At 42.6% G+C, this 1,153,433-nt stretch overlaps 5 protein-coding genes and 2 long non-coding RNA genes across 21 annotated transcripts in view; 4 read left to right on the top strand and 3 right to left on the bottom strand.

Moving 5' to 3' along the window:
* Positions 1-3,590, top strand: part of znf451 (zinc finger protein 451) — a 95,574-nt gene extending 91,984 nt beyond the window's left edge. For all 12 annotated transcript variants that reach the window (XM_073056547.1, XM_073056538.1, XM_073056539.1 and 9 more), the window contains one exon: positions 2,974-3,590. In XM_073056547.1, the coding sequence (XP_072912648.1) occupies positions 2,974-3,020 (47 nt within the window). In that variant the 3' untranslated portion in view covers positions 3,021-3,590. The remainder of the gene's footprint in view (positions 1-2,973) is intronic.
* Positions 3,591-6,307: 2,717 nt separating this feature from the next.
* bag2 (BCL2 associated athanogene 2) lies at positions 6,308-17,541 on the top strand. Its single transcript, XM_073056531.1, has 4 exons — positions 6,308-6,613; positions 7,790-7,899; positions 13,080-13,489; positions 15,465-17,541. The coding sequence occupies exons 1-4, from the start codon at positions 6,492-6,494 to the stop codon at positions 15,483-15,485; spliced, it is 663 nt and encodes a 220-aa protein (XP_072912632.1). The 5' UTR covers positions 6,308-6,491; the 3' UTR covers positions 15,486-17,541.
* A 513-nt stretch (positions 17,542-18,054) lies between these two features.
* On the bottom strand, positions 18,055-75,526 carry rab23 (RAB23, member RAS oncogene family). Of its 3 annotated transcripts, none has more exons than XM_073056527.1 (7): positions 75,390-75,526; positions 65,796-66,051; positions 56,797-56,882; positions 45,238-45,394; positions 42,606-42,688; positions 31,535-31,624; positions 18,055-29,304 (listed from the first exon to the last, which is right to left on the bottom strand). In XM_073056527.1, exons 2-7 carry the CDS (start codon positions 65,963-65,965, stop codon positions 29,165-29,167), a joined length of 726 nt encoding a protein of 241 aa, XP_072912628.1. In that variant the 5' UTR covers positions 65,966-66,051; positions 75,390-75,526; the 3' UTR covers positions 18,055-29,164. The 3 variants fall into 3 exon arrangements, with proteins under 3 accessions (XP_072912628.1, XP_072912629.1, XP_072912631.1); XM_073056528.1 differs by lacking the exon at positions 75,390-75,526 and adding an exon at positions 72,761-72,899; XM_073056530.1 differs by lacking the exon at positions 18,055-29,304 and having other exon boundaries at positions 30,933-31,624.
* An 18,114-nt stretch (positions 75,527-93,640) lies between these two features.
* On the top strand, positions 93,641-346,474 carry prim2 (DNA primase subunit 2). 2 transcript variants are annotated; one of them, XM_073056525.1, is made up of 13 exons: positions 93,641-93,863; positions 98,521-98,624; positions 100,682-100,770; positions 117,364-117,481; positions 129,262-129,345; positions 139,474-139,611; positions 238,325-238,392; positions 271,509-271,581; positions 271,813-271,998; positions 319,574-319,700; positions 324,238-324,320; positions 341,900-341,968; positions 344,976-346,474. In XM_073056525.1, exons 1-13 carry the CDS (start codon positions 93,725-93,727, stop codon positions 345,219-345,221), a joined length of 1,524 nt encoding a protein of 507 aa, XP_072912626.1. In that variant the 5' UTR covers positions 93,641-93,724; the 3' UTR covers positions 345,222-346,474. The 2 variants fall into 2 exon arrangements, with proteins under 2 accessions (XP_072912626.1, XP_072912627.1); XM_073056526.1 differs by lacking the exon at positions 139,474-139,611 and having other exon boundaries at positions 344,976-346,473.
* Positions 346,475-504,691: 158,217 nt separating this feature from the next.
* On the top strand, positions 504,692-538,032 carry LOC140733331 (uncharacterized). Its single transcript, XR_012100267.1, has 3 exons — positions 504,692-504,796; positions 508,738-508,917; positions 537,588-538,032. It is a non-coding gene; the product is annotated as an uncharacterized lncRNA (long non-coding RNA).
* Positions 506,170-521,252, bottom strand: LOC140733332 (uncharacterized). The gene is made up of 3 exons (XR_012100268.1): positions 521,054-521,252; positions 520,772-520,947; positions 506,170-506,561 (listed from the first exon to the last, which is right to left on the bottom strand). It is a non-coding gene; the product is annotated as an uncharacterized lncRNA (long non-coding RNA).
* Positions 527,832-1,017,399, bottom strand: khdrbs2 (KH domain containing, RNA binding, signal transduction associated 2). Its single transcript, XM_073056524.1, has 9 exons — positions 1,017,183-1,017,399; positions 879,226-879,350; positions 825,330-825,446; positions 728,386-728,532; positions 673,476-673,603; positions 667,737-667,923; positions 576,942-577,024; positions 545,644-545,702; positions 527,832-528,593 (listed from the first exon to the last, which is right to left on the bottom strand). Exons 1-9 carry the CDS (start codon positions 1,017,271-1,017,273, stop codon positions 528,499-528,501), a joined length of 1,032 nt encoding a protein of 343 aa, XP_072912625.1. The 5' UTR covers positions 1,017,274-1,017,399; the 3' UTR covers positions 527,832-528,498.
* Positions 1,017,400-1,153,433: the final 136,034 nt, after the last annotated feature.

Below are 1,153,433 nucleotides of genomic sequence, written 5' to 3'. Positions count from 1 at the left end.
GAGCATTCTTCAGTGGTTATGTTTATTAAATGTATATCTTTGTCATGAATATTTACCCAACAGTAATCAAGGATTTGATGTTAGATTATATTGAAGCATTAAGGATAAATATTTTCAACTAAACTGGTGAAAATAGAATTTTTTTTGTAAGAATCATAAATGAGTGTTTAATGGTTGGTGTGGATTCAGAGGACCTGTAATTTGACTGTTCAATTTCAACGTTACTGTCATTCAACTATACACATGTATAAAGCTAATTGAAACATCGTTCCTTTGGGGCCAGGTTGGGGGGTAAAAAGCACAGTACATCTCGTCACACACAGCATATAGTGATGATCCAGCACATACTGCCATCATATAATAATGCAAGTCCCTGAGTGGCATGGCCTGAAGATTGACAGGTTGACATGAAGTGCAAGGTGCATGTTTGTGTAAGACATTGTAATGTTGCTGGCACTAAAACAAACAGTAGTGTAAATGTGTGGAGCAGCAGCAATAAAAGACGGAAAGTGATCAGTGCAGGATGAGAGTGTGTCTTTGAGGTGGAGGGGCAGCAGCGCATTTAGATGGGGTGTACATGTATGCTGTATGTGCTGTTGTAACCTCCTACTTGTTAGGGCAACTGCCAGTGTTGCAGGTTGTTTGATTTCTTCCACTTAACCTGAACTCGACTGTTGAAATATAGGGAGAACCTTTACTGTTGTTTCATTGATGGGTCTTCCCTTTCCAACAGTGCACCAGTAGGCTTGCATTAGTTCTAGAAAGTGGCTCACCATCACCCTCTCTAGGGCAGTTGGCCAATATGAACTGCTCCTTGCTGGTGATGCTCTTTAAACTTCCAGGGAAGTGGTGAGAAAGGTGGGGATGATTATATAACTTGCTACCATTGAATAGTTGGGATGAATATCATGCATGCATCAAGGGAGAATCAATGTAATAAGAACATAGAACATAAAACACAACAGTGATGTTGTGCCAACCTTCCTGTGCACACCTAACGATTTCTGTCTAATCTAAGCCTTTCACACTGAGGAGATGCTAATCAATATTAGAGAAGTTTTTGCACCTTTCCAAAATCTGCCTCTCAGTCTGATTCTCTATTGCTATTGGGGCTGGGTTCTATAGAATACTCCCAACAGAGTAATCGCTTCCTGCCAGTTTCTCACTTCCACCCACATTGACTCAGCAGACCATCCCTCCATGACATCTTCCTCCTCTGCAGCTAAGATATTATCCCTGATTAATAATGTCCTCCTTCACTTCTTTTATCTTCCTCCCCATCCCTTTTGAAACACTTAAGCCCCAGAACATCCAGCAGCCATTTATGCCCTTGTGACAGCCACGTCTCTGTAATGACTACAACAATGACCCATGCTGGATGTTTGAAGGATAAAAGAATAGAGGATATGTCTCTGCATTTGTAAGTAAGGATGGGAGAGAATTGAGTGGAGCATAAATGCTGGTGGAGAGTGGTGAGCTGACTCTTGCTTCTCAGATATATTTCATATAAGTTGCCATGTCATGATCAGGATTTGGACCACTGTTTAGGCCTTGGCTGGAGTATTCTAACTCTGGGAACCTTGATTTAGGAAAGATTACAAGGTGTATGGAGAGATTGGATAAATTGTGTTCTCTTTTTTTATCAACTGGCAAATCTCACACTAACCACATCTTAAAAAATCAGTGTATTAACAGTATAAATACATACACTGACCACTTTATTAGGTATACCTGCACACCTCATTAATCCCAATATGTAGTCAATCGTGGCAGCAACTTGTGCATAAAAGCAAGCAGATGTTCAGTTCTTGTTCGCACCAAAGATCAGAATAGGGAAGAAATGTGATCTTTGTGACTTTGCCCGAATGATTGTTGCACCAGACAGGGTGGTTTGAGAATCACAAACTGCTGATCTTCTGGGATTTTCACAAAGAGTTTACAGTAAGTAGTGTGAGAAACAGAAAGCATCCAATGAGTGGCAGTCCTGTAAGTGAAACCACCTTATTAATGAGAGAGGTCAGAGGAGATTGCTCAGACTAATTCAAGCTGACAGGAAGGTGACAGTAACTCAAATAGCCATTTATTACAACTCTGGTGTGCAGAAGAGCATTTGAACACACAATACATCAAACCTTGAAAGAGAGGGGTTCCAGCAGCAGAAGTCCACAAACATATACTCAGTGTTCACTTTATTAGGTACAAGAGGTTCCTGATAAAGTGGCCACTGAGTAAGTGAAGACTGTGTCCATTGCCAATTAGGACACAGATTTAAAGTAGACCAATGGACCAAAGAGGTTTTGGTAAGCTTTTGACAGAGCTGTAGGGCAATATCCAGTGGAATGTCACAAGCAGATTCTCGATAGTATCTTTCCACTGGAAATTGGATAATTATGAGAATGGGGAAGAGCACCAAACTTGGAAAAACAGCCTCCTTTTGTTTGTGTTGTCTGATCCTTTGGAGTTGAGAAAAGCTAGTGACCATAACATTTTCTGTCTGTTAGTCCTCTAGGTGTTGAAATTGAAGAAGCCATTTTGCAAAGTGACTGTTTAGGCCTTGATTAGAATATTCTAAATCTGGGCACTGTGATTTAGGACAGATTGCAAAGCATTTGGAGAGAATAGATAATTTCAGTGTTCTTTTTAATAACAGGCAGATCTCTCAATCAATACATCAAATATCACATAGAATATTAATGGAAGTTAATAGAGACTGTGTCCACTGACATGAGGTTCAGAATTCAAAGGTCACAGATTTAAAGTACACCAAAGGAACCAGAGGGGTGCCAGTGAGCTGGAGGGCAATATCTGAAGAAATGTCACAGGTTTGATAGTAACTTTCCACTAGAAATTGGTTAACTATGGAAATAGAGATGAAGCATGGAACAGGGACCAACGGGCTTCCTTCTGTGTTGGCTCCTCCTTTGGATTTAAGAATAGCTTGTGATCATACACTTTCTGCCTGTTATCCTCTAGATGCTGAGATTGAAGAAGCCGTTTTGAAAAGCCTGCAAGAAAGATAACTGAGGGGCCTTGTGGAAGGCGGAAGCAAAATTCCATGAATCAGATGGGTAAAAATTTGGAGATGACCAAATTCATCAACAGAAGCAGGAAGAGTTGCTTGTACCTTCCACATTAGGTCACCACTTCTGGGAAGGAAGGATGATCATTGCCTTGTCAAACAGTGTTTTTATTTTTGTTGCAGATAGAAGAAAAAAGTCGAAAAGTATGAAACCTACAGAAATGTATATAAGCTGTAATGTGTGTGTTAAATATGCATTAGGTTAAAGTGTGTGGTTGCCATTTTGGAGCCTGAGAAACCCTGTTGATTGGAGTCAGAGTTCCAATGGGTACGTGGATCAATCCACAGCTTCCACTGGAATACTTTCTGGGTTCTTCACAGATGAGAGATTCCTCAGTTTTATTTCTTCCATTGACCCTCAAGATTTAAAAATATTTCATTGATTCCTTCTGTCAAAAACTGCAAAGGTAACATTTCTGACCAGGCATGTTTCTCTTTTACCTGTCTGATTATCAGTACTACTGTAGGAGTTAAGAGTTGCCTTTTCTTATAAAGTATATTTTTTTTCAAATGCTGTACATGTTTGAAATTCTTTATCAATGTGCTGAGTTTTTTTTCTGGTTAGGTTGAAAAATAAAGTATGTATTTGCTCTCCACTTTGAGTCAATCAGTGGGCACAATATCCACACAATCCCCCACACTGGAGTAACTCAGAAATACAACCCACTCTGTTCATCAGCTCATTCATCGTATACAGATAATAGTTGTGAAACCCATTGAAATCAGGGGTTTGTGGTCGTTCATGATCTATCCATGGTACATGGATAGAGGTGGTTAAGATAGTAATGTTGGGGAATTTTGGAAAAAAAAAACAGTAACAAGTTGAAACACAGACATTTAGAGTACTTATTCTGGAAAGAGTATGATTAGGAAGCATAAAGGAGGTGTGAGTGGACATCTTAAGCGTGTACAGTCTGTACCTGAGCAGTGTGAGATATTAGACCATAAGACATAGGAGTCGAATTGGGCTCTTTAGCCCATTGAGTCTGCTCAGCCATTCTATCATGGCTGATCTTGGATCCCACTCAACCCCATACACCTACATTCTCACCATATCCTTTGATGCCCTGACCAATCAGGAAACGATCAACTTCTGCCTTAAACATACCTACGGAATTGGCCTCCACCACAGTCTCTGGCAGAATATGCTCTCTGGCTAAAAAAAGTTCCTCCTCCCCTTTTAAAAGATCACAGCTCAATTTTGAGACTGTGCCCTCTAGTTCTGAATACCCCCACCAAGGAACATCCTCTCCACATCCACCTTATCTAGTCCTCTCAGTATTTGGTAGGTTTTAATAAGATCCCCACGCATTCTTCTAAATTCCAGTGAGTACAGATCCAAAGCTGCCAAATGCTCATGTTAACCTGTTCATTCCCAGAATCATCCTTGTGAACCTCCTGTGAACTCTGTCCAATGACAGTACATCCTTTCTGAGATCCAAAACTGTTGACAATACTTTAAGTGCATCCTGACTATGTGTTATGAAACCTCAGCATTAGCTCCTTTTTTTGTATTTTATTCCCCTTGAAATAAACGCCAACATTGCATTTACTGCCTTTATCACAGACTCAACCTGTATATTAACCTGGGAGTCTTGCCTGAGGACTCCTGTCCCTCTGCACCTCTGATGTTTGAAAGTCAAGTCAAGTCACTTTTATTGTCATTTCAACCATTACTGCTGGTACAGTACACAGTAAAAATGAAACAATATTCCTCCAGGACTATGGTGCTACATGAAACAACACAAAACTACATTAGACTTCAGACCTACACAGGACTACATAAAGTGCACAAGACAGTACAACAATTAATAAACAAGATAATTGGCACATTAAAGGGAAAATTACAATATAATAAATGATGTAAATAATGTTTTAGCAGGAATTGAGAAAGAAATGAGCAAAAATTGCAAAGCGAGTGGAGTGGTGTTCAGTTGAGTGTGTGTGTGTGTGTATAACCTTCTCTCCCTTTAGATAATAGTCTGCACTATTGTTCTTATTACCAAAATGCATTATAATACTTTCTTCTCACCGTTGTCCCATTGAGTTTAGCTCATAATTTGGGATTTAATTCCTACCCTCACATTCTATCCTCTGCTCAAGAGAAACATTCTTCTTGTATTCATGCTGACCATCCCCATAAGATTTCAGTGAGTTGCAGTAAGATTCCAGGGGGCAGTTTGTATGATCTCTTGTTCCTTGGTTAAAGAGACCACACATATCCACAAAATTTGGAAGGATATTTTCACCATGGTCCTGGGTAACAGGGCCTGTCTGACAATGTCTGTGCCTTGCACAGAAGATAATTGCACTCCAGTCTAGATTTTAAGCAAGATTCTTGGCATAGGAGGGAAGAAATCTGTACATTCACATACAACTGATGCACAATGTATACTCATATCCAAGTTCAAATTAGATTCACAACGTAATTGGTCATAAATCTGAAGCCAGAAAACGGCATCTTGGAACCCCAACGAGTTGTAATTCCTTCTACTTACAGTTTTATCTTGCTTTGTAGCCTGCTGGTTGTGGGGGGGGGGGGGGGCGGGAGAGAGAATTAAAATCTGTTTTCAGAGATTGCTTGCAACCACAGAACCACACTTGTCACCAAAGACTAGCAAATTGTCCACAGATGTTCCACCGATAGCATTCTAACTGGTTGCATCACCGTCTGGTATGGAGGGACCACTGCACAGGATCTGATTAAGTTGCAAACTCAGCTAGCTTAGCCTGGACACTAGCCTCCCCAGCACCAAGGACATCTTAAAAAGGCCAAGCCTCGAAAGAACAGCATCCAATGTAGAGGACTTCACCATCCAGAACATGCCTTCTTATTACTAGTATCAAGGAGAAGGTACAGAAACCACCTCAACGTTTCCGGAACAGCTCCTTCCCCTCTGCCATCAGATTTATGAACGGACAATGAATGTACACTTTCTCGCCATACTTGCTCTCTTTTTGCACTATTTAAATTATATGTATGCATTTGTGTGTGTGTGTGTGTATATATATAATATATATATAGTAATTTTATAGTTTATTATGTATTGCACTGCACTGCTGCCGCAAAACAACAAATTCCAGGACATGCCAGTGATGTTAAACCAGATTCTGATTTCAAAATCGACATCAACTTTCAGCTCACCGACTCGCACCTGCACGAAGTAGGGGTACAGTTCTGCGATCCCCCTCAGTTTTCGAGAGCTAGTGTTGGCAGTGCCGCCGAGGCTGTGTGTGCTGTAATCTTGTTCCTACACACCACTCCCCCTCCCTCCTGTTGCAGGTTCGTTTCCTGCAGGGGGAGGGGGTGGTTTCACCATGTTTGGAAATGCTCGTGTCGCTGCAGAACGACGACTGCCAAAGGACAGGGACGGAGCGAAGAAGTGAGGTCGATCTTTCGGCGGATTAAGCCATGGCCCAAGCCAAGATCAGCCAGCTGAAGAGCGGCGATACCGACAACAAGTTCCTGCGATCCTTATCCATGGCAGACCGGTCGGGACGCCTGCTGGAGACGTTGGACGAGCTGGAGCTGAGGTATGGTGCTCTCAGCCAGTCACGGCAACAACAGCTAAGTCAAGCAAATTAGCGACTAGCAAACTGGTACGTGGTTTGTATTCATATAATGGAGTCCCATGCACTCTGCAGCCTTTCCTTGCCCTTTGGAAGGACTCTGGGATGGCCCTGGGGACTAGCACCGGCTTGCGATAGAGGTTGTCTATTTATGGCAAAGTCTCTGTCACTCTGCCTTGTCGCCGTTAACTGATCCGGCGTCTTATTCTCTCGGACCATCCCGCGCTGTGTCGGTCAGCTCAGAACCCAGCAGTAATCCCACCGGTTCTCAGCGGAAGGTGAAAGGGGACGGGAATGGTTTATAAAGGTGTTCCGAGAGGGATCCAACGGAGCAAAGAGTGGAGAAACTTTACACCGCTGGGAGCAAAGAAAGAAGTAGTGCAGGGTGCAGAATAGTATGAACGCTCAGCAGGTTGGGCAGCATCAGTGGACAGGGAAGCAGCTAATGTGGAAGACAGTAAAAACTGAAACCGAGAGAAGTGAATTTGTGGAATTTTCTGGCCCGGTGAAGCAGTAGAGACTGCCTTATTAAATACATAAGACGTTTAGATATATTTTTGCATAGCAGGGGAATTAAGAGTAACCGGGAAAAGGCAATAGGTAGAGCTGTCCACGGCCAGATCAGCCATGATCTTATTGAATGGTGAAGCAGGTTCAAAGTGTCAGATGGCCGACTCCTGCTCCTATTTCTTATGCCGCAACCGACAAACCTTTGAGAAGAGGAGGGAACCCAGAACACCCAGGGGCCACAGGGAGAGCGTGCAAACTCCACATAGATGGCACCTGAAGTCAGGATCGGATCTGGATCGCTGAAGTTGTGAGGCAGTATTGCTACCTGCTGAGCCACTCTGCTTGTGGTTAGAGCAACACACACAAAATGCTGGAGGAACTCAGCAGGCCAGGCAGCATCTGTGGAAAAAAAATACAGTCGACGTTTCGGGCCTCAAACGTAGGAAAGAATATACTAGCATTAAGTGCAATGTGGGTGCACTGGATTGATTCCTGAACTGAGGGGATCAAAAGATAACATGTTTATTAATAGAAGAAAGCAGGTATGTTTGTTGGTGGTTGGATTTCCAGCATCTGTTTGGGTGGAACCCTCAGTTTTCTACCTCGCCAACAGTAAAGTTCTAATTTCAGGGTGGAAGCTTTGCGTGAAGCAGCTGCTTCAATGGAGCAAGAGAAAGAGACTCTGCTGGAGCTGATCCACAGTGTGCAGAACAGCCAAGACATGAAGAATATCAGTGATGGTGAGTCCTTACTCTTTTATTTCAAGTTAAAACTCGAAACACAAAGATTTCAGGTGCTTTGGGAAAAAGCTGAGTTGCAGTTGTGATCTTGTTTGCAGAAGTTTATTCAACAGCAAAATAGCCAAGGCTTCATAAATGATTTACAGTTTCAAATTGAAATACGATTAGTACTATTTACAACACCATTTGCAAAATTCCCCCATTGTGCCCTTCAAGGACACCCAGACACACCACAGAAATTATTTCAGTGAGTGGCAGAGCATTTTTTTTCAGAGGCACAGCAACCTCCTCTCATTTCTACCCAATGAACTAATGACATTGAAGTACTTGTAAATTACTATCAGAATAAGACATTTCAAAGGTATATATAACCTTAAGTAAGGGGATAGAGGAAAATTCAAAGTAAATTTATTATCGAAGTATGTATATGTCTCCATATATTACCCTGAGATTAATTTTCTTCCAGGCATTCTCTGTAGAACAAAGAAAGACAATAGAATTTATGACAAATTACACACAAAGACTGACAAACAACTAATTTGCAAAGGAAGACAAACCATGCCAACAGACATCATCAGTTAGGCACCAAGAAAATGAAGTCAGCAATGGAATTACAATTTAAATATAATATTCTTGTTGTGATCTTTGGCAATTGACAAAAGAATTAACTATTAGAATTTAATGCCTTTAAGCTTCTTCGTTGGTTGAAGTAGTTTGTGTAGGCCAAGAAATGAATGATGGCCAGTATAGTCCTCTCTTTTTCAGATAACTTGAATTGGGATTGTTCACATGTACGCAGGCAGCAGCACATGGGAATATAGTTCAACATGTTGTCCCTAGCCTGTAATATGACAGTCATACAGTTCTGGAGTGAGGTGTTAGACTTGTGTCAACCAGGAGGCCATTGAATCCAGTCAACAGTCTCAAAAAATATGGTACTAAACTACTGATCTGTATACGAGTGATTCAGGATCTTTTCCTCTCCCTTACTCTCTATTTCTTTTCCTATACAAGGTAGATTTAAACTTTCCTTAGCATCAGAATCAGAATCAGGTTTATTATCACTGGCATGTGACGTGAAATTTGTTAACTTAGCAGCAGCAGTTCAATGCAATACATAATCTAGCAGAGAGAGAAAAAATGATAAATAAAACATAATAAACAAGTAAATCAATTACGTATATTGAATAGATTTTTTAAAATGTGCAAAAACAGAAATACTGTATATTTAAAAATTGAGGTACTGTCCAAAGCTTCAATGTCCATTTAGGAATCGGATGGTGGAAGGGAAGAAGCTGTTCCTGAATCGCTGAGTGTGTGTCTTCAGGCTTCTGTACCTCCTACCTGATGGTAACAGTGAGAAAAGGACATGCCCTGGCTGCTGGAATGGACGCTGCCTTTCTGAGACACCGCTCCCTAAAGATGGCCTGGGTACTTTGTAGGCTAGTGCCCAAGATGGAGCTGACTAGATTTACAACCTTCTGCAGCTTCTCTCAGTCCTGTGCAGTAGTCCCTCCATACCAGACAGTGATGCAGCCTGTCAGAGTGCCTACCTAGTAGGTCACTATGAAGCCAGAACAAAACACATCTTTTAGAAAATGAAAATGTTTAATTTTTCTGTTACCTTTTACTACTTTTAGAAATTGATTAAGATTTTTTTTTATTTCAGATACTTTTATCATTTCAATTCATGTTTGCCATTAATGGTTTTGTTTCCATAAATGTATGTTTAAAAAGTGAGAAAACTTCATTGAATCATGGAATATTATGGGTCAGATAATATCTAGAAGAGCTATCCACTTAGTTTTATTTTCTCTTTATGATATGTTTGGGAGTTAGAGGGTCTATAATGAGGACTTTAGAATACAGGTAAATATTGAAAAGAAATACAGGTAAAAGATTTATTTATCACATGTACATCAAGACGTCAAAACATACTGTGAAATGCATCATTCGCACTACCAACCATCACAGATCACAACTGGAGAATGTGCAGGAAACGTAGGATGCCCACAACTTAATAACACTTAACCCTAACCTACACATCTTTGGAATGTGGGAGGAAACCGGAGCACCAGAGGAAACCCACGAGGTCACGAGAAGAACGTACAAACTCCCGAACACTTAGTGGTGGGAATTGAACCCCAATCTGTTTTCTGCCAAGGAGGTCTGTAGAGGTCAATTCACTTAGGGTATCGAAGAAGGAGAAAGGTCAAAAGGCATCAAGGGGGTGTGGGATATGATTTTGCTTCCATGATTATATTGAATAGAAAAGCAGGTTCAAAGGTCAAATGGCATAGTCCTCCCACTGAGTCTGGGTAAACTAGTGTGTTTCTCTGTAAATAATTATTTCACCCACCCTCTGGTTCCAGCACCTTCAAATGAGCTTACAAGTTAAGAGCAAGTGCTGGCCCTTCATACCTGCTTCACTTTTTATTAATATCATGACTGAATTGATTCAACCTCAACTCTGTATTCCCCTCTACCATGGTCACCTTATCAAGAAACTATCTTCTCTGTCTTAAAATATCCAAGGCCACCACTTCCACTCCCTTTGAGGGACAGAATTTCAAAGATTCAGAACCATCTGAGAGAAAAGAATTGCCTCATCCCTGTCTCAAATGAATGTTTTATTTTTAATATGGGCCTCCTAGATGTGGATTCTTTTGGAAGAAGAAACATCCCTTCCACATCCACTCCTCAGGGTCTTTACTGAGTTTTACAGGTTTTTACTGAGTCTTCCTGAAATCCTTTTATACACTGGAGCATACAAGCCTAGCCTATTCCTCATAGGGTATTCAAATATTCCAGCAATTAGTTGATTAAACCTCTGAATTACCTCCAATACATATTAGTTATTTTACCCTTGAGTTCTTCAGTTACTGACTTCCTTGCATATGGAAACAGTTCCGTTCCTTTATGTCAAAATTCTTCATAAGCTGTGGAAAACTATTAACTAAGAACTTCTGGAACATTCTCTGCTTTTAGGATGATAACCTCAACTATTACAATCTCTCCTTCACACCCTTGCCTTCTGCTCTTCTTCCCTCACACTCTCTGCCTCCCTCCTCTCTTTCTCCCTCACATCTAGACTATTATTAGAATACCATAACAGCACCTCCCAAACCTGTGCCCTCTATAACCAAGTCAACAAGGGCAGCATATGTATGAGAACACCTCCACTTCATTACTTCCATCAACGAGGAGATACAGGAGATCCATACTCAATGTTTTAGGAACAGCTTCTTCCCCTCCACCATCAGATTTCTGAACAGACCAGGAACACTACCTCACTATTCCTCTCTCAAACTATTTATTTATTTATTTGTTTGTTTGTTTGTTTTCTATTTAATTATGTGCGTATTGCACTGTACTGCTGCCACAAAACAGCAGTTGATTGACACGTGTCACTGGTAATGAGCCTGATTCTGGTTCTGAAGTTCACACTTCACACCTATCCTCTATCATCACAGAATTGGAATACAGGAGCAACTAGCGCAACAGTTTTCAGGAGGACTGCAGCTCATCACACTTTCTCGAGTAGATAAGAACAGGCAATAAGAAAAGGCCATGCCCTTTTGAAAGGTTCATTTTATTGTCAAAGTATGCATGTACAATACAACTCAGACATTCATCTTCTCCAGAACTACAGAAAAAAAACACATCATTGAAAGAAACTCCACTCCCCACATGAAAAGAAAAAAGAAGCAAAACTCACAAACCCCTAAATACCCACCCCTTCCCTTGCACAAAAAGCTAACAGATGGCCCACATGAAGATGACAGCTGGAACATCAAATCCCAAATTTCCAACCCCTTCCCTCACAAAAAAACAGCAACAATAACATCCTCCCTTGCAGTAATTGCATCAAACCCCCAACCCCCTCTCTCAAATACAAAAACTAGCAGATTGCCCACACAGAAAAAATAAGAACATCAGACCCCAGATCCCTAACCTGTCCCTTTCACAAAAACTAACATATTGCCCATCCAGAACCTGTACCCACCAACTGGCAACAAGACAGAAAACTGGAGACCAGTTTAAACTACAGTCCAATAATCAAATAAATTATTAGAATTTTGAAACTATCCTCCCATCAGAATCGACAAGAGCAGCTGCTTGAACTAATTTCTTCCATGAAGAGCGACCACTTACTTTTGCTGCATTCGCGCCAATGCTCAGTCTTCCGCAACACTTTGAAATGGAGCCGATCACGGCCCTGCACCCTGTCTCTGGTCTTCTGCAAGAGGCAGCTCGTGCTTGTGGTCTTCTCTGGGATCAGCAGAGTGCTAGATTATTTGATTAAACTCCAAACTGCACATCACTGGCTCTCAACAGTCTCCAAAACACAATCAAGATAAAAAGAATAAGCAGAAGGCACAGAAAAAGTGAAATAATTGATTAGCTATCTGGAAGATGTCACCAAAAGAATCATTGTTTGCTGGCGCCATCTTGACTACTGTTTTCTCACTACTACCATTAGACAGGAGGTATAGAAACCTTAAGTTCCACATCACCAGGTTCAGGAACAGTTATTACCCTACAACCACCTGGCTCCTGAACTGGCATAGATAATTTCATTCACCACAACCCTGAACTGATTCTAATTTCAAGAACTCTTTCCATTTTTTATTTGCAGTTTGTTTTCTTTTGCACATGTCACTCTTTGCCTATGCATAGTTTTTTTAAATATAAATTTTACTGTATTTCTTTTCTCTTGTAAATGCCTGCAAGGAAATTAATCTCAAAGTAGTATATGGTAGCAGATAAATCGATAATAATTTACTTTGAACTCTTTAGGGAGAATTGGATAAATGCTAATAATTCAAAACAGGGAAAGAGAACAGGAATGTGAAAGCATTCTCAAATGTCTCCAATAGAGTGAGCACAGATCCAATGAAATGAGATATTGGTTTGTGTAGCAGATTAGAATGATTCATTGTGTATTGGTCATCAAAAACCGAGGACTATGATAGTTCCAGCAATTAATTGTATTTAGTTTCCACTTAAGTTATCGATTTTCTTTCTCCTCTTAATGTGTTAGCAGGAAAATAAATCTGAGATTATTTAAATGAACTGTTTGTGGTTAAGGACATTAACGGAAGTCCAATTGGGATGCATTATCATATGAATGTGCTTTTTAAGACCCAGTAATCAGTTCTGTACAAACTTGTACACAGGAGAACGGGAAGAACTCCATTTGACCGCCAACAGGCTCATAGGCCGAACCCTGACTGTGATGGTATCTGTGGAGACAATCCGTAGTCCTCAGCAGGAGGAATCCCTTAGCAAAGCCACGGCATTGATTGACGAGGTGGCTGGTAAACTCCTGGAGGATCTGGGAAGTGCCAAGAAGCGCCTGATAGCTCTCTACAATGCCTGCTCCTCCGATGCACTTCAGGGGCCAGTTGATCAAAAATTCCAGTCCATAATCATGGGTTGCGCATTGGAAGACCAAAAGAAAATTAAGAACAGACTGGAGAAGCTGATCAGAAATGTGTGCAATGCTGACAGTTCAATCATCCTCCTGGATCCAAAGAAAGCAAAGGTTGGCAACCACAATCACGTCCAACAAAGTGTATTTGACAAGGTGAGTATTGACTGCATTGTGTTAACCAATTACTTGGATGTGGTGTCGTCACCAATTACCTGGACTCTGAAAAGTCACACTTATTCCTCAATTACACTTTATTTACTCTTGCACATGAGGACAGCTTGGCCCCCATTACCACACTATTCTGGTCTAAACAGAAAAATGCCGTAAACACAAGAGATGTTAGAAATCTAGAGCAAAAACCCAAAATGTTGAAGGAACTCAGCAGGTCAAGCAGCATCTACAGAAATGAATAATCAGTCGACGTTTTAGACCAAAAGATTAAGAGGGGGGAAGGGAAAAGGGAGAACAAGCTAGAAAGTGATAGGTGAAGTCAGGTGGGTGGGAAAGGTAAAGAGCTGGAGGAAAAGGAATCTGATTGGAGAGGTGAGTGGACCATGGAAAAAAGGGAAAGAGGGGTACCAGAGGGAGGTGATAGGCAGATGAGGAGAGGAGGTAAGAGGCTAGAGTGGGAAATAGAAGAAAAGGGAAGGGGAAAAGAAAAAAATTACTGGAATGAGTAATCGATAAAGGGACTGTTTGGGGCTCTGAATGGAGGTGAGGGAGGTGGTGGATGGGCAGATGTAGCACTTCTGCCACTTGCAGGGATAAGTGCGAGGAGGGATGAATGTATAAGGGAATCACAGAGGGAGGGATCCCTGTGGAAAGTGGAACAGGGGTGTGGAGGTGGAAGTAAAGATTGTGTTTGGTGGTGGGATCCCACTGAAGATGACTGAAGTTGTGGAAAGTGATGTGCTGGATGCAAAGGCTCAAGGCGTGGTAGGTGAGGACAAAAGGAACCGTCCCTGTTAAGGCGGCAGGAACATGGGGTGAGCATAGACGTCTGGGAAATGGAGAAGTGAATGAGGGCAGCAATTGAAGGGAAACCCCATTCTTTGCAGGAAGACATCTCTAATATCCTAGAAAGGAAAGCCTCATCCTGGGAACAGATGCAATGGAGGCAAAGGAACTGAGAAAAAGGGAAGCTATGGTCTTCAAAGATCTTTCTTCAAGGGCCTTTCTTAACAGTGTTGACTGCACACAATCTATAAACTACCATTAGCTGGCCACTACCTTAATCCTTACCTTGCTGCAACTCCACAGTGGAGTGCTCACTACAGAGACTTGTTATAAAAAAAACTCTGAATTGCAGCAAATCTGACTCATAAGTGAAACTACAGAACACCTCCTGATAAATGAAGGGCAACTTCTCCAGTGAAATTCAGTGGAGGATTGTCATAACAAAAACACTGGTGTGTAATCAAACCCAGTCATTTCCCCTTAGTTGGTCTCTCCTATCACCCTCCAGCTTGTACTCTATCCCACTTGTCACCAACCACCTTCTTATTCTAGCTTCTATCCTCTTCCTTTCGAGTCCTGATGAAGGGTCTTGACACAATATGTTGACTGTTTATTCTCCTTGACTTGCTGAGTTCCTCCAATATTTTGCGTGTAGCAGGGGTGATTGCCAGTGCAATTTTCCATTTGCTCTCTGACTTGGACTTGTGGTGTCACTGTTCTTGAGCTCATTAGAGCGAATACAGTGTGCAGCTTTAGCCTCAAACCTAGGAAAGAATATACCAGAGTTGAGTGCAATGTGGATGCACTGGATTGATTTCTGTACTTAAGGGATTACAAGATAGCATTTTTATTAATGGAACAAACTAGATATGTTCAGAGGTGATTATGTCCTATTTAAAGAAACTCAGATAGAAATAATATGAGATGACTCTACAGACTTTTTTAAAAATCTGCTAAGTATTATTTTATGTGCTGTATGTGATATATGTACTTATTTCAACCTTGGTCCCAGAGGAACATTGTTTCATTAAGCTGTATATGTATACAGTTGAATGACAATGAACTTGAACTTTAGAACTTTGATGTTACTGTAGATTACAAAAAAACTTATAAGTTGCTCTCATCAATTTGTTGAAGACATTGTTTAATTCTGTTTTATTTTTGTTCTCAGAAATCTACAAATGGAAAATGAAAAGTAAACTGTGTGTACTATTCTGTGGAGCCGAGAAATTTATTGGGAAGTTGTGATGTCCGGTTCTCTCTCAGATAAATACATTCATAGGAGCTGAGAGGCAGCTTAAGGTTGTTCCAGGAATAATGTACTAGATTTGCTTGTAAGTTCTCTGAACATCTCATGACATAGATCCCAATAGAGATAGACATCTTCATGAGGAGCTACCAATGTTATTAGTACACAGTTATGTAGTGCATGGAATTAAAATATGCAGCAGAGATGTAGTCTATTTGGCTGCTATGCCGAGTGCTTGTTTCTCACAGATCTTGTCCTGCTCTACATCTTCTCACCTTTTTAGCATATTCTTTCATTCCATTTTCCTTTCAAGAATTTATTCAGCTTTCCCCATAAATACACCAATGTCCAATGCTCAGTTATTTTTCAAGGAAGTGATCTCTATGTTGAGGTTCTCCTAACGCTCTCCTTTATTTATCAGTGGCCAACTTGCATTTTCAGGCCCTAATTCTGGCCTCTTCCTGTGGGAAACATACCTCACTTGATCTGAAAGATCTTTCTGGTCACCCCTCAAAGGAATGGCTGATCAAATAGATAATTCGTGTGAAAGAGCAGAAAAGATTAAAACACCAATTAAGATGTTGTTGAAAATAAAGTTCACTACATAAAAAGATAGCTTGTGATATGTAAATATGTTTAATCTTTTACATTCCTAAATTCTAGAGCTTTCCTATAATTGTGTTGCTATGAAAATACAAACACATTATTTTCTAATGATGCACACTTCCAGTGAATTGGAATAAAATGAAAATAGTGATTTTAGTGAAATTTTTGACTGGAGAAATGATGGAAAATAGCTCTTGGTTGCTGTGGACTTGAGTTCCTCTGAGCACAATGATGATCTGATCTAAATGATCAGCAAACGAGTTTGCTTTATGTACAGTGGCTATAGGATTTCTGCAAAACCCTTTGTAAAATAATAGACCAAAGAAGATTCACTTAACAAAACAAAGATATTGTACGTGTTAGGGTTAGTAAATTGTTGGCATGCTGTTGGTGTTGGAATCATGATGATACCTGTAGGTTGCCCCAGCACATCATCGAACTGTTGGTCATTGACACAAATAGCACATTTCACTGCATGTTTCAATGTACTGTACATATCAAATAAAGCTAACCTAATCTTTAACAGTAAGGTTGCATGGGATCTGAACTTCTTACTAGCTCCAACTCAAAGCTAGAGGGTATCTTAACTTGGCAGTAAAGACTTTCATTAAATTCAAAGCAGGGAAAATCAGGAAGCATTTTTCTTCATATAAGGGCCATGTAGAAATCTGGAATTCTAAAAGGCGGTGGAGCTCAAGACAACTGGAGTTTTTAGGGACAAGAATGGCAGGTTCATGCTAAGTAGGTGCATGAGAGAAACTGGTAAACAGCATCAAGTGTAAATCAATTAACAACTATCGTGATTGTAGCTGATGATCTTTTTTGGGTGAAGAATTCTCCCAGTGCTTAATATGTGAGATTGAAAAGGTGTCTAGCTGGACCATTGACTCCTCCAGAGTGTGACATGCCTAACTGAAGGATGAGGTGCCATTCTGGGAGCTTGCTTTGAGCTTCAGTGGCAGAAGAACAGGAATTCATGTTACAAGTGACTGGAAGTTCATGGTTCTGCTTCTGAAGTAAGTAAGTAAGCATCTGATGTGCAGAGATTAGATAGGTTGAATATTGTAGAAAATAGAAAACATACAGTCAGCAATCTTGAACAAAGAAACATTGGTATAGAAGGCAGCATTTACGAAACGGATACAATGGAGAGGGAAAGCTGTGGAATATCTTGTAAAGTACGTAAAAGATTTAAGGTGGGAAGAGCTGTAGGAGACAAAAGGAAATTATATCAAGGAGGGCATGGATAAAGACAAGTTTTGTTAGGAAATGATGGAAAGGGTGGATAATAATAATTAATGAAATTTTGAGATGAAAACATTAACAGTCATTAAAACACCAGAGGAAAGTGAAGCACACAGCATGAGGATTCTTGGAACCAAGACCTTTCCACATTGCTGCAAGGATTAGGGTTCCCATAGCAACATCATAATACCTTTCATTTGGAGGGAGTGACAGGTGATTTTATTCCGTCTGATAACTAGTTGTGCAGAGCAGACAAGGGTCAAGGCAAAAGGAAGCTATTTAAGTTTCTTTTCAGGGAATAATTAAAGGGCTCTGAGGCTGAACTGGTGGGAAATGTGGATTTTAGACAAGTTGGATGTCCAGGCTGAAAGTGAGAATTTGCACCAGATATGGATAAACAAGTGGATAAACCAGAATATAACTACATCTGTCCCAAAGAAGTCATGGGGACTATGCAAGTCAAGTTTTAAAATAACAGCAAGCTGGGCTGTGTTGCTGGTGTAGCAGAGAGGGGTAGTAAATTGATTTGTAGGGAATAATTGAACCTCAAAATCCACGGCACGTGTGAGGTACTTGCATTCCGCTGAACACCACTTGAATGCACTCGATTACTGAGTTTGAATATATTAGGGAGAATAAACACCAGTAAAGAATTCATAAGTAAATTGATGGGCTTTTTTTTTTATTAAAATTGTTACATAGAAATGACAATTATAAAACTGTTCTAAGTTTGTAGTGTGATTAGTTTTTAGTGTGGCACCTTGTAACAGATACATGCATAGGAGTTGGGAGAAACAAAAGAAACAATTAACAAAATCTTTTTACCGGTTATAGTTGACCACAAAACTGATTTATTACACAGTTTAAAACAAATTCAGCAACAACTCATTAGTGTGCGAGGAGATCTCAATAGCAAATGCAAGTGTGCCTGAAAAATCACATTAGCACAGCCTCTTCATAATAATGAATTGATTTCTTTGCAAGTTTAACAAGCCATTCTGAAATCAATAAAATACTCTGTGATAGTAAGTTACAATGCTGTGCATTACTGTACCTGATCAGAGCAAGAATGGGGGCACATCTAAACCAAAATCTCATGCCTTCGGAAAATTATGCCAATGGGATACACAGTGCTTTTATGATTTGCTTTTTGTCGGCTAAAAATACACAGCAGCCATTATGTTTCATTTATGATTTGAAAACCCACTTGTGCTTAACTAAATCTTTCTTTCAAAGCACAAACTATAAAAGCAACATTAAACTCATCTCAGATCTGAGAAAATAGTTCAGGGACTTCAAGGTTGATGGAAATTCTGATGAATATTATGTGACAATGAATGGAAAAAACCCCAGAAAATAATATGGAATGCATTTCCCTATATTTGTAAATGGGCGCTTGCAATCACTAAGACAGTTAAACCCTTGGGCTTTCATTATCTAATCCAGTCCAGCCCAGAGGTGTGCCCTCCTTCACCACTGTTGCATTTCGTTTTCAATGAGAATTTGGGTGGCTCAGCAAGTACTGCATCTGAAATCACAGACTATTAAATCTCCAGAATTTACAGCAAACTGAAGTTTGCTGACTTCATATGGAACTAACTCTCGAGTGGCTTGACTGGGGCAAGTTTGAGAAGGGTTATTAGGAAATTAGGCTTTACATCCATTAGTGTACCCTACTTTTACCAGCAATTTCCTCAACAGGGGGAAGACTTTAAGACATAGTAGTAAAATTATGCCATCATGGCTGATTTGTTATCCCTCTCAACTCCATTCTCCTGCTGTCTCCACATAAACTTTGACACCCTTAAAAAGATTACAAAGAGAATGAACTGATGAATTGGAAAAGAGCTAATGTGGTTTCCTTTCTCACCTCAGAGAACATCTTTGGCTTTCATCTATTAAAAGACCTAAAGATCAGGAACAGGTTTTATAGGAAATATTTGGGAGACACTTCCACAGTGACATTGGGAGTTTGGGTGAAGTCCATATCTGGCAACCATTGATATCATTAATCCAACAAGTTCAAGAGAAACTTCTTTCCTCAGTGAAATATAGGACTTTGTGTTACAGCTGGATAGATGCAAGGAGAAGCTGGTCAGCATGTGATGGAGAAGGAATGGAAGAACATGCCAACAGAGCAGGATAGTTAGCTGGAACAAAAACACCAAGGAAGACATGGGCAGTCAAATGGCCTGCTTGTGATGAACCACCTTGTAGTTCCTCGGGAGGTTTGATGGGACCATTCAGAACCCTAAAGGGTTTTGATAAAGTTATGAGAAACATTTCCAGAGAAGGAAGATACATAACCAGAGAACACAGATAGGCAAAAGAACTAGAGGTGATGTGAGATCCCACACTTTATCCTTCAGGAGGGACAAAGTCAGGCAGGCTGTCCTAGTGGACTGCTGCAAACAAGAGGGAGTTCAGGAGGAGGAGTAAGAAGGTGGGTACACATGCCTCCAATTTTCAGACTATGATCTGTTTGGTTTTGACTATTATTCTTGCACACTAACTGGGGTGGAATGGAGTATATTTTATTCAACAAGCTGAAGTCTAGAAATTTACCAAGTTGAGTTAAAAAGCTGGAACAGGCCCAGGTTTCTACAAGTAGCAGCCAACTGAATGTTATTTGCTTGCCTGATTTCAACCACACCCATCCAAGTGGGTGTTACTTTCTTGTAAGCTTCCTTCATTGTGCAGTGCTCTGATCCAACTCTGGGTACAGTTCAGTGGAAGCAGGCTCTATGACAACCAATTTTACCTCATGCACTGGGAAAGGGGGTGTGCAATTGGGAAAAATTCAGGGACAAGCTATAGGCCTATTTGGATATTCTAGAGACAGTATACACACTAACTGCCATCCTCCATGAGAATGCTGCAAGTACATGATGGGCTGAATGGCTTCTTTATTTCCTATGATTCTGCAGCAAGCCTTCCACCAACTAGAAGGCATAGCAATTCCCTTTCCAATTAATGTGCATGCATAAAGGCAATGAACTGTGCAAAATATTTCAACAGCAACGCAAAGGGTACCACAGAATGGTATCCTGGAGCCAATTTTCCCCAAAGCACACTCACAGCTCATTGTCCCAGTCGTATGCTCAAGAGTTCTGACCACTTCAGTTCACTGGCAAGAGTGTGTTAGTGAAAGAACACTAAAAAAAAAAAAAAACAGGATTTGGGAAATTAAAACGGGATACTGTAGGGAGTAAATTAGGCAATCAGCATGTGGTGAGAGACTGGCTAAAAATGGCCCCAAATGGCCTGACTCTCAGGCATCCACCAACAAATCCAACCTTAATTTAATTTAAGAGATGCAGAACTCAAATAAACCATTAAATGAAGTAAACTTAACAGCTAATATGTTGATTTAACACTAATTGTATTTAAATACAACACAAATTTTCCATATATATTGAATGTACAATAGCATTGTATAAAATAAAGTCTTCTGCAGGGACTAATAATGTTTACATTTTTGATAAAATGGACTGTATCTGTGCTGAGAAGTTCTGTGAACTTGGAAGCCATTTTTTATGTTGTGAGGTCATATTCATGCGGGTTGGCAAAACTGAAGCTTGTACTTCAACTCATCTGTTCAAAAACAAGGCATACCTTTCCCTCTCAGAGGGTGATCCACAGTGCAATTCTAGCTTCTCTATCAAGAAGCACCAATAATACTCAAAATATGAACTCAATTGTTGGGAGTATTTAATGAACAGAATTAGAAACCAACACCTCAGGTTCAATCATTAGGAGTCTAACTTCTGCAGACAATGATTATCTGAAATAGACCAGGGAACAAAACCACCTATCAATAGCTGGTTTGTTCTCAAAGCAAAAGAGGTACAAAGACGACAGACAACAGCCACAAAAATCCATTGATCAAATGAATGCTTACATAATTTATTATCTCCAGTACCTGAAATCTTACCAATAACTTTCCCTTTCACCAGAACCAAGGTCCAAGGAGCACAATTTCACATGTTCTGGCCACACATGAATATTGTTGCTCAACCCTGCAAAAATAAACAGATTGGTTCCTCACAGCTGCTGGTTAAACAACACAGCTAACTCTTCCTCCAGAATTTGAAGCTTTGAGCTAGAATGAATTTATGATGCAGATTGCATATCATCTGTGGGAAATCAGTGTGACTAACACTTTCACTGATTTGTGGGATCCAACAACCCTGATACAAATATCAGACTCCGGTTTTAGGACCAAATACAAATACCTGGAAACGCTCAATAATTTATAGAGTGTTCTTTGTTCTGACGGAGTTTTTGAGAAAAATATTTACTTTTTTCTTCCAACAGATGCTACTTAACTTGCCAATTGCTTCCAGCATTTTCTGGTTTTATTTTAGATTTTTACTATCTACAGCTTTTGAGCTCATCTGATGTTGTGAGTCCCCTGTTCTTGAAAATGGCTGTGTAATTAGTCAATGCTATTATATTAATCCTCAATATGGCTGGTCAGAAGCAGAAGAATAAATCAAGAAATAGAATAAGCTCTATTCTTCTGACATTGTTTAGGGAGAAGAGGAGTGAAGCTGATTGAAATGAAGGTATTAGATTTCCAGCAGCAATTCATCAGAGTCCAAATAGCATAGAAAAGGGAAGAGATATGTTATATTTCTATTCTAAGACATATAGTACAGCATATATTATGACGTGCACTGACCATGAAAGTGGCCCATTAACCCTAAACACCAGTTTATGCTGTCCACATTCAAGCACTCACTCATACATTAGGATCAATTTGTAGCAGCCAGTTAACCAAACCACATTTCTTGTTCTGATAGGACAGGTGGGAAGAAGCAAAAGCAACAGAGAAAGTCCACACAGTCAGAGATATCGTGCAGACTCTACACAGACAGCCCCAAAGCTGGCACTGAACCCAGGTCACTGCATTCTGCCTATTCCAACACCAATAAAAGACAAATGGTGGAATTTGCTCAATTAAATGAGAAACAGAGTGGGCAAGTTAATGGTTGTTTATGAAGATGATAGTGATGTGAGGATATTTCACATTCTAGCAAAAGTGTTGATAATGATTTTTATGCCCCTGTTTTAGACAATAAATTATTTTAATAGTTTTAATGGGAACAGAACATCTATTACACATCTTTTAAGAGAAGTAGATGTTCTATCTGGGTGGGTGGGGGGGGGGGGGGAGTCCTGAAGCTAAGGCAATGGTTCAACTAACAATGCCACTGTGCTGCCCATGTTAAACTCAAATTCAAGATGGCTGAGAAATAAACAGCAATCACTAAGTTAAAGATTAGCTTTAGGGGTCACATATACATAGAAACATACAGTGAAATGTGTCATTTGCGTCAACAACCAATTCAATCAGAGAACCTACTGAGGGTAACCCATAAGTGTTGCTTTGCTTCTGGCGCCAACATGGCATGACCATAACTTACTAACCCTGACCTTTACATCTTTGGAATGAGGGAAGAAACCAGAACACCTGGAGGAAACCGAAGGTCACAGGGAGAACATACAAACTCCTCACGGAAAGCAGTGGAAACTGAACCCATCCACAGGCATTGTAAAGTGAATGTATGCAACACCCTGCAGGAGTGGTGCTAGGCAAACAAACTCTTAGATAGGCACATGGTTGACAGAAAAATGGAGAGCTATGTAGGAGGGAAGGGTTAGATTTATCTTAAAGTAGGTTATAGGATTGGCACAACATCATGGGCCGAATGGCCTCTACTGCACTGTAGTGTTCTACGTTAAGCTAACTGATATATGTTATTGTGCTGCCCACATCTCTGATCTCTAATCTCCCAGACTAGTTGATTGCGTGAGATGACACTGACCAAATCGAGAATGCTTACCCCCCTCCGCCAAACTTATTACCTCCTGGATTCTTCTAGCCGTCAGGAAGTTGAATGTTGGGGGTGATGATGGATGAGTATGGTTGTGGTACATGGATGTGCCATCATGAGTTTACCATTACATCTGACCTTCTCCTGACTGCCTTTTCTTCACATTCCAAGTTAGGCTGTGTCTAGATTCATAAAACATCACCTTACAGCATCATCCATTAATCTTAGTATGACAGCTCCAAGGCAATCAACATCAGATGCTAGAAATCTGAAATAAAAATGAAAAACGCTGGAAACACTTGAAAAGTCAGGAAACATCAGTGGATAGAGAAACAAAATTCATGTTTCAGGTTGAAGACCCTGAACTACTTCTCTATCCACAAATTCTGCCTAAGCCGTTAAGTGTTTAATGCTTTCTTTTTAATTTCATATACAGTACCTTCAAAAAGTATTCTGACCCAACAACTATTTTCTCATTTTACTGACTCATTTTCAAAACTGAAAATATATTGAAGTAGGATTTTTTGTGCTAATCTACAAAACATTGCGCCCCGTCATGTCAAAAGAGAAATTCTAAAACCTGTCACCAATTTACTAAAAATTAAAAACCAAAATTGAGAGGCTAAAAAGCATTCATCCCCTTTGTAATTACTATGCTAACTTTCCTCATCTGCAATACTGTATATTACCTTACCAACTCACCCAATTTGTTGATGTAGAAAATTGGAGGATCGCCAGTTTACAATAAATTTATAAGAAGAATGTTTATCATACAAATAATTCATAAGAATGTCATATGAAGAGCATTTGATGGCTCTAGGTCTGTAGTCACTAGAATTCAGAAGAATGAAGGATGACATAATTGAAACCTATCGAATGATGAAAGACCTTGATAGAGTGGATGTAGGGAGGATGTTTTCAGTGGTGGGAAAGTCAAAGACCAGAGGCACAGCTTCAGAATATAGGTGTGTCCTTTTAGAACGGAGATGAAGAGGAATTTCTTTAGCCAGAGAGTAGAGTATCTGTGGAATTCTTTGCTACAGGCAGCTGTGGAGGCCAAGTCTATATGTATATTTAAGGCAGAGGCTGACAGATTCTTGATTGGTCAGGGCATGAAGGGATACAGGGAGAAGGCAGGAGATTGGGGCTGAGAGGAAAATTGGATCAGCTGTGATGAAATGGTTGTACTAAGGATGAAATACAAGAAGTAGCTTTCCCTTGGGTTGCCTACAATGCAGTGTCTTTACAGGACGGGTGACTCTGACCATTGTCCTATTAAAAGGATCCTCTGCTCAGCATCTGAGAAGCAGGAACCATCGAATGTGTTACTCACAACTTGCCTTCTGCTTCATCCACCACCTGCATTTCGTGGCTTCACTGTAACCCAAGTAGGGAGGCTAACAGGTGCTCCACCTTCCCTAAAGGTGACCTGGAGGTAGCTGTGGTTAATGGTAACCTCATTACCCAGAGCAAATGCTCCACAGCTAGATGTAGTTTATCCTCATACCCAGGAGTACAATGTATACCCAGTATAAAACCAGATAAGTAAAGAACAATGCGGCTTTGTGGAAAACACTGGAACCAGAAATGCAATTTTCATGCTACGGATGATCTGTGAACGAGCCATCCAGGTACAAAAAGACATCTACATATGTTTCATCGACTGTACAAAAGCTTTTGACACTGTCAGACACCAAGATCTCCTGGAAATGCTTCAAGATCTTGACATAGATGGGGAAGATGTATGTTTCTTAAGAAACTTACACTGGCACCAGACAGCATCCATTAGAATAGAAGGGGAAGTGAGTGAGTATGTGAATATCATGACAGGAGTCAGGCAAGGTTGTGTCTTTTCACTCAACTTATTCAACCTGTATAGTGAAAATATCTTCAGAAGTATCAGACAAAGGATTCACAATTGGAGGCCATAATATAAATAACATTAGATATGCTGATGACATTGTACTAATAGCTTACTCAGAAACGAAACTTCAAGAACTACACACTATAGTGGCAGCAGAAAGTAATCGCAGAGGCCTCTCAATCAACACCAAGAAGAAAGAAACCATGGTCCTCTCCAGAAAAGACAAACATCCCACAATATGTGATCAAGATTGGAAATACAAACATCAAACAAGTCAACAAATTCAGATATCTTGGCAGCCAAATAACAAGTGATGGTAGGTGCGACACAGATAATCAAATACAGAATAGCAATGGCGAAAGAAGCTTTCCAGAAAATGAAGACCATATTAACAGACAGAAAGATGAGCATGTACACTAAAAACAGAATACTGCAGTGACACTGCAGTGTCACTTCTATCCTGACTTATGGAAGTGAATGCTGGACCATTTCCCCAGCAATGGAAAAGAGACTCGAAGCAGCTGAATTATGGTTCTACAGGAGAATGTTAAAAATATCGTGGACCACACACACATCAAATGAAGAAGTTCTCAGAAGAGCCCAAGCAGTTAGATCACTCATACCAACAATAAGAGAAAGACAACTCAGATTCCTAGGACACATCATGCGGAAAGATGAACTAGAAAAACTCACACTCTCTGGAAAGTTCGAGGGGAGCAAACCTAGAGGAAGACCTCGGCTTATGTACATCAAAAGCCTAGCCAGGTGGCTACACATCAAGGAAATGGAAGTCATCCAAAGAACAAGGGATAGATCTGTATGGAAAACCATGGTCACCAACGTCTGCATCGGATATGGTACCTAGACAGACAGACAGTGATGAAATGGCAGAGCAGACTCAATGGGCCAAATGGCCTAATTCTGCTCCTATATCTTAAGGTCCAACAATGTGGTAGACTTTCAACAGACCAAACCAAAATGAATGGAAAAGAGCATTCAAGACAAGCCAGAGAAAAGACAATAGAGAAGTACAGATCTGGGGAACAGTACCAGCCCATCTCTAAAGTACTGACAATACCTCAGAGCTCAGTGTAGTCCATTGTGGAAAACTGGAAAATATATGAAACTACAGCCACACTGCTTAGGTCAGGCCACCCCTCTAAGCTTTGTTGCCACAGAAAAATGGCACTTGTAAGAGAGGCTAATGTGATGCCAACAGTTACTCTGAGTGAGCCGCAGAAGCCAGTGGCTGCAATTGGAGATGAAGTTCATGGCCAACAATCTCTAAAGTCTTACACAAAAAAGGCATTTATGGAGAGTGGCAAGGAAGAAGCCCTGGCGAAAACAAAAAGCATATCCTTGCCTGTAAATACTTCACAAAGCGTCACTCAGAAGTCATTGTAAAGATGTGGAAGAAAGTCGTGTGGTCAAATAAGACTAAAGTAGAACTTTTTGGCCTCAACACTAAGCGGTATGTGTAGTATAAATATAATATTGTGCATCAGCCACGTAGCACAATCCCTACTATACAGTATGGTGGAGGTAGCATCATGCTACACAAATGTTTTTCAGCAGCAGGGACTGGAAATCAGGTCAGGATTGATGGGAAGATGAATCCTGCTAAATACAGAGAGACCATAGGTAAAAACCTGCCAGTAAGCTTAAACTGGAGAGGAGGTTCATCTTTCAGCTGGACAATGACCCAAAGCACACTGCCAGAGCAATCATGGAGCGGCTTCAAATGAAGGAAATTGATGTCCTTGACTGGCCCAGTCAGAGTCCTGTCCACTGCCATTCCCCAACTAACCTGGCACATCTTAAGCAAATTTTGCATGGAAGAATGGACAAATCTTTCTCATCATGTTGTGCAATGCTATAATGCGATAAGTCATTGGACTCCATGTCCATATCAATCCATACTCCCCCTTCTCCAGCCTTGTATCCCTTTTGCCAATCAACTTCCCAGCTCTTGATTTCATCCCTCCCCCTCCCACTTTCAAATCTCTTACTATCTCTTTTTTTCCGTTAGTCCTGACAAAGGGTCTTGACCAGATGCTGCCTGGTCTGCTGTGTTCCACCAGCATTTTGAGAGAGTCATTGGACTTTATTTTGCTCAAAATGGAACAAACTGCTAGAAAAAGAAAATCTTTTTCTGTGAAAGATAAGCTTCACGCACTTGACACGATCAAGACTAAAAGTCAAACTCAAGTTGCATGAGACCTCAGGATACCGGAATCAATACTTTGTAGCTGGAAATCTCATGAAGAAAAGTTATGCGCGTCACTTTGCAAAGTTGAAGAAGCAGGACTAAAAGCCAAACACCTGAAGAAAGCCAAAGATTAGAACACATAAGTTAAAACCGCTCATGATTGGCAAATCTCGCTTGCCCCGCTGTCCCCACCATGTCAACATGAAGTCATTACCATTCGAGTACACGCACAGCAGCAATGCTTGGATGATAAGTGTCATCTTTGAGGATTGGTTTCACAAAACTTTTGTCCCTGCGATCCACGTTCATTTGCGTAAGCAAAAGCTAGAACCCAAATAGGGCGAAAATAGGGGTGTTTTAGGATGTTAGATCAACATTGGGTCAGTTTGAACGCTGCTTTTCTTGAACCCTGATTTAGCGTGACCCCACTATGGAGCCAAATGATTGCGATATAATGGGGTTTCACTGTAGATACTTATCCATAAAGACTACTGGCTGTAATAGCTGTGAGAGGTGGGTCAACTAAGAACTGAGGAAAGGGGGATGAATACTTCTGAGCTATTAACATTTCAGTTTTTCAAGTTTTACAATTCTCCCTGTTTTGGGGCTCTACTGTGAAAAAAGCATATGACTCACAAATAAAAATTCTCAGTTAAATTGATCACAATCCCTGGTTGTATTTTTCATTGGGGTGAACAAAGGGTTGGGGGCTGAATACTTTTCCAAGGCACTGTAATCTCACTAAGAAGCATGCATGGCAAATAATGAAAAGCAATTATCATTCAGTCATGAACTTGAGACGCCTGGCTATGCAGAGTGGTAGGTGTTTTCAGCAGGCAAGCATAGCCACCTGCTATAGGTCATTTAGAGAACTGGTTTAGGATCTATTATGCTCTTGCAAGGACAATAGAAAGCAGAGACAATAATTGCAGTACTGACTTGGCACTTGTGCAAAACTCTTGCTGTGTAAGGAGACCCTTTTCAGGAAATGATGTTAATGTTGCATGCACACAAGCAACACATGATTACACATTCAATAGAAAAAATGTCTAAGCAGTCAGTCAGCAAATTCAGGAATACGAACATTCGAATACAAATGGCGATTCTTTTATACAAATTATCCAAACAATCAACTCAAAACATCTGAATATGAAAAAAAAATCTACTAGTAGCAAAATATCCTTCTCCAGGCTGCAGTCAACACTGAAATATTGCACAATTCATCAGAATTAGTTTCAAAAATTAACAACCACAAATGTAAAGCACAAATGGCAATGTTTACGTTATCTGTTCAAATGACAATAGATTTCCATAATTAATTGCAACTTTTTTCTTTGAAAAAAGTTAATTCCCTTAAGGACAGCATTATTAGCTGGACTGGAAATTCTCAATCCAGAATCTGGACTAGGCTCTTTTGAATGACACTCTTGCCAACCAATCACATTATGTTCATCGCTGCTCTCCCATTGGACAGCACTGTAGGTCTGGCTGAAGTCACACAATTGAGCGCACTGATTTTCAGAATATAGCAGGTGACCAACTCGCAAACAAATCTATCAACTTGGAATAACCCATACAAAGCTTCAGCAATCAGACAGATCAGTTACCGTCCATTCTGTTCACAGACTGATAATGCTGGTTCAAACCAACATACACTCTCCAAACAATTTCCAAGTCATGAAGTCATTTGTTTGCAGAAAGCTTCTGCATAGGCAGAGCTGTCAGTTAGCCAAGTACTGCGTTGTCCGTAATTATTACCAACCACTGATGTATCAGAATATCTAAATTAAAAACCCCTCTTACTGGTCAGAACACTTCAACAAACAGTGAATGTTAATTCTGGAGTGCAGGGGGATGGCTACAGCCTCCCACAGCGGCCCATGAGGCTTCTGTTCTTCTTGGTCCTCTGCTTGTTCGGTCGAAGGCTGATAACCTCACCGCCGTTAATTGTGCTCGGGTTCTGCCCAGAGTGACTGCCACCAGCTGTGTTAAATACCCCTGCAGGAAGGAATTTCAGCAAATGAACAGGATTCATCTTGTGAACAGTTACCAGTCATTGTGCTTTCAATTCATGTAATTCAAAGGAAGAGCACTGAGGTAACACATCCCTCAAGCCTGCTCTCAAACTATACAGAGGGTTTTTCCATAAAGGTAGTAACTACTTTTATCCCCTCCAAAACTTGGACTAACTTCAAAGGAATTAATAACTTTCCCACTCCCAAGTGTGACTGAAGCTTCCCCAAAAATTAATTCCTCTCACTGACTACCAAGGTCCAATCCAATGCCTTCCCTCAACCTCAAGCCCCGAGGTTTGGCAATTAGAACAACGCTACTCCCAGTCACAGGTCAGAGCCATTAAAGCACAGACACCAGTGGAGGGAAAGGAAGTGAAAAAGAAATTAAGTGGCACAACATTGTGGATGGATGAAGGACCTGTACTGTAAGGTAATGTTTTATGAGAAAGAAGAATATGTAGGATGTTTCCTAGCCTTGAATGTTTTGATCAGTTGCTCTTCCACACACCACCCACACACACCTATCATTCCCCTCACTTGTTCTCACCTATCTCCTGTCAGATTGTACTCCTCCCTTCCCCCATCTTTTTATTTACCCCTTCCCTTCCTGATGAAGGGTCTCAGCATGAAATATCAACTGTTTATTCCTCTCCATAGATGCTGCCTGACTTGCTGACTTCCTCAGCATCTTGTGTGTGTTAATCTATATTTGAAGTGATTCCAGATGAGAATTTTTTCTCTTACTTTAGTCACCTAATTTCACATAGATCCTTCCAGATTAGGGTCAAAATTGTCGTTTTTCATGGAGTTGAACTTTATGCTCATGTTTGTATAATTACCTGTTTGTTCCATTTCAGCAATAAGCAGTGCAGCTGATTCTTTACCTTTGTTGTTTGTCTGTAAGCCTGGGAAATCATGGCAGTTTAAGAAAATCAAAGCTGTCCTTGTTAGAAAATTCCTGGCTTGTACTAGTATAAAGTAGAAAGATTGACCACAAGGCAAAGTGTTCTTTTCTTTCCGCCTTATTTACAGTAGAGTTGGTTAAGGTTAGAATTAGGCTACATCCACACTAGGCTGGATAATTTTGAAAACGCCGGTTTCGCGTAAAAACGATAGGTGTCCACACTATGCGTTTTTAAAAATATCTCTGTCCACATTGAAACGGAGATGTCGGCGAATCTCCTCCTACTGTGCATGTGCAGGATACATCTACCGAGAACAAGCAACATGCTTGGTGTTGAATCTCACTGAAAGATTTGCTGCGTGTTTGTTCAGTTACAGACTAGAAAAACTTAAATGACAGGCAGCTGTTGGCTCTCACGCAGGAGGACTTAAAAGTAAAAAAAATCAAAAACTGAAGTGTATGGAGGCATCCGACAGTGAGTTCACAGACAGTATGACCCGGCTGACGACAAACATTGAAAAACTGATTAACTCTGTTGCATTAATAAAGCACCTTGTTAAATGTGTAAAACATGTCTGCATCAGCATTATCTTGTATTTCCATACAATGTTACATTAGGCTGTTACACATCTATTGTCAGAGAAGTACTGCATAAATAGGTAAACCACCTTCATACAAGCAAGGACAGAAAACAGGGCAAAGTGAGTATTCTTTTTTATTCAGTAAGTTATGGGTCAAAGTATTTGGTGAGTACATTTCTAACTCTTCTGGCTTCAGTCTCGTTGCTGTCTGTTCTGAAATTGTTAGGTTGCGTTCAAGAAAACAATGAAATGGCGCGCTGCCATCTGACAGCGTTTTCAGATTTCTCTGGTTACCCCGTCCACACTGATATGCCCAAGTGGCGTTTTCAAAAATACACACTTTGGAGAGCGTTTCTGAAAAGCTCCGGTTTAGGGGATGAAAACACCGGGGGACGGAGGGTAAAAACGAAGAGAAAAAGCTTCGGTTATAGATTTATCCAGTGTAGTGTGGACGTAGCCTTATTTACCTGCTGCTGTTCTTTATTTATTGGAATGAATGTTTAATAAAAGGCTGTAATCACAAGATTTTCACTTCATTCTTAACTTTTGAAGAACCTTGTGGACAATGCCATCTCCAAATCCAACAATGCCGTTTTAACAATGGAAGTCTTTCAAAGCTCAGATACTGTAAATATGACATTGAGGTTATAAGAGAAAAAAATTAAAGACAATTCTGTTATGCCCTAGAGATGTTTATGAGTATCAGCTGAAGTTGAGGCAGAACATACCGATGCGATTGCTTGTTGTGTGCACTTGTTCTTCTTCAGTGGTTTGCTGTTTGAGTCGCTGAAGGTACTTCTCAGCCAGGTACTTGAAAACTGTGGAGACAATAACTTAAGTTTGTACCTTACAATTATGTTTCCTTTCAAAAGCAATTATCAAGTGCAATGCACATGACTTGGGTGTGATCATTTTGCTTAAACTCCCATTGCCGAGAGAAATGGATTGTTTTTAAACAAAATGTATTAAAAATGTCACTAGTTTCAAGAACTTATGAGTTAAAATAATTTTAACAGCATTCCAAAAGAAGCACAATACACCTAGTGATGAAAAATTAGTATTTAATCATTTTATCCTATCAATGCACAGTTTTTTCCTCAGCGGTTTGATTGAGGCACAACTGCGCAAGCGTGTGGATGTCAGCGAGTTAGGCTAGTGGGAAGGATTTAAAAGAAGAGTTTTTTCCTCAGCAGTTTGATTGAGGCACGACTGTGCAAGCGTGTGGATGTCAGCGAGTTAGGCTAGTGGGAAGGATTTAAAAGAAGAGTTTTTTCCTCAGCAGTTTGATTGAGGCACGACTGTGCAAGCGTGTGGATGTCAGCGAGTTAGGCTAGTGGGAAGGATTTAAAAGAAGAGTTTTTTCCTCAGCAGTTTGATTGAGGCACGACTGTGCAAGCGCGCGGACGTCAGCGAGTTAGGCCGGCGGATAGTAGGATTTAAAAATAAGACAGCTTTGCACAGTGGGCAACAGAGTTGAGGCAGACAGTAGGAGGGCTTTGGCTCACCCAGGCTTAGGCAATAATGGGTCGAGGCCTGTTAAGTTATTTGCGAGGAATAGGAAGTATGTCTGTGAGGCCAGTGTTCTGTACTGACTGTCAGATGTGGGATATTCGGAAGACTCCCAACCTCCCGGACAGCCACATCTGTGCCAGGTGCATCGAGCTGCAGATCCTTAGGGACTGTGTTAGGGAACTGGAGATGTAGCTCATGACCTTTGTCTGGTCAGGGAAAATGAGGAAGTGATAGAGAGGAGCTATAGGCAAGTAGTCACACCGGGGCCTCAAGAGACAAATAAGTGGGTACCAGTCAGGAGAGGGAAGGGCAAGAGTCAGATACTAGAAAGTACCCAGTGGCTGTCCCCCTTAACAATAAGTACTCCTGCTTGAGTACTGTTGGGGGGTACGACCTATCTTGGGGAAGCAACAGTGGCTGCACCTCTGGCAGAGTCTGGCCCTGTGGCTCAGAAGGGTAGGGAAAGGAAGAAGATGGCAGCAGCAGGATCACAGATGATTCTCTGGATGCAGCAAAGAAACACGGATGATAGTTTGCCTCCTAGGTGCCAGGGTCCGGGATGTTTCTGATCGCATCCACGATATCCTGAAGTGGGAAGGTGAACAACCAGAGGTCATGGTACATATTGGTACCAACAACATAGGGAGGAAAAGAGAGGAGGTCCTGAAAACAGACTACAAGGAGTTAGGAAAGAAGTTGAGAAGCAAGACCTCAAAGGTAGTTACCTCTGGATTACTGCCTGTGCCATGCAACAGTGAGTATAGGAATAGAATGAGGTGGAGGATAAATGCGTGGCAGAAGGAATGGAAAAGGAGGCAAGGATTCAGATTTCTGGATCATTGGGACCTCTTTTGGGGCAGGTGTGATCTGTACAAAAAGGACAGGCTGCACTTGAATCCGAGGGGGACCAATATCCTGGTGGGGAGTTTAAACTAGAATTGTTGGGGGGTGGGAACCGAACTGAAGAGATGGAGGAAGGGGCAGTTGGCTCACAAATAGAGAAAGCTTATAGGCATTGTGAGAGGGAGGATAGGCAAGTGATAGAGAAGGGAGGTGTTCAGACTGATGTATCTATTTTCATGCAAGAAGCATCATGAACAAAGCAAATGAGCTTAGAGTGTAGACCAGTACTTGGAGCTATGATGTTGTGGTCATTACAGGGATGGCTCAGGGGCAGGAATGGTGACTTTGAGTACCAGGCTTTAGATGTTTCAGAAAGGACAAGGAAGAGGTGGGAGTGTGGCACTGCTATTCAGAGATAGTGTCATGGCTGCAGAAAAGGAGGAAGTCATGGAGGGATTGTCTACTGAGTCTCTGAGGGTGGAAGTTAGAAACAGGAAGGGGTCAATAACTCCACTGGGTGTTTTTTATAGACTACTCAACAGTAACATCGAGGTGCAGAGAGGAAGACAGATTCTGGAAAGATGCAATAATAAACAGGGTTGTTGTAGTGGGAGATTTTAATTTCCCAAATATTGATTGGCATCTCCCGACAGCAAGGGGTTTGGATGGAGTGGAGTTTGTCAGGTATGTTCAGGAAGGTTTCCTGATACAATATGTAGATAAGTCTACAAGAGGAGAGGCTGTACTTGATCTGGTATTGGGAAATGAACCTGGTCAGGTGTCAGGTCTCTCAGTGGGAGAGCATTTTGGAGATAATGATCACAATTCTATCTCCTTTACCAGAGCATTGGAGAGGGATAGGAACAGACAAGTTAGGGAAACGTTTAATTGGAGTAAGGGGAAATATGAAGCTATCAAGCAGGAACTTGGAAGCACAAATTGGGAACAGGTGTTCTTAGGGAAATGTACGGCTGAAATGTGGCAAATGTTCAGGGGCTATTTGCATGACGTTCTGCATAGGTACGTTCCAATGAGACAGGGAAAGGATGTAAGGTACAAGAACCATGGTGAACAAAGGCTGTTGAAAATCTAGTCAAGAAGAAAAGTTTATGAAAGGTTTAAAAAAAAACTAGGTAATGATAGAGATCTAGAAAATTATAAGGCTGGCAAGATGAAGCTGAAGAATGAAATCAGGAGAGCTAGAAGAGGCCATGAGAAGGCCTTGGAATGCAGAATTAAGGAAAACTGCAAGGAATTCTACAAGTATGTGAATAGCAAGAGGATAATGAGAGAACAGGACCAATCAAGTGTGACAGTGGAACCAGAGGAGATAGCAGAGGTACTTAACGAATACTTTGCTTCAGGATTCATTATGAAAAAGGACCTTGGTGATTGTAGGGATGACTTACAGCGAACTGAAAAGCTTGAGCATATAGACATTAAGAAATAGGATGTGCTGGAGCTTTTGGAAAGCATCAAGTTGGATAAGTCACCGGGACTGTGGGAGGCAAGGGAGGAAATTGCTGAGCCTCTGGCAATGATCTTTGTGGACATTCCGGAGAATTGCAGGGTTGCAGATGTTGTTCCCTTATTCAAGAAAGGGAATAGAGATAGCCCAGGAAGTTATAGACCAGTGAGCCTTACTTCAGTGGTTGGTAAGCTGATGGAGGAGATCCTGAGAGGCAAGATTTATGAACATTTGGAGAGGAATAATATGATTAGGACAAGTCAGCAGGGCTTTATCAAAGGCAGGTTGTGCTTTACGAGCCTGACTGAATTGAGGATGTGACTAAACACATTGATGAAGGAAGAGCAGTAGATGTAGTGTATATAGATTTCAGCAAGGCATTTGATAAGGTACCCCATGCAAAGGTTATTGAGAAAGTAAGGAGGCATGGGATCCAAGGGGACATTGCTTTGTGGATCCAGAACTGGCTTGCCCACAGAAGGCAGAGTGGTTGTAGACAGGTCACATTCTGCATGGAAGTCAGTGACCAGTGGTGTGCCACTGGTATCTGCTCTGGGACCCTTTCTCTTCATGATTTTTGTAAATGACCTGGATGAGGAAGTGATGGGATGGGTTAGTAAATTTGCTGATGACAGAAAGGTTGGGGGTGTTGTGGATAGTGTGGAGGGCTGTCAGAGGTTACAGCGGAACATTGATAGGATGCAAAATTGGGCTGAGAAGTGGCAGATGGAGTTCAACCCACATAAGTGTAAGATGGTTCATTTTGGTCGGTCAAATCTGATGGCAGAATATAGTATTAATGGTAAGATTCTTGGCAGTGTGGAGGATCAGAGGGATCTTGGCATCCGGGTCCATAGGACGCTCAAAGCAGCTGTGCAGGTTGACTGTGTGGTTAAGAAGGCATACGGTGCATTGGCCTTCATCAACCACGGGACTGAGTTTAAGAGCCGAGAGTAATGTTACAGCTATATCGGACCCTGGTCAGACCCCACTTGGAGTACTGTGCTCATTTCTGGACACCTCACTACAGGAACAATAATAAAACAATAGAACAATACAGCACAGTACAAGCCCTTCGGCCCATAATGTTGTGCCGACCCTTAAACCTTGCCTCCCATATACCCCCCCCACCTTAAATTCCTCCATATACCTGTCTAATAGTCTCTTAAATTTCACTAGTATATCTGCCTCCACCACTGACTCAGGCAGTGCATTCCACACATTTTGAGTAAAAAAAACCCTCAGCTCTAATATCCCCCTTGAACTTCCCTCCCCTTACCTTAAAGCTACGTCCTCTTGTATTAAGCAGTGGTGCCCTGGGGAAGAGGCAGTGGCTGTCCAATCTATCTATTCCTCTTAATATCTTGTGTACCTCTATCATGTCTCCTCTCATCCTCCTTCTGTCCAGAGAGTAAAGCCCTAGCTTCCTTAATCTCTGATCATAACGTATACTCTTTAAATCAGGCAGCATCCTGGTAAATCTCCTCTGTACCCTTTCTAATGCTTCCACATCCTTCCTATAATGAGGTGACCAGAACTGGACACAGTACTCCAAATGTGGCCTAACCAGAGTTTTATAGAGATGCATTATTATCCCGCAACTCTTAAACTCTATCCCTCAACTTATGAAAGCTAACATTCCATAAGCTTTCTTAACTACCCTATCTACCTATGAGGCAACTTTCAGGGATCTGTGAACATGTACCCAGATCCCTCTGCTCCTCCACACTTCCAAGTATCCTGCCATTTACTCCGTACTCTGCCTTGGAGTTTGTCCTTCCAAAATGTACCACCTCACACTTCTCTGGGTTGAACTCCATCTGCCACTTCTCAGCCCACTTCTGCATCCTATCAATGTCTATCTGCAATCTTCAACAATCCTCTACACTATCTACAACACCACCAACCTTTGTGTCATCTGCAAACTTGCCAACCCACCCTTCTACCCCCACATCCAGGTTTTAAAATAAAAATCACGAAAAGTAGAGGTCCCAGGACCAATCCTTGTGGGACACCACTAGTCATAACCCTCCAATCCAAATGTACTCCCTCCATCACGACCCTCTGCTTTCTGCAGGCAAGCCAATTCTAAATCCACCTGGCCAAACTTCCCTGAATCCTATGCCTTCTGACTTTCTGAGTAAGCCTACTGTGTGGTAACTTGTCAAATGCCTTACTAAAATCCATGTAGATCACATCCACTGCACTACCCTCATCTATATGCCTGGTCACCTCCTCAAAGAACTCTATCAGGCTTGTTAGGCACGATCTGTCCTTCACAAAGCCATGCTGACTGTCCCTGATCAGACCATGATTCTCTAAATGTCCATAGATTCTATCTCCAAGAATCTTTTCCAATAGCTTTCCCACCACAGACGTAAGGCTCACTACTGGTCTATAATTACCCGAATTATTCCTACTACCTTTTTTGAACAAGGGGACAACATTCGCCTCCCTCCAATCCACCAGTACCATTCCCGTGGACAACGAGGACATAAAGATCCTAGCCAGAGGCTCAGCAATCTCTTCCCTTGCCTCGTGAAGCAGCCTGGGGAATATTTCGTCAGGCCCGGGGGACTTATCCGTCCTAATGTATTTTAGCAACTCCAACACCTCTTCTTCCTTAATAGCAACATGCTCCGGAACATCAACCTCACTCATATTGCCCTCAGCATCAAGTTCCCTCTGTTTGGTGAATACCGAAGAGAAGTATTCATTAAGGACCTTGCTCACTTCCACAGCCTCCAGGGACATCTTCCCTGCAAAAACATCATTCCAATTCACACCTGCAAGTTCTAGCCTTATAGCCTCATAATTTGCCCTTCCCTAATTAAAAATGTTCCTGCCTTCTCTGATTCTATCCTTTTCCCTGATAATGTTAAAGGCCAGGGAGCTGTGGCCACTGTCCCCCAGATGCTCACCCACTGAGAGATCTGTGACCTGACCTGGTTCGTTACCTAATACTAGATCTAGTATGGCATTCCCCCTAGTCAACATACTGTGACAGGAATCCGTCCTGGACACAATTAAACTCTGCCCCATCTAAACCATTGGAACTAATCAGGTGCCAATCAATATTAGGGAAGTTAAAGTCACCCATGATAACAACCCTGTTATTTTTGCACCTTTCCAAAATCTGCCTCCCAATCTGCTCCTCGATATCTCTGCTGCTACCAGGGGGCCTATAGAATACTCCCAATAGAGTAACTGCTCCCTTCCTGTTCTTGACTTCTATCCATACTGACTCGAGGATCCTGCTACATTACTCACCCTTTCTGTAGCTGTAGTAGTATCCCTGACCAGTAATGCCACCCTCCTCCTCTTTCCCCCCACCCCATCCCTTTTAAAGCACTGAAATCCAGGAATATTGAGAATCCATTCCTGCCCTGGTGCCAGCCAAGTCTCTGTAATGGCCACTACATCAAAATTCCATGTATGTATCCAAGCTCTCAGTTCATCACCTTTGTTCCTGATGCTTCTTGCATTGAAGTACACACACTTTAGCCCTTCTACCTTACTACCTTTACACCCTTCATTCTGTTTCTCTTTCCACAAAGCCTCTTGATAGGTTAGATCTGGCTTTACTCCATGCACTATACTTGCAGCTCTCGCATGACCTTTATCCTCCTCCACCTCACTATCTGCTCTAACGGTATGGTTCCCCTCCCCCTGCAAATCTAGTTTAAACCCCCCCAGAGCAGTACTTGGAAACCTTCCCGCAAAGGATGTTAGTCCCCCTCCAGTTCAAGTGCAACCTGTCCCATTGGAACAGGTCCCACCTTCCCTGGAACAAGGCCCAATTGTCCAGAAACATGAAGCCCTCCCTCCTGCACCAACTCCTTAGCCACGTATTTAACTGCATTATCTTCCTATTTCTAGCCTTACCAGCATGTGGCACGGGTAGCTGTCCTGAGATTGCAACCCTGGAGGTCCTGTCCTTCAACTTTGCACCTACCTCCCTAAATTTTCTTTCCAGGACCTCCTCCTTCTTCTTATCCATGTCACTGGTCCCTACATGGACCACCACATCTAGCTGCTCACCCTCCCTCTTGAGAATACTGAGAACTCAATCCGAGATATCGTGGACCCTGGCACCAGGGAGGCAACAGACCATCCGGGATTCTCAATCTCTTCCACAGAATCTCCTATCTGTCCCCCTAACTATCGAATCCCATCACTACTGCTCTCCTCTTTTCCCTCCTTCCCTTCTGAGCTGAGGGTCCAGTCTCGGTGCCAGAGACGCAACCACTGCAACTTGTCCCTGGTAGGTTGTCCCCACCAACAGTATCCAAAACGGTATACTTATTGTTGATGGGAACGGCCACAGGGGTGCTTTGCTCATTCTGTCTATTCCCCTTCCCTCTCCTGACAGTCACCCAGTTACCTGCCTCCTGACTTTTAGGGGTGACTATCTCCCTGTAACTCCTGTTTATTTCTGCCTCTGCCTCACGAATGATCCGAAGTTCATCCAGCTCCAGTTCCCTAACTCGGTTTGTCAGGAGCTGCAGCTGGATGCATCTTTTACAGGTGTAGTCATCAGGGACAATTGTGCTCGCCCTGACTTCCCACATACTGCAAACGCAGCACTCGACTGCCCTAACTGCTGCCTCCATTACCTACTCCTAAGTTAATTAGAGTTATTAAAGGAGCTAACCCAGCCTTACCTCACTGGGAGCAAGCTCGTCCTCAGCCTCTCAAGCCAAAGCCTTCCTACTCTGTCTCCCACTACTCCGTCGCCCGCTACTACGTCGCCTGCACCATTAATCTGCTCGCTTTTTAAACTCTCCCGCTGTCTCAAGGGCCGACTTTCACGCACTTGCGCAGTCGTGCCCCATTCAAACTGCCGAAGAAATGACCGCCCCTTTTCAATCTGCTCGCTTTTTAAACTCTCCTGCTGTCTCACGGGCTGACTTTCACGCACTTGAAAAGGTTGTGGAAACTACAGAAAGGGTGCACAGGAGATTTACAAGCTGTTGCCTGGATTGGGAGCATGTTTTATGAGAATAGGTTGAGTGAACTTTGCCTTTTCTCCTTGCAGCAATGGATGATGAGAGGTGACCTGATAGAGGTGTATAAGATGATGAGAGGCATTGAGCATGTGGATAGTCAGAGGCTCTTCCCAGAGCTGAAATGGCTAACACGAAAAGGCACAGTTTTAAGGTGCTTGTAAGGAGGTACAGAGGAGATGTCAAGGGTAAGTAGTTGTTTTTTCTTTTTACACAGAGAGTGGTGAGTGCATGGAATGGGCTGCTGGCAATGGTGGTGGAGGCGGATACGATAGGGTCTTTTATGAGACTCCCAGATAGGTACATGGAGTTTAGAAAAATAGAGGGCTATGGGTAACCCCAGGTAATTTCTAAAGTAAGTACATTTTTGGCACAGCATCATGGGCTGAAGGGCCTGTATTGTGTTGTAGATTTTCTATGTTTTAATGCACAGCTTTGTTAAAGCACCCCATCAAAGAAACAACACAGACACAAATTTCTGGAAAATGCTGAAGGGAGATGGAATAAACAAAAGATATTTTTAAAAATCCAGAGATAGGATAATATCTGTGCACTTTACACACAACTTTGTCAATTTAAAAAGCTTCAGCATCTTTCAGAGGCAGATTAATTTCTTCAACTATTACTGATTGCTATTTCCCAAACCAGATCAGGAAGATCAGAGAGATACCAGCAGTGACAGTACCGGAAAGGAACTGGATGAATAAGCAAAAGCTTTCTTATGGACATTCTACTGGCAAGCATCAATTTCTTCCCTTCAATGTTCATTGCTAAATTCTAAGTTAAAGCAAGTTTCTATAATTTCATCCATGGATTGAAAAAGATGTAATTGACATTTCTATCTTCATTTAAAACAATGTAATTTTACACAAAAGAAACTAATGTATCCAGTGGGTGCAAGTTCCCACTTGCTTCAAAAAGGCAACAATTATACCATTGCCTAAGAAGAATAATGTGAGCTGCTTAATGACTATTGTCTGGTAGCACTCACATCTATAGTGATGAAATGCTTTGAGAGGTTGGTCATGACTAGGCTGAACTCTTGCCTCAGTGAGGACCTGGAATCATTGCAATTTGCCTATCACCACAATAGGTGAACGGCAGATGCAATCTCAGTGGCTCTTCACATGGCCTTAGATCACCTGGACAACAGAAATACCTATGTCAGGATGCTGTTCATCAACTATAGCTCAGCATTTAATACCATCATTCCCACAATCTTGATTGAGAAGTTGCAGAACCTGGGCCTCTGTACCTCTTTCTGCAATTGGATCCTCAACTTCCTAACTGGAAGACCACAATCTGTGCAGATTGGTGATAACATCTCCTCCTCGCTGATGACGAACACTGGTGCACCTAGCCCACTGCTTGACTCTGTCTATACCCACGACTAAGTGGCTAGGCATAGCTCAAATACCATCTATAAATTTGATGATAACACAACCATTGTTGGTAGAATCTCAGATGGAAATGAGAGGGCATACAGGAGCGAGATATGCCAACTAGTGGAGTGGTGTCTCAGCAACAACCTTGTATTCAATATCAGTAAGACAAAAAAGCTGACTGTGGACTTCAGGAAGGGTAAGACAAAGGAACACATAGCAATCCTCGTAGAGGGATCAAAAGTGAAGACAGTGAGCAATTTAAATTTCCTGGGCGTCAAGATCTCTGAGGATGTAACCTGGCCCTAACATTATCGATGCAGCTATAAAGAAGGCAAGACAGTGACTATACTTCATTAGGAATGTGAGGTGGTTTCGTAGGTCAACAAATACACTCAAAAACTTCTATAGATATACCGTGGAGAGCTTTTTGACAGGCTGCATCACTGTCTTGTATGGGGAGGCTACAGCACAGGACCGAAAGAAGCTGCAGAGGGTTGTAAATTTAGATGGCTCCATCTTGAGTACTAGCCTACAAAGTACCCAGGACATCTTCAAGGAGCAGTGTCTCAGAAAGGCAGCATCCATTATTAAGGGCCTCCAGCACCCAAGACATGCCCTTCTCTCATTGTTACCGTCAGGTAGGAGGTACAGAAGTGTGAAGGCACATACGCAGCGATTCAGGAACAGCTTCTTCCCCTCTGCCATCTGATTCCTAAATGGACATTGAACCTGTGAACACTACCTCACTTTTTAAATATGTATTTCTTCTGTTTTTTTGCATGATTTTTAATCAATTCAATATACATATATTGTTTAAGATTTACTTATTTATTATTATTTTTTTCCTTCTTATATATTATGTATTGCATTGAACTGCTGCTGCTAAGTTAACAAATTCCACGACACAATCTGGTGATAGTAAACCTGATTCTGATATCAATATTGCCAGTTATTAAAACAATTTGATGAGAAGAATTGTTCAAATATCATTCAAAATACAGCTTGATTTTAAAATATAGTTCAAGAAGTCTTTATATGACAGCAGAATATAGTGTGCCTCCTACAATCAAACACATCATATGCAAGAAACAAATTGTACTACATGAATTATTTTTTTCTGTTCTACATATGAAACTGAAGAGAAGGAACTTCTATTATATATCACTGTCTGCATACACAGGTATATTTATTTATACAGCATAGAACAGACCCTTCTGGCCCATCACCCAGCAACCCACCTATTTTACCCTAGCATAATCACAGGACAATTTACCATGACCAATTAATTTACTAACCGGTACATCTCTGGACTATGGGAGGAAACCAGAGCACCCAGAGGAAACACAAGTGGTCACGGAGAGAACGTACAAACTCCTGACAGACAGCATCAGAAATGAACGCTGAACTCCAATGCCCCCAAAGCTCTATTAGCCACGCTAACCACTACACTACTACGGCGCCTTATGAAGTATAGTAATGAAAGCAACTCATCATAATCTTAATGAAACAATGTTCTTAATTACAAACCAAAAACCGATGGAATCTAATAAAATGCAAGTTTAGATGTGAAAAATCCATAACTCACCTTCATTCACATTCAAATCCTCCTTTACAGAAGCCCGATAAAATCTTAGCTTCAACCTTTTAGCAAGAGCCTCCGCTTCTTCACTACATTTCAAATCAGAATTAAAACAGATATAAACTTGAGTACTTTATCTTTTTGACATTAATAGGAATAAGATTATGCTGATTCTGTAAAGGTAACAGTTTGCATATATAAACTTTTACTTCCTCTATATCACTTGTTGCCCTTAAAGGTTTTGATATCAGAATACAAATTTACACAAGGGCATATGGAAATCTTGAACGCTCACTCCACTCCCCCAGAGACAAGTACATTGAGGCTGGGAACCTTTTGCAACTATGAAAAATGAGAATGGTAAATTTTTGATAGGTAATTACACAATTCAAAGTAAATCAGAGAGAAACTTAGCTCTGATCTTATTAAAGAGTGAAACAAACTCATTGTAGATGGTGTACGCTGCAGTCTTGGTATGCTGGTCATGGAGGGAATGAATGTTTCAGCTGGTCTGTCTATTGTCTGTAAAATGCAGTGTAATTACTTGCCAAACACACTACTACAGAATCTCTTGCCTATGCTGTCTACCATTGAGAACAAGGACAGCAGCAAGTTCCACTCCAAGTCATATTTTAACCGAACATGGAAATACTTTGCTCATCATTTATCTTTGCTGGATCTAACTTCTGTAAACTCCTCCCCACAGCTGAAGAAATATTCAGTGCTGACTTTGATTGGGCTTCTGGTGAAGGAGAATTGATTGGATTCAAAACAATTGGGTTGCCTTGTCCTAGCTTGTTTCCAATTTCTTCGATATTATTAGTGCTGCAAATATCCAGCTAAATAGCAAGCTTGTGTCCTGTAAATGAAGGAAATGATCTGGGAGTCAGGACTGGTATTACTATGGCTCCTCAGACCACAGACAAGGCTAGACTTTTTTTTAAAAAGGCTGAAATGGATGTGGAGTTGAGTGTTCCTGTCAAACCGAAGACTAGAGTAGCAAAGGTCTTACTGTTTCTGAATCACACTGGTCAAGGTATGCCTTTTATCATTTTGGTTATGATTGACAGCAGACTGATTTGATTAGCTGGATTGGATTTGCCCTCCCTTTTGAGACACATGATTTTTCACATTTTTTCCACCCAGTAATTTTCCACATGATTACTGTGCAATGTAGCAGCTTGACTTGGAGTTGGGAAACTCCTTTTCTATTAAATGTAAGTTTTAGATCTCAAAATGTTTCTCTTCCCCAATTTAAATTCTTCCTTCCTATTGTTGTTGATGTCGAATTTGTCTTGATTACTCTGAAATTGAGCTATTGATATCTCAGTCATTTTAGTCATCATTCCCTCCTGATTGTTTGATTTCAATTTTAGTCATTCACTTGTAATGTTAGTTTGGGTATATATGATAATGAGTAACAAATTAACACACAACTGCTTCATCAAGGTGTAACAAGCTTTGTATGGGTCAAGTGGGAATTGGTTTAAATAAAACATTCAAAGACATTCATATACAGGAAAAATTCTGCAGATGCTGAAAATCCAAGCAACACACACAAAATGCTGGAGGAACACAGCAGGCAAGGCAGCATCTATATAAAAGAGCGCAGTCAACGTTTCGAGCCAAAACCCTTCCGCACGAAATTTATTTTATAGTTTAAACCTTCGACTGAAGCAACTTGTCAACACTGCTTTATGGTGCCCTAGGATCTGGCACCTAATGGTTAATCACCAGTATTTGGGATGTTATCTTGTGGATAGTTGAGGAATCCAGAATAAGTCATTCAATCCCATGGTGTTGCAAAGATGCAGTGATGGGCACTGTGCTGGATGCAAGTTGAGGCAGCTGGCTGGATCAAGCATAATCAGATTTAATACTTTCCCACTACATAGGAATTCCCTGGGACTACCTGTAAGCTACCACAGTGTGCAATTGCCTGCTGTTATACTACATTCTTCCAGTCACTTCTTGTGTGTTTCTCTCTTCCATTTCCACACAGTGATCTCAGGTTTCATTTCAAGAAACTAAAACTCTAGCTGGCTACTCACTTTACCACAGAGTCTAGGGCTTTGGCTGCCTGGGCCCTAAGATTTGGAGTTTTACATATGTAGCACTCCAATGCTTCAAGTATCTTTTAGGTTTGTTAAGCTCAACTCATTGGGAAATTTTCTGGTCAAAAATACCTCCTGTGGGAGTTAAGAGTCATTTAAAACAGAAAGAGGACCTTGGGCCCACTGTGTTCATCCTAACCATCTGGTATCTATCAATACTAATCGCATTTATTAGCACTTGGTCCATACCCTTCCATGACTTGATGATTCAAGTGTTTGTCCCAATAATACTTAAATGTTGAATACTTGCTTCAATTACACTCTGTGGCAGTGCATTCCATGTTACAACCACCTTCCAGGTGAATAAAAATGCCCTCAAATTCCCTCCTAATAGTCATCTTAAACCCATGTCTTCTGTTTTGGACATCTGTGCTCAGGTTTATTTGATAGCATTCCTGTGAAACACACTGGAATGTTTTACAATATTAAGGCACTTTATAAATACAAAATTACATATTTCAACTATATGAAATTGAACAATTTACAATGCAAGTCAACTTCAAACAAAAATGTTATTTACATACTTTTTAAGTACAGTTTCATCCAGGAGGTCTATTTTGTTCTGTACCAAAACGGTAGGGATATCGCCGACTTCAGCCTCAACTTTTTCCTTCCAACTTGAGGTAGCCTCAAAAGACTCTCTGTCAGTGGTGGAAAATACCAGCACACATGCCTGAGCACCTGTGATCAATTATCAAAGCAACCAAATTAAAAATTGGACTGATCTCATGAGCATTATGAATATACATTGAGTACATATACATTTATGTATTACATATATATGCATTACTCAACGAGATATTTTATGGTCGTTTTGAATTCTGTCCCACTGCAATTATTCTACAATGTGGTCTTGACAATATTCTGTTGTAATATCAGAACATTCACCACTCTGGATCATAGATGAACATCTCCAACAACAGATATTTATTATATAGCATAATATGGCTCTTCTCAGGAGTTATCTTTTGATATTGAATCCAATAATCAAAGAGAGGAACAGAAGGGAAATTTGGTCAAGGAGGTAATGTTTGAGCTACATGTTAAAAGGGGAGATGCAAGTAGAGAAGGTGTGTAGGGAGCACATCCCAGAACATAGGGGTTTTTGAGGGCAAAGAAACATTATTAACCTTGAAGCCATTAAGTTTGACAATGACCAAGGTGAGAGCTGGAGAAGTGCAGAGTATTGCGTTTTGTAACTCAAAAATAGAAAAAGAAACACAGGGAGCGTGGAGAAAATAATCTACTTTGTTTTTACTTTCCGCAAAACATGCACATATACGTTGTGGTGTAATGAGATGTGGCATTTAAGTACTTCTTCCATACAACCTATAATTAATTATGTAAACAAAGCATGCTTAATCAAACAATACACTTACGTAGGACCAACAGAATCTGGGGCAGCTTCTTCCACCCAGGCCATCAGACTGCTGAATTCATGCTGACACAACTACAAACCCCAATTCCAGAAAAGTTGGGATATTTTCCAAAATGCAATAAAAACAAAAATCTGTAGATTTGTTAATTCACGTGAACCTTTATTTAACTGACAAAAGTACAAAGAAAAGATTTTCAATAGTTTTACTGACCAACTTAATTGTATTTTGTAAATATACACAAATTTAGAATTTGATGGCTGCAACATACTCAACAAAAGTTGGGACAGAGTTAAAATAAGATTGAAAAGTGCACAGAATATTCAAGTGACACCGGTTTGGAAGACTCCACATTAAGCAGGCTAATTGGTAACAGGTGAGGTATCATGACTGGGTATAAAAGTAGCGTCCATCAAAGGCTCAGTCTTTGCAAGCAAGGATGGGTCGTGGTTCACCCCTTTGTGCCAAAATTCGTGAGAGAATTGTTAGTCAGTTGAAAAGGAACATTTCCCAATGCAAGATTGCAGAGAATTTAGGTCTTTCAACATCTACAGTACCTAATATTGTGAAAAGATTCAGAGAATTCAGAGACATCTCAGTGCATAAAGGGCAAGGTCGGAAACCACTGTTGAACGCGCGTGATCTTCGAGCCCTCAGGCGGCACTGCCTAAGAAACCATCATGCTACTGTGACAATTATAGCCACCTGGGCTCGGAAGTACTTCGGAAAACCATTGTCACTTAACCCAGTCCGTCACTGCATCCAGAAATGCAACTTGAAACCGTATTACGCAAGGAGGAAGCCATACATCAACTCTATGCAGAAACGCCGATGAGTTCTCTGGACCCAAGCTCATCTTAGATGGACCGAAAGACTGTGGAACCATGTGCTGTGGTCAGAGGAGTCCACATTTCAGCTAGTTTTCAGAAAAAACGGGCGTCGAGTTCTCCATGCCAAAGATGAAAATGACCATCCTGATTGTTATCAGCGAAAGGTGCAAAAGCCAGCATCTGTGATGGTATGGGGGTGCATCAGTGCCCACGACATGGGTGAGTTGCATGTATGTGAGGTACCATTGACTCTGAGGTGTATATTAGGATTTTAGAGAAACATATGTTGCCATCAAGGCGACATCTCTTCCCAGGATGTCCATGCTTATTTCAGCAGGACAATGCCAGACCACATTCTGCAAGGGCTACAACAGCGTGGCTTTGTAGACACAGAGTGCGTGTGCTTGACTGGCCTGCTGCCAGTCCAGATCTATCTCCTATTGAAAATGTATGGCGCATCATGAAGAGGAGAATCAGACAACGGAGACCACGGACTGTTGAGCAGCTGAAGACTTATATCAAGCAAGAATGGACAAAATTTCCAATTGCAAATCTACTACAATTAATATCCTCAGTTCCAAAATGATTAAAAAGTGTTATTAAAAGCAAAGGTGATGTAACACAATGGTAAACATGCCCCCGTCCCAACTTTTGTTGAGTGTGTTGCAGCCATCAAATTCTAAATTTGTGTATATTTACAAAATACAATAAGTTGGTCAGTAAAACTATTGAAAATCTTTTCTTTGTACTTTTGTCAGTTAAATAAAGGTTCACGTGAATTAACAAATCTACAGATTTTTGTTTATTTTTGCATTTTGGAAAATATCCCAACTTGTCTGGAAATGGGGTTTGTATATTTCTATGTTATATGACTATACTGTTGTATATAATATTTATTATAAATTACTACAATTGCATATTTAGATGGAGATTTAACGTACAAATTTTTACCAATGTATATGAAGGATGTAAGTTATAAAGTCAATTCAATTCAAAATTACTGAAATATTAAATGCACAACACAACACTCCTCCCTGCTTAGCAAAACATCCAATTCAACATAGAATGCATCTCAACTCATATATCTATAACATATTGTGTGTGTGGACAAACTTCTCTGCCAATTCATTTGTAGCTGGGTGGTACATGCAGATGTAATACATCTTATTCCATTAATTTTCAGGAATGACTGCAACTGTTCCGCAAAAAAACTGTGGTCCATTATCACTAAGTGTTCTGGAAATTCATAAAGAGGTTTCTCAATACTCTCAATCTCTACATAAGGCAACCTCCATTAAAGGCAAGTTCATCCTGGCAACGGTAAAAATGAGAGAACTGGAATTTCTGCTGCACATTCCAGCCACTGTGAGATGCCATGTAGACCTGAGGCAGTATGGGATATCTTCTGATTTCCTTTTGGATCATCTCAGCAGTGACAGGGAGACTTTTGTTGCAATCTGCAGCATGCCAAATGCCTCTTAACAGACTAGAAAAATTACATCAACGATCTTCAGATTTCATATTCGACATTTAAATGTGGAGCTGTTAAAAGTGAACCCTTAAAGCGTGGTGCCTTGAAGAGTCAACACCAAGTCTGAAAATGCCAAAGGAGAGGTGAGATTCAAATCACGCTGAAGTGCAGAGGGATGAGGCCTCCTTTGCCTACTATCTTGTTAGCGAATGTACCGTCACTTGAAAATAAGATTGACGATCTGAGGGCAAGACTGCTCTATCAGAGGCAGATGAGGCAGATCAGGCAGATCTCAATTGTTTGTTGCATTGAGACTTGGTTAACAGCAAACACGCCAGACGCAGCTATTCAACCAGAAGCTTTTACAATTTTCAGAATGGATCGAACTTCAAATTTTGATAAAGAAAGAGGTGGCGGCGAATGCTTTTTAGTCAATTCTCGTTGGTGAATGCATGTTGGGGTTATGTCAACTTCCTGTTCCCCTAACTTAGAACAACTAACAATTAAATATAAACCACACTGTTTTCTTTGAGAGTTCTCATCTGTGATCATAACTGCCAGTGGCCAATTATAAGCAAGCACTTGCGAAACTGCACAATGATGTCTGTAAACAAGAAACGACACATCCTAACACATTTCAAATTATAGTCGGCAGCTTTAACCAGGCCTGTTTGAAGAAAACCAGCCCAATTATCAGCAGCACATAATGAGTTGCACCAGGGGTCCCAATACAATAGACCACTGCTACTCTACAATAAGGAAAGCCTATTGTTTCTTCCTGAGACTGCATTTTGGTTAAGTTGGATCATTTGGCTGTACTCCTGCTACCTGCATACAGAGTTTAAAGAGCAAGGCTCCAAAGATCAAGACAAGTAAGAGGTGGTCACGGGAGGCTGAGGAACAGTTACAGGATTGCTTTGAATCAGTGGACTGCGCCAAGCTCAAGAACTTACCTGAGGACCTGAATGATTACACCAGGTTTATTACATACTTTATTAAAACAGCTGTGGATGAGTGTGTCGCCACAAAACTATTTAGGGTTTTCCCCAATCAGAAGCCCTGGATGAACAATGAAATCTGGAACCTGCTGAGAGCCAGATCAGAGACATTCAAGTCTGGAGGTCAAGAATACTACAAGAGATGTAGGTATGACCTTTGGAAAGCATCTTGGGCGAAGTGGAAATTCCGGACTAGAGTGAAATCAACAAGGGGTGCTCGACAGCTATGGCAGAGTTTGAATGCCATGACCTCCTACAAAGCTACATCCTGCGACATAGTTAAAGCAGAGCTTCACTTCCAGATGAGCTCAAAGCCTCCTATGCTCATTTTGACCACCAGAACAGGAAGGAACCATCGCACATCCAAAAGTCTCCTGATGATCCTTTGGTCTCAGTACAGGTGGCCCCCATTTTTCGAACGTTCGCTTTACGACAGCTCACTGTTACGAAAGATCTACAATAGTACCTGTTTTTGCTAACTAAAGAGGATTTTCGCTTTTACGAGAAAAACACGCCTGCTTTATACGTGTGTTTACCCTGAGAAAGACTACCATTACTGTGAAGCCTTGTGCAGGCAGTTGTGTGCGCATGCATGTATGTGCTGATGTGTGTACGTGTGCATGTGCATACGTGCCAATTTTTTTTTCCAAATCGATTTTGGCTCTCCGTCTTCCCGATTTTGATAAGTGAAACTACACCGTACATACAATATTTCTACTTTATATAGTTGTGTTTTTATCATATCATTCCTGCTTTTACTATATGTTTGAGTTATTTTAGGTTTTATGTGCTGTTTGGTAGGTTATTTTTTGGGTCTGGGAATGCTCAAAAATTTTTCCCATATAAATTAAGGGAAATTGCTGTTTCGCTTTATGGCATTTCTGCTTACAAACAGTTTCATAGGAACACTCAACCTTCGGATAGCGGGGGGTGGGGGGGGGGGGGGGGGGGAGGGAGGACAGAACCTGTATCTGAAGATGACATGCAGGCTACCTTCAAAAGAATGAATCCAAGGAAAGCAGCTGATCCGAATGGAGTACCCAGTCAAGTACTAAAGACCTGTGCCAACCAACTGGCTGATGTATTTGTGGATATTTTCAACCTCTCACTGTGGCAGTGTGTGGCACCCACCTTCTTCAAACAGGCTTCAATTGTACTGGTGCCCAAGAAGAGTGCGGTAACCTGTCTAAGTGACTATCGCCAAGTGGCACTTATATCCACAGTGATGAAGTGTTTTGAGATGCTGGTGTTGAAATACATCAGCTCTTGCCTGAATGGTGACTTGGATCCACTCCAATTCACCTACCGCACCAACAAGTCTACAGCAGATGCTATCTCATTGGCTCTTCACACAACCCTGGACCATCTGGACAGCTAAGATGCATATATCAGGATGCTCTTTACCAATCACAGCTCAGCATTTAACACTATCATCCCATAAGACCATAAGATATAGGAGGAGAAAGGCCATTCGGCCTATCGAGTCTGCTCCGCCATTCAATCATGGGCTGATCCATTTCTTCCAGTCATCCCCACTCCCCTGCCTTCTCCCCATACCCTTTGATGCCTTGGCTAATCAAGATCTATCTATCTCTGCCTTAAATACACCCAATGACTTGGCCATCACAGCCAATCGTGGCAACTAATTCCACAGATTTACCACCCTCTGACTAAAGTAATTTCTCTGTATCTCAGTTCCAAAAGGATGTCCTTCAATCCTGAAGTCATGCCCTCTTGTCCTGGAATCCCCTATCATGGGAAACAACTTTGCCATATCTAATCTGTTCAGGCCTTTTAACATTAGGAATGTTTCTATGAGATTCCCCCCCTCATTCTCCTGAACTCCAGGGAATACAGCCCAAGAGCTGCCAGGCTTTCCTCATACAGTAACCCTTACATTCCTGGAATCATTCTTGTGAATCTTCTTTGAACCCTTTCCAATGTCACTGAACTCTCAAAACTAATCAGTAAACTCCAAGACCTGGGCCTTAATACTGCCTTGTGCATTTGAATCCTGCATTTCCTCACTTGTAGACCCCAGTCAGTTCAAATTGGCAAAAACATCTACTCCAGTCTCCATCAGCTCAGGAGCACCGCAGGGATATATACTTAGTCCCCTGTTCTACTCACTTTACACCTAATACTGTGCGGCTGAGTACAGTTCCAACATCATATACAAATTTGCTGATGTCACAACTGTTGTGGGCTGAACCAAAGGGGGTGAACTTGGCTGAGTGGTGTAACAACAACTTCTTACTCAATGTCATTAAGACCAAGGAACTGACTGTTAACTTCATGAGTCAGTAATCCTTGGAGGATCAGAGATTGAGAGGGTCAGTAACTTTAAATTTCTGGGTGTCACCATCTCAGATGACCTGTTCTGGACTCATATACAAATATTATTGTGAAGAAAGCACAAAAGTGCCTGTACTTCCTCAGGAGTCTGCTGAAGGGTCTCGGCCAGAAACGTTGACTGTACTTTTTTCCATAGATGCTCCCATGCCTGCTGAGTTTCTCCAGCATTTTGTGTGTGTTGCTAGCATTTCCATGATTTGTCATCCTCTTGAATTTGTAATTGTATTCTCTAAGAAATAGAGCCATCTCTGCATTTGTGCTGCTGCTGTTAGTGGAACACCTTTCTGTGGATTGAAAATGGACACTAGCGGTTGATGGTCAGTAATGAGGGTAAACTCACTAACATTTTACACCCCAAACCATACTCAAGGCCTGTCAATCTGTGCGTAATTTTTCTCTGCAGCAGTAAGGGAACATGATACAAAGGCTATGAGGCGTTCACTTCCATCACTCTTAACATGTGACATTACTGCAACCATTCTTTAAGATGGAGCATCCCAGGCAAACTTCACTGGACAATGTGGACCATAATGTGAATATAAAGTCTGACATCACCATTTCCTTCACCTTTTTGAAAGCCATCTCATACTGCTTTGGCCATTGCTATTTCTTCCCTATCTATAGTAATGAAGTTCAAGGGCTGGAGCACAGTAGCCTGGTTTGGCAGGAACCTGTTATAGTAATTGACAAATCCTAAAAAGGACTGGAACTATGACACATCTTTTCACCTTGGGGCATCTACCACTGCTTGGATTTTCTCAGCAACTTGGATAATCCTTGTGCATCTACGGTGTGACTATGGTAAGTGATACTTGGTTTAAAGAATTCACACTTGTTGTGTCATGCTCCAAGCCCATAAATGTCTAATCTTTTTAACATTGTCTTGAGATTTTGGAGATGTTCTTTTTTGTCCCCACCAGTAAAAAGGATGTCATCCAGGTGATACTGAGTGCCTGGGTAGCCTTGCAGCACCTGGTCCATAGCTTTCAACCAGAGTGCAGATGCTACTCCAAAAATAAGCCTATTATAGCAATAAAGCCCTTTGTGAGTGTTTATGGTGAGAAACACTTCGGACTCTTCTTCCATCTCCATCTGTAAGTAGGCCTCAGCTAAGTCCATTTTGCCAAAGTGTTTTCCTCCTGAAAGGTTTGCAAAGGCATCCTCTGTCCTGGGCAGAGGGTATTGATCTACTTTCAGTACTGGGTTGATGGTGACCTTAAAAAACACCAAAAATCCTGAAAGACCAATTCTTCTTGGCTATTGGGACCATTGGCATTGGGCTCCACTCAACCCTGGAAAGAATTCCTTCAGCCTCCATGCATTTTAGCTGTCTAGGTACTTCATTATGGATGGTATAAGGAACCGGGATAGGCTTTGCAAAACTTAGGTGTGGCATTTTCAGTTAACACTATTTTTACCCTTAAAACATCAGAGTTTTCCAATACCATCCTTGAACACTGCTGTGGCATCATCCAGTACCTTTCTTAATTTGCTTTCGGTTGACTCTATTACAGGGGATGTAGCATGCAAATTGTGGATAGATCTCTAATCAGGTTATAGTTGTCTTAGCCAATCATGTCCACAAAATGCTTTCCACCCAAAGCACACAGCAAAACCAGCACTCATTTCTCATCAGCTATTCCATTGGCTTTAAAATACTGTTCTATTCACTCAGTATACAACATCCAGTTATTTGTTGTGAAATCGAAGCATCTATCTTTCTGACATAGCTACATTTCTACTTCTTTTTATATTTATGATTATTATCACCCGATACTCTGTTTATGAACCTGTGAATTTGTCCAGTATCTTCAATTTTTAAAAAAACTCAATTATTTCTGTAACTTGCCAAAGAAGCATGTGCTGCCCTTTTTCTGAAAAAATTGGCCATTTCTCCCTTTTTGAAAAATAAACATACTGCACTTTTTATTTTAAACTTGAACATCTCATTATGCTTCAACATGTAGTCATCTCAAGGTTCATTTTAAAACTTACTTGTCACCACTTATATTTTGTCACTCTAAAACTAAAAGAAAAACATGGGGAACCCAGGGATAAACGTATACTTCATTTTTACTTTAAGCAAGGCAGGCACATATGATGTCATGACGTATGGCATTCATGTACTTCTTACATGTAACCCACAATGAATTATGTAAACAAAGAACGCTAAATCAAACCATTTGCATACAAAATTTCTCACTCAATATTATTGAAATATTAAATGCACAACAGTGTTTGCTGGGTTACCATACAAAGAGACATGAGAAAGAAATAACATGATTGGTGGTGCATAAATGATTGATATTATGCCAGTCAAAACATCAGATTGACCCGTGTGCTCAGGTTCCATCTACCCATTATCCCCTCATCTAATTTCACCTGCCAGGTATGAGCCGTCTCACCCCATCTCTCCCACTGTTTCTATCTGCCCATCATCCTCACCCCATATTATTTCACCTAATTCTTATCAGCCCCTTTCCCACCCTCCTCCATCCTGCTACAGGTACACTGACAATTTTTCCTAAACACAAGAGATTTGGCAGATACTGGAATTCCAGAATAACACAAAAAAATGCTGGAGGAACTCAGCAGGTCAGACAGCATCCCTGACATATTGAGTTCCTCCAACATTTTGTGAGATAATATATTCTGTTCCCACTTAGTCCTAATGCAGAGTATTCACACCTAATTTCACTTCCACAGATGCTGAATGATTCTTCGTGTTTTGTTATTGTACAAATTGGAAATTCTGCTTCAGTCAGAGAGAAAATATTGGTGATTATAAAACAACATTTTATAATCTGATGAATCGCAATGACATTGGATTTCTTAACAAAAACAGAGGAAATTTTATCTTGTCCAGTACTAGATTTCAATCTGATGCTTTAGATCAAAGGAAGGGGTTCAAGTGAGGTGAGGGAGAGCTGAATGTTGTCAATGTGGAAACAAGCAGAATATGTCCATGTGAAAACTAACAGAATATTCTCAGACAATACAATTTGGCAGCATGTTGGATGGGGAAGTGGACATAGGGTGGCAATGATAGTTCATTGAGATCAGGTAAAGCAACAACTATAGAAAGATGGGATTCCATTGGTCATTTAGAAGCTACTGATAGATTGAAAAGAGTGGAATCAGTGCTGTCCCACACAGCTGGCCAAAAGTGGAACAACAGAGAAGAGGCAAAATAATTATTTGGAAAATACAGGGGTTAGCCTTCCTGCTAGCATTTAGGTTGACATGTGTGACTTTATGAGCAGCTTCTGCATCACAACTGGATAACAATCCAACTGAAGAAATTTAAACAAATTTTGCAAAATGTGGCCACAAGTTTGGAAGAATGTAGTCCTGGGGCAGAAATGTAAGGCAGGATGGTTTGCAGTCATGGATGTTTCAAGAGTTGGTTTTTAGAGAGACTGACTTATGACAGTAAAATTGGAAAAATGTTGCACTTTCTGAAGAAATTGAACTATTAATATAATAGCTAATGTGATAACAATGCAGAGAAGTTGGGTGGTGAACCAGTGTTGAGAGAGCAGGAGGATGTTCCCTTTGACAAGCCAAGCTGATAAGCATAAAAATTAATGGTTCAAGATTTTTTAATGTTTAAGATATTAATGTTATTTCTAGTACAGATGTGTAAAGAAGAATGAAATAATTGTTACTCCAGATTAACAAAATTAAAATTAAAGAAAAATAGGGGAATGGTGCCAGGGATGGGTGGAACCTTTGTACTTTGGTGTGATGCATTGCTGGAAGGAAGGGAAGATGCAAGTAAAGCCAAACAGCTGGTCTCAATTTTTGTGATGAAGAAATCCAAGAATTCCTGCACTTGTTGGGAGGGAGTAATAACAATGATAGCAGAAAGAGGGAAGGAGGACTTAAGATAATGATTCGCAGCAGAGGAAATAAGTTGTGGGTTATCTTTGTATTCCATTATAATCTTCGAACAGGGCTGGATTGCACTTTATGTGATCCAGTCACATCTGACAGTAAATAGCTAAAACAGCTATCTAGCATATCTGCTCAAGTCTGTGTCTCTTGGACTTAAGACAGTGTAGATTAAAACACCATCAATGAAGATGTTATGGTGTGAGAGAGAAAAAACTTGATTTAATAGAGACTAAATCAAAGATGGAAATGAAGGGTTTGTCACTCATTACTATAGGTGATTTTCACTGCACTAAACACAGAAACACCAATACGTGTTTTTTAAAAAAAATAGGTCTTGCTCTTCCACGATTTTCTAGCGTTACAGTATTCTGGTGCACAATTTACAACCGTATCTTAATGATAACATTGGACAGCACTTAATAAGGATCAGGAAAAATACCTCACTCTGCTGGTACATGAATTCAAGAGTGGGGGCAAGACAGAGGGACAGACACACACTGACAGCGTGAGTGGTGGAGGGGGAGGAAGTTAGAAGGAATGAGAGAGAAAAAGAGAATTTAAGCACAACTTAGTTGAAATATTGAAAGTTGTAGTCTTTAGAGGTCAAAGTTAAACTTTAAACAGCTATTTTCTTTCTTAAAAACAGCTTTGGTTCACACCATTGAAATTAAGTATTTTGTCATGCAGATGGATCAACCCTCAAGCTCATCTATACACAAGAGATTCTGCGGATGCTGGAAATCCAGTACAACACACACAGTGCTGGAGGAACTCAGCAAGTCAGGCAACAACTATAGAAATGTATAAACAGTCAACTTTTTGAGCTGAGAACCTTCATCAGGACAGCTCATTTATTTCCATATATACTGCCTTACCTACCGAGTTCCTCAAGCATTTGTGTGTATTGCTCTCAAGCCCATATGCTGTATTAACAGGATATATTGCTGCCATCTACGACAATATTCTCTGGTCATCTTTAACTAGGTATTAAGAAAAGTTCTCAAATGAAAGTTTAGATGCAGTCAAGAATTTTCACAAAATATTCATGATTTCGCTGGATTCTATAAACAGGATTGAATATAATTTAAATAATATAGCAATCAAGAACTGTAACTGATATTGGTTTACAATTCCCATTAAAAGTGACTAAACTCACCTCTATAGTAAGCTTTTGTGATGGCATCAAATTCCTCTTGACCTGCTGTATCCCATAACATTAATCTGACATCCTCATCATTAACTCTGAAAGAGAAACGCACAACTTCAGATCTAACCATGCCTTCAAAACCTGAAATTAGATGCTAACTGTAGTCCACGTGAAAACTTAGCATTTAATGGAGTCTTTATTTTATTTAACTATGCTTAATTACAGATAGTGCTGCAAGATCTCAAGAACAGCTGTTTGCCACCAATAAGAATATCATATACGCAAGACTGCTATTTCGTGATTGTCTTCTTTGGCCCGCTTCTGTTTGTTGGCCCAATCCATTTTAATTGTGTTACCTTCCTAAAAGAAGCAGTGCAACAGGTAGACAAGGTGGTGAAATAGGTATTTAGCATGCTGGCACAAGGTGAAATAGGCATTTGGCATGCTGGCTTTCATCAGTCAAGACACGGACTGAAGGATCTGAGACATGTTGTTGCAGTTGCACAAGTCATTGGTGAGGTTGGTTTGTATAGTTGTAGTTATCCTGTACTAGGAAAGATGTGCTTAAACTGGAAAGAATGACAGACAGACATACTTTATTGATCCTGAGGAAAATTGGGTTTCGTTACAGCCGCACCAACCAAGAATAGAGAAGAAATATAGCAATATAAAACCATAAATAATAAGTTAATCATGCCAAGTGGAAATAAGTCCAGGACTAGCCTATTTGCTCAGGGTGTCTGACACTCCGAGGGAGGAGTTGTAAAGTTTGATGGCCACAGGTAGAAATGACTTCCTATGACGCTCAGTGTTACATCTTGGTGGAATGAGTCTCCGGCTGAATGTACTCCTGTGCCGAACCAGTACATTATGGAGTGGATGGGAGTCATTGTCCAAGATGGCATGCAACTTGGACAGCATCCTCTTTTCAGCCACCACTGTCAGAGAGTCCAGTTCCACCCCCACAACATCACTGGCCTTACAAATGAGTTTGTTGATTCTGTTGGTGTCTGCTACCCTCAGCCTGCTGCCCCAGCACACAACAGCAAACATGATAGCACTGGCCACCACAGCCTCGTAGAACATCCTCAGCATTGTCCGGCAGATGTTAAAGGACCTCAGTCTCCTCAGGAAAAAGAGACGGCTCTGATCCTTCTTGTAGACAGCCTCAGTGTTCTTTGACCAGTCCAGTTTATTGTCCATTAGTATCCCCAGGTATTTGTAATCCTCCGCTATGTCCACACTGACCCCTTGGATGGAAACAGGGCTCACCGGTGCCTCAGCCCTCCTCAGGTCCACCACCAGCTCCTTCGTCTTTTTCACATTAAGCTGCAGATGACTCTGCTCGCACTATGTGACAAAGTTTCCCACTGTAGCCCTGTACTCAGCCTCATCTCCCTTGCTGATGCATCCAACTATGGCAGAGTCATCAGAAAACTTCTGAAGATGGCAAGACTCTGTGTTGTAGTTGAAGTCCGAGGTGTAGATGGTGAAGAGAAAGGGAGACAGGACAGTCCCCTGTGGAGCCCCAGTGCTGCTGACCACTCTGTCTGACACACAGTGTTGCAAGCGCATGTACTGTGGTCTGCCAGTCAGGTAATCAATAATCCATGACACCAGGGAAGCATCCACCTGCATCACTGTCAGCTTCTCACCCAGCAGAGTAGGGCAGATGGTGTTGAACACACTGGAGAAGTCAAAAAACATGACCTTCACAGTGCTTGCAGAAAAGATTTGAGGTTGTTGCTAAGACTAGGAGGTCTGAATTCTTGGGAGAGGTCGGCCAGGCTCAGTCTTTATTTCTTGGAACACAGGGTGATCAAGTAGAAATGTTTAAAATTATGAGAGGCATAAGGTGGATGGTGACAATATTTTCCCCAGGGTTAGGGAATCCAAAACTTGGAAGGAAATAGATTTATGGTAAGTGGGGAAAGATTTAAAAGTGACAACACAGAGGGTAGTGAATACATGGAATAAACTGCCATAGGAAGTGGTTCAGTCAGGTACAATGGTATTATTTAAGAAGCACTTGGATAGGTACATGGAGGGGTAGGATTTTGATAGATATGGGCCAAACACAGGACATTCTGACTAGCAAACACGAGGAAATCTGCAGATGCTGGAAATTCAAGCAACACACACAAAATGCTGGTGGAACACAGCAGACCAGGGAGCATCTATAGGAAGAAGTACAGCCGACGTTTTGGCTCGAGACACTTCGTCAGGACTAACTGAAAGAAAAGATAGTAAGATATTTGAAAGTAGGTGGGGAGGGGGAAATCTGAAGTGATAGGAGAAGACAGGAGGGGAAGGGGTGAAGCTAAGAGCTGGAAAAGTGATTGGCAAAAGGGATACACAGCTGGAGAAGGGAAAGGATCATGGGACGGGAGGCCTAAGGAGAAAGAAAGGGGGAGGGGAGCAGCAGAGGGGGATGGAGAACAGACAAAGAGTGATTGTGAGAGGGGCAGAGAGAGAAAACAAGGAGCGGGGAGTAAATAAATAAATAAGGGATGGGGTAAGAAGGGGAGGAGGGGCATTAACAGAAGTTAGAGAAATCAATGTTCATGCCATCAGGTTGGAGGCTACCCAGACGGAATATAAGGTGTTGTTCCTCCAACCCGAGTGTGGCTTCATCTTGACAGTAGAGGAGGCCATGGATAGACATATCAGAATGGGAATGGGACATGGAATTAAAATGTGTGGCCACTGGGAGATCCTGCTTTCTCTGGCAGACAGAATGTAGTTGTTCAGCGAAACAGTCTCCCAGTCTGCATCAGATCTCACCAATATACAAAAGGCCGCACTGGGAGCACCAGATGCAGTATACCACACCAGTGAAGTGCCGCCTCACCTGTAAGGACTGTCTGGGGCCCTGAATGGTGGTGAGGGAGGAAGTGTAAGGGCAGGTGTAGCACTTGTTCCGCTTACAAGGATAAGTGCCAGGACTTCCGGTAACATGGCGATTGCTTAGCTGCTCCGAACTTTTGTTCCGTTACTGTCGCTACCTTTGCACTAAATGTCTCCATTTTATAAAGCTTAGATAGGAATTTTTTCAGTATCTCTTACTTGCCTGTGAATATATCTAACCTACAATGTCTAGCAAGAGCTCTAAATCCGGGAGAAAAGAAACTACGACTTCGTCGGGTGTGACGATGAAGGCGCTTGAAAATCTCCGAGACGAAATCTTAAAGCAAATTAAAACCGCTTTCAAACAGTTAGAAGACAAACTGGATTGGATCAACGATAAAGTGGACAAACATGCTGAACACTTATCTCGCATCGATTCGACTTCTGAAGCTTTAGAAAGTCGGGTTCGATACTTGGAGACTCTCTGTTCCAGCTTAGAGGAAAAATCTAACAAACTTCTTTCCAAAATGGTGGATCTCGAAAATCGTAGCAGACGCTGTAACATCAGAATTCTGGGATTACCAGAGGCGACTGAAAAGGGATCAACCGTGAAGTTTTTCGCCAAGTTTCTCTGTGAGATATTCGGGAAGGATCTGCTTCCAAACTTGCCCGAGCTCAAACGGGCACACAGAGTTAATGTCCCCCCCGGAATTCTGGGCACCCGTCCGCGACCAGTAATCTTGTGTTTCTATCAATACCAGGTAAAACACAGTCTGATTGTGGAGGCACGTCGCAGAGGCTCTTTTTCTTTCCAGGATACAACCATTCGCTTTGTGGAAGATTTTGCACCCCAGACTTTAAAGATGCGCGCTGAGTATAAAGGCGTAATGAAAGTGCTTTTTGATCGTGGTTTCAAACCTTCCTTTCGTAATCTTGCTGACCTAAGAATCAAGTTTAATACCGGGGAATTCAAGTGGTTCAAATCAGCGAGGGAAGCCGAAGCGTTTGTGGCAAGTCTTCCGGCTATCCAGTCATCTTCAGAATCTGATCAGACTTCCTAAAATGGTGGATAAGTACTCCTCGTAGTAAAATTACTTTCTCTGGACTCGGAATTCACTTGAATCACTCAGACATTATTCACTGAAACTCTAAAGGCTGTTGACAATCTCTCCCGGGATTTGGTGTGTGAGTAATCTATTTTCACCTCTGTATAACTTTACCTACAGAGTTCTACAACTAAATCTAACTTGTTTTGGAGGTTTGAAGTCTTTAGTGAAGGCCTCCCTGTTTGTCGGTTCACAGTTCAACTGCTGATTTATTTTTCCTCTGTTTTAAATACTTATTTATTTTATCTTTTTCTTTTCTTCACCCCCTTTTTTTTCCATTCTCTGAATGTTTTTTTCTCCCTTCTCGGTAAACGGTTGATAAATACTCGTCTTGAATTTACAATTTTCCCCTTCCTCTTTTTTTTCTTTTTCCTTCTTACCTTTTTTTTTCCCCCTTTCTCTTACTTTATCCTTCTATAATATTTCGCCGGGAGATTAGTTTTGGTTTTCTTCCGATTTTCTCTGTATTAAGTTGTATATCTTGGCAGAAGGTGTTCTAATCTGTAGTTATGTTTCCTAGTGCATAAACTAGTTACTGTTTGTTATAGCATTTATATGGAACTGCTGTCAATGACACAGATCTGGAAATTGTATTTGGGTTAATTTCTTTGGTAGAGCTAGCTACTTGTTTTGGTAGCCGTCTAGTTTTGGGTTGTGTGGGTGGGGTGGGTTTTCCAGTTCCAACATTTCTTTATTGTTTAGGACATGTTTATATTTTGACCTTACGAATCTATGTTTACATCTCTGCTCCCAGACTGCTATTGTACTGCTTGACTTTTTATATGCCTGCTGCCTTTTATGCATTAGTAATTGATAATGGCTAATGCACTTAAATTTGTGAGCTGGAATGTAAAGGGACTGAACCACCCTGTTAAAAGGAGGAAGGTATTCTCACATATTAAACAACTCAAAGCTGACATTGCTTTCCTCCAAGAAACTCATATTCGTTCATTATTCAGTTCTCAATTCGGATTTAAAGTTCCATAAGATCTGGGGGCCTTTTATCGAGTACTTTCATAACCTTCCTCTTGACTAGAGTTTTTTTTTTCTTTTCGGTCCCTTGCTTTCAGCTCCCTTTCTTTTCTGGTAGTAGGCATTATTATCCTCTGTTGCTAAGTGTATTCACAGTCTGGGAGTTTGATTGTCCGGACTTATACTCCCTATATTGTGTGGTGGTTGGTCTGGAACTGTTGTTTTTTTTTCTTGTGTTGTGGGGTTTGGGGAGGACACTAAGCTCACTTGTCTTTAATTTAGGTGCTTTTTTGTTAAATTCTCTTCCTCTGTAGCATATTGATATTGTATGCTTAACCTTGCTCTGTATTAATGCTCCTCATTGGGATTTGGGGTTTTTAATTTTGTAAAATGTTTTGACAAACTAATAAAAAAAATTTTTAAAAAAAGGATAAGTGCCAGGAGGGAGATCAGTGGGAAGGGATGGGGGAGACGAATGGACAAGGGAGTCGTGCAGGGAGCGATCCCTGCGGAAAGCAGAAAGAGGGGGAGAGGGAAAGATGTGCTTGGTAGTGGGATCCCGTTGGAGGTGGTGGAAGTTATGGAAAGTTATATGTCGGACCCGAAGGCTGGTAGGGTGGTAGGTGAGGACAAGGAGAACTCTATCCCGAGTGGGGTGGCGGGCAGATGGGGTGAGAGCAGATGTGCGTGAAATTCAGATTAGTTTTGGTGTGGCCCAGAGTCATTAAACATTGCTCATACATTAACCCTTTCATTCTGGGATCATTCTCATGAATCTCCTTAGGACACTCTCCTAATCTTGCACATCCTTTATTAGAGAAGGGTTCTAATATTGCTCACAATACTCCAAGTGCGGTTTGACCAATGCCTTATAAATCCTTCCACTGTCACAACTGTAGTCCATCCAGAAAGATCCTCCATCGCACACTGACTTGCTGAAACAGAAGTTGCACCAATACCATTACATCAACATTTTACTACTGGCCTGCTTGGTTGAGTCAGAGCTATCAGTCAGAAGACTGTATAAGCATCTCATCTATGTAGAAATGGTTCTAAAGCAACATTAGAATTTTTCTTGAAGAGATTTTCTTGAAATTTTCTTGAAGAGACAATGACATTGCATGAGAGTCTTCTAGATGCCCAAGGCAGCAAAGTTCCAAAAGACAAACCTAAAAAATAATTGAGGAATGATCTTGCAGTTCATGAATTGTTAAGTTTTCTATGAGTAACAACTTAAAGCTAATTTTGATTCATAACCATTGGCACCTGTAATTGTTTTATTTTGGTTCTGTGTAAACTTGGATAGAATTAGTGTCTTTGTGACATGGACAGGTTAAGAGCTGTAAAGCAGTTAAAAAGGCACAAAATGGGCACATGGTTCAAGTAAGGGAAAGGTTACGAAATTAAAAAAGGAGAAAAGCTACAATACAGATTAATAGTTACAGTGATAATAAAGTGTCAGTGGAAACACCAATTAACAAAATCAATTCAAGGAAAAATAGAAAAATTAAAGGTGATGTATCTCAAATGTACATAATTAACTCAAAATATGTAAAAAGATGAACTAAAGGCATAAGACAAATGTATCACACATGACCCCTGCACTGAAGATTCATTAGACTGACTTCTAGGATGAGTGGATTGTTTCTGAGAAGATGATCATTTGTAACGACTCACCAGAATTCAGAAGAACGAGAAACAGTATCACAGAGAGGTTGGCAAGGTTGTTTGTTTCTCAGCAGCAATGGAGTGGGGTATTGGGATATGGCATTTATTATTTAGGAATGAGATAAGAATTTCCTTTGCAGAGTTCGCTATAATTTTATTGTAATTCTTCATGACAGAGGACTGTGGGTGGTAAGACATCAGGTTTATTCAACTCTTTACTTTAAAGGAATAAAGGATATGGAAAAAATCAGGCATAAAAGTGAAGTTAGGACAAGATCAATCATGATCAATGAACAGTGAAGCTGATTCTAATTCTGAACTTTCTGTGAGTGCTAACAGATAAACACTGTTTCAGTTTTACTCTTTAATTCCAAGCAGTCACAGGGAGAACATACAAACTACTTAAAGACAACAACGGGAATTGAACCCAGTCTTACAGCTTGCACTGTAATAGTGCTTTGCTAACTATTACACTACCATGCTGTCATTTTTGAGAAATAGCCAGTGCCAGAGAAGATGTGGTCAACTGCTACTCTGTGACTTATTCTGTCAGGAATGCAGAGCATGGAAAAATGCATGATGAATATTAAAAATGTTTGGAAGGGGAAATGTAGAACCTTTGTTGGGAGCAGAGTATTAAAATAACTGGCAAGACAGAAGAGGCACCTTGAGGTGAAAACTCCTTTTGAACTTCATAATGCTATTGTTTCTGGTGCTCCTGCCAATTCTACTACTGCACAAGGCTCAAATATTTGAGGTTTGAAATAATCAGTTATTGTGAAGGAATATAGCTGAATCATTGGGGATCAATATGATCTAACACTTAAAGACATGTTCTACATTAAACTGGGTGTGCCAAAAGGAATTTTAGAAAGGAGATGATGAAATCATGGTGCAACATACCCGTGATACAAACAAAAGCTTGCAGAATTGATGTATTTTGACTCAGTTGTTAAAAATGAAGAGAAAATACAAAGGATGGCAGTTCACAGAGGTAAACTCCATTGGGTCAGACCAGCCACCATCATAGGAATCAGCACAAGACCAGATCTAAGAGTTGAAAGGAATTGAAAAGGTTGAAGAGATAGAAATGAGACCATGAATTAAATTGAAGTTAAGCACAGCAACGCAATGGGTCAAAAGGAATTCAATGCAGGTCACTGAGAATGGATGTATTACACACATGCAAGAAGAAATCCGTAAGGTTGTGATCTGAATAAATCAGAGTTGATAGTGGACAAAAAAACTAGATAGAATTGGGTGAAACCCAGTATACAGATGTAAATAAATATGGACAAGGTTTCCAGTGGGGATTACAGAAGTGCAATAGAGTTTAGCAGACAACCTTGACTGGGGTGGAGGAGCTGAGGGGTAGCCCCTAAATCAAATGGGTCATTAAAAGTTTGAATTTTCTTTAGTTACAAGTGGGGATGAGAGGCTAGATTAAATAGTGACACAACAAAAGCCGGGGGAAAATTAATGACAATATTTGATTTCCTGTGTCTTCACTCAGAAGACGTGTTTGACTTAGCTAGTTGAATTCAGACAGTTCTGTGGGACAGTGCAGGCTATGGGATTGAAGGAAAGCTAAGGATGTAGATGTAGCTGGAATCTATACTTTGCCTGTGATGTAATTGCCCTCCAAGTTCTTGAAACAAAGGAATGTATGCCGGGCTATAAAGATAAGAGTACATACATCAAGTCAAATTGAACCAAATTAAGAGATTTGATAAAGGTTAAAACTAATTTGGAAGCAAAGGAGTGTGTTGTGAAGTGGAGGATGGACGTATTAAATTCCCTGTTTACTCACGCAATACTGAAAAACCAATAGTAGAATTTGTTAATGCTATTGTAGTGTCAGCCTTGAGTGACTTATACTGTAATTTGTTGTGACCTTTATACTATGAAAGGTAACTATTATCACTCTCAACGACCAAGAAAATCAGTAGAGAGGCAGAGTTTGTTGAAGTAACGTCACTCAGATCAGTTGGAATTTGGACCACAGAGGGTGCTGCTCAGGAGGGTGACAGAATATAAGAAAGAAGCCCCAAATCAGTAAAACATTCAATTGTTCAGCATGATTTGGCACTATTTTTATCAAGGCAAAAACAAAAAATGCCTAGCCTAAATTATCAATTGCCTGTGTTACAGCACACAGGATGCTTTAGAATTGACAAAGGGGCCATCCTTAATTTAAAAAAAAAACAAAATAGGATAAATACTCCACAAGGTCCAGTAGTATTTGCAGAGAAATATAGGTAAGGACTTTTCATTAGTATATGAACATGAATTCTCTCAATAGATACACTATGACCTTATGAGTATTTCCATGATTTTATTTCAAATTCCTGAAATATGTAATATTTCACTTTTGACAAGAAACAATTAAATGTTACAATACAACTGTTTACTCACTGAATCTGTCTTTCCAGAAAGTCCACCCCAATGGTTTTCTTGTAATCCTTGGTGAAAATACCTTTGCAGTATCGCTGTATCATGCTCGATTTACCCACGGCCCCGTTGCCAACAACCACCACTTTGATGGCCACTTCAATATCCTCTTCCATCATGGTTGGACTGTGCATGTGGACCTGCTCTCATAAGCAGGTTGAGGAATACTACTGCACTCTCTGCAGTTAAAAACAAGGAAGTCCAGCTCTACTTCATTGACCTGAAAGACAAGAGAATTACTTGGCTTCTATGGTTTACAATCAATAGCTACTTGCTATGCTGTGCACTTGAAATGAAACCAAACTAATGACTCTATGTTTTACACATAATGAAAAATTCAATGCCTTCATAAAAAGACATCCATCATTACCTGGCTGTCAAGAGAGCGATCAAGCACAAGGTTCTCTTGCTTTACAGTCATTTGGTAGGAATTGTCAGACCGCTTCCGACCTCCTTTTCTTTGCCTTCCAAATCAGATAATTAAGCACCCATAATCAGCACCTCCTATTACACAACCGATATTCAGAACACCCAACCTACCGGTGCCACAATTTATTGATCCTCTCAGTAAGCCAAGAAAAATGCCATGGTATTATAGTCTTCAAATAAAATGATATTGATCAACCTTCCTCTTTCATAAGGGAGAAAGAAATGAAAGGCTATGCTGATTGGGCAAGATGAAGAGGTTCATGTGGAATACTGCAGCAAAGTTAGGTGGCCTATCATGTGCTGGAAATTCCATGTAATCTTTGACTAAAGTAAGTACTGGCTATTTTATTTCCACATGCTGTAGATGTCATCTTTATACTAAATTATAGTAAAACTAAATTTATGGACAGCACATTACTGTTATTCAAATACCTTAGCAATTTCAAACAAAAATAACAAGGCCCACAATACATTCTGACAACATTTGCACCCTTCAGTTCCTAATGGATAATATTAAATTTAAGACTCAGTTGTTGACATCTGTAGTCATCAAAATCAGGGCAGGCAGTACATTATCTCCTTCTGTTTAAATCTTGCTGCTGCTTCCAGATACAGTTTAAAGGACACCTTGAGGAAACAACAACTAGATATGTCTGAAGCAGATTGTTCATTCTTGATGAGGGACACTGGGGAAATAAAAATGACTGCAGTATTTGCTCTCTTATGTTGAGGCACATCCACTATTGAGATGATGATTGGGTGCCGGAGGACTGACAAATTCCTGACTTCATGCTTCACATGTAGAGACAGAATCAATCAGACTGCATGGATGAGAGTCCTTTGGCTATCATGCAACTATCCAGCCATGCCACTTTCCTTGTACACTCTCATTTATTTTTATATATTTAGAGATATAGCAAGGAACAGGCTCTTCCAGCCCACAGAGTCACACTGCACAGTAATTCACCCATTTAACCCTAGTCTAAACACAACGACAATTTACAATGACCAATTAACCAATACATCTTTGGAAAGTGTGAGGAAACTGGAGCAACTGGAAGAAACCCAAGTGTTCATGAGGACGACGAACAAATTCCTGACAGAAGGCATCAGAAATGAACTCCGAACTCTGACAACCTGAGCTGCAATAGCATCATGCTAATCACTTTGCTAGAGGGGCACACAGACTATTGACTCAGCTGTATGGGTAGGTCATGGCAGCACTAAGAGTCATAGAACACTACAGCACAGAAACACGCCCCTTGGTCCATTTAATCTGCGTTGAACTATTATTCTGCCTAGTCCGACAAATCTGCAAATATCAATTTGGCAAAATAAAACTGCAAGACTCTAAACACAAGAAGCCTTTAAATGAAGGCTCGAGTATTTGTCAATTTGTTAAATTATAGTATTTGCCATTCATCTGACAGCCTTTCATTTTGGTAAGCTCTTGCCAAAATGCCACTAGCAACAGGTCTTTTTAGGCAGCAGCTGCAGCAAAGGGACAATATTGAACAAAAAGGACACTTCTTTTCATCTGTTACAAGGTCTCTCCAAATAATTTGAACTCTTTGATGAGAGTACAAATAATCTTACAGATCATTATTTTACAAAACTCTACATAGACAATACACAATAGGTGCAGAAGTAGACCATTCGGCCCTTCGAGCCTGCACCGCCATTTTGAGATCATGGCTGATCATCTACTATCAATACCCGGTTCCTGCCTTGTCCCCATATCCCTTGATTCCCCTATCCATAGGAAGCAAATAAATACAAGTTATGTATCAAATTAAAATTAAAACTATTCATTCCTTACTGAAGAGGGCAGTATTAGTAGAAACTGCCAAATATGAGGTTATTGGACTGGATTTTCAAGCAAGCATGATGATACAGGAGCTGCAATGGATCCTGTACAGATTTGAGTTCACCTGATCTTCTTGGCCTTCGGTAAATGAGATTGGAAGTGTGCCAAGACAAAACCGACTCCAATACCAGTTAGGCTGTAGAAATATGACTGAGACATACAAAATCAAAGTCAAAACATCAACTACATTTCAATCACATGCAGAGAGTTAACTAAAGGTCAGGAAGAGCAGATGGACAACAACCTGACACACAACTCCATGCCCAGGAAGCTCAGTATCAGGGTCAGATCAATTGCTTGGCATTCATTTTGGTTTATCATTTCTGAAATCAACCTCAAATGTTATCTTTGGCTCCTGAGGTTCCTATCATTCCTGGTCCAGAAAATGTTCTCCACTAAGTTAAAGTGTATAATGCAGTGAAACAAAAAGACAACTGCTAAATTTCTGTAATTCTGCAACTACAAACACTTGCTTTTGTTATTCAGTTATAACATTGAGCTCTGATTGTTCCACGGTTGAAATCAAGTTTATAGCACAATGTGAAGTGAAAGCACTGTAACGCCTATGCTAAGCTGTAATTGGCATAATTTAATTGACATTCATGTGGATTCTTATACAGGAGATTTTTTAAATTCCAGTTTCACTACTGGCAAGTGCCCATCCCTCACTGGCCTTGAGAAAGTAATGTGAACTACCTTTTTTGAACCCCTGTAGTCTTTCCAGTATAGATAATTGCATAATGGTCTTGGGTAATTTAAACCCAGTGGCAATAAAGGAATGGTGAAACATTGAGAAGTCAGCATGGTGTGATTATACTCTCATGTGGCTGCTCCCATTATTCTTGTGGGTTTGGGTGGTCATGTTGGGATAGCTGATTTTATGGATTGGAACATAATAAAAGCCATTCAACCAGCCCTGTCATTCAAAGAGACCATTGCTGATCTTTAACTGTTTGTCTACAGTAACCTAAAATTTCCCCAATAATTTCAAATGTACTGTTATGTTCAGAGTATACTCATTGTCTGAGCCTCCTGAGCCCTCAGAGAGCAAATTCCAATGGTTCAGCACCCACTAGGTGAGAAATGTCATCTAATTTCTGTTCTGATTATCCAATCCCTTACTTTGAGACAATGGGACCCCTGGTTTTAAAAACCCTACCATCAACTCTTCATCTGCCCTGTCAAGCTCCTTAAGAATTATGTACAGCTCAATCATATCACCTTTCATCGTTCTAACCTCAAGGTATAGTCCCAGTCCTCACATGACAGAACTGTCATTCCAGGACCTTTATCCTTCCTTATGTGGGAAGGCCGGACTTGTGTAGTATTCCATATTGATCTCGCCAACAGTCCAGATGGTGGAAAATTCTTTGGGGATAGACAAAATCTAACACTCATACAGAAAATATCCAACCCTATCCTTCTCCCAGAGTCATATTTACGTTGCTGGTCCTACTGAATTTCTGGCCAATAAAACAACTTAGAACATAGAGCAGGCCATTAAGCTTATTCTAGCATAATATGTCAATATATAGGCCAGAATGATTTATTGTTTGACACCGCTCAGTGAATTCCCTTGTGATGCTTTCCTACATTAATAGCATTAGAGAAATAGAGGTTTTTGTCTGAATAGTTAGAATTATAAGTCTTAGAGCTAGACATCCAAATTCTCCAGAGTTAAAGTCATCCTTTGCATTCCAGACAACCACACATTTATATCTTGTCCAAACTTGTGCAAAACATCTAAATGGCTCAAACAAAAAACAAACTTTAACATCAAATGAAAAACACCTTTTGGATCAAAAGCTGGGAATTCTAGTTTCTTAAGGAAGGAGAGGAACAAAAGCTGTAAAATTTGGGATGGGGAATTCCTGAGTTCAAGGACAGCATGTTAAGACACAGCTGCTAACATTAAACAGATGCAGTAGTGCTTGATATGATGTAACATTCCGTTTTCTACTTTGAATCAACAACACCCTATAAATCCACAATGGAACTTAACCAGAGACATCCCAAATCAGAGAAATGCTGAGGAGTAGATTCTGGTTTTCACCTGTAACTTGCATTGTCACTGATGCCTGTACTACTTCAAGTATTAGTTGTCCATAAGACCGAAGATCATAACACATTGGAGCAGAATTAGGCTGTTCAGCCCATCAAGTCTATTCCAACATTGCACTGTTTCATCATTATCATGAAGCATGCAAGTATAAAATGACCACTCCATCTGTATTTTTAATGACGGCTGCATTCATGAACAGCCCACTGGAGTCATGATTCACTCATATTGAACTGACCTTTAGGCAAACTGCACATTAACATTTTTGAAAGGGCATTTTGTTTCAAGCGTATGGAATGTTTTTCAAGCTCAGTGTTTCTAAGCACAGCAAGACAATACACAAGGTTTAGAATTTGATCACATTGGAATTAAGTGACTGGATGAAAAGTTTGCAGCAAAAGCTTAAGGTAGAATAGAAGTATACAAGTGAAGTAATTTTTGGACAGCAGTTCATTGATGAAAGAGACACGGTTAAGAAATAAATAAGCAGCATTTGGTAAGATCAGAGGAAACAGTAAACAGGTCATGGTGGGAGAATACAATGAAGTGGATCAACTGAAAAGTTGGATTTTTGAAGTAAATTTAACTGGGAACAAAACTGGCAATAGAATGTAGCAACTGAATAGTTCAGTTTTCCTGAATCAGTGACCTGTCGATTAAAGCTCCCGTCCTGCATTTGACGTGACACAAGCAAGCACCATCACATTGGCGATGATATGACATCCAAAACTGCACTATACCAAGACTCTTTCTACTTACTCTGCTGGGCAAAGATCTCTGTTCAAAATGAAACATTAAATGCCAAATTTTAGTCCAATTCTGAATAAAATTCTGTTCATCCTTCTCCCTTTGTGGGATTTTGATTCAAATGGAACAGCTCACTTCAACCCTTCAAGGGGGCACAAGTTTAAGGTGACTGGAGGAACACAAGGAAGAATATCAGAGAATTTTTTTTTTAAAAAGAGTGGTGAGCGCATGGAACCAATACCGGGGCGGCTAGAGAGGCAGATACATTAGAAACATTTAAGACTCTTTGATAGGAATGTGGATGATAGAAAAATGGACAACCACAGAGCTGATTGTGGACTTTAGAAAGGGTAAGATGAGGGAACACACACCAATCCTAACAGGGATCAGAAGTGGAGAGAGTGAACAAATTCAAGGTCCTTGGTACGAATATCTCTGAGGACCGAATCTGGTCCCAATATTTCAATGCAGCTAAAAAGAAGGCAAGACAGCAAATATATTTCATTAGGAGTGTGAGGAGCTTTGGAATGTCACAAAACACTCAAAAATTTCTAATGATGTACCATGGAGAACATTCTAATTGGCTGCATCACAGACTGGTATGGGGGAAGGGGGGGCTACTGCACTGGATTGAAGAAAGCTGCAGAGTCGAAAACTTAGTCAGCTCTATCATGGGCACTAGCCTCCACAGTATCCAAGACTTCTTCAAGGAGCGGTGCCTCTTGATGTAGCGGCCATCATTAAGGACCACCACCACCCAGGACATGCCCTCATCAGGAAGGAGGTACAGTAGCCTGAAGGCACACACTCAGCGATCAGGAACAGCTTCTTTCACTCAGCCATCTGACTTTTGAATGGTTATTGAAACCATGAACACTATCTCACTACTTTTTTATTTCTGTTTTTGCACTAAACTATTTGATATACAAATATACACTTACTGTAATTTACAGTTTCCCCCCCTATATTATCATGTACTATTGCCACAAAGTTAATAAGTTCCACAGTATATGCCAATGACATTAAACCCAATTCTGTTTCTGCTAGGCAGGGATCATTTAGATTGATCTTAAAATAGGTTAAAAGGTTAGCACAACATTGTGGACTGAAGGACCTGTACTGTGCTGTAATGTTCTATCTTCAGATTAATTCGTACACATGTAGCCTTTTTATGCTTCTAAATTTACTGTAAATTGGTACTATATAAATGCAACTTCCTTCTTTTCTTTGGCAGCATGTGTGCTGTGGAGCTCCGTATAAATTATGCCTCATACAGACTGAAACAAATTATCCTCCCAAAGCAATGGCTGAGGAGTTGGGTGGGTGCAGGGAAAGAGCCAAAGATAAACAGGGAAATTTCAGGAAGGAGAAAATTGCATTCTTGAAATCAGACCATGCGTAAGGTACAAAATTTCATGAACAATCATGATGCCAAAAGCATTCAGTGCCAGACTCTGCCAGACGTGGAATGACTAGCTCCATTACGGAAAAAAGGGATACAGGATTTGAAGTGAATAGAACAGCAAGATCAGAGAAAACAAACCTAAAACCAGTCAAAACTAAACAGTACAGTTTTTGAAGCAGTATTGTTCCAAGGTTAGCAAAAGCTTGAAACAATAACGCAGCTGGTCTGTGACTAGACAGATTGGAGAATTGGAAGAAATGGCTCAATGCTTTCACAAAACTTTTGGCTTTTCTTGATTTCCTTCCTTGCTACTTCAACTCTTAATGTCAGTAAATTGTGCTTCACTAAAAATTTAGAATTTGCAATGCAGGCAGTGATAAAATTACAACATTACTAACTTTAATTCAAAATGGTTTACTTACACATAGCAACGAGAGGACAGTCAAAGGTAAAACTGCCAGCCTGGCATTAATCTGTCTTTGAGTTAGCTGCTGTAAAATTACACATTTCAAAACTGATTCATCTTTTGTCATTTAGGATGTAATAGCACTTGTATGAGAAGCCCAAAGTAAATTGCGCCAAAACAAAAGTTATTATGTGCTGTTTCCTTTATACTTGCATTCACATCCAGCACCAAGGAAGAATGAGGGTAACTACATGAATAAGGAGTTACAAATCAAAATTGGTGCATGTAATGGGTGGGGAGGGGGTGGTCTGGTTACCAAGGATCCTCACCAGCCACGACATGTCCGTTTCTCATTACTACCACTGGGGGAAAGGATACAGGAGCCTGAATACCCACTCTCAACATTTCAAGATAAAGCTTTTCCCATCTGCCATTAGATTTCTGCAGTTTATGAACACTACTGGTTATTCCTTTTGTTTGCACTATTATTTTTTGTAATTTATAATAATTTTTCCCTTTGTACTGTGCTGCTGCAACAAAACAAACCATGTCATAAGTCAGATCAATAAACCTGATATAGATCAATTAAACATTTTGGCACCATTAATTGCAATATAATTTAATACAAGTTATTAAATAAATGCTAAACCTCTGTCCGAAATGCTATGCCCTGATGCCGTTGTCAGCCCTCAACACCTTTATAACCTGGGACAGTAAACCATATCCTTCTTCCCCAAGGAGCTGACCTTCATTCTCCAATTTACTCAAAGCAACAGTTCCCTATATGACACCAAAAAATGTCATCCTGGGAACTGTCCCAAGAATAACACAGGCTGAGGGTGTTTCTCAGGAGTCATTCCTGGGACCCCTACTTTTAACCTTGTTTGTCAACGATTTAGATAGTGGAATTGATGGCTTTGTGGCAAAGGTTGCTGATGATACGAAGATAGGTGGAAGGGTAGGTAGTGCTGAGGAAGCAAAGTGATTGCAGCAGGAATTAGACATATTAGAAGACTGGGCAAAAAATTGTCAGGTGGAATACAGTGTTGGGAAATGTATGATAATGCATTTTGGTAAAAGGAACAATAGTGTAGACAATTATCTAAATGGGGAGAAAATTCAAACATCAAAGGTGCAAAGGGACTTAGGAGTCCTCATGCAAGACTCCCAGAAGGTTAATTCACAGGTTGAGTCTGTGGTAAAGAAGGCAAATGGAATGCAGGCATTCATTTCAAGGGGAATAGAATATAAAAACAAGGAAGTCATGCTGAAGCTTTGTAAGACACTGGTCAGGCTGCACTTGGGTACATCGTCAATAGTTTTGGGCTCCATATCTCAGAAAGGATGTGTTGCCTTTGGAGAGAGTCCAGAGATGGTTCACAAAGATGATTCTGGGAGTGAAGGGGTTAATATGAGGAGCATTTGGCAGCTTTGGGCCTATACTCACTGGAATTTAAAAGAAACCTACTTAATATTGAAAGGACTAGATAAGGTGGATGTGGAGAGGATGTTTCCTCTGCTGAGGTATCAAGAACTAGAGGGCACAGCCTCAAAATTTAGCAGCAACCTTTTAGAAAAGAAGTAAGGAGGATTATTTTTAGCCAAAGAGTGTTGAATCTTGTATGCTCTGCTATGGACTGCAGTTGATGTGAAGTCCATGGATACGCTTAAAGCAGAAGTTGATAGATTCCTGGTTCATCAGGACATCAAGGGATATGGTGAGAGGGCAGGTGTATGGGGTTGAATTGGATTCAGGATCAGCCATGATAAAATAGCTGAGCAGGCTTGATGGACTGAATGGCCTAATTCTGTTCCTCTGTCTTAAAGACACAAGAGCCTGCAGATGCTGGAATTCGCAGCAACAGACAACCTGTTGGAGGACCAATGGGAGGAAAGGAACTGTCGACATTTTGGGTCAAAACCTTGCATGGGGAAAGAGAGCTGAGAGACAAAATGGCTACTATAGAGGATTGGTGAGACAGGAGTCAAGGTGATTGGTGGACTGAAGAAGCATGCAAGATGACATGCATTTAGGGCACAGGGGAAGAGATGGATGGTAGATGGAGGCAGACAAAGAGCAAGCCATCTCAGTCAGCTTAAGGTACCCTGGTATCTCTCCAGCTACCTTACCAGTTGACATGCATGTCCAATACACCGGCTGGAAAATAATACATCTGTGGTGGGGTCAGCATTCAATCGTCCTTTCTGCAGGCAGAACGCACAGCCCTCTCTTAACCTCACAGAGGACGCAATCTTACTCCCCAGATAGGGAACCCAACATCATACTCTGCAGGCAGGGCGGATCACACTCCCTCAATCTCACAGAAGACTCAAACCCCTTCCCCACATATAGGACTTGCCACCATACTCTGCAGGCAGGGCGTACAACCCTCCTCTAACCTCACGGAAGATTCAATCCTACTCCCCACATACAGGACTTTTCACCGTACTCAGCAGGCAGGGCGTACAACTCTCCCCTAACCTCGCGGGAGACTCAATCCTACTCCCCAGATAGGGGACTTGCCACCCTACTCTGTTGCCCTACTTTCTTCCCCCAACCAGAAGAGGGGAGGCGCAGCCCTCCCCCACCGCAGACAGGAGTGGGCACCCGCTCCTTCAGCCTGCCCTCTCTACCTTCCTCCTACCTCCGGCCGCTCCTCCGCTCCCGTTCCACCTCAGTCGGCCGCAACGCGGAGCATCCGCTTCGGACCAGCGGCGAGGACGGGACTCGACGGGCGGAGCGATCACCGCCCGTTACCCCGGACAACTGGCGGAAGCGGAAACCGAGCTTTTGGGGTGGGGGGGGGGGGCGCGTAGGGACAGTACTGAGCTGGCGTCGCGAGGGCGGGCTGAGACCGTGTGCGCGCGTGCTCTTGCTGCACGTGAGCGTCGTTGCCATGGCAGCTGATCAGCAACAGCATCCCCTCCTTACGGTTGAGTCACGACCGACACCCTCTCCCTACGGGTAGTGCAGATGAGAGGAGAGCTTACAAAATGCGAACGCATGCAGCCACGTATTCCACCCCAGGCTGGGTGAAACCAGAACGAGAGGGCATAAGTCTATCTGAAAGTGAAATATTTAAAGAGAATCTGAGGAGAAACTACTTCAGTAAGAGGGCAGCGAGCAGGAGTGATGCATGTATTTAGAAGTATTGTCCGCAGCCCACCGAACATCGTCGTAGTTCATCGTGACTTAATTATAACATTTAAGAGAAACTTGGACGGTTGAGAGAGGTGTGGAAGGCAATGGTCTTTTGTTGGTCAATGAGACCAGGCAGTAAACAAGGTAATGCTTAATGACAGGGAATTTAGAACCATTGCCACACTCCAAGAAAGGACAAAGCTAGTGGGGGGGGGGGGGGGGGGGAGGGATTTCAATAGACAATAGGTGCAGGAGTAGGTCATTTGGCCCTTTGAGCCAGCACCACCATTCAATGTGATCATGGCTGACCATCCACAATCAGTACCCTGTTCCTACCTTCTCCCCATATCCCTTGACTCCCCTATCTTTAAGAACTCTATCTAACTCTTTCTTGAAAGCATCCAGAGAATTGGCCTCCACTGCCTTCTGAGACAGAGCATTCCATAGATCCACAACTCTCTGGCTGAAAAAGCTTTTCCTGAACTCCATTCTAAATGGCCTACTCCTTATTCTTAAACTGTGGCCTCTGGTTCTGGACTCCCCCAACATGGTGAACATGTTTCCTGCCTCTAGCATGTCCAATCCCTTAATAATCTTATATATTTCAATCAGATCCCCTCTCATCCTTCTAAATTCCAGTGTATACAAGCTTAGTTGCTCCAATCTTTCCACAGATGACAGTCCCACCATCCCAGGAATCAACCTCGTCGATCTACGCTGCACTCCCTCAATAGCAAGAATGTCCTTCCTCAGATTTGGAGACCAAAACTGAACACAATACTTCAGGTGTGGTCTCACCAGGGCCCTGTATAACTGCAGAAGGACCTCCTTGCTCCAGTACTCAACTTTCCTTGTTAACCATTTCATGGTTGACCATCTGAACTTAGGAGCAGAAGTTGGCTGTTTGGCCATTTGGAGGCCTATTCCCACATGATCATGGCTGATCATTAACTTAGTTTCTCATTTTATCTTGTATCTTGAGGCTGTGACCCCACATGTGGACCATTTTAATCTAAATGAAGAATTATTTTAAGCTACATACAACTCACAAAATGCTAGAGGAACTTAGCAAGTCAGGCAGAATCACTAGAGAGGAATAAACAGTTGACATTTCAGGTCTATGTCCAAAACATCTATGTTTATTCCCCTACATAGACGCTGCTTGACCTGCTGCACTCCCTTGACATTGTATGAGTTGGTCAAGATTTCCAGAGCTGGAGAAACTTGTGTTTATTATTTTATGCTACATTTGCACTTCCATGACAGACTACATAGAGGTTGTAAATGTATTGCTTTCTCATTTCATATACAGATTGTCTGTCTTCCAGATAGTTCCTCAGTGTATTGCTCTAAAAACCATTACTTATGCATTTCAAGAATTCTTCTTCCCTTTGCTTTCACTAATCAGGCTGAACCAATGTAACCAAACCAATGAACCAGTCATGCGTGATTACTATTGCAGACTCAGCCAGCTCCATCAGGAGCACAAGCCTCCCTGCCATTGAGAACATCTGTAAAAGGCCTCAAGAAGGTGACGTCCATCATTAAGGTCACACACCCTACCCTCTGGGACATGCCCTCATCTCATTAACATCAGGGAGGTACAGGAGCCCTAAGGTGCACACTTGGCATTTTACAAACAGTTTCTTCCCCTCTGCTGTCAGATTTCATGACCACTTCTGCACTATTTAAATAGCAACTTATATTTTGTCTTATACTGTACTGCTGCCACAAAATAAACTTCATTATATATCAAAGTGAATTATATATATGCACACACACACCATATACAACCTTGATTCATTTTCTTACAAATGACAAGACCAACAAACATCCAATCTACAAGAGAAGACAAACTGTGAACTAAAGTAAATCATATTGAGAAGGTGAGCTGCAGAATCCCTGAGTGAGAGTCTCCAGGCTGTGGGGTCAGTTCAGCACTGAGGCAAGTGAATCCATCCAAGCTGGTCCAAGAGTCTGACGATTGTAAGGCAACAACTTTTCCTGAAGTAGGTGGTGAGATCAAAGACTCCTGCGCCTCCCACCCAATGGCAGAAGCAGGAAGAGGGCCAGACCCAGGCAGACAGAATGAGCTCAGCTGGGGGATCATGACTGGCATGGATTCGTAGGGGTGAACACCATTTTCTGCTTTCAGGCCACTATGCTTTGATCTTGTTTGAAGTCCATCCCATCCCCCTCTCTTCTGGTGATGGGCAACCTTTGTCCAATTCAAAGTGCTATACCAGTATTCCCGAGAGTCAAGTTTGCCAAACCCTAGAGGAGACCAGTGACACAAACCTGTTTCTGATTATCATTATTATTTGAGGCCCTGCAGACAATCCTTACCAGTGACTGGTTTTCTGCTATTGTTGGTTCCATTCACACAGATTCCACGTCATGTTTTCTTGAACCAGCATACTTCCTCATTACATTGATTCCCTTCTTCATTAACACAACCTCACTTCCTTTGTTTTTCTTTCTTAAATAGTCAATACCTCTCAAAGTATAGTGCCCATTCTTGGATACTGCTGTGGGAGAATGACCTCCCGGGGGATGCCAGAGACTGGGCTACTGGCAGTAAGCATAGGTCCACGGTCTGTGGTGCAGAAGGGAAAGAGGTTAAAGAAGAGGATAGTGATAGGGGACTCAATAGTCAGAGGATTCTGTGAATGTGAACGGGACACTTGGATAACATGTTGCCTCCAGGTGTCAGGGCCAGGAGCATCTCTGATCACTTCCACAACATTTTGGACAGGGAGGGAGAGCAGGCAGATTGGAAGATGTTGAATCCTTGTGGATTGAATTAAGAAACTGCAAGGGTAAAAGGACCCTGATGGCAGTCATATACTGGGATGCGGACCACAGATTACAACAAGAAACAGAAAATGTGTGTCAAAAGGGCAATGTTATGATAGATGTGGGAGATTTCAACATACAGATCAATTGGGAAAATCAAGTTGGAAATGGATCTCAAGAGAGTGCATTTGTTGAATGCCTGTGAGGTGGCTGTTTAATTTGTCATTGAGCCTACTAGGGGATCAGCTATACTGGATTGGGTATTTTGTAATGAACCGGAGGTGATTAAGGAGCTTAAGATAAAGGAACCCTTAGGAGCCAGTGATCACAATGATTGAGTTCAACTTGAAATTTGATAGGGAGAAAGTAAAGTCTGACATAGTAGAGTCAGACTTTGCTCAATGGAGCAAAGGAAATTACAGTGATGTGAGAGAGGAGTTGGCCAAAGTAAATTGGAAGGAGATGCTGGCAGGGGAGCAAAGGCAATAGTTTCTGGGGGGAATGAGGAAGGTGCAGGACAGATGTACTGTATTCCAAAAACAAAGAAATACTCAAATGGCAAAATAGTACAAATGGCAAAATAGTACAACTGACAAGGAAAGTCAAAGCTAATGTAAAAGCAAAAGAGAGGGTATACAACAAATCAAAAATTTGTGCGAAGGCAGAGGATTGGGAAGCTTTTAAAACCCTATAGACAGTAACTAAAAGAATCAGGAGGGAAGAGATGAAGTATGAAAGCAAGCTAAAAAAATATCAAAGTGGATAGTAAAAGATTTTTCAAGTATGTAAGAAATAAAAGAGATGAGAGTGGATATAGGACCACGAGAAAACGAGGCCAGAGAAATAATAACATGGGACAAGATGACAGATGAACTGAGTATTTTGCATCAGTCTTCACTGTGGAAAACTCTAGCAATGTGCCAGATGTTGAAAGTATGAGGGAAGAGAAGTGAGTGCAGTTACTAGTACAAGAGAGGTGGTGCTGAAAGACCTAAGGATACACAAGTCATCCAGGCAAGATGAACTGCACCCTTAGGTTCTGAAAGAGGTATTGGTAGAGATTGTGGAGGCATTAGTAATGATCTTTCAAAAAAAATTCATTGGACTCTGGCATGGTGCCAGAGGACTGGAAATTTGCAAATGAAGTTATAGACCAGTTAGCCTGAACTCGGTGGTTGGGAAGATGTTGGTGTCAATTAAGGTGAGGTGATGGAGTACTTGGTGACACAGGACAAGATAGGACAAAGTCAGCATGGTTTCTTTAAGGGAAAATCTTGCCTAACAAACCTGTTTGAACTCTTTGAGGAGATTGCACATTTGATAAGAGATGCAGCAAATGTTGTATATTTGGACTTTCAGAAGGCCTTTGACAAGGTGTGACACACAAGACTGCTTACCAAGTTAAGAACCCATGGTATTAATTAAAGTTACTGGCATGGTTAGAGCATTGGCTGATAGGTAAGAGACAGCAAGTGGGAATAAAAGGATCCTTTTCAGGTTGGCTGCCAGTGTCTAGTTGTGTTGGTGTTGGGACTCCTTTTCATGCTGGATATCAATGGTTTATATGATGGAATAGATGGCTTTGTGGGCAAGTTTGCAGATGACACAAAGATTGGTGGAAGGGCAGGTAGTGTTGAGGAAACAGGAAGGCTGCAGAAGGACTTGGACAGATTAGGAGAATGGGCAAGAGAGTGACAAATGAAATACAATGTTGGAAAATGCATGGTCATTCACTTTGGTAATAGAAATAAATGTGCAGACTATTTTCTAAACAGGGAGAAAATCCAAAAAATCTGAGATGCAAAAGGACTTGGGAATCCTTCTGCAGAACACCCTAAAGGTTGACTTGCAGGTTGAGTCAGTGGTGATGATGGCAAATGAAATGTCAGCATTCATTTCAAGAGGCCTAGAATACTAGAGTAGAGATAGGATGCTGAGGCTTAAGGCACTGGCGAGTATTGTGAACAGTTTGTGCTCCTTATCTAAGAAAGGATGTGCTGGCATTGGAGAGGGTTCAGACGTAGCTCACAAGGATGATTTAAGGAATGAAACAGTTATCATATTAGGAACATTTGATAGCTCTGGGCCTGTACTCACTGAAATTTAGAAGGATAAAGGGGATCTCACTGAAACCTTTCAAATGTTGAAAGGCCTAGACAGAGCAGATGCAGAAAGGATGTTTCCCCATGGTGGGCAAGTCTAGGACAAGATGGTACAGCCTCAAGAGAGCAGCATTGATTTAGAAGAGAGATGCAGGGAAATTTCTTTAGCCAGAGGATAGTGAATTTGTGGAATTTGTTACCATAGACAGCTGTGGAGACCAGGTCATTGGGTGTATTTAGGCACAGCTTGATAGGTTCTTGATCGGACACAGCATCAAATGTTACAGTGAGAAAGCCAGGCTGAGGGGAGAAAAAAGGATCAGCCATGATCAAATGACAGAGCAGACACAGTGGGCCAAATGGCCTAATTCTGCTGCTTTACTTTGTGGTCATTCTTCATTAACTTACAGCATGAAATCCAATAGCATCTAAATAACTGCTTCAGTCAACTTACACTGTTAAGTCACCAACCTATTGCAAATACTTCCCACATTAATATTAGGATTTTAGTCTTTAACTTTATTTGCCTCTCACCCTCATTTTTGCTAACTTCTACTTTCACTTTTTTCTTTCCTCACTTCAACTTCTTGGCACCGAGCTTAATGGTGCATTATTACCACTTTCTGCTCCAGAGAATGGATCACACACACACACACTATCCTTTCTTCTTTGGCCATCCTAGTACCCTATTCCTGCTTATCCATCATATCCTATAAAAAAAGCCTGTATCCCTTAAGAAAGCTAAGCACACCCTGACTTGTGCTCTCTCACCCATGCCCAGTAACCCTTTTAATGTGAATTCCTGCACCCCCAATTCCCTTAGATTAATTCTGATCTCTCTGTATCCCATACTTCTTGCAACTCGTAATTACATGTTCTACTGACTCCTCTTCCTGACATTCCTCAAACAATCTTGTCTGGTGTTTCCCTATCATTTTCAATGTTTTGTTTAGTGCACAGTGCCCCAGCCTTAATCTAGTCCACAGATTCCTCTTTTCTATATCCACTGCCTACCCTAGTACCTGTAACACTTTTGTATTTGATACAAATGCCTCCCTTGCCCCTCTCTGTCCCATCTTTCTTGCTACATTTGGATAATTCTTTCCCAGATTATACACTTAGCCTCTGCTTTGCTGATACTAAAATGCATTTCTATGTTTTCTTTTTTTAAAAACACCCTCTTTGCCAACTCATCCACCCTCTCATTCCCCTTCACCCCTACATGAGCTGGAATCCATAGAAATTTAACCTGACCTCCCTGATTTGCAACTCTTGTGACTGACTGAAGGACTTAATAAAGTACATCTTGCCAGCTGTTTGAGTGAAAAGACCTTAAACTTGCTAGAACTGAGGATGAATCTGAGCATATCAACACTCACTAGTCTAGCTTTCTCTACCCATCGCAACACAACCAACACTGCCAACATCTCCACTGTATACACTCCTAACTTATTAGATGTTCTGCTGATCCCAATTTCTTTTGCTGGTATAGGAAGGATTGTTAATAAAACTGCACAAGATGGGGGTTGGTGGGAGAGTTTTTAATTGAATGAAAGATTTTTTTTGGTAGAAAAATTCAAGTTTGGATTGGGTCAGAGTTATCAAATTGGTACATAGTGGGAAATGGCACACCTCAAGGTAGTGTGATTAGCCCGTTACTTTTCATCATTATGATCAATTATGTCTTCAGAAAGGTACCAGTGGATATAGGTAGGTCACTGTTTGCAGATGATGGGGCCTTGTGGAAAAGAGGTAGGAACATGGACCAAACCCTACCAAACCCTGTCACTCCTGTTTCAGGTTCCTTAACACCATCCATATAAATCTGAGTATAACCACTATACTCTTCCATCACCTGATGGTTAAATGCACTTACCAAATCAGTTTTATACTTTCCTTTTTACCTCTAAAAATGCCAGTCTATGTCAGGCTATACAATCTTCCATGGAACTACAACCACATAAACTACTGAAGGACTTATCCTTTGATCAAACACTCCACATTCTTTAGCAATATCATTCCCTACCCCGACTAGTTATCCCTCTGAAACTCCCTATTCTCCCAGCTCTCCTGCAACACTCCTTTTGCAGGGTGAGAATCATTGTGCCCCTGCAAATTAGCCCAGCAGTTTGCCATCAATTGCTTCCTTCTTAGTTTCAAAGGCATTACTCCCACTTCTACCTGTAGGGCTGATATTGGTGATGTTTTAAGAGCCCCACTGGACACTCTCAAAGCCTGAGCCTGAATCACATCCAGTTTCCTTATAAGAGACCTAGCTGCTGATTCTTATGCTACACTTCCATAGTCCAACACAGATCTTACTAGAGACACATACATTCTCTTCAATGCTGAAGAACTTGCTCCCCATTCCCTACCAGTCAAACATCTCATCACACTTATTACTTTTTTTACATTTCTCCTAAACTTTGACTAGTCTAGCTAGTAATATGGTTTGCCCATGTTAACCGTGAATCAAATATAACTCCCAGAAATTTAAATGATCCAACCCTTTCTAATTCTATCCCATACATCCTTAACTTTTTCCCTACCTCAATTCTTTTCCTGGTGAAACATACAGTTTGAGTTTTTTTCCTACTGAAAATCTACATTCCCAATCATAACCCCACTCCACCACTTCATCAATTGCACTTCCTGATTATATGCTCCATGTTCCTACCTCTTTTCCACAAGGCCCCATCATCTGCAAACAGTGACCTACCTATATCCACTGGTACCTTTCTGAAGACATCATTGATCATAATGATGAAAAGTAACGGGCTAATCACACTACCTTGAGGTGTGCCATTTCCCACTATGTACCGATTTGATAACTCTGACCCAATCCAAACTTGAATTTTTCTACCAAAAAAAAATTTCATTCAATTAAAAACTCTCCCACCAACCCCCATCTTGTGCAGTTTTATTAACAATCCTTCCTTCCACATCATGTCATAGGCTTTTTCCTATGTCAAAAAACACTGCAACTACTGACTCTTTATTTGCCTGGGCCCTTCTTATTTCCGCCTCTAACCTTATCATGAGTCCATGGAATTCCATCCCTTCCTAAAACCACTCTGACAACTTGCCATAATTCCCCTCTTCTCAAGCTCATACAATAAACCTTTCTGTTACCATCCTTTCCATTATCTTGCATATATTTGATGTTAATGCTATGGCCTGTAGCTAGTAGGTTTTGATGGATTCTTGCCAGGTTTCCTTATTGGAATTACTACTGCTTCTTTCCATGCACTTCGTAATCTTCCCACCTCCCACACTCCATTGTAAAGATGCTGCAACTTCAAGAGCACTCCTTCTATATATATTTTTTTTAAGCATAACATAGCATATGAGATCTTTCTCTGGGAGGTTGGTGTCGATCTCTTTATTGCTCTCACCGTCTCTGCCAACGTAAATGGTTCATTATATCATCAGTTTCTTCCCTCCTGTTTAACACACCTGGGTATTGACTCATTGTTCTTTCCCTTCTTCTCCAGACAAATTTTCTAAACTGTGTATCTGTACAAGTGACTTGGCCATGATCTCAGCCTTGTCCCTGCTGGAGACTTGCTGTTTCCTCCTCAGATATCATTACTGGATATTCCCATTCCTTTTTATCTCCTCCCATCCTCTTAATCATTCCCCATACCTCTCCCACAGGTGTTGTTCTTCCTATTTTGTTGCAAAAACTCCTCCAACTTGCCCTTTTAGCTTGACATATAGTTCTTCTCACCACAGCCTGTGCCTTCTTATATTGAATCAAATGCTGCATATTATGGGTTCTTTTAACTAGTCTGAATGCTCTAGTTCTGTTAACATTCTGTTAACAGCCTGATAACATTCCTCTGTCCACCATAGAACCAGTTTTCTATTCATCTTATTTTTACTCCTGGGTATAGATCCTTCTGCTGCTATAATAATTGCTGAAGTCACCTGTTTAATTCATCCGTATTTCCAGAAATGTCAATCCTTGTCAATGCTTCTTCACACAACTTCTGGAACTTACCCCATCTGTTTTTCCAAACACTCACTTTGGGATTCCACCACCTGATCTTACTTAACTTTTTCACCCACTGAACATGAATCTGGGTAGTGATCACTGCCTACTGTTGAAGCAGTCCAAACTCCCCAGTTACTAACGCCAGCCAAGGTATTAGATACTAACATAACATCTAATACTGACTCAGTTCCTGTTATGTTTATCCTTGTTCGTCTACCATCATTCATACACAGCAAATCCTTTTCTTCCATCAAATCTTCAATTACTTTTCCATTTGAACCTGTAAACATATCCCCCCATATTGTGCTGTGAGCATTAAAATTTGCACACTACTACTTTACGTCTGTTTTGTCCTTGTATCCTTAGTAGGCTATCCAACCTTTTACATGGATTATAGTAGTTAATTATAACCACTTCCTCCCCTCTCCCCCACACTTCCACCACTATGTATTCCTGATCATCTCCCTTTTCCAGTACCCTATCTGGTATACCTTGTTTGATTAATATAGCACAACCCCCTCCTCCCCTAGATTTCTATCTTTCCATATCATTGTATATCCATATGCCACAAAGTCTAAAGTTGGTTTCAACCAAGTCTCCTGAATACACACTACATCCAGTTTTACAACCATTTCTTTAATAAATTGCTAGAATTCCTGGCTAATGGCTAGTAAGCTCCTTGCATTCCATTGCAAAAGAATCACCTTAATTGGTATTAACCAACCTATGACACTTCCTGGTTTGACTGATTAGTGAGGTTCTCCCTCACTTCTTCCCATGTCAGTCCTACTAACCCTAAATGGTTCACTGCTGCTTTGACCACCAGCTGAATTTTTTCACTTTTTGATTTTACTTCAGCTGTACTATTAATCACTCCTGCAATGAATGTTACTAGAGCCTTTTTGTCTACATAAATCCTGTCATTTGTTCTTTGTTGCATCTCTCTTGCTCCCTGTTCATTAGAAGCATTGTTCTGTTCTCGACATTTCTTACAGCTTCTGCATAAGTGACCTTTCTTTTCACTCTTATTTCTTGAATTTCATTCTCCTTTCTCAGAACCTCACACCCACTATATGCCATTTTATGAGCTCCTCCACAATTACAGCATTTTGGTTGCACCCCTGTTCCACACTTTCCATACTCATGATCACCCCCACATCTCACACATCTCCTCTGCCTATTACAGTTTTTAAGCTATGTGTCTAAACCTTTGACAATTATAGCACCTCAATGGCTTTGGCACATACACTCTTACTGGGTAACTCATGAAACCCAGGAACACCTTCCCTGGCATTCTTTCTTCTTCAAATTCAATCAATACTGTTTCACTTTCCTTTTCCACTCCCTCCTTTGTTGTTTTCAGTCTTTGAACATTCATTACTTTTCCTCCTTTGATATGCCTCTTTAACTCCTCCATATTTATACTCATTGGTACCCCCGTGATCACTCCTTTACATCCACCACCATTTCATGCTCCCACCCTCCCCATGTATTCCACCTTACATTTTCCTATCTCTCTTAATTTGAGTGCTTTCTCAAGCTGTTCCTCATTCACACATCTTACCAATAGGTTGCCATCATTAAGGACTTTTGCAAATACTATTTCCCCTATCTTATTTGCCAGTGTTGTTGTTAGCACAAACACAGGTTAATTTTCTTCATGTTTCCTTGAGCCTTCTCATTAAACCTTATTATGCCAACACCTCCTGTCCGAACTTGTTCATCTTCCTCACTTTCAGAGCTCTCTCCACTGTCATTTCTCATTCTTTTACTCCCTTTGTCTCGGTTTTCATTCATCCATCCCCTCACTATCTCCTCATTCCCTTTAATTCTCCCTTCACAACCATCCAGTTCTCCCCAGCTGTCTGGCCAAAGACAGCAGTTCAGCAGCTTGCTCAGCCTCACTGCTAACCTGAACCACAAACACACACACAAGCCGCCCCCCTTGCCCAGTTCAGGGTACAACCACCAGTCCCTCGGTCCGTCCCAGTCCGTCTTCCTCCGAGTCCCCCGACCGCAACGCATGCGTGGTCGACGCTGCACTCAAACTGTCTCAGCCCTCACTTCAGCTATCTGTTCAAGTTCCTATTAAGGGATAGGTGGCCAGGAGATAATTATTCTCATTCTCCACAAATTAATAAGCAATTATGTTTTATTAGATAGATCTAATTATCTCCCCCACACCAGGTGCTCCCAACCTTGCTGTCTACACCTCTACCATTAAAGAAAGTTGGTAACCCCTGCTCCACACATTCCTTGACTGTATTTCACAGTACACGTTCTGTAAATTATGTCATCCTAAACTTATATCACTAATGGTAATTCACTTACATCACCGAATATTATCACAGCTGACCAGATGGCTTCTTCAGTTTTACCTTCCCTTACACTGAGTGGTGAACCCAACTACACACAAAACTACAGGAAAAAATCCAACAAGGCTTTACTGGATTCTTTAACAGACGAGATATAGGCAGAGGATCCAAAAACTTCACAGGCAAAATCAAAATTTAAAAAAAAATCTACAGTTCCAGAAACTAGAGTTTACAACAAAGAAAAGCAAGGCTTCACTTACAAAGATTATTCCAAAAGAGATCAAAGAAACCTGGGACGAAGAACTTAGATCGGCCTGCAAATAAGCTGGAAGTGATGTGCATGAACCAAAAATTAGTGTAATAGGAGGCAGGGGCTGCTGGCTCTCTCCCTCCCTCTAGTGGCCATCTCGAGGTGTGATGAATTTGTTGGAAACAAACGAGAGGAGGAATCCTCACAAATTACTGTCATTCCATCTCCCTGAGGCAGTTTATTGTGGTTTTGATGAACTGCTCATTTAGCTTCCTATTCTTTGGAAATGGTTGTCCATATTAGGACAAGTTAAAATGTACACTTGTCAGCTATGAACAAGAGAAAATCTGCAGATGCTGGAAATCTGAGCAACACACACAAAGTGCTGGAGGAACTCAGCAGGCCAGGCTGCCTCCATGGAAAAATGCACAGTCGACGTTTTGGGCTGAAACCATTTGACAGGACTGGAGAAAAAAAGCTGAGGAGTAGATTAAAAAGGTGGGGGAGGGAAAAGAGAACCACACGGTGATAGGTGAAACCTGGAAGGGGAGGGATGAAATAAAGAGCTGGGAACACAAAGTACACTGCAGATGCTGTGGACAAATCAACACGTACAAACAAGCTGGATGAACTCAGCAGGTCGGGCAGCATCCGTTGAAATGAGCGGTCAACATTTCGGGCAGAGACCCTTCGTCAGGACTGAAGAAGGAGGGGGCAGGGGCCCCATAAAGAAGGTGGGGGGAGGGTGAAAAACCAATCAGAGGAAAGATCAAAGGGTGGGGGTGGGGGAGGGGAAGCAGGGAGGGGATAGGCAGGAGAGATGAAGAAGGAATCTGAGGGGAAAGCACTATGGGTAGTAGGAGAAGGCAGAATCATGAGAGAAGTGATTAGACAGAGTGGAAGTGGGATGGGGGAAGGGAGAAGGAGAGAATTACTGGAAGTTGGAGAATTCGATGTTCATACCAAGGGGCTGGAGACTACCCAGAAGGTATATGAGGTGTTGCTCCTCTAACCTGAGTTTGGCCTCATCATGGCAGTAGAGGAGGCCATGTATGGACATATCCGAATGGGAATGTGAAGCAGAGTTGAAGTGGGTGGCAACCGGGAGATCCTGTCTGTTGTGGCGGATGGAGCGGAGGTGCTCGATGAAGCGGTCCCCCAATCTGCGTTGGGTCTGGTCGATGTAGAGGAGGATGCACCGGGAGCACCGGATGCAATAGATTACCCCATCAGACTCACAAGTGAAGTGTTGCCTCACCTGCAAGGACTGTTTGGGGCCCTGAATGGTGGTAAGAGAGGAGGTGTGGAGACAGGTGTAGCACTTACGCCTGCAGGGATAAGTACCAGCTGGGAGATCTGTGGGGACGGACGTGGGGACTAGGCAGTCGTGGAGGGAACGATCCCTGTGAAAAGCAGAGAGGGGTAGAGAGGGAAAGATGTCCTTAGTGGTGGGGTCCTGTTGAAGGTGGCAGAAGTTGCAGAGGATAATATGCTGGATCCGGAGGCTGGTGGGGTGGTAGGTGAGGATAAGGGGAACCCTGTCCCTGTTGTGGTGATGGGAGGAAGGGGTGAGTGCCGGTGCAGGAAATGGAGGAGATGCAGGTAAGGGCATCATTGATGACGGCAGAAGGGAAACCACGATTCTTAAAGAAAGAGGACATTTGGGATGTCCTGGAATGGAAAGCCTCATCCTTGGAGCAGATGCGGTGGAGACGGAGGGACTGAGAATAGGGAATAGCATTTTTACATTTGGCAGGGTGTGAAGAGGTATAATCAAGGTAGTTATGGGAGTCAGTGGGTTTATAGAAGATGTCAGTGGACAGTCTATCTCCAGAGATGGGGACCGAGAGATCGAGAAAGGGGAGAGAAGTGTCCGAGATGGACCAAGTGAATTTGAGGACTGGGTGAAAGTTAGAGGCAAAGTCGATGAAATTGATGAGCTCAGCATGGGTGCAGGAAGCAGCACCAATGTAGTCGTCAATGTAGCGAAGGAAAAGTTGGGGAGCAGTACCAGTATAGATTTTGAGCATAGACTGTTCCACATAACCCACAAAGAGGCAGGCATAGCTGGGGCCCATGCGAGTGCCCATAGCTACACCCTTGGTCTGAAGAAAGTGGGAAGAGCCAAAAGAGAAGTTATTAAGTATGAGTACCAGCTCCGCCAACAACACTCCTCCCAGTTCTGAATGTACATTCAGGACTCTTTGCTCATATTCTAGACCACTGAGTGAAGTAGATGGTGGACCATTAGGATTTCAAAACAATTGGATGCCAGATTATCAGAGTTTTACTGATTGAATTATGAGATTCTCTGATTCAAAGCAGAAAAAAATCCTCACTTTAAGGGAATAAATGATTCTGGGGGATAATTCAAGAAAATGGGACTGAGATAGGAGATCAGAAATGGTCCTACTGAATGTCAGAGCAGGCTTGAAGGGCCTATTTATATAAGTATAAATAAATCTATGCATATAAACTATTTTAAGGAATTATATTCATTGTGCTTTTTTATTATTGTTTGTAGGTTCATTTAATTGTCAAAATATTCATGTACAAACAACTGTTGATTTGTTCTTGTCAACATTTATTCAACTATGGTCATCACTAAAACAGTTTGTTAAGTTGTTTTCTTTACTCGTTCCTATTGACAATAAACTGGACTGGTCAAAGAACACTGAGGCTGTCTACAAGAAAGGTCAGAGCCGTCTCTACTTCCTGAGGAGACTGAGGTCTTTTAACATCTGCCGGATGATGCTGAGGATGTTCTATGAGTCTATGGTGGCCAGTGCTATCATGTTTGCTGTTGTGTGCTGGGGCAGCAGGCTGAGGGTAGCAGACACCAACAGAATCAACAAACTCATTCAAAAGGCCAGTGATGTTGTGGGGGTGGAACTGGACTCTCTGACGGTGGTGTCTGAAAAGAGGATGCTGTCCAAGTTGCATGCCATCTTGGACAATGTCTCCCATCCACTTCATAATGTATTGGTTAGGCACAGGAGTACGTTCAGCCAGAGACTCATTCCATCGAGATGCAACACTGAGCGTCATAGGAAGTCATTCCTGCCTGTGGCCATCAAACTTTACAACTTCCCCTTTGGAGTGTCAGACACCCTGAGCTAATAGGCTAGTCCTGGACTTATTTCCACTTGGAATAATTTACTTACTATTATTTAATTATTTATGGTTTTATATTGCTATATTTCTACACTATTCTTGGTTGGTGCGACTGTAACGAAACCCAATTTCCTTCGGGATCAATAAAGTATGTCTGTCTGTCTGTTTACACTTCTGTTTGTGGAACCTTGCTCTGTGTAAACTGATATTCAGTTTCTTGTGTTACAACTAACTGCATTTCAAATGGAATGATGCTGGAACCCTGAAATAATGCACAAAATGTGCTAACAGAGTATTCATTATATCGGGCAAAATTCACAGGATGTTATGTCTCAGGGAAATCACCATTTATTGTACTGCAAAGCCCCACATAAATGCAAACATTTCCTCACAAAATATTTATTATTCAGCTTTGTATTCCCATTTATTTTTAGACTTTTAAAACTTAATATTTTGCATATAAAGCCATATTTTATGTCTTTATCTTTCCACAAATATAAATTATCTATTTTCCTGTAGGTGACAGGCAGACTGATCTACGTTCAAAGACTCAGCAGCCAGCCTGGGTAAGTATTATGTCATGGACTGTATCAGTAAGTGTATTGGGAATTGTGTAAAGAGGACAATCAGGTGTTCCCAAATCAGAAACCATGGATGAAATGGGAGATGCACTCCCTACCAAAGACTAGGACAGTAGTGTTCAAAGCAGGTGACCCTGACATTTACAAGAAATTGAGATATGACCTTCGTAAAGCTATCAGGAATGCCAAGAAACAAGATTGAGTGTGAGACCAGCTGACAGACAATGCAGGGCTTATGTGCTGTACTGGGCTACAGGACAAAGTCAGACAGCATTATCAACAACAGCATATCTTTCTGATGAGCTTAATGCATCCAATGCATATTTTGGACAGAAGAAGATTGGAAAGTCACTACCTAACACAACTTGCTGATAAAATCCATCATGTTCCTGACATATTTATCTAGGCAGTAGCATCTCCGCCATGATTATCATCAAAAGTGGTGCCTTGTTCGATGTACCCACGGCTTCCTACTCCATTACATACATGACTGCATGGCTAATTTGTATAAATTTGCAGATGATACCGCTGCAGTGAGCCATTTCTCAAATAATGATGAGTTGGAGTACAGGAGAAAGAAAGAGATCCTAGTGGTATGGGGGTGTCAAGACAGCGATCTTTCTCTCACAAACAAGAGAAAATCTGCAGATGCTGGAATCCAAGCAACACACACAAAATGCTGGAGAAACTCAGCAGGCCAGGCGGCACCTATTATTATCAACGTTTTGGGCTGAAACCTTTTCTCTCAGTGCTAGCAAAATGAGAGTCATTGACTTCAGAAAGGCAGCAGTGCACGTGTCTACAGCAACAGTGATGAAGTTGAGGAGATTGAGTGCTTCAAGTTCCTGGAAGGAACACTGCCAATACTTCATCCTAGGTGAACCACATTGATGTTGCAGCCAAGAAAGCTCACCTGCACCTCTATTTCTTCAGGAGGGCTAAAGTAATTTGTCATACCCCTTTGACTCTCACCAATTTTTACCCATGCACCATAGAAAGCATCCTATCAAGGTGCATAATGATAGGATGCAATGGCAATTGTTCCACCAATGACTGCAAGAAACTGCAGAGAATTGTGGGCATATGTCAGCACATTATGGAAACCAGCCTGTCCTAGACTGTCCTTCTCGTTGACTTGGTAAGTCAGCCGGCATAATCGAAGAACTGATCTACCCCAAATGCCCTCTATTCTTTCCTCTCCCATTGGGCAAAATACACAACAGTCTGAGAGCACATACTACCAGGCTCAAGGGCAGCTTCTGCCTATTGAACTGTTTTGACTATTGGAAGATTCCCTGGTAAGACTCTTGACCTCACAATCTGCCTCATTATGATCTTGCACCTTATTGTCAACCTGTACTGCAATTTTTCTGTTACTCTCTGCTTTTTATTCTGGTTATTTTTAAAACATTAAAACATTTCAATGCAATGTTTTAAATAACTTATCTGTATCAAAAGTATGCCAGACAAGTTTTCCACTGAACGTCATGTGACAATAATAAATCAATTTACCAATTTACAAGGTGCAACTTTTGCTCAGCTTTCCTGTTCACCTGGTTTGGACTTGGTTCTTCTGCTTCTGGTCACTATTGTGTGTCCACAACAGTTTTTGCAGACTGACAACCTGTCATTATTCCTCCTGACCAAGAGAGGAATTGCAAACACCTACACTTATTTCTCCAGGCATGTTGTTGGCTGCTGACTTCTATTCCTATGGCCGTTAGTTTTTGGAATAGTCACTTGGGGAATCTGAGGTGGAGGAGTATCTGGGGCTTATTTAATTACTTTTTATTGAGGAATAAAATTAAAGAAATTTCATTTAAAATTATACATAGATATTATCCAACCAATGTTTATTTGACAAGGTTTAATTGTGATTTTGAAACTAACTGTTCTTTTTGTGGTTTATATCCAGAGGATTTATTTAATCTGTTTTGTGATTGTGAATATGTTAAAACATTTTGGGTTGATGTTTGTCAATTTATAGATCAATATATTAATGTGGATTTTACTTTTTGTTTTGAAAATGTCTCATAGGGATAATTTCTTTATCATAAACCATTTGTTAATTTACAGCAAGTTTTATATCCATAAGTACAAATACAGCAATAAGAAACCTTCATTTATATTTTTTACGTCAGACTTCAAACTATATGTTAATACTCTGAAAACTTCCCATAACCAGAAAGCTGTAAAGAATGTACAAATCTGTCAACGTTTTGGGTTATCTCTGTAAATGTTTCTATTTTGTGACTCTTTTTAGACATAGTTCCTTCTGTCCAACAGCATTTAGAGTGGATTTTCTTGTTTGTATATTTAAAGTTAATAGTTTTATATTTGTTGCTGCCCTGATTCCCTGGCTTTGTTAGGATATGATTAATGTTTCTGGTTTTGTTTGTGTTCAATAATAAAAAGTTTTTTAAAAAACTGTGAATTGCGGGCTATGATGGGCTACACTCTCTTGTTGGGCGGGCTAACACGGAAGGTGCCTTTGAGGGTAGTGATTAGCTGCATTGGAACAGCAGAATGGGCACTGTGATTGGCTCTTGTGGCCTATAGGGCGGATCTGCAGTGAACATGCGGATACGGTGATTGGTGGTTCCAGCCCCTTGGCCGGCAGGAGGTGCTCCGAGTGGCGGGAATTTGCAGTTCCGTGAGCGCTGAGTGGAGAGGGCGAGTGAAAATGCAGTTTGTTCGGGGGAAGCGGACGATTTCCCCGCTGGCGGAGCTGTACCCATTCCCCGTCCAGTTTTACGATCAGCCTCCGAGTGGTGATATCTCGTTGCAGGAGTTCGAGAGCCTGGCAGTGGAGAGGCTGAAACGTAAGAAGGCCCATCGCCGGCCCGCCGTGTCCTGAAAGAGGGAGAGGGTAGGAGCGGGTGCAGAGAAACGTGAGCGTATTAGTGCGTTTTGGTTTGAAGGGATGCAGGTAACCATTTCTGCCTGCAGAATCCCACGCAGATGTGCCACCGATGTATGGATCATATGAGGCTAAGAGTCAGGCACCGACTGAAAAACGATGTTGCCTGTCCTATTACTGTTCTCGGCGCTTTCCCGTTTAATTTAAGCGAGACTAGAGTTTTGATTTTCTACATAATCTGCTTTTCTGCTACTTCCCAAGAATCCGCAGATATGTTTCTTGGCTCCTTTAACTTATAAAAAAAATTATTTTATCCTTTCCCGTCTCCACTCTCATAATGTCTTTCTAATCATGATTTGATGTTGAGTTGAATTATATAGTTACACTTCATTTGGTTTTGATTATCTGATGTTCAGAAAACGTGTTCCAATTTTGGTAGGACCGAGACTTATTTTTGTTCCTTCATTTGTTTTGTTTCGTTTTTGCATGTCAAGGACACAAAGGAAGGGAAAAAGTTGTTCAACCCCATGCACTGCCAGATGTGGCTAAATCAAAGTACAACGTAGGCTTATTCTTCCAAGGCAAAACTGTCGTGCTGACAATCAAAGTACCTCTGGAGTTTTCATTTTACTCTGTTTAAGTGCTACTTTAATCTCTCAAACCTTTCAACATCCACATCTGCACTATCATAAAACCACTTCTCTTTAATTGTTACCTGACAACCTATTAATGCTCCCTGCTGATGCCCCTATTTAGTAGTGTTGTTTCGTTCCTTTCATCCATTCAAATTATTGCTTTCTTTTTTCTGTACATTCCCACACTAATTTACATGAATCTAATAATAATCTAATCTTATTCTTGCTGCGTTCCTGTCAATCAATTCCCTGTTGATTCTGTAATTTACCTATGAATTTGGGATAATTTGCAGTGACCAATTAACCTCCCCTCATGTCATGGGGTGTGAGTGGACCCAGGGGCGCTGGAGGGAATGTGCATAGATCAGTATCGGGTTTAGTAGCACTGGCATTTGTCATCAAGTTTATTGTTCTGTGCCAGCAGTACATTGAGATATAGATGCCCGAGGTGGCTGAGTTTGCAGTTTTTTCCGACCCTGTGCAATGGCCCCTCTATACCAGATGGTAATGCAACCAGTTGGAATGCTCTCCATGGTACATTCATAGAAAATTGCTAGAGTCTGGTGACGTACCAGGTCTCATCAAACTCCTAATGAAATGTTAGATAACAGACAATGTACAAACAGCTCAGACAGAGGTTAGAATTGAACTTGGACTGCTGGAGTTATGAGGTGAGGCAGCTCTACCAGCTGTTCCCTTGTTTAAAGTAAATTTATTAAAATGTATGCAGTTATTTGGGACACATCAAGACCTGTACGTTTTGGTTCATTTAAGCGGCTGCCTCAATTAGCCAGTTTCATGGAAATAGTAAAAAAGGATAAAGTACTGTTTAATTGTATTTAATTGAAATATAGAACAATTAAACACTACCAATACTGTTATAGTACTATAAAACTGTGTAATAGTTCGTCATAGTTATCAACAGAGCAATTCATCCAGTGTATGCTGCCTTGTTCTTTTGATTGACTGTCAATGAACAAATTCCCCAGACACCTATTGCAGATAATGTGCTGTTTTCATTGCCTTCCTGTATGAAGTAATGTCGAAAATCACTGCTTTTTAATTCAGTGTCCGTCAGCCCAAAGGAATAACATAATGCATACATATGCAACTGATGTTATTTAAAAATCGTTCTCCCTAAGCCTAACAGCCTCAAGTGCATGTGACTAATGCTAGGTAGAAACTATTTGGCAATAGTTTCCTGTCCTGATGCAATGTCCTAACTAAGTGAAGGAAATCCCAGCTCTTTTCTTGATTAGAGTTAGTTCTTGAGAGTTGTACTAAATAAGTGGCTGCTCCAATTAACTAATGGCTCAATTAACTGGAATTCACTGTATATGTTACCATTCACTAACCTGAGATTCATTTTTCTACAGAAAAATAAAAAAAGAATTTATGAAAAAAACTAAGATTGACACCACCACTGTGCAAAAGAAGATGAAGCTCTGCAAATAGGAAATAATACTGAGAACATGAGTCCTTGAAAGTGACGGCATAGTAGTCATAGAATTAGTTCAGCGTATTGGTGAATGCAGTTATCCACGCCAGTTCAGGAGCCTGATGGTTGTAGGGTAATAACTAAACCTGCTGGTGTGGGAACAATAGCAGTGAGAAGAGGGCGTGGCCTGGATAGTGGACATCTTCGATGATGGATGCTGCTTTCATATGGCAGCGCTCCTTATAAGTTGGCTCATTGGATCTCCTGAACTTTGGAGCATCGACCCAGTCTGGATTCTATATGCGTGTGAGCCCAGTAGTGTGTCTACCCAATTAAGAATGACAGTCAACGCAAGCCTTTCCAGAGTGTGTTGTACTCATGACAAAATTAAAAAGAAAAATTAACGGGACTGGTTAGGAGCAGGATTATAGGTTTCTGGGAAATGACTCGTGTTAAGGTTGTTGGCTCATCAGCAGGAGCAAACTGCTGAAGCATTTCTTTCCAGGTGCCTGAAGAGAGACACTCAGAGTTTTGGGAACGGCTTCTTTCCCTGTGCCATTGGATTTCTGAGTGGTGCATGAACACCACCTCACTGTTTTCTCTCTCTTTTTGCACTATTAATTTTTATATTCTTTATTGTAACTACAGTAAATTTTATGTACTGCTGCTGCAAAGTAATAAATTTTATGGCATATGTCAGTCATAATAAACCTGATTCCAATTCATTAGGTACCTTAATGCTTTTGTTTTTGATATTGATAAACTTGCCATTAATTAAATTTGTTTTCTTTATTATCTGAATATTTATCACTCCTGGAAACCTGTTGAGATCTTGCATTTAGTCTGGATTGCAGAAGTGAAATATTCTCACTGCTGTCTAGTCCAGTGCTTTTTAAATTTAAACTAATCCCATCTATTTTATGAAATATTGCTTTTAGTTAATCTTACATTTAATCCATTGCAAATTGAAGTTTTTAGGTTCTCATTGGACGTTACAGTATTTATTCATGGGCTTTACTCAACCTGGTGATGAGAGAGCAAGTGAAATTAGAAAGTGAAGGAAACCCAGGAAAATAGAAATTTCTCCGTAGCAATTATGGATTAATCTTTATTATGTAGATACTTCGTCTAATTACTGTACTTTAAAAAAAACCAGCTAACTATAGCGCTGCAACATAAGATGAAAGATACCTTCAGTTACCTGGCAGTTATTGTCTTTCTAGCCGATTTCGATGTAGATACTCCATGTAGCTGGTTACCCCATGGCATTGTTCTCAATTCTATAACATCATCTAGGTTGTTTAGCCCCCAAACATGTGTTGCTCTCATGCTGGCCTCTTACATGTTCCTGATTTTCTTCAGCCAACTATTAGTAAACATGCCCGAGCTCTTGCAGTCTGTTTCCAAGCCTCTACAGTTGTCCTCTCCTTTAGGAAGACCCTAAATCTGTTGTCTAACCAAGCCTCTGGTTATCTGTGCTACTATATTTCTATACAATGAATTCTAGTTAATTGGGCCATCAGTTAATCAGAGCAGCTGCTTATTTGGTACAACTCTTAAAGAACAAAAACTAATCGAGAAAGTAGCCAGGATTCCTTTCCTTTATTTGGGACACTGCTGCTTAATTGCTGAACAGTTTCTAACTAGCATCAGATGCATGCACGTGTGTGGCTGTTAGACACTCTATCGTGCTTAGAGCAAGCAGGTTATAAAATAGCATCAGTTGTATGTGCTTGTGTTCAAAATACAGGGATTTTTATCACTGATAGTTGGTGAGAATTCAGAACTGTTTTGCTCATTGTGGTTTCAAGCATTCAGGCTTGGAGGAGAAATGGCTGGGAGTGAAAATGAAATCATTTCACCACTTCAAGCTAGGAACTATGGAAAATTTGGAGATTATGGCAGTCATTTTGAATGTTACAATGAAGATAAAGATTTAGAGGATGCAATCATCGACAGCATTGTATGAAGACAGTCAATCAGAAGAACACATACGCTTGGTGAATTCTTCTATGATTACCATTAGGAGCTAATACATGGTTTTATACTACGGTTGTAATATTGATAATATTCAAAATTTAGGCCAAAATGTACTAGTTCCGATATGTTCCAATTAGCAGTACTTGTTACAAATTACAATGTTTAATACCTTCATTTGGTATCTCAGGATCTTCAATTTTAATAAAGATGCTGTGAATTATTGATAGAAGATAATATATGAGAAGTCACTTCCTCAACATCAGATCTTAAAACCGGATTAAGAGCTGAGTAAAAGTGGCTGCCATTTACACTGTGGTAGAATCCTGCATTTGCAGTCGTTCATTTGACTTTTCCAGCACAAGACATGTTGAATTGTCCTGCACTGCTTAAGAATGACCACAATATAGACTGAGTTGTACTCGGTTTTGAATCTTGAGTTTTAACCAGTTTGAATTGCTTCTTTGGTTCTATCGAAACACAAGTTTTAACGAACTATCATAAATTGCAGTTAAATTTGGTGTAATAGATTGGATCTGGTTGGAATTAATTATTTTCTTCTCTCCTAGTTCTCAAGAGTGTAGAAAATATTGGCATCAGTTACATCAGAGGATCTGAACCCCATAACAAGAAACTGGAGATTGAACTTCGAAAGTTGAAGTTTCCCTACAGGGTAAGCTTTTATACTCTACATGAATTCTACTTCAATATTTCATCCGATTTCTCTGTACCCTTTTTTTACTTCAGGGTTGAAATCGGGAATGCTCCCACATTAGATGATATTAGAGCACCAATGCTCCATTGGTCACAGAATTTTAGCCTAATTAACCCCCTTCCATCCCTACTTCTCAGTGAAGTCAGTTCCAAATCAAAACTTGCAATTTACCTTGGATACCATACATTTTTAATCTCCTAAATCAACCAATCATGAGGCCTTAAAGTCCATGTACATAACATCCACCATTTTACTCTCATCAAGTACCTTTGCCACCTCCCCAGAAATCTCAGTCAAGTTTGTGAGGCCATGATCTTCCCTGCACAAAACCACTTTTACTGTCCCGAAGCAGGCTGTGCCTTTCCAAACACGCATAAATCCTCTCCATAGTTTCCCTACCGCTGATATGAGGCTCACTGGACTGTATAATTACATGGATATGTTAGGAATCGGAAGCAGGTTTATGATCATATATCTTGAAATTTGTTGTTTTGAGGCAGCAGTAAAATCATAAGTCACAAAAATAAATAGTGCACAAGAAATAGGCTCCCTTGATAGAATCCATAAGTTAGAAGTGGAATTAAGATATTTTACTTGCCCATGGGGGGGGGGGGGCAATTTATAATAGTCAAAAAAACTAGCAACCTTTTAAAGAAAAGATTTTAGTAAGCTGTTGGCCAACAGCATGGATGTTGAACTACTGCTTTTGATGGAATTGCAAAGTCTTCAACAGTCAGTTAACTTCACTAAATTAACTTGTAGTTTTGTTAGTTTTGATTTTACTTGTGTTCTTGGATGATATGATTTCTTCTGTCAAGCGTAATGAGAGAACTTTTCTGGTTGAAAAAGTTTCAGCAATACATTGTAAATGGTAAAAATCTTTGGCAGGGCAGGCCATATTTGTGAGAGATGTGTAAATGTTCCAGGTCTGCCAGAACTGGGAAGGAGACAAAAGTAGTTTGATGGGTGGTGGGGGGGGGGGGGGGCATGTCTGACACTCGAAGTGACCGTGGGATAAAATTAGATAGATAGATACTTTATTCATCCCCATGGGGAAATTCAACTTTTTTTCCAATGTCCCATACACTTGTTGTAGCAAAACTAATAACATACAATACTTAACTCAGTAAAAAAATATGATATGCATCTAAATCACTATCTCAAAAAGCATTAATAATAGCTTTTAAAAAGTTCTTAAGTCCTGGCGGTTGAATTGTAAAGCCTAATGGCATTGGGGAGTATTGACCTCTTCATCCTGTCTGAGGAGCATTGCATCGATAGTAACCTGTCGCTGAAACTGCTTCTCTGTCTCTGGATGGTGCTATGTAGAGGATGTTCAGAGTTTTCCATAATTGACCGTAGCCTACTCAGCGCCCTTCGCTCAGCTACCGATGTTAAACTCTCCAGTACTTTGCCTGGCTAATTACCTGGCTAATGAATGAATAGGAACATATAGAGAGTGAGAACAGAGGCAAGAGAATGTACAACTGCAGTGTGCAGGGTAGGAAGGCATGTCCTCTATTCAGAAATAAAGAGAAGGAAAAAGAAAAACAGCAGAAGGAGCGAATGTCACAGATGGATGTTATATTACAAAGAAATATGCAGATAGAGGAAGTGGGTTGCCTGAACTTGTATGAATAACTTTTTTAAATGATTGCTGTAGGTTATAAGCATGTTATTTTATTCAGAGATACAGCACGGTCACAAGCCATTCCAGCCCACTGTGCCTGTGCCACCCAGTTACAGCCATGTGACCAATTAACCTACTAACCCACATTCTTTGGAATGTGGGAGCAGACTGGAGCACCTGGAGGAAACCCACGCAGTCATGGGAAGGACGTACAAACTCCTTACAGACAGCAGTGGAATTGAACCTGGGTCACTGCTACTCTACTGTGCTCTGTAAATCTGTAAACTTCCTGCTACTTTCTTTCTGCTATCTTGGTATATTGGTTAGGTATTATTTTCAGCCTGGTTAATTTTAAGTATTCTTTTTATCTATTTGCTTCCATCAGGTTTTCAGTGAGGAGAAATTGGATGATTATGAAATGAGGAGGAAAGATCACATCTCTCATTTCATACTGCGTCTTGCTTACTGCCACTCGTAAGTACAATGTAAAATTTACAAAACCAGTTTGAACTTGTTTTTGAAAATGAGGTAATGATTTTAGTGTTTCAATAACCTTCAGCTTTTTGCACTTCAACTATTAGATGCGAAGTATTTTGTATTCAGTACGCAATCTGTTTTAATCAGCTCACAGCGTTGGGAAGTGTATGGTTATGCTCTTTGGTATAAGAAATAAAAGGACAGACTATTTTCTAAATGGAGAGAAAATTCAAAAATCTGAGGCACAAAGGGAGTTGGGAGTCCTTGTGCAGGATTCCCTAAAAGGTTAATTTGCAGGTTGAGTTGGTGGTAGGGAAGGCAAATGCCATGTTAGCGTTAATTTCGAGAGGGCTAGAAGAGAGTGAAAGTAAAGTTTGTACTGATTAAAAACTTCCACATATTTTCACAAAAAGTGATTCCAAAGCGACACCATTGATCTAGAGAAAATGAATGGAGTTGAAAAAGTTGATCAATGTGAGGATGAGTTTGCAGGGTGAATTAGTGTAAATTGGTTTATTGTTGTCATGTTCTGAGATACAGTGAAAAACTTTGTATGCCATCCATACAGATCATTTCATCACATCAGTACGTTGAGGCTGTACAAGGTGAAACAATAGAGTGCAGAATAAAGAGAAACAGAGACAGTATAGTGTGCTTAGACAGTAAGGTGCAAGGCTGTAATGAGGGAGATTGCCAAGCCCTTAAGAAAATTTAAAAGAACATTAATTCTTAGAGTCATGGGATTTAGATATTAAAAAGCATAATGATTACATTAGAAGTAATGAGTAGCTCTTTAGAGAGCAACAAGTTCAGCCTGCAATAAGTATTGGTGGAAGGGTACTGAATGGGCATCTTTAAGTTAGAACCAGTGGGACCTCTGCTTTAGATTGGAGAAAGGTGAAGCGGTTTCGATGAGCGAATTAGAAAATGTCAAAGTGGTGGAGGGCATTGAAAATGTCATGGATGTTAGTGGGAACCACCTGGACAAATGGAGAAAGGATGTAGTATGACAATGGAAAAGCAGGCTGAAACAATGGGTCTGCTGCACAGTTCTTCTGGTGCATCTTGGACAGGAGGTAGAAGCAGATTAGATCTAAGAAAATATTGAAGTGTCTCTGCCTGAAAGGTTGGCTCTTTATTGCCCTCCATAGATGCTGCCTGACTTGCTGAGTTCCTGCTTTTTTTAATGTGCGTTGCTCAAGATTTTCAGCATCTGCAGAATATCTTGTGTTTCTTTGGAAACAAGGTCGGGAGACAGGTAGCTTTACAATGGTTGACCACCAGAGGGTGCATTGGGACCATTTTTCTTGGTCTGGTTTTGAATCCATTTGAATCTTTCCCCTTTCTTGATCTTTCTGTCTCCATCTCTGGAGTCAGCTTATCTACTGATATCTACTATAAGCCTACTGACTCTCATAGCTACCTGGACTATTTCTCTTCCCTCTGTGTCTCTGGCAAAAATGCTATCCCTTTCTCGCAATTCCTCTGTCTCCGCCACATCTGCTCTCAGGATGAGGCTTTTCATTCCAGGATGAAGGAGATGTCTTCCTTTTTGAAACAAAGGGGCTTCCCTTCCTCCACCATCAACTCTGCTCTCAAACGCATCTCTCCCATTTCACACACATTTGCTCTCACCCCATCCGCCCGCCACCCCACTTGGGATAGGGTTCCCCTTGTCCTCACCTACCACCCCAACAGCCTCCGGGTCCAACGTGTAATTCTCCATAACCTCCGCCACCTCCAACGGGATCCCACTACTAAGCACATCTTTCCCTCCACCCCCCCTTCTGCTTTTCACAGGGTTCGCTCCCTGCACGACTCCCTTGTCCATTCATTCCCTTCCCACCGATCTCGCTCCTGGCACTTATCCTTGTAAGCGGAACAAGTGCTACACCTGCCCTTACACTTCCTCCCTCACCACCATTCAGGGCCCCAGGCAGTCCTTCCAGGTGAGGTGATACTTCACCTGTGAGTCGGCTGGTGTGGTATACTGTGTCCGGTGCTCCCAGTGCAGCCTTTTATATATTGGTGAGACCCGACGCAGACTGGGAGACCATTTCGCTGAACACCTACACTCTGTCTGCCAGAGAAAGCAGGATCTCCCAGTGGCCACACATTTTAATTCCACGTCCCATTCCCATTCTGCTATGTCTATCCATGGCCTCCTCTACTGTCAAGATGAAGCCACACTCAGGTTGGAGGAACAACACCTGATATTCCGTCTGGGTAGCCTCCAACCTGATGGCATGAACATTGATTTCTCTAATTTCCATTAATGCCCCTCCTCCCCTTCTTACCTCATCCCTGATTTATTTATTTCCCCCCTCTTTTTTTTCTCTCTTTCTCTGCCCATCACTCTTTGCCTGTTCTCCATCTCCCTCTGGTGCTCCCCTCCCCCTTTCTTTCTCCCTAGGCCTCCCGTCCCATGATCCTTTCCCTTCTCCAGCTCTGTATCACTTTTGCCAATCACCTTTCCAGCTCTTAGCCCTTCCTGTCTTCTATCATTTCGGATTTCCCTCTCCCCCTTGTACTTTCAAGTCTCTTCTTTCAGTTAGCCCTGACGAAGGGTCTCGGCCCGAAATGTTGACAGTGCTTCTTCCTGTAGGTGCTGCCTGGCCTGCTGCGTTCCACCAGCACTTTGTGTGTGTTGCTTGAATTTCCAGCATCTGCAGATTTCTTCGTGTTTGAATCCATTTGTGTTTTTTTTTGGTGGTTTGTGAAGCTGTGTACCTTTGGGGAGTCAGAACTTAAATCTGGTCAGGCAACAGTGCTCTGCAGCTTGCAGAGACATAAGGGATTGGAATTCATAGAGAGAAATACATCAAAAACAGATGATATAAATTGCTAAATGTGTGTAGTTAAAGATAGTTTAAGTTCATGCTTATTGTCATTCAACCATATTTATGTATATTCCAAATGAAATAGCATCTCTGGACCAGGGTACTACATGTTACTCACACACAATAGACTGTAATAATTATCATAAATAAATTGACAAATAAGGATAATTTATGATACAAAATTAAACAAACATTATAATACTGCTGGCGCTGCATACACGATGAAACCTGGCAGTGGCAGGGAGTTCAGTAGTCTCCCATCCTAGCTGTTCTTGTCCTAATGCTACAGTTCCTCCTACCTGATTGATAAGGTGGGGAAGTCAAAGAGATTGTTGGACGGATGGAACAATAAGGGCCCTGCATATGTAGTGCGCCTGATAGGGTGGAAGAGACACCTCATGATCCCCTCAGCAGTGCTCTCAATCTTTTCTAGAGGCTTGTGGTCAGATGCCTTGCACTTCCTGTACCAGACAGTGATGCATTTCCAATGATGCTCTTAGGAAGTTATCAAAACTTGTGCCAGTATCTTTTATTCATCCCCCTCTGGCCTTCTGACCTCAGTTAGCTCCTGCTCCAGCAGGAGCTTAATGTTAAAATCTCTCAGTCTTGATTTTGGAATGCTTAACTTTGGTGCTCCTATCTCCTAAATATTCACTTGCCCCACAGCTCTTGTAAAAATTTCTGTCCAGTTGCACTTCACTATTTTCTTGGCAGTACCATCGACTGCTGCTGTTCCCTCGCTTGATAACAGTCCTCTTTTCTAAACTCGTAATTTTGAACAATTGTTTTGGTCATCTACCTCTGATGGCTATGGAAGCCAAGCCATTGGGTATATTTAAAGCAGAGGTTAATAGGTCCTTAATTAGTAATGGTATCAAATGTTACAGGGAGAAGACAGGAGAATGGGGTTGAGAGGGAAAATAAATCAGCCATGAAGAAATGGTGGACCGAATGGCTTCATCCTGTCTTATGGTGTCTCCTTAAGGCTCAGAGTTGAATTTTGTTTGCTAATGCTGTGGAGTGTTTTTACCTTAATATGGGTGCTAGCTAAATTCAAGGTCATCTTGCTGTTTTGGGTGGTTGCTCTTGCAGCAAGCTGTACATGCCTCCCTTTTGTTTACTAAATGACAACAAAATTCTAGGGGCGTATAGCCCGATGGGAGTTCGGGGAGCTGGGTTAAGCACAATAGGCAGTGATTCAAACAGAGAGAGGAGAAATGGGTTAAAAATTCTATATCTGAATGCACGAAGTGTCAGGAATAAGGCGGATGAGCTTGAAGCCCAGGTGCGAATGGGTAACTATGATGTTGTTGGGATAACGGAGACATGGCTGCAGGGAGATCAGACCTGGGAAATGAATGTACAAGGGTATACATGCTATCGTAGGGACAGAAATTTGGGCAGAGGGGGTGGGGTGGCCCTGTTGGTGAGGAATGAGATTCAGTCCTTTGCAAGGGGGGGGACATAGGGTCAGGAGAAGTAGAGTCTGTGTGGATAGAACTGAGGAACAGTAAGGGCAAAAGGACCCAAATGGGTGTTGTCTACAGGCCACCAAACAGTAGCATGGATATTGGGTGCAAGTTGAATAGGGAGTTAACATTGGCATGTGGCAAAGGTAATGTTGCAGTAGTTATGGGGGATTTCAACATGCAGGTGAACTGGGAGAATCAGGTTGGTGCTGGACCACAGGATAGGTAGTTTGTAGAGTGCCTACTGGATGCATTCTTGGAACAGCTTGTACGAGAGCCGACCAGAGACAAGACTATTCTGGATTTAGTGTTATGTAATGAACAGGATTTGATAAGCAATCTCACAGTAAAGGAGCCATTAGGAGGTAGTGATCACAATATGATAAGCTTTTATCTGCAATTTTAGAAGGATAAGGGCAGCTCGGAGGTGTCAGTGTTGCAGATGAACAGGGGAAACTATGGAGCCATGAGGGAGGAGCTGGCCAAAGTTGACTGGACAGATAGCCTAGCAGAAAAGACAGTGGAACAGCAATGGCAGGTATTCTTGGGAATAATGCACAAGGTGCAAAATGAGTTCATCCCCCAGAGAAGGAAGGATTCAAAGGGGGGAAAGGGGCCACAGTGGTTGACAAAGGAAGTCAGAGATTGCATAGCATTAAAAAAAAAGGAAATATGACAGAGCTAAGGTGAGTTGGAGGACAGATGATTGGGAAGTTTTTAAGGAACAACAGAACTTAACTAAAAACACAATACGGGGAGAAAAAATGAGGTACGAACGCAAGCTAGCCAGGAATATAAAGGAAGATAGCAAAAGCTTTTTTAGGTATGTGAAGAGAAAGAAGATAGTTAAGAACAATGTTGGGCCCTTGAAGAATGAATTGGGTGAAATTGTTATGGGAAACAGAGAAATGGCAGAAGAATTTAATGAGTACTTTAGATCTGTTTTCACTAAGGAAGACACAAGCAATCTCCCAGATGTATGGATGGACCAAGGACATAGGGTAACAGAGGAAATGAAACAGATTGACATTCGGAAGGAAACGGTGATGAGAAGACTGATGGGACTGAAGGCTGACAAATCCCCAGGTCCAGATGGTCTGCACCCTAGGGTACTAAAGGAGGTGGCCCTGGAAATTGTGAATGCATTGGTAATCATTTTCCAATGTTCCTTAGATTCAGGATCAGTTCCTGAGGATTGGAGAATGGCTAATGTTATCCCACTTTTTAAGAAAGGAGGGAGGGAGAAAACAGAGAACTATCGACCTGTCAGCCTGACATCGGTGGTGGGAAAGATGCTAGAGTCCATTATTAAGGATGAAATAGTGGCATATCTAGATAGCAGTGATAGGATTGGGCCGAGCCAGCATGGATTTACCAAGGGTAAATCATGCTTGACTAATCTGTTGGAGTTTTTCGAGGATGTAACCAGGAAGTTAGATGGGGGAGATCCAGTGGATGTAGTGTACCTCAATTTTCAGAAGGCATTTGATAAGGTCCCACATAGAAGATTGGTGGGTAAAATCAAAGCTCAGGGCATCGGGGGAAAAGGCATTGACATGGATAGAAAACTGGTTGGCAGATAGAAAGCAAAGGGTAGCGGTGAATGGGTGTTTCTCGGAATGGCAGGTGGTGACTAGTGGGGTGCCACAGGGCTCGGTATTGGGACCACAGCTGTTTACCATTTACGTTAACGATTTGGATGAAGGTATAGAAAATAATATCAGCAAATTTGCTGATGATACTAAGCTGGGTGGCAGTGTGACATGTGATGAGGATGTTAGGAGACTTCAGGGTGACTTGGATAGGCTGGGTGAGTGGGCAGATACTTGGCAGATGGCGTTTAATGTGAATAAGTGTGAGGTTATCCACTTTGGGAGTAAGAACAGAAAGGCAGATTATTATCTGAACGGTATAGAGTTGGGTAAGGGAGTAATACAAAGAGATCTTGGAGTCCTTGTTCATCAGTCACTGAAGGTGAGTGAGCAAGTGCAGCAGGCAGTGAAGAAGGCTAATGGAATGTTGGCCTTTATTACAAAGGGAATTGAGTACAAGAGCAAGGAAATCCTCTTGCATTTGTACAGAGCCCTGGTGAGACCACACCTGGAGTATTGTGTACAGTTTTGGTCTCCAGTGTTAAGGAAGGACATCCTGGCTGTAGAAGTGCAACGTAGATTCACGAGGTTAATTCCTGGGTTATCTGGACTGTCTTACACAGAGAGGTTAGAGAGACTGGGCTTGTGCACGCTGGAATTAAGGAGATTGAGAGGGGATCTGATTGAAACATATAAGATTATTAAGGGATTGGACAAGATAGAGGCAGGAAATATATTCCAGATGCTGGGAGAGTCCAGTACCAGAGGGCATGGTTTGAGAATAAGGGGTAGGTCATTTAGGACAGAGTTAAGGAAAAACTTCTTCTCCCAGAGAGTTGTGGGGGTCTGGAATGCACTGCCTCGGAAGGTAGTGGAGGCCAATTCTCTGGATGCTTTCAAGAAGGAGCTAGATAGGTATCTTATGGATAGGGGAATCAAGGGATATGGGGACAAGGCAGGAACCGGGTATTCATAGGAATTGATCAGCCATGATCTCAAAATGGCGGTGCAGGCTCGAAGGGCCGAATGGTCTACTTCTGCACCTATTGTCTATGGTCTATAAATGCTGTTATTACAACGTGCCACAGTGCCTGGAGCATGATGGTGTCTGCGCCTTTTCCAGTATTAAATGGAGCAAGATCTTGTGTTTAATTCCTCTTTGTATTGTAATCACATCACTGAATGGCTCCGACCCAAGTGAGAAGCTTCCGTTGAGGTTTTCAGTAAGATAGCAGTGTGCTTGGACACAGTGGCCCCTCTGGGTCCTTTACATCTTTTTTATGATTGCACGAGAATGCTAGTTATCAAGAAAGTCAAGTACTGCAGATTTACCTCAGTAGCAAGTTTCTTGATAGTAGTGAAGCCGGACTTGTGCACCATGCTGCCGTCTGCTTCAGCCACACAGGGAAGAAGGTGTTAGAGGTCTTACGCGATCCAATAAATGGTGTGAATGTTTGTCTTGGATGTTTTTCTTGTGATCCCAGGATCCTGGTTCATTGACGAGACTGATGGCGGGGAAGCTGCTTGACCTTGGTTGTAGTACAGACCAGGGCCTCCTGCTGTGGAGTTGCCCCTTGCAGCTGCCTAGGGGAGGAGTCGCAGGAGGTGGTGTGGCATAGCATCCATGCTGGCCCGTGCCTGACCTTTCCTGTTGGTTGCTGCCCTTCAGTGTTTGCGCAGTGTAAAACAAACTGGATTGTGTTTGTGTGTGACTGCCCTTTTATTTAGTGCATGATGTTTGAACAGCAGCATGCTATTGTTGCTGATGACATCCCATGCACCGTCAGTCTACAGGACATGGCACTGAGGGACTTGGGCTACATTTATTAGTTTTTTGTGTGGCTGTACATTTACTGCCATCTTATGTGCTATATATCTCTTGAGCTGTGTATCACTATTGGTTCTGTGTTTTGCACCTTGGCCCTGGACTAACGCTGTTTTGTTTGGCTGTATTCATGTATGGTTTTTTTAAATTGTATTTTCAAATAGTTACAGAAGGGGGAAAAAAATTATCAACCCTTTCCCCCCCCTCCCCTTAACCCCTCCCCCCTAACATGTCCCTGTAGAAAGAGGAAAAAAAGAGAGAAGAAAAAAGAAAGAAAGAAAGAGTGCCTGGATATCGGAAGATCCCCACATGCTCCACGGAGTTCATAATAGCTTTAGTATATATATTTATTTATTTCCCCAAATAACCAATAATGTTATCTTCGGAGCACCTATATATTTAATCTCACCTTTTGTAAATAAGGGCGCCAAATTTTCAGAAATATTTCATACATATCTCTTAAATTATAAGTAATTTTTTCAAGTGGAATGCAGCTGAAAATTTCATTCTTCCAACGATCTATACTTAAGTATGAATCTGATTTCCAAGTAACTGCAATAGCCTTTTTGGCTACTGCCAATGCAATTTTTATGAATTCTTTCTGATATTTATTCAGTTTGGATTTCGGTTTTATCCCTTCAATATCGCCTAGTAAAAATACTGTTGGATTATGTGGAAGTTGTGTTCCAATAATTTGTTCCAATAAAACTCTTAAATTTGTCCAAAAAGGTTGAATTTTAAAACAAGACCAAGTAGAGTGTAAAAAAAAGTACCAATTTCTTGATTACATCGGAAACATTGATCAGATAAATTTGGATTTTATTTATATTTTGTGGTGTAATATATAATTGATGTAAAAAATTATATTGCACTAATCTTAACCGGACATTTGTTCTTGAATTTATCTTGCTTCTTGAATTTTAATATTCAAATCAGTTTCCCATTTTTGTTTTGACTTATGAATTCCTTGTTTAATTGCCTGTTTTTGAATCAAACTATACATACAAGAAATAATTTTTAAAATTTTTTCCTTTTTGAATTAAAGTTTCTATTTCATTAGGCTTCGGCAATAACATTGACCCAATTTATCTCTTAAATAAGCACTTAATTGGAAATAACAAAAAAGAGTGTTGTTTGATATTTTGTATTTATTCTTTAATTGATCAAATGACATTAATATACCTCCTTCAAAACAATCTCCTATATATCTAATCCCTTTTTGAAACCAATTGTATAAAAGTCGGTTATCCATTGTAAAAGGAATAAGTTTATTTTGAATTAAAGGTCTTTCTGCTAATAAAGATTTCTTTATCTCATCATCAACATTTATCTTATCCCATAAATCAATCAAATGTTTTAATATAGGAGATTCTTTCTTTTCCCGTATCCATTTAGATTCCCACTTATATATAAAATCTGGTATATTTTCTCCTATTTTATGTAATTCTATTCTAATCCATGCCAGTTTATCTTCATCAAAAAAAGGATGCAATAAATCTAAGTTGATTTGCTTTATAATAATTCTTAAAGTTTGGAAGTTGTAACTCTCCTAGGTCAAATTTCCATGTCAATTTTTCCAACGATATTCTTGACATCTTGCCTTTCCAAAGGAACTTCCTCACACATTTATTTAATTCTTGAAAAAACTTCTGCGGTAATTGTATTGGTAGTGTTTGGAATAAATATTGTAATCTAGGGAATATATTCATTTTTACAACATTTACTCTGCCTACTAATGTTATTGGTAATGTAATCCATTTATCAAGATCTTCTTGAATTTTTTTCAATAATGGTAAATAATTTAATTTATATAAATTCTTTATATCATTATCAACTCTTATACCTAAATATTTTATACCATTTATCGGCCATCTAAATTGAGTTATTAGTCGACATTGACTATAATCTCCTTTAGTAAGGAGTAGAATTTCACTTTTATCCCAATTTATTTTGTAGCCTGATATTTTCCCATATTCTTCCAATCTAGAAGATAATTTACACAGCAAATACAATGGGTTTGTTAAATAAAGCAAAACATCGTCAACAAATAAATTAATCTTATATTCCTCCTGGTTAACTCTGAAACCCATAATATCTGGGTCCGTTCTAATTAATTCAGCTAATGGTTCTATCGCCAACACAAATAAAGCAGGTGATAATCGACAACCTTGTCTAGTTGACCTTGTTAACTAAAATGATGTTGAAATCTGACCATTTGTCTCTACTTTAGCTTTGGGATTAGTATTTAAGGTTTTAATCCATTTTATAAAAGATACTCCTAATCCATATTTTTCCAATACCTTAAATAAAAAATCCCATTCCAATCTATCAAATGCTTTTTCTGCATCTAAGGCAACTGCCACACTCATTTCCTCCCTCTTTTGTGCCAAATGAATTATGCTAAGTAACCGAGTTACATTATCTGCCGATTGTCTATTTTTGATAAATCCTGTTTGATCCATATGTATTAATTTTGGTAAGTATTTAGATAATCTATTAGATAAAATTTTTACTATTATTTTATAGTCGGTATTCAACAAAGAAATAGGTCTATATGATGTTGGCTTTAAAAGATCTCTATCTTTTTTTGGCAATACTATTAAAATAGCTGTTGAAAAAGATTCTGGAAGTTTATGCGTTCTTTCCGCTTGGTATATTAACTCCATAAAAGGAGGAATTAGTAAATCTTTAAACTTTTTATAAAATTCGGGCGGAAAACCATCTTCTCCTGGGGATTTATTACTCTGAAGTGATTCTAAAGCTTCTTCGACCTCTTTTAATGTAAAAGGCATATCTAATCCCTTCTGTTCTTCCGAATTCAATTTTGGAAGAGTTATTTGTGATAAAAACCTTTCTATCTTGACATTATCATTTTGTGATTCTGATTGATAAAATTCAGAATAAAAATTCTTAAAAGTTTTATTAATTTCTAAAGGTTTATAAGTAATTTTATTTACACTTGTTCTAATTACATTTATCGTTTTGGAAATCTGGTCTGTTTTTAACTGCCAAGCAAGAATCTTGTGTGATCTTTCATCTAGTTCGTAATATCTCTGTTTAGTTCTCATAATTGCTTTTTCTGTTCGGTATGTCTGAAGTGTATTATATTGTAACTTCTTGTTAACAAGTTGTCTTCGTTTTTCTTCTGTCATATATCTTTGAGATTCTTTTTCTAATTTTGTAATCTCTTTTGCCAATTGATCTATTTCTACCATATATTCCTTCTTAATTTTAGAAGTATAACTTATCTGGCTTTCCATACTATAAATTTATCATCAACTGAATGTAAATTTGTATCTTAAAAAAAACTTAATCTGCTTTTTCATGAAATCACAAAAATCTTAACGTTTTAATAATATTGAATTAAATCGCCATCTGTAAATCGATTCCTCTTTATCCATCATTATCATTGTCAAGGGGGAATGATCTGACACTATTCTTGCTTTATATTCCATATTTTTCACTCTGTCTTGAATATTCGTTGATAATAGGAAAAAATCTATCCTTGAATAAGTTTTATGTCTATTTGAATAAAATGAGTAATTTCTTTCTTTTGGATTAATTCTTCTCCATATATCAATCAAATTTAAATCTTTCATCAATGATAAAGTTAATTTTGCTACTTTTGATTTTGTAACAACCTTTGTTGATCTATCTATAACTGGGTCTAGAAAAAAATTAAAATCTCCACCTATTAATATTTTGTCATGTGCGTCAGCCAAATTCAAAAAGGCCCCTTGTATAGATTTTACATCATTTTCATTTGGTGCATAAATATTCATAAGAGTCCATAGATCTGAAAAAATTTGACAATGTATAATTACGTATCTCCCCACAGAATCAATTAATACATTTTGTATTTTAATTGGTAAAGTTTTATTAACCAAAATTGCTACTCCCCTCGCCTTTGAATTAAATGAAGCTGCAATAACATTTCCAACTCAATCTCTCTTTAATTTCTGATGTTCTATCTCTGTTAAGTGTTTTTCTTGTAAAAAAAGCTATATCTATTTTCATTTTCTTAATGTATGTTAAAATTCTTTTTCTTTTCACCGGTCCATTAAGCCCATTAACATTAAAACTTTAAAAAATTCAGTAAATTAGTCATTATTTTTAACAGGGTTACTCCAGTCTATAGTAATACCTAACTTTTCAACTTTAGTAGTACCTTGGGGAATCTTTTAAAAATTCTCCGTGTTGCTATGTGTCTCCCCCCCGATTGTCCAGGCAAAAATAGATTATAAAGAAAAAAATAACAAAATACCCCCCTACTAATGTTGTGAATAAAAAAACACAACATTACCCCCCTCCATTGTACGGGTCACGGCAATCGCCATGATTACACATGTGAATCCCATAGCAATCGATCCGAAGTTCCCCCCAGCTCCCCCGTAACATAAAAAGTATATATAAGAGAAGAAAAAATAATATCATTACTCTCGATTAATATGTCTCAAATTTTTACCTTTCTCCCCCTGTATCATATAATTAATATATTTAAATATTCTTCTGTCCTTAAACATCCATCAACTCCATTCACTGTCCCTGTCTTCATCTTTAATCCGTTTCACTTTTAAATCTTTGGCTGTGATTAGCGAATATTTGGGAGTTCTTGTGCAAATTCTTCCGCATCCCAATAATCAGTAAAAAATCTTCTTTTTCCGTCATCCAAAAAAATTATCAGGGTTGCCGGGTGGCGCAATATAAATTTATAACCCTTTTCCCATAAAACTTTTTTCACTGGGTTAAATTCCTTCTTTCTCTTCAAAAGGTCATGTCATATCAGGGTAGAAAAGAACTGTTTTCCCTTCTATCATCAATGGCCTGTTTCTCTTTCTGGCACGTTGGGCAGCTGCCTTCAGGATCTTTTCTTTATCTTGATATCTTAAGCATTTTATCAAGATTGATTGTGGGTTTTGATCAACTTGAGGTCTTGATCTTATGGCTCTGTGAGCCCTTTCAATTTCAATTAACTGGGTTCCTTCTTCCATTTCCAAAATTTCCGGAATCCATTTTTGAAAAAAAATTATTGGATCCTCCCCCTCTATACCTTCAAGTCCAACAATCTTAATATTATTTCGTCTGCTAAAATTTTCAAGTACATCCACTTTTTCCAACAACCGTTTTCTTTCTGATGTCCAGGCAGAAATATTATCTTCCATTTTATTCACTCTATCAACGGTGTCTCCCATTGTTTCTTCCAAGTTTTAAATTTTCTTGTCCATTTTGTCCTGTCTTTTCATCATTTTATCAAACATAATCTTCATATTTTTAATATAGTTTTTTATTACTTTTAATGCTTTTAATTCATGCATTATTTGCACCAAAGATCTTTTTATGTCTCCAATATCACCTCCAACCTCTTCCTGTTGCTCTTCTTTATTTGTCTCTTCACCTTCATCTGATTTATCCAGAGAATCTGATTCCACCTCATATTCACTTTCAGTTCCAATCATAGCTGGGATTTGTAGTTTGGGTTGCTCGTGTTTGCACATGCCCCTTTCTTCACGCATGCACAATTCCTGTTGCTCTTTTTTTTGTGGAGACGGTTGATGTTGCTGCAGTTTCCTGTTCTGTATCGCCGGAGGTAAAATGTACTTGAGCCTGAGGCTCTTTCATGGCGGCCGGCCTTGATTCTTTTCCAACTTGTGTTGTCTTCAAAGTAGTAGTTTTCTTCTGCTTCTGTTTAGGAGACATATCTTAAGACAGAGGTGTCGAACTCAATTGCACATGGGGCCAAAACTCAAAGCACACTTTAGGTCGCGGGCCGAACAGGATAAACATTTATTGAACACACTAAAACTAAACATTTTTTGAACATAAATATGAATAAAAACAGACAGAAATATTATTCCAGAAAAAATAAACTAAAACTTTAAATAACTTAAATATTTTGCTCTCCATAAAAATATCTCCTGTCAGTATTATACAAGTTAGAAATATGAGCATGCTGCAAAAAAACCCTGAAAATATAAATAAAATTTGTGCTTTTCAGCAAAAGTTAAAACAACAACAAATCAAAACACTCAGTTTTCTTTGCTCTTATGCCGTTTTGTCAGAGCTGGATGCTTGGCATCTTTTCTTGGCAATAAGTTCGTTTAGGTTTGGTGTAAGGTTCTGTGTTGTGGAGATTCTCAGGATGGACTGCAGGTGTTCATCAGTGAGGCGACTCCTGTGTGATGTTTTGTTAATCTTCATCACTGAGAAAAGCTTCTCACACAGATATGTGCTACCAAACATGCACAAGGTTCGAGCCGCATGTAGACGGAGCTGAGGCATTGCTTCAGGAATGGAGCGAATAAACTATGGACCCTGCAGTGTCGTACTTTGCTTTTAGTGTCCCATTACACTGCAGCTCTATCAGCTCCATCGGAATCTGTACAGGTGCAGTTTCCACGTCGACGGCAAATGGGTTGCGAAGCAGCTCGAAATTAATTTTTTGTGCTTCAAAGTCACCAAAGCGCCGTGTGAACTCAGTGCGAAGAATAGCGTTGTATACAGCAACAGACGCTTGACGCGGGAATGTTCCCGGGTAGCCTATCGGCAGCTGTTGCGCTGCATTATGGGATCTGTAGTTTGTGTGTTATCAGCGCTTCATATCGCCGGGCCATTAATAATTAAAATAATAGATCTATCTAAAATGATCTCGCGGGCTGGATATAATTGTACGCCGGGCCGGATATGGCCCGCGGGCCTTGTGTTTGACTCATATGTCTTAAGACAATCCTGAGTAGTTTATAAGTAATTTAAAAAAAAATATTTACTAACTTTTCTTCACTTAAACATTATTTTACTGGTTTTTTACGGGAGAGCTGGATTTCCACGTCTCGATCCTACGTCATCACGTGACGTCCCCCCTATTCATGTATGGTTGAATGAAAATTAAACTTAAGCTTCAACTTGAAGCTTGTAGCATCTTCATTATCCACTGTAGCTGACCTGTGGTGGATTGCCAAGCAGCAGTTGGGCTTTTGGAGGAAGGTGCCGTGACAGTGCCATTTAGGTTGGAAGCTGTGAAAGGGCAGAAATCCATAAAAGATGTATCAAACATACTGCAGATACTGGAATTAAACCAGAATATGCTGGAAACACCCAGCAGTGGAAAGAGAAATTGAATGAACATTTTGGGGTGAAGGTAACCTGAGATGTTCTAATGTTCAGATCTATTAACTTTTTCTTTTAACAAGATTGCCTGACCTGAATGTTTTTGGTACTTTCTGTTTATATTTGAGTTTTTTGAGGGTTGTAGAGCAAGAGGATACCAAAAGAACAAAAAGGCTATGGAGATCTTTGAAAACAAGGGTGAAAGTTTTAAATCACAGCCAAGAGAAAATCTGCAGATACTGGAAATTTGAGCAGCACACACAAAATGCTGGAGGAACTCAGCATTTTGTGTGTGTTGCTTGTGGAAGTTTCAAAATTAGTACAATTTAGCACATAGGTTGAGGAATCAACTTGTTCAGGCAGAAACTGAAAATATGCTGCTCTTTTGGTCATATGGATGTTGACCAGGGAGGTGTAGTGGTGTTACTAGGTTGAACGAGGAGGTGTTGTGCTGTTACTGGTGCTTCCTGGTACTGAATGTTCATGTGGAGTTTGCAAATTCCTTCTTTAAAACCATGATTTCCCCTGGGTGCTCCCTTTTCCGCCCACATAAGAAATGGGAGCAGGAGTAGGCTATATGGCCCATTGAACCAGTTCTGCCATTCAATAAGATCATGGCTGATCTGGTGGTGGACTCGGCTCCACCTAACTGCTTTTTTCTCCATAACACTGAATTCCCCTGCTATTTACAAACCTATTTAACTGTGTATTAAACCTATTTAATGAGTTGGTCTCTGCTGCTCCCCTGGGTAGAGAATTTTGTAGATTCCCTACTCTCCGGGGAAAAGCAGTTTCTCCTCCTTTCTGCATTAAATCTATTTTCCTGAACCGTGAGGCCATGTGCCCTTGTTCTAGTCTGAGTTACCTGTGGAAACAACTTTCTGCCTCTATCTTATCCTTTTCATAATTTCTATAAGATCTCCTCTTATTCTAACACATATAGTCTAAGTTGACTTGATCTCTCCTTATAGACTAACCCCCTTATATTTTGAATCAACCTTCTGCATTGCCCCCAATGCCAGTCTATCTCAAGAAAGGAGACCACAACTACATGCAAGGATGTGTGGGTTAAATGGCCACTTTAAATTGCCCTGGGTATGTAGGTGAGTTGTAGACTCTGGGAGAAGTTAATGGGAATGTATAGAGAATAAATTGGGATTCGTATAGGTTTGGCCTGAAAGGCTGCTGATGGTTTGCACAAACCTGGTGACTGGAAGCCGAGCTTCCATCTGGTGTGACTCTATGTTACTAGTATCACATAAACTGTTAAGCAAGTGATCTTGTCTGATAATGAGGTATGAAATCTAACTGAGCTATCACAGGAAGTCGCTTCAATGAACAAAGTTCAGATGCTAAACATAAGAGATTATGCAGATGCTGGAAATCCAGAGTACCAAAATGCTGGAGGAGCTCAGCAGGTCAGACAGGATTGATGGAAGGGCATAAAGATTTGATATTTTTGGCCGAGACCCTTCATCAGGGCTCACAAAAGCTTCCCTTTTCCAAAGATCTCCCATGGAATTGTATTTTTCCTCATCTCATCTCAACAGCTCAGAACTTTAGAATTGTTTTGCAGTCCTTCAATATGATGACCTGCTGTGCTTACGAACATCTGAGCATTGCTTCCCAGTTTAATACTTCCCAGAATCTCCGGATTTGTACTTAATGAAGGGAGTGTCCCTGTTTGTCATGTGTGATTGATTGACATGTGATTGTGTACTCACTCTTAATTCTTTCTCTCCACTTCCCCTTATCTTCAGGGAGGACTTGAGGCGATGGTTTATTCAACAGGAGTTGGACTTGTTCCGTTTTCGGTTTGGTGAGCTCTATGACAAGCAGCAAGACTTTCTTAAAATAAATTCTTTGCAGTACGATGCTGTGAGTAGTATTTCTGCCTCACTTGGGTGCATGCCGTCTCTCAATTAAGCTGTGTTGTATTTCTGTTCCTTGTAAAAGGAAGCACCAGTATCACAGTGTGTGCTTTATTTAAGCCATGCAGCTTCTATAATTCCATTACTTTTCCTCATCTGTTATTTCATCTTTTTTCATGGAGGGATGACCATTTTTTAGATGTGTTCTGCTGGTTTTTGCAACAGCAGCAGTGCCTCTAGAGCAATTTAATTCCAACCAGTTTAAATAAAATATTCTGATCTTACCAGATTCTTGCTGTGGGAAGTTCAGAGTCAGAATCTGGTTTATTATCATTGACATATGTTGTGAAATTTGTTGTTTTGCAGCAGTAGTACAGTGAGATATCTTAAAAAAATAGACAAATTGCATAAAATAAGTAGTGCAAAAAAAAGAGCAAAATAGTGAGCTAGTGTTCATGGGTTGATGAACAGTTCAGAAATCTGATGGTGGAGGGGAAGAAGCTGTTCCTAAAATGTTTAGTGTGTGTCTTCAGGCTTCTGTCCACCCTCCCTGAAAGTGATGAAAAGAAGGTATGTCCTGGGAGGTTGGGGTCATTAATGATGGACGTTGCGTTATAAGGCACCTCATTTTGACTATGTTCTTTACGGTGGGGAGGCCAGTGCCCATGACAGAGTTTACAACCCTCTGCAGCTGTTTCTGATCCTTTGCATTTGTCCCTCCATACCAGATGGCGATGTAGCCAGTTAAAGTACTCTCCATGGTACATCTGTAGTGGTATCTTTTTCTTTCTGTACCGTATCTGTTCATCCTTCTGGCACTGAAATAGGACATATCTGACTTGGGCTGGAAATGGAGGTTGCCATTATAGGATGCTTTGGCCCAAAAAGAAAGTTTTTAAAAATTGACTTATTAATCTCTTTGTAACAATAAAACCACTTTCTCAAATAAAGTATTCTGACAGTTTGGATTTGGAGCAAGACTCGCTAACTGTTAAAATGGAGATGTGAGATAATGAAGCTGTTGTATAAAAAAAAATTAGATGACTAATTAGTGTTCTTCCCTAGAGTAGTAGGTTTGTAAAGCAAATACATTTCTTGGCTATATCACAGCACTGAACACGAAATATAAATTGGTACATGGGGGAAATTACACAATAGGTTTGCAAGCATGGTATCAAAATTAAGGTTAGAATTGCTCAGAAAAGTACATTTGGCTAGAGATCTCTGGAGAAGGGAAGATTTTGAACTTGGTTCTTTCATGGTGTCTTTATGTGATAGGCTGATTGCTGTAAGTACAGTATAAAGGAGTATTCCAGATAAACTGCTTTAGATAGACATCATTAGAATGTGGAATTCACAAGAACTAGGAACAGTAGAGGGAGATAGAATAATACATTCACAGAGAAGCTACAATATTGTAGCTAGGGTGTCTAAAACCTTTGCTTGGGACTATGTTGGTTACAATAGGAAGGTAGTTGGAAAACACAAGTAACAATACCTAGCTTTATATTATTTAGTAACTGGAAAGATATCATATACCATAGCTATATATGTATGTGCCTAAAACTTTCGCACAGTACGGTACATGAAGGGGGATATATGAGTTGATAGAATGAGAGAAGCAGAGCTGGAAGAAGGGTGTTACGGAGTGGCCACATGAGACTGCAGATGCTGGAATCTGTAGCAAACCTAGTGGAAGAACTCAGCAGGTCAGTCAGCATCTATGGAGAGAAACGGACAGTCAAAGTTTTGGTTGGCCTAAAATGTTGACTGTCCATTTCTGTTCATAGATGCTGGCTGACCTTCCCGAGTCCCTCCAGTGTTTTGTGTATTGCACTGATACAGCACAATTTCTCCCCTTCCCTCCGCTCTTTCCATTCCTCATTCTGGTTATGCTTTTTCTTTTCCTCACCTGCCTATAACCTTCCTCTGCTTCCTTCCTGCCCCCCCCCCCCACTTTCCTCCAAGGTCCATTGTTCTCTCCTATTAGATTCCTTTATCTTTCACCTTTTATCTCTCCCACCTATCTCCTGCTAGCTTCTTACTTCAACCCTCCCCCCACCCACCCACTTCCCCCCCATCTTCTTTCACCTATCACTTGCCAGCTTGTACATCTTCCCCTCTCCACACTTTCTTATTCTGACTTCTGCCTCCTTCCTTTCCAGTTCTGATAAAGGGTTTTGGCTGGAAATGTCAGCTATGTATTCCCCTCCATTGATGCTGCCTGACTTGCTGAGTTCCTCCAGCAATTTGTGAGTGTAGCTGAAGTTTTAGAACCTTATAATGTCAGCCAAATGATTTGTTTCTATACATTTTCCAATCATTCTGCATCTGACAGTGTAAGTTAGGTTCCTTCCTCATGAAAGTTGTGAATACTAATTCTGAGTATTGATTTTTTTGACTGGACCAGGGGAATACCCATAACTGCCCAAGAACATAGCATGCATTGGAGTATAATTTGATTTTTAAAATTAGCTTATTTTGAAGAGCCCAGTTGTGGAGTTTATTTCTGTAAATTAAACAAGAGATTTGTTAAATGTGGCTTTCAGGAGCCAAGTGTTAGTCAAACCATTCAACTCTTCTTGTCCAGCACTGATCTACATATGGAATAATTTTGAGGCCAGATGTAATTTGAACTCTAACTTTTTGGCCAGAATTAATTTGTTTTAATTTAGAGGTGTTCTTTTCTGGATAGCATGACATTTAAAGAATGGGCATTAAAACAGTCTGGTCCTCACTATCAACTGGAGTGGATATTAAAAACTAAGATTTCATTGGTTCACATGAGAACAAGGACCAAAACATCGACTGTTTACTCTGTTCCATGAACGCTGCCTGATCTGCTGAGTCCCTCCAGTGTTCTGCGTATGTTGCTTTTTCAAAAACTGCTGCTTTTTCATTTTGAGCATGTCAGTTTTATTCAGAGGTTACACTAAAGTTATTGCATTGGCCATAATCAGAGTTGATATCCTAATGCAGATTTACATATTTGTGCATCTGTATTGCGGGGGGTCGGGCCAGCATTGTTGCGGCGTTGCGGGTGGCTGTGTGGAGAGTCGGACCGGCCACATGGAGGGTCACATTCACTTGTAGAATCAACTGGTAAGACGAATGGGTTTTCAAACACTGAATTGTAGCTTCAATGAACTAGCTAGTGAAGAGCAGTGTTTTGTCTTTTGTTATGTGTTTTGTACTTAATACATCACTTAATGGAGGATTTATAAGATTACAGTTAGTACATTTCTGAACTATTGTAAGCTGGTCCTCCCCAGCTTGTAATTGCCTGACTGTGTATTGCCTGCCTAATGATCAAGTGTGTGGGAGAATGTCAGGATGGATTTGTGTATTATGTGTGTACCACTGTTTCCGTCGGCTGCGCAAGTCTAGGAAGGGCATCCTCAGGTCCCGCCAAATGTGGGAGATTGAAGTGCAAACCCCCCAAATCCCCCTGTTTGTGTGGATGCTGAGTGATTTGTTACCCTGTTACAAATCAGTACGATGAAATAACAGACAGTACACTGCATACAATTAAAAGATTTAGCTTTATAATTCTTAATTTGTCTGAAGGGTTAGTTAAGAAAAAGCAATAAAAGAAAAGGGCCCATTCTAACTGAAATAGTCTAATGTGCACAAGTTGGAGCTCACAATTTTCCCTTTGTCAATCCTCCTTTGATCTCCCCGGGCTTCATCGAATCCTGGCCCCACTCCAGGTTGACTCCTCTGAACCCTTCTCTGGGGCGTCTTCTCTCTTTTCCCCCCTCAAAAGCCCCAAGTCGAACCTTGGTGTCCCTCACCAGAGAAACCTCCCCTGAATCCGTTCATCCCCATTGGATGGCACACATTTCTCCTATCTCTTATCTTCAACAGTAACCCAAACAAGCAGCTTACACAGATGAGAAAAGCACAACAGAAATAAAATATGAACTGTGTGAACCAGGGCATTACATGTGTTTATTGTTTGCATGATTTGTTCTTTTATTTTGTACCTTGTATGTTTGATGGTCTTTGTGTGTTTTTTTTAGGTGTTTGTTTTGTTTTGTGGTTATCTGCAAGAAAATGAAACTCAGGGTTGTATATGATTTTCATAGTTGGATAATATACTCTGAACTTTAAATGTTCAGCTCTTTGTAGCAAATGAAGTTATTATTTATTTGAGTTTTAAAAATTTTGAATTACTTTTACTGTTTTTAAACTTCAATTAACATTTTAAAAAGTACACATTGCTGTTCCGCTTATTTGTCATTTTTTCCCCATTAAAGTTATTTGAGTATGATTTGACTATTGAGTTTCTTGCATGACAACGTGACTAATTAAAAAGAATGCCCTTGTCTGCAGTATTTTGGAATGTAAATTTGTGACAAAATTATTTTAAACATGAGATTCTGTGGATGCTGGAATCCAAAATAACACACAATGCTGGAGGAACTCAGCAACTGCATCCAGGATGGCAGTTTTTTCCCCCCACAGCTAACCAATCCATAATCCAGCTGTGAAAGGACCACTTTCCCTCAAGTTTATGTCTCAATGAAATGTAAATTTATTGAGAATTTTGAAATATTTGTATTCTTGCAATTATTTGCCAGTAGTCATTTTAATTTAATTTCATAATTTCACCTCAGCAAGTGCAACATTTGAGAATTTTGAAATATCTTTTGAATTCTTGCTATCATGTACTGGTAAAGTTTTTAGTCTAATTTCATGATTTCAGCTCAGCCAGTACAAAACTTATGTAAACATAAATTGCTCTATTTAATTTCAAGACTTTTCCAAATCATCTGTGTGCCTCATGCTGAGTCAGTTTCTTTCATGGCTTAAAAAAAAAACCCAGCTCTTCAGCCTTGTCATCCTCTGCAGGCCTCTTGTACATCTCAATTTTATTTACGTCACTTTTGATCACTCTACTTCAGTTGCACCACTCTGATATTCTAAAGTGTCTTGCTCAGATTTCTCCAGTTGCAGCAGTTCTCTCACTACCTTACAGATGCACTTTAGAACCTACTTCTGACTAACCTTTTTGGTTGCAAGTTCCAATACTTGCTTCGGCTCGCTATGAACATGCTTTATCACTTTTCTTTGATCTGGCTTAAATTTAAGTGCTTAAAATCTGTAGTAATGTTTGAAATTACTACTTGTAAGGATTGAAACCTTTCATTTTATGCTTCTTCTGTCTTGTGAAATAAACTAGAGCCAGATATTTGTGCTTTGGCAGGCTCCAAGAGATAGTTCTTTTGTCCTAAAACTAATCAGGAACAGCAGCAACAGTCTTTGTGTGTAAATGGTTCTTGGATTGTGGTGCATAATGTTGGATGCATAATTGTTTGCTGTTTGACATTCCTTTTAAAATCAGACAGTTGTATTTCATTTGAGCTGATGGTCCTAAACCCAGAAAAGTTGGTGGGTTTGAAATTGCTTGTCAATACAGTTAATTGGGACACATTGGGTGAGTACATTTTGACCCAATTAAACAGCTGTCCCAATTAGCTTAAGTTTTAACGAAATGCAGTACTGCACAAATGCCTTAAGCACAGGTAAAAAGAATTCTGTAAAGCGAAGATGCTTTCAAAAACTGAAAAATCAAGTTTCTAAATGTCAAAAATTTTACTATGAAGTGAAAAAACAAATTCAGATCAATATTTGGTGTAATCACTTTTTGCCTTTAAAACTGCATCATTTCTCTTTGGTACACTTTTGTGCAGTTATTTAAGAAAATAGTCTGCTAAATTGTTCCAAGCATCTTGGAGAACTTGGCACAGTTCTGCAGACTTTGGCTCTCTTGCTTGTTTCTGTCTCTCCAGGTATTTCCAGATAGCCTTGATGATGATGCTCTGATGATGCTCAGGGCTCTGTGGAGACTATATTGTCTGCTGCAAACACCTTGTTCTTTTTGCTGAAGGTAGTTCTTTATGATCTTAGCTGTGTGCTTGGGGTCATTATCCTGCTGCAGAATGAAGTTGGGACTGATCAGACGCCTTCCTGATGGTATTGTGTGATGGATGAGAATCTGCTTGTACTTCTCAGCATTGAGGATTCTGAGCAAATCACCATTTGCAGAAATGCAGCCCCAAACCTGCAGTGAACTTCAGCCTTGTTTCACTGTTGGCTGCAGACACTCATCCATTAGTGCTTTCTAACTCTTCTACGGACAAACTGTCTTCTGTTTGATTCGCCAGTCTAGAGCACTTGCTGCCATTGTTGAGTTCCCCAGTCCTAGTGTTTTTGTGCTTAGGCGAGTCTCTTGGATTTGTTTCCACTTCGGAGGAATGGCTTTTTGGCAGCAACTCTTCCATGAAGATCATTTCTGACGAGACTTTTCCAGACTGTAGAGGAAGGTACTTGGGTTCCAGTGGTTTCTGTGAGTTCAGAGCTGATAACAATGCTGAACTACTACTGGTTTAGAAGGAACGTCAGTTTGATGTATCTTTTGTCTGCTGAATTCAGTTTCCATGGCCAATCACTGCGCTTCTGCTCTTCACCCTTGCCTGTTTCTTTGTACTTCTTCAGAAAAGCTTGGCCAGCACATCCTGTCTGCTGTGAAACTTCTGCTTGGGAGAAACCTTGCTGATGCAGGCTGACCACCTTGTGTCTTGTTTCTATGCTCAATCTTGACATGGTGTTTATAAAAATGCTGATTTGAAGGTTAAACTGGGCAATATATGTACAAAGTAATCAAGTTTTTATTTGAAAAGTGTTCATTTACTTAATATGTTACTTTAACAAAATACAAAATTTTCTCTCATTTAATTTTTGGAGAATGAATGTTTGGAAATCTAAAATTTGTTCTTTACCGACACGTTAATGCAGAATCAAAAAATAAACATCTAAAACAAAATTTGTATAGAAGTTCGAGGGTGTCTTAAGACTTTTGCACAGTACTGTATTCCAACTGCCCCATCCTCAGCCCTATCACTTCGGTTCCCATCCCCCTGCCAACTTAGTTTAAACCCTCTCCAATAACTCTAGCAAACCTGCCCACAAGGATATTGGTCCACTTTAGATGTAACCTGTCCTTTTTGTACAGGTCATACCTTCCCAGAAGAAATCCTGATGATCCAAAAATCTGAAATTCTGCCCCCTGCCCCACTTCCTCAGCCGCACATTCATCTATACCATCATCCTATTCCTGTCCTGATCAGTGCGTGGCACAAGGAGTAATCCAGAGATTACTACCTTTCAGTCCCACTCTGCTGTGTTTTCCCAATAACTCCCTTTTGCTCCAATTGTTTGTTTTGAAAGTAAACTTTTGTTGCTATTTCTATTCCCGTAAGTTTTCATTTGAAAGTTAAAGGATTAAGATGTGTTAGAAACTTCAATGAGAAAAATTAGTTGTTGCGCTTCTCTTCTGGGCACAGGTTTTCTTCTCGTGAAGCTACTGGATGCTCTTGTGGAGCAGAAATCCAATAATGTTTCAAATATTGATCTTGCACAGGAAATAGAATGAATTATTAAACCACTATTTTCAGGGCAGCATTACTACTTTGCTCCTCTCCTGTTTGTAAAGCTGGTGCTATTGGCTACCATAGATGTTTATCAATGGTTTCCACAAATGAGGACATTGTAAATGGCATTGAGCAAATTTAAAAATGGGAATCAAACAATTGCATCCATATAATCTTTGTAACATAATAGCGTGTCCCATGAGGCTTCGTAGATTAGGTGTTCAATTGAACACTTGCTTTAGGCTGTAATATATCTTTACTCCAAATAAGATTGCGGGTAATTGTGAGGCATTTTACCAACTTGAACAACAGGCCCAACTTATGGTTTGTTTGTTTGTTGGTACTAACTTGTCAATCACTCTGCAGTTTTATTCAATTTTTGTTCAATTAAAGTTAGGTGGTACTTCTAAAGCTGATATTTCAGATTTCAACAGTTCTGAATGAGTATTTTAAAACTGTGTGTTATTAATATACTTTAGGATAAAGCCATTTTCATTAACACAAGACATTCTGCAGATGCTGGAATTCTTGAGCAACACACACACTATGCTAGAAAAACTTAGTATGTCAGGCAGCATCTGTAGTGAGGATAAACAGCAAGACCAGAAAGGGAGGGAGAAGAAGCCAGAATGGTGGGGTGTGGGAAAGGAGTACAAAATGGGAAGTGATCAGTGAAACCAGGTGTGTGTGGAAGTGGGTGGGAGGAAGATAAATGAAGTAAGACTCTGGGGAGGGATAAGACAAAGAGATAAAGGGCTGAAGAAGAAGGAATCTGACAGGAGAGGACAGTGAATCATGGAAGAAAGGGAAGGAGTGGCACCAGAGGGAGATGATGAGCAGGAGAAGGGAAGGGGTAAGAGGGGAACTAGAATAGGGAATGAAAAAAGAGAGAAGGGGAGGGAGAAGTTAGAAAAATCTATGTTTGTACCATCAATTGAATAAAAGCTTTGAGTCTTTGACCTGGGATGTTGTTTCTCCCTCTAGAGATGCTGCCTGACTTGGTGAACGTTTACAGCATTTTCTGTTTTTACTTCAAATTTCCACCCACTGTAGTGTTTCAAAAATGCTTGTCAGGTTAGGTAATATTTGTGGAAAGAGAAACAGCTGACTTGATGATCTCTTAGGGACTTGGCTTACAGGAAACAAATACAGAACAGATGGAAGCAAAGGATTGTGATAAGCTAGAGAGGCAGAAGGGAAGGACTAAGAATGGAAAGATGTATTTGGATGAGTATATGGATGAAAAGAGGTATAGAGGGCTATGGTTCAGGTGTAGTTGAGGGCACTAAGCAGAATAATAATTCAGTATGGACTAGATGGGCTGTTTGTGTTGCAGTGCTTTATGACTCTATGTAATTATTAAACGATGGAAGGCTGATCTGAGCCAAAACAAATCTTGCTGAAGGGATGGTTGAGGTTGTTGATTTGAAATTGGTTATATGTCATGAATGTCTTGAGTTTAAAGTTCGAAATTCCTCTTCCTCATTCTCTAAAGTTTCACTGCAACCTTACCCTACACTATTGTGTCTCCTTGCCCCACCAATTCAAAACATCTGAACTTGTCTAATTCTGGTCATGTGGCCTCCTGAATTTAATTTCTCCATTATTAACAACTATGGTTTTAGCTACTAAAATCCAAAGTTCCAGAATTGTTTCCCAAACCCCTTGCCTCTGTATTTTTAAAATTTCTACCTCTTTCACCAAACTCTTACTGATCTTTCCCAACATCTCCTTAAGTGGTTGGGTATCAGCTTTTTGTTTGATGCTTCTGTGAAGCTGTTATATTTTGCTCTGTTGGAGGCAGCATATACCTGCAAGTTGCCATGTAAATAGTCACAGCATAATCATTGCCATTGTTGCAGTTTGAGAAATTGGAACAGTGGTTCAGAAATGACATTATTGAAGTGGGTGTAAAAGCCAGAGGCCATAAAGTAACATACACTAATGATTTTGCAGACACTACTAATTGATTAGCAATATTAAGCTGTAGGGGAAAGAACATGGTAGGTTTAATTCCAAATGTAAACTGAAGCATTGTGTTGGAGTTGTTGAGTACTACACTATTTTACAATTTATTGCAAACGTGTTAAAAAAAATTGCATTGTTAATAAATGTAACCAAAAATGGCAATATTTGAATCTATTTAAACTGCACAAATTATTCCTTCTAAAGTATTACTTTGAACTTTATGTTAATATTGGATCTTCCAACCAGAATCAGTAAAGAAAGCTTTACCAATACTATCAGTTTTGAGTTTGGCCTTTGGAAGCCTTTTATTCTCAGACAAATGTGGAAATTGCTTTTTTTTTTGCTATGTTTAAGCCTGTAGTTTTTTAAAAACTATGTAATATATCACTATAATGCATATGAATAGTGAACTTTTTATGTAGAGTGGAAAAGCGCAGATGCCAGAAATCTGAAAATTAAAACAAAATGAAATACTGGAGTTACTCAGCATTTCTGGTGGCATTTGTGAAGGGAGAAACAGTGAATATTTCAGGTTGATGCATACCGGATTTAGAGATCATTAGCATGGAACTATGAATCTTCTCATCTCTGTCTCTGCTCTTTTATTCAATAGAGTTCAGGAGAATGAGGGGAGATCTCATTGAAAACTACTGGATATTTGGAGACATACAGTATATTGGATAGAGTGGATGTAGAGAGGATTTTTACTTTAGTAGAAGATCTGAGGGCACAGCCTCAGAATAAAAGGACATTTCTTTAAAACTGAGATGGACCATGATGCATAGTTAAGGCAGTTTCATGTGGTTTTTTTTTGATTAAGCGATATAGCATGGTAACAGGCTATTCTGGCCCAAAGAACCCGCACTGCCCAATTACAGCTTTGTGACCTAGACATGCTCGGCTCAGCTTTGTGGGCCGAAGGGCCTGTATTGTGCAGCAGGTTTTCTATGTTTCTAACCCTTGCGTCTTTGGAATGTGTGAGGAAGCTGGAGAACCCAGAAGAAACTGATAGAATCACAGCAAGAACGTACGTTCTTCTTCCAGACAGTGCTGGCACCTGAGTCCAGGTCACTGGTGTTGCAAAGCGTTACTCTGTTACACAACTGTGCCACCTAGATTCTTGATTGGTAAGGGCATTAAAGGTTAAGGGGAGTGGATGGAAAATGGAGCTGAAAAGATATCAGCAATAATTGGATGGTGGAGCAGACTCCAAAGGCCAAAATGACCTAATTGTGCTCCTATATCTTATGACATAGAATTCTTGTTTGAGAGAAGTTAGTAAGAAATACAGAATCCAAGTGGTAGATGAAGTTAGGAATAGCTCAGCCATGATGACAAGCTAGCATGAGTTGAATGGTTTTAGCCTATTCCAGTATTTCCATGTGTGACATGACAATATTGAGTTGTATATGATTTGGTGTTCACTGTCAAAATGGAAATGTATCATAGGAATGAATTATAAACCTGCAGGGAGGAGCAGTCGAAGGGAATTAATCAGCTTGTTGAACAAAAGCTTGTTGTGATTCTCCAGAACAAGGATGGAGAGGTTACTGATTGGAAATTAAACATCATAAAGCATTTTGAGGTAGATGCTGTGTGGTTATTGACTTGGAACCTGAAAGGAGTGATGACCAACAAATGCAATGAGGAATTTTTTGTGAAATTTAGATATATTTGAAACGACTGGGATATAGTAGAAAAAAATGCTTGCATAGTATCTATAGAGATCAACTCATTGCCATCATGCACTGAGCTGGTAAAACAGTGTGCAGAATGAAGTGTTATTGTACAGAGAAAATGATGTGCAGGACTGTAATGCAGGGTCTTGGCCTGAAATGTCAACTGTTGATGCTGCCTGACTTGCTGAGTTCCAAGATTTCCAACATCTGCAGAATCTCTTGTGTTTAGAGTGATATGTGGTAGAATTGGATAAAGTTGTTATTTATCTTAGATCATCAGTACCAAGATGAACTGGAAGGCTGAATGGCTCAATTTGATATTAAATTCAGACTCCATGCTCAGGCTGTTTGTTCAGTATGTTTAACTTCATAATAACCTGCTATGTTCTAGAAGTAATTTTCTCATCATTGCACAGTTTTTCAATTCTAATTTCATGAATCAAGGCCTTATTGCATTATTTGGGGAAAACAAAATGAAATGTTGTTAGATGGACTGATGGGCTGCATTTTGAATTCGCAACAGCGGATCTGAGTATTTATTTATCATTCGGATCAGTATGTCATTTGAGAAGTAACTGGTGGCTTTCTCAGATAATTGCCTTTTCATTGCCCTGAACAATCTGGGATGTGTTATATGCTCTGTTATTTGTTCGTGCCAAAACAATGTCTCAACCTGTGAAATGATTTTTTTTGTCTCGTTTCAGATTAAAGAAGAGGAAAAAAAGCGCTATGAAGAGGAATTGAAGAACTTTGGACAAAACGGGATAGAATGCCAAATCTTTTACAAGGTGAGGACTATACCAATTGGAGGAACAGATTAAAACTTGAATTGTTTTTTTCTTGTTTAACTTGCTCGTTTTTCTTCCCAGATTTTCTATTAGCTTCACAGAAAAGGAAAACAATATTAACCTCTGGATATAGAAAATTTAAAATTTATAAAGAAATTTCATCTCATTGCTTTCCTTGGCAGAATGATTATCTATTCTAATAGACCACGTCCTTTATGCTTGTTTAGGTGAATGTGCTACTAACACTAACGTGCTTTAAGATCTTTAAACACTGCAAAATTGAAAGAATAACTTTAAAACGTTCAGAACACACACTGAGCATTTAAAAATCTTCATTCATAAGTGGTTTAGTTTTGAATTCTTGTTAATGTTAAATGCATGTAATGTTAACTGCACTGTGGCGGTTAGGAAGTTTCTACAATGGGTAGACAAAACTGCCCAACACATCATTAGTGCCAGCCTAACCACCATCAAAGACATGTATGCAGAAAGGTGCAGGAAAAAGACCAGTAACATCATGAATGATCCCACCCACCTTGTTCATAGACTTTATTGCACTCTGATCAGGGAGGAGGCTACATTGCATCCACTCCAGGACCACCAGACTCAAAAAACACTTTCCCCAAGCAGTAAGGCTGATCAACCCCTCCACACCCCTAACGACCATTACTTTATCATTTCCTGTCAGTCACCTTATGTGCAGACAATTCTGTGCTTAGTGCCACTTTATGGACATGCAGTCAATCTATATAAGCAATTTATTGTATTTTTATTATTATTATTGTGTTCTTAATTTTGTGTGGTTTTTTTAAGTGCTGCATCGGAATCTTCTTTACACTTGCGTACTGGAAATGATACTAACAATCTTGAATGTTCATAATGTTGAACATTGTATACCACAAGATTGGTTTGATGCCATGGTGTGCAAACCAGTGGATTATCATTTTAGCCTCTGCCTGAGGCTAAGTAGGCTGAACGGAAGGGAATTTGCCTGTTAATAGTACCCATCGGTACATCAGTACCCATCAACACCAGTTGTATATGAGGAAATAAAACTAATCAGGCAAAAAAAAAGGGTATCTAGGGCTTTCCTCACATGTATAACAAATAAATTCTTCTTGGGCTTCCAGCTGGGTACAGGTATCAATTTTAACCAATATTTCAAAAACAAACTCTTGCCACCTTCATCAGGGATGTACCTGGGCATATCTAGTCCAGTGGTATTTGTACTCCCATCATCTGTCCCTCCTAATTGGTTAGTCCACATCCAGTTGGGTTTCTGCTGTCCCACCTTATTTATGATCGAAATCCAGTTCTTACAGAGAGTGAGACCTTCGACTGTGTTAAAATTCAATGTCTTCCTTCACCATGCACTCCCAAAAGCCATTGGCGTGACACAGCAGTTTTGTGCAGTCCAACTGAATCCTATGGCCATTGTGAATGCAATGCTCTGCTACTGATCATTTCTCTGAGTAACCCAAATGGATACACCTTTGATGCGGTTTTCCACCGTGCGTCCCAGGGCAGTTACCAGCTGGAAGCCCGAGGAGAGTTTATTAATCAGGCTAACTAAACCTGTAAAGCTGAAAGGAAGAGCTTGCTAACAATTTTTAGTCATTCTTAATCATCCCTTCTACTTGACTCATCAAAATGATGTCTCATTAGTTCATTTTCCACATGTGGCTTTTGTTTGATTTTAGCTTCTGCACTTTTCTTATAGGAAGAAGTCCTTTAGATATCTCATACAGAAACATGGCCTGAGCAAAATCTCCAAAGCAAATTTAGTACATGCGAATCTGTTCTTTTAAAAATGGTTGACCCAATTAAATACTAAGATACTATTCCAAGTTGTCTTCATCCAACCTCCAGGTGAAGCAGAAGATTGCTTGTCCTGTTTTGAAAAACTTGAGCAATTGTAGGCATTCAATCTGAAAGTATTATGGTATTGTTGATGTTTTGGCTTGAGACCCTTTATTGGGCCTGAAGAAGATGAAGAACAGACAAAGGCTCTCGACTCAATCTCAGCTGTTTTCCTCTAAGGCGTTGCCTGACCCCTGAATTCCTCCAGCGTTTATTTATATTTTTCTGCAAGTTCCAGTATCTCTTGTCTCCTTCAATATAGTTTTCATTTATAAACATGGTGTGTTTGAAATACAGATGTGGTAGAGCACTCTAAAAGGCTACAGTAATTACTATCTCTGTTGATAGCTTTGGGCTAAACCCACTGCTTACCAAATCTTGGTGTACCATGTAGATTTTGAGATGATTGCAGATTTGTGTTGACGTAGCCAGAAGTTGGCTACTATATGGAGCAGAGCCTGGTGTAACATAGAATGGGAAGGAGAAGGAACAAATACATCCTTTCTTTGTGTTCATCTAAAAGTGATAAAAATTGCAATACAAGTGTGAGGATCACTTTAGTTCATGAGTCTTACCAGATGAAATATTCTGCTGTCCACTTTCACTTTCGCTGCTTAGCTGTGGAGTTTGTGAAACATTGCATAATCTGCATTGTCCAAACAACTCTGATTTCTCAGAATTTATTAATTCGCTACGAAATATCCCAAACAATTACAATGATTCCCTAATTACCCAATATAGAATATTTGTCAAGAAGACAGTTAAGACTGTATAGCAAAGAATGGTGAACTGCATTTGCCCCAGTAATGAAACAGATGTGATGCATCCAGCTTTATCATGCAATGTGCACTCCACACAATATCCTTTTCTCATTGTAGAAGGAATAAAAGAACACAAACAAATTTATTGATTGTTATTGCCCCCTTGTTTTGCCTTTTATCATTCTTTTTAATACATTGAAATTGTAAAGATATCAAAGTCAGATTTATTTGTTTATCACATGTATATCAAAAACAGTGAAATATGTTTTGTGTTACAACCAACACAACGTAAGGATGTGCTGGGGACAGCCCGCAAGTGTCACCACACATTCCAGTGCCAACATAGCCTGCCCACAATGTCCAGCCCCTTTACGCATGCACGCATGCACACGCATGCAACCCCAGCACAGGCAGCCTCCAGTGGAGTCAGATTGGTAGACATCAGGTCCCTTACTTCCCAGTTTATATTCTCCAATTTATATTCATTTATTTGCATCTATTCACATTAAGTAATGTTTTACGTGACTTTTTCATACCCAGCTTTGTACTTCATCTTATCCACCAAGCTACTCAAATGAAACTTCTGACTTTTAATGTCTGATGACACCACAGTTGTAGGCCGCATCTTGGGTAATGATGAGTCTGAATACAGAGAGGAAATTAAGAACCTGGTGGCATGGTGCGAAGACAATAACCTATCCCACAAAGTCAGCAAGACGAAGGAATTGGTTGTTGACTTCAGAAGGAGTAGCGGACTGCATGACCCCATCTACATCGGTGGTGCGCAGGTGGAACAGGTCAAAAGCTTTAAGTTCCTCGGGGTGAATATCACAAATGACCTGACTTGGTCTAATCAAGCAGAGTCCACTGCCAAGAAGGCCCACCAGCACTGAGGACATTTTGCCTGTCCCCTAAAACCCTCACTAATTTTTATAGGTGCACCGCAGAAAGCATTCTTCTAGGGTGCATCACAACCTGGTATGGAAGTTGTCCTGTCCAAGACTGGAAGAAGCTGCAGAAGATCGTGAACCTAGCCCAGCACATCACACAAACCAATCTTCCATCCTTGGACTCACTTTACACCACACGCTTTCGGAGCAGTGCTGCCAGGATAATCAAGGATAAGTCCCACCCAGCCAACACACCTTTTGTCCCACTTCCCTCTGGGAGAAGGTTCAGGAGCATGAAGATATGTACGGCTAGATTTGGGAATAGCTTCTTTCCAACTGTGATAAGACTGCTGAACAGATCCTGACCTGGATCTGGGCCGTACCTTCCAAATATCTGGACCTGACTTGCACTACTGTACTTTCCCTTTTCTATTTTCTAATTATGATTTATAATTTAAATTTTTATTATATTTACTTTGATTTGTACTTCAGGGAGTGCGAAGCACAGAAACAAATATCACTGTGATGATTGTATGCTCTAGTATCAATTGGTGACAAAGTATTTGTCTTTGTATATTTGTCTGTTTTAATTTTTTATTCAATTAATGATACAGCACAGATAGCTTCATTTTGACCCATCTGCACATGAATGCTCTTTTGAAAGAACTATTTAGTAAGCCACCACTATCTCTTTACCAATCCTGTGCTCCTTTTGAGACTTTGCATTCTACATAATAGCATGTTTTTTAGCATTCAGTTTCCTGGTTTTTTTTGGATTTGTGGCCATTATTGTTCCCTTTTTCCCCCTTGTTTTATTCTTTATTCATTCATTTGCTTCGATATTTTTCCCAGTTGATACGCAGACTAATTTTAATCACCTTAACTATTTCCTATTTCACCTTGTCACACCATCTGCAAATTTTGAATTTAACTTTCGGATTAAGTTAAGACTCCTCCAAAGAGTACTAAATAAGGTCATTCTTGCCCTTGACCATCATTGATGTACATGTGGTAAACAATTGAATCTGAATCTGACTATAATGAGTCAACCTCTAGCCGGGGAAGTGATGACGCCCCCTCCTGTTAGACTGTTTGATGTATATTATTTGTTATTCTTTCTTACTTTTCTAATATTTGTATATCTGTGTACTTGTAACGCTTCTGCGCCAATGTAATTTCCTGTGGGATTGATAAAGTATCTATCTTTCTTAAACATCTGATTTAAAGAGAACATTTCTTGGCTTTGCAGTTTTCTGTAGACATCTTTCATCTAAATGTTCTTTGAATGCTTTACATTGTATTTGATTCTTTATCTGTTAATTTAAATTTGTTGTGAACCTGAATTTCTCATTCACAGAGCAAAAGTTCCCAACCTGGGGTTCATGGTCGGGGTCCATGGCATAAACAAGTTTAAGACCCCTTACTTAGAGTGACTCAGACAATGTCTGAGCCATATGTGGGCTGGTCCCTATGCTATGATTGCATAAGGCAAGGTTAGGAAGATGGTGTTCAAGCAGATGGTGTAGGGATGAGTTGGGCTAAGGACATTGCCCTCAGAGTGTATAGCTACTTAACAGCATTATGAAAGTTTAAAGAAGATCTGTTCTGGTGAAAGAATTTGACTTTGATTCATTATTGGAGAGTCTTTAAGGCCTGGGCCCTTTAAATAAAATGAAAGCAGGTGCCAGCCACGTGGATAAAATCTGCTTCAGCATTCTCAGTGACCTTGCAGGCAAGGAGGAATTTGTGCATGTGATACCAGCAACCACTGCCTGCTGTCTGATGCTTATCTAGCAGTCTCCGTGGATCACATGGATGGTAATGCTCGCAATAATTTTAGCCTGTTGTATTTTCTTGATTGAACCTGAAAATCTCCACTGAATTCAAAGTTGGGGCACCGAACATAGATTTTTCCTGCCTTAAATTTGAGAATCCTGTCTCTGGTAAAATATTAAATTTGCATCATGGCCACTATTTACAAAATAATCAATTGGTCTATCCAACCCTAAATGTTCTGTTGCCCTCATTCCTTATCATTTGAGTAGGATATATTAACCATAGTAACTCCAAAGGATAATGAATTTGTTCATGAGTTTGACTTCAGAGTTCAAAGTAAATTCATTATCAAAGTATGTCAATTAACGTACAGAAGTCTTGGGCACATGCCCATAGCTAGGGTACCTAAGATTTTTGCTCAGTTCTGTGCATTGTCTTTCTAGTTACAAAATAACACTTAACACTAAGCTAATACAAAGCCGAGTTCTCCTATTTCCTTCCTTTTGCACAGTATTCAGTATTGCAAATGCTACCTTTTACTACCTTGAGATTCATTTTTCTGGTCTTTTTCAGTTACTCATCTCTCTCTCTCTCTCTGTCTCTCTCTCGTTTAATATATCTAGACAGTTATTATAGATTGTATCATCTGTAATACTGCTTTAGTCATAATTTGTAGGACTCTGATTCAGACTTGGACTTATGGTAAGATACGGTGATTTTTTGAAACGTCTTTTAAAACTTGATTTTAGTGAATGCTTGCCACTTGATTGTGCCTGTGTAAGTAATCCTATTGAATTAAAACTGATGCAGGATCCTATAAGGTGTTGAATTATTTCAGGTTTCTCTTGGCACTTTCTGCATTTATCAACGTGAATTTGTTGGTCTTTCATTATGTATTTTTGATATTTTTTGTGTTAATGAGCTGGTCCTGTGTTGCCCTGAGTTTTATTTTCTTGCAGGTGTTCACTGTAGAACAAAAAAAAATAGAATCAATGAGAAACTTCACACAAGACTGACAAGCAATCAATGTGCAAAAGACAAACCTTGCAGATGGCAATTTAAAAAAATTGTAATAATAAACACAATGGTCAACTTCTGAGTGTATATTGTCATCAACAAAAACAGGATTCATCACTCCATGTGAGTATCATAATTCCAATAAGAAGTACACACCACTGAACTTCAATGAAAAATAAAAACATTATCACCAGAGACAAAAAAAAGTTAACCATGGAAGAGCTTAATCCTCCCTGGAAGATGCCCCCATGGTCTCAGCAGGCTGGATGTTGACAAAAACGTGTTGAACGCCAGGCTCAGAGTTAGAGACCTCTTCCTAGAAACAGAAGGGGGTTTGTTGTGACAATACAGGATGAGGTGGTTAACACAAAAAGTTATCAAAGATGTATAATAAGAGACCAACAAATTCAAGGTGATAAATGCAGAAGATACCAAGAGAATCCCGAAATAATCCAGTGCATTACAGGATCCTGAAGTAGTTTTAATTCAAAATCAACTGGGGAAACATCATGCACCAAAATCTTGTGTTAAAGTACAAACTTGCAAAAGTCACCATATATTACCATAAATACAAGCCTGAGTCAGAGCCCTACAAATTATTTTGACTGAACCATTATTACAGATAAGACAATTCATAATACAGTCGGCCCTTCTTATCCGCAGGGGATTAGTTCCGAGACCCGCTGCGGATACCAAAAAACGCGGATGCTCAAGTCACTTATTTAACCTGTCTGAATGTGGTGGTCTTTAGGACCCAGCGGAACCCCGGACTTTATTTAACATCGTGCGATGGACATTAGGACCTGGCGGCGCAGCTCTGAATCTGCAGTGTTTCTGTTCACGAAAATAATCATGATCACGATTGAAAATAAGGTGGAGGTAATAAAGTGATCAGAAAGGGGTGAAATGCTATCGGTCATTGGAAAAGCATTAGGCTACAGTCGGTCAACGATCGGAGCAATTTTAATGGAGCATGTGAAAGGCCCTGCCCCGATGAAGGCTACAGTTATTACTAAGCAACGCAGTGGTTTAATTATTGAAACACATATGTTTCTTAAGTGTTTTATATGCATAGAAATGTAAAATATGTACTACATACTAAGAAAAACATTTGACTAACTGATGCTAAATAATACTGGATGTACCTGTTCTGACTTCGAATCCAACTTAGAGACAGGTTCAGGAATGGAACTCATTCATAAACCGGGGACTGCCTGTACTAGATTACTTATAATACCTAATACAATGTAAATGCTATGTAAATAGTTATACTGTATTGTTTAGGGAATAATAACTAGAAAACATAGTCTGTACATGCTCAAACAACGAATGCTGGAGAGAGAATTTCCAGGTTTTCCTGATCCGTGGTTGGTTGAATCCGCGGTTAAGGAGGGCCGACTGTATCTGTCTGGATATAATATTACACAGTTAGCAAGCAAGAACAACTCAGTAGATACAACCATTCCAAACACACACAAAAAACAAATCAATGTGGCCTGCCTTGTGATGGCATTGAGAGGGGGGGGGTGGCCTTCCTTGTGGGTTTGCTCAATGATCAGCTCAATCAGCTAATGATCTACTTGAAAGTAGTGGGGGTTTTTTTTTTACAAAATTATGTTTTCGCAAGATTGGGAAGTGGAAAATTGTAGTTTTATACAGAATTAGCTAAGGTTGTTCAGATCATTAAACAGTGCTGGCTTGATCTTTGAAAGCCCTATCAAATTAATCTGCTCTTCTGCCTCTAACTAATAGTTCTGACAAGTGTTCCCCCTTAAATATTTGTCCAGTGCCCCTTTGAAGATTACAATTGAATCATGCTTGAAGTTATTTCTTTCCTGATCAGAACCTCTGCCAAAAATGGATGTAAGAGTGCATCCTACAATGGAAAATCGTATGAAGATTAATGGATACAACCCAGTCCATCATGGGTGAAGCTCTCTCTTCTAGTGAATGCATCTACGTGAAATGCTGTCGCAAGAAAGCGGCATCGATCGTCAGGCACCCCACTGCCAAGGGCATGTTTTCTTCTCACAAGAGCCTCAGGAACAGTTACAACCCCTCAACCATTAGGCTGAACTGTACATGCCCCATCACTCCCACAACCAATGCACTCACTTTCAAGGATTCTTCATCTTATGTTACTGATATTTATTGCTTATTTATTATTATTATTTATTTCTTTTTGTATTTGCACTGTTTTTGTCTTCTGTACCCTGTTTGAACGCTCAAGTTGGGCGGTCTTTCATTGATTCTGTTACGGTTATTCTAAAGATTTATTGAGTATGCCCTCAGGAAAATGAATCCTAGGGTTGTGCATATATGTACTTTTATAATAAATTAACTTTGAACTTTGATCAATGTGGAACTTTCATAAAACCCAGGAGGTCTTAGTGATCCTGTGCACAGCAAGCAATAAATATTGAGAACATGAGATCCTTGAAAGTGAGTTCATTGGTTGTGGGAACAGTACAGTGATGGGGTGAGTGAAGTTATCCCATCTGGATCAAGAGCCTGATGGTTGAGGGGTAATGACTGTTCCTGAACCAAGTAATGTGGGATTTGAGGCTCCAGTACCACCTTCCTGATGGCAGCAGTAAGAAGAGAGCATGGCTGGGTCAGGGGTCCTTGATGATGGATGCTGCTTTGTTGAGGCAGGACTCCTTGTAGATGTGCTCAATAGAGACTTGTATTCATTTGAGTATAGAAATTAAGGAGGTGAGCTAATTGAGGCCTTAAGTTTGAATTAATAACCAGAACAGAGTGGGCGAGACTGTTTGCTCTGACAGGGACCGCTGCCCACAATGTGGGAGCAACATTTTATAATCAGAGCTGGGATAATATTAGGAAGTACCTTACAGCAGGTGATGGGTGTAATGGCTTTCTTTCAGGTCTGTGGATGTTGAGTCAATTTAAATGATCAAGGCATATTGATAGATTTTATGGAAACAGATGATATGCAGTGATAAAACCAGTGATATGAATGAACTAAGGGGCCGAATAACTTATTACTGATACTAAATACCTCAAACATCAGTGCTCCACAACATAAAACTGGAAAAAACCCAAAACTGAATGTTTCTCATATATGAGGAAATAGCAGCACCAATTTCAAGATAACAGTTTCACTTTGCTGTAACAGTTGGCCTTTAACCCTTGGATAAGCTTATTTCATACCATTTTCTGTAAGAAGTGCACCTTGAGATCCACTGCTGCCCTAGCTATTGACTAGCTACAATAAAGTTCCTTTTTGTCTGTTAATAAAAGCAAGCAAAGCACCTCGTGCATTGAGAGAAATTATACTTTACTTGATTGTATCCTGTGGCATTTTTTGATCAACGCCATGAGATAGGTGTTTTTCCAGAAGCTATGGTCAGTTGAGTGCTATGTTTGGTAATAAAAATTAAGAACTCAGTTGAATAGATTTTATTTGGCATTTAACTTAATGAGGTCATTTTGCTGGCCCTGTTCTTGGAGGGGAGGCATTTCTTTGCTGGAGCTGCCTATGTTAACAGTAAGGCCAAGGCTTTCTCAACTAATTGAAGGCTGCTGATCTTTAGATGTTGACATTTTCAACGCACTTGCTGAATTTAGCAGCAGCTTTTAAATTGACAGTACAGAGTTTGCTTTCCTACCCCTTCTGTTCAGTGAGCACTGTTTAAAATCAGCAGTTTGGATTTGTGGAATGGTTGCTATTCTTATGAAAATATGAGAAAGCCTGGTGTAACAAGCACAGACAGAGATACCCTGATGTAATAAATGATGAGCAATTATATGCAATTTTTCTTTGCAGATTTTCCACTAGCCTGTTTTATTGCCTCTAATAGGTCCCTTTTACTGATGTTCTCGAACTAGTCCGTGTTCGGAAGGCCTTCCTCAGGAACGGGTACGCGTACATACCTCATATGGAAATAGTGATTATAATTCAGAATGAATTTCGACAGAGACTTTCCAAGTCATTGGCTGTAAGTATTTCCTAGCGCAAGGTTGCATTTTCTTTCATTTATGTTCCTTGTAGGTATGAAAGTCCAAAAGCATTTTCTTATCAATTCTGCCTGTGAAGTAACTGTGTTGTAATGGAAATAAGAAACTCTTTGTGAGCTTTTATTGTAAGGGGGGGGGGGGGGGGAGAGAGAAGGGGAAATCTACACAAAGTATTGCACCATAACTTTGAACTGTTCCTTTAAATGGAATGACTTGGAAATAGACATCTGAGTAAATGGATTGGATTCCTGCTGGGGTCTTAGATTGAGGCTATGGTGTTCAATCTATGGTTGGCAATTCTACAGTTCTAATGTTCTTGTCATTATCTGCAATCTTGACTACCTCCATGCTAACACATCCGGAGAACTTTAACTTTCTGAATTTGCAATAGGAGCACATGTTCTCCCAAAATACTTTAAAATAAGTTGAAAGATTTATTAGTTGAAAGATGAGAAAAGCTGATGATATATTGACTGATTCCCTGTGTATGTTTTTAAGTGTCCCTTTGTGCTGTACTGTAACCTCTGCAGGGGTGCCAGTATTGAAGTCTCTACAAACATAAAACACCATGAATATTGGAAATTCAAATAAAAACGCACGTATTCTCTGATCATTGAGTTGATTGCGGAGCATCTGTGGGAGAGAAGAAATGAGCGAATATTTTGGGTGAATTAAGCTTATTTATTGGTGTACTCAGAGTAAATAGTGAACTCTTCATTATCTGCATTCGTTTCTTTTACTTTGGCAGCAATTTCACCACTGTTCCCTGTCTAAAGGTTTGTTGAGACCATTTTGAATGCTGGTGTAATAGAAATTAATTAGTAACCTCATCATGGTGCTATTCCTCTGTGGTCAGGTTCGTAATAGAATTTAGTATTAAATCAGTTTAAGGGAGAGAAGAATGAGTCCAGTTATTTCTGTAAGGGTTACAAAGAAGGTGCAGAAGTAGAGTTACAAGGAAAATATATGAAAGAAAATACAATGAACTCAGCAGGTCAGGCAGCATCTATGGAAAGGAATAAAGAGTTGATCCACAATGTCAGCCATTTATTCCTTGCATTATGTATGTGTTACTCTGGGTTTCTAGCATTGCAGAATCCCTTGGGTTAAAAAAAAAATTAACCCAGCTAAAGGAAACTGACATTAAGTCATTAAATCAGCAATCATGATATTTAAGCAGTAGACATTTAAGGAGATCTTTTAAAATTGTAGAATAGGAACACTACAATGAGAAAGAAAAATTCCAAGGAAGGACTCTCCATGAATAGTTAACTAAAGAAGTTGGAGAATATAATGTGTGAAGACAAAACACATTGTATGAAGGTGGTTGGCAGGAAAGAAGATTGGATAGGATACTTAAAAAACAGCAAGAAATGACTAAAATATTTATAAGGAGAAAATATTGGAGTGTGAGATAAAGCTATCCAGAAATATAAAAACAATTTTTGCAGATATGTGATAAAGAACAGGGATAACAGTGACCATCGGTTCTACAGAAAATGAGTCAAGGGCATTAATAATTGAAAACAATGAGATGGCAGATAAATTAGAAAGGTGTTTTGTACCAATCCTTAGAACATAGAAGTAACATTCCAGAAATAGCTGTATATTAGGAATTTGAAGGGTAATAAGGAAGAACTCCATAAAATTAGTCACCAAAGACTGAGCAAATTGCAGGCTGACAAGACTCCCAATTCCTGATTGCCTTCGGCCAAGGATCATAATACTGGCCATCAGTGACATAATTGGTGCATTGAACTCACTTTTCCAAAATTCTAGAGATCTGGGGAAGTTTCCATTGGTTTGGAAATTTAAAAGAAATATAACTTTATTTAAAATGGAAAGGTTTGAACACAGTAGACTGTTGATCTGTTAGCTTGATGTTTGCTAGAGGGAAAGTGTTAGAAGCTGTTGGATCTGGAGATTGTATTGTCTACAAGGTTCTTTAGAAGTTAAGAATGAGTCAGAAATCTTGTGGTTAAAGCTGTTTTGTTAGGTGGTCATAACAAAGCAATAATAGTAATTCACTGTATTGTAAGCAAGAACAAAAATAACTGAAGAAGTTGAAGAATAAAGAACAGAGAATTTGTGTTTGCTTTCATACTGAAAACTAGCTCAAACTAGACATAAAAAATCCTTTTGATAAGAACAGCCTATATTCATTTTTTGGTATGACAGGCATGTTATTTAAATAATAAGAGTGCAGAGCTCCAAGAGCAGAGAATGCTTGTGCATATATTTCTAGTAGTTAGATGAGTTAGCAAAGTGTATTGTCGATTGCTGGAAGAATTGAGTGCAAATATAAATTCAGTTTATATAGGGTATTGGTGAGATGCACGTGGAGTACTGTTAACATTGGTTCTTTCCTCTTATGTTTTAAAATAAAACAGAGAAAAGGAGGTGAAGCAAAGGTGAGATGATGTGAAATTGTGCTTCTAAAAGGGTAACAAGTCTTTGGAAATCTATCCCTAAAGATGGTGAATGAAGTGCCTGAATATTCTGAAGACAGGCAAATAAATTCTTGATGAGCAAGAAGGTGAAAGGTTACTTCAGGTAGTCCCCGAGTTACGAACGTCTAACTTACGAACGACTCGTACTTACAAACCGAGGAAGGAGAACGCCATCCACCATTTTAAGTTGGATCGCTACACTGTCTGCCATTTTAAGTTGTTGCCGTTGACACTGTGTTGAGTGTGTAACTTTGTATTTGGCTTAAATTTTTCTTAGCAAGATTCACCCTGACCCGGACCCCCCCTTCCAGTCGGCTGGTGGCGCAGTGAGATCAGCACTGGGCTCAAGAACGGAGGTTCCCGAGTTCGATTCAGTGACCACTTCTGAGCACGCTCTCCATCTGTGCCGGGTTGATGTCAAACTCCCAACTCGACCTCGTAAAAAAAAACCCACACTGCCACCTCCAGTTTAAATTCCCACGCGGAATATTGTAGAGGATGAAATATCCAAACCCAGCACAGCCCCCACTTGTCCCATTTAACCTGTCTCAGTGTGGTGGACTTTAGAACCCGGGGAATTCAGTGTGGTGGTATTTAGGACCCAGCGGAGCTCGGGACCCGTCGCCCACAGTGTTTCTGTTCCGTTGACGGGAAGCAATCACGACTGAAAATAAAGTGGAAAAATATAACGTTTGGAAAGAGGTGAAACTTCATCGGTCATTGGAAAAGCGTTAGGCTACAGTCAGTCAACGATCGGAACAATTTTAAAGGATAAAGGATAAAGTGAGAATAATGGAGCATGTGAAAGGCCCTGCCCTGATGAAAGCTACAATTATTACTAAGCAACTCAGTGGTTTAATTATTGGAATGCATACGTTTCTTAAGTGTTTTATATGCATAGAAAAGCAAAATAAATACTATATACTAAGACAAATGTTTGACTAACTAACGCCAAATAATACCAGATGTACTTGTTCCGACTTGCGTACAAATCCGACTTAAAGACGGACTCAGGAATGGAAATCGTTCGTAACCCGGGGGCTGCCTGTACACGCAAATGGGGATGTGGAATTGAAAGTAAAGGCAGATGAACTATTATCTCATGGAAAACTCTGAGCAGTCTTGAGGGTTGTGTTCTCCTAATTCATATCTTTGAAATATGTTGCATATGTAATTAACTATCTGCATATTATTTTTTAAATCAGCTTTTAAGATTATTCATAGTTTAAATTTATTTGGTACTGATTATTTGATACTAATAAATACTAATAAAATTCCCATAATTTAAACCTGTTCAAATATACTTTTTACAGAAGCAGGTGAGTTGAAACAAGCTCAGGACCTTTGTGTGTTTGTGGAGTGCAGGAACCAAGGTTCAAGAGAGTGTAGGAAGGAGCACAGGAACTAGGGTGCTAGCTTGTAGGAGGTTGAGTGAAAACCAGGACCCTGTTGAGTGGGAGGGAGTCTAGAAGCTGTGACGGCTGTGATAAGGGAACACAGGAGTCCTGACCCTGGAGGATCAAAAGTAGCATGATAAGTATTACCCAGTGAACTAGATGGCAGACAGTTGGGATTTCTGAATAACTGAACAGCAATTATCAATTTTTACTGTACTTCTCTGTAATTCAGGGGTAAGTTGTTTTGTTGGAGATTCTTCATCAACTAGTAGCAACAGTTAGGCTTAAAGAAGTAGTCTTTCTTGAGACTATTGCCTTCCGTGCTGCTTTACTGGTTAGTCTGTTCCAAAAGTGATATATGATTTTAGTTTAGATTGAAACTGCAGCCCCTTTGATTTGAGCCAGAATTATAGATTGTGAAGCAACAAAAAGCCTACTAGAGGAACTCAACAGGATGAGCAACATCTGTGGGAGGAATTGTTGATAGTTAAGGTTGAAACCCTGCACCAGGACCAATACAAGAGATCAACAATTCCTTTCCTCTCAGAAATGCAGCTCAACCTGCTGAGTTCCTCTGGCAGATTCTAGCTTTTATAGTCCTTTCTATCTCCATTAAGGATTGCAGTTGATGTTTAGTGAGATTCTGCATAAAAGGAACTATTCAAAGTTGTTATGCAAAGTTTGAGAGATTCTAGCTTTGGCTAGAAATTGGCCAGTGATAGACTATTCTAAGAATTCACCTTTTAAATTAAATGAACTTCATGTATCACGTTGGAGATTGGATCAGCATCACCATACTTTTGGGACATTTTGTCAAATTAAATCACTATACAAATGCAAAACATTGGTATCAATTTCACTGGCTACAGTTTATTTTTCTTTAACCTCTCCGATCTGATTTAATCAGATGGTGAGGAAGTATTTTTCTTATTCAGAGTTGTACCAAGATCACATTATGAAATGATTTTTCTATGCTTTTCATTCCAAAAGGGTCTCAATGCTCCAAATTCATATCATTTCATGTGGACTAACTCTGCATACCCTAATCCTCCCCGTCCCTGAATTTCTTCTTTCAGTGTCTCAATATGTCCTTCCCCGACTCCCTCTCAATCAAACTCAGCACCCTTATTTCCTTTAACTAGCAGAGGCTGGGGGATGGACACAAGAACAAGGGCATGTTTGTCTCTGTGTGCTTACTTTTGAAGCAAGTGGAAGTTCCCAATTGTTTCAAAAAGGCAAAAATTATATCAGTGCCTAAGAAGAATAATGTGAGCTACCTTAATGCCCATCACCTGGTAGCACTCAGATCTACAGTGGTGAAATGCTTTGAGAGGTGAGTCATGACTAGACAGAACTCCTGCCTCAGCAAGGACCTGGTTCCATTGCAATTTGCCTGTATCCACAATAGGTCAATGGCAGATGCAATTTCAATGGCTCTTCACATGGCTTTAGACCACCTGGACAACACAAACACTTATGTCAGGATGCTGTTCATCGACTATAGCTCAGCATTTAATACCATCATTCCTACGGTCCTGATTGAGAAGTTACAGAACCTGGGTCTCTGTACCTCCCTCTGCAATTGGATTCTCAACTACCCATGACTGTGTGGCTAGGCATAACTCAAATACCATCTATAAATTTGCTGATGATGCAACCATTGTTGGTAGAATCTCAGGTGGTGATGAGTGGGCGTACTGGGGCAAGATATGCCAACTAGTGGAGTGGTATCGCAGCAACAATCTGGCACTCAATATCAGTAGATGAAGGAGCTGATTGTGGACTTCAGGAAGGGTAAGACGAAGGAACACATACCAATCCTCATAGAGGGATCAGAAGTGGAGAGACTGAGCAGTTTCAAGTTCCTGGGTGTCAAGATCTTTGAGGACCTAACCTGGTCCCAATATATCGGTGCAGTTATAAAGAAGGCAAGACAGCGGCTATACTTCATTAGGAGTTTGAAGAGATTTGGTATGTCAACAAATACACTCAATAACTTCTATAGATGTACCATGGAGTGCATTCTGACAGGCTGCATCACTGTCTGGTATGGGGGAGCTACTGGACAGGACCGAAAGAAGCTGCAGAGGGTTGTAATCTTAGTGGCACCATCTTAGGTCCTAGCCTACAAAGTACCCAGGACATCTTCAAGGAGCAGTGTCTCAGAAAGCCAGCATCCATTATTAAGGACCTCCAGCACCCTTTTCTCACTATTGCCATTGGGTAGGAGGTACAGAAGCCTGAAGGCACACACTCAGCGATTCAAGAATAGCTTCTTCCCCTCGGTCATCCGATTCCTAAATGGACATTGAACTCTTGAACACTACCTCACTTTAAAAATTTCTATTATTTCTTTTTTTTGCACGATTTTTAATCGATTCAATATTTGTATATTGCAATTGATTTACTTATTTTATTATTTTTCTTCTATATTACATATTGCATTGAACTGCTGCTGCTAAGTTAACAAATTTCACGACTCATGCTGGTGATAATAAATCTGATTCTGATACATGTGCCAGCATTTGTGTTGCTTTGATGCCCAAGCATTTCCATTCATCTTGTTCTCCTTGCCAGTGGACCAAGACCTTACTCTGTCCAGCAGGTTTGCAGTTCTACCCAGTGTTGTTCACTGAATCCAAATCAAGTTTGCTGTCACTGTCTTATTTGGTGAAATTTGGTTTCTTTTGCAGTAACAGCACAGTGCAAAATTACAAAATAAATAAATAAATAGTGCAAATAAAAAGGAACAATGAAGTTGTTCATGGGAAAGAAATCTGATGACTAAGATGAAAAAGCTGTTCCTGAATTGTTGAGTGTGGGTCTTCAAGTTCCTGTACCTCCTCCTGCCTTTTGAAGATGTCATCAATGGTTGGGGCGTTGTGCCTGTGATGAAGCTGCCTGAGTCTAAAATCCTTTCCAGCCCCTTGCAATCCAAACCATTGGAAGCTCCATTCTAGGCTGTGATGCAGCTAGCCAGTATGCTTTCCACTGTACAGCATAGACATTAAGTCTTTGGTGATATACTAAATTTCTTTAAGCTCTGAATGAAGTATAGCTGCTGGCATGCCTTTGTGTGATTGTATCAGTGTATTAGGCCTAGGACAGATCCTTGGAGATGTTGACACCAAGATCTTAAAGCTGCTCAACTTTTCCACTGTTGGCTCCTCAATGGGCACTGGTGAGTGTTTTCCTGATGTCCCCTTTTTGGAAGAAGCAATCTGTTTTATTTTTACTAATGAATTGTTGCACTTTGAAAGCATTAGTAGCCTGGCACATTTGTTGCTGTGCTGGCAGATAACCTGGATTATTGTATTGTCTGTTCATACCTCCATATTCTTTAAATTCTTTTCATTAAGTTGTTGTTCAGTATGGTACATTTTCCAGTGAACCAGCTAAGTTGAAAGTTCCTGGTAAGTGGAAAGGTGGGGCGAGGATTGGGATCTCTGTGAATGGAAAGGGAGTGCAGCAGAAATTACTTGATGAATTAGGTGCTGAAGTAATGAGATTTCCAATTAGTTGGGAAGTGGATTATTGGTGTTTTACTTTGAGGGTAGAGAAGTTGAATTGACAAGCTAAAGCTGGTCTACTTTGCATGCTCTTCAACCTCCAGCATCTGAAAACACAAAGAGATGAGTCCTTGATGATTGATTAGTTTTGGGGAGTCACTTCCAAGAAACTAAGGTGGGCTTGGTAAGAAGAGTGTCTCTCATGCCATGCCCAACCAACCTGTATCTTTTTCACTAAGGCAAGACTTGACTTGCAAAAATAATGATTCCTCAGACAGCTTTGTGCATTATTCTGGATTTGTACTTGCTTTTGTACTCTGTTGCATAGTAAGGGGAATTCAGTTACTGTCGCTGTGTGATTTTCTTTGTCAAGCAGTAGAAGTATTGTTACTCCTTTTGTAGATTGTGCTGGAGATCTTAGTGCAAATTGGGACTGTAAATGCTTTGACCAAGGGCAATGTATCTGTCCACGAGACAGTGAAGGTAATCTTCTTGTGAGTCATTCTGCCTTGGAGTTAACTTTTACAGCCCCCAAGCAAAGCAAAAACCTGAACTAACTACCAAATGCTGTAATTGGACTTCAATACACATTGTATTTCTGGGCTATCCTGTTTCTGTCACCCGTGGCAGTTCTGTATTTCCTGAAAACTTTGCATTTGGCTAATTCTTCACTGTCTGTCTTCCTTTCACTCCTTCTCAGAAGCTTTTGGCCATTATCTCTAATATTTGCTCACATGGCTTAGTATCAACTTATATCAAATTAGGTAATGCTTCTGTGAAAGGCTTTGTAGGGCATTTGATTATGTTAAAATGTGCTTGAAATGCAAATTATTCTGTCTTAACTCAAGATGATCATTCCAACTCTGAACTTGCAGACACCAACTAGAGTTTCCAGTCCACTGAACTTGAATTCTCTGCTGATGGGCAAGAAGCTACAACTGTTAGAGGAACTGCAGTTTTGATTTGTGCCTTGGCTATGTGGGCAGCATTCTTGCACATTATTTAGATTAAAAATTCAGCATAGTCGTTGAAGGGGTGATGCACTGTTGCATGTGTGTTTTTTGGATGACATGTTATACTAAGGTCATATGTCTGCTCATATGGAAGCCTAAGGTTATGTGTTTCACTGAATGAAAAGTATGGGTATCTTGTCAATATTTTATCCTGAATAATTTTCTGTTTTATCTCCCAAATATTTGTCTCTCGAATGGCACAACTAGAACCGTTATTGCGTATGTAATCATGTGGTTCAAAGTTCAAGTTTATTATCTAAGTATGTATGTATACCATATACAACCTTCAGATTCATTTTCTTGCAGGCATGCACAAAACTAAGAAACAATAGAAACCACGAAAAATCATACACAATCAGAAGAATCAGGTTTATTACCACTGATATGTGATGTGAAATTAGCAGCAGTAGTTCAATGCGATACATAATATAGAAGAAGAAAAATAATAAAATAATAATAGTAATAAAAATAGCTAAGTAAATCAGTTGCAGTATACGTATAGTGAATAGATTAAAAATCATGCAAAAAACAGAAATAAGATAAATTTAAAAAGTGAGATAGTGTTGAAGGGTTCAATGTCCTTTTAGGAATCAGATTGCAGAGGGAAAAAGCTGTTCCTGAATCGCTGAGTGTGTGCCTTCAGGCTTCTGTACCTCTTACTTGATGGTAATAGAGAGAAAGGGGCATGTCCTGGGTGCTGGAGATCCTTAATAATGGATGCTGGCTTTCTGAGATACCACTCCTTGAAGATGTCCTAGGTACTTTGTAGGCTAGGACCCAAGATGGAGCTGACTAAATTTACAATCCTCTTTTTTTTCCCAGTTTTTTTTCAGTAGCTCCCCCATACCAGACAGTGATGCAGCCTGTCAGAATACTCTCCACGGTTCACTTATAGAAGTTTATGAGTGTATTTGTTGACATACCAAATCTCTTCAAACTCCTAATGAAGTATAGCCGCTGTCTTTCTTTCTTTATAACTGCATTGATATGTTGGGACCACGTTAGGTCCTCAAAGACTTTGACACCCAGGAACTTGAAACTGCTTACTCTCTCCACTTCTGATCCCTCTATGAGAATTGGTATGTGTTCCTTTGTCTTACCATTCCTGAAGTCCACAATCGGCTCTTTCGTCTACTGATGTTAAGTTCAGGTTGTTGCTGCGACACCACTTCACTAGTTGGTATATCTCACACCCTCTCATCACCACCTGAGATTCTACGAACAATGGTTGTATCATTAGCAAATTTATAGATGGTATTTGAACTATGCCTAGCCACACAGTCATGGGTATATGGAGAGTTAGAGCAGTGGGCAAAGCAGACACTCCTGAGGTGCACCAGTGCTGATCGTCTGTGAGGAGGAGATGTTATCACCAATCTGCACAGATTGTGGTCTTCTGGTTAGGAAGTTGAGGTTCCAATTGCAGAGGGAGGTACAGAGGCCCACGTTCTGTAACTTCTCAGTCAGGATTGTGGGAATGATGGTATTAAATGCTGAGCTGCAGTTGATGAACAGCAACCTGACATAAGTGTTTGTGTTGTCCAGGTGGTCCGAAGCCACATGTAGAACCATTGAGATTGCATCTTCTGTTGACCTATTGTGGTGATAGGCAAATTGCAATGATTCCAGGTCCTCACTGAGGCAAGAGTTCAGCCTAGTCATGACCAACCTCTCAAAGCATTTCATCACTGTAGATGTGAGTGCTACCAGGAAATAGTCATTAAGACAGCTCACAGTATTCTTCTTAGGCAGTGGTATAATTGTTGTCTTTTGAAGCAAGTGGGTAATTCTGCCCATTGCAGTGAGAGGTTGAAAATGTCCTTGAATACTGCTGCCCGTTGGTTGGCACAGGTTTTCAGAGCCTTACCAGGTACTCCATCGGGACCTTCCGTCTTGAGAGGGTTCACTCTCTTTAAAGACAGCCTAACATTGGACTCTAAGACAGAGATCACAGAGTCATCAGGTGCAGCAGGGATCTTCACAGCTGTAGATGCATTTTCCCTTTCAAAGCAGGCATAGAAGGTGTTGAGTTCATCTGGAAGTGTCACTGCCATTCATGCTATTGGGTTTTGCTTTGTTGGAAGTGATGTCTTGCAAACCCTGCCAGAGTTGCATCCGATGTTGTCTCCAACCTCGTTTAAAATTGTCCCTTCGCCCTTGAAATAGCCCTCTGCAAATCATACCTGATTTTCTGGTGCAGACCTGCGTCGCCAGACTTGAATGCCACAGATCTAGCCTTCAGCAGATGACGTACCTCGTGGTTCATCTATGGCTTTTGATTTTGAATGCACATTAAGTCTTTGTGGGCACACACTCATCCACACAGGTTTTAATGAAGTCGGTAACAACCGCAGCATATTCATCCATGTTTGAAGATGAATCCCTGAATAGAGTCTAGTCCACCGATTCAAAGCAGTCCTGTTGGCACTCATGTGCTTCCCTTGTCCACACCTTCTTGGTCCTCACTGCTGGTGCTGCAGTCTTCAGTCTCTGCCTATACTCAGGGAGTAGAAGTACAGCCAGGTGATCAGACTTCCCGAAGTGAGGGCGTGGAATAGCACGGTAGGCATTCTTGATGATGGTGTAGCAATGGTCCAGTGTGTTGTTTCCTCTGGTATTGCAAGTTATTTGTTGATGGCAATTGTTTAGTGATTTTTTTTTTCAGACTGGCCTGGTTAAAATCTCCCAAAACAATGGTGAAGGTGTTAGGGTGTGCTGTTTCATGCGTGTTGATCCCATTGCTCAGATCATAAAGCCTGATGGACCTTGGCCTTAGGTGGAATGTATACTGCTACCAAAATTGTCCCAGAGAACTCTAATGGTAGGTAAAAAGGAAGGCATTTAACTGCTAGATATTCCAGTCTGGTGAGCAGAATTGGGACAACACTGATATATTTGTGCACCAAGAAGAGTTGATCATGAGGCATACTCCTCCACATCTCCTTTTGAGAGACTCTATAGATCTAACCTGATGGTGTATAGTAAACCCGTCGATCTGAATCGCTGCATTTGGTATGGAGGGGGTTAACCAGGATTCTGTGAAACAAAAGACACACGTGGTCCTAATGTCCCTCTGATTCAGCACCCTAGCTCTGAGATCATCGACTTAATTCACCAGAGACTGCAAGTTTGCCTGCAAGGTAGTTGGTATTGGAAGTTTATAACCCCGTTTCCTTAAACACACTTTTATTCCCAACTTGCAACCACGTTCCCTATTTGGAATCCAATGTGGACCCTTCCGCGCACTATCAGTGTTGTTTCCGTCAGTTTTAAGCAACGATAATTTGTTTAAATACATTAATACATCTTTATTGACTGTACTGACCTTGGAAGCAGTTGTACTTTTTAGCTGTATCAAGCTGAAAGGGAAATACTGAATTGTATCCATTGAGAGTTGCCCCTAGGCACCCCAGAAGTAAGAGAGCCTGCTGACAGTAATGACTGACAAACATCTAATGTGTGAAAAAGAACAAATCGAGCAATAAAAAATGCAAAGTACATAGAGCATGAACTGCAGAGTCCCTGAAAGTGAGTCCACAGCTGTGGAGTCAGAGTCCATTGCATTGTTATATTCTACTGAAGTTTTAAGGCAGTGATCGCCACAGTAGTATTGAAGATTATTTTATTGGATAAACAGTTATGTAATACAATTTCATACTTGTGTTATGAATGTCAGATTCCTGAGAAGCTCGCAAATTGAAAGCATGGTCCAATTTCAGACATCTCTTTGAAAAATGCTAGAATCTCATGAAATAATCTGCAGAAAAGAAAGAGTTAGAGTTGTGGGAGAAATTGGAGAAAGGTACTATTGGAAACGAGAAAATCTACAGACATTGGAAATCCACACAACACATACAAAATGCTGGAGGAACCCAGCAGGTCAGGCAGCATCTATGGGAAAGAGTGCAGTCGATGTTTTAGGCCGAGCCCCTTCAGCAGGACTATTACTATTAGAATTAGTTTTCAAAATGGTTGACTTCAACTTGATGGGTCTTTTGTCCTATATTTGGTCATCTCCCTGAGTAGATCATAACAACATTAGGTTCTAGTACCCTTGTCAATTATTTTTCCACAATGAACAAATCTAAAGTAAATTAGTCATGTATTTCATTGAGCTTGTAAGCTCTAAGAGTGAAGAGATAGCTCTAGTTCAGGACCACACATTCCTAAAGAGGGTTTGATGAAAAATCAACCAGTCAGAGCAAGGTCAGTTCAAACTAACTTGTCAGAAATGGGTAATTTAGATCCAGTCAATCGAGATTGAGCATTAAGCCTCGCCCATGCCCTGCTCACTCAAGAGAGGATATATGAGGAGGTGGCTGTAGGGGGCCTTGTCATTTGACTAACTTGTGTCTGAGGAAGATGGTTGGGTTTACTGTTGAAGTGTTGCAATCAGTATCTCTAAGTATGTAGTTGTTCAGACCAAAGGGTAGTATGGATAGATTTGATAACCAGTCACAAAGCTTCTGTAGTGAGTTTTTTGTGAACTTGCGAGGGGCCAATTGTGGGATTTGCTACAATTCAATAATGACCATGCTGCATTTAAGTGCTTAATGAAATAAAATAACCCTGTATCTCAAGGGCATTATCAAACAAAACTTAACTGGAACCTGATGAGGGAGAAATGAGGACATGTGTCCAAAATGTTAGAAGAGAATTCCTGAAAGGCAAAAGCAAGAAAGGAAGCAGAAAGTTTATGGAAAAAATCCTGGATGTTGGGACCTTTCCACTTGAAGGCATCATTCCTAGTCATGAAATGTTAAAATCGGGTTACTGTTTCTTAGATAGCTGAAACATTCTATGTGAGGAATTGGCATGAATCTCCTTGCTACTGAGTGAAACTGCAGGTCCTTGTCACCTTTCCCTGTAGTATTGGTTGTCAATCTACACAGCAATAAACATCATGGCCATTTGATCCTTGGCAACCTTGCTAGGTCTCTGGTAGAACTTTTCAAAAAGGTTTTGCTCTCCAAAGACTTGTAACTTTATTTTCCAAGTATCTTTTCACTCATTGAAATTTAGCTCTACTCACCAATATTAAAATTTACTGTCCTCTAGAGATGGCTAATTTTGTACTGGTAATGGGTGTGAAAGCTTGTGCAGGTAGATGTCCTTATGTACTGTATATGGAGCACAGACGTTTCTTAGGATATCTGAGATTTTTGTGTTTCTTGTATTTAGTGAGTGAATTCTTTATAATCAATAATAATTGATCTTAAAGGTGACTGATTCATTGCTGAAGTGAGGCAGAACCCTTAATTATTCATATTGCAAAATAATCTTCTGCTTCCTTTCCTAGAAGTTGCTTTTGGATGTATTCAGATTGAAAAATGAAATTTACACTTCTCAGAACTTAATTCTGATGAGGAAATTGATAAACAGATTTCTTTATGTCTAAAATAAAGTTGGAGTAGAAATATTTAGTAAAGTTCTTTTAAGTCCAAACTTGTCATTAATTGTATCAGCAACATACAAAGTGCTGGAAGACCTCAGCAGGCCAGGCAGCATCTATGGAAAAGAGTCCTGCTGAAGGGTCTCGGCCCGAAATGTCAACTGTACCCTTTTCCCTAGATACTGCCTGGCCTGCTGAGCTCCTCTAGCATTTTGTGTGTGTTGCTTAGATTTCCAGTATCTGCAGATTTTCTCTTGTTTGTAATTTAAGTATGTCAGTGCTGATATGAAGAACATTGGGGAGCGGAGTTTGAAACTTTGGGAGAGGTGCAAAAAAGTATCTTGAAGTTTATGAATTTTGCTGTCCAAGCAGACTGCTTAGAGATGAGAGGCATTGCTCTCTTTTCATTGATATCTTTTAATTGGTGCACAGGCTAAGAAATCTTCTGAGAATTATTTTTGTGAATTAATCAATATGTTTTAAAAGTTTCAGAAACCGTATGGGAAGCAGCTTCTTCTCTGTTGAACTTCCTCCACTACTCAAGTCTTAACATGATGTATGAAGTTCCAGTAGTGTAAACTGTTTACTTGTTGATTTGTACCATAAATGCACCTTGTTAATTTGTTAATTGTTATTTTTATTAATGGTAATATTACCTGATATGCTGTGTGTGCGTTGTATGTACTGTGTTGTGTACCTTGGTCTGGAGGGGTGTTGTTTGTTTTGGTGATTATACATGTTTATGGTTGAATGGCAATAGACTTGAACTTGAAGTTTTAGCCTTGTGAGGTATTTGCTTTCTTTTTATTTGCTCTTGCTACATTTTCGTAGACAAATTGCTGCAGTATAACAGACTGGAATCTATCCATGCACTGCTTATTGCTGAGAAACCATTGGCAGGTTTTTGTTGCTAGGTGATGGTAGAATACTGAAATGGCAGTTACTGCTTCATTGTGCAAATTCACTTTTATGATGGATCTGGCTTTGTTGAGGAGAACATTTCTTTTGCTACCATGAAGAAAGATGTGTTGTCTGTGCACTGTGTAATTTAACATTTTGCACAGTGGCACTTGGGAACACTTGGACTCTGTCAGAATGATTAAGTATTGATGAAGTAATTTTACTTGTACCTTACTTGTTACAGTACCATCTTATTTTTGAGAGAGATGTGGGTTGCTGTAAAACTCTTGTGGGCTTTAAACAATGGCCACTATCCTGAGTTACTCTGCAGAATTGGATTTTCCAGCAAGTGTATTAAGTTTTCTCAACTGAATTGTATTTTCTTGATTAAATGCAAATACCCCAGACCAAACTTTCAAAGTGCGTCAGATGGAGACTGATTTCAGTTTTCTGGAATTCAGGGCTGTGACTGTTTCATACTTCAACTTGCCACCTTGAAGCTGCAATGGCATTAATTTTCTGAGTATTGGCTTGAAAAGTAAGAGCTGTTCCCCACTGAGGCTTTGGATGAAGACAAATGTGGCTATTCTACACTTTGATATACTGGGCACACTGTGCTAGAAGTTAATCAGAGCAAGGGGTAGATAGGAAAATTGTCCATTTTGTTTTGGGTGGTGCTGCAATATTCTGAACATGCCTTTTATTGATTGTGCTGAATGACTGATTCAATGCACTAATGCTTCTGATTCGGTATTCAGTGATGGCCTGCCTACATTCACATTGATGAGTTTGTTTATTTGGTTCTCTTCACGATCATTTACCAAGGTTTGCAGTGTAACTGACACCTCACTAGCTTCAAACAATTATTCACAATGTAAAGGCAGAATTTTTAGCTGTTTTTTTGGAGCCTACTTTTTCAATCCCTGTTAATTTTCGTATGATCAGCAGTTCCTCCAGAAGTGTGAGGGAGTGTGGCTTTGAAATGGATACTTCTGAAGGTTATGATTTTGTTTGGTTTATGGCTAATTTACTTCCATATGCATGAGAAGCACTATCAGAGTTTATGTTGTCAGCATTAGAATTCATTTGGAATTGCAAAGCATGTTTGATAAAATCAAAATCTTGTGCACTTACAGGCAGGCCTTATCACCACAGACAGCAGAGGTCCACATTCAAAATCTGAAGCACACATTGATTTTTCAGTTCACTCCTGAATTGAGGAGATTTTGAAGCTGAAAGTTCAAAGTACATTTATTATCAATGTGTATAATTTATACAACCTCAAGATTCATCTCCTTCAGTGTCCTGACGAAGGGTCTCGGCCTGAAATGTTGACAGCGCTTCTCCCTATAGATGCTGCCTGGCCTGCTGCGTTCTACCAGCATTTTGTGTGTGTTACTTTCATCTCCTTATAGGCAGCCATAAAACTAAGACGCCCAATAGAACCCATGTTAAAAAAAACTTTCAAATACCCAGTTTGCAGAAAAAAAGAATGGATTATGCAAACAATGAAAGTAAGCAAAGAACATTCTGCCACATCAAATCGCTTCCAAGTTTGCTCCAGCAAAGGCCAAACTTTGGCTAATTCCCTGCTCTTGGGCCTGGGCTTCGCCACCTCAATGCAGCCTGTCTCTGTCACACAACAATAGTGCTGCACCTTCGAGACTCAGTTCACATTGCAAAGATGCCAGGTGATGTAGGCAGTTCAAAGTTCAACTCCGAAAGGGAAGTTACAGGCTATTGATTGCTGTGATTGTATGTTAAATACAGTAATTTACAGTTTTGTTTGCTTCTGGCAAGTTGTTGGAGTGCTTCACCAATGCCATCTTAAAGAGGAATTTTAATGAATGATTGTTCATTCCATCAGATTCAGTTTTATTTATCACATATACATTGAAACTGTGACCTGTATCATCTGTGTTAACAACCAACATACCCAAGGATGTACTGCAAACAGCCCATAAGTGTTGACACGCGGTCTGAAACCAACATGGCATCACTCACAAGTTCGGGAGTGATATTTCTAATGAAACAACATGCAAGAGGGGAAACGATTCAGATATTCCATCTAACCATTCAACTCTTTGAAATGAGACACTGTGGATGCTGATGCCTTTCTCCTTTCTGAATTTCCTGATTTGCAAAGTAAATTTACATTGGCCTTGAGGGTTACAGAACAGCAATAAATTAGTTACAGAGCGAGTAAATTACAGATCAATCATCTTGATTTGTGTCTTTAATGCGATTGCTGGTTAGTATGTGGAATCTGTCTATGTCATGGTTATCAGTGCATATCCTGTTCTTTTGGTCACACTTACTGTTGAACCTCAGCTATCACCTGCCAATGGAGCTGTTTCTTTTTCTCTTGAGGCAAGGTGGAATTTTTATATATTTATTTACAGATAACTGTCTCTTCCACAGCTCACCGATTTAACCCTAGCCTAATCCTGCGACAATTTACAATGATCAATTAATTCTGTGTGCCTTTGGAATGTGGGAGAAATCTACAGCACCTGGAGGAAGCTCCCAGGCACCGGGAAGGAATTTATAAACTTCCTTACAGAGGATGCCGGAACTGAACTCCGATGACCTGAGCTGTAATACGTCACACTAACCGCTGTGCTACTATGCCACCACAAGAACACCATGTGTTAGTAGTTAAATGAGCTCCTGGATCTCTTGGGTCAATCTCATCAAGCCAGTTTTGGCGATTTTGGTAGAGAAGCCAAGAAACTCTTTGCAGATGCTAATTATGGCAGACTTCAGACCTCTGGACACTTGGCAACTCCTGTAGGTTGGGAGTCATTATTTCCCCCCATCCCAATTGACATGGTTTGGTCTGCACATCTATAGCTCCCTGTCAATACGACACAGTTAGCCCTAATCAAATAGCAAATGTTTGAAAATGTTTTTTTCTTGTGCTCCAAGGCTTTTTCCGCCTCCAAAGTCCTATCACCCATGATATTATGTGACCTTTTAACCTATACTGACAGCAATCTAACCCTTCCTTCCTAAATAGCCCTCCATTTTTCTATCATTCTTGTGCCGCTCTTGTAAAACAGCTGGGCAAAATATCCATGTTGTTCTATGATGAGCCAGTAAACCACATTTATGTCCTGTATTCAACTTCTTGTTGAGACACAATTTCTATATCATACTACAGCTGTGCTTTAACATTCAGGAGAGTAGATAGAACAAATTTCGAAGTAAAAAAAATAAATAGTATCACTATATACAACCCTGAGATTCATTTTCTTATGGACATTCACAGTAATAAATAAATAAGCAATAAATATCAAGAACGTGAGACGGAGAGTCATTGAAAGTGAGTCCATAGGTTGTAGGAATAATTTAAGTGTTGAGGTGAGTGAGGGTGGGAGAAGCTGAGTGAAGTTATCCTCTTTGGTTCAAGAGCCTCATCGTTGAAGGGTAATAACTGTTTCTGAACTGATGGGACCTAAGGTTCCTGTACCTCCTTCCTGATGGCAGCAGTGAGAAGAAAACATGATCTGGGTAGTTGGGGGGGGGGGGGGGGGTGGAGGGAGGGGGAAGGGTCTCTGACAACGGATGCTGCTTTCCTGCGACAGCACTCAGTATAGATGTACTCAATGGTGGGGAGAGTTTTATCTCTGATGGGCTAGGCTGGATCCACCACTTTTTGTAGGTTTTCCCATTCAAGGGCATTGGTGTCTCTATACTAGGCTGCAATGCAACCAATCAAAAGACTCTCCACTGTTACCTAAGTTGGTGTGACATTATTTTCTGGACTGTTAATTTTAATAGGTTTGAATACTATTTGTGGATAGGATTGCTTTGGTTCTGGATCCCATGTGTTCTATAAATATGCAAGTGTGTAATGCAACAAGAGTGAAACATGCCTCTGAGGTGATAAGGTTTTGTGATTAAGATCTTTGTATCCAAATTCCCACAGCATATTTCAATCTGCAATCCTATTTGAATAGCTGGAAAATTTAGAATTAAGCTCACTTGTATCCACTTGTTTAATTGTGCATGTTAAATATCTCAGCAGGTCAGAGGTCAGGCAGAAGCTGTGGAAAAGAACAAACAGTTGACATTTCAGGCTGAGACGGGAGTCTGGACTCCATTAGGACTGGAATGGAAAGCAGAAGAAACCAGAACAAGGAGGTGGGGGAGGAGGCTGTAGGTGAAGCAAGGTGGGGGGGGGAGCAGGGGGTTGAAGTCAGAAACTCGAGGTGATTGATGGAAAAGGTAAAAGGCTGGAGAAGGAAGAATCTGATAGAAGAGGATAATGGACCTTGGGGAGAAAGGGGAAGAGGAGTACAAGGAGGAGGTGATGGGTGAGAAGAAGAGGTAAGAAGGGAGCCAGAGTGGAGAGTTGAAGTATAGGGAAGGGGGAGGGTGGAATTTTATTGAACGTTGGAGAAATTAATATTCATGCTGTCAGGTTGGAGGCTACCCAGACAGAATATAAGGTGTTGCTTCTCCAACCGGAGTGAATGCTCATTGTGGCCGTAGAGGAGCACATGGACCAACATGTTGGAATGGGGATTGGAATTAAAATGGTTGGCCAATGGGAAATCCTGCTTTTTGTGGATGGAATGAAGGTGCTCAACAAAGCAGTCCCTCAATCTACATCGCATCGGATACAGTAGCCACCCCCAACAGGTTCACAAGTGAAGTGTTGCCTCACCAAGAAGGATTGTTTGGGGTCCTGAATGGAGGTGAGGAAGGAGATGAATGGGCAGGTATTGCACTTCTTCCACTTTCAGGTGTAAGTGTCAGGAGGGAGGTTAGATCCTATTAGCTTCCCCTATTATCTCCCTGGAAATAACGGAGCAAGGGACCATCATAAATAAAAAGCATATCTTTTACTCTTAATTCCAAACAAAAACAGATGAAGGCAGTTGTCTTTACTGTTCACTGAATGGAAGAACAAGTGGGTTCTATCAGCCAATAAAATCCGAAGTGATGAGTTCTGCACGACTGTGTTTTATAAAAGTTTACAATAGATGCAAGGTAAAATTGTCCTTCTCGCACACTGTTGTGACTGGAGAAACACTGAAGCTGCTGATAAGGAAGTTTTTATTCATCATGATAAGCTGGCATTCTTCTGGAGATTCTCTCTGTAGAGTCTCTCAAACTCAAAGTATATCACATCTTTTATACCCTTAAGATCAAAGTTAACAGGTTATTCAATATAATTTCAATAGTTATAATAACATCATTGACTTCAATATTTTTGGTTCACAATCCTTCCTTTGAATTATATATCTGCAGTGGCAGACACTTCTGAATGTTCAAGCACCTTTGATGGGACTAAGTAATTCATAGATGGTCTAAAAGCTTATGGGGTCATTGGTCAATTTTCGCTAACATACACGTCGTTTTTTTTTTGAGAAGTGAGAACATTTTGTTGACTAAGAATCAGTATTGTCGTAGCTTTAGAAGATAAAATATTAGACTTCTCTCCTAATCTTCATTCTTTAGCAAGAAAATTATAAGTTCCAACATTTTTGGAAAATAGATTTTACATTCCCAAAGACAATGAACTGTCCCACAGCCATATGCCAGCCATTTTGCAACTCTGCAGCAGGAAAGGCATTGGTGTTCCCATGTTTGGATCACAGAGTGCTTGCTATCAGTTTCTTTTTAATGCAGTGCAAACCAAGTCGCATTTTTTTCTGCAGTGGCTCTGACTATTGAAGTGCCTGTACTGAAATTTTCTTGCTGGTGTTTTGCTTAGAAGGGATTTTGTAAATGTCTTTTAACAAAGACTTTTAAGTTCCTCCTCTCTAGTGTGGAGTTTCTTCTTCTCTGCAGAGACTTCTCTACTTACTGACTGTTACGCCATTGGTGTTTTGGGCAGCAATGTAGGTCCTCCATCTCTGGTGGTGTTTGGTGCTTCCTTCGTCATGTCAGTAGCTTCCTCTTGGTTTTCGCTACTGACAGTCTTGCAAGTCCCTGGTGGAGGTTCAGGAATACCGTCACACTCAGTTGTAGAAGAATTCTTCATTGCTCTTTTCATAACAATTTTGTTTTATCATTCAGGGCTGTTATCCCTGAGCTGAACCCCTGAACCTGGAGGACCGGTGGACCACCTTACCCTTTGACTTGTTGGCATGGGTGACCCTACCAAGAGCCAAAGCATAAAGCACTGATTCCAGACAACAAAACTCTCTGGGTCATTAAAGTACGCAAGTTTCCAAATCCAATGACAAGGTTGTGGTCCTCTTGTAGGTTTACATTGGATTTATATTTCCACGGTTTCTGGAAGGATTGCCAGGATCCTGAAGAAATACCGGATTAATACCATTCACAAACCCATAAGGAAACTCAAATCAAGATGACCTGGGACTCAGGATGGCTGGTGTTTACAGGATTTCCTTTGAATGCAGAGCAGTGTATATCATCCAGTTGGGATGCATGGTGGAAATCCTCATCAAGGAGCACAGGAGGTGTGTCCTTTTGGGTTATCTGGAGAAATCACTGGTAGCCGTATATTGCATTCGCAATGGCCATGGGATTGACTTCAATGGCACAAAACTACTGTGCTGCACCAATATGTTTTCGGACAACCTAGTGAAGGAAGCCATTGAAATAAAACTAGAGGAAAAGAATTTTAACAGATGAAGATCTCTAAGTAAGAACTGGAATTCGATTGCAAACAAGGGAGGGCAACAGAGATTTCGGACAACCTAGTGAAGGAAGCCATTGAAATAAAACTAGAGGAAAAGAATTTTAACAGATGAAGATCTCTAAGTAAGAACTGGAATTCGATTGCAAACAAGGGAGGGCAACAGAAACCTGATTGGATGAGGACTAATCAATCAAGAAGGATGGATGGTGGGGGTATCAATATCAATGGACTAGATAAGCCCAGGCATCATCCCTGATGAAGGTGACAAAGTCTGTTATCAAAACGTTAGTTAAAATCAGTACCTGTTTCTGGCTGGAAGCCAAGAAGTTTATTTGTTGTTGCATTGGATCATTTGGCAAAATTTTTAATACTGTCATAGTTCTTCAGAATGCCTGAAATAAACAATATTTATATATAAAATAAGTTTAAATTTCATTGTCATTTGACCATACATGAATACTCATGAATACAGCCAAACAAAACAGCATTACTCCGGGGCTAAGATGAAAAATAGGCTACCAACTGTCATACACAGTGCTAGTCACATATAGCACGTATACAAGATATCAGTAAAATGCAGTCACACACAAACAAATCCAAGAACCTGAGTTGCAGGAATGTTGCAGCAGTCTGCAATTGAACACAGTACAGCTTGTCTTCTGAAATGACCTTTGAGGGCAGCACCGAATCCAGCTTGGTCGCTATACCAGGTGTAGCAACTCTGGCACCTCTCTCATGGGAGATGTAAACAGGCAGTACTGGGTTTGAGGCCTACTCCTCACTTTGACTGAGGCCACTTGGCTCCCCTAACGTCTGCTAATAAGTCAGTGAATTGGACTTGCAGCATTCCACATCAACAATGTCCAACAATATGTTGCGATCACAAGAAAAGTGACTATGACAATCGTTTGCTGTCAAAGTGCACGCGACCTTCACTTAACCAATTCCTCTGATGTCTCTTTGGCGCAGGCAGCAGCAACGTCCATGTTAAGTCCAGCTTCTTCAGTTTCTCCACTAAAGAACAACTCACTGATGTGGTGATTGTGTTCTTAATGTCCAGCAGGGTCTTGCAATTGCGGAAACAAAAACATTTAAAAAGGACAATATCACCTTTGGTTGGCCTCTTAGAAGCTGCTGCAGTTGAACGTGTTGTCATCTTTCAAGCCCTCAGACAAAACCTTTTGACTAATTAAGGGATAGGAAGGAGGATGAAAAATATATTGAATTTATCCCATTGGCCAACATGGTTGACATATAAATTCTAGCAGGTTAGACAAGGTTTGTTTTCTGAGAGGGCTTTTGAATGTAGTACAACATTCCATGTATATCGTTCCATGTATTCATCATCAGGGACTGTCACCACCCAGGTCATGCTCTCATTGCACAGGAAGAAAGTACAGGAGCCTGAGGACTCTCACCACCAGGCTTAGGAACAGTTATTTCCCCTCAGCTATCAGACTCTGGAACTAGAAGGAATTAGCTTCACTCAACTTCACTTGCCCCATAACTGGGCTGTTCCCACAATCTGTGGACTCAGTTTCAAGGACTCTTCATCTCATGCTCTCAATATTGTTGCTTATTTACTTATTTATTTTTCTCAATAAGCTTTTTTTCTCTCTTTTTCCCCTATTTTCTTTCTCTTTGTATTTGTACAGTTTGTTGTCTTGCACACTGGTTGTCTGCCCTTTTGGTGTGGTCTTTCATTGATTCTGTTCTGATTATTGTATTTATTGAGTATGTCCACATGGAAACAAATCTCAGGGTTGTAAATGGTGACATGTATGTACTATGATGATAAATTTACTTTGAACTTAAAACAAGATGCAGAAAATCTGGTTTGAACTTTATTTCTCTATATTCCATTTAAGCAAGTAGGGTGAGTATGCTTGGGGATTTTTGTCTGGCAGATTTTCCAGCATATTGGATGTGATTCCTATCTCTTGACATGCTTTTAATTCATCTTTTAAAAAGATGTTGCACAGTAAATTTTATAGCGAACCTAGTAAGTTTAAAGGACAGAAGGGAACTGATACCCAATGAGTTTGAGGAGCATGGGGAACATCACCTAATGTTGAATGATTGGAACTTATTAATAATAGATAGCAGGTTATCAGTTTCAGGTTATAATAGATAGCAGGTTATCAGTATGAAGTCTGAAGGGAAACTTTAAATTTGACTGAATTCAAATTTATTCCTCTCAGTTGGACTTTAGTCAACTAGAGGGATCACAGTTGTACCATGTTTGGCTGTGGAGTCAATTTTAAGTGGCCTGCCAGTTTCAAAGTAACTGGTAACAGTTTCCTTACAATCCAAATGACTTGAACACTTTCAGTTATTGTAAAACATATGATATTTAGATGAGATAATCTAAATTATAAGAAGGAAGTTATTAAACGAATGGTGGAGGGGTGGGAGCCTCAGCAGTGGGGAAGCAGATGGTAAGGTTAAAAGAAAAGGTGGTATGACAAGTAAAGAATTGAAAGGAAGGACAGCAAAGAATAGACTAACAAACAGTGGGACTGATGGACTGAAATGGGTAATTATGTAGTATTAGGGTAAGGGGACAAATTTAGAGTTGGATCAGTACATAGAATTATGATGTTCTCATTGAAGAGACCTGGTTGTGTAAGGGACAGGACTAGCAGCTCAATGTTTCTGGGTTTTGTTATTTTAGCCCTGATAGAGAGGGGCAAAAGAAGTGGAAAGTTGCATTACTGATAAGGGAGAATGTCATAGCAGTATTCAGGACAATACTGGATGGTTTGTCCACAGTGGCAATTTGAATTGTTGTTCAAACAATTGTTAATAACAAACAATGAAGCATTCTGTGCTGCCTGTCAACCCATTTGGTCTTGAGTCTATTAGGGATATTCTCTTCATTGTATGCATACCTCCCTCATCTTCACATCCACTGAAAACCAACCTGTTTTTCCTCTCTCCTGGTTCTGTCGAAGGGTTTCACACTTGAAATGTTAATTGTTTCTCTTTCTGCAGATGTTGCCTAACCTGATAAGTATTTCTGTTTTTATTTCAGATATGTAGCATTTCCAGTAGCATTTTCATTTGATAAAATTAGTTGATTATTAAGTGTTTTGGGACATTTTGAGTTGAATTTACTATGTAGGTGCATTTTCCATTCTAGCTCTTTATTCCTTTCATTCAACTATTTTCCTTTTCTGTTCTGTTTCTTTTATTTCTCGTTCTTTCATATTACCACACAGGTGTTGTGCCTAAATGTATAGCTGTGCCCAGCAGTAGTAGTAATGCTCTTGTTAAGAAAAGCTTGGAGCTTTTTGTTTGAGCAGTAAAGATTTGACATTAGTCTGACTTTTAAATTATTCTCAATTCCAATTCAGCCAAGGATATAGTGTTTACTTTATCATGAGGGTCTGGATGATTGAGCCATGTAGGTTTAATTTGTGAATGCCTTTGGAGATTATAGTCCAGATCAAACGTGATGAATGCTGTTACAAATTGTGCTGTGGATATTGTATAACCTGTATTCCATAAATATTTATAATACATTTATAAAGTTACAGGCAGACAAATTTATGGAATGTAGTAAGATAATTTAAATGGTTTTCATTATGATTACATTATGAATCTTCTACATGTATCAGAAATGGGATTTTATAAATGAAGGGAAAAGTTTTGCACATAGTAATTGAGCTGAGAACTTGGGAGAAAGCATGGATGTGTATTGAAGGAGAATAATAACCCTCTAGTTACAGTCACTCATTCATTAATGTCCTTAATTTTCTTTTTATGATGGTTCAGAAACTTTTACAATTAGCCTGTTTGTGGTAGATTCATTTTTAATAGAGAACTCAAATGTATGGAGTACTCATGAATGGTTCTCTGTTTATTTTTGGTATATGTATTGACTGTTTGACTGACACTTTTAACAGACCATGAATTATTGTGAGGTGACTTGTTAAGTAAATGAACACATTGGACTGGAAATAGTAGTTTAAATTTGACATGTTAGATTTTTTTTTAACTTAGAGAGATAAAGCGTACTACAGACCCTCTGGTTTAATGAGCCCAATAATACCCAACATGACCAAGTAACCTACTAACCCATATATCTTTGAAAGGTGAGGGGTGGGAGGAGAAAACTGGAGCACCCGGAGGAAACCCACACAGCCACAGAGAGTACGTACAAACTCCTTACAGGCAGCAGTGGAACTGAACCTGGGTTGCTGGTGCTGTAATAGCATTATGTTGTTATGCCACTGTGCAACTTCCATTTTATTTTGAACAGTTAAATGAAAAAGTTGTCAGTTCTGAAATAGAAGTATTTACCACTGTACGCAGACCACTTGCATTTATATGACTTACGTCTGAAGCAATATTGAAAAAATCATTTATCCCCAGTGCTGTAGCATGTCAGAGGGACGGAGAGCTAGAGACGAGTCTTTTGTCTCTATTGACAAAATAGGATGAGCTGAGAGAATTAGGCACCCTAAACAGGTAAAATTGCTGATACTATTATTCACTGACAGAAATTAAGACTGATTTATGAAATTTGTTGGCAAGGCAGATTATGAGCAGGAGATAGTTGAGATTGGGACCCAGAGGTATGAAGACATCCCTGTCTCTGGAGGCAAAGACTTGGAGCAACTTCAAAACACAGACAAAAGTTTAAAGTGAGATTAGGATCAATGCAAATCGATTGAGTGTTAGGGCCTGAGGACACTAGGCCCAGTGCCCTTGAGAACAGCTAAGGATCTAAGATTAAGTATTGGAAGGGTTTAATAACTTAAACTAATAATTTGGAAAGCTCATATCAGTTGAGGAAAAAGAAGTCTTAACTCAATCATACAGAAGTTCAAAACTGCAAGTATTAATTTAAAAGACTTTGAAACTGTTGGTTTTGCTGTTGGAGGAGTTAGGTAAGGAAAGCATTGATGATTGAGGATTCCCTAAATGTAGGTTTGGGAGCTGGGTTGTGATAGATGAGCAGACCTGGTTTCAGGAGGATATATTAACTCCATGACACCAGGGTCCAGCATCTCGCTGGATGGCATGTTGAACATGTAAAATGAAGAGAGTGAGCAGGCAACGTTTATGGTTTATGAAGTGCTGATTAATCTGCGATTAACCTCCACTGGTGCTCTGTGAAAGAGTGAACAGAAATGGGAGGTTGTGTGGATTAATGCATGCTTGGCAAGATGATACAGGAGGCAGGGATTTGGTTTGTTGTGATCTGGAGGAGATATGACCTTGCATGACAGACAAGTTGCTCCTCAAATGAGCTGGGTCTCTTGCCCATGACAAGTGACAATCGGCGCAGTTCTCCAATGCAGTGAGGAAGGTTTTAAGCTAACTTGGCATAGGTTGGGTCCCAGGCTGAAAGGAGAAGGGTGTGCAAGTGGGAGGAAATAGATTGTTCTGGAGAAATAAATGGTGTTGTAGCGGTGTGCTACACGCAGCGCTAAAATAACGACATGGAGTCGGTAAACTGCAGTTAAAGAAGATTTTATTCGAACTTCACAGCCTTGCTTTAAAGCTTCCCTGATCCCGCCCTCCTCGGGCGCGGATGCTGTAGTGGGCACGTATTCACAATCCCCCGCAGGCTTTTCCCTTTGTTGGTGAAGCAGACCTGGCGCCCTTTTGGGACTGGCCTTTGTGCCGGCACGCTGGCTATTTGTGAGCCGGTTCGAGTGCGCTAGGAAGTGGGTCGCCACATAACCCCCCCCCCCAGAACCGGCGATACACCCCCCAATGTCCACAGTCTGGGCCGGACCCTGCTTGGGAGGTCGGCCTCTGAGCCACGGAGTCGGAAATTCGACCGGTTGCGCCACGTCCACATGGGCCGGTTTGAGTCGGTCCACTGTGAAAACCTCCTCTCTCCCCCCAACGTCCAGCACGAACGTGGACCCGTTGTTCTTGAGCACCGTAAACGGCCCCTCGTAGGGCAATTGCAGTGGTGGCCGATGCCCGCCCCTTCGTACAAACACAAAGTTACAGTTCTGCAGGTCTTTGGGTACGCAGGTCGGGTTCTGCCCATGCTGCGAAGTGGGTATGGGGGCCAGGTTGCCGAGCCTCTCGCGTAGTCTGCCCAGGACTGCTGCGGGTTCTTCCTCGTGCCCCCTTGGGGCTGGTATGAACTCCCCGGGGATGACCAGGGGTGCGCCGTACACCAACTCGGCCGACGAGGCATGCAGATCGTCTTTGGGCGCCGTGCGGATGCCGAGTAGGACCCAGGGAAGCTCGCCCACCCAGTTAGCTCCTCTCAGGCGGGCCATGAGAGCCGACTTTAGGTGACGGTGGAAACGCTCCACCAGGCCGTTTGACTGTGGGTGGTAGGTAGTTGTGTGGTGCAGCTGAGTCCCCAACAGGCTGGCCATAGCTGACCACAGGCTGGAGGTGAACTGGGCGCCTCTGTTGGAGGTAATGTGGGCCGGGACACTAAAGCGGGACACCCAGGTGGCAATCAGTGCCCGGGTGCAAGATTCGGAGGTGGTGTCGGTGAGCGGGATCACCTCTGGCCATCTTGTGAACCGGTCCAAGATAATCAGGAGGTGCCGCGCTCTGCGCGACACTGGCAGGGGGCCCACGATATCCACGTGAATGTGGTAGAAATGCTGGTGGGTGGGGTGGAACTACTGCGGCAGAGCTTTGGTGTACCGCTGCACCTTGGCTGTTTGGTAGTGCATGCACGTTCTGGCCCATTCACTGACTTGCTTGCGGAGTCCGTGTCAAACGAACCTGTTGGAGACCATCCGGACGGTTGTCCTGATGGAGGGGTGCGCTAAGTTATGAATGGAGTTGAAAACGCGTCGCCGCCAAGGTGCCGGGACGACGGGACGGGGCTGGCCGGTGGCGATGTCGCAGAGTAGGGTCCTCTCACCTGGGCCTACAGGGAGGTCCTGGAGCTGCAAACCGGAGACTGCGGTTCTGTAACTTGGGATCTCCTCGTCTGCCTGCTGCGCCTCCGCCAGCGCCTCAAAGTCTACCCCTTGGGAAAGGGCGTGAATGTTAGGGCGAGAGAGCGCGTCCGCCACAACATTGTCCTTATCCGAGACATGCCGGACATCCGTCATGTATTCAGAGATGTAGGACAGATGGCGCTGCTGGCAGAACGACCAGGGATCGGACACCTTCGTGAACGTAAAGGTAAGCGGCTTGTGGTCCGTGAACGCGGTGAAGGCCCTACCTTCTAAGAAGTATCTGAAATGCCGGATTGCCAGGTATAGCGCCAACAGTTCCCGGTCGAAAGCACTGTATTTGAGCTCGGGTGGTCGCAGGTGTTTGCTGAAAAACGCCAGGGGTTGCCAGCGACCCACGATGAGTTGCTTCAGTACCCCACCGACTGCCGTGTTAGATGCGTCCACTGTGAGGGCGGTAGGGACGTCCATTCTGGGGTGCACTAGCATCACGGCGTTTGCTAAGGCTTCTTTCGTTTTAATGAAAGCGGCGGCGGACTCCTCGTCCCAGGTAACGTCCTTGCCCGGACCCGACATCAGGGCGAACAGGGGGCGCATGATTCGGGCAGCTGAAGGGAGGAAGCGGTGGTAGAAATTTACCATACCCATGAATTCCTGAAGGCCTTTGATTGTGGTGGGTCGGGGAAATGGCGGACTGCGTCTACCTTAGCGGGCAGAGGGGTTGCCCCGTCTTTAGTAATCCTGTGGCCCAGGAAGTCGATGGTGTCGAGCCCGAACTGGCATTTGGCCGGGTTGATTGTTAGACCGTATTCACTCAGTCGGGCATAGAGTTGACGGAGGTGGGACACATGCTCCTGACGACTGCTGCTTGCTATGAGGATATCGTCCAAATAGATGAAAGTGAAGTCCAGGTCGCATCCCACCGCGTCCATTAACTGCTGGAACATCTGTGCGGCATTCTTCAGGCCGAACAGCATGCGGAGGAACTCGAAAAGGCCGAAAGGGGTGATGAGTGCCGTTTTGGGGACGTCGTCCGGATGCATCGGGATTTGATGGTATCCCCGGACGAGGTCTACCTTGGAGAAAATCCGTGCGCCGTGCAGGTTTGCTGCAAAATCCTGAATGTGCGGCACAGGGTAGCGGTCCGGTGTTGTAGCCTCGTTCAGCCTGCGGTAGTCGCCGCATGGTCTCCAGGCCCTGTCGTTTTGGGCACCATGTGCAGGGGGGAGGCCCATGGGCTGTTGGACCGCCGTATGATCCCCAATTCCTCCATCCTCTTGAACTCCTCCTTCGCCAGTCGGAGCTTGTCCGGGGGAAGCCTTCGAGCACGGGCGTGTAGGGGTGGTCCCTGGGTCGGGATGTGGTGCTGTACGCCGTGTCGGGGCATGGCTGCCGTGAACTGCGGTGCCAGAACCGATGGGAAATCCGCCAGGACCCTGGTGAAGTCGTTGTCGGACAGCGTGATGGAGTCGAGGTGAGGGGTTGGCAACTGGGCTTCACCCAGGGAGAACGTCTGAAAGGTCTCGGCGTGGACCAGTCTCTGCCTCGGCAGGTCGACCAGCAGGCTGTGAGCCCGCAAAAAATCCGCACCCAGAAACGGTTGGGCTACGGCGGCCAGTGTGAAGTCCCACGTGAACCGGCTGGAGCCGAACTGTAGCTGCACCGTATGGGTGCCGTAGGTCCTTACTGTGCTGCCGTTCACGGCCCTCAGGGTGTGACCCGGTGCTCTGCTGCGGGTGTCGTAACTCGTCGGAGGTAAGACGCTGATCTCGGCACTGATGTCGACCAAAAAACGACGTCCCGACCTCTTGTCCCACACATACAGGAGGCTATCCCGATGGCCAGCCGCCATAGCCATCAGCAGCGGCTGGCCCTGGCGTTTCCCGGGAACTTGCAGGGCGGGCGACAGCAGCGGGCTTCTGCGCCCCACCGCTGGTGGTAGCAGCACCATTGTTCGTTGGTCTCCTCACCCCTGCCTCCGGGGTTAGCGGGCTCTGTGGCCGGGCCTGGTCTGGGTTGCTGCTGGGAGCGTGGCTGGGTGATCTGTGCGACGGACGCCCCACTCACCTTCTTGGCGTTCCACAGCAACTCCGCCCGGGCTGCCACCTTCCGGGGGTCGCTGAAATCCGCGTCGGACAGCAGCAGGCGTATGTCCTCGGGCAGCTGCTCCAGGAATGCCTGCTCAAACATGAGGCAGGGCTTGTGTTCTCCGGGCAGAGACAACATCTCATTCATTAAAGCTGATGGAGGTCTGTCCCCCAAACCATCCAGATGCAGTAAGCGGGCAGCACGCTCGCACCGTGAGAGTCCGAAAGTTCTTATGAGTAGGGCTTTGAAGTCCGTGTATTTGCTGTCCTCCGGGGGCGACTGTATGAACTCCTCAACCTGAGCGGCTGTCTCCTGGTCGAGGGAGCTCACCACGTAATAGTAATGTGTGCCCTCTGAGGTTATCTGCCTAACGTAGAATTGGGCTTTTGCTTGCTGGAACCATAGGTGAGGTCGCAGCGTCCAGAAGCTTGGCAGTTTCAATGAAACCGCATGAACAGATGCGGCGTCGTTCATCTCCAGTCCAAATATCGTTTGGACCGTCGGGGTCACCAATTGTAGCGGTGTGCTACATGCAGCGCTAAAATAACGACACGGAGTCGGTAAACTGCAGTTAAAGAAGATTTTATTCGAACTTCACAGCCTTGCTTTAAAGCCTCCCTGATCCCGCCCTCCCTGGGCACGGATGCTGTAGGGGGCACGTACTCACAATCCTCCGCAGGCTTTTCCCTTTGTTGGTGAAGCAGACCTGGCACCCTTTTGGGACTGGCCTTTGTGCCGGCGCGCTGGCTATTTGTGAGCCGGTTCGAGTGCGCTAGGAAGTGGGTCGCCACAGTGTGATATTATGTGGGATTGAACTAAGAGCAGAGAATGAAATGCAAGATTACTTGGCAATATTTGGAAAAAAATCATTTAAACTTTTAACACAAAATGCTGGAGGAAATCAGCAGGTCAGGCAGCATCTATGGAGAGGAATAAAGGATCAACATTTTGTGCCAAGATCCTACATCTGGAGGTGATGAAGTCCTCTTCATAGATGCTGTCTGACTTGCTGAGTTCCTCCAGCATTATGTGTGTGTTACTCTGGATCTCATGAATCTGCAGAATCACTTGAGTTTATCATTTAAAGATTTCAAATTTTGTTGAGACCAAAAGGCACTGAGGGACTGTTAAATCCAGCCTGATTTAGATCAAGTCCCTGGCTGGCATTCTGCCAGTCTTATTCACATTTTTGCCCTCAACTACTCATAAACAGTAATTGTATTTGTTTCAATTCTCTTTAATTGCAGAGAGCTGCAGGCAGTGGTCACTCATTGTTACCACCTAGTGCATGCCAAGGAACTGTCTGTAGATATTTAAAGCAAAAATCAAATGAGAATCCTTAAAAGTTGAGTCAAGATGACTTTGTATTCTTCAATCATAACATGACAAATGCATTGAGGCGAACTAACTCAATAAATGAAAACGTATGTTCGTGATATATCTCTCTCTCCAGAACACACCTGATACTGGGTGTTAGTGGAAAATGAAATATGTCATTCTTCATTTATTTGATGACTCATTGTACATCACTCACTGTGCTGGATAATCTGGTTCAAAATTTCAAGACTGGAATGTAAATATGCACTCAGTGGCCACTTTATTAGGTACATCTGTACATCTCATTAATGCAAATATCTAATCAGTCAATCATGTGGTAGCAACTCAGTGCATAAAAGCATGCAGACAGGATCAAGAGGTTCAGTTGTTTTTAGACCAAACATTGGAGTGGGGAAGAAATGTGGTCTAAGTGACTTTGACTGTGGAATGGTGGTTGGTGCCAGACAGCGTGGTTTGAGTATCTCAGAAACTGCTGATCTCCTGGTAATTTCATGCACAACAGTGTCTCGAGTATACAGAGAATGCTGTGGAAATCAAAAATATCCAGTGAGTGACATTTCTGTGGGTGAAAACAGTTTGGTAATGAGAAAGGTCAGAGGAGAATGGCCAGACAAGCTGACATGAAGGCAACAGTAACTCAAATAACCACCCATTACAACAGTGGAGTGTAGGAGAACATCTCTGAATGCAAAAGTCATAAAACATTGAAATGGATAGGCTACAGCAGCAGAATACAGCAACCATACACTCAGTGACCACTTTATTAGGTACAGGAGGTACCTAATGAAGTGCTCACTGAGTGTATATACAAGTAGAATGGGAAAATTAGTGCTGGATCCCAAGAGGTGGCTTTTTAGAGCAGCTTCTGGTTGAACCCACTGGGGGAAAGGCAATTCTAGATTAGGTGTTGTGTAATTAACCAGATTTGATTGGGAAGCTTAAGGTAAAGGGACACTTAGAAGACAGTGATCATAATATAATAGAATTCACCCTGCAGTTTGAGAGGGAGAAGGTAAAGTTAGACGTATCATTACTAGAGTGGAGTAAATGGAATTACAGATGCATGTGAGAGGAGTTGGCCAAAGTTAATTGGAAGGGGACATGAGCAGGGATGATGGCAGTACAGTAATAGCTGGAGCTTAAGAGTAATTCAGAAGGCGAAGGATAGAAATATGCCAAAGACTAAGTATTCTAAAGAACGAATGTTGCAACTATGGCTGACAAGGAAAGCCAAAGACAACTTAAAATCAAAAGAAAGGGTGTATAATGTAACAAATATCAGTGGGAAGTTAGAGGATTGGGAAGATTTTAAACCTAACAGAAGGTATCTAAAACAGCCATAAGGAGCGAGAAGATGAAATGTGAAGGTATGCTTGCCAACAATAAAAAAGAGGGTAATAAATTTTTTTTCAGATATATATATATATAAAAAGAGTAAATGAGAGGTGAGAGTGGATATCAAACCCCTGGAAAATGATACTGTAGAGGTAGCAATGTGGGTCAAAGAAATGATAGATGTACTTAATAAGTATCTAGCATCAGTCTTCACTATAGAAGACACCAGCAGTATGCTAGAAATTTGAGAGTGTCAGAGGGCCGAAGTGAGTGCTATTACTAAGGAGATACTTGAGAAGCTAAAAGAGTTGAGGGTAGATAAGTCAACTGGACCAGATGGACTACACTCCAAGGTTCTGAAAGAAGTGGCTGAAGAGATTGTGGATACATTAGCAATGATCTTTCTAGAATCACTAGATTCCGGAATGGATCTGGAGCACTGAAAAATTGCAACAGTCATTCCATCTTTAAGATGGGAGGTAGGCAGAAAAAATGAAATTAGACGCCAGTTAGCCTGACTTTAGTGGTTGGTAAGATGTTGGAGTGCATTATTAAGGATGAGGTTTCGGGGTACTTGGAGGCATATGGTAATAATTAGGCTGAAGTTAGCATGGTTTCCTTAAGGGGGCCTACTCTGGTTGGCTGCCATTGACTAGTGTTCTGCAGGGTATCGGTGTTGGGACCATTCACGTTATATGTCATTGATTTGGATGATAGAATTGATGGCTTTGTGGCCAAGTTTTCAGGTGATACAAAGACAAGTGGAGGAGTGGGTAGTGTGGAAATAAAGGGAGGCAAAAGACAGATTGGGAGAATGGACAAAAAAATAGCAGATGGAATATATTGTAGTGGAGTGAATGTTCTTGTACACTGGTAGAAGTTATAAAGGCATGGACTATTTTCTAAATGGATGAACATCAAAAATCAGAGGTGATAAGAGACTTGGAAGTCCTTGTGTAGGATTCCCTGAAGGTTAACTCACAGGTTGAGTCAGTGTAAAGAATGCAACTGCAATGTTAGCAGTTATTTTGAGAGGATGAGAATTTAAGAGCAAGGATGTACTGCTAAGAATTCATAAGACATTGATCAGACAGCATTTGGAGTATTATGAGCAGTTTTGGGTCCATATTTAAGAAAGGATGTGCTTGCATTGAAGTGGGTCCAGAGGAATTTCACAAGGATGAAACTGGGAATTAAAGGGTTGAAGTATGACGAGTGTTTGATGGCTCTAGGACTTTACACACTAGAATTTAGAAAAATGAAATCTCATTGAAACATTGAATATTGAAAGGCCTAGATAGAGAGAACGTTAGCTACAGTTGGGGAGTGTAGGATCAGAGGGGATGGTCTCAGAGTACAAGAACATCCTTTTAGAACAGAGATAAGGAATTTCTTTAGCCAGAGGGTGGTGAATCTGTGCAATTCATTGTCATGGACAGCTGTGGAGGCCATGTCAATATGTATACTGAAAATGAAGGTTAACAAATTCTTGATCTGTCAGGGTGTCAAAGTAGTTTAATTTGCAGGTTGAGTCTGCGGTGAGGAAGACAAATGGATGTTAGCATTCATTTCAAGAGGACGAGAGTATAAAAGCAAGGATGTAATGTTGAGACTTTATTAAGCAGTGGTGAGGCCTCACTTGGAGTATTGTGAGCAGTTTTAGGCCCCTTCATCTTAGAAAGGATGAACTGAAACTGAAGATGGTTCAAAGGAGATTCATGAAAATAATTCCAGGATTGAATGGTTTGTCAGATGAAGAGCGTTTGATGCCTCTGGGCCTGTATTCAGCAGAATTCAGAAGAATGAGGGGTGACCTCATTGAATGGTGAAAGGCCTTGATAGAATGGACGTGGAGAGGATATTTCCCATGATGGGAGAGTCTTAAGATCAGAAGACAAAGCCTTAGAATAGAGAGGTGTCCTTTTAGGATGGAGATGAGGAGGAATTTTTTTACCCTGAGAGTGGTGAATCTGTGGAATCCTTTGCCACAGGCAGCTGTGGAGTCCAAATCTTTATCTATATTTAAGGCTGAGGTTGATAGGTTCTTGATTGGTCAGGGCATGAAGGGATATGGGGAGAAGGCAGGAGATTGGGACTGAGAGGAAAATTGGATCAGCCATGATGAAATGGTGGAGCAGATTTGATGGGCTAAATGACCTAATCCTGCTCCTATGTCTTCTGGTCTTATACACTGAGGCAAGTGTATTTATGTGTGAGGAAAGCTTACTTTTCCAACTCGGGTTTCACATTATTTAAGGTATAAATGACTTGCTCTTGTAACTCTTGGTCTGACTCTACAGGTACCTGATATTGTTTATGAACAGATACTGTATTGATAAATAAGTAGCACATTTAGCACATTGTTTCTCATCAATATATTTATGTATATCTCATATTTGCTGAATGCTAATATTATTTAAGTTATGAATAGTGAGCTTTCTCTAAACTAATAATCACAATGAAATAATAAAACCCTTTCATAAACAGCTTAAAAGTTAATTGAAACACACAAAATGCTGGAGGAACTCAGCTGGTCAGGCAGCATCTGTGGAGAGGAATACAGAGCCAATGTTGTGGGTCGAGAGCCTGCATCAGGAAAACTGATGTTATTATTGAATTTGAATAACAGGAAATTTTGAATGAGTTACTTGAGAATGTTAGAGCTAAAGAATTATCAGTGCTGAAGTGATGAAGAACAGATGAGACCTTCTTGTATGGCAGAGGTTTATAACAAGGAGATTTGAGCTTGCCATTTAACTGGAGATTAACTATTTTCTTGACCATCTGGGAAAAGAAGCATTCTTGTTATGCCCTAGCCTGAAGGAAGGGACCTTCAGATAAAGAGAATGTCATATCTATAATGTACACAGATTCAATTGTTTTGGAGAAAAACTACCTTACAAAGAAAAGGATCAATTAAACCTATACTGCTGTTCATTGTCTGTGTGAGTACTTACCATAGGTTTTAAACCAACTGAATATAGGACACAGAAACAGTACAACACAGAAATAGGCCCTTCAGCCCTCAATGTTGTGCTGAACCTATTAAATTAGTAATCAAATGGCCAACTAAACTAGACCCCTCTGCCTACAAAATGTCCATATCCTTCCATTTTCATCATTTTCATGTACCTATCTAGAAGTCCCTAATTATCTACCTCTACCACTGCCCAAGGTAGCATATTCCAGGCACCCACCACTCTGTGTTTATTTAAAAGAACAACAACCTGAATATGGAGTAAAATGAAAATGTATTTGTCGAGGGATCGAGTTCAAAAGCCAGGAGGTAATGTTGCAGCTCGATAAAACTGATTGGACCACACTTTCAGTATTGTGTTCAATTCTGGTTATGTCATTATAGGAATGATGTGGAAGCATTAGAGATGCTGCAGAGGAGATTTATCAAGATGCCTATTTTACAGAGCATGTCTTACGAGAAAAGAATGAGAAGTTAGTGTTTTTTTTTCTTTGCAGTGAAGGAGGATGAGGGGTGAAAGGGTGCAGAAGAGCCTTACAGTGATGTTGCCTGGATTAGGGAGCACATGATATAATGAGAGGTTGGACAAACTTGAGTTGTTTTCTCTGGAGCGGTGGAGGCTGAGGAGAGATCTGATAAGAGTTTAAAAGATTATGAGAGGCATAGATGGTGCAGAAAAACAGTATCTTTTTTCCAGGTTTAAGATATTTAATATCAGAGGGCATGCATTTAAGGTGAGAGGGGGTCATTTCAAAAGAGAAGTGAGGGGCAAGTTTTTTTTAATGCAGAGTAATGGATGCCTGGAATATGCTGCCCGAAGTGTTGGTAGAGGAACATGTATTAGGGACTTTTAAGAGACGTTTAGATAGGGACATGAATATGAAAGAAATGGAAGGAAATAGACACTGTGTACGTAGAAGTGATTAGTTTAGTTATCCATTTGATTACTAGTTTAATTGGTTATGCGCAACACTGTGGGCCAAAGGGGCAGGTCCTTTGCTGTACTGTTCAATGCACTATGACAAGGGGCATCGATTGAGTGGTCAGCCAGTATCCTTTAGGGAGGCTATCACTAATATGAGAAGGCATTCTTTTAAGGTGCTTGGAGTGAAGTATGGGAGTGGGATTGTCAGAGGTAGGTTTTTTACACTGAGTGGTGAGCGCATGGAACACGGTGTTGGGGTGGTGGTAGAGGCAGATACATTAGGGATTTGAAAAAGACTTTTAGATGGGCATATGGATGAAAGGAAAATGGAGGACTGAGTGGGAGGGAAGGGTTAGATTGATCTTGGAGTAGGTTATAAGATCAGCATGGCATTGTGGGCTGAATGGACTGCTGTGCTGTACGTTCTCTGTTCTATCAACAACTTGTGACTGTTGAAGTTCAAGGGTAGTGAAGCTAGGAAGTGCACCAGTTTCAAATGGGACATTAGCTGGATTAAATTTAAGATTAACTAGCTGGAATTAAGTATTTGGCATGTTATCTGTGAAAATAATAAGCTTGAATTTTATTCTTTTACATGATCTATGATTTATCCTTTAAGTATATTAGCAGTCCATTCAAATGAAAACAATGGTAGAATGGTGCTTTTAGTTTTATTTATCCTTAACTTTGAAGCTTTATTTTGTCTTTTCCCTAATTTTGTACAGAAATTTGAAGAAAAATATTCTCTGATTTATTAGTTTAGTAACTAGTTTGAAATGTTGCATATTTTACTTGCCTAGTTGTTACCACGTTGTCAAAATAGGCTCATTAGCATAATATGAAAAACAGCCCACATCTTTCAGTGCTACTCTGAATATGCTAGGCTTTAGTCTCCTTATGTATGGTAGAAACGCATGTCATCACAATGTTCATGGAAACTATTTTTCATGTAAGTTGTACACAATGATCTTTGTTGATTGCACAGAGTTGCTTACACTTGCGTTTTATACAAGTACAAGACACATATTCACCAAGTTGTAAGTACTTCAGATAAATGGTTATGATACTTACAAGACAAAAGCTGTTCCATATACATGTTATTAATTTATGGCTGCTCTGTGATGAAATAGCTTATTAAGTAGTGAGATGGTGCTTTCCATTCCATTGCTCTCTAACTGCCAGTGTGAACCCAATGAAATATCTGAAGTTTAATCACTGTTACAATATTGGAAATAAAGCATGCATTTTACATACAGCAAAACTTTTGGACACAAGTCTGGTAGTGGACAGATTATATATTTTGGTGAGGGTGGTTGAGCGATTAGTATTGGTCATGCCATTTCAGCGCGCTTCCTTGTTTTTTGAACTAATGTTAGACATGCTGATAAAAGTAAGTGATGCTGATCACAACAACTGCCTTTGTGCTGACCTCGCTGTGAAATGGAGTAGTTCAGTGATTTGTACTGAACCTTGCCGCACTGAGTTTGCTTATTCTGCTTTTGTGCACGAGGAAAAAGAGTTGTTATAGAAGACCTGTGCAGGAGTGTGCATTTGTTACAATTACATATAGAAGATGACTAACACAGGCTTATCTCAGTAAAACCTATGGGCTACCTTCAGAGATGCCTCACACTGCCGAACTTACAAAGCTGCCGTCAATAGTTTTTATAACAATTTTCTTGCAGGATTTCTTGTGGTTTAAAAGACTAGCTTGGAATGTACACATTTAGCAATGACAAACTTTTTGTGTGCTGCAGCCAAAGGCCAGATATTCTTCACTGAATGGTTTAAGAAACAATCAGAATCAGGTTTAATATCATTGGCATATGTGGTGAAATTTTTGTTATACAGCGGCAGTATATTGCAGTACATAAAAAATTCTATAGATTACTGTAATATGTATATTTAACTAGTGTTAGGGTTAATGTTAGGGTTAATTCGAGACCGCCATTACAGGTCAGGAGTGGCTCACGTAATAGTAGGAGGCCGGAATGCGAGGGAGGGGGGAGCGAAACTGGGGACCCCGCTACACCGAAACTACTAGTGTCACGCGATTCAGTAAACAAAAGAAACAGGTAACTCGTGAGCATATGGCTGCGGGCCAATAAGATGGACACAAGTGCCCGATATTACCTAATATGTAGCGGGGGGTTGTGCTGGGGGGGAAAAGGGATATAAATAAGAGCAGATTGTAAGGGGAAGTCGGAACGCGCCTTCTCCAGCGACTCCGTCGATTCGCTGTGCCAGTTACGAATTCTGCAATAAACCCAAGTTTTGTAATATTCCGGTGTTGGTTGTCTCTCTTCCTAAACGAACACAGGGCAGAATTTCAAGCCCAACACTAGTTAAATTAAATAAATAGTACAAAAAGAGGAAAAAAGTAGTGAGGTAGTGTTCATGGGTTCAATGTTCATTCAGTAATCTGATGGCAGAGGGGAAGGGGCTATTACTGAATCATAGAGTGTGTGCCTTCAGCCGGCTGTACCTCCTCCCTGATGATACCAATGTGAAGAGGGCATGTTCTGGGTGATGGAGGTCTTTAATGATGGATGCTGCCTTTTTCAGGTGTTGCTGCTTGAACATGTCCAGGATGCTGGGAAAGCTAGTGTCCATGATGGAGCTTCCTGAGTTCACAACTTTCTGCAGCTTATTTCGATCCTGTGCAGTGCACCCCACCACCCATACCAGATGGTGATTCAGCCAATTTGAATGCTCTCCACAGTATATTCTGAAGACATTTATGAGGGTCTTTAGTGGCATATCAAATCTCCTCAAACTTCGAATGAAATATAGCCGCTGTCATGCTCTCTTTCTAACTGCCTCGATGTGCTGGACCCAGGACAGAACCTCAAAGATGCTGATACCCAGTTACTTGAAATTGCTCACCCTTTCCACGTGATCCCTCGATGAGGACTGGTGGATGTGCACTTGTCTTACCCTTTCTGAAGTCCACAATCAATTGTTTGGTCTCACTGACGTTGTGACACTGCTCAACCAGCTGATCTGTCTCACTCCTGTATGCCTTCTCACCATCTGAATTTCTGCCCTGTCCACATTCTGAAGTGATCCAGTGAGCAACTCCAACCAGTTCCACGAGAAGATTTAGCTCCACCTCCTGAGCATTGAATCCCAACCATAACTGCATCTAACTTCAATTGGAATTGTTCTTTTGCTCTTGAGATAGCTCTCATAAGTTGTAGTTGGCCTTCTTGCATAGCCCTGGCACTCTAGACTTGAATGCCACAGATCTAGCCCTCAGCAGACTGCGAATCTCCTAGTTCATCCACGGGTTTTGATTCCGGTATGTACTGTATATTTTTGTAGACATGCACTCATCCGTTCAAGTTTTAATGAAGTCAGTTTCAACTGTGGCATATTCATTCAGACTTGAAGTTGAATCCCTGAATACTCTCCAGTCCACTGATTCAAAGCGGTCCTGTAAGCACTTTGCCTCCCTTATCCATACCTTCTTGGTCCTCTTTACTGGTGCTGCAGTCTTCAATCTCGTGCCTTTTCTCTGGGAGTAGAAGAACAGCCAGGTGATCAGACTTTCTAAAGTGTGGGTGTGGGATGGCACAGTATGTATCCTTGATGGTGGTGTAATAGTGGTGCCGTGTGCTATGTTAATAGTTGTGATAATCCTGCAGTATTTGACTGAATTTAGATATAGAATGATATGGTTATTAAAATGATTTGTCAGCTTATCACTCACATACCTCAGTGGATTGTTGTACATATGTGATGCTTTTTTCTATCTGTCTTGGAACTGCTCAGATATTTAACCAAATTACTGACTCTGAATAACCAGCAGTGTTGAAGTCCATATCTTGTGAAACGCATGTCTGGGAGGAAGTGGAGAATTTAATGAGAATCTTGTTGCTTGAAAAGCATTTCATGTAATGCATTTAAATTGTTGGCTCAGTGTAATTTTCTGTAACATAAATACTTTTTATTATCAGTATGCATATGAGAGTTTACTCCACAGAAACAAGTCACTTTGCTAAACTGGTCTATACTAGTTTTCATGCTCCACAGGCACATTGTTCTTTTCATCTAACATTAACAGAGTAAAGGATAAAAGTTTTAAAGGTACAAATATGAAAGACATTTTACTTAAATACTTTATATTGAAATCAAAATTTGTTAAAGTGACTAATTTAGGAAAGGAGTTATGTATTAATTCTGATAGTGATTACTCTGGAAATTTACTATTGACTGAATGATGCTTAACAGTGCCAGCGATCTTGGTTCAATTCTCGCCACTGTAAGGAGTTTATACATTTCCTCGTGACCTCGTACATGTCCTTCTGTTGCTTCGATTTCCTCCCATCTTCCAAAGATGTACAAGTTAGTGAGGGTAAGTAAGTTGTGGGCATGCTATGCTGGCCATGAAAGCATAGCAACACTTGTGGATTGTCCCCAGTACATGCTTAAATAGTGTTGGTCATTGATGCAAACGATACATTTCGTTGTATGTTTTGATGTAGATTTCGATGTATATGTGGTAAATAAAGGTAGTCGATAGCCAATCTTTAATTTTACATTGGCTAGATAACTTGTGTACACTTGTGTCTGGTGAATATGAGAACTGGGAGCCTGTGTGAGATTATGAATGGATGTAATTTATACTTTGATTTGCTATAAGGTCACAAAGTTCAAAGTAAATTTATTATAAAAGTACACGTATGTTGGCATATGCAGCTCTGAGCTTCATTTTCTTGTGAGCATTCACAGTAAATATGAAGAAACTGAATAGAATCAATGAAAAACCACGCAAGAGACAAACAACCAGTGAAAAAGACAGCAAACTGTGCAAGTACATAAAGAAAGAAAAAACAAACAAAACAGGCAATTAATATTGAGAATGTGAGATGAAGAGTCCTTGAAAGTGAGACCATAGGTTATGGGAACTATTCAGTGTTAAGATAAGTAAAGTTATCCCCTCTAGTTCAAGAGCCCGTTGGTTGAGGGATAATAACTTTCTGAACCTGGCGTTTGAGGCTCCTGTACCACCTTCTTGATGGCAGCAGCGAGAAGAGAGCATGGCCTGGATGATGGGTGTTGCTTTTTTGCGACAGAGCTCTTTGTAGATGTGCTTAATGGTGAGGAGGACTTTACCTGTGATGGACTGGGCTTTATCCACTACTTTTTGTAGGCCTTTCCTTTGTTTCCATGCCAGGCCATGAAGCAACCAGTCAGTATGCTCTGCACCGCACATCTATAGAAATTCGTCAAAGTTTCAGATGACATGCTGAATCTTCGCAGACTTCCAAGAAAGTAGCGGTGCTGCCATGATTTGTAATTGGCACTTATGTGTTTGACCCCTGACAGGTCCTCCGACGTGATAACATTGAGGAATTTAAAGTTGCTGACCTTCTTCACCACTGATTCCTATGATGAGAACTGGCTCATGAACCTCTGGTTGCTTCCTCCTGAAGTCAGTAATCAGTTCCTTGGCCTTACTAACATTGAATAAAAGATTGTTGTGGCAGCAATTAGCCAGATTTTCAATCTTCCTCCTATATGCTATTGCGTCACCGTCTTTGGTTCGTCAACGCTACTAAAGGCAACATCTTCAAGACAGGTCACAAAACAATTCTTTTCAATTTTAAGCTTTGTTTTATTTCAGATACGGTTCTGCTATTGTTAGAGCCTGTAATTTACATTCTGGCAGTGTGATTTCGGGCTGATCGGGTGATTTGGAGCTTTGCTGTCTCCAGGAGGGTTCCACAAGGCTACGACCAAAGCATGCAGCATGAAGGCAGGGTGGGGGCCCGCTCTTGCCTATCTCACCGATTCAAATGCTGAGCAAGGTAGAAATCATTGAGGGTGCAGAAGGCAACCGAGTGTTCAGTGTTGTCTACCAGCCTGTCACTGCTCCCGAGGGAAGATCCTTGTATTTGAGTGATCTCTCTCTCCCTTGATGATGTCGGCGGATGAGGCTGGAGCAAGGTTTAATTGTCACGGATTGTAGATTTGGACTCATTCAGTTTTTATGGTGTGTTTTATTTCTAGTTCTGGTTGCTCTTTTTTTTTGTTACTACCATTGGGCAGTTTTTGAATCAGGCGGCCTACTGATAATGAACACTGAGCTGAACTGTACTAAATATGTCTTTTGTGTTTTATATTCTTTTTTTATATAGTTTTATTTTGTTGCTGTTTGCGTGAGGAGTTGGAGGTTTGATGTTTTTCTTTGACCAGGTTGGTTCCATGGTTCATGACTGTCTGTGTGAAAGACTAATTTCAGGGTTGTACACTGCATGCATACTTTAATAATAAATGTACTTTGAATTGTGATTTGGGCAACGACAGTGGTGTCATCAGCAAACTTAAATATAGCACTGAAGCTGTGCTTGGGCTCATGGTCGTAAGTGTAAAGAGAGTAGAGCAGGGGCTGAGCACACAGTTTGCCTGTGCTGATGATGATTGTGGAGGAGATGTTGCCAATCCAATCTGACTGGATCTGCCGGTGAGGAAATTAAGAATCCAGCTGCACAAGGGGGTATTGAGTTCTAGGTCTTGGAGCTTATTGATCAGTTTTGAGTTTTGATAGTGTTAAATGTCAGGCTGTAGTCAATGAGGAGCATCCTGTTGTGTGCATTTTCATTGACCAAACGTTCCAGGGTTGAGTGAAAAGCCAGTGAAATGACTTCTGTTGATGTGTTGTGTTGGTAGGTAAATTGGAGTGGATCCAAGTCGCTCCTCAGGCAGAAGTTAATATGTTTCATCACCAACCTCTCAAAGCACTTTATCACTGTGGATGTAAGTGCTACTGGATGATAGTTATTGAGGCAGGTTACCATGTTCTTCTTGGGCACAGTATGATTGATACCTGCTTGAAGCAGGTGCTACCTCAGACTGTCAAAGCGAGAGGTTCAAGATATCAGTGAACACTCCAGCCAGTTGATTAGCACGGGTCTACAGTACTTGGCTCTGTCTGGGCCAGATGCTTTCCATGTGTTCACCCTCCTGAAGAATGATCTCATGTCAGCCTCAGAGACTGAAATCACAGGGTCGTAGGGGGCTGGGGGAGTTTATGAAGGTGCCTCCATGTTTTGTCAGTCAAGGCAAGTCAGAAAAAAATCACTAAGCAATTAACATCAACAGATCACTTGCAAATGCACTGGACCATTGTTACATGCCATCAAGAATGCCTACGGTGCTATTCCACACCTTCACTGGGAAGTCTGATCACCTGGCTGTACTTCCTCTCCCTAAGAATAGGCAGAGACTGAAGACTGCAGCACCGGTAGTGAGGACCAAGAGGGTATGGACAAGGGAAGCACAAGAGCACCTACTGGACTGCTTTGATTCCGTGGACTGGACTGCATTCAGGGATTTATCTTTGAACCTGGATGAGTATGCTGTAGTTGTTACTGGCTTCATTAAAACCTGCGTGGATGAGTGGATGCCTACAAAGACTTACTGTACATTCCCAAACCAAAAGCCGTGGATGAACCAGGAGGTACATCGTCTGCTGAAGGCTAGATCTGTGGCATTCAAATCTGGTAACCCAGGCCTGTACCAGAAAATCAGGTATAATTTGCTGAGGGCTATTTCAAGGGCAAAGAGAAAATTTCGAACGACATTGGAGCTGACGTTGGATGTACGACAACTCTGGCAGGTTTGCAAGATGTTACTTCCTACAAAGCGAAACCTAATAGCATGTATGGCAGCGATGCTCCACTACCAGATGAACTCAAAGTCTTATATGCCCACTTTGAAAGGGAGGATATAACTACAGCTGTGAAGATTTCTGTTGCACCTGATGACCCTGTGATCTCTGTCTCCAAAGCCGATGTTAGGCCGCCTTTAAAGAGAGTGGAACCCTCGCAAGGCGGAAGGTCCCGATGGAGTACCTGGTAAGGGTCTGAAAACCTGTGCCAACCAACGGGCAGGAGTATTCAAGGACATTTTTAATCTCTCTCCGCTACAGGCGGAATTTCCCACGCTTCAAAAAGGCAACAATTATACCAGTGTCAAAGAAGATTAATGTGAGCTGCCTTAATGACTATCGCCTGGTAGCACTCACAACTACAGTGATGAAATGCTTTGAGAGGTTGGTCATGACTAGACTGAAATCCTGACTCAGGAAGGACCTGGACCCATTGCAGTTTGCCTATAGTCATAATAGGTCAACGGCAGATGCAATCTCAATGGCTCTTCACACTGCTTTAGACCACCTGGACAACACAAACATCTATGTCAAGATGCTGTTCATCGATTATAGCTAGCATTTAATACCACCATTTCCACAATCTTGATTGAGAAGTTACAGAACCTGGGCCTCTGTACCTCCCTCTGCAATTGGATCCTTGACACCATAACTGGAAGACCACAATTGGTGCAGATTGGCGATAATGTCTCCTCTTTGATGATCAACACTGGTGCACCTCAGGATTGTGTGCTTAGCCCACTGCTCTACACTCTATATACCCACGTCTGTGTGGCTTGTCATAGCTCAAATACCATCTATAAATTTGCTGACGATACAACCATTGTTGGTGGAATCTCAGATGGTGATGGCAGGGCGTACAGGAGTGAGATATGCCAACTAGTGGAGTGGTGCTGCAGCAACAACCTAGCACTCAACGTCAGTAAGACGAAAAAGCTGATTGTGGACTTCAGGAAGGGTAAGACGAAGGAACACATACTGATTCTCATAGAGGGATCAGAAGTGGAGAGAGTGAGCAGTTTCAAGTTTCTGGGTGTCAAGATCTCTGAGGACCTAACCTGGTCCCAACATATCAATGCAGTTATAAAGAAGGCAAGACAGCGGCTATACTTGATTAGGAGTTTGAAGAGATTTGGAATGTCAACAAATACACTCAAAAACTTCTATAGATGTACTGTGGAGAACATTCTGACAGGCTGCATCACTGTCTGGTGTGGGGGGGGTGGGGGGAGGGGGGCTACTGCACAGGACCGAAAGAAGCTGTAGAGGGTTGTAAACTTAGTTGGCTCCATCTTGGGTACTAGCCTACAAAGTACCCAGGACATGTTCAAGGAGCAGTGTCTCAGAGAGGCAGCATCCATTATTAAGGGCCTCTAGCACCCAGGGCATGCCCTCTTCTCATTGTTACCTTCAGGTAGGAGGTACAGAAGCCTGAAGGCACACACTCAGTGATTCAGGAACAGGTTCTTCCCCTCTGCCATCCGATTGCTAAATGGACATTGAACCCTTGGACACCACCTCACTTTTTTAATATCTAGGTTTTTTTTTGCACAATTTTTAATCTATTCAATATACCTGTACTGTAATTCATTTACTTATTTATTTATTATTTTCTTCTATATTTTGTATTGCATTGGACTGCTGCTGCTAAGTTAACAAATTCCATGACACATGCCCGTGATAATAAACCTGATTCTGAGGTAGACCTCCTTAACCTCCTAAGAAAATAAGAATGCCGGTCATTTTCCCAGTGTCTGCATCTATGTGCTGGGCCTGGGTTAGTTCATCTGATATTTTAATGCCCAGGAATTTAAAGCTGCTGACTCTCTCCTGCCAGTCCCCCAATGTTGATTTGTGCATGTCTACCCTCCTTCCCTTTCTGAAGTCAACAGTCAGCTCTTTAGGATTGCTGATGTTGAGCGAAAGGTTGTTTTTGTGGCACCACTCAGCCTGGTGATCTACCTCAACCTATTGGTGATTTATTACATATTCCACACAGTCCTGTAACTCATGAGTGAGAATGGTTTCTTGTCTGATTTTATATCTGAGCTCTTTGATATTAACAGGTGCCATTCATCATTCTTGGCCCGTGAAATGAATAAGCTGTGTTTGCTGATTATCAGCTGATTAATTATTGATCAGTACATGTGACGGTAAGTGTAGGCCAGCGATTGGACTGCATGCGACAGTGCACTCCTTTGTACAGGAAAGGTGATGAGTGGGGGTTGGCAGCACTTACAGTGTGGAATGTTTTACCTTGAGGTAGCATTTTGGTTTTGCTGGTTTGTTGTTCAAGTCAATTATGATAGAGTATGAATTTGGTTCAAAGCATAATTCAGACATTCTACCAAGATCATTTTTCATATTCTTTAATATTACTTCTAAAAATTAGCGAATTGGGAAGCTATGTATTTACTTGCATTCAGTGCTTCTGACCAATTCAGATCCCATCACAAGATGGCATAAAACAATTGGTAGTCTGTGTAAATGAAGGACCATTCACTGAGTAGCTTCATTTAATTAAGTTATTGCCTCATTACTCAGCACAAGTGCTCCACTTGGTATTCAGGCCTCTGAACTGTTAACATCTGCTGTCGCTGCTAACAGTTTGAGGTTGAATTAATTGTTCAAGAGCTGTACCACAAACCATGCAATTTTTGATCCTTATAATCTTTTGAAACATGAGGTTGATGTAATGGCTCAAGTATGAAGCCTTTGTCTTATTTTATCTTGGAATGCTTGTATTTGTATGTATCAGAATCAGGTTAAATATCATTGACATGTTGTAAGATTTTATTTTGCAGCATCAGTACAGTACAATGCATATGAAAACTATAAATTACAATATTAGGTCCCACACCACCAGGTTCAGAAGCAGTTTTTACCCTTCAACCATCAGGCTCCTGAACCAGGGTGGATAACTTCATTTCAACTGATCACTGAACCCAACCTATAGACTCACTTTCAAGGACTACAGCTTGAGTTCCCAGCACTATTTATTTATTTGTTTATCTGTTTATTATTTCTTTTGCACTTTGCTTGTTTGTTAGTCTCTGTAGTTTTTCATTGATCCTATTGTGTTTCTTTGTTCTACTGTGAATGCCTGCAAGAAGATGTATCTCATGGTAGTATATGGTGACATACATGTCCTCTGATAATATATTTACTTTGAACATCAGGATGGATAGACATGACAGGAAGAAGAATGAAGTGAAGGATAATCCCAGTATAACCTGCTTCTATGCTGTTTGTTACAGATGTTTCAAATGTGTGAAGCAATTACAGTCCTATCCAATAATCTGCTCTCTGATTCTTTGGAAATCCCAATGACAGTGCATCTTGCTCACAGGTTGATTTTGGCTGTGCTCCCTTTCAACACACTGGAGACCGTGTTTTACTGGGATCAATGGAGAGATAGTTATGATGCCACGCAACGTCTATAAAAGTAAAGTTTAAAATATGTTGGGGGTATTAAAGGAATAACATTCAGTCCTTTGGAAGTTTTACCAGTCAAGGGCCACCAATGTGCTGGAAGGTTGGAGTTTTACTGTACCTGCTTGTAATTATGTAGTCCAGTGTAGGTCCTGAAGTCTAATGTAGTTTTGTGTTGTTTCATGTAGCACCATGGTCCTGGAGGAAAGTTGTTTTTTTACTGTGTACTGTACCAGCAGTTATGGTTGAAATGACAATAGAAGCGACTTGACTTGATTATCTTGTTCCTTCTATAGATGGAGTTTCTTTTAAATGTCAGAAGAAGTTTCTATGTTCTCCCCGTAACCTCTTGGGTTTCCTTCGATTTTCTTCCACAATCCGAAATTGTATGCGTTAGCAGATTAATTGGTATATGGGTGTAATTGGGTGTGTGGCCTTGTGGCTAGAAGGGCCCATTACTGTGCTTTATCTCTAAATAATAGTAAGTTAATGATAGTCATGTTTAGCTCTGATTATATACTTTGACAATGAATTCAATAGAGTTTAAATGCATTCTAATCTATTTTTAAAAACTACTTTTGTCATCAACAATAAATGACTTAGCATCTGCAATAAAGGTTAAAATTAATTGCAGAATTGTGTAATTTATTGTTTGTCATTTGTGTCCAGTTCTGTGTTCATTGCCCTTTTCATTAAAATGTCATCACTTGCAGATCTTAGTCGTCCTCAAAATTCAGGATTGGGAATTAATATTTTTCCACAGTAATGATGAAGAACAGATTTTGGGTTCTGCAGTCTCAGCATATGTAGTCAGCCTAATTTCCCTTGGTACTTGAGTACCACTTAGTCAGCTCAATTGATAGGTTGCCTTCCTGAAACAGCAGCTTGTACTTTGGATGTGTCCTTAACTGAGCAAAGAATGAGAGATTCTTTACAGGTGTGTGCAATCAGATGAAAATTGACACAGAGCCAAGGAAGAAGATGTTAGGGCAGGTTTTCAAGAGAGAAGTTTGAAACCGAATGAGTGAGGAGAGAGGTAATAGGAATTTCAAGTGTATTCAAGAGTTTAACTCATTTGGCTGAAAGCATGGCGTCTCCAATAGGGCAAGGGGAATGCAGAAAGGCATGGTTGGTAAATGTGCAGTCAATTACTGATGAATTCTGGGAAGTACAGATGAGTGATGATGTGGGCTTGGATATAGGCAATAGGGTTATGAAGGATAAATGTCTGGGATAGTGATCACAAGGACATTGGAATATTTAAGACTAGACACAACCGAAAGGTTGTGAAGATTTCAAATGTGTATTCAAGGACATATTCAACCTTTTACTGCTGTGGTCTGAGGTTCCTGCCTGCTTCCTAAGGGTAGTAATCATTCCAGTGGCCAAATCGAGCAGGGTGAGTTGCCACAATGACTTGCCAAGTAGCACTCAAATCTACTGCAATGAAGTGTTTTGAGAGCTTGGTAATGGCTATTGACTGAGCAAGGACCTGGACTCACTGCATTTCAACTAACACGACAGCAAGTCTACAGCGGCTGCAATCTTGCTGGATTTCTACTCTGCTTTGGAGCACCTAGACACCCAAAAGACATTGGGTGGGATACTATTTCTTGATTACAACTCACCAGTCAAAACCATAATTTCCTCAGTACTAATAATCAAGGTTCAAATCTTCTGTACCTCTCTCTGCAACTGGATGTTATTACCGATCTGCACTTACTGGAAATCTACATTCAATGTGGATTGGTAATAACATCTCCTCGTTGTTATCGAACAGTCACCCCTCAAGGATGTGCGCTTAGCCTACACTACACTCTAACTGTGTGGCTAAACACAGCTCAAACACTATTTATAAATTCACAGGGGGCAGCATTGTAGTTTGTAGAATCTCAGATGTCAATGAAGAGGCTTAGAGGAGTGACATAGATCAGCAGGTTGAGTGGTGTCACAACAATAACTTTGCACAATTTATTTATTGATTTTTTTTAAAAAAATAGGCTCTTTATCATTGAGAAAGTGGAGACAGTGATAAATTCTTGGAGGTCTCCATAAGTGATAGGAAGACGTCATAGCAGGAAATTCTCTTGTTGAATCTTGCTGTGTATAAGCATCACCAGATAAGGATGTAAACAATGGATGTCAAATGTTGGAACAGGGTACTGACCATGACAGTGGCTAAGTACACACTACTTGATAACACAATTGATGACAACTTCTGTCACTTTGATTGAGAACAGACTGTTAATTAGCCACAGTTTTTTTTCTGTCTCATTCATCTCATCCCCTCCTCCCAAATCTCAATCTTCCCTTCACCTGATACCTCCCTCTCCCTGCTTTCACTCTTTCATCACCACTTCCCCACTCTGGGTGTACCTTCAATAAACCAGAGCAAAGATCATCCTAATGTGAGATTTTGATGAAATTGTAATCTTTTGAAAGCTTTTTGTATTTTTCAGACAGATGGTGTCTGACAGAGATACATAAATATTAAGACAAGAGCTAAGTCTTCCAGGACGTTGATTGGGATATGGTTTTTTTTTCATATAAATTTGGTTTGGATGAAATGGTGGAACATTTTCCCCACAAAAGAACTTTTATTTCAGTTCTTCTCAGTATAAAGCCATAGCAGATGAGATTTGAACTACAGTAATCTGAGTGTGAAAAAATGTTTAAGAATAGATAATCTTGTTTCTTTCCTCATTTTTTGTTTGAAGATGTTGAAGGTATGAAAATATTTGATTAACAGTAACGTAATTTCTGAAAGTCCTTTGATTTGTCCTGATGTGAAGCAAAGCCCTATTCAAGCAGACCTCTAGGTGGCAGTGTTAAACCAGGAAGAAATTTATGGTACAGTATTGGTTTATCATTGCCACATATATACCAGGGTATACTGAAAAGCTTGTCTTGTATACTGTTCATACAGATCAATTCATTATTGCACAGTGCATTAAGGTGGAATAAGGTTTGGGAGAAAAACAGTAACAATGCAGAATGTGGTGTAGCAGCTACAAAGAGTACAACTAAACAATAAAGTGCAATATCATAAAGAGGTAGATTCTGAGGTCAAGAGATCATCTTAATGTACCAGGGAACAATTCACTATTCCTATAAAAGTGGGGTAGAAGCTGTCCGTGGTACGTGCCTTTAGCCTTTTGTATCTCTCCCTGATGGGAGAATGTCTGCGTGGGTGAGATTCTTGATTATGCTGGCTGATTTACTGAGGCAGAGTCTGTGGAAGGGATGCTTTTATTCTGTGATGCGCTGAGCTGCGGAAACAACTCTGCAGTTTCATGCGGTCACATGCAAAGCAGGTGCCATACCAAGGTGTTGTGCATCCTGATCTATAAAAACAGTATAATTCCAGATCGAATCCGGATCAAAAAAAGAAACATAAAAAAGACTCAGTGGATCAGGCAGCATTTCTTGGATGTTGTTAGAGCTTCACTTGTCCATTAGACCACAAGACAGGAGCAGAATTAGGTCATTTAGCCAATCAGGTTTACTCTCCTATTTCATTATGACTGATCTATCCCTCTCAACCCCATTCTCCTGCCTTCTTCCCATAACTTTTGATGCCCTGATTAATCAAGAACCTATCTACCTCCTCTCTAAGTTTACCCAATGACTTGGCCTGCTGCTCAGTTGCCTGTGGCAAGGAACTCCACAGATTCACCCCACTTTGGCTAAAGAAATTTTTCCTAATCTCTTCTATGGATGGTGCTCGGTTCTGAAGCTGTGCCCTTTGGTCATAAATTCCCCCACTATAGGAAATATTTTCTCCGCATCTACTTTATCTAGATCTTTCAAAATTTGATTGCTTTCAATGAGATCCCACCTTATTTTACTAAACTCCAGCAAGTACAGGCTCAGAGACAATAAACACACCTCATATGTTAACCCTTTCATTCCTGGGGTCTTTCTTGTGAACCTCCTCTGGATGCTCTCCAGTTGCTGCACATCTTTTCTTGGATAGGGGGCCCAAAACTGCTCACAATGCTCCAAGTCCAGTCTGACCAATGTCTTATAAAGCCTGAGATACATCCTTGTTTTTGTATTCTAGTTCTCTCAAAATGAATGCTAATATTGCATTTGTGCTCCTTACTACTGACCCAACCTACAAGTTAACCTTTAGGGAATCCCACATGAAGACTTCCAGCTCCCTGTACACCTTGATTTTTGACAGTTCCCCCTATTTAGAAAATAGTCCTTATTCCTTTGGCCAAAGTGCATGGTTGTGCACTTCCATACACTATATTTCATCTACCTCTCCTTTGCCCATTCCCCTAATTTGCCTAAGTCCTGCAGCTGTCCTGCTTCCTCAACACTGCCAGCCCCTCCACCTATCTTGATGTTGTCCACAAACTTGGCCACAAAATCATCAATTCCTTCATCAAAATAATTGACATATAATGTGAAAATAATGGGTCCCACCATTGGTACCTCTAGTCACCAGCAGCCAACCAAAAAAGGGCCCCTTTATTCCCACTCTGCCTCCTGCCAGTCAGACAATCTTCTATCCACGCTAGGTACCTCTCTTGTAATATCATCAGCTCTTATTTTGTTAAGCAGCCTCATATGTAGCACTTTGTCAAAGGACTTAAGAATCAAACTGACTCTCGGCTTGTTTTTACTTTCAAAAATAATTCCAACAGATTTGTCAGGTAAGATTTTTCCTTTCGAAAACCATGCAGACTTTGACCTATTTTATCATGCACCTCTAAGTACACTGAAATCTCATCCTTAATAAACTCCAACATCTTTCCAACCACTGAAGTCAGGCTAACTGGCCTATAAATTCTTTTCTTCTGCCTCCCTCCCTTCTTAGTGAGATTTACAGAGTGAAGTGACATTTACGACATTTCCAGCAAGTGAAGGTTACTTTTGCTTGTAGATGTTGCAAAGTAGGCATTTTGGGAGGTGAGCCACAATGCCCAAACTGTGACACAGTACTACTCTATTTGTTTCAGCTGGGTAACTGATATAATGCATCACTCTAACACACCAATACCTGCAGGTTGTTGCGAAAGAAAAAACACTGGGTGCAGGTGTGATGCCCTGGTTAAAATTGTTACTGTTATGCTGTTGTATTTTAGTTTAGCATTTCTGTAAGAGCAGTCTGTTCTGCTTTCAGCCTGCTTGGGTTTGAGTTAAGAAAAGGGCTTTGTTGTTCAACTTTGTGTCAGCCAATCAGGATGGTGGAATTTGGAGAAGATTCTAGAGAATGCTGGGTAGAGATGTTTTTTTGTGACGGACACTGGTGTTGGGTCAAGGTCTTTTTGGCAGAAACTGAGAGAAGACAAGCTGGAAGATGGCTGGGGATGCCATCCTGTTGCACAAGGTGCTTTGTGCAGATGAATGGCTTCAAGGAGGAAGGACCGATACTCCTGTGGGGGAGCCAGTTTGTTCAAAGTGGATTTTGAGCGATATTCGGAAGGTGATGTGTGCTGTTACGCAGACTGAGGGTCCAGCGCGTGAATTAAACACAGCTTCAAGATGAGCTCCAACTTATGTGCACATTTGACTGTTTAATTATGACGGGCCCTTTTGTTTTTTTTAATTTCTTTTTAATAACTGGTTAAATTAACATTCATAATTATACTTCCTTTATAATTGAATGCAGTGTACTGTCTGTTATTTTTTAGCGATTGACAATTGCATAGTGCAGTAAATTACACAGTATTCAGACAAATCGGTGTTCGGGTGGACGAGACTTCCCAATCACACAGGTTTGGCGGGTCAAAGTCATATCTGCCCTAGACATACGGAGTTTGAGAAAGGTGGTTTTCTCACTGCTGAGTCTAGTGACTGTTATCGAGGAGCTAATGAGCCACTTCTCTAGAGATGCCTAGTAAAAAGGAGTTTCTGTAGCAATGTGAAATAAAATCAGAAAATGCTTGAAATATTCAGCATGTTAGGCAGCATCTGCGGAGAGTGAAATATTTTAGGTTCGTGGCCTTTGATCAGAATGTTTTATGTTTTGTGTTTGATGGATTTGAGGTGTTTCTGATATTAAAACAGGTCTTAGAAGTGTTACAATTTCTTTTGAACTTTTGGCTGCTTCTCCCCCTCCCCCCTCTAATCAGTGCAATGATGCTTGATTATGATTCACTAGAAAAAGGTCAGTATAGCAGCATCTGCAGGTTTGTGGATAGTAAGAAGCAAATAATCAATATTTCCTGGACCTCAGATCTGCAAGAGAGGGTATTAGTAACTTGGCTCTCCAATCCCTAAGCGTTCATAATCTTGTTTGACAGTAGATTTAATGGTTGGTTGATGGATTTGAGTGTTTTATTTAGCAAAATGATTTAGAACAACTTTAAAAAAATTCCTTCTACATTGAACACTGTCCAGTTTTATTAATAAGCACAACATATAGCGATACTTTTCATGGACTATTTTCTGTGACTTGCAAAGATAAGGCTCTTTTAAAGATATGCTTTATTTGTCATATGTACATCGAAACATGGTGAAATGCGTCATTTGCAACAATGACCAAGCAGCTTGAGAATGTAATCGGGCCAGTCCACAAGTGTCACCATGTTTCTGGCACCAACGTAGCATGCCCACAACTTGCTAACCATATGTCTTTCAAATGTCGGAGGGAACCTACACAGTCTCAGGGAGAATGTACAAATTCCTTGGAGCAGGGGTTCCTTGCTTAATGGCATCACAAACAGAAGAAAACGTGCAGGTGCTAGAAATCCAAAGCAGCACATACAAAATGCTGGAGGAGCTCAGCAGGCCAGGCAGCATCTATGGAAAAGAGTAAATATTCAATGTTTTGGGATGAGACACTTCTTCAGGATTAGTAAGGAAGGGGAGGAAGAAGTACAAAGTGACAGGTGATTCGTGAAACTGGGAGGGAGGAAGGGTGAAGTCAAGAGCTGTGAAGATGATTGATGAAAGAGATGAAGGGGAAATCTGATGGGAGAAGACAGAAGACTATGGAAGAAAGGGAAGGGGGAGGAGCTTCAGAGGGAGCTGATTGGCAAGTAAAGAGATATGTTGAGAGAGGGAAACAGGAATGGTGAAGGTGGGGGGGGGGGGTGGGGATTACCGGAAGTTCAAGAAATCGATGTTCATGCCATCTGGTTGGAGGCTACCCAGACAGAATATAAGGTGCTGTTCCTCTAACCTGAGTGTGGCCTCATCCTGGCAGTAGAGGCGGCCATGGACTGATATGTTGGAATGAGAATGAGAGTAGAATTGAAATGGGTGGCCTCCGGAAGATGCTGCTTTTTGTGTTGGACAGAGTGAGGGTACTCGGTGAAGTGGTCTCCCAATCTACATTGGGTCTTAATGGGATTGGTCCATGGCAAAAACAAATGGTTAGGAACCCCTGCCTTGAAGACAGAAGCCAGAATTGAACCCTTATCGCTGGTGCTGTGAAGTGTTACAGTAACCACAATGCTACTGTGCTGCATTGCAAAAGCATCACAAGGACCTTCATAGGATTGTTATCAGTCAGGTTTGACACTTGGTGTTATTGAAGTTCATAGAGGCACAATTTACAGAGAAATGTACTAAGAGGTAATGGAAGAAATTCTAAAATTTAAAATTTTCGTACAGCAACAAGAATGACAAGTAATATGCATATGGGTCCATAATCAGAGAGTCCCAATTCTTTAGAATTTTGTAGGGTTGAAAGAAGATAGATGTATGAGGGGCAAGAACATGCACAGATTTGATTGTGTGGTTGATAATGCTTAGTAGTAGATTACATTATAATTTTTTTGCTCAGTAATTGAATGTATTCTGGGCAAACATTGCTAGATTTATGGTCTTGAGGGCAATTCAGGGAAATGTGGATTCAATACAGTGATTCTGGGTTGAGGCTAATTTGTCGTTTTGTTGAATTGTGGAGATGACTTAAAGGTCATAGGGCTTTATTTCCTGTGTTATAATGTATGGAACCTTTGAGAATTCAAGAGAAGGATGAATAAATGTGAAGAACTGGAGTTCAGAGCGTGATGCCACACTGATACTTCCTCTTTAAACTTGTGTTCAGGAGATGATATGTTAAAGTACATGTACATTATAGTGCTGTTGATGTGACAGCATGCTGTGTTGAAGAAGTCTTGGCTTTGCAACACAGCTTGAATTATGTGAAACATCTTTTTCAACATGGCAATAGCTTGGTGTTTGCCTGCTGGTTTGAGCCAAAGATCAGATCTTGGTCTAATTTCTTGAATATAAATTGCCAGTCTCATTTTAAATGTTAAATTGTTTTCATTGTCTGATTTCCAAACTGTCTTGCTTTGCCTTGACTGCCTATTCAATGGAATACCTTTTTTATTTCTTAAAGAATCAGTGAGTTTTGTCTTGTACAGTGCAGTGGAGCAGTGCCAAAACAATGTCAGTTTTCTGCTGCTTTTCAATGCCTAGTTTCTTCTTTAGGATAGAATCTTATTTTAAAAAGATGAAATGAGGGTTGAACGAAAGAATGTCATAGATTTTGTGTACAAAAAAAGTAACTTTTGTAGTTGACTCAATTTAAAAGTCATTTAATGGAATTAAGTATATCACATGCTTTGTTTGATTCATTTCTTGAGTTAATGGGATATACAGAAAAGCTCAAGAGTTAGCTAGTGGTAATGAGAGCTTGCTTTTTAACAGATGGCCTAATAGCATCCTTGCAACCTTCAGAATCTCTACTTATAAGTTAATAGTGAAATTACTCAAATTTATTGGACAGCTTTCTCTCTCAAAGAAAGTCTCTCTACACAAATAATTAGTTTGAGTAAATTGTGTAGAACGTTTCCTATTATTAAGTCAAATCATTTTCTCATCCTATTTGCTATTTTTAATGCGGACTGTTATTTTAATGCGTAGCGTGTGTGTGTGATACAAAACCCATGTAAGTTGTGCTAACACTTCAAATGAAATAAAATTTTATTTAACACAAGACATTGAGAGTGTTTCTGAATAAATGATCAGGGTAATTGGGTTAAATTAACAAACATTGCTATCCAAATGGTTCCATGCAATGACTTATTTTTGTGTAATGCTCTACCTAAGTTTTCAGCATTTTAGTAGTATAGTAATCAACCAGTATTTATCAGTTTGTAGAGAAAAGATTGGGTATATGGTTTGCAGGTTGTTACTGACATGAGTGGAGGAGCAAGTATATAAATTTGCCCAAGTGAAATAATCCATGCATATTGTAATACCATGAGATCACTGGTGCAGCAAATGAGTATATTGCCTATTTAACTCTCCCACAAGGAGTTAGATGAGTTTTAACATATGCATTTAATCCACAAGAATGATTTCAAATGTAATTTAATAATACAGAAACCAAACAGCAACGTCTCCAGGCTTCTTTTAACATTCAGATTTAAGAATAGAGAAAATTGTCCATTCTCCCTTGTTTTATCTCTTATTTGAAGCAATTGTTTGGAAGTGTCCACAGATTGAAGCGGAGGGCTGAGGCCAAGTCTGTGGCGGCTGAATAAAGGAATATGCCAGTGCACAAGCAATTAAGGAGTATACCAATACATATGAACATTAAATCTCTGCTAGACTGTGTGCCATATTCTGAAAATAGCTTATTTTAGAATTGTATGGAACATTCTGATACCTACTCACCTTGTTGCCCCATCACACCTTCTCTCTCACCTACACATTTTTCCCTCTGGTTCTGTGTCTGCCTGTCTCTTCAGTGTACAATGAAAATGATTCATTCTTTACTGGGGTTTATCAGAATAGCTTTGCCCTAATTTCAGATCAATACGAGCAGAGGATGTGTATGGAGATGAGACTTTGGGAATAAGGGCATGTATTTTTAACATGGAACCTAATTTTATCAAAAATCACTAAGTATGTACAATTTTCAGAAGATAAGAATGTTGAGAATTGTTATTATGGGAAGTATGGTAGGTAACACAACTTCTCTACTGTAGGCTTTGGCAGTTTCCTTAAAACTGAACACTTGTATTCTGTCTTGAGTATCTGGAATAGTTCTGTGCTGACTTGTGTATTGTCAGCACTTGATTTTATGAAAATATATTTTAATGTATTTTCTGGGCTACTGGAAACTTAAAAAATTCCCAACTTTCACCAGTGGGGCTGTTTTAAACAGGCAACCCATGATTTGCCATGAGATTTCAAAGAAACCAAAGCATGGAGGGGCAGACAGTATGTGTTTACTTCACATACAAATGGTTCAGAGTACTTTTGTCAGATAAATGCAAATTCATCAATTTAGATAGAGTATTAAACTGATGGTTTCCAGCAAAGGAAAGTTCATGTACACTGGGATATACTAGAGATTTAAGGTAATGGACAAAAGACGTGAGGGGATTTATGAGGACAAAGTTTTTTTTGTAGAGTGTTTACAACCAGAATCAGGTTTAATATCACTGGCAAATGCCATGAAATTTGTTGTTTTGCAACAGCAGTATATTGCAACACATAATAAAAAAACTACAATTACAATAATAAATATTGATATAAAGTGATAGTGAGAGAGTCTGATAGGAGAGAACAGAAGGCCATGGAAGAAAGAAAAGAGGGGAGGTGCACCAGAGGGAGGCCTCCTATCTGTTCTCTCCTATCGGACTGCCCCTTCTCCAGCCTTGTATCTCTTTCACCAATTAACTTCCCAGCTCTTTACTTCATCCCTCCTCCTCCTGGTTTCATTTATCACCTTGTGTTTCTCTCTCCTAATCCTCCAACTTTTAAATCTATTCCTCATCTTTTTTTCTTCTGTCCTGCTGAAAGGTCTCGAGTGTGCTTTTTTCCATAGATGCTGCCTGGCCTGCTGAGTTCCTCTAACATTTGTGTGTGTTGCTTGGATTTCCATCATGTCCAGATTTTCTCTTGTATGAAATTAATTGTTTCAGGTTGCAAAATGAATATTAGTCCATCTTTGAATGGACCCATTAGGTCACTTTATTTACCTGAGAGATTGTGTTTAGTTTCTCGGCTGAAAGGAGTGCCTCTGGCAGTGACGTACACCTTTGGCATGTTGGAAGTGTCTGCTTGGATTTGTACTAAATTCCATGAAATAGAACTTGATCCCATGACCTTATGTTGAAGAAACTACTCACAAAGTTAGGATCAACACAGAGTGAAAAAAAATCGCTGGAAATTTGAAAATGATGAGAACACTGCAGGAAAGCTAATGTCTGTGGAAGAAGAAACTGATATTTCACCAGACATAGAACCTGAAACATTAACTCCGTTTGTGTATTTTATGCCTAATTTGATGTGTGCCTCCCACTATTTATATTGACATTTAATTGTCTGCTGACGCAGATCCAGGCTAATAACTTAAACTCAAGATGACTTTCTGTTTATCCAGGAGAGCAGTTCACCTACTGCATTCAGAATCAGAATCTGGTTTAATATTACCGGCATACGTCATGAAATGTGTTGTTTTGTGGCAGCCGTACATTGCAATAATAAAAAGTAAATTATAATTGGAAATATATGTAAAAAAAATTAAATTAAATAATTCAAGATGAGACAAAATTGTGGTAGTATACATGGGTTCACTTGCCATTCAGAAATCTGATGGAGGGGAAGAAGCTATTGCTGAGGCATTCAGTATGTGCCTTTTGACTCCTGTACTGCCTCCTTGTGAAGAGGCCATGTGCTGGGTGATGGGGGTCCTTCATGATGGATGCCTCCTTTCTGAAGCATCACCTTCAACAAAGGAAACACAAGTGTGAGGGAAGGCAACAAATTGCATCTTTGAAATTTAATTTATGTAGGAATCCCTAAAGGTTGATTTCCAGTTTGAATCGATGGAAGACAAATGCAATTTTGGCATGCATTTCAAGAGGATTAGAAAATAAAAGCAAGGATGCAATGCTGAGGCTTTGTAAGGCATTGGTCAAGCCATATTTGGAGTATTGTGAACAATTTGAGCCCTTATCTAAGAAAGGATGTACTGGCATTGGAGATAGTCTAAAGGAGGTTGACAAGAGGATAATCCTGGGAATGAAAGAGTTAACATGTGAGAAGCATTTGATGGCTCATGGTCTGTACTTGCTGGAGAATGGTGCGGGGAGGGGGTGGTGAATCCCATTGAAACCCATCAGATATTGAAAGGCCCAGATAGTGGAGAAGGTGTTTCCTGCAGTGGCAGCGTCTAGGATAAGAGGGCACAATCTCAAAATGCAAGGATGTGTCTTTAGAACAGTGTTGAGGAAGAATTCCTTCGGCTAGAGGGTGGTGATTCTGTGGAAATCAAGACAGTTGTGAGGCCGAGTTATTGGGTATATTTAAAGCAGAGGTTGATAGGCTCTTGATTAGTAAGGGCGTCAAAGGTTATGGGGAGAAGGCAGGAGAATGGGGTAGAGAGGGATAATAAATCAGCCAAGATAGAATGGTGGAGCAAACACGGTGGTCTAATTCTGTGCGTCTGTCTTGTTTAATGTTTTGTGAGGAGGGGTGATGGAAGCTTTTACAGTAAATTGATTTTGAGACTTTGGTGATCCTATTCAAACCTTTCAATATATTAAGTTGGAAGCTTTTGCTGTTTTAAGGGAGACCATGTCACCAGGCCATGTTGGTGGACTCCAGGGTCTAGAGGGGCCAACAAGATGTGTCTAAGAATGGCTAAAGTAGCTTGAATGAAATTGAGAATGACTTCATTATCTTCTGCACTGCTTATGGAAGAGTACTGTTTTTTCTAGCCTTGGCTTTTGAGCAACCTTGGGAATATGGCAAATTTCTGTTGTCACAACACATATTGCCTTTGTTCTGTTGGCGCTTCACTGGTGTGTTTGCTCAGTTTAATCACTGTTTCTCTTTGATTGACAAGCAGCCGCAGGAGATGCAATGAAAAAGGGAGAATGCTGAAATGTTTTCAGTTCTGTGCTAGAGGAGAAACAAAAGATTCATTTTAATAAAGATTCAATTCCATTTTACATTTGTATCATGCTGGATAATATTGAATTAAGTCTGCAGGTCTTTGGGCTCCGACTTGCTGACTAGTGAGACTTGCTGGCCTGTCAAAGGTTAGTTTATATTATGCTTTCAACTACATAATGTGATTTCTGAATGATATGTTTCTCAAGATTGAAGAAAAAAATTGAGGCCAGAATTAATGTTTTACAATTTTAATTACTGATGTAATATTTCATTTGTGCCTCGGCTTTTAGGTACTTAAATCTCCATCTCCATAAGAGTTGAAGTGGAACTGAAATTGTTCAGTGGTAGCTGATGCCAGTACAGAACATTTCAGTACAGAATAACTGATATGATATGTCATTACGCTTCCAAGCAAAAAGACAAATTATTTATTGAACCTTGGATCTTCAAAATCATTCTTCAAAAAAAACCTGCATTAACAGAAAATGAAACTCCTTTCAAACTCTTTCTTACAACAATGTTTATCACACTCAAAATGGTTACAGGTTTTTCAAATAATTGTAATATAAATTGTACACTAAGAGTATACCACTCTGTGAATATTTTACATTGGATATCAAAGTGGAACACTGCGTTTTGCTCTTTGATGAAAAAGCATTTCCCCTCCAAGAAAAACTAAATAGCTCATGTTTAAAATAAGTATGGGGAGGGATCAGCAAGTTGCTTTTTAGCTGAAATTAATAAGAGGTTTCACTGCTGAGAGGAACGGTAGAACAGTGAGTAGTGCAATGGCAATGGAGTTCAGAGTTCAATTCTGACATCCTCTGTAAGAAAGTTTGTGCGTACTTTCCGTGTGAATATGAGTTTTCTTCAGGTGCTGCAGCTTTCTCTCATGGTCCAAAGATGTACCAGTTAATAGGTTAATTGCTTGTTGTAACTAGTCCTGTCGTTAGGTCATGTCTAAATCAATGGGTTGCTGGGCTGTATGGCTTGGTGGGCCGGAAGGGCCTATTTTGCGCTGTATCTTTAAATAAAATAAATAGTTAAAATGTCACTGCAAAAGGAAAAAAATCAGGAATGCTGGCTGAGGAATAACTATGTTTGGAATTTATGTATTGTGTTTTGAATTAGTAATTTTATGTATCTTGATAAAGTAGGAGTGGAGGAGATCTTTTTTCTTCCCGTGGCAGACAGCCAACCATATACAGTCCCATCCTGATAAATAACTAACAAATTTGTAAAGGAATTTTCTGCTTAGCTCGCAACTTGTGCATAATTGGAGTGAACATGAATGCTGCATTAGGATTCCATGTTGGAGTAGGTGTGTATTTGTTCAGTCTGTTCTGTAATGCACCGGGGCAATGCAATGTTAATTTAAAACTATTCAACTGACAGCCCTTGGTGACTGGATTTCCATTTCAGCTGTAGATAAATTAAAAGAAATCTTCATCCTGTCACTGCAGTCTTACTTCTTGGGACCACTGGATGCTTCACAAACCAGATCTTTCATCTCATATGCTGTAGATTGCTAAATTTTGAAATATCTTATTCCATTCCAAAAAAGAAGGCTGTAGAGCTTTTGCAATGACCAAGATTTTTAATTTGTCATGAATTTATTTAAAGTTTATATTTGTATTTGAAATCTATTCAGTGGCAATTGTAATAAGTTTACTTAGAGATCTGTGTATTATGATGAAACACAGAAGGAAGTCATTTTGTCCACTGGGTCCGTGCAGAATTTTTTGAGAGAGCAGTCTAATTAATTCCACTCCTCCCACTCTTTTCCCCACAGCCATGAAATATTTTTCCACTTCAATTCCAGTTTGAAGGTTATTTTTGATTCTCCTTCCTACATTTTTATGGACAGTGCACCCCAGATCTGAACAATTTGCTGTAATTCAGAATCAGGTTTTAGTGATATATCAGAATCACTGATAAATATTGTGAAATGTGTTGTTTTGTGGCAGCAGTGCAGTGCAATACAGTTACAATAAGAAATGCATAAAAAATAAGTAGTGCAAAAAGAGAAAAATAGTGAGGAGATTTGATTGTGGAGGGGAAGAAGCTGTTCCTAAAATCTTGAGTGTGTCTTCAAGCTCCTGTATCTCCTCCCTGTTAGTAGCAATGAGACAAGAGCATGTATTGAGTGGTGGGAGTTCTTAATGACAAGGTGTCCTCGATGCTGGGGAGGCGCTTGGTGGAGCTGCTTGAATTTACTACCCTCTCAGCATTTTCTAATCCTGTGCATTGGCTCTCCATACTAGATGGTGATAAAACAACTATTTAGAATGCTTTCTGCCATAAATCTATAAAAATTTGCCAGAGCCTTTAGTGACTTACCAAATCTCCTCAAACTCCTAATGAAATATTCGCAATGCAAGTATTTAATTGGGGTTTCTTTATCTAGTTTTGCGACTTAGATGAAGATCTGATCATATTTTAGGTCATATTTATGCAGAAGTAGAGAAGATTCTACAGGGTTCACAGATTTTCTGGCACCACTGTACATGGATTTTAGCAAGACCTTTGACAACGTCCCACGTGGGAGGTTGGTCAAAAGGGTTCAACTACATGGCATTCAAGATAAGGTAGTAAATTGAATTAGGCATTGGCTTCGCAGAAGAAGCCGGAGTCGGCCCTCCATATCCGCGGATTCCGTATGCGTGGATTCAACCAACCGCGGATTGGGAAAACCCAGAAGGTCTCTCTCCAGCACTCATTGCTTGAGCATGTACAGACTATTTTTTCTTGTCATTATTCCCTAAACAATACAGTAAAACAACTATTTATATAGCATTTACGTTGTATTAGGTATTATAAGTAATCTTGAAATGACTTAAAAGTACAGGCAGTCCCTGGGTTATGAATGAGTTCCATTCCTGAACCCGTCTCTAAGTTGGATTTGAGGTCAGAACAGGTACATCCGGTATTATTTAGCGTCAGTTAGTCAAACGTTTTTCTTAGTATATAGTACATATTTTACATTTCTATGCATATAAAACACTTAAGAAACATACGTATTTCAATAATTAAACCACTGCGTTGCTTAGTAATAATTGTAGCTTTCATCGGGGTGGGGCCTTTCACGTGCTCCATTAAAATTGTTCCGATTGTTGACAGACTGTAACCTAACACTTTTCCAATGACCGATGGCGTTTCACCTCTTTCCGATCGCTTTATTACTCCCACCTTATTTTCAATCGCGATCGTGATTATTGTCGTGAACAGAAACACTGCAGATTCAGAGCTGCGCTGCCAGGTCCTAATGTCCACCGCACGGAGACATGTTAAATAAATTCCGGGGTTCTGCTGGGTCCTAAGGACCACTGCACTGAGACAGGTTAAATAAGGGACTTGAGCATCCGCAAATTTTGGTATCCGCGGGGGGTCCAGGAACCAATCCCCGGGGATAAGGAGGGCTGACTGTAGATGGTTACCTGTGATTGGTGGTATGCCGCAGGGATTGGTGCTAGGTTTGTCGTTGTTTGTCATCTAGATCAATGATCTGGGTGACAATCTGATCAACAGGATCAACATTTTTGTAGATGCACAAGATTTGGGGTGTAGTGGACAGCGAGGAAGACTATATCAAATCATGTACTGGGATCTGGAAAAATGGAACTTAATGCAGACAAGTGCAAGGTGTTGCACTTTGGGAGAACCAACCAGAGTTGGTCTTGCACGGTGAGCATTAGGGCACTAGGGAGTTCAGTAGAACAGAATGATCTGGGAATACAGATCCATAATTCATTGAAAGTAACTTTACAGGTAGCTAGGCTTATAAAGAAAACTTTTGGCACATTGGCCTTTTCATAAATCAATGTACTGAGTACAGTAGTTGAGATATTGTTGAAATTGTTTAAGGCGAGAGGTCTAATCTGGAGTATTGTTTGCAGTTTTGGTCATCTACCTACAGGAAAGATATAAATAAGATTGAATGAGTGAATAGAAAATTTGAAAGGATGTTGCTGGGACTTGAGTTGTTGGGAAAGGCCAAATAGGTTAGGACTTTATTCCTTAGAGTGTAAAAGTATGAGAGGGATTTGATAGAGGTATACATAATTGTGAGGGGTATAGAAAGGGTAAATGTAAGCAGGCTTTTTCCACTGAAGTTGGGTGCGACTACAACCAGAGGTTTTGGATTAAAGGTAAAAGATTAAATGTTTAAGGGGAACATGAAGGGGATCTTCTTCACTCAGTGTGGAACAAGCTGCCAGGGCAAGTGCTGAATTTCAACATTTAAGAGAAATTTGGACAGGTATGTATATGGATAGGTTATGTATGGAGGGCTATGGACCAGGTGCAGATTGATGGAACTAGGCAGATTAATGGTTCAGCCAGCTTGATGGACTGAAGGGCCTATTTCTGTGCTGTAATGTTCAGTAATCTGTGGGCAAATTACTGATCCAGACAGAGGGATAATGGGTAAATTCTCTGTTTAGTGATTAGTGATATTCAGGCGGGATCTATTTTGAGAACTCAAATTTTCACCTTTTTAATTAATGACTAGAATAATGAGATTAAGAGCTGAATTTCCAGATTTAGCTAATGCCCAAGCCTGTAATGTAGACAAAGAGGATGGCACCATAAATTCGGCTTGGTGTGTAGTGGTTAGTGTAATGCTTTACAGCGTGGTGATTGGGGTTTAGTTTATGCTGTCTGCAAGGAATGTTTTCCCCGTGACTATATGGGTTTCCTCTGGGTGCTATGGTTTCCTCCCACATTCCACACTCGGGTGGGTTTTAGAGTTATTAAATTGTGGACAAGCTGTCTTGGTACCAGATACATGATGATATTTGCGGACTGCCCTGGTACAACCATGGAGTGTTGGTGGTTGAAACAAACAACGCATTTCACTATATGTTTTAATGTACACGTGACAAATAATGTGACTAATCTAACCTTAAGTTACAAAAGAGATTTAAATAACATGAATAGCAAAATGGGTAAGTGGTTTATGTGGTGGTACAGTGGTTAAATTACCAGGCACCATTCAGTATGGTACAGAGGCCTGCTTGAACATGAGTTCAAATCCTCCAAGGGCAGTTGAGAACTTTAAATTTAATCAATTAATAAAAACTGTCAGTAATGGTGATTTCACTGGCATTTGTAAACATCCATCTGTCTCACGATTACTTTCAGGAAAAGAAATCTGCTGCCTTCAGCCAGTCAGGCTGAAATTTAAGTCTATGCCTTCAAGTCATGTTGTTCACTCTTAACTGGTATGCTTGAGCAGACCACCTACCCTCAATCTTGGCATGGAATTTGGAGGTGGATCAGCCAAGTCAATCCTGCCTAGTCCTGGGGATCTTAAGTGTCGAAAGTTTTTGTTTGTAAGTCATAGATTAGTTCCACAACATCCGGAATCCTCCATTACGTTCCCTGTGTATGTCATGTCCCATAGGGAGTTCATTCCATGAGAGGTGAGGGCATGGAGATATACAGATGGGAATAAGTAGCTGTGTGAGTCCTCAACATTTACTCCAGACCTCCTGAAATAACTTGGGATCTGGTCACATATGCCGTGGGAAATCAATAACAATCTATAGTTTTATTTCCCTCACATCATCAATTCTGTCTTAAATTGAACAACATCGGCATAAGGCATTGCTTTGCCATTCATCAAGAGTAATAATTGATTTTTTTTTACCTCAGTTACACTTTCCAGCATTACCTCCATATTTTTTGATAACTTTATAACCATAAATCTATTAACCTCTGATTTGGTTGAACACGATAGAGCTTCCACAGCTGTTTGCCAATGAAAATTCCAAAGCTTTGTAACCCGCTGAGTAAAGAAAATTAATATTTCAGATTTAAATGGCCTATCTATTATTCTGAAATAGTGCTACCTGGTCCTCGAACTATATCTAACTTCTCAAGTCCTCATAGAATTTTTACAGGTTTCAATGATACCCCCATCCCTCTAAGCTTTAAAAAAACGTACATTTCAAATCAATGCAGTCTCATTTCACACAACATACCCACTGTCCCTGGAACCAATCTAGTGAATGTTTACTGCACTTAGTCTAGATTTGTACATTCTTTCTTGGGTGGGGAGACCAAAACTTCATGATATTGCAGGTACCATGTCACGGAAGCCCTCTGCAATTGCAGTAAGACTTGTTACTGCTCTTGTAACAGAGGCTGATATACCACTTGGCTGGCCGGCCACTCATTCACTTGCTGCACCTGCATGTTGGCCTTTGTTACAAGTACTGCAACAAATTTCACCACATATGCCAGTGTTATTAAACCTGATTCTGATCCCTGAGTCCAACATTACCTAATTTCTTAACATGTAAAAATTATTCTGCTTTACTCTTATGTGCCCCGAGTAGATGACCTGCCATTTCCCACATTATATAACATTCTCACCCACTCACTCAACTTGCCCATCTCCCTTTGAAGCCTCTGCATCCTCCTCCACACTCAGTTGCTCTCAGTTCAGTGTGGTGATCAGCTTGGCATGTCCATTCTAAACACGGCCATGATTTCCAGTGCACACTGCCAGTCAGTTCTCATCCATCCATTATTCTACCATCTGTTTTGACTGATATTTTGTCAGTATCCTCTTCCTTGGAAAACATTGACATCAACCATGCAAAACATGCCTCCAATCCAAACTTCATTTATTTTTAAAAATGCAAACACGAGGAAATCTGCTGATGCTGGAAATTCAAGCAACACACACAAAATGCTGGTGGAACGCTGCTGTGTTCCACCAGCATTTTGTGTGTGTTGCTTCATTTATTTTTAATTGGTCCCACCTTTCCTATTTTTTTTCTCATGCACTCAGTGGGCACATTATTAGGTGCACATGTACACCTGTTCGTTAATGCAAATATCTTATCAGCAAATCATGTGAATGTAACTCAATACATAAAGCATGTAGACATACTCAAGAGGTTTAGTTGTTGTTCAGAACAAGCGTCAGAACGGGGAAGAAATGTGATCTAAGTGACTTGATTGTTGTAACCAGACAAGGTGGTTTGAGTATTGCAGAAACTGCTCATCTCCAGGGATTTTCACTCACAATGGTCTTTAGGATTTACAGAGAATGGTACAAAAATGAAAAGACATCCAGTAAGTGGCAGTCTTGTGGTCATAAAACCATCTGAGAGAGATCAGAGGAGAATGGCCAGACTGGTTCAAGCTGACAGGAAGGCTACGGTAACTCAACTAATCACGTGTTACAACAATGGTGTGTAGAAGAGCATCTCTGAAAGCACAGCATGTTGAACCTTGAAGTAGATAGGCCACAGCAACAGAAGACCATGGACATACAGTCAGCAGCCACCTCAATAAGCACAGGAGGTACCTAATAAAATGACCATTGAGTGTATGTATTGTTTAAACATAACTGAGGCTGCTTTGGTACCATTCTGTGTTTGTATTTTATATTGCCTTTCTATTGGTCATATTTTCTTACTCACTTTCCCTCCAGAATTTCTCTGGCTTATCTCAACAAATTCACTTGATATGTTCCCTTTCTTTGTATTTTGCTCTTGTCATCCAAGAAGCCTTGGCTTCAATTTTCCCTTTCTTTTCCCTCTTACTTTACCTTTTATGAGAACATCCCTATGCTGATCTATCATTGTTTTGTGAGATTTGTTTTCTCCCATCTGTCTTTGTTTCCACTTATCCCTGGCTAGGTTCCTTCATTCCATTTGAAGTTTGCCCTCTTCCTAGTTAGATTTTATATTGCTCTTCTCTATTTGTAACGTGAACCTTAAATAACGATTACTTATTTGAAAGTTCTTAAACCGACACTTGCTTGTAAAAAGGCAGTAATGGCACTTTTTTGCTTGGGTGGGGAAAATGCTGACCTTTATGACTGAAGTACAGGAATACAAGGCTTAAGAGTCATGCCATACCTGTACAAAATACTAGTGAGACTTCATCTGTGTTTGGTATTTGATGTAACTTAGGAAGGAGTATTGCATAGATTTATCAGAATGATACATGGATTCTAAAGGGCCAATTCAAAAGAGATTACACAAACTACACACAAAATGCTGGAGGAAACCAGCAAGTCAGGTAGCACCTATGGAGGGGAATAAACAGTCAACATTTTGTGCCAAAACCTTGTGTCAGAACTGGCCCAAAGAACAGGTCTCAGTCTGATACGTCAACTGTTTATTTCCCTCCATGGATGCTGTCTGACTTGCTGAGTTTTCTATGCATTGCTCAAGATTTCCAGCATCTGCAGAATTTGATGTGTTTGAGATTACACTAACTTGTGGTTTTTTTCACCTCTATAATTTGGAGAGTTAAGAATTTCTTTATCAAAGTCTTCAAGTTGTTAAGGAACTGGAAGAAGTGCAGATGCAGAGTAACCATTTCTATTGGTTGTGAAGTCCTGGACCAGAATACGTACCCACAAGAAATGGAGCCTGCTCTATGATGAATGAACTTGGGGAAGCATTTCTTTTGCGAATGATGAAAATTGGGAATTCTTTTGGAAATTGATCTAAGGGCGTTATTAGCATTAAATCTGACATTGGTGGATTCAATTAGATCCAAGATATAAAAAAGATGTAATAAGATAATTGCAGTTGGATTATACAATCTCATTGAATAATGAAACAAACTGGTAGTCATGTGTGGATCGAACTTGATCTTGAGAGCCTTTTTTAATTTCCTGACCCTTGGCACGATATGAGGAGTTGTTTCCTCATTTTCATTGAGTCTTCATTTTTCCCCATTATCAGCATTCTTGATTTTGGAGAGTTTTGTTTCCTTGAGTATACCAATTTATTTATTTTGGCGTAATGGCAAAGTCCATGGCGTGATGTTTGACTAAGTTGTCCTCCTTGTTCTATTCTTTTGCTGTTGGTCATACTTTCTGCATGTGTCTATGGTCCAGAGTGAGATGAAATGTCTGTTCCTTAATAATTGAATGGTACTTGTTAGATCGTATTTTAGAGTTAGGATATACCCTTACTCTAGAATACGCTTTAACAGCAGCCATTCTTCAGATTTGAATGTGGATTGCAGATGAAATTTAAAATGTAGCTCAGAGTAATGGGTTTTCTGGAGCTGCAGGTTGGGATCAATTGCAACCCCAGATTTTTATAGATGAACGAATGAGGTCTGGAGTCATTGGGGATGAACATTCATTTTGGGTGTCTGGGGTATGAGTGTGAAGGTGGAGGTGTTTGAAAACTATATGTAATTTGAGGGGAGCATTGTAGATGCATTGTAACTCTAGAACTGTCCTACTGTTACCTTTGATCTTTAGCATATAAGAGCATCATGTAATACCGTATATTCCGGAGTATAAGCCGACCCCCATTTTCAAGGTTAAAAAAAGTGCCATTTTCATGTTATCTTTGCATAAGCTGACCCCTTTTGTAGAGGTTTTTGATTTAACCAGAAGACATCACAAGATCTCACATGACGGTACTCAGCTTTGCTGGATTCGGAACCGGGAAATTTTGTGAACCAGTACCTGCTAAGAAAACAGGCCTACACATTGTAGAGTGTTATAAGCGAATTCTTAATAAATAAATCAGGGAGGGAAATCTTGGATTAGGTCTCCAATGGTAAAGAATCCTCAGAATTGTAACCCCTGTGAAGCCATTTAGCGCCCATCGTAATCTCGTTAAAACATAATACTGGGTGGCGAGATCAGTATGTCTACTCAGTATTGAGTTTGCAACCACTGTGTACAAAGATTAAAACAAATGCAATATGATGCTGGCTTCATAAACACTGGTCCCAATGTTTGGATGGTTTTAAGTGTCGGGCTGGATTGAAAAGGTCAGGGTGTCAGGACCGGAGGTGGAGGATGGACTGGTTCTGATCAGTTTGCTCAGCTCTGTGTTAAACTGAGGCTGTAGCTGCTCCAGCTGCAGTGATACCTGTATTTGCATCTGTTCTCCTGCAACTTTTACTCAGCTCTGCGATGAACTGAGCTGCAGTGATGTCTGACTTCATGTCTTTAGTGAAACTTCACTTTTGAATGCTATTTGCTTATAAAACGCTCTGTAAGGTTTCACTGCTAATGTAATGGTTTCTCTGTAGCAGCAGTGTTTGGATTATGGCTAGAGATAATGGGGGCTTTGGAATGTGTGCCATCCAATGAGGCGTGTTGTTTCTGCAAGGAGGTATTCGTGGTCTTTTGTCGGTGACAGATGAAGAGAGAAGACATGAGAGGAGCGAGCTGTAGACTGCAGGACGGAGTGGACTTGGAGTGGGGGTCCAGGAGTCGACGACGCTAGGAGGAAATTGATGGGGAGTTCAAGGATGGAAAGCAGTGAGCTCCAACGTGCACAATAGACTGTTTCATTAAAATGGGCCCTTTTTCTTTTTATTTTCTGCACTAACACTAAAGTCAAATTAAGAATTATAAAGCTCAATTGTTTAATTCCATAAGGTGTACCGTCTGATCTTTCATGGTACTGAGTTGTAACAGGGGAACACATCACACAGCATCCACACAAACAAAATTTCATCAATTTGGAAGGGGCTTCGACTGTCTTCCCCGAGACTAACGCAGTCCGCTGAACCTAGGGGTTACACTTACATTTATTGATTGCACGATTTGCTTTTTTTCTCTCTGCACATTGGGTGTTTGACAGACCTTTTTAATGGATTCTTTTGAGGTTTCTTTGGTTGTGGCCGCCTGTAAGGAGACAAATCTCAAGGTTGTATAATATATACATACTTTGATAATAAATGTACTTTGAAAGTTTATTGGTTTCTAAATTTGCACAGTTTGTCTTTTACACATTGGTTGTTTGATAGTTTTTGGTGTAGTTTTTAAATTGGTTCCAGCAAGAAGTAGTAATGGTGACATATGTGTACTTCTATAAATTTATTTTGATCTTTGACTTTGAGTTTCTCCATTTCTCACCTCATGCACATCCCTTATTAGCTGTTTCACTACTGACTTTGTCAACCACTTTTTGCAACCTTTCTTCTTTCAAGAGATTAAAAACCACCTCTTTGATTAGGCTTTTTGTCACTTATCCAGAATGAATATATTTTGTTAGTAGTGTTGGTGCACGAATGTGTGGTGACACTTGCAGGCTACCCAAGCACTTCCTCAAGTTGTGGGCACGAACAAAGCATTTCACTGTATGCTTTGATATACATGTGATAAATTAATGAATCTGAATCTGAACCTCCAATGAAATCTACTAAAGAAGCGGTGTTACTCCGTTTTTTTTAATATTTGTAGTGGATAAATGAGAAAGACCAGTAACAAAGTGACTACTTCAAACTCTAGCCCCCAGTATAAATGAATCAGTTTCAAGCAAGTAGTTATCGACTCCTTGAAACGTAGCTCCTTGTGTCTATGGGGGTTAATGAACAGCCTAGACAATAAGACACATTTATGTTAAACCAAAGTCTTCAACAATCCATGATGACCTTGACTTTAATTGCAGAAAGTCATTGAGAACCAACTAAATGTTATGTATCCATAAATACTCAACGATGAGCTCTGATGAAAGAAGGAGGTGCTGGAAATGCTCAGTTGTTCAGGTACCGTCTGGAGAGAAAAACACAGTTAACGTTTAAGGAAGTAGTACTGGGACAGCTGTCACTAATTCCACAAAATACCATCAGGCTCAGAAGCACCCAGCACATATTTGTTTAAGGTAAAGTTGGACGGTTAAGGGGAGAGCAATGCACCACCTTGCATTTTAAAATCAATTCCAGCCCCATGTGGAATTCCAGACATAAGGACTAGATTCATTCATGTACAAAAAGATGATTTGTTGGTATTTTCTTCAATAACCCTAAAGTATGAATCCAGTGAACATAGATTACAAGAGATTCTGTAAATGCTGGAAATCCAGAGCAACACGCAAAATGCTGGAGTAACTCAGCAGATAAGGCAGCATCTATGGTGATGTATAAACAGTCAACGTTTTGGGCCAGATTTTTAGTTGATGAGGAAGAAATGCGTCCTCTGGCTTGTTTATCTTTGGACATTGAACATTTGAACTTTAACTTAGCTCTTTGGGGGTAAAGGTCAAGCAGTTGTGTTATTATGCATGAGTTTTGAAGTGACTAGGTACTGAAGGAGCCTGAATTAAATTATCAGTAGCACATTGGGACTTGAGGTTTTAAACTCTGTTCAGCTGATCTGCATATTGATGTTTCGATCTACAATATATTCTTTCAGTTTTCTGTTCCTTTGTCATATTGAATGATAGTTGCAAATGATCTATGGAGGTGTTGGTGATCAGTTATTTGATAAGTTGGATGGCGATATGCAGGCAGTGAGTTTTTTTAAATTAAGTTTCATTCATCCATTGATAATGTCACAATATTCACTAGTTAAATAATCCTTACCCTCAATAGTGGAGAACAAGAAAACATTAAAGACCATAAGATATAGGAACAGAAGCAGGCTGTTCAGCCCATCGAGTCTGCTCTGCTATTCAATCATGGGCTGATCCAATTCTTCCAGTCATCCCCACTCCCCTGCCTTCTCCCCATACCCTTTGATGCCCTGGCTAATCAAGAACCTACCTATCGCTGCTTTAAATTCACCCAATGACTTGGCCTCCACAGCCACTCGTGGCAACAAATTCCACAGATTTACCACCCTCTGACTAAAGTAATTTCTCCGCATCTCTGTTCTAAATGGATATCCTTCAATCTTGAAGTCGTGCCCTCTTGTCCTAGACTCCTCTACCATGGGAAATAACTTTGCCATATCTAATCTGTTCAGGCTTTTTAACATTTGGAATGTTTCAATGAGATCCCCCCTCGTTTTCCTGAACTCCAGGGAATACAGCTGCCAGGCATTCCTCAAACAGTAACCCTTTCATTCCTGGAATCATTCTCATATAATAATCATTCTCATAATTTGCATAATAAACTTGTTTTGGGGAAGACCTATATGCAATAAATTTGAGCTGCTTTTTTGTAACAAGTCTCTGGATTGCTGTTTGGGTTACAGAAATTCACCTTTGCAGAATTCACAAATCACTGCCAAAAATTTTGCTGTCATGAAATGTATCTGTGTGTGTGTGTGTGTGTGTGTGTTTTATTGTGTTGGTGGGGGGAGGGGAAAGCAACTTTTTTAAACTCATGCTTCTTGATGTGTGCAGGTGACTTTGCCTTATGAGATGCAGTTTTCTAGGAATGCAACCTCTCGCCACCTGTATTTGAAAGCTGAATTCCACTAAAACTGCATATCTGATTCTTCATAGATTATCTTTTGTCCCTTCAACATAATAGATGGAAAGCAGCACGTTACATATGAAAAGCAGTTTGCACAATTGCGGTATCTAAGTCATATATTTACAATTTCCATTTGACCTTGTAATCAAAGTGTCTGTCTGTGCAAATGGTCTACTTTGAGACTAAATTGTTTTTTTCATTTAAAACAATGCAACATGCCAGCTCTATTATCAATCTTAAAAGATAACATCTGAACTAATTTCTTTTTGTTACAATAAAGTCAGGATGGTCAATTGAAAAGGGAACTGCTCTGTCCTATAACAATAGCCATTGGATGCTTGACTTTTATTTTTTTATTGGTGCACTGATTCAAGCTTCCAAATAGAGTTTTTAATGATAGCCAGACTGAGGTGACCTGAAGTGTTCAATTTCTACATCTTAGTGTGGTGACAAGCTGAAACAATGAGCAGCATTACCGTGACATTTATTACCATAAATTTAGAACTAAGAACAGTACAGTACATACAAGAACAGGTCTTTTGGCCCATAGTGTGCCAAACCAATTGAACCATAGAACGTTATAGCACAGAAACAGGCCTTTTGGCCCTACTTGGCTGTGCCGAACCATTTTTCTGACTCGTCCCACTGACCTGCACCTAGACCATATCCCTTCATATCCCTCTCATCCATGTACCTGTCCAAGTTTTTCTTCAATGTTAAAAGTGAGCCTATATTCAGCACTTCAACTAGCAGCTCATTCCACATTCCCACTACTCTCTGTTTGAAGAAACTCCCCTAATGTTCCCTTTAAACTTTTCCCTTTTCACCCTTAACGCATGTCCTCTGGTTTTTTTTCTCCCCTAGCCTCAGTGGAAAATGCCTGAATGCATTCACTCTATCTATATCCATAATAATTTTATATACCTCTATCAAATCTCCGCTCATTCTTCTACACTCCAGGGAATAATGTCCTAACCTACTTAACCTCTCTCTGTAACTCAGTTTCTCAAGTCCCAGCAACATCCTTGTAAACCTTTTCTGCACTCTTTCAACTTTATTAATATCCTTCCTGTAATTAGGTGACCAAAACTGCACACAATACTCCAAATTCAGCCTCACCAATGCCTTATACAACCTCACCATAACATTCCAACTCTTATACTCAATACTTTGATTTATAAAGATCAATGTACCAAAAGCTCTCTTTATGACCCTATCTACCCGTGACACCACTTTTAGGGAATTTTGCATCTGTGTTCCCAGATCCCTCTGTTCTTCTGCACTCCTCAGTGCCCTACCATTTACCTTGTATGTTCTACCTTGGTTTTTCCTCAAAACTTCACACTTGTCTGTATTAAGCTGCATCTGCCATTTTTCAGCCTATTTTTCCAGCCGGTCTAAATCCCTCTGCAAGCTTTGAAAACCTTCCTCACTGTCCATTACACCTGCAATCTTTGTATCATCAGCAAATTTGCTAATCCAATTTACCACATTATCATCCAGATCATTGATATAGATGACAAATAACAATGGACCCAGCACTGATCCTTGTGGCACACCACTAGTCACAGGCCTCCACTCAGAGAAGCGATCCTCCACTACCACTCTCTGGCTTCTCCCACTGAGCCAATGTCTAATCCAATTTACTACCTCTCCATGTATACCTAGTGACTGAATCTTCCATGCGGGACCTTATCAAAGGCCTTACTGAAGTCCATGTAGACAACATCCACTGCCTTCCCTTCATCCACTTTCCTGATAACCTCCTCAAAAAACTCTTAATAGATTTCTTAAACATGACCTACCACGCACAAAGCCATGTTGACTCTCCCTAATAAATCCCTGTCTATCCAAATACTTGTAGATCCTATCTCTTAGTACTCCTTCCAATAATTTACCTACTACAGATGTCAAACTTACCAGCCTATAATTTCCCGGATTACTTTTAGAGTCTTTTTTAAACAACAGAACAACATGACCTATCCTCCAATCCTCCAGCACCTCATACCAACATTTTAAATATATCTGCCAGGGCCCCTGCAATTTCAACACTAGTCTCCTTCAAGGTCTGAGGGGATACCCTGTCAGGTCCTGGGGATTTATCTACTCTGATTTGCCTCAAGATAGCAAGCACCTCCTCCTCTTCAATCTGTATAGGTTCCATGACCTCACTACTTGTTTGCCTTATTTCCATTGACTCCACGTCAGTTTCCTTAGTAAATACAGATGCAAAAAACCCATTTAAGATCTCCCCCATTTTTTTTGGTTCCATACATAGCTGACCACTCTGATCTTCAAGAGGACCAATTTTATCCCTTACTATCCTTTTGCTCTTAATATACCTGTAGAAGCACTTTGAATTTATCCTTCACCTTGACTGCCAAAGCAACCTCATGTCTTTTAGCCCTCCTGATTTCCTTTTTAAGTTTTTTTTGCGCTTTTTATACTCCTCAAGCACCTTATTTGCTCCCTGTTTCCGATACATGTCATACATCTCTCTCTTCTTTATCAGAGTTCCAATATCCCTAGAGAACCAAGGTTCCTTATTCTTACTTTGCATTTAATCCTGACAGGAATATACAAACTCTGCACTCTCAAAATTTCTCCTTTGAAGGCCTCCCACTTACCAATCACATCCTTGCCAGAGAACAACCTGTCCCAATCCACACTTTTTAGATCCTTTCTCATTTCTTCATATTTGGTCATTTTCCAGTTTAGAACCTCAACCCGAGGACCAGATCTATCTTTATCCGTGATCAAGTTGAAACTAATGGTGTTATGATCACTGGAACCAAAGTGTTCCCCTACACACACTTCCATCACCTGTCCTAACTTGTTTCTTAATAGCGGGTCTAATATTGCATCCTCTCTAGTTGGTACCTCTGTATATTGATTGAGAGAACTTTCCTGAACACACTTTACAATCTCTAACCCATTTAGAACTTTAACAGTATGGGAGTCCCAATCAATATGTGGAAAATCAAAATCCCCTCCTATCACAACTTTATGTTTCCGGCAGGTGTCTGCTATATCTCTGCAGATTTGCTCCTCCAATTCTCGCTGACTATTGGGTGGTCTATTATACAACCCCATTAATGTGGTCATACCTTTCCTGTTTCTCAGCTCCACCCATATGGCCTCAGTAGACAAGCCTTCTAATCTGTCCTGCCTGAGCACTGCTGTAACATTTTCCCTGACTAGCAATGCCACCCACCCACCCTTCATCCCTCTGCCTCTATCATGTCTGAAATGTCGGAACCCTGGAACATTGAGCTGCCAGTCCTGCCCCTCCTGTAGCCAAAAAATTTCACTAATGGCTACAATGTAATAATTCCACATGTCAATCCATGCCTTCAGCTCGTCAGCCTTCCCCACAATACTCCTCGCATTGAAATAGACGCACCTCAGAAGATTATTACCACCATACACAACCCTTCTATTTGTGACTTTGCACGAAACTTTTAACATTATTTATTTATACCCTCGCTCTACTATCTACTCTGGCACTCTGGTTCCCACCCCCCTGCAAATCTAGTTTAAACCCCCCCCCCCCCTCTGCCCCAATAGCATTAACAAACCTCCCTGCAAGGATATTGGTCCCCTGTTAGTTCAGGTGTAACCCGTCTCTCTTGTACAGGTCCCACCTGCCCCAGAAGAGGTCCCAATGATCCTGAAATCTGAAACCCTGTGCCCTACACCAGTTCCTCAGCCATGTGTTCATCCTCCAGAGCATCCTATTCTTACCCTCACTGGCATGTGGCAGGTAGCAATCCTGAGATTACCACCCTTGAGGTCCTGCTTTTTAACTTCCTACCAAGCTCTCTATACTCGCTCTTCAGGACCTCCTTACTCTTTCTTCCTACGTCATTGGTACCGATGTGTACCATGATATCTGGCTGCTCACCCTCCCACTTCAAAATGCTGTGCACACGATCAAAGACATCCCTGACCCTGGCACCCAGGAGGCAACTAACCATCTGGGAGTCTCTGTTACGACCACAGAACCTCCTGTCTATACCTCTAACTATCAAGTCCCCTATCACTACTGCTGTCCTGTTCTTCCACCTTCCCTTCTGCACTGCAGAACCAGACCCAGTGCCAGAGATCTGGCTGCTGCAGCTTGTCCCAGGTAAGTCATTCCCCCCCACCCCCCAACAGTATCCAAATCAGTATACTTGTTGTTGAGGGGAATGGTCACAGGGGAGCCCTGCTCTACCTGCCCTTTCCCCTGACGGTAACCCAATTACATGTGCGCTGCTCCTTTGGCGTAACTACCTCCCTGAAACTATTATCTATAAACTCCTCATTTTCCCGAATGATCCGGAGGTCATCCAGCTCCTGCTGCAGTTCCCTAACGCGGTTTGTTAGGAGCTGCAGCTGGATGCACTTCTTGCAGGTGTCATTGTCGGGGACACCAGAGGTCTCCCTGACTTCCCACATCCTGCAAGAGGAGCGTTCCAGCATCCTGCTTGGCATTCTCTCTGCTCTAAACGAGCAAAACAAAATTTACAAGAAACTACCCTTGCCTCTGCCTGCACGCCGAAGCCTGTTGAGCTAAAGCCGTCCCACTCTGCTCCTTCTCACTCCGCTGCCTGCTGTATGTGGCAGTCTTTTTAAAAACTTCGGTGCTCGACATCACGTGCCTGTGCAGTCTAGCCTCTTTTCCCCAAGTAGTAAAAAAAGACTTCTCTCCGAGATGCCTTTACTCCTTCACTCTCAGCCTCTTGCTTTGATTTAAGTAGTAGTATTCAAGCAGCCAACTAAACTAATCCCCTTTGCCTACACATTGTCCATATCCTTCCAGTTTCCGCACATTAACATGCCTGTCTAAACATCTCTTAAAAGTCTCTAATGTATCTGCCTCTACCACCACCCCAGACAGCGCATTCTAGGCACTCAACACTCTGTGGCGCCTCTCACCTTAAATGCATGTCTTCTGGTAATAGACATTTCAACCCTGGGAAAAATATATTGTTTTTCTACTCTATGTCTCTCATAATCTTATAAACCTCTAACAGTTCTCCCCTGAACCTCCGCTGCTCCAGAGAAAACAACCCAAGTTTGTCCAAACTTTCATTATAACACATGTACTCTAATCCAGGCAGCATTTTGATAAACCTCTATCTTCAATTTTTTACCATCCTTCCTATAATGAGATGACTGGAACTGTATGCAGTATTCCAGACGTGGCCTAACTGGAGATTTGTAAAGCTGCACTACTCATTAAGGACTTCACCCCTATTCTCTGCATCCAAACAAATGTTCCCCCCTTTATATTTAAGTGATGCTATTCTCTTCCTAGCTGTCTTCTAGCTCTTGATGTACGAATAAATGTCTTGGGATTCATTTTAATCTACTTGCTAAGGACTTTTCATGGCATCCCCTGGCTTTCCTAATTCCCATTTTGAGTTCTTTTCTGGCTTCATTTCATTCTCAAGGGCCTTGTTTGATTCTATCTTCCTAAGATTTAAATACTTTTCCTTTTTTTCACTAAATTCATCACTTCCCTCAACATCAAAAGTTCTTTTACCTTGCCATCTTTGTCCTTCCTTCTGTCTGGAATGTACAGTACTTGGCCTCCACATCCTCCACATGTTGGATGTGGACTTGCCCAAAAACAGACATTCCCTATTAACTCCCTAGTTCCTGCCTAATGCTCTTGTAATTTGCCTTACTCCAATTTAATACTCTTCCGCAAGGTCTAATCTTACCTTATCCATTGCTACTTTAAAACTTAAGGAACTTGGGTCACTATTCCATAACTGCTCACCCACCCACTGAAATGTCAATCACTTGTCTGGACTCAATACTCAGCACGATCCAATATAGCCCCTCTTTGGACCATCTACAGATTAATTTGAGAAACCCTCTAGCATGCATCTAATCAATTCTGCCCCATCTAAACCTCTTGCACTAAGAAGAAGGTCTCGGTTTATATTAGAGAAGTTGGACAACATTTGTTTTTTACACCTTCCCTTAATCTGCCTGCACATCTGTTCCTCAATGCCTATATTTTATTTTATAAATTTATTTTATTACCATGAAAGTTCTGTTTTGATGGATTAGGGCTAAAGAGGTAGGTTTCAATCCCCTCTTGACAAAGATTATAGGCTGGGGTTGTCAATGGTATCGCAATAAATAATAAATCCTCCTTGTGCTGACAAGTTCTAAAAGAGTGATCTGGACTAGCCTTGTCAGGTAACTGCAATTTCATCTGTTCCATATTTTGTGTGTTTAATTAGAAATCAATCTTAAGAAATCTGTTCTCGTCTCTGAAGATAAAAGAGCTTTGAGATGTGCCATGGGGGGAAAGGAAGTGAAGATGCTTCTATTCCCTGGTTTAACTCGTAAGTGATGGTCTCTTTAAGGTTTATTCGCTATCACATCACGTAATTAGGTATTGTGGGGATTGTCTGAGGAAGAGGAGATAGAGAGTTTGAGTTAGTAAAGCAAAGTGTTCACATTGATATGTACAGTGCAAGATGCCCAGAATCCGAATCAGGTTTAACTGGCAAATGTTGTGTAAGTTGTTGTTTAGCAGCAATATGTAATAAAAATGATAAATTACAATAAATATATAAATATAAATTAAGTAGTGCAAAAAGTGAGGAAAAAATATTGAGGTAGTGTTCATGGTTTCATTATCCATTCAAAAATATATTGGTGAAGGTGAAGAAGCTGTTCCAGAAACATTGAGTGTGTTTCTTTAGGCTCTTTACCTCCTCCTCAATGGTCCTTAATGATGGGTGCCGCCTTTTTGAGCCTTTTTTTTTTAAGGTGTCCGTGGTACTGGAGAGGTTAGTGCCCGTGATGGAGCTGGCTTTGTTTACAAACTTCTATGGCCTTTTCTGATCATGTGCAGTGGCCCCTCCATACCAGATTGTGATGCATCCCATTAGAATGCTGTCCACAGTAAGTCTATAGAAATTAGTGTTTTTGGTGAAAGACCAAAGCTCCTCAAACTTCTAATGAAATATAGCTGTTGTTTTGCCTTCTTTGTAATTGCATCAATATGTTAGGCCCAGGATACATCTTCAGAGATGTTGACACAAATTTGAAACTACTCACCCTTTCCACTGTTGATCCCTCCAAGGATTGGTCTGTGTTCCCTCAATTTCCCCTTCCTAAAGACCACAATCAATTCCTCCTTCTTAAAGAGATTGAGTGTAAGGATATTGTTTTGACACCACTCAACCAGCTGATCTTTCTTGCTCCTGTGTGCCTCTTCGTCACCATCTGAAATTCTGGCAACCATAGTGTGTCGTCAGCAGATTGATAGATGCCATTTGAGCTGTACCTAGTCATACAGTCGTGGATATAGAGAGGTTAGAGCAATACGCTAAGCACTCATCTTTGAGGTGCACCAGTGTTGATAGTCAGCGTTCTGCACAGACTGTGGTCTCCCATTGAGGAAGTCCAGGATTCATTTGCAGAGGATGTGCAGAGGTCCAAATTTTAGAGCTTGTTGATTAGAACTGAGGGTATGATTGTGTTGAACACTGAGCTGTAGTCAATAAACAGCAGCCTGATATAGCTATTGCTATTGTCCAGGTGATCTAAGTATGAATAGAGAGCCAATGAGATTGCATTCACTATCAACCCATTGTGGTGAGAGGCAAATTGCAGTGGGTCCATGTCTTTGCTTAGGCAGGAGTCATAACCAGCCTTTCAAAGCATTTCATCATAGTAGATGCGAGCGCCACTGGGCAATAGTCGTTGAGGCAACTCACCTTGAATCTTCTTGGGCACTGGCATAATTATCGACTTTGTGAAGCAGGTTGGAACATCAAATATGGCAGTGAGAGACTGGAGATGCTCTTGAACACTCCACCAGTTGTTTGGTGCAGGTTTTCATTGCCCTACCTGCTACACATCCAGACCTGACACCTTGTAAGGGTTCTCCCTCTTGAGAGACATTCTGATGTTGGTTTCTGAGTCAGAGATCACAGGGTCACCAGATGCTGCAGTTATTTGCACAGGTGTGGTTTTATTTTCCCTCACAACCATTCATGAAGTTGGGTTTCACTTTGTTGGCAATAATGACCTGCTAACCCTCCCAGAGCTGGCGTGGAACTGATTCCATCTCTAACCTCAATCAGAATTGTTTTCTCACTCTTAGATCACCGATCTTGAATGCCATTGATCCAGGCCCCAGCAGACAACAAATTCTGGTTCATCCATGGCTTTTGATTTGGGTATGTCCGTTATGTTTTCAAAGGCACATACTCATCCACACAGGTCTTGGAAGTCAGTGACAATTGTGGTGCATTTGTTCAGAATTTAAACTAAATCCCTGAATATTGTTTAGTCCTGCAAGCACTCCTCTGCCTCCGTTGACCATACATTCTTGGTCCTTACAACTGGTGCCACGGTTTTTAGTCTGTGTCTAAATGTTGGGAGTAAAAGTATAGCGGAGTGATTCGACTTTCCAAAGTGTAGGTGAGATGGCATGGTTAGCATTCTTGGTAGTATAACAGTGGTCAAGTGTGTTGGCTCCTCTGGTTCCACAGGTGAAATGTTGGTGGTAGTTGTGCAGAGACTTCTTCAAGCTGACCTGTTTGAAATGAAAGGGAAGGCATCAGTATGCACAGTTTATTGCCAGCTGATTCTCTTGCTCTGCTCTTCCAGTGCCCATCTGATGTTGGCCTGAGATGGAATGTACAAAACTACCAGTGTGGTGGCAGAAAACTCATTTGGCAGATAAAATGGATGGCATTTAACCACTAGATGTTCCTGGTCAGGTGAATGAGGCTTGAGACAGAACCATTATGTTTGTCCACCAGATAAAATATTGAGAGGTATTAACAGGGTGGATGCTAAGAGGCTATTTCATCTAGTTGAGAGTCTAGGATTAGGACTAATGTATAATCTTAGATCATAGGTCAGACATTTGGGGATAAGATGAGAAATTTTACTTCAACATTGTAGTTCTGTGGTATTATCTACAGTACCTCAGTGCGTAATAGGTGGATCATCAAGAAGTCTATTTGCAACTGAGATCTGAAGGCTTTTGGATGATGGAATCAAATGACAATGGGTCCTCTATGCAGAGAATCAGAATTGGGATGATCAGTGGAAAAAATTTCCTTGTACTAAAGTTGATTTAAATTTTAATTTAGGTTCTTGGACAATGTAAAAAGTGGGGATGATGATCAAATTTGACTATCCCTATGCTCTAAATGTTCACTTTATTTAAGGGATATCCATAAGTCAGATGTTTATCACCTGGGGATGACCTGTACTTGCATTTTTTTAAAACTATTTGGTAATATTTTGAGCTAATTTTCTTAAAATATTTTTTAAAACTTTACTTCAATTTGAAATCAAAGTAAAATTTATTATCAAACTGCATGTTACCATATACTACATTGCAGGCATTTACAGGAAAATAAAGAAATGCTATAGAATTTATGAAAACTATACATAAATAACTGACAAATAACCAAAGTACAAAAGAAGGCAAATTATACAAATAAACAAACAGCATTGGGAACATGAGTTGGAAATACAACAATTCCAGTTAGGTGGAACAAATTGGGACCAGTGCATTTAAGGGACTGTCCCAATTAGCCAAAGTTAATTAGCCAAAGCCAAAATGGAAATAGTTTTTTAAAAAATGTATAAAAAAACAAACTGAGTAACAAATTGTGTATTGAATGGTGGAGCAGATTCAATGGGCCAAATGGCCTACTTCTGCTCCTCTGTCTACTGGAAATACAGAACAAATTAGAACACTACCAACAGAGAGTACTATAAAACTGTATTGTTCCTAATAGTTATCAATGGAGGAGTTCATCTGGTGCGTGCTATGAACAAAATCAGTGCAGATACCTAGTGCAGATAATCGACTGCCTTCATACAGTATTATTGATGAATTCATCCTCCAAATCTTCATTTTAATTGCAACATTGTTAGTATCGTCAAATTTTTCATAGTTCCAAACTTGTTGAAGTAGTGAAATTGTTTGACACACACTACTGACACTACCTTAAAAACTGTTTGGTATAGGCAGAGTGTGGTGCCTAATAGCCACACAAATGCATGTGGCTAACGCTAGTGAGAACACCTCTGCTTCATCCACAAAAAGAGGAATTTCCCGGAGGCCAACCGTTGTAATTCCTATCCCCATTCCTGTTCTGATATGTTGGTCCCTAGCTTCCTCTTTTGCCACAATGGGCCCCTCCTCAGGATGGAGGAGCAACACTTCATACTCCTCTGGGAAGCCTCCAACCTGATGGCATGAACATTGATTTCTCTTTCAGGTATTCTTTTTCCTTCTTTTCACCCACTCTGGCTCCTTACCTTTTCTCAACACCTGCCTATCACTTCCCCCTAGTGAAGCCCCACCTTCCCTTTTTCCCATGGTCTATTTTCCTTTCCATCAGATTCCTTCTTCTCCAGCCCTTCACCTTTATCACTGCTCCAGTTTTATTTCCTTCTAGCTAGTCCTTCTTTTTCCTCCTTCCACCTTTTTATTTTGGCACCTTCCAACTTCCTTCCCAGTCCTGAAGAAGGGTCTCACCCTGAAACATTGACTGTTTGTTCATTTCCATTGATGCTGCCTGTCCAGCTGAGTTCCTTCAGCATTTTGTGTGTGTTGCACTAGTTAGAATCTGTTGAGCAACAGTTTCCTGCCCCAGTTAAGAGGCACAGTGTCCCAAGTAAATGAAGGGAATCCTAGCTATTTTCTCCATTGATCTTTGTTCTTTAGGAGTTGTCTCAAATATGTAGCTGCCCCGAATAACTACTGGCCCGGTTAACTGGAATCCACTGAATATATGAATAGTTTATAAATGAGCATCAGAGATATTTGGAACAGATTCTTTAGACTGTGACATTGATGTGGCCATCTGGAAGAGGAATCTCAGGATTTAATGTCCAATGCCTGCTGAGATTTCCACCGTAGTTTTGTGTGTGTAGTGGGGGTGTCCTTAGTCAGCCCTTAGTAGTAGCCATGCCGGGTCCAGATAGATTGGTCCATTATATCTTCTGTCATCCATCCATCTTTTGATGAAGCATGCCAGTAACCACAGTTGACTTGCTTCAGAGGATGCCCGTGCATTTCTAATGATATACGGAACCAAAATTTATGCTTCGGTGTTGGTTTAGAAAGATATCTTGTATGCTTTGTCAGTATTGTTGAAGGCATGATACTAACTTCAGTTGATTGCCAATATTAGCATTGGGCGAGCGGCCATGGAATTACATCTCCCAGCAAGTCTGCAATCACAACATGAGAAATTTGTATTGGAATAAGATATTTGTCAAAAATTACAGAAATATGCTGTTATTTATGTCAAACAGAACTTTAACTGCTCATACTTATTTTTACTCACTCATGAGATGTGGATGATAAAAGCAAAGAGAATATTTGAAGCCCTATCCCAGCCTCCCTTTGAGTATATAGGGGTGAATCATTTCCTTGAATTAATGTACTTAATGTGTTAATAATCCCCCAGAACTGTTACATTACTTTTTACCCAACAGCAATTGAGGAACAACAGATGGTCTAATTGGTAGAGGTGCTGCAGTGCATATATACAGAAAAGGCCAGCAATATCATGAAAGATCCCATCTGCCCTGCTCATAGACTGCTTGCCCCACTCCCATCAGGGAGGAGGCTGCATAGCAACTTCCCCCAAGCAGTAAGGCTGATCAACACCTCCACCCCACTACACCCTCCAACACCACATTTTCTGTTGGAGTCATCTTATGTACAGACACTCTTGCCTGTACTTAACATCACTTTTATGTATATAAGCTAACCTGTGTATTTATATTTATTGTGTTGTTTTTATTATTGTGTTCTTTATCTTAGTGTGTTTTTTATATGATTCATTGAATCTGGAGGAACAATTATTTTGTTCTCCTTTACACGAGATGACATGAAACAATCTTGAATCTTTTGCAGAAGGTCGCACTTCAAACAGTATGTTCATGGTGAAGAGCGTGAATGTCTGTAGTGACAAACACGGTCAAAGTAAATTTATTATCAAAGAACATACAGAATGTGTCACCATATATGACCTTGACATTTATTTTCTTGCAGTCATAAACAGGAAAAATAAAGAAATGCAATTGAGCTTATGACAAACTATACACAACAAAGACTGACAAACAGCCAGTGTGCAAGAGAAGCCAAATTGTGCAAATAAAAGAATAAGTAATATTGAGATAATGAGTTGTAGAGTTCTTGAAAATGAGTCCATAGGTTGTGGGATCAGTTCAGTGTTGAGGTTCAGGAGCCTGATGGTCAAAGAATAATGAAGTTATTGTATTCACACAGGCTTTGTTCTATTATGACTGGCCCTTGACATTTAGCAGCTATATGAAGCTGATCCTTCATGAACATCCCATTCCTTAATGATAACAAAAAGCTCAACATGCAAGTGCTAAACTGAATATTCTAATCGTCAGTAATGGGAAGACTGAAATAGGTGATTCATTTCCACCAGCTAGAAAACAGCCTTTGGCTAATCACATTGTCAAGAAATGGCTGACTGCACAGGAATTGTCAAAATCAATAGGCCTGGCAACATAGCCTAATTTACCTCAGGAAGCCAGTGGAATGAGAGAGGATGAGATGAATCAGGATAAAAAATGAATGAACACAAAATATTCTGGAGATGCTTGAAATCTAGAGCAGCACACACAAATGCTGAAGTAACTCAGCAGGTCAGGCAGCATCTATGGATGGGATATAAGCAGTTGGTGTTTCGGATCAAGACTATTCAGCCACGTTACTTCTGACTTGTAGAATCCTTTGGAAATATCTTTACTTGGCTTTTAAAGCAAAGGCATTCGTTTGGATATACTTGAATCTATACTCCTGGCTCTGTTAATTTGACTCTTGAACTGAAAATATTTTGAACTAATCAGATAAATAGAGGCTTATTGGGTATCTTACACTCTTGAAATGCACACAGTGTCATGTGAGAGCTCCTCAAGTCCTTCTTTGTCTCAGGCAACCACCATATATGTCCAGTGAGTCCACTTCAGTCACAGTTTTTTGTACTTAAGAGACGGATATGTATTTAAACAGCACTTTTCACAACCTCAGGATGTTCCAAACGATTAGACAGTTAAAGTACAATATGGGAAATGAGGCAGCATTATTTGCACAGTGAAGTTCAACAAACTGAATTCTTCGTGATTTGTTTTGTGTTTCTGGCATCCTGCTTTTGCAGTGCCAGTGATTGGGTTTGAATTTAACCTGTTGTCTGTAAGGAGTTTGTACATTCTCCCTGCGATCTGCGTGTTTCCTCCAGGTGTTCTGATTTCCTCCCACGTTCCAAAGGCATGCAGTTAACATTAGTGAGTTGTGTGCATGCTATGTTGGTGCCAGAAGCATGGTGGTACTTATGGGCTGCTCAGCATTGATTTGTGTTGATGCAAATGACACATTTTACCATATGCTTCGATATTTCAGTGTACTGTACATGTGACAAATAAAGCTAATCTAGATTAGATCTTTAATCTATCCACATTTCTTTAATCCAGACTTTGTGCAGTTCTGAGCAAATGCCATGTGAATGAAACATAAAATAAGGTTCAGTCTCCTTGCTTGAGTGAGCACTATTTTGAAGAAAAGAGACTTTCCTGGATGTGTCTCTCTCAGACAACAATGCATGAAAGGAATGTGGTGTGTTCTTCACCTTGCAGAACTGCGCTCTTGAAAGCACTTGATGAGTTACAAACTACTTTGAAATATTGAAGATTGGGAAAGGCACTTCATCAGTTCAAGTTATTTCCTTTTGCACAGCCACTCCGATGCACTTTCAAGCTGATCTATTCATTGCAAAGTGCTGTCACCATGCCAAGGGTATGAATGGCTTTTCTGTCTTCAGTGTTCACCTCTCCAGCTGTAAAATGCTTGGAGATGCCTTTATGTAAGGTTATCTATATAAACGATAGTCACTATTGTTGGACATAGATTGAAATCAGCATGGTGGTGAGGTATTCTTTCATTTCCCATACCTGCATTTGAATCTAGTTGAAGCTGATGTAAATTGTCTCTCTTTTCCCATTAGTCATTCGGTTCCTACAAGAAATTATTTCATCCAATCTCAGTTCCTTTCTTTATGGGCAAAATTGGAAAGCTTGTGTTAAAATAGTCTTCAGTGTGTAAAAATAGCTTGTACCGGGAATGTTAAGAGTTCACATTAATGCAGAAGTGATACATTTCTTTGATAAGGGACATGCTAGTGTTGACTTCAAAGTAGGGGTAGATTGAAATATTGTCAGAATAAGATTTATTATCACTGGCTTATTTGACATGAAATTTGTTTTGTGGTGGTAGGGCAGTGCAAAGACCTAAAATTACTATAAATTACAAAATAAATAGCGCAAAAAAGGAATGAGAGATACTGTTCATGAACTGATTCAGGAATCTGATAGCAGATAGAAAGAAGCAATTGTTGCATGTGGGGATTTAGGCTTTGTACCTCATCCCTGATGTTAGTAATGAGAAGAGAGCGTGTTTGGGATAGTGAGGGTTTTTAATGATAGATGCTGCATTCTTAAAGCATTGCCACTGAAGATGTCCTCGATGGTGAGGAGGCTTTTGTGAATGATGAAGCTGACTGTGTCTACAATCCTCTGCAGCCTCTTTCAATCCTGAGTTGGTATCTTCATACCAGACAATGATGCAGCCAGTCAGAATGCTCTCCACAGTACATCTGTAGAAATTTGCAGGTCTTTGGCGACACACAAATTTGCTCAAACTCTTTATGAAGCAGAGCTGCTGACGTACCTTCTTTGTAATTGTATCAATATGTTGGGCCCAGGATAGATTCTCTATTTTGTTGACACACAGGGTCATGAAGCTGCTCACCCCTTCCACCACAGAACTTTCAGTGAGACTGGTGTGTGTTCCCTTGACTTTGCATTCCTGAAGTCCATAATCACTTTTTTGGTCTTGCGAGGCTTTTGTTGCAATACTACTCAATCAGCCAATCTGTCTCCTGTCCACTTCCCCATTGCTAACTGAGATTCTGCAAGCAACAGCAGTGTCATCTGCAAACTTATATAAGGTGTTTTAAGCTGTGCTTAGCCGCAAATTCATAAGTGTGGAGAGAGTAAAGCAGTGGGCCAAGCATGCTTCTTTGAGGTGCATCTGTGTTTGTCAGCAAGGAGATATTATCACCGATTCAGACTGACTGTGCTATCCAAATGAGGAAGTCAAGGAACGAGCTGTAAAGAGGATCTTCTACCCTTTGACCTTTGACATGGGTGACCCTGTCCGTGTAGGGTCATGAAGCCCTGACTCTAGCCAACATAGCTCTCTGGGTCACTGAGGCATGCAAGCCTCCAGACCCAACACAAAGGTTGTGGTCCTCTTAGAGGAAACAATTGATTTTGTGAATGCTTAAATAAATGCCAACAGCTTTTCAATATTGGTAAGTTTCGCAAGTGTCATAAACAAAAACTATGATATTTTCTGCAGCAAATTTAAAACATTTGATGACAGCAAATTCCATTTGTACGGTACCCTTAATGTAGCAAAATACCTCACGGCACTTCACAAAAGCACTATTAAGAAAATGTTCGTGATGAACCCTTAAGCAGATACGACAAATAACCAAAAGCTTTTCATTAAGGAGAAGTTTTCAAAAAGTGTCGGAAAGGAAGAAAGCGATGTGGAAGAGAAGTTTAAGAAGAGAATTCCAAAGGTTTAGATCTTGAGGGTAACCCATCGAGGTTAATGTGATTAGATTTTGGGATTATCTTCAGCTATAACTGGAAGAGAGTACCTTACGGGGTTTAGGACTGAGTGACATTTCAGAGAAAGGAAAATGCAGTGATCTGGCACAGTGGTTAACTTATCTGAGCAGAAATCCAGATGTCTGGCTTCAAATTTCATGACAGCTATGAAATTTATATTTAGTTAATACTGTGGAGTTTGTCAAAGTGAGCAACATTGTGGCATAGATTGTTACAAAACTACTCGATAGGCATAAAACTCCACCCAGTTCACTCTTTTCCTTTCAAGGGGTAATTCTGTCATCCTTCTCCATTCTGACCTATATGTGAGTTCCAGTTATATCCCATGTGATCAACTCTTAAAGTATCCTGAATCACCTCACCTTGTTAAGAAACAAGTAGAGATGGGCAGCAAATAGCCTGGATCCCAAAAAATGTTTTGATGCATTGCGATGGTTATGACTGAGGTGACAAAGCCTTGACTGATTTCAGCAAGGGATGAAGCCACATATTAGAGCACAGAATAGTGGTTAGTGTAACTCACTCTCTTCACAGGAGCTAGTTCTCATCACTAGCTGTAGGGAGTTTGTACATTCATCCTGTAGCTGTGGATTTTTTCCAGGTGCTCAGGTTTCCCCCCACATTCCAAAGATGTACAGATTAGGGTTGGTAAATTGTGTGCATGATATGTTGGCGTTAGAGGCGTGGCAACACTTGTTGACTTCCCCTTGCTCATCTTCAGACTACGATGGTCTTTGATGCAAAACAATGCCTTTCACTATACGTCTTGATGTGGCAAATGAAGCTAATCTTGTAAATTTTAATTTTATAAAATCTTAGAGTTGGAAATAAATGGTCTTGGTGATGGCATCTGCCAGTGAACTGTGACACATACCGTGAATCAAAAGGTCACACTTCAGTAATAGTCAAAGAGATGGAATGCATATCTAGGGAATGAACTCTGTGCTGGGAAGCAAAGGTGAGATTTTGGCCTTCTTGGTATTTGTTAGTTTCCAGTTCATGCGCAACTGGATGTCAGGTACTATGTGACCATGCATTAGCAATGTAGGTATAAAGGGAGATGATGGGGAGGGAGAGCTGAGTATCATGTAGAAACCAATGCTGTGCTTTTCATTGTTACAGGAAAAACCCATGAGGTAGCCATGTGTGTTACTGTTTTTTCAAAGCAAGTGATGTTTATACATGGAAAGAAGAGCATTTACTGATGATTCTCTGGCAGTGACTGGGTAGGTGAATAGAATCAGGTGAGGGTGATGGTAGAGAGGTGTTGAAGGAGGATAGTATGAGATTGGCTTTATTTGTAAAGTACAATGAAATGTGTCATTTGTATCACTGACCTTACAGACAACGGTGGGAATTGAACCCTGATCACTGGTGCTGTAATAACGTTACACTGACTGCTATGCTACCATACTGTACTATAAGAAACTTCTAGTCAAGCATTGAAGGAAAAAGAACAAATTATTTTTGATACAATCTCATGGAATTTTATAGCTAAGTTTGATACTTGGACATTGTGTAGGATGTCTCATAGAAACTAGTTACAGGGATTCAGGCAAGGGTTCTGAGTAAGATGTGATGTGATTTCAGAAAAGGCAGTTATGCTTGGGTCATTGAAGTTTCAATAACTTTTGTTTCTGAAGAATGATTATGTAAGTAATCACATTAATGAATTTTGCATATCTATTCAGTTGATATATTTACTCTGTTTGATCAAAGGTCAAATTAATTAACTCCCAAGGTTGAAGACCTTCATTTTGATCAGTATAATATAATTACTTCTTGTAATCATTAACGCTCCAAATCAGAGTATTGTAAAGCATAGCAGTTGGATTGTTGGTCTGCCTTGGAGCTTTTTATCACATAACCTCACAATTTTTTCCTGTTTCTAGTATTGACCAGATTCCCTTTTGAAAAGTTATTACAGAATCTGATGACACACTCCTGTCAGGCAGAGCATTATAGATGATAACCTGTTTTTCCTGATTTTGGTCAAATGCTTTGAGAATCCAGCTCAATTGCTCATCCCTTGGCAATGGAAATAACCCATCACAATTTTGAGCACCTCTTGTATTTAAAAGAATCTAAACTTCACTGCACAGACAGAATAATCCCAACTTCTCAAAAGTAACATTATTTGTTACTGTTGACTCACAGCGACTCTGTGGATCGTGTTGCCCATAAGGTTTTTATGGCAAGATGCAGCAGAAGATACTCTTCTGCACAGATACTGCTGCTGCCCAGTTTGGGGCCTGGCTGTATTCAAACTTGGGACCATCCGCCTCAAAATCTAGTGCTGATGCCACTACACCACTGGCTGGCCCAACACCATTATATAGGTGATATAAATGCAGCCCCTCACCGGGCTTGGTTCGTTGCCGGCTCCACTAACTGGTTTGATATGATGCACAATGTTTTATAAATTAGCTCAAAAAATCCAACTTAAATATATTTTAAATTTAGAAAATGAAATAATAAAATGTGAAAACAGTTGTGAAGGCTAAATGCTTTTTCAAGGCTCTTCAAATTTGATCAAAGTGATGACTTTCATTTTAAATAAAATTGTTTTTATTTCAGGGTTTTAGTTTATAAGTGGTAGTTTTTCTTGTTGTCAATTTTTTAAAAAAATTGTCCCCCTTCAGAAATTAAATGCATAATGTACGATGCTTGAGCACTGTTGGAGTTGCTGTTACACTCATTTATAAAACCCCATGGCAGATTTTGGGACTACAATAATTAGGAAGAGTTTCCTCATGCTCCAGCCATATTTATTTTCTCCAACACCAGTTACTCAAGAAATATCAACCTGAAAAAATGTGTTTTATGCACCAAAGACAAATTCCATAAACTCTTAGATCTTTGTATGTTTACAGATTCTTTTTACTTTTAAGGAACAGATGTGCATAGTGTAGTATTGGGACAGATTTAAATCTACTGTCAAAATTGAAAAGCTCATGTAAACTTGGATGATGCCATTTTCATAATTACTGCACTTTATTATATAAATGGAAGTTCCATAATTTCAGAACTAAATTTGTTTGTATTGTGCCAATTCCCATGAGTTTGCTGAATTACAGATAACTATTAAATTTGTGCTATTGATGGAAGCATTAAAATGTAAACTAAGTGAGATATAATTTAACATAGTTTACTTCTGAATCCTTTTTATTTAGTTAATTTTCTTTTACTTCTTACTCATCATGTTTCCCACTTCTGCCTTTCTGTTCAATATATAATGGAGAAATTATCTCTTTACTTTTAATTTTTATTACTTGCTGAAATTATTTACCATAGTATTGCATTTTCCATCTCTGCCAATTGCTTTATCTCCTCACATTATGCATTAAATGATTTTGCATTGTAAATCTCACCAGCTTAGACTGTGACAAATTTTTTTATCCAAGTTACAATATTCAAGAACAATGCTCCTAACTGGGAGCTATTCTCCCTTTCATTTACTGTCAAAGTAACCAACAGCTCAGTCTACCACTCACTTTATTTTGTGGGATCATGCTGACCATATTGGTTCTCTCATTTTCACTGTTGTAACAGTGACCAGTATGGTGTCCGTTGTAAAGCACCTTACCATAAACTGAGGTTTGATCGACATTATTTATACTGAAATCTGTTTAAGTATTTAAGAAAAACAAATGGCAACAAAATGGATCTTCTTGGCCCTCTCAAATAAAAGGTGTTGCAGCAGATATAAAAGGATTGAAATAGATAGCATTCAAAACGCCATCTTTTTGCATCTCAAAATAGTTCAGAGTTTTCAAAGTTTGTGCACTGAATAGCACTACTAGTGGGTCATTACTTGCTTCCTCCTTATTCTTATATCCAGTACTTGAATCCTTCAGGCTGACAGCGTTCCTGCTCATTCTGCATGTTTGAATTATTCTTCAGGAAATGAGGATTTGGATCTCATCTGCATGCACATTCTTTACACGTTTATCAAAGATTCAAAGTACGTGTCATCTCCAAGAATGTATAAATTGTACAGCCTCGAGATTTGTCTGCTTTACAGGCAGCTAAACAGCAAGAAACTCGAAGGAACCCAATTGAAGGAAAAGAAAGACCAACACCCAATGCGCAGAGAAAGAGGAAGAAAATGCAAATCATGCAAATGAAGGAAGCAAGCAATAGCATCCCGAACCAGATTGAGTCCTTAGATCCAAATCCCTGGAGTAGGCCCAAAGCCTCGGTCTCAGTTCATCATGTTAGCGGGGCAAATTGCTGTGAAGCTTGCAGACATAAAGCACAACAGCCTTGTGTGATTGTGTTTATGTGATTTGAATTGAAACATCCTGCAATTTCTCTGCTTTTATCAGGGGTTAGAATCATTGCTACAATCACTATTGGTATATACAGTGATTTTTAAAAAAATAAGTGTAAATTCATAAATGTGTAGCCCAATCCCGTAACTGTTCATAATTTACAAGTTTCATTGTAAAGGCAAGCTCTTCTCTTTAACTTCCAATTTCATTGCTTTTGTTTTGCATTTAGTTTTTGAGGGAGCAAGAGGATGCAGGTTTAGACATGTGGAACGACCAACTAATGCAAACTGTACCCATTTACAGCTTGAATTATTGTAACTTGTTTGCCACATTAGCAAGTCCTCTTTCTGCACATCCTATGGATTATTGTTTGTCCAAGAATTAAAATCTCCCAGGTGGATTTTCTTTGGAATTGTAATGGTAGATTTTTGGAATTAGCAATTTGCACGATGTTCTTTTTATAAGACTGAACTCACAACTATTCACTGTGGACATACAGTATTTGCCACTACTGTACTTCTGTAGTTCTTAAAATGTGCACTAAAGGTTTTTTCTTTCTGCAGCTTTGCGAGAATCACTGAAATTATATATGTGGATGGTTTGAGGGTTGAATGTGAGATGTCTTTCTTACTTAATTTGAGGATTGTACAGAATTTTATCGGAAGCTTATAAGATCTTAGTTAAATGGGGCTTGGGTGATATACACAGTCAGATCTGACCTCCATTTCGCTCCAAGCAACCTCGTCACTCAGTGAAGGCAAAGCAGCTCAAGTATAATGATGAATGCCATCTTCTTGAGGCATCATCCTTTGAAGATGTCCTCGATGATAATGGGGAGGCTAGTGCCCATTAGTAGTCATAGCCGAAGGGTGATAGTGGGGACGAGCTCCCACTGCTAAACGAATGCTCTTCATGGTGTGTGTCTCAAAGAGCCTCTGACAACCAAGTCCAACTCCTGTCGTTCACGTCTTATGCCCAGTGGAGCTGTTCTCACTGACAGGAGAAGGGGCAAAGGCGGGCCACTGGCGCCTTAAAACCAGTTGCTCGGGGCAGATGGGGCTCATTAACCATGGATGGTAGCTCATCTAGGAGAGGGAAAATTCCGATTTCAAACCTCTGCTGCCTTGCGGCTATACCCGCTCATGGGAAAGGCTTTGGGAGTGAACCCCGAGGAAAAATCCGGAGTCGGAGTCCCGAAGGCAGCTGACAGCTGTACCCAGCACCGGCACGGCAACTCCTGCGATGCACACATACACACCCCCGCCCCCAGTACATTGGTGTCTCCACACCTGACAGCGAATCAACCAGTCAGAATATTCTCCAAGATCCACTTAATGGACCGAGATCACTTTGAACTTTTGTTCTCCTCTCTCCAAGAGCTGAAAAATGACCTCTTGGATGGATAGAAGTTTTTAATGGAAGGCATTTCTACTTCTAACACCAAATATTTAAATAATTAGTTAAATGATGTTGATATGTTCCATGGCCTCTATTTTATGACCAAATGTTTGAACAACTGGGTAAATATGCTGTAGACTGCTGCAGAAAGGAATTATTAGATCCAGTGCAAGAAGCCAAAACAATTCTGCTGTTACATGTTTGGTAGTTTTTGCAATAAAATTAGCAGGTAAATGGAATAGTGGGTGAATATATTCTCCAATTTGTTTATTTATCTTAGTCTTAGTCTCCCACCCCGCTACCTAATAATTCTACATTCAGTCATTGAGGCGTGCATATCATTCAGTTCATTTCCACTTGATCATGTCAGGAAGGTGTGCCAAGATACAAGCTCCAATCTTGCTTTTCTCTCTCCACAGAAAACTGTCATCTAAATGCAAATGAGATATCCTGTATTTCCCCGGAATGACTGGTCTCTTGTGCATTATTGCTGCTACTTAAGAGGGGAAAGGTTACATTTGACTGTAGAATTTTTTACATACAAGGTTGAAAATTTGGTTAGTTTATAAATCAGTGTGATTCAAAGTTTTATGAAAGATTGGATTGGTACATAAACTGATTCTACTAGCTTTTCTACTTACTGTTTGTAATTCTGTCTGTGGGCGAATTGTTCAACTTGTCGAGATACACAGATTGATCCGCTCCAGCATTTTCAGTTTTTTATTCTGATTTCTAGCATTTCCTATTATTTACTTTTTGGCAACCTTTAACCTTACACTTTTTTTAGTAACATATATTACCTTTTAATGCCAACATGTTCAAAGAGATGTGGTATTAAAAAAAAAAGGGATCATGAGTTTGGGAGGGAGTTGTGGTCAATAAAATCTTTCCTTATATTTTTTGGAATACCTATCTAATGTGTCACACTCTGGTTGACACTCAGTTTCCCCAAATTGACACAGCCTGGTTACCACATCATTGAGTATGTGCCCCTTTCCTTCAACAACAATATGTGAAGTGGTAATGTAAAGGATAGTCACCTTACTTACATCACATTTATTTTAAAAAGGTGGAATCATTATATTGTTCCACCCTATTGTTTACAAAGCTGAAGCCTGTAAATTCTACGCAGGTCCTCCAAGTAACAAACACCTGACAAGAGGGCACAGCAGCTACTGTAGCACTATATAGCGTTAGTGATATGGGTTCCTTTCCCGTCGCTGTTCATAAGAAATTTGTCCATTCTCCCTGTGATTGCATGGGTTTCCTCCAGGTGCTTGGGTCTCCTCCCTTCATTCCAGACCTTCGGGTTAGGGATTTAGTAAGTTTTGGGCATGCTGTGTTGGCACCAGGAGCATGGCAACACATGCAGGCTTCTTCCTCAGTCTTTGACGCAAATGCTGCATTTCACTGTACATTTTGATGCACATGTGGCAAATAAAGCTAACCTATCTCTACTTGTGTTCAACCCTCACAAATAAAGAACAGCAGGATGGAATTTCCATCTGCTATGGGGCTGCTGGTGACTGATACTGACTGGAATTTTACTACATTGCACCTGAGAACCATACATTCTAGTTAACATGCTGATGTCCATTTTGTGAGTCTTATCTGAAGACATACCATTGAGGCCAGCAGCGATGTTCTTGTTACAACTGTCATCAGCATTTAAAACTGCATGTGCAGTAAAATCTTTTAAAATAAGATAATATTTTTGTCCCTGATGGGCTTAGGCTAAATTTGTCAATAGGAGCTTTTTTATATATAGAATGGCAAAATGAGATTTAAGGCGCTTCAACAGTCTGTCCATTCTTACAGGACAACCCACCTCTGTAGGCATCTATTCCTGTGTTGGGACTTGGTTCATGGCCATGTTTCTGAATTGTGAACTGTTAGGTTACAAACGTTTCTCAAGAACGGAACCTTGTTGAAAACCTGGTGAATATCTCTAATCTGCAAAAGGTGAGGGAGCTGATAGATGGATCTACAGTGTCACAACAGTAGCTTCAAAAAACTAGGGTCAATGTTTGGGCAGAGAGATTTAAGGGTCTATAAATCACTCTAATCTTGTAATTGGAAATCAAGAAATAATGCAGATTTAATATTTCCCCAGTATCATAGGACATTTAGACCTGGAGTCAAATCAGTTCCACAAGCAGTCCAATTTCCAAGCAGTCCCATAAGTCCCATTTGTTCAATTAACTTCCCTGTAACCTATTCTCTCCCTCATGGCCTTTAACTTCACCCAGTTGCCTAACTATTGTTGGAGTAGGTGTAGAATTTAATTTCCTTGTATTTTAACTGTCCTATACTTGTATGTTTATATAATTGCCTGCTTACATGGAGTATTCAGTGAATACTCCAGTTATTGCAGTATGGCTACTTTTGTATTTTCCAAGAGGCTTCTTAGTTTTTCTTTTTCAGCTGTTGGGCCACTTGAATATGGCTATTTTATACGCTAATTCTCATTATTGGAATGTTGTTTTTTTTTAGTTGAAGCTAACTTCTGGTAGAAGATAACCACAATTTCTTTGTTCTCTTGGCTCTTTGTTCATTTTTTGTTCTTGTAACACTTAATAATACAGCTGCCTTATTATTGACTTTTGAAGAATTTTTGGATTGCAAAAGCACCAGGATCCAAAACTTCATATGGGCTACTCACAATGGCCAAGCAACCTTCCGGCACTGTGCTTTTTCCCAAGCTGCTAGAATATGAAATGTTGCAGTGTTAGAGACCTCAAATCTTCCTGATTTAGATGCTAACCTCAATTCGGAGCACCAGAACCTCAGGAAGAATATTTCAGTATGGATTCGATATAACACACATTTATTATATAGATAATATCACCACAAAAAGGTTTAAATTATAAGCACACAGTTGACTGACTAGATTTGCATTTCCTTGATTATAAATACTTAATGGATGACTTAATTGATGAAGAGAAAACATTTCCTTCAGAGGAGAAATCCAGAACACGGTGGCATGACCTTGAAATTACACCTGGGCAGTTTGGTAATGAAATTAACTGCCCTTGTTTATACTGAGAGTAGAGGAAATCTGGAACTCTCTACTATTTAACACTAACCAGGTATATGTGGGGAAAGGGATTAATGATAATTACAAAGGTGAGATTGATAGATTTTTGTATCGAGAATTGTGGAGCAAGGAAGGACTACAGAGTGAAGGCTTAGACTGGACATCAGGCTGGAGCTGCTGCATTCCAGTCTCTACATTCCTTCCTGATTTTCTTATTCAGAATTGTGTTCTTTTAAATTTATGAATTAGATGAACAGTTGACCCAAAGAGTGAAATAGTTTTACTTGTACATTTATAAACGTTGTCTTTTGTTTGGGATTTCATTGGAAAATTATCTCTTTTCTATAGTTGACATCAAGATCGCTGCCTTTTATACAGTCAGATGAGCGTCTGCAACCTCTGCTGAACCACCTCAGGTAATAATCCTTTTTACAACAATTTACATTTGGTAAACTAAATTTAATCCTGCACTGATGAGGATCTTATGATAGTGATTTGCTGCATACAAGATCTGAGCTATAATGTCAAAATGAACAATTTCACTGTAAGATTGCAGTATTTTTCTTATGTATATTTAAATTGCTTTCATAAGCTTAAACTTAAATATTTATTGGCTATTTTAGGAATAATGGGCATGTAGTTCAGTTCATTGATCAAGGGTACCCTTTCTAAAATAACTAAAGTTGTGTTGCAGAAAGTTCATTATTGCAGCTTGATTGTAGTGTGTACTCTGAAACATTCCACCAGGAGTGAAAATAGGGCTTAGTTACCATGTTGTAAATGACGTCTGTTAATGGTTTGCGTTAACAGAAACACTGGCACATTACTGAGATTTAGCATTTCATGCTGAAACTGCAAAGAAAACTGGATGCCGGAATGTTCTACATTTTCTTTATATATTGGGCTATACCTTGTTTGTTGTTGGTAATTTATGTTGGATCTCATTTTCAGTTAAGGATTTGTCTGCGATTAGAATGCAAAGAGAACCCTCTTCTCTTCTTTGGTCATCTTCTTAAACCCATTGGCCAAGTATCCCATGGCTTTTGTCACTTAAGGTTCAAACCCCTGCTGTTTCATTTCCTCAGCAAAGCCCTAATAATGCACCATTCTCCAGCTCCTTTCTGATCTGCTGTCTTCATGTTTAACTTAGAAAATCCAAATCTCTTGATTCTATTTCTGTTAATACATTGATTCTCTCCTTTACAGATCCACTGGTATCATTCGGTTTTCGTTCAAATGCCACCTTTGCAAACAATTCAACCATTATCCATTCAACTAATTTCTCCTTTTAACTACACCCTTGCATTCCAGGCAACATACCTGTGAACCTGCTCTGTGTTCTCCTTACTGTTACCAATACTTCCTGTTGTGTGTGACCAGAACTGTACACAGTACTTTAAGTGTGCTCTAACCAATGTTTTGTACAACACAACATGGAATTCCATCCCTTATACTAAATATCTCAGCTTCCGAAGGCAAGAATGCAAAATGTTCTTTACATTACCCTATCCACCTGTCTCGCTACTTTCAGGGAACTCTGGGCTTGTGCTACAAAAGTCTCTCTGCTCATCAATATCTTAGGTCCTTGCTGTTTACTTTGCCCTACCAGAATCTGATCTCCAAAAGTGCATTACATCACAGGTGAATTACATCTTTTGCCATCTTTCCATTGAATTATCTGGCTGATCTATGATCCACTACATCTTACTTACAAGCTTATTGATTACATCCACTACATTCTCATCTAAATAATTTCTACAGGTTCTATCACGAACCCCTGTACATTTATTACAGACTTCCAGTGAGAAAAACACTGAACCAACACCTCCCTCTCACCCAACCAATGTTGGATTAAATTCCACTACATCCCTGGATCCCTTATGCCTTAACCTTTAGAACCAACTGACCATGTGGGACTTCGTCAAAAGTCTTACTCAAGTCCATCTAGATACACTGCCTAACATCCATCAATCTCTTTGGTTACTTCCTCAAATACTCGATCAGATATGTGAGATATGATCTCCACTGCACAAAACTATGTTGAATCCTTTGAATCAGTCCAGATAATGAGAGGCATTGATTGTGTGGATAGTCAGAGGCTTTTTCCCACGGCTGAAATGGCTAGCACGAGAGGCACAGTTTTAAGGTGCTTGGAAATAGGTACAGAGAAGATATCAGGAGTAAGTTTTTTTTTTTACACAGAGAGTGGTGTATACATGGAATGGGCTGCCAGTGACTGTGGTGGAGGCGGATACGATAGGGTCTTTTAAGGGACTCCTGGACAGTATAAGGAGCCCAGAAATATAGAGGGCTATGGATAACCCTAGGTAATTTCTCAGGTAAGGACATGTTCAGCACAGCTTTGTGGGCCGAAGGGCCTGTATTGTGCTGTAGGTTTTCTGTGTTGTTATCTCTTTTCCTTTAAAGTCCTTGAACATTATTTTAATTCTTAGATCTGTGCAGAACTCCCATGTATGAATTTCTCTGATCACGTTCCCCAACTGACGTAACACTAAAGCTGTGACCATGCCTGATCTAAATAGGCAATGACATATATCACCAACTAATTACCTTTATATCTGAGGGAGCAGAAAATTTAAAATTTCAAATCTTTTATCTGTGCTTCAGGGCAAGCTCAACATGCCCTTTCCATGTGTGCAGACAAACATGCGTAGCATAACGATAGTTGGTTGTAACGGCAAAGAACGTTCATTCAAGGTGGGTAAATGTGGGGTTGTTCATTTGCAGTCTTGTTTTGTCACTGGTAATGATGTGTCCATTGGGCATGGGCCTGAAGCAGGAAGAATGGAGAGCAGGATAGCACTGTCTGTTTGGTTGTGCTTTAGCTTTCTTGTATTACAGTTAACCTTCACTAATCCAACTACCTGTAATCCAGTTCTTTCGATAATCTGGCACTGATTTCAAATTTTCCACACAACTGTAATTTCAAATTTCCCGGGCTACCGTACCAATTGCGCTAGATCTGTTCACGTGTTGGTGCACTCTTGCAAGCACAGACAGGCGATTCCTGCTTGTTTTCCTGCATTTATTAATATCATTTGCATGAGGTGCAGCCGCCCAGCACCCACCCGCCTTCCAGCAGTCACACACTGCCCTATGGCAGCACCTGGTCGGCGCTCCGTTCTCTTCTGCCTACGACCTCAGATCAGACGTGGCGACCTGCTGAATTTAAGCATATTACTAAGCAGAGGAAAAGAAACTAACGAGGATTCCTTCAGTAACTGCGAGTGAAGAGGGAAGAGCCCAGCGCTGAATCCCCAGCCGCCTGGCGGTCACGTGAAATGTGGCGTATAGAAGACCTCCTTTCTCTGACTTCTGCTTCTGCTCATCCAGATGTGCTGCCACCAACATCAACAGTTTTTGAGGAAATTCTTGTGCCAGTTTCAGCACCAGTTCCTGATGCTTCACTCATTTTTAAAGATTTACAAACATGTAACTTTGCCTGAAGGTATATTAAACATCTCACCTTTGAAGCGGAAGTGGTCAGCTATTCTGTATAAGTTAATTCCTGTACATTTGCCTGTACCCTTTTTTATTTGTGCCTGTACAGTATATTACTTTGTTAAAATTTCACTTGCTGCTCATTTAATATTTCTGTTTCATTATTATCTAACTTGTACTGATTTACATGATATTTTAAAGGTTAGCTATTGCTTAATATGATCTTTCTGTAATTCGGCATTTTCACTAATCCAGCACTCTGCAGATCCCAATGGTGCCGGATTAATGAAGGTCGACCTGTAGCAATCTTTTATCTCTTTCTGCTTCTGATGGTGCACTGCATTGTTGATTCTACTTGGACAGTTTGGAAGATTATACATGCTACATTTTCAGTCAGTTTTAAATTAAAAGAAAAATATTGTCCAATTGCTCACAATTCAAAATTCAAACTAAATTATTTATGTCAACATATACTACCTTGAGATCCATTTTCTGTAGGGATTTAGAGAAAAATAAAGAAATACAATAGAATTTTATGAAAAACGATCCATAGACAAATAACCATTGTGCAAAAGAAGAGAGATTGTGCAAATAAAAAATATAAGTAAGTACTGTAAATACTGAGAATGAGTTGTAGTGTCAATTTAGAGTTGAAGTGAGTGAAGGTCAGGAACCTGATTGTTGTAGGGTAGCAACTGTTTCTGAACCTGGTGATGTGGGACTTAAGAGTCCAATACCTCCTGTCTGATGGTAGTAGTGAGAAGAGAGCATGACCTGGAAGATCTATTGTATAGGAAGAATCAACAATTGATTCAGTTCCTCTGATAAGTGATTTGATATTTTTTGTTGTGATGGTTGATTTGGCACCAGATTAAAAGTTAACCCTGTGTTTGCATGAGGGGTAATGTTGGCAGGGGCACTGACATTAGGAATTGAGTTGAATTGACTTTATTTCTTGCATCCTTCACGTACATGAGGAATAAAAATCTTTACATTACGTCTTCGTCTAAAACAGTCAATCAGTGTGAGTTAACCATTCTGATGGCCTGGTGGAAGAAGCTGTCCCAGAACCTGTTGGTGCTGGCTTTTATGGTGCGGTACAGTTTCCTGGATGGTAGTAGCTGAAGTAGATTGTGTTGGGGTGACTCAGGTCCCCAATGATCCTTTGTGCCCTTTTTTCATACCTGTCTTTGTCGATGTCCTGAATCATGGGAAGTTCACAACTACAGATGTGCTGGGAGGTACAGTTCCCATACCAGGCAGTGATGCAGTCAGTCAGGATGCTTTCAATTGTGCCCCTGTAGAAAGCTCTTAGGATTTGGAGGCCCATACCAAACTTCCTCAACCGTCTGAGGTGAAAGAGGTGCTGTTGTGCCTTTTTCACCACATAGCTGGTGGGTGCAGACCACGTGAGGTCCTCGGTGATGTCGATGCCGAGGAATTTAAAGTTGTTTACCTTCTCAACCCCAGATCCATTGATGTCAATAGGGATTAGCCTGTCTCCATTCCGCCTGTAATCCACAATCAGCTCCTTTGTTTTTGTGACATTAAGGAAGAGGTTGTTTTCTGTGTCAGAGAGATGACTTCTTTCCTGTAGGCCACCTTGTTATTGTTTGAGATTAGGCCAATCAATGTAGTGTCATCAGCAAATTCAATTAGCAGATTAGTGCTGTGGGTGGCAGCAACTTCATAACAGTCACTAGAATTATGTGAATTACACAAGAAAGAATACAAATAGAACATAAAGAAAAAAGTCCATTCTAGTGCAAAGTGGTCATAGTGTTGCTAGACTGGGTTAGTGATGAGGGTTTTCAGGTTGGTTGAAGGACAGAATGGTTAAAAGGAAGTAGCTATGCCTAAACCTGATGGTGGAGGTTCAGAGGTTTGTGTATCCCTTTCTGCTACGGGTTACATTGGTTTATTATTGTCACATGTATCGAGTTACAGTGAAAACATTTTGTGTGCTATCATGCAGGTCATTTCATTAAACAATGCAAATGAAAACAGTAACAGAACACAGCATTGACTTGCAGTTACAGAAAGTGCAGTGGAGGCAGACAACAAGTAGTTTGTGAGATTTAGGGTCCATTTTGTCATCTGTTTAATAATCTTACAAGTGTGAAAAGATGGCATAACCTGGATGGTGGGGATATTTGATGATAGATGTTGCCTTCATTTAGATGCTACTGATGGCGGGGAGGGGTGTACTATTGAGGTATTGTCTGAATGTCTGCAGCCTGGATGTATATTGTACTTGAACCAAGGCACAGTGAAAAGCTTGGCTTGCATACTGTTCATACAGATCAAATCATTACACACTGCATTGACGTAGGACAAGGTAACATAAGAACGGATTGCAGAATAAAGTGTAACAGCCACAGGGAAAGTGCAGTGTAAGTAAACAATAAGGTGCCGGATCATAACAAAATGGGTTGTGAGGTCTCGAGTCCACCTAATTGTCCTAGGGAACCATTCATTTGTTTTACAACAGTGGGGTAGAAGCTTTCCTTGAGGGTGGTGGTACATGATTTTAGGCATTACTATTTTTGGTCGGATGGGAGAAGAGAGAATGTCCAGGTTGGGTGGGGTCTTTGATTACTTTAAAGTAATTACTTTGGTTGCTTTACTGAGGCAGTGAGAAGTATAGATAGAGTCCATTGAGGAGAGGCTGGTTCCCGTGATGTGCTGATCTGTGTCCACAACTCTCTGCAGCTTCTCTCAGTCCCTTGCGCCACCTGTTACCACACCAAACTGCGATAGATCATTTTCTCTGGTGAATTGATAAAAATTGGCAATCTGCCAAGCTACTATAGTCTGCTGTGAAGTAGAGGCTTTGGTGAGCTCTCTTGGCTGTGGCATCTACATGGTTGGACCAGAACAGGTCATTTTTAAGAACCTGAAGCTCCCAACCTTCGAAACTTCGCACCATTGATGGGAGCAGTGAGCAGCTCTTTATATATTTTTTTGGCATTGAGGGAAAGACTTATTTTGTTACATACCATTCCCACGACTGGACTGGAATGACTTATTATTGTGCAATAGCATTATCACCAAGTGGATGGATTAAGTAAAATAAGTAAGACATTCCCTGCAAACTCCAGCTAAAAATCACCTTTGTTTTTGCACATCTTCAGGCCCCGTGTACACTGCTGTTTATTGGTTAACACCAGATTTTTATGGACTGAAGACAGTGAGAAAAGTTATAAATTTATTTATCTTCTTTATTAGATCAGATCTGGAGTAAGTAGACAGTGTTCCAGAAGTTAAAGGGATAAGTTAAAAATAAATTCACTGGTATATTTTTATCGTTGTTGTTCCTTTCGGCGCCTTGTGGCACGTTGGGCCACGACCTTGCCATTTTTTTTTAGCGTTTTTGAGACCAATTTACTAGCTTGACACTTAACCTAGCATGGATGGAAAGTGTGCAAGGAACTTGCTGGACTTGGACCTGGGACCACTCCCCTTGAAGTCCCGTGTGGATGCTACTACACCACCGGCCGGACTCGGTTTTATCACGTGGACTCTTACCTGGTAAAGAGAAGGCTGTGAAGGGACCTGAGTTCAGGCTTTCATGCCAAATAGGGAAATCATAGAAATCTTCCCTGTGCATTGAGTGTTCAAATCTGTGGGCTATGAATTTCCAATGAAAAAGAAATTGGAGGATGTTCATCCAAAGCAAGTCCATAATGGAGATGGAACTCTCTGCTGAAGAGGGTAGATAAGGAAGACAAGACAGATGCATTTAAGAGGAAGCAGATAAACACATCAAGAGAGGTAAAAATAGTTTGTCAGGATTAGAGGAACAGGGTGGAAATCTACTGGTATGGGGTGCAAGTACTAACAAGGGCCTTTTGGATTTAAAGGCAGCTTCTGTGTGAAACACTTGTTTTGCAGTAGGTTAAAAATCTTTTTATTTGGCCACTAGAGGGAACTTTTTCTACAGCTGCCTACACAAAATACTGGAGGAACTCAACAGGATCTATACAAATGAATAAAGAGTTGATGTTTTGGGCTGAGACCCTTCTTCAGGACTATAAAGGAAGGGAGAAGATACCAGAATAAAAAAATGGGTGGAGGGAAAGGAGACTAACTAAAAGGTGATAGGCGAAGCCAGGTGGGTGGGAAAGGTAAAGGGCTGGAAAGGAAAGAATCTGAAAGGAGAGGAGAGTAGACTGTAGGAGAAAGGGAAGGAGGATGGGACCCAGGGAAGTGAAAGGTAGATGAGAAGAAATAAGAGACCAGAAGGCAAATAGAAGAAAAAAGGGGGAGGTGCTCAAGGAAGCAGTCCTCCCATTTACGATGGGTCTTAGTGACATAGAGGGGGCCACATTGGGAGCACTGGACACAATAGACAACCTCAGCATATTCACAGGTGAATTGTAGCCTCACCTGGAAGCACTGTTTGGGCCCTGAAAGGAAGTAAAGGAGGAGGTGAATGGGCAGGCGTAACACTTGCAGGGATACGTGCTGGGAAGGAGATTAGTGGGGAGGGATGAATGGACAATGGAGTTGCAGAGGGAGCAAGCCCTGCAGAAAGCAGAGGGGGTGGTAAGGTAAAGTTATGTTTAGTAGTAGGATCCCTTTGGAGATGGAAGTTACTATGCCTCGAGTCTGGAGAAAGTGGGAGGAGCCAAAGGGAAATTTGTTGAGGATGAGGACCAGTTTTGCCAGATGGAGGAGAGTGGTGGTGGAGGGGAATTGGATGGGTCTTGTGTTAAGAAAGAAGCTGGGAGCTTTGAGTCCTTGATGGGAGATAGAAGTGTATAGGTAATGAACATCCATAGTGAAAATGAGGCGGTCGGGGCCAGGAAATTGAAAATACGAAGGAGATCAAGAGCATACGAAGTGTCACGGATGCAAGGCGGGAAGGGACTGAACCAAAGGGGATAGAATGGAATCGAGGTATGAGGAAACAAGCTCAGTGAGGCAGGAACAGGCAGAGACAATGAGCCTCTCACATTTGGCAGCTCCTTTCAGGTGGCTTTCCCCAAACGCCATTATCCAAGTAGATGAGAAGAAGCTTTGAGATTTCTGTTATTTTGATGCACAACGATGGAAGTAAAAAATGTATTTACCAAAATGTCTCTTGAAAGATTCTCATATAAGTAGGATATATAAATATAATAGAATCCATTTCAAAGCCCAAACTTCTTGACTTTTGTGAACACATTGGCCATTGTATCTGGAGATACTGAACAATGAGAATGATTATAATTGACTTCAGTGGTGTCGCGAGAATTCTACTCCAAGTTATATAGTGATCAAAATATTTTATTTTAAAGTAACTCAAGTTAGTAGATGCTGGTCTACAGCCACCTGTTGCTAGACATGTTCATCATATATTTATTGCTGGAGCAGTTTTCACCTCTTCATTAGATTAGATTTATTAGGTACATGTATTTCAAAATAAACAGTGAAATGGGTCATTTGCATTAACAACCAGCAGAGTCTGAAGATATGCTGGATGCAACCCTCAAGTGTTTCGGTGCCTCTGACACCAATATTGCATGCTCAGGATCTTCAGCGGAGCAATGCGCAGGCAGTCTACCACAAGACAGACACAACAGCAAAACAAATCCTTCCTACTCTCCACTCCCACACTCCTTTCAAAGTATCCGCATCTTGTTTCTTTGCACAGTAATTAATGTTAATGAACTCTATAGCTACTCTGATAAACAAGTAGCCAGTATACTGTAAAGGGAAGAGGTGTAGATATTTTGAAATGTATTTTCTTTACTAGTTTTACTCCAGTCTAGTGAGAAAGGAAAAAATTGTTTTTCTGATTCTGAGGGGATGAGGTATGTCAGGTGAACATTTTAGCTAAGTAAACATTCGAGCAAGGGTGATCATAGTATCACATTCCAGTAAAGAGTGTATTTGAAGGGCAGCAAATTTTAAAAAGGGATTAAGAGCAGCTAGTTAAATGGTCATAGTAGCATGGAATTAAAGATTGGTAAACAAAATTATAATTGAGTGACAGATAGTGTTCTAAGAGGAGATGGCTGAGGTACAGAATCTGTATACTCTTATGGGTGGTGGGGAGATGGATCATTCATAGCCAGAGTTTTCTTGACATTGAATGAGATAGAAAGATTAAGATGAATGTCACAGATGAGGAACAAGTTTCAGTACTAGCATGACTCAGAAGGTTCACAATGAGTGAAAAATTGACCAATTCTAATCGGAAAGAGCTGCAGAGGTTTGCAGATGTAGCCAGCTCCATCATGGCCTCCTCAGCATTGAGGACATCTTCAGAATGTGGTGCCTCAAAACAGCAGAATCTATCATTAAGTGCCCCTACCCCCGGGAAATGCTCTCTTTTTATTACTGCCATCAAAGAGGAGGTGCAAGAGCCTAAAGACACACAGTCAAAGTTTTAGGAACAGCTTTTTCCCTCTGCCATCAGTTTTATGAACGGACAATGACCATCCATGAAAACTACCTTGCTATTTTTGCTCTCTTTTTGCACTACTTATTTCAATTATTTTTATATATGTTTCTTATTGTAATTTATAGTTTTTTTAATCTATTGCAATGTATTGCTGCTGCAAAACAACAGATTTCATAATATATGTCAGTGAGATTAAACCTTCTTCAAATTCTGATTCTAAATATATCAGGATCACTATCACAGTAAAGGCATCCATCAGTAATGAAATTCAGCTTCACCTGCTATGCCCAGCATGGTCTCTGGTCTTGTGAGGAAAAGAACATCTGAAGATCAAATCCTCAATGTGACAAAAAGCTCCATGCAGCAATGATTCTCACCCTCCTGTGTGCTTCCAAGATGTGGACCATCCTCTGGCAGGTTAAACATCGGAGGTGTTCCACAATCACTGTCTCTCATAATCTTCCAAATCTACTGGCAAGGTAAAAGAACCAACGTCAGCACCCTCTCCTCAATCAACATCCCCACCTCTACTTATTATAATAATAATGATGAATGCTTTATTGATTCTGAGTGGGAAATTTTTTCGTTACAACAGCATCATTTAAAAACACACTTAGCAGTGTGCAGACACACCCTATCCTCATTATATGCGGGGGATATGTTCCTCGCTGTCGACGCATAATGTGAATAGTTATTTAAATGGAGAAAATAGGGTTGCATTCCAGAGGGCTTCCTGAATATGTTTTATCTGTAATTTATTCACATTTTCATACCAATACGACACAGAAGCAGAACCACAAGGCAACATTCATATTATATTTAATCAATTTAAGGTAATATTCAATGTAATAAATCATAGAAAGTTAAATTAACTAATGTGTACGGTACTCACCAACAGTGGCAGGTGTATTTGCTCCGGGAGATGAGTGGTTGTTGTGGTGTCAGGAAGCTTTACATGGATAAGGTGGATGGTTGTGGGTCGTCAGGATCATCAAGCGCAGCAAGGGATGAAGGAAGACCCACAGAGCTCTTAGAACTGCTGGCAGCAGGAGATGACACTGGTTTGAAGAAAGTGGTCAGGGTTGTTTGCTTGGCAGCATTTTGTTTTTCAGCATAAATTGGCTTGTAGGGAAGAAGCATTGACGGCAGGGAATGACTGAAATGCTGAATCCGTTATAAACTTGGGTCCATGTCCATCGCCATTTGTACCAAGTGTTCCGACTTCCACCATTCCCTCCCCATTGGTAAACTCCCGGGATTTTTAAAATTGTCTGTTGCTTGCAGCATCTGAGAGATAGTTCGCCGTAAAAAAAAAGTACGCTTTGAATATGGATCACACCTTGGTCAAGTGGTTGAATCAGCGATGTTGTGTTAGGCAGCAGGAAATGCACGGTTATGTTAGGATGAATGCTGTCCAAATGTTTAGGATGGGCTGGCGCATTGTCAAGCAATAAAAGAACTTTAAAGGCAAGATTCTGTTCTGGGCAGTAACGTCCCAGAGCTGTCTTACCTTTACCTGATGCCACGCCATTTATAATTTCCAACTTTTTTTCCAAGTGTTAAAGCGGTTCTCTGCCGCTCGGCTGATGGCCCAGGATATAACATCGGACGCTTAGGAGGCATAGTTAAATATTTCAAGCACAAAATCACTGCGCTGTAGGTAAAACCAACAAAAGTTTAAGAGCGCAAGATTGCACATCCACACCTTGCCAAAACCAATGCGAGACTGGCAGGAGTGAGATTGTGAGGTGCATACACGTGACTTATATCAGCGGGAAAGCAGGGCTCCTCGCATAACTGTGAATCCGCACAGTCTGAAGGTGCATATAACGAGGATAGGGTGTACAGAATAATAATATACACAATAGTGAACCAGTGTGCAATAATAATGTATGAAATAATAAAACAGACTATTGGACTATGATGTATGTTCTCCTGTTGTATGGAGATGAGCTGTTGTATATGCTTACTGCGTTTGATAGGAAAGCTTTTCTGTAACGATCCTTGTGACTGCAGAGCTGAATGAGTCTGTTCGAGACGGTGCTCCACTGCTTATTCAGTAGGTCATGGAGAGGGTGTGCCAGATTGTCCATAATGGATAACAGTTTGTTTAGTGACCTCCTCTCCACCACTAACTCAATATTGAGTCTGCCAAGGACGGATCCAGTCTTTTTGATGACTTTATATAGTATTTTTTCCATCACCAGCACAGGTGCTGCTGCCTCAGCATGAAGCGGCAAAGAAAACTGCACTCACTACAACAGACTGTTAAAATATCTGCGCTATACTGCTGCACGCATTGAAGGATTTCAGCTTCCTTAGAAAATAGAGTCTGCTGTCAAGGTGAACACCCAAATATTTGTAATCCTCCACCATCAGAACTTCTTCTCCCAGAATGTATACAGGACTCATCATAACCTCTTCCTCCTAAAATCAATCATCATTTCCATGGTTTTGGCCATATTCAGAGCAGGTGATTCCTTCCTCATCATTCCACAAACTTGTTCAACAGTCCTTTCTACTCCGACTCCTGCCCATCTCTGATACACCCAACCACTGCAGAGTCAGCAGAAAACGTCTGCAAATTCTCATTTGGCTTCCATGGACAGGACGTGCCCAAACCTGATTCTTTTCTAAGGTCTGTCACAGCAAGATATTATCAGGTGGACAAAAGAGAAAATTCAAGAATGTTCTCAAAACTTTCTTATTTATGGGGGGGAAAATGCCACACTCATGTGAATCTCTATCATGTGACTTCTCAGAATGGAGTTAATCATCCCATGCACCATCAATATACAGGACCTGACACTTGGGGACTTGGGATTTTTTTTCGTGAAGTTTTAGTGCTATTGTAATTATATGTGCTATATTTGCTTTGTGCTTTGTGTGCTATTGGTACTGTGTTTTGCACCTTGTCCCTAGAGCAAAGCTCTTTCATTTGGCTGTATTCTTGTGTATAGTTGATTGACAGTTAAACTTGAACTTGTTTGGGGTGGCACGAACCCACTGAAGCTCAGCATAAATGCCAGAGAGAATATCACCTCCAAGCTGCTTGCTGGACATAGGACATCAATGGTATTGATATGTCCACATCAGCCACCGCAGACTCCACGCTATTGGAGTGGAAGTAAATCATCCTCAATTTGGCATGTCACCTCGAACTTTGACAAACTTCTGTAGATGAGAGTAGATTGGAGTATTCTCTTGTGGACAGTATTCTAACTGGTTGTAACACAGTCTGGTATGGAAACACAAATGCCCAGAAGCAGAAAAGGCTACAGAAAGTGGTGGTTACAGCCCAGCCATCACATTTACATGGATAGCTGCCACAAGAAAGCAGCATTCATCATCAAGGCCATCCAGGCCATGCTCTGTCAAGTAGGAGATACAGGAGCCTTGGGTCCATACCATCAGGTTCAGGAACAGTTATTACCGTTCAACCATCAAGCTTGTGAACCAGTGTGGACAACTTCACTGACCACAGCTCTGAAGTACTTCCACAACATATGGACTCTCTTTCAAGGACTATACAATACATTCTACAGAGGATGTATCGAGAGCATCCTGAGCAGCTGCATCACTGCCTGGTTCGGGAATCGCACCATCTCGGATCGCAAGACTCTGCAACGGGTAGTGGGGTCAGCTGAGAAGATCATCGGGGTCTCTCTTCCCGCTATTACAGACATTTACACCACATGCTACACCTGCAAAGCGAACAGCATTGTGAAGGATCCCACGCACCCCTCACACAAACTCTTCTCCTTCCTGCCATCTGGCAAAAGATACCGAAGCATTCGGGCTCTCATGACCAGACTGCAACAGTTTCTTCCCCCAAGTCATCAGACTCCTCAATACTCAAGAGTCTAGACTGACATCTACACCATTTATTATTATATTGTAATTTGTCCTCTTCTGTGCCTATTGTCTTGTTTATTAATTATTGTACTGCCCTGCATTGTTTTGTGCACTTTATGTACTCCTTTGCAGGTATGTAGTCTAGTACAGTTTTTATGTTGTTTTATGTAGTATAGTAGTGTAGCCTTGTGCTGTCTCACATAGTCCAGTGTAGTTTTGTGTTGTTTCATGTAGCACCAAGGTCCTGTAGTAACGTTGTTTTGTTTTTACTGCGTACTGTACCAGCAGTCTATGGTCGAAATGACAATAGACTTGACGTTCTCAGTTTTATTTGTATTTTATTTTCACAATTTGCCATCTTTTGCACATTGGCTGTTTGTCAGTCTTTGTTAAACTTTCATAAAGTCTATTGTATTTCTTTATTTTCCTGTAAAAGGCTGCAAGAAAATGAATCTCAGGGCAGTATATGGTAACATATATATACTGTGATAATAAATTTACTTTGATTTTGATCCCAAGGGACTGCTCACAAGAAGAAAAACCTGAATTAGAATTGGGATGGTGGGAAGCATCTTGTTTGAGGGGAATGAGGGTCCAGGTAGAGGAGAAACAGTGAAAATAATGTAGCAGATTGGCAGTTAATATAAAAAGTATTTAGAGGTCTTCTGGGGGTATAAAAATAGTGAAGAGTTGGTCAGAGTCATAGAATTAATACAGCATGGAAACAGGTACTTTGACCATCTCAACTGTGCTATCCAGGTGCTCATTGAGCTGTTGTCTATGTTTGACCCATTTCCCTCCAAATTCCCAATATCCATGTACTTATCCAAGTGTTTTATCCAGAGGGTGTCCTTCGTGCGACCTGGGTACCATGCATCTGTCTTTTCCTTGGAAGAATATCCTAGTATTAAAGAAGTGCTTTCTGTGATAATGTACATGCTTAATATTGATATGAATGATTAGGTGGCATGATAGCATAGCACTTAACATAATGTTTTACAGTATCAGTGATCAGGGTTTCAATTGCCACCACTGTCTAAGGAGTTAGCGTGTTCTTCCCCTGATGGCATGGGTTTCCTCTGGGTGCTTCAAAAGCATACAGATTATGGTCAGTAAGTTGTAGGCATGCTATGTTGGCAACACTTGCAGGCTGCCCTCAGCATATCTTCAGACTGTGTTGCAGCATAACCTCCCTGCTCTTAAATTCATTCCCCCTAACAATGAAGGTTAATGTTCCATTTGCTTTCTTTAAAACCAATCTTGCAATTCATGCGCAAGCACTCCCAAGTGCTACAATCTTTCACCATTTCATCGGATCTTCTATTTTTCCTTCCAATATGGATGATCTCACATTCTCCAATGTTGTACTCCATCTGCCAAACCCTTGCCCACTCAGTTAACCTATCAGTATCTCTGCAGAACTTTTTAAAAACTATTATTAATGCTTTTTGAGATAGTGATTTAGATGCATATCATATTTTTTTACTGAGTTAAGTATTGTATGTAATTAGTTTTGCTACAACAAGTGTATGGGACATTGGAAAAAAAGTTGAATTTCCCCATGGGGATGAATAAAGTATCTATCTATCTATCTATCTATCTATCTATCTATCTATCTATCTATCTATCTATCTATCTTATCTATCTATCTTATCTATCTATCTTATCTATCTATCTTATCTATCTATCTTATCTATCTATCTTATCTATCTATCTTATCTATCTATCTTATCTATCTATCTTATCTATCTATCTTATCTATCTCTATCTCTATCTCTATCTCTATCTCTATCTCTATCTCTATCTCTATCTCTATCTCTATCTCTATCTCTATCTCTATCTCTATCTCTATCTCTATCTCTATCTCTATCTCTATCTCTATCTCTATCTCTATCTCTATCTCTATCTCTATCTCTATCTCTATCTCTATCTCTATCTCTATCTCTATCTCTATCTCTATCTCTATCTCTATCTCTATCTCTATCTCTATCTCTATCTCTATCTCTATCTCTATCTCTATCTATCATATTCTCTGAACCATTTGCTTTTCTATTCAATTTAGTGTCATCAATAAACATGGTTCTTTCTTTCAAATCATTTATGTATAATATAATAATGTACATATATCGTATACCTGCGGCACTCTGTTCATCACTCATTGTGAATCCATTTATCCCAACTCTCTGCCTTCCAGGAGCTAGCCAGTCCTCTATCCATGCTAACACATTACTTTCAACTCTACATGGATCCGTATCTTATGGGTAAGTCTTCTTGAATGCCTTCTAGATATCCAAGAATACAATATCCACCTGTTCCCCTCTAGCCACCGCACTCATTATACCCTCAAAGAACTCCAATAAGTTTGTTAAACAGGACCTGCCCTTCATGAATCCATACCTTGTCTGTTTGATGGAATCATTTCTAATCAGAGGTCCTGTTATTTTTTCCTTAACAATAGCTTCACGAATTTTCCGAAATACAGACATTAAGCCATCTGGCAGAGATGACCTCAGTTTCCCACGCTCACCCTGTTTTCCTGCCACCTCAGCACGGATAAACTTCCTCTTGTCCTCATCCAACGACCCATGAGTCTCAGCATCAAACATCTTATACTCTGCATCTTCTACGATCTTCAATAGGATCCTACCGTCAAACACATTGTTACTTCTCCCCCCCCACCCACCCTGCTCTCCACTTTCCATAAGAATCGCTCACTCCATGATTCCCTTGTTTCCTTGTTCTTTTGTCCTGCTCCACTAATTTTCCATTTGGCATGTATTCTTGCAAGTGACAGAAATGCCTCCTCCCTTACCTTCATTCAAGACAGTCTTTCCAGGTGAGGCAAAACTTCACCTGCGAGTCTGTTGGGGTCATCTACTATATACAGTGCTCTTGAAGAGGCCTCCTCTACATTGGCGAGACCCAATGTAAACTGGGTCAAGCACCTCCGTTCCATTCACAACAAGTGAAATTTCCTGGTGGCCAACTATTTTAATTCTTATCCCCATTCCAGTTCCAACATGTTAGTCCATTGTCTTCTCTTTTATCACACTGAGGCCACTCTCAAAATGGAGAAACAAATCTTGTATTCTGTCTTGGTAGCCTCCAATCTGATTGCATGAACATTGATTTCTCTTTCCGTTTCTCCTCTCCCCCACCCCCCGCCCCCCGGACCCCCAACACCCTTTACTCTTCTATTCGCCACTCTGGCCTCCTACCCCTTCTCGCTTGCCTATCACTTTTTCCCCTTGTGCCCTCCTCCTCCCCTTTCTCCCATGATTCTATCAGATTCCTTCTCCTTTCCAACATTTATCACATCCTCTTCCACACTTACCTGGCTTCGCTTATCACCTTCTAGCTTGTATCGAAGTTCTCACATCCCTTCAATTTATAATATCTCTCTGTCATGTTAGGTGAGCCCTCTACCATGAAGACAGATATAAAATAGTCGATCAAGGCCTCAGCCATTTCCACATTACCCAATATAAAGTGCCCCTACTTATCTTCCAAGGAACCTAATTTTCTCTTTAGGCACCCTTTTCTGCTTTATATAATTATAAAAACTATTTGTTTTAGATTTTCTGCTGGTTTAATTTTATAGTCCATTTTCCCTTTCCTTATTGTTTGCTCAGTAGTTCTTTGTTGCTTTTTAAAGTGTTCCAAATCTTCTGGTTTCCCACTACCCTCGGAGACTTTGTATGCACGAGTTTTTACTATGATGCCCTCTTTAATGTCGGTGTATCCAAAGCTGGCTCTCTCCATCCTTACTTTCCCTGCTTTTAACAGGGATATACTTTTTTTTTGAGTACCATGAAAAATCACTGAAAATCTTGCGCTGTTCTTCAACTGTCCCACCAGATAATCTGTGTTCCCAATCTGTTAGCCAGCTCCACTCTCTGCTCCTTGTCATCTTCCTTGTTTTGGCACAATACACTGGTTTAAGAGCAAACTATTGCAGCCTTCATTTGTTTGAGAAATTCAGTCATACTTTCCAAGAGGATCCCCAACTGCAAGGTTGTTAACTTTACCTGAGTCATTGCACAGGACCAGATCTAAGATAGCATTTTCCCTTGTAGGTTCACTAAGATGCTGTTCAAGAAAGCTATCACAGATACTTTCTATGAAGTCCTTCACAAGACTGTCTCGACCAACTTGATTCACCCAATTTATGTACAAATTAGAGTCCTCTTTTCAGCTGCATCAGATATTTCTTGTTTTATTGCCTGTGCTACTTCAGTATTATTTGGATTATTCAGTGGACCATAGACAACTCCCAACTGTGATTTCTCCCCACCCTCCACCTTTACTTCTCCTACTTCTCAACATTCTGCTCCTTACCTTGATAGTAGGGAAGGCACATCATCAACTATAATACTTGAGGTCCTTAAGGAGAACTAATCTGTCCCAAAAATTGCTGCCCAACTTTTATTGATGTGCGATAGAGAGCCTACTGACATACGGAATGATAGTGTGGTACTCCAGCTACAGCAAGACAGATCACAAAGTACTTCAGCGGGTGATTAGGATGGCTCAGCACATCACTGGGACTCAACTACTGGACCTAGAGACAATCTACAATTATCAATGTCTATGAAGCACTAGTAGCATCATTAAAGACCCATCCCAACCCAGACATTGTCTGTTCAATCTCCTGCCACCCAGTAGGAGATAGAGAAACATCTTAGCCAAGACAGTGAGACTGAAAAGCAGCTTCTTCCTGAGTGCTGTTGTACAGCTGGATAATGCTACACCCTGGCTTGTCAGTGGCCTTTGAGGGTTATTAGCTGTGATGGAGTGTTATTCATTTTTTTAAGTTAAGCTATACCCACACATTGTAAATATCTGCTTTTGCATGGGCTGTAGTAGTACCACAATCTCGTTGTCTTGAGCAATAGCAATGAAGTTCTATTCTTAGATCTTATATCATCTCTCTCTATTGCCCTGACCTCATCCTAATTTACATTCAAAGTTCAAAGTAAATTATTATTAAAGTACATGTGTATGCACCCTGAGATTCCATTCCTTGTGGGCATTCATGCCAAATACAAAGAAACAAAAAAAAAGCAATAAATATCATGAATATGAGATGACGAGTCCTTGAAAGAGAGTCCCTAGCTTGTGGAAACAGCTCAGTGCTGGAGTGAGTGAAGCTGAGTGAAGTTATCCCCTCTGGTTCAAGAGCCTGAGGGACAAGCTGACGTTTGACCAATTTAACATCGGGCTGGATTGGAAAGGTCGGGGATGAGCCGAATCAAAGCAGTGGGGCCTGGAGCTGAGAGTGGGGAAGGAGCCGTTATTTAGCCATTGCTCAAACTGTCTTGGAGCTGATTCAAAGCGACGATGCCCAGGCCTCAGAGTGAAGAACCAGCTGGTTTGGCAGATTTAAGTGCTGAAAAGTTCAGGGTGTTGGGGCCAGAGGCAAGGAAGGGGCCGGTGTTCAGCTTGCTGCTCGGCAAGGTTTCTCTCATCTCTGCGCTGAATTGAGGCTATGGCCTGGACCAGCTGTAGTGATGACTGGCGTTGCGGTTGTGAACTCAATTTTGTGAACTTTAATTCGGAATGTTATTTGCTTACTTTTTTATTGCTTGCATGATTTGTTCTTTAGTTTTCTCATTGGCTGTTGGACAGTCTTTTTTTAATAGGTTCTATTGGGTTTCTTTGCTTTGTGTCTGCCTGTAAGGAGACAAATTTCAGTTTTATATAGTATTGGCCCATTGAGTCTGCTCCATCATTCCATTATGACTGATTTATTAACCTTCTCAACTCCATTTTCCTACCTTCTCCTCGTAATCTGTGATAACCTGACTAATCAAGAGTCTGTCAACCTTCGCTTTAAATATCCTCAATGACTTGGCCTCCACAATCAGCAGTGGCAATGCATTCTACACATTCACCACCTACAGCTAAAGAAATCCCTCCTTATTTCTGTTCTAAATGCACGTCCCTCTCTTCTAAAGCTACGTCCTCTGGTCTTACCCACTATAGGAAACATACTCTCCATATCCACTCTATCATATTCAATCGGTTTCATTGAGATCCTCCAGCATTCTTCTAAACTATTGAGTACAGTCCCAGAGCCATCAAACACTCCTCATACATTAGCCCTTAGATTCTCAGAATCATACTTGCCTACCTCCTTTGGACTCTCTCCAATGCCAGCACTTTTTTTTTTAAATGAAGTGTCTAAAACTGCTCACAATACTCCAAGTGTGGTCTGACCAATGCCTTATAAAAGCTCAGCATATATTCTAGTCCTCTTGAAATGAATGCTAACATTGCATTTGCCGTTCTTATCACCAACTCAACCTGCAAGTTGACCTTTAGGGAATTCTGCTCTAAGACTCCCAAGTCCCTAAGCACCTGATTTTTTAATTTTATCTGTGTTTAGAAAATAGGTGTATTGAGGTCTAGGTCTTGGAGCTTATTGATTAATTTTGAGAGGGTGATGGTATTGAATGTCAGGCTGTAGTCAATGAAGAACATCCTATTGTATGCATCATCACTGTCCAGATGTTGCAAGGTTAAGCGAAGAACCAATGAAATGGCATCTGCTGTTGACTGGTTGTGACATAAACAAATTAGAGCTGATCTAAGTCACTACTCCACCTCCCTTATCTTCCATATAATCTGATACCCTAGGATATTTAATTCCCAGACATCACTACCCAGCAGCCATAGTTCTGTAATGGCCATTAAATCATACTCCTCTGTACTAATCTGTGCTATAAATTCATTAAACTTGTTTCAAATACTACTGGCATTCAGATTAAGTGCCCTTACACTCACTGTCTTTTTAGAATCTTGTGACTTTTCTGTCCTTTGCATTTGATTTTTCTGTACTCCACTCTTACATATTTATTTTCTGACTATTTCTTTGGTCTCTGCTCCTCTTCCCTCTGTCTTTCTGCTTGGATTTCCACACCCTGCCATATTAGTTTAAACCCTTCCCAACAACACTAGGAGACAATCCGGCTTAAACATTGATCCTGGTCCTGCCCAGGTGTAAACACCCCAGTTTGTACTGGTCCTACCTCTCCTGAACTAGTCCCAATGCTTCAGAAATCTTACACCCTCCTTCCTGCACTATTCCTCAAGCATGTAGTTATCCTCACTATGCTGCTATTTCTACTCTGACTACCATGTGACATGGGCAGCAATCCTGAGATTTTTACCTTTGAGGTCCTGCTTTTTACATTTATTTTCCATCTACCTAAATTCAGCTTGTAGGATTACCTCCTGCCTTTTTCCTATGTCGTTGGTACATACATGCACCACAACAACTGACTGTTCAACCTGAGACATCCTTGTCCCTTGCATATAGGAGGCAACACACCCAAGAGATTAACTTGCCTTCAAAGTTCCAGGATCTCATGGCTCTGGAGACGGGCAAACTGAAGGTCAGTGTCCTGGCAGGAAATAGGTGGAGATAGATCTCTGGCTGTGTGCCCAAAGACCTGAGATCTTTGGGCATAGAGTTCATAAAAAGCAACTTTTAACATCGTAAATCAGCGAGTTGTTTGTTATGCCTCCTCTCTCTCTGTGGAAGAGAGTCACTTTTTTCACCCTTATTAGGGAGAGAGAGAGAGAGCCTGTGATATGTCGAATACTGGGTGAACGAGTAGTCTTTGGGATACTGTAAGTCTGTCTTTGCTGCTGCTTTGCTGCACATATGAGTGCTCGATGGTGGGTGCTGATGCTTTCTTTTTGCTGGTGGGGAGGGGAGATCATTGTTTTGTTGCTGCTTACATGTGGGAGGGGGAAGCTGGGGGGTTCTGTGGGGTTCTAATTGTAATTCTAGCTTCGACTAGTGGCTTAATATAGGGAGTGATAGCCCCCAGCCCGGCCAAACTTAAGAAATCTCATTTAGTTATATGCTGCACAATATGTCCCCTGTTACAAATCAGTACCCCGAAATAACAGACAGTGCACAATATGCGATTAAACGAATGAGCTTTATAATTCTTAATTTGAATATATGGTTAGTAAAGGAAACAAAAAAAATTTTAAAAGGGCCCATTATCATGAAACAGTCTAATGCACAAACGTTGGAGCTCACAGATAAGCCATCAACCTCCTCCGATTGTCGCTAACCTTCGGACCCTCACTCCAAGTCCACTCCATCCGGCAGTTTACCAGCTCTCTCCATTTGCGTCTTCTCTCCTCATCTCTCCCCATCAAAAGACCACGAAAATCTCTCTTCCAGACTCTCAAAAAAGAACAGCATTTCTCTCATTGGATAGCTCCTGTATTCCAAACCCCGTTATCTCTAGTCATATCCCAAACATGTAACATGCTGTGTTGGCGCGTGGCCTAGTGGGCAAGGCATCAGACTAGTAACCTGAAGGTCACTGGTTTGAGCCTCAGCTGAGGCAGCGTGTTTGTGTCCTTAACAACACATTGCTCTGCGACGTCACCGGTGCCAAGCTGCATGGGTCCTAGTGCCCTTCCCTTGGACAACATCGGTGGCGTGGAGAGGGGAAGGCCTGCAGCTTGGGCAACTGCCGGTTTCCCATACAACCTTGCCCAGGCCTGTGCCCTGGAAACTCCAGGCACAGATCCATGGTCTCTCGAGACCGACGGATGCCACCACCATGCTGTAAGGTTTCACTGCTAATGCAATGGTTTCTCTGTAGCAGAACTGTTTGGGATATTAATTAAATATGGAATATTTAACTGTCATTCATTCTTTGGGGGCACTCCTGTTATCTTGGATGGTTGTGAAGAAAATGCATTTCAGGATGTATATTGTATATATTTTTCTGACATTAAATTTACCTTTGAAACCTTAGAAAATACTCTCTAATATTAAGTAAACCTCCTAAAGGTTTACTACAATGTTATGCTATGAGCAAAGATACCCTCCCTTTACACTCCCTACAGTATTTGTTTCTCACCGTACAGGCAGAAAATAATTGTTGCACAATCTTTCAATTGAATTAAATGCTTTGACCTCATGGTCAAGACTCATTGAAGTTGATACTGAATTGAAGCTTGGTCAGGCCAAAGTAAGAATTTGCCCTTGTACGCTGATGTGCTGGCATTTAAACATGGAGTGGGTGAGTAGGCAGGTGGGAGGAAAGGAGCTTGTTTTGTTGTGTTCTATTGTTGTTTGTGTTCTGTGGACATGCTATGTTGGTGCCAGAATGTGTGTTGACACTTGCGAGCTGCCTCTAGCACAAACTTAGGTTGTGCTGGTTACTTTACTTTATTGTCACCAAACAATTGACACTAGAGCGTATAATCATCACAGCGATGTTTGATTCTGCGCTTCGTGCTCCCTGGAGTACAAATCGAAGTAAATATAATAAAAATTTAAATTATAAATCATAATTAGAAAATAGAAAAGGGAAAGTAAGGTAATCCAAGTCAGGTACGGCGCAGATCCAGGTCAGGATCTGTTCAGCAGTCTTATCACAGTTGGAAAGAAGCTGTTCCCAAATCTGGCCGTTAACTGGTTGTTACACGAACATTGCATTTCACTGTATGTTTTGATGTGCATGTGATAAATGAATCTGAATGTTTTTTATGGTGCATGTATTTTTGAGATTTATCCTGATTGCAGAATGGGACGTGATTTTCACTTCCAATCATGCAGCGTTGGATTCACATGACAGTCAAAATTCAGCCAATGTAGTGTTGAAGGAAGGTTACAATGTTGGAGGTGCTGAATTTTGGCTGAGATGTTAAGCTGAGCCCTCATCTGCTTGCTCAGGTGGCTGTATAAGATCCAGCAGTGTTATTTTGAAGAGCAGGAAATTTCTCTTTGGAGCAATGCTGTGTATTTACCGCTCAACCAACACTACTGAAAGTGGATTATCTGGTCAATGTTGTTTTGTGATCTTGCAGAGTGCAAATTGATTGTCTTGGTTCTGACATTACAACATTAGCAGCACTTCAAAAAATACTTAATTGCTAGAAAATGCTTGCGGGAGATTAAGATCTTTAATGCTGCCATATAAATGCAAGTCTTTCTGATAATTATCGGTTTATTTCTTACCACATGTTAAATTTTAATTGTATTTCATTCTGCATAACTGATGTCATTACTCATTACCATACAGATCTGCATTCATTCCATTTGCAGACCAATAGTTATGAGCAAAATTCTGCGAACTGGAAACTCTGCATTATTTTTGTTTAAACATAAACAAAACCCTTTATGTTTCAAATTTTCAATCAACATATGACAAAATAAGCTAATCGCTTTGTATCCGATATCTGAGATGATGTTCAGAAAATAATTCAAATGTTTGTCATTTCATATTGGCCAGGTTGCCTTTGATAATTTTTTGTGTACACTCACTCCGGAAAAAAGTAGTTAAGATCTTGGCTTAATGTCAGCCATAACATGTTATCTATTGCTCAGCCCTCCTCTCTAAGTCCTACACTGAAATGTTGTCTTAGATTTTTGTGGTTCATTTGCTGATGTGAAACTTGAACCCAAGACTATGAATCAGAGGGAAGAGTGATGTCAACAAAGAGCTACACACACAAAATACTGGAGGAACTCAGCAGAACAGGCAGCATCTAGGAAAGGAGTACATACAGTCGATGTTTCAGGCCGAAACCCTTCTGCAGGAGGTCTGAATGAGTTTTCACTTCAATTATGAATTATTTTGTTTATTGCTATTCATCAGTAACTTGAAATCAGGAACTTTTCCAATGTTTTAATTGTCAGTTTGGCAGCTCTGCTTTTGCGCAACATTGAAAAAATATCATTTTGCTGAAAAAAAATTCAGCAGATGCATAGAGTATATTTTTTATTGCTCGGCAGGATTCAGACATTTGTTGCTTAATTCAACACCTGGGGGAAAAATAAAAGCAAATGTGTTTTATTTATAGAAATCGGCTTCATTTAATTTGAAATGTTAGTGTTTCCAGCTAATCTGGACATTGTAAATCAACTGGGTCAAGTCACGAAGGAACATTTGTCTCTACTGTGCACAACAATTGAGTTTTTGAAATGACTTCCTGTCAGCAGGGTCTGCTAGCAGGTTGTATCTTCTGCATTGGTTTTGAATAATAAATTCTGATTATGAAGACACTGTTAGATAACATTTTGAGCTTATCATAGAATATTCCTTTCATGACGAGTGCAATAACCAATGGAGTGCGAAAAACTCAGCATGAGGGCAAATTTTCACACTTCAAAGGGTATTCTTGCTGTCTTCTTGTGAAAAATGTCAAAGAATCTGTGAAATTGTAAACTCTTGAGTAAATTACTTAGCTGCATCCACAGGGGGAAAAAACAACCAGTACTTTCATTATTTCAAGTGACACCTTCAAAGGTCAAGAATTTCTTACCTATGCTGATTACACTTAGTTCAGAAACAAATTTGTTCATTAATCCACGTGCAGGAATTGAAACCCTCATAGTCCAATTGTTTGAAAGTGATATGGTACCAATCAAATCCACAAACTTATAAGGGAATCTCATAGAGGATCATCTCGGATTATAATGAACTATGCTATACAGCAGGGCAGCTACCAACATACAAATTCATCAGTGTCATCTGGCCATCAAGGGACTGGAGAAAAATTAAACTGGGCTGTAAACAGTCAAGATAAGCAGGAATTAAAATTGGTATGTACGTCAACCAGAACCAGATATTATTCAGATTCACATTTATTTATCACTTGTACATCAAAGCATACAGTGAAATGTGTTGTGTTCATTAACAGCTAGCACAGCCTAAGGATGTGCTGGAGGTAGCCTGCAAGTGTTGCGTTACACTCTGGTGCTAACTTAGCATGTTCACAATGTTCAGCAGAGCAGCACAAACAGTAATAACAAAACAAAACAAGATAACAACAGCAAAACAAGTCCCTTTCCCATCCAATCACGCACACAGAAAGGCCTCCAACCCCAGGACATGCTTTTAACGTCTTGTTCTACTCTTCCTCTTTAACATCAAAAGCCTGTTGTTAAAGTCTGCATTCATTCCAATAGATGCTTAATAGTTATACTCTCACAATAAGTGTGATTGACAGTGTTTTTTAATTTTGTAATTTATAGTAATTTTGTAATTTGCACTGAACTGCTACTACTGCAAAACAACAAGTCTCATGGCAGCACACACAAAATGCTGGAGGAACTCAGCAGGCCAGGCAGCATCTATGGAACAAAGTACAGTCAGTGTTTTGGGCTGAAACCCTTTGGCAAGAAAAAAGCTGAGGAGTAGATTTGAAAGGTGGGGGAGGGAAGAGAGAAATGCCAGACGATAGGTGAAACTTGGAGGGAGAGGGATGAAGGAAAGATCTAGGAAGTTGATTGGTGAAAGAGGTAGAAGGCCATGAAGAAAAAAAAATAGGAGTGGGGAGAAGCACCAGAGGAAGGCGATGGATGGGCAAGGAGCTAACATGAGAGAGGAACAAGGGGATGGGAAATGGTGAAGGGAGATAAAGCCAGAACAAGCAGAATCTCCCAGGAGCCACCTGTTTTAATTCCACTTCCTATTCCCATTCCGATATGCTCATTCATGGCCTCCTCCACTGTCGGGATAAGGCCACACTTAGGTTGGAGGATCCACACCTTATATTCCGTTTGGGTAGCCTCCAACCTGATGGCATGAACATCAATTTCTCAAACTTCTAGTAATGCCTCCCCCCCCCCCCCCCCCCAACTTCGTCATTTCCCACCCCCTTGGCCCTCTCTCATGTCTCCTTGCCCCACCCATTGCCTCCCTCTGGTGCTCCCCCCCACCCCTTTTTTCCTTCTTCCATGGTCTTCTGCCTCTTTCACCAATCAACTTCCTAGCTGTTTGCTTCATCCCTCCCCCTCCAAGTTTCACCTATAGCCTGGCGTTTCTCTCTCCCCTCGCCCCACCTTTCAAATCTACTCCTCAGCTTTTTTTCTCCAGTCCTGCCAAAGAGTTTCGGCCGAAATGTCAACTGTTCTTTTTTCCATAGATGACCTGCTGAGCTCCTCCAGCATTTTGGGTGTGTGGTGCTAGGATTTCCAGCATTTGCAGATTTTCTCTTGTTTGTTAACAAATTTCATGGCATAGGCCAGTGATAACAAAACCTGATTCTGATTCATAGCTCCCTGAGGGTGCCAACATATGGATAAGGGGGGATGCCATGCCTTGATCTGTTGGGACAGTGGGTAAAAAAGTTGCAAAGTTATATTGCAGCTGCTAATTCTTTGAAAGTGACGTCACAGGAAGGTAAGGTCATAAAGACATACTATGGCACAGATTTGCCTTCATAAATTAAGTATTGAGTGCAGGAGTTGGGATGTTTTGTTGAAGTTGCATGGTGATGCCTAATTTGGAGTATTGTGTGCAGTTGTGGTCACGAATCTGCAGCAAAGATATCAATAAGATTGAAAAGTGCAAAAGAAAATTTACACAGATGTTGTCAGGACTTGTGAACCTGACTTATAGGGAACGGTTGAATAGGTTAGTGCTTTATTGCCCAGAGCATAGAAGAGTGTGGGGAGATTTGATCGAGATTCACAGATTTAAGAGGGGTATAGATAGGATAAATGCAAGCAGGCATTTTCCACTGAGGTTAGGTGAGACTATAACTGGAGGTCATGGGTTTAGGGTGAAAGGTGAAATGTTTAAAAGGGAACATGTTTGAAGAGGATACAGAAATGATTCACCAGTTGTTGCCTGGATTAGAGAGTATGAACTACAAGGAAAGGTTGGACAAGCTTTAGCAGTTTCCTGTGGCACATCAGAGACCTGCTAGAAATACATAAAATTATGAAAGGCATAAATAGGGCAAGTAATGATAGCCTTTTTCACAGAGTGGAAATGTCAAATAACTGGAATGCATAGATTTTGAGGTGAGAGGGGAAAAGTTTTTTACATAGAGTGGTAGGTACCTGGAATGCACTGCTAGGGGAATTGGCAGAAGCAAATATCATAACTCTTTCAAGTGGCATTTAGACAGATGTGAACAGGCAGGGGGAAAGTGAGAGCAGGGAAGAAATTGGCAGCAAAAGTAATTATGTGATTAAGGGCAGTGGGCATTCAATGTAGAAATGGCAGTAAGTAATGAATAGATCTTGCGAGAGTAAAAGGATGGAAAGGTGATTCCATTTGGGCCAGCGATTCTGGATTCAAGAGAAATGGTCGAGATTTTGGAGTGAGAGCTCTCAACTAAATAACCGGACCACAGAGGCAATAGAATAGTTTGATATTGGAGCCATGAGAGAATGAAACTGAGACTTCTGCTAGGCACTGATGGTTTATCAGCAGAGCTGTGAAGATGAGGAATACTAAAAACATGACTATGGGTGGGCAGAGATGAGATCAGAGAAAAGTGAAGAGAAGAAGGATCCAGAGGCATACTGGAATTTGAACTGCTGAAGTCATCTTACGTCTGAAAAGGAAGGCGGAAAGGTGTTTTTTACCCACTGAAGCACTCAATATTTACAGGATACAGTAGAACTGTGGACCAGGACAGCTCTATGATGGTGTGTGTTTATAAAAAGAGGTCAAGAGTATGCATGTGCTGGTCATGGCTTTGAGCATAGGTCTGAAATGCATTGAGAGCAGTGATGAGAGAAATGCCAATGTACCTGTGTTGTCTCAGGATGAGCTGAGAGCAGTGTTAAGAATTTGCAAGGATTCCTAAATCTGAATAAGATAGCTGAGTTATAATTTACAAAAAAAAACAGGTATAGAAAACCTACAGCACAATACAGGCCCTTCAGCCCACGATGTCATGCCAAACATGTACTTATTTTAGAAATTACCTAGGGTTACCTATAGCCCTCTATTTTTCTAAGCTCCATGAACTTATCCAGGAGTCTCTTAAAAGACCCTATCATATCCGCCTCCACCACCATTGCCGGCAGCCCATTCCATGCACTCACCATCCTCTGCGTTTATTTATAAAAAAAAAAACTTGCCCCTGACATCTCCTCTGTACCTGCTTCCAAGCACCTTTTAACTGTGCCCTCTCGTGCTAGCCATTTCAGCCCTGGAGAAAAATCCTCTGACTATCCACATGATCAATGCCTCTCATCATCTTATACACCTCTATCAGGTCACCGCTCATCCTCCACCTTTCCAAGGATAAAAGGCCAAGTTCACTCAACTTATTCTCATAGGGCATACCCCCTAATCCAGGCAACACACTTGTAAATCTCCTCTGCACCCTTTCTATAGTTTCCACATCCTTCCTGTAGTGAGGTGACCAGACTTGAGCACAATACTTCAAGTGAGGTCTGACCTGGGTCCTGTAAAGCAGTAACATTACCTCTCGGCTCTTAAACTCAATCCCACAATTGATGAAGGCCAATGCACCGTATGCCTTCTTAACCACAGAGTCAACCTGCGCAGTAGCTTTGAGTGTCTTATGGACTCGAACCCCAAGATCCCTCTGATCCTCCACACTGCCAAGAGTCTTACCATTAATACTATATACTGCCATCATATTTGACCTACCAAAATGGGCTACCTCACACTTATCTGGGTTGAACTCCATCTGCCACTTCTCAGCCCAGGTCTGCATCCTATTGATGTCCTGCTGTAACCTCTGACAGCCCTCCATTCTATCCACGATGCCCCTAACCTTTGTGTCATCAGCAAATTTACTAACCCATCCCTCCACTTCCTCATCCAGGTCATTTTTGAAAATCACACCACTGGTCACTGACCTCTTGCTGAAATCCATATACACTACATCTACTGCCCTACCTTCATCAAGGTATTTAGTGACATCCTCAAAAAATTCAATCAGGCTTGTAAGGCATGACTTGCCTTTGACAAAGCCATGCTGACTATTCCTAATCATATTATGCCTCTCCAAATGTTCATAAATTCTGCCTCTCAGTATCTTCTCCATCAACTTACCAATCACTGAGGTAAGACTCACTGGTCTATAATTTCCTGCACTATCTCCTCTCCCTTTCTTGAATAAGGGATCAACATCTACAACCCTGCAATCCTTCAGAACCTCTCCCATCCCCATTGTCTGGTCCCGGTGACTTATCCAATTTGATGCTTTCCAAAAGCTCCAGTACATCCTCTTTCTTAATGTCTGTATGCTCAACCTTTTCAGTCCGCTGAAAGTCATCCCTACAATTGCCAAGGTCCTTTTCCGTAGTGAATACTGAAGCAAAGTATTCATTAAGTACCTCCGCTGTCTCCTCTGGTTCCATACACACTTTTCCACTGTCACACTTGATTGGTCCTATTCTGTCACATCTTATCCTCTTGCTCTTCACATACTTGCAGAATTCCTTGGGGTTTTCCTTAATCCTGCTTGCCAAGGCCTTCTCATGGCCCCTTCTGGCTCTTCTAATTTCATTCTTAAGCTACGTCCTGCTAGCCTTATAATTTTCTAGATCTCTATCATTACCTACTCTTTTGAACCTTTTGTAATCTTTTCTTCTTGACTAGATTTTCAACAGCCTTTGTACACCACGGTTCCTGTACCCTACTATCCTTTCCCTGTCTCATTGGAACGTACCTGTGCAGAGCATCACGCAAATATCCCCTGAACATTTGCCACATTTCTGCTGTGCAGTTCCCTGAGAACATCTGCTCTCATTTTCTGCTTCCAAGCTCCTGCCTGATAGCTTCATATTTCCCCTTACTCCAATTAATCACTTTCCTAATTTGTCTTTTCCTATCCCTTTCCAATGCTATGGTAAAGGAGATAGAATTATGATCATTATCTCCAAAATGCTCTCCCACTGAGAGACCTGACACCTGAGCGGGTTCATTTCCCAATACCAGATCAAGCATAGCCTCTCCTTTTGTAGGCTTATCCACATATTGTGTCAGAAAACCTCTCTGAACACACCTAACAAGTTCCACCCCTTCTAACCCCTTGCTCTAGGAAGATGCCAATCAATATTTGGAAAATTAAAATCTCCCACTATGATGACCCTGTTATTATTACAGCTTTCCAGAATCTGTCTCCCTATCTGCTCCTCAATGTCCTTGTTACTATTGGGTGGTCTATAAAAAACACCCAGTCGAGTTATTGACCCTTTCCTGTTCCTAACTTCCACCCACAGAGACTCGGTAGACAATCCCTCCATGACTTCCTCCTTTTGTGCAGCCATGACACTATCTGATCAACAGTGTCACGCCCCCATTTCTTTTGCCTCCCCCCCCGTCCTTTCTGAGACATCTAAAGCCTGGCACTCTAAGTAACCATTCCTGTCCGTGAGCCATCCAAGTCTCTGTAATGGCCACAACATCATAGCTCCAAGTACGGATCCATGCTGTAAGCTTATCTGCTTTGTTCATGATGCTTCTTGCATTAAAATAGACACATCTCAAACCATCGGTCTGAGTGCCTCACTTCTCTATCACCTGCCTATTCTCCCTCTCACACTGCCTACAAGGTTTCTCTATTTGTGAACCAACCGCCTCTTCTTCCATCTCTTCAGATCGGTTCCCACCCCCCAGCAATTCCAGTTTAAACTCTCCCCAATAGCCTTAACAAACCTCCCCACCAGGATATTGGTCCCCCTTGGATTCAAGTGCAACCCGTCCTTTTTGTACAGGTCACATCTGCCCCAAAAGAGGTCCCAATGATCCAGAAATCTAATTCCCTCCCACCTGCTCCAGTCCCTCAGCCACGCATTTATCCTCCACCTCACTATTCCTATTCTCACTGTCGTGTGGCACAGGCAGTAATCCCGAGATGACTACCTTAGTAGTCCTGCTTCTCAGCTTCCTTCCTAACTCCCTGTAGGCTGTTTTCAGGACCTCCTCCCTTTTCCTACCTATGTCGTTGATACCAATATGTACCACAACCTCTGGCTATTCTCCTTCCTACTTCAGGATATCGTGGATGTGATCAGAAACATTCCGGACCCTGGCACTTCGGAGGCAAACTACCATCTGTGTTTCTTTCCTGTGTCCACAGAATCGCCTATCTGACCCCCCCCCCCCCTAACTATATAGAGTCCCCTATCACTGCTGCCATCCTCTTCCTTTCCCTACCCATCTGAACTACATAGCCAGATTCTGCCAGAGGCGCAGCCAGTTGCTTCCCCCAGGTAGGTCGTACTTACAGGAGTACTTATTGTAAGGGGACAGCCACAGGGGTACTCTCTAGTATCTGACTCTTGCCCTTCCCTGTCCTGACTATTACCCACTTATCTGTCTCCCAAGGCCCCGGTGTGACCTCTTGCCTATAGCTATCACTCTATCACTATCCTCATTCCTCATATCTCTATCACTTTCTTATTTTCCCTGACCAGACGAAGGTCATCGAGCTGCAGCTCCAGTTTCCTAACACGGTCCCTAAGGCACTGTCGCTCGACGTACCTGGTGCAGATATGGCTGTCCAGGAGGTTGGGAGTCTCCCAGACATCCCACATCTGACACCCAGTACAGAACTCTGGCCTCACAGACGTACTTCCTGTTCATCACAGATAGCTTACCTCTCCTTGACCCCCTATCACCAAAGCTCCATTGAACCAAAGCCCTCCTACTTTGTCTCCCTCTACTCTGTCGCCTGCTCTATAAAGCTGTCTTCTATTAAATCCTTCCCGCCGGTCTAACTCACTAACATCCATGCGGTCGTACCTTTAGTGTAAACCATTTTCTTCCCACATACTTTTTTTTAAGATGGAAATGATATCAAAATGAATTGAACTTTCCTATACACATGAACTCTAGAAACGAGAGTAGGCTAATTTGCTCCTCAGGCTTGGTCCACCATTCAATAAGATCATGGCTGATAAGTCTTGATCTTGGATTTCTGGCATTAATTATGTTTTAACTAAGATTTTCTTCAATATTGGTAGTTATGACTTTCCCTGTCAGTTTTTTCCCCCACTCATCACTTTTAAAGTCATTGTTAATTTATCTTGGTTCTGGGTTATTATGGCCTCATGTACCAATGTACAGTGAAAAGCTGGTCAAGTCATTACACAGTGCATTGAGCTAGAATAAGGTGTAGCAATAACTTTGCAGAATAAAGTGCAAAAGCTATTGGAAAAAGTGCAGTATAGCTAAGTGAAGAAGTGCAAGCTCAGTGAGGTAGATTGTGAGGCCAAGAGTCCATCTTAGTATATCAGAGTCTATTCAAGAGTCTAGTAACAGTGAGGTAGAATCTGTCCTTGAGCCTGGTGGTGTGCGCTTTCAGGCTTTTGTACCTTTTGCTTGATGGGAGAGGGAAGAAGAGAGAGTGTCTGAGCTGAGTGGGGTCTTTGATTGTGCAGGCTGTTTTATTGAGTCAGTGAAGAGTGTAGACAGAGTTCACAGAGAGGAGATTGGTCCTTGTGATGTGCTGAGCTGGGTCCACAACTCCGCAGTTTCGTGCAGAGCAGTTGCCATACCAGTGGTTATGTATCCAGACAGAGTGCTCTTTATGATAACGCAGAGACCGTCCCTCCCTCCATTTTCTTTTGGTTGCTGAATATTTCTGTTGCTGTGACACAGTAGCATAGTGGTTAGCACAACACTTTAGAGCACCAGCTGCAAATCTGTAAGGAGTTTGTACATTCTCCCTGTGGCCACGTGGGTTTCCTCCAAGTGCTCTGATTTCCTTCCACATTCCAGAAACGTACAGTTTTTGACATAAGTGGTTGTCGGCATGCTATGTTGGTGCTGGTAATGTGGCAACACTTGCAATCTGCCCAGCACAATCCTCGTTAATTGGATTTGACACAAAATAATGCATTTCCCTGCATGTTTTGATGTTCATTTGACAAATAAAGCTAAACATCATTAATCTGATGAGACTATAACCAGTTAAATCAAGGCAAATGGAGCATCAAACTTGATCTTCATGGTTTGGATGGTTTACCCACTGTGGCAGCTGAACTACAGGGGGTATGAGTAAATCTACTTGTGTGAAGAATGCACAAACAGTCTCTCATGAGCTTCCTTTCCTTTGCAGCTGTGCGTATGTTGGACAGGACTACAGTGTTCAGAAGCACGTTGGGAAGGTGTCCCTGGATCAACTTGATGGGGTAGGTATAGGTTTCTTTCAGCTCTTCAAGTTGCTCCTATGTTTGGGTTGTACTGTAAATGTGCTTTAAAAATTCTCGAATATGTTTGTGATTCACCTACATCAAGTCCATTTGATATTACACAAACTCAAAGACTGAGTCATAAATTCCAGTTTATACAGAAAATAAATACTTCAAGATGCTGTTTAAGTGATACCAAAGTTTTAAGCAATTATCTCTTTATTATTTCAGCTGGCTACAAAATCTTATCCTCCCTGTATGCGGCAGTTACACAAGACTCTGAGGGATCACCATCATCTCCGACACGGTGGTCGCATGCAGTATGGACTTTATCTCAAGGGGATAGGCATTACCCTAGATCAAGCCTTGCAGTTCTGGAAATCAGAGTTTATAAAAGGAAAAGTAGAACCAGATAAGGTAATTCATCAGCGGAATTCATCAACAGATTTCTTTCCTGGAGTGAATTTTAATCATCGTAGCATAATCCTGATGCTGATAGTCATGCAAAAGTCGTTACTTATTGTAGTACTCATGTCTTTGAAACTGCAATGTGATATTTCAATTTTTCTGCAAAGGAAAAATTTAATTTTGACAGGATAAAAGTTAAATTTTCATGACTTGCCTCTGCACCAAAGGCAAATTTCTAAAAGTGGAGTTAATGGATGTCATCTACGTGTTCAGTTTAACCATTTTAAGAATGGGATATTTTTGTGCCTTACTAGCAAGTTGGCAGATATCAGCAGTACATACTAAATAATAACCACAGAAGGAAATATAAGGAGCTACCAATTTAACAAAACCATTGCTGGCTCATATATCATTATATTTTACCTAACTGCTGTGGCTCTTTGAGTTAACTGGTTATCGTACCACTTTGCCAATGGCCTTTGCCTCTTGTCATCTAAATAAATTTCAATTTCTGTGTGTATCAGTGTTAAAATAATTTAGAATAGAATTTTAGGTTGTTCCTCTCAGAAGGAGATCATTCTGCCCTTTATACCTGTGCCAGCTCTTTGAAAGAACCATCCAGTTAATTCTTGTTGGCTAATTATTTCCTATGATCTGCATTAATTTACCCAGTTTTTACTGTGTAATATTTGAAACCACTTCCACCCTACAGTGGAATGATGAATTCACATCTAATTGGAGACAGGTGACAGGAAAGAACCTAGACTCAATCTCAGAATCTTTTTTTTAAGTTTAGCTTTATTTGTCACATGAACATCGGAATATACAGTGAAATGAGTTGTTTTATGTCACTGACCAACACAATCTGAGGGTGTGCTAGGGGTAAACTGATAGTATCACTACTCTTCTGAACCCAACATAGCATGCCCATAACTTAGGCTACGTCCACACTAGACCGGATAAGTCCGCAACCGAAGCTTTTTCTCTTCATTTTGACCCTCTGTTCACACTGAAACGGTGTTTTCCTCCCCCAAAAACAGAGCTTTTCTAAAATGCCCTCCAGAGTGTGTAAATTGCAAACGCTGCTTAGGCAGAGCAGTGTGGACGGGGTAACTGGAGAGTTTTAAAAACCATGTCATGACGTGCCGGAACAACCTAACAATTTCAGAACAGACAGCAATGAGACGGAAGCCAGAAGTTAGAAATGTACTCACTAAATACTTTGACCCATAACTTACTGAATAAATAAGTACACTCACTTTGCCCTGTTTTCTGTCCTTGCTTGTATGAAGGTGGTTTACCTATTTATGCAAGTACTTCTCTGACAATAGATGTGTAACAGCCTAATGTAACATTGTATTGAAATACAAGATAACACTGATGTATTTGGGTTTTTTTTTAGTTTTAAGTCCTCCTGTGCGAAAGCCAACAGCTGTCCATCGTTTGGCAATTTCCTTTTAAGTTTTGGGCGGAGACCCTTTGTCAGGAATTTTTTAGTTGTAAAGTGTACCAAGATATTTGAAAAGCTTTGTTTGTATGTTTGCATGACATCCTAACAGATCATTCAATTCACAACATCGAGGTGGTACAAAAGAAAAAAACAGTAATGGAATGTAGAATATAGTGTCGAAGGTACAGAGAAAGAGAAGCGGACAAATAAAGTTCAAGAGCCACGACTAGGTAGATTGTGAGATCAAGAGGTCTGTTCACTGAACTTATAACTGCGGCTTATAGCAGAAGTTGTCCTTGAGCCTGGTGTGCATATTCTCAACCTTTTGTACCTACTGCCCAGTAGAAGGGGGGGGGGGGGGAATCAGAATCAGGTTTATTATCACCGGCAAGTGATGTGAAATTTGTTAACTTAGCAGCAATAGTTCAATGCAATACATAATTTAGCACAGAGAGAGAGAGAGAGAGCTTATGAATAAGGAGAAATAAATAAAACAAAACTTCATAATAAATAAACAAGTAAATCAATTACGTATATTGAATAGATTAAAAAAATGTTCAAAAACAGAAATACTGCATATTTAAAAAGTGAGGTAGTGTCAAAGCTTCAAATTCCATTTAGGAATCGGATGGCAGAGGGGAAGAAACTGTTCCTGAATCAATGAGTGTGTGCCTTCAGGCTTCTGTATTTCCTACCTGATGGTAACAGTGAGAAAAGGGCATGCCCTGGGTGCTGGAGGTCTTTAATAATGGACGCTGCCTTTCTGAGACACCACTCCCTAAAGATGTCCTGGGTATTTTGTAGGCTAGTGCCCAAGATCAAATGGTGGAGCAGACTCAGTGGACTGAATGGCCTGATTCTGCTGTTATGTTTTATGGTCTTACGGCTGTGCCCACATCTCTGCAATTTCTTCAGCAGAGTAGTTGCCATACCTAGCTATAGTGCATCTGGATGGGATGCTTTTTAGGATACATCTGTAAAAATCAGTGAGTGTCAATGGGAACATGAGTTACAGAACTACAAAAGAAAAACAATCACTTGCAATATGTTAACCCAGTATTTGAAATATTTAAAAAATATTTCAGGCTACAACAGTAACTTTCTTTATGTAGCTTTGTACAATGATTGGTCTTAGTGCTAGGAATATGCAATATGAATTGAAAAAGTTAACTAATCTGAGAACTGCATTGTTGAAGAAGTCCATGTTCTAATTATCTTTAGAGTTTGTTCAATGGAATCTGATTAAATGCACAAAAACTTTCATTCTGCATCATCAACAGCAATAGCTAATTGTGGTGGATGAGGCCTTGTTGAAGCCAAGTTTGATCAGAATGCAAAAATAATGGGCACAAACAGCTTCTGATCCTGCAGCAAACTAAATTGGTTAGATTGATTCTGATTGCAGCACATTAATATTTAAATATCACATTTAAAGCTGAATGTATTCTCATGTGGAAAATTGATGGCCTGTGCACATGGTTGATTCATTTACTCATTGTTATTTATTCATGTCTGCTCTAATAACCCAAGTGAAGCAAACCGGACAGTACGTGCTCAGTGTTGCATAAGGTCATCTGAGTCACTGAGGGGTGCTAGGCTCAGGGAAATAAAAGTGGGATGATTAATAAAAGGTGAGTGATGTTGTGTTTGAACATGTGGGGGCAAACATTATAATATGACCTGCATATTGGCAGCTTTGTGCAGTTCTCTGGAAAAAGTGGGGGGGTGGGGGAAGAAGAACTGTTTCACAGAGCACTAAAACTCATGTTGTTGGGCCATGTATAAAAGTTCAGAAACAAAATCATTCCCAAAAGAGTTTGGGTGTTTCTAGCAAAACCAGTATTTATTGCCCAGTCTGTACTGACCTTGAGAAGGTGTTGCTGGGGTGCAATCCTTTAGGTGAATGGCCTCCCACACTTGTTGCTCAGATGCCTCAGGTTTTGGATGCAGCAGTGGTGCAGGACCAGTTGGTGAGGAACGGTAGCTCCCATGCACCTGCTGTGCTCGTACGTCCTGGTCAAGCCTTGCTGTGTAAGTCTCTGGTAATACTATTAGTTAGCATTCAATACTTATTACAGTACAGATCAGGGAAACATGTAATAAACTGGTCTGAGCCAAAGTGGCAAATGTATGATATTTAAAGTTATGATCTTTTACTGAAATCAGTATCAAAAATGTGTATTTAGTGTGTCAATTCTGATTAAAAAATACTGTGTTGCATCATTATAAATAGCACTGCACTGATGGGCAGCACTTCTTGAATAACAATGTGTAAGTCATTAAGTAGCATTGTATGTAATGTGACAGATCATCAATGATTCCCAATTTTAACCAGGAAATAGGGCTGTATTATTGGACACAACACTGATTACTAGCTGCTCTGAAACTGCCTAACAAGCGACTCAGTTTATGGGCCATAGAAAGGGATACAATTGCTGCCTTACTAGCTACGTGCACATCTGTAAATGTATAACTGGAAACAACAAATCCTGGTGAAGAGCAATAACAGAGCCTCCCCATCCTGTGCACAAATAAATACAAAACTCATGCCTGACTTTGTCCGGGCCTTGTTCCAGGTAATACAAACAGCTTCATTTTCTGAGATGTGAATGGAACTGCACCATGGCATCGGCACACGTTCCCATTAATGAGAGGTGGAGGATCATTAATGTGGCATAGTCAGGCTAAGGACAACATCCCAATGAGCTCTCACAGAGATGGGATGATGGACCTCCAATAACCACCATCCTCTTCTGTGTGAGGGATAACTTCAGCCACCACACATTTCCCATGTTTTACTAAGAATCTTGATCCCAGATTTGGTCATATCTTGCTTTGTTCCCCTAGTTCACCTCTGGCACCAATCTGTTTGGTCCAGGTATGGACCAGTTTGCTGCCATGATCATAGTGAATGCCAAGGCAGATTTAAGGGGACTTGTGGCCTAGTCTTAATGTGTTTTTGTGCTCCAAGTGTACAGGATTGATTTTTACGTCGTGCAACTGACTTCTGCTTTCTGTAATTTGCAAGATAACTCTGCTTGTTTTCTAGTTGAAGTTCATTGTCATTCAACTGTATAGATGTATACCGCCAAACGAAACAGCATTCCTCTAGATGCATAACACAGTACATATAACTCACACAGCGTGCAAAGTAATATTACCACAAATAAACTAACAGATAATAAGATATATTCCAGAAGATTGACATTTAACGTTAGGTACATTTACCTCGCTACTTAAAAAGTAAATAGTATAACACTACTGGGGCTTCATAAGTGATGAGACCTCAGGGAAGCGGGGAGTTCAGTAGTCTTACGGCCTGGGAGAAGAAGCCGTTTCCCAGCCTGACAGTCTTTGTCCTAATGCTAGGCTACCTTCTGTCTGATAGTAGCGAATCAAAGAGATTGTGGGACAAATAAGAGGGATCTTTAATAAGTACTAAGGGCCCTGCATACTCAACTCTCCTGATAAATATTTCAGATAGGTGGAAGAGAGCCCCTCTCAGCAGTCCTCACAATTCTTTGTAGGGCCTTGCAGTGAATTGCCTTGCAATCCCTTACCAGATAGTAAGTAGAGAGGAAATGGTTATAACTTTCTTAAAGTATTTTTCTTCCTCAGTTTTATTTTTTTAATAGGATAATTTCTGATTAAGCAGGGTTTGTTTGCTTTATTTTTTTTCCTGTGCACAGATTTTGCCTTGCTTTCTCAACACACTGGCTGGCACAGTGGTGAGAATAGATACTTTTAACACTTATAGTACCTTGTACTGCTTTAGCTCCTGGATTAGTAAGGAACATAGAATTATTAGGACATGGAAGGTGATTACTTAGCTATTCAGGCCATTAAATCCATGCTGGCTTCTTGTAGGGCAATCAATAAGAGCTGGAACAGTTTGTTAGGAGCTTAGCATTTGCACTAATTAATAGTAATGCAGTGTGCTGTCATGATCTTTGACAGAGGCACTGGATTGCGTAAAGGGATAAAATAAAATTAAACCTGACTGAGTTCCCTAAGCATTTTCACCTGCATCATTGTGTGAGAATATATTTCTGATTAAAATTTAGCTTTTTGAAACAAAGCAATTGATTTTTTTCAACAATGATCCAGCACTGCCTGCATTAAAAATCGAGCACTCAACATTTTAGGAACAGCTTCTTCCCCTCCATCAGATTTCTGAATAGCCAGTGAACCAACCTTTGAACATTACCTCACTCTTTTTGTATTACTTATTTATAATTTTTAAATATATATTTCTCAGTGTAATTTATATGTATTGCTACCACAAAACAACACATTTCACAACCTAATTCTGATTCTGAATTTGCTGCACAATTCCTGTCAACTGTTCTTATTAAAAAAAGTTCCTCTTTCGAACATAAAATGGAAATGGTCTGTGTGGTTGGGCCAACTGGTAGCACTCATCCTTGTCAATGCGAATTCAAATCTACACCAAAAATGCATGTAGAATATCTGCATTTGAAAGTTTAAAGAGGACACATTGTCTTCAAAGGTTAACATGGAAACACTTGGTTCTTCTTGCCCTCACAAATGGACTAAAGATCAGCTTTATTTTAATACATACAGTGAAATGTGCTGTTTTCCATCAGCAGCCAACATAGTCCGAGAAGTGCTGGAGGCAGCCTGCAAATGTCGCCATGCTTTGAGTGTCAGCATAGCATGCCTGCAACTTACTAACCTTAACCATATGTCTTTGTCGTGTGGGAGAAAACCCACACCGTCATGGGGAGAATGTACAAGTTCTTTGCAGATAGCGATGGGAATTTTATCCCGATCTTAGAGCTGGCTCTGTAAAGTGTAATGCTGACCGCTTAAGCTAAGCAACTCATGACACTATTTTAAAGAGAGCATTTCTCCCCAATATCTTGGCTATTATTTATTCCTTGTGCAGAATTGCTAAAACTGATTAATCACAGAGTCATAAGAACAACATGGAAACAAGCCCTTCAGCTTAGAGTCCTTGTCAAGTATGCATGTATGTGAATCCTACACTAAGTCCTTCAAGTTAAATTACATTGAGATTCATATTCTTGCAAGCATTTACAGGAAAAAAAATCAGTAGACTTTTATATTTTAAAAAAACTATACATAAAGACTAAGAAACAGCCAATGTGCAAAAGAAGGTGATATGTACAAATAAAAATAATAGTAAGAGCATGAATTGTAACGAGCCTTGAAAGTATATCTGTACATCATAATGCTTTACAGAGAAAAATGTGTTCAACATTGTCAGATAATATGAATTTTTGACATTTTTTAATCTTTATAGCATTCACTTAATCTGTGTTAGGTAAAGTTAGCTACAGCTGCATTTTTGCAAATTTGTTTTTTTAAAAAGCCTCACAATCACATGATGTGACTTCTGGGTATGATGGGACCTTGCTGTCCTTTACACTTATTCGGTGTTAAGAAAGATGCAATGCAAAGGCAAATTCATTCTTTTATAAATAACTTCTGACTTTTTTATATCTTAGTTTATATCTCCAGACTCTTCTGTCAATTTTCGGGTATACATTTAATTCGTGTGCAGTTGGACATTCCTTCTCAGGTTCTTTATAAAATAAGCATAGTGCATTTATTGCTAAGCGCAACTCCAATGCCATGTTCAAGTTTGTTGACAATGCTGTCGTTGCCCGAATCAAAAGTGGTGACTAATCACCATCTAGGAGCGAGTTTGAAAATCTGGCCAAGTGGTACCACAACAACAACCTCTCATTCAGTGTCAACAAGACCAAGGAGCTAATTATTGACTATTGAAAGATGAAAGTGGAAGTCCTCATCAGGGAATCAGATGGAGAAGGGGTCATAAACTTTAAATTCCATGGTGGTTTTATTTCAGAAGTTGTTAGGGTCCAGCACATAAGTGCTATTAAGAAGAAAACGTGGCAGTGCCTCTACATCCTTAGGAGTTTTCAATGATTCGACGTGTCATCTAAAACTTTGACAGACTTCTATAGAAGGATATACTGTCTGGTTTCATCACAGCCTGGTATGGAAGCACCAATACTCTTGAACAGAAGTCTACAAAGAGTAGTGGATACAGCCCAGTTCATCATGGGTAAAGCCTCCTCCTTATTGGGCTCATCTGTACAGAGCACTGTCACAGGAAAGAAGCATCCATCATCAGGGACAAACACAAGAAAATCTGCAGATGCTGAAAACCCAAGCAACACATAAAGTGCTGGAGGAACTCAGCAGGCTAGGCAGCATTTATGGAAAAGAGTAAACAATCAACATTTTGGGCCAAGACCCTTTATCAGGACTCAATCATCAAAGAACTCCACCATCCAGGCCATGCTCCTTTCTCGCTACTGCCATCAGGACAGAGGTACAGGAGCCTCAGGACCCTCAGCACCAGGTTTAGGAACAGTTATTTCCCCTCAACCATCATGCTCGTGAACCAGAAAGGATAATTTCACTCAACTTCGCTCATCCCATCGTTGAAGCCATGGACTCACTTTCAAGGACTCTTCACCTCATAGTCTTGATATTTATTGTTCGCTTGCTTGTTTATTCATTTATTCTTTTTGTATTTGCACAGTTTGTTGTCTTGCAATTGTTTTTGTACTGTGAATGTCCACAAGAAAACAAATCTCAGAGTTGTATACAGTGACATCTATGTACTTTGATATTAAATTTACTTTGAACTTTTGCTTGTCTGCTGGGAAACTCAGCTCCTCTGCTCTCAGTTTATTCTGACCTGTGGTGCTGTCACAGTTTCCCAGAGGCCATGTGTGATTCCTCTAGGTCAGGAGTGGCAAACCTTTTTGAAAGCATGTGCCCAAATTGATTATAATCTTCTAAGAAATCCTCTTTCATGCCATGATAATTTTGAGCAGGGGTTATCATTGATTAATGCATTTGTAAAAATAATTATGGACCTTTCTAATGAAAAAGGATGAGTCCTGTTGCTTATTTCTGTGTCTTCATTGTTTTACTATTCATAAAAGTGTAACAGAGACAGATTGAAATAAATGAAGTATTTTAGAAAACCTCTTCAAAAGTTATTAATAATATTGATACTAATCTTTTAAAGAGTCAAATGAAAATTAGCATAATTCCTAAATAGTATTGTTATTGTAACGATTTGCTATCTAAGTACTGATGTGTACAATAGGTCTGCGAGGATTTCAAAACATATCACCCAGCATTGTGTGTTCTCACAACGGTCTAGCTGGCAGCAAGCGGCGTGAGATGTTCCCTGTATGAACATCCCACTGCTCTCAAGTTACAAAAAAATTATTCACTGCTTCAGCTGGCAGTGAAGATAATCATCATGTATTGTTTTATTACGGAGGGTGGGGTTTAAAGATTTGAGGGGTGCCATGTTCCAACAAAATTTATGTGCATGGGGTATGTGTGCCTAAAGTTCACCATCCCTGCTGCTGTATTTGCTCTAGTTACCTCCTGTGCTCCAAAGATGTGTGGAGTGCTAGCTTAATTAATCATAGCAAATTATCTCTGGATTTTAGCTGATTCTGGGGAGAGTTGATAGGAATGTTGGGAGAATAGGTTACAGGGGAAATTAGTGGGCAATGGAATTGCTCTGTGAACATACATAGACTCATATAGCCTGCTAGGTCATAACAAAATATGGGAAGATAAAATATGGAACTAGAGTGATAATTCTCCTACATCTAAATTTCTTAAGTATTCCTTCAGTTGGTAGTGCCAGGAAACAAGATTCTGCAGGTGAGGCCTGCAAAGATCTTTATTTAGTCAAATCTAATTTGCACATCCAGGCACCAACGCATGGGTAATGATACGATGGAAACAAGTCATTTTCCTATGTAAATACCAAACTTGGCAACTCAGTACTGCATTTTCTAAGCTGTGTCCACACTTTCAGAAATAGTTCTGTCATCTCACTTTTTTATTTCCTTTGACGTTTGTTTTAATTTCCATACCAGTTTTAAATTAACATGCCTGTTCAGCTTTCACTTTTCTTTCACCCAAGTTTTTCCTTTAACTGTTGCAGATAACTTACCATACTTACCATTTTGACTAATCATCTTGCCATACTTATCATCTGGTCAAGATGCAGCTGAGCTGTGGTCTGTGTCAAGGTTGTGGCTCAGATTTAACTGTTTTTTCGAAGTAAGTGGGAAGCTTTGGGGATAGAGAGGAGGGGACTTGGGGGTCAGTGATGTGCAGGAGTTAGAAGTCAGACTGGAGTCTGGCCTCTGCTTCGTGTTTGAAAGACAGCAATGTTGATATGGGCAGCACAGTTGCAGTCAAATCAGTAGAGGAGGCCTCAAGCAGGTCGCAGAGAGAGAGAAATGGGTCTGTACTTGCTGGAATTCAGAAGGTTGAGGGGGGATCTTATTAAAACCTTTCAAATGTTGAAAGGCATAGACAGAGTTGATGTGGAAAGGATGTTTCCCATGGTAGGAGAGTCCAGGACAAGAGGGCACAGCTTCAGGATAGAGGGGCATCTTTTCAAAACAGATGTGGAGAAATTTCTTTAGCCAAAGAGTGGTGAATTTTTGAAATTTGTTGCCACATGCAGCTGTGGAGGCCAGGTCATTGGGTGTATTTAAGGTAGAGGGTTTTATGAACTTTGAAAAAGGAGCTTTTGTGGGATTTCAGCTTTTCTGGTGATGTAGTCATGCCGTGATTCATTAGCAGGGGCAAATAAAAATAAGTCAGGGACAAGTGGTGCATCTATTTTTGAGAGTGGCCATTGTTGGAGTGGACCAGGGTTAGAATGGGGAGGCTTTGGCTCATCTGGCTTCAGCTAGACCAGGCTTGAACGAGGTATGTATCTGATGAGTTTCTTCTTCATTCTTCATCTGTTAATGCAAAGTTAGAGCAGTGAGTATGTGTTGTGTTCTTTGTGTGAGATGTGTTACTTCTGTGAGACCTCCAGCCACATCTGCACCTGTTGCACTGAGATACAGCTCCCGAGAAAACGTGTTAAGGAACTGGAGCTACAACTCAATGATCTTTGGCTCATATAGGAAACTGGGGAAAAGATAGATAGGAGCTACTGGGAGTCACCTCTAAGTTGTGGGAGGTCATCTCTAAGACTGTCAGGAGAGAGAAGGGAGATTGTCAGCCAGTGTAGAGTACCCCTGTGGCTGTTCCCCTCAATAATAAGTATACTGTTTTGGATTCAGCTGAAGAGGGAGGGACCTACCAAGGGGGAGCTGCAGCAACCAGGTCTCTGCCACTGTGTGCAGAGGGGAAGAGAAGAGAAGAGGATTGCAGTAGTAATAGGGGATTCCATAGTTAGAGAAGTAGACACAATATTCTGTGGATGAGATAGACACCTGGATGGTATGTTGTCTCCCAAGTGTCAGGGTCAGCAACATCTTGGCAGCTTAAAAAAAAGTCATTAAGAAGGTAAAGAAGGAAAGCAAAAGTAAGCTAGCCAATAATATTAAAGAGGATGCCAAAAGTTTCTTCAGATACAAAAAGTGTAGAAGAGGTGAGAATGGATATCAGACTGTTAGAAAACAATGCTGGAGAAGTACCGTAGATTCCGGACTACAGAGCGCACCTGATTAAAAGCCGCTGGCTCTAATTTTAGAAATAAAATCAATTTTTTACTTGTACAGGCCGCACCGGATTTTAGGCCGCAGGTGTCCCACGTTGTAATATGAGATATTTACACAGAAAGATATTACACGTGAGGATTTTTTAACTTTTAATTAAATCCATATGGTAACAAACAAATATATATTGCAAATGCTTTTTTTCGAACCGTGCCTGTAATACGGCTACTTTTAAATATACATACGTATCGGTAACACAAATTACGTTGCATATACTTTTTTACTGAACAGCACGAACAACATTCCAATATCTCCTAGCGACTGGTAAAAATATATATACTGCAGCCTACCAGGAAAAGTTATTGATCGCCTTTAACTTAAAAGCAGCGTTTTCGCTCGGGTCTGATGAGCTCGCGTAACGCGATCGGGTCTAATGTGCTCGGGTCTGATGAGCTCACGTAACGTAATCGGGTCTAATGTGCTCGGGTCTGATGAGCTCGCGTAACGCGATCGGGTCTAATCGGGTCTAATGTGCTCGGGTCTGATGAGCTCGCGTAACGCGATCGGGTCTAATGTGCTCGGGTCTGATGAGCTCGCGTAACGCGATCGGGTCTAATCGGGTCTAATGAGCTCGGCTAATGTGCTCGGGTCTGATGTGCTCGCGTAATGCCCCCACCTTCCCGTTTATCGCAAACCGGTATCCCACAAGACGCGGCGAAACCGGGTGTGACGTCATAGCATCCCGGGATGTAGTACAGAAAACAAATATAGTTAAAACACTTCTAACTTTAACTAACAAATGAATTACTAAGCGAAAATATTATAAACTAAGTAACTGCCATAAAGGCAGCACAATGCTTTTCTTCGAGTGTTTTCCATGTTGATGAGGGTGAGTACAAATGACTGATTTACAATAATTTAATTGTGAAAGTGCGCTTGATTTATCATACAATTTCATTGGACCTCTGTGAACTACTCATCAATTTTATTGGTCTACTGTTACGAGGCAAAATGTTTACGAGGCGGCATGAAAAAAACCATGTATTAGCCGCTCTGGATTAAAGGCCGCAGAGTTCAAAGCTGTTCAAAATGTGGGAAAAAAGTAGCGGCTTATAATCCGGAATCTACGGTAGTAATGAGGGGGCAACAAAATAGCAGAGGAACTGGATAAGTACTTTGCATCAGTCTTCACTGTGCAAGACACTAGCAGTATGGTGAAAGTTCCAGGTGTCAGGGGGCATGAAATGTGTGAGGTTACCATAATTAGAGAAAAGGTTCTTGAGAAACTGAAAAGTTTGAAAGTAGGTAAGCACCTGGACCAGATGGTGCACACCCCACGGTTCTGAAAAAGGTAGCTGAAGGTGTCATGGAGGCATCAGTAATGAGATGGCTGAAGATTGTGGAGGCAATAGTAATGATCTTTCAAGAATGACTAGATTCTGGAATGGTTCTGCAAGACTGGAAAATTGCAAATGTCTCTCCACTCTTCAAGAAGGGAGGGAGGCAGAAGAAAGGAAACTATAGGCCAGTTAGTCTGACCTCAGTAGTTGGTGTAATGTACTGTGTGAGTACTCATAGGTCAGAGTGCGTATGACGTCAGAACGGGGGTTAAGAAAATGGAAGTCTGTTGAATAAACATGGCTGTTCAATCTACTGCCGTGTCCGAGTCACACCAATACTACATGGTGTCAGAAGTAATTGCGAAAAAAAGAGTAAAGGATGTCACAGTTACAGCCACTGTCGAGTTTAAGCCTACGAGGTAATCTTGCTGAGAACTGGAAAGTATGGATCCAGCGGTTTGAGCTGTTTTGCACTGCTAGTGGTGTAGCTGAAAAGACGGAGAAAGTGCAATGTGCTACGTTTCTGCAAGTGGCGGGGGGCAGAGGCAATAAAGGTTTGCAACACGTTTGTCTTCCAAGAGGATGAGCAAGATAAAATTGAAGTGTTGAAGAAAAAGTTTCAAGATTACTGTGAACCGAGAAAAAACCTACCGTATATCCGACACATTTTTTACGAGGGCTCAAGGACCGACAGAGACTATAGACGCCTATGTAACAGATTTGAAGAACAAGGCAAAAAACAGTTCGAACAACTGCATGATTCTTTAATACGTGATTGTATGCAGCATATGAGATGATCATGTAAGAGGTAGGATATTGAGAGAGGTGGAGCTTTAATTAGAAAAGGCGATTGATGTTTGCCGTGCCAGCGAGATCACGTCAAGTCAGGTTAAAGTGCTCAATGAAGAAGTTGAAGTGCACAAGATAAAAACTGTGAAAACTGACAAGAGTAGGACAAGGCCAATTCCACAGGATGATCAAAAGGAAGTTAACTGCAACAGATGTGGTTATAAACATGGATACAGAAAATGTCCAGCCTTTGGTAAGACATGCAAATTATGCAGGAAAAAAATCACTTTGCAAAGATGTGCAAATCGCAGGAGCACGCAAGGAAAATGCATGCTGTGGAACAGAGTGAGGGCAACAGTGACATGTTCATTGGCACAGTTGAAGTGGAACAGGAGGTATGCATCAAGAATATTGACAATGCAGAGATGGAGGATGAAGATGTTTGGACTCAAGATCTGATAACAAACAGGAGGAATGTGACATTTAAGCTTGACACTGGGGCAAAGTGCAATGTAATGTCAGCAGAAACATTTAACTCACTGGACATCAGAGGAAGACTGAGAGAATCCACCTGCAAGCTTGTTGCATATTTTGGCCACAAGACAGCGCCACTGGGAAAGAAAACACTCACCTGTGTGTGCAAAGGACAAAAACACAAGATAGAGTGTGAGATTGTACAACAGCATGTTTCAGCAATACTGGGCAAAGCAACATGCATAGAGCTAAGCCTGGTGAAGCGAATCTATGGCGTTGAGAAAGAAAATGACTTTCTCAAAGACTTTGCTGACTTGTTTTCTGGATTAGGATGTTTACCAGGGAAACAGCATATCCAGATTGATCCAACTGTTGCACCAGTCGTGCATGCTACGAGGAAGGTTCCAGTAGCTCTCAGGGATCGAGTAGTGGAGGAGCTACACAGAATGGAACAGATGGGAGTCATAACGAGACAAATAGAACCGACGGACTGGGTGAATAGTATGGTGACAGTGGTCACATAAAAAAATGATGAGGATTTGCATGGATCCACAAGATCTCAACCAAGCCATCAAAAGGTAGAACTATCCGCTGCTCACGGTTGAAGAGGTTGTCTCCCGCATGCCTAATGCAAAATACTTTTCAGTATTAGACGAAAATCAAGGTTTCTGGCAGATCAAGCTGGATGAAGAAAGTTCCAAATTATGCACTTTCAACATGCCCATAGGGAGATATCGTTTCCTGTGTCTACCCTTTGGGATTTCTTCTGCATCAGAGGTATTCCAGAGGTCAGTGGCACAAATGATTGAAGGCTGGATGGAGTGGTCAGTATCATTGATGATTTGCTCATAAGGGTTAACACAATTGAGGAAGCTCCTGGAGAGAGCACGTGAGTACGACCTAAAACTGAACAAAAGTAAATGTAAGATCAGAACTACAGAGATCAAATACATAGGTCACGTTCTCAGTGCTGATGGGCTAAAACCAGATAATGAAAAGGTCAGGGCTGTGGTACAGCTAACACCACCCAAAGATAAGCAAGAACTATTGAGGTTCATGGGCATGATACAGTATCTTGCCAAATTCATTCCCAACTTATCAGAGGTCAGTGCTCCACTTCGAAAACTACTAGAGAGCAACACTGAATGGCATTGGGAAGACAAACAAAAGAAAAGTTTTGACACTTTGAAGCAGTTGGTTACCAATGCACCAGCACTCAAGTTCTATGATGTCAATAAACCGGTGACAATGTCTGTGGATGCCAGTTCGGAGGGAATAGAGCTGTTACACTGCAGGATGGGAGGCCTGTGGCGTATGGTTCACGACCACTTACGGACTGTCAACGCCAATATGCTCAAATCAAGAAGGAATTAATCGCCATAGTTTATGGGTGTGAGAAGTTCTACCAGTATGTATATGGCAAAGAAATCCAGGTTGAGAGTGATCACGAACCACTTGAGAGCATCTTCAAAAAGCCACTTCATCAAGCTCCTATGAGGCTGCAAAGGATGCTTCTCAGGCTACAGAGGTACACTCTCACAGTCACCTATAAGCCAGGAAAAGAACTGTGCATCGCTGATGCTTTGAGCTGTGCTTACCTCAAAGAGCAAAAGGAAGAGTTGCTAGGAAGAGAGCTGGAGGTCAACTGGGTTACACCTCAGCTACCCATCTCTGAGGAGAAGTTGAAAATGTTCAGGAAAGCGACTGCAGATGATCCTGAAATGCAAATGCTAAGAGACATTGCAATGAATGGATGGCCAACAGAAAGAAAAGATGTTCCATAAGAAATACAGAAATACTGGACATTTAAAGAGGAAATCAGCTATGCATCAGGACTAATGTTCAAAGCGGCAAAACTCATCGTACCAAACCAAATGAGACAGGAAATGCCCAACAGAATTCATGAGTCACACCTGGGGATAGTGAAATGTAAAGAAAGAGCAAGGGACATTCTCTATTGGCCAGGTATGTCAACTCAGATAGAGGACATTGTGTCTCAGTGTGCTGTCTGTAATGAAAACAAAAACAGAAATCCAAGAGAGCCTTTGCTTCCCCACCCACTACCAGGAAGACCATGGGAGAAGATTGGCACAGATCTCTTTCGCTACAATGGTGCAGAATATCTGCTTTGTGTGGACTACTATTCAAAATATCCGGAAATCACCAAGTTAAGTGACACGTCCAGTCAAGGTGTCATTACCGCAATGAAGTCGACATTCGCAAGACATGGTATTCCAGATATTGTCGTTGGTGACAATGGTCCACAATATGCCAGTGGTGAGTTCAGAGAGTTTTCAGAAAGCTGGGAATTTCAACATGTTACTTCCAGTCCTGGGCACGCTCAGTCTAATGGACAAGCAGAGAGAACTGTACAAACTGTGAAGAGCATGCTCAAGAAGGCACAAAGCAGCAACAGTGACCCGTACATTGCTCTGCTTAAATACAGCAACACACCGATTGAGGGTGTGGGGTTCTCTCCTGCGCAGCTGTTGATGGGACGTCGTCTGAAGTCTAAACTGCCAACATCCACAACTCTACTGACTCCTGAAGGTAATCTTCAAGTACATGACAAGCAAAAGTACAAGCAAATAAAGCAGAAGAGCTACTATGACAGACATACGAGACAGTTGCCAGATCTGCATACAGGTGAATATGTCAGAATGCAGAGAGGAGACACTTGGCAACCAGCTGTGGTTGTGAACAGACATCAGCAACCAAGATCCTTCGTAGTTCGCACCCCGGATGGAAGAGTCTACAGGAGGAACAGGAAGCATCTGCTGAAGACAGGCGAGAGGGAGTTCCCACGTACAGATGCACAGGACATTTCCACAGATACAGACATGGAAACAAATGACACCAAGAGTGAGGGGTGCGACGAAACCCCACGATGCAATGAAGGTGATGGTTTGGTGCAGACCGACCGAGGTAGGAATGCAGACCGCAAGGACACAGGCCACTCGAGAGACTGACTCTGATGAAGGACAAGCACAGTCACAGTTGTATTGCACACGGTCTGGGAGATAAGTCAAACTTCCAGCTAGATACAGAGACTAGATCTACTTACAGTCTCACACAGTTTGAGGCAAAGTCACACATGTTATAAGTTCCAAGGTGTGAAATAATAGGTTTATTAATCTATGTTAGTATAAGAAAATATACTGCTGTTAGTATGTAAGATACAATGTAGAATACAGTATAAGAAGTTAAGATTTTTTTTAGTTTATGTCATGGCTATTGCAATGTAAGAAACTCATATCTAGAGGTATTGTTTTGGTAATGCACAGTGTTGTAAAAAAAAATCTTGAGTCGGGGATGTAATGTACTGTGTGAGTATTCGTAGGTCAGAGTGTGTATGATGTCAGAATGGGGGTTAAAATGGAAGTCTGTTGAATAAACGTAGTTGTTCAACCTACTGTGGTGTCCGAGTCACATCAATACTACAGTTGGAAAGATGTTGGAGTTGATTATTAAGGATGAAGTCTCAGGGTTCATGGAGGTACATTAAAAAAAATAGGCCATAGTCAGCATGGTTTCCTCAAGCGAAAATCTTGCCTGACAGATCTGTTGGAATTCTTTCAAGAAGTAACAAGCAGGGTAGACAAAGGAGAATCAGTTGATGTTGTGTACTTAGATTTTCAGAAGGCCTTTGGCAAGGTGCCACACTTGAAGCTACAAGATCATGGTATTACAGGAAAGATACTAGCATGGATAAATGATTGGCAGGTGAGAAAGTGTGGGAATAAAGGGAGCCTTTTTCTGGTTGGCTATTGGTGACTAGAGGTGTTCCACAGGGGTTTGTGTTGCGACTGATTCCTTTTATGTTGTATGTCAACTATGCAATTGAAGGCTTTGTTGCAATGTTTACAGACAATAAGAAGAATAGGTAGAGGGGCAGGTGGTTTTGAGGACGTCGAGAGGCTCCAGAGGGACTTGGACAGATTCGGAGAATGGCCAAAGAAATGGTAGATGGAATACAGTGTCGGGAAGTGTATGGTTATGCACTTTGGTAGAAAAAATGAAAGTATAGACTATTTTCTAAATGGAAAGAAAATACAAAAAAACTGAGTTGCAAAAGGATTTGGGAGTCCTTGTGCTGTATTCCCTAAAGGTTAATTTACAGGTTGAGTCTGGTGAGGAAGACTAATGCAATGTTAACATTCATTTCAAGAGGACTAAAATACAAAAGCAAGGATGTAATTTTGAAACTTTATTAAGCACTGGTGAGGCCTCACTTGGAGTATTGTGAGCAGATTTGGGCCCCTTATCTTAGAAAGAATGTGCTGAAATTGGAGAGGGTTCAAAGGAGGTTCACGAAAATTATTCGAGGATTGTGTGTCTTGTCATAAAGAGCGTCTAATAGCTCTGGGCCAGTACTCTCTAGAATTCGGAAGAATGAAGGGTGACCTCATTGAAACCTATCAAATGGTGAAAGGCCTTGATAGAGTGGATGTGGAAAAGATGTTTCCTTTGATGGGAGAGTTTAAGACCAGAGGACACAGTCTCAGAATAGAGGGCCATCCTTATAGAATGGAGATGAAGAGCAATTTCTTTAGCCAGAGAGAGTTGAATCTGTGGAATTCTTTGCCACAGGCAGCTGTGGTGCCCAAGTCTTCATGAGCGTTTAAGACAGAGGTTAATAGATTCTTGATTAGTCAGGGCATGAAGGGTTACAGGGAGAGGGCAGGAGATTGGGGCCGTGAGGAAAACTGGATGAGCCATGTTGAAGGTGACATGGGATCCGAAGATGTAGAATCCTTGTGAGTGGAGTTCAGAAACTGCAAGTGTACAGAGACCCTGATGGGAGTTACATAGAGGCCTCCGAAGAGCAGGCAGGATGTGGGATATAAATTACACCATGTCAGGGCATGTAAAAGGGCAATGTTACGATGGAAGGAATTTCAATATGCAGATTATGAAAATCAGGTTGGTTTTGGATCCCCAGAGAGAGAATTTGTAGAATGCCTATGAAATGGCTTTTTAGAGCTGCTTGTGGTTGAGCCCACCAGAGTATCAGCTATTCCAGGTTGGATGGTTTGTAATCGGATTTGATTAGGGAGCTTAAGGTAAAGGAACCCTGAGAAGTCAATGATTGTTGCGATGTACTACATACAGAGCTAGAAACGATGACACGCAGTCGGTAAGGCGTTTTGAGACTAGTTTATTCAAACTTCGCAGCGCTGGCTTTTAATCCCTAGCTCCCACCCTCTCCGGGTGGAAATGACGTCAGAGGTGCATTACCAAAGACTCTCCCCGCGCGCGGGCTATTTGTGAGCCATTTCGCCTGTGCAGGAAGTGGGTCACCACATAAACCCCACCCCCAGAACCAGCGATTCACCCCCCAATGTCCACAGTCTGGATCAGCCTCTGTTTGGGAGGTCCGCCTCTGCGCCGCGGTGCCTGAACCTCGACTGGCTGCGCCAAGTCCACATGGGCTGGTTTGAGTCAGTCCACTGTGAAGACCTCCTCTTTCCCCCCAATGTCCAGAATGTACATGGACCCGTTGTTGTTGATCACCTTGAACGGCCACTCGTACAGCCACTGTAGTGGTGCCCAGTGTGCATCCCTTCGTACAAACACACACTTACAGTTCTGCAGGTCTGTGGGTACGTAGGCCGGGGTCCGTCCGTGCTGTGAAGTCGGTACGGGGGCCAGGTTGCCGAGCCTTTCAAGTAGTCTGTCCAGGACTGCGGGTTCTTCCTCTTGCCCCCTTGGGGCTGGTATGAACTCACCTGGGACGGTCAGGGGTGCGCCTTACACCAACTCGGCCGACGAGGTGTGCAGATCCTCTTTGGGTGCTGTGCGAATTCCAAGCAGGACCCAGGGAAACTCATCCACCCAGTTAGGTCCTCTCAGGCGGCCATGAGAGCCGACTTCAAGTGACGGTGGAAGCGTTCCACTAGTCCGTTTGACTGTGGGTGGTAGGCAGTAGTGTGGTGTAGCTGCGTTCCCAACAGGCTGGCCACAGCTGACCACAGGCTGGAGGTGAACTGGGCGCCTCTGTCAGAGGTAATGTGGGCCGGTACTCCGAAGCGTGCTACCCAGGTTGCAATCAGTGCTCGGGCACAGGAATCGGCAGATGTGTCGGTGAGCAGGACCACCTCTGGCCATCTCGTGAACTGGTCTACCATAGTTAGGAGGTACCACGCTCCTCGTGACATTGGTAGGGGCCCCACGATATGCACATGAATGTGGTTGAACCTCCGGCGGGTGGGTTCAAACTGCTGCGGCAGGGCTTTAGTGTGCCGCTGCACCTTGGCTGTTTGGCACTGTGTGCACGTTCTGGCCCATTCACTGACCTGTTTGTGAAGTCCGTGCCACGCGAACTTGCTGGAGACCAGTCGGACGGTTGTCCTGATAGATTGGTGCGCCAAACCGTGTATGGAGTCGAAAACTCGCCGCCACCAGGCTGCCGGGACAATGGGGCGAGGTTGGCCGGTAGCCACATCGCACAGGAGGGTCCTCTCACCTGGGCCTACGAGGAAGTCCTGCAGCTGCAAACCCGAGACTGCGGTCCTGTAGCTAGGTATCTCGTCGTCTGCCTGCTGCACCTCCGCCAGTGCTGCATAGTCCGCCCCCAGGGACAGGGCCTGGACAGCTGGTCTGGAGAGTGCGTCCGCCACGACGTTGTCCTTTCCCGAGACATGCTGGATGTCCGTAGTGTATTCAGAGATGTAGGACAGATGTCGCTGCTGGCGAGCCGACCAGGGATTGGACACCTTTGTGAACGCGAAGGTCAACGGTTTGTGGTCCGTTAACGCGGTGAACGGCCTGCCTTCTAAGAAGTACCTGAAATGCTGGATTGCCAGATACAGTGCCAACAGCTGCCGGTTGAAGGCACTGTACTTGAGTTCGGGTGGTCGTACGTGCTTGCTGAAGAACACCAGGGGTTGCCAGCGCCCCTCGATGATTTGCTCCAGCACCCCACCGACTGCTGTGTCTGATGTGTCCACTGAGAGGGCGGTCAGAACGTCCGTTCTGGGGTGCACCAGCATCGCGGCATCTGCCAAGGCTTCCTTGGCTTTAATGAAAGCGGCCGCGGCCTCTTCATCCCAAGTAATGTCCTTGCCTTTACCCGACATCAGGGTGTATAAAGGGCGCATGATACAGGCTGCTGAGGGGAGGAAACGGTGGTAGAAGTTCACCATACCAACGAACTCCTGCAGGCCTTTGACTGTGTTGGGCCAGGCAAAGTGGCGGATCGTGACTACCTTGGCGGGCAGAGGTGTTGCCCTGTCTTTAGTAATCCTGTGGTCCAGGAAGTCGATGGTGTCAAGATCGAACTGGCATTTGGCTGGGTTGATTGTGAGACCGAAATCACTCAGGCGGGAGTAGAGCTGGCGGAGGTGGGACAGATACTCCTGACAACTACTGCTGGCTATGAGGATGTCGTCCAAATAGATGAACGCGAAGTCCAGGTCGCGTCCCACTGCATCCATTAGCCGCTGGAACGTCTGTGTGGCATTCTTCAGGCCCAACGGGGTGATGAGTGCTGTTTTGGGGATGTCTTCAGGGTGTACCGGGATTTGATGGTATCCCCGGACGAGGTCTACTTTGGAAAAGATTCTTGCCCCGTGCAGGTTTGCTGCAAAGTCCTGTATGTGCGGCACGGGGTAGCGGTCTGGAGTTGTAGCCTCGTTCAGTCTGCAGTAGTCGCTGCATGGTCTCCAACCCCCGGCTGCTTTGGGCACCATGTGCGGGGGGGTGGGGGGCCCGTGGGCTGTCGGACCTCTGTATGATCCCCAATTCCTCCATTCTCTTGAACTGCTCCTTCGCCAGGTGGAGCTTTTCTGGGGGGAGCCTTCGTGCACGGACATGGAGAGCTGGTCCCTGGATCGGGATGTGGTGCTGTACTCCGTGTCTGGGCATGGCTGCTGTGAACTGCGGTGCCAGAATTGATGGAAAGTCCGCCAGGATTCTGGTGAATTTGTTGTTCGACAGCGTGATGGAGTCCAGGTTTGGGGCCGGCAACTTGGCTTCATCCAGGGAGAATGTCTGGAAAGTCTCGGCATGTACCAGTCTTTTCCCTTGCAAGTCGACCAGCAGGCTGTGAGCTCGCAAGAATTCCGCCCCCAGGAGTGGTTGGACCACGGCGGCCAGTGTGAAGTCCCACGTGAACCGGCTGGTGCTGAACTGCAGCTGCACTGTGCGGGTGCCGTAGGTCCGTATCGTGCTGCCGTTTGCAGTCCTCAGGGTGGGTCCTGGCTTCCTGTTGTGGGTGTCGTAACCCACAGACGCTGGTAAGACGCTGATTTCCACTCTGGTGTCGACCAAGAAGCGGCGTCCCAACCGTTTGTCCCAGACGTACAAGAGGCTGTCCTGGTGGCCAGCCGCCATAGTCATTAGTGGCAGCTGGCCCTGGCCCTTGCAGGGTGGGCGACAACGACGGGCTTTTGTGCCCCACAGCTGGTGGTAGAAATACCACTGTTCACTGGCCTCCTCACTCCTGTCTCTGTGTTGTGTGCGCCCCCCTGCCGGGCCTGGTCTGGTGTGCTGTTGGGTGCGTGGCTTGGTAGTCTGACCGACGGACGCCATGCTCTCCCTCTTGGCTTTCCACAGCACGTCTGCCCGGGCCGCCACCTTCCGGGGGTCGCTGAAATCTGCGTTGGCCAGCAGCAGATGTATGTCCTCGGGCAGTTGCTCTAGGAACGCTTGCTGAAACATGAGGCAGGGCTTGTGTCCGTCAGCCAGGGACAGCATCTCATTCATTAATGCTGACGGCGGCCTGTCTCCCAAACCATCCAGGTGCAGCAGGCGGGCACCTCGCTCACACCGTGAGAGGGCAAAGGTCCCAATGAGCAGCGCTTTGAATGCTTCATATTTGCCTTCTTCCGGGGTGACTGTATGAAATCCGCAACCTGGGCGGCCGTCTCCTGGTCAAGGGCGCTCACCATGTGATAGTAACGCGTGGAATCAGAAGAGATCTGCCGAATCTGGAACTGGGCTTCTGCTTGGCTAAACCACACGCGTGGTCGCAGCGTCCAGAAAGTCGGCAGTTTTAGCAAAACTGCGTAAACAGATGAAGAGTCGGTCATCTTTGGTCCAAATCCCGTTTGGACCGTTGGGGTCACCAATGTAGCGATGTACTACATACAGAGCTAGAAACAACGACACGCAGTCGGTAAGGAGTTTCGAGACTAGTTTATTCAAACTTCGCGGCACTGGCTTTTATTCCCTAGCACCCGCCCTCTCTGGGCGGAAATGATGTCAGAGGTGCATTACCAAAGTCTCTCCCCGCTCGCGGGCTATTTGTGAGCCGGTTCGCCTGCGCAGGAAGTGGGTCGCCACATGATCATAATATCATAGAATCCACCCTGTAATTTTGTGAGGGAGAGACCGAAGTCTTTGTAGTTCACATTATGTTGTTTTTCTGGTTTCTGGTCACTCCTTTTTTTGTTGCTATTTTGTATGATTTTGGTCAGGGCAGATTGTCTCTGTGGCCTGAAGTCAACGTACAACACAGCGCTGGATTGAACTGAACTGAGCTAAATTGAATGTGTCTAGACTTTTCCGACGACTTTGTGGGTTGGTGTTTTATATTGTGTTTTTCGCTTGTCTTTTTCCCCATTTGCACAATTTGTTTTTTTGGGGACAGGAAGGGGGTTCATGATTTTCTTTGAATGGATTCCATGATTTTCTTTGCATTGTGCCCATCTATGGGAAGATGAGTTTCAGGGTTGTGAACTGCATGCATATTTTGAAAATAAATGTACTTTGAATAAACTCTTTTGAGTTTGTATCACAGTGGAGTAAAGGGAATTAAAAGGTATGAATTGGCCAGAGTTGATTGGAAGCGGATGCAAGCAGGGATGACAGCAGAGCAGCAATAGTTCAAGTTTCTGGGAGCAATTCAGAAGGCACAGGATAGATACATCCCAAAGAAGAACAAGTATTTGAGAAACAGGGTGACGCAACCGTGTCTGACAAGGGAAGCCAACGTAAAAGCAAAAGAGAGGGCATATAATGGAGCAAAAATTAGTGGGAAGGTAGAGGATTGGGAAACTTCTTAAAAACTAACAGAAAGCACCTAAAAAAAGCTGTAAAGGGGTGGGGTGGGAGGGAGAAGATGAAATATAAAAGTAAACTAGCCAATAATATCCAAGAGGATACCAAAAGATTTTTCAGACATATAAAGAGTAAAAGAGAGGCAAGAGTAGATATTGGACAGCTGGAAAATGATGCTGGAGAGGTGGATATCAGGGACAAGGAAATAGCAAAAGAACTGAGTAAGTATTTTGAATCAGTCTTCACTGTGCAAAACAGTAGCAGTATGCCAGATGTTCGAGAGTGTCATGACAGAAGTGAATGCAGTTGTTTGTAATTAGGGAGAAAGTGCTTGGGAAACTAAACAGTCTGAAGGTAGATAAGTCACCTGGACCAAGTGGACTACACCCCAGGGTTCTGAAAGAGGTAGCTGAAGAGGTGGTGGAGGCATTTCTTTCAAGAATCAATCAATTTTGGCATGGTTTCCGCAGACTGGAAGATTGTAGATGTCACTACACTCTTCAAGAAGGGAGGGAGGTAGAAGAAAGGAAATTATAGGCCAGTTAGTCGGACTTCAATGGTTGAGAAGGAGTTGGAGTTAATACTAAGGATGTGGTTTTGGGGTACTTGGAGGCACATGATAAAATAGAATCAGAGTTAGCATGGTTTCCCTTAAGGTAAAATCTTGCTTAAAAAATCTCTGATTTCTTTGAGGAAATAACAAGCCTGATAGACAAAGTACTTGGATTTTCAGAAGGCCTTTTACAAGGTGCCACACATGAGGTTGCTTAACAAGATAAGAGCCTGTGGTATTACAGGAAAGATACCAGCATGGATAAAACGATTGCTGATTGGCAGAGGGCAAAGAGTGGGGACAAACGGTCCTATTCTGATTGGGTGCCAGTGACTAGTGTTGTTCTGCAGGGATTGGTGTTGGGACCACTTTTTACATTGTGTGTCGCTGATTTAGATGACTGAATTGATGGTTTTGTGGACAACACAAAGGTAGATGTAGGGACAAGTAGTGTTGAGGAAGCAGGGAGGTTGCAGAATGACCTAAACAGATTATGAGAATGGGCAAAGAACTGGCAGATGTAATGTGGTGTCGTGAAGTGTACGGTCATGCACTTTGTTAGAGGGAATAAAAGAATAAACTATTTTCTAAATGGGGAGAAATTTTAAAAACTCAAGGTGTAAGATTCCCTCAAGGTTAAATTGCAGGTTGAGTCAGTGGTGCATAATGCGATTGCAATGTTAGCATTCATTGCAAGAGGATCAGAATATAAAAGCAAGTATATAATGCTGAGGCCTTATAAGACATTGGTGAGATGTTCTGGTAAGATGGCAGTACATTTGAACACAGCGGCCTTGGGGATCAACTGAATGTGCACTTTTCTTTTTATGTGTATCTTTTGATCGTAAGCTTATACTGGACTCCCAAGAACTATGAGTACAATAAATCTACCGCATCAGTAATCTGCTCGTTTGGAGCAACTGGCTGAGGTATGAGAAGATCCGTTGGTCGGGCCAGAGAAGGCGAGACGGGCGGCTTGGCTGGAGGGGGTTAGGAGGAGCTAACCTGGGTGTGCAGACTGTTGCTGCCTGCTACCCGAAGGCATTGGAGTTGGTGCATGAAAGCAGCATGTAATGTAACCATGAGTGACTGTCTTGGACATTTCTCTTGCAATCGTAAGACCTTGTTGGACATTGATGTAAGATGCTACAGGCCTTTTTCCCTTGTTCAGTGGTGTGACGGGTGATGAGGCAGCAATGTGGCCTCTGTTGTGGTCAGGGCTAAGCTTCAACCCACGGGCTTACCTGTTGGTGTAGTCTGGGTGAGGAAATTCCAGAAGTGGTGTAGCATGGTATCCATCCTCATTTGAGGGCTGGGCTGTCCTGTTGGTTCTGCCCACCATTGTTCGACCAGTGGAATGACAGACTGGATTGCTGGGAGCTGCACCATCAATTTTTATGACACTCAGGGTCTTGGACTGTACATGTGTTTTCTTGCGTAAAGATGTGTGGTTTTTTCCTCTCGCTTTTTTGAATGTGTGTTATACATCTTGGCCCCAGAGGAATGCTGTCTTCTTTGACTGTATCCATGTATGGTTTGAATGGCAATTAAACAATTTGGTATGATTTGATTTCTGCCTCACTTGGAGTATTGTGAGCAGTTTTGGGCCCCTTATTTAAGAAGAGATGTGTTGACCTTGGAGAAGGTTCAGAGGAAGTTCATGAGAATGATTCCCGGAATGAAAGGCTTCTTGTATGAAAAGCAATTGATAGCTCTGGGCCCGTACTCACTGCAATTTAGATGAATGTGTAGGGGAATCTCATTGAAACCTATTTAATGTTGAAAGGCCTAGATGGAGTGGATTTGGGGAGGATGTTTCCTTTGGTGAGGGTGTCTAGGATCAGAGGGCACAGCCTCAGAATAGAGGGACGTCCATTTAGAATGGAGATGAGGGTAGTGAATCTGGAATTTGCTGCCACCGGCAGCTGTGGAGACCATGGGAGTATTTAAAGTGAAGGTTGATAGGTTCTTGATTAGTCAGGGTGTGAAAGGTTACGGGGAGAAGGCAGAAGAATGGGGTTGAGAGGAAAATGGATCAGCCATGATGAAATAGCAGTGCAGACTCTTTGGGCCAAATGCCCTATTTCTGCTCCTATGTCATATGGTCTAATGGACATCTGTGGTTGATTGTCAGGCTGATAGACCAGCGAGGGTGAAGACTGGTCTCTTACCTCACACACAATCAATGAGTCATTGGCGGTCTCTGGGACTGGTGTTTCATGTGGGCAGGGGGCATGAGGGCCAGTGACCCACTAGGTATGGGATTTGGTGAGACCAGAGTTTGGGGGCTCATTTATCATCATTGGCGGGTCCTGGAGTAGATATTGAAGGTCAATCCAAAAGTTGATCGGAAGTCAAGGCCTGGTGGAAGTTGAAGTCCACTGGGGAAGTCGAAACCCAATGTCTGCGAATCCATGAGTCACTGCAGTCTGGACAAGAAACACTGCATGTCCTAGGGTCGGAGTGCTGTCTCAAGTCAAGTCACTTTTTATTGTCACTTCGACCATAACTGTGGTGCAGTACACAATAAAAACGAGACAACGTTTTTCAGGACCATGGTGTTACATGACACAGTACAACATAACTGTGGTGCAGTACACAATAAAAACGAGACAACGTTTTTCAGGACCATGGTGTTACATGACACAGTACAAAAACTACACTGAACTATGTAAAAACAACACAGACAAAAAAAAAACTACACTTGACTACAGACCTACCCAGGACTGCATACAGTGCACAAAACAGTGTAGGCATTACAATAAATAATAAGCAAGACGATAGGCACAGTAGAGAGCAGTAAGTTGGTGTCAGGCCAGGCTCTGGGTATTGAGGAGTCCGATGGCTTGGAAGAAACTGTTACATGGTCTGGTCGTAAGAGCCCGAATGCTTCAGTGCCTTTTCCCAGATGGCAGGAGGGAGAAGAGTTTGTATGAGGGGTGCATGGGGTCCTTCATAATGCTGTTTGTTTTGTGGATGCAGCGTGTAGTGTAAATGTCTGTAATGGCGGGAATAGAGACCCCGATGATCTTCTCAGCTGACCTTACTACCCACTGCAAGGTCTTGCGATCCGAGACGGTGCAATTTCCGAACCAGGCAGTGATGCAGTTGCTCAGGATGCTCTCAATATAACCCCTGTATAATGTGATGAGGATGGGGGTTGGGAGATGGACTTCCCTCAGCCTTCACAGAAAGTAGAGATGCTGCTGGGCTTTCTTTGCTATGGAGCTGGTGTTGAGGGACCAGGTGAGATTCTCCGTCAGGTGACCACCAAGAAATTTGGTGCTGTTAACGATCTCCACTGAGGAGCCGTCGATGTTCAGCAGAGAGTGGTTGCTCTGTGCCCTCCTGAAGTCAACAACCATCTCTTTTGTTCACATTCAAAGACAGGCTGTTGGCTCTGCACCAGTCCGTTAGAAGCTACACCTCCTCTTTGTAAGCTGACTCATCATTCTTGCTGATGAGACCCACCACGGTCGTATTATCGGCAAACTTTATGTTGTGGTTCGAGCTGTGTGTTGCAGCATATTCGTGGGTCAGCAGAGTGAACAGCAGTGGACTGAGCACACAGCCCTGGGGGGGGGCTCTGTGCTCAGTGTGATGGTGTTGGAGATGCTGCTCTCGATCCGGACTGTCTGTGTGCACGAGTTGGTGGGACGGAGGAATGGACTTGTTTTGCTGCTGTTGTTGCTTGTTTTGTTACGTTTCGACTTCCAATCAACATTCGGGCTTTGTTGTGATCTGTGTTGTTTTTGCCAAGCATTGTGGGCATCTTATGTTGGTGCCAGAACGTGTGGCATCACTTGTGGGCAGCCTTCAGCACATCCTTAGGATGTGTTGGTTGTTAATGCAAATGCTGCATTTCACTGTATGCTCCAATGTACCTGTGATAAAATTAATCTTTAAATTAAAAAAACATTGGAAATATTGAGCAGTCAAATGCCTTGGGGAAGTGTAAATAGGAGTCAATAACCAAAGTTTGTAATTACTTGAAGGAGAAGAAATGAATGCTCATGTAAAAGAAAAGGCAGGTATATTTAGCCATTTTCAACTTAATGTTGAACCCAGAATGCAGGAAGGTATTTGGTATATAAGAGAAGGTGTTGAGTGTTCCTCATGCTTAAGACTAAGCTTTATCTGAACTGTGCTGGAAGCGGAATGCACAGATTTGAATGAGAAGGGGATAGAAAATTAAGGTGACAGGCAGCTGGAAGCCATGGATCACATTCTGGGACTGAACAGGGGTATTCTATAAAGTGGTGTCCCAACCTGGATTTGATTTCTGCTGTACAAGTTACATGCTGCTTCATCAAGAAAGAGTGTTGGTGAGCCAGGACACCATCGTAGCTGATGCAGCACCAGCTCTTATTTCCTGTTATTTCCATGAAGGGGACCAAGAATATTGGTGGTGAAATTAAACTTAGTGTTTTATATGTAGGAGGTTGATGCTTTCAGATTATGTTGGTGAGAACAGTGTGTAGGATGAAAAAGGACATAGAATCCAAGAAATATCCTTGGGGAACATAAGAGTTAATATGAGAAAAAGTCAATGAAAGTGATTATTGGGCTGTGACTGTTGGAATCAGCAGGACTCTAGAAAAAAAATAGAGACAACATAAAGACAACATTAAGGAAACAATTTATTAGAATTATTTCAGTGGTAGATAGAGTGGTGGGTATAGATTTAATTTTAATGTTCAGAAAGGAATTGGATAAGAACTTGATGAGAAAAAATATTGCAGGTATGTGGAAAAACTAATTGGATTCTTTCTTTTTAAAGAGCTGGAGTCAACTTGAAACATTGATTAGCTGCCTCAGGTCTATAATACTTTGATTCTATTCTACTGAGTATTTAAATAATCTTTAAAATTATATCAAACAACTCATAACTGAAACCACAGAAGTATCTCCACTAAATCCAATAAAGTGAATTGGTGGGACAAGTTTTTCTTACGTACATGAGACTATAATATTCCAATTCCAACAGTAGTTGTATAATTTAACATTTGTTACAAATTCGTATCATTGAGGAATATTAGAGACTGTCTTCTGTTCTTTTGAGGAGCGGTGGGATCGCTACATGCTGCTTTTCATTAATTGGCCTTATTCATTTCCATTGAGTAACGATATGATATTTCTGTGTTTATTCTAGTCCTTCCAATTTTCCATGGCAACACTAGACAACCATAGGGAAAAGTATTACCATAATTGGTAACTAATATTATTTCAAAATATAATGAATTTACAGCAACAACTAATGTGATGGAGAACCTAGTTGGTCAAGCTGAGTTTGTCTGAATGGAGGATTTCAACCTGAAACATCAATGATTCCTTCCTGCCATCCCCACAGAGCAGCTCAGTGTGCTCAGTTCCTCCAGCAGATAGCTTTTGTCTCCAGATTCCAGCATTTGCAGTCTTGTGTCTCCATTAAAGCCTTGTATTTGTTCAAAATAAAGTCTCCATTGACTTAATTGTAATCTCCTTTACTGTGTATGAATCTAAGATGCATTCAAGTGTGACTGAAAGCAGATGATATTCCAAAGCTTCCTGCACAGAAATGACCCTCTTTTGCAGAAGTTATCTGAATAATTCTAATGAGGCGTGTCTTTGTCCTTTTAGTATTGCTCATGGTTTCACCAAATGTATAGGAATAAGGGATTGGAGTATTCAATGGAAGGCTTTGGCAACAAGCTTCCAGCGATGAGCAGTGTTGTTAAATATCAAAGGGAGCATTTTCAGAACATTAACAGACATCTGATGAAGGATCTTGGCCTGAACCGTTGACTGTTTATTCCTCTCCATTGGTGCGACCTGACTTGCTGAGTTCCTCTAGCATTTTGTGCGTTTGTTTCTCTAGGTTTTCAGCATTGCAGAATATCTTGTTTTTATGATTTTCAGAACTGTCCCCAGACAGCTGAAAGACATGAACATCAAGAATTGCCTTTCATCTTATTGTTCTTATTAAAAAGGTTAATAATATCCTACAATCATTTTGAAGAGCTTTTATGTTGAAATTATTTTGTAAAACTTATGGTCAAATGGGACTAGCTTGGGTGGGCATCTTAGTCGACATGGATGAATTAGGCCATGTGCTGTGTGACTTTATGATTCCAGTATTTCAAACACCGACTAATACTTTAAAATCTATCTTCAGTAGTATGCCGGGTATGTTTAGCGAATGAGATTGAGATTGATTTCATAATTATATCTATTAGATGTAAAGAGTGATTCACATTTGGACTTGAAGTCTTGAAACTGATTTTCCATGGCTTTTATGATCTAAAGTTAGAACTCTGTAGAAATACCTCATACTAATGGGAGGACTAGAAAATAGGAGTTCAATATCTACAAGCCTTAGGCAAGAATTAAAAAAGGGATTTATTTTTCTCTCGGGTCAATCTGTTAAAAAGGCAGAATAAAGGTGATGAATGATTTTCTTGAGAAAGGAATTGACTTGTTCTTATAAGTTTTAAAGCAAGGGAACATAAAGACATCATGATGAGTAAGCCTGGTCAAGACTGATTTGCAGACAACAGAAAAACTGCAGAAGGAACTTAGTGGGTAAGGGCTGGGCAGGTCTTAAGCTGAAATATCCGTGATTCCTTTACTGACACAGATGCTGCCTGACCTGCTAAGTTCTTCCAGCAGTTTGTTTTTTGCTCCAGATTCCAGCATGTCTTGTATGGCAAATACTCTGCACATGACCGCTACAAACTGCAGAGAGTTGTGAGCTCAGTTCAGCATGTGACAGAAACCAGCCTCCCCTCCACTGACTCTGTTTACACTTCTCATTGTCTCAATAAAACAGCTAGCACAGGGGTGGGCAAACTTTTTGACGTGTGGGCCACAAAGGGTTCTAAAATTTGACAGGGGGGCCGGACCAGGAGCAGATGGACGGAGTGTTTTGGTAATACACCTCATAAGAGAAAATAAAATATCATGGGATATGTAGAAAACATGTGCTTTAATTTCAATTGAAAATGAACAAATGCATTACAACAAAATATCTGTCTTCGAAGTCCCATGGTATTTAGCTATTTATTGAAATGACTTTTAAAACACTGAAAATTAAATGAATAAAATACAGCTTTTTTAATAGTAACAGTTATTATTTTAAAGCACTGAAAATTCTGTTATCCTTCAAGATATTATCATCATCACTCTCCTCCTGACTGTCTTTATTTCAAAAACGGTAGGAGATGCAGGTCTACTTGTCCTGCTCCTTCTTATTCAATTGCCCCCTGTGCCAAAACTCAACAACGACCAGCACAAGGACAGAACAGTGACAGCGCGCCAGTATGCGGAGCGCTTTATTTGATCTGGAGCGCATTTTTTATTTTGAGAACGTACGTGCACCTGCGCACTACTCATGTCCATCACTTAACAGAAATGACATGTAACATGTAAGGCTTATTGAAAAAAATATTTTCAAATGCATTTTTTACATAACACAACGAAGAAACTTATTTTTAATTTCAGTGGGAACAGTGTTGTTGGTCTCCCTTTTTAGCCAGCGCATCAAAGTCTGGATTTAGTTTTGTTGTGGCGATTCTCAGGATGGATCTGAGGTGTTGGTCAGTTAACTTGGATCTGTGGCTGGCTTTGTTGATGTTCATGACGCTGAACGCCTGTTCACACAAATAGGTTGAGCCGAACAACGCCAGCATCTTCTGTGCCGTCCTCCGGAGGTTTGGAAACACCTCTTTACCAAGTGAAGCATAAAAGTCATTCAGTTTAAGAGAGTTGAACTTCTCTTTTAAGACGGGGTCAGACTGAAGGTCGATCAGTTCCAGCTGTAGCTCCTCTGGTGGTGTTTCAGGATCTTGTGACGGGACAGGCCACCAACTGAAGTGACTTGTCAATTTTTTCAAAATCAGAAAAGCGACGGCAGAATTCTCTGTGCAGCGCATCCAGTGACTCGCTGTATTTTTTCACATTTGCGCCGGCCTCTTCCAGCGTGGCTAGTGTGGGAAAATGAGTGAATAACTTATTCAAAATTTGCCTGGAGAAAAAAGCCAGCTTGGATTTAAAGGCTTTCACATTTGTGTACATGTCATGCACAAACTGATCCTTCCCCTGTAGCTTCACGTTCAGTTCATTCATGTGTGAAAATATATCCACAGCAAACGCAAAGTCACAAAGCCAGCTCTTGTTGCTCAGCTCAGGAAATTCGCCGGCCTTCCTCAGTAACTCCAAAAATGCACCGATCTCCTCTTTGAGCTCCCATACTCGTTGAAACACTTTGCCCAAACTTAACCAGCGGACACGGGAGTGATAAAGTAGGTCCTGGTGATCCGCATCAGTTTCCTCCAGGAACGTGATGAACTGACGGTGCTGAAGTCCCCTTGCACGTATAAAGTTGACAAGTTTTACGACAGGATTCACAACATGATTCAGCTGTAATACCGATTTACATAGAGATTCCTGGTGGATGATGCAGTGAAGGAAAATAACATCCTGGTCAGGATTTTCATCTTTCACTTTATTCTGTATTCTCCTCAGCAGGCCGACATTTTTCCCTGTCAAATTAGGAGATCCATCTGTGGTGACGTTGATAAGTTTACTCCAAGGGAGCTTCATATTTTTGATGACAGCAGACACCCGGTCATACAAGTCCTCTCCCCATGTTTTTCCTTTCAGAGACTCCATTGTCAAAAACTCCTCCGTTATTTCAAAAGTATTGTTAATTCCTCGGATAAAAATGAGGAGCTGAGCAGTGTCTTTTACATCGTTGCTTTCATCCAGTGCTAATGAATATAACGTGAACGACTCTGCCTTTTTATTTAAGTCGCTGGTTATATCTTCATCTGTCAGTTCCACACAGCGAGTCACTGTCCTGCGTGATAAACTGATTTTTTCAAATTTGTCTTTGCTCTCCGGACACAATACACCTGCTGTCTCCACCATACATTCTTTTAAAAACTCACCTTCAGACAGAGGCTTGCTGGCCTTTGCTAATTTGAATGACAGCATAAAACTCGCCTTGGTACTTGACTCATGAATGGCAGTTTGACGGTGAAAAAAATTTTGTTGAGCCTGTAAATTAGCTGCCAGCCTCTGAGCATTAGCTTCCCGTTCTTTTGTTGACTGGTTGCTAGCATAGTTGGCATGTTTTGTGGCAAAGTGACGGCTGATATTATATTCTTTAAAAACCGCCACAGTCTCTTGGCATATCAGGCATACAGCAGTTGATCGGTGTTCGGTAAAAAGATATTTAGTTGTCCACTCCTTATTAAACACCCGACATTCTCTATCCACTTTTCTTTTCTTAGCTTCACTCATCTTTACAGAAGGGGTGAGAGGTCAAAGAGTAAAGCGCAAATGTGGAATAATACGCTGCACCTCAACAAAGGTCAATGTATATAGAGTGCGTCATCTATTGGGAAAACGCCAGAATTGCGGGGAAAAAACGTTAACAAGGTTTATTAATATAATTTCATCAAGTTCTGCGGGCCAGATTAAAAAGTTTAACGGGCCGCATATGGCCGCCGGGCCGTAGTTTGCCCATGCCTGAGCTAGCATAATCAAAGACTTTCTTCCTTCTTATTCCTGCCTCTCATCAGACAAAACAACATGCACAACTCAGCAGGTCAATCAATATCAATGAAAATTAATAAACAGGTGATGTTTCTGGCCAAGACCCTTCATCAGGACTGTAAAGGAAGGGGGAATACGGCAGAAATAAAAAGGTGGGAGGAACGAAGGAGGACAAGCTAGAATGTGATAGGTGAAGTCAGATGTGTGGGGAAGGGGGGTGATGAAGTAAGAAGCTAGGAGGTGATAGGTGAAAAGGCAAAGAGCTGGAGAAGAAGGAATCTGCTAGGTGAAGAGACCGACATGTCAGAACAGGAATGGGGATAGGAATTATAATGATTGGCCACCAGGAAATTCTGCTTTTAGTGGATGAAGCAGAAGTGCTTGACAAAGAGGTCCTCCAGTTTACGTCAGGTCATACCAATGTAGAGGAGGCCACATTGGGAATACTGGATACAGTGCATGACCCCAACAGATTCGTAGATGATGTGCTGCCTTGCCCGGAAGGACTGTTTGAGGCCCTGAATGGAGGTGAGGGAGGAGGTGAATGGGCAGCTGTAGCATTTCTGTCGTTTTCTAGGATCTGTGCCACAAGGGGGGATTAGTAGGGAAGGACCAGTGGGCAAGGGAATCATGGAAGGAGTGATCCCTGTTGAGAGTTGGGGGTGGGGCGAAGGTAAAACCTGAAAGCTTGGACTACCAGGCTCAAGGGCAGCTTCTAACTTTGCTGTTATAAGACCGTTGTATGGACCCTTGGTCCTCACAATCTGGTTTTCACTTGGATGTTTTCTTTCACAAGAACTTGAAATTGGTTAAGAACATGTCCAATTTTCACAATGTATTTTAAATGGGCAAACCTCCATGGTATTTTATGTGAGTCTGTGCACATTCACATAGAAGCTGCAGCACAGCAGTATTTATTTTATCAGAAAATAGTATCGATTTTTTTGTTTATGGTGTTGATCTGACATCGTCAAGCTTATCCATCAATCATCCTCAAACTAGCAGTTTCCAACGGTGAAGGGTGTTGCTTAAAAAGAGAGCGAGAAAGGTCAAGCAATCAAAGATCAGTCAATCCGAAGGTAGGGAGATTGGATGGCATGCATCAGTTTTTAGAGAGAGAGAGAGAGAGGTGTTAATTGAGAACATTGATTAGGATAGCATATTTGATGTGGTTTACATAAATTTTAGCGAAACGAGGAAGTCTGACATGCCAAATCGATCAAAAGTATTTAAAAAAAATCCTTATGATCTGTGAGACGGTGGCAAGTTAAATTGGGTTATAACTTGACTCAGTGGGAGCAAGGAAAAAGCACTGGTCATCAGAAATTTAGTGACTAGAAGATTGTGTGCAGTGGGGTACACTTTGAGTTAATACTACACCCATTTTGTCATACATATAAATGATTTGGACTTTGAAGTAGCAGCTGCACTTGAAATGTTTGCTGAGGATATCAAGATTAGCATAAACAGGAAATGCCGGTAATTCGGTGTGACACATACCAAATGTTGGAGGAGCTCAGTAGGTGAGGCAGCATTTACGGAGAAGAATAAAAGACTCAATGTTTCAGGCTGAGGCCCTTTATCATGACCGAGATGGAGATCAAGATTAGCAGTGTGGATTATACTGTGAATGGAAGTTCTGGACTAGAGGAAGTATTTGTGAAGTAAGTACAAAACTTGTAAATGCATTTTAATCTGGAGAAGTGCTTTTAGAGAGGCTGAATAATTGAATACATGTCAACATACTGAAACGTTGATGTTGTTTGCATCCAGCTGTCTTGAAAGACAATGGGTGATGATGATCAGAAAGTATGGAGATCCTGAGATGCCCAGTCGTCAAGATCCCCCTCTCGGCCTCACCACTGTAGTCCAAAGGAAAGCTTATAAAGCAGTATGTTTGGCACCAGCTTGGCTGCAGGAGCTGCAGGTAGGATGTTCAATGATGACCAGTTGCCTTAGGAACTCCAGTCTGGAGTTGCTCTCTGGGTTTAGTTCCGTAAACTTTGTCTCCCCTGTGGCTGCCCACAAGACAGTGGGCAATTTACCCATAGCTGGGGATACTGAAATGTATGGATAAGCAAAAGGATCTTAAAGGGCATGCAGAGATTTTCTTGAGGATAGTGGGATAGGTGAGTAAGATGAATGAGGCACTTGACTTTATTGGCCAATGCATTAAACAGCATAGTAGTGAAGCTTTGCTAGATCTGTACAAGTGACAGTTGGGAAGCTGTACAGTTCTGTTTCCATAATACAAGAAGAGAGCGATGGCACTGGAGAGGTTGCAGAGGTGATTTAAGAAGATATTGCTAAGACTGGAAAATTATGTTTGCAAGGAAAGTGTGCCAAGGCTGGGTTTGTTTTCTTTGGAATTAAGGAAGAGAAGAAATGTAACTGAAGTACACTCAGACCCCGCATAACACTACCCCCCCCCCCCCCCCCCATAACACTGATTCATTTCAACGTGGTTGTTCAATTCTTTATAGAAATGTCTTTAAATGACAAAAATTTATTTTAAACAACACTTAAAACTTCTCAAGGGTGGCCATCACAGTAAGCATTCAGTCAGTCAATGAGAATGCTTTGCACGTGCTCGGAGCCACTCGCAGCCAATCATGTATTAGTTCACAGCAAGGCAGCCCAGGATTTTCCTGCAACACTGAAGACCATAATTGAAAAGGACGATTATCCTCCCGAGCTTGTTTTCAATGTGGATGAAATGGGCCTATTTTGGAAAAAGGTTGCCTTCTCATACTTCCATCTCCCGAGAAGAGAAACGGTCATCTGGGTTCAAGGCTACAAAAGACCAGTAAACTCCCTTGCTAGGAGTCAATGCTAAAGGTGACTTTAAGTTAAAGCCTATGATTGTGCATCACTATGAAACTCCACAAACAATGAAAGGCATTTTAAAGTCAAGTCTACCAGTGATTTAGAAGTCAAACAAGAAAGCCTGGGTGACGATTGATGTTTTCCAAAATCGGTTTGTTTCATGTTTTCGTCCAGCAGTGAAACAGTATGCATTGTTAGTGCTTGATAGTGCCCAAGGCCACCCTGAGAACCTTGACAAGCTTCGGACCTGTATTCTCGTAGAAGTGGTTTACCTTCCACCCTGCACCACTTCATTACTCCAACCAATGGATCAAAGAGTAATATCAAATTTTAAAGCCTACTACCTTCATTGCACATTCAAGCCCCTTGCAGAGGAAACAAAAGGTCAAGAGAAACAATACATTGGGCAATTTTGGAAAAATTACAATGCCATAAAAGCTGTAGACAATATCAGAGCAGCATGAGATGAAGTAACTTCAAACTGCATGAGTGGAGTGTGGTAGACTCTATGGCCAGAAGCATGGAACAACACATTCTAGGATTTCAGGTAGAACCAGTCATCCAAAACATTGTTGAACTGCCTAGTAAGGTGGGATTACAGGATGTTAATGATGGTGATGTTGAAGAGTTACTCATGGTGAGAGCCTTAATACAAAGAGCTTCGTGAACTCGCAGAGCAACAAATCCTGGGGTGAATCTGAGGACGCGGATGGAGAAGAGGTAACACCAGCAAGAAACCTCACCACAAAATTCCTCAGCAGTAGCAACACCATGATCACATAAATCATGGACCAGTTTATCAATAATGGCCCTGACTGGGAACAAAGCAATAAGGCAAAGAGGTGTTCTCGACATGATTTCCTGCTACCAAGAACTGTGTAGTGAGAGGAAACTGAAGAAAAGGCAGTGAAATTTCGATGCCTACTTGAAGAAGAAGGCAAAGTTAGAGGAGAACCCACAGCCTGATCCCTCCTGTAAGATGTAACCACCACCCGCCCGCCTGCCTCCGCTGCTGCTGTGATATGTTGCTGCTCCACTGATGTACAGGTTAGGCCTATTTGTGTGTTTGTTACTCCACAAATCACTGTGTATACATAAAATAATATATCATATATCCTGAGTTTGATTTTTTTTCTATCAGGCACACATCCATTTATGTAATGTTATAATAACTCCACCTAGCACTGATTTATGTAGCACTCCACATCTGAGGAACACATCATCAGTGTTAAGTGGGGTCTGAGTGTATACAAAATTATGAGAAGCCAAGACAGTAAGTAGTAAGGGCCAATTTCTAGTCTCAGAAAGGTCTGTAGCTAAGGAATATAGGCTTCATTTTATTGGTTGAAGGATTAGAGGGAAATTTCAAAGAGGGGAGTTCAGGAGACAAAAATAGTGGAGACAAAAACACATTTGATAGGATCTTGGATGAACACTTGAATAGTCATTACTTGCAGGACTGCGGGCCAACAATTGGGAAGATAGATTTACTTTTGGGTAACTGGTAAATTTAGTAGATTACCAGAGGGGAAAAAATTACCATTTTTATGCTATTTCCAAATTTAGTCTGACAAATTTACCTCTGTGAGAATCTGTAGGCGAGGCAGGCTTGAATACTCATTGACCATAGTTTTGCTTAAAACAAAATGAGCTTTTGTAAAAGCTAAATGCAGATTTTATTTTAGAAGACAGGATGAGGTTGTTTATGCTAGCTTTGTGAAAGAGCTGACAATTACTCACATTTCTACTCTTTGCATATTGCACTGCAGTTTTATCCCCCTTCAAATCTGTTTCCATCTCCTTTTTAGAAGTAACTCTTAAATCTCCTTAAGCAGTGCAACTTAATGGCTTGAGTGTTTGTGCTGAAGCCTCATGACTTCAGTGATGGGTGGCAGGAGAACTGAAGTGGTTGATATGCAGGTGACAAGGAAAAGATTAGAGGAAATGTGTGGTTGAATGTGACTGATGAGTGATCCAGCATAGAGCTGATGGTCAAATGGCAACCGCATATATCAAAATCTACTCTTCCGTTCGTTATTTTGAAACTTATCTTAAAATCATGACTTCCAGTGGCTGCCCATTTTGTCAGTGAAATCAGTGTTTCCTGATCTCCTGCATCAAGGCTCCTGATAATTTTTAAGTTCTTGTAATTTAAACTTAGAAGAGGTGAGTTAGGGAAATGAAACAATACCACAGCTGGAAGGTCACAGGTGCTCCACTTGGACCAAAGATCTCTTGAATTTTTAGTAAGTGGGAAGGACATTAAATCCATATGAAGTGCCTTGCATGAATGGTAAATAACTCAATGAGTTGTGGTAACTGCAGTAAGGATTGTCTGGCCATGAATTCTGGATTGATCAAGAAGGTTACTAGAAGAGTAGGGAAATGATGAAAGATGGTGAAGATTGATAGGAAGAGTGAGCAATATTGAAAATAAAAACAAATAGACAGCCTGGAAGGAGTTAGCCCAGTCTACCCTTTTTATGCCACTTTCCCACTGGTCCCCTGGTTTTTACTATTTTTCTCTCTGAAACATGTATATTGCTTTACTAGATTGCTGCTGCATTCCCATTAGGAAGTGATTTCTACCTGCAGTGGAACACATTGGATACCTGACGGAGTAGTTACTTATTATACACATATAGAACTCTCTCATGGCCATACATATCACAATTCTGAGAAACCCAACGTTATAAATCCCATTCATACTGCAGTGAAACTACAATAATCCAGCATGCGCAACACTTCACTGGTATTTGTCCTGCAAATTTTGTCAAGACCATAATACATCTTAATTTTTCTTTTCTTTGAGATGTTATGAAGTAGTACACCAAGATTTCCAGCAAACTAGGTGATTCCAAAGGGAATACTCAGAGCTGAACTGCAGTGTTTAAAAGGTCTGCAGGAAATAGGTCCCCAGTGGATTTAAAGGGAATGCCAGAGCCATGTGGGTTTAAAAATAATCTCCAGGAACCAGGTGCAAAACCAACAGGATTTCTTAACAATTGTCCAGTAGAGTATTGGAGTCTGCTGTATCCTTATGCCACTTTCTTGAGCAGATGTAGTATATATGGATTTCAGCAAGGCATTTGATAAAGTACCCTATGCAAGGCTTATTGAGAAAGTAAGGAGGCATGGGATCCATGGGGGCCTTGCTTTCTGGATCCAGAATTGGCTTGCCCACAGAAGGCAAAGAGTGTTTGCAGACGGGTCATTTTCTGCATGGAGGCCAGTGACCTGTGGTGTGCCTCAAGGATCTGTTCTGTTCTGCGACCCCTTCTCTTTGTGATTTTTATAAATGACCTGTATGAGGAAGTGGAGGAATGGGTTAGTACATTTGCTGATGTAGTGTGGAGGTCTGTCAGAGGTTACAGTGGGACATCTATAGGATGCAAAACTGGGCTGAGAAGTAGCAGATGGATTTCAACCCAGATAAGTGCGAAGTGGTTCATTTTGGTAGGTCAAATATGATGGCAGAATATAGTATTAATAGTAAGACTCTTGGCAGTGTGGAGGAACAGAGGGATCTTGGGGTCCAAGTCCATAGGACTGTCAAAGCTGCTGTGCAGGTTGACTGGTTAAGAAAGCATATGGTGCATTGGCCTTCATCAATCGTGTGATTGAATTTAAGAGCCAAGGGGTAATATTACAGCTTTATAGGATCCTGGTCAGACCTCACTCGGAGGACTGTACTCAGTTCTGGTCACCTCTTTACAGGAAGGATGTGGAAACTATAGAAAGGGTGCAGAGGAGATTTACAAGGATGTTGCCTGGATTGGGGAGCATGCCCTATGAGAATAGGTTGAGCGAACTTGACCTTTTCTCTTTGGAGCGATGGAGGATGAGAGGTGACCTGACAGAGGTGTATAAGATGATGCATTGATCATGTGGATAGTCAGAAGCTTTTTCCCAGGGCTGAAATGGCTAACATGAGAGGGCACAGTTTTAAGGTGCTTGGAAGTAGGTACAGAGGAGATGTCAGGGATAAGTTTTTTACAGAGAGTGGTGAGTGCATGGAATGGACTGCTGGCGATGGTGGTGGAGGCACGGCATTGTGGGCCAAAGAGCCTGTATTGTGCTGTAGGTTTTCTGCCACTCTTTCTGCCATCCCTTGCCCCTCTGTCTGCTCCATCTGTGCTGAAAACTGTATAATCTATAGACCTTAACCCTTACAAATAAACAGAGCAATACCTCATTTTAATTCTAGAATTATGTTAGATTAAAGATTAGTTTTGTCACATGTACATCAAAATATACAGTGAAATACATCACTTATGTCAACAACCAACACAGTCCAAGAATATGCTGGGGGCAGCCTGCCAGTGTCACCATACTTCTGGCACCAACATAGCATGCCCACAGATTAGTAACCTTTACTAACTGTACGTCTTTGGAATGTGAGAGGAACCCGGAGCACCTGGAGGAAGTCCATGTACAAAACTCCTTAGAGACGACAGAGGGAATTGAACCCTGACCACTGATGTTGTAATAGCGTTGCACTAGCCACTACTCTACAGTGTACAGAGATTGGGAATAATCAATAATGCATCATTTCACCCTTTAAATATTTATTATTAATTCTGGAAAGATTCATTTTTCAAATTTTGTTCTGTGAAATTATTTTACAACAAAATTGAATAGAGAAGGATATATCAGCATCTCCATGCTTGAGTGAAAATTCTATTAGTACTGAAACAGATGTTGAGGATATCTTTTGAATTTCAAACTATTCTGTCACATGGTGTAGTTGACTTGGTCATCACTGGTGAAGTATTAATGTGCCTGTGAGTAATGTCCCCTTATGAAGTGGTTCTGTTGTTGTGTGGAGAAAGTAGTTCTTCATTGAAAGAGACAGGAAGACATGCTGACAATGAAAGGAAGATATTCCTTTCTATGTTTTGAGATTAGCTGAAGGAATTTATTATGTTGTCTGGAATGAAAAAAAGCTTGTATTTGACAATCCTGTGGTGAGAATGTGGAACTTGAGATTTCAGAACGTGGGTTAGGTGAATATCAGACAGGGAAGTTGAGTAAAATGGGTTAGGTGGGTGAGGATGAGCCTGTAATAGAAATTTGTACTGCTAGTGAACTTAAAAAATGCAGAGGTTGAGTCAAATGCATCACCTTCTAGTATGGAGGGGGTCACTGCACAGGATTGGAACCAGCTGCAGTAGGTTGCAAACTCAACCAATTCCATCATCAAGGACATCTTCAAAGGTGATGTCTCAGCATGTTGGGGGAGGTTGAAAATCTGGCTAAGTGGTGTGACAGCAACAACCTCTCACTCAATGTCAGCAAGACCAAAGAGAGGATTATTGACTTTAGGAGAAGGAAACCAGAGGTCCATGAGCCAGTTCTCATTGGGGGAATTAGAGGCGGAGAGGGTCAGCAACTTTAAGTAATTTGGTGCTTTCATTTCCGAGGATTTGTCATGGGCCGAGCACATCTGCCATTGCAAAGGAAGTATGGTAGCTCTTCCACTCTTAGAGGTTTGCGAAGATTCTGCGTGTATTCTAAAACTTTGACAGACTTCTGTAGATGTGCGGTGGAGAGTATATTGACTAGTTGCATCACAGTCTGGTACAGAAACTTGTATGGAAAAGCTGCAAAAATATAGTGCATACAGTGTAGTAAAGCCTTCTCCGCTACTGAGCACATCTATACAGAGCACTGTCACTGGAAAGCAGCATCCATCATCAAGGACCCCCACCATCCAGGCTATGCTCTTTTCTCACCGCTGTGAGAGGTGGTACAGGAACCTCAGGACCCCCATCACCAGGTTCAGGAACAGTTATTACCCCTCAACCATCAGGCTCTTGGACCAGAGGGGACAACTTCACTTGCCCCATCACTGTACTGTTCCCACAACTTGTGGTCTCATTTTCAAGAACACTGCATCTCATATTCTTGATGTATATTGCTTATTTATTTATTATTTATTATTATTTCTTTTGCTTCTCTTTTTGTGTTTGCACAGTTGTTTTTCCTGCCCATTGGTATTCTCCGTCCTTTTGGGTGCTATCTTTCATTGATTCTGTTTCCTTGTATTTATTGTGATTGCTTGAAGAGAATGATTCTCAGGGTTGTATATGGTGACATACATATATATAGATAGATATAGAGAGAGACAGACAGAGAGACAGAGATACACTTCCATAATAATTATACTTTGAACTCAAAAAGGCATCATTTAGGGCCCCCACCATCTAGGACATGCCCTCTTCTCTTGATACTATCAGGGAAGAAGTACAGGAGCCCGAAGACACACACTCAGCTTCTTCCCCTCCACCATCAGATATATGAATGGACAATGAACTAACCCATGAAAACTATCTGTTCTCTTTTTGCATGATACATTTAATAGTGATCATCCTGACACAGTGGTGTCAAGAAAACAATCTTTCCCTCAATGTCACAAAAACGAACGAGCTGGTTATGGACTACAGGAGGAATGGAGACAGGCTAACCTCTATTGACATAAATGGATGTGGGGTTGAGAGGGTGAACAACTTCAAGTTCCTTGGCATACACATCACCGAGGATCTCACGTGGTCTGTACATACCAACTGTGTGGTAAAAAAGGCACAACAGCACCTCTTTCACCTCAGACGGTTGAAGAAGTGTGGTATGGAGCCCCCAGATCTTTCTATACAGAAACAGAAACAGAACTTTCTATAGGGGCACAATTGAGAGCATCCTGACTGGCCGCATCACTGCTTTGTGAACTGAGAGCCAGAATCGCCTATCAGCGGGATACAAAGGAATGCAACGTTTTGTGCTTTGTGGAGAACTGGCTGACGGAGGAGATACCGGATTATGCCATCAAGCCTTCTGGGTTCTCCCTGTACCAGGTGGACAGGAGGAGGGGTATGCTTCATGGTCAACAATGCTTGGTGCCAACTCCCCAGAATGTGCATGCACTCAAATCATTTTGTTCCCCAGACCTGGAATACCTGGTACTGCTGTGCTGACCCTTCTGGCTGCCTCGGGAGTTCATGGCTGTTATCATCACAGCGATGTACATTCTGCCACAGGGCACTTGTGGAGATAAGATACTTGACCACTGTTACACTCCCTTTTGCAATGCTTACAAAGCTCTCCTCCGCCTAGCTTTTGGAAAATCAAATCACTCTTCAATCCTGTTTTTGCCAACATACAGGCAGAAGCTGAAATAAGAGGCGTCCTTTGTTGGTCCGAACAGTCAGTCTCCATGCTGCAGGACTCCTTCAATGACGTTGACTGGAATGTCTTTCATGATGAGGATGTCTCCGAGTTCACTGATGGAGTCACGTGCTTTATCCAGAAGTGCATCGACGATATCGTCCCCCAGAAGTCAGTCAGGATCTTCCCAAACCAGAAACGCTGGATCAATAGTTCCATGGGAGCAGCACTTACTGCGCAACATTGAGCTTACATTGCCGACAATCAGCTAGGGCTCAAGAAAAGCAGCTATGATCTGCACAAAGCTACCAAGGCTGCAAAACAGCAATACAGGGACAAGACTGAGTCAAGATTCATAACAAAAAGCACAGGTGACTTGTAACGAGGGTTGCATACCATCGCAGACTTCAAAGCCAAATGTTGTGGTGCCACTAACATCGTGGCCTCTCTCCTAGATGAGCTCAATCACTTTTACGCTCAGTTTGATGTCACTAACTCTGAGCCTCCGAGGAAAGCCACCGCTACAACCTGCAACTTGGTCATCTCTGAGGCTGAGGTACGCAGATGTTTCCAATGAGTGGACAGTCGCAAAGCTGCAGGACCGGAAGGCATTCCAGGGCGAGTACTCAGGATGTGTGCAGCACAACTGGCAGATGTGTTTACTGACATTTTTACTCTCTCCCTCTGCCAGTGTGGAGTGCCCTCCAGCTTCAAATTATCCACCATCATCCCTGTACCAAAAAACACCAAGGTAACATGCCTGAATGACTGACATCCTATTGCAATCACCTCAATGATAAGTATATGCTTTGAGAGGCTGGTTAAGCGTTACATCTGCTGCTTGCTACCACCCAAACTGGACCCCCTACAATTCACCTACCGACACAACCGATCAACAAATGACGCAATAGCTACTGCTCTACATACCGTTCTTACACATCTGGAGAAGAAGGATGCTTATGTGAGAATGCTGTTCTTGCACTACAGTTCAGCATTCAACACCATAGTTCCATCCAGACTCGACGAGAAGTTCAGAGACCTCAGCCTTGACCCTGTCTCGTGCAACTGGATCCTGGGCTTCCTGTCAGATTGCCAGCAGGTTGTAAGAGTGGGCTCCCTCACCTCCACCCCTCTGACTTTCAATACAGGGGCCCCTCAGGGCTGTGTCCTAAATCCCCTCCTTTACTCCTTGTATAAGCATGACTCTGTCGCCACCCACAGCTCTAATCTGCTCTAATTAAATTTGCAGATTACACTACATTGATTGGCCTTGTTTCAAACAATAACAAGGTGGCCTGCAGGAAAGAAGTCATCTCTCTGACACAGCGGTGTCAAGAAAACAACCTCTCCCTCAATGTCGCAAAAACAAAGGAGCTGGTTGTGGATTGCAGGAGGAATGGAGATGGGCTAACCATCTCAGATGGCTATTGACATCAATGGATCTGGGGTTGAGAGGGTAAACAGCTTCAAGTTCTTTGGCATCCACATCACTGAGGACTTCACGTGGTCTGTACACACCAGCTGTGTGGTGAAAAAGGCACAACAGTGTCTCAGATGGTTGAGCAAATTTGGTATGCCCCCCCCCCCCCCCCAATCCTAAGAACTTTCTACAGGGGTACAATTGAGAGCATCCTGACTGGCTGCATCACTGCCTGGTATGGGAACTGTACCTCCTCTAATCACAGGACTCTGCAGAGAGTGGTGCGGACATCCCAGTGCATCTGTAGTTAACTTCCCATGATTCAGGACATTTACAAGGGCAGGTGTGTAAAAAGGGCCCGTAGGATCTTTGGGGACCTGAGTCACACCAACCACAATCTATTCCAGCAGCTACCATCTAGGAAGTGGTACTATAGCATAAAAGCCAGGACCGACAGGCTTCCGGGGCAGCTTCTTCCACCAGGTCATCAGACTGATTAACTCATGCTGATTTGAGTACACTCTATGTTATATTGACTGTTCTATTATATATATCATATGATTGCACATTGCACATTTAGGCAGAGACGTGACGTAAAGAATTTTACTCCTCATGTATGTGAAGGATGTAAGAAATAAAGTCAATTCAATTCAATTCAACCTCTGCTTTAAATGTACCTAATGACTTGGCCTCCACAGGCACCAGTGGCAATGAATTCCACAGAATCTGGTGAAAGAACTTCCTCCTCATTTCTGTTCTGAAGGGAGTTAATAATAATAAGTTCTGTGAAATAAATAGGAGGAATGGGAGTGATAGGATGGCTCTGGGAGCCAGCATAGGCCTAATAGACCAAATGGCTTTCCACGTCCAAAGGTCAAAAGCTTTGTTGAAAATTTGTCAGATAGCAAGGTTTAAGAAAGGAATAACAAGTGGCTTAGCTAACTTTGATGATCCAATTTAACACTTTGGCTGCATGAACTTTTATATTCAAAGGTATCTTAACGAGCTGTTTCTATTGTATTAGAATTTTCACTCAAGCAGAGTGTTTCAGGGGTATTTGCCTGTCCATTGTATCTTTAAAATTAAATAATAATTAGCCAGATGTAGAACTGATTTATACTGGGAGCCAAAGAAAGAAAGGTTCTTCAGCAAAATTCCTTGCATGGCAGTTGCTAGCAGCTTCAAGACAGTGATTCTGCAGCATTATTCACAGCCCAAAGATACTAGGAATAATTGACTTTTATCCTTTGTCTTGGCTACTGGCACCTCATTAAAGATTAAGCTGCTGCAAGTATTTAAATCCACGGTTTAGGTGAGTATTAACAACATGTTTGGATAAAAATATTTTGAAGGTGCTTTCATGTAAAACTTTCAGTTTTATGTTCTCAGAAAAGCACTTGCTAGTAAATTCCAGGTTGTAAATCAGAACGAATGAATTCAATTAATAAGTAGCTAGTTGTCTTTGGCATAGATTGAGTTCTGATCTGGGTTTAAAGCATCCATTAAGCAATTTTTGTTTCTGAGGTTATTCCACTTACTTTCCAACTAGCTACAATTGAAGGATTACAAATCACTGTGGTTAAGGATGCATATTGAATATTATTTTCAGTAATCCGACTTTAATTTAAGAAAAAACATATTTGATCTTGATTTCTGTTCCTAATATTCTTTGAACATGTACTATGAGAAAGCCCAAAATGATAATTTAATATGTAGGATGCAACCAAGGCATTTATTTTGGCAGAGCAACTGCAAGAAACCTGGCTTCATGGCTCATGAGCAGGAGAGACAGCAATGTTGCTTTTCTGTATGGTTGGTTCTATCAGTTTTAAGATAAGAATTACAGCTTATTTTTCCTCTGCGCTCTATGGAAAAAGATTGTAAGGCAATAGACAGAAGATGATGGAAATATGAATTTAAAACAGGGCATGTTGGCAACAGACATGAACACAGCATCAGTAGAGGGAGAAATGAAACAAGCGATCCAGATCAGTGAAAAGTCATGAACTCTGATGTTGCTTCTATTTCTTTCTCCATCCTCTTGACTTTTGCCAGGGTTTTCTGCATCATGGAAAGACTGTAATTGTGTTCTTTATAAACATGTGTTGCACTAACCTGTGATTCCCCCACCCAATTAATCCCCACCGTCACCACTTGTACCTTTTGCTGTATATAACAGCTGCTGTCACAGCACAGGCAGTTTTGGAATTCTGGTAGCTTAACTAAATGGGTCACGCTTCATCTGAGAGTCGTGTCAGCACAAGATGAGTACTGTTATGAGGTGATCAAAGTAGAATTTTGGTCTAACTGCATTGAGGTGACTGGAATAGGCTCTTATGCCAGGCATCAGTCATCTGTATGTTTAGCCATATTTCAGACATGGGTGATAAAACAAAATGCTGAAACACTCCGCAGGTCAGGCAACGATTTTTCAGGTCGATGGGTATTTTACAAATGAGAGTGCACAGTACCAAATAATGAATAATGCATATATTTCTATTCTGTTTTGATGTCTAGTTTGATAAATCATACGCCTATAATATACGGCACAGCTATGGAAAGGAAGGCAAGAGAACTGACTATACACCATTCAGCTGCATGAAGATTATTCTGTCAAATGCGCCCAGTCAGGGGGACTATCATGGTAAGTTGATAGGCTAGTCACAGTCTTCTAAAGCAGTGGAAGGACTTGGAAGGAGCCGTTGGAAAAGTGATTGTTAAGTTGCATTTCCAACAGGTCTTGAGGGTGCAGCTTGTGCCAATCATAGTTCTGCTCTGTCAGACTCCCAGCTGCCTCATTTAAGAATGAGATGAGCCATGAGCCATTCATTAAGGCTATACTTTGCAGTGCATGCTGAAGACATTTTGCTCATATTTTGGGAATGGGTATTATAAGGACGTCCTCCCACACATGCAATGACCAAGTAAAACCATATGAAAGCCATAAACCATTTATTAAACTTTAAGATACGGAATATTTTTGAGACAAACAGAACAAAATCTGGGAGAAACTCTATGGGTCAGGCAGCATCTGGACAGTCAGTGTTACAGATCTCTCCACTCCATTTCCCATATTTAGTTTTATGTTCCATCCTCTTTTCATTTCAGATTCTATTATTGGCAATACTATGTTGCCTCCACCTATCACCTCTGAGCCTCCATTTGTCAATTACCTCTCTTCATCTGGATCCACCTATCACTTACCTGCTTCTGCTCCACCCTTTCCCCTCCCCCCCTTCACAATGAGCTATTTTCCTTTCATCCAGACGATGGTCTTAACCGGAAATGGCAGCAATCTATTTACCGCAAATGCTGCCCGAGAAAACTGAGTTCTTCTAGCATTTTGTGTTTTGCTCTGGATTCTGGCATCTGCAGTCTCCTGAGTCTCTAATTTCATTGAAATTGACCAATTTACTGTCATTCCATTGCAAAGCAAACCTCAGTGAGGTTCAGCTGTTCAAAATATACACCTGTGTAGGCCTTTGAATAAACCTACAGAGCGACCCTCACCCCGTCCCTTGTTCTATTTCTCCCGTGGGCTTTGAAGAACATGAGTATTTTGAACCTATCCACTAGGAACTAGTGCAAAAACAACTTGTCGCAGCAATTTAAATGCAATTGCTATTCTGATCTAAATACTTCAAAATAGGAGCACAATCCTTCTACAGCCACTTGCATTTAGTCAGCTCCTTAATGTTTTAAGACAGTCCAATATGCCTCACAGAAATTTTTATCGTAGGAGATTTACACTGAGATGTAAAAGGACAGGTAAGTTATAACGCTGGCTGTATGTTTACGCTCAAAAGTGTGGGAAAAGGAAGTTTAGTGATGCCAAGCACAGACTAGGCAACTGTTTTGCTGAGAATAGGCACTCTGTCTGCTGTAACCATCTGGAATTCCAAATGCAATTGATCTTGATTCCACTCCACATTCCCACACCAACCTGTTTGTCCTCGGCTTCCTCCATTGCCAGGCTGAGGCCAAACACAAACCAGAGGAACAGCACCTCATATTCCACCTTGCTAGACCACAGCCCAACACTATGAACATCGAATTTTCTGATCTCAGGTAAACTGCTCCCTTTCAGTCCCTTCTCATAATCCTGATCTGCCTCGTTCTTCCTGCACACACCCAATTCACAAACACCATCATAAACACAGGAGATTCTGGAGAAGCTGGAAATGCAGTTCTTCCAGCACATTGTGTGTATTGCCCTGATCATTATGTTTCTTTCCTCTCCTCCAACTACCCACTCCCCATACACTTTTCATTAGTCACTTCCCCCATCACTGTTATTTATTTGTCCACCCCGCCTTCTGAATTTGATCCCATACTTTGCCTTACTGTCCTGTCATATTTCATCATCTGTAGCCCCTTTATCATGCCCACCTATCACCTGCCAGCATCTGTCACTATTTCCACTCTTCCCTCCTTACCTGGATCCACCTGTCACCTGCCAGCATCTGTCACTATTTCCACTCTTCCCTCCTTACCTGGATCCACCTATCACCTGCCAGCATCTGTCACTATTTCCACTCTTCCCTCCTTACCTGGATCCACCCGTCACCTGCCAGCATCTGTCACTATTTCCACTCTTCCCTCCTTACCTGGATCCACCCGTCACCTGCCAGCATCTGTCACTATTTCCACTCTTCCCTCCTTACCTGGATCCACCTGTCACCTGCCAGCATCTGTCACTATTTCCACTCTTCCCTCCTTACCTGGATCCACCTGTCACCTGCCAGCATCTATCACTATTTCCACTCTTCCCTCCTTACCTGGATCCACCCATCACCTGCCAGCATCTGTCACTATTTCCACTCTTCCCTCCTTACCTGGATCCACCTATCACCTGCCAGCATCTGTCACTATTTCCACTCTTCCCTCCTTACCTGGATCCACCTGTCACCTGCCAGCATCTGTCACTATTTCCACTCTTCCCTCCTTACCTGGATCCACCTGTCACTTGCCAGCACTAGCTCTGTTCCTGTATCTCACCCCTTTATACCGCCTCTCTGCCCTCTACTCTTTCAGTCCAGAAGAAGGGTCTTGCTCCCAAATCATCAGCTGCCCATTTTGCTGTACAGATGTTTCCTGATCTGTAGCGCTCCTCCAGTATTTTCCTTTTATCCTGATTTGTGCATATCCAGACTCTTGTTTCTGCATTTGCTACTAGAGAGATTTATTGAAGGGAATACAGAGGTTAATTTGAGAAAGTGGAGACTATAAAGATCCCTTAGGCTTGTTCTGCTATTATCTTGCATCATGACTCAACTTGCTTTTTGTCTGCCCATAGGATTCCTTGATTTTCCTTTTATCCTAAAATCTACCTATTTCATCTTTGAGTATATTCAACAACATGACCATAACAGGGTTTGAGAATTTCAAAGATTCATGGTCCTCTAAGTGATGAAATTTTACTGCCTTTCCATTTTAAATGGGCAACCTCTTATTTTAAGTTTATGCACCCTGATCGAGATTTTCCCATAAATTCTCTCAGCATCTATTCTGTTAAGCTCCCTTACTGTCAAATATAATCATCGCTCATTCTTTCTGTGGGTATACGCACAAATTGTTCAACCCTTCCAACCATAATTCAACCTGGTAAACTTCATCCAAGCAGCCTCTAATGCAGAGATAATCCCTTCTGAAATGAGATCAAAACTATATAATGTACAGCAGCTCTTGTCCCAGTGAAGCCCTGTGTTGTTGTATCAAAACTTTATCTTGATACTCCATTCCCTTTGTAATGAAGTCCAGAATTCGATAATCCTTCCTAATTTGGTGTTGTGCCTATGTGCTAACCTTCTTTGTTTCATCTCCAAGCACTCACAGATGCTTTGTTTAGGAGTATTGTGTTAATTATTTTCATTTAACAATATTCTGTTTCTCTATACTGTACTTTCTATGTATTCGCATTCACTTCCTGGCCATTCTCTTTTCTCTCTTCTATATTCTAGGAGAAGATACAGGAACTTGAATGTCTAAGCATCCAGATTTAAGAACAGCCTTTTTCCACTATTGGAACCAATCACCTCTTTCACACCCCCCCCCCCCCCCCACCCAGTGATGTTCTTAACTCTACCTCTCTTGGTTATTCTATTATTGTCACCTTAGTATTTATTTTTCTCCCAATTTCAGATTGTACAACAATCCTTGCACCATTCTGCTGTTTTGCTCTCATCATTTATTATAGCTATATATACTATCTATTCTAAGCTTCATGTCGACCAGGAATTTCATTACCCCCTAATGTAAATGACAATAATCTGAAGTAATCAAAGTGGGTAACTTTACGTTGTTTCTCGCAATATTCTCTCTGTCATATTTTTGCCATTCAGCCTGTTACATTTCTATGCAGATTTTATTGGGTGCTCCTCACAACTTCCTTTCCCACCTACCCTGCTAAGATTAGCAAATCTGGCTACAGGTCATTTGTTCTTTTCATCCAATTTACTAATACAGATTGTAAATACTTAATGTCCCAGTTCTAACCGCTGTGGCCAGACTGCAAAAGGCCAGAGTCTGAGTAGAGCTTAAATTATGAATCTTAGTAAATCTAATGATAAAAAGGCTGTTTAGAGAAATAATATCTGAGCATTGTGTTGACCTCATTTATTTCTTAAATTTATGCAGCAGATTTGCAGAAAGATTGGGGATTATTTATGCTTCAGTTTCTATGTTGGAATTAGTGTTGATTTTAAAAGTGCAAACACCATAGCTAAGTCAAACTAACCCATGAAACAACACATTTGTCATGAGAAAGCACTCTGCTTACCAGTAGCACACTGTGACTGCATCATGGCATCAGCCAAATGCTTGCAGACTGAAAAATTGGGGAGAATTTAGTAGAATGCATAAGCAAGCAAACTTTTCTTTGGCAGAGAAACATATGTGATCTCAGATGACCCATACCACATTATTGTCTCCAGTATGTTCTCCTTTTATTCTGGAAACAGAGCGATCACTTTGTCATCCCAAAGTGTGCAATGTGATAATGACTGAGCAATCTCTTATAGTGGTATGGTTGGGTAGAGGGGTAAAATTTAGCGGGTGCATAGTTGAACTTTTCTGCTGCGCTCTATAGTAGTGCCATGGAATTTCTTCCATCCAGTGTCGTGAGAGGGCTCAGGATTCTCATGCTTTATCAACTATTCTTTTTGCATTGCTTTTCTTCTTAGGCTGTCCATTTCGGCACTGTGATCCTGAAATACTGAAGTCAAAGCTGCAGTCCTATAAGGTTCCACCTGCAGGAATAACTCAGGTAAGTGATCCCATTTCATAACCAATAACCTGGGGGTGTTGTATATGCCTAACCTATTGCTGATTTTTATTTATATATTTTTTGGATGTAGCAAAAAACTGCTGTGAAGTTTTGAAGCCAAATCTTGCGACTAGAATGAAGCTCTGTTGTTTTAGCTTGTCTCATCTCTGAACATCCCATTCTCATTTGTGGCCATATTCTAGATGGTCATCAGTTACATGGATGAGCAAGCCATCAGTAGAATATGGCCACATACAGTTTCCCTAACACTGTGTTGTCTTCGATAGTCATTAGGCAAAGAAGTGAAGATTAGGGAAAATACTTCTCCCTCCTGAGTTGAAATGAAAGGTGCCCTCTGTTTCATTCTCATTTGAATAGTTCAGATTGTCCCACAATGGTTAATTTGTTCAGATACACAATAAATGGACCTGATGAAGAGTCTCAGCCCGAAACATGATGACTGTTTATTCCCCTCCATAGATGCTGCCTGACCCGCTGAGTTCCTCTTGCTTTTTGTGTGTTGTTCTACACGTCCAGCATCTGCAGAATCTCTTTTGTTTACAATAAATGGTTGAGCTCTGGGGAGTGTTCTAGAACAGAGAGCCCTGGAGGCAAGTGTACCTATTTCCTTGAAAATGGAGACATGGGTAGACGTGGGAGTGAAGAAGGCATTTGGAACACTTTCCTTCATCAGACAGAATATTGAATATAGGAACAACAACACACACAAAATGCTGGTAGAACACAGCAGGCTAGGCAGCATAGAAGCGATGTCGATGTTTCGGGCCGAGACCCTTCGTCAGGACTAACCGAAAGGAAAGATAGTAAGAGATTTGAAAGTAGTTGGGGGAGGGGGAAATGCGAAATGATAGGAGTAGACCAGAGGGGGTGGGATGAAGCTAAGAGCTGGAAAGGTGATTGGCGAAAGTGATACAGAGCTGGAGAAGGGAAAGGATCATGGGACAGGAGGCCTCAGGAGAAAGAAAGGGGGGTGGAGAAGCACCAGAGGGAGATGGAGAACAGGCAAACAACTAAATATGTCAGGGATGGGGTAAGAAGGGGAGGAGGGGCATTAACGGAAGTTAGAGAAGTCAATGTTCATGCCATCAGGTTGGAGGCTACCCAGCCGGTATATAAGGTGTTGTTCCTCCAACCTGAGTTTGGATTCATTTTGACAATAGAGGAGGCCATGGATAGACATATCAGAATGGGAATGGGACGTGGAATTAAAATGTGTGGCCACTGGGAGATCCTGCTTTTTCTGGCGGACCGAGCATAGGTGTTCCACGAAACTGTCTCCCAGTCTGCATCGGGTCTCGCCAATATAGAAAAGGCCACACCGGGAGCACCGGACGCAGTATACCACACCAGCCGACTCACAGGTGAAGTGTCGCCTCACCTGGAAGGAGTGTCTGGGGCCCTGAATGGTGGTGAGGGAGGAAGTGTAAGGGCAGGTGTAGCACTTGTTCCGTTTACAAGGATAAGTGCCAGGAGGGAGATCGGTGGGAAGGGATGGGGGGGACGGGTGGACAAGGGAGTCACGTAGGGAGCGATCCCTGCGAAAAGCAGAAAGAGGGGGGAGGGAAAAATGTGTTTGGTAGTGGGATCCCGTTGGAGGTGGCGGAAGTTACGGAGAATTATATGTTGGACCTGGAGGCTGGTGGGGTGGTAGGTAAGGACAAAGGGGAACCCTATCCCGAGTGGGGTGGCGGATGGATGGGGTGAGGGCAGATATGTGGGAAATGGAAGAGATGCATTTGAGAGCAGAGTTGATGGTGGACGAAGGGAAGCCCCTTTGCTTAAAAAAGGAAGACATCTCCTTCGTCCTGGAAAGAAAAGTCTCATCCTGAGAGCAAATGCGGCGGAGATGGAGGAATTGTGAGAAGGGGATAGCCTTTTTGCAAGAGACAGGGTGGGAAGAGGAATAGTCCAGGTAGCTGTGAGAGTCTATAGGTTTATAGTAGATATCAGTAGATAGGCCGTCTCCAGAGATGGAGACAGAAAGATCAAGAAAGGGGAGGGAGGTGTCGGAAATGGACCAGGTAAATTTGAGGGCAGGGTGAAAGTTGGAGGCAAAGTTAATGAAGTCGACGAGCTCAGCACGCGTGCAAGAGGCAGCGCCAATGCAGTCGTCGATGTAGCGAAGGAAAAGAGGGGGATGGATACCAGTATTGCCTTGGAACATGGACTGTTCCACAAAGCCAACAAAAAGGCAGGCATAACTGGGACCCAGATGGGTGCCCATGGCTACACCCTTGGTTTGGAGGAAGTGGGAGGAGCCAAAGGAGAAATTATTGAGAGTAAGAACTAATTCCGCTAGACAGAGGAGAGTGGTGGTAGAGGGGATTTGGTTAGGTCTGGAATCCAAAAAAACCCGAAGAGCTTCGAGACCATCTCGGTGGGGGATGGAGGTATATAGGGACTGGACGTCCATGGTGAAAATAAGACGGAGGGGGCCAGGGAACTTAAAATCATTGAAAAAATTCAAAGCATGAGAAGTGTCACGAACATAGGTGGGAAGAGATTGAACAACGGGGGATAAGACAGTGTCAAGCTATGCAGAAATGAGTTCGGTGGGGCAGGAGCAAGCTGAGACAATAGGTCTACCTGGACAGGCAGGTATTTGGATCTTGGGTAGGAGGTAGAAACGAGAAGTGCAAGGTGTGGGAACTATGAGGTTTGTGGCAGTGGATGGGAGATCCCCAGAGCTAATAAGGTTGGTGATGGTATTGGAGACAATGGCCTGGTTCTCCTTAGTGGGATCATGATCAAGGGGTAAATAAGAGGTATTATCAGAGAGTTGTCGCTGTGGCTCGGCCAGGTAGAGGTCAGTACGCCAGACAACAACAGCTCCCCCCTTATCCGCAGGTTTTATAGTGAGGTTGGGATTGGTGCAGAGGGAGCGGAGAGCAGGGCATTCGGAAGGAGTGAGGTTGGAATTGGAACAGGGTGTGGTGAAGTCAAGATGGTTGATGTCCCGTCGGCAATTAGCAATAAAGAGATCTAGAGCAGGAAGAAGACCAGAGCAGGGTGTCCATGAAGAGGAGGAGAGTTGAAGACGGGAGAAGGGGTCATCGGTGGGGGTAGGAGAGTCCTTGTCCAAGAAGTAAGCTCGGAGATGGAGCCAGCGAAAGAAGAGTTCAGCGTCATGGCGTACGCAGAACTCGCTGAGGTGTGGGCAAAGGGGGACAAAGGTGAGGCCCTTAATGAGGACAGAGCGCTCTGCCTCAGAGAGTTGAAGGTCGGAGGGAATGGTGAAGACCCGGCAGGGATGAGAGATGGGATCAGAGGGGGGAGGGAGGCTGGTAGTGTCAGTGGAGAGGGAAGGGTTAGGGTGAGAGGAAGATGGAGCCTCTGAGGGCCCAGGAGCTGACGATGGGATCTGAGGGAGAGGGGATGGCAGAGTGGTGGTGGGGGAAGGGGAGACGAGAGTCACAATCGGAGTTGGGACGTCATGTTTCAGCTAAAAGTAGGGGTCATACTGTGCGTAAGTTTAAAATGAGAAAGATTTGCAAGGGACCTGAGGGGCAACTTTTTCCACAGAGATTGATGAATATATAGAATAAATTGTCAGCGGAGGTGTTAGAGACAGGTACAATTATGACATTTAAAAAGTTACATGGAAGGGAAAGCTTTAGATCTGGGGACAAACACAGGCACTAACTCACTTAGACAATTTAGTCAGCCTGGATGAGTTAAACTGAAGTGCTTGTTTTTGTGCTGTATTGGTCTGTAGCTCAATAATGCTGTCCTGTTGTAGTGAAACACTATCACTTGAGTGCAATAGTTTAAGGGTGAGCTTAAGATGATAAAAGGAAGTGATAAAGTGGAAAGAGCTAAGTTCTTTCATGGAGGAATCCAAAACAAGGAGAATAATGAAATCAGAGCTCATCATTTAAGAGGTGATGTCAAAAAGCAGTTCTTCACTTAAAGGAGGGAACAAATATGTTTCTAACCAAAGTTAATGGAGCTGTGGGTCAGTTGGAAAGATCAAACATAATATTATTTTGTTCAACAATAACAGTAAAGGTTTTGGAACCAACATAGACAGTTGAAATTAAGACGATCAATATTAATCAAAATGCTGTGTGAAGTTAACTAAAGGGGCTGAATGCCCTGTTCCTATTTATAGACTATAGAAAACAATTGCACAGAAACGAGTCCTTTGGCAAACTATAAATCTGCTTGTTTCCATCGACCTGCACCAGGACCATAGCCCTCCATACCCCTCCCATCATGCAACTATCCAAATTTTCCTTAAATGTTGTAATCAAACTCAAATCCATCACTTCTGCTGGCATTTCATTCCACATTTTCACTGCCCTCTGAGTGAAGAGGTTTCTCATCATGTTCCCCTTAAACATTTCACCTTTCACCCTTACGTCATGACCTCTTATTCTAGTCTTACCCAACCTTAATGGAAAAAGCTTGCTTAAATTTACCCTATCTACACCCCTCACAATTTTTTATACCTCTATCAAATTCCCCCTCATTCTCCTACACTCTAGGAAATAAAGTCCTAACCTATTCAACGTTTCCTTATAACTTAGGTTCTCAAGTCCTTGCAACATCCTTATAAAATTTCTCTACAGTCTTTCAATGTTATTGACATCTTTCCTGTAGATAGGTGACCAAAACTGCACACAATACTCCAAATTAAGCCTCACCAATATCTTGTACAACTTCAGCATAACATCCCATCTCCAGTACTTGATATTTTGATTTATGGCCAATGTAACAAGAGTTTTCTTTATGACCCTATCTACCTGTGACACCACTTTCAATGAATTGTGGACCTATATTTCCATATCCCCTTGGAGGTGAGGAATCCTGCAGCAAGTAACTCAACACCTAACTCCCAAAGTCTGTCCAACATCTACAAGGCTGAAGTCCAGAATGTGATGGAATACTCTGCACTTGCTTCAATAACACTCAAGATGCTCGTCATGGTACATGTGATTGCAGTCAGCTTGATAGGCACTCCATTCACTCACTCCACCGCCAATGTTCAATAGCAGCAGTTGTAACATCTTCAGAAGCACTACATCAACTGATCCAGACTCCTTAGACAGCACCTTCCAAACCCCAGACCTCTATATCAGCTGGAAGGTCAAGGGTATCAAAAGCTTGGGGAATACCCACCACTCTGATATTGCCCTCCAACTCACCATTCAGACCTGGAAATACATTCAGTGGCCACTTTATTAGATACCCCTATACATCTTATTAGTGCAAGTTTCTAATTAGCCAATCATGTGGCAGCAACTCAATGCATAAAAGCATGCAGACATGGTCAAGCGGTTCAGTTGCTGTTCAGACCAAACATCAGAAACTGTTGATCTGGAATATTCACACTGAACAGTCTCTGGAGTTCACAGCAAATGGTGCAAAAAGCAAAATATATCCAGTGAGTGGCAGTTCTGTGGGCAAAAACGCCTTGTTAATGAGAGAGGTCAGAGGAGAATGGCCAGACTGGTTTAAGTAACAGGAAGACAACAGTAACTTAAATAACCGCTTGTTACAAGAATGGTGTGCAGAAGAGGATCTCTGAACGCACAACATGTTGAACCTTGAAGAGGATGGGCTACAACAGCAGAAGGCCATGAACTACAAAAATGCAATCAGTGGCCACTTTGTTGGGTACCTGCTGTACCTAATAAAGTGGCCACTGAGTGTATATTGCTGTTCCTTCACCATGCCTGGGACAAAACTGTGGACCTCCCATCGAATTCCTATTCAGAATTGAGGGTATATCCACACCTCAAGCCTGCTGAGGTTCAAGTAGGTTAGCAATTGCCAAGTTAAATGCTGGTTCAGCCTGCAAAGTCCATGTCCTTTCAATCATAATAATAAAAAAAAATCCTGTTCCTATCATCTTTACTGGAAAGGATTCAATTAAAATAATAAATTCAAACTTGCATGTAGTGCAAAGGGTTCATTTAATGTTGCCATGGTTGTCCTGTTGTGGCAAATTCTGCCATTAATTATCTTAAGAAGAGTCTCGGCTAGTCTTTTTTGCACAAATACTGAGAATCTTGTAAGAAACAGCTTAAAACTATGGTGAACGGACAGATGTTTCTTATACATCCTGCTGCTTAGTGACCCTGAAAAGCAGTAACAGGCTCCATCTTTCAAAAATAATTAGCAGCAAACCAACAGATCCCCAGGTGTGTGTAGGAGAATGGAGAGAATAAATGCATTTCATCATGAATTCCTCTGGGATTTTCATTCTCCCTTAAGAAGCATAAAATAAGTTGTGGTAGCCTTATCTTAGATGAAAAAAGTTAAGGGGTTTTTCATCAGTATAGTTTTATTACATCTGCCTCTGCAGTTGGAATACATTTTCATTGTTGATCATCATCTCCTGCGTTTATCAAAGTAGTCCTCGTCTGGTCAGGTCATCGTGGACTGCCAATTACAATTAATCACCTTTAATGTACAAGTTGTAGAACAATAGAAAATATTATTTTAGTTTTTTCCTTTATTTTTTGAAAAATTAAAATTTGCATTTGTGTAATGGATTAACAATAGTGTGGATTAGTTGGACAGAGCGTCCTGTTTCTGCAAACACGAGCACACAAAGATAGGAGCAGGAGTGGGTCGCCTGGCTCCTGAAGCCAGCCTGCTATTCAGTACGATCTTGCCTAATCTACTTCAGGCTTTAACTCCTCCTCTGCCAAATCATCAGTCCCCAATTCCCATGTATTTCAAAATGTGTTTACCTCTAGTGATCTCACCTCCACAATCCTTTGTGAAGAGTAATTTCTGTTTTAAATGATTGGCCCCTTATCTTGGAACTAAATCTTAACAGTTGCCTTGTCAAGCCTTAGGATTTTATATGTTTCATTGAGATCACTCCACATTCTTCTAAAGAACAAAGACTACAGACTTTTGTTTAGCTCTTTTGATAGAACAGTCCTCTCCTCCCAGGCACATGAGATTCTGCTGATGCTGGAAATCCAGAGCAACACACAAAATGCTGGAGGAGCTCAGGTCATCTTTGACCCACATATGTTGTGATTTGAGCTTCCTTATGGGTTGGTGGATGGTATTACAGGTGTTCCCCCCCCCCCCCCCTTTACAAAGGTAGAGCGTTCCTATGAAACCTTTCTTAAGCCGAAATGGCATAAAGTGAAGAACTATTAATTTATATGGGAAAAATTTTTGTAAAAGCAAAAATCCTCTTTGTAATGCAAAAACAGGTTACTAATGTAGGTCTTTTGTAAAAGCGAAGTGGCGTAAAGCGAACATTTGTAAAGCGAGGGACACCTGTAATCCGGTATTTCTTCGAATCCTGGCAATCCTTCCAGAAGCCGTGGAAATATAGGGAAGACAGACGGTAGCAATGTGCTCCTCCTTATTGTTGGGTTTCCAGGTTTTTCTGTTGGCCCTTTTAAGGGCCCGATTGATTTCCTTCAACTTGTTGCCATTCTGTAGGAGCGCTTTATTTCGTCAGGATAGCTGCGGCTTACAGGATTCCCTGTAATGCAGAGCAGCATATATCGGCCAGACTGGGCACATGCTGTAAACTCACATCACAAGTGGTGTATCTGTTTGGGTTACCCGGAGAAATCCACAGGAGCAGAATATTGCATTTGCAATGGCCATAGGATTGATTTTGATGGCATAAAACTACTGTGCTGTGCCAATGGCTTTTGGGACCATCTGATGCAGGTTTCCCCTGCGATTCGAAGGTAGAGCGTTCCAGTGAAATGGTTCACAAGCCGGAATGTCGTAAAGTGAAGAAGCAATTACCATTTATTTATATGGGAAAATTTTTTGAGCGTTCGCAGACCCAAAAAAATAACCTACCAAATCATGCCAAATAACACATAAAACCTAAAATAACAGTAACATATAATAAAAGCAAGAATGTTATGATAACTACACAGTCTATATAAAGTAGAAATACTTTTCTGCAATCATTGCAGTACAGTACTGTCCACCGTAGCGAAAGTCTCACGCAAGCGCTCTCGGCAGAAACATTTGGCACAAGCGCACTCGGCAGAAGCACTCTCCAGTAAACTTTAATCTATGAAGCTGCCAAATGAAACCAAATAACATAAAAATACACAACCTATATAAAGTAGAAATAAGTGTAGTTTCACTTACTGGAATCGGGAAGACAGCGAGCACACTGATGATGGTGTGTTAGGCTGAGTCGTCGGAGGTTGGGGTGGTGGGAGGTAGAGGAGACTGGGGTGTCATCTCATCGTCATCTGTTTCCATCAGGGCAGGCAGGTCACCTTCTTCTATGTCTGCCTGCCTCAATGTCGAAGGTCGAGGTTCGTTGTCTGCTGTGGCTGATGTGGAAGGCTTGAAAAACGACAGTATGCTTGATTGCTTAGCCTCGCGCATTTTTCTATCATACAGTTCTTTGTAAGCACTCAAACCATCCTGCAAACCTGCCCTGAACTTGCGTACCCTTTCAAAATTAAAGTCATACTTTCCTGCAATCATTGCAACGTTGTCAGTTGCAGCGAAAATCTCACGCAATTGCTTCACGTTCAGTTCCTGGACAACTTCACTTTTGTGCTGTTGGCTACTGCATTCAGTTTCGATTGTTATCCTTTCCTCTTCCAATTGCATCAGCTCTTCATCTATCAGTTCTTGGTCATGGGATGCCAAAACCTCTTCAACATCATCTTCATCAACTTCCACAAACCCAGCCTCCTTAGCCAAACTCACTATTGCCATATTTATTGTTGATGGTTCAAAGCCATTAAAATCGTTCACTGCTTCGGGACATAGTTTCCTCCAAACGCCATTTCTCATCGAGACTGTTAGTCTATCGAGAGCATCTCCAATGTTGGCGATTGCCAGTTTTATATTGTAGTCTTTCCAGATCTCTTGCAAAGATGCTTCGGAGTTGCCCCCTCTGTCAATGGCACTTACAATAAAACGCTTCACATTTTGAGTATAGTAAGCCTTAATTGTGACTATTAGGCCTTGATCACACGGCTGCAGCAACAACGTCGTATTCGGCGGTAAGAACACAACATGAGTGTTACCGCCATACTTGGTAATGCCAGGTGGATGAGCAGCACAATTATCGACAATCACAAGACACTTATTATGGAGGTTATTTTCTCTACAGTAATTTTCAACAAAGGGACTAATGTATCCACTCATGTACTCAGAAAAAAGCACTTGGGTATTCCAACCACTTGGATGTGAACAGAACACAGTAGGAAGTGTTTTCTGATCAACGCCTTTAAGTGCCCTCGGATTTTCTGAATGGTACACTACTGGAGGCTTAAGGACAGCATCACCAGTGGCATTAATAATAGGCATTACGGTAAACCTATCCTTTGATGCCTTGTGTCCCTTAGCCTGCTTTTCTTCTATCGAAATAAATGTCTTGCTCGGCAATTTTTTCCAATAAATTGCAGTTTCATCACAGTTAAACACTTGCTTACCATCTTCTGTAATTATTTTCTTCAGTTCTGCTGGGAACTTTTCGGCAGCTTCAGTATCAGCCGAAGCACTCTCCAGTAAACGTTAAACTATGAAGCTGCCCTCGCCTCAGAAACCAATCAAACCACCCATGACTACCTTTAAATTCCACTTTCACAACACTTCCATCACCATTGTCCAGTGCTTTCTGTTTCAGCTTATTAAAAAGACTGACTGATTTCTCCTTAGGTATAAGATAACTTAACGGAAACCACGCTTTGTACACCCATCAATCCACTCAAGCAGTAGACTTTCCATTTTATCCATTATTGGATGCCAACTAAGAGAGACCACTTTGCTACGAGCAGAGCCAATAGTAACATCGGCAGCTTTCAAAATTCTTTCTCTCTGTGTATAAATAGTGCGAATGGTGGATGCAGGCAAATTCAACACGTGGACAATGTCCTTACTTTGTTCACCATGATCGAAATGCTTAATTATGTCTAGTTTTATGTTAAGTTTAACACCCTTACGAGCTCTTTTAGGCTTTTCCAATACAGGTACCTTAGAACTCATCTTGTTAAAGGATGCAAAATAAATCGACATACAGTGAAGCACAGATGCTCACAGACACGTGTTTAAGTAATGGCGGCTAAATGCGGTTCTGGGGGAGGAGCTTGGCTGCTTTTTTCACGCACTGCCTTTCTTTGTAACAGTGAAAACACCTTCTGTTAGCAAAAACAGGTAACTAATGTAGGTCTTTCGTAACAGTGAGGTGTCGTAAAGTGAAAGTTCGAAAAACGGGGGACACCTGTAAAGGAAACCATTAAAATAAAACGAGAGAATTTTAACAGAGTCGAGGATCTTTCTCTAAGAACTGGAATTCAATTGTAAATGAGGTGGGACAGTGGAAACCTGATTGGATGAAGACTAACCAATCATGAGGGATAAGTGACAGGGATATGTATATCTCTGGACTAGACTTGCCTAGGCATCATCCTTAATGAAGATGGCAGAGTTTGTCATTAAAATGTTGGTAAAAATCAATACCTGTACCCAGATGGAAGCCCAAGAAGAGTTTAGTTCATCATATAGACTGGGAAAGCACTAGATCCTTTTTCATATGCTTGTTTATAATTTTTTATATAATCACCTTTTTGTGTGTAATTGTTCAATTAATTTTCAGTATATCTGATTCTGCATTGCTCTGGAAGTTTCTCTGCTGCTTTTGTCACACCACTGAACCTGAATATTTCATAGATCATTCCTTATCGCTGGAGTGTTTTGTTAGCTCTAGTCTGATCTGGTTTTTAGTAGAGGACGTCTATGACTTTGTTGATTTTCTTTCTTTGATTGTTCATCATTGCTGTAACATCTACTAATCGGTTGTTACCATCAAGATTTATGCCTCATTCTTGATTTCTGAAGAGCCTCTGGATCACAGTATCATGCAGGTTCAATGCCAAGAAGCTAAGAGTTTAAAGAAGACTAGAACTGCAGAGAACTTTATGAAGGGAATTCCAGAGACATGGCCTGGCTACATCTGACAGTGTGTATTAAAAAAGAATATGAAGATGCCCAGGAATGGCTTCAGTGCTATGGAAGAATACAGAGGTAGCCAAGGGAGAGACATTAGAGAGGATAGCTGGGGTGCCAAACAAGAATGAACACTTTAGAACACGGCCTTTGCTTAATTGAGAGAGGTTGTAGGTTAGTGACCCTGGGTGGATGATTGAATAGCAAGTTAGACTGTTGTGATAGAGCTTTGAGTTCAGAGACCAGCCATTTGTTCAGTGTAGATCAGTGATAGATAGATAGATAGATACTTTATTCATCCCCATGGGGAAATTCAACATTTTTTCAAAAGTCCCATACACTTGTTGTAGCAAAACTAATTACATACAATACTTAACTCAGTAAAAATATGATATGCATCTAAATCACTCTCTCAAAAAGCATTAATAATAGCTTTTAAAAAGTTCTTAAGTAGTTTACTTAAATACATTAAATACAATCAACCCCAGCACTTTAACATATCTTACTCCTGGCGGTTGAATTGTAAAGCCTAATGGCATTGGGGAGTATTGACCTCTTCATCCTGTCTGAGGAGCATTGCATTGATAGCAACCTGTCGCTGAAACTGCTTCTCTGTCTCTGGATGGTGCTATGTAGAGGATGTTCAGAGTTTTCCATAATTGACCGTAGCCTACTTAGCGCCCTTCGCTCAGCTACCGATGTTATACTGTCCAGTACTTTGCCCACGACAGAGCCCGCCTTCCTTACCAACTTATTAAGACGTGAGGCGTCCCTCTTCTTAATGCTGCCTCCCCAACACGCCACCACAAAGAAGAGGGCGCTCTCCACAACTGACCTATAGAACATCTTCAGCATCTCACTACAGACATTGAATGACGCCAACCTTCTAAGGAAGTACAGTCGACTCTGTGCCTTCCTGCACAAGGCATCTGTGTTGGCAGTTCAGTCTAGCTTCTCGTCTTACTGTACTCCCAGATACTTGTAGGTCTTAACCTGCTCCACACATTCTTCATTAATGATCACTGGCTCCATATGAGGCCTAGATCTCCTAAAGTCCACCACCATCTCCTTGGTCTTGGTGATATTGAGACGCAGGTAGTTTGAGTTGCACCATATCACAAAGTCCTGTATCAGTTTCCTATACTCCTCCTCCTGTCCATTCCTGACACACCCCACTATGGCAGATGATACATGTCATCTGTCCCAAGGACATGTCCAGGCTGCAGAATGTTCCTATCCGGCATGACAGAGTGAAGAGTGAGCCACCTCTCCTTCCTTATCTCCTTTGTAATGTTACCTGGACCACGTTCCTGAAACTGACTTCTGATCAGCAAGAGGTTGCACAGTGTGGCACTTCCCATCATAAATGATCAAACGGCCTCGAAAGTTTATAAAAGTGACCGATGTTCATAAACTTGACAGTGATTAAACATGTAATGATATGAAATTCTTAATACAAATAATTTGTACAATTAATACATCATAACCTAATAATGTTATACACATTGTAATTACATATTGCTCAGGGTCTGTACAAAATTGGCTGAAAACTATCTGAATTGGTCATCTGCATTGCAGTGGATGGATGGAGTCACATCTCAAGTTCTGTGGGCAGTTTTCCCAGCAGAACTGGAGCTTGCTTCCCTGCTGGCTTCCAAAACAGCAGCCAGAATGAATGCAGCGCGGATCTCTTGGTGAGATCACAACTTCCGCATTCGGAATCAGGTTCACTGACGTGTCATGAAGTTTGTTGTTTTATGGCAGCACTTTTTGGTGTTCCACTTGAAAGGGCCCTCTGAAGTGATTCTGATTATTACTAGCAAGCAAGTTACCCACCATCAGTCTATTGGTAACTGATGTAGGTGACTGTTCCAGCAACAAGTAATCTGAGCTCTGGAGTCAGGTAGTGCTACGGTGGAAGAAGTAAATGGAATCTGAATAATAATATGGCTACGTGAATCAAATCATATCTCTAAATAAAATCTTTTTTTGAAGAAAAGTGTATGTACACTCAGTGGCCACTTTAGGAAGTACAAATGTGCATTTACTCTTTAATGCAAATATTTAATCAGCCAATCATCTCATCAACTTAATGCATAAAAGCATGCAGATATAGTCAAGAGGTCCAGTTATTCAGACCAAACATCAGAATGGAGAAGAAATGTGATTGACTGACTGTGGAATGATCGTTGGTGGCCAGAGAGGGTGGTTTCAGTATCTTAGAAACTGCTAATCTCCTGGGATTTTTACGTACACCAATTTCTAGAGTTTACAGAGAATGGTTGAAAAAAAAACAAAGAAACATCCAGTGAGCGGCAGTTCTGTGGGCGAAAACACCTTGTTAATGACAGAGGTCAGACTGCTTGAAGTTGAGAGGAGGGTGTTTGGTAGTTGTGTGCAGAAAAGCATCTCTGAACGCACAACATATTGAGCTTTGAAGTGGATGGACTATAGCAGCAGAAGACCACGAATATACACTCAGTGGCCACTTTAAAAAGACCACTGAGTGTGTATATATACAGATTAGTAATTCCTAAAATTACCTAAAACATTGGTTCAGACCTTGGAAGCATGGCACATCTCACATTATGCCCCCTTAATTAGAGTTTATCTCAAGCCTTCTGTGGAGTCGGAAATAGAGCAAGCTTTTGATCTTATTGTGCTCTTTGATGAGTTCCTGGCTGATCCTATTTAATTTTATATTTCCAACTTTGTCCCTTTGATTTAGTTTGTTAAAAAAAATCTCTAATTGCATATATAGAATTAACAGCTGACCCAACATCACTTGCTATGTGAGGGCGAAAGTTCTCATCAAACCCTAAATCTCAGCAGCTATTTATCTTGGTTTTAAACTTGATTTATTTCTATTAAATCCATTGATGGTTTCACATTAAATTTTATCATTTTAGTGTAGCATAATTGCCCTAACTTCTGAACTGAATAGGAACTTAATGTACAAATGCTGCAACATGAAGCACAGAGGGGAGATTGTGGACGAGCTGTTATTTTGTGAGGTTAGCTGCAGAGTGCTACAAGTTCATGAATGATGTGTCTTATAATAAAGTCTTCATATCAGTTGTTATTTCAGCAACAAAATCAAGGGCAATACTTAAAGATGTGTAAAGTCTGATGAATTCCTACATTCATCAAAATAAGAGTCAACTTCAGTGCATTTAAATCGATTGTGTCAATCTGACTAGACAAGGGGAACCCCCATTTCGGATAGTTCCTGCATTATGGATCAGGCTTTGTTGTTGCTCTTTGTTGTGGCCTTCATGTATATAAAAAAAAGCCTACTACACAAATAAACTATATGCACTAATATCAGAAAGTTTGTGTGAGTCTTGTAAACGGCCAGCTGGAAGTGCTGGTGGCTTCTTCCCTGAAAATTCACATTGAAGATGGCAGTTATTATTACTGGGTTATATTTCCAACAGAATAATTATCATTTAAGTCAGGTTTACTCTGCAAGCACAATCAAATTTGGTTCCCAGTAGTGGGCTGCTGACAATGTTGCAGAATAAACTGAGACAGCTCCCAACTAATCTGGAGATGCAAACAGTTTTGAATTATAACTCTATCCCATACAAATCTGGAATTGTCCAAACCATTTTTCTTCTTACCACTTTAATTTTCTCCTCCAGTTTTCCCCTCTACACCACTAAAAGTGCAAAGTCTCATTCCAACACACAATGTTGGAGCCTTCTAAGTGTTACATTGTTAAGTTTTTACATTGTCTTATAAATTGCCAGCTTGTGGCCAGTAAATGATCACCAACTGAGTTCCTCCTAGTGTTACTCAGAGAAGGAGCAACGAGTTAACCAATTAAAACTTGTATTTACACAGCACCTTACATGCTCGGATTCACTTTTTTGGAATGTATTAATTATACAGTAACAAACTGGCATCTAATTTATGAACAGCAGGATCCCCACAGCATGGTAATGACTAAATAAGCTGTTTTAACAATGCAACTTTAAGTACCTTGGGGCAGAACACCACAGAAAATGTATTTGTTGTATGTACCTTCTAATAGTGACTATCCACTCTGTAATGTTCATCTGACTTAGTGGCCCTGATTTATTTATCTGATCTGATCAACCATTTTTGTTCGCAACCACCCCCCCCCCCAGCCAGCTCTTTCTAATTGCTTAAGTCTTATTACTGTAAACACATTAAACCACTTTTTATAATGCTGCTTACACCATTGTAAATAGATGCTGGCATTTATGTATTTGTGCCCATTTTATTCCATATCTGTACTAAAAACTTTATTGTTTTTTTCATTACATGTTGCAGCACAACATCACAGCAAAGTTCTAATACATGTAAATATATATGGTGAATAAAGTTGATTCTTGATCCTCAATCCTTTATATTTTATCCACAATACAGTGTCCTCAGTACTACTGTGGGAGCATCAGGTGAGAATGTGCTGAAGACACTGGAATAGGACTTGACTCTTAACATAGCTGAGAAATTATTGTTCATTCTTTCCCATTTCCTCTCCGTGGATGTACATGACCTCATTATTGTGATAAATGGGAATATTGTAAGACGTTTCGCATTCATGTACTGCCTTTGATGAAATAGCACTTTATTGGGAATTTCTGGATAACAATGCTAGCTTTACAGTCACAAATTGTTGGTGCAAACAAATCCATACTTTGAAGTTCAAAGTAAATATGTTAGCAAAGTACGTTTCTGTTACCATATCCCTACCCTAAGTTACTTGATTCTTGATGGTGATGGAGCAGAACGCTTTGCAAAGGCCAAATCAGTAAGCATTTCATTCATAGGAAGGAAAATTTGAAAGGAATTTAAAAAAGATTGATGTTACTGAATGCACGGGCCTTGCTCTCCTCATGAACGACAGTACTTATGGATGAAATCAGTTTTTTTGTTCTAAGTTCAAAGTAAATTTATTATCCAAGTGTATGTCAGTATATGTTACCATATAGTACCCTGAGATTCATTTTCTTGCAGGCATTCACAGCAGAACAAAGAATACAGAAAAAGTCACTGGAAAAACTACAAAAATTAATAACTCGTGCAAAAGAAAAGTACATAAATAATACTGAGGATATGAGTAGTAGAGTCCTTGAAAGTGAGTCCATGGGTGGTGGAATCAGTTCAGTAGTCACTTGTAGTCAGTCAAAATGGGGAGTTACATATGCTGCCTGTTAATTTATGTTTCGCGTTTGACCCCTTGTATAGGCAAACATAGTAGACGAACAGAAGCTCCTTTGTTTCTTCTGTAAGGATCTCTTTATTTTCCTTGTTCTTACAACACTGCCCTACAGCATATAATGAATAGTGTTTGAAATGACTGTTGACATTTATGTCTCCCTGTGTTTGTAGTCTAGAGGCTTTACGGGAATGTAATGCTCATGTCTTAATTTAGTGGCACAACTGCAGACCAAAAAGAGTCTTCAGGGCATTAGCATCACACAGAACAAGGGTGAGGTGTGAAATTTGTGTTATTTTAACTTCACTTTATTAAGCATAAAACAATAGCTGGTTTTATTCCCCTCATGGGCATGTGACATTCAGTCCTGTGATGGATTTTACCTGTTCAGCCTCTGAAAGAAAAAACAAACAGGTCAAACACTTAAATAATTTTGTGGCTTTAGGCATCTTTGTTGGAGAATACTTGCATTAAAATCTTCCTAGTTCATGTAAGGCAGCCACATTGAAGGAAATCACAGTTTCTGACTACACACGTGTACAAAACAACCTCAGTGTTTAGGCATTATCCTCTCACATTTACCCTCCATATAGCTTGTACATTGCCATGGAGAAGCAACATAAAGACTTTTACTCCCTTGGATGTAATAAATAAATAAATATAAATACAAATACAATAACTGTCAGAGGATGAAAATTGAATTGTTAACTGAACCTTTTCACAGCTGCTGTGCAGTTAAGTTTTAACAATGTAATTTGCTTTGATCTCCTGCTAAATGACATTGGCAGAGATACCTATCAATACCTATACATTGATAATCAGTGGTAGCTACCAGGTGTTAGAAATCCTTGCAGTGTTTGTATTTGATACAAATAAGAAACGTCAACAAATGTTCCAAAATTTCTAGGATTATATCCTCATTTCACCACTTTGGAGTGCATTTCAGTTTTGGAAAACAAATAGAAATTCTGTTACTTCAGTTCTCAACAACTGTTGGAGAAAACTGATCAGGATGGCACTTTATTTCAAGTAAATAGACTAAATTTATCATGAATCAGGAAAGAGTGAATAACAAGATGTTGATAATAGCTGCTTAGACTGGGACCGTTCATTATTCAGCGTCCATGTGAGTGACTTTATTCAAATCACTGGAATAACAGTAATCTCATACTGTTGTTATTCTATTTATCAGCCATCTGCACAAGATTAAACCTGCTAGTTGTTATTGGGCTGAATGGCCTAATTCTGTTCCTATGTCTTATGGTTGGATTTCAGTTAAGAGGTAGAGTGTGTTTGAATGATCTTGTGGGGAATACGTGTGTGTTTTTTTCTTACTGCTTGTGATTGCCACATTTACAAAGCCATTATGCAGTACTTAAATGCTTATTATTGCTGTGCATTACTCCGGGAACTGGATGAGCCAAGTTTTCTCAATGTCTCTCTTTTTTCTCCTCTACAGATTATGGATTTAGTCAAGGGAATGCATTACCAGCTGGCCTGTCAGAAATACTTTGAGCTAACCCACAATGTAAGGACATGTTTAATTTCAGCTGCAGAGTAATGAGAATGACTTTGTCAGCTTTGGGAAGTGACTGCAACTGGTGCATGAAAGTTAGAGTCTCAGAAGACGACTCGCATCTGTCATTAGCTGCCATCATTTGTTAATTTTTTATGGTTTTATTACTGAGGCACAATACCTTGCATTTGTATTTTGTAGCAATCTTTTGTAGTTTGCAATAGCCTACTTTTCTTGAGTGCGAGAAGGGAAAAATATGAATATGTAAAACCTGATTCATTAAATAGGCCAGTGTTTCCTTTCAATGAGTTAAAACCAGTTATCGCACTGTATATTGTCAGCTGAGATCACATTTTATCTTAAAAGATAATTAAATCACACGAGTCTTTTTGTTGGACCATTTATCAAAATGACAACTGTTTTATCAAGGCATTTTATGGAGTATTATCTCCTATTTCATCTTGAGCTGAACGTTAAAAACACAAATGTAACAATCCAAGATACCGTCAGAGGAAAAAGTTACGATAAAGAATCATGCATGAATCAAAACTTGCAGACAGTCAAGATGCTTGTTTAATATTTGAAATGATGCTTTGCCACGCAAGGATTCCAAATATTCACTTGTGGATTATTTGTCAAATTTATTATTGTAATTTTTTGTCTTCAGCCATTCAGAAGACTACAGTAAGGTAAAAAAGAATGTTAAAATGCACCCAAGGAAATAAAAGCACAATATACATTTAAAGTACAGCTCCAGTGGAATAAAACATCATGAGCCAATTTGATTGGAATCAAAGTTTAGCCACGAACTGTGGAACTGATTTAGAATAAGCAATCAGCACATTCGAAGTTCAAAGTAAATTTATTATCAAAGTATATATATGTCACCATATACTAACCTGAGATTCATTTTCATGTGGGCATTCATAGTAAATACAAAGAAACACATTAAAATCAATGAAAAAACTGCACACAGCAAAGGCGGACAAATAACCCATGTGCAAAAGACATCAAATTGTGAAAATATAAAAAAGAGAAAATAATATTAAACAATATTGAGTACGTGAGTTGTAGAGTCCTTCAAAGTGAGCCATGGAGTTAGAAGTAGGTTTTAGGATATGTCTTAAAGAAAATAACTTACTTCGAAATGCTAGATCATGTTGTTAGTAAAACTGCTACACAGCAAATAATATTGTTCACTCTTTTATTCCAGAAATTCCTCCCTCTCTTCATTCAGTATATTTAACCAATATTGTTTATGATGTGTAGTGATAAGTGGAAACAAATCACATTTGTATACGAGGGAAAGAATCCAGACTGCCAAAAAGGCTCTGCTTTGAATAGAGTCGTAGAGTGACAGTTTAAATCAGAACTAAACAAGCAGCATATCTAGAGTTTAAATTTCCCCACCCCTTCGGCCTGAGTCTCACTATGACTCTATTCAAAGAAGAGTCTTTTGAGTATTCTGGATTCTTTCGTAGGTGAACACAACTAAAATAGACTGGAATTGTTCATTTATTCTTTAATTTGCTGCCTGTGGGATCTTTAACACAAATATTTAATCTCACAACAATGTCCCTCCACTCCACTTCAATAGTAACTTGCTAATAAAGCATTTCCAAGATTCCTCAAACATTCTTTGCATTGTTACATAAACGATTTGCTTTACTGGAAATTACTGTTTTTGTTTTTGACAGTTTTAAACTGCAAGGTAAATTTACCTTGTTTAAGTTCAAAGTCAATTTATTATCTAAATTTGCATATGTCACCATCTCCACCCTAAGATTCATTTTTTATGGGCATTCACAGTAGAATTAATTAAAAACTACTCACAAAGACAGGCAAACAACCAATGTACAAAATAAGACAAACTGTGCAAATACAAATAAAAAACTAATTCTAACAATAAGTAAATCAGTAATAAATAATATTGAAAACATCTGTTGTAGAGTCCTTGAAAGCAAGTACATAATTTGTGGAATCAGTTTAGAGTTAAGGTGAATAAAGTTACCCACTCTGGTTCAAAAGCCAGAACGTTGAAGGGTAATAACTGTTCCTGAATCTGGTGGTGTGGGACTTCAAGGCTCATGTTTTTTAAGTATACTATTTCATCTGGAACATTCATCACTATCCTGTAACTATTTGGTGTAGCAAATCCATGAAAAAGCAAGTTTGATTGTTCCCTCAGTTGTGACTTGTTGAATGTTAGTAAATTTTAATATTTAAAATTTTAATATACTGAGTGGAAAACTAAAGAAATTTTAGCTTGTTAAAGCCATTTTCCATAATTTCATAAAATTATATTGCAAGCCTAATTATATTGCATTCATTATAATCAGAACTAGTAAATCTCCTTTTGTAATTTTGACAGAGGCTCCAATAGAGGAGCAGACTTGATGGGCTTAATACCCCATTTCTGCTTCTATGTCTTGTGATCTAATAGATAGATAGAGATAGATAGATACTTTATTCATCCCCATCGGGAAATTCAACTTTTTTCCAATGTCCCATACACTTGTTGTAGCAAAACTAATTACATACAATACTTAACTCAGTAAAAAATATGATATGCATCTAAATCACTATCTCAAAAAGCATTAATAATAGCTTTTAAAAAGTTCTTAAGTCCTGGCGGTTGAATTGTAAAGCCTAATGGCATTGGGGAGTATTGATCTCTTCATCCTGTCTGAGGAGCATTGCATCGATAGTAACCTGTCGCTGAAACTGCTTCTCTGTCTCTGGATGGTGCTATGTAGAGGATGTTCAGAGTTTTCCATAATTGACCGTAGCCTACTCAGCGCCCTTCGCTCAGCTACCGATGTTAAACTCTCCAGTACTTTGCCCACGTTTGTTTTCTTCATCAGTCTTTAAAATAACATTTTAAAATTGAGTTTTCTTCTTGCTTTACTAAAAATATTAAACTTTCAGCATAGAAATTGTTTATAATCTTTATACAACTAGCTTCCTGTGAAACTGTTACATACAATATGACTTATTTTTGTTTCTATCCATTTTGTAGATTGACGAAGTGGGGTTTTCTCTGAGTCATCCAAATCAGTATTTCATTGAGAGTCAGAAGCTTCTGAACAGCAGCCGAGATGTAAAGAAAGAGTCGAGCCAGCCAGAAAGCACCCAGCGTAGCCAGGGCAGCCAGCCTCAAAGAGAGGTGAACTCCAGTGTCTCCAAAACCACAAGCAAGACCGAGTTGACTAATATAGAGGGTATAAATATCGAAGAACTTCTCAGTGAAGAGTACATGGAATAATTGTTTATGAGATGGTTACCTAAAGAAATACACTGTTTCAGAACACTTTCTAAAGTGAATAGTTCACGCGCTTTTCCAATTTTATTTTCTTACATAAATGTGCAAATAAACTTAAAATAAAATGAATTCTGTCCAGAATAACTAAAAAGTAATATCTTTGTTCAAGTCCAGCAAAAAGAAATCCACGCACTGCCTTTCATTGTTACTTGTATCAGGTTCCTGGAAAGAAATACTATATGATTGATTTTGTCAATGGAGCATCATGAAAGTCAGACTAAAAAGATTTCATCTGAACTTATTCGAAATGTAATGTAAGGAATGTGTTATTATGTTGGTAACACCTTATTAAGGCTGTGTCACATCAGAGCCAAAACCTTCACGAGGCAATGGCTTTTCAGTATTCATTATAAGGGGTTGGTTTTTATTCCCCTGTAGCTATGTGAGCACTTTGATGTTGTACACCTGGGATCTTCTCTCTTTAACAAATCTACATTTTTGCATTCTTTTGTAAACAGGACTTGCAAATCTATTATCATTAGCAATTCTACAAATCATTGCATTGTAATGTGAAATGCTGTTTCTCATTGGCCATTAAATGTCAAGTATATTGAACATGCTACTATCATATCATGCTCCATCATTTATAATGGAGAGGGATATCGAGGTCTATTTGTTGTTCAAGATTTCATAATGTGGAGTAAGCAATACAAAATAAGTTATTACAGTGCTGGATTTTCATTAAAGCTTAACTGATATTCTCACCAGCTTTGAAGTACATCACATGTATCGCTTTATCTTCCATTTCATCTTGAGAAGAACGTTAAGGTGTTATTTCACAGTTTGGCTGCTTTGTACATTTGACTGAGGCCTGTGTGCAACATGATCTTGCAGTTTCATTTTACCCACCATTATGACAAAGCATTGGTGGTATTCTGTGTAGGAGAGATTATCACAATTGTGCCTGTTCAAAATTCAGATTGTATGCTGTCATTTCCAGTACACAGGTGTAAAGGAGAACAATCTAACTGTTACTCCAGATCTGATGAGTACAAAAAAACACAATATGATGAACAAAGAACATATTAATTTAAAAAGAAACACAATAAATATAAATATTTAAGTTAGCTTATATCACAGATTGATTGTGTGCCCATAAAGTGACACAGGGGACATGAGTGTCTGTACATAGGTGGTTCTGGCAGTAAATGATAACGTAGTGGTGGGTTGGGTTAGTGGGTGGAGGTGTTGATCAGCCATACTACTTGGTGAACATAACTTTTTGAGTCTGCTGGTCCTAGCGCGGATGCTACATAGCCTCCTACCTGATGGGAGTGAGACAAGCAGTCCATGAGCAGGGTGAGTAGGATCCTGACCGTTTTTTAGCAACCTTTTGTATATGCTTGTACCCCTGATGGCCAGTGATGTGTTGACCACTTTTGACTACCTGTTGTAGAGCCTTCCTGTCTGCCACAGTGCAGTTTCTGTGCTATGCAGTGATGCAGCGTGTGTGTGGCAAATAGATCTTAGCTGAGCTTGTGATAAAGTAAATCTAGTGGAGAGTGTTTTTTATTTTTGAGGACTGCCACCAATGGAATGATCTCTGGAGTTTATTTTGTGATCAAGGTTTTCTGATGAAGGATGTACAGTATTCTCTATGGAATAACTAGACCATTCAATCACCTTTGTGTGAAGCTTTCAACTTCAGTAAGAAAGAAATTAAACACAATCTTTCATGCACCATTTCCTGAGCTTTCTTCAAGATAAGCTCAAAGAATACTAGATGACAAATTATTAAGCATCCCTAATAGGCCTGGAATCTCCTGGCAGATGCCCTTTATGTCTGCAGCTGAGCATTATATACAGTATTTATAGAAAACCTATTAAAGTTGACAAGACATCAAAATGTGGATCTGAGTTTAATTCTGAGGTATATTTGTTCTAGTCCATTTTATTTGGCAGGAAGGAAGCATCAATAAATGCATGGATTACTGCTGAAAAATCAAATTGTGTGTCACTCTGCATAGCAGCTTTCAACAGACAAGTAGCATGAATATCTCTGTGGTTAATACTGTTTTGTTTAAGCCGAATTGCAATGATCAAAATGGACTTTTCTGTAAGCCTCAGAAGCCTATTCGTTATGGTCTTGTGCAGACAGATTAGGAAACTGAGGTTATGAATTATCACTGAGCTATAACAAAAGAAATTATGGAGAACAATTGGTGCCAGTACAATTTCTTTCTGCTAGGATTGAACTAGTTTATGATCTTGTAGAACTTAAATTATCCTTTTATAAAATGATCATTATTAGTTTGACTTCTTCAGTCTCCTCGTATATGTCAACTACTACATCTTTTGTATTGTAAATTGATGTTTTCTCTGACTTTCCTCGTTTTTATCATGATATGCTAAAAGATGTATAACACAGAACAGTACAGGCCACTTGGCCTGCGATCTGTCAATCCTTTAATTTACTCAAAGATCAAACTAACCCTTCCTTCTCACATAGACCTCAAATTCTCTTTCATTCATGTGCCTATTTAAGAATCTCTTAAATGTACCTGCATCTAAAAACACCCCTAGCAGTACATTCCATGCACCTACCACTATTTTTTTTTTTAAAAACTACCTCTGATATCCCCCCCCCCCCCTATACTTTCCTCCAAACACCTGAAGGTTATGCCCTCTTTTATAGCCATTTCCACTCTGAAGAAGTCTCTGGCTGTCCACTCTGTGTCTCTTATCATCTTTATTCAGATATATAAAGAGTAAAAGAGAGGTGAGAGTAGATATTGGATTGCTGGTAAATGACGCTAGAGTGATTAGTAACGGGACAAGGAGATGGCGGATGAACTAAAGAATTATTTTGCATCAGTCTTCATTATGGAAGTTTGAGTGTGGAAGTATGCTGGAAGTTCGAGTGTGTCGAGGAGCAGAAGTGAGTGCAGTTGCTATTAGTAGGAAGATTGTGCTTTGAAACCAAAGGTCTGAAGGTAGATAAATCACCTGGACCAGATGGATCACACCCCAGGGTTCAGAATGAGGTAGCTGAAGAGATTGTGGAGGCATTAGTAGTGATCTTTCAAGAATCAATAGATTCCAGCATGATTCCAGAGTCTGGAGAATTGCAAATGTCATGCCACACAGAAGAAAGGAAATTATTGGCCAGTTTGGAAGGTGTTGGAGTCAATTGTTAAAGATGAAGTTTTGGGGTACTTGGAGGCACATGACAAAATGGGCCATAGTCAGCATGGCTTCCTTAAGGAAAAATCTTGCCTGACAAATCTGTTGGAATTCTTTGAAGAAATAACAAGTAGGATAGGTAAAGGAGAATTGGTTGATGTTTTGTACTTGGATTTTCTGAAGATCTTTAACAAGGTGCTACACATGAAAGGCAACACGAGTGAATCTGCAGATGCTGGAAATAAATAAAAACACAAAATGCTGGCAGAACTCAGCAGGCCAGACAGCATCTATGGGAGGAGGTAGTCTACCTCCTCCCATAGATGCTGTCTGGCCTGCTGAGTTCTGCCAGCATTTTGTGTTTTTATTTGCTACACATGAAGCTGCTTTATAAGAGCCCAAGGTATTATAGGAAAGATTCTTGCATGGACAGAGCATTTGCTGATTGGCAGAAAGCAAAGAGTGGGAATAAAGTGATTCTTTTTGGATTGGCTGCCAGTGACTTGTGGTGTTCCACAGGGGTCTTGTACATCTCTGTCAAGTCTCTCATCCTCCTTCACTCCAAACAGAAAAGCTTTAGTTCACTCAACCTATCTTCATAAGACGTGTTCTCTAATCCAGGCAGCATCCAGTTAAATCTTCTCTGCACCCTCTATAAAGCTTTCATATCCTTCCTATACTGAGGTGATCAAAACTGAACACAATACTCTTAAGTGTGGTTCAACTGGAGTTTTATGGAGCTACGTTACTTGAATACAATCCTCTAACTAATGAAAGTCAACACACCATATGCTTTCATAACCACACTATTATTTGCACCCCAGCCCTCAGTTGCAGACCCCAGTCAGCTTGGATTGGCAACAACATCGACTTTGCAGTCTCCATCAGCACCAGTGCACCACAAGGCTGTGTGCTTAGCCACCTGCTCTGCGCTCTTTAGACTTATGACTGTGTGGCTAAACACAGCTCCAATGCTGTATTCAAGTTTGCTGACAACGCCACTGTTGGGAGCTGAATCAAAGGTGTTGACTAATCAGCATATGGGGGGAGATTGAAAATCTGGCTGAGTGGTGCCACAACAATAATCTCTCACTCAATGCCAGCAAGACCAAGGAGTAGATAACTGGCTTTAGGGGGAAACCAGAGGTCCATGAGCCACTCCTCATCAGATGACCAGAGGTGGTGAGGGTCAGCAACTTTAAATTCCTCAGTGTTATAATTTTGGAGGACCTGGGCCCAGTATATAAGTGCAATTACAAAGAAAGCACAGCAGCGCCTCTACTTCCTTAGGAGTTTATGAAGATTTAGCATAACATCTAAAACTTCGAAAAACTTCAAAAAGTATGTGGTGAAGAGTATATTGACTGGCTGCATCACAACCTGGTATAGAAACACCAATGCTCTTCAATGGAAAATACTGCAAAAAGAAGTGGATACAGCACAGTCTATCACAGGTAAAGCCCTCCCACTATTGCACACATCTACATGAAGTGTTGTCACAGGAAAGCAGCAGCCATCATCCAGATTCCCACCTCCCAGGTCATGCTCTCATCACACTGCTGCCATCAGGAAGAATGTACAGGAGCCTCAGGACCTACACCACCAGGTTTAGGAGCAGTTATTTCCCCTCAACCATCAGGCTCTTGAACCAAAGGGGATAACTTCACTTGCCCCATTAAATTGATGAGAAAATGATAGTAAAATTAATTCAACCATGAATGGCTTATCTACTCTTAAGGAAAAATAAAAAATGGTAATACGGTGGTTTGCTTGGAGAGTTAAGATAATTTTCTGCCCATGGAAACAGTAGAGACTACCTAATGAAATATATTTGAGAAACAGTGAAATGTTGTATAGCAGGGAAATAAAGTGTGAAGGCAGGTATGTGGAGTTGAATCCATGACCAGATCAGACATGATCTTACTGAATGACAGAGCAGACTTGATTGGCTAGCTGGCCGATTCCTCCTCTGATATGTGCAAGTTGAAAATGAAAACAGCAGCTTTGTGGAGATACAAGAGATCAGCTCCACTGCCAGAGGATAAAAGGTGGCAGTGATAAAGAGCTTTAACCAGTGGCCAGTCCAGACATAGAAAGTTTGGAGAGGAGGGGACTTCAATCAGGTCCACTGCCCAAGGATAAATGCCAGCAGAGGGTCACGGCAGTGATAAAGAGCTTTGACCAGTGACAAATCAGTGTTTGGGATTGATTAGTAAGAGCAAATTAAAGGAAGATGGGGCAAGTGCAGCAGCCATGTTCGAGTGGACATAGAGTGGTTTTCTTGGGGCTTCTGCAAAGAGTAGCTTCAGAGAAAGCAAAGCTTTTTTTCCCCCATCTCTTCCTTATATCTGCTCAGCTAGGACAGTAGAGATGCCAAGCAGGACAGTGAGACCTCCAGTGTCTCTGACGACTACAACTACAAGAAGTCCATCCAGCTGCCCCTTCTAACAAACTGTTTAAGGAGTTGGAGCAGGAAGTGGATGAACTCCAGATCATTCAAGAGGCCGAAGGGGTGATAGACAGGACATATAGGTGAGCTAGTTACACCCAAGGTGCAGGGCACAGGAAACTGGGTGACAGTCAGGAAGGAAAAAGGCGTTAAGGAACCAGTGGAGAGTACTCCCGTGGCAATTCCCATCAACAACAGGTATATCACTTTAGATACTGTCAAATGGGGTGGGGGGGGGGGAAGGGAATGACTGAACAGAGGAAACTCACGGCAGTTGGGTCTCTGGCACTGAGTCTGCCTCTGGGACTCAGGAGGGAAGGGGAGAGAAGAGGCACACTTTGGTGATAGGCGATTCATTAGTTAAGGGAAAGGACAGGAGGTTTCATGGGTGAGAACGAAATGCCCAAATGGTGCATTGCCTCCTGGGTGCCATGGTCTGGGATTTCTCAGATCGAGTCCTCAGCATTCTTTCTTGGGAGGGTGAACAGCCAGAGGTTGTTGTCCATGTAGCTATCAATGACATGGGTAGGATGACTGATGATCTTCTGCATAGGGAGTTGGGTGCTAAGTTAACAGGCAGGACCTCCAGGGTTGTGATCTCAGGATTGCCACCCGTGCCACATGCTAGTGAGGCCAGAACTAGGAAGATTATACAGTTTAATACATGGCTAAGGAGTTGGTGTAGGAAAGAGGGCATTGATTTTTGGATCATTGGGCTCTTTTCCAGGGAAGGTGGGGCCTGTACAGGAGGGACAGTTTGCACCTGAACTGGAGGGTGACTAATATCCTAGCAGAAGGTTTATTAATGCTGAACAGTGGGGTTTAAACTAGAGTTAAGAGGGATGGGAACCAGAGTGCCAGAACAGTTAGTGGAAAAGTTGTGGAGACAGATATTGGTAAGATCTCAGACAAAGTTAGGAGTCAAAAGGTTGAGCATGGTGTGACTAGTGCCCTAAGCTGTGTACATTACAATGCAAGAAGTATCATAGGAAAGGCAAATAATAGTGCTGAAGATGAGGTAGCTGATTTATAAACAGAGGCAATGTGTAGTGAGGAGAGGCAGTTGATGGGGCAAAGTTGCAGTCAATAGGATGAGCTGCAACATAAAAGGCGGACAAAATTGAAAAGAGTGAATACAGGACTGAAGGTGCTGTGCATGAATACGCGCAGTATACGTAATAAGGTAGATGAAATTGCAGCACAGTTGTAGATTGGCACATATGATGTTGTAGGCATCAGTGAATCATGGCTGAAAGGTTATAGCTGGGAGCTTTATGTCCAAGGATACTCACTGTATTGAAAGGACAGGCAGGAAGGCAGAGGGGTGGTGTTGCTCTGTTGGTAAAAAATGAAATCAAATCATTAGAAAGAGGTGACATAGGGGTGGAAGGTGTTGAATCATTGTGGACAGAGCTAAGGAACTGCAAGGGTAAGAAGATCTTGATGGGAGTTGTTAACAGACCCCCAAACATTAGTAAGGATGGGACGTACAAATTACAACAGGAGTTAGAAAATGCATGCCAAAAGGGCTATGTTACAAAAGTCATGGAGGCCTTCAATATGCAGGTAGATTGGGAAAATCGGGTTGGTGTCGGATTACAGGAGAGCGAATTTCTAGAGTGCCTACAAGATGGCTTTTTAGAGCAGCTCGTGATTGAGCACACTAGAGGATTAACTATTCTGGATTGGATATTATGCAGTGAACCAGAATTGATTAGAGAGTTTAAGGTAAAAGAACCCTTGGGGGAAGTGATTAGATTATGTCCAAATTAACCCTGAAATTTGAGAAGGAGAAGCTAAAGTCAGATGTATCAGTATTACAGTGAAGTAAAGGGATTTACAGAACTATGGAGCAATGGCTGGAATTTCTGAAAGCAATTTGGAAGGCACAGGATATATACATCCCAAAGAGGAAGAAGTATTCAAAAGGAAAGGAGACATGACTGTGGCTAGCAAGAGAAGTCAAAGCCAACAGTAAAGCCAAAGAGAGGGCATATAATAAGAGCAAAAATTAGTGGGAAATTAGACAATTGGGAAGCTCTTAAGAACTAATAGAAGGCAACTAAAAAGTCGTGAAGAAGGTAAAGATGGGATATGAAAATAAGCTAGCTAATAATATTAAAGATGATTCCAAACATTTTTTCATATACATAAAGTGTAAAAGGGAGGTGAAAATGGATATCACACTGCTGGAAAACAATGGAGAAGTAGTAATGGGGGACAAGGAAATGGCGGAGAACTGAATAAGTAATTTGTATCATTGTGGAAGACACTAGCAGTATGGTGGAAGTTCCAGGTGTCAGCGGGTTACAATATTTAGAGAGAAGGTTCTTGGGAAAGTGAAAGGTCTGCAGGTAGATAAGTCACCTGGACCAAATGGTGTACACCCCAGAGATCTTACAAGAATCACCAGATTCTGAAATATTTCTGGAAGACTGGAAAATTGCAAATGACACTTCTGTCTTCTAGAAAGAAGAGTGGCAGGAGAACAGTAACTGTAGGGGTGGGGAAGGCAGGAGATAGGGGCTGAGAGGAAAATTACATCAGCCATGATGACATGGCGTAGCAGACTCGATGGGCAAATAGGCTAATTCTGCTCTTATATCTTAAGGACTTATGTGTGATTGCATGAACATGGAAGACCTGAGTGAGCAGACCTCTGCCAGGCACTATGAGCTCTATTATGGTTACAAATTCAAAGAGATGGGATTTCAAGGCAGCAATTTGAACAATATGCCAATCAACCTTTAAGAAATAGCTTCATAAGTCAAAACACATACTTCAACAGGTCTATGACAGTTTATAAAATGAAAAATTACTGTTATTAATTACATTGTAATATGTAATTTTATCAACTGGCAAATTTGCAAAAGTATCTGTTAGAGACATGAAATTATTTGTATAAATACATTCCCATCTTAAAGAGCTTTCCAAAGTTGTGCTTAAAATATTGCAACTTGACAAAAAATGTCTTTATTATAAGGTGTATTTTCACCTTTTCAAGCCAAGAAAAACTACGTGGAATAATTTATGAAACTGATCTGACAGTCGCAGTTGAATCAGCAGAGGAGGCCTCATGCAGGCACTGGACTGAGTGATTTAACAGAGAAGCTTTTGTGGGAGTTTGTCTTTTTTTTTGGCGTTTCAGTCACAATTCATTAGCAAAGGTAAATGGAAATAATGCAGGGACAAGCAGAGCGGCCATTGTTGGAATGGATCAATGTTAGAGTGGGGAAGGTTTGTGCCATCAGGCTTGGTAAGTACCTGGTAAGTTTCTTTACTTTTCAATCTTCATCTGTTAGTGCATAGTTAGAGCAATGAAAATGGCTCCAAGTGCTCTATTGTGTTCCTTGTGTGAGATGTGGGAATTTTGGGAGCATTGAATGGGGTGAAAAGGAAATTGATCAGTCATGAAGAAATGTTGGAGCAGGCTTAATGGCCCGAGTGGCCTAATTCTGCTCTTATACCTTATTATCTTAATACGTCTAGTTTTCTGCATTTCTAGTTTTCATGAAAATACCCCCCAGTAACATAAACGTCTGGATATATGAATAATTCTTAAGATATATGAAGGTCCCACTTCATAGTTTATGACTGAGCATTTATGACTGGTTTGTGAAGATACTGCAGGCACTGGCTGTATTGCGGATTGGGCTAGCGATTGAGACTGACAGTATTGGGAGCAATGCTGGATGAGAATATAATGAATCTTGTTTGGCCCAGGATTCTGAGTCTTGGAAGCAATGAGAGAGGGTCCTTGCAATCTGTTGTGTTGGTAACAGTGATCATCATGATTGCCTTGCTATTGCTAACTCAGAAACTTTTAAATGTTGTAAAATCGCAAAGTCCTTGATGTAGATTATGGTATTCTGAAATAATGGCTCACATCATTTGTTGGGGAAGGTGGGGGTAAGAAAACTACTAAACATGCTTCCATTTTCACCAAAATTTCATGCCATTGTAGATTGTAATGTAACTAGAGCAAAAGCAAAATTGTGTTTATCCCTGCATTAATAAATTGAAAGGGTGCTCATTGACGTTAGTAATTGAAGTATGGTCTTTGAAATATGGACAAGTAAGTAATTGGAGCTGACATTTGTAGCCACCCTTATTTGAACAAAAGCTATCATTTTCAAATGTCCCTTGTGATTGAGGAGGACTTGCTTCCACTTTGGTGAATTCTAGGATGGCTGGAGAAAGCTATGTGGAAACCACAGACTGTATCACTGGAGGGAAAGAGGTAGGTGGTGGGCTGGGCAAGTAGCTTAGGAGGTTATTTACTACTGGGCGCCCCTGCCTCAGATTTTCAATGCTATCCCGAATGCACCTTCTCCATTTTGAATGGTCACGGTCTCAGGTATCAGTGGAGCTGTTCCACTTAGAGGAAGTTTCGGTAACATTTCTTCCTATAGCTCCTCGGATGGACAGTCTGATTGAGAAGTTAGACAAGCACACAGTGTGAAAGTCACAAAATGCCACTGCAGATGATGCACAGAATGTGTGGTTAGAACATAGAACATATAAAAGTACAGCACAGTACAGGCCCAATGATGTGGTGCTGACCTTTTAATCTCCTTCAAGATCAATCTAGCCCTTCCCATAATACCTCCATTTTTCTTTCATCTATGTGCCCTCTATACACCTCTATCAAGTCGTTTCTCATCCTCCTTTGCTCTAAAGAGAAAAGCCCTAGCTCATACAACCTTTCGTTTTATTTGAGAAGGCATAAATAAACTTGCCTTTTAAGCTTGTATCTCAAGTTTCTAATTACAGGAATCATGTTTACTCCACTCTGAGTATAAGCAGTCTCACTGCATCATTACATCATCCAGAGAGGTCACTTGGCCTATTGCATCTGTTCCCACTCTCTCTGAGATAAGCTGGCCATCTGTGGACTGCGCATTGTCCTGTCCATGTGTCTATGCAGTTGCCTTTCTAGAGCCCTGATTTCCCCAAACCCTTCTGAGCAATTATCTATTCTTCTGCACAGGTTTTTCTGAAATAGACAATTATATACTTCTGGATTTTAAAAGACTCGAGAGAAATGTGGGCAGTGCAGCAGAAAGTGCCGAGTTAAAAGATGAGCCATGATTTCAAAGGGTGAAGCAGACTTGAAGAAATGAATGATTTACCCTTGTTCCTAAGTTCTCATATCCCCTCGTTATACACTTGTGCCTCATTTCACATCTGTCCTTGAACCATTGAAGCACGGTATGATAAAATCTAAGGCGGCGGCAACATAGTGTAGTGGTTAGTGCAACAATTTACCGACTCTGAGATCACTGACTGGGATTCAATTCATGCTGCTTCCTTCAAGGAATTTGTCCATTCTCTCCATGACCACATGGGTTTCCTCCGGGTGCTCTGGTTTCCTCCCACATTCTAAAAGATGTACAGGGTAGGGTTACAGTAGATTGTGGGCATGCTCTGTTAGCACCAGAAACCATGGCCACATGATACATCCTCAGACTGTGTTGATCATTGGCACAAAATGACATGTTTCACTGTATGTTTTCATGTACATGTGACAAATACCGCTAATCTTATAACAGTTTTCCACCTATTACCTTCTCCTATCAGACTTACATAGAACCTCTCCTCAAATATTATTTCACAGAGGAACATACCCTTATGATAGCAGCGCAGAAGCATAGCAGTTAGCTTGATGCTTTACAGCAGCCAGCTGTAAGATTAGCAAATGATTCTCACCACTGTCTGTGAGCAGTTTGCACATTCTCCCCCAGACTGCGTGGATTTCCTCCCGCATTCTACAGATGTATGGATTAGGGCAGTAAGCTATGGGCTTGTTATCTTAGCTCCAGAAACATGGAGACACTTGCGTCCCCCCACCATAATCTTTGCCGATTGCTTTTGCGTCTGCTCCTAGCCACTGCAGATGTTTGTGTTTGTGTTGGATGGTATCGGAGAATATTGCTAACGTAATGAGGAAGAAATAGCCCGCTAAAGAGTCTCATGACTTGGTATTGTTTAAAATCCTGACTACTGTGCAAAGGTGTCAATGCACGAGACTTGTCCATACATTTGTCCTTGGGGATGGTGTGATGGTGTAACGGTTAGCGTAACATCTAACAGTGCCAGTGACCCAGGTTCAATTCCTAGCTCTGCCAGTAAGGAGTTTGTATGCTCTCCCCAGCACCATGTGGGTTACCTCCGGGTGCTCTGGTTTCCTCCCACATTCTAAAGGTGTACGAGGTTGGAGGTTCACTGACATGTGCATCAAAGCATACAATATAATTGCATTAACGATCAACACACCTGAGAACATGCTGGGGCAGCCCACAAGAGTCGACGCACATTCTGGCACCTGCGTGGTATGCCCACGATGCTCAGCAGAGTACCACAAGCGGGAACAGCAATGGCAAAATGAATCTGCAATGGTATGAGAAGCCCTCTTTCCAACCCGCACACACAGACACACAGACAGACAGACAGGCCACCTCCAGCCCTCGTCCCTGGATGCTCAGACTCGCAGATACTTGCAGCCTCTTTCCATCCCACACACACAGACACACAGACAGACAGGCCACCTCCAGCCCAGACAGGCCACCTCCAGCCCTCGTCCCTGGATGCTCAGACTCGCAGATACTTGCAGCCTCTTTCCATCCCACAGACACAGACACACAGACAGACAGGCCACCTCCAGCCCAGACAGGCCACCTCCAGCCCTCGTCCCTGGATGCTCAGACTTGCAGATACTCGGGGCCTTCGTGACTCCATCGGGCCTCTACCTCTGGAGTCCAGACTCAGGAAGACATTTCTGGCCAATTCTCTCAGAGCTTTTTATTTCAATGGGTTTATGTCACGTTCGTTGTGTTTTTGTCTTATATTTGGTCTGGCGGCTTCCCGGCAAAATACAGTCTAGTTGGTCTCCCCGGTGCTTAACTGCTGCAAGTTTACTATCCGTCTTCATCTACTGTCCATTTAAGCCCAATGTCTATAGTTTACAGTATTATTACTAGTTCATTGCTGTCAGGAATGACTGAAGACACCAAGCCTAATTGAGATTGCCCTGATTATACATTCTTCAACCCAGCAGAGTGCCAACCAATCACCCCCCATCAGTACCAGTGGTGAGGAAATCTTTACTGCTGATTTATTCCTTGTGGGTAATGTCCGATAGGAGTGATAGCTAAGAGAAAGGAGGCTATGACTTAAGTCATCAGTACAGAGAAGAGTAATATTGGGTTGTGCATTTATTGTACTGGGGAACTGGGGATAACAGAAGGAATAAAGGACTCATTCATCAGATTGTAATTCCTGTCTTAAATCCCCAAAATAATATTTGAAGTTCCATCTTAATACTTAGTTTATATTAAATGTTGCGAAATCAGATTCACAGCTTTGTGAGTGAGAGTCTTTCGGGAACTAGTGTACAGATTGATTTATCCCAAGGAGGAATTCCACCAAGGATTTCCTTTATATGAAAAAAAGATATCAGAGCCACAAATGGTTCGTGTAATTTGGGACTGGGTGTTTTAGTTGCTATCCCATTGTTCCTGCATAAAATAAGTGTTAATTTCTCACCTGTAGCCAGTTGAGGAAACTACTCCCCATCCCCCACCAACACTGAAGTGACTCTACAAGTCATGAAGGTTTTCAGTCCAGTGTGGCTAAACACAGACATGAGATATTTTGCTTTTACAGTTCCGCCAATGGCACATCGCTGCGAGGAACAGTCAGCATCAGACTGGAAATAAAACAAGGCATGGGCAGCTACATGCATCATGTTCAATCAGGTTGAGACATGAGTAGCACTGGATTTAGATGAAATAATGCCTCTCCAATACATGAGAAAAACGAATGGCAGTTTAAGAGGACAGACCTTAGAAGGTTTGGAGTCCTGCCTTTTGATTCAGGCTAATGAGTTTTCGTCCCCTCCGGCACAGGAAGGGCATCATTAAACTGGAAAGAACGCAGATAAGATTTACGAGGATGCAACCAGGACTTGAGAATTGGACAGGCTAGGACTTTATTCCTTGGAGTGTAGGAGACTGAGGGTTGAACTTACAGGGCCATATAAAATCATTCAAGGCAAGGATAGGATGAAAATGCACAGTCTTTTCCTCAGGGTAGGGGAACTAAAGAACATAAAAGGTGAAAGATTTGAAAGGGGCATGAGGAGGAACTTCATGCAAGAGGATCTTGTGGTTGTGGAATGAATGACCTGCCAGCAAAAGTTGTTGAGACGGGTACTATAACAACGTTTGGATAAGTACATGGATGGGGGGGTGGTAGGTGGGGCTGAGGATTTAGAGGGATACAAACCAAGTCCAAACAACTGGGAAAAACTTGGTGGATACCGTGATCAGCATGCACAAGTTGGACTGAAGAGCGTGTTTCTACACAGTACGACTCATGATTTTAGTTGTGAAAATCATACAGCAATAGCAGTGCTAAGTTACTGATTCATTTCACTGTGGACTGTTCCCATTCCAACTATTTTTAGGCAAATCTCTGTCGTCAAGACAAATGAAAAAAAGAACACATTTGTTCTGCTGTCACTATCGATGCATTTCCTTGCAGCTAAGCATATTCCCCTGGCCTGCTCTACTGCCTGTCAGGAGATATTACTTCATTCCAAGGTTTAGTTGCTTGAGTATTGGCTTACGTTATCTCTAATAAGTGAGCTGTGTTTACCAGTGTTGTGTGATTGGCCAGCCTTTACAAATATTAATAACATTGGCCAAACACTCTCATTAACAGCTTTGGATGGTCTGCACAGAAGCAACATGGAGATGGTTTGCTTTATCATTCATGTAGTTTTAATATCTTACATTTTTATTACAAGACTTTTATCCCAGCAAATCATAAACACGAGAGTTTCTGCAGGTGCTGGAAATACACAGCAACACACACAAAATGCCTGAGGAACTCAGCAGGTCTGGCAGCATCTTTGGAAGGGACATTTTGGGCTGGGACCCTTCCTGATTCTTCCACTTTCACACGCTTTGCATGAACAGAAGAGTTTGGCTTCATTCCCCCTTCCTTTCCAGTCTTGACGAAAGGTATTGGCCCGAAATATCGACTGTTTATTCCTCTCCATAGAATCTGCCTGAGTTGCCGATACCTCCAGCATTTCCTGTGTGTTGCTTTGGATTTCCAGCATCTGCAGAATCTCTTGTGTTCCTCCAGCATTTTGTTGCTTTTTTATTTAAATCCCAGCAGATATTTGAGGACCTACATCTGAAATAAATGTATAAGTCTGATCCCCTACTGGAGTAGTGATATGCTTGCGGTCAAGGAAGAGCAGCAGATGTTCCCTGGGACAGGGAGTGATTGTCCTATGAAGAGATGCTAAGCAGAATGGACCTGTGCTCCCTTGAGTTCAGAAGAATGACAGGTAATCTCATTGAAATATACAAATATTCTGAAGGGACTTGACAGGGTAGATAGACAATTGACGATTCCTCACAGGAATCAGGAATCTGATTAGTTTGCTCCTCTGTGATCTCATATTTTTAACTGACCTTTTAAAAGCAAAGACCATGTTAAGAACATGAAAGGCCTTCCAACCTAGCCCCTGTGCTTGATTCTTCTAGACTTCCCAAACTTTTCTGATTTTCCCGGGGGTTACAGACTCAAGATCAGGCATTAGCCATTCAAGAAAGAGGTGAAGAGAAAGTGTGAGTCTTTGAAATTCCCTGTACATGAAGGCCATGTAAGCTCAGTCACTGAGAATGTTAAAGATAGAGAGCATCTTAAAAGTTTCTAACCCCAGGCAGCTAATCTGATCAACCCACCCCCTCTATCTACTGCCCCTATCACTGTACTGCATTATAAACTCTTTAAAACTATTTTATAATGCTGTTCACATTGTAAATACATTCTGGTATTTATTTATGCACATTTTATTTCATATCTGCCCTTTAATCTCTAACTTAAATATATATTTGAATGTTGTTTTTTGTTGCATGTTCCACCCTGACCAACACACCATGCAAATCCCTAACACATGTAATGTAAATGGTGAATAAAGTTGATTCTTGATCCTTGATTGGAATTCGAGGGATCAAAGGATATAGATTAGTACAGGAAAATAGCACAGATTTAATAAGTCGTGATCTTATTGAATGGTGGAACAGGACAGAGGGGCTAATGACAGTTGCTTGTTCCTCCATAACCTCATACTTTTAAATCTTTTTTTCTCAAAGCAAATCAGGTACCACATCAGGTACGTGAAAGGCCTTGCAATGCAACCTTGTGCTTGATCCTTTGAGGTTTCGATGGTCTTGCTTAACTGTACTTACTAACAAATGCACAATATCTGACACATAAAATCTCAGTGCTTCTAAACCTCCCAACCCCTTAATATTGCCACACTAAAACATGCAAGTACTTAGTTTAAGCAAACTTACACAAAATATGGAGGCCAGTCAGATATTCAGATATAAACTTACTTGAGATGGGGGTGTGTATAATTTCTGTTGGAAAATAACCAGCATTTAATTAAAAGCACCAACAGAGGTAATGTGCAGAACTAATTAAGATGCCATTTTATGCTATGTATTGCTGGAGGTTCTGAGAGTTCCAACATCATTTTGCACTAAAATTTATTTGCAGAGATACAAAAAAAAACACTGACTTGATACATCGCTGTACAAAATGTCACCATGCTATTTCTAAGAGATTCACAACTAAAGTCGTTTGTATTAATTGTTGTCGAGAGTCAACAATGTGGATGATAACCAAGCTCCCTTGTAATGTAGTGGTGGTAAATTGTATGACATCATTTAAATCCCGATGTCAATCAAAGTACAATGGTTACTGCTATGGCTGAGGCCTCTGCATCAGGTGGTTACAGATTCAGATTAAAGGCAACAGCCTGCACCAGACACGAGCTCAGAATTCAGCCCACCTCTCAGAGGTACCATTTTTCAGGAAAGACACGAAAATGAGGCATAGGGAAGGTAGATTATCTGCTCATTGCTGTTTGCAGAAGGTTACCACGCACAAATCTGCTATGGGTCTTTCAAGATCAAGATTTGTGTGTGGCATGGTTAGCGTCGCTATTGACTTGGGTTCAATCTCTCACTGTTAGTAAGGAGATTGTATGTTCTCCCCGTGACTATGTGGCTTTGGTCTGGGAGCTCCAGGTTCCCACCAACATCCCAGAAATGTACAGGTTAGTAGGTTACATGGGTGTAATTAGATGGTTCAGGCTCATTGGGCTGGAAGGGTCTGTTACTGCACTACATCTCTAAATAAAAAACAAAAGCAATGTCACACAATCACTACACTTCAATGGTCTTTAAACATTTTGGAATGTCCTATGAACATGAAAGGTGACACTTTCGAGAAGTTCTGCTTGCTCAATAAGGGGAACATGAGGGGAACTTCCTCACTCAGAGGGTAATGAGAGTGTCAAATGAGCTGCCAGCACTAGTGGGTGTGAGTTTGAGTTCAACATTTAAGACAAAGTTTGGATAAGTACCTGGATGGGAGGGGCATGGAGGTCCATGGCCCAGGTGCAGCTGGATGGGACTGGGCAGTATAATAGTTTGTCATGGACTAGATGGGCCAAAAGGCCTGTTTCTGTGCTGTAGGTCTCTCTGACTATGACTCATACAATGTCATGCTTGACACAGGAACAGTGAACCTGGTCGTAAGTGACTAAAGGAGGTGCAGTTGTTATAAAATAGGCCATTCATTTTATGCAAATAGCCAGTTTATCTATTCAATTTCTGTCAGTTTGACAATTTATCCAACAATTCCAAATTAGTAATTGGCAGACCAGCAGAGTGACGACACTTTGTAATTATGCACAGACACAGAGGAGAGCAAGAAGGGTTTAGTGCTGTACTGTCAGTTTGAAAGGGCTGTCCAACTAATGTGACTCTACCTTGTGACCCTATACACAATCACTGTAATGACTGTGGAATGTGCAACATTCTATATATATACTGTAGATACAACCAGTGGCTACTTTATTAGGTACCTCCTGTACATAACAAAGTAGTACTGAGAGCATGTTCATGGTCTTCTGCTGCTGTAGCCAACTCACCCATCCGGCACCAACAATTATTCCATGGACAAAGTCACTTAGATCACATTTCTACCCCATTCTGCTGTTTGGTCTGAACAACCACTGAACCTTTTGACCATGTCTGCATGCTTTTGTGCATTGAGTTGCTGCCACATGATTGGCTAATCAGATATTTGCATTAATGAGCAGGTGTACGTAATAAAATGGCCACAGAGTGTATATTTCTTACTGTAATTTATAGTTTTAAAAAATATATTGTGTGGTACTTCTGCCACAAAACAAATATCATGTTATATGTCAGTGATATCAAACTGATTCTGGCTGTGCTACTGAAGTACCCATGACTGTTACATTTTTAAATAAATACAAGTACCAAAATGACCTGGTGGCTGTAGGCAATGATCAAAGGCCATAATCAGTCCATGTTGGCAGCAACATCTTGAGCTCCATCACACTGAGCACCAGTGACCCACCCCCCGGGCAGCGTGCCCAGCCTGCCACTCTTCACACTGAGCACCCACCCCCAGGGCAGCGTGCCCAGCCCGCCACTCTTCACGCTGAGCACCCACTCCCAGGGCAGTGTGCCCAGTCCGCCACTCTTCACACCGAGCACCCACTCCCAGGGCAGCGTGCCCAGCCCGCCACTCTTCACACTGAGCACCCACTCCCAGGGCAGCGTGCCCAGCCCGCCACTCTTCACACCGAGCACCCACTCCCAGGGCAGCGTGCCCAGCCTGCCACTCTTCACACTGAGCACCCACTCCCAGGGCAGCGTGCCCAGCCCGCCACTCTTCACACCGAGCACCCACTCCCAGGGCAGCGTGCCCAGTCCGCCACTCTTCACACTGAGCACCCACTCCCAGGGCAGCATGCCCAGCCCGCCACTCTTCACACTGAGCACCCACTCCCAGGGCAGCGTGCCCAGTCCGCCACTCTTCACGCTGAGCACCCACTCCCAGGGCAGTGTGCCCAGTCCGCCACTCTTCACACCGAGCACCCACTCCCAGGGCAGTGTGCCCAGTCCGCCACTCCTCACACCGAGCACCCACTCCCAGGGCAGTGTGCCCAGCCCGCCACTCTTCACACTGAGCACCCACTCACAGGGCAGCGTGCCCAGCCCGCCACTCTTCACACTGAGCACCCACTCCCAGGGCAGTGTGCCCAGTCTGCCACTGTTCACACCGAGCACCCACTCCCAGGGCAGCGTGCCCAGCCTGCCACTCTTCACGCTGAGCACCCACTCCCAGGGCAGCATGCCCAGCCTGCCACTCTTCACACCAAGCACCCACTCCCAGGGCAGCGTGCCCAGCCCGCCACTCTTCACGCTGAGTACCCACTCACAGGGCAGCGTGCCCAGCCCGCCACTCTTCACACCGAGCACCCACTCCCAGGGCAGCGTGCCCAGCCCGCCACTCTTCACGCTGAGCACCCACTCCCAGGGCAGCGTGCCCAGCCCGCCACTGTTCACACCGAGCACCCACTCCCAGGGCAGCGTTCCCAGCCCGCCACTCTTCACACTGAGCACCCACTCCCAGGGCAGCATGCCCAGCCCGCCACTCTTCACGCTGAGCACCCACTCCCAGGGCAGCGTGCCCAGCCCGCCACTGTTCACGCTGTTGACACATGACCGTACTGTTACTCAGTTCCAGCCAAATCGTCAGGTTTGCGGATGACACAACAGTGGCCGGCCTCATCAGTTTGGCAGTGTACGTGTGTACAGCTGGAATGACAATAAGCCTGAATGTGATCACTTTCCATTCCAATCTGCTCTCTAAGTAACAAAGACATTTTGAGAAGAAGTAGATTCCCCTTGCACTCCCGCGTCACCCTTGCTGCAGGACGTGAGTAAGTGGGAGCCACTCAACAATGTGGGCCTAAGAGCAGAGTAAGGAAAGTCAGGGAGTATTTATCATTCTAGTGAAGGATTGGCCTCCCCTTTATCTGATGTGTCATGCTCCACTTCCATGAGAAATTTCACATATTAGCCCATAGGAAAATTACTACCTGTGGCATTGATGGATTCAGGCATTCGGCACTGCAGAAAAGGACAGAAGCCACCTTATCAGCACCAGGATACCACAAACATTAACCAGTACAGCCAGTCACTAAGTCTCAGGTTCTCATCACAAAGTTTTGGACACATTGATGAAAGACAAATTGAGGCCTATGTGGGAGGGACGAGGATTGTGTGGACCGTAGAGGCCAGAATAGATCTCTTGAGCAAGTGGTCTACTCCGGTGCTACAATTTTACCTGATTTTTCTCCCGATCTTCAAACAACTCTAAGCATGCATGCACGAATGAAAGAAAGTTAGGAACATTAAGAGCATTAAAAATGAAAGGATTCACCCTCTGAACTGTGAGGAACTATTGAAAGGCAAGTTCTTCTTAATGACATACTTCTGCACAAAGTAATTATTGCACAAAGCTAATTACTGTTTGCTGTGTCCATACAATCAACAGCAGTTAATCTACTTAACAATTCAACTATTAGCAGTGACCCTGTTTCATACACAACTTCACCCACCATGAAGGAAGATATTTAAATATTTTCACTATATTTCTTCACCTTGTTTCAGACATCTTTCAAGGGAACACAGTTTAGACCTGTTCAACCCTCCTCTTTTTTCCATGAGCATTGAGAACGTATTCATAATCTGATGAAGGTCATCTTTCACTTGTGCAAAGTAAGTAATGCATAAATTATCATTATTAAATATATCCAAAGGGATTACAAAAGGATTATCCAAGTATGCAATTATACTTGAGATCATTGTGTGTTCAGGACCTCTAGTTTAGCTATCTATTAATCTAACAATCCATGACTAAATAGTCCAATTAATACTAATGAAGATAATAACATGTGCTGCTCTGTTCATAGATGTCAGCATCAAGTGAAGTTGGTTCTCCTGTATTTGAGCTTTCCCTGTAACTTTTTAAGTCCTAGTCAGTTAATTCAAGATTGTTTAATGTCATTTCTGGTACATAAGGAGAACAAAATAATTGTTACTCTGGATCTGATGTAGCACAGAAAAAAACACAATAATATAAAAGCATAATAAATAAATAAATAGATAGATAAGATAGCTTCTGTATGTATGTCCATAAAGTGATGCTAAGCACAGGAGTGAGAGACAAGAAATGATAAAGTGGTGGTGGTGGGGTGGGGTGAAGGCACTGTTCAGTCTTACTGCTTGGGGAAAGTAACTGTTTCTTGTGTCTTGCCTTAATTAGTGGCATCCTTGCCTTCAGATTGGAAACTTTAGTTTGAAGCTCTTCTCTTGTGGACATAACCAAGACTGGCACCTCACTTTTGTACTGCAGGAAGCTCATCTTGCACTCCACCCAATATTTCAAAGTCAAACTTGAGTTTCTTATCACATGCACAATTATTCAGGTACAATGGAAAATTTACTTGTAACAGTATAATTTCAAAGTTGTGAAGAGCATTTATTCTTAAAGAATGTGTAAATTATACAACCTTTAGATTTGTTTGCTTACAGGCAGTTGCAAAGCATGGAACCCAAAAGAACCCAATTTTAAAAAGTAAGACAAATCCCCAGTGCCCACAGAGCAAGAGAGAAAAAAAACAAAACGCATCATGCAAACAATAGAAGTGAGTAACAGCAGCGTTCTGAGCAAAATTGAGTCCTTAGATCCAAATCCCCAGAGCAGCCCAGAGTAGGCCCAAAGCTTCGGTATTCAGTTTGTCATATTAGCAGGGCAGATCACTGCAAAGTTCATAGGCACAAAGTACAGCAGCTGGGAACAGTCTCACTGCCTTAGCGTCATGGAGAAAAGAAACCACAGAGTATCTGGGCTTTTGGATATTAAGTGATTCAAAGGATAATGCAGTTAAATGATGCCCCATATTGACTGTATCTGAAATAATGGTGAATCACAACAGGCTAGATGCAGGAAGATTGTTTCCGATGTTGGGGAAGTCCAGAATGAGGGGTCACAGTTTAAGGATAAAGGGGAAGCCTCTTAGGACCGAGATGAAGAAAAACTTCTTCACACAGAGAGTGGTGAATCTGTGGAATTCTCTGCCACAGGAAACAGTTGAGGCCGGTTCATTGGCTATATTTAAGAGGAAGTTAGATATGGCCCTTGTGGCTAAAGGGATCAGGGGGTATGGAGAGAAAGCAGGTACAGGGTTCCGAGTTGGATGATCAGCCATGATCATACTGAATGGCGGTGCAGGCTCGAAGGGCCGAATGGCCTACTCCTGCACCTATTTTCTATGTTTCTATGTTTCTAGTGGAAGAGCTTAGTGAGCTGGTGTCATGACAACAACCTTTTCCTCAATGTTACCAAAAGACATGCTCCTGTCTATATCAAAGATGTTGAAATTGAGAGGGTTGAGAGCTTCAAGTTCCTAGGTGTGAACATCACCAATAGCCTGCCTTGGCCCAACAATGTTAAAGTCAAAGTTCAAAATTCAAAGTGCATTTATTATCAACGTACATTACATTATACAATCTTGTGATTTGTCCTCTAACAGGCTGCCACAAAACAAAGACACCCAAAAAAACCAATATATATAAAAGAGAAGACTACCTAACACCCATTGTGCTGAGAATAAAAACCACACCATGCCCATAAAAAATTAATAAATAACACCCAAAGTGCAATAAAAAACATCACGCAAAGAATAATCACAAGCAAATCGTGTTTCTGAGCTGAAGTCCACAAAGAGGGTCCCCTAGTTCAGCACAGAGTCTAGTAAACACTGTAGAGCAGGGATCTGAACTAGCCTGTACCTCACCTTGGGCACTGACACCCTGACCTTTTCAATCTGGCCCAGTGCTTAACTCTCCGTCTGATCAACTGTTCTGCAGCTTGGATACGCTGGACTTCGCTGCCTCAATTTGGTCTGTAAATCTCCATCTGAACATTGTGTTCAGTCATGCTAATATGCTCTGGGACCTGGACCCTTGGCTTCGATTTGGCATGTGCCCGACCTTTCATGCTCTTCCAAGGTCTCAGCGACAGGCCGCCGCCTTGCCTTGCTTCGGTTTTGCCACATCAAATTGTCTCCAAATCCAAAGGGATGACACAGACTATTACTTACGATGATCGTTTGCCAGAAGAAGTGTGGTTAACAAAGTATTTAATTGCCATCTTTGTTTCGTTAGCCACCAGGCAGAAGTCGCTGAGGTTTGTCAGCACCATCTGAAACTGGAAGTCACAGTCAAGAAAATTCATCAGCGCCTCTACTTACTCTGGAGGTGAAGGAAATTCAGTATGTCCCCGTCAACCCTTACCTATGTTTTTGATGTACCGTAGAAAGCATCCTATCTTCATGCATCATGGCTTGGCATGGTGAATGCTTTTCTACAGAGACTCATGGACACAGCACAGCACATCACAAAAACTAACCACTCCTTTATGGACTCTGTCTATACTTCTCGCTGCTTCAGGAAAGCAGCCAGCATAATCAAAAATCCCAAACAAATGGGCAAGCAGGTGTGAAGGGCTAAATGGTCTACTCCTGCTTCTATTTCTTATGCACCGTCTGGGCAGTTCTCTAAGGGTTATTCCTGCTAATTAATTGTTTGTATTAGGGTGGTTGGGGTTAGGGACAGGGTTGGGCTGGATATTGTGATTATGGATGAAGTTGGGGTTGAAGTTATGGTTGAAGTTGGTTTGGATTCTGAATGGAGATGGCATTCAGGTTTCAGCTGCTGTTGGGGGTTTGGGGTTATTGCTCTGCTGGGATTATGGTTGGAGTTTGGATTGAGGCTACAGTTATGGTTGGTTTGGTTTACAGATGGTGTTGGCATTAGTGTTAGGATTATGATTGGCATTGCTGTTGGGGTTAGGGCTGTCATTAACATTGGGATTATGGTTGGAGTTGGGGTTGAGGCTATGGTTGTGGTTGATCTGGGTTCCAACTGGAGTTGGCATTATTGTTGGGGTTATTGTTAGAGTTAGAGCCATTGGGGTTGGGATTATCATTGGCATTGGATTATGGCTGGAATTGGCCTTGAGGCTGTAGTTGTGGCTGGTTTGAATTGAATTGAATTGAATTGAATGATCTTTATTGTCATTATACATAGGTACAATGAAACTCTGTTTGGCTTCCTCTCAGGCAATCAAACAAAGTAGTAGATAAAAACAAGACAGTAATAGAAAAACAGTATTAAATAGATAAGTAGCAGAAAATAATTTGAAACAGCAGAAGAATGTCACAGTAATGCACAAAGTGCTGTTAGTGCAAGTATTTGAGTCCTTGTGTGTGCTCACAGTTTCAGTCATTGTTCTGTGGGAGTGGTGTGATGGAGGCCACAGCTCTGGGGTAGAAGCTGTTCCTCAGTCTATTTGTTCTGCCTTTTAGTGTCCTGAGCCTTTTGCTGGATGGCAGCGGGTCAAACAGGGAGTGGCCCCGCGGGGTGTGTGGTGTCTCTGGTTGTGCTGATTGCTTTCCTCCTGAGTCTGCTGGAATAGATGGTGTCCAGTCCTGGGAGCTCCATCCTGACAATTCGCTGGGCCGCCTTCACCACGCGATGCAGGTCTTGTCGCTCAGCGGCTGTGCAGCTGGCATACCACACTGTGGCGCTGTTGGTCAGGATGGTTTCAATTGTGCTTCTGTACAAGTTAAGCAACAGCTTTTGTGGAAGTTTGGCCTGTTTCAGCTTTCTGAGAAAGAAGAGTCTTTATTGTGCCATTTTTATAAGCAGCGAGGTGTTGGTGGTCCATGCCAGCTGTTTTGACAATGTAACTCCAAGGAACTTTAGGTTTTCCACACTTTCCACTATCTCCCCATGTATATGGAGGGGGGGGGGTGTACTCTGTCCTTTGATCTTTGGGTTTCAGTTTAAACTGGGGTTTTGTTTGGATTGAAGTTGAGGTAAATTTGCCACATGAGTAGGAAAAACTAGCCATCACCTCTGAATCTCTGCTTATCTCAATGGTTCAAATGTCATTGGAAACCAGTCACTCTGATCAGTAATCAGACCGGTCGGTGTAGGTCTGCAGTTTAGGAACTGATTACTGCTTTTAAGAATTGAAGATTGATATTTTCTACTGTGCTCTTTTTTTTATAGTTGGCTTCTGAGAACGGACCTGGACTGACAATAGACCAGCATGCCATTGTTCATATTATCTAATATTCCACATCGTTCGGAGCTAGTAGCTTTTCAGTAAGTCTATGCAAGAACAGAGTGGTGGAAATGGGGAGTTGTTGATTTGAAGAACTTGCGGTAGAGGAAGATCGACATGGTAGCTCAGTGGTTAGTGGAAGGCTTTACAGAGTTAGCAGTTAGGGTACAATTCCTGCCACGGTATGTAAGGGGTTTTTATCTTCTCCCCTGACTGCATGGGTTTCCGCTGGGTGCTCCGGTTTGGCACTGGAAATGTGTTGACACTTGCGGGCTGCACCTGTGCATCCTCAGAATGTGATGCAAAACGACATATTTCACTTTATGTTTCAATGTGCATATGAGAAATAAAGCTAATCTTTATCTTTATCTTTATCTTTGGTACATTTGTCTTGCCCTTAGTTTGGCAACTTTATTTTTGATGGTTTTGACCTTACTAGTTGCATGCTGGTTGGGGGGGAGGGGTTGTCTGGAACCCATGCCTCACCTGCAGCTTATTTTCTGCTACGTGCCTTTCTTTCTACAAATTTCCCTCCCCTTCTCCACTGCTTTCCCAAAGGCACTGCCTCCCCCATTATAAGTTTCCTCAGGGCCCTGCGTACCGTCGTTACAAAGCCTTGTGGGGTGGTGACCATTGTCCTGTGAGCCTGGACAGTATAATTTTCTAATGCTCTACGTTGGAAAAACAGACAATCCTGATGGAATTGTGGACTTGAAAGAAATTCTTGAGCAAGCTGCTGGTCATTCTTCCGGATTCTTTGGTAGGGAGGAAAGGGGGTTGTTTTGCTGTTATTGTTTTATTGCTTGTTATGCTCTGTGTTGTTCAGTCGAGCATTCTGGGTATGCTATGTTGGCGCTGGAATGTGTGGTGACACATGCAGGCTGCCCCCAGCTCACCTTTGGGTTGTGTAGGTTGTTAATGTAATGTCGCTGTATGCTTCGATAAATAAGTCTGAATCTGTATCCACTGCATTCTTACTCCCTCTTCCCTCCCGCCTTTCTGAGGTCCAGGCACAATGTCACCCCATACCCAGATTCCATGTCACCCTCTTAATTCCCTCCAGGCCTCTAAACAAAGGTCTATCCGATTTCAGGAACATGTGTACAAATATACCCATATGTTGTATATATACTGTATAAATAAAAATTCAGGTACATGTAAAATTAATTCCATGAGCTGTGAAATAATGATGGGATGAAGATAAATATTTGATGCATGAATCATGAAAGAGATGAGAAAATTATTAATGCTTTCTCCCTTCAGAAAATCAGCTCTGCTGGTGACCCATTTGAAACACCACCTGCATGCAAATCTACCTCTGCCTGATTCACTGTGATCAATGATTCCACTTAATGGGCAGATGGAGCAGTATTTCTCCTCCTTGCAAATCTTGAAGAGAAATGAGGTATTGGCATACCGTGCAAGTGACAATGTTCTTCCTAATTGTAGCTGGGGCTGTACAAATGAAATGCAGTTCTCTAGACCATTTTCTGACCCATATATTTTTATAACATGTATAAAACAGATTCAGCATTGACCTTCAGAAGGGAATCAGATAGATACTTTACAATGAATAATTTGCAAAGCTGTGGAAGTAGAACAGGGAGTAACAGTGAATGGGAAACTCCCTCAAAGATTCCAACTCAAATATTGTCCTCTCTGTGTGCTGTAATATGCTGAAAGTCAAATATTAACTTTAAATATTTCACTAATTTATTGTGGAAAGCTACTCTGCATGCTTATTGTATCACACAAAGAGAAGCAAACCACCATGTGGGGTGGTTTGAGTATCTCAAAAACTGATAATCTCCTGGGAATTTTCATGCACAATAAGCTCCAGAGCTAATGGAGAATGGTGCAAAAAAACATCCAGTAAGCGGCTGTTCTGTGGGTGAAAACACCTTGTTAATGAGAGAAGTCAGAGGAGAATAGCTGATAGGAAGGCAACAGTAACTTGAGGCAACACACACTAAATACTGGAGGAGTTCAGCAGGTCAGGCAGCATCTACGGAAATGAGTAAATAGTCAATGTTTTGGGCCGAGTCCCTTCTTCAGGACTGAGAAGGAAGGGTGAAGATGCCAGAATAAAAAAGTGGAGGGAGAAGGAGGCTAGCTGGAAGGTGATAGGTGAAGCCAGGTGGCTGGGAAAGGGCTAGAGGAGAAAGGAATCTGATCGGAGTGGAGAGTGGACCATAGGAGAAAGGGAATGAAAAGGGGACCCGGGGGAGGTGATGGGTAGGTGAGAAGAAATAAAAGGTCAGTGTGGGGAATAGAGAAAGTGGGGGGGGGGTGAGTTTTTTACTGGAAGGAGAAATTGATATTCATGCCATCAGGTTGGGAGCTTCCCAGATGCGTTGCTCAATAACCTTGCACTACAACAGCGGAGTGCAGAAGGACGTCTCTGAAAACAGTATGTTAAAACTTGAAGCAGCAAAAGACTACGTACATACACTCAGTCAGTGCCTACAGGAGGTGCCTAATAAGGTGGGCACTGAGTAGAGATCCACTGTGTAGAAAAGAAGATTCTTTTTGCTTCTTCTCCTCCGTCATCAGAACAGTCCATGAATGCATGAACAGAACCTCGTTATTCTTCATTTTTCATTTTTTGTGTAAATTATAGCAATTTTATGTCTTGTTCTTTACTATTGCCACAAAACAGTAAATTTCATATCATATAAATCAGTGATAAGAATCCTTATTCTGATTCTGTATGATGTGCTCAGGAATATTTTCGTGGTGGTTTTGGATAATGTGGTGATGGACAATGTCACACGCTATTGAATAAAATGTAGGAAATCATAAACACAAGAGATTCTGCAGATGCTGGAAATCCAAAGCAACACACACAAAGTGCAGGAGGAACTCAGCAGGTCAGGCAGCATCTATGGAAGGGAATAAATAGACAATGTTTCAGGCCGAGGCACTTCAAGGGTTATCATTTTAAATAATGTCATGTAAAGTCAGTACTGTTCCCTCTGATAACACCCTACCCTGGCTGGTTTGGAAAGGACCTTACAATCATAAAGGTATGATGCCCTCTTAGATATCTTCAGGCCCCTATCGGCCACAGGGGTGGGGGGTGTTGTAAGTACCAAGAAGGGTTGACCAGCCGATAGAAAGGAGAAAGTTGCTGGAGCCCATGAGGGATTATTACGTGGCAGATTTCCTTTGGGAGGTGGTTTGTGAAATAGATGTACAAACGTTTGTACAAGGGTGAGTACAAAGCTGGGAGGTTTGGAAGGGTACAGAGCTAACCTGAGATGTCGAGGGGTGGCAGGAGACTCCTATAGAGCAAGTACCAGGTGGGACAAAGAGAATGTTCTGTCCAATCCATGCAACCTCACTTTGTACCCAGAATGTATGGTTAGAACATTGAACAGCACAGACACTTTGGCCCACCTTTTAACCTTCTCCAAGTGCAATCTAATGCTTTCCTCCTACATAGTCCTCTATTTATCACCCATCTGCTTATCTAAGAGTCTCATAAACACCCTAATGTATCTACCTCTACCACCATCCTGAGCAGGGTGTTTCATGCACTCACCAGACTCGGTGTGAAAAATGTACCTTGTACGTTGCCCTATACTTCCCTCCTATCTCCTTAAAATTCTGCTCTCTGGTATTAGCCATTTCTGCTTGGGAAAAAGTCTCTCAAACTATGATTCTTTATCATCTTGTACACCCCACAGCCCTAGGGTGCTGCTAGGGCTGTGCTTTAAGCCACAAAGTGAGGAGTCATACAGGAGTGAGATAAATCAACTGGTTGAGTGGTGTCGCAACAACAACCTTGGACTCAATCAAGGTAAGATCAAGGAACTGATCATGGACTTTAGGAAAAAGAACTTGGAGAACACACATCTCATTGGACACCTCATCAAGGAGTCAGCAGTGGAAAGGGTGAGCAGCTTCAAGCTCTTGGAATAAGGGGTACAAGCAGGCTTTTACCCCTCACGTTAGGTGAGAGGTCATAGGTTTAGAGTGAGGTGAAATATTTAAGGGGGATCTGAAACAGAGTTACTTCACACAAATGGTGCTGTCAGTGTGGAACGAGCTGTCAGTGGAAGTGGTAGATGTGGGTTCAATTGCAACAATTACGAGGAGCTTGAATCGGTACATGGATGGGGAGGGGTTTAAAGGGCTTTGGTCCAAGTGCATTCAGATGGCCAGGAGGCAGAAGATCAGGCTGGCATGGTTTAGATGGGCCAAAGGCCTGTTTATGTGCTGTGAGGGTTGGTGGAATGTCAGATAGATCAGGGACATTTAAAAGACCCTGAGATAGGCGCATGGATGAAAGAACAACAGGGGACTGTGTGGGTGGGAAGGAAGATTGATTTTAGAGTAAGTTAACAGGTCAAAACAACATGGGCCAAAGGCCCTATGTGACCCCTGACTCTATTGTCACCCTGATCCTTTCCATTTGTCCTAATCCTGTCTAATGTCACCTTCCAGTGCCAAATTTTCCCTGATTAAGTTGCACACAGCATCTAAATTTAGTCCCCATATCATGTTAAGAAGAGCTTGTGAATACAGAGCTCGTGTGATTGAAATTCAGACTTGAATAGTTCATGATTTTGCAAGGACTAGATACATTTACATGTAGTAACTTCCTCCAAGCCTTGATCATTTTCGTTGCCACCACAACACATGGACCCAGAACCTACAATCAGATGAAGTCAATGTAGATTAAAGGAAAATAAAGAACAAAAGGACAAAACTAGTCAGTTATCATCAATTTCTCTAAATACCAAAATGTTTTCTGTATAGATTTCCTAGTTCTAACAGCACATTAAAAATAATAAGTACTTAACATATTCAAAGTCATTTTGGAAATCTGCATATCACAAGAAATTTCAAAGTTCAAAGTAAGTTTATCGAAGTATATATATGTTGCCATATACAACCCTGAGATTCATTTTTTGCAGGCATACATGGTAAATCCACGAAACACAACAGAATCAATGAAAGACTGCACCCAACAGGACGGGCAAACAACAAATGTGCAAATACAAAGGAACAATTAAGTAATAATAATAATGACAAACAAGTAAGAAATAAATACTGAGAACATCAGATGAAGAGTCCTTGAAAGTCATTCCATAGGTTGTAGGAATTGTTCAATGATGGGGCAAGTGAGGTTATCCAATCCGGTTTAGGAGTCTGATGGTTGAGGGGTAATAACTATTCCTGAACCTGGTGGTCTGGGTTCTGAGACTCTTGTACCTATTTCCTGATGGCAGAAGCAAGAAGAGTGTATGGCTTGAATGGTGGAGTTCCTTGATGATGGATGCTGCTTTCTTCTGACAGTGGTCCTTTTAAACATGCTCAGTGGTGGGGAGGGCTTTACCCATGGTGGACTGGGCCATATCCACTACTTTTGTAAGATTTTCTGTTCAAGGACATTAGTGTTTTCATACCTGATGCCCTGATACAACCAGTCAGTATACTCTCTACTGCACATCTATAGAAGTTTGTCAAAGTTTTAGATGTCATGCTGAATCTAACTAAAGGTGCTGCCGTGCTTTCTTTGTAATTGCACTTATGTGTTGGACCCAGGACAGATCCTCTGAAATGATAATACCAAAGAATTTAAATGTGCTGACCCTCTCCACATCTGATTCCCCAATGAGGACTGGATCATGGATCTCTGGTTTCCTCCTTCTGAAATCAATAATCAGCTCTTTGACCATGGTGACATTGAGTGATATGTTGTTGTGGCACCACTCAGCCAGATTTTGGCTTGTTAGGTCATTTACAGAGGAGATTTCTTCTGATAAGCCTGCTGATGAACGTTGTACCCCTGCATAAATCACTCTGGTCTGTCAGCTGTGGCAAGTCTTTAAAGAATAATTTTTCTGTTATGGAGGCAGAGAGGTTGTCATCAATAGTTGTCATTTCTAGCTGTCGAGGTTTCATAGAACCACAGAACGGAGCAAGCCATTGAATCTTCTACTCTTCAGGCTCTTTGGAAGAACCATCCAATTACACTCAGACCCTGCTTAACGCTGAAGATGCTTTCCTCGAAGGTGGAGTGCTATGTAAATCAGTGCTATGTGGGGTCATTATAAAATTAAATAAATGGATGTGTGTGCCTGATAAAAAAATCAAACTCAGGATATATGATATATTATTTTATGTATACACAGTGATTTGTGGAGTAACAAACACACAGATAGGCCTAACCTGTACATCAGTGGAGCAGCAACATATCACAGCCGCAGCGGAGGCAGGCGGGCGGGTGGTGGTTACATCTTACAGGAAGGATCAGGCTGTGGGTTCTCCTCTAACTTTGCCTTCTTCTTCAAGTAGGCATCGAAATTTCACTGCCTTTTCTTCAGTTTCCTCTCACTACACAGTTCTCAGGAGCAGGAAATCATGTCGAGAACACGTCTCCTTGCCTGATTGCTTTGTTCCCAGTCAGGGCCATTATTGATAAACTGGTCCATGATTTATGTGATCATGGTGTTGCTAGTGCTGAGGAATTTTGTGGTGAGGTTTCTTGCTGGTGTTACCTCTTCTCCATCCGCGTCCTCAGATTCACCCCAGGATGTGTTGCTCTGCGAGTTTGCGAAGCTCTTTGATATTAAGGCTCTCACCATGAGAATGCAGTTTCACATCCATGCTAATGCTCTTCCTAGACACCTCAGTGGATGTTTCAGAACATTTTCCAGACATGATGGGTGAGAAAAATGGAATAAATTGGTGAGGGAGGTAGAACTTTTACAAACACAGGAGTGGCAGAGTGTGAACTAAGACGTGATTGGCTGTGAGTGGCTAAGAGCATATGTAAAGCGCTTTCATTGGCTGATTGAAAGTTTACAGTAATATTGACTGCCCTTGAGAAGTTTTAAGTGTTGTTTAGAAAGAATTTTTGTCACTTAAAAATAAATTTCAATGAAGAATTGAATAACCGCGTTGTAACAAATGAGCACTGTGAGGGGTGGTGACATCCGGGTCTGAGTGTATTACACCACAGTTCTTCCTTTAGCAGGCCTAGTCAGTGATACCCTTCGAATATTTATCTAAGTTTCTTTCAAGATGAACTGGAGAATCCCCTTTCCCTTCAGAATATTGAAACCTGGTGTGAATGTGTTGCTAGTGTTAACAACAAATACAATTTAATGATGTGATGGTGGCAGCCCCCAAGTGTTGCCACACATTTTGGCACCAACATAGCATGCTCACAATATTCAGCAGGACAGCATAGAACACAATAAGCAACAAAACATCAGCTAAACAAGTCCCATTCCCCGCCTAATGCACATACACGGTCCTCTAATCCCAGAACACTGCATATTTGGCCTCCAGGAAATCGTGGTTTTGCAGACATTGGGCTTTGACTTTCCCGGTGGACTCACAGAGACTTGCAGACCCAGGTTTCCTTAGACTTTTGGATTGCTGATTGTCCTTCATGCTTCAATCTTTGGTATTGACCCCAGGACTCCGAGGACCCTGAAGACCAGGCCTCAAACTGCAGCCTTGCTGATGACACGTACCTGAGGGAGTCACTGTCACTTATACCTCCTGCCCACATAAAACTCTGATGCCAGGACCTGCCGACAGCTCACTGACTTGTCAGGGGGCCAGCAGGCCTCATCCTCACTGGTCTGCTGGCTTGACCTCCAATTACGGGTGTACCACATCCCACATCGCTGGCCTTCAAATGTGGAGTGGAGGTCTAGACTGGCCTGACTAATTCCCCATAACCCTCTCCCTAACCCTAGCTTGATCCCTAACTCCCCTCTTTGTCCCCCAAACCATCCCTACAAATCTAAAAGCAACTAAATCTGACCCACAACCTCGACAGAGTCCACATCCCAGTGCCATCTTGATCTTCAGCTACTACTTTGCAGGGCAAAAAGATGCATTGAAGTAAGAATTGTGCTGATCAGTAATCTTTGACTGTTGTGCTAATTACCCTAATCTCATTACTAACCCTTCTGCCACACAAAATAATTTCTCCTGATTTATTTCATCCAAACTTAACTGTAAAACTATTTTCTACATTCTGTTTTCTTTTTAATACCCTGATGCAATTATATATGGAATGATCTGTTTGGAAGGCATGCAAAACAAAAGCTTTTCACTGTATTTTGATACACATTCCAATAATGTGGTACAGTAGTGTAGTGGTTAATATAATGCCAATATCCTGGCTTCAATTCCACCATTGTCTGTGAGGAATTTGTTTTTTCTCCCCATGACCGCATGGGTTTCCTCAAGGTCTTCCCACATTTCAAAGATGTATGGGTTAACTTATAACAAAGACGTAATTGGGCAGCACAGGCTCACTGGACGAGATGGCCCAAGGAGACGATTGCTCTCTACCGTCAGAGAGGAGGTACGAGAACCTGGAGACACACATTCAATGTTTCAGGAACACCATCTTCCCCTCCACCAGTGGACTTTTGAATGGAAAATGAATCAACCCATAAATGTTACCTCACAATTTTCACACAGAAGATGCTGGAGAAACTCAGCAGGCCAGGCAGCATCTATGGGAAAGAGTATAGTCGCATTTCTGGCTGTGACCCTTCATCAGGACTGGAGAAAAAAAGACTCTCCTGGTTCTTACGTTTGCAAACAGAACATGTGTTACACTGCCCCTATACCTCCTCCCTCACTACCATTCAGGGCTCCAAACAGTCCTTCCATATGTGGGGTGACACTTCACCTGTGAGTCTGTTGGGGGTCATCTACTGTACCCGGTGCTCCCGGTGTGGCCTCCTGTATGTTGGTGAGACGCGATGTTGGTTGGGAGACCGCTTCGCCCAGCACCTACACTCTGTCCGCCAGAAAAAGCAGGATCTCCCAGTAGCCAGCCATTTCAATTCCACTTCCCATTTCCATTCTGACATGTCAGTCCATGGCCTCCTCTACTGTGGCAATGAGACCACACTCGGGTTGGAGGAACAATACCTTATATTCCATCTGGGTAGCCTCCAACCTGATTGCATGAACTTCGATTTCTCAACCTTCTGGTAATGCCCCTCCCCTCACCATTCCCCTATCCCCATCTCCCTCTCTCACCTTATCTCCTTGCCTTCCATCACTTCCTCTGGTGCTCCTCCCACTTTTCTTTCTTCCATGGCCATCTGTCCTCTTATATCACATCCCCCCTTCTCCATCCCAGCATCTCTTTCACCAATCAACTTTCCAGCTCTATACCACCCCTCTCCCTCTCCTGGCTTCACCTTTCACCTTGTGGTTCCTCCTCCCCACAGCCCCCCACCCCCATCTTCTAACTCTGACTCCTCATCTTTTTTGGTCCAGTTCTGTTGAAGGGTCTTGGCCCGTAATGTCGACTGTACACTTTTCCATAGATGCTGTCTGGCCTGCTGACTTCCTCCAGCATTTTGTGTGTGTTGCTTGGATTTCCAGCTTCTGCAGATCTTTTTCTTGTTTGTGATCTCAGGATTTTGCTCTCTTTTTGCACTATTTATTTAATTTAATTTATATATACACACTCCGTGGCCACTTTATTAGTTTCCTCCTGTATCTAATCAAGTGGTCACTGAGAATATGGTCATGGTCTTTTGCTGCTGTAGTCCATCCAGTTCAAGGTTCATTATGTTGTGGGTTCAGAGGTACTCTTCTGCACATCACTGTTACAACACAGTTATTCGAGTTACTGTCACCTTCCTGTCAGCTCGAACCAGTTTGGCTATTCTCCCCTGACCTCTCTTATTTACAAGGTATTTTCGTCTACAGAACTGCTGCTCACAAACTGCTGGATGTTTCTGTTTTTCACACTTTTCTCTAAACTCCGTTGTGCGTGAAAATCCCAGGAGATCAGGACTCCTGGATACAGATAGCCTGTATGGTATCATGATTGAAAGCAACACACAGAAATGCTGGAGGAGCTTAGCAGGTCAGGCAGCAGTTATGGAAGTGAATAAACAGTTGACGTTTTGAGGCAAACCCTTCATCAGTACCGGAAAGGAAGGGAGTAGGGGTCAGAATAAGAAGATGGGGAAGGAGTACAGCTAGAAGGTGATAGGTGAAGACAGGTGAGAGGAAGGTCAGTAGTGGTGGGAGAGGGGATGAAGTGAGATGCTGGGAGGTGATACTGAGATGGGTTGAAGCTGTCACTTTCTGGCCTCTGACAGAGCCCGGCCCTGTGCTCAGAAGGGTAGGGAAGGGTACGGAAGGGAAGGGGAATGCAGTAGTGATAGGGGACTCTATAGTCAGGGGGTCAGACAGGTGATTCTGTGGACGCAGGAAAGGAACACGGATGGTAGTTTGCCTCCCAGGTGCCAGGGTCCAGGATATTTCAGATTGCGTCCAAAATAGCCTGCAGTGGGAGGGAGAACAGCCAGAGGTCGGGGTACATATCGGTACCAATGACATAGGTAGGAAAAGGGAGGAGGTCCTGAAAACAGTCTACAGGGAGTTATGAAAGAAGTTGAGAAGCAGGACCGCAAAGGTAGTAATCTCGGGATTACTGCCTGTGTCACACGACAGTGAGTATAGGAATAGAATGAGGTGGAGGATAAATGGGTGGCTGAGGGATTGGAGCGGGGGCAGAGATTCAGATTTCTGGATCATTGGGACCTCTTTTGGGGCAGGTGTGACCTGTACAAAAAGGACAGGTTGCACTTGAATCCTGGGGGGACCAATATCCTGGTGGGGAGGTTTGCAAGGGTACTGGGGGGAGTTTAAACTGGAATTGCTGAGGAGTGGGAAACGAACTGAAGAGACTGGGGAAGAGGAGGTTAGCTCACAAATAGAGGAAGCTTGTAGACAGTGTGTGAGGGAGGATAGGCAGGTGATCGAGAAGGCACGCGCTCAGTCGGACGGTTTGAGATGTGTCTATTTTAACACAAGGAGCATTGTGAACAAAGTGGATGAGCTTAGAGCGTGGATCAGTACTTGGAGCTATGATGTGGTGGCCATTACAGAGGCTTGGATGGCTCAGGGACAGGAATGGTTACTTTAAGTCCTGGGTTTTAGATGTTTCAGAAAGGACAGGGAGGGAAGCAAAAGAGGTGGGGGCGTGGCCCTGTCAGAGATAGTGTCACGGCTGCAGAAAAGGTGGACGCCATGGAGGGATTGTCTACGGAGACTCTGTGAGTAGAGGTTAGGAACAGGAAGGGGTCAATAACTTTAATCAGGGTTTTTTACAGGCTGCCCAATAGTAACAGGGATATCGAGAAGCAGATAGGGAAACACATCCTGGAAAGGTGTAATAATAGCAGAGTTGTCGTGATGGGAGATTTAAATTTCCCAAATATCAATTGGCATCTCCCTAGAACAAGGGTTTAGATGGGATGGAGTTTGTTAGGTGTGTTCAGGAAGGTTTCTTGACACAATATGTAGATAAGCCTACAAGAGGAGAGGCTGTACTTGATGTGATATTGGGAAATGAACCTGTTCAGGTGTCAGATCTCACAGTGGGAGAGCATTTTGGAGATAGTGATCATAATTCTGTCTCTTTTACAATAGCATTGGAGAGAGATAGGAACAGACAAGTTAGAGAACTTAATTTAATTGGAGTAAGAGGAATTATGAGGCTATCAGGCAGGAAAATGGATGCTTAAATTGGTAACAGATGTTCTCAGGGAAAAGTACGGAAGAAATGTGGCAAATATTCAGGGGATATTTGTGTGGAGTTCTGCATAGGTACATTCCAATGAGACAGGGAAGTTATGGTAGGGTACAGTAACTGTTCTGTACAAAGGCTGTAATAAGTCTAGTCAAGAAGAAAAGAAAAGCTTACAAAAGCTTCAGAGAGTTAGGTAATGTTAGGGTTCTAGAAGGTTATAAGGCTAACAGAGAGGAGCTTAAAAAGGAAATTAGGGGAGCCAGACGGGACCATGAGAAGGCCTTGGCAAGCAGGATTAAGGAAAACCCCAAGGCATTCTACAAGTATGTGAAGAGCAAGAAGGTAAGACGTGAAAGAATAGGACCTATCAAATATGACAGTGGAAAAGTGTGTATGGAACCAGAGGAAATAGCAGGGGTACTTAAGGAATACTTTACTTCAGTATTCACTATGGAAAAGGATCTTGGTGATTGTAGTGCAGACTTACAGCAGACTGAAAAGCTTGAGCATGTAGATATTAAGAAAGAGGATGTGCTGGAAGTTTTGGAAAGCATCAAGTTGGATGAGTTGCCAGGACTGGATGAAATGTACCCCAGGCTACTGTGGGAGGCAAGGGAGGAGATTACTGAGCCTCTGGTGATGATCTTTGAACCATCAATGGGGACGAGAGAGGTTCTGGAGGATTGGAGGGTTGCGGATGTTGTTCCATTATTCAAGAAAGTGAGTAGAGATAGCCCAGGAAATTATAGACCAGTGAGTCTTGCCTCAGGGGTTGGTAAGTTGATGGAGAAGATCCTGAGAGGCAGGATTTATGAACATTTGGAGAGGTATAATATGATTAGGAATAGTCAGCATGGCTTTGTCAATGGCAGGTCGTGACTTACGACCCTGATTGAATTTTTTGAGGATGTGACTAAACATTTTGATGAAAGAAGAGCAGTAGATGTAATGTATATGGATTTCAGCAAGGCATATGATAAGGTACCCCATGCAAGGCTTATGGAGAAAGTAAGGAGGCATAGGATCCAAAGGGGTCATTGCTTTGTGGATCCAGAACTGACTTGCCCACTGAAGGCAAAGAATAATTGTAGATGGGTCATATTCTGCATGGAAGTCGGTGACCAGTGGAGTGCCTCAGGAATCTGTTATGGGACCCTTACTCTTCGTGATTTTTTATAAATGACCTGGATGAGGATGTGGAATGATGGGTTAGTAAGTTTGCTGTTGACACAGAAGTTGAGATGTTGTGGATAGTGTGGAGGGCTGTCAGAGGTTACAGCGGGACATTGATAGGATGCAAAATTGGGCGGAGAAGTGGCAGATGGAGTTCAACCCAGATAAGTGTGAAGTGGTTCATTTTGGTAGGTCAAATGTGATGGCAGAATATAGTATTAATGGTAAGACTCTTGGCAGTGTGGAGGATCGGAGGGATCTTGGGGTCCGAGCCCATAAGACGCTCAAAGCAGCTGCTCAGGTTGACTCTGTGGTTAAGAAGGCATACGGTGTATTGGCCTTCATTAATGATGGAATTGAATTTAGGAGCCGAGAGGTAATGCTGCAGTTATATAGGACCCTGGTCAGACCCCATTTGGAGTACTGTGCTAAGTTCTGGTTGCCTCACTACAGGAAGGATGTGGAAGCCATAGAAAGGGTGCAGAGGAGATTTACAAGGATGTTGCCTGGATTGGGAAGCATGCCTTATGAGAACAGGTTGAGTGAACTTGGCCTTTTCTCCTTGGAGCGATGGAAGATGAGAGGTAACCTGATAGAGGTGTAAAAGATGATGAGAGGCACTGATCGTGTGGATAGTCAGAGGCTTTTTCCCAGGGCTGAAATGGTTGCCACAAGAGGACACAGGTTTAAGGTGCTGCAAAGTAGATACAGAGGTGATGTGAGGGCTAAGTTTTTTACTCAGAGAATAGTGAGTGCGTGGAATGGGCTGTCGGCAACGGTGGTAGAGATGAATACGATAGGGTCTTTTACGAGACTTTTGGATAGGGACATGGAGTTTCGTAAAATAGAGGGCTGTAGGGAAGTCTAATAATTTCTAAGCTGGGGACATGTTCGACACAACTTTGTGGGCTGAAGGGCCTGTATTGTGGTGTAGGTTTTCTATGTTTCTAATATCGTTTACCAAGGGGAAAAGAACAACTGCAGACAGAGCTGACAATGGAAGGGAGATGAAAGCCTTCTGATGCCCAACCCACCTAGCTTTGGGGAAGCCCAGCCCGCTTGTTCTTTTAAGCACATGTTATGATTTAATCAGAAGCTTGAGCTGTTTATCTCAGCACGCTGAAACTGCTGCACACTGTGGAGGTTTGTCATGCAAATAGTCATTGTGAAAGCACTTTATGAGCTTAGTGATTGCTTTAAAACTGCTGAACAATGAATAGATACAGCACTTAACACACTTGTCTTGCAATGAGTTTGCCCTCAGCGAAAGCTAATCTCTACGCTCTTCCTGTGATGTTTGGTTAGTGTTTGAGACCAACAGAAGGGGACTAGTGTTAATATTGCTGGTTATCCCTCTCTTTAACCAATCCATTAATTTGTTAACCAGATTACTGAGATCCTCATGGGAACCCTGGCCTCACTCCGTCAAAGGTGTTAACCTTGTCCTCTCCAGTCCCAACTACTGGTAAAACTCCAGATTCAGGGCTTTGACATGAAACGTTGAAAATTCCTTCCTCCTACAGATTCTACTTGACCTACTGAGTCCTTCCAGCAGGCCCACTTCAGAAGTGAAAGACAGGGATGGAAGAGAGATGAGGCAAGAGCAAAAGGGTTCTGGTCAAAGAGGAGACCAAAGATAGGAAGCACTCAAGGTGACAGGGCATAAATTTGTCCTGTTGCACAGAAGGAATGTAGATGTTTTGATTAAAGATTAGCTTTATTTGTCACGTGTGTCATATGTATTGTTTGCGTCAATGACCAATGCAGTTTGAGGATGTGTGGGGGGCAGCCCGCAAGTGTCTTTATGCTTCCGATGCCAACTTAGCATGCTCACAACTGACTGACCCTGAACTGCATATGTCCTTAGAATAAATCCAGGGAAAACTTACTAACTCAGCAAGCATTGAGCCCCAATTTTTCAGCTGGTGCTGTACAGCATTACGCTAACCACTGTGTGCACCATGTATCAGTATTGGTATTGGTTTACTATTGTTACGTGTCCCAAGGTACAATGAAAAGCTTGCCTTGTATACTGCTCATGCAGACACAGTGCATTGAACCAGAATAAGGTAAAACCCTAACAATGCAGAATAAATTGTAAAAGCTACCAAAAAAAGAGCAGGACTGGTAAATGATATAGTGCAAGATCATAACGAGATAGATTGCCGGGTCAAGACTACATCTTTTAGTACAAGAGTCTGACTGCACTGGGATGGGCGCTGTCTGTGAGCCATCATCTTTCGGAGTTTTGTGTCTTCTGTCCGATGAGAGAATATTTGGGAAAGGTGAGGTCTTTGATTAAGCTGGCTACTTTATGAATGCATTGAAAACTATAGGCAGAGTCTTTGGAGGGGAGGCTGGTTCCTGTGATGTGCTGAAGTGTCTCCACAACTCTCTGTGGTTTCTTCCTGTCACATTCAAAGCAGTTCCCGTTATCCATCTGGACAAAGTACTTCCTGTAGCGTATCAGTAGAAATTGGTAAGAGTCAACAGGGATATGCTGACTTTCTTTAGCGTCCTGAGGAAGTAGAGGTGTTGGTTGGCTTCCTCGGCCATGACACCATTGCAAGTGGACCCAGGAAAAGCTACAGGTAATATTCACACCCAAGAATATCACCATTTACGTCCACTTTACCTGACTGCATTAATCAAACTGAGAGTTTCTCAGTTTAGCAGATGGTCCATTTGGCGACCTTGCTACATGTGACAAATCTTCTCAAAAATCAACTTCAATTCTGATTGATGGCCTGTATGGATATGATGGGTTGGCAGGCCTTTTTCTGGCTCTGTGGTATTTTTGAGTGCTTCTGATGTAAAAGCCTCGTCAGGCCTACCTCACGTTAACAAAGCGGTGGAAGTCCACCTGGCCCACAAAATGGCACCAGAGTGTGGGGTGCTGCCTGTTCTGATTTGCTAATGAACCAATGTCCATCTGCTTTCTTACCTGTGAATGATCTCACAGAGCTGTCTCCCAGAGGAGCAACAGAGTTATACCTGGTGTAAAACAGAACACGCTGTCCAAGACATCACTCAGCATCTGCAGAGAGAGAAACAGAGCTTTCATTTCATGTCAATGACCCTTCAACAGTTCTCCAACCTAAAACTTAAGCTGCTTACAAAAATTATGCTGGAGGAACTCAGCAATCAGGCAGCGTCTCTGGAGGGGAATAAATAGTCAAAGTTTCAGACCAAAACCCTTCATCAGGACTGGAAAGGAAGAGGCAAGATGCCAGAATGAGAAGTGGGTGAGGTGGGAGGAGGGAGTTCAAGTTAGCAGGTGATATATGAAACCAGATGAGACGGATGGTGGGTGGGTGTGGGAGGGGGATGAAGTAAGAAATAGTTTGTCTTCTTTTGTACGTTGGTTGTTTGTCAATCTTTGTGTGTAGTTGTTCATTGATTCTATTGTATTTCTTTGTTCTCTGTGAAAGACTGTAAGTAAATGAATGTCAGGGTGGTATATGATGACATATACATACTTTGATAATAAACTTACTTTGAACTTTGAATATCTTTTTGGAACATTATTTTCTGATTACATTTCCCGACTTTGCCATCAGCGAGGTGTTCCCCTCTCTGCTCTGAATAGATGCAGATCCTTCTTTTTAAAACCAACCTGCATTCCTTCTGGGTCTTTCTGCACTAGGAAAGGCCATTAACTGCCCTTTGGGAGGAGATGAGACGATATTTCAGCCTTTCCAAGGTGGTGGCTAAAAAGGATGTGGCTCTGTCTGCCCATTCCTCAGGTGGCCCCTCCAGCTTCTCAAGAACACCACTCACTGAGGGGGGGAGGAATACATGAGGAACAGAAGAGAGAAATCAAAAGAAAAAACATTTAAGCAAAGACTGGAGCAGATAGGCATGAAAGGCGATTGATGTTACATTGATTTTAGTTCTGAAAGGGAACAGGCTGATGAAAAGAAGAAACATAAAGGGATAGCAAAAGAAGGCAGTCAAAAGGAACTGTATAAAATCAGTAGTGGGAGAGGCTTCAGCTTAGACCCTAATCTACTGTATATACACTCAGTGGCCACTTTATTAGGTACACACGTACACCTGCTCATTAATGCAAATATCTAATCACTCAATCATAAGGCAGCAACTCAATGCATAAAATCATGCAGACATGGTCAAGAGGTTCAGTTGTTGTTCAGACCAAACATCAGAAGGGGAAGAGATGTGATCTAAGTGCCTTTGACCATGGAATGATTATTGGTGCCAGGCAGGGTGGTTTGAGTATCTCAGAAACTGCTGATCTCCTGGGATTTTCACACACAACAGTCTCTAGCATTCACAGAGAATGGTGCAAAAAACAAAAAAAAAAGTAGCCTCAGTTCCGTGGGTGAAAGTGCCTTGTTGATGAGAAACACCAGAGGAGAAAGGCCAGACGTGTTCAAGCTGATAGGAAGGCGACAGAGTCACCATCATCTCAGGCTATGTGCTTAACCCACTGCTCTACCGGCTTTCTACTTATGACTGTGATGCTAAGTACAAATCCAATGCTGTGCTTAAGCTTGCTGATGATTCGACCTTTGGCGCGGAATTAAATGTGGTGTCAAATCTACATACAGGAGGGAAATTGAGAATCTTCCCCAATGATGCCACACAACAATCTCTCACTCAATGTCCGCAAAACCAGTTCTCATCAGGGGATCAATGATGACGGTAGTCAGCAACTTTAATTCCCCGCCATTATTATTTCAGAGGATCTGAACTGGGTCCAGTGTTTAACTGCTATTACAAAGGAAGCATATGAATGCCTCTACTTTTTTAGAAGTTTACGAAGATTTGGCATATCATTTAAAATGTGGACAAACTTCTATATATTGTGGTAGAGAGTATATTGACTAATTACAGCCTGATATGGAAACATTAGTGCCCTTGAACGGAAAGGACTATAAAGAATGGTGGATACAGCCCAGTCCATCACAGGTAAAACCGTCCCCACCATTAAGCACGCTTCCAAGTGGTGCTGTCACAAGAAAGCAAGAGCCATCGTCAAGGACCCCACCACCTAGGCCATGCTCTCTTCTCACTGCTGCCTTCAGGAAGAAGGTACAGGAGCCTCAAGACGCACATCACCAGGTTCAGGAAACAGCTGTTACCCTTCAACCATCAGGCTCCATCTCCCCAACACTGAACTGATTCCACAACCTATAGATTTGCTTTTAAGGATGCCAGCTCATGTTCTTGGTACTTATTGTTTATTATTATTATTTTTTTTAATTTTCTGTTTGTATTTGTTGAGTTTGTTAACTTTTACACATTGGTTGTTTGTCTGTCTCTGTCATGTGCAGTTCCATTGTGTTTCTTTCTATTTACTATGAATGCCTGCTAGAAAATAAATCTCAGGGTTGTATATGGTGACATATACTGTATAATAAATACTGTATACTGATAATAAATTTACTTTGAACTTTGAAATCTTCCCTCATTCTCCTACACTACAGGGAGTAAAGCCCTAACTTACTCAAGTTCTCTGTAACTCAGGTCCTCAAATCCTGGCAACATTCTTACTCTTTCAATCTGATTGATCTCTTTCCTGTAGGTGAGAGACCAGAAATGCACACAATGCTCCAGATAAGAGCAGACCCTTGTAGATGTGAGAGAGCAGGGCTGCAGGGGATGTGATGGGCCAAATGGCCTAATTCTGTTCCCATATCTTATCAAAGTACAAAATAAGTTTATTATGTGTTACCATATACTACCTTGAGATGCATTTTCGTGCAGGCATTTACAGAAAAATAAATATGATAACATTTTCAGAAAACTTTTACATAAACAAATACTGACAAAGAACTGCTATGCAAAAGTGTTTCTTGTGGTCTTATGGAATAGGGCTCACACTAAAAGCCTGAATACCAATCACATGAGGGCAATACTATGGTAGTGACAATTAACTACTCTGTGTATTTTCAATTTAAGTGGTGACTCCTCTCAATTTTTTTTCCTGTTATCCATGCCACTTGAGAGAAAGCAAATACATTCACTTTGTTGAGAATCAGAGCCCAAACACCAGCCTCTAAAAATGATTTACTTGCTGCCAGTTGGTAGTGGGTTCATTAATGATTTTATTTTATGAGGATTCTCTGTTCATCTCTCCTGATTCATCAAGTCAACTGCGGGAATTATGATCTTCATTTGTACCTCACTGTGAGGCTTCTGCCCATAAAATCTGAAGAGTTGTAATTACTCTTTGTGCTGCTTCCACAGTTTGCAGGTGTGATTTACACATTAGTGAGCAACAAGTCGGGTCAACCGGATTAGTGCCTGCTCTCACTCAGTGGATCATCCAGTTTACTCATGTTCTGCCTGCACAGTCAGCCCAATAGTACTGTGCCAGGCTCAGCCGCTCCGACTCTGCCCCATTGCAGCTGAAGCTGCCCACGGACTCATCTCCCTAACTACTCTCTGCAAATATGAGGTCCTCCCTCACAGCAAGCCTCAGCCACACCCCTCCCCCAACTCCCCTTGTTTGCTGTCCTAATCTGGGATCCTAAATGAAGTAATCTACAAGGACATTGCTGAGATTTAAGATAATAAGACCATACAAGCAGAATTACTCCATTTTGTCCACTGAGTCTGGTTCACCATGGCTGAATTATTTTCCCTCTCAACCCCATCCTCCTGCCCACTCCTGGTAACCTTTGACAGCCTGATAAATCAAGAATCTACCCACCTCTGCTTTAAATATAACCAATGACTTGGCCTCTACAGCCGCCTGTGGCAATGAATCCCACAGATTCACCACCCACTGGCTAAAGAAATTCCTCTTCATCTCTGTTCTAAAGGGACATCCTACACTCATCTACTATATGAAACATCCTCTCCACGTCCACTCTATCTTGGCGTTTCAATATTCAGTAGATTTCAATGAGATCCCCTTACATTCTTCTCAAATACAGGTCCAAAGCTATCAAACGCTGCTCATATATTAACCCTTTCATTCCTGGAACAATTCTTGTGCATCTCCTCTGGACTCTCTCTAATGCCAGCACATCTTTTCTTCGATAAGGTGCCCAAAACTGCTTATAGTACTCCAAGTGCAGTCTGAGCAATGTCCTATAAAGCCTCAGCATTACATCCTTGCTTTATATCCTTGTCATCTTGAAATGAATGCCAACATTGTATTTGCCTTCCTCACCACTGACTCAACCTGCAAGTTAACATTTAGGGAATCCTGCATAAGGACTTCCAAGTCTATTTGTATCTCTGATTTCTGATTTTTTTCCCCATTTAGAAAATAGTCTATGCCTTTATTCTTTCTACCACAGTGCATGACCATACATTTCCATAAACTAAATTCCATCTGCTACATCTTTGCTCATTTTCCTAATCTGTTTAACTCCTTCTGCAGATTCTGTGTTTTCTCAACACTATCTGCCCCTCCATCTATCTTCACATTGTCCATAAATTTGGCCTCAAAGCCATCAAATCTGTCATCCAAATCACTGACACATAACATGAAAATGAAGCGGTTCCAACACCAACCTGGTTCCTGTTGAACACCACAAGATACCAACAGCCATTCAGAAAAGGCCCCCTTTATTCCCACTCTCTGCTTCCTACCAGTTAGCATATCTTCTATCCATGCTAGTATCTTTACTGTAATTCATCATCCCCTGGCTGAAGAAATACTTCCTCATCTCTATTCTAAAGGACATCCTTGTATTCTGAGGCTGTGCTCTCTGGTCCTAGACTCTCCCACTGTTGGAAGGGTCTGTTTCTGTGCTGTACTGTACTGTTCTATGATTCTGTTAGTCAGTTGCAGCAATCGTTTATGGCTTCACCCTCACTCTATCACCATTGCAACCTGATCATCGACTGACATAACAGAACTCTTCTAATTCTGGCCACTTGTTCATTCCCAGTTTAAGCAATGTGCTTCCACCTTACATGATAAAGCTCGGTACTCTGAAGTGTCAAGGAGGACAAAATAATTGAAACTTCAGATAATAATAAAAACACTATAAATATAAGTACATTAGATAACTTATATACTGTACATAGATTGTTGGAATTGCGTTCTCTGGTTAATGTGGACGAAGCTGCTTGCCCTTACAAGCTCTTTATCATGGCTGGTAGTCCCACAGGCCTTAATGATCTAAGGATTCAGTTTTTGCTATTCTCTTTACTCACTTCCTGTTTGGAGATGTAGCTGGGTTACACATGTAGGGATTACTGTCAGGTCTCGTAAGGCTTTGAGACATCAAAAGGCCAACAGCAAACCTGACATAAATTACACTGCAGGAGCTTGTGTCTGCTGGCAGCTGAGAACCCTCTTTATCACCATCTTCTGTATTGATCTCCCAGATTTAACCCCATATACCAGAAAGGCAAAAAAATATATCCTTAACAGCTCCTGCACCCTCCCACCCCCTTCGCCAACTCTACACCTTCCCACTCACCAGAAATGTGTACAACTGCGCTAATCTGAAAAGGTTCGGTTTCAGTGATCTCCTGTCCATTCTCCAACAAGAAGAGACCAAAATGTCATGGTCAAGAAACCTCACTAGCTTTCTCAGGAGGCTGAAGAAATTTGGCATGTCCCCATCAACTCTTATCAAACTTTATGGAGACACCATAGAAAGCATTCAGTCTGGATGCATAAAGATTTGGTGTGGCAACAGCTCTGCTCATGACCTCAAAAAACTGCAGAGAGTTGTGGACACAGCTAAGCACATCACAGGAACCAGCCTCTCCTGTCTACACATCTCAGTGCCTCAGGAAGGTAGCCAGCATAATCAAAGAGGCTGTCCTGTCCACCTTGGATATACCTTCTCCTCCCCTTTCCCATCAGGCAGAAAACACAAAAGCCTCAAAGCGCTTACCACTAGGTTCAAGGACAGCTTCTCTCCCACTGTTTCAGGCTCTTGAACAGACAGACCTCTGGTAGGATAAGATGGTCTCTTAGCCCCACAATCAACCTCGTTATGATCTTGTACTTCACTGACCTGCACTGCACTTTTTCAGCAGCTTTTACACATCATCTGGCATTATTTAAGGAGCATTTTGGAGAAGGAGGGTGAGGTGGACAGGGAGATGTAGGGATGGAACTCCAAGAGTAGGTTAAAAGGTCAGATCAATGTTGCGAGTGGTAGTGTTCTATGTTCTATGTACAATCTGCACACACAGGACAGCTAAGGGTCTTTAAGCCTCGCTCTGGGATGGATGACAGAGGAACTCTGAAAAGGGTTGCTGTTTCCTGTAGTATGTAGTAGTTCACGGAATCCCTCAGATGAGGACTAGACTTACTTCTGGTTAAGATCAACATACTCTCCTTCAGGACCAAAGTTTTGATCTTCAAAATCTGAACTAGTTTTAGTCAGCTGGGTGGGCTTGAAAAGATTTAAACCTCTAGTTGTTCTAGGGGTTGTGCATGTCGATATATAAAGTGAACAGCCTGACCCATATACAATCCAAATATTTTATTCTCAGATGAAATCAAAAAATGGGATGAGGTCCTACAAGGTGAATTTAGGGAGTTAGGAGATAAACTAAAAAGTAGGACCACAAAGGTAATAATCTCTGGATTACTACCAGTGCCACGTGCTAGTCAGAGTAGAAATAGGAGGATATTTCAGATGAATATGTGGCTTGAAAAATGGTGCAAGGGGGAGGGATTCAAATTTCTGGGGCATTGGAACCAGTTCTGGGGGAGGTGGGACCGGTATAAACAGGACGGTCTGCACCTGGGCTGGACTGGAACCAATGTCCTAGGGGGATCGTTTGCTACTGCTGTTCAGGAGGCTTTAAACTAATGTGGCAGGGGGATGGGAACAAGAGCAGAGAGACAGAGGGGTGTAAAATGAGGGTAGAAGCAAAAAGTAGTAAGGTGAAAAGTAAAAGTGGCAGGCAGGGAAATCCAGAGCAAAAAGCAAAAAGAGCCACTTTTCAACATAATTGTATAAGGGCTAAGAGTGTTGTAAAAACAAGCCTGAAGGCTTTGTGTGTCAATGCGAGGAGCATTCGTAGCATGGTGGATGAATTGAATGTGCAGATAGTTATTAATGAATATGATATAGTTGGGATCACAGAGACATGGCTCCAGGGTGACCAAGGATGGGAGCTCAACATCCAGGGATATTCAATATTCAGGAGGGATAGACAGGAAAGAAAAGGAGGTGGGGTAGCATTGCTGGTTAGAGAGGAGATTAACGCAATAGAAAGGAAGGACATTAGCCTGGAGGATGTGGAATCGATATGGGTAGAGCTGCATAACACTAAGGGGCAGAAAACACTGGTGGGAGTTGTGTACAGGCCACCTAACAGTAGTAGTGAGGTTGGGGATGGCATTAAACAGGAAATTAGAAATGCGTGCAATAAAGGAACAGTAGTTCTAATGGGTGACTTCAATCTACATATAGATTGGGTGAACCAAATTGGTAAGGGTGCTGAGGAAGAGGATTTCCTGGAATGTATGCGGGATGGTTTTCTGAACCAACATGTCGAGGAACCAACTAGAGAGCAAGCCATTCTAGATTTGGTATTGAGCAATGAGGAAGGGTTAGTTAGCAATCTTGTCGTGCGAGGCCCCTTGGGTAAGAGTGACCATAATATGGTGGAATTCTTCATTAAGATGGAGAGTGACATAGTTAATTCAGAAACAAAGGTTCTGAACTTAAATAAGGGTAACTTTGAAGGTATGAGACGTGAATTAGCTAAGATAGATTGGCAAATGATACTTAAAGGGTTGACGGTGGATATGCAATGGCAAGCATTTAAAGATCGCATGGATGAACTACAACAATTGTTCATCCCAGTTTGGCAAAAGAATAAACCAGGGAAGGTAGTGTACCCGTGGCTAACAAGGGAAATTAGGGATAGTATCAAGTCCAAAGAAGAAACATATAAATTAGCAAAAAAAAGCAGCACACCTGAGGACTGGGAGAAATTCAGAGACCAGCAGAGGAGGACAAAGGGCATAATTAGGAAAGAGAAAAAAGATTATGAGAGAAAGCGGGCAGGGAACATAAAAAATGACTGTAAAAGCTTTTATAGATATGTGAAAAGAAAAAGATTGGTCAAGACAAATGTAGGTCCTTTACAGTCAGAAACAGGTGAATTGATCATAGGGAACAAAGACATGGCAGACCAATTGAATAACTACTTTGGTTTTGTCTTCACTAAGGAGGACATAAATAATCTTCCGGAAATAGTAAGGGACCGAGGGTTTAGTGAGATGGAGGAACTGGGGGAAATACATGTTAGTAGGGAAGTGGTGTTAGGTAAATTGAAGGGATTAAAGGCAGATAAATCCCCAGGGCCAGATGGTCTGCATCCCAGAGTGCTTAAGGAAGTAGCCCAAGAAATAGTGGATGCATTAGTGATAATTTTTCAAAACTCCTGAGATTCTGGATTAGTTCCTGAGGATTGGAGGGTGGCTAATGTAACCCTACTTTTTAAAAAAGGAGGGAGAGAGAAACTGGGGAATTATAGACCGGTTAGTCTGACATCCGTGGTGGGGAAAATGCTAGAGTCGGTTATCAAAGATGTGATAACAGCACATTTGGAAAGAGGTGAAATCATCGGACAAAGTCAGCATGGATTTGTGAAAGGAAAATCATGTCTGACGAATCTTATAGAATTTTTTGAAGATGTAACTAGTAGAGTGGATAGGGGAGAGCCAGTAGATGTGGTATAGTTAGATTTTCAAAAGGCTTTTGACAAGGTCCCACACAGGAGATTAGTGTGCAAACTTAAAGCACACGGTATTGGGCGTATGGTGTTGATGTGGATAGAGAATTGGTTGGCAGACAGGAAGCAAAGAGTGGGAGTAAACGGGACCTTTTCAGAATGGCAGGCAGTGACTAGTGGGGTACCGCAAGGCTCAGTGCTGGGACCCCAGTTGTTTACAATATATATTAATGATTTAGACGAGGGAATTAAATGCAGCATCTCCAAGTTTGCGGATGACATGAAGCTGGGCGGCGGTGTTAGCTGTGAGGAAGATGCTAAAAGGATGCAGGGTGACTTGGATAGGTTAGGTGAGTGGGCAAATTCATGGCAGATGCAATTTAATGTGGATAAATGTGAGGTTATCCACTTTGGTTGCAAGAACAGGAAAACAGATTATTATCTGAACGGTGGTCGATTAGGAAAAGGGGAGATGCAACGAGACCTGGGCGTCATTGTACACCAGTCATTGAAGGTGGGCATGCAGGTACAGCAGGCGGTGAAAAGGGCAAATGGTGTGTTGGCATTCATAGCAAAAGGATTTGAATACAGGAGCAGGGAGGTTCTATTGCAGTTGTACAAGGCCTTGGTGAGACCGCACCTAGAATATTGTGTGCAGTTTTGGTCCTCTAATCTGAAGAAAGACATTCTTGCCATAGAGGGAGTACAGAGAAGGTTCACCAGATTGATTCCTGGGATGGCAGGACATTCATATGAAGAAAGACTGGATCGACTAGGCTTATACTCATTGGAATTTAGAAGATTGAGGGGGGATCTTATTGAAACGTATAAAATTCTAAAGGGATTGGACAGGCTAGATGCAGGAAGATTGTTTCCGATGTTGGGGAAGTCCAGAACGAGGGGTCACAGTTTAAGGATAAAGGGGAAGCCTTTTAGGACCGAGATGAGGAAAAACTTCTTCACACAGAGAGTGGTGAATCTGTGGAATTCTCTGCCACAGGAAACAGTTGAGGCCAGTTCATTGGCTATATTTAAGAGGAAGTTAGATATGGCCCTTGTGGCTAAAGGGATCAGGGGGTATGGAGAGAAAGCAGGTACAGGGTTCTGAGTTGGATGATCAGCCATGATCATACTGAATGGCAGTGCAGGCTCGAAGGGCTGAATGGCCTACTCCTGCTCCTATTTTCTATGTTTCTGTGGTAACAATAATAGAGGTACAGTTCATGACAATAAAAAAAACAAACTGCAGAAACTGGATTCTCAGGTAAAAGCAAAAAATGCTGGAAAATCTCAGCTGATTAGACAGCATTTGCAGAAGGAAAAACAATTAATGCTTCAGACTTGGGACCTTTCATTAGATACTTTCATCTCATAGGGTGATATAGTTAATCTTTAGTTATAGAATCTTCACAAAGATTTAGCCCTGATTTGGATTAAGTATTTCTTATGCCAATTTATAGCATCACTTACTGTGTTATCATTATTAAATTTTGATTAAATTATTAATTCAGGTTAAATGTGTGAATTCTTAAAACATTCTAAGCTGTGTACACACTTCTGGGCCAAACCTGTTCTATTGTGATTTTGCCTTCCTGTTATTGAAATTCATGATATAATCCAGTATCTTGATAAATATACTTAGCTTTGATAGCCAGAAGGTTTATCCTGTTTACTCATGATGAGACACCATCCAATTTAAATGCTCAAACCTTCATTTTATGTTTATCAGATCAAATGATTGCCTCAGTAACAAACAGATTGCTTTGATGTTTATGATCACAGTAATTTTGGGAGCAGCGATAGGTTAGTACCCAGGCACACAGAGTTAAAGTCACAGATGTTAATGTGTGTGTGATTCTTTATCAGCTGAGCATGATGGATGTCCCTATTTACAGAGTGTTCATGTAACTTCTTGATCTGCCATCCACGGGATTGTGAAGACTGGAATATGGTCCTATCAGGAAAGGCAGGAGAGTCCCACATCCTAGCTCAGAGAACAAAAGGCTGTGGGATACAAGAGATTCTGCTGATTGAAAACCTTGAGTAACACATGCAAAATGGTGGAGAAACTCAACAGGTCAGGCAGCATTTAGGGAGGTAAATAAACAGTTGATGTTTCAAGCTGAGAAAGTCTTGGCCCAAAAACATTGACTGCTTATTTCCCTTCATAGATGCTGCCTGACCTGCTGAGTTCCTCCACCATTTTGTGTGTGTTGCAAAAGACTGATAGATGACCTGATTGATTCCCTTAAGATTCTGAAAGAGATCATTTGGGGTGATGTAGATATCAGAAACTTCCATACCACGGATCAAAGATCAAGGATCAACTTTATTCACCATATGCATTTATATATTCAGGGAATTTACTGTGTTGCGTTGACATGCAACAAAATCATTCAACAATTATACATAAAGAATTATACAAAAATATAGTTAGAGGTTAAAGTATGGATATGGAATAAAATTTACATACATACATAAATACCAGCAATGTAAACAACATTACAAAAAGTGGCTTAAAGTATTTACAGCAGACTGGAGTGACCAAGGTAATAGATAGAAGGGGTGGGAGCAGCTAACTAGAATGGTGGATCAGATTAATTGTCTGGGAGAAGAAACTTTAACAAATAGTGCAGAACGTGCATACATGTGCTTGCAGAGGGATTTGGACCAGTTGGAGGAATGGGCTGAAAAATGGCAGATGGAGTTTAATGCGGACAAGTGTGAGGTATTGCACTTCAGAAGGTCAAACCAAGGTAGAACATACAAGGTAAATGGTAGGACACTGAGGAGTGCAGTAGAACAGAGGGATCTGGGAGTACAGATACATAATTCCCTAAAAGTGGTGTCACAAGTAGATAGGGTTGTAAAGACAGCTTTTGGTACATTGGCCTTTATAAATCAAAGTACTGAGTATAAGGGTTGGAATGTAGTGGTGAGGTTGTATAAGACATTGGTGAGGCCAAATTTGGAGTATTGTGTGCAGTTTTGGTCACCTAATTACAGGAAGGATATTAATAAGGTTGGAAGAGTGCAGAGAAGGTTTACAAGGATGTTGTCGTGACTTGAGAAACTGAGTTACAGAGAAAGGTTGAATAGGTTAGGACTTTATTCCCTGGAGCATAGGAGAATGAGGGGTGATTTGATAGAGGTGTATAAAATTATGATGGGTATTGATAGAGTGAATGCAAGCAGGCTTTTTCCATTGAGGCCAGGGGAGAAAAAAAATAGAGGGCATGGGTTAAGGGTGAAGGGGGAAAAGTTTTGGGGGGGGCTTCTTCATGCAGAGAGTGGTGTGAGTGTGGAATGAGCTGCCAGATGAAGTGGTGAATGCGGGCTCACTTTTGACATTTAAGAAAAACTTGGACAGGTACATGGATGAGAGGGGTTTGGAGGGATATGGCCCAGGTGCAGGTTAGTGAGTCTAGGCAGAAAAATGGTTTGGCACAGCCAAGAAGGGCCAGAAGGTCTGTTTCTGTGCTGTAATGTTCTATGGTTCAGTAAAATCTGATATTCTGCATTTTCCTGCCATCCTGATGGTTCATCGCACTCATCAGTCTGGAGAATGAGTTCAAGTTCCAGAATACAAGCCAGGGAAGCAATTGGAAGTATATAAAAATGACAAAGGAAGTGACTCCAACCAGCAAGGTGTAACAGCCTCGACTGAATTAGCCCCTGGAATGGAGCTGCCAGACTCACATCACCTCAGTGAATACGGAAAGAAGGGTTGAACAAATGTATTTAAGGCATTTAAATTTAAGGACTTGGAGGAAAGTATAGAGTGGGTGTCCGAGATAGGTTTTTTACACAGAGAGTGGTGGGTGTCTGGAATGTATTGCTGGGGTGTGGTAGAGGCAGATACATTAAGGACATTTAAGAGACTCTTGAATAGAAATACGGATGAAAGAAAAATGGAGGGCTATGTGGGTGGAAAGGGTGAATTGATTTTAGAATAGATTGGAAGGTTGGCGAACAGCATGAGCTGAAGAGCCTGTACTGTGCTGCACTGTTCTATGTTCACCTTCAGAGCTGCCAATTCCCAGATGTGAGGTTTTATCTCCAAACAGCCAGCCGACCTGGTCAAGCAGCCTCAGGCCTCTGCAACATAACGTATTTCACCCTCCAGAAAACTGCACACCTGCTTGACCTAAACAACCTCATGGCCCAATTTCAAGGAAGAATTAACCTTTGTTAAGAAGGCAGCATTCATCACTAATGACCCTCAACTCATCACTACCATCAGGGAAGAGGTACAGAAGCTTCAAGATTCACACACTCAGCGATTCAGGAGCAGATTCATCAACCCAAGAGCACTGCCTCATTATTCTTCTTTGCACTAGTTATTTATTTTAGTAACTTGTAGTAATTGTATATTTGTGCAGTGCAAGGCAACACATTTCATGCCATGTAAGTCGGTGGTAGTAAACCTGATTCTGATGTGCACTCTCTGTTTAAACTGTCTCAGTTCTGAAGCATTCTTCTCGCAGTCACTCAGCTTAAATAGCATCTCAGTTCAGACAATCTCATGGATTTAACCGAATTATTCAGTATGAACCCAGGTTAATTGTTAAGTTACAGTACTGTGGTTTGGTTACAATTGTCCTGCAGGAATCCATGAGGAAACAGGAGAAATCAGGGAAGAGGCCACGCAGAACCACTAAACTCAAAAAACATTTATTTCCCCCAAGCCATCAGGCTGATCAACATGTCCACCCATTAACCCACCCCACTGGCCCCCAGAACTACATACACATCACCTAGTGAAATTTTATGTACATACAATCAGTCTGTGTATGTAACAGTTACTTGTACATTGTGTTTGATAGGATTGCTTTTATATTTATATTTACCGCTTTTAGGGTTCTTTATGCTTATTGTGTTTTTTTTTTTGCTGCATCAGATCCGAAGTAACAATCATTCTGTTCTCCTTTACAATAAACAGTCTTGAATTGAGCCTAGAAGTAAATAACTACATTAAAAGTCAGCAAAAGCAGGATGACTAAAGGGCTCCCCTCAGTTTTTGTTTATTTATTTAATTTAGAGGCTCTTCCGACCCCATGAGCCCAACTGTCCAATTAAACCCTTGTGACCAATGAACCTACTAACCCATACGTCTCTGGAATGTGGGAGGAAACCGGAGCACCCAGAGGAAACCCATGTGGTCACGGGGAGAACGTACAAACTCCTTACAGACAGTGGCAGAACTGAACGCGGGTTGCGGGCGCTAACGCTGACCACTGCGTTACTGTGCCATCCATTATTACAATGTTCTGACTAAAACCTGGCAGATTGTCATTCAGCATCAAAACTAGGTATATTTCATAACTGATATTCAGAAGCAATTGATAAACTGCATTCTGTGACTTGCTCTCCATGGAAGTGAAATGAACTGGATTGCGCTGTCTCTCTGCATCTGAAGGTAAAATAACAAACAACAAAGAGACTGTAAGACTATACTGCCATCTTGTACTGTCTACTGCCAAAAGCAGGCTGCTAAAGATCTTATATTTGCTATGACATTTGTGTTAGGTCTTATTTTTCAAGTCAGCAATGTCGACTTTAAATCTTTGACACAATGCTACTGTAACTACCGTAATAGCTACACAGGCCCCAGATTGTCATTTGAAGACATTCAGCAAACGAAAAGTCAGCTGTGGCTCATTGGTTAGCATCATTATCGATGAGTTGAGGTGACGTGGATGCAAGAGCTGGAGATTCCAGCTGCGAATCCTGCTTAGTGTATTGAGTAACATGCTGGAGGAATTCAGCAGCTCCGAGGAATAAGCAGTCGGCTTTCCGAGCCAAGACTCCTTATCAGCACATCCTGAGTGTAGAGCAAGTTCAGCAGTGTTTGAGGTGGCTGTTTTGGACCATAAGAAATAGGAGCAGAATTAGCCATTCGTCCATCGTGTCTGCTCCACCATTTAATCATGGCTGATCCATTTTTCCTCTCAGTCCCAATCTCCTGCCTTCTTCCCATATCTCTTCATGCCCTGACCAGTTAAGAATCTATCAACCTCTGCCTTAAATAAAGACTCAGCCTCTACAGCTGTGTGTAGTATTGAATTCCACAGATTCACTCCTCTCTGGCTAAAGAAATTCCTCTGCATCTCCATTCTAAAAGGACACCTGTCTATTCTGAGGCTGTGTCCTCTGGTCTTAGACCCTTCCACCATTGGAAACATCCTTGCCACATCTACTCTATCAAGGTCTTTCACCTCTTCATCGATTTCAATTAAGCCACCCCTCATTCTTCTGAATTCTAGTGAATACAGGCCCAGAACCATCAAATGTTCTTCATATGACAAGCCATTCAATCCTGAAATCATTTTTGTGAAGTTCCTTTGAACCTTCTCCAGTTTTGGAATGTTCTTTCTGAGATGTGGGGCCCAAAACGACACGCAATTCTCTAAGTGAGGCCTCACCAGTGCTTTATAAAGTCTCAACATTACATCCTTGTTTTTATATTCTAGTCCTCTTGAAATGAATGTTAGCATAGCATTTGTCTTCCTCACCACAAACTCAACCTGCAAATTAATCTTTGGGGAATCCTTCACAAGGATTCCCAAGTTACTTTGTGCCTCTGATTTTTGAATTTTCTCTCCATTTAGAAATAGTCTACACTTTTACTTCTACCATAGTGCATGACCAAACACTTCCCAACACCACATTCCATCTGTCACTTCTTGGCTCATTCTCCTAATCTGACTAAGTTCTTCTGTAGCATCTCTATTTACTCAAAACTACCTACCCCTTCACCTATCTTCATATAATTCCCAAACTTTGCGCAACAAAGCCATCAATTCCATCATCCAAGTTATTTTCATATAATGTAAAAAGAAGTGGTCCCAACACAGACCCCTGTGGAACACCACTAGTTACCAGCAGCCAAGCAGGAAAGGCTTCCAATATTCCCTTTCTTTGCCTCCTGCCAATCAGCCAAGGCTATATCCATGTTAGTAGATTGGATGGCATCCGTTAGTCTCGCAAGACCATAGATCTGTGCCTGGAAAGTCTTGCTTCAGTCTGTGTTGGTAGAGTGTCCTCTCCAGGGCACAGGCCTGGGCAAGGTTGTATGGAAGACTGGTAGTTGCCCAAGCAGCAAGTCTCCCCTCTCCATGCCACTGACGTTGCCCAAGGGCAAGGGACAATAAGCTTGGCACCAGTGACGTCACAGGAGTTGCCAGAGCGAGGTTGAAGGCAACGTCGGACTGCCTTAGGGACTCCAGCTCCGGATTTGTCCTCAGGGTTTACTCCTGAAGCCTTTCCCATGAGTGGGTATGGCCGCAAGGCAGCAGAGCTTTGAAATCAGAGTTTTCCCTCTCTTAGATCGACTGGCTTCCCAGGCTGACGAGCTCCATCTACCCGAAGCACTGGTTTGAAGGCACCAGGACCTGCCTTCGCCCCTTCTCCTGTCAGTAGAAACAGTTCCGCCGGGCTTAGAGGCTAAGCCACATGAGAAGGCCAGGAGTTGGACTTGTTTGTCAGAGGCTATTTGAGGCGCATGCCGTGAGGAGCACTTTTAGGTAGTGGGAGCTTGTCCCCACTACCACTCCTCGGCTTGAGAAATTCAGATGCTAGTATCTTTCCTGTAATACCATGGGTTCGTAACTTGTTAAGCGGCCTCATGTGTGGCACCTTGTCAAAGGGTTTCTGAAAATCTAAGTACACACCATCAACCAATTCTCCTTTGCCTATCCTGCTTGTTATTTCTTCAAAGAATTCCAACAGATTTGTCTGGCTAGATTTTCCCTTGAGGAAACAATGCTGACTACAGCCTGTTTTATCATAGGTCTCCAAGTACTTAAGAAACCACTTCCTTAACTATGAGCTCCCACAAACTCTCAACCAAAGAGATCAGACTAACTAATCTGTAATTTCCTTTCTTCTGCCTCTCTCCCTTCTTGAAGAGTGGAGTGACATCTGCAATTTTCCAAGTCTTCTGAAACCATTCTAGAATCTAGGGATTTTTGAAAGATAATTACTAATGCCTCCACAATCTTTTCAGCCACCTCTTTCGGTTTCCCAAGGACCTTCTCCCTAGTAATGACAGCTTCACACATTTCATAACTCCTGACACCATACTGCTTGTGTGTTCCACACAAGACCGATGCAAAGTATATATTCAATTTACCCTCCATTTTCCTTGTCTCCCATTACTACCTCTCTAGCACTGTTTCCCAGTAGTTCAATATCCACTCTTAGCTCTCTTTTACACTTAAGTATATGAAGAAACCTTTGGTATTCTCTTTAATATTATTGGCTATCTTACTTTCATATTCCAGCTTTTTCTTCATAATGACTTTTAATTGCCTTTTATTAACTTTTAAAAGCTTCCCAATCCTCTAACTTCCCATTAATTTTTACTCTATTACATGTCCTGACTTCTCTAGTTAGCCACAATTGTGTCATCTTGCCTTTAGAATATTTCTTTGACTTTTGGGTGTACAGTGCCTATAAAAAGCATTCATCCCCCCTTTGGGAAGTTTTCTTGTTTTACAGCATTGAATCAATGGATTTAATTTGGCTTTTTTTGACACTGACCAACTGCAAAAGACTCTTTCGTGTCAAAGTGAAAATAGATTTTTACAAAGTGATGTAAATTAACAAGATTTTAGGGTGAATACTGCATTATTATGATCACTTACCCCTGAAGGCTTTTTCACCTTAAGCTCGCTAATCAATTCTGGTTCTTCGCACAACACACAACCCAGCATAACTGGAAGGCCCAACAACGAACTGTTCGAAAAAGCCATCTTGTAAGCATTCTTGAAAATCCCTTTCTTGGGATCCAGCACCAACCTGATTTTCCCAATCTGCCTGAATATTGAAATCCCCCATGATATTTGCAACATTTGGCATGCAGTTTCTATCCCCTATTGTAGTTTGTAGACCACATCTTTACTACTGTTAGGGGCCTGTATACTATTTCCATCATGGTCTTTTTACCTTTGCAGTTCCTTAGCTCTATCCACAAAGATCCAACACCCTCCAACTCCATGTCACCTCTTTCTAACGATTTGATTTCATTTTTTTACCATCAGAGCTATGCCATGCCCTCTGTCTTCCCACCTGTCCTTTGAGTACAACATGTATCCTTGGATGTGAAATTCACAGTTATAATCTTCTTTCAGCCATGATTCAGTGATGTCTACAACATCATACCTGCCAATCTATAACTGTGCTACAAGTTTGTCAACCTTATTCCATTTACTGTGCGCATTCAAATATAACACCTTCAGCCCTGTATTCATCGTTTTAGATTTTGTCCACCTTTTACATTGCAACTCATCCGGTTGACTGCAATTTTGCCCTCTCATCAGCCTCTCCTTGGTAGGACTCTCACTACACATTGACTTTGTTTGTAAACCAGCGACCTCATCCCCCTGCCAAATTAGTTTAAACCCTGTCGAACAACTCCAGCAATCCTGTCACTCAGCTGTGTCTCTCAATGGGGGCTCTGTTGATTGGGTGTAAAGGAAGCCACAGCATAGGGCTACAGGGGTGACACATTAGTACAGCACTTTGTTTCTTTTCAAATCTTTTTATTTTTATTATTATTATTCAAAAATAACACAGGTACATCAAAGTAACAACACTTATAATGCCTCAAAAAAAAATTATCTTAAAGATTGAAAATTTTTGTGAATAGAAATACCCTACTAAGCAAGAAAAGTGAGAAAAAAAAGAAACCCATTGGGGGTACAACCCCGGAGCGATGCATCATACAGAAAGCTTCTAAAAATAAACATCAAACCACCAACAAGAAAGAAAGATATATCAAAAAAAATTTACACTTAGATCGTGGAGGAAATCTATCAGTTAGCTGAAATGATAATAACAAGCAAATCAGCCCCATCTCTTCTCAAAATCAAACAAAGGTTCAAAGGTTCGACTTCTAATTTTCTCCAAGCTAAGACACAGCATCACTTGAGAGAACCATTGTGACAAAGTAGGAGCTGATATATCTTTCCATTTCAACAAGGTGGCCCTCCCAGCTATCAATGTAATAAACACAATAACATGTTGGTCAGACACAGAAATACCATGGATATTTTGAGGAATTATTCCAAAAAGCACAGTCAATTTATTAGGTTGTAAGTTGATTCTGAGTGCTTTAGAAATTGTCGAAAAGACTGACTTCCAAAACTGTTTTAATATAGAACATGACCAGAACATATGTGTCAGTGTAGCTATCTCAATTTTGCATCTATCATAATACTTGTCAACATTGGGAAATATTTTAGAAAGTCTCTCCTTCATCAAATGGTAACGATGTACAATTTTAAATTGAATCAGTGAAATACTGGCACAGATCGAAGAAGAGTTAACCAGCTTCAGAATCCATGTCCAATCCTCCCATATAAAAGTCAAATTGAGTTCCTTCTCGCAATCCTATTTAATCTTAAGTAAAGTAAAAGTGAATTACTTCCTTTAAATGAATCTGTCTCCATATATGATAATATTCCTTTTAAAGTTACAGATTCTTTTAGATATTTAGGTGTCATAATTACTAAAAAATATAAGGATTTTTATAAAGCCAGTTTTCCTCCTTTCGTGGACTCTATGAAGTACTCATTTCGTATATGGAGCCCACTTCCATTTTCACTTGTTGGTCGTATTCATGTAGTTAAAATAGTATGGCTCTTTGAGTTATCGCCTTGTAGCTCCAGCAAGTCAGGTCAATGCTGACATCTGGTCCTGCCTGTGTGGAGTTTGCGTGCTCTCCCTATGACCACGTGGCTTTTCTAGGACACTCTGGTTTTCTCCCACATCACAAAGATACATGGCTTGATAGGTTAATTGACTGCTGTGAGTTGGTGGAGAGGATTCTGACTGGTTGCATCAGTATGGAGACTCCAATGCACAGGATCAAAAGATCAGCAGAGGGGTTGTAGACTCAGCCAGCTCCATCATGGGCACCAGCTTCTCCACCATCGAGCACAACATCAAGAGGCAATGTCCAAGAGGGCAGCATCATTAAAGACCCTCACTGTCTGGGACATGACCCCTTCTCACTGTACCATTGGGGAGGAAGTACAGGAGCCTGGAAACTCTCACTCTGTCAGTATCTCCAGATGAACTCTGTCTTTTTGTGTGTTTCCCCCTAGCTGTCAGTCTGTAGTTTTGTATTGCCACGTGCTCCTGTCTACTCAGGTCCCTGTATTACTGAGTACTCTGTCTCTCATCTGCTTCTCATTATTACCCGTATTGCTGCCACCTGTGTCTCCCACCGAGAGGAATTATGATGTTGGAAACCGGGAGTTGCTGGCTGTGAAGCTAGCTCTGGAGGAGTGGAGGCATTGGCTGGAGGGAGCCAAGGTGCCATTCTTGGGCTGGACGGATCACAAGAGTCTGGAATATATCCGTACTGCCAAGCTTCTGAACTCCTGTCAAGCTCATTGGTCTGTTCTTCTCAAGATTCAGTTTTACTGTCCTTCTGGCCCAGTTCCAAGAATGGAAAACCTCAAAGATTTCCCTCCCCTGAGACCCCTGAGGTCTCCGATGTCATCCTCCCTGTTCATTGTCTCGTGGGTGGAGCGCAATGGGACATTGACTCCATTGTGCAAGCTGCTCAGCAGAATGAGGTAGCCCCTAGTCAATGCCCACTAACCATGTTTATGTTCCCAGCTCTGTCCGCTCACAGGTATTGCAGTGAGGTCATTCTTCCCGGTTATCCTGTCACAATGGAACCAAGTGTCCTCAGGCCTTCATCAGTGGGCGGTTCTGGTGGCCCTCCATGGGAGATGACATCTGCAACTTCGTCTCAGCCTGCTCGGTCTGTGCTCAAGGCAAGAACTCTAACCGGTTACCTGCTGCTTTGTTACAACCCCTGTCTATCCCCAAGAGACCCTGGTCCCACATTATCCTGGATTTTGTCACCGGACTTCCCCCATCAGATAGTAACACCACCATTCTCACAGTAGTTGATTGCTTCTCCAAGTCTGTACACTTCATTCCTTTACCTAAACTCCCCTCTGCCAAAGAAACAGCCAAATTACTAGTACTGCATGTCTTTAAATTACATGGTTTACCTGTAGATGTTGTGTCAGACAGGGGCTCTCAATTCACATCTACTTCTGGTGGGCATTCTGTAATCTTCTGGGTGCCTCTCAGGATTTCACCCACAGACCATTGGCCAGACCGAGCGGGCTAGAGACAGTATTGCAGTGTCTGGTCTCCCAGAACACCTCCACATGGAGTCAGCAGCTACCCTGGGCCAAGTACACCATAAACTCTCATCTGTCCTCATCCACCGGTCTGTCCTTTTCGAGTGCTGCCTTGGCTACCAACCTCCACTGTTTCCTGCCCAGGAGGAGGACGTTGGTGTTCCATCTGCCAAAGCATTCATCCACCATTGTCAGCGGACGTGGAGGCCCACTAGCTCTGCCCTTCTCCGTGCCTCTGCTAGGATCAAGCCATCGCCATCACTCCAAGACCCCACGTTACCGCCAGTGTGTGGCTTTCAACCCGAGACCTGCCCCCCAAGGTGGATTCCTGCAAGCTCGCCCCCCCCCCCCCCACCGCTTCTTCGGCCTTTCCCATTGCTCAAGTCATCAGCCCTGCTGCCGTCCGTCTCAAGCTCCCCTCCACTCTCCGCCGCTTTCATCCCACCTTCCATGTGTCCCACATCAAGCCTTTCATGAGCCACCCCCTGTGTCCTGTCCCCAAACACCTCTCCCCTCCCCCACGGCTCATCGATGGGTCAGAGGCCTTCACGGTGCATCAACTGCTGGACATTCGTCGCCGTGGCCTCCAGTACCTTGTGGACTGGGAGGGCGACGGTCCTGAGGAGAGGTGCTGGGTCCCCACCTGTAACATCCAGAACCCCTCTCTCATCAGGAACTTTCATCGCCAGCACCGGCTCTACCTGCTGTGGTGCCAGGAGGGGTCCGTGGGGTGGGGTGGGGTGGGGAGTACTGTCAGTACCTCCAGTTGAACTCTGTTTTTTTGTGTGTTTTCCCCTTAGCTGTCAGTCTGTGGTTTTGTATTGCCATGTGCTCCAGTCCCCACTCCTGCTCTACTCCAGCCCCTGTATTACTGTGTACTCGGTCCCTCACCTGTTTCTCATTATTACCTGTATTGCTGCCCCCTGTGTCTCATTGTGCTCCAGTCCCCACTCCTGCTCTACTCCAGCCCCTGTATTACTGTGTACTCGGTCCCTCACCTGTTTCTCATTATCACCTGTATTGCTGCCCCCTGTGTCTCATTGTGCTCCACCTATCAACTGCCTCTGTTTATTGCTCAGTGTAGTTTAGTCTTGTGTTTGCACCTGTGTGTTATTGGATTGTGCTAGTGAGTATTCCTGAGCCTTTCCAGCATTTGTATCTGAACTCTGTCTGAATATCGACTCTGCCCATTTCCTGATTCTGGTTTTTGGATTTCTCTGGATGTTTTGATCTCTGCCTGAACTTTGACACTGACTTTGTTTGCACTTTGGGATTTGTTACTCAGCTAATATCTCTGTGTGCGCAGTCCTGGGTCTGCGATTGGATCCCTGCTCCAGCGTCCTGACACAATCGATGTTTTAGGAACAACTTATTACCTTCTGCTATCGGATTCCTGAATGGCCCATGAACCCACGTAAGCTACCTTATTATTTTCTTTCACACTATATATTGGCCTATCTAGTCATTGATTTGTTCAGTTATTTATTTATTGTAACTTGTATTAATATTTGTGTTTTGCACTGTACTGTGGTCACAGAACAACAAATTTCACAGACTACTGTTTGGATTTGGATAGTTAATTAGAATGTGGAGATAATAAACTGGGATGAGGAATGGAAGTGGTCCTGCTGCAGGAATTTGACCTGAAACATCAACTGCACTTTTTTCTCCATAGATATTGCCTGGCCTGCTGAGTTCCACCAGCATTTTGTGTGTGTTGCTTGGTTCCCAGCATGTGCAGATTTTCTCTTAAGTGGTGTAAATGGATTCTTGGTGACGGGCAAAGACTCAATGGGCTGAAGGGCCTATTCCTGTGCTGTATGACTATGTGGTGGTGAATACAGAATCTAGCCTTGTGTCTTATTCCCTAATGTTCTTCTCTAATGATCTCCTTGTCATGGTAGAGAGGTTTGTGAATTCCTGAGAAAGGGGTTAGAGGAGAATGGCCAAACTGGTTCAAGCTTATAGGAACATTAAAGACTCAAATAACCCTGCAAAACAACGGTAGTGTGCAGAAGAGCATTTCTGAATACACAAGGCATCAAACTTTGAAGTGGATGGACTACAGGAGCAGAAGACCATGAACATTCACTTAGTGAATATATGGAGATACCTAAAGTGGCAAATGAGTGTATATAAAGTACAATTTTAAAAACTTCCAACAGAACTCAATTCAAGATCACCCAACACAGACTTGATCCCTTACAACTGTTGGTTCCTGAACTCTCTGCGACCTTTATTCCTGGACCAGGCCTGAGCTGATGTCAATCCCATCAGCAGGTTCTCCAGGATAAATGTTTGAGAATTGCCATAGCTTTCTGTTCTGTCACCAGATCTCACAACAAGCTTTTTGAATTATAGTGTGAAAATGAGTGCTGGAACAACTGTGTCTGTACACACAGAATAGAGAAAGGGTTTTGTCCCAAAGTGTTGGCACATGGCCAAGTGGTTAAGGCATTCGTCTAGTTATCTAAAGGTCGCTAGTTTGAGCCTTGGCTGAGGCTGTGTGTGTCCTTGAGCAAGGCACTGAACCACACATTGCTCTGCGACAACACTGGTGCCAAGCTGTATGGGTCCTAATGCCCCTCCCTTGGACAACATTGGTGGCATGGAGAGGGGAGACTTGCAGCTTGGGCAACTGCCAGTCTTCCATACAACCTTGCCTAGGCTTGTGCCCTGGAAAGTTGCAAATCCATGGTCTATCAAGACCAATGGAGGCCTACACTACACACTTTGTCCCAAAACAGTTCTGTCCATTTCCTCCATAGATTCTACCTGACCTGCTGAGTTCTGCCAGCAGCTCACTTCATACGCCTCAAGCTTCCAACATTTGTCATCTATTCTTTAAATCAAACTTTTATTAATAATTTTTAAATATTTATAAGAATAAACCATTTTTATTCTTGCCTTTTAATTTTTATTCATAGACAATGCATTAAGTAAATAGACAATTACATTTTAAAGCTGAATGAGCCTTTCAGCCTATCGAGTTTGCTCCACCATTCCATTTTGGCTGATTTTATTAACCCTCTCAACCCCATTCTCCTGCCTTCTTCCCATAACATTTGACACCCTTACTAATTAAGAACCCATCAACCTCCACTTCAAATATACACAGACTTGGCCTTCACATCTGTCTGTTGCAATGAATTCCACAGATTCACCATCCTCTGGCTAAAGAAACTCCTTATCTCGGTTCTAAAGGGATGTCCTTTACTACTGTACAGCCAAGTACAGGCTCTTTGGCCCACCATGTTGTGACAACCCTTTAACCTTCTCTAAGAGATTCCTCCTCATGCTCTTCTAAAGGGATGTCTTTCTGGTTCATGGTACAACACGGCTTTTTATTTTTTTTTAAACCACTAGGGCTGTTACCACTGTGGCCCCCTGGTGTGGTATACTATTACAATAATTGAGAGGCTTCCTTACCCAACCTGGCCCCTCCTACTCCAGTAGCAGAAGAATCCTATACTATGGTTCTTCAGAGTAAATTTATTATCAAATATGTATGTTACCATACACTACCCTGAGACTCATTTTCTTGCAGGTATTCACAGTAGAAAAAAGAAATGCAAAAGGAGCAGTGAAAATCTACACAAAAACAAAGCAACTAATGTGCAAAGGGCAAACTGAAATAAAGGGCAAATTGTAACAATATTAAAAACATAAGAAATAGGCCAGATTAGGCCGTCTGGCCTGTCAAGCCTGCTCTGCCATTTAATAAGATCATGGCTGATCTGACCATGGACTCATCTCCACTTCCCTGCCTTCTCCCCATAACCTTTAATTCCCCAACTATGCAAAAATCTATCCGATCTTGTCTTACATATATTTATTGAAGTAGCCTCCATTGCTTCATTGAACAGAGAATTCCACAGATTGACCACTCTCTGGGGGAAAAGCAGTTCCTCCTTTGTCCTAATAATAATGATAAATAAGTAAATAAAACTGAGAACATGTGAAGTGGAGTCATTGAAAGTGAGTCCGTAGGTTGTGGAGTCAGCTCAGTGTTGAGGGGAGCTATGTTATGCATGCCAGTTCAGGATCCTGATGGTTGAACCTGGTTGTGTGGGATCTGAGGCTCCTCACCGATGGCTGCAGTGGAAGCCTGGATGGTGAGAGTCCTTGTCGGCTGATTGTTTCCTGTGACCGTGCTCGCTCTCGGTAGATGTGCTCAGCGGTAGGCAGGCCCTTGCAGTGGCTGCACCAAGCTTCAGCGTCCTGGAACGTGTCACAGGGCCGCATGCCTCTATGGACACCTCGATGAGCCTCCATTTGTGTGAAGGGTTTTGCTGCTGTCAGGTTGGAAATGTGATTTCGCATATTGCACACAGTAAGATTATACAGAGTAAACCTAAAGTGACCAGACATTCCATAAACCCTGTATTCTCCCAACAGACATGAGGATTTTCCATATCTTTTATTGGAAGGATGGAAGATCAACTGGGATGGATGTTCCTCCTTATCCATAATCCCTATGCCTGAGAGACCTGTGTACACAAGGAGCAGGGACTTATTCATGAGCTCCTGTTAATTAACAAGATTGTTTTATAACTGAAATGGTTCTGTTTCTCTTATGAGAATTAGGCTGACTTCAGCTTTTTGACTGTGTCAAGGAATAAAATTGCACAGAAAGATGTCAACTTTCTAATTTAAAAAAAAATATTGATCTGGGAGTGGGATAGACAATCTAATATCACTGTCAAAACAGCATGCAAATTACAAACAGCTTGACTATTTAAGGCAGGGGTGTCAAACTCATTTTAGGTCACGGGCCGGATTGAGCAAAATGCAGCTTCATGCATCAGTCGGACGCGTGCGAACGTAGCTTTCGTTGCCTCCGTTTTTTCAGCTTGCTCTCATGTGTCTCAGTCTCTGCTATAACTACAAAGTGTTTCACTTTACAAATTCCGTTTCTTATGAAGAAGACTGCCGAGCAAGACTGCCGAATAAACACTAAAAACCCTGAAAACCTGGTACCTGAATAAGCTCAGCATTAGCCATATCATATGCCATAGGCGCTTCGATTACTGGGGCCAGCTTTAATAGTAATTAGATATTATCTCGCGGGCCAAAGATAATTCCACCGCGGGCCTTGCGTTTGACATATATGATTTAAGGGATATCAATTCTTTTTAAATTGTCTTTTTAAGAGCAGGCATGGGTTGCAAAATGTAAGAATAAGTTTTTTATTGCCTTTGCTATCTACTGTAGTTATAGAAACATAGAAACAGAAAATAGGTGCAGGAGTAGGCCATTCGGCCCTTTGAGCCTGCACCACCATTCAGTATGATCATGGCTGATCATCCAACTCAGAACCCTGTACCTGCTTTCTCTCCATACCCCCGATCCCTTTAGCCACAAGGGCCATATCTAACTTCCTCTTAAAAATAGCCAATGAACCGGCCTCAACTGTTTCCTGTGGCAGAGAATTCCACAGATTCACCACTCTGTGTGAAGTTTTTCCTCGTCTTGGTCCTAAAAGGCTTCCCCTTTATCCTTAAACTGTGACCCCTCGTTCTGGACTTCCCCAACATCAGAAACAATCTTCCTGCATCTAGCCTCTCCAATCCCTTTAGAATTTTATATGTTTCAATAAGATTCCCCCCCCCTCAATCTTCTAAATTCCAGTGAGTATAAGCCTAGTTGATCCAGTCTTTCTTCATATGAAAGTCCTGCCATCCCAGAAATCAATCTGGTGAACCTTCTCTGTACTCCCTCTATGGCAAGAATGTCTTTCCTCAGATTAGGGGACCAAAACCACACACAATATTCTAGGTGCGGTCTCACCAAGGCCTTGTTCTACTGCAGTTGTACCTCCCTGCTCCTGTACTCAAATCCTTTTGCTATGAATGCCAACATACCATTTGCCCTTTTCACCGCCTGCTGTATCTGCATGCCTACCTTCAATGACTGGTGTACAATGACACCCAGGTCTCGTTGCATCTCCCCTTTTCCTAATCGGCCACTGTTCACAATAATCTGTTTTCCTGTCCTTGCAACCAAAGTGGATAACCTCACATTTATCCACATTAAATTGCATCTGCCATGAATTTGCCCACTCACCTAACCTATCCAAGTCACCCTGCATCCTTTTAGCATCTTCCTCACAGCTAACACCGCCGCCCAGCTTCATGTCATCCGCAAACTTGGAAATGCTGCATTTAATTCCCTCGTCTAAATCATTAATATATATTGTAAACAACTGGGGTCCCAGCACTGAGCCTTGCGGTACCCCACTAGTCACTGCCTGACATTCTGAAAAGGTCCCGTTTACTCCCACTCTTTGCTTCCTGTCTGCCAACCAATTCTCTATCCACATCAATGCCATACGCCCAATACCGTGTGCTTTAAGTTTGCACACTAATCTCCTGTGTGGGTCCTTGTCAAAAGCCTTTTGAAAATCTAAATATACCACATCCACTGGCTCTCCCCTATCCACTCTACTAGTTACATCTTCGAAAAATTCTATAAGATTCGTCAGACATGATTTTCCTTTCACAAATCCATGCTGACTTTGTCCGATGATTTCACCTCTTTCCAAATGTGCTGTTATCACATCTTTGATAACCGACTCTAGCATTTTCCCCACCACTGATGTCAGACTAACCGGTCCATAATTCCCCGGTTTCTCTCTCCCTCCTTTTTTAAAAAGTGGGGTTACATTAGCCACACTCCAACCCTCAGGAACTAATCCAGAATCTCAGGAGTTTTGAAAAATTATCACTAATGCATCCACTATTTCTTGGGCTACTTCCTTAAGCACTCTGGGATGCAGACCATCTGGCCCTGGGGATTTATCTGCCTTTAATCCCTTCAATTTACCTAAAACCACTTCCCTACTAACATGTATTTCCCTCAGTTCCTCCATCTCACTAGACCCTTGGTCCCTTACTATTTCCGGAAGATTATTAATGTCCTCCTTAGTGAAGACAGAACCAAAGTAGTTATTCAATTGGTCTGCCATGTCTTTGTTCCCTATGATCAATTCACCTGTTTCTGACTGTAAAGGATCTACATTTGTCTTGACCAATCTTTTTCTTTTCACACCTATAAAAGCTTTTAGTCAGTTTTTATGTTCCCTGCCAGCTTTCTCTCAATCTTTTTTCCCTTTCCTAATTAAGCCCTTTGTCCTCCTCTGCTGGTCTCTGTATTTGTCCTAGTCCTCAGGTGTGCCGCTTTTTTTTGCTAATTTATATGTTTCATCTTTGGACTTGATACTATCCCTAATTTCCCTTGTTAGCCACGGGTACACTACCTTCCCTGGTTTATTCTTTTGCCAAACTGGGATGAACAATTGTTGTAGTTCATCCATGCGATCTTTAAATGCTTGCCATTGCATATCCACCGTCAACCCTTTAAGTATCATTTGCCAGTCTATCTTAGCTAATTCACGTCTCATACCTTCAAAGTTACCCTTCTTTAAGTTCAGAACCTTTGTTTCTGAATTAACTATGTCACTCTCTATCTTAATGAAGAATTCCACCATATTATGGTCACTCTTACCCAAGGGGCCTTGCACGACAAGATTGCTAACTAACCCTTCCTCATTGCTCAGTACCCAATCTAGAATGGCTTGCTCTCTAGTTGGTTCCTCGACATGTTGGTTCAGAAAACCATCCCGCATACATTCCAGGAAATCCTCTTCCTCAGCACCCTTACCAATTTGGTTCACCCAATCTATATGTAGATTGAAGTCACCCATTATAACTACTGTTCCTTTATTGCACGCATTTCTAATTTCCTGTTTAATGCCATCCCCAACCTCACTACTACTGTTAGGTGGCCTGTACACAACTCCCACCAGTGTTTTCTGCCCCTTAGTGTTATGCAGCTCTACCCATATCGATTCTACATCCTCCAGGCTAAAGTCCTTCCTTTCTATTGCGTTAATCTCCTCTCTAACCAGCAATGCTACCCCACCTCCTTTTCTTTCCTGTCTATCCCTCCTGAATATTGAATATCCCTGGATGTTGAGCTCCCATCCCTGATCACCCTGGAGCCATGTCTCTGTGATCCCAACTATATCATATTCATTAATAACTATCTGCACATTCAATTCATCCACCTTGTTACGAATGCTCCTTGCATTGACACACAAAGCCTTTAGGCTTGTTTTTACAACACTCTTAGCCCTTATACAATTATGTTGAAAAGTGGCTCTTTTTGCTTTTTGCCCTGGATTTGCCTGCCTGCCACTTTTACTTTTCACCTTACTACTTTTGCTTCTACCCTCATTTTACACCCCTCTGTCTCTCTGCACTTGTTCCCATCCCCCTGCCACATTAGTTTAAAGCCTCCTGAACAGCAGTAGCAAACGATCCCCCTAGGACATTGATTCCAGCCCAGCCCAGGTGCAGACCGTCCTGTTTATACCAGTCCCACCTCCCCCAGAACTGGTTCCAATGCCCCAGAAATTTGAATCCCTCCCCCTTGCACCATTTTTCAAGCCACGTATTCATCTGAAATATCCTCCTATTTCTACTCTGACTAGCACGTGGCACTGGTAGTAATCCAGAGATTATTACCTTTGTGGTCCTACTTTTTAGTTTATCTCTCAACTCCCTAAATTCACCTCGTAGTACCTCATCCCATTTTTTTTACCTATATCGTTGGTACCTGTGTGCACCACGACCACTGGCTGTTCACCCTCCCATTCCAGAATGTCCTGCAGCTGCTCAGAGACATCTTTGACCCTTGCACCAGGGAGGCAACATACCATCCTGGAGTCTTGTTTGCAGCCACAGAAACGCCTATCTATTCCCCTTACAATCGAATCCCCTATCACTATAGCTCTCCCACTCCTTTTCCTTCCCTCCTGTGCTGCAGAGCCACCTATGGTGCAATGAACTCGGCTGCTGCTGCCTTCCCCTGATGAGACATCTCCCTCCCCACAGTATCCAAAACAGTGTATCTGTTTAGGAGGGAGATGACCACAGGGGACTCCTGCACTACCTGCCTACTCTACGCTGTCTAGTGGCCACCCCTTCCCTTTCTGCCTGTGTAGCCTTTACCTGCAGTGTGGCCAACTCACTGAACGTGCTATTCACGACTTTCTCAGCATCGCGGATGCTCCAGTATGAATCCACTCGCAGCTCCAGACACTCAATGCGGTCTGCCAGAAGCTGCAGCTGGACACACTTCCTGCACACATAGTCGTCAGGGACATGAAGTATCCCTGATTTCCCACATGCTGCAGGATGAACAAACCATGGGGCCGATCTCAGCTGCCATGACCTACCCAATACTTGCCTCAACTTTTGAAACTTTCTCCTTTGAAAGGAACTTACTGAGCCTTACCTCACTTGGAGTGAAGCTCGTCCTCAGCCTCTTCTCATCGAAGCTTTTCAAGTCAAAGCCTCAAATCTCCACTCCTTCACTGGCCCGCTCACTCACTGGCCACTCTGCTTGAGGTAACCCTCTATTTATTTGTTTGAGCTTTTCAAACTGCTTGGTCACCTGACCTCGATTGCCCAATCAGCTGCTTTCTGCTGAGTCTGAGCTATTCAAATCTTGATTGACTTGATTGCACAGTCCAACTGCCAAAACTGCCAGAATCACTCGAGTCAAAGCCTCAAATCTCCACTGCTTCACTGGCCCACTCACTCACTGGCTGCTTTCCTATCTATAGCACTGGTTCCAAACATGCTGGAACAGTGTTTTGTAGCGTGCCCTGTTAATTAGACTTCTTCCTTCAGTCTTTCCACTGCAGCTTGCAGAGAGAGTGAGCTGCTAATGGGCAGTGGGGCAGCTGGAACCCTGATGAATGACAACAACAGCAAAAACGCTCTCTGCCCATAACCAAACAACTGAGAAAGAAAACAGCAGGGGAAAAAACATGTTGCATTAAAATCAAACCTGGAGTTTTCTAACTGGTTTCATCACTGACTGGCATGGGGGGCTCCGATGCACAGGATCATTAAAAGCTGCAGAGAGTCGTAAACTCAGCCAGCTCCGTCATGGGTACTAGATTCCACATTTAAAAATAAATAAATAAATACTGAGTGCATGAGATGTAGACTCCTTGATAGTGAGTCAATGTGTTCAATGATCAGCTCAGTACTGAGGTGAGTGAAGATATCCAGTTCAGAAACCTGATGGTTGAAAGGTAATAACTGCTCCTGAACTTGGTGGTGTGGGACCCAAGTCTCCTATCCCTCATTCCTGATGGTAGCAGAGAGCGAACATGTCCTGGGTGGTGGGGGTCCTTGATGAAGGATGCTGTATTCTTGTAGCAGCGTTCCTTGAGAGTGTGTTCAGTGGTGGGGAGGGCTTTTCCTGTGATGGACTGGGCTGTATTGACCATTTTGTAGGCTTTTCTGCTCTTGGGTATTGGCGTTTCCATACCAAGTTGTGATGCAACCAGTCAGGATACTCCCCACTGTGTACCTATACAAGTTTGTCCAAGTTTTGGATGGCATGTCAAATCTGCGCAAACGTCTAAGAAAGCAGAGGCATGCCCGAGCTTTCTTTGAAATAGAATTTACCTGCTGATAATGACAATGCTCAGGAATTTAACGTTACTGACCCTCTCCATCCCTGTCCCCTAATGAGCACTGGGTAATGGACCAGAAATTTCTTCCTCCTGTAGTTGATAAACAGATCTTTGATTTTTCTGACATTGAGCAAGAGGTTGTTGTTGTGGTATACATGTATATCCACTAAAAATATTGGATTCTGGTTAATCAGGCCATTGGTTAATTGGGGTAGCTGCTTATTTGGTTCAACTCATAAAGAACAAAAACTAATTGTGAAAGCAGCCGAGATTCCTTTCATTTATTTGTGGCATTATGTTGCTTAAATGGGAATGAGGATTGTTGCCAAACAGTTTCTTACTAGTCAGACAAGTCCATTTGTGTGGTGCATTATGGTTATAAGATATGGGAGCAGAATTAGGCCATTTGGCCCATTTAAGTCTGCTCCATCATGGCTGATCCAGTTTTTCCCCTCAGCCCAATTCTTATGCTGTCTCGATGTATCCATTCAAGTCCTGGCCAATTAAGAATCTTTCAACCTCTGCTTTAAATATACATAAAAAACTTGGCCTCCACAGCTGCCTGTGGCAAAGAATTCCACAGATTCACTACTCTCTGGCTAAAGAAATTCCTCCTCATCTCCATTTAAAAAAAAGTATGCACCTCTATCTGAGGCTGTGTCCTCTGGTCTTAGACTCTCCCACCACAGGAAACATCCTCTCCTTCAGCAAGGCCTTTCACCATTCAATAGAGGTCACCCCTCATTCTTCAGAATTCTAGTGAATACATCATGTGACAAGCCACTCAATCCTGGGATAATTTTCGCCAACCTCCTTTGAACTATGTCCAGTTTCAGCGCTTCTCCTCTAAGATAAGGGGCCCAAACCTGCTCCAAGTGAGGCCTCACCAGTGCTTAGAGCAAACAGGTTTTAAATAGTGTCAGTTACTTGTGTTTGTTTTCAAAATTGGTGATCTGTTTCTGAAGGTAAGAAATGAGCAGTAAGACAATTCCAAACTGTTTTGCTCACTGTTTTCAAGCCTCCAGACTCGGAGCTGCCAGAAACAGCCGGGATTGAAAATGAAATGATTTCAGTACTTGTGCTGGTTCAGAACTGCAAAGAATTTAAGGTATTGTAACCATTTTGAATGGTACAATAAAAGTGAAGATTTGGAGAAGGCTGTAGAAAAGTGTATGACAGCAGTCCATTATCTATACTGTGTATCTGCAATGATATTGTTCATTTACAGTCAATCAAAAGAATACAACAGCGTCGACTGGATGAATTCCTCTGATAACTATTAGGAACTAATGCAGTTTTATAGTACTATAGTAGTTTTGGTAGTTGTCTTGTATTTCAGTTAAAGACACAGACACAATTTGTTACTCAGTTTAAATAGTAGTTTGTCATTTTATATATTGCTTAAATTATCCATGAAACTTTGGCTAATTGGGACTGCTTAATCGTGCCAAGATGTTGGAGTTGGAGTGTTGATCAGAGATATGGCTGGTACTGGGCTCCAGAATGCTTGTTATGATAGACATCCAACTAAAAGTCACGAGCAATGGTCTACCCATCCATGGGTAATTCAGATTTATTTATCACACTTGCATCACAGCGTGTGTCATGTGCATTGATAACCAACGCTCTAGGGATGAGCTGGGGGCAACCAGCAAGTGTCACTGTACACTCCAGTGCCAATATCACTGTGCCCTGAGTAGCAATGCCAGCAGGCTGTATTGTTTTCCATGAGAAGTCTGTGGTCTTATCCCAAAAGCAAGGACCTCAGTGTCAGCATTTCACTTTGTAACAGGGAATTTAGGACATTTGTAGAATCAGTTCAGGCTTAAAGGGTAATATGTTGTAGCTATTATAGAGAAATGTCTGGAAGCTAGTTGTGATTGGAAATTAAGTACTCTTTCTGGAAAAAAGAAAGGACAGGGAATTAACAGTAAAAGAGTGTTTCCCTTTGTGATTACTATGTTACATTGAGTGTAAGAAGTATACCGAGGTTTCAAGAGGTGGATGGGATAATCAGCAGGGACTGACGGATCAGTGAAGTCATTAAACTTTACTGGAAGTTTTCTACACATCTGCTGATGGTAAAAATAAAGCACAGATATGCACCACTTACAGCGAGATGAGACGGAGTATATAAGGAAAATTTGCTTTGGGAAAAGACCATAATTTTCCCATAAATGAGTAAAGCAGAGGAGTTTAAAACAATAAATTGCTACCCATAACCAAAGCAACCTTTTTGGAACTATCTATTTTAGAATCAACAATAACAGTCATTTCCAGATTAGGTATCAGATTTGTTTAGCAGTAAACCAGATTGAGTTAATTTAACTGCAGGGGCACATTTATCTAAAAGCGGTCATATCTTGATAAAATTCTATTTTATATTCACACAGGGGAAGCTTCAAGCAGTTATTCTGATTCTAGATTTTGGCAAGGTTGAATTTATTGGGATGATTCAGAGAATGACAAGAAAGAATTGAACAAAACTACTGTCAGATAAGATTAGCAATGAGCATAGGGAGTTGTTCGAAAGAAAGTTTTAGCTTAATACAGCATCGGCATATGCTCAGTGGCCACTTTATTGGGTACCTCCTGTATTTTTCTGGTCTTCTGCTGTAGCCCATCCACTTCAAGGTTTGACATGTTGCTCATTCAGAAATGATCTTCTGCACATCACTGTAGCAATGTGTGGTTGTTTGAATTATTGCTACTCTCCTGTCAGCTTGAACCAGTCTGGTTATTCTCCTCTGACCTCTGTCATTAACAAGATACTTTTACACACAAACTGCTGCTCACTGGATGTTTTTTGCTTTTTGCAGCATTCTCTAGAGATGTGTGTGAAGAGAGATCAGGAGGTGAGCAGTTTCTGAGATACTCAAACCACCCTGTCTGACACCAGCAATCATCCCACAGTCTAAGTCACATAGATCACATTTCTTCTTCATTCTGAACAACAACTGAACCTCTTGACCATGTCTGCATGCTTATATGCCTTGAGTTGCTGTCACATGATTGGCTGGTTAGATATTAACAGGTGTATGGGTGTACCCAATAAAGTGGCCACTGAGTGTTAATAGAGTACATAGTCAGATTCATTATCCCAAAGGGGAAATGTCAAATACTAGGCATAGCTGTAGGGTGGGAGGAGAGGATTAATGGAGATGTGTGGGTCAAGTTTTTTGATAGAGAGTGGAGGGTGTGGCCAGGAGAAGTGGTGGAAGGACATATGATGATGTTTAAGGTACATGAATAGGCAGGGGATATCGACCATTTGAAGCAGATGGGATTAGATTGAATGGAGATTGTGACTGGCACAGGCATCATGGGCCCAAGCACCTGTACTTGTTCCTGAGCTGCACTGCTTAATGTCTCCTACTGACTTTACTTACAGCATGGTAACAGACCCTTCTGGTGCAGTGAGTCTGCACTGCCCGATTACACCCGTGTGGCCAGTTTACCTACTACCCCCATATACCTTTGGAATACCAACATGGTCACAAGAACGTACAAAGTCCATACAGACTGCATCGGAACTGAACCCAGGTCACTGGCACTGTGAAGCATTATGCTAACTATCCTCCTCCCCATATCTTTTTAATGTGAGAATATTTGTCTCCACCACCCTCTCGTGCAGTATATTCCAGATAATATTCATCCTCTGGTTGAAAAAAAATTCTTCTTAAAATCCCCTCTAAACCTCCTACCCTTTACCTTAAGCTCACTGGGCCAGAAGGGCCTGTTATTGTGCTGTAAATAAAATTTTAAAAAAATTAAAATTTAATGAAAACACCAGAAATATGCTGAATTAAAAGAAGAAATTGAAATGGAACATGAACAGTGTATACATTGTCCCAACAGTGATATCTACAACTGGTATCATCACAAAGTCACTACACAATAGCATTAAACAATTACGTCTGCACAGCAATATTTATGTAAATCTCCAGAAAGTCACAATACTAAACACCACTAGAGTAGTCCGAAAGCTCCTAGCAATTGAGAAATGAGTGTGCTTGACTGTGCCTGTACTTCAGGTTTTACCAGCTTGAACTGAGAATAAATAAATATTGAACAGTAAACAATTAATATTGAGTACATGAGTTTAGAGTCCTTGAAAGTGAGTCTATGGGTTATGGAATCAGTTCAGAATTGGGGTGAATTATGTTATTCACTCTGGTTCAGGAACCTGATGGTTGAAGGGTAATAACTCCTGATCATGCTAGTGAGGGACCTAAGGCTCCAGTATCTTCTTCCTGATCCCAGCAGTGAGAGAAGGGTATGGCCTGGATGGTGGGGATTGTTGATAATGGACGCTGCTTTCTTATGGCAGTCCTCCTTGTAGATGTGCTCAATGGTAGGGAGGGATTTTCCTGTGAACATTCCTGGCTATTGGTGTTTCCATCCCAGGCCCTGATGCAACCAGACAGGATACTCTCCACTGTGCGTCTATAGAAGTTTGTCAGTGTTTCAGATGACATGCTGAATCTGTGCACGCGGTACAGCTGTGCCTTTGTTGTAATTGCATGTACAGTACGTGCTGATTCCAGGACAGATCCTCTGAAATGGAAAATAAAAGTAAATACTTCTTGCCAGTCCTTTTAGAAGCTGAAGAGAACAAATGTATAATCTTTCTGGGTATTTAAATGACACTGTTCAGTACTTGTATGCTTTGAGTAAACAACCTGTGGAGTACAGCATCCCACAGCCACCAACATCTGAACACAAGGGGGAGTTGATAACTAATCAAGCAGCATCTCTGGCCCTAAAGGAACCTTTTGAACAAGGATTAGAATCATAGAACAATACAGCACAGGAACAGGGCCGCTAGTCCGTGCCAAACTTTTATTCTGCCGAGTCCTGTCAACCTACATCTGGACCATAGCCCTCCATATCCTTCCCTTCCATGTACCTATCTAAGTTTTTCTTGACTGTTAAAGTCGAACCCACATCCACCACTTCCACCGGCAGCTCATTCCTCACTCTCACCACCCTCTGAGTGAAGAAGTTCCCATTTAGGTTCCCCTTAAACATTTCACCCTTAACCCATGACCTCTGGTTTGTCTCACCCAACCTCAGTGGAAAAAGCCTGCTTGCATTTATGTTGTCTATATTCCTCATAATTATGTATAACTCAAACAAATATCCCAACATTCTCCAGCGCTCCAGGGGATAAAGTCCTAACCTTTCCCTGTAACTCGGGTCTGTGCTCTGTGCTCTCCTTCAATCTTATTGATATCTTTCCTGTAGGTGAATGACCAGAACTGCTCACAACTTCAAAGCACCGATGTCTTAAACAAGTGGAACATAACATCCTGTACTCTTCTCAAAGGGCATCCTCCTTCACCACATCAGTCTGAGCATCTGACTGATGGTTTATTCAATGCCTTCAGCATACAATGTATCATAGTTCAAAGTAAATTTATAATCCAGGCATGTAAATGTCACCCTGAGATTCATTTTCTTGCAGGCATTCACAATGGAATCAATGAAAATCCACACACAAACACAAATTGACAACCGATGTGCAAAAGAAGACAAACTGTACAAATACAAAAATCAATTACAAGTTAAAATAACAAATAAATAAATCAATAATAAGTAATACTGAGAACATAAGTTATAGACAGTTCTTAGAAGTGAGTCAATAGGTTGTGGAATCAGTTGAGTGTTGAGGTGGTGAAGTTATCTACGTTGGTTCAGGAGTCTGATGGTCGTAGGGTAATAATTGTTCCCGAACCTGCTCTCAACTAGAATTGATGACACTTCGTCATGTGACAATCATGCGAACAATAATTCATCCCAATAACCAGGTTCCTGCCTTGGCATCTTGTACAAATGCAGGATCATTTAATCTGAGTGGGAATTGTGAGATCTGGTGTTCCTGTCTGCAACACCCCAAAATATGACTTCACAAAATCCAAGTGCATTCTGATATATCAACATTTAAAGTTCATATTTATTTATCATGTGTACATCAAAACATGCAGTGAAATATGTCATTAACAACCAACTCACCGGAGGATGACCACGATGTTTGGCAGAATGACACAGAACTCAGCAAGCAACGAAACCACAGCAGCAAAACAAGCCCCTTTCCTCCCTGCTGAGCTCCTTCAGCATTTTGTGTGTATGTCTTCCCCTTTCCTCCCTTCCACCCTGTCAGGAAGTATTCTGGAGTTGTGTGAATATAGCAGATATTAATTCAAACAAGAACCTGTCTTCAGTTTTTATTGTAAATTGCAAGCAGTAAATTGAAGTCAAAAGCACAGGCTGGGCAACAGACTAAGGCTACGTCCACACTAGACCAGATAATTTTGAAAACGCTGGTTTCACGTAAAAATGATAGGCGTCCACTCCAGGTGTTTTTGAAAATACCTCTGTCCACTTTCAAATGGGTATTTGGGTGAATCTCCTCCTACTGGGCATGCACAGGACACATCTACAGAAAACAAGCGACATGTTTGGTGTCAAATCTCGCCGTGAAAGACTTGGTGCGTGTTTGTTTGTTATAGACTAGAAAAACTTAAAAGGAAATTGCCAAATGATGGACAGCTATTGGCTCTCGCGCAGGAGGACTTAAAACTACAAAAACAAGTGCTGGAGCATATGGAGGCAACCGACAGGGAGTTCACAGACAGTATGACCTGGCTGTCATTGGGGAAAAACTGACTAACCCTGGAAACATTTCCTGCTGCCATAGTCTCTTCACCGATGAAAGGGGCGACAGCTACAACTAAATGCCCAGTAACAAGCCTTATTGCAAAAGTGAAATTTGCTTTTACCTCATTTGTTTGCCTTTACTTTTGCCATGTACTTCTGTATTATTTTGCTGTATTTAACATGTGCAATAAAATGAGTTATTCGGCCAAAGTGATTGTTTTTACCTGAGTAAAAGTGAAACTTACAATTTTCAAGCAACACACAAAATACTGGTGGAACGCAGTAGGCCAGGCAGCATCTATAGGAAGAAGCACTTTACTATTTTCCTTTTTTGGCCTACTAGTTTAAAAATGACATTTTGGAAGTAGTGACAATTGCATCTATTGAATGTTTGCACAGGCAATAGATTAATAAAGCACCTTGTTAAATGCATAAACGTGTCTGCATCAATGTTCTCCTCCATTGAGATCGTTAAGAGCACCAAATTTCTTGGTGTTCACCTGGCAGACAATCTCACCTGGTCCCTCAACACCAGCTCAATAGCCAAGAAAGCTCAGCAGCGTATCTACTTTCTGTGAAGGTTGAGAAAAGTCCATCTCCACCCCCCATCCTCATCACATTCTGCAGAGGATGTACTGAGAGCATCCTGAGCAGCTGCATCACTACCTGGTTCAAGAATTGCACCGTCTCTGATCGCAAGACCCTGCAGCGGATACCATGGTCAGCTGAGAAGATCATCGGGGTCTCTCTTCCTGCTATTACAGACATTTACACCACACGCTGCACCCGCAAAGCTAACAGCATTGTGAAGGACCCCACGCACCCCTCACACAAACTCTTCTCCCTCCTGCCATCTGGCAACAGGTACCAAAGCATTCGGGCTCTCGTGACCTGACTGTGCAACAGTTTCTTCCCCCAAGCCATCAGACTCCTCAATACCCAGAGTCTAGACTGACATTTACATAATTTATTATTATATTGTAATTTGTCCTCTACAGTGCCTATTGTCTTGTTTATTAATTATTGTACTGCCCTTCACTGTTTTGTGCACTTTATGTAGTCCTGTGCAGGTCTGTAGTCCATTGCAGTTTTTATGTCATTTTTATATAGTTTAGTGTAGCCTTGCATTGTCTTGTTTCATGTAGCACCATGGTCCTGGAGGAAAGTTGTTTTTACTGTGTACTGTACCAGCAGTTTATGGTTGAAATGACAATAAACTTGACTTGTATTTCCATACAATGTTACATTAGGCTGTTACACTTAATATTGTCAAAGAAATACTTGCATAAATAGGTTAACCACCTTCAGTAAGTTATGGGTCAAAGTATTTAGTGAGTACATATCTAACTCATGTGGCTTCAGTCTCATTGCTGTCTGTTCTGAAATTGTTAGGTTGTGTAGGGGGTTGAAATTCTCTGTCATACTGCAAAGCTGCAGTAACATTCTGCTCAGGGACAGTCTCCTGACGCCGTCCATTGTTGTTGTGGTGTCGGAGGTTGCGTTCAAGAAAACAATGAAATGCCACGCTGCTGGCACCATCAGTTCTGGCACGTCATGACAGTGTTTTTAAAAAGCTCTGGTTACTCCATACACATTACACCGCTCAATCAGCGTTTTCAGATTTACACACTCTGGAGAGTGTTTCAGAAAAGCTCTGTTTTCAGGGGAGGGAAATACTGTTTTAGTGTAGATGGAGGGTCAAAATGACGAGAAAAAGCTTCGGTTATGGATTTATCCGGTCTAGTGTGGACGTAGCCTAAAGGCTGATTTATACTTGTGCATTGCATCTACGCTGTAGGTATCGCGTACCCTACGCCATGCCCTATGCTGTAGGGTAGCATGCACTTCTCCAGAAAAGTTACTCACTCGTCACGGTGACACAGACCGCAACAACTGTGATTGGTCCACTTGGTAGCATCGCATTTCCTCCTACACATTTCCGGTTGCTTCTTCTCCGCTATGGTTGTAGGCTGTGTACACCAATACGAAATAAATGAATCAAATCTAATGGCCGAGATGCGAAAATGTTTGAATTGCATTTCCTTGTCCGTGTCTCTCATGAAGAAACTCAACACAGTGGCATGGAAACCCCACCGCCAACTAGCATTTTGGCACACACCAACGCATGCTCCCTATGGAGTAGAGCGATGCAGAAGTGAAAACCAGGGTCATAGTGTAGGCTGCGGTGAAGCCCGTACACACAAGTATAAATCAGCCTTTAGAGACGTGTTTGCTAAATGGTGACCATGTATCACATTTGCACATGCATCTACCAAATGTTAAGACAATGGCGTGTTAATTACCCTGCAGCCACCATGGGGTTAAGGAATTTTCACCAGTGTGAATGTTGTCTAAGTTCAGACAGGTTTGCAACTAGTTTGTACCAGCCAAGGTATTTGAACATTCAGAGCTGTCTCCCACTGTAGGTAAGAAAGTCAAAGGATTCACTGTCAACACTAGGAATTGAAATAAATGATGTCTTTGTAAATATTGAAACTGTATTGAATGTCCCATTGATCTAGAGTAAAAATGGATGTACCTTTGTGTTTGTGAGGCTCTATGTATAGTGTCTCCAGAAGAATACCATTATGTGTTGATGAAGATGGTGGTATAGAAGACTCTATTGAATGTGTCTCCAATGACTTAGGTCATAGTTATAATGCCACCCACCCACCCACCCATGCACCTTTTCCTGTTGGAAGCTGGATGTACATGCTTGACTCCATTCTTTCTGATAAAGTTGCTTGCATAGTCCACTGCATACTGTATAACAATGGAAGATCATGCATCAAGAAAATCTTTGAACTCATCCCTTGAGTGATAGAAGTTTCCAAAAAGATTGCTCCTTTTCATTGTATCATAATAATTTATCTCAAATGTATCTGCAAAATGCACGTGCATCTTTGACCAAGGATTGCTCAGGAAAGAAGCTACGCAGCATTAACACCAGGATGACTAGACTCAAAAAGAGTTGCTTCCCCCCCAAGCTGTCAGGCTGAATCAACATCTCCACTGGTAACCTTCATGCCCCATGCACTGCCACTTTATGCTTGCACTCCACACCTCATACCTACACTGACCCTGTCACTGCCAAACGGTGTTTTCATATGTCCCACTGCTACCTAGAAAAGTTCCTGTTGAGAAGAGTCACTTTATCACTTTCTTACTTCCTGTCAGTCACCTTATGATATTCCTGCACCTAACATCTCTATATGTACATACAATCAGTCTGTATATAAGGTAATCTTATGTATATACAGGCATGCTCAAACAGTTACTTGTATACTATCAGTGTGCACTGGCAAAGTTGGAATCTAAGAGCAAAGGAAATACAGACCCCCATGTAGAGACAGCAGTCTATACATAGGACAATAAACACTGCAAAATGAAACACTCAAAACTAGGACCCTGTGATAAGAGCTAAGGAATGTCTGCTCAAATAGTACAGGTGACTTGGAATCCCAAGCTTATTAAAAATAAAATTAACAAGGTTAAATCATTAATAATACTAGTTAAACAACAATTACCCAATTAATGTGCTCTAGAAACCTGGCGCTCAATGCTCTCTGGCTCCCCACACAGGCCCGGAGAGCTCATTACAGTACCCCCCTCCCTATGGCCATCACCTAACAGCCCAGTGAGAACTCGAGATCCATGCACTACTTGAGACAGGCCTGGGTAACTCGTGACAGGGCTGGTAAACTCCAGACAGTCTTTGTAAACTCGAAACAGACCTGGTAAACTTGAGTCATTGAATAAACCTTGGGGGGGGGAAGAAAAGCCTAGAACGTAGACTAGAGAAGGTCTGAGCATGGACCAGAGAAAAGATGGCATCCTTGCCTCCCACTGAACAATGTCCAAAGCATTGTTCAAACTCTGCTGCATCCATTACTTTGCAGGGTCCTTCTGTCATGGCATGTGCTGGCAAAGATGGAACCCAAGTGCGCAGGAAAGACAGACTCCCATGTAGAGATGGCGACCAGAGTTTGTACATAGGAATTCCAACAGAGCGGCATTGGCTCGAGCGAGTGACACTGTGAGATGAAACATTCTTAAAATTAGGATCCTGCGATAAGTGCTAAGGAATGTCCACTTAAATAGTACAGGAGACCCAGAATCGCTGAGCCTATTAAAAATAAACTTATCAAGGTTAAACAATTAATGATATTTGTTAATCAACAATTAATCAAAATTAAGGTACTCTGGAAACCTCGCAGTCCAATGCTCTCTGGCTCCCCACAGAGTTCATTACAGTACACCCCTTCCTACAGTAGAGAATGTTTTATAGGATTGCTTTTATACAGGACCCGCTGTATAAAATTCTACACCTGTGAGAGGAAGGATCACACCTCACCATGGTAACAAGCTTTGGGTTGTGACTGGAGGATTGACTAACCTGCAATGGCACAACTACTGGTCTCGCCAGAGCAGCTGTAACAACCAGCAGACTGCTTGTACCACCTAAGGATAACAGAGGAAATTGATGAAAGTAAAAGTGGTGGAATATCTAAAGGATCAGGTGTAATCCAGCACTGGGACTTTGAAATCTTGTTTCATGAATGCTGAACGATTGTGACCCACCACTGGATTGACTCAGTGCAATATCCCCTATGTAAATGACTGCATGTTGAGTGAGAGATACAGAGTGAGTCACATTTTCAGAACAGACCCTGCAACTGTGGTCCATTTCTCTCCAGTTGGACAACTTTCAGCTTCATATTGCTGAACGGAACCAATATTCCACAACGAATTGCTGGGTCAGTGATTAGAAAAAAAACCTTTCCATTATCCATGAGTTATTCCCATGGGAATACAGATTTCGTTACTTGTAAGTGAGCTTTTAATGGCATGGTGAGCCATGATTATTGCTTTCCCTACTCTCTGATCTTGAAGTCTAAATTTATATTTGTGGTTTGTAACTGCTTCAGACAAACGTTTGAAAATATAATGAAATTTACAGCAATAAAAATAGTTATTTCAATTTTTCAAACTGGTTATAATGTTTACTATTTTAACATCTATTTATTAAAATTTATTATATGCTTTGCATAATGTTTAAAATATTAACTAAGACATATAAAACACAAGAAATTCTGCAGATGCTGGAAATCCGGAGCAACACACACAAAATGCTGGAGGAACTCAAGCTGGTTAGGCAGCATCTATGGAAATGAATAAAGAGTTGCATTTTGGGCCGAGACCCTTCTAAACGTCTAAATATAGTAAAAACTAAAAAGTGTACTTTCCATTCTCAGTTTCTTGTCTGTGAAAATTCTTCAATCTGATTGGCTGTTGAACCTCTTTAGTGACATTAGCTAGGCATTAGGGTTCCTGTTGAACAGACACTTACTGGACCATCATCAGAAAAATCTAAACTGAAGAACAGACTGCATTTTTGTGGTCTACTTTCTTTGAGGTTACTGCGATGCACCATCAATAACTCTTGGAGACGTGAGGCGAGAAATAGGCTTTTATTAGCTGGAAGAGAGCACAATCAGCAGCAAGAGACCATCACACAACATCCTGGAGACTGAGGGAGGAGCAGTGCCTCCAACCGCCTTTATACAGGGGTCTGTGGGAGGAGCCACAGTGGGGTGGGGGGGGGGAAGGGGTGGTGTCCAGACAGGTATATGTAGTTCACCACACACTGGAAACCAGCATTCCTACACCACTGATTATAATAATTAGACTAAAGATCGGTAGGGTTTATAAGTAATGTAGATGGGAGCAAAAAGACCACAAAGTCAAATTGAAAACAAAATGAGCTGCCATCTTGAACAGTCCTTATGATGGTTAGTTCTTCTGGAGAGGTCCATCAGACCCCACAGTGCTGTTGTGTAGAGAGTTAGACTCCGAGACATTGAAAAGCTGGTAACCTACCTCTGCATCAGGGTGGTGTGAAGCTTGAAGGGGAGTCTGCAGAGGGATTGCAGGCCTTTGAGCTGTTGTCAGTGTAGCCTGGACAAGCACCTGCATTGCATTTCATAGCACCTGTGCACTGCAACCGCCATGCACTGCTGGTGGACAGATTTTATTAAATTCATTAAGTTTGTGAGGTTTTTTTGTTTGGATCAAAAAGGGAAAGACGTGACTCAATCAGGCTACAAACATCCTGAACCAGTGGGGATAACTTCAACTCTGAACTGATTCCCCAAACTATGGACTCATTTTAAAGAACTCTACACCTCATGTTTTCAGTATTAGTTATCTATCTATTTGTTACTGTTATTATTTTGTCATTTGCATAGTTTGTCACACCTCGCTATCAGGTATGGGTAAGCATGCCCAACGAGGGTCACCAGATGAAAAAAAACAGCTGGTGAGCCACAATAATGCGTCAATGCAAAGGGTTTTATTTAGTGTCAGGTGGAAAAAAAGAGCAAAAGCTGCCCAAAAGTTGTGAAGACAAAAAGTATTTACAAATAGACAAACAAAAACAAACAGGTAGAAAAATTGAAGCTTTTTCCACGACACACTCTGTTGTTAACTTTCCAATATAACTATTCACCAACCATCAAATCCAATCTGTCTGCATAGGGTGTGGTGCACCTGCTCCCACTAACCCAGGCATTATGTTAGGAATCCCCAAACTGTCCCTCATGTCTTTTGGGGCTGTTCTGCTGTCTACAAACCAATGTAACAGTGTGAGTGAAAATAAATGAAACTGCTTGGAATGCCTGTGTCTAGAATCCTTATTTTTATAAGCCGGTAGAGCATGTTGACTGAAGGGATTGTTTTACTGTGGGGGTGTGTAAATGGTGAACTCCCAAGATCCCAAGAATAACAAGATGGGAGGGCAAAATGTGTGAACTACTGGGGAAACTAGACCAGGGACAGTAAGAGGAGGAGTGACTAACTGGGCAAAGGAACAAGGTTAGCAGGAGACTATAACCAACCTGTTCTATCACAGTCTTTTGCACATTAGTTGTTTGTGTACAGTTTTTCATTGATTCTATAGTATCTTTTGTTCTACAGTAAATGCCTGTAAGAAATTGAGTCTCAATGTTGTATTTGGAAACATATGTAGTTTATTTGAACTTGAACGTTAAATGGGGTAAAGTTAAGAAGAAAAGGGGTTCAATAGAATGAGGTTCCATGTACACGGGTCACTGAAGTATTCAGATGCAAAGAATGGCAACCATAAATTATTACTGGATTGCAATGCTTTATACTCCAGAAATCAGGACTATAAAGGGGGGAAACCTTTGATGTAGTAGCTTAACATCTGACTCTGCAGAAGCTTGCCAGTCTTTATGAAGCACACATCAACAGCACAATGGAGTACTGGAAACCTGCCTGGACAAGGACAGATGCAACAAGAGCATGACATCATCCAGCACAAAGCAACTGACTTAATTAGTACTGTTTCAATCATCCAAAGCTGCTTGGACAGTAAATCTGAGACAAGTCCTCAACTTGCCATCATTTCTAAGAGCCACTGTGGACAATTGCAGAGTGAACTGCAAACATATCAAGCAAAATGCATACCCCAGTACGAATCTCATCAGGTTTCTCACTAGAATCGGAAGCATTCCAGAATCACTAGATTCTGCAGTGGTTCCAGAGAACTGGAAAATTGCAAATGTCACTCCACTCTGGAAGAAGGGAAGGGGGCAGAAGAAAGGAAATTATAGGCCAGGTGCTCTCACTTCAGTGTTGGGAAGATGTTGGAGTTCATTAATAAGAATGAAGTTTAGAGGTACTTAGAGACATATGATGAAGCAGGCCAAAGTCAGCATAGTTTACTTAAGATGAAATTTTGCCTGACAAATCAGTTGGAATTCTTTGAAGAAATAACAGGCGGGATAGATAAGGGGGAGTCAGTGGACATTGTTTACTTGGATTTTCACAAGGCATTTAACAAGATGCCGCACGTGAGGCTGCTAAACAAGATAAGAGCCTATGGTATTACAGGAAAGATATTAGCCTGGACAGAAGATTAGTTAACTGGTAGGAGACAGAGAGTGGGAATAAAGAAAGCCTTTTCTGGTTGGCTGCCAATGACTAGTGGTGTGATGCAAGAGTCAGTGTTGGGACCACTGTTTTTCAAGCTTTACGTCAATGTTTTAGATGATGGAATTGAAGGTTTTTTGGCTGAGTTTTGTAGATGATACAAAGCTAGGCAGAGGGGCAGATGGTGTAGGGTCTGTGGAAGGATTTAGACAGATTGGGAGAATGGAAAAAGGTTCTGCCCCATTCCTTTCCAGTCTCAGCCTGAAATGTCCACTGTGTTCCCCTCTAGAGAAATGGCCTGAGTTTCTCCAGCATTCTGTGTGTGTTGTTCAAGATTTCCAGCATCTGCAGCACCTCTTGTCTTAACACTTAATTAACAGCATCTAAGAACAGGTTGAAAGCTAGGCATGCAGACTGCATAAAGGGTTTAACTGTAGTAAAATAAATATATGAATAATTAAAATGACCCAGCAAGATATATTGATAAGCTGTTGCTAAATAGTCTAGCTGATTCTTAAACATGCTGGAAGCAACCAGCAACACATCGAGTTGCAGTTCTGAATCACATTTAAATCACTCTGCTATTCCTTTCATTTCCAACATATCTTGAAATATCCTTTAGCAAAGCTAGGTCCTAATAAGACCAGCTCTCAAATTCTGTCATCAGGCTGAATTGAGAGCTCGACATCCATTTCCACAAGTAATAACCATTAGTCTTCCATTACCCTTTCCAGAAGTAATTACTGTTAAATGGGCTCTTAATGCTTGCTTTCAGCAAGGAATCAAAGCTGAGGTCCTGGGGGCACAGATGGAGAATGGATGGGCTATGCTGAAGACTTCCAGTTTTGGAGAGAGCACACAGAACAATAGGAAGCACTGATGTCTCTTGTGGTGTGTACTTCTAGCAAGCAAAACAAAAAGGGAGGAAGTTAGAGGATTAAGTTGTGTGCAATGCAGCTGAAAAATTGTGCAAAGCTGAATACCGGGATATAATTTTGTGTTGCACATAGGATTACAATGCACTTTGCCGAAAAAATGCCTATAAGTCTTCCCTTTCATGGTCCATTGGTCTCTCCAATCAGATTCCTCCTTCTTCAGCCCTTTACCTTTCCACCTATCCCCTTTCAGCTTCTTACTTAATTTCCCCCTCCTCCAGCCTCTCACCTTACTCCTCACCTGGTCTCACTTATCACCTGCCAGCTTGTTGTACTCCTCATACAAAATGGTGAAGGAGCTCAGCGACTCGGGCAGCATCTATGGAAAGGAATAAATAGCCGACGTCTTAGAATGAAATGCTCAACAGGACTGATATTCGAATGTTTCTTCCTTCCTGCAGATGTTGCCTGACCTGCTGAGTTCCTTCAGCACTTTGTAACACCAATTAGTCTGACTGCTCTATGTTGCTGTTTCTGGTTCACACCAGCCCCCTCCTATCCCTCTTCATTTCACCCATTTCATATATATTATAGAAACCAGAACAATACAGCACAAGAGCAAGCCCTATATCTCATGGTGACTGTGCTGAGCATGGTGCAAGATTAAACCAATCCCATCCACCATCAAATGAGTATACCACTCCATCTTGCACATTCATTTAACTTTATTGAACGCTGCTGTAGTACCTATTTCCATTCCCACTCCTGGCAATGCACTCCAGCCACCTACCAATCAGCAACAACACACACAAAATGCTCAGCGGGTCAGAGTGGGACAAGGAATTGGCAGTAAATGTTTTGGACCGAGACCCTGCGTCAGCACCTTTCCAATTTGCTCTAGCACCTCTGCTTTCTTAGACAGTTGTGCAGGTTGAGCATGTCATCTAAAACTCTGACAAACTTTGACACTTGCAGTCAAGATGGCACCTGTGTACAATGCTCCTTTGGTCAACATCTTCTGGATAGATCATGGAACCATATATTTCACTTCTTGTATGTTTTTTTACCTTTGTTTTTTGCTTTGGATGTGAGTCTGGAACTGTTGCAGCCTATGACAGAGTCCTTCATGCTGGAGTCCTGCCAAAGAGTTTCAGCCCGAAATGTCGACTGTACTCTTTTCCATAGATGCTGCCTGGCTTGCTCCATTATACAGCAAGAGAGAACGACAGTCACCAAGCTGTGTAATATTATGCAATTCCATTGTAGCACAGCTTTCTGCATGTTAACTAGTTAGTTTGGAGTCTCCTGTGCTCAGTGATACATAGAACAGCTCAGTTCCCCCACCGCCTCATGTTTTGATTGATCAGGATGTTGTCTGTACTTACTCTGACATGGAAGGCGAGCATTTCACCCATCTGCTTCATGCTTGGTGTCCACAGAGAAATTTCATCAGTCCTATTCCAGCCTCTCTTCATTTTCCTGTACCGCAACTCCCCTGCCGAACTGCGTGGCCGTTGAGCCATGCCCAGCTGTGCCTTGCCCCGTCTGCCAGTGGACGTGGTGCAACAGAGCCTTTCCCTGCTCAGCCCTCAGTGCAGGAGCGGCCCGGCTGGGGGACGAAGCCTATCAATTACTGTAGTAGTAACAGCAGTGGCAACGGTGCTACTGATGTGTGACGAAGAACATAAAGAATAAAAATTTCAAATTGCATATATGTCACCATATACAACCCTGAGATTCACTTTCTTGTGGGCATACTCAGTAAATCCTATAAACATAGTAGAATCAATGATATTGCATGATTTATTCTTGTAAATTTTTTTTTGTTATGAATAAGGTTTATCTTGTTTTAAAAGAAAGTACCTCAGCAAATTATTCCCTCTCCACAGTATAAGGTTCTTCTGCTACTGGAGAGGGAGGGGCTGGGTTTGGTGAGGAAGCCCCAGAATTATTGTAACAATATACCTCCCCAGAGGGCCACATGAGTGACAGCAATGTTATTGATGTGTAGGAATGGACGAGAACAGTACAGAAAGCATTGACTGGGAATGTAAAGAATGAAAAGGCACTGAACAATTTATTCTTGTAAATATTTTAAAATTATGAATAACTTTTTTTTATTTAAAAAAACTTATTTCCTCTCTCACGGGCCATCAGTTCCCTTCTGATTTTATTCCACTTGCTGAAACTAAGGGGTAATATTTAATCCACTAGCAAATAGTAAGTGGTGAGGGGGACTGGACTATCCAAAGGAAAACCATGTGGTCACAGGAAGAATTTGCTAACTGTACAAAGGCATCAAAGAGTTTGGGATCAAACTGGAGTGTGAAATAGCAGCAGTAACTCCTAAACTCCAATGAATGTAAGCCTAAACTGGCCAAACTTTCCTCAGCTGTATGTCCTAGGTATTGCCCTAGTAAGCTTTCTTTGAATTGCCTCCTGTGCATTATTATCTTTAAATAAAGTGACCAATGTCATACACTAATTGTGGACTTCAGGAAGGTAAAGATGGGAGAACATATTCCAGTCCTCTCTGAGGGGCCAGCGGTGGAAAGGGTGGACAGCTTCAAGTTGTCAACATCTCAGAGGATCTGTCCTGGGATGAACACATTGATGCGATCACAAAGAAGGCATGCCAGCAGGTATACCTTATCAGGAGCTTGAGAGGATTCCAGAAATTCAAGTGTCAGGGGCAGAGTGAGTGTATTTGGAATTACTAAGGAGAAGCTGAGAAGTCTGAAGGTAGATCAAGTCACCTGAACCAGATGGACTACACTCCAGGGTTCTGAAAGGGGTAGCTGAAATGATTGTGGAGGTATTAATAATGATCTTTCAAGAATCACTAGATTCTGTAATGTTTCCAGAGTACTGGAAAATTGCTAACGTTACTCCATTCTTTAAGAATAGAGGGAGGCGGAAGAAAGGAAATGACAGGCCATTTAGTCTTGCCAGCAGTACCCAGATCCTGAAAATGAACAGCAACGTGTCAGTTCTTTGTCTGCTCACTAAACTTACCTCTTTGTAGCCTCCTTATATCCTCTTTCAATGGATGTCTGTATTTCTGTACTGCAAGTGCCAGCATACACCCATTACTCTGCCAGGAATATGTACTTGCAATGGCTTGGCCATGTTCATTGGATGGATGACATAGACATTCCCAATGATACTCTGAACTGGCTGTTGCATCACCTCTTCAGAATTTTCTTTTATAAATGTGCTTTTTATGATCACAAGACTCTGCTAGACATTAAGAACTTAAAATATAGCGGGTCTACTCCATAAGTGAGTTGCTCATTGGTGGAGAAACTGAAGGAGTTGGACATGGCGCAGGTCGTGCGTAAGAGAGGTGTTGGAGGAGTCAGTGTGCAAGGCAGTGTACAGTCTAACAGTGAGTGATCCTCAGTCGCTTTTCTTGACTCTGTTGGACATCATTAATATGGAATGCTATGAGTCCGATTCACTGATTTATTGGCGGACAGCTGGAGCAGATGGCGGGAGAACTGCTTGGCCTTGGTTGCAATGAGAACTAGGCCTCCAATTACGGTGTCACTTTCCAGGAGAGGGGCATTGGAGTTGGTGTGCTCCACTGGAGACTGTGGTGCGACACCAAGCTGAGGTTAGTGCTGCCCCCAGTGTTTGCTCAATAGAGGACAAGCTGTTTTGTGTTCGACTGCAAACAGATGCAACATTCATGGAGTTGTTTTTTTATGTGACTGTATTTTACTGATATGTTATACGTGCTGTACATGTCTTGTGCTGTGTATGACTATTGGTACTGTATTTTGTATCTTGGCCCCAGAGTAATGCTGTTCAGTTTGGTTGAATTCATGGGTATTCAAGTATGGTTGAATGATAACTTGAACTTGAACTGGAGAATCAGAATCAGGCTTATTATCACTGTTATATATCATGAAATTTGTTGTTTGATGCAATAGTACAGTACAAGAGATAAAAATACTGTATGTTACAATTAAAAATAAATAAATAGTGCAAAAATGAGGTGGCATTCATGGGTTTATGGACCTTTCAGAAATGTGATGGCAGAGGGGAAGAAGCAGTTTCTAAAACATTAAGTGGTGGTTGTCAGACTCCTCCTGTAGCTCCCTGGTGATAGTCATGAGAAGAGGGCCTTACTGAACATCCATGCCGAGACAAGCACAGCCATTGATTCAGACGATAGACAGAGAGCCATTGAGTGTGACCTCCTCAGAAAGATATTGGAAGAGGCATGAAGAAACAGCAAAGGGAACAGATTCAGAAAGCCCGACAAGTTCACACCTTGTTAGCACCATGGCTTTCCACTGCAATATCTGTGACAAGGATGACCACCGCCAGAGTGAGGAGCTGACCGCTAAGGCGCAAACGCTTGACCCTTGGGGCAGATGGCTGACAATGTGCAACCAGGGGTGTGTTTTCACTCCAGTGTCTCTGGCCTGCCTTTACCCCTCCCCACCCTCCCCGTTCTCCATCAGGAAGATCGTAGGACCCTATAGGAGAGAAGGATCCTTGTCACCATTCAGGACCTTTTGAGTATCAGATGATGTAATCCAAATCTTCTTAATATTAAGTGGTACTTCCTAAAGGTAATCAATATCCATCCAAACACCATTACACAGTGGCATTGATCTTAACTGTAAACTTCCTCCTCTGCATTTAATCCTAACTAAGGTCCTTCAGTGATGCTGGTTGAAGAAAACCTGGTGCTTATTGCCCTTTTTTTTGTGCTTCTTACACTGTCAGTTATTGAGATACACAGCACAGAAACAGGCCCTTCAGCCCACCTTGTTCATGTTGACCTTTCTGCCTATCTCCCCCAATTTCAGTCACCCACATTAAGGCTAGGCCCTTCTATACCTTCCCTATTGTCCCCGGTAATTACATTCAAAGCTAATCACCTCAAAGTCTATAACTTTGATGTAGATTTCTGATACATTAGGTAATCCACAACTATGCGATTCAAGTTCCTTGGGGAAGTGACTTTATTGCATTATACGGACTCTACGCAAAATTACTACATATTCTGTTTCACAGTACAGAAAGACAAGACTAATTCAAGCAATTTTTAAAATTATTCATGCAACATATTGTAGAAGAGATCACTTGGAAAAAATGAGTTATATCACACTTTATCTTAGAAGATTAGAGTAAACTTCTTGGAAAGATAGGAAATATGTTAAATAGGACTCTACAGAATTACAGATGCAGATGAATTCCTGCTGTGTGTTACGGAATCAATTTATGTTTGAATATCTGCCGCTATTCTTTTCCTGATCTGTCTCTTGGCTTATTAGGCAACTCCAGCACCACACCATTATACATTGAGTGTATGCCCATGGTCTTCTTTCTGCCCAGCCACTTCGACATGTTGTGTGCTCGGAGATGCTCACCTGAACACCAGCGTTTTAACAGTTGGTTATTTGAGTTATTGTCGCCTTCCAGTCAGCATGAACCAGTTTGGCCGTTCTCCTCTGACCTCTCTCATTAACAAGGTGGAACTACCATTCACTGTATGTTTTTTGATCTTTACATTATTCTCTATAAAACTCTAGGCACTATTGTGAGTGAAAATCCCAGGAGTAACCTCATTATGGAAAAGGATGTGGAAGCTTTAGAGGGTTGAGTTACCAGGATTCGGCCTGGATTGGAGGACATGTCTTATGTAGATAGGTGGAGTGAGCTTGAGCATTTTTCTTTGGAGTGAAGGGGGATGAGAAGTGACTTACTTGATAGTATACAAGATGATTAGAGGCATAGATTGAGTGGACAGAAGACTTTTTTCCAGGGCAGAATGGAGGAAAGTAGAAGGGTGATGTCAGAGTTAAGTGTTTTACACAGAGAGGGGATAGTGGTAGAGGCAAATACACTGAGGACATTTAAGAGACTCTTTGAGAGGCACATGGATGATAGAAAAACGGAGGAGTGTTTAGATTGATGTCAGATAAGGTTTATAATGTTTGCGCAGTATTGAGGGCTGAAGGGCCTGTAATGTTTTATGTTCTATGGTCCACATGTTTTGCTTTGCCTACGGAAGCGACCAGAACCGAACACAATACTCCAAGTGTGGTCGAACCAGGGTTTTATAGAGCTGCAACATTACTTGATTATTCATCTGGATTAAACTCTATCTGCTGTTTCTCTGCCCAAATTTCTAAGAGATCTCCATCATGCTCTGACAAATTCATCAATCTATAACTCCGCCAGTTTTTGTGTTGTCTGTGATCTTACTAATCAGACCTCCATATATTTCCATCCAGAGCATATCATAAAATATATATGAAATAGCAAAATAAAACCTGATGGAACAACTGGGTCACAGAACGATGATGTGTTGAAAGAGAGTTTGGTCTCTCCAGAGAGATGATTAAGTGAGCAATGACCAAGACACAACCCAGCTTCTGTGCCATAAATGTATGTGTTGACCTCATAATTCTCACTGATTAGAGCAAGTCTTCCTTTGGAGAATTCAGGGTGTTAATGTACACTGACTGATGAGATAAGAATCGTTTCTGATCATACCCTGAGTGAGCAGATAGTTTCACCTTCCAGTGGCAATCTGCACCAGGTGCATTTATTCAGTGCACTAAAAAGTCCTAATGCTCTCCACAGGGGAGCCATAAATCAGGACTGAACACCAAGCTACATAAGGAGATATTGGTCCCTGTGAACAAAAACTTGGTCGAAGAGACATCCTCACTTGCAAATAAAAAGCATGCGGAAATATAGGTCAGCACGCTAGTGAGGCAGCAAGTGTAATGCTTTACAGTGCCAGCGATTGGGGTTGAATTCCTGTCACTAGAGTTCATCCATTCTCCCCGTGCATGCATGGAATTCCCCTGGTTCCTTTCCACATCCCAAAGACATGCAGGTTATGGTTAGTAAGTTATAGGGACACTATGTTCGTGTAAGAAGCATGATGACACTTGCAGGCAGCCATTAGCATGTTCTCAGAGTGCATTGGTCATTGATGCGAGCAACACATTTCACTATATATTTTAATGTACAGATGGTGAATAAAACTAATCTTTAAAAAAATCCTTTTAAAGTCACACAGTGAAAGTGAAATTACTGTTAGTGGAAATTAAAGACCAGCAGTTTCACTGTTGCAAGAAATTTTGGGTTAGAGTTTTACCTTGGAATCTGTAACTGATACTCTAGTTGTATGTAATGGAAATGATCCCTGATGGCAGAAATCACAGTTAACCTATGCCAGGGGCAGTACTTTGGGGGATTTTTTTTATTAATTTTGTTTTTATTCTGAGATACAGAATAAGCCCTCCAATCTAACAAGCCCACACTGCCCAGTTACACCCAGGTGACAAATTAATCTTTGGAAAGTGGGAGAGACCTGGACACCAGGAGGAAACCCACAAGGTCATGGGGAAAACGTACAAGCTCTTTAAAGACAGCAGCTGGAATTGAATCTGGGTCGTTGGTACTGTAATACGAGGGGTGATTGATAAGTTTGTGGCCTAAGGTAGAAGGAGTCAATTTTAGAAGACTTAGCACATTTATTTTTCAACATAGTCCCCTCCTACATTTACACACTTAGTCCAGTGGCCGTGGAGCATACAGATCTTGGACCTCCAGGATTGATAAGTTCGTGGCCTAAGGTAGAAGGAGATGAGTTATACAGCTCTCGTTACATGCACGTGCAGCTCCACTCTTTGAGTGAAAATGCAGAAAGTTTAATGTTAATAACTCATCTTCTACCTTAGGCCATGAACTTATCACATGTTGTGGACCACTTCTGGAGGTCCAAGATGCTGACTTCTACAAAGACGGGTTCTGTATGCTCCACAACCGCTGGACTAAGTGTGTAAATGTAGGAAAAATAAATGTGCTAGATTTTCTAAAATTGACTCCTTCTACCTTAGGCCATGAACTTATCAATCACCCCTCGCAGCCTTACAGTAACCAAGCCACCCCAATTAGCACTGACCAGTTCACTAGGGTGAATACCCACCTCCATTCTTTTTCTGAAACACCACTACTCCTCTCATGTTTATGAGAGAGAGAGAGAGAGAGAGAGAAAGAAAAAAAAAAGAAAAAGAGAAAATGGAGATTTAACATTGCACTTACTCCAAAAAAGATGGCCCCTCTGCGGTAAAAGTCCAATAATCAGAATGTGACAGTGCTGGAGTAGCAGATTTTTTTTGGATTATTGAACGTTCCCCAATTCTCCATTAATACCCAACATATACTTTTGTCTGTTTTATCATTTTATGTTATACAGCATTGTAACACATTTCATTACCTATGAGTTTAAAGAGAACAGGAAATATTTAAACATTCTGGAAAACAATCTGCCTTTTTTTAAGATTAATTTTATTTTTCACACCTGCATTGAAACAAATGGCAAAATGCACCAACACAGTTATATGAGCTGGGAGTAGCCCACAGGTATTATCAGAGTGCTGGCACCAACATAATACGTTCACAACCGACTAACTCTAACCTTTTCATCTTTGGCATGTGGGAGAAAACCAGAGCACCTGGAGGAAACCCACTCAGTCATGGGGAGAACATGTAAACTCCTTACAGGTGGTGGCAGGAACTGAAACCGTAACGCTGATTGCTGCTGATGTAATAGTGTAGTGGGTAGCACAACTGGAAGATCAAGGCGTGTTTCCTGCCGCTGTCTGTAAGGAATTGTTGTTTTCCGTACAAGTTTAAGAGCAAGGAAAATTTCTGACTGCGATATTTGCCTCTGTGCATGGGGTCTAAGAAGTTATCATGACAGTAATTATGGCTATTTTTAACTATTTTCCTATAAAGTGCAAAATAAATGGGTAAGAAATTTTTGGTTGGTTCACGTTATATCTTCTTTGTCCTCTCTTATGAGTAAATCTTAGAAAGCTATTTTAAATATTGTGTAAATTGAGCCGCCTGTATGAGTAAATCTCTTTGCAAACTTTGCAAACAACCTATTGAATGTTGCTAAAGTACTCTGCATTTCATAATAACAAAAGGATCAGACATTAAAAATGAAATGGCCAGAAGAATTTATTCCATTGAAGATGGGATCTACACACATAGGTTTCTGGATAATGGAATTTCTTAGCATACAGTAGGAGGGTTTATTTGGTCTCTGCATGAATAAAACTATAGTTATTTTTATGTGGTGTTATTATATTCAAGGTGCACAGAACAAGGAAAGGATTTCAACCTATCAGAAAGTCAATTTATTTCTCTCCGAACAAATTGTCAAATCTTCTAGGTAGATTATCATTGGTTATGCTTGTAATACCCAGAAACTTCATGATTTTTTTTCTTCCATCCCCGAGGATTCCCTCAGCCAAATTTCAGGATATCAATCCACATTATAAGCACAAAAAGATACCGGAAAGCATTGGATCAATGAAGTGAAGCTAATTCTCACAAGCTGTATCCTCCTTGATCAGATATTCATCTAGCACTTCCTGAGGTAGTTTATAATGTGAGCAGTATTGACAGACAGGCAGTGGAAATAGCATAAGACCACAAGACATAGAAGCAGAATTAGGCCATTTGGCCCATCGACTCTACTCTGCCAATCCATCACGGCTGATTTATTATCCATCTCAACCACACTCTCCTGACTTCTCCTCATAAACTTTGGTAATACTGTGTTGTTAATGCAGCAGGACACCTCCAGGGGGTTCTACAATTGAAATAAAACTAAAATTGGATTAGGGAGGTTAGAAGATTAAAACAAAGACTGCCCGAATGGATAAATTTTAGGAGAATTTTCAAAGATGAAAAATAGATGCTGGGGATATATGGATGGTAGGAAATGGTGTCTGAGAATGGTGCTGAAGGTAGCTGGAGAATTTGCCGCCACTGTCAGGAAAGGGGAAATGAGCAGCACTCCAGAAGGAATAGCATGAAGGAAATGTGGTTGGAAGAGACAGAAAAGCTAGAGAGGGATATGGATATATCTAATTAGTATGAAAATTCTGAATTGATGGCTGCATTTCATGCACTCAAACACAGTGCATTTGTCAACTTCACTCGCCCCAAAACTGAAAAGATTCCAAAACCTGAAGACTCTACAACTCATTTTCTCAATATTTATTGCTTATTTATTTATTACTTTTGTGTTTGCTGTCTTTTGCTCATTGGTTGTTTGTCCATCTTTGTTGTGTGTGGTTTTTCACTGATTCAATTGTGTTTCAATTCTATTTACTGTGAATGCCCACAAGAAAATGAATCTCAGTGAGATATATATACTTTGATAATGACTTTACTTTGAACTTTGTGCTCCGCTCTGAAGTTGCAAGCTTGACAAATTTCAGCATTTATCATTTCCTTTGCACTAGATATTTTAATGGAGTTTGAAAGTTTGCAGTTTATTTCATGTTAATTGGCACCATGGCATAAGAGTAAATTCAGTCTGAAAACTTTACTTTAGCCTGAGGCACTTCGGAGGGTTGTTGAGGTGCCTGAAGGGGCGATGATGGAGTTAATGAACTGTGGACCAGATGGTTAATGGGTGGTGAGAAGGATCTGAGTAAGGGGTCAGCTGACAAGGGCTGAAAGAGAGGACTCCTAGTGTCAGACTGAATTTGTGGGTTGGAGGATCAGCGAGGAATGAATAGGGCATGGGAAATGTGGCAGATGGAGTTCAGTCTGGAAAAGTGTGAAGTGATTCACTTTGGAAGGTTGAAGGCAGAATGCAGGGTTAATGGTAGGATACTTAACTGTGTGGAAGAACAGAGGGGTTCACTGTTATAGAGCCATAAAGTACCACACTGAAATAGGCCCTTTGGCCCATCTAGTCTGTGCCAAACCATTTAAACTGCCTACTCTCATTGACCTGCACCCGGTCCATCGTCCTCCATACCCCTATCATCTATGTACCTATCCAAATTTCTCTTAATTGTTGAAATCAAGCTTGCATGCACCACTTGTGCTGGCAGCTTATTCCACTAACAACCTTCTGAGTGAAGAGGTTTTTCCTCCTGTTCCCCTTAACCTTCTCACCTTTCATCCTTAACCCATGAACTCTGGTTGTAGTCCCATCCAACCTCAGTGGAAAAAGATGGTTTGTATCTACCCTATCTATACCCCTCATAATTTTGTATACCTCTATCAAATCTCTCACTCTTCTATGTTCCAAGGAATAAAGTTCGAACCTATTCAATCTTTCCTTATGACTCATGCCCTCCAATCCTGGCAAGATCCTTGTAAATCTTCTCTGTACTCTTTCAACCTTATTTACATCTTTCCTGTAGGTAGGTGACCAAAACTGCGAACAATACTCCAAATCAGGCCTCACCAACCTTGTATACAACTTCAACGTAACATCCCATCTCTTGTACACAATACTTTGATTTATGAAGATCGATGTGCCAAAAGCTTTCTTTACGACACCTTCTACCTGTGCCACCACTTTCAATTACTTATGGACCTCTATTCCCAGATCCCTTTGTTCTATCACACTCCTCAGTGCCCTACCATTCACTGTGTAAGACCTACCCTGGTTAATCCGACGGAAGTGCAAAACTCCACACTTACCAGCACTTGTTAAGCTTAGTAACTCCAAAAATTAATCAAAAGAAAAACACAGAAGTTGGGGTAGTGGATCTACTTTGTCTTACTCGTACTGAGCTGCGTGTATATGATGTGGTGGCGTTATGACATACTTTTACATATAACCCATAATGAATTACGTAAACTGCAAAGATTGCTTAATCAAACAATTTATTTACAACATTATTCAAATATAGACATCCAAAACAGTAAGTTTTAAATAGCCCCATTCAGGCCTAAACATTTAATCATTGTGGAGGATTTCTTACTCTTGTGGGATAATGTCTTTCCTAACAAGCCAGGGTCACTCTGCTTGGCAGGAGAAACTTGTGGCTGTAAGGGAATCTCAGGTTCTGGGACCTCCTCCATGGTGGTTGTAGGAGTTGATTCTGGGTAGGAGGGTGGCACAATTCTGTCCTTAATCTTTTCAAGTTCCCACTTTTGATAATCTCTGTAGTTCCCTTGCCAGGACTACTTGTCCAGGAGTGAAACTTTAAAACTCCATGTTTGAGGAGTCCTCAATTTGTCTCTGCTGTTCATTCTGCAGACGCCTTCTGATTTTGGGTTTGAGGAGATCCAAGGACGACCTAGGAACATATCTGGAGAGTTGTTGGTTGTGGAGTGTGCTGCATTGTGATATGCAAGGAGGAAATTAGTGAGCTTCTGATTCAGTGTCAGGGTAGTGTGTTCTGCTGACATTGCTCGCAGTGTGGTTTTTAGCCTCTGGACGAAGCTTTCCACCAAGCCATTTGTAGCTGGGTGGTAAGGGGCAGGCGCAATATGTCTTATTCTATTCATTTTCACGAATGACTGAAGCTGTTCTGCAACAAACCGTGGTCCATTATCAGTGACTAAGTGTCTTAGAACACCACTCCTTGAAAAGAGGCTTCTGAACACAGCTCAGTGTGTGGAGCTGTAATGGAAGCTATTGGGATCACTTAGAATCATGTGTTTAACAGGTTGGCAATTCTTTCTAAAATCTTAAAACATTTTCCCTTGGATCACTCTTCTTTATAAGATCATCTACTTGACCCAGTAGTTGACAGATTATAGCTCTTTGTGTGAGAATGACATTTTGAACATCATAGGTTCATAGTAAATAATGTAAATTGGATCAATTATTTCGTTAATGGATTCATATTAGATACTGATGAGCATGAATCTTTGAGAGCTCATAAAAAAGCTCTCTTCTGTGCATCATTTTTATCTGCTGTAATGATCAACCTGCATTCTCTTACCATTGAGACAGCAGCACTGATGGAAGATCTTAAATCAAGACGGGAAAGATTTATGGAGTGGAAGTCTGAATCAGGATCAGAATTAGAATCAGAATCATGTTTATTATCATGACATGCTCTCAGTGAGCACTTTATTAGGTACCAATAGTATATACTGGTATAGCATATTATATATTCTCTCTCTCTCTCTCTCTCTCCTCTCCCCCCCCCCCCCCAAAGGAACCAACCAATCCCCCTCCACCACCACCCTCCTCCGTCTGGCAGAACTGGTCTTCACCCTGAACAATATTTCCTTTGGCTCCTGCCACTTTTTCCAAACCTGGGCAGTGGCCATGGGCCCAAGCTTTGTCTGCTATGCAGAGCAGTCTATGTTCGAAGCCTTCCCCTGTGATACTCCCCAGCTCTTCCTCTGCTACATTGACGACTGCATTTGCATTGCTTCATTCACCCATGCTGAGCTTTGTCAGTTTTATCAACTTTGTCTCTAACTTCCATCTTGCCCTTAAATTCACTCGGTCCATTTCTGACACCTCCCTCCCTCTTCTTGATATTTCTGTCTCCATCTCTGGAGGCAAACTGTCACCCAACATCTTTTATAAACCTAATAATTCCCACAGTTATCTCGATTACACCTCTTCCCCGCCCTGTCTCCTGTTCCCTTTTCTCAGTTTCTTCACTCCACCGCTCTGTTCCCATGGTGTGACTTTCCTTTCCAGGACATGAGAGAGATCCTCCTCCTTTAAAGAATGGGTTTCCCCCCTCTGCTATTGATGCTGCCCTCACCTGATCTCCATTTCTCCTATATCCACACTCACCCCATCTTCCTGCCACTGTAACAGAGTGATAGTCCCTTTTGTCCTTACCTCATCAGCCTCCATATTCAACACATTATCCTCCGCAATTTCTACTATCTCCAAAGGGATCCTACCACTAAACATATCTTTACCTCCCCGCCCCCCCTCCCCACGACTTTCCACAGAGATTGATCCCTGGTGGCCAGATAATTCAATTCCGATTCCCATTCCTGTTCCGACGTGTCGTTCCATGGCCTTGATAAGGCCACCCTTAGTGTGGAGGAGCAACACCTTATATCCCACCTGGGTAGCCTCCAACCTGATGGCACGAATATTGATTTCTCCTTCTGGTGAACAAATTTCCCTCTTCCCCCACCTTCCTCCATTCCCCACCTTGACCTTTCACTTCTCACTTGCCCATTACTTCCCCTGGTTTCTCTTCTCCTTCCTTTCTCCCATTGTCCACACTCCACTCCTGTCAGATTCTTTCTTCTCCAGCCCTTGATCTTTCCCACCCACCTGACTTCACCTATCACCTTCCAGCTAGCCTCTTTCCCTCCCCTCCACCTTCTTATTCAGCCATCTTCCCCCGTCCTTCTCAGTCCTGAAGGAAGGTCTTGGCCGAAAACATCAGCTGTTTGCTCTTTTCCACAGATGCTGCCTGACCCATTGAGTTCCTCCAGTATTTTGTGTATGCATATACCGTATATAGAGAATTACATTTAATTGGGACACATTGGGACAAGTAACTTTTGGCTCAGTTAAGAGGCTGATCCAATTAAAAGACAAGCTGAGTAACAAATTATATACGTATTTAAATGAAATGCAGAACAAACTCAAATACTACCACTCGCACTACAGTACTATAAAACTAATAGTTATTGATAGTTCGGCCCAGCAGGTCGACTGTACTCGTTGCTTAGATGCGGCCTGGCCTGCTGAATTCCTCTGGCACTTTGTGTGTGTGTGTGTGTGTTGCTCGTATTTCCAGCATCTGCAGATTTCCCCTTGTTTGTGATAGATCCCTTCAGTTTCTTAACTCCTACCCACTAGGATTCTGTATCTCTAAGGAGATATATCTCTAAGGATTTGATTTCATTTTTTACCAACAGAGCCATCCCACCCCCACTGCTTACCTGCCTGTCCTTTCAATACAATGTGTATCCTCAGAATATCCAGTTGTTCTGCAGTGGAAGTGGAAACAGCTGGTGCTCTGGGCTTTATAGAAATAAATGGTGAAGTTCTTGTTCCCTTAATTAGCCACTGACCTCCCTCAAGAATGGGCATTGTTTATCATGCAACTGGTGTCAGTTTATGTATGCTGTTGTTTCAATGAGCATGGCAGCCAGAGTGAACCGCTGTAAACATGGAAACGCATCATTAACATTGTTTTGACTGACTGAAACTGAGCCACATGGGAAGTATAAAAAGTCTTTATTCACACAGCAAACCTTCGGGACCAAGAGGGTCCAGAGAATCTGACTCTCCTAACACAATGTTCTATACTTCAACACTTCTTCAAAATGTAACAATACATTTCAGCCCCTAACCCATTGACCTACTCGAAGTTCAATCTCCTATATAGCTCTCCATTTTTCTATCACCATGTGCCTATCTAAGGGGCTTGTCAACGTCCCTAACGTGTCAGCTTTTACCAGCACCCTGAAGTACTGTGCTTCACTCTGAGTTCCGGACACAGGTCTTAGGTTGCACCTTTCACAGACCGTTTCTGTTGGTAAGCTACTGCAGACTAGGTGAAATGCCCAGGTCAGCTTCCCAGTGATCACCAACTCACTTGGAGATGATCACTAGTGTAATCTAATGAGTGCACCTTAGACGTTGCGTCTTACTGTCTACCTGCTTTTTCTCTGTATCTGTATTGTAACAATTTATTCTGCACCCTGCTAATGTTCTCCTTCAGCACACCATTATAATTAGTTTATTATTATAATGGTGGATGGTGTACCGGTTTTCCATTGCACTTCAGTTCATAGAACAGTACAGGTCCTTCAGCCCACGATGCTGTACCAACCCATTATCCTACTCAAGATAAAGCTATCGCTTCCTGCCCACGTCACCCTCTAGTTTTCTTTCATGCACGTGCCTTAGTCGCTAAGATGTCCTGAACGTATCTGCCTCTATCGTCACCCCTAGCAGGGCATCCTACACACCCACCACTCTCTGTGTAAAAATCCTGCCTCTGACATTCTCCCTCTAATTTCTTCCATACACCTTTAAATTACGGCTTCTTAATTTAGCCTTTTCTGCCCTGGGAAAAGGTCTCTGGTTGTCCACATGGCAACTGTAAACCAATTTATTGATGTTACTTCTGTATGCAAATCGAGCATGAAACACATGTAAATTCATCTGCTTCCTGTACATACACTGCGTGGCCACTTTATTAGGTACATCTGTACAACCGCTTGTTCATGCAAAGATCTAATAAACCAATCATGTGGCAGTAACTCAATGCATAGCAGGATGCAGACATGGTCAAAAGTTTCAGTTGTTGCTCAGACCAAACATCAGAATGGGGAAGAAATGTGATCTAAATGACTTTGACCCCAGATTGATTGTTGGTGCCAGATGGGGTGGTTTGAGTATCTCAGAAACTACTGATCTCCTGGGATTTTCATGCACCACAGTCTCTAGAGTTTACAGACACGCAAAATAACAGAAAAATATCTTAACTCCCTCAAAGATTCTGACTCAAGTATTGTCTTCTTTATGTGCTCTAAAACTCTGTAAGTCAAATATTAACTTTAAATATTACACTAATTTATTCTATAATGCTTATCATATCACACAAAGAGAGGCAAACCACCAGATGGGGTTGTTTGAGCATCTCAAAAACTGATGATCTCCCGGAAATTTTCACGCACCACAGCCTCCAGAGTTTACAGAGAATGGTACGAGAAACAAACAGACATCCAGTAAGCTACAGTTCTGTGTGCAAAAATGCCTTCTTAATAACAGAGGTCAGAGGAGAACGGCCAGACTGGTTTAAGCTGACAGGAAGGCGACAATAACTCAAATAACCACACATTACAACAGTGGTGTGCAGAAGAGCATCTCTGAATGCACAGCAAGTTGAACCTTGTAGTGGATGGGTTACAGCAGCAGAAGATGAAGAACATACATTGAGTGGCCAGTTTATTGGTACAGGAGATCCATAATATCTCCTGTATGTAGTGTATCTCCATACCAACTGTATGTTCTCTATTCAGGGCTTGTACAGGAATCTCAAGATGTTGGCTTAGGAAGCCAACAGCAAAATTTATTTCTATTTCACATCAGCTTGATTTTGCTTAACTTTATAATCATAGCTTGCATTCTGGAGCAAGATTTTATTTACAATAATTATGTAATTATGTCAGCTGGCTTTCCAGCAAAACATTTACGTAGTTCTGAGATGTGCCTCCCTTCCTAAATTGAAGTTGTAAAATGCTACAAGGGCTTGGCTCCTCAGGTTAAAGGTTGTACTTTAAATCATTGTCTAATAACCTTAGTCTAGCCATTATGGAGAGTGGGCTGGCTTGTGTAAATACTGTGCAACACACTTTAGCACATGAGCTGTGACTAAGTGCACTCTGATGTTATTGATGCATTTTCATATTTACAGCAATTCATGTGCTCGCAATGTCTATGGAAGCAGTAACACTTATGTAAACCAATACTGATGGGTTCGTAGCCAGGACTTATTACTGAGGGAGCTGAGTGGCTGTTTACTTGGACAAGAATTTCATCATCTACATATTTCCACAAAACACTGAGCTGCAGCTGTTTCTGTCTCTCTACTGAATGAACATCACTGGACAAGACTATGATTAGCTTTATTTGTCACATGTATATTGAAACATTGAAGCAACTGGGAAATATAAGAGTCTTTATTCTTAGAGCTATGTAGTCATAGAACACTACAGAATCAGAATCAGATTTAATATCAGCGACATATGTCGTGGAATTTGTTAACTTTACAGCAGCAGTACAATGAAATACATGATAAATAAATATCCAGAAAAAAACTGAGTTCAATATTCATATGAGTATGTATATGTCTATTAAATAGTTAAAAAGTTAATTTAAAATAAGTAGTCCAGAATAAAAGAAATAAAAAAGTAGTGAGGTAGTGTTCATGGGTTCAATGTCCATTTAGAAATTGGATAGCAGAGGGCAAGAAGCTGTTCCTGAATCCCTGAGCGTGTGCCTTCAGGCTTCTGTACCTCCTTCCTGATGGTAGCAGTGCGAGGAGGACATGTTCTGGGTGGTGGGGATCCTTAGTGGTGGGTGCAGCCTTCCATTAAGATGTCTTGGGTACTGCACGGGCTGGTACCCATGATAGAGCTGACTAATTTTGCAGTTTCTCAACTGATTTTGGTCCTGTGCAGTAGCCACATCACCCCCACCCCCCCCATACCAGATGGTGATGCAGCCTGTCAGAATGCTCTCTACGGTACATTTGGAGACGTTTTTGAGTGTTTTAGTTGACAAACCAAATCTGTTCAAACTCCTAATGAAACATAGCCTTCTTTATAACTGCATCAATACATTACATCCAGGTTAGGTCCTTAGAGATGTCGACACCCAGGAACTCTCTTCACTTCTGATCCCTCTATGAGGATTAGTTTGTGTTCTCTCATTCTACCCTTCCTGAGGTCCACAAGCAGCTCTTTAGTCTTGCTGACATTGAGTACAAGGTTGTTGCTGTGACACCAATCAACTAGCTGGTATATCTTGCTCCTGTACACCCTTTTGTCACCATCTGAAATTTTGCCAACAATGGTTGTATCATCAGCAAATTTATAGATGCTGTTTGAGCTATGCCTAGCCACACAGTCATGGATGTAGAGAGAGTAGAGCAGTGGGCTTAGCACACACCCCTGTGGAGCACAGGTACAGTACAGAGACATGCCCTTTGGCCCATCTAGTCCGTGTCGAACTATTATTCTGTCTAGTCACGTTGGCCTGCACCTCCTCCCACCCATTTACCTATCCAAATTACTCTTAAAAGTCGAATTGATTCTAAATTCACCAGTTCCACTGGCAGCTCATCCCACCCTTAACCTACAATCTCTAGATCTAGTCTCACACAGCCTCAGTGGGAAAAAGCCTGCTAGCATTTGCTCTAGCTATACCCCTCATAATTGTGTAATTCACCACATTATCAGCCATAAAGTTGACGTAGATGACATACACAAACCGATCCCTGCAGCACATCACTGGTCACGGGCTTCCAGAGAAGCAACCCTCTACTACCACTCTGCGGCTTCTCCCAAAGGACAATATCTAATCCAATTTACTACCTCATCCTGAATGTCAAGGGACTAACCCTTCTTAACCAACCCCACATGTGGGACTTTATCAAAGTCCATGTAGAGAACATCCACTGGCTAGCCTTCATCAACTTTCTGGGCAACTTCCTGAAAAAATCTGTAATCTTCTTCAACACAAAGATAACAATGACTAACTCCACTTTTACTTGTAATAATCACCTACTTAACATGAATATTTTGAATATGGTCAGGTAAATTTGTAGAATTATATTTGGTGGAACTGCCATTCGCAGAACCCTTTTGAATATTCAATACTGGTGACTGTTACAAAAGCCTCTGAGTACAAACTGCAAACACCCAAAATATAGCTATTTTGTTAGAGAGTTGAAGGACAGCTCCCTGTGTATACAACTCACTGGAAGGCTTTGTGACAAAACAGACCTGTCCTGAATTGTGCATTAAGTGGCTTGGATACACCTTTAACAATGCGCTAATGGCAGGAAACTATTTCTCCTCATCTCAGTTTTAAAGGGACATTTCTTTATTCTGAAGCTGTGCCCTCAAAGCTTAGGCACTCCAACTAGTGGAAGCATCTTCTCCACATCTACTCTATCTAGGCCTTTCAGTAATGGTAGGTTCCAACACAGTCTGTCCTCATCCTCCTGAACGCCATTGAATAAAGATTTGGAGGCATTGAATCCTCTAAAATAAGTTTTGAAGGAGTGTGTGTAATTGAAACTCTGCGTGTTTGTGAATGCGCATCTGTAAACTTGTCTTACAACACCAGTCACCTCATTATAGGAAGGTTGCGGAAACTTTAGAGGAAATTTACCAGGATGCTGCCTGGATCAGAGAGCATGTCCTCTCAGGATAGGTTGAGCAAACTACAGCTTTTCTCTTTGGAATGAAGGAGGATGAGAAGTGACTTGATTGAGGTGTGTAAGCTGAGCGAAGGGCGCTGAGTAGGCTACGGTCAATTATGGAAAACCCTGAACATCCTCTACATAGCACCATCCAGAGACAGAGAAGCAGTTTCAGCGACAGGTTACTGTCGATGCAATGCTCCTCAGACAGGATGAAGAGGTCAATACTCCCCAATGCCATTAGGCTTTACAATTCAACTGCCAGGACTTAAGAACTTTTTTTAAAGCTATTATTAATGCTTTTTGAGTTAGTGATTTAGATGCATATCATATTATTACTGAGTTAAGTATTGTATGTAATGAGTTTTTGCTACAACAAGTGTATGGGACATTGGAAAAAATGTTGAATTTCCCCATGGGGATGAATAAAGTATCTATCTATCTATCTATCTAAAAGGCACAGACCAAGTGGACAGCCAGAGAATATTTCCTAGGCTGAAAGTGGCAAATAGGTTTCAAACGGTACATTTAATGTCAGAGAAATGTATAGCATATACATCCTGAAATTCTTTTTCTTCGCAGACATCCACAAAACCAGAGGACTGCCCCAAAGAATGAATGACAGTTAAATGTTAGAACCCTAAAGCCTCCCCAGCTCCCCCTCCCATGCATAAAGCAGCAGCAAATCAATGAACTCTCCCTCCCTCACCAGCAAAAAAGCATCAGCACCCTACACTGAGCACTCAAGAGTGCAGCAAAACATCAATAAGAACACAGACTTGCAGTACTCCAAAGCCGACTCATTCACCTGGTATTCGGCATACTGGAGGGCTCTCTCTCTCTCTCCCTAATAAGGGAAAAAGAGATGTCCCCGTTTCACAGCGAGAAGGGAGACAACAAAACAACTCGCTGTTTTAGAGTGTTAAAAGTCTGTTGCATCGCATTTTCTGAGATCTTTGTCCAAAGAACTTGGGTTTTCGGACACACAGCTGGCGGACAGCTTGCTGCTTTCGATCTTCCGTGTACTCCCACATCAGGCAGTGGCACTCGCCTCGAGTCTGCCCACCTCCACAGCCATGAAGATCTGGGGCACCCTGAAGGTGAACAAGTCTTCCAGGCCGCGTCCTTGGCATATCGAAAAGTGGCTGAGGCCCAGAGAGCAGATCCCATTTCTGCAAAGAACCAAAGTCAGCTTGTAACTCCAGGTCAGAGTCTTCAAACGAACCTTGAAAGGGAAAAACATAGAAATAGAGCTGTTTCTGAAGGTGCAAGCAAAGGAGTTGCCATTAGGTGCCATCATCCTAAGCTCCCTAAGGAAGCATAATCATAATTTTAAGATGACTGGAAGAAAGTATAGGGAGGATGTCAGAGGTAGGTGTTTTACACAAAGAGTGGTGAGTGTGTGTGGGACGCGATGCCAGGATTAGTAGTAGAGACAGATACCTTAGAAATAGAGAAAACTCCTATACACGTAGGCAGATGTTGGAAACTGGGGGGGGGGGGGGGGGGAAGCTGTTGTATTATTCTAAGTTCTAAACTCACAGGAAAATTGATACCTTGTTGAGGTATCAGCAGTGATACCAGGACTATGAGGGTTACAATGTGAGAACACATCGCCTGGGCAAAATTTATGCATGAGCCAGTCATCATTGGAGAGGGACAGCAACTTTAAATTCATCAGCGTTACCATTTCAGAGGATCTGTCCTGGGCCCAGCAGGTAAATACAATTACGAAGAAGGCACGGCAGTGCCTCTATTTCCTTAGGAGTTTCCAAGGATTCGGCATGACATCTGAAACTTTGACAAACTTCTATAGTTACGTGGTGGAGAGTATATTGACTGGCTGCATCACAGCCTGGTATGTAACACCAATGTCCATCAATGGAAAATTCTACAAATAGTAGTGAATGTGGCCCAGTCCATCACAGGTAAAACCCACCCCACCACTGAGCATATCTACATGGAGCATTGTTGCAGAAAAGCAGCATCCATCATCAGAGACCCCTCCACCCAGGTCATGCTCTCTTCTCACTGCTGTCATCAGGAAGAAGGTACAGGAGCCTCAGGACTCACACCACCAGGTTCAGGAACAGTTATTAACCCTCAACCAAAAGGCTCTTGAATCAGTAGGGATAACCACTAAACTTCATGTGTCCCATCTCTTAAATATTCCCACAACCCATGGACTCACTTTCAAGGATACTTATCTCATGTTCTCGATATGTATTGCTTATTTATTTATTATTATCGTTATTTATTTTTGTATTTACAGTTTGTTGTCTTTTATGAAATCATTCTCATAAATTTCATGTGGAGCCTCTCCATTGCTAGTACATCCTTCCTTGGATATAGGGTCCAAAACTATTCATAATACTGCTAAGCATGGTCTGATCAATGCCTTATAAAGTCCTTGGTTTTACACTGTGTGCCCACTTTATCAGATACACTTGTATACCTGATCATTAATGCAAATATTTAATCAGCCAATCATGTGACAGTAATTCAATGCATAAAAGCAAGTAGACGTGGCCAAGATGTTCAGTTGTTGTTCAGATCAATCATCAGAATGGGGATGAAATATGATCTGTGACTTTGACTGTTGGATGATTGTTGGTGTCAGACGGGGTGGTTTGAGTATCTCAGAAACTGCTGATCTCCTGGGATTTTCCTGTATGGCAATCTCTAGAGTTTACAGAGAATTGTCTGAGAAACAAAATAAAAACATCCAGTGAGTGACAGTTTTGTGGGCAAAAACACATTGTTAATGAGAGAGGTCAGAGGAGAATGGCCATACCAGTTGAAGCTGACAGGAGGATGACAATAAATCAAAAAACTACATGTTACAACAGTGGTGTGCAGAGGAGTATCTCTGAATACAAATGTTGAACCTTGAAGTGAATGGGCTACTGTAGCAGAGGACCACAAATTTACATTCAGTGTCTACTTTATTAGGTGCCCCCTGGCATTCTTGCATTCATTTAGTGTCTTCCACAGTGAAGATTGATGCAAAATACTTATTTAGTTTACACAAAGTACACTGCAGATGCTGTGGTCAAAGCAAACACATACAACATGCTGGAGGAACTCAGCAGGTCGGGCAGCATCCGTGGAAACGAGCAGTCAACGTCTTGCATTGTTTTCCAGCTGTCTGATATCCACTCTTGTCTTTTACTCTTAATGTATTAAAAAAAACATTTGGTATCTTTTATATTATTGTCTAGCTTACCTTCATATTTCATCTTTTCCCTCTTTATTGCTTTTTTGTTGCCTTCTTTTGGTTTTTAAAGTCTTCCCAATCCTCTACCTACCCATTATTTTTTGCAGTATTATATGCCCTCTTTTGCTTTTATGCAGTCTTTAACTTCCCTTATCAGCCATTGTTGTCTCATCCTTCCTTTAGAATACTTCTTCATCTTTGGGATGTAGCTTTCCTGAGCTTTCCAAATTGCTCAGAGGAACTCCAGCCGTTCTTGTTTTGCCGTCATCCCTGCTAATGTCCCTTTTCAATCAGTTTTGGCCATCTCCTCTTTCATGCCACTATAATTTCCTTTACTCCACTGTAATACTGATACATCTGACTTTATCTTCTCCCTTTCAACCTGCAGGGTAAATTCTATCAAATTATGATCACTGTTTCCTAATGGTCCCTTTACCCTCAGCTCCCTCACCAAATTTGGTTCATTACACAACACCAATCCAGAATTGTCTTTCCCCTAGTAGGCTCAAACATAAACTGTTCTGAAAATTCATGTCTTGGGATCCAACACCAACCTGATCTTCCCAATCTACCTGCATATCGAAATCCACCTTGTCTATTGCAAACACGAGGAAATCTGCAGATGCTGGAAATTCAAGCAACACACACAAAATGCTGGTGGAACACAGCAGGCCAGGCAGCATCTATAGGGAGAAGCGCTGTCGATGTTTCGGGCCGAGACCCTTTGTCATGTCTATTGCAACATTCCCCTTAATAAATGCCTTTTCTATCTCCTATTGTAATCTGTAGCTCATATTGTGGCTACTCTTCAGAGGCCTGTATATAACTCCTATCAGTGTAACTTTTATGTTTGCAGTTTCTAAACTCTACACACAAGGATTCTACATCTTCCAACCCCATGTCACTTCTTTCTAAGGATTTGACTTCTTGACTCAGCAATGCTCACAACATTATACCTGCTAATCTTTAACTGTGTTACAAGATCATTTACTTTATTCCATATACTGCATGCATTCAAATACCTCACTTTCAGTCCTGTATTCACCATCCTTTTCGATTTTGGGCCCCAGTTGCACTTTAATTCATCCCACTGACTGCAATTTTGTCCTATCATCTGGCTGTCCTTCTTCACAGTCTCACTACACACTGCATGTAGTTGTGCACCAACTGCCCCATCCTCAGCCCTATCACTCTTGTCTAAATTAGTTTAAACCCTTATCAACAGTCCAGCTCTCTTCAGCTCCTCAGAAAGTAGAGGCTTTGGTGAGTTCTGAGACCCATGCGAGATTGTGCAAGATGTGCATTCCCAGGAGTTTGAAACTGCTCACAGTTTCCACTACTGTGTGTCATATTTTCACTTCTCTGTCCATGCATCTCTCTAAATGTCTTTTAAACTTTGTAGTTGTGTCCCCTCTTTCTCTAACACCTTGTTCCACACATTCACCTCCCCTGTGTCTGTAGAACTGCCTCTCAGAAATTGACTTGTCATCTTAAACCTATGCCCTCTTGTTTTTTGGAGTGGGAGGGAGAGCAGCCAGATGTCTTGGTACATATTGGTACCAATGATATAGGAAGGAAAAGTAAAGGGGCCCTCAAAAGAGAATTTAGAGAGCTAGGCAGAAAGCTGAGAAGTAGGACCTCCAGGGTAGTAATTTCTAGATTGTTGTCTGTGCCATGTGCCAGTAAGGATAGAAACAGGATGATTTGGCAGCTGAATGTGCGGCTGAGAAGTTGGTGCAAGGGGCAGGGCTTCAGGTTCTTGGATCATTGGAATCTCTTCTGGGGAAGGTCTGACCTGTACAAAAGTGATGGATTGCACCTGAACTCAAGGGGTACCAATATTCTCATGGGCAGGTTTGTTAGAGCTGTTGGGGAGGGTTTAAACTAATTTGGCAGTGGGTGGGAACCAGAGTGATGGGACTCAGAATGGATGGTAAAAAAGCAAAGATAGCATGCAGTCAGACTGTCAGGAATGGCAGGCAGATGACAGGACAAAATTGCAGCCAATTGGGTGAGTATCAGTGATTAGGGATGCAGAATCAAAAAGGGTAGCAAATACAGCATTCAAAGTGTTATATTTCAATGCAGAGAGTATAAGAAATAAGGTGGATGATCTTGTTGCATGTTTACAGATGGTCAGGTATGATGTTGTGGTCATCACTGAAACATGGCTGAAGGATAGCTGTAGTTGGGAGCTGAATGTCCAAGGTTACACATTGTATTGGAGGGATAGGAAGGTAGGCAGAGGGGGAGGTGTGGCTCTGCTGGTAAAAAGGGCATCAAAACAGTAGAAAGAGGTGATATAGGATTGGAAGATGTTAAATCCTTGTGGGTTGAGTTAAGAAACTGCAAGGGTAAAAGGATCCTGATGGCAGTCATATACAGGCCTCCCAACAGTAGCTGAGATGTAGAACACAGATTACAAGTGAAAATAGAAAAGGCGTGTCAAAAGGGCAATGTTATGATAGTCATGGGAGATTTCAACATGCAGGTCAATTGGGAAAATCAGGTTGGTAACAGATCTCAGGAGAGTGAGTTTGTTGAATGCCTATGAGATGGCTTTTTAGAGCAGTTTGTCTTTGAGCCTACCAGGAGATAAGCTTTTCTGGATTGGGCATTATGTAATAAACTGGAGATGACTAGGGAGCTTAAGGTAAAAGACCCTTAGAAGGTGGTGATCAGAATATGATTGAAATTTGATAGGGAGTAAGTAAAGTCTGACATATCAGTACTTCAGTGGAGTAAAGGAAATTACAGTGATCTGAGAGAGGAGTTGACTGAAGTAAATTGGAGGGAGATGCTGGCAGAGATGACGGCAGAGCAGTGATGGTGTGAGTTTCTTGGAAAAATGAGGAAGGATAAATGCATTTCAAAAATGAAGAAATACTCAAATTAGCAAAATAATACAACAGTGACTGACAAGGGAAGTCAAAACTAACCTAAAAGCAAAAGAGAGGGCATACAACAATGCAAAAATTAGCAGTAAGATAGAGGATTGGGAAGCTTTTAAAAACCTACAGCGAGCAACTAAAAGAATCATTAGGACAGAAGAGATGAAATATGAAAGCAAGCTAGCAAACAATATCAAAGTGGATAGTAAAAGCTTTTTCAAGTCTAAAAAAAGAGATGAGAGTGTTTATAGGACTGCTAGAAAATGAGGCTGGAGAAATAATAATGGAAGACAAGGAGATGGCGGATGAAATAAATGAGTATTTTGTGTCTTCACTGTGGAAGACACTAGCAGTGTGCCAGATGTTGAACGGTATGAGGGAAGATGAGTGCAGTTACTATTACAAGGGAGAAGGAGCTCAAAAAGTTGAAATACCAATGGGTACTTAAGTCACTTAGACTAGATGAACTGCACCCTAGGGTTCTGAAAGAAGTAGTGGTAGGCATCGTGGAGGCATTAGTAATGACCTTTCAAAAATCATGGTGCCAGAGGACTGGAAAATTGCAAATGTCACTCCATTCTTTAAGAAAGGAGGATGGCAGTTGAAAGGAAATTATAGACCAGTTAGCCTGACCTCCAACTTGAAGATGTTGGAGTCAATTGTTAAGGATGAGGTTATGGAGTACTTAGTGACACAGGACATGATAGGACAAAGTCAGCATGACTTCCTTAAAGGAAAATCTTGCCTGATGAACCTGTTGGAATTCTTTGAGCAGATTACAAGTAGGATAGATAAAGGAGATGCAGTGGATGTTGTAAGTTTGGACTTTCAGAAGGCCTTTGACAAGGTGCCATACATGATGTTGCTTACCAAGTTAAGAACCCATAGTATTACAGGAAAGTTACTAGCATGGTTAGAGCATTGGCTGATTGGTAGGAGGCAGCGAGTGGGAATAAAAAGATCCTTTCCTGGTTGGCTGCCAGTGACTAGTGGTGTTCCACAGGGGTCGGTGTTGGGACTACTTTTTTTTACTTCTTTTTATGCTGTATATCAATGATTTAGATGATGGGATAGATTTCTTTGTTGCCAAGTTTGCAGAAGATATGAAGATCGGAGGGGTGGAGTGAAGATATGATGACGCTAAATGGCAACTCCTTTGCTTGCATTTTTGGAGACAGCTCTATTTCTATCTTTGATAACTCTTTTTAACTTTTTGATGTTCTTTTGAAGACCCTGATCTGGAGTTATACTTTGATTTCAGTTCTTTGTGGGAATGAGGCCTGCTCTCAGGGCCTCACAACTGGCCACTTTTTGATATTCCAAGAATGCGGCCTGTTAGACTAACGCACCTTCAAGGTGCTGGCCTTTCCTGGCTATGGAGACGGGCTGATGTGAGGCGTTATGGGAAAACATGGAACATTGGGAGCAGAGGGTTAGCTGTGTGTAGAGAGCTAAACCTTTCTGGGGCCAACTCTCTAGGCGCAGAGCTCAGAAAACGTGACGCAACAGATATTTAACATCGTAAATCAGGGAGTTATTTGTTAAGTCTCCCTTCCCTCGCTGTGAAATGGGGACACCTTTTTCCCTTATAAGGGAGAGAGAGAGCCTGTGATATGTTGAATTACTGGGTGAAAGAGAAGTCTTTGGGGTACTGCAAGTCTGTATCTTTATTGATACTTTGCTGCACACGAGTGCTCGGTGGACGGTGCTGATCCTTTTTTGTGGGGGGGGGGGATCATCGCTTTGCTGTTGCTTATGCGTGGGAGGGGGAGCTGGGGGGGGGGGCTTTGGGGTCCTAACATTTAACTGCCATTCATTCTTTAGGGCATTCCTCTGTTTTCGTGGATGTTTGTGAAGAAAAAAGAATTTCAGGATGTATATTGTATACATTTCTCTGACATTAAAAGTACTACATTGTAATTTATTGATTGGTGGATAGGCAGGTAGTGTTGAGAAAAAAGGTAGGCTGCAGAAGGGGTTAGACACAGTAGGAGAATGGGCAAGAAAGTGGTAATTGAAATCAATATTGGAAAATGCATTGTCTTGCACTTTGGAAGTAGAAATTAATGTTCAGAGTTGGTAGTGAGGAAGGCAAATGCAATGTTAACATTTATTTCCAGAGCTCTAGAATACAAGAACAGGGATGTGATGGTGAGGTCTCAGCTTGAGTATTGTGAACAGTTTTGGGCTCCTCATCTAAGAAAAGATGTGCTGGCATTGGAGAGGATACAGAGGCTGTTTACAAGGATGATTCCAGGAAAGAAAGGGTTATCATATGAGAAACATTTGATAGCTCTGGTTCTCTGCTCACTGGGGGGGATGAGATCTCATTGAAATCTTTCAAACATTGAGAGCCCTAGACAGAGCAGATGTGAAAGTATGTTTCCCATGGCGGATGGGTCTTGGACAAGAGGGCACAGCCTCAGGCATCCATTTAAAAAAGAGATGCAGAGGAACTTCTTGAGCAAGAGGGTGGTGAATTTGTGGGATTTGCTACCACAGACAACTGTGGAGGCCAGGTCGTTGCCTGTATTTAAGGCAAAGCTCGATAAGTTCTTGATTGGACACGGCATCAAAGGTTATAAATGTCAACAAGTACAAAGGTACCAATGACATAGGTAGGAAAAGGGAAGAGATACTGAAAAAAGACTACAGGGAGTTAGGAAGGAAGTTGAGAAGCAGGACCGCAAAGGTAGTAATCTCGTGATGACTGCCTGTGCCACGTGACAGTGATTATAGGAATAGGATGAGGTGGAAGATAAATGCGTGGCTGAGGGATTGGAGCAGGGGGCAGGGATTCAATTTCTGGATCATTGGGACCTCTTTTGGGGCAGGTGTGACCTGTACAAAAAGGACAGGTTGCACTTGAATCCCAGGGGGACCAATATCCTGGTGGGGAGGTTTGCTACAGCTACTGGGGAGAGTTTAAACTGGAATTGCTGGGGGGTGGGAACTGAACTGAAGAGACTGGGGAAGAGGAGGTTAGCTCACAAATAGAGAAAGCTTGTAGACAATGCGAGAGGGAGGATTAGGTGGGTGATAGAGAAAGGATGCGCTCAGACCGAAGGCTTGAGATGCATCTATTTTAATGCAGCGAGTGTTGTGAACAAAGCAGATGAGCTTAGAGTGTGGATCAGTACTTTGAGATATGATGTGGTGGCCGTTACAGAGACTTGGATGGCTCAGGGGCAGGATTGGTTAGTTCAAGTGCCGGGTTTAAGATGTTTCAGAAAGGACAGGGAGGGAGGCAAAGGAGGTGGGTGTGTGGCACTGTTGATCAGGGATAGTGTCATGGCTGCAGAAAAGGTGGATGTTATGGAAGGATTGTCTACGGAGTCTCTGTGGGTGGAGGTTAGGAACAGGAAGGGGTCAATAACTCGGTGTATTTATAGGCCACCCAATAGTAACAGGCATATCGAGGAGCAGACAGGGAAACACATCCTGGAAAGGTGTAATAATAACAGAGTTGTCGTGATGGGAGATCTAAATTTCCCAAATATCGATTGGCATCTCCCTAGAGCAAGGGGTTTAGATGGGGTGGAGTTTGTTAGGAGTGTTCAGGAAGGTTTCTTGACACAGTATATAGATAAGCCTACAAGAGGAGAGGCTATACTTGATTTCGTATTGGGAAGAACCTAGTCTGGTGTTAGATCTCTGTGGGAGAGCAGTTTGGACATAGTGATCATAATTCTATCTCCTTTACAATAGCATTGGAGAGAGATGGGGACAGACAAGTTAGAAAAGTGTTTAATTGGAGTAAGGGGAATTATGAGGCTATCAGGTAGGAAATTGGAGGCTCAAATTGGAAACAAATGTTCTCAGGGAAAAGTATGGAAGAAATGTGGCAAATATTCAGGGGATATTTATGTAGAGTTCTGTATAGGTATGTTCCAATTAGACAGGGAAGTTATGGTAGGGTACAGGAACTGCTGTGTACAAAGGCTGTAATAAATCTAGTCAAGAAGAAAAGAAAAGCTTACAAAAGGTTCAGAGAGCTAGGTAATGTTAGAAATCTAGAAGATTCTAAGGCTATGAGGAAGGAGCTTAAGAAGGAAATTAGGAGAGCCAGAAGGGGCCATGAGAAAGCTTTGGCAGGCAGAATCAAGGAAAACCCCAAGGCATTCTACAAGTATTTGAAGAACAGGAGGATAAGACGTGAAAGAATAGGGCCTATCAAGTGTGACAGTGGAAAAGTTTGTATGGAATTGGAGGAAATAGCAGCGGTACTTAATGAATACTTTACTTCAGTATTCACTATGGTAAAGGATCTTGGTGATTGCAGTGATGACTTGCAACAGACTGAAAAGGTTCAGCATATAGATATTAAGAAAGAGGATCTGCTGGAACTTTTGGAGAGCATCAAGTTGGGTAAGTCGCTGGAACCAGACGAGATGTACCCCAGGCTACTGTGGGAGGTGAGGGAGGAGACTGCTGAGCCTCAGGCGATGATCTTCGCATCATCAATGGGGATGGGAGAGGTTCCGGAGGATTGTAGGGTTGCAGATGTTCCTTTATTCAAGAAAGGGAGTAGAGATAGACCATGAAATTATAGAACAGTAAGTCTTACTTCAGTGGTTGGTAAGTTGATGGAGAAGATCCTGAGAGGCAGTAATTATGAACATTTGGAGAGGTATAATATGATTAGGAATAGTCACCATGGCTTTGTCAAGGGCAGGCTGTGCCTTACAAGCCTGATTGAATTTTTTGAGGATGTGACTAAACGCATTGATGAAGGAAGAGCAGTAGATGTAGTGTATATGGATTTCAGCAAGGCACTTGATAAGGTACCCCATACAAGGCTTCTTGAGAAAGTAAGAAGACATGGGATCCAAGGGGACATTGCTTTGTGGATCCAGAACTGGCTTGCCCACAGAAGGCAAAGAGTGGTTGTAGACGGGTCATATTCTGCATGGAGGTCAGTCACCAGTGGAGTGCCTCAGGGATCTGTTCTGGGACCCTTACTCTTCGTGATTTTTATAAATGACCTGGATGAGGAAGTGGAGGGATGGGTTAGTAAGTTTGCTGATGACACAAAGGTTAGAGGTGTTGTGGATAGTGTGGAGGGCTGTCAGAGGTTACAGTGGGACATTGATAGGATGCAAAACTGGGCTGAGAAGTGGCAGATGGAGTTCAACCCAGATAAGTGCGAAGTGGTTCATTTTGGTAGGTCAAATATGATGGCAGAATATAGTATTAATGGTAAGACTCTTGGCATTGTGGAGGATCAGAGGGATCTTGGGGTCCAAGTCTTTAGGACACTGAAAGCTCTGTGGTTAAGAAGGTGTATGGTGTATTGGCTATAGAAAGGGTGCAGAGGAGATTTACAAGGATGTTGCCTGGATTGGGGAGCATGCCTTATGAGAATAGATTGAGTGAACTTGGCCTTTTCTCCTTGGAGTGATGGAGGATGAGAGGTGACCTGATAGAGGTGTATAAGATGATAAGAGGCATTGATTGTGTGGATAGTCAGAGGCTTTTTCCCAGGGCTGAAATTGTTGCCACAAGAGGACACAGGTTTAGGGTCCTGGGGAGTAGATTCAGAGGAGATGTCAGGGGTAAGTTTTTTACTTAGAGAGTGGTGAGTGCGTGGAATGGGCTGTCGGCAACGGTGGTGGAGGCAGATACGATAGGGTCTTTTACGAGACTTTTAGATAGGTATATGGAGCTTAGTAAAATAGAGGTCTATAGGTAAGCCTAGTAATTTCTGAGGTAGGGACATATTCGTCACAACTTTGTGGCCAGAGGGCCTTTATTGTGCTGTAGGTTTTCTATGTTTCTATGATACGGAGAGAAAGCCAGATAGTGGATCTGAGCAGGGGAAAAAAGGTATAACCATGATTGAAAGGCAGAGCAGACTCCATGGGCCAAATGGCCCGATTCTGCTCCTATGGCTTATGGTAGCTGTGAGAAGATGCCACATTCACTAAGGAAATTCATCTATGCCATTACAGAAAGCTATTTTGAGAGAAATTAGCAAGTACTGTGCTGTAATGTTCTATGTGCATATATGTTTGCAATTCCAAGCAGCTTTCATACCTGCAACTGGTTCCGTGACACTTATTTCATCAAAGAGAGGCATAGTTTGTCAAGTATGCTTCCTCACAGCAACCGGGTTCAATCCTGACCTCTGGTTTTGTTTGTGTGGAATTTCCATGTTCTCCCTATAATAGCACAGCTTTCCTCTGAGTGCCCTGGCTTCCTCCCACATCCCAAAGACATGATGGTTGATTGGTCATTTAGCCACTGTAAACTGCTGTTAGTGTGTTGGTGAGGGGAAGAATTCAGGGAGCAATTGATGGGAATATGGGTGAATAAAAGATGGGACTAACGAATGATTAGAACAAGTATGTGCTCGATGGTACTACACAGTGGGGTGAAGAGCTTGAACTTGTGAGTACTTGCAGCAAGACTGAAGGATCTAAGGAGCATTGGGAGGAGGACTGGTGTCTAAGAACATTTTTTACACCCAGTGGCCACTTTATTAGGTACACTTGCTTGATAATGAAACTATCTAATCAGCCAATCACGTGGCAGGAACTCAATGCGTATAAGCACACAGACATGGTCAAGAGATTCAGTTTTGTTCAGACCAAACAGTAGAATGGGGAAGAAATCTGATCTAAGTGATTTTGACTGTGGAATGATTGTTGATGCCAAGTGGGGTGGTTTGAGTATCTCAGAAACTGTTTATCCCTTGAGATTTTTATACACAACAATCTCTGGAGTTGAAAGAGAATGGTGTGAAAAACAAAAAAAAAAATCCAGTGAGTGGCAGTTCTGTGGGGAAAAACACCTTATTAACGTGTGAGGTTTGAAGAGAATGGGCAGACTGGTTCAAGCTGACAGGAAAGCAACGGTAACTCAAATAACCATGAGTTACCACAGTGTTGTGCAGAGGAGCATCTCTGAATGAATAAAATGTTGAACTTTGAAGTGGATGGGCTACAGCAGCAGAAGAAAATGAACATACACTCAGTGGCCACTTTATTAGGTACAGAATGTAGCTAATAAAATGGCGGCTGAGTGTAAGTTTTCATTGAAGATCTGGCAGCTCCTGCCTGCAAATTCAAGCCAGCTGGTAGGAGAGTTTAAACAGAAAAATATCTACTCTGTGCTTTTCATGACCTGTGAATATTTCAAAGTCCTTCAGAGACACTGAAATACCTTCTTAGTGTGTCACCTTTGTGGTAATGTAGTAAATGCAACAGATACTTACAAGCATGGGATTGTTTACCTGCGTTGCATGTTCTCTGTAGCTGTTATTCTGCATTCTGTTAATCTTTTAGCTTGATCCACCTCAGTCTATTGTGTAATAAAGTGAGATTAGCTTTATTTGTCACATGTATGTCAGAATTTACAGTGAATAAGGTGTTGCTTGCATCAAATCAATTCAACAAGGATTGTATAAGGGTTCCAAGTGTCACAGTGCCTCTGGTGCCAACACAGCATGCTCACAACTGTGTGCCTTTGGAATGTAGGAGGAAATTGGTGCATCTGGAGGAAACCCACAGGGAGAATATATAAACTCTTACAGACAATAGTGGGAATCCAACACTGAACTTGCAGCTCGAGCTGTAAAGAGTGGTGCTAACTGTTATGCTACTGTGCCACCCACTGATTGGATCTAAAGGAACAGTATGCAAGACAAGGTTTTCACCGTATATCACTTCATGTGACAGTAACAGAGCGATAGCAATTTCAGATCACTTGTGTTTAATCAACTGGAAATGCTTATTCTGTTTTCCTCTCTCTATTGATGTTGTCTGTCCTTCTGGGTATTCCCAGCATTTTCTATTTTCATTTGAGATAACCAGCAAAGTTGCCACTTTGGCAACATGGTAGCACAGTGGTTCAAAGCTCAAAGTAAATTTATTATCAAAGTGCATATACGTCACCATATACAATCCTGAGATTCGTTTTCTTGTGGGCATACACAGTAAGTCCAAGAAACATAACAGAATCAACAAAAGACTGCAGCCAGCAGGACAGACCAACAACCAATGTGCAAAAGACAACAAACTGTGCAAATACAAAAGAAAAAAAAGAATTAAATATTGAGAACATGAGATGAAGAGTCCTTGCAAGTGAGTCCATAGATTGGGGAAACAGTTCAGTGAAGTTGTCCCCACTGATCTGATGTTTGAGGGATAATAACTGTTTCTGAACGCTTTACAGTGCCAGCTATCCTCAATCCTACCACTATCCATAAGGAATTTGTATATTCTTCCTATAGCGTGAGCTTCCTCTGGGTGTTCTGGTTTCTTCCCACATTCCAAAGACATAGGAGTTAGTAAGGCTATTAAACTGTGGGCATACTACATTGGCACCGGAGGCATGACGGCACTGTCCCAGCACATCCTTGGACTGTGTCAAACAATACATTTCACTGTGTGAGCAATAAAGCTAATCCATCTTTTAACATTAGCACAGAATACAAGTGAGCAACTTCTTGAATTCTCTGAAGAGCAGCCAGTGGTGTGGGGTTAATGTCCCATCAGAAGCAAATAACCACAGCTCTCTCTCAATTTTGGAATAACAAGCCTGAATGATATATTGGGCTCTCTACCCTGAAACTTCGTAAACAGCTTGTAGGCTGCTTCTATGCCTGGATGTGGAGGTCTCTTTGTTAATGTGCAATAACAGGGGAGAGCTGGATTATGACAGACAACATGCATAGTAAAATGGAAGTGTTGGCATGCATTGTCTGAAGACCATGTCAGAGTTGTTTAGAAGCACAGAATTCAGGAGTACACACACTTCAATTTTTATCAAGGATTGCCAAGATTAATTAATTTATTTTCAATACAAAATGAAGCTTATGAACAAAGTCAAAACAGCAACACAGGCTAGAAATTGTGTTAACAGCTGATGATGACTTAATGCATTCATAAAGTGTTCCGCTGTGTATTATTTTAATGAAGATGTCAACCTGTTTATTTCGATTGGATTAATGCTTCTGTTGGAAGAGAGAAAAATGTCAAACATTAAGTGTTCATTTGTTACCATCAATAACTGTGTGTTAAGATTTTTGGTCACCAATAATATACCTCAAAAAGGTGAAAAATTGAACTTTCAAGTGCCTCTCTCTACAGAAATACCCTACATGGATACTTGGACCTCTTTGTAATGTTAGAAAGATTAAAACTGCTTATTCCCGCACAGGTTCTGAGCCTGCCTCCAGGTTTCCAAGGGGTTTAGGAGATAGACTTAGCTTACGTAAGAGCACAGTCGGTTTCAGATGTCCCATTCTAGAGTCATTGTCATTAGTAACAATGATGAGTAGGTTACATGGTCAGCATAACATTGTGGGCCGAAGGGCCTGTAGACTTCTATGTTCTATACAGAGAGGAGGTAGAGAGGCTTGACAAATGGTGCGAGAACAACAATCTGAGTTCAACACGGACAAGACAAAAGAGGTGAACGTGGACTTCTGGAAGACATGTCAAGTTCTCTCAATTGCACATCAATGGCTTTGCCATGGGAAGAGTGAAGAGAACAAAGCTCCTTGTGTGCACATAACGGATGAAATAACCTGGAACCACAACACCTCCTCACTAGCCAAGAAGGCACAGGAGCTTCACTTTCTGAGGCTCCCCACTCCCATTCTAACAATTTCCTATAGGAGTACCATCACGTGTCCTGTCTGCCTGCATCACTATGTGGAAGCTGCAAGATGTCGGACTGCAAGATCCTTTAGAGAATGGTGAAAACTGGGCAGAGGATCACCAGGGTCTCCCTCCTTCTATTTGTGACATTTACTGGGAGCGTTGTAGATGAAGGGCCTGAAAGAACATGGACGATCCCTACCACCCATCCCACAATCTCCTTCACCCACTACCATCAGGGCCAGGACTGCAAGACTGGATAACAGCTTCTTCCCTCAGGCTGTGAGGCTAATGAATACCCTACCACCATCCAGATCTCATCACTAGGGCAGTGAGTTGTACACTGTTTACCTGGGTTCCGCACTATACGCGATTTAGAATTATATTTTACTGGTTTATGGTAATATTTTGGCTTATGTGCTCTGTGTGATAGATAATTTGTGGGGTGCACTGTGGTCCAGAGGAAGGTTGCTTCTCTTGGTTATACAGTATATTTGTACAGCCAGATGACAATGGGGTATCCAGGGAGATATACCACCTCTAGTGAAGAGCTTGTCACTGCCCGTTCTGGGGCAGCTTACTCACCTTTGCCCCCACTGGATACTCAGCTCTTACTGGTGTCTTCAAATAGCTCTTTGCATGCGGCAGCAGCCCTACCTTGGTACATCGCTTCACCCATCACAATGTAAGAGGAAAACCTTTATCTGATTAGTGATTCTAAATCCCAGGATTGCTGCTTTGAACCAGCAGCACTTCTCTGCCCAGCAGGAAGGGTAAAACGTAGCTCAAGATGAACACACAACGGCCACTTTATTAGGTACACCTGCTCGTTAATGCAAACATCTAATCAGCTATTCACAAGGCAGCATAAAGCATGCAGACATGATCAAGAGGTTCAGTTGTTGTTCAGACCAAACATCAGAATGGGAAAGAAATGTGATCTCAGCAATTTTTGACCGTGGAATGACTGTTGGTGCCAGACAGGGTGGTTTGAGTATCTCAGAAGCTGCTGATCTCCTGGGATTGTCACACACACCAGTCTCTAAAGTTTACAGAGAATGGTGTGAAAAACAAGCAAACATCTGGTGAGCAGCAGTTTTGTGGGCGAAAACACCTTGTTGTTGTGAGAGATCAAAGGAGAATGGCCAGACTGGTTCAGGCTGACAGGAAGATGAAAGTTTTGAAATAACCATGTGCTACAACAGTGGTGTGCAGAAGAGCATCTGCAAATGCACAACATGTCAAACTCTGAAGTGGACGGGCTACAGCAGTAGAAGTCCATGAATAGACACTCAGTGCCACTTTATTAGGTACACGAGGTATCTAATAAAATGGCCAATGAATGTATGACCAACAGCATGAGATTACGTTTAACTGTTACCAACTTGACCATATGCAAAGCCAACCAGCAAAACAAAAGATTAGCTGGCCACTACCATATTTGGTGAGCTGGTGTCCAAGATGGTAGCTACGGTGTTTGGCATCCCATCCTGTGTTTTGTTCTTTATACAGCCTGCTTCTCTGTGTTGTTGCGCTTGTAACATTGCAATATAGTAATAAAAGGCTTTCACATTCCTGCTTTCTTCTGGGAATGCCTTAGCTCCTCTTCTCTCTGGATTCTGTTGTTAGTTGTGCCTATATAGTTCTGCCTTACACAAGGGATTCAGTGCTCCAACTTTCCAAAATATAATTGGCTGTTTTTCTTTTTCACTCTGTCCCTCTTCCTCTACCGTAGCTTCTCTCTTTCCCTACACCAATTAAACACAAAAGTCAGCTGAGCAAGGCAAGAAACAGCCTAAATTTGCCAACAATGTGATTTCATTAAATTGCCCTTGTTGTAGTTACAGAATGAGAAAAAGCCCTTAGAAAGCTAAAGTCATAGGTGTTGAATACACTGCTGTTCATGGGAGAAAGCTAAGAAGCAGTGGATAAAATGAACAGTATTCATATTGCATTCCCATGGACAGGAAGAAAATAACCTGAGGCATAATCAGTTTATAGCAAGTCTGTTTAAAGTGAAGAATGAGTTTAATACAGCAAATGGAACCATGAACCAATAGAGTGCTGAAGTTTATGAAATTGTTTGATGGGATGAATGCAGGTGAGATGTATCATATTGGGGCGGCATGGTAGTGTAGCGTTTGGCATTACAGAGCCAGCAATTGGACGATCAAGGTTCAAATCCTTCCGTTCTCTGTAAGGAGTTCATAGGTTCCCCCCACTACCATGTGGGCTTCCTCTGGGTGCTCCAGTTTCCTCCCACAGTTCAAAGGCATACGGGTTAGGGTAATAAGCTGTGGACATGCTATGTTGATGCTGGAAGCATGTCAATACTTATGAATTGTGTTGGTCGGCGACACGAACATTTCATTGAATGTTTCGATGTACATGTGATAAGTGAAGCTAATTTGTAACCTTAAACATGAAAAAGTCTGCAGCTGCTGGAAATCCAAAGCAACACACACAAAATGCTGGAGGAACTCACCAGGTCAGGCAGCATCTATGGAAATTAATAAACACTTGACGTTTTGGCCGTGACCCTTCTACAAGATCTGTAACCTTTATCTTCAGGGGACACTTCAAAACATGTAATTTTCAAAACTTCAAAACATTGTTGAACATGTACCTAGATTTAATAAAAGACTAGATAAATGGGAAGAAGTATAAAACATTGTTATGCTGATGGAGTTAGATAAAGATTATTGGGAAGGGCTCATGTGGAGCACATTCATCATTTTAGGCTCAAAGGACAAAATGACCTTTATCTGTGCTGTTTACTCTTTATATAACTCAACCCATTTGTAGTGTTCCTTCTTCAAAAAGCTTCCCTGTAACAGCACACGTTGTTACTAGTACTATTGCCATGATCATCATCATTTTTATTACAGAGTTCCTATTTACAAAGGACAAGGATTATCCTGCCTGAAGCTGCTAAGGGAGGGATGGGATTTTTGGATCAGGGGACCAGAATCAGGTTTACTATCACTGACAAAATGTCATGAAACTTGCTGCTTTGTGGTGGCAGTACAGTGCACTAAAGAAAACACTATAAATTACAATGATACACATACACACACATAATGGAAAAAGGGAGGGAAAAATAAGATGGTGTACAATGTTCATTGTTCATTCAGAAATCTGGCGGCAGAGGGGAAGAATTATTGAGGGGTACAGACCCAGGATGCCATTAACTCTACCAGTGTCTAGGAACACCTGGTGTTTCCATCCAAGTTGGAAATATTTTGCTGCTCTTTCATGATAATTGGTTGCAAATCCTGAGGTCCTACTTTGTAGGAGAACCTTCACCATAAGGAGAGAGAGGTAAAAAAGAGGAGCTTTATTTGTCACCTGTAAATTGAAACATACAGTGAATTGCACCATTTTGTGTTAACAACCAACACGGTCCAAGAATTTGCTGGAGCCATCGTGCAAGTGTTACCACGCTTTCTGCGCCAACATAGCACGCCCAAAGCTTACTAACCTTGACCCGCAAGCCTTTGGAAGGTGGGAGGGAACTGGAGCTTCCAGTAGAAGTGGTAGAGGCAGGTTCAATATTGTCATTAAAAAAAAAAAATTGGACAGGTATATGGACAGGAAAGGAATGGAGGGTTATGGGCTGAGTGCAGGTAGGTGGGACTAGGTGAGAGTAAGCGTTTGGCACGGACTAGAAGGGCCGAGATGGCCTGTTTCCGTGCTGTAATTGTTATATAATTATATATTATTTGGCCCATAAGTCTGCTCCTCCAGTTAATTGTGGCTGATTTATTTTCCCTTCTGGCATGAAGGGATATGTGGAGAATGCATGAGATTGGTGCTGAGAGGGAAATCGATCAGTCATAATGAAATTGCGGAGCAGACTCGATGGGCCAAATGGCCTAATTCTGCTCCTATATCTTATGGTCTTATGGGAAAGCCAACTTTTTCTTTTTGCCTTCATAGTCCCTCCAGCATTTTGTGTGTGTTGCTTATTTAATGAGGAAGCTTTTAAAGAATATGTTAAAGGTAGAGGGAATCGAAAAACTGCAGATGCTGGGAATCTAACATATAAGCAGCAAATGCAGAAAATATTCATCAGAGAGTTTGCATGTTTTGTCTCCTACTAAGTTCTGATGATGGATCTTCAATTTGAAAAGTTGTCTGTGTCACCTCTCATGGATGATGTGTGAGCTGCCGGGAGAAGTGAGTGGCAGCAGGGGGTATAATTACAATGTGAATAAGCCAGGTACACGGAGAGGTTTAGGGGTTATGGTAAAAGGGCCAGCTCTGGTAGACACCTTGGTCACCATGGATGAGTTGGGCCCAAGAGCCTGTTTCCACGTTGCATAACTCTGAGTGTATGTCGCCTCATCTGCAGAGTATTTCTAGCATTGTCTGGTTTTGAGGAAGAGATTGGTGTAAAGTCAGAGCAGCTTATGGGGACAGAAGGGTCTCAGCAATGAGGGCACAGAAGAACGTGGGAAAACTGGTGGGATTGGAGGATTGTCAGAGTGGTGGAGGTCACAGATACAGTGTGAAGAGGCTGAGAAAGATTTGAAATCGAGGAGCATCATTTGTAAACAGAAATTTTGTTCGACTGGATCCCAAGGTAGTGCAGGGATTCCCTGGGGTAATGGGTGGACTGGGCACCAAAAAATATAGGCAACAGAAGGAAGGAGGGCAGATGGTGGGAGGGCATTTAGTGGAGGAGAAGGGGCACCCCTAGTGTCCTGAATAATCCTTCAACATCTATCATTAAGACCTTTAATTACCATGTGCACTAACTGGCTGCCAGGTTCCCAACATTCCAATAATGGCCACACTTTAAAAACAGCTTATTAGCTGTAAAGTATTTCAGAGTACAGATGTGAAAAAGTGGATCATAAACACAAGAAATTCTGCAAATGCTGGAAATCCAGAATAATAGACACAAGCAGCAGAGATACCAAGGAGCAGATTGGGAGGCAGATTTTGGAAAGGTGCAAAAATAACAGGGTTGGTATCATGGGTGACTTTAACTTCCCTAATATTGATTGGCACCTGATTAGTTCCAATGGTTTAGATGGGGCAGAGTTTGTTAAGTGTGTCCAGGACGGATTCCTGGCGCAGTATGTTGATAGGCCGACTAGGGGGAATGCCATACTAGATCTAGTATTAGGTAATGAACTGGGTCAGGTCACAAATCACAGGTCAGATGAGCATTTGGGGGACAGTGGCCATGGCTCCCTGGCCTTTAACATTATCATGGAAAAGAATAGAATCAGAGAGGACATGAACATTTTTAATTGGGGAAGGGAAAATTATGAGGCTATAATGCTAGAACTTGCGGGTGTGAATTGGGATGATGTTTTTGCAGGGCAATGTACTATGGACATATAATCGAAGTTTAGGGATCTCTTGCAGGATGTTAGGGATAAATTTATCCCGGTGAGGAAGATAAAGAATGGTAAGGTGAAGGAACCATGGGTGACAAGTGAAGTGGAGAATCTAGTCAGATGGAAGAAGGCAGCATATGTGAAGTTTAGGAAGCAAGGATCAGATGAGTCTATTGAGGAATATAGGGTAGCAAGAAAGGAGCTTAAGAAGGGGCTGAGGAGAGCAAGAAGGGGGCATGAGAAGGCCTTGGAAAGTAGGGTAAAGGAAAACCCTAAGACATTCTTTAATTATCTGAAGAACGAAAGGATGACAGGAGTGAAGGTAGGACCGATTAGAGATAAAGGTGGGAAGATGTGCCTGGAGGCTGTGGAAGTGAGCGAGGTCCTCAATGAATACTTCTCATCGGTATTCACCAACGAGAGGGAACTTGATGATGGTGAGGACAATATGATTGAGGTTGATGTCCTGGAGCATGTTGATATTAAGGGAGAAGAGGTTTTGGAGTTGTTAAAATACATTAGGATGGATAAGTTCCCGGAGCCTGACGGAATATTCCCCAGGCTGCTCCACAAGGCGAGGGAAGAGATTGCTGAGTCTCTGGCTAGGATCCTTACGTCCTTGTTGTCCGCGGGAATGGTACCAGAGGATTGGAGGGAGGTGAATGTTGTCCCCTTGTTCAAAAAAGGTAATCGGGATAGACCGGGTAATTATAGACCAGTGATGGGAAAGATTACGTCTGTGGTGGGAAAGCTGTTGGAAAAGATTCTTAGAGATAGGATCTATAGGCATTTAGAGAATCATGGTCTGATCAGGGACAGTCAGCATGGCTTTGTGAAGGACAGATCGTGTCTAACAAGCCTGATAGAGTTCTTTGAAGAGGTGATCAGGCATATAGATGACGGTAGTGCAGTGGATGTGATCTACATGGATTTTAGTAAGGCATTTGACAAGGTACCACATGGTAGGCTTATTCAGAAAGTCAGAAGACATGGGATCCAGGGAAGTTTGGCCAGGTGGATTCAGAATTGGCTTGCCTGCAGAAAGCAGAGGTCGTGGTGGAGGGAGTACATTTGGATTGGAGGGTTGTGACTAGTGGTGTCCCACAAGGATCGGTTCTGGGACCTCTACTTTTTGTGACTTTTATTAACGACCTGGATGTGGGGGTAGAAGGGTGGGTTGGCAAGTTTGCAGATGACACAAAGGTTGGTGGTGTTGTGGATAGTGTTGAGGATTGTTGAAGATTGCAGACAGACATTGATAGGATGCAGAAGTGGGCTGAGAAATGGCAGATGGACTTCAACCCGGAGAAGTGTGAGGTGGTACACTTTGGAAGGACAAACTCCAAGGCAGAGTGCAAAGTAAATGGCAAGTTACTTGGGAATGTGGAGGAGCAGAGGGCTCTGGGGTACATGTCCACAGATCCCTGAAAGTTGCCTCACAGGTAGATAGGGTAGTTAAGAAAGCTTATGGGGTGTTAGCTTTCATAAGTCGAGGGACAGAGTTTAAGAGTCGCGGGGTAATGATGCAGCCCTATAAAACTCTGGTTAGGCCACACTTGGAGTACTGTGTCCAGTTCTGGTCGCCTCACTATAGGAAGGATGTGGAAGCATTGGAAAGGGTACAGAGGAGATTTACCAGGATGCTGCCTGGTTTAGAGAGTATGGATTATGATCAGAGATTAAAGGAGCTAGCTTTATTCTCTGGAGAGGAGGAGGATGACAGGAGACACAATAGAGGTACACAAGATATTAAGAGGAATAGATAGAGTGGATAGCTACTGCCTCTTCCCCAGGGCACCACTGCTCAATACAAGAGGACATGGCTTTAAGGTAAGGGGTGGCAAGTTCAAGAGGGATATTAGAGGAAGGTTTTTTACTCAGAGAGTGGTTGGTGCGTGGAATGCACTGCCTGAGTCAGTGGTGGAGGCAGATACACTAGTGAAATTTAAGAGACTACTAGACAGGTATTTGGAGGAATTTAAGGTGGGTGGGGGGGTATATGGGAGGCAGGGTTTAAGGGTCGGCACAACATTGTGGGCTGAAGGGCCTCTACTTTGCTGTATTGTTCTATGTTCAAAATGCTGGACGAACTCAGCAGGTCAGGCAGCATCTATGGAAAGGAATAATGAGCCAATGTCTTGGCCCAGACCCTTCATTAGTCCTGATTCCTTTCCGTAGAATGGTGCTAGAAAGCTTGTGAACCCTTTAGAATTTTCTGTATATTTGCATAAATATGACCTAAGATATAAGCAGATCTTCACTTAAGTGCTAAAACTATATAAAGAAAAAACAATTAAATAACACAAAAAGCATTATACTTGTTCATTTATTTATTGAGAAAATGATCCAATATTACATATATTTTCTGGGAAAAGCAAGTAAACCTTTGCTTTCAGCAACTGGATTGACCCCCTTGTATAGCAGTAACTTTAACCAAGTGTTTCTGGTAACTGTTGATCAGTCCTGCACATTGGCTTGGAGGAATTTTAGTCCATTCCTTCTTACCAAACTGTTTCAATTCTGGGGCATTGGTGGGCCTCCTTACTGCTTGCTTCAGGTCCTTCCACAACATTTCTATAGGATTAAGGTCAGGACTTTGACTTGGCCATTCCAAAACACAAATTATCTTTTTAAACCATTCTGTTGTTGATTTACTCTTGCCTTTTGGATTATCGTGTTGTTGCATTATTCAACTTCTATTCAGCTTCAAGTAATGGACTGCTACCCTGACATTCTCCTGTAAAATGTCTTGATACAATTTGGATTCTTTGTTCCCTCAACGATTGCAAGCTGTCCAGGCTCTGAGACAGCATATCAGCCCCAAACCATGTTGCTCCTTGCTTCACAGTTGGGGTGTGGTTTTGGTGTTGGTGTGCAGCGCCCTTTATTCTCCGAACATAGCAGTGTTCATTTCTACCAAGAAGTTCAACTTTTGTATCATCTGTCCACAGAACGTTGTCCCAGAAGCATTGTGGAACATCCAGGTAGTATTTTGCAGGCTTGAGGTGTGTAGCAATGCTTGTTTTTGAGTAGTGGTTTCCTCCATGGTGTCTTTCCATGAACACCATTCTTGTTCAGTGGACACATGAATGGAGACCTTAGTAAGTTCTAGAGATTTCTGCAGGTCTTTTGCTGTTACTCTTGGATTCTTTTTCACTTCCCTCAACATTACAAGTTGTGCTCTCGGTGTGATATTTGCAGGTTGCCCACTCCTAGGGATTGCAGCAACAGCTTTGAATTTCCTCCATTTGTACAAAATTTCTCTTACTGTGGACTGATGAACAGTAGATCTTGAGAAATGCTTTTGTAGCCTTTTCCAGCTTCTCTACAATTCTTCTTCTAAGGTCCTCTGAAAGTTGTTTTGAGACATGGTGCTCATAAGCAGATCTTTCCTGAGAGAAGCAGGCTGATAGTAACCTGAATTTGTGTGTCTTTTTGATAGGGCAGTGCGCCTCTACAACCCACACCTCCAATGTCATCTTGTTGATTGGAACACCTGACCCCAAATAGCTTTTGTAGAAGGCATTACCCCAGAGGTTCACATAGTTTTTCCAACAAATACAAGTAATAATAGATAATTTTTCTCAAAGATTAAATGAACAAGTATACTGTTTTTGTGTTATTTATGTAACTGGATTCTCTTTATCTAGTTTTTGGACTTGAGAAAATTATACAGGGTTCACAGAATTTCCAGCACCACTTGGCCTGAGAAGTTAATTGTACTCTTTTCCATAGATGCTGCCTGGACTACTGAGTTCCTCCAGTATTTTGTGTGTATTACTATGGAAAAAATGAGTCTTTCTGCATTTCACTGGGCACCTGGTCCAGTCACTGGCCGAGACTCTTCACCAGCCCTGCTGAAGGGTCTCGGCCTGAAATGTCGATTGTACCCTTTTCTGTAGATCTGCCTGGCCTGCTGGGAACCCCCAGCATTTTGTGTGTGTTGTTCAGATTTCCAGCATCTGCAGATTTTCTTTTGTTTGTGGTTGGAAATCTAGACTGTTTATTTCTTTACATATCATGGATTTCCAGCATCTGTAGAATCTCTTGTGTTCATGACTTGCTGCTCCATTGTAAAGTTTCTTCAAGGTGTGTCTACCCTGAAGAAGTTTAAATCTCCTTGACTGGAGTTCAGTGAGGCCCTCTCTCACTGCTCCCCCTCTGTGAACTGGCTTCTTCTCTTTTCCTTTCCAGTCCCGATGAAGGGTCTCAACCCAAAACATCAACACTATATTCCTCTCCATAGACTCTGGCCTACCTGCTGAGTTCCTCCAGCACTTTATGTGTATATTATTCTGGATTTCAAATACCTGTGGAATCTCTTGTGTTTCTGGTCTCCAGCTGTCCAAGTTCAGGATTCTTCCCTGAGCCACTCGACCTTGCATCCACTACAGACTATCTCACAGTTCCAGCTTTTTGTGTCATATCTGCTATCCCCTTATGTGATTTGATGGAGCATCTTTCAGAAGGAACTACTACGTTTAAAATATAAAATCAAATTGTTGTTCTTGAGCTTGTCTGCTTTGAAAACAGTTTATGAAGTTCCACATTGAAAAAATTTCCCCGAGAACTGTAGAGGAAGTAATGTGTGATGCTGTTGGCTGAAACCGAGGTAGAACCTGATACCTTGTCCCTGTCAATCAAGTCAAAGCAGGAGGTGGGGCTACACCACTTATTTATGTATTTAGAGATACAGTGTGGAATAAGCCCTTCTGGCCTTCCAAACTATACTGCCCAGCAACCCCGATAACCCTAACCTAATCACACTACAATCTACAATAGCCAATTAACCTCCTCAGTATGTATTAGGACTGTGGGAGGAAACCCGAGGGGCTGGACAAAACCCACGCATTCCATGGGGAAGACGTTGAGACTCTTACAGAAGATGCCAAATTTGGAGCTGTAATAGCATCACATTAACAGCTAAGCTACCATGGTGCCCATGGACATATGATTAGTTCACAGACTGACGTCACTGTTCTATACCCTCCTTTAATTGAAGGTCATTCAGTAAGCTTCCGGACATTCTCCAATCTCCCCTCCCCTACTGAGGAGAAGATACAAAAGCCTGAAAGGATGTACCACCAGCTCAAGGACCGCTTCTTACCCCACTGTTATGAAACTAGTGATTGGTTCCTTAATAAAACATGGACTCCTGACCTCACAATTTACCTTGTTATAATCTTGCACTGCACTTTCTCTGTACTGTTGCACTTTATTCTGTGTTCTGTTATCGTCACTACTCCAATGCATTGTGTCATGAATTGATCTTTATGAACAATACAGAAAACAAGCTTTTTACTGTACCTCAGTACATGTGACAATAATAAACCAATTTCACTTCTACCACTGCAGTGATCTGAGGTGAGTACTCGATGGAATCCTTTATCCAGTGTCCCAGGTCACAGGGGTACTCTAGCCTGGGTCATCATCTTGTGAAGAACCTACAAAGAAAAGAAAAATAGCTGGGGGAAAAAACATCCATCTTCAGCGGACAGAATCACAGAAAGCATTGTGTGTAATACAAATAAAAACCGAAAATGCTAGAAGCACTTAGATCAGGCATAACCTGCGCAGATTCAGACAAAGAGTCTTTGTATTCTGTTTTTCAATGATCACATGTGGTATACACTCAGTAGCCCCTTTATTAGGTAGGTCCTGCACCTAATAAAGTGGCTGCTGAGTATATGTTCAGGTGTTCTTCTGCTGCTGTAGCTAATTCAAGGTTCAATGTGTTGTGCATTTAGAATTGTTGTTCTGCAGGTCATTGTTGTAACACATAGTTATTTGAGTTACTGTCTCCTTCCTGTCAGCTCGAACCATACCGGCCATTCTCCTCTGACCTCTCTCATTAACAAAGCATTTTCACCCATAGAACTGCTGCTCACTGGATGTTTTTTGTTTCTTGCACCACTCTCTTTAAAAGCTAGAGACTTGTGTGTGAAAATCCTGGGAGATCATCAGTTTCTGAGACACTCAAACCACCACATCTGGCACCATCTGGCATCATTCCATGGTCACAGCATTCGGAATAAGGTATGTGATCTTGCATGGCAGTTAAAGAATGGCAGGTATGATGTTGTGGGGATTGCTGAGTCATGGCTGAAAGAAGATCATAATTGGGAGCTTAATGTCCAGGAGTACACATTGTATCAAAAGGATAAACAAGTAGGCATGAATTGCAGGGGCTGGGGTGGCTCTGTTCATAAAATAATTAAATCAGAACCTTAGAAAGAGGTGAGATATGATCAGAAGATGTAAAATCTTTGTGGGTAGAGTTACAAAACTACAAGCGTAAAAGGCCCCAATGAGATTTATATACAATATAGGGTTCCGAACAGTAGACAGAATGTGAGCTACAACTATAACGGGAGATAGAAAAGGCTTGTAAAAAGGGGAATATTTTGGATTTTAATATGCAGGTAGATTAAGAAAATCAAATTGGTGCTGGAACCCAAGAGAGGGAGTTTGTAGAATGTCTACAAGATGGCTTTTTAGAGCAGCTTGTGGTTGAGCCAATGAAGGGAACAGCAATTCTAGATTAGCTGTTGTGTATAAACCAAATTTGATTAGGGAGGTTAAGGTAAAGGAACCCTGGGGAAGCAGTGATCACAATATGATAGAAATCATTCAGCAATTTGAGAAGAAGCTAAAATTGAATGTATCAGTATTACAGTGGAGCAAATGGAATTAGAGGGACATGAGGGAGGAGCTGGCCAAATTGGATTGGAAGGGGACAATAGCTGGGATGATGGCAGAACAGCAATGACTGGTGTTTCTGTGAGCAATTCAGAAGGTGCAGGAAAGTTGCATCCCAAAGATGAATAAGTATTTTAAAAGGAGGATGAGGCAACTGTGGCTGGCAAGGGAAGCCAAAGACAGTATAAAGGCAAAAGAGAGGGCATATAATGAAGCAAAAATTAGTGGCAAGGTAGAAGATTGGGAAGCTTTTAAAACCAACAGAAGGCAAATAAAAAGCCATAAAGAGAAACGAAGAAATATGAAGGTAAGCTAGTCAATAATATAAAAGAGGATACCAAAGTTTTTTCAGATATCTAATGAGTGAAAGAGAGATGACTGGATATCTGACCACTGGAAAATAATGCTGGAGAGGTAGTATAATGGTGAGACAAAGAAATGGAGGAGGAATTTAATAAGTATTTTGTAGCAGTTTTCACTGTGGAATACACTAGGAGAATGTCAGAATTGCGAGACTGTCAGGCGGCAGAAGTGAGTGTGTTGCTATTACTAAGGAGAAGGTGCTCAGGAAGCTGAAAGGTCTGAAGGTAGATAAGTCACCTGGACCAGATGGACTAACACCCCAGGGTTCTGAAAGAGGTAGCTAAGAGATTGTAGGAATGATCTTTCATGAATCACTAGATTCTGGAATGGTTCTGGAAGACTGGAAAATTGCAAATATCACCCCCCCCCCCCAAAAAAAAGGCCAGTTAGCCTGACTTCAGTAGTTCAAAAGATGTCAAAGTCTATTATTAACGATGAGGTTCCAGGGTACTTGGAGGTGACAAAATAGGCCAAAGTCAGCATGGTTTCTTGAAGGGGGACATCTTGCCTCACAGATCTGTTTTAATTCTTTGATGAAGTAATAGGCAGAATAGACAAAAGAAATTCAGTGGATGTTGTTTATTTGGATTTTCAGAAGGCCTTTGATAAAGTACTGCACATGAGCTGCTTAACAAGATAAGAGCCCATGGTAATACAGGAAAGTTACTAGCATGGAAAGAAGATTGGCTGACTGGCTGGGGGCAATGAGTGGGAATAAAAAGGTCCTTTTTCTGGCTGGCTGCTGGTGACTAATGGTGCTCCATAGGGGTTGGTTTTGGGACCGCATCTTTTCATGTTATATGTCAGTGATGTTGACGAAAGAATTGATGGCTTTGTGCCATGTTTGTGGATGACACAAAGCTAGGTGGAGGGGCTGGTAATGCTGAGGAAGCAGGGTGTCTGTAGAAGGACTGAGACAAATTAGGGAAATAGGCAGAGAAGTGGCAGATGGAATATAGTGTAGGAAGTGCAAGGTCATGCCCTTTGGTAGAAGGAATAAAGGCATGGATCCTTTTCAAAATGGGGAGAAAATTCAAAAATCAGAGGTGCAAAGTGACTTGGGAGTCCTTGTGCAGGATTCCCTGAAGGTTAACTTGCAGTTTGAGTTGGTGGTAAGGAAGGCAAAAACAACGTTAGCATTCATTTTGAGACAACTAAAGCAAAGATGCAATGCCAAGCTTTTTAAGGTACTGGCCAGACTGCACTTGGAGTATTGTGAACAGTTTTGGGCCATTTATCTAAGAAAATACGTGCTGGTCTTGGAGAGGGTCCAGAGGAAGTTCAGAAGAATGATCCCAGAGAAGAAAGGGTTCATGTATGAGGAGCATTCGATGGCTCCGAGCCTGTGCTTGCAGGAGTTTAGAAAAATGGGGCGGGGGGAAAATACCACTGAAACCTATTGAATATTGAACGGCTTAGAGTGGATGCGGAGAAGATGTTTCCAACAGTAGGGGAAGTCTAGGATTAGAGGGTACAGCTTCAGAATAGAGGGACATCCATTTAGAATAGAGATGAGGAAATATTTATTTTGCCAGCAGGTGGTCAATCTGTGGAATTCATTGCCAAAAATGGCTGTGCAGACCAAGCCATTGGGTATATTTAAAGTGGAGGTTCTTGATCAGTAAGAGTATCAAAGGTTAATGGATAACACAGCAGAATGGGATTGAGAGCAATATTAAATCAGCCGTGATTGAATGATGCAGCAGACTTGATTCTGCTCCTATGAACCTCTTGACCATGTCTGCATGCTTTCATGCATTGAGTTGCTGCCACATGATTGGCTGATTGATATTTGCATTAATGAGCAAGTGTAAAGGTGTGCCTAATAAAATGGCCACTGAGTGTAGTTGGCTAGTTATCATCATCTTTCTGTAGAAAGATGCTCAATGTCAGATATTGACTGTCTCCAATATCCACTAAGACTCCAACCACAATCAAACATCAAAAAATACAAAGTCTGTAAATATGAAAAGATAATATAAATTCTAGAAACCAGCATTAAAATTTCAGATCAAACTCTTTGTCAGAACCTTCAAAGATGTTGCCTGTCCTGCCAAGTCTTTCCAGCATTTTCTGTTTTTATTTAAGAGTCTAATTAGTTCTCCTTTGAGAATTAATGTTACTGTCATTTTCCAAGTCCATTATTATCAACAGCATTTGGATCACTTAACTGGGAGAGTTACCATTATCACTCTGGAGCAGATCAAAGAATTTTCACCCGTGATAAGATTTACTTATCCCTTTCCTGGATGAGTGCAATTCCAACATTACTCAATAACCTCCGCATCAGCTTAAACAGCTGACTTGACTGATGCCCCAAGCACTATCCTAAACACTAGAGATACTGCAGATGCTTGAAACCCAGAGTAACATACACAAAATGCTGGAGGAACTCAGCAGGTCAGGCAGCCGTTATGAGGAGGACAAACAGTTGACATTTTGGGCCATCTGGACTGGAAAGGGAAAAAGTCAGTATAAGAAGGTGGGGGTGGTGGAAAAAGTATGGGATTGTAGTTGATAGGTGAGAGGGGAGGAAATGATAAGCGGAATGGGATAGCTGGAAAAGGTAAAGGGCTGAAGAAGGAGGAACCTGATAGGAGAGGAAAGTGGACCATGGGGAAAAAGGGAAGGAGGAGGGGCACCAGAGGAAAGTGATGGGCAGGTGAGGAGATGAGAAGTGGTAGGATGAGACCCAGAATTGGGAATGGAAAAGAGAGAAGAGCTAGGGGGCTGAACTTCCCAAAGGTTAGAGAAATCAATGTTCATACTGTCAAGTTGGAGGCTACCCAGACAGAATATGAAATGCTGCTTCTTCAACCCGAGTGTGGCTTCATTCGGGCAACAGAAGAAGCCATGAACCTAAATGTCGCAATAGGGATGGCAAGGGATTTAAAGTGGATGGCAGAATTAAAATACCAGGAAATCCTAACTGTTGCGAAGGAACAAAGGTGTTTAAGTACTATCCTAAAACCTGTAAAGCAGCTACAATATGTAACGTGCAGCAATTTACTCTAATAGCACCTCCCAAGCATAAGTCCTTTGAAGGGGGGAAACAGGAAGTGCCTCATTCCATAGGCTTCCCTCCAGGACTCTCACCATCCCCACCTGAACACACGTTGCTGGTCCTTTATTGCCATGGGATCTAAGTCCTGGAACCTCCTTTCCAGGAGCTCTGTGGGCAGACCTTCACCAGGACTGTATAGGTTCATGTTGGCAGCTCACCACCACCTTCTCAACTAGGAATGAGAATTTAACACTGAGATTAGGGGGAGATTAAAGACCATGTTTATTTCTCTCATGTATATCAAAACAAAGTGAAATGCATTGTTTGCATCTAATTAGTGTGGACTGAGCTGAGGGCAGCCCAGAAGTGTCACCATGCTTCGGGCTCCCAAATAGGATGCACACAACTCACTAACCCTAACCCGTACGCCTTTGGAAGGTGGAAAGAAAGAGATGCAGTCACAGGAAGGACGTACAAATTCACAACAAACACTGGTGGAATGAACCCCAATCAGTGGTTACCGGCACTGCAAAGTGACGTGCTAACTGCCACGTTACTGTGCCACCAGTGATCACGTCAATTACTCTTTCATCCCACCAATGAACAAAAAAAACCCTTTCTTTCTAGGTCTCTAAAATCTGATTTATTGTAGCGGCTTAATGTCCTTTTATCTCGTTTCATCACCCTCCTAACAAGGAAACGAGAAAGCTCAGCGCTGGCTGAATAAAACAAAACAAGTGCCTGGATGCCTTAATGGGCAATTCTTTTCGATTTCACTCCCAACAGAAAGGTGAACTCTGTCTACACAGGGAGTAGTATGAGACCCCAAGCACCTTCAAAGTTCAGAGAGCAAAACTGCAGTATCAGCTATTAATCCTTAGCGTTGGAAGCACTGCTGATATTTATAATGCACAGCCGTGGAGGGAGTACACTGCTTTATAGGCTTTGCAATATTGTTTTTAGTATGGCTCAGTTACTTTCCTGTCAATCAATAATTAATGGCATGCTGAAAGGCCTCAGCATCATGGAATTTAATTGTTATCCCACCAGTGCAGTCGGCTGCATAACTACTCAGAAGTGAAGAACAGAGTGCCTGTGCTGCACAGGTATTCCCGTAATGCTGCTTATGTTACCTTACCCAGCATCGTTTGATGGATTGTGCCTGTCTTAATGTGTGCACTCAGTGCACCAGGGCCCCACTTCTCTGTATTTTAAACCTGACCCTGAGATCTCACCAACATCTGCCGCTCGGCAACATTGCCATGCTGTGCAGGACGTGCCAAGGGAAGCGAAAACTCCATCTTATCAGAATTCCCTGGCCAGCATTTGATATTGTTAATCAAGGCTACAAAGATCTGAAATATCTCTGCGCATATTATGGATCTCAAAGTGATGAACGGAATGATGAGCAGAACATTAATGCTATAAGACAATAGAGCGGAAGTATCTTAAAGCAATTTTAATCAAAATCTCTCTCAGTTGGGACAGTTTATAATCTCTTTCAAGCTGATGATATATTACAAAATCCTACCTTGACAATGAATTACTAACCTGTAATCTAGCCAAAGGGTCAGGTGAAGAAATAGACAAGGTTCATCATCTCCCAGTGTTCATTTAAACTCAAAAGTCTTGGAATGTAGCCTTGTGCTTGATTAGAAGAATAGAGCCCAAAGAAGCCATTTGGCCCATCATGTCTGTGAAACAGCTATCAAAGTAGATCTGAACAACAAAAAGGTCTGTAACATCCACTGTCCATTTCCTCCCAAAGATGCAGAGTTAACAGAAAACAGTACAGCACAGACAGGCCCTTCAGCCCATGATGTTGTGCTGACCTTTTAACCTACTCTAAGATCAATATAACCCTTCCCTCTTATATAGCCCTCAATTTTTCAATCATCCATGTGCCTATCTAAGACTTTCTTAAATATCCCTAATTTATCTGTCTTAACTATTCCCTCTGGCAGTGCGTTCCACCAGCATCTTGTGTGTTGCTCCAGATTCTAGCATCTGCGGTCTCTTGTGTCTCCAACTAGATCCTTTATGCTACAAATTCTTCCCCCTATGGAATAAGGACATTTATTTCGTTATTATTCATCATCATTGTCATTATGTGCTGTGCTGTATGATGTGGATGATCGTGGCCTTTCACCTGTCTTTTACTTGAGAAGTTCAAATAAGGTCTTCAAAACTTCTGCTTGTGCAATATTTTACATGCTGCTTGTACAGATCAATTCATTACATCAATGCTTTGAGGTGGTACAAGGTAAAAGAATGTAGAATTAACTTACAATTGTAGAGAGGGTGCAGTGTAGGCAGATATAAGGTACAAGGTCATATCTGCAGAAGTTGTCCTTCAGCAGGGTGGTACATGCTTTCAGGCTTTTGTATCTTTACCTGATGGGAGGGAGGAGAAGACAGGATATCTGGGATGGGTGGGGTCTTTGATTATGGCGGCTGCTTATCAAGGTCATCAAGGAAAACAGATCCTTTGGCCCATCGAGTTCATGCTAACCACCGACCACCCATTTGCACTAAATCATCAATCCCATTTTTAAATTCTCCCCATATTCTCATCAACTCCTCCTGGATTCGACCACTGCTCTACACACTAGAGGCAATTGACAGGGGTCAACTAACTGGCCAATTTAACCTATCTATGGTTCCAGAGGATGTGTCCAAACCCTCACAGTGATAGGGGGAATGTTGAAGACTCCACACAGACTGTGGGTAAGGACTGAACCCAGGTCAGTCTCACTGTGATGTCGCAGCTCTACTAACTGTCTCTGTGCCACCCCCTTGTGGGTCATAGTCACTGTCATGTGTTTCATGAGCAGTATAACAGTGGAACAACCATTTTTAGCTGCTTCTCTTTTTGGAAGCCATTTCAGTAAGAGTCCAGGAGTGAGTTGCCAGTATGTCACCACCCGTTTCTCTGCACTAAAGCTACACTGACTCTACTGCATGTGACCACATGGATTTCCTCCAGATGCTCTGGTTTCCTTCCACAGACAGACCGGTTAATAGGTTAGTTGGTCACTGTAAATTGATTAGGCTAGGGTTAAATTGGTGGGTTGCTGATGTGGTGTGGCTGGAAGGGCCTACCCAATGCTGTATCTCAATATATGAACATACTACTTATTGTAATTTATAGTTTTGGTTGTTACGTACGTATTGCAATGGATCGCTGCTGCAAAGCAATACAATTCATGACATATGCCAGTAATAATAAACCTGATTCTAATTTTGATTCTGAGCTTCTTACCTCACCCCACTCTCCCAAACACCCACCTTCCCCTTCACTTGGTCTCACTCGCCAGCTTTACTCCTTCCCCTACCTCCACCTTCTTATTCTGGCTTCTTCCTCCTTCCTCTTAGTGCCGACGAAGGGTCTAGGCCTGAAATGTCGGCTGTTTACTCTTCTCCATAGATGCTCAGTTCCTCCAGCATTTTGTGTGCGTTGCTTAAGATTTCCACATCTGCAGAATCTACTGTGTTTACAATGGGTGACCATCCTCCCTGTGAACGTCCTTCCACCTTTCGTCATCTCACTCTGTTGTCATAAATATATTCTTTATTTCCCCATATCATTACCTGGTCTTTCCTTAAGCACTTCTGCAACCATAGCTTATCTCTGCACTCTATATCCACTCTTAAATGTGTCAAAGATTCTTTGTATTGTACGGGAACAAGAACAATCGATTACATTCTGTTATGACAGCTGATGATGCTTCACGAATGTGATGATAGAACAAAAAGTTCACTTTGATACAAAAAGCTGCAATGTGATTGTCAGCTGCATGTCAGACTATATCTTTCCACCCATCTATCTTTCTATTTTTTTCTACTTCTTAATCCATCTATTTTTCTAAATATTTATCTAGGAATGCATCATATATCATTTATATCTGTTGTATTCCTATCTATGTATCTATTGTACCTAGGTTTACATATTATGTCAGCTCTGTGTACAAAAGAACATATGAAATACAAGGAGAAGGTTATCCAGCCCCTTGGGTTTGCCCTGCTCCTCTGTAAGATCATGTCTAATCCTTGACATTTGCATTGCCTTCCTACACATCCCTTCATTTCCTTAATGTTTAATTTTAAAACTCTCTGTCTTGAACATACTGACTGAGCCCCGACAGCATTCCTGTGTGGAGCATTTCAAAGGCCACTGCGTGGGGGAGGAAAAACCCTATGATCCTTATTTTAAGATTGTGACCACTGGTTCTAGACACCCTAACTTGTGAAAAATTGATCTGCATCGGCAGCTTGTTCCACACTTTCAGTACCGTCTGAATAAAAAAGATCACCCTCAGGTTCTCTTAAATATTTCACTTTTCACCCTTAACCCATGACCTCTAGTTCTAGTCTCATCTGATCCCAGTGGAAAAAGCCTGCTTGCTTTATCCTATCTATTCCCCTCATAATTTTATATACCTCTATCAAATATCCCTCATTCTCCCACTCTCCAGGGAATAAAGTCCTGGCCTACTCAACCTTTCCCTATAACTCAGGTTCTGAGTTCCTTATAACTCCTTATAACTCAGGTTCCTTATAAAGTTTCTCTATAGCCTTTTAATCTTATTGATATTTTTCCTATAGGTTGGTGACCAGGTAGGTAGATATGGTCTCACCCGTCGCATATATAATTGGAGCAAATCACCCCTACTCCTGTACTCAAAAACTTTTCCTATACTCAGTCTTTTTAATTAGCTATTGTACCTGTATGTTAACTTTCGGTGATTCATATTAAAAGGACAACTGGTTCCCTCTAAACCCCATCAGCTTTGATTTCTCATTCTTTGATTTTTCTTTATTTTTTTTGTAGAACTTTCTATTTTTTTCTAACAAATTATTCTTTTCTCCCTCATGCTTTTTATCTATTATTTCCTTAAATTGTCCATTACCCACTGCCTGGCTGTGCACTTGGTAACCAATCTTAAACAGAGATCAGTATTTTATTCCATGGAGCGCAGGAGAATTAGAGATTTGATAGAAGCACTGTATAGAAAATTATGAGGTGTATAGACAGCAAGTTTTTTCCACTGAGGTTGAAGGAGGCTAGTAGAGGTCTAAGTTAAGGGTAAAAGGTGAAATATTTAAGAGCAACCTGCCAGGGAACCTTACGCGGAAGTGGTGGATGCAAGTTTGATTTCAATATTTAAGATAAATTTGGATAGGTATGTGGATTAGAGGGTTATGGATGGCTAAGGTCCATGTGCGGGTCAATGGGGATAGGCTGAATAATATTTTGGCAGGGACTAAATGGGCCAAAGGGCCTGTTTCTGTTCTGAGGTGCTCTATGACTCTGTCAGTTTTATTAAGCAATACAGTATATGCCACCTCTCTTTCTGTTTATGCATCACAGTACCTACTCACCACTAAAGAACAACTCTATCTCATACCTTCCCCTTGCTTGCTCTCACCTATTATCTACCAGTTTGTATCCCTTTCCCTTCCCTCACCTTCTTATTCTTGAGTTGTCCCCCTTCCTTTCCAGTCCTGATGAAGGGTCCCGGCCCAAAACATTGACTGTTTCCGCAGAAGATGTCTGACCTGCTGAGTTCCTCCAGCATATCGTGTGTGTTGTCAGTCTCATATCTGGAGGGCTCGACTTGTTTGGCCAACAACTGAGATGGAGACAAGTGCACATATTACTGATAAAAACAGAATGTACCTGTACGTTTCCCCCTCACCCAATCCCCAGTGATATACCCTCAGTCGGTACTTTATTAGGTACAGCCACACATCTGCTTATTAATGCAACTATCTAAACAGTCAATCACGCAACTGCCACTCAATGCATAAAAGCATGCAGACATGGTCAAGAGGTTCAGTTGTTATTCAGACCAAACTTCAGAATGGGGATGTAAGTAACTTTTACAGTGGAATGATTATTTTTATACCAGATGGGATGGATTAAGTATCTTAGAAACTGCTGATCTCCATGTTTATGGATTTTCATGTTTACAGGGAGTGGTGTGAGAAAACCATCCAGTGAGCAGCAGTTCTGTGGATGAAAATACTTTGTTACTGAGAGAGGTCAGAGGAGAACAGCCAGACTGGTTCAAGCTGAGAGGAAGGCGACAGTAACTCAATTAAGCATGCACGACAACAGAAGTGCACAGAAGAACATCTTTGATTGCAAAGCACGTCAAATTTTGAAGTGGATGGGCTATAGCAGTAGAAAATAACGAACATACGCTCAGTGACCACTTTATTAGATACAGCAGGTACCTAATACAGTGGCCACTACGTGTATAAAAGTAATTAGTAAATGCTAACTGGGACTCCAGAGATTCATATGAATGTTATTAAGACCACCATCAGACTGGGATGTCTGCAGGACAGGGAGTAGTCAAAATTATTTGAATCGAGGACAAATGTGAATGCAGATAATTTCTGACCTCCAGCATCTCTTCTTCCCCGAAGGATAGATTAAATACCACTTCATGCACTCATGCATAATAAGATTTGGTATTTTTGAGGTGATGCTGACTATGCACTTACAAGTTGCAAAGTCTGCTTATGTTGGTTTCAAGTGGCTGATCATGTTTTTCCCAGAACTCTGTTTTGCTTTACTATTTATTATTTTTGGAATTTTAATCTTTCTTTCCAAAAAAATTTGGAGAAGCAATGAGCGATTTTCTGCTAAGGGCAGAACAATGCAGCCAATAATTTAATGGTGGAGCAAATGCTGTAAGTTATTGTTCCTGGTAGACTCTGCTATGGCTCAGCGTATCAGCTTATGCCTTGCTTTGTCCTCTTTGCACTGACCGACGTTTGCCAGTGAGTCGGATTGAAAACCTGATGCTGAACTTAATGGATGGAGTGGGTTTTGTCCCAGGAACACAGGACTTTCCTCCAAAATCCCATCCATTTAAAATTCCTCTGTGTATTCCTGACTGTGACTGGAACCTCAGGATCCTCTCACTGCTGGTGTAGGCTTGGATGTTAATGAGCCTTGGCAGAGAAGAACGTAAGTGGTCAAAGTGGACATTTACCACAACCCAGGGTCAGCAACAGTTATTACCCTACAACCGTCAGGCTCCTGAACCAGTGTCGATAGCTTCAAGTCGCCACTACTCTGAACTGAATCTGTGACTTGCACACTCACTTTCAATGACTATTTACAACTCATGTTCTCAGTATTAGAAGAATGGGGGGGGGGGGGGTTCTCATTGAAACCTATCAAATATTGAAAGACCTAGATAGAGTGGCAGTGGAGAGGATGTTTCCAATAGTGGGAAGTTGCAGAGTCTAGTTTTAAAGTTCACAACTTCAGCATACAAGGATGTCTCCCTGTCTAAAGAAATTCCTCCTCATCTCTGTTTTAAGACCACCATCTCTATTCTGAGGCTGTGCCCTCTGGTCTTGACTCCCCACTCCACGTTGATTCTATCTAGACCTTGTAATATTTGTGAGATATTGATTCCAGACAACAGCCTGCTCAGCACTGACTGCAATTAGGCTGAGGCGAGTGGTGTGGGAAGCCAATCGGTGTCAGATGCTGGAAGTTTAAGGCAACACACATAAAATGCTGGAGGGTCTCTAGGTCAGTGTTATCTACAGGGGGGGGGGAATACTGTTTGAAGTTGCGAGTGAGGGAGCGACGTCTGGAAGGGTGGGAGCCATTTGAAAACTATGAGTCTGGTCGGGAGTGAGTCAATGCTTGAACCAATAAAAAGAAAGGAAGTGTAAGTGGGCAGGGTTAGAATGGTCTGGCTTTGCCTCAGTAGGCTTGGGCAACAGCAGATGCAGGCTCTAACAAAGATACCAGTAATTTTTTTTCTCTGTTGGTACATAGCTAATGCGCTGAGAAAGGGATCCGAGTTAGTGGCATGTTCCTGGTGTAAGAAATGGGAACTTTGGGAATTCTCCATTTTCCCTGATAACTACCCTTGCACGAAATGTTCAAGCCACAGCTCCTTAGAGACGACATTAAGGAACTTGAGATACAGCTTAATGGGCAGGGGAGAATGAGGAGGAGGTAGGCAGGAGCTGCAGGAGGCAGTTAACTGAGTGACTATCGGGAGAAAGGAAGGGAATAGGCAGCCAGTGCAGAGTACCCCTGTGGCTGATCCTCTCAGTAATAAGTACACTGCTTTGGATGCTGCTGGGAGGTGGGGATGATCTACCAGGTGTCTGGCTCTGTGACTCAGAAGGGGAGAAGAGGCAAACTGTAGTGATTTGTCAGTTAGGGGGGCAGAAAGTGGTTTCTGTGGATGATGGTTTGTTGCCTCCTGGGTGCCAAGGTCAGAGACATCTCAGCTTGAGTTCACAGCATTCCTAAGTGGGAGGGTGAGCAGCCAGAGGTTGTAGTGCACGTTGGTACCAATGACGTGGGTAGGATGAGTACCAAAGTCAGTTCAGGGAGTTAGGTGCTAAGGGACAGGGCCTCCAGAGTAGTGATCTCAGAATTGCTCCCCACACCATGTGCCAGTGAGGCCCGAAATATCAAACAGTTTAACATGTGGTGAAGGGATTAGTGCAGGATGGAGGGCTTCAGATTTTTGGATCATTGGGTTCTCATCCAGGGAAGTAGAACCTATACAGAAGGGATAGTTTGCACCTGAACTGGAGGAGGATTAATATTCTAGAGGGAAGGTTTGCTGGTGCTGCAGTGGTGGTGGGGGGGGGGCGGGGGTAGTTTAAACTAGAGTGGCAGGAGGTGGAAACTGGAGTGCCAGAACAGATAGTGGAGAAAGATGCTGTTAAGCCTGCATAAAGGTTAGGAATTGAAATGCTGAGCACGGCGGGAGTAATCTTCTGAGCTGCAAGATGTATATTGTAGGAAAAACAAGATGAGCATGGATCAGCACGTGGAATATGACTTTGTAGCTGTTAGTGAGACTTGGTTCACAGGAGGAGCAGGACTGTCAGCTTAGTGGTCCAGGGTTCCGTTGTTTTAGATGTGATAGAGCAGGAGGGATTAAGGGGGGGATGGCGTTACTCATCAGGAAAAATATCACGGCAGTGTTCAGTCAGGACAGACTGAAGAGCTCGTCTAGTGAGGCTTTATGGACAGAACTGAGGAATACGAAAGGTATGACCACGTTAATAGGACCACCCACCTGTCTGGAGGATTTAGAGGAACAAATTGGTAGAGATATCGCAGGCTGTTGCAAGAAACATAGCTACTGATTTTAACTTTCCATATATTGACTGGGGTTCCCATATTGTAAAAGGGCTGGAAGGGAAAGAGTTTGTCAAATGTGTTCAGGAAAGTTTCCTTAATTAGTACACAGAAGTCACAAGTAGAGAAAGTGCGATGCTAGATCTTTTATTAGGGAATGAGAAAGGGCAGGTGACAGAGGTGGCAGGTGTAGGGGAACATTTTGCATCTATTGATCACAATGCCATTAGTTTCAAGGTAATTATGGAAAATGATAACTCTGGTCCCCGGGTTAAGATTCTAAATTCTAAAGATCAATTTTGATGGTATCCGAAAGGATCTGGCAAATGTGAGTTGGACAGGGTGCTTTCTGCCACAGGTGTATTTGGTAAATGGGAAGCTTTCAAAAATGAATTTTGAGAGTAGCAAGTTTCTATATATCTGTCAGAATGAATGGCAAGGATTACAGGTTTATAAAACCTTGGAGTTTGAGAAATACTGAGGTGCTGCTTAAGAAAGAGGAGTGGGATAGCATGTATTGGCAGGCAGGAAAAAATGAGGTGCCTGAGGAGTATAAGAAATGTAAGAGAAAACTTGAGAAGAAAATCAGGAGGGATAAAAGACATGATGTTGCTCTAGCAGACAAGTTGAAAGAGAATCCTAAGGGCTTCCACAGATACTAAGAACAAAAGGATTGCAAGGGACAAAATTGGTCCTCTGGTAGATCAGGGTTGTAATCTATCCAAAGAGATTGGGGAGATCTTAAATGGATTTTTTTGCATCCATATTTACTCTGGAGACGGACAGATTCTGTGGATGTGAGGAAATGCAGCAGTGAGTCACGGACTCTAGAGAGTACAGAAGAGGAAGCATTTACTGTCTTGAGGCAAATTAGAATGGATAAGTCCCCAGGGCCAGACAAGATCTTCCCTTGGACTCCTTGGGAGGCAAGTGCAGAAATTTCAGGGGCCCTAATAGAGATACTTAAAACATCCTGAACCAGGGACGAGGTGCTGAAGGATTGGAGTACAGCTAAAGTTGTTCCATTGTTTAAGAATTGTTTCCATTGTTGATCTAAGAATAAGCCAGGAAATTCTCGGCCAGTGACTCTGACTTCAGTAATGGGAAAGTTATTGGAAGGTATTCTAGGGGATCAGATATATGATTATTTGGATAGACATGGATTGATTAAGGACAGTCAACATGACTTTGTGTGTGGTAGGTTGTGTCTAACCAATCTTACTGAGTTTTTGATGATGCCAGGAAAGCTGATGAAGACAAGACAGTGGATGTTGTCTACATAGACTTCAGTAAGGCTTTTGACAAGGTCCCAAAAGGGAGATTGGTCAAGAAAGTTCAGTCTCTTGATATTCAGGCTCAGGTAATAAAGTGGATTGGTCATTGTTTGTGGAAGAAGCCAGAGTGGTTGTAGATGGTTGCCTCTCTGAGTGGATGCCTGTGACTAGTGGTGTGCCACAGGGATTGTTGTTGGGTCCTTTGTTATTTGTCATCTGTATCAATGATCTGGTGATAATGTGGTAAATTGGATCAGTAAATTTGTGGATATCATGAAGATTGAGGGTGTAGTGAATAGTGAGAAAGACTATCAAAGCTTATAGTGGAGTCTGGACCAGCTGGAAAAATGGGCTGAAAAATGGCAGATGGAATTTAATGCAGACAAGTGTGAGTCGTTTTACTTTGGGAGGACCAACCAGGGTAGGTCTTGCATGGTGAGTGGTAGAGAACTGAGGAGTGTGGTAGAACAGAGGGATCTGGGAATACAGATCCGTAATTTCATGAAACTGGCATCACAGATAGATAAGGTTGTAAAGAATGTTTGTTGGCACATTGGTCTTCATAAATCAGTGCACTACATACAGGAGTTGGGATGTTATGTTGAAATTGTATAAGACATTGGCGAGACCTAATTTGGAGTATTGTGTGCAGTTTTGGTCACCTACCTACAGGAAAGATGTAAATAAAATTGAAAGAGTGCAGAGAAAATTTATAAGTATGTTGTTGGGACTTGAGGACCTGAGTTACAGGGAAAAGTTGAAAAGGTTAGGAGTTATTCCCTAGAAGGTAGAAGGTAGATTGAGGGGAGATTTGACAGAGGTATATGCAATTATGAGGGGTATAGATAGAGTAAATACAAGCAGGCTCTTTCTCTGAGGTTGGGTGAGATTATAACTAGAGGTCATGGGTTATGGGTGAAAGATGAAAGAGAGGATAGTAAGATAGTGGAATGAACTACCAGCACTAGTGGTGGATGCGTGGTCAATTTCAACATTTAATAGGAAATTGGGTAAGTACATAGATAATAATGAGGTCGCCTACAGAGAAGAAGTCATCTCAGTGGTGTCAAGAAAACAACCTCTCCCTCAAAGGAGCTGGTTGTGGACTACTGGAGACAGGCTAACATGACATCAACGGATCTGGGGTTGAGCGGGTGAACAGCTTTAAGTTCCTTGGCGTAAACATCGCTGAGGATCAAACGTGGTCTGTACATACTGGCTGTGTGGTGAAAAAGGCACAACAGTGCCTCTTTCACCTCAGACGGTTGAAGAAATTTGGTATGGGCCCCCAAACCCCAAGAACTTTGTACAGGGGCACAAATGAGAGCATCCTGACTGGCTGCATCACTGCCTGGCATGGGAACTGTACTTCCCTCAGTCACAGGACCCTGCAGAGAGTGGTGTGGACAGCCCAGTGTATCTGTAGCTGTAAACTTCCCACTATTCAAGACACTTACAAAGACAGGTGTGTAAAAAAGACCTGAAGGATCATTGAGGACCTGAGCCACCCGAACCACAAACTACCATCCAGGGAGCAGTACCGCAGCATGAAAGCCAGTACCAAAAGATCCCAGACAGCTTCTTCCACCAGGCCATCAACTGATCAATTCATGCTGACACAACTGTATTTCTATGTTATATTGTTGTACATACTATTTATTATAAATTACTATAAATTGCACATTGCAATTTAGACAGACATAACGCAAAGATTTTTACTCCTCACGTATATGAAGGATGTAAGTAATAAAGTCAAGTCAATTCAGTGTGAGGGTTATGGAGGGCAAAGGTCTGGTTGATGGGACTAAGGAGATTAATGCATTTGGAACAGACTAGATGGGCAGAGGGCCTGTTTCTGTGCTGTAGTGTTCTAAGACTCTAAACCCTTTAGCGGGATTAAAAGGAAGCCAGAATAAAAAAACGTTGGCGGGGGGGGGGGGGGGGGTAGTGAAAGCAGGCAGGTGATAGGTGAGTCCAGATGAGGGGGAAGCTCTGTCAATGTAAAAAGCTGGGAGGTGATAGGTGGAAGAAGGGCTGAAGAAGGAAGTTGTCCATGAAATAAAAGGGAAGGAGGAGGGGTCTGTGGCCAGGAAAGGTACAATTCAGCTCGGATCACCTCATATAAGAAGGATGAGGAAACCTTAGAGAAGGTGCAGAGGAGATTTACCAGGATGCTGCCTGGATCGGAGAGCATGTGCCATGATGATAGGTTGAGTGAGCTACGGCTTTTCTCTTTGGAGCGATGGAAGAGGTGACTTGGTAGAGGGGTATAAGATGATAAGAAGGATAGATATAGAGTGAACAGCTACTGACTTTTACTGAGGGCAGAAATGGTTGATATAAGAGTGCTTAATTTTAAAAACTATACAAAGAATGTCAGAGATAAGTTACTTACACATAGTGTGGTGGGTGCTGTCAGGGCTGGTGGTGCAGGCCATATGTTAAAGACATTTAAAATACTCTTAGATAGGAAAATGGATGAAAGAAAAGTGAAGGGCTACGTGGGAGGGAAGGGTTAGTTTGAACATGGAGTAGGCAAAAGTTCAGCATACCATTGTAGGCCAAAGGGCCTGTACTATGCAGTTATGCTTTGTGTACAGAGTAAGTACAGTGCACGTAAACAATAAGATGCAAAATCATAACAAGGTAGATTGTGAGGTCTAGAGTCCATCTTATCATATTAGTCTGATTCCCTGATACCACCGTTTGGCCCACCATGTCTGTGAAATAGCTATCAAAGTAGATTCGGAAAACAGAAAGGTTGGAAACACCCATTGTCTGTTTCCTCCCAAAGGTGCAGAGTTAACAGGACAGTACTTTCAGCCCATGATGTTGTGCTGACCTTTTCACCTACTCTGAGATCAATATAACCCTTCCCTAATAACCCTATAGAAGCCCTTATAACTCTTAAGGAGCCCAGATAACCAATGCTCTTTGTTGCTACAGAGATCTGTGCCCTCCAAAGAACACGCACTTACAGATTTCCCCCGCTATCCGAAGGTAGAGTGTTCCTATGAAACCTTCTGTAAACCGAAATGTTGTAAAGTGAAGAAGCAATTACCATTAATTTATATAGGAAAAATTTTTCAGCATTCCCAGACCCAAAAAATAACCTACCAAACCATACCAAATAACACATAAAACCTAAAATAACACTAACATATATTAAGCAGGAGTGATATGATAAATACACAGCCTATATAAAGTAGAAATAATGTATACAGTATAGTTTCACTTACCAGAATTGGGAAGACAATGAGCATACTGGAAGGTTGAGAGGTGGTGATGATGGTGTGTTAGGCTGAGTTGTCCGAGGTTGGAATGGTGGGAGGTACAGGAGTCTGGGGTGTAGGATAGAGAGGAAGAGGGTCATCTATTAACATCTCATCATTGTCTGAATCCATCAGGGCAGGCAGGTCACCTTCTTCTATGTCTGCCTGCCTCGATGTCGAAGGTCGAGGTTTGGCATCTGCTGTGGCTGATGTGGAAGGCTTGAGAAATGACAGTATGCTTGATTGCTTAGCCTTGCGCATTTTCTATCATACAGTTCTTTGTAAGCACTCAAAATGTCCCGCAAACCTGCCCTAAACCTATGTACCCTTTCAAAATTGAAGATGTACTTTTCTGCAATCGTAGCAAAAATCTTACGCAGGTGCTTCACGTTCAGTTCCTGGATGACTTCACTTTCCGGCTGTTCGCTACTGCGTTTGGTTTTCATTGTTATCCTTTCCTCTTGCAATTGCATCAACTCTTCATCTGTCAGTTCTTGGTCACGGGATGCCAAAACCTGTTCAACATCATCTTCGTCAACTTCCACACACCCAGCCTCCTTAGCCAAAATTACTATTGCCATATTTATTGTTGTTGTTTCGAAGCCTTTAAAATCGTTCACTGCTTCCGGACATAGTTTCCTCCAAACGCCATTTCTCATCGAGACTGTTAGCCTATGGAGAGCATCTCCAATGTTGGTGATTGCCAGTTTTATATTGTACTCTTTCCAGATCTCTCGCAAAGAGTTGCCCTCTCTGTCAATGGCACTTACAATAAAACGCATCACATTTTGGGTATTGTAAGCCTTAATTGTGGCTATTAGGCCTTGATCACACGGCTGCAGCAACGACGTCGTATTCGGTGGTAAGAGCACAACACGAACGTTACCGCCATACTTGGTAATGCCGGGTGGATGAGCAGCACAATTATCTCTCGCTGCTCGAGGTGCGCGCTGCCTCTATAACAGCTCGCTGCAAAACAAACGCTGAACGCTATTTTCATTTTTCGCCTTTTTTCGTAACAGAGAAAATCCTCTGGATTTATTTCGGTTAGCAAAAACAGGTACTAATGTAGGTCTTTCATAAAAGCAAAGTGGCGTGAAGCGAACTTTCAAAAAGCGGGGGATACCTGTAACTCTATCGCCCATGTGGTGGAGGATTACGCTTGCTGCCTGTTTCACAGCCTTGAGGCCAATCTGAGTCACGGCTGCTCCTTGCCATACCACCCAGTGAGCTGCTGCATTACAGAGGCCTCCCACACTCAAGGACAGAAGGCACTTTCTGCTTTTCCATCAACCCGCAGGAGCTGGGAGGGCACCTGATCTATTATTCCTCACGGATTCCTCTGTAACTACCTGCTGTCAGAGGTAGCAGCCTTTCATCCTTCTTGCACTTTAGCACGTGCCGCCCACGGCCACTGAGTATGACCGACCTGGGCAGCCCCCATCATCACTGCAGCATCCATTCATTCAGTGAGACGCAGCCAGAAACAGGATGAGTGAACACAGTCCAGTATAGCACAGGAATAGGCTCTTTGGACTATGGTGTTGTGCTGAACAAATTCAGCTAATGACTCCTAATTAAACCAATTCCCTCTGCCTGCACAAAATCCATATCACTACATATCTACGTGCCTCGCTAGGAGGCTCTTCAATGCCTCAGTCATATCTCCCCTTCGGCCCGGTCCTGGCAGCACATTCCAGACATCCATCTCTCTCTGTGTAAAAAGCTTGTCCCGCATATCTTCTTTGAATTTTCCACCTCTCACCTTAAACACATCTCTTTGGTATTCACCACTGAGAGGGAACTTGATGACGGTGGGACAATATGAGTGAAGTTGATGTTCTGGAGCATGTTGATATTAAGGGAGAAGAGGTGTTGGAGTTGTTAAAATACATTAGGACGGATAAGTCCCCAGAGCCTGATGGAATATTCCCCAGGCTGCTCCACAAGGCGAGGGAAGAGATTGCTGAGCCTCTGGCTAGGATCTTTATGTCCTCGTTGTCCACGGGAATGGTACCGGAGGATTGGAGGGAAGTGAATGTTGTCCCCTTGTTCAAAAAAGGTAGTAGGGATAGACCGGGTAATTATAGACCAGTGAGCCTTACGTCTGTGGTGGGAAAGCTGTTGGAAAAGATTCTTAGAGATAGGATCTATGGGCATTTAGAGAATCATGGTCTGATCAGGGACAGTCAGCATGGCTTTGTGAAGGACAGATCGTGCCTAACAAGCCTGATAGAGTTCTTTGAGGAGGTGACCTGGCATATAGATGAGGGTAGTGCAGTGGATGTGATCTACATGGATTTTAGTAAGGCATTTGACAAGGTTCCACACAGTAGGCTTATTCAGAAAGTCAGAAGGCATGGGATCCAGGGAAGTTTGGCCAGGTGGATTCAGAATTGGCTTGCCTGCAGAAGACAGAAGGTCATGGTGGAGGGAGTACATTCAGATTGGAGGGTTGTGACTAGTGGTGTCCCATAAGGATCTGTTCTGGGACTTCTACTTTTCATGATTTTTATTAATGACCTGGATGTGGGGGGTAGAAGGGTGGGTTGACAAGTTTGCAGCCGACACAAAGGTTGGTGGTGTTGTAGATAGTGTAGAGGATTGTCGAAGTTTGCAGTGAGACATTGATAGGATGCAGAAGTGGGCTGAGAGGTGGCAGATGGAGTTCAACCCAGAGAAGTGTGAGGTGGTACATTTTGGAAGGACAAACTCCAAGGCAGAGTACAAAGTAAATGGCAGGATACTTGGAAGTGTGGAGGAGCAGAGGGATCTGGCATACATGTTCACAGATCCCTGAAAGTTGCCTCACAGGTAGATAGGGTAGTTAAGAAAGCTTATGGGGTGTTAGCTTTCATAAGTCGAGGGATAGAGTTTAAGAGATGCGATGTAATGATGTAGCTCTATAAAACTCTGGTTAGGCCACACTTGGACTACTGTGTCCAGTTCTGGTTGCCTCACTATAGGAAGGATGTGGAAGCATTGGAAAGGGTACAGAGGAGATTTACCAGGATGCTGCCCGGTTTAGAGAGTATGCATTATGACCAGAGATTAAGGGAGCAAGGGCTTTACTCTTTGGAGAGGAGGATGATGAGTCGAGACATGATAGAGGTGTACAAGATATTAAGAGGAATAGACAGAGTGGACAGCCAGCACCTCTTCCCCAGGGCACCCCAGTGGAGGCAGATACACTAGTGAAGCTTAAGAGACTACTGGACAGGTATATGGAGGAATTTAAGGTGGGGGGTTATATGGGACGCAGGGTTTGAGGGTCAGCACAACATTGTGGGCCGAAGGGCCTGTAATGTGCTGTTCTATAGCAGTCCCACTTCTACTCCCCAGATTCTCCCAAGCACCACTTTATGTTGCTGAATAAATCTGCCATTTTAGGGATGTATGAATCGGGATTGGTTTGTTTTGTCACGTACTGAGATACAGTGAAAAGCATATAGATCAGATTATTACACAGCGCATTGAGGTAGAACAAGTTAAAGCAATAAAGATGCAGAATAAAGCATAATAGTTACAGTACAGTGCAGATAAATAAGATGCAAGAACATAACGAGGTAGACTGTGAGGGCAAGCAGCTAAGACCAGCCAGCAGCTGTCTGTCAGACAGTAACATTAAAAATACCATAAAAATTAAATAAAGAACATAAACACTTAAAATTGTTAAAATTGTTATTCTTGAAGCAATAACATCAACTAAAGCAGTTAAAATATTTACAAATAATTTAAAGTGATAAAACAGACAGCATTCATTATGCCACAAAATGGCATAAATGTTGTGGCATCTTAGAACCGTACGTTACCTTGAATGCAATCGGAAGGTTTAATAATGTTTAAGTGCAAGGACTATAAATTTATAATAAATAAATAAAAATATAATAAATCTCAAGCAATTCAGTACAGACTTTTTCCAAGTACTTCCCCAATATCTCACTAATACTCATTGAAGTTGGGGAGCCCACCGCCCAGCAAGATCCTACTCTACCGTTGGCTTCCTCACTGAGTTTGTGACTACAGGAGTCCCAGAGAGGAACACACCAACAATCCCATTCAGAAATAGCACTTCTCTCTTATATCAGCTTTTGTACTACTCTCAGATTCACTTACACTCACTGGTCAGCAGGCATCAAGAAATAGGTTTAATGAAAGTAACGTGCAGTCAGCTTCATCATGGACACTAGCCTCCCCAGCATCCAGGACACTTTCAAGGAGCGATGCCTCAAAAAGGTGGCATCCATCACCCAGACAATGCCCCCTTCTCATTGCTATAATCATTATTAAGGACCTCCAGCACCCAGGGCATGCCCTTTCCTCACTGTTACCACCAGGGAGGAGGTACAGAAGCCTAAAGGCACACACTCAGTGATTCTGGAACAGCTTCTTCCCCTCTGCCATCCGATTCCTAAATGGACATTGAACCCATGAACACCACCTCACTACTTTTTTTGTACTAACTGCTTGCTTATAAATATATATACTTATTGTAACTTAGTTTTTATAATTATGTAGTGATGCTGTATAACAACAAATTTCACGCCATATGCCAGTGGCAGTAAGCCTGATCCTGATTCTGCTAGTTTTTATTGTGTAGACTCTGGTCTTCGCTGTATTACCTTACCCAGTGTTGTTCTCTCAGCTGTGGCTGAACCAGGATGAACAGTACAAAGAGTATCCTGCAATATGCCCCGTCTCTATCCACTCTGGTGAGCTTCCTTGTGGTTCTCAGTTCTCCAAGCCTCCTTTCCCAGGTGTATTCTACCCGGTTTGTAAAGGGAAGTATCTCTCCCATTTCTTTCCCTCTCATTATGCGACAAATGATTTACTATTTATCATAGAAAGCATTCTATCTCGATGCATGACTTGATACGGCATCTGCAGTGCATGCGACCGCAGAAAACTGCTGAGGTGTGGACACAGCTCAGCACGCCATGAAAAACAGCTCCCCGGACTCTATGAGCAGCCAGCATATTCCAAGCCACCACCCACTGTGGACATACTCTGCTCTCCCCTCTCCTATCGGGCAGAAGAAAAGCCTGAAAGCACACACCACCCAGGCTCAAGGACAGCTTCTATCCCACTGTTATCAGACTCTCGAATGGACCTCTTGTATAATAAGACGGACTCCTGGTCTCACTATTTACCTTGTTATAAATTTGCATTTCATCATGCATTGCATTTTCTTTGTAGATTTTACACTTTATTCTGCATTATTATCTTTTAACATGTTCTGCCTCAATGTAATAATTTAACTGTATGAACAGTATGCAAGACAAGCTTTTCATTGTATTGTGGTAACACTGATACCAATGTCCCCTGGAAAGAAAAGTTTTGCCTTTTCAAGACTTTTATCTAAAACTCTGGTGTTTACCAGAGCTGGGCTAACTTTGTTTTGGTGTAGTAGTGTTAAATAGATGATATTAATTCAACCACTTGTCACCCACTGATGAAATGCTTCTTCCCATTTTCATTTCTGCTGTGATTATTACAGCCTAACTGATATTTCCATTTTACGCCATCACCTAAACTGGAAGAGTTTGCAGCATTATTCACAAGGTGTCATTCTGTGCCAGACCATTTGTTGTTCTTATGCCCCTAAGTTGACCCTAAATAACACTGATGAAATGGCTTTCCCTGGTCTCCAATCAGTGTGTTGCATTTCACCTGGATAGCTAAAAACCTCTCTCACCCCAAGTGTAAGATATCCTGTTACGTTCATGAGAAAGGTGCCTCCAGCAATGAAAACGCCTCAATCAAGGATCAACTTCACTTGCCATCTACATTTAGGAATTTGGTGTGGTGTGTTGGTCAGTGTGTGACATGAAACAGAAAACAACATTCAACAAAGAATAAAGAATTATATATAAAATAAAATTATAGGCTAAAGTACAGATATGGAGTAAACTGTGCATAAATACAAAAATGCTAACGTGTATTACAATGTAAACAGCATTATAAAAATTGGTTTACAGTGCAGTGCAGTAACTGGGGTAATAAACAGAGAAGGTATGGGGGAATAACTAGGATGGTTGATCAGATTAACTGTCTGGGGGAAGAAACTTTTAAGGTAGCATTAAGGTTTTGTTTTAATAGACCTAAAGCGCTTTCCAGAAGGAAGCTTTTGGAAAAGCTGTTTGCAGGCTGGGTAGTGTTTACAGATATTTTTCCTGCTCGCTTCTTTATCCTGGACTATAGAGGTCCCACAGTGATGGTAGTCTGCAGCCAATGACCTTTCCTACTGACCTGTAGTTTTTGTATATTGTGAGAGGATGCTGCATCAGTGGACAGCAATGGCTGACGTGACGATGCTCTCTATGATGGCAGTGTAGAACTGCAGCACTGTGTCCTGGGGAAGATGGAATTTTGCCATCTAAACACAAAACTGCATCAGCCCATACAGAAGAGATCAACAAGACTCTCCTACTGCATAATTGAGCAGGTAGCACCTTGAAAATTCTTCCTTCGTACTAATGTTCCTTTTATGTTGGAACCTAACAAGATCAACTAAGCAAAAAGAAGTTTCAAAGTCAATGTCAGCTACCAAATGTAATTATATAGTTTTTCATGGACTGCACAACACGCCCTGAATCCCGGTCTGCCATGACTGCATTTCAAATTCAAATATTTTCTCTCTGATATTAAAGCACAGTGACAGCACATTATTCAGTGGTTCCCTCAAGCATATAGCAGCTTTTGTTGCCCAGTACTTTTTTTTATATTTCAAGTGCGTTACATTCATTTTTCATCTTAACAATTCTGCACTCACCTCTCTTTGAAGTGAGGGTAGTTTTTCATCAGCTAAGCTTACAATTACCTGTGCAGGTTCCTGCTGAGTTTCCTGTTCTTAGTTAACTGCTGGCATCCAGCAAAAGAAATTGAGAAGGATTGCAGTGGTATTTCAATGACAATAACCAGTAATGAAAAGGAATGGTACTAATACATTGCAAGCGTTGTTTTGTAGAGTCATAGAACATTACAGCACAGAAAGGGGCCCTTTAGCCCACCTCATTCCTGACAAGCTATTGTTCTGCCCCATTCCATCGACCTGAACCTGGACCATAGCCATTCATACCCCTCCCATCCATGTCTTTTTCTAAACTTCTCTTAAATGCTGCAATCGAACCCGCATCTGTCACTTTCACTGGCAGCTCCCTCCATACTCTCACCACAGTGAAGAAGATCCCCTGCATGTCCCCTTAAAAATTTCTCCTTTCACCCTTAACCTATGACCTCTAGTTCTGTTGTCATCCAACCTCAGGAGAAAAAGCATGCTGGCATTTACCCTATCTACAGATTCACCACCCTCCAGCTAAAGAAATCCCCTTTCATCTTTGTTCTAACAGGACATCCTTTTACGAGGGGTGAATGATAAGTTCGTGGCCTACGATAGAAGGCGTCAATTTTAGAAAACCTAGCACATTTCTTTTTCAATATACACTTAGTCCAGCGATTGTGGAACATACGGATCTTGGACCTCCAGAAAGTGTCCACAGTTCATGGCCTAAGGCAGAAGGAGATGAGTTATACAGCTCTCGTTAAATGCACGCGCAGATCAACTCTTTGAGTGATTATGCAGAAAGTTTGAAGTTAATAACTCATCTCCTTCTACCTTTGACCATGAATTTATTAACCGCTCCTTGTATTTTGAGGCTGTTCCACTCTCTCTTTCTCCTGTGCTGACAGGCTCTAAAGCAGTTTGCTACCCATCCCCTAATTCTAGTTGCATTAATGATTTCCAAAACGTCTGAACAAATACTGATCCAGTTTATTTAGCAACGTAGTGGAGAGTGATTCAAGTCCTGGAATGAAGTCCGAAGTTGGAGGCCCAGTGTCTGTGAGTCTGATAATGTGGTGACAAGGTCTGGAGGCAGCCTGTCTGGGTGTGCGAGTGGGTGGATGGGTGGCTGGTTGGGGGCAATGAGAAAGGGGATTGTTTTGCTGTTGTCATGTTTGTTCTGTTGTTGCTGGTGCCTGTGTTGTTCTGCTGAACGTTGTAGGCATGCTATGTTGGGGATAGGATGTGTGGTGACATTTGCGTGCCGCCCCCATCACGGCCTTGGGTGTGTTGGTTTTAATACAAACGACACATTTCACTGTATGTTTTGATGTACATGTGATAAATCATTCTGAATCGGACTGTGCCATCAGGCTGCACTTCTTCCACAGAGTGTGTGGCTTACACAACTGTCTAGCTTCATTATGAACTGGTAGGATAATCATAATCCCAACACATTTAGCATCATAATGAAAACACAATATTGATTACAAAGCACTTACCTATCCTATACCACCCTCTTCCTTCAAACGTCTCAGTCTATTTTCATCCAATTTTATATTTCTCCCCTGCCAATAGAACTCACATTTGAATTTTAGAACAGGGACATCTACACAATTGAAATGTTTCCCCGACAACAATTGAAAAATAAGTCCTATTCCTAAATGGTTCAGCAAAGATTTATTAGAATTGTCCCATATTATTCAGTCAACAGTGTCAATATGCCAAAGAAATTCCAGTGCCCTCATGCGAAGGCATCAGAATGGCAATGCCCAGAGTTAGTGGCAGGGACAACAGTGAGGTGTAGTTGTGCCAAGCCTCACTAAGGCACACCTTCACCTTTCCAAGGGTGCTGGTCAGTACCAAGCTCAGCTTTGGCGATGGGGGTGAGGGCAGATTAGTTAAAGAGACGGGCAATGATCAGGCAAGTGTCCAGTTAGGGAATTGTAAACAAGTAACACACACAAGATGCTGGAGGAACTCAGAAGGCCAGATAGCATCTATGGAAAAGAGTACAGTCGAAACCCTTCGGCAGGTCTGAAACATTGACTGTACTCTTTTTCATAGATGCTGCCTGGCCTGCTGAGTTCCTCCAGCATTTTGAGTGTTCAAAGGTTCAGAGGTCCAATTTAACATCAGAGAAATGTATACATGCAGAAATGCTTTTTCTTCGCAAACATCGACAAAAACAGAGGAGTGCCCCAAAGAATAAACGACAGATAGATGTAAGAACCCCAAGGTCCCCCCCAGCTCCCCTCCCTCCCGTGCCTAAGCAGCAGTGAGCAACGATACCCCTCCCCCCACCGGCAAAGAAAAGGGAAGCATCGGTACTGCCACTGAGCACTCAGCATAAGCAAAGCAATAGCAAAGACACAGACTTGCAGTTCGCCAAAGACTCTGCATTACACCCGGCATTCAACATACCACAGGCTCTCTCCCTATTTAGGGAGAAGGAGGTGTCCCCCTTTTATCCCCAGCGAGTGGGGAGACATAACAAGCAACTCGCTGGTTTACGACTTTAAATATCCGTTATGTCGCTTTTTTTGAGCTCTGTGCCTGATGACAGCAAAGATTCCGGGTCTTCGGGCCCATAGCAGATATCCCGACTCCCCTGACGACACACGGGTCTCCTGCCATGACGCTGATCCTCGATCCACCTTTCTCCAGAGCCCTGAGATCTTAGGCTTCTGAATTTGAGCTGGACTCACAGGCCCAACCCTTGGTATGCTGAACCACAGCCAGTCCTGAAACCCCGAGAGCGGGTCCCATTCTCGCAAAGAACCAACTTCAGCGTGTAGCTCCAGGTAAGGTCTTCAAAAGAACCCTGAAAGGGAAAAATAGAGATATTACAGATGGAAAGAGCTGTTTCCAAAGATGCAAGCAAAAGAGTGGGCATCGACCAATTGGGCCGGAAGGCCCATTTCTGTGCAGTGTGACTTGATGATTGTATGGGATTTGTTGACAATGGTGGAGGGGAGCACACCAATGTTGGCCGGGCCTTGGAATGCGGGATTGGAAGGATCACGTGGTTGGAGGGTGGAGGAAGGATCCCAAGGGAGAGTGTCACATGTGACACTGGGAGGTAAAACCACACTGGTTTCCTTGGCTGCGTAAGTCCGGGGAATACACACCCTAGTCCCGCCAAATCCGTGAGGTTGGGACGTTGTTCCTACCCACGGTATATATGGATGCTGTGTAACTTGCTACCCTGTTACAACTCAGTGCCAAGAAATAACAGACAGCACGCTGCATACGATTAAAGGGATTATATTTATGAATCGTTACTTAACTACAGGGTTAGTAAAGAAAAGAAAGAAAAACAAAAAGGGGCCATTATAATTAAACAGTTCAATGTGCACAAGTTGGAGTTCAACTCTTCCCAAAATTCATATTCACTGATCCCCAGTCAATCTTGGCACCTGGCTCTATCCCCCACCGGGTCGAATCCTACCAGCGTCTCCTCTCTTCACTTCCCACCGAACAAAAGGACCCAGCTCATATTTCAAAACACCCATTGCTTCTAACCATAACCCAAACACTGCTTCTACAGAAAGACTATTAGGTTAGCAGTGAAACCTTTCCCAGGGTGTTACAGGGGTGCTGGTTTCATGCATAGCTAGGAAAGGTTGTGGTGTAAGGAGAAGGACAATACCTCAGAGTTGTTGCAATTTAGTTTCCATTGCCCTGCAGATGACCAAAGGTGATCACTCCTGGAAATTCCTGATTTCAGTTCCCCTATACTGTTGCATTATTTATTTCTCCTTTTATTTAGAGTTACAGCATGGTGACAGGCCCTTCCAGACCAAAGTTGTGTCCAAATACACTAATGTGACCAATTAACCTACTAACCCATTGGTCTTAAGGTGGTGAGCCTTGTCTGGAGCAGGATTTCACTAGTACAGCAGGGACTCAATTCAGTTAAACACCAAGGGATGTCTCAGGTCACGTCAGGCTCTGATGGAGTACTAGTCATGGAGCACAGAGGAACGTCTCTTTGCTCTCCAAATATCTAGCATCTACTTAAAAGAATCCTGCACGAATCCCATCTTACTCTCCCCACATTCCTAGCACATTCTCTCAGATTTAAAGTTCAAAGCAAATTTATTATCAAAATACATATGTCACCATATATGACCACGAGGTTCATTTTCTTGTAGGCATACTCAGTAAATCCAAGAAATACAATAGAATCAATGAAATACCGCACCCAGCAGGACAGACAAACCACCAATATGCAAAAGACAACAAACTTGGCAAATAAATAAATAAACAATAAATATTGCAAACATGAGATGAAGAGTCCTTGAAAGTAAGTCCGTAGGTGGGAACAGTTCTGTCGATGTGGGTCGTGAGGCTTCTTCATGATGGCAGCAGAGAGAAGAGAACATGGTCCAGATGGTGGGGTTGATGATGACGGATGCTGCCTTTCTGCGATAGCGCTCCGTGTAAATGTACTCAGTGGTACAGGGGATTTTACCAGTGATGGACTGGGCTGTATCCACTACTTTTTGTAGGATTTTCCATTCAAGGGAATTTGTGCTTCCATACTAGGCCATGCTGCACCAGTCAGTATACTCTCTATCCTACAGAAGTTTGTAAAAGTTTTAGATGTCACTCCAAATCTTCGCAAGCTTCTAAGGAAGTAGAGGTGCTGCTATGCTTTCTACAGAATGGCATTTATGTGCTGGGCCCAGGACAGGTCCTCTGAAATAATATCACCAAAGAATTTTAAATTGCTGTCCCTCTCCACCTCTGATCCCCTGATGAGGACTGGCTCATAGACCCCAGTTTTCTCCTCCTAAAGTCAATGATCAGCTCCTTATGATGCACCTGTGCTGATGTAGTTTGTGGAGATTTTTGCTAATCAGAACTAACTGGGGCCTGCAAGTGAGAAAATCAAGGATTCAACTGCACAAGGAGGTATTGAGGCCAAGGTCTTGAAGCTTATTGAGCTGTGGTCAATGTAGAGTATCTTGATGTATGTTATCTTCACTTTCCAGATGTTCCAGGGTTGAGTGAACAGCCAATGAAATGGCATCTGCTGTGGACCTGTTGTGCTGGTAGGCAAATTGGAGAGGATCCAAATTGCTTCTCAGGCAGGAGTTGACATGTTTCATCAACCACCTCTCAAAATACTTCATCACAATGGATGTAAGTACCACAGGATTACCGTCATTGAGGTAGGTTACCACCTTTTTATTAAATTCTTATATTCTGCCTCTAACCTACACACCAGGGGTAATTTACAGTGGCTCCACATCCCCTTTACAGGCAGAGGCATACTGCATCGAATACGGCCCTTTGGCCTGTTAAGTCTGTGTCAGCAATGAAGTTTAGGTTCATGTTCAAGTTAAATAATCATCCAGCCATTCATGAAAATATCAAAATGAAACAGTGTTCCTCCAGGGCCACGGTACCAAAGATATTACCAACAGCTTGCAGCACATAGCACATGTGGCTATAATAGCAGAAAACAGTCACAAAAAAAAGCACAAATAACTAATGCTACACTACTGTGCCATCTCCTCTTGCTCTCTTTATTGTCTTGGCCAATTTGTGCTCCTCACTTGCCTGATGGTCCAGTTCTTTTTGATGTCAAGTGCCATGTGCTACAGTATTTGGAGCAGAGTGCTATATGATTGGAACCTACTCTGCTGTTCTGTCAGCAGAAGTGTGAGATTTTAAGGCTGCCCATAAACCCCTGGGCACATTATTCATTATTTCTGCTTTGGATGCTATTTATGTAGTTTCACACTGAGTGCGGTTGGGTTACGTGTGTGTAAGAGAACATGACAATCACTGTGACACTGGTCCTGAAGGTGTTAGTGTCCTGTGGCTTGTCTCTCACAAGGTTAGCCTTGCTTCTGGAGATCATTACTGCAAAATGTGCCTCGCATAATTCATTTAGCAGAAAGGTGTTGAATGCAAAGTAGCTTCAGGAGAACAGACAACTATAAATGGAACCGTGTAAACGGTGGCTCTGGCCTCTAGTTCAGCAGGTCAGAAGATCCAGAGGTCCAAAAGATCAAAAGATTCTGCAAATCATGAATAGCAGAAATCCTGCAAATGCTGGAAATCCAAGCAACATACAAAGCGCTGAAGGAACTCAGCAGGTCAGGCAGCATCCACAGAAATAAACAGTCAATCAACATTTCGGATCAAGACCCTTCTTCAGGGCAGGAAAGGAAGGGGGAAGACACGGGGGGGGGGGTGTGTGGGGAAGGAGAACTAACTAGAAGGTGAAAGGGTGGGTGAGAAAGGTAAAGGGTTAGTTCCGCCAGCACTTTGTTTAATATACACACAATGCTATGGCCATTGGCTATGTGGTGGGTCTCATCAGCAAGAACGACGAGTCAGCTTACAGAGAGGAGGTGCAGTGGCTAATGGACTGGTGCAGAGTCAACAACCTGTCTCTGAATGTGAACAAAACAAAAGAGATGATTGTTGACTTCAGGAGGGCACGGAGCAACCACTCCCCGTTGAATATTGATGGCTCCTCGGTAGAGATCGTTAAGAGCCCCAAATTTCTTGGTGTTCACCTGGTGGAGAATCTCACCTGGTCCCTCAACACTAGCTCCATAGCAAAGAAAGCCCAGCAGCGTCTCTACTTTCTGCGAAGACTGAGGAAAGTCCATCTCCCACCCCCCATCCTCATCACATTCTACAGGGGTTGTATTGAGAGCATCCTGAACAGCTGCATCACTGCCTGGTTCGGAAATTGCACCATCTCAGATCACAAGACCCTGAAGCAGATAGTGAGACCAACTGAGAAGATCATCGGGGTTTCTCTTGCTGCCATTACAGACATTTACACCACATGCTGCATTCGCAAAGCAATCAGCATTATGAAGGACCCCATGCACCCCTCGTACAAACTCTTCTCCCTACTGCCGTCTGGGAAAAGGCTCCGAAGCTCTCACGACCAGACTATGTAACAGTTTCTTCCCCCAAGCTATCAGACTCCTTAACACCCAGAGCCTGGACTGATGCCTTACTGCCCTATTGTCCTGTTTATTATTTATTGTAATGTTTGCACTGTTTTGTGCACTTTATGCAGTCCTGGGTAGGTCTGTAGTCTAGTATAGTTTTTATTTCTGTGTTTTTTATGTAGTTCAGTCTAGTTTTTGTACTGTGTCATGTAACACCATGGTCCTGAAAAAACGTTGTCTCATTTTTACTATGTACTGTACCAGCAGTTATGGTCGAAATGACAATAAAAGTGACTTGACTTGATTGCCTCAGGGCCCAGGAGTGCAGTTCTGACCATTCGACAGGGTGTGATACACTGGGAAGTAGAGAGTGTAGCAGAGTGGAGTTTGTTGACATTGTGTGCTGGTAGGTACGTGGGCAAGGTCTGTGAAATAGTTGAAGCAGTGTCCGCCTCTCCAACAGGCTCCACAAGACCAGGGCGAGATCCCTGCCCACCTACAGTGCCAGGAAAATCTCACTGCACATGGCCAGTGATTCAATGCCAGGCAATGCCAAGGGAACATCAGGGAGGAGGTACAGGAGCCTGAAAACACACACTACATGGTTTAGGAACAAATTCTTCCCCTCCACTATCAGATTTCTGAGTGGACCATGAGCTCATGAACACTACCTCACTACTTGCTCTCTCTTTTCCCTTTTTACATGACATTTTTATATTCCTTATAGTAACTGATTGTAATTTTTTTATGCATTGCACTGTACGACTGCCACAAAATAATGAGTTTTACCACAGTGATGATAAACCTGATTCTGATTCTGGGAACATGATGGGGGTGGCTGGCGGAACTGGTTTCTACTGCAACCCAGCCCCAGGTCCCCAGAGACACGAGATTCTGCAGACAATGCAATCTGGAACAAACTGTCCGGGGAACTGGCTGCTGTCCCCACCCACGACCTCCAACCTCCCCCCCCCCCCCCCACACACCAGCTCTGCCTTTTCCTTTCCTTGTCTCCTTCCATCCATCACCCACCAACCTCTACCTCCCAAATCCACTTCACCCCTTTCCCTACCTGCCTCAACCTACCCGCCGCCCTTCATACTTCCTCAGTCCACCAATCGCCTCCAGGCTCCTGTCTCACCACTTCCTTCCTGCCTCTTCTCTATATCAGCATTCTTCCCCGTCCACTTTCACTCCTGATGCAGGGTTTCAACCTAAAATTAAAGTGTGAGATCAAGATTAAGATTAAGAATAATTAAGATCCGTCCTGTTGGATGTGATATTTCATTGATTCTATTATGTTTCTTGGATTTACTGAGTATGCCTGCAAGAAAACAGATCTCAGAGTTCTGTATGGTGACATATATGTACTATGAAAATAAATTTAAAAAGTGCAAGTCAAATTCATAAAAATCTGTGGAGGCTCATGTTCAACTCAGTATTGGGAAACAGAGTCTGATGTCCTGAATACCTTGTGCTATGTTCAGGTATTAAAGGCAATTGAGGCAGGTTGGATGAGTAGGGTTCAGCTGACAGAGCAGAACAATTGGCTTCTACCCAGACAGATATTTCTTTCTTTTGAGAGTTGAGGTGGGAAAGCAAAGTTTGCGAAGAACCAATGCATAATTTTATTAGTAGCAACATGCAATGACACATTGATGAGATAGGAGGCATTTGATTCCTCATTTGGGACAAGATCTCAGTGAGCCCCAAACTACAAACTGCTGCTCTTTATTGAAGTCCAAGAAGAGGTTCGCGATGGGTCGATTCGAAGCATCATGGGCAAACCTCCAGAGCCAAAGGAGTGTTGATAGGGAGACGGGGAGTAAATTCAGCAGTACATTCACAAAGCTATACTTCATCAGCAGTTTGAGGACGTGCTGTACGAGGGGTGATTGACAAGTTTGTGGCCTAAGGTAGAAGGAGTCAATTTTAGAAAACCTAGCACATTTATTTTTCAACATAGTCCCCTCCTACATTTACACACTTAGTCCAATGGTCGTGGAGCATACGGATCTTGGACCTCCAGAAAGTGTCCACAGTGAGGGCGAGTGATAAGTTCATGTCCTAAGCTAGAAGGAAATGAGTTATACAGCTCTTGTTACAAGCACATGCAGGTCAACTCTTTGAGTGATTATGTAAAAAGTTTGAAGTTAATAACTCATCTCCTTCTACCTTAGTCCATGAACTTATCAATCACCCCTGCTCGATTGAGGTCTATCCACAGATTTTCAATGATGTTTAGGTCGGGGGACTGTGAGGGCCATGGCAAAACCTTCAGCTTGCACCTCTTGAAGTTGTCCATTGTGGATTTTAAGGTGTGGTTACGATCATTATCCTGTTGTAGAAGCCATCCTCTTTTCATCTTCAGCTTTTTTTTTACAGACGGTGTGATGTTTGCTTCCAGAATTTGCTGGTATTTAATTGAATTCATTCTTCCCTCTATCAGTGAAATGTTCCCCATGCCACTGGCTGCAACACAAGCCCAAAGCATGAACGGGAGAGGTGTTCTTTTCATGAAATTCTGCACACTTTTTTCTCCAAACATACCTTTACTCATTGCGGCCAAAAAGTTCTATGTTAACTTCATCAGTCCACAGGACTTGTTTCCAAAATGCATCGGGCTTGTTTAGATGTTCCTTTGCAAACTTCTGACACTGAATTTTGTGGTGAGGATGCAGGAAAAGTTTTCTTCTGATGATTCTTCCATGAAGGTCATATTTGTGCAGGTGTCACTGCACAGTAGAACAATGCACCACCACTCTAGAGTCTGCTAAATCTTCCTGAAGGTCTTTTGCAGTCAAACGGGAGTTTTGATTGGCCTTTCTAGCAATCCTACGAGCAGTTCTCTCCAAAAGTTTTCTTGGTTTTCCAGACCTCAACTTGACCTCCACTGTTCCTGTTAACTGCCATTTCTTAATTACATTTTGAACTGAGGAAACGGCTACCTGAAAATGCTTTGCTATTTTCTTATAGCCTTCTCCTGCTTTGTGGGCATCATTTATTTTTAATTGTCAGTGTGCTTAGAGGAGCCCATGGCTGCTGATTGTTGGGACAAGGTTTGAGGAGTCAGGGTATTTATAAAGCTTTGAAATTTGCATCACCTGGCCATTCCTAATGATGACTGTGAACAAGCCATAGCCCTAACAAGCTAATTAAGGTCTGAGACCTTGGTAAAAGTTATCTGAGAGCCCAAACTTTTGCATGATGCTCCTTTCCTTTTTTTCACTCTAAAATTGTGCAAAACAAAAATAATACACTAATCTTGCTTAAAATGTTGAACAGAATGTTTCATTTTTAACTTTATGACTTTTGGAGATCAGTTCATCTTCTACTCACTGAACTATTCACAGTAACAGAAATTCTGACCAGGGGTGCCCAAACCTTTGCATGCCACTGTAAATATACTTACTATGTGATTCATGTACAAGAAATATACTGGTACTTAACAATCTCCAACTGAAGCTAATTTATGCCTGTGGGTTAATAATAGGCAGACATTCGCAATATCAATGGGAGTGTTGAGGAGCTCAGATCTCCCTTGGTCTCAAGCAAGTAATACAATTATGAGTATATTCTGAGGCTGAGGTCATTCAAAGAAAGATTGTGTTCAATTAGACCTGGTATTGTTATCTATCACTGCATTTCCTTGCAGCGGTAAATTAAAAAAATGTCTATAACCTAGCTAGAGCTGGATTTTTCTAATGTTACTTTTGACACAGTTCTGTTTTAAAATTTATCATGTGTTTTCTTTTGGTTATCATGTAAACTTCAGGGAGATGGATTGTTCTCCGTAGTAAACTGCAACTGCACTGTGCTGTGTTGTGACTGACTAACACTGAGCCACATGGAAGCAGAAACTTGGGAAAATAAAGGTCTTTATTTGAGTAGCAAACCTCCAGGAGAGAGAGTCCAAGAGAATCTCATTCTCCTGACACGATGTGTTGCACTTCTTCAGCGCAAAGATAATAATAAACAATTAACTAGTTTCATTTGCTGTGATTACCTACTTAACTTTGACATTTCGAATACAGTCAGGTAAATTTACAGAATTACTTACTTACAATGGTGCCACAACCCAACCATCTGAACCCTTTGAACATTCAAGGCCAGTACTGGTTTCAAACACCGCTAAATACAAAATATACCTCTTTTGTTAGTGTTGAAGGATGTCTCCACGAACATACAACTAAACAGGATAAGTGACAAAGCAGATTTGCCCTGAACTGTGCATTAAATGTCAGGGATAAACCCATTAACAAAACGCTAATAACAGGAATGCTCATCTATTGTCTTCTCCCACACTGGCCCACACCACAAAGTACCAGTTCGGAAGTTAAATTGTGTACAGGTTTTAATTCCTGCTTGCACATCCCATGTCTTCCATTTCTGCCCAAGTCTATGTACTTGTGATGCTGTCGCAATCAGGTTTTCATTAAAATCAATGCTAACATTTCATTTGCCCTCCTTACTAATGACTCAACCTGCAAGTTAATCTTCAGGGAATCCAGCATGAGGACTTGCAACTCCCCTTGCACCTCTGATTTCTGAATTTGATCCCCCATTTAGAAAACAGGCTACACCTTTATTCATTCTGCCAAAGGGCATAACCGTACACTTTCCTACATGATATTCCACCTGCCACTTCTTTGCCCATTCTCCTAATCTGTCTAAATCCTTCTGTAGCCTCCCTGCTTCCTCAGCACCATCTGCCCCTCCATCTATCTTTGCATCGTCTGCAAACTTGGCCACAAAGGTATCAGAGTTGAAGACAGTTTATAAATACTTGTTCATGTTAAACCATGTGCAAAATGATGAGAGACTTCTGTTTGATGTAATTAACTGAGATCAAGGTAGATTAAGGGGAGATTAGACTTGACATGCTAAGATAATTAGATGTTTTGATAAGATAAATATGGAGATATTATTTCCTCTGTCTGAAGAATCAATACCATGGTCATAGAACACAACAGCACAGGAACAAGCCCTTCAGCCCATCGAGCCTGTGCTGAACTATTACTCTGTCTAGTCCTATTGACCCGCACTTGGACCATACCCCTCCCATCCATGTACTCATCCAAATTTCTATTAAACTTTGCAATCAATCTTGCATCCACCACTTCTGCTGGCTGTTCTTTCCACACTCACATCACTCTCTGTGAACAAGTTCCCTCTCAGACTTTCCTTAAGTATCTCACCTGTCATGCTAAACCTAACACCTAAAGCTCTAGAGTCACCCAACCTGCTTGCATTAACCAGTGGACAAAGATTGATGACCTTTGAGCCAGAGGGGAAATGAGGAGAATAGTTATTTTCATCTTGAGGTAGGGTGGAGCAGAAACAAAATGTAATAGGAGACCCGCTTGAGAAGGAGAACAAAACACAGAGGGTTATCAGAATAGGCCTGTGAAAAGGACTAATTGATCGGACCCTGCAAAGAGCTGGCAGGGCCATGGTGGTCTCTGGTTTTGCAGACCTCCTTGATTTGCTTCTCATCAGATTTGTTTCTCAGTTAGCATGGGGTAAGATATAATTTGGCACTGTCATCCTCATGTCGGACACTGGTCTGTCTTCATAGAAGAATTATTTACAACAATGAACAGTGCAATGCTTCTTCATTCTTGCATTCCAAGTCAACGCTTTCAGTGCAGTTCTATTCCAGTCCTTAAAACCAATAAGTCTGTTACTACTCATGTGCCCTCCCCCCCAGGGCAGTACATTACTACAATAATTGCGGGGGCTTCCTCATCCAACTGCAGTGGCAGGAGAGCCCTACACTGTGGTTCTTCCCCACCGAGGCCTTGTGGTGGTTGCAACAAGCTTCAGTGCCTTCCTCAGCAAGTACTCTTGCAGCCTGAAAAGTGCCAGTCGGCAGCATTCCTCCAAGGGGATCACAATGTTCAAAAGTTCATAGTAAATTTATTATCAAAGTCTTTATATGTCACCATATACTACCTTGAGATTAATTTTCCTGCAGGCGTTCCTAGAAGAACAGAGAAATACAATAGAACCAATCAAACTACACACAAACAAAAACTGACAACCAATGTGCAAAAGAAGACAAACTGTGCAAACAAAATAATAATAATAAATAATACTGAGACATACTGGCAGACCAACAACTTCTGGGCAGACCAAAGGTGAGTTGGTGATCTGCCAGCAGCACTTGATGTTGATCTCCGTGTGTGACACTGGTGGCAAACTGCTCTGCTCCATTAGTGTACTGAAGAAGGTTAATTATCATCATTGGACCCGAACCATGTCCGAGTGATTAGGTACATCATCTTATTAGAGAGACTGAAAACACTGAACTGAGCCACTGCTCCAAAGAAAAAGGCCCCTTTGATGCTTTTGACTGTTGGGGTTATGTAATCACTATTTCAAAAAAACTTTCTATTAGCAAAGCAAAATTAAAGGATGTAAAACAACTGAAACTTGTACGCCAACATTCCAATCAACAGAAAGGCACCACTCACTGGGCAACATCCACCCTTCGATCCATCTAATAATGAAAGGCTTTGGTAAATTTCCGATGACTGACTCAAAGATTGCTCCTGTTGCCCCTTCTATATTTTAATCCACACAGAACAATAACAAATAAATACTGTAAGGCTTTGATGAAGGGATTGCTCCAATGTATAAATAACTTGCGGTCTCCAGAGGGTGAATAAAATTCTGGAAAGCACGTTACAGGAGGCTTTGGTGACAAGCCTAAAAGTAATTAGAAAGAATTCTCTCATGGCTAATTTCAGAAACTGCTTTTGAATTCCCACAGATGAATATGAAATCAAGTGTAATTTGAACCTTTAGCACATATCCAATCATCTTCATTAGGCCAGCAGCAGCACCACCACCCAGGGGACACTTATTTACACGTATTGTGTTTCAACACTCCTTTCCTCATTAATTACTTGAATTCAGTTAAGGTTTTCTGCCACTTAGCAAATACAATGTGTGTGTATTTTTTACTAAGATTTTAGCAATTTTTAATATTGAACAAGAGATTTAATGTTACAAGGACATTTTAGAGGGATATGGATTGTGGGGCTAGTTTAGATGGGCATCTTGGTTAGCATGGCTGAGTTGGGCCAAAGGCCCGTTTCCTCGCTGTATGACTCTAATGGGGGGTATTCTGTCAGGACGCTGAGCAGGGATCCAATCGCAGTCCCAGTGCTGTGCACACAGTGATATTAATTGAGTAACAAATCCCGAGGTGCAAACAAAGTCGGCGTCAAAGCTCAGGCAGAGACTAAAACATCCAGAGAAATCCAAAAACCAGAATCAGGAAACAGGCAGAGTCGATATTCAGACAGAGTTCAGATACAAATGCTGGAAAGGCTCAGGAAAATTCACTGGCACAATCTGGCAACACACAGGACTGAAATACACTGAGCAATAAACAGAGAGGCAGATAATAGGTGGAACACAATGAGACCCAGGTAGCAGCAATACAGGTGATAATGAGAAGCAGATGAGAGACGGAGTACTCAGTAATACCAGAGTAGAGCAGGAGTGGGGACTGGAGCACACGGCAATACAAAACCACAGACTGACAGCTGGGGGAAACACACACAAAAAAGAGTTCAACTGGAAGTACTGGCAGTATTCTCTCCCAAAGTCAAAGTAAATTTATTTTCAAAGTATGTACATGTCACAGCGTACTACATTGAGATTCATTTTCTTGCAGCTATTTACAGGAAAGTACAATATAATTTAAGAAAAAATACACAAATAAAGACTGACAAACAAGCAATGTGTAAAAGACACACTTCAAATAAAAAAATATTGAGAACAATGAGGTCTAGAGTCCTTGAAAGTGAGTCTGCAGGTTGTGCAATCAGTTCAGAGTTGAGGTGAATGAAGTTATCTGCAGTGGTTCAGGAACCTGATGGTTGTAACAGACTCTTAAAAGTATCTGCCTCCACCACTATCCCTGGCAGCGTGTTCCAAACAGCCACTCTCTGGTTTTTCCCTCTAACCCCTTATACTTTCCTCTAAACTTCTTAAACTTATGCCCCCTCATTTAAGCCATTTCTACTCCGGGAAAAAGTCTTTGGCTGTCCAATCTACTTAAACCATTTATCATCTTGTGCACCTCTTCTAAGTCACCTCTTATCTTCCTTCTCTCAAAACAGAAAAGCCCTAGCTTGCTCAACCTATCCTCAGAAGACATGCTCTCTAATCCAGGCACAATCCTGTTAAATCTCCTCTATACCCTCTCTAAAGCTTTCATATACATCTTACAGTATAAGGGGGCATCCAGAACTTAACCTTGTAACTATATTTCCCCATTACTAAACTCTAACCCACTGATGCACCATTTGCCTTCCTTCCCACACCTACCTGCTAACTCTTGGTGACTGATGCACATGAACAGTGATGACCCTCTGTGCCTCGCTCATCTGAGATTGCAGATATTGGAGAAATCACAGATATCTATACTGAGCTCTGATTTTAACCATGGAACTATGGAATTAGTTTTTATGTTCCTGTGGCTGGATTTAAATTCACAGAAGAAGAGTTGGTCATTCAGCCCATCGAGTCCACTCTGCTATTTGATCATGGTTGATTTATTTTTCCTGTCAACCCCTTTCTCCTGCCTACTCCCTGTGACATTCGACACTCTTACTAACCAAGAACCACCTCATTCTTCTAAACTCCAACAAATACAGGTCTAGTGCCATGACATGTTCCTCGTTCATTGATCCTTTCATTCCTGGACCATTCTTGTAAATCTCTGGATCCTTTCCAATGCCAGCACACTCTTACTCAGATATGGGGCTCAAAGTTATTCACAATACACTAATGACTGATAAAGCCTCAGCATTACTGTCTTGCTTTTATATTCTAGTCATCAACCATCAGTCAAAAGTAGGGCAAAGTATAAATACACTGCTTCTCTCCGTGTGTGTGTGTGTGTGTGTGTGTGTGTGTGTGTGTGTGTGTGTGTGTGTGTGTGTGTGTGTGTGTGTGTGTGTGTGTGTGTGTGTGTGTGTGTGTGTGTGTGTGTATTTATCACAAATAACTTTTGAAATCATAAAATAGAATAAAACTGTCTGTAAGATACCCGTAAGGGAATGCTGCCAGCTGGCACAGTTAAGGCTACAGGAGTACGTTCTGCGAGATGCATTGGAACTCAGCGTGGTCAATGGAAAGGCCTTATGGGGAAGGACCACAGTCTCGGCTCCTTCCACTACCACACGTGGAGGGGCGGAGTTGGGTGGGGAAGAACTCCAACCCTTACACTGTTACATCATGGCCTGGCATTGAAACACCAATGCCCTGGAACGGAAAAAGCTACGGAGAGTAGGGGATACAGCCCAATCCATTACAGGTAAAGCCCTCCAGACCATTGAATACATTTACAGGAAGGGCTGCCACATGAAAACAGCATTCAGGCCATGCCCTCTTCTCACTATTACCATCGAACAGAAGGTTCAGGAACAGTTATCACCCTAGAAACGTCCAGCTCCTGAACCACCGTGGTTAACTTTAATCACCACTACTCTGAACTGATTCTCTGACCTACAGACTCACTCTCAATGTCTCTTTACAACTTGGTGTTCTCAGTACTAATTTTTATTTGCACGTTGTTTGCTTGTCAGACTTGTTTATGTATAGTTTTTCGTAAATTCTATTGTATTTCTTTTTACCTGCAAATGCCTGCAAAAAAGCCCAAGGTAGCATAAGGTAACGAATACACACATATATGTACTTTAATAATAAATTTACTTTGGACTCTTGATGCCATCAGTCATCAAGGCCCAGATATCTGGAACTCCTTGCTTAAAGACCCATCTCACTCCATTTTCAGGGCACTCTTTGAAACCCGATTCTCTGACTAATCTTTCAGTCACCTGCCTTAATTCGTGGCTCAGAGCCGAATTCTCTTTGAAAACTGCTCCTGAACATTCTGTAAAGGTATGGTAAAAATTACAGAAACAAAGATTTAAAGATTAAATATTAGCTTTAGTTGTCATATGTACATCAAAACATACAGTGAACTGCATCATTTGCATCAGAGACCAACACAGACGAAGACGTGGGGACAGCCCGCAAGTGTTACTCTTCCAATGCCAATAGAGCATACCCACAACTTACTAACCTTAACCATGTCTTTGGAATATGGGAGGAAACTGGAGCACCTAGAGGAAACTCCATCACAGGGAAAAGGTACAACTCCTTACAGATAGTGGCGCGAACTGAACTGTGATTTTCTGATCGTTGACGCTGTAAAGCATTAGGCTAACAGATACACCATCATACCGCAGATTCTGGAAACTGGAAATAAATCGTAAAACATTAGAAATGGTCAGCAATTCAGGCAACTTCTGTGGGGAGAGAAATATTTAAAGTTTTAGATTAACATCCTTTTGTCAAAACTCACATGTTGTTATCAGTGCAAGTTGTTGTCAATCTGCCTGTCCAGTTTCCTTCTCTCATCCAGCAAGATCTTTCTTTCACTGGCAGAATGGTGAAGAACCACAGGTTTGTTTTCCCCTTATTCCCAGGATTTCCCACCTCCACATATCAATCATGGCTCCCTGCAAATATCCCTGGACCATATCAAGGATCAGACTGGAAGCAATCAGACAGGCAATGGCCTGTAAGCAAGTATATAGGAGGTAAAAAGAAGAATGAAGAGTTAGGGATGTGAAGAATTAATCAAAACAAAACCTTAGAGAATTGGTTGAAGGTGACAGTCATTAAAAGACAAAATTAGGAAAAAATGGATTAAGACAGCAAAGAAATTAGAAAAAAATGTGTGTATGCATGTATGTATATATATAATTGTAATTTATAGCATTTTGCCAGCTCCATCATGGGCACAAGCCTCCCCACCATTCAGGATGTCTTCAAAAGGCGGCACCTCAAAAAGATGGCATCCATTTACATATTTTATTGTAACGTAGCATTTTTTTAATGTCTTGCACCGTACTGCTGCCGCAAAACACCAAATTTCATAAAATATGTCAATGACAATAAACCTAATTCGAAATGGTGGCAAATCTGGCAGAGGAGAAGATTCTCCTCTTTAGCAGAGGTCCCTGTCCAATGGCTTACAGTTCTGGTTGTGCATTGAAATCGTAACTGTTCCTTTCTCCATTGATGCTGCTCGCCCCACCGAGCTTTCTTGGCAATTGTTTCCCGATCTTCCATTAGCTTCAACTCCAGTGTGAAGAACAGTATAAAGGATTGGGAGAAGCTTCTATCTGTATTCCCTCAAACCGCACCCCCCCCCACCCCGGCTAAAAGGAGAAGCTGTAGTTGGTTAGACACCTTGCAATTCTGTTTGCTCATTCTACCACCCCACACTTGACCAGCCTGTTAGAATGTGAAAACTAAATACACTCACAGTTTAAGATCTGACACACATACAGTTAAATCTTCTATCAGCTAATGAACATAACAGGCCAGATGACCTGTAAAGGAGCAAGCTGCTTTGTTGGTTTTGACTCCACCTGCGTCTGAGGGGGGACTGAGGGTGGGAGTGTGGAACGAGCTGCCAGCGAAGGTGGTGGGTTACAATGTCTAAGAGAAGTTTGAATAGGTACATTGATGGGAAAGGTATAGAGGGCTATGGTCCAGGTGCAGGTAGATGGGACTAGAAAGAGAAAAGGATAGGAATAGACTGGATGGGCAAGGACCTGTTTCTGTGCTGTGGTGCTCCATGACTTGATACTGGCATGGTTCCACAGGACTGGGACTTCACTCTTTAAGAAGGAAGGAAGGCAAAAGAAAGGAAATTATAGGCCAGTTAGTCTAACCTCAATGGTTATTAAGGATGAGAGATTGAGGTACTTGGAGACTAATAAAATAAGTCAAAGTCAGTATAGATTCTGTGAAGGGAAATTTTGCCTGACAAATCTGTTAAGAGTCCTTTGAGGAAGTAACAAGCAGGGTGGACAAAAGAGAGGCAGAAGATGTCATTTACTTGGATTTTCAGAAGGCATTGAATAAGGTGCCACACATGAGGCTGCTTAACAAGATAAAATCACTTCCTGTAACGCCATAGGATAACGCCAAGAGTCCATGGATAGCGGAATGGCTGACAGACGGGAGGCAGCAAGTGGGAATAAAAGGGGTCTTTTCTGGGATGGCTGTGCTGACTAGTGGTGTTCCTCAGGGGTCAGTATTAGGGACTGCTGCTTTTTAAATTGTTTGTCAAAGATTTAGATAATGGAATTGATTGCCTTGTGGCAAAGTTTGCGGATGATATGAAGATAGGAGGGTAGGTAGTACTGAGGAAGCAATGCGATTACAGCAGGACTTAGACAAATTAGAAGGATGGGCAAAGAAATAGCAGATGGAATACAGTGTTGGGAAATGTATGATAATGCATTTTGGTAAAAGGAACAATAGTTCAGACTATTATCTAAATGGGGAGAAGGTTCAAACATCAGAAGGTGCAGAGGGACTTGGGAGTCCTCGTGCAAGACTCCCAGAAGGTTAATTTACAGGTTGAGTCTGTGGTAAAGAAGGCAAATGTTGGTATTTATTTCAAGGAGAATGGAATAGAAAAAAACAAGGAGATAATGCTGAGCCTTTATAAGACAATAGTCAGGCTGTACTTGGAGCATTGTCAACAGTTTTGTGCCCCTTATCTCAGAAAGGATGCGTGGTCATTGGAGAGAGTTCACAGGAGGTTCACAAGGATAATTCTGGGGTTAACATATGAGGACTGTTTGGCAGCTTTGGGCATGTACTCTCTGGAATTTAGAAGAATGCGTGGGGATCTGAAATTACAAGTAGGCTAGACAAGGGAGATGCAGTGGATGTTGTGTATTTGGATTTTCAGAAGGCCTCTGACAAGGTGCCGCACATGAGGCTGCTAAACAAGATAAGAGCCAATGGAATTATGGGAAAGTTACATATGTGGATAGAGCGTTGGTTGATTGGCAGGAAACAGAGAGTGGGAATAAAGGGATCCCATTCTGGTTGGCTGCCGGTTACCAGTGGTGTTCCACAGGGGTCTGTGTTGGGGCCGTTTCTTTTTACGTTGTATATCAACGATTTGGATTATGGAATAGATGGCTTTGTGGCTAAGTTTGCTGATGATACAAAGATAGGTGGAGGGGCTGGTAGTGCTGAGGAAACAGAGAGTCTGCAGAGAGACTTGGATAGATTGGGGGAATGGGCAAAGAAGTGGCAAATGAATTACAATGTTGGAAAGTGTACGGTAATGCACTTTGGTAGAAGAAATAAACGGGCAGACTATTATTTAAATGGGGAGAGAAGTCAAAGTTCTGAGATGCAACGGGACTTGGGAGTCCATGTGCAGGATACCCTTAAGGTTAACCTCCAGGTTGAGTCGGTGGTGAAGAAGGCGAATGCAATGTTGGCATTCATTTCTCGAGGAATAGAGTATAGGAGCAGGGATGTGATGTTGAGGCTCTATAAGGCACTGGTAAGACCTCACTTGGAATACTGTGTGCAGTTTTGGGCTCCTTATTTAAGAAAGGATGTGCTGACATTGGAGAGGGTTCAGAGAAGATTCACTAGAATGATTCCGGGAATGAGGGTTAACATATGAGGAACGTTTGACAGCTCTTGGACTGTACTCATTGGAGTTTAGAAGAATGAGGGGTGACCTCATAGAAACATTTCGAATGTTGAAAGGCATAGACAGAGTGGATGTGGCAAAGTTGTTTCCCATGGTGGGGGAGTCTAGTACAAGAGGACATGACTTGAAGATTGCAAGGCGCCCATTCAGAACAGAGATGCGAAAAAATTTTTTTAGCCAGAGAGTGGTGAATCTATGGAATTTGTTGCCACGGGCGGCAGTGGAGGCCAAGTCATTGGGTGTATTTAAGGCAGAGATTGATAGGTATCTGAGTAGTCAGGGCATCAAAGGTTATGGTGAGAAGGCGGGGGAATGGGACTAAAGGGGAGATTGGATCAGCTCATGATGAAATGGCGGAGCAGACTCGATGGGCCGAATGGCCGACTTCTGCTCCTCTGTCTTATGGTCTTATGATCTTATTGAAACCTACTGAATGTTGAACGAACTAGATAGGGTAGATGTAGACAGGACGTTTCCCATGGGGGGGTATCCTGAACTAGAGGACACAACATCAAAATTGAGGGGCGACCCTTTAGAACAGAGGTAAGGAGGAATTTCTTTTAGCCACAGTGTAGTAAATCTGTGGTATGCCTTGCCACAGACTGCGGTGGAGGCCAAGTCCGTGTGTATATTTAAGGCGGAAGGATTATGGTGAGAACGCAGATGTTTAGGGTTGAGTGGGATCCGGGATCAGCCATGATAGAATGCCGGAGCAGACTTGATGGGCTGAATGGCCTAACTCTGGTTCTATGTCTTGGGATCTTATGGACTTTCGGAGAATGAGGAAAAATCTCATTGAATATGGAAAGGCCTAGATAGAGTAAATGAAGAGAGGATACTTCCTGCAGTGGGAGAGTCCAAGACCAGAGGGCACAGCCCCAGAAGGATATCCCTTTAGAATAGAGGTGAGGAGGAGTTTCTTTAGCCAGAGGATGGTGAATCTGTGGAATTCATTGCCACAAATGAAATGGCTGTGGAGTCCAAGTCATTGGTTATATTTAAAGTGGAGGTTTACAGGTTCTTGATTAGTAAGGGCACCAAAGGTTATGTGGTGAAGGCAGGAGAATGGAGTTGAGGAGGATAATAAATTAGCCATGATGGAATAGCAGAGCAGACCTGAATGAGCTGAACGGCCTAACTCTGTTCCTATGTCTTATTGTCTTATGAGTCTATGACTAAGTGACTAAGCGGTGAACAATCCAACAAACGGTGGAAATGATTGGCTTGGACCCTGTTAGACATTAGTAATGTAGAATATTGGAAGTCAATCTTCACTGGTTCATTGGTGAGACTGACTGGGCAGGGGAGGGGGAGCTGTGTTGACTTGGTTGCTGCACGAAGAAGGCCCCTGTGCCTTGGAGTCGCCTGTTGTGGTCGCTGGTGAAGGAGATACTGACGCTGGCTGGGTGCTGCTGGATTCTGTACTGGATTGGGGGCTGGCCCCCACCTTTCGGTGTTGCCCTCCAGTGTTTGATCCCAGGTAGACAAGTGGGATTGCGTTCTTCTGTCGCTGCACATATGCAAAATGAGAAACTGCTGTGGCTTGTTCTTGCAGAAACATGGCTCCAGGACACCATCCATGCACCAGCAATCTGCAGGCCATGACACTCAGGGATTTGGGCTATTTTATTATTTTTATATATATATATATATCTTGTAACCATGTTTTTCTGCTATCATAATTATGTGTGCTATATGTGCTGTGTGCTGTATTTTGGTACAGTGTTTTGTATCCTGGCCCCAGAGAAATATTGTTTCATTCGGCTGTATTCCTGTGTTTGGTTGAATGACAATTAAACTTGAACTTGAACAAAGTACACATATGTATTTGTTGTTGGCCTTGTAGAGAAAAGATCTTGCAAAATAACTAGCATGTGTTGATGTTAATGCAGTTTCTTTAAAAACAAGATAAGTTTGCATGTTTTAACAGCAATGACGAACACACAGAAAATTCTGGGGAACTCAGCAGTTCAGGCAGCATCTATGGAGACGAACAAAAAGCCCGAGGAGAGTTCTCAGCCCAAAACATCAGCTCGTTATTCCTCTTCATAGATGAAGCCTGACCTGTTGAGTTCCTCCAGCATTGTGTGTGTGTGTGTTGCTCTGGATTTCCAGTACTTGCAGAATCTTTTGTGTTTATGAACTGTTGCTGGAATTGTGTGATTGGATCGATTATAGGGTATATCTTTGAAACTTGATTTGGGTTGCATTGCCTACCTGAACCTTAAAGCGTGTCCTGATTTTTCATGGTTAACCTACTACTGGACACCTAGAAAGGAACAGAAATAGAGAATAGGCTTCATTGATAGGAAAAGACAATGGCTGCGATATAAACACTACAGACTTCAATACAGAAACCTCAATGCATTAAAATTACACTACTAAATAAATCTTAGCATGCATCTCCAAGTGCAAGATCGTGGTCTGCACAAACTAAGTAATTTTGTTACTATGAAAAAAGTAAACCAATCGCAAGGACAAAAATGCCGTTGTTTCTATGTCTAATGACAGCTATAGTATTTCACAATCAATAGTTCTTTGGCTTAGCCTGAGAAAAATGATTGGTCGGTAATTGTTTTCGGGTTTTTCGTTTTACAGTGCAGTTTACACAATTAAAGTTTTAGCAAGAGTTGCATTACAATTATTGGTCATTTTAGTTTTGTTTATAGGAAGCAGGGTTATATCAGGAAAGGAAACAACGATGTGATCATTAGTTATTGCTAATTAGCCATTTTAATAACCTAGAATTCCTACGTTTATCACATTTTGGAAGGTTTACTTTTTTAACTGACAGTAACTGCGTCATTTGTAAATATTTAAAATAACTGTTGCATATGCAGCAAAATTATAGAGTTACTATTAGTGTTACCTTGTATTTGCAGGGTGTTTAACGTTTAGTCATCCTTTGAGTCCTGCCGTATATTCTCTTAATAATCAGCCATCATGTCTGATTGCCTCTTAAAGATAAATCAGCCCCTCTAAACTGCTTTCACGAACGGTGAAATTCAGATACATTAGCACTGGAAATTGCAAATAAAGTTTTTTTAAATGTGAAGGTCAAACAATTGGGCAGTGACATTGATGATTTTCCTAGTAAAGACAATTATTATCACTCCGGTAATGCATTAAATGCCCTCTTGTGAGTGAAGACAAGAATGGGTTTCCATGTAAAATGCACATTATGATGGGATATTTAATGCGTAGGAAAGTTCAACGCACCGAGGGCTAGGCATTTAGACAGAATGTAGCGGGAAGAGATCTTACCTCATTAATCTCCGTTACATTGTCATGAGAGACATGCTAATACAAACAAGTCAATTAAGAGTTTTGCGTTTAGTAAGATAGTTTAAAATCCATTTATTGCTCTAACAGTTTCTGCATTAAAGTTTTCTAAAGATCAATCAAGTAAGCAGATTATCGTGTTAACTTCTTTTTAAATTTATTTACATCCCAATGGGTGTTAAAACCGCTTTTATATCTTACACAATATAAAAACCAACTCTAAGAGTTAGTTTTGGTTTATAATTGTAGCAAACAGTTTAGGCATTCCTGCAGAACAAAAGAGGCAGACATTTAAGAACTAGAATGAAATAATTCCAAATTTTAGTTCTTTACAAAAGAGTTCAGCTTTATTGGCAAAATGTATTTGACAAATTAAAGTCACCTATTTAGATAAGCTTACACATGGAACTTTTATTACCACATACAGGTAGAAACACTAAACAGATCACCTTAATAAAGTTAGCTCCATACATAGCTGATTGAGTTCAACTCCAATAAACATCATTTGTTTAAAATTAAATTTTACAAATTAAATATTGAACATCTTAAACTGACAAATATTAGAAGAAGACAGTTTAAAACAACTTATCTACAGCTTGTTTATCACCTATTTCAAAAAAAATCTTGTTACAGTCTTCTATTACCCCTAGACAAGCATTTATCTTTAACTGGTGAACTTAGAAACTTAAAACTTGTCACCAGTTCATGCTAGTTGAACATTACTTCTACACATAGTACAATGAAAAATCATTTGAAAGGAACAGCATCCTTGTCGAATGGTGAGGGGACTGACTTGTTCATTCTATAAGTTACTGTCATAAAATAATGACAACCTCCATTAAAGATTTTTTGGGAATAGGAGTGTATAAGGGTACCCGAGACAAGCTATCTCTAGGCAAGAAAATAAATGAATATTACTTGTCTTGCAGTTGTTTTTATGATGACCATGTAATCACTGAGCTGAGGTCATAGGACAAGGGCAGCCTTCAATATCTACCATAGGGATGTTCTCTGTATGTCCCTCTTGACCTTGGGATCGGTGCTTTCAGACTCGGTCGGGAAGTCACCCATTCTTCTTTACCTTGCAAACAGAAAGGCAAAAGCAAGTCCGAGATGAAGGAAGGAACATGCAATGGACGAGCGTCATTTCCTGAACAAAATCTCTTTAGGAGCTAGTGGGTCAGATCTACATCTTTTGGGAAGAACAAGAGCAAGTATTTCATCACTGTGGAGAACTGAACCTTCCGATAAATAAAGCCAATGCAACAGACTGTTTAATGTTGAGTGCTACAAAAAGTGTGGCATTCTAGCATCGCAGTTAGTACAACATTATTAGAGCCTCAGCTGTAAGACTGGGGCTAAATTCCTGCCTGCTGTCTGTAAGGAGTTGGTTTGTTCTCCTGGTGACTGTGTGGGCTTCCTTCTACATTTCAAAGATGTGGGTTAGGGTTAGTGAGTTGTGGGCAAATGTAGTGACACTCGTGGGCTGCCCAGCAAAATGCTCGCTGATTTGATTTGACGCAAATGACGCATTTCACTGATTGTTTCGATGTACATGTGACAAACAAAGAAACTCTTTAAAATTACACCCAATGTATCTGGAGCATCTGTAACTTTGTTGTACATCCACTGAACCGGCCACAAAACTACTGTAAATAGCTGTCAATCACATTTCTATTCTGGGCCTCTAAAAATTGAGCTGGATACTTTGCACATATGTCAAAGGCTTTACAGCATAACTTTTTTTTTGTTAGCATTTACTGAGGAAGTCTCTGCTGTATCCCAAAGGAACAATTGTTCTGCAAAGCTTCAGCTATTTTAGATCTGCTGCTCACCACAACTCCCTCAAACCACTTTTAGCTACATTCATAATCTGGTTAGAACAGAGTCATAGAGCACAGAAACAGGTCCTTCAGCTCATCTAGTGGTTTTATGCCTGTCTACCTCCACCCTGACCATAACCCTCCATACCTCTTCCATCAACTTTTCTTAAATGGTACAATGGAATCCTCATCGGCTGGCAGCTCATCTCACACTTGCACAACCCTCTGAGTGAAGAAGATCCCCCTCTGATTCCTCTTAAATATTTCACCTTTCACCTTAAATGCATGACCCCCTAGCTCTAGTTTCAGATAAACTGAGGGGAACAGCCTGTATGCATTCACAGTATAACTGAGTACTCCTCATTGAGATCTCCCCCCACTCTCCTATGCTCCAGCAAATAAAGTGCTAACCTGCTGGAGCAAACAGAAAGGGATCATTAATGTATATAAAAGCTTTGAAATATCACTGAAAATGTGCTCCCAACTATTAAGGTGGGCTGTGGGAGCAAACTAAAGACCACATGGAGTTGCTGTTCGAAATAAGAAATCGATTTATTAAAAACTGGCACGTACCAGTCAAAGCTGATCTACCTGAGCATGAACTCGATACAGCTTTTACATGCTCAGTTGATGAGATTGCCAGTAAAACTCCATTCTGATTTACAGAACGGTGGCTACAGGAAGACTTAATTAATTACAGACTAGGTCCTAATTATAGAATGAAATGAGGTCTAATAGTAAATCCATTTTTCTATTAGAAAAATGGGTCCATGCTATTAACATAATCAGTGAAATTCCTGAAGCTTGGGTGTCGTTGCTGCTGCATTCCATGTTTCTACTTTTGTCTGCGGTTCCCTGTTACCACAGTAGCACAGTCCGCGTCCCTATTTCCTAATTATTGGTCCTCACTAATCTTTCCAAATTTAACATTTTCCTAAGACTCAGGTCTTTCAGTCCTGGCAGCCTCCATTTACATTTTCTCCACACTCTTTTAAGCTTTTTGATACCTTTCCTGTAGGTTGGTGACCAGAACAACACATGTTACTCTAATGTACATTAATACAAAACTATTTGAAAACAAATATTTTCCAAAATGTTGTTTGATCAACCTGATTCATGAAATCAAAAGATAAGCCATTGGAACACAGAACCTAGAACACTCCAGCACAGTATCAGCCCTTCGGCCCACAATGTTGTGCCAACATTATAACTTACTAATTGTATAACCTCATAACCAATAACTCATAACCGGTCAATTATAGATAACTCTGAACATCCTCTACATAGCACCATCCAGAGACAGAGAAGCAGTTTCAGCGACAGGTTACTATCGATGCAATGCTCCTCAGACAGAATGAAGAGGTCAATACTCCCCAATGCCATTAGGCTTTACAATTCTACCGCCAGGACTTAAGAACTTTTTAAAAGCTATTATTAATGCTTTTTGAGATAGTGATTTAGATGCATATCATATTTTTTACTGAGTTAAGTATTGTATGTAATTAGTTTTGCTACAACAAGTGTATGGGACATTGGAAAAAAAGTTGAATTTCCCCATGGGGATGAATAAAGTATCTCTATCTATCTATCTATCAATAAGCAAAGCAGTTTGTAGAAAGAAATCTAAACACAAGAGATTCTGCAGTTGCTGGAAATCCTCAGCATCATACAAAACGCTGGAGACAATGGCAAATGATACTTCTCTAGATGGACGCTTTGTACATTGGCCACCAACTACTCCAGGAATTAAACCTTACTCCCCAATCTTGGTGATCTTGTGGAACTGACAGAACTCAGAAAGGAACAACATGCTTAAGGAGGATGGGCAGTGAGGTGGAGCACAGCTTGCAGGGATAGGAGGGACAAGGGAAAGGAGATGTTGGCGCAGTAGCATTGTGGTTATTGCAACACATTACAGCACTGGCTGTAAGATTACAGCTGCTGTCTATCTGTCCTCCCTGTGACTGTGGGTTTCCTCCACTTGCTCCGGTTTCCTCCCACATTCCAAAGATACACGGGTTAGGATATGAAGTTTTGGGCATGCTATGTTGGCGCTGGAAACATGGCAAAACTTGCAGGCTGCTCCCAGCACAATCCTCGCTGATTTGATGCAAAAACACATTTCACTGTACGTTTTGATGTACTTGCGATAAATAAAGCTAATCTTATGGAATGGGAGAGAAAGGGCGAATGGGTGGGAAGAGGGGAGAGGGGTAGGAAAGGAAGTAGAATGGGAGATGGGGCAGAGAGGAGGGTGAGAACAGGAGAGGAGGGGAGGAGAGAAGGGGAGAAAAGGGGATAGAAAAGAAGGGGAAGAGGAGGAAATGGAGACAGGACAATAGGAAGCATAAACAAAAGGAATGGGGTAAGTCGACATTTCAATTCTGATGAAGGATGTTGATCCAAAACATCCATAGATGCTGCCTGACATGCTGAGTTCTTTCAGTATTTTATGTGTTGCTCTGAATGGGAGAGGAGCTTAGAATGAACAGGAAAAATCAATGTTTCTGACCGTTTCAGCCTTTGTCTGTGCTTGCAATCCATCTCCCCTCTCCGTCTATTTCTCTATCTCCTTCTCCCCTTTTCCCTAAGATCCCATCCCTCCCTCCTCTCTGGCTCTCACGATTAAAAGATGCAGTAAAACTTGAATTTCCTGGTTTTACTTAAAGGCCATTAACTGTACCTTTGAACAAAATGCAAATTGACCAAGAGTCTAGAATTAGTTCACAGCATTGATACTTCAATTTTGAATAAAACTAGGATTAGTTAATCATTTGTGTTTCATGTGGGAGCTGCTGAGAACAAATTGTAAGGTCTCACACTGTTAATGAGACATTCACATGTGGAATTGTGAAGTGTGTTCGGGAATGAAACTAGACATTAGTTCTAGGTTTAAAAGATGCCTGTCCATAAGACAATAAAGCATAATCAGGCCATTTGGCCTATTGAATCTGCACTGCATTCCACCATGACTGATTTATTATCCCTCTCATCCCCATTCTCCTGCATTCTCCCTGTAATCTTTGATACCCCTAATAATCAAGAATCTATCAAATTCTGCTTTAAATATATTCAATGGTTGGCCTCCACAGCCATCTGAGGCAATGAATTCCAGAGATTCACCACCCTCTGGCTAAAGAAATTTCTCCTAATCAGTGTTCTAAAGGGACATTCTTCTACTCTGAGGCTGTGCTCTCTGGTCCTAGACTCCCCCTCCATAACCATAACCCTTTCAATATTCAATAGATTTCAATGTCCAATAACCCGGATAATTGCAGATACAATAGGGTTTTTTAAGAGCCTCTTAGATAGATACACGAAGCTTGGAAAAATAGAGGATTATGTGTGTAACGCCCTGGGAAAGGTTTCACTGTTGATGTAATGGTTGTTCTGTAGCAGCAGTGTTTGGGTTATGACTAGAGATAACAGGGGTTTTGGAATGTTACGCCGTCCAATTTTTTTTTCTTGTTAAGTGCCTGAGAGCCAGTTGTTCAATTTCTGCGTACATCTTTCAGCTAGAGAGGCTAAATTGTTTGCGGCACAGAGGGGCCATTCAGACTGCTGAGGTGGATCAGTTAACAATGGACCAGATAGCAAAGGGCGCCCAGTCCCAGGACCTGATTGCTTGGGGTCTCCGACTGTCTCGTAAGGTGTCCCCCAAACCCCGTTTGTTGAGCTGATCGAGGAGGAGAATGCGTCGGAGGCCTCTGTCAGCAGGATACAATCCTTGGTAGTGGTTCCCTGCAGTGAAGTGACCATGGATAGCCCATCCTGGGGAGTGGTAGAGGAGATTGTGCAGAGCTGAGACCTGAGATGTCCCGGTTATAATCAATGGGTGTGACCCCCCCCATATGATGGAGCTGATAGGGAGGCGGATCCTCTAAGGGGACGGGCTATATAGAGGGCTGCTGGCAGCCGATGTCACACCAGAAGGGGAGCGGACAGTATTTTCTGTTATAACTGTGGTGAAGAGGGACACTTCAGGCGGGAGTGTGAATGACGGGAAACCCCACGGAGAGTGAGCCCCGGGTACCTAAGCAGATAGAGTCGTTGGGAAAGCTTAAAAGAGACCCAGTGAGGGGATAGCCTGGTGTATCTGGGGGACACACATTCCCAGCAATATATCAAGGAACACCTTAAAGTAAAGAACCATATTCCTGAAGGCTTAGTGGGGCCAAGCTCCAGTGTATTGCTACAGATTGAGGGTATTTATACTAGACCCATACTTGACAGTTTGCTGTACCATTTACTTTACATCCAGTTACCGGAATTGAGTCCTGGGGAAATGGCAGCTGCTCAGCGAATGACCTGGGCATCAGTACCATTTGGTCAGCGGTCGAGAAGGGAAACCTGGCCCAAGCAGAGAAGACGAAACATGCGTCGGTGCCTCCGTTACTGAGAGAATGGCTCAGACTGGAGCTGAGGAACCGGATCCTATACGGGTCACGTCACCTCCGGACCAACCTCGGCGTTCCCAGCTGGTTCTGCCTGAGAAGTATCAGATGGTGTTGAAGACACTTTATGATGATGCTGGATATTTGGGGGTTGAAAAGGCCTATGGATTACTCAAAGACTGGTTTTACTGGCCCAGAATGAAGCCAGAGGTCGAAGAATACTGCAAATCATGCATTCGATGCATACAGAGGAAGACGCTGCCTATCAGGGCAGCTGCCTTGTCTCACTTGCAGATTGCGGGGTCCCTGGACCTGTGTGTATGGATTTCCTGTCAATACAGCCAGATGCCAGCAATATGGCGAATGTCTTAGTCATCATGGATCACTACACCAGATAGGTGCACGCTTTCCCTACCAAGGACCAAAGGGGGTTATGGGAGAAGTATTTAATCTATTATGGCCTCCCCAGGTGGATACATGGTGATCAGGGACGGGATTTCAAGAGTAGGCTGATCCACAAGTTACTGTGCATGCTTGAAGTCAAGGACTACTCCTTATCAGATGCAGAGTGATCCCCAGCTCAAGAGGTTTAATCGGACCTTGCTAGACCTGCTCGGAACCTTGGAGATCAGCAAGAAGAGCAGGTGGAGTCAACATATTGGACATCTGGTTCACAGTTACAACTGTACCTGAAATGAAGCTACCGGGTACTCGCCATATTCTGATGTTTGGACGCAAGACCTTTGTCTTGGGACTGACAAGGACAACCTACCACCGAAGACTCATCTGAAATATGTGTCTGATATGAGAAGGGAGCTGAAAAGGGCTTATGAATTAGCTGAGGTTGCGACTGCCAAGCAGAATCAGGGAAATAAAAAGAGGTATGATCAAAAGGTTCGGTTCTCCCAACTCCTGCCGGGAGACCCCGAGTCCTCATAAGGAACTTGGGGCTACCCGGGAAGCACAAGTTGGCTGAATGCTGGGTGGCAATGCCCTATGTAGTGGAGAGTCAGATGCCAAATGCATGAGTTTTCTGTGTGAAACCAGAGGAGGGGAATGGGCCTGTCAAGATTCTCCATCGGAACCACCTTCGGCCTCTGGGACAGGAGGTGCAGGTTGCCCCAGAGCCCAACCTGAAGCCTACACCTAGTAGGAGGATTCTGCGGCAATGCGGGGTGACTGCAGGAGAGATTAGACTGGCCCCACCCCTGAGTGGGACACTGATTTGGAGGATGGGGGAATGAGGTTCTGGTACATGCTGCCTTTTGCTAACTCCCCACTGATTGAGGAAGAAATTCCCAACCCTCCTCGCGCTGAGTCAGGTGAAATCAGGGGGGTTATCTGTGGAGAGCTGGGGTCCAGTGGGACCCTGCAAGGGATGAAGTGGGGCTCGGCCAAGGGACAGAGGGATCCGAGTTGCAGGAGGGCACGAGTGATAAACCGGGGAGGTCTCGCCAGGTAGACCAGAAGTATCCCCAGTAGTGTGGGAACATGAAGAGGTAGATGAGGGGGTACGGAGGTCTCAAAGAATCAGCAGACCACCGGATAAGCTGGCCTATATAGAACCGGGGGAACAGAGTGTGGCTCCTACCGCTTTGGAGAGCTATGTCACTGCCTTTTACACCTGGGTTGGATTTTGTGGTTTGCAGGAATGGTTGGCAAATTATCTCAGAGTCATGAGGACATGACTAAATTTGGTGGGGGGAGAGTGTAACTCCCCGTAATGTTTCACTGCTAATGTAATGGTTTCTCTGTAGCAACAGTGTTTTGGTTATGACTGGAGATAACAGGGGCTTTGGAATGTGCGCTGTCCAATGAGGGAAGCGTTTTTCTTTCGTATGTACCCAAGAGCGAGGGATTCATGGGTTTTTTGTTCAGCTGAATATGGAGAGAGAAGAATTGACGACACTCAGAGGAAATCGATGGAGAATTAACGGACGAGAAAAACCGTGAGCTCCAACATGGGTCCTTTTCTGTTTGTTTTCTTTACTAACCCTTTAGTCAAATTAAGAATTATAAAGCTCAGTCATTTAATTGCATATGGTGTTCTGCCTGATATTTCACGGTACTGATTTGTAACAGGGCAACACCTCACACAGTATCCCCACAAATGAGATTTCACAAGTTTGGCGGGGCCAGAGACTCTTTTCCCCTAGACTAACGCTGCTGGCCAAACCCGAGGATACCATGTGCTAGGGAAATTCTAGGCAGTTTCTACAGCAGGTCACATGGTTGGGCATAACACTGTGGGACGAAGGGCCTGTAATATGCTGTCGATGTCTATGTTCTACGTTCTAACCCCATTCTTCTAAACTCCAGTGAGTGTAGGCACAGAGCCATAAAATGCGCCTGGTATGTAACCCCTTTCATTCCTGTGATCAGTCTCGTGAGCCTCTCTAATGCCACCACAGTCAGTTTAGATAAAGGCCCCACAATACTGCTCGCAATACTCCACGTGCAGTCTGGTCCAGCATTAACCTGTACACATAAAAACAAGAAAAAATAAATACATGGATTTGAAGACTAGTATGTGTTCAGTAACACATACCACAAGAATGGTTTAAATTTATATTGTCGTTGAAGCGTAGTTTAAAATAAAGCATGGATGGTTGTGGGTGCATTTTGGGATGTAATTGACAGTAGATCACAGAAGAAAACATTAGTGCATGCAACCAAAAGCTTGTGAAGATGTGAAGGAAAAGCAAGAGGAGCTGATCCAGCCCCTCAAGAAGCCCGCACCCAGTTCTAACTCTGTATTGCTGTTTACTCTCTGTACCCCTTCAGACCTTTGCTTGTTCAGGATCTATTCTTAGCTGCATTTAAAGACTCTGCTCCCATTGAGTTCCAACACTCCATGAGAAAAAAGAATGTTTCCTTATCTCTGCCTTGAGTACACGGCAGCTTATTTATAAACGGTGACTTTGAGTTCTAGATTCTCCAACAAGAGGATATACTCTCTCCGCAGCAAAACATACACAATGCTGGAGGAACTCAGTGGGTCAGGCAGCATTTATGGAGGGAATAAACAGTTGAAGTTTTGGGCCAAGGCCCGTCATTAGGATTTCATCTGCACATCTTGGTCATGGGGACTGTTTTAAAGAGGAACCTTAAAGGAGGAGGAAAAGATAGAGAGGTGGAGGTGGTCTGGGATGGGAACTCCAGAGCTTGGTGCCTTAGCTGACGAAGGCATAGATCATCAATGTGTAGGATCAATGATGGCTGCGTCACCCTGATTCCCGAACCACAGCAGTATGGCACTTTTGCAAGGTTTTATAACAAAGTCAAAGTAAATTTGTATCACAGTATATACACACTCAGTGGCCACTTTATTAGGTACACCTGCTCATTAATGCAAATATCTAATCAGCCAATCATGTGGTAGAATCACAATGCAAAAAAAAAGCATGGAGACATGGTCAAGAGGTTCAGTTACTGATCAGACCAAACATCAGAATGGGGAAGAAATGTGATCTAAGTGACTTTGACCATGGAATGATTGTTGGTGCCAGATAGGGTGGTTTGAGTAACTACTGATCTGCTGTGATTTTCATGCAATATTCTCTAGGATTTACACAGAAAGATACGGAAAGCAAAATAAACACCTTGTTAATGAGAGAGGTCAGAGGAGAATGTCCAGACTGGTTCAAGCTGACAAGAAGGACAGAGTAACTCAAATAACCACGTGTTACAACAGTGGTGTGTTGGAAGAGCATTCCTGAATGCACCACACATTTGACCTTGAAGTGGTTGGGTTTTAACACAAGATGGCGCCTGCGTACAACACTCCTTTGGTCGACATCTTCTGGATAGATCATGAAACCATATATCTCACTTTCATCTATTTTTTATTTGTCTTAGATGCGAGTCTGCAGCTGTTGGACCCTGTGATTTGCTGTTTGGAGATCGTTTGGGTGTACCAGCGCTTTGCAGTCTCTGAGAGGATTCCAGGAGGCTGAGGCTGAGGCAGCGGCAGCATGCGCGAACCTCACGGTGGGCAGGTTGCAGGACGGGGTGTGAGCCAACATCCGACTCCATTTCACCGATTAAAGCTTCCATTGTTCGCCAACTAAAGCGACAAGGGAGATTGAAACATCGAGGTGAATGCGGGCATTGAGTGCAGGCTGCCTACCTTTTGGTCGCAGGGGATCGTTCTGCTACTAGAGGGGACAGCTTGCCACTGTGCCCGGAAAATTTTACCTAGGTTTTTTGTGTTTTGGATATGGATTTGGACAAAAGACTGTTTTTCAGTTTTATGGTGTTTTATATTGTTTTTTGTCTGATCTTTCTTGTTTTTTTTTGTATGGGGGAGGGGGATTCAGGGGCCGAAGTGCCTGTTCTGTTTTGTTCGTTGATCTGTGTGGGGAGGAGGGATTTGGGGGGGTTGATGATCATGCTGCCGTTCTTTTCTTTCTTGGTTTCGTGGTTATCTGGAGAAGAAGAAATTCAGAGTTGTAAACCTTCATAATAGTAAATGAACCTTTGAACCTTTTACAGCAGCAGTAGACCATGAGCATACACTCAGCAGGTACCTGGTAAAGTGGGCAATGAGTGAAGTCACCATGTACTACCCTGAGATTTCTTTTCTTGCAGGCATTTACCAGAAAATTAAAACAATAGAATTTATGAAAAATTATACATAAAGACAAACAATCCATGTGCACGTGAAAACATATTGTACAATTTTTAAAAATAACATTAAGGAAATGTTGCAGAGTCCTTGAAAGTGAGTCTGTAGGTTGTGGAATCAGTTCAGAGTTTAGGTGAGTAAAGTTATCCACACTGGTTCAGGAGCCTGATGGTTGCAGGGTAATAACTGTTCCTGAACCTGCTGAAGGTGTGGTATAACTGTAGAAGGTTATAGCGAACGAGAGGCCAGAGGGTATGGAGAGATCTGTGAGAACTATAACCACACATCTAAAACTGTTACATCAACTGTATTTACTTCTGTTGGCCGCATTGCTCAGTAAGGGTGAAGCTCATCTTTTGCTGGTGAATTAATAGCACTGCCCTACTTTTCTTGACCTGTGATCAAACTTTGTCAGAAAAATCCGGCCAGATTTCCACTATTTAAAGCACTACAAACTATCGCATTACTGCAAATGAAGCTTATGGTGCCATCAAAGAGGTCTGGGCCCAGCTGTTTCCAGAGACAGGCTGAAACACCTGCTGGCCCCTCCAGGGGGCAGTACCCTGGGAGACAGAGGGTGGGAGGAATGGTGGAGCTGCCTTCTTTTCAACAAGACATTACTCTGAGGCTGTGTCTGCTCCCTCAGATGAATATAAAATTTACGTTATACTTTGGCAAAGTACAAGGTTAATGGCAGGGTTCTTAGCAGTATCAAGGCACAGGGGGATCTTGGGATCCACGTCCATAGATCTCTCAAAGATCCTGCGCAAGTTCATAAAGTGGTTAAGAAGGTGCCTGGAGCGTTGTTCTTTGTTAGTTGGGGGATTGAGTTCAAATGCCATAGTGTAATGATGTAGCTCTATAAAACCCAGGTTCGAACATACCTGGAATATTGTGGCAACACGCACAAAATGCTGGGGGAGCTCAGCAGGCCAGGCAGCATCTACGGAAAAGAGTACAGTCGACGTTTCGGGCTGAGACCCTTCATTAGGACTCATATTGTGTTCATTTCTGGTTGTTTAGTTATAGGAAAGACGTGGAAACTTCAGAGAGGGCACAGAGGCAATTTATCAAGATTCTGCCTGGATCAGAGAGCATGTGTTTTTGAGGAAAGGCTGAGAAGGCTAGGCTTTTCTCTTTGGGATGAAGGAGGATGAGGTGTGACTTGATAGACGTGTACAAAATGATAAGAGGCATAGGTTGAGTGGACAGCCAGAGACTTTTTCCTAGGATGGAAATGGCTAATGAGGGAGCATATTGTGAAAATGATTGGAGGAAGGTATAGGAGTCAGATGTAGATGTTTTTTAACCACAAAAATTGTGTGTGTGGGCGTGCGTGCGTGTGTGTGTGTAACATTATTTTAAAAATGTTCTAGATTCCCCAACAAAAGGATATACTTTCATGGGGATCGTTTTAAGGAGGTAAAGATACAGTTGTGGATACATTAGAGACATTTAAGAGACTCAGATAGGCACATGGATGAAAGTAAAATAGAGGGCTATGTGGCAGGCAAGATTTAGACTGCTCTTCAGAGTTTTATTTCTTTATTTATTTGGCGATACAGCGCTGAGTAGGCCATTCCAGCCCTTAGAGCCGTGCAGTCCCAGCAGCCCGACAAACCCAATTAACCTCACCTAATCATGGGACAATTTATAATGATCCGAACAAATTCCGAACTCTGGTATGTCCTGAGCTGTAACAGCATTGTGCTAACCGTTATGTCACTGTGGTGCCCCGAAGTAGATTAAAAGGTCAGCACAACATTGTGGGCTGAAGGGTCTGTGCTGTGCTGCACTGTTCTATCTTTGTCAAAATTTAACCCTCACAAACCTATCTCACAGCCACTTGGAAGAGTTTCAGGAAATCAGTCGCTGCATTGATCGCATTTTCAAAGGCATTCAGTTGGCTGTAGGAAGCTTTAGGATCTCCTGAGGTGCAGGAAGAAGCTCAGAAGTCTAAGCCATTCACTGCGTTCCTTCTATAAAGAGTGTGCTGTGTGTGCATTCAAGCTGGGAGACGAGAAGGTGCTCAGAACCTGTGTGTGGAACAAAGGCACCTGGACGTACAAGTGCTCAGTTCCACTGAACGTGGCCACACTGCTACACAGGGCGATTAAGAGGGCATTTAGCACACCGGACTTTCTTCAATCCAGTTGTTCAGTTTAGGAGGAGGGACACGTTGTAGTTATACAGCATAAGTTTGGAGCGTAGAAGGTTGAGGGGGGACTTGATAGAGGTATTTAAAATTATGAGAGGGATAGATAGAGTTGATGTGGATAGGCTTTTTCCATTTGAGAGTAGGGGAGATTCAAACAAGAGGACATGAGTTGAGAGTTAAGGGGCAAAAGTTTAGGGGTAACACGAGGGGGAACTTCTTTACTCAGAGAGAGGTAGCTGTGTGGAACAAGCTTCCAGTAGAAGTGGTAGAGGCAAGTTCGATTTTGTCATTTAAAGAAAACTGGATAGGTATGTGGACAGGAAAGGAATGGAGGGTTATGGGCTGTGTGCAGGTAGGTGGGACTAGGTGAGAGTAAGCGTTTGGCATGGACTAGAAGGGCTGAGATGGCCTGTTTCCGTGCTGTAATTGTTGTATAGTTATATGGTTATATAAGTTATTGGTGAGACTGCACTGTATACAGTTTTGATCACCTTGTATAGGAAAGGCATTGTCAGGCTGCAAAGGGTTGGGAAGAGATTTACGAGGGTGCTGCCTGGACTAGAGGGCCCGAGTTATCGAGAGAGATCTATATTCTCAGGAATGAGAATACAGGAGAATGAGAGGAGATCTCATAGAAGTTTATAAATTCATGAAGGGTATGGTTAGGTGGATGGTCATATTCCTTTTCCCAGGGTCCAAAACTAGAGGGTATAATTACAAAGTAACCCCACCTTCACCTTGTCAGTTGTAAAAGGCAGGAACTCCCATTGGCCACCCAGTTCCATTTGAGTTCCTATTCGCACACTGACCCGTCTATCCACAGTCTCCTTTACTGCCACCATGTGGAGCAACACCTCACATTCCATCTGGGTAGTCCCAAACTGATGGCCTGAACATCAATTTCTCTAACTTCTGGAAACTACTCCCCTTTGCTTCCCCCTCCCCCCCATTAATTTTTCCTCCTTTCTGGTGGCCATCTCAACCCTTCTCCTGCTCACCACCTTCCGCTGATTCCCCACTCTCCCTGTTGTCTCCTATCAGATTCCTTCTTCCCTTCCTTCACTTTAGCTCTTCCACCTGTCACCGCCCAGCTTCTTACTTCATCCCCCCTCCCCACCCACACTCCTTCCACCTCACCTGGTTCCACCTGTCACCCGCCAGCTTGTACTCCTCCCACCCACCTTCTTATTCTGGCTTCTGCCCCCTTCCTTTCCGATCCTGGTGAAGGGTCACGGCCAGAAACGTCAACTGTTCATTCCCCTCCATAGATGCTGCCTGACCTGCCGAGCTCCACCAGCATTTTGTGTGGGTTGGGTAACATTTTGCGGTCGAGATCCTGCATGTGTGTGTAAAGGGGGAGGGGAGGGGTGAAACAGGGACTGGAAGGTGCTGGCTGGAACCGCTATGTGAGGACTATGATCGATAGATGGAGCCATACGGGAGAGGAGCAGTCAGGAAACTGTGACCCATGGTAGAGACATTTAAGGAAAGAGGAGAAAAAGAGGGCATATTGAATCACGATGGAGCCCAGTCGAGGGGCTGAGGAACACAGATGGGTGGGTCAGTGATAGGGTGTTTTTGCTGTTGTTGTCCGGTTGTTGCTTGTGTTGTTCTGCTGAATATGGCATTGTTGGTGCCGAACGTGGCAACACTTGCGGGCTGCCCCCAGCACACCCTTGGCTGTGTTGGCTGAAACGTTACTTCAGTAGTAGAGCAGCATGAGTTCTCCACGTCGTTGGGGCATTATACTCAGTCAGCTTACATTTTCATAGCACCTCTACATGGCATGTTTTCTAAAATGGTCATAGAAACATCCAACAGAATTTGGCATGACTGCAGAGCTGATTCTACACTTTCTATACGTTTCTTTCTGCAGCAATTGTCACACCATTAGAATCTGGCTATTCCTGGGTTACGTCTCATCATTGGAATGTGGTTTGTCTCTAGTCCGTGTATGAGATGATCACAACTTGTCTTCTTTCATTCTTTGTTCTTGCAGCAATAAAATGGACCTAACCACTAAGCTTTATGCCTCATTCTTGACTACCAAAGATTCTCCTGGTTTGTATCACCAGGTCCAACATAGGGTATAGATAGGGTGAAAACACAGTCATTTTCCCATGAAAAGGGACGTAAAGACTAGAGGGCATATGGCTAAATTGAGTGGAGAAAGGTTTAGAAAGGATCTGCAGGGCAGCTTCTTCACATGTTGAGTTGGTGCTTACATGGAACGAGCTGCCACAAAGTATTTGAGGCAGGTACAATTAGACCATTTCAGGGATATTCGGATTTAAGGAAATGGATAGGTAATATTTAGAGATGGGACCGGCGGTCACTTTGGCTGGCATGAACAAGTTGGGCTGAAGAGCTAGTTTTATTGCTGTTATAGTCTACGTGTCTCTTTCACTGAGCATCTGAGCCCAGTGTAACTGCCTCTCAAGCACCTCACAGCTACATCGTTTGGGGAAACATAAGTGACAGTGACCAATTGTAAGTGTACTGAACTGATGGTGTAATGAATATTGAAAAAGACTTGTGCTGGTTATATTTACTGCATAAATGATTAAAAAATACATTTCTGAAATTAAAAGTAAACAACTTTGTTGAAGAAGCATCTTCATTAAGGAAAGATAGAGTTTCAGCCAAAGAATTCCAAGCTTGACTCTGATCTGGTTGATGGTATAGGTGTCAAAGGTGGGCTGATAAAACCTGAGGTTAGACGTGGAACAAACTTAACCAGGATTAAAGATTAGCTTTTTTTATCACATGTACATTGAAACATACAGGGAAATGCATCATTTGCTTCAAATCAAACCAGCAAGACTGAGCTGGACAGTCTGCAAGTGTCGCCAACATAGCATGCCCACACCTCACTAGGGCTAACACGTACGTCTTTGGAATATGGGAGGCATCCGGAGCACCAGGAGGAAACCTATGTGGTCATGGAGAGAAGATACAAACTCTTTCCAGTCAGCATCAGGAATCAAAGCCCAATCCGGCACCATAATAGCATTACACTAACTGCTATGCTACCGTGAGGTAGGAAAAAATGATGAAATCTGAAGGGATTAGGAGGTGCAGAGGAATTTTTAATGGAAGGAATGCCTGTGTAGAAGTCTCTGCAATTTAACAACGCAGGGGATGGTGAATAGGGTGAACAGGATTTGATGTGTGGTCAGACACAGCTGAGATTTACAGATGGGTGTTGCAACTGAAAGAGAATTAAATAGAGCAAAGGCATGAATGAGTGGTTGGGTGTGATTGGAGGCAAAGGGAAAAATCACTGAGGGAAAGCTGGCAGACTTCCAAATGCTGATGAGAAGGGGTGCAAGGCTCACAGGCAGCAAGCTGGCAAGGCTGTGGATTACCTGGCTCAACATTAATGCCTAGGTGATGATGGGAGGGGAGCCTACTGTCCTGGGCACTGCTTTAATAAGGATGTGTTAGCATCTATGGAATTCACTGCCACAGATGGCTGTGGAGACCAAGTCTTTGGATAAGTTTAAAGCAGAGGTTGATAGTTCTTGATTAGTCAGGCCATCAAAGGCTATGGGGAGAAGGCAGGCAAATGGGGTTGTAAGAGAATAAATCATTCATAATTGAATGGCAGAGCAGACTCAATGGGCTAGTTTCTGCTCCTAGAGTCTTATGGTGTTATGGAATGTTAGGTAGAGTCAAAAGACTGGCCAAAGGTGATTTTTTTGCAGTCTAAAGCCATGTTTTGTTAAAGTAAGTCCAACTGTTAAACTGTAGAGAATAAATGCCCTTCCTCTGAACCAGGATTATCAGGAGCAACACACAGAAAGACCATTAAGGCCCAACAGTTCACACAAACCTCTTGCTATCCCTTTTCACCTTACCCTATCAACACATCATTACACTCCTCTCTTCCTCAGTCAGCTCCCACAGAAAACCATCTATACATTATCAGCTCCCACAGAAAACCATCTCTGCATTGTCAGCTCCCACAGAAAACCATCTCTGCATTGTCAGCTCCCACAGAAAACCATCTCTGCATTATCAGCTCCCACAGAAAACCATCTCTGCATTATCAGCTCCCACAGAAAACCATCTCTGCATTGTCAGCTCCCACAGAAAACCATCTCTGCATTGTCAGCTCCCACAGAAAACCATCTCTGCCATTGTCAATTCACACAGAAAACCATCTCTACATTCAGCTCCCACAGAAAATCATCATTATCAGCTCCCACAGAAAACCATCTCTACATTGTCAGCTCCCACAGAAAACCATCATTATCAGCTCCCACAGAAAACCATCTCTGCATTGTCAGCTCCCACAGAAAACCATCTCTGCATTGTCAGCTCCCACAGAAAACCATCTCTGCATTGTCAGCTCCCATAGAAAACATCTCTGCCATTTTCTCTTTGGTCTGATGTCATTGTCCTTCATTATTAGCAACATCTTAATTGAAAATAAAAAGGCACACAAGAGAAAGATGATCATGCTGTTAATAGTTCACCTCTTCTCCCTATACTATTCCTCCAGCAATTTGTGTGCGTTACTTTGTTGTTGAACCAACTGCACAACACTAATCACCGCTACTCTGTACCTACTGTGGTGGTGATGACTGTTGTGCTGGCTAGTCAACTGGCACAACACTATGATCAGCTCAACACCATGATCACGTTAATAATTTTGCACTAAAGCAAACTTCTACTTTGTTCTAATTGTGCTTTTTTCATGTATAAATCATTCATAATTCATGTTTATGTTTTTCTTGTGAATGCTGTTTATGTGCCTGTGATGCTGATAGAAGTAAGTTTTTCACTGAACCCGTTAATACATGTACTTGTGCATATAATAATTCAGCCAGCCTTGACTTTGACTTTGTTCAATCTCTGACTCCAGCCCTGACTGAGATTAGAGGTACTCAACCTGTGCATGGACTTTTTAAAGCAGAAACACAGGAGATCCTGCAGAAGATGGAAATCCAGTGTATCACACACAAGGTGCTGAAGGAACTCAGCAGGTCAGGCAGCATCTATGTAGAGGAATAAAGAGCCAATGTTTCGGGCCAAAACCTTTCATCATGACTTAAAGCTTTGGAGACATCCACTTTCCAATGCACACTCAATCATTAATAAAGAGAAAGTGGAACTGGGTTTACCATAACTGTTGTAGGTTTCTTCACTTGTTCCATGTCCATAGTCATAATATTCAGGGCCACTGCAATGTCAAAAACAGAGGATAAAGTGAAAAACAACTCCTTGGAAAACAGAAATTTCTATACTGATACATACATTATTATATATGTATGTATCAGTTTAGTATTCTCTCTCAAAGTAAGTATCATTTTATTGACAGGGCTCTTCTATAAGATGGAGTGCACTTATCACAGAAGATGTCCATCTAAGGCACTGAAACCATATTTTCTACTCCTCTTGTTTAATGAGAACATGGACTGAGCCACGTGCAGGACTTTCAACTTTAGATTCACCAGAAGAACTTTGTATAGGATACCAGCTGCTTCCTGGCCTGTAAGCTTTTGACTGTCAACATCAGCAGAACAGTTTGAACTTTACAGCATGGAGGTTCAGCTGGTACACGTTATGGCTCAGATAGGTACAGCCTTTCCTAACAGGTAGTTCACCAGGGGAACAAACTTTCTTCATCTGAACCTTGAGTCAACTGGACTCTACCACGTGGTGGAGAGCCACACAAGTTCACTCGCTGGTTCTATTTGCAAGTTTGTGACTGTTTTACTAGCAAGAATCTACCCTGTATTGTACACACTTGTGAACTTCATTAACAGATAATAACTTCATAAACTATAAGTAGGAACATCTGACTAATGAATTAATATAAATCACTGATTAATTTTATTAGCATGTTTTTTATGGGTGGGGGGGTTAGACAACTGGTGTAAATTGGTCTGTTTTTTTCAGTCAGCAGAGCTCAATCTCATTGTTCTATGATAAACTATTACCTGAATTTTGGATTGTTTTTAAAGCCCTTTGGCCTGCACAGTGAGGGTGGTTCTGTGGAGGGATCTCTGTCTAGTTTTGTTCAGAACAGCTGAAGGAGGACAGTCAGATATCCACAGTGAGTATACTTGAACTGACAATGTCAGGACTTGTGTGCACAAATTCTGAAATCATTCAGCAAATGAAATGAAGACTCTCAGCCTCAAAAGTCAACTGTCTGTTCCCGCCATAGATTCTGCCTGCCCTGCTCACTTCCTCCAGCATTTTGATAACTCTTGTATATGTGTACATCCAGAGACCAGGAACCATGCGGGGTAGAGTAGGTCCTTCCAGCCCTTCGAGCCAAGCCGTCCCAGCAAGCCCCCACAAACCCAATTAACCCTAACCTAATCATGGGACAATTTCCAACAACCAATTAACCTACCCAGTATGTTTTTAGACATACTATCTATCTTTGGAGAAGATAACAGCATCTGTTAATCATAAGCTGATTCATACTGGGAAAAATGGTTTAACTACATAATGCCTCATAGGCCTGATTTTATTCTCACAAATCAATGAATATGTTGTTAAAAAAAAAAATCACTCCCTACTTGTACATAGTTTTTTCCTTTTGCTTGTTTTTTCTTTCCACTCTTTTCTGTAAATGTATACCTCAGATAAATACTTTCTGGAGATTTGTGACATATATGATTATATGATATATATGTACAATGTCTGAAATACATCTTATGGAAATGTTTGTTTGATGATGAACTTCAATAAGAAAATAAATTACAAAAAACCACTGTGGGAGGAAACCAGAGGACCCGCATTACATGGAGAGAACATACAGAGATTCCTTGCAGAAAAGCACCGGAAATGAACTCCAAGCTCTGGAACATGCCGAGCTGTAATAGTGCTACACTACCATGGCACATAAATATTACCTCAGGGTCCACCTCTCAGTAATGGCGGGCATTGATCACAGCATTCATTATCATCTCTTTGAGGAACAGTTAAAATGTTCAGCAGGCCACTCACAACCTTCCACACCAACCATCATTTTGGGGCAAGTCAGTTGAAGCTTGAACCAAACTGGTGAGTGCTACAGTATATTAGAGAGATAGAGAGAGAGAGATGGAGGGAGAGTGAAAGGGAGGGAAGCGTGCAGCATTTGGAATACAGAGCCACTTGGAGGATGGCTGCCGGTGGTGGTTCAATATAAACGGGGTGTTCGAGGTCTCAGGACTGGAGGAGAATCAGTATCAGTGTGCTACTGAGCCGGAAGTCGTCTCAGAGACTGAGAGGGGAGGCACAGCCACCATTTAAGGCCAAGGAAGGAGCTCACTCAGAATGATCAAAACACAGAACATTACAGCACAGTACAGGTCCATCTGTCTATGATGTGCTGACCCTTTAACATACTCTAAGATCAATCTAACCCTCCCCTCCCATGTGGTCCTCCATTTTTCTATCATCCTTGCACCTAGCTAAGAAACTCTTAAATATCCTCAGTGCACCTGCCTCTACTACCACCTCTGGCAGCACGTTGCATGAACCCAGCACTCCCTATTTAAAAGACTTAACTCTGACATCCCCCCCACCATACTTTCCTCCAATCACCTTAAAATTATGCCCTCCTGTGGATCCCAAGATCCCTTGTTCCTCCATATTGCCTAGCATCCTGCCATTAATCCTGATCTTCAAGTTTCAACATGCACAGTGTCAGCTGTATGCCTTATCATTGAACCAACAAGGGCATAGGGTTAAAGGTTGAAAGGTCATGTCCGAGATCAAACCACCAATACTGTGCCAGCTTTTTAAAAAAATTAATCTTGATAAACAAAATAAAGGCATGGTTTCAATTCCATTGCACATGTTTGAGACTGGATGAATTTGCCAAATTAGTTAATATTACTCAGAACTATTCCTTCCTTCCTGCAGTGGACACAACAAGTTTGCACTCACAGCAGGAGAGGGAAGCAGCTAGAACAGTATGACGGGGCACTTGAGCATCTATCAGTGTGAGGCTGACAAAGCTTCTCGGCTGTTGGTCACTACATTGGATATACGTAGTCTATCAGTAGAACTGTAACCAGCAGGGCTGTTCGTGCCAGGCTCTGGTCAAACATACTAATGCAAACAGGAAGAAGGCAAGCCAGTGACTATACTTCCCTAGGTGTTTGAGGAGATTTGGTATGTTGCCGAAGACTCCAGCAAATTTCTACAAATGTCGTGCGGAGGGTCCAATGCACAGGACTGAAAGAGGCTGCAGAGATTTGTAGACTCAGCCAGTTCCATCAAGAGCACAACCCTCACCACTAATGAGGACATTTTCAAAAGGTAGTATTTCACAAAGGTGGCATCCATTATTAAGAACCCTCATTATCTGGGACGTGTCTTCATTTCAGTGCTACCATCAAGGAGGAGGTACAGCAGCCTGAGGACACACATTCAACATCTTCCCCTCCACCATCAGATTTCTGAGAATGGTCCTCACTGCTCCTCTTTTGCACTACTTATTTATGTTATTTCTTATTGTGACTTAAAATATTTGTAAGTCCGGTACTGTACTACTGCACAAAATGTCAAATTTCACAAGATATGTCAGTGAGAGTAAACGCAATTCCAATTCTGAACAGCTGCAAATCACTCTCACAGCCTGATAACAGTTGGGACCTGGATTTACATTTTGGTCTGCACAAAACCCATCGCTTTCCTCGTGCTAGATATCCACCAAGGCAGGCTATCAACTGGCACATTCCAGGATGCAGGAGCATGTGCTGACGGATGCACTGGAGCTTGGTGCTGCCACCTCAAAGGTTTTGCGAGGAGGGACCATGGTAAAGGGTCATATCAGCATTGAGCTGAGGCCTGGGTTCCGTCTAACAGACTCTCAAACACTTCACAGATTCATTCTGTTGACTGGGTAGGAAAGGACCAGAGTGTAGGGTTCTTCTGTTACTGGAGAGGTAGGGGCCAGGTTGGGTGAGGAAGCCCTCAATCATTGTGGAAGTGTACCGCACCAGGGGGTATCACAAATAGCAGCAGTGTGTAGGAATGTACAGTAATAGAACAGTACTGAAAGTATTACCATGAATGTAAGATTGCAAAGCAAGTGCATGGTTAATTCTTGTAAATATTTTTATTATGGATAAAGTTAGTTTTGATAAAAATGATGTATTCTGTTTATTGTCTGAAGCTACGTGTCTGTGATGCTGTTGCAAGTTTTTCACTGTCCCTGTACCTCACTGTAGCTGGGCACATGACTCGATGTTGCACACTGAACTTTGTATTGGATTAATTTTTCAAATGCAGAGAAAGGCATTTCCTGCACATACTATGGTGAATAAGTTGTATTTATGGAATGAAAAGTTTAAGCCTGACCTTCCCGCGTGGGAGTGACCAGGGTCAACTCTTCACTGAACTTTCTAGGCTGTAATGACCCAGTGACAGTTTGAGGCTCCTGCCCTGTCCCCCACCCTCCCCATTTTCTAGCAACGCCAGTTTAGGAATTCCCACTAGCATCACAGTGGGGCAGTTACTAACAGCCCCACTCCAGAACTAGAAACTCCATGCTAACTCTCCTGGCATTGGGGCTCTGCACTCACACAGTTAACACTTACTGTGACCTTAATTTAATAAATCTTCCCTGGTCAATATCTATCTGAAAGAGAATCAGAATCAGTTAGAGGTTTATTATTTATTTATTGAGATTCAGCACGGAGTAAGCCCTCGAGCCATGCTGCCCAGAAATCCCACAATTTAATCCTAGCCTAATGACGGGACAATTTACAATGACCAATTAACCAACCAAGCAATAATCAAAATTATCACCTAGTGTAACCTGGGTGAGAAACTGCAGTGTGTTTTGTAGACAGTATCTCTGCAAAGGCAGCATCAGAATCAGTTTATTATCACAGACAGATGTCGTGAAATTTGTAGTTAATATATATTTCTTTTTGTAACTTATTGTATATTTTATGTATTGCATTGTACTGCTGATACAAAGCAATACATTTGACAACATGCACACACATTTGCTGTACATAAATATATTTGCAGTGCAAAGAGAGAGCAAAAATAGTGAGGCTGTGGTCATGGGTTCATTGTCCATTCAGACATCTGACAGCAGAAGGGAAGAAGCTGTTGCTAAAACATTGAATGTGTGTCTTCAGGCTCCTGTACCACCTTGCTGATGGTAGTAATAAGAAGAGGGCATGTCATGAGTGGTGGGGGACCTTAATGATGGATGCCATCTTTTTGAGGCCTTGCCTGTTGAAGATACCCTTGATGGAGGGGAGGCTAGTGCCCATGATGGAGCTGGCTGAGTTTTCAGTTCTCTGCCACTTTTTTCCAATCCTGTGCAGCAGTCCCTCCATACCAAATGCTGATGCAAGTCTGGTCACCATCAGTCAACACCACTGAAAAATAGATTATCAAGTGATTACAGAATTGCGCAAAAGTCTCAGGCACACATACGTGTATAGCCAAGGTGCCTAAGACTTTTGCATAGTATTGTAGTCATTTTATGTACTGCACTGTACTGCAGCCGCAAAATAAAACAAATTTCATGACGGATGTGAGTGATGATAAACCTGATTCTGATATGGATCACTATTGCAGACTGAGAGTGGGGGAAAGGGGGCAGAGAGAGGGGAATCGTGGTTGGGAAAAGAGGAAGGGAGAGGAGAGGGAATGGGAAGCACCAGAGAGACATTCTGTAATGATCAATAAACCAATTGTTTGGAATCAAATCACCATGACTGGTGTCTCAGGGCTGGGTGTGTCTGCTCCCTTGCCACTACACCCGCCCGACACTCCTTCTCTGCCCCCTATCCCACCTCACTCCATCCTCACCATCCCACCATCCTTTACTCGTGCCAGATTTACAAACTCACTCTCCACTCCACATTGACAAATACAGTGCTGTGCAAAACCTCACTCTCTCTCTCTATATATATATATATATATATACCTAAGACTTTTGCACAGTCCTGTACCCTCATCATCTTTGATGCGATCTTGCTGTGCTGAAAATGTCAGCAGCGTTTCCTGATATAACGAGAATGATTACACATTGTAAGCACTTCACTGGCTGAAAAATGCTTTGCCATTTCTAGGGGAGTCCATTGCGAATATTAGAGAAACCATAAGTTTGTTTTCTTTTTTGCAGCCTGATATTTCTGAAGAGCTCTTTTCATTTGAAAGCACTGAGAAAAATCAATCCCTCCAAAGGGAGAAACAAAAAGCAAGAAGAATGATGCGGTCTGTGAGAATAGGAGGAGTGATCCTGGGAGCGGATAAGGAAGGAGATTACTGTTCGAAAGGACTGACTTCAAAGGGTGTAGATAAGGTACTTTAATACAACTACATCAGCAGCATATATTCTGGTGCCATTGGTGAAGTGAAGAGCCACAGAAAAAGTAAAAGAAGGAACTGCTTCACTGACAGGAGTGCATAATGTAGGCTTGGGTAAGTAGCATGAGCACCAGGTGAGAGAGGACACAGATTTCCACACAGTGAGTTGTTATAACCTAGTATGTACCAACGGACATCATCAACCTCCAAAGTTATCTTGAAAACTGCCTTTCCGAAAAGCTCCGTTCTGATAAGCACATTCAAACTCGGAATCAGGTTTACTATCACTGACATATGTCATGAAATTAGTTGTTTAGCAGAAGCAGTACAGTACAATACATTAAAAATACTATAAATTACAATGAGAAATACAGAATACGGTGTATAGAAAAGTTTAATAGGTAGTGCAAAAGGAGAGAAAAGGTAGTGTTCATGGGTTCATTGTCCATTCAGAAATCTGATGACAAGGCGAAGAACCTATTAAAACAAAAACTTTACACCATCTTATAAATTTCTTACCCCAGATGGTTAATCTGATCAACCTTTCCAGTTAGCCCCTACCCCCACCCCCTCTGGCTATTACCTCAGTCTCTGTACTGCACTAAAAGCACTTTAAACCACTTTTTATAAATGTTTACATTGCTGCTATTTATGTATTTATGCACATTTGAATAAAAAGGTACTTTAATTTCTAACTTTATTTTTTAAATATAATTATTTATTCTTTATACCTGTTAAATGATGTTGCTTTTTTAGCATGTCATATCATTAATAGCTTGCTGACGATACCATTGTTGTTGACCGAAACATAGGTGGTGACAAATCGACATATAGAAACGGGAGTGAAAATCTGGCTAAATCAGAATCAGGTTTATTATCACCGGCATGTGATGTGAAATTTGTTAACTTAGCAGCAGCAGTTCAATGCAATACATAATAAAGAAGAAAAAAAATAAATAAGTAAATCTTATTCAGTATACTTTATACAGTATATGTATATTGATTAGATTAAAAATTGTGCAAAAAACAGAAATACTATATATTTTTTAAAAATGCGGTAGTGTTAAGGGTTCAAATTCCATTTAGGAATCAGATGGCAAAGGGGAAGAAGCTGTTCCTGAATCACTGAGTGTGTGACTTCAGTCTTCTGTACCTCCTACCTGATGGGAACAGTGAGAAAAGGGCACGCCCTGGGTGCTGGAGGTCCTTAATAATGGACTTTGCCTTTCTGAGACACTGCTCCTTAAAGATGTCCTGGGTACTTTGTAGGCTAGTACTGTCTTGGATGATGCCCATCATCCAGGCCACGCTCTCTTCTCACTGCTGCCATCGGGAAGGAGGTTCAGTAGTCTTAGGTCCAAGACCATCAGGTTCAGGAACAATTATTCCCTTCAACCATCAGGCACCTGAACCGGCGTGGATAACTTCACTCACCTCAGCTCTGAACTGATTCCACAACCTACAGACTCACTTTCAAGGACTCTACAACTCATGTTCTTGTGTTATTTATTTATTTATCTATTTATTGTTATTTTTCCTGTATTGCCTACTTTGTCTTCTTTTCCATATTGGCTGCCTGTCTTTGCCTGTGTGCAGTCTTTCATTGAATCCATTGTTTCTTTGTATCAACTGCGAGAGCTCCCAGGAAAATGAATGTCAGGTTAGTATATGGTGACTTAAATGCACCTTGATAATAAATCTATTTTCAACACATCACAGCAAATTCCTTATATATCTAATTGTATATGACAAATGAAGTTGATTCTTGAGTCTTGAAACAATTATTTGTGGGGGTGAGGGGTGGGACTAATATGAGAGAAACTGAGGTAAGACCTTACGGAAAACAAGAGAGAATCTGCAGAGGCTGGAAATCTGAGCAACACACACAAAATGCTGGAGGAACTCAGCAGGCCAGGCAGCATCTGTGGAAAAAAGCGCAGTCGACGTTTCGTGTTGAGACCTTTTGGCAGGGCTTCATGGAGGTGTATAAAATCATATGCGACATAGACAGGGTGAACGACCACACTGCCGGGGTAAGACAGGCTAAAACTGTAGGCGGCACAGTAGTGTAGTGGTTAGCATAACGCTTTACAGTGCCATTGTTTGGGATTCAATTCCTGCTGTTCTCTGTAAGGAGTTTTTACATTCTCCCCGTGACCGTGTGGGCTTCCTACAGGTGCTCCAGTTCCCCCCCACATACAGGTGGGCATGCTACATTGGCTCTGGAAGCCTGGTGACACTGTGGGCTGGCCACCAGCACACCTTTGGACTGTCTTGGTTATTGACGTTGACGAGGCATTCACTGTATGTTTTGATGTACATATGACAAATAAAACTAATCTTTTAAATGGAGGTTTCAATAAAGCTGAATAAGTTTATCCTCCTTGAATAGCACTTCAATGAAGACACAGGCAAGGCTGCAAAATTTCAAAGCACAAAGGGAGAATCACAAGGGTTCCAGTAACGAAGCTTTTCAAATGTGGGAGAAGGCAGAATGACTTAAGATCAGCACTGAACACTTTGCACAAAGATAGTAGATGTTAAGTTAACTTAAAAGTTTAAGTCTTTAGTGAAAGTTTGTCAAGCAAGTGTCATAGTCTTATAGACTAATACAGTACAGAGACAAGCCCTTTAGCCCAATTGGTCCAAGCTGACTATTGAATTCTCCCTGCCAGCCCAGCTTCAGTTATAATCCTCTATGTACCACTCCAAAAGCATCTTAAATGTTGTAATTATTGCAAATTTACCCACAGAAATAGACCAGTAGAACGCAAGAGCAGCTCACAATGTTGTGCCAAAATGATGCCCAATTATACAGATCCCCTCTGTCATATTCCTCTGTTCTCTGCATATTCACGTGCCTATCTATGAGCCTCTTAAATGCCACTATCATGTCTGCCCATATTACCATCCATGGTAACGAATTCCAGGCACCCAACCACTCACTGGGTAAAAAACTTGTCCCGTACATTGTCTTTACAGTTATCCCCTCTCAGCTTAAATGCAAGCCCCCTAGTATTAGGGCCATAGTAGAGGACTCTGTCAAATGGTCAAGCTGTATGATCTGTAGCTCAACATTAGTAAGGAGATGGTGATGGACTTTAGGAAGACTAAGCCTGCACTGCTCCCTGTTGCTATTGATGGTGAGGACCTACAAGTACCTGGGGGTGCACCTGGATGGCAGACTTGACTGGACCACCAACACAGAGGCTGTGTACAAGAAGGACCAGAGTTGCCTAACTTTCTGAGGAGACTGAGGTCCTTTGGAGTAAGCAGGCCTTTCCTTCACCTATTCTACCAATCTGTTGTCACCAGTACAATCTTCTATGCAGTAGTGTGCTGGGGCAATGGCATCAACATGGTGATGCCAACAGGCTCAATAAACTGATTAGAAAGGCTGGCTCTGTTCTAGGAGTCAAACTGGGCACACAGGAGGCTGTGGGAGAACAAAGGATCCTTCGGTAAATCCTGGCAACTCTGGATAATAGAATACGTACACAATGCTGGAAGAACTCAGCAGGTCAGGCAGCATCCGTGAGAAAAGGGTAGCCAACGTTTCTGGCCGAGACCCTTCATCAGGAATGGGTGGGAAGAGAGGACCGAAGCCCAGTAATAGAGATAGGGGAGGGGGTTGGGCCTGGGGCGCCAGGTGGAAAACCAATCAGAGGAAAGATAAAGGGGGGAGGGGGAGGGGATAAGCATTAAAGAACTGTAGAGATAAAGAAGCAGAAAGTTGAAAGGGGAGAGAGGCAGAGAGGGACCTGGGATAGGGGAAGGGGGAGGGGGAGGGAATTACCGGAAATTGGAGAATTCAATGTTCATACCACCAGGCTGGAGGCTACCCAGACGGTAGATTAGGTGTTGCTCCTCCAACCTGAGTTTGGCCTCATCATGGCAGTAGAGGAGGCCATGTATGGACATATCTAGATGGGAATGAGAGGCAGAATTGAAGTGGGTGGCAACTGTGAGATCCTGTCTATTGTGACGGATGGAGCGTAGGTGCTCGACGAAGCGGTCCCCCAATCTGCATCGGGTCTCGCCGATGTAGAGGAGGCCGCACCGGGAGCACCGGATGCAATAGAGGACTCTGGCAGACTCGCAGGTGAAGTGTTGCCTCACCTGGAAGGACTGTCTGGGGCCCGGAATGGTGGTAAGGGGGGAGGTGTGGGGACAGGTGTAGCATTTGCGCTTACAATTCTAGATAATTAAGAATTAAGAAGAGGGACGCCTCACGTCTTAATAAGCTGGTAAGGAAGGCGGGCTCTGTCGTGGGCAAAGTACTGGAGGGTTTAACATCGGTAGCTGAGCGAAGGGCGCTGAGTAGGCTACGGTCAATTATGGATAACTCTGAACATCCTCTACATAGCACCATCCAGAGACAGAGAAGCAGTTTCAGCGACAGGTTACTATCGATGCAATGCTCCTCAGACAGGATGAAGAGGTCAATACTCCCCAATGCCATTAGGCTTTACAATTCTACCGCCAGGACTTAAGAACTTTTTAAAAGCTATTATTAATGCTTTTTGAGATAGTGATTTAGATGCATATCATATTTTTTACTGAGTTAAGTATTGTATGTAATTAGTTTTGCTACAACAAGTGTATGGGACATTGGAAAAAAGTTGAATTTCCCCATGGGGATGAATAAAGTATCTATCTATCTATCTATCTAATGTTTGTCACCCTCAGCATACCACTTTGTCTGAACAGAGGAGTACTTTTAGTAATTGACTCAGACAACTGCACTACTCCAAAGAGTGCTATATGAGGTTATTCTTACCCTCGGCCATTATGCTCTAAAACAAGTCAACCTATAGCTGGGGAAGTGATGACCCCTCCTGTTAGACTGTTTGAGGTCACTTATTTTTTATTCTTTCTTCTCTAATATTTGTATATCTGCACACTTGTAATGCTACTGTGACACTGTAATTTTCTTTGGGATCAATAAAATATCTATTAGACGATAATTGGTCACATGGTTTAATTGGGCACCCAGAGCTCAGTGGGCCAGATGGGCCTGTAACCATGTTGTATCACTAAATAAATAAATAACTTCTAGCCCTGGAGAAAAAGATACTGGCTGTCTACTCCAACTATGCTTCACAGAATTATATAAATTTTTGTCAGGTCTTCCCTAGTCTCTGCCTCTCCAGAGAAAATTACCCTAATTTATCCTTCTCCTTATAGCTTGTGTGCACTAATCCAGGCAGCATCCTGGTAAACCTCTTCTGTGCCCTTTCCAAAGCCACATGGACTAGCTTACGCTTAAGTCTGCAAAATGTCCCTCATAAAAATAGAAAACAGTTGTGTTTACACGTCAGATGTGCTCTGAAAAAGAAGCCATGAATAATTTAGTGCTTGGGTAATATCCACACATGAAAAGAGGATTCAAATGATACTGACCAGTTTTTAAGAATCCCTATATAATGAGAGTGGAATATGAAGAGTAGTCATTGCTGTAACAATGTTATAAATATCTTTGCTTGGAAATTCATGTCAGGATTCCTAATGTTTATCCACAGGGAACTAAATGCCTCAGAATTTGAATAATAACATTCTTTCTAACTTTTTAAAAATGTGCCAACATGTCAAATGTAATTCAAAGTAGCACTAAAGCATCGAGTAATATGTCCACATTAATTGCCAGCACTCAAGTTATTTGCTTAGGATTGCAGGTGTTTCACAAAGCACGGACATAAAGCGGTACCTGAATCAACAGCATCACCTAACACAACCCTAGAGCACAAGAGTAAATGATAAAGGTGTTCCAGAAGGTATGTACAGAGAAACCATTTCTTCTGATGAGAATATCAAGGACATACTCTCTGTGGCCAGTTCACTAGGCACACCTAATACAGCTGCTCATTCATGCAAATATGTAATCAGCCAATCACGTGGCAGGAGCTCAATGCATGCAGACACGCTCTCAAGGTTCAATTGTTGTTCAGGCCAAACGTCAGAGTGGGGGAAAAATATGATCTAAATGATTTTAACCATGGGATGAATGTTGGTGCCAGACCTGCTGGTTTGAGTATCTCAGAAACTGCTGATCTCCTGAGATTTTCACACACGACAGTCTCCAGAGTTTACACTGAATGGCTCCAGGAACAAAAAAAAATCCAGTTAGTGGCAGTTCTGTGGGTGAAACTGCCTTGTTAATGAGAGAGATCAGAGGAGAATGGTCAGAAAGGTTCAAGCTGACAGGAAGGCAACAGTAACTCAAATAGCCACGTTACAACAGTGATGTCCAGAAGAGCGTCTCTGAATGCACAACATGTCGAACCTTGTAGTCTACAGCAGCAAAGACCACAAAACATACACTCAGTGGCCACTATACTATGGGTAGAAAGTGCCTAAAGTGGTGACCAAGTGCAAATCAAAAGCACCTCATTACAGTGGATCCTGAGAGTGAGGATTAGTTGGTCTTGTGCCACTGGTACGCCTTTGTTGGTCTTGAAGTCAAGGTGAGTGATTGATGTGACGTTTCTCTGGGCTGTGCTAAGATTGGCTTCATTTGCAACATGTACATTGAACTATTGAAACGTACAGTGAAATGGATTGCTTGTGTCAGGGATGTGCTGGGGCAGTCGTAAGTGTTGCTATGGTTGCGGCGCCAAAATAGGAAGCCCACAACTGACCAACCCTAACCCATTAGACAGAGAAGCAGAATCACGCCATTTGGTCCATCGAGTCTGTTCATGGCTGTTTTACTATCCCTCTCAACCCTATTCTCCTGCCTTCTCCCCATAATCTTAGACATCCTGACTAATCAAGAACCTATCAACTTCTGCTTTGAGTATATCCAGTCTCCACTGCCATCTGTGGCAATAAATTCCACAGACTTACTATTCCCTAGTTAAAGAAATTCCTCATCTCTGTTCCAAATGGATGTCCTTCTTTTCTGAGGCTATGTCTTCAGGTCCTATATCTTTGGAATGTAGGAGGAAATCAGAGCAACTGGAGGAAACCAACATGGTCACGAGGAGAAAACATCTTACAGAAGGCAGCAGGAGTCAAACCCCAATCGGTGATTGCTGGCACTGTAAAGCAATTGCGCTAACCGCTATGCTACCATGCTGGAATGTATTCTATTTTGTAAATGTGTAGTTTATTTTGAGTAACTCTTGCAAGGCTGATGTTCCCTCTCCCATCTGTGAATGGATAATGGAGATAATAATGGCTGCATGGAGCAATCACACTATTAATTAGGCAGAAGAACAATGACTTGCACTGCATTGCTCAGAGTAGATTAACAGCACCATCAAATTCCCATACCTGTGTTTTGGAGGCTGTTTCCCTCCCCTCCAGGCTGTTAACATAACAGATATCAACAACACAAGAGATTCAGCAACACACACAAAATGTTGGAGGAACTCAGCAAGTCAGGCAGCATCTATGGAGAGGAGCCAACAGTCAATGTTTCAGGCCGAGACCTTCCATCACGACTGGACAGAACATAGAACAGTACAGCACAGGAACAGGCCCTTCAGCCCACAATGTTGTGCCAAACCAATTAAATTAGTAATCTAATGGCCAACTAAAGTAATCCCTTCTGCCTACATGATGTCCATATCCTTCTATTTCCCTCACATTCATGTGCCCATCTAAATACCTCTTAAGAGTCTCTAATGTATCTGCCTCTACCACCACCCCGGGCATCCACCACTCTCCGTGTAAAATAACTTGCCTCAAACATCTCCTTTGAACTTATTCCTCTCATGTTAAATGCATGCCCTCTGGTATTAAACATTTCAACTCTGGGACAAAGATCTGTCTATTTTTGCCTCTCATCACAGATATAAAGCTGCCTTGGAACTACTGACTTGTGACCATGGGCTCCGAGGAACCCAGACTGAAAATATGGAACAGAGGGCCCATCGGAAGCCGGGAACATTTCACGTCGATTATATAAGATGCCACCCTCAAACAGCATCCTGGACTAACTACACTCTTTGATATGTCACTGATAAATCATGCCACAAGATCTATGAAAGACGTACCTGAAGCCACAACCACTCACATACTGCTTTAAAAAGAGATGTGGGAATAGTAGGCTTTGTCTGAATTGTTGCTGTCATTATTCAAATTGTCAGCAGATTGTAACTGATGAGCCTACTTCCGATTGAGTATGGCATATTAATCTTCCATTTGCTTGACAAGTATCAGAACTCAGAAGCATATCAATTTATTTAGGCTCTCTCATGCAAAATATGAACATGCAAAATATGTAGAATGCGGCCCTAACGAAGGGCAGGCTGATGTTAACCCGGTGTGCACTGTAACCGATAGTAAAATAAGAATAAACATTGCATTCTGTAGATGCTGACAATCTAGAGCAATGCATAAGATTTGCTGAAGAAACTCAACAGGTCAGACGGCAGCCATGGCGGGGAATAAACAGTCGATGTTAGGGGGCTTAGACCTTCCATTAGCAATGGAGAGGAAGGGGGGAGAAGCCAGAATAAGAAGTGGGGGGAGAGGAAGGACTACAAACTGATAGGTGATGGGCTAGGTGGGTGGATAGGGGATTTCAAAATGCAGGTAGATTGGGAAAATCAGGTTGGTGCTGGATCCCAAGAGGGGGAGTTTTAGAATGCCTGTACTATGGCTTTTTAGAGCAGCTTGAGGTTGAGCCCAATAGGGGATTAGCTATTCTAGAATAAATGTTGTGCAATGAACTGGAATTGATTAGAGAACTTAAGGTAAAGGAACCTTTAGGGGCGGGTGATCAAAATATGAAAGAATTCACCCTGCAATTTGAGTGTTACAGTGGAGTAAAGAGAATTACAGAGGCATGAGAAAGGAGCTGGCCAAAATTGATTGGAAGGGAACACTAGCAGGGATGAAGGCAGAGCAGCAATAGCTGGAATTTCTGCAAGCAATTCAGAAGGTGCAGGATAGATCCATCCCAAAGAAGTAGTATTTGAAAGGCAGGATTATGCAACTGCAAGAGAAGACAAAGCCAACATAAAAGCCAAAGAGAGGGCTTACAATAGAGCAAAATAAGTGGGAAGTTAAGAGAACTGGGAAGTTTTTAAAAACCAAAAGAAGGCAACTGTACAACTTTGAACTAAATAAATGTCATAAAAAAGGAAAACGTGGAATACAAAAGTAAGCAAGCCAATAATATCAAAGAGGATATAAAAAGTTTCTTCAGATATATAAAGTGTAAAAGAAAGGCAAGAGTAGATATCGAACCGCTGGAAAATGATGCCAGAGAGGTAGTAATGGAGCTCAAGGAAATGATGGATGAACTGAATTGGTATTTTGCATCAGGCTTCACTGGAAAGTGCTGACATTGGAACTGGTTCAAAGGGGGTTCATAAGAATGATTCTGGGATTGAAGGGCTTATCATATGAGGAGCATTTGATGGCTCTGAGCCTGTACTCACTGGAATTCAGAAGAATGAGGGGAGACCTCACTGAAATCTATCGAATAGACAGGAGGGGGGAGGAGCTAAGATGGTGCAAGAGGGTATCTTCTTCGAGCTCATCCGCGAAACAGCTTAAATTCTTCTCTTTGATGTCTCATTTTTCCTTTTCAAGATGGCTGGGGTCCTGTCGGAGTCTGTGATCTACAGCTGCACTCAAAGTGCGGTTCTATATGGTGGTGAGTTCCCGCTTCTGGAGCTTGCTGCCTGGCCATTTTTGATATCTCCAGGAGTGGCCTGGAGGCCACGCACCTTCAAGGTGTGTCCTCAGGCAGCCTCTGTGGATGATTGAATTCCTTGCCAGTGTTGCCAACTAGAATGCTGCAGAGATCAAAATATCATGACAGTGGGTGTGACTCTCAGAGACCTCTGCACTCGGGCAATCTCTCTTGCTCTCTCTCTCTCGATGGCGGGAGTGGGGAAGAGAGTCTGTCGATCCTCGAGTTGGGTGAACTCAAATAAACGTTGCTTCAGATTGTAAGATCGAAACAACGATCTGTTGGTCTCCCTCTTGCTCTGGAAAGGTGACATCCCTCTGTCCCTTTAAGTGAGAGAGAACGAGCTGCGGCTTGTTGAATTGTTGGATGAACAATAGTTTTTGTGGGACTGCAGATCATAGTCTCCCTTTGGGGGAGGGTTTGCTATTGCTTGCTTGGTGGCTGGTGGGCACTGTTGCTTCCTGCTTGAACAAGTGGGGGAAGGGGGAGTGGGGGCAGTTGATGCTTTGCTGCTGTTTGTGCATGGAAGGGGGTGGGAGGGACTTTGTGGTTCTAATGTTTTACTGCCTTTCATTCTTTGGGGGTTTCTTCTGTTTCATGGACGGCTGCAAAGAATGAGAATTTCAGGTTGTATACTGTATACATTCTCTGATATTAAATGTTAAAGGATAGAATGGATATGGAGAAGATGTTTCCTACAGTGAGGGAGTCTAAGACCAGAGGGCACAGCTTCAGAATAGAGGCTGTGTCCATTTAGAATGGAGATGAGGGATTTCTTTAGCCAGAGACTAGCCTGAATCTGTGTACTTTGTGGCCATAGATGGCTGCTGAGGCCAAGTCATTGGTTATATTTATGGCAGAGGTTGATAGATTCTTGATTAGTCAGTGCATGAAGGGATACAGGGAGAAGGCAGGAGATTGGGGCTGACAGGGAAATGGATCAGCCATGATGAAATGTTGGAGCAGAGTCGATGAGTCAAATAGCCTAAGTTTACCCCTATATCTTACGGTCTTATGAGAGAAAAAACAACAGGAAAGCTCTTTTAAAGAGCTGGCAAAGTCATAATGGGCCAAATTGTCCACACCGCAGATACAGGTGCTCCGGCCCTACTCCTACTCCATGCTGAAGTAATAGATAGAGCGCCTCTTCCCCAGGGCACCACTGCTCAGTACAAGAGGACATGGCTTTAAGGTAAGGGGTGGGAAGTTCAAGGGGGATATTAGAGGAAGGTTTTTTACTCAGAAAGTGGTCGGTGCATTGAATGCACTGCCACTAGTGAAATTTAAGAGACTTCTAGACAGGTATATGGAGGAATTTAAGGTGGGGGGTTATATGTGAGGCAAGGTTTAAGGGTCAGCACAACATTGTGGGCCGAAGGGGATACTATGTTCTATAAGTATTATTCTGACTATTCCCATCAACCTGCACCTGGATCACAGGCTTCCACACACCATCTCATTTATGTACTTAATAGAGTCTTTTTCTGTGAATCACTAGATGGGGAAGCACCTTGAGTTATTATCTACATTAAATATATTTGTTGTTTTGATGTTGATTACACTCCGTAAATTCCTTCCTTTGCTGCATGCTAGCATTTTTTCCCAGTGTGAATTTGTTCTTCTGAGACATTGCACGTAAATGAGAATAAAAATACAAGAAGTACTTAGAAAGTCACAATTCCTTTTTTTAGTGTTTGAAATTCTTGATCACTTTCACTTTGATTCCAGCCAGGAAAATTGTCTGAGAGATGAAGTGCTCCCTTTATAATCTGATACCTTTACCTTGGTAAATTAACAAAAGACAATAATACATCAAAAAAGTATAAGGGCCAGTTTTTCAAGATTTGTAGGTAGAAGGATATCATCTTGCAAATTGTAATTTTAACAAAAATAACTTTTTAGTTTGCATCTCCCACAATATCAGAGTGCCTGAGAGTAATGAGCTATCTTTGAAATGTAGTCACAGTTGTGATGTGGGCGTCAAAGCAGCAATTCCCAGTGTGTAGATGATGCGCTGCTTCGGGTGATGGGGGATCAAAGTTTGATATAAGCAAGAAGTCTGCGGAGAACTTTTGCTTCTCCCTGACAGGGAAGTCAGTACTTTCGTGCAGCTTATCCCCTATGAGATGACACCACAAGCTAAGACAGTCCCTCTATGTACACTGACTCCTTTGACAAAAAATAAGAACTGCCTTTTTCTTATCAAGTGAAAGGTCTATCAAACACTAAATGTACATGAAGATGCTGGAAATCCAGAGCAACACACACAAAATGCTGGAGGAACTCAGCAGGTCAGGCAGCATCTATAAAGAGGAAGAAACAGGGGACATTTTGGGTCAAGAACCTTCATCGGAACTGAAAGAAGGAATTATGACTTTCTAAGAACTTCTTGAATTTTTTGTTTCACTTATGGGTAATATCTCAGGCGAGCATTTTCAAATTGAAAAAGTATTCAAAGTTTAAAGTTAAAGTTCAAATTAAATTTATTATTAAAGTACATATAATACACCACATACAACCCTGAGATTCATTTTCTTGCCGATATACAGTCAATCCAAGAGACAATCAAATCAATGAAAGACCACGCCCAGAGGGACAAACAAAAGACAACAAGAACGTGCAAAAGACAACAAACTGCAAATACAAAATAAAAGGAAAATAATAATAATAATGAATAAATAAATAAGAAATTAAGACTGAGAACATGAGATGAAGAGTCCTTGAAAGCAAGTCCAAAGACTGTGGGAACAGTTAAGTGATGGTGCAAGTGAAGTTGAGTGAGGTTATCCACACTGGTTCTAGAGCCTGATGAATGAGGTGTGGATCTTGAGGCTCCTGTTCCTTCTTCCTAATAGCTGTAGCAAGAAGGCAACATGGCCTAGGTGGTGGGGATCCCTGATGATGGATGCTGCTTTCCTGCAAAAGCACTCCATGAAGATGCGCTTAATGGTGGGGAGGGATTTACCTGTGATGGACTGCCTTTCTGTAGGGTTTTCCATTCAGCTGATTGATGTTTCCATACCAGGCTGTGATGCAGCTAGTCAATATACTCTCCACCGCACATCTATAAAAGTTTGCTGAAGTTTTAAATGTCATACTGAATCTTCACAAACTCCTAAGGAGGTAGAGGCGCTGTTGTGCTTTCTTCATAATTGCACATATGCTGGCCCAGGGAAGGTCCTCTGAAATGATAAACACCGAAGAATTTACAGTCGATGCTTATTTCTACCTCTGATCTTCCAATCAAGACTGGATTGTGAACCTCTGGTTTCCTCCTCCCGAAGTCAATAATCAGCTCCTTGGTCTTGCTGACATTGAGTAAGAGGTTGTTGTTCTGTCACCACTCAGACAGATTTTCAACTCCACCTATATGCCGATTTGTCACTGGCTTTGATTCGACCAACGACAGTGGTGGCATCAGCAAACTTAAATTTGGCAATGAGACTATGCTTAGCCTCGTAGTCAGAAGTGTAAAGCGAGTAGAACAAGGGTCCAAGCACAAAGCATTGGGGTGCACCTGTGCTGATGGAGATTGTGGAGAAGATGTTGTTGCTAATTCGATCTGACTGGAGTCTGTAAATGAGGAAATTGAGGATCCAATTTCACAAGGTGCTATTGAGGCCTACCTAGGTCTCAAAGCTTATTGATTAGTTTTGAAGGGATGATGATATTGAATGTCAAGTTGTAGTTGATAAAGAGCATCCTGATGAACGCCTCTTTGCTGTCCAAATGTTCCAGAGTTGAGTGAAGAACCAATGAAATGGCATTTGCTGTAGACCTACCTGTTGTGCCAGTAGGCAAACTGGAGTAGATCCAAGTTGCTTCTCAGGCAGGAGTTGATATGTTTCATCACCAACCTCTCAGAGCACTTCATAACGCTGGATGTAAGTGCTTGTGGATGATCGTCATTGAGGCAGGAAAATAGCAAAAGAAGGAAATCACAGAGTATAGTTGGTACCAAAAAATATTATGGGTTGCTGAATCATAGCTGGAAATATTGGGATTCATAAGACCCAGTGATATATAGGAGATAGAAGTAGCTGATGGTCAGTATGAACATGATGGTCTGAATGGCTATTGCTGTGCTGTATGACTCTACATTGAAATAGATAGCCAGTGTCCAAGGAGGTAAGTATTGAGGAGTCTGAGTTGGATAGCCTATCCTGGTCCAAACACATTGATACTATGGCCAAGAAAGCACAGCAGTGCCTCTACTTCTTCAGGAAGCTAAATAAATTTGGCATGTCCCCTTTGACCCTCATCAATATTTATTGATGCACCATAGAATGCATCTTACCTAGATGCATCATAGCTTGGTAGGGCAACTGCTCTGCCCGTGACTACAAGAATCTGCAGAGAGTTATGGACACAGCTCGGCACATCATAGGAACCAGCCTCCCTCCATGGACTCTGTCTATACTTCTCACTGCCTCAGTTCAGCTGCCAGTGTAATCAAAGACCTCACCCCACCCTGAATATTCTCTCTTCTCCCCTTTTCTATAGGGCAGAAATTAGAAAAGCCTGAAAATACATACCACCAAACTCTGGGACAGCTCTAGCCCTGTTATAAGACTATTGAATGTTCCCTGACATCGATAAACTGAACACTTGGCCTCACGATCTACTTGGTAATAACCTCGCACTTCACTGGTTTCCTATACAGCAGTTCCTCTGTACTGTAACGTTATTTTGTATTCTGTTGCTGTTTACCTTGTACCATCTCTATGCATAGTCGTAATAATGAATTGATCTGTATGGAAGGAAGATAAGACAAGTCTTCCAATGTACCTTGGTATGTGAAAATAATAAACCATTTATCAAGTGGAGTTTAGGTGAGTGTGTCGTGGGTGAATCCATACATAACAATGTACTTTGAAGGGTCTAAGAGGGGAGTGAGCTGAGGTGGGATAGCTGGGAATTAATCAACTCGAGACTTCTCTGTCCCTGTCAATCAGTAAAACTGATACCATCAACTTGGGACAAGTTGGCGGTAAGAAAGGCAAATGCAATATTAGAGAACTAGAATATAAGAGCAAGGATACAATGACGAGGCTTTATAAGGCATTAGTCAGACTCCACTTGAAGTATTGTCAGCAGTTTTAGTGTCCCTTATCGAAGAAAGGATGAGCTGGTATCGGGGCTCACAATAATAATCCTGGGAATGAAAGAGTATGAGGAGCATTTGATGGCTCTGGGCCTGTACTTGCTGGAGTTTAGAAGAATGAAGGAGGGTCTCATTGAAACCTTTCAAATATTGAAAGACATAGATTACACATGATGAGGATGTTTCCTATAGTGGAGGTGTCTAGGAACAGAGGACACAGCCTCAGAATACAAAGGTGACCCTTAAAACAGAGATGTGGAGGAACTTCTTTAGCCAAAGGGTGGTGAATCTGTGGAATTCATTGCCACTGATAGCTGAGAAGGCCAAGTCATTGGGTATATTTAAAACGGAGGTTGATAGGTTCTTTATTAGTAAGGGCACCGAAGGTTAAGGGAAGAAGGCAGGAGAAAGAGATTGAGATGGATAATAATTCAGCCATGATGGGATGGTGGAACAGACATGACGGGCCACACAGCCCAATCCTGCCCCTATACCTTATGGTCCTATCATTATTGTTCATAGTTCTGCTTACTGCATTATAAAAGGATATGGAAGCTTTGGAGAGGGTGGAGAAGAAATCTGCAGGATGTTGCCTGGATGAGAGAGTATTAGTTATAACGAGAGGTTGGACAAACTTGGGCTGGAGGTTGAGGGGCAACCAGAGGGAAGTTTATAAATTTATTAGAGGCATTAATAGGGATAACAGATTTTTTTCTCAGGGAAGAAAAGATTTAAGTTGAGAAAGGGCAAGTTAAAAAGAGACTTCGAGGCAATTTTTTTTTACCGGAGAGTGATGGGTGACTGAAATGCACTGCCAGAGGTGGTGCAAGGAAATATGATAATAACATCAAGAGGGATTTAGACAGATACACAAACAGACAGCAAGTGCTGGCATGTAGACCATGTGCAGACAGATGGGATTAAGTTTAATTTGGCACTGTGAACAACACAGATATTGTGAGCTAAAAGATTGCTCCTGGGCTGTATTATTCTGTGTTCTATCACAACTTGAGCAACAAAGCTAGAAATTAGCCCTCCTTTCCAAAGTTCCCTAAACCCTGACAAACTAGAACCTACCAGCCTCCACATCCCCTTTCAACTTTCTTTTGTTTAAATGAAATTGGCAAGTCCTGTTTATGTGTGAATTCTGTCTGGGGACTTTGACCACCACATGGGTGATGTGTAAAAGTCAAAGCAGCACAATAATGAACACTGCGAAGTTTTCTTGATCTGTACATGTTACAGAAGGTCTCTACAGTGCAGGCATACAGGTAAACAATAGTTCTTTTTATATATAAACTATAGACGGTTGTTACAGAGTTGATAAAATTATAATGAACACTTGCTATATCCTGACACAAAAGTAATTAAAATGATGAGGTAATTTGCTTTGTGCTGATATTGCTACCAATATCAGGAGATTTAGGAAGCTGTATATACAGCCTTAATGTTGAAAATTCATGGGAGATGTACAGTAACATACAAAATGCTGGAGGAACTCAGGAAGCATCTATGAAAAAGTATAAACAATTGACATTTTGAGCCGAGACTCTATATCAGGACTGGTGAAGGATCCCGGCCCGAACTATTGACTGTTTGTTCCTGAACTGGAAAACTATTTACTTTACCACCCATGTAATGGATGCTAGATTTTTTTTTAACAAAAAGGCCACGTTCAGTCCGTGTGGGCAGCAATGTCTCTCGTCCCATTATGCTGAGCACTGGGGCTTCCCAGGGCTGTGCTCAGCCTGCTTATGCATGACATGACGGTGTTGCAGGATTCAGCTGAAACCATGCCATCAAGTTTCCAGATGATACAACGGTGGCTGGACTCATCCACAATGATGATGAGAGGGAGTACAGAGAGGAAGTGGAGTGGCTGGTGGACTAGTGCGAGAAGAACAACCTATGTCTGAATGTGGAGAAGGCCAAAGAAATCACTGTGGACTTCAGGAAGATGCAAATGAACCATTTTCCTCTGCGAAGACATGGCTCCTCTGTAGAGAGAGTTAAGTGCACCAAGTTCCTGGGAGTTCACATGACCTGGTCCCTTACTATCACCTCCCTGAACAAGAAGGCACACCAGCACCTCCACTTCCTAAGGAGATTGAGGGAAGTAAGGTTCTCAGCCCACCCCACATCTTAAACTGAATTTTATAGGAGCATTACTGACAGTGTCCTGGCAAGTTGCACTGCTATCTGATCTGGGAGCAGCAGAGCATTGGACTGCAAGTCCCTACAGCTGAGAGGGTCATAGGGGTCTTCCTACCATCCATCGGGGGACATTTATCAGGAGTGCTGTGTACACAGGTCCCTGTACCAGAAAGCCATGTAAGATTTGTGGAGGGTATTTCAAGGGCAAAGAGACTATTTTGAATGAGGCTGGAGGCGACACCGGATGCATGGCAACTCTGGCAGGGTTTGCAAGACATTACTTCCTACAAAGCGAAACCCAATGGCATGAATGGCAGCAATGCTTCATTGCCAGATGAACTCAACACCTTCTATGCCCGCTTTGAAAGGGAGAACACAACTACAGCTGTGAAGATCCCTGCTGCACCTGATGACCCTGTGATCTCCATCTCAGAGGCTGATGCTAGACTGTCTTTAAAGAGAGTGAACCCTCGCAAGGCAGAAGATCCCAATGGAGTACCTGGTAAGGCTCTGAAAACCTGTGCGAACCAACTGGCAGGAGTAGTCAAGGACATTTTCAACCTCTCACTGCTACAGGCAGAAGTTCCCACTTGCCTCAAAAAGGCAACAATTGTACCAGTGCTTAAGAAGAATAATGTGAGCTGCCTTAATGACTATCACCCGGTAGCATTCACATCGACAGTGATGAAATGCTTTGAGAGGTTGGTCATGACAAGACTGAACTCCTGCCTCAGCAAGGATCTGGACCCATTGCAAATTGCCTGTTGCCACAATATGTCAACAGCAGATGCAATCTCAATGGCTCTTCACATGGCTTTAGACCACCTGGACAACACAAACACCTGTGTCAGGATGCTGTTCATCGACAATAGCTCAGCATTTAATACCATCATTCCCACAATCCTGATTGAGAAGTTGCAGAACCTGGGCCTCTGTACCTCCCTCTGCAACTGTATCCTCGACTTCCTAACCGGAAGACGACAATTTGTGTGGATTGATGATAATATCTCCTCCTCGCTGGTGATCAACACTGGTGCACCTCAGGGGTGTGTGCTTAGCCCACTGCTCTACTCTCTATATAACACATGACTGTGTGGCTAGGCATAGCTCAAACACCATCTATACATTTGCTGATGATACAGTCATTGTTGGTGGAATCTCAGGTGGTGACGAGGGGCGTACAGGAGTGAGATATGCCAACTAGTGGAGTGGTGTTGCAGCAACAACCTGGCACTCAACATCAGTGAGCTGAAAGAGCTGGTTGTGGATTTCCAGAAGGGTAAGTCGAAGGAACACATACCAACCCTCAAAGCGGGATCAGAAGTGGAGAGAGTGAGCAGTTTCAAGTTCCTGGGTGTCAAGATCTCTGAGGATCTAACCTGGTCCCAACATATCGATGCAGTTATAAAGAAGGTAAGACAGTGGCTGGACTTCATTAGGAGTTTCAAGAGATATGGTATGCCAACAAGTACATTCAAAAACTTCTATAGATGTACCATGGAGAGCATTCTGACAGGCTGCATCACTCTCTGGTATTGGGGGGGGGGGGGGGGGGGAGTCTCCTGCACAGGACCGAAAGAAGCTGGAGAGGGTTGTAAATTTAGTTGGCTCCATCTTGGGTACTAGCCTACAAAGTACCCAGGACATCTTCAGAGAGTGGTGTTTATTAAGGACCTCCAGCACCCAGGGCAAGCCCTTTTCTCACTGCTACCATCAGGTAGGAGGTATAGAAGCCTGAAGACACACACTCAGTGATTCTGGAACAGCTTCTTCCTCTCTGCCATCCAATTCCTAAATGGACATTGAAGCTTTGGACACTACCTCACTCTTTTAACATATAGCATTTCTGTTTTTTTGCACAATTTTTAGTCTGTTCAATTTACATATCTGTAATTGATTTAGTTATTTATTTATTATTTTTTTCTGTATTGTTTTAATGTATTGCATTGTACTGTTGCTGCTAAGTTAACGAATTTCATGTCACATGCCAGTGATAATAAACCCGATTCTGATTCTTTTGTATTATTAATTATTGCATTCATCCATCCAGCATCCTCTTTGACTTTCAACCATCGGGCAGGAGATACCGACGTATAAAAACAGTAACAGTCAGGATGGGAAACAGTTTCTTCCCTCAGGCCATTAGGTTTCTGAACTCCCTGCTGCACTGCATTCAAAATGTCACTGGTTAATCCATTCCGTACCTTACAATAGGTAATTTATGCATTTTAGTCTGTGTATTGATGTGTAATTCATCTGTATTTTTAACCTTACTTTCTTAAGTTATTGTCTGCTATGCTTTACACCCTGGTTTGGAGAAATATTGCCTTGTTTAACAGTATATGTGTATATACAGTTGTAGTCAGAAGTTTACATACACCTTAGCCAAATACATTTAAACTCAGGTTTTCACAATTCTTGACACTTAATCTTAGAAAACATTCCCTGTCTTATGTCAGTTAGGATCACTACTTTTTTTTAAGAATGTGAAATGTCAGAATAATAGTAGAGAGAATGATTTATTTCAGCTTTTATTTCTTTCATCACATTCCCAGTGGGTTAGAAGTTTACATACACTTTGTTAGTGTTTGGTAGCATTGCCTTTAAATTGTTTAACTTGGGTTAAACGTTTTGGGTTGCCTTCCACAGGCTTCTCACAGTAAGTTGCTGGAATTTTCTTCCATTCCTTCAGACAGAACTGGTGTAACTGAGTCAGGTTTGTAGGCCTCCTTGCTCGTACATGCTTTTTCAGTTTGGCCCACAAATTTTCTATCGGATTGAGGTCAGGGCTTTGTGATGGCCACTCCAATACCTTGACTTTGTTGTCCTTAAGCAATTTTGCCACAACTTTGGAGGTATGCTTGGGGTCATTGTCCATTTGGAAGACCAATTTGTGACCAAGCTTTAACTACCTGGCTGATGTCTTGAGATGTTGCTTCAATATATCCACATAATTTTCCTTCCTCTTGATGCCGTCTATTTTGTGAAGAGCACCAGTCCCTCCTGCAGCAAAGTACCCCCACGACATGATGCTGCCACCCCCATGCTTCACGGTTGGGATGGTGTTCTTTGGCTTGCAAGCCTCACCCTTTTCCTCCAAACATAACAATGGTCATTATGGCCAAACAGTTCAATTTTTGTTTCATCAGATCAGAGGACATTTCTCAAAAAGGTAAGATCTTTGTCCCCATGTGCACCTGCAAACTATAGTCTGGCTTTTTTATGGTGGTTTTGGAGCAGTGGCTTCTTCCTTGCTGAGCAGCCTTTCAGGTTATGTCGATATAGGACTCGTTTCACTGTGGATATAGATACTTGTCTACCTGCTTCCTCCAGCATCTTCACAAGGTCCTTTGCTATTGTTCTGGGATTGATTTGCACTTTTTGCGCCAAAGTACGTTCATCTCTAGGAGACAGAATGCGTCTCCTTCCTGAGCGGTATGATGGCTGTGTGGTCCCATGGTGTTTATACTTGTGTACTATTGTTTGTACAGATGAACGTGGTACCTTCAGGCGTTTGGAAATTGCTCCCAAGGATGAACCAGACGTGGAGGTCCACAATTTTTTTTCTGAGGTCTTGGCTGATTTCTTTTGGTTTTGTTTGTAAACTTCTGACCCACTGAAATTGTGATATAGTCAATTAAAAGTGAAATAATTAGTCTGTAAACAATTGTTGGAAAAATTACTCGTGTCATGCACAAAGTAGATGTCCTCAACGTCATACCAAAACTATAGTTTGCTAATATGAAATCTGTGGAGTGGTTAAACAATGGGTTTTAATGACTTCAACCTAAGTGTATGTAAACTTCTGACTTCAACTGTAGTTAAATGACAATAAACTTGACTTATTCCTTTCTATAGATGCTACCTGACCTGCCTAGTCCCTCCAGCATTTTGTATGCGTTACTCTGAATTCCCATCATCTGCAGTATCTCTTGTGGTTTGGGGCGGGGGGGGGGGGGTGGGTGCAGAGAATACACAACTTCTTTATGTGCTGTGAGCTGTTCTGACCTGGAATGAAAGGTTTGCAAGATTAGAGGAATCAGAATCCCACAAAGTTTCTCAGAATGGAAATGGGATACAGTATATGTTTAAAAATTAAGTACGATGGAGAAAGCAGGCATGTGGGACTAATTGTCTAGCTCTTTTAAAGAGCTGGTGTTAAGATTGAATATTTACACTGTTATTACATCATTTGCTGTGGTGAGATTTGACAAATGGGAATACTGAATAAACAATACGTTTTCCACCTGCTATTTATCTGGGGAAAGGTTTCGTAAACAAGGATGAAAACTTAATTCCAGCACCAACAGAAGGATTAAAGTCTGATGCGACACACAGCAAATCCCAGAGGAGCTCAGCAGATCAGGAAGCATCCGTGGAGAGGAATAAACAGTTGATCCTTTGGACTGAGGCACTTGATCAGGATTGAAAGGAGGTTGGAAGAAGCCAGAATAAGGTGGTGGGGGGTGGGGGAAGCAGAACAAGCCAGAAGATGACAGGTGAAGTCAGGTGAGGGGGTTGCTAGGTGAGAGGATGAAAGGGACTCTGTTGTCACCACCCAGCAAGAGTTTGATCACCTTTGCTCAAAAGGGGAAATCAAGATCCCACCCATCACTGGTCTTACTGTAACAGTTCACTGAGTCAACAGACAACTCCGCCCTACTGGTCTAACAGCTGCTTGTGCCCTATCAGAATCACATCTTAGAATGAGCTCAGAATTAGATTTAGTACCACTGACATATGTCATGGAAGTTGTTGTTTTGTGGCAGCAGTACAGAGCAGGACAAAAAAAATTACTACTATTACAAAAAAGTACAAAAGAAGAATGGAAAGGTGTTCATGGGTTTATGGGCTGTTCAGAAATCTGAATGGAACTATTCAGAAAGCTGATGGAAGAGGGAGAGAAGCTGTTCCTAAAACATTGAGTGTGGATCTTTCAGCTCACACTCCACATTCAACACGCCCTTTCTTCCTTTCTCTCTCATCTGTTTTCCCTGAAAGTTATTTGTTCTCTTGCCCTGAACCACTCCATACAGTTCCTGAATCTGAGCATTAAGTATGTCATTCACAACATAGCCAATTTCCCAAAAACCCCAGACATGGAAATGCTTTTTCATAACAATTGTCTAATAGTTATCATGAATTTGCATTTCCTTCGATAGGCCATAAAATAGACCTCTGCCTCTTCAGATCGCTTCCAGTTATTGTGCCTGCTTTCACTTTGAATAAGAATTAATGATCTTGAAATGTTTAGAAAATGTTATCACATTTGGTGCAATCAGGCTTAATCAAGTCACTCTGTTTTACCATTAAATCAAACACATTCTTTCAATTGATTCATTTATACATTTCCATCAAACTATAATTAAATATATGAGGAACATAAAAATTGAATTCTTTCCTTAATAAAACGCTGCCAGTAAATTGTTTTGGTTATATAATAGCATTTTAGCCTAAAAACATCCAAATTTTCTGTAATATTGCATTAAGGTCAATGGTAAAGGTTATTGTTGAAGACTGATTTGTACTAATACAGTATCATGCTGGTAAATTCAAACTTGCTTCAGAGATAATGTTTATGAATCATCCAATAAGTTGAATTATGACATACTGCAAATTGAACAGCAAAGTTAATGGGAATTTTGTTTTAAAGGAAAATTGAACTTAAGGACATGATTTAAGCAGCGGCTTTGAAATAAGAGGAGCAGGTTGAATCGTTGCATTACTCTGGATCCTTTGCATAACTAACATCAAGTTTGTTTCAGGGACATTCCCTGTGTTGGTGTGTTAACACCTCCAGTGATACGGTTCAATCATCATGAGCAGTCGCTTGTTGGTGAGGCAGCGCAAGATTTAAAAAGAGCTCGGGGCCTTTAAAGACTTTTCAGTGGGTTTCTATCATAATGATCTGTGAGGGCACTTGGCAAAGGCCAGTAAAAAGAATTTAGGTTAAAGCAGGGTGGCCTTTGTGGGAGCAGCCATTGTGTGAGAGGGCCAGTGTTAGAGTGGCTAGGTTTTGTCTCAAGCGACTTATATGACAGGAGGTGAAAGCTCGAGGTAAACTTCTCTTTCTTTGTCTATTAGTTATAGCTAGTGTGGTGAGAATTGGTCTAGGGTTAGTGGAATGTTCTTTGTGTGAGAAGTGGGAGACACCTGATGATTTTGCAGAGTACTTCTGTGGTCGTTCTTCTCTGTAATAAGTACATGGCTTTGGATACTGTTGGTGGGGATGACCTGCTAGGGGAAAGCCACAGTGACCAGGTCTCTGGCACTGCGGCTCAGAACCATGGTGGGGAGAAGAGGAGTGCAGCAGAGACAGGGGATTCCATAGATAGAGGAGCAGACAGGAGATTCTATGGACATGAGAGAGACACCTGGATGGTATGTTGTCTCCTAAGTACCAGGGTTTAGGGATGTCTTGGATTGGGTCCAAAGCATTCTAGCGAAGCGTGAACAGCCGGAAATCGTGGTACATACTGTTACCTGCTTTGAACTTTCCCCCTTCACTTTAAAGCCATTCTCGAGTATTCTTCTGGAAACTCCCCCCATTTCCATTCTGGGAAAAAGAGTCCGATTATCTGAGTATTGAATACAGTTTAGTTGTTCCATTATAGGAAGGATGTTGAGGCTTTGGAGAAGGTGCAGAAGAGGTTTACCAAGATGCTGCCTAGATTAGAGAGCATGTGCTATAACTAGAGATTGGACAAACTTGGGAGTTGTTTTCTCTGGCGTGGTGGAGGCTGAGGGGAGATCTGATAGAGGTTTATAAGATTATGAGAAGCATAGACAGTATCTTTTTCCCAGGGTTGAAATGTCTAGTACCAGAGGGCATGGATTTAAGGTGAGAGGGGTAATTTCAAAGGAAATGTGAGGAGCAAGTTGTTTTTACATAGTGAGTAGTGGGCACTAGGAACATGTTGCCTGGGATGGTGGTAGTGGCAGATACGTAAGGTCTCTTAAGAGATGCACATGAATGTGAGGAAAATGGAAGGACATGGACATTGTGTCGGCAGATGAGATTAGTTTAGGTGACCATTTGATTATTAAAGTAATTTGCTTGGCACAATATTGTGGGCCAAAAGGCCTGTTCCTGTCCTGTACAGTTCTATGTTCTCTCTATCCAATCTCTGCCATGAATAATTTATACACTTCTGTCAGATTGTCTTTTAGCAGCCAACACACCAGAGTACAGTCGGTCCTCCTTATCCGTGAATTCCACATGCGCGAATTCAACCAACTGCGAATCACGAAAACCCGGAAGTGCTCTTCCAGCACTTGTTGTTCAAGCACGTACAGACATTTTTTCTTGTCATTATTCCCTAATCATTGCAGTATAACAACTATTTTACATAGCATTTACATTGTATTAGGTATTATAACTAATCTGGAGATGATTTAAAGTATACGGGAGGGCGTGCGTGGGTTATTGTGGTTTGGGATCGAAAAAAATCTGAAGTTCTCTTACTAAGTAAGTCGGAACATGTACATCTGGTATTATTTAGCGTCAGTTAGTCAAATGTTTGTCTTCATGTATAGTATATATTTTACCTTTCTATGCATATAAAACACTTAAGATCATATGTTTCAGCGCCGGGTTCAGGAACGGCTGATGCATCCATGTCATAACACTGAAGCACCTGCAGGACCTGCAACTTACAGCAAACTCGTTATTCTCTCCTTCACAGTTCTGACAAAAGGTCTTCGCCTTGAAATGTTAATCTCCTTCTCCACAGATGCTGTCTGACCTGATGAGGGCTTTTAGCATTTTCTGTTTTTTCCTTTCAGATTTCCAGCAATTTTAGTCTTTTTGAGTTTCACACAGTTTAAAGATCATAGTGGGGGGTCCTGACATTCCCCCCTCAGTTCTATTATTGTGTTAGTTTCTGTACATGTTCCTTTTGAACTCATATTCCTTCCTTCATCTCACTGCTTGACTTCTACTGCAGGGAAAGCCACGGGTCCAGCCTTGCAGTGCATGGTTCATGGCCTGATGGTGCACATCAGCAATGATCTATTCAATGGCTAAGCAGGAAGGAGGAACTGAATGACCTTCACCTGTTCCTAAACTGTTGACCCAACGTCCATGTGGATAGCTAAAGTAGACACTATGTGATTTTGCATATTTTAAGTTGTTATTTTGTTCGATTGATTTTGAGTCTTCGTAACATTGAGACAGAACATCAAGTGTAATCAGAATGCAGATGGAACAGAATAGAATGAATTTTACTCACCTCTCTACTTGACTTGCATAACTATTGTCATACGTATCATAGCTCTGGTCATCATAATCACCTCCATAGCCATCGTCATATCCCTGCAGAGGTAAAAATACATAAACTGATTTATGTATTGTCATCAATATGGTAGGTGCTTCTTTGATTTGCTCTTTACAGTCGTAGTGCATTATGCTCTAATCCTTACCGGCCTTGTTTTCTGCCTGGTCCCATACACCTGCACCCAGACCATAGCAGTCCACACCTCTCTCATCAACTTCTCTTAAATGCTCCAATGGAATCCACATCTACTGCTTTCACCAGAGCTCATTCCACACTTGCCCCACCCTCTAATTGAAAAAGCTCTCCCTCAGATTACCGTTAAAGATTTCACACTAAATCTTTGACCTTTAGCTCTAGTCTCACCCAACATTAGTGGGGAAAGCCTGCCTGTATTTACTCTGTCAATACCCCTCATGATTTTGTATACCTTTCTCAAATCTCCCCTCATTCTCCTACGCTCCAGGGAATACAGTCCTAACCTATTCAACCTTTCCTTATAACTCAGGTCCTCACGTCTCAGTGACATCCTTGTAAATTTTCTCAGCAGTCTTTTAAGCTTATTGATATGCTTCTTGTAGGTACGTGATCAGAACTGCACACGATGCACTAAAACTGGCCTCACCAACATCTGTACAACTTCAGCATGACATCCCAACTCCTGTACTCAAAAGTTCTAGTTTATGAAGATCAATGAGCCAAAAGCTCACTTTACATCCCTATGTAACTGTAACGCCTCTTTCAAGGAATCATCAGTCTGTATTCTAAAGTCCCTTTGTTTCACCGCACACTTCAATGCCCTATAATCCACTGTGTAAGACTTACCCTGGCTTGTCCTTCCCTACCTGTTGCCCCCTTCTTTTTATTCTGGCTTCTTCACCCCCCCCCCCCCCACCCCGCTCTCCAGTCCTGACCAAGAGTCTTGGCCAGAAAAATCAACTGAAGAAGCAGCTTTTGGGATTGTACTGAGAACCTTGAGGTCATGTATCAGGAGTGGAAGGAGTGCATCCCAATCAACCTGCCCTGACAGTCACCTCCTGCCCCATCTGTGGAGGAGTCTGCAGTGATCACACCCATGTTATGGTCACAACCACAACACAGATAAATTAATCAGTAGATTGATTTACTGAGTCGAAATCTGGATCTGCCGGAGGCTGGAGGCCGAAGAATACGAAGTGTCTTGGAGTTAGGAGACTGTGTATGTGTATAGGTAGGAGGGAGGAACGGGGGTTTGTTTTGCCATTGTTGCTCGTTGTGTTCTGTGTTGTTCTGCTGAACATACTGGGCTTGCTATCTTGGTGCCAGAATACGTGGCAATACTTTCAGGCTGCCCGCAGTACTGTTACGTTGGTTGTTAACTCAATATCATATTTCATTCTATGTTTTGATGTATATGTGGTAAGTAAATGTGAATCTTGAAGTTCAAAATAAATTTATTATCAAAATGCTTATATATTACCAAATACTACCCTGAGATTTATTTTCATTTAGTCATTGCAAGTAGAACAAATAACAGAACTGAGGACCTGAGGGCAAGATTGGTGTATTGAAGGAAAATGAGAACTTGTGTTCTGTGTTTGACTGAGACATGGCTTACTCCCAGTTTGCCAGATACGGTGATCAGACCTGAAGACTTCAATATTCACACGGAGTGAGCTGCTGATTTGGAAAAGGCAAAAATGCGGAGGTGTGTGTTTCAGGATAAACTCTCTGTGGTGCTCTGGTGTGGCGGTTTTGTTAAATTCATGTTCATTCAACCTTGAATGCCTAATGATCAAATGCTGTCCATTCTATTTATCAAGAGAGTTCTCATCTGTGATCCTCACTGGAGTTTAGATACAACCAGAGGCCGACTATAATCAACTGCTTGACATACTGCATGATGCCGTCACCAAACAAGGAACAGTTCATCCTGACACATTTCATATCATAGTTGGGGATTTCAATCAGGCTTGTTTGAAGAACTCCCTGCCCAATTACCATCAGCCTATAACCTGTAGCACCAGAGGTCCCAAAACACAAGACCACTGTTATGTTCAGATGAGGAATGCCTACCATGCTATGCCTAGACTGTAATCACTTGGCTGTCCTTCTCCTACACGTGCACAGGTCTGGCTAAAGACAGGGATCAAGAGATTAGACAGACAGACATAACAAAGAGCTGGTCACAAGACTCAGAGGGGAGGCTATGGGATTGTTTCAAGTTGGTAGACCAGGTTGTGTTCAAGAACTCATCATTGGATCTGAATGAACACAGCATGATTGTCATGGACTTTATAAGTCAAGTGAACTTATTATCATTTAACTACATATACATATTTAACATATAATGTGTAGAGAACTGAGACGATGTTTCTCCAGACACAGTGTAAGACATGGTAACACACAATAAGGATAAAATCTACCGATGAATCACACATAAATAAGTGCTTTAATATTAAATATTGTAAGGTATTGAACAGATTAATCAGGGGCACTTTGAATACGATGTGACAGGGAGTTCAGAAGCCCAGTGGCCTGGGGAAAGGAACTATTTCACATCTTGACTGTTATTGATTTTATGCATTGTAGTCTCCTGCCTGATAGAAACATAGAAAATAGGTGCAGGAGTAGGCCATTCGGCCCTTCAAGCCTGCACCGCCATTCAGTATGATCATGGCTGATCATCCAACTCAGAACCCTGTACCTGCTTTCTCTCCATACCCCCTGATCCCTTTAGCCACAAGGGCCATATCTAACTTTCTCTTAAATATAGCCAATGAACCGGCCTCAACTGTTTCCTGTGGCAGAGAATTCCACAGATTCACCACTCTCTGTGTGAAGAAGTTTTTCCTCCTCTCAGTCCTAAAAGGCTTCCCCTTTATTCTTAAACCGTGACCCCTCGTTCTGGACTTCCCCGACATCAGAAACAATCTTCCTGCATCTAGCCTGTCCAACCCCTTTAGAATTTTATACGTTTCAATAAGATACCCCCTCAATCTTCTAAATTCCAGTGAGTATAAGCCTAGACGATCCAGTCTTTCTTCATATGAAAGTCCTGCCATCCCAGGAATCAATCTGGTGAACCTTCTCTGTACTCCCTCTATGGCAAGAATGTCTTTCCTCAGATTAGGGGACCAAAACTGCACACAATATTCTAGGTGCGGTCTCACCAAGGCCTTGTACAACTGCAGTAGAACCTCCCTCCTCCTGTACTCAAATCCTTTTGCTATGAATGCCAACATACCATTTGCCCTTTTCACCGTCTGCTGTACCTGCATGCCCACCTTCAATGACTGGTGTACAATGACACCCAGGTCTCATTGCATCTCCCCTTTTGATGGCAGAAAGTCAAAGAGGATGCTGGATGGATGTGTGGGATCAATAATAATACTAAGGGCCCTGTGTGTGCAGCGCTCCAGATAAATGTTCCCAATGGATGGTAAGGAGACCCTTATAATCCTCTCAGCCATTCTCACAGTTCTTTGTAGGGACTTCTGGCCCGATGCTCAACTGTTCCCTTATCAGATGGAGATGCAACTTGTCAGGACATTCTCAATGGTGTAGAATGCAATTAAGATGGGGATGTGTGGGGGAGGAGCTTTGCTTGCCTCAATCTTCTTAGGAAGTGGAGGTGCTGCTGTATCTTCTTGTTCAGGGAAGCAGTTATAGACAAGCGTGTCCTCACAAAATCATTCAGTCTTCCCCAACCAGAAGCCCTGGATAAACCAGCTGAGGGCCAGATCAGAGTCCAGGTATGGTCTCTAGAAAGCCACCTCATAGGTAAAGTGGCAATTCTGGCCTAAACCGGAATCAATGAAGGGTGCTTGATAATTATGGCAGGGCTTGAATGCTATCAGCTCTTTTAAGCGACATAGGTGGCAACAGGGCCTTGCTTCCAGATGAACTCAATGTCTCCTATGCTTGCTCCAACCATCAAAACAAGGAGGCACCTTAACAAACTCCCATAACCCCCAATGATCAAATGATTTCAGTCTGTAAGACCCATGTGCGAGCAGACTTCGGGAGGGTGGGCCACAGAAAGCATCCAGCCCAGATGGGGTATCTGGCCAAGTATTAAAGACCTGTGCTAATCAATTGGCTGGAGTCTTCACTGACATCCTTAACCTCTCGCTTCAGCAGTCTTGAGGTGCCCGTCTACTTCAATTATACTGGTGCCGAAGAAGAATGTAGTAACTTGCCTCAATGACTATCATCCAGCATCACTTGCACCCACAGTGATGAAGTGCTTTGAGAGGTTGTAATGAAACATATCAATTCCTGCAAGAGAAGCAACTTGGATACACTTCAATGTGCCTACCAGAGCAACCACAGCGAACGGGACTCTGGCACTCTGCCAGTGCCATGATCAGGAGAGCAAGGAGAAATGCCGTAGTCATAGGGGATTCCATCGTGAGGGGAACAGACAAGAGATTCTGCGAGCCAGACAAGGATACCCGGATGGTGGGTTGCCTCCCTGGTGCCAGGGTGCGGGGTATCTCGGATCAGGTCCAGAGTATTCTGAGGAGAGAGGGCGAGCAGCTGGAAATCTTGGTACATGTTGGTACCAATGACGTAGACAGAAAGAGAGAGGAGGTCCTGAAGGAAGATTACTGGGAGCCAGGAAGAAAATTGAAAAGCCGGACTTCCAGAGTAATCTGAGGATTACTGCCTGAGCCACGCGCTAATGAAGGTAAGAATAGCAGAATTAAGCAGATGAATGTGTGGCTGAGTAACTGGTGCAGGGGGCAGGGCTTCAAATTCTTAGATCACTGGGATCTATTTTGGGGAGGCATGACTTATACAAAAACGATGGGTTACACCCGAACTCAAAGGGCACTAATATCCTGGTGGAATTGTTTAATGTAGCTTTTAGGGAGGGTTTAAACTAAGTTGACCAGGGGAAGGAAACCAGGGTGTTAGGGTCGAGGAAGAGGAAAATAGAAATAAGTCAAAGATACTGTGCAGCAAAGATGGCAAGAGGGACAGGCCGGTGAATAGACAAGGTAATTTGCTGTGTGATAGAAATATAGCAAAATCAGTAACATACTGATCTAAATGTACTGTACTTAAATGCACGCAGCATTAGCAATAAAGTGGATGACCTTGTTGTACAGCTACAGGTTAAAAGATATGACATTGTGGCCATCACCGAGTCATGGCTAAATGATGGATGTGATTGGGAGCTGAATGTTCAAGGACACACTGTGTATAGGAAAGATAGGAAGGTAGGTAAAGGGGGTGGCGTGGCCCTGATGGTAAGCAATGACATCAAATCACTAGAAAGAAGGGACATAGGATCAGAAGATGTAGAATCCTTCTGGGTCAAGTTAAGAAATGGCAAAGGTAAAAAGACACTCATAGCAGTTATATACAGGCCTCCAAACAGCAGCCGGGATATGGACTACAAGTTACAGCTGGAAATAGAAAAAGCGTGTCAGAAGGAAAATGTCAAGATAATTATGGGGGATTTTAATATGAAAGTGGGTTGAGAAAGACAGGAAGGTACTGGGTCTCAGGAGAGGGAGTTTGTAGAATGCCTACGGGATGACTTTTTGGAGCAGCTTGTCCATAAGCCCACCAGGGGATCGGCTGTTTTGGATTGGGTGCTGTGTAATGAAGCGATTAGGGAGCTGGAGGTAATGGGACCCCTTAGAAGTAGTGATCATAATATCATTGAGTTCAGTTTCAAATTTGAAAAGGAGAAGCTGGTATCAGGTGCATCGATATTTCAGTGGAACAAAGGAAGTTACAGTGGTATGAGAGAGGAACTGGCCCAAGTTGATTGGAAAGGTAAGCTAGATGGAGGGATGGTAGAGCAGAATTGGATGAAATTCCTACAAGAAATAAGGAAAGTGCAGGAAAAAATATTCCATGAAAAAAGAAAATCATGAATGGAAAAATGGCACAAATGTGGCTAATGAGAGAAGTTAAGGCTAAAATAAAAGCAAAAGAGGCAGAGTACAAGGAAGCAAAAATTAGTGGGAAAACTGAGGACTGGACGACTTTTAAAAATTTACAGAAAGAAACTAAGAAAGTCATTAGGAAAGAAAAGATGAATTATGAAAGGAAGTTGGCAATTAACATAAAAAGGATAATAAGTTTTTTTTAAATATATGAAGAGTAAAAGAGTGACACGGGTAGATATAGGACCTATTGAATATGATGCTGGAGAAATTATAATGGCTAACAAAGAGATGGCAGAGGAACTAATGAGTATTTTGCATCATTCTTCACAGTGGAAGACATTAGCAACTTACCTGATAGCCAGAGGTCTCAGGGAATAGAATTAGCTACAGTCAAAATTACTAGAAAATGCTTGGGAAGCTAAATGGACTAAGGATAGATAAGTCTCCCAGACCAGATGAGATGCACCCATGGGTTCTGAAGGAGGTGGCTTTGGAGATTGTGGAGGCATTAGAAATGATCTTCCAGGAATCAATAGACTCTGGCATGGTTCCGGAGGATTGGAAGGTCGCAAATGTAGTTTCGTTGTTTGAGGAAGGAAGGAAGTAGCAAAAAGAAGATTACAGACCTATTAGTCTTACATCGGTAGTTGGAAGGTTATTGGAGTTGATCCTCAAAGACAAGGTTATAAAATACCTCGAGGTGCATGACAAGATAGGCCCAAGCCAGCATGGTTTCATGAAGGGAAGATCCTGCCTCACCAACCTATTGGAATTTTTTGAGGTAATCTCAAATAAGATTGACAAGGGAGAGGCTGTGGATGTTGTGTATTTGGATTTTCAAAAGGCCTTCGATAAGGTGCCGCATAAGAGGCTGCTTAATAAGATGAGAGCCCATGGAATTACAGGAAAAATATTGGAATGGGTGGAGCATTGGCTGATAGGCAGAAAGCAAAGGGTGGGAATAAAGGGATTCTATTCTGGTTGGTTGCCGGTTACTAGTGGTGTTCTGCAGGGGTCGGTGTTGGGGCTGCTTCATTTTACACTGTATATTGATAATTTAGATTATGGATTAAATGGTTTTGTGGCTAAGTTTGCGGATGACACCAAGACAGGTGGAGGATCAGGAAGTGTTGAAGAAACGGAAAGGCTGTAGAGAGACTTGGTCAGTTTAGGAGAGTGGGCAAAGAAATGGCAGATGAGATACAATGTTGAGGGATATGGGGAAAAAGCCGGAAATTGTTACTAGGTGGGAGAATAGTTTAGCTCATGGTGAAGTGGCGGAGCACTCAATGGGCCGAATAGCCTATTTCTGCTCCTTTGTCTTGTGATCTTGTGAACTAGTCCATAGCAGATGCTACTTCATTCGCTCTTCACTCAATCCTGAAACATCCGGACAGCAAAGATACATATATCAGGATGCTCTTTATCAACTACAGCTTGGTATTCAGTATCATCATATCTGCAAAACTAATCAATAAGCTCCAAGACCGTCCTCTATACCTCCTTATACAATTGGATCCTCAATTTCCTCACTTGCAGACGCAAACCAGTTTGGATTGGCAACAACATCTCCACAATCTCTGTCGTTGGCTGAATCAAAGGTGGTGACAAATCAACATAGAGGAGGGAGATTGAAAATCTGGCTGAGTGGTGCATAACAACAATCTCTTATTCAATGTCAGCAAAACCAAGCAGCTGATTATTGACTTCAGGAGGAGGAAACTAAATGTCCACGAGCCAGTCCTCATCAGAGGATCAGAGGTGGAGAGGGTCAGCAACTTGAAATTCCTTGGTGTTATCATTTCGGAAGACCTGTCCTGGGCCCAGTCTTTAATTACAAAGAAAGCACGACAGTGCCTCTATTTCCTTGGGAGTTTGTGAATATTTGGCATGACATCTAAAGCTTTGATAAACTTCTATGCATGTGTGGTGGAGAGTATATTGACTAGCTGGAAACACCAATGGACTTGAATGGAAAATTCACAAAAAGAAGTGGATATTTCCCATTCCATCACAGGTAAAGCTGTCCACACCACTGAGCACATCTACGCAGAGCAATGTGGCAGGAAAGTGACTCCCACCACCAGGTCGCGCTCTCTTCACGCTGCTGCCAACAGAAAGAAGGTATAAGAGTCTCAGGATCCACACCATCAGGTTCAGGAATAGTTATTACCCCTCAATCATCTGGCTCTTGAACTGAAGGGGATAAGTTCATTCAACTTCACTTGCCCCATCACTAAAATGTTCCCACAACCTAAGGAAATATTTTCAAGGACTCTTCAGCTCATGTTCTCAATAGTTATTGCTTGTTTGTTTGTTTATTTATTTTCTTTGCTTTTAGTATTTGCAGTTTGTTGTTTTTTTTGTACACAATTTGTAGGCCCAGTTGGTGCGGTCTTTCATTGATTCTATTATGGTTATTGAATTTATTGAATATGACTGAAAGGAAATAAATCTTAAGGTTGTATATGGTGACATATATGTACTTTGATAATAAATTTACTTTGAACTTTGAACCTTGAAATACAATAGAATCAATGAAAAGCTACCTTTGTCATGATTATCCTCAGCACTCTAACAAAAATGACAAACCATCAATGTGCAAAATGAAGACCAACGATACAAATACCAAAAAAGCAAATAATAATAATGATCCTGAATCTTGATATTAAATCCCTTGGACAATAGGCTAAAATACAGAGGAACACAGATATAAGACTAGAGGAACTCAGCAGGTCAGGCAGCATCTATGGGAAAGAGTAAACAGCTGATGTTTCGGGCCAAGACTCTTCTTCGGGACTGAGTGTTAAGGTAGGGGTGGGAGAGATGCCTGAATAAAAAGGTGGGAGAAAGTGTAAAACATAGCAAGTTTACTCTTGTGACATGTAAGACTTGTATAACACTGATTACCAGAACAGTAAACTCTGAATTGACCACAGTGTCTAACTGACAAATCTAAATCATAACAGAGGAACTCATTTTCCAATACTTATCAAAGTTGCACTATCTTAAATTAAAATTGATGTCCCTTCTACCTTTTAAAGGTTGATCATGTTTGTTTGGTAGTACTGAATTAAATGTGAAAGGATGTAGATTTATGATTCATTTTGCATTAGCAGAATTTCCATTAAGCAACATTATGCTGATGCATGCACATTTTGGTACTGAACATTTTCAATGTTAAACTTTAATTTTTGCTCCAAGCACCAAAAAATTATAGAGTGAATGTTGGTGGATCATTGTCAAATATTACGATTTGATTGATGTCGTTGAGACTATTTTGTTACTGGGGATAAGACCAACAGATCGTAATCAGTAAGGATATGCAGCACATCTTTGCCTTGATTTTCCTCAACACTGGTGTCCGGAGAGCCCTACTTTACTCCCCGTGCACTCCTGACTGCATAGCCAGATTCTGCTCCAACCTCACCTACGTTTACAGATGATACCATCCTAGCGTGCTGAGTCTCAATGATGAGTACGGGAAGGAGATTGAGAGCTTTGTGATACGATGTCATAGCAACAACCTTTCCCTGAATGTCAGCAAAACAAAAGAGCTGGTCCTTGACTTAAGGAGGTGGTGGTGGGGGATGTGCATGCTCCTGTCTACATCAACAGTACTTAAGTTGAGAGCTTCAAGTTCCTTGGAGTGAACATCACCAATACAGTGTCCTGGTCCAACCACATTGAATCTACAGCTAGGAAAGCTCACTCAGTGTCTCTCCTTCCCCGGGAGGCTACCTTACCAATTTTTATCGCTGCACCACAGAAAGCATCCTGTCTGGATGCAGCATGGCTTGGTATGGCCACTGCTCAGCTCTGGACCACAGGAAATTGTAGAGAGTTGTGGACTCAGTTCAGTATTTCATAGAAAGTAGTCCTTACTCCATGGACTCTGTAAATACTCCTTGCTGCCTTAGTAAAGCAGGCAACATAGTGAAAGACCCTACACATCCTGGACCTTCTCTCTTCTCCCCTCTCCCATTGGAACCTCAATCTACCTCATTATAACCCTTCGTCTTACTACCTGCCTGCACTGCCCTTTCTCTGTATCTGTAACACTTTACTCTGCTCTCTGTTGTTGTTTTATCGTGTACTACCTCAATGCATGGGTGTAATGACTTGATCTGTGTGAATGAAATGCAGGACATGATTTTCACTACACCTAACAAAGATAAAATGATTTATAAGCGGTTGGGAGACTTGAACCTTGGGACACTTGGAGTGCTAGACACATGGATGTACAGTAACTCCTGCAATCTCAGACCTCAATCACACATCAACAAAGACTACGCTTTAATAGTGGTCTATGGTCAGCAAATTGCAGGGCAGCATCTACCCCACAGAAATGCAATAAGGACAATCTTTCTATAAACACACGAGATTCTGCAGATGCTGGAAATCCATGGCAACACACACACAAAACCTGGAGGAGCTCAGCAGGTCAGGCTGCACCAGTGGGGTGGAATAAGCAACTGACATTTTGGGCTGAGACCCTTAATCAGGACTGAGGGGTCTCAGTCCGAAATATCAGCTGTTTATTCCTTTCCATAGATAGTGCCTAACGATCTTTTCCAAGCAGTATTCCTGTTGCACAGGAGCTCCTTTGACCTTGTTCCACTTATCCAATCAGCATAATTTTTATATTCATTTTTTCCTGCAGTATATTTATCCAGCTGCCCTTTCAACTGCTCTTCTAGAAGATGACTTTGGAGTAATGTCATTCCACTAATTTAAGTGACCTCCTGAAGCCCTTGGATTCTGCAACAGTTCTTGAAGAACAAATGGACATTCTACGTGTACAATGGTAACACCAAGTTTCACTCGACAGCTACTTTATTAGGTATGTTAAGATATTTACTGCTATGCTGTAGGTATTTCATTTTACCATTTCTGTAAAGGCAGTCCATTCTGCTTTCAGCCTGTTTAGGTTTGAGCTAAAGATAAGAGGCTATGTCGTTCAACTTAAGGAATATTGTGTCAGCCGATCAGGATGGTGGAACTGGGAGAAGGTACTAGCGAATGCAGAGCGTTGGGGATTTTGTGACGGACACTGGTGTAGGGGCAAGGTCTTTTTGGTGGGAGCTGGGAGAAGACAAGAAGGAAGATTTCTGAGGTTGCTGTCCCTGTTGCACAAGGTGCTTTGTGTAGATGAATGGCTTAAAGGAGGAAGGACCAATATTCCCGTGGGGAGCCTGGTTGCTTGAGATAGATTTCGAGTGACATTTGGAAGGTGATGTGTGCTTTCATGCAGACCAAGGGTCCATTGCGTGAGTTAAAGACAACTTCAAGATGAACTCCAACTTACATGCACATATGACTGTTTAAATATGATGGGCCCTTTTTATTTATTTCTTGTCTTTAATAACTGTTTGGTTATGTTAATGTTCATAAATATACTTCATTTATAATTGTATACAGTGCAGAATCTGTTATTTCTTACCGATGGGCAATTGCATGAGGGCACTAAAATTACACAGTATTCACACAAATTGGGGTTCGGGTGGGTGAGGCATCCCAACCTCACAGGTTTGGCGGGACCAAGATCATATCTACTCTCCAAGTATGGAGCCTGAGGAAGCTGCTGAGTCTGGTGGCTAATGAGCCACATCTCTGGAGACACCCAGTAAAAGGGGTTTCAGGGTAAACCTGTACTCCTGCTTGTTAGTGCAAATATTTAAATAGCCAATCATGTGGCAGCAACTCAATGCAGACACGGTCAAGAGGTTCAACTGCTGTTCGGACCAAACATCAGAATGGGGAAGAAATGTGATCTAAGGGACTTTGACCATGGAGTGATCGTTGGCACTAGATGCGGTGGCTTCAGTATCTCAGAAACCGCTGATCTCCTGGGATTTTCACACACAGTCTCCAGAGTTTACAGAGAATGGTACGAAAAACAAAAAAAAACATCCAGTCAGCAGCAGTTCTGTGGGCAAGAATACCCTGTCAATGAGAGAGGTCAGAGGAGAATGACCAGGCTGGTTCAAGCTGACAGGAAGGTGACATTAATTCGAATAACCATGCGCTACAGTAGTGGTGTGCGGAAGAGCATTCCTAAATGCACAACGTGAAGTGGATGTGCTATAGAAGCAGAAGAGTGCCCTGGATTCCACACGGGTATCTAATAAAGTGGCCACTGAGTGGGCCTCACCCCCATCTCCACTGGCTCTAAACAGTCCTATTGCACGCCCTACAACCGGTTGGGCAGGAAGTTCCTCAAGATTACTAATGGGCATTCTAAGTCATTGCTTTGGGTCTCTGTCACACAATGGGTTGTCTTTCAGACTGTGTGCAAAATTGATGCCACTCTGATCCCTGATTTCCTGATTTTTATAATTCATTTTCAGGATATGGGTATCGCTGGTAAGGCCAGACATTACTGTCCACTCATAACTGCCCTTAGAAAATAGGGCGGTCCTGTAGCATGGCAGTTAACGTAACACTTTACAGCCCCAACATTCGGGCTTCAATTCTTGCCGTTGTCTCCAATGACTTGGTAAGCATGGCAGTTAACGTAACACTTTACAGCCCCAGCATTCGGGCTTCAATTCTTGCTGTTGTCTCCAATGTCTTGGTCCTGTGACCACATGGGTTACTCCAGCGGCAGAGGTGATGGAAGAAATGATCAACACGTACAAACAAGCTGGATGAACTCAGCAGATCGGGCAGCATCCGTTGAAATGAGCAGTCAACGTTTTGGGGCTGAGACCCTTCATCAGGACAGAGGGGATGGAAGGAATGAGTTTATGAGGGAGGGAATGGTTTATGCTGGGAGGCTGTCCTGATAAAGGGTCTTTGGCTGAAACAGCAACGGTTATTCCTCCCAAAGATGCTGCCTTACATGCCGAGTTCTTCCAGTATATGTGTGTGTTGTTAGGCTGTGGGGAGGGACCCAGTCAGAGAGCACTATGGTATAGTTACAGGCCCTTTGGCCCATCCAGTCCGTGGCAAACTGTTATTCTGCCCTTTGACCCGCACTTGAACCATAGCCCTCCATGGCGTTGTTCTCATATCCACAGTTTCACTACAATCACCTTTATCAAGCTTGGTAACATAGTCAGATTCTGTCCATGGCTCAGCATGCTTGCTGCTGACACTGTTATTCATAACTTTGGTTATCTCCAAGCCTAACTATTTCAATGTAATCTTCTTTACATCTCAGTCTGTGTCAGCCTCAGATCATCTTGGTTTTTCTTATACCAATTATGTTAACCTACCCCACTTAAGTGAGACTTCCATTTTAAAATTCTCCTACATATTATTCATTTATTCAGTGCCTGGAGCAAGCCGACTCCCAAGGCCCTCTGGTCTGGAACTCCTTCTAAGGAACATCCTCACCTCTCTCTCCCTTTCTGACTTCCTTACCTCTTTGGTCAAATTTAGGAAAAGTTTCAAAAGGTTAACACAGAAGAATAAGGAGAGATCTTAGAGAAGTATACAAAACCATGAGAGGTATAGATGGGGTGAATGCACGCAAGTTTTTCCCTTGAGGGGAGAAGACATTCTCTCTTCTCCTCCCACCCATTGGACAGAAGACACAAAAGCTTGAAAGCACATACTACCAGGCTCAAGGACACAGTTATCAGACTCCTGAACAGACCTCCCGTGTAATAAAATGGACTCTTGACCTCACAATCCATTTGTTATTGTTATGATCATGCACTTCGGCATTTACCCGAATGGCACTTTGTTTGTAGCTGTTACACTTAATTCTGCCATGTTATTTTTTTACTTTATTGGAGCTCAATGCACTGTGTAATGACTTGATCTGTATGAACAGTATGCAAGACAAGCACTTCACCATTTCTGAGAACACGTGACGATAATAAACCAATGCATTAACAGACGGCAAAAATGTACTGCATGTAGAAGAAAAGATCTAATTTAGCTATGCTGGAACATTAAATACTAAAACAGTGCCTTATAAACATATTCAACCCCCAACCCTTTGTTCACATAATTGAGTATTATAACCAGGGATTTTGATCAATTTAACAGAGAATTTTTATTTCTGAATCACATGCTCCTTTTTTTCCACAGTAGAGCCCCAAAACAGGGAAAATTGTAAGACATGGAAAACTAAAAAATCAAAAACTGAAATGTCAGCAGTTCAAAAGTATCTAAATCTCTTTGTTCAGTACTTAGTTGAACTACCTCTTGCAGCTATTACAGCCAATAGTCTTTTTGGATAAGTCTCTATTAGCTTTGCACAATGTGATGGAGCAAGATTAGTCCATTCCTTCTTGCGAAATTGCTCAAGAGGTGCCAGGTTAGTTAGGGAGTGGCAGTTGACAGCAACCTTGTGGTCTTGCCTGAGAGGTTCGGTCAGGTTAGGACAGGAGACTAACTGGGCCACATCAGTTTTCTTCATTTGAAGCCACTCCATGGTTGTTCTGACAGTGTGTTCTGGGCCTTTGTCCTGCTGAAAGATGAACTTCCTCTCCAGTTTAAGCTTTCTGGCAGAAGCTAGCAGATTCTCCAGGATCTCTCTGTATTTAGCAGCATTTATCTTCCCAACAATCTTGATCACATTTCCAGTCTCTGCTGCTAAAAAGCATCCCAGAGCATGATACTACCTCCACCATACTTTACAGTAGAGATAATTTTGCCTGCCTGATGTGCAGCATTAGGTTTACATTTAGTGTTGAGGTCAAATAGTTTCACATTCGTCTCATCTGATCATAAGATCTTCTTCCACATCTTTACACTATCTTCCAAGTGACATTTCGCAAAGTGTCTGGGGGCAAGTACATGCTTTTTTTTTAGCTAAGGCTTCTTTCTCACCACCCTTCCATAAATACCCTTTTTGTGTGAGGCCTTAAAGATTGTGGAGCCATGAACTTCATCTCCAGTTGGAACTACTGACTTCTGCATCTTACTCATAGCTGGCATCACAATAGCCTCTCTTACAAATATCATGCCTCTCCGGTGACTAAGTTTAGAGGGGCTGCCTGGCCTCGGCAGTGTGGCTGTAGTTTCATATTTTTTCCCTTTTTCTTGACGGACTATACTGAGCTCTGAGTTCTGTTCAGTGCCTTTGCGATGGTCTTTCCTTAGATTTGTGCTTTTGTATTATCATTTCCCTGACTTGACTTGAATGCTCTCTTGACTTCATTTTGGTTTGATTTGTTGAAAATGTACCACACTGCTGGACCTTACAGAGAGCAGAAGTATTTACAGAATTCTTATGAGCTCATTGAAATCAGATGATCCTCCAAATTTCTACATCAACAAACTGGGTGAGTTGGTAAAGTAATATACAGTATTGCAGCTGAGGAAAGTTAGCATAGTAATTGCAAAGGGGATGAATACTTTTTCAGCCTCACAATTTTGGTTTTTAATTTTTAGTAAATTGTTGACAGGCTTTGGAAATTGTCCTTTGATTTGTCATGCTGCACAACGTTGTGTAGATTAGGCTCAAAAAATCCTACTTCAATATAGTTTAAACTGAGAAAACGAGACAGTGAAAGGTGAAAATAGTTGTGGCGGCTGAATACTTTTTCAAAGGCACTATATATATGCTTTCACATGGCACATATAACTAAAGGGGCTACTGATTATTTTCAAATTTTGATAAATTAATTAAACTTTAGAACAGAACTTGGTTACCTATACTGAACAGAACACAGCACTGAGCAAATAGTAATAAATAATGACAAAGTGGACATGTTAAAAGTTTGACTCTCCGCAAAAGTACTTATTGTATTCATTTCAGGGAGTTTTAGCTGACTCAGCAGTTTTGATGAATTATAAAAAATAAAAAAATGTTTCACTCTTTTTAAAGTACTTGCTGACTGTAACTTTTATGACACTTGCTATTCCTCAAGATCGATCGTGTTTGACTCCATTACCAAAATAGTTGATTTCTAATGAATCACTCTGGCAACAAAGCCCATAGAACACAGAGTTCTCAGTACAAATAATGGCAGTCAGTTGCCTCGACATTTATCAACTACTTTCATCCCAGGGATTGTCTACAACAGTAACGTCCAGCTTTAATCAGATCAATCTATGACAGAATATTTGGCAGAAGACTACATTTCCTCAAATTTGCCAACTTTAATGTCATCCTTTTCTATTCTCTGAAACTTTACTCAAAGCAAACTTCCAATGTCCCACTTATTCCCCTTGTCCACAACTTTCCCACCCTTACTCAAAATCACAGAGGACGATACTGGCTGTAAACTAGTCCAATTGTGGAATTTAATGTGATTAAGAGATTTAATAGAAGTTATATTGGCAACAGTGGAGATTCAGCAGTTTCATCATGGTTAGAGGCATTGTATTATAAGGACAAGATGCATTGTCAAAGCTTGCATTGTGAATTCGGAAGACTTAAGTTGTGATGTACTTAAGATATTTAAGGTGATGCACAAATGTGAGGAGGATAGGTAGAGAGAACATACTTTCTCTGCTAGGTGAGTTTAAAATGAGGAAGCATTACCTTAACATTATAGAAAAACTACTCAGTGCTAATATGTCACAAAAACAGCTGGTCCTTTCTCTCAGCTGGTTCTTCAAATCAAAATGGATAAATATTTGTTATAGTTGAGGCTAATGGTTACAGAACCACGCCAGGTGGATGGAGTTCTATTTCTTTCTTTCCAGATTTGATCCACTCTATCACTGGTTGCTGGGGACTGCAGACGCTGAACCCCAAGGTTTTCCATTTCCTTGTTAACCACCTGCCTCAATTATTCTCATCTCTAAGGTCTGTCTAACCAAGGTTTGGGATGACCTTCCTAATGTTCGAACTCTAGTTCTCGTTCTAGTAGGATATCAAGGCCTAGTATTCAGAGTCCCATCATCGGCGGGTCTGGACTTTGGGGCCTAGTGTTCAGTGATCTGCTGGCCTTGGGTCGATGCCAAGGATTGCAGCCCGAAGTTTGAATTGAAAGTCCAGAAGTCACGGCACATTGGCTGGAACCTTGTGTCTGTGAAACTCTGGGAAACACTGGGATAGTTGTCTGTATCCGATTGTGCATCCGAATCCGGGTACGTTGGAGGCTGGAGGCCGAAGAATACAGACTAACTTGGGGTTAGAGGACTACATATGTATGTGGGTGAGAGGGAGGATAGGGCTTGCCTTCACTTGTGGTTTTGTTGCTTGTTGTGTTCTGCTGAGCACTGTGGGCATGCTATGCTGGTGCAGAATGTGTGGCATCACTTGCAGGCTCCCCAGTACACCCTCTGATGCATTGTCTGTTAACACAAATGATATATTTCACTGTACGTTTCAATTTAGATGTGCCAAATAAATGTGAATCTTGAATGTTTGGCTTTGTTGGACATTGGTTTCTCCAGAAGAGCATAAGACATAGGAGCAAAATTAAGCCATTTGACCCATTGAGTCTGTTCTGCCATGTGAACATGGCTGCTTTATTTTCCCATTGAATCCAAATTCTCCTGCCTTCTCGCTGTAACCTTTGACACCCTTATTAACCAAGAACCTATCAACCCCTGCTTTAAATATACCCATTTTCTTCACAGTTTTGTTCACCAATATGTATTTACATGATGGGGGCAGAAGAGACAGTGACACTGGAGTTTGTGCAAAAGCAAGATGGAGGTGGAGCTCAGTACGTTAGGCAGCATCTATGGAGGGAATTGTGTGGTTTAGGTCACAACCCTTCCCCTATTTGTACAACTTCACCAACACAGCACAATATGGCCAACTCTTGACTGATCCCTGACTTGTCTGATCAAGGCCTCTTTACAGGGTACAGTCAGTGATGGGCCTTAAGTGTTGATCATTCTAACAAAGACTCGCTCCAAGATGCATCACAGCAGCGTCATGGAAAATAAATCTTACTACCACATCCATAGAGTAAGTCAAGACAAGAATCAAAAACAACAATGAAAAATACATTTTTCTGCAGAGCAGGGATACTAAGGTTTATGAGGAAAAGTGGATATGTAGAGCTGAGTCCACGGCCAGATCAGCTATGATCATATTGAATGGCAGTGCAGGATCGATGGGCCTGCTACTTGCTCCTATTTCTTATGTGCTGATGACAATTCGTCACTGAGAGGCCACGGTCCTCCTGGGCACAGAATTCGAAAGATACATGACTCTGGTGAAGAAATTTCTCATCTTAATCCTGAATGGAATGCTCTGTAATGTGAGATTCACCTCCACTGGCCAGGAGAAACATTATCTCTGAACTATTCCTGTCAGGCCTTTCAGAGGCTTTGAGTGTACATTTTATTGAATGCATGGGTCTCCTGAGGATGTGTAACATTAAATAGCTGGGACAGCCGTGTCCATTTAGAGGTTTGAGTAGAAGCGTATACATTTTGCTACTGATGTGTGACCGAAATGAAAGCTCTCAGATTCATTACAACAGAAGGTGCACTATGTAAAAGGCACATTAACCTGCCTTTCCTTCCTCAGATGCCAGGGAATTCACTCGTTCTTGCAGACTAATGTATGAGAGGACTGTGTCAAGTTCAAGCTTAATTATCATTCAACCATCCATGAATACAGGCAAACGAAACAACGTTCCTCCAGGGCCAAGGTGCAAAACAAAGCTCCAACAGTCACGCACAGCACAAGGCACGTATAAGAAAGCAGTAAAACATACATTCACACTAAAATATCTATTATAGCCCAAGTCCCTGAGTAAGCACATCCTGTAAATTACTGGTGCATGGGTATTACTGTCAAATAGAACATAGATGGGTACAGCACAGGAACAAACCCTTTTGCCCGTGATATTGTGCTGAACTCTTTCAACTAATTAAAATGCCCAATTAAACTAAACTTCTCTGCCTACACAACAGCCAAATCCCTCTATTCTCTGCATATACATGCGCCCATCCAAGGGCCTCTTAATGCTTCTAACATACTTGCCTCCACCACCACCCCTGGCAGTGCAGTCCAGGCACCCACTATTCTCTGTGTATTAAACCCCCCCCCCCCCCACATCTCCTTTGAACCTAGTCCCTCTCAACTTACATGCATGCTCTCCACTATAACACATTTCAACCCTGAGAAAAAGAAACTAGCTGTCTATCTACAGCTCTCATAATCTTACAAACCTCTGTCAGGTCTCCCCTCAGCCTCCGTCGCTCCGGAGAATGTAACTCAAGTTTGCACAACGCCTGCTTATAGCACACGCCCTCTAATCCAGCCAGCATCCTGGTAAACCTCCCACCCAGATTCTGCACTTGCCGGAAACCTTGAATCACGTGCACAAAATGCTGTGCACCATTTTGAGCAGGCTGCAGGAACTCAGCAGGTCAGGCAGCAACTATGCAGGAAATGAACAGCTGGTGTTTCAGGCCAAAGATCTCGTCCCAAAACATTGACTGTTTGTTTCCCTCCACAGATGCTGCCCGACCTGCTGAGTTCCTCCAACATTTTTGACTACTATGATCAAAGGTGGATGTACATAACAGTGATCAACATAACTGGTGACAATATTAATTTAATTAGAGAAGGATTAGGATTGATTGCAGTTCAAAACTGTTGGAGCCTGTGACGTGCAATTTGGAGTTCAATTGAATGATTTAGCGCTCTGCTGTCCCAGGAGAGGACTGAGAGCACGAGCTGCCTTGTGGAGAAGACCGATGATGGGGGTCTCAGAGAAGACCAAGAGCATGAGCTGCCACATGGAGAAGACCAGAGGTGGGGCGCGGGGTCATAAACGGCTCCATTTTGAAGCATCGAGGAAGACCGCAGCATTGAGGCAAATGCAGAGGAGATCAGTAGCCGCTCTCCATGGAGTCACCAGCGGTTGGTAATCAGGTCAGTGGCATTCAGACCCGGCGTGTCAGTTGCTCTTCACGGAAGGACTGAGTACGTGCAGCCATTTTCCTCCATGCTGATGAGTGGATGTTTCCGAAATTCTGAGATTTACGTATCACTGAACAGTAGTTTATATTGGTCTCCTTCAGTTTTCTGCATTTTCTTTCTTGCTGCCAATTGGCGGGTGGATGATACATTGCATTTTGTGCGAGGGAGGAATAGGGAATTGGGGTCTGATGTTCTTGCTGGTGTTTTTCTGCGTGGGCGATATGTTAGTTTTTGTGTGTAAGAGAGGGGCTGGGGGTTTGATGCCATTGTTGCTGTTCTGTTTTGTGAGGGAGGCGATACGTTAGTTTTCTGTGCAAAGGAGGGGGTGAGGGGTTTGGGATTTGCAAGTTTTGTTTCCTTTTCTTTTTTTTGTGCAGGGCGGGGGTGGTCTTTTCTTTCAACAACTTGCATGGTTTTTCATGGCTATCTGGAGAAGATAAATATCAGGGTTGTACTTACATGCGTATTTTGACAATAAAATGAACCTTTTAACCTTCGATTATTGGCAAAATAATTTGTGATTGGGGGGTGATGGGGAGAAATGTTTCCATGTAACGTGCTATTCTGATCTGGAATACATTGGCAGGATCAGGGTAGATAAGTAATGAAGGTAGACTTCAGCAGGATAACTTGAAGTTGATGGATGAAGTAACACTCAGTTTATTGAAAATGTAATGATCCATAAATGCCTCCACAATTTTCTCATTAATACAATTAGCACTAATCAGAAATTAGTGTTCAGATTACTTTGTCCCTACTTAGCTTCTGCCAGACAATCAAGAACAATAAAATAAACAGATAAATAAAATAGCTAAAATAAATAATAATCAAATGCAACAAATCCGGTCTTTGGAACATCCTAGCTGCTGTACGAATTTACTAAACATAAACTGTTCTTGAAACATAATGTAACATTCCCCACCACAAATGAGTTAATTTGCTCAAAGTCAATAGGTTAAAAGACAAGGAAAGCAAAATACTAAACATTGTTTAGCCATTGAATCTTTTCACAAACTTGTGAGGTCTTTTTATTTCAAAAACATACGGTACTTAATTCATGATAAAAGTAGAAACAAAAAGAGGAAGTAGTGGCCAGACATTCTTGGTCAGTACATTACGTAGTGAGAACTTCATAGAGATAAAGAAAAAGCACAAACATAACATTAATGTCATCATGTGGCCCCCTGGAGTGATACTTCTTCCATTGTTCAGGGGGATATCCCTTCCCCACCCCACCAAACTCCTGCTGCTTTGTTTGCCGTAGCAGAAGGTACCTAGACTCTGGTCTGTCCCTACAGAGTCTTAGTTTTGGCTGTACTGAGCTTCAGTGAATTTGAATTTGCATTTATTTAAATCTTACATTCATCCCACAACGTGAGGAGTAAAAATCTTTGCATTAATTCTCAGACATGTGAAGTCATAAGTCTAATGGCTTGTAGAAAGAAGCTGTCCCGTAGCCTGTTGGTCCTGGCTTTAATGCTGCCGTACCGTTTGCCAGACGAAAGCAGCTGAAACAGTTTATGGTTGGGGTGACTGGTGTCCCCAATGATCTTCCAGGCCTTCCTTACGCACCTGGTGCTGTAAATGTCCTCAGTGGAGGGAAGTTCACATTCACAGATGTGCTGGGCTGTCCGTATCACTCTCTGCAGTGCCCAGTGATCAAGGTTGGTGCAGTTCCTATAACTATATAACAATTACAGCACGGAAACAGGCCATCTTGGCTCTTCTAGTCCGTACCAAACGCTTACTCTCACCTAGTCCCACTGGCCTGCACTCAGCCCATAACCCTCCATTCCTTTCCTGTCCATATACCTATCCAATTTTACTTTACCGTCCTGTACCAGGCGGTGATACAGCCAGTCAGGATGCTCTCAGTGGTGCCTCTGTAGAAGGATTTGTGGACCCATGCCAAACTTCTTCAGTTGCCTGAGGTGGAAGAGACGCTGTTGTGCTTTTTTTTTGCCACAAAGCCAGTGTGTACAGTCCAGGTGAGATCTTTGGTGATGTTTATACTGGGGAACTTGAAGCTGTGCACCCTCTCAACTGCAGTCCCATTAATGCTGATTGGAGTGATCCTGTCTCCGTTCTTCTAATCTACAATCAGCTCTTCTGTTTTTTGGACATTGAGGGAGAGTTTGTTTTCCTGGCACCACTGTCTCAGGGTGTTAACCTGCCTTCTGTAGGCTGTCTCGCCACCACTAGAAAGAAGGCCGATCAATGTCGCGTCATCTGCAAATCTGATCAGCAGATTGGAACTGTGTGTCATGGGTGTAAAGGGATTAGAGGAGAGACTCAGGGCAAAACCCTGGGGCGCACCTGTGTTGAGGGCCAGAGGGGCAAAGATGAGGGAGACCATCCTTACCACCTGTCGGCGATCCGATAGGAAATCCAGGATTCAGCTGCACAAGGCGGGGTGCAGGCCGAGGTCTCTGAGCTTCCTCTCAAGTCTGAAGGGATTTATGGTGTTGAATGCTGAACTGTAGTCCAGGAACAGCATTCTAATATATGCATCCCTCATCTCCAGGTGAGTGAGGACAGTTTGTAGTGCTGTGGCTATGGTGTCGTCAGTAGACCGGTTCCATCGGTAGGCGAATAGGATCCCTCAGTACATGTCTGTAAGGGAGTGCAGCCTAAAATGTTGCATTCCCTTAGAGATATCTTGCTGTGCTGGAAGACAAGCAGATTTTGGGCAGACTAAAGGGTGCACCTAATACCTGAGTTGGCATGTGTTCCTGAGAGCTCATCAAGTCTCTGATACACCCCCTCCCCAAGTGCTTTGATTCCAATTAATACTTGAAGAGAAACTGCCTACACAGGATCTGTTAGAACCGCAAAGCACTACAGAAACAGGCCCTTCAGTCTATTATTATTCTTCATAGTCCTTTCGACCTGCACCTGGACTGTAGCCCTCCATAGCCCTCCCTTCCACGTACTTAGCCAAATTTCTCTTAAGTGCTGAGACCAAACTCACATCCACCACTTCCAGTGAGTGCTCCCACCACCTTTTAAGAGTTCCTCTTCTCCTTCACGTTCCCTATAAATATTTCACCTTTCTCTTCTAAACAATGACCACTAGTCTCACCCAACTTCAGTGGAAAAAAACCTACTTGCATTTACGAATCTATAGCGTTAATAATATCTAGCCAATATCCCCTCATTCTGCTACTCCTAATCTACTCAATCTTACAACTCAGGTGTTCAAGTCCCGGCAACATCTTTGTAAATTTTCTCTGTACTCTTTTAATCTTATTGATATTGTGTTTGTAGGTAGGTGACCAGAAATGCACATCATACATCAAATTTGCCCTCACCAGCTTCTTATACAGCTAGGTAACCTATTTCAGTAAGGGTGAATGCAGTGTAGATCTTGTCCAGTTAGTTGGAGAGAACTCACATCTTTCTTGGAAAGGTGCCATGCAATGTATTTCCCTGTAAGGGCAGATGGCTCTGGTAATAAAACTCAAACCTCCTCGTTTACTTGTGGCTCAGAATCATCACTGGGATACAGTGAATGGCCACCTTATTAGATATCTAACAAAGTGGCACGAGGAGAGGGTCCCACTATGCTGCTGTAGCCCACCCACTTCAACATTCAACATGTTGTGTTCGGAGATGCTCTTCTGCACACCACTGTTGTAATGCGGGGTTACGTGAGTAACTGTTGCCTTCCTGTCAGCTTGAACCAGTCTGGCCGTTCTCTGACCTCTCTCATTAACAAGGCGGTTTCACCCACTGAACTTCCACTCACTGGATTTTTTTTTTGCTTTTCTTTTGCACTCAAATCTTTGAACTCAATCTGGAGACTGTTGTGTATGAAAATCCCAGGAGATCACCAGTTTCTGAGATACTCAAACCACCCCGACTGGCACCAACAATCATTCCACGGTCAGCCACTTGGGTCACATTTCTCCCCCACTCTGGTGTTTGGTCTGAACAACAACTGAACCTCTTGACCATGTCTGGATGCTTTTATGCGTTGAGTTGCTGCCATTGATTGGTTGGTTAGATACCTGCATTAATGAGCAAGTGGTACAGGTGCAGGTGCAGCGAATACAGTGGCCACTGAGTGTATGTCGTGGAAATTTGTTGTTTTGCAGCAGCAGTAGAGGGCGATACATAAAAGGTTACTGCAAGTTACAATAAGTAATGTTTAAGAAAATAAATAAATAGTGCAAAAAAAGAACGGTTTAACCTGTAAAGATAGTGTTGGCAATCACAGCCTTGGTATTGAGTAACAGTAGCCCAGAGGTAATAGAAATGACCTAATGACATCCTAAATAACTGAAACCAATTTCACTGTTGAACTCTGTTATCAACTGGAACTTTCTCAGACCTGTGCCAATGCACACCTTTGCCTTGTTATTATCATTTTACCTTTCCTCCAGGGACAGGCACTGGAGGCAGCCTGCCTTGGGGGTGGGGGTTGTGTGTGTACACGCTCCAGTTTCCTCCCAGATCTCAAATCAGGATTGTGTGTTAAATGGCCTCTGGAGATGTGTAGGTGAGCGGTGTAATCTGGGCGGAGTTTTTGGGAGTATATGACCTAACATGGGATTAGTGATTGATGACTGGCGAAGGCCTCAAGGGTTTGAAGGGTTGGCCTGACTGACAACACTGCACAGTGAAAGAACAAATATTTACAGGTCCATACAGCAGAGCACAAACCGTGGAAGCGTTCCGATCTTTCGATCAAACTCAAAATATCACACCGTCTTTCCTTTCTTGCCTCAGTTTTCTGTCATATTTCATCAGTCCACTGAAACACTTAATTAAATTGGGAGATGGAAGTTATTCACTTGGAATTTTAGAAGCCATTTGATGACACTCCATTTATGAGGTTGATTAAAAAGATTTAGTACGCGCAGAGTTAACGGCAAATTAATTTGACTGAGCAAGGAGGTCCTTATTGGCAGAGAGCCACTGACAAAATCCTGCAAGGCTGCGCTCTGGGTCCCTGCCCTTCCTTCACCTGGTAAGTAATATGTAGGAGGGCAAGTTAAGAGCCAGTATAAAATGTGATGATGACAGCTTTTATGGCCTGGAGGTGGGTGTGCTGGCGAGACCAGCATTTACTGCCCATCTCTATTTGTCCTAGAGAAGGTGAAATTGGCTTGTCTTATCTGTGCAGCAAAGCAATCCTGTACAGAAAAGTATTCCAGGACTTAGACTCCACCACAATGATATGCTTACACAAAATGCTGGAGGAACTCAAAAGCTCAGGCAGCATCTACGGAAAAGAGTAAACAGTCGACATTTTTGGCTGAGACCGAGAGGGAAGCGGGGAGATTCCTGAATTAAAAGATTAGGGGAAAGGAAGAAGGCTAGCTAGAAGATGATAGGTGAAGCCAGGTGGGTGGGAAAGGTCAAGGACTGGAGAAGAAGGAATCTGATAGGAGAGGAGAGTGGATAATAGGAGAAAAGGAAGGAGGAGGGGAGCCAGGGGGAGTGATAGGCTGGTGAGAAGAAGTGAAAAGGCAGAGTGAAGAATAGAGGAAGGTGGGGGGGTGGGGGGTGGGGGGAGGGGAAATTTGTTCACCGGAAGGAGAAATCAATATTTATGCCATCAGGTTGTAGGGTACCCAGACAAAATATAAAGTGTTGCTCTTCCCTGAAGGTGGCCTCATCCTGGCACAAAGGAGCCATGGATTAACACATTGGAATGGGAAGGAGAACTTAACTTAAAATGCTTGGCCATTGGTGTCAATCCATGGCCTCCTCTTATTTCCCTGTGACTTCCCCCTAGGTTCCGTCCTCCTCCCTTTCCCCAACTGTCCACTCTCATCCACCTTTCCCACCCACCTGGCTTCACCTCTCAACTTCCAGCTAGGCTCTTTCCCCTCCCTCCGCCAGCATTTAATTGAGGCATCTCCTCCCTTCCTTCTCAGTCCTGAAGAAAGGTCTCAGCCTGAAATGTCGACTGTTTACTCTTTTTCACAGATACTGCCTGACTTGCTGAGTTCCTCCAGCATTTTGTTTGTGTTGCTCTGGATTTCCAACATCTGCAGATTTTCTCTTGTTTGTGATATAGGATTAGGACAGTCTAAAGATGAGGGGTGACTGGCGGTTCCAGGTGCCCGAGGCTTCTCTTTCCATAGTGCAGGTTCGGGAGGCACTGTTGAAAGAGCCGAGGTGTGCTGCACAGGTGTCCTGGGTGTACAATTCAACATGGAGGTAACGTACCCTGCAGCCTCGAGGGGCAAACTATTTGTGGAGGGGCTCGGTCTTTAGGTGTGCAGATGGTAAGCCAGTCAGGAAGCTACTTTCCTCCTGGATTGTGTTCAGCCTCTTCTCGTCGCTTGTGTCGTGGGTTAGGTGGCAAATGGCAAATATGCTCAGCAACTCCCACCTGCAACAAGGGCGAGCCTGGAATCTAACCTCATCATTCAGTGGCATTGCCAGCACTGAATTTTAGGAATATTTTAGAATAGAGTCTTCCCGTTTGCGATCGAATTTCGGAACAGTCCCTGACCTGTGAATATTTCCTCACTATTCCTCTTCCGCACTATTCATTCAATCAATCATCCGGTTATTTATGTGATCAATTAACCACCAACCCTAAGTGTATGTCTTTGGAACGTGGGAGGAAACCTACATGGTCACGGTGAGAACGTACGAACACATTACAGATGGCGGCAGAATTGAACCTGGGTCGTTGGCGCTGTAATAGCGTTTTACTAATTGATATATTATCATGTTGCCCTTATTTATGTATGTAACATTCTATTTTTTTTGGTGTTGCACTGTACTGCTGATACAAACAATAAAATTCACAACATATACCTGTGATAATGAACTTGATTCTGAGTCTCCCACTGCCAACATCCTGGGGGTCACCACTGACTGAAAACTCAATCGATACAGCCACATAATCATTATGAATACAAGAGCAGGACAACGCCTGGGTATCCTGTGGTGCATCCTGGGGATCCTTCCACCACCCCAAGGGTTTCTGGCATCTACGAGGCACAAGCTGTCTGTGTGATGGAATACTGTGCACCTGTTTGGATGAGTGCAGCTCCAGCAACACTCAAGACGTTCCACGCTATCCAAGACAAAGGGCATGTCCCAGAGAGTGAGGATGGATGCCATCTTCTTGCAGCATAGCCCTGTGAAGATGTCCTCTATGGTAGGAAGAGTTGTGCCCGTGAAGGAGCTGGTCGAATCTACAATCCTCTGAAGCCTCTTACGGCCCAGTGCACTGACGCCTCCGTAGCAGGCGGTGACGCAACCATTCAGAATGCTCTTCACACTGCTTAGGTGCAACTGTTGACATATCAAATCTTCTCAAGCTCCTAATGAAGCCTTTGTCATGACTGCACCAATATGCTGGGCACAGGAGAGATCTTCTGAGATGTTGATGCCCAGGAAGCTGCTCACCCTTTTCCACCTCATGATGCCCCTTTTCCAATGAGAATCAACATGCTTCAGATATGACAGAACGAACAAAGAATGTGCTGGTCAGAGATGAAGTAGGGCGGGTGGAACCATGAGATGATAAGGACAGGAACAGTTGTTGACCTTTTAACTCCACTGTTTCATAGAATCATGGGTAACCTGACATTCCTCAAGTCTATTTCCCTGCCCACAACCATATGTTCCTTACTGATTAGAAATCTGTCTCATCCATTAATGTATACAAGTACTCTAATCCACAGATCTAAGAGGCAAGGAGTTCAAAACACTCTGAAAAAAGATCTCAATCCTAACTGGACATCCCTTTATTCTGAAACTCATATCTCTAATGCCAGACTACTGCCACTTAATCCTACTGAAGCTGTTCTGGAATCAGCTCCCAATCTTCTTAAGTCCAATGACTGAAATCTCGACCTGTTTAACCTTCTCTCACAGGACAATCCCTCCACACCCAGGATCGTTCAAATGAACCTTCTCTGAGCCACCTCCAATGAAATAATCTTTTTTCATCAAGTAAGATTCATGCTGCTCTGGGTGTGGTCCTCATGGTGCTTTGTTGCAGGAATTGTTGAGACTCGAGCCCTCTTGAAATAAGGGCCAACGTTCCATTAGCCTTCCCTATTACCTGCTGAGATTGTGTGCTGGCTTTTTATGTTTCGTGCACAGGGTCCCTGCACATTCTTTTTCCCTTGTGAATAAGACTCTTCCTTTGTCTTCCTTCCAAAGTGGATGTCTTCACATTTCCCTACAGTCTACTTCACACGCAGAACACAAATGCCAGCATAGTTTATTCTTATGGCCAACTTCGTGCATATATTTTGTGCAATTTCTCAAAATCTTATTGTTTACTCCCAAATTCCCATTGCTTCACCTCATCTTTCTACTTTTCTTTGATTATGTGGAGCTTATAACCAATGCATCAAGATATTAAGATCTTCATTTTTATCTTCATTTGGAAAACCAATTAAGTGGCCCCTTATTAACCAAATTAATTAGATATAAATCAGGCATTAATGTAGCTGAAGGGAACAGAATCCATGCATCTCGGCCTTTGAGCTATAAAATGCAAACTGTGACTGCTGTAATCAGAGATGAAGTGATTAAGTGTGGCACTCTGGAGCAGTAGATAGTGTTGATGCCCCACAGCTCCAGCAATTCTCAGTCAAACTTAACCCCAGAAGTCAGCACACTCTCTCTGTGATTGCTTATGTTTCTCCTCATTTCCTCCCACATATATGATGACTGATGAGTTAATTGTCCAATGTATTTTACCACTAGAGTGGGGGGCTGGTATGAGAATCAGGGGGAAGCTCACTGGTAGGTATGACAGGACAGGCTATGTGGAAATAAGTGGGGGAATGGGCATGATGGGACTGTTCCTAGAGCTAGCATTGACTTCATGGGCCAACTGGCCTCCTTCTCGGTTGCATGTAATATGAAACAAGTTTTGATGAGCCAGTAAATGAGGGGAGATGAGGATCACATTGAAATCTACCTAATATTGAAAGGCCTAGATGGAATTTACGAGGAGGGGATGTATCCTATAGTGGAAACATCCTCTTCCTGTGCCAAGATAAGAGTGGATTTGGAGAGGACGCTTCCAGTAGTGGGAGAGTCTAGAACCAGAGGGCACAGCCTCAGAATGAAAGCACTTTTCTAGACCAGAGAAAAGGAGGGATTTCTTTAGCCAGAGGATGGTGAATCTGTGGAATTCTTTGCCACAGATAGCTGTGGAGGACAAGTTACTAGGTACACTTAAAGTGGAGGTTGACAGGTAAAGGCATAAAGGTTACAAAGCAGGAGAATGGGGTTGAGAGGGATAATAATAACTCATGGACCATACTTGATGGACTAGATTTCCCAATTCTGCTCTTATGTCTTATCGTCTTAAATGGGAAAAGGCAAGTAAGGTTTGGGGGAAAAGGGAAGTTCTATCCAAAGTGTTAGGTTCTGTCTGAGACGATTTTAAGAAAAATAGTAGGAGTGAGAAACAAGCTACCATTTTTCTGGTAAACTAGTGAGGAAAATTTGAGAGCAACTAAGTTATTATATTTTCATTGTAATTTGCAATATAATCTTCATGCTGTGACTGTAATGGAACAACATTATCTATAGCATTGTACTTGAATGATTTCAAGTTTGTGACCCAAAATTAATAGGAGAATGGAACAGGCAACACATTGTATAGAACATAATACCAGGCTAACTGGATGCTTACAGTCATTAGGGAGGTAAGTGTGTTCAGGATGTAGCATGGGAATGTGACAGATTAGTGATGAATTTCCATCTCCTCAATCAGTAATAATCGGGTTAACAGTTCCTTTCTCTTGCTGGTGACGATGAATCAATTATAATAATGGCAGGTTAGTTCCTGGTGGCCCGAGATCCTCAGTCCGTTTGCTTCCTGTCATTGGTCATACACTCAGTGGCCACTTTATTAGGTACTCCTGTACACCAGTTTCTCAATGCAGGTATCTAATCAGCCAATCACGTGGAAGCAACTCAATTCATAAAAGCATGCAGACATGGTCAAGAGATTCAACTGTTGTTCAGAGAAAACATCAGAACGGGGAAGAAATGTGATCTACGTGACCGACCATGAAATGATATTTGGTGCCAGACAGGGTGGCTTGAGTATCTCAGTAACTGCTGATCTCCTGGGATATTCACGCATGCCAGTCTCTAGTGTTAACAGAGAATGGTGCAAAAAAACAAAAATCCAGCAAGGGTCATTTTTGTGGGCAAAAGTGCCTTGTTAATGAGAGGTCAGCAGAGAATGGGCACACTAGTTTAAGTAGATAGGAAGGCAACAATAACTCAAATAACAATGCAGAAAAGCATCTCTGAAAGCACAACATGTTGAACCTTGAAGTGGATGGGCTACAAAAATAGCAAACCATGAACATAAACAACAACACACACAAAATGCTGGAGGAACTCAGCAGGCCAGGCAGCATCTATGGAAAAGGGTGCAGTCCACATTTCGGGCTGAGACCCTTCATCAGAACTGGAGAAAAACAAGAGAAGTCAGAGTAAGAAGGTGGGGGAGGGAATGAAGAAGTACAGGGCCGTAGGTGATAGGTGAAACTCGTTGAGGGGGAGGGGTGAAGTAAAGATCTGGGAAATTGATTGGCCAAAGAGCTGGAGAAGTGGGGAATCTGATAGGAGAGGACAGAAGGCCATGGAAGAAAGGAAAAGGGGAGGAGCACAAGAGGGAGGTGATGGGCGGGTGAGGAGATAAAGTGAGAGAAGGAAATGGGAATGGGGAATGGTGAGGGAGAGGTGGGGGAGGGAATCATTACTGGAAGTTCGAGAAATTGATGTTCATGCCATTAGGTTGGAGGCTACCCAGACATAAGAACATAAGAAATAAAAGCAGGAGTAGGCCATCTGGCCTGTCGAGCCTGCTCCACCATTCAATAAGATCATGGCTGATCTGGCCTTGGACTCATCACCACCTACCTTTTTCTCATAACCCTTAATTCCCCTATGATGCAAAAGTCTATCCAACCTTGTCTTAAATATATTTACTGAGGTAGCTCATTGGGTAGAGAATTCCACAGATTCACCACTCTCTGGGAAAAGCGGTTCCTCCTCATCTCCATCCTAAATCTACTCCCTCAAATCTTGAGGCTTTGTTACAGAGAAAGGTTACAGAGAAAGGTTGAACAAGTTAGGTCTCTATTCATTGGAGCGTAGAAGGTTGAGGGGGGATTTGATCGAGGTATTTAAAATGTTGAGAGGGATAGATAGAGTTGACGTGAATAGGCTGTTTCCATTGAGAGTAGGGGAGATTCAAACGAGAGGACATGATTTGAGAGTTAGGGGGCAAAAGTTTAAGGGAAACACGAGGGGGTATTTCTTTACTCAGAGAGTGATAGCTGTGTGGAATGAGCTTCCTGTAGAAGTAGTAGAGGCCAGATCAGTTGTGTCATTTAAGGTAAAATTGGATAGGTATATGGATAGGAAAGGAGTGGAGGGTTATGGGCTGAGTGCGGGTAGGTGGGACTAGGTGAGATTAAGAGTTCGGCACGGACTAGGAGGGCCGGAATGGCCTGTTTCCGTGCTGTGATTGTTATATGGTTATATGGTTATATGGTCCCCTAGTTCTAGTCTTACCTACCAGTGGAAACAACTTTCCTGCCTCTATCTTATCTATCCCTTTCATAATTTAAGATGGAGTAAAGGTGGTTCTCCTGCAGCCTGAGTGTGGCCTCACTGCAACAGTAGAAGAGGCCATGGACTAACATGTCAGAATGAGAATGGGAAGTTAATCCTTTTTAATTCTTTAAAAAGGGTGGCCATTGGGAGAGCAAATGTTTTCTGGCAGACAGAGCAAAGATGCTCGGTGAAATGGTCCTAATCTACGTTGGTCTCACCGATATACAGGAGGCCGCATCAGGAGCATCGGATACAGTAGATGACCCCAACAGACTCACGGGTGAAGTCTCAGCTCACCTGTAAGTACTGTTTGGGGAACTCCCAGTTGACTTGGGCCCGAAAGCAGTTGACCATTTACTCTTTTCCATAGATGCTGCCTGGCCTGCTGAGTTCCTCCAGTATTCTGTGTGTGTTGCTTGGATTTCGAGCACCTGCAGATTTACTCGTTTGTGATTAGACCGTGAACATACATGCAATGGCAACTTTATTAGGTGCAGTCTGCTGCCGAAAAAGGCCGCTTTGACTACCACTCCCCATGTAGGACATGAGCCACCACTCTGAACCTGTATCGCCATGTGGCAAAGGTGCCCTCAATACATGAATGGTGATTCATCTGCTATCTGTCCAAAATACTTGATCAGATAAAGTAGTGGCCCAGCAGGAACAGTTTGGCCAATCAGACTAGTATGGATTATCCAGACAGTTTGTCTGCAGGTGACCAAGAGGCCACAACATCTTTGCCTGGAGTACACAGAGAAGTATACAATAAGGTTCAGATTACGATAAGAGATTAAATTAAATGGTTTCAGTCTGATGGCTGGAGTTAGGTTACATGCATTATCATAGAAACACTCTGGAAGAAGTGACTCAATCAGTCACAGATTGCGCTATGAAAGAAGAACTTACATGAAACCGGAACAGATGAAAACATTCTTAAAGGTATGGGGAAACAGGAAGATTCTGAGTGGTGAACACACCTTAACAAGAAATTAATTTACAGTCTGGTCCTTCTGTCAGGTCTCAGCCTGGAACCTTGACTGTTTATTCCTCTCTATAGATGCTGCCTGACCTGCTGAATTCCTCCAGTATTTTGTGGCTGTTGCTCCAATTTTCAGTCTGAAGGGTTTTGAAGAGTCCACTGGGAGTGTCAGGAGTTAATTTGGTCAGAGAATCATAGAGCACAGGAATATTGGCCGTGTATTCCTGAGGTAGCTCCTCAATAGATTGCTCCAATTCATCTGACTACCTCTGCACTTCATCCATGGCCCAGCAAAGTTCTCCAGCATCCAATCCCTTTCAAAAGTTGTGACTCTCTGTTTCCACCACCCTCTCAATGCAGCTCACAAAACTCTGACCTTAATTCTGCTTCTTTTGCCAATTAATTTAAATCAGTATAGTTAGCACTCCACTGTCATGAGAAATGCTTCACCTTACTTGCTTTTAAAGCTCTCAGAGGTCTGGGAATGGAGCACATCAGAGAATTGCCTTGATTTTATAATCCTGCTCGAGCTCTCTGGTCTTCTTCTGCTGATCTCTTCAATTTAAACTATCTCCCTCAAAGGATAACTGGCAGGTGAACTTCTTTTCTAATTATGCTTCTAAACAGTGGGATTTAAAACCTAAAACTATAAGGAACGTGGACTCAAATGGCACTTTTAACATTGGCTCAAAACTTATTTATTTAACTTTACTTTCAACTAATATAGTTTTGCCTTTTATTTGTATGCTTACACTTTATCCCATTATAAAGCACTTTGAACTACACCATTTGTATGAAACGTGCTCTGTAAACAAGTTATTATTATTATTTACTCTACAAAATCCCTATGTAGTCTGGGCCCAGCACAGAAGCCAGTTTGAATCAGTCCATGTAATATCAAAGAGTGGGATACAGCAAAGGCTAGGAGACAGACTGTTAGGGATCATTTGGAGTTACGACATTATGGATAATTTAACTACAGATAGACTAAAATGAAAACCAGTCTTCAGGAAATAAAAGTTTTACACAATTTAACTTCTAAACGATACTTTGTGGCTACTGAAATTAACTATTGGTGTGGGACCTTCTGATTCTGTTCCACTGAAACTACTTAGGGGAAGACGATAGATAAGTACTCCCAATGAAGTGTCTCGACCTGAAAGGCTGATGGTTTACTCCTCTCCATGGATGCTGTCTGACCTGCTCAGTTCATCCACCAGTTTGTGTTTGTTGCTCGGGATTTCCAGTAGATGAATGTTCCTGCTTTTAGCACAGTGTTGATGGGGCATCTCTGCCACTCAATGCATAGTTAAGGGCAGGTCTGTTTGTCACTTAACCTTCAGTTAGATGTATATTCATGGAGATATCTTTCAACACTGTAATAAAAGGGTGTACTTTGAAGTATGTACTCTGGCTTTTGGGACAGACACCAGTACTGAATATTCAAAAGGGTTCTGCGAGTTGGGATGTGCTACCATTGTAAATATGGAATTCTTTAAATCTACCTGACTGTATATGAAATGTCAAATTCAAGTAGGTGATTATAACAATCAAAAATAGCAATTGAAATCATTTATTGTTATCTTTGTGTTGAAGAAGTACAAAACATCATGTCAGGAGAATGAAATTCTTGCCTGGAGGTTTGCAGTGTGAATAAAGACTTTTATATTTCCCAATTACAGCTTCCATGTGGCTCAGCTTTAGTCAGTTACAAAACGCAATGAAGATCTGTGCTTCAGAACAAGCCAAGCTGAACACTGACAACATCAAAAATTGCTCAGGGATGTCCTGCTCACAAAAGCAATCGAATCTGATTACTCACTGATCAGTCAGTCTACTCCCAGTCATAACCACGAATAACTAACTTAATGATGCCCAATTCAGACCTTACCAAGAGCATGTACCTTCAAACTTCGCCAAAGCTTTGATGAATACAATGAACGCAAAGGGTGCTGGTTAAATCCGAGCCCTTTTGAAAAAAAGCATGGTCTGTACGGAATGAGGGTGTATAAATAAGAACTGTCCTTATTCAGGCCACTGCAGTTGGTAAACTCACTACAGATAAATTTCTGGGCATTCTAGTATGGGCACCACTTGAGGTGAGTTTTGCATCAGAAAGAGAAAAAATGCTTGGCTAACCACAATTCTCACTCACTCAGAAGTCAGCAGGGTTTGAGCTCCTCCAAGAGGCACAGACTCCCAGAAACGTGTGCCAAACAAAAGGGGAAGCTGATAATCAATCACCCAGCACAGCACTTTGCAGAGTTGTGCAAAGGAGTTTGTATTAGAGATCCAATTGCTCAGCCAGAGGGGGAGGCACTGCTAGTTGTGAGATTTTTCCTGCACTAATGTGGGTGGGCATTTTTCTGCTCACCACAGCTGGACAGATGTGCGCTTTGCAAAGTCCCACCATGGCACAGGTTCTTGGTATTGGTATATTATTGTCACATGTACCAAGATACAGTGCCACAGGCACACAGAAAGTGCAGTGCAAGATCATAATGATGTAGATTGTGAGGACAGGAGTCCATCTTGTCATATTAAGGAACTATTCAAGAGTTTGATAACAATGGGGTGGACGCTGTCCTTAAGCCTGGTGGTACATGCTTTCTGGCTTTTGTATTTTCTGCCAGATGGGACAGAGGGGAGGACAGAAAGTCTGGGGTAGGTGAGGTCTCTGATTATGCTGGCTGCTTTATTGAGGCAGCAAGAAGTATAGACGTGGAGGGGAAGCTGGTTCCTGTGATGTGCTGTGCTGTGTCCACAACTCTTTGCAGCTTCGTGTGGTCACAGGCAGAGCAGTGCCATATGGAGTTGTTAAGCATCCAGATAAGATGGTTCCTGTGGTAAATCTTGCCACTCAGCTTAGAACAAGATACCTGCAGCAAGCTGGCTTTCAGTGATCTACAAAAACTACATACGGTCCCATTCCTGATGTCATACATAGAAATCAGAACATTACAGCACAGACAGGCACTTTGGTCCACAATGTTGTGCCGACCTTTTAGCCCACTCCAAGATCAATCTATCCCTTCCCTCCCACATAGCCCTCCGTTTTTCTTTCATCTATTAAGCCTATCCGAGAGTTTCTTTAATGTTCCAGATAGGCCAAAGTCAGCAGGCTTTCCTTAAGGGAAAATTGGGCCTGAGAAACCTGTTGGAATTCTGTGAGGACGTAACAAGCAGGATAGACAAAGGAAAATTGGTGGATGTTGTGTACTAGGATTTTCAGAAGATTTTTGAAAAGCTGCTGCACAAGTCTGCTTAACAAGATAAGAGCCCATGGTATTACATGGAAAAAACAGATACACTGGCTAGATGGTTTGAATACATAGCTGACTTGTTTGAAGATACGAGAGAAGTCAATAATTGCTAAGAACATGGGCAGCTCACCGATTATGAAATCGGAAATTAAACCAGCAGTGGGGAAAATGAAAAGAAATAAGGTATTAAATGGACTAGATGACATTGCTATAGAAATGATTCAAGCACTGAAAAATTTCGGGATTGAAATGTTAACAGATTTGCTGAATGAAATTTATGATATTGGAGAAATACCTGAGGAAATGAGCAAGTCAGTATTTATTGCACTGCCGAAAAAAAGAACTACAGCCACTGAATGTGAGCTACACCGCACAATTAGTTTGATGAGTCATGTTGTGAATGTTTTGCAAAGAATCGTCATGATGAGAGCAAGAAAAAACATGAAATCAGAGATCGCGCAAGGGTAGCGTAACCTCATTGAAGATAGGAGAATGCAAAATGCAGTCTTCATCCTTACAGTGATTTGTGAGTGCGCCATTCAGGTCCAGAAAGGCCTATACCTATGTTTCATTGATTATACCAAAGCTTTTAACATAGTGAGCCGTGAAGAGCTTATAAAAATCCTCCAGCACTTGGACATTGATGGGAAACGTATCAGAATCATCAAAAATTTATATTGGGTACAAAGAGCAGGAATGAGAGTTTAAAATGAGGTAAGTGATTTTGTCAGGATTAAGAGGGGAGTCAGGCAGGGTTGTGTTCTCTTGCCCAACCTATTCAACTTTTAAAGTGAGGAGATTCTATCAGTATTCCAGTTATGATCATTTGTGGATACAATTCGAACAGCCTCCAATATGCAGATGATACAAAGCTGATAACTATTTCTAAAGAGAAGCTCCAAGACATACTGGATAATATCATTGAGGAAAGTGCAAAGTGAGGATTGACCATCAACTACAAGAAATCAGAATATGCAGCTGGCATGAAGAAGAAAGAAATAGAGAAATGTGAACTGAAAGCAGGCAATGAAACCATTAAACAAACATTGAAGTTCAATTAATTAGGGAGCACGATAATTTCTGAGGGTGGAGATGATATTGAAATTAGGAGGAGGATTGGAATTGCTAAATGCACGCTCGAGCATTTGAACAAGATACTAAAGAATAACATAATTCCTATGGTTACAAAACTCAGTGTGTTGTGGTGCTACATTCTTTCCATGCTAACATATAGAAATGAAAGCTGGACAATATCAAAGCAAAACGAAGGACAAATCAAAGCTGCAGATATCTAGTTTTTGAGAAGGATGATGAAAATATTGAGGAAGGACAGAGTAACAAATGAGGAGGTGTTGCAAAAAGCCCAAATAAGAAGAGAGCTGGTATCATCCATTCAGGAAACAGCAACTGGAATTTCTGGGTCTTGTGCTGAGGAAAGAGAACATTTTGCAGTGATGGGAAAAAAGTCGCAGTTAACAGTGAATAACTTTCATGGGGATGTACAGGCAAAACGTTTGAAGAACTTATTAGAACTTCTCAGATTAAAGACAGATGTAAGCCCATGATTGCCCATGTCATACCACATGGAACATAATAATGATCATACACTTTGTTAGAAGGAATAAAAGCATAGACTATTTTCTAAACGGGGTGAAAATTCAAAAATAAGAGGGACTTGGGAGTCCTCGTGTAGGGTTCCCTAAAGGTTAATTTGCAGGTTGAGTCAATGCTGAAGAAAGAAAATGCAATGTTAGCATTCATTTTGAGGAGAATACAAAAGCAAGAAGGTAATGCTGAAAGCTTGTAAGGCATTGGTCGGACTACATTTGGAGTATTGTGAGCAGTTTTGGGCCCCTTATTTAACAAAGAATGCATTGACACTGGAGAGGGTTCAGAGTATGTTCACGAGAATGATTCTGGGAATGAGAGGATTATCGTATGAGGTGCATTTGATGGCTCTGGGCCTTACTTGCTGGAATTTAGAAGAATGAAGGAGGATCTCACTGAAACCTATCAAATGTTGAAAGTCCTGGATAGAGTGGATGTGGAGAGAATAGTTCCTATGGTGGGAGAGTCTGGGACCAGAGGGCATAGCCTCAGAATAGAGGACATCCATTTAGAAAGGAGATGAGAAGAAATTCCTTTAACCAAGATGGTGGTGATTCTGTGGAATTTATTGCTACAGGTGACTGTGGAGGCCAAGTCCTTGGGTGTATTTAAGGCAGAGGTTGATAGGTTCTTGATTAGTCATGGTGTGAAAGGTTATGGTGAAAAGGCAGGAGAATGGGGTTGAGAGGGTAATGGATCAGCCATGATGAAATGGCAGATCATTTGGAGAACCAGCGGTGGAGGGGCAATCTGATGGAAGTATATAAAATTATGAGAGGCAGAGCGAGGTAGATGAAGTATTTTTCTCAGGGTGGCTACATCAAATACTAAAGGCAGAGGTTTAAGGTAAGAATGGGCAAGTTTAAAGAACATTTATGTGGCAAGTGTTTTCATACTGAGAGTGGTAGGTGCCTGGAACACTCCACCAATGAAGATATATAGTAGCAATGATTTAGAGGCATTTAGTGGGCAGGGAATGGAGGGATAGGTACACCATGCAGAGGCAGATGCAAACAGTTTAGTTTGACACTCTGGTAGGCATAGAGATGATGGGCCAAAGGGTCTCTCCCTGTGTAGTACTCCTCTCTGTTCTAAAATAACTGTGCTATCTAGGCAACCTTGGTCTCCACCAACCACAGTCAATTCTTTTGTTCTCTCCACCCCTCAGCTTCTCTACAGCTTAAAACCCTCATTTCTTTTCACTTTTACATGTCTGGTGAAGGATGACAAACTTGAAATATCCATATTGTTTCACTCTCAACAGATGCTGCCTGACCCGCTGAGCATTTCCAGCACTTGCTGCTTTTTTCTTTCATATTTCCTGTATCTGCAGCTGTCTAGCAGTACAATCTTTATTTGCACAGGAGGGCATGAGTGTCTGATCGTAGGCAGCTCCAATAACCATTCCCTGTGAATCATCAGTAGGCTCTCGGCATTGATCGCACTACCAATTTGATGTTCTCTGCAAATTCTGTGTTCAAACCACGCACGTTAGCAAGCCCGGACTTCTACTACATTGCTTAACTGCAAAGCTAGGGTAATTTCTGAGGGATTTGAATGCAGTTTCTTGTTTACCAGTGTCAGCAGCCATGCTGCAAGATCTCTGCACTTGTTCCCTGCTTTGTGCTGTTGTCAGGGCTCACTTTATTTCCTTCTTATCCTACAAGAGGCTCATGTTTTTATTGATTTTAAGAAAATAAAGGTGTTGCTGTAAACTGATTTCTTTCCCTGTTTATGCAAGGAGTTTTAAGAAGGCAATTACAGATTTTAGGATCCATAATTTCCTCTGTTAAACTCCTTGCAGAACCCTTGATGGCCACCTAACATTGCCTTGGTCTCATTTGCAGCATCTATGGAGAGGGATAAACAGTGGATGTTTTGGGCCAAGACATCAGAACAGCAACACATTTGAATAGCGCCTATAATATGGCAGAGCATTAAAAAGCACTTCTCAGGAGCATACATTCAGTGTGTCACTTTATTAGGTGTCAAGGTTCAAAGCGTTATACTATCAGATATGCTCTTCTGTATACCATTGTTGCAATGCATGGTTACCTAAGTTACCATCGCCTTCCTGTCACCTTGAACCAGTCTGGTCATTCTGCTCTGACATCTCTCATTAACAAGACGTTTTCACCCACAGAACCGCCACTCATAGAAACACAGAAAACCTACAGCACAATACAGGCCCTTTGGCCCACAGTTGTGCCGAGCATGTCCCTACCGTATAAATTACTAGGATTACCTATAGCCCTCTATTTTTCTAAGCTCCATGTACCTATCTAAAAGTCTTGTAAAAGACCCTATCGTATCCGCCTCCACCACCGTTGCCGGCAGCCCATTCCACGCACTCACCACTCTCTTAGTAAAAAAACTTACCCCTGACATCTCCTCTGTACTTACTCCCCAGCACCTTAAACCTGTGTCCTCTTGTGGCCACCATTTCAGCCCTGGGAAAAAGCCTCTGACTATCCACACGATCAATGCCGCTCATCATCTTGTACACCTCTATCAGGTCACCTCTCATCCTCCGTCGCTCCAAGTACTCAATGGATTTTTTTTAATTTTTGCATCATTCTCTGTAAACGCTAGAGACTTGTGCATGAGAACCCCAGGTAGATAAGTCACCCAGACCAGATGGACTACACCCCATGGTTCTGAAAGAGGTAACTGAAGAGATTCTGGAGGCATTAGTAATGATCTTTCAAGAATCACTAGATCCTGGAATGGTCCGAGGAATCTGCAGTGTCATTGTGCTCTTTAAGAAGGTCGAGAGGCAGGAGAAAGGAAATTACAGGCCAGTTAGCCTGACTTCAGTGGTTGGAAATATGCCGGCATCCATCATTTATTAAGGAAGAGGTTTCTGGGTACTTTGAGGCTGGAGTCAGCATGGTTTAGTAAAGGGGAAATCTTGCCTGACAAATCTGTTAGAATTCCTTGAGGAAATAACAGGCAGGATACACTGACACAGGAGTGTCAGTGGATGCTGTTTATTTGGATTTTCAGAAGGCCTTTGACAAGGTACCATACATGAGCTGCTTAACAAAATAAGACCCATAGAGTTACAGGAAAGATACAGCCTGGACAGAAGATTGGCTGACTGGCAGACGGCAAAGAATGAGAATAAAGGGGGCCTACCCTGGTTGTCTGCCAGTGACTAGTGGTGTGCAGAAGGGGATCAGTGTTAAGATCACCTCCTTTCATGTTATATATCAATGATTTGGATGAAGGATTTGATGGCTCATTGTGGCGAGGAAATGGATGATATAGATACAGGTGAAGGGGCAGGTAGTGTTGAGGAAGCAGTATGTCTGCAGATGGACAGACAGGTTGGGGCAATGGGCAAACAAGTTGGAGATGGAATATAGTGTAGGGAAGAATATGGTCATACACTTTGGCAGAAGGAATAAAGGTATAGACTCTTTTCTAAATGGGGAGAAAATAAAAAAATCAGAGGTACAAAGGGACTTGGGAATATTATGTAGTATTCCAAAAAGTTTAACTTACAGGTTGAGTCAGTGTTGAGGATAGCAAATAAAATTTTAGCATTCATTTTGAGAGGACTAGAATACAAAAATATGCTGTAAAGCTGAGGATTTATAAGGCATTGGTCGGACTACACTTGGAATATTGTGAGCAGTTTTGGGTCCCTTATCTACGAAAGGATGTGCTGACATTGGAAAGTATCCAGAGGAGGTTCATGAGAATGAATCCAGGAATGAAAGGGTTAACATATGAGGAGTGTTTGTTGGCTCTGGGCCTAAGCTCACTGGAGTTTGGAAAAATGAGGGGGGGATCTCATTGACACCTATCAAATATTGGAAGTCCCAGTTAGAGTGGATATGGAGAGGATGTTTCCTTTAGTGGGACAGTCTAGGGCTAAAGGGCACAGACTCAAAATTGAGGAATGCCATTTGAAACAGAGATGAGGAAACATTTCTTCAGCAAGAGGGTAATGAATTTGTGTAATTCATTGCCACAGATGGCTCTGGAAGCCAAGTCCTTGGTGTGTTTAAGGCAGAGGTTGATAGGTTCTTGATTAGTCAGGGCAACAATAGTTAAAGGGATAAAAGTTGGAGGGATACTAAATCAGCCATGATGGAATGGTGGAGCAGACTCGAAGGGCCAAATGGTCTAATTCTGTTCCTGTGTCTGACGTTGTTATGGAGATCAGCAGTTTCTGAGGTACTCAAAGCACCATGTCTGACACAAACCATCATTCCATGGTCAAGTTCACTTAGATCACATTTCTTCCCCATTCTGAACAGCAACTGAAGCTCTGACCATATCTGCATGTTTTTATGAACTAAGTTGATGCCACGTGATTGGATGCTTATATATTTACATTAATGAGCTGGTGTACAGGTGTATCTATAAAGTGGCCACTGAGAGTATTTGTTGGTTTGTAGCAGTAGTACAGTGCAAATTATTAAAAAACACTATAGGTTACAATAAAAATTAAAGTATGTAAAAGAGCAATGGTAAGGTAGTGTTTATGGACCATTCAGGAATATGACAGAGGAGGGGAAGTAGCTGTTCCTAAAACATTTGAGAGTGGGTCTTTAGGCTCCTGTACCCTTTCCCTAATGGTAATAATGAGAAGAAGGTATGTCCCATATAGTGATGGCCCCTTCATAACAGATTAGTCTTCTTGAGGCACTGCCTTTAGAAGACGTCCTTGGTGGGGAGGGTTGTGTCCATGTTGGAGCTGGATAAATCTACAACCCTTTTTTCAATCCTATACATTGCAGCCTATATACTAGCTGGTGTTGCAGTCTGTCTGAGTGCTCTGCAGCCTACATCAGGAGAAATTTGCCACAGTATTTAGTGACATATCAAACCACCTGAAGATTGTAACAAGTATAGCAGCCGGCATGCTTTCTTCATGATTGCATCAATATCAATAGAACCTTGGAGATGCTGATGCCCAAGAACTTGAAACTGCTCACCCAATGCCCTTCTTTGCCCCAATCCCTACTATTTATTGACCTTTGTTCAACAAGCTGCGTGATTGAGCTTCCAGAGTCCCGTTTGGTAGGGAATTCCTATGGTTCATCACCGTCTGGGTGAAGAGCCATTTTCTCCCCTCTGGTCTAGACTCTTTTCCTGAGATTGTGAATCCTGGTTCTTGACACTCCAGCAATGGGAAGCGATGACCACACACACCCGGACAAAGCCATTTTGGATGCCTCCCAAGGGAAGAAGATCTGGGAGGTGGACAATGAGGGTTTGAAAGGTGAGACGGGTGGGAACAAAAGCAAGGATTTGGACTCCTGTGGATGGAATAAACACACAAATTTGGGCTCCAGTGAGCAGATTGAAAACACAGATTTGAGCAGTAGTGGCAACTGGGCTTCTTTGCCTCTGCAGCTTTTGGAGCCAGCAGTTTCCAGAAAGCTTTGCAACCTTTCAGTGAATAGCTCCTCTGTCACATTCTCTGCCCACACCACTTCTGTTTAATGATCTTCCTCCATCAGTCACACGGTCACCAATTTGCAAGACGCGTCTCCACTGAGGTGCACACCACGCCACAGATTACACAGGGACACAACTCTGACTCCAGAATCATTAATCATTGACAGGCACCTGGGAGATACAACCAACAGGACACAATTAGCTGCTACAAGGGCAAGGATTGTGGCAGGCACGCAGGTCTCAGGGAGGGAGAAAAAAAATGAATTTTGCAACTAGGCACATGTGGTAAACCCATCAGGTTTAGTGTCTGGAAATTTATTCTGCCGCAGGAAGGAGAGATTGCTTTCCTCCTCGGCATGAAGCTGTTCAATTTGTTCAAGAAGCCGTGTTAACATGACCTTTACAAATCAGAATAAAAGACAAGGTTCAAGCCGCACACTTCCCTCTGCAGAAGAACATCGGGCTTTCCGTAAATAATGATGCTACTGCTAGTGAAATGCAGCATCTGACTGTTCACTGGAGTTGTTTTTATTTCAGGGAGTCAATTGTTCACGCGAGGCACGATACTATGCTTCTGGCAGAATTCTGAAATGGGGACTAAAAGATCTGAGACACACACAGTTCAGGCAGATGCCTATAATTAAGAATAATAGCATCTAACACTTAATTTGCATTCAATCCATGAGCACTTACATGTAATGATATATTTGTAACAGCACAGAGGGAGACAGTTGTATCATTATAGTCCTAGGTAACATCCCCATTCTTCTCATCCCATTCGCCTTTATTTTTCTCTATCCCTGCAACTTAATTTCTCTCACTCATGCCCACCAAATTTGGTTATTTTTCCACCTTCCCCAGAACATACTGGTGTAATTCTACACTGCCATCCCAGACAGCATCCTCAATCAGATATTACTGTCTGCTTTGATACAGCGTCCTCTCACAACACAAAAACTACAGTGAATTGTCAGGACAACAGGAAAGGTCACTGGCTGCAGGACTTGGATGCGTCCAAGACAAAGAAATGGACAGGGAAAATCACTGTACACAGTACTCACCCAGTAAACTGCCTTTTCCAAAAGCTCCCTTCTGGAAAGCACTATAGGGCTATTAAAACAAAAACTTCACGCCATCTTTAAAGTTTCTTCACCCAGGCAGTTAATCTGATCAGCCATTCTGCCACCCCCTTCACTGTAAACATTTTAAAGCACTCTTTATAACGCAGTTTGCATTGCAAATGCACGCTGGCACTTTGTATTTACATCCATTTGATTCCAAATCGGTGCTTCTAATTTTAATTTTATATAACTCTTTATTCTGTAAAATTGTTGAATGTTGTTTTTTGTTGCACATTGCACTAACACACCACAACAATTTCCTAATTCCGTAGATTTCAGCTAATTGGTATACATCGGGACCAGTACATTTTGGCCCAATTAATTAGTTGTCCTAATTGGCCAGTTCCATGGAAAAAGTTAAAAAAGTTAAAAAAGTATAAAAAGACAAACTACAACTTAACTGAGTAGCAAGTTATGAATTTAAATGAAGTACACAACAAATTAGAACATTACCATTGTCTTCTATACAATGATGACAGGAAACCTGTGCAGGAGAATTTTTAAAGTGGAAAAGCATTGCAGTTCCACTCTCATGGCCTCAGAAGTCTGGGTCCAATGGTATGAATAGCTGCCACAACTGGGGCCTTCCTTCGTTGCAAATGATGAACATGACGTCTTCTGTGCTTTGTCATGCCCTTTGCTCTCCGAGTGTTGCAACGCCACCATCCCTGGTCACTGGATCTCACTATAGATCTCATCTGTCCAGTCTACCAGAGCAGACTTCACATGCTAGGGCAGACATGTCTGTATCTCACCGGGGTTTGGGACGTGCCGGCTACCCTCACCTGGTTTAGTCTGCATTTTGAAGTGGTGTACTGGGGTGCGGCCACTATTGCAAGCAAACAGCCATTTGGAGCCAAAGGTGAGAGTGGAGAGTCCGGTGGGGACCAAAGGTAACATTCAAGATGATTTTCAATACCTTCAAATTCTTCACAGTTCATAACTTGTTGAAATAGTGAAATCCTTTCATTTTCACTCCCAGCCATTTCTGGCACTTCCAAGACTGAATGCTTGAAACTGCAGTGAAACAGTTCCCAATTGTCTTATTGCTTATTTCTCACTGTCTATCAGTGTCAACAATCACTACTTTTTGAACATAAACACATGCAACTGATGCTATTTAAACGCTGTTCTCTCTAAACATGGTGTAGTGTGTAACAGCTGCACAAATGCAGAAACTGTTCAGCAGCAGTCTCCTGTCCCAATTAAGTGGCATAGTGTCCCAAATGAACAAAGGGAATCCCAGCTATTTTTTCGATAAGCTTTTGTTCTTTAAGGGTTGCCCCAAATACGCAGCTGCCCCAATTAACCGATGATCCAATGAACTGGAATCCACTATAAATGTAAATCAATATGGTGAATAAAAGGAGGAGGTACAGGAGGCTGAAGACACATACTCATGTTTTAGGAACAACTTCATTCCCTCTTCCATCAGATTTCTGAATGTCCCCTGAACCCATGAACACCACCTCATTATTTTGTTCTTCTTTTGCACTAATTATTTATTTTTATGTATATCTTATTGTAATTAAAGTAATTTTAATGTATTGCACTGCACTGCTGCTACAAAACTACACATTTCACAACATATGTCAGCGATTCTAATTCTGAATTCTGGGCGAGGCACCTTCTCACTGGAATGAGGTTTGAGCTCACAGGGAAGAGAGCCTGGCTTAGCGTGTTGTGGAAGTCAGTATCTGCACAAGGGTTCTAATGGGCGATAACGCTGTGTCTTCTTCTCGGAAGCTACCTACCCTGCTGAGTGCCTTCAGTACTTCCTGTTTTACCTCAGATTCAGAGCATCTGCAGGGCTTTCGATGGTTTCTCTTACAGGATACAAGAGGATGTTATTGAAATGTGTGAACTGTTCTGTTTTGAGAAATTGTACACACATCATGCAAGTGCTGTGTGCTGCTACCACAGAAAATACACAAAAAATATAACAAAAGCCGCAGAGTGAGAAGAGGAATTATCATTCTTCCCACAGATGCAGTCTGATTGGCTGGGTACATATTTTTGCTGAGTATTTATTTCTGTTTTTAGATTTCCAGCATCTGCAAGTTAACTTTCATCTTCACATAGCCACTGGTTAAATTTTGATTAAGTTCGGAGATCTATAAACTACTCTGGCACAATGGCTATGAATGAAACCTTGCTATGATGTATGCCTGTATGTTGTACAATGACAAGTCACAGTGGACTGAGCATGGACCAGTCAGTGAATTGAATCTCACTCTCTGTTCCTGTGGATAACATTTCAGACTATAAACCCTAACCCTTTGTTGTATTCTAAATGAGCAAGGCCGTACATTTTAAGCACAAAAGATTCTGCAGAAGCTAGAAATCTTGAGTGAGAAGATCACTCAAATGCTGGAGGAACTCAGCAGCCAGGCAGCATCTGTGGAGGGGAATAAACCATCAACACTTCATCTGGACTGGAAAAGAAGGGGGCAGAAGCCAGAATAAGAAGCAGTACAAGCTGGCAGGTGATAGGTGAGACCAGGTGGGGGGAAAGATAGGTGGATGGGAGAGGGGTGATGAAGTAAGAAGCTGGAACGCGATAGGTGGAAGAGGTAAAGGACTGAAGGAGAAGGAATCTGATAGGAGTTGGCAGTGGACTGTGGAAGAGAGGGAATCAGGAAACCAGAGGAATGTAATGGACTGGTGGGAAGAAGAGGTGAGAGGGAAATCTGAAAGAGAAATAGAAAATGAGAGACTGAGGAAAGGAAAAGAATTAGTGGAAAGCAGAGAAATCAATGCTCCTTCCATCAGGTTAGAGGTTACTCCTCCAACCAGAGTTTTGCCTCATCCAAACTTCCAACTGTAGGGTTCTCTTGTATTTAAAATTTCCAGCCTTGCTCACTTGCAATACAACAAAGTGTAGTTAGCTGTTGAGAAGACACAGAACTAGAAGAGAATAGTAAGTTGGATGATTGTATCAGGAAGAGTTGTCGCATGCATGTAGCTCAGGGTATAGGTCCTGGGAGACATAAATCAAATTTGGCAGCAGAACCACAGACACAAAGTGCAAGGCCGCAGAGACAAACTGCTCCAGGAGTGATTTCTGATGTGATACAACTCCAAACTCCAAATGGAATTAACAGACTGTGACGGGACAGTGAAAGGTTGTGGATGTAAGACAAGCCTCACCTCGTTGGATTCAGTGATGGCGACACACTCAGAGCATTTACCCCAATGGATAAAGAAGGTTTCAGAAGAAAATTAACAGAAACAGCTTCTGAAATACCAGAGGGCTGGCAAAGATAAGACATAGGAGCAGAATTAGGCTATCTGGCCCATCAACTCTGCCCAGCCATTCCATCACAGCTGATTTATCATCCCTCTCAACCTCATTCTTCTGCTTTTCTCCATAACCATTGATGACCTGACTAATCAATGAGCTATCAACCTCCGCTTTAACACTTGGCCTCCACACTAGAGTGTGGTAATGAGTTCCACAGATTCACTACCTTCTGGATAAAGAAATTCCTCCTTATCCTGTACTAAATGGAAGTTGCTCTATTCTGAGGCTGTGGCCTTTGGTCCAAGACTCCCCCACTATAGGAAACATCCTGGGTCCAGCACATAAGTGTAGAATGAAGAAAGCTCAGCAACACCTCTACTTCCTTAGAAGCTGTTGAAGGTTCCGCCTGACATCTAAACCTTTGACAAACATATATAGATCTATAGAACAGAGTAGATTGGCTGGCTGCATCATAGCCTGGTATGGAAACACCAATGCCCTTGAATGGAAAAACCTACAAAAAGTAGTGGAATACAGTCCAGTCCATCTAAAGCCCTCCCCATGACTGAGCTCATCTACACAGAGCACTGTCACAGGAAATCAGCATCCATCATCAATGACCCCACGATCCAGGCCATGCTCACTTCCCAGAGTTGCTATCAGGAAGGAGGTACAGAGAAGACTTCAGGAAGAGTTACCATCTCTCAACCATTAGACTCTTGAACCAGAGAGGATAACTTCTCTCACCCCAACACTGAAGTGTTCCTACAACCTCTGTGCTCACTTTCAAGGACACAATCTCATGTTCTTGGTATTTATTGGTAACTTATTTATTATTAATATTTTTATTATCACTTTCTTTCTTTTGTATTTGCAGAGTTTGTTGCCTTTTACACATTGGCTGTTTGTCCATTTTGTTATGTGCAATCTGCCATTGATTCATTGTGTTTCTTTGTATTTATTAATTTACTTTGAGCTTTGTATACCAACTGGCCCATCCGCAGTCCTATCACTCTAGTTACCATCCACCTCTTTCACCTCAGATGGTTGAAGAAGTTTGGTATGGGCCCCCAAATCCTGAGGACGTCCTACAGGGGCACAATTGAGAGCATCCTGACTGGCTGTATCACTGCCTGGTATGGGAACTGTACTTCATTCAATCACAGGACTCAGCAGAGAGTGGTGCGGACAGCCCAGCGTATCTGTAGATGTGATCTTCCCACTATTCAGGACAAGTGTGTAAAAAGGGCCCAAAGAATCTTTGTAGACCCGAGTCACCCCAACCACAAACTATTCCAGCTGCTACCATCCGGGAAACGGTACCGCAGTATGAAAGCTAGGACCAACCGGCTCTGGGACAGCTTCTTCCAACAAACTATCAGACTTCTAAATTTATGCTGACGCAACTGTATTTCTATGTTATGGGTCAGTGTGGACATGGTGGAGGATTACAAATACCTGGGGATACGAATGGACAATAAACTGGACTGGTCAAAGAACACTGAGGCTGTCAACAAGAAGGGTCAGAGCCGTCTCTATTTCCTGAGAAGACTGAGGTCTTTTAACATCTGCTAGACGATGCTGAGGATGTTCTACGAGTCTGTGGTGGCCAGTGCTATCATGTTTGCTGTTGTGTGCTGGGGCAGCAGGCTGAGGGTAGCAGACACCAACAGAATCAACAAACTCATTCGTAAGGCCAGTGATGTTGTGGGGGTGGAACTGGACTCTCTGACGGTGGTGTCTGAAAAGAGGATGCTGTCCAAGTTGCATGCCATCTTGGACAATGACTCCCATCCACTCCATAATGTACTGGTTAGGCACAGGAGTACATTCAGCCAGAGACTCATTCCACCGAGATGTAACACTGAGTGTCATAGGAAGTCATTCCTGCCTGTGGCCATCAAACTTTACAACTCCTCCCTCGGAGTGTCAGACACCCTGAGCCAATAGGCTGGTACTGGACTTATTTTTCCACTTGGCATGATTAACTTAATATTATTTAATTATTGATGGTTTTATATTGCTATATTTCTTCACTACTCTTGGTTGGTGCGGCTGTAACGAAACCCAATTACCCTCCGGATCAATAAAGTATGTCTGCCTGCTACGTTATATTGACTATCCTGTTGTACATAACATCTATGATAAATTACTGTAAGCTGCACATTCCACATTTAGATGGAGATGTAATGTATTTCCCCCCTCATGTATATGAAGGATGTAAGTAATAAAGTCAATTCAGTTCAATCCAATCTGCTCACCAGAATGACCACAGTGCCACACATTATATCACCTTAGTGACAGGACATATGGCAATGGTGTGTTGTGATCTGTACAGTGAAGCTGCTGGATAAAGAGTAGTGTTGTTCTGTGGAAGGCAGTCTCAATACAAGCAGGTAGCAGGCAATGCGGGTGTAGGAAGTAGCAGTGACACCAAGGCCAGGTACCACACCATCAGGCATTGGACAGTAGCTGTGTGTGTGTTATTGGTGACATTTTATATTCAGCAACAGTCCCTTATTAGGTCTGTTTCTGTAGAGTTCATTCACAGTGAAAGGAAACGCTAATGTGGTGCTTAATGGAATAGCTTGTATCTGTGTAATGAAGGTGCAGTCTGTGTCGAACATGATATACTGCAGTTGTTTTCCCCTTGTCGGACATGGAAAAGTGTCAAGATATTTCCACTCGATTCTGATGCAGCACCGAAGAGGCATAGGGTATGATGGCAAACACAAGGCCATAACACCGTGATCAGTTACTGGCACAACCACGAAACCTCAACAGAGGAGTGTGAGGCATGGGTTCAAATGCCCCAATGTCAGCTGGCAAATACAAATTCAATTAAATAATCTGAAAGAAAATTCAGAATCAGAACCAGCTTTATTGTCACTGACATAAGTTGTGAAATGTGCTGTTTTGTGGCAGCAGTACAGTGCAGGCATAACAAAATATTACAAGCTACAAAAAATAAATATTGTGAAAGAGGAATAGCAAGGCACTGTTCATAGTCTATTCAGAAATCTGATAACAGAGGGGAAGAAGCTGTTCCTAAAATGTTGATTGTGCGCCTTCAAGCTCCTGTACCTCTGTTCTGAAGGTAGCGATGGGAATAGGGCATGTCCTGAATGGTGAGGGTCTCTAACGATGGATACTGCCTTCTTGAGGCACCATCTTTCAAAAACGTCCTCGATGGAGGGGAGGCTTGTGCCTGTGATAGAGCTAGCTGTAGTCTACAACCCTCTGGAGCCTCTGACGATCCTGTGCGTTGGTACCTCCATACCACACAGTGATGCAACCAGTCAGAATGCTCTCTGTGGTACTTCTGTAGAATTTAATAGTCTTTGGTGGCGTATCAGATCTCCTCAAAATCCTAATGAAGTATGGCTGCTGGCATGCCTTTGTCATGACTACATCAATATGATGGGCCCAGGATAGACCCTCTTAGATAGAACTTGAAAGTGCTCCCCCTTTGCACTGTTGACCCCTCGATAAGCAGGTTTCAGTAACGATGACCATAAACCTGCTGGATTGATTCACTATCCTTGTTTTGGTAATGGAAATAGTTGCCTTGATCTCAGTATCTCATGTGACCCCAATATCACAGGACCAGTAATGATTTCTACCTGTAAATTCCACTCATTTGCTATCTGCAATTGAACAATGAGGCTCGTCATTCAAAGACTATTACGGATGGGTATTAAATGCTATCATTGTTAGGGACACAAATGGTATTAAATGCTGTCCTTGTCCTTGTCAGTGATATTCACATTCAATGAATAAAGAAAGAACTAAAGAAGGAAGTGAATTAAGACTGTACTGTCAGTCAATGCACTAATCCAGTTCACAAAGAGCAACTGAGCACTAACCAGGGTAATGTTCTCAGTTGGTATGGCTGAGGAATGAGAGAGTTCTTCTGCTCATCTTTCTAAAGACAGCCACTGGGTCCTTCACAGCTGCCCGAAGAAGTGTTTAAAGTTTCATTTGAAGAACTACAACTCTAGAAAGCACGAGTTCAGTGATTCCAGCCTGGCAATAGACCCCCCGCACAGAACCTGCAAACTCAGAGGGCGTGGACAGCCAAAGACAAGCTGGCCATGGGGAGGGAAAAGTCTCACTCCCTGCAGGTGGGCTAAAACACTTCATTCTCTCCGCCAGAGCCTCTTTCAGCCATCTCCTGGTGTCAACTACAGAGGGCTGTAACCTTCTACTTTCTATTCAAATACCCCCAATGATCCAGCACCCATAACCCTCTGGGTGGAAAATTCCGGAGGTTCACAAGCCTTGGCGAGGAGGAGGGCTTTCCTCAGTCTACACTTCTAACTCCTTTAAGTCTTTGAGGGTCAGGCAGCATTTGTGGAAAGATGCTCAGGGTGCGAACCATTCATCAGAAGGGCAACGAAGGGTCTTTCACTGAAGCATTAGCATTAAATCAAAAGTAGGCTTTCTGTTTTGGTCAGCTTTCAATCTCACTGTTATTTGTTCATCTTTAAATGCTGCCTGAGGCTGGACAGGTCAGCATTTATTGCCTGTCGTTAAATGCCCTTGAAATAAGTGGCTATGTTTAACAACAGGGCCAGTGTGAAGTCACATACTGGCCAAGTGGAGTAAGGACGGCAGACCAGCTCTCAAAAAATGTAAAAATCCTGAACCAGATTTAGTCATTTTATGGTCAATAATGATCGACAAGCTTGTTTCTTTAAATTCTATTCACTAAATTTGATCACCACAGCTGCCTGGATTCCATGCTAAAGGCAGAAGAAGCAGAATCCATGGAATTTAAATTCAGCTTTACTCTGCCATGGTCCACCTGTACAACAGTAATACCTTTGTCAGGCTGCTGTCTATTGATTACGGCTCAGTGCTCAACACCATCTTCCCATGATGATGGTGTTACGAAGCAACAAGCCTCAAAACCTGGGCCTCTGTACCTCTCTGTGAAACTGGATCCTTCGGTTTCTCATCAGGAGACCACAATCAGTGGATCAGAAATAACATTTCCACCTTGTTAACAATTACCATAAGTGCACCTCGGGACGCGTGCTTAGCCTGCTGATCTACTCTCTCTACATCTATGACTATGTGGCTAGGTACAGCTCAAACACCATTTATATATTTGCTGATGACACAAGTGCTGTTGGCAGAATCTCAGATGCTGACGAATAGGTAAATAAGAGTGAGATAGATCAGCTAGTTGATTGGCGTTGCATCATCAACCTAGCACTCAATGTCAGCAAGACTAAGGAATTGATTGTGGACTTCAGGAAGGAGACATCAAGGGAACACATCCCAGTCCTCATCGAGGGGTCGGCAATAGAAAGGGTGAGCAGTTTCATGTTCCTGGGTGTTAAAAGATTTCTGAAGAACTATCTTGGGCCAAACATACTGATGAAATTATGAAGAAGGCATGTCAGGAGCTGCACTTCATTAGGAGTTTGAAGAGATTTGGTATGTCATGCCAAATTAGTAAGAGCAAATTAAAGGAAGGCAGGGGCAAGTGCAGCAGCCATTGTCTGAGTGGACAGTGAAGAGTGGTGATCTTAAGGCTTTAGCTCTTCGAGGCTTCAGCCAAGAGAAGCTTCACTCAGAGAAAGCAAAGGAAAGGAAAGCTCGTTTTTTCCTTTATATCTGCTCAGCTAGGACAGTAGGGATGACAGGCAGGATAGTGAAATGCTCCTTTTGTGGGATGTGGGAAGGCAGGGAGACCTCCAGTGTCCCTGTCGACTACCACTACAAGAAATGCATCCAGCTGCAACTTCTAACAAACTGCATTAAGGAGTTATTGCTGGAACGGGACGAACTCCAGATCATTCGGAAGGCTGAGGGAGTGATAGATAGGACATATCAAGAGGTAGTTACACTCAATGTGCAGGACACAGGAAACTGGTGACAGTCAGAAAGGGAAAAAGGGTTAAGGAGCCAGTGCAGAGTACCTCTGTGGCCACTCAACAACAGGACTTTGGATACTGTTGGGGTGGGGGAGAGGGGGAATGACCTAACCAGAGGGACATCACAGTGGTCAGGTCTCTGTGACTCAGCAGGCTGTACTCATAAGGGACTCATTGGTTAGAAGAATGGACAGGAGGTTCTCTGGGGCATGAACGAGATACCCAGATGGTATGTTGCCTCCCGAGTGCTGGGGTCCAAGATATCTTGCACCGAGTCCTCAGCATTCTTAACTGGGAGGGTGAACAGCCAAAAGTCATGGTCCATGTAGGTACCAATGACATGGGTAGGATGAGGGACGAGGTTCTGCATAGTGAGTTCAGGGAGTTAGGCGCTAAGTGAAAGAGCATAATAACCTCCAGGTTTGTGAATTCAGGATTGCTACCTGTGCCACATGTTAGTGAGGCAGAACTAGGAAGATCTTACAGTTTTATACATGGCTAATGAGTTGGTGCAGGATGGAGGGCATAAGGTTTTTGGATCACTGGGCTCTCTTCCAGGGAAGGGGAGCCTGTACAGAAGGGACGGTTTGCACCTGAACTGGAGCGTGAAGGTTTGTTAATGCTGCAGATCAGGTTTAAACTAGAGCTGCAGGGGAATGGGAACCAGAGTGCCAGGACAGTTAGTGGATCGGTTGTGGACGCAGATCTTGCTAAAACCTCAGATAAAGTTAAGAATCAAAAGGTTGAGCATGGTGCTTCTTAATAACTGAATGCTTTTTTTCCACACCATTCTTGAGCACACTTGGCATCTATGGAGGGGAATGAATAGTTGACGTTTCAGGCCGAGGCCCTTCATCAGGACTAAAAAGGAAGGGGACAGAGCCAGAATAAGAAGGTGGGGGAGGGGAGTGAGTGAAGCTGGCAGTTGACAGGTGAAACCAGGTGAGATTGAAAGTGGGTGGGTGAAGAAGTGAGGAGCTGGGAGGTGATAGGTGGAAAGGTAAAGGGCTGAAGAAGAAGGGATTTAATAGGAGATGAGAGTGGAACTAGAGGGTGGTGATGGGCATGTGAAGAGAGGGGATGATATGGGAAGTAGAATGGGGAATGGAAAAAGAGAGAAGTGGGAAGGTGGAGAAATTACCGGAAGCTAAGAGAAATCAATGTTCACGCCATCCAATTTGAGGCTACCCAGACATTCCTCCATCCTGAGTGTAGCTTCATTGTACAGTAGAGAAAGGGTGAAAGAATATGCTCAAAACCTTCCTGAAAAGGCTTACCTTTATCTGTAACATGTACATTGAAACATCGAAACATACAGTGAAATGCGTGGTTTTACAACACAGTCCAAGGATTGTGCTGGGCAGCCTGCAAGTGTTGCCACACTTCCAGCACCAACGTAGCATGCTCACACTTATTAACCCTAACTTGTACATCTTTGGAATGTGGGAGGGCACTGAAGCACCCAGAGAAACCCATGTGGTCATGGGGAGTATGCACAAACTCCTTACAGATAGTGGTGGGAATTAAACCCCAACTTTGCAGCAGGCACTGTAAAGTGACCAACCGCTTGCAACCTCCAGCCTATTTCCAAGCTAAGTAAAGAAGGTGGAATCGGGATGGTATTGAGAATATTGGCAGAGGTCCTGTGTGAGTAGTAGTGGACAGAGAGGGTATCAGTTACTTCCTGCTCCAGAGGGTGCTGTTTGCACCTTGTCTTCAGGACTAGAGTGATTGCAAATCTTCTGTAATCGCCTGAGAAGAAGGGTAAACCTTTTGATGGCCCTTCAGTTCAGCTCCCAGGAATAGAGATTATATCCAGCCTGTTTCCTAGCACTCCATCCAGTGAGTGAGGCAGTGTGCACACTGTCGAGAATACTAATCATCACAGATACCACCCCCTGCACTTGGCCAAGCATCCAGGTGTTGGCCACACCTCGGCAAGTGGCTTGCCAATCACAGTCCTAAAGTAATTTGCAGAAGAGGGCTGTTAGATGGGGAAGGCAGCAGTGTTGAAGGTGTGTAAGGAGCAGGAGAGTGACTACAGTGAAGTAGCAGAGGCCAGCTCCCTCAATGACCCCTTGGAGAAAAGTTGCTTTAAACCGACTGAGCTTTCCCACTAAAGAAGCTTAGGCCAATGGATTCATCCAGTAGGAATGGTTCAAAGGTCAAGGTTCAAAGTAAATTTATAATCAAAGTACGTGTATATATGTCATATAAAATCTTGAGATTCACTTTCTTGCAGTTATGGTAATACTGTATATAGTAACATATAAGTATTTAGATAATATTTACTTGGGACTTTAAATGGTGTCCCCAAATTAGTTAGTGGTTGGATGCTTTCTCATCCCCTTCTACACTAGGCAGCCTTGTGCCCTGGTCTGTGTTTGAACATTTTTAGTACCTGTCACTGGTGGGTCTGCAATGAGGAAGGTGGTGTAGAGGGAGTAATAGACTGCCCGACAGACAGTACTGGGCAGCGTAGCACTATCACTGTGATTAACACCAACCCCGCAGGATGTTGATGCCAGAAACCCTCCTTTGTACCCAGGGCCTATGTTCAACTCACAGTCATAATGAGCCCAACCCAACCCCACCAGCAGCCTTCCCCTTTGTCCCAGCCATGACTTCCCAACTTGCAAAAGCTAGCTTGTCTTGATATTTAGACTGGGGAATCTGTGGATGTGGTATGCCACAGAAGCCTGTGAAAATAAGCCTTGAATCTCAAGGTTCCTTTTTTGATGGAAGCATTAAATCCTTTGATCTATTATTTATATCCAAAGGCAGGCAAGGGGCTGTAGTCATGGCAACAGATAGCACCTCCAGCTTTCTCCACTAATAAATCAGATTATAGATGGCTTGTATCTCCGTCCATCCTTCCTATTTCCAAACACTTCACCTTCCTAGGGAGACCAAAGGCGGGGTTCCGGTGGGACTAAGGAGAGCAGTCAATGTCAAGGACGTGCTAGGAGGTGAGGGCTTTGACAGAGAGGGACTGCAGTCAGCGTCAGGTGAGACACCTCAGTCAGGGATCAGGGGGTCAGCGAGAGATCAGGATTGGGATTGGGGGCCAGTGAGGGATTGTAACTCAGGGAGAACATCAGTGAGCGATCAGGGTCAGGAGCCTAACTGAGACCAGGAAGGGATGTGGATGTGGTATTTTAGGTGGGGTAATCACTTGCAATGGGCCTGTGTTGTTTCCATGGGAGGAATGGAAAAGTATCCTTGGGGTCATAAACAGGTTACCTGGATGAACATCAGGACCTTGGCCCTGTATAATCAGAACCTTGATAAACTCAGGGCCTTGGGCCTGGAGGGAATTTAGGTCAGGGCCAATGAGTTCTGAGAGTGTCAGTGATTGGGGTCTTGATCTGTATCTTCAGGGCAAGAGTTAGAGATAGGACTGAGTGTTGCAGTGATTGACGGCATATTGCCGTGGATCTCAAATGAGCAAAGCTAAGTGTGGGACTTAACTCAAAGTGTCTAATCCTCCCTGTGTTCTCACAATCTGTCTGCTTAGGACAGCATTAAAAACTTCATAGCTCAATGTAAATTTGTTATCCAAGTACTTTTATGTCGCCATATACTACCTTCAGATTCATTTTCTTGCACACATTCATTTAAAGGAAAATAAAAGAAATATAATTTACAAAAAACTATACATAAACAGATAAAAACTGACAAACAACCACTGTGCAAAAGAAGATGAACTGTGTGAATAAAAAATAAAACTAAGAAAATGAATTGAACAGCCCTTGAAAGTGAGTCTGCAGGTCACAGCAACAGACACCGATTTCCAGCATGTGCATAGTTCCTCGTGTTTGTGATTCTGCAGGCCATATAATCAATTCAGAGTTGCGGTGACTGAAGTTTTCCAAGCTGGTTCAGGGGCCTGATGGCTTTGGGGTAATAACTGTTCTTGAGCTTGATCGTGTGGGACCTAACACTCTTGTATCTTGTCCCTGATGGTGACAGTGAGAAGAAGGCACTTCCTGGATGATGGGGCTCTTTGACCATGGATGCTGCTTTCTACAGGCAGTGCTCTATGTTAAAGTGCTCAGTGATGGGGAGGGCTTTTCCTGTGATGGATTGGATCTACAAGATCCAATACCCGCTGCAGCCTTTTCCAATCCTGGGCATTGGTGTTTCCATACCTTGCTGTGATGCAATCATTCAGAACACTAACATGGCCTAATTTCCACTGCTGTGCTCCAATTGGAATGCCAGACAGGAGACTGACTAGTACGAAAGTACCATTGCTGGTGCTTGGTTAAAAAATCAGGGAAACTCTGGTAAGTATCCAACCCGATTTGAGGCAGGCAATTTTGTGCTTCACTCTGGATAAAGTCAATGTTCAACAGTGTGAGGCTGCAGACAGAAGCATCAAAGTAAAATTATTATCAAAGTGCATATATGTCACCATGTACAACCCTGAGATTGATTTTCTTGTAGGAGTGTTCAATAGATCCATAATAGAATAATAACCATAATAGCATCAGTGAAAAAACTGCACCAACTTGGGCGTCCAACCTGTGTGCAAAAGATAACAAAATGCAAATACAAAAAGAAAGAAAGAAATAATAATAATAATAAACAAATAAGTAATAAATATCACTAACATCAGATGAAGAGTCCTTGAAAGTGAATCCCTAGGTTGTGGGAGCACTTCAATATTAGGGCAAGGGAAGTTGAGTGAAGTTAACTCATTTTGTTCAAAAGTCTGATGGTTGAGGGGTAATAACTATTCCTGAGCATAGTGGTGTGAGTCCTGTAACTTCTTCCTGATGGCAGCAGTGAGGAGAGAGCGTGCTCTGGGTGGTGGGGATCCCAGAAGATGGATGTTGTTTTCCTGCGACAGTGTTTTGTGTTCAATAGTTGGGGTGCTTTCCCTTGATGAACTGGGCTGTATCCACTACTTTTTGTAGGATTTTCTGTACAAAGGCACTGGTGTTTCCATACCACTACACATCTACAGAAGTTTGCCAAAGTTTTAGATATCATGCTGAATCTTTGCACACCCCTAATGAAGTAGAGGCGCTAATTGTACTTAGGAGCTGGGCCCAGGACAGGTTGCTGAAGCTCTCCAACTCTGATGCTCCAAAGAGGACAGGCCCATGGACCTCACCCGCACAGACTTCTTCACCACATCCTTCCTGACATAAACATTCAGAGCCTACACACCATGAAACTCACTGGCCTGGGCCAGCATAGATAAAAATGGACAGCCAGCACCGTTTTCTCAGGGAGAAAATGGCTAATACCAGTCGACATCCATTGAAGTTGTGTGGAGGAAAGCTTAGGGGAGATGTCAGAGGAAGGAATTTTACGTATAAAGTGGTAGATGCCCAGAACACACTTCCGGGGGTGGTAGTGAAGGCAGATTTGTTAGGGATATTTAAGAGGCTCTTAGATGGGCACATGGATGAAAGAGAAATGAAGGGTTATGGGTTATGTAGGAGGGAAGGGTTGGATTGACCATGCAGTACATTGATATACTTTGGTGGCACAGTGGCAAAAGCAGTTAGCACCAGGCTTTACAGCAATGGCTGTAAGATCAGGATTCGATCCCCACCACTGTCTGTAAGGGGTTCTCCCCGTGACCACGTGGGCTTTCTCCCACATTCCGAAGATGTATGGTTGGGGTGAGCGAGTCGTAGGCGTGCTGTAAGTCTGGCGTGCGACCCTCACTGATTTGATTTAACGCAAATGATGTGTTTCACTGTATGTTTTGACGTACATGTGACAAATAAAGCTAATCCCTTTAGGTCAGCATAACATCGTGAAACGAAAGGCCTGTACTGTGCTCTACCATTCCATGTTCACCTACACAGCACGGGTAAATGCAGTGGCAATTACCCGCACGTCTTTGGAAGCTGGAGCACCCGCCGGATGTGACAAGACAAACGGAGGCAGCACAGGAGGTCAGGATTGAACCCACAGCCCCTGGAGCTGTGAAGCAGCGGCTCCATGATCTGTGCCACGCTATCACCCCCACACATTCAAAACTGTCAGTGCTCCTGATACCTCTGGCATTGCTGTCCTACGTTGACTGATGTTGTAAGGAGGACAGAATGACAACCAGTGTTACTCTGCAGTTCCCATGGCTGCTTCTGTCATTTAAAAATAACACCTTGAACTATTTTTTGTACCATAATTTGCAGAGTGGAACACAAACTCAAACCCAGTAACTACTCCCGCAGCTGTGCGCTACGGTTGTCATTTTAATTGCAAAAACAGGACTCACATTCATCAGGTGAGGTGCAAAGACACCAGATAAACCCTGTGGTGCCACTCCAAGGGCAGTAATGCATAAGGTTCCACCAGGTTAGGCAGTGTGACTGGCGGGCGAACTTACAGGGAGGTAATGTGGACAGTTCATCGTACGCCTGGCAGGAGAACCGATTGCTTATTCCCTGTTTACAACCCATCACACGTTACAACAACCCGTCCTCTCTTCTGTCGGAGCGGAATTTGCATGTTTGCTCCGACAACTGATTTAATGGTACACTTTATGTCACATCTCATTACTCTTGGCCAAACATCATTGAATTTACTCCTTTGTGGCTGTCTCTGAGGTGCTTTAAAAATGCTAAACAGTGCAAAATATAATTTGCTGCACTTTCTTTGTGTACGCGTGTGGTCGCATAGGTTACTCTGTCCCTTCTATGCTTAGCGCACAGAGTAAACATCATTTAGACCATCCCCTGTTTGCTTTGCTCCTGTACCATCTGCAGTTTCCGCCATGGGCCGGTCTCGCTGAATTTAACCTCTAGCAATGTTTATCTAGCTTGCTTCTCTTGAGACCACAAAGATGACTTGTTCTGGTGGCAACATGACAAAATGAGGCTACGGTTTTGAATCCTTAATAACTTCTGTTAGGCTGCGGCAGCAGTTCGGTCCCTGGCACATCCTGACGGTGCCAGCTCTCCTTCACCAGCAGGCTCAGTGCTTGTGTGCAGGTTATAGAATCAAAGAAAGGTTAATCAGATTCTGAATCAGATTTAATATCACTAGCATATGTCAGGATATTTGCTGTTCTGTGGCAGCAGTACAGTGCAATAGATAAAATATACTATAAATTATAACAAGGTCAAAGTTCAAAGTAAATTATGATCAAAGTACATATTGTATATGCCACCAAATGCTACCCTGAGATTTATTTTCTTGAGGGCATTCACAGTAGAGCAAAGATACAATAGAATCAATGAAATTTACAAAGACTGACGAGCAACCGAAGTGCAGAGAGAAGACAAACTGTGAAAATACAGAAAATAATAAATAATAGTAAATAATAGTAAATAATAATAATAAATAAGCAGTACTGAGAACGTGAGTTGTAAAGTTCTCGAAAGTAAGTCCACAGGTTGTGATCAGCAAATAGTTCATTGTTGGGGTGAGTGAAGTTATCCGTGCTGGTTCAGAAGGCCGATAGTCAGGTAATAACTGACTTCTGAAACTGGTGGTGTGGGACCTAAGGCTCCTGTATCTCCATCCCGATGCTATGGTCTTTCCTGATGGTGCGGTCTTTCATTTATGCTGTTCTGTTTCTTTGCATTTACTGTGAATGCCCACAAGAAAATGAATCTAAGGTTTGTATACGGTGACATATATGTACTTTGATAATAAATTTACTTTGAACTTGGGCTTTGAATGGTAGCAGTATGACGAGAGTATGGCCTGGATTGTTGGGTTGATAATATCAAAATACATATAAAGAAAATTAAATAGGATGTGCATGTGTAGGGTTCATGGACTTATTGTCCGTACAGAGATCTGAAGGCTGAGGACTACAGCACAGATGGAGACCACTTGATGCATCGTGTTTACACCAGCCGTCCACTGGAGCCACCTCTGGTTCTGCCTCTGCCCCCTTCTCACTAACTCTTGCAGGTTTCTTCTCATCATGTACTTCTCCAGACAAATAAAGCAAATCACTCTTTGCTTTCCAGTTTTTGGGCATAGGCACTCAAAAGGTTCGCCACTCCTGGACTAGAAATAAACAGGCTTTTCGCCAAGTGTAAAACTAGAAGTGGGATGTGACCTATAGAAGCAGACAGTGCAGAGTGATAGAAGGAAATACCATGAAGTACACTGATTCAGGACTACGTACCAGGCATTTAGCACAGGGAAGTAGAAGCTATTCTTTTATACTGATGGTTCTTTAATGCACTACCTAGCTTAATGACTGAAGGAGAAATGAAGCCAAATTTTAATAGATGAGAAAGATTTTTCAAGGAAATTGCAACACTACCTCATGGGATTTCACTAGCAATGTGATAATGACTTTGCCAACAAAAACAACTGTGGTTGGACACCAGCAATCTTGGGAAAAGGAACGTAGCAGCAGCAGTGACAGGAACAGTTTCACCTTCTATTAGACAGTGATACGCACTCCCAATCTCACTGCCGGTCTCAATTCTGGTTCCTGCTGCTCCGTTTTGCTCTCCAGCCAACCCATACCCTCACCCTCCCCGTTTGTTGAGCTGTTCTCCAAGTCAATGTCAAAACAAATTTATTATCCCAAGTATGTATATGTCACTATATACTACCCTGAGACATGAGAGATTTTGCAGAGGCTGGAAATCTAGAGCAACGCATACAAAATGTTGGAGGAACTCAGCAGGTGAGGCAGCATCTAGTGGATGTTTCAGCCAAGACATTCCACCAGAGGGAAGAAGCCAGAATAAGAAGGTGGAGGGGGTGTATGAGTATAAGCTGGCAGTGATAGAGGAGACCAGGTGAGGGGGAGGGGTCAATGAAGCTTTTGCACATTATTCTCCATTTTTGACTTTCCTCATTCTATCTCAATGCACTGTGTAAAGATTTGATCTGTATGAACAGTATGCAAAACAAGCTCTACAATGTATCTTGGCACATGTGACAATAATAGACCAATACTAATATCACTCGAGTCATGAGTAGATCTAAACCCCAGGTGATATAGAACCATCATGGCTTGGTATAGAAACACCAATGCTCTTGAATGGAAACTCCTACAATAAAATAGTGGATACACCCTAGTCCATCTCAACTAAAGCTCTCCCCAACATTGAGCATGTCTACATGGAGTGCTTTTGCAGGAAAGCAGCATCCATCATCAAGGATCCCCACCACCCATGCATTGCTCTCTTCTCACTGCATCAGGAAGCCACCAGGAAGAAGAGGCAAGAGCTTGGGCCACAATGCCAGCTCAGGAGCAGTTGTCACCCCTCAATCTGAGAGGATGACTTCACTCTCTCCATCAGTGAACTGTTCCCACAACCTATGGACCCATTTTTAAGAACTCTTCATCTCATGTTCTCAATATTTACTGCTTATTTAATTAATATTCTTATAATTTTAAAAAATGTTTCTTAACTCAAGCTGATAAACCTGAGGTATGGGTACAGCTAAGCCCATTCATTTCTCAATTGCCTGGAATGTTCAGACTATTCTAGTGGTGTTTAAGATTGTGGCTTTCTGGAGATTTGCATAGATATTGCTGTGTAGGTCTAATTGTTTAATGCTATTGTGCACTGACTTTGGCATGATACCAGATGCAAATTTTATCGTGACAATGTACAGGCTGTTCATGTTCCCTAGTCTTTCAATTCAGCATATTTCTGTTGTTTTTCACTTACTGATTTCTGTATGTTATGTATGTTTGGAATGTTTATATCTATTAAGTTGTTCTTGCTTGTTTATAGTGTAATATTCTACTCGGACTGTTATTAAGGATTGTCCTATCCGTAATAATGGATCAATCAGAATATAATTTGTAGCACTCTGACTGTAAAACTGGATTGGACTTATACAGCATATACAGTAAGCTATGGGTGTCTTTTATGAGTCTGTATTTAAAGCAAGATTTTGGTGAATAATGTTTGCCACTTGATTATTACTATAATAATTCTTCTTCCTCTTCCTTATTATATTTTTATTTTCTCTTGGCTCAATCTGGTAAAACCTCAGATAAGGGCATAAACAAGCATCAATTGTGAGAAACTTTCTGACTACTATAGAGGTGTTCAGTATTGTGGCTTTCTGGAGATGTACATAAATATTGCTAAGTAGATCTAATTGTTGAATGCTATTGTGTAGTGCCTTTGGGAAGATTCCAGTAGCAGATATTACTATCAGGACAATGTATATCCTCTTCATGTTGCACAGTCTTTCAGTTTCCTCTTATAATTCAACTTATTCCTGGTGTTTTTTACTTACTGATTTCTGTAAGTTATGTGTGCTAATATATTATATAACAATTACAGCATGGAAACTGGCCACCTTGGCCCTTCTAGTCCGTGCCGAACGCTTACTCTCACCTAGTCCCACTGACCCGCACTCAGCCCATAACCTTCCATTCCTTTCCTGTCCATATACCTATCCAATTTTACTTTAAATGACAATACCGAACCTGCCTCTACCACTTCTACTGGAAGCTCATTCCACACAGCTACCATTCTCTGAGTAAAGAAATTCCCCCTCGTGTTACCCTTGAACTTTTGCCCCCTAACTCTCAACTCATGTCCTCTTGTTTGAATCTCCCCTACTCTCAATGGAAAAATCCTATCCACGTCAACTCTATCTATCCCCCTCATAATTTTTAATACCTCTATCAAGTCCCCTCTCAACCTTCTACGCTCCAAAGAATAAAGACCTAACTTGTTCAACCTTTCTCTGTAACTTAGGTGCTGAAACCCAGGTAGCATTCTGGTAAATCTTCTCTGTACTCTCTCTATTTTGTTGACATCTTTCCTATAATTAAGTTGTTTTTGTTATCATTATTATTATTATTTCTTTTATTTTCTTCCTTTTTCTATTTGCAGAGTTTGTTGCTTTTTGCACATTGGCTGTTCGTCCGTCCTGTTGGGTCCGATCTTTCATTGATTCGGTTGTGTTTCTTATGTTTACAATGAATGCCCATAAAGAAAATGAATCTCAAGTTGTATATGGTGTCATATATGTACTTTGATAATAAATTTACTTTGAACTTTGAGAGCTATTTGGTGCTCTACCAACCCCAATTACAAGGAGACGGTGCTTAGAACAGAGTTAATGTCGCCTGATTCATGCAAGTGGACAAGACCGCTTAGAGGAGTGAGGTGTGATAAAGAGTTAGCACAAGAGACTCTGTAGTTGCTGGAAACCCAGGGCAAAACACACACAAAATGCTGGGGGAATTCAAGCAGGTCAGACAGCATCTACAGAAATGAATAAACAGTCAACATTTGGGCCGAGGCCCTTCTTCAAGTTCCTCCATAACTTTGTGTGAGATAAGGAGTTGTCCTGAATTCAACAAGCCCCAGATTCAAAGTTTGCAGATACAGTATGTTTTCATTTTCTTTACACAGTCAGTGAAACAATTCTTCATTTGCATCTGTTTCTATTTAACAGCACTGGTGTTTTTAATGAAGTCAGCTCCTTTCCTTTTAATGTGACCTTCTGAGCTACAACATCGGCAGGAGCAACTGTGTCTCGTGCATCCATGCAGGGCCGTGGTGACTAATTGGCTTACTCTCCTGCCCAATCAGCCTGCCCTCCAGCACTGAAAGTCAGCCCTTCAAGGGACGCTGTTCCACTGGATGCCAGGCTCACAGCTGAAGGCCTCTAGCTGACGTCCCTCTACAAAACTCACAAATCCCACTTTGGCAAACTGCACGTGGGCAGCTTCAAGTTCCTGGTCGTCAACATCTCTGTAGATCAATCCTGGGCCCAAAATATTGTGGTAGTTTCAAGGCACGCCAGCAGCTATATTTCATTAGGAGTCTAAGAAGGCTTGGTGGGTCACCAAGGACTCTTGCAACTTTCGACAGATGTACTTGGAGAGCATTCTAACTGGTTGCCTGGTATGGAAGGGCCAATGCAGAGTGGGTTGTAAACTCAGGCTCCTCACCACATAGGACATTTTCAGAAAGGTGATGTTTGAGAAGGTGGAAAGCATCATTAGGAGCTAGGATATAAACACAACAGATTCTACAGATGCTGGAAATCCAGAGCAACACACAAAATGCTGGAGGATCTCAGCAGGGCAGGCAGCATCTATGGACAGGATTGAACAGTCGACAGGGGTCTGACCTGTTGAGCTCTCCCAGCATTTTGTGTGCTGCTCCACCCAGGACATGGCCTCTTCTCATTAATACACACAAGGAAGAGGCACAGGAGCCTGAAGATGCACATTAACCATTTTAGTGCAGTAATAGCTTCCTTCCCTCTGAACAGACAGAAGGTGCAAATACCTTGTTGACCTGTTCCCACACCTGCAGCAGGCTTCTGAGGTGGGCTGCATGCTTGGACAGATTACTCCAATGCTGCCCGAAGGAAGCAGGAACCTTGATTCTGCTTGGTCATTCAGTAAGACCAAGGCTGATTTTGGCTCTAGGTTCCCACCTTCTTCCCATAATAATCAGCACTCACATCTTTGGTGTTTTCCTCTAATTTTTTACTCAGTTCTGTCAATCAACTTTTGCCTTATCTTAAAAACTATTTTAGCCTAAATTTAACTGAAGCTTCTTAAAAGGAGTATTGCACAAAAACAATGTCCTAAAGTGCAGATATCCCAATTTAGCTGTTATTTTCCAGCTTAGAATCAAAGCAATGTTGGAACAAGATGTGGATCTCTGCACTAAGTATCCTCAACAAGCTTTGAACAGAGGGCAGTGACTGGGGAGGATGTGTAGTTGGCAAGAACAGCTGGAGCAAAGGGGCTGGTTTCTGGTCTAAGCTACTCTACAGTAAAGAGTCTCAAAGATTCACATCGTTTATGAGAATTAATTCCTCCTTGGCACAATGTAAAATAAGCAAGCATATAGCTGTATCTCATGGGAAACAGCTTGTCATCGTCTACCCCATCACATTTCCTCAAGATCCCTATAAGGTCAATAAGATCACCACTCATTATTTTAAGCGGATCCAAACCACTCAGGCTTTCCTCGTAATCTGACTCCTCCATCCCAGGAATAAAATCAACAGGACTTCCATAAGACAGTAAGACCCAGGAGCAGAATTAGGCCATTCAGGCCATCGAGTCTGCTGCACCATTCCATCATGGCTAATCTCAGATCCCACTCAACCCCATACACCTGCCTTCTTGCCACATCATTTCATGCCTGGACTGATCAGGGAAAGATCAGCTTCTGCCTTAAATGTACCCATAGACTTGGCCTCCACCGCAGTCTGTGGCAGAGCATTCCACAGACTCACTACTCTCTGGCTAAAAAAAAATCCTCCTTATCTCTGTTCTAAAAGGTCACTCCTCTGTTTTGAGGCAGCGCCCACCATAGGAAACATCCTCTCCATATCCACCCTATCTGGTCCTTCCAACATTCGGAAGGTTTCAATGAGATCCCCATGTTCTTCAAAATTCCAGTGAGCACAGGCCCAAAGCTGCCAAACGCACCTCTATGTAAACCCCTTCATTCTCCCAATCATTCTCATGAACCTCCTCTGGACTCTTTTCAATGTCAACACATCCTTTCTGAGATAAGGGACCCAAACTGTTGACAATACTTAAGTGCAGCCTGACTAGTGTCTTATAAAGCCTCAGCATTATCTCCTTGCTTTTCTATTCTATTCCACTTGAAATAAACATCAATATTGTGTTTGCCTTTTTTACCACAGACTCACCTTGTAAATTAACCTTCTGGGAGTTCTGCACGAGGACTCCCAAGTCCCTCTGCACTTCTGATGTTTGAAGCTTCTCCCCATTTAGATAATAGTCTGAACTATTGTTCTTTTTACCAAAATGCATTATCATACATTTCACAACACTGTATTCCATCTGCTACTTTTTGGCCCAATCTTCCAATCTGACTAAGTACTGCTGCAATCGCATTGCTTCCTCAGTACCATCTACCCTCCATCTATCTTTGCATTGTTCGCAAACTTTGCCACAAAGCCATCAATTCCATTATCTAAATCTCTGACAAACAATGTGAAAAGTAGCGGTCCCAATACTGACCCCTGCAGGACATCACGAGACACTGGCAGCCAACCAGAAAAGGCTCCTTTTATTCCCACTCACTGCCTCCTGCTGTCAGCCATTATCTTTCCTGCAACACCATAGAATTTTATCTTGATAAGCAGCCTCATGTGTGGTACCCTCTGAAAATCCAAGTAAATGACATACACCTTTGTCCACTCTGCTTGTAACTTCCTCGAAGAACTCAAATAGATTTGTCAGGCAAGATTTCCCTTGATAGAAACCATGCTGACTGACTTACTTTATCATTAATCTCCAAGTACCCGAAACCTCATCCTTAATAATAAGACTACAACACTTTCCCAACCATTGAGGTTAGGTGAACTGGCTGATAATTTCCTTTCTTTTGACTTCCCCACTTCTTAAAGAGTGGAGTGACATTTGCAAAGCAGCAACATCTACCATTCAGTACAGAGACTAGAACTACACATTACTCTACTCTGTGGCTGGCCTTGCTGGTCACCTGTATTGGGAAAGCAAGACTTTCTTACTCTTTGCAGTAAGCGAGAGTGTTACAGTGAGGGAGATCAGCACTGAGGGAGTGTTACAGTGAGGGAGGGCAGTACTGAGGGAGTGTTACAGTGAGGGAGATCAGTACTGAGGGAGTGTTACAGTGAGGGAGGGCAGTACTGAGGGAGTGTTACATTGAGGGAGATCAGTACTGAGGGAGTGTTACAGTGAGGGAGATCAGTACTGAGGGAGTGTTACAGTGAGGGAGATCAGTACTGAGGGAGTGTTACAGTGAGGGAGATCAGTACTGAGGGAGTGTTACAGTGAGGGAGGGCAGTACTGAGGGAGTGTTACAGTGAGGGAGATCAGTACTGAGGGAGTGTTACAGTGAGGGAGATCAGCACTGAGGGAGTGTTACAGTGAGGGAGGGCAGTACTGAGGGAGTGTTAGTGAGGGAGATCAGCACTGAGGGAGTGTTACAGTGAGGGAGGGCAGTACTGAGGGAGTGTTACTGTGAGGGAGATCAGTACTGAGGGAGTGTTACAGTGAGGGAGGGCAGTACTGAGAGAGTGTTACAGTGAGGGAGGGCAGCACTGAGGGAGTGTTACGGTGAGGGAGATCAGCACTGAGAGAGTGTTACAGTGAGGGAGGGCAGCACTGAGGGAGTGTTACGGTGAGGGAGATCAGCACTGAGGGAGTGTTACGGTGAGGGAGGGCAGTACTGAGGGAGTGTTACGGTGAGGGAGATCAGTACTAAGGGAGTGTTACAGTGAGGGAGGGCAGTACTGAGGGAGTGTTACAGTGAGGGAGATCAGTACTGAGGGAGTGTTACAGTGAGGGAGGGCAGTACTGAGGGAGTGTTACAGTGAGGGAGATCAGTACTGAGGGAGTGTTACAGTGAGGGAGATCAGTACTGAGGGAGTGTTACAGTGAGGGAGATCAGTACTGAGGGAGTGTTACAGTGAGGGAGGGCAGTACTGAGGGAGTGTTACAGTGAGGGAGATCAGTACTGAGGGAGTGTTACAGTGAGGGAGATCAGTACTGAGGGAGTGTTACAGTGAGGGAGGGCAATACTGAGGGAGTGTTACAGTGAGGGAGATCAGTACTGAGTGAGTGTTACAGTGAGGGAGATCAGTACTGAGGGAGTGTTACAGTTAGGGAGATCAGTACTGAGGGAGTGTTACAGTGAGGGAGATCAGTACTGAGGGAGTGTTACAGTGAGGGAGGGCAATACTGAGGGAGTGTTACAGTGAGGGAGATCAGTACTGAGTGAGTGTTACAGTGAGGGAGATCAGTACTGAGGGAGTGTTACAGTGAGGGAGATCAGTACTGAGGGAGTGTTACAGTGAGGGAGATCAGTACTGAGGGAGTGTTACAGTGAGGGAGATCAGTACTGAGGGAGTGTTACAGTGAGGGAGGGCAGTACTGAGGGAGTGTTACAGTGAGGGAGATCAGTACTGAGGGAGTGTTACAGTGAGGGAGGGCAGTACGGAGGGAGTGTTACAGTGAGGGAGATCAGCACTGAGGGAGTGTTACAGTGAGGGAGGGCAGTACTGAGGGAGTGTTACAGTGAGGGAGATCAGTACTGAGGGAGTGTTACAGTGAGGGAGGGCAGTACTGAGGGAGTGTTACAGTGAGGGAGATCAGTACTGAGGGAGTGTTACAGTGAGGGAGATCAGTACTGAGGGAGTGTTACAGTGAGGGAGATCAGTACTGAGGGAGTGTTACAGTGAGGGAGATCAGTACTGAGGGAGTGTTACAGTGAGGGAGATCAGTACTGAGGGAGTGTTACAGTGAGGGAGATCAGTACTGAGTGAGTGTTACAGTGAGGGAGATCAGTACTGAGGGAGTGTTACAGTGAGGGAGATCAGTACTGAGAGAGTGTTACAGTGAGGGAGATCAGTACTGAGGGAGTGTTACAGTGAGGGAGGGCAATACTGAGGGAGTGTTACAGTGAGGGAGATCAGTACTGAGTGAGTGTTACAGTGAGGGAGATCAGTACTGAGGGAGTGTTACACAGAGGGAGAGTTTGAGTGAGAGAGTGTTCCAGTGAGGGTGGTCAGTACTGAGGTAGTTTTGTAGTGAAGGAGGGCAGTTTTGAGGGAGTGTTACACAGAGGGAGAGTTTGAGTGAGAGAGTGTTCCAGTGAGGGTGGTCAGTACTGAGGTAGTGTTGTAGTGAAGGAGGGCAGTTTTGAGGGAGTGTTACACAGAGGGAGAGTGTTACGGTCGGGCACTGCTCTCGTGAAAGAGTGATACAACGTGCTCAGGAGAGGTACATGTCTGGTGCAGGGAGAGAGTTTTGCCTTGGGACATCCTGAGGCAGTGGCAAGTGTTATCTTAATGCAATCCTTTACTGAGAATCTTCAATGCAGCACTGCTACTTTTATCAGATCTATTTACTGTCTAAGAGATCCGTCTGATAGTTTAATGAGATGATTATTCAGCCACCTCCTGAGGTTGTGTAAAATCACTTCAGGGCAAATGATAAAAAGCAGCAGTAAAGAGGCACAAGAGATTCTGCAGATGCTGGACCTCAGATGCTCTCTCTTCTTCCCTCTCCCACCGGGCAGAATATACATTATAAAAATCTGAAAAATATATACTACCAAGCTCAAAGACAGCTTCTATCCCACTTTTAATTAGACTCATGAATGGACCTCTGGTTCAAAAGATGCACTCGTTGGCTTACAATCTACTTCCTAAGCTCTTGCCCTTAACTGTTTTCATACACTGTACTCTTCCAGTTGCTTTTACATTTTATTCTGCATTGTTATTGCTTGACCTTATTCTAGCTCAATGCACCGTGTAATGATTTGATCTGCATAAACAGCACGCAAGACAAACTTGTCACTGTAGTTGACAATAATAAACCAAGGCCAATACCACTAGCAAAATGCTGGTGGAACTCAGCGGGTCAAAGGTCCAAAGGTCCAATTTAACAGCATCTGTGGCAATGCTCAAACTTCAAAATACATTTATCATTGAAGTATCTATACTTTACACAACCTTGAGATTTGTTTCCTTCCTGGCAGCTACGAAACAAAGAACCCCAAAAGGACCCATTAAAAACAAAAGCAGACCATCAAATACCCAGTGTGGGGGTGGGGGGAGAAAGAGTGAAAGAGAGAAAGAAAAAGAGAAACAGAGAGAGAGAGAGAGGGTGAGAGAGAGAGAGAGAGAGAGAGAGAGAGAGAGGGTGAATGGAGAGGGCAAGGGAGAGTGAGAGGGAGAGAGAAAATCAAATCGTGCAAACAATAAAATAAAGCAAGTAGCATTCAGAACTTACAAACATGAGAAAATCTACAGACGCTGGAAATCCAGAGCAACACACACAAAATGCTGGAGGAAATCAGTAGGCCAGCAGCATCAATGGGAAAAAGTAAACTGTTGACTTTTCAGGCTGAGATGTTTACTCCTTTCCATAGATGCTACCTGACCTGCTAAGTCCCTGCAGCATTTTGTGTGTGCTTCACAAAGCCGGGCATCACTGCAGCTGATCCAGAAGTGCAGACCACAGCCTCAGTCAGGCACAGAGAGGAGCAAACCCGGCCAGAAAGCCAGGCATCACTGCACACATTTTGTGTGTGCTTCACAAAGCCGGGCATCACTGCAGCTGATCCAGAAGTGCAGACCACAGCTTCAGTCCAGCACAGAGATGAGTAAACCTTGTGGAGCAGCAAGCTGAACCGGATTGCCAGTTGCCTCTGACCCTGTCACCCTGATTTCAATCTGCCTGACCTGCTGAGTTTCTCCAGCACTTTGTGTGTGTTGCAGTAAAGGGGATTTGTGGTTCAGAGCCCTGATACAGGACAGACATATTAAGCAGGTATCAGCTGCTGGAGGAACTCAGCAGGTCAGGCAAATTGATGAAGAGAACTAAACAGTCGATATTTTGGGTTGAGACCCTTCATCTGGCACTCTTGTGTCTCTGTATTAACAGTCACATGATCTTGGAATTCACCCTTGGAAAAGGGCCTGTATGGTGCTATAGAGCTCCATGTTCTGTATTAAGAAGTCAAGGCCTGTGATAGGGAAGACGTGGGGCAAAGCCCGAAGTTGGACTCCAGATGTCTGCAAGTCTGAGAGTCCAGGGTCAAGGACTGGAGACCCAGAGGAGACCTGTAATCAGTTTGGAGGCCTGTCCCTGTGTGTGAGGTGGCGTGTCTAGGAAAGGGGATGGTTTTGTTGTTGTTGACGCTGCTTGGTTTGTTGTTCTGAACATTGCAGACGTGCTTTGCTGGCGTCGGGTATGGTGACACTTGTGGGCTGTCCTCAGCACATCCTTGTGTTGGTTGCTAACAAAAAATTTCGCTTTATGTTGTGAGAAAAAATTTGACCCTGACTCTGAACTAAAACCCTAAAAATCCTAATGCAAGACCCAGTGTTGACAAAAAGAGCATTAGCTTGGTTCAAACAAGAGTTATAGAATGAAACAATAGATAGCAGGATGAGGGCCTTCTATTTTCTGCCCGCTCTTCGTGTGAGCTACTTCTACTCCATCCTTTCCTCTTAGCCTTGCCCTTTTCCTTGCAAGTATTTATTCACTACCTCCTTAAAAGCACTTTCGACTCTACCTCCAGTACTCTTTCCCTCAGACTCTCAACTCTCCTACTAATGGAAACATTCCCTCCACATCCATTCAGTCTAGACCCTACCATATTTAGCAGATTTCAATGAGATTCCTCCTTCATCCTTCCAAACTCCACTGAGTACAGTCCGAGAGACATCAAATAGTCCTCACATGTGAAACCTTTCATTCCTGGGATCATTCTTGTGAATCTCTTCTGGACCTTCTCCGGTGTCAGTACATTCTTCCTTCAATAAGAGGTTCAAAATTGTTTACAATATTTCAAATGAGGTCCAACGAACCCCTCAGCAGTACATCCTTGCTTTTATCGTCCTCTCAACATGATTTTCCTTGACATCGTCACCATAGATACAAGAATCTCATGTTTCATCTCCTGGTTCACCAAAGCCTTCCCGCTACAGGCCAAGAGCATGAATGGATCACCCTCCAGCTACCCTGGATGAGTGTGGGAAACAACAGCACAAGGTAACCGCCATACTATGTAGGGCAACGCAGGCCAGATTCAACAACCACCACCCCGACATTTCCCTCTACCGTAACCCCATCCATGCTACAACGTGTTGGGGAGCCATGCAATTGTACTCCTGCCCCTCATAGCACACCCGGTATACAGACGGATCACATTTGTTGAATAAGAAATAACCTGAAGAATATCTTCAGCACTATTCTGAACTGAAGCTACGACATTCAGAAACGCTTTCAAGGTCTCTGTACAACTTAGGTTCTCAGTATTACTTTTATTTGTACACTTTCTTCTGCACTTTGGTTGTCTGTAAGCTTTTGCCTGTTTATGCACAGCATTTCTAAAATTCTACTGTATTCCTTCCTTCAAAATTCAAGATATTTTATTGTCAGTACACGAGTGTAACGGAGAACAAAATGATTGTTACTCCAGATCTGATGCAACATAAAAAACAAACAATAAGCATAAAAAACACAATAAATATAAATATAAAAGCAATTCTATCAAACACAATGTACAAGTAACTGTTATATGCATGGACTGATTGTATGTACATGAAGTGATTCTCGGTGAAGTGGTGGTGGGTTGGGTTGATGGGTGGAGGTGCTGATCAGCCTGACGGCTTGGGGGAAGTAACTGGTTTTGAGTTTGGTGGTCCAGGCATGATGCTGCTCAGCCTCTCCTTTGATGGGTGTCAGACAAACAGTCCATGAAGCTGTGTGAGGTCCTTTATGATATTTCTAGGTTTTTCTGGCACCTTTCTGTTTTCTGTAAATGCCTGCAATAAAATTAATCTCAGGATCGTAGGTGATAATAAATTTACTTTGAACTGAACTGAATTTTTTAAAGTGTGGGGGATTGGCTGGCCTTATGTACTTTTGCATTTTGAGTCTTTACAATGTATAAAGTGCATGTTGTATTTGCTCACATAATGCCAGGTGTAACTGCCAGGTGACATGCCAATGAGAATTGCTTTGGGATGTTACTGAGAAAAAAGAGAATAATTTTTCCTCTGTGACTAAAATGTCCCCATAGTTTTGCTAATTGGCTGAATGCAAAAATCACATAGTAAATAATGACACAAGCATAAAGCTATAACTCCACAGGAATGGGTAAAAACAACAAAGTTAATGTCCTTTAGTGGCCAAGTCAGAGTCCAGACCTCAATCCAATTGAGAATTTGTGGCTGGATTTGAAAAAGACTGTTCACTCATGATCCCCAAGCAATCTGAAAGAGTTTGAGCAGTTTTGTAAAGAAGATTGGGGCAAAGTTATAGTGTCCAGATGTGCAAAGCTGATCGAGACCTGTCCATAGAGACTCGAGGCTGTAATTGCTGCCAAAGGTGCATCTACTAAATACTGACTTGAAGGGGGTGAGTAATTATGTAACAATTACTTTGTGTTTAATAATTGTAAAAAATTTAGACCACTTCATAGAAATTTAAACCAATTTTCACTTTTACACGAGTCTTTTCTATTGATAAGTGCCAAAAAAGCCAAATTAAAATCCATTGTGATTCAATACGGTAAAACAATAAAACATGAAAACTTCCAGCGGGGGGGGGGAGGTGAACACTTTTTATAGGCATTGTACACAGAGCAGCCTGGTTCAACAGCGACCACTGTTACCATTCCCTCTACCCCAACCCCCCACCAGCATGAGGGGGAGCCATGTGACAGTCTGGAAGGACAAGGATGAGAACACTGGCACCTTCCATGTAATTCACCATGACCATTAAGACTAGAAGACACAGGAGTAGAATTAGTCCATTTGGCCCATGAGTATCTTGGCTGATTTATTTTCCCTCTCAACCCTATACTCGTGCCTTCTCCCCATAACCTTCAAAGACCTTACTGAAAATGGGTTGCGGGAGGAAAACGGCTACAGTTTGGTCAAAGGTTACCACCAATACGACCCTATATGGACGATATAACAATACTGACGACAACTGTCCCCTGCACCAAGAGACTTCTGCAAAAGCTTCATCAAAACATCACATGGGTGAGGATGAAGATCAAGCCCAGCAAGTGCAGAAGCATCTCCATTGTCAAAGGTCAAGTCACGGATCAAAGATTTCATATTGATGGAACACCTGTCCCAACTGTTTCAGAAATGCCAGTGAAGAGCTTGGGCCGATGGTATGATGCTAAGCTCAAGGACACCGAGCAGTTTAAACAACTCAAAAAGGATACCATCACATACATAGCTCGCATCAACAAGACCTTGCTGCCAGGAAAAATCGAGCTGTGGTGCTTCCAGTTTGGCATACTCCCAAGGCTCACGTGGCCTTTAACAGTGTATGAAATCCCCATCAACAAGGTGGAAAAGCTCGAAAGAGTGATCAGCGCACATGTGAAACAGTGGCTTGGACTTCCACAATGCTTAAGTCCTGTTGGACTGTACGGGAATGGCAAATTAGAATGACCAATTGCAAGTCTTGTGGAAGAATACAAATGCACCAAAGCAGGGTTGGTCATTACCCTCACTGAATCTGAAGATACTGTTATTCAAGCAGCGGCCCCCCCGTGTGGCAACAGAGAGGAAGTGGACCCCATCTGAAGCCGTTCAGAGTGCTAGGTCTGCTCTTCACTTCAGGGATGTGGTTGGCCAAGTCCAACATGGGAGAGCCGGTCTCAGGCTCGTCCCAAAGACTCCTCAATGGCACAAGGCAACAGCAGTGCAGAAGAGACGGCTCGTGGTGGAGGAGGTGAGGAGACAGGAGGAGGCAAAGCAACACGCCAGAGCCATTTCACTGGCCAAGAAGGGCCAATGGACTAATTGGGAGAGCCTGGAAAAGAGGAAGCTCAGTTGGCGTGACATCTGGGAGATGGAGGGATCTCGGCTTGTCATCTTGTCGGCTTGTCGGAGTCCTGCCATGTGCAGAAGTTCGCTGATGATATGGCCATAGTGGGGTGTGTCAGGAATGGACAGGAGGAGGAGTATAGGAAACTGATACAGGACTTTGTGATATGGTGCAACTCAAACTACCTGCGTCTCAATATCACCAAGACCAAGGAGATGGTGGTGGACTTTAGGAGATCTAGGCCTCATATGGAGCCAGTGATCATTAATGGAGAATGTGTGGAGCAGGTTAAGACCTACAAGTATCTGGGAGTACAGTTAGACGAGAAGCTAGACTGGACTGCCAACACAGATGCCTTGTGCAGGAAGGCACAGAGTCGAATGTACTTCCTAAGAAGGTTGGCGTCCTTCAATGTCTGTAGTGAGATGCTGAAGATGTTCTATAGGTCAGTTGTGGAGAGCGCCCTCTTCTTTGTGGTGGCGTGTTGGGGAGGAAGCATTAAGAAGAGGGACGCCTCACGTCTTAATAAGCTGGTAAGGAAGGTGGGCTCTGTCGTGGGCAAAGTACTGGAGAGTTTAACATCGGTAGCTGAGCGAAGGGCGCTGAGTAGGCTACGGTCAATTATGGATAACTCTGAACATCCTCTACATAGCACCATCCAGAGACAGAGAAGCAGTTTCAGCGACAGGTTACTATCGATGCAATGCTCCTCAGACAGGATGAAGAGGTCAATACTCCCCAATGCCATTAGGCTTTACAATTCTACCGCCAGGACTTAAGAACTTTTTAAAGCTATTATTAATGCTTTTTGAGATGGTGATTTAGATGCATATCATATTTTTTTTTACTGAGTTAAGTATTGTATGTAATTAGTTTTGCTACAACAAGTGTATGGGACATTGGAAAAAAGTTGAATTTCCCCATGGGGATGAATAAAGTATCTATCTATCTATCTATCAGAGCCACTTATGACCTCCTACCAACACCTCAAAACCTGAAGCAGTGGTGGGGAGAAGACCCCATTTGCTCTCTTTGTCAAGCACCTGGATCACTAAGGCACATTTTAACAGGATGCACCACGAGCCTCAGCCAGGGGCGGTATACTTGGCGGCATAACCAAGTTCTCAGACAGCTGGCATCAATCTTGGAACAGAGGCAAACCACCGTAAACGCTCTCCCACAAACATCGGCAGGAAATATCCACATTACACGATTTGTACCAGCAGGCCAACCTCCAGAGCACCAAGTAACATCAAAGGATATAAGCATTCTGCATGTTGCTCGGGATTAGAAAATGGACGTGGACTTGGAGAAAAAGCTTGTGTTTCCCCCGGACATTGCGGCTACAGCCAGACATAATCCTGTGGTCCACAACAGCCAAGCTGACATATGTTGTGGAATTGACAGTACCATGGGAAGATGGCATTGAAGAAGCTTATGAGAGGAAAAAGACCAAGTACTCTGAACTGGCAACTGAAGCTGCTCAGAACGGCTGGAAGACCAAGATTTTCCCTGTAGAAGTGGGATGCAGGGGATTCGTTGCTACATCTACGACCAGTCTATTGAAGAAGGTGGGGGTGAGGGTTGTCTCCCTCCAACAAGCAATCAAGTCCTTGTCAAACGCAGCAGAGGAAAGCAGCAATTGGATTTGGATTAAAAGGAAAGACGACAACTGGGCTGCAAGATGAAGACAGGAGGGTACGGAACTGAGGGGGGTGTATCTGGGACGCCAGGTAGCACCGTTGAGCCCTCTGGAGATGTTGTGGGCTTATCAACGAAACGTCAAAGAAGAAGGGTGCCCACCTGATGACTCCGATGACGTAGCTACCCTCCTTGTCACCACTCCAAGCCACTGCCAACATCGAGAGTGCCAACTTTATCATGGGGATTGAAACATCAAGTCCTAGTAGCTCTACCTCTCAACCCCGTACTCCTGCCTTCTCCCCATAACCTTCCAAGACCTTACTAATCAAGAACCTATCAATCGCTTCAAATATACTCAGTGATTTGGCCCTGCAGCCGTCTGTGACAATGAATGTTGCAAATTCTTCAGCGGTTTGATCGGGGCACGACTGCGCAAGCGCGTGGTCGTCAACAGGTGAGAACAGCGAGAAGAGTTTAAAACGAGACAGCCTTATAGAATGGGCAACGGATTAGGGAAGCTTTAGCTCAACAGGGCTTTGGCGTTAACAGCTCAAGGCGAGGCAGGTTATCTGTGTCGATTCCAGACAGGAGGCATGTGTGTGAGGCTGGTTTTCTGTGCTCGGTGTCAGATGTGGGATGTCCAGGACACTCCTGGCCTCCCGGATGGCCACATCTGCACCCGGTGTGTCGAGCTGCAGCTCCTTAGGGACCGTGTTAGGGAACTGGAGATGTAGCTCAATGACCTTCGTCTAGTCAGGGAGAGCGAGGAGGTGACAGAAAGGAGATATAGGTGGGTAGTCACATTGGGGCCTGGGGAGACAGATAAGTGGGTAACAGTCAGGAGAGGGAAGTAGGAGTCAGGTACTAGAGAATAGCCCTGTGCCTGTACCCCTTGACAACAAGTACTCCTGTTTGAGTACTGTTGGGGGGAGACAGCCTACCTGGGGTAAGCAACTGTGGCCGCATCTCTGGCACAGAGTCTGGCCCTGTGGCTCAGAAGGGTAAGGAAAGGAAGAGGATGGCAGCAGTGATAGGGGACTCTATAGTTAGATGGTCAGACAGGAGATTCTGTGGACACAGGAAAGAAACTCGGATGCTAGTTTGCCTCCCAGGTGCCAGGGTCCGGCATGTTTCAGATCGTGTCCAAGATATCCTGCAGTGGGAGGGAGAACAGCCAGAGGTCGTGGTCCATATTGCATAGGAGGGAAAAGGGGGGAGGACCTGAAAGCAGACTACAGGGAGTTAAGAAGGAAGTTGAGAAGCAGAGCCACAAAGGTAGTAATCTCGGGATTACTGACTGTGCCACATGACAGTGAGTATAGGAATAGAGTGAGGTGGAGGATAAATGCGTGGCTGAGGGATTGGAGCAGGGAGCAGGGATTCAGATTTCTGGAACAATGGGATCTCTTTTGGGGGTAGGAGTGCCCCGTACAAAAGGACGGGTTGCACTTGAATTCCAGGGGGACCAATATCTTGGTGGGGAGGTTTGCTAAGGCTACTGGGAAGAGTTTAAACTAGAATTGTTGGGGGGTGGCAACTGAACTGAAGAGACTGGGGAAGAGGCGGTTGGCTCACAAATAGAGAAAGCTTGTAGACAGTGCGAGAGGGAGGATAGGCAGGTGATAGAGGAGGGATGTGCTCAGACCGATGGTTTGAGGTGCGTTTATTTTAATGTAAGGAGTGTTGTGAACAAAGCGGATGAGCTTAGAGTGTGGATCAGTACTTGAAGCTATGATGTTGTGGCTATTACAGAGACTTGGAAGGCTGAGGGACAGGAATGGTTACTTTTGAGTGCCAGGCTTTAGATATTTCAGAAAGGACAGGGAGGGAGGCAAAAGAGGTGGGGGCGAGGCCCTGTTGATCAGAGATAGTGTCAAGGCCGTAGAAAAGGAGGAAGTCATGGAGGGGTTGTCTACAGAGTCTCTGTGGGTGGAAGTTAGGAACAGGAAAGGGTCAATAACTCTACTGGATGTTTTTTATAGACCACCCAATAGTAACAGGGACATCGATGAGCAGGTAGGGAGACAGATTCCAGAAAGGTGTAATAATAACAGGGGTGTTGTGACGAGGGAGTTTAATTTCCCTAATATCGAATGGCATGTCCATAGAGTGAGGGGTTTCGATGGGGTGGAGCTTGTTAGGTGTATTCAAGAAGGTTTCTTGACAAAATATGTAGATAACCCTACAAGAGGAGAGGCAGTACTTGATCTGGTATTGGGAAATGAACCTTGTCAGGTGTCAGATCTCTCTGTGGGAGAGCATTTTGGAGAAAGTGATCACAACTCTATCTCCTTTACCATAGCATTGGAGAGGGATAGGAACAGATGTTAGGAAAGAGTCTAACATCATAATGACGCTTTCAGGCAGGAACTTGGAAGCTTAAATTGGGAACAGATGTTCTCAGGGAAAGGTACAGAAGAAATGTGGCAAATGCTCCGTGGATATTTGCGTGAGTTCTGCATAGGTATGTTCCAATAAGACAGGGAAAGGATGGTAGGGTACAGGAACCGTGGTGTATACAGGCTGTTTAAATCTAGTCAAAAAGAAGAGGTTATGAAAGGTTCAAAAAGCTAGGTAATGATAGAGAGCTAGAGGATTATAAGACCAGCAGGAAGGAGCTCAAGGAAGAAATTAGGAGAGCCAGAAGGGACCATGAGAAGGCCTTGGCAGACAGGATTAAGGAAAACCCCAAGGCATTCTACAAGTATGTGAAGAGCAAGAGGATAAGACGTGAGAGAATAGGATCAATCAAGTGTGACAACGGAAAAGTGTGTATGGAACTGGAGGAGATACCAGAGGTATCTTTGATACCTCAGGTATCTTTAATGAGTACTTTGCTTCAATATTCACTACAGAAAAGGATCTTGGCAATTGTAGAGATGACTTACAGCAGACTGAAAAGCTTGACCATGTAGATATTAAGAAAGAGGATGTGCTGGAGCTTTAGGAACGCATCAAATTGGATAATAAGTCACAGGGACCGGACTAGATATACCCCAGGGAGATTGCTGAGCCTCTGGCGATGATTTTTCCATCATCAATGGGGATGGGAGAGATTCTGGAAGATTGGAGGGTTGCAGATGTTGTTCCATTATTCAAGAAAGGGAGTAGAGATCACGCAGGAAATTATAGACCAGTGAGTCTTACTTCAGTGGTTGGTAAGTTGATGGAGAAGATCCTGAGAGGCAGGATTTATGAACATTTAGAGAGGTATAATATGATTGGGGTAGACAGCATGCTTTGTCGAGGGCAGGTCATGCCTTACAAGCCTGATTGAATTTTTTGAGGATGTGACTAAACACATTGAGGAAGGAAGAGCAGTAGATGTTGTGAAAGAGATATTGAGCTGATCGCCGTGAGTATGAGGCCATATTACCTGCCTCGAGAATTCGCAAGCGTCATTGTGGTGAATGTGTATGTCCCGCCGCGTGCCGACGCAACGGTAGCATGTGACGTCATCAGCTCCGCTGTGGCTAGGCTTCAGACACAGCACCCTGAGGCACTGGTGATAATTACAGGGGACTTCAACCATGTGACTTTGGACAAGACACTACCTGCTTTCTCCCAGTACGTGGATTGCTACACCAGGGGTAATAGGACTATTGACCTACTGTATGCAAACGTAGAGGAGGCATATAGTGCATCCCCACTGCCTTCATTGGGGAAAGCTGATCACAACCTGGTTTTGTTACAGCCCAGATATAAATCAATTGTGATGAGGCATCCCACTACCACACGCTCTTTTAGGAAGTGGACTCCTGAAGCAGAACAGGCCCTGAGAGACTGCTTCGGTACTACTAACTGGGATGTACTGCAAGGGGGGCTCTGTGGGGGCGTTGAGGAGGTCACTGAATGCACAACGGACTATATTAACTTTTGTGTGGATGCAGTTGTCCCTGTTAGAACTGTTCGCTGCTATCCCAATAATAAGCCCTGGATCACTAGTCACATCAAAGGCCTCCTAAACCAGAAGAAGAGGGCCTTTAAAGATGGTGATCGGTTGGAGCTTAAAAGAGTTCAGAAGGAACTCAGAGTACAGATAAGGGGTGCAAAGGAGCAGTATAGGAGGAAGCTAGAACAAAAGCTGCAGAAAAAAAGCATGAAGGAGGTGTGGGATGGGATGAAGATCATCACCGGATGTGGTGCAAAGCGGGGGGCGAACATAAGTGGAGATGTGGAGAAAGCGAACCAGCTGAACAACTTCTTCAACAGGTTCGACAGCTCAATCTCATCCTCACCGCAGAAATCCACACCAGGCTTACTTCCCTCACAGGAAAATAGACACTCACAGGAGACCTTGCCCACGCCCAGGATTATGGCTGCACAGGTGGAAGGTCAACTGAGGAAGATCTGTACCAGCAAGGTGGCTGGACCGGATGGAGTTTCCCCACGATTACTGAGGGCCTGTGCGACTGAGCTGGGAGAACCACTACAGCGCATCTTCAACATGAGCCTGGAGCAGAGAAGAGTACCCAGACAGTGGAAAACATCCTGTATTGTCCCGGTACCGAAGAAACCACAACCAAAGGAGTTGAATGACTTCAGACCTGTTGCCTTGACGTCGCACGTGATGAAGACCATGGAGCGGCTGATAATACAGAATCTGAGGCCACAAACCAGGCACGCCCAGGATCCTCTTCAGTTTGCGTATAAGGAGAAGGTGGGAGTGGAGGATGCTATCACGTATTTGCTGCACAAATCACTCTCTCACCTAGATGGGGTCAGTTGTGCTGTGAGGATTACATTCCTTGACTTCTCTAGTGCCTTTAACACCATCCAGCCCAAGATCTTAAGGCACAAACTAACGGAGATGGGAGTAGACTCTCACATGGTGGATTGGATAGTGGACTACTTGACAGATAGACCTCAGTATGTGCGGTTGGGAGACTGTAGGTCTGACACGGTGGTAAGCAGCACAGGGGCGCCGCAGGGAACCGTACTCTCTCCGGTCCTGTTCACCCTGTACACATCAGACTTCCAATATAACTCGGAGTCCTGCCATGTGCAGAAGTTCGCTGACGACACGGCCATAGTGGGGTGTGTCAGGAATGGACAGGAGGAGGAGTATAGGAAACTGATACAGGACTTTGTGATATGGTGCAACTCAAACTACCTGCGTCTCAATATCACCAAGACCAAGGAGATGGTGGTGGACTTTAGGAGATCTAGGCCTCATATGGAGCCAGTGATCATTAATGGAGAATGTGTGGAGCAGGTTAAGACCTACAAGTATCTGGGAGTACAGTTAGACGAGAAGCTAGACTGGACTGCCAACACAGATGCCTTGTGCAGGAAGGCACAGAGTCGAATGTACTTCCTAAGAAGGTTGGCGTCATTCAATGTCTGTAGTGAGATGCTGAAGATGTTCTATAGGTCAGTTGTGGAGAGCGCCCTCTTCTTTGTGGTGGCGTGTTGGGGAGGAAGCATTAAGAAGAGGGACGCCTCACGTCTTAATAAGCTGGTAAGGAAGGCGGGCTCTGTCGTGGGCAAAGTACTGGAGAGTTTAACATCGGTAGCTGAGCGAAGGGCGCTGAGTAGGCTACGGTCAATTATGGATAACTCTGAACATCCTCTACATAGCACCATCCAGAGACAGAGAAGCAGTTTCAGCGACAGGTTACTATCGATGCAATGCTCCTCAGACAGGATGAAGAGGTCAATACTCCCCAATGCCATTAGGCTTTACAATTCTACCGCCAGGACTTAAGAACTTTTTAAAAGCTATTATTAATGCTTTTTGAGATAGTGATTTAGATGCATATCATATTTTTTTTTACTGAGTTAAGTATTGTATGTAATTAGTTTTGCTACAACAAGTGTATGGGACATTGGAAAAAAAGTTGAATTTCCCCATGGGGATGAATAAAGTATCTATCTATCTAGTGTATAGGGATTTCAGCAAGGCACTTGATAAGGTACCCCATGCAAGGCTTATTGAGAAAGTAAGGTGACATGGGATCCAAGGGGACCTTGCTTTGTGGATCCAGAACTGCCTTGCCTGGAGAAGGTAAAGAGTGGTTGTAGACGGGTCATATTATGCATGGAGGTCAGTCACCTGTGGTGTGGCTCAGGGATCTGTTCTGTTCTGGGACCCTTACTTTTTGTAATTTTTGTAAATGACCTGGATGAGGAAGTGGAGGGATGGGTTAGTAAATTTGCTGATGACACAACGGTTGGAGGTGTGGTGGATAGTGTGGAGGGCTGTCAGAGTTTATAGCGGGATATTGGTGGTGGCATCCGTTAGTTTTGCGAGACCATGGACCTGTGCCTGGAAAGTTTCCAGGGCGCAGGCCTGGGCAGGGTTGTATGGGAGACCGGCTGTTGCCCATGCAGCAAGTCTCCGCTCTCCACACCACCGATGTTGTCCAAGGGAAGGGCAAGGGCTGATACAACTTGGCAGCAATGTCGTCGCAGGAGTTGCCAGAATGAGATTGAAGGCAACGTCTGGTTGCCTTAGGGACTCCAGCTCTGGATTTGTCCTCAGGGTTTAATCAAGGCAGCGGAGGTTTGAAATCAGAGTTTTCCCTCTCTTAGATGGACTGCCTTCCCAGGCTGACGAGCTCCATCTACCTGAAGCACTGGTTTAAAGGGGCCAGGACCTGCTTTTGCCCCTTCCCCTGTCAGTAGAAACAGTTCTGCCGGGCTTAGAGGCTAAGCCACACTAGAAGGCCAGGTGTTGGACTTGGTTGTCAGAGGCTATTTAAGTCGCATGCCGTGAGGAGCACTTTTAGGTAGTGGGAGCTTGTCCCCACTACCAGTCCTTGGCTTGACAACCTTAGGAACATTGATAGCCGGGACATTGATAGGATGCAAACATGGGCTGAGAAGTGGCAGATGAAGTTCTACCCAGATAAGTGTGAAGTGGTTCATTTGGTAGGTCAAGTATGATGACAGAATATAGTATTAATGGTAAGACTCTGGACAATGTGGAGGATCAGAGGGATCTTGGGATCCAAGTCCACTGGATACTCAAGGCTGCTGCGCAGGTTGACTCTGTGGTTAAGAAAGCATACAGTGCATTGGCCTTCATCAATCTTGGGATTGAGTTTAGGAGCCGAGAGGTAATGTTGCAGCTATATAAGACCCTGCTCAGACCCCACTTGGTGTACTGTGCTCAGTTCTGGTCACCTCACTACAGGAAGGATGTGGAAACCATAGAAAGTGTGCAGAGATGATTTACAAGGATGTTGCTTGGATTGGGGAGCATGCCTTATGAGAATAGGTTGAGCGAACTCGGCCTTTTTTCCTTGGACTGACAGAGGATGGAGAGGTGACCTGATAGAGGTGTATAAGATGATGAGAGGCATTGATCGTGTGGATAGTCAGAGGTTTTTTTCCCAGGGTGGAAATGGCTAGCACAAGAGGGCACAGTTTTAAGCTGCTGGGGAGTAGGTACAGAGGAGGTATGTCAGCGCTAAGTTTTTTACGCAGAGAGTGGCGAGTGTGTGGAATGGGCTGCCAGCGATGGTGGTGGAAATGGATACGATAGGGTCTTTTTAAAAGACTCCTGGATAGGTATATGGAGCTCAGAAAAATAAAGGGCTATGGGTAACCCGAGGTAATTTCTCAGGTAAGGACACGTTCGGCACAGCTTTGTGGGTCAAAGGGCCTGGATTGTGCTGTCATTTTTCTCTATTTCTATCACTCCCTGGCTAAAGACATTCCTCCTCATCTCTGTTCTAAAGGGACATCCTAGTCTGACTCTGTGCCCTGTGATCCTAGAGCCTCCCAATACTAGGAAACAGCCTTTTCATGTGTAGTCAATATAGCTCTTTCAGCATTCATTAGGTTTAAAGTTCAAAAGTAAATTTATTTTCAAGGTACGTATATGTCACCATATTCTACCTTAAGATTCATTTCTCGCAGGCATTCACAGTAAATACAATAAAGTCAATGAAATACTTCACACAAAGACTGACAAACAACAACAGTGCAAAATAAGATGAACTGTGCAGTGAGTAAATAAGTAAACAAATAAATAAATAATCCCGAGATCCTAAGTTGTAGAGTCTTTTAAAGTCCCTATGTTGTGAAATCAGTTCAGAGTTGAGGTAATGCTGGAGGAACTCAGCGGGCCAGGCAACATCTGTGGAAAAGAGTACAGCTGACGTTCTGGGCCCAGCCCGTTCGATTTGAGGTGAGTGAAATTATTCACACTGGTTCAGGAATGTGATGGTTGAAGGTTTCAATAAGATTCCCCGCCCCACCCCCCAATACAAAATCCACACTGGTAGCCCCCAAGGTCAGGGTTGAGCCCTGTCTCTGGAGCTGTTGGGCAGTGGTTCTGTCAGGGGTCAGCGTCGAGGGGAAGGGCAGTTGAGTGCAACCTGCTCGATTGTGCCCAGGAGCTCTTTCCACTGTGTTTCTGGAGTCAAACAACACTTCAGTAGTGTGTTTGATATGGAAGGAGATCACTCCGGGTTAATTTGCTTCTAGCCATATGTTGCATCTGCCAAGACAAAGGAATTAACGAACCAGGGTTCACAATAATGAGCCAGTTTACATGTTAATGTGCCAGAGGAATTTATCAGTTAATGAGCCAAGGGTGTCTGCATATTAATGAGGTGGCGTGAATATGTAGATCAGCCATTTTATATGTGAATGTACCAGATGAGTTACATGTTATATGGTTAAGAGCCAGAGGGATTTACTGACAAGGGATACAGTTTGAGAGCAATGGATTTTAAAATGATTTTAGGGAACTGTGTGCAGAGTGTTCTCTGTACAGAAATCAGGGCTAACACCAAAACGAAGAGAGGTATGTAAAGATTACAAACAAGAGAAAATCTGCAGATGCTGGAAAGCAAAGCAACACACACAAAATGCTGCAGAGACATAGCAGGCCAGGCAGCACCTATCAAAAAGAGAAAGCAGTTGACGTTTTGGGCCAAGACCCTTTACCAGGACGTCTGAAATGTAAAGATTGGCTTAATCTGTCACATAAACATCAAACATATGCAGAAATGCATCATTGGCATCAACGACCAAAATGTCTGGGGATGTGCTGGGGGTAGCCTGCAAGTGCTGCCACGTTTTTGGCACCAACACAGCATGCCCCACCTTACCAACACGAAGGCTTTTGGAATTTGGGAGGAAACCCACATAGTCACAGGGAGAATGTACAAACTCCTTACAGACAGCGGTTGCTGTAAAGCATTCCTGTGACTGCTACGCTGCTCTGCTGCCCCATGTAGAACTTCAAGGGTCAAGGAAACAAACAAACTGGGGTTAGAGAGTGACCCTTCAAGCTAAGAAAGGGAAGTGGTAAAGCGGATAGTGAGAGGCTACTTCCACTGCTGAGACTGGGTCAAAAAACTGGAGCTAGGATTTTGAGGGGTGGCTACTGGATGCTCGACAATCTGGTGGTTGACATAAATTTAGAACTCTATTTGGTAAACTGCAATGGACATGCGGACATGAGCTCACCACAAACTGTCCGAGGTGACTGTGTGACTTACAAATGTGATAAACATTTCCTGTCTATCTTAATTATGGTAGTGTAGTGGCCAGCATAACTGCTCGTAGCACCAATGATTGGCAGATTATAACAACTGCTCCTGAACCTGGTGGTGTGCGGCCCAAGGCTTTTGTACTTCCTGCCCAATGACAGTAGCAAGAAGAGAGCATGGCCTTGGTGGGAGGGGTTCTCGATGACGCATGCTGCTCGTAAATGTGCTCAATGATGGAGAAGGGCTTTCCCTGTGATGGGCTGGGCTGTATTCATCACTTTCTGTAGATTTTTCCATTACTGGGCATTGATGCTTCCATTACCAGGCCATGATGCAACCAGTTAGGATACTCTCCACTGTACATCTACAGAGGTTTGTCAAAGTTTTTGGTGCCATGCTGAAACTACATAAATTTCTGAGAAATTAGAGGTGTTTTGGCAGCTTCTGCATGTAGATCTTATAAATTATAGCATCTTAAATATTAAGAATAACACAATAAATACAGAAACAGTTAATCCTTTTTCCTCTTAGAATGTTCAGCCATTCAATAAAATCAGTAAAATGTAACGTCTCTGTTCTGCCTGATCCCTGTATCCTCAGGCAGAAGATCTATTGATCTCAGCATTGAATGCATTCACCAACAACACACCTAGCCCTCTGAGGATGAGGTGTATAAAACATCACCTCCTCTTGGTAGTAGCAATAGTGCAATCACTCGAGTCGAGTAAGATGTGCTCCTAAGGGGTTGTCTGTAGGAGGGTCCTCGTGTGGCTGCAGAGGCTGATCCAGGATCCACGTATTCTGGTGCAGTGTGGGCAAGAGTAAGTGGTGGCTGTGGTTAGTGGTTATGTCTTTTTGGTTCAGTCTCTCCTCTCACAGATGCCGCTTGTTCTCTGTGGCACAGCGGAGGTTGTTCCAATGTAGCACAGCTCCCTCTTGAACAGATTTTCTCCGGGAGTATGTGTTGAGTGCAATGTTTTCCCAGTTTTTAGAAGTAATGTTGAATTTCTTCAGGCTAATTTTGATGTTATCTTTGAAGCATTTCCTTTGCCCACCAAATTAAACCCACCTTCCTTCAACTGGGAGTAATTGGTTCGTTAGACATCCAGATGACATGACTTATCCATTGGAGCTGGTATTGCTTTATCATGATGGAGATGCTTTTCCTATCAGCCTCCTCCACTATGCTGGTGTTAAGTGCAACTGTCCTTTCAGCTGATCCTCAAAGTCTTTTGTAAGGAATTTGGGTGGCATTGTTCCTGGGCTTTCAGATGCCTACTGTAGGTGGTCCATTAATGTAAGGACAATTGCTCTGTAGACCAAAAGTTTTGTTTGGACCTGTAGGTTGTGGTCTTCAAAATCTCTTAACTGAGCCTATGCAAGATTAAGGAAAAGACCACAACCACTCCTCTCAGTATCAAGAACTCATCCCCCACCCCTTAAAGCCCCTTTGCCAATTCAAGATTTTCTAAACATAGGAAACTGCCTCTTGAAACAGATTTTATACAAATGGTCACTGTGGCTGTGTCTACGTGGGGTTTACAATTACTTTATTAGACACTGGAGAGTTTGTATGTAATCCAGAAATAAAGACTACTCATGGAGTGAAACAGTACAGCTTACAGCCATGGTTGTTAATCAATTTACCATTTGCATCCCTCGTAGGCTTTCTATGAACTACCGAGAGCTGTGCAAAACACCTTATGAATATCTCACTTATGGTTATCCCTGTGGGCAGAGTTACTTGTCAGTGAATACAGATTCTCTGTACCTCACCGATCATTATTACAAGGGATAATTCCTGTAACAGTTCAGTATACACTTCTTGTGATGTTCATTTTTACATGTTCCTGCCACGCATGCGTGCCTTTCAGTTATATATGTTTGAAGAGCGGCACTAAGGAATGATTACTTTGCTGGAAGCCAGGTTGATTTCCCAGCCATGTGACAATGAAACATCTGTATCATTCTCTCTTCTCCTCTCTCTCTCCAGAACACAAGAGCATAAACCCCAGACTCAAGGGCAACTTCTAGCCTGCTGTTACCAGAATGGAGCTCTCTTACACTGAAAGAGTAACTCTTGATCTCCGAGCTGTGCCCTTAACTGTGTAATGAATATTTCAATAATATCTGAGCAATCTTGTATTAGTTGATTAAGCATTCTTGAATTTGAATTGACTTTATTACTTACATCCTTCATATACATGAGGAGTAAAAATCTTTACGCTACGTCTCCATCTAAATGTGCAATTATAGTAATTTATAATAAATATTATGTACAACAGGATAGTCAATATAACATAGAAATACAGTTGCATCAGCATGAATTAATCAGTCTGATGGCCTGGTGGAAGAAGCTGTCCCAGAGCCTGTTGGTCCTGGCTTTTATGCTGCAGAACCGTTTCCCAGATGGTAGCAGCTGGAACAGTTTGTGGTTGGGGTGACTCGGGTCTCCAATGATCCTTTGGGCTATTTTAACACACCTGTCTTTGTAAATGTCCTGAATCATGGGAAGTTTGCATCTACAGATGTGCGGGGCTGTCCGCACCACTCTCTGCAGAGTCCTGCAATTGAGGGAAGTACAGTTCCCATACCAGGCAGTGATACAGCCAGTCATTGTGCCCCTATAGAAAGCTCTTAGAATTTGGGGGCCGATACCAAACTTCCTCAACCGTCTGAGGTGTAAGAGGCACTGTTGTGCCTTTTTCACCACACAGCGGGTATGCCCAGACCACATAAAATCCTCAGTAATGTTTATGCTGAGGAACTTAAAGCTGTTCACCCTCTCAACCTCAGATCCACTGATGTCAATAGGAGTTACCTGTCTGCATTCCTCCTGCAGTCCACAACCAGCTCCTTTGTTTTTGCGACATTGAGGGAGAGGTTGTTTTCTTGACACCACTGTGTCAGGTTGATGATTTTTTCTCTGTAGGCTGCCTCATTATTATTTGAGATTAGGCTAATCAGTGTAGTTTCATCAGCAAATATAATTAGCAGATTGGAATTGTGTGTGTGTTTAAATAATTAATTATGAGTTATATATAAAATAAGTTAACTGGTGATGTCATCACGCTACCACATGATGCATTAAAAGTAAAAGATGATACACCAGTATTTTCATACTCCTGTGTCTTCCTGTGAAGTAATTTAATGTTTTGAAGTTACACAACATAACACCCTTGAACTTTACTGAACATATCTACCTGCACTGCATTTTCTCCATATCGGCGACAGTATATTCTGCATTCTCTTCTCCCTTTACTACCTCAAAGTAATTATTTAGAACAACCCATTGTAAGGAAAGAGTTAAATTTGATTCCGCCTTGGTACATGTTAAAATGTATAACGCAAAATGGAGGTTTGTAAGACAAAATAGTGTCATCTTGGAATATGGTATTGTCCTTTTGCTCCTTACAGACTAATATCTGTCTCTATTTTGAATGCACATCGTTAAGATTTGATACTAGTGAAGAATATTTTCTCTATATTTTCTCTGTTTCTAAGTTGTGTGTGTTGAAGCATACAAAAAGGGGCAATCTCTCTGTGCAAGTGGGAATCTCTCTTAGGCTGGTTCGTGACTAATGCTAAGAGCTAAAGATAGAGACAAGGACATCAACAGAGAGAAAGAGAATAGAAAAGCAAACAGTCACCTGTGGTTTCTTGGGTACTATATTGTGTGGTGTGAGTATTGTTTATTTTACTATGTAACTTTAATAAGGTAACTTTCATACATACAAGTATCCTCCGCTATCTGAAAGTAGAGAGTTCCTATGAAACCTTCCGTAAGCCAAAATGGCGTAAAGCGAAGAAACAATTACCATTAATTTATATGGGGAAAATTTTTGAGCATTCCCAGACCTAAAAAATAATACCAAATAACACATAAAACTTAAAATAACATATTACAAACATATAGTAAAAGCGGGAATGATATGCTACTAGCAGAATCAACAGTAACATTGGCAGCTTTCAAGATTATTTCTCTCTGCGTGTAAATAGTATGACTGTTGGACGCAGGCATGTTCAATGCATGCACAATTTCATTCACCAAGATGAAAACCCTTAATTACGTCCAGTTTTACACTAAGCACAACACCCTCACGAGCTCTCTTAGGCTTTTCTGATACCTTAGGACACATCTTGCTAACGGATGCGCAAAATAAATCGAGACAAAGCACTCTCACTGCTCAGGGTGCACGGTGCCTCTATAACAGCTTGCTGCAAAACAAATGCTGAACGCTATTTTTGCCTTTTTTCGCAAAAACGGATTTCTTTGGGTTAGCGAAAACAGGTACTAATGTAGGTCTTTCATAAAAGCGAAGTGGCATAAAGCAAACTTTCGAAAAGCGGGGTATACCTGTATACAGTACCTCTTTTGTTTGCAAACAGCCTCTTGCTGCTGAATCAGAAAAGAACTAGAAATGAAATTTTAAAATTATCTTTTGTTACATGTCTCTGGATGGCATGTAAAGCAAGAAAGCTTTTTGTTGTATCTGGGTATATGTGACAATATTAAACCAGTACCAATCTCCAATATGCTGGCCCTTCTGATCAGCAGGGCCTATTCTCCCAAAGGGCACTGTTTGCTTTCAACACCCCAATGCCACCACTGAGTACTCACGTATTCGTCATAGGCATCCTCTTCTGGTGGAGGCGGAGGTCGATAGCCCACAGCCCCTGGTCCTCCCCTCCCTCGGGGTGCTACGGTGCTCCTGCCTGCGTGGGGAGGTAGGGGAGCCCCGCGCGCCGCGGGTGTAGCTCTAGGAACTGGAATTCCCCGTCCTGGAAGAAGTGCACTGGCACGTCCCCTGGAAAGAACATGGGAACAGTTTACATATGGTGAGGCTGACATTAACTGGCCAAACCTACATTCTGGGAAAATTAGTGTTGGTCTGCAGCTCAGAATCTGAATCAGATTTATTATCACTGGCTTATCTCGTGAAATTTCTTGTTTCGTGGCAGCAGTAAAGGGCTAAAAGTTGCAAAATTAACCAAATAAATAGCACAAAAGTGAGGTAGTGTTCATTGGGCCATGGACTGTTCAGAAATCTGACGGCAGAGGGGAAGAAGCTGTTCCTAAAACAGAGAGTATGTGCTTTTACACTCCGGGACGCTGTTGGATACCAGCTAGTTTAGGGGAGGGGAGAGGACAGAGAAATAAAACCCACTCCTGGAAGGGGAAAGGAGCAGAAACCAGTTCAGAGGCAGGTCAGTATTTGAGGGCGTGGAGTCTCATGGAGACCAGAGCAGATGAGGTTCCCTGTACAGAAATTCTGCAGGGAACAGCAGGAATTTAGTGAAAAACAACATTGTGATCACTTTTACTGAGCTGACCTTCATATTACCTGAAACAGTGTGGAAATAGAAAATGCTAGAAATGCTCAGAGTCAGGCAGTACCTGTGCAGAAAATAAAAAGAAAATGTACTGAGGAAAGGTTTTGGACCTGAAAATTTAACTCAGCTTCTCCTTCCACAGAGACAGCCTCATCTATTGAATACTTACAGCATTTTCTTTTTTTTCAGATCTCCAATAAAACATTGTGGTGATGATTTTAACCAACGATCTCCCTGTATTAACTGTTTAACAATTCTGGTAGCATAATTGGCAATTTATTACACCCACATCAAGTACTATAATGAACTTGAAACTTTATGTTCAATAAACGCTAAAAACACTTAATAGTAGCAATAAACTCCAGTGAAGATACTGACACATATCAATTCAGAATCAGGTTTAATATCACCTGCGTATGCTGTGAAATTTGTTAACTCTACGGCAGTAGTACAACACAATAACATGATAAATATAGAAGAAATGGAATTATAGTAATAATATATACATACATTGAATTAAATTAAAATATGTAGTGCAAAAACAGAAATAAAAAAGTAGTGAGCAGGGTTCAAGGGTTCAAAGTCCATTTAGGAATTGGATGGCAGAGCGGAAGAAGCTGTTCCTGAATTGCTGAGTGTGTGTCTTCAAGCTTCTGTACTTCCTTCCTGACAGTAACAATGAGAAGAGGACAACTCTTGGTTGGTGGGGATCCTTAATGATGGAAGCTGCCTTCCTGAGGCACCAGTTCTTGAAGATGTCTTGGACACTACAGAGGCTAGTACCCATGTTGGTGCTAATTTTACACTTTCTGCAACTATACTTCGATCTTATGCAGTAACCGCCCCCCACACATAACAGATGGTGGTGCAGAATGCTCTCCATGGTAGAAGTTTTCGAGTGTTTCAGGTGGCAAACCAAATCTCCTCAAACTCCTAATGAAATACAGCCGCTGTCTTGCCTTCTTTACAGTGGCTACATTAGGTCCTTTGAGATATTGACACCCAGGAATTTGAAATTGCTCACTCTCTCCACTTCTGATCCTTCTATGAGCATTGGTTTGTTCCCTTGTCTTACCCTTCCTGAAGTCCACAATCAGCTGATTGGTCTTGCTCACGCTGTGTGCAAGGTTGTTGCTACGACACCACTCAACTAGTTTATATACCTGGCTCAGTATCTCAACCACAGAGGATGACTGTGTGAGTGTGAAGCTTTTCAACACACGGCTAAATGGAAGGGAAGAACTTGCTGCTTGTTTCAGTGTGAAAGAATGAACACTGTGTTTACTAGTGTTTATGAAGACGCTCAGAAAATACAGGCATGAACATGCTCACACAAGTACACACTCACATGTACACACAAAAGATGCTTTCAATCACACACAAATGCACAACTGGGTGAGTATGCATACCATATACATGCATACATGTGTGCACATGCACAATTGCATATATACTGTACATATATGTATGCACGGATGCACACAGAAACAAGCGCATCAATGTTCACACACAGGCTCACACAAACAAACACTGTGTAGAATCGAATACCGGAAGACAAATACATTTATTAAATGTAATAAAACACACTTTTTCATCACTTTATCATATAACCATATAACAATCACAGCACGGAAACAGGCCATTCCGGCCCTCCTAGTCCGTGCCGAACTCTTAATCTCACCTAGTCCCACCTACCCGCACTCAGCCCATAACCCTCCACTCCTTTCCTATCCATATACCTATCCAATTTTACCTTAAATGACACAACTGATCTGGCCTCTACTACTTCTACAGGAAGCTCATTCCACACAGCTATCACTCTCTGAGTAAAGAAATACCCCCTCGTGTTTCCCTTAAACTTTTGCCCCCTAACTCTCAAATCATGTCCTCTCGTTTGAATCTCCCCTACTCTCAATGGAAACAGCCTATTCACGTCAACTCTATCTATCCCTCTCAACATTTTAAATACCTCGATCAAATCCCCCCTCAACCTTCTACGCTCCAATGAATAGAGACCTAACTTGTTCAACCTTTCTCTGTAACTTAAGTGCTGAAACCTTGGTAACATCCTAGTAAATCGTCTCTGCACTCTCTCTAATTTATTGATATCTTTCCTATAATTCGGTGACCAGAACTGTACACAATATTCCAAATTTGGCCTTACCAATGCCTTGTACAATTTTAACATTACATCCCAACTTCTGTACTCAATGCTCTGATTTATAAAGGCCAGCGTTCCAAAAGCCTTCTTCACCACCCTATCAACATGAGACTCCACCTTCAGGGAACTATGCACTGTTATTCCTAGATCTCTCTGTTCCACTGCATTCCTCAATGCCCTACCATTTACCCTGTATGTTCTATTTGGATTATTCCTGCCAAAATGTAGAACCTCACACTTCTCAGCATTAAACTCCATCTGCCAACGTTCAGCCCATTCTTCTAACCGGCATAAATCTCCCTGCAAGCTTTGAAAACCCACCTCATTATCCACAACACCTCCTACCTTAGTATCATCAGCATACTTACTAATCCAATTTACCACCCCATCATCCAGATCATTTATGTATATTACAAACAACATTGGGCCCAAAACAGATCCCTGAGGCACCCCGCTAGTCACCGGCCTCCATCCCGATAAACAATTATCCACCACTACTCTCTGGCATCTCCCATCTAGCCACTGTTGAATCCATTTTATTACTCCAGCACTAATACCTAACGACTGAACCTTCTTAACTAACCTTCCATGTGGAACTTTGTCAAAGGCCTTGCTGAAGTCCATATAGACTACATCCACTGCCTTACCCTCGTCAACATTCCTCGTAACTACTTCAAAAAATTCAATAAGGTTTGTCAAACATGACCTTCCACGCACAAATCCATGCTGGCTACTCCTAATCAGATCCTGTCTATCCAGATAATTATAAATACTATCTCTAAGAATACTTTCCATTAATTTACCCACCACTGATGTCAAACTGACAGGTCTATAATTGCCAGGCTTACTTCTAGAACCCTTTTTAAACAATGGAACCACATGAGCAATACGCCAATCCTCCGGCACAATCCCTGTTTCTAATGACATCTGAAAGATCTCCGTCAGAGCTCCTGCTATCTCTACACAAACTTCCCTCAAGGTCCTGGGGAATATCCGGTCAGGACCCGGAGATTTATCCACTTTTAAATTTCTTAAAAGCGCCAGTACTTCCACCTCTTTAATTGTCATAGGTTCCATAACTTCCTTACTTGTTTCCCACACCTTACACCATTCGATATCCTTCTCCTTAGTGAATCCTACAAACTTTTAAATGGATTCCTCTTTTCCTGATGAAATCTACACACAGACTTGTCATGGGGCTGCTGTGGACATTGGACCTCACCAAACACTGAACGATTCTGTTCACTAGACCATTCTAGACACTGACTATTCTAGACACTCAGTCATTCTATTCACTAGACCATTCTAGACACTCAGTCATTCTATTCACTAGACCATTCTAGACACTCAGTCATTCTGTTCACTAGACCATTCTAGACACTCAGTCATTCTGTTAACTAGACCATTCCAGACACTCAGTCATTCTGTTCACTAGACCATTCTAGACACTGACTATTCTAGACACTCAGTCATTCTGTTCACTAGACCATTCTAGACACTCAGTCATTCTATTCACTAGACCATTCTAGACACAGTCATTTTGTTCACTAGACCATTCTAGACACTCAGTCATTCTGTTCACTAGACCATTCTAGACACTCAGTCATTCTGTTCACTAGACCATTCTAGACACTCAGTCATTCTGTTCACTAGACCATTCTAGACACTCAGTCATTCTGTTCACTAGACCATTCTAGACACTCAGTCATTCTGTTCACAAGACCATTCTAGACACTCAGTCATTCTGTTCACTAGACCATTCTAGACACTCAGTCATTCTATTCACAAGACCATTCTAGACACTCAGTCATTCTGTTCACTAGACCATTCTAGACACTCAGTCATTCTGTTCACTAGACCATTCTAGACACTCAGTCATTCTGTTCACAAGACCATTCTAGACACTCAGTCATTCTATTCACTAGACCATTCTAGACTCTCAGTCATTCTGTTCACTAGACTATTCTAGACACTCAGTCATTCTGGACACTCGGTCATTCTGTTCATTGAGCTATTCTAGATATTGGGCCATTCTAAATACTGAACTAGTCTGTTCACTGGGCCATTCTTAACACTGGGTCATTCTAGACTCTGATCAATTCAGGAAACTAGGATATTCTGTTCACTGGGTTATTGTAGACACTGGAACATTTTGGCACTGGGGTATTCTGTGCTGGGCTTGACTGGACACTATGCCATTCTGTTCACTGGGCCATTCTGGCCAATACACCATCTAGACACTGAACTGTTCTAGATATTGGGGTCTACTGAACACTGGGTCCTTCTTCTGCTCCCAGTATACAGGGAGCCTGCTGCTGGTGCAGTGGTTACTCCCCTTCATGAGGCAGCAGGGACTATTACCCAACTAGGACCAAGACAGCATCGTATGGAAGGATTGGACTATGTAGTATTCAGTGCGATCTTCTAGAATAGTTCAATCGTTTGAGTGGGCCAAGTTTTCCAGGTGCCTTTTCCTTATTGCTTTATTGTCTCTTCCAGGGCAGCAAGATGGGAGATACTTGAATAAATTAGAAACTGTGCAGGCAGCTTGGGGGTCAACTGATGACTTTGCTTTTTCGAGGTTCTGCTTAAAACCTCCTCAGAAAAGTGCAACACACCAACCGACTGTTAGGATTCCCTGGCCCATTATAGGTCAAAGGGGAGGAGAAACTTTTCGGATAGTACTGAGAATTAGATGACCATCAGGAGTACAAAGGCCCTGTCCAGGCAGTGGAAGAAACATACCTCTAGCCGCAATTGTGGAAGGAGTCTGCCCTTCCAACTCTGGCCTCCTTGGCCACTTCCAAAACACAAAACCAGCGTGCAGGTCAGTCATCCCTGACACTGACAGACTGGCAGACTTACCTCACAGTGGGTGTGAGGGGCGCTCGAAGTCCTCGCCCACGAGCTCCCCGCCCTCGACTCGAATCTTCTGAACCATTTAGGTATGAGAGTTCCCTCAACTGCTCCTGGCGGATTTCATCATTATAATCCTGCAAACAGAAACAATAACTTTAACTTTCACACTTGGCTGTTCATCTTGTATTTTTCAAAACACAAAAATACAACTGCAGATGCTGTGGATCAAAGAATACGTACACAACGCCGTAAGAACTCAGCAGGTCAGGCAGCATCCATGAGAAAAGAGTAGCCAACGTTTCGGGCCAAGACCCTTCATCAGGAATGGGGGGGGAAGAGAGGGCCGAAGCCCAGTAATAGAGATAGGGGAGGGGGTAAGGCCTAGAGGTGCCAGGTGGTTTTGGTAATTTCAGTAAACGTGTTATTTTAGTTCAGGTTTCCTGAGAATTTGGATGGTTGCTGTTTGCAGCCATTCCTGACCGGGTACTTTCCACTTCACAGTTTCGCTAATATAACCATCAGCAATGACATTAAATTACAAAGGTCTCCTTAATATTTAAAGACTATATCAAGACTAATGCATGATTAGAAACACAAGAGATTCTGCAGATGCTGGAAATCCACAGTAACAGACATAAAAAGCTGAAGGAACTCAGCAGGTCAGAAAGCATCTATGGAGAGGAATGTACAATTGACATTTAGGACCAAAATCCTTCATTAGGATTGGAAAGGAAGTGGGAGAAGCCAGAATATGTGTGACAAGTCGTTCGGACTCATGAGGACTTTCCATAGATGCTGTCAGACCTGCTGAGATCCTCCATCATTTTGTGTGTGCATGATTAGAAAATAGTTTCTTGTTCATGAACAGGAGACTCTTATAGTCCCACTATCCAAGATAAACAGGATAAGCTATCTGAATAACTACTGCCCAGCGGCACTGACATTCACCATCATGAAGTGATTTGACAGGCTGGTCATGGAATACATTAACTCCAGCCTCCCAGACAACATCAACCCACTACAGTTCACCTGCCACTGTAAGATCCATCCTGGGCCCAGCATATTGATGCAATTATGAAGAAGGCACCGAAGACCAGTGAATTTCTACAGATGTACCATGACTGGTTGCATCACTCTCTGGTATGGAGGGGCCGATGCACAGGATTAGAAAAAGTTGCAGAGGGTGATGGACTCAGCCAGTTCCATCATGAGCACCAGCTCTCCACCATCAATGGCATCTTCAAAAGCGATGCTTCAGGAAGGTGCCATCCATCATTTAGCACCCTCACTATCCAGGACATGCCCTCTTCTCATTACTACCATCAAGGAAGAAGTACCTGAAGGCACACTCTCAATGTTTTAAGAACAACTTCTTTCCTCCCTGCTATCAAATTTCTCAATGGTCCATTAAACCATTAACATTACCTCACTATTTTGCACTTTTTTTGCCCTATTTATTTTTTATATATACTTACTGTAACATATAATAATTTTTATATCTTGCATTGTACTGCAGCTGCAGAACAAGTTCCTAGGAGTGAACATCACCAATAGATTGTCCTGGTCCAAACATATAGATGCCACAGCCAAGCAAGCTCATCAATCCCTCAACGTTTTAAAGAAGTTAATGAAATTTGGCATGCTCCGTCAATGCCTAAAAATGTTTATCGGTGCACCATAGAAAACATCCTATCTGGATGCATCACAGTTTGGAATGGTAACAGCTCTGCTCATGACTGCAGAGTTGTGGACATAATGGAAACTAGCCTCTCCCTCATGGACTCTGTCTATAATTCTTGCTGCCTAAATAAAGCAGCTTGCAGAATCAAAGATCCCACCCACCCTAGAAAACTTCTCTTCTCCCCTCACCCATTGGGCTGAAGATACAAAAGCCTGAAAGCTCATACCACCATGCTCAAGGATGACTTCTATTCTACTGTTATAAGACTACTGAATGGTTCCCTTCTATGATAAGATGGACTCTTGACCTCACAGTCTACCTCATGATCTTGCACCTTATTGCCTACCTGCACTGCATTTTCTCAGTAGCTGTTACACATTATCTGCATTCTGCTTCACCTTGCTCTACCTCAATGCATTGAGTAATGATTTGATCTGTATGGACAGTATGTGAGACAATTTTTCACTGTGCCTTGGTAAATGTGACAATAATAAACCACCTAAAAGTGAGGGTTGATAGGTTCTTGATTAGTGGGGTGTGGGACAAAGAGTATGGAGAAATGGCAGGAGCAGGATTCAGAAGGATAATCACTCAGCCATGATTGAATGGCGAAGCAGATTCAATGGGCTGAATGGCCTAATTCTGCTCCTATCTCTTCTATGGTCATTTGAACTAAAATAACCATTTAGCCTATCCAGGTTATGTTTGTGATTCTGCTCTCAAAAATCTTTCTCCCATCTGTTTCATCTTGTTCCGACAACAAAGCGTTTCATTCCTGTCCCTCTAATCCTCCCTTTCAATCAGGGGCTCCCAACCTTTTTATGCCATGGATCAAGATCACCAAGGACGGGGTCTGTGGACCTCAGGTTGGGAACTACTGCCTTTGTGCTCATTTGCTTGAACTACTTCCTGTGGCAGCAAGTTCTACATTCTAAGCACTTATTGGGAGAGAAGGTACTCCTGAATTTCCTAGAGAGAGAAAAAAAACCTTCAGTGCTGGAAGTCTGTTAAATAAAATGAAAAAGGAGGAAAATAGACAGCATGTCAGAAACAGAGTTAATGATTCAAGTCCATGGTCCCCAGTCCAGACATGAATATGTATACCCTTTGTCCACCCACTACAGCTCACATACTTTCAGGATTCCTGTCAAGCATCATAGAATATTCTTGGGTTCACACTGCAGTGATATTTGCTTCTAAAATACATTCAGTGGCCACTTTATTAGGTACACCTGTACACCTGCAAATATCTAATCAGCCAATCATGTGGCAGAAACTCAGCGCGTAAAAGACATGCAGACATGGTCAAGAGGTTCAGTTGTTGTTCAGACCAAACATCAGAATGGGGGAAGAAATGTGGTCTAAGTGACTTTGACCATGGAATGATATTTGGTGCCAGAAGTGGTGGTTTGAGTATCTCAGAAACTGCTGATCTCCTGGGATTTTCAAACACAACAGTCTTTAGAGAATGGTGCAAAAAAAACAAAACAAAAATCCAGTGAGCAGCAGCTCTGTAGTGAAAGCGCCTTGTTCAGTGGAGAGGTCAGAGGAGAACAGCCAGACTGGCTCAAGCTGACAGGAAGGCGACAGTTACTCAAATAACCATGCATTACAATAGTGCTAGGTAAAAGCACATCTCTGAACACACATCAATCCTTGAAGTGGATGGGCTACAGCAACATAAGACCATGAACATACACTCAGTGCCACTTTATTAGTACAGGAGGTGCCTCATAATGCGGCCACTGAGTGTATAGTTCTATAAACTTCTGAATCCCTTCTTTTCTATGGTACAGTACAGTCCACTTCACTTTATTTCCACTTTTCTCTTCACTTTAGGAGGCCATTCAGCCCACTGAGTTCATGCTGGCTCACAGAGCAATCTCATTCCTACAGTTATTTTCTCTAAGATCTCTTTCTGTCAACAACCAATAACCCCTCTTCTCTTCCCTTCTCTGATATGTTTGGGACTATTTTCAGCGGCCATCTAAGCATACATCTTTAGGATGTTGGGAAAAAACCAGAGCATAGAGAATAATGGAGGTCGGGATTGAACCAGGAATGCTGCAGCCGTGAAGCAGCCCCCATTTTGATTTAACTTCCCATTCCAATATGTCGATCTACAGCCTCCTCTACTGCCACAATGAGACCACCCTCAGGTTGGAAGCACAACACCTCATATTCTGTTTGGATAGCCTGATGGTATGAACATCGATTTCTCTAACTTCCGGTAATTTGTCTCCTCTCCTTCCTCTCTGTTTTTCCATTCCACAATCTGGCTGCCTCTTCTTTTCTCCCTACCTGCCCATGACCTCCCTCTGCTGCTTCTCCTCCTTCCCTTTCTCATAGGTTCCATCCTCCTCTCCGATTAGATTCCTTCTTCTTCAGCCTTTTACCTCCTCCACCTACCACGTCCCAGCTTCTCACTTCATTCCCCCTCCTCCACCCACCCACCTAGCTTCATCTATCACCTACAGGCTTGCACTGCTTCCCCTCTCCACCCACCTTCTCATTCTAGCTTCTTCGCCCTTGCTTTCAAGACCTGATGAATAGTTTCAGCCTGAAAGACTGAATGCTTATTGCCTTCCTTAGATGCTGCCTGACCTGCAGAGTTGCTCCAGCATTTTGTATGTACAGCTCTATGAGTAGTACCACTGGGCTGCCCTATTTCAGCAGAATCCCATTTGCAGGCTGTTTGCTACCAGAACCTCATGTGAATAGATGATGCAGCCCAACACATCTCATATCATTTCTATTTATATTATATTATGCAGTCTTAACCCAAAATGCAAGCAAAAATAGCCTGCTAAAACTATTGGTTTAAAAAGCTACAACATTACAAAGCTATAGCTCTGATAATGAATGGATCTGGGATGCAAATGATAAAAAACATGCTTAAAGGGGGCTTCAAAATATTATTAATCATACAAATAAGGACTTATAATTTACAATACATATAAAATTAGTGAGTGATCTATGGTTTGGAAGAAAGTGTTTGATGTATGAGACCCAATTTAGCAATGTTTTAATCTTATGGAATGACACTAAAGGAGAATCTTTGAAAAAAATAGACACAAGAGATTCTGCAGATGCTGGAAATCTGGAGTAACAGGTGAAATGCTGGAGGAGCTCAGCTGGTCAGGCAGCATCTATGGAGAGGAATAACCAGTTGACATTTTGGGCTGAGACCCTCCATCAGGAATGGAAAGAAGGGGGGGGGGAAGAAAGAATAAGGAAGTGGGAGAAAGAGGAAAGAATACAAGCTAGAATTGAAGCCAGGTGGGGCAGGGGGGAGAACTGAGATGCTGGGAGGTGATAGGTGGAAGGGCTGAAGAAGGAGGAATCTGATAGGAGAGGAGAGTGAACCATGGAAGAAAAGGAAATAGGAAGGGTAATGATAGGCAGGTGAGGTAAGAGGGGAGTCAGAGTGGGGAGTAGAAGAAGAGGAAAAGGGGTTTGGTGAAAAATACCATAAGTTAGAGAAACTGATGTTCGTGCCATCAGGAGCATCAACGGGGGAGAATAAACAGTTGATATTTTAGAAACATAGAAAACCTACAGCACAATACAGGCCCTTTGACCCACAAGGTTGTGACTAACACGTCCTTACCCTAGAAATTACTAGGCTTACGTATAGCCCTCTATTTTTCTAAGATCCATGTACCTATCCAAAAGTCTCTTAAAAGATCCTATTGTATCCGCCTCCACCACTTTTGCCGGCAGCCCATTCTACGTGCTCACCACTCTCTGAGTAAAAAATGTAACTCCTGACATCTCCTCTGTACCTACTCCCCAACACCTTAAACCTGTGTCCTCTTGTGGCCACCATTTCAGCCCTGGGGAAAAACCTCTGACTATCAACGCCTAGGATCAACGCCTCTCAACATCTTATACACCTCTCATCCTCCGTTGCTCCAAGGAGAAAAGGCCGAATTCACTCAACCTATCCTCATAAGACATGCTCCCTAATCCAGGAAACACTCTTGTAAATCTCCTCTGCACCCTTTCTATGGCTTCCACGTCCTTCCTGTAGTGAGGCGATTTTGAGTCGAGACACTTCATCAGGACCTTGAAAGGAAGGGGCAGAAGCCAGAAGCTTTTGAAACTGAAACTGTTAGGTGCTCTTGCCTGTTTTTTTTTCTTGCATGCTCAAACTATAGTTTCTGTTATTCCTTTTGGAATCAGCAGTTACAGCCCTTTCACTGTGCTTTAGGGAAATAATTCTTTACCCCACTCATTTTGGCAAACAGTAAATCAATGCTCGCTCACTGGTTATCTTTCCAGTCTTCGGAGGCAGTTAATAACTTAGCCTGATTAAAGGTTCATTGCTTTAGAGGTGTTCACAGAACAGAAAACAGAAGAGTCGGTAGAGGAAAGAAATCCATAAACAGAAGGATCACATCTTGTTCCAGACAAAATCTGCGGAGTCCAATCTGACTGCCAGATCAAGTAAACAAAGGGAGTGAGGAAGTGTGAGGTGTCCTATTAGGCTCAACAATAATAGCTGAACACAGATTAGTACAGAAAGATTACACACGTCTCTCTGAGGATACGTGCTATTGGAGCCAATTAATGTACAGAAAGAATGACATGTTTTGAAATGACAATGAAACCTGTTTAGCAATGAGATGTGACTGGTTTTGGTCATTGCTGCCCAAAAATAATACATCTCAAGCAGATATTCTTTATATTTTCAAAGCTCAAAGTAAATTTATTATCAGAATACATATATGTAACCTGTACTACCCTGAATTAAATTTCTTGTGGGCATTCACAGTAAATGTAACGCCCTGGTAAAGATTTCACTGTTACTGCTGTAGGGTATTTTACGTAATGGTCTTTCTGTAAAGCAGTGTTTGGGTTATGGTTAGAGGTAATGGGTGCTTTGGAATGTGAGCCGTCCAATGACAGGAGGGAAGGTTGGGGGAGCTGGTTTTTTGTGCTGGACACCAGTGTGAGCTTTTGTCTTTGTGCGGCGGGAGATGGAGAGAAGTTGCTGGAGAGAACTGGTCATAGGATTCGATCCCGTGGGGACCATGATCTATGTTCCCTCTAAGCTGTCCACGTGGGCGCGCGCACACACTTTCTTCAACCAGCGCACAAAGAAAATTAACGTGCGCACAAAAGGTTGGTTACCTAAAATAATGTGTAATTAATAATTATACTTATTGAAAATAATCTTTTAGCTAAATGTTTCTGTTAACTAGTTAGTCAGTTTTTCAAATACCACAATGCACGTCACTAATTTACGTCACCTCACCTTTCCTGTTCCGGTTTGTACAGCTGCATCACGGTGGCAGCCATCTTTGGCGGACAGTGTTCATATCATAAAGTTTACAAAGATCTGTTTCAAATCCTGTAGATAGCTTACTAAGTTTTTATTGAAAAAAATATTGATTGACTATGTTGAATTCAAAAGAAGCGAAGGGCATGAAGCACAAAAGAACTGCAAATTTGTTTAAAGTTTTGCTAAGCCAACAACGTGAAGAAAACATCACAGTAGAAACAAGTTCACTGTTGACTTTTATAAATAGTCTTTGTGTTCATTTAGAAGAAAGGTTTCCTGAAGATGAGGCACAAGAATAGTCAGCTTTTGATTTCCCCGCAATTGCAGATTGTGACTTCACATTTGGCGATGAACAAGTTAATCCTTGTGTCTAAAATATCATGATTTTCTAGTAACAGTTAGACACTTCAATGATTTCAAATTTTCCATGCAAGAAAAAATTAAATCCAAACTGATTTCAGACTTTGCTCAAATGGTGGCATTTGTAATTCAAAATGAACAGTTTTACGACCTTGCACAGTTGATGGACATTGGGGGAACCTTTCTTGCGTCTAGTGCGGACTGTGATCGAGGTTTTAGCCTAATGAATCAACTCAAAAACAAGCTGAGAAACCGTTTAGGTGAATGTCATTTGGATATATTAATGAGAATCAAAAGCTATCAATTGGATGTAAGTTCTATTAGTCCAGATAGTGTTTACAAAGAATGGGTAAATGCCAAAGACAAGAGAGAGAAAAAATAACTGAGTGACTTAAATATCTATGTTATTCTGTTGTGATTCATATACATATATAACATATAACATATAACAATCACAGCACGGAAACAGGCCATTCCGGCCCTCCTAGTCCGTGCCGAACTCTTAATCTCACCTAGTCCCACCTACCCGCACTCAGCCCATAACCCTCCACTCCTTTCCTATCCATATACCTATCCAATTTTACCTTAAATGACACAACTGATCTGGCCTCTACTACTTCTACAGGAAGCTCATTCCACACAGCTATCACTCTCTGAGTAAAGAAATACCCCCTCGTGTTTCCCTTAAACTTTTGCCCCCTAACTCTCAAATCATGTCCTCTCGTTTGAATCTCCCCTACTCTCAATGGAAACAGCCTATTCACGTCAACTCTATCTATCCCTCTCAACATTTTAAATACCTCGATCAAATCCCCCCTCAACCTTCTACGCTCCAATGAATAGAGACCTAACTTGTTCAACCTTTCTCTGTAACTTAAGTGCTGAAACCCTGGTAACATCCTAGTAAATCGTCTCTGCACTCTCTCTAATTTATTGATATCTTTCCTATAATTCGGTGACCAGAACTGTACACAATATTCCAAATTTGGCCTTACCAATGCCTTGTACAATTTTAACATTGTAGTGTTTGATTCAATGTAAGATTCAGTGCAGTTTTATGTCAAATATTTTGCAAACCTACATAAACTGTGCCATGTGTGTATTCAGTGCGCACATACTTTTGTCACAGGAAAAAAATTTGCACAACGTAAGTTTTTTGTGCACACTGACTACTAAAAATTAGAGGGAACATTGACCATGATTCAATGGAACAAGGTGTGGGAGTCTACTGAGGATCCGTGAATATGACTTTTGGAAGAGTTGAGCTTCAACCAGTATACTTTTGACTGTTTAATATTATAATGGGCCCTTTTTGTTTTTTTATTTCTTTACTAACCCTTTTGTTAATATTCCAAAAAATACTTCCTTTAATTATATGCAGTGTGCTGTCTGTCATTTCCTGGCAACGAGTTGTGACAGGGCAGCACAAACCGGGGTTTGGGTGGGAGAGACGTCCCAGTCTCATGGATTTGGTGGGACTGGAGTGTATACGTACATGGCAAGAGATTGGTGGGTCTTCCGGCGCTGAGCTGGGAGACTGCCAGTGAGGGGTAACAAGCCATTTCCTGAGATGCCCGAGAAGAACGGGGGTTCACAGAATAGAATCAAAGAAAAACTGCACACAAAGACGGACTAACAACCAATGTGCAAAAGATGACAAATTGTGCAAATGCACACAAATAGAAAAAAAAACTTTAAAAAATAGTAATAAATATTGAGAACATGAGTTGTTGAGTACTTGAAAGTGAGTCCATAGGTTGTGGATGCAGATTAGTGTTGAATGAAGTTATCCATGCTGGTTCAGAAGCCTAATGGTTGCAGGGTAATAACCGTTCCTGACTGATGGTGTGGGACCTAAACGTTTTACTTGAGTTTCATTAAGGTTACTAAAGCATTAATCCAATGAGGTGCATCTCCCTCCTGATGACAGCTGCGAGAAGAGAGCATGGCATGCTAATATTAAATTATTTTTGTATCAATATTTGTCCCCATGTAATATTTTGAATGTAGAGGTATGTTCCCTCAAATACTGTGTGAAATAAAATGTGTGGGATCTGTTTTGTTTCAATACTGCTCGGTTTTTCAATCATTTAACTACTTTGCAATATATGTTTCAAAATTACAGATGCCTGTGAATGAACTTCACTTTGAGCAAAGGAGTTATTTTCCAGTGCAGGCACAATATAATGACAGAATATTGCTGAAGACTGGCAAAAGGCTCGCTTGCCTGGAGTTACTGAGGTCACGCATGTACAGTGCAGCTCATCCCTGGAATAAGGTGCCTGTTCAGGCTTTTTCCACTCCATTTCCTTAATCCATCAACTCAGAGTAACTGGGAAGTTTAAGTTTCTAAGCCTGAGCCAGTCAAAAGTGAGCTGTGGTGTGACTAATTGAAGACATTTATACCATTACACTAGAGATTAATGAGTTGGAAGAAGTTTAATGCAAGGGACTGCAAATTTTCTTTTTTTTTAAAATAAGTACACATTTCCATGTGAAGGAATTAAGGAGGTACTGAGTTGCCTGCACTGGCATCATTAGAGGACAGTTTCTTACCGAGCATAGACAGCTCCAGAACACTTTACAATGTAGTCTACGCTGTAGATGCAGAAGATCAAAGAGCTCAGTGGCTCTGTCCAGTGGTTGGAGGACTGCAGTGGTGTGAGTGGGTGGGAGGGAGGAGAGGAGCTTGTTTGGCTGTTGTCTGGTGGGTGGGTAAACTGTAGAATCTGAGAGGAGGGGGAGGAGAATGTGGGCATCATGGAGAGAATAAAATGGCACTGGTAGGCTTAGTACTTGTTGGTGGGCCTGCACTCGGTGGGCTGGAAGGCCTGTTTTTGTGCTGTATGACCCCATAATTTTACATGCATTATACCTTCTGGAGTGTTGCCAGGAACTAGTCCATGCTCTCCTGGGAATGCGCCTCATCAGATTAATGCCTTAGTAACATTAATAAAACTAAAATTAAAATGAAGATATTTCACATCTGAAATAAAAACAGAAAATGCAATTTTGGGTTATGCTGCCTGACATGATATTGTGATGTTTCAAGAATATTTTGTTAGTAACAGAACCCAAGGCTAAAACCACACTTAAGTTAAGTCTCAGTACTTATCTCATATATATATATATAACCATATAACAATTACAGCACGGAAACAGGCCATCTCGGCCCTTCTAGTCCGTGCCGAACGCTTACTCTCACCTAGTCCCACTGGCCTGCACTCAGCCCATAACCCTCCATTCCTTTCCTGTCCATATACCTATCCAATTTTACTTTAAATGACAATACTGAACCTGCCTTTACCACTTCTACTGGAAGCTCGCTCCACACAGTTACCACTCTTTGAGTAAAGAAATTCCCCCATGTGTTACCCTTAAACTTTTGCCCCCTCTCAACTCATGTCCTTTTGTTTGAATCTCCCCTACTCTCAATGGAAAAAGCCTATCCACGTCAACTCTATCTATCTCCCTCATAATTTTAAATACCTCTATCAAGTCCCCCCCTCAACCTTCTACGCTCCAAAGAATAAAGACCTAACTTGTTCAACCTTTCCCTGTAACTTAGATGCTGAAATCCAGGTAACATTCTAGTAAATCTTCTCTGTACTCTCTCTATTTTGTTGACATCTTTCCTATAATTTGGTGACCAGAACTGTACACAATACTCCAAATTTGGCCTCATCAATGCCTTGTACAATTTTAACATTACACCCCAACTCCTATATCTCTCCACAACCAACCCAATGAGAGAAGCAAAGGCACCAGCCATCAGCTCTCCGAACTACACAGATACCCTGGTTTCTCTAATGGCCCAGCATTTGGCCATTCTCAAATCATGGTGTCCAGCTCAACGATTGAGACCTTAACCCACCTCCATCTTCTGAAAATCACCACCACCCTGTCAAGCCCTGAAAAAGGTCCCCAAACTGAGTAACCTGAGCAGCAATTTCTTCACTCACAGGGTGATGTGAACTGCCAGTGGAAATGGCAGATGCAGGATCAATTGTAATGTTTAAGAGAAGGTTGGATAGGTAAATGGATGGGGACTAAAGAGGACTATGGTCTGGGTGTAGGTAGATAGGACTAGCAGAAGACCAGGTCAGCATGGATAGATGGGCTGAAGGGTCAGTGCTGTAGTTCTCTATGACTCCAGACACAGCCCCAGTCATGAGCATCAGAGTAGAATGTGCAATATTGGCTGGTGCTTTACTCTTTAGACTTGGGCTCTCCTGAAGTTTTCAGTGAGCAAAGCACTCACTAAGCACAGGGCAGCAACATGTGCCCTCAGCTGCAGTATATCCTTGCCAGTGTCTTTAACAGCTCTTGATAACATTGCAGACTCCCTGATTATTACCTATTGGAGGATTGTCTCTGAGGATCATCACCTTGTCATGGTGGAGATCCTGAGACCGATGCCATCAGCAGCTTAGCTTCTGCAAGGGTCACCCATGGTGGAAAGGTCAAGAGTGATGTTCCAGACAAAGAGTGATCCAACCAAGGCGGAGCTGGTGGAAGATGATGTCACATCACAATGGCAGCGAAGGTGGAGGATGACTGCAGCAATGAAGTTGTCTTGCGTTACATGCCACTGGACCCTGACCCCAATCTGTCAAGGATCATGTGGTGTCTGCCCATGCACCAGCCTCCCCACTGTTACACACAGGCATTCTCCATTAAGGAATCTAACCTACATCCCAAAACCCCCTCAGGAGAACATCATACCTGACTTGAGTGATTGCCCAACTACATTACCATCTTGACTATTACCTACACTATGGTCTTATTATCTCCACATTCCTAAAATTCCATTGTGCTTGTGTCTCCTACAAACACCATAGGCCATTCATACAGATAGCAGGACTCCACAACATGGTTACCTCCAATATTCCAAGCCAGTTATTGCTCCAAATTAGGACTGCTACACTGACCTCCCCCTTTAATGGTGAGTGAAGGAGCAGATGGTCACCCTCCAGCCTCGGACAACACAGTTGGGAAGTTGTGCTGGAAATGTCTGCATTCCAAAAAATAAATAATAAGAAGATGAGAAATTGGTTCAGGAAATTCTCTATGGCTCCTTAAATTCAAACATGTAGGGATGTTATATATTTTTTTGGTAGAAGTATGGAGTCAGTCACACCAAAGCATGGCGATGGACTACAGGAAGCAGGCTGGATATTGGTGTTGGGTGTGGAATTATTTTTGCGGGAGTGTGGGGGCATTTGTTTTCACCTATGAGTTCACAGTATCTTTCTAATTTCAGTTATCAGTGAAGTTATTTTGGCAAAGGCTTGTATTTTTACTCTGAATTCATCTTCAGGCATAATGTTCAGGAGGTAGGCATATTTTTGAATCTTACAGTTAGCATTGACTGTAACAATCCTCTGCCCTTAAGGCTAAAGAATATTGTTTCAAAGGTGCCATTATTATGCTGCGATGCAATCCGTCAACTTCTCAATTCACTGCACCCTCTTCTAGATTAACCCTTTCCATGCCTACCAGGAAATCTATCTTCCCCAGAATCAAAATCCAAGCTCTTTTCAACTTCTACTTGGTCAAAGTCAGAGAGTCATAGAAAACTACAGCACAGAAACAGGCCCTTTGGCCCATCTAGTCCATCCCCAATTATTAATCTGCCTTGTCCTATCAACCTGTACCCTGACCATAGTCCTCCATACTCCTCCCATCCATGTATCTATCCAAGTTTTTCTTATATGCTGATATCAAGCCCACATCCAGCCCTCCCACCAGCAGCTCAAAGCACACTCACCACCCGCTGAATGAAGAATTTCCCCCTCAGGATCCCCTTAAACCTTTCACCTTTTGTCCTTACAGCCTGACCTCTATTTCTTGTCTCACTCAACCTCAATGGGAAGAGCCTGCTTGCATTTACCCTATCAATACCCCACATAATTTTGTGCACCTTTATTAAATCTCCCGCCATTCTCCACTGTTCTGCATTGACCACTGGACATCCATCACGTTCTTCAATGTAACTTTGGGATGTACAAGATCAAGATTCAGATTTATTTATCACATCCATATTGAAACATACAGTGAAATGCATCGTTTGCGTTAACAACCAACACTTCCAAGGATGTGCTGGGGGCAGCCCGCAAGTGTCACCACACATTCCGGTACCAACACAGCATGGCCACAATGTTTGGCAGAACGCAGAACACAACAGGCGACAAAATGACGACAGCAAAGCAAGCCCCATTCCTCATCCCCACCCTCCCACCCACACACCAGGACAGTCTCCAACACCAGGACAGGCCATCACTCAGCCTCCAGCAGCCTCATCCCAACTATTCACAGTTTGACCTGCACCATTAGACAACAGAATGCAAATCAATTCAAACACAATGCTGGAGCTCATCCAACACCTTGAATGGTCTGATGGGAAAGGTTTTGTTATCATAGACTCCAATAACCTAACTTAAAAATTTCAATGTTTAAATGATCTGTCACTTGCTCTAATTCAGTAAAATGCTCTGGTACAGTAACTCAAACCTTGATGACGGAGGGAACGAATCTGTTCCTAAAATGTTGAGTGTATGCCTTCAGGATCCTGTACCTCCTCTCTGATATGATCATAAGACATTGGAGCAGAATTAGGCCATTTAGATTATCAAGTCTCTCTGCCATTCCATGGTGGCTGATTATTAGAAGGTAGTAATCCTTAATGATGGCGCCACCTTTTTGTGGCATCATGTTCTCGATGACAGACTCATTGCTAAGCTTATGCACTAAGAGTGTATTTTATTTAGATGAACTTTTGGAGCGGTTAGAAGGCATGGAGGCAGATAGAAAGATCTCGACCCAAAATGTCAATTGTCCATTTCCCTTCACAGAGGCAGCCTGACCTGCTGAGTTCCTCCAGCAGCTTGAGTTTTGCTGAGAGAGGAAAAGAGACACAAGAGGGAACTGATATGATGGGGGAGGGGGGGTACTGATTGAGGAAAGGAGAGATAAATGGAATGAAAAAGAAAGAGAGATAAAGGATTTGAAGGAGAGAAGTTGTAGGGAACTGAAAGGTTGAAGGGAGTGAGAGGAAAAAGAAAGAAAAAGTATGAGAAAGAGGGGAAAGGAGAGGGAAAAAAACAGGGCAATGAGAGTGAGAAACAAATCCCAGAGTTAGCTCTCCTCCCTCTCACAAACAAACCCTTCTTTGCTAACTGGTATCTATAAATCCTTGGTTAAAACCTTGCTGACTATGATGTATTTAATGGAAAATTTGAAGGAATAAGAAAGTGCCCTTCGTGATGTTCCTGTGCCACATGAGATCATAAACTACCCTTGTACTCTGTGTTGGAATTGGTCACATTGACTGTAATCCCAAGGAGTCAAGTTTGCAGTCTGACTAAAAGACAGTCCAATGTACTTCACAAACCATTGTTTCCACAAAATGTTATGATTGGACTGACTGATAGTATACCTTAAAGCTGGCCCACAGTTTTATAAGTCCCCAGAGCATTAGGCTCTTGAGTTTAATCGAATTGTCAGCTGCAAGGATAACATGATTTATGTGAATTTTTTTTTAGACTTCAGTCAGCCATTTGCTGCTCGACCAGCTGTTGCGACACGGGGCTTGAGAGTCTTCATGTGATCGATTTTGATTCAAAGAGAAAGGTAGTTCCGTTCAGAGAAATGTCTGAATAATTGCTAAGATTCACCTGGAATCTAACACAAGCGGTGAACAAGTGGTTTGGTTCAGCTGTGCTGAATGACTGAAGAAGACAGATTGCCCTTTCACAAACCTGATGTCTAACCGACCAATTGCTATGCTGTCATCAATGGGATTGGCACAGTGGTACAGATTATAGAGCTGCCTCCACACAGCTCCAGCAACCCTGGTTAACTCTGAGCCCCAGTGCTCTCTACACTAAAATCGCATGCTCGTTCTGATTGTGTGAGCCACCCTCACATCCCATAGTCACGTTAGTTGGTGGGTTAATTGGCTGATGTCAATTGCCTCTGATCTGTAGGTAAATGCTGGAATCTGCTGTGGTGGGGAGAAGTTTGGAGGTGGGAGTTGATGCAAATGTGGGGAGAATGGGATTAAATGGGTGCTTGTTGGCCAGCATGGACTCTTTGAGCTGAAGGGCCAGTTTGGGTGTTGTAATGTTATTTACCTTACTGGTAAAATGATTTAAATTTTCATTGGTGCTAAATATAGTAGGCTCATACAGAAAGTCATGAGGCCTGGGAGCCACAGAAACTCGGCTGCATTGATTCAAAATTGGCTTGCCCACAGAAGACAGTGGATGGTAGTAGATGGAGCACATCCTGTCTAGAGGTTGGTGACTAGTGGTGTTTCACAGCGATCTGTTATTGGGACACCTGCTTTGTGATTTTTGTAAATGAGTTGGATGAGGAAGTAGAGGGGTGGGTTAGTAAGTTTGCAGATGACATGAAGATTGATGGTGTTGTGGAGAGTGTAGAAGATTATCACAGATTACAATGGGACATTGATAAGATGCAGTGTGAGGCTGAGAAGTGGCGGATGGAGTTCAATCTGGAGAAGTATGAAGTGGCACACTTCAGAAGATTGAACTTGAAGGCACAATACAAGATTAATGGCAGAATTCTTAGCAGTGCAGAAAAACAGAGGGATCTTGGGGTCTAAGTCCATTGATCCTTCCGTGCAAGTGGCTAGTGTAGCTAAGAAGGCATATGGTGTGCTGGACTTCATTAGTCAGGGGATTGAGTTCAAGAGCTGTGAGGTAGAGTATGGTGCTCAGTTCTGGATACCTCATTATAAGGAGGATGTGGAAGCTTTAGAGAGGGCGCAGGAGAGATTTATCAGGATGCTGCCTGGATTAGAGCATGTTTTTATGAGGAAAAGTTAGGGCTTTTCTCTTTGAAATGATGAAGGATGACAGACAACTTGATAGAGATGTACATGATTATGACAGACATAGATGGAGGGGACAGCCAGCACCCTATTCCTGGGATGGCAGTGACCAATACAAGAGAACATCTGTTTAAGGTGATGGGAGGAAAGTGTTGAGGAGACGGCAGAGGATTTTGTTTGGTGAAGTGGTATGTGCCTGAACTGTACTGCTGGGGTGATGGTTGAGGCTAATATATACATTTAATAGACTCTAAGGTAGGCACATGGATGAAAGAAAAATGCAGGGCTCTATGGGAGGGAAGGGTTGGATTGATCTTGGAGTAGGTTAAAAGGTCAGCACAGCACATGGGCTGAAGGGCCTGTTCTGTGCTGTATTGTTCTATGAAACATCGAAAGCATAAGAGAGCAATTAAGAAATCTTTGAAATTCACTCCTCCAGCTTGCAGTCTAAAAATATGGATGCCCATCTGCACGGAGAACTGGTGGGGTGGTTGACAGGTGCAGGAAGTAAAGTAACACACACAATTGCTGAAGGAACTGTGACGATCAGGCAGCATCCACGAAGGGGAATAACCAGCTCACGCTCTGAGCCAAGACCTCTCAACAGGACTGGAAAGAAGGGGGAAGAAGCCAGAATAAAGAGTTGGGGAAGGGAAAGGAGTACAATCTGGCAAGTGAAGGTGAAGACAGGTGAGTGGGGACAAGTGAAAAGCTGGGAGATGATAGGTGGAAAAGGTAAAGGGGTTAAGGAGAAGGAATCTGATAGGAGAAGAGTGTGGATCCTGGGAAAGAGGGAAAGGTGTGTGTGGCACCAGATGGAGGTGCTGGCAGGTGAGGAAGAGAGAAGGGGTAAGAGGAGAGACTGAATGAGGAATGGAAAAATAGAGAAGGGGGAGGGGAGAGAAATTACCGGAAATTTGAGAAGATGGCGTTGGCAAACAACACAACCAGCGATGACATCCTACTGAGAGTTCACAAAACTACTCCTTTTAATTCCTATTTCAAATATGATTCTACTACTAATCTATGTGCAACTGGAACCTGTGAATTACATTGTGATGGTGTATTTTGGGGCTGATTGAGCGATCTGGCACTTTGCTGTCTCCAAGGGAGTTTGATGAGATTTGGAGCAGAGCGTGTGAGCCAGTAACAGACACCATTGCTTCTCTCCGATTGAGGCAGCGAGCAAGGTTGAAGACGACGAGGACAAGAGCGGTGGACAGGCAGGTGTTCGGCACCAACCGTTTGTGCTGGACTGGTCTTCCTCTCCCTTTCACGAGCTAATGCTGGAGCAAAGTGCAGGAGTCTTGGGTCCCCGTTGCCAAGATTGATCAGCGAGGCTGTGGACTTGTTTTGGGGGAACTATGAGGTTCATGCGTACCTGGATTCTGCTTACTCTTCTTTTTGCTGTTCTTAGTGGTTTGGTTGGGGCGAACAATGCGGACTGGGGCGCTTCAGTGAAGAATAAGACCATATGACATAGGAGCAGAATGAAGCCATTCAGCCCATCAAGTCTGTTCCGCCATTCCATCATGGCTGATCCTGGATCCCATTCAACCCCAAACACCTTCCTTCTTGCCATATCCTTTGATGTCCTGATCAATCAGGAAACTATCAACTTCCGCTTAAAATATACCCACGGACTTGGCCTCCACCACAGCCTGTAGCAGAACGTTCCACAGATTCACTGCTCTCTGGCTAAAAAAATTCTTCCTTACCTCTGTTCTAAAGGGTTTCCCCTCAATTTTAAGGCTGTGCCCTCTACTTCTGGATACCCCCACCATACATCCTCTCAACATCCACCCTATCTAGTCCTTTCAACATTCAATAGGTTTCAATGAGATCGGAACCAACCACCCCCACTGCATTCTTCTAAATTCCAGTGAGTACAGGCCCAAAGCAGTCAAATGCTCCTCATATGTTAACGCCTTCATTCCCAGAATCATCTTTGTGACCCCCCCTCTGGACTTTCTCCAATGACAACACATCCTTTCTGAGATATGGGGACCAAAATTGTTGACAATACTCCAAGTGCGGCCTGAATAGTGTCTTAAAAGCTTCAGCATTATCTCCTTGTTTTTACATTCTATTCCCCTTGAAATAAATGCCAACATTGTATTTGTCTTCTTTACCACAAACTCAACCTGTAAATTAACCTTCTGGGTGTCTTGCACAAGGACCCCTAAGTTCTTCTGCACCTTCTCCCCATTTAGATACCAGTCTGCACTACAGTTCCTTCTACCAAAATGCATTATCATACATTTCCAAACAGTGTATTCCATCTGCCACTTCCTTGGCCTGCGGCCTCCATTGGCCAGCAGTGTGGCGCTGAAATGAACTAAACTGAAAGCTGCTGGTTTAATGTTTGATATTCTATGCTGCTCACTCGTTTTTTGTCGTTTCTGCAACTTCTTTTTTATCGCGTGGTGGGTGTTGGATGTTTTGTTGAATGGATTCCATGGTGTTTCTTTGTTTCGTGGCTGTGTGCAGGAGGATGGAGCACAAGAGTTTTATTCTGTATATGTACTTTGATAATAAATGTGCTTTGAGTCTTTCAAATCGATGTTCATCCCACCAGGTTGGAGGCTTCCCAGATGGAATATGAGATGTTGCTCCTCTAATCTGAGTGTGGCATCATTGTGGCAGCAGAGGAGACAAGCTTCGTTATTGATAGCTGCAAGATCCAATCACTGTGAGCGCAGGGAACTAATGGATGGCCGCTTTGGAAGGTGGGAGGGATGACTCGGGTAAAGTCAGGGGCAAACGCAAGCACTTTACCACAAGGAGGAAATGATAAGCATTCTCACATGCCTAGACTTCCCAAACCACACTACAATGATTGCTGCCCTTCTCTAAGTACAACCATCAATTTGAGCACTGTAACATTTTATATACAAGGGTAGGTGAATGTTCCTTTTTATCTTGAGCATAAGTGATTTGGGGATAAACATTAGCCAGGATACTAGGATGGATGCAGCATGCTTATCCAGAGGGCAGAGGTGGCCTCCATTTTTTAATAAAAAGATTAGTTTTACTTGTCACTTCTACACTGAAACATACAGCAAATAGTGCTGCTGGTTTCAACAACTATTGCAGCTGAGGATGTGCTGGGGTTGGCCCACAAAAGTCACCATTCTCTGGCACCAACATAGCATGCCCACCACTTAGTAATCTGAAATTTCTTGTGACTTGGGCAGAAACTGGAGTATGCAGAGGAAACCCATGAGGTACAAACTCTCTACAGTTAGTGGCGGGAATTGAATCTTCATTGCTGGCACTACAAAGCGTTATGCTAACTGCTACTCTACCATGCTGCCCCCACTCTGATGCCATCTGTTGGTAGCATCCACCCTGTGAGAAAGTGGAAGATGTACATTGGTCAACGGCTTGGAGACCTCTACAACCACACAGCCAACCCCTGAGGGGATGGCTGGCACCTGGAGCCAAGTGGCAGCACTCGTGTTAAGATCCCTGCCTCTCCTCTCACAGGGCAGACCTCGCTGCCAGTAACACTTGGCTGCTTGCCGGCTTGCCCATGTTGGCAGCTAATTCAGCCGCGATTGTATTATGCTGTGCAGCTGGTTCTGTTGGCTGGCTCCCAGCTGGCCAACGCAAGGTCTCTGTTCCTGCCCGCCTGCTGGTGGGCATTGAGGGACGTTCAGGGTGAAAACAGCATCTACCCAACCTCAGATTTATCCAACTAACCCAGGCCGACACGGGAATGCAGCACAAAGGGGATAACAGATCCTTCTGTCCCCAATAAGGCATCAAAACCAAGATCTCAGGTCTTCGGTTTCCAGCCTCCCAACTATTTGCAGTTCGACTTGCACTGTTAGACAACAACAGAAGGCAACACAACTCAAACACGATGCTGGAGGAACTCATGCAACTCATCCAACACTTTGAATGGTCTGATGGAAAAGGCTTTACTATCATGGCTTCCAATAACCTCATTTTAAATCCTTAGTGCTCAGATGTTCTGTGGCTTGGTCTATTTCTATTTCTGTGAACTGTTCCGGTTCAACAACCCAAAGCCTTCTCCAGTTCTGTTCTCCGGTGCAATCGCAAGTTTCTTCACCCACCACTATGACTAACCAATTGGCCCATCGTGAAATTGCTTCATTATACTCAGAATCACATTTATTATCACTGACATATGTTGCGAAATTTGTTGTTTCTGGCAGCCGTACAGTGCAAAACATAAAACATAATAAGAAATATGTTAAAAAATAAATAAGTAGTGTATCAAGACTTCATCCTATGGAGAGTCCAAAGTTGCTATGTTTGGAAGATGAAGGATTATTGTTGAAAGCAGAATCTTTCACCCAGCAAGCTCCTAAGAAACAGCAGTGATATAAAACAGACCACTGGTTTTCTTCATCCTCTGCTGCCATTTGAAGGGGACAAGGCACAGATGTAAATGGGCAGAGATTTAAAAGAGATCTAAGAAGTACCATTTTTACACAGAGGGCAGTGACTACCTGGAATGAGCTGACAGAAGTAGTTCTCAAGGCGGGTACAGCTGCAGCGTTTATGAGGCACATCTGGAAAGGTACATGGAGGAGAGGGGCTTGCACGGTTATGGCCTGAACATGGACAATTGAGCCTAGCAGGAAGTATGCTGTGGTTGGCATGGAGCTGTTAGTCTGAGGGGCCCAATCAGTCATCTTGTTGAATGCCTACATTTAGGGGTTGAGAGCTTCAAGTTCCTTGGAGTGAACATCATTGCTGTGAGTGAGTCTCTTCGGCACCCCCAGCACCGCTCAGCTCCACCCAGCCCCCGATTGTTGCGGTCTTGGAGGGGGGGGGGGTGTTGGTGCAGTGAAGAGGCACACAGAAATGCCCCTTCCTACTGAGCAGAAGATGCCTGCAGCCCCACGACAGCCAGCAGGTGTGGGGGGTTGACTGGGATTCTGGATCAGCCGTGATGGAATGGCAGAGCAGACTCGATGGGCTGAATGGCCTAGTTCTGCTCCTATACCTTATGGTCTTAAACCTGTCCCTATCCATCTTACAGCATGCAAACAAATTGTGGAGGAACTGAGCAGGTTGGGCAGGACCTATGGAAGGGAATGAACAGCTGATGTTTCGGTTTGAAACCCTTCATCAGGAATGGGATCTGACAGGACTTCATCAGCCAGTCCTGATAAAGGGTCTCGACCCGAAACATCAACTGTTCATTCCATTCCATAGATATTGCCTGAACGACTGAGTTCTGAACTTTGAATGTTGAACTTTGAGTTTCTCTAGCATTTTGTGTGTGTTGCTACAGATTTCCAGCACCGTGCAGGCAGAATCTCTTGTATCTAAACCATCTAGCCAGTCTCTCAAACACTCATTCATATGTATAGCCCGTCCATTAGTCAGGTATTCATAACCTGGGGAGGACCGGGACTTTACAGAAAATCAGAAGCTGTTGTATTGCTGGTATTAAAACAAAGCTGACTGCAGAAGGTAGAGTTTTCTAGTCTGAAGATAAACATGCAAATCTCCCAGTTCCCTCCCAGCACCAGATGGTAGATTTAATGGCTGGTGATATAATGTTTGTGAGCCTACGTGCTGAGAAATTGGATCAAATGGCATTTCTTTTCCAGCACCAAAGGACTGAAAATTAATCTGGCTCAGATTGAGATAAATTTGCGATCATTTTTGAATTAAGTAACACCCAGCATGAAATTGCAAGAAGATATCTGACTTTAACCCCTCCACTTCCCCTCTTCTGAATGAAGGGCCAATGAAACTCCTCCCAGCACGAGGCACGTCTGGCTTGATCACAGCCGGACTGCCTACTGCCTAGTCCTGTTTTACGATCTCAAAAAGACTTCTTGAGCCTCTGCTCTCAATCGCAGGGTCTCAGAAATCCCCTCCTGATCACAGGAAGACTGAGCAGACCCTTTTACAGACTGATCAATCATCCTCCCGATCAGAGTCTCTGCTCACACTCACGAGAACAGAAAGACTGTTCAGTCACCCCACCCCAATCACAAGAACCCCTTAAACCTGCAGGTGCTGGAAATCCAAGCAAAACACACAAAATGTTAGAGGAACCCAGCAGGGCAGGCAACATCTATGGAAAAGAGTAAACAGTAAACATTTGGGGCCAAGACCCTTCGAGTTCCTCTACCATTTTGTGTGTGCTCCCCTCTATGGACTCTGCCTATACTTCACATTGCCCCAGTCAAGCAGCTAGCCAGCCAATATCCACCCACCCTGGATATTTTCTCTTCTCTCTTCTCTTATCATGCGAAAGATACAAAAGCCTGAAAACACATACCACCAAGGTGAAGGACGGCTTCTATCCCATAGTTATCAAACTCCTGAATGGACCTCTTGTAAGACAAGATGGACTCTCGGCCTCACAATCCACCTGCTTATGATTTTGCATCTTATTGACCACCTTCACTTCATTCTCTCTGTAACTTTTACACTTAATTCTGTATCGTTACTGTTTTAATTTGTTCTATCTGAATGCACGGTGTAATGACTTGACCCGTACAAACAGTATGCATTTTCCTGTATCTTGGCTCCTGTGACAATAATAAACCAATATCCGTGCCCATTGAATGTGTAGCCATACGTGTGCAGTGACGGGTTTGGCAGGAGATGTTGTCTACAACAACCGTAGCTAAGTGGTTGTGTAGCAGGCATTCTCTCTCTGACTCTTCTGAGCTGCGGGCACAATCAGCTCTGGCAGCCAGATTGTTATCATCACCGCAGTCCACCACCTTGGAGCCCACTGCCCTAGAACATGGACAAAGTTTGGACCTCTACAATGCACTGTCTGTGAAGCAAGTCTGCAACAAGGAAGCACGTGGACAGAGTTATAACAACCTCTGAGTCCTTGCTCAATGCACATCCTACCCAACTTTTAATTAGCACTGTTTTCATTTCACTGAGGCTACAGTGAATATTAGAAAAATAATTATAGATAGTGGCCAAGTATAATGTTTCTCCCTCGTGGCCCTTAATGTTGTCTCAACTCATGGCTGTAAATTAAACCATCCGTAATCCAATAAATCATTTCTACCTCAACCCCATGAGGATGATTGGCTCTGAAGGACGCTTTAATTATTTCTTGAGGTGATATGAAGTGCTTTTGCAAACACAGGTCACTGCCACAGGCAACAGCAACACTGGAGAAGCGAGCGTTTCACAGCCTGTACGACTCCAGCATTCGATGTGTGCTACCTGCACCCAGTGGCCACTTTATTAGGTACACCTGCTTGTTAATGCAGGTAAATAATCCGTCAATCATGTGGCATCAGATCAATACATAAACGCATTTAGACATGGTCAAGAGGTTCAGACCAAAGATCAGAATGGGGAAGAAATGTGATCAAAGTGATTTTAACCGTGGAATGATTGTCAGTGGTGGAAGGGGAGGTTTGAGTATTCTGATGTCCTAGGGAGGTTTGAAGGGAACAGGATCCTGCTGAGACTGAACATAGAGTGGAAAATGAGGCTCCTATGATCTGAAAGGGAGTGCAGGAACTGAAGTTGCAGTAAGTGGGAATAGATTGTGGGAAGTATGGGAACTGGCATCCCGGTAAGTGGGAATGGAATGTGGGAACTGAGATCCTGGTGAGTGGGGAGGGAGTGTGGGAACTGGAGTCCCGGTGAGTGGGGAGGGAATGTGGGAACTGGGGTCCCGGTGAGCGGGGAGGGAGTGTGGGAACTGGGGTCCCGGTGAGTGGGGAGGGAGTGTGGGAACTGGGGTCCTGGTGAGCGGGGAGGAAGTGTGGGAACTGGCATCCCGGTAAGTGGGAATGGAATGTGGGAACTGAGATCCTGGTGAGTGGGGAGGGAGTGTGGGAACTGGGGTCCTGGTGAGCGGGGAGGGAGTGTGGGAACTGGGGTCCCGGTGAGCGGGGAGGAAGTGTGGGAACTGGGGTCCCGGTGAGTGGGGAGGGAGTGTGGGAACTGAGATCCTGGTGAGTGGGGAGGGAGTGTGGGAACTGGAGTCCCGGTGAGTGGGGAGGGAGTGTGGGAACTGGGGTCCCGGTGAGTGGGGAGGGAGTGTGGGAACTGGGGTCCCGGTGAGTGGGGAGGGAGTGTGGGAACTGAGATCCTGGTGAATGGGGAGGGAGTGTGGAAACAGAGGCTCTCATGGATGGAAGAGAAGGAACCATTATCTGGTGATACAAATGACCTGAAATATTTGAGTTTGATTGCAATTCATACCTGCCTGTGACATTCTGACTTTTTTTTTTACAGCAGTTCAGCTGACATCATTGGCTGAGGTTTCAGTGAGAAGGATATTGTGCCAGTGCCTCTGGGACTGAGTGCTTGACCGGAATCTCAAGAATCCTACTCACATCCAAAAGTAGAATCACCGACCATCTCTCTGTGACACCAGGACACTGACTCAGCTCACTGTGATATCACCTGCCTGCTCTTGCTCCAGCCCTCCCACTTACCTTTTACACTGGCTATCTCCGCACTTTTTCTCTTCAGATGAAAGGTTTGGACACAAAGCACTGACTCTCTATTTCCTTCCAGTATGCTGCCTGACCCACTGTGTCCGTCCACTATTTTGTGTCAGTCCTTGACGTGACATCTCTCCTACAATGAAACTACAGGAAAGACTGAGCCTCCACTCTAAGCACAGGAACACCGTGGAGCTGGAATGCAAAGTGCTGTGGATGCTGGAAACTGGAATAAAGAACACTCAGGAGGTCAGGGAGTAACCTGGTGGAAAGAAACAAGAGTAAATGGCCCAGGACAGTGTCTCTTCAACAGAGTCTTCTAGGGCAGGGGTGGTGAACCTTTCTGAGAGTGTGCACCCAAATTGGTGATAATATTCTGAAGAATTCTCAGGGTAATTTTGAGCTGTGACTATCATCAGTTAATGAATTTGCAACAATAATAATGAACTTTTTTTTAAGGAAAAGAGATGAGTTCTGTTAGTTATTTATGTGTATTAATTGTTTTACTATTAATAAAAGTATATCCCAGACAGAATGAAATAAATGAAGCATTTTAGAAAACCTGTTTATAAATTAATATTAATCTTTTAAAATGTCAATTGAAAAATAAATTCATAGTTTGGTATCATTCCTCATATATAAGAAATGTAAAAGTGAAATTATAAGCGTTGGTAGGTATTAATAAAATATTAAGGAGAGAAAAGTAATCTGACACAAAATGCTGAGAGAACTCAGCAGGCCAGGCAGCATCTATGGAAAGGAATAAAGAGCTGACATTTTGGGCTGAGACATAAACACTTTAATCTCAGTGAGATTTTGCCACTGCTCTCAGATTGTTAAAGATCATTTGCTGCCTCATTTGGCAGTCAATATAATCATCACGTATCCTTTTACTATACATGGAGTTTAAAGATTGAGGAACAGGCATTGTAAGTTTGAGCCAACCCTGGGCATGTGTAGCAAGGTTCACCATCCTTGCATAGGAAAGGCATTCCATGTCTCTGGAGCTGCCTGACTGCAGATCCAGGCAACATTCCGCTATCTTCCAGCCAGGCACTATGTACTGTGCTGAAGAATTGTTCAGACGAGGGTGTTAAGTGAGTGTGATCTCACTTATAATTTACTCCTCTAGTCAACTGGGTTGCTAAACAGTGAACAACAGATGTCAGCGCAGTATATCATAGAAATAAAGACCCACTTAAAAAAAATCTCTTCACAGATCTCTTTCAGATGTCTCCAAAGGTTTGACAGTTAATGAAACCTTTCTGTGCAGTGATGCCGGGCACACACAGGTTTCTTTATGTTGAAAGAGTGACGCCAACAATCAAGGGCTTGGTTCATGGACACAATAGAGGCGACAGGCCCTTCTAGTTCAAGTATCTGAACCAATATCCTCTTACTATACGGGCAAATTTCTGTATTTAAATAACATCTTTTATGTAGCAAAACGTGTTATGAACAAAATTTCAACACGTTGCTATGTAAGGTTAGGTAACTGAATTGAATTGACTTTATTTCTTACATCTTACACGAGGAGTAAAAATCTTTACATTACGTCCGTCTAAATGTGCAATGTGCAATTTATAGTGATTTGTAATAAATATTATGTACAACAGGACAGTCAATATAGCATAGAAATACAATTATATCAGTGTGAATTAATCAGGCTGAGTCCTGGTGGAAGGAGCTGTCCTGGAGCCTGTTGGTCCTGGGTTTACGCTGCGGTACTGTTTCCCGGATGGTAGCAGCTGGAACAGTTTGTGGTTGGGGTGACTCGGGTCCCCAGTGATCTCTTGGACCCTTTTTATGCACTTGTGAATATCCTGAATAGTGGGATGTTCATATCTACAGATGTGCCGGGCTGTCAGTTGTGTGATTGAGGGAGGTACAGTTCCCATACCAGGCAGTGATGCAGCCAGTCAGAATGCTTGGTCACAGGCTTTAATATATATTAAGGAGGAAAGAGAAGCAGTGCGCTTGGAGGGAAGTCCAAGCTAGGGCTTTGTCAGCCGAAGGCAAGTTTACAAATGATGGAAACCAGAAGTGCCTCCAGCATTGTCAAAGACCTTCTCCTATCCTTCCCATAATCCATTTGACCTCCTGCTGTCAGCCGGAAGTTACTACAGCATAAGAACCAGAACTATCAGGCTGGGTAACAGCTTCTTCCCCCAGGCTGTTCGACTTCTTAACACTCTGCTGCCATCCAGCACACAAGTCCACACTGTCTGAATGCCCTGCCTCACCCTCACTCCCCAACTCACAGACACACGAGCAACCCGCACTGGTCACTTTTCATCTTTTTATTGTTCTCATGCTCTCAATTTTCTCACTAACTTTCAATTCTCTGGTCCTGACTGCTTTATTTTCAACATGGTTGTCCAATCCCTTAACACTTCCATATCACATCAAGAAGGTGTTAAACCTCTCTACTTCTTTCACAATAAAAACCAGCCAGGTTCCCTCTACCCCCACACACCCCCGTCTGGCAAAACTGGTCCTCACCCTCAACCATTTTTCCTTCGACTCCTTCCAATTTCTCCAGGCTCGAGGAGTAGCTATGGGCACCCACATGGGCCCCAGCTATGCCTAGCTCTTTATTGACTCTGTAGAACAGTCCATGTTCCAAGTCTTCTCCAATAACGCTCCCTAACTCTTCCTCCACTACATCGATGACTGCATTGGTGCTGCATCATGCTGAGCTCATCAATTTCATCAACGTTGCTTCCAACTTCCACTCTGCCCTTAAATTCATTTGGTCCATTTCTGACACCTCCCTCCCCTTTCTTCATCCCTCTGTCTGCATCTTTGGAGACAAACTGTCAACCAACATCTTTTATAAACCTACCGATTCCCACAGCTGTCTTGACTGTATCTCTTCCCACCCTGTCTCCCGTAAAAATGCTATTCCCTTTTCTCAGTTCCTTTAGCTCCACCCAGTTCCCAGGACAAGGCTTTCCTTTTCAGAACATCCTTCGTCAAAAACGGGGTTTTCCTTCCTCCACCATTGATAATACCCTCACTTGCATCTCCTCCATTTTCTGGGCATCTGCACTCACTAAATCTACCCACCGCTTTAACAGCGGTAGAGTTCCTCTTGTCCTCACCTCCCGGCCCATGAGCCTCCACATTCAACACATCATTCTCCGCATCATCTGCCATCGCCAAAGGGTCCCTACCACCAGACATATCTTTTACCTTCTCATCCTCTGCCTCCCGCCGGTATTGCTCCCTCTGTGATTCCTTTGTTCAGTCATCCTTTCCCACTGATCTCCCTCTTGGCACTTATCCTGCCATTGGCCTAACTGCTACACCTGCCCATTTGGCTCCTCCATCACCTCAGGGCCCCAAACAGTCCTTCCAGGTGAGGCAACACCTCACCTGCCAATCTGCTGGAGTCGTCTACTGTGTCCGTTGCTCCTCCACATTGGTAAGACCCATTATAAAAGGGGGACCACTTCACTGAGAACTTTCACTCCATGCCTCTGGCCAAACATTTTAATTCCCATTCCCATGTCAGTCCATCACCTCCCCTTGTGCCACAATGAGGCCACCCTCAGCATGGAGGAGCAATACCTTTTATTCCATCTTGGTAGCCTCAAACCTGATGGCATGAATATCGATTTCTCCTTCAGGTAAAATAAAGTTCCTTGCCTCTCCTTTTTCTGTTCTCCACTCTGACCTCTTCTCACCTGCCTATCACCTCCCCCTGTTGCCTCCCCTTTCTCCTGTGTTCCAGGAGAATCTGCTCTCCTATCAGATTCCTTCTTCTCCAGACCTTTGTCTTTCCCACCCACCTGGCTTCACCTATTACCTTCTCACTATCTTCCATCCCCAACCCCCAAACCTTTTTATTCTGGCATCTCCCCCCTTCCTTTCCAGTACTGATGAAGGGTCTTGGCCCAAAACATCAACTGTTCATTCATTTCCACAGATGCTGACTGACTAGCTGAGTTCCTCCAGCATTTTGTGCATATGGCTTTGGATTTCCAGCAACTGTAGAATCTCTCTCTTTTATTGTTCTTTTTATTTGTTTTATTCATATTTTATTGCTGCTATTTCACATATTTATACCACAGCTTGTTTTATTAGAATAGTGCCAGAAATATTATACAGTCTTACATAATCATGCACCTCACACTTCCTGTCAACCTGTCAATCTTCAGGCCATACCCCTCAGAAACTTATGCAAATATTATTTTGTGACTATGTGCTGGAACATAACTGTATCACTGTGTGTGACTATATGTACTGTGTTTTGCACCTTGGCCCCAGAGGAATGATGTTTCATTTAGCTGTATACACGTGTATGGTTGAATATCAGTAAACTTGAACTTGATTTTTTTTTAAACAGATAGAGCATGGAAAAGGCCCTTCCGGCCCAATGAGCCACACTGCCACACCTATCAGCCTTTACCTAATCACAGGTCAATTTACAATGACCAATTAACCTATTAACTGGTACATCTTTGGCCTGTGAGAGAAAACCGGAGCACCCAGAGGAAACCCACATGCTCATGGGAAAGACGTACAAATTTCTTACAGAGGACACCGGAATTGAACTCTGAACTCTGATGCCCTGAGCTGCAATAGCGTCGTGCTAACTGCTACACTACCCTGGCACCCTCAGTGGTAAGCTTTCTTACCCCTTCCCCTTCAACATGGTGAGCCACACGTTCGTAATAAAGCTCAACACTTCCAAACTTTGGCCCACTTATTACATTGTAGCTTTACAGTATTAACGAGTTCTTTATTTCTGACAGATTCTCAGAACCTTGCTGTCTTATCTCTGGTTTTACTCATGTTGCTGCTCTGCTAAGTGAGATTTCCAATTATAACTCCACACACTTCCCTACTAATCTTCCACTTTCCAAAAAGCACCAATCCTTCCGCAATACTTTTTATCAACCGACTAAAGGACTCTGCACTAGAGTGTCTTTTAATTAGGTTTATACTCTTAAAGTTCAATCTTACTTCAACAGTTCACCAGTCTAAATTGATTTATTCCTCCTTACTAATCAAGCAAAAGCTAAATGTTATTATCACGACAATATAAAGGGAAATCAATAGCAGTATATTATTAGGCCATAGGGTAATCTGATTTAATCTTCCCTTAGAGAAACATTTAGGGTCACCGACCATTCAAATTGCTCTGTAATTTCCAGGAATCAAAGGAACACAACCTAGACAGGATGACTAATCCCAGAGGAAACAAAATCACTGTGCCATTATGTAAAAATAAATGTTTTCAAGGCACTGACTATGGAAATATGACCTATGGTCCATTAATAATACCTGGAATGGAAGGGTTAATGTATGAAGAGCATCTGATAGCTTGGGCCCTGTACTCACTGCAGTTTAAAAGAATGAGTTGAAAGGTTGAGATAGAGCAGACGTGGGGAGGATGTTTCTTATAGTGGAGGATTCTAGGACCACAGAGCACAGTCACTTTAGAAAAGAAATGGGGAGGAATTTCTTTAGGCAGATGGTAATGAAGCTGTTGAATTCATTGCCGGATGGCTTCTGAGGCCAAGTCTGCTATTTAAAGTAGAAGTTGATAGGTTCTTGATTACTTTTGTTCTAGATAACGGGAAGAAGGCAGCAGAATGGTGTTGAGAGGGATAATAAATCAACCATGATGGAATGGCAGAGCAGACTTGATGGGCCGAATGGACTACTTCTACTCCTGTATCTTATGGTCTAAGACTTTGCTGACCAATAGACATTAATTTACATTGATCTAATTTTATTCTTTTCAGATTATCTTAAAATTTTATTTATTTAGAGATAACCAACACCAAAGCTGTTTACAAGAAGGGGATGAGCAGACTCTATTTTCTAAGGAAAATGAGATCCCTCAATGTGTGCAGCAGGGTGCTGCAGATATTTTAGCTGTCTGTTGTAACGAGTGCCGTCTTCTTTGCCGCTTTTTTCATCGGTGTTGGTGATGTAAAAATACTAAATAAACTTTTGAGTTAGTGGTGGAGAGGAGGTCACTAAAACAAACTATTATCCATCATGGGCAATTGGGCACATCCTCTCCATGAGCTACTGAATAGGCAGTGGACCACCCTCTCAAACAGGCTCATCTAGCTCCGCTGTCACAAGGATCATTACAGGAAATCTTTCCTACCAAATGCAATAAACATCTACAACAGTTCATCTCTGTGCGCCAGGAGAACACATTTCATAGTACAATAGTCTCTGTTTTATTATTTCAGACATTATTATTGCACACTGGTAAATCATTGTGTACATTATTATTCTGTAGTTTATTATTAGTTAAGTCTGCACACTGCTAAGAGTGTTTTTAAATGTTGCTGCTGTATCAAAAGAATTTCCACCCAGGATCAATAAAGTACTTATTATTGTTATACAGCATGGTAACAGACCTTTCTGGCCCAAAGGAGCCCGTGCTGCCCAATTATACCCATGTGACCAATTAATCCACTAACCCATCCGTCCCTTGAATGTGAGAGGAAACCGCAGCAATCAGAGGAAATCCACACAGTCATGGGGAGAACATGCAAACTCCTTACAGACTGCGTCGGGAATTGAACGCGGATTGCTGGTATGGTAATAGCGTTACTTTAATGGTTGCACTTCTGTGCCGCCTCATCTCTTCAACTTCTCTCAGATTCTACCACTCACCAACCTGTTTGGGGCAATTTACCTATCGATCTGCACATAGAACATTACAGTACACGCCCTTCAGCCCGCAATGTTGTGCTGACACACCATACTTTTAATTGATTAATTCATGAGGAGAAATAAAGGTTGCTTGATTATATGTGTCAGCTAGCCTTACAGATCAATCTTCAGGAATGACAGGTTGCCAAGTCAAGTTCAAGTTTATTGGCATTCAACCATACACATGTATACAACTAAACAAAACACTGTTCCTCTGGGGCCAAGGTGCAAACCACAGTGGATTCAGTCACACACAGTGATATAGTTACAATCCAGCACATACAGTCACAGAATAATATCAGCACAAGTCCCCAGGAGGCATGGCCTGAAGATTGACAGGTTGAAGCAAAGTACGAGGTGGAGGTATAATGTTACTGGCACTATTATAATAAAACAAGCAGTCGTATAAATATGTGAAACAGCAATATTGAAAGATGAAAAGTGACCACTGCAGAGTGAGGGTGTGTCTGTGAAGTGGGGAGTGAGAGGGGGGAGGTCGGGTAGTGGCACTGCGGTTGGAAATGCAAGTTACATCCTGAGTTTTTAGAGAGTATTCCCTCACTGTACAACACTGGAAGCCCCACTTGAAGTGTCTGAGCTGAGATAACATTTTAATAGACAGACAGACAAACATACTTTATTGATCCCGAGGGAAATTGGGTTTTGTTACAGCCACACCAACCAAGAATAGTGAAAAAATATAGCAATATAAAACCATAAATAATTAAATAATAAGTTAATCATGCCAAGTGGAAATAAGTCCAGGACCAGTCTATTGGCACAGGGTGTCTGACACTCCGAGGGAGGAGTTGCAAAGTTTGATGGCCACAGGTAGGAATGACTTCCTACGACGCTCAGTGTTACATCTCGGTGGAATGAGTCTCTGCCTGAAAGTACTCCTGTGCCTAACCAGTACATTATAGAGTGGATGGGAGTCGTTGTCCAAAATGGCATTCAACTTGGACAGCATCCTCTTTTCAGACACCACTGTCAGATAGTCCAGTTCCACCCCTACAACATCACTGGCCTTACGAATAAGTTTGTTGATTCTGTTGGTGTCTGCTACGCTCAGCCTGCTGCCCCAGCACACAACAGCAAACATGATAGCACTGGCCACCACAGACTCATAGAACAATGCATGGCATGGAATTGAATTGACTTTGAAAAGTGCCCTGTTTACAGTCTGACTGAATTCAGAGGATGTCACAGCTACACATGGTCACAACAAAACTGGCCCCTTTGCCCCTCGAGCCTGACACACTATTCAATATGAACATCACCGATCCATGCTGGCTTCAAGTTCAGTTCTATTCCCATTCCCAAAGTCCTCAAACTTTTCAAAAATGCACCCACCTCCTCTTTAAATGTTTCTACTGATCTGGTCTCCACAACCCTCTGAGCTACAGATCTCCAGAGACTCAACATACTCTGCAAGAAGACATTTCTGCACAGCTCCGCTTGAAATGACCCTCCTTGTATCTTGTAATTATATCACCTCAGTCGAGACTTTCACACTAGTAAAACCATTTTGATATGTACCACCTCAGCATGTTAGCTGCCTCAGTCAGGTCACTCCTCATTCTTCAAAACTCCAAACAATCCAGACCTAAAATCTCTTGACAGGACAACGCTCCCATCCAATGAGTTAGACTGGTGACTCTCCTTTGCACTGCCTCTAAATGTGACTATAACCTATTTGTTCAGGGATTGGGTGGGGGGGGGGGGGGGAGGTTGGGGGGTCAAACTGCTTCACCAACACCATATCCACACTAGGCATCTGTTCACTTTTGTTCAGTCCTGGATTCCGTTCAGTCCAATGAAAACACTACTCCAAAATGTGTTCTCTTAGATGTAGCAAGGGAGAACTCTGAACTAAAAATCCACTTCTTCCCACCTTTCTTCTACCTCATTCTTATACAACATAGTACTGCGATCACTTGAGTCGAACATGTTGCTGTAGGAGGGTCCTCGAGCTGATCCGGGATCCACATATTCTGGTTCCGTGTGGGCAAGAGTAAGTGGTGGCTGGGTCTTCTGGTTGTTCAGTCTCTGCTTTTGTAGCTGTTCCTTTGTTCTCTGTGGCATGGCTCCCTCTTGAGCAGATTACCTCCAGGTGTATCTATTGAGTCTTCCCTATTTAGAAGTAATATTGAATTTCTTTTAGAACTGGCCCTCATCTTCAACAATTTTTCTTTGGGCTGCTCCCACTTTCTCCAGACTCAAGGTAGCCATAGGCACCTACGTGGGCCTCAGCTACACCTGCCTCTTGGTCGACTATGTGGAACTGTCCATGTTTCAAGCCTTCCTTCATACTGCTCCCCAGATCTTCCTCATCAATTTCATCAGGTTTGCCTCTAGCTTCCACCCTGTCCTTAAATTCACTTGGTCCATTTCTGACACCTCCCTCCCCTATCTACTATCATCATTTATAAACCTACTGATTCCCATGGTCATCTTGACTGTATCTCTTACTCTATTTCCTCTAAAAATACTATTCCTCCACTTTTGATGCTGCTCTCACTAGCATCTCCTCCACTTCCCGAACATCCATGCTCACCTCAGCCTCCTGCCATCTGAACAGTGATCGAGTTCCTCTTGTCCTTACCCACTAGCCCACGAGCCTCTGCATCCGACACATCATCCTCCACAACTTCTGCCACCTCCAAAGGGATCCTACCACCAAACATTTCTTTACCTCTGCACTCTCCGCCTCCGGGAGGTATTGCTCCCTCTGCGATTCCCTTGTCCATTTGTCTCTTCTCATTAATTTCCATCTCAGCACTTATCCTCCTAGCAGCTTGTGCTAACCTGCCCATTCACCTTCTCCCTCACCTCTATTCAGAGCCCCAAGCATTTCTTGCAAGTGAGGTAACACTTCACCTGCGAATCTGCTAGGATTGTATACTGTCTCTGGTGCACTTGATGCAGCCTCCTTCACATTGGTGTGACCTGTCGTAAATTTGAGGACCACACCCCCCCCCTTTTTTTGAGCACCTCCGCTCCATCTGCTAAAAGTGGAACTTCCTGATGGCCAAACATTTTAATTCCGATTTCCATTTCTATTCCAGCTTGTCAGACCATGTGCCTCTCTTGTGTTTTCTCAGGGTGGAAAAGCAACACTTCATATATTTCGTCTGGATAGCTTCCAACCTGATGGCATGTATATTGATTTCTTTTTTTAAAAAAAATCCTTTCCCCTTCCCTTGTCTTCCATTCCCCACTCTAGCCTCTCACCTCTTCTCACCTACCTCTGGGTCCCTCCTCCTTCCCTTTCTCTTATGGTCCTCCCCTATCAGATTCCTTCTTCTCAAGCCCTTTACCTTTCCTTCCCACCTTGCCTCACCTATCATCTTCCAGCTAGCCTCCTTCCCCTCCCCCCCACCTTTTTCATTCTGGTGTCTTTCCTCGTACTTTCAGTCCTGAACAAGTGTCTCAGCTCCAAACGTCAACTGTTTATTAATTTCCATAGATGCTGCCTGTCCTGCTGAGTTCCTCCAGCATTTTGTGTGTGCTGCTTTGGATTTCCAGCAGCTGCAGACTTTCTCATGTTTATGATTTTGATGTTATCTTTGAAATGTTTCCTTTGCTCACCAGGGGCTTGCTGACCGTGCTTCAACTAGGAGTAAAATATTGGCTTGGGGACACAGCAATTTGGCATCCGGATGTCATGACCTATCCATTCGAGTTGGTATTGCTTTATCATGGTGAAGATTCTGTTTGTGTTGGCCTCCTGCACCACACTGGTGTTAGCACATCTGTCCTATCAGCTGATCCTCAAAAACTTTCATAAAGATTTTTGCTGCTGTTGTTTCAGGGTTTTCAGGTGCCTACTGTAGGTGGTCCATGACTCCGTTCCATACTGGGATCTGGGATGAACACAGAACAGTACAGCACCAAACAAGCTCTTTGGCCCACGATGCTGTGCTGACCTTTTACCAACTCCAAGATCACTCTAACCCTTGCCTTTCACAGAACTCTCCACTTCTCTCCCATCCATGTGCCAATCTAAATATTTCTAATATACCTGCCCTGTGCTCTATCCTTAGCAGTGTGCTTCATGCACTTACCATTCTCTGACATCCTCTCTATAGTTTCTTCCAATCACCTCATAATTACATCCTCTCGTATTAGCCACTGCTGCCTGGGGAAAATGTCGTTGGTTGTCCACTCTATCTATGCCTCTTGTCCACCTCCATTCTAAAGAGAAAAGCCCTGGCTTGCTGAACATTCCCACATAAGACATGTTCTTTAAACCAGTAAATCTCCTTTCCAAAACCTCAAGAACCTTCCTATAATGAGGTGCCTGGAACAGAATACATTCAGAAGCTCTACAATCAAGAGGAAGCTGTTTGCCTTTTGTACGCCAGATGTCTTTAACCCGGTAATATTGACAACACTTCCCATGGGCTGCCTTCAATTGACTAATCCAGGGAATCTCTCCATAAATTAATTGGAACAATCACCACTTACAGTTGCTCTGCTGCCTATTGGTTATTAATTGTGTTATTAAGGGGCTAACGAGGGCAATACCAACTGTTCTGCCATGGACCACTTATCAACTGCAAGCAGACAGGCTAATTATTGAAAGCAGACAGTGCGAGCTAATTGGATGTGAATCTGCACTCAGTGGCCACTTTATTAGCTATCTCCTGTACCTAATAAAATGGCCACTGAACGTATGTTTGTGGTCTGCTTGTGCTGTCGCCCATCCACATCAGGGTTCGAGGTGTTGTGCATTCAACGATGCTCTTCTACACATCACTGTTCTAATGTTTCATTATTTGAGGTTGAACTAGTCTGGCCACTTCCCTTTGATTTCTCTCATTAACAAGTCGTTTAGAACCGCTACTCACTTGCTGTTTTTTGTTTTTCACACCATTCTCTGTAAACTCTAGAGACATTTAAATCCCAGGAGATCAGCTGTTTCAGAGATACTCAAGCCATCTTTTCTGGCACCAACAATAATTCCACGGTGAAAGTCACTTAGATCACATTTCTTCCCCATTCTGATGTTTGGTCTGAACAACAACTGAACCTCATAACCATGTGTGAATGCTTTTATGCATTGAGTTGCTGCTTCATGATTGGCCAATTAGATATTTGCATTAACAATCAGTGTACAGGTGGTTACTGAGTATAAATGTTGAAGTCAAGGATTTGGGACAAGTTCAGTCTCACCCTATTTGGCAGACCCTCAGAATCCAGGATAACCTTTTTCCAAAAAACAAAGTGTTGGAGGAATTCAGTAAGTCAGTTAGCATCTGTGTAGAAGGAGGAATTGTCAATATTTCTGGTCGAAACCCTGCAGCAGGACATTTTTTATCCTCTAGTCTGTGACTTCTGAGGTGGCTGATGACCCCAGCGTGGGGGCCACAGACAGTTCCACAGGTGGGGTTTGAGGTGCCTGGTGGGACAGGTAGGTTGCTAGTTTGTGAAGTATTGGACTCTTTACCACTTACACTGGACTTCTGATACAAGACTAGAAGATTAAAAATTAGCTTCATTTGTCCCATCTTGATTAAAGTAAGTATACAGTGAAATGTATCATTTGCATCCAATGAATCCAGCAAGGATTGTGCCACAGGTATTGTCATGCTTCCTGTGCCAACATAGCATACTGACGCATCCTAACCTGTACGTCTTTGGAATCTGGGAAGAAACTGGAGCACCCAGAGGAAACCCGCATGGTCACAGGGAGAACATAAAGACTTCTTAGACAGCGGCAGGAATCGAACCCCAACTGTTGATCGATGGTGCTATTAGGCCATTGCACTAACCACTACACAACCGTGCAACCCCATTCACGACCATGAGATTCTAAATATCAACCAGAATGGTCAGAATCAGAGTAAGGTTCACTATCATGGAGGTATATTGTGAAATTTGGTGTTTTGCAGCAGCGTTACAGAACATAAAAAATAAGTAAATACATAGTTCAAAAGAGGAATAGTGAGGTAGTGTTCATGGGTTTGTGGACTGTCCAGAAATCTGATGGCAGAGTGGAAGAAGCTGTTCCTAAAGAGTCGAGTGTTTGTGCACCGTCTTCCTGATGGTAGTAATGAAAATAGGGCATGTCCTGGATGGTCCTTAATGATAGATGCCACCTTCTTGAGGCTTCACTCTTTGAAGATGTCCTTGATGGTGGGGTGGATTGTGCAATCACAGGTCAGCGACTCCCAGGGGATAATGATAGAGAAACATAGAAAACCTACAGCACAATACAGGCCCTTCACCCACAATGCTGTGCCCAACATGTACTTCAGAAATTACATAGGGTTACCCATAGCCCTCTAGTTTTCTAAGCTCCATGTACCTATCCAGGAGTCTCTTAAAAGATCCTATCATATCCACCTCCACCACTGTCGCTGGCAGCCCATTCCACACACTCACCACTCTGTGTGAAAAACTTACCCCTGACATCTCCTCCGTATGTACTTCCAAGCACCTTAAAACTGTGCCTTCTTGTGTTAGCCATTTCAACGCTGGGAAAAAGCCTGATGTTGTGATTCTTCAAAGGGAGCCTTCAGCACATCCTTTAATCTTTTCCTTCTGTCTGCCTGATGATCATGAGCTTGTGCCTGTTGCATTGGACAGTGTGAACCGATTGGCTGGGAATCTGTAACCATCAGGATAATGGATTTCAGCTCAACTCCAGTTTTTAGTGATATGCTGAAGTCAAGGATTTGGGACAAATTCAATCTTCTTCCTCAGCATTTCCTCAGGAATAAGAATAACTTGTTTCCAAAATAAGAACTGTTCAAGAGCTTGTGTTTGAGTTGAAAGTCTGGTGTTGGCCATTTGAACAGCTTTGCTTGCCCAACCTAATGTACAGATGTGCCATCACAAAACAGGAAGTCTTCTGGATAATGCCATTGTACTTGTACAAAGTAAGCACTTCTTTAACCTTACAAAAATCAGCCAACTTTTGGAACTCCTCCTCTTTGAAACTTGTGTGGAATATAGAACAGTTGGTGTTTTTTTTTGTTGCTTACGTTGTTTGTTTGTGGAGTGTATGTCTTAACTTGTCCTGATGAAGGGTCTCGTCCTGAAACATTGACTTTATTTTCCTGCCTAACCTGTTGAATTCCTTCAGCACTTTGTGTGTGATGCCTTAATCAGTAGCGTCATAGAGTACTACAGCACAGAAACAGGCCCTTCACCCATCTAGTAGATGGCGAACTATTATTCTGCTTAGTGCCACCGATCTGCACCTGGACAGACCACAGTCCTCCATTAACCCCTGCTTCATGCACTTATCTAAAACGTTGTATTTGAACCTGCATCCACCATTTCCGCTGGCAGCTTTCACCATCCTCTGACTGAAGAAATTCCCCTCAATGTAAAGTGACAAAGGGTAAAAATGGTGCATTGTTTCCACTAGTCATTAAGTAGTTTGCCAGCTTCTTCGTCTCAGTGGTACCAAATTGGGATAGTTCAGATTTGACCAAATAGGCGCAGGATTGCGTTTTAGCAAATAATAAATTTTAGTGCTAACCAAGCATATTTTTACTGGCAAAAGAATTTAGAGCTTCAGACAATAGGGTAATAGAGGTTTAAATAAAATAGAAAAAACATTTATGACAAATGTCAGTTGCTGAATTCAATCAAAAATAGGCAGAATAGCCTTAAAATTCTTTTTAATGGAGACATTGATCATGGAACAACACCTTTTGTCCACTCACTTACTGAGTTTAGTCAGGAGCAGGCAGAATAGCCTGAGAATAATATTTTATACAGAAGTGTTTTATGGAGTTGCATTCTTCATGCCTATTGTGATTCAGAGTAGCAATCATTTCATTCTCCTTTATAGTTGTGTAATAAAGAATGATAATGAACAATCAGCAAGCTTGGATTCTGAATCATTGACCATGGAAACAACACCTTTAACTGAGAGTCTGCAGAAACAGGCAGAACAGCCTTAAAATAATCTTGCTAAAAGTCATCGACCATGGAAACAATAGCCCACAGCCTGCGCCAATCAGTTACATTTATCCTACTTTATTCTTCTAACGTTCCCATCAAAATACCCTCCCAGCTCCAACTCCCTCAGAATAGATTCATTAGCAAAGAATGTAAGACGGACAAAAATAATGAACAAATCCTGTCTGGGCAGATACAAAAGAACAGAACCAGTGGGCTAATTAGGACCATGGCTGCAAATTCTCTTGTAGAGGACAGAGGTGTTGAGTGAGCGCTTTCTATCTGTCTTCCTACCTAGAGAAAAGGAAGTTAATGGGCAGAACAGGGATGGTGGAAGTGAATATAAAAGACAAGATAAAAATAGACTAAAAAGGTGTGCTAACTAGGTCGCTATCACTCAATGTTAACAAATCACCCCGGCGAGCATGGCTGGGGAGACAAATTGGGATGAAGGTAATAAAAACTTTGCAAGCCTGAAGTCATCCTTGGGATTATCAGGTTTAAACCCCACCCCCCTCCTCCCATATCCACTACCAATTGTGCTGAAATGCCCAAAGTTGGGGTCAGTGCAGAGGGTGGTAAAATAAACCTAATAATTCCAAACCAGTCAACCTAACCCCGGGGGGGGGGGGGGATAAAAGCGATCTGAAGTAGCAGAAGGCAATAAGATGTGGATTTGTTAAAAGTTTGATGACTTGGTGAACATGGATGAGTAGATGTTTCTGCCTCCTTTCTTTCCAGACCTGATGAAGGGTCTCAGCCCGAAACATTGACCATTTATTCCCCTCCATAGATGCTGCCTGACCTGCTGAGTTCATCTAGCATTTTGTGTGTTGCTCTGGATTTCCAGTGTCGGCAGAATCTCTTGTGTTTATGAGCAGGTGAGTATAGGTATTGGTTTATTATTGTCCTAAGACACAGTGAGCAGTTTGCCTTGCACATTGTTTACACAGCGCATTCTGCTACAATAAGTTGAAACAATAACTATGCAGAATAAAGTATAAAAGCTACCAGAAAAGTGCAGGTAAATTAAACGATAAAAGTGCAAGATCAAAATGAGATAGATAGTGAGGTCAGGAGCCCTTATGAAGCCTGTACAACGGTCTGATAACAGTGGGATAGAAAATGTTCTTGAGCCTGGTGGAAGGAGCTTTTAGGCTTTTGTATATTTTGCTCAATGGGAGAGAGGAATCAGAATCAGGTTTATTATCACCGGCATGTGATGTGAAATTTGTTAACTTAGCAGCAGCAGTTCAATGTGATACATAATCTAGAAGAGAATAAATACGCAAATCAATTACACTATACGTATATTGAATCGATTAAAAAACGTGCAAAAATAGAAATACTGTATATTAAAAAGTGAGGTGGTGTCCAAAGATTCAATGTCCATTTAGGAATCGGATAGCAGAGGGGAAAAAGCTGTTCCTGAATCGCTGTGTGTGTGCCTTCAGGCTTCTGTATCTCCTACCTGATGGTAACAGTGAGAAAAGGGCATGCCCTGGGGGCTGGAGGTCCTTAATAATGGAAGCTGCCTTTCTGAGACACCACTCCCTGAAGATGTCCTGGGTACTTTGTAGGCTAGTACCCAAGATGGAGCTGACTAGATTTACAACCTTCTGCAGCTTCTTTTGGTCCTGTGCTGTAGTCCCTCCATACCAGACAGTGATGCATCCTGTCAGAATGCTCTCCATGGTACAACTATAGAAGTTTTTGAGTGTATTTGTTGACATGCCAAATCTCTTCAAACTCCTAATGAAAGTATAGCTGTTGTCTTGCCTTCTTTATAACTAGATCGATATGTTGGGACCAGGTTAGATCCTCAGAGATCTTGACACGCAGGAACTTGAAGCTGCTCACTCTCTCCACTTCTGATCGCTCTATGAGGATTGGTATGTGTTCCTTCGTCTTACCCTTCCTGAAGTCCACAGTCACCTCTTTCATCTCACTGACGTTGAGTGCCAGGTTGTTGCTGCAGCACCACTCCACTAGTCAGCATATCTCACTCCTGTACGCCCTGCCGTCACCATCTGAGATTCCACCAACAATGGTTGTAACATCGCGAATCTATAGATGGTATTTGAGCTATGCCTAGCCACACAGTCATGGGTATATAGAGAGTAGAGCAGTGGGCTACGCACACGCCCCTAAGGTGCGCCAGGGTTGATCGTCAGTGATCACCAATCCGCACAGATTGTGGTCTTCTGGTTAGGAAGAGGGAATGTCCGATGTTGTTGGAGTCTTTGACTGTGCTAGCTGCTTTACTGACGCAGGGAGAAGTATAGCCAGGGTCTTTGGGGGGGAGGAGAGGTGTGGTTTAGGGTATACCAGAAATGTGCAGCAGAGATTGTATAAAAACCACCATATTGGTTGAATTATACCACACTTTGGTTTGGATGACACAGCCATGGGAACATTTTCCATAACATGCCATAACAGTTAGTGTCTCCTTCATTGCTAACACTTGAGACAAGCCCATGGGGAGTCTATGGCCAACTCAGCGGGGTGGGAGGGGGGAACGGGACGGCGCCTTCGCCACAAACTCTTTGGCGCCCACTTCTGTGCTGTTTTGGGGAACCTGAGAAATGAGATGAACACCAGATCTTTTTGTATTACTGAATGCAGCCTTGGTGGAACAGATTCAGATTCAATTCATTTATCACACGTACAGTTAAATATGTTAAATAATACAGTTAAATTCATTTAACATACAGTTAAATATGTTGTTTCCGTTGACTAATGCAACTGAAGGAAGAGCTTCTGCTGATGGTCTTCTGTGCTGTCCTCTTCAATGGTTTAATTTGATTCTATAATTTACCAGTTTGTGCTGGAAGCAGTTATCCAACAGACATTGGCTACGTCACCAAAGACAACTGGCAGTGAGGTGAAGATGGACAATCATCGGTGCAGATGTACAGTACGCACATCATCTCTATCCATGGTGTCCTGCACCGAGAGCTTCCTGCAGGGCAGATGATGCACTGGAGATGAAGACACAGAGACCTTCATCAATGGATCACTGGATTCCAAGATGAACCCACTCCTACCATACCTACAGTAGGACTTCCTGTGAACCAGCCCGTCGACATTCACTGAGCCCACAGCTGGTATTCAGCCTGAAACAGTTCTCACAGTTAATCTTCTTTTGTTCCACTTGGTGTCTTACTTTCTTCTTTTTAAGTCTGGAATGACTTTCCAAACTTTTGTAATCACAAAAGCATTCAGTTGCATCAGGCAGTCGTTTGCAGTATAATACTTTGTGCATTTACGTAACGCTGTTCAGTGGAATAAAATCTTTATCTAGTGGGGACTAACTGAAAAAAGCATTCTCCTTTTTATTGTTTGATGCCAAGGTCTTACAAGCAGCTAAAGGAAGAAAACAAAAAGAAATGACAAAGTGGGCATGAGTATAGTAGCAGGCAACATTGAAGGCTGAAGGTAATAGTGGCTGAGACAGCAACTGAATGAATTAAAACAATGAAGGATTTAAGAAGAGTTATGTATTCTGATGTGGCACACATTTCACTCCTTTGTGATTATATCTCGCCTTAATTTACAATTTACAGTTCATCCTGCTGAGTTATTTTTGGTACAAAAACAAGTTGATCACAATTACTGCAAAAAAAATCACTATAAACTACAACAGCTAAAAGACAACTAAATGAAATATTCCCATCTTCAATCAGGATACAATATATCTCCCTCCTACCCCCAGTGCCCACCACTCCTGGAACACCTCCAAAGTGCCTGCACATACTGTGTGTTCTTTTCCCGGGAATACTCGAAAAAATTGCCAGTCAGCTTGGGTGGAGCCCTTGGCTGCCCACCTCCATGACGCAGATAGGTAGTTCAGCCAGGCCCAGCAGCATGGTTACCGAGACACTCGCTTGTTGCAGTGGCTCTCACAGCACTGGTTGACCAAGTATGAAGGCGATGTAACCCGAAGGTGAGGAACTGATGAATTATTGTGGTTCTAATCCATGGCCCTGTTGTCAGCCCACACCTCCACTGGGCCCCATCCCATCTGGATGCATCACCGCTTAGTATAGCAACTGCTTTGCCCATGACTACAAAGAACTGCAGAGAATTATGGACACAGCTCAGCACATCATGGAACCTTCCCTTCCCTCTCTGGATGAGGAAATCCAAGCAACACACACAAAATGCCAGAGGAACTTGGCAGACCAGGCAGCATCCATGGAAGGCAGTAAACAGTCAATGTTTTGGGCCAAGACCTTTCATCATGGCTGGTGAAGGTCTCAGCCCGAAACGTCGATTGTTTTAATCTTTTCCATAGAAGCTATCTGGCCTGCTGAGTTCCTCTAGCACTTTGTGTGTGTTGCTACCTTCAAAGGGCTCTGCATACACCTCACTGCTCAGTAAAACAGTCAGCATTATTAAAGACCCTACCCACCTTGGCATCCCCTTTTTCCCTTCTCTCACAGGGCAGGAGATACAAAGGTATTGAATCTCATACCACCAGGTTCAAGGACATTGTTATAAGACAATTGAATCATTCCCTAGACAGCATAAGATGGACGCTTGACTTCACAATCTTTCCCTCAGACATTACCATCTACCTGTATTGCACTCTCTGTGTGACTGTAACACTTCATTCTGCATTCCATTATTGTTTTACACGCCACTACCTGAGTGCACCATTGTAATGAATTGATCTGTCATGATCAGTGTGCGAGACAAGTTTTTCATTGTACTTTGATAAATAAAACAATAATAAATCAATTTACCAGTGTAGTGCACGGCCCTGATGTGAGCCTGGTTCGGTTTCTAGCGCACAGCTCCATTGTTACGCCCACAGCCTTTCTTCAAAGCCAGAGGATGGTGCTTTTCAATCCTACTCCAGTGCCCTGATCCCAAGCTCTTAACAAACATATTGCTTGCAATATTCATGAGCTATTCAATTGCCATTTAGTACTGCAATGTTAGTGTTAACAATAATGCTTCAACCTCTTCAATACACCTTATGCAGCTTGCCTCTACCATGTTCCACATATCCACCACTCTATGTATATCAAAGAAACTACCTCTGACATCCCCCCTGTACTCTCCTCCAATTACCCTAAAATTAAGCCCTCGTGTACTGGGCCAAATGTTGCAAGAGATAAGAAGGTACAGGCTGGTGCCACAACAGGATGGAGAGGTACTGGGGTAAAAATTATTTTTTTTGAAAGGGTCTTGAAGGGCATTAAAAGGGCTACCTTCTCTGAGGCTGGGTTGCGACTTGTGGTAACAGTGGGAAGGAGGGAGAAAAGGGAGAGGAAGGGGGAGAGGGAGAGGGAGACAGGGGAGGGGGAGAGGTGGAGGGGGAGGGAGACAGGGGAGAGGGAGGGAGGGGGAGAGGGAGATGGGGAGAGGGGGTGAGGGGAGAGGGAGATAGGGAGAGAGAGAGAGAGAGAGAAAGAGGGAGGGAGCAAGAGACTGGAAAAGATGTCGGACACTTGCAGTTCTCTCTGTCAGGATACTGTGTGGCATAGCTTAGTGATTGGTTGTTAAGTATTATTTTCTCTCTTTTACTACTTTATTAACTATTTTCTCTCTTTCTGTATTTTATTCTTTATATAATCTAATAAGGCAATTTCTTACGATATTCAATACGTAATGTGTTTGAGGAAACCTCTTGCTGTTGAATTAGAAAAGAACAAATTTTAAAATATTTAAAATGTTCTGAAAATCTGATAATCTGATGGGCACCACAACTAATAACTAATAAATTTTCTAATTCCTCATTTATGCAATTAACAATTGAATTTCTCAGCCACTATGATGGGATTTAATTAATATGCTCTGGAGCATTACTGCAGGGCTGCAGATTATTGATACTCTGACATACCAGTATGTCAGCATACTCAGGAGGAGAGGGAGATAGATCTGCCAGTGAGGAGGTGGGGGTGTGGAGGGGTTTGTGGGAAGTGCTATTGCCAAGCCCACACTGACTTAAGAATACTTGCAGCACAGACATTACTTTCCGTTTACCTTCCCACCTTACCACATCTATTTTGTCTGAGAAGCAAATTAAGGGGAGAGAATACACTGGGGGTGTTGTCAAGGATTAAATCAGCCACAAGTGCAAAGTTAATTAGTAATTTCTCGGTACAAGTTATTTCACTGTTTTATCTGTAAATACACAAAGGTATACACTCAGTGGCCAGTTCATTAGGTACACTCGTACCCTCGTTCAATAATGCAGATATCTAATCAGCCAATCATGAAGCAGCAACTCAATGCATAAAAGCATTCAGACAGGGTCAAGAGGTTCAGTTGCTGTTCAGCCCAAATAGCAGAATGGGGAAGAAATGTGATCCAAGTGACTTTGACCATAGACTCATTGTTGGTGCCAGACAGGGTGGTTTGAGTATCTCAGCAACTGCTGATCTGGGATTTTCATCCACAACAGTCTCTAGAGTTTACAGTGAATGGTGTGAAAAACAAAAACATCCAGTGAGCAGCAAATCTGTGGGTGAAAACTCATTGTTAATACAGAGGAGAATGGCCAGACTGGTTCAAGCTGCCAGGAAGGTGACACTCACTCAAATAACCACATGTTACAACAATGGTGTGCAGAAGTGCATCGCTGAATGCACAACTATTGAACCTTGGAGTGAATGGTCTACAGCAGCAGGAGACCACAAACATACACTCAGTAGCCACTCTGCATACAGTGTAAAAAGAGGCCATTCAGCCCAATGCCTCCATTCTGACCTTACTATATATCAGTCATTGCAACATTTCCTTTCCCTTCCAGCGGGTACTTTTCATCAGGGTTGATTCCTGATGAAGATGGCCGAGTTTGTCATCCAAACGTCGATTATAATTGATACCTGTACCTGCCTGGAAGCCCGAGAAGAGTTTATTCGTCATATATGCCAGGAGAGCACTAGATCCTTTTTCATTTCCTCTCCCTCTTCTTATCCAGCTTCCTCCTGGTACCAATCACCTCCCTCATTCCGCAGGGCGGCAGGACTCACGTGCACTTTATCGTTTACCTGCATTGCACTTCCCCTGTAGCTGTTACACTTCACTCTGCACGGTTATTGTTTTATCTTGTTCTGCCTCAATGCACTGTGCAGTGATTTGAGCAACACAAACAAAGATTTTCAACATCTGCAGCATCTCCTGGGTAATGATCTGATCTATATAAACAGTATGCAAGGTAAGCTTTTAATTGTATTTTGGTACATTCAACATTAATAAAACAATCCCAATGCTTTCTGGGGAGAAGCAGTTTCACTCGAAGTGATTTGACTTATTAGAGACGATCCCATATTAATGGTCTGTGCCTTTGGTTTCTCCTAGAAGAGGAACTGTCATCTTCTGATTAATCTGTCTGACACCCCGAACTCTAAATGCAGAGTCAGAAAGAGACGGTGCATGGAAACAGGCCCTTGGGCCACATCAGACTGTGGCGACCATCAACCACCCAGCTATTAATCCTGTTTGTTAATTCTCCTCGCATCTCACTACTACATTCTTTCACTCACCTACACACTATAGCAGCAAATTAACTCATTAACCAACATGTGAGGAACCAGAGAATCTGAAGGAAACCCAAGATGTCACAATAAAAAGGTGCAAGTTCCGCTCAGATAGTTCTGGAGGTCGGAGCTGAACCTGCCTCTCTGCTATTTACAGGCCATAGTCCTACTAGCTGGGCCACTGCGCTGCCCACTTGTTTGATATGAATTCCTCTAGACACAGAGAGTCCTGGAATTCCTCAGCAGGTCAGGCAGCATCAGTGGTGTGAGGCATACAGATAATGATTCGGGTCAAAGACACTTCATTAGAGATAAAAAAACACAGAAACAGAGCACAGTACAGGCCCTTCGGCCCACAATGTTGTGTTATTCCTTTAATCTACTCCAAGGTCAATCTAACCCTTCCCTCCTACATAGCCCTCCATTTTTCTATCATCCATGTGCCTATCTGAGTGTCCTTTAAGTGTCCCTGATGCAACTACCTCTACGACCACCCCTGACAATGTGCTCCACGCACCCACCACTCTCTGTGTAAAAATACCTACCTCTGGTCTCCACCCCCTACCCGATACTTCCCTCGAATCGTCTTAAAGTTATGTCGCTTCGGATTAGCCATTTTTGCTCTCGGAAAAATTGGTTCTGTCCATTCTGTCAATGCCTTACTGAGAAGTGCATATCATCGTATGCACTTTTATGTAGTCTCCTCTCATTCTCCTTCATTACAAAAGAGAAATGCCATAGCTCAGCCAACCCTGATATGTTTTCTAATCCAGACAGCATCCTGGTAAACCTCCTCCGCACACTCTCTGAAGTTTCCACATCCTTCCTATAACGAGGCAACTAGAAATGAACACAATACTCCAAGTGTGGTCTAACCAGAGTTACCTCATGGCTCTTGAACTGAATTCTCCTGAATAATGAAGGCCAATACAGCGCACATCTTCTTAAAAACTCTATCAACTTGCGCAGCAACTTTGAGGGTGCTGGGGGCGGGGGGGGGGGGGGGGTCTGTCTGAGAGAAGGAATGCGACAGGGTGGAAATAAAGGAAGAGTGAATGGCACAAGCAGAATGGTGGTGTTGGCTGAGAGAGGGTGGTGAGTGGATGGCTGGAGGGATGTCAATAACAAGAGGATAATTATTTCTAAAATCTCAGGAAGGAGCCAGACACTAGCCTCCCCACCATCGAGGACATCTTGAAAGGCAATGCCTCAAAAAGGCTGCATCCATATGAGAGGAAGGTACAGGAACTTGAAGACACACCCAGCGATTTAGAAACAGCTTCTTCCACTCTGCTATCATATTTCTGAACAGACGGTGAACACTACTTCACTATTTTTGCACTAATTATTTATATTTTAAAATATATATCCCTTATTGTTATTTATAGTATATTTTATGTATTCCCTCAAAATGATGAATTTCATGGCATATGTCAGTGATCATAAACCTGAATTTGATTCTGAAGTACTAGATGCTCCTAATCATTTGACAGTAAATGCTCTGTACGTGAGATGGTTAAATTCTGTGGTAAGCCCTGAAGGTTGTAGTGTAGCAAGAAAATGAGAGGGTCTTACTTTGAGCTTCACTGGAGCATTATGGGAGGTCAAAAAGAGGTAGGTGGGGAACTAAACTGACAGGCCTAGAGTAATGAACCTCAGGACCACCCTTGTAGATTGAATGTTCCACAATTAGGGCAAGCAATCTTCATTTGGCTTCTCCAGTGTAGTAAGGAGCACATCGAGAGCACCTGGATTTCATAGTCATTTAGAAGCAGTGCAAGAAAATTGCCTGAGAGTTGAAGGTAAACTTTTTATCAAAGTATGTATATGTCACTATATACTACCCTGAGGTACATTTTCTTGCAGATATTTACAGGAAAATAAGGAAATACAATAGATTTTTTTGAAAAACTGTACATAACAAGACTGACAAGCATCTAATATGCAAAAGAAAACAAATTGTGCAAATAATAAATTTAAAAAAACTAAATAACGCATGACTTGTAGAATCTTTAAAGTGAGCCTTTAGTTGCACAAGTCTCTTCACCTGTACAGGAAGTTTATGTCCCTGGCCACTGGGAAAGCAGGAGGCAGAATGGCAGGTGTAAGTACCTCCTGTAGTTACACAGGAAGATGTCATGAGATAGGGAGTGCATATGAGTGGAGATGGAATGGTTTCTCTCTGGAATGCTACTATGAGGGGAGAGGGGAGCAAAAGGCAAGGTGTGTTTGATGCTGACATCAGGTGGGACAAGTTGGAAGTTAATGAGGGAGATCCACTGAATGTGAGAACTCTCTGCAGTGAGACGTGGTGTTTGAAAGCAGGGTTCTGAGGAGATCAAAGACACATGGCTGTCTACAGTGAGGGGAAAGGATGGCTGAGGTAAATGCATTATCAGATGGACTGGAGTGGAAGCTGAGAAAAGATGCTGCTTTTGTATTCTATCTGTGCTAATAATTCTGGCATCATCCTAAAGATTAGCTCTATTTGTCACATGTGCATTAAACACAAAGTGAAAAGCGCTGTTTGCGTCAATGACCGCCACAGTTCAAACATGTGCAGGACAGCTCGCAAGTATCGACACGCTTCCAGTGCCAACACAGCATGGGCACAACTTAATAGCCCATATGACCCTGCAATGTAGGAGGAAACAGGAGCACCCAGAGGAAACCCACATAGTCACATACAAACTTGTTACAAACAACGGGGCGAATTGAACCCCAATCACTGGCGCTGTAACACGTTAGACTACCCACTATGCTACTATGCCACCTATCCTGCTTATGGTAATATAGAGATCTGAAACTGTAAATGTGAACTAACCAACATGCCGCCTAAATTTGACATGAAAATTCAGCTTTTGAAACAAAAATGTGAGCAGGGCTTCATGACTTTGTTTCACAGTTAACTTCATGTTAAAAAATGTTTGTTTTGTATTAATTTCAGCAGCTCCAACGCCAGCACATCTTTCCTTTGATAACGTGCCCAAAACTGCTTACTATACTCCAAGGCAAACACGTGGAAATCTGCAGATGCTGGAAATTCAAGCAACACACACAAAATGCTGGTGGAACACAGCAGGTCAGGCAGCATCTATGGGGAGAAGTGCTGTCGACGTTTCGGGCCGAGACCCTGACGAAGGCCTGCTGCGTTCCACCAGCATTTTGTGTGTGAGGCCCCTTTTATTCCTACTCTGCCTTCTGACAATTGGACAACCTTCCATCCATGCTAGTATCTTTTCTGTAACACCACGGGCTCTTATCTTGTTAAGCAGCCTCATGTGTGGCACCTTGTCAAAGACTTTCTGAAAATCCAAGTAAACAACACTCAACACTCAAAGCTGCTGTGCAGGTTGACTCTGTGGTTAAGAAGGCAAATGGTACATTGGCCTTCATTAATCGTGGGATTGAGTTTAGGAGCCGACAGGTAATGTTGCAGCTATATAAGACCCTAGTCAGACCCCACTTGGAGTACTGTGTGCTCAATTCTGTTTGCCTCACTATAGGAAGGATGTGGGAACCATAGTAAGGGTGCAGAGGAGATTTACAAGGATGTTGCTTGGATTGGGGAGCATGCCTTATGAGAACAGGTTGAGTGAACTTGGCCTTTTCTCCTTGAAGCGACGGAGAATGAGAGGTGACCTGATAGAGGTGCATAAGATGATCGTGTGGATAGTCAGAGGCTTTTCCCATGAAATGGCTAGCACGAATGGGCATAGTTTTATGGTGTTTGGAAGTAGGTACAGAGGAGATGTCAGGAGTAAGTTTTTTCACACAGAGTGGTGAGTGCGTGGAATGGGCTGCCGGTGACAGTGGTGGAGGCAGAAACGATAGAGTCTTTTAAGAGACTCCTGGATAGGAACATGGAGCTTAGAAAAATAGAGGGCTATGGGTAAGCCTAGTAATTTCTAAGGTAGGGACATGTTCAGCACAGCTTTGTGGGCCAAAGGGCCTGTATTGTGCTGTAGGTTTTCTATGTTTCTAACATCCACTGACTCTCCTTTCTCTGTTTTGCAAGTTATTTCCTCAAAGAATTCCAATAGATTTTTCAGGCAAGGTTTTCCCATATGGAAATAATCCTGACTTTGGCCTACTTTATTATGCACCTTCAAGTACCCTGAAACCTCATCCTTAATAATTGTCTTCAACAACTTCCCAGCTACTGAACTCAGGCTAACTAATCTATAACTTCCTTTCTTCTGCCTCCCTACCTTCTCAGAGTGGAGTGATTTTCCAGTCCTCTGGAACCATTCCAGAATCTAGTGATTCTTGAAAGATCACTACTAATGCTTCCACAATCTCTTCAGCTACCTCTTTCAGAACCCTGGGGTGTGGTCCATCTGGTCCAGGTGATTTAGACCTTTCAGCTTCCTAATCACCTTCTCCCTAGTAATAGTAACTACACTCATTTCTGTCCCCTGACACTCTCGAATTTCTGGCATACTGCTGGGTCTTCCAAAGTGAAGACTGACACAAAATACATATTAAATTTGTCTGTCATTTCTTTGTCCCCTATTACCACCTCTCCAGTATCATTTTTTACAAGTTCCATATCCACTCGTTTATTCTTTATACATCTGAAAAAACATTTTGTATATCCTATTTTACCTTCCTAGCTTACCTTCATATTTCATCTTTTCTCTCCTTATGGAATCTTTAGATGCCTTCTGTTGGTTTTTAAGGCTTCCCAATACTCTAATGTCCCAATAATTTTTGCTGCATTATATGCCCTCTTTTGCTTTTATGCTGTGTTTGACTTCACTTGTCAGCCACATCCTTCCTTTACAATTCTCCATCTTTGGGACGTATCCTTTCTGTGCTTTCCGAATTGGACACAGAAACTCCAGCCTTTGCTGTTCTGATATCATTCCCGCTTGTATTCCCTTCCAGTCAAACTTGGCCAGTTCTTCCCTCATGTCTCTGTAACTCCCTTTACTCCACTGTAATACTTCCTCTCAAACTGCAGGGTGAGTTCTATCATATTAGGAATTCTTGGTTATATTAAAGGATGGACAAGAAGTAAAAGCATGGAAGTCTAGTTTCATCACAGCAAAGGTCTGAATCTTATTGTGGGCACCAGAGTTTAGAGAGCAAGTTGGAGGAGCCGCACAGTATAGTTACTCAAATGGTGGCTGGGTTGTGGGACTGCAAGGAGACATTCGGGTCAGGTGAATATTGCTCCTTACAGTCAGCAGCAGGAATGGAACCTGATCCTACAGCTGACGTTGTAAACATGCTAACTGCTACACTACTGTGCTGCTCAACATTAATGTGCCATCCGTCTGGTATGGAGGGCCCACTGCAGAGGGTGGTAAATCCAGGCAGCTCCACCATGAGCACTATCCTCGAGGACACCTTTAAAAGGCAATGCCTCAAGAATGTGGCATCCTTTGAGGTTCCTTCATGTCTCCAGGACATGCTTGCTTCTCATTACTACCATCAGGGAGGAGGTACAGGAGCCTAAAAGATACAATCAATATTTTAGGAAGAGCCATCAGATTTCTGAATGGTCCATGAACATTACCTCACTACTTGGCTGTCTTTTTACACTACTTACTTTTAAAAAAAAATATTCCTTATTGCAACTTAGGGATTTTTTTCCAGACTTGCAGTGTACTGCTGCCACAAAACAACTTTCACAACATATGCCAGTGACAATAAATCTAATTCTGATTCTGAAGAGGAGGAATTTTATTTTTTTATACAGCCAGTTGTTAAAATCTGGAGTGCTCAGCAGTCTAAAGGAAATTGGAAGTAGATTCAATTGTAACATTCAGAAAAAAAACTCCTGTAAACTTGTGAGTAAAGATCAGATGCAGTGAGGGAACTGGAGGACTAAATACTGTAGATAACTCTTTCAGAGAGCTAGCACATGGTAGCAGGCTGAATGGCCACTTCTGCACTCTATTGTGCATGTCAAAGATACAGCTTTAGTTTTCTTTCCCTTCCCACAGTAGGAGAGTGAATAATTAGGTCTGAGCACTATTGATTTCTGCAGCAAAATCATTAATCACTTCCAAAGAGATGGGGTGTGGAGGTGAATTCTGTTTGTAGGAAGAAAGGGAAATAAATGTAAAGGGTGCCAGCATCAGAAAGTGACAAAGAACATACATCACTACAGCACAGTACAGGCCATTCGGCCCACAATGTTGTGCCTACCTTTTAACCTACTGCATGATCAGTCTAACCTTTCCCTCACCTCTGCCCCGACTCTAACACAGGTGCCCCTCAGCACCTCCTTTACTCTCTGAACACCCATGACTGTGTTGCCACCCACAGCTCCAATCTGCTAATTAAATTTGCTGATGACACTACACTGATTGGCCTAATCTCAAATAATAATGAGGCAGCCTACAGAAAAGAAGTCATCACCCTGACACAGCGGTGTCAAGAAAACAACCTCTCTCTTAATGTTGCAAGAACAAAGGAGCTGGTTGTGGATTACAGGAGGAATGGAGACAGGTTAGCCCCTAGTGACATCAATGGATCTGGGGTTGAGAGGGTGAACAGCTTTAAGTTCCTCAGCATACACATCACTGAGGGTCTCACGTGGTCTGCACATACCGGCTGTGTGCTGAAAAAATAACAGCAGCACCTTTTTCACCTCAGACAGCTGAAGAAGTTTGGTATGGGCTCCCAAATCCTCTGAACTTTCAATAGGGGCACAAATGAGAGCATCCTAACTGGCTGTGCATCACTGCCTGGTACTGGAACTGTACGTCCCTCAATCATATACTCTGAAGAGAGTGGTGCAGACAGCCCAGTGCATCTGTAGATGTGTACTTCCCACTATTCAGGACATTTACAAAGACAGGTGTGTAAAAAGGGCCCGAAGGATCATTGGAGACCCGAGTCACCCAACTACAAACTGTTCCAGCTGCTACCATCCGGGAAATGGTACCGTAGTATGAAAGCCAGGACCAAGAAGCTCTGGGACAGCTTCTTCCACCAGGCCATCAGACCGTTTAATTCATGCTGATGCAACTGTATTTCTGTTATACTGGCTGTCCTTTTGTACATACTATTTATTATAAATTACTATAAATTGCACATTGCACATTAGGACAGAGACATAATGTAAAGATTTTTACTTCTCATGTATATGAAGGATGTAAGAAATAAAGTCAATTCAATTCATCTTCTACACCTCCAGCAAGTTATCCCTCTTCCTCCTTCACTCCAAAGAGAAAAGCCCCAGCTCACTCAACCTATCCTCATAAGACATGCTCTCTAATCCAGGCAGCATTCCTGCTAGATCTCCTCTGACCTTCTCTAAGCAACCAACAAAACCGTTAACAATGAGGTAGGGCACAGTGGTGCAGCAGGTAGTTCAGCTGCTTTACAGCTTCAGTGACGCAAGTTTGACACTGACCCCACGTGCGTCGAGCACGTTCATTCTGTGACCGTGCAGGTTTCCTCCCACATTCCCATGGTGTGTGGTCAGTAGGTTAATAGCCACTCTAAGCTGTGGAAGAGGAACTATTGGAGTGGAGTTGATGTTGGGGCGGCACAGTTAGTGCAGTGGTTAGTGGAACCCAGAAATCAGGGTTCAATTCCCACCACTCCCTGTAAGGAGTTTGTATATTCTCCCTGTGACCAGGTGGGTTTCCACCAGGTGCTCTGGTTTCCTCCCATATTGCAAAGGAATATGGATTAGGGTAAGTGAACTGTGGGCATGCTGCGTTGCTGCTAGAAGCATGGCACCATTTGAGGACTGCACTGGTCACTGGTATTTCCATGTACATGTGACAAATAAAGCTAATCTTTAACCTTTTGAAGTTAATGGGAGTAGGTCACAGGGAAAATTCATGGGGAGTGGGACTGCTCTGGGAGCTGGCAGGGACTCAATGGGCTGAGTGGTCTCCTTGTGTATAATTATGTTAAGCTCTACAGTACCACAACATTGCTCCGTCTCTTCAATCTCCTGTGTGCAGCATCCCTTCTGATACCCAGCCTCCCACATCACTGTTCCTGTATTCATTACCTTGCCAAGTTCCTGCGGGCTCATTAAGTTCAAGGTAGCAATAGTGACTCCATGGGAGCACCCTACAGGTGCCAGTTGTTGCATTAGCCCGCGATCACTAATAGAAAAAAATGACTACTTCAGAGATTTCTAATTTCCACGTCGTCACTGTAGGAGGAGGCACTACAGTGAGGCAGCTGCAGAAGTGAGAGTGTCTGATTTTTAAAGACCAGGGAACTTACTGGAACCAGGAACTTCTTCACCTCCTCCAGGGCGTGGCTCATGCGTGAATATGCCTCTCCGGCTGGGACAAAGACTTCAATCAGCACGTGGAGGTCATCGCCTAAATGTGCGTACTTGGCCTCTCCACTTTTTCTCAGTTCTTCTTCCTGCCCAAAGAACAAAAATTAATGAAGGTTGTTAAGGTAGAAAGGAAGCAGACGTATTCACAGAATGCAGACCAGAAACAATTCTCAGCCTATGTGCGGTGGCTAATTTACAGGCAGGACCAATGGACAGCAATGATGACTGGCTCTTCAGGGGACTTCATGAGTGCAAGGATGTTCATCCCTCTCAGTTTGCTTGTTGCCTGCCACAGACATCCCCAGCCAGCCAGCTCAGTGGTGGTGCTACCGAGCCTCTTTTGGTAATGGACGGTGAAGTCCCCATCCAGAAAACATTCTGTGCCCTTTTGTGTCCATAAGATTGAAAGAGTGCAGAGAAAATTTACAAGGATCTCGTTGGAACTTGAGGACCTGAGTAATAGGGAAAGGTTGATTAGGTTAGGACTTTATTCCTTTGAATGTAGGTGAATAAGGGGAGATTTGATAAAGGTATACACAAACATGAGGGTATAGATAGGGTAAATGCAAACAGGCTTTTTTCACGGAGGTTGGGTGAGACGAGAACTAGAAGTCATAGTTTAAGGGTGAAAGGAGAATTATTTAAGGGAAACACGAGGGGAGTCTTCTTCACTCAGAGGACAGTGAGAGTATGGAATGAACTGCCAGTAGAAATGGTATTGCAGGTTTGATTTCAAGATTTAAGAGTAATTTGGATAGCTACATGGATGGAAGGGGTTTGGAGGGCTATGGTCCAGGTGTGTGTGAAGGGCAAGAGGCAGAATAAGAGCTTGCACAGACTAGATGGGCTGAGGAGCTTGTTTCTGTATTACAGTGCTCTATGACTCTAATTTTAGTGTCCTTCCAAGGAGATAAACTGACATGAGCTGAAGGAGAGCAAGAGGGATAATGAACAGGGGCATGTGTGACTGCATTTAATGCCATCATATTTGTGACAATCTGCAGTCCCTTGGTAAAACGTGAGCTTGTGTCCCTGGATCATTAATTCAAGCCACTGGATTAGCAGATCTGCAGTGTAACTCTACAGTGCATTACACAGACACACATCTCCTCTCTCCACAGATGCTGCCCGGCCTCCTGACTATTTTGTTAACATTTTCAGTTGTTGAACAATATCCCAAGTGCCAGTGATGTCTGACTTATGTCAAGGGAGTTCTGCATCACAGTTCATTAGGAATGAATGACTAGATCCAAATTTATTTCATCCCACTGAGATTATTTATTATGGTACTGTGGCGACCCACTTCCCAGCGCACTCGAACCGGCTCACAAAGTGGCGCGCACCAGCATAGAGGCCGGTCCCAAAGAGGGCGCCAAGCCTGCTTCACCAGCAAGGGGAAAAGCCCGCGCGCGGGATGGGACTGTGAATATGCGCCCCCTACAGCATTCCCGCCCGGGGAGGGCGGGATCAGGAAGGCTTTAAAGCGAGGCCGCGAAGTTTGAATAAACCTCTTTATACCTGCAGCTCACCGACTCCGTGTCGTTATTTCAGCGCTGCATGTAGCACACCGCTACAATTGGTGACCCTGACGGCCCAAACGATATTTGGACTGGAGATGAACGACACCGCATCTGTTCACGCAGTTTCATTAAAACTGCTAAGCTTCTGGACGCTGCGACCTCACCTATGGTTCCAAGCAGAAGTCCAATTCCACATTTGGCGGATAACCTCGGATGCCACATGTTACTACTACGTGGTGAGCTCCCTCGACCAGGAGACGGCCGCCCAGGTTGAGGAGTTCATACAATCGCCCCCAGCGGACGGCAAATACACAGAATTCAAAGCCTTGCTCATAAGGACTTTTGGACTCTCACGGCGCGAGCGAGCTGCCCGCTTACTGCACCTGGATGGTTTGGGAGACAGGCCACCATTGGCTTTGATGAACGAGATGCTGTCCCTGGCCGGAGGTCACAAGCCCTGCCTCATGTTTGAGCAGGCATTCCTGGAGCAGCTGCCTGAGGACATACGCCTGCTGCTGTCCGACGCGGATTTCAGCGACCCCCGGAAGGTGGCGGCCCGGGCAGACGTGCTGTGGAAAGCCAAGAAGGAGAGTGGGGCGTCCGTTGCACAGATCACCAGGCCAAGGTCCCAGCAGCAAACCAGACCAGGCCCGGCCTGAGAGCCCGCTAACCCCAGAGGCAGGGGTGAGGAGACCAATGAACAATGGTGCTTCTACCACCAGCGGTGGGGCGCAGAAGCCCGCCGCTGTAGCCCGCCTTGCAAGTTCCCAGGAAACGCCAAGGCTGGCCGCCGCTGATGGCTACGGTGGCTGGCCATCGGGATAGCTTCCTGTATGTGTGGGACAAGCAGTCGGGACGCTGTTGTTTGGTTGACACCAGAGCCGAGATCAGCGTCTTACCTCCGACGAGTTACGACACCCGCAACTGAGAACTGGGTCCCACCCTGAGGGCAGCGAACGGCAGCACAGTAAGGACCCACGGCACCTGTACGGTGCGGCTACAGTCTGGCTCCAGCCGGTTCACATGGGACTTCACACTGGCTGCCGTAGCCCAACCACTCCTGGGAGCGGATATTTTGCGAGCTCACAGCCTGCTGGTCAACCTGCCCAGGAAGAGACTGGTCCATGCCGAGACCTTTCAAACGTTCTCCCTGGGTGAAGTCCAGTTGCCAGCCCCACACCTAGACTCCATCACGCTGTCCGACAACGACTTCACCAGAGTCCTGGCGGATTTCCCATCGGTTCTGGCACCGCAGTTCACGGCAGCCATGCCCCGACACGGCATACAGTACCACATCCCGACACAAGGACCACCCCTCCAGGCCCGTGCTCGGCGGCTGCCCCCGGACAAGCTCCGACTGGCGAAGGAGGAGATCAAGAGGATGGAGGAATTGGGGATCATACAGCAGTCCAACAGCCCATGGGCCTCCCCCCTGCACATGGTGCCTAAAGCAACAGGGGGCTGGAGACCATGTGGCGACTACCACAGGCTGAACGAGGCTACAACACCGAACCGCTACCCTGTGCCGCACATTCAGGACTTTGCAGCAAACCTGCGCGGCGCACGGATCTTCTCCAAGGTAGACCTCATCCGCAGATACCATCAAATCCCGATGCATCCGGACGACGTCCCCAAAACGGCACTCATCACCCCTTTCGGCCTTTTCGAGTTCCTCCGCATGCCGTTCGGCCTGAAGAATGCCACACAGATGTTTCAGCGGTTAATGGATGCGGTGGGACGCGACCTGGACTTCGCATTCATCTATTTGGACGACATCCTCATAGCTAGCAGCAGTCGTCAGGAGCATCTGTCCCACCTCCGACAACTCTATGCCCGGCTGAGTGACTACGGTCTAACAATCAACCCGGCTAAATGCCAGTTCGGGCTCGACACCATCGACTTCCTGGGCCACAGGATCACTAAAGACGGGGCAGCCCCTCTGCCCGCCAAGGTAGACGTGGTCCGCCATTTCCCCCAACCCAACACAATCAAAGGCCTTCAGGAATTCGTGGGTATGGTGAATTTCTACCACCGCTTCCTCCCTTCAGCTGCCCGAATCATGCGCCCCCTGTTCACCCTGATGTCAGGTAAAGGCAAGGACATTAACTGGGATGAGGAGTCCCCCGCCGCTTTCATTAAAACGAAAGAAGCCTTGGCAAACGCCACGATGCTAGTGCACCCCAGAATGGACGTCCCTACCGCCCTCACAGTGGACGCATCCAACACGGCAGTCAGTGGAGTGCTGGAACAACTGATCGCGGGTCACTGGCAACCCCTGGCGTTTTTCAGCAAACACCTGCGACCACCCGAGCTCAAGTACAGTGCTTTCGACCGGGAACTGTTGGTGCTATACCTGGCAATCCGGCATTTCAGGTACTTCTTAGAAGGTAGGCCCTTCACCGCGTTCACGGACCACAAACCGCTTACCTTTGCGTTCACGAAAGCATCCGACCCCTGGTCGTCCCGCCAGCAGCGACATCTGTCCTACATCTCTGAATACACGACGGATGTCCGGCATGTCTTGGGAAAGGGCAATGTCGTGGCGGACGCCCCCTCCCGCCCTACTATCCAAGCCCTGTACCAGGGGGTAGACTATGAAGCACTGGCGGAGGAGCAGCAGGCAGACAAGAAGATCCCTAGTTACAGGACTGCAGTCTCCGGTTTGCAGCTCCAGGACCTCCCCGTAGGCCCAGGTGAGAGGACCCTACTCTGTGACGTCACCACCGGCCAACCCCATCCCGTTGTCCCGGCAGCCTGGCGGCGACGCGTTTTCAACTCCATTCATAACTTAGAGCACCCCTCCATCAGGTCAACTGTCCAGATGGTAGCCAACAGGTTCGTTTGGCACGGACTCCGCAAGCAGGTCAGTGAATGTGCCAGAACGTGCATGCACTGCCAAACAGCCAAGGTGCAGCGGCACACCAAAGCCCTGCCGCAGCAGTTCCACCCCACCCACCGGCGTTTCGACCATTCACGTGGATATCGTGGGCCCCCTGCCAGTGTCGCGAGGAGCGCGGCACCTCCTGACTATCGTGGACCGGTCCACCAGATGGCCAGAGGCGGTCCCGCTCACCGACACCACCTCCGAATCTTGCGCCCGGGCACTGATCGCCACCTGGGTATCTCGCTTTGGTGTACCGGCCCACATTACCTCCGACAGAGGCGCCCAGTTCACCTCCAGCCTGTGGTCAGCTATGGCCAGCCTTTTGGGGACACAGCTGCACCACACAACTGCCTACCACCCACAGTTGAACGGCCTGGTGGAGCGTTTCCACTGTCACCTGAAGTCGGCTCTCATGGCCCGCCTCAAAGGACCTAACTGGGTGGACGAGCTTCCCTGGGTCCTGCTCGGAATCCGCACAGCGCCCAAAGAGGATCTGCACACCTCGTCGGCCGAGTTGGTGTACGGCGCACCCCTGGTCGTTCCCGGGGAGTTCATACCAGCCCCAAGGGGGCGAGAGGAAGAACCTACAGCAGTCCTGGGCAGACTACGCGAGAGGCTCGGTAACCTGGCCCCCATACCCACTTCGCAGCATGGGCAGAACCCGACCTGTGTACCCAAAGACCTGCTAAACTGTAAGTTTGTTTTTGTACGAAGGAGCGGGCATCGGGCACCGCTGCAACGGCCCTACGAGGGGCCGTTTATGGTGATCAGGAACAACGGGTTCACATTCGTGCTGGACATTGGGGGGAAAGAGGAGGTTTTCACGGACTCAAACCAGCCAATGTGGACTTGGTGCAGCCGGTCGAAATTCAGCCACCGCGGCGCAGAGGCAGACCACCCAAACAGAGTCCGACCCAGACTGTGGACATCTGGGGGGTGTATCGCCGGTTCTGGGGGGGGGGGGTTATGTGGCGACCCACTTCCCAGCGCACTCGAACCGGCTCACAAAGTGGCGCGTGCCGGCATTGAGGCCGGTCCCAAAAAGGGTGCCGGGCCTGCTTCACCAGCAAGGGAGCAAGGGGGAAAGCCCGCGCGTGGGACGGGACTGTGAATACGTGCCCCCTACAGCATTCCCGCCCAGGGAGGGCGGGATCAGGAAGGCTTTAAAGCGAGGCCGCGAAGTTCAAATAAAATCTTTTTGTAACTGCAGCTCACCGACTCCGTGTCGTTATTGCAGCGCTGCGTGTAGCACACCGCTATAGTACACTCGTTATTATTTATTATACACTCAGTATTGTCTATGAACTTGCACAGTTTGTGTTCTTTTGCACGTTGGTTATTTGTCAATCTGTGTATAATTTTTATTGATTCTACTGTGTTTCTCAGTTTAACTCTGAATGCCTGCAGAAAATGAATCTCAGAGTAGTATATGGTATAAGTACATATACGTACTTACAATAAATTTAATTTCAACATTAAACTACAAGCTTTGTTTCGCATAGCTGCAGGGTAAGCATTATAAACAAATGGTGACAATACTCTAGTTAAAGACAAACATGTACAGAACCAGAGTGATGATAGAGGCAGACATATCAGGCCATTTTTAAGAGGCTGTTAAGATAAACACGTGGATGACAGAAAACTGAAGGGCTATATAGGAGGGAAGGGTTAGATTAAACAGAGCAGGTGAAAAGGTCGGCACAACACTGTGGGCCAAAGGGCCTGTATTGTGCTGTAGTGTTCTGTGTTCAACATATAAAGTGCTGGAAACAGGCAGCATCTGTGGGGAGAATGCTTCCGATGGAGTCACAGATCTGCAACACTAACTATTTCCCTTTTCACAGATGCTGTCTGACCTGCTGAGTGTTTCAAGCATTTTCCACATTACTTAATTTCAGAATTCAATCATCTTTTCATTTACAATTTTAGCTTGTTGGATTGTTAAGCACAGCACAGAAATGGGCCCATCCAGTTCTCGCTGATCATCAAAGACACATTTATATTAATCTCAGTTTATTCTCCCCACCCCCTCATTCTCTTCCCGCAGGTTCTACCACTCGCCTGCACACTGGTATTGATTCACAGGCGCCAATTGGCCTGCAACTGCTCCATGCTCGGCATGTGGGAGGAAACCAGAGGATCTGGAGGATATTCAAGTGGCCGCAGGGAGAAATGTGCTTTCACCAGACAGACAGCACCCTGGGTCAAGATCGAACTCGTGCTGCCGGAGTGCTGAGACAGCTAACAGCACCACACTGTGCTGCCCTCACATCTGGCCTCATTTTCACTTTAAATAACTAGAACTAGAGGTCAAAGGTTAAGGGTAAAGAGCGGCAACTTCTTCACTCTGAGGGTGGCGTGAGAGTGGAACGAGCTGCCAGTGAAGTGGTGAATGTGGTTTTGACTGGAGTGTTTGGATGAATTCACATAGGGGAAGGGCACAGAGGGTTATGATCTGGATGCAGATCGATGGGATGAGGGAGAACTATAGTTCAGCATGCACTAGATTGTCTAAAGGTTCTGTTTCTGTGCTGTAGTGCTCTATGGCTCTATGAAGAAAAAGAAGAATAGCCCTTAACTCGGCAGTGGAGTTATCGGGGCACCGTCATGATGGTGTTTCCGTAGCAAGCTATTCTTGTTTTTACGAGGCCGAGTTGCTAGCCCAATGCTCAACCCTACTTGGATTCAAACTCAGGAACCTTCACTCCGGAGTCTGGCTCTGATGTTATTGCGCCACCAAGCGGGACCTATGGCTCTATGACTCCAAACAATTTGGACATAACTCCAAGCAACCCTGTGTTAGGAATTTGCCAGGGAGGGATGAGGAAAACGATACATAGCCTGTGTACAAAAAGGAATGTGAAGTGGATTGCTCCCCATTTTAAAACCTTCTGGAATTCTATTCCTGGAATGATAGTTGCGGTGTGCAGGAAGGGATGAGAGGATGGGATTTGATAATGAATCAGTACTAAGTCAGCACAATGACCAGGAACATTAACCTCATTTTACCAGAGTGTTCTGATGAAATCAGACCAAGAACATACACACAGTAACGAGTACCCTGACTGGTTGCATCGTGGCCTGCTATGGAAACACCAATGCCCAGGAATGGAAAAGTGGTGGACGCGGCCTAGTCCATCACAGACAAAGCCCTCCCCGCAACTGAGCACTTTCACAAGGAGCACTACCACAAGAAAGCTGCACCTATTATCAAAGACACCCACCATTCAGACCATGCCCTCTCCTTGCTGCTGCCACACCACCAGGTTCAGGAACAGTTATTAGCCTTCTACCATCAGGCTCCTGAAATGGCATGGATAACTTCACTCACCTCAACTCTGAACCGATTCTACACCCTAAAGAATCACTTCCAAGGATTCTAGACAACTCATGTTCTCAGTATTATTTCTTATTTGCACAATTTGTCTTGTTTGTCAGTCTCTGCTTATGTGTAGTTTTTCATAAGCTCTATTGTATTTCTTTATTTTTCCTGTAAATGACTGTTAGGAAAATGAATCTCAAGTTTATATATGGTAACATATACTTATTTTTATAGTAAATTTGCTTTGAACTTTGAAAAGATGAGAAAAGAGAACGCCACCTTAAATTGTCTGAGCGAATGACACCACACCGAACTCTTCTCTGGACCTTAACTGCCAGGAAATGTAATATAAAATGGTAAAAGAAAGGTCAAACTGGAGCAGGAACGCATTTAAACAGAGTCTAATCTGAGTTAAATGTTTGTGGTTTAGAGCTGCAGAACTTCCCAGAAAACCTGAGGACTTGAGTTATAGGGAAAGTTGGAATAGATTAGGACTTTATCCATGGAGTAGGAGAATGAGGGGAGATTTGATAGAAGTGTATAGAATTATGAGGGGTATAGACAGGGTAAATATAAGCAGGCTTTTTCTACTATAGTTGGATGAAACGAGAACTAGAGGTAATACACATAAAATGCTGGAGGAACTCAGCAAGCCAGGCAGCATCCATGGAAAAGAGTACAGCCAAGGTTTCAGGCCGAAACCCTTCAGCACTTTGTGTGTGCTGCTTTGGATTTCCAGCGTCTGCAGATTTTCTCTTGTTTGTGCTAGAACTAGAGGTCATGGGTTAAGGGTGAAAGATGAAATGTTTAAGGGGAACATGAGAAGAAACTTGACTCAGAGGGTGGTGAGAGTGTGGAACAAGCAGCCAGCAGAAGGTGGTGGATGCAGGTTCAATTTCAACATTTAAGAGAAAATTGGTTAGTTACATGGATTGGTGGGGAGGAACGGCATTGAGGGCTATCCCACCTATTATGAGCAGGTGGAATAGGCAGAATAATAGTTTGGCACACACTAGATGTGCTGTGGCATTCTATGACCTTCAGAGCATTAGCAATAAGTAAAGCTTCATCTTGAGTACTTCAGAAATGTTTTCTGCCCAGGCGTTATTTGAGCTGGTGTGCAGGGACTGGAATAGGGAACTCCCTCATCTATGTTCATTAAGGTAACTTCTTTTCCCAGGTTTACAAGGATGTTCCACTCACACCTAGATGTAATGGTTGAGTTAAGGTAAATAATCAGATTTACAATCAAAATCAGGTTTATTATCACTGATATGTGTTATGAAATTTGTTGTTTTGAGGTGCAGTACATTGTAAAATGTAAAAAATAACTATAAGTTAAAATAAAATTAATGAATATATAGTTGCAAAACTTGAATAGTGAAGTCCTTGTACCATTCAGAAATCGGATAGCAGAAACTGTTCCTAAATTGTTCATCTCTGGTGGTAATAATGAGAAGAAGGCATATCCCAGTTGGTGAGGGTCCTTAATGATCGAGCACAGGGGAATTATGGCCTGCAGTAGATGTGTCTACAGGAATTTTTCTGACTAGTGACCATGCTCAAACCCTCTCTGAGAAAACAAGTTACAGTGTAGGGAGAATCTACAGTGGACAGGCAGGGGCAGAAAAGGGAGAGTGTATGTATTTGGGAGGATTGGATGAGGGTGCCACAGTAGCATAGGGGCATTCCAGAGTTTGGAGTTCACTTCTGGCACCATCTGGAAGGCGTATATACACTCTCCCCGTGAACCGCGTGGGTTTCCTCCCACGGTCCAAAGATGTACCGGTTAGTAGGTTAACTAGTTATCGTAAACTGCCCTGTGATTAGGCTAGTGCTAAATAGGTGGGTCGCTGAGCAGTGCAGCTTGTTGGGTAAAGGAAATGGTAACATCAGACACTGCACTCACACTTCATGATCCACATCGATCAATTGAGGAGAGCAGTGTCAATTGCTGGAGAAGAAAGGTGTCCAGAGATATCAGGACCACTTGCTGCAGTCCCAGAGTCAACTCCTACATCCACCTCAGAGGAGGCTCCAGATCCTGAGACAGGTCTCAGAACCTAAGATTGTTTCACAGACCCAAGTCTCACTAGTCAAGCAGAGTGATCCCCTATGTCAGGAAAGACGTTACCCCACAAGAGAAAGAAAGCCACCACAGTAATTGAAGCTTTAGACCTGAATGTGACAACTGAAATTTTACTACGCTGTAGATGTCTATCCAGCAATTGTATTATATGGTATACTGTATATTGTTGAGGTGCATTCTCTACTGAGTTGCAGTTTATCGCTAAGCAGGGAATGTTGTGTATTTAATATTTCAGTAATAATTGAGTAATTTTAAATATATTAAACATTCTTGTTCATTTACATAATTCATTACAAGTTATATGCAAATTACGTGAATGGGCTACGTCATCACGCCACCATGTGATACATGCACACCTCACTTAAAGTAAAAACAAAGTTAGACTCGCATTCTGCACTCTCCACATTTTTCTTTTAAATTAGTTTTATGTTTTGGAGTTATAAAACTTAACACTCAGGACCGAAACGCTGACTGAAATGATACTGGAAAGTACCAGAGAGATGTCCAAACTCACACCTTCAGCCCTGGAACATATTTATTTACATCGAACTGTGCCAACTGCCTTATATTCTTTTTGTTTGAATCTTTTTGAACCGATCATATATATTACAAGTTAGACATTTGTGCGCTTGACTGATTTGCTGTCAGGTCAGAATATTTTTATACTTTATTACTGTCACTTTGAGCCCAGCACAGTTTAAATACTGTAATAGAAAAATAGATGAGCAGCAGAATGAAAAATCTGCAGAATTGTCTGTCCTATCAATAATATTTTATGGGCTGTCATCTTGGTGAAACCAAGGAACTATAAAGAGAGCAAACCGATTACTTAAAAAGCTACTTCTTTGGATCTTCGCTGACGGTCTTGGGTAGTAACTGTGCTGGCTGAAGAACAGGCATAGAACGGTACACCACAATAAAGGCCCTTCAGCCCACAATATTGTGCCAACCTTTTAAAGCACTCAAAGATCGATCTAACTCTTCCATCTCACATAGCCCTCCACTTTTTCCTTAATCCATGTGCCTATCTAAGAGTCTTTTGAATCTCAGAATCTGAATCAAGTTTAATATCACAAATATATGCTGTGAAATTTGTTGTTTTGCAGCAGCAGTACAGTGCAATACATAATAATAGTTATAAATTACAGTAAGTTTATATAAGCAAAAAATAACTAAGTAGTGCAAAAAGAGAGGAAAAAATATTGAGGTAAAGTTCATGGATTCATTGTCCATTCAGAAATCTGATGATGGAGGGGAAGAAGCTGTTCTTGAAATGTTGAGTGTGCATCTTCAGGTTCCTCTACCTCCTTCTAGATCAGGGGTTCCCAATTTACACCATGCATTGATACCATTAAGTAGGAGTCCATGGACCTCAAAGTGGGAACCCCTGTCCTAGATGTTAGCAATGAGAAAAGGGCATGTCCTAGGCGATGTGGGTCCTTAATGACCGTGCTGCCTTTTTGAGGCATTGTCTTGAGGTTTTTGGGAAGGCTGGTTCCCATGATAGAGATGGCTGAGTTTACAACTTTCTGCAGGTTTTTCCTGTCCTGTGCGGTGGCCCCTCCACACCAGACAGTGCTACAACCAATTAGAATGTTCTCCAAGGTACAACTGTAGAAATTTGCAATGACATTGATGAAATACCATTTCTCTTCAAACTTGTAATGTTGAAACTTTATAAAGCACCAGTGAGGCCTCACTTGGAGTATTGTGAGCAGTTTTGAGCCCTTTCAGAGGAGGTTCACGAAAAGGATTACAGGAATGAAAGTATTTTCGTATGAGGAGTTTTGATTGGCTCTGAGCCTGCGTCCGTGGAATTGATGAGAATGAGAGGGCATCTCATTGAAATGTATCGAATATTGACAGGCCTAGTTAGAGTGAATGTGGAGCGGATGTTTCCTATGGGGGGTGGAGGGGGGAGTCTAGAACCAGAATAGAGGGATGTCCATTTAAAACTGCGATGAGGAGATATTTATTTAGCCAAAGGGTGGTGAATCTGTGGAATTTGTTGCCGCAGGTAGCTGTGGAGGCTAAGTCATTAGGTATATTTACAGTGGAACTTGATAGGTTCTTGATTATTCAGGGTGTGAAAGGTTACAGGGAGAAGGAAGAATAGGGTTGAGAGGGAAAATGGGTCGGCCATGATGAAATGGAAGAACAAACTTACTGGGCTGAATGGCCTAATTCTGTTCCAACAGTACTGCGAAAATGTCTTAGGCACATTTATATAGCTAGGAGGCCTAAGACCTTTGCACAGCATTGTATTTGTCAATGCGGAGCAGAGAGCAAGTCTGTAAAACTGGCAGGAGCAAAGCATGTTGGGATTGGTCAGGGTGGAGTGCTGTGGGAGGGGTGTGGGGCAGGTGGCAGAGAAGTGGTGCGGCTGCAGTCACGCCAAGCCCTGAGACACTAGGCAAGGTCACTTGATTCCAAACGTTAGTTTATTGATCATTACAGAATGTCTCTCCAGTGCTTCCTACTCCCTTCCTCTTTTCCCAACCATGGTTCCCCTCTCCCTGCCCTCTTCCCACTCTCAGTCCACAAGAGACCATATCAGAATTAGGTTTTTCATCACTCACGGCTGTCATGAAATTTTTTTTTTTTTTTACAGCAGGAGTACTGTTCAATACATAAAATTACTACAGAACTGTGCAAAGGTCTTTGGGACACTCACTGTATATATGCACCTAAGACATTTGGGAAAGTACTGTATCATTTATGGTCTCATGATCCGAATAAAATATAGCCAGTATTATGCCTTCTTTGTAATTGCATTAATATGTTGAGCCCAGAGTAGACCCTCAGAGATGTTGACTCAGGAACCTGAAACTGCTCACCCTCTCCACTGCTGGTCCCTCTATGAGGACTAGCGTGTGTTCCCTCAACTTCACCTTCCTGAATTCCACTATCAATTGCTTGATCTTTCTGACGTTGAGTGCAAGGATGTTGCTGTGGCACCACTCAACCAGCTGATTTATTTCGCTCCTGGATGCCTCCTCGAAACCATCTTAAGTTCTGCCAACAATAGTTGTGTCAAATTTATAGATGGCATTTGAACTGTGCCTACCCACACACAATTGTGGGTGTAGAGAGGGTAGAGCAGTAGGCTATGCATGCATCCTTGAGGTGCACCAGTGCTGATTGTCAGCGAGGAGGAGATGTTATTTCCGATCTGCACAGATTGTAGTCTCACGATGAGGGAGTCAAGAATCCAGTTGCAGATGGAGGTACAGAGACCCAGGTTTTGGAGTTTGTTGATTAGAACTGAGGGGATGATTGTATTGGATACTGAGCTGAAGTCAATAAACAGCAGCCTGATGTATGTATTAATATTGTCCAGCTGATCCAAGGCCGAGTAGAGAGCCAGTGAGATTGCATCCACTGTACACCTACTGTGGCAATATTCAAACTGCAGTGGGCCCAGGTCCTTGCTTAGTCAGGAATTGATTCTAGCCATGACCAACCTCTCAAAGCACTTAATCACAGTAGATAGTCATTGAGGCAGCTCACCCTGCTCTTCTTGGGCACAGGTATGATTGTCACCCACCTGAAGCAGCTGGAAACCTCCAACTGTAGCAGCGAGAGATTGAAGATGTCCCTGAACACTCCCACCAGTTGGTTTAGTTCGGTTTGTAGGAGGTAATGGCCTGCAAACCCTGACAGAGCTGAGATGCACCCTATTCCATCTCTAGCCTCAACTGCAATTGTTTTCTTGCCCTTAAAATAGCCACCCATAGGTTATATCTGGACTTCTGTGTAGTTCTGGATTACTGGACTTGAACGCCACAGATTTAGCCCTTAGTAAATTGCAAATTTCCTGGTTGATCCACAGCTTTTGGTTTGGCATACATTCATCCACATGAGTCTTGATGAAATCAGTGACAACTGTGGCATATTCATTCAGTCTCAAAGATCAATCTCTGAATATTGTCCAGTCCACCAATTCAAAGTAGGCACCTCCGCCTCCCTTGACCATACCTTCTTGGTCCTTACCATCGGGGTTGTGGTTTTCAGTCTCTGCCTATATGCTGGGGGTAGAAGTACCACTGGGTGATTTGACTTTCCAAAGTGTAGTGTGGGATGGCATGGTTAGCATTGTTGATTGTAATATAATTGTGGTCAAGTGTGTTGGCTCCTTGGGTTTCACAGGTGAAATATTAACGGTACTTGTTCAGAGTCTTCGTCAAGCTGGCCTGGTTGAAATCTCTTGCAATGATCGGGAAGGCATCAGGGTGTGCAGCTTCCTACCTGCTGATTATGTTGCTCAGCTGCCCCAGTGCCTGCCTGAGCTAGCCCGAGGTGGAATGTACACCACTACCAGGATGATGGCGGAAAACTCCCAAGGAGGTAAAATGGACAATATGTGACTGCTAGATGTTCCGGGTCAGTTGAGCTGGACTGAGACAGAACTGCCATGTTTTTGTACCATCATGAGTTAATCATAAAGCATACTCTACCTCCTCTGCCTTTAAAAAATTGAGCTGCTCTGTCTTTGCGGAGAATTGTGAGCCATTGAGTTGCAGCGCTGTGTCTGAAATGGTTGGGGATAGCCATGTTTCCGTGAAGCAAGGCCCCAGCTTTCCCTGATGTCCATTTGGTACAACAATCTTGCTCTGAGGTCTTCAATTTTATTTTCCAGAGACTGTACATTCGCCAGCAGGATAGTCGGGAATGGAAGTCTAAGGCCTCTGCATTTCAATTATACCTGTAGACCGGTGCATTGCCTCCTCTTCTGTCTTCGTAAAGAGGATCTGCACCTGTGTTCCAAGTCTTCCATGCAAGGTTCATCAATTTTGAGTTATCAATAGATTTTTTAAATATGGTAAAATGATGCTGCTTACTGAAGCATGGCTGTGAATCTCCCTGATGTATCTGTATCTATTACTGCTCTTTGCAGTGTGTTCCATGTATCAACCACTCTGCACAAAGAACATAGCTCAGATATTCCCCCTACACTTTCCTACAATCGCCTTAAAATGATGCCCTCTTATATTAGACTTTTCCATAGCAAAAAGCCTTTGGCTGTCCACTCTATCTATACCACTTATCATCTTGTACACTTCTATCAAGACACCTCTGCTCCTCTGTAGCCATAAAGAAAAAAGCCCTAGCTTGCTCAATCACTAAACTGCTTTGAACATGGTTTTGCACAGGACTGACAGAACAGGAATAGGGTGCTGGCTTGTGTAGGGTGCTATGATTTTACAGGGTTGTCTGATCCAGGCCCCCACAACCCTTCGCTGGAGTTGTTGGGGATGATTTAAACTAATTTAGCAAGGGGATGGGAACCAGAGTGTCAGGGCTAAGGACGGGCTAGTTCGTATGTGAGCAGATGTAGTGTGTAGTTGCAGTGCAGCACGGTGACAAAGTCAGAAAGGGTGATAAATACAGCCTGAAGATTTTATATTTGAATGCACTCCGTATACTGAATAAGGTACATAAACTTGTGTTGCAGTTAGAGATTGGTAGATATGATGTTGTAGGCATCACTGAGTCATAGCTAAAAGAAGATCATAGTTGGGAGTTTAACATCCAAGGATACACATTGTATCGAAAAGACAGGCAGGTAGGCAGAAAGGGTGGGATGGCTCTGTTCGCAAAACAAAATCTAATCCTTAGAAAGAGGTGACATAGAATCGAAAGATGTAGAACCATTGTAGGTAGAATTAAGGAACTGCAAGGATAAAAAGACCTGATGCGAGTTATATACAGGCCTTCAAACAGTATACAGGATAAGGGCTGCAAATTGCAATGGGAGATAAACAAAAACATGTCAAAAGGGCAATGTTATGATAGTCAGGGGAATTTCAATATGCAGATAGACTGGAAGAATCAGGTCGGTGCTGATCTCGGATCCCAAGAGAGAGAAGTTCACTAAGGGATCAGCTATTCTGGATTAGGTACTGTGTAATAAACTGGAACTGATTAGGGAGCTTAAGGTAAAGGAAAATGTAGGAGTCAGTGATCATAATACGATAGAATTCACTCTGTAATTTGCCAGGGAGAAGCTACAGTAAGATGTATTAGTATTACAGTGGAATAAAGGGTTGTTATAGCTGGGGATGGTAATGGGGACAAGCACCAGTACCTATTAAATGCTTGCAATGGCGTGCACCTCAAACAGCCTCTGACAACCAAGTCCACCTCCTGGCTTTCAAACTGGCTAAGCTACTAAACCCAGCAGAACCATTTCTACTGACAGGAGAAGGGGCAAATGCGGGTTACTGGTGCCTTAAAACCAGTCGCTTCGGGCAGATGGGGCTCATCAGCCGTGGTTGGCAGATCATCCAGGAGAAGGAAAACTCTGAACTCAAACCTCCGCTGCCTTGTGGTTATACCCACTCATGGGAAAGGCTTCAGAAGTAAATCTCAAGGAAAAAATCTGGAGCTGGAGTCTCTAAAACTGATGAGCCTCATCTGCTCGAAGTGAGTGGTTTTAAGGTGCCAGTAATCTGCATTTGCCCCTTCTCCTGTCAGTAGAAACGGTTCTGCTGGGCTTAGTAGCTAAGCCAGACGTGAAGGCCAGGAGCTGGACTTAGTTGTCAGAGGCTGTTTTGTGCATTTTATGCAGTCCTAGGTAGGTCTGTAGTCTAGTGTAGTTTTTTTCCTCTGTGTTGTTTTTACATAGTTCAGTGTAGTTTTTGCACTGTTTCATGTAGCACCATGGTCCTGAAAAACATTGTCTCATTTTTATTGTGTACTGTACCAGCAGTTATAGTTAAAATGACAATAAAAAGTGACTTAACTAAGGCAGTTCAATGCTGACAGGCAACTCCTGCGATGCTGTTGGTACTAAACTGTATCAGTCTCTGCCGTTCCTTTGGGTTTATCAGATGTGTGGAGAGGGGGAGCTTCCTATATGGGCAACAACTTTCTTTCCATATCATACTAACCAGGCTTACTTATCCAGACAGCTAGGACTCAACATCTGTGATCAATCCTGACTGACGGAGGCCCCACTCGCTCAAAAGGGATTATAGAGGCATGAGAAAGGAGCTGGCCAAAGTTGATTGGAAAGGGACACGACCAGGCATAAAAGCAGATCAGCAATGGCTGGAGTTTCTGGGACCAATTTAGACAGTGCAGGATAGATGTATGTCAAAGAAGAAGAAATATTCTAAAGGCAGGATGATATAACTGTGGCTGAAAAGGGAACTCAAAGGCAACAAAAAAGCAAAAGTGTGGGCATATAATAGAGAAAAATTAGTGGGAAGTTAGAGGATTGCAAAGCTTTTACAAACCAACAGAAGGCAACTAAAGGGAAAAGATGAAATATGAAGGTAAGCTAACCAATAATATAAAAGATGATGCCAGAATTTTTTCAGAGATACTGTATAAAGAGTAAAAGAGAGGTGAGAGTAGATATCAGAGTGCTGGAAAATGACATTGGAGAGGGACAAAGAAATGGTGGACAAACCGAATAAGTATTTTGCATCAGTCTTCATTGTGGAAGACATTAGCAGTAAGCTGGAAGTTCAGGAGTGTCAGGGGGTAGAAGTGAATGCAGTGGCTAAACTTGGGAGAAGGTGGTTGGGAAGCTGAAAGGTCTAAAAGTAGAAAAGTCACTACCCTCCTGGATTCTGAAATCAGTAGCTGAAGAGATTATGAAGATGTCAGTAATGATCTTTCAAGAATCAGCAGTCTCTGACATTGTTCTGGAGGACTGAAAAATTGCAAACATCACTCCACTCTTTAAGGGGGAGAGGCGGAAGAAAGAAAATTATAGGCAAGTTAGCCTGACCTCAGTGGTTGGGAAGATCTTGAAGTCAATTGTTAAGGATGAGCTCTCAGGGTACTTGGAGGCACATGATAAATAGGCCAGAGTCAGCATGGTTTCCTCAACGGACAATCTTGTCTGACAGATCTGTTCTAATTCTTTGAGCAAATAACAAGCAGGATAGACTAAGGAGACTCAGGGGATGTCATGTACTTGAATTTCCAGAAGGCTTTTGACAAGGTGCTGCACATGAGGCTGCTTAACAAATTAAGAGCCCATGGTATTACAGGGAAAACATGAACGTGGATGGAGGATTGATTGGCATGAGGCAAAGAGTGGGCATAAAGGGAACCTTTTCTGGTTGCTGTTGGTAACTGGTTGTTCTGTAGCGGTTGCTGTCGGCACTGAGTTTCGTTACGTTATATGTCAATGACTTGGATGATAGAATTGATGGCTATGTGGCCAAGTTTACTGACGATACCAAGATGGGTTTTGGAGCAGATATTGTTGAGGAAGCAGGTAGGCTGCAGAAGAACTCAGGCAGATTTGGGGAATGGGCAAAGAAGTGGCAGATAGAATACAGTTTCTGGAAATGTACGGTCATGTACTTTGGTAGAAGGAAGAAAAGTATAGATTATTTTCTAGATGCAGAGAAAATTCAAAAACATGAGGTGCAAAGATTCTTGGGATTTCTTGTGTAGAGTTCCCTGAAAGTTAACTTGCAGGCTGAGTCAGTGGTGAGGAAGGCAAATGCAATGCTAGCATTGATTTCGAGAGGAACTAGAATGTAAAAGCAAGGATGTGATGCTGAGGCTTTATAAGGCATTGGAGAGGCCTCACTCGGTGCATTGTGAGCAGTCTTGGGCCCTTATCAAAGAAAGGATGTGCACACATTGGAGAGGGCTCAGAGGAGGCTTATGAGAATGGTTACAAAAATGAAAGTTTTATCTTATGAAAGGCATTTGATGACTCTGGGCCTGCACTCAACATGTGGATAAGCCTACAAAAGGAGAGGCTGTACATGATCTGGTATTGGGAAATGAACCTGGTCAGGTGTCAGGTCTCTCAGTGGGAGAGCATTTTGGAGATAGTGATCACAATTCTATTTCCTTTACCATAGTACTAGAGAGGGATAGGAATAAACAAGTTAGGGAAATGTTTAATTGAAGCAAGGGGAAATATGAGTCAATCAGGCAGGAACTTGGAAGCATAAATTGGAAACAGATGTTCTCAGGGAAATGTACAGCAGAAATGTGGCAAATGTTCGGGGATATTTGCGTGGTGCTCTGTATAGGTACGTTCCAATGAGACAGGGAAAGGATGGTAGGGTACAGGAACTGTGGTGTACAAAGGCTGTTGAAAATCTAGTCAAGAAGAAAAGAAAAGCTTACGAAAGTTTTCAAAAAACTAGGTAGATAGATAGATAGATAGATAGATAGATACTTTATTCATCCCCATGGGGAAATTCAACATTTTTTCCAATGTCCCATACACTTGTTTTAGATCTGGAACATTATAAGGCTAGCAGGAAGGAGCTTAAGAATGAAGAATACGTACACGACGCTGGAAGAACTCAGTAGGTCAGGCAGCATCTGTGAGAAAAGAGAAGCCAACGTTTCAGGCCGGGACCCTTCATCAGGAATTGGGGGGGCGGGGGAAGAGAGGGCCGAAGCCCAGTAATAGAGATAGGGGAGGGGGAAGGGCTAGAGGCGCCAGGTGGAGAACCAATCAGAGGAAGGATAAAAGGGGGAGGGGATAAGCATGAAAGAACTGTAGAGATAAAGAAGCAGAAAGTTGAAAGGGGAGAGAGGCAGAGAGGGACCTGGGATAGGGGAAGGGGGAGGGGGAGGGAATTACCGGAAATTGGAGAATTCAATGTTCATACCACCAGGCTGGAGGCTACCCAGACGGTAGATGAGGTGTTGCTTCTCCAACCTGAGTTTGGCCTCATCATGGCAGTAGAGGAGGCCATGTATGGACATATCTAGATGGGAATGAGAGGCAGAGTTGAAGTGGGTGGCAACCGGGAGGTCCTGTCTATTGTGACGGACGGAGTGTAGGTGCTCGATGAAGCGGTCCCCCAATCTGTGTCGGGTCTCGCCGATGTAGAGGAGGCCGCACTGGGAGCACTGGATGCAATAGACAACTCCAGCAGACTCGCAGGTGAAGTGTTGCCTCACCTGGAAGAACTGTTTGGGGCCCGGAATGGTGGTACGGGGGGAGGTGTGGGGACAGGTGTAGCATTTGCGCTTACAGGGATAAGTGCCGGGTGAGTGTTCTGTGGGGAGGGACGTGTGGACCAGGTAGTCGTGGAGGGAACGATCCCTGCTAAAAGCTGAGAGGGGTAGGGAGGGAAAGATGTGCTTGGTGGTGGGGTCCTGTTGAAGGTGGCGAAAGTTGCAGAGGATAATGTGTTGGATCCGGAGGCTGGTGGGGTGGTAGGTGAGGACAAGGGGAACCCTGTCCCTGTTGTGGTGACGGAAGGATGGGTTATGGGCTGAAGTGCGGGAAGTGGAGGAGATGTGGGTGAGGGCATCTTTGATGACGCCAGAAGGGAAACCACGATCCTGAAAGAAAGAAGACATTTGAGAAGTCCTGGAACAGAAAGCCTCATCCTGGGAGCAGATGCGGCGGAGACGGAGGAACTGGGAATAGGGAATGGCATTTTTACATTGGGCAGGGTGGGAAGAGGTATAGTCAAGATAGTTATGGGAGTCAGTGGGTTTGTAGAAGATGTCAGTGGATAGCCTGCTGAGTTCTTCCAGCGTTGTGTACGTATTCTTTGATCCACAGCATCTGCAGTTGTATTTTTGTGCTTAAGAATGAAATTAGGAGAGCCAGAAGGGGCCATGAGAAGGCCTCGGTGAGCAGGATTAAAGAAAACCACAAGGCATTCTTCAAGTACGAGAACAGCAAGAGGATAAAACGTGAGAGAATAGGACCAATCAAGTGTGACACAGGAAAAGTGTGTATGGAACCAGAGGAGACAGCAGAGGTACTTAATGAAACATTTGCTTCAGTATTCACTATGGAAAAGGATCTTGGCAATTGTAGGAATGACTTACAGCAGATTGAAAAGCTTGAGCATATAGACATTAAGAAAGAGGATGTGCTGGAGCTTTTGGAAAGCATCAAGTTAGATAAGTCACCGGGACCAGACAGGATGTATCCCAGGCTACTGTGGGAGGCAAGGGAGGAGATTGCTGAGCCTCTTGCAATGAACTCTGCATCACCAATGGGGAAAGGAGAGGTTCCGGAAGACTGGAGGGGGAGGGTTGCAGATGTTGTTCCCTTATTCAAGAAAGGGAGTAGATATAGCCCAGGAAATTATAGACCAGTGAATCTTACTTCAGTGGTGGTCAAGTTTTTGGAGAAGATCCTGAGAGGCAGGATCTATGAACATTTGGAGAGGTATAATGTGGTGGTGGTGCATCATATAATATGATTAGGAATAGTCAGCATGGCTTTGTCAAAGGCGGGTCGTGCTTTATGAGCCTGATTGAATTTTTCAAGGATGTGACTAAAACACATTGATGAAGGAAGAGCAGTACATGTAGTGTATATGGATCTCAGCAAGGTATTTGATAAGGTACCCTATGTAAGGCTTATTGAGAAAGTAAGGAGGCATGGCATCCAAGGGGACATTGCTTTGTGGATCCAGAATTGGCTTGCCCACAGAAGGCAAAGAGTGGTTGTAGATGGGTCATATTCTGCATGGAGATCGATGACCAGTAGTGTGCCTCAGGGATCTGTTCTGGGACCCTTTCTCTTCGTGATTTTTATAAATGACCTGGATGAGGAAGTGGAGGGATGGGTTAGTAAATTTGCTGATGACACAAAGGTTGGGGTGTTGTGGATAGTGTGGAGGACTGTCAGAGGTTACAGCATGTCACCGATAGGATGTGAAACTGGGCTGAGAAGCGGCAGATGGAGTTCAACCCAGCTAAGTGTGAGGTGGTTCATTTTGGTAGGTTAAATACGTTGGCAGAATATAGTATTAATGGTAAGATTCTTGGCAGTGTGGAGGATCAGAGAGATCTTGGGGTCCGAATCCATAGGACACTCAAAGCTGCTGCATAGGTTGACACTGTGGTTAAGAAAGCATATGGTGCATTGGCCTTCGTCAATCATGGGATTGAGTTTAAGTGCCGAGAGGTAATGTTACAGCTATATAGGACCCTGGTCAGGCCCCACTTGGAGTACTGTGCTCATTTCTGGTCACCTCACTACAGGAAGGATGTGGAAACCATAGAAAGGGTGCAGAGGAGATTTACAAGGATGTTGCCTGGATTGGGGAGCATGCCTTATGAAAATAGGTTGAGTGAACTCGGCCTTTTCTCCTTGGAGCGGCGGATGATAAGAGGTGACCTGATAGAGGTGTATAAGATGATGAGAGACATTTATCATGTGGATAACAGAGGCTTTTTCTCATGGATGAAATGGCTAATATGAGAGAGTACAGTTTTAAGGTGCTTGGAAGTAGGTACAGAGGAGATGGCAGGGGTAAGTTTTTTTATGCCCAGAGTGGTAAGTGCGTGGAAAGGGCTGCCGGCGATGGTGGTGGAGGTGTATACGGTAGGGTCTTTTAAGAGACTCCTGGATAGGTACATGGAGCTTAGAAAAATAGACAGCTATGGGTAACCTTAGGTAATTTCTAAGTACATGTTCGGCTCAGTATTGAGGGCTGAAGCACCTTTATCGTGCTGTAGGCTTTCTATGTTTCTACTCCCTGGAATTCAGAAGAATAAGCGGGGAACTCTTTGAAACATATCGAATATTGAAAGGATGTAGAGACTTTAGCCCAGAGGTCATTGCCTCAGAATAAAGGGACAATCATTTAGAATGGAAAAGGAATTTATTTAGCTAGAGGGTGGTAAATCTGAGGAATTTGTTGTTATAGATGGCTGTGGAGGCCAGGTTATTGGCTGTACTTACGGCTGAGGTTGATAGGTTCTTGGTTAGTCAGGGCATCAAAAGTCATGGGAAAATGGATCAGCCATATGAAATGGCAGAGCAGACCCAATGGACTGAATGGCCTAATTCTGCTCCTCTGTCTAATGTCTAACTCTCAGTGCAAGGTGCGACTGTACTCCTGAAATTGCAAGCAATATATGGCGCCAACAATCAATGATCCGAGTTCAATACCCACTACTGCCTGTAAGACAAATGCATGTTCTTCCCACGACTGTGTGCGGCTCCAGTTCCTTCCCACATTCAAAAGATGTACAGTTAGGGCTAGGGATCTGTGCGCATGCGACGTTGACACTGGTAGCACAGAAACATTTGCGGGCTGCCCCCAGCTCATCCTTGGACTGTGTCGGTCATTGATGGAAATGACGCATTTCACAAATAAAGCTGATCTTAATCCTATGTACTTCCTTAGAAGGTTGGCGTCATTCAATGTTTGTAGTGAGATGCTGAAGATGTTCTATAGGTCAGTTGTGGAGAGCGCCCTCTTCTTTGTGGTGGCGTGTTGGGGAGGCAGCATTAAGAAGAGTGACGCCTCACGTCTTAATAAGCTGGTAAGGAAGACGGGCTCTGTCGTGGGCACAGAACTGGAGAGTATGACATCGGTAGCAGAGCGAAGGGCGCTGAGTAGGCTACGGTCAATCATGGAAAACCCTGAACATCCACTGCATAGCACCATCCAGAGACAGAGAAGCAGTTTCAGCGGCAGGTTGCTATCGATGCAATGCTCCTCAGACAGGATGAAGAGATCATTACTCCCCAATGCCATTCGGCTTTACAATTCAACCGCCAGGGGAAAGATATGTTAAAGTGCCGGGGTTATGACTGAGCTTAAATTACCATTCAATGTATTTTAGTAAACTATTTAAGAACTTTTTAAAAGCTATTTATTAATGCTTTTTTTGAGAGGGTGATTTTAGATGCATATCATATTTATACTGAGTTAAGTATTGTATGTAATTAATTTTTGATACAATAAGTGTATGGGACATTGGAAAAATGTTGAATTTCCCCATGGGGATGAATAAAGTATCTATCTATCTATCTATTTTTTTAAAAAAACTGAGGACAGTAACATAACAGAGGGAAGAGGGAGGGCACATGAGTGAGAGGAAATTTTTGGAGGGTACACTATCGTGAGACAGCTGCAGAAGTGAGAGTTAAAGACTAGTGAATGTACAGGAGCCTGGAACTTCTTCATCTCTTTCAGTGCATGGCTCATGCAAGAATATAAACCCAATGGATTCTGCAAATGCTGGAAATCTTGAGCAATGCACACAAAATGCTGGAGGAACTCAGCAAGTCAGGCAGCATCTATTGAGAAGAATAACAGTTGATATTTTAGGCCAAGATGAAGGGTCTCAGCCTGAAACAGTGATTGTTTATTCCCCTCTATGGCCGCTACCTGACCTGGTTAGTTCCTCCAGAGCAACACACACAAAATGATGGTGAAACTCAGCAAGTCAGGCAGCATCTATGGAGGGGAATAAATAGTCGATGTTTCTGACCTAGACCCTTCATCAGGATTGAAAAGGAAGGAGGAAGAAGCCAGAATAACATTGTGGGGGGAGGGCAAGGAGTACAAGCTGGCAGGTAATAGGTGGAAGTCTGGGTGAGCACGTGGTTGAAGAGTCGGAGAGCAGGGGAGATCAATTAGCACATGTAAGTTATCAACTATATGCGTGTTCTTAGCTTTAAAATTCAGCAAATATTATAACCAGGTTAAAATAAATTCTCATCCAGAAACATTCTCATCCAAAGGCCTTCAACAAAACGAGGCTGTCTATTCTCCATCAGGGACATTTAACTAAACCACTCTTAGTGAAAATCTGGTCGAGGCTCCTGCCAATTCTAAACTGATTGAACACACACAGCGTTAAACATACAGCAACCTATTACCACCTGGCAGTATAAACACATTCAAAATTAGCTTCAAATTAAAGCGTTCCTTTTTGACCATGCACTTGGAAACACAAACATAGTGACCTATTCAACAGGGATGTCAGTGAATCAATAGAAGACAAATAACAAGAAATCATGTTAGACATTGTCTGCGTACAAAGTAACAGCTTCAGTCGGCAATAAAAAGAATCCCAAAGCAAATGCCAAAGATTTGTAGTTGCCTGTGCTTCATTTTAACATACAGCCAGATTATGACATCATGTTTTTCACAGATGTGCTTCTATTAATCCCAGTAAATTAAAACTGTGCATGCTTGGTGTCTAAAACTAGTTTAAAATAGAACGAGTATCTCGAAGGCAATGCTGTGTCCTCTGTCATGGAGCATAGAACATTACAGCCCAGTATAGGCCCTTGGGCCCAAGATGTTGTGCTGATCTTCTAACATACTCCAAGATCAATCTAACCCTTCCCTCCCACATGTCCCTCCATCTTTCTTTCATCTATTTTTAAATTCCTCTAATATACTTGCCTCTACACCGCCCAAGCAATGCATTTCATGTCCCACCACACTGTAAAAAACTTACCTCTGACATCCGCCCATACTTTCCTCCAATCCCCTTTGAATTATGCTCCCAGTACCAGCCATTTCCTCCCTGAGAAGTCTCTGACTGTCCACTGCATGTATGCCTTTCATCATCTTCTACCCCTCTATCAAGTCACCCCTCATCCTCCTTCACTCCAAAGAGAAAAACCCTAGCTCAATCAACTTATACTCATAAGACATGGTCTCCAATCCAGACAGCAACCTGGTAAACCTCCTCTGCATCTTCTCTAAAGTTTCCACATCCTTCCATAATGAGGCATCCAAAACTGAACACAATATTCCAAATGTGGTCTAACCAGGATTTTATAGAGGTGTAACATTACCTCATGGCTCGTGAACTCTAGCTATCCTCTGATTAATGAAGACTAACACACCATACGTTTTCTTACCAACATTATCAACTTGCGTAGCAACTTTTACAATTGTATGGATGTGGACCCTAAGATTCCTCATGTGAAACTTTGTGACATGTGAAGTTTTTCTGAGAATCACTGGGATCTTCTGTCGGAAACAATGGAAACTACCACATTACTAACAGTGTGCTTTCATACAATGCACCCAGTGCAGGAAAACATCACCAGCCACCGTTTTGGAGTGTTATCAAACAACATTCCACATTGAACCATGCAGAGGATAGGATGCCTGGTTTAGAGAATAGGTAGATAGATAGATAGATAGATACTTTATTCATCCCCATGGGGAAATTCAACATTTTTTCCAATGTCCCATACACTTGTTGTAGCAAAACTAATTACATACAATACTTAACTCAGTAAAAATATGATATGCATCTAAATCACTCTCTCAAAAAGCATTAATAATAGCTTTTAAAAAGTTCTTAAGTAGTTTACTTAAATACATTAAATACAATCAACCCCGGCACTTTAACATATCTTACTCCTGGCGGTTGAATTGTAAAGCCTAATGGCATTGGGGAGTATTGACCTCTTCATCCTGTCTGAGGAGCATTGCATCAATAGCAACCTGTCGCTGAAACTGCTTCTCTGTCTCTGGATGGTGCTATGTAGAGGATGTTCAGGGTTTTCCATAATTGACCGTAGCCTACTCAGCGCCCTTCGCTCAGCTACCGATGTTATACTCTCCAGTACTTTGCCCACAACAGAGCCCACCTTCCTTACCAGCTTATTAAGACGTGAGGCGTCCATCTTCTTAATGCTGCCTCCCCAACACGCCACCACAAAGAAGAGGGCGCTCTCCACAACTGACCTATAGAACATCTTCAGCATCTCACTACAGACATTGAATGACGCTAACCTTCTAAGAAAGTACAGTCGACTCTGTGCCTTCCTGCACAAGGCATCTGTGTTGGCAGTCCAGTCTAGCTTCTCGTCTAACTGTACTCCCAGATACTTGTAGGTCTTAACCTGCTCCACACATTCTCCATTAATGATCACTGGCTCCATATGAGCCTAGATCTCCTAAAGTCCACCACCATCTCCTTGGTCTTGGTGATATTGAGACGCAGGTAGTTTGAGTTGCACCATATCACAAAGTCCTGTATCAGTTTCCTATACTCCTCCTGTCCATTCCTGACTATGGCCGTGTCGTCAGCGAACTTCTGCACATGGCAGGACTCCGAGTTATATTGGAAGTCTGATGTGTACAGGGTGAACAGGACCGGAGAGAGCACGGTCCCCTGCGGCGCTCCTGTGCTGCTGACCACTGTGTCAGACCTACAGTCTCCCAACCGCACATACTGAGGTCTATCCGTCAAGTAGTCCACTATCCAATCCACCATGTGTGAGTCTACTTGCATCTCCGTTAGTTTGTGCCTTAAGATCTTGGGCTGGATGGTGTTAAAGGCACTAGAGAAGTCCAGGAATGTAATCCTCACAGCACCACTGACCCCATCTAGGTGAGAGAGGGATTTGTGCAGCAAATACGTGATAGCATCCTCCACTCCCACCTTCTCCTTATACGCAAACTGAAGAGGATCCTGGGCGTGCCTGGTTTGTGGCCTCAGATTCTGTATTATCAGCCGCTCCATGGTCTTCATCACGTGCGACGTCAAGGCAACAGGTCTGAAGTCATTCAACTCCTTTGGTTGTGGTTTCTTCGGTACCGGGACAATACAGAATGTTTTCCACTGTCTGGGTACTCTTCTCTGCTCCAGGCTCATGTTGAAGATGCGCTGTAGTGGTTCTCCCAGCTCAGTCGCACAGGCCCTCAGTAATCGTGGGGAAACTCCATCCGGTCCCGCCGCCTTGCTGGTACAGATCTTCCTCAGTTGACCTTCCACCTGTGCAGCCGTAATCCTGGGCGTGGGCAAGGTCTCCTGTGAGTGGCTATTTTCCTGTGAGGGAAGTAAGCCTGTTGTGGAGTTCTGCGGTGAGGATGAGATTGTGCTGTCGAACCTATTGAAGAAGTTGTTCAGCTGGTTCGCTTTCTCCACATCTCCACTTATGTTTGCCCCCCGTTTTGCACCGCATCCGGTGATGATCTTCATCCCATCCCACACCTCCTTCATGCTTTTTTTCTGCAGCTTTTGTTCTAGCTTCCTCCTTTGCCCCCCTTATCTGTACTCTGAGTTCCTTCTGAACTCTTTTAAGCTCCAACCGATCACCATCTTTAAAGGCCCTCTTCTTCTGGTTTAGGAGGCCTTTGATGTGACTAGTGATCCAGGGCTTATTATTGGGATAGCAGCGAACAGTTCTAACAGGTACAACAGCATCCACACAAAAGTGGATGCCCTCAGATAGGCACAGATATAAGAGAAATGGAGGGGCATGTTTAGGAAGGAAAGGGTTAGAATTTAGATGTTAGACTGATTGTGGAGTCAGCATGATAGTGGGGGCCTAACGGCCCGACAGGGCGAGATATGCGGGCAGATGACTATAGCCATGGGTTTGAAGAGACAATTCAGAGTACAGGGCAGCCAAGCCACAGCAGTGAAAATCAGCAATGTGAGCGAGGTCAGAATTGAAGGCTGAGGGGCAGGATGGTGCAGCGGTTAAGTTACTGGGCTGGTAATCCAGTAGACTTCAAGCTAGCAATCCAAAGATCTGAGTTTGAATCCCACCACTGACATTTGTGGGATTTAAATTCAGAGATAATTAATTTGGAACAAGCAACAACTAAACTTATCACTAATGACAGATTGTTGTAAACACCCAGCTGGTTCAATAACATATTTCAGGGTAGGAAATCCCCTTCAAAAGGAGGAAATACCTTTTGAAATGGCCTACAAAGATTATGGGATGCCTACAGTTGAGAGGGCATCTCACCACCTACTCTACAGTATTATGACAGAGCAATACCTTTATAGTTTTATTACAAAAGAACACACACTTTTCTTTATCAGAATTGATCTCCTCTGTTCTTACTTATTTCCTTAATGTATCTGTACCTACCAGAGTAACACATACAGAATACTGGAGGAGCTCAGCTGGTCAGGCAGCATCTATGGAAATGAATAAAGTGTCAATGGTTTGGGCTGACACCCTTCATGATGCTGAGTTTCTCCAGCATTTTGTGTATATTATTCTGGATTTCCAGCATCTGCAGAATCTCCTGTATGCATAATTCTACCAGCGGCCTTTGTCCATCCTCCTCACAACCTTCCTTTACATCAACAGCAGACTTCGATATCTTTCTGTTGATCACCTCTTTCCAAATACTGATTTAGATTGTGAACAGATGGGGCTCCATCACCGATGGATCCCAGCATCCCAAACCTAAGAATGAATGACCCGTTAATTCTGAATTTCGGTTTCCATTCTGTTAATAAATATCCTCAGTCTACACTGGCTTCTTCAGATTTCTAAACAGTCCACAAACCCATGAACCCTCGCTATTCCTCGTTTGCACTCTATTTATTTAACTTATAGTAATTTTTATGTCTTGTACTGTATTGCTGCCACAAAGCAACAAATTTCACAACATTCCTGGAGCGCAGGAGAAAAAGAGGAAATTTGATAGTTATACAAAACTATGAGGGTATAGATAGGGTAAATGCAAGCAGATGTTTTCCACTGAGGTTGGGTGCGACCAGAACAGGAGGTCATAGGTTAAGTGTGAAAGGTGAAATATTTAATGGGAATCTGAGTCTTCACTCAGAGGGTGATAAGAGTATGGAACGAGCCGCCGGTGGAAGTGGTGGATAGGGGTTTGATTGCAACATTTAAGAGAAGCTTGGATATGCACATAGATGGGAGGGGTGCAGGTTGATGGGAATAGGCAGAGTAACAGTTTCACATTGACTGGATGGCTTGAGGGCCTATTTTTGTGCTGTAGTGTTCTATGACCCTACATGTAAGTGATAATCAACCTGATTCTGATTCCGGTGTATTATCACTAATCCTACGTATTCAGACTTTCTTAGCAACCACTTATGTAGTATCTTATTGAGACCTACTAAATGTCCAGATACACCACATCCACTTGTTCACCTCCTGTATTTTGTTTACCTTGGATTAAAAACCCTGATTTCAAACTGAACTAAATCACCTTTCAGCCTTAATATAAAATTCTATGCGATTATGATTGCTCTTCCCCAAAAGGTCCTTAACTGCAAGATTATTAATTAACTATTACTATCACAGTACCAAATCTTGTATTGCCTGTCCTCTTGCTAGCTCCTCAATGTACTAATCTAGAAAATCAACTTGTGTACATCCCATGAATTTCTTCTCCACACTGTTATTACTGAATTAGCTTGCCTAATCTAAATGTGCATTAAAATTCCTCATGATTGCTGTGTTCCTCTTATTTCACAAACCTCTAATTTTCCTATGTATTGTATATAATGCTCTATATTGCCACTACTGTCTGGAGGCAACTCACAGACATCCCACCACTGTATTCTGCCTATTGCTGTTTCTGGGTAAATACCATTTTGCCATACTTTCTAAAAGTTAAATATCCTAATTCCTAACTAACTTTGTAAACATGTCTCCACAACAGTTATTGGAGAGCATCCATTTATCTTTCACATGTGGCATGAATTTATTTGTCATGTAGAGAATGCTACCTGCATTCAGATAAAGAGCTGTTAGTTTTGTCTTTCAATCATTTTATCTCTACTCCGACTGTAACTGGAGGTAAACTCTTGTGTTTGTGCATTCTGTCCGTTCCTGTTAGACTTGAGCTGTCATAAGTCCAGCAGGCACAGGAGCAGAATTATGCCACTTGAGCTACAAGATTGCACTTCCATTCAATCAGGGCTGATTTATTTCCTTCTCAATCCGTCCATAACCATTGACAGCATTATTAATGAAAAACCTAGGAAACCCCTCTTTACATATAACCAATAACTTGGACTCCACAGCCATCTGTGGCAATGCATTCTGCAGGTTCACCATTTATCAGCTAAATAAATACGCCCTTACCTCTGTTCTAAACAGACACCATTCTATTCAGAGGCTGTGCCCTCTGGACAGAGATTCTCCCACTGATGTAAACATTCTCTCCATGTCCACTGTATTCTGGCCTATCAATATTCGATAACTTTCAATGAGATCTGTCCTCATTCTTCCAAATTACAGTGAGTACAGGCCAAGAGCCATTAACCATTCCTCATTGATTAATTAACCATTTCATTGCTAGGTTCATTCTTGTATACCTCCTCTGGGCGCTCTCCGATGCTAGCATATCCTTTCTCAGATTAAAAAGGAGTAAATAGGCTAGTTGCTGGGCAGTGCGACTCATCGACCAGACGGGCATATTCTGTGTCCTACCTCTACATGTGGGGCCAAACCTGCTCACAATACTCCTTTCCCATTTCACTGATCACCTTGCAAAAGTCACAGAGAAATGTAGGACAGAGGAGGCCCCTCGGTGTTAATCAGGAACCGTCCATTTTTACACATTCCGACCATAACCACTTTATTCTCTCCATAATCCCATCCACTCTCCTCCACACAAGGGGCAATTAGTCTACCAACCCACACATTTTTGTGATGTGGGAGGAAACTGAACTAAATCCACATGGTTACAGGAAGAACGTGCAAATTCATTGCAGGCAGGCCCCGATATCGAGATCAGACCAGGGTCAATGGAGCAGTGAGACAGCAGCACTACCCGCTGTGCCACTGTTCCATCCTTTAATGTTCAAAATCTCTCCTCACCAGAACCTCCTGAGAAAAGCCCACTCTCCACTTCTTCTAGTTAGTTTAAATTCTTAACGGCAACCCTAGTTACTCAATTCCCTGATCAACTGAAAAACATCTCATAGGAAAATCTCACATTCATAAATCACTCAAAAATGCCATGCAAGTTGCATGGTGATAGAGGCAGATGCATTAGGGACATCTAAGAGATGCTTAAGTGACACATGGATGAAAGCAAAATAGAGGGTTACGTAGGAAGGAAGACTTAGATTTATCTTGGAGTAGGTTAAAAGGTTGGTGCAACACTGGAGGCCAAAGGGCCTGGACTGTGCTGCATTGTCTACAATATACTCTAGATCATTAAAAGCTCTCTCTTTGCCCATGACTTGAAACATCTTTGAAGCATTCATTTAAGTCATGGATTTTATTAATAGTGTGACAATTTGCACACGGTTCAGATTGTGCTGTTTAAAAGACCTCAGCTATTCATTGCCCTTCAGTATAACCTCTTTCTTTGTCCCATCTATATCTTTAGTTCCTACTGGGGCCAACACTTCAGTCTTCCTCCTCCCACTCCTGGAAGGCAACACGACCTTTGGGTTTTAGATTTGTGTCTCCAAGGAACAGGATCCATCAACCTGATGATACAGTCCTGTTTCACTCCAAAATTCAGTTTGCCCTCACAGGCTTCCTGTATTGAGTGGTGTGCCTGCTTATTCTCCAGGAACAAACAATTGCTGGAGGAACACAGCAGGTTAAGCAGCATTCTTAGGAAGGCAGGAATTGTTATCCCTGCCACAGTGTTGCTGCCTGTGCTGCTGATAATTCCTTTGACCTCTGAGATGGTTGTTCCAGATTCAGGTTTCAGCAATCTGCTTACTCCCCAACTGGTTTTTGCTTTCAGCTGCCTTCCCATGAACCTTAAATAAATGCAGGAATGCAAGGACTAAGCTTCCCTAGCACTGCCTCTGGATTCCAGTCTTTGTCCTTGCATCATCACAGCCTCCTGCCCTAGACCACACAATAAATTAACAAACATATGTATCTAGCCATATTTGTCAGGGCAGTGTTGTGGGAGTTAATGGAAACTTGCAAACACATCTGCAGTATATGACTACAGCTCAGAGTTGCTGAGCTGGAGTCTGAGCTTTGAACACTGTGATACGCCAGACACACCTAGTTCAAAGTGTCATACCTGCTATATTAAGTACTGGAGATTCGATGTGAGGATAACGATGACAAGAAAGGCAAAGACGGGCTATACAAAACATAACGGATTACGTCTGCCTTGCGCATCAATGACAGCGATGCCTCCCTTCCTGATAGGGTGAATGTCTTCTATGCATGTTCCGACACACTGATGTGACATCAAGGAAAGCCCCCTCTCCTTCCGAGGAACAGTCTGGTCACAGGCAAAGGGAGGAAGATTCTAGACAGGGTAAAGCTGTGGGGCATTCCTGGGTAGGTGCTGAGAGACTGTGTGGCCCAGCTAACAGAGGTCTTAATGGGTCTTTGACAATCCCTTTGCAAAAGTACACTGTCCCTGCTGACTGCTAGGCAGTCACTATCATTCCGGCACCTAAAAGCACAATGGTAACTGGCGTAAACAACTACCGCCCAAAAGAAACAACCGTCTCTTTTGGTTCTATATATGTATAGTCAGATGATAATCTTGAATTTGAACTCAAGAAAGGCAAAGATGGCGATCCAGAAGGCAATTTTAGCGAAATCTCAGTGCATGCATTTATTCATTAGGTATAATGTTCATTTGAAAGTAGCTAACTCCAATAGGACCACAACCTTGTCATGGTCTGGAAGCTTGCTTACCTCAATGACCCGGACAGCTATGTTTGCTGGAGTCAGGAGCCTTATGCTTGGCTCTTGGTAGGTTCACCCATGCCAGAAGGGTAGAGGTAGAGGCTAGACTAACAGTAGTTTGGGGGTTCAGCACAGGGATAACAACCCTGACCGGTCAAAACACAATTGTTAAACAGTATCTGTATCTGTGCGCAACGACATTCCTCAGTCTCCACCCAGGATCTGCATGATTGACAGTAGTGAAAACTGAGAGGAAATGACTGGCATGATGAAGGAAGCCCACAACACCACCAAAACCAAGAGCAAAATTGTTCTTTGGAATGTACAAACCATGTACAATACTGGCAAGCTAACACAAACAACTGCGGAATGGCGTCGTGGCAACCTACCAGCAGATATACGGGGTGTCAGTGAAAGCAGATGGACAGGGTCTGGCAGACTAAAGGCAGCAACTGCTGAAACAGTTTTATACTCGGGAAAGGAAGGTGGTCAGCATCATGACGTCATTTTGTCGAAAGGCATTGAGAAGTGCTTGTTGGTGTAGAAACCAATCAACAGTCGGCTGATGAGAGTCAGTCTGAAAGGGAAGCAAGCGAACACGACTGTGACCCTGTGCTATACTTCAACTAACAATAGTGACATTGAAGAAAAGGACGTCTTCTACAAATAGCTGCAGTCGGAAAAGCAAGAACTAGTTGGAGAATAAGCAAGTGGAGACACAAGAGACAAGCCGCATGTAAGTGGAAGTGCTCAGAGGGCTGTTAAAGGGGCCCTTGTAGACAACACAGTGTCTCATGGGAAACTGGGCTCTGACAGCTGAAGCTTTCGGTTAGTCTGTGTCAGGAAATGTAGAGGAGTTTTGACCCAAGCACACAGCAGCGGAGACAATTCAGCAGTGAACAATGACTTTAATAATAAACTGCAAAATAAGAAGCCTCAAGAGGCCACAAAACAAGTGAGAGCAGATAGTAAACTCACAGGCAAAAAGGTAACTGAAGGCTAGGAGCAACGAGGCAACTGGTTGAGCCTGGCTGGTTTGAAGGGTGAATAAGGATTGTGGATGAGAGCTGGGATTAAATGGACTGCAGGAGATGAGTTGGAATGGGGTGGCCAGTGACTCCAGTTAGCTGAATGGAGACTGGGAGAAGCCTGCCTGTGCAGGCCTGACAGGAACCCCCCACACCTTCCTATGGCCAGAACCCAATGGCTCAGGGCAATCTGCTGGAACTCCTTGATCAGTGATGGATCCAAATTGAAGCTGGACAGCACCCAAGACCTATCCTCCAGCAGCTTCCTTCTCAGTCGACCAGGTACCGTACGTCTTGTCCATTACAAAGTGAACCATGCATACTGGACCACCTTCCACCATCCTTGGAGCTTCAAGTAGGTTGAGAGGTCCATGAACAACTGGCTTGAGGCAGGACACGTGGAAGGTAGGTGTGATTCTGAGGGATGGTGGTAGCTGGAGACAGTAAGTGACTGGGCTGATGAGATGGCTGATCTTAAAGGACCAGTGAACCAGGGAGAGACCTTGTGGGAGTCGGGGCACAGGGGCATATTTTGGGTGGACAGCCAGACATAGTCCCCAGCTCAGAGTAGCTAGCAGCTAGGGTGGCTCTCAGTGCCCTCTTCCAAGCATTCCAGCATTGGCAAATCAGGATCCTGGCTGTTGGCTCCTCTGCAGGAAACAGTAGGGTTTGGTACTAATGAAGTACTTCAAACAGTGATATACCTGTGGCACAGGAGGTGTGTAGATTCTGAGAGAGATCAGCCCAGTGCAGATATTTCTTCCATGGGGAAGGGTTAGAGGTGGTGAAACATCGCAGAGACTTCTCCTCTTGCTAACTGGTCCTCTCTTTGGTTTACAGATGTTTGCTAGAGGATAAACTCACTGAGGAGGGAGCAGAAGGGATTGCCAGAAGCGGGAAATGAATTGTGGGTCCCAGTCTGACACAATATCATGGGGGAAGTCATGGAGGTGAAGATAGATAGATAGATAGATAGATACTTTATTCATCCCCATGGGGAAATTCAACATTTTTTTCCAATGTCCCATACACTTGTTGTAGCAAAAACTCATTACATACAATACTTAACTCAGTAATAATATGATATGCATCTAAATCACTAACTCAAAAAGCATTAATAATAGCTTTAAAAAGTTCTTAAGTCCTGGCAGTTGAATTGTAAAGCCTAATGGCATTGGGGAGTATTGACCTCTTCATCCTGTCTGAGGAGCATTGCATCGACAGTAACCTGTCGCTGAAACTGCTTCTCTGTCTCTGGATGGTGCTATGTAGAGGATGTTCAGGGTTTTCCATAATTGACCGTAGCCTACTCAGCGCCCTTCGCTCAGCTACCGATGTTAAACTCTCCAGTACTTTGCCCACGACAGAGCCCGCCTTCCTTACCAGCTTATTAAGACGTGAGGCGTCCTTCTTCTTAATGCTTCCTCCCCAACACGCCACCACAAAGAAGAGGGCGCTCTCAACAACTGACCTATAGAACATCTTCAGCATCTCACTGCAGACATTGAATGACGCCAACCTTCTAAGGAAGTACAGTCGACTCTGTGCCTTCCTGCACAAGGCATCTGTGTTGGCAGTCCAGTCTAGCTTCTCGTCTAACTGTACTCCCAGATACTTGTAGGTCTTAACCTGCTCCACACATTCTCCATTAATGATCACTGGCTCCATATGAGGCCTAGATCTCCTAAAGTCCACCACCATCTCCTTGGTCTTGGTGACATTGAGACGCAGGTAGTTTGAGTTGCACCATATCACAAAGTCCTGTATCAGTTTCCTATACTCCTCCTCCTGTCAATATGAACCACATATTGGAGAACCAGGTCCACCGTTTCAGTGGCTAACAGAAGTTTGGGCTGCCTGGGATTATGATTGCCATTGCCCTATTGGAAGGTGGCAAACCTATGATGAAATCCATGGTGATGTGGGACCATGGGCATCGATGGAACACTAGGGGCCACAGGAGCCCAGATGACTGCTGGTTGGAGGAATTGGACTGGGCACATTGTCACTGGGCAGTGACAAACTGATGTACATCTGTGATCATGGTGAACCACCAGAATCGGTGACACAGAAAATCCAGAATCAGTTGTGTGCCTTGATGGCCAGAGAGTGGTGAGGTGTGGGCCTACTGGAGTGCCTCAGAGTGCACGGTCACAGCACAAACATGCAGTTGTCAGGTGTGTTGGCCGGAGCCGTTTCATGTTGTAGGACCTGGTGGAACTGGTTCTCAAGGTCCCAGATGATCAGGGTGAGGCTGAGAGGATGGAATGATGGGTGGAGGGTTGATCTTTGTTTCAGTTTGGTCAAACTGTTGTGACAGGGCGTCTGCCTTAGTGTTTTTAAAGCCAGGTCGATAGGTGATGGCGAGATTGAATTGCTTGAAGAAGAGGGCCCAGCGTGGGTTGAGTCGGCAGGTCTGTTGAATAGATATGAGGTTGAGGTGGTCACTGCCAGGTGTTTCCCAACTGTCAATGTTTCCACTTCTCCAAGGCTCATTCGATGGTGAGTACGTGCAGTTATCAATATCTACTACTCCATAACGGCACTGCGTACGTAGAGTTGAACTTGTGCGTGAACTTGCATCCAATCCTTGCTGGGAAGGATGGCCTTAGCGCCCATGTTAGATGCGTCTATTTCTACTACAAAAGGTCCGGAGTGGTTCAGATAGCGGAGAGTGGGAGCGGTGGTGAAGCGTCTCTTAAGCTCCTTGAAAGCATAGTCTGTGGTAACAGACCAGGTTATCCGTGAAGTAGGTGACTTAGTGAGGCAGATGAGAAGAGCAGCGATTTAGCTGTAGTTCTTGATTAAACAGCGGTAGAAGTTGAAGAAGCTCAAGAATCATGGCAGCTGTTTGAGTGAGTGTGGTCATGGTCATTTATCGACTGAACATACTTCGTCTGTGTACACGGTTATGTCCTGAGGTGGAAGGACGTAACCCAGGAAGGGTCATCGACTGAACACACTTCGTCTGTGTACACGGTTATATCCTGAGGTGGAAGGACGTAACCCAGGAAGGGTCATCGACTGAACACACTTCGTCTGTGTACACGGTTATGTCCTGAGGTGGAAGGACGTAACCCAGGAAGGGTCATCGACTGAACACACTTCATCTGTGTACACGGTTATGTCCTGAGGTGGAAGGACGTAACCCAGGAAGGGTCATCGACTGAACACACTTCGTCTGTGTACACGGTTATGTCCTGAGGTGGAAGGACGTAACCCAGAAAGGGTCATCGACTGAACACACTTCGTCTGTGTACACGGTTATGTCCTGAGGTGGAAGGACGTAACCCAGGAAGGGTCATCGACTGAACACACTTCGTCTGTGTACACGGTTATGTCCTGAGGTGGAAGGACGTAACCCAGAAAGGGTCATCGACTGAACACACTTCGTCTGTGTACACGGTTATGTCCTGAGGTGAAAGGACGTAACCCAGGAAGGGTCATCGACTGAACACACTTCGTCTGTGTACACGGTTATGTCCTGAGGTGAAAGGACGTAACCCAGGAAGGGTCATCGACTGAACACACTTCGTCTGTGTACACGGTTATGTCCTGAGGTGGAAGGACGTAACCCAGGAAGGGTGTGGAACTGGTGTTTTTCAAACTTGCAGTACACTTGGTTCTCGAAGAGATGTTGAAGGACTGAATGGATCTGACAGACATGCTCTTGGCAGTCCTTGAAGAAGACGAGGATGTCAACAAGATAGACAAGCACATACCGGTGTAAGTTGTCTCAGAGGATCTCGCTGATGAAGGCTTGGAAAACAGCTGGATTGTTGGGAAGTCTGAAAGGCATCACCAAGTGGCCAGTGGATGAACGCTGTCTTCCACTCATCCCCCTGACAAATGCTGATTAGGTTCCACGTGCTCTATAAGTCCAGTGTGGTGAAGACGTGGGCCCCGCAGATCGTTTCAAATGCACTATCCATCAAGGGGAGAGGGTAGCAGTTCTGAATGGTGATTCTCTTGAGTCCATCATAGTCGATGTAGGGACAAAGACCCCCATCTTTCTTTTAAACAAAGAATACTGTGCCGGCTAGGGACTGGGATGGTCAAATGAAGCTGTGCCGTAGAGCTTCAGTGATGTAGTCATTCATGGCTTAGGTCTCAGGAGGAGAGAGAGGGAAGAGATGACCCCGGGGAGGGGAGCTAACTGGGAGGAGGTTGAATGCGCATTCATGTGGTCTGTGAGGTGGCAGGGTGATGACTTCCCTTTTACTGAAAGCGATAGTGTCTTCTGGGGAAGGCAGGTAGTCTTTCAATTTGTGATGATAATGGGACAGCAGCACTTCTGCATCAAGCAACACTCCGCCACAACGGTCCTGAATTCCACGGTGTAATCCAGTACAGAGTGTGAGCCTTGACGCAGGCAAAGTATCTGAACTGCAGCCTCCCTTCCAAGTTTCGGATAGTCAAAAACCTGGCACATGTCAGCCATAAAATCTTCATACTGATTGCAAATGGGAGTTTTATTTCCCCAGTTAGCGGCTGCTCAGGTCAGAGCTTGCCTAAGTCAAGAGAGAAATGATGAAGGTAACCCTGGGTCAGTCCGTAACGTATAGAGATGGCTGGGGCTTGAAATGTAAGGCACACTAGGACAGGAAGTTGCTGCATCGCATTGGGGATCCATTGAGGAATTCAGGCACTGAAACCAAGGCTCTGAGGGAGGAGGTTCACTAGTGTGGGGTTGCTGTGATGAGATGGAGAGTTGGTTGAGAGTGGCAAGCAGATGGTCAATGGTTCCCTGCTGCTTCTGATTATGTGCTCCTGCTGATAGACGTACATCTTCCTTCAGGCAAGCATACTCTGCTGGATTAACCGTTGGTTCATTCAACCTGCCAAGAATCAAGTGGCAGGTGATTTGTTAGCTGGGTGGAGACTGGGACGTGCCTGCCTGTGCAGGCCTGACAGTCTAGTACTCATTTGCCCAGAAAGGGAAAAACTGAAGCTGCCAAAAGGCAAAGGAGAAGTGAATCAGAATGCAAAAGGTAAATTGGAGCAGGTCTGAACACTTGGAGACCACTCAGACCCTGGCTGGTGGAGTGGAGCAGGTCTGAACACATCAGACCCCAGCTGGTGGAGTGGAGCAGGTCTGAACACATTGACACCATTCAGACACCGGCTGGTGGAGTGGAGCAGGTCTGAACACATCAGACCCCGGCTGGTGGAGTGGAGCAGGTCTGAACACATCAGACCCCGGCTGGTGGAGTGGAGCAGATCTCAGCACATCGACACCATTCAGACCCTTGTCCAGCTTTGGAAAAGGACAGGAGGTTGAATTCGGCAACAGTTCTATAGTCAGCATCTATCTAGCCTCTGTGCTCGTGTCCTTGAGAAACTGGAAGTGACCCGCTCAAGGGTATGTTTGAGGATGTGAACTAAGGCTCATTACATCCTCAGTAATCCCCTGAGCCTGAGGACAAGTTTAGTCTGAACTGAGTAACTACCAGTTCAGTCTGGTCAATTCTAATACAGGCAAACTTGAGAATCTCACTGAGGAATTCATTAAACAATTTAATTAAAGACATAAATAAGCTGTCAGCCTGGGACTTTAATTGGCAAATGAATTTCAATATAGATAAGGGAGGTGGTACATTTTGATGGGATTTTTTTCACTTAAGCGTGGGATGCAGACCTCACTAGCGAGACCAGCATTTATTATCTGTGCCTCTGTATACTTGAGGAGCTGTTGGTGATTGAACTTCTGTTAACATTGCTTCGATAATCCCACAGTAATGCTGTGGAGGGAACTCTGGCACCAAAATGAAGGAACAGTGCCATAGTTCCAAGTCAGGACAGTTTGGGAATGTGATGGGAAGCTGTGAGTGATGGTGTCCCTCTGTATCTGCTGCCCTTGTTCTTCTTGGAGGTTGAGACTGATGGCAGCGAGTCCTGGCTGAAAGAGTCTTTGAGAATAAATGCAGCGGATTTTGGAGATGGTACATACCGCAGTCACTGTGTGCTGGAGTGGTGGAAGGAATGAACGTTTAGAGTAGAGGGTGCTGTGCCAGTCAAACAGGATACTCAGCAATGTAAAGCAACAAAGAGTAGTGGACTCTGCCCAATACATCCCTCCCCACCATTGGTAGTATCTAGAAGAGGCACTGCCTCAAGATAGTAAATTTATGATCCAAGATCGCCACCATCCAGACTGCACCATTGTCTCACAGCGACCATTGGACAGATGGTACAGAAGCCTGAAGTCCCACATTGCTGGGTTCAAGAACAGTTACTTCACTTCAACCAGTCATTTCTTGAAACAATACACACAACCTGAATCACTAACTCAGTATAGCAAAACATTGACCACTCTGCACGACAACGGACTGTTATTTCTTTTGGTTTTAACTGTTTTCTTTCTTGTACTGTGTAAAATTTATGCTTTTCTTTTAAACGTTGCTTATCTGATATGTGCTTGTGATGCTGCTACAAGTAAGTTTTTCCATTGTACTTGTGCATGTGACAATAAACTTGACTTTGACTTGTTTTTTTCTCTGAATGGTGTTGAGCTTCTTGACATGTTAAAGATGCACTCAAGTCCTAACTTGTGCCTTACAGATGGCAAACATACTTTGAGGGTGCCTGGAGTTGAACCACACACCACAGGATCCCCAGCCTCTGACCTGGGCTTATTACCCTAATATTTATGTGGATGGTCCAGTTGAGTTTCTGTTCAATAGTGATGTTGATGCTGCAAAACTAGTGACTTTAAATATCAAAAGAATGAGATTGTGTTTTCTCCTGATGGAGATATGAAAGAGTACATTACCTGTGTCTCATAGACCCTCAGTGAAACAAAACATAAAAACTTAAAAATCCACAGCACATTCCAGGCCCTTTGGCCCACAATGTTGTACATATAACCTACTCTAGAAACTGCCTAGAATTTCCCTACTGCACAGCCCTCTATTTTTCTAAGCTCCATGTACCTATTTATGAGCCTCCTAAAAGACCCAATTTGTATCCGCCTCTACCACCATCGCTGGCAGTGCATTCCACTGTGTGAAAAACTTACCTCTGGCATTCCCCTTGTACCTACTTCCAAGCACCTTAAAACTATGTCCCCCGTGTCAGCCATTTCAGCCCTGGGATAAAGCCTCGGGCTATCCACACAATCAATGCCTCTCATAATTTTATACACCTCTAACAGGTCACCTCTCATCCTCCGTCGCTCCAAGGAGAAAAAGCCAAGTTCACTCAACCTATTCTCATAAGGCATACTCTCCAATGAAGGCAACATCCTTGTAAATCTCCTCTGCACTCTTCCTATTGTTATGAATGTACCACAGCTCTGAGGGGCCGAAGGGTGCGGGACCAGCCCCCTCCTTCCGGAGAATCGCAAGATCGCTATTAATTCGGGTCTTGGACCCAGGAAATGAGAGACAATGCAACGAATTTGACCATTGTTCTTAGAGGTACCTGTGTGAATTGCAACTCTATAGTACGTGCCAGCTATCAGGGACATGGACCCCCTCGGGCAATGTGGGGTGGGGATTGTATCACCCTACCTTGATTGACATTTACAAATCTGCCAGTCATGATAAAAAGGAGACTGCAGGAGGCAGTACCCCAGCGACGCACCAGAAGGAGAGACCATCGCTCATCGCTCCCGTGAGGACGGGAAGCTGTTCGGGAGCCATGTGTGATTTGGTTCCCCTAGCTTGGGGAACGAGTGGCTGATAACCCCGAAAAAGACTTCGAAATGACAATGGGGAACCCACGTTCTGGATTCAACGAGTTGAGTTCAAAAGGCTGGCAAGTTTATTTTCTCTCTCCAACACGTGAGACCTCAGCGGTCCCTGAAAAGGCTAAAAGCCTGTATGAACTTCCGAGACTTTGATATTTCCATCGGACAATAGTTTTACCCCTAGACAAACGATAGAGCTACTTCTTATTGTTGATTATTACTATACCCGCGCTTTAGATTGAGTATTGACGACGTATATTATCTGAATGTTTGTATTAACCTTACTTTTGTGCCCCTTTATAAATAAAAACGTTTAAAAATAATACCATCAGATTTCAGAGGACCTCTCTCTCTTTGCTGGTAAGTGACCCAGTTACGGGGTTCGTAACAACATAGTATCCACATCCTTCCTGTAGTGAGGTGACCAGAACTGAATACAGTACTCCAAGTGGGGTCTGACCGGGGTCTTATGTAGCTATAACATTACCTCACGAGTCTTGAACTCAAATCCCACAGTTGATGAAGACCAACACAACATACATCTTCTTAACAACAATGTCAACTTGCACAGCAGCTTTGTGTGTCGTAGGGACATGAACCCCAAGATCTCGCTGATCCTCCACACTGCTAAGAGTCTTACCGTTAATATTACATTGTCTTCAAATTTGACCTTCCAAAATGAACCACTTCACATTTATTTGGCTTGAACTCCATCTGCCACTTCTCAATCCAGTTCTACATCCTATCGATGTCGCACTATAACCTCTGACAAGCCTGCAGACTACCCACAGCACCTCTAACTTTTGAGTTATCAGCAAACTTGCTAACCTACCCTTCTACTTCCTTATCCAGGTCATTTATAAAAATAAAAAAAGAGGAAGAGTCCCAAAACAGATCCCTGTGGAACACCACTGGTCACCGAACTCCATGCAGAATACGAACCATCTACAACCACCATTTGCCTTTCTATGGGCAAGCCAATTCTGGATCCACAAAGCAAAGTCTCCTTGGATCCCATGCCTCATTACTTTCTAAATGAGCCTTGCATAGGGAACCTTATCAAATGCCTTACTGAAATTCATATACACAACATCCACTGCACTACCTTTATCAATGTGTTTTGTTACATTCTCAAAGGATTCAATCAGGGGTGTAAGGCAGCGGTCCCCAACCTCCGGGCGGCACCTAATTAATTAGCTTGGTTATTTTGGGATTTTTCTTAAAAGATGTGCTGGGTGCGCTCCGGCTCCCGCTGCACCCCTGCATGCTTTGCGGCTCGGTATTGGTCTGCGGCCCAGAGGTTGGGAACCACTGTTGTAAGGCATAACCTGCCTTTAAAGCCATGCTGACTATCCATAATCAGATTATGTCCCTCCAAAATGCTCATAAATCCTGCTTCTCAGGATCTTCTCCTGAAGTAAGACTCACTGGTCTATAATTTTCTGGGTTATCTCTACTCCCTTTCTTGAATAAGGGAACAATGTTTACAACCTTCCAATCCTCTGGTACTTCTCCCATCCTTATTGATGCAAAGATCATCACCAGAGACTCAGCAATCTCCCTCATTTCCCAGAGTAACCTGGGGATGCATCAGCAAGGGAGATGAGGCTGAGTACAGGGCTACGGTGGGAAACTTTGTCACATGGTGTGAGCAGAATCATCTGCAGCTTAATGTGAAAAAGACGAAGAAGCTGGTGGTGGACCTGAGGAGGGCTAAGGCACCGGTGACCCCTGTTTCCATCCAAGGGGTCAGTGTGGACATAGTGGAGGATTACAAATACCAGGGGATACGAATGGACAATAAACTGGACTGGTCAAAGAACACTGAAGCTGTCTACAAGAAGGGTCAGAGCTGTCTCTATTTCCTGAGGAGACTGAGGTCCTTTAACATCTGCCGGACGATGCTAAGGATGTTCTATGAGGCTGTGGTGGCCAGTGCTATCATGTTTGCTGTTGTGTGCTGGGGCAGCAGGCTGAGGGTAGCAGACACCAACAGAATCAACAAACTCATTCATAAGGCCAGTGATGTTGTGGAGGTGGAACTGGACTCTCTGACAGTGGTGTCTGAAAAGAGGATGTTGTCCAAGTTGCATGCCATCTTGGACAATGACTCCCATCCACTCCATAGTGTACTGGTTAGGCACAGGAGTACATTCAGCCAGAGACGCATTCCACCAAGATGTAACACTGAGTGTCATAGGAAGTCATTCCTACCTGTGGCCATCAAACTTTACAACTCCTCCCTCGGAGTGTCAGACACCCTGAGCCAATTGGCTGGTTCTGTACTTTATTTCCACTTGGCATGTTTAACTTATTATTATTTAATTATTTATGGTTTTATATTGCTATATTTCTTCACTATTCTTGGTTGGTGCGGCTGTAATGAAACCCAATTTCCCTTGGGATCAATAATGTCTGTCTGTCTGTCTATCTCATCCAGTCCTGGCGACTTATCTACCTTAATACCTTTCAAAAGCTCCAGCACATCATCTTTCTTGATGTCTATACACTGAAGTGTTCCAGTCTGCTCTAAGTCCTCTCCACAACTACCAAGGTCCTTTTCATTGGTGAATACTGAAGCAAAGTATTCATTAAGCCCCTTCACTACCTCATCCGGCTCCATGACATTTCCACTCTCGCTCCTGATTGGTCCTATTCTTACACGGCGCATCCTCTTGATCTTCACAGACGTGTAGAATTGCCTTAGGGTTTTCCTTAATTCTGCTCATCAAGGCCTTCTCATGGCCCCTTCTAGCTCTCCTAATTTCATTCTTGAGCTTCTTCCTGGCACCCTGTAATTTTCTAGAGCTCTAACAGTACCTAGTTTCTTGAACCTTTTATAAGTTTTTCTTTTCTTCTTAACTAGATCTTTCTACATCCATTGTACACCATGGTTCTTTTACCCTGCCATCCTTTCCCTGCCTCAGTGGAACAGACCAATGCATGAACGCCATGCAGATGTTCCCCAAACATTTGCCACATTTCTGCTGTGCATTTCCATTTGGCACATTGAGTCTGCTCTGCCATTCAATCATGGCTGATCCAATTCTTCCTGTCATCACAACTCCCCTGCCTTCTCCCCATAACCTTTGATACCCTGGCTAATCAAGAACTTATCCATCTCTGGCTTAAATGCACCCAATGACTGGACCTCCATAGCCACTAGTGCCAACAAAATCCACAGATTTACCACCTTCTGACTAAAATAATTTCTCCACACCTCTGTTCTCAATGGACATCCTTAAACCCTCAAGTCATGTGCTCTTGTACTAGACTCCCCTACCATGGGAAATAACTTTGCCATATCTAATTTGTTCAAGCCTTTTAACATTCAGAATGTTTCTATGAGATCTCCCCTCATTCTCTAGGGAATACAACCCAAGAGCTGCCAGATATTCCTCATACGCTAGCCCTTTCACTCTTGGAATCATTCTCATGAATCCTCTCTGAACCCTCTCCAATGTCTGTATATCCTTTCTAAATAAGGAGCCCAAAATTGCAGACAATACTCCAAGTATGGTCTCAAGTGTCCTTTATAGAGCCTCAACATCGTATCCCTGCTGTTATATTCTATACCTCTAGAAATGAATGCCAACATTGCATTTGCCTTTTTCACCACCGACTCAATCTGGAGGTTAACCTGTAGGGTATCCTGCACAAGGACTCCCAAGACCCTTTGCATCTCTGCATTTTGAATTCTCTCCCCATCTAAATAATAGTCTGCCCACTTATTTCTTCCACCAAAGTGCATGACCATACACTTTCCAACATTGTATTTCATTTCCCACTTCTTTGCCCATTCCCCTAAACTATCTAAGTCTCTTTATTTCCTCAACACTACCCACTCCTCCATCTATCTTTGTATCATTGGCAAATTTAGTCACAAATCCATTAATTCCACAGTCCAAATCATTGACATACATCAGAAAAAGCAGCAGTCCCAACACCGACCCATGGAACTCCAGTGGTAACCAGCAGCCAGCCAGAATAGGATCCCATTATTTCCACTCTCTGCTTTCTGCTGATCAGCCAATGCTGCACCCATGCCAGTAACTTCCCTGTAATTCCATGGGCTCTTATCTTGCTAAACAGCCTCATGTGCAGCACCATGTCAAAGGCCTCTGAAAATCCAAGTACACCACATCTACTGCATCTCCTTTGTCTACCCTGCTCGTAATTTCCTCAAAAATTGCAGTAGGTTAGTCAGGCAGGATTTTCTTTTCAGAAAACCATGCTGGCTTTGGCCCATCTTGACATGTGCCTCCAGGTACTCCGTAACCTCATCGCTAACAATCGATTCCAACAACTTCCCAACTACTGATGTCAGGCTAACAGGTCTCTAATTTCCTTTCTGCTACCTCCCACACTTCTAAAATCTGTGATTTTCCAGTCATCCGGTACAATGCCAGAATGTATTGCTTCTTGAAAGATCATTGTTAATATCTCCATAATTTTTCCAGCTACTTCCTTCAGAACCTGAGGGTGCATTCCATCAGGTCCAGGAGATTTATCCACCCTCAGACCATTAAGCTTCCTGAACACCTTCTCAGTCGTAATTTTCACTGTACATGTTTTACTTCCCTGGCACTCTTGAAAGTCCAGTACACTGCAGATGCCTTCCACTTTGAAGACTGATGCAAAATATGCATTTAGTTCCTCTGCCATCTCTGTGTGTCTCATTACAATATCTCTAGTGTCATTTTCTATTGGTCCTATATCTGCTCTAAACTCTCTTTTACCCTTTATATATTTAAAAAAGCTTTTCACATCTTCTTTGATATTAGTCACCAGCTTCCTTTCATAATCCATCTTTTCCTTCCTAATGACCTTCTTAGTTTCCTTCTGCAAGTTTTTAAAAGCTTCCCAATCCTCTATCTTCCCACTAGCTCTGGTTTCCTTGTATGCCCTCTCTTTTGCTTTTACTTTGTCTCTGACTTCACTTATCAGCCATGGTTGTCTCCTTCTCCCATTTGAGAATTTCTTCTTATTTGGAATATATCTGTCTTGCACTTCCCTCATTTTTTGCAGTAAGTCCAGCCAGTGCTACTCTGCTGCCCTTCCTGCTAGTGTCCCTTTCCAGTTAACTTTGGCCAGTTCCCCTCTCATGTCATTGTAATTTCCTTTATCCCACTGAAACACCGACACATTGGAATTTAGTTTCTCCTTCTCAAATTTCAAAGTGAACTCAATCATATTGTGACCACTGTTCCCTAAGGGTTCCTTAACCTTAAACTCTCTTATCACCTCCAGATCACTGCACCACACCCAATCCAGCACAGCCAATCCTCTAGCGGGCTCAATAACAAGCTGTTCTAAAAAGCCATTCCTTAGACATTCTACAAATTCTCTCTCGAGGTCCAGTACTGGCCTGGTTTTCCCAATCCACTTTCTTGTTAAAATACCCAACGATTATCATGACATTGCCCTTCTGACATGTCTTTTCTATCTCCTGCTGTAATCTGTAATCCACATCCTGGCTGCTGTTTGGAGGCCTGTATACAACTACCATTAGGGTAACTTTACCCTTGCATTTCTTAACTCAACCCATAGAGACTCTACACCTTCTGATCGTATGTTATCCCTTTCTAATGATTTAATATTCTTTCTTATACACAGGGCCACACCACTCCCTCTGCCTACTAACCTATCTTTCCATTACACCGTATATCCTTGGACATTCAACTCCCAATGGCAGGCACCCTTTAGCCAAGTTTCAGAGATGGCCACAACGTCATACTTGCCAATCTGTAGCTGAATTTCAAGACAGTCCTTTTTATTTCTTACGCTGCATGCATTCAAATATAACACTTTCAGTCCAGTATTTGTTGCTTTCTGTTTTAACTGCACCACACTTCTATTGCCCTGTAAATCATCCCACTGGCTGTGATTACGCCTCATCTCCTGCCTGTCCTTTCTATCATCTCTGTTGCATGCTATCTTTGATTTCTTTCCGTGAGAACATCTGCTCCCAATTTATGCTTCCAAGTTCCTGATTAATAGCTTCATATTTCCCCCTCCCCCAATTAAATGCTTTTCCATTTGATCCGTTTCTATCCCTCTCTGGTGCCATGGTAAAGGAGATAGAGTTGTGATCACCTCCTCCAAAATGCTCTCCCACCGAGAGATCTGACAGTTGCTAAGATTCATTTCCCAATACCAGATCAAGTACGGCCTCTCCTCTAGTTGGCTTATCTACATATTGCATCAGGAAACCTTCCTGAACACACCTAACAAACTCCACCCCATCTAAACCCCTTGCTCTAAGGAGATGCCAGTCAATATAAGGAAAGTTAAAATTGCTCATCACAACACCCCTATTATTATTGCACCGTTCCAAAATCTGTTCCTCAATGTCTCTGTTACTATTGGGGAGGGGTCTACAAAAAACATCCAGTAGAGTTATTGCCCCTTCTTATTCTGACTTCCACCCAGAATGACTCAGTAGACAATCGCTCCATGACTTCCTCCTTTTCTGCAGCCATGATCTATCCCTGATTAGCAGTGCCACTCCCCCAGCTCTTTTGCCTCCCTCCCTGTCCTTTTTGAAACATCTAAAGCCTGGCACACTCAGCAGCCACTCCAGCCCCAGAGACATCCATGTCTCTGTAATGGCCACAACATCATAGTTCCATGTCTTGACCACACTCTAGGTTCATTCACTTAGTTCATTAAAATAGACACAACTCAAACCATCTGAATGAGTGCATCTTTGCTGTATCATCTGCCTATCCTTCCTCATGAACTCCCCACAAGCTATCACTACTTGTGCACCAACCTCCCCATCCTCTGCCTCTTCACTTCGGTTTCCACCCCACTGCAAATCTAGTTTGAACAGCCCCCAAAAGCAATAGCAAACCTCTCTCCCAGGATACCCTGCCTCCTGCACCACTTCCTCAGCCAGTCATTCGTCTGCGCTATCTTCCTGTTCTGACCTTCACTAGCTCGTGGCACTGGGAGTAATCCTGAGATCACCACCCTGGAGGTCTTACTCTTCAGCCTCCTTCCTAACTCCCGAAGCTTACTGCGCAGAACTTCTACCCCTCTCCTGCCTATGTCATCGATATTAACATGTACCATGACCTCCAGCTACTCACCGTCCCCTTCAAGAATATTCTGTAACTGCTCAGAGACATCCTGGACTCTAACACCCGAGAGGCAACACATCATTCTGGCGTTTCTTTTGCTGCTGCAGAATCTCCTATCTATCCCCTATGACTACTGCTCCATCTGATGTCACCCTACCCTTCTGAGGCTCAGCACCGACCACAGTGCTATGGTCTGGCTGCTGCTGCCTTGCCCAGATAGGTCATCCCCCTCAGCAGTATCCAAAGGGGTATATCTGTTGCTGAGGGGAATGGCCACAGGAGAACCCTGCATTGACTTCTTTCTCCCTTTACCTTCCTTGGTGTTCACTCATCTACTCCCTGAATTCTGCACTCTGGGTGTAACCACCTGCTCTACCTCCTGAATGATCCTAAGTTCATCCAACTCCAGCTCCTTTATGTGGTCTTTCATGAGCTGGTGTTGGCTGCACTTCCCACAGGCGTAGTCATCAGGGAGACTATCAGGTTCCATGAATTCCCACGTCCTACAGGAGGAGCGTTCCACCGCTATAGCTTCCATCCTACCTGCACAGTACAATGGGCATCCAAGACCAAATCTTCTAACCCGTGTCTTTGGCCTCAGCCTCTTCTCATTGAAGGCTCTTGAGTTAAAGCCTGACACTCCTACTCTCACTGCTGGCCTACACCGAACAATGGCCCCTTCTGAACTTTTAATTCATTTGCCGTGCTCTGCTCCCGATGCTGATCGGATCTCTGGAATATCCAAATGCCTGCTAAGCTCTCCTTTTGTACAACCTGCTGACCTGTGAGTAACCTCTTTGAAGTGCTCTGCTCCTGACGCTGACTGGACCTCTGGAAGGTTGATCAAAACTCATTGCACGTAAAAATGGGAACAGAACATTGTGGAATCAATAATGAACACTTTCTGACCTTATAACACAGGGAAATTCATTGATTAAACCAATAAAAATGGTTGGGCCAAAGATAGGCTTGAGGACAAAGTGGATAGACCTTCAAAAACAAAACCATCTTCTCTTTCTCTGATTTAAGTCGTCAGTCAGTCCAATGCCTACTGACTTCAGGGCTCCTTAATACCACACTCCATTGAATGCTGCTTTGCTGTCAAGGGCAGTTACCCACGACTCTTTTGTCCACTTTCAACCATGGCTGTAATGAGGTCAGGAGTGGACTGGTCCCACCAGAGCTGAAAATGGGCACTGGTGAGCAGAATACTGATGAATACTTGATGGCACAGCCAATATGTATTTTTTAGAGATACAGCACAGTAACAGGACCTTCCAGCCTCTCAAGCCTACGCCACCCAATTATGCCCACATGACCAATTAACTTGCTAACCCATATGTGTCTAGAATGTGGAAGGAAACTGGATCACCCCAAGGAAACCCAAGCAGTCATGGGGAGAGTGTGCAAACTCCTCACAGAGAGTGGTGGATTTGAAACCTGGTCGTTGGCACTGTAATAGCAACACACTAACCACTACACTACTATGTTGCACATGAATTTGATTGAGGATTGAAAGTAGACTAGTTGGGCAGTCATTCATCGGGCAGGATTTGGCCTTGTAACCAGGAAGAATTTTCCACATTGTGGGGCACATGCCAAATTTAGTTTCAGATTTATTTATCACATGTATATCGGAACATACTGTGAAATGTGTCATTTGCATTAACAACCAACACACCCAAGGGTGTGCTGGGGGCAGCCCGCAAGTGTGGCCACACATGCCTGCACTAACGTAGCATGCCCACAAAGTTCAACACAGCACTGTACTGTACAAACCTGTAAGGTAACCGTGTTGGAACAGCTTGGCCCAAGGCGTGGCTAGCTCAGGAGTGCAGGTCTTCAGTACTACAGCCAGGATGTTGCAGATCCCACTGCTGTTGTAGTATCCAGTGCTTAGTGTTTTTTGATGTGAATCAAACTGGCTGCAGACTGGCTTCTGAAGGTGCACATCTCAGGAGGAAGCCAAGATAGATCACTTCTGGCTGAACACATGCCTAAAGCCCTGTCTCTCATAATTGCATGCCACAATTGAGAACAGGGCCATTTATGGTTCTGCTTAACAATCCAAGACCATTTACAACAGAATTTGGAGGAGAGAAGAGGTTTGATCTGACCACAGGCTGTAGGACCACCCAGCTCTCCTGAATGCATTTTACTTCTGCAGTTCAGAACATGTGTGGCCTGAGGTGCTGCTTCACCAGGCTGGGAAAACTCGCACAACATGCGGAGGAACCCAGCAGGCAGAGTACACTTTTAGGTACATATAATGATGCTCACAGCATGCTCTTCTACACTCCTCATTGACCAAGCTTTTTGTAAGTACACTTGTTAGATAAGAGTTTGTGTAGGACATTAGATCTTTAAAGGCTATCTTTAAAAGTTGTAAGCCCTGGTAATAAATGAGACACAAGAGATTCTGCAGATGCTGGAAATCTTGAGCAACACACACAAAGTACTGGAGGAACTCAGCAGGTCAGGAGGGGAATAAACAGTCAATGTTTCAAAGAGTCTCAGCCCAAAAAATTGACTCTATTTCCTTCCACAGAAGTTGCCTGACCAGCTGGGTTCCTCCAGCATTTTGCGTGTTGTTACTGTTAGTAAATGAATCATCAAGGACCCCCACCATCCAGGACATGCTTTCTGCACACTGCTGCCTTCAGAAAGGAGGTACACGAGCCTCAGGTCCCACACCAGCGCATTCAGGAACAATTATTACCCAAACATCAGGCTCCTAAACCAGTGTGGAAACTTAGCTCAACCCTGAACTGATTATACACCCTATGGACTCACTTTCAAGGACTCTACAACTCATGTTCTAGGTATTATTTACTTATTTATTTATTACCCTTTCTATTTCTTCTTATTTTTTATTTACACATTTGTCTTTTGCACATTGACTGTTGTCAGTTTTTGTAGTTTTTCATTGATCCTGTTGTATTTCTTTGTTCTTTTGTGAATTCTTACAAAAATGAATCTCATGGGAGTAATTTGGTGACACACTCTATATGTACTTCGATAATAAACTGGGATTCACTCCTAGACTGGCAAAATTGGGAAGGAAATAAATTTTGGTTCAAGGCTCAGTTAGTCCATTCTTGCCGCCATGTGAACTGCTCTAGTTTCCTCACCATGTAGTCAAGATGCAGAGGCTCCAAAGACAAATTTTTACAAGAAACATACCAAACTGAGGATTTACAGATGAATAAAGTCTGAACCAGGTTGGAGTAACAGGTACACAAGAGACTCTACAAATGCGGGAAATGCAGAACAAGACTCACACCAAATGCTGGAGAAACTCGACAGGTCAGGCTGCATCTATGGAGAGGAATAAACAGTCGACATGCTGGGCTGAGAAACTTCTTCAGGAGTAACAGGTAGTTGTGCTGCAGTCTGATAAATATTGTGGGGGGGGGTTCATAGTGTTGGGGTACAGAAGGTACAGAAAAACCAGGAACTACAGTCCTGATAATCTAACAGGGAATTCAAGTGAGACTGCTGAGTAGGTGTAGGTTATGAACTGGTTAAGGAGATTATCTGAGTGAAACATAATGTACGGGTCAGCAGGTTTAATGACAGAGTGAGAGGGCGAGGGCTGGTGGCAGCCTTACAGGGAATGCAAACTCTGCCTGGATAAATTCAAAGTTCAAAATAAATTTATTATCAAAGTACATAGAGTATATGTTACCAAATATTACCATGCAATTTATTGTCTTGGGGGTATTCACAGTAAGTACAAAGAAACACAATAGAATCATCGATAAACAACACACAAAGACGGAAAAACAACCAATATGTAAGAGAAGACAAACTGTGCAACTACAAAAAATAGTACTAATAATAAATAAGTAATTAATAACACTGAGGTCATGAGCTGTGGAAACCTTGAAAGTGAGCCCACAGTTTATGGAATTGTCCAGTGTTCAGGTGAGGGAAGTTATCGACTCGGATTCAGAAGCCTGATGGTTGTAGGGTAAAAACTGTTCCTGAACCTGGTGGGGTGGGGCTTAAGGCTCCTTCCTAATGACAGCAGCAAAAAGAGGGAATGGCCTGGATAGTGGGGACGCTGCTTTCTCATGGCAGTGTTCCTTGTCAATGTGCTCAATGGTGGGGAGGGCTTTTCCCATAAGGAACTGGGCTGTATTGACTACTTTTTGTTGGCTTTTCCACTCAAGGGATTTAGTGTTTCCATACCGGACTGTGATGCAGCCAGTCAGGATACTCTCCACCTAAAAAAATACAGAAGTATCATATTTCCATGTAAATGCATCAATTTATTATGGAGACCAGGAAAGCTGGCAGTGCTATACAGACCTGTAACTGACACAAAGACATGTTGCATTTTGCTCTGTTGTTAATCATGGTACAAAATACTGCCGTACTCCTCAGGGAGTTAGTTCATGAAGAGTCACACTGGGCGCTGCTCTGAAAATGACTAGGCTGAGGGTTGATAAGGCCAATACCAGTACAGGCTTCACCCTGACTTAGACACAACAGTCAGCTTTGGTTGAATTAATGCTCTACTACGTATCAACTATATTGCAAAGCTTTTTAATGGCATTCAGATTTTCACTGACTTAATAAACAGTTGTATAACAAAGCCCAGAAGGGTTAGCCTTTAAAAATCAATTTAAACAAAGCAGTATGATACTATTCCATTATAATTACTGTCAGAGTAGTGTTTTATAAAGGGATTAAAAGAATAACAAATTAAATTTTGTCACCTTAATGCCCTTTGCAAAATTGGCAAATATATTTATTTCAAAAAATGAGTTCAATTTAATTTGAACTCTTAATAAACAAACATTGATTTCAACTTCTCTATTATTGAAACAACATTATTTCCTCTGAATAGACTGGAAGCAAATTATGGTGAATTCTGTCTAGAGATTGAAGCTCCCTCTCTTTTGATGCAGAGAACAGGCTGGGAGCTTAGCGCACAGCTACCAGCCAATTGGTGAGTAGCAATAAAACAGCAACTTTGATGGAAAAGTTGATTACAAAATCCTTTAGGTAGTTTCCAGACTGATTCACGTGCCAAAAAGCTCCCTGGAGGCAAGTGTCTGCAGGAACCTGGTGGGAAAGGAATCAGTGCTGAGAAGACTCTGCCCATGGCAACTACAGGGCAATGATAGCCAGGTGTGGTGAACTACATATACCTGTCTGGACACGCCCCCTGCTGACTGCTCCTGTGGCCCCTCCCACTGACCGTGGCTCCTCCCACAGACCCCGGTATAAAGGCGACTGGGCCTGAGCCCGGCCCTCAGTCTCCAGGATGCAGTGTGGTGGTCAACTACTGCTTGTTCTTTCTTCCAGTCAATAAAAGCCGATATCTCACCTTCACGTCTCAGAGAGAGTTATTGATGGTGCATCACCAGGGGAGGGTTACTGCACATAGTACCTCATGACTGGACATCTCATTTGCATTGGACCATGTGCCAAGAGTAAGCTAAGCAATCAGAGGACTATATTGGCCCAGGGGAAGTTGGGATTTTGTCAGTGACTTACAGAGTCGGAGTTCCACGTGGGCAAAACGAGTGGATTCCAAAGTCATCACCCCTCTCCCCCAGGGTTTGTGAATCAGTGAGAGCAGAGTTTGAGGCCTAGAGTTTGGGTACCATTACCAGTGCGTCTGGTGTTCAAGGCCTGGTGTTTGGTGATTAGCGTGTCCTGGGATCGATGCTGAGCATGGAGGCCACGGTTGAATCGGTAGTCCAAAAGTCGAGGCCCATTAGCCGAAGTTGAATTTGCAAAGCTCTGCAAGTCTGCTGGGGAGGTCGAAGACTAGTGTCTGCAGGCCTGAGTCCAGGTTTGCTGGAGGCTGGAGGCCTGACCTGAGGTTAAAGGACTGTGTATGTGCATAGGATGGAGGAAGGGAGGAATGGGGCTTGTTTTGCTGTTGTTGCTTGTTGTGTTCTGTGTCGTTTGGCTGGGCATCCTGGGTGTGCTATGTTGGCGCCAGAATGTGTGGGAACACTTGTGGGCTGCCCCCAGTACAACCTCAGGTGTGTTGGTTGCTAACACAAATGGTGCATTTTACTGTATGATTTGATGTGCACATGATAAATAAACTTGAATTCTGAACCACATTTGTAAACAATATTTTTCAAACACATTTTCTGAGCATTGTGTTATCACTGAATGACACTGACATTTCTCCTCAAATTGTCTCCATACATCTCCCCCTCCCCCAGACATCAATCTTTCTCTAGAATCTGCACCAGGCAGATGTTCTCAGTTTTTACCGTTATTACTACAAATCAGTGTGAAGCTCCTGTAACAGGAGGGGGTAAAAAACGACTACTGGTGCCCTCTGGCCTTGGAGGCTGTGTAGAATCTCCCGCAGTCTACAATGGTACAAGGGTACGTAACTCCAGCAGTACAATGGAAAGTAATCGACACAAGAGATTCTGCAGATACTGGAAATCTTAAGCAACAGACGTAAATACTGGAGGAACTCAGCAGGTCTGGTACGAAGGTGCCAGACGCCAGAATAAGAAGGTGGAATGAGGGGAGGGAGTACAAGCTAGCGGGGAATATGTGAGGCCAGTTGAGGTGGTAAGGTGGTGGGTGAGGGAGAGGGGGAATTGTGTAGGAAACTGAGAAAAAGGTAAGGGCAGAGGAAGAAGAAATCTAATAAGAGAGAACAGTGGGCCATGGAAGAAATGGAAGGAGTAGAGGAACCAGATGGAGATGTTGGGCAGGTGAGGAGAAAGGGTAACCAGAATAACGAACACAAAAAGAGAGGGGGGGGGGGATTTAGAGAAATCGATGCTCATGCGATCAGGTTGGAGGCTACCCAGATGGAATACAAGGTATTGCTCTTCCAACCTGAGAGTGACCTAATCGTGGCTGTAGTAGAGACTATGGACCGACATACTGGAATTGATTGGGAAGCAAAATTAAAATGTTTGGCCACTGGGAAATCCCGTCTTTAGTGCAGGACAGAGTGAAGTTGCTTGATGAAGTAGATGAGGTCGCTCCAGGAGCACTGGATAGAGTAGATTGTCCTGAGAGCACTCCGTGTAGACGTATGTGGTCATAAGGAGTAAATGCAAACTGCACACAGACAGCACCCAAGGTCAGGATTCAACCCAGACTGCTGGACGCTGTGCTAGCGTAGCAGTTTTTACAGCTCAGGGTTCAAAGTTCAATTCCGGCGCCATCTGCAAGGAGTTTGTACGTTCTCTCCATGAGCACGTCGGTTTACTTTGGGTGCTCCAGTTCCCTCCCACCGTCCAGAGACATACCAGTTCGTAGGTTAATCGGTCATTGTAAACTGCCCTGTTACTAGGCTAATGTTAAACAGATGAATTGCTGGGTGGTGCAGCTCACTGGGCCAGAAGGGCCTATCCCACACTGTATCGCTAAATAAAACAAAGAAAATAAAAACAACTGTCTGTGTAGCCTTCACCTCTTCCCCTACTACCCCATTCCCCTCGTAACCTTCCTCTTCTTGTCACCTGCCCTTTAGTGCCCCTCCTCCTTCCCTTTCTCCCATGATTCTCCTCCTATCAGATTCCTTCTTTTACAGCCCTTTACCTTTTCAACCTGTCATTTCCTACCTTTTCACCTCATCCTCCCCTCCACCCACTGACCTTCCTCCTCACCTGGTCTCACCTATCACCTGTCAGCTTGAAATTCTTCCCCTCCATCCACCTCGTTCTCTCTTCCTTTCCAATCCTGATGAAGGGTCTCGACCAGAATCGTTGACTTCTCATTCCCCCTCCATAGATGCTGCTAACCCGCTGAGTTCCTCAAACATTTTGTGTATCTCTCAAAAACTTGTTTCTTAGTACTTAGCTGAACTCCTGTGAATTGCCCCTAGGTGGTAGAAGAATCAGGCGACGGCAGGGAGGAAGGGTTGGGATGGTGTTTTCAGATGAAGGGCATATGGAAGCGAATAGACTATCCTGCTTCAAATGTAGTGCCTATATTGTGACAACTCCCAAGTCTAACCAGTAACTTAGAGGGGTTCATTTGTCTCAGTTAGAGAAATCAGTAGAAATTAAGCAGTGTCTCTATTTTATTTAGAGATACGGCATGGTAACAGGTCCTTCCAGACCAACGAGTCCACATTGCCCAATTAATTAATTAACCGACTAACCCATTCTCCATCCTCTGGAATGAAGGAGGAAACTAGGGCACCCAGAGGAAACCCACATGGTCACGGGAAGAATGTACAACCTCCTTACAGACAGCGACAGGAATTAAATCTGGGTCGTAGGACCTGTAATAACGTTATGCTAACCACTATACTACCGTTCCATCTTAAAGGAGATGAGGTGGACTGCTCCAATTAAGATGGAGCGGTCACGTTGTTCGGATGAAAGATGAACGTCTGCTGAAACAAATCTTATACTCCCAGTTTAAAGAAGGCAAATGTAAAAGAGGTGGACAACAGAAGAGATTCAAAGACGTCTTAAAAGCCAAGATGAAGAAATGTAACATCAACAATTGGGAAACCAATGCCAAGGACAGGAAACTCCGGCAAACCATCATCCGAGGAGGAACAGCAACTTTTGAAGCCAACAGATGTACAGAATTAGAAGAAAAGAGAAGAAAATGGAAAGAGAGGCAGCAACAACCAAAGCCCGATCTGCCACCTGGAACTACCTGTCCTGAATGCGGATGAACTTTCAAAGCCAGGATTGGTCTCATAAGCCACTTGAGAGCCCATAAATAGATCAACAGAACAAAGACCATCATCCTCGACCTTGAGGGATTGCCACGATGACAACGAGGTGGAGAGCTTTAGATGGGACCGTGTTACGAATGTGCCACAACTCTGAGGGGCCGAAGGGTACAAAGTAGCCCCCTCCTTTTTGAGAATCGCAAGATCGCTATTAATTCAGGTCTGGGGACCCAGGAAATGAGAGAGAATCCTCATGGGTTTGGAATGTGTGTCCTGCCCTCAGCGAGACAAAGCCACGGATACCGGCCATTGTCTCTTGGAGACAGAATTGTGTATTGAGTACTGTACTATTCATTGAAGCCCTCAGGAGATGACCAGAGTGGGCTGGTTGAGGGATTGCATCATCCCAACCTGATTGACATCTGAGACCCCGTGAGTAAGGATAAAAGAGGGTCTGGGGAACAACCGCTTTAGACGCACCAGGAGAAACGCTAGAAATCCCGCGACAGCGTTTAATAGCGACAGCCGGTGGGGGGCCCGCGTGCGTCCTTTTCTAGTTGCCTCGGAATTGGCGGGCCTTACCACGGAAGACGGTTTAGCTAAAGAAGAGACCACCACCAACGAAATTTCGAAGGATCGACATCATAAAAAGGAAAAGCTGGCAAGTTTCAAAAATCCCTCTTTTGACTCCAACCAAAAGCTGCAGCCTGAATGAACTAAAGTGACTTTTATATTTCCATCGGACAATACATTATCCCCTAGACAACGATAGAGCTTATTTCTTATTGATTATTATTATACCCGCACTTTTAGAGTTAGTATTGACAATGCATATTATCTGTATGTTTGCATTGATATTATTTTTGTGTATTTTTACCAATAAATACTGTTAAAAATAGTACCATCAGACTTCAACGGACCTCTCTATTTTTGCTGGTAAGTGACCCAGTTACGGGGTTTGTAACAACTGGAATTCCAGATGGGAAGAGCCAGGCAGTTGAAAGCACAGCCATAAATGGGCGCTACAGTAACATAGCTGTTAGCATGAAGCTATTTCAGCTTGGGGTATTCTGAAGTTCAGAGTTCAGTTCCCATGTCCTCTGTAAGCAAGTCTGTACAGGTGTCCCCTGCTTTACAAAAGTTCGCTTTTACGAAATACCTACATTAGTACCTGTTTTCACTAACTGAAAGAAATCCGAAGAGGATTTTCGCTTCTACAAAAAAAGGGCGCCCGCTTTAAATTTGTGTTTACTCTGAGAAAGACTACCATGACCGTGAAGCCTTGCGGGGGCAGGTGAGCACGCATGCGTGTACGTGCCGATTTTTTTCTAGAAATTAGTTTTGGCTAAATCTTTCCGTTTCTGGTAAGTAAAGCTACTCTGTACATACAACACACACAAAATGCTGATGGAACGCAGCAGGCCAGGCAGCATCTATAGGAAGAAGCACTGTCGACGTTGCGGGCCGAGACCCTTCATCAAGACTAACTGAAAGAAAGGATAGTAAGAGATTTGAGAGTAGGAGGGGGAGGGGAAATGTGAAATGATAAGAGAAGACCAGAGGGGGTGGGGTGAAGCTGAGAGCCGGAAAGGTGATTGGAAAAAGGGATACAGAGCTGGAGAAGGGAAAGGATCATGGGGCAGGAGGCCTTGGGAGAAATAAAGGGGGAGGGGAGCACCAGAGGGAGATGGAGAACAGGCAAAGAATGATGGGCAGAGAGAGAGAAAAAAAAGGAGGGGGGGGAATAAATAAATCAGGGCTGGGGTAAGAAGGGGTAATAAAAATATTAACTTTTGTGTGGATGCCATTGTCCCTGTTAGAACTGTTCGCTGCTATCCCAATAATAAGCCCTGGATCACTAGTCACATCAAAGGCCTCCTAAACCAGAAGAAGAGGGCCTTTAAAGATGGTGATTGGTTGGAGCTTAAAAGAGTTCAGAAGGAACTCAGAGTACAGATAAGGGGGGCAAAGGAGGAAGCTAGAACAAAAGCTGCAGAAAAAAAGCATGAAGGAGGTGTGGGATGGGATGAAGATCATCACCGGATGCGGTGCAAAGCGGGGGGCAAACATAAGTGGAGATGTGGAGAAAGCGAACCAGCTGAACAACTTCTTCAACAGGTTCGACAGCTCAATCTCATCCTCACCGCAGAAATCCACACCAGGCTTACTTCCCTCACAGGAAAATAGCCACTCACAGGAGACCTTGCCCACGCCCAGGATTACGGCTGCACAGGTGGAAGGTCAACTGAGGAAGATCTGTACCAGCAAAGCGGCTGGACCAGATGGAATTTCCCCACGATTACTGAGGGCCTGTGCGACTGAGCTGGGAGAACCACTACAGCGCATCTTCAACATGAGCCTGGAGCAGAGAAGAGTACCCAGACAGTGGAAAACATCCTGTATTGTCCCGGTACCGAAGAAACCACAACCAAAGGAGTTGAATGACTTCAGACCTGTTGCCTTGACGTCGCACGTGATGAAGACCATGGAGCGGCTGATAATACAGAATCTGAGGCCACAAACCAGGCACGCCCAGGATCCTCTTCAGTTTGCGTATAAGGAGAAGGTTGGAGTGGAGGATGCTATCACGTATTTGCTGCACAAATCACTCTCTCACCTAGATGGGGTCAGTTGTGCTGTGAGGATTACATTCCTTGACTTCTCTAGTGCCTTTAACACCATCCAGCCCAAGATCTTAAGGCACAAACTAACGGAGATGGGAGTAGACTCTCACATGGTGGATTGGATAGTGGACTACTTGACAGATAGACCTCAGTACGTGCGGTTGGGAGACTGTAGGTCTGACACGGTGGTCAGCAGCACAGGAGCGCCGCAGGGAACCGTACTCTCTCCGGTCCTGTTCACCCTGTACACATCAGACTTCCAATATAACTCGGAGTCCTGCCATGTGCAGAAGTTCGCTGATGACACGGCCATAGTGGGGTGTGTCAGGAATGGACAGGAGGAGGAGTATAGGAAACTGATACAGGACTTTGTGATATGGTGCAACTCAAACTACCTGCGTCTCAATATCACCAAGACCAAGGAGATGGTGGTGGACTTTAGGAGATCTAGGCTCATATGGAGCCAGTGATCATTAATGGAGAATGTGTGGAGCAGGTTAAGACCTACAAGTATCTGGGAGTACAGTTAGACGAGAAGCTAGACTGGACTGCCAACACAGATGCCTTGTGCAGGAAGGCACAGAGTCGACTGTACTTTCTTAGAAGGTTAGCGTCATTCAATGTCTGTAGTGAGATGCTGAAGATGTTCTATAGGTCAGTTGTGGAGAGCGCCCTCTTCTTTGTGGTGGCGTGTTGGGGAGGAAGCATTAAGAAGAGGGACGCCTCACGTCTTAATAAGCTGGTAAGGAAGGCGGGCTCTGTTGTGGGCAGAGTACTGGAGAGTTTAACATCGGTAGCTGAGCGAAGGGCGCTGAGTAGGCTACGGTCAATTATGGAAAACTCTGAACATCCTCTACATAGCACCATCCAGAGACAGAGAAGCAGTTTCAGCGACAGGTTACTATCGATGCAATGCTCCTCAGACAGGATGAAGAGGTCAATACTCCCCAATGCCATTAGGCTTTACAATTCAACCGCCAGGACTTAAGAACTTTTTAAAAGCTATTATTAATGCTTTTTGAGATAGTGATTTAGATGCATATCATATTTTTTACTGAGTTAAGTATTGTATGTTATTAGTTTTGCTACAACAAGTGTATGGGACATTGGAAAAAAAGTTGAATTTCCCCATGGGGATGAATAAAGTATCTATCTATCTATCTATTAACAGAAGTTAGAGAAATCAATGTTCATGCCATCAGGTTGGAGGCTACCCAAACAGAGTATAAGGTGTTGTTCCTCCAACCTGAGTGTGGCTTCATCTTGACAGTAGAGGAGGCCATGGATAGACATATCAGAATGGGAATGGGATGTGGAATTAAAATGTGTGGCCACTGGGAGATCCTGCTTTCTCTAGCAGACAGAGCGTAGGTGTTCAGCAAAACGGTCTCCCAGTCTGCGTCGGGTCTCACCAATATATAAAAGGCCACACCAGGAGCACCAGACACAGTATACCACACCAGCCGACTCACAGGTGAAGTGTCGCCTCACCTGGAAGGAGTGTCTGGGGCCCTGAATGGTGGTGAGGGAGGAAGTGTAAGGGCAGGTGTAGCACTTGTTCCGCTTACAAGGATAAGTGCCAGGAGGGAGATCGGTGGGAAGGGATGGGGGGGACGAGTGGACAAGGGAGTCACGTAGGGAGCAATCCCTGCAGAAAGCAGGAAGGGGGGGGGGAGGGAAAGATGTGCTTGGTCGTGGGATCCCGTTGGAGGAAGTTACGGAGAATTATACATTGGACCCGGAGGCTGGTGGAGTGGTAGGTGATATATTTTATATATATTGGTGAGACCTGACGCAGACTGGGAGACCGTTTTGCTGAACACCTATGCTCTGTCCTCCAGAGAAAGCAGGATCTCCCAGTGGCCACACATTTTAATTCCACGTCCCATTCCCATTCTCAGCCCGAAACGTCGGCAGTGTTTCTTCCTATAGATGCTGCCTGGCCTGCTGTGTTCCACCAGCATTTTGTGTGTGTTGCTTGAATTTTCAGCATCTGCAGATTTCCTCATGTTTACACTGTACATACATTATTTCTACTTTATATAGGCTGTGTATTTATCATATCATTCCTGTTTTTACTATGTCAGTGTCATTTTAGGTTTATGTGCTATTTGGTATGATTTGGTAGGTTATTTTCTGGGTCTGGGTATGCACAAAAATTTTTCCCATATAAATTAATGGTAACTGCTACTTCGCTTTACGCCATTTCGGCTTACGAATGGTTTCATAGGAATGCTCTACTTTCAAATAGCGGGGGAAACCTGTACATTGCTTCCTGTGTATGTGTGGGTTTCCTCTGGGTGTCTCAGTTTCCTCCCACAGGCATACTGGATAGTAGGTTCATTGGTCATTGTAAATTGTGCCCTGATTCGGTGAGGTGAGCTGCTGAACGCGCACCTCGAAGGACCAGAAGGGTCTGTTCCACAGTGTATCTCTAAACGACCAAAGTAAATAAAAGCTAGGAAGATGAAAAAGTCAGAGTGTAAAACTTCTTTATTTATAATATTGGTACAGATGGGATCTCAGTCAAATTGACTCATTCTCAATGATCCATAAATTGGCAAAAAGGAAGTAAAATATCTAATTTAAAACAATCTTGAGCAAGTTAATGTTTCCAAATCAGTCTGCAACCAGCAAGGCCACATTCAAGGCGATGGGCTGTCGAGTGGATGATTCGGTATTTCACACTTTTATCTCTGCTGTTATTGTTTCAGCCACCCTGGAAACCGCAGATGTCAGGACAGGTGTTGCTAGGCAACGCACCGTACATCAGAAGCAGCCAGACTTCCGATTTGGCCCATTGATCGACAACTAATGCAAGTTGTAGGTTTCTGGCCTTTTTTTAAAATTCCGGAGCAGAAAGAGATTTATCAGTAATAAAGGGCATCGTGATGTTGCTGGAGGCATCAGTGCCTGTGACAGCAATTAGCAGCCATTTTCGTCTCTCCCCTTTGTCCAGCCTGCACGCAATCTTTAGGTCAGGTAACTCCAGACAATTCATCAGCTGGGTGTCTCCCCACTTGTGCTCTTAAGGCTGATACTGTTCTCCTCCATACAACAAGTGATCAACTTAATTTTGAACCCATTTTACATTCTTTCATCTCTCTTGCATCGTTAAGGCCTGCTCGTAGGCCTGGCCAATTGGGCTATTCATTGATCCAGGCAGCTGGCAGTGGAGGGTTGTGCCTGAGCTGATTGCCTGCCCTCTCTGGGTGTCTGGGGCTACATGTTCCCAGAGAAGGAGCATGTTTATCGGGAGCATTCCAGGACCAGTGTGTGCCACAGGAGCTCGAGTATGCTCTGGATAGAGATGACCGTGTTATAGCTTGGAACTATTGGCTGTTAGCTGTGTGAATCGTGGAATACTGTAGACTGTAATGATGGAATACTGTAATCTCTGAATGTATGGCTGTGACACGATAGGATAGCTTTACAACACCAGTGACCAGTGAACAGTAAGGAGTTTGTGCGTTCTCCCTCTGGGTGCTCCAATTTTCTCCCACATTCCACAACGTACAAGTTAGGGTTAGTACATTTCGGGCATACTATGTCGGAGCCAGAAACATGGCGACACTTGTGAACTGCTCCCAGCACATTCTTGGATCGTGTTGGCTGGTGACGTAATCGGATTGGTGCATTTCACTGTATGTTTTGATGTACATGTGACAAATAAAGCTAATCTTTAACTAACCTAAACTTCTTGTGGAAAAGAAAAACAATAATCAGGTGTTACTGGTCTGAGAAATGGAAAGCTCCTATCCAGCTGGTAGCTTTCAGGTCTGAGAGGGGAAAGGACATGTTCCATGCTTCCACAGAACATCATGAGGGAAAAATTTCATCCTGATTCTCATGCCCCACATCACAAAGGGTACCAGGGTAAATAAGGGGAGATTGGGTAGAGGTAGAGGTACAGAAAATTATGAAGGGTATAGATTACCTGGAATGCAGCAGACTGAGGGGAGATTTGACAGAGGTATATCAAATTATGAGGGGTATAGTCAGGGTGACACAAGCAGGTTTTTCTCAGAGGTAGGGTGAGACTAGAATTAGAGGTCATGGGTTAAGGGTGAAAGGTGAAATATTTAAGGGAAACTCAATGGGAGAAACTCTTCACTAAGAGGGTGTTGAGAGCATGGAATGAGCTGCTAGCAGAAGTGGTGAATTCAGGGTCAATTTCCACATTTAAAAGAAATTTGGATAGGCACATGAATGTGAAGGGGTTTGGAGGGCTACAGTCCAGGTCAGGTTGATGGGACCAGGCAGATTACGTTCTCAGCACAAACTAGATGGGCTGAAAGGACTGTTTCTGTGCCGTAGCCTTCTATGATTCTACCCTTTACCAGAAAAACACAGTTCCGTTCTGTCTACTCTGGTACACTCGCATTCATTATATGGAACTGAAGTAGTGTGAAGGGAAATTTAAGATAAATTGTAGTGTACAATGTCAACATAACAAATAGCTCATTCTCAGAAGCCAGGCTGATTTCTAATCCATGTTCAGAATGTTATGACCAACTCTATACCATTTGTCAGATAATATTCCTGATACCACAATTTCCTTTCCAGTGACAGTGCTACAGAATCTCTTTGCTGGTGAAGGTTTTTGCGAGATGGCATGGAAAATGCAGGAGTGTGAGTCTGCACTGCAGGCTGCCAGTGCCAATGGAACTCTGAAACCTTAGAGTTACTCCACGAGCAAGTGTCCTCTGTAACTACACTGCCAACATAAGCAATCCATAGGAGAGAGCAACACACAAAACACTGCAGGAACTCATCCGGTCAGGCAGCATCTATGGAGAAACATGGATAGTCAACGTTTCAGGCCATGAGCTTTCATCAGGACTGGGAATCAAGACTTCAAACAATTCAGGTGAAAGGTTTTGACCTGAAATGTTGACTGTCCATTTCTCTCCATATATTGCATGACTAGCTGAGTTCCTCCAGTGTGTTGTTCCAGGTTCTAGCATTCCACAGTCTCTTGTGGATGCAAAGAAGATGCCTGGACAGGCGAAGGAATAGGTGTCAGCTCTGGTACAAAACTAAACCCAACTAAACTTGCCCTGACTACAGATCCGAACCTGGCCCACAACCTACTCAGAAGTACCTGTGGAAGAGTGGAAAGGATCTTGCTCAGATGCACCTTTTATAGTTGTCAGTGAGAGAGGACACGTGTGGTAATGCTACACAGGGCATCTTATGCCAGGACCCTATAGTCTGACTCATGCCCAGAACTTCCAGCAGAGACCTCACGTGTAGCAATGTCCCTATAACAGTGCCAGTAAAGGCCATAGGTATATTGCCAATTAAATCATAATGTTACCAGTGTCTATGGGAAAGGTTTCTGGAGCAGTTTCCATTCTGTGAAAGCTCTCTGAAATAAAAATCCTATTGAATCCTTGTCACCTGTATTGATGGACTGCAGAGAGTAATTGGCACAAAGCAAACTCTCTCAAGCAGCAACTGGCTTTTCTATGTGATCACAGAGGTGTAATTAATTATTAGGCAGGACACTTAAAGGAACTCTGAAGTTACAAAACAGAACATAAAACGTTATGACGACGTATGAGCCCCTCGGCCCACGATGTTGTGCCAACATTTTAATCTACTCTAAGATTAATCTAAACCTTCCTTCCACATAGACTTCACACTTCTGGACTGAACTCCATCTGCCACTTCTCAGCCCAGCTCTGTATCCTACTAATGTCCCATCATAACCCTCAAGAACCATTGTGTCATCTGCAAACTTAATGACCCACCCTTCCACTTCCTCATCCAAGTCATTTATAGAAATCATAAAGAGCAAGGGATCCCAGAACATATCTTTGCTGAAAACCACTGTTCACAGACTCCAGGGAGTATGTACCCCATCTGTTACCACCCTCTGCCTTCTGTGGGCAAGCCAATTTTGAATCCAATATGCCTATATCAATAATAAGAGAAAGGCTATATCAATGGACTCCAAACAACATCCATTTACAGGATCATCATCATGAAGCACATGGGCAAGATCTGGAGAAGAATAGTCAACCTCTTAGGCCAAATCTCCCTCCCAGGTAATGGGCCACTTCCACATTTCCAGATGGGCAAAAATCTTTGGTTTCCCTCAAGTGATCATGGTAGTAGAAGGAGAAAGACTTAATGGGAATTTTGACCAGCCATAGAAAATAGTGACAATGTAAAGCGAAGAGCCATGAGTTACGGTGACAGGTCCTAGAAAGTCAACATGAAGTGTATGATTTCTCATGAATATAAATGTGTAGCTCCTATTCCACCACCACCCCACACAGACATGAGTCTTCATTTAAACACAGAAAGATACATAAATGCACACAGTATTCTTTGCTCTGCTTTGAAAAAGCCTCCTTTATAATCTGGAAGTAAAGCATCACTAAGAACTATGCAGGGTGTTTTAAGATCATTATGAAAAACTAAAATTAATGAAATCATCAGAGTTATACAATTATATTAAATTGGGAAAAAAAGATAGTGAACGAATCCATTAATATTCAGCTAAAATCGAAGGTGGTCTTTGTGGAAGATGAGCTGGAGCTGGTGACTATTGTTAATAGTGGCCGGAACACCTTAATGGAAACACCTGTTTTGGCAAGGAGAATAATCCCTTAATCTAGGTGTTACTATAAGGAATCTGTTCATTTCCTATACTGTACTAATTATTTTCCTATCTGTAATACCATGCTCATCTATAACTATTACTGCATAATGGCATGGGAATAACTATTACTGTATAATTAGATATATGGACCTCTTCTAATGTCACAGCTGAACTCATGCCTATTGGATGTTGCACTCCACATGCTCTCCTCTCTGTACAGGCATTCTGTTACTATTGGACACACATGTAAAGTAATTGCTCGATACAGCTACAAAGTCAGTTACATACAGCAGTAGAAGTCACCGACATTCACATGATTGTATTGCCAGAGCAAAGCTTAATGGTCACTGTAATATGTGTACAGGTGTCCCCCGCTTTATGCCACTTCGCTTTTACAAAAGACCTACAGTAGTAACCTGTTTTTGCATTACAAAGAGGATTTTCGCTTTTACGAAAATTTTTCCCACGTAAATGAATGTTTCTTCGCTTTACGCCATTTTGGCTTAAGAAAGGTTTCATAGGAACACTCTACCTTTGTAAAGGGGGTGGGGGGTACACCTGTACATGTTTTTTGCCATGCGTGTGTGGTCTTGCCACTGTGTGGCGCACAGCTGTTTGCAGATGCAGTGGTTTTGGATCGACACATGGATACACCATAGAACAAAACACTGTACAGGCCCCTTGGCCCATGATATTTAACCTACTATACAATTAATCCAAGCCTTCCCTCCCACATAGCCTTCCAGTTTTTTTGTCATCCACAAGCCCATCTAAAATGTCCCTAAAGTATCTCCCTCTACCGACAACCCTAGCACACATCCACCACTCTCTGTGGAAAAAAAAACTATCTCCCTCCTACATTTTGCTCCAATAACCATAAAGTTATGCCCCCTTGTATTAGCTATTCTGTGATAGGAAAAAAGTTCCTGGCTATCCACTCTATCGATAACCCTCATCATCTTTTACACCGATAAGGATCACCGATAAACATTCCAACTGGAAATTCTTTACACATCTCCAAGATACAATCTATCCATTCATTGCAGGAAACAATTAAATATTTAATGATCTGTGTGCTTAAACGTATATTTGCTGTATGTACCAGCAGTGGTTATTTGTGTAATACCATAATTCATAGGAGCAGAATTGGGCCATTTGGCCCATCAAGTCTGCTCCATCATTGCATCATGGTTGAATTATTATCCAACTTTGAAGTACATTTATTATCAATGTATACTACTGTATATACAACCTTGAGATCTGTCTTCCTGCAGGCAGTCACAAAGCAAAGAGGCACAACAAAGATCATCAAACACCCAATGCGCAAAGGAAGTACAAAGTGTGCAAACAATAGAAAAAGTAAACAAGTAACACACAGAATGTGAACTGCAGGGTCCCCAAAAGTGAGTCTACGGCCATGGAGCCAGTCCAACACTGAGGTGAGTGGCAATGGTTGCAGGCCACAGTTGCAGAATCTCTTCAGCACCGAGGTGAGTAAACCTCCTGGAGTGGTGAGTAAACCTCCTGGAGTGGTGAGCTGAACACTGGTTCACCTTTTGCCCTTGGCCTTGATCTTTTTAATCTGGAGCTGAGCTAAAATTGACCAAATATCAGATTGTTTTTCGCTCTTGGGCCAGGCACCACTTTCTCATTCTGGCCCCAAGTCCACTCTAGCAATGGCCAAACATTGGCTCAGCTTTTGCTCTTGGGCCTGGGCCTCGCCATTTTGACCCGGCTCCAGGGCCACTCCGGCAATGGCTACCGCAGCTGTACCTGCATTCTTCAGAGGCCAGTTCACCAGGATACCCCTCTCAGCCCCATTCTTCTGCTTTCTCTCCATAATCTTTGATGTCCTGAGTAATCAAGAACCTATCAAATTCCACTTTAAAGATACCCAATAATTTGGCCTCCACAGCCGTTTGTGGCAAAGAATTCCACAGATTTACCATTCTCTGGCTAAAGAAATTGTTCCTCATCACTGTTCTAAAAGGGCATATTTGTATTCTGAGGCTGTGCCATCTGCTGCAACACTCCCGCAGTTCAGGAAACATTGTCTCCACATCCACTCTATCTGGGACTTACAATATTCAATAGGTTTCAATGAGATCCCTGCTTATTCTTCTAAATACCAGTGGGTACAGGCCCAGAGCCATCAACCACTCCTCATACATTAACTCTTCCATTCCTGGGAACACTCTCGTGAACCTCCTTTGGACCTCTTCAATGCCAGCACATCCTTTCTTGGATAAAGGGCCCAAAACTGCTCACAATACTCCAAGTGTGATCTGACCAAAGGCTTATAATTCATTATCTGCTGAGCACATTTGGCAAGTATTTGCTCTGTAGACTGCTGGAATGGACTGTTGTACTTACGTAGAAGGATCTGAGTCAAACACAGGAAAATAGAACTAGCTGAGGTAGGCATGGACAAGTTAGGCAAAGGCCCTGTTCCATCCTGACTGTATGGCCATACCTTCTACAGTACACACACCATACAGTTACTGCTGCATTTACCTGAGGAAGAATAGGTGTTCAACACTCTGTGGAGAACAGTATCTGGAGAACTCACAGCAGCCCTCATCAAGGACTCAGCAGTGCAAACGGTGAGCATCAAAATCTCAGAGGATCTATCCAGCGGCCAACATACAGATGCAATCAAAAGAAGGCAATACCAGTGGCTGGACTTCACTAGGACTTTGAGGGGATTTGGTATGTCACCAAGGAGTCCAGCCAGTTTCTACAGCTGTACCGCAGAGAGCATTCTAACTGGTTGGATCACTGCCTGGTATGAACGCTCCAATGCACAGGATTAAAAATGTTGCAGAGGGTTATAAGCTCAGGCAGCTCCAACATTGGCAATAGCCTTCCAACCTTCAAATACATTTTCAAAAGGTGGTGACATCCATCTTGACAGACCCTCCCCATGTCCTCTTCTGAATACTACCATCAGGGAGGAGGTACAGGAAAATGTACACTCAACATTTTAGGAACAGCTTCTTCCCTTCTGCAGTCAGATTTCTGAATGGTCCACGAACCACCAACACTACCTCACTATTTGGCTCTTTTTGCATAACTTAATTTTTTATATTTATTTCTTATTGTAACTCATATTTTAAGTATTGCACCATACTGCTGCCGCAAAACAACAAATCTGATGACGTACTTCAATGATAATAAACGTGATTCTGATTTAAGACTGGGTAGCATTTGAGTACAGGCAACAGATTTTGGTAGCTATGGAAAAAATAAATAAAGAGTTGAGTACCTAAAACAGTTTTGAAACTAAATTGTTGATGAATCTTGTTTGAAACTACATGATGAATCTATGAGTTTAAACTTTATTAATCACAATTAGTTTATCTGGTTGGCAAAGTCTTCAGTGTGTTTTACCTTTCACAACATTTTGTCATTACACTCCTACAGTAGGTTAATGTCAAATATAAAGAATAAAAGGTGCATGTTTGGGAGAGAATAAGCTGCAGGAGCAACAGGTAAACACAGTGAATGGGAAATGGAAGTGATGGGGCTGGCATGGACATAATAGGCTGAATGGCCTCTTGTACTGTCATGACTGTAAGAAGGGATTGTATGGTGGCACAATCTCTTTACATATGGTTACAGTTACTGAGTTGTGGGCATGCTATGCTGATGTTGGAGGCATGGCAACACTTGCAGGCAGCCCATCACAATCCTCGCTGATTTGATTTGAGGCAAATGATGCAGTTCACTGTAAGTTTTGATATAAATGTGACAAATAATGCTAATTTATCTTTATAAAAAGAATTTAATATCAGATGAAGTGTTGAGGCAAGCAATTATGATTTTCAAAATTCCAACATTAATGTGTTGGGCTACTCTCCTTTGGGGCAAAGAGAGGATTCACAACCTTTTAATCAAAGTTTTCAGGGCTTTACAAAACTAAGGCAAATAAATTGTCTGCTGTGGTTGAGAAATTCAAATACCAAAGGACACAAGTCAAAAATTAGCAACAAGAATGAGGTTTTTTTTCCATCGGAAGGCAATTAACTTGCGTTATTAGGTAACAGGGGAAGCAAGTGCAAAGGATAGTTTAAATAGGCTAAAGAGAACTTCTGATTAATTTCCAGAGAGAAAGAGAATGAGGAATTCTAATAATATATCACCTTTTCACACATGGATGTCTCAGATGGGTTTGCAGAATAAATTATTTTTGATGCAAAGCTATTCTGTGTTAGTAACATTCTGCAGCCAGCCAATGAAATAAATAAATAAATAGTCTGCTGCTGGAAGTGAAACAGCTCTCCACAGAGCACAGATGCTGAAGGAAGGCTTGATGGAGGTATTCAAGCATTATGAGGAGTAATAATGAAGCGGACTGGGAGAAATGGTATACAGTACCGGGACACTGGTAGCGACTGCATACCGATTTCAGGCAGACAGCTAATGAAGCGAAAGGGAGCTGAGGTCGTGCAGAACCTTGTTCTTACCTGGAGTGCACTGCCTGGAAGAATGGTGGAAGAGTAATTAGACACTTCTGAAAAAGAATTGAATAAATATTGGAAGTTTTCAGAGCCAATGATAAAAGGAATTGGAAACTGCCAAATGAATAAGGCAGGGACTAGCGGCTGAAACTCTAGGCCCCATTCTTCATAGACTTGACAGAAAGCTAAGCAATTCTCCCTGCATTTCAGGAAACTCTTAAGAACAGAAGAAATAGAAGCAGAAGTCAGCCATCTGGCCCTTTGAGCCGGCTCCACCATTCAGTAAGATCATGGCTGATCTGGCCGTGGACTCAGTTGCACCTACCTACCTTTTCCCTATTACCCTGAATTCCCCAGCTATGCAAAAATCTACCTAACTGTGTCTTAAATATATTGAACGAGGTAGCCTCTACTGCTCCCCTGGACAGTGAATTTCACTACTCTCTAGGAAGAGCAGTTTTTGCTCATCTTTGTACTAAGCCTATTCTCCAAACCTGAGGCCATGACCTCACCTACCAGTGGAAACAGCTTTCTGTAAGATCCCAGACAAAGGGGAATATATCGCAGGCCAATAGTGGGGATGTTGCAACGCTCAATGCTGCTGAAAAGTGCACTGTTTGACAGTGAGCTTTAATGCAGATGGAGATTGCAACTGCATTGCTGGCATTGCTGTGGTGAACTAGATATACCTGTCTGACTGCTCCTGTGGCTCCTCCCACAGACCCCTGTATAAAGGCGACTGTGGGCTGCTACTCTCCCTCATTTTCCCCAGGATGTAGTGCTGTTTATTCTTCCAGTCAATAAAAGCCGATATCTCGCTTCCTAAGTCTCAGCGTGAGTTATTGATGGTGCATCAATTGCAGAGTTAAGGTGACACGTATTTGCATGTCAGAAGGCAAGTGGCAACATTCTTGTAAATTTTCTCAGCATTCTTTTAATCTTATTGGAATCTCTGCTGTAGATAAGTGACCAGAACTACACACAATACTCCAAATTAGGCCTTATACAATCTTAACTTATCATCGCAACTCCTGTGCTCAATACTCTCATTTGTGAAGCCTATTCATATTTCATTCCTTAATATTTCCATATATTTCATTACAAATAATTCAGTCAAAACTCAAAGTCAAATTTATTATCAGAGTACATACATGTCAGCACATACATCCCAGAGATTCTTTTACTTAGCAAATCTACAGGACAGTAACTGTAAACAGGATCAATGGACAACTGTGCAAATGCAGATAAAATTAAATAGCAATAGGTTCAATAAGTACATTCAATGTCAGAGAAATGTATACAATATACATCCTGAAATTCTTTTTCCACCCAGACATCCATGAAAACAGAAGAGTGCCCCAAAGAAAAAAAGAGTTAAACGTTAGAACCCCACATCCATCCTCCACCCCCCATCTCCCCACTCCCATGGACAGGCAGCAGCAAGGTATCGATCTCCCCCTTCCCCACCATCAAAAAAGCATCAGCACCCCCCCCCCCCCACCGAGCTCTCTGTGCAGCAACCATCAATAAAGGCACAGACTTGCAGTACCCCAAAAGACTACTCATTCATCCGGTAATTTGACATACCATAGACTCTCTCTCTCTAATAAGGGAATAAGAGGTGTCCCTGTTTCACAATAAATAATGAGCATGTAATAATAATATAACAGAGTGCTTAACTGAGTGTAGTTATCCCCTGTTGTTCAAGAGCCTGATGACAGCAGTGAGAAAAGAGCATGGCCAGGGTGATGAGGATCTTTGATGATGGATGTTGCTTTCCTACGGCAATGTTTCATGTAGATGGGCTCAATGGCTGGGAGGGTCTTGCACATGATGCACTGGGCCGAATCCACCACCTTTTATAGGATTCTCCACTCAACGGCATTGGTCTTCCCATACCTGGCCATAATGCCACTATTCAGCACACTTTTTATCACACACCTATAGAACTTTGCCAAGATTTTTGATGACACTCTGAATCTCTGCAGAGTCCTGAGGAAGTAGAAGCGCTGTTGTGCTTTCTTCACAGTTATAATTATATGATGGGTCAAGACAGGTCTTCTGAGATAGTGACATCCAGGAATTTAAAGTTACTGACCCTCTCCTCCTCTGATCCTCCGAAGATTGCTGGCTCATGGACCCCTGGTTTCCCTCTCCTGCAGACTACAATCAGTTCCTTGGTCATACTGACACTGAGTGAGAGGCTGCTGTTATTACACCACTCAGCCAAATTTTCAGTCTCTCTCCTTTATGCTGATTCATCACCACCTTTGATACAGCCCACAACTGTGCTGTCATCAGCAAACTTGTATATGGTGTTGGAGCTGTACTTAGCAACACAGCCATAGATGTGGGACTAAGTACAAATCCCCGTGGTGCTCCGGAGCTGATGGAGAATTTGGAGGAGATGCTTTCGCCAATCCAGACTAATGGAAGTCTACAACTGAGGAAATCCAGGATCCAATTGCACAAGGGAGTACTGAAGGCAGGTCTTAAGAGTTTTCTGATTAGTTTTGAGAGGATGATGATGTTAAATGCTGAACTGTAATTGATAAAGAGCATCCTGATGTATGCAGTCCAGATGTTCCAGGGTTATGTGAAGAGCCAATGAGATAACATCTGCTGCAGACCTGTTGCTTTAGTAGGCAAATTGGAGTGGATCCAATCTGCCACTCAGATAGGAGTTGATTTGCTTCAACACCAGCCTCTCGAAACACTTCATCACCATGGATGTAAGTGCCACTGGGCGATAGTCACATAAACAGGTTATTATGCAGTCTTTACCCAGTATCAGAGTCCATTGGGTTGGAAACTGGATCAGAAGCATAGCAGATACACCAAAACAAAAACACTGCTGATTTAAACTCAGGTTCCTGCCACAAGCCCATTACAGACCCACTTTCCTCATTCTGTGATAGTTCAGTTGGACACAAACATAGCTTAAGAGACTTAAAGATACAAAATTAAAAGAAGCCGTTCGAGCACTTGAAATCCAACATTGATTTATGTTTTATCTTGGAGCTGCACATCCCTTTTTTCAGTAATGATGACTTTGCCAATTATCTGAAAGTGGTGTCCACCAGTTTCCAAGCCTGGCTGCCAGTGAAAACAGTCCTTCCTTCCTCACCCTGGTAATGACCCCTGCGACTTGCTACCACAACTAAATGTTACTCCTGCTTCCTGTAAGGCAAACAATCCCAACTTTTGTAGTCACTACATGCAGTGGCTGGCAGCACAGTAGCATAACACGATTCAGCACCAGCGACTCTGGTTCGATTCCCACTGCTGCCTACAGGAAGCTTCTGCATTCTCCCTGTGACTGTGTGGGGCTCCTCTTCGTGCTCTAGTTTCCTCCCACATTCCAAAGACGTACGGGTTAAAGATAGAGATTAGTTTCATTTAGTATATATCGAAATGCACCGTCTGTGGTGTGCTGGGGATAGCCCACAAGTGTTGCTATACTCTCAACACCAACATAGCATTCTCACAACTCTCGAACCCTATCTGTATGTATTTTTGGGATGAGTGAGGAAACTGGGGCACCCTCAGGAAACTCACGGGAGCATGGGGAGAACGTATACGCTCCTTACAGATAGCAGTGGAATAGAACCCCGATTGGCGATTTAGCGCTGTCACGTGATTGCACTAAGTGCTACACTGCTGTGTAGTAGGCTAGTAGCTTAATTGGTCACAGGGGTGTAATTGTGTGGCACAGGCTCATTGTTACTGTGCTGTAGCTCTGAAAAAAACTGCACTTCATGCTCAATTCTAAAACACTGTAGGAAGACGGAATGGGAAGAGAGATCAGCCAGGTTAAAAATGAGTAATCTCAAAGGATTCAATACCCTACTCTTCTGTTCATATCTCTGCAAAACTCCTCTGCGTCCTGCAAGAAACTTTCCCAAGCAGCAACAGGCAGTCAGTATCCTGGTACAGTTTCTCTCCACATTATGTACACTCAATTTATATACAGCCAGTACACAGGAACGAGTGTTTGAAAGACCAGTGGAATGGTCAGACCATGTTTGGAGTACTATGAGTAGTTTTGGATCCCAGATCTAAGAAAGGACGTACTGGCATTAGAGAGGGTCCAGGGGCGGTTTAAGTGAATGATCCCAGAAATGAAAGGGTTAATGTTTGAGAAGGATTTGATGGCTCTGGATAGAGGTGTACATATTTACAGTTAAAGACAGGCTAAATGAAAGCAGGCTTTTTCCACTGAGGTTGGTGAGAACTAGAGGTTGTAAGTTAAATTTAAGAAATATTTAAGGGGAATCTGAGAGGGATCTTCTTCACTCAGAGGGTGGTGTGAGTGTGGAACAAGAATGAAGTTTGGATTGCAATATTTAGGAGGAGCTTCGAAGAGTACACAGATGGAGCAGTATGGAGTGGTACAATCCAGGTGAGGGTCAATGCAGAATTACAGTTCGGCACAGATTAGAAGGACTGAAGGGCATGCTTCTCTGCTGTAGTACTCATCAACTCTATGACTTCTGCTAGAAACCAACATCCAGCACCAGCCTTCCAGGTGGAAGTAAGAATTCCCTACTGGATTTAATGGTTCTAAATGCTTCTAACCTTGACTGGGTGAAATTTCAAACTCACAACCTCTGGAACACCGAACTATCTTTGTTATCACAGGGAATTATCAAAAAGAGTTTTACTTTCATTTCTCCCAATTATCATCAGGGGCCTTGAAGTGCTTCTATTTTGAATTTTAAGTTGCTTCATCACCGAACACTTTCAATGTCATTATTAGCTTGTAACAGCTATTGCTTGGAATGCATCACCACAGGCATTTGAATGAATTTCTTCTGTTAAGCACTTTAGGAAGCTCATTAAACCTCATCTCTTTGAAATAAAGTTGTTCACATTATTTTAATCGGTATGTATTGAATTGCATTAAAAAGCCATCTGGTCCCCTGTGTTTCCTATTTTCAAATGTCAATACATACTTCTGACTGTTGTTAGGAGGACACAATTCATGTCCCCAAGGGAATCTTTACTAATAGATTTTGTTTTATTCTTTTGTTTCTGGACACCAGTACTATTGACTTTAAATACATGATAAATCTAAAATGTATTTTGTTTACCTTCACTTTTAGGATCAGCATTTCTCAAGATTAGGAGAGAGGTTAGTGGATCTCAGCAGTATATGTGAATTCTTAGGATTTTTCCTTGGTTTGATTATATGCACTGAAGCCATTCAGCCTTTTATACATATACTAGCATTAACAAGCTACTTAATTAGTTCTGACACTCTAGTCCTTCTTCAAAGCTCTAAAACTGCATTTCTTCACTTCAAGAACTAAATTCTAGTATGAAAATTATGATTAAGTATGTTTCCTGCATTCCTTCTGCAACACACTTCAGACCAGCACCACTGAAAGTAGTCACTCACATACTGCAGAGTGTGGAGGAACTCAGTCAGCCAGGCTGTATCTATGGGGACAGGAATAAACAGTTGTCATTTCTGGCTTCTGCTTCCTTCCTTTCCATTTCTGAAGTGTCCCGACCTGAAACACGACAGTTTATCTCACGACCTGTTGAGCTCCTCCAGCAGTTTGCATCTGCATCTGCAGAACCTCTTGTTCCTGGCTGCTCTGGCAATTACTTTGTCACATATCCTCCCTCCAAAGAAAACAGCCCCTTCCATCCACTCTGCTGGACACAAGGGCTGTGGTGAACTGCTGGCGAGCTTAACCAGCGTACAAATACTTTACATCTGTTTCATCGTGGGAACGACCCTTCCTACTATCAAGGACATCTTCAATGATGTGCTTCAGAAGGCAACATCTATCAATAAAAACACTTACCATATTGGTCATGCCCTCTTCTCATTATTACCATCAAGGAGAAACAGGAACCTGAACTGCCACATCACACTTTAGAAATAGCTTCTTCCCCTCTGCTATCAGATTTCTGAACCCAGGAACACTACCTCACTCTTCTACTTCCGCACTCATTACTTACTGTTGTAATTTAGAGTGATTTTTATGTCATGCACTGTATTGTTTACACAAAACAACATATTTAACGACAGATGTTGGTGATAATAAACCTGATTCATATTTTACCACTCTCCTGGTGGCCAGGGTGGTAAAATGACTCGACATCAGTTTATTTCAATTTTAAATCACATATTCTTACAGTCACACACTCTGTGAGGTATACAATAAGCCATCAAGAAGGTGCATTTGCAGTATATAGGGCCTTTAATGAAGCAGAGGTCATTTTCAATGCTTCCATTGAGTTACAAGGCTGCTTCTCACCTTTCACTCTCTTTAAACCTGTGTTCATCCAGAACTCCAAAGCCCTTCTCTGTAACCTGATCGGGCCCAATCAATGGGCCACCTTTACCCCTACAACCTGCCAACAGCTTATTGTTCCTCCTGTTATGATGCCCTGTTCATCTCCACTGTTGTAGCTGTGTCTCTGGCAGCCATTCTTTTTGCTGCCAAGACCCTGGTATGGAATATTCATTTTTCTTTTCGCTCTCACACGCGCACACTCACACACACACTCTCTTCTCTCTCCTCCCTCTCTTTTTCCCACCCTCCCTCCTTCTCTTTTTCCTCTCTTCCTGCATCTCTCTCTGAAACTCTATGATAACCTCAAACCCTTGGGATTCTGTTAGTGTTAGGTCAGCAGATTCTCCGGACTGCTGGATGTTTCTCCTATTAATACCCAATACAGACACTTTTTAACTATGTGAGGCAGCACTGTTTTTTCCAGTGAGGCTGGTGAATTTCAAGCCAGCAGGAAATACAACATGTTGAGTTTCAGGTTGAATGCCCACGACCACCCCAGCTCCACCCACATTCCATGCCCCCTTCAGGCGGCACACATCCACCCCCTCCTTAGCTCACATTTAATGGGGCATGGTCGGGTGGGAGAATAGGACTGACTGGTAGTCTCTGGAGCCCTAATTTTTATTCAGTTATTCCATTGCAGCCCTCAGAACACAAGGGTGTCCCTTTATAATAGAGGCGCGGAGGAATTTCTTGAGCTAGAGGGCAGTGAATCTGTGGAATTCACTGCCACAGACAGCTGTGGAGGCCAAGTCATTCAGTATATTTAAAGTAGAGGTTGATAGCTTATTGATTAGTTAGGGCATCAAAGGTTATGGGGAAAAGGTAGGAGAACGGGGTTGAGAGGAAGGAATCAGCCATGATGATATGGCAGACCAGAATCGATGGGGCCAAACGACCTGATTCTGCTCCTATGTTTTATGGTCTTCATCAGACTGGATTCTGGGTCTCAGCCTATCTGCTTCCCTCCACAAATGCTGCCTGATCAGGTGGGCTCCTCCAGCATGTTGGAGATTGGTTTAGCAAGTCCTTCAAGAACTGATGTTTATGACATACATCATGCATCACAAAAGTAATCTGCGTTTATGTGGCGACCTAATCACTGCAAAATGAGTGGTGGCACAGTAGCATAGAGGTCAGCGCAATCACGTTACAGCATTCAGCGGTCAGCAGCAGGGGCTCAATCCCCACTGCTGTCCGGGAGGACTTCGTATGTTCTTCCTGTGACTTCATGAGCTACCTTTGAGTGCTCCCGTTTCCTCTCAAATTCCAAAGGTGTAAGGGTTAGGGCCAATTGTGGACATGCTACGTTGGCGCTGGAAGCATAGTGACACTTGCTCACATCCTCAGATGGTCATTGATCACCGACACAAACGACGCATTTCACTACGTTTCAATGTACATGCAACAAATAGCGCTAATCTTTCATCTCCTTAAAAACTGGCTAACTTTCAGTGCTCAGGCATCACTTACAAGACTCTTATCGCTTTTGTGTGACCTTGCTGTGCTTGTGTGTGTCCTAAACTAAAACAGTGACCTCTCTTTAAAATTACCTCACTAACTGTAGGTAACTTGGAACACCCTGAACTTATGAAAAGTGCAGCAGAAATTTAGGCTTATTGATATTTCAAACATCAACATACTTATGACATGATTTCTCAAAGATGAAATTCACTCCTGGATGAAATTAAATGGACAAGCAACAATTCTACTCAGTAGCTGACAATCTCTGTCTCACACTTCCCATTTCCTCCAGTTTAACAGGCAACCATCCATTATCTGCACACTTAAAATCTTTTCTGCACCAAACATTCTTCATGTTTCAATTTAGTGTGCCAAGCTACAGATCATTTTTTAAAGTTCTTCATCTCCCTATGAACTTTATCAGTCTTTTTCTGGCGCAAAACTGCCCGGTGTCCTCATTAAACCTAATGAGACTAGAGTTCTCTATCCTCATATCATTTCATAACAGTGTAAAGAGCACAGGCAACTTATCAGAACTCAAGAGCACTTACTAATCAGATAGACTTTTATCCATTTATCATCACTGTGATTTCTATTACCGGCCCAATCTCCAATCCAGCTGGTTGCTTTCCCATTAATTCTCAGCCTTTATCTCCTTAAAAACCTAAGAAGCAGCACCTTATCAATGCATTTTGAAAAGTACAAGTATATTCTGCTCACCAGATATCATTTACCCACTAATTCAGTTAGTGATGTTAATAAATTTATGAAGCATGCCTTAGTGCTTTTAACATCAAGCTGTTTTTTATATTGCTTCTGTGCTATTTTGTGGTCAGAGTGTGGGGGACTTGAGTTTTCACCTCCAAGGATTAAAAATATTTTCAACAACCTTTTGGCTTGTTGTAAGTTTCTAGGCAATATGATGAGAGGAGTAAACTGTTATTACACGGGCAGCCTGAGATTAGACCTATAACCAAGATGTTAACTTATGATTCAACACAAAAAGAATCTCAGCAAATCAGGCAGCATCTACGGAGAGCAATGGATAGCTGAAGTTTCTGTTTCAAGTATCTTCAGTCCAACAGATGACACCAGGCAGGTCAGATGAAGGGTCCCAAACACAAAACATTGAGGTCAGGTTCGGGTTCACGGACAGGGATACAGAAGAGTTAGAGATCAGGCCTCCACTCCGTGTTCTATGCTTTGCATTTGAAGTCTCGCAAACCAGACAGGTGATGAAGGACATGGCTCCGTTCTATGCTTGAATGCCAATGACCAGGAGTCCATCAGGAAGCATGAGGGCTGGTCAGTTGGGGCCCAGAGTTTCAGCCTGGAGTTCGGGTTGATACCAAAGATTGGAGCCCAAAGCTGATCAGCTGTTCGCATATCGTCCCAACTGCTCAACAGACGACGCTATCTCCACCACCCTCCATCTGGCCCTCACCCACCTGGACAAAAAAGACACATACCTTTGAATGCTGTTTATAGACTTCAGTTCAGCATTCAACACAATCATCCCTCAGAAACTGATTGGAAAGCTGAGCCTGTTGGGCCTGAACACCTCGCTCTGCAACTGGATCCTAGACTTCCTGACTGGGAGACCTCAGTCAGTCCGGATTGGGAGCAGCATCTCCAACACCATCACACTGAGCACGGGGACCCCCAGGGCTGTGTGCTCAGTCCACTGCTGTTCACTCTGCTGACCCACGACTGTGCTGCAACACACAGCAAACCATATCATCAAGTTCACCGATGACATGACAGTGGTGGGTCTCATCAGCAAGAGTCAGCATACAGAGAGGAGGTGCAGCGGCTAACAGACTGGTGCAGAGCCAACAACCTGTCTCTGAATGTGAACAAAACAAAAGAGATGGTTGTTGACTTCAGGAGGGCACGGAGCGACCACTCCCCGCTGAACATGGTTGGCTCCTCGGTAGAGATCGTTAAGAGCACCAAATTTCTTGGTGTACACCTGGCGGAGAATCTCACCTGGTCCTTCAACACCAGCTCCATAGCAAAGAAAGCCCAGCAGCATCTCTCCTTTCTGCAAAGGCTGAGGAAAGTCCATCTCCCACCCCCCATCCTCATCACATTCTACAGGGGTTGTATTGAGAGCATCCTGAGCAGCTGCATCACTGCCTGGTTCGGAAATGGCACCATCTCTGATCACAAGACCCTGCAGCGGATAGTGAGGTCAGCTGAGAAGATCATCGGGGTCTCTCTTCCCGCTATTACAGACATTTACACTACACGCTGCACCTGCAGAGCTAACAGTATTGCAAAGGACCCCACGCACCCCTCACACAAACTCTTCTCCCTCCTGCCATCTGGCAAAAGGTACCGAAGCATTTGGGCTCTCAGGACCAGACTGTGTAACAGTTTCTTCCCCCAAGTCATCAGACTCCTCAATACTCAGAGTCTAGACTGACACTGTAATTTGTCCTCTACTGTGCCTATTGTCTTGTTTATATAATTATTGTACTGCCCTGCACTGTTTTGTGCACTTTATGTAGTCCTGTGTAGGTCTGTAGTCTAGTGCAGTTTTTATGTTGTTTTACATCGTCTCGTGTAGCCTTGTGCTGTCTCACATAGTCTAGTGTAGTTTTGTGTTGTTTCATTTAGCACCAGGGTCCTGGAGGAACGTTGTTTCGTTTTTACTGTGTACTGTACCAGCAGTTTATGGTCGAAATGACAACAAACGTGACTTGACTAGTCTAAAAGTTGAATGGAGACTCGAGGCCTCGAAGCCAGTTCGTGTGTTGGGAGGGGGAGGGGAGGGGAGGGGGAGTAACTGACTTGTTTTGCTGTTATTGTTTTGCTTCTTGTTGTGTTCTGTTTTGATGTGAAGAAACTACAGCCTAATCAAGGATGGGGAAGCACCCCAGACAAGCCCCTTTTTGTGGACTCCTAAAATCTAACCAGCAATTGAATGTGGACACAGGAAGCTTCAGGTAATGATCACCTAAACCTGAGACAAGTAGCCGTTTGTTATGTAAAGGGCACGGACTCTGAACTCTGGGACAATCTAATCAGAGCAATTCTTGGAAATCGTCCTTGGAGGAGTAGCTATTTGTTATATAAAATGCTAGACATACCAAAGAAGTTTCATTCTACCTCGATGCTTTAATCAGTGAATAACGGAAGCTTTAATTGGCAAAATGGTGTCAAACATCAGCTCGTGCCCCATCTTGAAGATTCTTCTCCTCCTCAAGGGTTTGAGCTGTAGCTCACTTCCCAGAATTGATGCTTCCTGACCCCTCAGACCCCTCTGAGCTCTTCCAGTGATTTTTGTGTTGCTTCTGGTTATGTTTCTGTAGCTGGCTCTGAGATCTTGCTGTGTACAGGCTAGCCACCACTCTTCTTAATGCAGTGACCCACACTTCCACAATATTTAATTTCTGTAAAGCTTACTGGGTGGTGTGGCGGTGCAATGGTAAAGTAAAGTGGGTCTTACAGACCATGCGACCATAACAGAGCAGCAGAATTCAGCCATTTGGCCCACTGAATCTGCTCCGCCATTCAATCATGGCGGATGCTTTTATCCCCCTACTCAGCCCAACTCCCCGGGCTTCGCCCTATAACCCTTGATGCTATGTCCCATCAAGAACTTATCAATCTCTGCCTTAAATACACCCAAAGACCTGACCGCCAAGCTGCCTGGGGTAATAAATTCCACAAATTTACCACCCTCTGGCTAAAGAAACCTCCAAATCTGTTTTAAATGGACACCCCTCTATCCTGAGGCTGTGCCCTCTTGTCCTAGACTCCCCCACCATGGGAAACATCCTTTCTTCATCCACTCTGTCTAAGCCTTTCAACATTCGAAAGCTTTCAGTGAGATACACCCCCCACCCATCCTTCTGAATTCCAGCAAGTACAAACCCAGAGCTATCAAACGTTCCCCGTATGATAACCCTTTCATTCATGGTATCTTCCTTGTGAATCTCCTCTGAACCCTCTCCAATGCCATCACATCTTTACTTAGATAAAGAGCCCAAACTGTTCACAGTACTCAAGGTGAGGTCTCACCAGTGCCTTATAAAGCCTCAACATCACATCCCTGTTCTTGTATTCTAGACCTCTTGAAACGAATGCTAACATTGCATTTGCCTTCCACACCACAGACTCAACCTGCAAGTTAACTTTTAAGGTGTTCTGCACAAGGACTCCTAATTCCCTTTGCATCTCAGACTTTTGCATTTTCTCCCCTTTTAGAAACTAGTCTACACATCTATTTCTACTACCAAAATACATGACCGTGCATTTTCTAAAACTGTATTTCTTTTGCCACTCTCTTGCCCATTCTCCTAATCTGTCTAAGTCTTTCTGCAGCCTACTTGTTTCCTTAACACTACTTGCCCCTCTACCAATCTTCATATCATCTGCAAACTTGGCAACAAAGCCATCTAGTCCATCATCTTAATCATTGAGAGAAAAGAAGTGGTCCCAACACCAAACCCTGCAGAACACCACTAGTCACTGGCAGCCAACTAGACAAGAATACTTTCATTTCCACTTGCTACTTCTTACCAATCAGCCAATGCTCTAACCATGCTAGTAACTTTCCTTTAATGCCATGGGCTCTTAACTTGGTGAGCAGCCTCCTGTATGGCGCCTTGTCAAAGGCCTTCTGAAAGTCCAAATTTACAACATCCACTGTATCCCCTTCATCTATCCTACATGTAATCTCAAAGAATTCTAACAGATTCATTAGGTAAGATTTTCCCTCAAGGAATCTATGCTGACTTATTCCTGTCTTGTCTTGTGTCACCAACTACTCCATCACCTCATCCTTAACAATTGACTTCAACATCTCCCCAACCACTGAGGTCAGGCTAACTGGTCTACAATTTCCTTTCGCTGCCTTCCTTCTTTCTTAAAGAATGGAGTGACATTTGCAATTTCAAGTGCTCTGGCACCATGTCAGAGTTCAATGATTTTGTAAAGATCATTACTAATGCCTCCATAGTCTCTGCCACTACCTCCTTCAGAACCCTAGGGTGCAGTTCATCCAGCCCTGGTGACTTATGTATCCATAGGTCTTTCAGCTTTTTGAGCACCTTCTTCCTTGTAATAATAATGGCACTCACTTCTCTTCCTTCACACCCTTCAACATCTGGCACACTGCTACTGTCTTCCACAATGAGGACTGATTCAAAATAATCATTTAGTTCATCTGCCATCTCCTTGTCCCCCATTATTATCTATCCAGCCTCATTTTCTAGCGGTCCTATATCCACTCTAATCTTCCTTTTATTTTTTACAGACTTGAAAAAGCTTTTACTAACCACTTTGATATTGTTTGCTAGCTTGCTTTCGTATTTCATCTTTTCCCTCCTAATGATTCTTTAGTTACTTTCTGTAGGGTTTCAAAGGCTTTCCAGTCCTCTGTCTTCCCACTAATTTTTACTTTATTGTAGCCCTCTCTTTTGCTTTTACATTAGCTTTGACTTCCTGTCAGCCACGATTGTACTATCATGCACCTTCCTCATTTTTCCCAAAAACTCGCACCATGGTTGCTCTGCTGTCATCCCTGCCAGCATCTCCTTCCACTTTATATTGGCCAACTCCTCTCTCATACCACTTTACTCCACATTTACTTTACAAATATGCTTTGTCAGACTTTACTTTCTCCCTATCAGTCCAGCAACCCAGGTTCAAGTCTGACCTTGGGTGTTGTCCATTTAATGAACATGTGCAAGAGCACAAGTTACAGTCAAGTAAGAGGGGGAATTGGATTGGGGAAGATGCTACAGACAACATGGGTTAAGTTTCATCTTTGTTCTACTCAGAATAAACTCACTTTTTGCCAAACTATATAAACCTACTCCATGATCAATCTAATTATCCCACCCCCATCCAGCCCATAATTCTCTGTTTCTTTCATCCATGTGCTTACCTAAGAGTCTCTTAAATCTCCCTCATATATCAGGCTTTAGCACCACCCCCAGCAGTGTATTCCAGACACCCACTGCTTTCTGGGTAACACACCTACCTCTGATATCTCCCCTAAACATTCCTCCACTCACCTTGAAAGAATGACCTCTGATACTGGCCTGGGAAAACAGCACTAGCTGTCCGCTCTATCCGAAGTTTAAGAGATACAGCAGAGTAACAGGACCTTCCAGCTCAATGAGCCCGCACCACCCAGTTACACACGTGACCACTTTACTAACTGCAACCTAATTGACAAACGTGGGGAGTGGGGCAACGTATGAGCTATTATGTTTGAGCAATTGGCTCCCACTCTTACTGACTGAGCTGTTGGCAGCAGCTCAATTTGCTAAAACATTCACCCTTGTAAAACAATGACAACAAAACTTCACCACTGGATTACCAAGCCATGACTAACACCTTAGAAAACATCCCTCGACCCCCAAGGACAAGCAATATTAATAACATTTTCCAAAGGCCGCGTAAAATAGATCAGGCAGAAAGAAAAAGATATTTAGAACTGGGGTCGGTGTTCCAAATCAGTTTACGACCAGATGCCATTTTATCCTTTACATCTCATTAATATAAAATAAGATTAGCATGTCACATTAATACTAAACAGTCTTTCAACAAGCTCAATAAAATAAACACAAGAGATTCTGTAGAGGCTGAAAAACCAGAGCAGCGCAGAGAAAATGTTGAAGGAGCTTAGCAGGTCAGGCAGCATCTACATACGGTTAATGTTCCAGCCTGAAGCCATTCATCAGAAGGGATAGTATGCACCTGAACTGGAGGGAACTAATTAGATTAGATTAGATTCAACTTTACTGTCATTGTGCCGAGTACAGATACAAAGCCAATGAAATGCAATTAGCATCTAACCAGAAGTGCAAAAGAATAGTGTTACAGGTTCCCCCGCTTTTCAAACGTTCGCTTTACCACAACTCGCTGTTACGAAAGATCTACATTAGTACTTGTTTTAGCTAACTAAAGAGGATTTTCGCTCTTACGAAAAAAAGATGCCTGCTTTATACGTGGGTTTACCCCGAGAAAAACTACAATGACCGTGAAACCTTGTGCGGGCAGTTGTTTGCGCGTGCGTGTACATACGTATGCGTGTACGTGCCGATTTTTTTTTCTCCAAATCAATTTTGGCTCGCTGTCTTCCCGATTTTGATAAGTGAAACTACACCGTGCCTACAATATTTCTACTTTATATAGGGTGTATATTTATCATATCATTCCTGCTTTCACTATATGTTAGTGTTATGTTAGGTTTTATGCGTTATTTGGTGTGATTTAGTAGGTTATTTTTTGGGTCTGGGAACCCTCAAAAATGTTTCCCATATAAATTAATGGTAATTGCTTCTTCACTTTACGACATTTCGGTTTACAAATGGTTTCATAGGAATGCTCTACCTTCGGATTGCGGGGGAAACTTTTTATTCACAGTTATTTTGTAAATACAGGTAAGTACTACAGCATACAGATATAAAAGTACTGAGACAGTACAATATGGGTGCAATACTGCTTAGCGCTGTGATGTGAGATTCAGCAGGGTCACAGCCTCGGGGGGAAGCTCTTCCTGTGCCTGCTGGTGCAGGAGTGGAGGCTCCTGTAGCGCCTACCAGATGGGAGGAGAGTAAAAAGTCCACGGTTAGGGTGAGATGCATCCTCGATAATGCTGTTTGCCCTACCCAAGCAGCGTTTATGGTAAATGTTCTCAATGGTGGGCAATTGGGTGTCGATAATCCGCTGGGTAGTTTTCACCACCCGTTGCAGTGCTTTGCGGTCCGATATGGGACAATTACCATACCACACTGAGATGGTGAGTATCCTCTCAATGGTACAGCGGTAAATGTCCGTCAATATCCTGGGACAGAGGTGAGCTTCCTCAATGCTCCGCAAGGAAATAAAGGCGCTATTGCGCCTTTTTGATCAGATCAGGATGGAGGAGTTTAGGGACCAGGTGAGATCATCGGAAATGTGGACACCAAGGAATTTGAAGCTTGACACACGCTCCACTGCAGCTCTATTGATGTAGATGGGGACATGAGTGTGGCTCCCAGCATGCCTGAAGTCTAAAATGATCTCCTTGGTCTTCTGGGTGTTAAGGGCCAGGTTGTTGTCGGCACACCACGTGGCCAGGTGCTGGATCTCATCCCTATAGGCCGTCTCGTCATTCCCTGTGATCAGGCCAACCTGATAGGGAGGTTTTCTAGTGCTGTACACTGGGGTTTAAACTGAAGTCACAGGGGGCTGGGAAGCAGAGTGCCAGAACAGACAGTGGAGTGGTTGTGGAGAAAAACTACATATAAAGTCAGGAATCAAAAGGTTGAGAATGATCGGGCTAATATTCTGGATTCCGTACTGGATGCAGCGATTCAGATCTATGGGTTTACTATACACTGTCAGGATAGATCTACAGAGTCTCTCAAAAGCAGAGGTGGAGGAGTATGCCTCATGATCAACTCTTCTTGGTGCACAAATATATCAGTGCTGTCACAATTCTGGTCACCAGACCTGGAATGTCTAGCAGTAAAGTGTCGTCCTTTTTACCTCCCACAGGAGTTCTCCAGGGTCATTCTGGTAGCAGTTTACATTCCACCTCAGGCCAATGTCAAGCAGGCTTTAGATGATCTGAGCAATGGGATCAACATGCACGAAACATCTTTACCATCATTTTGGGAGATTTTAACCAGGCCAGTCTGAAAAATATCACTAAGCAATTACCATCAACAGATCACTTACAATACCAGAGGAAACAACACAATGGACCATTGTTACACTGCATCAAGAATGCCTACCGTGCTATTCCACACCCTCACTTCGGGAAGTCTGATCACCTGGCTGTACTTCTACTCCCTGAGTATAGGCAGAGACTGAAGACTGCAGCACCGGTAGTGAGGACCAAGAAGGTTTGGACAAGGGAAGCACAAGAGCACCTACAGGATTGCTTTGAATCGGTGGACTGGATTGTATTCAGGGATTCATCTTCAAACCTGGATGAGTATGCTGTAGTTGTTACCAACTTCATTAAAACCTGTGTGGATGAGTGGATGCCTACAAAGACTTACCGTACATTCCCAAACCAAAAGCCGTGGATGAACCAGGAGGTACATCGTCCACTGAAGGCTAGATCTGTGGCATTCAAGTATGGCAACCCAGGTCTGTACCAGATGAGTTGCGGAGGGCTTGTTCAAAGGTGAAGGGACAATTTCGAACGAGGTTGGCGGCGACATTGGATGCACGGCAACTCTGGCAGGAACTGCAGGACATTACTTCCTGCAAAGCGAAACCCAATAGTATGCTTCACTACCAGATGAACACACCTTCTATGCCTGCTTTGAAAGGGAGAACACAACTACAGCTGTGAAGATCCCTGCTACACCTGATGACCCTGTTGGCCTCAGAGGCCAACGTTAGGCTGTCTTTAAAGAGAGTGACCCCCCACAAGGCGGGAGGTCCCGATGGAGTACCTGGTAAGGCTCTGAAAACCTGTGCCAACAAACTGGCGGGAGTATTCAAGGACATTTTCAACCTCTCACTGCCACGGGCAGAAGTTCCCACTTGCTTCAAAAAGACAACAATTATACCAGTGCCTAAGAATAATAATGTGAGCTGCCTTAACGACTATCGCCTGGTAGCAGTGATGAAATGCTTTGAGAGTTTGCTCATGACTAGACTGAACTCTTGTCTCAGCAAGGACCTGGACCCATTGCAGTTTGCTTATCGCCACAATATGTCAACAGCAGATGCAATCTCAATGGCTCTTCACACGGCTTTAGACCACCTGGACAACTCAAACTTCTATGTCAGAATGCTGTTCATTGACTATAGCTCAGCATTTAATACCATCATTCCCATAATCCTGATTGAGAAGTTGCAGAACCTGGGCCTCTGTACCTCCCTCTGCAATTGGATCCTCAACTTCCTAACCGGAAGACCACAATTTGTGTGGATTGGTGATAATATCTTCTCCTCGCTGACAATCAACACTGGTGCACCTCAGGGGTGTGTGCTTAGCACACTGCTCTACTCTCTCTAAACCCATGACTATGTGGCTAGGCATAGCTCAAATACCATCTATAAATTTGCTGATGATACAACCATTGTTCGTAGAATCTCAGGTGGTGACGAGAGGGTGTACAGGAGTGAAATATGCCAACTGGTGGGGTGGTGCCACAGTAACAACCTGGCACTCAAGATCAGTAAGACGAAAAAGCTGATTGTGGACTTCAGGAAGGGTAAGACGAAGGAACACATACCAATCCTCATAGAGGGATCTGAAGTGGGGAGAGTGAGCAGTTTCAAGTTCCTGGGTGTTAAGATCTCTGAGGATCTAATCTGGTCCCAACATATCTATGTAGTTTTAAAGAAGGCAAGACAGCAGCTATACTTCATTAGGAGTTTGAAGAGATTTGGTATGTCAACAAATACACTCAAAAACTTCTATAGATGTACTGTGGAGAGCATTCTGAGATGCTGCATCACTGTCTGGTATGGGGGAAGGATAGCTACTGCACAGGACCAAAAGAAATTGCAGAGGTTTGTAAATCTTGTCAGTTCAATCTTGGGTACCAGCCTACAAAGTACCCAGGACATCTTCAGGGAGCTGTGTCTCAGAAAAGCAGAGTCCATTATTAAAGACCTCCAGCACCCAGGGCATGCCCTTTTCTCACTGTTACCATCAGGTAGGAGGTACAGAAGCCTGAAGGCTCACACTCAGTGATTCAGGAACAGCTTCTTCCCCTCTGCCATCCGATTCCTAAATGGACATTGAACTCTTGGAAATAGCTCACTTTTTAAAACATATTTCTGTTTTTTGCATGTCTTAAAAATCTATTCAATATATGTATACTGTAAATGATTTACTTATTTATTGTTATTTTTATTTTATTTATTTATTTTTTCTTTCTTCTAGATTATGTATTGCATTGAACTGCTGCTACTAAGTTAACAAGCTTCACGTCACATGCCGGTGATAATAAACCTGATTCTGATTTTAATGCAAGGAGCATTATAGGAAAGGCAAATGAGCTTAAGGCATGAATCAACAAGTGAAATTATGATACTGTAGCTATTAGTGAGACGGTTGCAGTATGGGCAGTACCAGCAGCTCAATATTCCAGGTTCTGTTGTTTTAAACGTGAAAGAACGGGAGGGATTAAAGCGGGGAGGGATGGCATTAATAGTCAGGGAAAATATCATGGCAGTGCTCAATCAGAACAGACTGAAGAACGTGTTTCTCGAGGCTATATGGGTGGAACTGAGGAATAAGAAACAGATAACTACGTTAAGGGGATTATATTATACACCACCCAATAGTCAGCAGGATTTAGAGAAGCAAATTTGTAGAGAGATTGCAAGCTGTTGCAAGAAACATAAGGTTGTGATAGTGGGTGATTTGAACTTTCCAAATATCGAATGGGCTGGATGGGAAAGAGTTTGCCAAATGAATTCAGGAAAGTTTCCTTAATCAGTACATGAAGTCTCAATGAGAGCAAATGCAAGATACTAGATCTCCTAATAGGGAATGAAACGAGGCAGGTTACAGACGTTGGTGTAGGGGACTACTTTGCTCCTAATAGGGAATGAAACGAGGCAGGTTACAGACGTTGGTGTAGGGGACTACTTTGCTCCTAATAGGGAATGAAACAAGGCAGGTTACAGACGTTGGTGTAGGGGACTACTTTGCTCCTAGGGATCATAATACCATTAAGTTTCAAGCTAATTATGGAAAGGGATAGGCCTGGTCACCAGGTTGAGATTCAAAATGGGAAAAAGGCGAATTTGATTGTATCGGAAAGGATTGGGCATAAGCACGCTCACAACTTACTTAATTCTAACCCATATAAGCCTTTGGGATGTGGGAGGATACAGAGCACATGGAGGAAACTCAACGGGTCATGGGGAGAACGTACATTCTCCTTAAAGACAACGATGCAAATTGAACCAATTGCCCGTGCTATAAGGCGTTACGCTAAACTCTACACTACTATGCCACCTATTTAAAATGGGAACTGAACCAATTGCCATTTCCCTTGTGGGGAAGAGTGGGCTTTTTCTAATCTTCTCCAAGGTCATGACAGTAGATCAGGAGGATGCCGGAGAAATTCCAGTTGTATGTGTGGAAAGAAAAATACTACTCTAATTTCAAACTTCTTACTTAAACATCAATATTTTAGCTTAAAGGGTGATGAAAAGGACATTTAAGGCAATCTTACACAGACACGAGTAACAGAAAAATGGAAGGTTATGTAGGAGGAAAGAGTTAGATTGATCTTGACAACGTACACAAAATGCTGGAGGAACTCAGCAGGCCAGACAGCAACTATGGAAAAGAGTAAACAGTCAACGTCTCAGGCCGAGACCCTTCATCAATGTTGGCACAACATCTCAGGCCCTGTACTGTGCTAAATTTCCATGTTCTAATATCTGGCATTCTCTACCTCAGAATTGTGGCTAGTGCACTAGAAGTACTTAAAGTGAAGGTAGATGAATTTTTGGAAGATCTGGGAACTGAGGACTAAGAGGATCTGGCACAGGAAGAGGAGTTGAGGCCTTGGGTAGATCAAACTTTGAAAGGCAGGCAGCCATTGAGGAGCTAGGTAGACTTCTCCAATTTTCCTGAGTAACTGCAGTAAGTGGGCTTCAAAGGGCTAAATGAAATTTACCTAGTTCGTTGCTTGGTTGACCATCTTTGTCCTAGAACATAAACATGAGACTCTACAAATGCTAGAAATCCAGAGTAACACATACAAAATACTGGAGGAACTCAGCAGACGAAGCAGCACCTATGGACAGGAATAGATAGTCGATGTTTCAGGCTCAAAATGTTGACTGTTTACTCCTCTCAACAGATGATGCCTGAACTGCTGAGTTTCTCCAGCATTTGGTCTTTGTCCTAGAACAACTAGGTTGAGAAGGCCACTGTTGATTACACACCTCCATAGCAATCATGGTTGTTACATCTTTACTTCTCTCTGTTGTTATCAACAGTCTTGATATAATGTCAGAAAGAAGGCACCTCCGATCGACAGAGTCCCCTCAGTACTGCATTGGAATGGACATCCGGATCTTTATCCAACTGTATAAGATTAATCTGAGATTAACTTTATTTTTCACATATACATTGAAACATAGAGGGAAGTAGATCATTTGCATCAACGACCAACACAGTTCGAATATGGACTGGGGTAGCCTGCTAGTATCACCAAGATTCCCACTTCTTTCTCAATCTACAAGACTCGTTCACAATTCTAAGCAGAAGAATCACAAACCAGGAAATGCTGGAATGATGCAGTACGTCAGGTTTATCTAAATGAATATAAGCAAAACTGAGGAGTTTCATGCTGTCATGATCTTATAATTACTGATTATTTAATTAACTGAATTCAATTCCTCTAATCTTTCGTTTAATTCTCCGGATTACTTGTTGAGTGTCTTCACACCTACATTCCCATTTCTGAAAATAAATAAACGATTAGGGAAAACAAATTAGGAATTCAAAGAAAGAGAAAGATTGATTTGAAATATATTGAACACTTGTACACTCCGGCAGCTCATCCCACACTCATACCACCCTCTGAGTGGTGAAGATCCCTCTCAGATTCCCCTAAAATATTTCACCTTTCACCCTAAACCTACTTCTAGTTCTAGTCTTCCCCAAACTGAGGAGAAAAACTGAGCATTTACCCGATCGATACCTCTCATAATTTTGAATACCTCTATGAGATCTCCCCTCATTCTCCTAAACTCCAGGGAATAAAGTCCAAACCAATTCAACCATTCCCTATAACTCAGGTCTTCAAGTCCCATCAACATCCTTGTAAAATTTCTCCACACTCTTTCAAGTTTACTGATATCTTTCCAGTAGGTAGGTGACTGGAACTGCACACAGTGCAATGCACGTCCTCCCGGGGTTACAATCACCCAACTAACGGACACCATACGTATCTGAATGGTGGACCGGTTGGATGGATACAGATGGAATTCCTGGGCAATGGCATTTCCTATTGGGCAAGAATGGGGCATTTCTGTGTGCTTTCCTGCCCACCAACACCCCTACCAACCACCCTGCCACAGTCGTGGGCTGGGTGAAGCCAAGCAGAACTGGAGGCACTGAGCAGATTCACTCACTGAGTCAGTGAGAAGGGCTAAAGACCGCTCTGCCCTTGCCTGCCTGCTGTCCCATCACGTGCTCTTTCTGTGATCTTTTCCCACACACTGCTCTTGTTCACTTTCAACTCCCAGTCAGTTCCAGTTCTCAGAAATGGAACCCTGGTCATAACCCGGGGACTGCCTGTACCATTATATTCCTATTCCTCTCTTGCTTCCACACCCTCCCCTACTATGTGTCTCTTTTGTTACACAGGGTCTAACTATTCACCTCATCTTTAGGATGGGTTTGGGAATCAAGGAAACCCATGTGATCAGAGGCAGAACACGCAAACGCCACACAGACAGTGCCAGAGGTCAGGATTGAACCTCAGTTGCTGGAGCTATGAGGCAGAAACTCTACTTTAAACTGAGAAACAAGAGCGGCACGTTAATGTAGTGGTTAACATAATGCTTTACAGCACCAGCATTCGGGGTTTAATTCACACCAGTGTCTGCAGAAGTTTGCACATTCTCCCCATCACTTCGTAGGTTTCCTCTGGGTGCTCTAGTTTCCTCCCACGTTCCAAAGACATTTCTGTTCTGTGGTGCTCTTTGACTATGACGTACAGGTGAGTAAGTTGTAGTCATGTTATGTTGGGGCCAGAAGCATGACAACACTTGAAGGCTGGGTTGGTCACTGACGCAAGCATTATATTTCACTGCCAGTTTTGATGTTTCAATGTACATGTAACAAACAAAGTTAAACTTTTTCTTTATAAATGTTCCACCCCTGGAGCAATGGCTGGCACAGCTTGTGAGAAAGAGAGTGCCTCTCCTTGCCTAGGTTAGTCTCTAGAGTCAGGTCCACAGAAGACATTTTGAAAACAGCATACCCCCACTGTTTGGGTAACAGAAATTAATTCTTACGAAGTTCACAAATCACTGCCAACAAAAATGAGATACAGAATAAAGATTCACTCTTACAGAATTTATGTGAGGCAAAAGCTAACTAAATAAACACAAATTGAGAAAAAACAAATATTAAAAATAAGAGATTCTGCAAATGCTGGAAATCTAGAGTAACACACACAAAATGCTGGAGGAACGCAGCAGGTCAGTGAGCATCTATGGAGGGGTAAAAAGAGTCAACGTTTTGGGTTGAGCCCTCCATCAGGACCACAGCCACATGTCCTTCATGGGAGTCCTGATCAAGGGTCTCAACCTGAAAGTCAACTCCTTATTTTTCGCCATAGTTGACTCTTTATTCCTTTCCATAGATGTTGCCTGACATGCTAAGTCTCTCCACGAAACAAATACAGTCAGCCCTCCTTATCCGTGGGGGATTGGTTCCGGGATCCCTCACGGATACCAAAATTCGTGGATGCTCAAGTCCCTTTTTCAACCTCAGTCTGGGGGTCCTTAGGACCCAGCGGAACCCCACACCTTATTTAACCTGTCTCAGTGTGGTGGACATTAGGACCCGGCGCCAGAGCTCTGAATGCGCAGTGTTTCTGTTCACGAAAATAATCACGATCACGATTGAAAATAAAGTGGAAATAATAAAGTGATCGGAAAGAGGTGAAACACCATCAGTAATTGGAAAAGCATAAGGCTACGTCGGTCAACGATCAGAACAATTTTAAAGGATAAAGTGAGAAAGGCCCTGCCCCGATGAAAGCTACAATTATTACTAAGCAACGCAGTGGTTTAATTATTGGGTTTTGGGGTTTTGAGTTTTTGATCCTCCACATCAACCCGGCACAGTGGAGAGCGCACTAGGGAGCGATCTGTCCCGAGTCCAGAGAACTTCCGTTCCTGAGCCCGGCGCTGAAACATACGTTCTTAAGTGTTTTATATGCATAGGAAGGCAAAATATATACTATATACTAAGACAAACGTTTGACTAACTGACGCTAAATAATACCGGATGTACCTGTTCCGACTTACTTAGTAAGAGAACTTCCGATTTTTTTCGATCCCGATAACCCACGCAAATCCTCCCACTTCTCTCTGCTATCAACTGGCTGGCCAGCCTGGCTGAGAATATAGACACTGTCCTGAGTTTCAGGACCTTGGTCTGATGCCATTACCCACTTTGGCACATCATAGCAAACAATAATAGACTGGAACATTGTGTTGTCAAATCTGACTGATTGTCTGACTACTAGATTCATGGCATGCTTCGCCTGATCGTTAACTCTGTCTGGAAAATCTCCTTAATGAGAATTATATGAAGACTCTTACAAGGGGTGTAAAGATGATTAAACCCATAATTCCAAAGGTCAGATGCTTACATTTCTTCTGGGCCATTATCTGAAAGCTGCCGTTTAACTGAGAACTATTAAACTGTTTACCATCACTGCAAAGAGTTCATTGAGAAATGAAGAGGCTTTAGACATCTGTTTGCAAAGGGCTCTCCTGCAATGAATGGTTGCACTTCAGTGCCAAGCTTCTGAACTGCTCAACCTTTCCAATTCTGATCAGTCGGAAGCATCAGTTACGTGAAATTGCTGAATTCCACATGAGTTCGGGAAGACTGCCTTGTGTAAGTTGTTCTTCAAGCTTACGTTATATTTCACTAAAACCACGCAGAAGGTCACGGAGACATAGGATAGAGCGACATTTGTAAGTTAAAGTGACAGGCAACTGGAAGCTCAGGATCGCCCTTGGGCAAGAGCAATACGGATGAGCAATACATACTGGCCTTGTCAGTGATGCTCACTTACTGAGAAATGAGGACCACAGGTTATAGTCTATCTCTCCCACATCAACACCAGATGGAGAGGACCCAGCAGAGGACAGCGGTAAGGCAGAGCAGTAGGCCAGACTCTCAGATTTAACTGGAGTCCTGTTAGCCACATAAACAAAAAAATGCTATGATCTCCATGAAATACACTGTCGAGTTTTACTAGGTAAACAGAACCAAAGACTGATGATGTTAGCTTAAATATTTGCTGTTCAGAGAATGTTTCCAAACAGCTCTTGTAGCTGAATTATTTTTGACAACTTAATGGCACAAGTTTAGAAAGGTAATTTTAACATCGAAATATTTATTCATTTGTGGAACAGTTCCACCTCAGCTCATACAAACATTTATGTTTGCAAACCATTCAACATTTCTCCCTCACTCTCCCCTCTATCAGATTCATTCTTCTTTTAACCTTTTCCACCTAATCGTCTCTCACTTTCTCCCTTCATCCCCTCTTCCCCCACCCAGTTCATTTCATCTATCACCTTCTCCTTTCATCCCCACTTCCCCCACCCAGCTCATTTCATCTCTCACCTTCCAGATTGGATTCTTTCCCTACCCCCGTGTTCTATTTCTGCTTCCTTTCCAGTCCGGATGAAAGGTCTCATCGCAAAACATTGACTCTTTCTCTAGCTGCTGTCTGATCTACAGTATTGTGTGTGTGCAACTCTTGATTTCCACCGTCAGCAGAATCTCATGTTTAAAAAAAAATTCACTCATTTGGAACCACCTATTGTTTGTTCTTGCTCCTCACAATCCTCCTCTCCTGTTTCAACTGGCTATCCTTTGTCTACCCTTTCTGTCCAGGTGAAGGGTCTCAACCTGCAACTTCAACTGTCCATGTCCATCCATAGGTGCTGCCAGTCCTGCTGAGTTCCACATTTCTTACTTCAGATTCCAGCATCTGCAATCTATGGTTCCCACTGAAAATCTGGGCATACCAGAAAACTGTAAACACAAGAGATTCTGTAAATCTTGATTAACACGCACAAAAAGCTGGGGGTGATCGGTCCTTCATTTGTAAGTGTGTTCAAGGTTACGCAGAGAAGGTAGGAGAGTGGGGTTGAGAGGAACCCCATGATGGAATGGCCAAATGGCCAAATTCTGCTCTATATTTTATGGCCTAAAATGCTGGAAGAACAGCACATCAGACAATGTCTATGGAGAGGAATAAATTGTCGATGTTTCGGGCTGAGACCATTTATCAGGTTTGAAAATTGGTCTGTTTTGGAAAGGGAAGGTCACATTCACAGAAAAGAACCATTGCTCTAATTTGCCGTCAGACATGGCCTCACCTTGGCTTTATCCCTCATTGATCCTTTGCCCAGGATGGACATTTTTGCTCCTGTTTCTTCCTGTAGCCTCTTCAGTGAATTGCCTCGAGGTCCCAGCAACTTCCCCACAAAATTGAACTGCAAAAAAGAGAAAAATCGTTTTTCACACATTGGAAGATCTCAGCTGAAAGATTTTGGGATTTAAGCTAGCGCTCAAATTGGCCCATGGATGACAAAGTACAACCTTGATTGTATGAAAATAATCTTCCACAGAACAAAACGCAAAGACCGTCATTTCAAAATCACTTCTGATAACTCCTGAAAATGGACTGGCCAGCAGTCAACATTGTAGACAATGTCTAGGTATTCACAAGGTACTTTCAAAGTTCAAACAGTCAAAGTAAACTTATTATCAAAGTACCTTCAGATTCATTTCTTGCAGGCGTTACAGGAAAATGCAAAAGAATTTGTGGAAAAACTATGAACAACAAAAAATGACAATCATTGTGCAAAAGAGAACAAATCATGCAAATATTAAAAATATTAGAGACTACCAGGGTCACTTAACATTCTTCCATACAATCCCTGTAACCCATTCCCTTTCCAATACATCACACCACCAGATCTTGCACTCTTCCTCTGGTCTACTCGCCCACTCCTAATTGATTGAGGTTGGCACCTTTCCTGATCTGACCAATCAGCCCAGAGAGTACAGCCTGTGCACCATGGGCCCAATAACCTGACCTCACACCAGTGTCCTCAGCCAGAGTCATCTCCTGAGGCAGAGGAGAGGCCTCAGGTGCTATATACATCACTGATGGCTGCTTTCACTACCAAAGTGAAAAATAAAACTTATTAAGAAAATGTCATGGTATGAGATTAAACTAGACAGAAATAATAATAACTCCAGTAATCCAGCACCCATGGGACTTTGCTGGTGCTTGCCTAGCAATACTTCTGGGCCATTAGATTTTATTCCTGTTAATACCCAACAAACATTTTTATTTTAGGTTATCTCATGTTTATGGTTTTTACCTACCTAAGCTTGAAAGTGTGCAGAGAAAATTTACAGTACAAGGATTTTTCTGGGACTTAAGGACCTGAGTTATAGAGGAAGGCTGAATACAGTAGGTTAGGACTTTATTCCCTGAAATGCAGGGGAATAAGGGGAGACTTTACCGAGGTGTTCAGAATTATGAGAGATAAAGATAGGGTGAATACATGCAGGCTTTCCCCCTTCAGGTAGGATGAGCCTAGAACTAGAGGTTAAGGTGAAAGGACTTGGTGCAGGTAGATGGGATTAAATAGAAGATTAGGTCAACATGGATTAAGTGAGCCAAGGGGTCTGTTTCTCTGCTATCGTACTCTATGACTCTTCCATTGACAGCATGGGTTACTTCCAGATGCTCCCTTATCCCAAAGGAGTGTGTGTTGGTAGGTTAATGGATATATTAACACTTACACTTATGACTGTGTGGCCACGCTCAACTCCAATGCCATTTTCAAGTTTGCTGACAACAACACTGTTGTTGGCCATATCAAAGGTGATGACAAATCAGTATTTAGGAGGGAGATTTAAAATCTGTCTGAATGATCCCACAACAACAACCTCGCACTCAATGTTCAGCAAGACCAAGGAGATGATTATTGACTTCAGGAGGAGGAAACCAGAGGTCCATGCGCCAGTCCTCATTGGAGATCAGAGGTGGAAAGGGTCAGCAACTTTAAATTCCTCAGTGTTAACATTTTGAAGGACCTGACATGGGCCCAGCATGTAAGTGTAATTATGAAGAAAGCACAGCAGCACCTCTACTTCCTTAGGAGTTTATGAAGATTCAGCATGATATCTAAAACTTTTACAAACTTCTGTAGATGTGTAGCGATTGCATCACAGCCTGGTATGGAAGCTCTAATGCCCTTGAATGGAAAACCCTTCACAAAGTAGTGGGTACGGCCCTGCCCATCATGGGTAAAGCCCTCCATTGAGCACATCTACACGGAGCGTTGTCACGGGGAAGTAGCATCCATCATCAAGGAATACCACCACCCAGGTCATGCTCCCTTCTCGCTGCTGCCATTATGAAGTTCCAGGAGCCTCAAGACTTACACCACCAGGTTCAGAAACGGTTTGTAGAGACTTGGGCTATTTTGAGGCTTTTGGAATTTGGAGTGAGTGAGTTAGTGAGTGTGTGTGTGTATCTTTTGAAAGAGAATTAGACAACTGTTCAAACAGCAATGTTAACACTGTTACACTATTGGAGGGTAAGAGGACCGGACAGTTCCAGCCATGGAACCAGAGTCCTTTCAGTGCATGGAAAGTTGTAACCCATAATGCTTAAATGCTGGCATTTGCCGCAAGGGCAAGGTTGACTTGTATCTATGAGAAGTAGATCAATGTTTCATACAAACCACACCATTATTATATGACTCATTCTGTCTCTAAGTTCATCTGCTGCCAGTGATAAAACAGACATAATAAGTTAAGGGTATGATTGATGGATCTGGAATAATCCTAACAAACCTTGAGGCAAAAAACAAACCATTCCAATTTTTAAAATAGCCCAGCTCGCATATCGCAAGATAGCAACAATGAACTCAACTAAATCAATTTTGCACACTCACTATGCTGCTTTAGAGCGAAAAAAATACTGGCTTATCACACAGAGAAGCAGATTGGCTATTTTTTAACCTTGCAATTTAAAGGGTGTAACAATCCAGATCTTCCAATGAGAAGCCAGCAGTTCTGCTTGGAGCAAAACACAAAATGCTGGAGGATCTCAGCAGGTCAGGCAGCATCTATGGGGAGGAATAAACAGTTGATGGTTCAGTTCGAGATCTTTCATCAGGGGGGCAGAAGACAGAATAAGAAGATGGGGTGAGGTGATGGAGTACAAGATGGCCAGAGATAAGATCAGGTGAGGTGGGTGGGTAGGAGAGGGGGAATGAAGTAAGAAGCTGGAAGGTGATGGGTAGAAGAAGTAAATGACTGAAGAAGGAATCTGACAGGAGATGAACTAGAAGTGGAAATAGAAAAAGAGAGGAGGAGGGAGGGTGGAGATATTACTGAAAGTTAAAGAAATCGATGTTCATGCCATCAAGTTGGAGGCTATTAAGCTGGAATATGAAATGTTGCTCCCCCAACCTCAGTTTGGCCTCATCATACCAGTAGATGTCACAGCCAATGGAATGCACCCGAGGGACAGTCAACTGTGGTACAACAGGGAACAGGGGGTAGTATGCACAGTAAGATCCAACAGCAGCAGTACAAGAAACCAAGGGATTGCTTACTCATGACACCAACCAGAAGCTAAGTCCTGGCACCGACTTAGGGATAAATCCTACACTCATCAGATTTGTGCCAATTGATCCGCTCCACCTGCCACACGACACTATCACGGCACGGCCCAGACATCTGACCTTAGGCTCCTGACTCCGTGGATTGGCAGTTCAGGGCTGGGAGCGGGTTAGTCACAGTTCAGGCAGGGACCATTGTCTGTGTTAAGTCCAATGGAATGCTCTATCTCCTTAGTAATCAGTGTGGGGCTCAGTGTAAGGGAATGGGAATATGGTTCTTAGATTAAGGAGGTTTGGCTTATAACAAACACACCACCAAAGATCTACAGATGTGCTGTTCAAAGTGTCCTGACTGGTTACATCATGGCCTGGTTCATCTATCTGAATGCACAGGAACCAAAGAAACTACGGTCAGTATTTAAATCAGCCCAATACTTCACAGGCACACTCTTCCCCGCCATCTGCCGTATATACAAGATACTGCCTCAAGAAGGAAACGTCCGTGATCAAAGATCCCTACTATTTTTGCTAAGTGATCTTTTTGCAGTGACCAGCAGGCAGGGGGTTTGAAAGGGAGAATGAAACTACACCTGTAGATAGATAGATAGATAGATAGATAGATAGATACTCCCAACCGCACATACTGAGGTCTATCTGTACAAATCCCTGCTGCATCTGATGAGGCGTCAGGCCCTGATAGGTCTCTGAAAACCTATGCCAACCAACTGGCAGGTCTGAGTAAGAACATCTTCAATCTCTCCCTGAGGTAGTTGGCAGGGCACACCTGCGTCAACAAGACAACAATCATATCAGTGCCTAAGAAGAGCAGGGTGAGCTGCCTCAATGACTACTGCCCAATGCCACTCACACCTACTGTGATGAAGCCCTTTGAGAGGATGGTCAGGGCCAGAATGAACTTCTGCCTAAGCAGGGGCCTGAACTAGCTGCAATTTGCCCATTGCCACAATACATCTACAGCAGATGCCATCTCTCTGGCTCTCCACTCAATCTTGGACCACGTGGACAACAGTAATTCCTACGTCAGTCTGCTGCTTATTGATTACAGCGCAGCATTCAACACAATCGTATCCTCAGACCAAATCAATAAACTCCAAAGCATGGGGCTCTGTTCCTCCATCTGAAACTGCACCTTTGACTCACTAACCAGGAGACCACAGTCTGAGTGGATAGAAATAATATCTCCTCCTTGTTGACAATCAACACTGGCACCTCAAGGATGTATGCTTAGCACTCTGCTCTACTCTCTCTACATCTACGTTTGTGTGGTTAGGCACAACTCAAACGACACTATCAATTTGCTGGTGCCACAATTATTGTTGGCAGAGTTTCAGATGGTGACGAGGAGGCATACAGGAACACAATAGATCAGCTGGTTAAGTGGTGTTGCAACAATAAACTTGCACTCAACATCAGTAAGACCAAGAACTTCAGGAAGGGGAAGTCAAGGGAACACACACCAGTCCTATCAAGAGATCACCAGTGGTAAGTGTGAGCAGTTTCAAATTTCTGGGTGTTAACATATCTGAAGATCTATGCTGGGCCCAACATATTGATGCAATTTCAAAGAAGGCAACACAGTGGCTATATTTCATGAGGATTTTGAGGAGACTTGGTATGTCACCAATGGCACTGGCAAGTTTCTACAAATGTACTGTGGAGAGCATTCTAACTGGTGGTTTCACCACCTGGTATGGAGGGGACACTACACAGGATTGGAAAAAGCTGCAGAAAATTGTAAACTCAGCCAGCTCTGTCTTGGGCACTAGAGCATCAAGAACATCTTCAAAAGGCGATGGCTCAAAATCGCAGGAGAATGTGAGCCAATGTTCGACTCCATTTCGCCAGTTAAAGCTTCCATTATTCACTGACTGAAGCGACAAGGGAGATTGCAACATGGAGGTGAATGAGGAAACTTAGAGATTGTTTGGGTGCTTCAGTGCTCTGCAGTCTCCGAGAGGAATTCGGGAGACAGAGACAACGTGTGCGAATTTCGTGGTGAGAAGCCTGCGGGACGAGGCTTAAGCCGTTGCTTGACTCCATTTCACTGATGAAAGATTCCACTGCTTGCTGCTTGAATTGACAAGGGGGACAGAAGCATCGAGGCGAGTGTGGTGGGTGAGTGCCGGCTGCCTGTCTTTTGGTGGCTCTGCTATGGAGAGGGAAAGATCCACCTTTGGGCCCGCACAGTTTTGCCCAGGTTTTCTGCGTTTTGGATACGGACTTGGGCTACAGACTTTTTTTTTCAGTCTTACATTTTTTTAATAACCAGTGTTTTTCACAGGCTCTATCTCAGTTTTTTTTGTACGGATATGGGGATTTGGGGGTCAATGTGCCTGTTCTGTTCATTTATTTGTGCAGGAGGGGGGATTTGGGGGTTGATGTGTCTGTTCCATTGTTGTTTGTATTTTGTGCACGGAGGGGGATTTGGGGGGTTGATGACTGTGCTGCCTTTCTTTTCTTTCTTGGTTTCATAGCTACCCAGAAAAGAAGAACTTCAGGTTGTACAGTTTGAAAAATAAATGAACCTTTGAATCTTTGAAATTGGGGCTGAATGGAAAAATGGATCAATCACGATGAAATGGTGGAGCAGGCTCAATGGGCCAAATGGTCTAAATCTGCTCCTGTATCTATCATTAAGGATCCCCATCATCCCTCTTCTCGTCAGGGAGCGGGTACAGGAGCCTGAAGACACACACTCAACATTTCAAGAACAATTTCTTTCCCCTCTCCCATCAGATTTCTGAATGAACAGTGAACACTGCCTCACCATTTTTTCCTCTTTTTTGCACAACTTATTTAATTCATTGTTTTATTTATATACTTACTGTAATTTACAGCTCTTTTTTAGTATCTATTGCGATGTACTGATTTTTCAAAGCAACAAACTTCACGATATTAAATCTGATTCTGAGGTTCAGAAGCCTTGTCCCACACCACCAGCTTCGAGAACAGCTACCTCCCTTCAATCATTTAGCTCTTGAATCAACCTGTCCCGCCAGTAAAGCAACAGTAGGACCACTTTGCACTTCACTGCATTTTGTTTTACTCCCATTGTATTCATTCTTGTAAAAAGTGTATAATTGATGTTTTTCTTGTGAATGTTACATAGCTGATACCATATGCCTTTGATGCTGTTGAATGTAGGTTTATCACTGCACCTATGTAATTGTGGTATGTTAATAAATTCAACTTTGACTTTGTTATGGGGCAAAGGCAGGTAAATAGAGAGAGTCAAGGGGGAGAATGCCTTTCTACAGATATCATTGAAACTTTCTCACTGGATGATTCCTGATACATAACGGCTTGCTATGACTACTGCTCTGCTCGTGACTGCATTAAACTGCAGAGAGCTGTGAACACAGCTCAACACATCACAGGAATGAGCCTCCCCTCTATGGACTGTGTCTCACTGCTGCAGTAAAGCAGCCAGGGCAATCAAAGACCCCCACTCATTCCGTCCATTCTATCTTCTCCTCTCTCCCATTGGGCTGAAGATACAAATGGCTGAAAGCACGTACCAGATTCTCCAAGAACACTAGCCTTTTGTTTCTATCCCACTATTCTCAGACTATTGAATGCACCTCTTGTACAGTAGGATGGACTCCTGGCTTCACAATCGACTCATTGTGATCATGCACTTTGCTATTCTCCTGCACTGCACTTTTTTGGTGGCTTTTACACTTCTAATCTGCATTGTTATTGTTTTACCTTATTCTACCTCAGTGTACTGTATAATGACTTGATTTGTATAAAAAGCAAGCGAGACAATCTTTTCACTGTAACTTGGTGCATGTGGCAATAATAAGCCAACACTAATAAACCAATAGTAATATACATTTTTGTCAAGGCAGCCACCGGGAATAAAAGTTGCTCAAACAGAGACCAACAAAGGTTCAAAGGTCCAATTTAATGTCAGAGAAATGTATACAATTTACATCCTGAAATGCTTTTTCTTTGCAAACATCCACAAAAACAGAGGAGTGCCCCAAATAATGAACGAGAGTTAAACATAAGAACCCCGGGGGGACGTCACGTGATGACGTAGGATTGAGACGTGGAAATCCAGCTCTCCCGTAAAAAAACAGTAAAATAATGTTTAAGTGAAGAAAAGTTAGTAAATACTTTTTAAAAATTACTTATAAACTACTCAGGATTGTCTTAAGATATGTCTCCTAAACAGAAGCAGTAGAAAACTACTACTTTGAAGACAACACAAGTTGGAAAAGAATCAAGGCCGGCCGCCATGAAAGAGCCTCGGGCTCAAGTGCATTTTACCTCCGGCGATACAGAACAGGAAACTGCAGCAACATCAACCGTCTCCAAAAAAAAAGAGCAACAGGAATTGCGCATGCGTGAAGGAAGGGGCATGCGCAAACACGAGCAACCCAAACTACAAATCCCAGCTATGATCGGAACTGAAAGTGAAAGCGAATATGAGGTGGAATCAGATTCTCTGGATAAATCAGACGAAGATGAAGAGACAAAGAAGAGCAACAGGAAGAGGTTGGAGGTGATATTGGAGACATTAAAAAAATCTTTGGTACAAATAATGCATGAATTAAAAGCATTAAAAGTAATTAAAGATAATAAAAATATGAAGATTATGTTTGATAAAATGATGAAAAGACAGGACAAAATGGACAAGAAAATTAAAAACGGAAGAAACAACGGGAGACACCATTGATAGAGTGAATAAAATGGAAGATAATATTTCTGCCTGGACAACAGAAATAAAACGGTTGTTGGAAAATGTGGATGTACTTGAAAATTTTAGCAGATGAAATAATATTAAGATTGTTGGACTTAAAGAAGGTATAGAGGGAGAGGATCCAATAAAATTTTTTCAAAAATAGATTCCGGAAATTTTGGAAATGGAAGAAGGAACCCAGATAATTGAAATTGAAAGGGCTCACAGAATCTTAAGACCAAGACCTCAAGTTGATCAAAACCCACAATCAATCTTGATAAAATGCTTAAGATATTAAGATAAAGAAAAGATCCTGAAGGCAGCTGCCCAACGTGCCAGAAAGAGAAACGGGCCATTGATGATAGAAGGGAAAACAGTTCTTTTCTATCCTGATATAAGTTATGACCTTTTGAAGAGAAAGAAGGAATTTAACCCAGCGAAAAAGTTTTATGGGAAAAGGGTTATAAATTTATATTGTGCCACCCGGCAACCGTGATAATTTTTTTGGATGATGGAAAAAGAAGATTTCGTACTGATTATCGGGATGCAGAAGAATTTGCACAAGAACTCCCAAATATTCGCTAACCACAGCCAAAGATTTAAAAGTGAAACAGATTAAAGATGAAGACATGGACAGTGAATGGAGTTGATGGATGTTTAAGGACAGAAGAATATTTAAATATATTCTTAATTATATGATACAGGGGGAGAAAGGTAAAAATTTGAGAAATATTAATCGAGAGTAGTGATACTATTTTTTCTTCTCTTATATATACTTTTTTATGTTACGGGGGAGCTGCGGGAACTTCGGATCGATTGCTACGGGATTCACGTGTGTAATCATGGCGATTGCCGTGACCCGTACAACGGAGGGGGGTAATGTTGTGTTTTTTTTATTCACAACATTAGTAGGGGGGTATTTTGTTATTTTTTTCTTTATAATCTATTTTTGTTTAATCTTTCTTTCTTTGCCTGGACAATCGGGGGGGGGGGGGGGGGAGACACATAACAACACGGAGAATTTTAAAAAGATTCCCCAAGGTACTACAAAAGTTGTAAAGTTAGATATTACTATAGACTGGAGTAACCCTGTTAAAAATAATGACTAATTTACTGAATTTTTAAAGTTTTAATGTTAATGGGCTTAATGGACCAGTGAAAAGAAAAAGAATTTTAACAAACATTAAGAAAATGAAAATAGATATAGCTTTTTTACAAGAAACACACTTAACAGAGATAGAACATCAGAAATTAAAGAGAGATTGGGTCGGAAATGTTATTGCAGCTTCATGTAATTCAAAGGCGAGGGGAGTTGCAATTTTGGTTAATAAAACTTTACCAATTAAAATACAAAATGTATTAATTGATTACACTCTACTTGGTCTTGTTTTAAAATTCAACCTTTTTGGACAAATTTAAGAGTTTTATTGGAACAAATTATTGGAACACAACTTCCACATAATCCAACAGTATTTTTACTAGGCGATATTGAAGGGATAAAACCGAAATCCAAACTGAATAAATATCAGAAAGAATTCATAAAAATTGCATTGGCAGTAGCCAAAAGGCTATTGCAGTTACTTGGAAATCGGATTCATACTTAAGTATAGATCGTTGGAAGAATGAAATTTTCAGCTGCATTCCACTTGAAAAAATTACTTATAATTTAAGAGATAAATATGAAATATTTCTGAAAATTTGACGCCCTTATTTACAAAAGATAGGATTAAATATATAGGTGCTCCGAAGATAAAATTATTGGTTATTTGGGGAAAGAAATAAATATATATACTAAAGCTATTATGAACTCCATGGAGCATGTGGGGATCTTCTGATATCCAGGCATTCTTTCTTTCTTTTTTTTCTCTTTTTACAGGGATATGTTAGGGGGGAGGGGTTAAGGGGAGGGGGGAAGGGTTGATAAAAATTTTTTCCTTCTGTAACCATTTGAAAATTCAATTAAAAAAATTTATTAAAAAAACATAACCCCAAAGGCCCCCCAGCTCCCCTCCCTCACATAAGTGGCAGCAAGCAATGATTTTCCCACCCTCCACCAGCAAAAAAAAGCATCAGCACACACCACCAGGCACTCAAGCGTGAGCAAAGCAACAGCAAAGACACAGACTTGCAGTTACTCCAAAGACTTTGCATTTCACCCCACATTCGACGTACCATAGGCTCCCTCTCTCCCTAATAAGGGAGAAGGTGTCTCCGTTTTCCCCCAGCGAGCAGGGAGACATAGCAAACAACTCACTGTCTGTTACGTCGCTTTTTCTGAGCTCTGTTCCCAAAGATCCCAACAGCATCAGGTATAAAATCTGTATGGTACAGGAGTGTAGTGGTTACCATAATACTTTCCAGTGGCAGTGACAGGAAGAACTGTGTTCAGTTGCTGCCCGCTGTCTGTAAGGAGCTTGTGCGTTCTCCCCAGGTTCCTCCCACATTCCAACGACATACAGGTTATGGTGAGCAAGTTGTGTGCATGATATGTTGTCAACGGAAGCACGGCATGGCAAGAATTGTGGGCTGCCTCCAGTACCTCCTTGGACTGTGTTAGTCAAACGTTTGCACTGTATGTTTTGATGCACATCACAAGTAAAATTAATCTTTATCTATCTTCACAAAATCATATGATAGAATGAGGCTAATAGAGGTCGACCTGATTGGTTCCTGGAATCTGGAGGGGATATCCAGTGAAGCGAAGAAAACAAACCACTTCTGTTGAAAAATTTGCCAAAACCAACAATGGTCAAAAGACCATGATCGGCCATGTCACATGACAGCGCATAATGACAATTCAGTGGAGAGAGATGAGCAGATAGTATCTATACTCTCTGAAGTTTAGAAGGACAGAAAGCATTCTCTCAGAAACACAAATCCTTACAGAGACAAACAGTGGAGATGCAGGGTAGTGTTTCCCCTTGGCTGGGGTATCTAGAAAGGGGGGGGGGATATATTGGCACTCATAGTCTCAAACTTGAAGGCCAGCCATTCAGGAATGAGATGAGGAAAAATTTCTTCACAAAAAGGGCAGTGATTTTTTACAATGCTCCATGCTCAGGAACGGAATATATCTAAGATAGGATGATGCATTTTCAGGTATTACAGAGTCAAAGGACATGAGGGAAGCATGGGGAAGTGATGCTGTGCCGAAAGCTCAGCCATGATGTTACTGATTGGTAGGGCAGATACAGGGCCCGAATGCTTTCTCCTGCTTCAGTGTCTCTCGTAGCTCACAGCTCAGCTTGCCAGGAATTTAATTAATGTTGGTGCGAGGATCAGAAAATGGCTGGAAGGTTTGCTGATTGAGGGGAATTTTAATTGTGACTGGTGTCTGTGAGCAGTAGCATTGTACTCAGAGTGGAAAGAGCTGATAGGAAGTGAAGGCTATTCAATTTAATGGTGAAGCAGAAACGACGGCTGATCACAATCCGCGTGCCCGTCACAAACTCCTCTGCACCCGGTCCAGGGTTGCCATCTCAGTACTTCAGGGAGACAAATCGCACTCCTGAGGACTCACGCTCAGAATCGGAATCAGGTTTATTATCACTGACACATTCTGTGTGGTGTTTTGCTCAGCAGTACAATGCAATACATAAAATAAATTACTATGCAAATCAATAAAAAAAATATAAAACCAAATAAATAAGTATGCTATGCAAAAGGAGAGCAAAATAGTGAAGTAGCATTCATGTAATTTCCTTTGGGATCAATAAAGGATTTATCTGTCTATGGGTGCAAACACCATTCAGAAATCTGATGGTGAGGATCCTGTGCACTGGCACCTCCAAACTGATGGTGAAGCAAACAAGCTCTCCATGGTACATCTGTATAATTTTGCTAGAGACTTCAGTGACATATGAAATCCCCTCAAACTCCTAATAAAATATAGCCACTGTATAACCGGAGGTGGTATTGCTTGGCTATAAAGTCAAACCCAAATCACATGTATCCTCTGAAATAACAGATCTGAGCATGGTTTCAAAGGAGTGCCTGAGTGTTATCCTTTACATATGCCAGTGCTTATCCACTGATGGTGAGGCTCTGAAATGTGCGTTAGAGCAAAGGATCCCGAGAACACAGATCCATGATTCCTTGAAAGTGGCATTATAAGAGGCCCATAAAGAGAGTGCGTGACATATTGGTTCACTGAGTACAGGAGTTGGAATGCTATGGTGAAGTTGGATAGATGTTGGTGAGGCTGAATTTAGAGTATTCTGTACATTTCAGCTCACCAATCAAGAGGAAAGGTATCAATAGCTTGAAAGAGTGCAAGGAAATTTTGCAAGGACTTGACCTGGGTTAAAGAGAAAGATGAATAGATCTGGACTTCATTCCTTGGAGCCTAGGAGAATGAGGGGAGATGTTATAGAGGTACACAAAATTATGAGGGATATACATATGATGAATGCATGCGGCCACATTTTTCCCCTGAAATTGGATGGAACTAGAAGTCATAAGTTTAGAGCAGGGGTTCCCAACCTTTTTTATGCCATGGACCAATATCATTAAGCAAGGGTCCATGGACCCCAGGTTGGGAACCCATGGTTTAGAGCAAAAGGTGAAATATTTAAGGGAGAATAAGGGGTATCTACTTCACTCAGAGAGTGGTGCGAGTGTGGAATGAGCAGTCAGAAGAAATGGTAGATGTGGGTTCAGTTGCAACACTTACGGGAATTTTGGATAGGTACACAGAGAAGATGGGTATGGAACACTACTGTCCAGATGTAGGAAAATGCAGCGAGGCAGAAGACTTGGTTGGCATGGACTAGATGGGCTGAACAGCCTGTTTCTGTGCTATAATGCTCTATGACCAGCAAATTCTTTGGCCAATGATAAACAACCTTGTACAATCTTGCTCGGTGCAGTCTGACAGTGGCCTTTCTTGCATTACAAAAGTGACACGACTCCAAAAGAAGCTGATTGGTTGCAAACATTTTGGAGTGTCATTCAGTCATAAAAGAATGCTTGTGAAATACAAACTCGTGTCTCCTTTTAACGAAGCATTTAACAAGCCAATGAATAAAGCAAAATCCTCCTGTTGGGATTTCTATTTCTATCTTACCTCAAGTACTCCTGCAGATTCTCTAAGTACACTGGCCTTTTGTATTAAGGTTATGAAGTGTACTGCACATTTCGTTCAAAGACCCAGCACTGCATACAATGGACAAATGGAAATAGAATTGGCTTATGGGTTTGTCACATGTACAAAGGTAGAGTGAAAAACTTGTCTTCATATAAATCCAATCATTTGCTTTGTTGTTTGTTATGCTCTGTTTTGTTGTGCTCTGTGTTGTTCTGCTGAGCACCGAGGGTATGATATGTTGGTGCCAGAATGCATGGTAACACTTGCATACCCCAGTGCACACTTGGGTATGTTGATGGTGAAACCAAACAACACATTTCACTGTGTGTTTCAATATACACGTGATAAATAAATTTGAATGTTGAATCTTGAATCATTCATTACTCAATGCATTGATCAAAGTGAAACATTAACAGCATGCAGAATAATGTGCAACATCTAAAGAGAAAGTTCAGTGTAGGGAGACAGGTGCAAAATCATAACAAGGTAGACTGTGAGGTTTACATGTTACTTACTGAACTAGGAAATGGGCCTTTTCTATGCTAAATGATCCTACAGAACAAAGGGAGATACATTTGTGAAATAATGGATATAGAGATTAGCTTTATCTGTCACATATACATCGAAACATACACTGAAATGCAACCTTTGCATCAATGAACAGCAGTCTGAGGAACTGCTTGGGGCAGCTGATAAACGTTGCCACGTTGCATGGCCACAGCTTACAGTACTACCCCTAACCTGTATGACTTCTTGGAATGTGGGAGGAAACCAAAGCATCTGGAGGAAACTCAGTCACAGAGAGAAGGTACAAAGTCCTTTCAGACAGTGGTGGGAATTGAACCCTGATCGCCAGCACTGCAAACATTGTGCGAAGTGCTTGGCTGCTGTGCTATCTACAGTGCCACACTACCTGTGAACGGTACTTAGAACCCCAGTATTTCTGCTCTGTCAATCTGTGAAAGATGACACTATCGTTGCCCAACACATATAACTTTTCTAAAACCTATTAGCTCTTTCAGTGACCTATGGTCCCATAACAAAGAGAGAAGGGCACTGGACAAAGCACGGTTCTGAAGGTGAAACATATTTCCATTAATCAAGGACCAAGAGTCAAGCTAGCTTGGAAGACAAGCTGAGTAATTGAAATAGCCAATGCGGAAACCCACACTACAGATGTGTTAGTTCTGGGGAGCCACAGTAGTGTAATGGTTATGACAGCACAGTGTCAGAGTTCGGAGTTCAATTCCGTCTCCGTTTTTAAGGCATTTGTACTTTCTCCCTGTGACCACATGGATCTCCACCGGGTGCTCCAGTTTCCTCTCACAGTTTGAAGACTTACCAGTTAGTTGGTCATCATAAATTCTCCTGTGTTTAGGCTAGGGTTAAATAAGTGGGTTGCTGGGTGGTACAGCTCATTGGGCAGGAAAGGCCTGTTTTGCACTATATCTTGAAATAAATAAAATAAACACTGATTAGGGGTGCAGAAATCACCCAGCAGTATAGGACAAACAATTTTCACAGCTCTGCCAACTTAATTTCCCAAACCCCTTTCCCAAATTTCTCTGCCTGCATTCAGAAGAATAGTCCAACTGCAATTATTCCTGAAATCTTCCATAGATTTTTTTTTCTAACGATCTGATATTTATAACACTTACGAGCTGCAATTATTAATGGAGACTCTAAGGTTTTCCTTTGTGGTTTGTTCCACTAAATTAGAGATTGCAAAACTGCTAAGCTGCAGTTTATTTCAAATAGAACTTTAGCAAGTGTTACATCCAGAACTAACGTGGGGTGGATATCTTTTAATTAGACCTGCTGTGAAGATGAGAATACTAATTGAAATCTTACAAAGAGTAAATGAAATAAAAGGAACTAAATTCTGTATGTGTGTGTGTGTAAGCATTATCCAATGTTCTTCTTAGAGGATCGTCACCATGTCGTGGTGGAGAGGATTGTGAGTTGCTGAGGTTCTGAGAGGGATGCTGCCCGGAGTTTAGCTCCTGGGAGGATCACCCACGTTTCACAGTAACTGTAGAAAATTCCTGAGGGGGAGAGTGAACAGTCATAATTGTACATGTTAGTACAAACAAGCTAGGTAGAGCAAGGGAGGGATGATGTCCTGCATTATGTATTTTGAGTGTGTTGCTCAATAGTTTGGGCTTCTGTAGCACATAATTAAGTAGGAGCTACCACCCTTCCCTTCACCTGTTTTCACCCCTTTCAACCTTCTGGTTCCATCCACCCACTTCACATACGGGCTGTGTTCCTCCTCACCCACGATCGGGTTCCAACTGTTGTTCACTCCTACCCTAATGGCTCCACCTCTCCTAGGATCGCCACCTTGTCGTGGTGGAGAGGCTTGTGAGCTCCTGAGATTTCAGGAGCAATGCCATCTGTAGCATAGCTCCCAGGAGAGTCAGCCACAGTGGTGAGGTCAATGGGGAGGCTCCAGACAAAGAGGGAACCAAGAATACGTACACAACGCTGGAAGAACCAGGCAGCATCCGTGAGAAAAGAGCAGCCAACGTTTCGGGCCGAGACCCTTCATCAGGAATGGGGGGGGAGGAGGTAAAACCGAGCTGTGTGGGGTGTGGGAATTATGAGTTTTTTGGCTGAGAGAGGAAGGTGTCTGGAGTTGATGAGGGTGGAGATGGTGCGGGACACAGTGGACTGATGTTTTTTGGTGGGGACCTGTGGCAGGGGTAAGTACGAGGAGGTGTCGAAGAGCTGCCGTTTGACCTCAGTGAGGTAGAGGTCCGTCCGCTAGACTACTACGGCACCACCTTTGTCTGCAGGTTTGATGGTGAGGTTGGGGTTAGTGTGGAGAGAGTGGAGGGCAGTGCGTTCAGAGGGAGTGAGGTTAGAATAGGAGAGAGGGGTGGTGAAGTTGAGACGGTTGATGTCTTGGTGACAGTTAGAGATGAAAAGGTCGAGAGCAGGTAGAAGGCCCGATGGGGGTGTCCAGGAGGAGGAGGAGCGTAGAAGCCGGGAGAATGGATCATCACTGGGGGGAGGGGAATCCTTGTTGAAGTAGTAGGCTCGGAGACATAGGCGGCAGAAGAAGAGTTCAGCATCATGGCGGGCACGGAACTCACTGAGGTGTGGGCGGAGGGGGACAAAAGTGAGGCCCTTACTGAGGACAGAGCGCTCTGCCTCAGATAGGGGAACGTCAGGGGGGATGGTGAAGACACGGCAAGGGTTGGGACTGGGGTTAAGGGAGGGTGAGGAGTGGGAAGTCTCAGGAGGAAGAGGGGTGTTGGGATGTTCAGGGAGAGCGGGCAGAGGGGAGGATGAGGGACGGAGGGATGGAGAGGGGATAAGGGATGAAGGAAAGGCTGGGAGTCACAACGAGAATAGGAGGTAGCAGGGGAATAGGATGGGCAGCAGGACCCCACGGCAGCTCCGACGGTCCCGGCCATAGGATCCCGGTCTGAGCTGGACCCGGAGCTGGGGCCTCCGGAACTGATAGCCCACAGGGCATCAAATCTGTGGTCAGAGTCTGGAGAGAGAGAGTTCATGGTCTGCCGGGAGCTGGTGCCCATGTCCAGGGGGCCGTGGTGCCAGCTGGGGTTGGAGTCCGAGGCGGATGATTCTTCGACGTGCTGAAGGCCTGAGGAGTCCGGGCTGGAGGCAGTCGTCCTCGTGGGATGCAAGCAAGCAAGCTTGTAATCCTTCTTGGACGTGAGGAAGGAGAGGAAACGGCGGTTGGAGGCGTGAATCCGGCGGAGAATGAAGTGGAGTAGTGGACCATGGCAGATGGTGGAAAGCGTGGCTCGGAGTGGTGGCAGAGACAGTGATAGGAACTGCAGGTATCTCCACATGGCAGTAAGCGTGGCTCAGAGAATCCGATGGGAGAAACGGAGGGAGCTTCAGTTAACAAAATGGCGGTTCCTGGGATCCTCGCTGGGTCCAAACTGGGAAGCCTGGAACCGAAGCTGAAATCCCTTCGGTATGAGATGGCGGCGGAGACACGTTCCCAAAAACGAGACATGGCTATGGTACCTGTCTGGGTCAGGATGGGGTCAAAGAGACGGAGAGAGGCAGAGATAACAGAGGCTGGGCAGTGAGCGAGGGTCTCACTGAACTCCTGTCGAAGAGAAGATTTGAACTTCTTCAGGGTAGGCATACCTTGAAGAGATTTCGCAGCGGAGTAACGAATCAAAACACAAAAATACAACTGCAGATGCTATGGATCAAAGAATACGTACACGACGCTGGAAGAACTCAGCAGGTCAGGCAGCATCCATGAGAAAAGAGTAGCCAACGTTTCGGGCCGAGACCCTTCATCAGGAATGAGGGAACCAAACAAATCCTCAACAGAGGAGCAGGTGGAATCTGATGACATATGTCAATGGAAGGCCAAGGAAGGCTGAGTCAATGAAGGGAGCCCAGTCATTTTGCACTCTGGGTCACTGGACCCTGACTCCAACCTGCCAAGAACTGGGTGGTGGATGAGCACGTATCAGCATCCCCACCGCTATTCTTCATTAAAGGAGATAATCCCCTTGGAGAACATCATAATGAAAATCACAAGTGATTTCACTACTAGAGTCACTGAAAAGTACAGCACAGAAACAGGCCCTTTGGCCAATCTAGACTGTGCTGAATCATTTAAACAACCTACTCTCATCACGCTACAGCGAGACCATCGCCCTCCATACCCCTACCATCCAAGTAGCTATCTAAACTTTTCTTAGAAGTTGAAATCAAGCTCGCATGCTCCACTTGTGCTGGCAGCTCATTCCACACTCTCATGACCCTCTGAGTAAAGAAGTTAACCTCTCATCTTCCCCTTAAACTTCTCACCTTTCAACCTTAACCCATGACCTCTGTTGCTGTCCCACCCAACCTCAGTGAAAAAACCCAGCTTGGATTTACCCCTCATAATTTTGTATACCTCTATCAAATCTCCCCTCAATCTCTTACGTTCCAAGGAATAACGTCCAAACCTATTCAGTCTTTCCTTATAACTCAGGTCCTCCAGTCCTGGCAACATCCTTGTCAATTTTCTCTGTAATCGTTCAAACTTCTTTATATCTTTCCTGTAGGTAGGTGACCAATACTCCAAATTAAGCCTCACCAATACCTTATACAACATCAACATAACAGACAATCTCCTGTATTAAATACTTTGACTTATGAAGTCCAATGTGCTGTAAGCTTTCTTTATAGCTATTACCACTATCCAATAACACACCACTCTACTAAGAATTGTACTTCGATATTGAAAAGCATGATTTCAATTCATTGAACATTCTCATTTATATGAAATTTAAATCTGCTAGCCTATTTATTTTTTTTAGAGTTCCTGGACTCTTATCTTACATAAACAACCTTTTGGCAAATGGCTTTTTGCACACTAGGAACTCTGTAAAGATTCTCTGGGTTGACAGCAGCATCAGATAGCGTGATGCAGAATTTCATTCAATGATCAAACTAATATTTGTTCAAAGCTGAATGAGCACATAACGCATTGCAATGATATTCAATACTCTAAGAAACTTCATATTTTTGTGTACATTGACAGTAAATTCATGAGACATGCCAAAACACAAAACACAGCTCTAGGTCATTTGGTCTTTTGAAGAATTCTCCAATTAATCTTACAGCTCACAAATGTTTGACCATGAAAAATATATCTAACTCTCCTAATAAAAGTTTACATTGAATCTGTTTTCATCATAAATTCTCATCTGCCCTTTAGATCATTTGCCAATCAGGTTACATTGTTGACTTGCCTACTGATTCTCCTTCATCTCTCTCTCTCTCATGCTCATCTACTTTCCTTCAACCAACAACACAGAAAAATGCACAACGGACAATCAACCCGCAAGCACGTCTTTGGGATCTGGGAGCACCCAAGGGAAGCCCATTCTGCCACATGGAGAAGGTGCAAACTCCACACATGCAGCACCCCAGGTCAGAACTGAACCCTATTTCTATCTTTAATATCCCTATTTTTCCCTTTCAGGGTTCTTTTAAAGACCATGATCTGGAGTTACACGCTGACTACGGTTCTTTGCAAGAAGGCTGTGAGTGAATGGCTGATTTCAGGAGCGAAGGCAGTTTTACTACTCGGGGTAAAAGAGAGGCAAGGCTGCGCAAGTGCGTGACGTCAGCCAGTAGAGCGCGGAAGGTTTAAAAAGAAGACCGCCATATCCAGCGGGCAGCAGAGTGAGAGGCAGCACAGGGTAATAGGACAAGGCAAGGTAGGTATATCTGTGTTATTTGTGGAAAGGAAGTAATGTGTGTGTAAGGCCGGTGTTCTGTGCTCAGTATCAGATGTGGGAGGTCTTGGAGTTACCTAGCCTCCCGGACGGCCAAATCAGCACCAGTTGTATCAAGCTGCAGCTCCTAATGGACCGAGTTAGTGAACTGGAGATGCAGCTCGATGACCTTTGCCTAGTCAGGGAGAGCGAGGAGGTGATAGAGAGGAGTAATAGGCAGGTGGTCACACTGGGGTCACAGGAGACAGACAAGTGGGTGACAGTCAGGAGGGGGAAGGGGAAGAGTCAGGTACCAGAGAGAACCCTAAGGCTGTACCGCTTGACAATAAGTACTCCTGTTTGAGTACTGTTGGAGGGGGACAGCTTACCTGAGGGAAGCAACAGTGGCCGTGCCTCTGGCAGAGTCTGGCTCTGTGGCTCAGAAGGGTAGGGAAAGGAAGAGGAAGGCAGTAATGATAGGAGACTCTATAGTTGGGGGTCAGACAGGCAATTCTGTGAACATAGAAAAGAAACTCGGATGGTAGTTTGCCTCCCAGGTGCCAGGGTCTGGGATACTTCAGATTGTGTCCAAGATAGTCTGCAGTGGGAGGGAGAACAGATAGAGGTCGGGGTACATATTGGTACCAACAACATAGGAAGGAAAAGAGAGAAAGTCCTGAAAGCAGACTACAGGGAGTTAAGAAGGAAGTTGAGAAGCAGGACCGCAAAGGTAGTAATCTCGGGATTACTGCCTGTGCCATGTAACAGTCAGAATAGGAATAGAATGAGGTGGAGGATAAATGCGTGGCTGAGGGATTGGAGTAGGGGGCAGGGATTTAGATTTCTGGATCATTGGGACCTCTTTTGGTGCAGGTGTGACCTGTACAAAAAGGACAGGTTGCACTTAAATCCCAGTGGGACCAATATCCTGGCGGGGAGGTTTGCTAAGGCTACTGGGGAGTGTTTAAACTAGAATTGTTGGGGGTGGGAACTGAACTGAAGAGACTGGGGAAGAGGAGGTTGGCTCACAAATAGAGAAAGCTTGTAGATGGTGCGAGAGGGAAGATAGGCAGGTGATAGAGAAGCGACACACTTGGACCGAAGGTTTGAGGTGTGACTATTTTAATGTAAGGAGTGTTGTGAACAAAGCAGATGAGCTTAGAGCGTGGATCAGTACTTGGAGATATGATGTGGTGGCCATTACAGCGACTTGGATGGCTCAGGGACAGGAATGGTTACTGCAACAGCTGGTTTTAGATGTTTCAGAAAGGACAGGGAGGGAGGCAAAGGAGGTGGGGGCATGGCACTGTTGATCAGGGATAGTGTCATGGCTGCAGAAAAGGTGGATGTTATGGATGGATTGTCTACAGAGTCTCTGTGGGTGGAGGTTAGGAACAGGAAAGGGTCAATAACTTTACTGGGTGTTTTTTTATAGGCCACCTAATAATAACAGAGATATTGAGGAGCAGACAGGGAAACACATCCTGGAAAGGTGTAATAATAACAGAGTTGTCGTGATGGGAGATTTTAATTTTCCAAATATCGATTGGCATCTCCCTAGAGCAAGGGGTTTAGATGGGGTGGAGTTTGTTAGGTGTGTTCAGGAGGGTTTCTTGACACAATATGTAGATAAGCCTACAAGAGGAGAGACTGTACTTGATTTGGTATTGGGAAATGAACCTGGTCAAGTGTCAGATCTCTCAGTGGGAGAGCATTTTGGAGGCAGTGATCATAATTCTATCTACTTTACAATAGCATTGGAGAGAGATAGGAACAGACAAGTTAGAAAAGCATTTAATTGGAGTAAGGGGAAACATGAGGCTATCAGGCAGGAAATTGGCAGCTTAAATTGGAAACAGATGTTCTCAGGGAAAAGTAGGGAAGAAATGTGGCAAATGTTCAGGGGATATTTGTGTGGAGTTCTGCATAGGCACATTCCAATGAGACAGGGAACTTATGGTAGGGTACAGTAACTGTTGTGTACAAAGGCTGTAATAAATCTAGTCAAGAAGAAAAGCTTACAAAAGCTTCAGAGAGCTAGGTAATGTTAGCGATCTAGAAGATTATAAAACTAATAGGAAGGAGCTTAAGAAGGAAATTAGGAGAGCCAGGAGGGGCCATGAGAAGGCCTTTGTAGGCAGGATTAAGGAAAACCCCAAGGCATTCTACAAGAACGTGAAGAGCATGATGAGAAGTTGTGAAAGAATAGAACCTATCAAGTGTGACAGTGGGAAAGTGTGTATGGAACTGGAGGAAATACCAGAGGTACTTAAGGACTACTTCAGTATTCACTATGGAAAAGGATCTTGGTGATTGCAGTGATGACTTGCAGCAGACTGAAAAGCTTGAGCATGTAGATATTAAGAAAGAGGATGTGCAGGAGCTTGTGGAAAGTATCAAGTTGGACAAGTCGCCGGGACTGGATGAGATGTACCCCAGGCTACTGTGGGAGGCGAGGAAAAAGATTGCTGAGCCTCTGGCGATGATCTTTGCATCATCAATGGGTACGGGAGAGGTTCCTGAGGATTTGAGGGTTGCGGATGTTGTTCCTTTATTCAAGAAAGGGAGTAGTAACAGGGATATCGAGGAGCAGATAGGGAAACAGATCCTGGAAAGATGTAATAAATACAACAGAGTTGTCGTGATGGGAGATTTTAATTTTCCAAATATCAATCGGCATCTCCTTAGAGCAAGGGGTTTATATGGGGTGAAGTTTGTTAGGTGTGTTCAGGAAGGTTTCTTGACACAATATGCAGATAAGCCTATAAGAGAAGAGTCTGTACTTGATCTGGTATTTGGAAATGAACCTGGTCAGGTGTCGGGTCTCTCAGTGAATCAGAGGGATCTTGGGGTCTGAGTCCATAGGACACTCAAAGCAGCTGTGCAGGTTGACTCTGTGGTTAAGAAGGCGTATGGTGTATTGGCCTGCATCAATCGGGGAATTGAATTTAGGAGCTGAGAGGTCACGTTGCAGTTATATAGGACTCTGGTCAGACCCCACTTGGAGTACTGTGCTCAGTTCTGGTCGACTCACTACAGGAAGGATGTTGAAGTCATAGAAAGGGTGCAGAGGAGATTTACAAGGATGTTGCCTCGATTGGGGAGCATGCCTTGTGAGAATAGGTTGAGTAAACTTGGCCTTTTCTCCTTGGAGCAAAGGAGGATGAGAGGTGACCTGATAGGGGTGTATAAGATGATGAGAGGCATTAATTGTGTGGATAGTCAGAGGCTTTTTCCCAGGGCTGAAATGGTTGCCACAAGAGGACACAGGTTTAAGGTGCTGGGGAGTAGGTACAGAGGAGATGTCAGGGGTAAGTTCTTTTACTCAGAGAATGGTGAGTGCGTGGAATGGGCAGCCGGCAACGGTGGTGGATGAGGATACGATAGGGTCTTTTCAGAGGCTTTTAGATAGGTACATGGAGCTTTGAAAAATAGATTGCTATATGTAAACCTAGTAATTTCTAAGGTAGGGATGTGTTCAGCACAACTTTGTGGGTCGAAGGGCCTGTATTGTGCTGTAGGTTTTCTATGTTTCTTTGTTTCCAATATTAGATTTGATCTCCTAAGCCACAGTAATCAGGGGTGTCAAACTCATTTTAGGTCACGGGCTGGATTGAGCAAAATGCAGCTTCATGCGGGCTGGATCAGTCGGACGCGTGCGAACGCAGCTTTCATTGCCTCCGTTTTATCAGCCTGCTCTCATGTGTCTCAGTCTCTGCTATAACTACAAAGTGTTTCACTTTACAAATTCCGTTTCTTATGAAGAAGACTGCCGAGCAAGACTGCCGAATAAACACTAAAAACCCTGAAAACCTGGTACCTGAATAAACTCAGCATTAGCCATATCATACGCCATAGGCGCTTCGATTACTGGGGCCAGCTTTAATTGTAATTAGATATTATCTCGCGGGCCAAAGATAATTCCACCGCGGGCCGGATTTGGCCCGCGGGCCTTGAGTTTGACATATATGAATTCTAGCTGATCTAGTGCTAGAACTGATGTCTGTGGTGAGCCACTTACTCAAGATTATGTCATAGAATCTTAAAGGGAGATGCCACTTCTCACAGTGGTAGCATGCTTGCCTCAGCAAGAGATGTCTTAATATACTGGTCAAACACTTCACAACTGGGTGCTAATTCAAGCTTGTGTCTTACATTCTACTTTCTTAAGAATGTCATCAGGATTAGAGAGTATTAGCCATGGGGAGAGGAAGCTCAAACTTCAGTGGTAAAGAGAGCAAATGCACATTAGCATTCATATCAAGAGGACTAGAATACAAAAGCAAGGATGCAATGCTGAGGCTTTACAAGGCATCGCTCAGACTGCATTTGGAGTGTTGTGATCAACTTTGTACTCCCTATCTAAGAGGCAACATTCTGGCATTGGAGAGGCTCCAGAGAAAATTTCTGAGATTGATCCTGGAAATGAGGTGTGTTTAATGACTCTGGCCCTGTACTCACTGGAGTTCATGAGAAGGAATCTCATTGAACATAAGGACATAAGAAATAGGAGCAGGAGTCGGCCATCTGGCCTGTCGAGCCTGCTCCACCATTCAATAAGATCATGGCTGATCCAGCCATGGACTCATCACCACCTACCTGCCTTTTTCCATAACCTTTAATTCCCCTACTATGCAAAAATCTATCCAACTTTGTCTTGAATATATTTGCTGAGGTAGCTCATTGGGCAGAGAATTCCACAGATTCACCACTCTCTGGGAAAAGAAGTTTCCCCTCATCTCCATCCTAAATCTACTCCCCCGAATCTTGAGGCTACGTCCCCTAATTCTAGTTTCACCTACCAGTGAAACAACTTTCCTGCCTCTATTTTATATGTTTCTATAAGATCTCTCATTCTTCTGAATTCCAGCAAGCATAGTCGCAGGCAACTCATAGTCTAACTCCCTCGTCACTGGAATCAACCTGGTGAAACTCCTCTGCACCACCTCCAAAGCTAGTATATCCTTCTTCAAGTAAGGAGACCACAAGTGCACACAGGTGCAGCCTCACCAGTAAGTATCCTGTATAGTTGCAGCATAACCTCCTTGCTCTTAAATTCAATCCCTCTAGCAATGAAGGCCAATATTCCATTTACCTTGATAGCCTGCTGCACCTGCAAACCAACCTTTTGTGAATCATTCCCAAGCACTCCCAAGTCCCTCTGTACAGCAGCAAGCTGCAATTTTTTACCATTTAAATAATCTGCTCTTTCATTTTTCCTTCCACAGTGAATGACCTCGCACTTACCAACATTGTATTCTATCTGCCAGACCCTTGCTCACTATTTAACCTACCTACATCTCTCTGCAGACTCTCTGAACCTTCTGCACCACTTGCTTTTCCATTTGAAGCTTGTTACATATTGAAAGGCCTGGGCACAGCTAATGTGGGAAGGATGTTTCCAAAAGTGTGAGAGGATGAGAGCAGAGGGCACACCCTCAAAATAGAAGGATGTTCCTTCTGAACGAGGATGCGGGGGGATTTCTGTATCCAGAGGGTGGTAAACCTGTGGAATTCATTGTCATAGATAGCAGTGGAGGCCAAATCATTGGGTATATTTAAAGTGGTGCTTGAAAGGTTCTTAATTAGTAAAGGCATCAAAAGTTATTGGGTTGAGAGGGATAATATAATCAGCTATGATTGAATGGCAGAGCAGACTTGATGGGCCAAAAGGCCTAATTCTGTTTCTATCTCTTATGGTCTTATGTCTTAACATGGATCGTTTCGTCTGGAGCTCCGGAAGTTGAGGAGTGACTTGATCAAACTGTCTAAAATTATGAGAGGCACAGAGAGAGAGGAGACAGACAGTCCTTTTCTTAGGGTGGAAATGTCAAATATTATATATAGCTTAAAGGTGAGAGAGGGCAAGTTTAAAGGAGATCTATGAGACAAGATATCTTTACACAGAGAGTAGTAAGGGCCTGAAATCAAAGCCACAGTTTAAGATGAGCGATAGAAGTGTTTCTATTTTTCCACTCCAGAGATGCAATTGTGGTTCTTTGGTGGGATAAAATTGAACTGATGCTCACTCTGTTTGCAAAATGTGTTGGACATCCACTGATAGGCTTCACTGTATAGTATACAAGGGGGCTTTGCGTCCTAGTACACGAAGGGGGCTTTGCGTGTCCAGTACACGAAGGGGGCTTTGCGTGTCTAGTACACGAAGGGGGCTTTGCGTGTCTAGTACACGAAGGGGGCTTTGCGTGTAAAAGCAACCCTTAGGGAACTTGAAGAACTGAAGAATATTGTATCTAATGTAATTCATTTTATTTCTGGACATACCTTGGAAAAAAGACATTTTCAGAATTTAGTGAGATGTATTCGCTGTACACGGGGCTACACACATTTTATTAGACACACCTGTACATCTGCTCATTAACGCAAATATCAGTCAATAACATGGCAGCAATTCAATGCATAAAAGCATGCAGACATGGTCAAGAGGTTCAGTTGTTGTTGAGACCAAACATCAGAATAGGGAAGAAATATGATCTAAGTGACTTTGACCATGGAATGGTTATTGCTGCCAGATGGGGTGGTTTGAGTATCTCAGAAATTACTGATCTCCTGGGATTTTCACACACAATGGTCACTAGAGTTTAAGAACAAAAGAACAAAATGGTGCAAAGAACAAAAAAAAATCAAGTGAGCGGCAGGCCTGTGGGCGAAAATGCCTTGTTAATGAGAGAAGTCAGAGGAGAATGGCCAGACTGGTTCAAGCTGACAGGAAGACAATGGTAACTCAATTAACTATGCACTGCAACAGTGGTATGCAGAACAATATCTCTGAACACACAATGTAACAATACTTGAAGTGGAAGGGCTGCAACAGCAGAAGACTTTGAACATATAAAAATATACTGAGTGGCCATTTTATTAGGTACCTCCTGTACCCAAGAAAATAGCCACTGAGTGTATGTACAACCTTAAACAGGAGAAAGTCTGCAGATGCTGGAAATCCAAAGCAACACACACACACACACAATGCAGGGGAGCTCAGCATTCTTCCAGCATTGTGTGTGCGCCATAGATGCTGCCTGGCCTGCTGAGTTCCACTAATATTTTGCCTGTATTGCTATGTACAATATCGTCTGTTGCCTTAGTCAAGGTTCTGTTCTGAAATTATTTTTTGAGTGTCTGGATGAAATTCATGTGTTATTGACGAATGAAGGTTTTCTTGTCAAGAGTTATATGACATTTTGAGGATTTGTATTTGAAGCCTTTTTGCAAATTTCTCCTCACATTTAAATTACACCAAATTACAGGGATCTGGAAATTTGATGTTGTATTTGATAATATGAAAGCCTTTGAAATCAAACTGTAAGTATTAAAACATGATGCCAAAAATGGCACTATAAAATATTTTCCAAACCTAAAACAGATATTGAAATAACCAGAAAGGACAAACATTCAAAGCCTTCCAGTGCAAGTTTTGAGCATTTTTCAGATGGGTCCTACAACAGAATGCCTGGTGAACATGTACACGACGACTTCACCTCACCTAACTGATTCTGAAAACAATCTGGTCCACTACTGACTCATGTTGTCTTCTTAGCTGCTTGAGGTGCAGGATACTAACATCCAATGGGGCTGGCATGGTTGTGTAGCAGTTACCGTACACTATGACAGCGCCAGCGACCCAGGTTCAAATCTGCTGTTGTCTGTGAAGTGTTTATGCGTTTTCACAATGACCACGAGGGTTTCGTCAGAGTGATGAATCTCTATAAAAAGAAATGGGTCCTCTCTGTCTAATTTTACAAGGGTGGTATTTCTACTCCAATAGATTCAAACAACAGTCACAGAACATCAGTGATGGAGAAGGCTATTAAAGTCATTTAAGGTCAGGCAGTGTATATGGAGGGAGAAATAGAGCCAATACTTCAGGTCAAAGGATCTTCATTAGGACTGAAGAAAGGTCTTCAATCTGAAGTGTTAAGTGAGGAAGGGTCTTTGTTAGTTCTGGTCCTTTTTCCACAGATGTTGTCTGACCTGCTGAGTGCTTCTACTATTTTCTGTCTTTATCTCAGGTTTTCAGCAGCTGCAATTTGTTTTTGTTTCTCTGTCTGCAATTAAAGTTATTTTTTAGATCTACTCCTTTCAATAATCACATAAAGTCCCGTCACCTATTCAAGTCACCGTTTTGTGATGAGCTCATTGTGTTAGTTTCCCAATATTACTCCAGAGTCACCCATTATCTGGTTGACATTGTGTGCCAACATATCAAAAGTACTATCAATTATCATCTACTGTGTGTGCTTATAAAATAACACATTATCTTCCATCATTCAGAAATAAGGTTGAACCAGGACCACAGTGGAAGTCAGTGCAATGTCTTGTAGGAGAAAATAGGTGAGAGAGTCAAGAGTAGCAGCATCTTACAGAGAGTGTCTATTACTACAGAGGCATGAATAAACATGACTGGTGAGGACCACTTTTCCTCCATGTCTTTTAAACCATGCCCTCCCTGTCCTGGGAGTATGAGACAGGGAGAGTGGAGGGACCTTTTCTCTGTTTCTAACCCATGCTTTCACTGTCCTAGGAGTGTGTGATAGGACAGTGTTCAGTGAGACTTATTCTGTATGTAACCTGTAATGTACCTGTCCTGGGAGTGTGTGATAAGACAGTGTTGAGGGAGACTTTCTCTGTGATAAATCTGTATTGTACCTGTCCTGGGAGTGTTTGAAAAGAGACCATAAGACATAGAAACAGAAGTAGGCCATTTGACCCATCAGGTCTGCTTTGCCATTCAGTCATGGGATGACCAATTCTTCCAGTTATCCCCACTCCCGTCTTCTCCCCATAACTTTTTAATGCCCTGGGTAATCAAGAACCTATCTATCTCTGCCTTAAATGCACTCAATGATTTGGCCTCCACTGCCACTTGTGGCACAAATTCCACTGATTTACCACCCTCTGACTAAAGTAATTTCTCCACATCTCTGTTTTAAATGGACGTCCTTCAATCCTGAAGTTGTGCCCTCTTGTCCTAGACTCCCCTACCATGGGAAATAACTTTGCCGTATCTAATCTGTTCAGGCCTGTTAACATTCAGAATGTTTCTATGAAATCCCTTCTCATTCTCCTGAACTCCAGGGAATACAGCCCAAAAGCTGCCAGATATTCCTCCTACAGTAACCCTTTCATTCCTGGAATCATTCTCATGAATCTTCCCTGAACCCTCTCCAAAGTCAGTACATCCTTTTTAAAATAAGGAGCCCAAAACTGTACACAATACTCCAAGTGTGGTCCCACGAGTGCCTTATAGAGCCTCAACATCACATCCCGGCTCTTATATTCTATACCTCTAGAAATGAATGCCAACATTGCATTTGCCTTCTTCACCACGAACTCAACCTGGAGGTTAACCTGTAGGGTATCTTGCACTAGAACTCCCAGTCCTTTTGCACCTCTGCATTTTGAATTCTCTCCCCATCTAAATAATAGTCTGCTTGTTTATTTCTTCCACCAAAATGCATGACCATACACTTACCAACATTGCATTTAATTTGCCATTATTTTGCCCATTCCCCCAAACTATCTAAGTCACTCTACGGGTTCTCTGTTTTCTCAACACTACCCACTCCTCCACCTATCTTTGTATCATCAGACATACATCGTAAAAAGCAGCAGTCCCAACACCAACTCCTGTGGAACTCCACTGGTGACTAGCAGTCAGTCAGAATAGGATCCCTTTATTCCCACTCTCTGTTTTCTGCCAATCAGCCAATGCTTCACCCATGCTAGTAACTCCCCTGTAATTCCATGGGCTCTTATCTTGTTAAGCAGCCTCATGTACGGCACCTTGTAAAAGGCTTTCTGAAAATCCAAGTACACCACATCTACTGCATCTCCTTTGTCTACCCTGCCTGTAATTTCCTCAAAAAATTGCAGTAGGTTAGTCAGGCAGGTGTTTCCTTTCAGGAAACCATGCTGGCTTTGGCCTATCTTGTCATGTGCCTCCAGGTACGCCGTAATCTCATCCCTAACAATCAATTCCAACAACTTCCCAACCACTGATATCAAGCTATCAGGTCAATAGTTTCCTTTCTGTTGCCTCCCACCCTTCTTAAATAGTGGAGTAACATTTGCAATTTTCCAATCATCCAGTACAATGCCAGAATCTATCGATTCTTGAAAGATCATTGTTAATGCCTCCACAATCTCTCCAGCTACTTCCTTCAGAACCTGAGGGTGCATTCCATCAGGTCTTGGAGATTTATCCACTCTCAGACCATTAAGCTTCCTGAGCACCTTCTCAGTCATAATTTTCACTGCACAAACCCTGTGTCTCTCATTACAATATCTCTAGCATCGTTTTCTATTGTTCCTATATCTACCCTCAATTCTTTTAACCCCTATATACTTTTAAAAAAAAGTGTAGAGGGATGCCTTTTCAGTGTCTCACCTGTAATATACCTGTCTGGGAGTGTGTGATAAGAGAGTTTAGAGGGACACTTATTCTGTGTCTCAGCTGTAACGTACCTGTTCTGGGAGTGTGTAATAGGACAATACAAAGGGAGCTGTACCAATTCTCTCTATCTAATCTACTTCTTTTCGATTAACACAGCTTTGTTAACATGTTTTTCCGTGGCAAGGACGCATTCTTTCCTTTGCAGTGCAAAGCAGTGATGGCTTCCTGCTCTGCAGCAGATATCATGAGACCAGGAAACCAGGTTGTGATGCCACTTCCAACTAGAACAGACTCCCGTGCATGCTTGCACTACAGTTCTCACAACCAACCTCAAGGCAATGTCGACTTTCAGTTTTGCGAGCCAAGTGCCTGGCTCTGCCAGCAACATTAAAGAGAAACAGAAATCACTCAGCAGGTCGGGCAGCATCTATATGGAAAGAAGCAACGGTAATGCATCAAGTCCACAGTCTTCCCTTCGTTCTGTCAAAAGGTGTTTGAAATGAAACATTAACTCTGTTTCTCGTTCTACAGAGGCTGTCTGATTTGCCACTGAGTGCTTCTGGCTTCTGCTTTTATTTCAGATTTCCAGCATCTGCAGCATTTTTTTTGGCTTTTTCATTCCCTAATTTCATTTTGTTGATATTATCGGAGCTACATGCTGGGAGGGCGTGTATAATCATGGAAAAAGCTCTTAGACTATAAGATATAGGAGCAGAATTGAGCCTTTCTGCCCATCGAATCTGCTCTGTGATTCGAAAACTTACTTTCCCTCTCAACACTACTCTCTTGCCTTCTACCCATAACCTTTGAAGCCCCAACCAATTAAGAACATCATCAACCTTCACTTTTAATATACCAAATGACCTGGTCTCCAAAGCACTCTGTGGCAGTGAATCCCACAGATTCACAACCCTCTGCTAAAGAAATTCCTTCTCATCTCTGCTCCAAAGGGACATCCTTGTATTCTGAGGCCATGCCCTCTGGTGCTAGACTCCCCCAATATCAGAAACATATAGGAATGACTGCGGTCTGTCCTGGGGTCAAAGTGCCTATCTACGTGCATAGGTGGAGTGTCCGAGGGAGGAATGGAGCTGGGTTTTTTTTAATCAATGTCTTGTTTTTGTCTGCTGTGTTTAAAGATAAAGGTTAGCTCTTTATTTGTCATGTGTACATTGAAACACAGTGAAATACATCGTTTGCTTTGAATCAAATCAGAGAGGATCGTGCTGGGGTCAGTCATGTTGCCAAGCTTTCAGCACCAACCACTGTGCTGCCTCACGTTTTCGTTGCTTGTGTTGTTCTGCTGAACATTGTGCGCACAAAGTGTTGGCACCAGACTGTCTGTCAACTCTCGCAGGCTGCCCCCAGCACATCCTTGACCGTGTTGGTTGTTAGTAAAAATGACACATTTTACTGTATGTTTCAAAGTACTTGTGATACCTAGATCTGAATCTGAATGGGTCACTGTTACCTGCAATAAACAAACTTTGTCAATTCTCTACAGATCAGATTTTTTTAAAAATTATCAAAATAAACTTTACAAAAGAAAATAACAAGAAAAAACTGTCTAGTGTCTTCAAGTTCAAATTCAGTCTACTGACATTCAATCGTGTGCATGATAAATATCTCTGATGGAAGAGAGAGCCCAATGATCCTGTCTTTCATTATTTACATTCATAGTCAATGCTTTCCGTACTTTTGTTATATTGCTAATAGGAGAGTACTGCTGCCCCTCATCTGGCACTCTGGGATGATACACCTCCACAATAATTGAGGGGCTTCCTCACCACTCCAGGTCCTCCCTCCCTGGTAGGCAATGAACTCTACACTGTGGTTCTTGCCCAGTGAGCTCTTGTGGTGGTTGTACCAAGCTGCAGTGTGCCCCTCGGCACATACTCCCGCATCTTGGACGGACATCTCCACGTGCTGCCACACCAACAACTCTCAGGCAGACCAAAGGGCATCTTTAAGTTGATGATCGTCTGGGGGGGGGGGGGGGGGGGTGTTGAACATCTTTCTCCACACCCTCTTTGCAAAGAGGTGAGCTCCAGTCTCCTTCCCACTACAGTCCTATAGTTTAGATGCATTAAACAGGCAAGTGTAGGCTCCCAGAATAGCACAACTTTGGATGAAAGCCATAAAAAAGAACCTTCATCTGAAAACCCCTTAAAGAAGAAATGAGAGGCATGCAATTGACTGGAGAATGAAGTTCACTGAAGTTGTCTGTCTGATGCATTTGAGATGGTGGTGCTATCTTTTACGATTAAAATCAAATGTCAGGTTACATTTTAAAAACAGATTTGACATGAAATGAGTAGCATCAAATCTAAAACTCACTGTAAAGAATGGATTTAATAGACCAATCATCTCCCAATATAAACTCTGAGGGAGTGACAGCATAAAAACCAGACCAATGCATATTCTGTTAATATTTTTGCAAATAAAATAAAATAGATGGTTGATCCAAGTTCTACCTGCTTGGTTCTGTTTGATGAAATTCAAAGGCAGGATAGGCACATTAGGGTGCACCTCTATTCTACAGCAGCCAGAAATAGGCCATTCTGCCCCTCTAGCCTAGTCTGTCATTCTAAACATCATCTTAACTTTATCAACTGTGGAGCCCTTACTTACCAGCCAATATCAAGTTTGCTGCTTTCAGACCCTAAGATAGAGGAGCAAAGTTAGATCAGTGGACCCATTGGGTCTGCTCTGTCATTCCATCATGGCTGATGTATTATCCCTTTCAACCCCATTCTGTTGCCTTCATCCCAAAGCCTTCAACTCCCTGACTAATCAAGAATCTATCAATCTCCACTGTAAATATACCCAAGGAATTGGCCTTCATAACCATCTGTGGAAATGAATTCTACAGACTTAACAAGCTTTGACTGAAGAAATTCCTCTCTATTAAACACTCCTCAGAAGTTAACCCTTTCATTCCAAGAACCATTCTCATGAATTCACACTGGACCGTCTCCAATGCCAGCATGTCTTTTCTTAGATAAGGGGCCTAAAGCTGCTCACAGTACTCCAAGTATGGTCTAACCAATGCCTTATAAAGTCTCAGCACTACACCCATGCTTTTATTTTGTAATCCTCTCAAAATGAATGCTAACACTGCATTTGGTTTCCTTACCACTGACTCAATCTGTAAGAGAATCCTGTACGAGGACTCCCAAGTCCCTTTGCACCTCCGATTTAAAATTTTTATTCCTGTTTAGAAAATAGTCTACGCCTTTATTCATTTGATGAAGGTGTATGACCATACACTTTCCTACACTACATTCTATCTGACACTTCTTTGCCTATTCTCCCAATCTAAGTCCTTCTGCAGACTCTTGGCTTCCTCAGTAGTTTGAATTCAAGGGAAGATGTTTCTAGATCTCTACAAGCTGTTGGGTGAAGAAGTTCCTGTTCATGGCCTGCTTTGAATTTGCTTGGCCACCTTGTCCTGGATTCACCAGAGAAAATTGTTTTCCATGGACCCCATGTTAGTAACTCCTGACCTATACTGTTTCCTTTAACACCTTAATCTACTAAAGCAATTAATCCTTGACCTTTGATAATGAATCAAAAGCGTAGTCTCTACAGCCTCTCCTGTGTTATTTTGTTGAATTTGTGACCTACCTCTCCAAGTGTGATATATCCTTCCTGAGATCTGAGGCTTGGATCTGAATACAATGGTTCATCCCAGAGCCTTAAATATCATAATACTATTTGCACCAATTTCGAATGCCATCCTCCAGAGATAAATGCAAATGAAAATTACAAAAAAAATTGCAGGAGCCTGAATTGTAAAATAAAACGTTCCAAACACTCAGCGGGTCAGGAAGCATCTTCAGAGTTAATATTCCAGATCAAACTGAGCAGCATTTTCATCAGAGACACTAACTCTGTTCCTCTCTCCACAGATGCTGCCTGACCTGCCAAGTGTTTCCAACATTTTCTATTATTACTTAAGATAAAGGCAGTTCAGGACCATGTCCACGACTTCCCTTCATCTGGTCCAGTTAAAACAGCTTCCATTTCGTGTTATTCTGTATTTGTATTGTAGTAGATCTTGGTGCACCTGTTATATGGTTGTTGACAGTCATTATTAAATCCTGGTTGTTATATTCTTATCGTCAGATCCTTCATCAGAATTGGGAAAAAGGCTCAAAAATGGTGGGTCTAAGCTACAAAGAAGCTGAGTGGGGGTGGATACACAAAGAATATCAATGATAGGATGAGGTCAGATCAAAAGAAGAATGGGAGCACGTTGAGCATGTCCCACAACCCTGCTAAAACTAGCACGTAACACAGAGTAATCATCCTCTAATTGTTCCCTTTAATCTCTCCTACCCCACTGAGCACATTCTCTCTTTCCCTGTACTGGTGAAGGATCTTTAGCCATTTTCCTCTCCAGAGCTGCTGAGTACTTTCAGAGCTTTCTCACAATCAAAGGCCCAAAAAACACAAAATTAGGTCCTTCGACCCACGGTCTATCCAAAACTCCATGGTGTTATCCACTTACAAATGGATAACGCCACTCACCTCAACACTGAACTGATTCCACAAACTCATTATTAAAGACTCTACAACTCACATTCTTAGCATTATTTATTTATTTGCTTATTTACTTATTTGTTTTTATTTGTATTTGCAGTTTGTTACCTTTTGTAACTGATTGTCAGTCTTTGTATGTAGTTTTTTCATTGATTCTATTGTATTTCTTCCCCCCAGATTCTACCACCCACCTACATACTTGGGGAGATTTAGTGGCCAATTAACCTACTAACCTGATTATTTTTGAAATCTGAGGGGAAATCACAGAGCCCAGGGTCAAAGGGAGAAAGTGCAATCTCTACACAAGACTGAACTCCAGCACTTCTAGTCAATTAATCCACAACTGAAACAAACTGATGGCACAGCTTTTGGGGAAAAAAAATCACTGGGAAACCACATTATTCAATCTTTGGGGTAAACACAGAAAAATTCTATTAGTAGATACAAATTCAACCTAGCCCGAGAAATAACACTGCAACTAACTACAGAAAATGCCAAGGATATTGTACAGGTTCGGCAGCATCTCTAGAGAGAGAGAGCGAGAGAGAGAGTTTGAATATTTCAGGTTGAACACCAATCTCTGTTCCTCCCTCTACAGATACTGCCTAACCTTTTATATATCCATAGAATTTCCTGATTTTATTTCTGAGAACCTGTGGCTGCATGGTTCTATTTTTCATCAATTATCTGAAATTGTCCATGGTCACTTTTAACAGGATTGGTAGGAATGGAGTGGTGGAGGCAGGGAGATGAATTGGGAAATTGGGTGGAAAAAATTCTTTCCATTTAAAACATTCTTAATGCTTGTTGTTTGTGTATGGCAGGTGATGGTTGAAAATGGTAGGGCAGGCATCAGATGAGCATTGTGTTCTAGTAAACGGCTCCCTATAACTTGCAAACCCAATTACCTTCACTATGCTGGATGGGAGTTAATCTTGTAGTACAATATTCAGAGTAGGGAGATAATGTAACACCTAAAGAAATGGTACTCCCTAACACCAACTTGTCCCATTATCTCCCGAACAGGAGTATTAACTGTATTTATCGCACATACATCAAAACATACAGTGAAAAGTGTTGCTTGCATCCACAAGGATTGTGTTGGGTAGTCCACAAGTGTCACCATGGTTCCAGTGCCAATTACATGCCTTTGGAATGTGGCTGGAAACTGGAGCACTTGGAGGAAAACCAAGGAGAACAGGGAGAACATATAAACTCCTTAAAGACAGCAGCAGAAATCAAACCCATATCTTACAGCTGGTGCTGTAAAGCACTGCACTAACAACTACGCTACTGCAAAATTATTTTGCTCTATTTCTCCTTCTTCAAATACTCACTGGCCACTTTATTGGTACTGTACACCTTTACATCTGCTTGTAAATGCAGATATACAAACATTGTAACAGCAACTCAATACATAAAAGCATGCACTCATGGTCAAGACATTCAGTTGTTCAGACCAAACATCAGAATGGGGAAGAAATGTAATCTAAGTGACTTTGACCGTGGAAAGATTGCAGGTGACATCCTGGGTGGTTTGAGTATCTCAGAAACTGCTGATCTTCTGGGATTTTCCACACAACAATCTCTAGGGTTTAGAGAATGGTGTGAAAAACAAAAACATCCATTGAGCAGGAGCTCGATGGGCAAAGCCACCTTGTTAATGAGAAAGATCGGAGGAAAATAGCCAGATTGATTCAAACTGACTGGAAGGCAACAGTAATTCAAATAACCACACAATGGTGTGCGAAAGAGGATTTCTGAAGGCACAACACGCAGAACTTAAACTGGATAGGCTTCAGCAGCAAAGACCATGAACATATACTCAGTGACCACTTTACAGTACAGGAGATAGCCAATGAAGTGTCCACTGACTATATAGTATGATATATAAACATTTAAAAAGGCAACCTCTTTTAGTAATTACTACCAATAAAATCTATATTTTGGTATCTACAGTATATTTAATCTGTATTTTGGTACCAGGTTTAGGAACAATTACCAGTCAATCTCTTGAACCAAAGGGGATAACTTCACTCAAGCTATTATTTGTGGGCAAACAAAATAACCACTCAAATTTACTTGCCCCATCACTGAAACATTCCCACAACTTATGGACTCACTTACAAGGACGCATCTCATCTTCTCAATATTTATTGCTTATTTATTTATCATTAGTATTTCTTTCTTTTTGTATTTACACAGTTTGCTGTCTTTTGCATGCTGTTTGAATGCCCACTTGGTGCGGTCTTTCATTAACTCTATTATGGTTATTATTCTATTATGAATTTACTGAGTATACCAGCAAGAAAATGAATCTCAAAGATTGTACATCTACTTTAATAATAAATTTATATTGAACTTTGTACTAAATTCCAAGAGTTGACATCAATAATTTAAATGACTTACTGCATTGCTTAGGATTTCTCCCCAAATAGTTCCTCTGGGGCAAGGCTTTTGGAATAAATAACATTCACGGTTGAATGTTAAGAACAAACAAACTTGCATCATTATAAAGCCTCCTTTGATCTTAGGGAGGCCCTCAATGCTTCACTGCAATCTCTGAAATGTAGACACTGCTCAAGTATAGGGATGTTTGGGATTGATGGCCTCACCGGCAGTTCCACTGAACCAGAGAATTGTTAACAAATACGTAACATTGGGTCTATTGACCCCAATTTTAGGGATCAGCAGACCCTTTGACATTGAATAAAATAGTAACTGCAGATGGAGACAGCTCACTGTACGAAGGATTTTAACATCACCCAAAAGTAAGTACAAAACCTAAATACAAGAGCAATCATCTGGAACAAGACTTCAGCCTGTCTTTTCGCTGGGCAGACATAATAATATCTTAATATTTTGAGGCTAATGCATCACCTTCTGCTCAAACTCATCCTATTCTCAGAAGCCACACTGCTCTGGGAGATTTCACACAGATCCGTTCCATATCTGGGAATCTCTCAATAAGGGGTCCTGCTCAGAACTCACAAGCTATGTATTTCCCATCCAAAGCTGCACCGAGACTCACCTACCGAATGAGTTTTTTTTTCCCCATTCCCTACAAAGCACTCAGTGGCCACTCTTCTAGGTTCTTCTGCTACGTAATACAGTGGCCACTGAATGAATGTTAATAGTCTTTGTTGCTGTAGCCCATCTGTTTCAAGGGTCAATGTGCTGTGTGTTCAGAGATGCTCTTCTGCATACCACTGTTCTAACGCCCAGTTATCTGAGTTATTGTTGCCATCCTTAGCTTGAACTAGTCGGGACATTCTCCTCCGAGCTCTCTCATTAACGAGGCATTTTCACCCACATTACTTCCGTTCACTGGACTTTAAAAAAAAATGTTTTTACACCATTCTCTGTAAACTCTAGAGACTGCTGTGTTTGAAAATCCCAGAACAGTAGTTTCTAAGATATACAAACTACCCCATCTGGCACCAACAATTATTCCATGGGCAAAATAATTTAGATCACCTTTCTTCCGCATTCTTATGTTTGGTCTGGGCAACAAATAAACCTCTTGACCATGTCTGTGCTTTTAACAGCCCATTGATCGTAGGGAATGGAGAAGAAGAGTGAGCACTACTGGGGTGCCTTGGCGCAGCACTGGGTGAGAAATATACAGCTCACGAATTCTGGATTCATTGAGTTAGCCTGGCCTCAGAGGTTGGGAAGATGTTGGAGTCAATTGTTATGGATGAGGTGATGGAGTACTTGGTGAGACAGGACAAGATAGGACAAAGTCAGCATGGTTTCCTTTGGGGAAAATCTAGCCTGATGAACCTGTTGGAATTCTTTGAGGAGATAACAAGTAGGATAGATAAACGGGATGCAGTGGATGTTGTACATTTGGACTTTTAGAAGGCCTTTGACAAGGTGCCACACGTGAGGCTGCTAACCAAGTTCAGAGCCCATGGTATTACAGGAAAGTTACTAACGTGGTTAAAGATTTGGCTGATTGGTTGGAGGCAGCGTGTGGGAATAAAAGGATCCTTTTCCAGTTGGCTGCCAGTGACTAATGGTGTTCTGCAGGGGTTGATGTTGTGACTGCTTCATTTTATACCATATATCAATGATTTAGATGATGGAATACAGCAGGCCAAGCAGCATCTATAAGAAGTACAGTCAATGTTTTGGGCCAAGACCCTTCGTCAAGACTAACTGAAAGAAGAAATAATAAGAGATTTGAAAGTGGGAGGGGGAGGGGGAGATCCAAAATGATAGGAGAAGACAAGAGGGGGAGGGATGAAGCCAAGAGCTGGAAAGTTGATTGGCAAAAGGGATGCACAGCTGGAGAGGGAGAGGATCATGGGATGGGAAGCCTAGGGAAAAAGGGGTTAAGGGAGCACCAGAGGAAGATGGAGAACAGGCAAGGAGTTATTGTGAGAGGGACAGAGAGAGAAAAGAGAAAAAAGGGGAGGGAGGGAAGGAAACAAATAAACAAACAAACAAATAAATAAATAAATAAATAAATAAGGGATGGGGTAAGAAGGGGAGGAGGGGCATTAACGAAAGTTAGAGAAATCAATGTTCATGCCATCAGGTTGGAGGCTACCCAGACGGAATATAAGGTGTTGTTCCTCCAACCTGAGTGTGGCTTCATCTTGACAGTAGAGGAGGCCATGGATAGGCATATCAGAATGGGAATAGGACGGGGAATTAAAATGTGTGATCATTGGGAGATCCTGCTTTCTCTGGCAGACACAGTGTAGGTGTTCAGCGAAATGGTCTCCCAGTCTGCATCGGGTCCCCACCAATATATAGAAGGCCTCATCGGGAGCAGTATATCACTCCAGCCAACTCACAGGTAAAGTATATATTCCGTCTTTATATTCACCTTATATTCCGTCTAGGTAGCCTCCAACCTGATGGCATGAACATTGATTTCTCTAACTTCCGTTAATGCCCCCCCTCCCCTTCTTACCCCATCCCTTATTTATTTCCCCTTTATTTCCTCTTTTCTCTCTTTGTCCCTCTCACAATAACTCTTTGCCTGCTCTCCATCTCCCTCTGGTGCTCCCCTCCCCCCTTTTTTCCCCTAGGCCTCCCGTCCCATGATCCTCTCCCTTCTCCAGCTCTATATCACTTTTGCCAATCAACTTTCCAGCTCTTAGCTTCATCCCTCTCCCTCCTGTCTTCTCCTATCATTTTGGAGATCCCCCTCCCCCTTTCAAATCTCTTACTATCTTTTCTTTCAGTTAGTCCTGACGAACGGTCTCGGCCCAAAACATCGACTGTACTTCTTCCTATAGATGCTGCCTGGCCTGCGGTGTTCCACCAGCATTTTGTGTGTGTTGCTTGAATTTCCAGCGTCTGCAGATTTCCTCGTGTTAGATGATGGAATAGATGGTTTATCGCCAAGTTTGCAGATGATACGAAGAATGGTGGAGGGGCAGATAGTGTTGAGGAAACAGGAAGGCTGGGGAAGGACCTAGACAGTTTCAGAGAATGGACAAGAAAGTGCAAATTAAATACAATGTTGGAAAATGCATGGTCATGCAGTTCGGTAGAAGAAAGAAATGGACAGCCTATTTTCTAAACAGGGAGAAAATCCAAAAATCTGAAATGCAAAGAGGCTTGGGAGACCTTGTGCAGAACACCCTTAACATTAATTTGTGGGTTAACTGGTGCTGAGGAAGGCAAATGCCGTGCTAGCATTCATTTCAAGAGGTCTATTCCAGAATACAACAGCAGGGTTGTGATGCTGAGGCTTTAAGACACTGGTGAGGCCTCACCTTGAGTATTGTAAACAGTTTTGGGCTCCTCATCTAATAAAAACCATTCTGGCATTATGGAGGGTTCAGAGGAGGTTCACAAGGATGACTCTGGGAATTAAAGGGTTATATGAGGAACATTTGATGACTCTGGGTCTGTACTTGCTGGAGTTTAGAAGGATGAGGGGGCATGTTATTGAAACCTTTTGAATGTTAAAAGGTCTAGACAGAGTAGATGTAGAAAGGGTGTTTCTGCTTGTCCTAGACTCCCCCGGAGTTTAGGACAAGAGGGCACAGACTCAAGATAGAGGGGTGTACATTTAAAAATGAGATGCGGAGAAATTTCTTTAGCCACAAGATGGTGAATTTGTGGAATTTGTTACCACAGGTAGCTATGGAGGCCAAGTCGTTGGGTGTATTTAAGGTGGAGACTGATAGGTTCTTGATTGGCCATGGTATCAAAGGTTATGGGGAGAAGGCTGAGGAGCGGTGCTGAGGAGGGGGAGAAAAAAGATCAGCTGTGACTGAATGACAGAGCAGACTTGATGGGCCAAACGTCCTAATTCCGCTCCTATGTCTTCTGAGTTTCTGCCACAATTTGCAGGTGTATAGATGTACCTAATATATTGTCCACTGAGTGCATTCAGAGCATCCAGAATCCAGATACCAGCACTGTAATGCGTTGTGCTACCATGCCACAGTACTGGCAAGTCACCACTTAAATACCATGACTACAATGTCTGTTCCCAGTAGAACAGGACAGTCTTTTGGAAACAATCAGCAGCATCCCAGTTGCAAGTCCTTTAACATCCCTGGGCTAAAGTCCTTGAACTCTTGATCCATCAGCAGTGGGAGCACCCTCAAAACAGTGTCTACAGCGGTTTAAGGCAGTTCATTTGCCTGTGTGATAGTAATTAAGAAAAGGCAATTAATTTCCAATTAACTTCAAGGACTTCAAACCTTAACAGAACCTTGACAAAACCTACTTCTCACCATTCAGAAAAGTGAGAAGCTTCAGATTTGTCTTTGCACACCCTGTCGACTTACTTCACATTTGGTGCTGGGGATCAGTTCAAATGATTAGCATGTGAGAGCTAGTGATCAGTGCCCACGTTCACTCTTCCTCTTTGGGTGGTGCAGTAGCATACCGGTTATCCTAACGCTATTAAAGTGCCAGCGACCAGGGTTCAATTCCTGATGCTGTCTGTACGGAGTTTGTACGTTCTCTCCAAAGCTGCTCGGGCTGTTAGGTTAATTGTTTACATGGGTGCCACTGGGTGACACGAGCTCGTTGGACCAGAACAGGGTGTTAATGTGCTGTATCTTTAAATAAAATAAACACATTTCCCTCATGGCCTAAAAAGGAGTGTATTCAGACTCTATTGTCCACTTACTCCCTATAATTTATTTTCTCTGACATGACTCATCAAGTCCCTCCTGACTTCTCCCAAGGGCTACTCACCAAGGGCAACAATGAAGTCACCAAACTTCACTCTTTGGGATGTGGGAGGGAGGAAACCGCCCAACCAGGGAAACCCATGGAGTTAATGGAGAGAACATGCAAAATAAAAACAAGAGTATAAAGCCAAGGCTTTATAAGGTGTTGGTCAGACCACATTTGAGTATTGTGAGCAGTTTTGGGACCCATATCTACGAAGGGGGTGTACTGGCATTGGAGAGAGTCCAGAATTGGATCACAAGAACGATCCCTGAAATGAAAAGGTTAGTGTATGAGAAATGTTTTACTGCTCTGGGCCTATACTTGATGGAGTTCAGAAGAATGAAGGGGCGGGGGGCAGAATCTCACTGAAGCCTACTGATAATTGGAAGGCCTAGATAGAGCGGACATGGAGAGGATATTTTGAAGTGTAGGAGTCTAGGACCAGAGGGCACAGCCTCAGAATAGCCAGCCGACATATCCACACCTAGATATTAAGTCCTACACAATGAGTTTTTATTTTCTGCCATCCCCTTTGATCCAGCACATTGTTATATCCTTTTGAAGAATCTAACTGTACAATATCCACCAGTTCCCTTTATCCAAGTGTCCGTGAAGCACAGGTAACTTCCTAAAAGCTCTACATATACTTAGTCAGATGTCATTTCTCCCTCATTAAAGGTTAGCTTTAGTTGTCACATGTACATCAAAACATGCAGTGAAATATGTACTTGCATCAACAACTAACATAGTCTGAGGATGTGCTAGGGGCACCTCCAAGTGTCACCAAATGCCTGGTGCCAAAATAGAATGCCCGCAACTTACTATCCATACATCTCTGAAATGTGGGAGGAAACTGGTATGCGTAGAGGAAACACACATGCTCACCTATAATGTACAAACTCCTATTGACAGTGGCGGGAGTTGAACTTGTGACGCTGGTGCTGTAAAATGTTGCACTACTGTGCCACCCTCACACTGATTTTCCCCATTATCTTCATCTTTTTAAAAAATGACCTACTGTAATATCTCAATAACAATTGCAACTAACATTTTCCCCATGATGGGTTCAGCTAACTGGCCTGAAGACTTCTACTTTCAAACAAGGGGGCCACCTTGCTATTTTCCAATCTAATGGACCCTTTCCAAATCTAGGGAACTTTGGAAAGTTAAAACCAGTGCATTAACTATCTCACTATAAACGCATGAGATTCTGCAGATGCTGGATATCCAGAGCAACACAGACGAAAATGCTGGAGGAACTCAGCAGGTCAGGCAGTATTTATGGAGAGGAATAAACCTGAAATGGCCCAAAACGTCGGCTCTTTATTCCTCTCCGTAGATGTTGCCTAACCTGAGTTCCTCTAGCATTTTGTGTGTGCCATTCTAGATCTCCAGCATCTGCAGAATCTCCTGTGTTTATTCCTTTCCATAGAAATGATCTCACTAGCCACTTCTGTTAAAACTCTAGTAGGAAATCCATTAGGACCAAGAAACTTGACAGTCCACAGCTTGCTTGATACCATGTCTTTCAGGACTACAACTTTGCTGAATTCCTCCTTCTCTCCAAACCCACCCCACTACTGATTTACAACTGGTTCAGGGTTGTTACTTGTATTATCTCTAGTGAAGACCAGTGCAAGACATATCAGTAATTTATCAGTTGTCTCCTTTACCATCAATAGCTTGCCTGGACACACCTTCTGTAGGACCAGTGCACACTTGGCTAACTCTGATCTATTTTAACTGCCAGTGAAATGTGTGGGAAGAGCCAGAGTCCAAAGTGCTTGCAGCCTCAGCTGCGGTGGCTGGTAAGAGCTGGGGCCAGAAACATGGATAAATCAGAGGCTGGAGTCCACACCCTTCCAACCCACCAGAGTCACTGGAAATATTATTACACTATCATGAAGCATGTCAGTCATACCGTTTTACAGCATATAAACAGGCCTTCGGTCCATCTAATCCATGCTGACCCGGTCTTCTGCCTAGTCCCATCTACATGCACATAGACCATATCCCTCCAAACTCTTCCCATCCATGTACATATCCAAACTTCTCTTAAACGTTACAACTAAACCCACATCTATCACTTCTGCTAGCAACTCATTTCCCAATTGCATTTCCCTGAGTGAAGTAGTTCTCCTTCAAGTTCCCCTTAGATATTTCACCTGGCACCCTAAACCTCTAAGTTCTAGTCCCAGCCAACCTGGGAGGAGAAATCCTTCATGCATTCACCCTTTCTATACCCATCATTATGTTTTATATCTCAATCTCCTGCTCTCCCAGAGAATAAAGTCCTAACCTACTCAACTTTTATCTGTAATTCAGGTTCAAAGTCTGTAGGTAAGATATCAATATAAATATGAAACAAGAATGATTGTTAGGTATTAAAAAGAGTGAAAATTAATAGTCCAAAAAAGTTGCTAGTCCAGCACCAACAAAGACCGGAGGGTGCTAGATTACTGGAGTTATACTATCTATAACTTATAGTATGCCCTTATAGTATGCTTTTGTACTTCTAGCTAGTTCTATCTTGTACTCTTCCTTCACTTTCAGCTTTTTCACTTTGGTAGTGAAAGCAGCCATCTATTCATGTGAGTAGCACCTGAGACCTTGTCCCCTGCCTCAGGAGATGACCATTGGTGGAGGTGCTGATCGTGGCACATTAGTTAAGTTGCTTGGTTAGTGAAGTTGAATTCTGCCTAACAGACCAGAGATCCTCATTCAAGCAAATGACATTTTTGCTTGGCACGGACAAGTTGGGCCAATAGGTCTGTTTCTTTGCTCTATAGCCCCTTGATTCTAAGTGCCACCACTGTTTTCTGTGGAATATAGAATTCCATATATCCTATGGAACTTTCAACACCAACTGTGGTATTACCAAATTGTTGTTAAAATCTGATCTTCTTGACTTATGACCACTTGTGAGAGGGAAGCTACCAACCTGGGCTAACCGATGTGTGACTCTAGACCCATGGTAGTTAATACTTAAATAACCTAGTATGCCACTTTAATTGGGGCAATTAGGGATGGGTAATAAATGCTGGTCTGGATAGCAGTCCCCTAATCCTGAAAATCAAATCACAAAAATGAGACATTTTTCCAACAAGATGAAGTAAGCTTATTCATGCACAGAGGGATAAAATGAATTGAATGCCAATGTTAAAATCTTGAATCAATGTTTGGGTTAATTTGTACAACCAGCCCGACATCATCCTTTGAGAATCTAATTGCAGAACTTTGGATTAAAGACATTCTTTTGAGAGAAGTAACATGTAATTTCTCAACCAGCCAGCAGGATACAACTGTTGCAAGATCTGTGCAGTCATATCTTGTGATCAAGACGTGCCTTATCTCTTTTGTCTCCAATCAGAGACAAACTCTGCTTAACGAAAATTGGAATATTTCTGTTCCTTTTCATTTTGACCTGGGAGCTTTTCTCTGCTGTCTGCCCTGGTCAGGTTTACAGAGTGCAAATTTACAGTCACAAACTGGCCATCCCGCGAACTGAGAGCTGATACTTATCAAGCCAGAAATATTCTTGTAGGACTTTGACATTTCCAGAAATTGCAATTAAAATATTAGAATATTAAGAATCTTTACTTCAAACTGCAGCCCTTTTAATGGCCATTTTAAATATTAAAAGACTAAAATATTAATGTTTTATCAGTCCATCAATCACAATGAGCTTCTTTACTGCACTGAAGATTTAGGTCATAGGAAATTGTCTGAAAAAGAAATCCGTCTCTTTAGAGGAACTAACTTGAAGGGCCAGGACAGAGGGAATGATTCAGAACCTGGAGCTGCACTGTCGTTAACAATGTGGCCCTGAAATGACCAGGAACAGATTGGCATCTGTATAAATGGGTGGCATGGTAGTGTAACATTGCTTTACAGTCCCAGGATCACAATTGGGGTTCAATTTCCGCTGCTGTTTGTAAGGAGTTTGTACATTCTCCCCACGACCCTGTGGATTTTCTCCAGGTGCACCGGTTTCCACACACATTACGAGGAGGGTTAGTAAATTGTGGGCACACTATGCTGGTGGCAGAAGTATGGAAACACTTGCAGGCTGCCCCCAGCACAATCCTCAGAGCGCACCAGCCATTGACGCAAACAATGCACTTCATTGTATGTCTCGGTGTACAAGTGAAACATAAAGCTAATCTTAAACTGACCTCAGAAAACACTGGCTGGAGCTGCAGCTCGTTCTGGATTTGAACTGGATTGGAGTGATCACGACTTGTGTTGGCCATGAGGAACTGGTCAAGTGGTTTTCCCAGGAATCTCATATAATCACACCATTGCCTGTAATCTAATTTATACTGTGCCAGTTGAGCCAGGTTCTGAGTGCTTGGTGATTGTGCAGAAGGATCAGTAGTGCCATTCTCTGATCAGAATCCAGCATTAATATCCAGACGCTCAAACCAGTTTCAATGAATTGACAAGAGTTCAGCATAAACTCTCCTGGGACTTATGATTGAAAGTAATATAATGGTGATGGAACATTCATTTACAGGATGTATACTTTCAGGCTTGATTTGAATCACAGCCAAATTTCAAAGCAATCTTGACTCAATTTTCTCCAGCTGTTTAACTGAATCTTTTACAGTGCAGTCTCTTGTAATCTAAGACTATACACACACAATTAGCATTTACATTCAATAGCCACTTTATTATGTACTTTCTGTGCCTAATAAAGTGACCACTGTGTGTATGCTTGTGGTCTTCTGCTGCTGGAGCCCATCCTCTTCAAGGTTTGACATGTTGTGCATTCAGAGATGCTCTTCTGCACACCACTGTTGTAACACATTGCTATTTGAGTTACCGTCATCTTCCTGTCAGCTTGAACTAGTCTGACCATTCTCCTCTGACCTCTCTCATTAACAAGGCATTTTCGCCCACAGAACTGCCGCTCACTGGATGTTTGTTTTTCACACCATTCTCTGTAAACTCAAGTCTGTTGTGTGTGAAAATCCCAGGAGATCAGCAGCCTCTGAGATACTCATACCACCCCATCTGGCACCAACTATCATTGAACTGTCACTGAGATCACATTTCTTCCCCATTTTGATATTTGGTCTGAACGGCAACCGAACCTCTTGACTATATCTGCATGCTTTCATGCATTGAGTTGCTGCCACATGATTTGGTGATTAGCTATTTGCATTAAGGAGCAGGTGTACAAGTGTACCTAATAAAGTGGTCACTGCGTACTGTACTGTATGTATAGTGCACTGCATTTGGTGTTCACAGTCTGGTCTCTTCTTCAGCTAGGGAGACCAAACATTTGCTGGGTTATTTTATTTGTGAAGACCTGTATTCAGCCCACAGGGACAGCCCTGAGCTTCTCATTGCCTGTCACTTTAACTCAGCATCCCATTCCACTCTGACCTCTCTGCTGTAATGCAACGAGGCCCAAAGCAAGCTTGAGGAACAACAGTGACCTCCCATCTGGGAATGCTGTAGCCTCTTAGACTTAATATTGAATTCTATGATTTCAAGTATCATCTATTGGCTCAGTTTATTTTCTTTTTTCCCTTTTTTATTTAGATAGATAGATAGATACTTTATTCATCCCCATGGGGAAATTCAACTTTTTTTCCAATGTCCCATACACTTGTTGTAGCAAAACTAATTACATACAATACTTAACTCAGTAAAAAAATATGATATGCATCTAAATCACTATCTCAAAAAGCATTAATAATAGCTTTTAAAAAGTTCTTAAGTCCTGGCGGTTGAATTGTAAAGCCTAATGGCATTGGGGAGTATTGACCTCTTCATCCTGTCTGAGGAGCATTGCATCGATAGTAACCTGTCGCTGAAACTGCTTCTCTGTCTCTGGATGGTGCTATGTAGAGGAAGTTCAGAGTTTTCCATAATTGACCGTAGCCTACTCAGAGCCCTTCGCTCAGCTACCGATGTTAAACTCTCCAGTACTTTGCCCACGACAGAGCCCGCCTTCCTTACCAGCTTATTAAGACGTGAGGCGTCCCTCTCCTTAATGCTTCCTCCCCAACACGCCACCACAAAGAAGAGGGCGCTCTCCACAACTGACCTATAGAACATCTTCAGCATCTCACTACAGACATTGAATGACGCCAACCTTCTAAGGAAGTACAGTCGACTCTGTGCCTTCCTGCACAAGGCATCTGTGTTGGCAGTCCAGTCTAGCTTCTCGTCTAACTGTACTCCCAGATACTTGTAGGTCTTAACCTGCTCCACACATTCTCCATTAATGATCACTGGCTCCATATGAGGCCTAGATCTCCTAAAGTCCACCACCATCTCCTTGGTCTTGGTGATATTGAGACGCAGGTAGTTTGAGTTGCACCATATCACAAAGTCCTGTATCAGTTTCCTATACTCCTCCTCCTGTCCATTCCTGACACACCCCACTATGGCCGTGTCATCAGCGAACTTCTGCACATGGCAGGACTCCGAGTTATATTGGAAGTCTGATGTGTACAGGGTGAACAGGACCAGAGAGAGTACGGTTCCCTGCGGCGCTCCTGTGCTGCTGACCACCGTGTCAGACCTACAGTCTCCCAACCGCACATACTGAGGTCTATCTGTCAAGTAGTCCACTATCCAATCCACCATGTGAGAGTCTACTCCCATCTCCGTTAGTTTGTGCCTTAAGATCTTGGGCTGGATGGTGTTAAAGGCACTAGAGAAGTCAAGGAATGTAATCCTCACAGCACAACTGGCCCCATCTAGGTGAGAGAGTGATTTGTGCAGCAAATACATGATTGCATCCTCCACTCCCACCTTCTCCTTATACGCAAACTGAAGAGGATCCTGGGCGTGCCTGGTTTGTGGCCTCAGATTCTGTATTATCAGCCGCTCCATGGTCTTCATCACGTGCGACGTCAAGGCAACAGGTCTGAAGTCATTCAACTCCTTTGGTTGTGGTTTCTTCGGTACCGGGACAATACAGGATGTTTTCCACTGTCTGGGTACTCTTCTCTGCTCCAGGCTCATGTTGAAGATGCGCTGTAGTGGTTCTCCCAGCTCAGTCGCACAGGCCCTCAGTAATCGTGGGGAAACTCCATCCGGTCCAGCCGCCTTGCTGGTACAGATCTTCCTCAGTTGACCTTCCACCTGTGCAGCCGTAATCCTGGGCATGGGCAAGGTCTCCTGTGAGTGGCTATTTTCCTGTGAGGGAAGTAAGCCTGGTGTGGATTTCTGCGGTGAGGATGAGATTGAGCTGTCGAACCTGTTGAAGAAGTTGTTCAGCTGGTTCGCTTTCTCCACATCTCCACTTATGTTCGCCCCCCGCTTTGCACCGCATCCGGTGATGATCTTCATCCCATCCCACACCTCCTTCATGCTTTTTTTCTGCAGCTTTTGTTCTAGCTTCCTCCTATACTGCTCCTTTGCCCCCCTTATCTGTACTCTGAGTTCCTTCTGAACTCTTTTAAGCTCCAACCGATCACCATCTTTAAAGGCCCTCTTCTTCTGGTTTAGGAGGCCTTTGATGTGACTAGTGATCCAGGGCTTATTATTGGGATAGCAGCAAACAGTTCTAACAGGGACAACGGCATCCACACAAAAGTTAATATAGTCCGTTGTGCATTCAGTGACCTCAACGCCCCCACAGAGCCCCCCTTGCAGTACATCCCAGTTAGTAGTACCGAAGCAGTCTCTCAGGGCCTGTTCAGCTTCAGGAGTCCACTTCCTCTTCTCTGGAAGTGGAGTGTGTGCCCGGTCTGAACTGCCAGTTATGTCTTCCTGCTTTGAATTTCATCACCTCCACATCCAGCAGTTCTTCTTTCTCCTTCTCTCCCACTGACTGCTCTCGTTCACTCATTAACATGATTACCTTGCTTACAGCTTATCCGGTATCAACCCTGATATTACCTAATCAGAAGTTTCCCCCTCCTCTCATCAGAATCCATTTCATTTACTTATCACTTGAATGGTACATCAAAAATATAGTGAATTGTGTGTCGTTTGCATTAGCAACAAATACAACCTAAGAATTTACAAGTGTTGCTATACATTCCGGTGCCACATAGCATGCCTACAATGTTCAGCAGAATAACACAAGATAATCCCTTTTCTTTCTCCCACACACAGACAGGCCTAAACTTTGGGATAGGCCTTCACTGGACTTCCAACCTCCAATCCCTGGCCCAGACTCACAAACATCGGATCTTTGACTTTCAGAGCCCCCGATCCATGAGGCTTGACCATCGGACTTTAGCTTCTAAACTCACCAACATCGGTCTTTGACTTTTGGGATTTAACCTTCAGTATCAACCCTCGGACTCACCGATCACAGGACTTTGAACTTCAAGCTTTGAATTCCAGACTCACATGGACTAACAATCCCATGCATTCTCCATGCCAAATTAACAGGATTGTCTAGTCTCCTTCCCAGTTCTAACGATGAATCTCTGACACCAACTCATTTTCTCTTCCCATGGATGCAGCCGTCATGACTTGCAGAGTATCTCCAAAATTTTCTGTTTTTGTTTTAGATTTTCAGCATCCGCAGTTTTCTTGATTAGCATTTATATTTATGTATTTCATTGCATTGGAATTTGTCTTAGTGTTTCTCACAAAATACTAATGAAATGGGAAATATTAGGGCAAGCAACTAAAACAAATCCCTGATGTTCCAGCTTTGCAGTAACATTTGAAAGTGAACTTTTAAGTAAATTTTGTCATCAAAGTACAAATGTGTCACCACATACAACCCTGAGATTCATTTTCCTGCGGGCATACAAATCTACAGAATAGTAACTAAAACAAGATCAATGAAAGATCAACCAGTGCAGAAGACAACCAACTGTGCAAATGCAAATGTAAATAAATAGTAAATAAATATCAATAAATAATGAGAACATGAGATAACAAGTTAAAAGGTCCTTAAAGTGAGATCACTGGTTGTGGGAACATCTCAATGGATGGGCGAGTGAGTGTAGTTATCCCCTTTTATTCAAGAGCCTGATGGTGTGGGTGAGTACCTGCTCTTGAGCTTGATGGTGCAAATCCTGAGGCTCTTGTACCTTCTACCTGATGGCAGCAGCGAGAAAAGAGCATGACCTGGGTGGTGGGGATCCCTGATGAGGAAGTGAAGAGGGAACAAATTCCAAATGTGAGGGGCTCAGCAGATGAAGTCAGCATGAGAACACTTGAGACACTGGGAATGCGGCACTAAGGTCTTTTTGAAGGGTGGTGAGACTGTGGAAGGAATATGGAGAGGAAAGGACACAGAGATATGCGGAAGACTGGGAATTTTAATATCAAACCCAGATCAGATATTTTGCACAGGGGTGAAGGGTGAACCGCTGATAAATAGGCTGGAACAAATTCAAAGGAGAACATTCAGAGAAGGTGTGGAAAAGGTTGACTGATCACAACGGGTGGCCAGCTACACCAGCCACGGAAAGTAATGGATTCTTTAAAAAAATCAATAGCGAGAAAGAAGTTAAAGTGAAGGATGGTTGAAACAGTGACAAATCGTAGAGAGCACAAGTCAACAGGAGCATAGGCAACTCATGACAATGAAGTGAGTTACGGTGGGAGCTGAAACAGTAAGCCAGTGAAGCGTGTTATGAGTGGAGAGAGAAGCAGCAATTCCTTCCTAGGACAATGTTCTGAAATGGTCTGGCTGTATTTTTACCTGTATTAAATGACTGAGAAGTTGCTTCACCCAGAGAGGGTGAGAAGGTGGAAAGGTGGCTGAGCAGATTGTCTCAGATGCCCTTTAGAGTGAAACGGATCGCGTTCGCTTCTACTTGCTGAAATACTATGCACTGTACATCGTATAACTATACAGAAACCCCATTAATGCAGCACACTCCGGACAGAGGTAGCGCCAGACCAGCAGACTTTCCAGGCTATTGCCTACTCCTTTCTCAATATTCCACTACACGTTTCATTCACCTTTTGTTTATATAGATGTATCCCAGAAACATCCCAGCGATGCATTTCAAGCGAGCATAGGTAACAGCATCTGGCAATGGAAAGCCTCACCTTTCAATGAGCTGCCATAGTCTTGGTCGGCCAAATAGTCTCTTCCTATATCATAAGAAGTTGCCAGCAATGCGGTGACTACACAGTGCCTTCAGTGCTATTGACAATGGGGTGAATTCTTTGACAGATTTTTCTGTTTGTGGAAGAGAACAAAACTAGAGGCCTTACTATATGCTTGTCATAAATGTGATACAGCAGACTGGAGGAATACAAGGAGTGGCTAGAAATGAGTGCCACAGGAAGTAATTGAGGTGAACATTACAGAGATGTTGGAAAAATACAGTATTGCAAACAAGTACCAGGTAGTTACAGGAGAGAATCAGGCCATTCTGCTGAATTACAAACATTGCTTCTCAGAGTCAGACAGCACAGAAACTTGCCCTTTGGCCTATCTAATCCATGCTAAGTTGCCTATCTGAGTTAGTCAGATCTACCTGCCTTTCTCGTATCCCTCTAAAACTTTCCTATTCATGTTGCTGTCCAATTGTCTTAAGTGCAGCCACCTCTACCACCTCCTCTGGAAGCTCATTCCATATCCCCACCACCCTCTGTGTGGAAAAAAATATCAGCCCTTCAGATTTCCTTTAAATCTGTCCTCTCTCACTTTAATTCTATGTCCTATAGTTTAGACTCTCCTATCTTGGGAAAGAACATAGTGACCATCCACACAGCATGCACTGAATGCTGGAGGAACCAGCAGGCCAAACAGCACCTATGGGAAGGAGTAAACAGCCAGCGTTTCGGGCCGAGACCCTTCATCAGGACTGGAAAAAAAGATGAGAAGTTAGAGCAAGAAGGTGGGGGGAGGGGAGAAAGAAGAACAAGGTGGTAGATGACAGGTGAAACTTGGGGGGGGGGTGGAATGGTAAGTAAAGATCTGGGAAGCTGATAGGTGAAAGAGATAAAGGACTGGAGAAGGAGGAATCTGATAGGAGAGCCTAGAAGACCAGGGAAGAAATGGAAGGGAGAAGAGCACCATAGGGAGGTGATGGGTAGGTAAGGACGAGAGAGAGGGAAATGGGAATGGTGAAGTGAGGGGGAGGGGAAATTACCCCTCCCCTTCTCCTGGTTTTACCTATCACACACCACCTTGTATATCTTCCTCCCTTCCCCCCACCTTCTTACTCTAACCTCATTTTTTCCCCCCAGTCTTGATGAAGGGTCTTGGCTTGAAACATCGACTGTTTACTCTTCTCCTTAGGTCTGCCGAGGTTCTCCAGCATTTTGTGCATGTTGCTTGGATTTCCAGCATCTGCAGATTTTGTTGACTTGGTGCCCTTCACGGTCACCCTCAGAATTCTACACACCAGGGAAAAAGTCCCAGCCATAAAACCAAGAAAGACAGGAAGAGAATTAGGCCATTTGCCCCATCAAGACTACTCCATCATTCCATCATGGCTGATTTATTATCCCTTCCAACCCCATTCTCTTGCCTCCTTCTGTTAACCTTTGACGTCCTGATTAATCAAGAACCATTCAACCTCTGCTTTAAATATACCCACTCACCTGGCCTCCACAACTGTCTGGGCAATGAATTCCACAGATTCACCACTCTCTGGCTAAAGAAATTCCTCCTCATCTCTGTTCAGAAGTAATTCTGGGGCTGTGCCCTCTGGTCCTAGACCAGGGGTGTCAAACTCATTTTAGGTCACGGGCCGGATTGAGCAAAATGCAGCTTCATGGGGGCCGGATCAGTCGGACGCGTGCGAACACAGCTTTCGTTGCCTCCGTTTTTTCAGCCTGCTCTCATGTGTCTCAGTCTCTGCTATAAGTACAAAGTGTTTCACTTTACAAATTCCGTTTCTTATGAAGAAGACTGCCGAGCAAGACTGCCGAATAAACACTAAAAACCCTGAAAACCTGGTACCTGAATAAACTCAGCATTAGCCATATCATACGCCATAGACGCTTCGATTACTGGGGCCAGCTTTAATATTAATTAGATATTATCTCGCGGGCCAAAGATAATTCCACCGCGGGCCGGATTTGGCCCGCGGGCCTTGAGTTTGACATATATGTCCTAGACTCTTCCACTATTGGAAATATCCTCACCACATCCACTCAATCTAAGCAGTTTAGTATTTGATGGGTTTCAATGAGATCTCCCTTATTTTTCTAAACTTTAGTGAGTACAGACCCAGTAACAACCTTATGCATCTTTTCTGCATTCTTTCCATGTTAATAACATCCTTCTTATCCTCACCCCATTCTCCTTCATCTGATCTTTCCTCTTTTCTACCTGATGTGCTCATCCTACTGACACATGTGCCTTTTCTGCAGCCACTCCATGTAACAGGGAGGAAAAGTGGATCCTGTAATTGACGTTTGTTGAGAGAAAGTCAAAGGATAGCATATATGAGCCATAATCTCGAAGTTTAGGCCCAAAAATGGGTCACTGCAATGCCATAAATTTCATATAACTTACGGCATATAGAAAATAAACACATTAAGCAGTTATTATTGGTTCAGTGCGGAGGCAAGTATATGCCATAGGAAGAGACTGATTATGCTGTTCGTACCTTTGGATATTGTTTCACTGGAATCAGCACTCGCTCAGCAAGTTTAATGTTTTTGTTGCTGATAATATCAAGGTATTGCTTCTCTTCTTCCTTCTTTGTGTCGCTATCCTGGAATTGTTCAATTTCTGCAAAGAGATCAAAATACATCAAATTTAATGAAAAGTTTGGTAAAACAATTAGAATGTCAAACAGACAAATAACTTGCTGCTTCATTCAATGCTCAGCCAGTTACATCTTCTCCAGCATTACACAGCTCCACAGACCCATGGCAGGCAACAGATAATGATGCACATCTTCCAACTTTAGGGTACTCATTCGTGGTCCAATTCAGGTGTTAAAAAGGCCCAAAGGGGTAGAGTGAAACCACTTCGCCTGGCGGAGGAATGACAGTCAACGGTGTGGTGGTGTGTTGACAGAGCAGGAAAAGCACTGTGAGATTTCAGTTCATTAAATCGAAGTGGTGGGTTGGGTCAGACAGTGTCTGTGAATCTGCAAGTCCTCTGGAGCTGGCTGGAGGCCCAAGGTGGCTGGACTCTCCTGGGGTTGAGAAATGTGTGCACGTGCGTGTATGGGTGCGTGGAAGGGAGGAACGGAGGCTTAATTTGCTGTTGTATTGCTGCTTGTGTTTTATGTTCTGTGTTACAATTACAGTGCAACACATCCATAGGATGAGTTAGTTGTTAATGCACTTTGTTGTATGTTTTCATGTGTGTGTGATAAATAAATGAATCAAACACATTTCTCTATGTTTTGATGCACATGACAAATAATGCTAATCTTTACTCCGTGAAAGCCCAGCATACTCTTCATCAACCAATTTTTATCTGGAAATAAATGTAACAAACAGCATAGATTTAGTCTATTCAACCCATATTATTATGCCTTTATTGATCAACCATATTAGTCTCCTCCTAGTCTATCTATCTTATCTCAGTGGATCATTTTCTTTCTCTCTCTGTACATGCCTAGTCCTCTTCTGGAGGTACCTCCACTATTTGCCACAACCACTTCCTGTGGTACAGCACCGCACATTCTAATTACTCTCCAACTAAAATACTTATTAATGGTCACTGGCTTTGGAATCTCCACCCCCCCCCCCCCCCAAAGCATTTCTAAAGGAAATGGGTCCAATCCGTTCAATCTTTCTGAGCTGGAATGTCTCTTTAAGAATCTCTGTGGGGTGTTTCCACCAGAGGCACCGTGTCTCATTGTTCATGTTGACTGCACAGAAATCTAACGGCTTATTCAAGTTTAATGCGACTTCACTTCTTCACAATTGTATAGCTTTTGTCAGCATCTGATCTGTTATGCTAATTTTAATGATTTATTTACCTGCATCCCAAGATCCCTTTTCTCTTTAATCTCGTTCTTATTTTCTAACATATTTATTTATATGAAGTCTAACTGATCTCGATATTGCTCAGTCTCCAAGTTTGCCACCATCGCTTTGTGTTGTTGCACACTTTCTCAGCACGAAGCATATTCTTCTGTTTATGAGCCCGCATGAAGTTGCACTGGGAAGGCAGGAGAATAGGGTTGAGAGGGGATAATAGTCAGTTGTGATGGAATGATGAAGCAGATTTGATAGGCTGAATGGCCTGGTGCTGTTCCGATGTTTTATGGTATTACACTAATCCCATCTTCTAGCAGTTAACTGTAGCCCATAGCTCATTCTTGTGTCTATTGAGACACCAATTAAATGCTTCCTCAGCCTCTGGCAGTGCATTTTAGGTACTCAGAGCAGTAATAGTCCCCCTCACATCCCCTCTAAATCTCTTGCCTCTTACCATAGATCTACCTCCTCTCCTTTTATTAACCTCTGATGTGGTTGACAAGAACCCGCAGGAGCGATTACCTATGCAGTTTTATCAAAATGCTACCAGCATTATAAGACCATCAGGCATACAGGAGGAGGAGAATTAGGCTATTTGGCCTATTCAGTCTGCTCTGCTATTCAATCATGGCTGATTTATTTCCTCTCTCATCCCCTTTCTCCTGCCTTCTCCCCATAACCTTGGATGCCCTTACTAATCAAGAACCTATTAACCTCTGCTTTAACCCGTTCATTCCTGGGATAATTTTCATTAACCTCCTCTGGAGCCTTTCCAATTTCTTAGATAAGTAGTACATAAATGTTTATTATGTGTCTCTTATCTAAACCATCAATTTAAATCATGTATGAGATGATCCCAGTGTAGACTGGGGGAACACCTTCTTTCTACTTTGCTCCCATTTATTTCTCCAGTCAGAATAATTATCTGAGAGGTCAGTGGTGGAAAAGGTGAGCAGCTTCAATTTCCTGGTTGTCAACATCTCAGACACCCCAACACATTGATGCTATCAGGAAGAAGTCACACCAACAACTCTACTTTGTTACAAGATTGAGGAGATTTGGTACAACAAAGCTTCCTACAAGTTTCTATCGATGTGCAGTGGAGAGCATTTTGACAGGTTGCATCACATCCTGGTATGGAACCTCCAATGCACAGGATCATAAGAGACTGCAGAAGGTTCTAGACTCAGCCAGCTCCATCATGGGCACAACCCTCCCCATCATCGAGGACATCATCAAGAGATGGTGCCTCAAGGAGGCTGCACTCACTATTAAGAACCTCCACCATCCGGGAAGTGCTCTCTTCTTGTTACTACCATCCAGACAGGAAGTTTAGGTGCCTGAAGACACAAACTCAATGTCTTAGGAACACCTTGTTTCCCAATACCTTCAGATTTCTGAACCATGAATGCTACCATGAGTTCATCCAGTTCCAGCTCCAACTCCTTAACACAGTCTGCAGCCATCAATTGTCATTCAGCCATACACAGGAATACAGCCAAACGAAACAGCATTTCTCTGAGCCAAAAGGGCAATACACAGTAACAGTCACACACAGCACATATTACACAAATAGTTATGACAGCAGGAAAACATATAGTTACAACAATAATAATATAAATGATAATAAAAATACAGCCAAGTTCTTGAGTGTCACAGCCGGTTAGAATGATGATGTATGAATGCTGTCCTGGAGCCATGTTTCTGCAAGAACAAGGCACAGCAGTTTCTCATCATGTGCAACTGCAACCATAGACAAACACAATCCAGCTCGTTTTCCTGGGAGCGAACACTGGACAGCAGCATCGATGGGAAGAGCCAGGTCTCAACTCAGTGCTGAATCCAGCAACACACAGCCAGTTCTGGTGTATCCTTTGTTGGTGACCCCGAGGCACGGGGTCCTCGTCTGTGCAACAACCGCGGCAACGCAGCTCCCCCGCCGTCAGCCTCCCCACTCAGACTTACAGTATTTTACATTACCAGTGTCCAAAAGGGTCTTGTGATTACAAGATAAACATCCACCCCATACACTTCGACTGTTTGTTGGCTCATGTCCACCTGGGTGGCTGAAACAGGCTGCAACATGGTGGCCAAAAACTCCAGCTCCAATTTAACCAGCAACTCGCTGGTGGGATACACATGCCATATCTGATGTTCTTGATGTCCAGCAGTGACTTGCAATCATAAAAAATTCATAAAGGGATGAACAACTGCACCTTTGTTTGGACCCAGAAAGGCCGCTGCGTCAAAACACACCACCATCTTACCGGAAACTGGAGGCACTTCTTACAGGTGTAGTAATCAGGGATGCTGGAGGTCTCCCTGCCTTCCCACACCCCAAAAGAAGAGCATGTCAGTGATAATATTTCAGATACTGATTCTGATTTTTCTCTTTCTCCTCTGCCTCCTGTAGCTTTAGCTAATGTGACTCTTCATTCATCAAACTTCCCCACTCCACATACCATAGCCATCACCACGAGCCTACGACCTAGTATTTTATCCAAGGGCTTTGATAAATACAAATGTATCAGATCTGTCATAGTTGACTGCTACCACTTCAAAGAGTTCCCTAAGATTACCGTAGTTAGGCATAACATAGCCTTATAGAAATCATGCTCCCTATTCAGTCATTACACTTCCTGCATCTTCATGGCCTTCAGTCACATATTCTGTAGAGATTACACTATCTTCCTAACATTAAGTGAGACCAACTGCTCTATCCCTCAGGTTTTCCTCGTCCTCCCTCACTATACACAACAAACTCAGAAGTAACGATCTCAAATTATGAACCACACTTCTTTGTTGCCATGAGGCCACGTAGAGAAGGAAAGTTTCCTCTGAAGGGGTGGCTTTCAAAATAAGAGGATGCTGCTTTAATGGGGCATACTTGCCAGTGTCAAAGCAGAGAGGGACCATACCACTGAATAGGGCAGCGTGTAGAGTTAGTTCTAAGTAACACAGTAATTCAGTAACATTAGAAAAACTAACTTATCAAAAAAAATCTAAAGGAACAGGGAAAGAGAATGAGGAATAGACTAAGAGACATTCTCGGTTATGTAAATTTCTTGGCTATAAAGGTTTCAAAGTTCAAAGTAAAGTTCTTATTACAGTACATGTATGTCACCATATACAATCCTGAGATTCCTTTCCTTGCGGGCATTCACAGTAGAACAAAGAAATACAATGGAATCAGTGAAAGACTATTCACAAATACTAACAAACAACCTGAAAAAGGTTTACCCCTTTCCTAAAAAGGGGAGTGACAAAATAAAACATTTTAAACATGTCAACAAACACAAAATGCAAGAGCACCCCAGCAGGGCAGCAGCATCCATGGGGGTAAACGAATATTTACCCTACGGCCTGAGACCCTTCATGATCAGACAGTGCCCTTTTCCCAGGGTGGAATTGACTAACACGAAGGAGCATAATTTTAAGGTGACTGTAGGCAAGTATAGAGGGACACCAGACGTAGGCTTTTTACAGAGAAAGTGGTGGGTATATGGAACGTGTTGCCAGGGGCGGTGGCAGAGGCAGATTCATTAAAGACTCTTAAAGGTCTCTTAGAAAGGCACATGGGCAAAAATAAAATGAAGGGCTGTGGGGGAAGGAAGGGTTAGATTGGTCTTAGAGCAAGTTTTAAATATTGGCACAATATTTGTGGGTCAATGGCCTGTATTGTGATATACTGTTCTATGAGATGTTGACTGTTCATTTCCCTTCATAGATGCTGCCTGTCACACCCAGTTCCTCTAGCTTTTTGTTTATATTGATCCATATATCCAGCATCCTCTCCCTTGCATCTCCAGTGCATCACATGTGTATTGTTAGGATGAAGTGGGGGGGGGGGGGGGGGGGGGAGGGTCAAAATGGATGAAGTAATTTGTCATAGAGCCATACTGCACAGGCACAGACTCTTGGGCCTACCAAGTCCTTGCCAAATATCAACCAGCTATTTACGCTAATCCCATTTATCTATTTATTCTCCCACATTCTCATTAGTAGTCCAGACTCTACCACTCACCTAACATGAGGAACAGTTTACGGTGACCAGTTAACCTACGTATCACTGGGATATAGGAGGAAACCAGAGCACCCAGAGGAAGCCTGCACGCTCACAGGGAGAACATACAAACTGCACACAGACAGCACCTAAGGCCAGGACTGACCCAGGAATTATGGTGTTCAGAGGCAGTGTCTCTATCAGCTGCACCAGTTTTTATTTTTATTTAGAAATACAGCACATTAACAGGCCCTTCTGCCCAATGAGCTCGTGCCACCCAATTAAACAACTAACCCACATGTTTATAGTCACAGGCACATGGAGCAGTACAGCACAGAAACTGGCCATTCCGCACACTCAGACCATGTTGGCCTGGTCCACCCGCACCGGACCACAGCCCACCATACCCCTTCTCATCCATGTACCTATCCAAACTTCCCTTAAATGTTATAACGGAAACTGCATCTACCATTTCCCTTGGCAGCTTCTTCCACACTTACACCACCCTCTAAGCAACGAAATTCTCCCTCCAATTCCTCTTAAATATTTCACCTTTCACCCGAAACCTATGCCTCTAGTTCTCATTTCATCCGACCTCAAGGGAAAAAGGCCTGCTTGCATTCACTTTACACATGGCCACAGGGAAAATGTCCAAATTCCTGATAGACAGCGGCGAATATCGAACCTGGGTCACTGGTGCTGTAATGGTGTTACACTTGTGCGTACGGGCTACGCCGTAACCCTGATTTTCACTTCTGCGTCACTCTACGCCGTAGCGAGCATGCATTGGTGTGCGCCAAAACACTAGTTGGCGGTGGGGTTTCTATGCCACTGTGTTGAGTTTCTTCGGGAGAGACATGGACGAGGAAATGTATTTCAAACATTTTCACATGTGGGCAGGTAGATTTGACGATTTGGTTCACCTGTTTTTGTACAAACATGGCGGAGAAGAAGCAACCGGAAATGCATAGGAGGAAATACGATGCTACCAAGCGGACCAATCACAGTTGATGCGGTCTGCATCACCAAGACGCGCGAGTAACTTTTCTAGAGAGGTGCACGTCACCCTACTGCGTAGGTACGGCGTAGGGTACGCGACACCTACGGCGTAGACGCGACGCACAAGTATAAATCAGCCTTAACTGCTACACTGTCATGCCACCTCTTTTAAACTATTTCAACATTAAAGGGATGCCTTATAATCATTGAATTCAATTAGCAAAGAAACGATAGATGATACAAAACATTTAGGAGGCAAAAGGGAAAGGAAGGGTGGGGGAGGGAGGAAATACCATTACAGAACAGAAGCATAATGGCAGCAATAAAGGCATCAAACCAGTAGTTCATGCAGATTGCAAGACAGTAAGGATCTGGAAATCTAATTGGATTTTATTGAAAATAGCTAAATAATGAACAGGAATTGGAGGGAGAAATGTGTCGAGGAACAATACAAACATCAGGAACAGAATAATAATCATGCAGAAAAGTGTTCAGGATAAGGATTAAAGATCTTTTAATGATGAGCTTTATTTGTCACCTGTACATCGAAACGTACAGTGAAATGTGTCAAATCAAATCTGTGAGGATTGAGCTGGCACAGCCCTCAAGTGTCACCACGTTTCCAGCATCAATGTAGCAGACAAGAGAAAATCAGCAGGTGCTGGAAACCGCACGCGCACGCGCGCACGCACACGCACACACGCACACACGCACACAATACTGGAGTCAGGCAGCATCTGTAAGAGTAAAGAGACGTTGTTTTGGGCTGAGACCTTTCATCAGGATGGGAGAAAAGAAGAACAGCATGCCCACAACTCACTAACACAAACTTGTATATCCTTGGAACTTAGCAAGAAACTGGAGAACCCGGAGGAAACTCAGATGGTTATGGGGAGAACATACAAACTCCTTACAGACAGCGGTGGATATTGAACCCCGGTTAAAGCAATGCACTACCTGCTATGTTACAGAGCCAGCTCGGCTAAATAAAGCTCCCACGTAGTGATTGGCAGAGAGGTCTGCCCTCTACCCATCTCAGATACACGAGTCAGAATGTTCTGTTCTGGTACAGGAACATCCCTCTCTACAAGTTCCTCCCCTCCATTCCTCCCTACTACCATACCAGTTGGATCAATATCATCATTAATAAACAAAGAAAATAGCAGGCTCCACAGTTACTCTATGTGTCAATTCTGTCCTTTATCAGGCCATCACAGATCTCCCTGTAGATTTTTATATATCAGAATAAAACTTCAGTCATAATAAAAATGTACAAAAAAAGACACTGCAACACCTTTTCAATTCTTAAATTCACAGTCAATACTTTCGTTACTGCTCTGTTACATTCCTTAATATGGATAGAAGTGTTGCCCCTTTGGGTGGTACAACGCTGCAATAACTGAGGGGCTTCCTCACCCAACCCAGCCCCTCCCTCTCCAGAAGCAGAGGTGCACCCTCTTGCGGTGGTTGTCCCTGGTTAACAAACAGGTTCCATTCTTACAGATGTCCATATGTCAAATTTGTTTGTAAAATGGAAGATGCACAAAAATCACTCGCTGCAGTAACCATATCTCCACATTATTGTACCATATGGCATCAATAGCATATAAAACTGATAAGAAAGAACAGTTACTAAAAGTGGATAGGGGGAGAGTGAGGGGGTGACGGGTGAGGGGGTGACGGGTGAGGGGGTGACGGGTGAGGGGGTGACTAGCTTTACAATTGTAGGAATGAACATATGTACATACTTCTGAATTAACAATATTATGGTAGCTCATTCATATGTATAAATATGTAGGAATCTTAAGAAAGAGATTAGAAAAGCTAAAAGAAGTTACGAGTTTGGTTTGGCAAATAAGGTGGAAGTAAATCCGAAAGGCTTCTACAGTTATATTAAAAGCAAGAGGATAGTGAGGGATAAAATTGGTCCCTTAGAGAATCAGGGTGGTCAGCTATGTGTGGGGCCGAGGGAGATGGGAGAGATTTTGAACGATTTCTTCTCTTCGGTATTCACTAAGGAGAAGGATATTGAATGGTGTAAGGTGTGGGAAACAAGTAAGGAAGTTATGGAACCTATGACAATTAAAGAGGTGGAAGTACTCGCGCTTTTAAGAAATTTAAAAGTGGATAAATCTCTGAGTCCTGACAGGATATTCCCCAGGACCTTGAGGGAAGTTTGTGTAGAGATAGCAGGAGCTCTGACGGAGATCTTTCAGATGTCATTAGAAACAGGGATTGTGCCGGAGGATTGGCATATTGCTCATGTGGTTCCATTGTTTAAAAAGGGTTCTAGAAGTAAGCCTGGCAATTATAGACCTGTCAGTTTGACATCAGTGGTGGGTAAATTAATGGAAAGTATTCTTAGAGATAGTATTTCTAATTATCTGGATAGACAGGATCTGATTAGGAGTAGCCAGCATGGATTTGTGCGTGGAAGGTCATGTTTGACAAACCTTATTGAATTTTTTGAAGTAGTTACAAGGAATGTTGACGAGGGTAAGGCAGTGGATGTAGTCTACATGGACTTCAGCAAGGCCTTTGACAAAGTTCCACATGGAAGGTTAGTTAAGAAGGTTCAGTCGTTAGGTATTAATGCTGGAGTAATAAAATGGATTCAACAGTGGCTAGATGGGAGATGCCAGAGAGTAGTGGTGGATAATTGTTTATCGGGATGGAGGCCGGTGACTAGCGGGGTGCCTCAGGGATCTGTTTTGGGCCCAATGTTGTTTGTAATATACATAAATTATCTGGATGATGGGATGGTAAATTGGATTAGTAAGTATGCTGATGATACTAAGGTAGGAGGTGTTGTGGATAATGAGGTGGGTTTTCAAAGCTTGCAGGGAGATTTATGCCGGTTAGAAGAATGGGCTGAACATTGGCAGATGGAGTTTAATGCTGAGAAGTGTGAGGTTCTACATTTTGGCAGGAATAATCCAAATAGAACATACAGGGTAAATGGTAGGGCATTGAGGAATGCAGTGGAACAGAGAGATCTAGGAATAACAGTGCATAGTTCCCTGAAGGTGGAGTCTCATGTAGATAGGGTGGTGAAGAAGGCTTTTGGAACGCTGGCCTTTATAAATCAGAGCATTGAGTACAGAAGTTGGGATGTAATGTTAAAATTGTACAAGGCACTAGTAAGGCCAAATTTGGAATATTGTGTACAGTTCTGGTCACCGAATTATAGGAAAGATATCAATAAATTAGAGAGAGTGCAGAGACGATTTACTACGATGTTATCTGGGTTTCAGCACTTAAGTTACAGAGAAAGGTTGAACAACTTAGGTCTCTATTCATTGGAGCGTAGAAGGTTGAGGGAGGATTTGATCGAGGTATTTAAAATTTTGAGAGGGATAGATAGAGTTGATGTGAATAGGCTGTTTCCATTGAGAGTAGGGGAGATTCAAACGAGAGGACATGATTTGAGAGTTAGGGGGCAAAAGTTTAAGGGAAACACGAGGGGGTATTTCTTTACTCAGAGAGTGATAGCTGTGTGGAATGAGCTTCCTGTAGAAGTAGTAGAGGCCAGTTCAGTTGTGTCATTTAAGGTAAAATTGGATAGGTATATGGACAGGAAAGGAGTGGAGGGTTATGGGCTGAGTGCGGGTAGGTGGGACTAAGAGTTCGGCACGGACTAGGAGGGCCGGAATGGCCTGTTTCCGTGCTGTGATTGTTATATGGTTATATGTCAGTAATTTGGGTGTTCTTAACCCTGCATTGGACTCTAATAACATTTATACAAATTCTGTAGAATGCTGGGTGCTTTTCTGCTACATCACAGCTTCAATCCTGATCTCCGGTGTTATCTGTGTGGCGTTTGCATCTTTTCTCTCTGACTGTCTGCATTTTCACTGAATGCGCAGGCACCCTCCCACATTTCAAAAATGTGCCAGTTGATAATTAGCCCTTGCAAGTTACCCCTAGTGTGTAAAATTGCAATGCAACAGTCTGCAATTCAAGCTTTTCACTGTATTATGGTATAAGTAACAATAATAAGACAATATTAATACCGATATAAAGCTGTACAGGCCAGCAAACGAACAGCATTTGGACATCTGAGGCTGACCAGTCTCACAAGTGGGTTTCTCTTAGATAAGCAACAGATAGCTAGCTGACACCCCTTTCCAAAACCCACTAACATTAAGTATCTGCATGCAGAACAGTCCCCTAAATCTCAGGGGGCTTGTGGGATGTTAGGGACTAGTGGGGAAATGGACAGATAGGGCTGAAACGGCATGTGGTAAGGAAATGTGCAATGTGACAATAAAACATCAACTCTACCGGAAACCTTTAATGGTACGCTATTAAATGGAAGCAACTGGAGCCAAGAATAGTTTCAATAAGTGAAAAGTTCTATGTGAGAAAAATCCTTCACAAGCTGCTATATAAATATTCATTATAGTTAATTGTTTAAAAGCAGGAATTGATGGATAAAAATTACTTCAAATTTAATCAAAAAATGCTAATTACTATTTTATCAGCTGGAGGAGCAGTAACTGATTTCTACTCTATTCCACCCTGAGTGCATCTTAATTTGAAAATGAAAGTGGGTGCAATTATACCAGAATTATCGACACATTATTAAAAGAGGAAGTTACGATGCACAGCAACACAATACTGATAACCAGAGAGCAAAAAGAGAATTCTCTCTAAAGCTCTTGCCCCGGAATTTAGCTTTACAATTTTTAACAAAAGAAAATAATCTGCGTGAATAAACACAAGGACACAAATGCAAATCAGTATCACAACCCCCAGTCAACCATAATGTGTAAACGTCATTCTTCAGCCTTTGATCTGGATCAGATTACTTGACGTAATTTGTTATCAGCAACACGACACAAAATAATTAATTCTCAAATGAATGAGCAATGCTACTGACAGTGGGATATTTTAAACTTGTTCATGCACTCAGCGGCCAATTTGTTAGGTACACCTGCTCATTAATGCAGCTATCAATTCCAAGGAAGAAACATACAAATTAGCCAGAAAAAGCAGCACACCTGAGGCCTGGGAGAAATTCAGAGTCCAACAGAGGAGGACAAAGGGCTTAATTAGGAAAGGGGAAAAAGATTATGAGAGAAAGCTGGCAGGGAACATAAAAACTGACTGTAAAAGCTTTTATAGATATGTGAAAAGAAAAAGATTGGTTAAGACAAATGTAGGTCCCTTACAGTCAGAAACAGGTGAATTGATCATGGGGAACAAAGACATGGCAGACTAATTGAATAACTATTTTGGTTCCGTCTTCACTAAGGAGGACATAAATAATCTTCCGGAAATAGCAGGGGACTGAGGGTCTAGTGAGATGGAGGAACTGAGGGAAATACATGTTAGTAGGGAAGTGGTGTTAGGTAAATTGAAGGGATTAAAGGCAGATAAACCCCCAGGGCCAGATGGTCCGCATCCCAGAGTGCTTAAGGGAGAAGCCCAAGAAATAGTGGATGCATTAGTGATAATTTTTCAAAACTCCTTAGATTCTTGATTTGTTCCTGAGGATTGGAGGGTGGCTAATGTAACCCCACTTTTTAAAAAAGGAGGGAGAGAGAAACTGAGGAATTATAGACCAGTTAGCCTGACATCAGTGGTGGGGAAAATGCTAGAGTCGGTTATCAAAGATGAGATAACAGCACATTTGGAAAGAGGTGAAATCATCAGACAAAGTCAGCATGGATTTGTGAAAGGAAAATCATGTCTGACGAATCTTATAGAATTTTTTGAAGATGTAACTAGTAGAGTGGATAGGGGAGAACCAGTGGATGTGGTATATTTGGATTTTCAAAAGGCTTTTGACAAGGTCCCACACAGGAGATTAGTGTGCAAACTTAAAGCACACGGTATTGGGGGTATGGTATTGATGTGGATAGAGAATTGGTTGGCAGACAGGAAGCAAAGAGTGGGAATAAACGGGACCTTTTCAGATTGGCAGGCGGTGACTAGTGGGGTACCACAAGGTTCAGTGCTGGGACCCCAGTTGTTTATGTAAAGGGGGTTTCTTCTTTTTCTTTGTTACTGTGTATGTAATCAAAATGGCTTCTTTGTTTTGTTAAGAGTAGGAATGCTTCTTTGTTGCGAGAGAGTGCTGGAAGCTTGTTTGGGTTAAAATTTACTGATAACGAGAATTGTATTCCTTTGTAAACCAATTGGGATTAATGTTGTTCTTTCTTCTGAGTCTGTAAGCTATTGTTGGCGGGCTTTTGGGGAGATTGGCGCGAGGGGGTGAGAGAGAGAGGACGCGATGCTGTAAACTGGGCGAGGAATGGACCCCAAGGTGGGGGGGGTCCAAGGCCAGGAGGTACCCTGAGGAGAGGAGATGACGATAGATGTGCTTGGTTGACCACTTCGGGTGGTCCTGAGCTGCGAGTCGACGAGTTCGGAGGGGATCGAATGGTGGCCAGAAGACTTCAGTAATTGAGCTCCAACGGTTGTGCACGAAGTGGTTTGGACCTTGATAAGTTGGCACCTTTTCTTTATTTTTTTTCCTTCATATATACTGTATCGTTATTAATCACTTAGTTATAGCAACCTTTATAAATTGTACTCATTTCATCGCATATGGTGTACTGTCTGTTTTTGGGCGAGGCGGGGACATCACACAGCATCCACACCAGCTGATTACCCAGTTTGGCGGGGCCGAAGGCTGCTCCCCCTAGACGGGAACGAGCTGAGCGAGCCTGAGGCGACCCAGGGGGTTACATTGTGGGGTGCTCGTCCGGGATTGATTTCTGTGGAAGCTGTGTGATCGCCCTCTTTAAATTATATCTGGGGCGAAGAGCTGGTGTGCCTTTGCAGGTGCAATTACCTCGAAGTGACAGCTGCCAGTTCTGGGAAAGTTTTTAGGGTATCCCTTTTGGCTGGGGGGGCAAATAAATTGCTTGCAGTGCCAGGGGGATCTGTCAAGGGGATCAGTTGTTTCGTTGATCCGAGAGGTGTCAGGAAACTTAGAGGAGGCCCAGTGGGGGAACGGCTTGGGGTCTCTGGGGGAGCACGTTCCCAGCGATGTACCAAGGAACTCCCGAAAGGAACAGACCCTATTCCTGAAGGCTTAGAGGGACCACGCACTCAGGTGTTGTTACGGATGGATGGAAGTCAAGTTAAAGCCATCCTCGGCACCAAGGCGCCGGTTAAGTTGCTGTACAGTTTGTTTTATAACCGTTATTGGAAGCATTTACCCTTGACGACATTGAGGGCACTGGAGATTTGGGGTACCAGTGCCGGTGATTATCCAGACGATGGTTGTTGGTCAGTGAAAATGGAGTTCTTAGAGGCAAATGTGGAGGTGACTGAGGTTCGTGAATCGTTAATGCTGATGTGTCTGGACACTGTTGAGACGGGCAGCGTTTCGGTTCTGGAGAGAACCAATATCCTGCTGGTGCGCTTGGGGGCCTGCCCGGAGGAGGCGGGTGAGCGCTGTTTGGAGGCATTATTGATGCACCCAGAGTTTTGAGCTGCTTGTGCGGACGTGTGTAGCAGCATTGGGCCGATACCGAATTCAAACAAGAGCCGGTGGTGGTACAGCCTGGGGGAAGTATCTGAAGGTGAGACCCTCTTAGTGGACGCTGCGAAATACCATGAGGGAGGGGAGTTGACTGCTGAAGACACTTTGGTGAGAGAGAGGTTGCGGCGACTGGCCCCTACAGCCGTGGAAGACGTAGGCAGTGTGTATGTGGATTATATTGCACTGAAGAGGCGCACTGTCAGTGACCAGAATATGGCCCCGAGGGCCGAAGAGGCGATGGCCTATCTGAGGGGTGCGAAGTGGTTTAAGGTGCTGGATCTGAGGAGTGGATGTTGCCAGATCCCGATGAGTGGAGCCGACAAGGAGAAGACGGCCGTTATAAGTTCCCTAGGAGTCTTCCGGTCCGAAAAGACGCCACAGATGCCCTTGCAACCTTCCCGCGGGGCATGTGGAAGACCATGGGGGATGTGGAGGCGTTTGGAGTTTTGGTGTATGTGGATGACCTCCTGGTATTTGGATTTGCCTCGGGAGAATATGAAGTGAGGTCGTTGCAGGAGCGGCTGAGAACTACAGAGTTAAAGTGTTTTCTGGACACGTGCCAGGTCTGGCGAAGGTCGCAGCTCGTGAGGTTACATTTACAATATATATTAATGATTTAGATTAGGGAATTAAATGCAGCATCTCCAAGTTTGCGGATGACATGAAGCTGGGCGGCGGTGTTAGCTGTGAGGAGGAAGCTAAGAGGATGCAGGGTGACTTGGATAGGTTAGGTGAGTGGGCAAATTCATGGCAGATGCAATTTAATGTGGATAAATGTGAGGTTATCCACTTTGGTTGCAAGAACAGGAAAACAGATTATTATCTGAACAGTGGCTGATTAGGAAAAGGGGAGATGCAATGAGACTTGGGTGTCATTGTACTCCAGTCATTGAAGGTGGGCATGTAGGTACAGCAGGCGGTGAAAAAGGCAAATGGTATGTTGGCATTCATAGCAAAAGGATTTGAGTACAGGAGCAGGGAGGTTCTACTGCAGTTGTACAAGGCCTTGGTGAGACACACAGCTGGAGTATTGTGTGCAGTTTTGATCCCCTAATCTGAGGAAAGACATTCTTGCCATAGAGGGAGTACAAAGGTGGTTCACCAGATTGATTCCTGGGATGGCAGGACTCTCATATGAAGAAAGACTGGATCGACTAGGCTTATACTCACTGGAATTTAGAAGACTGAGGGGGGATTGAAACGTATAAAATTCTAAAGGGATTTGACAGGCTAGATGCAGGAAGATTGTTTCCGATGTCGGGGAAGTCCAGAACGAGGGGTCACAGTTTAAGAATAAAGGGGAAGCCTTTTAGGACTGAGAGGAGGAAAAACTTCTTCACACAGAGAGTGGTGAATCTGTGGAATTCTCTGCCACAGGAAACAGTTGAGGCCGGTTCATTGGCTATATTTAAGATGAAGTTAGATATGGCCCTTATGGCTAAAGGGATCAGGGGGTATGGAGAGAAAGCAGGTACAGGGTTCTGAGTTGGATGATCAGCCATGATCATACTGAATGGCGGTGCAGGCTCGAAGAGCCAAATGGCCTACTCCTGCACCTATTTTCTATGTTTCTATCTAATCAACCAATCACGTTGCAGTAACAGAATGCATAAAAGCACGCAGACAAGTTCAAGAGGTTCAGTTGTTCAGGCCAAACATCAGAAAATGGAAAAATCAGAAGCAAAAATTTCATTCCGTGAGCAACAGTTCTTTGGGTGAAAATGCCTTGTAATGAGAGAGGTCAGAGAATGGCCAGATTGGTTCAAGTTGACAGAAAGGTGACAGTACATCAGATAACCACACGACAACAGTGGTGTGCAGAAGAGCATCTCTGCACACATGTTGAACGTTGAAGTGGATGGATTACAGCAGCAGAAGACCATGAGCATACACTCAGTGGCCACTTTATCAGGTACCTACTGTAATTAATAAAGCGGCCACTGAGCATGTATCAATGTAACTGATCTAGTGTAGAGCAGTGATTCCCAATCAGGGCAGTACCTCCCCCCTCCCAGGGGGTGGTTACATGTCCTAAAGGGGCATTAGGGGAAACAGGAAATAGAAGTCGTTGGGGGTGTTCAAGGTTCTTGTGGGGAGCAGTAAGCGGAACCCTAACTTGCTCGAGACCTGACTGACCGTTAATAGAGCAGGCACTGGAAAACAGGATGAACCACAGGTCTGCAGGTGGTGAGTACTCACTGTCACAAAGCACCTGAAACTTGGCAAACTCATTCGACCAAACAGACTTTATTGCGGAAGCATAAATTAGCAACCTGGGTGCTCAACAGTTCCCCTTGACTCGCAACATGGAATGAGTTCATGCAATTTAACAGCTGGTAAGTCAAGCACACCCTCTCAACCTTCCCTACAGATCTACGAAAAACAGGTCACACAATGATACAGCAATGGCTGGAACCAGATGGAGAAATAGAGCCAATCACTGAACCTACTGACCGCGAGGATTCCTCGAGGTGCTCAAAGCAACCTCGGCTGCATATGCACGGTCAAGAACCATCTTTAGGGATTATGAGACCTTACATGATTTGTCAATCCTGCTAACAGGGACACTGCCATACGATACAGGAGCAGAATTAGGCCATTTAGCCCATTGAGGCTACTCTGGTATTTCATCATGGCTGATCCATTTCCCTCTCAGCCCCAATCTCCTGCCTTCTCCCTGTAACCCTTCATGCCCTGACAAATCTAGAACCATCACCCTCTGCCTTAAATATACCCAATGACTCAAACCATGTTCCTATTAAATGGCAGGACAGCCAGCAGGACCTCCCCATGTTCCTAAAACCTTTGCAGATAAACAAAATATTATTGCCAGAAATGTTTGAAGTGACTGCGTTGAGGAGCTTTATCCTGTACCCAATTGACTCTGGTCTACATTAGGAGCATTTGATGGAATGGTGTAGAGCAAAACTTAATCTACATCCAATCCATTCTGAATACCCTGGGGACACTTGCTGGAAGGACATTGAGGGAGTTTTATTCTACACTCAGTAACTACTTTATTAGGTACGTCTGCACACCAGCTTGTTAAAGCAAATATCTAATCAGCCAATCATGTGGCAGCAATTCAATGCATAAATGCACGCTGACGTGGTCAAGAGGTTCAGCTATTGTTCAGACCAAACGTCAGAATGTGGAAGAAATGCGATCCAAGTGACTTTGACCATGGACTAATTAGGGTGGTTTGAGTATCTCAGAAATTGCTGATCTCTTGGGATTTTTATGCACAGCAGTCTCTAGAGTTTACAGAGAATGGTGCGAAAAGCAAAATAACATCCATTGAGCAGCAATTGTGTGGGCGACAATGCTTTGTTAATGAGAGGTCAGAGGAGAATGGTCAGACTGGTTCAAGCTGACAGGAATGTGACAAGAGCTTGGAAATCATGCCTTAACACAGCAGTGCGCAGAAGAGCATCTGAACATACCTTGTCATCTACGCCGTAGCGAGCATGCATTGGTGTGCGGCAAAACACTAGTTGGCGGTGGGGTTTCTATGCCATTGTGTTGAGTTTCTTCAGGAGAGATGTGGACGAGGAAATGCATTTCAAACATTTTCGCATGTCGGCAGTTAGGTTTGGTGATTTGGTTCATCTATTTCGCATCAGTGTACAGACATGGTGGAGAAGAAGCAACCAGAAATGTGTAGGAGTAAGTAAGATGCTACCAAGCGGAACAATCACAGTTGTTGCCGTCTGCATCGCCGCGACACGTGAGTTACTTTTTTGGGGAGATGTGCGTCACCCTACAGCGTAGGTATGGCATAGGGTACGTGGTCCCTACAGCGTAAGTGCGACGCACAAGTATAAATCAGCCTTAATACTATACTGTCTAATGAAGCCATGAAACTATCAAGATTGCAGGAACATTGCTGTAAAAGACACCCTGAAAATGCTACTTATGGCATTACTCAGTTCCAGAAAATGAAAGAAGCATTTGAAAAGTGTTGCACACTTGAGTCTTTTGCCAAGAAAGCTAAAAAAATGACCTTGATAGTGATCTCATTGCTTCTTATAACATTTCCAAAACGATAGCAAAGTATGGAAAATCTCATACAATTAGTTAAAGATTAATGCCTGCTGTATCGGAAGTGCTCACCACTGTTCTCAAAATGGATGCCAGTATTTTAAAATCAATTCCTCCAAGTAATAACTGTAGCTCATCGTATTGATGAAATGAGCGAAGATATTGAGTATCAACTATGCACAGAGCTACAGAAAAACAATTTGATATACAACTGGATGAATCAACTGTGCGAGACAATGAAGCATTGCTAATGGCATATGTATGGTTTATCAAAAATGGAAAAGTTTATGAAGAGATTCCCTTTTGTAAAAAGTTAAAAACAAGTATCAACAGAGAATCAATCTATGATGAGCTCAAAATGTATATTGAGGATAGAAGTATTCTGATTAGGAATGTGATTTCTTGTGCAACAGATGGAGCACCATATATGTCGCATGCTGGTTTAGTAGCATTCATAAAAAAGAAATTCCAAGTTTGTTTGAAATCCATTGTGTAATTCATCATCATCTCGCAGCCAAAAACCTCAGTCAGCAACTTTTTTTAAGCATGACTCTTATAATATCAACAAAATTAAAGCTCATCCATTAAATAGAATATTTCATCAGTTATGCCAAGATAATGAAGAAGAGTTTGAATGCTTGCTTCTTCACACTGGAGTGTGTTGGTAGTTAAAAGGTGGCTGCTTAAAACATTTCTTTGATTGTTTTGACAAGAGCTTGAAAAGCAAGATTCAACTTCTATGTGGAGATGTGGCATACCTAGCTGATCTGTATGACAAAACAAACATCCAAAGTATGAACCTGCAGGGTGAGAATTCCAATTTAATACCGGCAGAAAGTGCATTATCCACTTTTATTGGAAAATTGGAAATATATAAGCAAAACATTGGGAGAAGAAAGTTCTCACAGTTTCCCCTGCATGAAAAGTATGGCACTCTCTTTCATAAATGATGATTTTCAACAGTACTGCTTAAACCAGCAGTCAATGAAGGATTTTCAGAATCAATTCAAGGATTTGAATGATCTGGAAATTCTGGACTGGATAATTAACCCATTTCTTTGCAAGGTGGAAGAACAGGAAAGAAGCTTATAAGAAGAAATGATCAAAATTCAGAATGAAGAAGAAGCAAAAGTGCTTTTCAAAAATATCCGTTTTTGTACGTACCTACACTGTCATACAAAGATTCTTGGTTTTTGGAGAAGAGCCAAACTGCTCTTCATTGCATTTCCATCATCCTACCTTGTTGAAAGAGGCTTTAGTGCCGTGAACCACATACTCACAAAAAACAGAAACTGCGTGGACATTGTTATGCGTTGCAATTGAACCATTACATTTCGATTCTGTGCTTGAAAATTATGATCTGTACTGAGAGTCAGTCACTGGGAGAATTTACACTATAGAGCAAATAAAAATGCCTAAACCAATGGATCTCCACGGCAACTAACCTGCCTAGAGTTATGCTCAGCCAGCTCAAACAAATGCTGAGACCCACGGGGAGATATTCAGACAAGCAACTAACTGTGAGCTAAAACGGCCAAGTTTTCAAGATATTCTTAAAAAGGAAGAAAGAGCCTGAGATCTTTAGGGAGGGTTATAAGATTTCAGAAAGCAAAAGAGATGACAACCTAAGGTGTCATTGTAATGTTATTTATGCAAAAGGCCAGGAAAATGGAGGATACACATGTTGAACGTTGCTGTGCCTTCTAATAGTAGAAGAAAAGGGTGCAAAGATGCCAGGAACCAGGACACATCTGCAAGGTATAATAAAGGAGAGAAGGATACAACAACTAAGTTTTACAAGTACTTAAGGCTGGAAGTAATGCAGAAAACACAGAAAATACTCAGCAGGCTAGGCAGCAACAGTGGAGAGGCAAATAGACTAAATGTTGCAATCTGGAGCCCTTCCATCAGAGCTGGAGAACATTGCAGATAAGTTTGATGATACGGAGAAGGAGCAGAGAAGATAAGGGAAGACCAAGGTAAAGTAGAAGGGAGTGGGGTTAAATGACAAAGAGACAAGGTGACGGAGTACAACCACCCTACTCACAGAGAATGATTCAGCTTTGCCACATGCTCCTCCTCCCCACTTGTGTCCCGTGCTCACATTTTCTCATGACCCAGATGGAAACTACTCAGCCCATGACATCTATGCCATATCTCAGCAGTTATAGAGAAGTACAGCACTGAAACAGGCCTTTTGGTCCATCTAGTTCATGCCAAAGCCATTTAAACTGCCTACTCCCATCGACCTGTACCGGGAACATAGCCTTCCATACCCCTACTGTCCATGTATCTATCCAAACTGTCTCATTTTCCTGTCCATTCCTTAAAGCCCCATTCATCACTTCCCGTTCCACTCACATGCCTATCTGATGAATTTGTGGAATTTGCTGCCACAGACAGCTGTGGAGGCCAAGTCTTTGGGTATATTTATACCAGAAGTTGATGAGTTCTTGATCAGTAAGGGTGTCATAGGTTACAGGGAGAAGGCAGGAGAATGTGGTTGAGAGGGATAAAAAAACTCAATGGGGTGAATGGCCTAATTTTGTGCTTATGTTATTATAAACAGCCCCCACTCCATACCAGTCTATTGGCCAGTGGCATCCACACCTGACTTCAAATCCATCCGGCTCCTTGCACGCTTTCCATCCGTGCTGAGCCGAGCACCAAGCTAGCAACGCAACCTCGTAAACGGACAAATGCTAAAGAAACGTCAAGGTGCCACAAGGCGCGGAGAAGGAAAACAATACCAGTCTATTAGCTAACCAGCATTGGCAAGTAGAAGGAAATCAGAGCACTCAGAAGAAACAGGGAGGACGTTCAGACTCCACACACCCGGACCGCGAGGTCAGGACCGAACCTGGGTCTATGGAGCCATGAGGAACCAGTATGCCTTGTGGTGTTCCTGCGCCACTTATCCTGTTCCTGCTTTGGCCTTAAAACAATATCCAAACCAATTTTCTAGTTAGAATGGGATTTACACCACAGTGAAGTATTTTACTCATTAACATCAAACTTCTTAAAATGCCCTGGAAGGCTGATGAAGATAGAGGATAAAATGAATGCAGCAAAATACAGGGAAATCCTGGAGGAAAACCTGATGCAGTCAGAGAACTACAACTTGAGAGAAGATTTGTTTTCCAGCAAGACAATAGAAGTTATTGCCTGGCAGTACCAAGTCAGAGTCCAGACCTCAATCCAACTGAGGATTTGTGGCTGGACTTGGAAGGGGCTGTTACTCATGAACCACATGCAATCTAACAGAACTTGAGTAGTTTTGTAAAGAAGAATGGGGAAAAATTACACAGTCCAGATGTGCAAAGCTGATAGAGACCTATCCACACAAATTCAAGGCTGTAATTGCTGCCAAAGATACATCTACTAAAGACTTGAGGTGGGGTGAATATTTATGCAATTATTTTGTGTTTCATATTTGTAATTACTTAGATCACTTTGTAGTGATCAGTTTTGACTTTGGCACGGAAGTGTGTTTTTCTCTTGATCAGCGTCAAAAAAGCCAAACTAAATCCACTGTGATTCAATGTTATAAAACAATAAAACATGGAAGACTTCTGGGGGTGGGGTGGGGTGAATATTTTTATAGATGCTGTACATAGCAGTTACTTGTACATTGTTTTTTATAGGAGCTTTCATATTTATCTTCATTGGATTCTTTCTGCTTATTGTGTTTTCATACTATATCGGATCAGGAGTAACAATCACTTGGTTCTCCATGACACTCATGTACAGAAGAATGACAATACACAATTTTGAATCTTAACCATACAATCTCACAATCAAAGACCTCACACAGACTACCTCATAATGATCTTGCACCTTGTTGTTTATCTACACTGCACTTCCTCTGTAGCTGTTACACTTCCCCATTCTGTTATTGTCTTACCTGTTCTACCTCAATTCACTAGGTAATGATCTGATCTGTACAAACAGTCTGCAAAACAAGCTTATACTGTATGTGACAATAAGAAGACAACATTAATACCAATATAAAGCTGTACTGGCCAGCAAATAAGCAGCATTTGTGTGGACATCTGAGGCTGACCAGTCTCACAGTTGGGTTTCTCTTACATAAGCAACAGATAGCTATCGGAGATCTCTTTCCAAAACCCAATGACATTAAGTATCTGCATGTATAACAGTGCTTTCAAAATAATAAACAACAAGGCTCGCTCACTCAATACAGAACCAGATTACCAAGCCCAGTACAATGATTGGTGGCTTTGACTCCAGATAATGTGATCATTGCAGTAACATACAAACTAGGCTATTCAGCCCCTCGTGTCAGCCTCACCATTCAATAGGATCACAACGATCTTTTACCTAGCCATTTAAATGCATTGGTTAGAAACTTAATTTATCAAGGAGTCCGGTAAAATGTTTTTGTTCCGGTTATTCAATATCATGGGAGAAGCATTCGTAAAACAGAACAATTACCCACAGCCTTCAATTCCAATGAACTCGAAGCCTCAGTTGTGAGTATAGATCCCAGCTGCTCAAATAGAGCATAGAACAGTACTTCTTTCACGATAGATTAAGTTTCTAAGTAAATTAAATAATCTCATTGTAGATTGATTCTGTTATTTTTAATTTTTTACAAAAGACAATCTCTTCATAAACTTTTGCATTTTTGAAAAACCGTACATAAGCAACTAGCAATGCCTCATTTTCTCGCACAGTTGACTCATCCAGTTGTATCCCAAATTCTGTTTTTTGTAGCTCTGTACACATAGTTGATACTCAATATCTTCACTCATCTTATCAATACGATAAGCTACAGAGTTATTACTCAGAAGAATAGATTTTAAAATACTGGTACCCATTTTGAGAACAGTGGTGAGCACTTCTGAAACAGCAGGCATTATTAATCTTTCACCATTGTATGAATTTTTCCACACTTTGCTATCATTTTGGAAATGTTATAAGAAGCAATGAGACCATTATCAAGGTCATTTTAAACTTTCTTGGCAAATGACTCAAGTGTGCAACACTTTTCAAATGCTTCTGTCATCTGGAACTGAGTAATGCCATAAGTAGCCTTTTCAGGGTGTCTTTTACAGAAGTGTTCCTGCAATCTTGATACAATACAGTATTACAAATAAGACACATGGATTGTCACTGATCTGACAGGAACAGAATAAAACCATACTCAAGGTATGTAACTTTGTGGTTTTCGTTTCCTAGCAGGATTAGAATTCAAGACTTCACCGCCTTCAGACTCAAAGATCACACTGTACATATTTATCCATCATTGACGGGGCTAAATTAAAATAAAAAATGAACACAAACTGGGAATGTCCATCAGATGTTGATGACATCAAGTTGACATGGTTGGTCAGGTCTCGTGCCTCAAGTTAGGGTGCCAATTACCCCAACTCTCCGACCCCCACAAGTACACCCCATGACAACTTCTATTTCCCTAAAGCCCCCTTAGGACATGTAATGGGCACCTTGGGGGGGGGGGGGGTGATACAGTCCCCGTTGGGAATCACTGACCTAGTGTGAGATTAATCTAACCTTCTCCTCAGAACATCCGTGTACTGTGCTCTTCAGCCTCTACTAGAATGGCTGTTGCACGGAGTCCACACCAACCATCGACACCAATCTGACAATTAACCCAGCTGTATTTAGTTCCCCACAAACTTATCATCTCCCCAAGGTTCTACAACCCACCCACACAGTGGCCAATTAGACTACCAACCTAAATGCATTTGATGGGGGGGAGAAAACCCATGCAGAAGGTGCAGACTCAACACATATGCCCTCTTCTCATTGCGACCATCAAAGTGAAGGTCAAGGAGCCTAAACAAACTCAATTTAGTAGCAACATTTTCTTCCCTCCACCATCAGATTTCTGAACGGTCCATGAACACTACCTCACTTTTTATTCTCTTCTTGCACTTACTTATTTTGTTATATTTCTTACTGTAACTCAGTGATTTTTTATCTACTGCATGTACTGCTGCCGCAAAACAACAAGTTTCACAGTGTATGTCAGTGATAATAAACCCAGTTCTGATTCTGGTTATGACTAACTTCCCTACCGTGCTGCCTTTAAAGCAACATACAAATCAAGACATTCAGGTATTTAAGATGAACTTTATTTGTCACATTTACATGGAAGCATACAGTGAAATGTGTCATTTGTATCAAATCAAATCAGTGAGGATTGTGCTGGGTAACCCACATGTGTCGCCATGTTTCTGGTGCCAAAATAGCATGACTACAACTCACTAACCCTAACAGTACACCTTTTGGAACAGAACATGTTACATAGAAATTTACAGCACATTACAGACCCTTCGATCCACAATTTGTACTGACCATGTAAGGTACTCTAGAGACTGCCTAGAATTTCCCTACTGCATAGCCCTCTATTTTTCTACGCTCCATGTACCTATCTAAGAGTCTCTTAAAAGACCCTATTGTATCCGCTTCCAACACCGCCGCTGGCAGTCCATTCCACACACTCACCACTCTCTGTATGAAAATCATCCCCTCGGTACCTATTTCCAAGCACCTTAAAACTATGCCCCCTTGTGTTAGCCATTTCAGACCTGCGAAAAATCCTCTGGCTATCCACATGATCAATGCCTCTCATCATCTTATGTACCTCTATGGAGAAAAGGCCAAGTACACACAACCTATTCTCATAAGGTATGCCCTCCAATCCAGGCAACAACTTCGTAAATCTCCTCTGCACTCTCTCTTTAGTATCCACATCCTTCCTGTAGTGAGGTGACCAGAACTGAACACAGTACTCCAAGTGAGGTCTGACCAGGGCCCTATATAGCTATAACATTACCTCATGGCTCTTATTCACATGGTTGATGAATGTCAACACACCATATGCCTTCTTAACAATGCTGTCAACCCGCCCATCAGCTTAGAATGTCCTATTGACACGAACCCCAAGATCTCTCAAATCCTCCACACTGCCTAGAGTCTTATCATTTGTATTATATTCTGTCCTCAAATTGGACCTACCAAAATGAACCACTTCACACTTACCTGGGTTGAAGTCCATCTGCCACGTCTCAGCCTAGTTCTGCATCCTATCAATGTCCCGCTGTAACCTCTGACAACCCTCCAGATTATCCACAACACCCCCAACTTTTGTGGAAGGAAATCAGATTACCAAGGAGACCCAGAGCCCAGAGGAAGCACACATGGTCAGGGAAGACTGTAAAATTCCTTATAGTCAACAGGGAACATTGAACCCTGATTTTACGACTGGCACTGTGTGGTAAACCAGGTATATCTGTTTGGACATGCCTGGACACGTCCCTCTGTTGACTGCTCCTGTGTCTCCTCCCACAGACCCCTGAATAAAGACAATTGTGTCACTGCTCCTCCCACTGCCCAGGAGAGACATACAGCATGGATGTGGATCCATTTTATTGTTAATAAAAGCCTTTCAGTATTTACTCTACTTCCAGTCCTTTGGAGTAATTGATAGTGCATCACACTGTAAAGCTTTTCACTAACTACTACTCTACCATGCTGTGCAGGCCTGGTCAGTGATAAGTGGCATTCACTCCACAAAACTGCAAGGTACTGGCCATCTGAGAGGGGATCTGATTGAAACATAAGATTATTAAGGGATTCTACACACTAGAGGCAGGAAACATGTTCACCATGTTGGGGGAGTCCAGAACCAGAGGCCACAGTTTAAGAATAAGGAATAGGCCATTTAGAACGGAGTTCAGGAAAAGCTTTTTCAGCCAGAGAGTTGTGGATCTATGGAATGCTCTGTCTCAGAAGGCAGTGGAGGCCAATTCGCTGGATGCTTTCAAGAAAGAGTTAGATAGAGCTCTTAAAGATAGTGGAGTCAAGGGATATGGGGAGAAGGCAGGAACGGGGTACTGACTGTGGATGATCAGCCATGATCACATTGAATGGCGGTGCTGGCTCGAAGGGCCGAATGGTCGACTCCTGCACCTATTGTCTATTGTCTAATCTCCAAGAAAGGAGGGTCCCCCTGCGCCTTATATTCAATGTCACTACCATTGCTGAGTCCTCCATCAGAAACATCGTGAGGGTTGTTACCAGCCCAATTCTCAAACAACACTGCTATGCAGACATGACAGCCGGAAGGACAGGACAAGTGCCTAATAGAAATCGTGGACTTTGTGCCTCAGATAGTTGTTTATTGAGTTCATAGGGACGGTTTTGGAGACAGAGGGGGGAGTTAGGGGTCATTTAGGGTTTAGAGATAGGAATATGTTGAAATTAAGAGTTCAGGACTCCAAACCACCCTCTGCACTTGAAGGCCAGGTGATGAAAGACATCTGGAGTCCAGGCCTCGGCTTCTTGTCCAGTAATGTGGATATGGGGACAAAAAGCTTCTGCAGTCTAGGCCTGTGCTTCACACTTGAAGGCCAGCAACATGGAGTGGTGGCAAAGGACATCTGTGGATGCTGCACTGACCCAGGTCAGTAGATCCCAGGACTGGATATCTGTGCGGGCAGGAGGCACAAGGGCCAGTCAGTTGATGAACTTGGAGTTCAGGGTCCCATTATTGGCTAATCTTGTGGTTGATACCGAAGATTGAAACCTGAAGGTCAATGTAAAGTCTGGAAGTCAAGGCCCGATGGCCGAAGCCTAAGCGAGCACTGTCTGTGTGTCTGGTTGAGTGGGGACAGAGGAAAGGGGCTTGTTTAGATATTGTTTTGTTGTGTGCTGTGTTCTGCGTTGTTCTGCCAAGCACTGTGAGGCTATGTTGGAGCCAGAATGTGTGGTAACACTTGTGGGCTGCCGCCTGCACATCCTTGGGTGTGTTTGGTTTTCAATGTACTTGGGATAAATAAATGATTCGGAATCTGAAGTATGACACCCCACAAGCCTATCCATCATCTAAAAGGCACGAACCAGAACACCTACTAAATATTTTCCACTGAACTGGACAAAAGGAAGGTTGGCACCACCCAGGACAAAGCAGTCCATTTGACTGCCACAAGGATTCATTCCTCCACCACTGGCTGCAGTGTGTGCAGCTTAGATACACAGTCAGACCACTCTGACAGCACCTTCCAAACCCACAACCACTGTTGGGACAAGGGCAGCAGGTGCATAGGGAAGGTTCCCCTCCAACTCACACATCATCCTGCCTTGGAAATGTCATGCCAGCCCTTCACTGTCACTAACTTTAAATCCAGGAACTCGCTCCCCACTCATCCGGGCTGCGGGGGTGGGGAGGGTGCATTCTTGGAAAATGGTCCACACCACAAATTCCCTTTATGCAAAGCTGCACCATCTGCGAATGTGACAAGAAACGCGAGTTGAAAAACAAATCTTTTTTGATGGGGTGTTATATAAAGAAACCTTACGTTATACTCCATCGCATCAAGCCAAGAACCAACACCGCATTCTCCACTCGCATGACATGCTTCTCTGCGATATTTACATAAAACTGAATATATTTGTGATATTTTTGGAAGAAGTTCCAGCAGAGAACAAAAGGTCAGAATTACTTCAGTAACACACAAAACAGGGATTATTCAAACAATGTGCATTTGGATGTTGCAGTCTGTTCAGTTGAAAAGTACCGTGGAGATAAAAACAGTGGAGCCACACACTTCTTGTAAAGTTGCAGGTGTCTGGTGCAGGGCAGGGAAGAGAGGAGGAATTAACCCTCGCAGTTCTGCAAACTATACTGCTACAATTTCACAGGGATGCTAACTGCTAGATGAGGGAGCTCCATGCAACAAACCTCCACCGTGATATACTGAAGCAGACAATCCCATCATCAATATTCATGCACTACAGCATGAACAAGAAGACTGGCTGTTGCAATGTCAACCAAAAATATAAGGTCTGCGGCATTAAGGATTGATGGCTTTCCTTCTAACAATGAAATCAAAGTAAAAGCAGGACTGGGTCATTCAATCTCCAGTACCTACTCTGCCAATCAATGTACTCAGGGACGAATGAGGGAAGAATCTCACTGAATCCTATCCAATATTGAAAGAGCTAGATAAAGTGGACATAGAGAGGATGTTTCCAATAGTGGGAGAGTATAGGACAAGAGGGCACAGTCTCAGAATAAAACGATGTCCCTTTAGAACAGAGATAATCCGTGAATTTCTTCAGCCAGAGTGAGGTGAATCTGTGGAATTCATTGCCACATATGGTTGTGGAGAAAAGGTTACAGGAGGAAGGCAGGAGAATGGGGTTGAGAGGGATAATGAATCAGCCATGGTGGAGCAGACTGGCCAAATGACCAGATTCTGCTCCTATCTCTTACGGTCAATAAGATCATGTCTGATCTTTCATTTCTCAATACAAACTCTGCAATAGCTAAATATCTGTCAGTCTCTATTTTGAATACACACTGGCTGAGCCCTTATAGACCTCTTAGAGAAATTCCGAAGTTTCACCATCCTCATGGTCAGGAAGGGTCTCCTCATCTCAGTCCGAAATGGCCAACCTCTCTGTGAACTCCAAACAGGAAATACACTGTCCCTGCATCCAGCCTGCTAAACCCCACAAAGAAATGCTTCAATGAAATCTTCTAAACTCGAGGATTCGTCATTCCTCCTAGTATCAGTCCATTAAGCTTTCATTCCACTTCCTCTGTTGTTAAGTATGTCCCTCCTTGGGTAGGAAGACCAGGTTTGTGTACATAGAATATTATGCAGGCAAGATGTATATGCATATTCAGGACAAGATGTTTTGTGCTCAAAACTCTAGCAAACATCACATTTGCCTTCCTAAACTTAGTAGTTTCTGCAGATACTGGAAATCCTGAGCAATACAAACAAGATGCTGGAGCAGCACAGCAGGTCAGGCAGCATCCATGGAATGAACAGTCAATATTTCATTCTGAGACTATTTATCAGGACCGCAAAGGACAGAAGCCAGAATAAGAGGGTTCTTTACTATATCTGATGGAAGATCTTGGTCTGAAACATCAGCTGTTTATGCCCCTCCTTACATGCTGCTTGACTTGCTGAGTTGCTCCAGTATTTTATGGATCCTTGCCTTCATAACTGCATTCTTTTCCTGACTGTAAAATTTCAGAGGTTTGCGTCCAAGGACACTCAGGTCCTTTCCAATGCCTTCAATCTCCTGCCATTTATAAATAGTCCACCTATTTGTTCATGACCTCAAATGTTATGACATTATATTCCACCTGTCCTTGCACATTCAGCCAATCTGTCTCTCCCTGCAGCTCACATTACCACCCTGCTTTGATTCACCATCGAAACTGGATATGGCACACCTGATCCCCTCATTCACCTCATGGATTCAGATTATAAGCAGATGGGGTTCCCCCTAATAGCACCAAATTTGGCACTATCTCCAAATCTAAAACCTCCTGTGTTTCACCCACTAACCAGCCCTTGATCCATTTCTGTGCATTACCCCTTCACCGTACTTTGCCCTCAACTTTCATGCCATGAATCTTCTATGGAAGCTTACAAATGGTTAATGATCGGGATACCATTCTTTTTTTGTGTGTGAGGGGAGAGAAAGTGGGTTTCATATTTCTCTCTGAATGACTTTCATGTTCTTCCTTTGTTTTAGGACTATCTAGGGAAGACAAATTTCAGATGTGTACATGTGCTTTGATAATAAACGACCGTTTGAAATGTGCCTTGTGAACAAATCTTTGCACTCACTGACCAGTGAGGTACCACTGAGTAGCTCATTGCCCTCACTAGGCAGTGAAACCCACTTGTGAGCAGATCACTGTCCTCACAGATGCAGACTGCTGCTTACAATGGACAGCCAGCTGCCCCCATGATTCTCCTCCAACAGCGAGATGTCACAAGTTAGCAGATCACCATCTGATGGAGCCATGAACCTTCCCAAACCATGGTGCTCTCCGCTCCACAGAAAAATGACTCTAAAAGGAAGCACGAAGGCACAAGAGATCAGACTCCTGTGATTCAGGATCGTTCAGCTAAGTAAGCTCTGGGTCTGGAAGTGTCTTGGTGTTTGAATATTAGACTCATTGGTCACTTTATTAGGTACCTCCTGTACCGGCTGGTGGTGTAGTGGCATCAGCGCCAGACTTTGGAGCGAAGGCTCCCGAGTTCAAATCCAACCACCTCCCTTGCATGCTTTCCATCTGTGCGTCGAGCTGGCAACTCAGCTGTGCAAAAACAAGAAAGCCTGCTAAAGAAAACAGTCATGATGGCATCCCGATAATTCCACTCAGAGTTAAGGGCTTTCTTCTTCTTCCTGCACCTAATCAGGTGCTTGAAAAAAAAAGCACCTGATTCCCACCAGACTCTGAATAATATTTCTCTTTCAAATATGAAAACTCTGCTACACAAAATAGTTAGATTTATTTCATATCTACCATGTTTGTCTTGCAAAAAGTGCAATTACCCTCCAGTGTCTAGCTGACTACAATTTCCAGAAGGATTCCTATTTGCTTTCACCTCAACAATACTGACCAGTCCATCTCTGCGCAAAGGTCTCCTGTGAGAAGGGGGCAGAATCTAAGCATGGTGAGATTATACATTGGTTCCATGTTGCCCATTCTCCAGGAGCCCCTGTTTATGCAGGGGGACTGACAGCAGCAGGATTAGGTGAGACCAGAAGACACAGGAGCAGAATTATTATCCCTCTCGATGGCATTCTCCTGCCTTCTCCCTGTGACCTTTAACACTCCTACTGATCAAAAACCATCAACATCCACTTTAAATATACCCCATGATTTGGCCTCTACAGCCACATGTGGCAATGAATTCCACAGATTCACCACCCTCAGGACTCAGAAATTCCTCCTCAGTTCTATTCTAAAGGGAGTCCTTCTGTTCGGAGGCTGTGCCTTTTGGGAAATATCCTCTCCACCCACTCTATCTAGTCCTTTCAATATTCAATTGGTTTCAATGAGATGCCCTCTCATTCTTCTAAACTCCAGAGAGTATGGTCTCAGAGCCATCAAATGCTCTTCATATGTTAACCCTTCAATTCCCCTGATCATTCTCATGAGCCTCCTCAGGACCTGAGAGAACATGCGAATAAGTATGGGTCATATAGGAAACCGTGAAAGATCAGGGAATTGAATCAAACCCAATGTTGATATTTCAACTATCAGACTGTCAACAACTCAAAATGGTCTATTTATGGAATAATGGAGAGTGAACTCCATTTTATTTTCCTCCGGCATGTCTCATTGCTGAATGCCTGTGGATCCAATAAAGTTGTCGCTGAGTATACATTCGTGGTCTTCTGTTGCTGTAGATCATCCACTTTGTCTTGCAATGTACTGCTGCCACAAAACAACATATTCCGATTGGTTTGAGCAAGTGACCCTGTCTGCATGCTTGTGTACATTGAGTAGCTGCCATGTGATTGGCTGATTAGATATTTGCATTAAGGAGCAAATGTACAGGTGTACCTAATAAAGTGGCCACTGAGTGTAGCCAGGAGTGCAAGTCCCTCTATGCACCATCCCCCACCCCCCAAGTCACCATAGCAAGTCTGTTGTTACAGGCTTCACTCTAGGTCATTATAGGTCCAAGGGCTCAAGATCTGCAGATTGCATTTTGTGCCAAGGCTGATGGTCTTTAAACCATGTGCAATAAATTGGAAGCCTGATTTAGTACAAACCCAAAGTCAAGGCTGCAGGGAATCATTAGTGCTTGTTTTGTGATCTTGCCGAGGAGAGGGTGTGAGGGCTTCTCCTGGTTGACAAATGGCTGAGTAGGTTGGTGTTAATGTTGCAGTGCACAGTCTCATTTAGCAGACCCATTACACTAAGAACCGTGCCTGATGAGGTCCCCCGAGCCCTCACAGACAATCCACTGGGAGAGAAGACTGATATACTCAGCAGAGACTTCCACCATCAAACCCCAAGTATCTAAAAGTAGGGAGAGGGAACAGGGTCAGAAAAATAGGTCACACATCTAAGACAGGTTATAATCAGATTTACTTCTCTCTGAGAAACATGAATCTTCAGAATTCTATAGACCAGTGGTCCCCAACCTCTGGCGAAAAAACTCAAAGTTAACAACCTAATTAATTAGGTGCCACCCGACACGTAAATGTCAGCCCAGATCATGACCTAATTAATTAGCTTGTTTATTTCGGCTTTTTCTTAAAGATGTGCTGGGTGCGCTCCGGCTACCGCTACACAGCCCAGTATCAATCCGTGGTCCGGAAGTTGGGGACCACTGCTATAGACTAATGAGTTGTAGAGGCAGAGTGTTGTTAAGATATTGACAGACATATAAACTACAAGGGATTCAGGGGTTGTGGAATCAGTTTAGACTTGGAGTGAGTGAAGTTACCCATGCTTGTTCAGGGGCACGATGGCTGAAGGGCAATAACCATTCCTGAACCTGGTGCTGTGGGACAAAAGGCTCCTGTATCTCCTGCCCAATGGTAGCAGAGAGAAGAGGACATGGCCTGGATGGTGGGGTCCTCGATGATGGATGCTGCTTTCTTGTGGCAGTGCTCCACTGAAGTGTAGTCATGGTGAGGAGGGCTTTGCTTGTGATGGAGTAGAAAGCCTGGCATCTCTCTCCCCAGGATAGCGAATCAGAACAAATAGGATTAACACCAGCGTGTAAACCTGCTTTTGTCTGGAGTTGCAAGAAGAAAACACAGTGAAGGGAGGGAAAGGGAGAAATCAAACCTAAAGGTAGAGCTATCTTCATCCACCTCTCCACAAACTCCCATACTTGCAAGCAGTTCTGGTCTCCATATTTAAAGAAGGATATATTTGTTTTGGAGATATGACAGAGAAGGCTCGTTAGGTTAATTACAGACACAAGAAATTCTGCAGAAACTGAAAATCTTGAATAACACACAAAATACTAGTAAAACCCAGCAGGTCAGGTAGCATCTAGGGAGGGAAATAAACAGTTGACGATTCCAGTCCTGATGAAGGGTCTCAGCCTGGAAAGCTAACTCCATAGATGCTGCCTGACCTTCTGAGTTCCTCCAGCAGTTTGTGCGTGGTGCTTACTGGGTTAATCATTGGAATGAAGTCAGTGATGTATGAAGAAAGGAAGTCGAGCAGTTTGGAGGTCAAAAGAAGGAGAGGTAATCTTATGTAACAAATCACATTCTGAAGAGAACTGACAGGGATGAAGCTGAGAGCATGATTTTTCCATTGAGAGTATCCAGAAGTGGGGGGGGGGGTGGCAGGGTCAGAAAAGGGGGGTCACACATCTAAGACAAGATATAATAAGAATGACTTGTCTTCGAGGATCATGAATTCTATACACTAGTGAGCAATGAAGGCACAGCATTGGAATACATTCCAGGAGGTGACTGATGGATATATAAACTACAAGGGAATTGGGGGTTTGGGGACAAGAGAAATTGGTGTTGAGGCCGAGATGTGATTGAATGGTGCAGCACGTTTGTCTCCTCCTGCTGCAGTTTCAATTGTTCTTTCATTCTCAATTCAAATAAACCAACATTTTCTAGTGTTGACTATGTGCACCATTAAAAAAGTCTAACACAGAAGGTGCGAGATTTCATTCTTGCCCATTCGGGTTGCGTCTGTTGGAAGAGACTAGAAGAGGCCGGGATTACGCTTCTCCAACAGGCTCTGCAATGTTTGACGGAAGTGAGTGCAAATGCAAAGGGTGGAATAGATGAAGCCAAACCTGATTGCCCAGTGGCCGTAGGAGTTCGCTAAACAAATGTAACGGTAGTAGGAGAAACCATTTCATGATCGAGTATCAGGTTGTGGGTACAGATTTGACAATAGATTTCAAAAAGGAAATGGCAAAACATACAAAGGAGAAATATTGCAGAGATGTAGGGGGAGAGATGGACTAACTCGGTTGTTCTTTGGAAGCAGCAGCACAGACTCAGTGTTGTGATTGCTCACCCTTTGTCTCTTTATATATAATTACTTTTATATATATTTTGTTATTCTTCATGACTTTTGAAGGTGGTTGTTTATTGTTGCATGTTGCGCCCTGACCAACACGCTACAGCACATCAATGTATATGGCAAATAAAGCTGATCCTTGATCCTACCACTGAAAACCTCTATGAAACTGAAGTTAAGGCTCTGGAATAAAAGCACAAAATGCAACAAACACTCAGCAGATCAGGCTATACCTGCAAAGACAGAACCAGAGTTAATGTTCCAGTTTGAAGAACCTGTGCCTTTGGGTTCTGCCATGGTACCTTGTTTCCCTGGAAGTTGGCTTTCCAAGATGACTTCCAGGGAAACAACAAAGTCCAAACCTGCACTGGACATCCATGGCACACCCCTATCCACCAGAGAGATTAAAGCAATCCAACAACAGTCCAAAACTACAGGCTTAAATCAAACACGGGAACCACTTGGAGTTAACAGTACCTGTAATGTTAGGGGTTTATGGGGTTAACTGCTGGAATCCCATCTTCCGGGTAATTGAGTTCAACATTCTGGTACCAGATTCCAGAAAAGGAGATTAGAGTCAGATCATTACAATTGTCGATCATGTAGAACCTAAAAGGACCTAATACTGCAAGGGAATAAAGCAGGAGGGGGCAAGAATAACAACGAGAGCCTGCCATTAATCTAGACAAGGTAAAAGCAATGTCAATTTAGTATTCATTTGAAATATTCCACGTGGAGATGACAAGTGATGGCAGGATCATTTCTCATATATAAGGTTAAGTTCTGTTCTAATGCTTTTAAAAAACAGTAAATTTCAAGATTACCTGGGAAATCCCCACCTGACAGGACAAAGATGAAAATGCAACTTTGAAAATGCCAAATATCAAAAGAGATTATGAGAAAGTGCAAATAAAAATCTAGGAATTATTACTGAGAAATTGAGCGATGCAAAGAAAATGAATTGCTTATAGAAGCAAGATGTTGAATGCACACCGTAATGAAGCCCAAGGACAGTAGGCTCTTTCATGTGATCAGCAGAAAGGAGGGACTGGAAACAAAGCTAATCTACATTAAGAGAAACAAGAAGTCAAGGTCATTTGAAGGTAGTTTCATTGCAGGGGAGTGAGGTGGGATGGTGAGACGTGGGAGAGCTGCTTATTTGGACGAGACCACAAATGCAATAAAATACTGATAATTTTCTCTACAAACATATGGAAATCCTAATGGCTCAGCATCGACAGTGGAGAGGATTCTAACTGGTTGTGTCATTGTCTGGTATGGGGACGCCAACACACAGCATCAGAAAAAGCTGCAGAGGCTTGCAAGCTGCCTGCTCCATCATGTGCACTAGCCTCCTCACCACGGAGATCATATGCAAAAGGGGATGCGTCAAGAAGGCAGCACCCATCATGAAGGAGCTTCACCATCACAGCATGCTCTCTTCCCATTATTACCATCCGGGCAGAGGTACGGGAATCTGAAGATGCACTGAGCGTGTAGGAACAACTTCTTTTGCTCCATCATCTGATCTCTGAACGGTCCACGAACCCAGGACCTCTACCTCACTAGTCTTGCTCTCCTTCTGCACTACTTATTTTTTATTTATTTTCCTTTTTGCAATTTATAGAAATTTTATTATGCATTGCAATGTATTACTGCTACAAAACAACAAATTTCACAACATATGTCAGTGATAAACCTGATTCTGGTTCAGATTCGGGTTCCGATTCGGACCCACCGGGTACTATATTTAGAAATACAGCATGGTAACACGCCAATCTGGCCCAAAAAACTCCCATCCCCCAATGACACCCATGTGACTAATTTAGCTACTAACCCATATGTCGTTGGAGTGTGGGAGGAAACCCACACAGTCACGGGGAGAATGTGCAAACACCTTACAGACAGTGGCAGAATTGAACCTGGGTTGCTGCCACTGTAATAATGTTACGCTAACCGCTATGCTACTGCACTGCCCTAGTCATGCTTTATATTCACCAGTGCCTCGATTCCTGCCCTCCCTTCCAACTCACTGTGCCTTAGTTCTCAGTTCACTGGGATTCTAATTCTCGTGCTGTTTTTTATATTTGCTGGGCTCGCTGGAAGATTTATCACACCACGTGACATCTAACAAAGATGAATTGTAAATGGATTAGGTTATTAAAGTTAATAACACCCAATAGTCTATCAAAGCTGCTAATCCGGCACCACCAATTCCCAATCATGCAGGATTACTGGAGTTCTCCACTAGATATGGAGGATGAAGATCATGGGGCGTATAAGGTGAGAAATTTGCATCAGAGACTTAAGGAACTTAAACCAGTACAGGTTGACAAGAACAAGAGCAATGAGCAAAAACTGCCAAGCCTGTAACAGGAGAGAGAAGAGTAATCCGTAAAACTATTAACATAATATGTAGAATGGAAAATTGTCCAGGCACCAGTGAAAAACGGAGTCTGGAGGGAATTGTAGCAGGGAAAAGAGTTTAGACAGCAGAGGAGTTAAGGCGAGCAATGTTTTAGAGGTGGTGGGGTGGATATGTGATCCAAAACTCAGCATGAAGCTAACATTGATTCAAACTTTGGCAATGGAAGGGAGGGCTGGTGAGAACTACATGCAGATCTGAGGTGTACTGTAGTGGAAGAGCAGCGCCAGGTAGGGGTCGAAGCTCTTGGGCTCTCCTAACAAGAGCTTTGTTAGGTAGTGTTATGGAATGAAAGCATAAATATCAGATATTCTACAGATGCTGGAAGTCTAGAGTAACACACACAAAATGCCTGAGGAACTCAGCAGGTCAGGGATCATCTTTGGAGAGGAATAAACAATCCACATTTCGGCTCTTCATCGGTCCTGATAAAGGTTTTTGGCCTGAAATGTCTACAGTTATTCCTCTAAATAGATGCTGCCTAACCTACTGAGTTCCTCCAGCATATTATGAATGAAAGCCTAGAGCTAAGACAGCGATCAGCCATGATCTTATTGAATGCCGGAATGGGCTGGGCAGGCAGAATTGCCGTATGTCTTGATCTACATTCTTCATCCTTAAAATATTGCTTGTGAATAAATATTGAGAGTGATGAAATAGGTGAGACGTGGATCACTTGAGGGCAAATTGCTAACTTTGTGGTTCAGAGTGGGAGGGGAAGAAGAGCATTGTGTTCTTTAAAAGGCAGCAGGCTAAATTAAGGCCATAAAATACAGCCTGTGCATGCAGGAAGACTGTATTTCCTACCGAATGATCTAACATTGATTTATGCAATTGGAAATGATTAGCCATGGGTTGTAATAAATCTTAACTACAGCAATACAAAATATAATCCAACTCTTACTGTACTCCAAAGGAAAATTAAGTTTCCTTCACAAAAAACACATGCAAGTCCAGGAACAATCTACCAAAACATAGCTTAAACAACTCATTGCTCTTATTGATTGTGTTTCAATTTTACAACACATGTCACAAGGTGCTTTATATCAACTGTTAGCAATGTCTTCAACAATTTATAGCTTAAGGAACAATCTATAGCTTGAGAAACAACAGTGATCGTTTCTACTGTGCTTATTGCTTGCAGCTAGAAAAATCCATCTCACTAATGCAATGTATTATCTTCCTGGTGTCTGATGGATTTGGCACTCAGCACGAGTTTTGCCACTGGTATGATAGAGAACGAAATTCTGATTTTAGATTTTCTGTTCCTTTTGCCCCCTCAGGGAAATCACATCAGTTGCCATATTAATCCATCTACTGCATTTTATTGAAAGAGTAATACTCTATTATTTTTAAGCAATGTCCTCACACAGTGCCCTGGTCCCTACGTAACAGGAGATTTTAACTCATATGAAACCACTCCAGGTGGTTCTGGCTGTGAATCTCAGATTGGTAGAACATAAGAAATAGGAACAGGAGTATGCCATTTGGCCCCTCTTCTTGCTGTCACCCAAGGAGTGCTGTCACAAGAAAGCAGTTTCCATCATCAAGGACCCCCACCATCCAGGCCATGCTCTCTTCTTGCCTCTGCCATCAAGGAGGAGGCATGGGAGCCTTGGGTCCCACGCCACCAGGTTCAGGAACTGTTATTTATCTTCAACCATCAGGCTCCTGAACCAGCGTGGATAACTTCACTCACCTAAACTGTGAACTGATTTCACAACCTAAAGACTAACTTTCAAATACTCTACAGCTCATGTTCATGGTATTCTTTATTTATTTACTTATTTTTTTTACTGGCAGTTAGTCCTCTTTTGAACATTGGTTGCTTACCAGTCTTTATGTGGAGCTTTTCATCGACTCTATTGTTTTTATTCTACTGTGAATCCCCTCAAGAAAATGGCACTACATACATACTTTGAAAATAAATTTACTTTGAATTTTTTCTCCTCACTAGAAGAATGAGGGTTGCTAGATAAACATGTGGATATAGAGTCCACACAAATGTTGTTAGATACTCTCGTCAATACACAATGGTTCCAAAGCATTCACCTAATGCCACTAGTCTGGTTTGGTTTTGTGCAGCATTTTCAAAACCTCAGTGCAACAATGGGCACTATCTCTGTCAGGAAAACTTAAGGACTAAATTATTCTGTGATAAATGAAGAACTTTTTCTGTGCTTCCAATCCACTCAACACTCAAACTTGGGACTGCCCAGTGCTTGTTCAACAGGACAGCAGGAACATCCCTCACTTAGAAAGCATCTACTGGCATCCAAATGTTTAAGCTAACAGACAAATCCAGGTGGTGACAGAATTCTGAAGGGAACTGAATGAAAATCAGAGGTCAGGACATACTGTGATCAACACTTATAATTCCAATAAAACGTTTCAATGGTGAAACAATAAAAAAAAGATTTAGAAATGAATTACACTTGGATAGATCGAGTTGAACAGGATCAAAATAGGCTTTTTGGTCTAACTGGTCCAGACCGACCAAGTTGCTCACTGAAGCTAGTTCTACTTGCCAGCATTTGATCTGTAAACCTCTTCTTTCCTTATCTAAATGGCTGTCCAATTGTCTTAAAAGTTGTTATTATACCCACCTAAACCCCTTCTACTCCAGCTCATTCCACATAGATACCACTCTCAGTGTAAAAAAGATGCCTCTCAAGGTCCTATTAAATATTTTCCCTCTCACCTAGTTCTTCAATCCCCAACCCTGGGAAAAAGACTTAAGTGCATTCACCCTGTCTATGCTCATCATGATTTTATGCATCTCTATAAGATCACCTCTGATTCTCTTACACTCCAAGGAAATGAAGTCCTAGCCTGTCTGATGTCTCCCTGTAACTCAGTTCTCGGAGTCCTGGAAACTCGTATATGTGTTCTGCTTTCAGAAAATACGTCAGCCTTCCTGTCCCTCTTAAACAAAGCTACTCTCTAGTCTAATGGTACTTCAAATGTGGCTAACAATGACGCAAATACGTCAGTCACGCCCTCACAATTTCATCTCCAGTCTCCTACAGTGTTCTTGGATATACCTGGTTAGGGCCTGGAGATTTTTCGGCCTCACACATTTTAAGGTGTCAAGCAACTCCTCAATTGCCATGTGGACTAATTCAAGGCCTCTGCATTAAATTTCCCTTGTTCTGCCGTCCTTTGTGTTTTTCTCCACAGTAAGATATTCATTGGTGACCTTGCTCATCTGCAGTCCTTTTAGTGAAAGTATTGATAATAAATGTACTTCTTCAATGCTGTTGAGCTGGGAAATAGTAAGGGATTACTTAAAGGATTTAGTGGTGACCATCTAATATGTGCTAGTTGTTTTGATAAGGGAAGTACCTGCATACAGTGATGACTTTATTAGGTACACCTGCTCATTAATGCAAATATCCAATCAGCCAATCATGTGGCACCAACTCAGTGCATAAAAACATGCAAACATGAAGTTTAATTGTTGTTCATACCAAACGTCAGAATGGGAAATAAATGAGATCTAAGTAACTTTGACTGTGGAACGATTGTTGGTGCCAGACTGGGTGGTTTGAGTAGCTCAGAAACTGCTTATTCTGGGATTTTCATGCACAACAATCTCTAGAGTTTATAGCTAATGGTGCGAGAAATTAAGAAAAATTCCAGTTGGTGATAGTTTCGTGGGCAAAAACGTTTCGTTAATTAAAGAAATCAGCAGAGAATGGCCAGACTGTTTCAAGCTGACAGTAACTCAATAGTGATGTGTAGAAGAGCTTCGCACAAGTTGAATCTTAGATGGGCTATAGCAGCAGAAGACCACAAACACTTTATTAAGTTCAGGAGGTGCCCAATAAAGAGTCTACTGAGTGTGTAACTCAAGCAAGTACACTCAAGTAAGCAGTATGCTTATACTACTCACAGTGTTTTAGGAGCAGCTGCTTCAAGATTCAGAATTGTTTAATGTCATTTCCAGTACACAAGTGTAACAGAGAGCAAAATAATTGTTACTCCGGATCCAAAGCTTAGTTGCTGGAGGCGTTGATTAGCCTTACTGCTTGGGGAAATAACAGTTTTTGAGTTTGGTGGTCCTGGTGTAGATGTTATGTAGTTTCCTCCCTGATGGGAGTGGGACAAACAGTGCATGAGCAGGGTGGGTGGGATTCTTCTTGATGTTACTGGCCCTGTTCTATCACCTTATTGTATATAGATCCTTGATGGCAGGTAGGCTGAATCCGGTGATGTTTTGAGCAGTTTTGACACTCCATTGTAGAGCCTTCCTGTCTGCAACAGTGTAACTTCTCTGCCATCAGATTTCTAATGGGTTCATCAACAAATTTCACAATATATAATAAGCCTGATTCTGATGGTTGCAGAGCTTGGCAATTAGCTTGCAGTTGTTTCATCACCAGTTGAGGTGACATCTTTAGTGCACAGTTGTTGATGTTTCTCTCTCGGAGTGCACATTGTTATCTCGGCCATTTGCTTTCCTTAGTACTGACTGGCTGTCCCTTCAGTTGATCTTTGAATTCTGTTTGTTTCTTTGGCTCTTAATGGGGTTCATAGATGGCATCTATTTTGATGTGTTTGTTTACAGAGTTATCAGGCTTCCAAAAATTCTGGTGCCTGCCTCGTGCTTGCCTGTGGCAGAACCTCTGCAGTGTCCCAGTTAAAATCATGTCCTTCTTGGTCTTGATGTACCAAGTCTGGAGCTCAGGGCCTGAAGTTTGGGTCCTCATTCGTCACTGGCAAGTCCTGGGTCGATATCTTAGATTGTCGTCCAAAGGTCAATCCAGATCAAAGACCGAACTTCAATTGGAAATCCAGAAGATGAGGCCTGACGGCAAGGCTGCAAATCTCTGTGGGTTTGCTGAGGAAGTCTACAAATCCACTGGAAGTCAAAGATGGCCTGTGCTGGGGTTAGAGGACGATGTGTGCACAGTTGGGTGTGTGAGAAGAACAGGCTTGTTCAGCAGTTGTTGCTTTGTCACTTGGTGTTGTTCTGCCGAGCATGGGTAGCTATATTAGTGCTGTAACATGGCAATATTTGCGGGCTGCCTCCAGCATAGCCTTGGGAGTGATGGTTACTAATGCAAATGATGGATTTCATTGTATATATCAACGTAAATAAATTAATCTGAACAGAGTGATAATCACTAAGTCACCTTCTGTTTAGCATAAGGTTTGGCAAACTTACCACAAACGTCTGCATCACATTATGATCGCTAGGTTATGATCTGCATATTTAAACAGGATATAGAGGCACTGACGAAAGCAGATCAGAGATCAGTCAGGAGGAGTGAGGTGGTATTTGGGGTGACCCATACTTGGATTGCACAGTGACATAGTGGTTAGCGTAACACTATTATAACCTCACCCCAGCAACCAAGGTTCAAACCCACCACTGTCTGTAAGGAGTTTGTATGGCGCCCCCTCCCCATGATCACGTGCGTTTTCTCTGGGGGTTCCACTTTCTTCCCATGTTGCAGAGAGCAGGTAGTGATCACATGGACATAACTGGACAGCATGGGCTCACTGCACTGGAAGTGCTCATTACTATCCGTGCTGTAGCTTCAACTAAAACAAAGAATGGGGAGTTTACAAACCATCGGGAAACACAGTGACAGAATTTTTTATTCTTTAGAAAAGTGAATGCCAAAGATGTCCTGAAGTTTCAAATTTCCAAACAGGTTTGCTGGTGCAGTTAAGAACGTCTTCATTTCTAGAGAAGTCTATAACTGGAATAAAATCCGCTGGGGGGATTCAGGGATTTCTTTCCCAGGAGAGTGGGGAGAACATGGAAAAGGCCAACAAGAAGTAGTTGAGAACAGGTGAATTTAAGAGGAAACTGGATAAACACAAGGGAGGAAGGAACGCAGAGTCTGGTGACTGGGGAAGACAAAGTGTCACCACATTTCAAAGGCTTACCGAGTGACATAACTTTAATTTGACTTTTGCTTAGCTACCATATGCTCTTGCTGACCATGCCAATCCAGGGTTTACTGTGGAGTGTAAAGACACCGGCTTAGACCAGTTTATCAGTCAGCAGGCTTCTGTGCTGAAAATCCAGTGTAATTCTATGCAGAGTTGGTGACGCTCATCGACAGTAGTTATTTGCTTGATTACAATTGAGCTCTGCACACACAAGCTGACAGCTGACTCATATGGTGTGAAGTGTAATTGTTACTGTGCCATTAACCAATGTACTATTTCTGTTGATAATTTGATTGCTTCACTCTGCATATATTACAGGATTAATATTTTATCTACGTCAGAAAGTGTGTTTCAGAGATAAAACTTCAAACGTTTAAGTTCTAATTAATTTGAATGTTAGTTCCAAAAATATAGGTTTGTGATCTTGTAATTTTTTTTTGAGGCCGTTGTACAGAGGCCACCTTAAGACATCAGTCTTGTTTCAGTGGTAGCTCATGTCTCTCTGTCATGTCACAGGCTTCATTCCAGAGATTACCTTTGGGGCTGCATCCACTGCACTTTTCCCTGCCCTTTCAGTTAAAGCTGGAAGGGTTAAATGTTTGCCCTCATCTCCACCCTTGTCCCCACATCCTAACCCCCTTGCCAACATCACTCAAACTTATTAATGTGATGATCGTGGAGTCACAACAACAAACTTGCAGTCAAATGTCAGTGAGACTAAGGAGTTGACAGTGGACATCAGCAAGAGGAAGTCAGGAGAACAGCACAAGAACTCACTGAGGGATCAGCAGCAGAAAGGGTGAGCAACTTCAGTTCCTGGGTGTTAAGATTTCAGAAAATATTCTGGACCCAGCATATTGATGCAATTATAAAGGCGGCACACCAGCAGCTATATTTTATTAGGAGTTTGAGGAGATTTGCTCTAGAAAATTTCTACAGATGTCCTATGGAAAGCATTCTGAGTGATTGCATCGCTGCCTAGTAGAGGCACCTTTACACAGATCAGTAAAAAGCTGCAGAGTGTTATAAACTCAGACAGCTCACCATAGAGGACATCTTCAAAAGAGCAGCATACATCATTAAGGGCCTTCACTGCCCAGGACATGTCCCCTTCTCTTTATTAAAATCAGGGACAACCTACAGGAGCCTGAAGACACACACTAAATATGTTAGGAAGTTTCTTCCCCTCTGCCATCAGATTTCTGAATGGACCATGAACACTATCACATTATTTTGCTCCCTTTTTGCACAAAGTATTTACTTTTTTATATTTCTTATTTATATATAGCACTGTGGTGCTACCACAAAACAACAAATTTCACAACCTATGTCAGTGATAATAAACACAAGTATGTGATGTAATAAAATATCATTTCATTAACGATCAAGTCTTAAAGTAAGATGATAAAAACCTGAAGAGTGTCATAATGTGTCCTTTCAGGATATACATAAAATAAATCATACGAGACTCTGAAGGTCCTGACAGGGTGGACTCAACCAGTTTTGGGAGAGTCTGCAACTGGGACCACTGACTCAAAATAGTAATCCCCTTTACTCCACTGATACACAGAGAGTGGTGGGTTATTTGAAGGGAATTACAGAGGGATAGGAGAGGAGCTGGCCAAAATTGATTAGAAGGAGACATTAGCAGGGCTGATGCCAGAGCAGCAATAGCTAAAGTTAATGGGAGAAATTCAGAAGGTGCAGGATAGACGCATCCCAAAATAGAAGCATTCTAAAGGCAACATGTGACAACCGTGGCTGAGAAGGGAAGTCAAAAACAACATAAAAGCAAAAGGGAGGGATTATAATAGAGAAAAATTTGTGGGATGTTAGAGTTGATTGTGAAGCTTTCAAAAACCAACAGAAAGCAACTAAAAAAGCCATGAGGAGAGACGAGATGAAATATGAAGGTAAGCTAGCCAATAATATCAAACGCTTTTTCAGATATATAAAGAAGAAATATGAGAGTAGACATTGACCGCTGAAGAATGATGCTGGAGAGATAGTAATGGTGGACACACTGAATAAGTATTTTGCATCCATCTTCACTATAGCAGTATGCTGGAGGTACAAATGTGTCTGGGGGCAGAAGTGAGTACAATTGCTATTACTAGGCAGTAGGTGCTTGAAAAACTGAAAGTTCTGAGGTGGACAAGTCACCTAGACTAGATGAACTGCACCCGAAATTTCAGAAAGTAGCTGCTGAAGAGATTGTGGAGGTATTAGTAACAATCTTTCAAGAATCACTTGATTTAAACATGGGTCCGGGGGACTGGAAAATAGCAAATGTCACTCCACTCTTTAAGGGAGGAAAGCATAGGCTGTTAGCCTGTCTTCAGTGATTGGGTAGAAGTTGGAATCAATTGTTAAGGATGAGGTCTCAGGGTATTTGGAGGCACATGATCAACAGGGCAAAGTAAGCATGTTTCCTTAAGAGAAAATCTTACCTAACACATCTGTTGGAATTTTTTGAGGAAATAACAAGCAGGATGTTATTATTTGGATTTTCAGAAGACCTTTGACAAGGCATCGGAAATAAGGCTGCTTAACAAGATAAGAGCCCATAGTATTACAAGAGGATTGGATGACTGGCGGGAGGCAAAGAGTGGAAATAAAGAGAGCCTTTTTTGGTTGGCAGCTGGTGAGCAGTAGTGATCTGCAGGGGTCACTGTTGGGACAGCTTTTTATGATAGAGGTTAATCATTTGATTCATGGAAATAATGGCTTTGTGGCCAAGTTTATGAACAATGTGAAGATATGTGGAGGAACAAGTATTGTTGAGGAAGCAGGAATACTGCAGAAGGGCTTAAACATATTAGGAGAATGGACAAAGAAGCGGCAGATGGAATACAGTATTGGGAAGGTATGGTCATGCACTTGGTAGAAGGAACAAAAGTGTGAACTATTTTCTAAAAAAATACAGAAATTCAAAAATCTGAGGTACAAAGGGACATGGGCGTCCTCACGCAGGATTCGTTAAAGGATGAGTCAGTGATGAAGAAGGCAATGCAATGTTAGCATTCATTTTGAGAGGACTAGAATATAAAAGCAAGGATGTAAACTGGGGCTTTATAAGGCACTAGTGAGGCTATATTTGAAGTATTGAGAGTAGTTTTGGGACCCTTATCTAAGAAAGAGTGTACTGACACTGGGGAGAGTTCAGAGGAGGTTCATGTGAATGGCTTTGGGAATGAAAAAGTCATCATATGAGGAGTGTATGATGGTTCTGGGCTTGTACTTGCTGGAATTTAGAAGAATGATGGGGGACCTCATTGAAACCCATTTGAATGTTGAAATATCTAGATAGAGTGGATCTGTTTTCTATAGTGAGGGAGTCTAGGACCAAAGGACACAACCTCAAATAGAGGGACATCCATTTAGAACAGAAACGAGGAATTTCTTTAGCAGAATGTGGTCAGGTCATTGAGTGTATTTAAATTGGAGGTTGATAGGCTCTTGATTAGTCAGAGTGTGAAAAGTTATGGGGAGAAGGCTGTAGAATGTGGTTGAGAGGGAAAATGGAGCAGCCACAATGAAATGGAACAGACTTGATGGGCCGAACAGCCGAATTCTGCCTCTATCTCTGATGGGTTACTGTATTACTGGCTTAGTGGAGCTTATGGCATTGATAGCGCAAGATCTTCCTGTGAACTGTTCCTGGGCGGCTGATGAATGAGGCTTAAGAAAGGTATTGATAGACATCTGAATGTCACTACTTCATCTGATAACCTCCTTACAATCCGAGGGAAAGCAAAAGCCCAAGCTCCAGATGTCCTTCATCACCGTCCATCGCGCTGGCCTTCAAGCACATCCTTAGTCTGTATTGGCTGCTCACACAAACAACAAATTTCACTGTGTGCTTCAATGTGTATGTGATAAATAAATCTGAATCTGAAGTACTTATCTGCGGGAGAGCTTCTTCACACAGAGGGTGTATAATGAGCTGTCAGTGGAAGTGCTTGTGGGTTCGACAGCAACACGTAAGAGAAGTTGGATAAGTACACGGATGGGAGCAGTATGGAGGGATATGGTCCAGGTGTGGGTCAATGGGACTAAGCAGGATCACAGTTCATCTTGGACAAGAAGAGCCTGTTTCTGTAGAGTAGCACTTTTTAACATAATGCAGTGCTTTCCAGCAATGCTGGGATTATTGTCTGTGACAGTGGCTATTGTGTTCTCGATGTGACACGATGCTTTTGAAAGTCACTGTGGTTGTGATACCGCTGATGATGGTTCCTTGCTCTTCCCTTGGCTTCCGTTGTTTACATTTACTGGATTGGGCTGTAGAATTATGATTTTTCTTGTAGTTCAAATTTCTTATACTTCTTTGTATTTTTATACAAGACCCTAAGACAGAGGCACAGGATTTAGCATTTGGCACTTTGAGTCTGCTCCGCCATTCCATCAAGCCCGATTTATTATCCCTCTTAACCCCTTTCTCCTGCCTCTCCTCATAACTAATTAAGAACTTATTAACCTCCGCTTTAAATATACTCAATGACTTGGCCTCCACAGCCTGGCTGCTGGCTGAAGAAATTCTTCCTGATCTCTGTTCTAAAGGGATGTCCTTGGCCTTTCACCTATAAACATGTAAATGTTTAGTGAATTTTCCAGTAACTGAGGTGCCATTATCTCTGTATTTTTCTGGAAACCTCTTGCTTTCAGTGCATGTCACATTACTTGAACCTGGCTACCTTATTGATGAACTGCTATCTCTAATCAGAAGACCATAACTACTTTTTAGTGTTTTCTTTCCTTTGTCTCTCTCGAGGTTTCTTTGTCTTTGTAGCGCTTAATAAAATGGCTCTAAGCAGCAAGAGTCATGCCTCATTTATGACTTCCAAAGAACCTTTTTGAATGGCAGAAACTTCAGGATCCATCATCTCTAACAAATCCTCATTAGCAGGATCTTCACTGTGCAATTCCACCAACTCCTCCACTTAATCCCTGTCTTGTTAATTAAACGCAGCTACATTTGCCAACTTGGCAGCAGCTTCTTGGAAGTTTTTCAGGTTCTTAAACCCTTTGGAGCTGTGTGGACACCCTGGCCAGAATATCCTGTCAACTCCATTCATTCTGATGTGTCCATGGCTAGCTTGTTCAAGATATGGTCAGCAATGAAATCTGACCTGAATTATGGAACTAGCACTAGAATGTTTAGTCTATTCTGCAACCATTAAATGGTCGCCATGTCTTTTGTACTTTACTTAATTTTCATTTCTAATTGAATGCTGTGTGGAACAGACTTCTAATTTACCATTATCCATTCTATTATACAGATCTGAATTACAAGGAGACGTTGAAGAGGCTTGGACTTTATTCCCTGGAGCATCGGAGAAAGAGGGGAGATTTGATAGAGCTATATAAAATTGAGTGATACAGACAGGTTAAGTACAAACAAGCTTTTACCAGTGAGGTTCAGTGAGACTAGAACTAATGATCATGAATTATGAGTGAAAGGTAAAAAGTGTTTTAAGGGGAACATGAGGAGGAACTTCTTCACTTGGAGAGGGGCGGGGGGAATCAGTGAGAGTGTGGATCAAGCTGCCAGCAAAAGTTGTGGATACGGGTTCAATTTCAACATTTAACAGTTTGGATAATATGAACAGGAGGGATATTCTGCAGGTTGATGGGAATGGCATGACAAACCATTCAGTGAGGATTAGAAGGGCCAAATGCCCTTTCTTTATGCTGCAGTACTCTATATGAGGCAACTATATTAAATTCTGCAATGCCACAACAAAATTTAAGTTACAGGTAGTCCTTGGGTTACAAACTCCCAACTTAAGGGCATACAAACAAGTTCCCACAATATTATTAAATTTAAATCCAATGTATAAACATACAGTGCCCATAAAAATATTCACCCCTCCTAGGAAGCTTTCATGTTTTATTGTTTTACAGCATTAAATCAGTGGATTTGATTTGGCTTTTTTGACAATCATCAAGATAAGACTGTCCTGTCAAAAAGAAAACAAATTTCTGCAAATTAGACTAAATTTATTACTACCATTAAACAAAAAAATAACTAATTGCATAATCACTCATCACCTTCAAATCAGTATTTAGTAACTGCACCTTTGGCAGCAATTACAGTCTTAAGTCTGTGTGGACAGGTCTCTATCAGCTTACACATGGACACTGTGATTTTTGCCCATTCATCTTAACAGAACTGCTCAAGCTTTGCTAGATTGCATGGGGATTGTGAGTCAACAGCCCTGTTCAAGTCCAGCCACAAATTTTCAATTGGATTGAGGTCTGGACTCTGACTTGCCACTCCAGGACATTAACTTTGTTATTTTAAGCTATTCCTGTGAGCTTTGTTTTTATGCCTGGGGTCATTGTCTTACTGGAAAACAAATCTTCTCCAAAGTAACTAACTGTTCTCTTGTAGACTGCATCAGGTTTTCCTCTAGGATTTTCCAATGTTTTTCTGCATTCATTTTACCCTCTACTTTCACAAGCCTTCCAGAGTCTGCTGCAGCAAAGATCCCCACTCTTTACCACTCTCCCATAAAGCTCATAGGCAACTATTGTATGCACAGTCTCTCCCATCTCAGCCACTGAAACTTGTAACTCCTCCAGAGTTGTCACAGGGCTCCCTCACTCGTCCCCTTCTTGCACAGTTACTCAGTTTTTGAGGAGGGCCTGGTCTAGGCAGATTTACAACTGTACCATATTCTTTCCATTTCTGAATGATTAACTTAGCTGTACTCCAAGGGATATTCAGTGACTTGAAAATGTTCTTATATCCATCTCCTGACTTGGGCTTTTCACTAACCTTTTATTTTGCAGAGGTGTTTGAAGTGTCCTTTTGTCTTCATGGCATAGTTTTTACCAGGATACTGACTCACCAGCAGTTGGGCCTTCTAGATACCAATGTATTTTTACTACAATCAATTGAAGCACCTTGACTGCACACAGGTGAACACTGTTTAACTAATAATGTGACTTCTAAAACTGATTGGCTGCACCTGTGATGATTTAGTGTGTCGTCTGAAAGGGGGGAGGTGAACACTTACACAATCAATTATTCTGTGTTTTTATATTTGTGATTAATTTAGATCACTTTGTAGAGATTTGTTTTCACTTTGACATGAAAGAGTCTTCTGTTGATCAGCATTAAAAAAATCCAAATTAAATCCACTGTGATTCAATGTTGTAAAACAATAAAACATGAAAACTTCCAAAGTGGGGTGAATACTTTTATAGGCACTGTACATTTATTCCTCCAAAAAGCATAATGTGCTCTTCTCTTTCCACTTTCAATAATTTCCTTTCTTATACCAGTATTATCTGCTTTTGATGCCTCATTACAAAACTGGACGTATGGTTCCAACTTCAAGTGATTTTGAATGCAAACAGAAGCTAGAGTAAATGTATCAAGAATACTTCTTCATTTCAGTTTGCTATCAAATCAGGTTTTAATTTATTCTTATTCAGCCACTAAGAATGTATTGGATTGGGTTGTAGAATTATTATTTTTCTTGTAGTTTAACTTTCCTAAGCTTGCTTGTATTTTTATATAATAATCTATATACATGAAATTGTTCATTGTGTTTTCCAGCGGTTGCAATTGCCTCTGTATTTTTCTGGAAACTTCATGGTTTCAATGGCAGGTGTCACATTACTTTAATCTGGCTATACCATTGGTTAATGTTATCAGTAGAATGTATGTTGTCAGTAGTCTGGTATAAGACGGCCATACTGCTTTACTCTTTCACTGCTTCATTCTTCTCCTGCTCGTCTCTTTGTCTGCCTCTCTTTTCTCTTTGCCTCTCACCATACTTCTCCCTTCTTCTCCTTTGCCCTTATGACATTGCCTCAAGATTCAGGGGAGAATATTTAGGACGTAGATGAGGAGAAACAGTTTTTCCCAGAGAGTGGTGAATCTGTGGAATTCTCTGCCCAGGGAAGCAGTTGAGGCTTCTTCACTAAATATATTTAAGAAACAGTTAGATAGATTTTTACATAGTAAGGGAATTAAGGGTTATGGGGAAAAGGCAGGTAGATGTAGCTGAGTTTACGGACAGATCAGCCATGATCTTATTGAATGGCGGGGCAGGCTTGATGGGATGGATGGCCTACTCCTCCTCCTATTTCTTATGTTCTTATGACATTTAATAAAACTATCATAAGCAACAAGTTTTATGCCTCATTCTTGACTTCTGAAGAAACTTTAGATCACAAAAGCATTCAAGATCCAATAATGTATAGCCCCAGCATATTCTCTTCAGTGCCTGGCTATGTTAAATCAGACAATAGTTGTTTGGATGGGGAATCAAATGAAATCTGATCCTTGCCTGCCTCCAAGCACATCCTCCCCTACAGAATCACCAGATTAGGACGAGGGAATATTTGTAACAAAGCTTCCTCTTACCTTAATGCATCAGCAATATACATTTTCAAAAGTAGACACTTTTCCTTAGATCTAGTTCACATACTTTATGTTAGCTTCTTAACAAGACACAGATGCCTGTAGCTGACAGACTTCTTGCATTGTGTTAGGTCTAGGTCACAAAATGGTAGGTGAGTGCATTGCAATGTGTTAGTTTCTCGCACAATATAGTTTATTACTGTGTTATAGTATTGCAGTCTGTAGAAAGAAATATGGTGGTACATTATAATCTAAATTATCTTCAACACTTGTCACAGGAATCTTTGATAAATTCCACTGCCATTCATTAATGCGCATTGTCTCCTAAAACAAGGTCACTGCATTCCTAAAGTACATATTTGGAACACAAGAGACTCTTCAGTGGCTGGAAATCTTGAGCAATATGCACACACAAAATGCTGGAGGAACTCAGCAAGTCAGGCAACATCTACAGAGGGAAATAAACAGTCGACATTTCCGGCCGAACCCTTCTGCCCCATTCCTTTCCGGTCATGATGAAGGGTCTCGGCCTGAAACATCAGCTGTTCATTCTCCTTCATAGATGCTGCCTGGCTTGTGGAGCTCCTCCATCATTTTGTCTGTGTTGAAACTTATTAAGAACAATATTTTGGTATTTTCATACAATAATGCTACAGTTTCATACTGGAAATGTAAAATCGTTCAAATTGAAAGAACACATTCTGACACTAGGGTAGCACAGAAGCATAACTGGTAGAGCAGCAACCTCAGAACCCCAGAGGCACAGCTCAATCCTGACCTCAGATGCTTTCTGCATGAGGTGCCCCTCTCCTCCCACACCCCAAATACGTGCAGGTCAGCTGGTTAGCTCTCCGCTGTAAATTCTCTCCAGTGTGTAGTTGAGTGACAGCAACTGGGGGGAGTTGATAGCATGTAAAAGGAATAGGATTAAAGTAAGATTATGTAAATAGGCGGCTGATGTCAGCACATACTCACTGGACCAAAGGGTCTGTTTCCATGCTTGACTCTATGATTTTACATTAGTAAAGTCAAACGATATTAAATTTCAGAGCAGATTTAATGCATGAACTTGTTTTCTGCCAATCACACAAGCCTTGAAATTGGATCCATCAACACCCATTTCTGATGCGCAAGCTGTGCAGGAAAGGTGACTCTATGCATCTTACTTTATGCCTCTACTTTGTGAGGAGGCTGAAAAGAGTACATCAATACTCGCGACCTTCTGCAAATGCGCAACTGAGAGCATGCTAACATACTGCATCACCGTGTGGTATATAAACTGCACTGCGGCAGACAAGGGGGCTCTACGATAGATAGTTCAAACTACCCAAAGCATCACCAGCGCCAATCTACTCGCCATCCAGGACATATGTACAGAAAGGTGCTAGAAAAAGGATGGCAATATCTTGAAGGATCCCACCTGCTCTCCACAGTTTGTTCCATTCCCATTAGGGAAAAGACTACACAGCATCCATGACAGGACAGTGAGACTCAAAAACAGTTACTTTCCCCAGACCATTAGGCTGATCAAACTCTCCACCCGTTAACCCACCCCACCACCCCTGTCACCACTACTTTATCATTTTCTGTAAGAGTCACCATATGTACAGATACCTGCACCTGGAAAGCACCGAGCGTCACTTCACGTACATACACTCAGTGGCTGTCTCATTAGGTACAGGAATGGAACCTGGCCTGGCCCTCTGCTGCTGTAGCCCATCCACTTCAAGGTTCAGAGATGCTCTTCTTCACACCTCTGCTGAATCGTGTAGTTATGCGAGTTACTGTTGGTTTCCAGTCAGCTTGAACCAGTCGTGCCATTCTCCTCTGAGCTCTCTCATTAATGATGCATTTTTGCTCATAGAACTGCCACTCACTGGATGTGTTTTGTGTTTCGCTCCATTCTCTGTAACCTCTAGAGACTGGTGTGTGTGAAAATCCCACAAGATCAGCAGTGTCTGAGATACTCAACTCACCCCGACTGGCACTAACAATCACTCCACGGACAAAGTCACAAAAAATCACATTTCTTCCCCGGTTCTGATGTTTGGTCTGAACAACTGAATCTCTTGACCATGCCTGCATGCTCCTTTGCATTGAGTTGCTGATTAGATATTTGTAGTAATGAGCAGAGCACATAAGTACCTAATAAAGTGGCCACTGAGTGTGTAAGCTAACCCTACGTAGTTATATTTATTGTGCTTTTTATTGTGTTCTTCACGCTTATTGTGTTCTCGAAGCTACATCGGATTTGGAGTAACGATTGTTCATTCTCTTTTACCATTACTGAAGAACTGAAGAATTACAATAAACAATCTTGAATCTTGCTAGGTTCTAATTGTGGTTCCCTGGTAAACAGCGTCCTTTGGATAATTGTTCTGTGCACAATTCACCAGTGTGTGGCTGACATTCTTCAGTTATCAGCCGTGCACCTAAAGGCATTATTAATGAGGTGCCTAACATTCTCTTGTTTAACAACATTTATCAAAGTGGATGGGTAAAACCTTTGACCCTCCTTGAGAATTCCTGACAGAAATAGCAATGCAACTGCAACCAGATGAAGTGGTCTCCAACCTGTCGGCAGCCTTCTGCTCTCAGCACCTGCAAGTCTCTGTTTCCAGTGCTCAGGGGAATGGAACATCAGCATCGGCTGCACACTTTCACTGTTTTACAAAGCACATCTGTTCCTCCATAGTCCTCTCACAACTCACTCATAGACAGGTCTCCAATAAGGCAGAAATAGGAGCATGTGCACATACACGGGAAAGTACTTACATGTTAACGTACACACACAGTGCACTTACACAGGGGAGAACGTGTGCAATGCACATACAACAGAGAATGTGTACGGTGCACATACAGGGAGAGCACACGCAAGACCCACGTACAGCAGACAGTGCGTGCACACACCCACACTAATGTCACACACATACACACACACATGGCATTCTCCCTCCCCTGCCACACACACCGCCCTGTGCAGTTGTCCACCTTCATCACAACCACGAGAACATGGTCTGGGGCAACAATGGGTGTCTGTGAGCTTTACAAGCAGTTCCTGACAACCGGGTCCTCTCCTAGTGCACGATTCTGTGTGCACTGTTAATGAATCTTTTCAGAGTATTGAACTGATTATCAGTGGAACATTCAGCACATATGCTGTGCACCAAAACAACTCAAATTGATTGTTAAACAACAATTCCCTCTTGCATTTAATGGAGCCAATAATCTCAGAGAACTCGCACATTAAATGTCAGCCTACTGCAGGCTCGATTTTACATAGCGAGTTTTCAGAGTATTACTTCCCCTTCAACATACTGCTGTCAACTTGGACCTGACAGTGCTGCAGGAAACTAACTGTCTCCCCATTCTTATGCTCTATGGTATTAGGAAGCGAACCCTCACATACAACTGACGCAATTCTTCATTTTGTTCCTCATGAGGACATCATGTGCAAACCAACCTTTCAGAGACATTATTTGCTTAACACTACAGAACTGCTTCATTGCCACAAACCCAGCTAAGGTATGGACACAAAGAGGAACCAGAACTTTTCTATTAACCTTCAGTAACCAAGGGCAGCTACCAGGAAGTTGCCAAGGGCAAACTCCATCAACTGGTAATAGCCCATCTGCAGTCATAATAAATATCAGCCAGGTACAGTCCACAGAAGGTTTTTGCTTGGGTTTCGAAGTCCAGACAATTGTTAATGCTGCTTCGCATAAATACCTGGAAGATTCAAGATCCAAGATTGTATATTGTCATTCTTCATTACCCGAGTGTAAAGGAGAAGAAAATGATTGTTACTCCATATCCGATGCAGCATAAAAAAATACAAAAAGCAAAAAGAACACGAGAAAAAAACATAATAAATATAAATATAGATTATGTGTTATAGGATTGCTTTTATAAGTAACTGTTACATACATGGACTTATTGTATGTACAGTGCGTAAAGTGATGTGTGTACGATGGTGTTGTATTTTCAAAGCTTTAGTTGACTGAATTCCCTGATTAGAAACTTAGAAACATTGTCTAAGAATTTAAATAATGAATGTAATATCGTTATTGGGAGTTGGAGAACCTGCTGCATCTCTGCGCGCCACCATTTTGCCTAAAAGGAAGGGAGGATTGTGGGAAGGAATAAAGGTCAGCAGGTAGGTAAGGAGCAGTTTCGGCACTACCTCACCTACATCCTACTGCAGGACGATTTGACATTTTTCCGTGGATTTTTTGATCAATGCTGGTTTGTATGTAGAAAGGCCATCAAGAGTAATTTGACTCAGTATATGACATTAGCATCGTTGTACAGGCCGAGGAGCCTGTTTCCGTGCTGCTTTAATCTGTGACTATGATAAGAGGAGTTATTTAAGTTCTTCCTGTGATAAGGATGGCAAAGCAAGAGGGCATAGTTTTACGGTGAGGAAATAGCTTTAAAGGGATATTATACACAGAGAGGGCCAGCTGGTGGCGTAGTGGCATCAGCGCCGGACGGACTTCAGAGTTCAAATCCAGCCAGCTCCCTTGCAAGCTTTCCATCCGTGCTGGGTTGAACGTCGAGCTAGCAACTTAGCCTCATAAAAACAAGAAAGCCTTCTAAAAAAAAAGTCATCGCGATGGCATCCCAATGACTCCACTCAGAGTTAAGGGCTTTCTTCTTCTTCTATATACAGAGAGGTTAATACTTTGGATACAAAATTTACAAGACATTTAGACAGACATCAAAAGCTGTAATGCTGAGGCTTCAGACCATACTTGTATTATTGACAGCCTCTTATTTAAGAATGCTTACATTGGAGAGGGTCCAGTTTAGAAGAATGATGAGGGGATTTTATTGAAACCTATCAAATACTGAAAGGCCTAGATAGAGTAGACGTGGAGAGGATGTTTCCGATAGTGGATGAGTCTAGGACCAGAGGGCACAGCCTCAGAATAGAAGGGCACCCATTTAGAAAAGAGCTGAGCAGAAATTTATTTAACCAGAGGGTGGTGAATCTGTGGAATTCATGGTCACAGATGGCTGTGGAGGCCAAGACATTGGGTATATTCAAAGTGCCATTCCTTGCTTAGTAAAGGTATCAAAGATTACAGGGAGAAGCAATGGAGCTGAGAGGGATAAGTTACACATGATGGAATGATGGGAAATGTCCTAATCTACTCCTACTTCTTACGATCGTAAAAAAAATTGAAAAAAATATATATATAGAGGCAAGGCATGCAAGGATACAGCTGTAATGCAGGAAAAATGGGATTAGAGTGGATAGGCAAAAACAGCAACATAAAAATGCTGGGCCGTGGGCCTGCTTTCGAGCCACACAGCTCTATGACTAATCATGTTTTCAATACAAATAGCAGCTTCATCAGACAGTTTCACGCAGGAGTATGCTATGTTGCCACGGAAGCATGGTGAGACTTGTGGGCTGCCCAACACAATCTCGCTGATTTGATTTCTTGCAAACAATGCGTTTCGCTGTACGTTTCAATACTTCAATATAAATGTGACAAATAAAATGAATCTTTATAAAATCTTTGTGGGGCAATGAGACTGCTGGGTCTCTCCCAAAATGGGTTCACCTGTGTTTCATTCTGATTCTTCAGCAGTAATACCTGCACAGACCCCTTACCAGGCAGGCCTCTCACAGATTCAAACACGCAGGCATCACCAGCATTGGAAGCCTCTCCCACAGGCAACAACAAGCTGATGGCAGGCATAACAGGAGTGAGAGTCAGGAAACCTCTACTGAATGGGCTGGACACAGGGAAGAACATTTCACAGAAGTTTATTGACTCAGTAGACGAGGAGAGAATGCACCATCGAGTAGGTTTAAGCAAACTGCCAGAAATCCAAAAAGGGAACAAAGGGAATTTTATTTTAAACAGTAAATTGCTGTGACCTGACCCACACCAACAGTTGTGGAATAGTAAGCTTCAGCAGACTGAGGTGTATACTCAAAAAGGAAAATTCCTTAGGGCTACTGGAAAAGGGCAAAAGAATGCAACTAATTAATAAAAGAATCAATGATAATTAAAAGAATTCAAAGTGCCGGGCCAGGAGTTAAACTTAACTGGACTAGTCACATACATACTGTAACAACAAGAGCAAGAAGGGGCCTGAGTCTCCTTTTTTTAACCTTAGAAGTGACTTTTACTGGTATGGTAGTGTAAGGGGCAGCACAATAGCCTAACGGTTAGTGTAATGCTTTGCATCTGTAAGAACAGGTTTCAATTCCTGCCAGTCCCTAAGCAGTTCGTAAATTCTCCGTGACTTACGAGGACAGGTTGAGCAAGCTAGGGCTTTTCTGTTTGAAGAGGAGTGTGAGAGGAGAACAAGATGGTAAGAGGCACAGATAGAGTGGGCAGGCAGACCCTTTTTCCCAGGGCAGCAATGTTGTAATTTTAAGGCGAGTAAGTGAAGATATAGGGTGGATGTCAGAGGTAGATTTCTTTTACACAGAGTGGTAGTTGCAGGGTTGGTGGTAGAGGCAGATACGTAAGGAATATTTGAGAGACTGTTAGATAGGCACATGGATGCAAGAAAAATGGAGGGCTATATGTTAGTTTGATCTTAGAGCAGGTTAAAAATTTGGCACAACATTGCGGGCCAAAGGGCCTGTACCGTGCTGTTCTATCACCAAACCTGTACACAGTATTCCAGATGTGCCCTCCCTAGCACCCTATCCAATTGTAATGAAATCTTCCTGTTCATAGATTGAAACCTTTTTACAATAAAGACAAACATGCCATTTAATGACACCAGAGATTATGCAGATGCTGTAAATTTGAGCAACAAATACACTATGCTGGAGGAACTCAGTGAAGTCAGCCAGCATCCATGGAGTGAAATAAACAGAAGTTTCGTGTTAAGATTCTTCATCAGGCCGTTCACCATAGTAGATATCTCAACCTCCATTTTACCATCTCAGTAACATGCTCTATCATTATTTGCCGAGTTTTGTGTGTGTTGCTCCAGCTTCCAGCCTCTGTAGTCTCTCATGTCTCAGTTATATTCCCACTAGTCTCACAGTAGCCAGGCTTCAGAAGTGCTAACAGTTGTAAGACTAATTGGTTCGTCATTATTATGCAAGTGCAGAATGTGTTCTCAATTATATCCATTCTGCACGAGTAGTGAAGCTGTTACACTGTGACATCTTTTGCTCTGCCATAAGCACTCAAGTAAATGCAAGTCACTGTTGTGTGCCACAGACAATGTTCGATAATGTGCCTCGCTGCCCCAGCAGTTACCCTGCCACACTGACAGCTGCCAGGTGGGCTTCACAGAAGAACCGCACTGACATACCTGCCGACCACTTGCAGAAAAACTGGTTGCCCAGGAACAGAAAAGTCTACAGAAAGTGGTGGGTTCATCGCAGACAAAGCCCTCACCAGCACTGAGCACATTTATTGCCACAAGAATGCAGTGTCCAACATCTAAGACAAGCACCACCCAGACCATGCTCTCTTCTTGCCACCATCAGGCAGGAAGTACACAAGTCGCAGCACCCACACCACCAGGTTCAGGAACAGTTGTTATCCCTCAGCCATCAGGCTCTTGAACCAGAAGGGAAAACTTCACTTCTCCCATCATTGAAATATTCCTAAAAACAATGGACTCACTTTCAAGAACTCCTCAACTCATGTTCTCGATATTCATTGCTTATTTATTTATTATTATTATTAATTTCTTTTTGTGTTTGAACAGTTTGTTGTGTTTTCACGCAGGTTGAATATCCAAACTGGCGTGGTTTTTCACTGATTCTGTTATGAACTCACATAGTTTATAAGCCGGAAAACATGGATTAGAACTGAAGAAGCCTCTCGGATGAATGGTGAAACATCTTCTAGACAACACAGCAAGTCCAGTTGCCTTGATTTACTCCTGCTTGAAATCTCAAGTACTATATGGCAACGTATACAGTACATACTTGGATAATAAATTTACTTACAACTTTGAACTGTCCCGGGTAGAAGAGGCTCATTAACATTGAATGGAGCAAAGTGCTTCAGATCGCTTCCCTTGATGACGCTCAAGCTTCTTGCCCAGTAAACCCCTGTACTTGTCCAGTGAAACACTTTAGTCCCAGCTTCACACCTTTTACTCTGCCATAGGCACTCAAGTAAATGCAAGCCATTGTTGATGCTTCCTGCCAAGACCCAGCTGAAGGGTTATTTCAGTCTGAGCCCCAATGAAGGGTCTCATCCTGAAACGTCGATTGTTATTCCTTTCATGGTAATCAGCAAGTTAGTGGCCCAAATTGCTGTGTGTCTGCACAAGCTAGAAAGGTCAACATTCAGACACAAGGGTGGAGCACAGCTGCTGCACCCTTGAGTGGGACTACAACTAGAGATCACGGGTTAAAGGGTGAAAGGGGAACAGATGGCAAAGTTCTTCGCTCAGAGGGTTGTGCGAGTGTGGAATGAGTTGCCAGTGCAAGTGGTGCATGCAAGCTCAATTTCAATGTTCAACAGAAGTTCGGATAGGTACATGGCTGGTAGGGGTATGGAGGGCTATGGTCCTGGAGCAGGACGATGGGAGAGTAGGCAGTTTAAATGGCTCAGCACAGACTAGATGGGCTGAAGGGTCTGTTTCTGTGCTGTACTTTTCCATGACTCTGTGTTCTTCACAGAAGCCTTACCAAAAAATAAAACACAAGGCAGACCGCTTGCTGCACAAGGCAACTTCAGAACATTTGGTGAAAGGGACCTCTTAAGGGTTGGAGGGAAGTTGGATCCTCAGGCCAAATCACCCCAGAAAACATTGACAAAAGGCAGAAAGAAAGATTTGGGAAATGTTTGTGACAGGATTTTCTTAGTGACAAACATCAGAAATCATTACACTGTGTGTGTTCCTGAATGGTTCAAATGAACTTTATTTTCTACGGTATTTGCAAAAATTGTAAAGGGATGGAGATATGACATTTATTTTGCGAAGACAGATAGGCAGTGAACAAACAGGAGCAATCTCTAACACAAGTATCTGAAGGAAAGCTTGAAGTTGGCCCATTGTTTCTAATTTATCTGACCATACTTCCATCCCTGACAGGCACTCCGGACACCCACACTGTTTATGTAAAGAGCTTTACCTCTGACATCGCCCCTATACTTTCTTCCAATCACCTTAAATGATATCCCCTCCTATTAGCCATTTCCACCCTGGGATAAATGGCTATACACTTAATCTATGTCTCTTAACATCTTGCACACCTCTATCAAGTCACCTCTCATCCTCCTTCACTCTAAAGAGAAAGGCCCTTGCCCACTCAAACTTCCCTCATAAGGACAGGATAGCCTCATGTCTATCTTGGAGTCAAATACAATTCTTCCCTTAAACCTATTGTGTAAAGGTTAAAAACATTAAATTTGTGGCAGGACAGATGCTAAATGTCCCACAAGAGGCTTTCCTACCACCATCTGGTGCAAGCAAGGAACTGTCATTCATCTGATCTGAGCAGATGCAAGTAACAGCATAATAGAAATATCCAGCAATACAGTGATGATCAAAAAGAAAGACACAGCACCATTCCCAAGCTCAGGAAATCACAGAATGGTTACAGTACAAAGTATTTTAAAATACATCATGAAGTACTCATAGAATTATAGTCACTTCTTTTAAGTGTAGGTAATCCAGAAGGTAGTTTTGGGTAAAGCAAGTTTCAACACATACACACAAGAGACTCTGCAGATCCAGAGTAAAGCCCCCAAAATGCTGGAAGAACTCAGCAGGTCAGGCAGCAACTATGGAGCAAATAACCAGTCAATGTTTTGGGCCGAGATCCTTCATCAGGACTGGTGATTTAGCAGACAGTTTGACTTCCAGTGACACTGTTTTTAGAATAAATATCAACCTGGAAGAAATAACACCGCTCCCCTTCTTTCACATGCTTCTTTTTTTAATGATTAGCTTTATTTGTCGCATGTATATCCAAACATATAGTGAACTACGTCATTTGCATCAAATCAGGTCAGTGAGGATTGTGCTGGGGGAAACCCACATATCTCACTGTGTCTCTGGCTCCAATATAGCATGTCCACAACTCACTAACCCAAATATCACGTCTTCGGAGTGTGGGAGGAATCCTGCGGCACCTGGAGTAAACCCACGAGGGCACAGGAAGAACGTACAAACTGCCTCCAGATAGCGGTGTTAATTAAACCCCAATCTGACAGCTGGCACTATAAAGCCAGCTAAGCACTACGCCACAGAGCCAGCTTGGCTAAATAAAGCTCCCATGTAGTGATCGGCAGAGAGGTCTGCCCTCTACCCATCTCAGATACACGAGTCAGAATGTTCTGTTCTGGTACAGGAACATCCCTCTCTACAAGTCCCTCCTCTCCATTCCTCCCTACTACCATACCAGTTCAACCAATATCATCATTAAAAAGCAAAGGAAATAGCAGGCTCCTCAATTAATGATAGATTTTTGGAATGTGTGAGGAAACCAGAGCACTTGCAGGAAACCAATGCGGTCACAGGGAGGATGTAAAAACTCATTACAGGCAGCAGAAGGGATTGAACCCTGATTGGTGATCACTGATGCTTTAATAATGTTACAGTAACCACTAGTCTACCATGCTACTCTTCATGTTGCTGTTACATCATGCCCGCTTTCCAGAGCATTGTTTGGTAACTGGATTGAAGACAAAGATCTATGGCTCAATAACATGCGCAGCGTTCCAGCTTTAAGCCATGAGCTCACTTAAGCTGCACACACAAGACCAGAAGACCATTCGTCTTAATGTTACAGCAGTTACTACCCCTCAACTATCAGGCTCTTGAACAAAAGGGGATAACTACACTCAACTTCACATGCCACATCATTGAAATACTTCCACAGCAAATGAACTTACTTTCAAGGATTCTTTATCTCATGTTCTTGTTATTTATTGCTATTTATTTATATCTGCATTCACACAGTTTGGTGTCTTACGCAGTCTGGTTGATTTTTCATTGATTCTGTTATAGTTATTATTCTATAGATTTGTTGAGTATACTCACAAAAATGAATCTCAGGGTTGTATATGGTGACATATACTGTTTGTACTTTAATGATAAAATTTACTTTAAACTTTTTGATCTTTGAAACATCATGACCAATCTTTCACCTCAGTGCCACTTTCATGCACGAAATTTATATTCCCAATCTCTGCCTCAAATAAACTCGTATCTGTGTTTCCACAGACCTCTTGGATAAAACATTCTAAAGTTTACTCAGCAATAGCATGAGTGAGTAGGGGCACAGTACTTACGCCGAATACTATTCATTGCTCAGTCTTAGAGTCATGTAACACCTCTGATCTCTACCCAAGATGGAGAGATAATCTCCTCCCATCAGGGAAGAGGCTATGTAACATCCTCGTCAGGACCACCAGACTCAAAAACAGTTACTTTCTCCAAGCAGTGAGGCTGATCAGCACGTCCACCACTACACACTCTCAACCACTGTTAACTTTTCATTTCCTGTCAGTCACCCAATCTACAGACACTCCTGTCTTTACATTCATAGTCAATGCTTTTTGTACTCTTCTATTTCATTCCTACACATCAATATTCAGAGATTAAGGGAGCTAGGGCTTTACTCTTTGGAGAGAAGGAGGATGAGAGGAGACATGATGGAAGTGTACAAGATATTAAGAGGAACAGACAGAGTGGACAGCCAGCGCCTCTTCCCCAGGGCACCACTGCTCAGTACAAGAGGACATGGCTTTAAGGTAAGGGGTGGGAAGTTCAAGGGGGATATTTTACTCTAGGTTTTTTACTCAGAGAGTGGTTGGTGCATGGAATGCACTGCCTGAGTCAGTGGCGGAGGCAGATACACTAGTGAAATTTAAGAGACTACTGGACAGGTATATGGAGGAATTTAAGGTGGGGGGGGGGGGTTATATGGGAGGCAAGGTTTAAGGGTCGGCACAACATTGAGGGCCGAAGGGCCTGTACTGTGCTGTATTGTTCTATAAAATAGCACTGCTGCCACACGTAGCCCTCTGGGCTGATACGATACACTGCAATGATTGAGTGGCTTCCTCACCCAACTTGTTCTCTCCCTCTCCAGTAGCAAAACAACCCTATACTGTGGACCTTCTCCACCGATTCTCTGCAGTGGCTCAACACGTACTCCGACAGCCTGGAATGTGTCAGTGGCAGCATTCCTCCTGTGGGCATCTCAAAGTGCTGCCCGACCAACAACTTTCAGGCAGACCAAGGGGCATCTTTCACTGAGCTGGTGATCAGCCAGCAGCAACTGATGCTCATCTCTGTGTGTGCAGCCTTTGCATTAAAATAACAGGTTGAAACTTGCAATTCCAAACCTAATACTAACCCATAATTATAGGCGCTGCAGTTACAGCCACTTGCCAGTTTTTACACCAGTGTTAGGGAACAGCCTTATTTTTTAAAACAGGGCATATATTTGCACCATGGCCAAATAAAGCAGAAATGACAATGGTCTGAAAATAACCACCATAAAATTATTGAAATAGACCCATAAATTATGTATATTTTAATGTAAATTACAGTCTGCTATCTGGAACAAATTAAATAGCATTGTTATTGCACTATATACATCATGAATTTGGAGTGCTTTGTGTAATCACCATGATGCAAATTAGCTGACAGAAGAGAATGAGTTTGAAGTATCTCATAGCCAATTGCTTAACCTGTTTTCGGACACGGCATCACTGAAGTGTCCTTAGCCCTTTCTCAACAGGGGTCAGGACATGGTCCAGATTTATACTGACATTTGTCAACACGGCACTCATGTCAGAACAGGTGCCTCTTTCATCTTCTTTAAGATCCCTCCATGAGCAGCACAAAGGAATAAATCAGTGAGAGCATTTGACAAGGACCTTCCCTTGAGCTTTATGACAGCTTGCAATGTCATACAAAGCTACAACTTATCCTAGGCATTGCTGATGAGGGCAAAAACACAGTCTGTTTAGTCCTGATCACTACTCAGACCTCTGAAGCATTTGAAGTGCATCACATGGTTTCAAAGGCCACTGGTATCAAGAGTCTCCTTGATTGAGTCAAAGTCAAAGTAAATTTATTTTCAAAGTACGTATACACTCAGTGGCCACGTTATAGGTACAGGAGTGGAACCTGTTGCGATCTTCCATTGCTGTAGCCCAACCACTTCAAGGTTTGATGTGTTGTGCATTCAAAGATGTTCTTCTTCACACCGCTGTTGTAATACATGGTTTTTTCAGTTACGGTCATCTTCCTGTCAGCTGGAACCAGTCTGGCCATTCACTGATTTCTCTCATTAATGGTGTTTCTGCTCACAGAATTGCCGTTCACTGGATGTTTCTAAATTTTTGCACCATTCTCTGTAAATTCTAGAGAGTGTTGTGTGTGAAAATCCCAGGAGCTCAGCAGTTACTGAGATATTCAAACCATCCCGCCTGGTGCCAACAATCAAACCATGGTCATAGTCACTTAGATCACATATCCTCACCATTTTGATGTTTGGTCTGAATAACAAGTGAACCTCTTGACCATGTCTGCATGCTTTTATGCATTGAGTTGCAGCTGCATCATTGGTTGATTAGATATTTGCATTAACAAGCAGGTATACAGGTGCAACTAATAAAATGGCCACTCAGTGTATGTTACCACATACTACCTTGGGATTTATTTTTTGCAGGAGTTTACAGGAACATAAAGAAATACAAGAGATTCTGCAAATGCTGGAAATCCAGAGCAACACACACAAAATGCTGGAGGAACTCAGCAAGTCAGGCAGCATCTAAGAAGGGGAATAAACAGACGACGTTTTGGGCTGAGTTCTCAGCTCGAAATTTCGAATGCTTATTCATAGACGTTGCCAGATTTGCTAAATTCCTCCAGCATTCTGTTTGAGTTGCTCAAGATTTCTGGCATCTTTAGAATCTCTTGTGTTTATCAGCCTCATTGGAGGGGCCTTAGTTGTAGCAGATAACCAGTGACTTTCATTAAGACTGATCACACTAGTTTCTCTCAGCTTCTCATCCAAGCACTTCTGCATGGAAATCTTTTACGAGTCAGGAACTATGCATCCTCCCACAAAGTCATTCACAGTCCGTTTTTCCTGGACAATGGATGCCTTTGGAAGTACATTCGACCAGTGAGATGAACATACTGGCATTGCTTTCCAATGCAGCCATGGCTCAGTGGGCAACACGGTTATCCAGAGTCTTGTGGGCTCAATCCCGGTACAGAGACTTCAGTGCAGGATTCCAGTTGGCAATCCTGTCTGGTTGGAGGTGTTATCCTAAATTAATCATCTTTATTGTCCTCAGCTGGCTGGTTCTGTTCTGGATAGTAGAAATATTGTCCCAACACCTGTAGTCAATATTTATCCCTCAACCAAGGTCTTAAATATATACTTCTTGTCAGTATTTATCCAAAAGAACATGGAATTTCGTTAGTTCAAGGGAAGGTACAGTGACATGTTGGAAAGCATCAACATTACAAAGCAAGAAGTGTTGGAGATTTTGAAGGGCATAAGATAGATACATTCTCAAGTACATCCTAGGATGTTATTCGAAGAAAGGGAGGAAATGGCCAGGGTCTTGCAGAGATTTTTGTATCTTCATTAGCTGCAGGTGAGTTATTGGAGGATAGCTAATGTGTGCCAAGTAACTACAGACCAGTGAGACATCAATGTTGGGACTCTAAAGGACAAGAGAAGACTACTGCATATAATCAGCATTGATCTCTGTGCGGGAAATCACGTCTCATAAAGATCACTTATTTTTGAAGAGATAATGAGAAAAACTATTGAGGCTAGGGTGGTAGATATTGTCAATGTGAACTTTAGCAAAATTTCTGACCAAGTTCCACATGGTAGACTGGCCAAGAAAGTTAGAACTCATCAGATCCAAGTGTTAGCCAGCAAAATGGATACCAATTGCGTTGATAGTAGGAGGCAGAGGGTGGTAGTGTAGGGCTGTCTGTGACCTGTGGTATGCAACAGGGATAGGTGCTAGGTCTTCTATCAGATTTGTCAATGATTTGGATGAAAATGAAGATGGCATGAGGAGGAAGTAATGAAGAGGAGGAGGAAAGCTCTACAGCTGCCCCATACATCACTGGCACCAGCCTCCCACCATTATGGATCTAGATACAGAAAGGAGCTGGAAAAGGGCCAGTAACATCATGAAGAATTATCCCCACCACATTCATGGATGGTTTGCCACACCCCCATTAAGGAGGAAGCTACACAGCTACGCAGTGTTGTGTTCAGCAGGTTGTATGGAGAAATAAAGAGGCTACACCTACCCAAGAGGTGAGGCAACACCTCGGTTTAAAATCTGATCTGAACCATGTTACCTGAATGCAGAAAAATAACAAAACATTAGCTTTGTTTCTCTCTCTCTCTCAAAGCTGCCTGCCCTGCTGGGTTTCTAGCACTGCCTGAGGTTACCTCACAAAAAACAGATACTCTGCTCATTATTTCATGGCTAACCTCAATACTTGCTTATGAAATTGAATCCCCCATTTCCTCACTGGCAGACCCCAGTCAGTTTGGATTGGCAACAACATCTCCTGCACAATCATCATCAGCACAGGCACACTACTAGGCTATGTGTTCAGCCCCCTGATCTACTGTGTGGCTAAGCACTGCACCAATACCACAGCTGTTTGCTGACGACACCACTGTCACAGGCCAAATCAAAGGTGCTGATGCATTAACATATAGGAAGGAGATTGAAAATCTGGCTGAGTGGTGCCACAACCACCACCTCTCTTCTCAACATCAGCAAAACACATAGTTAATTGATTACAGGAGAAGGAAACTGAGGTCTATGAGTCAGTCCTCATCAGGGGATCAGAGGCAGAGAGGGTCAGCAACTTTAAATTCCTCAATGTTATTATTTCGGAGGATCTGTCCTGGGTCTAGCACATTACAAAGAAAACACAGAAGTGCCTCTACTTTCTTAGAAGTTTGCGAAGATTTGGCACGTCATCTCAAACTTTGAGAAACTTCCATAGATGTGCGGTGGATGTGCAGTGTTGACTGGTTGCATCATTACATGGTATGTAAACACCAATGCTATTGAACAAAAAGCCTACAAAAAGTAGTGGTTACAGCCCAGTCCATCATGGATAAAGCCCTCCCCACCATTGGGCACATCAACCAGGGTACTGTCGCAGGGAAGCAGCATCCATCATCCCCCACCATGGTTTCCTCTTGCTGCTACCATCAGGAAGGAGGTACAGGAGCCTCAGGACTCACATCACCAGGCTTTGGAACAGCTGTTACCTCTCAACCATCAGGCTCTTGAACCAAAGGGAATGACTTCACTCACCCCATCACTGAAATGTTCCCACAACCTATGGACTCACTTTCAAGGACTCTTCAGCTCATGTTCTCAATATTTATTGCTTATTTTTTTATAATTTTATTTGCACATTTGTTGTTTATCTGAGTTGTTGGATACTGTCTGTCATTGATTCTATTGTGTTTCTTTGTATTTACTGTGCATGCCGACAAGAACATGAATTGTAGATGGTAACATCTGTATTTTTTGATAATAAATTGACTTTGAACTTTAATTGCAACCATTCCCACCACAAAACTGACACGCACATCTCATATGTAATAAGGGTGACAGTAGGTATTGTTTGTAAAGTGCTGCCGGCACTATACAAATGCAGTTTGCTTCTTTCTTTACAACAACCAGATGGTGCGGTGTATAGCACTAGCTCTGATCGGCTACATTTAAAAATACTTAAAATTTGGGCTGTAAATGTTTAGAATTGCTGGCTACTGAAGGTAACAACTGCTGATGACTGTGATTCAGTGGAACGTAGAGTCCCAGCCAGACACTTCCAGCATTCAAACCCTCATTTTAGAAGAGTGTGTCTGTAATGAGCCAGTGTGCAGGGAACAATAAAAGTGGCCACCTTATGCTAGCAGCATAGTCTCTCGCCTCCAGTCAACAGTGACAAAGGGGAGACTTCCCACTGCCTCAGGAAAGCAGCCAACATGATCATGGATACCTCCCACCTTAGTCATTCTCTCAAACCTGAGGGGCAATTTTTACACACATATATATGGCACGATATTTCAATGTACATGTGACAAATAAAGCTAATCTCTTTAATCTAATGTCTTTATGCACAGATGGGAACAGCAGCAATATCTGTTGCTCACTTTCATTGTAAAAGCACACATTGTCATTTGCTCTTTTGGCAGAGCTGGACTCCACCATCCTAACAACCGAGGAACAAAGGTAGGTTTTGTTGCATAACAGATCCAATACCAGGCAGAAAACAGCATGCCACCTAATCCAGAGGATCGTACAGATCAGTAAAGACAAGAGCGATTTATCACTTGGCTGCAGTTTGACTGGGTCTTTGAGAAGGTCCCTGGGGCTATAAATGTTGTGCTCACATAAATCCCATTGGAAGTGCTCTTTTCCAGATAACACGGCTTTCCCCAGACTCTGGAGAACCAAAAGGAGGAGTTTACACCAAAGAAAAATAAGCTTCATAAAACAAGCATTCACTGGAAAATTTGCACTGACATCCTGAACCAAACACTTTGTAGTATTTTTTGTAGTAAGCCTTTTAATCACAAGCAGAATCCACACTGACTTAAGGTTAAGGTGAAAATAGAATAGCATCAACCAGATACGAACAATTCCCATTACAACCAAGACAGAAAAATTGGCCACAATTAGTTGTTTCCCCCAGGAATGGAAAAGTCTACAGAAACTGATGGATATACCCCATTTCATCACAGGCTAAGCCCTTCCCACCACTGAGCACATTCAGAAGGAGCACTGCCACAAGTAAACAGTATCAACAAGGACCCAACCATCCAAGGCCATGCTTTCTTCTCATTGCTACCATTGGGCAGGAAGTATGGGAGCTTTGAACTTCACCTATTACCTTCTAGCTAGCCTCCTTCCCATTCCCTTGCCATTTCCCCCCTTCCTTCTCAGTCCTGAAGAAGGATCTCAGCCTGAAACATCGACTGTTTATTCATTTCCACAGATGCTGCCTGACTTGCTGAGTTCCTCCAACATTTTGTGTGTGTTGGTTATCTCCCCACCACCAGGTTCGGGAACAGTTATTAACCTACAACCATCATGTTCCCGAGCAGGAGTGGATAATTTTATTCATCACTACTCTGAATTGATTCTAAGACTCTCAGACTCACTTTCAAGGACTTTTTTTGAACTCATATTCCCAGTATTATTTTTTATTTGCAGAGTTTTTCTTCTTTTTGTTAATTGGTTGTTTGTCAGTCTTTATTTATATATATATAGCTTTGATAAATTCTATTGTACTTCCTTATTTTCTGGTCAATGCCTGCAGATAAATGAATCTCATATATTTGTGATATATGTACTTTGACAATAAATTCACTTTGAATATTGAATACTGTAATTTTGTAATTGAATTTTGTAAGCAGAAGGAACCTAAAACAAGCTAACAGCCAGCCATGCCATACCTCATCTGTAGGTTGGAGGTCAGTATGGGGATAGGGTATGGACTGGTGCTGGGTAGATTTTCAGGAGGTTGAGAATGCCCTAAAGTCCTATCATCCCTCCAGTGCTGCTCTTACCATCAGAACCAAACTTTCAACATGCTCTCCAATTAGGAGATGGAGAAGACCACAGGTGTTTCTTTGTTAGGTTTTGTAACTCATACCAGCACAATTCTCTGGGAATCATCATCTTTCTATGACTATTAGTACATAGCTAGTTACTGAGAATGGGCTCAGAGGTAGTGGTATGTTCTTTGTGTGAGATGTGGGAACTCTGGAAGACCTCCAGTCCCCCTGATAACTACATCTGCAAGTGCATCAACCTGCAGCTTCTTGGAGAGTGTGTTGAGGAACTGGGGCTGCAACTGGATATCCTTCGGCTCAGATACGAAAATGAGGAGGTGATAGAAGGAGTTACAGGGAACTAGTCACCCTCAAGTTTGCAGGAGGCAGGTACCTGGGTGCTGTCAAGAGAGGAAAAGGGTATAGGCAGCCAGTGCAGAGTACCCCTGTGGCCGTTCCACTCAATACTACTACTTTGGATACTGTTTGGGGAGGGCAGCAAGCTAACATGGAGAAGTTCTGTGGCACTGAGTCTGGCCCTGTAGCTCAGAAGGGGGAGGAAGGGGTGCAGTAGTGATAGGAGATTCCATAGTTAGAGGAGCAGACAGGAGATTCTGTGGACATGAAAAGGAGACATGAATGATATTTTGCCAGGGTCAAGGATGTCTTGGATTGGGTCCACATTATTCTAAAGGGAGAGAGTAGGTATCCATAAGTGGTGGTACATATAGGTCCCAATGATAGAGAGGAAAATAGAGGAGGTCCTGAAGAGAGAGTATAGGGAGTTAGTTAGAAAGGTGAAAAGCAGGACTTCCAAGGTAATAATCTCTGGATTGCTGCCTGTGCCGCGCACCAGTGAGATTAAAAATAAGATACAGCAGATGAATGTATGGCTGAGGAATTGGCGCAGGGAGCAGGATTTCAGATCTTTGGATCATTGGAATCTCTTCTGGGGAATATATGACCTGTACCCTAGGGAGACCAATATTCTTGTGGGCAGGTTTGCTAGAGCTATTGGGGAAGGTTTAAACTAATTTGGCAGGGGGTGGGGCTGAGAATGGGGCAGTTGTTGTACAAGTAGGTGCAGTGTGTAGTGACACTGTCAGGAAGGACGGGTAGATGATAGGGCAACATTGCAGTCAGTGGATTGACCTGAAGTGTAAAAAAAGAAATCAAATCCCAAGAAAGAGGTGACACAGGATCAGAAGATGTAGAATCCTTGTACAAATGTTTGTAGGTAGAATTACAAAACTGCAAAGGTAAAAAGACCCTGATGAGAGTTATATACTGGTCTCCAAATAGTAGCCAGGATGTGGGATACAAATTACAATGGGAGATAGAAAAGGCACGTTGAAAGAACAATGTTAAGATAGTCAAGAGGATTTCAAAATGCAGGTAGATTGGGAAAATCAGGGCTGGTGTTAGATCCCAAAGGAGGAAATTTGCAGATGGCTTTTTAGAGCAGCTTGTGGCTGAGACTACTAGGGGAAAGACAAGTCCGGATTGAATGTTGTGTAATGAATTAGATTTGATTAGCGAGCCTAAGGTAAAGGAACTCTTAGGAGGCAGTAATCATTATATGATACAACTCACCCTGCAGTTTGAGAGGGAGAAGATAAAGTCAGATGTATCAGTATTACAGTGGAGTAAAAGGGATTACAGATACATGAGAGAGGAGCTGGCCAAAGTTAATTGGAAGGGGACACATTCAGGCATGATGTCAGAACAGCAATGACTGGGGTCAATTCAGAAGGCACAGTATAGATACATTCCAAAGATGAAGTATTCTAATGAGGGGAAGAGACAACCATAGCTGACAAACGAAGTCACAGACAACATAAAAGCAAAAGAAAGGGTATACAATATAGCAAAAATTAGTAGGTAGTTAGAGGATTGGGAAGCTTTTAAAAACTAGAAGAGCCATAAGGAGAGAAAATATGAAAGGAAGCTAGCCAATAATATAAAAGAGGATACCAAAAGATTTTACAGATATACAAAGAGTTAAAGAGAAGCCAAAGTGGATAACAGACTGCTGGAAAATGATGAGTAAGAGGTAGAAATGGAGGACAAAGAAATGACAGATAATTAATAAGTATTTTGTGTCAGTTTTCACTGTGAAGATACTAGAGTATGCCAGAAATTCATATTCTGGCAAATGAGTTAAGGAGCAGAAGAGAATGTAGTTGCTATTATTAAAAAGAAAGTGCTTGGGAAGCTGAATGGTCTCAACTGGACCAGATGGACCACACCCCAGGGTTCTGAAAGAGGTGGCTGAAGAGATTGTGGAGACATTAGTAGTGATCTTTCAAGAATCACTGGATTCTGAAATAGTTACGATGAACCTGAAAATTGCAAATATCACTGCAATCTTTAAGATTCATTTGGGAGGCAGAAGAAAGAAAATGATAGGCCAGTTACCCTGACTTCAGTGGGTGGGAAGATGCTGGAGTGCATTATTAAGGATGAGGCTTCAGGGTACTTGGTGGCACATGATAAAATCAGCCAAAGTCAACATTGTTTACCTCAGGGGAAATTTTGCCTGACAAATCTGTTGGAATTCTTTGAGGAAATTACAAACAAGATAGACAGGAAAATCGGTGTATGTTGTGTACTTGGATTTTATGACTGGCTGGAGGCAAAGAGCAGGAATAAAGTGGGCCTTTTCTACTTGGCAGCCAGTGACTAGTGGTATTCTGCAGAGGTTGGGACCACTTTTTTTTCCACAGCGATTTGGATGACGGAATTGATTGCCAAGTTTGTGGACAATACAAAGACAGGTGGAGGAGCAGGTAGTGCAGAGAAAGCAGCGAGGTTGCAGAAGGACTTAGAAAAATTGGGAGAATGGGCAAAGAAGTGGCAGGTGGAGTATGTAGGAAGTAGGGAAGTGTAAGGTAATTCACTTTAGTGGAAGGAATAAAGGAAAGACTCAACGGGCTGAATGGCTTAACTCTGCTCCCATGTCTTATATGTAGCCTTTTGGACAACAGGAGCACAAAAATCAGCCCAACTTCTCCATGCCTCAGCGTTTCCTCACCCTTTCAACTTAAGCGTGGACATGTTCCCTAATGTTTATGTGCAACACAGAACATGGGACATTTATAGCACAGTACACAATGTTGTGCCAACCTGTTAACCTACACTACCATCAACCTAACCTTTCCCTCCCACATTATCCATGTGCCTATCTAAGAATTTCTTAAATGCCACTAATGTATCTGCATCTATCACCACCCTTGGCAGGGCATTCCATGCACTCACCATTCTCTGTGTAAAAAACTTAACTCTGAAATCCCTCCTATCCTTTCACCTTAAAATTATACTCCCTTGTATTAGCGATTTCTGCCCTGGGAAAAAGTTTCTGGCTGTCCATTCAATCTTCGCCTCTTATCATTTTGTACACCTCTTCACCCTCCATTGTTCCAAAGAGAAAAGCCCCAGCTTGCTAAACCTATCTTCGTAAGGCATGCCCTCTAGTCCAGGCTCCTCTGTAGCATCTCTAAAGATTCCACATTCCATATTTATCTATCCCTCCACTGTATGATCATGTACCACGGTAGTGTAGGGGATAGTGCTGCAGACTCACTGATCCAGTGACCCAGGTTCAATCCCCACCTCCAGCACTGTGCATGTTTCTTCCATGACATAGTGGATTTCTCTGGGAGCTTCAGTTTCCAGCCACATCCCAAACTCTTGGTTAATTCCCCTCTGTAAATTACTCCCTACCATAGGTCAATGGGAAAGAGAATCAAAGCAGATTTAATGGGCAAGTGAGACAGAATATATGTAGGATATAACACTGACAGTATATTATAACCACATGCTCTAACTGAATCAGAGAACATGTCTACTGGATAGACAGCGTGTCTTATGAGGATAGGTTGAGCATCTTTTCTCTTTGGAGCAAAGGAAGGTGAGAGATGACTGGTACAGATATATAAGATGCTAAGGAGCATTGATAGTGTAGACAGGCAGAGACTTTATTTTCCCCGAGTACATTTGGTGGCATAATTTTAAGGTGATTGCAAGAAAGTATGGGGGAATGGTAGGAGTAGGTGTTTTACACAAAGACTGGTAAGTGCATGGAATGTGCTGCCGAGGGTGGTGGTCAAGGCAGATATATTAGGGACATTCAAGAGATTCTTAGACAGGCATATGGATGAAAGAAAAACCAAAGGCTTTGCGGGAGGGAAGTGTTAGATTGATCTTGGAGTTGGTACAAAGGTCATCACAACGTAATGGGCCGAAGGGCCTGTATTGTGCTGTACTGCTCTGTGATTCTACTGTACGCTCTATCTACCCAACCTATGCCCTTGATATTTCTTATAACCCCTTGTAAGGTCACCACCTAAGCTCCTTTGCTCCAGTGAGAACGTGTATTGCTGATCCAATCTCTCCTTGAAACTAAAACGATTGATCCCAGGCAAAAGCCTTGAGAATGTCTTTTGCACTCTCTCTAACGCTACCACAATTTTCCTCTGATGAACTTTCTGAGGAAAAGACAGAGAGAGGATCCAACTCTTTTCAAGTCTAGTAGAAGCTGCAGTTTGGACTTAATAAGCATGTTCCCTGGTGCAAATAAAACAAGCTGGGAAAGTGACTTTAGATAACAATGGGTAAAATGCCAAGATCTGACACTTCTGAGCTGTAGATGCAGTCACACTCTGCAACTCTGGGAGCTGACTTAATTTGTTTCTGGAGCTATAGTTAAAGCTTCTTTGTTGCCACCCAATAACCTGCAGAAGAACCAGCACCATCCAACGTTCCTGCTGCCTGGGCATTAATAATCAATTAGGAGTATAACAGGTTGCAAAACCCAGACTGGAGGCAGTTAATCAGGCACACTTGAGAGCATGGCACTCAGATCCCCTGGATGTTCTTGCACAAAAACAAATGGTTTTCAGTTTTTTGTTTTAATGATTGCTTCGTGTAGTTTCAAACACAGGACAAGAGGAAGCTTTTCAGCTGAACACAAGCAATGTACACTCAGTGGCCACTTCATTAGGTACAGAAGCAGAATCTGGTGCAGCAGCCCACTCCCTTCATGATTCGACGTGTGATGCATTCAAAACTGCTCTGCTGCACACTGGATATTTGAGTTACTGTCACCTTCCTATCAGGTTGAACCAGTCTGGCCATTCACCTCTGACCTCTCTAATTATCAAGGTGATTTCACCCACAAACTGCCACTCACTTGTTTTTTTTTGTTTCTCGCATCATTCTCTGTAAATTCTAGACATTGTTGTGCATGAAAATCCCAGGAGATCAGTAATTTCTGAGATACTCAAACCACCCCATCTGGCAGCAATAATCATTCCATGGTCAAAGTCTCTTCCCCATTCTGATGTCTGGTCTGAACAACAACGGAACCTCTTGTCTATGTTTGTATGTTTTTATGCGCTGAGTCTCTGCCACATAATTGGCTAATTAGAGATTTGCATTAACGAGCAGGTGTACAGGTGAACCTAATACTGAAAGACGTCAGTGTGTTCCGACGCAGTGACTTCTCCGGGTCCAACTGAGGGTGCACCTGTTCATCATTTATGTCATTTGTACGATTGCCAGGCACTGCTGGCTATCAAGAGGCTGAAGTCCTGCAGGTCTGTGACTTGCTCAATAGTGGAGGAGCTGGACTTGGTACAGACCTAGTTGATGCCTGCTACAGAAAGACATTTGAGGTGGTGTGCAGTCTAACAAATGGCACAAGTGATTGTCTTGGATATTTTGCTTGTGATCGCAAGTCCCTGTTGGACATTGGTAATGTAGAATGCAGCAAGACTGAAGGCCGGGGAGCTGCATGTCTTTAGCTGTAGCGTAGACTAGGCCCTCGTGCCTGTTGAAGCTGCCCAGGACAGGAGATATTTGAGGCAGTGTGGCACAATGTCCATGCCGGGCCGAGGGCTGGCACCCGCCCATCAATGCTGCCCTCCAGTGTTCACTTGACAGAAGACAAGATGGACTGCAGTCATCTGCAGGCTTGTTCTTGCTGCCAGCATCCATGTACCGTCAATCCACAGGACACAACTCTCCAGTACTTGAGTTATATATATATTTTTTGTGTGACTGTATGTTTACTGCTATCTTATATGTGCTACTTGTGCCTTGTGCTGTTATGACTGTTGGGATTGTGTTTTGCAGTTTGGTCCTGGAGGAACGCTGTTTAATTTGGCTGTAATCACAGGTCAAAGCAAGGTACCAGGGTGTGGCCAGTCACACAGAAACAGCTACTAAGAGCCACGGGTGAGAGCTGAGAGTCCGGGGAGGAACCAAAGATTAAACCAGGTGAGGGCCTCATACCCCGCTGGAGAACGAAGGGCGTGACAAGACACGGTCATCCACTGCAACAAAGACGACCCCGGTTGTGATGACTACTTGTACCACTCGACCCAGAAGTCGAGAGAGTGGAACTGCCTCAGCGCAATGGCTTTTCCACTTTAAAAAACTCTCCCGCACGGGTTTCCTGTCATCAGCAGATACAACAGACAACCACAATTCATGGATATTCATGTTTGGTTGAACGACAATTACACTTGAACTTGAACTAAGTCAATTACTGGAAGGGATATTAACCAGCTTATTTCAACTGGCATAATAGCAGAGAGCAAGTCCGGTAAACATTGGTCTACTAATCAGCCTCTTCCTTTGTCTACTAGATTCTAGCGTCCTGCATTTAAAGAAGGAAAAATCTTTGCGGCTAAAGGCAATTTCTATTACTGCCTAAACAAAGATGGACAAAAGACAGGGCTGATATGTGATGTGACATCTCATTAGACTCTCAGGGTTTTGTTTCACTGCTTCAATATCGACTTACGGCTTTAAAAGAAATAACCGTTGTTTACTTAGAAAGGGAGGTAAAAATCAGCAAATCTTCAACTGAGCTAATCCATCACCAACTTGTCACGGGGTCAGGGAAGGGACTGATAGGGAGCCATTCCCTCTGGTGACTCCTGAATAAACTGCTAATCAGTGCTATAAAATGAGCATTGCAAAATAAACTCAAAAGAATCTGCAGATGCTGGAAATTCAGAACAACACACACACAAAATGCTGGAAAAACTCAGCAGATCAGGCAGCATCTATGGAGGGGAATAAGCAATCAACATTTCAAGCTGAGCCCCCTCATTAGGACTGGGAAGGAATAGAAAGGGGAGAGGGGAAGGAGTACATCTAGAAGGTGATAGGTGAGACCAGGTGAGGGGGAAGCTGGGTGGGTGAGGGAGGGGGGGAATGAGGTGACAAGCCGGGATGTAACGGGTGAAAGAGGTAAACAGCAGAAAAAGGAAAATGATTCGTGAGAAGAATGGACCATGGGAGAAGGGCAGCAGATGGAAGTGATGGGTAGGTGAGGAGAGAGGGGGTAATGGGGAGCCACAATGGGAAATGGAAATCAGAAAAGGGGGGGGCAAATTTCTGCAAGTTAGAGAAATTGATGTTCATGCCTTCAGGTTGGAGACTACCCAGAAAGAATGAGGTGTTGCTCCCCCAACCTGAGAGAGGCCTCATCGTGGCAGTACAGCAGGCCGTGGTCCGACATAGCAGAATGGGAAAGGGGAGTAGAATTAAAGATGGTTGGCCAGCAGGAAATCCAGCCTGTTGCAGACGGAGTAAAGGTGTTCAACAAAGTCATCACTATTCCTAATCTTTAGCAGTAGTGATGGTCACAAACTAATCATAATTCTAAAGATCCATCCAATCTGAAGCAGAACAGGGAATGGAAAAAGAAAGAAGGGAGAGAGAAATGGGTAAGAAAGTAAAATGCTTCAATTCACAATGAGCAGGATGTGATGCACCTTCCTCATGGATAAGCTCAGGAATTCTCCAAGGTCACATTCATTCCCATTCTATTCACAGAGAGGCTCCTTCGCCCCAGGAAGCAACACCCCGCAGTCTGCAGGAATCAGCTAATTTCAGCAGTCTGGGAGCAGAGGCAGGTTCATGAATCATCAGCACATTCCTGACAATCTGCAAGTGACTCTCCTACCCCTCTCACTATCTTATTCTGGCTTCTTCTCCCTTCCTTTCCTGTCCTGATGAAGGGTCTCGACCCTACACATTGACCTGTTTATGCCTCTCTGTAGATGCTGCCTGACCTGCTGAGTTCCTCCAATATTTTGTGTGCGTTACTTTGGAGGAACGCAGCAGGTCAGGCATCTATGGAGGGGAATAATCAGTCCACCTTTCAGCCTGAGACCTTTCATCTCAGCTCTAATCTCAACTGTTTGTTCCCCTCCATTGATGCTGCCTGACCTGTTGAGTTCCTCCAGCATTTTGTATGCTACTCAGTATTTCCAGCATTTGCAGACTTCATTGTTGTGCCTTTAAGTTACCGGCCTGCTTCCTGCTGCTCAGGGTATTCCCTACACGCCGGGCTGCTGCATCCATGACAACAGAAGCGGTGGTGTTCTGGTCCACGTTTCCAAGGGGTCACATTTCCAGAGACGGGCATTGGGTCTGACATGCAAGAGAGTTGGTCTTTGACATGAGGACACCCAATCACAGCCCACTGTGGACCCCCTGTCCTGCAATCTCTGCAACACCAGCAGCGGTACCACTGAGCACCACAAATTTCAGGGGTTGGCTTGAGTCTGGGTAGAAGGCCTGTGAGTGTAGAACCTGTGTAAGCCAACTCCATTAATCTTAGCTTGCAATGACATATGTTAGTGTAGTGGTTAGCACAACTGCTTTAAAGTGCCACTGATCACCAATCAGAATTTGATTCCCATTGCTGTGTATATGGAGCTTGTACATCGTTCCTGTGGCCATGTATCTTCCGAGTGCTCCATTCAGCCCATTGAGTCTGCTCCACTATAATTACCCCTCTCAACCCCATAACCTTTGACACCCTTACTAATTTATTTTATTTAACCCCTCGGCCCTTTAAGCAATGCCACCCCAGCAACCCCACAAACCGGATTAACCCTAACCTAATCATGGGACAACTTACAATGACAAATTGACCCACCCAGTATGTCTTTGGACTGTGGGAGGAAACTGGAGGACTCAGAGAAAACCTATACATTCTATGGGGAGAACGTACAGAGACTCCTTACAGAACATTGCCGGAATTGAACTCCAAACTCCGTACTGCCCCGAACTGCAATGGAATCACGCTAACTGCTATGCCTGTGGCTAATCACGAACCTCCAATTTCCTCCCATGTCAAAGGTTAGTGAGTTGTGGGCATTCTATGCTGGTGCCAGAAGCAGGCTGCCCTCCAAACAATCTTCAATGATTGGATTTGACGTAATACAAAACAGTTCACTGTATGCTTCAATGTTTCGATGTGACAAATACAGTTAATCTTTAACCTTGCCTTAATAGCAGCCCAAACTTTGTTGAAGAATGGGTGGATTTACTGTAATTAAACAAGCTCCAAGCTGAAAAGTGGCAACATAAAGCAGTCTTTTCTTGACACTCTGGAAGACTGCTCAAACGCTCTGGACAATCAGAATGTGGAAACTGCTTCGTTGACTTTTAGAGAGCTGACCTACAACACTGCTGCTGATTCTGGAGCATGCTACCAGAAAGCACAAGGACTGCAGTGTCGAACAACTGCTGGGTGAGAAACCTCTCCACAAAGATTTCCTCAATGATCCTAAGCTCCTCTCAAAGAACGATGTCTTCAATAAACATACAAAGGACCGTAAAACACAAACTGCGGCAGATGTAGGATTCCTGGCTAAGCAATAAAGCTAATGAGATCCAGGCGTATGCAAATAGGTATGATTTAAAGAAATTCTACACTGCACTAAAAGAAACAATGGCTCCACCTCATCAGGATCATCCCTTTTCATTAGTGCTGATGGGAATTTATTGATCTAGACAAAGAGAAAATTCTTCATAGGTGGGTTGAGCACTTTATCAGTATTCTGAATTGTCTTTCGATTATAAATAACAAAGCCATCAATCACCTGCCCCAAATACCTGTCAATGAAGCACTGGATGTTCCATTGTCCTCAGTCAAGACTCAAAAAGCAATTCACCAGCTCTCTAGAGGCAAAACTCCTGGATCAGACTCAATACCAGCTGAGGCCTACAAGGAAGGAGGTTAGTGCCAGCAGAAAAGATTCATCAGCTCTTCCGACTCATGTGGCAGCAAGACACGATTCCACAGGAATTTAAAGACACATATATCATCCATATGTAAAAAAACAAAAGGAAAACTGACAGTCCTGCGACAACTATCTGGGAATATCCTTGATATCTATTGCAGGCAAATTCTTCACCAGGCTTCTTATCAATTGTCTCACACCACACCTTAACCGAGGACCAGAGAGCCAATGTGGATTCTGGAGAGAATATGGGACATTGACGTGGTGTTCACTGCAAGGCAGCAGCACGAGAGATGTCAGGAGCAAAACACCAACCTGTTTTCCTGCCACATCCATCTGACTAAAGCCTTGGACACTATTAGCAGAGAGGGTCTGTGGAAGATCATGGCAAAGTACAGATGCCCAAGGAAATTCGTCACCATGGTGCAGCAATTCCACGATACCATGCAAGCTAGAATTCAGGACAATGGTGAGACATCAAGCCCGTCCCTGTCTCAAACGGGGTCAAGCAGTCCTGACACCAACACTATTCAGTCTGGTGTTTTCACCATGTTGACTGATGCCTTCAGATGGCGATGTAGGCATTGGCATCAGATTCCACACTGATGGGAAACTGTTCAACCTCAGGAGGCCCCAAGCAAAAACTAAGGTTGTGAGAAACATCGTCAGACTTCTTTTTTGCTGATGACTGTGCCCTCAATGCTGGTTCAAAAGATGATACTCAGTACTGTGTCGACAAGTTTTCTGATGAGTGTACCAACTTTAGGCTTACCATCAACACCGGGGAGAGTTAAGATATGCATCAGCCAGTTCCAGGGAAAACAGATGTTGAGCCAAACATCACAATCAATGGTCAAAGACTCAACCCAGTGAATAGGTTCACATATCTTGGCAGCACACTGACCCAGAACATCATTATTGATGATGAAGTAAATGCCAGGATCATCAAAGCAAGTAATGATCCTGGCATTTACTTCTGCAGACTTTATACCAATGTCTGGAACAGAAGAGGCATCCTAAGCCCACAAGCAAGACTGAAGATGTATAAGGACTCTGCTTTACGTCTGTGAAACATAGACTGTATACTAACAGCTTGCCAAGAAACGGAACCATTTCCATACAGTCTGCCTCAGGAAGTTCCTCTTCATTAAGTGGCAAGACAGAATCCCTGCCACTGAGGTACCTACCAAGGCGGGCCCCACCCAGTATCTACACCATTCTGATGCACATATTGCTCATACATCAGACTATCAGCTGCCCAAGAGACTGTTTTACAGCGAACTGCAGAAAGGAAAGCATTCCCATGGAGGTCAAAGGCAACGCTATAAAGATACCCTGAAAACTTCACTAAAAGCCTTTGGCATCAACCTAGATACACAGGAACATACTGCCCAGGGTCAGGCTGAGTGTGCTCCTCCCTTCAAAGTTACACTTATAAAAATATGTATACATTATACAACCTGGAAATTTGTCTCCTTACGGGCAGCCAGAAAACAAAGACATGGTCAAGAGGTTCAGTTGTTGTCCAGGCAAAACTTCAGAACGGGGAAGAATTGTGATCTCAGTGACTTTGACCATGGAATGATTGTTAGTGCCAGTTGGGAGTGGTTTGAGTCTCTCAGAAAGTGCTAAGCTCCAACGAGATTCACACACAACAGTCGCTGGAGTTTGCAGCAAGAGAAGATCACACCGGCTTCCGTTCCTGTACCTATGAAGTGGCACTGAGTGTACGACAACAGCAATCACCTTCGATTTCTGAAGATCATGGTTTAATAAGAACTAGATCCTGATTAGAAAGTTCTTTTTCTTGTGTATTGTTTCAGAGATGTATTGCTTGGTAATACTCATCTACCTTAAGTTCAAGTTTAATGACATCTGACTGTACATATATAAAAACGTTTTTACAACCAAACGGAACAAAGTTCCTCCGAACCATGCTGCCCCCACACACACAGAAACTAAAATATTATACTATAAATAAATATAATTCAAAATGCATGTAGTAAGGTGCAGCACAGATAAACAGTTCACTGTTGTAGTGATGAGACCTCAGTGGTGGCAAGGGTATTTATTAGTCTCACAGCCTGAGGGAAGAAGCTGTTACCCAGTCTGGCAGTCCTAGTCCTGATAGTACTGGGTCAAGGAGATTATGGGGTGGGTGGTAGAGATCCTCAACAATGTTTGGGCCCTTTATCTACAACACTCCAGGTAAAATCCTCTTGGTGGTTTTTACTGTCCTCTGTAGGGTCTAGTGGTCCGATGCCTTGCAGAATCCATACTACACAATGATGCAGTCACAGTACACTCTCAATAGCGATCCAGTAGAAAGTTGTTAGAATGCGGGTGGGGAACCTTTGCACAACTCAGTCTCCCAAGACGAAAGCCCTAGACTCCAGAACCAAGGTTGCCTAAACCTCTATAGTTGAGCCGGCAACCTCAGCTGAGCATTAAGTCAGCATTAGCTTGTTACTGAAGTATACATTAGCTTGATTTGTCACATGTACATCGAAACAGAGAGTGAAATGCATCATTTGCATCATAACAAATCAGTGGGATCGTGCAGCAGGCAGCCTGCAAGGGCTGCTGTGCTTCCAGCACCAACACTGCATAACCACAACTTACTAACACTAACTCTACATCTTTGCAATGTGGGAGGCAACTGAAGCACTCAGAACAAACTCATGTGGTCACAGGGAGTAGAGACAGTGGTGGGAATCGAACCCTGATCGGTGAAGCTGCCACTGGAAAATGATTGTGCAAACCGCCACACAACTGGGCCTCGTACATAACATCTGCCAAATGAAGCTCCCTCTACCAACGCGCCTCCACTGAACAACTCTATCGCGAAACTGAAAAGGGTGGACCACTTCCCACATCTCCTGAGCCACTCCCCTCAGTGAAATTGATGTTGAAATTTGCCTTGGTTTTCAACAAAGCAGCACAACCTCTCACCTGTGGGAAAGGGAGTTTGAAGATCAAGACCTCATTCCTGGAACAAAACTCACAGTGTAGTGGACAAACTAATTCCCTACTAAGTGATCCATTGTCATTGTTCTCTCCCAGATCACAATCCCCAGCATTAAGCCAGGATTACAGGAACTGATTTCACCCCATCAGCTCCCTTGACCAGGCTGTGGTACATGCATGGTCAATTCCAGATCCCTGAAACAGAAAGTCAGTTCCAAGCTGTGTCACTAGACGAGCTAACGGGTAGAGAGAATAAGGATATGCTCAAAGCTACCTTGAAAAAAAATGTCACGTCTTTACTGACTCCTGGGAATTCCTGGTACAAGACTAGTCAAAGTGGAGAAGAACGCAGGATGGTATTGAAATCCTTGAGGCCTTGCAATGGGAGCACACAGGCACTCAGCAGTCCTGTCCTGGATATGACGGAAGTCTACAGTTTCCACACTGGTCTCATCAGCCACCTTTGAAGCCACTGACCCAGATTGGAAGCAAGCCATCCTCAATCCTGAGAGAACAAGATGTCACTGTAGCGTAGCAGTTAGCGCATTGCTTTAGAGTGCTTGCGATCAAGGATTCCTGTCTGTAAGGAGTTTGTACATTCTCCCTGTGACTACATGGGTTTCCTCCAGGAATCTGACTTCCTCCCGCATTCCAAAGGTGTACAGTTAGCTTTAGCGCATTGTGGGTATGTTATGTTGGTGCTGGAAGCATGGTGACACTTGCAGGCTGCCCAGCACAATTCTTCCTGATTTCATTTAATGCATACAACATATTTGTTGTGGAATTTGTTGCCACATGCAGCTGTGGAGGCCATGTCATTGGGTGTATTTAAGGCAGAAATTGATTGGCTCTTGACTGGACATGGAAAGTCAGGAACTGGGGTTGAGAAGGAGATAGAGAAAAAGGACCAGCCATGATTGAATGGTGGAGCAGACTCGATGGGCCAGATGGCCTAATTCTGCTCCTATGTCTTATGGTCTTAATGTTTCATGGTATGTTTCAATGCACCTGTGACAAATAAAACTAATCTTTAATCTTAACAGCCTGAGAAGCAATATGCTAGGGTATATTCAAGGGAATGGCTTCAAAATATGCAAATCTGAAATTGTTTACATTAATGATAACATCGGTGGTATCTTTCATATAATTGCCTGTATAAATTCATACAAAAATCTAATTAAAACACATCAACTGAGTTTGAAATAGTCTAGATTAATAACCATGTTTCAAAGACAGTTAACTTATCTTGTTCACTCTATTGTCACTGAACGGGCTCTCAATCCCAGTGCCCCAGTGATATGACCCATCCATATCAATTAAACAAACACGCAGGTCTCAGCAAAACAAACAGAGCAAAACAAATATAGGCATTATGCAGATTGTAAGGCTTTCCGTAACTGAATTCTGAAATGATCACTAAGAAATTGTAATAACACTTTGAAGTTGATATTATTGGAGTATTGTGGCGACCCACTTACTAGCACACTCGAACAATTAGCCAGCGTGCAGGCACAAAGGCCAGGTCCGGGACAAAGGGAGAAAGCCTGAGGGGGTGTCAGTACGTGCCTCTCGAAGCATCCGCGCGGGGGAGGGCAGATTGAGGGAGGTTTTAAAGCAAGGCTGTGAAGTTTGAATAAACTTTATCTTTGACTGCAGTTTACCGACTCCGTGTCGTTATTTTAGCGCTGCATGTAGCACGCCGCTACAATTGGTGACCCCGACGGTCCAACCGTTTTTTTTGGACCGGAGATGGCAGACGCTGCGTTTGTTAACGCGGTTTCCTTGAAGCTGCCAAGCTTCTGGACGCTACAACCTCACCTATGGTTCCAGCAAGCAGAAGCTCAATTCCATGTTCGGCAGATAACCTCAGAGGACACCCGTTACTACTACGTGGTGAGCTCCCTCGACCAGGACACAGCGGCCCAGGTCGCGGAGTTCGTACAGTCTCCCCCGGCAGACGGCTAGTACACGGAATTCAAAGCCCTGCTCATAGGGACTTTCGGGCTCTCCCACCGCGAGCGAGCTGCCCGTTTACTGCACCTGGATGGCTTGGGAGACAGGCCTCCATCAGCTTTAATGAATGAGATGTTGTCTCTGGCCGACAGACACACACCCTGCCTCATGTTTGAGCAGGCATTCCTGGAGCAGCTGCCCGAGGACATACGCCTGCTGCTGTCCGACGCGGATTTCAGCGACCCCCGGAAGGTGGCAGCCCGGGCGGACTTGCTGTGGAACGCCAAGAAGGTGAGTGGGGCGTCCGTCGCACAGATCACCCGGGCACGCTCCCAGCAGCAAACCAGTCCAGGCCTGGCCGCAGAGCCCGCTAAACCCAGAGGCCGGGGTGTGGAGCCCAACGAGCAATGGTGTTTCTACCACCAGCGGTGGGGCGCAGAAGCCCACCGTTGTCGCCCGCCCTACCAGTTCCCGGGAAACGCCAGGGCCAGCCGTCGCTGATGGCTACGGCGGCTGGCCATCAGGATAGCCTCCTGTATGTGTGGGACAGCAGGTCGGGACGCCGGTTTTTGGTCGACACCAGTGCGGAGATCAGCGTCTTACCTCCGACGAGTTACGACACCCACAGCAGGGCGCCGGGTCCCCCCCTGCGGGCCGCGAACGGCAGCACAATAAGGACCTATGGCACCCGTCTGGTGCAGCTACGGTTCGGCTCCAGCCAGTTTACGTGGGACTTCACACTGGCCGCCGTAGCCCAACCCCGCTTCTGGGTGCGGATTTCTTGCGGGCTCACAGCCTACTGGTCGACCTGCCCAGGAAGAGACTGGTTCACGCCGAGACCTTTCAGATGTTCTCCCTGGGTGCAGCCCAGTTGTCAGCCCCTCACCTCGGCTCCATCACGCTGTCCGACAACGACTTCACCAGGGTCCTGGCGGATTTCCCATCGGTTCTGGCACCGCAGTTCGTGGCAGCCATGCCCCGACACGGCGTACAGCACCACATCCCGGCCCAGGGACCACCCCTCCACGCCCGTGCTCGGCGGCTTTCCCCGGACAAGCTCCGACTGGCGAAGGAGGAGTTCAAGAGGATGGAGGAATTGGGGATCATTCGGCGGTCCGACAGCCCATGGGCCTCCCCCCTGCACATGGTGCCCAAAGCGACAGGGGGCTGGAGACCGTGCGGTGAATACCGCAGGCTGAATGAGGCTACAACACCGGACCGCTACCCTGTGCCACACATTCAGGATTTTGCAGCAAACCTGCACGGCGCATGGATCTTCTCCAAGGTAGACCTCATCCGCGGATACCATCAAATCCCGATGCATCCGGACGACGTCCCCAAAACGGCTCTCATCACCCCGTTCGGCCTTTTTGAGTTCCTCCGCATGCCGTTCGGCCTGAAGAATGCCGCACAGACGTTCCAGCGGTTGATGGACATGGTGGGACGCGACCTGAACTTCGCATTCATCTATTTGGACGACATCCTCATAGCCAGCAGCAGTCGTCAGGAGCATCTGTCCCACCTCCGACAACTCTATGCCCGACTGAGTGACTACGGTCTAACATCAACCTGGCCAAATGCCAGTTCAGACTCGACACCATCGACTTCCTGGGCCACAGGATTACCACAGACAGGGCAACCCCTCTGCCCGCTAAGGTAGATGCGGTCCGCCATTTCCCCCAACCCACCACGATCAAAGGCCTTCAGGAATTCGTAGGTATGGTCAATTTCTACCACCGCTTCCTCCCTTCAGCTGCTCGGATCATGTGCCCCCTGTTTGCCTTGCTGTCCGGTCCAGGCAAGGACATTACCTGGGACGAGGAGTCCGCCGCCGCTTTCATTCAAACGAAGGATGCCTTGGCGAATGCCACGATGCTAGTGCACCCCAGAATGGACGTCCCTACTGCCCTCACAGTGGACGCATCTAACACGGCAGTCGGTGGGGTACTGGAGCAGCTCATCGCGGGCCGCTGGCAACCCCTGGCGTTTTTCAGCAAACACCTGCGGCCACCCGAGCTCAAATACAGTGCTTTCGACCGGGAGCTGTTGGCGCTATACCTGGCAATCCGGCATTTCAGGTACTTCTTAGAAGGTCAGCCCTTCACCGCGTTCACAGACCACAAACCGCTTACCTTTACGTTCACAAAGGTGTCCGATCCCTGGTCGTCCCGCCAGCAGCGCCATCTGTCCTACATCTCTGAATACACGACGGACGTCCGGCACGTCTCGGGTAAGGACAATGTCGTGGCGGACGCGCTCTCTCGCCCTAACATTCACGCCCTTTCCCAAGGGGTAGACTTTGAGGCGCTGGCAGAGGCACAGCAGGCAGATGAGGAGATCCCATGTTACAGGACCGCAGTCTTCGGTTTGCAGCTCCAGGACCTCCCCGTAGGCCCAGGTGAGAGGACCCTACTCTGTGACGTCGCCACCGGCCAGCCCCGTCCCGTCGTCCCGCCACCTTGGCGACGACGTGTTTTTGACTCCATTCATAACTTGGCGCACCCCTCCATCCGCACTACCGTCCGGATGGTCTCCAGCAGGTTCGTTTGGCACGGACTCCGCAAGCAGGTCCGTGAATGGGCCAGAAAGTGCATGCACTGCCAGACGGCCAAGGTGCAGCGACACACCAAGGCCCCGCCGCAGCAGTTCTACCCCACCCACCGGCGTTTCGACCACATTCATGTGGATATCATGGGCCCCCTGCCAGTGTCGCGCGGGGTGCGGCACCTCCTCACTATCGCGGACCGGTTCACAAGATGGCCAGAGGCGGTCCCGCTCACCGACACCACCTCCGAATCTTGCGCCCGGGCACTGATCGCCACCTGGGTGTCCCGCTTTGGTGTACCGGCCCACATTACCTCCGACAGAGGCGCCCAGTTCACCTCCAGCCCGTGGTCAGCGATGGCCAGCCTGTTGGGGACTCAGCTGCACCACACCACTGCCTACCACCCACAGTCGAACGGACTGGTGGAGCGTTTCCACCGTCACCTGAAGTCGGCTCTCATGGCCCGCCTGCGAGGAGATAATTGGGCGGACAAGCTTCCCTGGGTCCTACTCGGCATCTGCACAGCGCCCAAAGACGATCTGCATGCCTCGTCGGCCGAGTTGGTGTACGGCGCACCCCTGGTCGTTCCCGGGGAGTTCATACCAGCCCCAAGGGGGCGAGAGGAAGAACCCGCAGCAGTCCTGGGCAGACTACGCGAGAGGCTCGGTGCCCTGGCCCCCATACCCACTTCGCAGCATGGGCAGAACCCAACCTGCGTACCCAAAGACCTGCAGAACTGTAAGTTTGTTTTTGTACGAAGGGGCGGGCATCGGCCACTGCTGCAACGGCCCTACGAGGGGCCGTTTACGGTGATCAGAAACGACGGGTCCACGTTTGTACTGGACGTTGGGGGGAGAGAGGAGGTTTTCACGGTGGACCGACTCAAGCCGGCCCATGTGGACCTGGCGCAACTGGTCGAGTTTCCGACAGCGTGGCGCAGAGGCCGACCTCCCAAACAGGGTCCGGCCCAGACTGTGGACATTGGGGGGTGTATCGTCGGTTCTGGGGGGGGGGTGTTATGTGGCGACCCACTTACTAGCACACTCGAACAATTAGCCAGCGTGCAGGCACAAAGGCTAGGTCTGCAACAAAGGGAGAAAGCCTGAGGGGGTGTCAGTACGTGCCTCTCGAGGCATCCGCGCGGGGGAGGGCAGATTGAGGGAAGCTTTAAAGCAAGGCTGTGAAGTTTGAATAAACTTTATCTTTGACTGCAGTTTACCGACTCCGTGTCGTTATTTTAGCGCTGCGTGTAGCACATTGCTACAGTATAAAAGTTGCATTGTTTGCTGTGTAACCAAAACTATGTAGTCTGAGTTTGCTATTTGCTATGCTTGTATCCAATTCTGTAGGAGAATGAAATCTTAAGAATGTAGAAGACAATGGTGTGTTAATGAGAGGTAGCTAAGAGATGTAGATTAGAACAGGATTAAGTCAATGGGTAGAAACAATAGTGGCGGATGTACTTGTGATACGCAACTGTAGACTGATTGGATATGCTAATGCAACTAAACCAGGAGATTGCTATAAAAAATGCTGTGTCCAAGGATCGGTGGGCAATCAGCGACTAGCTCAATGACTGTCTCAGCTTTGATTTGCAAATTAAAGTTTAACCCTTCTTGAAGAATCTTCTGCGTCTCCTGGTCGTTTGTGGGGCACGAGAAACCACAACAATATCTCTGATGAATGTGGCAAACGTCATGAATAACCATGGAATATGATTTCAGCTTGTGAGTTGGCTGCATATTCAACAGAAACCAATAAGCTTCATATTATGTATTGGTTTCATTTCCTTTTACTGAACAAATAGATTACCAAATTAGGTGTAACTTTAACTTCACTTGTGATCCAGATTTTGTTAATCTCAGGAAAGCAACAGTGAAGTAATTTATTTTGTCTGCCCTTACCAATGAACATATTTATTTATTTATTTATTGATTGATTGAGATATGGGCACAGTGACAGGCCCTTCCGTCCCAACGAGATTGCACCGTTCAATGACACTCGTGATGTAACCAATTAACCCACTAACTCATATGCCTTTGGAGTGTGGGAGGAAACCAGAGCACCCCGAGGAAACCCAGAGAGTCATGGGGAAACTCTACAGCAGAAGACAAACCTGGGTCACTGGTGTTTAATACATTTATCATGTTCTGGGAAATAGAATTTAATATAAATACTTTATTTTTATAGCAATTCAGATACTGAGGTTAATAGAAGACAGAAATATGGATGGCAATCTCTAGCATCAGCGCGTGGAGAGCTATACACAGAAGTTAAACATTCAGTCCAAATTGCATCAAGTCTGCAGAATATTTGTGGGAATCACTGCTGAAGGAGACAGAGCAAGTGAGTCTGCTCTACTTGTCTGAAACAAGCAGAGACACTCAGAAGCCTTGTTCATCCCAGTGCAACTCGTCTCCTAACAAACCGACAATTCTTAGCTGCAAACAATTTTCCCTCCATTGAAAATTTACAAGTGTGGGGTCTCAGTCCATTAGATTTTAATTACTGCTGGTGCTTTAATTATTGTCATGATTTCTATCTTATTTATACTTTCTTTGGAGATACAGCATAGTAACATGCCACTCTGGTCTAATGAGCACGTGGAGAATGAAGGTCATCGCCCTGCCACCTCTCCGTGACCTTCCCGACCCACCAACATGGTGTTTCAATTTCCAGTCACAACCACCGCTGCTAATTCACACTTATCTCCTGGTGACACTCTTTTGCCAGCAACAAACCAGAAGTGATGAATTTGAGAAACAAGCTGCTGGAAAGCCGCCAACAAGAAAATGCTGAAGATTTCGGAAAACAAAAAAAAAATCTGGAGCGATCAGTTCAGATTATCCACCAAATACAGGTGGTCCTTGGCCTACAGGTGTCCAGAGCTATCAGCCTGAGCATAACCCCAACTCCTTTCTGGTAATGTGTCAGATCTAGTGTCAGTCACAACACGCCCACCTCTGAGTCCGAGTAAGCAGTTATTCCAAAGCATGCACAGAATTCTGGCAGAAGCTCCAGGTCTATGGAGGGGATTCTACAGCATAGGGTCCAGGAAGCAGAAGCCTTAAAGATTTTCAAAGTGGAAGAATAAAATGAAATCTGTTTTATAACATTGAAAATACATCTATTTGCTAATTTAAAGTTAATGTCTTCATTCTTTCACTCTGCTTCGAAAAAATGTTCCTCAGTCCTCAAAGAACTGAGTTGGGTGGGAGAGGGTAGCGAAAGAGGGAGAGGGGGAGGAGGAGAGCAGAGGGGGGGGGGAGACAGAAAAGTGAGAGGCAGAGAAATGGTGGGGGAGGGGAGAGGGCAGAGGAAAAATTACATCCTATTTACACACTTTGCTGTGGGAAAATGGAAATAAATGTTTTGAGTATTCTGGGCATACTAAATGCCTAATGGGAACATTACACCAGCTGCAACTGATAGAGCTGAAATAAAGTGATAGATCACAAGTTTAAACTCTGTTAACGGTGATATACGGTATCGGGTTTATGGAGTTAGTATCAATTCACACTGTGCGGCCTCCCTAAGTCGATGTAATAAAGGTTATTTGTCTCATTCCCAGTTCCACGAGGATGTGAAATACCTGATGGTACAATGAAACAATCAGTGCAACGTGGGTGCATAAAGCACGATGACGAACTACCAACACCAGCACCAAGAGTAACATCCACATGAATGTTTAAAACATTTTTATATTTTAATTATGGTAGGCAACCGGACTAAGGGCACACTTATGTTGAATTATAGCAACCAGTGTTAAGTGGAAACCTCACAGTGATCTTGACAGAGGGAAAAGCTGATTCTATCGGTTATAACACCAGTGACCAAAGGATTTGGAATTTAAGGCATTTGGTAAAAGGAACAAGAGACAGAAGATTGTTTTTCTTTTTTATACAATGAATTTCCCTGAAAAGATGTTGGGAGTGGATTCAATGGTTCAAAGATTCAATTTAATGTCAGAGAATGTATCCAGTATACAACCCAAAGTCCTTACTCTTTGTAGACATGCATGAAACAGAGTGGAAAAAAAGAATGACAGAAAACATTAAAACCCCAAAACCCCCTTCTCCCCTCCCATGGATCAACCCTCCCCTCCCCCCACTTGCTCCAGCAGAAAGCATCAGCCCCTCCACCACCTACCAAGCAACAGCAAGCCTCCAGAGACCATCAAAACCCACTGTCCAACCCAACACCTCAACAGGCCCTCTGTGTGAGTGAGAGAGGGAGAGAGGGAGTGTGGGAGAGGGAGAGTGTGGGAGAGGGAGAGTGTGGGAGAGGGAGAGTGTGGGAGAGGGAGAGTGTGGGAGAGGGAGAGTGAGATCACTCCTGCCATAGTGAGAAGGGAAGCCAGTAGCTCGCTTTTTCAATTTATTTCGACAATCAGCAGACTCTCTCACTATCGAGACAGAGAGGGAGAGAGAGAGTGAGCGCTACTCGAATGCAGAGCCAGGCCCACTGTTTCGATCTCCCACAACACTTCAGTTGGTGGCATTGGTGAGGAATCGGGTCGTTAGTAACTTTCAACTAGGAGCTGGATAAGTACTTAAGAGTGATAAATTTATGGAACACTAGAGCACAGAAAGAGGCTCTTCAGCCCATCTATTATCACCAAACTACTATTCTGCCTCATCCATCCATATGGCATATGGGCCATAGCCATCCATACCACTCCCATCCATGTACCAATCCAAACTTCTCAAATATGACAACTGAACCTGCCTCTACCACATCCACTTGAGGGGAAAAGGGAGTGGAACTAATTGGCTCAGTCTTGTCGATAGCCCACAAAGACTGAAGGGCTGGATCATCCTAAGGCCCAAATGGCTGGCATCTTTTACACGGTCTCCTGTTTACCGGGACATCTAACATGCCCAATGCAGCTGAGCACATAAGACAGTGTATTCAGCAGCTGCCGAGCTAATGGTGCCACAAAGCAAGGATGGATGTAGGTGGTGACAGCAAGCAAATCAGAAACCTCACTCACCTGTACCCTGTTTGATGACATAGATTTCTCCTTTCTCCAGAAAAGAACCTTTGAGATCAGCTAAGAAGGAGGGGAGTTCAATAAACCAGCTCTGAATTAAACTCACAGCTGGTGTCACCAGTACCCAGATGAAACCACAGTGGCATTGTGATCTCGTTCCTGTCCTGCAGATTGAGGGCTAATTCCTACCAAGCAGAGCTTGCCTTTGACGACAGACAAGGTAGCACGGGCACACTCCCTGTGATCAGTAGGTGGAGAATTGATCTCACTGAGTTGGGGGATTTTCCCATAGGAATGGGAAAGAGTTATCTCTGCACTTAGAAATGCCAAGATGAGTGGGCAGTGCCATCATGGAAATAACTACATTCAAGCCCTGTTTGAAGTTTTTCCGGAACCGGTAAGAATATGCCCCAGTATTTTTATTCAGACATACAGCACTACAGCACAGTAACAGTTCTTTGGCTGATCTGGTCCAATTCTCCCTAGTCCCATCAACCTGCACCTAGATAATAGCCCTCCATACCCCTCCTATTCATGTACTTATTCAAATTTCTCTTAAGTATTGCAATCATCCTGCATCTACCACTTCCGCTAGTGGCTTGCTCCACACTCTCACCAACCTCTATGTGAAGAAGAATCCCCCATGTTCCCCTTCGACATTTCACCTTTCACCCTTAACCCATGAGCTCTAGTTCTAGTCTCGCCCAACCTCTGGACAAAGCTTATTTGCACTTACGCTATCTGTAACCCTCATAATTTTGTAAACCTCTATCAAATCACCTCTCATTCTCCTACTTTCCAGGGAATAAAGTCCTAACATGTTCAATCTTTTCCCATCAGGTCAAGTCCTGGCAACATCCTTGTAAATTTTCTCTGTACTCTTTTCCGGGCAGGCCTTCCCTTCAGCCTGCTCAGCTGTTCTGTAAAATGCTGACTCATTCTTGACCACAACTCTACTTTCCCAGCTGACGTACATTCAGAGACCGAGCCTCCACCGTCTCCTATGGTTGAGAATTTCCAACACTCTCCGATTCAGATGTATTTATCACGCGTACATGGAAACAGTGAAATGTGCCATCTACGTTCACAAGCAACACACCTAAGAATGTGCTGGAGACAACTCACAAGTGTCAACATACAGTACAGCATTAACATAGCATCCCATAATGCTCGGCAGAACACAACAAAACAACAGCAAATCTTGTCTCTTTCCTCCCTCCCAACCTCACTCACAGTCACCCACATTTATAGATAGTCCTCTAACTCTGGGACATGTCTCCAGGCTTTGGCCATTTATCTTCAACTTTCGGACTTACAATCAACCTTCGGAAAGAACTCTCTGAAGGAAGTTCTCTTCTCAACCCTAAATAGCTGGCACTTTTTCCCTAGACTTTGTCTCAGCCTGAGCCCTGTGCTCTTCAAACTAAGGAGGGATCCTTACAGGAATGAAGAGGTTGATCCCAGATAATAACTTTGAATTGCTGTTTGAATAACTACCAACTGTTGACTTTGAGACTGCGTAGACAAGCAGTACAAATGCTCCAGTCTCCAACAGCTCAGTAATTTGGATTTATACCAGAACTCTGATTATTACTGCTCCATCACTGGTTCTATGTCTTCAGCCACCAAAACACAACTCTGGTCTTCCCTCCCTTCACCTCTCTGTCTCTCCTAACATTCCTCCTCCTTAAAGACTCTGCACCCTGTCTAATACCCCACATTCAGCTGGTGTCAAATCTGCATGACATCATTGAAACACGAAACATTAACTCTGTTTCTCCCTCCACAGATGTTGCCTGACCTGCTGAGTGTGTTTCTCTTTTTGTTTTTATTTCAGATTTCTAGAATCTACAGTATTTTGCTTTTGGGTGACATTTGGATTGACTATACTTATTATATTTAGAGTCAGAGTACTGGAGCATAGAAACAGGTCCATCATCTCATCTAATTCACGCTGGCCTGGTCTGCATAGTTGCATCACCCTGCACCCAGACTATATCCCTCCACAACCCTCTTATCCAAATACCTATTCAAATCTCTCTTAAATGTTACAATTGAACGTGTCTATGAAGGTTCTCAGTCATCCAGGTCATTGTTTATCAAGCATTAGTAAATCAAGGCAACTGGACTTGCTATGTTGTCTAGAAAACATTACACCACTCATCCGAGACAGTTCGTCAGTTCTAATCCATGGTAGGCAGTTTTCCATCTTGGCTATATATCTACACCAAAAGGATAAGGGACACTCCTTTGATGATAACAATGTGCACATTTTGGACAGGGAAGACAGCTGGTTTGAAAGAGAGCTTAAAGAAGCCATCTTTGTTAAACTGGAAAACCAATCCCTAAACTGATGGGGTGGTTGGGATACGACACCACCTATCAGCCACTTACAATGCAGTCCTAACATTTCCATCCTGGTGTCTCTACAACGGTTCACACCTCCATTCATGCAAAGATAAGACTTGTGACCCTCTCATTGCCTCTACAACCCTTAATGACCCTCATGTGATTGCTATACGATTAATCAAATCACAGAGTTTATAAACCAGAAAACTCCCCACCATGAATCAGAACTGAAGAAGCCTCTCGGATGAATGGTGAAACATCTAGACAACACTGCAAGTCCAGTTGCCCTGATTGGTATGAGTTACAATTGAAACTGCATCTATTACTTCCACTATCAGCTCATTTCACATTCCCACCACCCTCTGAGTGAAGAAGTTCTCCCTCAGGTTCCACATAAGTATTTCACTTTTCACCATAGGTATCAGGCCATAACTGGCCGATACATTATGGGGACTTAAGAAACATTTAGGTAAGCACACGGATGATAGAAAAATAGAGGACTATGTAGGAGGGAAGAGTTAAATTAATCTTAGTGTAGGTCAACAGCTTGGCATAGCATTGTGGGCTGAAGGGCCTGAACTGTGCTATAATGTCCTATGCTCTATAAACCTATGATGTCTTAGTTCTAGTCTCACCTAACCTCAGGGGAAAAGCCTGCCTGCATTTACCCTAGCTATACCTCTATAATTCAGAATCAGAATCAGGTTTAATATCACTGGCATATGTCATGAAATTTTGTATACCTCTATAGGATCTCTCATACTCCTGTGCTCCAGGAAATAAAGTACTATAAAGTAACAGGAATAAAGCAGAGGTAAAAATGATTTTGTTTGTATCTGGTCCTGATGCAGGGTATCAACTGGAGACATCAACACAATCTCATTTTTAAAATTTATTTAGAGATAGAGCACAGTAACTGGTCCTTCTGTCCCAACGAGCTCACACAGGCCAATTACACCCATGAAGCCAATTACCCTACTAACATGTACGTCTTTGGACTGTGCGAGGAAACAGAGGCGCCCGGAGGAAACCCACATGGCCTCAGAGAGAGTGTACAAACTCCTTACAGACAGCAGCAGGAACTGAACCCTGGTCTGTGGCGCTGTAAAATCGTTCTGCTAACCACCACATTACCATGCTGCCACAGACACTGCTTGATGAACTACGTTCTTCCAGCAGCTAACATTTTAGTACAAAATCATTGTTAGTTATCTGGACTGCTCCAGCTTCAGGACAGGCACCATTCAGTTCATACTCTCTTCTCACTGCTAACGTAGAGAAGGAGGTACAGGAGCCTCAGGACCCACACCACCAGGTTCAGGAACAGTTATTACCCTTCAACCATCAGACTCTTGAACCAGCGTGGACATCTTCACTTGCCTCAGTACTGAACTGACCACTGAACACAACCCATGGACTCACTTTCATAGTCTCTACAACTCATGTTCTTGGTATTATTTATTGATTATTATATGTTTTTTTGTATTTGCACACTTTTAACATTGGTTGCTTGTTAGTCTTTCTGTGTAGTGCAGTTTTTCTTTGATTCTATTCTATTTCTTTGTTCTACTGTGAATGCCTGCAAAGAATTAATCCCAGGGTTCTATACAGAGACACATACGCACTTTGATAATAAATTTACTTCGAACTGTAAATGCTGCCTGGAAGCAATGTGGAATAACAACACGGTTATTTGTTAGAGCAGAAAAGAGCTATTGAGATGTGTGGCTTCTGGGATTGGTCAGAAGAACGGCAAACTGCTTGGCAGCTACACAATTTGTCTCTACAAGCACCACTTCTGTAATGGCTAAAAAAAACCGAATCAGCAAGAACTGAATTAAAACATAAACTATGTTATGTCTGTGATAATTGCACCCTAATAAACATGCACCATCAACTTAAACACGGAGAACACTCAGCTTAGAGATGATTGCCTGCAAGGAATGGCAGCCAGAGCAGATTACCTTGAAGACAGAGAGCTGAATGTATTGCAACACATATGACAAAACTCCAAATAAAGCATTCATCACCATTAAAAACACATTGTGTTTCATCTATCATCCCACTTTTTCCATCTCAAGTCATTACTTCAATTCATCTCTTAATGGGTGGAACATCATTCTGGCAAAAAACATCATAGACCCAATATTTCATTCATTGAGGAATAGTAGGAGAGGAATTATGAATGTGTTTCCTAGCAACATCGATCATGTGCAATCTTACAAAGATGGGAACCAAGGTCCTTTTGCTTCCACCAACTCGGTCGTCACTTGGTATGACTCCCTGCCTAATTTTAGTATTCCTTTCAGTTAGTTGAGAGCTGACACTGCCTTGTAGTGAGGAAAGGTCTAGGGATGAGGATGCTGGTTCATACTCACCCACTGTTCAACCAATGTACACATGCTACATTTCCTTCCCATTTACTTACTGTGCTGTATCACAAGACATTTACATTCTGAATTAAGCACCTCCAATTGGTACTTGAATGAATTTTGAACTTTCATCCTGTTTTTTTTTGACACCTCTCTTCCCTTTCTTGATTTCTCTTTCTCCATCTCTGCAGACAAACTGTCAACCGACATCTTTTATAAAACCTACTGAGTCCCACAGCTGTCTTGACTTTACCTTTTCCCAACCGGTCTCTTGTACAGATGCTATTTTTCCCTTTTCTCAGTTCCTTTGTCTCTGCCACATCTGTTCCCAGGATGAGCCTTTGTTTTTCAGGACATCAGGGATATCAATCTTCAAAGAACGGGGTCTCTCTGCATCCACAATTGATGCTGCTCTCACACACATATCCTCCATTTCCTGGACATCCACACTCACCCCATCTTCCCTCTGCCTTAAAAGGGATAGAGTTCCTCTGTACCTCACCTACCACCACATGAACCTCCAAATCCAACACATCATTCTCTGCAACTTCCACCACCATCAAAAGGATCTTACCACCAAACACATCTTTACCTCCACCTCCCCCCCCCCCCCCCCACTCTCGGCTTACTGCAGAGATCCCTCTTTGATGCCCCGCATCCACTCACCTCTCCCCACTCATATCCCTGCAAGCACCAGGAATGCCACGCCTGCCATCCACCGCTTCCCTTACCTCCAATCACTATACAATGAAGCCTCCTCGACATTGGTGAGACCTGAAATAATTGGAGGACCACTTTGTCAAGCAGCGCCATGCTGTCCGCCAAAAGCAGAATTTTAGTTCTTATCCCCATTTCCATTTCAATGTGTTGGGTCTCTTTTGCCATGAAGAAGTCACTCTCAGGGTGGAAGAGCAATATCTCATATTCTATCCGGGTGGTCTCCAAACTATTGGCACAAACATCAATTTCTCCTTCCGGTAATATTTTTGTCCCCTCTCTCTTCCCTCTTCTATTCCTCATTCTGGTCTCCTACCTCTTCTCCTCACCAGCCTGTCACCTCCCACTGCTGCCTCTTCTTCCCTTCCTCCTATGGTCCATTCTCCTCTCCTATCAGATTCCTCCTTCTCCAGCCCTTTACCTTTCCCACCCATCACCTCCCCCTGGTGTCCCTCCTTCTTCCCTTCCTCCTATGGTCCACTCTCCTCTCCTATCAGATTCCTCCTTCTCCAGCCCTTTACCTTTCCCACCCATCACCTCCCCCTGGTGTCCCTCCTCCTTCCCTTTCTCCCACGGTCCACCCTCCTCTCCTATCAGATTCCTCCTTCTCCAGCCCTTTACCTTTCCCACCCATCACCTCTAACTTGTCCTCCTTTATATCCCCCTTCCTTTCCAGTCCTGAAGAAAGGTCGTGACCCAGAACGTCAACTTATTTATTTCCACAGATGCTGCCTGACCTACCGAGTTCCTCCAGCATTTTGCGTGTGTTGCTTTGAATGAATTAATGTTTATACTGTTACCATGGGAATGCATCTTCTTGCATAACACATATTAACCATATAATGTATATGCTTACTGTTACCAGTGTCTGCATAGGAGTGGATCTTCTTGTGTGATAAATATTAGCCACTGTTGTATATGTCTACAGTGAACAGAAGATTTACATTTACACAGCAGCACTCACAACCTCAGGACATCCCAAATTCCACCAGTGGCATCAGTATATGTGAATCATAGGGTTGTGCAGAACAGAAACAGGCCCTTTGCTCACCATGTCCATGCTGGCCACTGTACTTACCTACACTAACCCTACTTACCTACATTTACTACATAGGCTTCAAAACCTTAGTGACTGAAGTGCTTTTCTAGATGTTTTGTAAATGTTGTGAGAGTACCTGCCTACACCACTTCCACAAGCGGAGTGAGTGTTTCACATTCCACCCACACACAGTATGAAAAAACCCACCTTATACCCAAGACCTCAGGTTTTACATACCCCATGCTTGGAAAAAAGATCTATTTTTATCTACTCTATCTATCCCCTTCATAACTTTGTACACCTCTATCAGTCTCCCCACTACCCCTCTGCTCAATGGAAAGCAAACCCCGACTATGTTGGCACTGGAAACACGACGACACTTGGCGGGCTGCTCCCAGCATGTCCTCAGACTGTGTTTATCGTTGCCCTTCACTATACGTTTCAATGTACACGTGACAAATAAAGCTAATTCTATCCATTTCTCTTTATAACTAAGATTCTCCAATCCAGGGAACATTGTGGTGAATCTCCCCTGCACTATTTCCAGTACAATTCCACTGCTGACCAGAACTGCACACAGAACGGAAGACACAGGTACACAGGAACATAATAAAAAGGAGCTGGAGTCACTATTCTAGCCCGTTGAGCCTGCTCTGCCATTCAATAAGATCATGGCTAACCTGCTGTGGACTCAGCTCCACCTACCTGCCCTTTCCCCATAACCCTCTATTCCTCTGCTACGCAAAAATCTAAGTGCATCTTAAATCTTTTAATGAGGTCTACTGTTTTCCTGATCAGAGAATTCCACAGAGTGACTACATTCTGGGAAAAGTAGATTCTTCTCATCTTCAACCTAAATCTATTCCCCTGAATCTTGAGGCTGCTGTATATTCCTTAGTTCTGGTCCCACTTACCAGTTGAAACAACTTTCCTGCCTCTATCTTACCTATCTCTTTCACAATTCTCTGATCCACAGATTAGGCCAATCACACAGAAGTACACGTGAAAATCTTTCTCATTGCAGAGGGTGGAAATAATCAGCGACTCACTGCCTCAGGCTTTGGTGGAAGCAGTCAGGATTTTCAAATAGAAACCAGATAAACTTCAGCTAGGCAATAACGAAAAGGAGGGCTACATGGAAAGAAAAGAGGAAAGGGAGAGACTGCATTGTACCGGGAGGTATCATATCATCCTGGGCAGCACAATAGTGTAAAGTGTAGCAGTGAGTGTAAAGTGCCAGTGAGGAAGTTGCAGCAAGGTAAGGCAAGCATACTTTACAGATAGTGTGCAGTCAACACAGGCAAGTGAGGCCTTTGAAGAGCACAGCTTCCCTTTGCACAGCAGGGGGCTGGAGCCATTTGGCATAGAGACAAGATAAAGACACCCCAAACAGGGACAATTACTTTACTATCATTGGTTATCAGCTTGCAGTTTCTGCTGACTTTTACCACTTGCACTGTGAACGGTGACTGATCATGCAAATATAAAATTTGAACATACACAAGATTACCAAACAGTAATTTCCGTAACCATTAGTTAATTCTGTATAAGAGTGGAGTTGCTTTGTTCAAACTTCATAACAGTGTGGGCTCAGGGGCCACGTGTTCTCCTTGTGCACAAATAAAGTGTGATTGAAGAATGAGCGTGAGCTTCCAAAGACCAGTGAATTGACGACGACACCAGTGACCCAGGTTTAATTTCCACCTCTGTCTGTGAGGAGTTCATACATTCTCCCCATTACTGTGTGCGGTTTCTCTGTGTGCACCAGTTTTCTGCCACATTCCAAAAAGTTAGTAGGTTAGCTGGTCACATGAGTTTAATGGGTGGCACAAAGGGCCTGTTAATGTGCTACATCTCTAAATAACATTTAAAAAACAAAAATCTGGGGATTCCTTGAGAGGCTGAAGTGACTTTGTCTGTGCTTTTAACGGTAATGTGACCATGATTCTAAAAGGATTTCATGTGATAGTATTTTTTTTACTTACAGGGCGATTAGTGCAGCACAAACACCAACTAACTCAGGGATGTGTGCTTAGACCACTGTTCTACTTCCATACCCATGACTGTGCAACTCTGCATAGCTTAAATGCCATCTATAAAAGACACCAATGACAGCATCATACACAAAATGCTGGTCAAGACCCTTCATCAAGACTAACTGAAAGATAGAGATTTTAAAGTGGGAGGGGAGTGGGAGGGCAAAATCTGAAATGATAGGAGAAGACAGGAGGGAAAGGGGTGAAGCTGAGAGCTGGAAAGGTGATTGGCAAAAGGGATACAGAGCTGGAGAAGGGAGAGGATCATGGGACGGGAGGCCTAGGGAGAAAGAAAGGCGGAGAGGAGCACCAGAGGGAGATGGAGAGCAGGCAAGGAGTGATTGTGAGAGGGGCAGAGAGAGAAAAAAAAGAAAATAAAGGGGGGGGAGATTATGAATGAATGAATAAATAAATAAGGTGTGGGGTAAGAATGGGAGAAGAGGCATTAATGGAAGTTAGAGAAGTCAATGTTCATGCCATCAGGTTGGAGGCCGGTATATAACGTGTTGTTCCTCCAACCTGAGTGTGGCTTCATCTTGACAGTAGAGGAGGCCATGGATAGACATATCAGAATGGGAATGGGATGTGGAATTAAAATGTGTGGCCACTGGGAGATCCTGCTTTCTCTGGCGGTTTCAGTGAAACGGTCTCCCAGTCTGCGTTGGGTCTCACCAATATATAGAAGGCCGCACTGCATTGTTGTTGGCAGAATCTCAGCTGGGACTGAGGAGGCATATCATTGGAGACAGATTGGCTGGCTACGTGGTGTTGCAACAACAACCTTTCACTCAGCATCAGTGAGACAAAGGAACTGACTGTCAACTTCAGGAAGGAGAAGTCAGTAGAACACACACTAGCCTTCATCGAGGGGTCCACAATGGAAAAGGTGAGCAGCTTCAAGTCTCTGAGCATCATCATCTCAGAAGATCTATCCTGGGCCCAACAAATTGATACAATCTCGAAGAAGGCACACCAATGGCTTTAATTCATTCGGAGTTTGAGAAAATTTGGTATATCACCAAAGACTGCAGCAATTTCTAGATTTCTACCGTGGAGAGCATTCTGAAGATTTGCATCACCACCTGGTATGGAGGGGCCACTACACAGGATCAGAAAAAGATGCAGAAGGTTGTAGAATTAACCAGCTCTGTCATGCACAGTACCCTCTGATGCACCATCAATAACTCTCGGAGACGGGAGGCAAAAGATACGCTTTTATTAGCTGCAAACGTGACCATGACATCTTGGAGACTGAGGGAGGAGCAGTGCCTCCAATCGCCTTTATACAGGTGTCTGTGGGAGGAGCCACAGGAGCAGTCAGCAGAGGGGCGTGTCCACACAGGTATACACATAGTTTACCACACCCTCCCAACCACTGAGGACACCTTCAAAAGACAGTGCCTCCATCATGAAATACCCTCGCCATTCTGGACTTGCCCTCTTCTTATTAATACATCAGGGAGGAGGTACAGGAATCTGAGGATGGACAATCAGTGCTTTAGGACAACTTCTTCCACTCTGCCATCAGATTTCTGAATGATCCAGGTAGACTTCCTCATTATTTTGCTCTCTTTTTGCACTATCTCTAAGTATATTTATTATTGTAACTTAGAACATAGAACATGAACGTACAGCACAGTATAGACCCTTCAGCCCACGATGTTGCACTGACCTTTTAAGCTACTAAGAGCAACCTAACCATCCCTCCTAATGTCAATTTTAACTATCATCCATATGTCTATCTAAAAGTTTCTTAACTGTCCCTAATGTACCTGCCTCTATCACCACCCGACAGGCCGTTCCACACACCTGCCACTCTCTGTGTAAAGAAGTTACCTCTGCCACCACCCCCCCCCCCCCCACCATACTTCAGTATTTTTTATGTATTGCACTGTACTGCTCCGACAAAACAACAAATATCATTAAAAACATTTAGTGGCTATTTTATTAGGTACACGGGTACAGCTGCTCATTAATTCAATTATCTGATCAGCCAATCTTGTGGTAGCAAATCAATGCAGATCTGGCCAAGAGATTTGGTTGTTGTTCCGATCAAATACCAAGTGATCTAAGTGACTGAACATGGAATGATTGTTGGTGCCAGACAGGGTGATCTGAGGATCTCAGAAACTGCTAATCTCCTGGATTTTCTCACTCAACAGTCCTTAAGAGTTTACAGAGAATGGTGCAAAAAAAAAATCATAAGACATCCAGTGAGTGGCAGTTCTGTGAGCGAAGATGCCTTGCTAATGAGAGGTTGGAGGAGAATGGCCAGACTGGTTCAAGCTGACAGGAAGGTGACAGTAACTCAAGTAACCACGTGTTACAACTGTGGTGTGCAGAAGAGCATCTCTGAATGCACAACCATGTTGAACCTTAAAGTGGATGGGCTGCAACAGCAGACGACCATATCCAGTTAGTGGCCACTGCATCAGGTACAGGAGGTACCTAATAAAGTGGCTGCTGTGTGTATCTCAGTGATAATAAACCTGATTCTGTGGCTGAAACAAATTGCAGAAGAGTCTGATTCCAATTGTATATGTCTTGCAAAAGGACTTTGAAAATAGATGGCAGAAGGCATTTGCAATGATCCCAGATTAGAGCTAGTGGAACATCTTTTCCTCCCTTGCATATAAAGGATCAAAATTCTATCATACGCACAAGATCTGTATAATGCCAGTTCCCTACTTTATTTACCCAAGCCACGTAATGTACTAGTTCTGCTCTAAGCTAATTGACACAAAATTACACTATGACTCAAGTGAAAATGTGCTAATTCCTCTTGACAGAGTTATTCAAAGATGAAGTCAGACACAAACATTACAACTGCACTCATTTTAATCAAGTGTGTTAATACAATTAACATTCACAGAAGAGAAAACATCAATATGACAGCCGTTCAGTTAGATCCTCAGCTTGCAGTAAGCACTTTGCTTCCAGCAGGCAATTAGTTCACTGTCAGCTAAAAGATGCACAGTTAGTATTTAGATTACAGTTGGCAATAATTTTTAAAATGAAGCTGGTCATGAAATCAACAAGGCACTTTAAACTGGGCGAAGATTAAACTTATTCATTTGTCTTTCAGAATTCACTATCCTTTTATTCCATCATTCCCATGGGTTACAGCCAGATGAATTAATACACTGGGAACATTGTGCTCAGTTCTAGTCCTCTCATTATGAAAAAGTTGTAAAAGCTTTAGAGAGAGTGCAGAGGAGATTTACCAACATGCTGCCTGGATTAGAGAATGCCTTATGAGGATAGGTTGAGCGAGCTAGGCAGCGAAGAAGGATCAGAGGTGACTTGATAGAGGTGTATATGGTTATAAGATGCATCGATAGAGTGGACAGCCAGGGTGGAAACGGCTAACATGAGGGAGCATAATTTTGGAGGAAAGTATAGGATAGTTTTTGTTTTTTTTTTTTTACACAGAGTGGTGGGTGCATAGAACACACCACCAGGGGCCGTGGCCAAGAAGCACATACATTAGGGACAGTGAAGGGATTCTTTGATAGGCACATGGATGAAAGAAAATTGAAGCGCTGTACGGGAGGGAAAGGTTAAATTGATCTTCGAGTAAGTTAAAAGATTGGGCCGATAAGGCCTGTACTGTGTTGAAGTGTTTTATGCTCTTTGGCTCCCTACTAAAAAAGCTACTGTATGTTACACGAGTTCCTTCTTTCCTTTGTCTCACTCGTCCAGAAAGCCAGCAAGCACATACTCCGCACACAACTGCCCCATGTCCCAGTCCCTACTTGCAGGTGTAATGGTTCGTACCATGAACTGCTCGATTACAATTTCAGTTCCACGCACTTGTCCCTTTGGCTCAAGGCAGCTCTGCCTGATGAACCCAAGTATACACTTGTTGACGTTCATTGCTTTGCTACCGGCGGTCATGTCCTCAGCTGCCTTAGCTCTAACGCCCTTGGAATTATCACCCTCTCGTGATGCACTGGCAGGTTCATTGGCTTCTTTAAATTCCCGCTTAGGAAAAGAATACAAAGTCAAGTGATGGGCATCTGAGAGCAAATCACTGGAGAAATAAGGAGGAAGGGAATAGGACTAATGAGATTGCTTCGCTAAGAGCTAACATGGACCCAATAGGCAGAATGGCCTCCCGTATGGTTAATAAATAAGTAAAGACATTTCTTAAAAGTTACCTGCTGGCCAAGCTTGTGGCTGCTTCGGGTAACAATTTATTTCAAGGCTTAGTGTCAAATTTTATCGCTCTTGCTTCAGAGATGCACCTAGAGGCACTTTATTACAATGAGGGAAAAGGTATCACATGCAAATTGTTGTTGTTTGGTTTCCTCTGCTCTCACTTGCTGACAGTCCTAAAGCTTAACTGAGCTGCCCAATTATAAGCAGGTAATTGAACTGTGCAGGAGGCAAAGACTGGCACTTCTTACACCTGTTACGTAACCTCGTAACCAGGTAACTTACCAGCAAAGATAGCGGGATCAGCTGAGTCGGATGCTACTATTTTCAAACGTTTTATTCAAAAAGGGGCACAAACGTATGGTTAATACAAAACATTCAGATCATATACATCGTCAAAACTCAATCTAAAACACTGGTGTAATAATAATCAATCAGAAATAAGCTCTATAGTTGTCTAGGGGGTAATACTGAGTCCAATTGAAATATAAAGAGTCACTCAGAAGTTTGCAGGCTTTTCCCTTTTGGGAACCGCTGGGGTTTTCACGTTGTAGAGAGAGAGAGATGGTTTAGAAAGGATAAACACTTGCCCGTTGTCTTTACAGAGCAAATCCTTGGAATCAGGGGAGCAGGCTTCCCCGTTGTTATTTAAAAGCGGTCTTCCGTTGGTTCTAGCCACAGATTCAAAATTTGGAATCTAACGCACATGGCTTCCTTCAAAATGGCTTCCCGCTCCCACGGGAATCGGTATCGTGCTTCCTTGGTGTCTCCTTGGTGCGTCTGAGGGTTGTCCCCCCCTCAGACCCTCCTTTATACTTCTTCACGGGATCGCAGGTGTCAATCAGGTTGCAGGTGATGCGATCTCTCTCTCAACCAGCCCACTTTGCCCGAGGGCTTTTCACGTGGTCTCCATGAGACAATAGTCAATGTCGCCTTTATTCTGCTTCTCGGGAGAACGTGGTCTTCCGCACGTCTCTCTCTCTTTCTCCCATTTCCTGTGTCTATTCAGCACGTCTCTCCCCCTCTTGGGTCAGTTGACCCCCCCTTGACTAGGGCTCTTGCGATTCTCACAAAGGAGGGGGCCGAGGGCATAACACACCTAGATCCCAAAAATACCTAAACTGATCATAGAGTCACAAAGTCATAGAAGACTACAGCACATAAACATGCCCTTCGGCCTATCTAGTCTATGCCAAACTATTAATCTGCCTAGACCCACTGACCTGCACCCAGACCATAGCCCACCATATCCCTCCCATCCATGTACCTGTCCAAATTTCTCTCAAATGTTGAAATCATCCTGCATCCACCACCTCCACTGCCTGCTCGTTCCATACTACTAGTACATTTGAGTGAAGAAGTTCATCCTGACCACAATGTAAAAAGCCTATTTGAATTTACCTTATAGAGTCACATAAAAGTACAGCACAGAAACAGGCCCTTTGGCCCATTTGGTCCTTGCCGTAACTATTTAAACTGCCTACTCCCATTGGCCTACAGTATGACTGTAGCCTTCCATACACCTACCATCCATGTACCCATGTACTCTGCTTAAACAGTGAAATTGAGCTTGCATGCACCACTTGTGCTAGCAACTCATTCCAGACTCTCACAACCCTCTGAGTAAAAGAAGTTTCCCCTCATGTTTTCCTTAAACTTTTCCCCTTTGACCCTTAACCCATGACCTCTGGTTGGAGTCTCACTCAACCTCAGTGGAAAAAGCATCCTTGTATTTACCCTATCTATACCCCAAATCATTTTGCATACCTATCAAATCTCCTCTCAGTCTTCTACATTCTAAGGAATAAAGTCCTTTCCTTATAACTCAGGCCCTCCGGACCAGCCAACATCCTTGTAAATTTTCTCTGTACTCTTTTAAAGGACAGGGAGGGAATGAAGGAGCATAGGAACTGGGTAGGAAACTGGATCTGAGGTCAACAATAACCATAATATTGATTGGTTGAAGAGGCTTCAGGGTCATACAGCCTACTCATATTTTGAGCATTATTTTATTTAGAGATACAGCAGGGTAACAGGTACTTTTGGTCCAATGAACCTGCCATGTCCAATTACACCCATGTGACTAATTAACCTACTAACCTGTACTCCTTAGTAACGTGAGAGAAAAACAGAGCACCCAGGGGAAACCCACACGGTCACAGGGAGGACGTATAAACTCCCTAGGGACGGCGGTGGAATTGGTCCAGGTTTGCTGGCGCTGTAATAGCGTTTGAATAAAAAGAAATGGATAACTATACAAGACAGGTTCTTTTCATTGTAGTGGGCATGCGCCTCAGTTCATTCAGCTTCAGATTAACTTTACGCTTCCTTAACATAGCCATCAACCTAATAATGCTTCAGACTGCTTGCAAGAAAATTTACTGTGGCAAACAAAAACAAGAAAATGCTCAACAGATGAGACAGCATCTGAAAGGAAAGAGCTGAAATTTCACTTCATGCACACAGTGTTCTGTCTGATACAGTCATCAACATGAAATGTAGGTGCTGCCCGACCTGCAGATCATCTCCAGACCTTTCTGTTTTTACGCCAACACCTATCGTACTTCGTCCTGGAATTAACTGGCCACTGGTTTTTCACTCTGAGATATGATTCCCTGAACCAGTCAGACATCCCAAGATGTCCCCTAGGTAGTTAAAACACTCTCCATATTCTAGCTTGGCTGAATGTTTTGACATTCCCTGCAACATCATTTTCCACTGATTGCAATATTCATGTGCTTTCACACCCCAATTCCATGTTGACCTTTCCTAATAATATGAATACAGTCAGAATCAGGTATATTTTACTGACATAAGTCATGACATTTGCGGTGCAGGCATAACAAATTATAAGTTACATTAATGAATAATTAAATAGTGCAAAAGAGGAACTAACAATCTGGTGTTTATGGGTTCATGGATGGTTTAGAAATCTGATGGCAAACTGACTACTAAAATGTTGAGTGTGGGTCTTCAGGCTGATGGTAGTAATGAGCAGAGTCCTGGATGGTGAGGGTCCTTCACGATGGATGCCTCCTTCTTGAGGTACTGCATTTTGCAGATGTCCTCGATGGCGGAGGGGGAGATGATTGTAAACTTACTGAGTTTACGATCATCTGAAGCCTCTAACAATCCTGGGCATTGGTGCCTTCACACCATAGAGTGATGCAACCAGTCTGAATGTTCTCCAGACTCTAGGAATTCAAATACAAATTTCCTGTAGAAATTTGCCAGCACCTTTGGTGTCACTCTCCTCAAATTCCTAATGAAGTCTAGCCATATACCTATTGTACTGGGCTTACTGTATAGGCATTATTGTGCTTCCTCATTCCATACCAACTCCTCAGTGAATGATACCCCAAACTCACCCTAGCTTCCATATGAATTGCTAAATTCAAGTATCAACACAATTGGTCCTTTCTCAAAGTGTCAGAGACAAACAGTATGGAAACAGGTCATTTACCCTAGTCTGTTATGACCATCAACCAGCCAATTACATTAACTCAAATGTTTCCATTAACACCCCCCCCCCAGTTCCTACCACTCACCTATCATGGCTAATTAACCCATTAACCTGCGTTTCTTTCAGACACGGTTGAAGAGCAGTGTACACGGAGGAAATCCATGCAGTTACAAGGAGAACGTGCAAACTCCACATAGACTTCTAAAGGGTTTCAGACCAAAACATTAACTGTATTCTTTTCCTTAGAATCTGCCTGGCCTGCTGAGTTCCCCTGGCAATTTGTGTGTCGCTCAGATTTCCAGCAAGTAAAGATTTTCTCGTTTGTGACTAGACTACTAGAAGTGAAAGGCACCACCCAGTTCATCACAGGCAAAACCATCCCCACCATTGAGTATATTTACATGGAGCATGGCCACAAGAAAGCAGCATCCACCAAAGACCCCACCAGCCAAGCCATGCTCTTTCTCGCTACTACTGTTGGGCAGGAAGTACAGAGGTCTGAGGTCCCACACCACCAGGTTTAGGAACAGTTATTACCCGGCAACAATCAGGCTCCTGAGGTCAGAACTCTGAACTGATTCCTCACTCTCGAGGATTGTTTACAACTTATGTTGTTTTTTTAAATATTTGCATAATTTGTCTTTTGTTGGTTGTTAGTCTTTGTATATGCATGGTTTTTCACAGATTCCATTGTACTTCATAATTTTCCTGTAAATATCTGCAAGAAAATGAAACCCTAGTTAGGATATGGTAACACTCTGTGGCTACTTTATTAGGTACCTCCTGTAGCTAACAAAGTGACCACAAAGTGTACCTTCACAGTCTTCTGCTGCTGTAGTCCATCCACTTCAAGGTTTGACATATGCATTTAGAGAACATCTTCTCCACACCACTGTTGTAACATGTCATTATTTGAATACGTACACGTCACTGGAAGAGCTCAGCAGGTCAGGCAGCATCCGTGAGAAAAGAGTAGCCAACGTTTCGGGCCGAGACCCTTCATCAGGAATGGCCATTCCTGATCCATTCCTGATGAAGGGTCTCGGCCCGAAACGTTGGCTACTCTTTTCTCACGGATGCTGCCTGGCCTGCTGAGTTCTTCCAGCGTTGTGTACGTATTCTTTGATCCATAGCATCTGCAGTTGTATTTTTGTGTTTTCATTATTTGAATGACTGTCACCTTCCTGTCACCTTGAACCAGTCTGGCCATTTCTCCTTTGACCTCTCTCGCTAACATGGCATTTCCAGCCACAGAACTGCTGCTCACTGGATGCTTTGTGTTTTTTGCATTGTTCTCTAAATTCTGAAGAATGCTGTGCATGCAAATTCCAGGTCAGCTGTTTTTAAGATACCCAACTCACCCAGTCTGGCACCAACGATGGTCGAAGTAACAGATCACATTTCTTTCCCCTTCTGAACAACTAAACCTCTTGACCATGTTTGCATGCTTTTATGCAATGAGTTGCTGCCACATTACTGGCTGATTAAATATTTGCATTAACGAGCAGTATACAGATGTATCTAGTGGAATGGCCACCAAGTCTATAGGTATTTTGATAATAAATTTGCTTTGAACTTTGATAGCTCCAGAGGCCAGGTTTGAAATGTGTATGTGAGGCAGCAGTCTACTAAGAGTACTTATGGTCCCCCTCCAGAGACTGGGGTACAAACTTCCAGTGCAGTCGCCAAACCAAATGCTCAGCAGGACAACACAGAACACAGCAACCTAAGAAACAGCAGCAGCAAAGCAAGTCTGTTCCTCACTCCCACACACACTCATACACAGTCCAGGACCAGGCTGTCTTCAGCCTTCCGCCTCCAGTTGACTCAGGCTTGGACCTTCAGCTTCTCCAGCAGACTCAGAGAAATGCAAAGACTTGGTGCTCCAGACATGGCCCTCGATTCCGCATTTCCAGTTCAACCCTCGGGATTTGATACTTGGCATTGACCAATCACTAAACACTTGGCTTCGAACTCTGGACTCGCCAGTAATGTGATCCCGGACTACTCCAGCCACTGAGAGCACGTACAACTATCTACACTGGCCACAAGGGAAGAGTCTGCAGCTTTTTAAGACAGCACACAACTGGCTGCACAGCACTTCCAGCATCTGTGGGGATTGAGTGTTAATTCAGACGCATGTGCAATGCAAATCCAGCTATCTATAGATAATACTGCTTCATAAGCAAATCTGGCACCAAGCATCATGTAGACCAGGCAGAAAATCAAAAAGGAGATGACTCATTGTTTATTTTTGGAGCTGGTCTGTTGCAAATTTCTTGTTAACTAGACCAATCAGAAAAAGATCCTGTTTAACTTTGAAAAGCACTTCTGGATTTTATACACTCCTTTGGAAGGGGGCGGGGAACCTTGAATTTCAACAAAATGTAGCATGCCTTCAGCACTGCACTAAGGATCACAAGGCTGTTGTAGCCATGTCTGCTTGTTGACAGACTCAATGCCTTGACAAGACATTTTTGTTATTTGTGGATAATAGCAACGCCTACGTCAGGCGGCTGCTTATTGATACAGTTGAGTATTCAACACCATCATCCTACAATCAGTACTACGTAATCAGCAAGCTCCAAATCCAAACCTCCGTACCTCACTCTGCAATGGGATCCTTGATCTCCTCATCTGGAGACCACAGTCAGTGCAGATCAGAAATAATATCTCCTCCTCATTACCACTCAACACTGGCACACCTCAACAATACATGCTCGGTCCGCTCTCAACTCTCCCCACACCCACGACAGTGTGGCTAGACACAGCTCAAACACCATCTATAAATTTGCCAGTGACACGATTATTGTCGGCAGCATTTCAGGGTGGTGAAGAGGTATGCAGGATTGAGATAGATCAGCTGGTAAAACAACAACCCTGCACTCACTACCAAGGAATTGATTGTGGGCTTCATGAGGGAACACACACTAGTCCTCATCAAGGCATCAGAAGTGGAAAGGGTGAACGGGTTCAAGTTCCCACCTATCACCATCTCTGAACACCTATCCTGGGCCCAACATATAGATGCAATTACAAAGAAGGCACGACAGCAGCTATATTTCATTAGGAGTTTGATGACAACTAGTATATCACTGACAACTCTCACAAATTTCTACAGATGTACTGTAGAAACCATTCTAACTGGTTGCATCACCGTCTAGTTTGGAGGGGAAAGCTGCAAAAAGTTGCAAACTCGGCCAGCTCCACCATGGACACTAGGCTCCCCAGCACTGAGGACATCTTTAAAAGGCAATGCATCCATCACTGAGGACTAGCATCACCCAGGACATGCCCCCTTCTCACTGCGACCATTAAGGAGCAGGTAAAGTCACCCACTCAACGTTTTAGTAACAGCTTCTTCCCCACCACCATCAGATTTCTGAATGGACATATGATCACTGCCTCACTAATTTTTTCTCTTTTACTCCTCTCTTTTTGCACTACTCATTTAATTCCTCTTTTATATAAATATCTTATTGTAATTTAGCTTTTTTAATATGTATTGCAATGTACTGCTGCTGGAAAACAAAATGTTTCATGACATATGGCAGTGATATTAAACGTGATCCCGATTTGGATCCAACACAGTAACAGGCTCTTCTGGCCCAATGAGCACATGCCACCTTATTACAGCTACTAACCTTCTACGTCACAGGGAGAATGCAAAAACTCCTTACAGACAGCAATGAGTCACTAGCACTGTAATAGTGTTACACTGACCATTACGCTACCATGCTATCCCCAATTAATCGAGGAAAGCCAGTGCTTGCCACTTTCTAGTGAAATCTTACAACATGGACACAAACTCTTTGGCCCAATTGGTCCCTGCTGTGTTGCCCAGCAAATTGGTCCCATCTGCCCACATTTGGTACCTAGCTTCTCCTACTGGTGTACTTATCTAGTGGCTTTTTAATTTTTCTATTGTGTCCATCTCAACCATTATTTCTAGCAGATCATTCCAAATGTGCACCACCCTTTATGTGAAGTAGTAGTCTCTGATGTCACTTTCAAATCTCAACCCTCTGATTTACAGTAAATCTGTCCTCTCTCATTTTCAGCACAGTCTCCCTGGTAAAAAATATACCTTGTAATTTCACCCCATCTCTGCCCCCATAGCTCTAACAGATCACCCTACAATTTCTTATTTACTAGGGGTAAAAATCCTGTCTAAGCACTCTCTCCTTGTAACTCAGGTCCCCAAGGCCAGGCAACATCCACATATATCTTCAGTGCATTCTTCATCTTTAATAACGCCTTTCCTATGACAGAGTGATGAAAACTGTGCACAAGACTCCCACTGTGGTCCCACCTCTTTAAAATATAACCTTTACAAAAATTATCAAATGGTACCCGAAATCAAACCAGAATCACATAGGGTCTATGAAAGGCAGAGTTCACTGAAATTTCTAAATAACATCACACACCAAGTCCTGGAGGAACTCAGCAAATTAGGTAGCATCCATGGAGGTTATTAAACAGTTGGTGTTTCGGGCTGAGAACTTTCTGATGAAGTCCTCACAGTATATTCCCATCCACAGATGATGCCTGACTTGCCGAGTTCCTCCAGCATTTTATGTGCGTTGCTCAAGATTTCCAGCATCTGTAAAATCTCTGGTATTTCTAAATAGTATGGCGTGGGATTGATTTATGCAGTGGCTTTTCAGAATGATTAAACTTTTTGCCTGAAATGGACTGAAAGGATATTGGAATTCCCCGAAACCAAAATTAATGTCCAAATCAGCTTAGGGATTAGCACAAGAAGCACCAGAGCTTGCTACAGTCAACTGGGGGGGACGACGACAAGAGGCTTTATTTACAATCACAGCAGAAGACAGTGATTCAGCCCAGAGTTAAATAGTTACTTATAAGCAGAAGAGATTTTGCAGATGCTGGAAATCCAGAGCAACAAGACAATATGCTGGAGGAACTCAGCAGGTTAGGCAGTATTTCTGGAGGGAAATAAACAGTCAACAATGTGGGCCGAGATCTTTCATCAGGTCTAGAAAGGAAGAGGGAAGAAGCCAGGATAAGAAGGTTGGGGAAGGGACAGAGTAGAAGCTGGCAGGTGACAGGTGAAACCAGTTGGGGGGAAGGTGGGTGAGTGGCAATGAAGTGAGAATTTGGGAGGTGATAGATGGAAGAGATAAAGGGCTGGAGAAGAAGAAATTTGATAGGAGAGGAGAGTGGACCATGGGAGAAAGGGAAGGCGTAGGTGATGGGTAACTGAGGTGAAAGGAAATTGCAAGAGGGGAGACAGTATTGGGAACTGAAAAAGAAAGAAGGGTTAGGTGCGAATAATTACCAGAAGTTAGAGAAATCAATGCTGTACCATCAGGTTGGAGGCTACCTAGACAAAAACGAGGTGCTGTTCCTCCAACCTCAGAGTAGCCTCATTGTGGCAGTATAGGAGGCCATGGACCTACATATCAGAATAGGGATGAGAAGCAGAATTCAAATTGGTGGTTAACAGGAAATCCCGACTGTTGTGGCAAACAGAGGGAAGAAGCTTTGTGTATAATCTCATTAAGTCAGTCAAAGTATTTCAGGAGACCAAGAAGCTGCTTACAATGATAAAATGGAAAACCAAAACTGTAGATGCCATGATTGGAAACGAAAACAGAAAGTACTAGAAATTCTCATGAAGTAAACCTGCATCTGTGGGAGGAGAGAAATAGCATCACCATGAAACGGCAACTCTGTTTCCCTTTCAAATGGATGCTGCCTGACCTGCTGAGTGTTTCTATCATCTGATGAAGGGTCTTGGCCTGCAACGTCAGAATCAGAATCAGGTTTATTATCACCGGCATTTGTTAACTTAGCAGCAGCAGCTCAATGCAATACATAATATAGAAGGAAAAAAAAATAAACTAACAAGAAAATCAACTGAAGTATACATATATTGAATAGATTCAATGTCCATTTAGGAATCGGATGGCAGAGAGGAAGAAGCTGTTCCTTAATCGCTGAGTGTGTGCCTTCAGGCTTCTGCATGTCCTTCCTGATGGTAACAGTGAGAAAAGGGCATGCCCTGGGTGCTGGAGGTCCTTAGTAATGGATGCTGCCTTTCTGAGACACCGCTCCCTGAAGATGTCCAGGGTACTTTGAAGGCTAGTGCCCAAGAAACCTTCTGCAACCTTCTGCAGCTTCTTTCGGTCCTGTTCAGTAGCCCATACAAATCTCACAGTGATGCAGCCTGTCAGAATGCTCTCCACGGTACAACTATAGAAGTTTTTGAATGTTTTTGTTGACATGCCAAATCTCTTCAAACTCCTAATGAAGTATAGCCGCTGTCTTGCCTTCTTTATATCTGCATCGATATGTTGGGACCAGGTTAGATCCTCAGAGATCCTGACACCCAGGAACTTGAAATTGCTCACTCTCTCCACTTCCGATCCCTTTATGTGGATTGGTATGTATTCCTTCGTCTTTCCCTTCCTGAAGTCCACAATCAGCTCCCTCATCTTACTGACGTCAAGTGCCAGGTTGTTGCTGCAGCACCACTCCACTAGTTGCCATATCTCACTCCTGTACGCCCTCTTGTCACCACCTGAGATTCCACCAACAATGGTTCTATGGTCAGCAAATTTACAGATGGTATTTGAGCTATGCCTACCAACACAGTCATGTGTATATAGAGAGTAAAGCAGTGAGCTAGTGTTGATCACCAACAAGGAGGATGTGTTATCACCAATCCGCAAAGATTGTGGTCTTCTGGTTAGGAAATCGAGGATCCAATTGCAGAGGGAGGTACAGAGGCCCAGGTTCTGTAACTTCTCAATCAAGATTTGGGAATGATGGTATTAAATGCTGAGCTATAGTCGATGAACAGCATCCTGACACAGTTGTTTGTGTTGTCCAGGTGGTCTAAAGCCGTGTGAAGAGCCATTGAGATTGCATCTGCCGTTAACCTATTGTGACGATAGGGCAAACTGCAATGGTTTAAGGTTCTTATTGAGGCAAGCGTTCACTCTAGTCATGACCATCCTCTCAAAGCATTTCATCACCGTCAATGTGAGTGCTACTGGGTAATAGTCATTATGGCAGCCCGCATTATTCTTCTTAGGCATTGGTGTGATTGTTGCCTTTTTGAAGCAGGTGGGAACTTCTGCCCATAGCAGTGAGAGGTTGAAAATGTCCTTGAATACTCCCACTAGTTGGATGGCACAGGTTTTCAGAGCCTTACCAGATACTCCATTGGGACCTTCCACCTTGTGAGGGTTCACTCTCTTTAAAGATGACCTAACATCAGCCTCTGAGATATAGATTACAGGGTCATCAGATGCAGCAGGGATCTTCACATCTGCAGTTGTGTTCTCCCTTTCAAAGCGGGCATAGAAGGTGTTGAGTTCATCTGATAGTGAAGCATTGCTGCCATTCATGCCACTGGGTTTCGCTTTGTAGGAAGTAATGTCTTGCAGTCCCTGCCAGAGTTGCCTTGCATCCACTGTCGCCTCCAACTTTGTTTGAAATGTCTCTTCACCCTTGAAATAGCCCTCCGCAATTCATACCTGGTTTTCTGGTACAGGCCTAGGTTGCCAGACTTAAATTCTACAGATCTAGCCTTCAGCAGACGACGTACCTCCTGGTTCATTCATGGCTTTTGGTTTGGGAATGTACATTAAGTCTTTGAAGGCACACACTCATCCACACAGGTTTTAATGAAGTCAGAAACAACTGCAACATACTCATCCAGATTCAAAGATGAATCCCTGAATACAGTCCAGTCCACCGATTCAAAGCAGTCCTGTAGGTGCTCCTGTGCTTCCCTTGTCCAAACCTTCTTGGTCCTCACTGCTGCTGCTGCAGTCTTCAGTCTCTGCCTATACTCAGGGAGTAGAAGTACAGCCAGGTGATCAGACTTCCCGAAGTGAGGGTGTGGAATAGCACGGTAGGCATTCTTGATGGTGGTGTAGCAATGGTCCACTGTGTTGTTTCCTTTGGTATCGCAAGTGATCTGTTGATGGTAGGTGCTTAGTGATTTTTTTCGGACTGGCCTGGTTAAAATCTCCCATAACAATAGTGAAGACATTAGGGTGTGCTGTTTTGTGCATGTTGATCCCATTACTCAGATCATCTAAAGCCTGCTTGACAGTGGCCTGTGGTGGAATGTAAACTGCTACTAAAATGACCCCAGAGAATTCCCGTGGTAAGTAAAAAGGACGACACTTTATTGCTAGATATTCCAGGTCTGGTGAGCAGAATTGGGACAGCACTAATATATCTGTGCACCAAGAAGAGTTGATCATGAGGCATACTCCTCCACCTCTGCTTTTGAGAGACTCTGTAGATAATATCCTGACGGTGTACAGTAAACCCATTGATCTGAATCACTGCATCCAGTACGGAAGGAGTTAACCAGGATTCCGTGAAACAAAGGAGACACGTGGTTCCAATGTCCCTCTGATTCAGCACCCTAGCTCTGAGATCATTGATTTCATCCACAAGAGACTGCACGTTCGCTAGTAAGATGGCCGGTATAGGGAGTTTAAAACTCCGTTTCCTCAAGCGCACTTTTAACCCCGCTCTACACCCGCGCTTCCTCTGAGGTGTCCAACATGGGTGCTTCCGACCACAATCGGTGTTGTTTCCGTTGGGTTTTAAGCAGCGATAGTTCATTCAAACACATTAAGACATCTTTGTTGACTGTACAGACCCTGGAAGCAGTCGTGCTTTTTAGCTGTAACAGGCTGAAACGAGAATATTTAATCGTATCCATTGAGAGTACTGCTGCTACTCGAGACACGCCTCGGCAGCCCGGAAGTAAGATAAACATCGACTCTATTTCCTTCCACTGATGCTGCCTGACCCGCTGAGTTCCTCCAGTATTTCATGTGCGTTGCTCTGGGTTTCCAACATCTGGAAAATGTCTTGTGTCTTTCTGTTTTTATTAGCTCATGTATATAATTTTTTTGGAAATCAGAAAACTGACGCTGCTTTTTCTAACTGAGCTCTGCTCACTTTTCTTTAAGTCAGCCTTCATCTTGTTTCCCTCGTTGACCAGCAGAGACTCAGCTCTTCACCGATAAAGCACATTAAATGGTTACTTGGAGGCAACCTGTCTGATCTATCTGTGACTGGTGGGGCGGTGCAGATGACAAGCCCAGCTGGACAGCCTGTAAAACCACTGCCTCTCAGCTCCAGCGACTCACACTCAATCTGACCCTCGGTGCTGACCAAGTGGAATGCGCATATTCTCCCTGTGACTACATGGGTTCCTTCTGGAAGAGACAACACCTCATATTCTGCTAGGGTAGCCTCCAATCAGATGGCATGAAGATTAAATTCTCTAACTTCCAGTAGTTCCTTCCCCCTCCCCTTTCTCTCTTTTTCTATGCCCCACTGTGGCTCCCTTCTTACCCCTTCTCTTCTCCTCCCTCCTCTGGTGCTTCTCCTCCTGCCCTTTCTTCCATGATCCACTCTTCTCCCCTTAAGATTCCTTCTTCTTCAGCCCTTTATTTCATCCACCTATCACCTCTCAGCTTTTCACTTTATCCCCCTCCCCTACCTTCCCCCTCACCTGGCTTCACCTGCCCACGTGTACTCCTTACCCTCCTCCCACTTTCTTTTTCCAGCTTCTGCCCCTTTCCTTTCCAGTCCTGATGAAGGGTCTCGGACCAAAATGTCAGCTGCATCTTTCTGTCCATGGATGATCTGCCGAGTTCCTCCAGAATTTTGTGTGTTTTGCTCTGGGTTCGCTCTGGATATTCCAGTCGGCTTCCACATCCTAAAGATCTGTGGATAGGTAGGTTAAGTAGCCACTGTGAATTACAGCAGGGGTAGCTGGTGGTAGATCTGGGGCGGGGGGGGGGGTGAATGGAGAGCAAATGTACTGAGAATAAAATGGTCACTGTGGGCTAAAGATCCTACTTCCATGAGGGGTGATTCTGAACATGATCTTCCCTCATCACCTTGCTCAAATGAATCAGATACCTTAAAATTTCACCCTTACCATGCACGGACCCGAACTCAGGGAGAATCTCTACAGCAGCCCTAGACCCTTTAACCCTAGTTTTGCAAATCTAGCATTGCTTCCAGTCTAACAATGCCATTACTTTGATATTTTCACTCTGGTTTCCAAGCTCCTCCGGTTCCACCTCCAGCTACACATCCTCCATCCTACCACTCTTCACAATCATCCACTTTAAAAAATCAGAAGGAGGGAGATCAGGGTTCAATTCCTGCTGCTGTGGGTAGGGCGTGTGTATGTTCTCCCTGTGACCTTGTGGCTTTCCTCCAGATGCTCCAGTTTCCTCCCACATTATTTTAAAATCCAACAAAAGGCAACTAAAAAAGCTATAGGGGAAAAGATGAAATATGAGGACAGACTAGCCAATAATATAAATCAGGATACCAGAAGATTTTTCAGTTATATAAAGAGTTAAAGGGAGGTGAGAGTTGGTATTGGACCACTGGAAAATGATGCTGGTGAGTAGTAATGGATGACAAAGAAATAGCAGATGAACTAAATGGGTACATCAAGATGTACAAACAAGATGGATAAACTCAGTAGGTCGTGCAGCATCCGTTAAAATGAGCAGTCAACGTTTCGGGCCGAGACCCTTCGTCAGGACTGAAGAAGGAGGGGGCAGGGGCACTTTGTACCTGTCTTCACTGTGGAAGACACTAGCAGTGTGCTAGGGGTCTGTTTGTGTCAGGGAGCACAATTGAGTGTCATTGCTATTACAAAGGAAAAAGTGCTAGGCAAACTGAAAGGTCTTAATATGGATAAGTTATCTGGACCAGATGGACTACATCCCAGAGTCCTGAGAGAGGTTGCTGAAGAGATAACAGATGCATTGGTCATGATCTTTCAAGAATCACTTGATCAGACATGGACTGGAAGATTGCAAATGTTACTCCTCTCTTTAAGAAGGGAGGAAGGTAAAAGAAAGGAAATTATAGGCCAGTTAGCCTAACCTCAATGGTTGGGAAATGGTTTGAATCTATTATTAATAATAGACTAATGATAAAATAAAAAAGTCAGCATGGTTTCTCTCAAGGGAAATCTTCCCTGACAAATCTATTAAGAGTTCTTCAAGTACTTAACAAGCAGGGTGGACAAAGGGAAGGCAATGGATGTCATTTACTTGGATTTTCAGAAGGCGTCTGATAAAATGCCACACATGTGACTGCTTAACAAGATAAACTCCTAATGTGTTACAGGAAAGATACTGGCATGGGTAGAGGAATGGCTGACAGGTAGGAGGCAGCAAGTGGGAATAAAAGGTGTCTTTTCTGGATGGCTGCCGGTGACTAGTGGTGTTCCTCAGGGGTCAGTAATGGAACCGCTACTTGTCACATTGTTTGTCAGTGATTTAAATAATGAAATTGATGGCTTTGTGGCAAAGTCTGCAGATGATATGAAGACAAGTGGAGAGGTAGGTATTGCCGAGGAAGCAAAGTGATTGCAGAAGGGCTTAGACAAATTGGAAGAATGGGCAAAAAAATGGCAGATAGAGTACAGTGCTGGGAAATGTATATTTTGGTAAAAAGAACAATAGTGTAGACTATTACCTTAATGGGGAGTAAGTTCAAACATCAGAGGTGCAAAGAGACTTAGGAGCCCTTGTGCAAGACTCCCAGAAGATTAATTCATAGATTGAATCTGTCGTAAAGAAGGCAAATGCAATGTTGGCATTTATTTCAAGGGGAATAGAATATAAGAGAGATAATGCTGAGCCTTTATAAGACACTAGTCAGGCTGCACATAGAGTATTGTCAACAGTTTTGGGCCCCGTATCTCAGAAAGGATGTGTTGTCACTGGAGATAACCCAGTGGAGGTTTGCGAGGATGATTTTGGGACTGAAGGGGTTAACATATGAGGAATGCTTGGCAGTTTTGTGCCTATATTTACTGGAATTTAGAAGAATGCGGGGGGGGGGGGGGGAGATCTCATTGAAACGTACAGAATCTTGAAAGGACTAGATAGGGTGGATGTGGAGAGGACATTTCCTTGGTAGGGGCATCCAGAACTAGAGGTCACACGCTCAAAATTGAGGGGCAACACTTTAGAACAGAGATTAGGAGTAATTTTTTTAGCCAGTGAGTAGTAAATCTGTGGAATGCTATGCCACAGACTACGGTGAAGGCCAAGTCCATGGGTATATTTCAGGTGGAAGTGGATCTGTCAGGGCATCAAAGGATATGGCAAGAAGGAAGGTGTATGGGGTTGAGTGGGATCAGCCATGATGGAATGGCAGAGCTGACTCAATGGGCTGAATGGCCTAATTCTACTCCTATATCTTACGGTCTTATTCCAAAAGGTGTATGTTTTAGGATTAATAAGTTGTAGGCATGTTATGTTGGTGCCTGAAGCATGGCACCACTTGAGGCTGAACCCCAGCACATAGTCAGTCGGTGCTGATAAATCCGAACAACACATTTCTCTGTATGTTCTGATGTGTGTTACTGTAAAAGTCTTACTCACACACACACGCACACTCCCTCACACACGCACACACGCACACACACACACACAGTAGCTAGGGTGCCTAAGCCTTTCGTACAGTAGTTATTTTTATGTATTGCACTGTACTGCTGCAAAAACAGATGATAACACCTGAGAAATGATAAATCAGATTCTGATATGGATCTCAACTGTGGACTGAGAGTGGGAAGGGAGCAAGGAAAGAGGAATCATGGTTGGGAAAAAGGAGGGAGTGTGAAGCACCAGGGAGACATTCTGTAACGATCAATAAACCAATTGTCTGCAATCGAATGACCCATGCCACACCACCCCCCTCTGACCCTGGCATCCTTCCCTGCCACCTGTCTCACATCCCTCCTGCAGCACTCCACCCTCGCCATTCCCAACATCCCAACACAAACCCGCTTTTAGCTCCATGTTGACAAACCCAGTACAGTGCAAAGTCTTAGGCACCCTGCTATATACACATGCCCAAGACTTTTGCACAGGAGGTCAGCGGGAGACGCTCATGGAGTGAGTACTGTTTCAGATCCGCTCCATAATCTTTACTTATTTTAACCTTTGATCACCCTTATTCAACTTATTGTTACCTACACCAAAAGACTTTTGCTACTTTCTCGGGCTTATTGTTAAGATTTTATCGTGAATTTTGGAAGATATGCAAACAGAAATGGCTCTTAGATCCAAAGGACGAGAACCGGGGCGAAACCCGAACGGTAATGGAAAGAAGCCAGCTCAACCTCAACGCACTGAGTTAACTTATGAACTGCTTATGGAGCTTTTGGATAAAAAATTTGAGGAACAACGTCAGGCTTTTCAACGAGACATAAAGGTTTTTCAAGATTATATGGTTAAGACGGATTCAGTAATTAACCAGCAGCAAGCGCTTATCTCATTGCTGCAAGAGGAAGCGCGGAAACGAGATTCGACAATTGAAAAATTGCAACAGGATTTAATTTCGACTATTAAATTGGTGGAGACACTTAAAGCCAAGAGTGTCGATTTGGAGAATCGGTCCAGAAGACAGAACCTACGCATACTTGGTCTCCCAGACGGCATAGAACAAGGCGATCCTTCGAAATACTTTGCTCAATTTCTAAAAGATGCGTTTCCGTCGGTTTTTCCAGTAAACCCTCCGCTACTTGACCGAGCACATAGAATTTGGAGTCGATCACCGACGGTTTCAGATAAGCCCCCGGTGGTAATCGTCCGATTTCATTACGTACACGATAAAGAACAACTCATTCGTGAAGCTCGAAGGGCTGGGATGATTAAATTTCGTGATTATTGTTTTCGCTTGGTCCAGGATTTCAGCCCAGAAATCATGAGAAAAAGGCTGCTTTTTAAACCTCTGATGTCTGAATGTTATGAGAAAAATCTAAAACCTGCGCTCTTATACCCGGCGAAGCTCAGGATCTCCCCCCCGAATGCTCCGCGTAAAGTATTTTTGTCTACCTTTGAAGCGAAAAAGTATTTGGAAGAGAACTTCCCTACTGATACAGTTACTACTCTCCAGTAAATGAGTGATTCTGATCGTGAAAGATGGTTTTTGATTTTTTAAACCAGGGTTAGTCTCTGGTTATTGGTGTAGGTTTATCCTATACTTCATATTTAAGTTAAAGTGTGTTTTCATTATATTAATCGCTCTGTCTTATACACTTTAACTACTATACTATATTTTTGTCTACTATTTTTGTTCCCTTGAAGGTATATTTTTAACCTTTCGAAGTGAATTTTTTGTTTAATATCAAGATAATGGTTTTTTGTAAAGTATTGGTTTAGTTTAAGATGGCGTTATTGCTTCTTTTTTCGTCTTCTTCCTATAATGCATCGCTTATCATAGTTTAAATACTTCTTGATTTGTTTGGGTTATAACCCGATTTATAAACTTTTAATGATTTTATTCCCTTTTTCTTTACAACTCAGCATATTAAGAAGCGTAGTTTTTAGTACTGTGATCATAATTCTTAAAGTTCGGGTGGTTTTTTATATATATCCGTTAAACACGGAGTGGTCTGCCGCTGATATGGGGTTAGAGTTAGTTTCATTTTTTCTTTTTTCTAGCCATATTTTGGCTTTTTTTCTTTTTCATATGGGGGTGGGGGTTGGTCTGTTCTCTTTTTTAATTTTTTTCTTATCAATTTGTTTTAGTTTTTTTACTTGGGCTGTTCATGAACTACAAATATGTCTACGATGTCGTCACTTCCGGGTCCGCTCTTTATTTTTGTCCCTCTTCCGGATGCATGAGTTTATAACATGGTTAACCCTTTATATACCAAAGGGATGACTTTAGAAACATGGTTCAAACCATTAACTTTGTGTCTTGGAATACTAATGGATTAAACCATCCGATTAAACGAAAGAAGATTTTCAAAGTATTCCAAAGACTTAATGCTCATATTATTTTTGTACAAGAAACTCATGTGAGGAAGGAGGACAAATATCGCTTTTTTAGGTCTTGGCGGGGTCAACAATATCATTCGAATTCGAATGCCAAAGTTAAGGGAGTTTCAATTTTTATTGACTCCTCTATTACATTTGTTCAACACGATATCCTTTCGGATCCGAATGGTAGATTTTTGTTAATTACGGGTTTACTCGGTAATAAAAAGGTTGCTATGGTTAATGTTTATGCCCCGAATGTGGATTGTCCTGACTTTTTTAAGTCCTTATTTACTTCTTTACCTAATTTAAATGAATATAAATTAATAATGGGTGGTGACTTTAATTGTTGTTTAATTCCTTTGATGGACAAATCTACAACTATTCAGACTCTACCCAATAAGTCGGCCACTTGTATTAACTCCTTTTTGACTGATAATGGAGTTTTTGATATTTGGAGATTTCGTCATCCTAATGACAAAGAGTTTTCTTTTTTCTCACATGTTTATCACTCCTATTCGAGAATTGATTATTTTTTTATTGACTCTTGTTTTATTCCATCGGTAATTGGTTGTAATTATGATATTATAGCTATTTCTGACCATGCTCCATTAAAACTTTCTATTAATTTTACGGATACAGCTTTAAATGCTAGACAATGGCGATTTGACTCTACCTTATTGCAAGAACCGGACTTTATTAAATTTATGAAGGAACAGATTGATTTCTTCTTTTCAACTAATTCCACGGAGGATATCACATGCGGAACACTTTGGGACACTTTAAAAGCGTATATACGTGGACAGATTATCTCGTATTCTGCTGGTCTGAGAAAATGCATTAAGAAGGAAACTCTTTTACTGGTTGATAAAATTAAAGAGATTGACAAGAAATATTCGACTACTCCTAGCATGGAACTTTATAAACAAAGGGTTGAACTTCAAATGGAACATAGTTTATTACTTACATCTCCGATAGAAAATCAATTAATGAAAACCAAATCTGATTTCTATATACATAGTGATAAATCAGGAAAACTGTTAGCTAGTCAGCTGAAGAATGTTTCAGTTAAACGCCAGATTACTAAGGTTCGACAGCAGAATGGGGATTTGACAGTTAACCATGATGACATAAATAAGTCTTTTCAAGACTTTTATACCTCCCTGTATAAATCTGAATTCCCTCAGGATCATAATACCATGTGTGATTTTCTCGGGAAATTGAATTTTCCAAAACTATCATCTGATGATATTTCAGTAATAGATACTCCGTTTACAGATGCGGAAATTAAAGGGGTTATTTCCTCAATGAACTCTGGGAAAGCACCAGGTCCAGATGGGTATACAGTAGAATTTTTTAAATGTTTTTCTGATACTCTATCTCCTTGGCTATGCAAGGTGTTTGAAGAAGCAATTAGATTGGGGAAGTTGCCACAATCTTTTTATAGAGCTTCCATTTCTTTAATACTGAAGAAAGATAAAGACCCTACTGATTGTGCATCCTACAGACCAATATCTTTATTGAATGTGGATTCTAAGATTTTTTCCAAGTTGCTGGCTTCTAGGTTGGAGAAGGTATTACCCCAAATTATTTCGGAAGACCAAACCGGTTTTATTAAAAATCGCTATTCTTTTTTCAATGTTAGGAGATTATTGAATATTGTTTATACTCCTTCACATAATACTTCAGAATGTGTTATATCATTAGATGCGGAAAAAGCATTTGATAGAGTTGAATGGCCCTACTTATTTTATGTGTTGGAGAAGTTTAATTTTAGTCCGACCTTCATTTCTTGGATTAAACTGATATATCAAACTCCAGTAGCCTCGGTGTTTACTAATAATCAAAGATCTCCATTTTTTCGTTTATTTCGGGGCACTAGACAAGGTTGTCCTCTTAGTCCATTACTATTTAACATCGCCTTAGAACCTTTGGCAATTGCCATCAGAGAATCACATGATATTTTGGGTATTAATCGTGGAACAGATATTCATAAGGTATCTTTATATGCAGACGATTTATTATTATTCATCTCTAATCCTGAGAAATCTATTCCAGCAGTCTTATCATTGTTGGCTCAATTTAGTGAGTTTTCTGGGTATAAGTTAAATCTTAATAAGAGTGAATTGTTTCCTTTGAATAGACAGGTCCCAAATTATGGTATTTTACCTTTTAAATTAGCTAACGATTCTTTTACTTATTTAGGGATTAAAATTACCAAAAACCATAAAGAATTATTTCGGTTTAATTTTTTACCCTTAATTGATCAGATTAAAGGTTTGTTTACTAAGTGGTCACCATTATCTTTATCTCTGATAGGTAGGATTAATGCTATTAAGATGGTTATTTTACCTAAATTTTTATATGTTTTTCAAGCGGTACCAATTTTTATTCCGAAATCCTTTTTTACTAATGTTGATTCAAAAATTTCTTCATATATATGGCAGAATAAAAATCCCAGCTTAGGTAAAATATACTTACAGAAGACAAAGAAGGATGGTGGGTTGGCATTACCCAATTTCAGATTTTATTATTGGGCAGTTAATATTAGATATTTGATATGTTGGTTGAAAGAATGGGATGGTCCTTTTGGCCCTCATTGGGTGAGTTTGGAAACCAAATCGGTTTCTGCTTATGCTCTGGGTTCTATCTTAGGGACATCTCTCCCTTTTGTTCTTTCTAAATTGCCGAAGCGAATTGACAACCCGATAGTTAAATATACCTTACGTATATGGTTTCAATTTCGGAAATTTTTCGGGTTGACTCAATTCATGTTAAATAGTCCTATTGTATCTAATTGTTTTTTCCATCCCTCAATTATAGATCATGCTTTTTTGGCTTGGAAAACTAAGGGATTATTAAGATTTTCCGACTTATTTTTGGACAACTGTTTTATGTCCTTTGAGCAACTAGCTAATAAATATAATTTGCCTAGATCTCATTTTTTTAGATACTTACAGGTTAGGCATTTTTTAAGTACGGTACTTCCTTCGTTCCCAAATTCTCTGTCTTCAGATACTTTGGAAAGTTTGTTTGAACTAAACCCTTTTCAAAAAGGGCTTATATCAAAACTTTATAATATAATTATGAAGATACGTTCAGTGCCCTTTGATAAGACCAAAAATGATTGGGAAAGAGAACTTAATCTTATTATTCCTATTGAGAATTGGGATAGAATTCTTAAATTAGTTAATACATCATCTATATGTGCCAAACATTCATTATTACAATTTAAGGTTGTACATAGGGCCCATATGTCCAAGGATAAATTAGCTCATTTTTATTCTCATATAAACCCTATTTGTGACAGATGTCATTTAGAAATCGCTTCTTTAACTCATATGTTTTGGTCATGTCCACTTTTGAGAAAATATTGGAAAGATATTTTTGATATTATTTCGGCGGTATTGAACACTGATTTACAACCCCATCCTATTACCGCAATTTTTGGTTTACCGATGATGGACTTACTTCACTTATCTCCTTCCGCCTGTCGAATGATTGCTTTTCTCACTTTGATGGCTAGAAGATCTATTTTGTTGAATTGGAAGGAAATTAATCCTCCCACGGTATTTCATTGGCTTTCTCAAACTATGTTATGTCTAAATTTAGAAAAAATTAGAAGTGCTGTATTTGATACTTCTATTAAATTTGAAAAGATATGGAGACCATTTATTCAATATTTTCATATGATGTAATGGCCCTGTGCCGGGCTTATTGGTTTTTTTTTCAGCTTTAATCGTATGTATGTTGAGAGGATCGGAGTTGACGTCATTGATGTTTATGTATACTCGTGAGATACTATGAACAGCCCTTTTTTTTTCTCTTTTTAAAAGTTTTTTTTATTTTTTTTCTTCTTTGTTTTTTTTTCTTTTTCTTGATACTAGATTAGTAGATTAGCTAACTTCCTTAGATAGATTTTTTTTTCTCTTTTTTACACTATATATTATGAAATATCTAAACTTACCTTGTTCATATATATACTATACGGTTTATGTTTTGGGAAACTTACTTATGCTCTATTCATTGTTTATGTAATACTTTATGTATAATGGGAGTCTATATATTTGTAATCCCTTACCATTATTTGAATTGTATCTCATTCATAATATTCTAAATATTAATAAAAAGATTGAAAGAGAAGACTTTTGCACAGTACTGCATATGGGGCAAATGAAACTAATTTTGTATCTTTAAATCTTTTTTAAAAAAAGGAATATTTCAAGTGCTGCACTGACTTACTTCTGACAGTGCAGAAGAGCTACAAAGGGAATTCAAAGCGCGGTTGCAGAGTGATTGAATATCTTTTGAAAATCACATTCTGAAGCATCAGCCTAAATTACGTGCTTAAGTGTGTAGTGTGAGGCTGAAACTTACTACCTATTAGCTGGGCTATTGCCACTGCATCAACCTGACACTTGGCAATGACTGAGCTCTGCAACGTGAAGACAACCATAAATTCAGTTCACCAATTCATCGAAGGAAATTTGTGTCAACAGTAATAAAAGATAAAATAATCTAGGACCAAGGAAACAAATTACAGGGTTTATCAACACCGTCTGAGCCCAAGCCAATTATAAGCTGATGATATTAAATAAACAATGTAATAATTACTGACAAAGCATCAAGCTGTAATTCTAAATCGATTTTCCTCCACTAAACCTCACTGACTGATATTAGAAACCAGTTGAATCCTTTCTGAAACATTAAAAATTGGTATTACATAATGCAGGAAAGAGGCAAAGCAGTAGTGTAGCAGAGTAATGCTTTACAGGGTCAAGGGTCATGATCAGGGTTTAATTTCCTCTGCTTTCTGTAAGGAGTATGTACGTGCTCCAGTTTCCTCCGGGTGCTCCAGTTTCCTCACATATTCCAAAGACGTTCCAGAAGGTTCGGGTTAGTAAGTTGTTGGGCATTCTATGTTGGCACCAGAAGCATGGCGACTTGCGGGCTGCCCCCAGTACAATCCTCAGACTGTGTTGGTTGTTGACGTATTTCACTGTATGTTTTGATGTACGTGTGACAGATAAAGCTAAAATTAATCTTCAAAAAAAAAAGTAAATTGCATCGCTCAAAACAGGCACTTGTTGAGTTTCTGATGGGATGGAGAATTAGGTTCAAAACTTGCTTGCAGTGGGAACACCTCAGGCAGAAGGAAACACCAGTAATCAAACGGTAATTATGATCTGAGCTTGTTCAGGGAATGGTGATGTATTCTCAGCCTGGGAGTTGTGTCCTTCATGAGGTGGTCATTTGCCTGCAGTTGTCAACAATGATCAACGCTGGAGCTTATTTTATGAATTCTGCATTCCTTTTCTTGCACGATCTACTCACTTATCACAATGACATGTCAAGCCACTTTCGTTTCTCCTCTGAATACATTACGAGACAAGCACCGGTAATTCTCTTTTTTTTAGAGAAACGTTTGTACCCCTTCACCTCAGCATCTGGTCTAGTTTGGGTTCCAGTTCCCTAACCCATGAGGAAGATAAGGTAGGCTGAACTGACCAGGGATGGCAAGTATCCTTTCTTGCAGCATGTTAGTGAATTGACACTTTTATGACAATCTAGTGTTTTCATGCTTATCAATGCTAATGTAGACTCTGAATTTTATGTCAGATTTAATTAATGGAAACTTCTGAACATCTATGGTGGAATATGAGCTCACATGTCTGGATCATTAGACAGACATCTGGATAGCTAGCTTCCAAGCTACCATATCATTTATAACAACTCAATGAGTGGATGGATTCTCATTTTAATATTTATCACAAATTCAGTGCATCTAACAATGCGGCACTGCTGAGGAGCCACGTGGTGCTGAGATGGAAGATCCAAATCTTCCAGCTCACAAGTAACAGCTTACGTAGTGAGCCGAAGAGCCACCTGGTAGTGACTGTGCTTGGAACAAGTGAAACGACTGGTAACCATCTGGTAACTAGTAAGACATCTCACCTTATCAGTCAGCACCATTGCCCAGGAATAAATAAGTCTACCCAAAGTGGTGGACATAGGCCAGTACATCACAAGCAAAGCCCTTCCCATCATTGAGCACGTTACAAGGAGCGCCTCCACAAGAAAGCAGCATCCATCATCAAAAACCCACAATATCCAGGCCACGTTCTCTTTTCACGTCTAACATCGGGAAGGAGGTACAGGAGACAGCACCACCAGGCTCAGGAAAAGCCTACAACCATCAGGCTCCTGAACCAGCGTGGAAAATTTCACTCACCTCAACTCTGAATTGACACCAGAACCTATAGATTCACTTTCAAGGGTTTTACACTTCATGTTCTTCGTATCTATCGTATCTTATCTGTTTATCTATTTATTTGTACAATTTTTCTTCTTTGTAGATTGGTTGTTTGTCAGTGTCTATTTACGTATAGTTTTTCATAAATTCTATTGTAGTTCTTTATTTTCCTGTAAATGCCATCAAGAAAATGAATCTGAAAGGAGCATTTGTGGCATATATGTACTACGATAATAAATTTATTTTGATTTTTGACATTGAGGACACTCAAAACAACTCACCTGGTCACTCAAGAAGACCTCTGGCTTACTGCTGGTGTTGTTGGCTCTGAGTTAGAAGATTTAGGGCTTCCATCTCTACACAACTGAATATAACCAAAGAACCCCCCCCCCCCCCCACCACCCCGGATGCAACAGCATGTACCACAAGTCTCAAGGACATCTTATATCTGGACCCAAAATATTAATGCAATTACAAAGGAGACATGCTGGTGGCTATAACTCATTAGGAGTCTAAGAAGATTTGGTATCTCACCAAAGACTCCAGCAAATTTCTACAGAGGTTTAGTAGACAGCTTTCTGACTAGTTGCATTACTCTCTGGTGTGGAGGGGCCAGTGCACAGGATCAGAAAAAGCTGCAGAGGGTTGTAATCTCAGTCAGTTCTATGATGGGCACTAGCCTCCCCACCATCAAGAACAGCTTCAAAAGGCAATGACATAGATGCTGCCTCACCTGCTGAGATCCTCCAGCATTTTGTATATGCTGCCCTGGATTTCCAGCATCCGCAGAACCTCTTGTGTTTAAACATTTAATTATTCAGTCTCAACCAATCAAAGCCTCACAATAATAAACAAGTCAATTTGGAAGGTGCAGGATAGATACACCCCAAAGTAGTAGTATTCTAAAGACACAACCATGGCTTACGAGGGAAGTCAAGGCCAACATAAAAGCAAAAGAAGGGGCATATATTAGAGCAAAAATTAGTGAGAAGTTAGAGGACTGCGAAGCTTATAAAAACCAATACAAATAAAAATGTCATAAAGGGAAAAAAGATGGAATACAAAGGTAAGCTAGCTAATATTATTAAAGAGGATACCAAACTTTTCTTCAGATATATAAAGAATAAAAGAGAGGCAAGGGTAGATATCAGACTGCTGGAAAATGATGGGAGAGGTAGTAATGGGGGACAAGGCAGATGAAGTATTTAGAATCATTCTTCACTAGCAGTATGCTGGAGGTTCAAGAGCGTCAGGGGGCAGAAGTGAGTAAAGTTATCTTTACAAGGGAGAAGGTGATTGGGAAATTGAAAGATCTTAAGGTAGATACATCTGGACCAGCATTCTGAAAGAGGTGGCTGAAGAGATTGTGGAGGCATTAGTAATGATCTTTCAAGAATCACTAGATTCTGGCGTGGTTCCGGAGGACTGCAAAATTGCAAATGTCACTCCACTTTTCAAGGAAGGAGAGATGCAGGAAAACAGAAATTATAGGCCAGTTTGTCTGACCTTTGGTTGGGAAGATACTGGAGTCAATTGTTAAAGATGTGGTTTCAGTGTACTTGAAGACACACGATAAAACAGGCTGAAGTCAGCATGATTTCCTCAAGGGAAAATCTTGCCTGACAAATTGGTGGGAATTCTTTGAAGAAATATCAAGCAGGATAGTCAAAGGAGAATCAGCGGATGTTGTGGACTTCGATTTTAAGAAGGCCTGTGACAAGGTGCCACACACGAGGCTGCTTAACAAGTTAAGTGCCCATGGTATTACAGGAAAGATTCTAGCATGGATAGAGCATTGGCTGATTGGCAATAGGCAAAGTGTGAGAGCCTTTTCTGGTTGGCTGCCGCAGGGGTTGGTGTTGGGATCATTTCTTTTTATATTATATGACAATGATATGGATGATGGAATTGATAGCTTTGCGGATAAGATAGGTGGAGAAGCAGGTTGTGTTGAGGAAGCAGAGAAGCTGCAAAAGGAGAATGGGCAAAGAGAAGACTTTATTTAAATGAAGAAAAAATTCAAAAATCCAAGGTGCAAAGGGATTTGGGAGTCCTCATGCAGGATCCCTTCAAGTTAATCTGCAGGTTGAGACAGTAGTGAGAAGGGCAAATGCAATGTTAGCATTCATTTCAAGAGGACTACAATATAAAGTGTGTAATGTTGAGGCTTTATAAGGCACTGGTAAAGCCTCAGTTGGAGCATTGTAAGCAGTTTTAGGCCCCTTATCTCAGAAAGGATGTGCTGATATTGAAAAAGGTTCAGAGGACGTTCAGAAGAATGATTCCGGGAAAGAAAAGTTTGTCACATGAGGGCCTGCACTCACTGGAATTCAGAAGAATGAGGAGGGGGGAATCTTATTGGAACCTATTGAATCTTGATAAGAGTTGACGTGAAGAGGATGTTTGCTGTGATGGGAATGTCTAGGACCAAAGGGAACACCTCAGAAGAGGGTCATCCAGATAAAATGGAGGTGCCAAGAATTTCTTTCCGCCAGAGAGTGGTGTATCTGTGGAATTCACTGCCACAGGCGGCTGTGGAGGCTAACTCATCTGGTAGGTTGATAGGTTCTTGATTAGTCAGGGCATGAGGTTTTACAGGGAGAAGGCAGGAGACTTGGGCTGAGTGGGAATTGGATCAGCCTAAATGAAACGGTGGAGCAGACTCAATTGTACAAATGGCCTAATTCTGCTCCTATATCTTATGGTCTAATAATTCCTAATTTAAAACAAAATCTCAAATTCTAACACTGATGTTTGATTGCTGTCAGTAAAATGTATGTTCTCAAATACCCACAATATTTTCTTGCACAGTATTAGAAAAACAAAAAAAATGACTTGGCTGAGTTTTCACTTAAAAGTATTTAAATTTAATTTACTGTTCCCCATGGCTGCCTCTTTGGTGGGTTTAGTCAATTTCATTAAATATAATCCTGTTAAAATAAATCAGCATGCATGATATACACTTGGTGGCCACTGAGTACTATTCTGTGTGTTTGTGGTCTTACACTGCTGTAGCCCATCCACTTCAAGGTTCAACATGTTGTGTATTCAGAGATATTCTTCTGCACACCACTGTTGTAATGTTATTTTTGAGTTCCTGTCAGCTTAAACCAATCTGGCAATTCCCCTCTGACCTTCCCCATTAACAAGGTGTTTCTGCTCACAGAACAACTGTGCACTGCATGGGCTTCTGGTTTTTCACAGCATTCTCTGTAAACTCTTAGAAACTGTTGTTTGTGCAAATCCAAGGAGTTCAGAATTTTCCAGATACTCAAACCACCCCATCTGGCACCAATTACCATTCATTGGTCAAAGTCACTCCAATCACATTTCTTCCCCACTCTGATGTTTGGTCTGAATAACAATCGAACCTCTTGACCATGCTTGTATTGAGCTGCTGCCACAAGATTGGCTGATTAGATATTCACATTAAAAAGGTTGAACTAATAGAGTGGTCAAATAGTGTATGTCAGTGAAAATAAACCTGATTCTGGTGAGAGGAGAACAGGACTGGTATCCCAAAGTTCCAGGATATAGAGGTTTCAGGCATAACAGAGTGGAATACCGACTGGAGTAAAAACTGTTTAGGGAGAACGCCACAGCTGCGCTATTGCACTAACTGAGGACATCTTTGGAGGGCTCATCCAGTAAGGTAATAAGGATAGAATTTAGGAATCAGACAGGTGGGAATATATTAAAGGACTCCCAATAGTCAGTGCAAACTCGAGGAACAGTATGCAGGCAGATCATGGAAAGATGTAAAACCAACATGTTTATTGAAGTGGGTGTTTCTAACTTCCTTAATATTAACTGGGCCTCCTTAGATTGGAGAAGGTCCTGAGACACAGTATTTGCTATTTTATCATTTCGAGGTACAGCGCAGAACAGACCCATCCAGACCAACAAACCATACTGCCCAGCAAACCACCTATTTAACCCTAGCCTCATCACAGGACAATTTACAATGAGCAATTAACCTACCAATGGGTACATCTTTGGACTGTGGGAGGAAACCGGAGCACCTAAAGGAAATCCATGTGTACGTGGGAAGAACGTACAAACCTTCTTACAGAGGACACTGGAATTGAACTCTGAACTCCGACGCCCCAAGCTGTAATGCTACTGTGGTGCCCCACACTTGATATAAGGAGGGATAGTCAACATGGCTTCAGGAGTTCCTATTTCACAAATTTGAATTGAGTTCTTTTTGTTAAGGGCAGGTTACAAAGATAGTTGATGAGTGTAGGTCTGTGGATGCTGTCCACAGGGATTTGAGTGAAGCATTTTATAAGCCCTGTCCCCACAATGGTAGGCTGATCCAGTAGGTTAAGTCACAGGAGATCCACAGTGAATTGGTAAACTGGAACCAAAATTAGCTTGGTTATAGAAGAGTAATGTGTTGGAAAGATGCTTTTCTGACTGCAGGTCTGTGCCCAGACGTGAATGCTGAGACCTCTGTTATTATATCAATGATTTCAATGAAAATTCAGGTGGCATGCTAGTCATTTTGCAGATGACATGAAAATTGGAGGAAAAATGAATAATAAGCAAGATTGTCAAAAGATAAAGCAGACCTGAATCTTCTGGAAGCCCAAGAAGACAGGCTGTGTTGGAGTTTGAGGCCTGTGTTATGTCCATGGGTGGGAGGGAGGAACAAGACTTGTTTTGTTGTGCTCAACGTGGTGAGCATGCTATGCTGGTGCTGGAATGTTGCGATGACACTTGCGGGCTGATGCCCCAGCACATCTTTGTTGATCGGTTGGTTGTTACGGAAATGGCACATCTCATTGTATGCTTTAATGCACACGTGACAAATAAACCTAAATGTTGAGGATAGAAATCAGTTGCAAATTTGGATGAAGAAATGATAGACTGAGTTCAACCGAGACAAGTGCAATTATTGAAGGTCAAGTGCAAGAGCAAAGTGTACAGCAAATGGCAAGATCCCTTAGAGCAGAGGGAGCTTCAGGTGGTGTGCAATTTTAAAATTAGTGCTTGGCAATTCTGGTAAGAATACAACTATGGCTTCTTTTAATTTAAAGTGTGAAAATTCAAAATCCTTCTCCAAAAAAGCGCAGTTGTCAGACCCAATCTTTTTTCCATGCAAGGGTGGACTGACACCAGGAAATAGGGGCAATGTTTGGTCATTTGTGATCCAACTCAAAGATAGAGCAGACCTGAGTAGAATGATCTATCCCGTAAGCAAATGATGGTGGATTCGTGACCACGAGCAAAACTGAAATAAGATCACCAAACACAAAATGCTGCAGGAACTCAACAAGTCAGGAGAGGAATAAACAGTCGATGGTTTGGTCCGGGATCCTTCAGCAGGACAGGAAAGGAAGGGGAAAAGCCAGAATAGGAAGGTGGGGGAGGGGACGAAGTACAAGCTGGTGGGTGATAGGTGAAATCAGGTGAGGACAAAGTTGGGTGGGTGGGGGTGGGGGAATGATAGGTGGAAAAGGGAAATGGCTGAAGAAGGAATCTGATAGGGGAGGAGAGTTAAGTATGGGAGAGAGGGAAGGAGGAGGAGTACCAGAGAGGGGTTATGGGCATGCAAGAAGAGAAGGGGTAAGAGGGGAGCCAGAATGGGAAATGGAAAATGGAATGAGGACAAGTACTCACAAATCTACTTTGCGTAGGTCAATCACCTTGCTGTGCATCACCATTCAGTCTGCAAGCTCCACCCCGAGCTTCCAATCACCACTTGCTCTGAATTAATGGTGTTTTTATACTTCCATCCTCTCATAGGACATATACAGCACAGGTCAGGCTTATTGGCCCTATCCATTATACCGTTTGCTTTAAAATAAACACACTTCAGATGGAACAAGTGGGGTAGTGTGGGTTTAGTATCTTTTTTTTAAGGATTATATGGGTCGGTACAACATGGAGGGCTGAAGGGCCTGTACTGTGCTGTAATGTTCTATTGTTCTAAGCTCAGAGCTCCCTAAAGGTGGGAGCAGAAAAATCCCAGAACCTGGCAGGTCATGCTTGCTTTCATCATCAGTAAAAGTTAGGAAGTCAAGTTTCATTTGCATAAAATGTTACCCAAGCCACACCTGTTCTTTTCTTATCAGTTTATCTAAGAAATGATATACAGTCTATGGCAACTTTATTAGGTACACCTGCTCTGTAATGCAAAAGTCTAATCAGCAACCCAATACTTAAAAGCATGCAGACATGGTCAAGAGGTTCAGTTGCTGTTCAGCTCAAACATCAGAATGGAGAAGAAATGTGATCTATGTGACTTTGACCATGAAATGATTGTTGGTGCCAGACGAGGTAATTTGAACATCTTGGAAACTGCTGATCTCTTGGGATTTTTATGCAAACAGTCTCTAGTCCAGAGTCTAGATTTACGGAGAATGGTGCAAAAACAAACAAAAAAAATCCAGTAAGTGGCAGTTCTTTGGGCAAAACGCCTTGTTATTGAGAAAGGTCAGGAAAATGGCCAGACTGATTTATGCTGACAGAACAGCGACAATAACTCAAATAACCGTGCACTACAGCAGTGGTGTACAGAAAGTCATCCTTGAACGCACATGTTGAACCTCGAAGTGGATGGGCTACGGCAGCAGAAAGCCATGACTATACACTCTGTGGCCACTTTATTACGTACAGGAGGTGCTTTATAAAGTGGCCAATGAGTGTACAAAGCCAATAAGAAAATTGCCAAAGCACCGAGCATATCCATCTGTGGTCCGGTTTTTGTCATAGGAACAGCTTTGCAACTCACTGTTATTAAGGAGAAATTCCGACGGTCGAACAGTTAAATGGGAATCAGACAGTGAGAACCAGGTCCTATCTCAGTGGCTAAAGAGACTTACTAGTGCCTTTCTTGTTCACAGGTGCCACCAGTGCCTTGCAGACAGCACCCAGCTATACTGGCATCTACAGTGGGTTCCAGTCCAAAATCTCACAGGAATTGTGTTAATAAGTAAGTAGCAGCTTGATAAATAGCAAGTGTCATGCATTCGCAGTCCCAGATCATGTTATCTAAACTCCAGTAAACATCAGAATTTCAACAAGCTTCCAGAATGCAATAAGATAAAGCAGTAAAGGCATGTCAGGAAGCATATGTGGAAAGAAAAACTGAGTTATGTTTTGGGTTAACCTGAATGCAGATTCCATCTCCACAGATTCTGCCTGGCCTGTGAGTATTTCCAGATTTTTTAATCCCATATTTCCAGTTTTTATTTATTCTTACTTTATTTAGAAATAAAACACAGAGTTAGGCCCTACTAGCCCACTGAACCCACGCTGCTCAATTACATCCATGTGACAAATTAACCCACCAAACCATACAAATTTGGAATGTGGGAGACAACCGGAGCACCTCAGAGGAAACCCACGCAGTCACGGTGAGAAAAAAACTCTTTACCGACAGCAGCGGGAATTAAAACACATTGAAATATTCATTCGTAATTTTTAATATTCTCTCTCTTGTACACACTACAGACTGTACACAACTGGCTGTCATGCCACAAGATGAAATGCTTTCATTTCGACCCAATATACAATCCTATGACAAGAAAAGCGAGTTCATCTTTCTGTACCATTACCAACACTACCTTTTAATGGTCTCACATTAGAAAAGTATTTGCAGTAGTTTTTTTTTAAACTAGTACATCTAAAACCGGAAATATCCCTTGTATTCGCAACAATATTCCAGATGCAATTAGGAAGACGCGCGCGTTCCAATACTGCGACCGTCTTAAAATGATTTTCTGACAAGACAAAACCAAACACGGACTAACAGAGAGCGTTTTAACATAATTTAGAGTTGGCATACTGCCAGTACAAAAACTCTGTGATACTAAAGCTGCTTAATAACTGAGTTCCCGTCTGTTCCTCCTTTCTTATTAGTCTCGCTCAGTCCGAGCGACAATTTTTAAGTCTTTTTTTGCCAACTCTCCCCACGTCCCCCTTCAACAACCAATTTACGCCCACAACTACGGTTTCATTCATCTGACAGATTGCCCCAGTAATGAGCCCCAATCCACCGCTACCCTCCGCCTTAAAGGGAATGTCAATTGTAGCTGATGTGGGCTACACCACAACGCTACCCGCTCTGCAGGAATTCATTGGAATTTGGTCGAGGGAAGAGTCCACGTTAGTGTCCTTTAACCCGTCGGGTAAGCATCCAGAAAATACCAAGTGAGTTTGCAACAGCCGTGCAACTGAAATGAGGGTCTGGCCAGACATCACCGTGCAAGATTGCCTCCGATCTCCGACGCTGACCGCTCCACCCTTCCTCGCGCGTTGCGCTGCTGCCCTCTATAGCAGAGAAACAAGACTCCAGCGCTCGGGACCCCCACCGTCCCGACCTACCGGGAACTTGTTCTCGTTAATTTTTAAGGTATCTAACACAATACAGACGGCAATTGCGGGAGTGCTGGTGAATAAAAAAGGGCAACGCATTCGCAGCAACGAAACTCACTGTTTTCCTTTACAAAGCGCGCACACAGACCGCAGAAAGCTTGGAATGGTACAGGTGGCGTGTGTGTGTGTGTATGTGTAAAAGACGCACAATACGAGACATACAAGCGCACGTGCATGTCTGTGTATATAATCACGGGCATATTCTTTGCAGGACTGAGACATTCTATGCATATGGAGGTATGTAAAGACGCACATACAGATTATATGTACATATGTGCAAATACACAAATATACTTATATAATACAGCGTATGTATACATTTGTGTGTACATTTAGATATATTGTGTGTGTGTGTATATATATATATACACATACACACACACAACTGCATATGGATGCAGGCTCATATAGTTACGCACAAGCACAACTGAAAATTCACATCTATATTATATATGTACATATATGCAAATACAGAGATTTACATATGTGTATACATGCATCTAGTCTCATATATAGTTACGCATCCACATATATCTAGATAAACCACGCACGCATTAACAATATTGCAATGATGACTCCCATCAGTGTCTAACTACACACGCAGAGCTAACAGCTGGCCGCTATTTGCAGCCCCTGGGCCACATTAACTGCAGCAACAGCTGTTACAATTGATGCTGGATCAATTCAGCCGAATTACGGACATGGTGATTTACCATCCCCACCAACCCAAACACACATCATAGAAGAACTCCAAGCACCAATAAACATAAAAGAACCGCCACTAGTTTGTAGGTCACCCGCAGGGGAGGGATGTCTGCTTTTATTTACAAACAACGTTGATTCTTTTATATCAATTAATGCAAGAGCTAAGCGTTTCCTTCTCCGGACAACATGTTCATTCCCGACAGCACAACTTACCTTCCGACAGCAGACGCGTAGCGTGAACAAAAGACGGATCCAGAGTGTCTTTCTCTGCCATCAGCTCTGGCAAATATTTCTCTCTCTGCATTTTTGTAATAAGATTTTTAATTTGTATTTGTGCGTTTTAAAAGTTAAAATCTATTTCTGCTTCTCTGAGCACACACATCTGATTAAGCTGCTTCACGTCTGCACCAAGTGCACCGACTCGGTTGCACTGACTGCACACAAGAGCATCCCAGCTCGCGCTCTCCGCCAGCTTCCAGTAAGAGCCCGCCTTTACATAGCGGTGATTGGGTGCAGTGCAACCGTCCGGAAGCGAATTCAAATACTTATTGGTTAGCCTCTGTGTCATCAAGAATGAACGACAGGGCACTGGGCTGCGCTTTGCTATTCCGTTTTTTTTAAAGTCGAGTCGTCTTTTAAAAACATTTTTCACTCCTTTTATCTTAATTTTCAGTACTGAAATTGCTCCTTCTTCCATTCGTGCCAGCCGTAGAAACGTCAAATTAAAAATGATGCAACCAGTACAAAGCGGGCCGATGGCATTAAACGGAAAATACATTGCAAAGTTGCTCCGGGCTTTGCTATAACGGGTGCCTAAGTTGCTGCATAATTGATATGCCTGAAAAATGCTGATCTATATATTAAGACCTAGGCAACGTGGTCACTTGGGATATTTACTTCAGTCAGTTTCGTATTTTAATTACGATTAATGTTACAAGCGCGACATTCCATATACGCCGAGCGCACAGCGAGCTGATAATTGCGAACACCGAAGTACAGTACATTGCTGTAGTGTTTAACTACATAAATATGTGATAGAATGATAAATGTACGTCCACAGTATTCTGCCGAAGTACTGTGCGTATCATAATGAAGCATTGCATCCGCGTTAATCGAGCACTATAATAAGATTCGAACATTAATAAGGTTAATATTTCAAATAACACCCAACACCCACGATATATGCGGGGGGGGGGGCTAATTTTAAGACGTCATTAGATTCAGCTTCAGCTTGAAGCAACCTATCTAGCTTATTGTAAATTGAACTTTTGGGGGCGATGTGAGGAACGTGCGTAACTCAAAACGGATTGCAGAAGGGAAATAATTCTCCTTTCTCTGCAATGTCTTATTGCAGCATCCTTCCGCAACCGGTGTTGGGAGCAGCGGCAAGAAGTAGCTTTTGCTCCAGATCAAATCGTTCCCTGAACACACGTTTCAACTATTTTTCTACGTGAACGGTGCTGCTTGCTTCTGCGAAAGAAAAGGGAGCGAGGAAAGGTTTCACAGTGTGAGCTGTGGCGATTCGGTTTTATCTTTCAGTAAAATGTTGGCAAAATGTTCCGAAAGGAAACGTTTGCAGAGCGAATAGTGCTCATTTACACATCGGTACTATGTTTCGGTACTGTAAGACTTTATAACAAGTCAGCCTCGGGATCCTTAAAGATACCGAGAAGTTACCGGAAGCAGTGTCTCACCTGCATCTTTGAGCTACGGGCAGGTAGTCACCCAAAGCTACAGGAGACAGATAAATGGGTGACTGTCAAAACATGGAAGGGAAAACGTCAGATAGTGGAGAGCACCCCTGTGGCTGTCCCCCTCAACTATAAGTACTCGATTTTGAGTGTTGTTGGCGGGGGGGGGGGGGGTGATGATCTACCTGAGGAAAGAAACAGTGGCTGAGCCTCTGGCACTGAGTCTGGCCCTGTAGCTCAGAAGGGTAGGGAACTGAAGAGGATGGCAGCAGTAATAGGGGACTTTATAGTCAAGGGGACAGACAGGTGATTCTGTGGACGCGAAAAAGAAGCACGGTTTGTCTCCCAGGTGCCAGAGTCCGCGATGTTTATGAGCGCAACCGCAATATCCCGAAAAGGGAGGGTGAGCAGCAAGAAGTCATGGTGCCTAGTGGCACCGATGACATGGGTAGAAAAAAAGGGAGGAGGTCTTGCAAACAGAATGCAGGGAGTTAGGAAGGAAGTCGAGAAGCAAAAGTGATTTCTTCTGGGACAGGTGTGCCCTGTACAAAAGGGATAGGTTGCATTTGAATCCGAGGGGGACCAAAATCCTTGGGGAAGGTTTGCTAGAGCCATTGGGAGTGGTTTAAACTATATGGCGAGGGGAATGGGAACCAGTATAATAGAGCTCAGGATGAGCCAGCAAGTTTACAAGCAGATGATGAGTGTAATATGAATGTAAGGAAGGACAAGCCAATGATTGGGAACAAATGCAGACAGGGCAATGAATTCAATTATACCACAGAGGCAAAATTCAAAAGGGCGAAGAATGCAGAACTGAAGGTGCTGTATTTAACTGCATGTAACATTCGAAATAAGTGGATGAACTTGTAATGCCATTAGAGATTGGTCAGTATGAAGTTGTGGCCATCACTGAGCCGTGACTGAAAGAAAGTCATAGTTACATCAAAGCTTAACATCAAAGGATATACTTTGTATCAAAAGGACAGGCAGGAAAGCATAGTCAGTGGTGTGGCTCTGTTGGTAAGCATTGGAATTACATCTTTAGAAAGAGGTGACATAAGGTCAGAGAATGTTGAATCCTTGTGTGTGGAGTTAAGAAACTGCAAGGGTAAAAAAATACATTATGGAAATCATATATAAGCCTTGAAATAGTAACCAAGATGTGGGGTTGAGATTGCAAAGGGAGCTAAGACGTGGGGTTGAGAACTCAAAGGGAGCTCGAAAGGGCATGAAATAAGGGTAATGTCACAATTGTAATGGGGACTTCAATATGAAAGGGGATTGGGAAAATCAGGTTGGTGTTGGATTGAATGGAGGGAATTTGTTGAATGCTTACAAGATGGTTTTTAGAGCAGCTTGTACTTGAACCTACTCTGAAAAAAGGCTATCTTAGACTGGGTGTTGTGTAATAATCCAGGTTTTATTAGGGAGCTTAAGGTAAAGGAACCCTTAGGAGACTGTGATCATAATATGATTGAATTCATACTACAATTTGAGAGGGAGTCACATGTATCAGTATTGCAATGGAATAAATGTAATTACAGAGGCATGAGAGAGGAGCTTGCCCAGTGGATTGGAGGAGGATACTGACAGAGATGATGGCAGATCAGAGATTTCTGAAGTTTCTGGGAATAGTTCACAAGGTGCAGGGTAGATATGTCCCACTGAAGAAGATGTTCTCAGATGGAAGGGGTAGGCAACCATGGCTGACAAGGGAAGTTAAGGACTGCATAAAAGCCAAGGAAAGGGCAGATAAGGCAGCAAACATGAGTGGGAAGTTGGATGATTGGGAATCTTTTAAAATCCAACAAAAGACAACTAAAAAAGCCAAAAGAACAGATGAAATATGAGGACAGACTAACCAATAATATAAAGTAGGATATCAAAAGCTTTTTTAATTATAGAAAGAGTAGTAGGGAGTTGAGAGTTGATATTGGACCATTGGAAATTATGCTGGTGAGATAGTAATGGAGGACAAAGAAATGGTGGATAAACGGGTGGGTACTTTGCATCTGTCTTCACTGTGGAAGACACTAGCAGTGTGCCAGAGGTCCCTGAGTGTCAGGGAGCAGGAGTGAGTACCATTGCTATTACAAAGGAAAAAATGCTAGGCAAACGGAAAGCTATTAAGGTGGATAAGTCACCTGAACCAGATGGGCTACATCCCAGGGTCCTGAGAGAGGTTGCTGAAGAGATAACAGATGCATTGGTCATGATCTTTCAAGAATCACTTGATTCTGGCACGGTCCCAGAGGACTGGAAGATTATAAATGTCATTCCACTCTTTAAGAAGGGAGAAAAACAAAAGAAAGGAAATTATGGGCTAGTTTGTCTAACCTCAATGTTGGGAAAGTGTTGGAGTCTATTATTAAAGATGAGGTTTCGAGGTACTTGGAGACTAATGATAAAATAAGTCAAAGTCAGGATGGTGTCTGTAAAGGGAAATCTTGTCTGACAAATCTGTTAGAGTTCTTTGAGGAAGTAACAAGCAGGGAAGACAAAGGAGAGGCAGGGGGTGTCATTTACTTGGATTTTCAGAAGGCATTTGATAACGTGCCACACATGAAGCTGCTTAACAAGATAAAATCCCACGACATTACATGAAAGATATTGGCATGGATAGAGGAATGGCTGACAGACAGGAGGAAGCCAATGGGAATAAAGGGCCTTTTCTGGTTGGCTGCCTGTGAATAGTGGTGTTCCTCAGGGGTCAGTACAGGGACCGCTACCTTTCACATTATTTGGATAATGGAATTGATGGCTTTGTGGCAAAGTTTGCAGATGATACGAATATAGGTGGAGGGGTAGATAGTTCTGAGGAAGCAATGCAACTGCAACAAGACTTGGATAAATTGGAAGAATAGCCAAAAAGTAGCAGATGGAATAGATTGTTAGGAAATGTATGAAAATACATTTTGGTTAAAGGAACAATAGTGTAGACTATTATCTAAATAGAAAGAAAGTTCAAACATCAGAGGTTCTAAGGTGTTAGACTCCCAGAAGGTTAATTTACAGATTGAGTCTGTGGTCAGGAAGGCAAATGCAATGTTGCCATTTATTTCAAGGGGAATAGAATATAAAAACAAGGAGATAATGCTGATGTTTTATAAGACACTAGTCAAGCCGCACTTGGAGTATTGTCAACAGTTATGGGTTCCATATCTCTGAAAGGATGTGTTGTCATTGGAGAGAGTCCAGAGGAAGTTCATGGGGATGATTGTGGGGTTAACATATAAGGAGCGTTTGGCAGCTTTAGGCTTGTACTCACTGGAATTCAGAAGAATATGGGGGATCACATTACAACCTACCAAATGTTCAAAGGACTAGATAAGGTGGATGTGGAGAGGATGTTTCCTGTGGTCATGGTATCCAGAACTAGAGGGCACAGCCTCAAAATTGAGGGGTGACCCTTTAGAACAGAGGGAAGGAGGGATTTTTTTTAGCCAGAGAGCAGTGAATCTATGGAATGCTCTACCATAGGCTGCAATGGAGGCTAAGTCCATGGTTATATTTAAAGCAGAAGTTGATTGTTTTGTGATTGGTCAGGGTATCAAAGGATATGGTGAGAAGGCAGGTGTGTGGGATTAAATGGGATCCGGGATCAGTCATGATGGAATGGTGGAGCAGACTCGATGGGCTGAATGGCCTAATTCTGCTCCTATGTCTTATGGTCTTATCTGGTTTTGCTAAGGCGCAGTTAATAGTGGATCAGAGGGTGGAACTGCTGCCACTTTGCTCCTGCTGCTCAAGTTCAATCCGAACCCCTGGTGCTTTTGTAGAGTTTTCCTGCTCCCCCGTCATTATATTGGTTCCTTTCATGTGCTCCCTTTCCCCCACCTCCCCCACATGAACTCCCTACACACACATATCAAAATTGTTCAAGTTTGGTAGTTGTCACCCACCCATCCCCGCGTGCAGGTGTATGGTTTGAACCTGGGAGGAGCAGAGGGCAAAGTGGCAGGAATAAAATGGGATTAGTGTGGGATTTGTGCAAATTGGCACTTGATGGTCAGCATGTAGTCACTGGGCTGAAGGGCCTATTCCATGCTGTATGACTCTCTGAGAAATGTGAGTATCTCATTGCAAGATGTTTTTTAACTCTAAATTGCCAATCTGATTGCTCCTGGTTCTGCTGTCCAGTGCAAACACCCTGATCGAGTTTTATAATCAAAACTCACCTACAGTTCCCTGGATTTAAAATCCTTGCTGCCCGATGATATGGAATCTGATGAAACTGTTTGTGAACATTACCAGAGATGGATTAGAACAGGACGAGAGGTGATGAGCAAATTACAAATTGTGGGCACAAGAGATTCTACAAATGCTGGAAGTATTGAAAAAAATGCAAAATGCTGGAGGAGCTCAGCAAATCAGTCAGCATTAATGGAGAGGGATAAACAGTCAACATTTCGGACTGTGTCCTGATGAAGGGTCTCAGCCCAAAATATCGACTGCTTATTCCCCTCCATCAGTGCTGCCTGGCCTGCAGATTCCTCCAGAATTTTTTTGTGTTGCTGTAAATTGAAGAAAATCTTTGGTGATAACTATAAACCTTATTTTTCATCAATAAAAGTGAATGTCTACTTGTCTATGCAGCTGTTCAAGTTCAAGTCTAATTGTCATTCAACCATACATATGTATATAATGTTCCTCTGGGGCCAAAGTGCAAACCTGGTTCATACAGTCACACACAACACACAGTCTGTATAATTCTAATCCAGCACATTCCTTCACAAAGTAATATTAGTACAAGTCCCTGAGTGGTACGGCCTGAAGGTGGTGTTCTGAGTGCATAGTTAATAAAGTTCCCTCACAGCTCCACCAGAAATTGCAACTTTATGGGCTGCTTGTGATCCTTCAGCTCCAAGTATGCATTTCAAAAAGATCTTGATCCATCAGCCCCACATACCCACAGAGGACTGGGTTGGCCCAGTGGGACTTGTCCACTTCCATCTTCTCAGCAGTCTACAGTGGAACAAAATGTAGAATGGCCTTTTAGGAATTAAACTGAGAAGACCAGTCCAGAGATTGTGGCCTCTTTGTAAGTTTCCGGGATTAGGCAGTGGAGATAAAAGATGATTTGTTAGCCACTTTGAAGCCTAAAAGGCACTTGGTTTATTCACAGAGGAGGAGAGGTAAGAAAAAAATCAAAATAACTGCAGATGCTGGAAATATAAAATAAAAGAGAAATGTTGAAAGTGCTCAGTAGGCTTGTCAGCTTCCATGGGAGGAGAAACAGAGATAATGCTTCAGGTGAAAGACCTTACAACAGGAGTGAGCTATCCCATTCCTTTTGCCTGCTCTGCTTTTCATTAAGATCATCGCTGATCCCCTACTTGAGTGAGTGCTGTATCCGTATCCCCTGATAGCCTGCCATGAATGAATTCAGTGAGAGACTCTGCAGCCTTTAGGGTAGAGAAATCCAAAGATTCGACCAACACCCTTACTTTGAAGACACTTCTCCTCATCAGTCCTGAGTGGTCAACCCTTCGTTCTGAGATTGTCTCCTTTTGTTAGACTCCTCCTCAGTCTGTGGAAGTATCTTCTTTGCATCTAGCCAGTCGAACCCTGTAAGAATTTTGTAAATTTTAAAGTGATCTTCTCTAATTATTTCAGATTCTGAACAGTCCCAGTTTACGCAATCTCTCCTCATGGAAAAAACCCACCACTTCTGGAACCAGTCCAGTGAAACTTCACTGCACCCACTCTATGGCAAATGCTCTCGGTGGCCTCCTGTACCCAATAAACTGGCCATTGAATATATTTCTGCATCTTCATGGTCCTCCGCTACTGTAGCCCACTGTTGAACTAGCAGTACTGTTGAACTTCAAGGTTCAACAGGTTGTGTATTCAGAGATGTTCTGCACACCACTGTTGTAACATGTGGTTATTTGAGTTACAGTCGACATTTTCACCCACAAAAATGCTGCTCTTTTTTTTTTGTTTCAGACTCAAGTTTACAGAGAATGTTTCAAAAGACAAAGATCATCCAGTGAGCCACAGCTTTGTGGGTGAAAATGCCTTGTTAATGAGAGAGGTCAGAGGAGAATGGCCAAACTGGCTCAAGCTGACAGGAAGGCAACAGTAGCTCAAATAACCATGCATACAACAGTGAATTGAATTGACTTTATTACTTACATCCTTCACATACATGAGGAGTAAAATTCTTTACGTAATGTCTATGTCTAAATGTGCTATTTATAGTAATTTGGAATAAATAGTACGTAGAACAGGACAGTCAATATAACATAGAAATACCATTGTATCAGCGTGAATTAATCAATCTGATGGGCTGGTGGGAGAAGCTGTCCTGGAGCCTGTTGGTCCTGGCTTTTATGCAGCGGTACCATTTCTCAGGTAATAGCAGCTAGAACAGTTTGTGTTTGGGTGACTCAGGCTCCCAATAATCCTTTGGGCCCTTTTTACACAGCTGTCTTTGCAATTGTCCTGAATAGTGTGAAGTTCACGTCTACAGATGTGCTGGGCCGTCTGCACCACTCACTGCAGAGTCCTGCGACTGAAGGAAGTACAGTTCCCATACCAGGCAGTGATGAATTGAATTGAATTGACTTTATTTCTTACATCCTTCACATACATGAGGAGTAAAAATCTTTATGTTGCATCTTCATCTAAATGTGCCATGTGCAATCATAGTAACTTTTAATAAATAGAACAGTCAATGCAATATAGAGTACACTCAAATCAGCACGAGTTCATCACCCTGATGGCGTGGTGGAAGAGGCTGTCCTGGAGCCTGTTGGTCCTGGCTTTTATGCTATGGTACCACTTCCCAGATGGTAGCAGCTGGAATATATTGTGGTTGGGATGACTTGGGTCCTCAGTGATCCTGCGGGTCCATTTTACACACCTGTCCCTGTAACTATCCTGAATCATAGGAAGTTCACAACGACAGATGCACTGGGCTGTCCGCACCACTCTCTGCAGAGTCCTGCAGTTAAGGAAGGTACAATTCCCATACCAGGCAGTGATGCAGCCAGTCAGGAAGCTCTCAATTGTGCCCCTGTAGAAAGTTCTTAGGATTTGGGGGTCCATAACAAACTTCCTCAACCATCTGAGGTGACAGGCGCTGTTGTGCCTTTTTCACCACACAGTTGGTGTGTACAGACCACGTGAAGTCCTCAGTGATGTGGATGGCGAGGAACTTGAAGCTATTTACCCTCTCAACCCCAGATCCATTGATATCAATAGGGGTTAGCCTGTCTCTATTCCTCCTGTAATCCACAACCAGTCCTTTGTTTCTGCGACATTGAGGGAGAGGTTGTTCCCTTGACACCACTGTATCAGGGTGATGACTTCTTCCCTATAGGCCACCTCATTATTGTTTGATATTAGGCCAATCAATGTAGTGTCATCAGAAAATTTAATTAGCAGATTGGAGCTGTGGGTGGCAACACAGCCATAGGTATACAGGGAGTAAAGGAGGGGGCTTGACACAGCCCTGAGGGGCTCCTTTGTTGAGGGTCAGAGAGACAGAGTGAGGGAGCCCACTCTTATCATCTGCCGGTGATCCGACAAGAAGTCCAGGATCCAGATGCACAAGGCAGAATGAAGGCTGAGGTCTCTGAGCTTCTTGTCGAGCCTGGACTGAATTATGGTGTTGAGTGCTGAACTGTAGTCCAAGAACAGCATTCTCACATAAGCATTCCTCCTCTCCAGATGTGAAAAGACAGTGTGTAGAGCTGTGGCTACTGCATCATCTATCAAACACGAGGACAAAGGGTCTCGGCCCGAAACGTCGATATTGCTTTTACCTATAGATGCTGCCTGGCCTGCTGCGTTCCACCAGCATTTTGTGTGTGTTGCATCATCTGTCGATCGGTTGTGTTGGTAGGTGAATTGTAGGGGGTCCAATGTGGGTGGTAGCATGCTGCAGATGTAATCCTTGACCAGCCTCTCAAAGCATTTGCTTATTATTGAGTTGAGTGCGACAGAACACCAGTCTTTTTAGGTACAGGGACAATGGTGGGTGTTTTGAGAGAGGGTACTCTACAATGGGAGAGGGAGAGATTAAAAATGTCTGTAAACACACCTGCCAGTAGTGGCTTGTACATCCTGAGTACTCGCCATGGAATGCCATCCGGTCCTGCAGCCTTGCGACTGTCCACCTGCGTACTCAGCCTCAGAGATGACCAGGTTGCAGGTCACTTTGGCGGCGCTCCTCGGGGGCTCAGTGTTGGCGACGTCAAACCAGGCGTAAAAAAGATTTAGCTCACCTGGGAGAGAGGCAGAAGTGTTGGAAACACTGCTGTGCTTGGCTCTGAAGTCTGCGACGGTGTGCAGACCTTGGCATAAGCTGCAGGTGTTGTTGGTGGGCAGCTGTGTCTGGATCTTGTCCCTGTATTGTCGTTCTGCTGCCTTGGTGATTTTGTGCAGGTTGTAGCTGTACTCCTTGAGCTCCTGCTGACTACCGGCTGTGGTGTGGAGAAGAGCATCTCTGAACACATGACACATCAAACCCTGAAGTGTTGGGCTAGAGCAGCAGAAGACCGCACCAGTTTCCACTCCTATACCTAATAAAGTGGCCACTGACTGCACTTTTCCACAGTAACAAAGGGCCTCAGATTGTGAACTTACTGGACAACTAAAGCACAATGCAGCCACACTGTAAAACTCAGGAGGCTGAGGGCAAGCTGCCATTTACATGAGGTACTGACCAAGCAACATGAATTGTTCAGCAATGTCAGTTATATCATGACCCTACTGCAAGTTTCTATTTGTAACATTTGGTGCCATTACATTTGCTGGTAAATCTCCAGAAAAATAATCTGGGCTATTAATTGTTTGGATTGGTAACTCTCCTTGTGTTCTTGATCTCCAAATCCTGAACTTCAAAGGGCTCTACTAACACAATTGCTCTAATTAGTCAACCACATCTGATTTAAGATCTGAGGCAATTAATCACTGTTGGAAACTGTCAGAACTGGCAGACTAGAGTGCTAAAAACTTTGTGACGCATGCCAGTATTCTAACGAGATGAAGTTGGCACTGCAGGTCCGTGAACTGTCTTTATACAGTTGTGGGTTGCGGAGTGACACCAGTGAGGTTGTCCTTAATTGCCTGCTGCCAAATGCCCTTGAGGAGGTGGGGACCTGTTGTCATTTGGAACCACAGTTCAAAAGCCTCCCAAGTTCAAAAAGGATAGAAGGAAGGGAGGTCATCACATCAATGAGACAAAACGACCATTGACAAGATTGTCACCTCTTGTATTGCTCAGTAGGTTAACCTAACACTGCTACACTGATACAGTGTTTCAGTGAAGGAGATGGGAATTGACTGTGAGATCACTGTGAACATAGGTGTACATAGAACATAAAACAGTATCTCACGGTACAGGCCCTTCAGCCCACAATGTTGTGCCAACCTTTAATCCTATGCTGAGATCAATCTAACCCTTCCCACCCACATACCCCTCCATTTTTCTTTTATCCATGTGCTTATCTAAGAGTCTCAAATGTCCCTGAAGCACCAGCACCCCAGGCAGCACGTTCCCTGCACCCACGCCTCCCTGTGTAAAAAACTTACCTCTCTGCTTTCCTCCAATCACATTCAAATGAATCCCTTCACAAACTCAAGAGATTCCTCAGATGCTGGAAGTTCATAAGAACAAATAAAACAGTAGATCAGGCTGCCTCTGTGGAGAGGAATGAGCACTTTGATGTTTTGGGCCAAGACCCTTCAACAGGACTGCAAAGGAAAGGGGAAGAAGACAGCATAAGAAAGTGGGGAAAGGGGAATTCCTGCCCTGGCAAAAACTCTCTGGCTGTCCACTCTGTAAGTGCCTCTTATCATCTTGTATACCTCTATTAAGTCACCTCTCATTCTCCTTCTCTCCAAAAAGAAAAACCCTAGCCTGCTCAGCTATCTTCAAAAGAATTCTCTCTAATCCAGACAGCATCCTGGTAAATCTTCTCTGCACCCTCTCTGAGGCTTCTACACCCTTTCTATAATGAGGCAACCAGAACTGAACCTGTGGCGTGCTCATAGAGACTCCCTGAAGAGCGGTGTAGTCTTTGTGTAGATGGTGCGAGGGAAATTAATGGGATCACAGACTGTGCTGAACTGCCCACTGTTAGGAACAGGTTCTGATTGACATAGATTCCAATTGGGAACACTGGCCCAAGGCAACCAGGGGGTGTTGTCAGCCATTATAAGGCCTCAGGCAACAGCACCCAACCCGCAGAGAGACTGGTCACCAGTATTGGACTCCAATGATGACTGGTACTCTTTCAGTAAGAACACAGAACAGCAACAGCCAGGAACAGGCCCCTAATTGAAATGCAAGTACTAATTAAATGTCTAATTAGACTAATCCCTTCTGCTTACAGAATGACCATATCCCCCCATTCTCCACACATTTATTAACCCATCTAAAAGCCTCATAAACACCTCTATCTTATTTGCCTCAACCATTAATGCTGGCAGCACATTCTAGGTGTCCATCACTCTCCAAGGAAGAAACTTGCCCTACACATCTCCTTTAAAGTTATATCCTCTCGTCTTAAATGTATACCCTCTAGTGTTAAGCATTCTGATCTTGGGAAAAAGATGCCATGTATCTATTCTATCGACGCCTTTCATAATCTGACTTTTATCAGGTCTTCCCTCAGCCACTGCTGATCCAGAGAAAATAGCCCAAGTTTCCCCAATGTCTCTTCATAACATGGGCCATCTAATCCAGGCAGCGTCCTAGTAAACTCTCCTGCAGCCTCTCCAATGCTCCCACACCCTTCCTATAATGGAGTGACCAGAAATGAATAAGTACAGAAGATTCTGCCGATGCTGGAATTCTTAAGTAACAAAAGAGGAGGGTAGGTAAACCTGGAGAAACTCAGCAAGTCAGGCAACATCTATGGAGAGGAATATACAGTGGAAGTGGCCGCTTTCAAAACACAAATGGAAAGTAAGTCAACTAAAGTTGGAGAATTTGATACTGAGTCTGGCAGGCTTCAACGTGCTCAAACAGATCTCATCTGACAGCTTCTTGGATAATTTATTTTCTAAGATTGTCTGAATAATATTGAAATAGATATAATGCTCTGAGCACTACTTTACTATCTGACACATTAGGCAACTGACTGACACCATACATGAGTTTTATGGGACGGGTCAATAGATGGATTTTAATAGGTCAGATACAGGCCATGAGGTTCATAAGGTCTCTGCTGGTGTTTCTCCTTCACACCAGCTATTACGTTTTGTAACTTCAAAACATTAACCTAATTCAAAATAAGACACTTGAGTCCGAAATGTGGATGTATCCTTTGTCTTTGCTTTAACGCAGTGCGCACATATCATGTGGTAGTAAAATGACATGCAATTCATGTACCTTTACATATGACCTATAATTAATTACTTAAATGAACATGAAAGCTTAATCAATATACGTATATATTACTCAAAAATAACTGAAATATTAAATACATAACGCTCTTCCCTGCTTAGCTCTAAGCTCCAACTCAATATAGAATGCATCTCAACTATATACGATATAGTGTAACTATATATGATATATGATATAGTGTAACTACTGTAACCCCCTGGGTCGCCTCAGGCTCGCTCAGCTCGTTCTCGTCTGGGGGGAGCAGCCTTCGGCCCCGCCAAACTGGGTAATCAGCTGGTGTGGATGCTGTGTGATGTCCCCGCCTCGCCCAAAAACAGACAGTACACCATATGCGATTAAATGAGTACAATTTATAAAGGTTACTATAACTAAGTGATTAATAATGATACAGTATATATGAAGGAAAAACAATAAAGAAAAGGCACCAAACTTATCAAAGTCTAAACCACTTCGTGCACAACCGTTGGAGCTCAATTACTGAAGTCTTCTGGCCACCATTCGATCCCCTCCAAACTCCTCGACTCGCAGCTTAGGACCACCCGAAGTGGTCAACCAAGCACATCTAGCTTTATCTCCTCTCCTTGGAGTACCTCCTGGCCTTGGACCCCCACTTGGGGTCCATTCCTCGCCCAGTTTACAGCATTGCGTCCTCTCTCTCTCAACCCCTCGCGCCGATCTCCCCAAAAGCCCGCCAACAATAGCTTACAGACTCAGAAGAAAGAATAACATTAATCCCAATTGGTTTACAAAGGAATACAATTCTCGTTATCAGTAAATTTTAACCCAAACAAGCTTCCAGCACTCTCGCAACAAAGAAGCATTCCTGCTTTTAACAAAACAAAGAAGCCATTTTGATTACATACACAGTAACAAAGAAAAAAGAAGAAACCCCCTTTACACTACTATATACAGACATACACAGCATGGTAAATTTTAAATTGTCCCTTTCAGGCTTAAAGATTTAATCACTGTGGAGGATTTCTTACTGTAGTGGGATAATGTCCTTCCTGTCTCAGAAAGGCAGCGTTCATTATTAAGGACCTCCAGCACCCAGGGCATGCCCTTTTCTCACCGGTACCATCAGGTAGGAGGTACAGAAGCCTAAAGGCACACACTCAGTGATTCAGGAACAGCTTTTCTCCCCTGCCATCTGATTCCTAAATGGACATTGAATCTTTGGACACTCACTGTTTTTTAATATATAGTATTTCTGTTTTTTCATGTTTAAAAAAATCTATTCAATATACATAATTGATTTAGTTGTTTATTTATTAGCATTGTTTTTTAAAATTTCTCTGCTAGATTATGTATTGCATTGAACTGCCGTTGCTATGTTCACAGATTTCACATCACGTGCCAGTGATTATAAACCTGATTCTGATTCTGATTCTGACAACGGGGGTCACTCTCCTTGGCAGGTGAGATTTGTGGCTGTGAAACAATCTCAGGTTCTGGAGCCTCCTCCGTGGTGGTTGTAGGAATTGACTCTGAGACTGCACAAAGTTGTTCTGATAGTGGTAGCCACCTTACTTCTGTCATTTTCTTCTTCTAAATTGTACATCTTGATTCTGGTGCATTTGGTTCATTGGAATATTCTCTTATTATCCTTCTATTTCTCCCTTTACAATTGGATCTCTCCTCTTGGTTTCCTCATTTACATCATCTGATGAATCCCCTGTTTTCCCAATCTCCATTGACCCCTTTCTTCTTGGCCTTCCATTCATCTGGCTGGGCTTTGGTCTTTGCATCTACTTTTACAAGTAGCATATTGTCTCCCATTTGAAGTTCATGCAATAATCCTAATACACGTAGAGTAGTTTCTGACTCTTAATTCTCACAAAGGCTGAAAGCTTGCAACTTTCCTGAAGCTACTTGAACTTTCTTCCAGCTTTACACAAGTAACTGCCTGATAAACATATCAGAAGCATTCTCAGATATGTTGCCTAAAAAAACTGTTGTAATTGGACCACTGCTTTCATAAATTTCATGCTACCTCTGAGCAACATGGTCCTTCCTTTGTCCAATATGCTTTCAAGCCATCGCCACAGAGGTTGGCACCAACACTTGTAAGTCCTCTGATGGACAGCAGTTCATGGTGTTTGGAATGGAGACGGTTGTAGCATCATCCAGTACCTTTCCTAATTCACTTTCAGTCAACTTCACTACGGGGGGCGTGCATTCAAATGGAGGGTGGATTTCCAATCAAGTTTTAGTTGTCTCGGCCAGTCACATCCCCACAATGTTGGTCCTCTTGTTTTCACCACATACAAACTCAGTGTAGCTTGAGGGTTGTTGAATTTCACAGTTACAATGTCATTCTCACAGGAGTTATCTCTTCTGCAGTGTGAATTCTTAGTTGGATATCTGCAGGCTTCAACTCAGTATCTTTGAAATGTCTCTCAAACTCATATTGTTGAGTGACTGGAACAGCTGAACCAGTGTCTAATTCCATTTTAATTAACTTGCCATTCAATTCTGATGTAAACCACACTGCTTCTCTATTACAGGGTCATAGAGAGGTACAGTGCAGAAACAAGCCCTTCGGCCCATCTAGTCCATGCCAAAACCAATTAAATTGCCTACTTCCAACAACCTGTACCAGGACCATAGCCATCCATATCCCTACTATCCATGTACCTGTCCAAACGTGTCTTAGACCTTGAAATCGAGCTCACATGGACCATTTGCTCTGACAGTTCATTCCACATTCTCATGACCCTCTGCGTGAAGGAGTTTCCCCTCATGTTCCCCTTAAACTTTTCACCTTTCACCTTTAACACATGACCTCTGGTTGTAGTCCCACCTAACCTCAGTGGAAAAAGCCCGCATGCACTTACCCTATCTATACCCCTCATAATTTTGCATACCTCTATCAAATCTCCTGTCAATCTTCTATACTGTAAAGAAAACAGTACTAACCTATTCAAACTTTCCTTGTAACTCAGATCTTCCAGACCTAGCAACATCCTCGTAAGTTTTCTCTGCACTCTTCCAACCCTGTTTACATTGTTTCTGAAGGTAGGTGACCAATACTCTAAATTAGGCCTCACCAATGTCCTGAAGAATTCAACATAACATTCCATCTTCTGTACTCAATGCATTGATTTATGAAGGCCAATGTGCCAAAAGCTTTCTTTATGACCCTATCTACCTGTGATGCCACTTTCAATGAATTATATTCCCAGATCCCTCTGTTCTACCACACTCCTCAGTGAACTTAACTTTCAGTGTGTAAGACCTACCTTGGTTGGTCCTACTAAAATGCAAAACCTTTGTCTGCATTAAATTCCATCTGCCATTTCTCAGCCTACTTTTCCAGCTCGTCCACATCCCTCTGCAAGCCATGATAGCCTTTCTCACTGTCCACTACACCCCAAGTCTTGGTGCCATCTGCAAATTTGCTGATCCATTTAAACACATTATCATCCAGATCTTTAATTATAGATGACAAACAGCAACAGACACAGCACTGATCTCTGTGGCGCACCATTAGTCACAGGCCTCCAGACAGCGAGGCACCCCTCTACTACCACTCTCTGGCTTCTCCCACAAAGTCAGTGTCTAATCCAATTTACTACCTCATCTTGAATGCCAAGTGACTGAACCTTCTTGACCAGCCTCCTATGTGGGACCTTGCCAAATGTCTTACTAAAGTCCATTTAGCCAACATCCATTGCCTTGCCTTCATTAACTTTCTGGTAACTTCTTAGAAAAACTCTAAAAGATTGGTTAGATAAGACTTCAGACATCCCACCCTGCAAAAATTCATTTCAGGGAGGTAGCAACCCCCCCCCCCCCCCAGGTCGACCTCCAAGGGTGTATGTATACAGGACGTTTAATTATGAAAGAACACAATTTATTTGATCACATATTGAAACTCTTTACACACACACACACACACATATATATTCCTTGTTGAGTATTTTGTTGGCAGTCTTAATGCTAATAGCTAAATGCAAATGCAAATAGCTTTTCTTTTTTTTTGCAAACTTTCCTTGCACTGTGATGTGGCTTGCTTGGCAGATTTGAGCATTTTGCTGGAAGTCTCAGCCTCATTGCAGTCTGTGTCAGTGAACTTGTTAATTTTGCAAGACATCAGATTATATTTTTATTGGCTTGTTCCAATATTTTATATTTTCTTTTTTTGGAACACTCTGCCATGGCACTGCAGGACACTAAACTGAACTGATGGACAATGAAAGAAAGAGAGTGGTCGGCTCTAAAGCCCACTCACAGAGAAAACTGATAGGTCTCCTTAGCACAAAGAGAGACCAATCAGGATGCTCTCTCTGTTACTCTCTTTTGCTACATCTGTCACTTGCTCTCTCTGGCAGACTTAACATGCAGAAAGCCATCCTGACTATCCTTAATCAATCCATGTCCATCCAAATACTTATATATCCGGTCCCTTAGAATACCTTCCAATAACTTTCCCACAACTGATGTCAGACTTGCCAGCCTATAATTTCCTGGTTTCAGGTTAGAGCTTTTTTTAAACTGCAGATAAACATAGGCTTTCATCTAGTATCTCTGCTAGGGCCCCAGCAATTTCTGCACTTGCTTCCTGTAGGGTCCAAGGGAACATCTTGTCAGGCCCTGTGGATTAACCATCCTGATTTGCCTTAGGGTAGCAAACACCTCCTCCTCTGTAATCTGTACAGGGTCCTTGAAGTTGAAGCCGCTTTGCCTCACTTCTATAGACAGCTGTCTTCCAAGTAAATACAGATGCAAAGAATGCATTTCAAATCTCCCCCATGCATGGATTACCATCCTACTGCTCCAGAGGACCAATTTTTTCCCTAGCAATGCTGCTACTCTTAATATACCTGTTCTCCTTCACCTTGTCTGCTAGAGCAACTTCATGCCTACTTTTAGCCCTCCTGATTTCTTTCGCAAACATTCTCTTGCAGTTCTTGTACTCAATAAGCATCTCATTTGTTCCTACCTGCTATAGACCTTTTTTCTTTTAAACAGGGCCTCAATATCTCCTGAAAACCAGGGTTCCCTATACTTGTTATCTTTACCTTTTATTCTGCCAGGCACACAGAAGCTTTGTACTCTCAAAATTTCACTATTAAGGGCCTCCCACTTTCCAAGTACAATTTTGCCAGAAAACAGCCTGTCCCAATCCACACTTGCCAGATTATTTCTGAAACCATCAAATTTGACCTATGTCCAATTTAGAATATCAACCCACAGACCAGACCAATCTCTTGGCATGTTCACTTTGAAACTATTGGCAGTGTGGTTGCTGGATGCAAAGTATTTCCCTAGGTGAACGTCTGTCACCTGCCCTGTCTCATTCCCTAAGGGCAGATCCAGTACCGCATGACCTCTTGTTGGGACTTCTATGTACTGATGAAGGAAACTTGTCTGAATGCTTTTGACAAACTCTATCCCATCTAGTCATTTTACAGAACGGGATCATTAATTTTCACATTGTTAATCTCAAGGCTACACAATTCTGTGTCATTCTCATCATTATCAGAGTTTTCACTAAACAACATGCAAATCAATGCTCTTTTTGAAAATGCAACTTGAACTTGTATTTTTTTCTCTTCTCTGTGCAGTCTATTCATTTTTGTTGGTAGCTATGTCATGTTCATTTTATAAATACTTTGTCACCAATGTTATGTTTTGTAACTTCAAAAAATTAAACTAATTGAAAAGAAAGACATGGGGGTCCAAAATGCAGGTGTACACTTTGCCTTTATTTGAAGTGAGACTCGCACATATCATACTGATGCACCATCAATAACTCTCGGAGACTGGAAGTGAATGATAGGCTTTTATTAGCAGTAAAAAGGGAGCACGACATCTTGGAGACTGAGGGTGGGGGGGGGGGGGGAGCAGTGCCTCCAATCGCCTTTATTCCGGGGCCTGTGGGAGGAGCCACAGGAGCAGTCAGCAGAGGGGTGTGTCCACACAGGTATACATAGTTTACCACATTCATCCCCCCTTTGTTTTAAAAGAGAGTCCCCAGGTGGCGAAGTTTCTTACAAGTATATTTACAGGTTAAGTCTATCAGGTGGTCGAATCTGTCGCTGCGATCTACGTAGCACCGGCGGTGATTGCACCGGAGACGGTGGTTGTGTTGGCTCCGGCCTGACTTGAGATGCCAGCCCGTTAGGCATCAGTAATCCCTCATGCGTGTGCGTGGCGCCCGTATGGGAGTGTCGTGAGGAGTCTGTGTAGGGCTTGGTGTGCGTGGTGTCTCGTGGGTATATACATCAGTGGGTACGGGGTTCAGAGTCACCGTGGAGTGTTCGGGGTAGGGGTCTGGTGCTCCTGCGGGCGCCAGGTTGCGGACGGAGACTGTGTCCTCCCGCCCATCAGGTAAGACCACATAGGCATACTGGGGGTTCGCATGAAGTAGGTGAACCCTCTCGACCATCGGGGAGTATTTATTGCTCCTTGCATGTTTCTAGAGTAGCACTGGCCCTGGGGACGTCAGCCAAGCCGGTAGGGTGGTCCCAGTGGCAGACTTCCTGGGAAAAGAAAAGAGTCGCTCATGAGGGGTGGCATTGGTGGACGTGCATAACAGGGAGCGGATGGAGTGGAGTGCCTCGGGGAGGACCTCCTGCCAGTGAGAAACCGGCAACCCCTTTGACTTAAGGGCTAAGAGTGTGGCCTTCCACACCGTGGAATTCTCCCTCTCCACCTGTCCATTCCCCCGGGGATTATAGCTCGTGGTCCTACTAGTAGCAATACCCCTAGCCAGCAGGTACTGGAGCAGCTCGTCACTCATAAAGGAGGACCCTCTATCACTGTGGATATAGCAGGGATATCCGAATAGAGTGAAGAGCTGGCGCAGGGCTTTTATGACGGACGTGGCAGTGGTATCGGGGCAGGGGATGGCAAAGGGGAACTACGAGTAGTCGTCGATTATGTTGAGAAAGTAGACATTGCGGTCGGTGGAGGGAAGGGGGCCCTTAAAGTCGACACTCAGTCACTCAAAGGGGCGGGTGGCCTTGATAAGTTGTGCCTTTTCAGGACGGTAGAAGTGCGGTTTGCACTCAGTGCAGACTTGGCAGTCCCTGGTCATCATCCTGATTTCCTCAAGGGAGTAATGCAGGTTCCGGGCTTTCACGAAATGGTAAAGCCGGGTGACCCCCAGGTGGCAAAGATCTGCATGGAGGGCGTATAGCCGGTCGAGCTGTGTGCTAGCAGACACTCCCCGGGATAGGGCATCAGGGGGCTCATTGAGTCTGCCAGGCCGGTACAGGATGCCATAGTTGTAGGTGGAGTTTTCTCCACCTCAAAATTTTATCATTTTTAATTTTGCCCCAATGTTGGTTGCTAAACATGAATGCAACTGAGCGTTGGTCGGTCAGCAAGGTGAACCTTTTGCCGGCGAGATAATGCCTCCAGTGCCTAACAGCTTCCACTATGGCCTGGGCTTCTTTCTCCACCGCGGAGTGCCGAATTTCAGGGCCTTGAAGGGTACGAGAGAAGAATGCTACCGGCCTTCCTGCCTGATTGAGGGTAACAGCCAGTGCGAAGTCGGAGGCATCACTCTCTACTTGGAAGGAAATGGTCTCGTCCACCGCATGCATCGTTGCTTTGGCAATGTCCCCTTTAATGCGGCTGAAGGCCGCGCGGGCCTCGGCTGAGAGGGGAAATGTGGTGGACTTGACCAGGGGGCGGTCCTTGTCTGCGTAGTGAGGGACCCATTGGGCGTAATAGGAAAAGAAGCCCAGGCACCGTTTGAGGGCCCTGAGGTGGTGGGAAGAGGGAGTTCCAACAGGGGGCGCATACGGTCAGGGGCAGGGCCAATGACTCTGTTCTCCACGACATACCCAAGGATAGCAAGTCGGGTGGTTCCGAACACACACTTGTCCCTGTTATAGGTAAGGTTAAGAGCTTTGGCCACTTGGAAAAATCACTGGAGGTTGGTGTCATGATCCTGCCAGTCATGACCACAGATGGTGATATTATCCAGATAGGGAAATGTGGTCTTCAGTTGGCACTGGTCCACCATCCGGTCCATCTCCCTCTGGAAGACAGAGACACCATTTGTGACACTAAAGGGGATGTGCTGGGCTCAATGATCCCCTCCCTGAGTAGCCGCTGCACCTCCGACTTAATGAAGGCCCTGTCCCCCGCGCTGTACCTCTTGCTTTTAGTTGCCACAGGTTTACAGTCGGGGGTCAGGTTGGCAAACAGCGGTGGGGGAGGGATCTTGAGGGTGGAGGGGCTGCAAGTGGTGCCTGTAGCGCGGCTGTTGGCATGGTGTTGGGTAGGATGTGCAGGTCAGTGTGTGTGTGTGGTCAGTAGTGGGGTATATGACGAAGTCCCACAGAACTGAGGATTTCTGACTGTGATTGGTGGGAGGGGCCCGTCATACTCCATTGTCACACTTTTCAGGTGGCTCTGGAAGTCCAGCCCCAATAGCACAAGGTCACACAGTTGAGGCATGACCAGTAACGCAAAGTCCCGATATTCTGTGCCCTGCACCACCAATGTCGCTGTACAACCCCCCTGGATGTCTGTGGAATGCGATCCAGAAGCCATGGTGACCTTCTAGCTTACCGGCCATGTCATGAGTCCGCAGCGTTGCACCATGTCCGGGTGAATAAAACTCTCAGTGCTGCCCGCGTCAAATAGGCAGCTAGTCCTGTGCCCCTCCACCAGGATGTCCATCATTGACCTTGCGAGCTAGTGTGGAGCACTTTGGTCGAGGGTCACGGTGGCCAGAGTTGAATCGCCATCTTGGTGCCCAGTAAGCACCTGTGGGTCGGAGGCGGGGTGAGGTGGTGCCAACAAAGATGGCCGCCCCCATGCCTCGCATGCGGCGCTGCTCGACCCCGCTCGTGGTTTGGAATTACAGGCCTTGGCGAAGTGGCTCTTCTTTCCGCAGCCGGAGCAGGTAGCTTCTCGGGCTGGGCAGCGTTTTCGGTGGTGCTTTTCGAGTCCGCAGAAGTAACACTGCGTGGACTTCCAACTAGCAGCAGCCGTGGTCGATTCGTCGGAGGGTTGCGAGGAGTTCATGGACTTGCGAGTGGCAGCAGCTGCGGTCGATTCATCGGTGGGTTGCGGGATCTGCAGCGTCCATGAGGCCGGCAGGAGATCGTGCGCCTGGACAGCGTCAGCGTTGTGCAGAGCTGCCTCCATCGTGTCGGCCAGCTCGATCGCCGGATGTAAGGTAAGATCAGCGTGTTCCAGCAGCCACTGGCGTACGTACACTGACCTGATCCCCGTAATGAAGGCGTCTCTTACCAGCAGCTCCGCATGCTGTTCCGCCGTCAGTCCCCTGCAGTCGCAGGCCCGCACGAGTGTCTGTAGGGCCCGGACAAACTCAGCGCTCGACTCTCTGGCCTGCTGCCACTGTGTCGCTAAGCGATGTCTTGCGTAGACGGTGTTCACCGGCCACTGGTATTGCCTTTTGAGGGCATCCATCGCACCCTGGTAGTCCGTTTGGTCCCCGATCATGGAGTAGACCCTTGCACTGACTCTGGAGAGGAGAACCCTGTGCATCGTGGCAGGGTCGGTCACTTGAATCTCCTCCAGGTATGATTCGAAGCATGCTAGCTAGAGTTCGAAAGTGTCGCCGGCTTCCTGGGATTGAGGGTCGAGATCCAATCTGTCAGGTCATAAAATGCTCTCCATGTTTTAAAATTGCTGCTAAAAAAATTGATGCACCATCAATAACTCTTGGAGACTGGAAGTGAACGATAGGCTTTTATTAGCAGCAAAAAGGGAGCACGACATCCTGGAGACTGAGTGGAGGGAGCAGTGCCCCAATCGCCTTTATACCGGGGTCTGTGGGAGGAGCCACAGGAGCAGTCAGCAGAGGGGCGTGTCCAGACAGGTATACATAGTTTACCACACATACGTACGCAATTAATGTATTTTTACATGTAACCTGTAAATATAGGGGGTGGAACTTAGAAGACAATGGATGCTGGCTGTGTCCCCAGAGACCTAAGTTCCTTAGGCAAAGAACTTGGAAAAAATGATGCAACAGACTTTTAACATCGTAAATCAATGAGTTGTTTGTGATGTCTCCCGTCTCACTGTGAAACAGGGGCACCCCCTTTTCCCTTATTAGGGAGAGAGCCTGTAGTATGTCGAAATAGCGAGTGAACGAGTAGTCCTTGTGGTACTGCAAGTCTGTGTCCTTATTGATGCTTTGCTGCACGTTTGAGTGATTGGTGGTGGGTGCCGATGCATTTTTTGCTTTTGGGGGAGGGGGAGGGTTTGTTGCTTTGCTGCTGCTTACACGTGGGAGGGGGAGATGGGGGGCTTTGGGGTTCTAATATTTAAATGTCATTCATTCTTTGGGGCACTCCTCTGTTTTTGTGGATGGTTGCGAAGAGAAAGAATCTCAGAATGTATACTGCATACATTTCTCTGACATTAAATGTACCTTTGAAACTTTGAAAATAATTGTTTAAACAAACAGGAAAACATAATCAACCTATATATATATATATATATATATATGTATGCATACTTAAGGTTACTAAAATATAACTTAAGTATTAAATAGACATCACTGGCTTTCTCCTGTCTCATTTTACCTCACCTTATCAGTATAATCTTCTGCTCCTTTCATCCTGAGACATTTATCCATCTCCCATATATATACACTCATGGATTCATCTAACTTCATGCCCCTGATAGTAAGCTTCACATTCAAAGTTCAAAGTAAATTTATTATCAAAGTACATGTATATCACCATATACTAGCCTGAGATTTATTTTCTTGTGGGCATTCACATTGACTTCAAAGAAACTCAATACGCTTAATGAAAAATTGCATGCGAAGACTGACAAGCAACAAATTGTGCAAGTACAGAAAAAAGGAAAAAACTAAAAAAAATTAAAAATAAGTCATAAATGTTGAGAACATGAGTTGTAGAGTCCTTGAAAGTGAGTCCATAGGTTGTGGAATCAGTTCACTGGAAAGTCCTCCTTCCTCAGCTCCCAACCAAATTTTTTCTGACTGCCTTATACTTTATTTACTTTATATACTTTATACGCCTTATACTGAGTTGTAGTTAGCCCAAACAGACCCATCTTCTCTACATCCATATAACAGGGCCCCTTCATTATATTCTCTATTAAGCTAGTTTCATGGAGTTACTACTCATTTCAAAATAATTATCTCTGAGACTAAGTTCTTAATATCGCACTGGAAAGCCAATAAATGCAGATCATCTTGACTCCCTTTTCTTAGATGTATATGTATGGCTACTTGTTGCATTTAAACCATAAAACCAATGAGATAATTGAGATAAATCTGCAAAAGACCTGTACTGTGACATTGCAATGCCATAGCAAGCACAGTGACATCACAGGATCTGTAGTGCAGGTAGGCCACTGAGATGTTGACTGAGCACTGAAACCATACCTAGAACACTATGCGGAACTAATTTCATTAGTTAAGGCAGGATGTTAATGCATTGGAAGCAGCTCAGAGAAAATTTACTAACCTACGGTTTAGAACGGGTGGGTTGTCATATGAAGAAGGGCTGCTATCTGCTGGATCTTGGAAGAATGAGAAGTGACTTGATTGAAATATCGTATGTACGATCTTGAAGGGTCTTGACAGGATAGATGTGGAGAGGATATTTTCACTTACGGGAGAATCTCAAATTAAGGGTCACTTTTTAAAAATAGGAGGTCAGCTTTTAAGACATTTTTTTTTCTCAGGGGAATTGTAAACTTGAAATTTTCTTTCTCAAAGGGAGGATCCTGGACAGCAGCAGTACAGACACTCCCCTCCATCCTCTGATTCCACAGCCTATGGACTCTCTTTCAAGGATTCTACAGCTCATGTACTCAGTATTATTTATTTATTATTATTTGCTTTTGTAGTTAGTCTTCTTTTGCACATTGATTGCTTTTCAGTCTTTCCCCCTGTGTAGTTTTTCATTGATTCCATTGTATTTTTTGTTTTATTGTGTAGGCCTGCAAGAAAATGAATCTCGAGGTAGTATACCCTGATGTACATGTTCATTTGATAATAAATTTACTTTGAACTTTGAACTCCACTCAGAGTGCCGGAGTCTCACAGCCCTTTGCAGTGCATCGGTCAGCCTGTCGCTCCATTTGGACAGTAGGATCGAATGACTGGCCAATTCCTTCTAGTGGCCAGGCACCCATTCAGCAATAAATATTTGCACTGAAATTGAGCATTTAATGTAGGAAAATGGCTCAAAAAAGTTTCACATAAACAGAAGCTTGGCTGAGTGATTGCAGGAAGTTTTACACTTTACATGCAAATGAACGGCAGTAAACTACTGGCGTCTACTCTATCATTCAATAGGTTAATAACCTCCTGCTACCACTGGAAATCTTTCGTCCCCCCCACCCGCCAGCTTAACCAGAATCTAACTACCTTTGTTCAGCTCTTTGAGAAAGAGAGTTCTAAAGATTCAGGATCTCTTGAGAAAATATAGCTTCATTTCGTAAATAAATATTCATTTATTTTTAAGCAGAGAACATTAGTTATTAATTAATTCCCCTTCAAGAGGAAACATTTTCTCTGCATGCACCCTTCCATGATCTTATTTGTGACAAAGATAATTTTTTTATATTAAGTTACAATGCAGATTAGGCCCTTCCAGCCCTTCGAGCTGCTCCACCCAGCAAACCACCTATTTAAAGCAACACATGCAAAATGAACTCAACAGGACAGACAGCATCAATGGAGAAGTGTAAACAGTTAACTTTTCAGACAGAGAACCTTCAACCCACTTATTTAATCTTAGCCTAATCAGAGGGCAATTTACAATGACCAATTAACCTACCAACTGGTATGTCCCCAGACTGTGGGAGGAAACCGGAGCATCCGAAGGAAACCCACATGGTTATGGGGAGAAAGTACAAACTTCTCACAGACAGCGGAAGGAATTGAACCTGGGTCACTAGTACCATAAAATGTTATGCTAATCACTATGCTACCGCGTCTCCTCTCACACTTCTAAATTCTATCAGATGCAAATACAATCAGTCCACCCTTTTCTCAGAAGGCAATTTACCCATTTCACGTATCAGTCTACTGTGATGAGTTTCAGAGTTTGGTCATGGTTAGAATCAACTCCTGCCTAAGCAATGATCTGGACCTGCGGATGCAATCTCACTAGCTCTCCACTCAGCCTTGGATCACCTGGACAATAGCAATATCTACAGTACGCCAGGCTGCTGGTTATTGACTTTAGCTCAGTGTTCCACAGTGTTCGTACCCTTAGTTCTAATCAAAAAGGACCAAAACCTGGGCCTTTGCACCTCTGCTTGCAATTGGATCCTTGACTTCCTCACAATGAGGCCAAAGTCTGTGCAAATTGGAGATAACATCTCCTCCTCACTGACGGTCAACACTGGCACACCCCAGGGATGCGTGCTTAGACCACTGTCCTACTCTCTCTACACTGATGATTATGTGGCTAGGCACAACTCAAACACCATCTATAAATTTGCCAATGACACAAATATTGTTGGTAGGATTTCAGATGGTGATGAGGAGGCGTACAGGAGCAAGATAGATCAGCTGATTGAGTGGTGTCGCAGCAAAAACCTTGCACTCAACAGTCAGTAAGACCAAGGAATTGATTGTGGACTTCAGGAAGGGGAAATCGAGGGAACATACATCAGTCCTCATCGAGGGATCAGAAGTGGAAAGGGTGAGCAGTTTCAAGTTTCTGGATGTCAACATCTTTGAGGATCTATCCTGGGCCCAAAAAATTGATGTAATTACAAAGAAGTTACAACTGTGGTTATATTTCATTATGAGTTTGAGGAGGTTTGGTATATCACCAAAGACATTTGCAAATTCCTACAGATGTTCCATAGAGAGCATTCTGTTTGCATCACTGTCTGGCATGGAAGGGACACTGCAAAGGACTGGATAAAGCTGCAGAAAGTTGTAAACTCTGCCAGCTCCAACATGGGTACCAGCCTCCCCAGCATCCAGGACACTTAGTAAAGGCCATGCATTAAAAAGGTGGCACCCATCACTAAGGACCCCCATTATTCGGATAAGCCCTCTTTATATTGCTACCACCAAGGAGGAGGTACAGAAGCCTGTTCACACACACTTAATGTTTAAGGAACAGCTTCTTCCCCTCCACCATCAGATATCTGAATGGACAATGAACCTATGAACACTACCTTAGTATTTTTTCTTCTTTTTGCATGACTTATTTAATTTAATTTTCTTTTTTTTATATACTTCATATTGTAATTTACATATAAGACCATAAGGCCATATGATATGGGAGCAGATTTGACCCATTGAATTTGCTCCGCCATTTCATCATGGCTGATCCATTCTTCCTCTCAGCCCCAATCTCTTGCCTTCTCCCCATCTCCCTTCATGCCCTGATCAATCAATAATCAATCAATCTCTGACTTAAATATCTGTAAGGACTTGCCCTCTACAACTGCACGTTGCAATGAATTGCACAGATTTACTACACTCCAACTAAAGAAATTCCTCCTCATCTCCGTTCTAAGGTTGCCCCTCCACACTGAGGCTGTTTTCTCTGGTCCTAGACTCTCCACCACAGGAAACGTTCTCTCCACATCCACTCTATCAAGACCGTTGACTATTTGATAGGTTTCAATTAGATCACCCCCTCATTCTTCTGAATTTCTAGTGAATACAGGCCCAGAGCCATCAAATGCTCTTATTGCAGGACTTTCAATCCTGGAATCATTTTCGTGAACCTCCTTTGAAACATTTTCAGTGTCAACACATCCTTTCTAAGACAAAGGGCTCTAAACTGCTCACAATACTCTAAGTGAACCTCGTCAGTGCTTTATAAAGTCTCAACATTATATCCTTGCTTTTATATTCTAGTCATCTTGAAATGAATGCTAACATCACAGTTGCTTTCTTCAACACAGTTTCAAGCTGCAAATTAACCTTTAGGGAATCCTGCACAAGGACTCCTGAAGTCCTTTGCACTGCAGATTTTTTTCTATTGAATTTTCTCTCCATGTAGAAAATAGTCTATGCTTTTACTTCTTCGACCAACGTGCATGACCAGACCTTTCCTGACTTAATAGTCCATTTACTATTTCTTTGCCCATTCTCCTAATCTGTCTAAGTCGTTCTGTGGCCTCTCTACTTCCTGAAAACCACTTGCCTCTCCAGCTATCTTCGTGGAATCTGCAAAGTTTGCAACAAAGCCATCAATTTGATCATCCAAGTTAATGATATATAATGTAATAAGTATCAGTCCCACACAACCCCTGTGCAATACTACTGGTCACCAGCAACCAACCAGAAAAGGCTCTCTTTACTCCTACTCTTTGCCTCCTGCCAATCAGCCACTGCTTTATCCATGATGGTATCTTTCCTGTAATACCTTGGGCTCTTAACTTGATAAGCAGCCTCATGAATGCCACCTTGTCAAAGGCCTTCTGAAAATCCAAGTACACAACATCATCTGATTCTCTTTTGTCTATCCTGTTTGCTATTTCTTCAAAGAATTCCAACAGATTTGTTAAGCATAGTTTGGTTGGTATAGTAGGTGATTTTAACTTTACGCACATTGCCTGGGACTCCCATGCTACAAAAGGGATGGAGTTTGTTACATGTGTTCAGGAATGTTTTCTTAATCAGTGTGTAAAAGTCCCAATGACAGTGTGCGATACTGGATCTACTATTAGAGAATGAGACAAGACAAATGACGTTAAATTTGTTTAGGGGAACACTAGGCATGTAGTGATCATAATGCCATTAATTTCAAAGTAAATTAGGGCTGGTCCATGGTTTGAGATCCTAAGTTGGTGAAAGGCCAACTTTCATAGCATCAGAAATGATCTGGAAAGTGTGGATTGGGGCAGGCTCTGGCAAAAGTGTACATAGTAAGTGGGAGGCCTTCAAAACTGAAACTTTGAGAGTACAAAGCTTGCATGTGCCTGTCAGAATAAAAGGTAAATATAATAAAGATTTTATGGAACCTTGGCTTTCAAGAAATTGAGGCCCTGAATTAAGAAAAAAAGGAGGTGCATAGCAGGTATAGGCAGGTAGGAACAAGTGAGGTGCTTATACAGAATAAAAATGCAAGAGAACACTTGAAATCAGTAGGAATAAAAGAAGGGATTAGGTTGATCTAGCAGGCAAGGGGAAGGGAAATCCTAAGGGATTCTACAGATATGTTAAGAGCAGCCGGATTGCTAGGGACAAAATTGGTCCTTTGAAAGATCAGAATGATAATCCATACATGGAAACAAAAGAGATGGGAGTGATCATAAATTAATTTTTTTACGTCCATATTTACTCAAGAGAAGGTCACAGAGTCTATAGAAGTGAGGCAAAGCAGCATCAAGTTCATGGACCCTATACAGAATACTGATGAGGAGGTGTTTGCTGTCTTGAGGCAAATTAGGGTGGATAAATCCCCAGGATCTGACAAGGTGTTCCCTTGGACCCTGTGGGAGGTAATTGCAGAAATTGCCGGGGCCCTTGGAGAGATATTTAAATCATCCTTAGTGATAGGAGGATTGGAGGGTAGCTAACACTGTTCCTCTGTTTAAGAATGGCTCCTAAAATAAACCAAAAAATATATATAGGGATAGAAAGCATGGCTTTGCACATGGTACATCGTATCTAAACAATCTTATAGAGTTTTGCGAGGAAGTTGCCAGGAAAGTTGATGAAGGCAAGGCAGCGGATGTTGTTGGTGACCTCTGCCTTAAATATTTGTAAAGACGTGGCCTCCACAGCTGCTTGTGGCAACAAATTCCGCAGATTCACAACTCCCTGCGTAAAGAATGTCCACCTCATCTCTGTTCAAAACGGATACCCCTCTATTCTGAGGCTGTGTCCTCTGGTCCTAGGCTCTCCCACCATAGGAAACGTCCTCTCCACATTCACTCTATCAAGACCATTCACCTTTCGATAGGTTTCAATTAGGTCACCCCGAATTCTTCTGAATTCTAGTGAATACAGGCCCAGAGTCATGACATACCCTTCCTATGACAAACTGATTAATTTTGGAATCATTTTCATGAACCTCCTTTGAACCCTCTCCTGTGTCAGCACATCCTTTCTAAGATAAGGGGCCTAAAGCTGCTCACAATCCTCCAAGTGATGCCTCACCACTGCCTCAACATTACATCATCGCTTTTATATTCTAGTCATCTTGAGATGAATGCTAACATCGCTTTTGCCTTCCTCACAACAGACTCAACCTGCAAATTATCCTTTAGGGAATCATGCACAAGAACTCTTAAGTCCCTTTACGCCTCAATTTGTTTTGTTCTTTTTCTATTTAGAAAATAGTCCACACTTTTATTTCTTCTACCAAAGTGCATGACCATACACTTCCTGACACTGTTATTCCACCTGCCACTTCTTTACCCATTCTCCTAATCTGTCTAAGTCCTTCTGTGGTCTCTCAACTTCTTCAAAACTACCTGTCCCTCCACCTACCTTCATATCATCCACAAACTTTGCAACAAAGCCATCAATTTCATCATCCGAGTCATTGACATATAACATAAACCGAATCTGTCCCAACACAGTCTCCTGTGGAACACCACTAGTCACCGGTAGCCAGTCAAGAAAGGACCTCTTTATTCCCACTCTTCTTATTATTATGTATTGTACTGTACTGCTGCCACAAACTAACAAATTTCATCACATATGCAGTGATATTAAACCTGATTCTGATTCTGATTCAGTTCCATAACTTTCTCTGAATGGCTTCCTAAATGCATTGACCCCCCCCACCCCCAATGTGGAGATCAAGACCGCACAAAACACTCCCGATGTGATATTACTAATGCTCAGCTGAAATAAACTCACACCTCCGTGCTTTCGTATTCGATTTCCCTCACAATAAACAATAATATTCTGTTAGTCCACTTCATTACTTGGTGTACCTACACATTTACCTTTGGCAAACCATCCGGTAGACTCCCCGATCCATCTGTACCTCAGAGCACTGCAGTCTCCCACCAGCACCGCCATCTCTCACCATTTAGATGATATGATTCTTTCTCATTTTCCTGCCAAGTTGGAAATGCTCACATTTTCCAACACTGTACAGCACTCCATTTGTCAGAATTTTTTTCATTTACTAAATCTAACAGAATCTCTTTGTCGCTCTTCATGTGTTGTTCTGCAGAGCATTGTGGGAATGCTATACTGGCTTCAGAATGTGTGGGGTCACTTGCGTGTTGCCCCAGTACATCCTTGTGTTGGGGCAGATGTACAAATGATGCATTTCACTGTAAGTTTCGATGTATAGAAGAAGAAAGCCCTTAACTCTGAAGTTTCAATGTATACCTGATAAATAAACCTGAATCTTGAGCCTCAAAATGAAAGTAAGTATGAATGCATGTAGATAATACAGCAGTGATATGCATTCTAGAGTACTGAATCAACAATGAAACTCTGCAGGGTAGTCCTGAGGTCTTACAAGGTATTCTCAAGAGCAAGTTCTTTTTTAAAAAAAATAAACCATTTAACCAGTCAAACTTTAACAGAACCCTAGAATCCTGTTGCCGTCTTCACTTCAGGTGTCTGATTGCTAAGTCAGAATCTGGGGGCTGGCTTGTTTCCAAATTCACCCTAACGCCAGTTACTTTGTTTCCAAGGAAAATGCGTTAATCTCCACCATTCTATACAGAGATCCTGGCTGATCAGACAACCAATGAGTATGGGTTTTGATTCTTTCCAGACTCTCCGCAAGCACCCAGAGCTCAAATAGAAAAATGATGAACAGTAAAATGCCTTTGAAGGATGCATCAACCATATCCTCCAACCAGCTTCTGGGACAGGTGAGGCTTGAGTCACTAACCCCTCTGAAAGCCAGGTAGCCAGCCACTGAGCCTTATTTTCAGTCTTGGCATTTTGTGTAGCAGCAGCATACTCATTGCTGATTGGACTTCCAACCAACACACCCAGTCTATTCTTGAGACATCCTCTCTTCCCACAACTAACAATGATAAACACTCTCAAAACACGGGCATCTGATTCTTGACTATCAGACACACACCCATTCCACCAGTATTTCTCATTGAAGCTTATTGGATATTGTTAAGTCTAGATACAGTGGACGTGGAGAGGATGTTTCCTGTAGTGAAGGAGTCTAGGATCAGAGGGCCTCAGAATAGAAGGACATCTCTTTACAACAGAGATGAGGAGGAATTTATTTACCCTGTTACGAATGAGGAGCAACTCTGATGGGCAGAAGGGGGCTTGGGGGCTCATCCGGGATTTGATACCAAATTGGAGGGCCAGTGAATCGGGCTTTTAAGTCCAGACTTGGATCTGGTTGCGCGGGTAACCAGACGGGAAACCAGCAAAGCTGGACGTAGACGAATTTACAAAAAACCCGACTCCGGAGGCGCTAGAGGATGCCACAAAGTCGGACTTGGTAAATATTGCGAAAAGATTAAAACTCACAGAGGTGAAGTCATCAATGAAAAAGTGGGAGATACAGAGGGCCATAGCTCAGTATTATGTTAATAAGGAGGTGTTTTCGGCTGAGGTAGTGGAACCTACCCCTGAAAAGGTACCAGCTAGTGGGACGGTTCAGTTAGAGTTGGAAAAATTGAGGCTAGATGCGGAAGAAAAGCAGAGGGAGCATGAAATTAGGTTAAAACAGCTGGAAGCAGCTGAAAAGGAGGAAAGAGCTGAAAAGGAGAAGGAAAGAGCTGAAAACCAGAGGGAGAAGGAGAAACAGAGGCAGCATGAGCTGGAGATGGAGAAGTTAAGGCAAGAGCGAAGAGCTCAAGGGCCAGACCGAGAGGAGAGGTTTAATGTTAGTAGGGAGTTTAGGTTAGTACCTCCGTTCGAGGAGACGGATGTTGATAGTTATTTCTTGCATTTTGAAAAGGTGGCAGTGAGTCAGAAGTGGCCCAGAGATCAGTGGGTGGCGTTGTTACAAAGTGTGTTAAAAGGGAAGGCATAACGAGCATATGCGGCGTTGTCTGCGGAGGAGGAGGAGTATGAGAATTACGAGGAAGTAAAACAGGCCATTCTTTGGGCCTACGAATTGGTACCTGAGGCCTATAGACAAAAGTTCAGAGATTTAAAGAAAGTGTGGAATCAGACGTATGCAGAGTTTGCCTATGAGAAGAGTGTGCTCTTGGATCGCTGGTGTGCGGCAGAAAGGGTGGAAGGGGATTTTCGGCGTTTCAGGGAGTTAATTCTGATTGAGGAATTTAAAGGTTGTGTTTCGGATGATATCCAGATGTATTTGAACAAGAAGCCGAATAAGTCTATATCAGAATTTGCCAGGTTCGCAGATGAATATGCCCTAGCCCACAAGACAAAGTTTTCCTCGAATAAGAGTTACCAGAAAGACCGTAGGGATGGTAGAGAAAGCCCGCCGGCTGAGGCAGAAATTCAGTCGGGAACTAGTGGTAAAAGTAAGGAGGAAGAAAGACAGGCTGGCAGGAGGGTTCCTGGCTTGACCTGTTTTAATTGTGGAAAGGTTGGTCATATTGCATCTAAGTGCTTTGCTCCGAGGAAGGAGACAGGAAAAGGGAACGCAGCAGTCCCTACAGGGTGTATTGTGTCGATCAGCAAATCGACGAGAAAGCCCCAGGTAGATAAAATACGAGAGGGGCGTGAGAAATTTATTTCAGAAGGGACCGTGTCTGTGAAAGAGGGAGAAACACCAGTTCCAGTGCAGATCTGGAGAGTTACTGGAGCTGACCAGTCATTGATTCTCGGTAAGGTACTAGATTTTGGTCCTGAGATGGGAGAGGTAGCTTTGAGAGGCATAGGAAAAGGGACAGAAGCTGTACCTTTGCATGGGATCATTATAAATTGTGATCTGGTAACTGGACCAGTTGAAATAGGGATACGGTCAGAATTACCAAGAGAAGGCATGGACGTCCTTCTTGGTAACGATTTAGCAGGTGGTGACGTGTGTTCAGCCGTGAAGCTGACGAACCAGCCTGTAAGTGTTGAGGACCCGCCCCTAGGTTCCAAGATCTATCCCGCATGCGCAATCACTCGCAGCATGTCGAGAAAGGCAGCTGAGAAAGAGACCAGTTTAAATCAGTCCAGTGTTGATTTGGCTGATACGTTTTTACCGACCCTGTACCAAGAGGGGTTAGTGGATGGTAAAACGGAGAATAAGGAGGTGAAAGAGAGTAAAGGAGAGGAGGTAGACCTACCCTTAGCCAGGAGGAAATTTATAGAGGCACGGAGTAAAAATGAGAAACAGATAAGGCTGTTAGAAGGTCCAGGGTTGGACGTGGATGATCTGACTGGCTTGACAGAACTATTTGAAGTTGAAAATTTTAAATGTGTTCCCGATAATGAAATAAGGGCAGTCCTAGATGAAAAGGATGCCATTACCTTGAAGGAGTCTGCTGGGTTAGCAGATGAGGTTGTTTTAACCCACAGGGTTGAGTTTACTCCGGAAGGGAGTTGCCCAGAGAGTAATTGGGAGGATCAGGGGAACTTAGAATTTGAAAAGGGGACGGGTATTGAAAGCCTGGAAGAGGCAGGTGTACTGTCTGAGTGTGTTCAAGATGTGGATGCACATGGTACTGAACCTAGTAATGAAACTCAGGAAAAGTCTGAGGTATCTGATTTGGTTGAAAAGGAATGCATTCCTTTTGGGTCAGATGGACTTGGTTCAGTGAAGAAAGGGTTAACCTTGGTACTGGTGGGAAGTGAGAATTCCCAGTTGTTTGTGTTCGAAGGTGTGTTCAAAGTTAGTGAGGAGATAAAAGGTGGTGATGTGGATATTATTATTGAAGGAGAAGGGAAAAGTGTAGTTCCTAAATTGACTAAAGAAAATTTAAAGTCTGGATTGGTGTCAGAAGCAGTAACCAGGCTGAAGGAACAATGGCTTGTTAACAAGGTGCCTGCGAATCAATTACAGTTTGATTTGGAATGTAAAGGTACCCCACTCGCTAATGTTATTCAAGGGTGTGCTGTGAAGAGGCAGAATTTGAAATGTTGTTTGGACAAAGAGGGATCACTTGCAGATGTTAACCTGAAAACTAATAGAATGAAGGGTCCTGAAGATAAAACTAATGACTTGCTTAAAAATAAAGAATTGTGTGGAAGTTCAGAAGATGGGCTAAGTTTGAAAAACATTGTTGATAAAATAACTTCTATGAAAAGAGTATGTGAAAGCCTATTCCACACTGGTGAGCAAGCTAACCACGTGAGAGTTAAGTGGAAAAGGGGTGAAGGTTGAAAAAATGCCACTTTAAATAACAGAATCTGGTTTTAAGGGATTTCAACAAAGCATGTAAATAATAAAGACAACACCATGGAAGATTGACTGTTGAGTTTAAAAGTAAAATAAAGATTAGTACTTGCATAAACTTTTGTAATGTACTACAGAATAATCACACATGTATTGGTTCACATTTTGTATTATATACTTAAGCTCACAACCCTTTAGTTTTGTTTTGCTGAAGAAAAGGAATAAAAATAGGTGGTTATTAAATTGGAGTCTGATGCTACAGAAATTTATTAAGGTACAAGATATTAAGATATTAAAGGAAGTGACAATGTAATCGCTAAATGTTTAGATGCTAAGTTGAATGTATAACTGTATTACTCTGTAGTGAAAAACTCTTTTGTATTGTGTTAGATTCTGAAATTCTGTAAGACTCTGTATTAGTTAATTTTTCCCTGTGGTAAAAATTCTTAGAAGGATGGGGGTGTTACGAATGAGGAGCAACTCTGATGGGCAGAAGGGTGCAAAGTCGCCCCCCCTTTTTGAGAATCGCAAAATCGCTATTATTTTGGATCTGATACCAAGGAAATGAGAGAGATAAACAGCTCATACAAATTTATGAGAGAGAGGCACAGCACAGGTTGGAATGTCTCCTATTGACAAAGACAGAGATTACTGCTATTGTCTCTTGAAGGAGGAATTGTGTATTGAGTACTGTTCTATTCATTGAAACCCCTCAGGGGGCAACCAGAGTGGTCTGGTTGAGGGATTGCACATTCCAACCTGATTGGACACCTGAGACCCCGTGAGTGGGGATAAAAGTAGGGTCTGGGGAAACACCCCTGAGACGCACCAGGAGAGATACTACGAGACCGGTGGGGGCTTGTGTGTGTGTCCACCCTTGCCTGGGTGACGAGTCCTCCACGGAACGGTCTAGCTAAAGGACGGAGGGGTCATACTTGAATGGCCACAACAACGACACATCGACAGATCGAAATCATAAAGGAAGGTTGGCAAAGGCAATAGCCATTACTGCACACAATTTTCTCTCTCACTCTCTCTCTCCAACAATTGCAACACAGTGATCAGCAACTACCGCAGCCTGCATGAACTGAACTGAACTTTATATTTCCATCGGACAACTCATTATCCCCTAGACAACGATAGAGCTTATTTCTTATTGATTATTATTATACCCGCACTTTTAGGTTTAGTATTGATGTCGTATATTATCTGTATATTTGCATTGATATTATTTTTGTGTATTTTTACTAATAAATACTGTTAAAAATAGTATCATCAGACTTCAACAGATACTCCTATCTTTGCTGGTAAGATACCCAGTTACGGGGTTCGTAACAACCCAGAGGCAGTGGAATGATAAAATTCATTGCCACAGATGGCTGTGAAGGCCAGTTCATTGGGTATATTTAAAATGGAGGTTAATTAGCAAAGGCATCAAAAGTTCTGGGGTGAAGGCAGGAGAATGGAGTTGAGAGGGATAATAAATAAGCCATGATGGAATAACGGAGCAGACTCAATGTGCCAAATGGCTTAATTCTGCTCCTGTGTCTTATGGTCTTATAGCATTTATGCTGCTACTGTCTGAATAAGGTGAAGGGAATGGGAAGGGAAACCATTTTATGATTATACCCATGGAATTACTTGCATTCCATCCCCTCCCCTCCAGCTTCTTATTCAGGCTTCTTCCTCCTTATTTTCCAGTCCCAATGAAGCGTCTCAGTCTGAAACATCAACTGTTTACTCCCCTCCATCGATGCTGCCTGACCTGCTGAGTTCCTCCAGCGTTTTGTGTGCTGCTCTGGATTTCCAGCATCTCTGGTCTTTATTATTGGTGCAGAATCTTGGCTGTCTATTATTGCTTGCGGTCATGCTTTGGAGATTACTTTTCACTTTCTGGAGATAGAAATGGGTGCTGGAAAGATGCCAGCCTTGGTTTTCCCAAGTGATAGGGCTGACATTATTTCTAAAATGAGGCATTCTTTTGAATGGACATTAGGAGCAGTATCACATCTGTCTTTGTCACCTCTCACTTGGTTGTGTAAGGCCTGTGTTTGTTTCAGGTAGTGGCTGGTGTGCAGTAAATCCAAAGGCATCGAGGGATAATTTATGAGTATATTTGCATTACATAGAAATCTACAGCACATTACAGGCCCTTTGGCCCACAATGTTGTGCCGACCATGTAACAACCTCTAGAAACTGCCTAGAATTTCCCTACCAGATAGCCCTCTATTTTTCTAAGCTCCATATACCTATCTAAGTTTCTTAAAAGACCCTATTGTATCCACCTCCACCACCATCACTGGCAGTGCATTCCACACACCACTGCACTCTTTCACTCTAAGTGTGAGAAACTTACCTATGACATCCCCTTGTACCCACTTCCAAGCACCATAACACTATGCCTCCTTGTGTTAGCCATTGCAGCCCTGGGAAAAAGCCTCTGGTTATCCACACGATCAATGCCTCTCATCATCTTATACACCTCTGTCAGGTCATCTCTCATCCTTTGTCGTTCCAAGAAGAAAAGGTCAAGTTCACTCAACCTATTCTCATAAGGCACACTCTCCAATCCAGGCAACATCCTTGTGAGTCTTCTCTGCAATCTGCCTATAGTATCCACATCCTTCCTGTAATGAGGTGATCAGAACTGAACACAGGACTCCAAGTGGGGTCTAAGGTCTTATATAGCTGTAACATTACCTCACAGCTCTTGAACTCAATCTCACAGTTGATGAAGGCCAGTACACCATACACTTTCTTAACAACACTGTCAACCTGCGTAGCTGCTTTGAGTGTCCTAGGGACACTGACTACAAGACCTTGCTGATCCTCCACATTGCCAAGAATCATACCATTAATATTATATTCTGTCTTCAAATTTGACCTATCGAAATGAAAGGAAGAAGGAGATGAGTTATTAACTTCAAACTTTCTGCATAATCACTCAAAGAGTTGACCTGCATGTGCATGTAACGAGAGCTGTATAACTCATCTCCTTCTAGCTTAAGCCACAAACTTATCAATCACCCGTCTGTGGACACTTCCTGGAGGTCCAAGATCCGTATGCTCCACGACCACTGGACTAAGTGTGTAAATATAGGAGGGGACTATGTTGAAAAACAAATGTGCTAGGTTTTCTAAAATTGACTCCTTCTACCTTAGGCCACAAACTTATCAATCACCCCTTGTATATAAATCAAAGTATTGAGTACAGGAGTTGGTATGTTATGTTGAAGTTGTATAGGATGTTGGTGAGGTTGAATTTAGAGTATCATGTGCAGTTCTGGTCATCTACCTACAGGAAAGATATCAATAAGCCTAAAAGAGTACAGAGATAATTTACAAGGATTTTACCAGGACATAGGACCTAAGGTATAGGGAAAGTTTAAATAGGTTAGGACTTTATTTCTTGGAGTGTAGAAGAATGAGGGGAGATATTTTAGAAGTATACAAAATTATGAGGGGTATACTGTGACTATACAGTGAATGGATGCAGGCATTCACCCCTCAGGATGTGTGAGAATAGAACTAGAGGTCATAGATTAAGGGTGAAAGGTGAAATATTTAAGGGGAACCTGAAGGGGAACTTCTTCACTTAGAGGGTGGTGTGAGTGTGGAACAAGCTGCCGGTGGAAGTGGTAGAGGCAGGTTCAATTGTACCATTTTGATTAGATTTGTTTATTAATCACAAGTACATCAAAACTTATAGTAAAATGCATTGTTTGCATTAACAATCAACACGATCTGAGGATGCGCTGAGGGCAGCCGACAAGTGTCATTTAAGTGAAATTTGGATAAGTCCATCAATGTCAGGGGTTTGGAGGGATATAGTACAGGTGTAGGTAGTAAGGACTAGGCAGAAGATTGTATCGACATAGACTGAATAGGCCAGCACTGCTGTAGTACTCTATAACTCTATGATTCAATCATAAAATAAGATCTAACATACTGAAGTGTTCCTGGACAAAAGCTGTCTCAAAGAGGTTAATGGACAAGTTGTAATCTGAGCTTGGTTTTGAATAGACATTATAAGCGTTTACATGTTCAGTTGTTTCAACAGCTCTGAAGACAACTGTGACTTGCAATAGCAAAGCCAAGGTGGATAGATGGAATTAATACTGGGATCAACGGTGATCTGTTTGAATGGCAGAAGATTCTTGGGATGAAAAGATTCAAGGATCTGCTGCTGGTCTCCATGAAGAAATGCAAATTTCTTTCTTGACTGTTGGGAATCTCTAAAGGACCACTGGAGAAGGCATTTAGAACCTGAAGACCAGACCTCAGAAACATACTTTTCTTGCGATACTACTGGAAAGGATGCACAAACCTGCCCACTCTATTTCTCAAGTCATGCCCCATCATGGAAGTGTCTGTGCTTCCCACTTTGGCCTCATCAGTCACCTCAGTACCCACAGAACTGGAGTGGAAACAAGCCATGCTCAATCCCAAGGGACGACCTGGAGTAAGAGAGTGAATGGAAGAGGGGAAAATAGGCTGAGGGATAAAAATTGTACAGGATGAAGGTCATCTGATGGCCCTTGAAAAGGCAGCCATCATTCAATTCACAATGGGCAGGTTAGCTTGCATTTAGCAAGTAACATACTCCAGATGGAGCACTAAAGCAAAGTGAGTATAATGAAACAGTATCAGGATAGGCTTCAAAGGAAAGATGTGTGAAGCTGCGTTTGAGAAAGATCAATGGTGATCTCGAACTCAGGATATAAAATTATTCTCTGTGTTCTTCAAATCTCAGTGAGGAGTGCGTTTGACAGCTCATTCTGTTGTGCCAGCTATGTAAACAGATGTAGCTGCAGCTCTCATTTCTCTCAGCAAACGTTCCTCCCACGAACCTTCAGCTAACTAGGTCCTGAACCCTGCAGTTCTTGTCCCTGCAATTCTTGAACCTCTCCTGCTCTCTTTCCTCACTTATCAATCATTAGAAATAACCTCTCTGACCAAGATTCTGGGTCTCAAAGTCAGATTTTGGCTGATTTTGATCCTGTGAAACGTCTTGAGCCATTTTAGTACATAAATGTTATTGCACTTAAAAAATCCATATCTCTTAAGGACATAGAAATCTACAGCACATTACAGGGCCTTTGGTGGACAATGTTGTGCCAACCATGTAATCTACTCTAGAGACTGCCTAGAATTTCCCTAGCCCATAGCCCTCTATTTTTCTAAGCTCCATGTACCTATCTAAGAGGCTCTTAAAAGACCCTATTGTATCCGCCTCCACCACCGTCGCCGGCAGTGCATTCCACACACCCACCACTCTCTGTATGAAAAACCAACCCCTGACATCCCCTCGGTACCGAGTTCCAAGCACCTTAAAACCATGCCTCCTCCTGTTAGCCATTTCAGCCCTGGGAAAAAGCCTCTGGCTATCCACACGATCAATGCCCCTCATCATCTTATACACCTCTATCAGGTCAGCTCTCATGCTCTGTCACTCCAAGGAGAAAAGGCCGAGTTCACTCAACCTATTCTCATAAGGTATGCCCTCCAATCCAGGCAACATCCATGTAGATCTCCTCTGCACTCTCTCTATGGTATCCACATCGTTCCTGTAGTGAGGTGACCAGAACTGAACACTCCAAGTGGGGTCTGACCAAGGTCTTATATAGCTGTAATGTTACCTCTTGAACTCAATCCCGCAATTGATGATTGCCAACATACCATACACCTTCTTAACACCACTGTCAACCTGCACCGCAGCTTTGAGTGTCCTATGGTCATGGGCCCCAAGGTCTCACAGATCCCCCACACTGTCAAGAGTGTTACCAGTAATATTATATTATGTCTTCAAATTTGACCTACCAAAATGAATCATTTCACACTTACCTAGGTTGAAGTCCATCTGCCACTTCTCAGCCCAGTTCTGCATCCTATCAATGTCCCGCTGTAACCTCTGACAGCCCTCCACACTATCCACAACACCTCTAACCATTGTGTCATCAGCAAACTTACTAACCCACCCTTCTACTTCTTCATCCAGGTCATTTATAAAAATTATGAAGGGGGTCCCAGAACAGATCCCTGAGGCACCCCACTGGTCATTGACCTCCATGCAGAATATGATCCATCTACAACCACACATTGCCTTCAATGGGCAAGCTAATTCTGGATCCACAAAGAAAGGTCCCCTTCGATCCCATGCCTCTTTACTTTCTCAATAAGCCTTGCATGGGAACTTTATCAAATGCCTTACTGAAATCCATATACACTATATCCACTGCTCTACCTTCATCAATATGTTCTGTTACATCCTTAAAGAATTCAATCAGGCTCATAAAGCATGACCTGCCATTGACAAAGCCATGCTGACTATCCTTAATCGAATTACGTCTCTCCAAATGCTGATTAATCCTGCCTCTCAGGATCTTCAACAACTTACTCACAACTAAAGTCAGACTCACTGGTCTATAATTTCATGCGTTATCTCTACTACCTTTCTTGAACAAGGGAACAACATTTGCAACCCTCCAATCCTCTATTACCTCTCTTGTTCCTATTGATGATGCAAAGATTATCACAAGAGACTCAGCAATCTCCTCCGTCACCTCCCACAGCAGCCTGGGGGCTATGTCTCATCCAGTTCCGGTGACTTATCTAACTTAATGCTTTTCAAAAGCTCCAGCACATCTTCTTCCTTAATGTCTATATGCTCAAGCGTTTCAGTCTGCTGTAAGTCATCCCCATGATTACCAAGGTCTTTTTCCCTGGTGAATACTGAAGCAAAATATTCATTAAGTACCTCCACTACCTCCTCCGACTCCATGCACACATATCCACTATCATACCTAATTGGTCCTATTCTTACACGGCTCATTCTCTTGTTCTTCACATACTTGTAGAATGCCTTGAGGTTTTCCTTAATCCTGCTCACCAAGGCCTTCTCATAGTCCTTTCTGGCTCTCCTAATTCCATTCTAACTCCTTCCTAGCAACCTCGTAATTTTCTAGAGCTCTAACAGTACCTAGTTTCTTGAACATTTCGTAAGCTTTTCTTCTTAACTAGATTTTCTCCATCCTTTGTACACAATGGTTCTCTAACCCTACCATCCTTTCCCTGCCTCAATGGAACATACCTATGCAGAACTCCATGCAAATGTTCCCTGAACATTTACCACATTTCTGCTGTGCAGTTCCCTGAGAACATTTGCTCCCAATTTATGCTCCCAAGTTCCTGCTTAATAGCTTCATATTTCCCCCTAGCCCAGTTAAGTGTTTTCCCAAATTGTCTGCTCCTATCCCTCTCCAGCACTATGATGAAGGAGATAGAGTTGTGGTCACTGCCTCCAAAATACTCTCCCATCGAGATATCTGACACCTGACCAGGTTCATTTCCCAATATCAGATCAAATACAGCCTCTCTTCTAGTTGTGTCAGGAAACCTTCCTGAACACACCTAACAAACTCCACCCTATCTAAACCCCTTGCGCTACGGAGATGCCAATCAATATTAGGAAAGTTAAAATCTCCCTATTATTTTTACACCAATCCAGAATCTGCCTCCTTATCTGCTCCTCGATACCCCTGTTACCTTTTGGGGGGGGGTCTATAAAAACACCCAGTAGAGTTATTGCCCCTTTCCTGTTTCTGATTTCCACCCACACTGACTCAGTAGACCATTCTTCCATGACTTCCTCCTTTTCTGCAGCCGTGACACTATTCCTAATTAGCAATGCCACACCCCCACCTGTTTTGCCTCCCTCTCTGTGCTTCTTGAATTATCTAAAGCTTGGCACACTCAGCAGCCATTCCTGCTCATGAGACATCCAAGTTTCTGTAATGGCCACAACGTCATAGTTCCACGTATTGATCAATGCTCTAAGTTTATCCGCCTTGTTTATGATATTCCTTGCATTAAAATAGACACATCTTTAACCATCAGGCTGAGTGAATCTTTGCTCTAACACCTGCCTATCCTTTCTCACAAACTCCCTACAAGCTGTCTCTACTTGTGCTCCAACCTCCCCTTCCTCTGCCTCTTCACTTCAGTTCCCACCCCTCTGCAAATCTACAAACGTAGTTTAAACCCTTCCCAATAGTATTAGCAAACCTCCCTGCCAGGATTTTGGTCCCCCTCAGATTCAAGTGCAATCCATCCACTTTGTACAGGTCATACCTGCCCCAGAAGAGGTCCCAATTATCCAAAAATCTGAATGCCTGCCCCCTGCTCCGAACCCTCAGCCCATGCATTTATCCTCCACCTCATTCTATTCCTATACTCACTGTCACGTGGCACAGGCAGTAATCCCGAGATTACTACCTTTGAGGTCCTGCTTCTCAACTTCCATCCTAACTCCCTGTAGTCTGCTTTCAGGACCTCCTCCCTTTTCCTACCTATGTCGTTGGTACCAATATGTACTACGACCTCTGGCTGCTCTCCCTCCCATTTCGAGTTATTGTGGACACGCTCAGCAACATCTCAAACCCTGGGAGGCAAACTACCCGTGTTGTTTCTTTTTTGCCCCCACAGAATTGCTTATCTGTCCCCCTAACTATAGATTCCCCTGTTACCACTGCCATCCTCTTCCAGAGGCCCAGTCACTGTTGCTTCCCCCAGGTAGGTCCCCCTCCCAATAGCAATCAAAATGGAGTACTTACTGTGAAGGGGGACAGCCACAGGCGTGCTCTCCACTACCTGACTCTTCTCCTGACGATCACCCACTTATCTGTCTCCTATGACCCCGAGGTGACTACCTGCCTGTAGCTCCTGTCTATCATCTCCTCGCTCTCCCTAACACGCTGAAGGTCATTGAGCTGCAGCTCCAGTTCCCTAACTCGGTCTCTAAGGAGCTGCAGCTCGAAGTACCTGGTGGCCATTAGAGAGGCTGGAAGTCTCCCAGACATCCCACATCTGACACCCAGAACAGAAAACTGGCCTTGCAGTCATATCCACTATTCTTGTTAGAAGGGGAAAAATGTAACCTACCTCACCTAGGCCCATCCTCGCTGAAGCCGTGATGAGCCAAAGCCCTACTACTCTGACTTACACTACTCTGACGACCGCTCCGCTAGACGGTGTCTCTCTTTATTTCAAAACTTTCTCATGAGTTGAGAATCTGAAAAGGTCCAAAGGTTAGGCGGAGGCTGAGTAAGTGACATTTCCTAATTTGTCCATTGATGGTTGTGTCACACATCTTCAGATTTTCAATTAAGTGAAATGTACAGATGTACTGTGCTCTGAGACAAAAGATGAACATCAGTTGTAATGTCAATTCACTCTACGTAGATCCTTTTCTCCTGTAAGAAAGCAAGCCAACATTGTGAGGCTCCCACTCTTAATTCAGAATCCATGACATCGACAGGGAAGATTTACAAGGATGTTGCTGGGACTTGCAGACCTGAATTACAGGGAAAGGTTGAACTGGTTTGGACTTTATTCCCTGGGTCATAGGACAATGAAGGGAGACTTGATTGAGGTATACAAAATTATGAGGGTTACAGATAGGGTGAAAGCAAGCAGAATTTTCCCACTGAAGTTGCGTGAAGTTAGAGCTACATGGGTGGTGGGTGAAAAGTGATATATTTAAGGGGAACCTCTTTAGTCAGAGGATGGTGAGAGTGTGGAATGAGCTGCCAGCAGAAGTGGTAGATTCGAGTTTGATTGTAACATTTAAGAGAAATTTGGATAAATACATGGATGGGAGGCGTATAGAGAGCCATGGTCCAGCTGCAGGGCGATGGGACGAGGCAGAATAATAGTTTGGCATGGACCAGATGGGCTGAAGGGCCTGTTTCTGTGTTGTACTCTATAACACTATGTTGGGTCACATCCCACACTGACAGTTCAGATTATCACGCTAAACTTCAGGAAGGAACCCAGAGTGTGTCAATTGGTTGCAGAGATGGTTGCAGGTTCCAGAAGGTAGAGGCAGTCATTATAGCAGCTGAGTGGAAATTCAGCATTGTAGGAGCTGAAGGATTGCTTATTAGATATGTTTCTCATTCCACCTCAAGAAAGAAATATTTCTACACTAATACATGCAGAGTGCTGAAGGAACCCAGCAAGTCAGGCAGTATCTGTGGAGGGGAATAAACGGTCAGTGTTTTGGCCCTGATAAAGCATCTCGGGCTGAAATGTTGACTGTTAATTCTATGGAAATTGCAGAAAGATAAACGTCAAGGTATTGTCCAGGCAGAGATAATTTACAAATATTGTGCAGTCAGCTTGGGCAAGAAGGGCCTCTGGTGAACATAGCTTCCTTTTGCACAGCAGTGGACTAAAGGCATTTGGCATGTGGAGACAAGATGATGATGTAAATGAAGAATTCTAGGGTGATACTTAATTGGTTACTTTACTAATTCTTAAAGTATTATTGGAGTTTAATGTGTAGATTATATTGGCTTTTAATACCAGTACTATTGTGGTATGATTGGTGGTTGATTATGCAAATAAGGAATTTGAACATACAAAAGGTTACCAATTGTTCAGTATCTGTATCCAACTAGTCAATTTTGTATAAAAATGGCACTTCTTTGTCCAGACCTCAGTGCAGCGTGGTGTCATGGGCCAGCTGTTCTCCCTGTGTACAAGAAAACATAAGTATGATTGAGGAATGGGTGCAGACTTACAGAGTCCGGTTAATTGACGACGACAATTCCCCTCCAGAGATGTCACCTGACTTACTGAGATCCCTCCAGTATTTTGTGTATGTTGCTCAAGATTAGCATCTGCTGATCACTAATATGTAGCATTTCTACAGTACCTTTGATTACTTCAGGATGCCCCAAAGTGCACCACAACTAAAGCTGTGCTTTCCAAATCAGGCCATCATTTAGAATATTGGAGATGTGGTGAACAGTTAGTGCATTACAAAATTCCAGGTACAAACCTTTAACTTTAGTGATTTGCTGGAAAATGAATGATCAGGAATCAAATGTTTCATTCGGGTGTGTTCCAAGCATTCTTTAGATGACAAGGATTCACTGAAGAGATTTAACAAGCAGTAGCTAAAACCTTATTAAAAATTCACTTTATTTGTCACATGTACTCGAAAACCCAAAGCAAACTGTGAAAGGTGTTGCTTTGCATCAAAGACTAACACAGTCTAAGGGATGTGCTGGGGGCAGCCCGCAAGTGTTGCCACACTGTTGGCACCAACCCAACGTGCCCACAACTCACTGACCCTAAGCTGTATATCTTTTGAATTGGGATGGGATCCAGAGCCCCCGGAGGAAACCCATGCAATCATGGTGAGAACAACGGTGGGAATTGAACACCAATCACTGATTGCTGCCGGGTAAAGTGTCTTACTAACTCCTGTGCTACTGTGCCATCTTGCATGATGTTTTTCATCATCTCATCTTCTTGATATTTATTGCTTATTTATTACAATTATTTCTTTGCTTTTGTATTTGCACAGTTTATTGTCATTTGCACACAGGCTGAACACCCAAGTTGGTGTGGTCTTTCACTGATTCTATTATGGTTATTATTTTATTATGGATTTATTGAGTGTGCCTGTAAGAAAATGAATCTCAGGATTGTATATGGTGACATATATGTACTTTGATAATAAATTTACTTTGAATTTTGAACTTTTGAACTCAGTGTGTCAGTTGAGGCCAAATGCAGACCATTGGGGGTTGACCTGATTGAGATTAGCTAACCCAACAGAAATTCATCCCGAATGCTGTTACCGTTCTCGTACATTCGGCACAAATCAATAGCAATCACGCACATCCCTGGTTTAAGATTGGGAGATCAAAATTAAAAACACAAGACTGTACTTTATTGTCATCGGTCTTTCTTGAATGCATCTTCACACATCTCTCTTTTTATTTGGATCCTGCTGTTATCCTGCTGCAAACTGTTCACTTCATTTTAGTACACTGCTTGCTGTGTTTTACATGACGCCATGCATTTTACCGAAAGCTGACTAGCTCTCTCATCTACAAAATCCCACCTGTAAGCGAGGGTGGTGAAGGCGTGGAGTTCACTATCAAATTGAAAAGTTCATGTGAATAGTGGAAATGCATTTAACAGACAGCAGAATAAGATGGTATGGTAGTGTAGTAATTGGCATAATGCTATTATAGTGCCAATGACATGGGTTCAATTCCCACCTCTGATTGTACCATTCTCCCCAAGGATGGTGGGTTTTCTCTGGGTATTCTGGATCCCTCCCCCATTCCAGAGATATATGAGTTAGTAAGTTTATAAGTCACGTGGTTGTAATTGGGCAGTAAGGCTTTATTGGGACAGAAGGCTTTATTGGTAACTCAAAATAAAGTATGAAGGAAGGAGGAATATGCTAGTGAAAAGGATCTTTGAGCCTACTAGCACAACTACTAGCACAGATGAGTTGGGCTGATGGCCTGTTTCTATGTGCCATTCTGACTTTATTCCTACAATGTTTGGCAGATTGCTGGCCACAGGAGACCCATTCTGGACCAGTGAACACCTTGAGAAGTTCATCAGTCCAGCAGCAATTTATACAGATTTTCCAGTTCCTGGCTGAGACGTATGCTAGCATCTACATACCACTTCAGTCATGTATGAGTATGTGATGGAGGGAAATCAGCTGTGGACATAAAAGTATGCATGTTTTAGATGGTTAAATTTAGTTTTATTGTCTGAAATCTGAAAATCAATGTCTAATCAGAATCAGAATCAGGTTTATGATCACCGGCATGTGACGTGAAATTCGGTAACTTAGCAGCAGCAGTTCAATGCAATACATAAAATAGAAGAAAAAAATTAAAAATAAAATAATAAATAAATAAATGACAGCATATGTACATGGAATAGATTTTAAAAAGTGCAAAAAACAGTAATACTGTATATTAAAAAAAGTGAGGTAGTGTCCAAGGGTTCAATGTCCATTTACAAATCGGATGACAGAGGGGAAGAAGCTGTTCCTGAATCGCTGAGTGTGGGCCTTCAGGCTTCTGTACCTCTTACCTGATGGTAACAGTGAGAAAAGGGCATGCCCTGGGTGCTGGAGGTCCTTAATAATGGATGCTGCCTTTCTGAGACACTGCTCCCTGAAGATGTCCTGGGTAGTTTGTAGGCTAGTACCCAAGATGGAGCTGACCAGATTTACAACTCTCTGCAGTTTCTTTCTGTCCTGTGCAGTAGCCACCATCCCCCCCTCCATACCAGACAGTGATGCAGCCTGTCAGAATGCTCTCCACGGTACAACTATAGAAGTTTTTGAGTGTATTTATTGACATGCCAAATCTCTTCAAACTCCTAATGAAGTCTTGCCTTCTTTAAAACTACATCGATACGTTGGGACCAAGTTAGATCCTCAGAGATCCTGACACCCAGGAACTTGAAACTGCTCACTCTCTCCACTTCTGATCCCTCTATGAGGATTGGTATGTGTTCCTTCGTCTTACCCTTCCTGAGGTCCACAATCAGCTCTTTTGTCTTACTGACATTGAGTGCCAGGTTGTTGCTGTGGCACCACTCTACTAGTTGGCATATCTCACTCCTGTACACCCTCTCATCACCACCTGAGATTCCACCAACAATGGTTGTATCGTCAGCAAATTTATAAATGATATTTGAGTTATGCCTAGCCACACAGTCATGGGCATATAGAGAGTAGAGCAGTGGGCTAAGCACACACCCCTGAGGTACACCAGTGTTGATCGTCAGTGAAGAGGATATGTTATCACAAATCCACACAGAGTGTGGTCTTCCGGTTGAGAAGTTGAGGATCCAATTGCAGAGTGAGGTACAGAGGCCCAGGATGTGCAACTTCTCAATCAGGATTGTGGGAATGATGGTATTAAATGCTGAGCTATAGTTGATGAACAGCATCCTGACGTAGGTGTTTGTGTTGTCCAGGTGATCTAAAGCCGTGTGGAGAGCCATTGAGATTGCATCTGCCATCTCCCACCCCCCATCCTCAGCACATTCTACAGAGGTTGTATTGAGAGCATCCTGAGCAGCTGCATCACTGTCTGGTTTGGAAGTTGTACCATCTCGGATCGCAAGACCCTGCAGCGGATAGTGAGGTCAGCTGAGAAGATCATCGGGTCTCTCTTCCCACCATTACGGACATTTACACTACACGCTGCATCTGCAAAGCAAACAGCATTTTGAAGGACCCCACGCACCCCTCATACAAACTCTTCTCCCTCCTGCCGTCTGGGAAAAGGCACCAAAGCATTCGGGCTCTCACGACCAGACTATGTAACAGTTTCTTCCCCCAAGCTATCAGACTCCTCAATACCCAGAGCCTGGACTGACACCTTACTGCCCTATTGTCCTGTTTATTATTTATTGTAATGCTTGCACTGTTTTGTGCACTTTATACAGTCCTGGGACAGTCTGTAGTCTAGTGTAGTTTTTTTTCTGTGTTGTTTTTTTACGTAGTTCAGTCTAGTTTTTGTACCGTGTCAAGTAACACCATGGTCCTGAAAAATATCTCGTTTTTACTATGTACTGTACCAATAGCTATGGTCGAAATGACTATAAAAAGTGACTTGACTTGACCTATTGTTGCAATGGGTCCAGGTCGTTGCTGAGGCAGGAGTTCAGTCTAGTCATGACGAACCTCTCAAAGCATTTCATCACTGTCGATGTGAGTGCTACCGGCCAATAGTCATTGAGGCAGCTCACATTATTCTTCTTAGGCACTGGTATAATTGTTGCCTTTTTGAAGCAAAGGTGAACTTCTGCCCATATCAGTGAGAGGTTGAAAATGTCCTTGACTACTCCTACTAGTTGGTTGGCACAGGTCTTCAGAGCCTTACCAGCTACTCCATCAGGACCTTTTGTCTTGCAAGGGTTCAATCTCTTTAAGGACAGCCTATTGTTGGCCTCTGAGACAGAGATCACAGGGTCATCAGGTGAGCAGGGATTTTCACAGTTGTAGTTGTGTTCTCCCTTTCAAAGTGGGCATAGAAGGCATTGTGAAACATCGCTGCCATTCATGCTATTGGGTTTCACTTTGTAGGAATTAATGTCTTGCAAACCCTGCCAGAGTTGTCTTTCATCTAATGTTGCCTTCAACCTTGTTTAAAATGGTCTCTTCGCCCTTGAAATAGCCCTCTGCAGGTCATACCTGGTCTGCAGGTACAGGCTTGGGTCACCAGACTTGAATGCCGCTGTGGTGAACTACATATACCTGTCTGGACACGCCCCCTGCTGACTGCTCCTGTGGCTCCTCCCACAGACCCCTGTATAAAGATGATGGAGGTTTGAGCCCGGCCTCTCAGTCTCCAGGATGTAGTATGGTGGTCACTCACTGCTTGTTCCTTCTTCCAGTCAATAAAAGCCGATACCTCGCTTTTACGTCTCAGAGTGAGTTATTGATGGTGCATCAATTTTATTGACTGGAAGTTTTAAAACATGGAAAGCATTTTACGTCCGGAAAGATTGGATTTGGACCCCCAAGACCCTGAAACAGCTCTTGCCTTTGAACTCTGGCTTGCATACTTCCAATCATACTTGGAGGAGGTTAGTGCAACTGAACCCGCTGTTATGCACCGAATTCTCCTCTCGAGGGTCACCCCAAAAGTTTATTCACTTATCAGGGACCTGTCGAACTACGAAGGGGCACTGGACGCCCTCAAAAAACAGTACCTGCGGCCGGTGAACACCGTCTACGCAAGACATCGTTTAGTTACCTGATGACAGCGGCCTGGAGAATCGAGCGCCCAATTTCTCCGAGCCCTACAGACACTCATCCGAACTTGTGATTGCAAAACGCTCACGGCGGAACAGCATGCGGAGCTGCTAGTATGAGACGCTTTTGTGACAGGAATGAGGTCAGTGTACGTACGGTAACGGCTGCTGGAAAATGCCGATCTTACCTTACGCTCAGCGATCGAGACGGCCGACACGCTGGAGGCCGCTCTGCACCACGCTGACGCTGTCCAGTCGCGCAATTCCCTACCGGTTCTGTGGACACCTCAGACCCCGCCGCTGCCAGTTCCCACGAGCGAATTCGCCAACGCTGCTGCCAGTCGTGATTCCACGAACTTCCCGAACCCAACTACGGCTGCGGCCAGGCGAAAGCCTGAGCTGTGTTATTTCTGCGGGCTCGAAAAGCACCCCCGAAAACATTGCCCAGCTCGAGAAGCGACCTGCTCCAGAAGGGCCATTTCGCCAAGCTCTGTAAGTCTAAACTATGAGCGGGGTCGGGCAGCGTGGCATGTGAGACATGGGGGCCGCCATCTTGCATGCCCGGATGTGAGCGGCCATCTTTGTCGGCGTCAGCATGCCCTGCCCCCGACCCACTGGTGTTTACCGGGCGCCAAGCCGGCTCAACTCTGGCCACCGTAACCTTCGACCAAAGCGCCCCACACCAGCTTGCAAGGTCAATGATGTTTATCCTGGTGGAGGGGCACAGGACTAGCTGCCTGTTTGACACAGGCAGCACTGAGAGTTTTATTGACCCGGACACAGTGCAACGCTGCGGACTCGTGACACGGCCGGTACGTCACAGGATCACCATGGCTTCTGGGTCGCACTCCACAGACATCCACGTGGGTTGTGTAGCAACATTGATGGTGCAGGGCACAGAATATCGGGACTTTGCGCTACTGGTCATGCCTCAACTGTGCGCACCTGTGCTATTGGGGCTGGACTTCCAGAGCCACCTCAAAAGTGTGACTATGGCATATGACGGGCCCCTCCCACCACTCACTGTCAGGAATCCTCAGTTTGGTGGGACTTCGTCATATACCCCGCTACTGACCACACACACACTCACACCGAACCACACGTCCCGCCCAGCACCATGCTGACAGCTGCGCTACCAACACCACTTGCAGCCTCTCCACCCTCAAGATCCCTCCCCCATCGCTGTTCGCCAACCTGACCCCTGACTGTAAACCGGTGGCAACTAAAAGCAGGAAGTACAGCATGGGGGACAGGGCCTTCATTCAGTCGGAGGTGCAGCGGCTGCTCGGGGAGGGGATCATCGAGCCAAGCACAAGCCCTTGGCGGTCCCAGGTGGTTGTTGTTCGGACTGGGCAGAAAAATAGGATGGTAGTGGACTATAGTCAGACCATCAATAGGTTCACGCAGCTTGACGCGTACCCCCTACCCCGCATCGCGGATATGGCCAACCAGGTAGCTCAGTACAAGGTGTACTCGACAATAGATCTGAAATCTGCTTATCACCAGCTCCCCATCCGCCCAGAGGACCGCCCCTACACCGCCTTCGAGGCAGGCGGCAGGCTCTATCACTTCCTGCGCGTCCCATTTGGTGTCACAAATGGTGTCTCTGTCTTCCAGAGGGAAATGGACTGGATGGTGGACCAGTACCAGCTGAAGGCCACATTTCCCTATCTGGATAACATCACCATCTGTGGTCGCGACTGGTCGGATCACGACGCCAACCTCCAACGATTTTTCCAAGTGGCCGAAGCTCTGAACCTTACTTACAATAGGGACAAGTGTGTGTTCGGAACCACCCGACTCGCTATCCTTGGGTATCTCGTGGAAAACGGGGTCATTGGCCCTGACCCCGACCGTATGCGCCCCCTGTTAGAACACCCTCTTCCCACCACTCTCAAAGCCCTCAGATGGTGCCTGAGTTTTTTTTCCTATTACGCCCAATGGGTCCCCCATTACGCAGACAAGGCCCGCCCCCTGGTCAAGTCTACCACTTTTCCCCTCTCTGCCGAGGCCTGCGCGGCCTTCAGCCGCATTAAAGGGGACATTATCAAAGCAACGATGCATGCGGTGGACGAGACCATTCCCTTCCAAGTAGAGAGTGACGCCTCCGATTTCGCGCTTGCCGCTACCCTCAATCAGGAAGGCAGGCCAGTTGCATTCTTTTCTCGTACCCTTCAAGGCTCTGTAATTCGGCACTCCGCGGTGGAGAAAGAAGCCCAGGCCATAGTGGAAGCTATTAGGCACTGGAGGCACTATCTCGCCGGCAAAAGGTTCACCTTGCTGACTGACCAGCGCTCGGTTGCGTTCATGTTCAGCAACCAACAGCGGGGCAAAATCAAAAATGATAAAATTTTGCGGTGGAGAATAGAACTCTCCACCTACAACTATGATATCCTGTACCGGCCTGGCAGACTCAATGAGCCCCCTGATGCCCTATCCTGGGGAATGTGTGCTAGTGCACAGCTCGACCAGCTATACACCCTCCATGCACATCTTTGCCATCCGGGGGTCACCCGATTTTACCATTTTGTGAAAGCCCGGAACCTGCTGTACTCCCTGGAGGACATCAGAACGATGACCAGGGACTGCCAAATCTGCCCTGAGTGCAAACTGCACTTCTACCGTCCTGAAATGGCGCAACTTGTCAAGGCCACCCGCCCCTTTGAGCGACTGAGTGTTGACTTTAAGGGCCCCCTTCCCTCCACCGACCGCAATGTCTACTTTCTCAATATTATTGACGAGTACTCGGGATTCCCCTTTGCCATCCCCTGCCCCGCCACCACTGCCACGTCCATCATAAAAGCCCTGCGCCAGCTCTTCACACTGTTCGGATATCCCTGCTATATCCACAGTGATAGAGGGTCCTCCTTTATGAGTGACGAGCTGCGCCGGTACCTGCTAGCTAGGGGCATTGCTACTAGTCGGACCACAAGTTATAATCCCCGGGGAAATGGACAGGTGGAGAGGGAGAATGCCACAGTGTGGAAGGCCACACTTTTAGCCCTTAAGTCAAAAGGATTGCTGGTCTCTCGATGGCAGGAGGTCCTCCCTGAGGCACTCCACTCTATCCGCTCCCTGTTATGTACGTCCACCAATGCCACCCCTCACGAACGCCTATTCTCTTGTCCCAGGAAGTCTGTCACTGGAACCACCCTACCGGTTTGGCTGACGTCCCCAGGGCCAGTGCTGCTCCGGAAACATGTGAGGAGTAATAAATACTCCCCGCTGGTCGAGAGGGTTCACCTACTACATGCGAACCCCCAGTATGCCTACGTGGTCTTACCTGATGGGTGGGAGGACACGGTCTCCGTCCGCGACCTGGCGCCCGCAGGAGCAGCAGACCACTACCCCGAACACTCCACGGTAACTATGAACCCTGTACCCGAGGTGACACTGCGCACACCGAGCCCTACACAGACTCCTCACGACACTCCCATACCGGGAGTCTTGTACGCGTATATCCCAGGTGCCTCACACACGCGTGAGGGATCACTGACGCCTAGAGGGCTGACACCTCCAGTTAGGCCGGAACCAGCACAACCTCCGTCTCCGGTGCAATCACCACCGGCACCTGTGCAATCACCACCTCCGGCACCTGTGCAATCACAGCCGGTGCTACGTAGATCGCAGCGACAGATTCGACCACCTGATAGACTTAACCTGTAAATATACTTGTCAGGAACTTCGCCACCTGGGGACTCTTTTTAAAACAAAGGGGGGGGGGGGGGTGAATGTGGTGAACTACATATACCTGTCTGGACACGCCCCCCTGCTGACTGCTCCTGTGGCTCCTCCCACAGACCCCTGTATAAAGACGATTGAGGTCTGAGCCCGGCCTCTCAGTCTCCAGGATGTAGTATGGTGGTCACTCACTGCTTGTTCCTTCTTCCAGTAAATAAAAGCCGATACCTCGCTTTTACGTCTCAGAGTGAGTTATTGATGGTGCATCAGCCGCAGATCTAGCCTTCAGCAGATGACATACCTCCTGGTTCATCCTTGGCTTTTGGTTTGTGAATGTACTGTAAGGCTTCGTAGGCACGCACTCACCCACACAGATTTTAATGAAGTCTAAAGGTAGAGGCCTGACGCAGTCATGAGTGTTTGCGTCTCTGGGGTCAGAGGTCTCTGTGGGGCTGGAAGTCGATGCTCAAAGGTCAAAGCTGTGATCGGTGAATCCTGATATGACTTTGAAGGGCTGAAGTCTGCAGGCAAGTTCTGGAGGCCCAGAGGCAGCCCGTTCTGGGGCTGGAGGTGTGTGTGTGTGTGTGTGTGTGTGTGTGTGTGTGTGTGTGTGTGTGTGTGTGTGTGTGTGTGTGTGTGTGTGTGTGTGTGTGTGTGTGTGTGTGTGTGTGTGTGTGTGTGTGTGTGTGTGTGTGTGTGTGTGTGTGTGTGTGTGTGTGTGTGAAAGTGATGGTAGTAAGAGGCTTAATTTGACTTGTTTTGTTGTACTTGGTGCTTGTGTTCTGTTGAACACTGCATGTGGACATGCTATGTTGGTGCCAGAATATGTGGCAACACTTGCAGACTGTCCCCAGCACGTGGTTTGAGTGTGTTGGTTGTTAATGCAATTGACACATTTCAGTGTATATTTTGTGTACATAAGATAAATAAACCTGAATCTGTGCATGCTTTCTAAGCTGATGAATTTCTGTTGCTTTTTTTCAACATTACTTTCTTGTAACATGTCCTCAGTTGAATGCTATAGCTGTTCCCAGCATGTGATACCTTTGAGTTTCAGCAACTGGTGTGGTAGTGGGTCAGGGTCTCACTGGCTGTCAACGCCATTCTGGTGGTGCAGCTACAAAGTCCAGTTCTACAGTAATGTCGAAGGAGCCAGTGTCCCAGTCCACAGCAAATTCAGTCAGAGGAAAATCTGTTTCAATTATTATACCTGTCGATAACACAAAAAGTGGTTTAATTTATTATGTGGTACGCTTAGAAAAATCTATTCAAGAATATGTTCATAGATATAAAACTAAGTAGGATTTTATTAATGTTTGGAAATCACTATTGATTCTTCTCCACTCACATACACAAGTCTTTACAGTACACTGAACAGATGTTAAACTTGTACACAACCCCAGCCAATTTCATAGCTTTCAGATTATGGAAGTTAGATTTAACCTGTATCCAAGCAGTGGTCACTTTATTAGGTATACTGAGTGTATGTGTGTGGTCTTCTCATGATGTAGTCTTCCACTTCAAGGTTCAACCCTTTGTGCATTCAGAGATGCTCTTTTGCACACCACTGTTGTGCATTCAGAGATGCTCTTTTGCACACCACTGTTGTGCATTCAGAGATGCTCTTTTGCACACCACTGTTGTGCATTCAGAGATGCTCTTTTGCACACCACTGTTGTGCATCCAGAGATGCTCCTTTGCACACCACTGTTGTGCATTCAGAGATGCTCTTCTGCGCACCACTGTTGTGCATTCAGATATGCTCTTCTGCACACCACTGTTGTGCATTCAGATATGCTCTTCTGCACACCACTGTTGTGCATTCAGATATGCTCTTCTGCACACCACTGTTGTGCATTCAGAGATGCTCTTCTGCACACCACTGTTGTGCATTCAGAGATGTTCTTTTGCACAACACTGTTCTAATGGGTGATTACCTGAGTTATTGTCACCTTCCTGTCTGCTTGAATGAGTCTGGCCATTCTCCTCAGACTTGTCTCATTAACAAGGCATTTTGCCCACAGAACTGCTGCTTATTGGATGATTTTTTATGCTATTCTCTGTAAATTGTAGAGACCATTGTGCATGAAAATCCCAGGAGATCAGCATTTACTGAGATATTCAAACCTGGCACCAACAATCATGCCACGGTCAAAGTCACTTATGTCATATTGTTTCCCCCTTCTGTTGTTTGGACTGAACAACAACTGAACTTCTTGACTATGTTTGCATACTTTTATGCATTGAGTTGCTGCCACATGATCGGCTAATAAGATATTTGCATTAATAAGCTGGGCTGCAGGTGTACTTAATAAAATGGCCACTGAATCAATTTCTTCTCTTTATTTCTTTTCAATCCTTTTTCTAGGCAGCTCAATCAAAGAACATACGAAGATGAAATGGTCGTCTTAGCAAAATCAAATGTAGTGGAAGAAGTTAAATGAAAACAAGCTGTCAAAAGGATTTTTTTTGTAACACATTGGGGTTCTAGTAATTAAGAGCATAAGACATAGGAGCAGAATTATGCCATTCAGTCCATTGAATCCGCTCCACTATTCCATCATGGCTGATGTGTTATCTCTCTCAACCCCATTCTCCTGCCTTCTCCATGTGACCTTTGTCACCCTGACTAATCGAGAAGCTATTAACCTCTGTTTTAAATGACTTGGCCTCCACACCATCAGTGGCAGTGATGCATTCCACTACTTCATGATCCTCCAGCTAAAGAAATTACTCATCACCTCTGTTCTGAATGGATGTCCCTCTATTCGGAGGCTTGGCCCTCTGGTCTTAGACTCACCCACTAAAAGAATCATCCTTTCCACTTCCACTCTATCTCAGCCTTTCAATATTCAGTAGATTTCAATGAGATTTCCCCATATTCATCAAAAATCCAGTGAGTGCAGGTCAAGAGCCATCAAGCATTCCTCATAAGTTAACCCTTTAACTCCCAGAATCATTTTCATGAACCTCCTATGGAGCCTCTTTTGTTAGATAAGGGGCTCAAAACTGCTCACAATACTCTGAACAATGCCGAATAAAGCCTCAGCATTACATCCCTGCTTTTATATTCTAGTCCCCTCAAAATGAATGCTAACATTGCATTTGTCTTCCTATCACCATCAACTGGCAAGTTAACCTTTAGCATGAGGACTCCCAAGTTCCTTTGCACATCTATTTTTGAATTTTCTTACCGTTTAGAAAGCAGTTTATACTTTTATTCCTTCCACCGGAGTGCATGAGCACACACATCCCAAGACTGTATTCCATCTGTCACTTTTTGTCCATTCTCTTAATCAGTCTAAGTCATTCTGGAGACACCCTGCTTGATCAACATTACCTGCCCCATCCAACTATCCTCTTATTGTCTGCTAACTTGGCCATAAAGCCATCAACTCCATCATCCACATCATTGATATATAACATGACAAGGAGTGATCCCTACACCGAACACAGTGGAACACCACTGCCACCAGCAGCCAATCAGAAAAACTCCCTTTATTGCTACTCCTTGCCTCCTGCCAGTCAGACAATCTTCTATCCATGCAGGTATATTTCCTGAAATAACATGGGTTCTTATCTTGTAAAGCAGCCTCATGTGCAGCATCTTGTCAAAGGCCTTCTGAAAATCCAAGTTAACATCATCAACTGACTCCTTTATCTATCCTATTATTTCCTCAAAGAATTCCAACAGATTTTTCAGGCAAAATTTTCCCTTAATCAAACCATGTTGAATTTGGCCTATTTTATCTTGTGTCTCCAAGTACCCCAAAACATCAATTTTGGAAACGTAGAAACATAAAAAACCTACAGCACAATACAGGCCCTTCAGTCCACAGCCCGGTGCCGAATATGTACTTATTTTAGAAATTACCTAGGGTTACCCATAGCCCTCTATTTTTCTAAGTTCCATGTATTTTGCAGGAGTCTCTTAAAAGACCCTATCGTGTCCGCCTCCACCACCGTCGCCAGCAGTCCATTCCACACACTCACCACTCTGTGTAAAAAACTTAACTCCGAAGTCTCATCTGTACCTACTTCCAAGCTCCTTAAAACTGAGCCCTCTCGTGTTAGCCATTTCAGCCCTGGGAAAAAGCCTCTGACTATTCACACGATCAATGCCTCTCATCATCTTATACACCTCAATCAGGTCACCTCTCATCCTCTGTCGCTCCAAGGAGAAAAGACTGAGTTCACTCAACCTATTCTCATAAGGCATGCTCCCCAATCCAGGCAACATCCTTGTAAATCTCCTCTGCACCCTTTCTATGGCTTCCACATCCTTCCTGTAGTGAGGCGACCAGAACCGAGCGCAGTACTCCAAGTGGGGTCTGACCAGAGTCCTATATAACTGCAACATTACCTCTCAGCTCCTAAACTCAATCCCACAGTTGATGAAGTTCAATGCACCATATTCCTTAACCACACAGTCAATCTGCACAGCAGCTTTGAGCATCTATGGACTCAGACCCCAAGATCCCTCTGATCCTCCACACTGCCAAGAGCCTGGCCATTAATACTATATTCTGCTATCATATTTGACCTACCAAAATGAACCACTTCACACTTATCTGGGTTGAACTCCATCTGCCACTTCTCAGCCCTGTTTTGCATCCTATCAATGTCCCGCTACAACCTATGATAGCCCTCCACACTATCCACAACACCCCCAACCTTTGTGTCATCATCAAATTTACTAACTCATCCCTCCACTTCCTCATCCAGGTCACTTATAAAAATCATGAAGAGAAGGGGTCCCAGAACAGATCCCTGAGGCACAACACTGGTCACTGACCTCCATGCAGAATATGACCCATCTATAACTACTCTTTGGCTTCTGTGGGCAAACCAATTCTGGATCCACAAAGCAATGTCCCCCTGGATCCCATGCCTCCTTACTTTCTCAATAAGCTTTGCATGGGGTACCTTATCAAATGCCTTGCAGAAATCCATATAGGCTACATCTACTGCTCTACCTTCATCAACACGTTTAGTCATATTCTCAAAAAATTCAATCAGGCTCGTAAGGTACAACTTGCCTCTGACAAAGCCATGCTGACTATTCTTAATCATATTATGTTTCTCCAAATGTTCATAAATCCTGCCACTCAGGATCTTCTCCATCAATTTACCAACCACTGAAGTAAGACTCACAGGTCTATAATTTCCTGGGCTATATCTACTCCCTTTCCTGAATAAGGGAACAACATCTGCAACCCTCCAATCCTCTGGAAACTCTCCTTTCCCCATTGATGATTCAAAGATCATTGTCAGAGGCTCAGCAATCTCCTCCCTTGCCTCCCACAGTAGCCTGGGAGTACATCTCGTCTGGTCCCGGAGACTTATCCAACTTGATGCTTTCCAAAAGCTCCAGCACATCCTCTTTCTTAATGTCTATATGCTCAAGCTTTTCAACCCGCTGTAAATCATCCCTACAATCACCAAGATCCTTTTCTGTAGTGAATACTGAAGCAAAGTATTCATTAAGTACCTCTGCTATCTCCTCCGTTCCATACACACTTTTCCACTGTCACACTTGATTGGTCCTATTCTCTCACATCTTATCCTCTTGCTCTTCATATACTGGTAAAATACTCTGGTGTTTTCTTTAATCCTGGTCACCAAGGCCTTCTCATGGCTCCTTCTGGCTCTCCTAATTTCATTCTTAAGCTCCTTCCTGCTAGCCTTACAATTTTCTAGTTCTCTGTCATTACCTATTTTATTTAAACTTTTGTAAGCTTTTCTTTTCTAGACTAGATTTTCAACAGCCTTTGTACACCATGATTCCTGTACCCTACCATCCTTACCCTGTCTCATTGGAACGTACCTATGCAGATCGCCACGCAAATACCCCCTGAACATTTGCCACATTTCTGCTGTACATTTCCCTGACAGCATTTGTTCCCAATTTATGCTTCCAAGTTCCTGCCTGATAGCTTCCTATTTCCCTCACTCCAATTAACCGCTTTCCTAACTTGTCTGTTCCTACCCCTCTCCAATGCTATTGTGATGATTATCTCCAAAATGCTCTCCCACTGAGAGACCTGACATCTGACCAGGTTCATTTCCCAATTCCAAATCAAGTACAGCCTATATTTGGTGTCAAGGAACCTTTCTGAACACACCTAACAAGCTCCACCCCATCTAAACCCCTTGCTCTAGGGTGATGCCAATCAACATTTGGGAAATTACGATCTCCCACCACAACAACTCTGTTATTATTACATCTTTCCAGAATCTGTCTCCCTATCTGTTCCTTGATGTCCCTGTTACTATTAGGTAGTTTATAAAAACACCCAGTAGAGTTATTGACCCTTTCCTGTTTCTAACTTCCACCTACAGAGACTCAGTAGACAATCCCTCCATAACTTCCTCCTTCTCTGCAGCTGTGACACTATCTCTGATCAGTAGTGCCACATCCCCACTTCTTTTGCCTCCCTCCCTGTCCTTTCTGAAACATCTAAAGCCTGGCACTCTAAGTAACCATTCCTGCCCCTGAGTCATTCAAGTCTCTGTAATGGCCACAACATCAAAGCTCCAAGTGCTGATCCACGTTCTAAGCTCATCTGCTTTGCTTATGATGCTTCTTGTGTTAAAATAAACATATCTCAAACCATCGATCTGAGTGTATCCCTTCTCTACCACATGCCTATCTTCCCTCTCACACTGTCTCCAAGCTTGCTCTATTTGTGAGCCAACCACCCCTTCCTCCATTTCTTCAGTTCAGTTCCCACCCCCCAGTAATTCTAGTTTAAACTCTTCCCAATAGCCTTATCTTGACGAAGGGTCTCGGCCCAAAACGTCAACAGTGCTTCTCCTTATAGATGCTGTCTGGCCTTCTGTGTTCTACCAGCATTTTGTGTGTGTTGTCAATAGCCTTATCTCTCATCTAATCTCTGCCAGGATATTGCTCCCCCTTGGATTCAAGTGCGACCCGTCCTTTTTGTGCAGGTCAATTTTATTGGACTCCAACATCTTCCCAACCACTGAAGTTGGAGTAACTGGCCATATTTTTTTCTTTCTTATGCCTCCCTCCCTTCTTAAAGAGTGGAGTGACATTTATAATATTCCAGTCTTCTGGAACCATCCCAGAATCTCATGATTCTGGAAAGATCATTACTAATGCCCCCACAATCTCTTTAACTGCTTCTTGGGTTGTAGTCCATTTGATCCAGGTGACTTCTCTACCTTATGACCTTTCATTTTCCCATGCATCTTCTTCTTAGTCATAGCAACTACACTCACTTCTGCCCTGTCACATTCTCTAATTCTGGCGTACTGCTAGTGTCTTCCACAGTGAAAACTGACACAAAAGATCATACATCATTTCTTTCTCCCCATTACTACCTCTCCAGTGTCATTTTCCACTGGAAAGTGATCCAATATCCACTTTCCACTCTCTTTTACTCTTTATATATCTGATAAAACTTTAGTATTCATTTTTATATTATTGGCTAACCTACCTTCATATTTCAACTTTTCTCTCTTTATGGCTTTTTCAGTTGCCTTCTGTTGGCTTTTAGAAGCTTCCCAATGCTTGAGCTTCAACTTATTTTTGCTGTATTATATGTCCTCTCTTTTCATTTTATGCTGCCGTTGACTTCCCTTGACAGCCACATTGGCCTCATTCTCCCTTTAGAATATTTTTTAAAATCTTTGGTATGTATCTATCCTGCATCTTCTGAATTGTCCTGAGGAACTCCAGCCATTGCTGTTCTGCCATCATCCCTGAGAGAATTCCCTTTGGCCAGCTCCTCTCTCATGCCTCTGTAGTTCCCTTTACTCCACTGATACATCTGACTTTAGCTTCTCCCTCTCCAAGCTGCAGGGTGGATTCTATCATATTATGATCACTAAGGTCTCCTTTACCTTAAGCTCCCTAATTAAATCTGGTTCATTATACAATGCCCGATCCTAAGTTGCCTTTCCTCCAGTGAACTCAATAACAAGCTGCTCAAAAAAACCTTCTTGTAGGCATTCCACAAATTTCCTCTTTTGGGATTCAGCATCAATCTGATTTTCCCATTCCACTTGCATATTGAAATTGCACATGACTGCTGTAACATTGGCGTCTTTACATGCCATTTCTATCTCGCATTGTATTTGTATCTCATGTCCTGGCTACTGTTTGGAGGCCTGTATATAACTCCAATCAGGTCTTTTTACCCTTACAGTTTCTTAACTCTACCCACAAGGATTCTATACCTTCCAATCCTATGCTACCTCTTTCTAAAGATTTGATTAATATTTTAGTAACAGAGCCATCCTACCCTCTAGGCCTACCTGCCTGTAGTTTTGATACACTGTATATCCTTTGATGCTGAACTCCCCACTATGCTCTTCTCTCGACCACAACTCAGTGATGCCTACAACATCATACCTATCAATCTCTAACTGTGTTACAGATTCACCTACTTATTCAATATACTGGGTCACTCAAACATAACACCTTTAGTCCTGTATTCATCACACTTTTCGATTTTTTCCCCATTTTACACGCAACTTATCCTGCTGACTGCAATTTTTCCCTGTCTTCCTCGCAGTTACACTACATACTGTGTTTACTTGTATACCAACTGCCCCATCCTCAGCTTTCCAGTTCCTATTCCCCTGCCAGATTAGATTAAACCCTCTCCAACAACTCACAAGGATATTGGTCCTTCTCGGGTTCAGGTGTAATTCATTCTTCTTGTGCAGGTCATATCTTCCTCAGAACAGATCGCAATCTGAAACCCTGTCCTCTATACCAATTCCTCAGCCACGCATTTATCTGGCAAATCATTCTATTCTTACACCCACTGTGCATGGCACAAACAGCAATCCAATGATTACTAGCCAGTTTTCTACCTCAGTCCCTATATTCTCTCTTCAGGGTCTCCTCCCTTTTGGTACCTATGTTGTTGCTGTCAATATGTAAGCCACCTTCTGGCTGTTTGTTCTTCCCCTTTAGAGTGCTGTGGACATGATCCGAGATATCCCTGACCCTGGCACATCAGAGGCAACATACTATCTGGGTGTCTCTTTCATGTTCACAGAATCTCATCTGCTCCTCTACCTATGGAATCCTCAACCACTACTGCAAACCTCTTCCCCTCCCTTCTGAGCCCGAGAGCCAGACTCAATGCCAGAGACCTGCTCTTTGTGGCTTCCCCCAGTAGATTATTTCTCCACCCCTCACGGTGTCCAAAGCAGTATATTTATTATTGAGGGGAATGGCTATTGCACTGTCTATTCTCTTTCTTTCTCCCAACAGTTACCCAGGTACCTGTCTCCTGCAACTTAGGCACGACTGCCTCCCTGTAGCTCCTATCTATCACCTCCTCATTCTCCCATATGAGCTGAAGGTCATCCAGCTGCAGCTCCAGTTCCTTAACATGGTCTCTAAGGGGCTACAGCTCGAAGCACTTTGTGCAGATGGAGTTATCAGGGAGACAGCAGGTCTGCCAGAGCTCCCATGGAGAATGTACCATTAACCCTGGACCCACTTTCAGCGCATTAGCTGTGTACTACTAGACACAGAAAGAGAAAAAAACTTACTAGTAACTTACTTACAGCCTCCACCTGTTCTTGCCTAAGCCTATTCTTGCACTGATGAGCTAAGGCATGACGACTCTAACGCTGTCTGCTCACACAGTGGCCCCTCCTCTTATATCTTGTTTCTTTTCATTGTTCTTTGCCGAGTGCCGAATAGATTGACTAAGTTTGAAACATTCCAAAAGGCTCTGAACTCTTTTAAACCTTGCATCGCATCAGCTGAATAAGCAACTGCTTGCAATGGTTGCAGCACAGAAATATAAGCAGGTTTTTATAAATGTTTATAAAATTATAAACCAAGATCTGTTTGTAAATATTTCCTGCAGCAGGAAGTATCACAAGCAGAGAATATCCAGGAAAGACAAGATTAGTTTTGGGTCATACAACACACCAGAACATTCTCAGGTATTCAGTCATCTTGTGCTGGAATTGGAAATGAAATTGGTTTATTCTTGTCACATGCATTGTGTTATAGTGAAAAGCTTGTCTCGCATACTGTTCATACAGATCAATTCATTACACAGCGCATTGAGGTAGGACGAGGAAAAACAATAACAAAACCACAGAGAAAGTGCAGTGTTGTTGACAATGGAGTACGAGAGGTAAATTGTGAGGTCAAGATTCTATCTTATCCTATGAGGGAACCAGTCTTATAACAGCAGGGTAGAAGTTGTCCTTCAGCCTGGTGCACATGCTTTCAGGCTTTTATCAGATATATGACATAGGAGAAGAATTAGGCCATTTGGCCTATCAAGTCTGCTCTACCATCAGCACTGATTCTTCTCCAGGATGAGAGTGTCCAAGGCTGATGGGGTCTTTGATTATGCTGACTGCTTTACTGAGGCAGCGAAAAGTGTAGGAAGAGTCTTCTGAGGGGAGGTTGGTTCCTTTGATGTGCTGAGCTGTTTTCACAACTCCCTGCAGTTTCTTAGTGGCCTCAGGTGGAAAAGTTAATATACTAAATGATGATGCATCCAGATTAGTATGCCAGCTGTAATGTGGTCCTGATGAAGGGCCTCGGCCCAGAACATCTTAATCCTTTCCATAAATGCTGCCTGACTTGCTGAGTTCCTCTAGCATTTTGTGCATCTTGCTCAAGATTTCTGTCTTCTGCTGAATCCCTTAAGTTTATGTAATGCATCCGGATAGGATGCTTTCTATGGAGCATTGATAAAAATTGGTAAAGGTTGAGAGGGACATGCCAAATTTCCTTAGTTTTCTGAGGAAGTAGAGGTATTGGTGAGCTTTCTTGATCATGGCATTTACGTGCCTAGAGCAGGAACTTAAAGCTCTCAATCCCCTCAATGTCAGCACCATTCACAAAGACACGAGCATGTGCACCAACTCCATCCTGAACTCAATCACCAGCTCTATTGTTTTGCTGACATTGAGGGAAAGGTTGTTGTCATGACATCATGATTAAACTCTCCATCTCCTTCCTGTACCCCAATTCATTATCATTTGAGAATAAAATTCTCAGTTATGTGCTACTTCATAAATAATTTTATATTTATTTTGCAAATGACTTTTGATTTGTGATGCGGAGAAAACAGAGTTCTCCATGCTGGAGTGGTGCCATGCAGGACATTGAAGTGTTTTCACATTATGTCCATAAGTGGCTTTTGAACCCAGTGGTTAGATTGCCGTGTTACTTCTGATTTCTCAACAAATTTACATGGGCAGGAAACTGAGTGACAGTCAGGAAGCAGGGAGGGGAAAGGAGTTAAACATCTAGTGCAGAGTACCCTTGTGGCCATGCCCCTCAACAACACTATACATACTGTCGGGTGGGGGGGGGGGGGGGAAGTGGGTGTGAGGCAGAGGATGACCTAGCAGAGAAAAGTCACAGTGGCTGGGTCTCTGGCACTGAGTCTGGCTCTGTGATTCAGAAGGGATGGGGGAAGAAGAGGTGAGTTTTGGTGATAGGAAACAGAAAGGAGGGACTATGGGCAAGAGCAAGATTGCCTTCCAGGTGCCAGGGTCCGGGACATCTTGGATCGAGTCCTCAGCTTTCTTAAGTGGGAGAGTAAACAGCCAGAGGTTGTGGTCCCTGTAGGTACCAATGTCATGGGTAGGGTCAGTGATGAGGTTCTGCAGAGGGAGTTCAGGGAGTTAGATGCTACGTTAATGGGTAGGGACCTGAGGATTGTGATTTCAGGATTGCTACCTGTGCCACGTGCTAGTGAGACCAGAAAAATGAAGATTATATAGTTTAACACGTGGCTAAGGAGTTGGTGTAGAAGGGAGGGCATAAGATATTTTGATAATTTGGGCTACCTCCCAGGGAAGGTGGGACCTGTATGATTTGCACCTGAACTGGAGGGGGCTAATATTCTAGTGGGAAGATTTGCTAATACTGCATGCTGGGGTTTAAACTAAAGTTCCAAGGGGATGGGAACCAGAATGCCAGAACAGTTAGTGGAGAGGTTGTGGAGACAGATATCGATAAAACTTCAGACAAAGTCAGGAATCAAAAGGACGAGCATGGTGTGAGTAGTGTCCCGAGCTCCGTATATTTCAATGCAAGAAGTATAGTTGGGAAGGCGGATGAGCTCCGGGCATGGATCAACATTGGAATTATGATGATATAGCCACTAGTGAGACTTGGGTGCAGGAGGGGAAGGACTAGAAGCTTAGTGTTCTGGGGTTCTGGTATTTTAGACGTGATGGAGTGGAAGGGATTAAAGGAGGTGGGTGGCGTTACTAGTCAGGGAAAATGTCATGGCAGTGCTCTGTCAGGACAGACTGGAGAACTCATCTACTGAGGCATTTTGGGTGGAACTGAGAAATAAGAAGGGTACTGTATAGCCACGTTAATGGGGCTATATTACAAATCACCCAACAGTCCGTGGGATTTAGCAGAACAAGTTTTAAAGAGATCACAGACTGTTGCAAAAAATATAAGATTGTTATAGCAGGTAATCTTAACATTCCACCTATTGATTGGGAATCCTGTACTGTAATATGACTGGATGGGATATTTTGTCAGGTGTGTCAGGAAAGTTTCCTTAATCAGTACGTAGAAGTCCCAATGAGAGAGTGTGTTGTATAATACAATATAGACAAATATCAAAGTTGAACTTTGCACCTAGAGACCACAATGCCATTAGTTTCAAAGTAAATATGCAGAAAGTAGTTCTGGTCCTGGGTTGAGATCCTAAATTGGAGAAAGGCCAATTTTGATGGTATCAGAAATTATCTGGCAAGTGTGGATTGGGACCGGCTGTTTTCTGACAAAGGTGTACTTGGTAAGTGGGAGGCTGTCAAAAGTATGTGCCTATCAGAATAAAAGGTAAAGTTAATAAGCTTAGGGAACCTTGGCTTTCAAGAGATGTTGAGGCCCTGGTTAAGAAAAAAAAGTGCATAGCAGGTATAGACAGGTAGGAATAAATGAGGTGTTTATGGAGTATAAGAAATGCAAGGGAAAATTTTAGAAAGAAATCAGGAGGGCTAAAATAAGGCATGAAGTTGCTTTAGGAGAAAAGGTGAAGGAGGATCATAAGGATTCTACAGATATGTTAAGAGCTAAAGGATTGCAAGGGATGAAATTATTTATCTGGTTGGGGAGATCTTAAATAATCTTTTGCACCTGTATTTACTCAGGAGATGGACACAGTCTATAGAAGTGAGGCAAAATAACATCAACCTCATGATAAATCCCTAGAGCCTGACAAGGTGCTCCCTCAGGTCTTAGGTGAGGCAAGTGCAGAAATTGCCGGGGTCCCAGCAAAGATATTTAAATCATCCTTAGCAACAGGAGAGGTACCAGAGGATTGGAGGACAGCCAATGTTGTTCCACTGTTTAAGAAAGGCTCTAAACAGAATCCAGGAAATAACAGGTCAGTGAGTCTGACATCAGATGTGGGCAAGTTATTGGAAGGTATTCTAAGGGATCAGATGTATAAGTATTTGTCTGATTAAGGATAGTCAGGATGGCTTTGTGTGTGATAAGTCATGTCTAGCCAAACTTATAGAGTTTTTCAAGTAAGTTACCAGGAAGATGAATGAAGGCTAAGCAGTGGATGTTGGCTACGTGGACTTTAGCAAAGTACTTAACAAGTTTCTGTAGGGGAGGTTGGTCAAGAAGGTTCAGTTGATTGGCATTCAAGGTGAGGTAGTAAGTTGGATTTGACATTGGCTCTGTACTTACCACGGTACATCTGTAGAAATTTGCGAATGTCTTTGGTAATATACCAAGTCTCCTCAAACTCTAATGAAATATAGCTGCCGTCTTGCCTTCTTTGTAATGGCATCAATTTTAACTTTGTAATGGATAGATCTTCAGAGATTTGACAACCTGGAAATTGAAGCTGTTCACCATTTCCACTGCTGATCGCTTGATGAGGACCGATGTGTGTTCCTTTGACTTCCTCTTCCTAAAGTCTACAATCAATTCCTTGGCATTACTGACACCACTCAACCAGCTCATCTACCTTGCTGCTGTATGCCACATCATCACCATCTGAAAGTCTGCCAACTTACTCATTTCCGTAGATGCTGCTTGACCTGCTGAGTTCCTCCAGCATATTGTGTGTGTTGTTCTGCCAACAATAATTATGTCATTGATAAATTAATAGATGGCATTCGAGCTGTGCCTAGCCACACAGTTAAGGGTGTAAAGAGAGTAGAGCATCCCTGAGGTGCTCTGGAATTGATTATCAGCAAGAAGATGTTATTTCTGATACACACTGACTGTGGTCTCCCAGTGAGGAAGTCAAGGATGCAGCTGCAAAGGGAGGAACAAAGGCCCGGGTTTTGGAGCTTATTGATTAGAACTGAGGATATGATCATGTTGAATGCTAAGCTATAACCAACAAACAGCAGCCTGGCATAGGTATTGCTATTATCCAGGTGATATAAGGCTGAGTGGAGAACCAGTGAGATTGCATCTGCTGTAGACCTGTTGTGGCAATAGGTAACTTGTCGTGGGTCCAGGTGCTTGCTTAGGCAGGAGTTGATTCTGGCCATGACCACCTCTTAAACCACTTCATCCCAGCAGATGTGAGTGGAACTGGGCACTAGTCATTGACGCAGTTGATTTTGATCTTCTTGGTACTGGTATGATTGTCATTCTTTTGAAGCAGCTGGGAACCTTTGACTGCAGCAGTGAGTGATATAAGATGTCCTTCAACACTCTTGCAGTTGGTTGGCACAGATTTTAAGTGCCTTACCTGTTACATCATCAGGGCCTGATGCCTTGTGAGGGTTTACTCACTTGAAAAATGTTCTGATGTCTGCCTCCAAGACAGACATCACAGGGTCACCAGATGCTGCAGGGATTCATTCTTTAAACTAGTTCCAAAAATACCTTAGTCTCAAGGGTTAAATAATCCTAATGGGTTAGACAAGATAGCTTAAAAAACAATTCTATGTACATGAAATAATCTTAAACTCAAAGGCTTTAGAACAATTCTATTACTTGTGCTTTTAAATATCTACATCGTCTCCATTCTTTCCATTTTCAGATCTTTTTATTTATACGCATCAATCTCGCTATTAAATCACTCTCTGTTTATCATCCCACACTGTGTTATCTATCTATCCATTTACTAACAGTTGTGCTGTTTTCTCTTTTTTCTTCAACGTTCATGGTCGTTCTTGCCATTTCCTATTGGATATTGTGCTGACATTTTAACCTACTCCAAGGCCAATCTAAACCTTGCCTCCCACATACCCCTGCATTTTTCCTTCATTGATGTGCCTATCTAAGGGTCTCTTACATTCAAGATTATTTTATGTCATTTCCTGTACAAAAATGTGAAGGTGAGCAAAATAATCATTTAAATTCTAGTTCAAGTTTAATTGTCATGCAATTAAAACAGCCTAACAAAACAGAGTTCCTCGGGGTCGAAAGTGCAAAACACAGGACCAACAATCACATGCAGCACAAAGCACATGTAGTATATGTAATTATAATAGCTGAAGACCATACAATTATAAAAGTATATTAAAATAATAATATAGCCCACGTCCATGAGTGTCATGGACTGGAGATGGATGTGGCATGCGATGTTATCCAGGGGACATGTTGTTGAAAGAAGAAGCCCGCTGGCCACAATTCCTCAACTTGTGCTGTTGCAGCCACAGCCAAATGCAATCCGGCTTGTGTTCCAACTGTGTTAAGGATGATGGGGAGGGAGGAGCAATTGTGCACCCTGACTCTCTGAGGTCTGTTGGTGAGGAAATCGAGCACTCAGTTGCACTGTGGTGTACTTAGACCGAGAAGTAGGAGTTTGTTTACCAAAATTTGTGGGAAAATAGTGTTGAATACCAAACTGAAATCCAGAAGGAGCATTCTGACAGAAGTGTCCTTGTTTTCTAGGTGTGTCAGGGCCAGGTGCATGACAGATGCTGTGGCATCTGTTGTAGAGCTGTTCTCTCGGTAAGCATGTTGATTTGCGTCCAGTGTGGCAGGAATGGAGTTTGTGACATGCCAGTAATAAGATCAGTTGCTACACCATCCCTTTCATGGTAGTTTCTTATATTTTGCACCTGTCATTATCCCATCAAGTGCATGAAACTGTAGATAGTTTCTCCACTATATTTATTTGGTGAGACAGAGTGGAAGTCCCTTTTGGCCTGCTGAGCTGTGCCACCCAGTAACCCACTGATTTAACTTTAGCCTAGTCACTGGATAATTTACAATGACCAATTAACCTACTAATTGATACGTCTCTGGGCTGCGGGAGGAAACTGGAGCACTCTGGGCTTGCATTCACTAGTATCCAGAAGGATGAGGGGTGACCTCATTGAAACCTATCGAATGGTGAAAGGCCTTGGTAGGGTGCCTGTGGAGGGGATGTTTTGTTGGTGAGAGAGTCTAAGACCAGAGGACACAGCCTAGGATAAAGGGGCATCCTTTTAGATCGGAGCGGAGGGGAAATTTCTTTAGCTAGAGAATGGGGAATCTGGAATTCATTGCCACAGGCAGTTATGGAGGCCAAGCCTTTATGTATATTTAAGGCAGAAGTTGATAGATTCTTGATTGGTCAGGGCAGGAAGGAATATGGGGGTGGGAAGGCAAGAGATCCGGCTGAGAGGAAAATTGAGTCAGCCATGATAAAATGGCAGAGCAGACTCGATGGGCCAAATGGTCTAATTCTGCTCCTATATCTTATGGTCTGATGGTCTTTCCTCTGATTTTAGCCTGAACCCATCAGGTAAGGGAAAATTGGTCAAAACTCACAAAACATCACAACCCAGATCCCTATAAAATGTTTATTAAAAGACAAAGAACTTTAAATGCCAACAAAACTGTTATTAACCCAACATCGATGCAGTGTTGGGGAGTAAGTTTGTGCCATCAGCATTCTAAAAGTTATGAATGCTTTTTGCCCCTGCCTGATGTTTTCATTCACATGCACCGAGGAGAGACCCAGTGAAATTAGAGCCATCTTGTTAACTCGATGATTTGTAACTTTGCAGGCATCTCACATGGCAGATGATTGAGGAAAAGCTTGTGTTTGCATTAACAAATTCTCTAAGGGATTTACTTTCCAGCCTACAGCTTGCTTGTGTAGGAATCTTGATAAATTTTTCACCAACTTTGGTTCACTTTTGAGTTATGTATTCTTGCTGAATGAATGCCTATGCGACTGCAAAATTGCCATTACTGCAGATTCCTCCTTAAGTTACGGAACATGTTCTTCAACCTCAAATTATCCATCAGACGGAAGCATTCCAATTAATTCAAGGTTTTCAGTCTATTTTCTGCCTAGTTCTTCAATAGTTAACCATGATGCCTTCTTACCTACCACTGCATCAGTGCTCCTCATAATCTGCTAAATTGTTTGTCATTGTCTGACACAGCTTCAGGGATTTTCTTCAACTCACTGCCTGCACTGGCACTTTGAAAGAGATTTCCAATTAGTCCCATAGCTTTTCAGTCTTTTTTTTCAAGTATATACAGTATATCCAAATTTGCTCAATAAATTGTGAATGAATATACTTCCTCCACACTTTCAGACAGTACATCCAGAGTATGACAACTCATTATGCAAAGGCATTATTCCTCACAATCAGAATCAGGTTTATTAACAGCGACATACTGTATGTCAGGAAATTTGTTGTTCTGCGTCAGCAGCGCAGTGCGGTCTGCATAGGGCATGCCATCCAGATACATCACTCACATCTCCCCAGACAGATCCTTTACTGCCAGTTGAAGGAAGGTCAGAGAGCCCCTGGCAGGCAAAGGAGACACTTCAAAGAGAATATCAAAATCAGCCTGAAGAAATTCACCATTACATTTGAAAACTGGGAAGACATTGCACTCAATAGATACACCTGGAGGAAATCGGTTCAAGAGGGAGCTGTGCTACATTGGAACAACCTCTGCTGTGCCACACAGAACAAGTGGCTGCTGTGAAAGGAACAACCAAACGATCCAATCACAAAGCACAGCCACTGCCAACATTCCCTCTAATTTTTAGTCATCAGTGTGAACAAAAATCTTATGTTGTGCAAGTTTTTTTCCTGTGACGAAAGTATGTACGCACTGAGTATACACATGGCACAGTTTATGTAGGTTTACAAAATATTTGACATAAAACTGCGCAGAATAACAACAAAATAACATACATATTTAAGTCACTCAGTTATTTTTTCTTTCTCCTGTCTTTGGCATTTCCCCATTCTTTGTAAACTTTATCTAGACTAATAGAACTTCCATCCAATTGATAGCTTTTGATTCTCATTAACATATCCAAATGACATTCACCTAAATGGTTTCTCAGCTTGTTTTTGAGTTGATTCATTAGGCTAAAACCTCACTCACAGTCCGCACTAGACGCAAGAAAGGTTCCCCCAATGTCTATCATCTGTGCAAGGTCGCAAAACTGTTCATTTTGAAGTACAAATGCCACCATTTGAGCAAAGTTTGAAATCAGTTTGGATTTAATTTTTTCATGCACGGAAAAGTTGAAATCATTGAACTGTCTGTTACTAGAAAATCATGATATTTTAGACATAAGGCATTAACTTGTTCATCACCAAATGTGAAGTCACAATCTGCAATTGTGGAGAAATCAAAAGCTGACCATTCTTGTGCCTCATCTTCAGGAACCCTTTCTTCTAAATGAACACAAAGACTATTTATAAAAGTCAACAGCGAACTTGTATCTACTGTCATACACAACATTTTCTTCACGTTGTTGGCTTAGCAAAACTTTAACTTTGTCACTCCATGAATCATTGTCTCCCAGATACTGCTTTCTTATCTTGGTAATTTTGCCTTGCGCAAAATGAAGTGTATCAATCGGTGTCAGGCCACGCTTTTGTAGAATCTTGCACGGTGCCACCAGTTCATCAAAGACATCACTTAAAACCTGTAAAGCTACTTTGTATGTGATGTTTATCAATTTCTTGTGACAGTATTTAGCCACAATGTCATTTGACTGATCTTCTTCAAAGTATGTGATCGGTGCCTCATAATTTTTTATTATTGCCTGCAATGCAAAGTGTCTAGATAACCATCTGACTTCATTAACTGGTCTGAAAGCAAAAATCATTTTCAGAGGCCTCTGCAATTTCTTTAAATTTGCATCTTTTAACTGCAGATTGACAAACCATTCTTCTCATCAAAGTTTCAATGTCTCTGATTAACTTGATTTCTTCCCATGCATCACAAATCCCCAGATCTTCACGCTGTGCTACACGGTGTTGCTGAACTAAGTGTGGAGTGTCTTGCTTCAACCATTAACTCTGCCCAATATTACTGACGCTCCATCAGACATAAACATCACCATTTTACGGAGGTCAAATTTCTCCTCTTCATAAAACTGCTTGATTGCTGGAACAATAGAAGAAGAATCACATGCCTGCAGCTGAATTATTCCACCAAAAAACGTTTTATAAACAGTACAATCTTTAGATCTGAATTTGAAATACAGAATGAGACATTTGTTGACTGTGGTTTCATCAACTGCTAACGTGTGAAAATCCACTGATGCTATTTCTTCAAACATGTCTTTCTGAACAATATAGTTGATAGTCTCCAGAAATTCAAACGCATAATTTTTGCTTCGCCAGTTGCCTGGGAGTTGAACATACTTTTCCATATGTTCATTAATGTGTTGAACTGAATGTAAAGAGTTATTTATTTTTAACAGCTAACAACACACTGTCGATAAGAACTTTGATCTCCTCTGGGTTTGATAGTTTTCGCTCTTGCTCATCTTCACTCAACTGTAACATGCGTAGCACTCCTGTAACAGGTAATGACGGGTTCTGTTGCCCGAGTTTTTGTACACCGTCCAAATTTGCAGTTCTTTTGTGCTTCACGCCCTTCGCTTCTTTTGAATTCGACATAGTGAATCAATATTTTTTCCAATTAAAACTTAGTAAGCTATCTACAGGATTTGAAACAGATCTTTGTAAACTTTATGATATGAACACTGTCCGTCAAAGATGTCTGCCACCGTGATGCAGCTGTACAAACCGGAACAGGAAAGGTGAGGTGACGTAAATTAGTGACGTGCATTGTGGTATTTGAAAAACCAACTAACTAGTTAACAGAAACATTTAGCTAAAAGATAATTTTCAATAAGCATAATTATTAATTACTACATTATTTTAGGTAACTAACCTTTTGTGCACATATTAATTTCCTTTGTGCGCTGGTTGAAAAACGTGTGTGCACGTGCACACAGCTTAGAGGGAACATAGGCCACCACATACTTACCCACAATGCATCAGAATATGTCAATCTGATCAGCCTCCACAGGCATCAGGGGGTCCAACCAATAGACAACACCTTCGGAGAACATCATATGCAACTCGAGTGATTGCACAACTATTGCGGTGCAATGCAAAATGGTGGCAATAAGAAGAGGGCATGTCCTGTATGGTGAGGATTCTTAACGACGGATACCACCTTCCTGAGGGACCGCCTTTTGCCGCAGTGGTGGGGAGGCTAGTCCCTGTGATGGATCAGACTGAGCATACAACCTGCCACAGCTTTTTCTGCTCCTGTGCATTGATGCCTCCACACCAGATGGTGATGTGTCCAGTCAGAATACTGTCCACGGTACATCTATAGAAATTTGCTAGTCTTTGGTGACACGCCAAATCTCCTCAAAATCCTAATGAAATATAGCTGTCTCTTCACTTGTCTTGTCAGCACTTTTCCGTTCAGTGTCCACTGGTAGGTGATCCTCCTGCCACTGGAAACAACTTCTAATTTCAACCCCATTGAAATGTTTAATGGTTTTTGAACATACCTCCAATCTGTAATTTTACCTTCTCCAAGCAGAACAATCCCAGATTTACTGTTCTCTTCGCATGACCAAAGTCTCTCAAGCTAGATAATGCTGGTAAGGTTGGAGAGTGACTTCCATGTGATGATATAACTGAAGGTATCAGGATGTAACATTGATTCATGACGTTGGCTTGAATGTGTGCTCATTATTACATACACTCAGTGGCACTCCATCAGTTACACCTGCTTTTTAATGGAAATATCTAATCAGCCAATCATGTGGCAGCAACTCAATGCATAAAAACATGCAGTCATGGTCACAGGGGTCACTTGTTGTTCAGACAAGGTGAAAATTCCTTGTTAATGAGAGAGGTCAGAGGAAAATGGCCAGACTAGTTCAAGCTGAAACGAAGGTGACAATAATTCAAATAACCACGCATCACAACAGTGGTGTGCGGCAGTGCTTCTCTGAAAGCACAACATGTCGAACCTTGAGTGAATGGACTACAACAGCAGAAGACCACAAACATCACTCAGTGGTCAGTTTATTACGTACCCTCCTGCATCTAATAACGATCTTGGACTTTATTGTCTACCTACACTGCACGTTCTCTTTAGCTGTTGCACTTTATTCTGCTCTCTTATTGTTTTACCTTAAACCAGCTCGATGCACTGTGTAATAATTTGCTCTGTATGAACAGCATGCAACACAAGCTTTTCACTCTATCTTGGGACAAATGACTATAATAAACCAACGTCAAGGATCTAGTGCATTCCCAGCATATATGACAAATAAATTCTTCTCAGGCTTCCTGTATCTGTAACTGGCTGGAAACCTAAGAGTTTAAACCAATACCAATTTCAACTCCATTTCCAATTCTACGGCCAAGCTTTTAATGACCTGCCACGAGCTGGGTGAATGTTAAACCTTAATCGATCTATATGAATACTATGCAAGATTTTTACTGTGCATTGGTATATGTGCAATAATAAACTAATTTCAATTCTAATTATTTGTAATCTTGTTGATTTTCTTTTGCTCTATCAGTGTGTAACGCCTGGGTAAAGATTTCACTGCTAACGTTGTAGGGTATTTCACGTAATGGTCTTTCTGTAAAGCAGTGTTTGGGTTATGGTTTGAGGTAATGGGTGCTTTGGAGTGTGAGCCATCCAGTCAGGGGAGCGGGATCTTTTTGTGTGCCTGACACCGGTGTGAGCTTTTGTCTTTGTTTGGCGGGGGATGAGGAGAGAGGATGCTGGAAAGAACTAATGGTAGGATTCGGTGGGGACTGTGATTTGATGGAGCAGTGTGGTGGAGTTTACTGAGGACTTTTGGAAGAGTTGAGCTCCAATCTGTGCACGTTTGACTGTTTAATTATAATGGGCCCTTTTTGTTTTTTCCTTTCTTTTCTTTACTAACCATTTATTCAGGATAATATTCATAAATATACTTTCTTTAATTATAATGCAGTGTGCAGTCTATTATTTCCTGGCAATGAGTTGTAACAGGGTAGCAAATCACACAGCATTCACACAAATTGGGCTTTGGGTGGGAGAGATGTCCCAATCTCACAGATTTGGCAGGACTGGAGTGTGTATTCCCTAGACCTACGCAGCCCGAGAGCCTTGGGTCTTTTGGCACTGAGTTGGAAGACTGCCAGTGAGGGCTAATGAGACATTTCCAGAGAAGGCCGAGAAAACAGGGCAGTTTAAGTGCATAACACATCACAGAAACCTAGTGTCCAAAAGTTCTGGTCTCCTCATTACCACACTATTTTTCTCCTCTCTTTTTGCACTACTAATTTAATATAATTTGTAATATATATATTTCTTATAGTAATTTAGAGATTTTTATCATATATTGCACTGTTCTTGCTACCAAAAAACAACAAATTTCATGACATATGCTAACGATATTAAACTTGATTCTAATTCACATATTCCATTGTTTGAATCACAATCCTGTGACGTTCTCCGGATTCTTTGGTACTTCAGTGGAAGTCTGATAGAAAGAGATGATACTTTCAGCTTTTTTTCAAGTCCAGCCAAACAGGCCTATCTTGATTGACAAGAGATCTGCATTCCTGGAAATCATTTCTCTTTTAACAGAATTTTGTAAATTGTAAAGATTGGTTGAAATGCATTATATGTTCCTTGATGCAAACTTTTCCCAAATGTGTACTTTTCATTATAATGAAAAAGAGTTTAATAAATGGAGAGCATTTACTCTTTCAATCCAATGGCAATATTGTAAACAGAGCATCCATAAAGTGAGAAATTCCAGGAGTTATATCTACTGTGCACCTACCAACTTTCTCCTCGAAGTGTAAACTCAAAGCTATTGCCCTCAGTAACTTCACTGTATCTACACAAATGAAGCTGAATTGTAGCTCAAGTACATTCATGCCTTAGCTTCACATCCTTTACTAACACCTACTAAAACTCCTGTTGGCTTGAGGAATCTACATGTTATGAGACAGAGATTTGCAGTTTTCTGAAATATAAGGAAAAAGAACAGGAGTAGTCCATGACACTTCAAGCCTGCTAGCCATTCAAAAAAATTATGTTGATCTCAGTTCCCTTCCCTACATGATCCCATTTATCCTTAACCCAATTGTGCTCTTAATCTTGAATACAGAAAATCCAATGTTTTGGTGACAGATCTGTTTGGTATGAGAGTCCCGAGGAAGTTCGTAAGAATGATTCCAGGAATGAAAGTGTTAGTGGGGTTGTCTAGGATTAGAGGGCACACATTCAGAATATCCCTTTAAAATGGAGATGAGCGGAATTTTCTTTAGCCAGAGGATGGTGAGTCTGTGGAATTCATTGCCACAGATGGCTGTGGGGGCCAAGTCATGGGGTATATTTATAGTAGAAGATGATAGGTTCTTGATTAACATGGGTGTCAATGGTTCCGAGTAGATGGTAGGAGAATGGGATTGAGAGTGATAATAGATCAGCCACAATTGACTGAATGGCCTAATTCTGCTTCAATATCTTATGGTCTTATAGTTTAGAGAATTCTGAACACTCACAGCATTCTGAGAGAAGGACCTTCCCCTCTCTTCTATCTTAAACAACCAATTTAGGAATCCTGAAATTGAACCTTCTGATTCTAGATTACCCATCCAGAGAGGGAAAAAACCCTTAAACTCCCTGTGTCTCTCAGATTCCTCTATGTTTCAATCAGATTACCTCATTTTTATTGTCTTCAGTGTGGAATGAATGCTTTCTGATTTATCTACATATTGAGCAGTCTCCAAGGTGCCATAACTGAATGAAGTACTACAGATGGGAGATAACCAAGGCTCTGTACATTGAAGCATCATATCAATTCCCAAATCAACCCAGCCACTTGGGAAAAAATCAACTTTCCATTAATCTTTAAGAATGATTTTGTGCCTGACTATTACTTTGTGTGTGTGTGGGCTCCCAAGTGTCTTTGCTCCTTTTCAGTTCCTACTGCCAGCGTACAGAAATTCTTTGATTTATCTTTGAAAATTCTAAACAGGATGATTTCATAGTCATAATACATATAGAATGAAATGTTGCCTGTGGAAAAAATCCTCTCTTCTGGTTTTCATTTTCTGATTCATGACCTTCTCTATCTTATTGATTATTGGGTTAGTCTGCCGCTGAATTCTGTGTTAAATTCTGAACTATAATTATGTCTTTTTTTTCTCTAGACCCTAAATGCCCTCTGTGAAAAAACTAGCCATAGTATTCAGTGTCTCCAAGAACTCAAGCTGTGGACTACCTGATTTACCCCCAGACTCAGACCTTACACCAGTCAGTTGGCCTTATGTACTGTTATCTTTTACTGGAGTCTCTTGGGCCTTAGTCACAGTTAAATGATTTGAGGGTTAGAAAACTGAACACACTGATTCTGCAGGCCAGGAAAGGGCCTTAAATTAGCTACCTACACTCAGTAGCCACTTTGTTAGTGCCACTTATATTCCTGCTTGTTTATGCAAATATCAAATCAGCCAATCACGTGGCAGCAACACAATGCATAAAAGGATGCAGACATCATTAAGAAGTTCACTTGTTGTTCAGACCAAACACCAGAAAGGGGAAGAAATGTGATCTAAGTGTTGGACTGTGGAATGACTGTTGGTGCCAGATGGGGTGGTTTGAATATCTCAGAAACTGCTGATCTCCTGGGATTTTCACACACAACTGTGTCTAGAGTTTACAGAGAGTGGTGCAGAAAACAAAAAATAACAGTGAATGATGCCTTGTTAATGTGAGTGGTCAGAGAAGAATGGCCAGACTTGTTCAAGCTGACAGGACGGTGGCAGTAACTTCAGAAACCATGCATTACAACAGTGGTGTTCAGAAGAACATCTCTGAATGCACAACGTATCAAACCTTGAAGTGGAGACGAGGAGGAATTTCTTTAGCCAGAGAATGGTGAATTTGGAATTCTTTGCCACAGGCAGCTGTGAAGGTCCAAGTGTTTATGTATATTTAAGGCAAAGCTTGATAGATTCTTGGTTGTTCAGGGTATGAAGGGTTATGGAGAGAAGACAGGAGATTGGGGATGAGAGGAAAAATGGATCAGCCATGATGAAATGGCGGAACAGATTCAATGGGCTAAATAGCCTATTTCTGATCCATTGTCTTATGGTCTTTAATAGATACAAGAGGTACAAACTAAAGTAGCTGCTGAATGTATATTTCACTGATAATTGGACCCAAACCTGACTTAGATATTTAATTTTTAGCATCAAGTCTAGAAGAAATACCATATAAATGCAAATTCTTCTTCTTTCTTTTCTTTCATTGCATCCTTCTTTCATTCTATGTTTTATCTGCTCTCCTTGCATTCTTTCATCCTTTCCTTTGTCCTTTCTTTCTTTCTTTCCTGTCTTTCCTGCATCTTTTCCTCCCCTCCTGCCTTTCTCTCCCTTCTCAATCTATTTCTCCCTCCCTTACTTCCCTTCCATTCATTCCGTCATTCATGCCCAGCATTCAAAGAGTCAAAGTTCAAAGTGAATTTATTATCAAAGTTCCTATATATACTACCTTGAGGTTCATTTTCTTGCAGTCATTTAAGCATTAGCAGCAGACCAATTAATTTGCAGAGAGAGAGAACTTTGCACAGGTTGGGGAGAAGAGTTTAATAAAGGACATTCTGCAGGCTTGGTGCATTAGCAGCGGTTTAATCAATTTACGATTCATTGGCAGGAGGAAAATGAAAGTAAAGCAGGGTCAAAGAAGAGCAGTCATTGTGTGAGTGGACCAGTGTAGGAGTGGGAACTTGAGGCTTTGGCTCAAGTGGGGAGGCGCAGGTAAGGCTTTTGTAGTGCTTGAATAAAAACTCACTAAATTACAGCTAATTAAATAAAGGGATGATGCATGATCAGGTGATGTGGGAGCTGGTGGACTCCACTGTGTTTGCTGGTGACCACATCTGCAGCATGTGTTGGCTGCTTGAGGAACTCAGGCTCAAAGTTGATGACCTGGAATCTGAGCTTCAAACACTGCGGCACATCAGGGAGGGGGAGATTTACTGGGATTCTCTGCTTCAGGAGGTAGTCACACCCATTAGATTGGCTGCCAGCTGCCTTAAATTTGGTCAGGGCCAAGAGGGTGTGACTGCGAGTAGGTTTCAATGCATTCTTCTAAATTCCAGTGAGTACAGGCCCAAAGCTGCCAAATACTTCTCATATGTTAACCCCTTCATTCCCAGAATAATCCTTGTGAACCTCTTCTGAATTCTCTCCAAAGACAGCACATTCTTTTGAGATATAGGGCCCAAAATTGTTGACAATACTCCAAGTGTGGCCTGACTAGTGTCTTATAAAGGCTCAGCATTATCTCCTTGCTTTTATATTCTATTCCTCTTGAAATAAATACCAACATTGTATTTGACTCAACTTGTAGATTAACTTTCTGGGAGTCTTGCACAAGGACTCTTAAGTACCTCTGCACCTCTGATGCTTGAACCTTCTTCCCATTTAGATAACAGTCTGCACTATTGGTCCTTTTACCAAAATACATTATCATACATTTCCCAACACTGTATTCCATCTGCCACTTCTTTTTGCCCATTCTTCCAACCTAAGTCCTGCTGCAATTGCATTGCTTCCTCAGCACTACCTACCCATTCATTTATCTTCATATCATCCACAAACTTTGCCATAAATCCATCAATTCCATTATCCAAATCATTAACAAACAATTTATAAAGCAGTGGTTCCAATACTGACCCCGAAGAACACCACTAGACGCTGGCAGCCAACCAGAAAATGGCCCCTTTTGTTCTCCCTCACTGCCTCTTGCCTGTCAGCCATTCCTCTATCCATGTCAGTATTTTTCCTGTAACACTATAGGATTTTATCTCGTTAAGCAGCCTCATGTGTGGCAACTTATCAAACACCTTCTGAAAATCCAAGTAAATGACATCCACTGCTTCTCTTTTGTCCTCTCTGCTTGTTATTTCCTCGAAAAACTCTAACAGATTTGTCAGACAAGATTTCCTTTTACAGAAACCATGCTGACTTTGACTTATTTTATCATTAGTCTCCAAGTACCGTGAAACCTCATCTTTAATAATAGACTCCAACACTTTCCCAACACTGAGGTTAGGCTAACTGGCCTATAATTTCCTTTCTTTTGCTTTCCTCCCTTCTTTAAGAGTGGAGTGACATTTAAAATCTCCCAGTCCTCTGAGACCATACCAGAATGAAGTGATCTTGAAAGATCTTGACTAATGCATCTGTTATCTCTTCAGCAACCTCTCTCAGGACTCTGGGATGTAGTCCATCTGGTTCAGGTGACTTATCCACCTTAATAGCTTTCCGTTTGCCTAGCACTATTTCCTTTGTAATAGCAATGGCACTCACTCTGTTTCCTGACACTCAGGGACCTCTGGCACACTGCTAGTGTCTTCCACAGTGAAGACAGATAGCAACATATCCATTAAATTCATCTTTCATTTCTTTGTCCCCCACTACTACCTCACCAGCATAATTTTCCAGATAACCAATATCAACTCTCACCTCCCTTTTACTCTTAATATAACTGAAAAAAACTTTTGGTATCCTGCTTTATATTATTGCCTAGTCTGCTGTCACATTTAATTTTTCCCTTCTTACTGCTTTTTTAGTTGCCTTTTGTTGGATTTTAAAAGTTTCCCAATCATTCAACTTCCCTCTCACTTTTGCTACATTATATGCCCTTTCCTTGGGTTTTATGCAGTCCTTAACTTCCTTTGTCAGCTGCAGTTGCCTACCCCTGCCATTTGAGAACTTCTTCCTCTGTAGGACATATCTATCCTGCACCTTGTGAACTATTCCCAGAAACTTCTGCTATACCTGCTCTGCCGACATCCCCTCCAGCATCCTCCTCCAATCCACCTGGGCAAGCTCCTCTCTCATGCCTCTGTAATTTCCTTTGTTCCATCGCGATATTGATACATGTGACTTATGCTTCTCCCTCTCAAACTGCAGTATAGAGTTCCTTTATGTTTTGCTCCTTAATAAGATCTGGGTTATTACACCACACCCAATCTAAGAAAGCTTTTCCCCGAGTAGGCTCAAGCACAAGCTGTTCTAAAAAGCCTTCTTGTAGGCATTCAACAAATTTCCTCTCTTGCGATCTGACACCGACCTGATTTTCCCAATCCCCTTGCATATTGAAGTCCCCTATTACCATTGTGTCATTACCCTTATTACATACTTTTTCCAGCTCCCTTTGCAATCTTAACCCCACATCTTGGCTACTATTTGGAGGCCTATATATGATTGCTATAATGTTTTTTTTACCCTTGCAGTTTCTTAACTCCACCCGCAAAGATTCAACATTATCTGACCCTATGTCACCTCTTTCTGAAGATATAGTTCCACCTCTTACCAACAGAGCCACACCACTGCCTATGTCTTCCTGCCTGTCCTTCCAATACAAAGTATATCCTTTGATGTTAAGCTCCCAACTATGGTCTTCTTTCAGGCATGACTCAGTGATGCCCACAACATCATACTGACCAATTTCTAAATGTACCACGAGTTTGTCCACTTTATTCTGAATGCTGCACGAGTTTAAATCTTGCATTTAATTGTGCATTTAATCTTGCATTCTCTGCCCTTTTGAATTTTGCATCTGTTGTTCGATTCAAATCTTTGCTCTGTTCGCATCTGTACCCAGTCATTGCCTTGTCCGTCCTTACATTCATGTTACACCCATCATCTACTTGTAAACATACTGGCTCATCCTGAGCTCTATCATACTGGTTCCTATCCCCCTGCCATATTAGTTTCAACAACTTACAACAGCTCCAGCAAACCTGCCTGCGAGGATATTGGTCCCCCTTGGATTCAAGTGCAACCTGTTCCTTTTGTACAGGTCCCACCAGCAACAGAGAAGGTCCCAATGATCCAGAAATCTGAATCCCTGCCCCCTGCTCCAATTCTTCAGCCGTGCATTTCTCTGCCACCTTATTCTATTCCTATCCTTGCTGTCGTGTGGCACAGTCAGCAACCTTGCGATTACTACCCTTGAGGTCCTGCTTCTCAGCTTTCTTTCTAACTCCCTATATTCTTTTTTCAGGATCTCCTCCTTTTTCCTTCCTATGTTATTGGTACCAATATGTGCCACAACTTCTGGCTGCTCACCCTCCACTTTCAGGATATCATGGATGCATCCAGAAATACCTCGGACATCTCGAATCGTTTGTCCCTTCAAGCTTGCTCCCACATTCAATAGGACCACGGCTGTTCCCACTATCTTGTTATTTCCTCTTTTTGCACTGTTTATTTATTTTTTTGTAACTTGTGGTAATTTTATGTGTGTGTTATACTGCTGCTGCAAAACAACTAATTTTACAACAAAAAACACAAGATATTTTGAAAATCCTGGAACACACACAAAACGCTGGAAGAACCAAGCAGGTAACATCTATGGAGAGGAATAAACATTTGATGTTTTGGGCTGTGACCCTTCATCAGGACATATGTCACAATTTCATGACATATGCCATTGATAATAAGCCCACAACTGATTCTGATGTCATATCCCCACATTCACCCCACACTCTGTCTGGAAATCCATCTGAATCCTCATTACATCTGTTCAGCAGCCCGGCTTCCACAGCCTTCTTTCTGTGGTAGAAAACTCTGAGATTTGATTATCCTCTCAATGAAAATATTTCTCTTCATCTCACTCCTGAATGTCTTACCCATTTCCTGAGAATCCACCAAGGAGAAACAATGCCCCTACATCCATTCATAAGGCCATAAAACATAGGAGCAGAATTAGGCCAACTGGCCCATCGAGTCTGCTCCGCCATTCAATCATGGCTGATTCTTCTTTTTTCTCCTCCTCAACCCCAGTTCTCGGCCTTCTCCCCATAACCTTTGATGCCATGTCCACTCAAGAACCTATCAATCTGCCTCCACAGCTGCAGGTGGCAACAAATTCCACAAATTCACCATCCTTTGGCTAAAAAAATTTCTCTGCATCTCTGTTTTGAAAGGGTGCCCCTCCTTCCTGAGGCTTTGCTCTCTTGCCCTAGACTCCCCCACCACAGGAAAGATCCTTTCAAAGGTTCAAAGGTCCAATTTAATGTCAGAGAGATGTATATAATATACATCCTGAAATGATTTTTCTTCACAACCATTCATGAAAACAGAGAAGTGCCCCAAAGAATGAATGACAGTTAAATGTTAGAAACCCAAAGTCCCCCCCAGCTCTCTTCCCTCCCCTGCATAAGAAGCAGCAAGCAACAATTCCCCCCTCTCCCCACCGGCAAAAAAAAGCAACATCTACTCTGTCTAGGCCTTTCAACATTCAAAAGGTTTCAATGAGATCCCCCCTCATCCTTCTGAATTCCAGTGAGTACAGATCCAGAGTCATCAAACGTTCCTCGTATGATAAACCTTTCATTCCTGAAAACATCCTTGTGAACCTCCTCTGGACACTCTCCAATCCAACCTAAGATGAGGGGTTCAAAACTGTTCACAATACTCAAGGTGAGGCCTCACCAGTGCCTTATCAATCCTCAGCAATACATCCTTGCTCTTGTATTCTAGATCTCTTGAAGTGAATGTTAACATGGCATTTGCCTTCCTCACCACTGACTTGACCTGCAAGTTAACCTTTAAGGGGTTCTGCACAAAGACTCCCATGTTGCTTTGCATCCCAGATTTTCGGATTTTCTCTCCGTTTCGAAAATAATCTGCAAACTTATCTCTACTACCAAAGTGCATAACAATGCATTTTCCAGAACATATTTCATTTGCCACTTTCTTGCCCATTCTCCTAATCTGTCTAAGTCCTTTGCATCCTGTTTCCTCAACACTACCCGCTCCTCCACCAATCAACTTGCCCAATACTGCTCTGTCCGAATTTTGTACATCAAAGAAATCCCTTTTTGCTCTTCTAAACTCCAGTGAATAAAAGACCTGGGTGACATATGACAAGTTCTTGTTATCCCCAAAGTCAAATGGGTGAATCTTCATTGTGTTCCCTCTATGCCAAGTCTTTGAATATCTTGAAGAGAGAGCTGGGAAGATTCTTGATAAACTAGGAGGTGAAAGGTCACTGTGGGTGAATGGAAATGCAGGTTTAAAATTACAAACAATTCATGTCTTTATTAAATAGTCAATAGTCTTGAGTGACTATTGTTGTTTCCAATTGTTAAAACTTCTCAGTTCTGGTATTATGTTGTAAATCTTTTACAGAGCTTCAACAGAGTCTATCTCTTTGCTAGTCTGCAACCCAGAAATGTTTACAGTTTATCCAAATATGGTTTAATCAAAGGTCAAAATAATTTCAACATATTGTTTGTTTTGTTTCTCAGATCTATCTCTTTCAAAATGAATTAGTGCCTGTTTGCTTTGAGATAGCCTATTAACCCATGCCTATACTTTCAGTGATTTGAGTATCAGAACTCCTGAATCTGTCTGTTGTCAATGCTTCTTTTCCAAGAATATATCCCCTCATTTTTCTTATTGCTCAAATGCTTCACTCATCTATCATTTTGGATACCTGCTTGTTAACTACCACATAGTCTGCAGACTCTATAAAATGTTATTTTGTTGATTTCTCTGGAATGATCGTTGCGGTGACACCTGCAAATTTTGTGGTTTGATCTTCTATTTTTCGACTACATTTAATATACCGACAGTTCAGAAATGTCTACCATGTATTCATGAGGTTTCCAGGCAGTAGGTGCCTTTTAGAATCATTATTGATGATTTAATATTGGAAATGCACCAGGCAATCTCCATCAGTTAACAATAGGAATGATGACTAGGCCATCTGTTGCTTCCTGATTTTGCAAGAAATTGTGGGCACCTCATCTAAGAAAGGATGGGCTGGCATTGGAGAGAATTCAGAGGAGGTCCATGATAATTATCTCAGGAGTGAAAGGGTTAATATGCGGAGCATTTGAGGGCTCTGGGCCTGTACTTAATGGATTTAGAAGATTGAACAGGGATCTCATTGAAATTTATCAAATATTGAAAGACCTAGATTGAGTAGACATGGAGAGGATGGTTCCTATAATGGGGAAGTTCAGGACTGGAGCAACAGCCTTAGCATAGAAGGATGCCCCTTTAGAAGCAAGATGAAGAGCAATTTCTTTAGCCATAGAGTGGTGAATCTGTGGAATTCTTTGCCATTGAAGGCTGTGGAGGATTTAATGTGGGGGTTGATGGACTTGATTAGTAAGGGTGTCAAAGGTTATAGATAGAAGGTAGGAGAATGGGATTGAGGGGAATAATAAATCAGTCATGTTGGAATGGCAGAGTGGTCTTGATGGGCCAAATGGCCTAATTCTGCTTCTATGTCTTATGTTGTTATGATCTAAATAAAGAGAAGATCGAATCTTTGAAAATTTAGCTTGGATTTGAAGGCCAAATATTTTTCTCTCCTTCCTTAAACCTCTACATATTCATAAAGAACACATTAACACATTTACTATAAATAGTAATTAGGGAACATATTGCATAGCGGGATGCTGCAACTATACATCCTGCGAATTTGCTTTCTCACTGGGAAATTGTGTAATCGTGAATTCACTTCCATTATATTTAATTTCTTCTCATTTCTCTTGGGACTGGGAATGGCCATGGGTTCCGAAGTCACTGCTGAGGCCAACGAGGGAGCTGTGGGCTCCTCCACCCAGAGTGCCTGAAAGGATGGGCAGGTAGATAGTTTGTGAGGTGAAGTGGGCCTGCCATCACTTGCATAGGACAGATGGACCTGAGCTCCTCTGTGACATAAACAATTTATGAAGATTAGCTTTATTTGTCACATTACATCAAAACACAGAGTGAAATGAGTTGCTTGCATCAGTGAACAACACAGACTGCGGATATGCTGGAGGCAGCCCACAACTGTTGCCATAATTTCCAGTGCCAGCATAGCGTTCCCACAGCTTACTCACCGGCACGTATTTGGAATGTGTGAGGAATCCGGAACACCTGGAGCAAATGGGGAGAACATGCGAGCTCCTTGTGGTGTGAATTGAACCCTACGGCAGGAGCTGTAAAATATTATGCTAGCTACCAGGCTACAGTGCCACCCTCTTCTGGAAGCTCCTCTTCCACTTTGAGATGTCGGAGCAGAAATTCCCTGCAGTTAGTGGGGATGTTGCACATTTTCAAGGTTTGGAGAATTTCCTAGAAGTTTTTTTTCTATCTTCCTGGTTATCTTTTCCCATGGCAAACTTCATGAGAGAGAGTGTTTATGGGAGTCCGTTGTCTAGCATAGACTCAGTGTGGCCTGAGTACTGGGGTTATTGTCCTGGAAGGGACAGTATTTATGAGGGATATGGCAATGGTCCAAGAGTAATACAATTCCCACTGTAGAATATCTCGATTGTAACAGTAACTGAGACATGTTTTACTACTGAGTCCCAATTTGGTTCAGGTAGGATGACATGAAGATTGAACTATAATTCTCATAAAACTTAGGCAACGAGCCCCCTGATAATCAGTTTTACATCCAAGACCATGCATGAGGTTAATTTCATTCTCTCTGTCTCTTATTGAATGCAACAGAGGATGCCTGGAAGCAGCATTGAGTGGCTGTCAGGCGTCTGCCCTCTGAGGGATCGGCACTTGGTTAATTTCACAAGAACCCGGTCGATTGGCTGAGGAGTGAGGCTGAACGATAACAGATGATTGAGCTGTGTGGTGCAAGCTGATCGCTGGTTGATGTGAAATTGAACCATATGGAGCAGCAGGTGGTAAAAAAGAATTCAGGAGATCTGTCACACATACCTGGCAGGTCTCCAAGACAGGCGTAAATCTGGACCAGGGTGAATGCATGATGAAACCAAGTTGTAGAAAGAAATGGTAGGTTTTGGATTGAAAAGCGAAAAAGGATAAGCTCGGCACCATACTTCAGAATATACAGTCCTGACAACTGGCATAAAATGTTGGCATTGGGGATGAAGCAACTACACACCATTTTAGGGGTGCTCCACATGTTCATGAAGTTTTACACTACAGAAGCAGACTACTTGGTCCCACTGAAGCCTTCTCCCTCACACTTCATCTAGCCTGCCATTATATTTATTTATTCCTTTCTTTCTCCATCATTGTTTCACTTCACCTTAAGTTTTAAGATTTTACTCAACTCAGCTGTGAGTTACAAGATTCATGTTAGATATTTTAGCATTTTTCCCACATCTGTGGTTCCTTAAGGTTGTCATAGGTGGGGGATGTAGCGGGGATAAGTTCCTCTTATCTACTAAATGCTCCCAATGGTGTACACCTCAAAGAGTCTCTGACAAACAAGTCTAACGCCTGGCCTTCATGTGCGGCTTTGCTACTAAGCCCCATAGAACTGTTTCTACTGACAGGAGAAGGGGCAAATGCAGATTATTGGCATCTTAAAGCCAGCTGTTTCAGACAGATGGGGTTCATCAGCCGTGGTTGGCAGCTCATTTAGGAGAAGGAAAACTCTGACCTCAAACCCCTAGTGCCTTCAGCCTATACCCACTATGGAGGTAAGCTCTGAGGAAAAGTCTGGAGCTGGAGTCCCGAAGGCAGTCCTATGTTGAGTTCAATAATGACTGGCAGCTCCTGCGATGCCACTGGTGCCAAACTGGTTTGGTCTCTGCCGTTCCTGTGGATTCATCAGCTGCGTGGAGAGGGGGAGCCTACTGCGGGGGCAACAGCCTGCTCGCCATATCATACTGCCCTGGCTTGTTTGCATACTGGTTTGCATGTCACAGACAGCTAGGACGCAGCATCCGTGGTTGACCCTGACCGAGAGAGACTGATGTGTTCTGTGTTTCTTCTTTCCCTTTTGTATAAAATTACAGGGAAACATTTCCCTGCCTTCCACCTGTAGGATTTATTCCAAGGATAGAATTGAAAAGGTAAACTCAAGACTGAGCAAAGAGGAACAGAGGGAACTTAAATAGACAACCAGAACAAGGCACAGGTGCACTGATGATGAAAACAAGACACAGGTGAAGATCATCAACTAATAATTATGGGAGGAGGAGCATCAGAGCTGGGAGGAGTCTGGTGCCCCCAGGTGGTCAAACTGAGGCACGACTGATTTATTTGTCACATATACATTGAAACATTTCAGCATCTAGTGAAATGCATCATTTGTGTCAAAGTAAATCAGCGAGAATGTTCTGGACAGCCTGCAAGTGTCATCATGTTTCTGACGCCAGCACAGCATGCCCACAAATGACTAATCTTAACCGTACATCTTTGGAATGTGTGAGGGAAGCGGGGCAGCTGGAGGAAACCCACATGGTCGCAGGGAGAAAGTAAAAACTTCTTTAGACAGCAGCAGGAATTGAACCTTGACACTTTGGGGTGTATATCATCTGAGAGGCTAGTGTAACTGTTTCTGAGCTCTTTAACATCTCCTGTAGTGTTTCTTTGTTAATATTATTTGTTTTCTCCTTTGTAACGGGCCTTTGATTCCCCGTTATCTCTCGGATGAAGACGGATACTAGAAACTTGTTTAATTCCTCTGTCATATGCCTATTATCCATTATAAATTATCCCATCTCTGTCTGAAAGTCCACATGAGCACTTTCCTCATTACATGCCTTCTTTTAATTATTGCCCTGCCATCACAATATGCTATTACCCATTTCTAATTGTCCTTGGTGCTGAACCACCTTGTTGAACTGTATGTTTCCCTGGAACAATAAGATGGACTCTCAACCTCATTATCTACTTTGTTGTGACCTTGCAACTTATTGTCTATCTGCACTGCACTTTCTCTGTATCTATAGCATTTTATTCTGCGCACTGTTATTGTTTTACATTGTACATCCTAATGGACTGATCTGTAGGGGTGTAACACAAAGCTGAATGTTTCATGGCACCTCAGAACATGTAGCAATAGTAAACCAATTTACTAATCTGCCGATACTCAGTCGTTCTGATGAGCAATACACACTCAGTAGCCAATTTTTTAGTTAAAAGAGTTACTGTACCTCATAGAAACTACTGAGTGTATTTATGTATGTTCACAGTCTTCTGCTGTGGCCTATTTCAGGATTTGACGTGTTGTTCATTCAGATGCCCTTCTGCACGTGTGGTTAATTTCTGAGTTACCGTCGCATTCTGGTCAGCTTGAACCAGTCTAGCCATTGTCCTCTGACCTCTCTCATTAACAAGGTTCTATCATCCACAGAAATTCTGCTCCCTTTTTTTCCCACTCCAGTCTTTGCAGGTTCTAGAGACCGTTGTGCGTGATAATCCCAGGCGATTAACAATTGCTGAGATACTCAAATCATACCATTTGGCACCAACAATCATTCCACAGTCAAAATAACTTAGATCGCATTTCTTCCCCATTCTGAGCAACAACTGAACCTCTTTCCCATGTCTGCGTGTTTTTAATCAATAAATTGATTGCACGATTGGCTAATTATATATTTGCATTAATGAGCAGGTGCACTTAATAAGGTGGCCACTGAGTGTATTTCCAGGTCAGGTTGCTGTGGGATTTCGAGGGCATCCCCATGCACCTGCTGCTCTTGATGGGAAAGGTTGTAGGAGTGGGAGCTGCAGTTGGGGCATCCTTTGCCAGCTGCCGCAGTAGATTTTGTAGACGGTGCGCACTGCCACTACTGTGTCGGTGCTGGAGGGTGAATGCTTAGGGTGGTGGATTAGGTGCCAATCAAGATGTAGTTGGGCTTCTTGAGAATCATTAGTGTGGCACTGATCCAGGAAAGTGGAGAGTATCCCATCACCCCCTGCAAAAAGGAGGAGACTCAGTTACTTAGTGTGGAGGAGGAGATATTTGGCATGCTTGCCCGCATCAGTCAGGACCTGGGACATAACTTTGCAACTGAAGAAGTCATGGGTGAGACCACACTTTGAGTATTGTGTGGTGCGGCAGTTCTGGTCAGATTCAAATTCATTTAATTAACACATGAATGTACATTGAAATATATACAGTGAAGTGTTGTTTGTGTTGACACAACAAAACAGAACAGCAGCAAAGCAACCTTCTCCCTCCATGGTGTTATTGGGTTTGCTGACTGCAAAGTTCTAAACACAACTCAAAATCAAAAGCCTTATCTGATAAAGATAGTGATGAGTACCCTCACTAAAGGCAGGGTATACTGTAACCAGCTACCCTAAAAGGCTAGTTCACATCTCTGGTTATCCCCATGGTGAGTTTAGCTGCCAAAACTCACTATTTATATGGTGGGTCCCCTTTCCCTGCTGAGGAAGAGGTACTTCCAGTTCACAAATTAATTTAAACAGTTCATTTGTTTTTAGTGTACATGTACTGTATAAATTTAAATATTATTAAAAACTTACTCAAAACTCAGAGGATTTATATCTTACTGAAGATTTCCAAATTACAAACCACTTCTAAAACACAAAGGATTTCCAAAACACAGGTGCAATTCTTATAAGCTAAAAAGACACACCAATAATTTGCAGATTAACAAATCATCCATCGCAGAAATCGAAGCTAGAGGAATGGATTCTGGTCCATCCTGTCTTTCTGTCGGTCTTCTTGACGTTCCTTGATGATTCCAAACAAGCATCATTGCTAACGTACATTTATACCATCTTTTTCCATGGGTGATTTCACACGTGATATTTTTTCAGATAACTTTTTCACACAGATCGTCTAAGACATTCTGGGGACAGAGTTCCCAGATACTCACAAGTAATGCTGTAAAGCTGACTCTTTGAGTACACAAATCTTCCGACTATTAACAGATCGGCTAGTTGATGCTCTCAGTGATAGTATCAATCTGTCTGCAAACTTCCTTCAACTAAATAACTGAGCCAGTCTTGTCTGGTTTGATGGAGGCAAATGAACATAACATTGTCTTTCATTGCATCTATTGAGCAGTCGGCTCTGTGCTCTATAGTCAGTGTCCTTTCAGCTTCAGGCGGATATTGCTTACCACTTACATGAAGAACTGAAGACTGGCTCCCATTTACAACAAGAAACTGAACAAAGAATATTGGTTAGAATTTTAACTTACGCAAGAACAACTCTTGATCTCTGTGTCAGCTGCTGTGCTGGAAAGCAAAAAGGCCTCCTGGCCCTGGACAGTAAATATCCATCACACCGTGAGCGGCATAGATAAGGAAAATAGCCCCAGCCTTCTTTTCCAATTATAGGGTAGTCTAAAAGTAGAAAGCAGAAGGTTAAGATGAGAAAGACAACATTTAAAAGGAAACTGTGGAGTAGATTTTACACACAGAGGGTGGTGCCTATATGGAACAAACTGAATGCGGAAGATGTAAATGTAGGCATAATTACAATGTTTAAAAGACATCTTAAGAGCTACATGGATTGGAGAGGGATATGGGCCAAGTGCAGGTCAGTGGGACTAATTCTTGTAGACGGCTTTGTCGGCATTGCTGGATCCTAGTACTTTTGCCATCCAGAGGCATACAACCTCGTTGGTTACACAGCAGGCCAGGCAGCATCTATGGAGAAAAGTACAGCTGACGTTTTGGGCTGAAACCCTTCAGCAGGAGTGGGAAAAAAAGCTGAGTAGAAGATATAAAAGGTGGGGAGAGGGGAGAGAGAAATACAGGGTGATAGGTGAAACCTGGAGGGGGAGGGATGAAGTAAAGAGCTGAGAGGTTGATTAGTGAAAGAGACTGCACTTTTGGTAGGTCAAATGTAAAAAGATCCTTTACAGTGTTGATGAGCAGAGGGATCTTGAGGCCAAAGTTGATACTGTAGCTCTCTGAAAGTGACTGCACAGGTCGACAGGGCGGTTAAGAAGACAAATAGACTGCTTGCCTTTATTAGTTGAGGAACTGAGTTCAAAAGTTGTAGTGTTATAAATCTCTAGTTAGGCCACATCTAGATTTTTGCACACAGCTCTGGGAACCCCACTATAGGAAGGATGTTGTGGCTTTGGAGAGGGTGCAGAAGAGCTTCAGCAGGATGTGGCCTGGATTAGAGGACGTGTGATATACCGAGAGGTTGGACAAACTTGGGTTTTCTCTGGAGTGGTGGAGGCTGAGGGGAGATTTGATAAAGGTTTATAAAGTTATGAGAGGCATAGATAGAGTAGACAGACAATATCTTTTTCGCTGCTAGAGGGCATGCATTTAAGATGTGAGGGGATAATTTCAAAGGAGATGTGAGGCGCAAATTTTTTGCACAGAGTGGTGGATGCCTGGAATGTGCTGCCTAGGGTGACAGTAGAGGCAGGTACTTCAGAGATGGTTAAGAGACATGTAGATAGGCACATGAACGTGAGGAAATGGAAGGATATGGACATTGTGTAGGCGGAGGGGATTAGTTTAGTTGCTCATTTGATTACTAATCTAATTGGTTCTGCACAATATTGTGGACCGAAGGGCTTGTTCCTATGCCTTACTGTTCTATATTTTTTGTTCAAATAAATAAAGAAATATGTGATGAAAATCAAAGGCTTGAGATTCTGAAAATCAGAAATAACATCAGACAATTCTGGAAACTCCCAGCGGGTTATTAAGTGTTTTGGTAAGAGAATTGACATGAATAGATTTACAGATTCAGTGTTTCCAAAGGTTACCCTCTATGTTGTTCTGATTACCTTACTGAGTTCTGACCCCACAACTTACGGAGAATCTTGTTGCCTCACAGTGCCAGAGACCCAGTTCAAGCCTGACCTTGGGCCGTGTCTTTGTCGAGTTTGCCTGTTCTTTCTGTGACTCTGTAGATTTCCTCTGAAACTCCTGATTAATCCCACATGATTAATCAGCCACTGTAAATCTTCCCTAATGTAAAGGAGAGTGGTATGGTAGTGTAATGGTTAGCATAGAGAACATAGAACATAGAAAAGATACAGAACAACAGACCCTTCAGCCTACAGTGCTGTGCCAAACATGTACTTACTTTAGAAATTACCTAAGGTTACCCATAGCCCTCTATTTTTCTAAGTTCCATATACCTGTCCAAGGGTCTCTTAAAAGACCCTATTGTATCCATACAGTGCCAGAAATCACCAGTTGGGGTTTAATTCCTGCAAGGAGTTTTTATGTTCTCCCGAAGACTTTCCTCCAGGTGCTCTGGTTTCCTCCCACATCACAAGGATGTACATTTAGGGTTAGTGAATTGTGGGCACGCTATGTCGGCGCTGGAAGTGCGGTATCATTTGTGGGCTGCCCCCAGCACAATCCGTGGATTGTGTTGATCTCATTGATGCAAAATGACACATTGCACTGTCCATTTCAACATGCATTACACTGTAGATGTCAATGTATGTTTTAATGTGCATTATACTGTACATTTCAATGTGGATTACACTGTACGTTTCAATGTGGATTACACTGTACAGTTCAAGCTGCCTAGCACAATCCTCGCTGACTTGATGCAAACGTTGCATTTCTCAGTATGTTATGACATTTTGATGTACGTGTGATGAATAAAGCTTTATCTTCATCTTAACATTCTGTGAAATTGATAAGAAGGTGGCGAGAACAGAAGTTGGATTAATGTAAGATCAGTGTAAATGGTTGGTTGATTGACTCGGACTCAGTGGGTTGAACGACCTGCTTTCTCTCTCTGGTCTCCACAGTGAATGTCATTGGATAACATGATGGCTGGAAACTGGTGAAACGTTTCTACCCCACATACTGTATCATGTCATGGCAACACTGTGATTACAACTAATAACTGTAATGAAAACTGTCATCTTTATAGCTCAGCGTTAATTGGCAGGTGCAATAGAAATAATAACAGAAAATCTGGGAGCATTCAGCAGGTCAGGTAGCAGGTTTCTTTGAAAAGAAAAAGAGAGTTAACATTTCAGGTTGATGATCCTTCGTTTTCAGATCTGACTTCCAGCATGTGCAGATTTTGTTTTTTATTCTGTTTCACGTAGAGTTTGTATGTAGAAAACATGACGGACATTTCATGACTGTTCATTAATATTAAGAATAAGATGTTTTTCTACTTGTCAGTTGTACATCAAAGTACAGGAGTGAAATGTGATGTTTGCATCAAATCAAGTCAATGAGGATTATGCTGAAGTCTCACCAAGTGTCACCATTGCTAACATAGCTTGCTCACAACTCTGACCGTATGTGCTTTTGGGATGTGTGAAGAAACCAGATCACCCGGAGAAAACCCACACAGTCACAGGGAGAAGGTACAAACTCCTTGAAGAGAGCAGCAGGAATTGAACCCTGATCTTAGAGAGCTGCACTGACCACCACTAACATGCCACTCCTTGCCTTTCTCCAAAGCACTGTCATTACCAAATGGTGGGAACTGTGGCAGTCGATTTCTCAAGATTACCCTCTGACAATTAGTAATAGATAAACAGATACATAGATAGATAGATAGATAGATAGATACTTTATTCATCCCCATGGGGAAATTCAACTTTTTTTCCAATGTCCCATACACTTGTTGTAGCAAAACTAATTACATACAATACTTAACTCAGTAAAAAATATGATATGCATCTAAATCACTATCTCAAAAAGCATTAATAATAGCTTATAAAAAGTTCTTAAGTCCTGGCGGTAGAATTGTAAAGCCTAATGGCATTGGGGAGTATTGACCTCTTCATCCTGTCTGAGGAGCATTGCATCGATAGTAACCTGTCGCTGAAACTGCTTCTCTGTCTCTGGATGGTGCTATGTAGAGGATGTTCAGAGTTATCCATAATTGACCGTAGCCTACTCAGCGCCCTTCGCTCAGCTACCGATGTTAAACTCTCCAGTACTTTGCCCACGACAGAGCCCGCCTTCCTTACCAGCTTATTAAGACGTGAGGCGTCCCTCTTCTTAATGCTTCCTCCCCAACACGCCACCACAAAGAAGAGGGCGCTCTCCACAACTGACCTATAGAACATCTTCAGCATCTCACTACAGACATTGAATGACGCCAACCTTCTTAGGAAGTACATTCGACTCTGTGCCTTCCTGCACAAGGCATCTGTGTTGGCAGTCCAGTCTAGCTTCTCGTCTAACTGTACTCCCAGATACTTGTAGGTCTTAACCTGCTCCACACATTCTCCATTAATGATCACTGGCTCCATATGAGGCATAGAAATATATATATATACACACACACACTTTATTGGTCCCAAAGGAAATTACAGTGTCACAGTAGCAGTACAAGTGCACAGATATACAAAGATTAGAAGTAAAAAAGAATAAAAAAATAAGTTCCCTCAAACAATCTAACAGGAGTGGTCATCACTTCTCCAGCTATAGGTTGACTCATTATAGAGCCTAATGGTTGAGGGTAAGAATGACCTCATATAGCGCTCTTTGGAACAGTGTAGTTGTCTTAGCCTATTACTAAAAGTGCTCCTCTGTTCAGCCAAGGTGGCATGCAGAGCATGAGAAACATTGTCCAGAATTGCCAGGATTTTCCAGAGTGTCCTTTGTTTTACCACAGCCTCCAGTGTGTCCAGCCTGACTCCTATAACAGAGCTGGTCTTTTTAGTCAGTTTATTGAGCCTGTTGGCATCACCTGTGTTGATGCCATTGCCCCAGCATACCACCGCACAGAAGATTGTAATGGTGACAACAGACTGGTAGAGCATGTGAAGAAGAGGCCTGCATTATCCAAAGGACCTCAGTCTCTCAGGAAGTAGAGGCAACGCTGTTTCTTCTCGTACACAGCCTCTGCTCCACTCAAGTCTGTCGTCCAGGTGCACCCCCAGGTACCTGTAGATCCTCACCACATCCATGTCCTCACCATCAATGATAACAGGGAGCGGTGCAGGCATAAAGTCTATCCCCATCACCTTTGTCTTGCTGATGTTCAGCTGCAGATGATTCAGCTAGCACCATTTTACAAAGTCCTCCACCAGAGCCCTGTATTCATCCCTTTATACACCCAACTATTGCTGAGTCATCAGAGAGTTTCTGCAGATGACATGTCTCAGTGTTGTATCTAAAGTCCGAGCAATATAGGATAAACAGGAAGGAAGCCAATATGGTCCCCTGTGGGGCCCCAGTGCTGCTTATAGCCATTTCTGACACACAGCTCTGAAGCTGCACAAACTGGTCTGCCAGTCAGGTAGTCGATTATCCAGGACAGAATGAAAGTGCCAATCTGCATTGAACAGAGCTTTCTCCTGGTAATGAGGGCTGTATGGTGTTGAAAGCATTTGAGAAATCAAAAACCACAAACCTCACAGTGCTACCCTGCTTATACAAATGGGAGTAGGCTCTGTTCAGCAAGTAGATGACAGCAACGTCGACTCCAACATGCTCCTGGTAGGTAAATTGCAAGGGATAGAGAGCTGAACTGTCCAGAGGTGAGCCAGCACCACCTCTCTAGGGTCACATGATATCAGGGCCACTGGACAATAGCTTTTCAAGACTTTCAGTTGGCCCTTCTTGGCTACTGGGACCACACACATTGTTTTCCACACAGTCAGGACCCTTTCCAGGCTGAGACTCAGATTGAAAATGCACTGGAGACTCCACACGACTGCTCAGCACACTCCTTCAGGATCCTGGGGTTCACTCCATCTGGTCCCAATGCTTTGCCGTGTCTGAGTTTCCCCAGAGCCCTTCCCACCTGCTCAGTAGCGAAGGTGAGTTCATGTTGACTGGGGAGTTGGTGGAAGGTGGGGGCTGGGGGAGGTGAAGATCGGGACGATACCAATTGGTCTGTAGAAATGTAGGTGCAGGCATAAATGCCACTTATTGTCTTAGTTCTGCTGATGAAGGGATGAATATTGGATTGAATATTTGGGAACAAAATCCTGTTCTTGTTTGAACCATAGGCATGGGATCCTTTTCATCTAACTTTGTGGCTGGATGTTACCTTAGCTTAACCTCTCTTCTGAAAGATAGTCCCTTCATGGTTTATTTGGTTATTATTGTCACATGTTCCATGATACAGTGATATGCTTGTCTTGCATATTCTTCAAACAGATCAGAATGTTACGCAGTGCATTAAGGTAGAACACGGCAAAACAGTAACAGTGCAAAATAAAGTATTACATTTCAGTGACAGTGCAGTACAGGTCAACGATAAGGTGCAAGATCGTAACGAGGCAGATGGTGAGAGTAAGTGTTCGGCACGGACTAGAAGGGCTGAGATGGCCTGTTTCCGTGCTGTAATTGCTATATAGTTATATAGGTCAAGAATCCAACTTATCACATTAGATAACTATTTAATAGTTATATTACAGTGGGATACAAACTGTTCTTTAGCCTGGTGTACGTACTTTCAGGCTCATGTATCTGCTGCCTGATAGAAGAAGGGAGAAGGGAGAATGCCCAAGCTGGGTGGGGTCTTTGATTATGCTGGCTGCTTTACTAAGGCAGCGAGAACTCCAGGCAAAGTCCATGGAGGGGAGGCTGGTTTCTGTGATGAGCTGAGCTGTGTCCACAACTCTGCAGTTTCTTGTGGTCATGTGTAGAGCTATTGCTATACCAAGGCACCGTGCATCCAGGTAGGATGATTTCTATGCTGCATCAATTAAAATTGGTAAGGATGGACAAGGACATACCACATTTCTTTAGCCTTTTGAGGAAGGAGAGGTGTTGGTGAGTTTTCTTGACCATAACATCTCTGTGGTTGGACCAGGTGATGGTCATTAGATAACTCTTCCAAATAGTGGAACCGTTCTGTATTTTTTATTTCTGAAATGAAATGAACCTGGGATGAGAAACACAGAATGGTTTTATAACCAACACAGAAATAGATTAGCATTCATTACAGTCAGCCACACTAGAGCAAGATCATACTTGACAAAGTACATTTCTCCTCTCTGCAGGTTCCACTCATCAGAGAAATGCTGAAATGAAACAACTTAAATAGGTAAAGATTTGATATTGTGACAGGTTTTGTGACCTACTCTTTACAAGGGTTGCAGCTCATTGCAACTATATTCATAATGTTTTTTCTCTATTATTTACAGATAGAATGAAAATCATTGAAGAGGGAGGGCACCGGAGACAGATGGTCAGCATTTGAGGAGAAAGTTCAGAAGGAATTGAACCAAGTAACGTTCACAACATCTTCAAAAGGCGAAGCCTCAAGTCAAGTGTTAACTACATACATGGATGTAATGTATATAACTATATAATGTATAGAGAAACAAGACAACCTTTCTTTGAGCCAGGGTGTAAAGCACAAAACACACGATAAGTTAAGAAGGCAAAGATAAAATCTACAGATGAATCACCCATAAATAACGAACTAAAGTGCATTGATATTAAATATTGTGAAGTATGGAACAGACTAACAAAAAATACAAAAAGGTGCCATCCATCTTTAAGAGCCCCCACCACTCAAGACATGCCCTCTTCCTATCACTACCATTAGAGAAGATGTACAAGAGCCTGAAGACATATACTCATTGTTTTAGGAACAGCTTCATCCCCTCTACCATCAGATTTCCGATCAGTCAAGTCAAGTCACTTTTATTGTCATTTCAACCATAACTGCTGGTGCAGTGCATAGTAAAAATGAGACAACGTTTTTCAGGATCATGGTGTTACATGACACAGTACAAAAAACTAGACTGAACTACGTAATAAAAAAAAACAGAGAAAGCTACACTAGACTACAGACCTACACTGGACTGCATAAAGTGCACAAAAACAGTGCAGACATTACAATAAATAATAAACAGGACAGTAGGGCAAGGTGTCAGTCCAGGCTTTAGGTATTGAGGAGTCTGATAGCTTGGGGGAAGAGACTGTTACATAGTCTGGTCGTGAGAGCCCGAATGCTTTGGAGCCTTTTCCCAGACGGCGGGAGGGAGAAGAGATTGTATGAGGGGTGCATGGGGTCCTTCATAATGCTGTTTGTTTTGCAGATGCAGCGTGTAGTGTAAATGTCCGTGATGGCGGGAAGAGAGACCCTGATGATCTTCTCAGCTGACCTCACTATCCGCTGCAGGGTCTTTCGATCCGAGATGGTGCAATTTCTGAACCAGGCAGTGATGTAGCTGCTCAGGATGCTCTCAATACAACCCCTGTAGAATGTGATGAGGATGGAGGGTGGGAGATGGACTTTCCTCAGCCTTCGCAAAAAGTAGAGACGCTGCTGGGCTTTCTTTGGTATGGAGTTGGTGTTGACGGACCAGGTGAGATTCTCTGTCAGGTGAACACCAAGAAATTTGGTGCTGTTTACGATCTCTACTGAGGAGCCGTCGATGTTCAGCGGGGAGTGGTTGCTCCGTGCCTATCTGAATTCAACAACCATCTCTTGTGTCAATGACACTACTTCACTATTCTTTTGCTCTGTTTTTTTGCACTATGTATGTTTCTTATTATAACTTATAATATATTTTATGTACAGCACCATACTGCTGCTGCGGAACAACTGATTTCACTACGCACAGAATGTCAGCAATAATAAACAAGATTCCGATTCATCAAGATGTCCCGCAGAGCAGCCCATTTAGTTCCATCCTTCTGAATCGTAAAATAGAAAATGCAGCAATCAAGGTCCTGCAAACATCTACTTAGTTAAAAGTTGTATGCAACGTACATAGACATAAGTTCTTCATCCATCCTGGGGAAGGGCCACTGCCCTAAACATTGATTGTTTATTCTACCTGACTTGTTGAGATCCTCCAGCAGTTTGTGTGATGCAATATACATGTTCAGCTTCAGGGGTTAGCTGAACGACCTGCGTTGACCATTAACGATTTTAAGACCATATGACCATAAGCCATCGGAACAGAATTAGGCCACTTTGCATATCGAGTCTGCTCTGTCATTCCATCATGGCTGATTTATAAACACTCTCAACCCCATTCTCCTGCCTTCTCCCCGTGAGCTTTTTATGCTTTTGCTATTCAAAAACCTATCAAACTCCACTTTAAATATACCCAAAGACTTGGCTTCCACAGACGTCTATAGAAAGAATTCCACAGATTGACCACCTTCTGGCTAAAGAAATTCCTTCTCTTCTCTGTTCTAACTGTTTCATTCCCAGGATCATTCTAGTGAACGTCCTTTTGAGCATCTCCAACGCCAGCACATCATTTCAGAATCAGAAACAGAATCACTTTATTGCCAATATGTGAAACATATCAGAATTGATTGTGGTGCGGTATCGACCCTAAAACACATGACAATGCCATAACAAACAGCACAATAGCAACCAACAATTTGCAAGACAGTAGTGCAAACAGCCATGAGCAATCAACAATTAGCAGAACAGTCACATAAGCACATGTCAATAATCAAACTTAAATAAATATGAACAAAAGAATAGACTGAATAATTATCAACAGAAGGAGAACAAGAAAGGCCATTTAAAGGACCATGCACAAAATGAGTGAGTTTTGCTGAGAAGCTGGATAGCTCCATGAAAGAAGCTTCGGAGATGATGTGTGGTTCTGATGGTGGTGGACTTGTAGCACCACCCTGATGGCAATTTGGTGAATAGGCGACTGCTAGACTGGGTGGAGCCGGCAGTAATTTTTTCAGCTCTTTTCTTCACTCAGGCGATGAAAAGATCTTTTAATGTTGATAGTTGACAGCCAATGATCTTCTCCACTGAGGAGAAGGGGAGAAACCTGGACTTGGAGAGGGAGGAGGCAGTGGGAATCCAAGTTGTGATACAGATGGTCCTGTTTCCCCTCTGATAGCTCAATTTTCTCCCCGTTTAGAAAATATTTTAAACTTTTATGCCTTCACCGAAAGTACATGACTATATACCTCCCTACACTTTTTCCATCTGCCACTTCTTTGCCCGTTCTTCTAATTTATCTAAACCCTCTGCAGCCTCTCTGCTTCCTCAACACTACCTGCCACTCCACCTATCTTTGTATCATTCACAAACTTGGCCACAAAGCCATCAATTCCAGTTCCCAAATCATTGACATATACTGTAATGTGAAAAGAAGCCATCCCAACACTAACTCCTGCAGAGCACAACTAATCACCAGCAGACAATCAGTAAAGGTTCCCTTTATTCCCACTTGTTGCCTTCTGCCAGTCAGCCTATCTTCTTATTTTATGGCAATACTTGAACCCACGGCATTCTGTTTTAGGTACAAAGGTCAGCCTACAGACTTTAGGCTGCTCAACAGGCTTTCAAATAGATCATTTGGAAGCATCTCCATTGTCATGTTCACTCACAGTTATAGCCCCAGGTCCAGAGTGCCTTTGCTTCCATTTACCCTAGAGTGATCTACAACTATTTTTAATTTGTCTTTTTCAGCCCTTTGTGGACTGCAGACTACAGCTTTGTATGCCTAATGGCCTCTGTTCACACATCATTACCTAGAATCCTTATACAGGTGAGCAGAGTAATGAACGTGCAATTCCAGAGGTTAATGGTGTAATTGACATCATTTCCAGAGGTCACATTGAAATAACTCCCAGCCATTTTGGAATGCACCATTTCCTGCATTCCCAAAGTACACTTCTAATATTACTCTGCTGCCCTGTATGGAACACAATAACATTTCCAATCTGTCTGAGCCATTACACTTGTGGTACACCTGATTTTATATTTTGTGTTAATAACCAACACCGTGGGACATTGTTAGTGTTGGTGTCAATGCGAATGAAAGTTGTTTGTGTGCTTTGCACCACAATTATTTCTTTATTCAATTATGAGGCACTAACAAGTCAATTTTCGCAGCATGATTAATGCTATATTTCTGCATCGTTAATCATAGTGCAAAAATACAAAAACCCTGCTGACACAGAAGCTGTTTAAACTTTCAAAAACTGGCTGCAAATTGCCTTTTTGGAAATGGGAGAATTCCCTGTGTAAATTTGGGTGGCTGTGGTGCTTATACAACTGGGGAATAAGGCCCATATTAGTTGGTCCAATTCCTATATCTCTTAGAAGGTTTAGTACACCTTGTGGTGCCTTGCAACAATTGCTCAATAAATCATCAGAAATCTCAGGTGTTGGGACCAGATATGCTATGAGAGGAAGATATATCCAACTTCTAGGTCAATGGTACACTTGATGATGTTCCAACAACTAAGAAAATTCAGCTTATTTTATGTTTTGTATGTCGTTTTCACTACTCAGATGTGAGGGAAAATCTGGCCAATTTTTGCTATCAGGTGACATCTGTTCATGCATTAGTTTATGAGAGATGTTGAGCTCAGACCAAGAGCCAATAAAGACAGAGAATGCTGGAAATACTCAGCAGTTTGGGCAGCAGTTGCAGAGAGGGAAGCAGAGCTACTGTTTCATTAGAAGTTCTTTCTGTATGAGTGTTGCCTGACCTACTGTTTTTTTCTGCTATTTCATGTTTTTATTTCAAATATTCGTCATCTACACCATTTTGCTTTTGAATTATTGTGGGGGCTTCTCTTCCAAATGATTATCAAAATCAGAATCAGATTTATTATAATTGACATGCAGTATGTTGTGGGATTTGTTGTTTTGCAGCAGCAAAATACAGTGAAATGCATAAAAATACTATAAATTACAACAATAATATATAATACATATTATATTACAGTATATAATGCAAAGAGATAGCAAAATAGAGATGTAATGTTTATGGGTTCATGGACCATTCAGAAATTTGATGGTGGAAGAGAAGATGTTCTTGAAATCTTGAGAGGGTCTCTTCAGATTCCTGTACCTCCTTATTGATGGCAGAAATGTGAAAAGGGCATGTCATGGGTGATGGGGGTCCATAATGATGGATGCCGCCTTTTTCGGATTTTGCCTTTTGAAGGTGCCCTTGATGCTGGGGAGGCTAGAGCCCATGATGGAGCTGACTGAGTTTACAACTTTCTGCAGATTTGTCCAGTCCTATGCAGTGGTCCCACCATACCAGTTGGTGATACAACCCATTAGAATGCTCTCCACAGTACATCTGTAGAAATCTGCTAGAGTCTTTGGTGACATATGAAATGTCCTCAAACTTCTAATGAAGTATAGCCACTGGCATGCCTTCTTTGTAATTGCATTAATATGTTGGGCCCCGGATAGATCCTCAGTGATGTTGACACCCAAGAACTTGAAGCTGTTCACCCTTTCCACTGCTGATTCCTTGATAAGAACTGCTATGTGCTCTCCCAATTTCCCCTTCCTGAATTACTTAATTCAGGCACTGTTCACTACATCCTTTTTCAAGGGATGAGGGGTTCACAGTCTGAGCCATTCATAGTTGTCCCTGAGAAGGTGGTGGTGAGTTGCCTTCTTGAACCTTGAGGTGCAGGTACATTTACAATGTTGTTAGGGAGGAAGCGCCAGGACTTTGACCCAGTGACGGTGAAGAAATGGCAATATATTGCAGGATAGACGTTAAGGTGGTGATGTTCCTGTGCTTTTACTGTGTTTGACCTTCCAGCTGGTAGAGCTCGTGAGTTTGGAGGGTGCTGTCTAAGGAGTCTTGGTGAGTTGCCGCGGTGCATCCTGTCAATGGTACAAGCTGCTGGACTGGGTGTCAGGATGACAGAATGGTTGAGAATGAGGTGCCTATTGCTGACAATCAAATACAGCACATGATAAAAACACACCAGATAATGACTTTGCCTAACAACCATACATCTTCATTCATCACTATTGACTTGAACAACTCAAAGATTCACCACCTAATTTCAATCAAATACTTAACTCTTCTGTTTCACTGCCTGTTCAGTTACTTACACCACCCTTTAGTTCCAGAACTCACTGTTGTAGCCCAATATTATCCACTCTGGCTGGGTTCTTCTCTGAGTATTTGACTCAGGGTCATCTTCCCCAGTGGTCAATCTCTGGAGCCAGTGCAGCTGGTCATCTGCTATGGCTCCTTATTTTACACACTCCTTCACATTGCTTAGTCCCCTATTGCCTTCACATGGCCTTCATTCCAATCCTTGGCCATATGAGCATGTGTTCCCTCAACTTCTTCGAATCCCTTCTGATGCCATTCTACAACTATTTAACAAGTTGTTCAGGATAACAACATGCAGTCAACATGCAACAATAATGAAAACAGTGGAACAAAATGTCAACAGTAAAACAAGCCCCTTCCCTGCTCTGCCACCCATACAACAGCTGGGCCTCTGATCTCCAGTCCTTGGCTCAGGCCTCAAACTTGCAAGCTCATAGACGTTGTGACTCTGACCTCTGGAATCACTGACCTATGGGCTTCTCTGGACTCACTAACCTTCAGGCTTCAGCCTCTGGATCACTCACCTCTGGACCATGACCTCCAGAATAAAATCTTGCCAACCTCTGGGTTAAAGCTGAAGAAATATAGCAGTAAGTGGCACTATAGGTCTATTTTCATTCACAGTATAGTGGATATGTGAAATGGCTGGTCACTACATGTAAGCAGTGGTGCAACCAGTAACACATTCAGCAGTGAGCAGGACAAACTTACCATATATGTTTCTTCCCATCACAGCTCACAGTCACAGCAAATTATCTCTGCTTGCCTTTCATAACCTCTCTGATGCTTTTGACATGGTTGATCCTGACAGCCTCTGTCCTGACGAAGGGTCTTGGCCTGAAACGTCGACAGTGCTTCTCCCTATAGATGCTGCCTGGCCTGCTGCGTTCCACCAGCATTTTGTGTGTGTTGTCTCTTCCTCTGTTAGATTATGGTTGAATGAAGCTCCAGTCTGGAGTGCTTTGATCTGCTCTGGGTACTATACCATAGGAAGGATATTGCATGAAGTGAGGTGAAGATTCCCCAGGGTGGTAGCAAGACTATAAAGTAATTTCAAGGACTCTACAACTCAGTATTAATTATTCACCTTTTTATTATTGTTATAATTGGACTTCTTTTGCACATTGGTTGTTTGTTGGTCTTACATAAATTCTATTGTATTACTTTATTTTCCTGCAAATGCCTTCAAGAAAACAAACCTTGAGGCAGTATATGGTAACATATGCATACTTTGATAAAAATTTTTATCTTGAACTTTGAAAATGGTTAAATGGGAATTGGAACTGGAATTGGTTTATTATTGTCACATGTACTGAGTCACAGTGAAAAGCTTGTCCTACACACTGTTCATACAGTTCAGATCATTACACACAGCATTGAGGTAGAACAAGGTAAAACAATAATAATGTAGATTAAAGTATAACAGCTAGTTGCATTAGTTAACAGCAGTGACCGCCAAGATGGCATCTGTGAACCACGGCAACGTTCTGTGGGCTACATGGTAACCTCCCTCAGTGACTATTGCCCAGTAGCACTGACATCCGTGTGGTCACAGGGAGAATGTACAAACACCTTATAGAGAGCAGTGGGCTGTGAACCCAGGTTGCTGGTGCTGTAATAACGTTACACTAACTGTTAGACCATCGTACCACCCCACCATAATCCCCTCCTGTTAGCAGGCTTTCTTTGGGGTCTTGTGGTCGAGGCTGTCCACACTCCAGTGCCAGTTGTGTCCCTGATGGCTGGGCTACCTCCCAATGCGATAGAGAGCCTTTCCCTGAGCTAGTAAGCTTTCAATGCAGTATGATCCCCCATGAGCTGATCTCCAAAACACTTTTCTGTTCACAATCTGCCTCAGTAGCTGTGCTGAGTGACAGGCAAGATGCTGAAGCCTAATCTGGTTAAGCCATTGCTTATTAATGTACTTAGTAAAACAGCCGGAGAACTCCGATTCACATTTACAATTTATATTATGGATGCACACACTGTGATTCCTTAAGGCAAAGAGATTACTTAAGAAGCCCATCATGCACACTGGATCACAGCACTATCCTCAAAAGGTCTCTTGTAATTCATAGTTGGACAAAAACCTTTTAAGCCATAACTCTAGTAAGGAGTGCAAAAAGGGGGATCACCACTCAATATGATAATGTAATCATTACAGCAACATGATTTGTGAAGCAACGCATTTTGCAGCGAGGCATCCCAGGATGACCATGAGAACATTATCATATAAAATAAATTACCTAGTAGAATTAGGAGGGGTTGGGTCAGGTGACTGAAACCTTTATTAAAAGGAGCTATGATTTTTAAAAATTGACTTTAAACACAGAGATACAATGCCATGTGAACCATATCCAAAGTTCAAAGTAATTTATTATCATATGTTACCATATGCAAACCTGAGATTAATTTCCTTGCAGGCATTTACATAGCAGAAAGAAATAAAACAGAATTTATGAAAAAAAAACTACATAAACAAAGCAATACATGCAAAATGCTGGAGGAACTCAGCAAGCAAGTCGGCCAGCGTCTATGGAAACGAATAAACAGTTGACGTTTTGGGCCCAGACCCTTCTTCAGGGGGAAGCTCCCAGAATAAAAAGGTGGGGGGAGGGGAAGGAGGATAGCTGGAAGGTGATAGGTGAAGCCAGGTGGGTAGGAAAGGTAAAGGGCTGGAGGAGAAGGAATGACAGGAGAGGACAGTGGCCCACAGGAGAAAGGGGAGGAGGAAGGGACCCAGAGGAGGAGATAGGCAGGTGAAGAAGTAAGAGGTCAGAGTGGGAAATAAAAGAAGAAGGGAGGCAGAGAGGGAATTTTTTTTTACTGGAAGGAGAATCAATAAGGTGTTGCTCCTCCACCTTGTTGGTGGCCTCATCTTGGCATAAGAGGAGGCCATGGACCGACATGCTGGAATGAGAATTAAAATGTTCGGCCACTGGGATGTTCCACAGAGCTGCTTGACGAAGCAGCCTCCTAATTTAAGATGAGTCTCACTGATGTAGAGAAGGGTACATTGGGAGCACTGGGCACAATAGACAACCCCTGCAGATTCGCAGGTCACAATAGATGAAACCAGCAAACATAAAACAAAGACTGACATCCAATCAGTGTATGAAAGAAGGCAAACTGTGCAAATAAAAAATAATACTGAGAACATGAGTTGTAAACAGTCCTTGAAAGTGTGTCTATAGGCTATAGAATCAGTTTGGAGCAGTGATGATTTAAGTTATCTACGCCAGTTCGGAGCCTGGTGGTTGTATGGTAATAACCGTCCCTGAACCTGGTGGTGGTCCTGAACTTCAGGATTTTGTACCTCCTGTGCCCATTGGTAGTATTGAAAAGAGGCTTGAGGGGGTGGTCCTGAACTTCAGGCTTTTGTACCTCCTGTGCCCATTGGTAGTACTGAGAGAGGCTTGAGGGGGTCTTTGATGGCAGATGTAGCTTTCTTATGGCAGCATGCCATATATATTCAATGATGCGGAGGGCTTCGCCTGTGATGGACTGGGTCGTGTCCACCATGTTCTGGAGCCTTTTCTGTTCCTGGGCATTGTTATTTCCTTTCTAGGCCATGATGCAACCAGTTAGGATACTGTTCACTGTGTATCTATACAGGTCATGATGAGAACGTACAAGCTCAGAAAGACAGGGGTGTGATTAGGGATAGTCAGCATGGTTTTGTGCATGGGAGATCAAGTCTCACAAATTTGTTTGAGATACTTGAAGAAGTAACCAAGAAGACTGGAAGCGCAGGGTGGTGGATGTAGTCTACACGGACTTCAGTAAGACCAATGGTAAGATTCCACAATGTAGGCCGCTAGGGAAAGTTAAATCACATGGAGCAAAAGTACAAGAGATTCTGCAGATGCTTCAAACTTTGAGCATAATGCACAAAATGCTGGAGGAACTAAGCAAGTCAGGCAGCATCTGTGGAGAGGAGTAAACAGCCAATGTTTCGAGCTGGGACCCTGAGACTTTAGGGACACTTAAGAGACCCTTAGGATGACCACGTGGATGATAGAAAAATGGAGGGCTATGTGGGAGGGAAGGGTTATTGATTGTAGAGCATGTTAAAAGGTTGGCACAACATGGTGGGCTGAAGGGCCTGTACTGTGCTGTATTGTTATTCATTTTATGTTTTCTTCCCCAAATTCTTCCTTTACCTGTACTTATATCTAATGTACATTAAGATAATTTCCTTGCTTTTGCCAAGAAAACTTAGATCTTTGATCTTGCAGCATGGAGCTAAGTGTGTGACTTTGTCTGCTGAAAACCAGCATTTTTAATAAAATGGCGGTACGCAGAGATGCAGCGGCTTCTCTGGCTCCCAATAATGATGCTAGATGCTGATTCCAGTCAGGGATTTCAGTCAACCAAAGCTCCTTGAATACAGACAAGAGAAAATCTGCAGGAATTTCGAGCAACACACACAAAATGCTGGAGGAACTCAGCAGGCCAGGCGGAATCTATGGAAAAAAAGTACAGTCAGGCCAAAACGTCGACTGTAATTTCCACAGATGCTGCCTGGCCTGCTGAGTTCCTCCAGCAGTTTGTGTGTTGCTCTGTGAATACAGTACCACTGAACTCTTAGACAAAATTACTTTTAATCTGCCAGCAGCAGAGTGGTGATCAATGGACTAGGGATTCTGCAGGCACCAGGCCCAGTGAAAGCAACCTGGCCTCTGTGACTGAACCCAGGGAACGCAGACACAGGTGGTGTGAGAGGAAGCAGAAACGTGGCGAGACAGCTGGGGCATGAGCAGGCTGAGAGCCTACATGACCAGTGCTATCACTTTTCCCGGTTGACGTCTGCTCGCTAGAAAATAAAGTGGGCTCTCTGAGACTGAGAACGAATGCACATGAAGAGATGAGAAATGGCTGCAATCTGGTTTTCACCAAAACATAGCTAAACCACAACATGCCAAGCTCAGCATTTCAACTTGACGGGATGACTCTCTTCTGTGCAGATAGGAACTCCCTGTCGAGAATATTCAGAGGAGGTGGAATCCATGTGCACATTAACAAAGGCTGGTCCACAAACTTATCTGTAATTAGCAGTCACTGTTCTGTGGCAATTGAACATATTACAGTTAAATGCCAGACACATTACCCGCTCAGGGAGTTTACTGTTGTGTTTATCACCGATGCTACATCCCCCGAATGCCAAATATGCACTGGCAGAGCTTTATAGTGTCATCATCCCGCTACAAAACAAGCATCCGGATGGTCTCAGTCAGGAGGACTTGCACTGTATGGTCTAAGGAGGCAATCTCTATGATTCCAGACTGTTTTGAATGGTCTAATTGTCAGATATTCAATGAGGCCACCATACAAATGGAGAAGACACAGACTTTGAGGAATAAGGCTCATTTGTTACATTTGTAAGTGTGTAGCTGCCGTCAGTACCTCAGGAATGGTCATGTGACAGCTCAATCAGAAGCCCTGGCTGAACACAGAGGTGCGCTCCCTACTAAAAGCAGAGGGCGCTGCCTTCAAGTCTGGAGACAGAACAGCTCTCAGAGCAGCCATGAGAAACCTCGGCTTTGGCATCAAGATCACCGACACACAAAAGTTTCAGGAATATCTCTCTGGTAGTGATCCCCGGTGTATGTGGCATTACTGACTACGCAGGGGAAAACAGCACTGACTATACCAGTGATGCCTCCTTCTCTGATGCGCTAAGCAACTTTTATGCACACTTCGAGGCATGCAACACCACACTGGCCATGAAAGCCCCACCCCAGCTGAGCAGCCGATGTCTGAAATAGCATCAGGCATGAGCAGGAATCTACAGAGTATCAATTCCCATGAGGCTGCCTGGTCAGACAACATCCCAGGCAGCATGCACACCAGCTCATCGACGTCTTCATGGACATCTTCAACATCTCACTAATCCAGGCTGCTGTCCCCACATGCTTCAAATCAGCCACCATCATCCCTGTACCAAAGAACTTTACAGCTCAGAACTAAACGACGATTGCCTGGTGGCGCTGATGCTTATCATCATGAATTGCTTTGAACGGCTGAACTCCACTTCTACTGCACTAGACAATCACTAATAGAGATCCCAACCTTTTTTATGCCATGCACCCTGACCAATAACCGAGGGGTCCATGAACCCCAGGATGGGAACCTTTGTCCACTGTTGTAAAACACGCTTATTTGAGTTATTGTCACCTTCCTGTCAGTTTGAATCATTCTGGCCATTCTCCTCTGACCTGTCTCATTAACAATGTGTTTTCACCCACAGAATAGCCACCCACTGGTTGTTTTTCGTTTTCACACCATTCTCCGTAAACTCTCGAGACTGTTGTGTGTGAAAATCCCAGGAGATCAGCAATTTCTGAGATACTTAAACCACCCTATATGGCACCAACTATCATTCAGAATCAGGTTTATTATCATCGGCATGTGACATGAAATTTGCTAACTTAGCAGCAGCAGTTCAATGCAATACGTAGTCAAGAGAGAAAAAAATAATAAACAAATAAATCAATTACAGTATATGTACATTGAATAGATATATTTAAAAACGTGCAAAAACAGAAATACTGTATATCTAAAAAAGTGAGGTAGAGTCCAAGGATTCAATGCTCATTTAAGAATCGACTGACAGAAGGGGAGAAGCTGTTCCTGAATCACTGTGTGTGTGCCTTCAGGCTTCTGTACCTCCTACCTGATGGTAACAGTGGGAAAAGGGCACAACCTGGGTGCCAGAAGTCCTTAATAATGGAAGCTGCCTTTCTGAGACACCACTTCCCGAAGATGTCCTGGGTACTTTGTAGGCTAGTGCCCAAGATGGAGCTGACTAGGTTTACAACCTTCTGCGGCTTCTTTTGGTCCTGTGCAGTAGCCCCTCCATACCAGACAGTGATGCAGCCTGTCAGAATGCTCTCCATGGTACAACTATAGAAGTTTTTGAGTGTATTTGTTGACATGCCAAATTTCTTCAAACTCCTAATGAAGTATAGCCACTGTCTTGCCTTCCTTATAACTACACCAATATGTTGGGACCAGGTTAGATCCTCAGAGATCTTGACACCCAGGAACTTGAAACTGCTCACTCTCTCCACTTCTGATCCCTATGAGGATTGGTATGTTCTCCTTCATCTTACCCTTCCTGAAGTCCACAATCAGTTCCTTCGTCTTACTGATGTTGAGTGCCAGGTTGTTGCTGTGGCACCACTCCACTAGTTGGCATACTTCACTCCTGTACACCCTCTCGTCACCCTCAATGGTTCTACCAACAATGGTTGTATCATCAGCAAATGGTATTTGAGCTATGCCTAGCCACACAGTCATGTGTATATAGAGAGTAGAGCAGTGGGCTAAGCACACAATCCTGAGGTGCACCAGTGTTGATTGTCAGTGAGGAGGAGATGTTATCACCAATCTGCACAGATTGTGGTCTTCCGGTTCGGAAGTTGAGTATCCAATTGCAGAGGGAGGTACAGAGGCCCAGGTTCTGCAACTTCTCAGTGAGGATTGTGGGAACGATGGTATTAAATGGTAAGCTATAGTCAATGAACAACATCCTGACATAGGTGTTTGTGTAGTCCAGGTGGTCTAAAGCCGTGTGGAGAGCCATTGAGATTGTGTCTGCGGTTGACCTCATGTGGCAATAGGCAAATTGCCACTGGTATAATTGTTGCCTTTTTGAAGCAAGTGGGGACTTCCGCCCGTAGCAATGAGGGGTTGAAAATGTCCTTGAATACTCCCGCCAGTTGGTTGGCACAGGTTTTCAGAGGCTTACCAGGTACTCCATCGGGACCTTCCACCTTGTGAGGGTTCACTCTCATTAAAGACAGCCTAACATCGGCCACCAAGATGTAGATTACAGGGATCTTCGCAGCTGCAGTTGTGTTCTCTCTTTCAAAGCAGGCATAGAAGGTGTTGAGTTCATCTGGTAGTGAAGCATCACTGCCATTCATGCTATTGGGTTTCGCTTTGTAGGAAGTAATGTCCTTCCGACACTGCCAGAGTTGCCGTGCATCCAATGTCGCCTCCAACCTCGTTCAAAATAGTCTCTTAGGCCTTGAAATAGCCCTCTGCAAATTATACCTGGTTTTCTGGTACAGACCTGGGTCGCCAGACATGAATGCCACAGATCCAGCCTTCAGCAGATGTCATACCTTCTGGTTTATCCACGGCTTTTGGTTTGGGAAAGTCACTTAGGTCACATTCATTCCCATTCTGATGTTTGCTCTGAATAACTGAACCTCTTGACCATGTCTGCATGCTCTTATGCACTGAGCTGCTGCCACGTGTTTAGCAGAATATATATTTGGATTACAAGCAGATGTACAGATGTACCTAATAAATTGGCCACTGAGTGTATCAACTCCAAAAATGGGTATTGCTATTGTGTATTTACGCCATTGACATTGCAATTAATTTTGTTCATTCACTGGAAAACTGTATTTGTTCTATAAATGTTCTTTATCATTTTTCTTTTTTCTTTCTTTAATTATTTAAATTACTTTCAATTATTTTTAAATGTATCTGATTATCAGAGTCATTGGTGGACTAAAGACCAGATATCTTCAAAAACAATTTAAAAAGAAAATAAGTCTTTTGGCGGCAGCATTATGTTGACCGGAAGACTTCAATATATTTGTTTGTAGCAATTACATACGTGTAAATATAAATATACGTGCATAGGTGTGACATTTTGTTTTGTGAATTTTTTGGTAAAATGATAAATTGGGTAATTTTATAGAGATGTGTGATATAACACAGAACAGAACAGTTGTTTGAAATATAAAATAAAATCAGAATTAGAATCAGATTTATTATCTCTGACATTTGATGTGAAATTTGTTGTTTTGCAGTGGCAGCACAGTGCAAAGAGATGCAAATCTAAAGGATTTGTTGATCAGAAGACTTCAGGATAGTTCAAGCACTGGGTCTCAGGTTCTACCTCCTGAAGCTCAGCTGCTCTCCACAGAGGGCTCCAGCCAGGTCCTGAGGCAATTCGGCCCATGGAGCCCCATGGACCAGGGATCAAACATGAGGTCAGGGCTGGGTCCCGTCCGCCGCAGCATAATGTCCATACCATGCTGTGATGCAGCATTTTAGGATATTAGGAAGCTCTCTGCTATTAGGATGAGTATAGATGTGTATAGTACAGCACTCATCAACGTTCAATGCTAATTACCCTAATTTCTAATAAACAAGCTCCAAAACTAGGTCCCTGTACCTCCCTCTGCACCTGAATCCTTGATTTCCTCACTGGGAGACCACAGTCAGTGTAGGTCGGAAATAGCATCTCCTCCTTGCCGACAGTCAATACTGGCTCACCTCAAGCATGCGTGCTTAGCCCACTGCTCTACCCTCTCTATACCCACAATTGTGCGTGGGCAGGCACAGTTCAAATGCCATCTATAAATCTGCCAGTGACACAGCTTTTGCTGGCAGAATTTCCGATGGTGATTAGGAGGTGCACAGGAGCAATGTAGTTCAGCTGGCAGAGCGGTGTTGCAATAACAACCTTGCGCTGAACTTCAGTAAGACCGAGGAATTGATTGTGGTCTTCAGGAAGGGGAAGTCGAGAGAACACACACCAGTCCTCATCAAGGGACCAGGAGTGGAAAAGGTGAGCAGTTTCAAGTTCCAGGGTGTCAACATTTCTAAAAATATACCCTGGGCCCAATTAATTGACTAATTGATGCAATTACAAGGCAAGTATGACAGTGGCTAAATTTCATTAGGAGTTTGAGAAGAATTGGTATAGAACCAGAATCAGAATCAGGTTTATTATCACCAGCATGTGACGTGAAATTTGTTAACTTAGCAGCAGCAGTTCAACGCAATACATAATCTGGCAGAGAGAGAAAAATAACAATAAATAAAATAAAACATAATAATAAATAAACAAGTAATCAATTACGTATATTGACCAGACTGGAAAAAATGTGCAAAAACAGAAATACTGTATATTAAGAAAAGTGAGGTGGTGTCCAAAGCTTCAGTGTCCATTTAGGAATCGGATGGCAGAGGGGAAGAAGCTGTTCCTGAATCGCTGAGTGTGTGCCTTCAGGCTTCTGTATCTGATGGTAACAGTGAGAAAAGGGCATGCCCTGGGTGCTGGAGGTATTTAATAATAGACACTGCCTTTCTGAGACGCCGCTCCCTAAATATGTCCTGGGTACTTTGTAGGCTAGTGCCCAAGATGGAGCTGACTGGATTCACAATCTTCTGCAGCTTCTTTCTGTCCTGTGCAGTAGCCCCTCCATACCAGACAGTGATGCAGCCTGTCAGAATGCTCTCCACGGTATGACTATAGAAGTTTTTGAGTGCATTTTTTCACATGCCAAATCTCTTCGAACTCCCAATAAAGTGTAGCTGCTGTCTTGCCTTCTTTATGACTACATCAATATGTTGGGACCAGGTTAGATCCTCAGAGATCTTGACACCCAGGAACTTGAAACTGTTCACTCTCTCCACTTGTGATCCCTCTATGAGGTTTGGTATGTGTTCCTTCATCTTACCCTTCCTGAAGTTCACAATCAGCTCTTTCGTCTTACTGACACTGGTTGGCATATCTCACTCCTGTACGCCCTCTCATCACCACCTGAGATTCTACCAACAATGGTTGTATCCTCAGCAAATTTGTAGATGGTATTTGAGCTATGCCGAGCCACACAGTCATGTGTTATATAGAGAGTAGAGCAGTGGGCTAAGCACACACCCCTGAGGTGCACCAGTATTGATCGTCAGCGAAGTGGATATGTTATCACCAATCCGCACAGACAGTGGTCTTCCGGTTAGGAAGTTGAGGATCCAATTACAGAGAATATAGAACATTGAATTCTACAGCACATTACAGGCCCTGTGGCCCACAATGTTGTGCTGACCATGTAACCTACTTTAAAAACTGCCTAGAATTTCCCTACCAAGTACCCTCTATTTTTCTAAGCTCAATATACCTGTCTAAGAGGCTCTTAAAAGACCCTATTGTATGTGCTTCTAGCACCTTCGCTGACAGTGAATTCCACACACCCACTACTCTGTATGAAAAACTTACCTCTGCCATCCCCCTTGTACCTACTTCCAAGCACTTTAAAACTATGTCCCCTCATGTTAGCCATATTTTTATGTTTTATGCCACCAAATCTCCTGCAGTTTCTACAGATGTACTGTGGAAAGCATGCTAACCAGTTGCATCAATGTCTGGTATGGAGGGGCCACTGGAAAAAGCTGCAGAAAACTGTAAACTCAGTAGCTCCATCATGGGCACTAGCCTCTCCAGCACTGAGGACACATTCAGAAGGATGAGTCAGAAAGGTGGCATCCATTATTAAACACCTCCTTCACTCGTGACATGCCCTCTTCTCATTGCTACCATCTGCACCAGGGGTGCATGAAAAGAGCTACTTTTTAAATCAGGGTGTGATCAAGATTTTGAAGGCAGAGTTTCATGGCAGTTTCTCTGATTTGAGGAGCGACCAGTCAGCAAGCGGCAGTGCATAAGAAGAGCTACCTTTCATTGAGGTCTGCGCTCTAGATTTAAAAAGCAGAGCTTCGAGCCAGTTTTCTCTGAGTTGGACAAACCACACCAGGGGTGTGTGAAAAGAGCTACCTTTTAATCAGGGCCGTCACCACGATTTTGAAAGCAGAGGTTTGCAGCAGTTTTTCTGATTTGAGAAGTGACAAACCAGCAAGAGGGATTCATTAGAAAGGGCCACCAAGAATAATTCAAGCACAAGTGGAGCGGCCATTCTTTCTGAGTGTACTAGTTTTTAGAGTGGCTTTGGCTCACCAGGTTTGAGTGACATCAGACTTGGGTGAGGTAGATCGTCTTGTATGTTACCCTCTCCCTGTTCATTCCTGATCTGTTAGAGCATAGTGTAGTGAGAATGGTTCCAGGGGCAGTGTTTTGTACTGTGTGTGGGATGTCTGGGAGACGTCCAGTCTCCAGATAAACACATCTGCACCAGGTGCACCGTGCTTCCATTCCTGAGAGAACGTATTAAGGAACTGGAGTTACAGCTCAGTGAACTTTGGCTCATACGTGAGAATGCGGAATTGTTCGACAGGAGCTACAGGGAGGTAGTTATCCTTAGCTTGCAGGAAACAGGTAACTGAGCGACTGTCAGACCAAAGGGGGAAAATGCACAGCCAGAGCAGAGTACACCTGTGGCCATTCCCTTCAATAATGTATATACCTTCACATACTATTGAGGGAGAATGACCTACAAACAAGGGGGAGCCACAGTGACCGGGTCTCTATCACTGAGTCTGGTGCTGTGGCTCAGAAGAGCAGAGAGGTGAAGAGGATTGTAGTGTTGATAGGAGATTCCTTCGTCAGAAGAACAGAGACGAGGCTCTGTGGGTGTGATAGAGCCTCACTGGTGCCAGGACCAGGGAGGTCTCAGATCGTGTCCATGGCATTGTCAAGGGCGAGGATGACCAGCCAGAGGTCTTGATACAGACTGGAACCAATGACACAGGTAGACAATGTGAGGAGATCCTGAAGAGAGATTTTAGGGAGCTAGTTAGAAGCTGAGAAACAGGGCCTCCTGGGTAGTAATCTCTAGATTGCTGCCTGAGCCACATGCCAGTGAAGGTAAAAATAAGATGATTTGGCAGGGGAGTGTGTGGCAGAGGAACTGGTGCAGGGGGCAGGGTTCAGATTTATGGATAATTAGGATCTCTTCTGGGGAAGGTATGACCTGTACAAAATGGATGGGTTCCACCTGAACCCATGGGAATCCAATATCCTTGTAGCCAGGCTGGCTAGAGTCATTTGGGAAAGTTTTAACTAATTTGGAGTGATAGTGTGGAAGATGAGGAAGTTGGCATACAAACGGAGGCAATGTGTAGTGAGACTCTGAGTGAGGAGAGGCTGATGATAGGGCAAAATTGCAGTCAATAGGATGAGTTGCAACATAAAAGGTGAACAAAATTGAAAAAGTTGAATTTAGGACTTCAGGTATTATATTTGAAAGCGTGTAGTATATGGAATAAGGTCGATGAACTTGTACAGTTACAGATTGGCAAGTATGATGTTGTAGCCATCACTGAATCATAGCTGAAAAAATATTATAGCTGGGAGCTTAATGTCCAAGGATACACATTGTTTCAAAAGGACAGATAGGAAGGCAGAGGGCGTGGCAAGGCTCTGTTGGTAAATCATTAGAAAGAGGTGACATATGGTTGGGAGGTGTTGAATCATTGTGGACAGAGCTAAGGAACTGCAGGGTAAAAAGACCCTGATAGGAGTTGTAAACAGACCACCAAACAGTAGTAAGGATGTGGTCTACAAGTTACAATGGGAGGTAGAAAATGCATACCAAAAGGGCAACGTTACAATAGTCAAGAGGATTTCAATATGCAGGTAGACGGGGAAAATCAGGTTGGTGGAATTCCAAGAGGGGTGTTTCTAGAATGCTTACGAGATGGCTTCTTAGAGCAGCTCGTGATGAGGCCCATTAAGGGATTAGCTATTCTGGATTGCATGTTGTGCAATAAACTAGAATTCATTAGAGAGCTTAAGGTGAAAGAACCCTGAGGAGAAGTGATCATAATATGATCAAATTCACCCTGAAGTTGGAGAAGGAGAAGCTGAAGTCAGATGTACCAGTATTACAGCCGAGAAAATAAAATTATAGAGGCATGAGAGAGGAGTTGTCTTGGATCGATTGGAAAAGAACACTGGCAGGTATGATGGTAGAGTAGCAATGGCTGGAATTTCTGGAAGCAATTCAAAAAGCAGAGGAACTATACGTTCCAAAGAGGAAGAGGTATTCTAAAGGCAAGGTGACACAACCATGGCTAACAAGTCAAAGCCAACATAAAAACCAAAGAGAGGGCATATAATAGAGCAAAAATTAGTGGGAAGTTAGAGGATTATGAAACTTTTAAATATCAACAGAAGGCAACTGAAAAATTCATTCAGAAGGTAAAGACATAATACAAAAGTAGGCTAGCCAATAATATTAAAGAGGATACCAGAAGTTTTTTCAGATACATAAAGTGTAAAAGAGAGGTAAGAGTGGAAAACAATGCTGGAGCGGTGGTAATGGGGGGACAAGAAAATGGCAGATAAACTGAATAAATATCTTGCATCAGTCTTCACTGTGGAAGACATGAGCAGTATGGTGGAAGCTCCAGGTTCCAGGGCTCATTAAGTGTGTGAAGTTACCATAACTAGAAAGAAGGTTCTTGTGAAACTGGAAAGTCTGAAGGAGATAAGTCACCTTGACCAGATGGTGTACACCCCTGGCTTCTGAAAGAAGTGGCTCGTGAGATTATGGTGGCATTTGGTAATGATCTTTCAATAATCACTAGACTCTGCAATGGTTCTGGAAGGCTGGAAAATTACAGATGTCACTCCCCATTTCAAGAAAGGAGAGAGTCTGAAGAATGGAAATTATAGGCAGTCTGTTAGTCAGTCTGACTTCAGTGGTTTGGAAGATGTTGGAGTCGATTGTTAAGGATGTGGTTTCCTGGTACTTGGAGGCATATAATAAAATAGGTCATAGTCAGCATGATTTCCACAATGGAAAATCTTGCCTGACCAATCTGTTGGAATTCATTGAAGAAATAACAGGCAGGATAGACAAAGGAAAATTGGTTGATGTTTTGTACTTGGATTTTCAGAAGGCCTTTGACAAGGTTCCACACATGAAGCTGCTTGACAAGTTATGAGCCCATGGTATTGCAAGATTCTAGCATGGATAATGCAGTGGCTGATTGGCAGAAAGCAAGGAGTGGGAACAAAGGGAGCCTTCTCTGACTGGCTGCCAGTGACCAGTGGTGTTCCACAGGGGTCTGTGTTGGGATCAATTCTTTTTACATTATATGCCAATGATTTGAATGATGGAATTGATGACTTTGTTGTAAAGTCTGCAGATGATATGAGGATAGGCAGAGAGGCAGTAGTTTTGAGGAAATAGGGAGGCTACAGAAGGACAGACAGATTAGGAGAATGAGCAAAGAAGAGGCAGATGGAATATAGTGTTAGGAAGCACATGGTCATAACACTTTGGTTGAAAAAATGAAAGGGTTGACTATTTTCTAAATGGAGAAAAAATACAAAAATCTGAGGTGCAAATGGATTTTGAAGTCTTTGTGCAGGATTCCCTGAAGGTTAACTTGCAGGTTGCATCTGTGGTGAAGGCGGCCAGTGCAATGTTAGCATTCATTTCAAGAGGATTAGAATATAAAAGCAAGGATGTAATGTTGAAACTTCAGAAAGCACTGGTGAAGCCTCACTTGGAGTATTACATATAGTTTTGGGCCTCTTATCTTGGAAAGGATGTGCTGAAATGGGAGAGGGTTCAAAGACGGTTCAAAAGAATGATTAAAAAAACAGCTTGTCAAATGAAGAGCGTTTGATGACTCTGGGCCTCCATTCACTGGAATTTAGAAGAATGAGGGGAAACCTAATTGAAACCTATCAAATAACGAAAGTCCTTGATATAATGGGTGTGGAAAGAATGTTTCCTATAGTGGGAGTGTCTAAGACCAGAGGACACGACCTTAAAACCGAGGGGCACTGTTTCAGAATGGAGATGGGGAGGAGACTGGTGAATCTGTGGAGGCCAAGTCTTTATGTATATTTAAGGCAGAAGTTGATGGATTCTTGATTGGTCAGGGCATGAAGGGATATGTGGAAAAGGCAGGATACTGGGGTGAGAGGAAATTTGATCAGCAATGATGAAATGGCAGAGCAGACTCAACGGGCCAAATGGACTAATTCTGCTCTTATATCTTATGGTCTTATCACAGAGGAGGTAGATGAGCCTGAAGACACAGATTCAACTTTTCAGCAATAGCTTCTTCCCCACTGTCATCAGATTTCTGAATGGATAAGGAACTCATGTACGCTACCTCACAATTTCTTTCTGCTCTCTTTTTTCACTACTTATTTAATTTAAAACTTTAGATATACAGCATTTCTTATTGCCATTTACAGTATATTGTTATGTATTGCACTCTACTGTGGCTGCAAAACAACAAATTTCACGGCATATGTCAGTGCTATTAAAACTGATTCTGATTTGATAATAGTGAGAGAAAATGGACACACCCAGTCATTACAGGCAAAGCCCTCCCCACTATTAGTGCAGCTACATGGAATGATGCCATGAGAAAGCAGCATCTATCATTAAATACTTCCAACACCCATGGAATGCCCTCTTCTCGCTACTACCATTGGGCAGAAAGAACAGAAGCCTTAGGCCCCATACTGCACGGTTCAGGAACAATTATGACTCTATAACTATCATGTTCCTGAACTGATGAGGATAACTTCACTCACCTCAACTCTGAACCGATCCTACAACCTATGGACTCACTTTCAAGGATTCTTTACAACTCATGTTCCCAGTATTAATTTTGTTTTATTTTCACTATTTGTCTGCTTTTTCAAATCAAATCTAATTTAATTGTCATTCAAACCATACATGGTTACAGCTGAATGAGACAGCGTTCCTCTGGGGCCAAGGTACAAAAGCATACACACACATTCAAAATAATAAGAAAGGGAAGAAAATAAGATAGTCATGTAAGAAAACAAGTTTTTAGTCCAAGTTTGTGAGCGACAAGTCCCACCAATTGATGGTTCCTGGCTGTCCAATCTGTAGTTCTGCCTATCTACCACCAGAGGGCAGCACCTGATGGGAGCGTCCACCCCCAACCGAGCCCGGAGACCATGCTACAACACAAGCCTGAGGACTAATCCTAGTCCTAGCTACAGCTAAGGCAACACGGCTGCCTCATCGCCTGTCTTCCTACAAAACAAGAAAAGCAGGCCTGCGTCAATCAATGTCCAAAAGGGTTTTGTGATCTCAAATGAAACATCCAAGACAGTCATTCATGGTTTCGCTGCATGCCACCTTCGTGCCAACTCAAAAGCACCATCTCTGGTGCCTCTGAGTAGCAGGCAGCAGTGCTTCCGAACTCAGTCTGGCTTCTCCTGTGGCCTGACGGCCCAACTCAAACTCCCCAGCCTGATGGCCCAGCTCGAATCTCCAGGCCCGACGGTCTGACTCAAATCTCTAGGCCTGATTGTCTGGCTTGAATCCCCCGGCCCATCAGCTCAGCTCGAATCCCTTGGCCCAACTGCCCAATTTAACATCCCTGGCCCGACAGCCTGTCTCGACACAGGTAATCTCGACTTTTCATACTGGTTGTTCATCAGTCTTTACTTATGTTTGCCTTTTCATAGATTCTATTGTATTTCTTTATTTTTCCTGAAAACTAAGTTTATTTTAAAAAATAAACCAAGTATTTAATTATTGAAATTGAATTCAACAGTTTTTAAATGTAGCTGGTTATCAGTGTCATTGTAAGAGAGCGGTAAAGGCCTTTGGCAGCAGAGTTTTGATCTGAAGGCTTCAGCATTGTTCAAACATTGGGGTCTCAGGTTCTCTCTCCTGAAGCCTGCAAGGAAATTAGCCTCAAGGTAGAATATGATAAAATATACATACTTTGATAATAAATTTACTTTGAACTTTGAAGTTGAACGTCGGATAATGGAAAATTCAAGATGTTAGCCAATAGGTGTCACTGATTGAGATTGTGTTGTTGGCCTCAGTCACGTTGAAACAAGAGCTACAGGGGTGGGGGAGCAGCTCATGGTAGACCATCAAGAGATATTCGTCGCATTGGAAAAGAACATCAAATGCAACAGGTAGCTCTTCACAGCGCTTCTTTCAATTACTTAGCAGGAAGGTGCATCCAATACTCGAAAAATGCTTACAACCCACAACATGAAACCTCTCACATCTTTATTTAGAATTATTACTAAATCTGTGAGAGCAACTCAAGATTATTTGTGCAAAATTTATACAATGACTAAGATATTAATATGCAAATCGTGTCTGCAAAGAATTTTTAATTTATAATTAGTGAAATGCATATTTATGCAAATAATTGATTGCCAAGTGATATGCTGTGCGAGTGTGACCATTGAAAAATGCAAATGTCAAGGGTGAGAATTTCATCAGTGTAATAAATTAATCTGCTATTCAAAGTGTGCTGTCTTCGTGATTAAATGTTCATTACAGATGGCGGGGAGTGGCATTACTTGCTACAAAATAATCCATATGAAAACAATTATGGAATTTTCTGGCTCAGAAGCAGCAAATTTGACAGAATGTATTAGAATTTCTCAGCAGTTCTTGCATCACTGGTGGAGGGTGAGGGGTGAGCACTTTGGTTGAACCCCTTGTAGAAGATATTTGAACACTGATAAGCTCTAATATGTGAAGATGGGAAGATGGAAGGGTGTGGGGGGTGGGGGGCAAAAGGATGCCCTGGTTTATCGAGGTCCCTGTGTTTAAGTGACTAAAGCACCTTTACCTGGCATGGGAGCAGCAGGAATGGCACTGGGAAGCAATGGAAGAGAGCTGGAAGTGGCACCATTGCTAATTTTCTTGACGATCTTCTCCAGATTATTCACCCCTCACCCTCCACCAATGATGCATGAACTGCTTTTCAGATTGTTCACACTTAAGCACGTAGGACAGCACAACACAGACCAGGCCTACTCCAAATTCAATCCAACCCTTCCTCCATTCCCTTTCATCTATGTGCCTATCAAAGAGTCTCTTAAATGCCCCTAGCTGTAATGAGAGAGCTATGGATACTGGTGACCCCAAGGTCTAGAATTAGACTGTGGAGGCAGCATGCTAGCAGAATGGTTAGCACAAGGCTTTACAGTACAGACAACTGGGGGTCAATTCTCGCAGCTGTCTGTAAGGAGTTTGTACATTCTCTCCATAAATGTGTGGGTTTCCTCCAAGTGCTCCAGTTTCCTCCCACAGTCCAAAGATGAACTGGTTGGTAGGTTAATTGGTCATTGTAAATTATTCCATGATTAGGCGAGGGTTAAATTGGTGTGTGGAGTGGCTGGCTTGTATGGAAGTGCCTACTCTGTGTGGCTTGAAGAACTGGAAAGGCCTACTCCATGTTGTATCTCAATTAATACATAAATAAATAAACTCAGGTTCACACTCAAAATAAACAAGACGACAACAAACAAAATCACAAACAGTAGTACTAGAAATGGAACTCCTACAATTGAGTACGGAGTGCTCCGTATGAGGTCTTTAAGTACAGACATTCCATGTAAGAATGTGGCGTCTGTGGAATTGGGACGCTGAAATTTGGATGCTTGCCGCTGATCAGTCAGGAACATGTCACCAACGTATTTGCCTCTAGAGTCACCCCTAGCAGCTCTTTACACAAACCTACCACTCCCTGTGTACAAAATCTACCTCTGACTTTCCTTCAATCACCTTAAAATTGTGCCCTTTCATATTAGTCATTTCTACCTTGGGAAAAGATGCTGGTTGTCTACTCTATCAATATCTCATATCATCTTATAAACCTCTATCAAGTCACCTCTCCTCAACCTGTCTTCATAAGAGATGCTTCCTAATCCAGGCAGCATTTTGGTAAATCATCTCTACATGCATCCATATCCTTCCTATAATGAGGTGACCAGAACTAAATATCCATTTCTTCATCAAAGTCATCATTGCCTTTGAGCACCAAGTAACACATCAGTTTTCTCTACAAGATATCTTGACTGAGTTAGGCAGTAACCTCTGCACTGAGCAATGTCCTATCCTGCACCAAGTAAACTTGGTGCCGTTCTCTGGCTCCAGTTGAGATTCTGGAGAGGTAGTGAGTAGTAATGTACTACCATTTAAAAAAAAATAGGGTAGAGAAAATCAAGCTAGACAACTACAAGCCAGTGAGTCTGACATCTGTGGTGGGTAAGTTCCTGGAGGGGATTTGAAAGTTCTACCAACATTTAGAGAGATAGGGTCTGATTTAGGACAGTCAGCATTACTTTCTGCATGGGATTTTATATCTGACAAATCTCTTGAAGTCCTTCAAGGAGATAACTAGGAGAGTAACTGAGGATAGAGAGGCGGATATTGTCTATGTAGTCTTTGCGAAGTCTTTGATGAGGTTCCCTATTGTACACTAGTCTGAAAGGTTAGATTGCACGTGATTCAGGAGAATTGGATTGGATTCATAAACAGTGATAGGAAGCAAAGGGTGCTGATTAAACACTTTCTTGGACAAGAGACCTTTTTCAATTAGGGACCTTTATTGTTTGTATTTTATGAAAAATAATTTGTATGTAAATGAATGTAAAGGCATGTTTAGTAAGCTTGTGGATGATACTAAAATAGGCAGTGTTGTAGATAGGGCAGAAGTTTATGAAAGGTTAGAAGGGGTTCTTGGCCTGCTGGGTATGTAGGCTGAGGACAGGCAAATGACTCTTAATCCAGATTAATGGGAGATTGAGCCAGGACTGGGCACGTACAGAGTGTTTTGGAACAGAGGGAATGCATGCACAGCATCACAGGGCAGATAGTGTGATGAAGAAAGTGTCTGGTAATCTGATCTGAGCATTGAGTATTGGAGTTAGGAAGGTTTGTTGCAGTTATATGAAGTGCAAATGAGACCACATCTGGAGTAGTGTGTACAGTTTTGTTCACCCTTTTATAGGAAAGAAAATATTAAACTACTTTACCTTATTGTCACCAAACAATTGATATTAGAGCGTACACAATCATCACAGTGATATTTGATTCTGTGCTTCGTGCTCCCTGAAGTACAAATCCAAGTATAATAAAAATTTAAATTATAAATCATAATTAGAAAATAGAAAAGGGAAAGTAAGGTAGTGCAAGTCAGGTCCAGATATTTGGAAGGTACGGCCCAGATCCGGGTCAGGATCCGTTCAGCAGTTTTATCACAGTTGGAAAGAAGCTATTCCCAAATCTGGCCGTACGAATCTTCAAGCTCCGGAACCTTCTCCCGGAGGGAAGAGGGACAAAAAGTGTGTTGGCTGGGTGGGTCGTGTCCTTGGTTATCCTGGCAGCACTGCTCCGACAGCATGCGGTGTAAAGTGAGTCCAAGGATGGAAGATTGATTTGTGTGATGTGCTGGGCTATGTTCACGATCTTCTGCAGCTTCTTCCAAGTCTTGTACAGGATAACTTCCATACCAGGTTGTGATGCACCCTAGAAGAATGCTTTCTACGGTGCATCTATAGAAATTAGTGAGGGTTTTAGGGGACAGGCCAAGAGTTGCACAGAAGATTTACAAGGCTGGTTGCCTAGACATGGAGACCTGTGGAGACTGGGAGTTTATTGTCTGAAATGTAGGAGATTGAGGTGTAGGAGCTCTGATAGACATGATATGTGGACAGGGTGAAAGCTTTCTTCCCCCAGGGAGTGGGTGCTAAAAACAACAGGGCACAGGTTTAAAATCAGAAGTGAGATATTTAAATGGGACATCAGTGGAAGCTTCTTGATAACAAGGGTATCAAGGTATGTATATCTTACCATATACTACCTCAAAAAAATGAATCTTGGCATATACATAATTCGATAATAAATTTACTTTGAGCCTTTGGTGCACATTAGGAATCAGCTGCCAGAAATAGTGTTTGAGGCGGGCACTAAAGCAACAAATAAAAGTCATCTAGACAAGTACACGGAAAGACGTGGTTTAGAGGGCTACGGGCCAAACCTGGGCAGATGGGACGAGCTCGCTGGGCTACACAGTCAACGTGGTCGAGTTGGGCAGAAGGGGTTGTTTCTATTCTCTGAATCAGAATCAGGTTTAATATCACTGGCATATTTAGTGAAATGATGTTTATGACATACATTGTTTATAACACAATAATGATATCTCTAGAGTCATAGACTCTCTGTGGCTCTGGAGATATCATTATTATGTTTCCTACTATGCAGAGGTGGATACAGTTCATAAAACACTCCATTGGCAGTGAAGCACTTGAGTAATTTCAAGGTCACTAAAACAATGAAAATACAAGACTTTTTCAGTAATGTATCCTTTATCTGATTTAAGGCAAGATCACACATGTGATTCAAGTAGGATTGGTGGGAAACTTTTCGTCACACTTTCCATGGTTTGGAATGACCCAAGTCTTTATAGTCAATTGAGTACTATTGAAGTGTAGCACCTTTGTAATGTAGGAAATGTACAGGGAACTTGTGTACATTCCCAGTGTGATAAAGCAAATATAATTTGTTTCAATGAACTTGCTAAAAGACAAATATTGATCAGAATGTCTCAAATATTTGCATGTGACAAAGGCGGCGGCCATTCTGTCCACCCAGTTGATATTGGCTTATAGAGAAATCCCATTCCCCAACTAATTTTCACTGCAATCTGTTTCTGCATTAACATTTGCTCCCCCCAGCTTCAATCACACACCTACACGAAGGGCAATTGACAATGGCTGATTAAATTACCAGACTGCATGATGTTGGGGAATGTGAGGAAACCCAAGAACCCAACGGAAACATGTGTGGTCACCGGAGGACACACAAACTTCACATGGAGCAGCCCCCAAGATCACGACTGTACACAGGCTGCAAGCAACATGAGCTGGCAGCTCTGCTAGACGTACTATCATGCCATCCATTTTCAAAGAGCACCAAAGGAACTTCTAAACACCGAGAAGGTACAGGATATATGAGCGATTATGATGGTGGTGTTAATATTCACCTATAAATCATTTTGGGCTATATCTTCTTCATGTCTTGAAGCATCTCGAAGACATTCCTCAAGCATAGTTAATATGCTGCCTTGAAGTCTTATTTGAAGCATTTTGATTGGCCCATTTATTTTGTCTGCTCATCTCTCAACAGGACCTCAACGGCATCTATGTTCAGATTCCCAAGTTTCTTAACATTTCTGTGATTGGAGTTGTGAAGAACTCCCAAACCAGAGAGTGACTGATAAGGGCCTGAGAAGAAATCCTTTTACCCAGAGACAAGCAAGAATGCAGAAGTTGTGACTGCAAGTCTTATCCGAGACAAAGAGTGTGGGTACACTTAAGGGGTAGCTAGATCAATTTATAAGAGGGAAAGAAATAGGATGAGAAATATGTTTGCAGGATACACAAGGGGACATAGCATTTGCATGTAAGGGGTGGGTTGTTTTTGATCCATGCAATTGCCTGAGAGCCATCGCACTTTAACCAAGGAAAATGACATTGGTCTTTGGTACATTGGCTGTTTTCAGTCTATGTCCAAGTACAGTTTTTTTGTAAATTCTATAGTTCTTTTTATTTTTCTGCAAATGTCTGCAAGGAAATAAATCTCAAGATAGTAATATACACACAATAGCCACTGTATTGGTTACAGGAGATACTTAATAAAGTGACCACCGAGTGAACTCGGTATGTATGTTCACTGTCTTCTACTGCTTTAGCCCTTCCACTTCAAGGTTTGGCGTGCTCTTTCTGCACATCATTGTTGTAAAGCGTGATTGAGTTGCTGTCGCCCTCCTGTCAGCTTGAGCCAGTCTGGCCATTCTCCTTCGACCTCTCTCATTAACAAGGCATCTTCACCCACAGAGCTGCTGCTCACCGGAGTTTTCTTTTGCTTTCCACACCGTTCCTTGTAAACTCTAGAGTCTTTTGTGGGTGAAAATCCCAGGAGATCAGCAGTTTCTGAGATACTCAAACCCCTCCTTCTGGCACCAACAACAATTCCATGGTCAAAGTCACTTCCCCATTTTGATGTTTGATCAGAACATCAACTGAACCTCTTGACCATGTCTGCATGTTGCCATATAACTGGCTGATTAGATATTTGGATTAATAAGCAAGGGTACAGATTTACCTAACAAAATAGCCACTGGGTTTCTACATACCTTGATAATAAATTGTACTTTGACTTTGAGAAGTGGGTAATGCATTCTTACAATTTATTAGTTTAGTATCAAAAGCAAATGTTATGTAACTACCACATAGTTCGACAGCAAGGATTTAAGCAATATCCTTCCAAATAGTGTGCTTACAGGATGCATTTTACGATGCTGAAATTGGTCTTAACACATTTTTCTTAATTTTAGCAACAAATACAAATGTGAATAAGCATGGCAAGAATGATCTTGATGCATAATGAACAGCTGTGTCTCAGTAGGTAGTCCTTTCACCTCCGAATCAGCAGGCTGTGCCTTCAAGCTCACACCAAAGGCTGATACAGACTGAGACTTCAGTCCAGTACTGAGTAAAGCATCTTTGTGGATGCAATGTCAAATCTACATTTGCCTCAGTGAGGCCACTCGGAGGTTGGAGAAGCAACACCTCATGTTCCGTTTGGGCAGCCTCCAGACTGACACCATAAACATCGATTTCTCTAACTTCAGGTAATTTTTAAGCCCCTCTCTCTTCTTCCATTCCCTATTTTCTCTTACCTCTTCTTCTCCATACCTTTCTATTATCTCCCCCTGGTGCCCTTCCTTCCTTCCCTTTCTCCCTTTGTCCAGTCTCCTATCAGATTTTTTTCTTTTTTAGTCCTCTACCTCTTCCACCTATCACAACTCAGCTTCTTACTTCATCTCCCTCCCCCTCCTCCTACCTGGCTTTACCTATAGTACCACCTGTCAGCTTGCACACCTTCCCCTCCCCACACCTTATTCTGGCTTCTTCCCCCTTCCTTTCCAATCCCGATGAAGGGTCTCCGTCCAAAAGATCAACTCTTATAATCCTTTTCATAAATGCTGCCCTGACCAGCTGAGTTCCACCAGAATTTTTTTGTGTGTTACTCTGGAATTCTAGCATCTACTGAATACCTGGTGTTTATGTGAAATCCAGCCTTCTTTTGCCTCTTCACATGGCTGTAAGACATCCCACGTTGCTCTCCTTTAAGTGGTCCAGCTGGTGTGTTGGCCAATGTTTATCTGTCAACCAACATAGCAACCCTCACTTTCTGACCATTATTACACTGAAATGGAGCTCAATGTATGTGGATAAACATGCATTTTCTTTTATAATAATGATTACTCCAATTTGATAGTACTTCTTTGAAAGTGCGTTAAGTTGTCCTGATGTTATGAAGAGAGTTCTTTCCTCCTATTAGACATTGACAAAATTGATAACTGTAGCTTACACAAGATTAGAATCAGAATCAGGGTTAATATCACTGACATACATCGTGAAATTTTTTGCTCTTTGTGGCAGCAGTATATAGCAATACAGAATAATAAAAATCTATAAATTAAAATAAGAAATATATTTTAGAAATAAAATTTAGTGCAAAACAAAAAATATTGAGGTAGTGCATATGGGTTCATTGTTTATTCAAAAATCCAATAACTGAGAATAAGAAATTGTTCTTGAAACATTGAATGTGTGTCTTCAAGCTCCTGTAACCTCCTCCCTGATGGTAACAATGAAAAGAAGGCACGTCTTGGGTGATGGTGGCACTTAAAGATGTACAGCACAGGAACAGGCCCTTCAGCCCACACTGTTGTGCTGAATCAATTAAATTAGTAAATGGCCAACAAAACCAATCCCTTCTGCCTACACAATGTCCATCTCTCTATTTTCCTCACATTCATCTCTTATCTCATGTCTCTAAAAGTCCCTAATGTATCTGCCTCTGTAGCATCGCTTGAATTTCTAATTGATAACTCAAATATAAAACATCAAATATAACTGTTATAATTAAGTGCAGTTTTTTTCCTGTTTCCATGTGACATAGATGGAGGGCATTTTGGCCCATCAAATTTATGCTGATTCACAGAGCAACCCCACTAATTTTTCCTGTAGCCCTTTCTTCCTACATTCCCATGAACTCAACCCCCTCCCCCCACTGAATCTGCCACTCAACTACACTCCAGAGGCAATTTACAGTGCTCTATTAACCCGCTAACCCAGACATATTTGGGATGTATGAGGAAATCACAAGCAATCACAGGGAAAATGTGGAAGCTCTAGATAGACAAGCACTGAGATCAGGATCAAACCCAGATCACTGAAGCAGTGAGATAGCAGCTTGACCACTGCATCATTTCAAGATTCAAGTTATTTATCGCATGTACATCAAAACATACAGTAAAATGCGTGATTTCCATTAACAACCAAGGGTGTGCTGGAGGCAGCCCACAAGTGTCCCACACATTCTGGCATCAATGTAGCACGCCCACAATGCCCGACCAAACAACACAGAACACAACAAGCAACAAAACAACAGTAGCAAAACAAGCCCCATTCCTCTGTCCCACCCACGCACATACACAGTCCTCTAACCCCAGGACAGACCGTCTTATTCAGCTGCCAGCCTCCAGTGGACTTGGTCTAGGGCCTGCAGTCACTGGGCTCCAACTTGCAGAGATTCGTAGACATAGCTCTGGCCAATGGGCCTTGACTTCTGATTCAACCCTCAGGCCTCAGTCCCCAGCATTGATCCCAGGACATGCTGATCACTGAACACTTGGCCTCGAACTCCAAACTCATTGGTCACTGTATCCTAAACACTTGGCCTTGCTTCCCTCGTACCCCTCTATCTTTACTATAATGCAACTGACTATTCAGAGTATGTATCTCTACCTCCTGAATTTTTTTTTCCACTGCAAGGAACAATCCTTAATTTTAGGAGCCAGAGGGATATCGATACAAGCAAAAAGCTGCAATTGAAATGCCAAGCATCGATTTGACAGTGAGGATCCCTATCCATTTGACTGACAGCATTACTGAAGTAGACTGTTCTTAACACAGGTCTCTGACATAATTATCTATTTAACTAATTGGCATTAATGACCATTGATAAAATTGGAAAATAGAACTCCATTGGTTGTAGAGATTATTATCCTTGGAAGTGCATCATGTCTTACAAAGCGCAGAAATGTTATAATGGAAGGAATGATAGGTTTAAAATGCAATGAGATGCCCATAATCAATAGCAAACATCCCTGAATTTGATGATGATACTGGAAAAGGTCAGATTGTTATGGCAAGACTTGAAGGAACCCAAGGGGAGTGACAGATCTGTTAAATGTGCCGACATGCTCAAGACAGCCATGGCTTGTTAGATTGTTCCAAGAAGTGTGAAAACCTGCAAGATATTTGTCTTGGGGGAGAGGCAGCAAATGCAGTTACCATGGAAACAGAACTTTTTCCAAATGAACCGTTGAGGAAGGAGGCAACTCTGAGGAGTTGTTTAAAGTGGATGAGGCGGGGCCTGATTCCGAAGAGCATTTCCCTGTGTGCACTCACCTCAGGAGTGACGACACTGCTTCAGGATTCATGGGAGCCAAACATCACCATTCTCATTGTAGGCAATGCCGAGGGTGACTGTAGGTCCATCATGCAGTGATCCTAAACTGCTCCTATCCCTGCAAACATAAGTGCTACACCTGTCCCTACACCTCCTCTCTTACCACCATTCAGGGCCCCAAACAGTCCTTCCAGGTGAAGCAACACTTCACTTGTGAGTCTGTTGGGGTAATTTATTGCATCTGGTGCTCCTGGTGCGGTCTCCTCTACATCGGCGAGACCCGACGCAGATTGGGGGACAGCTTCTTCGAGCACCTCCGCTCCGTCCGCCATAACAGATAGGATCTCCCAGTTGCCACCCACTTCAAATCTGCTTCACATTCCCATTCGGATATGTCCATACGTGGCCTCCTCTACTGCCATGATGAGGCCAAACTCAGGTTGGAGGAGCAACCGCCTGGGTAGTCTCCAGCCCCTTGGTATGAACATCGAATTCTCCAACTTCCGGTAATTCCCTCTCTCCCTTCCCTCATCACACTTTCACTCTGCCTCCTCTTCCAGCTGCCTATCACCTCTCTCATGACTCTACCTTCTTCTACTACCCACAGTGCTTTCCCCTTACATTCCTTCTTCACCGGCCTATCCCCTCCCTGCTTCCCCTCCCCCACCCCTTGATCTTTCCTCTGATTGGTTTTTCACCTGGCATCTTCCCCCTCCCCCCACCTTATTTATAGGCCCCTGCCCCCTCCTTCTTCAGTCCTGACGAAGGGTCTCGGACCGAAACGTTGACTGTTCATTTCAACAGATGCTGCCCGACCTGCTGAGTTCATCCAGCTTGCTTGTACGTGTTGATTTGACCACAGCATCTGCAGTGTACTTTGTGATCCTAAACTGCTCCTCTCTCTTCATTATCCTGGTACCCCCAGGGCTGTGTACTAAGCTCACTGTTGTACACTCTGCTCACACGTGACCGCGCGGCCAAACACTCGAGTAATCACACTGTCAAGCTTGCTGATGACATGACAGTGGTGGGGGTCTTTACCAACAGTGACGAGACAGTCTTCAAAGAGGAGGTGGAAGAGCTTGAGGCCTAGTACCAGGCAAATAACCTCTTCCTCAGGACAAAGAGGAACTCACACCACTCACATCCATCTTTTAATTGGTGGCACAGCAGATGAAATTGCGAGCAGCTTCAAACTCCTGGGTGGGCACATCACACACAACCTCTCATGGTCTCAGAGCTCATCCAACACAATCAGGAAAGCTCACCAATACTTCTGCTTTCTGAGGAGGATGAAGAGAGCTGCACTATGCACATAGAGGATGGACTGCACATCAGTCTTGTGACCATCTCACTTTACAGCATCATAATCCCAGCATTAGGCTCTTGGTGGAAAGTGCTGCCTTTTGTTGTAAGGAGCTTTATCAAATGAAGTAGAGTAGTGATATCTACATCTCTACTGGAACTTTCCTTAAGCCTCGTTCATCAGCCGTCCAATAATAATTCACAGGAAGAACTCTCACCATCAGCTGAGCCCATTCTCACCAGTACTACAGTTGTCCCAGAGACAATGAGAGTGTAGTGGTTAGTACAAAGACTTTACAGCACCAGTGGCCACCAGTCGGGGTTCGATTTCTGCCGCTATCTGTTAGTAGTTTGTCCAATCTCCTTGTGACTGCACAGATTTTTTCCCAATGCTTGTTTTCCTCCCACATTCCAAAGATGCATGGGTTAAGTTAGGAAGTTGTGGGCATGTTATGTTGGTGCCCAAAGTTTGACTACGCTTGTGGGCTGCCCCCAGCACAATCCTCGGTTATCTGATTTGATGCAAAGGATGCATTTCACTATGCTTTGATGTACATGTGACAAATAAAGCTAATCTTTAAACTTTGACTCTCACCTCCCTCACTGTCACCTTGCCACACAAAACCACAAGTAGGGCTGGGAGTGGACCACTCCTTGCCTGCTCTCTCATTCAATAAGAACATGGCCGATCTGATTTGTTCCCTCGGGTTCGCATTCTGTCTATTTGCGGTGACCCTTCACCCCCTTGTTCACCAAGAACTACCTCAAAGGAGATTCCACTTCCTCCAGCCTTTGAGGAAGTGTTCTGAAGATTCACATTCTTCCGAGATAAAATATTTGTCTCATTTCTATCTTCAGTGGGCGAACCCCTATCTTGAGACAATGGTCTCAATTGTAGACCCTTCCAAAACTGGATGTGTCTACCCTGTCAGGATCTTCAGAGTCTTGTATGATCCACTTTGTGTTTACCTTGGAGGAACACATCATATACACTCTTCAGCTTTTTATTATCTTTGAGATTTGCATGTTAATAAACTGGTTTTTCTTAATTATTTCAAATGCATTGATATAGTTTTGGGATTTAGATTAATTTGACTGAGGTTATTGAGCTTTGGAATAGAACCTGAGAATTTACAAGCGTAACTAATGGGGAAGGCCTCTTCGATTTATGACTTTTTGTTTACTGAGATGTTTTCCTGGAACTTGTCCCCTTCACAGACCGAGGGATTGCTATACATCACAATCCATCATCACTTCTGCAAGCAGTTGTTGTTATATTTTGGCCTCTTCGTGCTACCTTACGGTTCGGAATAATTATTTTATAGTTTTTATTCTGCAGCTGTATATTTGACAGATATTACAGTTATCACAATATCAATGTTGCTAAATATAGCTGCCAGTTATCACTATTTTAGCTATTGCTATATTGCAATCTGTTTTCATCACATTACAGTCAATTTCCACCAAATATAGCCCTGTGACTGTGTTGCAGTCGTTACAATGCGATCATCAGTTATTACTATTTATGGTTAGCATTCTATTGCTCATTTATTATTATATTGCAGTCATCACTCAATCGCAGTTAGTTCTATATCGGTGTTTCAGAATATTACAGTCATCATTATATTAAAACCATCACCACAACAGTGTTTATTTGATATTTAGTCATATTACAATACTAAAGCTATGGCTATATTAATGTTATCACTACATTATTATCTACAGAGACTCTGTATTATATATTTATTTGCTGTTACTGCTTTTAAATTATTGCAATGTTACCTTGTTAGTAGAACATAGAAGATAGAACAGTGTAGTTGAGTACAGGCACTTTGGCCCACAATGATGTGTGGACCTTTTCAACACATTCAAAGACCAATCTAATCCTTCCTGCCCACATAGACCTCCATCTTTCTTTCATCCATGTGCCTCTTAAAGGCCTTTAATGTATCTACCTCTACCACCACCCCAGCAAAGTGCTCCTTGCATCCGCCACTCGCTGTGTAAAAAAAAAGTGTGGCTGACATTCCTCCCTAAACCTTCTGCCAATCATTTAAAAATTATGTTCTCTTGTATTAGCCATTCCCACTCTGGGGAAACAAAAGCTGGTTGTCCACTCTATCAATGTCGCTTATCATCTTGTACACCTCTGTCAAGTCACCTCTCATCCTCCTTCACTCCAAAGAGAAAAGCCCAAGCTCGCTCAGCCTTTCCTGCAGCACTTGCAGTTAACAATGTATCATACTGTTACAGTATATACGGTTTTGAACTCTTCAGCTTGTGTTGGAAGGTGTACACGAGAAAATGATGAATAGCTATAATCAATGCCATTACAACACAAATAACAAGCCATGTCCACTGTGTAGTATGCAGGCTTTCTCTGTGATCCAATATAATTAACTGCAGAGTCTCACCATGTAAATATATGTGATACTGCCCTGAAAATCCATTTAATTGATTTTTGGTAGAAATTAATCCACGCTACAAATGAGTTGGGAGAAGCAAGCAATTTATTGCCCTATAACTGTCAGCATAATAATGCACATTCTTTTTTTTTTAAAAAAAGAGCAATCACCCTAACCTAAAACAGTGAGTTGCTTTGAAATACACATGAAGGATTTCAAGCTATAACTTTAAGGATTGGTGTGGTAAGGTTTGCAGCAGACATTGGGCCCATTATCTTCATACACACAGTGGCCAGTTTATTAGGTACACCTGCTCAATAATGCAAATATCTAATCAGCCAATCATGTTGCAGTTACTCAATGCCGACATGGTCAAGAGGTTCAGTTGTTGTTCAGACCAAACATCAGAATAGGGAAGAAATCTAAGTGACTTTGACCGTGGAAGGATTGTGATTTGAGTATTTGAGAAACTGCCAACCTCCTGGGATTTTCACACACTGCAGTCTTCAGAGTTTACAGAGAATAGTGTGAAAAACCAAAAAAAATTCGGTG

The sequence above is a fragment of the Hemitrygon akajei genome, chromosome 9 (genome assembly GCF_048418815.1).
Source record: "Hemitrygon akajei chromosome 9, sHemAka1.3, whole genome shotgun sequence".
In the NCBI taxonomy this organism is placed as follows: domain Eukaryota; kingdom Metazoa; phylum Chordata; class Chondrichthyes; order Myliobatiformes; family Dasyatidae; genus Hemitrygon; species Hemitrygon akajei.
This window is presented reverse-complemented; position numbering and strand designations above follow the sequence as displayed.

What these genes read in the sequence shown, in the direction of transcription:
- bag2 (XM_073056531.1), top strand. Translation starts at nt 6,492, where the DNA reads ATGGCCCAAGCCAAGATCAGCCAGCTGAAGAGCGGCGATACCGACAAC. An exon ending in TTGGACGAGCTGGAGCTGAG is followed by an intron (nt 6,614 to 7,789) that starts GTATGGTGCTCT and finishes TTCTAATTTCAG; the next exon opens with GGTGGAAGCTTTGCGTGAAG. An exon ending in AACAAAGTGTATTTGACAAG is followed by an intron (nt 13,490 to 15,464) that starts GTGAGTATTGAC and finishes TTTTGTTCTCAG; the next exon opens with AAATCTACAAATGGAAAATG.
- rab23 (XM_073056527.1), bottom strand. Translation starts at nt 65,965, where the DNA reads ATGCACAGTCCAACCATGATGGAAGAGGATATTGAAGTGGCCATCAAA. An exon ending in GATGAAACTGTACTTAAAAA is followed by an intron (nt 42,689 to 45,237) that starts GTATGTAAATAA and finishes TTTGAAATGTAG; the next exon opens with TGAAGAAGCGGAGGCTCTTG. An exon ending in GGATTTGAATGTGAATGAAG is followed by an intron (nt 31,625 to 42,605) that starts GTGAGTTATGGA and finishes TTGTCTCCACAG; the next exon opens with TTTTCAAGTACCTGGCTGAG.
- prim2 (XM_073056525.1), top strand. Translation starts at nt 93,725, where the DNA reads ATGCAGTTTGTTCGGGGGAAGCGGACGATTTCCCCGCTGGCGGAGCTG. An exon ending in AGTTGAAGTTTCCCTACAGG is followed by an intron (nt 98,625 to 100,681) that starts GTAAGCTTTTAT and finishes TGCTTCCATCAG; the next exon opens with GTTTTCAGTGAGGAGAAATT. An exon ending in ATTCTTTGCAGTACGATGCT is followed by an intron (nt 117,482 to 129,261) that starts GTGAGTAGTATT and finishes GTCTCGTTTCAG; the next exon opens with ATTAAAGAAGAGGAAAAAAA.
- khdrbs2 (XM_073056524.1), bottom strand. Translation starts at nt 1,017,273, where the DNA reads ATGCAGAGAGAGAAATATTTGCCAGAGCTGATGGCAGAGAAAGACACT. An exon ending in CAGTGAAACAATATCCAAAG is followed by an intron (nt 825,447 to 879,225) that starts GTACGAACAGCA and finishes TCTTTTTTGCAG; the next exon opens with TTCAATTTTGTGGGGAAGTT. An exon ending in CAATGAGGGATAAAGCCAAG is followed by an intron (nt 728,533 to 825,329) that starts GTGAGGCCATGT and finishes TTCTTTGGGCAG; the next exon opens with GAAGAAGAACTGAGAAAAAG.